The sequence below is a fragment of the Chlorocebus sabaeus genome, chromosome 10 (genome assembly GCF_047675955.1).
Source record: "Chlorocebus sabaeus isolate Y175 chromosome 10, mChlSab1.0.hap1, whole genome shotgun sequence".
In the NCBI taxonomy this organism is placed as follows: domain Eukaryota; kingdom Metazoa; phylum Chordata; class Mammalia; order Primates; family Cercopithecidae; genus Chlorocebus; species Chlorocebus sabaeus.
The window spans coordinates 104319353-105264544 of record NC_132913.1 but is presented as its reverse complement, the minus strand read 5'-3'; the positions used below and the strand labels follow the sequence as shown (position 1 = coordinate 105264544).

Here is a 945192-nt window from a genome sequence, read left to right as displayed (position 1 = left end):
CCAGGGTTCCTGGGTGAATTCTTTGGAATTCAGAAAGTTTGGGAGTGGGACCTATTGAGGCATGCCTAGCACAGCACAGGGGTCTCTGGGAGATCCAAAATACTCAATGACATGGTGCAAGCTCTCCCCTGAGCTCACCGTGTGGCTGGAGGGGGGCTTGGATCAGTTTATTTGAGCAGGTTTGTGCTGAGCCCTCAGTGACCCTCATGGTCCTCCTGTGGATGGCCTTCTCAAGGTTTTGGGTCTTGGGATTCCTTTACATTCTTAAAATTATTCAGGACCCCAAAGGGCTTTTGTTTAGAATGATTATATCTTTTGATCTTTTACCATAGTATAAATTTTGATCTTTTACCATAGTATAAATTAAAACTGAGAACACTAAAAATACTTAATTCACTTCCATAGCAATAAATTATTCACATGTTAATATAGATAGCATTTTTGTGAAAAATAATATTTTCTAAAACAAAAAGCACTGGGTGAGAAGGGTGACTTTGCTTTGCATTATTATTATTATTATTTTTGAGACAGAGTCTTGCTCTGTTGCCCAGGCTAGAGTGTAGTGGCACGATCATAGCTCACTATGACTAGGGAACCTCCTAGGTTTAAGTGATCCTCCCACCTCAGCCCCCAAGGAGCTGGGACCACAGGTGTGTGCCACCACACCTGGCTAATTTTTTAATTTTTTTTTTTTTGTACAAAAGAGGTTTCACTATGCTACTCAGGCTGGTCTCGAACTCCTAGGCTCAAGCAATCCTCTCTCCTTGGCCTCCCAAAGTGCTGGGATAACAGGCGTGAGCCACCATGTGCTTTGCATTTTTTAAAGGCCTATTCGTGTCGGGCTTACCAGGAGACAGCCAGATTCTTATATCAGTTTCTGCATACAATCTGTTGCAATATCACCCATCATGGGCCTCTGGAAAACACTGTATACTTGTGGGAAAATGAGCAAAAAAGTCAAATAATGGCTTAATAGCATTATGAAAATGGTTTTGACCTCAGCACTCCTGAAAGGGTCTCAGGGACCCCTGGGGTCCCGGATCATACTTTGAAACCTGTTGCTATGAGGGATACAAGACACAGGAAACTCAGACCCTGTCCAAGGTGGAGACTGAACATGTCTTGCACCCTGCTATCTGTTAGATATCGTCATGCCGAGTCATTCCAACAAAACCGTGAAGTAGGCACTGTTATACACGGAGACATATAAGGAAACCGATGCTCTGAGAGGTCACACAGTTTCTAGCTGGAAGAGCTGGTACTCGGCATCACCACTGGTGAAGGCTGGCATTCAGCCAACACCTGCTAAGTGCCAGAGCCTGTGCTAAGCACTTGGGTATCATTTTCATGCACGTGCACCTGAGAGGTAAGGGCTATCCTTGTCCTCATTTCACAGATGAAGAAACTGCAGTTCAAAGAGGTGAAGACACTTGCTCAAAATCACAGAGCCGGGGCAAGTGGCCCAGCCAGGCTACAACCCAGGCGAGCTGACTTCTCAGCCAGGCTCTTCCTAGCTCTTGCCTCTTTCTCCGCTCTCAGGGCTGGCTTCGAGGGGAGAGATACACTCTGATGAGCCATGGGCAAGCGGGAAACCAAACTGATGTCACTGGTCAGATAGGGGGTCACGGGTTAGGCTGTAGGCTGGCTTCCCAGGGAGTGGACCAGGGCTCCTGGGTGTGTGATGGGGGAGGTCAGGAGGTCATCCCCTGACACTGTCCAGCTGCGGAGGGATGTAGGTACCTCGGGGGTTGGCCTGGTACAGGGGAGGAGTGTCTGATGAGAGAGACAAGCTATGGCCTGTGAGCCGAGCTGATGCAGCTGGCCTTTGAGGGGACTCAGCAGTGTGGTGGCTGTGCTCCTGGTACCTCAAGAAGGAAGTGGACGGGGCTGCAGCGGAGGGCTCTGGGTGAGGAAGGGCAGCTCTCCAGACACACATTATCACACAGAATACCCAAAGGACCTTGCATTTTCTTTCTTTCTTTTTTTTTTCTTTTTTTTTTTTTTTTGAGACAGACTCTCACTCCATCACCCAGGAGGCTGGAGCGCAGTGGTGCGATCTCAGTCTACCGCAACCTCCGCCTCCCAGGTTCAAGTGATTCTTTAGCCTTAGCCTCCTGAGTAGCTGGGATTACAGGCACACACCACCGCTCCTGGCTAATTTTTGTATTTTTAGTAGAGATGAGGTTTCCCCATATTGGCCAGGCTGGTCTCGAACTCGTGACCTCACGTGATCCGCCTGTCTCAGCCTCCCAAAGTCCTGGGATTACAGGCGTGATTAAAGGTGCCCAGCCACCTTTGCATTTTCTATGCCGAGTGTGGCCCCTGTACCATTGGCATCAGTAGCACCTGGTGCTTATAGGAAAGATAGGACCTTTGGCCTCACCCCAGGCCTGCAGATAAGAATCTTCATGTTAGCCAGGTCCCCAGAAAATCTGCATGAGTGCTGAAGTTTGAGCTGCTTGCATGTGTATCTCTTGCTGGGACTAGGCCAGGTTGAGATGCTCAGCCCCGGGCTCTGCCTCAACCACCTGAAACATGAGGACCCAGTGTGGGTCTCCATGGGAGAGAAGCAGCCCTAGACCTCACCTTGGGTGCTTGCCTTATTGACAAGATTCTGGAATCTCTGCTGCCTGGGGCTGGCTGAGGCCAGTAGGGACCAGTCCTGGTCCTGATGAGCGGGATAACTCTGGTTGCACAAGGCATGCAGGGTGTGAAGAGAGTCCAGCCTTGGAGGAGGTAGGAACGTCAGCGGGGGCAAGGAGGGGCAGAGGGATGGTGGCTACGAGGCTCTCTCTTGTTTCAAGCTCGGCAGGAAAGTGCTGAAGCCTGGGCCCCACCCTGGAGATTCTGAGTGGGTCAGTCTAAGGTCCACCCTAGGCAGTGGGAATTTTAATCACTCCTGGGTAACTCTGTGCAACCCAGGCTGAAAGTCACTAGGAGCCCTCTCCTCAGATTGGCTTCTTCTAGGTCAGGGGTGTGTGTAGGCCCATGGGCACCTGTGCTTGGACGGGTGGGGAGCTGAGGAGTGGAGGAAGTCACAGTGGGAAGAAGTCCCCCCTGGACTGGCTTAGATCCCTGCCTCGCTTTTTGGGGGTGGGAGGATACCATCCCCTCCCATCTGCAGTAGAGCCCACTGGTATTTTAAAAATTCCAGGCCTCAGATGTCCCTCCTCCTGCATCCCGTGGGCTGTCTAAGAGGGGAGGAGCCGTGGCCATATCTTCATGGGATTCACCCCCAGGGCCTGCGCAGCTGGGTGGGAGGGGACGCCTGGAAGAGGCTTTGCAGGCTGCTTCATTTCAGCTCCACGGGCTTTACAATACCTCCTGGGGTGGGGGGCGGGGTGGTGAAATCAAAGTCTGCCTTCCTCTTTTAAGAAACTGGTTTTTCTGGAATTTTCCCTGTTAGTTGGTGAAAATGCCTATTTATTAGTGCTTAGCAATTTATAAGCAGTCAGAACATGGGAAGGATATGGCCCATTCTAAAAACACTGACAGTAGGTATAGGACTAAAGACACACCTTCCCCCCATACACACAGATGCACACACACAAGACATGCAGACACACACACGTGCACAGAGACACACAGGTACCTGTGCATACACATGCCCGCACAGATGCACACAGGCACACAGATGCACACACACAAGACATGCAGACACATACATGCACACACACAGACACAGACACACATGCGCACACAGAGACACAAAGACACACGTGCATATGCATGCACACACAGTTGCACACACATAGACACACAGATGCACACATGAACACATACGCATCCACACAGATGCACACACACAAGCACACATGCATACAGACACACAGATGCACACACATACAACATGCAGACACACACATGGACACACAGAGACATGCAGACACATATATACACAGGCAGACACACAGACACACAGATGCATACACACATGAACACATGCACACACACACAGATACACACACACAAGACATGCAGACACACATGGACACACAGAGACACGCAGACACACATATACACATGCACACACAGATGCACACACATGAACACACATGCACAGAGACACACAGATGCACACACACAAGATGTGCAGACATACAGGCCCACACGTACACACACAGACACATGTACACAAGAGACCTAGTTCCTCGGAATATGCTGCGTCTCCACACAGGCATCTCCTTTCCTACCGCCTTCTCTCCAAGCATTCTGGTATTCAGCTAACTGATGAGTCAGTCCCAGGGATCATGGGGTCATCAGTGGGGCAGGGAGCTTCTCCCACAGTGAGCTGACCCCTGCTGCACTGGTTGGCAGAAGGGCAGGACCAAAGGAGGGGAGAGAATGTCTCCATGAGCTCTGCAGATCAGATCAGCTGCGGGGGGGCCTGGCACACACTGGATGTGGATGTGGGCAAGCTGGGGTGTGGTGGGAAAGGGTCAGAGCCCCAAGGAGCACCCAAAGGAGCTGAGAGCTCGACCTGGAGAAGAAGAGCTTCAGGGATCAGGGAGGATGAGATGGGAAGCTGGCCTCCGATGTTTGATGGCCCCCTCGCTGGAAGAGTCAGCATTCTCTGGGCTCCACATGTAACAGATGGGGGCCACCGGGAGGCCAGAGGTGGGAGGAGATGCTTGAAGTGGAAAGGGGTGCTTTGGGAGGGGTGAGCTCCTGTACCTGGAAATGTTGGGCCCAGAGACTGCAAAAGGCCCTTTCGAGGCTCTGTCCTGGGTATGGCTGCTGGCACATGCCAGGAGACCGCCTCATCCAGATGGAGCCAAGAGGATACGCATGGCTGGGCCCAAGTTTCCTTATCTGTCATATGGGGTCACACCTATCCTGGAGGGCTGCATGACCACACAGCACCTAGCATGGTGCTCGGCTTACTGCTGGCCCTGCGGGACACTGAGAAACACGTGCTTCCTTTCCTTTTCTGGTGCCTCTTGCCTTCTCCGCCATTTCCTTAGGCCTCTGGGGACACTTGGCAGCCGAAAAGGCTGGAGCAGAAAGGCTCTCACACGATATCGATCTGGCCGGCTCTGGACTCCAGACTACGGCGTGTGGGCTGGTGGTACAACCGCCTCCATGGCTCCAGGTTTTATGGGGTTTGAAAGATCATCTCTGGCCATCGAGACAGGATGTCCATCTTCTGGGCCCCTCCTCTTAACCTCTGCTCCATTTCCTGACTCCCAGATCAGTCCTGAGAAACCCCCATCCCAGGTCTGGCCCTGGGAAACCAAGGAGCGCCTGGAAGGTTGTCATCTCCCCGCCCCGGCCCTCCTCAGCCCCTCTTGCATTTGCAGAATCTGATCTGGCCGAATCATTACCCCTCTCTCCCTGAGGGGACTCTGGCTGGTCTAGGGTATTAGGAGCCAAGGCCACTGGGGCATGGGCAGGGGTCCTCGAGGACAGCAAGAGACCACCAGGAGAGATGGAGCTTTAGCGCTCTGGAGACAGCAGGCCCAGCTTGGGGTAAGTCAATCAACCAATCGATGAACTGATTTGAAAGATACATACTGAGCACCTACTGTGTACAGGCACTGTACTTGGCCCTGAGCACTAACAACGTGCTTGTTTGTCTCACGGCACTCCGGGTCTCATGGGATCAGGAAAAACTTATAAAGAATCAGCAAATATATAATCACAGTGTGATCGTGCACGGGAGCAAGGGTGCTTTACGGAGCAAGAGTTTCTAAATGGATCTGGCTGGTCTGGGGAGAGCAGAGAAGGCGTCCCTTAGGAAGCGACATGTGCAGAATGTCAGAATCCAAAGGGTGAACAGGAGTTGGTCAGGCAAAGAGGGAAGAAAGGGTGTTTCAGGCAGAGGGAACAGCACGTGCCAAGGCCCAGGGGCAGGAGAGTCTTCGTGCCTCTGAACCCCACGTACATTCCCTTGATAGCACATTTCACAGTGGTAATTTGACATGAATTTGAAGGCAGGACAGACTCATGGTTGAATGCACAGGCTATGGTGTCAGATTACATGAGTTCAAATTCTGGCTCCATGCCCACTAGCTGTGTGACCTTGGGCAAGTTGCTTGACCTTGCTGTGCTTCTGTTTCCACATCTGTAAAATGTGGGGTGATCACAGTAACACCTAACTCAGAGGGTTGTAGGAGTTGATAATTTATACATGTAAAAACAGCTCAGACAGCACCTGGCAGGTAGTAAGTGCTCAATAAATGTTAGCTGTGCTTATTTATTTATGTGAACTTATTTTTTCTTTCTCCCTCACTAGACCGTAAAGTCTGCAAGGGCAAGGCTCCGGGTCTGTATGTGCGAAGTCCCAGCACAGGGTCTGGCCTGTGAAAGGCCCTCGATCAATGTTTGTGGAGGCAGTGAGGTGACTGCAAGGTCAGAGTGGGAAAAGGAGCCAGGGGGAGGTGGGGAAGGTTGGGCTAGAGAGGCTGGGTGAGCTAGGCGGGGCTTTGTAGGCCACAGGAAGGGTTTGGTGTTTGTAGTTAGAGCAGTGGGAGTGTTCGAAGATTCTGAATCAAGGGGGCAGGGGATCTGGTTGGTATTTTGAAAAGATGACTGGGCTGTCAGTTTCAACATCAGTTGAACCCCAAGTATACGTCAATGTTATATTAGGTGCTTTATTCAATGTTATTTCATTCATTTTGTAAAATGATTGTGGGAAATAGGTAGGCAGCTAAGGAAATGAAAGCTTAGAAGGATTAAGTAGTTTGCCCCAAATCTCATAGCTGGAAAGTGCTATAGAAATGGACTGAAGATCTCTTGTTTTTGTTTATTATAGAGACAGGGTCTCGCTCCATTGCCCAGGCTGGAGTGCAGTGGTGCAATCATAGCTCACTGCAGCTCTGTCCTCCTGGGCTCAAGAAATCCTCCCACCTCAGTCCCCTGAATAGCTGGGACTATAGGTGTGTGTCGCCATGCCCAGCTAATTTTTTCTTTTCTTTCTTTCTTTTTCTTTTTCTTTTTTTTTTTTTTAAAGCGGAGACTAGGTCTTGCTAGGTTGCCCAGGCTGGCCTTGAACTCCCAAGCTCAAGTGATCCTGCTGCCTCAGCCTCCCAAAATGTTGAGATTATAAACGTGAGCCACCGCACCTGCCCTGAAGATCTCTTTAGCTCTGTATCAGTTAGCATATTAGTTCAGCTTCTATAACAAAGGCTTTGAATTACCAAACACTTACATGTGGCCGTTTATTTTTGTCTTACTTGTATTATAGCTCTCCCCTGTGAAATTGTTCAGGACCCCAGGGTCCTTCAATTTAATCGCCCTGCCATCCTCAATATGTGGTCCATGATGGTTGCTCCAGCTCCTGCCATTGCAACTGCATTCTAGTCAGTGAAAAGCGGGAAAAGAGGAAGGGGAGGGTGCGCCCTTCTCTTTAAGGATGTGGTACATTTACATTATATACATTGTTTCTGCTCTGATCACAATAGCCAAAGCTGTCACGTGACCTCAACTAGCTGCTGGGAAATGTAACTTTTATACTGTGCAGCCATGAGTACAGCCATACTTCTGGGGACGTATTAGTAAAGGAGGAGAGGAGAGTGGGTGTTGGGAACAACTGGAAATTTCTGATTCATACTCCAACATGTGCTGGAGGGAAGGATTTAAGAGTTATATTAGATACCCTATGGGGAGGGGGTAGGTGCACAGCTTGAGTCCCCCTCTTTCATGGGAAGAGGGGGGTATGTATAGGGATGGCTGCCAGGGGCCATGTCAGTGTATTGGGATATCTTGATGACCACTTCCTCCAGTCATACAGCAGACTGGTCCAGGGAAGAGTACGTGACTCAAGTTGGGTCAGTTCAAATGCCCCCCTGGACTGGAGAAAGAGAATGAGAAAGGGTCTGGGGTTGGGGTGGGTGGCTGCATGGAGTTCTCAACATTATCTCCATTGAGGTGACTGCCTCTCTGCATGCTCTGTCCTCGTGCTTACTCCTCTGCAAGGTCAATCTGTCCATTCCCCTGTATCTTGGGCACAGAGGACAAGGCCTGGGGCTCCAGGCCAGAGCTTCCTATGCTCCATGTGTGGAGTCTAGAGACTACAGAGAGAGCAGCTTAACTCACATGGCCACCCAGATTAGATGGTGGACATCTCGGGGTGACCCCTGAGGACAACGGACTGGATGACCAAGCGGGCCTGTCTCCAGGCCTTGGCGCTATCTAAGTTCCAAGTATTAGATACAACCTAAAGTTTCTTGCTAGTGCAGTAGCGAGGGTTGTGTGATGTACAAAATAAATAGAGACATAGGAAAATTGCTGTGCATTTGCAGGCTGTGAGTCATCCTGACACAGAGGCATTGTAGACAGAGGAGTGTCGTGGGTGGAAGCAGGGGAACATTGCTATGTAAGGAGAAGGGAAGAAGAGGAGGAGAGGGTCCTGTGAAGAAGACAGAGGTCTCAGAGAGGAAGGAGGAGGACCTAGGAGGGGTGGTGTTTTGATGGGGAAAGGAGCTGAAAGTTTCTAGAAGGAAAGAATGGCTGGTCAACAGTCCAGCCACCACCTTAGGATCAAATTGAGTGAGCCCCAGAGGAAGGTCACTGAATTTGACCACAAAGGAATCATCCTTGTCCTTTCCTTTGAGAAAAGAGCGACAGCATCACTAGGAGGCAGGAGGCCAAGGAAGTGGCTTAGCACAGTGTCAGGCTCATGAAAGTCTCACGATATTTGTAGAGCTGGTGAACTGCTGAGTGAATAGGAAGTAGAGACACAGCAAGTATAGACAGCTGTGAAGACCTTGACCCCCACCCACCCCAATCAACGTGTTTTCCTGGGCTTTACTCTTTGCTTCCGTTAGTCACTTTTGCCAAGGTTTCTCCTCCATAGACGTCAGGATGGGGAGGACAGAGGGCAGGAAGGAAGGAGATTTGTCCCTGAAAGCTGAAGCCCCCTCCAGGAGCAGCCTTTTGGACAGAGCTTGATACCTAACCTGGATCATTCCCGCTGCAGTATCAGCAGGTGTCAGCTGGAGAAGGAGAAGCTTCTGTGAATGACAGTCCTTCAGATGACTAAAACCAGCTGAACTCTATCCCAAGCGGAGATAAGAGAGGTGGAGATCAGGTGAGAGCCGCAGCCGGGTGGAATTCAGGGCAGCGTCAGCGTTGTGTGTGTGCCTGGTGCTGGGTTACAGCCGTCTCACCGCGCTTCCTCTTCTCAGATTCCGGCTCCAGGATCTCACCCTCCCCAGCCTCTAATAACCCCAAATCCTGGACTGATGTTTGGGAGACTGTGACTGGGCCAGGTAAACAGGGCAGGCCTGGAGCCACAGCCGACACTGGAGGGAGGGAGACGGGTCCTCCTCTGGATGGGTGTTTGGGACCGGCAGGAGGGGCAGGCGGGGGAGGCTGAATTCGAGGTTTCCCCCTTGGGGTCTCCTCTCTCCTGTTTCCACTCTTCCCCTGTCTCCCTTTTCAGCGCCTCCTCCCCTCCAGCCCCTCCTGTCTGCATTTGGCCTCTTCCTTCCCTCCTCTCTGTCCCTCCGTGTCCCATCTCATGTGCCTTCTGTCTCCCAGGCAGCCTCCCCCCAGGCCCCACGCCGCTGAGGCACCGGTAGGCAGGGTTTTGGCTGGAGCTGCTGCCAGTGGTCCTCAGGGGAGGATGGAGACCTCCCTTTTCAAGAACTTCTGAAAACAGAAGTTTTTGAAACTTCTGGGGAGAGCTAAGGGAGGAGGACTTCGGGATGTCCAGACGGGCAGGGATTCTGTGACCCTTTGGTTTTCTTCTCCTCCGCCGGTTAAGGCAGAGCTGTTACGGGCTAAGGCTCCCTCTAGTGGCCAGATTGGGAACTGCAGCCACTCGTTGCCCTTCCTGGAAGCGGTCACAGTGGGCAGCAGGCTGAACCAACTGTCCAAGGGCCTGAGAGGCACAATTAATAGACAACTGAAAGCCGAGAGTCTTCAGGCACTTAGAGGCAGGCTGATTATTAAAAGCTTCAGTAGAGCGGTCAGGATGGAGACCCACAGTCTCTGTTCCCATTATCAATCAATCCCTCGTGGTGGATTGGGCCTGGCCCAGATTTCCTCAATGACCACCACGCAGGCAGTCAGCAGTGGCAGAAGCCAGAGAGCCTATGGCTCCAGGGTGTGGCTCAGCAGAAGGGGCTCTGGTCACAATGGGTCCTAGGCAAGATCCTTCCCCTCTCAAAACCCCCATTTCCCGTTCTTTGGACCTTTGGGACCTGGGTGTCTCTGGGCTGCCCTCTCACAGCCCTGCATGGCCCATGCCCTGGTGCTTGCTCCCTGAGTCTGCAGGGCCAACCTGTCCATTCCCCTGCAGCCAGCCTGCTGCTCGGCAGGGCAGGTGAGTTCCTCTCCTATGACAGACAGTGCAGTGTTCAGCTCGCCCACTGGACCTTTTGGGTGATTTGACCTCTGGAAGTTCTATTCCACTCACCCTTGCTCCTCCCCTTCCATGTGACCACATTCCTGGAGGTTCCAGCACCTGCGGAGATGGAAACAGCTGCTCCCAATCCTCCGGGATGTGGGTCAGAGAATGTGAAATGCAGGCATCTTTATTTCCCAGACTCAGTTATTAGACTTCCCTCTTTTTCAAAGTCAATGGCCCCCACAAAAAGAGTGGGCATGAACGTCAACCTTTCTCCAAGGACACCCAGGCTTTGATTTCCCTGAACTACCCCAAGTCTCTATGAACGTGGAACTGAATCTGACTGATTGAAAGTAAAATTAAAAGGTAAATAGGCCTCTTTTCCCTAAAAGGAGCGGTGGTGGGTGCTTCTGCAGAGGTAGGATCAAAGCACTGAGAAGCCTGTTAGAAAACATGGACAGTAAAACACTCTCCTTTACCTGCATGCAGAACATTGGGGCAGAGTGCCCAGGCAGAGCAGGATTTGCCTTCACGTCCATCCAATATGGGCCCAAGTGTCAGTTTTACTAGTTCCCCACTTATGTGATCCCGGACAGATTATTTGACTTCGTGGTGCCTCAGTTTCTTCGTCTATAAAATGGGCCAGTAATAACTAGCTGACAAAGTTACGTGGATATTCACGATTCTGTGTGTAGAATGCCGAGCCCAGTGCTCATGTGAAATGGTGGGAGAGAAGCAACATTTACTGGCTGTCTATGATAGCGTTGGGCCCTGCATGAGATGCACAGGATGTCACTTACAAAAAACTCAAAAGGGTGGCCGTGATCACTCCCATTTCACAGATTAGAAAACCAAGCCTCACAGAAGGTAAGTAACAACTCTGTTAGTAAGTGCTGCATAAGGATTCAAACCCATCTCTATCTGCTTCCAAAGACTTTGGGCTTATCGAGAACAGTGTAGATGGGGTGGGGGCAGGAGCATGCTGGGGTCCAGGTCCTGAGATGGCAGAAGTCCTTGTGAGATCAGAGAAGAGTGGGACAAGAGAAGGGGTAGCAAGGACAGGCCTTAGAGAGGAGGCTCAGGGCCCATGACATCCTAGTGACCACCTGTCTCACCACGCCCTTAGCAGGTGAGGCAACTGACAGCATTGGCTGGTCCAAAGATCCAGTGACAGAGAATCTAGGACAGTCACCCAAGAGGCGGATGAGGCTGGACAAGGTCTCCGGGCTGCATTGGGAGGAATCCAGGCTGCACAGGGAAGCAGGACCTGAGAGGTAGCAGCACCACTTAGAAGTGGGGATGGTGGGGGTGGGAAGCTGAGGGCCAGCATGGGGCCTTCCTGACCAGCCCAGGGCTGGTGGAGCCCCCAGGATAGCACCGGGGAGTGGTCACCTCGCTGGCACTGGAGAGGCTGGGGATGCCCCAAGCTCTATAGGAGAGAACCTCGAGGGGACAGGTCGGGGGAAGGAGAAGCCTAGAACCTGAGTCAGCCAGATGCCCAGCTGTGGCCCATGAGGGCAATCACCTAGTGCAGGGCCCCCTCCTTCCTTTAGAAAGGGGAGTGAGGAGTCCACCTCCCTCCTATGTCCGCGGTCCTGGGGTGAGGAGTTGGTTTTAGGGATGGCGGCTGTAGAGGCATTGGAAAGGGGACGTCGCCCCCTTGTGGTCAGATGGCTGTGGTGCAGAGGAAGTGCCCGTTGCTGCCGCACGCCTTCCCGGTTGATGGAACCTTTGAGCTTTTTTCACGTATCAGGCTCCCTTGGTGAGCAATGTCTGTGAACCAGGGACACGGAAGGCAGAGGGGCGGCTTCAGGATTCACTGCAGGGAGCGTGGCTTTCTCCGGAGATACTGTGGGGCTCTAAGGGTCCCAGGCACACTGCAATAGCAGCAATGGTGGGGACTAGAAGAACAAAAGGACATATACTGAACTCCCAGCTAGAGCCAGGCCCTGGGCCAGCCCTGGGGATGCAGGGATGAGATGAGCAGGACACAGTCCATACCCTCCATCTCCATGCAGGAGACCGACAAGAGGCCAGGAATGATGATGTCCCCATGGCTGTGACAGAGGCACGGTGTTAGGGCCATCGTCATTTCTCCCTCTGGAAGGATTCTTGAGTAATCCCCTAGCCTCTCTCCTCACCCTGCTCCATCTTTTTCATGTCAGGTTGGGGAGTTGGAAGGAGAAATCCAGCAAGTCGGCCAGCTCCTTCCATCTTTCCCTTCCCTCAGCCAGCCGTTCCCGGGACGTTGGCATCCCAGTCTCCTCTCTGCCATCCCGCGAGGGGCCTGCCTGTGTGGGGGCCCTTGGTCATCCTGCACTGTTTGTCTCCGGGATGGGAGGGTAGAGCCACATTCTCCACTCAGCTCTATCACTAACGTTTCGATTTTCATCTCCCTGACTTTTGGCTGATATCTCATTTGTTTCTGAACTCAGGCGCGGGAAGGCTCCTCCAAAGCCCCAGAGCAGTGAGTGCTTCTCATCCAGAGGTGGTTTTGCTGCTCAGAGAACATTTGTCACAGTGCGCGGTGGGGAGGGGGCGTAATACAGGCATCTGGTAAGTAGAGGGTGAGAATGCTAAAAAAAAAAAAAAAAAAATCCTAAAAATACACAAGACAGCCCCTCACATCAATAATTGTGTGACCCAAAATGTCAAAAGTGATGAGGTTGATAAACTCTGACCTAAAGCCTACGGTGTTATGAGGAATTAAATTAGAAGTACCTAATGCAGCCCTGTTGGGGGAAGGTTGCACGGAGTGGGAGTTCAATGAAGGCTTTTGGAATGAGATAATATCTGATTTAGGCTTTGAAGTGAAGTTGAAGATTGCCACGTAGAGGAAGAGTATCAAAGTTGGACAAGTAGCAGACTATCCAGATAGTGGGAACAGAGTGTGCAAAGGCATGGAGAGTGAGAGGCTGTGGTCTGTTTGAATGAGACTGTCTTGGACAGGAAATTAGGCTGTGGAGGTGGGCATGGGTGAAGCATGAAAGGCTTTGCATACTTATCTATGGAATACGTTTTATGAAGTATAAAACAAGCACAAAATGTGTTTAGAAAAGTGCATATGACACTAGTATATAGAAATGTAGAGTGCATTGAATTATCAATTATATGCAACTGTTTCCAGTTTTTGGCTATGATGAATAAGGGCCTATAAACATTTTTGTACTTGTCTCTTGGCATTCATTTTTGTGAATTTTGCTTTGGGTATAATCCTAGTAAGGGAATGGCGGGGTCATGGAGTGTACATATGTGCACTTTTAGTTGATATTGTCAAATAATTTCCCAAAGTTCTTGCAGGAATCTACAATCCTCCAATAGTGTAAGAGAATTCGCATTGTTCTGTGTCTTCACAATGCTTAGTGTGGCCAGTTAAAAAAATTTATCTCTTCTGGAGTATGTGTAATGGCAGGGCTTTATTTTATTTCTGTCATTTTGTTTTATATTTTTCAAAATAAGGTTTATTGACATATGATTTGCATACAGTAAAATTTCACCATTTTAAGTGTACAGTCTATAAATTTTTATTAATATATACATTTGTTTAATAAAAATATGTAATATTTTATCACCCCAAAGTTCCCTCATTCCTGTTTGCAGCCAATCCACTCCTGCCACCTTTAGTACCTAGTAACTACTGATATGTTTTCTGTCTTTATAGTTTTGCCTTTTCCAGAATGTTGTGTGAATATAATCATTAAGTATGTAGTATTTCAAGTTTGGTTTACTTCCACTTAGTAATATGTTTTTGAGATTAATCCACTTTGTTCCATGGATAATCAGATGGGTAATTTCAAAAGAGAGATGGAAACTATAAGAAAAACCAAATGAAAATACTAGAAATAGAGAACACAGTAACAGAAATGAAGAATGCCTTTGATGGACTCATCAGTAGACTCAACATAGCTGAGAGAAGAATCAGTAAACTTGAAGACAATGTAGTAGAAATTATTCAAACTGAAATACAAAGGGAAAAAAAAGAGTGAACAAACAGAACAAAGCATCTAAGAACTGTAGGAGAATATGAGTGGGCTAACATATGTGTAATTGGAATCCCAAAAGATGAGAGAGAGGGAAAGGGGAGAGAAGAGAAGAGGAGGGAGAACTTGGACAAATTACAGTCAACAATTTCCCCAAATTCGCAACAGACAGCACACCACAGACTCCAGAAGCTCAGAGAACACCAAGTAGTAAAGAAACCAACCCCCTCCCTCAAAAGAAAAGATATGCTCAGCTTCTCAGTCCGTCACTTCTGTCTTCCAGAATGGGCTGATGCATCTGGAGAAAATCAGATCCAAATGCCAGGCTCACCTCTTTCAATTTCCTTCCCCTCTGGATCTTGGTGTCCTCATTTTTCACTGTTTTGATAGCAACCTAAATATCTTCAAGTTGATGAAAAATGTTATACAGCTTTTCTTATTCTATTAAGCTGGGGAGCCAATTCAAATACTTAGTCTGCTGAAAGTACTGAAAATAAAAATTGAGGCAATCTTTTCAAGTTTTTTTCTGGTTTTAGTTCTTTGGGAATTGCTGGTCTAATCTAACTAATAGGTTAAGAGAGTTATATGTAAAATTAGCTTTTGAATCTTGGTAGTAAAAGAAAATAATTTAGCTTCCTATATTACTTTTACTCTTCCTCCTAATTTAAATAACAAACATATAAAAGTTTTTTTTTTTTTTTTTTTTTTTTTTTGAGACAGGATCTTGCTTGCTCTGTCATTCAGACTGTAGTGCAGTGCAGTGGTGTGATCACAATTCACTGCAGCCTCAAACTCCTGGGCTCAAGGGATCCTCCTGCCTCACAACTTCCTGGAATTTTTTAATGGTAAGAATAGTTGGCTATTTTTTTTCATTGGAAATTCTGCATGTGGACCTCTATTTCTTGTTCCTTCACCTCTATATACTCTTTCTTGATTTCTTTTGAAATTATGTGTCAAAAACCAGGCATTGATTCTTCCTTTTACCTCTTTTTACCTCTCCCACCTACATTCTTGAATTGGCTTTATTTATTTTATTTTATTTATTTTGAGACAGACTCTTGCTCTGTCACCCAGGCTGGAGTGCAGTGGCACAATCTTGGCTCACTGCAACCTCCGCCTCCTGGGTTCAAGCGATTCTCCTGCCTCAGCCTCCCGAGCAGCTGGGACTACAGGTGCATGCCACCATGCCTGGCTAATTTTTGTATTTTTAGTAGAGATGAGGTTTCACCATGTTGACCAGGCTGGTCTTGAACTCCTGACCTCAAGTGATCCACCCATCTCAGCCTCCCAAAGTGCTGGGATTACAGACATGAGCCACTGCGCCTGGCCTATTTATTTTTAAATTAAACTTTTTATTTTGAGATATTGTAGATTCACATGCAGCTGCAAGAAATAATACAGAGAAATCTCATGTATCCTTTACTCAGTTTTCCCCAATAGTAGCATCTTGCAAAACTGTACTACAATAACACAACCAGGACAATTACATTGATACAGCTGAGGTATAGAATAGTTCCAGCACCACAAGGGTCCTTTTTGTTGCTCTTTTACAGTTTTGCCTACTTTTCTCCTACTTCTACACCCTCCTTAATCTATGGCCACTACTCATTTGTTCTCCATTTCTACAATTTTGTTATTTGAAGAACATTCTATAACTGGAATCGTATGGTAATCTTTCAGGATTGGGTGAATGGTCGTAGTTTGTGTTTTTCAAAGAATTGGCCCATTTCATGTAAGTTGTCAAATTTATATGTGTAGAGTTCATAGTATTTCCTTATTATCTTTTTGATGTCTGCAGAGTCTGTGATGATATTCCCTGTTTAATTTCTGATATTGATAATTCATGTCTTCTCTTTTTGTCAGTCCTGCTAGAATTTTGTCAATCATATTTGATCTTTTCAAATAAGTTAATATTTGTTTCATTGATTTTCTGTTTTTAGTTTCATTGATTTCTGCTCACATCTTTTATTTATTTTTTTCTTTTAATAGTTTTGGGTTTATTTTGCTCTTTTTCTTCCTGGATTCTCAAGGTAGGTGCTTAGATTATTATTTGAGACTTTTCCTGTTTTCTAATGTATGTGTTTAGTGCTATAAATTTTCCTCTCAGCAGTTTTTTAGTTGTTTCCACAAAATTTGACATTATATTTTCATTTTAATTTAGTTAAATATATATTTTAATTTCCCTTGATACTTTTTCTTTGACTCATGGGTTGTTTAGAAGAATGTTGTTTAGTTTGCAAGTGTTTGGAGATTTTCCTGTTGTCTTTATGTTATTGATTTCTAGTTTGATTCCATCATGGCTGGAAAATGCACTCTGTATAATTTCGAGTCTTTAAAACCTATTCAAGTTTTTTTTTTTTTTTTTTTTTAATGGTCCAGGATATGGTCTACCTTGTTTTGTGAACATTTGGAAACAAAAGAGTATTTTGCTGTTGTTGGGTGCAGTGTTCCATAAATGTTGATTACATCTTCTTGGTGAATATTCAGTTAAGTTATTCTACATTCTTGCTTATTTGCTGTCTAGTTTTTCTATTAATTGTTGAGAGAGGAGCATTAAAGTTTCCAACTATAATTGTGGACTTTATGCTTCTTTTTAATTCAATCAGTTTTTGCTTTACATATTTTGCAAGTCTGTTGTTTGGTGCATGTACACTTAGGATTGCTAGGTCTTTTTGGTAGATTGACCTTTTTTATCACTATATAATGTCTCTTTCAGTTTCTGGTAATTTTCTTTGCTCTGGGGTCTATTTTATATTATAAAGCCACTCCTTTGGGGGCGGAGCAAGATGGCCGAATAGGAACAGCTCCAGTCTCCAACTCCCAGCGCGAGCGACACAGAAGACCGGCGATTTCTGCATTTTCAACTGAGGTACTGGGTTCATCTCACTGGGGAGTGCCAGACGATCGGTGCTGGTCAGCTGCTGCAGCCCGACCAGCGAGAGCTGAAGCAGGGCGAGGCATTGCCTCACCTGGAAAGCGCAAGGGGGAAGGGAATCCCTTTTCCTAGCCAGGGGAACTGAGACACACAACACCTGGAAAATCGGGTAACTCCCACCCCAATACTGCGCTTTAAGCAGACAGGCACACCAGGAGATCATATCCCACACCTGGCCGGGGGTGTCCCACACCCACGGAGCCTCCCTCATTGCTAGCACAGCAGTCTGTGATCTACCGGCAAGGCAGCAGCGAGGCTGGGGGAGGGGCGCCCGCCATTGCTGAGGCTTAAGTAGGTAAACAAAGCTGCTGGGAAGCTCGAACTGGGTGGAGCTCACAGCAGCTCAAGGAAACCTGCCTGTCTCTGTAGACTCTACCTCTGGGGACAGGGCACAGTAAATAATAACAAACGCAGCAGCTCTGCAGACGCAAACGACTCTGTCTGACAGCTTTGAAGAGAGCAGTGGATCTCCCAACACGGAGGTTGAGATCTGAGAAGGGACAGACTCCCTGCTCAAGTGGGTCCCTGACCCCTGAGTAGCCTAACTGGGAGACATCCCCCACTAGGGGCAGTCTGACACCCCACACCTCACAGGGTGGAGTACACCCCTGAGAGGAAGATTCCAAAGCAAGAATCAGACAGGTACACTCGCTGTTCAGAAATATTCTATCTTCTGCAGCCTCTGCTGCTGATACCCAGGCAAACAGGGTCTGGAGTGGACCTCAAGCAATCTCCTACAGCTACAACCTACAGCTGAGGATCCTGACTGTTAGAAGGAAAGCTATCAAACAGGAAGGACACCTACACCAAAACCCCATCAGTACATCACCATCATCAAAGACCAGAGGCAGATAAAACCACAAAGATGGGGAAAAAGCAGGGCAGAAAAGCTGGAAATTCAAAAAATAAGAGCGCATCTCCCCCGGCAAAGGAGCGCAGCTCATCGCCAGCAACGGATCAAAGCTGGACGGAGAATGACTTCGACGAGATGAGAGAAGAAGGCTTCAGTCCATCAAATTTCTCAGAGCTAAAGGAGGAATTACGTACCCAGCGCAAAGAAACTAAAAATCTTGAAAAAAAAGTGGAAGAATTGATGGCTAGAGTAATTAATGCAGAGAAGCTCACAAACGAAATGAAAGAGACGAAAACCATGGCAGGAGAAATACGTGACAAATGCACAAGCTTCAGTAACCGTCTCGATCAACTGGAAGAAAGAATGTCAGCGATGGAGGATCAAATGAATGAAATGAAGCGAGAAGGGAAACCAAAAGAAAAAAGAAGAAAAAGAAATGAACAAAGCCTGCAAGAAGTATGGGATTATGTAAAAAGACCAAATCTACGTCTGATTGGGGTGCCTGAAAGTGAGGGGGAAAATGGAACCAAGTTGGAAAACACTCTTCAGGATATCATCCAGGAGAACTTCCCCAACCTAGTAGGGCAGGCCAACATTCAAATCCAGGAAATACAGAGAACGCCACAAAGATACTCCTCGAGAAGAGCAACTCCAAGACACATAATTGCCAGATTCACCAAAGTTGAAATGAAGGAAAAAATCTTAAGGGCAGCCAGAGAGAAAGGTCGGGTTACCCACAAAGGGAAGCCCATCAGACTAACAGCAGATCTCTCGGCAGAAACTCTTCAAGCCAGAAGAGAGTGGGGGCCAATATTCAACATTCTTAAAGAAAAGAATTTTAAACCCAGAATTTTATATCCAGCCAAACTAAGTTTCATAAGTGAAGGAGAAATAAAATCCTTTACAGATAAGCAAATGCTTAGAGATTTTGTCACCACTAGGCCTGCCTTACAAGAGACCCTGAAGGAAGCACTAAACATGGAAAGGAACAACCGGTACCAGCCATTGCAAAAACATGCCAAAATGTAAAGACCATCAAGGCTAGGAAGAAACTGCATCAATTAACGAGCAAAATAACCAGTTAATATCATAATGGCAGGATCAAGTTCACACATAACAATCTTAACCTTAAATGTAAATGGACTAAATGCTCCAATTAAAAGACACAGACTGGCAAACTGGATAAAGAGTCAAGACCCATCAGTCTGCTGTATTCAGGAGACCCATCTCACATGCAGAGACATACATAGGCTCAAAATAAAGGGATGGAGGAAGATTTACCAAGCAAATGGAGAACACAAAAAAGCGGGGGTTGCAATACTAGTCTCTGATAAAACAGACTTTAAACCATCAAAGATCAAAAGAGACAAAGAAGGCCATTACATAATGGTAAAGGGATCAATTCAACAGGAAGAGCTAACTATCCTAAATATATATGCACCCAATACAGGAGCACCCAGATTCATAAAGCAAGTCCTTAGAGACTTACAAAGAGACTTAGACTCCCATACAATAATAATGGGAGACTTCAACACTCCACTGTCAACATTAGACAGATCAACAAGACAGAAAGTTAACAAGGATATCCAGGAATTGAACTCATCTCTGCAGCAAGCAGACCTAATAGACATCTATAGAACTCTCCACCCCAAATCAACAGAATATACATTCTTCTCAGCACCACATCGTACTTACTCCAAAATTGACCACGTAATTGGAAGTAAAGCACTCCTCAGCAAATGTACAAGAACAGAAATTATAACAAACTGTCTCTCAGACCACAGTGCAATCAAACTAGAACTCAGGACTAAGAAACTCAATCAAAACCGCTCAACTACATGGAAACTGAACAACCTGCTCCTGAATGACTACTGGGTACATAACGAAATGAAGGCAGAAATAAAGATGTTCTTTGAAACCAATGAGAACAAAGATACAACATACCAGAATCTCTGGGACACATTTAAAGCAGTGTGTAGAGGGAAATTTATAGCACTAAATGCCCACAAGAGAAAGCAGGAAAGATCTAAAATTGACACTCTAACATCGCAATTAAAAGAACTAGAGAAGCAAGAGCAAACACATTCAAAAGCTAGCAGAAGGCAAGAAATAACTAAGATCAGAGCAGAACTGAAGGAGATAGAGACACAAAAAACCCTCCAAAAAATCAATGAATCCAGGAGTTGGTTTTTTGAAAAGATCAACAAAATTGACAGACCACTAGCAAGACTAATAAAGAAGAAAAGAGAGAAGAATCAAATCGACGCAATTAAAAATGATAAAGGGGATATCACCACCGACCCCACAGAAATACAAACTACCATCAGAGAATACTATAAACACCTCTACGCAAATAAACTGGAAAATCTAGAAGAAATGGATAATTTCCTGGACACTTACACTCTTCCAAGACTAAACCAGGAAGAAGTTGAATCCCTGAATAGACCAATAGTAGGCTCTGAAATTGAGGCAATAATTAATAGCCTACCAACCAAAAAAAGTCCAGGACCAGATGGATTCACAGCTGAATTCTACCAGAGGTACAAGGAGGAGCTGGTACCATTCCTTCTGAAACTATTCCAATCAATAGAAAAAGAGGGAATCCTCCCTAACTCATTTTATGAGGCCAACATCATCCTGATACCAAAGCCTGGCAGAGACACAACAAAAAAAGAGAATTTTAGACCAATATCCCTGATGAACATCGATGCAAAAATCCTCAATAAAATACTGGCAAACCGGATTCAGCAGCACATCAAAAAGCTTATCCACCATGATCAAGTGGGCTTCATCCCTGGGATGCAAGGCTGGTTCAACATTCGCAAATCAATAAACATAATCCAGCATATAAACAGAACCAAAGACAAGAACCACATCATTATCTCAATAGATGCAGAAAAGGCTTTTGACAAAATTCAACAGCCCTTCATGCTAAAAACGCTCAATAAATTCGGTATTGATGGAACGTACCTCAAAATAATAAGAGCTATTTATGACAAACCCACAGCCAATATCATACTGAATGGGCAAAAACTGGAAAAATTCCCTTTGAAAACTGGCACAAGACAGGGATGCCCTCTCTCACCACTCCTATTCAACATAGTGTTGGAAGTTCTGGCTAGGGCAATCAGGCAAGAGAAAGAAATCAAGGGGATTCAGTTAGGAAAAGAAGAAGTCAAATTGTCTCTGTTTGCAGACGACATGATTGTATATTTAGAAAACCCCATTGTCTCAGCCCAAAATCTCCTTAAGCTGATCAGCAACTTCAGCAAAGTCTCAGGATACAAAATTAATGTGCAAACATCACAAGCATTCTTATACACCAGTAACACACAAACAGAGAGCCAAATCAGGAATGAACTTCCATTCACAATTGCTTCAAAGAGAATAAAATACCTAGGAATCCAACTTACAAGGGATGTAAAGGACCTCTTCAAGGAGAACTATAAACCACTGCTCAGTGAAATCAAAGAGGACACAAACAAATGGAAGAACATACCATGCTCATGGATAGGAAGAATCAATATCGTGAAAATGGCCATACTGCCCAAGGTAATTTATAGATTCAATGCCATCCCCATCAAGCTACCAATGAGCTTCTTCACAGAATTGGAAAAAACTGCTTTAAAGTTCATATGGAACCAAAAAAGAGCCCGCATCTCCAAGACAATCCTAAGTCAAAAGAACAAAGCTGGAGGCATCACGCTACCTGACTTCAAACTATACTACAAGGCTACAGTAACCAAAACAGCATGGTACTGGTACCAAAACAGAGATATAGACCAATGGAACAGAACAGAGTCCTCAGAAATAATACCACACATCTACAGCCATCTGATCTTTGACAAACCTGACAAAAACAAGAAATGGGGAAAGGATTCCCTATTTAATAAATGGTGCTGGGAAAACTGGCTAGCCATAAGTAGAAAGCTGAAACTGGATCCTTTCCTTACTCCTTATACGAAAATTAATTCAAGATGGATTAGAGACTTAAATGTTAGACCTAATACCATAAAAATCCTAGAGGAAAACCTAGGTAGTACCATTCAGGACATAGGCATGGGCAAAGACTTCATGTCTAAAACACCAAAAGCAACAGCAGCAAAAGCCAAAATTGACAAATGGGATCTCATCAAACTAAAGAGCTTCTGCACAGCAAAAGAAACTACCATCAGAGTGAGCAGGCAACCTACAGAATGGGAGAAAATTTTTGCAATCTACTCATCTGACAAAGGGCTAATATCCAGAACCTACAAAGAACTCAAACAAATTTACAAGAAAAAAACAAACAACCCCATCCAAAAGTGGGCAAAGGATATGAACAGACATTTCTCAAAAGAAGACATTCATACAGCCAACAGACACATGAAAAAATGCTCATCATCACTGGCCATCAGAGAAATGCACATCAAAACCACAATGAGATACCATCTCACACCAGTTAGAATGGCGATCATTCAAAAGTCAGGAAACAACAGGTGCTGGAGAGGATGTGGAGAAATAGGAACACTTTTACACTGTTGGTGGGATTGTAAACTAGTTCAACCATTATGGAAAACAGTATGGCGATTCCTCAAGGATCTAGAACTAGATGTACCATATGACCCAGCCATCCCATTACTGGGTATATACCCGAAGGATTATAAATTATGCTGCTATAAGGACACATGCACACGTATGTTTATTGCAGCACTATTCACAATAGCAAAGACTTGGAATCAACCCAAATGTCCATCAGTGACAGATTGGATTAAGAAAATGTGGCACATATACACCATGGAATACTATGCAGCCATAAAAAAGGATGAGTTTGTGTCCTTTGTAGGGACATGGATGCAGCTGGAAACCATCATTCTTAGCAAACTATCACAAGAACAGAAAACCAAACACCGCATGTTCTCACTCGTAGGTGGGAACTGAACAATGAGATCACTTGGACTCGGGAAGGGGAACATCACACACCGGGGCCTATCATGGGGAGGGGGGAGGGGGGAGGGATTGCACTGGGAGTTATACCTGATGTAAATGACGAGTTGATGGGTGCAGCACACCAACATGGCACAAGTATACATATGTAGCAAACCTGCACGTTGTGCACATGTACCCTACAACTTGAAGTTTAATAATAATAAATAAATTAAAAAAAAAAAAAAAAAAAAAAGAACAAGATCAATGCTACAATGCTCTCAAAAGCTCAACATAGAATGCAGCATATTTACAGGGTGGCCTCAGTAAGCTTTTCAAAGTTTTCTGTATTTTCCATCTTGTGGTTTCTCAATGTAATACATGGACACAGTTAAAAATCAAGTAGCAATAAAAAGCTCATCATAGAAAAAAAAAAAAAAAAGCCACTCCTTTTTCTGATTGATATTTGTATGTATGATATATGTGTTTTCATCCATTTACTTTCAATCTGACTATATAATTATATTTGAAGTGAGTTTCTGGGAGCACATAGCTGGGTTGGCATTTTTATTCCTCTTTGCCAATCTTTCTCTCTTCATTGGTGTATTTAGACCATTTACATTTTATTTATTTATTTTTTTGAGGCAGAGTGTCACTCTGTCACCCAGGCTGGGGTGCAATGGTGCAGTCTCGGCTAACTGCAACCTCCGCATCCTGGGTTGAAGTGATTCTCCTGCCTCAGCCTGCCAAGTAGCTAGGACTACAGGTGCATGCCACCACATCTGACTAATTTTTTGTAGTTTTAGTAGAGATGGGGTTTCACCGTGTTAGCCAGGATGGTCTCGATCTCCTGACCTCGTGATCCACCGGCCTCAGCCTCCCAAAGTGCTGTGATTACAGGTGTGAGCCATGGTACTCGGCCGACGGTTTACATTTTACATAATTATTGATATGTTAGGGCTTAAGTCTGTCATTTTAATTTTTGTTTTCTCTTTGTTTTTCTTCCTCTGTTTTTTTTTTCTGCTTTCCTGTGGGTTACTTAACATTTTTTTGAGTTCCATTTTTATTTCTCTATAGTGTTTTTGAGGATACCTATTTGTATAGCTTTTTAAGTGATTGCTGTAGATATTATATTACTGATGTGTACCTTATAACAGTATACTGGTGTCAACATTTTACCAGTCTGAGTGAAATGTTGAAACTTTTCCTCTCTTTATGTCCCTTTACCTTCCCACTTTTCAAAATAATTGTTTTAAATATTTCCTCCGGTTACACTGAGAATTACATTAGACAGTGGTATAATTTTTGCTTCAACTATGGAAAACTCAAGAGGAGAAGGAAGGTCTATTGTATTTAAGTATATTTTTTACTCCTGTTGTTTTTTTCTTCTTGGTGCTCCAAGAATTCTTTTATGATATCCAGTCCAGACAAGTTTCTTTAGCTATCCTTTTAGAGTAGATCTCCCGAGGCACATTTGCCTTCCCCTACCACCTTCATTTGGGAATGTCTTGGTTTCTTCTTCATTTCTGAATGACATTGTCATTGGATATATGATTTAGGGCTGTTAGTTCTTTTCTTTCAGCACTTGAAAAATATTGTGGCACTTCCTTCTGGTCTGTAAGGTTTGTAATGAGAAATCTGCTGTCAGTCAAATAGTTTTACCCATGTAATATTTTTTGTTTGTTTTTAGCTTTCAGAAATTTGATTATGATGCGTCTCGGTATAGATTTGTTGGAGTTTATTATGTTTGAAGTTTTCACAGCTTCTTGAATCTGTAGGTTTATATTTTTGCCAAAATTAGGAAGTTGTCAGCCATTATTTCTTTAAGTACTTTTTTGGCCTAGCTCTTTCACCTCTCCTTTTGAACCTCTGATGACATAAATGTCATGAATGTCAGATAGTTTATTATAGTCTCACAGGTCCCTGGAAGCTCTGCTAATTTTTTTTTTTATTATTTTTTTTATTTTTTTATTTTTTTTTTTGAGACAGAGTCTCACTCTGTTGCCTAGGCTGGAGTACAGTGGTGCAATTTCAGTTCACAGCAACCTCTGCCTCCCGGGTTAAGCGGCTGTGGTGCCTCAACTTCCTGAGTAGCTGGGATTACAGGCGTGCGCTACCACACCCGACTAATTTTTGTGTTTTTAGTACAGACGACGTTTCAACATGTTGACCAGGCTGGTCTTGAACCCCTGACCTCAAGTGATCTGCCTGCCTTGGCCTCCCAAAGTGCTGGGATTACAGGTGTGAGCCACTGTGCCCTGCCTCTGTTCATTTTTGTTTGGCAGGGGGGTATATTTTCCCTCTATTATTCCCACTGGGTAATTTTTATTATTCAATCTTCCAGTTCACTGATTTTTTTCCCCCTCTGTCCCCTCTGTTCTGCTGTTGAGCCCATCTATTGAGTCTTAAAATGTTTGTTATTACATTTTTTCAGTTCTAAAATTTCAATTTGTCTATTCTTCACATCTTCTATTTATTTACTGAGATGTTCTATTTTTTACATGTTCATAATTGCTCATTGAAGCATTTTTATAAAGGCTATTCTAAAACCTTTAGCAGATAATTCTAACATCTCTTGGTATTGGCATCTATGGATTATGTTTTTCATTCAGTTTGAGATTTTCCTGGTTTTTGGTATGAGTGATTTTTAAAATTGAAATCTAGACATTTTGGGTATTACAAGACTCTGCATCTTATTTAAATTGCAAGTTTTAGCTGGCTTTTCCTGACATTGTCCCAGCAGAAGAAAGAGGGGGTTGTTATTCAGTTACTGCCAGATAGGGCTAGAAATGCAGGGTTCCCATGCAGCTTCTGTTGACACCTAAGGGGGTGACTCCTCATTACCACTGGGTGGCATTGGGAATTCTGCCTTGCCACTGGGCCTCTGTGCACACCTCCTGCGAGAGGTAGGGGTGTTTTATTACTACTTCGCACAAGGCCTCCTCTGATACTGTGGGGGTGGAGTTTGTTAAGGTGGGGATGAAAGTTCCATCTCCCTATTTGTCCTTCTCTGACTAAACCCTAGGGGGAGTGGTTTGGGGTGGTGAGGCTCCCCATTCAGTCCTTGCTGGTGTGTGGGAGAGTGGAGCCATAGATTTTTCTGTGGTGTTTGGCTGCAGTAAAGCAGTTATCATCGAGGATTTGTTTTTTCTAGACTGCCCATTTATTAATCATTTGGCTAAAGAAAGCAGAGGTTTGTTGGGACTTTTATTTGTGTTGACAATAGTTGGCATTTCTGGTGTTGCCGGCTTCTTAAGCTCCAAGTCTGGGAATATGAGGCAAAAAGAAAATCTAGGGATGTCACCACTGTGTCATTCCTATGGTCTAAAGTCCCTACCAGGTCTGCCCTCTTCTCCTCACCTTTCAGAGTTTCTTATTTGGTGTGTGTATATATTCATTCCAGAGTTTTAGTCATAATTTATAGGGGAAATAGGAAAAAGTGCATCTGCTCTATTTTCTCAGAAGCAGAAAAGTCTAGCTTTATTTTTATTTTTAAAAACATGCACATATATTTTGAAAAATTATTAAAGTGATACGAGCACATGCTGAGTAAAAATGCTGTAATGAAAGTCAAAAAGCCCTGAAGAGCAGGTTACCTAATTTGCAGGCCCCAGGCAAAATGAATAGGCAGGGCCCCTTGTGTAAAATACCAGGAGAAAAAGTGCCATTAAAGGTACTAAAATATAAAGCATTTTTCTTTCTTTCCTAGTTATCATGGCATTTTAAAATTGGTATTCAATTTCATTCTAAGTACAAATTAAAAACATTATTAGTATGATAACATTCATCTTTACATTGTGCAATGCTAGTTTTAAATGTAAATATAAGAATATTTAACTCACAAGTAAAATCACTTAAATTACACAATTATTTATAGCTCACACATTCAGTGGAAATGCTAACCCAAACAAATTCAGCTGTTTTTATTTTATTTCATTTTATTTTAATTTTAATTTTTAACTGGTACAAAGTAATTGTACCTATGAGGGGGACTTCAAAAAGTTCATGGAAAATGTGTATTATGAAACAATGATGCATGAATTTCCAACTCTTTTTGTACCAAAATAAACTCATACTAATTCGTCATAGCATGTCTAAACAGGATCTAGCTTGAGGCACTAAGAAGGATAAGGCCTTAGTTTGACAAGAGGTTCTATCAGAGCAACATGAATTCTGCTACAATTAAAGCAAGAACAAGCATATGTTTATGGTGAAGCTTTGGTGAAAGAATGGTGAAGTCACTGATGCTTTACAAAAAGTGTATGGGGAAAATGCCTCAAAGAAATTGGCACTTTACAAATGGATAACTTGTTTTAAGAAGGGATAAGACAATATTGAAGATGAAGCCTGCAGAGACAGACCATTCACATCAATTTGTGAGGAAAAAATTCATCTTGTTTGTGCCGTAATTGAAGAGGACTGATGATTAACAGCACAAACAATAGCCAACACCATTGCCATCTCAATTGGTTCAGCTTACGTAATTCTGACTAAAAAATTAAAGTTGAGCAAACTTTCCACTTGATGGGTGCCAAAACTTTTGTGCCCAGATCATCTGCAGATAAGAACACAACATTCAGTGGAAATTTTAAACAAGTGGGATCATGATCCTGAAGCATTTCTTTGAAGAATTGTAATAGGAGATGAAACACAGCCATACCAGTATGATCCTGGTAGATGGCTTTACCAGTATGATCCTGAAGACAAAGCACAATCAAAGCAATGGCTATCAAGAGGTGGAGTGGTCCAGTCAAAGCAAATGCAGACTAGTGGAGAGCAAAGGTAATGATAACAGTTTTGGGAATGCTCAAGGCATTTTGCTTGTTGACGTTCTAGAGGGCCAAAGAGTGATAACATCTGCTTATTATGAGAATGTTTTGAAAAAGTTAGCCAAAGTTTTAGCAGAAAACCCCTGGGAAGGCTTCGCTAGAGAGTTCTTCTCCACCATGACATTTTCCTCATTACACAAGTACAATTTTGCAAGTGTTTTGGTGAGAAATCATTAGGCATCCATATTACAGTCCTGCTTTGGTCTTTTCTGACTTCTTTTTGTTTCCTAATCTTAAAAATCTGTAGCGGGCATCCATTTTTCTCTGTTTAATAATGTAAAAAGACTGCATTGACATGGTTAAATTTCCAGGACCCTCAGTTCTTTAGAAATGTATTAAATGGCTGGTATCATAGCTTACAAAAGTATCTTGACTTTGGTAAAGTTTATGTTGACAAATAAAATTTATACTTTGTTTTTATCTTTTAATTCCATTTTTTCTCATCAACTTTTTGGAGTCACATTGTGTTTATGGGGTACATGTGATATTTTGATACCTGCATACAATGTGTAATGATTAAGTCAGGGTATTTAGGATATTCAACACCCCAAACACTTATTCTTTAGTTGGGAACATTTCAAATCTTCTCTTCTAGCTGTTTTGAAATATACAATAAATTATTATTAACTATAGTTAGCTGTCTGTGCCATCAAATTATAACTTATTTCTTCCATGTAATGATATGTTTGTACCCATTAAATTACATATTTTCTTATTCTATTCCCACCTTTCCCAGCCTCTGGTAACTATCATTCTACTCCCTATTTCCATGAGATCAATGTTTTAGCTCCTACATACGAGTAAGAACATGTAATATTTGTTTTTCTGTGTCTGGCTTTTTTCACTTAACATAATGACCTCCATTCTATCCATGTTGCTGAAAATGACATTATTTCATTCTTTTTAATGGCTGAATAGTATTCCATGGTGTATACAGACACCACATTTTCTTTATCAGTTCATCCTTTGAAGAATACTTAGGATGATTGCATATCTTGGCTCTTTGAATAGTGCTACAATAAACATGGGGGTCCACGTATCCCTTTGCTATACCGATTTCCTCTTCTTTGGATAAATACCTAGTAGTGGGATTGCTGTATTGCTTCATTGTTCTATTTTCCGTTTTTTGAAAAACCTTCAAACTGTTTTCCATAATGGCTGTACTAATTTACATCCTGACCCACCAAAAGGGATGAGTTGCATTTTCCCTGCATTTTTGCCTACATTTGTTATTTCTTGTCTTTTTGGTAATAGTCATTCTAACTGGAGTGAGATGATATGTTATTGTGGTTTTGGTTTGCATTTTTCTAATGATAGTGGTGTTATTTTAGTTCTTGATATGCACGCATTCTACCAACATTGTCTATCTTAAGCTTACTAATGAGTAAGGAAGAACTGAAAGGAAAAAGAACAATGGATTTTCCTATTTCTCCCTTTCCTTCTTTTTTTAATTTTTTAAAAAATTTTCCTTATACTTTAAGTTCTAGGGTGCATGTGCACAACATACAAGTTTGTTACATATGTACACATGTGCCATGTTGGTGTGCTGCACCCATTAACTCATCATTTACATTAGGTATATCTCCTAATGCTATCCCTCCCCACTACCCCTACCCCATGACAGACCCCAGTGTGTGATGTTCCCCACCCTGTGTCCAATTGTTCTCATTGTTCAATTCCCACCTATGAGTGAGACCATGCGGTGTTTGGTTTTCTGTCCTTGCAATAGTTTTCTTAGAATAATGGTTTCCAGCTTCATACATGTCCCTACAAAGGACATGAACTCATCCTTTTTTATGGCTACATAGTATTCCATGGTGTGTATGTGCCACATTTTCTTAATCCAGTCTATCATTGATGGACATTTGGGTTGGTTCCAGGTCTTTGCTATTGTGAATAGTGCCACAATAAACATACGTGTGCATGTGTCTTTATAGCAGTATGATTTATAATCCTTTGGGTATATACCCAGTAGTGGGATGGCTGGATCAAATGGTATTTCTAGTTCTAGATCCTTGAGGAATCGCCACACTGTCTTCCACAATGGTTGAACTAGTTTACAGTCCCACCAACAGTATAAAAGTGTTCCTATTTCTTCACATCCTCTCCAGCACCTGTTGTTTCCTGACTTTTTAATGATCGCCATTCTAACTGGTGTGAGATGGTATCTCATTGTGGTTTTGATTTGCATTTCTCTGATGGCCAGTGATGACTAGCATTTTTTCATGTGTCTGTTGGCTGTATGCATGTCTTCTTTTGAGAAGTGTCTGTTCATGTCCTTTGCCCACTTTTTGATGGGGTTTTTTTCTCATAAATTTGTTTGAGTTCTTTGTACGTTCTGGATATTAGCCCTTTATCAGATGGGTAGATTGTAAAAATTCTCTCCAATTTTGTAGGTTGTCTGTTCACTCTGATGGTGGTTTCTTTTGCTGTGCAGAAGCTCTTTAGTTTAATTATATCCCATTTGTCAATTTTGGCTTTTGTTGTTGTTGCTTTTGGTGTTTTAGTCATGAAGTCCTTGCCCATGCCTATGTCCTGAATGGTATTGCCTAGGTTTTCTTCTAGGGTTTTTATGGTATTAGGTCTAACATTTAAGTCTCTAAGCCATCTTGAATTAATTTTTGTATAAGGAGTAAGGAAAGGATCCAGTTTCAGTTTTCTACTTATAGCTAGCCAATTTTCCCAGCACCATTTATTAAATAGGGAATCCTTTCCCCATTTCTTGTTTTTGTCAGGTTTGTCAAAGATCAGATGGTTGTAGATCTGTGGGATTATTTCTGAGGTCTCTGTTCTGTTCCATTGGTCTATATCTCTGTTTTGGTACCAGTACCATGCTGTTTTGGTTACTGTAGCCTTGTAGCATAGTTTGAAGTCAGGTAGCCTGATGCCTCCAGGTTTGTTCTTTTGGCTTAGGATTGTCTTAGCAATGAGGGCTTTTTTTGGTTCCATATGAACTTTAAAGTAGTTTTTTCCAATTGTGTGAAGAAAGTCATTGGTAGCTTGATAGGGATGGCACTGAGTCTATAAATTACCTTGGGCAGTATGGCCATTTTCACAATATTGATTCTTCCTATCCATGAGCTTGGAATGTTCTTCCATTTGTTTGTGTCCTCTTTTATTTCATTGAGCGGTGGTTTGTAGTTCTCCTTGAAGAGGTCCTTCACATCCCTTGTAAGCTGGATTCTTAGGTATTTTATTCTCTTTCAAGCAATTGTGAATGGGAGTTCACTAATGATTTGGCTCTCTGTCTATTATTGGTGTATAGGAATGCTCTTTGTACATTGATTCTGTATCCTGAGACTTTGCTGAAGTTGCTTATCAGCTTAAGGAGATTTTGGGCTAAGACGATGGGGTTTTCTAAATATACAATCATGTCATCTAGAAACAGGGACAATTTGACTTCTTCTTTTCCTAATTAAATACCTTTTATTTCTTTCTCTTGCCTGACTGCCCTGGCCAGAACTTCCAACACTATGTTGAATAGGAGTGGTGAGTGAGGGCATCCCTGTCTTGTGCCAGTTTTCAAAGGGAATGCTTCCAGTTTTTGCCCATTCAGTATGATATTGGCTGTGGGTTTGTCATAAATAGCTCTTATTATTTTGAGATACATTCCATCAATACCGAATTTATTGAGAGTTTTTAACATGAACGGCTGTTGAATTTTGTCAAAGGCCTTTTCTGCATCTATTGAGATAATCATATGGTTTTTGTCTTTGGTTCTGTTTATATGCTGGATTACGTGTATTGATCTGCATATGTTGAACCAGCCTTGCATCCCAGGAATGAAGCCAACTTGATCGTGGTGGATAAGCTTTTTGATGTGCTGCTGGATTCAGTTTGCCAGTATTTTATTGAGGATTTTTGCATTGATATTCATCAGGGATATTGGTCTAAAATTCTCTTTTTTTGTCGTCTCTGCCAGGCTTTGGTATCAGGATGATGCTGGCCTCATAAAATGAGTTAGGAAGGATTCCCCCTTTTTCTATTGACTGGAATAGTTTCAGAAGGAATGGTACCAGCTCTTCTTTGTACCTCTGATAGAATTCGGCTGTGAATCTGTCTGGTTTGGACTTTTTTTGGTTAGTAGGCTCTTAATTATTGCCTCAATTTCAGATCCTGTTATTGGTCTATTCAGGCATTCAACTTCTTCCTGGTTTAGTCTTGGGAGGGTGTACATGTCCAATAATTTATCCATTTCTTCTAGATTTTCTAGCTGATTTGCATAGAAGTTTTTATAGTATTCTCTGATGGTAGTTTGTATTTCTGTGGGATTGGTGGTGATATCCCCTTTATCATTTTTTATTGCATCTATTTGATTCTTCTCTATTTTTCTTCTTTATTAGTCTTGCTAGTGGTGTTATCAGTTTTGTCGATTGTTTCAAAAAACCAGCTCCTGGATTTGTTAATTTCTTGAAGGGTTTTTTGTGTCTCTATCTCCTTCAGTTCTGCTCTGATCTTAGTTATTTCTTGCCTTCTCCTAGCTTTTAAATGTGTTTGCTCTTGCTTCTCTAGTTCTTTTAATTGTGATGTTAGGGTGTCAATTTTAGATCTTTCCTGCTTTCTCTTGTGGGCACTTAGTGCTATAAATTTCCCTCTACACACTGCTTTAAATGTGTCCCAGAGATTCTTGTATGGTGTGTCTTTGTTCTCATTGGTTTCAAAGCACATCTTTATTCCTGCCTTCATTTTGTTATGTACCCAGTAGTCATCCAGGAGCAAGTTGTTCAGTTTCCATGTAGTTGAGTGGTTTTGAGTGAGTTTCTTAATCCTGAATTCTAATTTGATTGCACTTTACATTTGCTAAGGAGTGCTTTACTTCCAACTTGGTGGTCAATTTTGGAATAAGTGCAATGTGGTGCTGAGAAGAATGTATATTCTGTTGTTTTGGGGTGGAGAGTTTTGTAGATGTCTATTAGGTCTGCTTGGTGCAGAGCTGAGTTCAAGTCCTGGATATCCTTGTTAACTTTCTGTCTTGTGGATCTGTCTAATGTTGACAGTGGGGTGTTAAAGCCTCCCATGGTTATTGTGTGGGAGTCTAAGTCTCTTTGTAGGTGTCTAAGGACTTGCTTTATTAATCTGGGTGCTCCTGTATTGAGTGCATATATATTTAGGGTAGTTAGCTCTTCTTGTTGAATTGATCCCTTTACCATTATGTAATGGCCTTCTTTGTCTCTTTTGATCTTTGTTGGCTTAAAGTGTTTTAAAAGAGACTAGGATTGCAACCCCTGCTATTTTTTTGTTTTCCATTTGCTTGGTAGATCTTCCTCCATCCCTTTGTTTTGAGCCTATGTGTGTCTCTGCATGTGAGATGAGTCTCCTGAATACAGCACACTGATGGGTCTTGACTCTTTATCCAATTTGCCAGTCTGTGTCTTTTAATTGGAGCATTTAGCTCATTTACATTTAAGGTTAATATTGTTATGTGTGAATTTGATCCTGTCATTATGATGTTAGCTGGTTATTTTGCTCATTAGTTGATGCAGTTTCTTCCTAGCATCATTGGTCTTTACAATTTGGCATGTTTTTGTAGTGGCTGGTACCCGTTGTTCCTTTCCATGTTTAGTGCTTCCTTTGGGAAATCTTGTAAGGCAGGCCTGGTGGTGAGACAAAGTCTCTCAGCATTGGTTTGTCTGTAAAGGATTTTATTTCTCCTTCACTTATGAAACTTAGTTTGGCTGGATATGAAATTCTGGGTTGAAATTTCTTTAAGAATGTTGAATATTGGCCCCCACTCTCTTCTGGCTTGTAGAGTTTCTGCTGAGAGATCCACTGTTAGTCTGATGGACTTCACTTTGTGGGTAACCAGATCTTTCTCTCTGGCGGCCCTTAACATTTTTTCCTTCATTTCAACTTTGGTGAATCTGACAATTATGTGTCTTGGAGTTGCTTTTCTTGAGGAGTATCTTTGTGGCATTCTCCATATTTCCTGAATTTGAATGTTGGCCTGCCTTGCTAGGTTGAGGAAGTTCTCCTGGATAGTATATCCTGAAGAGTGTTTTGCAACTTGGTTCCATTCTCCCTGTTACTTTCAGGTGCACCAATCAGACATAGATTTGGACTTTTCACATAGTCCCATATTTCTTGGAGGCTTTGTTTGTTTCTTTTTACTCTTTTTTCTCTAAACTTCTCTTCTCACTTCATTTCATTCATTTGATCTTCAATCACTGATACCCTTTCTTCCACTTGATTGAATTAGCTACTGAAGCTTGTGCATGTATCACGTAGTTCTCGTGCCATGGTTTTCAGTTCCATCAGGTCATTTTAGGTCTTTTCTACGCTGTTTATTCTAGTTAGCCATTAGTCTAATCTTTTTTCAAGGTTTTAGCTTCTTTGCAATGGGTTCAAACATCCTCCTTTAGCTCGGAGAAGTTTGTTGTTACTGATCGTCTGAAGCCTACTTCTATCAACTCATCAAAGTCATTTTCCATCCAGCTTTGTTCTGTTGCTGGCAAGGAGGTGCATTCCTTTGGAGGAGAAGCATCGCTCTGATTTTTAGAATTTTCAGCTTTTCTGCTCTGGTTTCTCCCCATCTTTGTGGTTTTATCTACCTTTGGTCTTTGATGATGGTGACGTACAGATGGGGTTTTGGTGTGGATGTCCTTCCTGTTGGTTAGTTTTCCTTCTAGCAGTCAGGACCTTCAGCTGCAGGTCTGTTGGGGTTTGCTGGAGGTGTACCTGCCTGGGTATCACCAGCAGAGGCTGCAGAACAGCAAATATTGCAGAACAGTAAATGTTGCTGCCTGATCCTTCCTCTGGAAGCTTCATCTCAGAGGGGCACCTGGCTGTATGAGGTGTCAGTTGGCCCCTACTGGGAGGTGTCTCCCAGTTAGGCTACTCGGGGGTCAGGGACCACTTGAGGAGGCAATCTGTCCAGTCTCAGATCTCAAACTCTGTGCTGGGAGAACCACTACTCTCTTCAAAGCTGTCAGACAGGGACGTTTAAGTCTGCAGAAGTTTCTGCTGCCTTTTGTTCAGCTATGCCCTGCCCCCAGAGATGGAGTCTACAGAGGCAGGCAGGCCTCCTTGAGCTATGGTGGGCTCCACCCACTATGAGCTTCTGGGCCACTTTGTTTACCTACTCAAGCCTCAGCAATGGCAGATGCCCCTCCCCCAGCCTCACTGCAGCCTTGCAGTTTGATCCTAGACTGCTGTGCTAGCAGTCAGCGAGGCTCTGTGGATGTGGGACCCTCCAAGCCAGGCGCGGGATATAATCTCCTGGTGTGCCATTTGCTAAGATCTTTGGAAAAGTGCAGTATTAGGGTGGGAGTGTCCTGATTTTCCAGGTACCATCTGTCACAGCTTCCCTTGGCTAGGAAAGGGAATTCCCCAACCCCTTGTACATCCTGGGTGAGGTGATGCCCTGCCCTGCTTCAGCTCACACTCCATGGGCAGGACCCAGTGTCCAAAAGCCCCAGTAAGATGAGCCCAGTACCTCAGTTGGACATGCAGAAATCACCCATCTTCTGCATTGCTCATGCTGGGAACTGTAGACTGGAGCTGTTTCTATTCAGCTATCTTGGAACCCACTCTTCTCCCTTTCCTTCTCTGCCATCATTTGTACCCCAAATGGTTGGCTCACACAGGAAAATAACATGAATAGAAAAGAATAGGATAGGATTCCTTGGTTGTTTTTGTCATTTAGAACACCATTTCCCCTTTTCTGAGTTCACAGCAAGTTCAAATAGAAAGCCTGTCCTACAAGGGCTAGTTGTACCCTGTACAACAGTGCCCTGTTTGCCTAGTCATAGATATTATACACTTACCTGTACTCCCTTTGAGTCTCATGTACTGTGCATCCACTGGATTATGTGCTCATGTGACATTGCCAACAGCTCCATGTGCATAAAGCAGCAAAGATTAGCCAATAAGCTTATTCAGCATATCTGCTCACAAGCAGGCTCTGTTGGTCCACTGGATTTCATTCAGAAAACACAAGTTCAAAGACAAAGTCATTAAGAATTTCATGATGTTGATAGCAGAACATTAAACCAAGCATGGAGCCCTTTGAGTTCAGGGCCCTGTGCAGCAGCACAGGTCTCATGCCCACTAAGCTGATCTGGAGCTTCCTCATCCCAGGCCCATTATACAGATGGAATTTTAACTTTCTATTTTAAAGTCTAGTTTGCTTGTGATTCTCTTTTCAATGATATATTTCTGTTTCTTAATGATCAGTTTTAGAGATTATCCAGCCATGTCCTGCTATGACAGATGAGAATTAACTCACTTAAGCTCCTCCTTTCACCTTCCACTTTTGGAACTTTATATAAACGTATTTTTATTTCTTGCAACACAAATTATAAGAATATATCTTGAGTCCCCATTTTGTACATTGAGGTTATTCAGGTTCATTTCCTTTACCTATTCTCCCTGTTCATATTCATGTTTTTTAATGTGTGCTTTTACTTAAACTGTATTCATTAGGCTATTAATAGGTGCTGAAACAAGTCTCAAACACAATAAAACTTTACTGATTGCTCACAAAACAGCACTGGCAAGTCATTCATTGATTTAGTCTGATGGAAGCTTTATGAATACAACCACAAATCAATGCAGTTTCCATGGTAAGCATCTGCCTTTTGGCCAGCTGGAAAGGGCAAAGAGCATGGAAAAGAGTACGTGGGAGAGGTTTATGGACCAGGCCTGGAAGTGGTAGTTGTCACTTCACTCTCATTTCATTGGCTGGAACTGAGTTACATGGATACACTTTACTGCAAGGGAGTTTGGGAAATATAGTCTACTCAAGTGCCCAGGAAAAAGAGGAAAACAATTTTGGTTAAAAACCAGCAGTCTTTATCACTCTTACACTGTCAAATTAGTAGCCTTTATATTCTCTTTGGTGATTTATTTATAGGTTGATTCTGAAAGCTGAAAATCAATATCCAGGTTCACATGAACAAAACTGCATGGTCCAGATTTTGGTACAGAGCAAAACCCACTCTAGCTAGTTTGAGTGGGAAGATGTTATGGTCCAAATGTATCTTCCCAGTATACCTAGGTTGAAATCTAATCCCCAGTGTGATGATATTAGGAGGAGAGGCCTTTGAGTGGTGTATTAGTCAGTTCTTTCACTGCTATAAAGAAATACCTGAAACTAGATAATTTATAATGAAAAGAGGCTTAATTGGCTCAGTTCCACAGGCTGTACAGGAAGCATGGCAGGGGAGGCCTCAGGAAACTTACAATCATGGCGGAACGTGAAGGGGAAGCAGGCATGTCTTATGTGGCTGGAGCAAGAGGAAGACAACAAAAGGGGAGGTGCTATGCACTTTAAAAAAACAAATCTCATGAGAACTCAGTATCATGAGAATAGCAAGGGGGAAATTCACCCCCATGATCCAATCAACTCCCACGAGTTGCCTCCTTCAACATTGGGGATTATAATTTGACATGAGATTTGGGTGGGAATACAACCCAAACCATATCAGGTAGTGACTAGGTCATGAGGGTAGAGCCCTCATTAATGGGTTTAGCACCCTTATAAATAGAGGCCCCAGAGAGCTGCCTTGCCCCTTTCACCATGTGCGGACCCAGGGAGAAGGCACTGTCTGTGAACCAAGAAGTAGGCCCTCCCCAGACACTGAATCTACTGGTGCCTTGATCTTGAGCTTCCTAGCCTCTAGAGCTCTGAGAAATAAATTTCTGTTGTTATAAGCTACCTGGTCTATGGTATTTCATTATAGCATACCCAAATGACCAGGACACAAGAATTTATTAAGTGGATTTCAACATTATCGGGAGGACTGGACAAAGAGACTCTAGGTTGAGAGTTTAGAAATCATTTGAGAAACAGTCCCTGTGACTCTTCTGCAGTCAGGGAGCTGCTATCTCCAAAATCACACTGCCAATTCTGTGAACAGGGAGTTGTTTTTATGAGGAAGTCACCACCGCTGCTGTCTCTGGAATCATGCAGAGCTGCTCTGAACTGACCAGCAGAATGGGTGCTCCAATCCCTGCCTCAGCAGTCCTGAAGCTTGCGGCTAGATACTTGGACCTCCGTTAATGTTGCCACAGAAAAACCAGCAATTCCACAGGATGCCAGCAGGAAACAGCACAAGCAGTAGAAACCTGATCTCCACCTTTGCCTCACCTTAGACTTCACAAACCTTGAATGAATCTAATTGGCAGGTTATAAATTACATCTAAAATTCTAGCTACAATGGAATCTGGCAAATGTATTTCATAGTTTTCTAGGTTCTTCCATTCAGAAAAGCATACTAGAGAGAAGATGGGATGGAGACTGAGTGTCAACCCACCATAATGATTAAACTCGTTCCTTGGACTAACCATATTCTTTTATCCATGCTTAAACTGACAAACAACATTGATAGCAACAAAAACATTTTCCCTTTTAATATAATACAATAGTCTCTGATAGAAAGCAAACAAACTCACTATCTTCCCCAAAACAGATGAGACACCTAAAGTCCCATCAGTAATTACAACTATCACTTGGTGATGAGCCTTCCCTCTCTAGTTTCTGTATAATTCCATCTTTATGTTTTGTAGCTCATGGGTTACGTTATAAAGTTATCCACCAAAACACATTCTGTGAAAATGGTGGGGAAATGGAAAAAGAAAAAACAAAAAACAAATGGAAAGGTTTTTTTTTTTTTTTTTTTTTTTTTTTTTTTTTTTTTTTTTAAATAACACAAGAGAGTATAGGTGGCTATTATTGTCCTCACTTCTCTAACTGGTCACAAGATTGTAGTAATCATTTGGGTATTTATCTGGTGAAGTGACCAAAAACTTTATTCCTGAGGGCTTTAAATACTGTCTCTATTGGGTCACTGTATGTTCTATTAATTTTGCCAACATCTGAAGATGCTCCAAAGGATCCCTCGGGTTCTTGACACACTTTTCCCTGCTGCCACACAAGATATAGCAACCTTTGTTCCCCTTTGCCTTTGTCTGTTGATTAGTGGCACAAAAAGAAACAGGTTCCTAGTTCTTTGTTTAGTGGAACCATTTTTAGTTACCTAGGGGAAGAATTTCTCATTTGGGCACTTTGGTCTTGATGTCAGCTAAGCCCAATGAAAGGGAAAAAAAAAGTTTGTAAGGGACCATTAGGTTTAATAGTGAGGGGCACCTCTCCTATTTCTGCCCCTTAGTTACTGAATACACACATTTTTGGCTATGAGAGCAAAAGAACCATATGTTAGTCTCCAGTTCTGAGTATATACTGCATCATGCAAATGACACCCAACTCTCATAAGGTGCTGAGTCTAAAATTGAGCTGTGATTAAGCCTTCAACAGGTTTGTTCACTGTTCTATTACTCCAACTGCTTTGGGATGAGGAGGTACCATGATAAGACAAGTGTATGCTGTATAAATAAGCCTATCATCCGTTGCTTTAAAATTATTTTTCCTGGACAGAAACAATGTTGCAAGGGATAGCGAGGGTAATTCAAGTATTCAGAAAGTCCATGGATGCTGCTGTTAGTCAAACTACAACAGGCTGATGGAAGGTGTCTAATAGGGTGGTTACATACTGTACTGGGCACTCAGGATTGTTCTCTGCAGTTGTGTACTCAGCAATAGTGGAAGCTAGATCAAGCTTGAAGGGAAATCCAAGCCCTTGTATAACCTCCATCCCTGCTATTGTGGCCACATTGTTAGTGAGCCCATTGAGCAAATACTGGGGTGTCTGGGTAAAGAGGCCAATGGAGATCCATTGAATAAGCCATCTTGTCTATCTGATTATTAGCCTCATTTGCACTTGGTAAGTATGATAGGCAGAATAATGGCCACCCCAAAGACGTCCATGTCCTAATCTTTGGACCTGTGAATGTGTTAACTTACATGGCAAAGGAACTTTCAGATGTGATTGAGTTAAGGACCCTGAGATGCGAAGATTATCACAAGAGTCCTTGTAAGGGGCAGGCAGGAGAGTAAGAATCAGAGAAGGAGATGCAATGTTAGAAGCCAAGGTCAGAATGATGCAAATGCTGGCTTTGAAGATGGAAGAGAGCCATGAACCAAGGAATGCAGGTAGCCTCTAGTAAGCTGAAAAAGGTAAGTATATAAATTTTCTCCTAGAGCCTCTAGAAAGAAATGCAGCCCTGCTGGCACCTTGATTTTAACTCAGTGCGACCATTTAGACTTCTGACTTCCAGAACTGTAAGAGAATACATTTGTGTTGTTTTAGGCTATTAAATTTGTGGAAATTTGTTGTGGCAGCAATAGGAAGTGAATATAGTAATCATTGTCTTATTTCTGACTTTAGCATGAATAGCTTCTGTAGTTCTCTATTCAAAACATTTTATCATGTCAAGGAAATATCCACACATTTCCATTTTATTTGATTTTAAATTTAAATATCAAGAATGAGTGCAGAATCTGATCAAATGCTCCCCCAGAATGTACGGAGATAATCACATGTTATTTATTGTCTCTTGACATAATAAACTATATTAATGGATTTTAAAGAGTTATCCTGGTATTCCTAGAATAATCCCACTTGATCCCATTTTTAATTTTTTTGTGCTGAAATTTAAAAATATCATCTTTGAGGTGTAAATAACACCCAATAAGCTGAATTCACTTAAAGGGCACACTATTTTGTCAGTTGTATATAGCCACGAAACTGCGACCATAATCAAGAGGCAAAACTTTTCCATCCGCCCCAAAAGATTCCTTATGTCCCATTACAGTACACCCTTCCCTCTACTCCAAATCCCAGGCAACCACTGATTCTATTCCTTTACATGCTTGATTTTTTTAAGATTTTATATAAATGGAGTAATACTAGATATATGTCTCTGTGTGTATGTGTGTGTGTGTATCTATCTATCTATCTATCTATCTATCTATCTATCTATACATTTCTGCCTTCTTTTCCACTGCCTGATTTTGAGATTCTTCCATGTTTTTGTGTTTATCAGTAGTTCGTTCTGTTTTATTGCTGAGTAGTATTCCTTTGTATAAATATACTATATTTTTTGCTTATTCATTTAGTTAAATGATAGATATTTAAGTTGGTTCCAGTGTTTTGGCTATTAAGAATAAAGCTTCTGTGAACATTTACATACAGATCTTATTGTGGACAAATGCTTGGATTTCTTGTGGGTAAATACCTAGAAATGGGCTGATGGGGTCATATGGTAGGTGTATGTTAAAATTTTAGTAAAAGGCGAAAGATTTATGCAATCTGAAGAAAAATCAGAGTATGCCGTTTAACTTAAAAAACCAAAAACAACCTGTCACTTCTTGGAAGTGGTTGTATCATTTCTCATTTCCACCAACAATGCACAAAGGTTTCAGTTGCTCCACATCCTCACCAACATTTGGTATTGTCAGTCTTTTTAATTTTAAATATTCTAATGAGTGTGTTAAGAATCTTATCACAAGCTTTTGGGTTTTTCTGCGTATCTTACTTTTCTTTGTTTCTAATTTAATTTGGTTGTGGTTAGAGAAATATTCTGTATGATTTCAATTCTTTTAAATTTGAGACTTGTTTTATGCCCAGACTATGGTAAATCTCAGCAAACACATAGTGCACACTTGAAATAAATACATTCTGAAGTTGTTGGGTAGTGTTTTGTAACTGTCAGCTAGGTCAACATGGTGAATATTATTATTCAGATTCTTGAATAATACCATTATTTTTACAGATCTTTACTGATGTTTCTTTTTAGTTGCTCTATCGCTTGCTGAGAGAGAGGTATTAAAAACCTGTTGTGATTATGGAATTGTGTATTTCTCCTTTTAATTCTGTCAATTTTTGTTTCATGTATTTTGAGGCTCTGTTGATAGATATATACTCATTTATGGTTATTACGTCTCATTGGTGAATTGATCCCTTTGTCACTATAAAATTTCCCTCTTCATTTTTGGTATTGTTCTATCTTGAATTCTATTTTATCAGATATTTATATAACTAATGTAGCTCTCTTATGGTTTGCATAATATATCTTTTCACATTCACTTAATTTCAACTTATTCCTATCTTTATATTTAAAGCATGTTAGGTTATGTTTTTTATTGTTTATTTTTAAATGCATTTCTTTAACCTCTGTCTTTCTATTTGGATGTTGAGGCCATTCATAATTAATATAATTATTGATATGTTTGAACTTAGTTCTGCCATTTTGTAATTTATGTTTGTCTCACTTATTTTTTGTTTCTATTTTCCTGTTTTTCTACTTTCTTCTGGACTGCTCAAGCATTTTTAATTCATTTTATGTATTTATTAATTTTTAATCTATACCTCTTTGTTTTTTAAAATTTTATTTTTGTCATTGTTCTAAGCATTACAACATATCATTAACTTTTCTCAGTCTATTTAAGATTACTATTGTACTACTTTACATAAAATATAGGCACCTTGTGACTCTATAGATTAATTTATGACCTCACCTGCTTTTATGTTACAGTTATATACATTATAAACTGCACAAGAGAATTTCACAATTTTTCCTTATTCATATTTATTTGAAAGAAATTATTGGAAAAATAGACTTTTATATTTACTCAGATTTACTCGGATACTGACTGTTTCTGTTGGTCTCCGTTTATTCCTAAAGATCAGAGTTTACCTCTGGTATCATCTCTCATAAGCCAGAATTAATGACTAGAAGAAATTCATTTACTTTTCTTTTATCTGAAAATGCATTTTGCTTTTACTTTTCAAGTTTAACTAGATATAAAATTCCGTGTTGATAGTTTTCTTATTTTGGCACTTTAATGATGTTGTTCTCCAGTCTTCTGACCTCTGACATCTGAGAAGTCTATGGCCATTTAAACTGTTGCTGTCCAGATAAAAATGTAACATTTCATTTTTGTCTGTCTGCTTTCAAGATTTTCTCTTTTTCCTTGGGTCCAGTGGGTTGACCATGATGTTACCAAGAAAGTTTTTATTTAAATATTTTCTGTTTGATGCTTGCTGAGCTTCTTAGTTTTGCACATTCACATCTTATACCAAATGTAGAGAGTTTTCAGGCCTTTTTCTCTAAATGTTTTTTCTGCTCCATTCTCTTCTTCTTCTACTATTGAAATTATTCCACATGTCCTTGAGGTGCTCTTTTCCCCTCTTCTTCAGATTGGTTGATTTCCTTAAGTTCACTGATTCTTTCCTCTGTCATCTCCATTTTGCAAATAGGCCCATCCAGTGAATTTTATTTTAGTTATTAAATTTTTCAGATAAAATCTCTTTTTGGTTATTTTATTTTATTTTTTCTCTGTTGAGATTTCTGATCTTTGCATTTATTTTGAGAAGGTTCCATTTACCCCATTGAGCATAGGTATAATGGCTACTTTAAAGTCTTTATCTGATCATTCCAACACCTGGTTCTTCTCAGGACTGAACCCCAGTTAGTTGCTTTTTTCCTTGAGAATGGGTCACACTTTTCTGGTTCTTTGTATGTTAATTATTTTAAATTGTATTCTAGATCTTTTGAATGTTATGTTGTGGAGGCTCTGGAGTTTGTTATATTGTTCCAGATAGTATTGATGTGTTGTCTTATGAAGCAATTAACTTGGGAGAGTCATACTTCAAAGTCTGTCTTGCCTGTAGTGTGTGGAAATTCAGATCTCAGTTCAGACCGCCTCCAGTCTGCCCTGTACATACGTGTTTCAGGGGAATCAGACTGGGCAGAGTTTCTACACAGATTTTGGGATTCTTCCTCTTTGGTTTTCTCTTTTCTAGGGTATCCTCTGTCTTTGGCAGCTCTGGTTTCCCCAGTATCCTTTCTTTAGTTCCTTCAGCAAGAATGATGATATGCTTTTCTATTGGAGTTTCTGTTGCTGAGTACCACCAGAACAGCTGCTGCTACTCCTAGAGTCAAGCCACAAAACATGAATTTCATCCCACATCTGCTACTGCCTCCTCTCATTGATTGCTTTTCAATGACAGGGTAGTTGGCTTATTTTTTACTTTTAACTTTTTTCCCCAGAGATTGTAGTTGTCATTTATGGAAAGGTTGATTTGTTAGGAGTTTTACTCCTTCGTATCAGAGGTAGAAATAGTGATGTTTTATTCTTAATGTGCTCATGTTATTTGCCAATTTTTCATTTCATATTTTGACATGTATCTCCCTAAATGAAATTGATACAGAATTTCCTTGTGTGTGTGTTTGTGTGTGTGTTCATGTGCAGTCCTTCTCAAGTTATTTTTTTCTTTCATTTTTTTTTCTTTTGAGACAGTCTTACTCTGTTGCCCAGGCTGGAGTGCAGTGGTATGATCACAGCTCACTGCAGCTTCAATCTCCCTGGGCTCAGTTAATCCTCCCATCTCAACCCCCTGAGTAGCTGGGACTACAGGCGTGCACCACCATGTGTGGCTAAGTTTTCTATTTTTTGTAGAGATGGTGCTTTGCCATGTTTCCCAGGCTTGTCTAGAACTCCTAGGTTCAAGCGATCTGTCTGCCCTGGCCTCCCAAAGTGCTGGGATTACAGGCACGGGCCACCACACCTGGCCTCTTTCTCAAGTTTTATATTAATATTAATTATATTGATATTAATATTATAATTATAATATATAATTATATTGATATTAATTAATTATATTGATATTAATATTATACATACATCATAAAAAGAATTTGAAGATTTTCCTTCTTTTCCAATGCTCTGGAATAGTTTAAACAGTATTGTAATCATCTGCTCTTTAAAACTTGGATATAATGTCTCTGTAACACTATGTAGGCTGTGAAATTTCAGGGGGAAACTATTTTATTACTTCATTTAAGGTTTTCCTTCTTTTTCCAATGCTCTGGAATAAACAGTATTGTAATCATCTGCTCTTTAAAACTTGGATATAGGTTGGGCACGGTGGCTCATGCCTGTAATCCCAGCACTTTGGGAGGCCGAGGTGAGAGGATCATGAGGTCGGGAGATCGAGACCATCCTGGCTAACACAATGAAACCCTGTCTCTACTAAAAATACAAAAAATTAGCCAGGCGTGGTGGCAGGCGCCTGTAGTCCCAGCTACTTGGGAGACTGAGGCAAGAGAATGGCGTGAACCTGGGAGGCGGCCCTTGCAGTGAGCAGAGATTGCATCACTGCATTCCAGCTTGCGGGACAGAGTGAGACTCCATCTCAAACAACAACAACAACAACAACAACAAACTTGGATATAATGTCTCTGTAACACTATGTAGGTTGTGAATTTTTAGTGGGGAGCTATTTTACTACTTCATTTCCTTTCTGGAAATTTGTTTATTTTGACTTTCTATCACTTCTGAGGTTAATTGTAGCAAGTTATGAATTTTTAAAAAAATATTCATTTCTTCTAGGTTTGAAATCTGCTTGAGTTTTACAAATAACTCCTTATATGAATAGTTGTTTATGAATATTTTTCTTGCTGATGTGTTTGAGTTCTCTGTAGAATCTGGACATTAATCCTTTATCAGAGGTATAGTTTGCAAATATTTTCTCCCATTCTTTAGGTTGTCTGTTTATTCTGTTGATTATTTCTTTTGCTGTGCAAAAGCTTTTTAGTTTAATTAGGTTCATTTATTTATTTTTGTTTTTTGTTGCATTTGCTGTTGGGATCTTTGTCATAAATTCTTTAGGCCAGTGTCCAGAAGAGTTTTTCCTAGGGTTTCTTCTATAATTTTTATGTTTTCAGGTCTTAGATTTAAGTCTTTAATCCATCTTGAGATAATTTTTGTATATGGTGAGAGATGGCGATCCAGTTTCACGCTTCTATATGTGGCTAAACAATTTCCCCAGCACTATTTATTGAATAGGGTGTCCTTTCCTTAATGTACGTTTTTGTCTTTGTTGAAGATCAAATAATTCCATTCAAAATGGGCAAATGACATGAACATACATTTCTCAAAAGAAGATATACAAATGGCCAAGAAACATATGAAAAAATGCTCAACATCACTAATCATTGGGGAAATGGAAATTAAAACCACAATGAGATACCATCTTACCCCAGCATAATGGTCATTCTTAAAAAGTTAAAACTCGAGAGATGTTGGTGTGGATGTGGTGAAAAGGGAACACTTATACACTGCTGGTGGGAATGCAAATTACTACAACCATTATGGAAAACAGTATGGAGATTTCTCAAAGAACTAAAACTAGATCTACCATTCGATCTATTCCCACTGGTGTAATGCTTACATAACACAGCTGAATTTCTATCTGTCCTAACTCTGCTTATCTTTAAGAAACAGGACACCTGTGATAAAAATGTTCCCTTTGTAACCACACCAACTGAGATGGTTAGAACCAAGATAGATGAGGAGTGACTTCAAAAGTACCTCAGGCTTTATTATAATCACATTTCCATGCTAAACAATACTCCTCCCAGGGCCATGATGGTTGACAGTCACTATGACAATGACCAGAAGAAGCCATAAAAGGACAAAAACAAAGGCAGCATTCCACCTTTTTTTTTTTTTTTTTTTTGACATGGAGTCTCCCTCTGTCGCCCAGGCTGGACTGCAGTGGCACCATCTGTATATATATCTGAAGTGTATATATATACATACACACACATACACCTCCATCCCCCCACCCCCCACACACACACCATGGAATGCTATTCAGCCATAAAGAATGAAATAATGTCTTTTGCAGCAACTTGGATGGAATTGAAGGCTGTCATCCTAAGTGAAATAACTCAGAAACTGAAAACCAAATACTGCATGTTCTAAGTGGGAGCTAAGCTATGGGTACCCAGTGGCATACAGAGTGGTATAATGGACATTGGAGACTCAGAAGTGGGGAGGTTGGGAGGGGGTAAGGGATGAAAAATTACCTATTGAGTACAATGTACACTATTTGAGTGACGAGTACACTAAAAGCTCAGACTTTACCACTATATGATTCATCCACATGACCAAAACCCACTTGTACCCCTAAAGCTATTGATATTTTTAAAAAATTACTTATGACGTTCTTTCACGTTTGTCATTTTCTGGACCTGCACATAGTTTGTGTGAGTGTGTGTGTGTGTATGAGAAGAATTTTAACTCAAATTCAATTAGCTTAATAAGTACAGGGTTATCAGTATAAATATTATTTATTTCCCATGAGTGAGATTTGGTAGTTCATGTCTTTCAAATAACTTGTCCATTATATCTATGTTGTTCGATTTATTGGCCTAAAATTGTCCACAGTATCCTCTTTTTTCCTCTTAATATCTTTAGAAGCCATGGTTATGCCACTTCTCTCATTCCTGATATTGGTAATTTGTGTCATCTCTGTTTCTTTTTTCTGTATTAGTCTAGCTAGAAATTTGTCAATTTTACTGATATTATCAAAGAGCCAGCTTTTGGTTTCATAATTTTCTGTATTATTTTTCTGATTTCTATTTCATTGAATTCCACTTGATTCTTTGTTATTTTCTTTATTCCTGTTACATTGGGTTGGATTTAATCTTCTTTTCTAGTTTCTTAAGGTGGAAGATGAGGCCATTGACTTGAGACTTGTCCTCTTTACTAATATAGGCATTTAGTGCCGTATATTTCCCCTTAATTTACGCTTCAGTAACATTCTATAGATTTTGCTCTGTTGTGTTTTCATTTTCATTCAGTGAAAAATGCTTTACAATTTCTTTTGATTTATTCTTTGACCTATGGATTATTTAGACTTACAGTATTCAGTTTCTAAATAGAGATTTTCTAGTTATTTTTCTATTTTTGATTTCTAATCTGATTCTATTGTGGTCAGATAAAAAAACTTGGTATTTCTCTAATACCATTAAATTTATTGAGACTTTATAGGGTCTCACAAAAGTAAAGCCTCATAAAAAATATGGTCTCTCTTGGTAAATTTTCTGTGCATAACTTGTTCCATTAGTGAGATAAATAACAATGATGCCCCACCTCAAGTTGTACAGCTCACTTTGGTGATATTTCTGCCAAGGATTCAAAAACTAAAATACACCATGGAGAAACTTAAGACAAATCTATGTTGAGGGACATATTACAAAATAACTGTCCTATAATCTTCAAAAAAGTCATGATCATGAAATTCAAGGAAAGAAAGAAATTGTTATGGACTAAAGGAGACTAAAGAGACATGACATCTAAATCCGTTGTGAGTTTCTGGACTATAATATTTTACAGTAAAGAACATTATTAAGACAACTAACCATGAATGAGATCTGAAGATGAACTAATAGCAATAATGGTAGCATTAATTTCCTGACCTTGATGATCTCATTAGGTTATATTGCAGAATATCCTTGTTATAGGCAATATGTACATACAGAAGTGTTCAGTGAGCAAGGGCATCTTGTTGGAAATTGCTTCTCAAATAATTTAGAGAAAAAAAGATTTGCTTCATTTGGGCAACTTTCTTGAAAATTTGAGATTTTTTCCAAACTAAAAAAAATGCAGATGAAGAAACAGGAAAGACCTCAACTAGAAACAAGTCCATGGACAACCTAGGGCAGGGGTCCTCAACCCCAGGACTGAAGACCAGCACCAGCCCATCTCCTATTAGGAACTGAGCTGCACAGCAGCAGGTGAGCAAAAGGTGAGTGAGCATTACTGCCTGAGCGCCGCCTCCTGTCAGATCAGTGGCAGCATTAGATTCTCACAGGAGTGTAAACCCTATTGTGAACTGCACATGCGAGAGGTGTAGGCTGCGTGCTCCTTATGAGAATCTAATACCTGATGATCTGAAGTGAAACAGTTTCATCCTGAAACCGTTCCCCACCCCCACCCTCATCCGGGGAAAACTTGTCTTCCACGAAACCAGTCCCTGCTGCTAAAAAGGTTGAGGACTGCTGACCTAGGGATTAAGATTTTCGAATAAGGATTTAAAAAATTTTAATAATGGCTCTTCCCACCAATTTTCCAAAATTGGTCAAAATCAGTAAGTCACACATATAGAAAGCTCAGTGAATCTCAATCAAGATAAATACAGGGAACATCACACCCAGGCATTTTGATAGTCCAACTTCTGAAAGTTAAAACTGGATAGGTTCAACATACGCAAATCAATAAACGTAATCCAGCATATAAACAGAACCAAAGACAAAAACCATATGATTATCTCAATAGATGCAGAAAAGGCCTTTGACAAAATTCAACAGCCCTTCATGCTAAAAACTCTCAATAAACTAGGTATTGATGAAACGTATCTCAAAATAATAAGAGCTATTTATGACAAACCCACAGCCAATATCATACTGAATGGGCAAAAACTGGAAGCATTCCCTTTGAAAACTGGCACAAGACAGGGATGCCCTCTCTCACCACTCCTATTCAACATAGTGTTGGAAGTTCTGGCTAGGGCAATCAGGCAAGAGAAAGAAATCAAGGGGATTCAGTTAGGAAAAGAAGAAGTCAAATTGTCCCTGTTTGCAGATTACATGATTGTATATTTAGAAAACCCCATCATCTCAGCCCAAAATCTCCTTAAGCTGATAAGTAACTTCAGCAAAGTCTCAGGATACAAAATTAATGTGCAAAAATTACAAGCATTCTTATACACCAGTAACAGACAAACAGAGAGCCAAATCATGAATGAACTTCCATTCACAATTGCTTCAAAGAGAATAAAATACCTAGGAATCCAACTTACAAGGGATGTAAAGGACCTCTTCAAGGAGAACTACAAACCACTGCTCAGTGAAATAAAAGAGGACACAAACAAATGGAAGAACATACCATGCTCATGGATAGGAAGAATCAATATCGTGAAAATGCCCATACTGCTCAAGGTAATTTATAGATTCAATGCCATCCCCATCAAGCTACCAATGAGTTTCTACACAGAATTAGAAAAAACTACTTTAAAGTTCATATGGAACCAAAAAAGAGCCCGCATTGCCAAGATAATCCTAAGTCAAAAGAACAAAGCTAGAGGCATCAGGCTACCTGACTTCAAACTATGCTACAAGGCTACAGTAACCAAAACAGCATGGTACTGGTACCAAAACAGAGATATAGACCAATGGAACAGAACAGAGTCTTCAGAAATAATACCACACATCTACAGCCATCTGATCTTTGACAAACCTGACAAAAACAAGAAATGGGGAAAGGATTCCCTATTTAATAAATGGTGCTGGGAAAATTGGCTAGCCATATATAGAAAGCTGAAACTGGATCCTTTCCTTACTCCTTATATGAAAATTAATTCAAGATGGCTTAGAGACTTAAATGTTAGACCTAATACCATAAAAACCCTAGAAGAAAACCTAGGCAATACCATTCAGGACATAGGCATGGGCAAGGACTTCATGACTAAAACACCAAAAGCAACAACAACAAAAGCCAAAATTGACAAATGGGATCTAATTAAACTAAAGAGCTTCTGCACAGCAAAAGAAACTACCATCAGAGTGAACAGGCAACCTACAGAATGGGAGAAAATTATTGCAATCTACTCATCTGACAAAGGGCTAATATCCAGAACCTACAAAGAACTCAAACAAATTTACAAGAAAAAAACAACCCCATCAAAAAGTGGGCAAAGGATATGAACAGACATTTCTCGAAAGAAGACATGCATACAGCCAACAGACACATGAAAAAATGCTAGTCATCACTGGCCATCAGAGAAACGCAAATCAAAACCACAATGAGATACCATCTCACACCACTTAGAATGGCAATCATTAAAAAGTCAGGAAACAACAGGTGCTGGAGAGGATGTGGAGAAATAGGAACACTTTTACACTGTTGATGGGATTGTAAACTAGTTCAACCATTACGGAAAACAGTATGGCAATTCCTCAAGGATCTAGAACTAGAAGTACCATATGACCCAGCCATCCCATTACTGGGTATATAAAGGATTATAAATCATGCTGCTATAAAGACACATGCACACGTATGTTCATTGCGGCACTATTCACAATAGCAAAGACTTGGAATCAACTCAGATGTCCATCAGTGACAGACTGGATTAAGAAAATGTGGCACATATACACCATGGAACACTATGCAGCCATAAAAAAGGATGAATTTGTGTCCTTTGTAGGGACCTGGATGCAGCCGGAAACCATCATTCTCAGCAAACTATCGCAAGAACAGAAAACCAAACACCACATGTTCTCACTCATAGGTGGGAACTGAACAATGAGATCACTTGGACTCGGGAAGGGGAACGTCACACACCGGGGCCTATTGTGGGGAGCGGGGAGAGGGGAGGGATTGCACTGGGAGTTATAGCTGATGTAAATGACGAGTTGATGGGTGCTGACGAGTTAATGGGTGCAGCACACCAACATGGCACAAGTATACATATGTTACAAACCTGCATGTTGTGCACATGTACCCTAGAACTTAAAGTATTAAAAAAAAAAAAAAAAAACTGGAAAAAATTCTTAAAAGTAACCAAATAAAAATGCACATTATATACAGGAGAACAATGATAAGAATTATAGCTGGTTTCTCATCATAAAAATTGAAAGCCAGAAGACAATGGAATAACATCTTTAAATTGCAGAAAGAAATATATTATCAATGTTGAATTAAATATTCAGTGAAGATAGCTTTCAGAAATGAAGACAAATAAAGGTATATTAAGTTAAACATAAAAGCAGAGAGAATTTTCCAACAGCATACTTGTACTACACTAAATGCTAAAGGAAGTTCTTTAAGCTGAAGAGAGATGCTACTAGGGAGAATCTGGATCTACAGGAAGGATTGAAGAATATGGCATATGGGAAACGTGAATAAATATAACCCTATATTTTTATTTTCTTGAATTATTCAAAAGTTAACATTTTCATTTAAAAATAATAACATTGTATTGTGGAGTTTATAATTCTTGCAGAAATATGTATATGGCAATAATAACACAAAAGATGGATTGCAGGTAAATGAGGTTATACTATGTTAAGTATCTCAGATTATGTGTATGGTATATTATTTCAAGATAAAGTCTGATAAGAATGCCTATTGTAACCTCTAAAGCAATTACTAAGATAAAAGTACAGGTAGTTGTAACACTAGAAAGATGGTGGAGCAAGAGCAAAGAAAAATCCCTTTGGTCCCAGAAAATCTCCTGGAAAACAGGAAGGCTCATCAAGCCCTCGAAGCCACCCAGGCAAAGCAGGCACTTTTGGCAAAGAAGGAGCAGAGGAAAGGAAAAGGGCTCAGGTTTAAGTGACTGGAATCATTTCTACATGATTCCTGGAGGCAGAAACGTGACAAGGTGTGTCTCAGACGACTAGAAGTGAAACCTCATACCTTGGAATCACCAGATAAACATTCCTTGGCCTTTGTTGTATGCATCGAAGGGATTGATGGCATGTTTACTGGTGCAGAGAACCATTGCAAGACTTTGCCTAAAGAAAATTTTTAGTGGTGTCTTGTAAAAGTCACCCCCCAGAACCTAAAAATGCTGCATATAGTGGAACCTTATGTGACCTAGGGATTTCCAAATCTGAAGTCTGTCCGGGAACTCATTTTCAAACGTGGACAAGCCAAGGTCAGGAATAAGACCATCCCTCTGACAGACAACACTGATTGAGGAGCACCTAGGGAAGTTTGAAGTTTGGTGTCATTTGCTTGGAAGACCTCATTCATGAAATTGCCTTCCCAGGGAAGCACTTTCAGGAGATCTCATGGTTCTTGTGCCCTTTCCACCGCTCAGTGGCCTGTCATGCTACCAAAAATAGAGTGGGCTTCCTCAAGGAGATGGGCACACCTGGCTATGGGGTGAACACATCAATCAGCTCATCCGCCAGCTGAACTAGACCCAGGTGTCAAACTGCAGTAAATTTTTATCAGTGAAGTGGAAGCATGTGTTTTTGTTTTTTGGGGGGGAATTTTTATCAAGTATCTTCAGAGAAGATTATTTCCTGCTTTATCTTCAAAAACTGGAAAGGAAGGGTCAAAGAAAAGACTAGCTATGTTCATGGCAAGCACCTCTCATCACAGTCCAGTTCCAAGGAAAAATTACAGCATTTTCTACATTGGCTGTTGCCTCATCTGAAATCAGCATATTCCATGGACGAAGGAAACCTGCTTTTGTTGCATCTTCTATCCTAGGGTTTAATGTTGGTAAATGAATAACTCTAGCATTTGTACAAGGCTCACTAAGACTCCTGCAGCAGTCAGTCAAGCCCAGGGACGTAAGTGAATCTGGAGATTCCTGGGACCTTGTTTTGAAAAAGTCTTGAAATACACATAGGAAGAAAGGTACAAAAATAAATGTTCACTCGTCTCTGCAACAAACAAACAAACAAAAAACAAAAAAAACACACAAAGAGGTATGATTAAAAAGCCAACAGAGAAAACAGAATACTAAAAAGTACTCAATTAAGAGAGGAAAGGAGAAACAAAAGAATGAAGAATAGAGGGAACAGATAAAACAAGTAGCAAGATGGTAGAATTAAAGCAAACTACATCAATAATTTAATTAATAAAAGACTAAGCACTGAAATTGAAATGCAGAGTTTGTCAGACAATTAAAAAGCAAGACACAGAAAAACAGTGTTTAGAAGAGATGCGTGTTAAGTATTTTTTTTTTTTTTTTTTTTTTTTTGAGACGGAGTCTGGCTCTGTCGCCCAGGCTGGAGTGCAGTGGCCGGATCTCAGCTCACTGCAAGCTCCGCCTCCCGGGTTTACGCCATTCTCCTGCCTCAGCCTCCCGAATAGCTGGGACTACAGGCGCCGCCACCACGCCCGGCTAGTTTTTTGTATTTTTTAGTAAAGACGGGGTTTCACCGTGTTAGCCAGGATGGTCTCAATCTCCTGACCTCGTGATCCGCCCGTCTCGGCCTCCCAAAGTGCTGGGATTACAGGCTTGAGCCACCGCGCCCGGCCCGTGTTAAGTATTAACACACTGACAAAGGTAAGAGAATGGACCGTTATGACCCATGATCATCTTTATCTTCTCCTCTATTTTGTCAGATATTAATATAGCTATACCAGCTTTTTTATGTTTGATGCTTGCATAAATAGCTTTTTCCATTCTCTTACCTTTGTCAGCGTGTTAAGTAAGTATTACAAAGGTAAGAGAATGGAAAAAGCTATTTATGCAAGCATCAAACATAAAAAAGCTGGTATAGCTATATTAATATCTGACAAAATAGAGGAGAAGATAAAGATGATCATGGGTCATAACGGTATTACAAAGGTAAGAGAATGGAAAAAGCTATTTATGCAAGCATCAAACATAAAAAAGCTGGTATAGCTATATTAATATCTGACAAAATAGAGGAGAAGATAAAGATGATCATGGGTCATAACGGTACAGATTATTTTTTGAACTGAATTGTGTTTTCTCAAAATTAATATGTTGAAGTCCTAACCATCAAAGTGTCTGTATTCGGAGATAGAGCCTTTACAAAATTAAAGTTAAAGGAGGCCATAAGGATGGGGCCAATAGGACTGGTATCCATATAAGAAGAGGAAGAGACACGAGAGATCTTTCTCTGCATACATGGAAGAAATACCATGTGAAGTGATATGGTCTGGCTGTGTCCCCACCCAAATCTCACGTTGAATTGTAACATGTCAAAGGTGGGGCCAGGTGGAGATAATTGAATCATGGGGGTGGTTTCCGCCATATTGTTCTCATGGTAGTGAATAAGTCTTATGAGATCTGATGGTTTTATAAATTGGAGATCCCCTGCAGAAGCTCTCTTGTCTGCCGCCATGTAAAATGTGACTCTGCTCCTCATTTATTTTCCACCATGATTGTGTGATTGTGAGGCCTCCCAAGCCATGTGAAACTGTGAGTCCATTAAATCTCTTTCCTTTAGAAATTACCCAGTCTCAGGTATGTCTTTATTAGCAATGTGAGAACAGACTAATACATGAAGACACAACAAGGTGGCCATCTATAAGCCAAGGAGAGAAGACAGGCTTCACCAGAACCAACCCTGTTGCCACCTTGATCATGGACTTTCCAGTCTTCAGAACAGTAACAAAGTAAACTGTTGTGTAAGCCATTAGGTCTGTGGCATTTTGTTAGGCAGGCCAAAGTGACTAATGAAGATGATAAAGGGGTCAATTCCTTGAGAAGAGATATCAATTATAAATGTGTATGTATTTAATACTAGCACTTCAAGATACATGAAGCAAAAAATGAAACAACTAAAGGGAGAAATCAACAATCATAGTTGGATGTTGTAATAACTGTCACTGTCACTTAGTAATTGACAGTACTTTTTCAGCTCTGGTCTTAGAAGTGGCTATTTCTGCAAGGAGCTCTGGTTTCTTTTATCACAGAATAGTATTTAGAAGCCAAGGAATGTAGTCATTGTTATTAGGGTGTTGCTATCCCCACACCTTCTCAGTAGAGATAGAGAATATATGTATCGCTACATATATCCTCATATATCTACATATGTAGATATAGATATACATACAAGCAAACAAACTATACACACACACATTCCAACTTTATATCTAGAGTCATTTTCTTACTCTGGGCTTCTATAACAAGATACCATAGACTAGGTGGCTTAAACAACAGAAATGCATTTCTTACAATTCTGGAGGCTGGGAAGTCCAAGATCAGGGTGCAGAATCCATGTCTGGTAAAGTCCACTTCCTGGTTTGCAGATGACTATCTTCTCACTGTATCCCCACATGGTGGAGAGAGCAAGCTCTAGTCTCTCTCTCTTCTTAAAAGATACAGTCCAATCATGGGGTTCTCTACCCTCATACCTCATCTAAACCTAAGTGCCTTCCAAATGCTCAACTTCCTAATATTATCCCATTGGGGGTTAGGCTTTAAATGTATGAATTTGGGAGAGGGATACAAATATGCAGTCCACAGTAGTTCTACATACAAACATGCAGTCCATAATAGTCTTTCATGCATTTATATCTGTATTTTATACCTCTATATATTGCAAACTGAGCTCACACCAGTATCTCAAATTCCACTGGGTTTATTCTTGTTTTCTTTTTTCCGTATTTCCTACTCTCATTTCCAGTAGTGAGAAACATGGCTTCTATTATCCCTAGTATAATTGTCCCCCAGTATCCATGGGGGATTTTTTTCAGAACTCCCTCAGATACCAAAATCCATGGATGCTCAAATGCCTTATGCAAAACGGTGTAATATTTGCATGTAACTTACACATATCCTCCTGTAACCTGTAGATTACTTGTAATACATAATACAATGTAAATGCTACGTAAATAATCGTCATATTATAGTGTTTAGGAAATAATGACAAGAAAAAAAAAGCCTGTACATGGTTGGTGCAGTCGTAACCGACCATTTTCCCCCCAATATTTTCAATCCACAGTTTGTTTAATTCACAGAAACCATGAATGTGGTGGGTGACTGTTCTACCTGTTTGTTCCATCTCTCTATGTGTAAGCAGTCTGCATCACCACTGCAACCCCCAACTCCCACTGCTTTTGCACAGACACCCTCCTCTCCTTCCATGGAACATATTTATACAAAAAACTTTCACATGTATCTGAAATTCAAATTTAACTGGGCATCCTGTATTTTTATTTGCTGAACCTGTTAGTCCCAGAGGGCCATCCTAACTTCCGTGCTCCCGGCCTTCAGGTGACTGTGCTGCAGCCCGCGTTCTCTCTCTGCCCAGCCCTGCTTGTGTCCCTTCCTTGGAAGAGGTGTTGATCTCTAGAAAGCACCCCCCAAAAATTTCCTGTTGCTCATCTCCATTTTCAATCAGCTTCCACGGTTGCAACATCAAGCCCCTGCTTTATTATTTCCCTGGTTCTAAGACCCCAGAGGTCCCAACCCACACCCATGTAAGCCCAGTTCCCAGAGCAGCCTCGATCCTGGCCCCAGGGCCTGGGGATGATTCCAGAGGAGCCCCTTTCAGGGATTACAGGCGCAGGACGTTGGCCCTGCAAACCTCCAGAGGGCTCCCGCCCACCAGGGGGCAGTCTTCACCTGCGTGTGAGCAGCTCCGGAGGCCCGGGCAGGGGCTCGCTGGGGGAACCGATGCGCGGAATACGTGCGTGAGGACATGTGAGGGCCGTGCCGGCCAGAGCCCCAGCGTGCGGGGCCTTGCGTGCGTGTCCTTGCGTGCGTGTACACGCACATGGCCAGGTGCCTACGCAGGTGCCTGACCCTGGGCAAGTTGTTCCGTCACGCGGACCTCAGTTTTCTCATCTGTCTGACGAAGGGATCTTTCCGTCTCTGGCTGTTGGTGTTCCTTTATCCACGACCGCTGAGCACGTTGGGTCCTCTCTTTAGAGCCACCTCTGCTTATTGAACAGAGGCAGGGATTCCAGGCCTTTGAATTGATGCGGGGGGTGAGTAGGAGAAGGCAGTGAGGCACGTAGGGGTTTTTGTCTTTTGCTGCCCAAAGCAATACTCTGTAATTACTTTCTAAATATTTGCATTTGTATTCTTTGCAAAACTTTATTTCAAAATAATGTGAGTCTTTAAGTCCTATGCAAAGCCACCAGAATCCTTGGTAGTGCTTCCCTACTCATTTGCAGGAATCTGGGCAGAACATGAATTCCCGGAACTGGTGGGACTTTCCAACCAGTTGCTTCTCATGCCGAGGCAGAAAAATGAGGGGGTAAATAGCTCAGGCCTCAGGGGCAGCCTTCTTGGCCCTTACAGATCATTTAATTGCTGTGCCTCAGAGTCTCTTCTATAAAATGGGAATGATAATAGTACCCTAAGTGATAGTATTATTATTAAATATTGGTTGAGTGTTCTCAGCTTTGTCATAATACAGCTCTGTGACCTTGGCCCCTTTCCCAGGACCTTTGTTTCCTTATCAATAATGGAAAGAAGTACTCATTTTGCATGGCTGTGATGAGCAGGTAGGATGTTTGTGAAATCACCTGGTGGTACCTAGTAGATGCTAAATAAATACCTATTTCCCTTATTGGATAAGTATTGCTTCCCAGTTAACACTTATCTTCCCTGTTGCCCTGGCCTCAGCAAGGTGACAGTGGTAAGTCAACAGATCCCTTTTGACAGAGACCTCTCCAGGACATCTGCCTTAGAGGAAGGAGAGTGTAGGTGTTCAGGAAGCTTTGGGGAGATTGATTTACTTCCTGGAGGGCTTTTTGTTAGACCTGAAATGTCACCACGTGGTTTGCTGCTTCCTCTGCCTGTGGGTGATGGGGTAGGAGTAGAAGGTGGAGGAGGTACAAGTGTCTTGTTAGGAGCCCCTGGAAGTCACCTCTTTAGAGGGGACCATCTCTGAGATACAACGATTCATTTTCTGTTATCCCTATATTTTTGTCTCCACTGCCCCCAACTCCCATGTAAACAGCCTGCTCCTTTGGGAGCCCTGCTTTGGGAGCCCTGCTTTGGGAGTCTGCTGCTGCAGGCCGGGGAGTAGGAATTGCTTTCTTTTCTTTTTTCTTCCTTTCGGGGAGCCTGAGTTACTTGAGATGTGAGTGCCTTTGAGGGAAGAGTCCAGGAAGCACAGCACCCTTTTCCCTGGCAATGCCCAGGGTGGGCAGGACCTCAGAGGGCTGACTGTGATGTGTCTGTGACCAGCTTTCTCTGGCACTGGTTGGCACAGAAGCAGCAGAGCCCCTGGGCTCCTGGGTACTGTGTGGCCTTGCATCAGGTATCTCATTTGTCCCCACTGGGGACAAATGGCCAGTGACCACGCATGCACCCCTTCCAGTGATGCTGGTGAGAGAGAGGATGGGTGGGTTCCGTTAATGACCAGGACCGAATTTCCTGTCTCAGGTGGGATGGGGGCTCAGAGATGGATTTAACTTGATTTAAAGAAATTTTTAAAAAATTATATTTCTCATATACCTGAAATCGTGGAGTTTGATTTATAGTTGCTATTTCAGAATTTTCCCTAGCACCTGCACAGCGTCTTGTATGCAGCAAGCACTCACTAAGCCCTTCGCCTTACCCTGTGAGTCTACCTGTTGGACTAGTCCTGGTGTTCAGGACTTAAAGTAATGGGCCAGCTAGGAGCCTCCAGGGCTGGGCCTCAGACACCTTGCTCTGCTTGGCAGAGGTTTGCGGGGATGAATGACAGCACCAAGAGCTACCCTGTCTCAAGAGCTTCTGATCTGCTGGCCTGGTGTGAAGTCCTTGGCACAGGTTATCTCATTAGTTTTCACAGCAGCCCTGTAAGGTCCAGACTATATTGTCTCTATTTTGCAGATGAGAAAACTGAGGCTTGGAAAGATGGCAGAGCCAGAATACTGTCCCCGGTGGTTGGACACCAAAGTCACTCATTTTAAGCACTTAGGACAAGTGACTGATGGACTGACTGAATAAAGAAGGTAAGGAATAATAAAGTTGCCAAACTGGGGAATGGCAAGACAGAATGTATTTATTTCCTGCCTTTGACATCTGTCTTCAGTGACCCTTTCCCTCCCTGTTCCCCTTAGACACCACCCAGAGAGGCTGATTTCCAGCCTGTGGGGTGCAAGAGGGAGTGAGGGTCCTCTGTCTGTGCCTTCTGGGCCCTCTGGGAGCTCTTGGCCCTGACTCTGGGCTGAGAGGCTGGAGCCCTATTGCCTTTTCTATCAGGGATGGACAGAGACATTCTTTTTCATTTTCTTTCCCCAATGCCATTTTGTTAAATCAGAAATCCTTGAGGAGTGAAGTCACATTTTCCATGCCCCTGAAAGCTCTGGAGAGCCGATGAGTGTTATTGTAACCAGAGGAGACTGGGGACAAAGGAAGCTTATAATTTTGTAAACGAGGCTTGGGAGAGCCCTGCCTGCAATGGCTTTCCAGGGGGAGAGGCAGAATTCGGAAAAACCAGAGGCAAGAGGAATGGCAGGACTGGCCAGCTTTGAGCCTGGCACCCCGGCAGAGACCCTCCTGGGGGCCGGGCGGGGTTCTGAGTCCCTCCTGCCCGCTTCTCTGGTTACTGTTTCCCAGCCTTCCCTGGGGAGGGAAGTTGGCCTGCTGAAGCCGCAAGATCTCTGTGCTTGGAGTGAAGCACCTGGGGTCCCAGTGCTGGCTCATTCACCTCCGTTTTCTCATCTGCAAGATGGGCTGGTGAAGGATCTGCCCCAAAGAGTCTGCCTTCAGCCTGGTGATGGGGCTGTGTTTTATAGAGAACGAAACAGAGGCATGTGTTTTTCAGATAGGAAGTGGCAGAACCAGGATTTAGATCCCGGCAGTCTTACTTCTGAGTGGGAACTCCCAACCCTTTGGCCACAGTGCTTAGACTCACCAGTTGCCAAATCGTGTGAGACAAATGTGACCCGCGTGCTGCCACCTGGGGTCAGCCCTCTTTGCCACAGCCTGTAGGGATGGAGGCTTCTGCTGGAAGGCTAGGCTTTTGGGCCTCTTCAAACCTTAACGTTCTCAGACCTTCTCCTAGTGGCCAGACTCTGACATACTGCGTGGGAGGGAAGTCTGGGGACAGGTAGCCCATTTCAGCCCTTCTCAAATGAGGTCCAAGCAGATGGCTGTTGCTTCCTCTTGCTGGCCTTCCTCTTCCTCTAGTGGCTTCTCACTAGGCTTGCACAGAAATGGAGAGAAGACCAAATAAAGCTCCTTTGAGGACAAATGTCCCGGACAGGGCTGGGGGTGGGGATCCAAAGATGGATAGAACCAACCCCCCACCTGCCACCTGCAGGGCTCTGAGCCTGCCTGCTCCCAGACTGCAGGTCTTCTGTGCAGGCTGGGGCTGGGTGTTCAGGGCTGAGGGGGGCAGGCATGTGAGTGGTTTGGAGGAAAGGGCGGGGTGGAGGGGAATGGGTCGTTCACACTCAGCCTGGGTCTGTCACTGAGCACGCGCTCCCTTGCCCCTACAATTCTGGCCCTAGTTCTCCTACTTCCCTAGCCCCAAAGCTGCCCTCTCTAGCAGGCGGCTGAGATTTCCCAGGTGGACTTGGGGATCCTCCTCACCCAGGCCAAGCTGCCCATGAGGAGCCAGAGGGTGAGGAGGATCTGCCTGTTTCCTCCGTGAGAGTTCCTCTCTTACAGGCACGGCCACTGCCCTCCTCAGCCTGTGAATGGAAACACATTCCAAGGGGGATCTGGCTTGGCCCAGGTGGGTTTGAGATCCCCCACTCAAGCCGCCTTCATCTCCCCTCCAAAGCACTGGCTCACTCACAAAGCTTGTCTCGGCCGGTTCTCCTCACAACCGTGGCTGCACTCCCCTCTCCCTACTACCTTCTTTCTGTGTGTATGTCTGTCTCTGTGTCTCTGTCTCTCAGTGTCTCTCTCATGTTCTCTCTGTCTCTCAGTGTCTCTGTGTCTGTGTCTCTGTCTCTCAGTGTCTCTGTCTCTCAGTGTCTCTCTCATGTTCTCTCTGTCTCTCAGTGTCTCTGTGTCTGTGTCTCTGTGTCTCAGTGTCTCTCTCATGTTCTCTCTGTCTCTCAGTGTCTCTGTGTCTGTGTCTCTGTCTCTCAGTGTCTCTGTGTCTCTGTGTCTCAGTGTCTCTCTCATGTTTTCTCTGTCTCTCAGTGTCTCTGTGTCTGTGTCTCTGTCTCTCAGTGTCTCTCTCTGTCTCAGTCTCTCTCTCAGTATCTCTGTATGTGTGTCTCAGTGTCTTTCCACATCTCTCTCTGTGTCTCTCTCTATGTCTGTGTGTGTCTGTCTTGATGTGTGTCTCTCTTGCTCTCTTTCTCTCTCGGTCTCTCTCTCAGTCTCTTCCCCTCCCCCTGCCCCCCACTAATTTAATGGTACTCGTCTCAGTGTGAGGAAAGCGTCTAGTTAGTCTTAGAGGTCCTCCTGTCCAGAATTTCTAAAGCCGTGCTCATGACAAGTGTCCCAGGCTTGAACGGGACATTTGAGAGACTCTGGGCCAAGAGGAGCAGCACAGAACCACCCAGAGGATGGCTCTATGAAATGGGGTTACAATAGTGCCTTCCTAGAGGGTTTGAGATAAAGCACATAGAACAGAATTCATGTGTGGAGGCCAGTACAAAACATCACCAAAGTTAAGCTGCTTTCCCTCTCCTCCTCACTGTAGGCTGCTCAAAGCCTCTACTATGCTAAGGAGAACAGAGAGCTCCGAGAGCGTTGGCAGAGTTGCAGCATTTCCCAGGATTATTTGTCCAGTGAAGCCTCTTGCCATGGAGCATCTAGTGGGGTCAGAGTTCCTCAAATCACAGTTGGGAAATATTGCTAATCCAGGGCCCTTATTCCAAAGAGAAGTGGAAGCCTCCCTCCCCAAGTCCCTAGAGCCAGCTGGGGTGCACAGTCAGGAGGCTGGGCTCCAGCTGGGGGAACAGCTGAACTTGGCTCCAGGATTGCGCCCAAGGGCCTCCTGTTGTGCTCCCAGGAGCCTTGGCAGTGTCCCTCCAGGGAGTGTCAAAAGCACCGGGAGGCATGGGGTGTAAGCATCTTGCAAAATTGACCCTGCCATGGATGCCGGAGCTTGCGTCCACAAAGTTGGGTTGCCAGCAGACGGTGAGAGTGGATATTGGGGGGAGGGGTGGCTAGACCCTCCCTTCCTTGCATTTCTGTAGGTGAATTCTCTCTGTTTCAGGGAAGGACTGATAGGGCTCTTAGAATTATGTACCCTCCCGGCCCCCAGTCTGGAATCTGGAAGCTGGACTCTCTCCCTCCTAGGTCTGTATAGTAATCTTTTTGGTGTTGATCTCTAGGAAAGATGATGCCTGCTCACCACCGCCTCTTAAATTCTTCTTCTGCCTTCTTTGGAAGGTCCTGCTAATATTCCAGCTGCCATCACCTCAATTGTAACTTCTGAATACCATTAACCCCCTCTCTTGGCAGCTATGATCTGGTTAGAGTCTTAATAGGTTCCAAGGATAATGAGGTTATCATCATTTTTTGCTGCTTTTCTTATCCCAGAATAGCTGGTTTTCTAAAGATGCTGTTCTCTTCTTGCTGCTGCTGCTGCTGCTGTTCCTCCCCCTCCTCCTCTTCCCCCCCCTTCCTCCTCCTCCTCTTCCTCCTCCTTCTCCTCCTTCTTCCTTCTTTCTTCTTTCTTCTTGACAGAGTCTTGTCCTGTTGCCCAGGCTGGAGTGCAATGGCATGATCATAGCTCACTGCAGCCTCAAACTCCTGGCCTCTAATGATCCTCCTACCTCAACCTCCCAAATTGCTGGGATTACAGGTATGAGCTCCTGCCTTCATAGCTTCTGTTTCGGGGTCACTGTAGCTTAGGGCTGGTTTGCTCCAGAACTAGCCTCTGTTGTTGACTTTAAAACTCTTCTAATCTGGGAAGAAGAAACCTGGTGAGGGAGGATTCAATCATCTTCCAAAGGGGTGGAGTTCCACTGCCCCAGTGTCAGATATCCACTTAGATTTCTGTAGCAGCCCTTCCTTGTCTTGACCAAATGTGCTCACTTGCAGGGTGCTCTCTGCCTGACTGGGAGTGCCACTCCCTTCTCATCACAGCCTGTCCTCACTCACATGGGGTCTCAGCCCGCTGGAGAGGGTGGCTGGGTGCTAGTGATAGTCCAAAATTAGGTCTGGAGGACCCCCGGCATAATGGAGGGGCCTAAGAGTGCCCAGACTCTGGTGAAGCTGGCAGTCAGGGCAGGCTGGTATGAGCCTCCACTCACCTGTGAGCTGGTATCTGCCTAGTTGCTTGGCCTAGGAGAATGGACGACTCTCATTTTGAGTGCTTACTGGGGGCAAAAGAAGCGAGGCAGACTATTTCTTATTGTCTATGCCAGGGCCATAGGAACCTGAGGCGCCAGGCCATACAGAAGAGCTCCTTGTATGGGAGGGAAGAGGCAGTGGTACCATGGCACTGCAGGTCCCCGTCCCTGTCCCACCTTCAGAGCCCTTGGGAGTTCTTTGGCTGCTCTGTGACTCAGGGGTCCCGAAGGCCCAGGCTCCTCTACACCATGTTCTGGGTGGTTATGCACCAGAACCAGTGTGTATGCATCAGATCTGCTCCTATGGCAAGGGCCAGGCCTTTGCCCTGTGGAGGCTTCAGGGCACACACAGTCTGTTTACCACCCATATGTCCTTTCCAGAGTGGATGCCAGCAGCCTGCGGAGGCTGTGGGATCTCACTGGAAAGCCAGGGCTGGGTCCAGGAAAGTTGATTTTCCTCTCCTGAGATGCTTGCATGGGCCCCAGGCCAAGCTCTGCTGAGGGCTGGCGACTGACTGGGAAATGTTCGGCTCCCCTGTCATTGTGGACTGCAGTGGCAGCCTCTGGGGAGGAGAAAATCTGCATGGAGAGCAGTGCAGGCTCGCCTTGCTGATGAGACAGAACAAAAGAGGGGTGGGTTACTGGAGAGGGGACAGAGGACGTTCCTCAGGGGTAAAAGGGCTGACTAGTGAATCTGACCCAGGAAGAGGAGGAGGCAGCAGGGAGGGGGAAGGAAAAGCAATGGAGATATTGGAGGAGCCAAAGGGGGCACAACTGTTCCTCCCTTCAAGGGGAAACCATGGGGAGCAACAGCTGGAACAGGAGTGGACCTTGGAGGGAGACACTGATGGAGCTCGATGCTTCAAGATTCAAGATGACAATACCAGAAAGGTTGACTCCACTTGGTAAGTGGAGAGGCCTCCGGACAGGCAGAGGAAGTTCTCGTTTTGGAGTTTGACTCCATGTCTGGTGGGCTTTCACTGAAGTGCAAACGCCTGAGGGAAGAGGTTCCTCTCTGTTTTTTTCATTGCTTCGACCCGAGTGCATAAAATAGAAGCCAGCACGGATCAGATTTTTAAAAAACAGTTTGTTGGATGATACATAATTTGAACACAGGGATATAAGAAAAGGAACATTGTGTCTTAGGGCAAGAGTTAAAAGTCTCTTTCAGATCTACTCTGGGGCCCTAGAAATGCTTGACAAGGAGTAGTTTGGGGAATATTTAGGGTCATCCCACTGCAGGGAGCAAACTGAGGGAGACTTTTAACTGGGGGAGAGGCAGGCAAGGTAGACTGTGCTGGGGGTGATCAAGACCAGAAGACGAGGGATAGGAGGTCCATGGCTAAGGTGAGTGGATAGAGGAACAGGGTATGGAGTCAGGTGTCACACCAGGTGGGCTTAGCCTACCTTCTGGGGCTCTGGAGAAGGTGATCTTCAGGAGTTTAGGGGGCCCAGGGATGTCTGTACCCCAGCAGCAGGGCCTCAGAGCAAATCAGGAACAAGAGCAAGACAAGGGGGCTGGGCATTTGGAGTTGGTTCTCAAAGCAGGTAACCAAGACAGGGCCTCAGGATGGGCCCAAGGCAGGAGGAGGTCAGTGACCATGCACATAGGCCTCGGGGCCTCAGGGCTGCAAGGCCAAAGGGAGCTGCGTCCCAAGGTGGGGGATGAAACTCCTTTCTTTGGCTTCCTGTAAGGATTCACGCTGGGATTTGTGACCTGGTGAGCTGCAGATGGGGGTCTGGGAGTCCTGTAACTCTGTGGTTGGAACAGGAGAGCCTCACATTGGGAAGCAGACAGGATCCTCACACTGGGCACATCAGCAGCAGGCATGGCGTGGACAGACACAAAATAAAGAAGTTAGCTGAGTGGACAAGAAAGGCCGAGGAGGGTGACTGTGGAGGTCACGGGCAAAACAGAGGCCTTTGTGTGATGTGAGAAGCAGGCTCTCTTTTCTCTGTGGGACAGACTTGGATTTCTGTGCTCAGCGCAGAACCAGTGCACAGTCTTTCCAGGGATGAATAGTCCTTTCTGTGTGACAGAGAGTGCCACCAGCATCAGGGAGTGGCTGGGGATAGAGATGAAAGAAAGAGGTGACTTGGAGACAATTGCAGACATGGAGTATTGAACACTTGCAGGAGGAAGCAGGCAGGTGTCATGGTATATACTAGGAAAAGAAAGTAAATTTCCAAAGCCACAAGCATGTTGATGGCACAGCTGGTCAAGACTTAGGTGGGATGTGCTCTCTGCCACCCCACACTGCCCCCGAGGGGCCCAGGCAGATATTTGGAGAAAAAGAGTCCCTGAAAGGTGGCTGAAGTCAGTGAATAAATAAATTAATGGAGAGGGAATGTGTTTCCTGACCCCGATTTCAGGGAGGGCAGCTGGGGAGAAGGCCAGGGGTTTGTACTCAGGAACTGCAGCCTCCAGAAGCCAGGCAAATCTGAGCCTTTCCCCGGCATCCGAGGAAGCCATGGATAAAGCCATCAATCACTTTCTCAGTGGTGTGGAGAGCTCTGGCAGCCCCAGAGTGAAGCAGGAAGCCCCACTTCATGGCACTTCCGGAGGGGTCTGATATTTGTTTATGCGAGACATGGTCCAGCTAGGAGTGACTTGATGATTCAGGATCTCCAGGGTGGGTGAGGTGGGAGGAGGCCAACTTGGAGGGTGGATCCTTTTCTGTTGGCCAGTCTCTGACACTTGGAACTCTCCCTGCAATATCTGAGAGAGCAAGAGCGTTTAATTATTCATTCTACAAACACTTCCTGGAAACTGACCTTGTGCCACACATGGGCTAGGAGCTGAGCAAAGAATGGTGAGCAATGGCAGGTGTGGTCTCTGCTCACGTGGAGCTTCGTGTACAGTGGGAGAGAGGGGGTTAATCAAAAAATCACAGACTGGGGTGTGTGTTCTAAGGAGATTTTGAAGTCAGGGAGGGTTTCTTTGGACAATAACACCTGTGTTGAGATAGGAAAGGCGATTAGACTTTTTCTAGGTGAAGTAAGGTGGTGTGAGGGAAGACATGAGTTTTCCTTTGGGGGAGCGTGGGCTAAGGCCCTGTGGCAGATAGAAGCATGGTGGGTTTGATGAAAATCTGAAGAGCAGGGAGACTTATCAGGAGGTGACTGGATACTTGGGCAAGGGCCCAGATTGTGCAGAGTGACAGTAAGGCTTCATCTTCATCCTAAGAAGCATTGGGAAACCTTTGAGGGCTTTTAAGCAATGGTGGTGGAGGGTGGATGTTTAACATGATTGAATATGCACTTTGCAAAGCTCCCTTTGGATGCTCTGTGGAGAACATATTTGAGAACAGAGTGGATTTAAGGAGAACAAATAGGAGGCTGTGTAAATCATCTGGGTGAAGGATTACAATTGCTTAGACCTGTACAGGTGGACAGAGATGCAAATTTGAGAAATACGACAGCACGTATTTATTTAGTATTCACTATGTGCCAGGCATTGTCCTGTGGGTTTTACATGGAGTATTTAATCCTCACAATATGGTAGATACTATTCTCCTCATTTAAAGATAAGGAAACAGGCATGTGGAAGTTTAGTAATTGGTTGAGCCAGGGTTCAGTCTGGGAGCCCATACTCTTTTTAAAATTTATTTATAAATTTCTTTTAGTAGAGATGGGGTCTCACTATGTTTCTCAGGCTGGTCTTGAACTCCTGGTCTCAAGCAATCCTCTTGCCTTGACCTCCCAAAGTACTGAGATTACAGGTGTGAGTTACTGCACCTGGCCAGGAAGCCCATACTCTTAACCATCATCTTTGCTACCTAGTGGTTAGGACGTTAGGAGATGAGAATGAGAGGACTTGGTGTTTGATTAGACATGAGGGGTGTGAGCATGAGAGAAGAGATAGCCCAGGCTCCTGGCTACCTTGAGTGGGTACTGTTTAATAGGCACCAGCTGAATGAGACTGGGTTTGGGGGAGGAGTTTATAAGTCTGCCCTTGGACAGTGTAGTGGTTTTAAAATAAGTCCACATATTCTTTGATGCTTCTCCATTCAAGAGGTGGAGCTTGATTCCTCTCCCCTTCATTGTGGGCTGTATTCAGTAACTGGCTTCTAATAAAAGAATTATGGTGATAGTGATCACGTCTGGTTTTCAAGACAGGTAATAAGAGGCACTGTGACTTCTATCTTGGTTGCTCTCCCTTGGAGCACTCACTGTAGGGGAAATCAGCTGCCATGTTGTGAGAGGGCCATGTTGCAAGGACCTGAGGCCTCCTGCTAATAGCCAGCACCAACTTGCCAGTATGTGAGTAGGGTGAGCCATCTTGGAAGCAGATCCTCCAGCCTCAGTCAAGCCTTCAGATGATACAGCCCCAGCTAACATCTTGACTGCCACCCATGAGAGAACTTGAGACAGAACCAATGACTGCCACCCATGAGAGAACTTGAGCAGCAACTTAAGCTGCTCCTAGATTACCAATCCACAGAAATTGTGTGAGATGTTAAGTGTTTGCTGCTAAATTTGGTCGTAAATTGTTACACAGCGGTAGACAACTAATACAGACAACCAAGGGTAGGTGTTGGGTAGGCATTTGTTGTGACTTGGAATTATGATTTGGAAGTTGACAGCATTTCAGTGGTGGTTGAGCATGTAGGAGAAGAGAGTGGAGGGCCACATTGGGCTTTGAGAAGTTTTGACCTGCCGGGCGCGGTGGCTCAAGCCTGTAATCCCAGCACTTTGGGAGGCCGAGACGGGTGGATCACGAGGTCAGGAGATCAAGACCATCCTGGCTAACACAGTGAAACCCTGTCTCTACTAAAAAATACAAAAAATAGCCGGGCGAAGTGGCGGGCGCCTGTAGTCCCTGCGACTCGGGAGGCTGAGGCAGGAGAATGGCGCAAACCCAGGAGGCGGAGATTGCAGTGAGCTGAGATCCGGCCACTGCACTCCACTCCAGCCTGGGCGACAGCGCGAGACTCTGTCTCAAAAAAAAAAAAAAAAAAAAAAAAAAGAAGTTTTGACCTTAAGTGGCTCTGTGGAGAGGGATAAGGCCCTGAAGGTGACTGGGAAATCGGATGGTTTGCAAGTTGGGTTCTGCATTGACTTTAGTCCTATGGAGGGGCCTCAGGGGATGGATGGAAATTTGGTGAGCATCTAGCCCCTCCAGGTTTCTACTCTGATTCATCTGGAGTGGCCTTTTAGCAAGGGGTCTAGTGAGATTCACTGGGGAAAAGCAAAGATCTGATGCTGAAATATTGGAAACTACTAGTCTAGTGCAACCACTACTTTTACAAATGAGGAAACTGACTTGCCCAAGGGCAGGCAGCTTTGGACACAGGTCTCCTGGGTCTAGTGTTCTTCCCACTGGGCCTCCTTGCCTCCAGCACCTTTCCGTGGGCCTGGGGGAAGAGAATTAGGGCCTGTGCAGAGGACAAGATGGGGTTCCTGCCTTTGACATTCTGTCCCCGCAACCAGGTACACACTGGGGAACAATGACACCCCTCCATGCCCCGTGTGGTGCCTCCTCCTCGAACGAGGCAGGACATGAGCTCATTCCTGGCTCTGCTAGGCATGTGGCTTGCCAAGACTGGTCTTCTCTGAGCCTCAGTTTCCTTATCTGTAAAATGGGAATGAGGATTCATCCTTCTTCACCAGGCTGTTGTGAAGGCCAAATGAGGTCCTAGAGGCCAGAGGGCTTTTCACCAGTGAAGTGCAGTGTAGTTGGAACAGGTAGGTCACTGCTGGCCAGGGGATCTCAACCTCTTCAGGCTGACTTGGGCAGAGTGGGGCCCTTGGGGCCCTGGAGACCTGGCGGTCCCCACATGGTGTGAATCTTTTGCTAGAGCAAATCCAGGCCAGCTGCTCTGAATGTTGGTGCTGCCAAACTTTCAATAACCTGGGATCCCTGCCAGTCAGGATGTTCTCCCTGGGTCTGATTTGCAGTGCAAATTGACTCTTAGCTGTTCCAAATTCTCTTGGCTCTCGAGTGCCCATCCTCAGGCCCCAGTACTCATCCTCCAGTCCCATCCCCCATTCTGTAACTCTGTCCCCCCAGTTATCCCCTCATCTAATTTGGAATTATCAGTGGTAGAAATCAAATAGTGTACGCCCAGTGTTTATAGGGGAGACTCAGCGGGGCCCAGGAAAGTGACGTGATTTGTTCACTATTACACTGTCATTTATCATTTTCTCTTTGATGAGTTCCTTTGAATGATGCCTGTGGTCTGCAGCTTTCTACTTAATTGTCCTTTTTTGGGCCCTGGCCCCTCATCCACCTGCTCTTCCCTGACTACCCAGCTGATAACAATGGGACCACTGCTCTCATCTTTACCTACCTGCACCACCACTGGTGGCTGATTTACACAATCCCTTGGCTGCAGAGCCTGGTCTGGGCTTACGGCTGTGCTTCCACAGTTTCTCCTCCTCTGGTCCTCTGAGGGTGGGCAAGGAGCTCTTAGAAGAGGAGACAGGAAGCCCCTGACTCTGGGCACCTTGGTCCCCAACCCTCCCTGTCCCTCCCACCCTCTCAAGCCTCCAGGCTGTTTCTGAGGTTTGGAATCAGTAGAGAGTTTTCCCCTGACCCTATATTTTATTCTCCCACTTCTCTTTACTTGAACCCATTTGTAAGCGAAAAACCGTTTGGGGTGTTGTGTTTATTTTTTCCTTGTTCCACGGGAAATTACTCAGAATGTATAAGTATGTGTTTTCCTTAGAAAATAGATTCCTTTACATTTTGGCTTTGTGGTTCCCAAAGCAAGTGGACCCGCAGAAACCTAGGCTGCCAAGAGGGCTCCCCATCTGGGACTCCTCCTGGCTTCAGAATTACACCCTTTCTCCTCTCAGCACCAGTCACCCCCTCCAGCCCCTTTTGGGTCCACAGCTTCTTAAACCCCACAAGACTTCAGCCACAGTGGGCCTGACATCTCTCAGGAAGACCAATTCTTCCTGAATCTTTACTTTTAATTCCTCATTCTCTCTGCTGGTGGAAGACGTTGTGATGGATCAGGGCATGAGAACATTTCCCCTCCTCCACCCTCCGGGGCTGGATTTAAACATAGACTTGAAGTTCTGAGTTCGAATCCTGGCTCTGCCTGTTGCTGGCTGGTGACATGAGCAGTTGACTTCATCTCTTTGGGCCGTTTTCCTCTCCTGTAAAACACGGCCATTGACAGTATTTGTGCAGAAGGCCATTGGGAGGGTTAAGAGAGTTAATATGTGTAAGGCGATTAGGATATTGCCTGGCGTGGAATAAGTCTCATCTCATGTTTGCTTTTGTTCCTATGCATGTGCTTCTCCCCGATAGTACTCATTTTAGTTTTAGCCTTGGTTACAGCCCATTCCCAGTAAGGTGCAAAGGCAGGTAGAGACAGGATGGTGTCAGTGTGGCTTCTCCTTATCACCTTCCCCCAAGTTAAGGGATCTCAGTGCTCTTTTCCTTGGCATGGCCCCTAACCCAGAACTCCCTTCCCTCCCTTCCAAAAATCGCCTTTCTGTTTGCTCACCCATGTTCATAGCAGCATAATTCACCAGAGCCGAAAGGTGGAAGCAGCCCAACTGTTAATCAATGGATGAATGACTCAACAAAACGTGGCATTTCCATGCAAATAGAATATTATCCAGCCTCAAAAAAGAAGGAAATTCTGACATCTGCTCCAACATGGATGGACCCTGAAGACATTATGCTGAATGAAGTAAGCCAGACACGAAAGGACAAATATTATATGATTCCACATGTAGGAGGTATCCAGAGTCATCAAAATCAGACGCAGAAAATAGAACAGTGACTGCTGGGGCCTAGGAGGAGGGGGAGGATGGGAGGCTGTTATCTAATGGGTAGAAAGTTTCATTTTGAGATAATTAGAACATTTCTGGAGAAGGAGGATGGTGATGGTTGTACAACAGTGTCCATGTCCTTAATGCCACAGAATTGTACACTTAAAAATGGCTGTCATAGGAAATTTAATGTTATATATATTTACCAGAATATAAAAGGCAAAAGTAAATAAAAATATATCAATAATAAAAAAAAATCCAATTTGTCTCTTGAGACACTCCGAGAGGGGCACTCATAGTAAAGTATTCATGCCCTGTAGGGGGCATGAGGGTGAATCAATCTCCCAGGGATTGGGCTTGCCAGTGAACTCTTAATTGGCCCCCCTTATTGCTTTCAACCCTTGAGGGAAGCTCTTTCCTGGGCATCCTCCCTGGGGGATCCTCAAGTTCATAGGGTCACAGCCTTGACAGGAAGCAGCCTCCACATTACAGAGATACCTTATCTCCTACACCGTCCTGGAGCTGGGGACTGGCTGCTGGTCATGGGTGTGTGGCCCTCTGGGTCCCCCAGCACTTCACTTGCTCTCTATGCATGAGTGCGCATTCATCTAGGATTAATTAGGCACCACTGTGTGCCAGGTAGAGTGCCAGGCTCTGGGGATAGAGAGCCAGCTGGTGCCCTGCTTCAAGGGGCTTTTGTTCTAGTGGTCAATGGTCCATTTTGAGCACCAGGCCCTGAGCCATTATTTCATTTCACTCTGACAACCGCCTAGCAGGTGCCGTCAGACTCTCAGCCTTTTTTGGAGCAGCATTCTTTCTATGGGAAATGCCTAGGTCCATTTGGAGATGCGAATGGGAGGTCTGGCTGTCCCAGTAAGAAGAGATTTCTCTCCAGTCTCTATCTGTCCCACTTGCTTTAAAGACTGAGTCATTTGAGGGCCTCCTCTGGGGCTAGCAAGGGACCCCGTAGGTGCCTTGGTACCTCTTCCTGCAGCCCCCAGTGGCGCCCATAGCAGGCCAGGCATAGTCAGACCCCTGGGAAAGCCCAGCTCAGAGCCATCAGTGATATCTCTGAAAGAAGTGATGAATGTCTAGTCACAGAGCGAAAAGGACAGAGACCCCATTACCGAGACCCTAGGGGTAGAAGACCAGTGCCCTCCTGCCAGGGCTGTGTACATGCCAGGTACTGCAGCAGCTCTTGGGGGGAAATTGCAGGTTGGACCAGGCATGGTGTTGGGCCTCCGCGAGACAGCTGTGCAGAAGCTGTGATGCACCTTCTCTTGCCTAATTCCACCCTTCTGTTTTCACTTGCTGTGCGTCCTGCTAAATTCCCTTCCCCTGTGTCCTGCTAAATTCCCTTCCCAGGCTAAAAGTTTCCATCTCTGGGCTTGGCCCCAAAGTGAAATTCTTTGGAAACTTTCAGCTGAGTTCACTTAGCTATTGTTGAGTGAAAGAAGGTGGGTGGGGGAGGAGATGGTTTGGGTTCGGCTTAGTTTTGATGCTTCAAATGCAAGTGCAGTGAGACCCAGAAATTTCGCCTTGGCTGCTGGGGTTTCAGTTGGGGTTAGGGAGGCAAGTGGGGTCATGAAGACAGCTTAGGGCTGGGATTGGGACCCCTTGGATCCTAGTCCTGACAAGGTAGGTCCTGCCTCCTAGCCCTGCTGGTCAAGTTGCTCTCTCTCTCCAGAACCTATTTGCTAATTTTCAAAGCCAAATCTTTTGAAGAAATTATTTCTAAAGTTGTTTATGCATAGCCCTGATGTTTGCTGATTGATGCCTTAATCTCATGATATGATTTTTATTTGAAACAAGCCCTGCTTTTCTCTGTGTGTGGGCAGCCATCAGAAGGTTCTAGCTTCTGTAGATGTCTGTGAGGTGCTGTCAGCCTCCAAATCATAATCGACCTTGTGGCTGGGCCACAAAAGTCTCAGGCTTGGCCTGATGGAAATCAGGCAGCTGTCCCAGAAGGAATGAGCTTTGCTCTGCCCGCCCTTCCTCTCCTGTTTGTTTGGTTTTACTCTTGTTCTGCGTCAGGGATGAGTTGGTTGGGAGAAGGGGACGAAACTTAGAGCCTAGATCTGCACATGTTGTTTGGTTTGGAAAATTAAAAATAAAATATTTGGTTGATTTTAGTCCAATAATGTAATTTTTTTAGGAAGACAGGTTATTGGTCTGGATTCAGCTGATTTTTTTTCTATCCTAACATAAAAAGATTTTTAAAAATCCAGCAATTACAAAAAAAATTTGCGAAATGCCCTCTGTGAATTGGTTCCTCCTAAGTGGGTCTTCTGTAGGTGGGAGCTCTGAGGTGCAACTAAGATGAACAGAAAGTGGCAGGAGAAGAAGGGGAGACAGAGGCTGATGTAGGATTTTTACATCACTAGGAAGTTTTGTGGCTTTCATGCCATTTCTGGGGCATAACTGGAAACTGCCTAAGATGTGTGGGGACAGAGGAGGAAGGGGCTGTGAAGCTTCCCTTCCCTAGAGACCTTAAAAGCAAGTAGGTCCTCCAGTATCCCTGGGGTTTCTTAGTCATCCTGTCTGGAGGCAGAGGGAAGGATGAAATGACCTCTGGAGGGCGTATTAATCATATTAATGCAAATGGGAAGATGAACAACCCATCTGGCTGAGTAGTAAGATCACCTGCAAGAGTGGAAACATTTGCATGTTGCCTCTCCCTGGGTGGTAGCCCATCTCTTTCCTTCACTCTCTCTCTCTCTTCTTTTTTTCTAGTCCTGGATCAAGAATCTGTCATTCAGATTATTCCAGAGCCCCTGCCCAGTGCTACTTATGCCTCCTGGATGCTGAGCTGACAGGCATGGTGAGGCTCTGGCAAGCTTCTGCCTTCACACCCCTTCCCGCAAGTTCACTGTCTTACTTTGATCTTGGGAATCTTGTCTACACTTTAACACACATCAGTTCACATAGCAGATTTGAAGCAGTGAGGGACAGGCTGGGGAGGAGAGATGTTTTGGGATGGGAGATGCTTCTCATTTACCCTGTGGGTACCTGCCTTTTGGCTGGTCCTGAAACTGTCAATATTCATTGTTAACATTCATTGAGCAGCTAGTGTGTGTGGGGCTCTGTACTGTCCTCTGAGGATATTATTCACATTTTACAGCTGGAGAAACTGAGATTCTTGCCTGAAGTCACAGCTTTGGTGAGATGCAAAGCAGGGATGGAAACCTAGATTTGTCTGGCTTCAAAGCCTGTGCTTTTACCCAGCATACTCAACCATTTATTGGCGGCCAATGGTCATGAGCAGTTACCAGGATACCCTATACTTATTGCTGTGTGCCTGAACTGGTGCTAAGTGCTTTGCTTGGATTCCTACGTTCAACTGGCCACTGTTACACTCACAGCTTTGGTGGAGTTGGTCCTCAGATCTGAGCTGCATCTTCCCCATGGGGTTGCAGCCCCCAGAAGTCCTCTTGCTGCCCAGGGCCACAGCATGACATCTGTGGGCACTTTGCCTTCATGGGTCCTCCCCCTGTAGAGAAATATTAAAATTTATACTTTATGACTACATTGGTATAAAAACAAATGTAATTCTGGCTGGATTCATGATTGTATACTCATTTGTATTCTATTCATTTTTTTTCTTTTGATTTTTGAAAGACAACTAAAATAAAAACATTTTTGAGGGCCCCTAGAAATATCGTGGCTTCTAGGCACTGCACTGTGCCTCATTCAGAAGCATGCCCTATGTGCTGGAAGTGATGGGCAGTCCTAAGAGTCTTGTCCTGGGAACTCCTCTGGACCCAGCAACCTCTGCTGCCACCTGACCTAGAGCCCAAGCCACTCCTTCAGCCAAGCAGCCCCAAGGTACGGGAAAACCAGGTGCGCCTCTGCCCTCTTACTCCACCTTTTCCACCTTCTCTCAAAATCCTTCCAAGCCTTGTAGACAATCAGCAAAAGAAAGTAACCCCTCTAGGCCCTTTTAAAGTCCATTTCGGCCCCCTCTTCCTCCCCAGCACAAGCTCTTTGATTTCATCTCCTTCTCTTCCCCTTTTTGAAACAGCTGACTTTTAGGAACTGCAATGACCAGGGCAACTCACCCCACTTCCCAGGAAAGCCCCTCCTTCCTTCTCTCAGAGAAAGGTTGGAGGCTGCTCTGGGATTAGTGCTGCCCGCTCCCTCCCCAAAGGCTTTGTACCCTGCAGCAGTGGGCTCCCAGGGCCTCCATAGGGAGGAGTGCCTTCTCAGCTCAACCTTGACTTCAGAGGGGCCCAGGGTGGGAGTGGGAATGGAGGGCTTCATTACTTCGTTCCTCTATAGTATATGGCTAAGTATTCAAGAGTTATAAGCAAAGCTGCAAACTTGTATGTTCTTTCTTTCTTCCTTGACAAAATACTGTTAACCAAACTGAAATGAAGCCAGGTAGGAAGTAAGATATTGGCATTTATTTGGGGGAGGTCTTAGGAATTATAATTTGGGATACACAATACCTTTTATGATGACGTAGACAATCAGCTTCTAAATTTAGAACTTCAGACTCTGCAGAGCCCTGAGCTGGAATATACTGGAGCACGGAGGACTGTCCCTCGCTCCCACCTACCCCTCTGCTCCTCCTACCCAAGCCCCCAATTCGAATCTAGAGTGTCTGTGTGCACACAAGGGTAGGAGTGGTGGTGGTTCCAGCTCTTGCAGCCCAGCCTTGCTGCCCCTTCAGTCTAGGGGCATGTGTATGTCTGTGTGCACTAGATGGGTGGTTGACTCTAGTCTTGCAGGGAGGAACCCTGGGCAGAGGCCCAGACAGGAACCCAGAGTATGGTTCAGAAGGAAGCCCTGAGCTTTGGTCTGGTATCTTCTCTTGGGCCTGTGAAATCCTTGCCCTGTGAAGAGCCCCAAGGCCAGAGGAAAGCCGGAGTGGGGCCTCTAAAGAATGGCCCAGGCCAGGAACCCCTGTTGCTTGGCTTTGAGGGAGGTGCTGTCCTCAGCCTCTGCTGTCTGGCTATCAATTTAGATCTCCTGACTCAGCTTATGAGGGGTTTGTTCATGTCTTAGGGCATGTGGCAGTGGTGACCTTTTGTTACACATGATTGACTCCCACATCCTGGAATGGAATAGAACACATTATTAAAACCATTGATGAGTGAAGTTGTAAAAAGCAAGTTGAAAAAGAGGCAAACTCCTAAGAATGATAAGGTAGCCTTTTCCCTAATATTGATGGCAGATGGAAAATTGGTAACTTCATAATCAAAGCTTTATTAGGACATTTCTTGTGACATGGCCACTTAAGTCAAACCCTACAAGGGTATGAATAACTCTCAAGTTTCACCCCAACTCTTATTACTTTGTAAATCGAGGAAAACACCATGAGTGCTGAGTGACGAAAGTTGTTGCTTTTTAATCCATACTGAGTTACTGGAACCAGGAAAATCCCTTAGTTTGTCATTCTAACACTCCCATCATCATTCTAAAACCTAAGCCTCCCTGCGTCTTCCCCCCATAGGGATGCAAAATGGAGAGAATACCAAGTTTCATGCTCAACTTTTTTCTTCTGGAGGAATTACTTTCTAGTTTCCTTAACCAGTTAATTCAACCATAATGACTGGGTACCTACCATGTATCCAGCAGCTGGCCAGTACTTAGAATGCAGTGGTGAATAAGGCAGGTGTCCTTGCCCTCATGATGTTGACAAAACCCTTTTTAAAATAAGAGCAGTAAAATCTTCCCTCTTCTGACAAACCACACTATTTGAATTTAAACACAGAGAAGCTTTCTCTAGTAGCCAGGTTTCACCTTAGCAATATACTGGCATGAAAGGTTCTCGGAAGCTGCTGTCTGAAAGGATAAGTGTCCCTGGGACCAAATCCTTTAGGCACTTGAGAAGCCAAGAGTGTCTGTGCATCCCAGACAGGGAAGCAGACTTGGCCACCAACTCACCCTGTCACTTGGAAAAAGTCATTTTCTGTCTCTGAGATGCAGTTTCCTGACCCGTGCAGCAGGATAGCTGACCTAGATGATTCCCAAACTCCCCTTCCACCATGACATTTCGATGACAAACATTTTTAAAAATAGAAAATAAACTGTATTTTAAGCACAGGCCCTAAGTGACTTCATTGAGCTCACCTTGAACTGCCCTGCACCAGAAGCAGTTTGGCTCTTCCCTGTCGGCCAACTCTGTCTGATCAGAAGCTCCTATTGTTTTTGAACTGGTTTGGAAACTGCAAGCAGGATGAGTCCCAGCTGCTCATGCCCTCTGGGACTTCCCAGACCCCTCTGGCTGGAGAATGTAACCCAAGGCTCTTGTTCTTGTGTCTATGCCAGCCCTTGTCATACCGTGGTGACCAATCTGTTCCCCCACCAGATTAATCCGTTTATTGCACCAATATTTATTGAGAGCCTGGTGGTGCCAGGCATTGTTCTAGCTACAGTGGGGAATATAACAAAGCCCCTTTCTGCCTGCAGCTTGCATTCTAAAAGGGAGGGAGAAGAGGGAGAAATAAACCTGCACCACCACCCCACCCCCCACCCATAATTTGATGTCATGAGTGGTAAAGTGGTATTACAAGGACTAGAGGAACAGAGTAAGGGAAAGAGCATGAAGCAGAGTGCTGTTTTGGCTTGGGTGATCAGGGACGCCTTTTGGAGGAGCTGACTTTGGACATAGCCCTGAAAGAAACAAGGGCATGAGCCACACTGCTTTCTGGAGGAAGAGTGGTTTAAGGAGGGAAAACAGCAGGAGCAAAGGCCCTGAGGTGGAAGCATGTTGCCTGGGTTCTAGAACAGCAAGATGGCCAGTGCAGTTGAAACTGGGGGCTGTGAAGGGGAGAATGGCAGGCAGGAGGCTGGAGGTCAGATCACACTGGGGAACAATGATCATGGATTTTGTTTGAGGTGTGATGGGAAGTCTTTGGAGGGTTTGAGGAAGGGAACAAATATGATCTGATTTGGGTTTTAAAAGGATCACCTGGTTGCTCTGTATAGAAGACACTGAAGTGAAACAAAGGTAGAAAAGCAGGACCAGTTAGGACAGGGGTCCCCAATTCCCAGGCCATAGACACACTAGTCCATGGCCTGTTAGGAACCGGGCCACAGAGAAGGAGGTGACTGGGGGAGTGGGGGTGAGCAAACATTACCACCTGAGCTCTGCCTCCTGTCAAATCAGTGGTATCATTAGATTCTCATAAGAGCACAAACCCTACTGTGAACTGTGCATGTAAGGGATCTAGATTGTGTGTTCCTTATGAGAACCTAATGCCTGATGACGTGAGATGGAACAGTTTCTTCCCCTACCCCCCACACCTGGTTCACCATGAAACTGGTCCCTGGTGCCAAAAAGATTGGTGATATGGTTTGGCTGTGTCCCCACCCAAATATCATCTTGAATTGTAGTTCCCATAATCCCCATGTGTCATCGGAGGGACGCGGTGGGAGGTAATTGAATCATGGGGGAGGTTCCCCCATGCTATCTTTGTGATAGTAAGTTCTCTTGAGATCTGATGGTTTTATAAGGGGCTTCCCCCTTTGCTCAGCTCTCATTCTTCTCTCTCCTGCTGCCTTGTGAAGAAAGATGTGTTTGCTTCCCCTTCTGCCATAATTGTAAGTTTACTGAGGCCTCCTCAGCTCTGCAGAACTGGGAGTCAATTAAATCTCTTTTCTTTATAAATTACCCAGTCTTCGGTATGTCCTGGTAGCAGCGTGAGAAAGGACTAATACAGTTGGGGACTGCTGAGTTAGGAGAGGATCATGGAGACTGGTGGGAGATGATGGCTTGGTTGAGGAGGAGGTGAGACGTACTTGAAGTCGGGTATACGAGTGCGGGCACAGACCATGCATTATTTGCCTAAGATGGGCTCTCGCCCAGAAAAGGTGCTCAAAAGAGGGAAAGATGAGAGTGGAGAGCTATGGTCAAAGTTGAGAGAGGGAGAGAAGTGGAGAACACTCACACAGCTCTGGCAAGTCCACCTCTGAGGCTCTGTCTGCATTGCGTGTACCTGTTTGTTTGCCCTTGATGTGTACATTCTATAAATACCTTGTTTTGGTTGAACCTTTTGTTGTTCAACCTGGCAGGCTCCTATTCCTGAACCTATTGTTTTGTCCCTATATGACTTCTTCTTGCTAAAAACAGCACTGTCCTTCTTTTGGGACCTGCCCCTCCCACCCCATTGCTTTAATGTCTGCATCATCGCAGATTTGCTGAACCTTTCCTCTCTCTTAGGACCCCACTGCTTGCTCATGGAGACTGATCCTCTGTGTCTGGTGCCACAGTCATGTTTCTGCCCATGGGCTCCCTCCTGTGGGGTGAATTCTGAGCTCCAACATCGCCTTTACGCTTCTGCTGTGGCCAACCTGATCCTCAGAGGCCTCCCCATTCTAGTCTCTGTTAAAGCGCCACACTGCTTGCCTTGCTTCTTTAATGCCTTTGGTAGGGATTGCCCCAAGATGCCAAGCAAGGCTACAGCCCAGCAGCATGGGGAGATAGTGCCCCATGTAGAAGACTTTGACCTATGAAAGACAGATGAGAGGGATCCAGCAGACAATTTTTTCTCTTTTCTTCTATGGGATGGAAGGTTCTCAGGGACAGTGATTATGCCTCGGATGTGTGAAGACATCCCCTGTGAATCAGAAACTGGCTGTATCCCTTTGTGGAGCTGTGGATAGCTTGGAAATGCATTCACCCCTTTCCTTTCTCTCTTGAGAGAGTGAGAAGTCTTTGCCTTGAGATTGTGCCTCCTAATAAGCCTTATCTCTATTAAGGGACTCTGGCACCATTTTCTGGGACACTCCCCAACCTTGTGACTCTAGTAGGTTCTGTCAGCCAGTTCCCTGGTCCCTTGGCCATGGAGGCGGACACTGACCCAAGCTAGACCGATAGAAGCCCTTACCTTGTATCTTTTAAATTGGATTAGAAGGAAAAACAGTTGTTCGCTTCTGGCACTGAGCCTGAAGATACGAGTCTAAGAGCTGCTCAGGGCCATTTCCCAAGGAATGTGGAGGAAGCCTATCTGGGGGAAGGAAGCTGGCTTGTAGAGAGGAGCAGAGATGAGCAACACAGATAGTTCTGGATCCAATTGCTCTGAGACCCAGCTGCGCCCTGCCCTTCCCACGGTTTCCTTCTGTGAAGAACAAATTCTTTCTCCTTCCTGGCTAGTTTGATTGAATTTCTGTCATTTGCTGTATTAGTCAGGGTCCAGGCAGAAAACAGAAACCACTCTGAGTGTGTTACATAGCGAGAGTTGAACACAAGGAATTGATTATGCGGAGATGGGAGAGCTGAGAAACCAAATGGGAATTAACGACATGGAAGCTTCCAACACCCCTCCCTAGGGCTGAGGAATAAGGGGGAGGTGGTTTTACTGTCAGCCACGATGGGGCCACCTGCAGAAGCGAAGACCATGGCTGGCCCGTGTGGTGGGAGCTAGGGCCATGGAGTGAGGCTGACACTCCCTGAGATGCTGCCCAGAGCAGAAAGAGGGTGGCAGAAACAGTGTGGCCTCCCTCTTCCTCCAGCCTTCTGTCATGCCTCCCATTGGTCAAAGCTATCCTGAAGTCAGCAAGCAGGAAAGTCTAAGAAATATGGTATTCTGCAATGCAGAACAGGGCAGAAGTGAACTAGCAAGCAGACCAAACAGGCAAATGACCAACACACTGGTAGTCTAAGAGTCAGTTTATTCCACAGTGCCTGCTTTTAACTGCGAACCAGAGAGCCAAGACTCAGTCTGAAGCTCTCTCTGCAGCTCGACCCTGTGTCATAGCTCACAAGTTCATCACAAAGTTCTGGTGATGATAGTTATTATGGTGATGGTCCCTAAGAAGTCCTGCTCCTTTGGAGGTATGAATTGATTCCCCAGTGCATATTTTAAAGCCTTTACTCCTCCATAGGGTATACACAGGAAGTTGAGTTCATTGCTTAGAGATTCAGGTGAGCCACAGAGAGAACCAGGTGTAGCTTCAGAATTTCCATAGCCAGTAATCTCCTGCCAGCATGGCTGCAGGAAATCTCCTGAATTTCAACCCAGCGGCTGATCAGAGCTGCTCAGTGGCCACCACAGAGGTACTAAGCTTGCTAAGCTATGCTGGTGCATTCGGAGTTCTCCCTAGCCTCCAATCTAAATTCCTTCCCCTGTATTGTCAGGTCACCCTTGGGAGACCTAGGATAGGATTATCCAGAAGATCATGCAGGTTTTTGAAAAAAGGAAAGAGCATTATTTTTGAATTTGAACTGAGCATGGACTTAGAAAGCTCTGCTGATGTGGCCAAGGAGGGGCAGGAATGGGGGTCATGTGATGGATTTTCAGACTCTGGAGTGACCGGAATGACTCACTGGAGACCATCCAGGCCATGGGGTTTGAGGTCCAGTAGTGCTCAGCAAAGAAGTTCCTGGGAACCTAATGGGGACAATTTGGGGTTTTGCAGATCATCTGAACCGAGGTTGTTTCACATATGTTGGAGAGCATGCAGCTCTCTATATGTCTATATTTTAAAGTAAATAAATGGTTCCCTGAGCAAACCACATGGTGTTGGATGGGCTTAGACTCCTGTTCCGAAGCCTCTGCTTTCTGGCTTTACAGGAGCCTGTGGTGACCACTCTGGGCTGGGAGTCCGTGTGCTGGGTCAGCTTCTGGCTCCTGCTGAGGATTCACTGTAGCGCCAGTGGACAGGCAGCTTGTTATGCCTGGGCTTAGTTCTACCTTTCTGTGAAACAGGTGGAAGACTGGGGTCACTGGATGTTGTGAGAATAGAAGAAATTTTTGCTTAGTGTTGCAGGTTGAATAGTCCCCTCGAATTCATACATTGAAGTCCTAAACCCCAGTACCCCAGAATGGGACTTATTTGGAAATAGGGTTCTTACAGAGGTAATCAAGTTAAAGTGAGGTCATTAGGAGTGGGCCCTAGTCCAATATGATTAGTGTCCTTATAAAAAGGAGAAATCTGTGCCCAGTGACACATGTAGAATGAAGATGACGTGAAGATGGTCGTCCACAAGCCAAGGAGAGAGGCCTGGAGCAGATTCTTCTCCCATGTCCCTCAGAAGGAACCAATCCTGCCAACCATTGATTATAGACTTTGAGTCTCCAGCATTGAGGGAACCAGGGGCTGCAGAAAGAAGCTAGAGTGGGAGAGAGGGCTGAGGCAATAACTTCCAGTGAGAAGAACGTGGGAGATGCCCTTGTACCAGGATCCTGGGACTTAAGAATCACCCCTTCCTCGCTTTCATTTCCAAGACAAACTCCTTTTCTAGTTAGACGGCAACTAACATCTGCTGTCTTCTCCCAGCTATTGTGTTTTTAGCCCCTTTCTTCCTTGCCTACATATATGACCATGGGTGTATTAGGCTGTTCTTTTATTACTATAAAGAAATACCTGAGAGTGGGTCATTTATAAAGAAAAGAGGTTTCATTGGCTCACGGTTCTATAAGCTTTATAGGTGGTGTGGTGCTGATGTTGCTTAGCTTCTGGAGGGCCTCAGGAAGTTTATGATCATGGCAGAAGGGGAAGGGGGGCAGGTACATCACATGGTGAAAGCAGGAGCAGGAGAGCGAGGGGGAGGTGCCACACACTTTTAAACAACCAGCTTTCGAGAGGTCACTCACTATTTTTGAGGACAGCACTAAGGGGATGGTGTAAACCATTCATAAGAAATCCATCCCCATGATCCAATCAACTCCCACCAGGCCCCACTTCCAACACTGGGGATTATAATTCAACATGAGATTTGGGTGGGGACACAGTTACAAATCACATTCATGGGAAAAATCACCTTGAACCTTATTTCCAGTACTATCTTTCTAATTTCATTTGATAGCATGCTTATTAGAATCAAATTCACTGATATTCATGCAAGTGCTTAGAAACCGTAAAGAGGCTGGACGCAGTGGCTCACACCTATAATCCCATCACTTTGGGAGGCCAAGGCGTGTGGATCACCTGAGGTCAGGAGTTTGAGACCAGCCTTGCCAACATGGTAAAACCCTGTCTCTACCAAAAATACAAAAATTAGCCATCAGCTTGGTGGTGCGTCCCTGTAGTCCCACCTTGGGAGGCTGAGGCAGGAGAATCGCTTGAATCCAGGAGGCAGAGGTTACAGTGAGCTGAGATCACGCCAGTGCACTCTAGCCTGGGTGACAGAGTGAGACGTGAGAGTCCGTCTCAGAAAAAACAAAACAAAACAGAAAGAAACAGTAAAGCGTTCAGTCTTACCTGTCCTTCAGTATCAAGGTTGAATATCATCTCTTGTCACACCACTCCGTTGAGCCAGAATTAAACTCATTATGTTTCCTTCTCTCAAGGATTACATCACAGTCTCCTTTAAATTGTAATTATTTGCTGTCAGACTGTGAGCCTCATAAAGACAGGATAAACGTTTCACTCAGGGTTGAATCTCTAATGCCTGCCACATCACGGGTGATTAGAAAATGTGTTTCACATTAACTAGCAAAGACTTTAGGCAGAGAATGGCCCTGATCTGCGGCCCAGGCTGCAGAGCTGTGCCTGGAGCTGGTCCAGGCATGGGTGGAGAAAACACAACTCAGACTTCTAGACCCATGAGAGGCTCCCTCTTTCCAGCTCAGCTTCACCCAGCAGCATGGCCCCCTCCTACAACTTAATCCGTTGTGACTTGAAGGCAGCAGGCTTGACTAGTGTGTCCATTTCGGCAGGCAAACATATAATTTCGGGTCATGTCCGGTGCCATTTGGAAGGAAGCTCAGGTTTCCCTAAGTGGAAACAGCATGCTCTGAAAGTAATTATGGGCCAGGAAGCATGTTCTGGAGTGAGACCCAGCATATCTAAGCAAAGGTTGCCCTTCCTGGCTGGTGACAGGACAGCCCAGGGAGGACATAATCAGTCCCAGTTAACCCCAATAGTATCCTAGGAGGGCATGCATCATGCCGGGAGGAGCAGGCCAGACTGGCACTGGGATATCTGCCAGGATTCTGGATGCCAGTTATTTTGGGTTTTGGTTTACAGTGGACTCCCTGGGATCACTCTTTTCCATGCTAGGACCTCAGAAAGAACATGATGAGCTCCTTGTTAGAAGTGGTGGGACCTTGGATAATTGCTTCTCCTCTCTGTTTCTGTCATGAGGAAGTTGAACTAGATAACCTCTGACCAATTAATTGTATGCTGGTAAAGGTTTAACACCAGCTCTTTGGAATAAAAAAGCTCTGACTGGGTGCAGTGGCTCACACCTGTAATCCCAGCACTTTGGGAGGCCGAGGCAGACAGATCACCTGAAATCAGGAGATCGAGACCAGCCTGGCTAACAAGGTGAAACCCCATCTCTACTAAAAATACAAAAAAAAAAAAAAAAAAAAAAAAAAAAAAAAAAAAATTAACTGGGTGTGGTGGTGGGTGCCTGTAATCCCAGCTACCTGGGAGGCTGAGGCAGGAGAATTGCTTGAACCTGGCAGGTGGAGGTTGCAGTGAGCCAAGATCACGCCACTGCACTCCAGCCTGGGTGACAAGAGTGAGACTCCATCTTAAAAAAAAAAAAAAAAAAAAAAGTGGCGTCTACTGATTTCTGCAATGTGAATACTTTCATTATGGCCATTTTCAAGCTACAGTGTGATGTCACTGAATGCAGACTTGGGTGAGATGCACCACATTGGCTGCTGAGAGCTGGTATGAATGGGAGGAGCCAGCCCCAGCATATTACTGCTTCTAACTCTGACATCTGCAAATTTCTTCCACTATTATCCAGATAAGTGTCATCCAGTATTCATCTGCTATATTACAGATGCAATACAGCATCTATATTACATAGATAGATATTTATCTGTACCTATATGGGTATAACCAGAGCTGGCTATATTATTTGCTGGCCCTAGTACAAGATAAAAATGTAGCCCCCTTCTTCAAACAGCAGGAAAAAAAATGCCATGAAAGGTTTTAAAATATAAAGTTCTTTCCTTTCTTTCATGGTTCCTCATGGTGTTTTAAAGTTGCTATTTAATGTAGTTCTAAGTGAATAAACACTTAAAAATGAAATTATTACCCTCAATTTTACTATTCTTTATATTGTAAAATGCCAGTTTTTGTTGCAAATATAGTATTTAATTGGTGGAATCACTGAAATGACACAATTGTATTTCATAGCTCATTCGTGACTACATGATTGGAAACTCACAAAACTAACTCTACTGTTCACCATAATGGTATGCACGCGTGGTCCCTTACTCCCCTGCTCATGTACATTCCCATATACCATTAGATTTCAGTTCCAAACACAGAGTTAAAATTAGTACAAATTTCAGGATGGTCAAAGCAGAGTATCAAACCAAATATAAGACCCTTGTAAGTTCAGGGCCCCAAGTGACTGTGGAGGGTCTCACCCGGGAAGCTGGATTTGGGAGTACCACTGTTTTTGTATGGAGTCCATTCTGATTAGTCATTCCACTTCTTTTTTTTTTCTTTTGAGACAGAGTCTCACTGTCTTGCCCAGGCTGGAGTACAGGGGCACAATCTCGGCTTACTGCAGCCTCCGCCTCCCGAGTTTAAGCGGTTCTTCTGCCTCAGCCTCTGGAGTAGCTGGGATTACAGGCGTGCACCACCATCCCCAGGTAATTTTTGTATTTTTAGTAGACAGGGTTTCACCACATTGGCCAGGCTGGTCTTGAACTCGTGACCTCAAGTGATCCACCTGCCTCAGATTCCCAAAGTGCCTGGCCTTCACTTCTTGATATGCACACATCCTATCAACTCTCTCTCCCTTCAGTTTACTGATGAGTAAGAAAGGACTGAAAGGAAAAAGATTTATGGATTGTCCCATCTTGTTTTTCCATCGATGTTATCATTTTCAGCATAAATAAATGGTTGGCTCATATAGGGAATCAAGACAGGAAAGAAAAGGGTATGATAGGGACTCTTGATTGATTATGTTTCTAAAAGTCATTTCAAAGCGGGTTGGTTTGAATGGGAAATGTAGACTTTTGGAGCTACGACTCCAATATTACTCAGTCATAGACATTATACACTTACCTTATACTTGCTTTGAATGTTTCTGAACTGCCCGGGATCCTGAGTCCGCCAGATTTCTGTACTCATGAGGCACTGCAAATGCTATATGTCAATGGGTTGGCAAGAAATGGTAGGCACACGGGGTCCCTTATCTACTCTGATCACATGCATTCCCATGTCCCATTATATTCCAGTTCCAAACACAGAGATAAAATTAGTACAAATTTCAGGATGGCATAGCATAGTATCAAACCAAATATAGACACTCGTAAGTTCAGGGCCCCAAGTGACTGCAGAGGCCACACCCAGCAAGCTGGATTTGGGAATACCACTCTTTATGTATGGGATCCATTCTGATTAGTCATTGACGGTGCTCTCCTGAGCATCCCCCATTCATATATGGAAATCCTAACCCCCCAAGGGGATGGTATTAAGACTGCTGATTCCTTGATCTTGGAGTTCCCAGCCTGCAGAACTGTGAAGAATAAATTTCTGTTGCTTATGGGCTGCCCAGTCTATGATATTTATTATAGCAGCTTGAACAGACTAAGAAGGGTGTCCTAGGAGAGAAGATGAATGTGACCTAGCCCTGCCCTGCAGAAACATCAAATTCTGTTGCATTGTCAAAAGTATGTTGTTCAGAAATGAGAAGCAACAACACAGGACAAAACTAGAGAAAACAGCTCTAAGTCAGTGTTCCTCAGATTTAAATGTTCATCAGGTCCCTGAAGCATTGGCTAAGAACCCATATTTACTGGTGGAGCTCTGATTCACTTTGGAGTGAGAGTGAGGTAGCCTTGGAAACCCTTCTGTAACCCCTCATGTTTCTGCAGCAGAGGGTCAACCCACCTCGGTTTGAGAAGCCCTACTACAAAGAAAGTGAATTTTGAAAGGAGGGAGAGACCACAGGCCTAGCAGAGAGTAGGGCTCAATAACTGTTCAATAAATGGAGTGAAAGAATTAAAGAAAGAAGACTCGAGAAGCCTGAGGTCTTCAGGGAGAGGTTTTAAGAAGTGGTGTAATTTTAGCTTCCTATTCAGGTCTATGCTCTATATGCAGCACCTATGCCAGGGCTGGGGAGTAGAGGGCCAAGTTCATGCTTGTTTAATGACTGAGGTATAAGAGAGGCCCCCCAGAGTCCAAGGACTCATGGAGACTTGAGGGCAGAGGAGGTGAGATCTCAGATCCTCCATGCACCTTGCATGGGGTCAAAGCCCTCTCCTAGTCAGACTGGCTCCAAAGTCATCAGTGGGTCTTCAGTGAGACTCCTTTCTGCAGGGAAATCCAGCCAGACTATGTTGGGAGTTCTCAGGTGTGGGGGAGGGTAGAGTGGGGAGTCTCAGAGCCTGACGATGCAGTAGGTTTAAGGAGGATGGCACACGTTTCAGCTGACTCCCCTCCCAGGCCTTCAGGGAGGAAGCTCCTAGCTGCTCCATCACCTGTTCGTGCATCTCACTGGGGAAAGTCAGGAACTAAATCCATGTGGATTTGGCTGTCTGGGGCACAGAAATGTCACCTGGGTCAAATGCCTGCTCCCTGCTCTCCAGCTGGAAGGCTCCGTTCCCTTCTTGGAACTCCTAGAACCTTTTATCTGTGCTTCTGCCTCTAAGACATTTGTTGCAGCCAACCTTGTGACTTGGATGGCTTATTTTCTGCTGGTAAGTAGGGCCTGGTGATTTATCTCCACTCACCTTTCTCCACTCACACCCCTTGTGCTTATTTAGCATAGAGCTGTCTGGGTAGGTATTGCAACACACAGTTGCGGAATGAAGGCTCGAAGATCTGTGCCCTGAGCTTCTGCCTCAGGCAGCAGGGCGGGCTGATGGGCTTTGTAGGGCTCTCTGTATGACAGGGCTTCATTTCGCAGGGTCTTGTGGTGCAGGCACCAGTACATGACCACAGATGCCATGCAGCAGAGGTCAGGAATGGTCTCAAGCAGGTCAGCTGTTTGCTGAGCTGGAAGAGGGTTGTTGAAAGGCACATCCTGTCCCCAGTGAATCTCCAGATAGGAAGGGATCCAATCCCGACAAAGGGTGGAGTGGAGACCATAGCAACAGGGGCTGTGATGAAACCAGAGCTGCTGTGGGGTCCTGCCATGCGACCAGCTGAGTCCCAATTTTGTCATCTGTCAAATGAGAGCAATAATTGGAAAATAGAAGAAGGATGGAGAGGACTTGGTGGCCTCCTATGTCTGCTTTTGGCATCTACCTGCTCTTTCCTGACTCTCTTTGCCTCAGGGCATCTGGGGACTCATTGCATCCCCTTCCTGCACGGGGATCCATCCAGCAACCCCCCCCCAGGCCAGACTCTCCCCTCCCCTTTCCTTTCTCTCCAATCAGAACTACAACAATAACAACTTGTATTTAATGAGCACTTACTGTGTACCCTGCATTTTACTAAGCCCTTGACATACACAAACTCATTTAATCTTCATGGCAACCCAATGAGGTATGCATCATCTCCATGCACTAAATGAGGAAACTGAGGCTGAGAGAGGGAAAGTAATTTGCCTGAGGTCGCATAGTTGGGAAGCTGAAGAGCTGGCTGTGAAAGCAGGTTTGTTTGACACCACAGTTTGTGATGCTAGCCACCGCACTCCACCAGCTTCCTGAGTGACTTCTGCATGTTAAGTTCTGGAGCTGTAGATCCCTGCTGGTGTCTGGCTGGTTTATTTTCAAGCTGTTTGGAGATAAGAGTCTGGCACTTAATGTGATGGTCTTTGGCATTTTAACTGACCCCTTGGGCTTGTGGCCTTCCTGCAGTAGGAACAAGATACTGGAATGCAAAGCTGGGGGTGAGGTTCTAGGGCTCATGCTTGAGATCAGCCCCTCACCATTCTCCCTCTTTGCCTCCGTCTCTGAGCCCCATTCCCATGCAGTGGGTCTTGTGTTGATGGCATGTAGAATGCACGCAGTGTTTCCTGACCTTGGGCTCCTGGCACAGACACTGGCTGAGACCTGTTTAAACTGCCTGTTGACCATAGGGACAGAGCTCAGTTGGACCAAAGGCATTCACCTTGGCTTCCAGATCCATGGAATCTTCTGGGCTCTTTGGCCATTAGGTTCAGGGTGCCTTCCAACTGAGTGAGTATAGGCAGGGGGTTGGCATCCCTGTGGCTGATAGAACTGGAGATGCTCTGACCTTAGGGCTTTCATGGCTGACCTTGCAGAAGGTCATGGACTCTGTGAGGCACTGGTTGAAGACCATGATTCTTTCCATTCCCCTTGCTGGGGGCTGTGTGGTCGGACATGTCGCAACAGGGCCGTCAGCTTGCACCTCCAACAGATGTCTGTGGACTTGCGATTTCATCTGGGGAACAAGCTATGTCATATCGGGCCTGAGTTTTCATCTGTGGGACAAGTTGTGTCATATCAGGCCCATGATTTCATCTGGGGGACAAATTGTGTCATATTGGGCCTATGATTTCACTGGGGGACTAGCTGTGTCATATTGGGCCTGAGTTTTCATCTGGGGGGCTAGCTGTGTCGTACTGGGCCTGGGTTTTCATCTGGGGGACAATCTGTGTCATATTGGGCCTGCTAGCTCTGTTATATTGGGCCTGAGTTTTCATCTGGGGGACTAGCTATGTAATATAGGGCCTGAGTTTTCTTCTGAGGGGCTAGCTATGTAATATTGGGCCTGAGTTTTCATCTGGGGGGCTAGCTGTGTCGTACTGGGCCCGGGTTTTCATCTGGGGGGCTAGCTGTGTCATATTGGTCCTGAGTTTTCATCTGGGGGGCTAGCTATGTAATATTGGGCCTGGGTTTTCATCTGGGGGACAATCTGTGTCATATCGGGCCTGCTAGCTCTGTTATATTGGGCCTGCATTTTCATCTGAGGGACTAGCTGTATCATATCAGGCCTGTGATTTTATCTGGGGGACTAGCTGTGTCATATCGGGCAGATCCATTTGCTGCTTTTTGCCTGGGTTTTCTTGTCTGTAAGGAGGGGACAATGTGTCTGCTCTACTTACTCCCACAGGGCTGCTGTGAACATACTTGGGAGATAAGAAACACATGTCGATGAGTGGAAAATGCTTAAAATATAAATGAAGATAAATGAGGTAGCCATTGGATACAGAGTCATGATTTAGACACTGAAGTCATCATTTGAGGGTTTCTACCCAGAGACCAAGACAGTGTAATAGAAGCATATTGCACGTTCATAGTTGGGTTATTAGTAAACACTGGTAAGATCATGATGCACAGCAGGTGAGAACAAATGGCTTACTTATGGCTCATATTTGATGTACTGTACACTTATGCTTCTATTGTAAAGGATAGGTATTTTTAATAAAAGCTTAAGTAAGGCATTATGCCTTGATAAAAGGCATACTTTTATATAGAGTACACAAAGTAAAGAGTTGATGAAGCTGCTGAAAATCCACATACATTCTCATTTTCTCATGGATATTAATTAAATGATCTTGCAGTAAATGTTCAGTCACCTGGAGGGCCTATGAAGGCATGTGGAAAGGGAATGAATGAACCCTGGGCCACGGTAGGGCTGACCTGTGGGTTATGGTTCCCTTGCTTCCACGTCCAGGTTAAGAATACTTCACCTTTTTTGACAATTTCTTTTTCTTTCTTTCTTTTTTTTTTTTTTTTTTTAAATAAATCATTATTGACTGCCAGACCAATAAGTATAATAAGGCTGTTTTTAAAATGGCTTTATTGAGGTATAATTGGTATACAACAAACTGCACACATATAAAGTGTACAGTTTTGTAAATTTTGACACAGGTGTATACCCATGAAATCATCACTGGAATCAAGACGTTGAACATAGTTATTATCCCAAAAAGTTTCTCTGTGGCACTTTGTAACCTTTCTTTCTTGCTTCTCTCACCCATGCAACCATGGAACTGCTTTACCGCTCTATGTGTTAGTTTGAATTTCCTAGAATTTTATACAAATGGAATAATAATATGATGTATGTTCTTTAGTCTGGCTTCTTTCACTCAGCATACTTATTCTGGAATTCATCCAGATTGTAGTATGTATTAGTAGTTTATTCCTTTCGATTGCTGAGTAGTATTCCATTATATGAGTATAATTTGCTTACCCATTCACCTGTTAAAGGACATTTGAGTTATTTCAAGTGTTTGGCTATTACAGATAAAGCTGTTATAAAAATTCATGTCAAGTCATTGTATGGAACATATGCTTTTCTTTCTTTTGGGTAAACATCCAGGAATGGAATGGCTGAATCGTATGGTAGGTGTATATGTGACTTTTAAAATAACTACCAAACTGCTTTCCAAAATGCTTGTCCTATTTTACAATCCCACCAACAGTGTTCCAGTTCCTCCACATCCTCACCACCACTTGATGTGGTCAGTCCTTTCCATTTTAGCTATGCTAATAATTATTTAGTGCTATGTCATTGTGGTTTTAATTTGCATTTCCCTAATGACTGATGAGGTTGAATATCTTTTCATGTGCTTATTTGCTATCCATGTGTCTTCTTTGGGAAAGTGTCTGTTTAAATATTTTTCCTGTTTTCTTTATTGGGTTGCTTATTTTCTTTATTGAATTTTGAGAGTTCCCTTTATAAATCTGGATACAAATCCTTTATCAGATATATGATTTGTAAGTATTTTCTCTTAGTCTGTGCCTTGTCTTTTCATTCTGATTTTGAAGAGTAGATATTTTTACATTTGATGAAGTCCAATTTATCAATTTGTTCTACTATCACTTGTACTTTGGGTATTGTATGTATGAAATCTTAAGAAACCACAAAGGTTTTTTTCTATATTTTCTATGTATGTAGTTTTATATTTTACATTTACATCTGCAATTCATTTTGAGGTAAGTTTTTTTATATAATGTAAGCTACTATTTCTGGTGTTCTTCATTCCTAGTGCACATTCATTCATATTTCCATCTTGTTTAATTTTTTTTCCCCAAAGGACTTTATTTAACATTTCTTCTAATGTGAGTCTGCTGGTGATAGATTCTTACAGTTTTTTATGCCTGAAAACTTCTTTATTTCACTTTTTTTTGGGGGGAAGATATTTTCACTAGGTATAGAATTCCAGTTGATATTTTTTCTTTCAATACATTAGAGATATTGCCCTACAGCCTTTCCTCACGTACTGTTTTAAGATGAGACATCTGCTGTCTTTACCTTGGCTCTTTTGTTCATAATGAATCTTTCTTTTGCTGTTTTTAAGATTTTCTCTTAATCACTGGTTTTGAGCAATTTGATTATGAGGTGTGATATTCCTCATATTCTTTTGCTTGGCATTCATTGTGTTTTCTGGATTTGTGGGTGTATAGTTTTCATTGAACTTGGAAAAAAATTTAGCCAGTATTTCTTCAAATAATTTTTCTGCTCTCCCTTGCATCTCAAATTTGATGACTGCAGTTACACATATATTTGGTTGCTTGAAGTTGTCCCATAGCTCAGTGATACTCTGTTAGTTTTTCTATAATATCTTTGTATCTTTACGTATCCTCATGGCTAGTTCATATTGCTGTGTCTTCAAGTTTCTCCTGCAATGTCTGATCTCCCATTTGGTCTAGTCAGTGTACTTTTCATCTCAGACATTTTAGTTTTCATCTTTAGAAGTCTGACTTGGATCTTTTAAAATATCTTCTACTTAACTTTTTGAATATACATACATGCATACAATTATAATAACTGTTTCTATTTCTTTGTCTGATAATTCTAATATCCGTGTAGGTTTCAAGTTGGTTTTGGTTAATTGATTTGTCATGACACCATGGGTCATGTTTCTGCCCTTTTCAGTGCTTGGTAGTTTTTGATTGGGTGGTGTTTGAAGTCACCTCCAATCATTTCTTCACTAGAATCTGAACCACCAATGCAGAGGTTGAAATCTAGTAGTCAGAATATGAATCCCATCTGTGGATGTGTTCTGCTCAGCTTGAACAGTTTTTTAAAAAAGATCTCAGATGTTTTTCACACTTAAAAATGGACAGATATGTGAAACCATGGATTCTGTTAAACATTTAAAAAAAATCTGGCTATCTTTCAGTATGGCTGCCATTCCCACTGGGAGCGGCTGCTGTCTTTGGATGCCACTGTGAGTTGAATGTGTTCACCAGGGTTCATGTGCTGGAAACCTAATCCCCAATGCAGCAGTGTTGATAGGTGGGACTTTTAAGAGGTGATTAGAGGCAGGGCCCTCATGAATGGATTGTTATCTTGGGAACGGGTTTCTTAAAAAAGGATGAGTTTGGCTCCCTTCTCTCTGTCTCTCGCACACATGTGATGCCTTGTATCATGTTATCATGTAGCAAGGAGGCCCTCATCAGATGTGGCTCTTTGACCTTGGACTTAGCCACAAGCTAAATACATTTCCGTTCATTATAAAATTACCTAGTGTATGGTATTGCTATAGAAGCATGAAACAAACTAAGACGGATAGAGTGTGAGGTTTCTATACCTCCTCACAACAGACTCTACTAGGCATTTTAGTCTGAGTGCTCTGTTATTTAAAATCAGTTTTCCAGAAGTAGATCTTGAGATGAGTATTAGTGTACAAGTAATTTTTTAAACAGAGTGATCCTAGGAGAACTTGAAAGGGAGTGGGGCATGCAGGAAAGAGAAGGGGAAGAAGGCAAGCAAGCATGAAATTTCCAACTCATAGAGGATAAACTTTACCTTGATCCTGCAGAGGTGTGATAGAATGCACGTTATGCCTCAGAGTTTGTCCCAACTAGATGGAAAGGAGCTGAACTTTCGTATTTCCTCCCCAGTCAGTCAGAAAGTGCCTCTACACCTGGCAAGGTAGACAAAATAAGAAGGACAAAAGCACTAAGTATCTGCATTACTGTTCCATGCTCTTCCAACTATACCTGAGTAGGCTGTGCAGGGTCACCTGGGAGCCTCTCATGGCCCTGACTGAGATGAAGGACCAGAGAGGATGCTGTGCCATTGGATGAAAACTGTGAAAGAGTTGGAAATGCCTTCATCCTCATCATGTGACAGCTTCCTCATCTCCAATGCTTTATTGTTGGGAAGATCAATTGAGATCATTAGTGGAGACCATTTAATACACAAAGGAACTTGGGTGCTGCCAGGGCAGGGAACCTACTGGAGGATTGCTACTTCCTCCTGTTAGAGAGCCCTGCTGATGTCACCTCATGCATTCCCTTACTTTAAGGAGAGATCATCCAGATTTAGTATGATTTTCATTCCTAGGAATCTCTAGGGAGGGGAACGTAATTGCCTTCTAGTCATTCATTTATTCACTCATTTGTTTACTCACTCATCATTTATTCACCCATAAACATTGAGCCAAGCAACATGTTATGAAGAACTATTTGAATGAGGATATTTTAAGCCATTTATAAAGCAGTGTCTTACCACTGTTTCCTGGCCCACTTCTCCTCTCAAGAGGAAATCACACAGTCTTCTGTCATTGCTCCAGATTCCTTCAAGTGCCACAGCTGGAACCTTCAAACCCATGTTCTTCCAATCTGGGCCTACGGAGGAGAAGTTTTGTGCCTTAAGCTATAGAGGAGTCCTGTGTTTGGGCACCTTTCCTTTGATGTATTGATGTAGAATACTCCCTCTATCTTTGGATCTTCAGTTTCCCCCATGTAAGCTGAAGCCACCAATGCAGAAAACAAGAGACTGAGCACTGGTTATCATGGGCACTTATGAGGGGCAAACAGAGGGGGAAAAAGAAACAAAAAGCCCATTGCTAAACCCCTCCAGCCTCCTCAGAGCCTTGGAGTTACGTATACATAACAAATGTTCTTGTTAGGACCCAGAACTGTGAAGGACTGGGCTGGATGGAGACCAAAGGGAAAGACTGGGCTGGGGTTGGGCTGCAGAAGAAGAAAGACTGCTGCTGGTGGTTGGGCAGGTGAAGGTGATGCTGGTCACTGTCCAGCTTTAGGTCTGCTGCTGTGAGTTTATGAACTAGGAGAGTGGCAGAGAGAGGAGAAGGGAGGAAGCAAGAAAGGGATAGAGGGGAAGAGTGGAAGAGAGAGAAAAACCAGAGTGGGGAGAAAGAGACAGAAAAATAAATCAGAGACAGAGAGAATAGAGAAAGAAGAAGCATGACTGTGTGTGTGTGTGTGTGTGTGTGTGTGTATGTGTGTGTGTGTGTGTGTGTGTGTGTGTGGTGGTGGGGTGGAGGATTGCTGCCCAGGGTCCCTGGTTTGGAAATTCAAGGGGTGCTGCAATTCTGGAGTGTGGTGAAATGGCCTCAGGGTCTCAAGAAGCTAACAGCAGACTCATGCCAGGCCATAATAACAGCCTCTCGGTGGCTCCAACCCACTCTGGCCTCTCAACTCCCAGGAACACTAAATTCACACAGGCGCAAAATGTAACCCTGCTTCAGGCCTCACAGCCTAATAGCTACCGTTGTGTTTGCACTGCACCCGCAAGCATCACGGGCAATTAAGAAAGTCGTCCATTGCCATCGTGGGCTGCCATTTACGGGTTGGAGCCTGGAGCCCCTCCAGGCCAGTTAGCCCTCTGATGAGACACAAATGAGCAGGGAGGAGTGTTGTTTCCCTGGGAGAAGAACTCCTGCCATTAGCTGGCAGATCCCAAAGGAAGGCAAACAAAGGCTGCTGTGGGCTCATGGAGGGGGAGGTGAAGATGGAGATGGGGACAGACCAGGAGCCCTGCTTGCACAGACAGACACATGCACACACAGACACACCTTCTCACAGGCAGGTGTGCACTTGCATGCATACTCATGCCACCCTACCTTGAACACAGACTGCAGACAGGTTAGTGCAACACATGTGGGGCATTCACACACTCATGTGCATGCACACACAGACACAACTTTATGCACATGCTGGCCAGCAAGTGTGCACATTCATGAGCTCACACAGGCATTTGTACCAAGTGTACATGTTATAGATATATTTATTTATGTAAACCCGTGCTTGCACACTAGCTGGCACTCTCAGAAACACAAATGTATGTACCCAGGCACATAGATAAAAGCCTGGATAAATCCAGGCTCATATACATAGGCACAGACACACAAACACATCCTAATCTTTTTGTCTAAAATTCAAAAGCAAGACAGTTCCAAAGACCTTTAAAACATGCATACTCTAGACTTCCAACTTCTTTCATGGCCATGAATAAGAATGGATTTGGGCACTGGGGCTGATTAATTTGTCCAGTAGAAGACAAAAAAAGAGCTGGAAGAGAGTTGCCCTTTCTTTGTTCTGCTTTGAGCCATGGCCAAGGCCATGTATGTGGTTGAAAAATAATTGCTGGTGGAGGGCATCTTTTCAGGACCCTACCACCGGCCATTTGACCTTGTTGCCATCCCAAGCGGATGATTTTTAGGCTCTCAGGAAAGAAAATTTCAAAATATTCTTGATCCCATGAAAGTAGAACTCACACTCCTCATGTCCATGAAGTGTCTTCTCTTCGCTAGCCCGCCCAGCCATAAGGGGACTGGATTGAATGAGTAAAGCGCTGTGTATTGCGATTTGGTGATTTTGATTTTCTCATTTTTGAAATTGAGTTTAGAAGTGTTTTCATCCTTTTCTGAGGTTTGGGGTTTTTCCTCTCTCACTGCCTCCCTCACCCCTATTTCCCGCACTGTTATTAGGGAAAGAAAATTGGAGACCGTGTCCATTTTGAGCACGTCTCCCAGAATAATTGTGCCGTGACACACGGGGAGCGCAAACGAAAAACAGGAAGCCAAGCTGCAAGGGCTTGTTTGAAACTGGCAAACTTTGCAGTCGTCTTCAGCCAGAAAATCCACAGATGGCAGCCATTTCCCACACCACTTCCCTCCACATCTGGTTCTGAATGGAGGCTGCCATAGGTCTGATCTGTCTCCTGTGGTGGGGTTGATGACCTTCCCCATCAGCCCCAAGACCAAGTTCAATGCATTTGCCTCTGGCTTCACATGGCCAATGCTGGAAGCAGCAGCCCCTGACCACCCTCAACTGCTGTGACCCATGGAGCTGGGGCTCCATGTGAAGCCTTCCATGGACATTTATTTTGGAGGCTTTTTGGCAGTTTTGGCAGATTTGGCTCAGAAGTGGCTTCAAGAAGTCTAATTGACTTAACTACTTGCATTGTACTTTAATGCCCTCCTCATCTCAATCTTAGAATTTCTCTTAATTTTCAATAAAATGTGTTGGAAAGATCAGATTATTGGGGTATGGGGCTGTCAGAGTGCCCTGATGAGTGGGTAAGATGTTGTAGAAGGATGCTGACAGCAACTGCAAGATGTTTGCAGCTCCTAGTTTGGCAGCAAGTGAAAAAGAAATGGCAAAAGATGTCTTGGTGGGTAATTTTCGTCTAAAACAGGAGCTAGTAGCATGACCTCCCCAAGAGTCATTCTGGTGTTTAGAGGCAATGATAAGTATTTCACTATTTAAAGGGCTGTCCTCAGGGACAAGGAATCATGGGATTATTCTGTATAGCTGTAGAAGGCTATTATGGGCTGCACTGGTTTAGTTTTCTGCATAACAAAACTCTACAAAACTTATTGACTTCAAACAACATTTATTTAGCTTATAATTCTGAGAGCCAGCAATTTGGGCTGGGCTCAGCTGGGTGGTTCTGCTGACCTGGGCCAGGCTTGGTTGATCTCAGCTGGGGTTCATACATGCATCTGCAGTCAGCTATCACGTTGGCTGTGGGCTGTCTGGTCTAAGCTTAGGAAGGCCTAAGCTGGGATGACAGTTCTCCTCCATGTGTTAGTTCATCCTCTAGCACATTATACTGATCTTGTTCTCATGCCAGCGACAGGGTCCAGAGTGAGAGAGCGGAAATATGTGAGGTCCCTTGAAGTCTAAGTTCAGTAATGGCATGAAATTACATTTGATCAAAGCAAGTCATAGATCAGTCCTGCAAAGTCACATGTTAAGGCCATGGAGTGAAAAAAGGGTGGCCATTTTTACAACCTACCACTTGGGGGACAGATTTTGACCCGATATTCAAAGCTCTTTCTTTTTTTTTTTCGAGATGGAGTCTCACTCTGTCGCCCAGGCTGGAGTGCAGTGCCGCGATCTCGGCTCACTGCAAGCTCCGCCCCCTGGGTTCACGCCTTTCTCCTGCCTCAGCCTCCCGTGTAGCTGGGACTACAGACACCACCACCACGCCCGGCTAATTTTTTTTTTTTTAATTTTTAGTAGAGACAGGGTTTCACCGTGTTAGCCAGGATGGTCTCAATCTCCTGACCTCATGATCCGCCCGTCTCGGCCTCCCAAAGTGCTGGGATTACAGGTGTGAGCCACTGCGCCCGGCCTTAAAGCTCTTTCTAATGAGTTGAGCTGCTCAGCCATGGGACAGATTGTCTTGCTGGCCATGGGCCTGCTGTAGAGGAAGGGCTACCTCTCAAGTGATCAGAATGGGACCACCAACCTGCCAAAAGCCCTTCTGATTCCAAGTGTTTATTTATCAGGAAATTATTTTCACCTACCCAGAGTCGAAGATTTTCATAATGAGAGAATAGGAAAATTGGAATAACTTCCCAAATCCTTGACTGCCCCAGTCCTGACCAAATTTCCTCATCCCCCACCCCCTGCCACCATTGCTGACCAGCCGCCTCTCTCTTCCATTCACCCATGTTGCACCCCCCAGTCCTGGCCTTGCCCACGTGTACCTCTGATCACATCCACCTGCCTGTCTGTGCTTAGTGTCTTGTTGAGGGTAGAGAGTGGAAGACAAAGGATAAAGCAAGCCCTGAAAGACAAAGGCTGCTGGACTCCGAATTTATATTATAGTCTCTAAAGAATGATGTGTGTTGGAGAAGAAAAAAGAAACAGCACGTGTATATTTTTCAAAGAAATGCACACGTGCAGAGAGTGGAAAATTAAAGAAGCCAACAACCCAAACCGAAGTTGGTTCTAAAGGAGGGAGATGTAAACTTGAGCTCCAGAGCTGGAGCCAAGACAGGAAGTGGGCTTGGCCTGCACGAGGCGCATACGCTGCATGGAAAACCACCCTATGCTCGGCTCCCTGTCTTCCTAATTCCCCTCAGCTTCCAGCCTCTGCTGACCCTGAGAACAATGCAGCACTGTGCTGAGACTGTGCCTTTTGTAATGGCCTGGGAGAGGAAGAAAAGAGAAGCTGGTCTGGACGTCTGCATGTGTGAATCACCCGTGTCACATGGCCAGGCCGGCTGCAGCAGCTCCTCGGGTCTGCACAGGGCACATAGGGAGCACAGCCTGAGCCCACGCCTGGAGGCTGGTCAGCCAACTGCAGAGTGCCCCACTCTGAACTGCACAGCCAGGGAGAGGATGGAGAAGGGGGAAGGTCTGGTGCCACGAGGGCCTTGGAGGACATTCCTTGTTGCTGTGGGGGCAGGCTCTGGGCCCTGGATGTCCCCCCAGTCCCAGATCATTTGTGGAGACTGAGTCTTATGTTTGTGAAAGTCACAGACTTTTCAGTTCATCACTCAGACCTGCAGGACGCTGGCTTGTCCATTGATTCAGGCAGGACATGTCTCCTTCAGTGTGGGGGCTTTCTCCAAGGACCAAAATATGTCCAGGGTGTGGAGACACCACCTTATTCGGGAGAAGAGAGGGTACAATGAGGTGAGCAGAAGCCAGGGCTGTTCTGTTTTCTAGAACTTTCTAAATCTTGGCTTTGGAGTCAGAAGCAAGAGACGCTAAGGCAGGCTCCTCGGAGGGCAGGTTGGAAGGTTGTGGGTGTCAGGACAAGAGGAAGATTCGGGTCAGGCACCGAGAAAGACCTGTGCTGTTTGAAGACAGAGCAGATTGCCAAGGGTGGTTGCAGCCCCGCCCCACCCCGCAAATCCCTGTTTCTACCTGGAGAGGGCTTGCAGTGCGTGGAGGCACAGGAATGGATCTGTGACCCTGGGCAGTCGGAATTAACCTGACCTAGGTCAGCTGAAGTGCCTTCTCACAGACACCCTGCAGAGGGCAGTGTGGTACTGCGGGCAGGACTTTGCTGCCTCATCAACTTTTCTTTCCACCCTGCCGCCCTCCTAATCTTTTAAAATCAAAGCTGCTTAGACACAACCTGAGCGCTGCTTGAATGACATGGATTTAGCCTGGTGCTTTGGGCCCCCTTTGCTGAGGGAAGCCCTCCAGCCTTGGATGTGCTCAGAGACCTTACCTAACTCTCCCCTCTGCCTGCTTCCAGGCCTCAGGGACAACCGCTAAAAGTGGCTATGTAGATGGGCAGAATTTGGTTGTACATATGTAGAGCCTTAGGATTTTCAAAACACATTTTCATCTGCTCCTTGAACCATTCTGAGAGGTGGATGGGATGCTCCATTTTGTAAGAGAGAATTGAGACCCAAAGAGAGGGGAAGTGACCACTCACGGGGGCCCAGCTGATTCAAGGCAGAGACACGTGGGAGACCCTGGTCTTCTAACCCTCAGTCCAGTGCTCATTCCACCCCTTGCGAAGCCCCTGAAATGTAACCGGTGTCACTCCCTGCCACCAGCCCACCTCCTGCTCTTTGTGGTTCTATTTTCTCCCAGGCGAGGAGGGCGAAGATGCCTCTGCTACTCCTAGATCCTTGAGCCACTCCCTGGTCAACTGCATGATCTCTGGTAAGTCCCCTTGCTGGGATTTGCTTTTCCCACCAGGACAATGAAGTTATTGGATCAGATGATCTTGAAGGTAGCTTGTAACCTTGACCTTTCCTGGTTCCATGTTTGGGCTGTGTCCCCAGTTACAAGTTAGTTGGTCAAATTGAAGAATAGAACCTTGCAGGGTGGTAGGTGACTGATGCAAACTCCAGCTGTGAATCTGACCAGACTGTGCATTCAGCTGGTTGTTTTCATGTAAAGGCTGCAACCTTGTTCCCCAGGACTTGAGAGAGTCAGGTCAAACCACATGAGGGCATCCTGCATGCTGACAAATGGCATAGACAGTGGTGTCAGTGGATGTGAGTGACAGTTGGCAACTGTGCCCCACAGAGCTCCACACTGAGAAGCTCATTGTCAGATGCTGGGGAGACAGTGCACTCCTTCAGGGCTGTGCTTCCTGCTCCGTCTCCCTAGCAGCCCTTTGTATCCCCAGCAGTTGGGAGTCGGCACGAGCTCTGTTTCAGTGCTGGTTGCCTCAGCAGGTCTGCTCTTTTCCAGGAGGAGGGCATAGGAAAAAGAGAGAACCAAACCCTTCAAGGCACACCCAGGGTCACACTTACAAGATATACTTTGGATGTGTGGGATGGGGAGGAGTGGAAGGACAGAGCAACATAGACAGAGCCTGAAAGTCAGAATTCTTTTTGACATCATCAACCACCATTCATTGAGGGCTGAGCATGTGCTTGGTGCTATGTACCCACAAGTGGGTACAACTCTTAATAATCTCATTTTACAGATGATGACATTGAGGCCCAGGGAAACTGTGTAACTAGTCCAAGATGGAACAGCTCAGCAGAGGTAGAGTAGTGATGGCTAAGTGCACACCCTTAGTCCCTCCTCTAGGCTCTATCCATCTCCTTGGGGTTGTATTATCGTCTCTATTATCTCACAAAAAATTAGGACACACCACCTTAAAAGAATGACTATGCTTATGAGTAAACTGAGGAAGAACATCTGCTATCTGAACTGTTCCCAGAAATCTAGGAGATGATCTGTCTATGTATGTATGTATGTATGTATCTATCTATCTATCTATCTATCTATCTATCTATCTATCTATCTATATGTATCTATCTATGTATCTATGTATCTATGTATCTATCTATCTATCTATCTATCTATCTATCTATCTATCTCTATTTATCTGTCGATCGATCTGCCATCTCTGTGTCTTCTCCAGGTATCCCACCAAGGAGGAAATTGGCTATGACTTCCATATCCATACTCTTACATGTTCTTCTAAGAAGTTCTGCAGAGTAGCAAGGACTGGTGCTGTATTCCTGAGATGAGAAAATAGAGACCTGGCAAAGGCTAGTGATTTGCTCAAGGCCTCAGAGCTGGTTGGTGACTGGCCTAGAACAAGAACCCAGGTTTCCTGACTCCTGGTCATAGTGTCCTATTCACCATGAAAAGGCTTCTGGGAAGAGAGATCTGACTTGGTCAGGGAGACCTGGGGATGCTGGCTTCCCAGCCATAGTGATCCTGGCCTGCAGGTGCTTTGAGTTCCTGGGGTTTCTGTGCTAATCTGTGCCCGGAGGCCCAGCCCTGCCAGGATCAGCCCAGGATTTGAGTCCTAATGCAGGTTCAGATGGGAGATTTTGTGGGATCCGTCCTACATTTAAGGCCTGGTGTGGGTAGCCAGGGGCTTTCCCATAGAAACCACAGCTATGCACTGTCAGGGCTAACAGTCCAGGGGGAGTGCAAAGCTTTGTGCTGCAAACCAGAGCTGCTCACCAAGCCATTGCTGCAGCCCTGCTGTCCTGGGGCAGCTGGATACAGGGAGAGCCCACGTCAGGGAGCCTCTGGCGAAGGCTTATTGGGATTTGCATGGAGTTTCATACCACACAGGCATGGAGTGGCTTAGATTTCTGAGAAACCATTCCACCCTGTCTGGATGGCTTAAGGGAAGCCTTTGCTGGAGGCAGGGACCTTGACACATGATTTTTAGAGAATTTTTTCTACTTAGGTTATTTCTTCCTCCCCCTAGTTTTGCTTTTCTGCTTTAAAAACTGGCATGATTAAATGCCTGTAAGGTAAAACTTCAACTCTTTACCTTGACAATAAGGTTACCTTCTTAGCTCATCTCTGCTACTCTCTTCCTCTGGCCCTGTCCTTCCTCTTGTTTCTATTTTCCTAACCCTATTGAACAATTGTGTAATCTTGTGTAAATCCTTTGTGTTATAGCCTGTAGTTGCTAGGTGGAGCATAGATTGTCAACAGATCTGAGTTTGAATCCCAGCAGACAGTCTCCAGCCTAATGTGTGAACTTGGCCAAATCATTCAACCTTTCTGAACCTTGATTTATTGTTCTATAAAATGGGAGTAATGACATCTAACTCTCCTAGGTGTTATGGAGGTCTAAGGGGGACCTACAAGTTCTTAGAAAAGTAGAGGGTCTCTGAATTTGTTGGAATGAGGAAGTTGAGTGAGGAAGAGTGAATCTACTGAAGATGAAGAGGAGGTTTCTGAGCTCGACTTTAGTCACCAAGTAATTGAGTTCCTGTAATGTGATGTGTGAATCTGTGGATTAGCAGATGTGGCTTTGGGACATCTGTGGTCCATGCCTGTCCTGGAATGTTTGTTTGAATGCATGATGATGATGGCAGTTGGTGTAAATGTGTGGGATAAAAGGAGCTATCTGACAAGCTTCCCCAGAATCAGGGATCCGGAGTGATTCAAGCACCTTAGGCAGCAGGAAGCTGGAGGGTGAGTGTGTGGTGTGAGACGGCCTGAGAAAAGCCTGCTAGGCTGGAGAATGGATTGCATGGCATTTGTCTTTGTGGGAGTAGAGGTGTTGTTTTACTGTCTTTTAAATGAAATTCGAGAAAGTGGGGGATGCTGGGAGATGGAGTGCTTTGAAGTTCCACCAGTAGAAGGTCTCATTTAGGCTGAAAGAGGCTTTGGCTAACGACAGAAAATTCAACATAGTATGGGGGGAGCGGGTTAGTGGGGAGGTATGTGAGATGACACCACTGTGGCACAGCCAGAACTTGAATCAGTGTCCAAAGGGATTTTCTCTACCAGAGTAGTTCTTCCAGTTTTTGCTTGTAAGAGCTCACCCACCTTGGAGAACATCTCAAATGGCATATTCGTTTAAGTTTTTCATTGCTTTGATGTTTCAGACAGCAGCCCTCAAACCGACATTCCAGACTCTACCCAGCCTTAACAAACATTTAGCACTAGATAGTCTGTGTCTCCATGTCACGCCCCTCCGATTCCTGCTGCCCAGGCAGATGGGCCACCGGAAGCACTGGAGAGGCCGCTGTGGATGTGAGCATCACAGGGCTGTCAGAACACCATGGGTACAGCGGGGTGGAGGGAGGCTTCTGGCAAAGCCCAGCCAGGAACCAGCTTTCTTGTCCTCAGCCACATCTGGTGGCCATGACCTTCCCATAGCCTCCTGGTGGAAAGCTGCCATGGAAAGGAGGAGACCAAATGATCGGTGTCTTGCATTTGCATCCTGTGTCCCTGCATGATCTTCATGATTTCTAAGCAACTCGCCTGAAGCCATATGGGCCTGGGATGGGTTTTTCCAGGAAGATGCAGAGTGGGTGTTACTTATTTAGATTTAATTTGTCTAATGGGGGTTGATTTCTTAACATCTCTCAGAAGTCCTGTAAGCATTGGAGTCTGTTACCCTATGAAGGAAGGCACATGTAACTCTTCTCTTATGCCCAGAACCCCAAAGTGAATTTGGGTATCGTCGTCACCCTATTACTGTTTTCTTTCTTATCTGGTAAAGCAGGAAGAAATCTGGCCACCGCTGGGCTCTTGTTGGAGCCTCTGCTTCAACTGTACTAGAAGTGAGTTTGAGTTACTGCAAACTCTACCAGGTGGTAATAGTGTAAAGGGCATGAGTTAGAGGACATGGATTCATGTTCTGGCTTTGCAGCAGTGGTCTCAGCTCCAGCTCATCCATCTGTAGAGTGGGAAAAATAATAAAATCTACCTCAAACATTTGCTGTGATAATTAAAAGAGATTACACATGTAAATATAAAAGAAAGGAAACCAACAGCATGTGAAGAACACTTCAAAAGAGTAATCATTTATTTCACCTTGGCCCCAACCAGTCTCTAATATTTGGGGTTGGGAGTTCTAGTTATGTTAACAGTTGCTCATCAGTGGAAAGGCTTGGGGTCCCACACCAGGTGAGGGCTAAGCTCAGTCTCATCCCTCTGAGAATCTCCAAAATTTTTCTTGGGTGGTTTTCTGCAGACCAAACCAAATCCAATTCGGCTCAAATGTATACCATCTGTATGTTATATATACATGTCACCTGACAGCACCTGAATTGGAAGCCTCCAACTTAAAAATAGGTGTGTAAGCCAGCGGCCCAGGTCCTTGCACTATTTGGAGTAGCACTGAAAGAGTTCTTGGTCCAACAGCATGGGAAATTGACCCAAAGTCAGTTTCTAATGCCTCCTTTCTCCCTGGAGTTGGGGCATGTTGATATTTTTAGACAGTTACTTCTAATTCTTGTTTACTTGCCTCAGTGGACTCTACCTTATCTCCTTCCCACTCTTTCTACTCTTTTTTCCATTAACTGATGATGATTAAGTTTGACCTTGTCTCACATATGCAATCAAAAGAAAAAGAATTCTCATGATATTTTTATTAAAGCAAATAAAAACAGTTATCAAGTAAACTTGGATACAGTTAAGAAATACAGAAAAGAATGACAACAACCATAATAGTGAGTGAAGCAGAGAAAAGGCATTCTTAGTTTAGGGAAGTGCAATTTGATCTGACCCTACTGGAAGGCAGTTTGGTATATATATCAATATTTAATAAATATTATATGGTAATTTCACATTGAGGAATATATCCTAAAGAAATGACCAGGCAATTCATATGCAAGATAGAGCACCTATTAGAATGTTGTTTATAATACCAAAAATCGGAAACACAGTAAATATTCAGTAATAGAGATTTGTTGACTAGATGATGGAATGCCAATATAATGATACACTATCTATCCATTTAGAATAACAACCTCAATTAGATGTTATTGATATAATCAAAAGGAAAATGATTACAAAATATGTAGAATTCCATTTTTATGAAAACAAAGCATTAATGTATAGAAAACAATCTGGAATGTATGCACATCTAATGGGAGGAGGAATTTTTAAAAAGATTTTCCATTAATTGAATTTTGATTTTTTTTCCTGCAATAAACAGATATTTCTTCTTTAATAAGGAAATCACACATATTTTAAATAGAACCAAGACCATTAACTTAAACTTTAAAAGTACCCGGAAGACATTTCCATCAGAATCTCAAAGTCTCTATCTTTCTCTCTCTTTAAACTAGATTTTCTTCCCAGGATTCTAGACATGTAAAAAACCAAACAAACATTTCTTAAGCAATATTATTGATTAATTCTGTGCTGAATTACAAATATTGCCAATATGTTATTTTCTATCTTGTGACTGCATTTTTTATTTCAACTGGGCTGAAAGAAAGTTGAGGAAAGATTCTTAGTTCTGTTTTCATTTTTACATGACTGTCCTCTCCAGCTGCAGCTTTGGAGAGGAAACAAACATTGAAACTCCATCAGGGAGGCAGCTGTGTGCATCCCATTCAGCCTGGCTGGAAGGAATAGCTCCTGGAAACTAACTGAAGGGCAGAAGCTCATTTCCTGTCCTCTGGCACCCTCCCAGCCCTGCCACCCTGTCTCCACTTTCCTTGGCTCCCTCTGAGCTCTGTTCCTGGAGGGCTTTTGGAATTAGGCTTGGGATACCTGTAGCTTAGCTCTTTCTCCCAAAGGGAGGTTTAACTTGTCCATGAGGAGTGAGTCACCACGCAGAGTCTGGAGCTGTGAGGCTCTTTTGTTCCAAGATCCAGAATCTTCTGCTCAGCCCAGAAAGACTTGTTTTGGTGGGTCCAGGCACAAGGCTCAGGATGGGGCATTTTGGCATTTGATTTCTGGCCACTAGGCATGTTAACCAGAGTAGGCAGAGCTATCTAGTTAAAAACAGGAAGGTGTATTGGTGTGGAGTTTCCATGCTGGAAGGAGAGTGGAGCCTGCTCTCCCGCTACCCTGGTCTTCATATTGTGTGATTCCATTATTGGACACTTGTTAAAATTCTAGATTTCATTTGGGTTTTGGATGTGTGCTGGAGGGGAGAAACAGGATGGGGCAGCAACCTGAGAGATTGGGGCAAGGAACTTAAGGGATTAGGGCAGGTGAGCAGGATAGCATAAGACGAAACTGGAGGTGGGGTGGGGCGGACCAGACTGAGTCTCTCCAAGCTGCCAAAGGTTGAATAGGACCTGGGGAAAGGCTGCTGGTGGTGGGGAGGTTTCTAACCTTCAGCGTCCATCTGCTGAAGAGAACAGAGTAAGATGCCAAGAAGAAATCTCTCTTTCTCTAAAAGTCATGAGACTATGCAATCAGTGTCCGATGGAATTTTCTCAACCAGATATTTCCCTTCCTTTCCCTTCCCTTCCCTTCCCTTCCCTTCCCTTCCCTTCCCTTCCCTTCCCTTCCCTTCCTTTCCTTTCCTTTCCTTTCCCTTCCTTCCCTTCCTCTCCCCTCCTCTCCCTTCCCCTCCCTTCCCCTCCCCTCTCCTCTCTTCTCCTCTCCCCTCCCCTCCTCTCCCCTCCCCTCCAGATACATTGCAGGGACACTAGTTGCCATGTTGTCTGCCTGTTATCTTAACCTCTTCTATGCTAGGAGAATTCACCACTGTGTGAGTCCAGGTGGGAAGCAGGTCACTCCACCCTACAGAGTAAGCTCCAAGGGTCAGACTCCTATTCTCTGGTAATCTTGGAGGCAAAGTCATAGTCATGTGACTTAAAACAAGTGTACTAGATGCCTTCACTACAGGGCTTTCAGTCTCAAGAGGTTTGAAAAAAAGAATCAGGGATGTTGTAGGACTAGTTCTGCCAGTGGCAACAACCAGAATCCAGGGTCTAATGGTAGTGATGCAGTGCTAGAAGAGGCAGTGTCTCAGGTCAAGTGGTGGCAGGAATGGCACCCTAAGTAGGTTTCTAGGGCATGACTGTGGCTCTTCTCCCTGAAGAGTGGGATTCTTCATCCTTCCTGTTGGTTCTGTGGGCTACCCAATGTTGTTCCACTAAATTCCTTTTTTGAGCAAGAAATGAGCAGAATGACCTTCAGTTCATTTCCACTATTTGCAACCCCAAACCCTTACTAATACACCCCCAAAGGTCTTAATATTTTCAAGTTCATAAACTTGACTTGCTAAATCAGACTATATCTTAACCGTTTGCCTCCATCCTTCTAGATATCCTTCTGGGGAGAACCTGTTATTGGAGGCTCTGATTATATCCTGTTTTCCTAATTTTAAGGTAGGCTTCAGACAGGCTAAGTGTTATGAGTATTTTAGAATCCTGCATTTTTTTTTCCTTGAGGTAGAAAGAGTCTTTATATAATGGAAATGAGCTCATCTTGACTTGTCACTATTACTGACCCCTCACCAAACAGGAATTTACAGAAATTTGCTGTATGTCAATCAGAGTTCTACCCAGAGTGTAGCAAACAGGTGATTCAACGAAAGAGATACCTTAGCTTCCGCCTTTTTGAATCATACCATCTTATGTTTGTGCCGTGCTCTTACCTTTATAGACCTCTGTGTAGTCTGCTCTCTCATTCAATATGTAGGGGCAAGTAGGCATGAAATAGTCATTACTATTAACCTCTCTGAGCCCCAATGGCCTCATCTATATAGTGGGACTAAGTGTGAGAGGCCAGGTCTTGAATTTAAGCTCTGTCCTTTGTCTTACAGAACTTGAACATGGTCAGTCCAAGGGCGTACATACACTATATCTGCCAAGCTAGAAATCTGAGGAAATTTATCCTGGCAAAAATTAAATAGACGCACTCTCTCAGGGGGTAGTACCCTCAAGTCTCCTGGTGCTAGGGAGGAGAGACATCCATAACTGATGCCACAGAGCATGGCTTTAGTCCCTGCTTTCTTCTACCTTTTTCCTCTCCTCTTTCAGTCCAGTCTGTTCACAAACCTGCTCCCTGCTCAGCCACGTCTTTTGCTGTCTTTCTCATCACTAATCCCAATGCCTATAGAACAACTCTTGGCACATTTCATTATTGAACAAAATTCTTTATTTTGCCTCCTGCTTTGATGAAGTTGCCGATGAACTTGGCACTGGAAAGAGGCACATGGAGGGCCACATGGAGAAGGGGAAAAAGCATGCCTTTGAATCAGACAGGCCTTGGTTAACAGGCCTGATGTGCTTCTTACTCGGTGTGACTTTGGGCAGATAACTTAGTGTATAGCTGGAGCTTTTGTGTTTCTAAGTGACAGAATCCCAACTCAAAGCAACTTAGCACCAAAAGGAATTTGTCAGATCACGTGTCCGGGAATGACGCAGAGCATGCCTTGGGTATTCCTGATTTGAGGGGCTCAATTCTCCCATTAGCCTGCTTCTTTCAGTTTTGTTTGGTTGGGTGGTTTGGTCTAAAAGGTCTTCCTGCATGGTCTGAGAGCTTGTCCACTTATGTGACCTCCCATGACTGAGACCTCTTTCAAGTGTTCTCCTACACTTTCCTTTCTGCTGTCACCTTTCTTCCATTTTGAGGCTATCAGAGGATCTCAGAGGACCTGGGTCTCAATGAACCTGATCCCAGAACCCTGAGACACAGAGAGATGGTGTCCCCTGAGTTCTGCCTAACTCCTTTCTACCATCTTCTCTTCTTTTGCATGCAAAGTGTGCTATTCCACCTGGATCAACTCCAAATAACCCAGCAAAAGAGCTGAGCTTGATTTTTAATGTGGTGATTGAAAACAGAGATGGGGTGGAGAGTTAGGGCAGAGGGAGGTGGCTGGTTTGGGAGAAACAGCCCATGCTGCTTGGCCAGCTTGCTGACTGGGGTGGTATCTGAGGTTGCATCTGGAGACAGCTCTGCCTCCCATCCAGATTCCCGTAGCAGGAACAAAGTGACCTGGGCCTTGTCTCTCCAAGCCCCCACGCAAGTGGTTTCTATCAAGTTTTGTAATGTGAGAGCCTCTCTGGAGGCCAAGGCCTTCATGCCTAACTGCAAGTTGTTGAGACGCCGTTTCCAATCTTTTTAGAAAATGGATTGGTTTCCAGATTGACAGCCTTGGAAACTGGACTCCTCTGTTTGTCCCACAAACAGGTATCACCTGTGAACTGCAGGTGGAGGCAGAACATGGTGTTCAAGGCCAACTCCTGGTTCTCCATGGTGTGGGGGTGTGGGGTGGGTGTGGGAGGGTGAGGGAACATTGGGAGTGCCAGATAAATGATGTCTATAACCAAATGTTAATAATGATTATAGAAAATCAGCCACCTGCTTTAACTTCCCCCTTAAAAGATGTTTTTAAAGTTAAGTTGCTGAAAAGTGACATTTGAACGATTTCAATTCTAACTTGTCCATCACTCCGAGGCTGCCCTCCGAGAATAGAGTTGAAAAGCAAGGAACCTGTTTATTCCCCTATCCAGAGCACAGGAACAGAGGAGAGTCCATGCTCATGAGCCCAACCCTTCTCCTCCTTCCCAGTTGTACACACCTGAGAATCTGGTGAAATGGGTGCTAGAATTTCAAGTGGATTTTCTTATCTAGTCCTTATAAAAAGAAGGAAGACAAGAATAATAAAAGTGGCTATGGTTTATTAAGTGCCTAGTATGTGCCAGGTGCTTTTTATGTCTAATCTCTAATTCCCAAAATAATCTTTTGAGGGAGTGTTACTACCTTCATTTCATAGATGAATGGTCTGTACACTGAGTATAGGAGAAGTTACCACTTGCCCAAGTTTCCATGACCAGGACACAATGTGGCTGAGATCCAAGTCAGGTGTGCTGTCCTGCAGGCGCTCTGAGCAGATGCTCGCTCTCCCATCCATCCCCAGATCCTGAACAGGTCAGGGCTGGGGAGAAGAGACATCCATTGCTCACTCAGCTCTTGGCTCCTTCATGGCACGGTTCTGGGCTGGAAGCCGTGATCCTGGTCTACTACATGGTTGGGAGAGTGAGTGAATTGCTTTGTCTCCCAAACCTAGGAAAGGTGAGAGTGACTGGACAGAGAGATGAGATGGGAGGACCCAGGGGCAAAAATGGAAGGTGGGAAATTAGCTGTGCTTGTTTAGAGAACTGTTTATAGACACTTCTCAAGGTGGGAGCATACTCAGTTCGTTTTTTCCATTTTTTCAGAGATGATGAAGGCCTGGTCTAGAGAAATCTCTTTAAAAACAAAATCTATGGGTATTAACGGTTACTGATTTATCTGGCAAAGACTGGTTAACAGGGATCAGTCCTATCTGCCCACTATCTCTGGGTTTTAAGAGTAAATCATCTCGGAACTGCTCAGTCACCTTTCTACTCAGTGCTGTTGGTACTAGTGTCCTTAAAGACTTTAGGGTAAGTCTTTTCCCAGAGTTCCAAAATAGCAGAGAGGAGTTGAGATGCCCTGGGAGACAGACATGTGAATCCTTTAGCTAGAAATGTGTTCTAGGCCCAGAGCTCAGAGACAACATCAGGAACGGTTCCAGGTCTGGAATCTCAGACTCGCTTCACCATGAAGTACCAATCTTCTCCATACTGGCTGCTGGGTCACTTCCTCTGGGTCACCATGACAGACCTTCCCCTACCTGGCTCTGCCTGTCACTTTTCTCACCCTAACCTGGACTCTGGATCCTGGTCTCAGCTCTATGTCTAGTGCTACTTCCCAGCACTATTCAGAGATGATAAAAGTCTCTTGTAGTAGTAGGAGCAGCAGCAGCAGCAGCAGCAGTAGTAGTAGTAGTACTACTAGTAGTAGTAGTAGTAGTACTAGTAGTAGTAGTAGTAGTAGTGAGGACAGTAAAAGCAAAAATAATGCTTCCCAGAGGGTGTACACTATATAGAAGGTACTTTACCTCTATGAATTCTAATCCTTTGCAGAGAATGCCCACTTTACCAAGATTCAAAGAGGTTAAATGACTTGTTTAGAGTCACACAGCTAGTAACACAGTTAGAATCCAAATTCAGACCTGTCGGCCTCCAGAACCCAGCACAAAGAGGATAGAGTCTAAGCCGTCTTCCTGGTCATGATCACCTGCTTCACTACTCAGTTATTTCTATTCTTGGGGTACTCTGCAGTGTTCCAGGGGCTGGGTGCTCTTATCCCAAGATGGAGAAGCTAAAGCAGAGAGCATTAGAGCAAAATATTTATAGCCCTGTACAGGTCAACAGAATGTGGGCGGGTCATTAATTTACTACCTCTTTGCAAAAACTGTTAAGAGGTCCAATGGACTGCATGAAAAATATCAACTTACTGAAACACATCAGTCAAACTGATAAAGACGTCAAACATGGAGATGCACATTTGTTTAGTGAGCCAAATGGTGAGAAATGTGGGAGGGTGGGGTCTACACTGCCAGCTAAGGTGACGTTCATGTTCACAGCATCAGAGAAAACAGATCTGAAAGAGATCTGGAAGGCCAAACTGTCTGGTCCTTGATCACATCCCTGACTAGCAGTTGCCCAGCCCCTCCTAGGACAACCACAGGGACAGAAAAATCACTATTCCCAGAGGCTTCAAATTCCATCTCTGGACATTTCTGACTTCCTGGGTGCTGGAGCAATAGAAATAGAACTTCAACACTCTCAGATGGAGATCCTGTGAGTGCCAGTGAGGCCACTGTAATAGACACAGTGGGAATGCCAAATGGTTTAGCCACTTTGGAAAACAGTTTGGCTGTTTCTTATAAAGTTAAAAATATACTTACCATATGGTCCAGCAGTCCCACTCCTAGATATTTACCCAGTGACAACATATGTCCATATTAAAACCTGTATACAAATACTTTTATAATCATTAAAAATTGGAAACAATCCAAACGTCCATCAGTTGGTGAATGGACAAATGGTGGTATGTCTATACTGTGTACTACTAGTACAGCAAGAAAAAGAACATGCTGCTGACATGTGCAGTAGTGTGGATAAATCTCACATGCCTTATCAAAGTGAAAGAAACCAGACTCAGGTCAAAAGGCTACATAGGTTTTGATTTAATTTATATGACATTCTGGAAGAAGTGACAAATAAAATGTGTATGTATGTGTGTGTGTATGTGTATGCATATATATGTGTGTGTGTGTGTATATACACACATACATTTTTGTAAATATATACATATACTTACAAAGAAGCTTGGTGGTAGCCAGGGGCTGGGAATGAAGGGAGCTTTTGAATACAAGGAGGTATGAATGGATGTTTTTGGGGTGATGGAAATGTTCTATATCTTGATTGTAGGAGTTATTTTACAACTGTACAAGCTTGTGAGAATTAGCAAATTGTATATCTAAAAGGGTACATTTTACTGTATGAAATTATTCTGTGGTAATTATGACCTTAGAAAATATTAAAAATAGGCAGACACAAAACTTGATAGTTTGGTGACTGTATTAGTCCATTTTCACCCTGCTATGAAGAAACACCCAAGACTCGGTAATTTATAAAGAAAAGAGGTTAAATTGGCTCACAGTTCTGCATGGCTGGGGAGTCCTCAGGAAAGTTACAATCATGGTGGAAGGCATCTCTTCACAGGTGGCAGAAGAGAGAATGAGAGTAAGCAGAGGAAATATTAGAAGCTTATAAAACCATCAGATCTCGTGAGACTCACTCATTATCGCAAGAATAGCATGGGGGAAACCACCCTCGTGATTCAGTTGCCTCACCTGGTCCTGCCCTTGACTTATGGGGATTATGGGAATTACAATTCAAGGTGAGATCTGAGTGGGGACATAGTGAAACCATATCAGTGACCTTCCTCTGTGTGGCTTCAGGATTTTGGTCCTCATGGTCATGATGGTTATGAGAGGACTGTCCCCACTTCCTCTGTGAAAATCCGTAAGGGCTACCTCACATGGATGTCTGAATCTGCCAAACCACTGCTGGAGCTGGGGCCACTGTTGTCTTCTGGGCCAGTAGTTCTGATGTCCCAGTGGCTGGGTCCCAGGCTCTGTCTATTAACTTGCACTTGTTCTGTATCTCGTACCAGGGCCTTTCCACCCTAGACAACTGACATACTCCCTGCTACTCCAAGCTACTTGATGACAATTTTTTCCAGCCAGGATAGAAATGGTTTCCTTTTCCTGGTAGGCTACTCTTCTGTGGTCCTCTCTGAGGAATTGCTTGAGTAGGTATCATGGCTATTTTAATGTATACACAAGGTCTGTTCCTTCCAATGGGATGCTCATGCCATTAGGGTCCCTGGGACTGGAGCAGATTAAAGCAAGTCCACCACCTTGCTTCTCCCAGAACTTCAGCTCTCAGCCTTGATGCCCAGGTCTGGGGCCGTGTCCTGCACTCCAGTATTTTCCTGCATATTCTCCTTTTCTGCTGCCCTTGAAATAGAGCTCCTTTTAGCATGTTCTACCTACACACTTCAAATTAATCATGCTTGTTTCTGTGTCTGAACCCCAAGTTTGGCCATGGATCAAGTTATTTCTCCAGGACATTCTAACACCCCATGCAAATCAATGCTATGAATCAATATTGAGGAGACCAAAGCTGAGATAATACCTAACTTCAGGTCTTCAGAATAGCTCCGTTCTAATTTTGGTTTAAAAACCTTTTTTACACAGTGACGATGTTTTTGCCTTCTAGCAGCCTCTATCATTTTCATTCTTCTCTGCTGACATAGTACTGGGTAAATCTCATACGTCTTTTACATGATAGGCCTCTTTGAAGAAAATAATCCTGTTTTTCTGGAATGTTCTATTTAGGTTACCTTAGCAAGAATGCTTGTCTGTTGGAGAGAGCACATCTGGAGTTCTGAATTGAGATGCAGATCCTGTGTATAAGAAGGACATAGGAAGAACTGGATGTCAGAGGGGGAGAAGTGGAGACTCCCACACCACATTGTAGGAAGAACCTGCCTCATGTTCGGGGTCTGCTTTCTCTTTCTAGGTAGAAGTATCTAAAGAAACAGCCTGGCATTGCCGTGTCACCACTGAGCGAGAGACCCCATTCTCATTAAGGAATTTGGAGTGAAATGACACAGCCCATGAAAAAGTTCTCTGTGGAGTTATCAGCATTTTTTCAAATAAATTATTTATGTTTTTGGCACTAAAATAGATTTAGCATGTCCTAGGAGTATTGATTGGCTTGGGCTGGATTCTGTGTGGAGGCCCAGAGGGAGGAAAAGTCCTGGTTTTAATGGAAGAAATATCCCAGGCACATGGGGGGAAAACCCAAAAACAAAAGCAGAGAAGCATAATGTACCCAGCCCTCCTCAAAGCACATGGGAGTTGGCACCGTGCACAGTTATGGTGCTCAAGCAAGGTTGAAACATAACCCAAACATTGGCGAGCCCACAGGCCAACTCCCTACATTTCTGGAATGGTCTTGCTGAGAACAAGAAATCCATTTCAGCCACCAGAATTCTCTTTATTATTTCCCACCCAGGCTGCCTCTTCTATCTTGTACTGGACAGGACCCATCCCATTCTGAGTGCAGCTCGGTGGTCTGAGCACAGATGGAGGCCCACTTCCCTTCCTCTCCAGAACTTTTTAGGGAGGGTCCTGTATTTATTTTGAAAAAAGATTGTGAGTCACTGTTGGGGAGGGTGACACCCAAGGGTATGCTCAGCTGAAGGCTGTGATAAAAGATGCCCTCAGAACTGCTATGTGTAGGATAAGTAGGGAAATTTGTGTTGCTTCTGAGAAAGAGGAGTAAGGAGAGGAAAAAAGAGAAAGAAGTGAGGGGCAGCCAATAGGTAGAAGAGACTGGCAGCGTTGGGGAGGAGGGTGATCATGATTCCTGAAAGGCTTAATATAAGTTATTAAAATAACCGAATGGTTTGTGGGCATGGCCTTGGGGTGGATGTGCCAGAGAAGGGGCTGTGTGTTGTACCTACATCAGAATAGGAGAGGCCAGAGCCTGTGGCTGGGCTGCAGGAGCTGCAAGAGAAGGTCTGAGCATGAGTTATACTTGTTTCCTTGTTTATTTCTCCGGTTGAACTTGAACTCCTTCCTTGGGGGGCTCTATCTTACTTGTCTAATGTATTTTCAATGGCAATATACTGCCTAAAACAGAGAAGGCCCTCAATCAACACTGTTCAAAGGAAAGAAAGACAGAAGGATAGACCTTTGCAGTAGAATCTTTTAATTTTGCAAGTAATAAAGGATAAAGGGTAATTGAGAATGCCTCAGAAACAGCAAAGCCCCAACATTGATTTCTTGTAATCTACAGATGCATTCAAAGGAAAATGAAATCAATTAAACTTTTCTTTAAATCTTGTCTTCCTTATCTTTGCAAGTCTAGTTCAGATGGATTGGTCTAGGTGCACCTGCTCCATGTCTCTTCTGTGCTCCTAATTGGGCATCATGGTACATGATCTAGAATGATGGGAAATTAGAATTGAGAAGATGCATTAGAAGTCATTTAGAGATATTCTGATCCCTGAACCTTAACATTAACCATAACTCTGACATTTAAGGGACCTTAAATGTCATTTAACATTTTGTGTCTTTAGGGTTTGTTTGTTTGTTTTATAAAATGTCTTTTACTTTAAAATGAGGCTTCCCTGGGTCTGTCAACATAGATGTGTGTTCCACAAAGGAATAAACCTAAGTTAAGAGCATGAAACATGATCAGTATAAAATCTGTGCTGAAAAATGCTTTATAAATATTTTACAAGAAATAAATATTACGATTTCAAACCACAGTGACTTCCTGGTAAATCAAAGATCCTTTTGTTTAGTGGAGCACCTTGAGTTAGGATACTCAAAGTAGACTTGGAGCTCAGTCTTGGAACAAGAGTTGGAGAAAGCCAAGTTGGAGTTCTACTGGTAGGTGTGAAGAGCAATATGGGAGGGAGAAGAAAAGAGAAGATGGAAGGAGGAAATGCAAGAAAAGACTGGTGAGATGGCAGTAGGTTAGGGTGAGGGGTGATGTGGCCAGGGAAATTGTGCCATGGCAATATCTGAGAGTCAAAGTGGTGGTTGTCCATGTTCTTATGATGTGACCCTGCCCCCACTTTAATTTCCTGCAAACTTTGAGCTGAATTTTTTAGCAAAGTGAACAATTTCCCCAGGAATTCATAGAAACCTTGGGGAGGGAACTGTACCTTCAATAGTATGTAGAATGGAGGTTTAAGGAATCCTATCTAGACCTTCAGGTGTAGGAGGACCCCAGAAGATAACTGGGTTACGCTAGGCTATTTAGTGTCATGGACTCTTATGAATGCATGGACATCATCACTTGAAATTCACATATTTTAAAACAGGAGATGGAGATAGACATAAAAGTTGTAAATAGTCAAACCTCAGCTGTAAAATACAAAACATCAGTTGAGTACCTTTCATACAGTTTTTGTCTTCCCCTGGAATGAATTTTGATGATGTCCTTTTTGCACAAGAGATCTTGTAGCTAGCAACCAGAAGATGAAAATCTTTACCAATGTGAATTTGGGGGACTTGGGAAAAAAGATGGTCTTAGTGATACATTATCACAACAGCTTCCATGGTAAAGCCTGATGAAAAGTTTTTATGTCATTATACACCCAAATAAGAGTGTCATGTGGCATTTCTACAAACCAATTGTGAGCATAGTGAAATTCAGGGCTTTCACATTCCCAGTGGGAGAGCATTAATGCTATGATAACCTATAAGTCAGTCTCTACCTCGATGGCTTTATTTCTGAAAAGACCTTGCTGGAAGATGAGATTGCTTGAGTTTTTCTGATGCCTAATTAGACGATTTGCTGCATCAGAATGCCACTGAGGGTGGCTGGATAGTCTGTCCTTTTTTGGTGTCTCCTCTGGCATCTTGCCCATTCTTGTCCATACTGTCTTCCTAGTCATTCATGCTGTTCTCTTCCCATTTGACCCAGAGGTTAACGAGAGCACTGGGTCTAAACTCTTCCTGGGCATAAATGGCAAGATATACAACAAAAGCTCCCAGGCCTCATGTGAAGCCAATGTGAAAGGGGAGTACCTGGCAAGTGGCTTGTTCACCAGTCTGTCCTTCTTGTGGCACACTGGTTCATAAGGTGAGGCAATGAGGGAATTATGTCCGTGCCCAAGTTATGAACCAAGATGGTAATGGTGTCACTGGGCAGGGTGAGGCCAACAATAAGTAGATTTGAAAACCCAGCAATGTTCAGAAGTGTAAGCAGTAATCTGTAGGTTGTCAAAGATTAGGTAACCTTCCTCCATCTTGTAGATGCAAAGTTGTCACACTGTTGTTCATTAAGGCTGTGTATCCTGAATTTTTAGCTACATCAGGACCTACTTTTCTCATGGCAATCCTGGTATCTACTTTTTTAAAGCATTGACTCCATTCTCTGTTAAAGCATCCTGTCTCTGACAGCTCACCCAATTTCTGTTGGGCAGAGGTCTGAGCAAAGATGGCTTCTGAGAGGATCGTTAAGAGCTCACTCAGCTATTCCTGACATAGTCCTTCGGCTGCACTTCTCTGAGGTCTCCAGGGAACCTTCATCACCATGAGAAAGCATTTATTATTGGGATCATCAGCTCATGTATGAGGAGCTGAAATTTGTTGGTAGAGTCAAAAGGGATTTCAGCCTGGCTACTTTGCAGTTTCATTTTCTAATTTCCAAGACATCACCCAAAATGACTGCTGAGAATTTCCAAAGGCAGTTTCTGGGGCATCTTCAACCACAACTTTCTCCACGTTGAGAAGACTTTCCTATCCTGGTTTGAACTCAACATGGTTACGCAATATTATTATCATGAATAAGAAGTCCCAGATTCCAGGGCCTTGGACAAAGACTTGGGTTGACTGTTCTTCACGTGTGTCAGCCACATTAATCTGTTACACCATGGATGGATCCTGTTGTGAGTCAGGGTGCCAGTCTTGTCAGTGCAAATGATGAGGTGAAACTGAGGGTCTTCAGCACTTCCAGGTTCTTCACGAGCATTTCTACTTGGCCATCCATTTTCTGTCAGTAACAGAGTGACAGTGACAGTGATAAGGAGGCCCTTAGGTACATTGGCCATGTGATGCCAGTGAGGAAGATGGAGGGGTTTAATGCATGATACTTCGTGGACACTGATGGTAAAGAAAAGGATGCCTATGAATTCCTGCCACAAGGCAAGCAAGGTGCTCAATCTCACTGGCAATGGGTGTCTTCTCATTTACAGCTTCTGAAATCAGTGAGGCCATTTGTCCAATGATGGTGCCATTGCCTGTGTTGGCAACTGTGCCAGTTGCTGTGCCTTCTAAACAGGTTGTGGAATAGAAGACAGTATTTTTTTTTTTCCAGGGGATTGTCATGAGACAAGTCACATGAGCAGGACTAGGGCTTGGACATCCCATTGATAGATGAGTTACCTACCCTACCTCCCTGAAAAGCCAGCAACCTGATATCTGTAGGAATTTAGTCTTATCCTTTAATCTCCACTATGTCCTGGTTACCAACTATTATGCAGAAGTTTCATCCTTCTCTGCATCTCAGACAACAAGAGCTTGCTGAAGAATAATTTTACTATAGGTGGCCATGATATTGGTGTTTTTCACCTCTTGGTAATAAGCAAAGATCCCTGCAACCAGAGTAAGCACAGAACTCACATACACATTGTCTAGGGACGCAGACTTATCACAGGAGTACTGAGTGCTAAATGCAACCCAGCAGAGGAATGCCACAGAGGGATAAAGAACACTGGCACCAAAACTTGACAATCTTTAACGTTTCTTTGAGAGACCTAAATTAGGGTGATCCCAAGCCAGGAGCTCGGAAGCTCTCATGTTGGAGAGACCTGTATGTTTGCACCATATTTATTTTTCAATTCCTTATTGCTGAATTTGTGGCCATCCAGGTTAAGTTCTTTCCTGTGTTTCTCTTCTCGGTGATTGTTTTTGAGTTCCAAGCAGTTGTTCTTCAGGCGCCTGTACTTTTCCTTGCCTCTCCCTTTGACTGTTTTTTCTCGACAGTTTTAGTTCCACTGAGCTACACCAAGTAAATTTTTGGTGTTGTCTTGTCCATGAAGTGGATGACATGGGTACTGGAGGATGAGGTTGGGCTGCATGAGGGTGCACCTCCAAGGTGTGGGTCATACTAAGGGCCTGCAGCCCAGGGGTCTAGCTTCAGGAGCTTCAGACAGGGACACCAAAGGGCCAATGTCAGCCTGAAATCAGGCTGGCATCCTGCAGCCCATTAAGTTCAGCACCTGTGATCTGTTTTCTATCTTATTTCCTTTCATTTCTTATCTACCCTACCAGGTTGAAAGTATTCTGGGGGCAGAACCTATGTTTGTTTCATCATTATATTCTTATCACATGGGAATTCAAAAATAGATATTTGTTGAATGATTAAATGACCTCACAATTTAGGTTCTGTGGTTTTGTGTTCACCATTTGGCAGAGAAATGTAGCCACTGATGGAACAGATACAGAGATGAATGAACAAACTTCATAAAGCAAGAGGCTCAAACTAGCTCTGCAATTTTCACCTGGGGCCCCTGGAAGTCTTTCTGAGGAAAAAGGTACATAAATCAATCTAAGCCTCAGTTTCTGCATTTGTAAAGTCAGGGTGAAAATTGGAGAATGACAGCATATGTCACTCAGGTTTGTTAGTATTAGATAATGCATGTGGAGCATTTAGAACTATTTCTGGTATATCATGAGTACACAAATTTGGTTATTAAGATTATAATAAGTAACCAGAATATAAAAGCAATATACCCACCAACATCCTCATCACAGTCCCTGCAGATGGATGCTTATCTTAGCTAGTCGTGACATTTTTGGTAGTTATTGACTTTAGAAGGTTCATATAGTGGTCTTTCAGCCCTGTCTTCTCAAGAAATAATCCTATGCATCACCCTTTACAGAGCTCTTTGAAGGCAAGAAACATGTCATATTCATCTCATTATCCTGCATATCTAGCACAGTATATGACATACAAGGTGCTAAATATACCTTTTAAAGAAATAGATGAATAAATAAATGAATCCTATTCATAGAAGGCATTGACATTAGATATTGGTTCAAAAATCGTCTAGGATCAGTGGTGACTTAGTAGTGATGAAACTAAACCCAAACGCTGCCTTAGAGATCTTTTCGTGCCCAGAAGTTCTGATTATGTTATGGCTCATCCTGTAATCAGCAACCCTTCCCTCCCTGAAACCCATTCCAGATGTGGATCTAGCAGCGGCCTCCACAGTGAGGGGAGTGTTAACTGCCAGGCCTATCATAATTAATAGTCATTCAATCTGGGCTTTGGAGGGATAGTCTGATGTAACTCTCATCAGCTCCATCAGCAATGCCATGATCAATTTTAAAGAGTTGAGCTGATGTGGCTTATCAAGGGACCTTAGCTGCTATGACGCTATGGCCTGGCTTGATGCCCTCAGCCAAAGCCAAGTGTTGGGTGGGTAGCTTGGCTGTCTCAGGAGCCTGCCTGGCCCACTCTGGTGGTATGTGTCAGGGCAGCAAGAATGCATTGCCTAAACTAGGAATGTGGACCGCCTCTGAGGGCTGGAGAAAGAGGGGAATGGAGGGAGGGAGTTTTGGCTCTGATGGTGGAGCAGGAGAACTGGTTGTTCAAAGGACATGTAAACAGTCCTTGGCTCAAGCGTTCCTGCTGTTATCCATAGTTACTCCCAATCAATGTATCTTGGGTATTGTTCTAGGGCAGGGAAAAGGTGGAGTCCAACCAGGAGCAGATTACAAGGCACATTGAAGATCTAGTTACAGAGGTGCAAACTTGGCCTAGGGATAAAGTGGTTGGGGCCGGGATGCCATGACTTCAAGGATGGCCTCAGTGCTTAATCTTTGGAAAGTGCACAACTCATCCCAGGGACATCTGCAGAGCCCGTGTTCTCAAAGAGATACATCTTGGTTTGATGGGTGGAAAGACAGTAGAAGTCCTGTTTTCTCATCCTATCCTTTTTCCATCCAGGCAAAAAGGGACTGATAATAATCTCATTCTCATTCTTCTTCTGGTTGTTAATGAGTTTTAGCACATGAAACATATTTAATACGAATAGGCTCACCTCACTACGTTGGAATTTGGGTTTGGAAGGCAGGGCCTTAGGGCTTTGAAATGTTTTGTAGAAAAGGCAATGCCGTGTGGGGGCTTCTCTGTTACCATGTGCCCTTCCCACTGGAGGGAACAAACCACTGCACTAGAGTGACTCAGCCCACAGCTGATAAAGATATTGTGGTATAAGCTTCTGGCAATGTGGGCTTGATAGAATGAAGAATATGTTATTTCTCCTCTTTTCTCAGCCACATTAACCTCCTGACATCCCTAGAATATAGTAGGCTTTTTCCTACCTAGAACCTTCACTTCCCTGGCCTTTGCGTGACTGGCCGGTTTTCATTCTTCAGATTCCTGTTCAATGTCAGCTTCTCAGAGAAGCCTTCCCTGACCACCGGATGTCTAAAGTAGGCGTTCTCTCTCTACCTCCCCAATATACTTGTGTTAGTCCAATGCATTGCTATAAAGCAATACTGAGACTGGATAATTTATAAAGAAAGAAGATTGTATTGGTTTTATTGGTCCTGCAGGCTGTACAGGAAGCTTGGTGCCAGAATCTGCTTGGCTTCTGGTGAGGCCTCAGGAAGCTTTTACTCAAGGTGGAAGACGAAGCAGGAGCAGTCATGTCACATGGTGAGTGAGGAAGCAAGAGACGGGGGAGGTGCCACACCCTTTTAAACAACCAGCTTTCATATGAACTACTAGAGTGAGAACTCACTTATCACCAAGGGGATGGTGCTAAGCCATTAATGAGGGATCCGTCCCCATGATCCAGTCACCTCTCACCAGGCCCTACTTCCAACATTAGGAATCACATTTCAACATGAGATTTGGAGGGGAAAAACATGCAAACAATATCAATGCTCTCTGACAGCCCTCTGTTTCTTTCCTCTGTGGCCCTCTTCATAACTCTAACTGCAGTGATTCACTGGTTTGTTATCTTTAGAGTGTGAACCCTGTGAAGGCTGGCCTGCCTTGTACTTGGTGTACTTGGTGTATTTTCAGAGTATAGGACAGACCTAGCAAACTTAAAATATTTGAGTTCCTATCACGTGTACTTCAGTACTTTAGGAATTTCTGGGCATGTGAGTTAGACCTAGCCTCTTAAAGCTTAACATCTAGCTGGGAAAATAGCAAAATTTTCACTAGCACTTATAATAAGTGCTTTGAGAGAGGAAGAACAGGGTGCTGTTAGGGGAACTCTAAACAGGTCTGCAGAAGCCAGAGGTTTTCTCCTGGAAGATCTAAGAACTGTGATCTGAGTCCAGTAGAAATTAGCTAAAGAAAAAGAGAACTAGTTCTAGGCAGAGGGGATAGCATGTGCAAAGGCCTGGAGGTGGAAGAGATGAGAGCATTTCTGAAAGCTGTTTAGTCGACTACAAGATGACAAGTAGCAATAGATGAAGACAGAGAGACAGCAGGGGCCAGAGCACAGCATGCTAAAACCAGACTAGGTTTGAATTTTATTCTGTAGAAAATGCAGAGATGCTGAAGAGTTTTAAGTAGAGAGAGGCATGATCTGATGCTCATTTTTGAAAGGATCATTCTGCTTTGTGGAAAGGACTTGGAGGAGCAAGGCTAAAGGCAGGGTAACCATGTAAGAGGTTACCGTGGTGGTCCAGGAGAGCAACCATGGTGGCCTGGACTGGGGAGGTGGGTGTGGGGGTGGAGAGCAGGGAAATGGTACCCTCAGAGTTAGGGGATGGGAATCTGAAGACATAATTGATAGTATAAGAAAGGAGTCAAGGTCAGGGAATGCTTAGTGATGGTGGGTGGGCATAGGGATGAAGCCCTTTTGTCTTGGGCACCTGTGTGAAGGATGATGCCATCCACAGAGACAGGTAAGCTGGGGAGAGTAAAGGCACCAAGTACATCCTCTCTTTGGGCCATCCCTCCTGTTCTCTTCCCCTAGGGAAATTCTAGCTGCCATAAAGACTCAGGACAAGTGCCACATCCTCTTCAAATTCACCTCTGAACCCTCCCGTGAACTCCTGTAGCACCAGCCACTGGCCCACACCCTTTGTCACTAGTGTACGTTGCTCTGCAGTGTTTCATCCAAGTTAGCCTTGTCTTTCCAACTAGGTTTTGTGCTCCATGCTTGCAGAATCATTTGTCCCAATGATGCCTGCAAGGCTGAGTATGTAGCAGGTACTCAGTTCTTAGGGGCCGTATTAGTCAGGGTTCTCCAGAGAAATAAGAACCAATAGGATGTATATATAAGATGGTCCTCAACTTATGGTTTGACTTATGAATTTTTAACTTTACAATGGCTTGAAAGCAATACACCTTCAGCATGCTCCTGGATTTACACAGGGGTTACATCTGGATAAACCCATCATAAGTTAAAAATGATATAAGTTGAAAATGCAGTTTCCACTTATGGTATTTTCAATTTATGATGAGTTCATCAGGATGTAACCCCATCATAGGCTGAGGAGCATCTGTATATAGAAAGAGATGTATTATGAGGAATTGGCTCATGTGGTTATGGAGGCTGGTGAGTCCAAAATCAGCAATGTGATCCAGCAGACTAGAGACCCAGGAGAGCCAATGGTGCAGATGAAGTCTGAAGGCAGGCTGCTGGAGAATCTCCTGTTGCTCAGGGAGACCAGTCTTCTTGTTCTATGCAGCCCTTCAACTGATAGTATGAGGCCCACCCACAATATGGAAGGAAGAATTGACCAGGGGCGGAGCAAGATGGCCAAATAGGAACAGCTCCAGTCTCCAACTCCCAGCGCGAGCGACACAGAAGACTGGTGATTTCTGCATTTTCAACTGAGGTACTGGGTTCATCTCACTGGGGAGTGCCAGACGATCGGTACTGGTCAGCTGCTGCAGCCCGACCAGCGAGAGCTGAAGCAGGGCGAGGCATTGCCTCACCTGGAAAGCGCAAGGGGGAAGGGAATCCCTTTTCCTAGCCAGGGGAACTGAGACACACAACACCTGGAAAATCGGGTAACTCCCACCCCAAAACTGCGCTTTAAGCAAACAGGCACACCAGGAGATCATATCCCACACCTGGCCGGGAGGGTCCCACACCCACGGAGCCTCCCTCATTGCTAGCACAGCAGTCTGTGATCTACCGGCAAGGCAGCAGCGAGGCTGGGGGAGGGGCGCCCGCCATTGCTGAGGCTTAAGTAGGTAAACAAAGCTGCTGGGAAGCTCGAACTGGGTGGAGCTCACAGCAGCTCAAGGAAACCTGCCTGTCTCTGTAGACTCCACCTCTGGGGACAGGGCACAGTAAACAATAACAAACGCAGCAGCTCTGCAGACGCAAACGACTCTGTCTGTCTGACAGCTTTGAAGAGAGCAGTGGATCTCCCAACACGGAGGTTGAGATCTGAGAAGGGACAGACTCCCTGCTCAAGTGGGTCCCTGACCCCTGAGTAGCCTAACTGGGAGACATCCCCCACTAGGGGCAGTCTGACACCCCACACCTCACAGGGTGGAGTACACCCCTGAGAGGAAGCTTCCAAAGCAAGAATCAGACAGGTACACTCGCTGTTCAGAAATATTCTATCTTCTGCAGCCTCTGCTGCTGATACCCAGGCAAACAGGGTCTGGAGTGGACCTCAAGCAATCTCCTACAGCTACAACCTACAGCTGAGGATCCTGACTGTTAGAAGGAAAGCTATCAAACAGGAAGGACACCTACACCAAAACCCCATCAGTACATCACTATCATCAAAGACCAGAGGCAGATAAAACCACAAAGATGGGGAAAAAGCAGGGCAGAAAAGCTGGAAATTCAAAAAATAAGAGTGCATCTCCCCCGGCAAAGGAGCGCAGCTCATCGCCAGCAACGGATCAAAGCTGGACGGAGAATGACTTTGACGACATGAGAGAAGAAGGCTTCAGTCCATCAAATTTCTCAGAGTTAAAGGAGGAATTATGTACCCAGCGCAAAGAAACTAAAAATCTTGAAAAAAAAGTGGAAGAATTGATGGCTAGAGTAATTAATGCAGAGAAGCTCACAAACGAAATGAAAGAGACGAAAACCATGGCACGAGAAATACGTGACAAATGCACAAGCTTCAGTAACCGACTCGATCAACTGGAAGAAAGAATGTCAGCGATTGAGGATCAAATGAATGAAATGAAGCGAGAAGAGAAACCAAAAGAAAAAAGAAGAAAAAGAAATGAACAAAGCCTGCAAGAAGTATGGGATTATGTAAAAAGACCTAATCTACGTCTGATTGGGGTGCCTGAAAGTGAGGGGGAAAATGGAACCAAGTTGGAAAACACTCTTCAGGATATCATCCAGGAGAACTTCCCCAACCTAGTAGGGCAGGCCAACATTCAAATCCAGGAAATACAGAGAACGCCACAAAGATACTCCTCGAGAAGAGCAACTCCAAGACACATAATTGCCAGATTCACCAAAGTTGAAATGAAGGAAAAAATCTTAAGGGCAGCCAGAGAGAAAGGTCGGGTTACCCACAAAGGGAAGCCCATCAGACTAACAGCAGATCTCTCGGCAGAAACTCTTCAAGCCAGAAGAGAGTGGGGGCCAATATTCAACATTCTTAAAGAAAAGAATTTTAAACCCAGAATTTTATATCCAGCCAAACTAAGTTTCATAAGTGAAGGAGAAATAAAATCCTTTACAGATAAGCAAATGCTTAGAGATTTTGTCACCACTAGGCCTGCCTTACAAGAGACCCTGAAGGAAGCACTAAACATGGAAAGGAACAACCGGTACCAGCCATTGCAAAAACATGCCAAAATGTAAAGACCATCAAGGCTAGGAAGAAACTGCATCAACTAATGAGCAAAATAACCAGTTAATATCATAATGGCAGGATCAAGTTCACACATAACAATCTTAACCTTAAATGTAAATGGACTAAATGCTCCAATTAAAAGACACAGACTGGCAAACTGGATAAAGAGTCAAGACCCATCAGTCTGCTGTATTCAGGAGACCCATCTCACATGCAGAGACATACATAGGCTCAAAATAAAGGGATGGAGGAAGATTTACCAAGCAAATGGAGAACAAAAAAAAGCGGGGGTTGCAATACTAGTCTCTGATAAAACAGACTTTAAACCATCAAAGATCAAAAGAGACAAAGAAGGCCATTACATAATGGTAAAGGGATCAATTCAACAGGAAGAGCTAACTATCCTAAATATATATGCACCCAATACAGGAGCACCCAGATTCATAAAGCAAGTCCTTAGAGACTTACAAAGAGACTTAGACTCCCATACAATAATAATGGGAGACTTCAACACTCCACTGTCAACATTAGACAGATCAACGAGACAGAAAGTTAACAAGGATATCCAGGAATTGAACTCATCTCTGCAGCAAGCAGACCTAATAGACATCTATAGAACTCTCCACCCCAAATCAACAGATTATACATTCTTCTCAGCACCACATCGTACTTACTCCAAAATTGACCACGTAATTGGAAGTAAAGCACTCCTCAGCAAATGTACAAGAACAGAAATTATAACAAACTGTCTCTCAGACCACAGTGCAATCAAACTAGAACTCAGGACTAAGAAACTCAATCAAAACCGCTCAACTACATGGAAACTGAACAACCTGCTCCTGAATGACTACTGGGTACATAACGAAATGAAGGCAGAAATAAAGATGTTCTTTGAAACCAATGAGAACAAAGATACAACATACCAGAATCTCTGGGACACATTTAAAGCAGTGTGTAGAGGGAAATTTATAGCACTAAATGCCCACAAGAGAAAGCAGGAAAGATCTAAAATTGACACTCTAACATCGCAATTAAAAGAACTAGAGAAGCAAGAGCAAACACATTCGAAAGCTAGCAGAAGGCAAGAAATAACTAAGATCAGAGCAGAACTGAAGGAGATAGAGACACAAAAAACCCTCCAAAAAATCAATGAATCCAGGAGTTGGTTTTTTGAAAAGATCAACAAAATTGACAGACCACTAGCAAGACTAATAAAGAAGAAAAGAGAGAAGAATCAAATCGACGCAATTAAAAATGATAAAGGGGATATCACCACTGACCCCACAGAAATACAAACTACCATCAGAGAATACTATAAACACCTCTACGCAAATAAACTGGAAAATCTAGAAGAAATGGATAATTTCCTGGACACTTACACTCTTCCAAGACTAAACCAGGAAGAAGTTGAATCCCTGAATAGACCAATAGTAGGCTCTGAAATTGAGGCAATAATTAATAGCCTACCAACCAAAAAAAGTCCAGGACCAGATGGATTCACAGCTGAATTCTACCAGAGGTACAAGGAGGAGCTGGTACCATTCCTTCTGAAACTATTCCAATCAATAGAAAAAGAGGGAATCCTCCCTAACTCATTTTATGAGGCCAACATCATCCTGATACCAAAGCCTGGCAGAGACACAACAAAAAAAGAGAATTTTAGACCAATATCCCTGATGAACATCGATGCAAAAATCCTCAATAAAATACTGGCAAACCGGATTCAGCAGCACATCAAAAAGCTTATCCACCATGATCAAGTGGGCTTCATCCCTGGGATGCAAGGCTGGTTCAACATTCGCAAATCAATAAACATAATCCAGCATATAAACAGAACCAAAGACAAGAACCACATCATTATCTCAATAGATGCAGAAAAGGCTTTTGACAAAATTCAACAGCCCTTCATGCTAAAAACGCTCAATAAATTCGGTATTGATGGAACGTACCTCAAAATCATAAGAGCTATTTATGACAAACCCACAGCCAATATCATACTGAATGGGCAAAAACTGGAAAAATTCTCTTTGAAAACTGGCACAAGACAGGGATGCCCTCTCTCACCACTCCTATTCAACATAGTGTTGGAAGTTCTGGCTAGGGCAATCAGGCAAGAGAAAGAAATCAAGGGGATTCAGTTAGGAAAAGAAGAAGTCAAACTGTCCCTGTTTGCAGATGACATGATTGTATATTTAGAAAACCCCATTGTCTCAGCCCAAAATCTCCTTAAGCTGATCAGCAACTTCAGCAAAGTCTCAGGATACAAAATTAATGTGCAAAAATCACAAGCATTCTTATACACCAGTGACAGTCAAACAGAGAGCCAAATCAGGAATGAACTTCCATTCACAATTGCTTCAAAGAGAATAAAATACCTAGGAATCCAACTTACAAGGGATGTAAAGGACCTCTTCAAGGAGAACTACAAACCACTGCTCAGTGAAATCAAAGAGGACACAAACAAATGGAAGAACATACCATGCTCATGGATAGGAAGAATCAATATCGTGAAAATGGCCATACTGCCCAAGGTAATTTATAGATTCAATGCCATCCCCATCAAGCTACCAATGAGCTTCTTCACAGAATTGGAAAAAACTGCTTTAAAGTTCATATGGAACCAAAAAAGAGCCCGCATCTCCAAGACAATCCTAAGTCAAAAGAACAAAGCTGGAGGCATCACGCTACCTGACTTCAAACTATACTACAAGGCTACAGTAACCAAAACAGCATGGTACTGGTACCAAAACAGAGATATAGACCAATGGAACAGAACAGAGTCCTCAGAAATAATACCACACATCTACAGCCATCTGATCTTTGACAAACCTGACAAAAAAAAGAAATGGGGAAAGGATTCCCTATTTAATAAATGGTGCTGGGAAAATTGGCTAGCCATAAGTAGAAAGCTGAAACTGGATCCTTTCCTTACTCCTTATACGAAAATTAATTCAAGATGGATTAGAGACTTAAATGTGAGACCTAATACCATAAAAATCCTAGAGGAAAACCTAGGTAGTACCATTCAGGACATAGGCATGGGCAAAGACTTCATGTCTAAAACACCAAAAGCAACGGCAGCAAAAGCCAAAATTGACAAATGGGATCTCATTAAACTAAAGAGCTTCTGCACAGCAAAAGAAACTACCATCAGAGTGAACAGGCAACCTACAGAATGGGAGAAAATTTTTGCAATCTACTCATCTGACAAAGGGCTAATATCCAGAACCTACAAAGAACTCAAACAAATTTACAAGAAAAAAACAAACAACCCCATCCAAAAGTGGGCAAATGATATGAACAGACATTTCTCAAAAGAAGACATTCATACAGCCAACAGACACATGAAAAAATGCTCATCATCACTGGCCATCAGAGAAATGCAAATCAAAACCACAATGAGATACCATCTCACACCAGTTAGAATGGCGATCATTAAAAAGTCAGGAAACAATAGGTGCTGGAGAGGATGTGGAGAAATAGGAACACTTTTACACTGTTGGTGGGATTGTAAACTAGTTCAACCATTATGGAAAACAGTATGGCGATTCCTCAAGGATCTAGAACTAGATGTACCATATGACCCAGCCATCCCATTACTAGGTATATACCCAAAGGATTATAAATTATGCTGCTATAAAGACACATGCACACGTATGTTTATTGTGGCACTATTCACAATAGCAAAGACTTGGAATCAACCCAAATGTCCATCAGTGACAGACTGGATTAAGAAAATGTGGCACATATACACCATGGAATACTATGCAGCCATAAAAAAGGATGAGTTTGTGTCCTTTGTAGGGACATGGATGCAGCTGGAAACCATCATTCTCAGCAAACTATCACAAGAACAGAAAACCAAACACCGCATGTTCTCACTCATAGGTGGGAACTGAACAATGAGATCACTTGGACTCGGGAAGGGGAACATCACACACCGGGGCCTATCATGGGGAGGGGGGAGGGGGGAGGGATTGCTTTGGGAGTTATACCTGATGTAAATGACGAGTTGATGGGTGCAGCACACCAACATGGCACAAGTATACATATGTAACAAACCTGCACGTTGTGCACATGTACCCTACAACTTGAAGTTTAATAATAATAAATAAATTTAAAAAAAAAATATGGAAGGAAATGTGCTCTACTCAACCTCTACATATTTCAGTATTAATCTAATCCCCAAACACATTCCAAATTGACACAAAAAATTAGCAATCACAGGGACAGAGTGGTGCTGTGAAAATCATAGTAATTTTCCCAAGATCACCCAGCAAGGCTGTGTCAGAGCCCAGAGTGACACTCAGGTTTCTAGACTCCCAGGTTTTTGTTTTTCCCACTACATTTCACAATGGAAAACTTGAGTGTGTGCGTGTGTGCACGTGCACACACGTGTGTGTGTGTGGTGTTTCTCAGTCAAGAGGCCAGATAATTAAACCTATGGCTTCTAGTTTTTAACTTGGGGATTATACAACAAAGAAAGGAGATCTTTTCCCCCAATTGCGTATTCTTTGTCAGCAGGTTTCTGAAAACAGCAGTTTGATCTGGACTACAGGAGTTACAAAGTGGCCTGGGTCTTCAGCAAAAACAGCCTGTTCCAGGTCACTGAATTCAGGCAGCTTTGGGCCTGGGAGCTCTACTCTTCAGGGGTCCAGGCTGCAAATATCCTGCCAGTGCACCCCATAATACTCTCTGACATGGGAGGCTGCCACCATCCCTCCCTCTGACCTCCTGCCAGTTCTCTAGCAGGGAACTTGGCTGCGGTGCTTTCCAAAATAATCTGTGCACGTCTCTGGTTGAAATTTACAAGCAGTCCTATCGTATTTTTTCTTAAAATTCCAAATCCATAACATCTAAGGAACTCCTTCACCCAATATTAAGTAATTCTGTGGATGGAAAAAGAACAGTGGAAAAGAATACCAACCCATCCTCTGTTCCCCCATTTAAGTTTCAATGTGGTTTTCTTTTTGGTTTGTCTGCAGTACTGGCCTATTGGCTGGGTCTGCCTTTCTCCCCCACCAGGCCTTTGCACTTTCCCCTTTGTGATCCCAGTTTTATTTTCCATGGGTGCTCTGGCACTTATAGTAGAAAGGATCATGTTTGGATTAGAGATCCAAATCTGTACCACATTCTTGAAAGTTAATGGCACCTCCAGGTTTCCATGCTCACCACCATGCAGGGGCTTGGTGCCAAATATGTTTATCCATTTGGTGGTCTTAGGCACTTACGCACGGCCAATGTTGGTCACCAAAATTGGTGTGTATTAGGGGGTAAGTTGGATGCATATTTGCAGCCTGGACCACTGAAAAGTAAAGCTTCAACCCTGCCCAACCTCCTCTCCAAGCTATTTGTGGATTCGGAATAGAATGTGCTAGTGGACAGCAACAAAATGTCCGGGACAGAACGTTCCAGATTTAGAGATCCCTTCGTGGTGGGAAGAGACAGGAACTTAATTCCAGCCTGGAATCACACAAACAAATACATCTGTAAGACAGGAATCCCAAGTACAAATATCTGAGCGGTAGGGTGAAAGCTGGAAAAAATTAGCACTTAGAGAGACCTGGGGTAGAAGAGAGAATTGCAAATTTGTTCTGTACTTGCCCTGTAACTTACCGCTGGCTGATGGGATAAGGGGTGGGAGGGAGATGGGGCAGGGAGGCAATTGTTTAGAAGAAGCAGCCAGTGATATTAGGACTGCAAACAAATACAGCTGCAGGTCATGGGGAAGGGCAGTCAGTGACCTTCTTGTAGACACTGATGAGATTATTGCTATAAAGAAATTAGAAACTTAGGAGTTTGTGTCCCTGGCGTGACAAATTCTGGAGAAGGTTCAAAGAGAAGGGGGTTTGAAGACCAGCTTGAGACCAACTGAGCATCACTGCTGAGCTCTTTCTGCATCGTAATCGATAATCATTTAGAACATGCTGGTGGTCTGCTCACCATAAAATGGGCAAACTAAGGGAAAAAAACAAGCTGGAGAAGAAAAGACTAATGTTGCTGGAGTAGAGGATAAAGAAGAGAGAATTAGAAGGCATCTCAGAGACCCTCTTGTCTATCCTTTCAGTGTTCGCAAGTAGAGTGAAATAGGAGTGAAGATGAGTGATTTTGACCTTCACACATTTCCTGGGTTTTATGACAGAGAATTAAATATAGAGGAGTTTTATATTAAGTTCGAGATTGTCCCCATTGCTATGGCACTAGCTTAACTAACATCTCCTTTAGGGATGGAGCATAGGTGAAAACCAGAGTATGGGTAAATGCCAAATTGGTGTAAATGTTGGAAGGTATAATTTTGGAACATGCATGTGTGGGTCACTGGAGAAATCCTGAGTGATCTTTCATGATTCCATTTTTTCCCCTTGTGTCCTAAGGAAGCCCACAGTGGACAGTTTGGGAAGGGTGGGTGGGAGAAGAGGTTGATACTATTGAAAGGAACAGGGTGGGCTTATCTCCAGCATGAATATCTTTTGGAGTCTTGACTCAAGAAATGACTTCTTTGAGATGTTTTCCTCTCCCTGGACATGTGGGGTTTCCTTCCTCTAGCTCTCAAATGTATTATGGGGAATATTGCTTTCACAAAGATCTGGAGGTTGGTAGACATTGTTCCATTCAGGAGACCTTGCTAACAACCCAGCTGCATAAGCTAGATTGTGAGTCCTAACTCTAACACCTGCACCAGGGCTGAGCTAGCTGCTGATGGTCACCTGGGAAGGGGTTAAAAGCAAAGATTCCAAGAACTCCCCAACCCCTGAGATCTTGATTTGGAAATCTGTGGGTGGAGACTGAAGTCAACATTTCCTGATGAATCTGATGTGCATTTGGAGTTGGAAAACCTTTGTGACTGGGGTCATTGCTCAGCGGTAAGGTCCTTATCATCTAGACATTTTTGGTGGAAAACAGGTAGCATCAACATAATACCTGTAGTATTCCCAGACAGTTATAAATTATGGCAGTAAATGTTGAACAAATCTGTAAGATTTATATAGACATGGAGTAGAACTCGAAGAAAAATATACTTGTGTAGTGAAATGTCACCATCATTCTAGACAGTGACTAAATATGTAGATATTTAATTGAAACAAGGCTTTTCTTTCAGCAACTCCTTTCCCCACTGTCATCTTGTTTGCTCAATTTTCAAAGAATAAGTGTGTGTGTGTGTGTGTGTGTGTGTGTGTGTGTTGGGGGGGGTGGCTGGAGGGTAGAGGAGTGGTGGGTTTGGGAAAGAAGGTAAAGACCACATAGCATAATGTTAAGTAAAAGGGTTGCAGGCCAGATTTTTCCAGGTCAGCTATCTCTATTGATCAGACTGAGTTAATTCCTATAGTCTCAACTCCCTTCAGTTGAGCAAACCAAGAAGTTTCTCTGGACAGTTTCTCTGGCACAGAAACATAAGCTCTGTGCAGCACATAAGGGCTTCTTGGGGGAAGTAGGACTTTAGAATTCTCTCTGAATAGGATTTTGCAGGTTGTGTTCATGTGCATGTTAGTGTGTTCATGCACACTTATGTGACATAGGATGAGTTTCTGTAAGTTTAAGTGCATTGCCCTTATGCCCAGCATGTAGTGTAAGAAATACAAATCAAATGGATGGGGCTGCCGCCAACATGTAGACAAAACATGCAGGATCTTGTGATGGAATTAAATTGACAATATAGGCAATGGCACCGAACCCAACAAAATAAATGGAAAACAGGGTCTCTCCTTAGATGTGTCCTTCACCTGGGGTGGGGATGGATTGATTCATTCAAAAAGGCAAGGAGTGGGGAGTCTTGAGGAGACTCTTTTGCTTTTGTGTATTCCTACAGAGAAAGTTGATTTTGTCAGCTTCTCAAACAGGTTAGTGAGTCAACAGAGCAGCCTCCCCAGGCTGGAGACAGTCTGATGCAAGTTTGCTGGATAAACAGAGCAAATCCCTGGAGGTGTCGAAAGACAGGGGTGTGGTCAATGCCTTGGGTGACGGCACACTCAGAAGGGCTAAGAAAACAAGGGCATAAACGCTAAGCATCTCTTAGGTTTCGTTTACTCAGGCCAAAGGGAGTTGGAACTATAGAAATTAACTCAGTCTGATGAATAGAGATAGCTGTCCTGGAAAAATCTGGCCTGCAACCTTTTTACTTAACAGGATGCTATGTGGTCTTTACCTTCCTTTCCCAGCCCACCCCTCTTCTACCCTCCAGCCCCCACACACATACACGCAACACACACACACAAACACACACATATACGTGTACACATACACATGTATACACACACATATTCTCTTTCTGCCTGTGAATACTTTCTCATCTCGTTTATTTGTCTTCCAGCTCAGGGAGCTGTATACACTGATTTTTGTTGTTCTCCATGTGTTTCATGTAGGAATATCTTATCTTTCTGAGGGATCAGCACTGTATATTATGCTGTAGCTTTCTTTCTTCATTTTTTTCCTTTCTTCCTCCCTTTCCTTCCTTTCTGTCTTCCTTTTTCCTTTCTTCTTTTATTTATTTATTTATTTATTTATTTTTATTTTTTTATTTTTTATTTTTTATTTTTTAAATTTATTATTATTATACTTTAAGTTGTAGGGTACATGTGCATAACGGGCAGGTTTGTTACATATGTATACTTGTGCCATGTTGGTGTGCTGCACCCATCAACTCGTCATTTACATCAGGTATAACTCCCAATGCAATCCCTCCCCCCTCCCCCCTCCCCATGATAGGCCCCGGTGTGTGATGTTCCCCTTCCCGAGTCCAAGTGATCTCATTGTTCAGTTCCCACCTATGAGTGAGAACATGCGGTGTTTGGTTTTCTGTTCTTGTGATAGTTTGCTAAGAATGTTCCTTTCTTCTTTTCTTCCTCTTTCCCTTACTTCCTTCCACTTCCCCCATCTCCCTGTCTTCCTTTCTTCCATCCTTCCTTCTTTCCCTCTTTCTTCCTTCCTTTCTTCCATCCACCCAAGGTCTTCCCAGCTAGTGCTGGGTCTGTGTTGAGCTTTTATTCATCGTTTCATTCACCAAACTATCTTTATTAAGCACTTAGCCTATGCTAGTCACCAGGCTAAGCTCTGGAGATACAGACATAAAAGCTAGGCCCTCAGTCTTTAGGCTGTTCATAGTCCAGCAGAGAAGAAGATCTCAGGTTCTCTAGGCAATTAAATTATATGTACACAATTTGTTGAATGTCATTAAATCTCCAGTTTTGAAATTTATGACTTTAGAAACAAGTAAATTGGAAAGATGTTTGAAAGCAGGTTTTAAAACCACCAAAGGAACAAAAATGATGGAGCCAATCAAACGTGGCAAGGGAATCAGCATGTCCCATTCAGCTCCCTAAAACATTCCTACAAGGCACTCAGCTCTCAGGAGGACTGGTTTCCAAAGAGGCTGGGAGAGGTCTCCTGTTCTCCTGTGGTGGCTCAGATGTGGGAAACTCGGAGAAAAGGCAAGTGAAGCAAACCTGGCCACTTAGTTCTAGCCATGTGTCAGTCTTATCCTGGTGAAAATTCTCTGTAACTCTCATTGGGCTTGACATACCTTCCAAATCCAAAGAACGTTCCTCAGACTGCCTAGTTTCTTTGGCCTCTGGGAATAACATTGTTTCTTTCAGCTCAGAAAATAGGTGGAGGGGAAGAAAAATTAAAGCAAACAGAGAAATATAGGAACACGTCAGTTTAATAACCCCTCAATCGGAAAGATGAGCAAAATCATCTGGGAACACGAACATGACTAAGAACAGAGGCTGGGCCTTTGGAAAAGGTGGCTGTTGCCGTGGAGCAAAGTCCTTGGTTAATGCAGAGAAGCTCACAGGAGCCTTGGTCTGAGTGACAGTAGATCCCTTCGGAGTAAATTGTTTAATTTGATCTGGGGATGGAATGTACCTTTTATGCCTCCTTTTTTAAGGAACTGACATATTTACAGCTTGTAAATCTTTTACTTAAGATGAGGACAAAACAGATCTTGGCATTTCCAGAAAGTCATGGATGGCAGAATTTTCCCACTCACCCCCACAACCATGAATGCACACACACACACACACACACACACAAATTCGAAAGTCATTTAACATGTGTTCCACATGGGTGGTGAATCTGGCACCAGGCTCTAGCAATTTAGATTCCCAGATAGCCATTTGGCTGTTATTGCACAAAGAGAATTGGCTGTGGAATGAAATTAGTTGGTTGAATCTTGTCTGAAAAAAGGGTAAAGGTTTTAAACACGCAGTGCTCACACTTGGTGTGCATTGCATCCTAACCTTCCTGAACAAGAATGCCTATTTTGTGGAACTGATTTTTCTGTCCCCTCTCATGGTAGAGGTAAAACAAGCTTCTGGGATCATTACCAATAGTGGATTTGAGATGTTGAGGCCTCAAAAACACATTGGACACAGCTGTGACCATTAAAAGGGATTAGGGGCCTCATCTCTCAAAATATGAGAAAAGAAAGAAGCAGTTTTAGAAAATTGGGCCTACAGACATTTTTCAGGTTATAGGCAATATAGTCTGAGAAATTTTGTAGACAGGCTATGAATTGCTTTCATGTCATGAATTTTGGTGGGCTGTTTTGTTTACTAGGGAGTCCTCCCCCCTCCCTCAAAAGGAGGAATTGGGCTTATATGATGGCCAGAAGATTTAAATTAGAAACAAGGAAAAATCTGACTTTATCTTTAAGAAAGGGATAAATGCACTTAGATGAGAGAGCAAGAGAGAGAACATTAATATCATGTCTGTCTCTTAAAGATAACTATCCTTCTTATTGTGAATCCCAGAAGAATGGGATTGGGGGCTCTCTTCCAAGTATTCTAGTTTCCTGAACTGTGGACTGGCCATTCCAGAATCTACCTGAGCATTTTCAGATTGTAAGATGAAATTCACTTTATACTACTGGCTTATTGAACATGTTGGGCAGTGCTTTCCTTGGATTTTCTTGACTTCCTGTCTTTCGAGAGCAGAGGGACTCTTGGTGAACAAGTTTCCATTTCCCCAGCCCAAATAAGGAGGTGACAATGGGAAGTGGAGATAGGGTTGGGGCAGAGGAGGGGTTAGCAGGGACCCCACTGGCTCTTCTAAAGGTCTGTGCTGCTCAGGTATAGAAAGGGTCTGCTGCTGGTGGGGAGAACTTTGGGGACTCCATCCTCTTCCCCCTTCTTGCCAGTTCCGTGCCACTGAGCCCACTTTAGAATCCTGCCCCAACCTCCATTCTGAGAGGCACATTTGGATATGAGTAAAAGTGGGTGAAGCTTTGTGGGCAAAGCATTTTTTTTAGTGACTCCAGTGGGCTTCTTAATCTCTTCATAAGACCAGAAAATGCCACTCAGTGTGCGAGGGACCTTAGAGGTCATGACGGTAGGATCTGGTAACTAGTGAACAGCAGTGATGTGTATACTGAGGCTTGAAGATGGAAGTGGCTTATCCAGGCCACTCGGGTTGTTAGTGGCTGAGGAAAGACCTCCTGCTTCCCAGCTGAGGGCTTCTCCTCCTGTACTACAAGGCTGTGCCGTTCTGAGGTATCCTTTCTGGAGATTTGGGGTTGGGGTCACTCTGGCTCCTGGTCTCAATCCTGACCCAGAAAGCTTTCATCTTACTTTACTCTTCTTAGTGAGATTCCTGAACTCAGTCTCTGCCAATGCTCCAGCCATCTGCTCACCCACCCTGAAACTCAGAAAAGAAAAAAGAAATCTGTGTGATCAGTGGAAAATTTTATTGCAGACAAAAGCAGTCTCAACCCCTCCCTGCTTGGTTCCATTAGCAATCTTGAAATCAGCTTTCTTTAGCCTGTTGTCTGCAGGATTTTCACAACTTTGGAGGTACCCTGATCCTCTGTAGTCCTGCTGGGTCACCATGCCTCAGTTAGATTTTGAAATTTGCTACTGTTCCTTAAACTCATTTCTCTGGGAGTTTGCCATATCTGCATGCCTTATCTTGAGCTCAATTAGTTTTTGGTGCTGATTTTTTAAAAATTAGTTTGAATTGGCTAACAGATGTGTTGGTTTAACCTATCATCAACCTGATAGAAACTGGTTCTGGGTCTTAAGCAGGGTCTGGCCCCAGGTGAAACTGTGGGATTGTTGAAATGAGTCTCTGGCACCCAATGACCTTCCTCTTCAGCTCCCTCCTATCTCATGCACTTTCTTCTCTGGGTTTGCCCTGTGCTAGCTGTTTCTCCTAGGAAGTATTTGTCAATGACAGTACTTGTATCTAATTAACCAATTGTATTTGTATAGTAATAGCATTTCTAGGACAATTTTAGGCATCTTCCTACCCCTCCCCTCTTCAGTTTGTGCCAGAATTTAGTGGTCTCTAACCTTGGCTGATCATAGAATACCTGGAGATTTTTGTTCCAATTGTAAAATCTCAGGCCTCACCTTGGAAAAAAAGGAACAGAATCCTCAACTGGGGAATTCGTATTTTTTAGCAAGGTCTCTAGGCGATTCTGATAGCTGCTGAACTCCAGTTGGAAGTTTACGTACAGTCATGAGATTCTGTGATCCTGTGATTTGATTTTATTCTCACCGCCGCCCTGGGGGGAATCATCATCATCGTTATAATAACAGGTAACATATTAAGCATTCACTAGATATTAAGTTCAGAGTTAAGTATTTTATATGAATTATCCAAGGATTGAGGCCATTCTTTAACAATGGAGAAATTTAAGGCACATATTGATGTGGGTCACCTGTTAGATAATTGACTAGAATGTCTTAAAATTCTTGTAACTACTAGAGGAGAAAACATTCTCCAAATTCTACACTCTGAATTCCAGGCTTCTTTGTGGGGACTAGGATCAGCAAAAGTGTTCTCAGGTCATTAGACCTGCAACCCAACTGTGAAGTCCTTAAGGGCAGGGAATGTGTCTCATTCCTTGGCCTCTCATCTCCCGCTGACCCACCCCATGCATCATGCCTGGCAAACAGAAGGTCCTCAGTGAATGGTGTGTTGAATTAGAATGATCCATAACTCAGGTCCTCTGACTTCCAGCACAGGTCATTTCTGTTATCTGGGACTCAATGAATTCTAAGACCCAAAGGTATAAATAGAGAACAGGGCTTAATTTGTTATATTGTAGATAGATATTTGGGATTTTAAAGACCAAAATCATACAAATAATAAAGACAGTTGTCTCTAATGATGAAATTTCAGGCACCCGGACAGCTAGGCCACTTTTGGAAAGATGTAGAATGTAGACCCACCTATACATGGTCACTTGATTTTCAACAAAGACACCAATGCAGTTCAATGGAAAAAGAAGGCTCTTTTCAATGAATGGTACTGGAGCAACTGAATATCTGTAAGGGGGATAAAAAAATAAACTCTTGGTTTCTACTCTGCATTATACATATAAATTAATTTGAAATAAATTATAAGCTTAAATGTGGATGCTAAAACAAGAAAACTCATAGAAAACATAGGAGAATCCCTTGAAACCTCAGAGTAGGCAAAGGATTCTTAGGTAGAACACAAAGTTACTAACTACAAAAAATTGATAAGTTGGATTTCATAAAAAACTAAACACAACTTAGTTTCTGTTCATCGTGAGACACAATTAAGAAAGTGAAAAGTAAAACTAAGCTTCAGTATGGGAGAAAATATTTGCCAAAGGACTAGCATCAAGAATATACAAATAACTCTTATGACTCAATTATAACAAGTCAAACAACTGAGTTTTAAAACTCAGTTTAAAAAAATCTGTCTAAGACTGAATAGGAAATTCACAAAGATATCTAAGTGGCCAATAAGATGCTCAATATTATTAACTCTCAGGGAAATGAAAATTAAACTAATAGAGATATTATTGCACACACAATAGAATGGCTAAAATTAAAATGACTAACAATAAGAAGTGTTGATGGGATGTGGAGCGTCTGGAACTCTCATATGCTGCTTGTCAGAGCCTAAAATACTGTAGCCAATTTGGAAAACTGTTTGACATTTTCAAATTAATATCAAATATACTTAGTCTATGATGCAACAATTTTACTCCCAGACATATACCCAAGAGACATGAAAATATATGTAGAAAAAAGACTTCCAGGAAAGCAGGTTTATTAGTAAAAGCTCCAAACTGGAAACATCCCAAATGTCCCTCAACAGGAGATCAGATAAATAAGTTATAGTATATTAATAACATGGAATACTATCCTATCCAGCAATAAAAAGTTACTGATACAACATAGTGACTCTCAAAAACACTCTATTGTGTGAAAGACAGCAGTCACAACAATTCATATTGGGTGATTCTGTTATATGAAGTTTGAGAGCAAGCAAAATTAGTCTATGGTGGTAAACATGAGAAATATGATAATTTCAGGGGAGGGGTTGGGATACTGTTGACTAAGAAAGGAAAAGTATGAACTGTTCCATTTATCTATTGTTATATGACAAACTACCCTAAAATTTAGTGGCTAAAACAACAACCAGCACATTCTACCCTCAATTTTGAGTCAGGAGTTGAGGCATGGCTTGATTAAGTAAGTCTTCTTCTTCTTTTTTTTTAAATATGTCACTGATAGATAGACTGGTCTTGAGGGTCCACTATGGCTTCCCTTATGGCTGACATCTTGGTAGACTGGTTGGAAGGCTGGGTTCAACTGGGACTCTTGACTGGAGTGCCTACATGAGGCCTTTTCAACATGGCAACCTTGGATGATCAGGTTTCTTACTTGGTATTCAGGATACCAAGAGGGAGTGTCCCAGAGAATAAGGTAGAACCTGCATGGCCTTTACTGGTTTAGCCTTGGCAGTCACACGGTGTTGCTCCTGCTGTATTCTATTGGTCAAGGTAGTCAAGATCCTGCTCAGATTCAGAGAGAGGGGACATAGTACCCACCTCTCAATGAAAGGAGTGTCAAAGACTTTGCAGCCATGTTTTAAAACTTCCCTAGGAACTTCGTGGGGCTGATGGAAATATTCCGTATTTTGATTTGGCTACATAAATTGTATATAAATTATTGAGAGTCATACTTAAGATTTGTGTACTTTATGTAAATTATATTGCAATTTAAAAAAATCTGTAGAATGCATAACATTCTTAACTGTCATTTTCACAGCAATGCTATGAGTCAGAAATTATCTTATTTTATAGATATTTTATTCAAGGTATTATTAACTTGCCATTATCAGACAAAACAAGGGTTCAAACCCAGGTTTAACTGATGGCAAAATGTCTTCTCTTTTCACTAGTGTCATGTGACAGAGACAAACTAGTTCGTTCGTTCGTTCCTTCCTTCCTTCCTTTCTTCCTTCCTTCCTTCCCTCCCTCCCTCCCTCCCTCCTTTCCTCCCTGCCTCCCTCCCTCCTTTCTCCCTCAATTATTATCTACTAAGAACCTGCTGTATGTTGGATGCTGGGCTAATAACTGAGGATAAAGACAAAAAAGTAACACATATACTTGCCTACAAGAGGCTCACAGCCTGTAGAAGAAGAGAGATTCATATATAAATGTGTCGTCTTCTTGTTGAGTATATTTTATATTATGTTGAATTGAACGTATTTTATGAACTCTCAAATCAAGACTCTATGAAATGAATGGGCACAAAGGGACAGAATATTTGAAATGAGAACTTGTTCCAGGAAACATATTGTCACAGTAGACTAGCACATTTACAAAGCTCTAGTGGGCTCCAGAAGAAGGAGGATGGGATGCATTGCTGGAATAGAATGTGTGATCGTTGCTCAGCGTCTCCCAAGTGCCTAGCACTGTCCTTTATAGTCACGATCTCTCTCAATCCTGACAACATCCCTTCCTCAGTGTTATTTGCCTCATTTTGCGCTTGAGGAAACTGAAGCTAAGGGAGATTAAGGAATTTTCCAAGGTCTTGTTGCCAGTGGGTAGCAGAGTCTGGATCTGATCCTAGATTTGACTGTTTATTTTGGGGGAGAGCTTGAAAGGTCTTTGATCTCATTACTCCTTCCTTTGCTTCTTGTTGAGTCCTTGGGGGCTACATACCTACTATGCTCTTGCTTCTCTTTATGCTTCCCAAATTCAGCTTACTTCCACTGGCATACTGGGGGCAGTTTGTACTGGTTTTGCAAGAGCCGAATGTTAAATTTCTTCCTAACTCTGAGCTCAATGATATTCATGTTTGTGGCTTAAAACTGGCTCTGGTGGGAATGTTCACACCATGGAGATTAGCAGATACTGCAAATCAGGGGGACATTTTGGGTGGGGAGAGGATGGGTGAGACCAACTTTTCCAGCACACCACTGCTTTACTTCCACAGAGCTAGACCCTGAAGGTCTATGCTTACTTACGTTTAGCTTTTTGACTTTGTATTTCAGAGGTGTGTTTTATCCAGTTAAATTCTTGCATGTAAATTTAATTTGCTTAGATTTTATTCTCTTAAAAGGTTTTTTGTTGTTGTTGCACTTGTTTTGTTTGAGAGCTTGAATTTGATTTTAGTTTATCCTTTAGTTACCTATTCCTTCTGCTTTTTGTAATCTTAATGCAGTTGGGAGAGATTTGGTCCAACTTTTAGCTGCTGCAACCTTCTGCTTTGACCTTGTTACTGGACTCCCCAGGTGAACTGCTACCTTTACCTCCCACTCACTCCATGACCACACGTGGCCATCTGCTCCAAGACCTCAGTCTCTGTCATTGCCTTCCATGATCCATCTTTCATGCCTTTTTATCCTCTTTTTTGGCATTCATAGGCTGCTGGAATTCAGTTAGCTTTGACTAACAGGTGTTGATGTGTTGATTTCTTAAAGAAAAAGTCTATTTTTCTTTGTCAGTTACCCAAAGTATCTCACCATTGTCACCAGCCAACCCGAGATATAAAGCCCTCTGCTGGAGAATATAGAGGGCCGGCTCTCTGGAAAGCGTGTGGGGCTCTATCAATCAGCAGGAGGCTTGGAGGGCCTGCAGCATTGTGCTGGCCTGATTTAGAGAGGCCGCTGGCCTGGTTGTTGGGACTGGGCGACCCTGGGTTATTTCCTTCAGGAGTTGGGTGGGGCCTGATTTTCTAGTTTTTCTGGTCACGTGGGTGGATTTACCTCATCCATCTTCTGCTCAGGCTCTCCCTGTACCTAAATAAAGATAACTGTGAGACAGCCCAGTGTGAATTAACCAGCTCACCCACAACCCAACCCATGATACTGGCAGCCTGACCTTGGCCTTCCAGCACATTGATCGAGTGTTTACTGAATGCCAGGTGTTCTGCCAAAGGCTTCAGCAGCATTGTCTCATTTAATTCTGACAATGACTCCAGTGAGGAAGCTAAGTCTCTGAGAGATTAAGTACCTTCTGCATGTGAGTCAGAATTTGAACTCAAGATTGCCTTTTGTTTTTTTTTCAGTCAACACAATCTCCTGATCTCTTCGCTATGCTCTTCTGGCTCTCTGGAGACTGTAACCATTTAACCATCTGTTAATACCACCTTAGTCTCTGGGTGAACAACACAAGGGCACAGTAGCAGCCATTCTGGCAGATGGAAGAGCACAGCCTGATTTGCTGTCCAAGAAGGGAACCAGCCCTCATTGCCACCAATACCAGCAGCAATGTCTCATTTAACTCTGACAATGACTCCAATGAGAAAGCTAAGTCTCAGAGAGATTAAATAGCATGTGAGTCAGAATTTGAACTCAGGATTGCCTTTTTTCCAGTTGACACAATCTCTTAATCTCTTGGTTATGTTCTCCTGGCCCTCTGGAGGCTATAACCACTTAACCCTCAGTTAATACCACCTATCTATGTGTCAGACTCATGGCCAGAAGTACAGAGATAACTGAGACACAATTCTTGCCTTTGAGAAGTTCTCAATCTGGTGGGCAAGACAGATACTCTTGAACACAAATAATTCTAATCAGAGCATTAATAGGAGCTCAGGTAGTTGATGTGGAATTGAGAAGGGCTTAGTCTCCTGTGTTTAGGGATGGAGTGAACCTGGGGATGGTTCCTGAAGGGCAGGGTTCTCTGAGCAGGTCTGAGAACTGCAGGACTTACCTCCTCACAGTGAGTGCAGGGACCCTGTCTTCACAGAGCCAGAGAAAGCAGGTAAGCCACCCATCACCTCAAGGGACTGTGATCAAATAGGAGATAGAGTCAATGCTGATGCAATGTCTTACAGATTTTTACATCCAAAGCCTAGACACCTGTATGTCTATACATAAAAGATAATTAGAATGCCTGCACTGGGGTGGGGGTGAAGGTGGGGAGCTTCAGCAGGATATCGGAGAAGGATCTACAGAGAATTGGGAGGCCAGGTTTAAGAGTCAAAACCACCCTGGCCACTCACTGGCTTTGTGACCTTGGGAAAGATGTTTCTTCTGTCTAGAACTTAGTTTCTCAATTTGTAAAATGACTGTGCCAGAATGAACTTACAATGGCTTTTCACATCTGGGGTCCTAAGAGACTGTGCATTCTCTCTGAGTTGAAATACAGAGGGAGATTCTGACCAGGGACTGGTTCCCCTCTTGGGCAGTAGATCAGGCTGTGCTCTTCCATCTGCCAGACTGGCTGCTTCTGTGTAGCTGTGTTGTTCGCCCGGAGACTAAGGCCTTTCAACTCCCCAAATCCCCGTTTAGGAGACACAATGTCATGTCTGTTCTTTGGCCTGACATGCTGTCCTAGAATGTGGTTTTGCTTTTTCCTCCTTGTTATCTCTCCCCCTCTACCTTAGGTTCAGGGAAGCACAGCTAGAACCTAAATACATTGGTGAGAAGACAGGCAACTTACCAGGTGAGTGTTCTTCTTTCAACATCTTGTCTTCTCATTTTTTGGACTGCACTGAGGTTCTAGGTCTAATTGGAATCCTGTTTCCTCTGTGAATATGTTCCTGGTTTCCGAGGCCTACAGTTATCTCTCTTGTCTTGAAACATCTATGCTACTCTCTGTCCAAACACTTATACTGGACATTAATATTTAGTTTAAGTGCTGCCACCAACCAGCTGTGCTCTAGGTGTTGGACTAGAGCCATGGTCAGCAAGCTATGGTTCCTGGCCCATTGCCCATTTTTAGAAATATAGTTTTATTAGAACTCACTCATGCCATTTACCTGTCATCCATGGTGGCTTTCAGGGAACACAACAGAGTGGAGTAGTTGTGACAGATACTACATAGCCTTTAAAGGCTGAAATATTTACTATCTAGCGCTTTGCAGAAAATGTTTGCCAATACCTAGACTAGGATATTGTTAAGCTTTCTATGGTTTTGAAAAGAGATGACCCACATTCTCTCATTTACCTAATACATATGTTCATCATTTACCTAATACATATATTCATCATTTACCAAATACATATATTCATTTACCAAATACATATATTCATCATTTACCTAATACATATATTCAATCTACTCGATGCCTGCTTGTGCAAGGTTCTGGGGATACATGCAGTGACTGGCTTCCTTCATGACACTTACATTCTGTTCTACCACAGTCATTCCAATATGCCATGACAATTCTTCCCTCTGCTTGGAATGCCCTTCTTCACTTCATGACTAATCCCAGTCCATTCTTTAAGATGATTCAGAATACCATCCTCACCCCTCCAGTCCAGGCTATGTGCCTACTATTCTTTGTACTTCTATAGAATCATATCTACTGTTTATCTTGATGAAGATACTTATATCATTACAGTGAAAATAGCTGTTCAGTGTTCCTTCACTTATTCACTATAAATTACATGCCAAGCACTTTGCTAGCTTCAGTGATTCCAAGTCAATGAATCATGACCCAAGAGGCTTTTAAGAGTGTAGAACAGAAAATATTGATTCCTCCTTGCTGTGGTTTGAATGTGTCCTTCTAAAGTTGATGTGTTGGAAACTTGATCCCCAGTGCTACAGTGTTGAGAGGTGGTACCATCAAGAGGTTGATTAGGTCATGAGGGCTCTGCCCTCATGAACAAATTAATGCCATTATTATGGAAGCACGCAGCTCATAAAAAAATTAGTTCAGCCACCTCATTATTCTTACTCTTTCTTGCTCTTCTGACTTCCACTTGAGATGACACAGTAAGAAGGCCACCACCAGATACTGGTGCCATGCATTTGGACTTCCTGGCTTTCAGAACCATGAACCAATAAATTTCTGTTCTTTTTAAATACCCAGTTTTAGGTATTCTGTTATGGCAGTACAGAATGAACTAAGACACCCTTCAGCAAGATATGGCAAACACCATCATTAAGATTCTGTCCAAATTACTTAAGAGTAATTGTATGACCAGAATGGATTTTCGCTTTCTTCTTGCCTACACTGCCACTGAGCCTGGGCTAGCCAGCAGGTGGGTAGTAAGGTAGAGACAGTCCTAGCCTTAGACCTGGGCGAACGCCACCCCTGCCCTAGGTCTCACACTTAAGAAGGCCCTACACTGGCTGTTTTCTTCTCACATCCTTCTCAGGGGGCAACATCAAGGGATTTGCCTCCTCCCTGGAGCCTATGATTTGCACCAGCTTCTAGACCATGTTTCTGGTATCAAACTTCTTGAAATCCTTGCTCAAATGGCCCTGAGCCTTCCCTGGGTCTGTCCTCTCAGGGTGGACTACACTGCCAGTGTACAGATCCCTAGACCCCAGAGATGGCCAAGAAGAGGCTATTCGTGGGGTCTGGGGGTTGTGCACAGAGCTTGAGTGAACAGCCCATGGTAATCACGTGTGTGTGTAAGGAACTAAGGAAGGGGGAAAAAGAGAGGTAAATCATTGGCCAAGGGGCAGGGACTGGGGATGTGGGCAATGATAGACACTTCTCAATTCAAATCTAGCCTTTGAGATCACTATGAAGTTTTTTTGTTTTTTTGAGGAGATGCTAAAATAGTACAGAAAGGTCTTGCATATCCTTTACCCAGATTTCCCTAATTTTACCATCTTATACAGTCATGGTACCATTACAGAAATAAATGAACACTAGTATGATACTATTAAATAAATGATAGATTGAAAATTAGTAACTAATGCCTAAGCCAGAAAGGCCCTCATCTTGAAGGAGATGACTTCCACAGCTAGAACTGGGGTCCTGGAGTTTGGGATTTCTAGGCACGCAGAAGTGACTCTTGTCAGTAAACCTATGATCCTGGGAAGCCAGAAGCCCCTCCCCACCCAGAGGGGGCCTTAGATGTCCACTTAGTGGCCTGACATTAGCCCAGTGACATCCTGATATTCTCTTCAGCTCCCTGATTCTACCATTTACAATTTGATGATAGAGAAAATAGTGTTCTCCAGGTCTTAGATACGTTTCATGAAAAACCCATGGGGTCTAAGAATCAAGCAACTTTGACTATTAGATTATGCTAGATTTTAGATTGGATTAGATTACACAATACAGGTGATTGAAGAAGCCAAGTGATGTATCCATGTGTACACACATGCAAGTTCTCATCTTTTTCTTCCTAATTCCTCTGTCTCTTTGCTTTGCTTGCCACCTGCTCAAGAGTGAAGAGCGTTAGACAGCAGTGAGGAGGTCCTGGTCCTCTGTTCTGAGCTCAGTGACCTTGGGCATGCTTTCTGGTCTCGGGCACATAACTTCACCCTTTGGCCTCCTACCTGACACTTAAGAGGAGACTGACCCGATACTCTTTAAGATTTCTTTCACCTCTGACTTTTGCATTTTCCCTTCTCTGTTTGTGATTTTTATTCTACTCACCCTTCTCATTCTCACGTTCTTCTCATTTTTCTCTCTCCTTTCCACTGTTATTTTTCTGCTTTTCTTGAACTTTCTCCTTCCGTTTCTCCACCATTGCTCCTCTCACCCCATTCCTCTCTTCGTCCACCTCTTTTTAACTCCCACCTTCCTTTTTACCCACTTTACATTTCTTTCTCTTCCTTATTCCTCTCCACATTTCTCTTCCCTCCATTTCAGTATAATCTTTCTTATATACAAGGCCTTTATGGCCCACCAAATTCTTGTGACAATTATTTCCAATGAGAGGGGAAAAATAGAGAGAATTAAATCATAGTATTGGCTGCTGGCATATTGCTTCCGTCACAGAAAAATGTCCCCGGCTTCCTCGAATATTGAAACACTGATGAAGAACAGATTTTCTCTGGCAGTGCAAATTCCCCTCTGTCCAAGTTTGGCAGAGGGACTGCCTTGCTTGATATTATTATAGGCGTTTCAATTCATTCCTTGCTTAGCAGAGTTGGAACACATTTCAACCAACCCCTGTATTGATATAAAACTGTTTTTATTTGCAATGTGAGTATATTAAAAAATATATACATTTCCACTGATTTCTGGCACTGGAGAGGCTGGGATCTGATGATGTCCAGCAGGAAGGCCTGGGTTTTCCACCCTCTCTCCAAGGGAGGGTGCTGGAATTTAGATGCTCCCTTTGTCCCCACCTTCTTGTTAGACTTCACTGACTTTAATAAACATCTTCTTTTCTTTGGATTCCTCAGTGACATAGAATCAGATGGATGTCAATTGGCTGGGGTTTTCCAGAGGTCATCCTCTCTAGCCCCACATTGACGAGGGGTCTGAATTGGGCAGGGTCTGAGAGAACTGTTAGGGATGATGCAAAGAAAAGGGGAGAAGTCAGACATGAAAAAATGCACAGATACCGAGATGTAGTGATTTCAGTGTACTTCTGTTCATGTACAGGGGGACACAGGAGTGAATGGGTGATGAGTGAGGAGTTACAGACACCTGCTGGCAAGCTGGATAGAAGAAGCTATGAAGGAGGCAGAGGTAGTTTGCTTGATGGGAGTGCTGGAATGTTTGGGAAGGCCAGAAGCAATGGCTAATGTCAGAGAGCTTCTCTTTTTTGGCAAGAACTGTATCCCTTCTGACAGGGTAGATTCATTCTTTTGTTGTCAAGTAACTTCCTTCTCTAAACCTCCCCACCAGGCACACCTGGATGCAAGCTCTTTGGGTCAGAGCCATAGCTATCATGTTCATAGAATTCCAGAGTTGGCAGAGACCTTAGGAACCGCCTAGTCCAAGAGTTTTAACCTGGAGCTCCAGAGAATTCTAAGAATGCCCTGAAATGAACAATGAAATTGCGTAGGTACCCATCGCCCCAGGACATGAAGGGAAGGCATAGCTTTCCTATAGGCCATTCCTGGAGGACACTGGGATTAAAAAAGACTTCAAACTACTGGAATGGTTCAGTCCCCACATTGAATATCTAGGGAAACTGAGGACCAGCAAGGTGATGTGGCTGCACTAAGGCCTTGTAGAGGATTATTGTAATGCTTTCCGTTTACAAATGATGAAACTGGTCTGGGGAATTTCAGTGACTCAGAAAGTTAGCAGAAAAGCCAGGCTAAAGCTGTTGTCCCGGCCCTCAGTTCAGGGGCTTCTTTTGTACATTACCATCTTTCCTCCTAGGCCATGCTGCCTCCTTAGGTCTCCTCGTTTATATGAGGCAACAGCAATGGCTGCCTGTACCAGACTTCCACTACCCTCTTCTGGGAACTGACAATCCTAGAAAGGTGTTTCAGTGGTGCTGGCTTTCATGAGACAGGTGCTCATGGTGATCTTGTTTATGGTCAGCATTCTAATCTGCAATGTACTGGTTCAAATGTCTTCAGTTTAGGGGTCCAATTAATGAAAACTTTAAGACTGAGGTTGATAGTATATGACGCAGCCCCCATCTACCTGCACTTCCTATACTTATAACTCATGCTCCAAAATGAATTCAGATTCAATCAAGTGAGGAGTGGGCATAAGGGTCAAGAGGAATGATTTGGTTAATTCTCTCTGGCTTTGTCACTTCTCACTATGGGCTCTAAATTCCAGTTACTCTCATCAGTTTTCCATTTGTTGAAGGCACCACATTATTCTACACTTTTGGTACAAGCTGCTCCTTTTGCCTGGAATACTCTTCCCCGGGAATGCCCTCTTTCTAAGACTTGTTCCAAAAGCTGTCCTTTCTGTGAAGCCTTTTCTGACTCTCCAAGGCAGAATTGGGGGCTCCCTTCTTCCTCTACATGTGCCTGATACAGAGTTTATCACAAGGTTCGGTGAGGATTGGCACAGATGTCAATGTCCTATCTGTACTGAGAACTCCTGGAGGATGGGGGCTGTATAGCACACTATAGGGCAGTGATTCTCATTGGGGATTAGTTTGTCCCCCTAGGAGTGGTGGTGGTGTTAATGACATTTGGGAGGCACAGTTCAGAGATACTACTAAACCGTCTATAATGCATGGGACACACCCACCCACCCTGCCCACAACAAATAATTGTCAGGTCCAAGACATCAGTTTACTGTAGAGAATCAATAATTCTTGATTGAATTTCTCAAATCGCTGGCACAAGTATGTCAAGGGTTAACATAGTCTTAGAAAGGCACTGTTTTCATATCCTGGTGGATAAGCCAGGGAGTATGGCCTTTGAGTACAGTGGTACAAAACAACAAAAGAAATTTTAAGAATGTTCCAGACACTTGGTTTGTGTCCTAAGAACTTTTTGTGAATCTGTCAGCTGCTGGAGAAAATGATATTGAAGGTTCCTTCCAACCTTGGTATTCTAGAATTCAGTGCACACCGAACCTGTCATGAGCAGGCAAAGATAAAGGCTGCTGGCTCTTTGAACGGGAGACCTCATTCAGGAAGATCTCTTTTTTCGGAAACTCTTCCCATGCTCTCAAAGGTACTAAAGTTCTTTAAATGAAGATTTTTTTTCCCCCTTTGAGAACTTGTTGCAAGATAAAATGCAGACCACTAGTAGAATTTTGGGCATATTCTAGTAATCAACCATATTCTTAAGTGTTTATCTTGGAAAGAATACATCAACGAATTCTCCTTAAGTAGTCAGCATAAATGCTAAGAAATTTTCTTTAGTTCAACCCAAGTCATTGTTGGCAAAGCGTGCTGGTTGGAAAGACTCAGGCAGAGACAGTGCCAACATGTGGGTCCACTCAGGAGGGGGCTGGAGCTGGGATGCTAAGGAAGGGAGGGTTGTTTACATTCATGGGAGGAAGAGAGGTAGTAGGAAGGAGGAATACAAACAGGTTGTGTGGTGGACAGTGAAGTCTAGAGAAAGGCATGGGACAGGAGGACCAAGTGGGGTTCCACAAGAAGGCTGACCTGATAAGAGTGGGGGATGGTATTTTATTTTATTTTTTAGACGGAGTCTTGCTCTGTTGCCCAGGTTGGAGTGCAGTGGCGCAATCTTGGTTCTCTGCAAGCTCCACCTCCTGGGTTCACGCCATTCTCCTGCCTCAGCCTCCCCCACCCCCCCGCCCCCCAACGAGTAGCTGGGATTATAGGCACCCGCCACCATGCCCGGCTAATTTTTTTTTTTTTTTTTTTGGTATTTTTTAGTAGAGACGGGGGTTTCATCATGTTAGCCAGGATGGTCTTGATCTCCTGACCTCATGATCTGCCCGCCTCGGCCTCCCAAAGTGCTGGGATTACAGGCTTGAGCCACTGTGCCCGGCTGGAGGATGGGTTTTCAACATGGTCTTGGATGAGTTGACTCAGTTTCATTGGAGGTGGGTGCAGTTCAAAAGCACAAGAAAGTGCTTCTATGTCTCTAAGAGTAGTGATCCCCCAAACCAGCAGCTCATTAAAATCACCTGAGCACCTTTTAAAAGATTTGGATTCCAAAGTCCCATCCTTGGAGGGTCTGATTGTGTGGGTTTGGGGTGAGGCCCAGGAATCTTTAATTTATAAAAGTTCTCCAGGTGATTTTTGACACTCATTCAGGTTTGGTCGTCAGTGCTTCAGATAGAGAAAACTAACTGAGGAGTTGCTGGTGGCTAAGGGGTTGCAAGGGCATGGATCATCAGTCAAACAATTGAACAGATGTGGGACAGTGTTAGGTAATGGGAAAGGTGCAAGACATGGAGTGACCATTTTTAAAGAGCGTATAAAGTGGTTCAGAAAAGGCAGCGGGTGCAAATCCAAGGAGAATTGACTGTGCAAACAATACAAGAGGGCCTGGCAAGTGTCAGATTGGTGATTGAAGTGATTGGGGTGGACAGAGAACCTCAGGGAAGGGGTGAGGTGGATGTGAGCCCTTTTTGGAACAATGGGTATGATGCCACTGGAGAGGGTAGATTCAGGCAAAGGCTTCAGGTCTATAAAGTCAGGGAGACAAATGAGGAGGAGGTCATGGGGTGCAGTTGTGTGATATCCAGGGTTTGGACAAAGGCTTTGGTCTTGGATTCAGGAAGGATGGGCATAGCAAGGAATCTTTTGGGAAATTCAGTGGATATGTTGCAGGGGACCTCTCTTCCCCTCCTTATCTCAGGACTGTGCCATTATCTTTCTGAAAGAGGGGCCTGTTCGAGTCCAGCGTGTGTGGCTGCAACTAGTCAGAGATCTGGCAGGTACATCTGTCATCGAGGAAAGTACTTGGATGGGAGACTTTAAGAGCCTCTGAGGACACAGCTTATGTCCAGGCTGCAGTCATTCCCCACCTAGGGGTGTGAACGTATCTGGCCACAATCATTCCAGCCCTGTTTACAAGTGTTTCTCTTCCCCTCCAAATAAAACCAATGAGGTGATTTTCCTCCTTAAACAATAACCTTACAAAAAAAAAAAAAAAAAAGCTTGTGTTTATTGAGCACTTACTCTAGACCTGATATATAGAAAAAGGGCTTCAGTTGCATTATCTTAATGGATCTTAACATAAATTTTTGTGATAGTTACTATATGAGTCAATTTTCCAGAGAAACAGAACAAATAAAGACAGATTTGGCCCCAGTGATGATGGAGACTGGCAAGATCTGCAGAGCCAATGCTCTATGAAGACTATTGGGTGGGAGAATTTTTTCCTACTCATGGGAGAGTCAGGCTCCTGTTCTATTCAGGCCTTCAACTGGATAAGGCCCACCCACATTACGGAAGGCAACTTGCTTTACTTAGTCTACTAATTTAAATGTTAACTTCATGCATACACCCTCACAGAAACACTCAGAATAATGTTTGCCCAAATGTGTGGCCCAGTCAAGTTGACACATGAAATCAACCATCATAGGTACTATGAAGAACAACCTTCTTGTTTTGTAGAGGAGGAAGGGAGGCACAGATAGGTGGAGTAAAGTGCCCAAGGTGACATGGCTAGTAGGCAGCAGAGCTGGGGTTTCAGCTTATGGAGCCACTGCCTGACCTTCCTAAGCTTTGGCCTTTAATAACTATCTGCCTCATGGAAAGGGAGGAAGATAGAAAATCACTCTTGCTGTGATTCTGAATAAATAGGAATTAATATTAAGTTATGAACTTCAAACAAAATCAAGTGTAGAAGCACAGCATGGTGAGAGTCAACTGCAGTTGCAAGGCAAGGCAATCATAAATCATTGCTCCTTTTTATTTATTTATTTTTTGGGGGCAGAGTTTCACTCTTGTTGCCCAGGCTAGAGTGCAATGGTGCAATCTTGGCTCACCGCAACCTCCGCTTCTTGGGTTCAAGCGATTCTCCTGTCTCAGCCTCCCAAGTAGCTGGGGTTACAGGCGCGTGCCACCCCTCCTGGCTAATATTGTAGAGATGGGGTTTCACCATGTTGGTCAGGCTGGTCTCAAACACCTGATCTCAGGTGATCCAACAACCTCGGCCTCCCAAAGTGCTGGGATTACAGGCATGAGCCACTGTGCCCAGCCAAATCACTGCTCTTAAGAAAGTTAATGCAAATCACTAAATCACTCCTAAGTTGCTCTAGCAAACCAAAGTGGATATCTTAGATCTCTGAATATCTCTACCATACCTTCCTAGATGCCTCGAGTTACCCCAGGAAGCAAAGTATTTGGGGGGCACCATTAAACATTTTGCCCTATGGTCTTTTGTTTTCTGAGGGCAGACGGGTTGTGTGTGTCTTCTGTCAGCTAGCTATTAGGCTTAATCAGCAAGCCTCAGCCTGTCTGATTTATCTAGGGACACTGCATCCTCACTGGGCCAAGGGATGGATAGCTTGATACATAAGCTTAGCAGGAGCAGGCTTGATCTGTCTGTGGCCTGATCTCCTTCGCTGCCACTGGGGTAACCTGAATAGCCCAAGAACAGCAAGAAGACACTGAACTCTTGGAGGAAGTAGCAGTCTTCTGAAAGGACTGTTTGCTTAATATTTCCAGTGGTGGGAACCTCACAAAGTAACCCATTTTATTTTTACAGCACTAAAGTAACTTTCCTTTCCTATTGAGATCTGCTTCCTCTTATTCTAGAGTAACAATAAATTGTCTCTTTCTTACAGGAAAACCTTTGAAATATTTGAAAACTGGGATCATTTCCCCATGAGATTTTTCTTCTCTAAGCAAAATACTTTCAGTTTCTTCTAGCATTCTTTTTGTGATGTGGTTTATAGACCCATTTTTGGCCTTGTCTTCTCCTGGCTATGGTCTATACCCTCCTTTTAAAATCCCAAGTGTTCTACTTCCAGTCTGACCAATGCACTAATAAAGTAGAAATATCACCTCTAAACTCTTGAACATTAGGTATTTGTTGATGCAACCCAGCTGCATTAACTTTCTTAAGAGAAATTATTTATTATTGTCTTGTCTTACACCTACAGTTGACTTAAATTATGTTTCACTCTGCTATGCTTCTGCCCTTGATTTTTTTTTTAATTTGAAGTTCAGAATTTAGTTTAATCAATTAATTCCTATTTATTCAGAATTGAATATTAATTCTTTTGTTTGTTTGTTATGACTCATATTACAATTTGACTCTGTCATCTAATGTCTCTCTACTGATTTGTGGCTGAGGGAAAATAGGGAGGAACATTGAAGAGAAAGACCTCTCCTCCACACCTTTGTCTGATGGTGTTCTTTTGCAGGAGGAAAGAGAACTGCAGAATACTGGTCCTATATTGGGGAGTGGAGAATCCCAGGCTTTTAAGGGGTAGGATTAGGATCCAGGCCAATATGCAAGAAGTGAGTTCCTAAAATGGAAAAAGAAGACGGTGCTGCATTTTCCTTTTCTGTTTTCCCTTGCGTCCGAGATCTGAGAAAAAGAGTGAATTCAGTAGCTAAGGACACAGATCTTGATGGAAAGACCTACTGCAAAGGATCCAATTGGCATTCAAAGCTTTTGTATGTACCCTTTATGTTTCCTTTAGGGCTTAATCTGGTTTCTTTCAGACCACTGGGCCCAGAAACTAATAGAAGATACGGTCTTTGCCCTTGGAAAGAAGCTGATTGGTTTGGGGAAGAAGATTTGCATGTGTGAAACCACAACAAACTGTCTAGGAATGAAGACAAATTTGTGCTAAGTGGCGTGGAGTTGACCACAAGCCACAAGAGGGTCTATGTAGGAGGGTACAGGAGAGGGACAGGCCCACCAGGGAGTGTCCCAGAGGAAGTGGGAATAGAGCTGGATTCTGAAGGATTTGGAAGGAGAAGAAAGAAGGAAAGGCTTTTAAGGGTAAAGAAGGACATGAGCAAAGTGGGTGGTGGTGACAATGTCTCTGTAGAGACTGAGGGATGGAAAACAGACCGGTTCTTCTTCAGACAGTGGAAAAACTCTGCTGAGAAATACTTGTTGGCAAAAACTTTTCAAAGGCCCCATTCTTGGATCTGACTCGGCCTCACCATTTCTCTAACCACCAGCCAAATCTGGGCGCTTTTTTCCTCATTTCCAGATATTTTTTTAAAATTAAAATTTAAAAATTATTTTAATTAACAAATAATAATTGTGTTTATTTAGGAGAGTACAATGTGATGTTTTGATCTATGTATATATTATAGAAAGGGTTAATCTAATTAACATATCTATCACCTTGGCAACTTAGCAATGTTTTTCATGGTGAGGACATTAAACATCTATTCCTTTAGCATTTTTGAACTATACAATACATTAGGAACTGTGGTCATCACGCAGTGCAATGGATCACTAAAAGATCTTATTTTTCCTGTCTAAGTGAAACTTTGTACCCATTGACCAACATCTTCTTTCCTATTCCTCCTCCTCCCCCTCAGCCTCTGATAACCACCTTCCTAGTCTCTGTTTCTATGAGATCAAATTTGTTAGATAGCACATATGAGTGAGATCATACTGTATTTGTCTTTCTGTGCCTGGCTTATTTTACTTAGCATAATGTCCTTCGGGTCCATCCACGTTCTTCATGCCTTCTTTGCTGGTCTTCTTTCCTCCATCTTCCTAAACTCTCATTCAGGATACATATTAATTTTTTTTTTCAAACACAGGGATGAGCAAGATACAAAGAGGCACATTCATGCAGTCCCAATTTCAAATATTCTGTCCCACTGTCACTGTTTGTTGGCTCATACTGGTAGGTGGTGTGTCTCAGTTTTTCACTTGGAATATATAGTAATAATATTATTGATGATGAATAATTATATTCATATTAATAATAAATAATTATTAATAATGAATAATAATAGCTGACAGCTAAAGAGTGTTAACGAGATACACTAGGTCTATATATGTTAGGATTTAAACATGACAGTCCTCCAACAAGGTAGGGACTGTTATCATCCCCATTTTATAGATGAGAAAATTGAGGCAGATGAAAGTTAAATAAATTGCCCAAAGAGTCACAAATAGTAAGTGGCAGTGCTGGGACGAGCACAAGCATTCTAACTCCAGGTTCTGCCCTATTTACTACACTCCACACTTCGTCATAGAAAATGCAGGGTCCTGGTCTGCAAGGAGCAAGAGTGGAAAGAAAGGGGAAGTTTTTATTGACACCTAGGATGTGCCACTTCCTGTGCTAAGGCATTGTATGTATGTCACCTCAATTAACTCTTAGCCTACCCTGAAAGATAGATATTACCCCATTTTATGGATGAAGGAAACAGGTGCAAAGTAAAGTTGCTGGTTATAGACACATTTGGTACAATGGATTTAAACTGCAGCCTGTCTTTTCCTCAGAGTCCAATGTTTCCATTACAAATGTGAACTGGCTCCCAAGCAGCTGGTATAGGGATGGTGAGAATAGGCCACATGTGAGCAGAGAGAGGGTGCAAAACTTTCCTAACCATTACAAAGCACAGCATTTTAGTCTGTGGGACACAGCTGGGGACAGCTGGAAGACAGTAGTTAGGCAGAATCTGCAGCCAAGGTGCTGTTGACTCATGCATTTGAGAACAAAGAGTCTGGACTGATCTAAAGTGTTTATATGCCATAAATCTGAGAGAACAGCAGACATGGGGAGCACCAGCTACTGACCACGTCAGAAGCATCTGTTTCCTTTCTACAGTATGGCAAAGGGCTGTCCACTCACAGTGGCCTCTTCAGCCTAAGCTACCACCTAGGTGGTAAATGCCATCTGCAGGGTCATCTTTGGATGACCAAAGGCAGGACCCCAATTTCTGTGATTCTTTGGGGAAAATCTGGTTCTGTTTTCTTATCTGCCTCCCTTCAGGATGGGAAAGAAAATAGGCAGGGAAAGCAGAGATAGAGAGGTGCTTCCCAATAGTGCCCATGACTCTTCAGGTTCCAGAGTAGTGTTTCTCAAACTTTATTGTGTGTCAGAATCACCAGAAGGTGATGTTTAAAATTAAATTGTTAAAATAGATTGTTAAAACTAATTTTCTTTTTTTGACAGGGTCTTGCTCTGTCACCCAGGCTGGAGTGTAGCAGTGTAATCTTGGCTCACTGCAACCTCAGCCCCCTAGGCTCAAGCCATCCTCCCACCTCAGCCTCCTGAGTAGCTGGGTCTACAGGTGTTTGCCATTATGCCCAGCTGTTTTTTTTCTGTATTTTTTGTAGAGATGAGGTTTCTGCCTGTTGCCCAGGCTGGTCTTAAACTCCTGGGCTTAAGTGATCCCTCCGCCTCGGCCCCCAGAATTCTGGGATTACAGGTATAAAACAAAATCTTGTTAAAACTAAGATTGTTGGACCCCACTCCAAGACTTACTGATTCAGCAGGTCTGGGGTATTGCCCCATGGTTTGCAGTTCCAACAAGTTTCCAGGTGGTGCTGATGCTGCTAATTTAGTTATCACACTTTGAGAACCACTGTTCTAGGAACCATCTCCAGTAGTCGTCTGGGATGAAAGTATCAACCTGGCTAAACTTTCTACTCTGTCCTGATGACAGTATGACCTCTGTGGGGTTAACATTCTTTCCCCCAGCCCCTTGTTTTAACCTCCACACTTGCATTGAACATACTGGGTGCACCAAGATGGTTCAAACAAAAAGACTTAAATGAAGAGGCTGCTACAGAAGTGTGGGCAGGATGTTAAAGGAGCACACAGGGGAAGTTGAGGCACCAGAGATTAGCAGCAGCAAGAAGCAGTGATCGCCTCTACGGCTGCAGAGGCAAGTGGAGGAATCAGTGTTCTGTGGGCTTGGCGAGAGCTGGGCTTGTGGAGGATGGGCTGTCTGGGGGAGTCGGTGCTGTGGATACACATGGCTGCTGCCAAAAATGCAGCACAACAAGAAGGGGCTTCTCTCTTCTGCTGCTCTCCAGTCACCTCCTGGAGAGTCCCATTGGTTGAATCCAGCTGGAGCCAGAAGGCAATGGGAGAAGTAGTTTCCAGGGATCATCCTCCCAGGGCATAGAACAGAGGAGAAAATGTATCTGGAGCGAACTCTGGGGCAAATGGAGAATAAGCAGACCTCCACAAGACCCTGCTCTCTCTTCCTGGCTATGCCCGAGCTCTTGACATCTACCTTTGCTTCCTCCAGAAGCTTACGTAGTAGGGGCCAGCCAGCCCAAGAGAGAAGAGAGGCTGCATAATGCCTGGGGTCACCCTTAGCCCCCACTCAGGCAGTCAAGATCCCAACCCTGCCTCAAAGGCATGTGGAGACATGGGGGCTTTGAAAGAGGTCTTAGAGGAAACCCTGTCTCTTCATTCCCTCTATCACCCAACTCATAAGCGCTCATCTCTTATCTCAAATAGAAAGGGAACATATCCACTGGCCTGCTCTGGCTTCTAGATGGTCAGGCGGGCTGGAAAAAGACTCTGCTTCTGCAGCAGCCTTCAGGGGACTCTGATAAGAGGACTCCAAAGGTTGGGGTACAGCGTGGGATGGTTGGCAGGGAGGGGACACAGTGTTTCTTGTGATTTCCAAACCGTAAGGAACACACAGTACTTGGCATTGGCTCAGAAAGACCTCCCTTTGCATCTATGGAACAATGAAAATGAAATCTCCTAATCCTTAGGAAAGAAAACAGAGAGGGAGAAGAGGGGGAAACAGGAGGAAGAGAAGTGTTTACATTTGAGAACTGTTGAGAACTATCCTAGAACTTCCAGGCCAAGGGCTGTGTTGCTGCTGGCCCTGCTGGCGTGAGTTTGATGTCTCTATTTACCTTTTTGTGGCTGTCAGGCTATTTTTCTGAGCTATGTGGCAAGATCTTTGTGTCAGATAACCCCCTCCATGGTAAGATAATATTTGAGCATGTTTAGGGAAACCGTGAGCTGGCTGCTGTTTTGTAACCTGACATGGAAATCAGTGGGCGGCAGGCAAACTTGGAGGAAGCTCACACACCCCAGGACACGGAGGACCAGCCTGCTCGGTGGGCTGGGAGGGGACTTTTGTGTGTCAGGATCCCAGGAGGGTCTTCTAGGCAAACTGTGGCCTGATAAAGTGGCCTGGGCCCTCCCCAGGTGAGTTTTTTTTTTTTTTTTTTTTAAATAAAAACAAAACCCTCTTTTCAGCTAAGCTTCCAGTTCTTTTCTTCTTGATACTAACAACAGACAAACACAAATCTGAAGTCAGAGTCTGTCAAGGGAGTCCTGTGTCTTGAAAAAGGGGCCCCATGAATTAGGGTCAAAGAACTCTGTGATAATAGAGGAATAGACTCCCTGTAGTTTGGTGGAGTTCCCTCCATGGTTATTAATCTTCCCAAAGCTCTGCATAGAGACCTTGGCCTCCTGCGTCTCACTCTGTGAGCCCTAACTCTGTCCTTGCGCTCACCACCCTGCCATTTTGAGTGCCTTACCCCAGTGCAGTCTTCTGTCTGCCTCCTTTGACCCACACAGTGTAGTAACAGTGGGGAAGAATACAAGCTGAGGCTGTGTTTTTGTGACACTGGAGATCAGGAAGGGTGCAGAATTGTTCTCTGGCTGGGTCCCAGGGGAGAGATGACACTGGCATGGGAGGAAGCCTGGCAATGTTTGGAGAAAGCCAGGACTTCTTTCCCAGATAGTAGAAAGCGCTTGAGTTTGGTCCTGCTTTCCTGTGACCGCTATGTCTACTGCCACCAAGGCACCCAAGAGCTGGAAGGAAACCTAACTAGGTCGCTTGATCTGGGACGCTTGGGATTGAGCTCACTTTCTGCCACGGTCTAAGTTGTGGGAGACTTTTCCTCTCTGAGTTATTAATTCCCAGGGCTGAAATAAGGAGGTTTGGCCAGATGAACTCTGAGATGCTGTCCAGCTTTGATAGTCTGTGATTCTATGGCCTGCTTATTGTCTTCATAGCATTACATATAGCCAGAGATTTCTCTAGGAGTCACAGTTATGCTTTAAAGAGGAAAACAGAGATTTGGGAATGCACTACATTTGGGAAATGTATCTTCCTGATGCACTACGGTAATCATGGAGGTTGGGCCATGGGCACCACACACAGTGATTTCCAGAGAAGATCAACTATCACAGGAGGTGCTGCCCCTTCCTCATCCTTGAGCCTCAGGGGCTATGGCTAAAGTTCCTGTTGAGATGCCTTATCTTCTCTTGGCATCTTCCTTCAGTCTCGTGCATAAGTCTGGTCCCAGAGCTAGGGGTTATCTTGAGCCATGTTGGCTACATGAAGCTGTTTTCTCTGTATGCTCTGATCCAAGTGAGGTACTGAGATCCATGGTGGAGCTAAAGGACTATGAGGGACATAGGAGCAGGTCAGGATTGGTAGAGGAGACTCAAAGCTAGTGGAGGCACCAGGAAGGCCGTGTCTTTGGAGTCTGACAGATCCGGGGATTAATCTGACAATGACCACTTGCCAGCTCTGTGACCCTGGGCCATTCGTTTTATTTTCCCAGCCTCACTTTCCTCACTTTCCAAATTTGAGAAAAGTTGTTAACTCTCTGGTAATAAAATTTCATCTACTTTTGGGAGCGGCTAAGAGGACAAAACAAAAACATTTACGTAAGGCTTTCTCTCATTTCCTAGTTCAAGCTAGACATTCAATTCATGAGTTTCCTCTCCTCCTCCTCCTTTAAAACTTCTGGGAGGAAAGGCAAAGAATAGAGAACCATTCTGGAGAAAGAAAACCAAAGGATGATTTGGATGTGACCTTGACATACAGGAAAGGTCATTGTTCTACACATGACCCACACGTATGCACATCATGCCCTGAAGAAGAGAGAGCGGCTGGTGCCATTACAGGAAGTAAAGAATTGTATGTAACTGCAAACACACAGAGCCAAGGTGTGGGAGGGTAGTGACAAAGATTATATTACCTGCAGAATTATCATTCAGTCCGGAGATTGCCAGGCTTGGATAGGCACCGAGCAGTCCCTCCTTGCACTTGTCTCCTTTTCTCTTCTCTTCCATACTCTGGGGCCCTCTCTCTGACTCTCTCCCCACCCGTCCTGGCCACTGTGAGTCAGAGGAGCCCTCCAGTCCTCTGTAGAAGCAGGCAGTGCTAGTTCAGGTTTCTCAGTGTGGAGCACAGATTCCACATGTAAGCCTTTCCCTTGCTGATACTGGTGACCTTTCAACATTACCTTATAGAGTTCATATGCCAAAGGAATTTCTTCTCAGATAGGTAAGGAGGCAGAGCCAAAGGAGTGAGAAGACCATCAATCCTGATCTGTCACATTAAAGGATGTCCCAATAACCATTTGTGAGTCTCCATAGACTTACGAAGTAGCTTGAGGAATTTAGGCTAGATATGAAGAACATTCTAATAATGAGGGTTAAAGCCCTTGATCGGGTGAGCAATGCAAATTTCACACCCCTTTCAACTTACTATATTTTCAAAAAATAGAAAAGAAGATACTTTTATTTTTTATTTTTTATTTTTTAAATGACCTTCTAAAATCAGGGGGATGGAAGACAGAAGCCCTCAGGAAACTTTTTTCTCTAAGCTTGCGTAAATCGGTTCAGCTATGCCTGAGTCTAACGGGAGCTCAGGTAGGGTGCTGCAGGAGCACTCAGGTAGGGATTCAGTTCCTTCTGAGCCCCATCCTTGTGCTTCCCCAATCCCTTCCACGCATGGACCCAGACCCAGATTTGCAGCATGGGTTCTCTCCTGCCTGTGTTTTGCAAAAGCCCGCCTTTGTTCTGGTGCCCACTCTCAGCTTTCTGTGAGAACAAAGAGGAAGTCCAGCTACAAACTGTCCTCTTGCAAAGTAATTAAGTTCATGGCATGGGGGCTGGTGCTCTTCAGGGCTGGCCAGCGTGGGAGGGTTGGAGCCCACAATAGGTCTGCCAGGAAAGACCTGCTGGTTCTCACGTCCTTCCAGCCCCTAGTGGAGGTGGTGCTTCCACACGTGGTTGTCCAAGTGGTGACGTTTTGGGCACAAAGGACTTATGAAGTGTCCTGGGTCATGCTGGCATAGTGCACAGAGCCACAGCTTCCTGGCTTTATTGGTCACTGGGATACTGCAGCCTCATCCACACGTGGCAGTACAGGGTGTTTAAGGAAGGGCTTTTTTCACTCACAACCTATGAGTCAGCTCATAAAAGAGAAGGCTGGGTTGCCAAGGGCATGTTTTGGGGGAGGAGAAAAAGAGAGGAATTAGTTATTCTTTACAGAGTGGATAGGAGCCAAAAAGTTCTCTTTCTTCACTGAAAGAAGAGAGAGACTTAAAAAATAAAAATAAAAAAGGACAGACTTTAAGTTAGAACTGAGATCTAAGATGTTTCAGCACTAGGACCAAAAATAGAGAAATAGGTTGGATTTCTTTTTTGTGGATATTCTTCAGAATGGACTAGAACAGATATTTGATAATCCTAGCTAAAGGCAGCAAAATGCACTGGATGTGTGATGTACAAGATACTTGCCATAAGCAACAGATCAGAAATAGTTCGGGGTGGAGGACCATGGCATCTTCTAGAATCTCTGCTATTTTTTAGAAGTATTTTAGCAATGTCTTCTCTGGAGGCTGCAGCTAGAGCCTACAAAGAGATTATTAGAAGGAAGGTTTAAACTGGCTAGAGGGAAAAACATTTGAGTAATTAAAGCTGTCTAACAGTGAAATGGACTGTTTTACTAAGGCAATAAACTTCTGAATTCAGCGAGTATTTAAATCAAGGATTCAAATCTGGAATCCTTTGGAAGGTTTTTTCCTACATTGAAAGGATGAAGTTGATGCCCTTTACAGTGCTAAGATACCACGCTTCTTATTCATCTATTTGTCTCCAAAGGTTAATGTACTTAGAGCTAGAATTCATTCTGATTGAAAGGTTGCTCCATTAGGCTAGGATTTGTTCATTAATTTACTTGTCCTTTGAATACCTACAGGTACCGGGCCTGGAGATACAACAATGAAAAAGACGTGGTGACTTTGTATATGGCAGGTTCTTGGTATATTGGGAAGGCAGAAAGGAAACAAATAAATTGCAACTCGGCATGGCAAGGGATGAAATAGAAGCACCAAGGGCTGTGGAAACACAGAGAAGGTAATAAAAAGCATCTCTCTCTCTCTCTCTCCAGGGGAATAGGGGAAGGCTTTTTAGAAAAAGCGACTTTTCAATTGGCAGCTTCCTCCCAATCTAATTCCATCCCACACCAGTCCTGATAGGCTTACTGAATATCTACTATGCGAAAGGCAAAGAGAATAAATGCAAGCATGCGTTGTCTAAAGAGGTATTCAGCTTCAGATGCAAGTTCATATTTGTGCCTTGGGATGGGGGACACATATGAACAAAACCTGGTCTTTTTTTTTTTTTTTTTTTTTTAAATTTATTTATTATTATTAAACTTCAAGTTGTAGGGTACATGTGCACAACGTGCAGGTTTGCTACATATGTATACTTGTGCCATGTTGGTGTGCTGCACCCATCAACTCGTCATTTACATCAGGTATAACTCCCAATGCAATCCCTCCCCCCTCCCCCCTCCCCATGATAGGCCCCGGTGTGTGATGTTCCCCTTCCCGAGTCCAAGTGATGGAAAACAGTATGGCGATTCCTCAAGGATCTAGAACTAGATGTACCATATGACCCAGCCATCCCATTACTGGGTATATACCCAAAGGATTATAAATTATGCTGCTATAAGGACACATGCACACGTATGTTTATTGCAGCACTATTCACAATAGCAAAGACTTGGAATCAACCCAAATGTCCATCAGTGACAGATTGGATTAAGAAAATGTGGCACATATACACCATGGAATACTATGCAGCCATAAAAAAGGATGAGTTTGTGTCTTTTGTAGGGACATGGATGCAGCTGGAAACCATCATTCTTAGCAAACTATCACAAGAACAGAAAACCAAACACCGCATGTTCTCACTCGTAATGAAAACCTGGTCTTTAAGGAGCTTCCAATCTCGTAGCAGCCCTTCCTTCTAGGGCTTCTAGTGTGTCCCCTACTCTGGTGTAGAATTTAGATCAGAAAGGGGGTAAATTGGGTGTCCATTTCGAAGGAGGGTTTCAAAGGGCAGCAGTGGATAATTTGTTTCTGTGTCTCCTCTGCTCTTCCTTGGAGTGGAGGCGGTACTCCAATGTGTGGTTGTCCCAGTGATGCTACTGTGGGCATGGGGGACAAAGTATACTTTGCTGGATCTTCATAGCTCAAGTTTGCAGCCCTAGGTGAGGTCTGTTGAATGCCAGCAGGAGGCAGGGAGACTTGTTTTGTGATTTGCTTCTTGTCTGAGTGTGGCAAAAGGTAGGCAAGCCTCAGGTGCTGGACGGAGGAAGACAGAAATCATACTGTGGTATCAGTACCATTGGGATGATGGAGAAACCCCAGTTAGCTCCAGAGGTTTTGGTGTATAAATCAGCACTCAGTTATGAGATAAAATATCTGGTGTGGTTTCTAACAGAGGAAATTTAACTGAAGGATTTGTTAACTAGGGATTGAATGTGCAAAGGGAACCCTAAGACCTCAGAGTTGGGTGGGTGTGGTGGCTTACACCTGTAATCCCAGCACTTTGGGAGGCCGTGGTGGGCGAATCACTTGAGGTCAGGAGTTCGAGACCAGCCTGGCCAACATGGTGAAACCCTGCCTCTACAAAAATGCAAAAAACTAGCCAGGCATGGTGGCGCATGCCTGTAATCCCAGCTACTTAGGAGGCTCAGGTGGGAGAATCGCTTGAACCCAGGAGGTGGAGGTTGCAGTGACCCAAGATAGTGCCACTGCACTTCAGCCTGGGTGATAAGACCGAGACTCCATCTCAAAAAGAGAAAAGAAAAGAAAAGAAAAAGACATCACAGAGTAGCAACTGCAAGGAAGTGGTCCCATCCTTAGGGCCAGGGAAAGAAAGAAATGGGTTGGAATTATTACCAGTTGATGCTGGTCTCCCAGAGGAAGATAATGAGTGTGGTACTTTGGGTGATGGAAAAAAAAATGGCTGCTACCGGAATGAAATGCAGCTGCCAGGGTGAACGTGGCCCGGTGACACGTCCAGAAATGAGAAGCGAGGAACTGGAACACGAAGCAGACAGAAGGGAGCAGGCACCTTCTTCCTTCTTCCAGCCTTGCAGTCTCTCTCTACTGCCCTCTATTGGCAGACCTTAGCAGGAAACGAGTAGGCACAGCAGAAATGTGGTTTGCTGGGTCCCAGCTCAGGGACTCATAAAGTCAAGAAGAGAAGGATGGATTTGCAGTTGAAGTCATTAGCTTAATGATTACCTCAGTTGAGCTGCTGGGGGAGGTGTCAGACCAAGGAATTTGCCAAAAGAAGCCAGGTTGGCTTCTGAGTTAGTTAAGGGAATACTAGCTACTAAAACAGATGCAAGCTCAAAAATGTATATGAGCTCAAATACAACTTTTTTTCTAGCTCTTATAAAGCCCAATAGGGGTGTTTCTGATCAGTGGGTGACTCTCTAGGCAGTGATTCAAGAATCCAAGTTCTTTCGATTTTATGGCTTTGTAACTTCAAGGCTTCCAAGTTTGCATATTCATCTGTATTAAGACAGCAAAACAGACCATGAAGTACATGAAGTTTTCATGTGCCAGGCCTAGAGGAGGCACCTTTGCCCACATTCCATTGGCCAGACCTCAGTCAGGCATGTGCACATAGCTAACTGCAAAGGGATGCTGGGAAATGTAGTCTAGCTGTGTGCCCAGGAAGATGAGGGAAAGGGAGAGATAATTGGCCACTTCTGCCACATGTTCAGCTGACCCTACATAGGTTAGCTTTTCAGCACTACTTTCCCATGAACACAGGCTGACCTTAACTCATTCCACAGGTGTCTTCAAGAAAGAGGAGCTTGAGGATGTGGGAAAGATTGCATGAGGAAATGCCCTCCAAAATCATAATTTGTTCTTTGCTTCAATAAAACACGGGCTTGTGTTCTCATAGTGATTTTGGTTTTAAAAAGTTTTTCCTTTCATTCCAGTTCATTCCTGGGAAGAAAAGAGGGTGGTAGAGGAGACTCTTTCCAACTCTTTTTGCCTTTTTTGTTTTTAATTAATGAACTAATTCACATTCACTGTCGAGAAAAATAAAACAACAAAATTCAAATAATATACATATGATTAAAACATATTTCTGCCATTTTTTGCTTGCCTTTTGATTTTGCTTATGGTGTCTTTGTATAGAAGTGTTTTATATTGTACTGTTGTAAAATTTATTCATTTTTTGGTTATGTCTTTCCCCTTCCCTATTCCAAGGTCATAAACACATTCTCCCATATTTTCTTCCAGTATTTTTGCATATATATTGTTTAGATTTTTAATCCATCTGGACTTTATTTTTGTGAATGGCATGGCATAGAAATTTGATTTTGTTTAGTGTTTTAGCTGGATGACCAGTTGATTGTCTATCTGTTACCAAATACTATACCCTTTTCCAGTTATTTGAAATGCTACTTTTATCATATCTTAATTACTTTATGTGCATGATGTATTAGCTTCTATTGCTGTTGTAAACAGTTACACAAACTTAGCAGCTTCAAACAACACAAATTTATTATTTTACAGTTATGGAGGTCAGAGTCTAAAATGATCTCAGCGGGCTAAAATCAAGGTGTTGGCAGGACTGTGTGGAGGCAGCCGTCTGGGGGCTCCAGGGGAGAATCCATGTCTTTGCTGTCTCCAGCTGGCCACATTCCTTTGCTTAGGGCCCCATTCCACCTTCAATACATCAGTGGTTGGTTGTCTGTCTTAGGCTGTGTCACTCTGAAGCTGACTGTCATGATGACCTCTTCCAATTATGAACCTTTGTGATTACACTGGGCCCATGTGGATGATCCATGATAATCTCTGTCTGTTTTCTGTGGCTTATAAGAGAATACCGAAAAATGGATAATTTATAAAGAAAGAAACTTTATGTCTTACAGTTATGGAGGCTGTGAAGTCCAAGGTTGGGCAGCATCTGGTGAGGGCCTTCTTGCTGGTGGGGACTCTCTGCAGAGTCCTGAGACAGCACAGGACATCACATGTTGAGGGAGCTAAGCATGGTAGCTCAGGTCTCTCTTCCTGTCCTTATAACGTCACCCATCCCACTCCTGTGATTCCTTAGTAACCCATCCCTCATTAATCCATGAAGGAATTACCCAAACACTTCTTTTTTTTTTTTTTTTCTTTTCCTTTCTTTCTTTCTTTCTTTCTTTCTTTCTTTCTTTCTTTCTTTCTTTCTTTCTTTCTTTCTTTCTTTCTTTCTTTCTTTCTTTCTTTTCTTTTCTTTTCTTTTCTTTTCTTTTCTTTCTTTCCTTTCTTTCCTTTTTGAGATGGAGTCTCACTCTGTCGCTCAGGCTGGAATGCAGTGGTGCGATCTCGGCTCGCTGCAAGCTCCACCTCCCGGGTTCAAGCAATTCTCCCGCCTCAGCCTCCTGAGTAGCTGGGGTTACAGGCGCCCACCACCGTGCCTGGCTAATTTTTTGTATTTTTTAGTAGAGACGGAGTTTCACCGTGTTAGCCAGGATGGTCTCAATCTCCTGACCTCGTGATCCACCTGCCTTAGCCTCCCAAAGTGCTGGGATTACAGGTATGAGCCACCGTGCCCGGCCCAAACACTTCTTAAAGACTGCTTCTCAATTGACTGCCACATTGGAGTTTAAATTCCAATATGCGATTCGGAGGGGACAAGCATTCAAACCACAGCAATCTTCCTGTCTTAATCAAGGTCAGCAGATTGACTGAATCTGCGACCTTGATTCCACCTTGCCATGTGTTATGTACTGAATTGTATTCCCCTGTCCCCTCCAGTTCATATGTTGAAGCCCTAATCTCTGATATCTAAGAATGTGACTGTATGGAAGGATAGAGCTTTTAAAGAGGTAATTAAGGTAAAATGAGGTCGTATGGATGCACCTTAATCCAATCTGACTGATGTCCTTATAAGAAGAGGAAATTTGGACACGTGAAGAGACACCAGGGATGTGCATGTACAGAGGAAAAGACCATGTGAAAAAGCAGCAATAGGGCATCCATCTGCAAGCTAGTAAGAGAGGCCTCAGATAAAAAGCAACCCTGTTTGTTCCTTGACCTTGGACTTTCAGCCCCAGTACTGTGAGACAGTTGCTGTTGTTTAAGCTACCTGGTCTGTGGTATTTTGCTATGGCAGCCCTGGCAAGCTAATATACCTTGTAGCATAACATAATCGCAGGTTCCAGGAACACCATCTTTGGGAAGCTATTGTTCTGCCGTGACACATCAGTTGACTTGTAGGATTTCTATTCTGTTGCTTTGATCTACTCATTTATCCTTGAGCCAATACCATGTTTCTACAATTGCTAGGGTGTTATTTTGTTTGGTAGGGTGAACTTCCTCTTTTGCTTGTTGTTTTCATTCACCTAATATTTTCTTGATTATTCTATGCATTTATTCTTCCATATCAATTTTAGACTCATCTTGTCAAGTTTCCTAAAAATTGTGATTGCAATACATTTATACATTGATCTGGGATTTACCTTTACATGAACACATACTTTCCCATTTAGTCAGTTAGCTCTTCTGTATACCCTTGTTCATAATGTTCTTTTTTATTTCCTGGTAAGTTTTTTTCCCAGGCACTTTCTAATTTTTGTTGATGTTGTGAATAGGATAATTCTTCCTCTTTACAACTGGAAAGCAGAGGCCCAGAGAGGGAAAGAGACTTCTCTGAGACCACACAGAATCATGGAGCAGGCTCTAAGCAGAATACAGGGCTGTGATTTCCAACCCTTGTGCTCTACCCTTGGCCACGTGGAGATTCTTGGCCAGATTCCGTTAGGTCCACAATGTGATGTTCTGTTTTAGCTCAACACTCATGTGTCCACTGGAGCAGCACTGGATCAGGCCTTGGGATGGTTGAGAGGTCACATAGGGGCCACTCTTATTTCACTGATGGAGGTATCATAAGGTAGAGGGTAGGTAAGGGGTAATTTTGGGAAGCAAGCAAGGGAGCATCTGTGGAATCACTTATTTCTTAATCCTGGATGATTAAACAACTATTATCAGGAAAGAAGGGTACACTCATAAAAAATAACAAATAGCACTCTTGTTCACAATTCACAATAGATAAAATCCAACTCCTACTCACTGAGGAGCAGAAAATAGTCCCCAAGGCTCTTCATTAGGATGACTGAAAAGATTCAGAATGATACAAGAGAGACATTAGGCTAATTTGACCATGGAAGAGAATATGTCTATGGCCCAGAGACATAAAGGGTTAAGGAATGCAGAGAGAGGAAGGAAAGATGTCTCTCAGGTTGCTCAAATCATTCCTTTACACGGCCCCAGTTGTAGGAGCAGCAGGAAATAGCAGGCATGAGTTGACCTTGACTGTCTACCTGGACAACATGGGGACCCCCTCATTAGCTGCCCAGTTTTGACTCCCCCAGCCTTTCATGCAGATTTGGGTAGGAGTCATTATCCTTCGCCTACCTGCAAAGACGCTGCATTCACAAATGCTTCGGAGGATTTTCCAAATCTCTTTCAGCAGCTGCACTTTCTAGATGGTGAGTGTCTAGGAAATTGGGGATTATTACTTATTTCCAAACAAGAAGGGGTTTTTGGGCTCCCATCCCTGTTCCATATCTGAAGGCCTTAATTTCACAAACCAGGAAATGGAGCCCTGAGAAGGAAGTACCCTCACTTGAGCAACATTGTTCATTAATCCTAGAAGTCTTAGTGCTGGGGCTCCAGGATCATTCACATTGTAGGGTACAACCCTTCCTCTGGCCCCTCTAGGCAGATGTATTTCATTATGAGCCATAGAAACAATAGAGACCTATATGGCAATCATGATAAAGGGTGTGTATGGGATGGGGAAGGGGATGTGCAGGAAAAGGGGATGAGGTCCTTCATTTTTCTGAGGCAAATAAAGGACTGCCACACCTCCATGCACACAGAGAAAATATTCGAATGGGAAATTTTGCCTTTTATTAATTTATTCATTTGTCCATCTATCTCTCCATCCATCCATCCATCCATCCATCCATCCATCCATCCATCCATCCATGCAGGCATCCAGCCTGCCTGCCTGCCTGCCTTCCTTCCTTCCTTCCTTCCTTCCTTCCTTCCTTCCTTCCTTCCTTCCTTCCTTCCTTCCATGCACTGCATGCCTAGTGCCTGAATGGTATCGAATTGTGACACACCATGATGAAAAATTTGGAGTTAATCCAAGAGTTAGTGAGGAAACATTGAAGGTTCTTGGTTGAGGGGGTAACAAAATGCAGGAAGTGATTCTGGGAGAGTGAGGCAGTTTACAGATAGATCTGAGGGGCAAAGGCTCGATATAGTCTTTTTTTTATAGGAATTTGAATGTATCTTTTTTTCGTTTGTTGTACTGAACCAGCTTCTGGCCTTACCTGAAAAGGGGTTAGACAAAAATGAGAATGAGTTAAGGATTGCCTGAAAGCCTGAGAGAACAAGATATTTGATGTGATGTGTTCAGTGGACTTGTCTGGAGAATAATCAGTTCAACGACTATTTGCTGGGTACATGCTCCTTAATTTTCACTATCATTTTTCTTCTACCTTCCAACCCAGAGGGGCCCTGTGCTTTCTGCTAGTACTGTTAGAAAGGAAAAGGAAGGGGCTGGGGATGGCTACTGAGACTACCCAATTTGTACATTTCTAGCCATCCCAGCAAATTCAGCAATCTTCCCTGGGGATTGGGCATTAGGGTTGAGGAAGGTACATTGTGTATGGAGAGACAAGAATATAGAGCAGATGGTGGTGATCTGTTGGAGCGTAAGCACCAAGAGTCTCCATTAGGGACAGTGGGAAAAGAGACCCTCCTCCTCCATCTTTAATTACACAGTTGCCCGTTTGTTCTCTGTGTTGGGGCCTTGCAGAGTACATTGCTAGGGTCCCTCCTTCCAGAGGATTATGGCAAGGGGTAGGGGAAGGAGCAAGAGATTTAGAGTCACACAGATCTGCTTACCAGCTGTGTGACCCGGGTCCTGCACTCCTGAAACTCTCTGAGCCTCAGTTTCTTCAACTGGAAAATGAGGATAATAACGTCACCTGACTCATGGGATTATTTTGAGGACTAAATACAATAATGCATGTGAGAATTACTTTGTAGAATGTCAATCACTGTTTAAAGATTGAATATGAGTAATAACAAGAATTTTTCCAATGTGATTTCCATTGTCTTAGAATGCCAGTACATTAACCCTTTTCCAAAATCCACTGTGGTGTTCCATCTGGAGGGACTAATGCCTGGGAAAGAAAAGTTGACCTGAGCTTCCCAGTAATTACAAGTGAGGGTTGTGTTCTCAGCCCATAAATCCGTGAGCATATGGATGAAGCACCCTGCCTTTCTGGGGATGTATGTATGTTCTGTTTTCAGATTTCATGACTCTGTATTGGTTTTTTTAAAGGAAACGTACTACACTAGCATATCTAGTCGAACGTCTCATGTTTTTTTTCTTTTAAAATCACACTTAGAAAAGTAAAACACTAATTCCAAATGGCTGAAATTAGACATAGAGGGTGAGGAAACATGGGCCCAGGTTGAACCTGCCGAGATTAGGGGCAGACTCCATAGCTTTCTGGAGATGTGGTGGCCACCTCTCACTTTACCCTGCTCGGGAAGGAAAGCCTTGCTGTTGGTGAGTTTCTGGTATAGCCCTTCTTGTTTCTCCTCAGGGAACCTGCCATTTGCTGAGAATCATCCCAGAGTTGCAGGATGGGGTCAGCACCAGGGCCAGGGCTGGGAGCCTGTCCTGTTGTCCAGAGAACAGGGAGAAGAGGGGCAGGTAGAGGGTTAGCAGCAGGAAGCCTTTTTCCCGACATCAAGTCTTGCTTCTGGGGGAATGAAGGATGTTAAAACTGTTTAGTTTTTCCTGTTCAGCAACTGATAATCTCTCCCTCTGTTGAAGGCATGAGTTCAGTTATTGCTGGGGCTTATTGCCTATTAAATTTTTAAAATGCAGAATGACAGCCCCTTTGCTGGGTAAGGATATTTATTTCAAGTCCTAAATCAATTTCAGCCTCTCTCTCTCTCTTCCCCCTTTCTCCTCCTAGTGCACCCCTCCCCTTTGGAACTTGGGAAAATCCAATTTCCTTCCTGCCTTAATCTCTCTCCAGTTTTGCACAGCCTCTGCTCTGCCCGCACCTGCTCCTTCCAGCTGTGAGATTCCTTTTGGTAAAATACTTTGTGTCCTGCCAAGTTGTCGATGGACAAGACCTCCATTGCTGCTTCCTGGCTCTCTTAATGAACACAGTTGTTCTGTTCCACCAGGTCCCCAGGACTCCTCCATTCACTCTATTAGCCAGCAGTGGTTTCCACAGTTAGCGTGAGTGAGACCCTTGCCCTGGGCCCCCAAGCGCCTGCTCTTGAATGAGGAAAGAATTTGAAATCAAGCACTCCCTGTGCTGGTACTAAGTGCTCTGAGCTTTACGGTCCCAACTCCTGTATCACAGGAATGTCAGGCTAAGTGAGAGAGACTCCAGATCCGCCATCTCCCCAGCCTTGGGGCTGAGCCGTCATTATTAATGACAGCAATCACCACCCAGAACTCAAGTCATAAATAATAAGGGTCTTTTAGCAGTCACAAGAATGGCTGCAAACATTCATCATCTACGCACCTCTTGAAATAGCCATGGGAATGAACAGCAGAACTATTATGGCCAATTTCTATCTCTATTTCAATGCTAACAGCTTAGTTTTATTTAAAAAAGAAAAGTCCAAAGCAGCATGAACTTCAGATGATAGATAGATATTGCACAAAAGAGGGTTCTGTGGCCAAGTAAGTTTGGGAAACTCTTTATTATAAACAAAAGATAAATAGATTTCTTGATAGACTTCTCTGAGTTTTTAATATACTAATGTGCACAAGGAATTTCCAAGAGAGGTAAGTTATGTTTCCCCAAAGTATTTGATCTTAACTTTTTTTTTTTCTTCTTTTGCCCTAACATGCTGTATTCTGCAGGTCACTATCCAGTAGTGTGCTGGAAATATTTAACAACTGGTTCTCTGGGAGGTGGGGAGCCCTGATTCATAGTGTTTGCTGATTTCCATGGTGTAAATACTCCCACTATGGTCAATTTTAAGCTATTAACATGAAGTCACTGAGCATGAAGTTGGGAAGACAGGCACATGGTCAGATCTCTGAGCTGATGTGAGCTGATGGAAGCTGGTGCTAGCTGGCTGGAGGTGGTTCAGCACCCTACTGTGAAACGCCATTGAGAGAATGCTGCTCTTTGATGCGATAACCCTCTTTCTACTGACAATGAGGAAGTGAAAAAAAAGCCAATGGATATGACTGGTGTTGAACTCCACAGTGAAACAAGAATGGAATATGATAGGAAATTCCTGGTTTGGGGAATCCTTGTTCACTTTTCTAATCAGTGATTCAAGTGGTCTTTTCCTAAGGCCAGCTTGTGATGGATGTTGGATTCTCTGACAAAGTTTCCCGGCCCTCTGAACTGTTAGTAAGAGCTGCTTTAGGGCAGATCTGTCTTGACTTTGCTACAACTTTACTGGCCTCTTGTCTACCTGAGGATAGATGCATGAGTGCGTGTCCACTCTCTGGGCAGCTCAGCGGCCTCCTTTTCAGTGGGGGTTGGAACAACCTTTCTGACCAACTTCCCTGCTGATTCTTGGGCAACTCCCTTTGACCCTGACCAGTGAATCTTTGTCCACATAAGTCATCTGATATAACACAGAGGCAAAAACTTGGATTTATATCTCAGCAGCACTTGGCATAGAGGACCATTTTCTTCCTTTTTAAAGTCATTTTGTTCCCCTAGATTCCAAGGTAACACTCTCTCCTGGTTCTCCTCCTCCTGCTTTGGCCACTTCTGCTTTGCAGACATTTTCACTTGCTCTCTAAATGCTTGGGTTCTCTAGAGCTAGTTTCCTCTACCCTCTACGTCCCCGAATCTCCTTTCTTCCCTTTCCCTTCTTTTCCTTCTCTCCGAATGATTTGATTTATTCTCATGGGCTTAACTTCACCTTTTTTTTTTTTCTGATGACTCTCACTTTTATAACTTGAAACTGGACCTCTTGTTTGAGCTCCAGGCTTATATAACCAACAGTCTACTTGACATCTGTATCTGGATGTCTCACAAGTTTCTCGACTTGTGAACTTGTCTGAAAAGGAACTTGATGTTCCCTGTGCCTTCTGCCCTGTTTCTCCCTCAGCCCTCCTTATCTCAGTAAATAGCATTTCCTTTCATCGAGTTGCCTGAGCCCGAAATCTAGGAATCATTCTTGATTCAACTTCTGTTCTTATCTCCATACCCAGTCTTTCAGTCTTAAATGAGTGAAATTCTCTCTACTCTTTCCTTTTATCTCCTGACAGTCATTGTCTTATATTATACTCAAGCTCTGCAACAGTCTGTTGGGTTTATAATCTACTGCTTTGCCCTATCAAGGAGAAAGATCTAGGAGAGGGATATCAGCTTAATGACTCCTGATTCAAATTTCTTCTGACCATTCTCCAGACCAATAAGCCCCCAAGAACCCCCTCATGTTCTTCCTGTCTGACATATCCCAAGTGGGTGTCTTGTTCAATGGATCCAGGTTAACCTGGGCTCCCTTCATGTTTTCCTGATATTTAGTTGTTGTCCTGTGGCCTTTGCCATGACAGCTCCGACTACCAAGCATACATGGGTAGTTCAGTGGGACAAGGCACCTTGAAAAAATTCGGATGTGTGAGGTAAATTCTTCAATAAGAATTGGTTTATTCAGACCAGGCATGGTTGCTCATGCCTGTAATCCCAGAACTTTGGGAGGTGAGGCAGGCAGATTGCTTGAGCTCAGGAGTTTGCCACCAGTCTGGCCAACATGGCGAAACCCATCTCTACTAAAAATACAAAAATTAGCTGGGCGTGGTGGGGGGTACCTGTAATCCCAGCTACTCAGGAGGCCAAGGCATGAGAATTGCTTGAATCTGGGAGACCGTGGTTACAGTGAGCCAAGATTGTGTCACTGCGCTCCAGCCTGGGCAACACAGTGAGACTGTCTCAAGAAAAAAAAAAAATTTGATTTATTCTTTCTTTTCTGACTTTGAATTTCTAGTGTGCTTTTGGTTGCATGGTGTTCCTGTGTATCCCATTGTCACCTATGGGAAGCAGGGATTTTCAAGAAAATGTTCCCCATTTTAAGATCGAGAAACTGAGGCCCAGCTTATGACTGCAAAAGCTCAAGACCATACAGGCAGTGATACAGCCATGTGGTTCCTTTGGCCTCAGTTTCTGTTGGGAATAGATTCAGATTAAAACTCAAGTGTCCCCAAGAGCATTGCTGTGTGGAAAGTTGGGCATAAGAAGGTACACACCCAGGTTCTAGAGGCCTTATGCTCATACAATTAGGAGTCTTTGTTAAGAAAAAGAATATGGAATTTTATACAAAAAGGAGCATTTAAACTAGAAGGGAAAAAGAAATCACAACAAAAATGACAAAATACCATAAGCATCACAGAATCCAGAAAATAACATTTATGCTTTAATTAATTAATGGACTACTTCTATAATGCTTTTTCTCTACATTTTTGCGTGCATACTTTTTTATCGCTTTTTCATATATTAATAATTTGTTAAGATTTTCTATAGTGAGAACAAAGATAATTCAGTCTTTCCTCTATGCTGATTGAAATTTGCTTTTTTTTTTTTTTAAAAAAAAATGAGTGATAGCTTAGTATATTTCCTGTCAGTTTTGTAACTTGTTATTGACAGTGTCATGAACTTTTGATTGTCAAATCCTACATTTGGGAACATCTCGATCACTTTTCTCTCTTATCTGAATTGTAAGATTTAAGGCATTTAAAGTTTTTTTCTTTCTAAAGAATTTTTAACTGTAAAATACACATAAGACTTACCATCTTAACTATTTTTGCATACAATTTAGTGGCATTCAGTGTATTTAGTGGCATTCAGTACAATCTCTAGAACTCTTTTCATCTTGTCCAGCTGAAAACTCTATACTCATTAAACAACTTTCCATTCCCCTCCCCACCAGCCCCTGGTAACCATCATTTTACTTTAGGCCTCTATGAATTTGACTACCCTGGACATAATATGTAAGTGGAATCATACAGGATTTGTTTCTTTGCTTATTTCATTTAGCATACTGTTCTTAAGGTTTACTCATGTTGTAGCGTGTGTCAGAATTCCCTTCATTTTTAATGCTAATATTCCATTGAATGTATGTACCACAGTCTGCTTATGCATTCCTCCGTTGATGGTCACTTGGGTTACTTCCACCTTCTGGCTATGGTGAATAATGATGCTATGAACATCGGTGTACAAATAACTGTTTGAGACCCTGCTTTTACTTTTGGGGGGTATATACCCAGAAATGGAATGGCTGGATGATATGGTGATTCTGTATTTAATTTTTTGAGAAATCACCTTACTGTTTTTTTATAGCAGCTGCACCATTCTGCGTTCCCAACAGTGCACAAGGGTTCCAGTTTCTCCACATCATTGCCAATACTTGTTCTTTTATTTTCTCTTTTGCTTTTTTCTTTCTTTTTCCTTCCTTCCTTCCTTCCTTCCTTCCTTCCTTCCTTCCTTCCTTCCTTCCTTCCTTCCTCCTTTCCTTCCTCCTTCCCTTCCTTCTCCTTTCCTCTCTCTCTCCCTTATTTCCTTCCTTCCTTCCTCCTTTCCTTCCTCCTTCCCTTCCTTCTCCTTTCCTTTATCTCTCCCTTATTTCCTTCCTTCCTTCCTTCCTTCCTTCGTTCCTTCGTTCCTTCCTTCCTTCCTTCCTTCCCTCCTCCCTCCTTTCTCCCCTCCCCCCTCCCTCCCTTCTTTTCTTCTTTCTCTCTTTCTTTCTTTTTTTGATAGTAGCCATCTGAATGGGTATAGGTGGTATTTCATTGTTATTTGATTTGCATTTCCCTAATAATTAATGATGTTAAGCATAATTTCATGTGCTTATTGGCCATTTATATATGTATATCTTCTTTGGAGAAATGCCTATTCAAGTCATTTGCCCATTGTTTATTCATTTATGTATTTTTAACTTTTATTTTAGGTGTGGGGTGAATGTACAGGTTTAGTATATGGGTAAGTTGCATGTCACAGGGATTTGGTATACAGGTGAGTTCATAACCTAGATAGTAATCATAGTATCCAATGGGCAGTTTTTCGATCCTGTCTCCTTCCTCCCCGCACCCTCAAGTAGGCCCTGGTGTTTGTTGTTTCCTTCTTTGTGTGCAAATGTACTCAATCTTCAGTCTCCACTTATAAGTGATAACATGTGGTGTTTGGTTTTCTGTTCCTGTGTTAGTTCACTTAGGATAATGACCTTTGCCCATTTTTAAATCAAGTTGTTTGATTTTTGTTGTTGTTGATTAAGCTTTCTTGGGCAGACTAATTGTAAACACCCCTTGAATTGATTGCACTCATTTCCAGTTTGTCCTTCATGGCCTTGTATCTTGTGAGTTTATTTTCCAGTGACAGTACTGTCAGCAAGAAATTAGACTATTTTTTCCAACGTTTGTATCATTTTCTTCTCATTTAAAATTGAATTACCAAAGAATCCAAGAGTCTATTCACTACTCCTATTTAAAATGTATCTCTTTTTTTAAAAAAAGTTTTTAAGAGGTGAGCTTTTGCTTTGTTGCCCAGGCTGGAGTGCGGTGGTGTAATCGTCACTCACTGCAATCTCAAACTTCTGGCTTCTAGTGATCTTTCTGCGTCAGTGTGTCAGTGTCCCAAAGTGTTGGTATTGCAGGTGTGAAGCACTGTGCCTTTATCTCTTTTAATGAATTACTGCTTTTAGAATGATCATTTTTTTTTTGTTACAGCTTACTTGTTGGTGTCTGAGTAATCTCTTGATTTCATGTAGAAACTTATAAAAATTTCATTGTACAGCATGTTTATAATTGCATACATTGAGTTATCAAGTATATTCTTGGTATAAGAACCTTCCATTTTGCCTAAGTGTTGATCAGAACCAAATCCTCCACTTAAAATTCTGTACTTCTGAAACTGAACAGTTTTTGCCATACTAGCATCTGGCTCCTTATATTTCAAAGTTTGGTTATTCTACATAGTGCAGACGCTTCCAGTCTCATGCAGTAGGACACATTTATGTCACAATAGGCCCTCTGGCCTGGCATCTTTATTCCAGACACTGGATGAATCAGTACAATGGGTAGCAGGACTGTTTCTAGAAGTCATTCTTACACTGGGGCAGCTTGAACTATAAATAGAAGAAACTGAACCCTATAAATATATCCCACTAAGCCCAAACTAAATATACGCTGGATTCAACACTTTTTTAGCTAAATCACACAAATACCAACATTACTTGATAATAAGGGACAGAAGAGAATTCAGAGTGAAAAAAGACAGTAATCTTAACTAAATAGTTTTTTTTTTTTTTTTTTACAAATTTACCAAAAAAAAAAAAAAAAAAATGTCCACCCGGTAAAACATTGCTAGGGCTTTTTCCAGGGTCTTGAAACTGGTCTATGCAAGTGAGGGGCCCTGAAGGCTGCACTTCCTTAACTTCAGGGTAAATTGAGTCTGGGAGTAGGTAGGAAGGAAGAGTTGTCCTGTTTTTCAGGAAGGGTGAGATAAGGAATGCTAGGAAGGGCACTGATCTGGTCGTTCCAGGTCCCAGGACATTTTCTAGCCTTCCTGTGCTGCTCCTGCAGCCACACATCACAGGCTCGGTATTCCTGGAATGGCCTGTCGTGGCTGGGGACTATGGATTTCCTGGTAAGATGACAGCAAGCTGTGATATTTTTATTTTACTGTCCCGCTATTCTTCACCTGCAACAAATGTCCTCTTAATTGCTTCAGCATGAACCCCAGCTGACATTCCCCATTCCTCAGGGTCTCTCAGTCCCAACCTCACAGTAAACTCAAGACATCCAAATGGTGCTGCCAGACAAGGCAGCTGGAAGCCAGACATCACGGCTGATTTGAGCAATTAGCTGAGCTCCCTTCCTGGGTTGGCCTCATTAGGGGTGTCCAGATGTCCACTGCTAGCACTGCCTCCCATCCCTCGGGTGGGCTGTCTCCCCAGGTGAGGCTGAGCCAGTGTCTGTGGGAGGCAGGTTAAAGCTTAGAGAACCCTTCCTAATTTTCAGGGCTACTAATTGCAGTGATGTGAGAGTCACAGAGACAATGTCATTCCTGCCTGGTCCCTAAGGCTCTCTGGTTTCCCATGCATAATCGCCATCTGCATAGAGCTCCCCTCATCTGGGGGCAAGCCCAGCTGCCACAGCTCAATCGATTGTGAAGGGTGTTGAGGCAGCCCTGCTGTTCGTCCGCTGCTCAGCTCTCACCATGACTAAATGGAGACATCTGGAAAAGGGCAAGGCAGGGCGAGGGCGACGAGAAGAAGGGCAGGAGAGGATTAAGCCTGCTCCATCTTTATGGGAAGATTTTTCTTTGATAATGTGTGCCTTTTCTTTTTCTATGTGGTGGGAGGTGAGGAAAGGAGAATTTCATCCTAGAATAAACTGACAGAGGGCCCAGCCAGAGATACCAGCTGTTGCGAGGGCCTGCAGTGCACTCCACTAGGGCGATTGTTCTCATCATAGATTATGTGAATGGCACACCCTAGTGTTTTGGGGTACACAGCATGCGTGGTTACAGTGCACCAGCCCTGCCAATTGGACACAAACTGGACCACAGGGCTTATTTGAGTTTGGCTGTTCCCAGAAGTAAACTCTGAGATAAGGGCTTGGGCACAGTTGTTTATTTGAGGGTGACACCAGGAAGCACTAGTGGTGAGTGGGAAAATGAGATGTGGAAGGGAAGGAAGAAAGATTGTATTTAGGATGACCAACTACCCCATTTGTTGGGGACTGAGAAGTTCCCTGGGACATGGGACTTCCAGTGCTAAATGGGAAAAGTCGTGTATAGACTGGGACAAACTGGTGACCCTTGTTGTGTGAATGACTAAGATTACTGCTGCGGGGAACCAGGCTCAACTACTTCCATTAGAATTGTCCCACTGAGGGGCAAAGAGGCTGGAAGCCATTGACTTCTATCTGTCATTGGCTGAGAGCTGCTCCCAAAGGTGTTAATTCTCTGACAGTTCTGGTCTGTCCTGCTCTAAGATGAGCATGCTTCAGTGACTGGAGAAAGAAAAAGAAGGGAATCCAGAAATGAATGCCAATCAGACCCTGCCTCTTAGTCTGGGTGTAAGGAGGAGGGAGTCTTAGAGGTGAGGAGGTCCTACCCAGAACGTGCCTCCTTATTCCCTGCAGTTCTCTGTCCACTAGGAAGCTCCATTCCAGTCCAGTATAGGTTCTTCTGCCCATACCTCTCTATGTCCTGGTAATGCCAGCTTCAAAGGGAAGGAAGTGGCAGTAGATACATAGCAGCAGGAGGCAACTGGTGTCTTGCTGAGTTTGATGAGCAGAAGAACCAGGTTCGAGCTCTCTGTAGGGTGCACACATGGGGATTGTATTTTGTGGTCACAGTCCCAGTTGCTTTATAATCTGTGCACCAAAGATCCCTAGTGCTGGGGTAGATTGGATTTTGTGACTAGGCAGAATAATGGCCCCCAAAGATGTCTTATTTATGCCCTAATCCTTGGAACCTGTGACTATGTTGGGTTATAGGGCAAAGAAGGAATTAAGGTCATGAATCAGCTGACCTGAAAATAGGGAGATTAACTTGGATGAGGTAGGTCCAAAATAATCACAAGGATCCTTAAAAGTAGAAGAGAGGCAGAAGAGGAAATTCAGAGAGGAAGATGTGCCTATGGAAGAATGGTCAGGGAGAGGCAATGTTGCAGGCTTTGAACACGAAGAAGAGGCAAAAGCCAAGACACATGGACACAAGCTAAAGACAAGAAAATGGATTCTCCCCTGGGGCTCCCAGAAAGAAATACAGCCCTGTTGGCATCTTGATTTTGGCCCAAGGAGACCTGCATTGGACTTCTAACTTCCAGAGGTTAGTGACTTGTTTTAAGCTACTAACATTGCAGTGATTTGTTACAGCAGCAATGAGAAACTAATACAGGTTCTGGTCTTCTCAAAGCAAGCTTTGTTTTGCTCAGTTTCAAGCATTTGTGATTCCAAGTAAGATTTCACTAACATGTGGAGTTCCAGGGCTGGAAATCTGAAAGTCAATAAACCAGGTCCATGCAGACCCTGTCTTCTTAAGAGCTGACACTCAGCTCTTAAGAATTCAGAAAGTCCCATGCAGGGTGCTAGAGGAAGTTCTCTAGGAGCAGCCCTCCTGGGAGTAACTTTGGCTTTCTGGAATTAGGGCCTTGTCTTCAAGGGTTGAGGTTGGTTGATATAGGGGGATGATCCCACAGGTCCACTCAGTGGGGCCCAGGAATTGTTTGTTGAATTCAATTGAGTTGACTAGAACTTGGAAGCGGACTTTTAAATTCTGTTTTATAGTTTCCTATCCACTGAAGAAGGCCTGGTCTGATTTCATCTGATAATTTTTTGTTCATAGTGCTAGGAGTACCCTAAGAGCTTTCTGAGACAGTGGAGTCCACATAACTGCTGAGTTTATCTCCAACGAGGCTGATATTTTCCACGTATCAGTCACATAATTCCCAAGGCCCTTTCCCTTGGTCACTGATGTTTCTTCAGCAGCAAGAATTAGCTTAAGTCTGAATTAGCTTACTTGTTGGGCACATGTATCCTCTGTCCTGGTGCTCCCTCTGTCTCAGCATGATATTTACATGTCCATTAGAACAAGCATCATGTTTTACTGTGGCTTGTGTTATTTTACGTGACTGTCCTGTTAGACTGCGGGCAGCTGGAAGGTCCAACCATGTCTTATTCAATTTTTTAGAGTGACAGTTCTTAGCCAAGTACTGGGGGCTTGGAATACTCTAGCAGCTCAGTAGATGATTATGAATAAACTAATGAATGAGGTTTTGTCCTGGCTTGCTCTCTAAGTTCATATTTCCTTCCATGGCAAGACAGAAGTAGTAGCTGTTAATTCTGACTTAGAGTGGAATGCTTCATGGACCCATGTGGCAACTGAGCTAGTTCCTTAGAAGGGAGTAGAGTAGAGTTGGGTGTGGTAGCCATGCAGAAGGTGAGGGGAAGATCAGTGTGGGTCCAGGGTGCAGCATGTGGTTGGAGACTAATGATCAGCTTGGTGTGGCTGTGGCACAGAGGACATAAATAGGTATAATGAGAATTGAGTTTAAGATTGTAGATTGGGTACAGATCATGACTGACTTTCAGTGAAGTGTCAGGGGCAGCTTGGAATTAGTCCTCCAGCCAAAGGGTCAGGAGCCAAGGAAGTGTTTGAAGGATATGAGAAAGTAGATTTTGGTAGTAGTTGTAGGGATTTAGTTTAGACATTTTGGAGGGTTTTCCCAAGGTTAATGGGCCTGAGTTATCAATCTTCCAGGCATTTGAAATGATTATAAATAAGCTTCCTGGGATCTTTTAAGGCATAAGGCATGGTCCTGGTCAACGGCCCTAGGAGAGAATCTATATAGTGTCTGAAATGTCTCCAGACCTAAGAAACCCCATTTGTAACTTTTCCTCCTGGGAATAAGCCTGTGTGGATGTGCTGTCCTGAGAGGCTCCAGGGCCGGGCATCACTATTAGAATCAGCCAGAGGTCTCCAGGCCTTCAGGGGACATTAATTAAAACCATCCCCACGTGGCCTTTTCAGCCCAAGGGGTGATGAATTGCACTTGAGGTGTGTGTAGTTCGTTACCATTTGGTTCAAGAGTGCAAGCTCTGTGTCCTTCATGATGTTACCTAAGAGTAATTCACAATATGTTCTAGAAGGCTGCCAGGAAGTATGAAGAGCAAATTGTACACTTCTGGATTTTCTTTCCTTCAATCACCATTGTTCCCTGGAAGAAGGGGCATTTTTATCCCTGGAATCTAGATCACAATTCCACATCTGAGTCTTTTTCTTAAATTCCTGGTGTAGTTTGGGCTGGTAACCCAGACCTCATGTCATGCAGAGGAGGAAAGGACCTTATCCTTCCTCCATCTCTGGCTGGAACAAACGAAGCCCAGGGGTTGCTGGTGAGGGCTTGGTGGAGAGACAGTCTGCTGGTTCATGGCCAGAGTAGAGCGCTGGAGAGTTCAGGAAGGCCAAGAGGAATTTTCAGGATATTAAAGAGGAGAGCTGAAGGTTGGGGTCACCTGTTCCTGCTCACCATTAAAAAGTGAGGCAGCAGAGTCTGTGCCTAGTCTGGAGGGCTTCTGGCATCCCCCAGATTTCCCCCACCTGCCTTAAGCTTCCTTCTTCCAAGAGCTGATGTGGGTTTGGAAAACCCTGACAATCAAGCATCTGCCAAGGAGTTGGGGTTGCAGTGGTGAGGAGAGACTTGCTCTTGTGGACTTTGCTTGGATCCAGGGCACAGGGGGCAAAGTGGCACAGTATGCCTGGTGGGCCTCCTTTATAGGAATTTGTCCACCAAGTTTGCAGAGCTCACGTTTCCTGAATTTAAAACCCACTCACACACACACACGAGTCATGCATTACTTACCAACAAAGATACATTCCTGAGATGTGTCATTAGGTGATTTTATCATTGTGTGAACATCGTAGAGTGTATTTACATAAACCTCAACCGTAGAGCCTACTAAACACCTATGCTACTGTGTGATACAGTCTGTTGCTCCTAGGCTACAAACCTGTACAGCATGTTACTGTGCTAGATACTGTAGGCACTTGTAACACAATAGTATTTGTATATCTAAATGTATCTAAAGAAGAAAAGGTACAGTAGAAATATGATATTATCATCTTATGGGAACCACTGTTGTATATGTGGTCCATCACTGAGCAAGACATCATTGTGTGGCATATGACTGTATATACACACTGTATATATGTGTGTGTATATATGTGTGTGTGTGTATATATGTGTGTGTGTGTGCATATATATGTGCATGTGTGTGTGTATGTGTGTGTGTGTGTGTGTGTGTGTGTGTGTGTGTGTTATAAATAAGCTTCCTGGGATCTTTTAAGGCATAAGGTGTGGTCCTGGTCAGGGACCCTAGGAGAGAATCTGTGTAGTGTCTCAGATGTCTCCAGACCTAAGAAACTCCGTTTGTAACTTTTCCTCCTGGGAATAAGCCTGTGTGGATGTGCTGTCCTGAGAGGCTCCAGGGCTGGGCATCACTATTGGAGTCAGTCAGAGGTCTCCAGCACATGTATATATATACATGTACATGTCCAGTATATATATATGTATATATACACACATATATATGTACACACATATACACACACATATATGTATGTGTATATACACATATATGTACATGTCCAGTATATATTATATATACACACACATATGTATACACATACATATACACACATATATGTATATGTATATACATATGTATAGGTCCAGTATATATGTGTAGATAGATATACACACATATATGTATACACACACATACACACATACACATGTGTATATGTGTGTGTGTATATATATGTGGATGAAATGCCCTATTGGTCTGTGTTGTGTTGTTTGCCAGCAATCCCCAAAACATAGAGGTAGAAGGCACTGTAAATAGAGATCACCTTGCTCTCTCCTGGCTAAACTATGTGAGACCCCGAACAATAGTACTCCCTCAAAGTGGCATTTGTGAGTTTTAGGGGACTGTGTTGAGAGGATGCTGGCTTCGCAGAAAGCATTTTTTTCTGGCTGTGTTTTCCCAAAAGTCTGAGATGAGAGGCTCATCTGAATACCAGTCCTGCAGGAGGGAAGGAAATCAGAACTGACACTGGGAATGGCTCTCTCCCAGAATATTCCTTTACTGTGAGCTATCGCTTACACCAGCTGGGAAGCTCCCCCGATGCTTGGCTTGTTCTCAGAACACCGTGTGCTGAGTCTGTGTATCTGGGCTTTGAAAGCCATCAGAAGACAGTGCAGGCTTTCCAGACTGCAGAGATCCGAGGGACTCCTTTGGACCCTGCAAAACTGTCTTAGCTGGGATTTGGGTTTCACTCATGGTGCTGATGTCTTCCCCATGCCCTGTATAGCTTAGTGAGAATTTATATTAAAACATACAGGACACAAAATACATGGCCTTCCCTCTTTTTGGGTTAGGGTCCCAGGTCCTCAGACTCTGGTCTGGTTTCCAAGGGAACCTATAGGTCCCTGAGTGTTGAAAGGAGGCATGCTCTGCTTGGTTAGAACAGGGAAAAATTGAGTTCAAAATTCTTCCTTTTTTTCCCTCCCTTCTTTGTTCTACATTCCCATAGTTATTCCCTTGAATTAAACTATTAAATCAGGCTTAGTTATCTGGCTGTGCTGGGAGAATCCAGAACATGGATTGTTTTCCAGATTTCCTCCTAAGAATGTTAGCATGGTTTTTCCCACTTCAGTACTGTCTACCTCCTGCCTTTACAGAGGGGAAAACAGAGGCACAGAAATAAAACCAAAAATGTCCATCTGCGATTTTCACTCCATTGCTGACACCACTGGCTTCCTGGTTCGATGGTACACAGTAATGCCCAATAGACCCAGAAAGAGGTTTGTCCAAAACATCTTGGTGGAGCTGCTCTAGATTTTGCTTTGGGGAGATTAGTCTGTGGCTCCACTCTGAATTCATGCTGTAGTCTTGGGCACACAAGTTGGCTTCTTTGAACCTCGGTCTCTCCCCATGCAAAATGAGGGGGCTGATTTAGGTGGTCTCCAAAGACGCTTTTATTTCTGACATTCCCAGCCTTCCGACCTCCTCCTAGCATGCTGCTGCTGCTCCAGCAGGCAGGCTCGCTAACACGTGGATTTATGTGGGCCTCTGGCTTCCCCAGCAGCCCATTTCCGCAGCTCATTACCAGAGGGACAGAAGTCATTAGCCTGGTTTGCTTACTGAAGCCTTCACTCTCGAGATTTTATGTAGTGGTGGCAGCTTTAACCCCTCGGGCTCACAGAAACAAAATTTCAGTTGCACTTTATTAATCCTAGAACTGAAAAGGGAGTTCAGGGAGCATTGGTGGGTGAGGAGAACAGAATGCCTTGAACTTTCAGTAACTGCTGATCTTAGTTGAGTTGGATAGGGACAGGGGCATGTGTAAGAATACACAGGCCAGGAAGGTGATTTGTGTTTCTTCCTTATGCTGGGACATGCATACTTAGATTAATAATGGGTATTAGTAAGGGTGGGAGTAGTAGCTGTAACATTATATGGAAAGCAACTGGGAGAATCATGAAAAAAAATAATCCCATAGATGGAGAAGAATAGGAAGAAGGAAAGGAGCATTGCCTAGAGTTGGTTCTTGATGGTTAAGCTCAGCTTTTATTTATTCGATAGGCTTGCAGATGTAAACTTCTAGTATTTTCTCAAAGAGTCAGAAGAACAGGTTGACTTGTTACTCAGCTGTGGTGTTTTCAACAGGGACCCAGAGACTTTGGAACTTGAAGTCTGAAGAGTAGGGAGACTTCTTCCTAGGAGCTGCTACTTCTGGAATTTCTGCCATGAGAACTAAGTATTTGTTTAGCATCAATCCTATGAGATGTTTAGGAAAAAAAGATGTGTCCCAATAAATTCTGAAAATTCTGCGAACTCTCTCTCTCGATGAGAACATTATACAATACTATAGCAATGTCTCTGAAATCCTATAGGGTGAGGGAAACTATTTTAATTTTGTTTAACCTTGAGGCACTCAAGTGTATTTGAGAACAGAGTCATTTAAATTTTGAAAAAAACATCTACTAATCCCACACAACTGGCGTTCTATGGCTCTGACTTTGGGAAATGCTACCCCTTGGTGGACTCTGCCAGTGGAAATGGTTGGTTTGGGGATGCTTTGCTGCACAGCTGCAGCACCTGATCAGGGTCTGTGTGAGTGGGATTTTATTGCTATCTAGATCCCGGGAAAGACATGTACATAGATTTATATTTGATTTTTGATAAATCAACCAAGGGCATCCTAAAACTCCAAACTCAAGATATAAACCAAAAACAAATAAAATAAAAACAAGCGACTATAATCAGAGGTGTAACAGCTGGCAAGGTATACCAGCCCACTTTCAACTCTCCCACTGGGGACACACGTAAGTTGAAGAGGGAGGAAATACAGTAGCGAGTGGTTAGAGGTGGGCAGTTTGCCTAAATTAATGTCTCCATCTGGAGAGAGAGAAACCATAATGAAGGCTGTCTTAGGCTGTGTTCTTAGAACAGAGAACCTGAGGCTAACATGCTAACATCTTACTGAAAAGTACAGTCCTAAGGTGGCAAGAAGGAGGGCTACAAAAGATGAAGCAGGAAAGGAGGGAAAGGAAATACAAACTTGTGTGTTACTGAGTTTGCCACAGCCTTATAAGAAGACACACAGTGAGCTGTGTGGTCCCATGGGAAATCTTTGGAGGAAATGTAAGGAATAGTGTCGGAAGATCTTGGAACAGTCCTTTGGAAAAATAGAGAGGAAGAAGAACTTACCTGCTGAATCCTTCTTATCTCTTGCCTCTTATCATTCAGGGGCTACCCTTTGAGGCAGCTGCTGGGAAAGCCAGACCCTCCATGCATCCAGCTGGGTTAGACATGGGCAATAGAGCTGCTGAGCGTCATACCACAGTAGGCATGCTAGAGGCCATGCCAAAGGCCAGCTCCTGCTCTGCAGGGTGGCTGAGATGGCCAGCATTGTTGGAGGATAAGGTGATGGTAGTGGTAACATCTGAGATGCCAGTGAGCAAGCAAATGAGGTCCAAGGGCAGGTGGGGCCAAGCAAATCTAGAGAGAAAATAAATGGAGTCTAGTATAAGGACTATCTTGAGAAATAGAAATAGACATAGACATAATCCCTTTGGAGGGAGAATGCAGTAAGTTACTTTTTTCCAATGTCAGATTTTGGGACCTAGGCATGATGATAGAGGATGGACAAGATAGGGTCAGGGAGTCAGAAAGTCAACCTGTTAACAATCCCACATTGTCTTCTGACATTTGGCAGAAGCCACATATATGCAGTGGAGGATGCCCTTGAACCACTTTTCTGTACTCTCCTCAAGTAGCAACTCCATCCGGGGGCTATCTCCAGCCTGGTCCAGAAGATGGGGTCCTTATGTTTTAGGGGTTAGTTTTGCCTATTCTTGCATCCAGACTATGGCAAGTTTATTTTGGTTGAACCTTGGCTCATCTACTCCCAGAGACCGATGCCTCCTTTGTGTGGAAACCCTCCTTCACTTTGTGGTCTCCAGACGGACACTTGGTAGGCCTGGCCCAGCTGGAAGGCCATCTAGAGTTACATCTTCATAGGGGCTCAGAAAGATTGTTTTCCTCAAGCTTCTCAAATGTTTTGCAAATGAAAAACAAAAGGGGGAAAAAAAAGAAAAGAAAAAAACAAAACAGCCCCTCCCCTTCCACCACATAACTTGGGCAAGGACCTAGGGTGGCTTCTGAGTTTCTGGTCTACAAGAACAGAGCAAACTCTCCTTCTGGGAGGTAGAGCACTTAGCAGGATGTTTTAGAACCATGGGGCAAAGCGAGGCTGAGTGGGAATCAGAGGTCTGTGTCTGGGCATGAGGTTTAGGGGTTGGGCTGATTTGAACACCGAGTTCATCTCAAGTTGCCATTTTTACACTGTAAGCTGTAGTGGGGTCAGGGTGGTTACATAACTTTCCTAAGGTCACATGGCAGCACACAAGACGTTGGCTGTAACTCAGGCATGCCTGAGTCCAAAATCTGTTTGAATCTCTTCCTTATCCCATGGGGTAATGCCTCCTTTCAAGGCTCCTAGGCCTGGCAGGTAATGATGATCTAAGGCTTCTTGAGGGCCTTCAATCCTGCAGAGCAATCACATAGTACTATTGTCAGAGGTGAACATGATTAAATTAAGATAAATTTAGAACCTGGGAAACTTGGACATCCGTCAAGGCTTCCCACATTGACATCCTCTTCTTATCCCTTTCAGGGACTGGCTCTCCTCTGCTGCTAGAAAAAAATCCTTGTGGCAGTCCTGCCTCTGGGTTAGGGCTGGGTTTCCTTTTGGCTTGGTTAAATTTCTGATTTATTCCTGGGTGTGGCTCCTGTTTACTGCTTTGACTGCCTATGGCAAAGGTCATTGTGGCCATCCCCCAGCTTCTGAGCACTGGGATTCCTAAAGGAAGTCCACAGTAGAGGAAAATGGTCTTGCCTGTTTTTGCTCTAGTTTGTAATTTTGAGATTCATCAAAGTGTCTTTTATTAATGCATTTGGTTATAAGTACAACATATGAAAAAGTTGCTTTAATTTTGACTTTGCGTGGAAGAACCTTCCAGACAACTTATGTCATCACTTAACAGACAGGGCCATTTGTTAGCATAATTGTTATTACATCTCAGAGAAATAAGATTCTAGAACCAAAGTTCCCTAGGAAGGCCCAAATTGCCTAAATATACAAGGGTTATGCTAGAAATATATGTGTCCCTTGGCACTTCTTAGGTGCTGTTTTATTTCAAAGGCAGAAGGGGCCTACTTCTACTTTATAAAGACCAATACAACTCTCTTTGGATAATTAGAAATATATTCACTAATAAAACGTTAAATCTGGGAAGGATCTTTGAGAGCAGGCAGGCCAGTGGTTTTCAAATATATTTCATGAAAACCTGGGGCCTCATGAAGGAGTTTCAGGGATACTGCAAACATTTATTTTATTCTCATTTCATTCTAAAAAATATGTAAACCACTTTAAAAGTTCTAATAAAAGCAACATGTATGAGATACCATACTTTCATGTATTTGAGAACTCCAAAAAGTTAATTTACGTTGCCAGGTTGTTAGGCAATGTTAGTTACTATAAAAAAAAAAAATTACATAGTGGTTCCAGTAAAATAATAGAATAAAGCCTAAAATTGGTGTTCTTGAATTCTGGGCAACTTTCCTTCAAGCAGAGATGTGGGGTTCCCGACTTCTTCCATCTTGCGGCCCCACCATCTTTTACTCAAGACTTTCAGGTTCCCTGTGTTTCTCTGCATTGAGCCAACACAAGGGAAAAGAACATGAGAGATAGTGTGTCCGAGGCTCTTTGGGTGCAGTACACATCCTTCCTTTCACATGCTGTTGGCTACAAATCTGTCACGTGGCCACGTCTAACTGTAAGGAACTCTTGGAAATGTAGTCCACCTGTCTGGGAAGAAGAAGAAGAAGAACTGGGCTTGGTAAACAGCTAACCTGTCTCTGCTTTACCAGGTTCTCTCTCCTAGGCACATACTTACATAGTTGGAAATCAGACCTGTTGATCTTAGGAATAACCTATTTTTTGAGACAGGGTCTTGCTCTGTTATCCAGTCTGGAGTGCAGTGACATGATCATGGCTCACTGCAGCCTCAACCTTCTGGGCTCAAGCAATCCTCTCAGTGCAGCCTCCCGAGTAGCTGTGACCAGAGGTGTGAGCCACTGTGCCCGGCTAATGTTTTAATTTTTTTGTAGAGGTAGGGTCTCACTATGTTGCCTAGGCTGGTCTTAAACTCCTGGCCTCAAGTGATCTTCTCATCTTGGCCTCCTGATGTGTTGGGATTACCAGCGTGAGCTACTCTGCCCAGCCCAAATAATCATTCTTAAACCATTTATCTGTGTGAATCTGAATTTTGAGACTGTGTGATTAAGATGTCAGATTAATAAAGGGTATCAGCTTATGTTCATAATTCTGGACTTGTTATTTTTGTATTCATGAAAACAGCCTCATTTATCTCATTGTTCATGTAAATATCAAGTAAATTATATACATTTGAACCTAAGAAATGTTTTAGGCTCATGAAAGGCTACTTTTAATATGCTCTATAAATTATGAAGTTCTACTGCTAAAAAACCTTGAAAATAAAACCACCAATCAAGTGCAATTTCCTTATTTTATAAGAAATTGAGGCGCAGAGAGAATAGGATACTTGCCCATAGTCGTACATTGATAATGAAACAGCTGGTATTTGAATTCAGACTTCCAGGCTCTTAGGTCAGTGCTTTTTCTTCCATTTCAACTTGTTCCAGGCCTTCATGGCCCTCATAACTCAGATATTTTTCAGCCCATTTTCATTTTCTCAATCTTCAAGGGAGAGAACAGCTGAAGTGTAAGGGTTGTTAAATCTGTCATAAGATTTAATGTCTCGCATTTTTGGTCCAGCTGCTTCATGAATCAGTATTCAACAAACACTTATTGAGCATTTATTATATGCCACACATGATGCTGGGAGCTGATGATGCAGTGATGCAATAGGCATCTTTCCAGAAGGATCTTGCAGTCCAGCAGAGGAGCCAGATAATACATCATGGAACAAAAATAGAAATGTATATATTTGCAAATAGGTGCTATGAAGGAAATAAGAAAGGGATGAAATAGAGAAAAACTAGGTGAGGTGCCCTCCTTCAGATGAAGAGATTAGGAGCCAATGAAGTCCTTGGCTTGGTTCTGGACACATTCCAGGCTTGGCTGTGTGAATAAGCCACGGTCCTGGAAGGAATGGCATCTTTCCCCTCTGAACATTACCAGTGAGATTCTTGGCCTGAGAATGTAGGTCCTCAGTGTTTTTGTGGCATAAGCAACATAAAACCGTCGGAGGTTGCAGAATGTGCACAGATGTTGAAATAAGTACAAATAATTAAAAGATGAAAGTGAGTCAGGCTTCCTCCAAGAACTAAATAAGGAAAGGGTTTTCCCTGATGGCTGATGAAGTAGCTAAGTGAAATATCAAAGACAAATAGCTTTTCCATTTTCTTAAAGGAGGAGGTTGTGAAAAAATCTTATTAAATATTCTTTGGCATACTTGCTGCCTTTGCCTTCTCTCTGAGTTTTTGTATCAGCAACCTGTTCTGGAATCTTTCTATGAAGACAGATGAGGCAAGACTATGCAGTTGGTGGGTACTGAGATGGACACAGACCATGGAGCAGTGGGCATAGATGGAAGTGTGTATGTGGTGTGTATGTTGGACTGTGTGTCCAGGAGATCATGATGGGTGTCCTCACAAGCTTTTCAGAAAGGGCATGATATGCTGGGAGGGATCACACGATATCTTAGAATGACAGGGTGCTAGAGGAGAAAAGGATCTTAAAGAGCATCTATGGGTTCAATCCCCTCCTTGTTTTCTATGCAAGAAGACTGAGGCCAGTGAGAGAAAATGATGTGCTTCAGGCATGCATAGTGATTGGAGCCAAGACTAAAACTCAGTGCCCTCATTTCCACCCTAGACCTGCTCCAAGACTCTATGGAACCTTCATTGAGGAGCATGGGAGTAGGGGTTAGTCTAAAATTGAAAAAAGAATTTGGGTCGAGTGTAGTGGCTCACACCTGTAATCCCCACACTTTGGGAGGCTGAGATGGGCAGATCACATGAGGCCAGGAGTCTGAGACCAGCCTGGCCAACGTGGTGAAACCCATCTCTGCTAAAAAAAAAAAAAAAAGAATACAAAAATTAGACAGACATGGTGGTGCACATCTGCAATACAGCTCCTTGGGAGGCTGAGGCACAAGAATCACTTGAACCCAGGAGGCAGAGGTTGCAGTGAGCCGAGATTATGCCACTGCGCTCCAGCCTGGGTGACAGAGCGAGACCCTGCCTCAAAAAAAAAAAAATTGATTCCCGAACAGAAAGCCCTGTCTTCCACCTGCTTTGGAGGCTGGAGTGACGTGGCTAATGTAGAAAAGAGATGAGGACTGGAAATATACAGCCCAGTGTGACTGCTGTAGCCTTGTTGCTGCAGACAGCGGGAGATCAGATGGAGGATGGGGTGAATGAGGCAATTGTTTTCCAACATCTCAAGTTGAAATTATGACCCCCGGTGAGAACCATATATGTACTCATACTTTATGGGTACAATGATACTTTTATTTATTTTAATGAGATTTTCTTTTTTTCCCCCCTTCTCTCAAAACATTTGGGTAAGTTTGTATAAAGAAGTAGGGTTAATTTATTTTGAGTGAGGACAAGGAATCCAGCATAATATTTTTTGAGCCTTTGAAGGGCCATGTCATGTTTCTTTTCACTCTATGCATTCTCTTGGCTTCAAGCACCACTGGCATGTGTGTTAGTCCTGAGTCCACGTTCCTCTTGTGGGTACCACCGGTTGGATTGCCATCTTCACCTCCCTCTCCCACAGTAATCTCAAACTCAACATCGTTTTTCTGTCTTGGGCTGAGTTTTCCAGAAAGTGAAGCCTGAGACAAAGACTTATGTATTGTCTTAGTCACAGTTCTCCAGAGAACAGAACCAAAAAGATTGTGTGTGTGTGTGTGTGTGTGTGTGTGTGTGTATAAATATATACAAAATTTATTGTAAGGAATTGGTGCATGCAGTTATGGAGACTGGCAAGTCCAGAATCTGTAGGATGGGTTAGCAGGCTGAAGGCCCAAGCAGCTTAAGTCTGACTGCCATCTGCTGTCATATTCCCTTTTGCTTGGGGAAGGGCAGTCTTTTGTTATATTTAGTCCTTCAACCAGTTAGATGAGGCCCACTCATGTTATGGAGGGCAATCTGCTTTACCCAAATCCGCTGGCTTTACTGTGAACCTTATTTAAGAAATAGCCTCACAGAAATATCAAGGATAATGTTTGACCACATGTCTGGGCACCATGACCCAGCCAAGTTGACACATAATATTAACCTTCATATATGTGAATAGCTTATGTGGGAAAGTGATCCCCAGGAGAAGTGAGGGAAAAAGAGCATGAAACAAGGAAGTGGGGGAGATCCAAAACAAAGAGGAATTCTAAGGTTGGTCATGGGAAACTGGCTGATTCGAGGCTGGGTGGGGGAAACATTTTTTTCCATCAGGTCTCAGCCTCTACTGGTTACCTTGAAAGCAGAAATCATATCCAGTCATCTCTTCACATGCACATCACGGAAGTCTCAGCTTGAACCAAAAGGTGCTCAGGAGGATATTTGCAGATGCAGTGCAGAAGGGGCTATACTCGGACCATTCATGGAAGGACCTCCTACCTGATACCCTGATGCAGAAGGCTGGGGAATGAGCACACTATGTCCTCTGGCTGAGTTTCAGAACAGGTGAGGGCCTTGGTTATCCAGATTGTGTTAGGGATAGACCTGGCTCAACAAAGAGGGATTGGGGAGAATCCGTGTGCCTGAGTGGAGCCCCTTTCCCTTACGATGAGGGCCTTAGGAAGCCCAAGTATAGTTTAAGCAGAAGCTGAGTTCTTGAGATCTATCCAGGGGAGGTTAAGTGTTGGCCCGTTTCCCGAAGAGCCAGTGCTTCTAGGTTCTGAGAATTTGTTCCCTAATCTCTGCTTACAGGACTCCAAGCGGCTGGAGTCTGCATGAAAGGGGCCTTTGTCTGATATGGGAATGGCTTTTGGGGCTAATCTCTCCTTGGATGCATTTTAATTCACTTTAATGACTCTGCCTCCTGTCAGGCTTTTCTTCTGTGAGGGGGGTTTGTTAAAGAGATTAGGAGGAGTGAACATGAGCCCCTGAATCTCGCCTTCCTCTGAGGTTGCTGTTACAGGAAAAATAGTGTTCTGCAAAATGTATTAGGATGCTCTGGGAGCGAGTGGGGAAGGAGCAGAGTGGAGGGTAGGAAAAATATATATCTAATAAACACACTCATGTATAAACACTCTGCATGTACTTACACCAAGCACGTTCACCAGCCTGCTGCCATTCCCCCAGCCCCCACCACCAGTGGTGGGAGTCGAAGCAGACAGGACAGAATGATGTCATCCCTAGGACACTGTCCTTTCTCTTGTCTCTCTCTCCCTCTCCTCTAGTTCTGTATAAACACAGCTGTTTGTGAGGAATGCTGGCTTGGGAAAACATAAACTGTCTGCATTAATGACCTTTCCTCCCTGCCAAACACCCCTTCCTACTGAACGTGGGAGACTGGAATGCTTTCAGCCCAGCAGGCCCTTTGTCTTCATGTCTGCAACACCAGGTTTTTAGCTTTCTGCTTGGGCCTGGAGTGACCAGACTCAGGGACTGTGCAAAGCCCAGCAGGGCAGACGGAAGTTCATCATCACTCTGGTTGCAGGTGATACTTCAGACAACCTGTGGAAGATTCCTAGGGGACTGCAGAGACAGGAGGAGGGCGTCTCTTTTCCGGGCTTGGGTAATGCAGGGTGGAGGTTGGAGGGATAGCAGGGATTCACAGTAGATACAGGTGCTCCCTGATCTGCCAACTTTGCCTACTGGGAAGCCAAGGGGGAAGAAAATAGCAATGGTGGGCATTGGCCCTCTACTTAGTGTCAAGCTCTATTGAATGGGGCATTAGGGGCAACCCCACCCTCATCACAGCAACTTGCTCCAGCCAATGCATTTACAGTCACCGTTTGGGATGAAAAACCTTTTATCCTTTCAAACAGTAGAATGCAGGGGTGGCTAAAGGGAGAACCCAAGCTTGAACTCATGCAGTCCAGTTTCTTTTGAAATCTCACAGTACTGTGGCCCATAGTAATTTATTGATGGTGATTTTCCATGTCCAGATGGTGACCTCGGGGCCTTGGAGGTTAGGATGGTTTTTATTCAAGCTACTGAACTTGGCATTTTGGCTGAGAACATGCTTGCTTCCTGGCCCCTTGCCCCCAGCCCAGTCTACTAAATCTCTCTGTGTGCCCCACTTTCTTACGTGGTTTTGTGACCACAGCTGCAAAGAAGTATTGAGTGCTCTCTGGGCCTCCCTTTCCAAGGGTCAGGCACCTTAGATGGGGCCCAGGACAGCTGTCATTGTGGGATGAACGGGATTCAGTGCCAGAAAGGTGGGGGTGAGTGGGGAGCAAATAGTCTTCTGAAGTCTCCTCTTGGGTTTCCATGGGGAGAGAAGATAAGCCTTCACCCACATTTTCATGCTAAGTAGAAATCATAGAGACATACCATTCGGCTACTGGTTATCTCTCTTGCCTACAAGTTGCCAAGTAAAATGTAGATCTATAACCCACACTTACTGACTACCTGCTGTGTGTTGGGCAGGGAACTAGATGCTTTGCATCTGTTCCAATTTTATCCTTGCAACAACATAGTGTTATTAGGTAGTGCTATTTTATAATTAACAATGAAGAAATCGAGAAAGGTGGTTTCAGAAACACTATTTAATGAGTCAGTGATGAAGCCAGGATTCATACCACTTTGAATTTTAATGTCTATGCATTCCAGGAATTCAGAAGGAGATTGAAGAGGTAGCAATGAACACAATAAACCAGACAAAGGCGGCAATTGCCTGTGTGAGGTGGTTTGAGGGATAAAAATAACATGCCTCACCTTCCCAAATATTCCTCTTACAGCCTAAAATCTATTACAGTCATTCCTTTGAGTTAAGCATTGCCCTCTGATTTTGCTGTGTTTTTGAATGTAAATATTTTTAGAGAGAAAGTCATTTGGCAATTAAAATGCTTTATTTAAAAATCCTCATTTTCTTTTAAAATGTTTTACTTTCAATTAATTGTATTCCTTGTAAGGTAATACTTAAGAGAAAGTAGTTTGTATCAGAAAAAATGGTTGGGGGTGACCTCTTAAGGGAGTTGAGAAGTGTTAATCTTTGACATTTACTATTGTAAGTGCATTTTAAGTAATTCCTAGAAACTGATAAAATCTGTTAGGAGCAAGGGATTTCTCTCTCTCTTTTTTAAGTAGTAGAAAATTGTACCCTTCTGATCTGAAAAAGAGATAGATATGGGTGTTAACTTTCCAAGATATACCCACATAATTGTAATCCCTTGGGATTCTGCTTCAAGGAAGGAAAAAGAAGGAATTTGAAAGATAGGTCGGGCTGAAGCTTCAAACATTAAAAGATGAGATGATATTGGTAAAAGCACTTAGACGAACCCTAGAGTTAAATGAATAGCAGCTATTATTATTCCTCCTAAGAATTATATTGACAGTAAAGGAAGAAAATGAGAGAAATAATTTCCTAAGGTGGTGTTTCCCAAGAGCTTTCTGCAGACCCCTATGTCTTGGGTTTTTAATATGTGCTACATGAATGCAGTGTTTTCTGATTAAACACACTTGGAAAACACTGGGTTAAACAAAGTTAAGCATGTTTCTTTACCATAGGAGTTATCAGAACTTTTAATATATAGGTGTGCATGGAAATTCTCCCAGGGGGTAGACAGTATAGTATAGAGGATTTCCTAAATTTATTTGACCAGCACAGAATCCTTTTTTGAGGAGTGCCGGATGGGGGTGGCATTTCATGAGACCAAGTATTCCCTGGAACATAGTTTGAGAAACACAGCTCTAATCAATAGTCACATTGGCTATAAGAGCTTTTTACACAAAGGTGTCTTGAGACCTTAGAAAAGCAGGGCATTATATTCCTAGCTAAGAGGGCACAGGGAATTATAGATGTACAGACAATTATTCACATCTATATCAGTGAATAATTATAGGGAATTGAATAAAAAGGCATTTTGACTGGGCCATTTAAGTCCACTTCATCTCTAAGATGTGCCAAGGTCTCAAGCTTCAGTAGAATTGTGTCAGAGGCAGGTGTTGAGCAGTAAGTAGTCCCTTCCTCCTACCCTGCTAATCGAAGGCTTGCCTCGGGTCTCTCTTCCCTCCAAGTCATTCTAGTCACTACTGTTAATCTCGGCAGATCTTTGATCATGTCACAACCCAAGGTGTGTAAAATTAAACTCAGGTTCTCCAGCCTGACATGTAGACTCTATAGCCCTTCACTTTTTGGCCCTGCAGTTATGATGTGGTGGTTCAGATCGTCTGAATTCAAATCCTAGCTTCACTACTTAATAGGGATATGAGCTTGGGCAAGTTATTTAACTTCTGCATGCCCAAGAGAGATTTAGTAGACTGGGCTGGGGGCAAGGGGCCAGGAAGCAAGCATGTTCTTAGCCGAAATGCCAAATTCAGTTTTTTCCACCTGTAAAATGGGAGTAGAAGCATCACTTTACTTACTTAACTGAGTCATGAGGATTAAACAAAGACCACTTGTCATATATTAAGAGCTCAATGTTGTTATTATTGACATTTTACCTGGGTGCCCTATGTGTGCTCTGAACTCTGGATCCAGCTGAAAGCAGAGACTCACCATGCATTTCTCCATCGTTGTTCATGTCCTTTCCTCCACTTAAAATGCCTTGCCTATTCTCATCTTTGCCTGCAAAAATGAGAACCCAGCAAGATGTGTCTCCATGCTGCTTGCTCCATGAGACCTTCCTGGATTTCCCAGCTTTCCCTCCTCTAAATGTCCCACATTCCTCTGCAGGTTTCTTAGACTTTGAACATTCAGCTTTGTATTTTTGTGTTGTGTAATTTATTTTGTCCTTGGAAAGATGTTTTATTTGTCTTTGATTTTCTGATGCCTAGTATAATGTCCTTTAGCAACTGGATTTTCACTGAAGGTTGGCTGAACTGTTGAATTTTAGGGCATTCTGCTGAGGTACAGATACCTCCTTAGTAATATTATCTCTTAAGTCCTTACCTGTACATGCTTCACCAAACTTTTTATCATTTGTCAAGAATTGGTGAAAATGAGCTCTAGGCTAGGCTAGGCATAGCGGTAGAAGAAGCCAAGAATATAGAAGAGGATTAAGTATAATAATTATATGTCTTAGGTTGTTTTTCAGGAATGTTCCAATTAAAACTATTCTATCCCATTTTTCCTATTCATGTTCACCATATATCTGATTTTTGGCATTTAATAATCCATAGTAGGCATTTAATCGACATTTATTGATTGATTGAGTGACTGAATAAAAGAATAAAGACAACTATTGCTCCAGGCCAACCTTCCTGCTATGTTGGGTGCCACAGGCCACGTGTCCTGCACAGTCAGGGAGTTCATTTACAGAGACAAGATGTGAAGTTTGACCCTAGTCAGGACAAGGTGAGGATTACTTTAGAAATCATATCTGAGACATAAGCTGGTTCTGTTTCTAGGTGGAAGAACCATTTTCTAACTTTTCTGCCTTCGAATAGTACACAGCCCTTTTCCGTCTTTCGAATGAAAAAGTAGCGTTGCATAGCCTCTCACGGAGCTCTCACAGCCCTTTGCACATTCCACAAACCACCATTAGCACTTTTGTCACCACTAAGACGTCTGCCTTCATTGTGGGGTCCGAAGAACCATATTGGTATCCCCAGCCCTAGTTCACAGAGTCTGGCACATAGTAGGTACTCAGCAGCTGATGCTGGGGAATGAGAAAACGTCCTACATGATTCCGTAAACAGGCCCAGCAGTTGCCTCCCAGCTCCTCCTATGTCTGAAATCTGAACTCCATTAGCAACCCCCTCTCCCTGACCCTGATTTGAACTTTAGTTTGCTAAGCTGCAAAGAGAGAAAGATGTAAAATGGGAAGAGGAGCAGACTTTTTTTTTTTTTTTTGCCTCACGGGCTATCCCACCCCCCTTGCCCATGCATTCCAAGACAGATCAGGAGCCAGGTGGAGCTGGCTGCTGTGCACCCCCTTCCCTGACAGGCGGGCAGGAAGGCCTGGCCAGGAACCTCCGCGGCCTATCGGGTATGCATGGGCCATGCTGTGACCTGTGGTTGAACTGCTGAGGCCCAGTCTGGTCTTAATACCCATGCAGCTGCTCCTGAGGCAGGAGGTCTGGGGGGAGGAAAGACCATGCTTAGGCGCAGCTCCAGAGTGCCACAGTGTAGACTGCTGTTTGCACACTGGAATCATTTATGAAAGGTTGGGTTGCCTGTCCCAACTGGGTAGACCTGTGGAAAGAGGTCCCACACATCTCTAAAAATGCTGAGATGAGAGAGACAAAAATGTGCAGGAAGACCAAAGATGGGAAGTCATCCCCTTCTCTATGCTGAGAGAGAAAGAGAGAGAGAGAGAAAGAGAGAGAGAGAGAGAGAGAAATATTACGAGACGGGCAGATCACGAGGTCAGGAGATCGAGACCATCCTGGCTAACACGGTGAAACCCCGTCTCTACTAAAAAAAAATACAAAAAAACTAGCCAGGCGAGGTGGCGGGCACTTGTAATCCCAGCTACTCGGGAGGCTGAGGCAGGAGAATGGTGTGAACCCAGGAGGTGGAGCTTGCAATGAGCTGAGATCCGGCCACTGCACTCCAGCCTGGGCGACAGAGCCAGACTCCGTCTCAAAAAAAAAAAAAAAAAAAGAGATATTAAAGAAGAGAACACCAGGAAATACTTTGATACTATTCACGTATATGAAAATGAAGTAATTATGCTTCATTTTTCCATATTCATTCCTCTCTGATTCTAGGTAAACTCTGAAAGTAGGTAGAGCTCCGCAGTGCAGCTGGGACATTGAGGCCAGAGAGAAGCTCCTTGGCTCAAAACTGAGATTCCAGGCATCTCATGAATTCCTCTCCAGGAGATGTGTAACTAAGAATACATGGTCGGAAGTGACTTCGATGATTCTCTGCTCTAATCTCCTTGTTTTTCAAATAGAGCATCTAAATGCTTCATATGTGGTTCCAAAGTGCTATGGTTTGAATGTGACTCTCAAAAAATCATATGTTGGAAATTTAATTTCCAATGCTACAGTTTTGGGACATGGGGCCTAATGAGAGGTGATTAGACCAAGAAGGTGGGGTGAATGGATTAGTGCAGTTATCATGGGAGAGGGCTTGTTATTATAGGAGTGGTTTCCTTATGGAAGTGCGAGTTTAGCTGTTTGCTCTCTCTCTCTCTCTCTCTCTCTCTCTCTCTCTCTCTCTCTCTCTCTCTCTCTGTCTCTCTCACGTCTCTATCTCTATCTCTATCTCTTTCACCCTCCCACCTTCCACCATGGGATAACATAGCAAGAAGTCCCTTGCCATATGCTGGCCCCTTGATCTTAGACTTCCCAGCCTCCAGAACTGTAAGAAAATAAATTTCTGTTCTTTATAAATTATCCAGTCTGTGGCACTTGGAAAAAATAACAGCACAAAATAGACTAAGACACAAAGGAATGGAAAATTATTTTGGGGTTAGAATCTTGGTGGTCAAAGAAGAATGATTGCCTCCCTTATCCTTGGGTGAAAAGGAAGAGACTCATATGTGCCTTCTAGGCAATATCATGCTATTTTGTTTTGTTTATTTTTCTCTACCTGCTTGCCCCGCATGTTCACTGCTAACCAGGGGTCCTGGCTGAAATGTAGTGGTGATGTGGTGGTGTTGGGAAGAAGAAGGCTCGTACAATGAGGTTTGATGTCCCTGTCCCACACAGGGATGGTTCCACTCTCAGAACGTGGCCCAGTCTCTATCTGCCAGAAGTTCTGTCAGAAGAGCAGAGTTTCAGCACTGTCTTGTGCCCTAGAACGGAATGCATGGATTTCCAAAGGCAAAAAGGACTGACAGACGACACCCTGTGAGAAGTGGAACTCTTCAGCCATTCTGCAAGGTGTTTCAGGCAGTGGCTGGAGGCAGAGGATGATGCACTTCCATCTTAGTGAATTTCTAGTGTCTCAGAGCCTCTGGCCTGTCCATAGAGCATATTGTGCCTGTTAAGGGCGTGGCTCTAGCACATCCACTTTCATCCTCTCCTTAGCACCAAACTTGGCCCTACTCTTTGTTGAGATGGTCAGGGGAACAGACAGGGGATGAGTAGAAGAGAAACAGATGAGGTTTTGGAAATGACTAATGCATTTATTAGGTGGACTATGAAGGTTAGCTGGTAAGTATCATCAATCCTATTTCACAGATGGAAACTGTGAAGATTAGAGAATGTGTTGGCCACACTTCTTAACAGTTATAAGAAGAGACACACTAGGTCAAATTCAAATATCATTTCCTGGGATTTGTTTCAGATGTACAAAGGAACGTGGAATAGCATGGAATGTGGTCACTACAGCAGAGCAGCACAGGGGAGCCTATGCTTTCAGAACTGTGGGGGTACAACACTGAGCATACCCTTCACCTCATTTAGGATTCACCATGATTTCCAGGAACTTACCTTCTTCTATATGAATTTTAAGTGACCTCGTCCATGGGTTAGGATGTTTCCAACTTCAAAAAACAAAAAAGAGGCTCACGCTTATTTAAATGATGGAGACATTTAAATCTCACATAGAGAAAGTCTAGAGGTAGGACAGACTCTCTGCCAAATTTCTGGATTGCTTTTTTTGTGTGTGATTTGCTCTTCTCTTTTCCCCTGGAAGGTTTGGTCTTGGTTCAGGCTGTCTTCCTTCATGGTTTCAAGAGGGCTGCCAGCAGCAGCTGGGGTAATGTGCTTTCTTATTTCACATATAGGCAGATAGGGAAAGCATGGAATAAAAATCCTTCCTATCCACCTGAATTGACTAACTTAGGTCATGCACTCACTTCTGGACAACTGACATTGCCAGGGGAATGCCCTGTGTTGATTGGCCTAAACCTGAGTCCTTGAAGTAAACACTGGTCAGGAAGATGAGATTACCAGAACCTAAATCTGAAGGCACACAGGGTAAGAGGGGGAGGGTAGACACTTGAATAAAATTGAGGTCTCCTAGGAAGGAGAAAGGGGTAAGATTTGCTCAACAGATACCCAAGAGAGTCCACCACACCTAGCATTTAAGCATCCCAAGGAGAGCTGTCAGGACCTGTGTGCTTGCTGGGAAGATGTCATACTGTCCCATCTCTGAGGTTTTTGGTCTTTCCTACCCTCAGCCAGCTGATATGGCTGCTCCCTTCTTCCTGGCCCAAAAAGTTGTGACAGGGTGGCAGGGTTGGTTTTTCTCAACACCTGAGGCATACACTGCTATAATTTTTGCAGGAAATGACTTCATAAAGTGATTTTCCTCCAAAGGGAACTACATAACTGACAGGCTCCTAGGGGCTTTCTAGTGGACTGGGTATTGAAAGGTTCAGCCTCTTATCCAAGGTCATGCACTGCTGATGGTCAGCACCTGCACTAGAGACAGGTCTTTCCATTACACCAGGAAGATGTCGGTGTGGTAGAAATGATGTCAGTCCTTTGAGGGTAAGACTATGAGTAAAGAATGCAAATTTTGACCTTGGGCAAATTCTCTAATTTCTCTAGGCCCCAGTCTACGCACTAATATAGTAAAGGAAACTTATTAGAAGATGTTAAAAGTACCTTCCAACTCTAAGAATCTATGAATAGCTTTATATCATGGGCCTCTTCCAAGAACCTGACAACACTTGTTCTATTAGATCATTTAGCTACAGATTATTTGTTTAAATAGTTTCCCAGGAGTGACCCAGAACATCCTACGTAATAAACCAGTTGTTAAATCATAAACAATATGGATAGGATTCATCATCATTATGTTTCTCAACTGAACATCCATGGGGCCTTCTGGTTGCTTGGACACTCTGCCTAATGGAGTGTTGTCAGGGATTCCCTATGTGGGTGACCACCTTTCCAAGAATTGGAAATAACAGACTCTAACAAACACTAGAGCTCTGCTGGAAAAAATGTGCTTTTTGTTGGAGGCGGGGGGGTGGAGAATGAAATGGATGAAAAACCAAAGAAATTTGCCTGTGTTCTTCTTTCCTCTCCCTTCTTTTCTTGGTGTCCTTGTTATCAGCCCCATACCACATCACTGTCAAGTTCTCAGCTTATGGCTCACTAATTCCTACTTAACTAGTTGAAGTTAGAGTGTTACATGTCCTGGAGTATTCATAGGAAATTTTATTTTATTTTACTTTACTTTTTTGAGACGGATTCTCACTCTGTCGCCCAGGCTGGAGTGCAGTGGCACTATCTCAGTTCACTGCAAGCTCCACCTCCTGGGTTCACGCCATTCTCCTGCCTCAGCCTCCGGAGTAGCTGGGATTATAGGTGCCCACCACCGCACCTGGCTAATTTAAATTTTAAAGCCTCTAGACATAAAGGAACATATATAGGAAGATATAAGTAAGGGTAGCCTAGCATCCCCAGTGGAGCATTCCCCAGTGTTTGTTTTGTTTTGCAGGAATTTTACCCTAAAACTCTTGTCCTAGGTGTCTTTGGCTTGTCTTGAGTCAGTCAGTGCCCATCATTATGACTTTGACTGGCCAGGCTCAAGTCAGGAGGTAAGAGCAGTGGAGTTAGGCACATCCAACCAAAGGACTGAGCATGTGAGGCCAAGTGGTTCCTCAAAGCTCATCAACAAAGGGAGGAGGTGACTTTATCCTAATGTGACAGGCTAGTGGGAGGATAGCTCCTACCAGGAAAGCCTTTTAGAACTTGGGGTGTGAGCCCAGGAGGGCAGCCACATGCTCATGTGGGACCAGGCTGCTCTTCTTCCTTTTAAGATGGGGCCTCAGAAATGGTGAGTGTCCCTCAGTGTACACGGCAGTGTGGCAGGAAGGTCTCGGGAATGGAGCTGGGGAAGCGGTAACTGTTGAATTTAGTTTGGGCTGTGTAGATGAAAATATCCACTGCAGTCTGAGTCATCTTTGCATCTACAGCTCAGAAAGGTGGAAGTGTGCCCAGCAGGAGCCAGGATCTGCAAATAAAGCCGCCATCAGGTGCACCATGTCCTAGTGGCATCTTAATGAGGGAGTGTGGCGCTGTTGTCAGCTGGCCTCCGGGTCATTATAGGGCTCTAGATTTGCCAGCCCCTGCTGTCAGCTTTACCATGGCATATGTTGGCTCACACAGGCTGACAATGCACCCCAGCAGGTCTCCAAGATACCTATAGAGGCTGTCCTCCTTCCGAGCCCTCCTGGTAGCATGGCCGCCTGTCCCCTTTGCTACTTGTTTTGCAGTGCAGGGACAGTGGGATGTTGCCAAAATTCAGCTTTGTTCTGTGGGATTCATGGAGACTTTCTCGAAAAGATCTGAGACCACCTCTGACCCAAGGTTCCATCTAGATGGGACAGTGGAGATGAGCCCTGCTCTTAATTTCCAGGGGGCAACTTAGTGACTCTTACCGCCTCCCAGGTAGAAGGAAAGAGAATCCATCAGACACCATGATCCTGAGCCTAAAGCCATGCATGGATTCTAGTGTCGGGGAAACCTTAACTGTATGAGGGGCATTTGGTTATTTAGTTCTTTTGTTAAATTGTTTGCAGACTGAGGGGACCAGAACCCAGAACTTTTAAAGTCTCGGTCACTGTATTCCTCGCTTATTCCACCTCCCTGTTGACTTTCTCCAAGTGAAGTGAGAGTGTAAAACAATTCAAAGGCGGGGACAGCAAAAAAAACATGGGGCTGGGAGCTGTGCCCGTTTTTAGGTTTTATATACTTTTCTCCTGGTGTTTCTTGATCATTGCAGAGTTGGAAATGCTAGAGCCACAGGTCACATTGGTCTTCTTGGTTGTTTCTCTTTGTACTTTTCTCCTGGAGGGCAGCTGAACTGAATTACAGAGAATAGGCATCCCTGGTCACAGCATGTCATGGCTAAAGGAGGTGGGAGAGAGGTAGGGGTCACACAGATATTTTCTTCTAGAAAACTCCAGAGGCATTTCTCGGGTTCAGGAGAGGCAATTTTGATTCTGTCCATGGAGGAATGTTTATAATCCAGAGTTGTTCCACTGTGAAACATGCTGCTTAGTGAGGTAGTGAGCACCCTGTTGGTGGAGGTGATCAAGCAGAGGCTGAAGCACCAGCAGACAGGCTCGTTCCTGCGTAAGGGTCCATGACTCAGCAGAATGAGATTCCCTCAGGCCCAAGATCCACTGGGCTCAGAAGCTGTCCTTTCTCCATGGTCCTGGCCTGGCTCAGATGCTGCAGCTGAGGCCCAGGAAGTGCAGGCCCCAGGCCAGTCCCTGCAGTGCCTTGCAGAGTGTGTGCACCTGCCAAGACTTCTGCCCAGGTCTCCATCAACCACTGCCTGGATGAATCTCCAGATAGTGACATCCACCTAGCTTTTTGTGCTACTTCCTCCATCACCGCGCCCAAGTCCACAAAGCTACTGATTGTATTTTTACCCTCAGAAAAGACACATATTGGAGGAAAGAGGCTTTGACATTCTCCCCAAAACCCTACACAGAGCCTGCTTTCGAATGGTAAAGTTGGAGAAGGGAGTATTTCATCTGTTTCCTGGTATGAGACCCATTGGATTGAACGCTGGGCAGGGCAAGAGTGAGAGTGAGCAGGGAAGGGCAGACAGACTGTCTCATGTCTGGATATGCACCCCAATCCACAGTGGAGCTAGGAATGGGCAAAGTCATCTCCACCTTGCACAGCTCCCTGAGGCCACTAGCTAAGAGAGCATGTGTGAAGTGAGCTCCCTGAGGCTCCACCTGGGCCTTCCCCCAGGGCCTGTGTCTATCTCTCTCTGCCTCTAGGATGGGCGATGTGGTTGAATGCAGCACTGTTGGGGCTGACGGTGAATTTGGAGGGCCATGAGCCTCTGGATCTTCTCAGAGGACAGAAATGAGGCCTGGAGAGTCCCACAGGGAGCTGGTGGCAGAGCCTGAGCTCCTGTGTGCCCTGTGACTTCATGCTCCTTCTACCATGAGAGGCTGGCAAGATGTCCCTGCTGTTCCCTGGGCTGTGTGAACAGGATCCTAAAACATCTGACTGCAAAGGACACCCCTAATTCTCTGGCCCTTCTCCCATTGTGCAGGTGAGGAAATTGAGACTCAGAGAAACAAAATGCTCAGAAAGATGAAGTGACTTGCTCCACATACACATGGCGTTAAGGGTAGACTCGGGTCACCTGCTCCAACCTCCCTGTCATCCCAAACTGGTAAGACAGCTTTCCTTAGAGTCCCATGGCATTAGACTCATGAAAGGCTAAAAACAACCAAACCAAACTTTCCACAGTCCTTTTCCGTTTTCTCAAAGTGCTTCCACAGTGCAATCTCATTTCCTCCTCACCTCAGTCCTCCCAGCAAGCGAAAGCTCCTAACAACAGGGCTTAAGGGTTTCCGTTCTTGTAAGACACCATCCACGCACAGGCTGTGAGACCCGCTCCGTGCCAGGCACTGGGTGTGTTTGCACACCTGGTGAGCATGAGGGTCACCTCCTCAGTGGCTTGGGGTGTCATGGAGACAGGTTGGTCACTTGTCTGTCATCCATGTCACTCAGCAAGTCACGGACAGTCTTCAGTCCTTGTCCCTGATGACGGCTTCCTGGTGTCAGAGCAGGTGGGGACCCCTGAGTGACATTGTAAATGAGTGAGACTTCCCGCAGGCCCAGAGAGGTGTTTTCTGCAACGTCAGGAGGTTTCTGCTACCAGGCAGTTGCCAGCCTTTTAGAATGTGTGCTGCAACCTTTGGCAGGTGTTGGGCTGGGTGGGATGGAGCAGGCAGGTAAAGCCATTGCCTGCGCTGTGCATTTTGTCACCCTCTATGATTGATTGTAAAGGAGCGACCAGGACACCAGGTTGCCACATTCTCCCACTTGTCCTTCCTTAGTGTCCAAGAGTTGAAGAGTCTCAGGGCTGGGAGGGCTCTGGGCAGAGGCAGGACCAATGCATCTCCTCTCCTTCCTGGTCCTGGCACAGTGTCTGCACAGCCAGGGCTCTAACGATGCCATATGTTGAGGCCCAGCCTCTTCCTGCAGGCAACACCTGCAACCTCTTCCTGCAGCCCACAGGAAGAGCCCACAGCTCTCCAGGGCTACATTCACCACCTGCTGTCCTCCTGAGCCTATGCATTCCCCGCCCAGGTGTGAATGCAGGACCTTGTGTAAATCATTCCGGATACAGGGAGATCTGGCCCACACTCCAGGAAGGCAGTGCCCACCTTCCCCTGCACCTGCTCCACCACTTCTCCCACACTCACTGTCCAGAAACTCTGTTGCTGCCTGAATCCCACCGGCTGAAGGCGAGTATTTCTTTCTCCCCCAGCCCCCTTTCCTCACCACTCAGATAAGCAGCAGCATGTGGCTCCAGAGCAGAGTGGGCGAGACGCCGGACCTGGCCATAGTTCTCATGCTGCCTGTCTTCGCTCATTCTTCCTTAAGGACGCTGACCTTGGTTTCTACCTACAAAGCTCTTTGCCAGCCACAGCTCACTTGGGGTTTTGTCTGTGAAGAGTGTTGAGATGGGCTTTATACAGTGGAGAGGAACAATCCAGTAAAGAATAGATACTCGCAGAGGTTAAGGGACTGAGCCCATGTCACAAAGCCAATGGGAAGCAGGGCGGGGTCCTGGTCATTTAACTCCCACCAGGGGCACTTGCCCTCTTGTATCTTTTCTCGCTGCCCCATGCAGCCTTCCTCCTTCCCCTTGAATTCTTGTCCAGTCCTCCACCTTCATGGCTGCCTTTAGTTCCCACCCACGTCCCTTCCCTTCCTGAGTCCCACTTCCCTAAGCACTATTGACACAGTGGTCCACTTCAGCCATCGAGGGACACACACACAGACTGAACACACAAAAGGCAAACAACATCCTGAGGAAGAGAAGGATGAGAGAAAGACCCGTAAGTAGAGACACACAGGAAGATGGAGACTGGAAGAGAGATAGGTGCGCATAGTGGAAGAGATGATAGGTACCTAAACCCTGCTTTGATACTTACTGGCGGAGCCACTTGGGAGAGTCACTTAACCTCTCTGGGCCTCATTTTCCCATCTGGAAAATAGGCATTGTTTATTTAGTAAATATTCATTAAGTGTCATTTTTTAGGTGCCTAGGATATATCAGTGAACAGAATAGTTTAAAAAAAAATCCTGCTTTTCTGTGGGTGAGGTAGAAATAAAAGTAAACGCACTAAGTAAAGGATTTTGTGTATTAGAACGTAGATGCTGTAGAGTGTTAGTTTGGGTTGACCGTAGGATTACATATGTCAGGAAACAACATTCAAGGAGTTCTTTAAAGGACATGCCTGTGGGAGGGAGAAAGGAGGCTGCCAGAAAAGGCTCCAGGGAGCCCCCAGTCCACCAGGCAAATGTGACCTTGAGTGAGGAGAGAGAGAGAAGATTGGGTGGAGGAACCCTGGCTTGGCGAAGCCATCAGGGAGTTGGTCCTCAAGCAAAAGCTGGATACCAGGAGTTCCATGTCTCCATGATGGCCTCAGTCTTTGGCCTGGAACAGCCCTGGGGAGGTGGGGTAGCAGCTCTGATGCAGTGATGGCTTTCACAGCGTAGCAGCTGAGGACCTTGATTAACTATATGACCTGGAGTTGGAGGTCTGTGCAGTGCATTCTCATGGTTGGCACACATGAGAAAAGAAAATCATAAAGAATGGAGCAGGGTAAGGAGGATAGGCATTGCCCTGATGTGGACAGATCAAAATTTTAATAGGGTTGGCAGGATAGTCTCACTGAGATGATATTTGAGCAAAGATTTGGAGGAGGCAAGGGAGAGAGTCACACAGATGCCATTGCCATCATTGTTGACATCGTCACACTGCCAGCCTTGCAGGACAGTTGAGAGGGTGGCGTTGATTCATGCATGGGAAAGCACTTTGTAACGGCATAGACTTAGCTGCTGGAGAACAAACAACAAGTCTATTTGTCCTGGCATCTTGGATTGACATGTCCCTGAGAGAGGAGCCGCTGGCCTCTATCCCATGCCATGTCAGACCTCTCTTCTGGGGAGGAGCAATTGGGATGACCACTCCAACCTTGGGAAAGTGAGGTAATCTGTTTCCAGGGCATGCCGCTCCCAGGGACTTAGAACTCTCTGAACAGCTGAAACAAATGGCCCCCAAAGTCCCAAGAGGATAGAATCTTATTTTCAGCTCAACAATGGGATATAAAACAAAATCTTTCTCAGACAACTAGATGAATGTGTTATTCTCCCTGAAAACCAGAGTTAACAATTGCTCCTGATAAGAGATCGTTCTTATCTCTGTGGTATCCTGGCAGATGGAGTTTCACTGCTAACCAAGTGTCTACAGTGTGCCAGGCTCTGTGCTGAGGGAAATAACTTATTTTATTTTCTTGAGTATCTGAGTGTTTAAATCTATTTTTATAAAAACAGGAAACTGATGTGAGGCCCCCACAGTTGGTTAAGTAGTAGAGTGGGGATTCAAACCCAGGTAATTACTTGTCTGAGAGTCTGTCTCCCCCAACCCCTCATCCCTTGTCCCTGTACTGCATGCCCCTGACAGGAACAGGTGGACTCAATTCATTTCTGCTTGACCTATAGCATGTATAAGGGGCCCTGCTGCAAGCAGGCTTTCAAACTGGGTAATGAATGGTCAAGCCACATTCATCCAACTGTCTGCACCTTCTAGGTGAGAGGCTGGCCATATGCTTTAGTACTCTTTGGAGCTTCATAAAACTCTATATTAGTATTACCTAAAGGAGGTTGTTAAATATAGATTCCTAGGTCCTGCCATGGAAAATTCTGATTTAGTAGGTTCAAAGTATGCCCAAGAATCTGCATTTAAGGAGCATTGGTCTGTGAGAACATACAGCTAGGTGAGTGACCATCAGGTTGGTGCATGTGGTGGCATTCCTAGGGGAAATAGTTGCTGTTCTTCCTCTTGTCCTCAGGAAAAAGGCCCAAGGAGCAGTGGCTCTACCGGCCCCTGGGAAATGCCCAGATAACCCTCCATAGCTCCAGTCATAGAACAAGGACTTGGATCAAAGAAAAATGAATTTTGGAGGTCTGGGCGGGAGATGTGTGTAGGGGGCATCGTGCATGTCCTTTATGTGGTCAAGCTTCCTCTATTGCTTATAAATACTTCTGATACAGATCTCAACCCTGTCCAAGAGATGTACTATGTTAGGTGGTGGAAACCTCAGAGATCTGTTCATCTCATTCCCTTGGTTGGAATATGGGCTGGAGGGTGGAGGGAATGGTTTGCGGTCATACAGCCAATAGCCCGAGTCAGATATCAAGCCCAGGTTTCCTGATTCTCACATCAGCCCTCACTCCCTACTTCTTTTTGAGCCCACAGACATGTGCTGGTCTCATGCTCAGCTCTTGGCTGTACAGCCTGGCCCAGCAGACCTGCCAACTTTCTTTGAAGATGCATAGGGACACTTGTGGGCCCTGGCACTGAAGCCCTCTGGGAGCTTACACCCTCATTTCCCAAGTCCTCAATATGCAGCAGGGGTAATGCCCACCAATACATCAAGAGTGTAGTCAACTCTTGATACTCAATACTCAACTCTATACTCAACATTTTCTAATGTTACCTTCCCTCCTCTGCTTCCCGTTAATGGATTAGAGTTTCTCTTTGACTTTATTGTTTCCTATAGCTTGGTGGTATAGGATGTGGCTTTAGATGGCAGTAGGCAAATATTTTACTAGTTAATGTATATTGCTTACTGTATGCCAGGTTCTGAGGACTCTAGATGTATTAACTCATTTCGTTCTCATAACTATTTCATGAAGTAGGTACTGTTTTATTTCCATTTTATAATAAGGAAACTGAGGCACAGTGAGGTTCAGTGACTTGCTCAAAGGCCATGGAGCTGGCGTGTGGTGGCAGCAGGTCTAGAATCCAGGCTCTATGAGTCCAGAGCCTGTGCACGATCTGTACTTCAGTTAGATCTTCATTTCAATGTGTGTATGAAAACAATGCAAAACAGTTAATACTGGTTGGAAGATAATGGATGCCAACCACAACCTGCTAGTGGGTCTTGGCTAAGGCAAAGACAATTTCTAATAGGAGTGGAACTTGAAACAATTTTAATGTAGGTCTATGTAGGTCTTGTGCTTTCTGTGTGAGAAAATTGATGCCTTGAGAGCCAAGATCACTTCTCCAATGTCCTGCTGTGAGTTAGTGGACAAGCTGATGCTGGAATCCTTCTCCTGACACCAGCTTCGTGTCCATTGCTTTCTTCTCGAGTATTCAGAAAGCATGGATTTGATTGAAGTCATGTTTCATAGTCTAGATCATTTAAACTTCACACAAATAGTTTGTAGTCAGGCGCTAAATATGGTGTATTTTTCATGAAAAAAACTTAAAATCAATTTCTCAAGGCCACTTGGCCCACAACACAGTTCAAGATCTGCTGAAGGACCATTTAAACCATCATTAAATGTCTCAGTCAAGACATAGTTGAGTGATAAGGCACCATGGTAGGTAGTTATCTTTAAGTATCACCATCGTTTCCTTCTGTCCATCACGTCTCCTTCCCAAGGGCTCTTCTCCCCGAAGAGGCTGCCCCCATTTACCCATCGTTCCCTTCTTTCTCTTGCCTGGCTACACTCATGCCCTGCAGCAGAGGCTGCCAGGCTGCCACTTATGGCTCCTTTTGTCCTGAACTCATCCCCTCTACTCCAGGAACTTCCATCTCAGGTTCATGTCAAGCCCTTGATATACCTACAGCCTCATCCTATGCCCCAAATGGCAGAAAGCAGGGGTTCATAATCCCTTAGTTTCATCCATTCTTTCTTTCTTGTTGGTGTTTTATGCTCTGGCAATGCTTTCTGAGCCGTGATCTCCCTTCCTTTTGCTGTGCTTCAGTTTCCTTCTCTGCAAAATGTCGATCAGATCTGATGGTCACTAATAACCTGTTATTGACCCAGTGGTGTTAACATTGAAATATTGTTTATTCCACTTGACCCTCATTTGATTTCCTCTCCTCCCCAGACTCAGCTGTCACAAGCAGGCAGTGCGATTTTCCATTCCCCAGGGAGTCTTCAAATACAACTTATTTTTCAATGGAGGTGGGAGGAGCTGCACATAATTCTCTTTCAAAATAATGACAGGAGAAGGAAAAGAACAACAACAACAACAGAAAAAAAACCCTGAAGCAATCAAAACAGGAAAGTCCACCCTTGTGGGATGAGCCGGGGAGGAAGGACAGCACCCACCACATTCCAAGGAAACTTTGGCCCCTGCTTTGTGGTTTTATATATTATTAGAGAATTTACAACAAACAGATGAAGAGGAGAAGCTGGACGGTGCTGACAGTTCTGGTGGGAAGTCGATTCTGCACAGCAAAGGCTCTGTCTAAAAATACCCGGCCAGGACCTTGCTGTTTCCATAAACAGATGGACACCACGGCCTGGCACAGGGGCGGCGGCAGTGGGAGGAAATTGTATCTGACAATGATAACAATCTGGCATGTCCCAGAGCTTCACATCCTGGAGAGTCCAGCGGGCTGTCCAGATCTCCACTGGTGCAAATGAGACGGCTGTAAATAGAATTTTCCCAGCATGGCTGCCCCTCGTGGGGGCCCACAAAACATCTCTCCTGCCCCCTCCTCCCAATGCCATCCACAAAGAGGAGGCAGATGAGGTGTGGAAGCTGCTAGAGGGGTAGAGGAGTAGAGTTGAGGTGGGACCCCTGGGGGTACCCCGTGGCTGCTCCATGGAATAGATGAGATCTGTTTGTGGCCTGTGCATGTGACTTTCAGGAAGTCTTTGTATCTAACCTTCCAGATCTATAACAAGGAAGGGACATGATTCCAGAGTCAGTATGTTCAGTCCAGCAAGACACGTTTTAAGAGGGGCAATATACCCAAGTAGTGGGGTCAAGTGGAGAAGAGACCAGATGTGTGAATGCTTGTGCTATCCTGTGGGAGAATGTGTTCCTTGTCAGGGTGGCCCAGAGTGAATGGAACACTAGGAGGAAAAAGTTCCTCATCGCTTAGGCAGAGCAACAGAGGTTGGGAAACTGTGTCCAGAAAAAGGACAGTAGAGATGGGTCATGACTAAAGATACAGGCTTTGGAGTAAAGCTTCCTGGGCTTGAATGCTGCCCTACTCACTCAGTAGCTGTGCATCCCTAAGCCTGTTACTTAACCTCTCTAAGCCCTCGTTTCTTCGCTGAAAATAGAAATGATGAAAATGTCTACTTCATAAGTAATTGTGAAGATTGAGTGAGATAGTACATATGAAGTTGTGCTGGATAGCTGGTGTTTAGCTCTGCAGGTCCATTCTCCACCCTTCTCCACTCTGCTTTTCATCCTGGAGTCTCACCTCTATGGACCACATCAGTGAGTTCTCATGTCTTCTGGTTTCCCATTGGCCTAGCTAATGGGAGCCCAGCAGGAGATCAGAAGGTAGTAGGAGAGTGATCTGGGTATTTATTCTCCCAATGACCTCTCCAAGGGGTTGCCAGGAATCAACTGTGTTCCTAGACTCAAGGTCAAAGCTCCTGGTAGAGGATCCTCTCCCATTTTCTCTCTGGGGACTAATAACTACTAGCTTGCCTTACTCCTTCAAGCCCCAGGGGTCATAATGGAGCCTCATTGTCAACAGCCTTGGAATATCACACTGCCCCTTGCAATTTCCCTATACTTTGCTCACATCTTTTTCAATGGTCTTTTTATTAAGCTCAACTCAAATGATTCCAATTTGGTCATTCATTTGTTTCTCATTGGGACCTGGACTGTCACATAGTGACTGCCACATAATAATAAATTTATTCATTTGACAAATAGTAATCAAGTGTCCACTATGTCTCAGGGACTGTACTACCTAGTGGAGGTTTGATGATGAGCAAAACAAAGATTCCTGTCCTTCTAGAGCATTACTTCTAGTAGTGTCTTGACTGATATTTATTGAGCACTTATGTGGCAGAGACTGTTTCAAGTGCTTTGCAAGGATTAACTCACAAGGTCTTTATAACAACTCTATGAGGTAGAGACTGTTATCACCATGTGAGAGATGAGAATGTGATTCAGGGAGATTAGATTGAGTTATTTCCCATGCTGAGAAATGACAGAACCAAAATTCAAAGAATAAATGTCAAAATAATTTGATTAGTAAACATGAGCTAGCAATATGGTGGCAGTGAAAGCTAACATTTATTTAATACTAATTTTGTGGTATTCACTGTCCTTGGCCTTTTATGTGGCTTAACCTGCCTGATCCTCATAGTGATTCTATAAGGTTTATGCTATTACTATTCCCATTTGCAGATAGAGACAGACACTGAGGTTTCCCTGACCATTGTATTTAAAATTTGCAAGCTCTCTGTGACTCACTTTACCTCCCTTTATTTCTTTTTTTCCAATGTCTTGTATCACCAACAGTTACACTTAGCAATTTTTATTCTAATAACTTTTATTTATTTATTTGTTCTCTTCCCCTGGAGTGAAGTCTCTGTAACAATGAGGATTCTCATTCACCTGCACATTCTCTGTGCCTGAAACAGTGTCTGGAATATAGTGAGAGCTTGATAATGTTTATTGAAGGAATGAATGAAGCAGAGTGTCATATAAAGGCCCCTGGGTCCCACAGCCAGTTGAGGGCAGAGCCGGATTCAATTCCCAAGCAATGACCTGCCTTTTTGACCAAGAGCTCTTTAAAAGGGACGTTGGCAAATTGGAGGGGGCAGTGGAATTTGGATACTTGAGTTCTAGTTTTTGGTCTGCCACTCATTGCCTAATCAACCTGGGTGTCATCCCCCTCTCTTGGATTTCATTCTACTCATCCTAAGATGACAGAGTGAGACAGGTGGTTTCTCATATCCTCTCCAGCTCCAGGTCTAATACGTGGTAACTCCCAGTGGCCAGCAGAGGGGCCATGATCTCCCAAGGTAGAAAAGTGGCCAGTGGGACCTGAGCAAGGCCTCACACACTCCTTACTTGTTCAGCCCCCAAAGGCTGAGCAGGTTGAGGAGGGAGGGGACCCCTAAAATGCTTTTGGCAGGGACTGAGAGTTCCTCTGCAAGGGTGTTTCCTTTTTCTGCTCATCTGCATGAACCAAATAGCCATAATGTGAGACTCCACTGGCAAGATCAGGATTCTCAGAGGCTCTATGTGTTTTTCCAGGGTCCTAAGCTTGGCAGGATCGTTTGTTGAAATATTAATTTGTATTTTTCTTGCCATTGCAGAAGAATCTGAATAAATCAGAGTTTCTTTTTTTTTTTTAACTTTTAAAAGGCTCCCTCCTCAACCTGCTCAGCCTTTAGGGGCTGAGACAAATATGAAGTGTGTGGGGCCTTTCTCAGGTGCCAGCAGCCACTCTCCTGCCTCATGCTATAATGACTCCTTTGCCAACCACAGGAAATCACCACGTGTTAGATCTGGGTCTGTTCCATTTTGCCTAGAAGAGCAAACAGGGCTGTGAATCAGGTGGAGAATGGGGATTTTGTTTTCCAAAGGAGCTGGTTGGTGAAAGCAAAGGGGGCTCAGAGAGTGGGGAAGCACATGAGTTTGGAGCTGAGGAGTAACTTTTTGGAAAGAGAGGAAAGGAATTGTATCCACCAGGGTCCAACCAGGGAAACATGAAATATTTCTAACGAAGAGAATGTGATGAGGGGAATTGGTTAGTAGGTGATAGAATTGCTGAGAAGCCAAAGAGCAGATGAAAAGGCAACCCTGAGATTAGTAAGAGTAGGGAGTCTGGTTGCTCTAAGCTGGAAGGACAAAGGGAGGAGAGCCTGAGGGCAGCTGAAACCAGGGCTGACCTGTGCAATAGGAGCTGGGGGCACAGAGAAGAAGTGGCAGCTGCTGGAGATGCTATCTTCAGAAGCAGAGAGAGAGAGAGAGAGAGAGAGAGAGAGAGAGCAAGGCTTGGCTTCTCCCCTCTATATCCAGTCTTCTAGCAGTGCCTCACCTGGGAATCAGCTGGAGAACTGTGCCTTGTTTCTCAGTAGAGATGAATAAGTGAGGTCCTCTGATGGGCAGCACAAGGTACCAGGGTTGGAACACTGAAGAGGAGCCTTGGGAACCTCAAAGACTCCCATACCTCCACAGGCACTGAGTGATGGAGCTTCCTGCCTTTGGGTGAAGCAACTTTAAGGATGATGAGTACCCTCAGAGACCATGTCCTTTGCCTATATCTGAGTACCATCTAGGCAGCACCCCCAAACACGATAGAGACTGAAGGAAACAATGAGGAATGTGGCACTATTTTATACTCAACTTATGGAATAAAATTGATTCCTGCTAGAAGAATTACCAGTGTTCTCTGCACCCTGTCTTCACAGCATGATTTTTTGGTTGGATTGCATCAACTCCTTCCTGTTCTCCACCAGGACCATAGGGATCTACGGCCCAAGAACCAAAGACTTTGGACATTTTGCTCTACTTGGGAAGTTTGTAATGTTATCTTCTGCTGTGGAGCATAGTGCAAAGAAAGAGGGGGAAGAAAGGTGGGTTTCTTCAGTCTCCACCCCAATGACCAAGGAGACTTGCTTCCCTGAGGGTTGTCGCTGCATTGCAAGTTTATTCCAACCCTTCACTACACAGATGGACAACTCATGTGGCCAGAGGACTTCAACTCAAAGGAATTACACAGTGATTTGCTGAACATTTATTGTGCACCAGGGAGTGTGTGAGGCTATGTGGTAGGCATGAGATGAACAATAGACGGTTCTTACCCCATGGAAGGTGACCACTGGAATTACAAATCCTAGCATCACCCAAGGAAAGGCTCAGATCTTCCCTGGTGGAAGTTGGGGCTCTTCCCACAGGGACCTTTTAGACCCGGAGCTCTTGTATCATTGCCTCTTGGCAGAAGGTTTAGAGACTCCTGTCATCATGAAGTTTCACAGACTCCCTCAGCCTTTATCTTTTCTGAGTTCTATGGGGAAAAGCTAGGCTGGATATGTGGAGTGACTCACCGAGACCTAAAGGGCATCTGTGTGAGGCTGTGGGGGTCTCCTTAGAGAAAAGGGAAGCTCAGTGTGGAGGCTAGGGGATGCACCTAAGATGATCTCCAGACTTTCTCAGCCTTCAGAAGTGCAGGCCCTCTGAGGCCACATTCCTTCCTGGTCTGGCTCAGTGGAGGCTGTGTTTCCCCACTGTTGCTTTTTCCATGGATTTGTTCAGCAGTTGAATGGGCAGAGAAGGAGAAGCCTCTCCCTTCCTGTTCTCACTCAGCTCTGCTTCATGGAGACCCACCCAGATTCACTGGAGATCAAAGCCTACCAGAGTCCCTGTCAGCAGCACTGTTTCTAGAAGCTTCCACATGAGAGGAAAGCATGGAGTCCTGGGGGCTGATGAAGCAGCAATGTCAGCATGAACACAGGCAGGGAGAGGCAAGAGGAGCAGAGTGAAGGGGAACGTTCTCTTCATTCTTCCACCTGCCTGTCCCCCAGCCAACACATCCCTTCCGTTCCCTGGAAAGCCATTTCCAGGGAGGCTTACGAAGATAGCAGGTGATGGGGATGGTGATGGAAGGAGTCTGGGTGCTGAGCTGTGCCATGGACTCGGTGGGGAGGAGCAGCATGCTCTGAGCGAGGTCACATGATGGTGCTAAGTCAGGATCAGAGGCTTGGCAGGGACTGTCGGGATTTTACATCTCTTCCTATCAGCTTCTCTGACCATCCTGGTTCCCAGAGCTCTTGTAGCTTTGCATTCAACCTTTCTTTTAACTGCACATTTAAACTGTGAAAAGACAAGGGTGTAAGAAACCTCTTAAGGCTAACTAAGGCTGGCTTTATTTTCCACCTCTGCCATCTGCTTACTAATTTAGTCACTTTGGACGACTGACTTAACTTCTTCGAGCCTCAGTTTTATCACCTGTAGTTGCCAACGGTAACTTCCTGACATGATTTTTATGAGTAAAAATAAGAAAATGTATATAAGTGCCTAGCACAGTCCTATTATGTAGTAGTTGTTTAAAAAATATTAGATCCTGCATCAGTCAGGCTTCCCGCAGGAAACATAGTGTCTTAGGTTGGCCCCTCCAGAAGCAGGTCCTGAGAACAGATTTGGGTACAAGTAGTTTATTTAGGAGGTGATCTCAGGGAACACTAAGAGGGGACTGGGGAAGTGAGGCAGGAAGAGAAGGCAACTGAAATGGGGTATGTCAATGAGAAAGTTCCCACTATGGGCAACCAGAGCTCAACCCTGCTGGGCACCTCTGGGAGATGATGTGGAACATATTTCTGAGTTGTCCTAAAGGCCTAGGAAGCCGAGCTATTCATTTATCCATCAACTGCCACTTATCATTCTTTGAAGGCTGCTCTTGGGAGACCCTTGTGCAGTTCAAGCATGCTCCTGGGGCTGGAGAGAGTGCACAGACAGAGCCACAGGTGCTTGCTGCAAGAAGACCAGCAGGGATGATGCATGCCTAGGGTCTGCTCACAGAGAACCAGCAACACCTGCTCCAGATGGCATACTCCAAAAGGGTGAAAGGGGAGTTTAATGAAGAGCCTATTTACATTGGTGTGGACAGGTTAAAGGAAACCAAAAAAGGATGCTGGAACACCTTGGGGCTACAGGTAAGAAGCAGCTACCACCCCTAATCCTGAAGATACCAGAAGAGAGGCCAATTGCCTGGATTCAGAGAGATGGTAGCTATCGGAGAAGGGCCTCCAGAGAGCAGCTATGTCCTCAGGTTGCAAAATACTTGGACAGGAAGGGCAGGAACTGGAGAATAAATCTCCAGACCTCTTGGTCTTCCTGACCACCAATTTCCTACTGTTGCCTCCTGATAATATTATAGAACCAAAGGAAAGTAGAGAGAAGGGAGTTCGGTTTGTTCATGCATCCCTGAGACATCACCCTGTAGGGGTACAGAGTAGGGTAAAGGTTGAGATGGGATCTGGGAGAGCAAGAAGGGAGTTATCTCTTGCCAGATTTCACTGATCATGTCTTTACTCTCATCTCCACAAAGGCATTGTAAAGTCCCAGAAGTCTGGGGCTATGCCTCATTTTGTGATCTTGTTTCTAGCAAAGTGACTTGCACATTTTAGATACCTAAATATTGGGTGATTGACTGGAGTAATGAAACCTGAGGGCTGTTGAAGAGAAGTAGGTGACTCCTGGGCTGGGGGTAGTGGTCTTTGATGCCTGAGCCAAGGAGTGTGGTTTGAAGTAGTCCCCGGAAATATCAGTTCCATCTGGGCTTGGCAAGCCACCCAACGAGTCAAGAATACCATGTGGAGATGGCTCTGTAGAGGACTTCTTGCATCTGCCTCACTTTTGAGAGGGATGCTTGCTCTTTGACTGTGGTTGGTCAGGCAGCGGGTCTCTCAGGAGCACTTCTCAGTGAGAGCCAGGACTCCTTCGAACCCCTGCCATGTCATTCCACCACTGCATGTGCCAGCTCTTTCTCCACTCCCTTTTCCTTAGTTTAACCTCAGTACGCATATTCCAGCTGCTTTTATCGTGGTGATTGTTATTTGTGGAGTATGACAGAGGGTTTGGCAACATGGCAGATAAAGAGATGCTGCTGTATATGTTTGTGGCTGTTGAGACTGCCACCACCTCCTTGATTTGTTCTGGAAGATTCTGAAAGACTGCTACCTCCCGTATTGGGTCTTGGATGGGAGTTAACAGGGCAGTATTTCCCAAAGGGAAGAGTGTGAACCACTTACAACAGAATCAGTTTGAGAAGTATAAAAATGCAGATTCTAGGACTCCACTCCTGACCTACAGAATTATAATCTGAATGTGCCTTGGTGATCTGTAGTTTAATTAGTTCCTCAGGAGGTTCTTAGGTCTGGCAATTTTTAAAGGAATCCTGCTCTGGGAAACCCATCGAGTGGAAAGGAAAAATGAGAAAACAGGCAGGGTATCAGCATGATGTCTGTTCTCAGAATCTGATAGGCAGGCTTGTGGAGAGAACCCAGTAAGAAATGTTTGGTGAAGAAATACTGCCTACATTTGTTTTAAGACACTAATAAATGCAATATAACATGAGTTAGAAAGCAGTGCTTGGTTTTGCTTGGTTTTAGACTTTTCATAGTAAAATCTTGTATGTAATATTTGTAAAGCTGATAGTAGTAACCATTGCTTATTGAGTGTGTGCTATTGGCTGGACATTCTTTGATGTGTCTTACGTGCCTAAAACACATTTAGTGCTCACTACAACCCCTAGAAGTCTGTACTACTAGTATCCCATTCTGCAGATGAGGAAACTGAGGCACACAGAGAAGTTACATAAATTGCTGAAGATAAGAAAGTTGTCAATGGACCCAGGATTCAAAGCCAGCATTCTGCCCTCCTGAACATACTCTATGCCAGCTTCTCATGTGATAAAAACAAGGATGTGTTTGTTAGTGTTTTTGTACTGTTACATCAAGTACTAATTCAAGAAACTCCCAGTTGCCTCCTGTATACTGGGTACTCATTAAGAATATGCAGATGAGACTTGGTTCTTGATCTTGAGGAACTCAGGGTCTGGAGTCAGAAAACATGCAACTCAATTGCATATATTTGTTTATGTTTAAATGCAGCTTTTGGGATTCTATACAGGTTGAGCATCTGAAACCCAAGAATCCAAAATCTGAAATGTTCCAAAATTCACACCTTTTTGAGCACCAATATGAAGCTCAAAGGAAAGGCTCACTGAAGCATTTCAAGTTTTGGATTTTTGGATTTGGGATGCTTAACCAGCACGCATAATGCAAATATCCCAAAATTTGAAAAAATCTCAGACTTGAAAATCTTCTGGTCCCAAGCATTTTGGATAAGGAATACTCAAGCTGTGCAAGATGCTTTGGGAAGCCAACGAAGAAAGCTAAATTTGCTCAGGTGAGTGGGGGAGGTGTCATTATAGTGGTGACATTGCAGCTAATTCTTGCAAGACTTGTAAGAGTGCTTTGGGCAGAGAAGGAGAGGAGGAGAAGCAAATTCCAGGGAGAGGAAACTACAGGGGTAAAAAAACAGAACAGGGAAAAGAATGGGGTATTTTACATGAACTGCAGCTGTTATAACACAGAAACTGTGGTGTTGAGGGGGTGATCAGTGAGATTATGACTGTAGGCTTGAGGTCAAATCATGACAACCTTGAGAGCTGAGTAGGGCATATGAGCTTGTTCTGCAGGTACTGGGAAACCATGGCACGGGGGGCATTGTCATAAGATGATTGGCAGCAGTGGGAAAGAGTTGAGATTAGAGGGGGAAAAAATGGAATCCAGAAGACCAGCTTTGTTTGTGGTCAAACAAAAACAAAAACTAAAAATCCTAGGTAAGAATAATGAGGACCTGAACTCATTGTAGCGGGGCTGAAGATGGAGAAGACATAAAATTGAGAAACACTGGGAAGATGGATCAGTAGTTCTTGGAGACCGATTTGATACTGGGGGCTGATGGAGAGAAAAGGCTGACTCTTGGGTTTCAGGCTTGGAAGACTAAAAGGTAGCAATGCTAATGTTAAGGTAGAGAATAGAACTGGGGATGGTTTAGGATAAAAATAAAGGATTTAAGCTGAGGCATGTTGCATTTAAAGGGTGAAGAAATGTGAACAGGGAACATAAGAAGATCAGAGATGGTGATATATAAGTAAGATTTGCTTTTTGTTATGGAAAATTCTTTTGCTCTCTGATGGTTTTACCTGAAATTTTTGTGGACCCGTGCTCTTATCCCGCCCCACCCTCAACTGGAGAAATGTTTTTAAAATGTTTTTTAAAGACATACCTGTACCCTGCTAGCTGATAAAGAACTTATCTACCAAGTAAAAATGTTACTCAGCTCAAATGTTTAGAAATGCAGCTTCATTTTTTTTTCCAAATTGAACTCAACCATCAGTTTTAGCTGACAATTTAAACCATGATCTCTGTGCTTTAAAGTGACTTAGCCACTTCTAGTTTAAAACTTTGTTGATTCCAAGTTAATCTTTTTGAAGCAGAACTGAGTTTTCTGTTTGCTTTTTCCTTTTTGTTTTTTCTTGTCCTTCCCCCCACACCCAATTAGTGGCTTCTGGGAAGAGGTAAGTGGATATAGTACCATGGTGAGAGAGAGACCATCTAGAAATGCCTAGGAAATTAATTCACTTATCTCCTGGTATAGGAACATACATTTTGAAATGTTAATTTATGGTGTTTTAAATTGTATTTTTTTCTCCTCCAGGTTTAAGGAGATCATCTGTAGGTAATAAGAAATAGAACTTTCATCATGGATAATTATAGAGACAGACTGCCTGGGCTCAAATCCCTGTTCTGCCATTGCCCAGCTATGCAACCTTGGTTAAGTTACTTAGCCTCTTTGTGCCTCACTTTCCTTGTCTGTAAAGTGGAATAACAATAACACCTACCTAAAAAAGTTTTGTGATAATTAAATGAGGTAACAATGTAAAGTGTTTAGAATGTGCTTAGCACATAGAAGAGCTATATAAATTTTCAATTACATTAATTCCTTGCTTTACAGGATGGGTTATAGAAACTACAATGAAATCAGAGGCTTTCTCTGTCTTATGTAAAAGCCTAAACCTATCAGATTTTCCAGGTGTCCTAGAACAGGAGGGGAAAAGGAGGCAAGTGCCTTAGAGTGAGGCATAGTGAAGACATTCCCAGGGATAGGTTGGGGGCTATCCTGGTGAGGCCCTGCAGATGAGGCTAGTCTTAGAGGGAATGGTGGTGTGAAGGTCTCAGGAGATAGGACTCAGGGAACAGTGACCACTAGACCTGAAAGGACTATATCAGGCAGCACAAGGGACATCTTAGCAGGTACTGGGTGGACTCTTTATCCAGGATCAGGGGAGTATCTCTAATATTGGCACAATTATTGGCAGAAGCCTCTTGTGACAATGGAAATGGACTCCCCACCTTCTTCCTCTGGTGGGCTAGGGACTGGGAATGAGATTCAAGTGGGTTTAAGAAAGTGGAAACTTAGGCCACTTCTTTCTTGCACATGTGGATGAGTGGGCATAGTCCATTTCAGGTCAGAGCAGGGAATGGAGGAGCACACAAATGTCTGGAAGACTCTTTGTTTTTAATTAAAGAAAACTGCTCTTTCCCCTTCCTCCCTTCTTATCCCCTAGGAGAAATAGAAGCTGAGTCCTTGGCCTCTGAGTTTAACCAGGACCTCCCTAGAGCAGCAGTCAGGCAGGAAGATTTAGCCCCATTTCCCTCCACTTCCCTCAAACCTCTCCCCGGGACTGCCTGCCCTTCTGTGTTTCACTTCCTGTCCTCCTCTTAAGTGCTCCCCTGTGCAGCTGCTCCACAGCTGGTGGCTTTCCAGTCACCTCCCCCTACCACTTCCCTGTTGAAGGAGGCCTGGGGAGAGTCAGAAGGTGCTACATCAATGTAAGACATTTCCTCCCTGCCCCTCAGCTGTGCCGCTCAGCTGTGTGTCCTCTGGCACCCACAAAATCAAACACCTGCCTTCCAGATGTTTGCACCTACAGGCCGGCAAAGTTGACTGCAGCAAGTCCTTCAGAAGGGAAACAGGTATTTAGTTGGGGGCAACGTTAAATGGAATTTTTGGCCTGAGAAAGACATGGAGGGAGGGGGTTATCATTTCCATTTCTCTACCTTCAGGAAGCATGAAGCTAAACGACTGAATTCTTTATGCTTTAAAGACATCAAATGGAAGAGTCCACAACTTCCCTTGGGCTCACTGTCAGTGGTTTCTCTTTATGACCAACCATATTTCTTTCTAATTTTAAGGGAAGTAGTATAATACCATGCAGAGCTTATACGCAATCATTATGCTTCCTTTTTCCCCAGGGTGATTATTCAGAGGTAAGGAGGTATGGTGGTGTGGAATGAGCACTGTCTTTGGGATCACACAAACCTGTGTTCAAATCCAGTTCTAGCCCCATACAGCTATGACCTGCCTTTAACTTTATGTCTCAATTTCATCCTCTTTAAAATTTGGAGAGTAGCACCTATGGAGAATAGTTTTGCAGACTAAATAGATAGTGTGTATGCATATCTAGCACTCTTGCTGGGCTCAGGGTAAGCCCCCAGTAAGTCATAGTTATTGTTGTTGTTATCATGGATAGCCTGTTTCTTAATTCAGACAAAAAAAGAAAAAGATGTCCACCATTAAGTACCATCTGCCTATCTATGCTGAGTGCTTGTTAAACTAAGTGTTGCACAAAACAAGGTAACCCATGGATACCTTTTCTTTAGTCCAGGGTGTTTAAAGGTGTGCTGTGGTTCACTCGCATCAGGTCATTCTGATTCAGAATCTATTGGCTGGCAGAGAATCAGTCTTTTATCAAACACCCCCCAAAATTCTTCTTTTTTTTTTTCTTTTTTGAGACAGAGTCTTGCTCCGTTGGCCAGACTGGAGTAAAGTGGCACCATCTTGGCTCACTGCACCCTCCACCTCCCGGGCTCAAGCAGTTTTCCTGCCTCAGCTCCCGAGTAGCTGGGATTACAGGCGTGTGCCACCACGCCTGGCTAATTTTTTTTGTATTTTTAGTAGAGACGGGGTTTCACCATATTGGCCAGGCTGGTCTTGAACTCCTAGCCAAAATTCTTATCTAAAGTTTGGGAGCTAGTTTTTAGAGTACGTTAGTGAGATCAGGTTGCCCAAAGGTCAAAGAGACGTGCCACTTAGTACTTTCTGGTGCACAGGGCAGGAGCTTTGCCAAATGTCCCTTCTTCTCTTTTCTCTTCTCTCTCTCCCTTTTCTTTCCTTTCTTTTCTTCCTTTTCTCCCTCCCTTCCTTTCCTTCTTTTCCCTCCCTTCCTTCCTTCCCTCCCTCCCTCCCTCTCCCTCTCTTTCTTTTCTTCTTTCTTTCTTTCTTTCTTTCTTTCTTTCTTTCTTTCTTTCTTTCTTTCTTTCTCTCTCTCTCTCTCTCTCTCTCTTTCTTTCTTTCTTTTTTCTCTCTCTTCTTTCTTTCTTTTTCTTTCTTTCTCTCTTTTCTCTCTCTCTCTCCCCCCCCTTCCCTCTCTCTTTCTCTTTCTCTCTTTCTTTTCTTTTCTTTCCTTATTCCCTAGATGGAGGTCTGGCTCTGTTGCCCAGGCTGGGGTGCAGTGGCACCATCTTGGCTTACTGGAACCTCCACCTCCCGGGTTCAAGCAATTCTCCTGCCTCAGCCTCCTGAGTTGGGATTATGGGATTAACCATGCCCGGCTAATTTTTGTATTTTTAGTAAAGACAGAGTTTCACCATGTTGGCCAGGCTGGTCATGATCTCCTGACTTCAGGTGATCTGCCCACCTCGGTCTCCCAAAGTGCTGGGATTACAGGTATGAGCTGCCCACTTTGTTCTTTCTAAGAACCAGCAGTCAGTTGGTGCTCATCTTTCTGGAATCCTAGGGTCACAGAATATTAGCATTTGAAACAACCTCACAGGTTATTTCACCCAGTCTCACACCAGAAATAAGAATTTCTTTTATGGAAACGTCAAGAGTGGTTTTTCTAGGGTATTGGAGGAGGTGAGATAAAAGAACCTAGTATTAGAGAAATAGGAAGACAGAGGTTTAGCCAAGGCCTGGCACAGCTGGCAGTATTTGTGGGATGCTGGTTGTGACGGGAGCCCAAGACTGGCTTTGGTGGGAAGACACTGAGAAGGAGTTGATAGGGCTTGCAGTGTCCCCACCATGTTCAGCATCTGCACAGAAACTGAGAAATCTAGTCAGTCACCCCAATGTTTCTAAATGACCAGATGTTGGATGCCAGAGTTTTAAAAGTTCGGGATCTTTTTGGAGGACAGAGTGGGGAGCAAGTTAACAATAAAAATAGGAAGAAAAGAGAAAAAACAAGACCCAACAAGATATAGACCAATGTTGATTACTGAATTAATGAATGTATATATAGAGTCCTATTGGATGAACAGCCCAGATATACAAAGAGTAATCAAACATAAATATTCCCTCCAGGGGCAGCATAATGTGTGGGAAGAGTAAAGGCACTGGAACAAGTTTCAAATTGGATTCACTACTTAGTAGCCCTAAAACATGAGAAGTGCCTTAATTTCACAGAGCCTCAGATTTCTCATTAAATACCTTTCTGGTGGTGATGAAGACTAAATTAGAGAATGTATAAAATGTATCTAGTACACTGTCTGCACTTACAAGTATTCAACAATTGTGACAATCCCAATAACTCCTTCCTAACTATCCAGATGGAGATGGCACCATTAGTAGTTAGTTAAAGCTGGTTTTGGTTTTCCAAGGACCACGTGGCATTGACTCTTGAATATTGGATCCCAGATATATATATATTCACGATAGTTTGTTCAACTTATAAAAACTACACAGTCCAAGAAGGGATGGCATTGTTTGTTAGATCCTTGAAGTTCTCATTAGACCTTCTGTAGAGCCTTATCAAATAATCTTGAGTCATGCCACATGGAGATGGAAACAGTAAAACTGTCCCTCTGAAGAATAAATCCAGGTTACGCAACTGCTTTGGTCATTTTGTTTTATTACTATTATTTTTTAAATAGAAAAATAGGTAAAGAAATAAAATACAAACAGGAAGGTTCTGGATCTGGGTAAGATGGAGTAGGCACCCTCCATTCTGTCTCCCCCACTGAAGGCAAAGCCTAGACAGAATGCATGAGGAAGCTGTTTGAGGGCTCTGAAAAGTAAATGGTAGAAGGAAGATTGAGGGAAAAGGTTAGAATTGAAATTACCATGGAACTAGGAATGAGGTTATCATTTTTTGCACTCTGGTATTTCCAGACCTCAACTTTCTGTCCAGAGAACTTAAAAAAAAAAAAAAAAAAAGTGCCAGAACAGCGTCCTCAGTGAGGAATGTATCCAGCCTATACTGGCTTATCCTTATCCCAAAGCCCTAAAGTAACTAAGAGGGTTCCTTGGCATAACAGGCTTCTGCCGAATATGGATTCCCGGGTACAGCGAAATAGCCAGGCCATTATATACACTAATTAAGAGAACTCAAAAGCCAATACCCATTTAGTAAGATAGACACCTGAAGCAGAAGAGGCTTTCCAGGTCCTAAAGAAGACCCTAACCCAAGCCCCAGTGTTAAGCTTGCCAACGGGGCAAGACTTTTCTTTATATGTCACACACACACAAAAAAACCCAGGAATAGTTCTAGGAGTCCTTACAAAGGTCCGAGGGACGAGCTTGCAACCCGTGGCCTACCTGAGTAAAAAATCGATGTAGTGGCAAAGGGTTGGCCTCGTTGTTTATGGGTAGTGGCAGCAGCAGCAGTCTTAGTATCTGAAGCAATTAAAATGATACAGGGAAGAGATCTTACTGTGTGAACATCTCATGATATGAACAGCATCCTCACTGCTAAAGGAGACTTGTGGCTGTCAGACAACTGTTTACTTAAATATCAGGCTCTGTTACTTGAAGGGCCAGGGCTGCGACTGTGCACTTGTGCAACTCTTAACCCAGCCACATTTCCTCCAGACAATGAAGAAAAGATAGAACATAACTGTCAACAAGTAATTGCTCAAACCTACACCGCTTGAGGGGACCTTCTAGAGGTTCCCTTGACTGATCCCGACCTCAACTTGTATACAGATGGAAGTTCCTTTGTAGAAAAAGGACTTTGAAAAGCGGGATATGCAGTGGTCAGTGATAATGGAATACTTGAAAGTAATCCCCTCACTCCAAGAGCTAGCGCTTAGCTGGCAGAACTAATAACCCTCACTTGGGCACTAGAATTAGGAGAAGGAAAAAGGGTAAATATATATACAGACTCTAAATATGCTTACCTAGTCCTCCATGCCCATGCAGCAATATGGAGAGAAAGGGAATTCCTAATTTCTGAGGGAACTTCTGAGGGAACACCTATCAAACATCAGGAGGCCATTAAGAGATTATTATTGGTGGTACAGAAACCTAAAGACATGGCAGTCTTACACTGCCGGGGTCATCAATAAGGAGAGAAAAGGGAAATAAAAGAAAACCGCCAAGTGGATATTAAAGCAAAAAGAGCTGCAAGGCAGGACCCTCCATTAGAAATGCTTATAGAAGGACCCCTAGTGTGTGGTAATCCCCTCCAGGAAACCAAGCCCCAGTTCTCAGCAGAATAAATAGAATGGAGAACTTCATGAGAACATAGTTTCCTCCCTTCAGGTTGGCTAGCCACTGAAGAAGGAAAAATACATTTGCCTGCAGCTAACCAATAGAAATTACTTAAAACCCTTCACCAAACCTTTCGCGTAGGCATTGATAGCACCCATCAGATGGCCAAATTATTATTTACTAGACCAGCCTTTTCAAAACTATCAAGCAGATAGTCAGGGCCTGTGAACTGTGCCAAAGAAATAATCCCCTATACTACAGACCATACATTTCAGTCCCTGTATCTTTAACCTCCTTGTTAAATTTGTCTCTTCAAGAATCAAAGCTGTAAAACTACAAATCATTCTTCAAATGGAGCCCCAGATGTAGTCCATGACTAAGATCTACTGCAGACCTCTGGACCAGCCTGCTAGTCCATGTTCTGATGTTAATGACATTGAAGGCACCCCTCCTGAGGAAATCTCAACTGTACGACCCCTGCTACACCCCAATTCAGCAGGAAGCAGTTAGAGCGGTTGTCTGCCAACCTCCCCAACAGCACTTGGGTTTTCCTATTAAGCGGTTGCACTGAGAGACAGGACCAGCTGGATTTCCTAGGCTAAGAATCCCTAAGCCTAGCTGGGAAGGTGACCGCATCCACCTTTAAATACGGGGCTTGCAACTTAGCTCACACCCGACCAATCAGTTAGTAAAGAGAGCTCATTAAAATGCTAATTAGGCAAAAACAGTAGGTAAAGAAATAGCCAATCATCTATCACCTGAGAGCACAGCGGGAGGGACAATGATCAGGATATAAACCCAGGCATTTGAGCCGGCAATAGCTACCCTCTTTGGGTCCCCTCCCTTTGTATGGGAACTCTGTTTTCACTCTATTAAATCTCGCAACTGCAAAAAACAAAATAAAAAAATAAAAAATAAAGGTGCCAGAAAGGGAACCAGAAAGTATGTGGGAAATTACAGACAGAGAGACATTTAGGAAGAGGACCTTTTAAAGTGGCTTATGAACTCCTGGGCTACACCCCCATGAACTGTGCATGAGTGAACTTGGCTAAAATATTTTATATAGACTTTGAGAACTGAACTATGGGCTATACCACTACCTAAGTACTAAACTGGCTACTAGGTGGTATACATCTGAGACAGGCCCAAACAGCACTACAGAGGTTTTGAAAATTGAACTGATATTAGAACCATAACCCTCATTAAGCTAGTTCAAACTTGTGGACTGAAACCAATTGGGCTATATACTTATTAAAATAAACACATAGAATAAGCAATAAGGACTTAAATACAACCAGAGTGTTTTAAAATAATATTGAAAATGTCCAGGGTACAGTCCAAAATTACATAGCATACATAGAATGAACAAATCTCAAGTCACCCAGAAAAAGACAATTAATGGAATTCAATGTCTAGCTAACATGACAAAAAATTTAAAGCAGCTCTTGTAAAAATGCTTCACCCAATAAGGGAGAACAGTCTTGAAATTAATGAAAAGATAGAAATTATCAGCAAAAAAATAGAAAAGATAGAAAAAATACAACTCTCTCTCCCCCCATAAAAACTAAGAAATGGAAATTTAGGGAAAAAACTAACACAAAAACAAACTCAAAACATTGCTAGATGACCTTAATAGCAGAATAGAGACAACAAGAGAGAGAGTTAGAACATGAAAATAGATCAATAGAAGTAATCTAATCTGAACAGCAGAGAGAAAAAGATTGAAAAAAGAGAACAGACTTCAGGGATCTGTGGGTAATCAGAGCACCAGAGGAAATGAGAGAATATGAGGCTAAAAAACAAAAACAAAACAAAACAAAACAAAATTTCCTGAAAACGTTCCCAATTTGGTGAAAGACAGAAACCTACCAATTTAAGAAGCTCAGTGAACGCCAAACCAGATAAACTAGATAATCCACACCCAGATGTATTATAATCACACTACTGAAAACTGAAGACAGAAATTTCTTGAAAACAGCCAGAGATGTATTACCTATTGGAAACATTCATTCTTATGACTGTGGATTTCTCAGATTTCTCATCAGAAACCATGGAACCAGAAGAAATAGAAACATTATTCAAGTGCTGACAGAAAAGAACTGTACATCTAGAATTCTATATCCAGTGACAATATTCTGTAGGAATGAAGGTGAAAAAATTCTCAGAAGGAAATAATAATGAATTTGTTAGCAGTAGACCTGCTCTAAAAGAATGGTGAAAGGGAAGTCTTCAGACAGAGAGAAAATGATACCAGAAGGAAAACTGAAACATCAGGAATGAAGAAAGAAATAGAAATAATACATATTTGGGTACATTTAATAGACTATTCTTTTCCTATGAAGTTCTTTAGAATATATTTGATGGTTAAAAACAAATAAAAGTAACATTGTCTGGGTTTTCAGTGTATGTAGATATAATACACAAGATAACCACAACATACATTGGGGAGGATAAATGGGCCTATATGGTGACAAGGTTTCTACCTTTCACTTGAAGTGGTAAAATATTGAATTGAAGTAGACTGAAAAAGTTAAGTGAATATATATGTAGCAATTCCAAGAGCAACCAGTAAACAAACACACAAACAAACAAAAAATCATACAAAGAGATATAGTCAGAAATGTAATAGATACAATAAAATGGAATATTTTTAAATGTTCAAATAGACCCAAAGAAGGCAGGAGAGGAGAGGGGAAATAGAGGAACAACAACAACAACAAAACAGAGAAAATAAATAGAAAGTAAAGAATAAAATGGCAAATCTAAATCCAAGCATATCAATAATTGCATTGTAAAAATTCATTTCAAATGAAATACATATACAAGGAGTGTATAGGAGTAAAAGAATGAAAGATTAGGCTGGGTACAGTGGCTCACACCTGTAGTCCCAACACTTTGGGAGGCCAAAGTGGGCGGATCATGAGGTCAGGAGATCGAGACCATCCTGGCCAACATGGTGAAACCCTGTCTCTACTAAAAAAAAATTAGCTGGGCATGGTGGCAGGTGCCTGTCGTCCCAGCTGCTCGGGAGGCTGAAGCAGGAGAATGGCATGAACCCGGGAGGCAGAGCTTGCAGTGAGCCGAGATTGCACCACTGCACTCCAGCCTGGGCAATAGAGCGAGACTCTGTTTCAAAAATTAATTAATTAATTAATTAATTAATTTTAAAAAAGAATGAAAGATTACTCACTAGACATTATGCAAAGGAATGCTGGAGTGGCTACATTCATATGAGACAAAGTAGAATCCACAGCCAAAAAACAATTAGGAATAGAAAGGGATATTGTATATTATATAATGATAAAATAATCAGTTCACAAAGAAAACATTAATCTAAATAGTTTGCCTTTAAGAACAGAGTTCCAAAATACGTGAAGGAAAATCTGACACAACTGAAAGAAGAAATAGACAAATCCACAATTATAGTTGGAGACTTAAAAGTCTTTCTCAGTAGTTGATAGCACCAGAAGACAGAAAATCAGCCAGGATATAGAAGAATTGAACAACGCTATCAACCAACTGGACATACTGCTATTTAAAGAACACTTCACTCAGTAATAGTGGAATACACATTCTTTTCAAATACTCATGGAATGTTCACCAAGACGGATCATATCTTAGGTCATAAAACAAACCTTAACAGATTTAAAAGAGTTGAAAGTATACAAAGTATGTTATCTGACTGTAATGGAATTAAACTAAATACCAGAAAGATTTCCAAAATACAGAAGAAAAAAAGAAAACCTTTGTGACTTTGGGTTATGAGAAGATTTCTTAGATAAATACCAAAGCATGGTCCATAAAGGAACAAATGGATGAGACTTCATAAAAATCTAAAACCTGGGTTTTTTTGAGAGACATAATTGAGTGAATGAAAAGTCAAGCCACAGGCTAGAAGAAAATATTTGCAAACTACTTATCCAATTGAGGACTTGTGTACAGAATATATAAAGAACTCTCAAAAATCAATCATAATATAGTTAAAATGTGCAAACATTTTAGAAGACATTTAACTAAAGAAGATAAACAGGTAGAAACAAGCTCATGAAAAGATGCTCAGCATTATTAGTAATTAGGACAATACAAATTAAAACCACAATAGATATCACTATACTCCTATTAGAATGGTTAACATTAGTGAAAGCTGACCCAGGTAGGGCTCCGCGTGGCCCCTGGTGGAAAGTGTGCAGGGAGGTTGCAGGGGAATATGGTGTGGGTGTGATCAGGTCATGGTGGACCCGAGATTCTAGTTCTCACATTCTCTGAGTTGTTCCATGGTTTTGCTGGAGGTGGGCCAGACTCTGATCTATGAAATCTTGTATTTTCCTCCAGGACTTTTGAGATTCCCACTTTCTTCTTTTAGATGTTCCCTAGAATCTTGAGAAGAAGACACAAAGCCCTGGCACTCTTGCTTCAGAAGACAAAAGCTTTGCTTTAGGACATTACCCAAGTGACGTGAGGGAAATTGGAAGCTCTCGAAAACAGGATGCCTAATCTGAAAAAATATGAGGCTCTGAATTCTCTTCTCCCTTCTCTGAGGACAAAAACTTGACCACACCTCATAGCTCTTATGGCTTTAGCCTTTTCTCCTTTCCTTTTTAGCCCAACACCCCCTACCTCTGATCTGCCTCCTAAAGGCATCCATTCCTAGTTTGGATGCCTAGACTCATGCCTATCCCTTACTCCCAATTCTGGAGGCTTACATATAGATTTGAAATCTTGGCGGTAGTTAGAATTTGCAATTTGGGGATTTTTTTCTGCTTTGATTTATCTTGATATGCATCCAGTATCTCTGAGTGCAATTCCAAGTATTTCTGAATACTTATTAATTACTATCTAAGGTGGTCTATAAGGCATCATGGGGAAAAACTTCATGCAGAGTTCAAAGCCTGAAGCCATGAAGGAAAGAGTCCAGCAATGTCTACACAGTACATTTACTCATTCAATAAACATTATGGAGTACTACCATACTTCTGGCCTTGTTGAAGTTTAGCAATAAACTATAAAGGAGGTTCTATTCTAGCCAGAGAAGAAAGACAATAAACAAATCAATAACTAGATAATATGTCAAATGATAAAAATGAAGAAAACTAGAGCAGGCTATGGGAGACAGAGTGACAGGAGCAAGAGGATGAGGCAGGGGTCAGGAGATGTATCTGTGATTAGGTGACATGTGGACAGAGAACTGAAGGAAGTGAGAGACAGACTGGACAGAAATCAAGGCAATGAGAGTTACAGGGAAATGGAAAAGGATGTGGAAAGACCAGACCCTGAGGCAGGGTCCTGCCTGGAGTGCTTATGTCTCTACAAGGAGCTGAGTATGACAGGATAGGCAAGCTCCAGGAAGGCAAGGAACTTATCTTAGAAGGTTCAAAGAGAGACTCTAATGAAGGCACCACCTCAGAAAGTGAGGGCAGGGTGTCAAAGAAGGAGTGTTGAGACACTCAGAGAGGGGCAGCAGGATGCTGTCACCTTTCCCAGGGCTGAGGGGGCAAGGACTCGGGGAAAGGGCCATGGGCACCCTGTGAAAGCTGAGTCAGGAAGGAGGGACTTCTTGGTGGGAACTGCAGCAGGGGAGGGGTGCCACCACTGCCAGAACCAGGCCGGGGAGCACAGCCAGCTCTTTCTCTCCTCCTACCGGTGCCTTCCAGCTGGCTGAACCCAACCACAGGCCAACTAGAAATGCCATCCTCAAAGACCAGAGCACAGGGCTGGGAAGAAGGGCAGAAAATGAATCTGGGGGATTGGATGAGAGTGATCAGGGATTGCCTAGCACTGAGAACAAGAGGAAGAATGACTACTTGGTATAAAGAGAAAGAACCAGTAACTTTTAGTTTAGAGGCATTGATTCAGACTGCCAAGCCAGATCATGCACCTGAAAGTCAGTCCTCTTACGTGTTTCCATGAACAATCTAGGCAGGTGGACTCTGCAGAGGAGGCTGAGTGGTTTGGTCTGTGAGGGTGAGGTGACTATTTGTATGGTCAACAAGGCTCCTGTCCCTCCTGTGCTTCCCGTCTGGCTATGGAAACTGAGTTGCAGCATTGGGTTCCGTCCATCTTCCCCCAGTTCTCATTTTCCCTCTTAAGAATTACGCATATTTTTTTCTTCTGCCCAAGTTGCTTTCCTACAAGGCTCTTTGAGAAGAATATAGTTCAGTTCAGTTCAAGGGATAGCTTGGGATTTATTCTTAAATTTAGACAAGCTTGATTGTGAGGATGGGAGCTCTTAAAAATGAGATTTTAGAGGCAATGGGCAGTTCTACTCCAAGGTAGAAGCATGGAAGGGCTGCCTTGCAGAAGTCCTCAACCACCCAGAGAGCTGGTGACTGCCTAAGCAGTCCAATTCCCAACCCAGATTTTGCCTGACATTTCCTCCAAATACAGCATCTCCTCAAAAGGTAGTGCTGCAGATGAAGGAGAGACTTCCTTAGTGCTGGCTCAGGTTCTCTGGAGGGACACTCTGGCAGGTCTCCAGGGATCCTGTGACTCCGGAGCTCATCCTGGGACAGCCAGCTCAGCCTGCAGATCTCCCACAGCCCACCTCCCTCCAGGTCTGGTGCCCAGTGGGCTGGAATGGTCATGGAGGTAAGGGAATCTCCGTGGTTCATGAGGTCTGCACTGTTTGGTTGCAGGGGAATGAGTGAAGTGATCACAGGAACGAGAGAGAGCAGAAAAAGGAAAAAGATGGAATGGTGGACCCTCCAAGACTTCTCCAACCTCAGGAAGGAAAGCAAACAGGTGTCCTCCTTGTGAGGGAAAGTGGATCATGGCGTTCATAGATAGCTAATTGAGAATTTTAGGGTCCTGTGTAGGCAGTTTGGCTGTCAACACAGTAATACCCATGGAAACGGCTAACCCTCTTTTACTTTTTAAACATTTATAAAATTGAAAGATAATATTGGTTTAACCCTTTCAATGTTAGTTCCATTTGGAAAGCCTCTTTGTAATAATCCCATGGGAATGGTTTAGAATATTCTGAAACAGAAATTATCTGCTGGGGTTTGATGATGAGTTGAGCTGGTGGTGTGTGTCAAGAAAGGGTAGAAAGAGCCCGTCTTTATTTATTCTTGCAACTTTCTACAAGAGAGGAAGGATGTATATGGGGGTGAGAAACTGATGGCAGGTCTGTAAAAAAATCCCACATTCAGCCATGGGTCCCTTAATTGATGATTTAGGGTTCTCAAAATAAATTTTAGAACCACAAAATGAGGACAGTAAGTTCTGAGTTAATTTATTTATTCCTGAACAAGAAATTTCTATGTCACTTTATCCAGTATCAGCTTTGCAATCTTCAGTGGAAATCTCTAAATTTCAGATGCCTTATCTGTAAAGTAGACCTAATAGTATTACCACACTGCGTGGTTATGAGGAATAAATGAGAAAATGGCAACAAAGGGTCCTTAATAAGTGTTTATAAAACAAGAAGATATAGGAATTGGGTCCTGTGCCAGAATCTTTCTGGGGAGATGGGCATGGGAAAATGTAAGGGAGGAAATAAGCAAGCTTTTTGGAACAAACTCACACTTCTAATTTTTTTTCTTTAGAAACGGTGAATTAGAGGTCAAGGCTAAAGTGAAAGGGGATAAAAATGACTAGAAAGAAGGATGAAAGATCTGCTAGAGAAAACCAGGCACCACATTCACTGCAGCAAGGGAGGAAGAGTGACAAGCAAGTTAACTGTGGCTTTTACACCTCCAAAAACACTGTGACCAAGAGGATTTTTATTTCAAATGAACCATTTTGCTTAATGACTTTTCTTTCATGAACAATTGTGGAAAAGTTGCCCAGATTTTCCCAAATGTGATATGATAATAAGAGGTATATACCAATACCCACAGTAAATCCTATGTTAGGAAACTGCTAGTAAGAAAGAAGAGAGGCAGCTTATAAGAATCTCGATGGAGTTCTCTATTTTTAAATTTGTTTGGACTAAAGTTTTATTACTTAAAATATTTTACTCTAGAATTTTCCAAATATATGTTGAAGTAGAAAGAATAGTTCAGGCTGGGTGCAATGGCTCACACCTGTAATCCCAACACTTCGGGATGCAGAGGCGGGCAGATCACAAGGTCAGGAGTTTGAGACTAATCTGGCCAACATGGTGAAACACCATCTCTACTAAAAATACAAAAATTAGCTGGGCATGGTGGCGGAAACCTGTAATCCCAGCTACTTGGGAGACTGAGGCAGGAGAATCGTTTGAACTCTGGAGGCGGAGGTTGCAGTAAGCCAAATCGTGCCATTGGACTCCAGCCTGGGCAATAGGGTGAGACTCCATCTCGAGAAAAAAGAAAAAAATAGAAAGAATAGTTCAAAGAGCTTCCATATACCTAGTTCCCATAGTTACCAATTCATAGCCACTGTTGTTTCTTGTATGTCACTTCTTTTCCCTCCCCATATCAACTGCATCAACCTCAGACATCATATCATTTCAGCCATAAATATTTCATATGTAACTAAAAACATTTAAGGATGCCTCAGAAAACCCTCAATACTATTATTATATAAAAACTAAAATTAAGTTCTTCATATCATCAAATATTCAGTGTTCAGATCTTCAATGGTCTCATGAATACATTTTCTTTCTTTTAATCAGAGCCCAATTAAGTTTACACATTGAAATTGATTGTGCATAGAGCTTTTATCCCTGACTTTTAAATGTGAAACAATTGTACACTCACAAAAACTTGCAATAATAGCACAGAGAGGTCCCGTGTACCCATCACCCTTCTTCATCCAATGGTGACATCTTATGTGATCAAAACCAAAAAATTGATATTGACATAATATAATTAATTAGACTGCAGAACTTATTCCAATTTTACCAGTTTTTACATGCACTCATTTTTCTTGTATGTCTTTGTGTATAATTCTATGATGTTCTCTCCTATATATAGCTCATATAACCATTGTCCCAGACAAGATACAGGACTACTGTCACCTCGAAGGAATTCTCTCATGCTAGTCACACCCTTCACTAGTCACATTCTCCCTTCTGTTCAATAACTCCTGGAAACCACTGATCTGTTATGCATCTCTACAATTTTGTTTTTTGAAAATGTTGTATAAGTGGAATCATAAAATATATAATCTTTTGATTTATCTGTATTTTAGTTGCTTTTTAAAATTTTTTTTCATGTGAGCAAAAAATATATAAATAACCATCTTAGAAAATAAAGTGTCTACCTACCAACATTAAACAAACGGACATTCACTCAACACATTTATTGGGGAACCGTGATGTGCTTATAACTCAGTAGTAGACAAAAATGAATTGTTTCCTTGCAACAGTGGCTGTGTCATGTGTGTTGTTTGGTAAGGTTTTCAGAGCATGTCTACAAGTTAGAAAACCATTAGTTCTTTCAGGAAGGGGATTTCAGGTTTGACCTGGACTTTAGTTTTTGCTCCTTTCTCTTCCCCTGTCTGGGATCCCTGACTCCACCCACAGGATTAGCCTGTTTTAGTTCATTCAGGCCCCTCCAATAAAATACTATAAACTGGGTGGCTTATAAACAATAGAATTTTATTCCTCACAGTTCTGGAGGCTGGACAGTCCAGGATCAAGGCTCCAGAACATTCAGTGTCTGGTGAGGACCTGCTTTTGAGTTTACAGACAACATCTACTTGCTGTGTCCTCACGGGTGGAAGGGACTAGCTAGCTTTATGGTGCCTCTTTTATAAGGGCACAATTCCATTCATGAGGGCTCTGCTGTCATGATCTAATCACTGCCAAAGCCCCACCTCCTAATACAATCATCTTGGGGGTTAGGATTTTAACCTATGAATTTGGGGGGAAGATAAGCATTTAGTCTATTGCAAGCCTATCCCAGGCTTTAGAACCAATCCCCAGCTGAAACAGAAGTGATTTCAATCTAGCCTAGAAGCACGGAATTCAGAAGACTGTCCCTTATTCTGTCCACCTCACCTGGATTTTGTGCCCTAGTTCCGATAATGGATTGTGTCTTCAGTGCAAGCCAGGACTCATGCTGAACTCCATTCTTGATAAGCAGGTTTCTAGTGTCTGGTCACAGTGTAGCTGTTTTTTTGTGTGTCCAAGTATCTCTAGGGTTGTGATTGTGCTATTCTTTATCAGTTTAGAGTCCTGATTCTATCCCCAGCCTTGAGGGATGCTGAGAGCACTCTGGTCCCAGCAAGCCTGCCTACTAGCCTGCCTGCCTCAGTCTTGCCTGCTCCTAACTTCCTGGTCTCCATTGCCCAGCCTGCTGATTGGTGCTCAGCCTTCATTCTTCATGCCTTCCTAAACTATCACCTCTTTGCTGGTGCTGTGTCCATTGCAGACCAAATTCTTCCTGCCAAATTGGACTTAATTCACACACAGTTCTGGCTGACCCTTTACTTATCCATGGAAGAGTCTAATTTCCAGTTTTTGGTTCTCTGGTCTGCTCTGTACCACATAACTAGGTCATAGTTAGTTATGTCCTAAGATATGACATGGTTATTTTATACATTATAAATGTTTGTCTATGAGCTGAACCCACAACAGAAGGGAACCAGGTTGGGCCAATTCCTTTTGACTAAGAGTTGTGTGATGCAGAAAAAGAGGCAAGAATATGGCTTGGTGGAATGGAAACTGTTTGGGGGCAGGGGTCAGAAGACCCAGGTTCCAGTTTGCACTCCGTCATCAGTTAGCTGGTGACTTTGAAAGGACACATCCTCTCTGGAGTTTCAACATACCTATCTGTAGAATAAGGGAACTGGCCTCAAGATAATCCCTAATTTCTCATCCATTGTTGGTACCCTAAGGTTTTATGACCTAAACTTCAACCTCCTGGGTATTGCTAGACCGCCCTCTATCACCTTAGGTCAGGGTGTCATTATTTTCTACTGGACTACTAAGGCCTTACATTCTCCCCACTGCAGCGAGAATTGTTGAAAACACAAATCTGAGCATGTCACTCCCACTTAAAACCTTTCAATACCCAGACCTCACCCCTGTCATGACCTTAGGGTGCAATTTAAATGTCTAACATGACCTTCCATGCTCCGCACGACATGGCCTCGTCTATCTTCCTTGCCTCATCTTAGGCCTCTCCAAACTTCACAATCTGTGTTTCAGCCATTCTAAAATTGTTTTAGTTCCTGATAGACTGTGCTTGCCTATTGTAATTCATTGTTTTAAACTCCTATCTTCCCCATAGGACAGGATGTCTTGTGCTCACTGCCGTATTTCCCATGTTTATCATAGCACATGTCACAATTAGTATTTGACATGGTTTGGTTGTGTCTCCACCCAAATCTCATCTTGAATTGGAGTCCCCATAATCCCTACATGTTGCGGGAGGAACCCAGTGGGAGGTAATTAAATCATGGGGGCAGTTACCCTCATGCTGTTCTCCTGATAGTGAGTGAGATCTCATGAGATCTGATGGTTTATGAGGGGCTTTTCCCCCTTTGCTCGGCACTTCTCCTTTCTGCCACCTTGTGAGGAGGGTGACTTGCTTCCTCTTCACATTCTACCATGATTGTAAGTTTCCTGAGGCTTCCCCAGCCATGTTGAACTGTGAGTCAATTAAACATCTTTCCTTTATAAATTACCCAGTCTCAGTAATTTCCTTTATAAATTACCTAGTCTCAGCAGCGTGAGAACAGGCTAATATAGTATTTACTTAAGGAATGAATGGGTTGCATTAATCATGGCCATCATTAATTTATTTATTCATCCCCCCAACAAAGGAATGGTAGTTTTATTAGAAACATAAACCTAACTCGTTTAAAGTTTTTAAAAGTGAGGGCATATCTGGAGGGTATCAAAGTCTATGGTTGGGAGGGGTTTCAGCCACATCTGCATCCAGGGATTGAAGCAAAGTTGTCATCTCTCCTTTCATTTTATGCATTTCTTAATGCCACTTCTCTTGCATTGATTGACCTTTATTCTCTCTTGCAAGAGAAAGGTTTCTCCTCCTTCAGTTCTTCCAGGATTCACATCCTTCCTATTCCATTCCTCCAAAGGTAAAGAACTCTTCCAGCTTGCTCATGGAGTAGCCTAGGCTTCTAGAGTTGGATCCTCTCCACTGCTAGAGGCTGAGTTTCAGTGAGCCCAGCTCCACTGTGTATCCTGGGAATGCTCCCCACCTCTTGCTGGCAACAATTTACCTACTTGTCAAATGACAAGTGGATTGTCATTTGAAGCTGGAAGAATAGATTTCATTTGACTTACTTGAGTCACATATCCACAACTGGAACCATCACTTTGGCCAGAGAGGTGTCCTATGATTGACAGTGTCCAAGCCATTACCCACCCCTGAGGCCAGGAGGAAGGTAGGTAAGACAGAGTTAGCATAGCCTAGGGTTAGGAGCACAAGCTTGAACCTAGATCACCTGGGTTCAAATCCCAGCTCTGCCTCTTACTGAGTGATCTTTAGCAAGTTATTTAATTTTTCTGTGTTTGTTTCCTCATCTGTAAAATGGAGATAACAATAGTACCTCACAGAATTATTAGGGTTCAAAGAGTTAATATTTGTAAAGCACATAAAATATTCTGGGTACATGGTAAGTACCTTCTGGGTATGTTAATACCCAGAAGTGTGTGGTAATACTGCGTGTATGGTACTGCGTGTATGGTAATACACAGAATTATTAATGGAATGAAAATCAACAACCGAATAATACAATTGAGTTGCTTCTTCTAAATAAATAACCAATTTATTTATATTTATTAAGCATCTACTAGGCACAAGACACTGTTCCTAGTGACTGTAATATACCAGGGGAAAAGACAGACACAATTTCTTCCTTTATTACATTCCAAAGTGCTATATACAGAACACAGAAGGGATGGACTGTATCTTTGAAAAGTCTGCCTTCTAAAAATATAAGCTAGATGTTATAGGACTAAAGACTTCAGTGACATTTGCAGTTTTTTCTCAAGAACCTAGTCTAATTAACAAGAAGCTGCTTCCTAACCAGGTGATAAATTGTTGCCAGCAAGAGGTGGGGAGCATTCTCAGGATACACAGTGGAGCTGGGCTCACTGAAACTCAGCCTCTAGCAGTGGGGAGGATCCAACTCTAGAAGCCTAGGCTACTCCATGAGCAAAGTCCCCTACTCCCTAATCTCACCAGGGCCAGTGTTGGATGGGGTCGGGTGGGGTATCAGGAGATCGTGGGTTTACTAGCTAGAATTGGAAATCAAAGGACAGTCTTTCTGTCATTTGGGAGCCAAACTGAAAAGACCTTTTAGCTACTTATAAAAGATAGTATTTTTTTTTTTTAATAACACCTGTATAAAGTAGAAATGCATGTTGAAATTTTTTATAACAGGACTAATTTTCAGTATTCTTTCCTGAATACCTCTAAATTATCAAGCTAGTGCAGAAATTGTTATCTTGTTAAATGTAACTGACTGCCTGTTTTACTTAAGCATTATAATGAAAATATGTTATATCAAGTCATTTGTCATTTCACATCTTAATTTTGATTTTGGTGGGAGAAGATGGCCAAAGAACATACTATATAATGATAACTTGACATATCATCAAAATTGTTCATCAACAATGTTATTCCGTAGTCAGATTGGATTTTCTCTGCCAATAGGCTAGGAGAATGATTTATGGTTAACAGATGGAATTCACTAGATTTTATTTTCCAGTGAAGCAAGCACGTATGGCTGCTTTGTTGCTTTCTGTATCCCCACCATCTGACAATGATAACAGCTAATTTTTATTGAGTACATAGTATATTCTGGGTCCCTTGCTAAACACTTCAAATGTGTTATTTTACTTAATCCCCTCCACAACTCTGTAAGGTATGTTCAATTTTTAATTCCACCATTTAGGTGAGGAGTCTGAGGCTTACATGGGTTGTTACCTACTCTAGATTGTGTACCTGGTAGGTGGCAGGGTCAGATTTGAACTCAGGAACTTTGAGTAGAGAGCTTGAGCTCAAGCTACTGTGCTAGAGAACCTGGCACAGCACTGACAATTGTGTGGAGGTTTAGTATTTGCTTAAATAAATTGGAGAGTGGAATGAAGCTAAGTGGCTCATCCAGGGACTCAGGTCTTTAAATGGGGTGTCCAGGGTCCTGGACTCTCTTCTGTCAAACTAATCAGGACCCAGGCCCAGGCTCAGAAAGATGACCCCAAGCACCTATATTTGGCTGTGACAAGTGTAAGAAGCAGGGACCCTGTAGATGCCCTCACTGCCCCATAGGCCTGCAGAGAAGCATCTGTGTGTATCTGTAATCTGGGATGGGGGATTTTTGATACCACCATATGCCCTATAGATGCCACCAAATTTATTCAAATATAGGCCCGGGGACAGAGGTAATGAAGTGATTCTTTGCCCTTAGAGGTTTGGGCATGGTTGAGGCACTGGGGCACACAGAGGAAATAAACTTGGCACCAGTCCTTTCTCAGCAGAATGTGATCATTGTCTTGAACTGGCAGAGCATCTGCTTTGTATCTCTGCTATGTATTCGTCCTCCTTTGCCTTGTATGCTACTATTTGGGGATATCTTGTTTTTCCTACTGGAGTGTGCTTTATGAAACCAGGGATGGTCTCTGGCTCATATTTGATGGCTAAAGAAATAAAATTAATTAATTAATGTGTGTATCATATGTAGTTTAAAATAAACTTCTTATTTTAATATAGTTTTAGATGTACAGAAGAAGTAGCCAATAGTACAGATAGTTCCTGTATATCCCCCATAGTTTCCTCTATGGTTGACAGCATACATAGTACTATGGTACATCTGTCAATCCGTCCCCACTGATGAATCAATATTGATACATTATTATTAATTAAACTCCACACTTAATTGAGATTTTATGTTTTTTCCCTAGTATCTTTTTTCTGTTCTAATCCCATCTGTGCCATATTACGTTCAGTCATTAGGTCTCCTTAGGTTCCCCTTGGATGTGCCAATTTCTCAGCCTTTGTCTCTGCTTGGTTTCGATGACCTTGACAATATTAAGGAATAGTGGCTAGGAGTTTGGCTTTTGTTTTTGTCATGGTTAGACTAGAGTAATGGGTTTTTGAGAGGACTACAGAGAAGTGCCATTCTCAAAATGTTGTGTAAAGATCATGTGCTACCAACTTGACTTATCACTAATAATGTTGACCTTGCTCACCTCATCTGGCTCAGGTAGTGTTTTCCAGGCTTTTCCACTGAAAAGTTAGTTTTTAAATGTCCCCCTTTCCATATCCTAATCAAACAAGTCACTTAGCACAGCCCACTCTTAAGGAGTGGGGAGTTATTTGCCACTCTTTGAGAGGGAAGTACTATTAATACATAAATTACTTGGCATTCTTCCACATGGGAGATTTATCTACTCTCTTCCATTTATTTATTCAGTAATTCATTTGAATCAGTGTAAATTCATCGATATTTATTTTATACTTTGGGCTATATAATCCAATACTATGCTATTTGTTTTGTTGCTCACATTGTTCCACTTTGGGCTATTGGGAATTATGTTGGCTTCCTTGTTTTTTTGTTGTTGTTGTTGTTTGGTTTTGTTTGGACATCTCTCTACTGTTTTGTGTTTTGAGAACTTCCTTATTTTCTTGTATTACATGCTCCAGGCTTATCTTACATTTGCCCTGCTCCAGCCCTGGGGAATCAGCTATTTCTCCAAGGGGCCCTGGTTTCTTTTGTTGGATAATAGTATTAGAAATCAAGGTCTGGGGGTTGGGTGTGCTTTTTGCTCCTAGAGTGTCATTGCTTCTAGGCCTTTTTAGTGCTGCGAGCAAGGAAATATACATGTATATACTAGCTCATATATACAAACATATATATGATTATTTTCATATGTAGCCATCAGTGTCTATATTAAGCAAAACTTAAGTTCCCATTGATAATCTCTGACTCTAATCTAAGTACCATATGGTTCATTTTAGCCTTATTCCATTCCTTATCTGCAATGGTGAGAAACCTGGCTCCACCACCCTCCATCCACTTACTTACTTGTTCAATCTCAATATACACAATTTCAAAATTCTTAACCCATACTGCCATGAGAAACAAGTTTACCACCTAGAGTATAGTACAGTGCTTATGTGCAGTTGTATTATACGTACTATATATTTTAATGTCTGCAAATTTTTTGATGTTTTATAATTTTTTTAATTAAGAAAATTAATAGACATAATTTTAAATATTGCTGGGATATATAGTGATGTTGCAATACATATAATATATAGTGATCACATTACAGTAATTAATATATCCATTATCTCAAACATTTATCATTTCTTTGTTTTGGGAACATTCAATATCCTCCTTCTAGCTATTTAAAACTATATAATATATTATTGTTTGCTATAATCATCCTACAGTGCCATAGAACACTACAACTTATTCCTGCTATCTAGCTGTAATTTTGTGTCCTTTAACAAATCTCTCTGCTTCCCTCCCTTTCCCCTTCCCTTCCCAGCCTATAGTATCTTCTGTTTTACTTTTTACTTACATGAGAACTTTGTTTTAGCTTCCACATATGAGTGAGACCATGTAGTTTCTTTTCCTGGCTTATTTTTCTTCACTCAGTATCCTCCAGTTTTATCTATGTTGTTGTGAATGACAAGATTTTATCCTTTTTTATGGTTGAATAGTACTCCATTGTGAATATATACCACATTTTCTTTATTCATCTGCTGTTGGACACTTACTTTGATGCCATATCTTGGCTATTGTGAGTAGTGTTGCAATAAGCATGCAGGTGTGGACATCTGTTTGTACATTGATTTCCTTTCCTTTGGATAAATGCCCAGTAGTGGGATCATATACTAGTTCTATTTTTAGTTTTTTTGAGGAGCCTTCATACTGTTCTTCGTAGTGGCTATACTAGTTTGCATTCCCATCAAAAGTGTTTAAGAGTTCCCTTTTCTCCACATTTTCACTAAACCTATGTTATTTTTTATCTTTTGGATAATAGCCATCCTAACTGGGATGAGATGGTACCTCATTGTGGTTTGATTTGCATTTTCCTGATGACTAGTAATGTTGAGCATTTAAAAATATATTTATCAGCCATATATATTTAATTAGATTTTTTATTTGCTATTGAGATGTTTAAGTTCCTTGTATAGTCTGGATATTGATCCCCTGTTGGATGAATAACTTGCAAATATTTTGTCTCATCCTGTAGATTATTTTTTCACTCTGTTGATTGTTTTCTTGGCTCTGCAGAAGCTTTTTAGTTTGATATAATCTCATTTGTTTATTTTTGCTTTTGTTACTTATGCTTTTGCGGTCTTATTCATAAAATCTTTCCCAGACCAATGTCCTGAAGTATTCCCCCTATGTTTTCTTCTAGTAGTTTTATAGTTAGGTCTTTAATCCACCAAAAAGGTTTTTTTCTCCCCTAATAACTGTTTCACCCAATGTTAGACTTCTAATTGCTTTTTCTTAACAATAGTGTTATATACTTAATGACAGTAAATGATATACTTAAAAAATAATTAAAATGGCCAATATCATATTATCTATATTTTATCACAATAAAAATTATGTTTCACCTTCCTGCAGATATCCCAATGAATTCATTTCTAAACCTGGCTGATTATCAAAGTCAAAATCTTTGTAGTATGAATGAAGAATCTGTAGTTTTAACAGATTTTCCAGGGGATTGGCAGCCACTGACTATACTAATTGAGTTTTTCTTTTAAGAAAATAAAGTATGCAGCTGGGAGATCCTGGGATCTGGGATATGCAGCTGCATTTCCAGAATCATGGCAGGTGCAGGGGTCCTCTGGGACCTGCCAGCAGTGCTGATTGTCCCATCTAAGTGATGATGAGAAGTATGAACTTCTCCATAGGCTGGCCTGAGGACTCAACCAAGCCTTGCTCCTCATCACCAGCCTAGCCCTTCTGCAAGCTTGGCTCGGCGGCTCCAGCTTTGAGCTGCCTGGACATCTCTTACAAAGGCTGTGCTGAGTTGCAAGTAAGTCAGCTCTCCCCCACCTTCGGCATGATCTAAGCATGTTGGAGTTGCCACATGAAAGAAAACTGCTTGTTTCTCAGAAAAGGTTGCCAACTGGATAACCAAGGATCATCCTCCCAGCCCACAATAAAACCTCCATTAAAAACTTTTATTGCATTACCCATCTGTGGAGCCGGCTTGCCTGGAATCAAGGACTGGTGAAGGAGGTTCCAACATGGGTCTCCAATCCCTTGCCTGCAGCTGTCTTCTCTGACACCTCTGAGTGCAGTAGCCTGCTTGGCAGTGAGCGGAGCTTTAATTCCAGAGCCTGAGCTGGCCTGTGTAATTAGATGCTCCGGCTAGACCCTATCTCATGGCTGAGTCACCCAGAGGAGAGAAGAGTTACTAGGTCCTGGGAAACCTTGAAACTATCTGCCAATTCATTTCCTAGTGGTGAAAGTTTATGTCTACAAAGAAGACCATATGGAGACTCAGCAACTATCTGAGTAATTTCAGGTTCTCTTCAAATCACTTTCAGCTATGCAATCCAAATATAAAGTAAGAAGAACTTATTTTTGCCTATATGAATTGGTGAATTACCTCTCCTCTATATGCTGCATTGTGCTTTTGAATGTGGGAGAGGTGAAGGAAAAACTATAAACAGCTGATACTTCACGGGTGTGAGAGGGCATTGTGATCTTACTTTCCAAAGGTCAAGATGGCTACCATAGGTGGGAGAGAACTTGGGCTTGGAAGACAGGTTAGCCATTCACCTGGATCAAGGATCTTGAGAAAGTCATACATCCTTTTTGATTTTTTCTTTTTCTTAAAAAATTGGAGTTCAAAGGATTTGTGCAAAAATAAATAAATAAATAAATAAATAATAAAATGACCATGAAAGCATTTTGTAAACTGTGAGCTATTAGGCCAACATGTTATAGAATTGGTTAGACTGGAAATTAAATTGTAGATAATATTGTTCTACTTTCTCTCACATGTTCTGTGCTTGTTCCTATGTAATTGCTCTCAGTGGTCTTCCTTATTCACTGTTCATGGTACAAGTCACTCCCACACCCTTCCTCTACCACAACCTTTAGAATTATCTCTGTTTTTAGAACTAATCCCCCAGCTTCATCTCCTTCTTAATTCCATCTCATCAGCTACTTCTCCCCAGAACTCATTCATACCTCACGCCACCCCAGGGAAGCTGTCTTTTTACCAACCCCACTAGGATGTTCCTGTACCCTCTCCCTTGGAAAGCTCTGCCCCCTTGGCTTTCCCCTAGAACAACCCTACTCTTGTTTCAGAGCCCACATCTCACCTTGAACATAACCATGACCATTTCAATCCTTAATGAATCCCTCTCCTCTGGAATGCAACCCCTGTTCCATGCTGTTGTCTTCTATTGATCACATATTAGCATTATCTCTCCAACAGAACTATGTAGTCCGATTGCCTAGCACCATGCTAGACGTATAGCACTTGCTCAATAAAAATGTGTTGATTGGAATGCAATCACAAACCTATAGGGCTCTGACTTCTTCCACACGATTTGGCACAGGCTCTTTATGAAATGATTTTCCTATTCTGATAGGCAATTTCCCACTCTGCTGTAGACAGGGAAGTTCTTTGGTATTCATCTCTAACTGCCTCCCTTGCGCCCTCCAGACCCTTAGCTCATCTCAGGCATACTTTAGGGGAGATGCTTTCTCCTCTTCCTCATTCTGCTTCTTCACCTTCTACCTGCTGTGAGTTCAGATGCCTGGGAGTTGTCTCGCACATGCAGTTTCTAGTATTTAGTGTGATTGGAAGAAGTCAGGGTATAATAGCTTGGATATCCCAGAAGAGTCTCTGAAATCCAGTGGTGGCTGGGCAGAAGGGTATGGGGATGTTGATTTGTGAGTCATTCACTATGTAGAGCCCATCTACATAATATTTTATGTAGATGCGATGTGTGAACTTCTCGGGAATAAAAGCGGGGCAGGCTGTAGGAAGCCTCTGAACCAAGACCAGTGCTCTCTCTCTTCTCTGACATGTGACATCTGGAATCTTCCTCTACACAGGAGAATGGGGCCTTGTAGTCAGATTGATTATCCAATAATATCTCTGCCACTTAACAGCAGTGGGATTTGGGGATATTTACTTGATCTCTCTAAGCCTCAGTTTCTTCTGAATGATAATAGTATTTATCTCAAAGGTTAACTAATCTTAACTACATAGTGCACACAATAAATGTTCAATAAATGTTAACTATAATTACAATTACTGAGTAACTTTTCTTACTCTATAAACAAGTGTATGCTCTTAAAAGTATTTCCTTATCTCTGTTTCTGCCTCAGACTGTTGCTCAATTTTCCTCCTCTTCTCCATGACAACACTTTTGGGAGTGTGAACCTCAATGCCTCCATTTTCTTATCCCCAAATCCTTACCTTTATAACTGGGCTTCCATTTTTATCATTCATGAAGGCTTTATATTTTAACATATTTGATAACATTCCAGTCTCAAATTCATCAGAGGCCTTTCCTCAGGCCTCTCTCCAGTTAAAGAATTGGGCATTGTGGATGGCTTTCCTTTATTGATATTCTCCTTTCCCTTGTCATTCCTCAAGTTACATGACTCTTAATATTTCCCCCTTTCTCATTATTTGATTCTTCGTTGGCTTCTTCTCCTTTGACTGAATTCCTCAAGTCAGCTCTTGGAGCATCCCAGGGGGCTGCTCTTAGCCTTCTGCATTTCTTAATCCCTTCTCTCTCTGTGGGTATTTCACACCCAGCACCTGAAGCAAGGGTCACTGCACAGATAGACCCATGGTGCCCAACTCTGTGCAGTATTGATTGAATGTTTAACAGATTAGTTAGTGTATATGTGTGTGTGTATGTTTGTGTGTGTGTGTGTGAGAGAGAGAGGCAGAGAGATAGACAGAGACAGACAGAGAGATACAGAGAGAAACACAATTTAGATGATACAAGTGGTTCTATCTCCCATCCTACCCAGTGAACAGGTAATGGGAAATGGACTTCTAGTGTTACTCTTACAACAGGCCCCAAACACAAGCCTACTACTTCTTTTGGTGCTCAGGTGGCCCCTCTACCTCTGCAGGAATCATAGGCCTTACTGAACTTATGGTGCAACAGGATCTCAGTTTCAGATGTCGCCCATCTTGAAGAGACTTTCAGGGATCACTTGGACTCTGCCTAACATTGACCCTAGGCACTGCCTTTGGAGCCTAAGCCCAAGACGAGTTGTGCTGCACCAATCAACATGGATTCCTGACTCTTCCTTGGTGAGTCTTTTCTCCTAGGCTCCAGACCCTTACACTGGCTGTGACAGACTCAACTTGTCTAAAACTAATTTTATCTCCATGTCACTCTCTCAATCCTGTGTTTTCTGTATCCTTTATTGGCACATTCTGAAAAACCTCAAAGTCATCTTTGGATCTTTTCAATCTCAATGCTTCTTTACTCTTTAGGACCCTGGGGATTTCTCTTCTGGACTCAGATAATAGTTTTCCAAGAAGTCTTCTCCCCCAGTTCCTCCACGTCCTGGCCAGAAAGCTCTATCTAAAGAGAAGAACCAATTGTACCACTCCCTTTCTCAAAAACATTTCCTGACTCTGCATAGTATACAGACTGCGGGCCTAAACTATCAATTTCATCTTTGAACAAAATGCTATTTTCCTGGTGCCAAAACTTTGCTCGTGCTGTTCACAGAGCTTGGAATACATTTTCCCCTCCTCTGAATATCAAATCCTTCTTAGCGGTCAGGACCCAATTCAGATGACACCTTCTCTGTAAAACCTTTCCTGATCACCTAGGTGCAGGATTGATGACTTCCATCTGGGTTCTTACTGTGTTTTGCTTATATTTCTGTTGTGACACTTAGCACAGTCTGGCTGGTGGTTACTGTGTAAAACTTAGTCATCTCTACAAGGTGAAGAGCAGGGTTCCATGTCTCAGTGCCTTAGTTGTCTTTGAGTCCTTTTCCTCCTCATTCACTCAGGGCTCAGGCCAGTAATGTACATACAGATAATTTTCTACAAATGTTTGCTGTTGAAGTGAATTTGTGTTGGGTGTCATTGGATTGAAAGATTTTTGGGTGGCAGGTGTGATTCTTTTGAAAAGAACTTCTAGATCTTCATCTGGTTCCAAGGCAGGCCAAGCTTTGGGAAAAGGAGATCCTATCTCCAGTTAATTGTGTTGTGTGCCACCCCCACATCAGGCTCATATTCCCCTCTGGAGTCAGTTGCCCAGGACTAACTATATCCATAGTCCACATCTGCTGAACTGAAGCCACTAAGGACTTGGTTGAATATTGGCTGATAGACAGCACAGAGAAGTTGTACAAGATGCCTAGTATCACAAAGCACATCACCAGGGAGGAATGAACAAGCCCCTTGGTTCACTCCAGACTCACAGCAAGTGTCAAAAAATAAACAATTATTTTCCAAATCCTACCTTTTCCCTTCTTTAATGGTCATTTTCTCTCCTCTGCCTGATCCTCACTCTGCTTTTGGGGAGACATAGGAAGCAAGAAGACCACACCTTGACTTCTTAAGAAATCTACTTGACACAGTAATTACTTTCTCAAATCATCTTCCTTCAGTTTTCAACTGCTCTCTCATTTCTCAGTCCTTTCTTCTTGGCCTTCATTTCCAGCACCTCTTTCTCTGCCCACCACTGGACCATTGGTGTTCCCAGGACTTGCTCTTCTTGCTTCTCTGTTGACTCCTATGGCTTCCATTTGCATCTCCACACTGAAGACTCCCACATCTCTGACCTTGGTCCAGACATTGTAATTCCTGCCTTCCCAGATCTATAAAACACCTTCAAATACAGCGTCTATTTTTTACTGAGTCTTATTTTCATCAGAGAATTCTTATTTCCACCATGCAGATGAAAATGCTGAGACTCAGAATCAAAGGAAAGACTTTTCCACAGTAAGGCAGCCACACTGGCAGGACCAAGACTGGGACTCCTTGCTCTTCGTGGAGGGCTGTGGTCACTTTAGCCATGACCTGGGATTTTTCACCTCCTCAGGACCAGGCACAGAGCTCCACTTCAGAGCCAGAATACCGTATCTTGGTAAGATGAGAGGCACTCCACACCTATTCCTTTCTCTTTGGTCCAAATAAAAATTTCTTTCTCCTTGATGTTTCTCTACCATATGGAATCTATTTAGTCATGAGAAACTCAGCTTAGATGCCACATCTGTTTTCTTGCTTTCTACTCCAAATTTCTCAGCTGAGTTTGCAAGCAGGAGGGAGTCAAAACATTTGTAGAGTTAGCTGTGGTGGTGGAGGTGGTGGCAGTGTGTGTGCTAGAGGGAAAGTGTGTTAATGAGAGAACCACTTGCTGTTGCTATGCAGACCTTGATTACTCTCAGACTTTACTAACCGTAGAAGTCAGGGTGGGATTTCAGTCTCTAGGCATCTCAAGATTTATTCCAGAGGTTAGCCTTGTTCCTCACCGCATCCTGCATTCATTCTCTCTCCTGATAGGAGGAGGCCTGGGTGGCTTGCCCTCTTGGTCATGTTCTTCAAGGGGAAGCACTTCCTCCTCCCATTTGTCTCCAGCTCCTACCAGGCCAGATTTTGGGCCTGACCTGGAATGGGGGTCTCTCTGTCTTCTCAGTGCCTCTTCGTCATTGCTTAGAGCCCTTGGGGAGTGTGAACCCTGCAACAGTCTCTTCCTATTTGAAGCTCAGCTGAAAATTCCACTTGTTTCTTTTGGCTTCTCCTTTTGTGTCCCTCCAGGGCCAATTGATGGCTGTGTGCATCCGGACTCTTCTGATTCCTGTGCACACGAGCGAGGGCCTCAGAACACATTCCAGAAGCGAGGTGATGTGTAGATAGCTTGGGTCCAGTTTCTTTGGCTTAGAGGAGAGGAAAGGGAGGTCCTCCCTGGTTAAGAGGCCTGCTTAGGATCATACATCCAGTTAATCAGCAGAGATAGAATACAGGCATTCCAACCCTGGCATGGTGTTCCCCCCTCCCCCCCCCCCCCCCCCACCAGGGGTATAACCAGACAAGGATAAAATGATGGGAAATAAGTGTAAGAGAACCATATGCAGGATCAAGACTTTAGGACATCAGACCTTTAGCAGAAAATTTAAACCAATGGCTCCCATTCAGATATTCTGGACTACTCACAGATTCACTAGTAGCCTGTGTTCTTACAAATGGAAAGCAAGGAGGGGACCCTAGGAAGAAAGCTGTTCCTCCTTTGGGTTTGGGCAGCATCCGGGGTCACGGCTTCCTTGGGCCAGTCGGCATCACTTGCCTAAGCTCCTGCAGGTGCAAAACAAGCCTAAGGCACAGCCTGTGTTCCAGGGGAACACAGGTTTGGTTGAAGAGACTGGAATAATGAAAATAAAAGTGGCCAAATAGTCTGAGCTAGCCTTACCAATCAGCTGAGAAGCCAGTGGTTATTAAAGTGGGGTTAAGGCATCCTCAAAATGGCAAGCTCCCAGTGAAAATCATCTGCCACCAGCAAGTGCTCAGCACTGACGCCGAACAAATACCACTACCAATGAACCAACTGTCTGTCCAGTGTGTCCTTTGTCAGGAAGCAAAGTGTTTGGGAGACAGTAAGACTTAGAAGAGAAGACAATGGATGCAAACTCAGAAGGAGGAAAGATGAGTTCAGAGGAAAGGGACTGAACTTGGAGTGGAGGAGGCACCCGAGACAGAGGATGCTGACTTAACAGGTGTGAGTTGTTCTACAGTACTTGAGATATGGAGTGGGAATTGCCTTTATTCTTGTACTAAATTTATTCTTATAATAAAATTCTTGTACCTCCAACAAAATCCACATCTCAGCTTCCAGGATAGATAAAAAGTCAATTTTTTTTTTTTGTGCCTGTCTTCCCTTTTTTTTTTTTTAAAGCTTGAATTTTCTCTTAGGTTATACCAGAAAATATGGGAAAGTTATCTGATCAACCATCTTTTAGGAATTATTCTGAAGATAACCCCTAGACAGGTCTGCATGGTAAATTAAAATTTAATTTTTCAGATACCAAGTTTGGCTGTAGGACCTTGTCCCAGCTCTCAAAGACACAATATGTAATACTTGTTCCCTGGCCAATCATGCAGGAGCCCTATCCGAGGTTCATTTGGGATGCAGCCTTTGAGTAAAGGCACAGGTTCATGCCCTCCTGGAACTCACCCCTCATTTGTTATCCCAGTTATGGAAAATCCCATTGTTTCCTCTCTGTAACTGGGCCAGTGTTCTCTTCCTCCTGGACAGCTGATCCCATCTCCTCCTCTTCCACAAATAGTCTGGAAATGTTTCAGTTAACCTGGACCTTCAAAAACAAAATCTGTTTTGGATGACTTTCAGAAATCTGAAAACTTCTGTTTTCTTTCTCCTGTTCCTCCTCCTTTTCTGCTTTCTCCTCATACCTCCTCCTCCACCTCCTCTATCAACTCTTCCTCGTGTTTCTTCCATCTCTTTCCTCCATCTCTTCCTACTCCTCTTTCATTCTCTTCTTCATCGTGAAACACACAGGAAACTTTTTAGCCCCACCCCAAACTTACAAGCACAGAGACTGGAGAAGGTGACTGGCTGATAGTTCCCAGCTTGGACAACTCTAATTCTAGGATTCGAAGCAGCTCTCCACATGTTGACTTCGCAAACAATGAAAAGACCCATATCCCTTCTTAACACGAACTTATTGATATGGTTTGGATCTGTGTCCCCACCCAAATCTCATGCTGAATTGTAATCGCCAATGTTAGAAGTAGGACCGGTGGGAGGTGATTGGATCATGGGGGTGAAGTTCTCAGGGATAGTTTAGTACTTATACCCTCTTCATTCTGTCTAGTGAGTGAGTTCTCCTGAGATCTGGTTGTTTAAAAGTGTATAGCCCCTCCCTCCACTTCCTCCCACTCCAGCCATGCAAGATGTGCCTGCTTCCCCTTCACCTTCCGCCGTAATTGAAAGTTTCCCGAGGCCTCCCCAGAAACCGAGCAGATGCCATCATCATGCTTCCTGTACAACCTGTAGAACTATGAGCCAATTAAACCTCTTTTCTCCCCTTTTCTTTATAAATTACCCAATCTCAGATATCCCATTATTATTATTATTATTATTATTATTATTATTATTATTAGTTTTTTGAGACAGAGTCTCTCTCTGTCACCAGGCTGGAATACAGTCGAGTGATCTTGGCTCACTGCAACCTCCACCTCCTGGGTTCAAGCGATTCTCCTGCCTCAGCCTTCAGAGTAGCTAGGAGAACAGGTACGTGCCATCATGCCCAACTAATTTTTGTATTTTTGGTTTTTTTAGTAGAAACGGGGTTTCACCATGTTGACCAGGATGTTCTCCATCTCTTGACTTCGTGGTCGGCCCGCCTCAGCCTCCCAAAGTGATGGGATTACAGGCGTGAGCCACCGCGCCCAGCCAATCTTGGATATTTCTTTACAGCAATGCTAGAAAGGACTAATACACCATCTTCTCTTGGCCTCCTCCTCACATTGTGGCAAGGTAGAAAGAAAGGGACAATGAAGCCAACAGCCAGTCACTCCTCTCCCAGGGATTCAGGGCTAGTGAGATAATATCTGTGGAAGAGCCTTGGTAGGGATATCTGCTCAGCAAGACAAGGGGCACTCTTGTTATTCCTGGGCCTCCTGAGGCTGCCCAGGTAACTCGGCCCTTTCATCTTAATGATGCTGCATATAACTTCTTTCTCCCAGAGTTAAGGTTTTTCTTGAAAGAAATAATTATCAGGTACTTTTAAACCTCTCCAGTGACTCGTTCTTCTTTGAAATACTAACCTGGGGTTGTCTCCTTCAGAGAATAAAATGATGATAGCAATTTATTTCCTAGCTAGAGCCAGGCCAATTAGTAATGACCTATGCCCAGAACTTTATTTGTAAAAAAGATCTCTAAAGTCTTGTTCAGCTCTAATGTGTCCTGAAATTCCATTACCAAGGTTTTCTCTTCCAATGCTCTTTGTTTGGGGTTTCCATAGTAGGGAAAGGGTCAGGTGGGAGGAATTAGAGGTAGAGACCCTGCAGGCAGAAGCTTGGGGGTCTAGGGTGCTTTGAACTCTTGTCTGTCTAGCAGACAGGAGGAAATCTTTGTAGGCCCTGAGAGTCAAGCCTCCATCCACAAAGAGAATGGAAGAAGTTTCTTTATCATGGAATTTTAGTGTTTCATTTGCGTTTATGCCTCAAGGATGCTTGGAAGAATAGCTTACTGATGACACACAGTCTCTTGTGTGTGTATAGCATAAAACTTCATTGATTTTCCCTTTCAGAGATCATTTTAGTACCCATGCTTTTTGTCCTTTTCTTGTTCTTTTACCAGTTTGTTTTTGTTTGTTTGTTTTGTAACCGAAACTTCTATGAGGAATGTAAAGCAAGGATTGTCATCAAAGACTCAGAATGAGAGTAGCAGAAGACATGTGAGAGATCAGCTGTGTCCAACCCTTTAATTTTACAGATGGAAAAACTGCAGTTCAGAGAGTAGGTAGAGTACCTGTAAAAGGTTATACAGGTAGTTTTTGGTGGAATTGAATTGAGATTAAACTCAAAGTATACTGAATTTTTGCCTTTTCTTTTTCTTAGATTCGGATATCAAGATTTTGATGTATTCACAGGAATATGGGCAGATTTGGGGGGTTATAAAGCCTGTGATCATGACAAAGCACTAAATTAAAGGCTAATGTAAATTCTACCATAATTTGGGTCCAAATTCCCTATTTATATCTTCTACAGAAATGAAGAGTGGTGGTGAGCAACTTCTCAGTTAGGCTACAACCTGAGGCATCTCTTCTTCAGGGGCATATTTTTCACTATGGTTCTTTCTTTTTTTTTCTTTTGGGACAGTCTTGCTCCATTGCCTAGGCTTGAGGGCAGTGGCATGATCTTGGCTCACTGCAACCTCTGCCTCCTGGGTTCAAGCAATTCTGTATCAGTCTCCCAAGTAGCTGGGACTACAGGCATCTGCCACCACACCCAGATAATTTTTGTATTTTTAGTAGAGTAGGGGGGGTTTCACCTTGTTGGTCAGGCTGGTCTCGAACTCCTGGCCTCAGGGGATCCACCTGCCTCAGCCTCCCAAAATGCTAGGATTATAGGTGTGAGCCGCTGTGTCAGGCCGGTTCCTTTTCTTTAAGTTTTCCCTTTCTCTTCAAATGTAAGGCAAGTCAGGGTCTTGCACAGAGCTCTTGTACAAGAGTCTGAGGAAAGCTGAGTCTTAAACTATGGCCAAATGTTCCCATGTCCAAAAGGAGATGCTTAACTGTTTGGTGAGTGGGAGGTTAGAACATGTTGTTTAGTCGTTCAGCCAAAAGAAGTGAACACTGACAATGCGCGAGCGGGACTTTACTTTGTGAGGTTTGTAACCGAAGGTAACTTCATGCTACCTCAACATTTATCTAACAGTTTTATCTATCTAGCTTCTGGCCTGTGATGTACTCAGTTTGAACAAGTTGCTTCAACTTGCTCACACATAAATAAACTACAGCCTTCTGGAATGTAGAATGAAAATAAAAATAATACCTATGTCCTAGGGTTGTTAAGAGGAATAAATGAACTATTGCCTGCACAGCATCTGACACATACTGCAAACAATCTACAAGAATAATTTTTATTGCACTTGTTTCTTGACAACAAGTCTGTGAGAACTCTCCTTAATTTTTTTTTTTAAGGATTAACCCATGACTCATTTAGTGGGCTTGATGGCGCATGAGCTGGGGGTGGTGTGTGGGGGCTGTGAGTCTATGTTCTGTGCCTTTCTTCTTAATGTCTGTTAACCAGCATTCTAGGGCCTTCCCCTGGGTTATTTCTTGTGTGAAGGACTGCCAGATTTATCTTCTCTCTGATAGACCAGGACACCAGGCCAATCTCACTCTCTTCGTGGCCAAGCCAGAAGACATCCAATTGGAGGGAGACAGCTCACCACCCTCCATGCCTGTAAATGAGAGCAGCTCTCTTCCCTCACCCGGGGCTAAGTTATTCTGAGGCTATAAAAAGATCCCTGTCCACTTCAAAGGGCTTTTTATCAGCTCATCCATACAGATCTTGTTCAACTCTTCTCATTTTCAAAGGCAGAAGGAAGCCCCTTGGCTGAACCCCCAGCTAGGCTCTTACCTTCCTTAAAATATCTTTAACTTCAATTAAACTGATCCCTCTTGGCTCCATTTAGCAAATCGGTTGTCTTCAGAAAGAGTTCCCTGACACCCCTCTCTCCATCTTAACCACCCCCCCACCACCCTACCCTTCCAGTTAATGTTGCATCATTTTGATCTGCAGGCAAATTTATGCAGAGCTGAGCAATGTGGCCTGTTGCTGTTGGATCTTTTAAATCTACTCTTGTTTTAGAATAGCTGGCTCTAAAGCACTTTTGTGCCTTTAGGAGAGGGGCAGTAAAGGAAGCCTTGACTTGCAAATTAACAGCCTGGGTTTTCTAGGTCTTGTTCCCCATAGATCTCCTGAATGAAACTGGTCAAGTCTGAGTTTCATTTTCCTATAAGTAAATCAGGGAGGTAAGTAGAATCATCCACAATGATCTATGTCATGATTATCTTGCTGTAATTGCCTTTTTCTAAGCCTGTTTCCCTAGTAGAGGGTGTGCTGCCTGAGGGCAGGAAAAATTGTTGGATCTCTGTATCCAGATTTCTCAGAAGACATTTGTTGAATGAAGGAGCCTGAGCTGTCCTCTGGTACACCTTTCCATTCTGTCCAGGTCTAGCTATGCACAATGTCTGTGTCTCCTTAGCTTTGTTCAGCTTCAGCATCTCCCCAACACTTAATGGCTTCCCTCTGCCAGGGGGACAGGCTCTGGGTGATTTGGCACAATTCCACTCTAAGAGGCAGATCAACCGATTGCTGAGCTCCCTGGCTCTTCCCACCTCTCCAGGTTGGATGTAATTTTTGACAAAAAGAGTCAAACTCTGTAAAATATTTGAAGAGATTTATTCTGAGCCAGATATGAGTGACCGTGGCCCATGATGCAGCCACAGCCCTCAGGAGAGCCTGAGAACATGTACCCAAGGTGGTTGGGGTGCAGCTTGGTTTTATACATTTTAGGAAGACATGAGAGTTCAATCAAATACATTTGAAAAATACATTGGTTTGGTCCAGAAAGGCAAGACAACTTGAAGTGTGGTGGGGGCGGTGAGTGGGAGGGTAGGGGAGGTGCTTTCAGGTTATAGGTAGATTTAAAAATGTTCTGATTGACAAATGGTTAAGTTTATCTGAAGACTTGGGATCAATAGAAAGGAAATGTCCGGGTTAAGATAAAGGATTGTGGAGACTGAGGCTCTTATTGGGCAGAGGAAGCCTTCAGGTAGCAGGCTTCAGAGAGAATAGATTGTAAATGTTTCTTATCAGACTTAAAATCTGTGTTGATATTAATGCTGGAGAGGTATAAGGAGACATGTGTGACACCTTCTTCCCATCATGACCTGCACCTGTCTTTCAGGTTACATTTTAAGAGTACCCTGGCTGATGAGGAAGTCCATTCAGATGGTGGGGGGGCCTTAGAATTTTAGTTTTGGTTTACATAGCCTTACATTTCTGGTTGAAGGATCTCACCTCCCCAGTTACTTTTGAAGGGTTCAGATGATACAGCCCAGAAGAACAGAAAAAATAACTCCCCAATGATCAAACTTTGACCAATGAGAGAGAGGAAATGGGAAGGTGTCTGCAAATAAATTCCTGATTTTTCTTCTCTCCAATGGTCTATTTTTTTTTTTCTGTACAACTTGTGCAAAGATGTTCAGTGGGACTGAGTGATGCTTTGGGCTTCTTTGAAGTCTGTAAAGCTGTGGTCAGCTTGATAAGACGCCACTTCTGCTTCTCAATCATTCTTGTCCTATGTCCTTTATCCCTTACTCTTGCTGCCCTAGGATTGCACCTATAAGTAAACTATTAACACTTAAGTCTCTCCTCAGATACTGTTTTCTGGGGGAACCCACATAAAGATGCTATCTGTCCAAATCAATCTACCCCAAACATACTCATCCTTATAGGTTCATAGGTACTTAGAACTGGAAAGGATAATGCTATTCAATTGCTCATGTTAATGGATAATGAAAAGAGGTCTAGAGAATAGAAGTGATTTGCCCAAATTTAGTGGGTGTATTAGGACTAGAATTCAGGGTCCCTAATTCTTAATCCAAAGTTAAGAAGTAGGAGCATAGAAAGGGATGTAGAAGTATTTTCTTCTTCCTGTCTTGTGCAGGTATTTCCCTATGTGAAAACTCTTTAGATTGGTGGCAGCACCAGAGTGGAACGTCTCATTCTTAGCTGGTTCCTGGGCCTCATGATTTGTTAATAATGTAGGGAAATATAAGCAAACCAGGACAAAAGATATTTCAGACAAGGAGGATCTATCTGCGTTTGACCAAGAAAATAGAGACTCCACCCCAAATGGGATTGCGTGTCTAGGAATTTGCCATACATAGGGTCTTCAGGAACAATGCAAAGTAAACCAGTATCTTTACTTTCTCTTTTTAAAAAGTCTTATTATTATTATATTTTATTTTATTTTAAAGTTCTGGGGTCCACGTGCAGGATGTGCAGGTTTGTTACTTAGGTAAACGTGTACCATGGTGGCTTGCTGCACCTATCAACCCATCACCTAGCAACCCTTCACCTAGGTATTAAAGCCTGGCCTTTACATTCTCATTGGACTTAACTGCTACCCTGGTTAAAAGCAAGGCCTGAACAAGACCTTGAGAAGGGCTCTTTACAACTAACAAGTGAGTCTTCGTGTACAGCATCATCTGAGCTCCTTCCTCTTTTTCCCAGAGATGAGACTAACAATCATTGGTATGAAGGTTTAACCATATGACTGTTGTCTGTTTGTAGGATAAAGGAAGTAAAGAGAACAAGGAGCTCACAGACACACAGAATGGAAGGAGGCTTGGGGTTCATTCATATAGTTAATTCTTCTTTATGTAGACAAAGAAACCAAAGACCTAAAGGTCATGTGACCTCCTTAGGGTCAGGCAGCAGATTGGGACAGACCTGGAATCTGAAATAGCTTAATTTTCTAATTGAGAAAGGGAATTTAGAAAAGAAACTTAAGTTTTCCAGAAGACTGAATAGGGTGTGAATCAGAAAGTGGACTCTCCCAACCTTTTCTCCTAGCTCTAGGACTGAAATGAAATACATACTCCTCTGTGTCCCCTCTATGTACCACCTTCATCCTCATGGGAAATTTTGGGATGTTCTGTGGTCTTGAATACCACAACGGTCCCTTCTTCTGCTGGCCCCTCTCTGAGCTGTGGTGGGAAAAGGGAATAATCTGAGGGAAACACTCGGGTGTTACAGTGAGGTAGACGATGGACCTGAGTCAGCTGACGAGGCCCATCTCCCCAATGAGGACCTTGGGCAACTCACATAACATCTCTGAGCCTCTGTTTCTTTATCTCTAAAGTGGGGATAAGAATATCTGATTCACAGGGTGGTAGAGAGGAAAACATGAGAGAAAGTACATCTGAAAGTATTTATCTGGGTACTGAGAGAAACCAAATTAGGATAACTTGAAGGGAGCTTACTAAAGGACTCTTTACAAAAGTGTGGGCAGAGCTTGGAGAAATCACACAGATAAAGCAGCAGCCTGGTATTAGTAACGTGAAGGGGTGGAGGCAAGGGATGCCTGTTACAGTGCTGAGGCTAGAAGGGTGAGGAGAGGGAGCAATCATCAGTACTTGGAAGAAGAGAGTCAGTGGTCTGCAGAGAGAATGTTGGGCAAACGCCCTTGACCTTCAACTGGAGGAGGCATCCAAACCAAGGTGACTTTGCAGAGAGGGAGTGAAGGAATCAAGAACCCTGACCTCACTCTTCTTCTCTCCCTCTCATCTTCTCCCAAGACTCTATTGGCCAAACACAAGTGGGAGTTGAAGGACATGAGAGCCTGTTGATATAATCCACGCAAGTTAGCCTCCCAGAGCAGGAAGCAGAGTGGAGAAAGGCAGAGAGTGTATCTGGAAGGGCAAATGAAAGATATCAGCACAGAGCATGCTTGTTAAACTGTGAAGTAATTAACACAGTGCAGTGGATGCTGTCCTGTGCCATCAAAGCCACCTTAATCAAAGCTTGTGTTCCCCCAGATGCTACAAATGTTTGCTGACTACTCTTCAGCACTTGCCCTTGCCTTTTAGGCCTTTTCCCCCGAAAGCCATGCCTCCCTCCCAAGGACAGCCCATGTTTTATTTTCCTTATTTTGGACTTGAGGTCTCTCTCTGGAGAGTGACTGTAAATTCTAGTCCTGCTTTGATGGAGCTCCAAAGGAGGTGGCTGTGGATGTTGACAATGTGCCTTTCATGGAATACTTTTTCATCCTGGATGACAGCCTAATGCCTAAATGTCTAACCCTGAAGTTTCCTCTCCCAGGAAACTTGTTTATACTGGCAGATGCCCTGTGGCTCTTGTCTGACCTATGTCCAGTTTATTTCTACAAAGACAGCCCCTCTCTAGGAGAGCCTTGCCCAGGAGGAGAGTTAGGTCCAGGTGAGACACAGAGGAGGCAGCACAACAAAACCCATGGCATAGCAGAAGCAGTTAATTACTCATAGATCCCAGAGAGAAGAAGACAGCATGCGGCAAAGCCAACAGGATGTTGGAGGCATCCAGGACACCTGCACTTAACCAGTAGGTGGGGAGCAAGAGGGAAAAAAGGATCTGTAGGCCAAAGCTTTCATTGGGGTGCAGGGTGTTACCCACGTAGGTTTCCGGGGATAAGCTCTAATTAGTGAGTTTATAGCAAGCAGGCATGAGTTCTGTGGATTCACACTGTGACTGAGAGAAGGTCACTGTGGCATATCTGCGCATTCCATACCCAATGTGGGGGTGAGTCAAGTAGGTTGTATCTAGCTGTCCTGTGGGGCAGTGGTCACCAGGAGGCAGTTGTATAAGGCAGATAGATGTCTGGTTCGATTACACTGAAGAACAAACTGAGTGGAGGTGGAGAACTAGAAACCAAGTCAAGGGTGACAAAGTCCTGTTTCTGGCATGAGAAAGTTAAACGTATATTTAAAACGTATGCCAAGGCGACATAAAATGGTAAGAATTAACTACAGTCCACATCTGCAACTGGCCTGCACAGTATGTATAAAAGCCCAGCCTTATCAAATTCTGAACAACTCAGAAGGCCATCTCGCTTGTAGAGCTCCCTGCAGGGTGGATTGAGGCCTCCGCTGCAGCTGCATTGTGGTCCAGTTTCTCCCTCTGTTCAGTGTTGCTTCCTTTCCTCTCCTCTAGGTGTTGATGCTGGGAGTTTCTCTCAATTCACACGTTCAACTCTGAGTCTGCTTACATGCAATAATAGTGCATGTAGTAATGCACTATTATTACTGACATGTAGATTTTGAGCAACTACCCTATGCCCAGCCTTGCACTTCAGCTACAGTTGTGTAGTTTGTGCAGGTTGTATGGGAGCATCTAGCTAAATAAATCAAATGAGGGCTGAAACCCATTCTGCACAACACTGCCGAAGCTGTTTGCCCTGGCATGGGGTTACGTTTTTTCTAGTTTACACAAAGTTTCTGCCTGAGCTCACCAGCCCTGCTGTGGGCACTTTATTTTCAGTGATGTGTCCCCAAGGAAAAGCAGATAGAAAAACCAAAATGCCTGGGATGAAGCTGCAGCATCTTCAGGAAAGTTAAGATTAGGTTGCACCTTCTCATAGACTCCAAGAAGATGGCACTGAAGGTGAAACAAACCTCCTCTATCAGCCCCAAAGTGTTTTGCTTGTGTTTCTTGTTTCATCTTGGCTGGTCTTATTTATTGGAGTGTGGGCAGTTGGGGTAACTTAGTAGGGATGGGACTCGCATCTAATTGTAAATATTATCCTCCTGCTCAAGAGATTACTTTTTCTTCCCTTGAAATTCGAAAGCCAGTTCTGCCTTTTCATGGTTCCTGGAGAAGACTGTTAGAATACCATTCATTCATCTTTAATTGTCTCATTTTCTAAGAAAATGAACTTGGGGAGGAAAGTGACATTCTCCAAGCCCTGTGGCTATCTAGTTACAGACTCTAGGTCAATTGCCGGACTCCTTGTTCAGAGCCCCTACTACAAAGCTCTATCAGGCTTCAGCCCCACTGAAGCACTCTGGATGGTGAAGAAGTTTCCAAGGAGCTGGAAGGAGCAACAGCAGTTTCCCCAGCAGACGGTGCTCCTCTTCCTCTTGACAGTCCTAGGAGAGCACTGGCAGTGGGTGTGCTCCCTTCTCTCCTTGGCTCTCAGTAAACTTCTGAGCTCTCAGAGAAGGCTCTGCAGAGGCCACAGGGTGCAGACAGAGCTGTGCCTTTGATGTGGCTCCAGAGAGAGGCCACTCTCCTTGACCAGTGGCTGGAGCTCTATTTTATGTAGACATTTCCCATCTTTCCTTTTCATAAAACATTCCTGCAGGAGATAAAGTATTGTACATTTATAGTTTCGGCTTGCCAAGAACATCTCACTAGCTCATCTCATAAATCCCACCAAGCTTCCCTCCAGCAGCAAGTCATAGCCAGTCCTGCCAGGCCTGGGGCAGGCAGGAGTCACTGATGGGCCAGCCCATGGACATGAGGAGGTCACTCTGCACCCTTGGGAGTTTCTGTCTCCTCGTCCTTCCTGCCCTCTGAACTTAGAGTCTCAGCTTTCCCACAATCAACTCTTACCTCCAGAAATAATTTATTTTCATTCTCTCTCCCTGTCCCCACCCCACCCAGCATTCGAACCTGCTTTGTTATTCTAAATTTACACTAAATGCAAGCTCTTTCTAGTCACTGGTTCAGGAGGCTTGGCGCATGCCTCACTCAAATCACAGTACTTGACATTTATAGATCAAAGCTTGTCTTCTTAGAAAGCCAAGAGACTTGGGTAGATCATTCCTCCACAACTGGCCCGAGGTCTCAGCCTGCCTGCCTGCCTTGCAGAGAGATGGGAGGAGTTCTGGGGCCCGGAGCAGGTGGGAGGACAGAAAGGCAGCCCTGTCTTCTCTTTCTACTCTCTCTTCTCCTGCCAGCACTAGGCTCCCTCTGAGATTGGCTCTGGTCTTATCTAGATGCAAGTTCAACTAGCACAAACTATTTCTCTGATTCTGAACTATTTTCTCCTTTGAATGCTCCTCTGGCCTCTCTTTTTCAAGTGTTCTTTGTGCTGTCAATTACTCTATTTATTCTGAAGCCCCACCTCCCTCCCTGTGTTCTCCTTCCTGCCCATCTCTTCCCTTCCTTACAATCTCCCCATCTCACAGGACTACAGGAATAGTAGAATGTTATTGGAGGTTGAGCATTCCCCATCTGAAAATCTAAAATCCAAAATGCTCCAAAATTCAAAATTTTTGAGCGCCAATATGGTACCATAAGTAGAAAATTCCACACATACGGACTTTAACACAAACTTTGTTTCATGCATAAAATTATTAAAAACACTGTTTAACATTACCTTCATGCTATGTGTATAGGGTATATATGAAACCTAAGTGAATTTTGTATTTATACTTGGGTCCTATCTTTGCATATTATGTATACGCAGATATTCCAAAATCTGAAAGAATCTAAAACCCAAAACACTTCTGATCTGGAGTGTTTGAGATAAGGGACATTCAGCCTGTATCAGAGTTACTTTCAAGGTCAAGCCAGAGACTCTCATGTCACAGGAGAAGAATCCGAGGTCGGCAGGGTGGAGTGTCTTGCCAACTTACTCCAGGTAGTAGATGCCAAAGCTATAAATAAAATCTGCAACTGTTACTCCCTAATCAATGCTCTTTTTATAAGAGCACGTTTCTTCTCTTTTCCTTTTGCTTTCGGGAATAGGAATTCTAATCATTGCTTTTTGCTCAAACTTCTGTCTTGGCCTTCTTCAGCTTCTACCTGCATCCCAATCCTGAAGTAGGAGAGAATAGGAGAAATTGAAGGATGAGAGTCTTGATCACCAAGGTGATCAAGTTTGGAGCTTACTTCCAAAGCCAAGTTTCATTTCTGATATAAGATACCACAGGTATGGGTCTTAGGCTGCCTTAAACATCTGGAAAGGTGAACAGTGTTAAAATAACCTTATCTGCCAGATGGAGTGAATATTGAGAAATATTTTCTGGATAAAGAAGAAAAAAGACATTTTGTTTCTTTCTGAGCCCCCAAGGAACACTGAACTGGAACCCTTTCTCTTGGAAAGGGTGAGGAGGTGGGGTGAGGGTAGCACATCAGAGATTTCCAAGTAACTAGAGGAGTTGTGATTCATTTTCTCTCTGGGAATGACGCATATCTGTTTCCTCCCTCCTTCTTCTCAAGAAACAACATCAAAGTTCTGGGTACTGCTGGGCAGTAGGATTGCTGCTCCCTCTGGGGAAACTGAAGATGACAAAAAGGAAGGAAGGAAGGAGGGAGGGAGAGAGAGAACGAGAGGGAGAGAGCGAGAGCACGAGAGACACAGAGAGAGAGAGAGAGAGCGCGAGCCAGCGAGCAGGAGAGAGCCCGAGAGAGCCCTCATTGCCTGAGGACACAGGAAGCCAGTGTAGAGAATTCACTTTTAGTGGCTCTTTGGAGAGGGCAGAGATAATCTTCCAACATGGTAAAAGGCTCCAGTTAGATAAGAGGAAAATATTGGTTTGGGGATTTCTTGTGTCTTTGTCTTGTCATGCTTTGGGCCTAACCCACTGTAGGCCATTTTACTCCAAGTGCTAAATTCCCTGGGGAGGAGGGTCCCAAACAACCCCTTGGAGATCAGTATCTCCTGGGAATGTGGTAAGCTTTTCAGAGTCCTGCATTTGAAAGTAATAAGCAGCAAGCAGACAAATTCTCCAAAAGATAAGCTGATTTCATCATTGTGTGGGGACCCAACCTAATTAGCCTTGGAGCTGACTAGGAAAAACATGGCTTTTGAGCCATACTGACCTACATTGAAATTCCACATTTCTTTCTTGTAACCACTTACTATCTTTGTGGTCTTGGGCAAGGTATAACAAGGCTGAGTTTCCTCATCTGTAAGATGGGGCTAATAATGCTGATGTTACAGGGCTCTTGAGAGCAACACTGGGGGTCCTGAGTGTTTGGCATGACGCTTGGCCCCAGCAGGTGTCCAGGAAATTTCTGTCCCCTTAATGCTTCACTTGCTCCCAATTCCACTTCAGCTCTTCTACCTCAAAAAATGACCTGGATTAGCTGGAATCTAACAATCTCGAACCCTGTAGTTACTGTGTTTTTTGTGTTTGACTTTTAGGAGGGCGATAAGGAAAAGGCAAAACTGGATGACAATCTTTAAGGAACATCCTAGAGTCATAAGAACTTGGGTTAGGGCTTGGAATGCCTGGGTCTTCCCCGGGCCCTCTCCTTTGCCCCGAGTGACCCCGGGCAAGTGTCTTCTAATGTGTGGGCCTGGATGATCTCTCCTCTCCCCTCCAGTTCTGCTATTCCCTCTCTCTAACTTCTAGACCCTAACTGACTCAGAGTTCCCCTGTAAGCTCCTTCATCTGCAAATAAGAGGTTTGGTGGAATTTGATCTATTGTCCTGAACAAAATTGTAAAGTGGGATCAGGCATTTTAGAAAATATTTATAAATAGAGAACCCCAGTTAGGCATCCTAGATAACCTTGGGCAAAGTTTTAGAATTATTACTTGCAGGTGGAATGTTGTGGGTGATAGGCTATTTTCTGTTAGTTTGATATAATCCCTGTGCTCTAGGGAATTTACAGTGTAATAAAGATGGTAAAATGTGACCCCCTCAATGGCTTTCCATTCTCCCCAAACCCTTAACAGAGTCTGCAGAGCCTTGTTATCTGTCTTCTGCCTCACCCCCTGCCCTGCTTCCTTCTCTGTGCTCCAGCCCCACTGGCTTGCTTCTAATTCCTCAAGCAGTGCTCTCCTCTCCTCTCCTAGAGCCTGAAATTCCCTCCTCTGATTACCCTGAAGAACTCTTATTCATCCCTTAGGTGTCATCTCTGATGTCCTTTTCTCCAGAAAGCCTTCCCCAGTCCTGCAGACCATGCAGGTTGTTCTGTTTCAGGCTCTTGTTTCCAGCTGTACATTTAGCTCTCACCACCATTATCACTAGATCACTTACCATGTAACCAGTTATTTAACGTCCATCTCTCCTTCATGAACTTCACCTCCATGAGGGTAGTGCTTGTCTTAGTCATCCTGGTAACCCGAGTATACAACGAAGTACTCTGCCACTGCATGTACCTAATGGATATTTATTATACGAATGAACGAATATGAAAGGTTGAGTTTCACTGCAAGAGCCAGGTTGTCACAATAGACTGCAATACCAGGCACCACACAAAGCCTGGTGTATTGTGTGACCACTGGAATAGAGGATGAATGCTGAAGGTTCAGAGGTGTGGCAGCCACTGTAAATCAGCAAGGCTTCCTGGCTGTAGATGGTAAGCCTGTGTGGGCCCCTTCATTCCTCTCACATTCCGATTCATCAGGGTTTAAATCTACAGACAGCTCTGCCCAGATTCCTAGGATATTTTTATGGGCCAGAATACCAACATGAGTCAGCACAGCCCTTGTCGTGCTAAGTTTATCAAATGGCAGATGCTGTGGTATATTGGCCAGAATTTGCTGACCTCTTATCGCTAGGTCATAGTACATGTTCCAACAGCTGTTTTCTAGTATATTCTTAGGGCCATACTTCCAGGATGGTGTTAATCCTCTTACTAACTTACAGTGGACAACTAGCAGTTAACATGCCATATGAGCAATGCCATCCTTCTGGAATAATCTATAATGCCCAGGGGATCATCCCTTTCAGTACTTTCCATCTCATTGCAGATACTTCACATTAAGGCAGGTACTGGGTGGTGAGCTGTGAGCATTGCTGCCTATAGTGAGTAGGACAGGACCAATAGGGGTCAGGGAAATATCAGTGGAAGAGCAGATATGACCCCTGTCTGCAATAAAGACCATCCAAAAATAAGAGGCAGAACATCTGAGAAATTCTGAAAGATCTCTTTGTCATCATCATGTGCTTAATGTGAGTGTTAGTGCTATTTCACCATAAACTATGCATAAGAAATCTTTGTGTTGCTAACTACTCTTCTTAGCTTTATGAAAACAGGCATAGTGACTGTTCTGTATATTCTGTTCTTCCTTTTAAAATCGAGGTGTAATTGACATACAACAAATTACACATGTTTAAAGTTACAAATTGTTAAGTTTTGCATATGTATGCATTCACGAAACCATCACCACAATGAAGATAATTAACACATTCTTTACCCTCATGTTTTCTCATTTGCCCTTGTAGCCCCAGCCCCCTGCTCCCAAGGCCACCCTGTTCTCAGGCAGCCATGAACTGCTTTCTGTCACTGTAGATAAATTTGCATTTCCTAGAATTTTATATAAATGGAATCTTTTTTTTTTTTTTTTTTTTTTGATATGGCGTCCGCTCTGTTGCCCAGGCTGGAGTGCAGTGGTACGATCAATCTCAGCTCACTGCAACCTCCACCTCCTGGGTTCAAGTGATTCTCCTGCCTCAGTTTCCCAAGTAGCTGGGACTATAGGCACGTGCCACCACACTCAGCTAATTTTTGTATTTTTAGTAGAGACAGGGTTTCACCACATTGACTAGGCTGGTCTTGAACTCCTGACCTCAGGTGATCTGCCCGTCTCAGCCTCCCAAAGTGTTGAGATTATAGGTGTGAGCCACCACTCCTGGCCTATAAATGGAATCTTATAGTATGTGCTCTTTGTTGTCTGGCTTCTTCTACTTCGCATTTTTTAAGATTCATTCATGGTACTATGTATATTAATAACTAATCCCTTTCTGTGGTTAAGCAGTAGTATGGTAAAACATGATTTGTTTATTTATTCATCTGCAGATGGATATTTAGATTGTTTCCAGTTTTTGACTATTACAAATAAAGCAGCTATGAACATCTGCGTACAAATATATGGATATATGCTTTAATTTTCTTTGGTAAGTATCTAAAAGTGGAATGGCTGGATCATATGTTTAGTTTCTTAAGAAACCGCCAGTCTGCTTTCCAAAGTGATTGTGCCATTTTACATTCCCACTAGCAGTGTGCAAGAATTCCAGTTGCTCTACATCTGTGACAACATGTTGTATGGACAGTCTTTAATTTTAAACATTCCAACGGATGTGTAGTAGTGTCTCATTGTGGTTTTAATTTGCATTCCCTAATGACTATTGATGTTGAACATCTTTTCATGTACCTATTTACCATTAGTATAGCTTTGATGAAGTGTATCTCACATCTTTTGTCATTTTAAATTTTTATTTGCCTTTTTTATTATTAGGTTTCGAGAGTACTAAATATAGACTATATACAATAATTTTATCAGATATGTGATTTGAAAATATTTCCTCTCAGACTATGGCTTGCCTTTGCTATTACCTTAACAGTGTCTTTTAAAGTGTGGCAGTTTTTAATTTTGCTAAAGTCTGTTGTTTTCTTTTATGGATGATTGTTTTGATGTTGTATCTAAGAAACCTTTGTGTAACTCAAAGTTAAAAAGGTTTTATTGTTTATTTTCTTCTGAAAGTCTTATCATTTTACTTTTAGGTCCATGAACCACTTTCCATTTGTTTCAGCAGCATTTATTGAAAGATTGTATTTTCCCTTCCCAATTGCCTTTGTACCTTGGCAAAAATCACTTGTATCTATAGGTGTGGGTTTATTTGTAGAATCTCTCTTAATGTTTCATTGATCTATGTGTCTATCTTTATGCCAACACCATGGTGTATTGATTATCGTAACTTTATAAGTTTTGAAGTCAGGTAGTGTTAGACCTCCAACTTTTTATTTTTATATTTTTCTAAAATAGCCAAAGCATTTTTTTTGCATTTCCATTTGAAGTTTAGAATAATCTTGCCAATTTCTACAAAAAAACCTGCTGGGATTTTGATTGGGAATGCACTGAATCTATAAGCTAATTTTGGGGAGAATTGAAATCTGTTTTAGTCAGGATTCTCCAGAGAATGGAACCAATGGGATGTCTGTGTGTGTATATATGTATATATACACATACATTATATATATACACGTTATATATATACACATTTTATATATATACACAATATATAAATTATGTACATATATGTTCAGATATGTGTATATATAATATATATCATGTATATATGTGTGTGTGTGTATGTGTGTGTGTGTGTGTGTGTGTAAAATGAGGAGTTGGCTTGTGTGATTCTGTGGGCTGACAAGTCCAAGATCTAAATCCAGAGGCCTGAGAATCAAGAGAGCCAATTGTGTGAGTTTCAGTCCGAAAGTGGGAGCAGGCCAATGTCCCCTTCAAGCAATCAGGCAGGAGTTCCCTCTTACGGGAAGGTCAGTCTTTTTGTTCTATTCAGGCCTTCAAATGACTTGACAAGGGGCTCCTATATTAGGGAGGACAATCTGTTTTATTCAGTCTCCCAATTCAAGTGTTCATCTTATCCGAAAACATCCTCACAGATACACCCAGAATAATATTTTACCAAATATCTGGGCACCTAGTTGAGTTGACATAAAATTAACCATCACAATATCGTAAGAATATTCAGTTTTCCATCGCTTGAACAAGGTGCATAGTTTCATTTATTTAGGTTTTCTTTAATTTCTTTCTGTAATGTCTTGTAGTTTTCAGTGTGTAGGTATGACATATTTTGTCAGATTTATTGTTAAGTATTTTATATTTGGATGCTATTGTAAATGGTATGGTCTCTTAATTTCACTTTTGATTGTACATTCCTGGTATATCGAAATACAATTATGCATATTGAACTTGTATCCTGCAGCCTTACTAAGGTCACTTATTAGATCTACTATCTTTTTTTGCAGATTCCAAGGGGGTCTCTATGCAAATAATCACTTTATCTGTAAATAAAGACAGTTTCTTTTTACTTCCTTTACAATACAGATACAATTTAGATGCTTTTAATTTTTTTTTCCTCTTACTTTACCACACTGGCTAGAACCTTCAGTAAAATGTTGAAGTATTGAGAGCAGACAATTAATTTTGTTACTGATCTTAGGGGCAAAGTTTCATTCTTTCACTATTAAGTAATAATGTAGTCTGGTGTTGATATTAGAATGATACTAGCCTCATAACATAAATTTCAAAATGTTCTCTCTTCTTCAAATTTTTGCAACAGATTAAGTAGAATTTATATTGTTTCTTCCTTCAATGTTTGGTACCTTTCACTAGTGAAGCTGTGCTTGGAATTTTCTTTATGGGAAGCTTTTAATCACAAATACATTTTCTTTTCAATATGGAGCCATTCAGGTTATCTATTTCTTCTTTAGTGAATTTTGATAGTTTTTATCTTTCAGGGAATTTATCTATTTTATCTAACTTGTCAAAATCATAGGACTAACGTTTTCCCTTTATTTTCCTTTCAATATTCTTAGAATCCCAAATAATGTTACCTTCCTCACCTGTATTCTTGATATAGATAATTGTGTACATCTTTGATTCTAGATCAATCTGGCTAGATGTTTATATATTTTATTGATGGTTCTCAAAAAAACAGCTTTTGGTTCCATTTTTTTCCTATCGTTTTTCTATTTTGTATTATATTGGTTTTTCTTCTGTTATTTGTCATTTCTTTGGTTATTTTGGGCTTAATCTGCTCTTTTTAAAATTTATTTATTTTTTTTAGTTTCCTTATGTGAAATCTGAGGTCATTGATTTTTTACCTTTTCCTCAATATGCGCTTTTAGTGCTATAAATGGTAACCTCACAAATTTTGACCTGTGTTTTAATTTTCATTCAGTTCAAGACACTTTCTAATTTCTCCTTTGATTTATTCTTTGACCTGTAGATTATTTAGAAGTTTTTTATTTAGCTTTCAAGTATTTGGCAAATTTTCAGATTGTTTGATGATTTATTTAATTCTATTGTGTTTAAGTAACATACTTTTTATGACTTGATTCCTTTTAAATTTATTGTGATTTGTTTTGTAGCCCAGAATATGGCTTATTTTGTAAATGATCTATGTGCATTTTAAAAGAATGTATTTTGCTGTTCTTTAGTGGAATGTTCTATCAATGTGAGTTAGGTCAGTTTGACAGTGTTGTTCAAGCCTCTTATATCCTTGATGATTTTTTGTGTTCTTGTTCTGTCCATTCTTGAGATTAGGATATTAAAATTTCTCTAAGATATTGAAATAACACCTCCAGCTTTCTTATGACAAATGCGAGTGTGATATAACTCTTCCCACTTTTACTTTTAATCCATGTGCATCTTTATACATAATGTGTTTCTTGTTGGCAGCAAATAGTTTAGTCTTGCTTTTCTATACAATTTGGAAATATCTGGCTTTAATTGGGGTATTTCAGCCATTTACATTTAATATGATAATTGAGGTGGTTAGATTAATTCTCTTGTATTACCATTTTTTTTTGGTCCTTTTCTTTCTTTTTCCTTTTTTCCTGTCTTCTTTTGGGTCAATAGAGTAGATTTTATGATTCTATCTTACTTCTTTTGTTGGCTTATACAATAACTCTTTGTTCCTTTATTTTAGTGGTTGCGATATGGCTTATAGTATATATCTTTAACTTATCACAGTCTGCATTCAAGTGATATAATTCCCATTCACTTATAGTAGTAGTTGCCAAGCGTAAAAAACTTTGCCTCAGGGAAACATTTGGTTGGTAATGTCTGCAGAAATTTTTGGTTGCTACATCTTGGGTGTTGTTATTGGCATCTATTGGGGGCAGGGGACAGGGATGGTTCCAACAGCTTAAACCACAGGACCATTCCCACAGAACAAAGAATCCTTCATCCCAAATGTCAGTAATGCTGTATTGAGAAACGCTGAGTATATACTATAGTATATTCTCATTTACCCTTCATAAGTTTTTTGCTATTGTCATACATTTTACTTTTACAATATTATAAGCCCCATGCTACATTTTTAAATTATTTTTGTTTAAAGTCAATTATCCTTTATGTAGAATTAAGCATTAATTTAAAAATCTTATATACATAATTATGCAGTTACCATTTTTGATGCTTTTCATCTTTATGTAGATCCATATTTCCATCTGGTACACTTTCCCTTTTGCTTGAAGGTCTTCATATTTTGTGTAATATGGGTCTGCTTGAAATAAATTCTTTCAGCATTTGCATTTTGTAAAAAAAAATCTTCATTTCAGTTGTTTTTTTGAAAGATGTTTTTACTAGGTATACAATTTTAGTTTTTTTTTTTTCAATACGTTAAAGATGTTACTCTGCTTTCTTCTCATTTGCGTTGTTTCTGATAAGAAGTCTGCTGTCATCCTTCATTCCCCCATATAAAGCATCTTTTCTCTCTGTCTTTTTAAAATATTTTTTTCTTTATTACTAGTTTTGAGTAACTTGATTATGTGGGGCCTCGGTGTAGTTTCCTTTATGCTTCTTACGTTTGGTTTTGGTTGAGATTCTTGGCTATGTGGGTTCAGATTTTCCATCAATTTGTGAAATTTTTGAATATTATTTTTTTCAGGTTTTTTCTGTCTTCTCTTTTTTGGGCACTCTGATTATATTACTCATATGTTAGGTCACTTAACTTTATCGCACAGCTCACTGATGCTCTTTGCATTTTTTAAAAATTGTTTTTCTCTATGTATTTCATTTTGCGTGATGTTTAACACAGTACCTTCAAATTCATTAATCTTATCTTTTGTAGTATCCTATCACCCATTTATCTCATCCAGTATATTTTTTTCATCTTAAATATGCTTTTTATATTCACGAGTTTTATTTGGGTCTATTTATCATCCATGTCCCTACTTAAATTTTGAAAAATGAAATAAAATTACAACTCTTTCAATAACCTTGTCTGCTATTTCTAATATATGTGTCAATTCTGGGTTAGTGTCAATTTATTAATATTTTCCTCTCATTATGAGTCATAATTTTTTGTTTCTTGGCATACATGTAATCTTTGGATGCCAGAGATTTTGAATTTTATCTTATTAAGTGCTGAATATTTTTGTAATCTTATAAATATTCATGAATGTTGTTCTGGCATACCATTAAATTATTTGTCAGCAGTTCATATGTTTGAGTTCTTCTGTTAAGATTTGTTAGAATCAGATTCACATTTATTCTAGGTCTGATTATGCCTTACTCCTGGGGCGAGATTCTCTTAATACTCAATTCAATGTGAATTATGAGGTTTCCAGTCTGGCTAATAAGAATAGGCACTATTCCCAGGACTGTGCAAACCTCAGACACTGTTCTTTCTAATCCTTTAAGGTGGTTCTTTAACTGGCTTTGATTAGTTCCCTCAAACATAGGCACCTGATCTTGACTCTGCAGCATGTTAGAAGGGGCACTCTGTTGATCTCCTGGATTGTCTCCCTTTGCCAGCCTCTCTTCCCTTGTACTCTCCCATATGAACTCTAGCCACCTTGGTCTACCTGGACTCTCAGATGCATCTCCTTAAGTCAGAAAGTTATGCACACTACCTATGCTTTTTTGCCCTGTGCCAAGACCTACAAACCCTAAGTCAGTAAGCTGGGGCAATCAGAGTTCACTTCATTTGTTCCTGTCTCTCAGGGGTCACTAACATTTTTGCCTGGTGTCCAGTGTCTTGACAACTGTTGTTTCATATATTTTGTCTCTATTTTTTGGTTATTTCAGATAAGACACTAAATCCATTACTTGTTACTTCCCCTTAGCCACAAGCAGACATCTGACTATTCTATATCTTGACTGTCATAGTTTTCATAACTGCACACATTTGTCAATATTCATAGAATGGTACATGATATGATTTGGCTCTGTGTCCCTACCCAAATCTCATCTCAAATTGTTATCCCCACATGTCAAGGGAGAGACCTGGTGGGAGGTGATTGGATCATGGGATTGGTCCCCCCACATGCTGCTCTTGTGATAGTGAGTGAATTCTCATGAGATCTGATGGTTTAAAAGTGTTTGGCAGTTCTCCCCTCATTCTCTCTACTGCCTCCATGTAAGACATGCCTTGCTTCCCCTTCACCTTCTGCCATGATTGTAAGTTTCCTGAGACCTCACTAGCCATGCAGCACTGTGAGTCAATTAAATCTCTCTTCTTTATAAATTACCCAGTCTCAGGTAGTTCTTTATAGCAGTGTGAAAATGGACTAATACAGAAAATTGGTATTGAGGTAATGGGGCATTACTGTAAAGATACTTGAGACTATGGAAGTGACTTTGTAACTGGGTGACTGATAGAGGTTGGAACAGTTTGGAGGGCTCAGAAGAAGACAGGAAGATGAGGGAAAACTTGAAACTTCCTAGATATTTGTTGAATGGCTGTGACCAAAATGCTGATAGTGATATGGAAAATGAAGTCCCAGCTGAGGTGGTCTCAGATGGAGATGAGGAACTTGTTAGGAACTGGAGTAAACGTGACTCTTGCTATGCTTTAGCAAAGAGACTGGTGGGATTTTGCTCCTGCCCTAGATATCTGTGGAACTTTGAACTTGAGAGAGATGATTAGGGTATTTGGCTGAATAAATTTCTAAGAAGCAAAGGATTCAAGATGTGACTTGGCTTTTTCTAAAAGCATACAGTCATATGCATTCACAAAGAGATTGTTTGAAATTGGAACTTATGTTTAAAAGGGAAGCAGAGCATAAAAGTTTTGAAAATTTGCAGTGCCTGTACCCTCATTGTATCTTGGAAGTAACTAGCTTCTTTTTGATTTTACAGGCTCATAGATGGAAGGGACTTGCCTTGTCTCAGATGAGATTTTGGACTTAGACTTTTGAGTTAATGCTAGAATGAGTTAAGATTTTGGGTGAGACAGGTAGATCTTCTGAGGTCAGGAGTTCGAGACCAGCCTGATCAACATGGTGAAACCCCATCTCTACTAAAACTACAAAAATTAGCAGGGCATGGTGGTGCACACCTGTAGTCTCAGCTACTCTGGAGGCTGAGGCAGGAGAATTGCTTGAACCTGGGAGGTGAAGGTTGCAGTGAGCTGAGGTCACACCACTGTACTGCATTCTGGGTTTCAGAGTGAGACATCATCTGAAAAGAAAGAAAAGATAGAAAGAAAAGACTTTGGAGGACTGTTGGGAAGGCATAATTAGTTTTGAAATGTGAAAACGACATGAGATTTGGGAGGGGCCAGGAGTGGAATGATATTGTTTGGCTCTGTGTCCCCACCCAAATCTCATCTCGAATTGTAATCCCCATATGTTGAGGGAGGGACCTGGTGGGAGATGATTGGATCCTGGGGGCGGTTTCCCCCATACTGTTCTTGTGATAGTGAGTGTGTTCTCATGTGATCTGATGGTTTAAAAGTGTTTGGAAGTTTCTCTCTCTCTCTCTCTCTTTCTCTCTCTCTCTCTCTCTCTCTGACTGCCATGTAAGAGGTGCTTTACTTCCCCTTCACCTTCTGCCATCATTGTAAGTTTTCTGAGGCCTCCCCAGCCATGTAGAACTGTGAGTCAATTATACCTCTTTCCTTTATAAATTACCCAATCTCAGGTAGTTCTTTATAGCAGTGTGAAAACAGACTAACAAAGTACATTAGTAAAGGGTGAATTTTACTATGAAATTTGTTTCTCACCTTAGGAAGATATTTTAAAGTATCTCATGTTATAGTGAATGTTTTAAAGGTTACAGGGTTAATAATCCTGAGTCCTAGGTGTCACTTATCCACAGACCAGCTATGTGAGTTTGTGCAAGTCACTTGATCATCACTAGACTATTTTCTTCATCTTTTAGGTGAGGTTTCTAATGCTTGCTGCTTTGTAGGGTTACAGAGGGAATAATGTTAGATGATGCATGAACATGGTTTTGTTAAATTGCATTTTCATGTATTTCCCATCTGGCGTTGCTTTCATAATTTTTTGTGTTTTATCTGTCTTCTTTGTCAGACTAAGATTCATGAGGGCAAAGTCAAAATTGGTTTGTTTACCTCTATATCTTCACATATCATGGTGAATTAAATGAATATTTGAACATTGAAAATTAAGTGCTATTACTATATAGAAATGCAGTTTGTCTTATAGACAGGATATACTTTATTAAGACATTTCAAAAAATCAAAGTTCCTCTTCACAAAGTTATATAGCTTATGAAACTCAGTGTGGATGACTGAGATTGGTGGTTTAGGGTTTACCTTTTTCGTTTTCCTTTTTGCTTCAGGTTAATCTTTTTCGCTACAGGGAGAGCAAAGCCTTAGAATTCCCCCTCACTGGCAAGATATTATGTTTCTGCATGTCAATTTATTACTGTTATCTTCTACATTTTTATTTGGAAATGAAGGTATAAAGATAGCACAGAGGGTTATCGTGTATTCTTCTCTAAGTTTCTCTTAATGTTAATGTTTCACATAACCATGGTACAGTTATTAAAACTAAGAAATTAACATTGGCATAACAATATTCGCTAGACCGCAGACTTTAGTTGAATTTCATCTTTTTTTTTTTTTCATTAATGCCCTTTATCTCTTTCATGATCCAATACAGGATACCACATTGCATTTAGTTATTATGTCTCTTTAATCTCTTCTAATCTGCGACAGTTTCTTAGTCTTTTCTTGTTTTTTATGACTGACATTTTGAAGAGGACTGATCGGGTGTCTTGGTAAAGTGTTCTTCGATTTGGGTTTGTCTAGTGTTTCCTCATTATTAGGGCTATGAATTTGGGGGAAGAATACCATAGAGATGAAGTGCCTTCTTCATCACATCACATTAGCATCTACATGATATTCAGCGTGACTTATTACCGGTGATATTCACCTTAATTACTTGGTTAGGGTAGTATCTGTCAGGTTACTTTTTTTCCTTTATCATAGCCTATTTGTTAGAAATAAATCAGTCACTGAGTCTATGAACATTCGTGGGGAGGGGAATTAAATTCTACCTCCTAGAGAGAGATGTAGCAAAGAATTGTACACATATGTTAAACCACAACAACAGTTTATAAATAATTTGGGGGATATAATTTGAGGCTATGTAAATATCATAGCTTCTCCTTAAACTTTCTCTACTAATTTTGCCATTCACCTGTGGTTGCCCGCAGCACCCACTACTGTGGTTTTCTAGTGTTGAATTTCTATTTCTTTGATTTCTTCTACAGTTAATGTTTGGATATTTTTATTAGAAAAATTGTCCTCTCTCCCTCATTTATTTGTTCAATAATTTATTTATATCAGTAGGAACTCATGGATATTTATTTTATTCTTTATTTTGTAATCCAATGCTATAATTATCTATTTTATTCCAGTTTTGGCCATTGAGAACTTTTCCATGTTGACTCCTGTGTCCCTTTAGATACACCCTGTGCTGGTTGATCTTTGAGTGCCTTGTACAACATTCTTGACAGGGCCCACACTTTTTGTAGGACATCTTAGACACTTTATACACCAGACAATGTGACTCACCCACTCAACATCTCTGAAGTAAATTGCCATGAGAGACAGGACCTTGAAAATGAATGATGCTAAAAAAATGATTTGGCTGTCCAGACTTTACTTATGCACATAAGTGAACACAGACTCCATTTTTCTCTTTTTACTATGACTTTTGCTTCAAATTCTCAAGACTGACTCTTGTGCTCCTATCTCAACAACTTCCACAGGCTGAATATAATCCTTTCTCTGTTGCATGTTGACACACAGCTGTGAAGATAACTGGACTTCACCATGCTTTTTGGGAAGCGTAGGTGGTAGTGAAATTTGAAAGTAGGGGATAGAGGAAGAGGATTTATCTTGCCCAGCACAATGGATCAACTGCTCTACAATCTGCTCACATGCAATTGAAAGTAATGGATGGGCCGGGCGAAGTGGCTCACGCCTGTAATCCCAGCACTTTGAGAGGCTGAAGTGGGTAGATCATGAGGTCAGGAGTTTGAGACCAGCCTGGCTAACATGATGAAACCCCATCTCTGCTAAAAATATAAAAATTAGCCAGGTGTGGTGGCTCACACTTGTAGTCCCAGCTACTTGGGAGGCTGAGGCAGGAGAATCACTTGAACCTGGGAGGCAGAGGTTGCAGTGAGCCGACATTGTGCCACTGCACTCCAGTCTGAGTGACGGAGAGTTCATCTCAAAAAAAAAAAAAAAAAAAAAAAAAAGAAAGTAGTGGATATTTTTTTTGACTGGGTCAGAATTCTCAGTGTGTTTCCAGAGAAGAAAAGTCAAGCAGAGAGAAAAATAAAAGGAGTTATTCAATCTGATATATAAAGCCTCCTACTATTTGCTACCTCTCCATCTCACTACTCTACAGCAAGACGTTTCATGGCTGAGCTTTCTTTGAACTGGACTATGGGCAAGTTCTCCAAGATAACCAGCTCCTGTCTCTCTAGCTATGTCTTTCAGATCTTATGAGAAAATAGAAACCGTAGTTCATCATGTGGTGGTGTTGCCTACTTGAATTCATATAACTACTTGGGCTGAGGTTCCTTAGTGAGTGTACTTTTTCACTAGCCTGTCTGAACTGAACAGTGCATTTGGCATTGACTGTATGCCACCGGATGTCCTTAGTGGTTGTACGTGTACAGAGCAGAAGGGAAACAACCAGGGCAATCTGGGCTTCTGAATGGTTCCATTCATTCCATGGAGGCATAACCTCCTGCCTGACAGCCTTCCCACATCCATTTCCGTTTCCTCCCTGGTTCCCCACAGCTCTGCAACTTCAGCCTTCCATCCTCCTGCCATGTGGGCTATATCCAGTCCAAGTTTATTTAGGCACAGTCTCTTTCTTCATACACATGTGTATGTTGGGTTTTTCAAGGCATCCAGTATTCTTTCCTCACCAGCTACCCTTTTTCCACAATTGACAGCATTTGGACTCAAACAGAAAAAAAAAAAAAAAGCCCTCTTCTGCTCCTGGGGCAGCACCTGCCTTAGCTTCCAGAGCTCTCCTGCTCCATTCTGTTGATCTTGGGTAAACCGTGGAACTGCATATGGTGGAACGGAATTTCTGGGTCATTTACCCGAACAGTTTATATCCTTTGGACTTCTCCCAGCCAGCCCGTTGAATCTCAGGTAAGGTTCAAATGCTTTTTTCTGACCTCTTGTGGCTCATAAATTTCAACTTATGTGTGAGCTATGTGTCCACATTCCTTGATTTGCTTTGACTCACATCAAAGAGGTAGTTACAGCTGATGAGTGACCCATTAAAACAACCATTATGAGTATTTTAAAAAACATATACACTTCTATGTATGCATACCCATTTATCTACACTTGTTTTTTATTGACAAACCAGAGAAGCATGTATCATGCCCAGATAATCCTAAATTAATCACTTGTTCATTCAAAAGCCATTTCCGGGGCAACTAGCTTCTCTAGATAGCCAGTATTGTGGCCATGAGGCCACTACTATAAACTCTGGAATGAATTTAACCACTGAACAAACACTGACTGAGCATCAGTTGTGGGCCAATCTCTATTCTATGTTCCATGATGGAAAGGATACATAGGACAGGACAAAATCCTTCCACTTAAGAACTCACATTTTAGGCTGGGCATGGTGGCTCATGCCTGTAATTCCAGCACTTTGGGAGGTCGAGGTGAGCAGATTGCTTGAGGTCAGGAGTTCGAGACCAGCCTAGCCAACATGGTGAAACCTTGTCTCACCTAAAAATAAAAAAATTAGCCGGGTGTAGTGGTGGGCACCTGTAATCCCAGCTACTCGGTAGGCTGAGGCAGGAGAATCACTGAAACCCGGGAGGTGGAGGTTGTAGTGAGCTGAGATCACGCCACTGCTCTCTAGCCTGGGCGACAGAGTGAGACTCACTCTCAAAAAAAAGAACTCAGATTCTAGTTTACTCATATAAAGTGTAAAGGAATAAAGGGGGAAGAACGCTAACACTTGTATTGAGTGCTGTGTAGAATATAATAAACTCTCACAATCGTCAGTAATTAAATGTAATTAAATTCTCACAATCATCAGATTATTGATAATCAGCATTGTTGATACTATTATGTCTTCTTCTCAAGGCCTTCTAATTTTTCCATCTGTTTCATTTCTCAGTCTCTTTATCTATAACAAAGTTTACATGGATGAGACAGAATGTAACCAAATATGCAGTGAAATAGGTGCTAAATAGAGATACAGTCAAGATGCTAAAGGTCAGAAAAGAGACAGTGTTCACCATCCAGGCAGGTAAGGGTCTTCAGATTTTATCATGCATAAAGATTACTGGGAAGTTTGTTTGAAGTGTTGATCCCTGGGGTTCAGCTTTAGAGATTCTGATTCAGTAGTTTTAGCAGGGAACCAAGGATCTGCATTTATTAAAATGCCCCAAGTTATTCTAGTGGAGGGGATCTTCAAACCACTTTGACAACTGGTCTGGAGTCCAAAGTGGTCACATTTATTTTTACTGATATTCTAGTGTATGAAATATTATTGCAGAGGGATTTATCAATCCATTTCTTAATTTTTAAAAAAATATCACATGATTTAACACCTTAATGTGAATTATATCAGCTGCATTGATCCTTGACAGAAATGGTGAGGCCACAGCAGCATAAAACAGAAGGTGAGAGTCGTGAGTGGTGGGGAAAAGCAAAGACCCCATTTCCAGTGCTTGTCTGAGTGACTGACAGGCTCTGCCTGAGACTTTCTCACAAGCCACTGCTTCATGTCTACAGGCAAAGAGGTGAAGTATCTAGAGACTAGCTAGGTGCCTCCTGCTTAGTTTATTTTGCCTAAGACCTACCTCATGCACCTTTCCCTCTGTGGTCTATTCTGAACTGTTTCTCTCTACTCTGATCAGATGCCTCTCAAAGTTCTGTCTCCCTAGAGCCTTTGCAGACTTCCAGAAATAACTTTTCCTTTTCAAATCATCTCAGGAAATTCTCAGGCCTTTTGTGTATAGGGTTGACCCTGTGCGCCTAGATATGCTATTCATTTTATATATGACTCTTAGCCCACAAACCTCGGTGTACAAGAAACATTGCATCTATTTTCCTTAAATAACTAGAAATACAACTCTGATTCATCATCGCTTCAGGTTGTTGGGAAATTCAAGCTAACATCTGGGTGTTCCTCAGATTTCAGGGTTCCAAAGTCTTATGAACACCAGAACTTTGGGGCGACCCTTCCGATCATGAAAAATGACCCACTCTGGTAGGGCTGCCAGTCATTCTTTTATGTCATTTATTCAAGTTCGGTGACTCTGCTTATTTGTGCTGCTCCAAGAACATGGGAACTTTAGGGGAGAATGGGCACTCGTTGCACATGCAGTAAATTCCCCTGGTGTGCACACCCAGCTATCCCCTTTGAGTTGTTTCATAGTACCCCAAACACTGCTTCCAAAAAGCAGGACATGGGCCATTCCTCATGGTGGATGCCAGAACCATTTGTTTGAATAGTTTAGGCTTAGTCTGAAGTTAAGCTGAAACTGAGGGCCAACTTCTTTTGTCTGTTGTGTACGTCACTGAGGGAAGAAATATAAGGTTTTGGGTATTTGTTTGCAATTAGAGAGGAGGGAAAATAATTTCTCTTTTTGACTACTTCCTTGGGAAAAACTATTGACTTTGAAAATTTACAGTATACTAGGACTTGGACCTATTACTCTATTTAATCCTCTAACACATCTACAGGAAGATAGTAACCTCCAGATTTTACAATTACAGGAAAAGAAACAGAGACTGAGAAAGGGTAAGGAACTTGCCTAATTAAAAAAAATAAGTACAGAAAAGTGAAGTTACTTGCCAGTGCTAGAGTCACCATCAGTCTCTCAACTCTGAGGCCAAAGTTTGTTTCCTCACATCATTATTGGTCTGTCTGCCATTGCTACAAAATTGACTAAAAGAATATTTCTCGAAAACTCCCATTCTTTAGGGACCAATACACAGTTAGGTTGTGAAACTGTTTACCCATTTACAAGGACAGCTGTAAAAGATCTTTAATATTTGGAAAATCACATTTCAGCACAAGTCTAAGATTTTTCATTCAAGGATTTATTTTGTTATTGCTTATGGGTATCACTTGTATAAGGAAAATCATGTTTTGAATTCAAGATTACCACAAACATTGAGTTTCAATCTCTACATCTCTTAGACTTCTCTTTCTGAAGCAAAATGTATACTATATTGCAAAAAACGATAAAATTTGTCTTCATGTGCAAAATGATGCTTATGTTTTGATGGACATCCTTTCATGTGCAAAGGATTTGTCCTTCAGTATATGTTCTATTCTCAAAGTGGTCTATAGCTGAATCACCCCAGACGGATGCATAGCCTTGTGCAACTTCAGATTTTCCAGAGGAGAGAAATACTTCTACTTTTTTTCCTCTGTTACCTCCCACTCCTTTATCTTAGGCATGCTTACCTGTCCAACTTCCATCTTGCCTGCTGTGATTTCAGCAGTTTTTCCTCAGGTTACATCTTCAGAAAAGACAGAGAACAGCTGGCCTCCTCTCTGCATATAATTACTCCTCTGAGATTTGAATACTGCTATTCATTTCCTTACCTTTAGTGAAATAAATTTTTTGCTGGACATTTTGGAGAGCCCTCCAGATGCAGCTTTTAATAAAATATCCATAAACTGGAGTAAAGCCACTAGATAGGAGATGACCTCTCTTGGAACCAAAGCATAATCAGGACCACACAATTCAAAGGCCAAACTCATCTGGAAGGGTGCAGGCTGGTGGGACAGCCATGGTTTTTGTTTTTAACTAGGTAGTGTTTATTCCAATCAATACAGTTAGAACTGTTAGTCAATGGCAAGGTATTGGCACTATTTCTGTTTACTCTCAAATAATTAACTCTAAAGGGAAATAGCTTTAGATATGAAGAAATTACAGTGAGGAGAGCAAATGAAGATGTAGGCGGCTTCATAATTTGTATTCGTGTTCTTGTAACTTCCAAATTCAGTCATCTCACAATAATTTATTGAGTGCATACTATGTCCCAGGCACTGACCAAGGCACCAAGGCTACAGTAATGACAAGAAATAAGTCATCATTATTATTATCTCCTTAAAGTGAATATCAAGTTCCCACAAACAAATCTTAGTCACAATCCCTGCTCCTTAAGAACTTTTAGACCAAGACAGAAACACTCATGTAAATTCATTCAAAGAAAATAGAAAAAGTACAACAAACAAAAACCCCCCAAAGAATGATAGGCAGCCCAGTCTTTGAAGAAGCTGGGAATGGAATAATATCCTCTTACAACTGGAGAGTGCCAGAGGGAACAAGGGAAAAGGCCCTGAGTTCTTGGTGTATTCAAGGAAAAGCCAGGAGGACAATGGACCAGGAACACTGTCAGAGATGGGATTGGTAGGAGATAGGATAGGAGAGAGCCAGAGGCTGGGCTGTGGAGGGCCTTGCAGACCAAGGTCCAAACTGTTGGAAGCCACACATGAGAATAGGAGTCTCTGAGAGGGCAAGGATTTGGGAAGAGAGCACAGACACTGGAGTCAGGTTGATTTGTGTTTCAATCCAAGATCTGCCACTTACTGCGAATTGCGAAAGTTCAATAATCTCTTTGAATTTTGACTTCTTCATAGGAAAATGGGGAACTATAAACTTAAGAGAATATTTTTGACCATTAAAAAGGTAAAGATGAAAATTGAATGGTAGCGAGCGCAGTGACCCTAAATAAATGCAGCTGTTACTGCTTTCTGCTGTTAGGTAGTATTTAGATACACTGTGACATTATTGTTTTCAGTTTCTAGTTGTAGGAACTGCATAAAGATTAGTGGCAAATCATCACTAATAAGTGTGGTCATGTGCCACATAATGATGTTTTGGTCAATAACAGACTGCATATAAGATGGTGGTCTTATAAGATTATATATTACAGTATTATAAGGTTATAATACTGTATTTTTACTGTTTAGATATACAGATGGTTAACGTTGTGTTACAGCTGTCTACAGTGTTCCCTACAGTACCATGCTGTACAGGTTTGTAGCCTCGGCGCAATAGACTTTACCATATAGCCTAGGTGTGTCCTAGGCCATACCATCTAGGTTTGTGTCAGTACACTCTATGATGTTCATACAATGACAAAATCACCTAACAACACACTTCTCAGAATGTTTATCCACCGTTAAACAATGCATGGCTGTAGCTGAATTAGGATTCAAACCGAAATTTGTCTGACTCCTCAACCTTCCCTTTTCTCTCTGCCTTACTTGATAATACTAAGACTGAAGTTCTTGGGAGCCAGTAGACCTCAATACTGAAGGCAATTTGGAGGTGGACCAGTCAGAATAGAAACAAGAATCAACAACTTGAGTTCTCCAACTTGTATTGGGCTTATGCAGTGGTCAAGTTTCCTGGGCCAGTGTCAGGGAAGGTAATGTCAGAGTGTCTCCCCCTTCAAGATACTCAATGAGAGGACACAGAGCCATATGTCCTGATTGCTTTAGACATCCAAATGCCCAAAGCAGGAGACCAGACAGGCTGGCATCTTGGCCTCGGCATACTCTTCTGTAGTTATGAGATATTGAGCATATTGCTCCTTGCACTAGAAGGATCGGATGTGATTTACTCGCTAGTGATTGCTCAAAATCCATGAACGTTCAGCTTACATCTTTTCAGCCTCACAAAAATTCCCAGCTGCCTGTGTGTCTGTGTCTCATTCCCCTACAGGTGCAATATGGGAAAGGAGGACTACAAGGTTAACTTTAGAATAACCACTGGGGAACTACCTGATATAGGAAGGGGAAGCAGTAATACAAAGGTTTTGTGAAAACAATTTTGGTGGTCTGGCCAGGCTCCTCCTAGGACACCTCACACCCAGAGGGAGCAGTCCTGGCTTACGTCAAGTAGTGTCCCATGGGAGAAGGTTTTGGGAGGATTACATACCGGTGACTCTCTGTTACCTGGAAACTCATGAGACTGGCTTCTGTGACATAAAAAAGCATGATGTCTGCCCAAAGTTAAGAGTTTCCATGATCTGTTTGGGGTTTGGGGATGCTACAAGAGGTTTTTATAGCAGGCTGGTACTTGAATTTGGAGAGACTCTAAGCAGCACAGCAGCCAGGATCCCAGGGTTCCTATAAACAGCAGAGTTGTTGTGATGTCCAGTTGAAACCATGCAAGCAAAGAGCTTAGCAAAGGGCCAGCCATATAAAAGTGTTCAATAAGTGGAAAGAGGAGGGGGATGTGTAAATTTTTCAGAAGGCAGGGAATTAATTTGAGCTTGTAGTGACCTGAGGCTGTTGTATTCCTGTATTAGTCCATTTTCATGCTGCTGATAAAGACATACCTAAGACTGGGTAATTTATAAAGAAAAAGAGGTTTAATGAACTCACAGTTCCATGTAAGGCTGGGGAGGCCTCACAATCATGGCAGAGGGCAAAAGGCATGTCTTACATGGCAGCAGGCAAAGAGAGAATGAGAGCTTGTGCAGGAAAACTGCTCCTTATGAAACCATCGGATCTCCTGAGACTTATTCACTGTCCTGGGAACAGCACAGGAAAGACCTGCCCCCATGATTCAATTATCTTCCACCAGGTCCCTCCCATGACATGTAGGAGCTTCAATTCATGATGAGATTTGGGTGGGGACACCGCCAAACCATATCAATTTCTGTCTGCCCTATTCACATCTCTTAGAAAAGTTTAATGAGCCCAGTTTACTGACTAGGTTACTTGGAAATGGCTAAGGTCCTTTTGGGGTAGACTGGATCTGTTCAAGGGAAGTAAAGAAAGAGTGGAAGGTGGTGTTAATGTGTTAATAATAACAATGTGACTCCATAATGCCATTCTTCAATGTGTAATTGATTGAACACCTAGAGTGTATTAGGTACATCATAAAGGATCACATATAATCCCCAACATTTCATTGTCTGCTCACACTGAATAAATGAGGAAACCCAATCTCAAACAGGCTGTGCAACCTGTCTATGAGAGAGGAGGACCTGGAACTCTGATCCTAGCCTGTCTGATTCAGAAGCCCAGGTGAGGCTAGTACAGCAAGGGAGAAGGCTATGACCGGGGTAGGGAGCAGGAGGTATGGCAGGCACTTTGGTCCTTGCTATAAGTTTTGGCATGCAAGAGCTTTTGCAAAGCAGCACTAGAAATCACCCAAAGGAAGCCATTTGTAAGATCTTGTGTGGACCAGGGCTATGGGTGTATCCCCTTACTCCTTTTCCAGTCAACAATTCGCAAGTCATCTTGTTCATGTCTCTCATTCAGATTGGGCTGCTATGAAGAGGACAGACAGGGCAGAAAAGCATAAAACAACTGGATAGAAAATTAATAATTTAGGCTTTTTTTCAAAGAGAAGATAGAGGAGATGAACTGTTTTAGATAACCTAACACATTTTAAAAAATATGCTTAGGGGTTTGAGTTTATTTTAACCACAGCATGTTTCACAGGGCTCTCACAGCTGATGTAGTAGCAGGGAATAACTTAGCAGCGCTAGAACAAAGTTATGCAGTGTGGTGGGGGAGTTTCTCTATTTCCTTGTTTTCAGTCCCTGAAGAATCAAACCTTCTGTGTAGGCTGCCTGACATAGGCCATGGCCTTGTTAATGTCTCCTTAATTAACAAAGGGATTTTTATTTATCCAGTGCAAAGCTTTTCTTACCTCCTTTCCCTATCCCCCAAACCAGTCATGCAAGTCAGCACGTACCGAGACCTCAAAGAAACCCAACAGTGGACTTAAAAGAATCCATGCAGCCAACTGAACAGGAGTTTAATAAGCTTGGCCTCTCTTTTTCTTCTTCTTGTATTCATCTTTTAAAAGACTCTCAATGTGTTGGCTGCAGGAAAATTCTGGGACTCTGAGAGATCCAGGAGATGGAGGGCAGTAGGGGAGTTGGAGATGGTAAGGGGTGTATTGCAAAGGTAACTAGAAGTGTGGCTTGAACCACAGCAGGGGATTGGACAATTCAGAATTGCCACAGTCTCATGCTCATGGAAAAAACTTGGCAAAGTATAGCCAGAAATGTAGGCCTAGGTTTTCAGCCCCTAGGACTTCAAACTGCCTATGTTTCCTTCCCCTAAAAGCCTCAGGCTAGCTTTAATTTGTTTTTCAGAGAGTCACAGGCTGATTAGGTGGAAGTGGACTTTGACCTGCAGGCTATCTGCAGGCTGAGTCAGAAGCCCAGGTGAGGATGGTAGAGCAAAGGCGAAGGCTATGAAGGGGGTGGGTGGGAGTGGGGCATGGCAGGTGCTTTGATTCTTGCTATAAACTTCAGTATGCAAGGAGCTTTAGCAAAGCAGCACTAGAAATTACTCAAAGGGAGTCATTTTTAAAGTCTTGTGGGGACCAGGGCTATGGCTCTCTGAATAGTGATGACGCCCTTTGAGGTTGTCAACCTCTTGGGAGTAGCCCTACTCCTGGCAGACAGCACTGAAGCTGTCAGGAGAATCTATTGTAATTGGCGGCCTCCATGTATTCCAGAGAGGGAGGAGGGCCCACATTCTCCAGAGAGATAGTGAGATGAGGGAGGTGCCAGTTTTTCTGTGATCTTTGACTCTCAGCTGAATTACTGGGGAGAGAACCAGCTATAAAGACCATAAAATTACTTTGGTAATCCCCTCTGAAAGCCATCTATTAGAAAATAAAAAGGGAGAAAAGATGATAGCAAAGTAGGAAATGATTCCCAGGGATCCCTGGGCCCCTGTGTTTGAGAATCTTTTGTAAAAGCCTCCTTACCACCGCTGGTGAAGTCATTAGAATATAGAGGGAGGAAATCCAGAGTTTCCTGGCTATCAGCATGGCGACACATCAGACTGCCCATCTGTTGAGTCACCAGCAGTGGTAGAGACATTTAGTGCTCACTTATTATTCAGGTGCTCCCTTTGCAGTTGGATTGGACCCATTTGATTAGTTCTAGCTGATAGCTGTGATCAGCAATGATCTGTGCCATATTGGGGCCAAAGCAGTAAACAGGCATTGTGCTACCTCAATCTTTCTTTACGTTGCTGGGGCAACCATGAAAGGCGTATGCTGAGATGAAGAGACAACTTGATCCTTGAGTCCTTGGTTAGAAAAGAACCCTTACCAAGTTACACTGGATTTCCAGTGAGTGAGAATTTAACTTTTTGTTGTGCTGAGGCACAGAGATTAGGAGTTTGACTGTGCCAAGCACTAACAATAATTATCATGATTAAAAGGATGGTGTCAGTGTCATGCTGTTTTTTTGTGTTGTTTTTTGTGTTGTGTTGTTTTGTTTGTTTGTTTCCCTAGGGACAGTTTTCCAGCATGCAAGTGTTTCTCCAGAATTGGCTGGTGGAGACCTGGCTCCATCTAGTCTTGTAAAGCCTCCACAATTTTTTGCAAGGTTCTTTTGTGGAAGCTCTGAGTATTATCCAATCCCAAAAGAATATCTCTAGATTGTTAAGATCTCTGCTACTCAAGAATTGGAAAGCACTTCCTATATGTCCAGATAGCTCTTACTGATGCCAGTCTACCAATCTTCTGGCTGCCCCAGCCACAAACCATAGATATGATTGCATTGATTCATTCAACAGGGATGTGTTTGGTACCTGCAAAAGTCCAGACAATCTTCTGGCATTTGGCCTGCTTCATGGCCCTGCCCCTGTTCTTGAAAGATGGTGATTATCTGACATAATAGAAGGCACCATACCCAGGAGCTGAGCTAGATGCTGACATATATCAATGATCTCCTCCCAATTTCCCAAGAACTTGTTAGATAAGAATTCTTTCTTTGTCTTTTCTTATAGATGAGGAGACTGACTTCCAGAGAACCTCTTGGTCACAAAGCCAGGAACTGCACAGCCTTCTCAGCTCCTGATTCCATGACTTCTGTACTCTTTTCAGGAAACATGGATATTCCAAGATTGCTTCCCAGATTAGTCATGATGAGGTTCTGAGAATATGGATATTCTTTCTGTGGTCAACTTTGCTCAGTAATCACAGACCTCTCCCACTGGTCATAGGTCTTCTGATTAAGAACTATAGGACAAGAGAAGATATTTCCCAGGAATCATAAAGTAAATGTTCATTTCTAAGAGACATGAATGTGCTACTCATAGATTCTGTCATAGATATCGAGGAAATCTGGCCCAGGCCCTTGACTTCTTCTGGAATCATAGCACACCTTGTTCTGACCACTTTTACCCATTAAGTGGATTTGTTGAGGAGGAGATGAATCCTGTGATCTCTTTGGATGTCTATATTCCATAGTTTTTCTTGTGTTGGCTGGCAGGTAGATTTTGTTTAACTTAACTTCCCTTGTTAACTTTTTGGCAGTTCCAAAAAGTTAACTTAAGAGAAGTTAAGCAGAAACCCAATGCCAATGGAATCCAGAAGTCTTTGTCCACACTGCAAGACCTCTTCTTAGGTAGAAAATAAGGAGAAGAGCATGTCCAAAGCCAAGAAAAGAATGAAGCCAGACTGTTTCTCCCTATATTTCCTTTCTGTCTCACTCTACTCCTCTTTCATTCTAACCCTGAAATTGTGTCCATCTTGAGAGATCAGAAATGGCAAAATGTCAGGTCTCCATTCTAAGAGCATTTTCTTTGATTTGGGCTTTAGTAATGAAGGAGAGTTACCATAAATTAATCCATCAAAGGGGTACTACAAGATAGGTCTGTGGCCTGGTGTGAAGTTTTAGTAATAATGATTACTGGATGGGAGATGGGGTGAAAGGTGGGAATTAAATGAAATTTTCCAAAGTCAAAAGCAATATTCTACAAGCCAGAATGCAAGAGAGAGAAATGGACTCAAGATGCAGGCTAACGAGTCATCTTGTTGCAGAGCCAAAGAAATCGCCAACTCAGTAAAATATTGCCTTTGATGCATTTGCTCCAGGGACTTTCTCTTTCATGGAAGGTAATTAATTATCACCATCCACTCTTACTTAGTAATAATCTTTTACAGGCATTTGGGCATTCCAGATGCATGCTGTTACCTAATATTTAGGCTGGAGGGAAGTGGTTTTTGGGTGGATGAAAATTGCATCCCTGGAGAGCTTCTGACTTAGGGCACATTCTCCTCAAGATTCTGACTCATTAGCTGTATGGAGCTTTGGAAGCTAGGTGTCTCGGCAGGGCCTGTGGAATCTTGAACCCATATATGTAGGATTGACTAAGGGAGTGAGACCCAGTGGACACCACCCAGTTCTTTCTCAGGAGACAGAGCACTGTGAGAATTCTGTCTCTATCTAGTCTTATAAAGCCTCCACAATTTTTTGCAAGGTTCTTTTGTGGAAGCCCTGAGTATTAACCAATCCCGAAAGAATGTCTCTGGATTGCTAAGATCTCTGCAACCTGAGACTTATATGCAACTGGCATGTTACGCAACCAGCATCTTATGGATTATTCTTCAATAACTTCTCTATTATTGAAGAATAATCCATAATATGCCAGTATCCCTTCTGTCTCTGTCCTTCCTGACCAGCATTGGGAAAAGCATTTCACTTCCTAGGTTGCAACTCTCCAACCTGAGTTGGACATAAAAGGTACTTTTGCTCTTGACTTCACCCAGAGTGTCTTCAGTTCATGAAGATGACTGAGCTCATCCGATTGAAAGGGATAGAGCTGTTTAAGAACAGGTGCAAAATATCAGCCATGAAGGTTGACTTCACAATGATTACATGCTTTGAATCAGAGTTGCGGCAACTTGCCATTTAATGTCTCAGAACCTCTGCCTGTGCCTTGTTCTCTGGCCAATTTTTGACAGAGAGGTTGTTTTCTCTCTTGAAGGTGCACAGTCAGAAGGGGAGGAGAGGGAACTAACACTTAGAGAATGTTGAGTTGGTCAAGTACTTTGCCAGGGTATTTCATCTGTGTTATCTTATTTAATCCTTACTACAACTCTGAGGTTGTGCAGTTCATTTCACAGATGGAGAAAATGAAGTTCCAAAAAGTTAAGAGAAATGAAGCAAAAGCCCAATGGCGGCAGAATCCAGAGGACTCTGTCCACACTGCAAGACCTCTTCTTAGGTAGAAAAATAAGGGAAGAGCATGTCCAAAGCCAGGAAAATAATGAAGCCAGACTGTTTATCCATGTACTTTCTTTCTGTCTCACTCTACTCCTCTTTCATTCTAACACTGAAATTGTGTCTGTCTTGAGAGATCAGAATGGCAAAATGGCAGGTCTGACCTTCTGAATCCCAGCCTGCATTCTTGATTGCAATATCCCCTTTCCCTCACCTCTAGCCCTCCAGCTGCTGCTAGAAGACACACCTGCTCTCCTCCCTACTCCAGGGCTGGAACACATTCCTCCAACCTCCTTGCTGCTCCCCGCCCCAGACCCTCTCCCTGGCTCCTAGAGTTGTCAGGCCCCTGATGACAGGGAAATCGGAGAAAGAATGTGGGATGCCAGGTTGTGTCAGGTACCTGATGCCCATCTGGGAAGATACATGGAGTGCCCGGCCCTGTTTGAATTATCTGGACCACGGAGAAGACAGAATTCCAAAGATAAAGTTCCTTCCCTCGCTCCACCATTGGCTCTCCTTCCTGACGGAGCCTGCTGATGTCAGTCTTTGGAAGAGAGGAAGGAGACTTGAGGATGGCAGGGCTGTGGATGCTGCTTCTGTGTTCTCTGCAGGACACCCTAGCAGCCATGCTTGTGGTGCTCAGTTCTGGGAAACACCTCTTACTCTTTGTCTCTCTTTATCCGACATTCTTGCCATTTTCTCGCCTGGACTGTGACAAGAGAAACAGTAACTAAAGAGCCAGTACTGAACAAAAAGAGGAGCTTTAATTCTGATAAGTTGATTATCTCTATTCCAGCTTCTGTGAGGACTGAACTGGAATGAGAAATGTGAGATGTGTATGTGTGTGTAAGAGGAAGTGAGGGAAGAGTGGAGAGATTGAGAGAGAGAGAGAGATCACTAAAGTTAGACCTCAAGAAGAACTTCCAGCCTGGGAGGTATGACATGCTAGGGTTAGTGATGGAGGGTCATTTCTAATAGAGGTCTTAGTTTGGGAGAGAACTAGAACATCATTAGATCACAAGAAGGCAATGCAAGATCACAGGAATCAGTTTCTAGACCAGGTGCCATTGTGAAATCAATAAGGTACAGGACTACAGCCAGGACTCCAGACCTCAAAGGCATCATCTGAAGCATAGTACATTCTAGACTTGGCATTTCTTCCTTTTTGATTACAATATTGAAAATGTCATATAAATAGATGACCTGTCTCAACTCCCAGACCATGGAGGCAAATTGATATACTACATGGCTACTTCCTGAGCAGAGCTACTGGCTAAAATGCTTTTCTAGCCCCCTAAATTTACATCATTTCTAATCTCCAGAATCTAGACCACTTAGTCATTATTTCACCAAAACACATTTTTATAAACACTCTGTGTTCATGGCCATGCAGTGAGAACTGCAAAGCCAATGGCACATACAGGTACTGTTTTTCATTCTGATCCACTCACTGAAGGGTGCATTATCCCATTTAATCATCACTATAAGAATCCCATTTTGCAGAAGCAGCTAGAGAGGTTAAACAACCCACCCAAGTGCAGAGAATCACTGAGAAGCAGAGCTGGAGTGCAGATCTGAGCATACCAGCTTTAAGAAACTTGCTTTTAACCTGATCGTTGGAGAGAGACCTTTCTCTTGAGAACCCACCCATTTCACAGCACAATATACCTCTCTTATATCCTGTCTTGTTATTTATTGCTGCAAAATAAATCACCCCAAAACATAGTGGTGTAGAATGGCAACCGTTTTTATCATGACCTTCAAATTCTGAAGGTTAGAAATTCAGAATGGGCTCAGTGGGAGTCATTTTTCTCTGCTCCACAATGTGCTGGTCCTCAGCTTGGATGACTCAAAGGGTGGGAAGTTGGAATCGCTGGGGCTGGAGGATCCACTTCCAAGGTGACTTCTTTTTTTTTGGAAGAATTAGAAAATCAGGGTGTGTCTTTTATAATTTCTATGTTAACATTTATGAAAAAAATCTTTGTTTTAAAAATTTTACTTTAAGTTCTGGGATACATGTGCAGAATGTGCAGGTTTGTTACATAGGTATACATGTGCCATGGTGGTTTCCTGCACCTATCAACCTGTCATTTAGGTTTTAAACCCTGCATGCATTAGGTATTTGTCCTAATGCTCTCCCTCCCCCTGCCCCCCACCCCTGACAGGCCCTGGTGTGTGTTGTTCCCCTCCCTGTGTCCATGTGTTCTCATTGTTCAACTCCCACTTATGAGTGAGAACATGTGGTGATTTCTTTACTCATATATCTGGTGCCATGGTTAGGATGGTGTCATCTGGAGCATGTACTTATAGCCTCTTTGGCATCATGGTCATGGCATACTGAGAATTCTTACATGGATACCCCCTGCTCCAGGAGTGAGTGTCCCAGTGAACAAGGTGGAACTGTGAAACCCTTTAGAACCTAGCTTTAGTCATCGCCTAGCCTCATTCTGCTATGCGCCATTGAACAAAATATTACAAGCCTGCTCCTACTTAAGGGATGGGGAGGTGGACCCTACCTCTCAATAGAGGACTGTCAAAGAATTTGTGGGAATGTTTTAAAACCATTATATAAGTTAAAATTCCGTGTCAGTAGCAAGCGGGTTGAGCATTTCAGATCCTGATGTATGCCAAGGGCGTATTGTTTCTTTCTTCTTTGTAAATTAACTAAATTGAAAGCATTGAGATGGAGACAGTTTGGGTCCTTATTTGGCTGAAGGCATCCTCTTCATGGTGACACAGTGGGAAGAGTGGGAAGAATGGGAAGAATGGGTAGCAGCCCAGGACAGAAGAGCAGCTGGACGCAACCCACCAAAGGGATTCAGACCAAAGTCTCCGTAGGCCTCACTGTAGCAGAGAGAACTTCGTAATCAACACTCTCTTGGCTACGGTCCTGGCCTGTCAGTGGACCCTGTCCCCCTTAGGGTGGCAGCTCTCTATTATTGCTTCTCAGCTTGGATGGGAGGTGAGAGGAACCAAAGTCAGCTTCCCTCCCTTCCCAGGCCTCTTAGACTTGCCAGACAAGGGCATCATCCCTCCTCTCTGGGCAAGCACCGCTGCTCTCTTATCTGCTGCTGCAGGGAGGGAGCCGTCAGCACCCTCCCTGTTCCATTGCCAGGCGCCACCAAGGCCCCTCTGGCTTGGTGCCTCCTCGCAGGCAGTGTAGCAGAGGCCTGAGTCCTTACTTCTGCCCCCAGCTTCACCCCAACCCTGGATGTGACGTTAGCCAAGTTGGTTCACCTCTTTGGATTTTAGTTTCTCATCTGCAAAATTAAGGTGGAGTGGTTAAGTCAGTGCTTTAATATGCACACAAATCTTCCATGGATCTGGTTAAAGTGCAGGTTGTGACTCCATGGGTCTGGGGTGGGGCCAGAGATTCTACATTTCTAATAAGCTCCCAGGTGATGTTTCTGCTGTTGCCCTGCAGTAGCAAGAATTCAGTGCTGGTCTATAGAACTTTTGCAGTGACAGAAATGTCCTATATTGGCATTCTCCAATATGGTACCTGCTAGCCACGGTGACTATTGAACATCTGAAATGCAACTGTTGAATCAACAGGAACTGATTCTTACATTTCATTTAATTTTAATTCATTAAAATTTTAGTCTGTGGCAAGTGGCTAACATGTGGGACAGCACGGGATAGAAAATCTCTAAGATTTGCCACTGACCACCCCTGTGAATTTGAACAGGGCATTTAATTTCTCAGAACTTTAGCTTTTCCACTGATGAAAAAAATAACTTTTCTTGCCTAACAGAGTTTTTGGTGGGTGTGGGGTGTGGTGATAAGTTATAAAATAATTTGTAGACTGTATAGACATGTGTTATATAGTAATGATATTATTACTACTAATACTATATATTAATTAATATACATTATATAATACTGCCTCTATATATTGAAAAGAAAACTGGAGTCAGACAAATTGGGTTCAAACTGCATTTCCAGCAGGTTCTAGCTCTGTTTTTGGTTTCCTCTGGGCCTGATTTCTCATGTCTAAATTGTATGACATGAACACTTTCACAAGACCCTTGAGAGAATAAAATGGGTTAAATGTTAAGTAGCAACCAGTACAGTGCCTAAGACACAACAGGTGCTCAGTTAACGTTAAGAAGACACAGTGGAGCCATCGTCAGTGGTTGGGGTTTAAATCCTGGATCTAGCACTTACTAGCTGCGTGTCCTTGGAGTTGTCATGTAATCTCTCTTTGCTTCAGTTTTATTAGCCTCAGAAGAAAGGCTATAATACTGTAGAAAGTTAAATTATTCATTAATTTTGCCTCAACAGATGTTATTTGAGCTCTCCCTTTACGGTGGTTAAGATACAATGGCGAGTAAAAGTAAAAATTGTCCATGGTCTTATGATTTGTATAATCTGCTATGTGCTAAATCAAACATTACATAAAGCAGAGTATCCGTGATGCTGCAGGATCCTGTAATTGGAAGGCCAGAGAAAGCCACCTTTGGGAAAAGACATTGCACAGGAATCAACTCTCATTTGCCAACTGGACGTTTGCTATGGTTTGAATATTCGTTTCCTCCAAAACTCATGTTGAAACATAATCCCCAGTGTGGCAGTATTGAGAGGTGGAGCTTTTAAGAAGTGATTGGGTCATGAGAGCTCTGCTCCTAAGAATAGATTAACCCATTCATGGGTTAATGGATTAGAGGTTTATCATGAGAATGGGACTGGTGGCTTTATAAGCAGGAGAGAGATCTGAGCTCAGCCCCCCCTCACCACATGATGCCCTGTGCCACCCTGGGACTCTGTATGGAGTCCCCACCATCAAGAAGGCTCTCACCAGATGTGGACCCTCTACTTTGGACTTTTCAGCCTTCATAACTGTAAGAAATACATTCCTTTCCTTTATGTATAACCTGGTTTTAGGTATTCTGTTAGAAGCAACAGAAAACAGACTAAAACAATGTTGGAAAGTAAGAGACGTAGAGGAGTCTAGACTAGGGGGTATACATTTGTAAGTTATCTACTCATAGAGATGTTCAAGAGTACAGGAGATAACGTTTGTAAAGGGTGAGGCACAGCACACCTCTGAGGGGCTCCACATTTCTGAGGGGCTCAGCATATGGCTGCCTCTTCTGTCCCCTTTCCTTGTGGAGTGGTGAACCAAAACCACACGTTGGCCTGCAGAGGCAAGCTCAGCCTCTGTATCTGAGCCTCCAATCGCTGTTGCCACTCGGCTTCCTAAGTTCCCAGCTGAACCAGTTCATCAACTAATCTGGATATGCCAGATTAAACACCATAAAAATTTACCAGTTAGTGGATATTTTACTGAGTCCCCAGATGAGCAGGAAGCCAATTCATTCAACCTAGAAATGAAATGAGATCTTAACTGACTCTCATCAGGAGATCCAATGGCATGACCTTGTAGTTACTCGTCTGTTTGGAGGTCTGTTGAGCTTTCCAGCATTTGTAATCTGTATCGATCATCTGTGCCCCCATCCCACCCACACGCATACATGGATGCATGCACATACACACACCAAAAGGACAGATTCCATTGATAAAGCTTAGTAGTTTTGGTTAATTGAAGCATTTGATTTTCTTCACAAGAAAGGGGCTTGGTGTCAGGAACTTGTGCCTCTGTATCTCCACACAGCCACTGAGAATATGGTCCACATATGGTGACAAACTGAAGAGCTGCTGGTTGCCTCATTGACTCAGTCTTCTTGCCTCTGCCCCTAGGGCAGACTACAGCCTCTAAGAAGGATGTTACAGGAAAAACAACAGCTTACCCAACTCCCCTCAAGCCCTCCTTCTAGAATTTACTCCCTTTTTCCAGATTTCAGTACTCTTCAGACTGAGTCAATTCCCTGAAAAGCAAATATTAGAAAGCAAATTTGCCAAATGACCAATTTACCTACTTACTAATGTGCAAGTTTACCAATTTGAATCCTTTATAAGATTTGACTAGAGTGCTTAGTCATTTTACCAGAAATCTTTTAACGAATTTAACAGGAATGTCTTATTTTTGTTTCTAATAATGTGACACAAAGAAACATATTTTATCATTATTAACAACATGTCAACATTTCACATGGTAATTTTTCATATTATGACAATATGTATGAGGAACTGTTTTGGCTGATGGCTACTTCTGATTTTCTTTGTAGGTTTTGAAATACTGATTTTAATATAATGTAATTTAAAACTGATTTACTTAGTTTTCAAATTTAAATGTAAACTTTTGATTTTCTGCATATTAAATAATTACTTTAAATTTAGATTTAATTTAAAATTCTAATATGCTTCCAATGATTTTGGATTTAAATATTAAATTATATTTAAATGTTGAATTGCCAGGAATACATAATTAAGGAAGATAACCTGTATAAGGAGTTGATGTACACTACTACAAAGGGCTTAATGGTTTAAAAAATAGGCAATAACATTTAAATACAACAAAAAACAGAGGTGGCTTAAAAAAAAAAAACAACTCTATTACCTGAAAAATACACCTGCAAAAATGTGTGATACATAGCATTTATAAGTAGTGATTGGAATCTGCAGACTTTATCGATATTATCAGAAATAAGTGATAGTTTACAACAAAGGTAAATCAGCTAAGCAACTAGAGATCCTTTTAAAAAACTCAATTTTGTGTTTTTCTGCTATTTTTTCTTTGCATTTCTAGCATTCTGCTATCAATTTCTCATACAGTCAATCTACCTTGGTTTATTATTTCTAGTCATTGATAGCCACATTTAAAAATGTGATATGGGGCCGGTCACGGTGGCTCATGCCTTTAATCCCAGCACTTTGGGAGGCCGAGGTGGGTGGATCATGAGGTCAGGAGATCGAGACCATCCTGGCCAACATGGTGAAACCCAGTCTCTACTGAAAATACAAAAATTAGCTGAGTGTGGTGATGCGTGCCTGTAATCCCAGCTACTCAGGAGGCTGAGGCAGGAGAATGGTGTGAACCCAGGAGGCAGAGGTTGCAGTGAGCTGAGATTGCGCCACTGCACTCCAGCCTGGCGACAGAGCGAGATTCTGTCTTACAAAAAAAAAAAAAAAAAAAAAAAAAAAAAACTGATATGGTTGCTCCTGCTGTTTCTGAGTTGATTCTTCCTTGACTATAGTGGACCAGGACTAGTGTGGGAAATCTTTTCTGGGCATCCTTGCACCCCTTCCTGGCCTTGGTTATATCCTTTCTTCTCGATCCTTTCTATAAACTGAAGAAAGTAAATTTCTGCAAAGTAAATTTTCAATAAACTTTGAAACTAAAATAAATTAACTTTAAAAGCACTCAAAGCAGAATTGTAAATAACATTAATTTTAAATATAATTTAAAATTTAATTCTAGACTCAAGATAGAAATCAGAATTAGCTAGAAGAAAATTTCCAGTAAAAATTTAGAATGCTCCAAAAAGATTTTCATTAAATGCAGAACATCAAGTGGATAAATATTTTCATTAAACGTTATGACATATGAATTTAGTAATGTGAGTGTACTGGTCATTTGGCAAATTGATGTTTCTAAGAACTGACTCCCTGGGCTTTAGCTTTCAGTAAATTGACTTTTCAGGGAATTAGCTTTTGTACCAATTGGGCATTCATTGAAATGATTTTCACCAAATTGGCAGATTCCATCCATTTCATCCTTTCCTTTTGAGTTCTCTGGAATCTCCTATATTCCCACCAGGTCCTTGTGAATCTTTAGCTAACTTGGTTTCTCCAGGGGTGCAGATTTATATTGAAAACATTTAATGGCCAAGTCTTTAGGAAATAGAGGAAAAATTTATGTCATTTCTTTGGGTCCAAAGGCTTTTGGGGACTTGTTTGCTTTTTGGGCTTCTTTTATAGCTTTTTGGGTCTTCTTTGGCTAGAGATTAAGTGTTTTAAAAGGGTCCCAGTGACATAGCTTTGACATCTTTGTCCTCTCCCTGGCTCTACTTTGAGAAACATTGGATGGCTAAATGGAATCCCACCTGTGCAGAGGAAAAATGAAGGCCCCTAATATAGTTCTGGAGTTTGAAGAGATCTGAAGATCATCTAATGCATGGTTTCTCAACCTCAGTACTGTTGACATTTTGGGCCAGTTGGACTTTTTATTGTGAGGGGCTGTCTTGTGCATTGTGAGGGCGTTTAGCTGCACCCCTGGCCCTACCCACTAGATACAGCATCACTCCTCAATTCATAACAATCAAACATGTCTCCAGATGTTGCCATGTGTCTCTGGGACACAAAACCATCCCTGGTTGAGAATCACCCACTCTCCCATTCAATCTAGAATTTTCCTTTAGCTTATACACCATATGTGCTCTGACTGCTGCAGGGGCCTGACAACGCACCTCCTCCTTTCCAGCCTGTTTCCTGATATATTCTAATCCCCATTTCATAGATGTTTCAGGAGAATGAAATAGCCATGTGTATAAAATGTCTGGCCTTTTGTTATGCTTGATAACTGTATTCATTATATTGATCCCAAATCCCCCATCTTTAACTTCTCCTTTGTCTAACACCCGAGTGCCATGCAGAGTGTGTGCTCTTTGGATCTCCTGACAGCTTTGAATTCAGCCATCGAGGGCTGCTATCCCGTCCTCATTTCTTCTCAGCAGACCAGGCTCCATAAACCTCGATTCCTTTTCAGTTCAGAGACAACAACACTTTTCAATTTAAGAGGAGATTGATCGCTGAGTTAGTGTGGAGCTGGGAAGAAATGAGATTTTAAGGATGACACTTTGATGGGGGAGAGAGAACTCCTAAAAAGGCCTTGCTAGGCAGATCTGCTCCTTCAGAGGTTGCAACAATCACTGCAGAAAGGCTGGATGTTAAAAAGAAACCACACTCTGAGAACATACATTTCTGCAATGACATCCTAGTCTGGCACCCCATGAGGGCCAGGCTAGGAGACTAAGGCCACACTGCCCTTGACATCTCGCTCCCACCAGTTGCCCATTTGGAAATAGTTCCTGACACTTTCCAGGAAGTATAAATGAGTCATGAGCCCTCGAATACAGAGATTTGAGTAGCCACCTGAACCCTCAGAACAGCCAGCATTTGCTGAGCAGTTTTAAAAAAGCACTGGGTCTTACATTTAAGTCTTTAACCCATTTTGAGTTGATTTTTGTATGTGTGAGAGATAGGGGTCTAGTTTCATTCTTCTACATGTAGATATTCAGTTTTACTAGAATCAAAGAGATGATTCTTTCCCCAATGTTTGTTCCTGGTGCCTTTGTCAAAAATCAGTTGGCTGGAAATGCCTGGATGTATTTCTGGGTTCTTTATTCTATTCCATGTGTCTATCTGTTTTTATGCCAGTACCATGCTGATTTGGTTTCTATAGTTTTTTAGTAGATTTTGAAGTCAAGTGGTGTGATGCCCTGGCTTTATTCTTTTTGCTTAAGGTTACATTGGCTATTCAGGGTCTTTTGTGGTTCCACACTAATCTCAGGATTTTTTTTTTTTTCTATGATGAATATCATTGGTATTCTGATAGGGAGTGAATTGAATCTGTGGCTTGCTTTGAGTAGTACAGACATTTTAACCCTATTAATTTTTCCAGTGCATGAACACAGGATATCTTTCTATTTATTTGTGTCCTTTTTTTTTCTTATTTTTCTTTTGTTCTTTTTTTTTTTTTTTTTTTTTGACGGAGTCTCGCTCTGTCGCCCAGGCTGGTGTGCAGTGGCGTAATCTCAGCTCACTGCAAGCTCCGCCTCCTGGGTTCACGCCATTCTCCTGCCTCAGCGTCCTGAGTAACTGGGACTACAGGTGCCCACCACCATGCCCAGCTAATTCTTTTGTATTTTTAGTAGAGACAGGTTTTCACTGTGTTAGCCAGGATGGTCATGATCTCCTGACCTCATGATCCACCCGCCTCAGCCTCCCAAAGTGCTGGGATTACAGGCATGAGCCACCTCACCCAGCCGTGTCCTTTTTTTTCATCAATATTTTATAGTTTCATTGTAGAGATCTTTCACTTCCTTGGCTAAATTTATTCCTACTTTATTTTTTTGGTAGCTATTGCAAATGAGTTTTTTTCTTAATTTTTTTTGGATAGTTTGCTGTTGGGGGAAACACTATTTGATTTTTGTATGTTGACTTTGTATCCTGAAACTTTGATAAATATTTGAGGTGATAGATATGCTAATTGCTCTGATTTTATCATTACACAGTGTATACACGTATCAAAACATACTATACACCATAAATATATACGACTATTATGTGTTAATTAAAAACAAAGTAAAACTTTTAAAAATTTTGAAAACATAAAAGAAGGCTTGGTGTCAGGATGCCACCAGATATTCCTGTGGGGAGACTTTCTACATCCCTCCTTGCAGAGGCCAAAAGCTGAGCTGACCTCATACGCTCCCATATGAAAGCTGGATACAGCTCAATTGCTCTTGTCAATTTCATGCCTGGAATGTACAGGCCTCAGGAACTGCTGTCTTGTGTAAGGGGAGGAATTGTGTGTCAAAGTGCCAGGGATCCATCTAGCTGGTGCCAGAAAGATCCCCCAGCAGAGATGGCAGGCCTTATTTCTCCTTGGATTGCGGGGGAGAAATTGGGTTGAAATGGCTCAAGCTTGAGAGGATGGTCTCCCAAAGTCCCACTAGAAGTAGACTGAGGTCATGGACGATGTTAATTCTTGTACAAGAGGCGGTCCTACCTGCTGTCCCCTGAGACAGGAGAGCCTGCCAGCCAAGGGGGTTAGACTTGATTGTTTACACACAGGGACCCTGAGTCTGGCTTAAGGCTCCCTGCAATTTACTCTTAGGCAGTCTCTTGATTTATGAGTCTAAATCACATTAAGTACTGTTGTGAATCACCAGTGCCTGTCCCTGGCAAGGTTTTGAAGGTAAGAGCTCCAAAATGAGAGGCTTCTCTGAGCCCAGGGAACAACAGAACTGTGTTTTCTAAGTCTATGAAAAAGCATTAAACTGTTTTTTGGGCATCTCTGGGAGGTGAGGAGGAGAAAAGGGACTTTTCCAAGGTTTCTTCTTACTGTGATCTGACTTGAGGCACGAAGAAAGGGGAAAGATAAAAATGGGTAAAGCCTATTGCAGTTTGGAGGTTCCCTATCCGGAATAGTCACTACTCCATGTGGAAGGTCTTTGCTGTTCTGGACCCTCTTGAAACAAATGTGACCTTAATCTTTCTGGAAGTATTGAGTCTTTGGCAGGAAAGAATGTCTACCTGCATTTTCTAGTTCAGTCTCCTGACTAAACTGCAATACTGTTAAGAAACTTCTCCTCAAGAGCCATTGGGTTTCAAGGGTCTTTAGACTTTGGAGGCCTTTAGCTCAAAACCTCAGATTAAGTCTGACAGCCAAAGGAACTTGGAGATCAGTCAGCCCAATGTGGTCATTCTGAAGTTAGAAACTCTGAGGACTGGAGAAGTGACGTGACTTGCCTAAAACTACACATCAATTAGTGTCAGGGTCGGAACCATGATCCAGAAGTCTTTCCTCCTAGTCCTAAGCCATTTCAGAGACTCCTGTCATTCTCTCTAGTTCTACCAAACCTGCATTTGCTGGAGACGTTTAATTGCTTTTGCAGTTTTCACTCTTTTTCCCTCTTCTTTATCCGTGATGGTGACAATGAGCCATGGAGAATAGTAATATCTATATGTTCTCCTTTTCCTTTAATAACATTTACTGAATTATTCATTATTGATGATTAGTAATTCATTGTTGAATTATTAATAACATGTGTTGAATTATATTTATTAATTTATTCATTCAACAATAATCACTGAATATTTATTGTGTGCTAGAGATGGTGCTAAAAGCTCAGTGTCTATTACCACATTCCATCCTCACAGTCACTCTAAGGGGTAGCTACACTTTATATCTCTAATTTACAGACAAGGACACTTGGATAAGTGCTCTAACTGCACAAGTTGCACCCAAGTTAAACCTGGATTTGAGTCTTATTTCTGCCATTTTTTTTACCTGGTACTTGAGTTGATGATTATGTTATACCAGCTCTCCTACTTGAGTTCAAATTAGCTCTAAGGCCATAAATGGGCTTAAGAGCTTCTTTAAGATGATCATTTGCAGACTGGATACAATGTTTTACAATGACTATGTTCTCTCTGTTTCTGCAAGGACCTTCCTGCTGTTCTAATCTTTACATGAAAACTACTGTACCCATCTTCAACTGAGCCAGTTAGTATCTCTTTAGGTCAGGATAACATTTGGGGCCACAAGAAGCTATCAGAATTAGTTCACTCCAAGGTTACATAGAGCACATTAAGCATATTACTTCCAAAGGTGGACTATTTTTGTTATTTTTGTCTATTCATTCAAAGCACTTTAAAAGCTATAAATCTTGATGCATCAAACATGACAAAGGTTGTGGTATGTGATGACCACTCTGGATCCCAAATGTGGAGACATTAGAAAAGTGAAGCCAAGGCTGGGCACGGTGGCTCACACCTGTAATCCTAGCACTTTGAGAGGCTGAGACAGGCGGATCATGAGGTCAGGAGTTCGGAACTAGCCTGGGCAACATGGTGAAACCCTGTCTTTACTAAAAAAATACAAAAATTAGCCGGGCGTGATGGTGTGCACCTGTAATCCCAGCTACTCAGGAGGCTGAGACAGGAGAATCGCCTGAACCCAGGAGGCGGAAGTTACAGTGAGCTGAGATCGTGCCACTGCACTCCAGCCTGGGTGACAAAGTGAGACTCCGTCTCAAAAAAAAAAAGTGAAGCCAAAAAAGTGATTCAAGGATGCAAGAAATTTGACATTTCAGGTGTTCCCTGACATGGCCCCAGCCTACTCTCTGATGTCAATATATCCTGACACCTCCCGATATGCATGCTTCATTACAGCCCAGCGCACTTACTGTTCCTAGAACATTGCACCTCGGAGTCTTTCCACCTCCATGCCTGCTCTGGGAATCTGTAGAATACCACCTTCTCAGGGGAACTGGATCTCTCCAGTTGGAATTAATTTCTCCTTTCACTGAGTTCCTCCCTGCAGTTCTTATCACACTTGATACATTCCACTTGGTAAAGTAGCTATTTATCTACGTGACTTAGCTTAGCTGGGCTTAGATAGGGGACGCCAGTGAAGGAGTCTAAGCAGGAGAATAAAGGGTCAGATTCGTGTCTGAATGTTTTTCTGTTTTCTTATACAAAGAGGTTGGCCAGGGAGACTTTGACAGAATAAAAAAGAGCCTTCTTGACCTCTAGGGGTGAAGCTGGATTGGTAGAGAAAATGAAAGTAGATGAGGAAACTCTGCACTATTTTGGAGTGCTCAGGGACTATGAAAGTCTATTCTTTTCTGCCTCTGGTTTTCCAATTCTTTCTGTAAGGATACTTTTCAGTTCAACAGATCTTCCTCTTTCCTCTGAGACTCTACTTAATTGTGTGTGTGTGTGTATGTGTAGATGCATGTGTGTATATGTGTGTATGCATGGATGTGTGTGTATGCGTGTATGTATGTGTATATGTGTATGCATGTGTGCATGTGTGTATGCATGTGTTTGTACATGTGTGTATGTGTGTGTGTGCATGTGTGTATGTGTGTATGCATGTGTATGTGTGTATGCATGTGTTTATGTGTATATGTGTGCATATGTGTGTGCATGTGTGTGTGAGTAGTGTGTGTGTGTATGTGTGTGTGTTTAGGCATGTGTGTGTTTTTGGTTTTGTGCTGATCTGCTATTGTTGTCGTCATTGCTGCCAGTATTCCGGATGCAGATGCGGAGAGATAGAGGATCTACAAGTGACAGTTGGATATAGTTTTCAAATGAATAGTGTTGAAGATTGGATCCTGATAAAGGAAGTTTATCTCTTCTTGGCTTCCTGAATGTCAAAGTCGTGGGAACCTGTGAGCAGGTGACTGAGGGGGCAGATTCATCTCCTGACCTTGCCAGCTTTAAGAATAGGAGAATCTCTCTACCCACTCAATATTTGCATCTATTTATAACAAGCAAGAGTCATTTGAAAGCAAGGCCAGGGCATTGCCAGGATGATCTTTGAAGGGGACCTTTTGGGATGAATCAGCTGTGATATTGCCTCTTCAGCCACTATGGGTGGGGAGTATGTATCATTCTTTTAGGCACATGAAAACTGAGATTGCTACATAAATTCACATTATTGAGCAAGAGTGGTTATGGTGACCCTGAATATTTTCACATTTACCCTGGCAATTCCCCTTTTCCTTCCCTGTTTTTATTTATTTAAAATTATGGTCTCCTCTAGGAATGGAGATGTTCTATGTTGTGGGGAGTGGTCTAGAGGCAGGACCGTGAGCCCAGAGGAGCATGGAGAAGAGGGGAGGAGGTAAGGGCAGTTAGCTTCTTTCTGGACTTGGTGAGGACTGTGTGTTCTAGAGGGAACATTTTGGCCTCGTAAAAAAATAAAACCGAACACAGACATGTGGCAGCTCCCAACTGAGCACCCATTCCTTACAGGGCTACCAATCGAATGAACAGAGACCCCGATTCTCTTTAAAACAGCCAGAGAAACAAGTTTATATTTATTTATATGACGCCAAGACTCAGTTAACACAGAACTTATTTTCTTTGTGATGCTGAGGCCTGAAGTTGTAAGATGCAGGTTAATTTCCTTTGTGTATATTCTGTGGAGAGGAGAGTCATGATGCTAGAGAACAGTCTAAAACACATGGAATATTACTGGAAAGACACTTACAGATAGTTTTCCACCAAGAGAGAAAACTGACATCTAGAGAAGTTAAACGACTTGTCCAAGAGCATATGGGGTGTTAGTAGGAAAACTGGCCTGGAAGCTGGGAGACCTGAGTCTAGTGAGGCTTTTTTGGTAATCCTAAACTGTAGTTTATCTTATGTTCAAAACAGCTTTAAGAATTTCCTGAGTCTATAACTTAACTTCCAGATTCCAGATTCTCCCTCTGTCTATATACACATATATGCACACACACACATACATACACACACATGCACACACACACACAATAAAACATACAATATACACACACATACAATATAACTGAGAGAGAGAGAATACTGCAAACTTCAAATTACCTACAGATAATGGAGGAAACTCCTAGGCTCAAGGTGGTCTCCAGAGAAAGTGCTGGAGCAAAGAATCAGCCTGAAGATTGTGTGGAAAAGGAGAAAGGTACCTGGGGGCATTAGTATCCAAAACCATAGATAAAATAACCTCCAGAAAGAGAAGGTCACCCCTGACTGAGAAATAGCTCCAACAACTCAGAGGCCAGGTAGCCTGAGGGCGCTGCTTCAGGACACGAATGAAAGGGAGGGTTTGACTGCCCATGGGACCGGGCTGGCCTGTGGAAAGGGCACCATTTCTGGAGGAGAGGGGCTGTGTGGCGGCAGGGCATCAGAGGCGTCTGAGTGGAGGGGAAGAACGAAGGAAGAGTGTCCTACCAAGCCAAAGTGGATCTCAAAGCTCAGAGGACACACCAACCCCTCCCCCACTAAAGCTGCCGTCAATGAAGAAACTACACTTTCCCATGCCGACAGAAGAGGGTGCTCTTGAACTAAGAAACGTGGTCAGTCTTTAAACGCCATGACTGTGCCTACCTACAACTGTATATTTAAACATCTGAAAATGAACAGAAAATGGCAGACGACACTCATACAAGGCCAATAACTTAAACACACACACATACACGAATTAAAACATTCCAGCAGATGAAAATGCTCCTACCAAGCAAGATCAAATATGAGGCAGAAGAAAACTTTAACATAACACCCACACTGAATTAAATATCCCCAAACAAGCATTTGAAAATAGAAAACAAAAACCTAAATCAGAAGTTTTAAGCTTTGTAAGAGAAATACGACCAAAAAACCCTATTATTCTGTGAAAAACCCTGTTTTTGAGGAAAATGCGAAAGAAGAATTGAGTGAACTCAGGAAAGACATGGAAGGAAAAGACAAAATCACCTTAAAAATAAAGGCCAAATTATAAAGTACCCATGGAAAAAGAGATTTGATTGAAAATATGAAACAGTGAGGAAAGCCATGAAAAAAGTCAAGGAAAGAAAAGTAAAATAAGAAATAAAGCAAAAGAGATCACATAGAAAATAATTGATAGAAGAAAGCCATTGCAATAGAAAACCACTAGTATTTAAAACCACAAACTAAGAGAAATGTCTGAAGTTAAAAGAAAACTTGAATCTGCATCTTTAAAGGCTCCTCAGTATTCCTGGGAAAATAAACCTGGAATGGTGAAGTCCAAGACATATACTAGGAAAATATTATAATTTAAAGATAAAAAATTTTTCTAGATCTCCAGGCAAAAGTATTAAATCACTTACATAGGAAAGAAAATCAGACTTCTCATCTAAAGTAAGAGAATAGCACAGTCACATCTTCAGGAAACTAAAGGCACTGTGGAATAGCTTTTATGTAGATGAGCTAAGCTTCAAGTATCAAGCAGTTTTCTATGTGCAGAACCCCAGAGAACACTGCAATCACTATCCAACTTTAATGGTCCTACTATAGAATAAACATCATTTAACCAAGATAGGGCCCGAACCTGAGGAACTTTGGAAAATGGACTGAGTGTGAGCATTGAATATATTTTAATGTAAATCTGTAACTTAAACAAGGACAGAGTCATGGGTGGAAGAACAGTACAGCTGTTATATGTGGTGACAAAACTGAAGTGATCTATTGTTGCATAGACAATAGGTGGGAATGAAGAATAAAATTTGGAGCAAATAATACAATAAGTAGCAGGGTAAATGTGGGAAAAGAGACTAAGGGCGTTAAATAGGTAGTAGCAAAAAGGTAAGCACTGCATCAAAGATATTAATCTTCCCAGATATCAAAAAATAAATAGCACAGGAAATAAACCACACTGAGAAAGAAAAATTATATACACAATTTTACACAATACGAGTTGAGACCATGTACATCCATCATATTACTAAATTATATTTATTATATTATAATTTATTAATAAGCTTATTAATAAATTACATAACTCCCCAATTAAAAATATTTTCAAATTGACTCATACAGTAAAACTCAATTCTGAGACACATTTGAGACACACCTATAATAAAGTGATCAGAAAGGCTAAGAATAAAAAGGTATCCCAGACAAATAGAAACCATAAAATAAAGACATTCAAATCTAATCAACATAATTCAGAAGGTAGACATTATAGATATATATCAAACCTCCTCTCTTGTTAATATTGGGAATACACTCTCTTCTTAAACACAAATAGAATGTTCACAGAAATTGACCTAATGTTGGGTAACTGTCTTCCTCTGGGCTGCTATAGCAGAATATCAGAGAGTGGGTGGCTTAGAAACAATAAAAGTTTATTTCTCACAGTTCTGGAGACTTAAGAAGTCTAAGATCTAGGTGCCAGCAGATTTGGTGTCTGTTGAAGACCTGCCTCCTCGTTCATAGACAGCACCTTCTTGCTGTGTCCTCACGTAGTGACAGGGACTAGCTAGCTCTCTGGGGTCTCTTTTATAAGGGCACTAATCCCATTTATAAGGGTAGATCTCTGATGGCCTGATCACCACCCAAAGGCCTCACCTCCTAATGCCACCACCTTGGGAATTAGGATTTCAACATGTGAATTTTAGGGGAACATAAGCATTCAGCCCATTGTAGTCACAAAGTTTTTAAGTGAGTTCCATGAAGTAGAAATTAATGAGAAAATTTGAAAACATTCTTCTACTTGGAAATTAACATCTCTCTATTAGATGACTATTGGGTGAAAAAGGATGTACAAACTAAAATTGCAGAATCTCAAAAAACAGTAGAATAAAAAATATGCACATCTGGTTTTATGAGAAATAATTAAAGCAGTGATCTGAGGAAAATCTGTGGGCTTAAATATTTAAATCAATAAAAATAATGACAATAAATAAATTTTATTCCCAACTTAGAAACCTAGAAAAATTACAAAGTAAATGAAAAGAAAGTATAAAGAAGGAAATAATAAGGATAAAAGAGGAAATTAATGTAATAGAAAAGAGTAAAAGAAAAACTAATTAATGATTCAAAATGCTGGTTGATATGGTCTGTCTGTGTCCCCACCCAAATCTCATCTTGAATTGTAGTTCCCATAATCTCCACGTGGTGTGGGAGGGACCCGGTGGGAGGTAATTGAATCACGGGGACAGTTACCTCCACGTTGTTCTCATAGTAGTGAGTGAGTGCTCACAAGATCTGATGGTTGTGTAAGTGGTTTTTTTCTCCCTCTTCGTTCTGCACTTCTCCTTGCTGCCATCGTGTGAAGAAGGATGTGTTTGCTTCCCCTTCCACCATGATTGTAAATTTCCTGAGGCCTCCCCAGCCCTATGGAACTGTGAGTCAATGAAACTTCTTTTCATTTATAAATTACCCAGTCTCTGGTGTGTCCTTAGAGCACTGTGAGAATGGACTAACACATGGGTTCTTTGGGGACAAAAGGAAAAGCAATATACTGATGACTAACCTTATCAAGAAAGAAAGGTAAAGAGCAAATATACAAAATAAGAAAAGACTAGAAGGAAATAATCATTATAAAAAGGAAAATAAATCATAGGTGGACTACTTTGCAAAACTCAATGAAAATACATTTGGAAACTATGAAATTGATTATACCATATGAAAATGTAATTTATCAAAACAGGTCCCATTTGATATAGAAAACTTAGGGAGACCATTCTCCAGAGTAGAAAAAAAGGGAAGAAAGTTGTCAAAAATTATTCCACATGGAAACACTGGACCATTATGGTTTCATAAGGGAATTCTATGAATCTTCACAGATCAGATAATCTCAAATAAATTGTCTCATAAATTGTTTCAAGGTACATAAAATGGAGAACTTCCAAATTCTCCATGTAACATTGCTATTGAAGCCTAATAAAGATTAATATTAATAGTGATAACAATGATCATTATTATTGTAGGAATCTACAAGCCAATTACCTTTATAAATATAGATGCTAAAATTAGATTAAAAACCTAGCCAAAAGTTTCCAACACCGTATTAATAAAATATCAATATCAAATTACAGGAATGTAGACTTTAAATATGAATAAATTAATTTATATAATTCACCTTATTAATAGATTTAAGGAGAAAAATCAAACAATTATCTCCGTAGGTGTTGAAATGGCCTTCAGTAATATTCAACACTCATTCCTGAAAAATGCACTGAATTAAATAGAAATTTTAAAAATGCACTCAATTAAAAAGAAAGACTTCATGCTGTTTACATATATGTACACGTGTATATGTGTTTTATGCATATCTGTGTACCTCTGTCCTAAACGTAGCATCTTATTTAATTGAGAAGCCTGGGAGACATTCCTGCTAAGGCCAGAAAGAAGATAGGGATGCTATCTTCCTTACTATTCAACATTGTCTTGTAGGTGTTAATCAATACAATTAGATATAGGTGTAAAAATTTGAGAAGAAAAAACTCTCTCTATGCAGATGAAATGATAGTAAAGCTTGAAAACCCATGAGAATTCATGATTAAACGAATTGAAACTAAATGAGGAATTCAATGAGACAGTGGGATATAAATTAACTTATAAAAGTCAATAGCTTTCATATATACAAAAATAACCAATTACAAGATGTAATGGAAGAGAAAACATCCATTTATAATCACAACAAAAAGAGGTGAAACTTGAACAGAAATATGCAAAATCTAAATGAGGAAAGTTCTAAAACACTTCAGAAAGACACGCAAGTAGACTTGAGCAAGTAAAAAGGCATCTGTTATTCTTGGAGAGAAACTACTCAACATCATACAGATGTCAGCTCTTCTCAAGTTAACATATGAATTTAACTTAAATGCAAGAAAAATGTCAACAAGCTTTTGTTTTGTTTTCTGGACCTAAACAAGTTGATTCTAAAATTATATAGAAAAGCAAACATGCAAGAATGGCTGGGAGACCCTACACAGGGGGAAGAGGGAAGCGGTAAGGGGGGATTGGTCTTCTTGGATACTAAAATGTACTGTAACTACTTGGTGGTTAACACAGTGTAGTAGTGGCACATGAATGGAGAGACCAGAGGAACAAGATAGAATGTCCAGAAATAGATTTAAGCTAGCATAAAAATGTATTATTTGATATAGATGGCATTTCAAATCATTGGGAAAGTACAGACTTCCGAATAAATGGTGTTGGGACAGTTGGACAACTATTTGGAGACAGAACTGAATCCACACCTTACACCATATACCATAATAAACTCTGAAGACATGAGAAATCTAAATGGAAAAATACATAATAAACAATCCATATAAATATTAGAAGAAAACATTAATGAATATTTTGTACCTTGAATATAGGACAGGCTTTCTAAATGTGACTAAAGATCCATATATAATGAAAGAAAAGATTGAGGAGTTGTACTACATAAAATTAATTAAGAATTATGTGGCTAAAAAAGCAAAAATATTTGCAACATGCATCAGAGATAAATGCAATCTCCTTAATATATAAAGCATATTTAAAAATTGAGAAAAAACAAAAACAGGAATTTCCACAAAATTGTAGGAATATGATCCTTAAACACATGAAAAGATGCTCAGCTGCACTCCTTTTTTTTTTTTTTTTGAGGCGGAGGCTCTGTCTCCCACCCAGGCTGGAGTGCAGTGGTGTGATCTCAGCTCACTGGAAGCTCTGCCTCCTGGGTTCACGCCATTCTCCTGCATCAGCCTCCTGAGTAGCTGGTACTACAGGCGGCTGCCACCATGCCCGGCTAATTTTTTGTATTTTTTTTGTATTTTTTTTTTTTTTAGTAGAGACAGGGTTTCTCCGTGTTAGCCAGAATGGTCTCGACCTCCTGACCTCGTGATCTGCCTGCCTCGGCCTCCCAAAGTGCTGGGATTACAGGCATGAGCCACTGCGCCCGGCCGCTCAGCTGTACTCTTAAAACGATTATGCAGACCAAAACTCTACTTTTATAACTGATTGAGTTGGCAAAAATTCACAAGTTTAACAGCCCATTCTGCTGCTGAAGCTGTGGGAAAATAGGCTGTATTCGTGTGCTTCAGCTGCCATAACAAGATATCATGGACTGAGGGGCTTAAACAACACAAATTTATTTTCTCACTGTTCTGGAGGCTGGGAGGCCAAGAACAACTTCCTCACCTCCTTAGAGATCCTCTCTCCAAATACAGTCACATTCTGAGGCACTGGGGGTTAGGGCTTGAACAGATGAATTTTCAGAGGACATAATTCGGCTCATAACACAGTCACATACATTGCCTTTGGAAGTTCAAGTGTAATCAGCTTGGAGGGAGGTATGGCAGAGCAACATTTATCTGCTGACTCTGCAACTGACTCCTATAACTTTATTCTGAAACCTTCTGAAACAACCAAACAAACAAAACCAAAGCAAACAAAAGAAACATATGCACAGGATTATTCATCAAATCATGATTTGTGGGAGTAAAATAACAACCTGAATACCAATATATAAAATATTGGTTGAAAAAACTCTGGCACATCCACACATTGGAGCAATTATTTAACTATAGAAAAGAATGATGAAGGGCTGGGCGCAGTGGCTTACGCCTGTAATCCCAGCACTTTGGGAGGCCGAGGTGGGCAGATCACAAGGTGAAGAAATTGAGACCATTCTGGCCATCATGGTGAAACCCCGCCTCTACTAAAAATACAAAAATTAGCTGGACATGGTGGTGCGCTCCTATAGTCCCAGATACTCAGGAGGCTGAGGCGGGAGAATTGCTTGAACCTAGGAGACAGAGGTTGCCGTGAGCCGAGATCATGCCACTGTACTCCAAACTGGCAACAGAGCGAGACTCCATCTCAATGATGAAGACTTTTATTAATTGCTTAATTGCTTAGGGTTACTTCCACTGATATGTTTTAAGTAAAAAAAAAGCAAAGTGCAAAAGAGTACATATAATAGACTTTTATGTAAAAAAAGAGAAGAAAAATAAGAAAGAGCACACACATACACACACTTATATTTACAAAAAGAACCATGGGAAGAATAAACCAGAAACTAATAAAATGATTGTCTGCACAATGGGTATAGGATAGGAATGAGAACAGGGTAGAGGGGATGAGAAAGGAGTGAACTTTTATATAACTTTTTATATAGTTTTGACTTTTAAGCCATGGTAAAATCATACCTATTAAAAAAAAAAAAAGTAAAAAGGACAAAATACTCTGATTTGAACACAAAGAGAAACAAATGAACCCAACTATATGACCAACTGATAACACAGCCACACAGAAACTGATTTTGAACACGTTACCCTGACCAAATATGTTTTGTGGGATATAGTCTAAGTGCAAAAAATAACTGAAAAGAAATTTAAATTTTACTCTGTATGTTTGTAGTTGGTTGTGGTACTGGTGTAGTAATTCCCACACTACTTCGTGCAAATTATAGGAAAGAGAATTAAGTCAGTATTAGATGTTAACCGCCATGAGGGAAGGAAACTGGGAATATGGAAGGGAAGGAGATGAAGAGTTCTCTGTATTCAATTTGTAGGTTTCAGAATAAACTCGTGGTTTAAACACTTAGATATCTTTGTTCATTCAATAAAAAATATTCCAGGTCTCTGAGGAAGGAAAAGTACAATTTTGGGAAAATATTTTATTGTCCCAAGAAAATGTTCAATAACTAATGGGAACATATCAAGTAAACACAGGAGCCAGCTTGAAGAAATTCTCACTGGTCAAATTAGAGACAAATTGAGAATCAAAAAGAATAATGATTGTAATGTTTTTTAAAGCACTGAATTAAAAAATGATATTCAAAAACAAACCGACAAGCAAAACAAGACTAGGTGGGAGGGTGAAGAAGAGTTCTTTACAGAGAATGCTGGCTGAATGTTACTGATGATGGAGTTTGAAAATTATTTGGTGAAAGATTGTTGGGTCACAGAATATTCATATAAAGTTTAACCTCACAAGTGACTTTCTAATTGCAAAAGAAAAAGATATATCTACATTAGAATAATCTAATGGACACCATTTTAAGCAGTCATCAGATAGATTGGGATAATCTGTTTCCTGATGTGATGCACTGAGAAAGACACAACAAAACTTGTCATATTCTTGCCAATATGCATAATCAGAATTTAAATTGGAGAAAACAATACAGTTATTATGGATAACAGTGTAGAGCTTCCTCAAAAACTTAAAAATAGAACTATCATATGATCCAGCATTCTCACTACTGAGTATACATTCAAAGGAAACAAGATCATTATGTTGAAGAGATATCTGCACTCCAACGTTCATTGCAGCACTGTTCACAATAGCCAAGTTATGGAATCAATCTAAGTACCCATCAACAGGTGATTGGAAACAGAAAATGTGTATAGATGCACAAAGGAATAGCCTTAAATATGAAGGAAATCTGTTGTGTGTGATGACACAGATGAACTTAGACAACATTATGCTAAGGGAAATAAGCCAGGCACAGGAAGAGACACACTTCATGATCTCACTTACATGTAGCAGCTACAGAACTTATAGAAGTAGAGAGTAGATTGGTGGTTACCAGGAGCTGGGGCTGGGGAGTTGGGAGATGTTGGTCAAAGGATACAACATTTCAGCCAGATAGGAGAACTAAGTTCAGGAGATCTATTGTACAACATGGTGACTATAGTTCATAATAATGTATTGTATTCTTGAAAATTGCTAAGAGAGTAGATTTTAAGGACTCTCACCACAAAAGTGATAAGTATGTGAGATAATTCGTATGTTAATTATCTCAATTTAGACATTCCACAATGTATACATACTTCAAAAAGTGTACATAATAAACATATGCAATTTTTATTGTCAATTTAAAAAATAAATAAATATGAGCAAACAATCAGAAAAATCCAAATTTGTAGAGCTGGCTACAAAAAAGTTGGCCTGAGTGCTGCAAAAATCTCACTCTTACAAAAGGCAAAAAAAAGTGAGGGAATTGTTAATGAAGAATAAAGGGATACAACAAATAACTGTAACCTATGATACTAGATTTGATCTTTGATTTAGAAAAAGCCAAAAAAGACACTATTATTGGGAAAATATGAATATTTACTATATATTAGATAATATTGTCACATCAGTGCTAAATTTCTTGAGAGTGATCATGATGTGGGTGTGTAGGAAAATGTCCTTGTTCTTAGGAGATACAAAATGAAATATTTAGAGATGAAGGGTTATAATGTCTAAAACTTTCATTTCAATGATTCAGATGAAAAATTAACCCAAGCACACAAAGGGTGAAATGTTAAAAATGGATGAATAAGAGAGGTATAAAGATATAGTCAATAAATCAGATGTGGGGTGACCAATGCCTATAATGGTAGCAATCAACAGACAAGTACCCCACAAATATAGTAGCCTTGTCCAGATTCATGGGTGTCCACATTTCATTCCAGATGAAAATGAAAATCCTGAGAGAGTTTTTCAAAGGAGAATGTCCTAAGTTAATGAGTCAATGAAACACCCACTTCATTAGCCTACTTTCTTGTAAGATATACTTCCTTAGAAAACTTTGAAGATTTGTGTGCTACTAAGGGAAATTTTGGGATCCATGAACACTCTTAGGACTATTGCTCTCATTATTTTCAGGATAATTTCAAAGTCAGTCTTTTGCTTAAAACTGTTTATTTAATTTATTTATTCAATTTATTTATTCACTTAGTCATCCCCTATGCATATACCTCAGGCCAAAAATGTTGCCTGATACTGTAGATTTAAACATGACCCAGTTTTTACTTCAAATCCTATTGGGGCAGACATGATCAAATACCAGTTAAATATACCACTATGAGAACTCAGAGGAGATCAAGTAACTTTAGTCTGGGGGGGGGGGGGGGCTTCAAAAAGGACCTGATATAGCACCCTACAGTTTTCCTTCATGGCACTTATTCACAGTTATGATTATGGAGTGAGTTAAGAGACTATCACGTTAACATTTATGTCCCCAGTAGACATTGGGTACTATGGGAGCACAGACCCACAGGTCTACAGTGAGGAACAATCTTGTTCCCCACTATATACCCAACATAGTACTCAGCATATATTGTACTCTCAATAATGACTTGCTGAATGAGTAAATGAATTGTTTTAGACCTGTAGAAAGAATATTTTATCAGATTAATCAACATCGGAGCTTTTGTACTCAGAGGCAGTGAGATGTACAAATGCACAAAGGCATGAAAAAGCAGGGAATGTTTAGGAAATGAATTGTATGTATGGTGTGTGAAGGTCAATAAAGAGCTAGAAAGATGAGCTGCAGTCAGCTTGGGAAGGCTTTGGGTAACTTATTAAAGAGTCTGGAATTTATTCTGTAGGCAGTGAGGAGTCAAGGAAAGGTTTGTGCAGGGGAGCAATATGATTAAATTGGTTTGTTAAAAAGATGACAGAAGCAGAAGAAATGTCTTGAACAAACAAGAAACTAGTAGTAGTGAGGACATTTAGAGGCGTGAAGGATATACAATGAAAGGAGCAGGGGAATTGATATTCCTTATAAATATCTCTGAAGTGTGAGATTTGAAGCCCATTTGGACAATGAGAGAGGAGTGGACTTAAAGATAATTTTGAGTTGTCTAATTTGAGTGAAGGGTTGGATGATGGTGCTATTCACTAAAATAGAGAAAAGTATTCCTGCTGAGTTGAAATTAGCCATTTTGGGGACACCTTAAGCACACATTGAAAAGGTGTGTCTAGAACTTAGTAATCCACATAGAGACACAAACCTCAAGTTGAATGATCATAGGTACAGAGGCGATAGCTGAAGCCATTGTGGGAGAAGCAATTTCCCAAGAGAATAGAGAATGAGATGACAATGGGGTTGAGAATAGTATATTAGAAAACACCAGTATTCCTCGAAAATTCTATTACCATATTGTCATCCTGCATAGGAGCTCTCATTCCAGAGCATCAGAGCCTCAAAGAACATGGCTTCACTAACAGCTGGGAACACGTGTGCAGCAGTCAGAGGCCCATCAAGAAACAATTAACTGAATAGTTTGTGACTTTAATGAAGTCACATTATCCCCAGTGGTGTCAAAAGGGTTAAGGAAACAAAGAAGTTGAGGCCACCAGAGAATGACAATGGTGGAAAACCTTGCCACTTCTAGACCAAGTTGGCAAGGAGAGGAAACAATGTTACTGGAGTCTAGTGAAAATGCAAGAGATGAAGGAGAAACTGCCTAGTGGGACATTTAGAAAAAGAAGAATATGCCTGCTGCCAGAGAGGACTAAATGGAAAGGAAGAGCCAGGAGAATAAATACTTCAACCTCCCTTACCCTCCAACTCCCCGCCTTGCCTTTTTTTTTTTTTTTTTTTTTTTGAGATGAAGTCTTGTTCTGTCACCCAGGCTGGAGTGCAGTGGTGCAATCTTGGCTCACTGCAACCTCCGCCTCCTGGGTTCAAGTGATTCTCCTGGCTCAGCCTCCCAAGTAGTTGAGATTACAGGTGCCTGCTGCTGCGCCCAGCTAATTTTTGTAGTTTTTAGTAGTTTCACCGGGGTTTTAGTAGTTTCAAAGGGGTTTCACCATGTTGGCCAGGTTGGTTTCAAACTCCTGGTCTCAGGAGATCCACCCACCTCGGCCTCCCAAAGTACTGGAATTACAGGCATGAGCCACCACATCTGGTGCATTTTTTTTTTTTTTTTTAAGCAACTCGAACTTGAGATGTAATTTATATAACATAAAATTTCCCATAGTACAAAACCCACCATTTTTAAGTATACAATTCAGGGGCTTTTAGTCTACTTACAAAATTGTACAACCAACACCATTGTCCAATTCCAGAACATTTTCATCATCCCAAAAAGGAAGCCTAAACCTTTTAGCAGTCACTGCTAATTGTCTCTTTTCCATAGCCCCATGAACTGGTATACTTTCTGTCTCGATGGATTTGCCTATTCTGAACAGTTCATCTAAATGGATCATACAATGTGTGTGTGGCCTCTTTCTCCTTTTAATTAGCACAATGTTTTCAAGTATATCCGTGTTGTAGTATGTGTCAGTACTTCATTACTTTTAAGGATGAATAATAATCCATTGTGTGGGTATACTACAAATTTGTTTGCCCAGTCATCAACTGATAGATATGGGTATTGGTTCAATTTATTTCTTGCTTGCACAGAACCTCAAGGTCAAACAGGGTCCTCTCGGATCTTTCCGGAGCATGTGCACTGCCCTATGCATAGGTGTGGCCTTCTAGACTTCCAAGAATAATTTAGAGTTTTCCAAGCCCTACGGACATCTCATTGTCTAGCTTTTCCTTTTAAGCTTTTTGGTTAGTCTATTGTTTTCATCAACTTTTATACATCACTTCAGGCAGTGTCTGTATTAAAACACCTGCAGGTAAATGTCTTTAACAAGTGTTCCCATCCTCAGAGGTATTGAGCACTATGCACGTTTTGAGGCAGGTGAACCTTCCATGTGGTCTGCAAATGTATCAGTTTCCAGAAAACAATCACTAAGGTATCACTTATCCCAGCCCGTTAATCTCCCTGTGCTGCTAGAATTCCGTTGCCTCCTCTCCCTGTCCTGCTGAAGCAGGTGCAATGACAATGTTCATCATTTAGGCAGTGAGGTTTAAGCAGTCATTTTATATTTTGTGACCGGTCTAAGGTTTCTGAGTGAAACTCGATTGCTCTGTGTTTGTCACAAGAGTAATACAAAGACCCTGGTTCATGAGGGCTAAGAATGATGTCTGTTGGGCATAGATGTCTAGAACTCCCGCTGAGTTCCCGGATCATCCGACCTCATTCATTCTACTCCTACTGTCACCAGTAGAGGGTTGTGACTGCAAGTTGTCAAGGTTCTTGGCGTTTTGAACAAATAATTGGACAAAATGCCCAGCAAAGGAAAGAAAGAATGAAGTAAAAAAAGAATGAAAGCAGGGATTTATTGAAAACGAAAGTACACTCCACAGTGTGGGAGCGGACCCAAGTGCTGTTCAAGGGCCCAGATACAGAATCTTCTTGGGTCCAAATACCCCCTAGAAGTTTCCCATTGACCACTTTATGCTCACCTCATGTCAATGAAGTGGTAGCCCACAATCAGTCTGTCTGGTTGCAGAAAGCAGCCAACCGGAGGCTGAAGTGAAGTTACAAAGGTCACACCCCTATGCAAACATCTGATTGGTTGCAAAGAGTAGCCAATCAGAGGTTAGGGTGAAGTTACAAAGTTATACACTTCTTCGCATATGAAGACTCCACCTGCGATCAGTCTGACTGGTTGTGGACAGCAACCATTCAGAGACTGGAGTGAAGTTACAAAGCTGCAAACGAAGACTCTACCCACACTCAGTATGATTTGTTGTGGACAGCCAGTTTCCCATCTGCCGGGCGGAAAAGGCCAAAGGGAGTAGTAGCCTCTGGTCCTTTTGTTACTTAGGCATGGAAAGTTAGGGTTTTCCTTTCAATTTAGTTCTAGGAAGTGGGCGTGAAACAGTCTTGTCTTTGGTTCCCTGCCTCCAGACCTTATTCTCCTGCCTCACTACCATGTACATTGTTGTGAGCAGCTTCATGAAGAAATGAGGCTCCAGGAAGACTTGCAGATGAAGACAAAGTTACTTGCCTGGGGGAGGTGGTGTATTAGTGAGGCAAGCATAAATTGGTGGTGGCAATCATTTCCTGGACTCCCAGGCAAAATTATGAAATTTCTTCTCATGCAGAAAGTCTCTTCTCCTTTCCTCTGGCTTCCCACCCTTATTTGGCATCCCACTTCCTGGAGTGTCGACAGTTTGTGCCCACTTGAATTTGCTTTCTCAGCATACCATGCTCTAAGCTTTTTTCCCTTCTAGTCATTAAAATCTACCTATCTCATTCCCCTATCATATCAGAAAACTCAGCTAGGTACTAACATATACCAAGATGATAATCACTGAAAGAGATTGCTGTTATTCCTTCTGGGTCACATATTTGACTTTTAATAGTAACTTTCAATCTTTAACTTGAAGGTATGACCAATGCAAATTCCAGGAAAAACAGCAAGGTTTGTGGGCTAGATACTTTACAGCTATCATTTGCGACCTTTCAACTCTGTAACAGATACTTTAAATTCATAGCTCATTCAATCTTCATGACAACCCTATAAAGACGGTATTATTCTCCCTGGTTTATAGATCGTAAGCCTTGTTGCTCATGAGAAATAAAAATAAAATTCCAAGTCCTTCAAAAGACTGAACAGACTCCCTTTTGGCCTAGGGGACCCCAGATAAACCTTAAAAACTGAGCTCCTAGCCATGACAAGATGAGAGGTCAGATACGTCCCAGTATGCCCCTTTGTTATTAACCTTTAACCAGAATTCTTTCCTAGAGTAAGCAGCAACCAGCTCTAGAAAACAAGAAAGGGATGACTCCGTCCTTTATTACCTTTAGCCAGTTGTCTGAGGCCATGACAGGACTCTCCCTCTGTCTCTCAGTTTTGACATGATAACTCACCCGTTTCACAATGTGTTCCTTCCTAATAAGAGACCACCAACCGTCGAGTGGTTCTGGCATCAACAGAGGGTGCACGGTGAGAGTTTACACGTTCTCTGCTTTACCTTTTGACATTAGAGAGTCAAAAACTGCACCTTTGGATCATTCTAATGCCATCTTTTTTTTTTTTTTTTAAATTTTGCTTTAAGTTCTGGGATACATGTGCAGAACACATAGGTTTGTTGCATAGGTATACATGTGCCATGGTGGTTTGCTGTACCTATCAACCTGTCATCTAGGTTTTAAGCCCCGCACGTATTAGGTATTGGTCCTAATGCTCTCCCTCTCCCCTCCCCTGGCCCCCCCACCCCCCAACACGCCCCGGTGTGTGATGTTCCCCTCAATGTGTCCATGTGTTCTCATTGTTCAACTCCCACTTATAAGTGAGAACATTCAATGTTTGGTTTTCTGTTCGTGTTTTAGTTGTCCAAGAATGATGGCTTCCAGCTTCATCCATGTCCCTGCAAAGGACATGAAATCATTCTTTTTTATAGCTGCATAATATTGCATGGTGTATATGTGACACCTTTTCTTTATCAAATCTATCATTGATGGGTATTTGGGTTGGTTCCAAGTCTTTGCTAGTGTAAATAGTAATACCATCATTTTTGGAACATGCCACCCATGAAGAGGCATGGAGCTCAATTGAGCATGTGTATGTTATTTCCTTTCATAAATATTCATGATTTTGCCTATAGCTTATTGAATATGTATGCTTAGCCAAGCTGGTGAGCATAAATTCCTGTCTTATGCCTCCCCCTACCCCCACCAAAGTGCCATCTTCCAGCTTCTGGCTGGAGGCTATACTTCCCAGCCTGTCAGAATGGCCACCTTGCAGGCTACAACCCTTTATGAGAAACAAAGGTCTTGTTTCCAAAATTATGACTTCATTATTCTGCAGCTGACACTCACAACGATGAGGGGATAGAAGCAGGAAAAGGCAGAGCTGTGATTTGAACCTGGGTAGACCTGATTCCAAAGCCTTAAGTACCCTTCCTATCACAGCTCCCTGGCTGGAGGCAATTCAGGATGAACAGCTCATGTTAGTGATAATGTGGTAGGAATTCATGTTTTTTAACTTCACTGCATCCCATTTTATTTCTAGTCAGATACATAATCTCTTTCGAGTCAAGAATTTCCTTCTTTAATATTTTTTCTCTTTCTGGATTTCAGATGATCATTTCCCCCCATTTTTGGGCTGAATTGACAAGAGAAACTTCAGGTCTTTCTCTTTAAATGGTCTAAATTGCTCAGAAACCAGGGAAAAACAATAAAAACCACTGTTCTGCTGGAAATTGTACTTTCACAAGTCTTAAAATGAGGGAAGGTTTCATAGCCACGTGTCCCAGAGTTGGGTTCTGGATGAAATGAAGGGGCATAAATATCACCATGGTCTGGATGGAAAGGTGGAAAAAGACCTTTACAGCCATATTTTCCCCTTCATATGTTGTTGTAGGACTCAGGAAGAAAGACACAGTGTGCCTTGACAGGCCAGGGAGAAATGTGAACTCCAGGAATGATATGTATGAGCACTTGGATCTTAAGGAAACACCATATTGAGAATGTGGTGGGCATGGGTCAGGAAATTCCAAGCTCTGGCTTCTGCTGCAGGAAGAACAGCTAGCTCCTGATTACTTGTGAACAGGTCAGACCACCTGGCTTCTTCTCCTGCCATGTATCCAGTTCAGCAAGAAACCAGTGGGAAGTGGCCTAGAAATAAATTGTTTTCTGCCTCTTTTTCCCACATGTTGGTGAAACAGGCCCAAGCAGAGAGGGATTAAATGTTTGAATTTACCTATGATTCTTAGAAATAAAAAGCCAAATTTGGATAATAATTGCTTGCATATTAGTTATGACTTTTCTTTCATCTTCCTCTGACTGATGTGGGTAATTAAGTTGGCCAAACACAATCTCAATTTCCACATTAGGTTTGAATTAGTCTAAAGACACACATCTGGGTGGGTATAGAAATGGTGTGAACTTCAGTCATATTCTGCAAATGTTCCTATAATCCATGTTGTCAGTGTATAGGTTATAAGGATATTTTTGCATTTATAGAACCTTCTATATTTATTTATTGTAAATTTATTTTCAGCTGAAAAATTTATTTATTTATTTATTTATTTATTTATTTATTTAGAGATGGGGTCTTGCTATGTTGCCCAGGCTAGTCTCAAACTCCTAGACTCAAATGATCTGCCCACCTCAGCCTCCCAAAATGCTGGGATTACAGGCATGAGCCACCACACCCAGCCCATTTACAGGATCTTATTTCCTTATTTTTTTTTTTTTAATATTTTCATCCTAATCAACTAACCTTTATGAATGAACAGTATCTCCTGTACAATTAGACTGTGCAGAGGGAAGACTCAAAGGTTCAGGTAAGTGAGTTGCATAACACCGGTGAGGACATTGAGACCCAGTGCCAGAGACCCGCACAGTGCTCAGCACGTTTTGGAGTTGAATATCAGTCCATATTGGTTGACTTTCACAAAAACAGTGGTTACTAGACCTCAGGTTATTGGCAAGAAGTAAATACAAGGCATGGAAATGCATCTGCACAAAGTTAGAATTTGTTGGCTGTGGTGAAATCTGAGGGCAAAATCAAACTCCCATCTTGTTCCCCTGACTAAAGCCACTGAAAATAGTTCCTCATTGTGGTTTCTGAGATCCAAAGAAAAGACAGCTCCAAGTGGTTTATTACACAAGGTTCAGAAGGCTTATGGGCATCCAATGGTTCCCACCGAGTTGGATTTTGATGGGTTAAATGTGGGCAAATCAGAAACATAAGAATTAAATTTCCTTTCCAATACACATGGGTTTTAAGTGAAGGGAAAAGGGTGCTTGGGGCACAATGTATTTATTTGCCAAGCCCCAAACATTCAAAAAATGGTTCAATATGTCCCAGTGCATCCAGCTAGCTGCCCAGTCCCCCCTCTTTCTGGAAGTGATTGTCTACATATGCACACTGATAGGTGCACAGAAAGTGATGTTATATCTTCTGCAATTTAAGTTTTAGACTATGTAGTCTCTGATACAGATGATTCTAAATTCTCAGATGGTGTAGTGATGGAGGTATAGTGGTCTTTCCCCAGGCTTCCTCAACCCCTTACCCAATGTCTGCTCAAATACATGTCCTCATGACATGAAGGAGATTTTGTATTTACCAAGAGCCAATGTCTCAAATATTTAGGTCAAAATCATTTACTTTGTTGCCTGTTTATATGTGATAGCATATTAATGACAAATTGTTGATTTTAGTTGAGACCAACAAATGGTGGAAATGTGGCTCAGTTTCTCTGGAATCTAAATGAATTAGGCTAAAGAGAGGGAAAGAGAGGGGAGCAAGAATATAAGTCAGGAGGCTGCTTTGGACATCTAGGGGTAAAGAAATGGAAGAAAGGAGGAATGGGAGAAATTGGCAAAATAGGCTATGAAACTAAAGGAAAGATGGAATCTTAGGGAATCTTTGTGACATGGAATCAACTTAAATGCCCATCAATGATAAACTGGATGAAGAAATTGTGGTACCTATATTAATACACCATGGAATATTATGCAGCCATAGAAAAGAACCAGATCATGTCCTTTGCAGGGACATGGATGGAGCTGGAAGCCATTATCCTTAGCAAACTAATGCAGGAACAGAAAACCAAATACCACATGTTCTCACTTATAAATGAGAACTAAATGATAAGAAGAACACATAGACACAGAGGGGAACAACACATATTGGGGTCTATCAAACTCCCATCTTGCTCCCCTGACAAAAGCTGCTGAAAATAGTTCCTTATTGTGGTTTTTGAGATCTAAAGAAAAGACAGCCCCAAGTAGTTTATTATGTAAGGATCAGAAGGCTTATGGGCATCCAATGGTTCCCACCTTCTCGGATTGAGGGTGAGTGGAGGGTGGGAGGAGGAAGAGGATCAAGAAAAATAACTAATGGGTACTAGACTTAATACTTGGGTGATGAAATAATCTGTACAACAAATCCCCATGATATAAGCTTACCTATGTAACAAACCTGTACATGTACCCCCGAACTTAAATTTAAAAACAAAAACAAACAACAAAAAAAGAAAACTTTTCTGAGTCTACATGTCCTATGGAAACCAGATGGGAACAAGTGGTTCCACCAATCTAATTTGTTTGGGCTAATTTGGGTGATGAAAAGTAAGAATGGGAATTTATTGTTCCTTTTTCAGGTGGATTGACAGGCTAAATATGGTGTGTTACAGGCAACAAACTGATTACATCTGAATCTACTGTGGTCATTCTTGCCCACTCCCTGTGGTGTTGGCAGAGTTTAGCTATGAGGAATATGGGGCAAAAGGAGGGAGAAGATGCTTTCAAGTTTATGCCTGCAACCGAGTAAATTGAGGTGTCATTGCAGGAGATGGAGAAAGGAGGTGAGATGATGATAGACAGAGGATGTCTTGAAGAATACTATCAATTCCACAGATTTATTTTGGAATTGTATAAATATTGGTCCTAGTTTAAACATTGTTGTAATTTAAGTCCTATACATAGATGAAGTAGCCTAAATCTATATTTTGCTTTTTAAGAATAGTACAACTCTCTTGCTATAATTAGGGTACTGTAGATAAAATCTCAGAAAATTACATTTTTATGGCTACCTTTATCTCTATGTTTCTGCCTCCCTTGGAATGTTACTCCCTTCTGTTTCTTGCGATTTCCTTTTAACTTCCATCTATTCATTGAAACATGAAGTATGCTTCTTTAAAAAAATTAATAAAGAAGTATGCTTCTTTTAAAATTTAATGACAAAAAATTTATATGAGGCCTGCTTCTCCCTCAGATTTTCATAAAATCTTCTATATATAGAGGGTGTTTGAGGATATTTCTTTGCTGTTAATATTAAGGTCTAAGCTTTACTTTGTAGGCCAAAGGCTCAGCCATAGCTTTAAGAGGACTACTTAAATAAGACCTGATTAAATTCCTTGATGAGAAGGAATTTTCTTTTTTTTTTCTTCCCATGTCTCTCTCCAAAGAGGGGAAAATGGGTTGGGATTGCCACTGTTCTAGTCACAGAAATTAATGCAGATGGATATGTATTGAACTCGAGTGACACTGTGGCTAAGGGGCGAAGAAAGAACAAGAACTGAAGAAATCAGGGACATTAGCGAAAAGAGAGGATAACTGGAAAAGACCAATGGTGGAAGTTAGGATGGCATAACTTTTAAGAAGCAGGTAAGCACCAGAGCATCAAGTACTGTGACTAATAGCATGAGAGAAATAGAATCCCAGAGGTCTTTGGTAGATGTACAGGTGTCTACACAGCTCACTCCACATGTTGCTTTCCAATGAATAGGTGTCCACCTGGGAGAGGCCAAAGCTGGAGTGTGATAAGTGAGTGTCCATAAAACTCAGAGGTGAAAAGTGATTGCTACCATCATCTCTATTCTGAATGATAAAATAGGCAATAAATTTGTTAGGCTGGGGAATGATGCCAAACTAAAAGGTTGGAAAAAAGAAAAGGTAACAGGAATAGATGACTCAATTATAAAAATGTTAGGGATTTTTTTTTTTTTTTAAGGCAAGGGCTTGGTGGTCCATTGGGATAGAAAATCAAACTAAGTTCCTCAAGGTTCCCAAATATTCCTCCTCTGATCAAAGTGCAATGACAAAGCATTCATTAAGCCCCAAAAATGTACCAGAAGCTGTATCAGGTGCTTTCAAATATGATCATTTAACTCATGAGTGAAACAAGTCTATAAGAAAGGTTTTAAGATTTTTCTGTTTGACAGTTGAGGAAGTTGAGGGTCTGAAACTCGTGACTTCCCCAAGATAACACAGGCTATGAATGTCAAGAGTTGGAGCTGGAGTGTGGAGTGTATGAGTCCAAACCCTGTTTCTCAACCACATAACACTTCTACTCTTTTGTGTAAAGGACATTCTGTGGTGCTTCTGAAGAATAATGAGCTTTTCAAGAAGAGAGAAAATCAGAGAACTGGACATGTGAAAATTCCAACAGTGGCTTAGGGCTGCTTATTTTTTTCAAGACCATTACTTCTGAGTTTTATTATTGGTTTACATACCGTTCAACTGTATAACCATAGACAAATCATGTAGCAATTGAGGTCTTGGTTTCTTGGTCTATAAAATGAAAGGATTGAACTGGCCCTTGAGCCCTTGACACTCTGACTTATCTGCAAGGGTCTCTAGAGTTGCTCTGATCTGCCACCTTTGAGTCTGTGGTGTTTTAGAGGGAAGAAACCAGAAGACAATGGACAGGAGCCCAGACTTATCCCTGGGACGACTGGGCAGTGAGTGAGTTAGTGAAGCTTTATTCCTCACTTCCTCTTTGACTCTTCACATCCCTATTGTGCGTCCATACCCAGAGGTCCTTGTCAGTTACCACCACCCAAAAGTTTGTCAATATGAGTTTAAAATGTTACCTTTTCCCTGGAGTATTTACTATTTATCAGTTGACTCTAATGAGTAGAGATTAAAAGTTTTTAAAAATAAGTCAATGGATTTTTTAAATGCCAGTTCCACTACTGTGTTTAACAACGGAATTGGAACTTCAGAAGAAGATGGAGTCATCAGAAAAAGACCAAATCTGTGTCTGAATTAGAGGCAGATGAGGAAGCCCCGGAGCCCGCTGGGAGCACCAGCTAAAGGGTTACTGGTTGGAATACAGCTTTACTGTGCTATCAGCTGTGGCTCATGACTACTCTGCCTTGTGTATTCCTCATCTGCTGGGGTTTCCACACCTGGCATGTCATTGGAAATGAAAGGGGTAGATGGGATAGATGTGCAATCAGGCCAATTAGCTCCAGATCCTGGTTGTGCTACTTATTATTTGTGTAATCTTTGCGAGTTACTTTGCAACTCTCAGCCTTAGTTTTCTCATCTGTCAAATGAGAGCGAGTCAGATGATTTTGTAAAGCACTCAGCACCAAGCTTGTCATGTGCAGACCGTATAGGGGACTGGTTAAAAGCAGAGTCTGGGGGCTAGACAACCTCCTCATTTATTAGTAAGTTGCTTAAACTCCCTGTGCCTCAGTTTCCTCACCTGCAAAGTGTGGCTAGTAAAGACACTACCCCATGAAGCTGTCAAGATTAAATGTGTTAAAACGTGTAAAGTGGTTAGAACAGTGCCTGCAAGTGGTAGATGGTGTAAAAGTGTTTGCTGTCATTGCTATTATGACCATGAAGTTTGCCTCTGCTACCTATCTTGGGGTAGGAAAACAGTTTTTTAAAATCATGATTAGCTTACAGTCAACCTGTTGAAGGAACAGTTCATTTTGTTTGTTCAGTTTGTATCACGCGAAGATAAACAGTGGGTCTCTCCATCTTCACATTCTAGGGAAAGGAGAGGAGAAAGGCTTGGAGCTCTTTCCCTGTGTGAGACTGCAAGTGAGTCACAGACTCTCACAGTCCACCATCCCCGTCTCCTCCCTGTACATGAGCCACAGAGCAGGAGTGCCAGTGGTTCCCACCACCCTCTGAGGTTGCTCTTTGCCTCGTCAGAGCTCCCAAGTTGATGTAAATTACAGCTCTGCAGCAGGCACACAGCTCTGAGGGCATCCCTAAGTTGCCTGCTGAGCGGTGGCGGGAGGTCTGAGCTGGGGGAATATGGATGCAATCTGCAAGTCAGCCGCTCTGAGGCATCAACAACTCTCAGAGGGGCCTGCGGTCTGAGGCACAGAGACCCCCAGGGAGCCAAACGGCCAAATAGTGAGTTGCTCATAAAGAGTAGGGGGTAGGAGACAGAAGAAACCACAGCTAAACAAGTAAAGATTGCCTAGCAACCTCATGTGATCACAAAGGATGGGGCCGCACTGCTAGCTTTCTGTAAGGTGAGTGTGGCCGACTGTGTGCGGGGATGCACGCACGTGCACAAGCACATTCATTCTATAATGACCTCCAAGGAAAACTCCTCCGCCATCCTTCCCATCCACAGTGTTGGAGCAATTAGGTAGGACTTGGGCAGAATGATTCATGCTTCAATAAATTCAATTTCAACAAAACATAATTATGGTGAGTCACCTAATCGCAGCTGTAATCACGGCCCGCCCCTCCAGAAGTCAAAACAGTTGAGGGCATCCAGCAAGGGCGTCTGATTCCTCATTATGACTGAAGCCTCCATCTTTTGCCAAGCAGCCATATTTCGGACTCCAGTTCCTTTCTAATTTTTTAAACTACAGAATATTTCAGGCATGCATAAAGGTGCAATGAGTACGCTAACGAATACCTTTGTATGTGCCAACCAGCCTAAAAGTAAACATTACAAATATGGTATGGTTTAAATCCCCTGTATCCATCTGTCATCCCATTCTCCTATTTCTCAGTAGGGACAACAGTGATTGATTTTGAGTTTTATTCTCTTGTCTGTCTTGTATCCTTCTCTTGTCTATGTATCCTTAAAATTATGTAGCATTGTTTTCATATATTAAGTGGTTAAATAAATGGTATAATTGTGTATCCTTCTGCAACTTGGTTTTTTGCTTAATGTTTTGTATTTAAATTGAACATATATCTTTAGTCTTATGTTTAAAATTCCACGTGTGAATAGATGAAAACATACTTTTATCAGTTTTCCTCTTGATGGATGTTTAGTTTGTTTCCAGCATTTTCGATTACAAGCAATGCTTCCATGCACATCCTTATACACGTTTCCTCTGTACATGCGTGGGGAGTGGGAGTTTCTGGGTTATGGGATATCTGCCTGATAAACTTTATTAGATGTTGCCAAATTGCCCTCTATAGTGGTTGTACCAATTTACATGTCTACCAGAAGTTTATGAGTTTTGTTTTTCTTACATTCTTGCTATTACTTCTTGTTGTCAGGCTTTTATTTTTTACCTGCTTAGTGTGAAATGTTTTCTGTGTAGTTTTATTTACGTTTTTCTAATTATTACTGAGGTCAAGCATCTTTGCATGGAATTAGGAACCATTCAAGTTTCTTCTTTTGTGAATTGCACATTAATATATTTTGCCACTTGTCTACTGTTTTTCTTTCAGGAAAGCTTTTTGATAATGCAGTAAATTTTCTTATTTCAAAAATGACAATTCAGATTTTGTTTCTTTTCATGCCAACTTGGGTAAGTTGCATTTTTCAAGAAATTTATCCCTTTCATCTAAGCTATAAAATATGGTAATATAGTTGTTCCAAAACTTACTTATTATCCTTTTAAAATCTGTAGGATCTGTGGTAATAACATATTTTTTTATTTCTGTCATTAGTGATGTATTCTTTTTTTCTCTTTCTTTTCTTTTTTTTCTTTTTTTTATTTTATCAGTATAACTAAGAGTTTGTCAATTTTTTTTTTTCAAGGAGCCAGCTTTTGGCTTTGCTAATTTTCACTATTAGGTATCTATTTTCAATTTCATTGAGTTATTTTTACTCTTATCTTCATTTTCTTCTTTCTACTTATTTTGATCTCTTTTTAACTTCTTAAGGCAGAATCATAGGCTGTTGTTTTTAGGCCTTTCTTCTTTTGCATTTAAAGCTGCAAGTTTCCGTTTAAGCACTGCTTAAGTTGCATCTTACAAATTTTGATATCGTATTTTCTCCCTCATTCAGTTCAAAACATTTTTAAATTTTGCTTGTGATTTTGACTGTGATCCATAAGTTATTTAAAAGTATGTCATTTAATTTCCAAATAATTGGAAATGACATTCCAAATGACATACTTTTAAATAATTTTCCAAGATACGGATTTTCCTAGATATGTTATTACTGATTAATTCTCTTATGATTACAGAAAACACTTTACATGATTTCTGTTCTTTTGAACATATTGACAAGTGTTTTGCAGTGCAGTATATGGTCTATCTTGGTGAATGTACCATGCGTGCTCGAAAATAACGGATATTTTGCAGGTGGATGTAGAGTTCTATTATAATGTTAATCAGATCAGGGTGGTTGACAGTGATGTTCAGATCTTCCGTGTCTCTACTGATGTTTTGTCTGGTTATTCTATCAATTGCTGAGAGAGGAGTGTTAAAATCTGCTAAGATTATAGTTTTTTTTTTTTTTTTCTAATTGTATTGAATGTTGATTCATGAGGTTCTGCTATGAGATACAAACATATTTATAATTACGGTCTTCTCGGTGCATTGTCCCTTTTAAAATTTTTATTCCTGGTTGTGTGCTTTGTCATGAAGTCTACTCTTTTCATTTGTTGTTAATATAGTCACTCGAGTCTTCTTAAGCTTGCTGTTTGCATGGTATATCTTTACCATTATCCATTTACTTTCAAACTACATGTATCTTTGTGTTTAAAGTATGTCTCTTGTTGGCAACATGCTAGAGTCTAAGTTTTTAAAATCTACTCTGACAATATCTTCCTTTAAATGCTTTGACCACTAACATTTAATGTAATTACTGATATGGTTAAATTTAGGTGCACTATATTATTATATTACTATTTCTTTTTGGTTCCTCTGTTCCCTTTTTCCTGCTTTACTTTGGATTATTTGAAAATGTTTAGTATTCTATTTTAATTTATATTGGCTTAAAGCTGTGAATTATTATAAATATCTTAATGGTTGTTCTATCTATCTATCTATCTATCTATCTATCTATCTATCTATCACCTATCATAGGTCAGCTAAAAGTTAATATTACCACTGATGTAAACCCAACACTGTTAGTCCCTTTATTCTATAGTCAACATATTTTATATTACGTATGTCTCATAAAAATTCCACCAATATTAACACTTTTAGTGTAAGCAAATATAAGTATTTTAAAGAGCTTAAAAGGAAAGAAAGTAGTGTTTTTATATTTACTCAGATATAATAGCTTTTTGATATGTAAGCTTGGCTAGGCTAAGCTACCATTCCAGTTATTCAGTCAAACATTGATTTAGATGCTGATGTGAAGAAATTTTGTAGATGCAGTTAAAGCCCCCAGTCATTACTGTTTGACCTTAAATTAGTTAAAAAGGATATTATCTTGTGTGAAACCTTTAAAAGAGGGTCTAGGCTTTCCCTGAGCCCAGAGACTTCTACCTGTGGGGTTCAGTCTATTCATCTTCTCTTTTGGGCCACTTGCCCTAGACAGACTCCATAATTGCATAAGCCAATTCTCTGTAATAATCTTCTCCCCACAACTCCCCTGCCCCTCTGTGTATGCATCTCTATATATGCTTTTCTGTCTCTAACACACACATACATACAGTCATTTGCCGTTTCAGGATGGGGATAGTCTTGGCAAATGTATCCTTAGGTGATTTTGTCACTGTACAAACATCATAAAGCATATTTACACAAACCTAGATGGTATATATTATATATATACCTAGATGGCATATTACATATAATAATTATATTATAAATATAATAAAAATATAATATATATGTATATAAATATAAATATATAATATATAAATGTATATGTAGTTTTCCAAATGGAAAACCAAATATCCCAGCATGATTACTGAATACCAATAATTTCCTCTACTTGATCTACAATGCCAATATCAAGTGCCATATATCAGATTTCTATATATGCTCCATCATAATTTTGTGGGAGCACCATCGTGTATGCATCTGTCATTGAGCAAAACATCATTATACAGTGCATGACCGCATAAATACTCCTCTGGTTGAACCATGACTTATACACCAGGTATTTACCATTTTTGATACTTTATTCTTTCCTAAAGATGCAAGTTTTACTCTAGTATCTTGTTCTTACAGTCTAAAGAAACTCCTTCAGCATTTTTTTTGTAGCACAGGCTGCTAGCAATGAATTCTTAGACTTTCTTTATCTGAAAATATTTTTATTTTATTTTCATTCCTGAGAATATTTTAGGTAGATACAAAATTTCAGGTTGATAGTTTTGTTTATTTATTTATTTTCAGCACTTTAAAAATATTGTTCCACTGTCTTCTCGCCTCCATGGTTCCTGATGAGAATCCACTGTCATTTGAATCTTTGCTCTTCTGTATGTAATGTATTATTTTTCTTAACTGCTTTAAGATTTGTTCTTTATTCATAATCTCCAGCAGTTTGGTTACAACGTGTCTAGGCAGGGCTTTCTTTGAATTTATAAAATTTATGATTGGGGGCTGCTGAGCTGCTTGAATATGTCTTTCACCAAATTTGGAAACATTTTTGGTCATCATTTCTTCGAAAAAATTTTTTTTGCCCTAACGTCTTTCTTTTTTCCTTCTGGAATTCCAGTTACATGAATGTTAGAGCTTTTGATGGTTGTTTTCCACTTGTTAATTCTTGGAGTCCTGTTTGTATTCTAAATACAGATCTTCACAGGTTACATGTTTGCAAATTTCCTCTGCTACTATATTGCTTATCTTTTTCACTTGTTCATAGTATCTTTTGTTGTATATAAGTTTTGTATTTATTTTAACATAGGTAAATTTATCAAGCCTCTTTAAAGTTGTTGCTTTTTCATGTTTGTATTTGTCATAGATTAAAAATTATTTTCGACTTGAAGGTTTTAAAGATATTCTAAAATTTCCTCTAAAAGGTTCTAAGTTTTCTTTGATGTCTATGCATTTAATCAACATTAAATACAATTTTGTACTAATTAGATGTAGGGATCTAATTAGAATGTTTTTGCATATTAATAACCAGTTATCTCAACATGTATCATTTTCCCCATGGATCTGCATTTTATTTTGTGTTCCCATTTTATTTTGTGTTTTCTAATATGGGATTCCTCTTCTTTTTTTAGAAAAGTCTTCATCATCATTAGGGGGAAGAAATTCTCCACCTAGAAAGCCTTTCTGGGATCTAACCAATATCAAAAGGGAGAGTGTCTACATACATGATTTTATTCAAACCACTGGATTCTGGATTAACCCTTCCAGATGGTCTTTTAATTTAGTTCTGATATTCTAAAGGAGGAAGTTTTGGGAGAGAAGAGGAAATGGTCAAGTGGTAAAGGCAGCCCCTCCTGGCTAGTGAGCTCTGGGAAGGAAGGGATGTTAATCAATTTTTTATAACCCTCAAATGCCATCAAGCTTATTAAGAATAAGTTGGCCATGAGAGATATCTCTTGACTAAGTCTTTTCTCACAAATTTTCCAACTAGCAAAATCTGCTCTCCACATGAATGCCAACTGCAAGTGTCTCCTTGGTGGTAATAAACCATTTAAATTCCTTCAAACTCCAACTAAACATGAATATCTCAAACTCAAATTATGTCTCTGCTCTTAGAAAGAAGTGCTGTTTCTCCAGCCCTCCTTGGTTATGAGTGAAGGGCTACAGGAAAGAAATCTGAAAGGCTCTTTTGGCCACTTTTTTTCTATATTGAGCCACATTCACAGCCAGAAACCATTTCAAAGGTTTCTGTACTTGGCTGAAACAACTAGTGGTTGTTAGTGATGTACTTAATTCTTCAGTTGTTTGGACCACATGATAACTAGCCCATTCAGAGCCTGAACTCACCAAAGTGATCAGGTACTTTGAGGCTGTAAATGTTGCCTCAATGTTTCACCTACTTTTTTCTTTCTTGTGCCAAGAGATTATTAACATAGAATTTGTACTCTGCTCACTGATCTCTCCCTCTTCAGAGTCTAAAAGACTGTTTTATATTGTGTCTGCATAGGACTAATTAACTAGTCTGAATAATTTTCTGATAAATATACTATTAAATTTTCATTTTTACCAAATTGACCTTTGATTTTAGTAGCTTTTGTAAACAGACACGTAGATTGAAATCATTATTTTTTAATTTTTTGATAGACAGAATTCCCTCTATGCCCTCATATTCTCTATAAGTCTGTGTTTTTGGGTTTTTTTTTTTTTTTTTTGGTTTTTGGACTACATCTTGGAGTTGAGAATGGGCATAGTACCCTCTTGATTAAAGCACTGAGAACTACTCCTTAAACAAACCACTCATATACACCCCATCATATAAATGGACTTGTGTCTTCTAGTCTTCTCACTGAACCTTTCCTTCACAATAAACTGGGTATGAACCAATTGTCTTCTTTAAGGTTCCATAGGGGACATTTTTATCACCTTACTGCTGAGCTGACCCAAGGATTACAGAAGATCACAGGGCATATGGAAATCGTAGGTTTTAACTTTTATTATGTCAACTCCCTGCCCTGTTTAATTTTCTTGTTCAGTTGCCCCAGGTTGGCATAGTAAGAGCCTGAAAGCAGTGCTCTGTAGTGGATGATCATTGGCCTAGGAGGCATGAGCCCTGGGTTCTAGCTCTTGTCGCACCTGCACAGCTGGTCACTTCAGTTAGATCATTTTTCTGGTTCTCAGTGTTCATGTCCCCAAAAATCAGGGATTAAAAACTTAGATGCTGATAAAAGTTAATCATTTAGGGTAAATGAGATAAGCAAATCTAGTGTGTTCTATGATAAACTAGAGTTTATTTTCTCCATACAACCCCAATCCAAAGAGAAGCACCCAACTCCAATTGCTGCCGTGGGAATGAGGACCACTGTATTTCCAGATCTTTTGTGTTTTCTAGAGATTCCAGATATCTGGATTTTTTTTTTTTTTTTTTTTTTTTGGAAAGGATCTATCTTAATATCTAAGCATTGGCAACAAATACAAAAGTTCGAAAATTAAACTTTCTGTGGCCCTAGTAAAATATGTCTCAATCCTTGGTTACCAGTCATAACCCCTAGACTAAATGGTATTTAAAGCCCCTTCCAGTTCTGAAATGTTATACTTTAATTATCCAAATGGTCTGAATTGAAGAAAGAATTGGTATTTGAATATGAGGAATATTTTCCTGGCATCCAGTTCTTATATTTTGAAACAGGTGACCATGGGGAATTGTGAAATGCCCTTCAAGTGATCTTGAAGACTAAGAGCCACCTCCTTCTATCTGGAATTAGTTAGGAGCAATTGCAGGGAGGAGGTTGAGTGAGATGTTCTCTTGCAATTTTTCTCAGTTGGGATATTGTGAAAATGGTCTTTTATGAGTTTTGTTTCAAATGTCCTCGGGTCCTTTCAGGGGAGGAAGGAGATGGTAGTTAGGTTTCTGATTCCCAGGACCCCTCCCAACTCAATTCCTGGAATCATCCTGGGGGACTCTGTAAACTGAAATTTAAAGTTACAGTTTGTAGTTTCCCCTCTAAGGTTTAGATTAGGTTTCATAACTTGGAACTGAAATCAGGGCAGCAGTCAGAGTGTGGATGAAAATGTCTATAGCTTTGGTTGTCAGCATGCTAATGAAAACCAGAGAAGGCAATAAATAAAGGTAGGGATGAGTGATGGCAAAGATAAGAGCCTTTTAACCTCACTTTTTTTCACTGTAATTCCCTCCTTAGGAAAATTGATCGTGATTACCCCAATCCATTTTCTGATGGATTAAAAACACCTAGGAAACCCACAAACATCTTTTATGCACTATGTGTACTCAAGCCCACATAGTGTATAAAAAGTTCAACAAGCAGAGAGAATTCAATGTCGTTACTGATTGTATCAGGATAAATACTAGGTCTCTGATTCCAAAGTAACTGCAGCAAAGTAAACACACCACCACCCTTAAAAGGAGACAGAAGATAGAGGCAAGAAAGCAAGATAGAACACAGATGTATTTGATTACTAATCAAGCCTATTTCAACAGCGCAAAATGTATTAATGGGAAAGAGGGAGGTAGGTTGAAGCCCAGGCAGGCCAAGCTAGGCGAAGGATCTACTTTCATGTATAAATGAATAACATGGATCATTGACAGTGAACCCAAGTGCTTTTGATGGCTAGATAGGAAGATAGGGCTGTCTGAGATTGTAATCTTTTCCATCACCACTATTATCACCGAAACTTTAAGTGCTAGTCTGTACACCTGATGAGTGATGGGCAGAAAGTTCTAATTAGATATCATACATGGCGCTCGTGTTGTTTTATGTCTCCAGCATGAGTTCTCCCTTTGCATAACAACACCTTGAATTTCCTTTGGGGTAGCACTCTTCTGGCATTGCATGCGGTTTTGGTGGGCCTTTCAATTGACTGGCAATGTGGCCAAGGGCTGGAGATAAATAGGACCAACAAGATCTGCTCTTTGAGGAATTTGAATCTTAAGAGAAGTTACACAAGGGTAAGTCCAGAGATCGTCCTGATAGAGATAGTTGATTTGTGCCTGAATGCTATTCTAGGCCCTCTCATTTTCTGAGGTCTAACAGTTCTTTTTTTTTTTTTTCTGTGATTCACAGAACTATCCCATAGCCTTAAAATAGATTCTACTTTATATCTAAGTTAGTCAGAGTCACTTCTGTTGCTTACAACCTAAGAAACCTAAAAGATATATCAAGCATCTTCCTTGTGATCTCACCAGCTGAGAATTGATGGTGAGAAGACAGACAGAGAATCTATAAAAAATTATTAGTAAGTGAGTTTAGTGAAGTTACTAGATACAAATTCAATTTACAAAAATCAATTAAATTTAGGGGCAGCAATAGAGTTCTGAAGTAGAATCTCAGAGCTGATGATTTGCTGGTGTATATAAATCAACATTTCTATATACATATATAAATAAATATATTTAACAAATAATTTAAAAATAAAATTTAAAAAGCATACCATCTACAGTAACATCAAAAACATATAGTTGGGATAAATCTACTAATGAATCTATATATGTACAAACCTCTACACAGATATCCATAAAACATCATTGAGATAAAACCAAAAAGACCTAAATAAGTAGATTCTTGTTGTCAGCCATCAAATTTTGGGGTAGCAATAGATTTCTGAAATAGAATCTCAGAGCTGATGGTGGTACAGTACAAGTCCGTCTTTATGTAGATAAGGAGAATGAGGCTAGAAAGATAAAACATCCTCTTCAAGTTAGCCCAGACAGACAAAAATAGCCCTGAATTAGCACCAGCTTACTGCAGTTTGCTGCCAATCTGGACATCCATATGCTGGGGCTAGACCCACACCCCTCATCTCTCAGGGCCATTGCTAATACAATCCTGGCCTCTAGTTTGCTCTGCCACTTTTTAAGGACATTCTAGCAATGGAGGTTCTGTCTTCTTTCTTTCCATCTTTCCTGAATATTCTGGTACCCATGGAAAACCAATGGGCTGGACTCACTATCTATAAGATTCTTCGGCTGGATTAGGCATCTAAATTCATGTTGATTTCTAGGGTTTCATGTTAGAATTCATGTTGATTTCTAACCTGCCATACCTCCGACTCTTTGAAACTGGCAAGTCTTCGCTTGAAGACTCATCATTACCTATAGCTCAAGCGACCATATTCAAACAAGAGACATCTTATCATTACGGTTTCCCATTGTCTGGTCACAGACATTGTATAAACATCACTTCTTCTATTCCTTCTGGAATAACAAGACTTTAGTAACCAAACTCAGACTAAGAACTGCAGAATTTTTCCCCACTTCCACCCTTGATTTTCCCTCTGCTGTTTTTTCCTCTCTTCCATGGGTTATTTTTTCCAACTTGGGAGACAAGGAGAATGTGTATCCCAGGTAAAGTGAGGAGGAAAGGGGGAGGAGCTATGGCACAGACACATCAAAAGAGCCCTTTGTGCTCAGGGCACATTATTCCTGGAATCCAATCAAGTGCCCAAAAACCCAACCAAGCTTTTCAGACAGCACAGAAACCAGTCATGCAGGCCTCTTGGGCTCTGCTTTTTTAAAGCTTTATAGGGTACACTGAATTATTTGGTTGGGTCTTTTCAACCGTGTGACATTTTGGTTTTCAATGGCACAAATGGAGTTGATCATTAATTATTTGGACGCTTTAATTAAAAAAAAAACTCACTGTGGATTTATGAGGGTCTGCTGGGGGGCAAGGACAAGGAGCCCTTTAGTGATTCTCTCATTTGAATGAGAGTGAGGGTTGCAGAGGTCTAGAAAGGGAGGGTATAGAATCATCTTCCAAGAAGGTCTTAAACCCAAGTTAGGGTTTATTTGATGGAGGAGGGGCTTACAATGAAGGAAATGGAAAGGAACACAAGAAAACAGAATTCTGGGACCTGCCAAATGCACTAAGGGGGAGGGCGTTTAATAAAAATCAATGGTTTAGCAGGGAGCCATCAGCCATCAAGAGCTCCTGAATCAATACCTTTCACATCAAAACTAGTAAGTCCTCTGGGTTGAGGTGGGGGAAGGGCTGGTTTCTGGAACATATGATTCACTGAACCAGAGAGAGACTCCAGGAGGGGAGTTTGTGGGTGGAATGTTGAATGCCCAGAAGGACAGATGGATGTCTTCCTGTTTCAGAACAGCGAGGTAGCAAAGGTATAACATCCGCTTCCTTTCTGGGGCATGTTTTGCAGCCTCAGCCTTCTTCTGTAACATAGATGTGTGTCCCTCCTGGGTCACACACACGTTCCACTTCCTGATATCCTGAAAAAGCTGTCACACTCCCAGAGAGTTGCACTCCTGGGTGCCTCTCCACAAAGGTTAATCTCAATGACAAGTGATCCTGGGTGGGGTTGGGAAGCCTGGGAAAGGAAATAAGCTCTTCTCCAGAGACAGCAGGAATTCCCATCTATCCAGCCCCTTGAATCCAGGAGCCTCAGAGAAAAGACTCAGCACGTGTAAAAATTACTGATGAAAATTGCTTATCCTTAACATCAAAATGCATAGTAATGCCATATGCCAAAAAGAAACACACTGATTTGTGTGGATATCTTTGCTAATTTCCCCACTTAGATTTTTTAAAACCCTTACTTTGGAGTGATTCAATATGAAAAGAAAAATGCCAAAAAACTTGAATGTTACTGATGTCTTTCCTTCTAAAGTGCACAAAATTATTTTGAGAGTTGTTCTTATGGTGCCAGTTGATTAGACCATATTATTTATCTTATTTCGCAAAGGAGAGAAACTGAGTCCAAGGGATGTCAACATGCCAAATCCATGAAATATTCGTGGGCTGGAATTCTAGCTGCCTGAAAAAAGACACTCCTCTCAAAAGACCTCACAATCATATCCATGGGATTATAGCACTGGGCTCTCCAGATGGTGCTACAGGAAGAGCTCCAGAAATTTTACAAGTAAGTTATTTGTTCTTCCTTACAGCCACTTCCCTGCAAAGGTTGGCCTTATGCGTTTAATTTAGAGATGAGAAAAATAAAATTTACCCAAATTTTTGTAGCAAGTCCATTCGGGGTGTTTATGGTGGTGTTCGCTTTGCCTAAAGTTAAGGGCTGGAGAGGTCATAACAAATTGAAGATAAACCTGGCTTCAGTTAATTGATGATAAAATAGTGGAATTAAAGATTAGAAAGCATAATTGATGGACTTACTTGATGTGAGAGCAAAAGCAAGCTTTCATGTCTCTTCCCAGCCTCCGTAGATCAAGATGGGAGGAATGTAGCTGGCAGACGGGGTTATGAAGCCCGGGGGAAAGAAATGGCTCAGATTCAGCCTCACAGGTGGCGAAGGGAATGGGCCATAGCTCAGGAATTTTCAGGTTCCCCGGGGTATGCTGTCCACTTCCACCAGTTGGGGAAGGCAAGGGACATCAGCAATGGGTTTTGGCAGGTAAAAATACAATGACGTGGCCTGGAGAATGTATTCCTTTATCTCAGTTTTGCCCACAGAGGGAACCAAGGGCTTCACTTTGGCCTGGGATCTACAGGGTGCATTGCTGGCTCCCACTGACAGGAGTTGAGTGTTCCGTACAGCACTGCCCAGGCCCAAGGCACCCACCAGTTTTCACTCCAAAGTACATGGATAACAGCTAGTCACACACTCATATTTGCACCTAAATTCAAGATACTACCTTATGACAAAGTTTAATCATCTTGCTTATAACTCAGGGCTTAGAGGATATAACAAATTTCAGAGTGTTTAGTGATGAAAGAGAAGATATACTACACAAGAGGCATTTGTTTGGACCAAACCCTGAAGCAGAGCCACTGTGTCTGAAGTCCCTTTACCTGGAGCCCTCTTTTCCCTCGTCTTTACATGATGGATTCATGTTCTTCATTCCTTTCCCAGTTCAGGGTCAGACTTCCTGAGAGATGCTTTTCTGCACCCCTTGGTCTAAATTAGGTCTTTGTGTTTGGTCTATTAAAATGCCCTCTGTTTTTGCTTCATAGTACTCATCACGTGAAGAAACAATTACATTCTATGATAAGCTATTCAATCCTTCTTTCTTCCAGTGGATGGTAAAGTCCTTGAAGATAAGGACCATGTCTGTGGTGCTCACAATAGATGTCTAGCACCAAGCAATATTTATTGAATGAATGAATGCCCTTGTCAGGAAACCCGTTCTAGACTGGGGTTCTGCCATTATACGCCAGGATGGTCTTGGCCTTTTTGAGGCTCAGTTTCCTCATCTGTTAAATAATGCTGTTTGAATGCAGGATCTCTGAGGCCCCTTCTGACGATGCCACTCTACAATCCATTTTAACCTACTTGTGGTTCTGTTTTTTTTTTGGCAATTCCCTTGGCTCTTCAATTCACCCTCCCAAATAATTCCAGTTCTCCAATGCATTAATGATAAGGAGATCTTTTACTGTTGATTCTTTAGTCCTCTGGGGGAAAACTACAGCTCACAGCTCTTAATACTTGACTCCCCAACTTCCTATTTGATATTTTTTTCCCTTGTTTTCCTTTTTGGCTCTCTGCTGTTTCCTTTTTCTTCTGGGCTTCTCATTACTCTCTGAATGCTCAAAAACTTTTGTAATTTATTTAGAGCAACTCAGCACTCTGCCCAAAACCCTTCTCTGTTCACCTGCCTCAAAGTATACAGTTGTCCTTGCTCAGATATCCCATGAGCTGGCTGCAGCAGCTTATTTATTGTGTGTCTCTTTCCAAATCCATTTTCAGTGACATTATGCTGGTAGCTTGAAATCAGCCATGATGGAAGTATTTGCACCACGGAAATTGGCAAATGCTATAAATCAAAGTTTTTCTTTCTTGGAGAACTAATTGTTAAATATCAGTTACCAGTACACCACTGTCCAAGCTCTTCCTTGTTTAGGAAGTTGGTTGAGCCAAATGATTCTTTAATGTCAAACATTGTTAAGCAGAGTAGCAGAAGCTAAGAAAGGTGCATATAAAATGGTAGCTGTGTTGGTTAAGTTTCAGGCAGGAAAACAGAATCTACGCCAGGCAAGTCAAGAGATGAACCTTAATATGAGACACTTGCTCCAAAGGTGTTGCCAGAGCAAAAAGGGCAAATGGGTGAGACAAGCCTTAGATTATCAGAAAGATATTTCTAACTAGGGCTAAAGTGAGTGAGACAGGAAGTGACGTTAGCAGAGTTTAGGAACTGAGACTGCAAAGGGAGAGGCTTCCTGGTGGAAGTGAAACCCCAGAAGAGACCAGACCACTGCTGCAATGTCTCTAAAAACAGATGAAATAGGGGAAATACCTTGGCTTTTTCCTTCCTCTAATGTTCTTCTGAGGCCTCCCATTGGCCAAACTTAATCAGGAGCCAGATGGAACAGGAGCTTGGGAAATGTATCAGGAGGAGGCCAGCCCCTGTGATGCAGAACAGGGCAGAGCAAGTCTTGGCAATGAATCTGACAACAAACAGATAGGTCACCATTTTAATAACTAATATTATTCATGGAGGGACACTCAATACCTTTCAGGTCACCACCAGTTACACTGATTTCCTAGAGCCCAGAGTTGAGCCTTACTCTATGAACCCAAATAATTCTCTGAGTCTGGCTCCCAAGTCCATTCTACAGGGAAGAGGATTAAGTTCTAAAAACTTAAAATTTTGCTATAGCTTCATGAAATTGATCCCAAGAACCAGGAACTATCATGATTTATAGAAAGGTAGACGTTCTATTAGCTTTTATTCATGAGGCATCTGAGATTTGTTAAATGTTCAGGTTAGAAGCAGCCACGAGTCCCTGAAGAAGCAGCCGAATGCAGCAGGGGAGGTCTGTACTCCAGTCCTGGATTTGTGGTTTCCTTTCTGCGTGTGCTGGAGCAAACCGCTTATTGTTTGTCACCTCAGTTTCCTCATCTGCATGCAGTGATGACCATAATCCTGGCAATGACACAACTTTGCTGTGAGGCTCTCATGAGAGCAGGCAAGTGAAAACATTTTGTAAATTGGAAAGTGTTACAACTGTGCAAGGGAATATTGTTAAGTGACATTTCTCGGCAGGGTTCAGCTGCCTCCCACAGTGTGAAGGTCAGCTTACTAATGCCACCCTCATAGCAGAAATGGTCCCAACTCACATCTTTTATTTTTCCTTTTACTAAATTGGGAACAAAACCCTCATTGCTTATAAGTGAAAATTGCTAAAAGATTCATCTTAGAAATGCGTACAAAAATTTCCCTCAATTTGCTTTACATTGTCTACAGTGTGGAGGAAGAAGCCACCAGGGTTTCTCTAGAAGGAAGTATGCAATGCAGGCCTTGTGGGTTTGAGCCTCCAAGGGCTCCAGGGGCTGTAGGGTCCTCCAAAGGGTGGTGGGAAAAAGGTTCCTCAGGTTTTCGAGGGTGTGCTCTGCAGCCTTGCTGAGGAACGTTTGTGTATCCTATGTGTGCTGGTGCATTTATTAGAGGATGTGGTGGTGATGGCGCTGGGTACATAGGTTTCCGGTGCCAACAAGCTGCTTGCTTTTCAGAAAAAGTGAAGTTTTCCTTGGCTCCACTGCCAGCTGCTTTATCTGTTTTCATTTTAAAGACGAGTTTCCAAAGTACCATTTCCTGAAATCTCTTGGCTGCAGCCAGGTATGTGATTAGCAGTTGCAAGTCCAGGGAGAAGGTGAGCTGCCAGGGAGAAGTTTACAGTAGGGTGGGTCATCCGGAAGAGTGTCAATTGAGGTCTTGCCAGGAAGCAAAGAGAGAGCCAGAAACAAGGACCCTCCATGGGAAACGTTCTCCCTCCAGCTCCATCGGGAAATTCATATCTTAGAATTTTAGTTTGAATCATTAGTCTGTGCTCTTGTCAATTAAAGAGGGAATGTTGAGCTTCAAGTTTAACAGAGTGACATTAGTTGAAGAGTTTTTTTACATCAAGGCTTTTTGTTAACTCTCTTTACAATATGTCACTGTGTTTAGGGGGCTCACCATGTCTTATCTTGACCCTTTCTTAGTGCACTTATGGCTACTTGGGTAAGTATTTTTCCTTCCCCATCAGATTTTCAGTTCTGAGCTCACGTCACATTTATCTATAAACTCTCCAGTGCCTAATACACATACAATGCTTATTAAATGTTGTTTGCATAAATGATCAGATGATGAAAACTTAGAACCATTAGCAAGGTTCTAATTAGAGATTCCTTCTTTCCACATATGTTTATTGAGCATCTCATATATGCCAAGCCCTGTTACAAGCTTTGAGAAGATATTGAGAACAAATTATACATAAGTAATAGGAATGACCCTAGTGATAACTTCTTTTTTCCACTCTTTATATCCCTGGCTGTTGAGAACTTCTGATCATGCTCAGGTTCTCTGGTCCTGTAATTCCCACATTTCTGGCCACTTTTCCATGTGCAAAGCCTGTCCTAGGTGTTGGGACTTACCTTGTTGGATTTCCACAGGAGATGAATAGCTCCAGGCTAGTTAGTAAACTGGGTATCCCACTCAGCTCTTCTATCCGACAACAGGATTTTAATCAATTCCCTAGTTATTTATTTCCCACTGTGTGATCTCAGAAGACTGAATTAGACTCTGTGGGTGCATGTTACAGACAGGTAAGTTTTTTCCTTAACTCAAGGAAAAAGTTCCTAATAGAGCTGCCTGGCAATGAAGCAGACTCAAAAAGTAGTGAGCTCCCTACTCCTGGAAGTTCTCAAGGAGAGACTGGACAGGGAACTTGATGGGCTGTAGAGGTGGTTTCTACTTTGAGTAGCAGAGAGAACAGTGCACTGCCATGACCCCTTAGAATTTGAGGTCAACCATGGTTCAAGCATTTTGATCTCTGATGTGGCCCTGCTCATTAGGCACCAGGTTAGCTACTCATGCCATCACCCTCAAAATGTCAGAGGAGCTCCCCTGCTCTTTCCTAACTCCTATCTGCCAGATCCGCAATTGCCTATTTCAGTGTAACCTAATGGATTCCCAGGAGGCTCAGCCTCCCTTACCAACAGATCAATGGTGGCAGCTCCTGGAGGCTGCTTTGAGAGGCGATTTGAGACTGCATGGGAAGCTATGGTCATTTAGCCATGTCTTCCAGGCTAGCAGCCGTTGCATATAGACTCACTATCCCTGATCATCTCAGGTCTTTTTCTCCTTGCATATCCTAAACAGCAACCTTTCTGCTTTAATCTTCCCTCTTGCTGTAATTTCCAAGAGCTTTTGTTTCCTTTCACTCTCTCCTAATGGTTCTGAAATATGGCTCTCTGCTCTTCTATGAGATAGACTTTTCTAGGACCATGTTATTCATAAAAATGGCACATTGAGACTTGAGTGGCGAGTAAAAGTCTTTGGAAAGTCTGTTATTTCCTTTCCTCTTTCTTTTTTCTATCAACTGTACTGATGCTGAAGTCCCATAGGGTCTTAGTAAAATGGAAATACTATCCCACCCCTAACCTGGAGGCAGTAACACAAATAACAGCCAGACTCTAATTGTTTAGTATGGAATATCTATGCTACTCCTTTTCCTCTGACAGCATGGGGCCCTGGGTATAGAAGCCAAGAAGAAAAAGGAGGGAGCCAGGGTTTTACCACAAAGCAGAGAAGGGAGTTGTGTGTATATGTGGGGAGGTGGAGGTGAAGGGGAGGCAGAGTCCCACAGATCGGCAGACTATTTCAGTTCAGAGGAGCCTTGGAGGTCTAGTCTGGCTGTCTCATACATATGGGGAAACCATGGCCACAAGAGGGGAACAGACTTGACCAAAGCCACAGTGAGAAAAGCACACATCTTATCTTTGCTCAGTTTGCCTTTAGGAGTCTCTAAATGTTTCTGTATAGAGGTCTTTCTCAAGATGGAAGTAGGTTTCCTCAAGCTGGAAAATTAGGATAGAGGATGGCTGCCACAGTTTTGCAGAAAGGAAGACAGCGTTACAGAACTATACCTCAACCACAGAAGCCAAGTCAAAGCTAATCAGTGTCCCTTCTCTGGTTTGTATATTTTGAAAGCAATAAATAGTAATTTTCTTGTTCATAGGAAGCATAGGACAACACAAAATGATGCTCTTGAATTTCTATCTCTGGATGGCATATCTTATGTTATACATCTTCTCTGGCCCTTATCTTCAACATTTTGGCTGATAGAAATCCTAGCATAAGGTTGATACTCCCCAAATGTTTGCAAAGTAGGATGAAAATCCACCCTTTCCTTTTGTGGGGCATGAGGTGGTGGGGGGTGAGGGAGAGAGAGAGAGAGCCAGGAGACATCGTCTACTAATTGATGGATTCCATGCATGTCTTAGAAGAGCACTTTGCAGACAAATGACAAACGTTGGGACCGTTTACTCCCCTTTCCAAAGGTTTAGTGGAACAGTAGCTAGGTATCTTTCTCTGGGCTAAATTTGTCCTGTATAACCATATTACTGCTGAGAAGCATAGAGGCTCAGAATGGTCTTATAATTCCTTTCTCCTTTGGGGGAGATTGTCAATGTATTTTTTTCAACAGTCTCAGAATCCCAGTTGTTTATAGTAACTGGAGATGGCAGAACCTGGCTGAAGTGGGAAGGCTGAATTTTATCTAACCTCTAATTTAGTTCTCCTCTCAAGTTTGTCCAAGTTCCTGAGACGCCTTTTCTCTGTAAGTCAAGCCATTGTTTGTCAAGGGAAATATAAATTAAGAGTTCTGTTCTCTGAATTAAATGGAAACTTGGGCTAGGGAAGCAGATTCTTCCTATGCTCCTCAGATCTCTAATATAATATAGGAACTGAAGTCATTGTGGGACTTAGACGTGATGGATTCTAGAGGAATCCAAAACTCAAAGAATGTGGGAGTTATGCAAAGCCAGAAACCCAGCCTAAGTTTGACTCATCAGAGCTCTTAATAATCAGGTTGGAAATTCCACAGCATTATTGAAAGGGGCAAGTCCCTTTCTTTCTTTTTAGACAAAATGGATTCTGAAACCATCCATATTCTCTAATTGGACTCCCAAATGGACAAGCCACAGGCCATGCCCAGAACAACAACAATGATGCCATGGTCATCCCCATGTTTATTGGAGAAGGGGAGCTAAACTTTTAGCACTACATGAGCTGTTCAATTATGAATCTCTGGATTGTGTGATTTGGAAGACACACAACTAAGGAGTAACTCTGGCCAAAACTGAGTTTGTAAAACTGGTGTTGAGCCAATGAGAAGTAATACAATCTTCATTTCTCTTTGCAGGGCTAGAAATGACACTTGTAGGCTTTAAGCCTATACTGTGAAAGACAAAGAAAATGGAAAAAGTGTTCTTTCACGGACACTTACAAGGTACTAAATTCCATCTTTATCACCTCTGCAATCTGGTGACCTAGCCATTGAACCAGTATTTCCCACGAATCTTTATAATAGTTACCTTCGTATACCTCACAAAACATTAAGGACAGATGATGAGCAAAGCTAATACAAAGTTTTGACAGCCTAAAAACTAAAGCCTTATTTACTTAAATTATGAAAGCTGCCATAGTAAATAGACATTTAATTCAAGTAAGTCCCCTTGGGACAGTGTTTTTTTTTTTTTTTTTTTTTTTTTTTTTTTTTTTTTTTTTTACCACTATTATAAAAAACACACCAGGCCAGGTGTGGTGGCTCACACCTATAATCCCGGTACTTTAGGAGGCCGAGGCAGGAGGATCACTTGATGTCAGGAGTTCAAGACCAGCGTGGTCAACATCATGAAACCCTGTCTCTACTAAAAATACAAAAACTAGCTGGGCATGCTGGTGGGCTCCTGTAATCTCTGCTACTCAGGAGGCTAAGGTAGGAAAATCACTTTAACCCAGGAGGTGAAGGGTGCAGTGAACCAAGATTGAACCACTGCACTCCACCCTGGGCGACAGAGTGAGACTCCATCAAACAAAAACAAAAACAAAAACATCCACACACACCAGTGGGTAAAATGTTTTTTCTGGTACTCTACTTCCAAATCCACTGTATCAGAGATTCTAGGGTTGGGTCTCAGAAATTTGCATTTTAAACAAAGTATTATAATAGATTTAATAGATGGTATACTGTGCACATGTATGTACTATGATTTTTTAAACACAGTAGATATTCTGATTAAAAAATATGAGTCGTATTTCAGGGGGTGCCACATTTATATAGCTTTTGGTTCTGATGTACTCTATGAATCAATAGGTATTAATCATAAGACAGTGGTTTATACAATTTCTTGGTTTTTAAAAATAATATGCACACAGAAAAAGTTGGTAGCCATGCTTTAGAACAAATAAGTGCTAAAGGTGCAAATTACTGATAGCATCTTCCTGAGATTGTGTATGGATTCAGCTTGACAGACACTTGGTGGAGGCCTCCCATATGCTAATTACTGAGCTCAGAATTATCCAGCTATTGATAGGGGCCGGGCTCCAACACAGGTCTGAAGACCCCCAAGTGTAACTTCTTCCTACCTACAATTGTCCTCTGGAAGAAATGAGAGCAGAAATGTTCTGACTTTATGAGGAGGAGGGATGCCAGGAAAGTGAGTAGGGAAAGAACTCTAGAAGTAGGATGACTGAGCTGGAGACATTGAGATTTAAGGTGCCTAAATATTTTATAAAGACTTGCTCTCCCTATGGATATAAATTACATTTTACCTGGCTGCAGCCCTCACCTCATGGTTTGGCCTGTTGTTCTGCATGTTGTAGTAAGAGTTCTGGGTTGTGCTGTAATGAATAGGATAGGAGAAAGCCTCGGCTGACAGGAGTGGTTAGCTTGAGTGATCTGAGGCCTGGAGAATTATGACTTAAGGATGAGTTGGAAATTGGCACCTCATTGCTTTGTGAGGCTACTCTGACTTGTGCCTTTCCCCTTCTAGGTGCCAAGTTGCGAGATTAGCCTTATTTCTTTGGGGTGGGACTTGCTCTTTAGAAAACTAGTGGTTCCTTAGTGTCCCAGCACCACACCCTCCTCCCTTTGCTGTTGATATTGACCGCCCAGCCTGTACACACTACCTTCAACTGCTTGTGCAGTGATGTAGCCTGACCCCTGGAGCAGAGGGCTGGAAAGTCCTTGTGGGCTGTCCTTCTGTGGTTACTTCAGGGTAAGTCTCTTTGGTCCTGTCCTCCAGGGCTTGCATGAAAAAATCAGAGCCCTTTCAACTCTATTTCTACTCCAGTTTATTGAACACACAGATTAAGTAGAAGCAATTTCAGAAAATAAACCATATATGCTCCTTAGATTCATTACCTAATAGTTTTCTAAGAGCTAAAAATGACAATGTTTCATTGTCACTATTTCAATGCTTGGAGTATCGAAAGCTCCTCACCTCACTTTTGTGTATTTATAAACATAGAAGAAGAGTTTAAAGATATTAACTGACTTTTCCCCCTCCAATAATTTACTACATCCACTCCCTAGCCCCTGTATGTGCCTGAGTACACATGCATGTAGCTGCATGGGCATGTACACACATACACTTTTCAATTCAGTGTTATGTTCTCAGGACAAAGAAGGGCTAAGGTAGTGCTAGAGAATAGAAATAAAAGGCTATTTGTAGCTTTTGTCTTTAAAGCCCACAACCTTAGGGAGAGGGGGAGAACTCAAAACACCAAAAAAAAAATTGCCTGAAAAGATCCATCCTAGAAAATGTTCCCACAGGCAGAGGTGGGGAAGATAATGAAAGGGAAAGTGGTAAGATCATACTTTTTGTGGATCATGGAAAGAGAGGCCCTGCTTCTTCTACAGAATCCCAGGCAGGAAATATCTGTGCTGTGAGTCTCAGCATATGGTCCTTTACTGAGATTTTCATGCCTTTGCAGGGCACAAATACAACATAATGGAACCTGTAGCAGTAAGAAAAGCCCCTGGGCCTAAACAGGCAGGTGATAGGAGCAAAGGACAATTCAGCAGCAATCTGCTTGGATTGATAGCCACTGATAACCAGATGCTCAAAGAGTGTCTCTGTGAGCACTCAGGTGAACAGGTGGCCTGAGAGCCTACAGGCTTTTTTCGTCTATGAGCACCCAGACTTAGCCTCTGCCTTTGGAAGGTGATGGGTTCTTGAAAGTATTGAGCTTAAGTACATCAGAATAGCATCTTAAACTATAAAGTTAGTTATTAACACTTCCCCTGACCTCAGAGAGGTATATTTTCTGTACACCCTGGTGGTGGTCTGCAGGCTAGCACATACTATATAGGAAAGTCTACTGAGACTTGGAGAGCTTGTGTCTGCTCATTCACCCCATGCATTTGTACTAGATACTAGTGACAGAAAAAAAAAAAAAAAAAAAAAAACATCTTCTAGGCATAGAGGGGGCTCATTAGTCACTTGGGGACCTTAAGTCCCTCACTACTGCAGCCAGCTTTAGAGACAGGGCCGAGGGAAGGATATGTTAATGCTCTCTGAGCCACAATATTTTCTCTTGAATCTTCATGATTTGGGAAAATGTGAGTTAGGATGGATGATAAAGACAGAGAGAAATATAACATTTGGCTATTTGTAGGTCCTCTCATTCTGAAGTCAAATACTCAGACCCACAAATGAGCATTTATTTGAATTCTTTTGTCTTTAATTTGATCCCTCAGATATATTCCGTTTAAAAGGCAATTTCAAAAGTGGGGAGGGGTGATTAATTTATGCTGTTATAGGGTGGACATCCTTTTCATAAGTCTAGAAAATCTTTTGCAGATTTCAAAGGCTTCTTAACCTTTTCTGACATTTAAAAGCAAACAGAAACTGTGCCAAATAAAAGTGAGCTGAAAACAACGGTCAAGTTGATGTCCAACTGGAAGGAGCCTGATTCCTCCAAATTCCTTCCCTTTTACACACTCTACATTATGAAATGGTACCACAGAATGCTGACGTCTCTCTTTTAAAACACACACACACACACACACACACACACGAAAAAATCACTGAATTATCATGGTTAAAATAGGCCCAGGACAAACTGTCAACAGAACACGGTCCAGATAATATTTTATCCCTTTCTCTGTCATTAAAGTTTTAAGGGTGGGATTCAAAACTGGAAGGATTAGAGCAGGCTGTTGGGAAGTTTACAGCTGAACACAGACCTTTACTCTCATTCACTCTCTCTTTCTCTCTCCTCCTTCCTCTTCTCTTTAACAAGTTAGCAGCATGTGGCTTGTCCTTGTTCCAGCAGCGATTACTAAAATAAAAAACACCTTTGGCCATAAACACAAGTGAAAATTGAAACACTCATGAAAGTTTATTATTTTCGCTTCGCTAACTTCACCCTACATGGAGAACTTTATTTGCCTCAGGAGGTTCTTAGGTCAGGTAATGAAAAAGCGCAGGGGTGAGGCAATCCCAAATGATCAGGGTTGGGAGGCAGCTGGGGGGTGTTGTGCATCTTGGCCTTGGGCCTGCAGAACCACTCAAGTGTGTAGGCTTACCCATACTGGAAGCCCACTTCCTCCCTCTCTCTTCTTGGGGCTGCACTGCCTCAAGGGTCATGTTCAGGGAGCTGGACGTTGAGTTGGTTTTAAGCCAATCTGCCCTTCTGCTGGCTTGCTGGCCCAGCATTCAAGTCATATGGCTGATTCTGCAGACTTCCTGGAGCTTTGCTTTGACTTAAAGCATTTTTAGCCCCTAACTGGGATTTTCTCTCAAACTCAAAAGGAATAAAGGGAGGAGTGGAAGGGCAGATATCAAGAGGGCAATGAAGAGACACAGTGGGGAAAGAAGGCCTACATTCAAAGAGAGGTGGCCCAATTGGAATAATTTACTTCTGAGAAGGCAGGATTAACTGTTACCTGATAATAGTCTTTAGCCCTAGAGATGAGAGAAGATTTTAAACAGAGGAGGTGGATCTTTGTTTATATGAGAAAAATAAAGCCACTTCTATCCCATTTAAATGACTGTTATTTTAGTTGTTTTTGTCACCTGCAGCTAAACCTGGTCCCAGATAGACAGTCATTCATTCCAGGGTGTAGGCTGTCTCTCTCAGAGATGGAACACAAGGTTAGGAGATAAGCCTTCCAGGACCGATGTGATAATTCTGCCCTATAACATTCTTGCAAACCAAGTCTCCATGGAGCTCATCACTCTACCATCTCTGGAATGTGGCCCTTATCATCATGGCCCAAGATGGTGCCATCTATATTTGAGGCAGCAGGTGGAGAAAGGGACGATAAAGAAGAGGCCAAGAGAACATGCCATCTGTCTCCTAAGGGAGATTACAGGGGGCTGCCATATGACACATGCATTTATATCCCATCGGCAAGAAGTTAGTTCCTTGGCCACACTTACTACAAAGAAGGCTGGAAAATCCTATCTTTTTTATGAGTAGCAATACGCTCAGCTAAAAAGTGTATTATTAGGGAAGAAAAAGAGAAACGATTTGGAGAAATTGAGCAGCTTCTACCACAGCAATTCCTAGGAGCCTGGCCCTGACCTATCTTACTGGCCTGTGTTGGTTTAGTTAATGTGTTCCTTCTGTTGTTCCATGAATCCATGTCACTATAGGAAGTCTGTGTTCACCAATTCCTTATTCCTTCATCTCTGTGACTTTCTGTCAGTGTCTCTCCTCCATGATTTCACATAGATTATTGTTCTTCGTCCCATCAAAATCAGCCCTGAGTCAAGTTATACAAACCTGTAGACTTCATACCCTAGACTCAGAACTTAGAACTAACTAATATGGAAAGAAAGAGTTTACATGTATTAACACCTTCGATAGCTTTAACACATTTTTTTTAAGGATCCGGACACAACAGTGTGTAGCATTTTACATGGCTTATTTTGCACTCATCCATGTGACATAAATTCAACCAGCTTCCTAAAGCCTTCCTGGAAATAGAGTGGGATGAGAATCTCCTTTGGACTCTGTCTGGCTCAGAGACTGCTGGGTTTTTTTTTTGTTTTTTTTTGTGTGTGTTTTTTTTTTCTTTTCCATGGGGTGCTGCATGATTCGGCCCCTCATCCTGGTGGGATGACTCACATAACATCAAGTGTCCCTGCTGCTTGCTCGCTTTCTCCCAGCTGCCTCTCTCCGGCTTCATGCGTGATGTTTCTGGTTGCCTCCCTTTGCAGCATAATTAAATCCAGTAGACCTTCCAGTTGACCTCATGAGTGTGAGTTAAGCCCATTTATGAAATATGAAATGATCCCAAATGTTCATGATACAGCTTTCCCAGGGGGCTGCGGAGGTGGATCATACGCTGAGAGCTTCCTGCTGGACATGCTGCAGGCAAGGCAGATGTGGCCTCCCTGGAGTTAAGCAGCACCTTCCATGGATGCAGCTCTGGCATCCAGTGATAGTGATGATCCTCAGTGCTCCCTAAGGTTCTTTTATTGTCTTTCTGCCCCACTTCTCTTCCCAATCAAGGATACTTGCTCTTATTTTGAGCAAGCAAGGAAAACCAAGATAATGCTATGTCATAATGGGTTAATGCTTTGTACAGACTTTTCATTGTTATTGGAAGCATGGACCAGAGATGAACTTTCCTATTCATATGTATTCAAAGACATTGCTTGCATGGTCATGGAGCTGGGTTTCTTCTATTCAACATTCAGGGTTTCTTTGGTCACAAGAGGGGAATGGAAGAGAGTATGAATGACTCAAGGCAAATTAGCTGCACTGAGGAAATAGAGGCCAAAGAGCTTGCAGCACTTACAGAGTAGTTAGTGCATAGAGACAGCCATGGAGCATGTCGGAGACAAGCCCTGGTGTTGGCAGGTAACACCTGTTACCCTACTCTTCATACTTCTGTAGAGGAGAAGGGACTTCTGCTTCACCCCACAGGAGAGAATACAATTAGAGAAAGACTTCTGACTCCTCCCGCCTACTCCCCCCATGCACCCCCAGCCCCTGACCCCTGCCCAGCCCCACCAAGCAAGGAGGAAGAAGAACTCATCTGATTGCTGAGCTTGTGTCCAAGGTCACTGCTTTGGTGGCCTTTCTCTTATAGTAACTAGCTTAGAATTTGCTCTTCCTTCTCTACTTATCCCAAGATGAGTCCTCATATCTGGATTATAGGTGTGAGGGAAGCCAGGAAGATGGTAGAAAGGAGGTTTCCTATACATCTTTCTGAGCCAAAGAAGGCTCAAATCACGTCCTCCAACACAGTAAAGAAGAATCCATGTATTGGGGGGCAAAGAAATAAAACTAATGCTGACTTTGATTCTTATTTGGATCCTGTTTTCAATTTTATAGGAATCTGGGGTGGGTTTGGGGGAAGAGAAAGCATGACATTAGTTGGCTTTATGCCTGGCTCTGCCTGTTATACTCACTCCTAAAAAGCCCTTTTAGCACTTACCTTAATAAGCCACAGTCCTTTCCTATATCCCTAGTCATCTTTGGGGTTCCTGCTGAGTGTTTCTCCTTCATTCCAGGATCATTCTGCCATACTCTGTTGTACCTACGAGCAGGTGGGCAGGGGAGGTGGGGGAAGTAAGGAGAAAAGTAGAGGTAACTGACAATGAGAACATCATGCGTGACAAAAAGGAAAAGTACTAAACTGCAATGAGATGTGTTTTGAAGAAGTAGCTCACTTCTCCTGTCTTCCGCCTGTCCTGGGCTTGAATCCCAGTCCCACTTTCTGCTAGCTGTGTGACTTCCTTGACTCCTTTGTGCCTCAATTCAATTAGAGAGCCTATCCCCTAGAATTGTTTTGAAGATTAAATAAGTTATTATATAATGGCAAGCACGTAGTAGGCATTAGGTGAGCATTAGCTTACCATTGCTGTCACTGCCACCACCACCACCATTATCATCATCATTATCATCATCATCAATTATCATGACCATGGAATTTCTAGATGTAGGCTCAGGAATGACTGAGGTGGTGGACGGAATTTAGACCTTTGTCATGCTTTGAAGGAGACTCAGGTATTCAGGTATAGTAAAAAAAAGAAATCTGGACTGGAAAGTGACATATTTGAGTTCTAGTCCAGCTGTCTGTGGCCTTTGGCAGTACTTCCATCTCTAAATCTTAGTTTACATAGTTACAAAATAAGGAGTTTGATTTTCAGCAGCTTCCAAATGTCTGGAGACCAGAGCTGGGATGGCCGCATAAACATACCTGGGAGCTTGTTATAAATGTAGATTTCCTGTCCTCCTCACCCCCACCTTCCCAGTCCAAGAGATCTTGATTAGGTGTGTCTGGGATGGTTTGGGAGCCTGTGTTTTTATCAAGTTCGTGCTTTTCTCTTCATGTGCTTACATCTGAGATACAACTACAGCCTGGGTATCACTGCCCCAGGTCATCTTTGAGGTCTTAGTTCTAAAATCTCTTGTTGTGTTCAATTGTGTGTGACAGGATAGAAGGAGGAAACAATTTTTAAAATAAGTAAAGGAGTAGAAGTGAGTTGGCAGGAATTTAGTGAAGGATTATCTTTGATCATTTTGCTCATTCAGAAATCAAGAGTTTTCTCCCAAATATATGACAGACTTCAACTTGCAGTTCACCAGAGCTTTCCAGTGAGCCGGTCTGACCCCTTCTTCTCTATCCTGAGATGTACAGCCAGGTCTCTGGGAAAAGAACTGTCCCAGAGAAGTGGTATAAATGCTCTTTCCAAAGCCAGTTCCCAGCACCTCCCTTTACAGTGGGCCAAATATTCATTTGATTAACCAGAATCTCAGGAGGCCAAAAGCAGAGAGGAGACTCCATCTTGCCGCTATAGCATGGGATAAGAGTGTTCTCAACCCATCTCGTTTCTGAGTCTCTTTCCTTGGCAAATAAAATGACTTTGCTGTAATCCCACAGTGTTTCTCTCTTTAACCCAAAGAATGAAATACAGAAAAACAAAAAACAAGGCAAAAAAAAAAAAAAAAAAAAGGTTCCTTCCACCGTATAAACTGGAACTTCTTTCATCCATTGAATGACATGGTTTCTTGCTTCTTCCCTTCACCATGGGGACAGGGTGGAGACCATATTCCCCCAAGGAACCCAAGGTCATGACATTCATGGTGAACAAACTGCAGCCTCTAGAATGCATTTCCAATTAACACACACAAAGCGTTTCCTACTGTCTCTTAAATTATGGTTCTATATTTATCACTGCCAGTACACCCCTCCCTCCGTCTCCAGCTCCCCCGACCCACGATCCCTGCTCCCCCTTTAATTATTTCCAGAAGTGTTTCCATTCTTCTTTTTTTCCATTTTTGGAACCCATTTTGTTATAAGAAGAATGTAATTGTTGCTAACATTTTGATTTCCCTGTTCAGTGAGATTTACATGACACTGAGTTTCTGTGATATAATTCCTCATTTGCTTCCACATTTTCTGTTGATGGGCGTTTAATCTATGCAGAATTTCATTATCATCTGATTTGCTGTGGCCTCAACATAAGGAAAGACTTTTCAGGTGTCAACATTTTTTTCCTTTTTCCCTTCCTCTTTGCCCTCTTTCACTTGCTGTCTCTCTCCTTCTCTCTGTTGTCCCACTAAACGCACATGAGCACATAGAAATAAACATACACAGGTGCCTGCACAATTTCTCTGTCCTCGCTCTTCTCTCTTTCTCTCTGTCCTGTCTCTTCTCCCTCTTTTCCTCTCCCCTGCTTTTGCCTCCCTTCGCTTGCTCTCTCTCTCTCTCTTCATCTCCCTGATGTCTCTCTAAACACACATGAGCACTTACACACATACAAATGTGTGCCTGAACTCTCTCTTTCCTCCATCTCCTTTCTTTCTCTGTCTCCTGTCTCTTCTCCCTCCTTCCCTCTCCCCTCCATCTGCCCCTCGTCTATTTTTGTCTCTCTTACATCTTCTTTCCACCTCCCCTTATATTTGAGTTTCAGCGCTCACATCTAATGACTGGCATCCTGGCTTTGTCCTCCAGCCCAATTCACTCCTCCAAGATCCCCTGAGAGCACAATGCCCGCAGGAGACTGCTTTCTGGGAGACAAGGGAGCTGTTTCTGGTGGGAGAGTCATATTGGGGATCCTCACAGTGGCCTTAAAAGTCCCCTTGAACTCTAAGATTGTGATTCATAGAGGCCTGACCCTGAATCTTCTGAGGGGTGAAGATATACTTTAGCTCCTTAGGGACCAGAGTCAAGGCAATATAAAGGCTATGATTTTTGCACAATAGTTGCATAATAAAATACCTAAAACATGTGCGTGACAGAGACCAGAATTCATGAGATCAGGTGGTAGGTTGCTCTTTTCTTGGCCCTTTGTCCTCATCTATCTAACACATCAGACCCATGGAAGATAAATGCCCACAAATGGTGGGTCTCAGTGGATTTTTACAGAGGTAGAGAATTCAGCTCCTTAACCCCTCTTGGAAGCACATTTTCATCATCTGTGTTGAGTGTTAGGGCTCCTTCTCCTTTTATTTGTTCTGCTGATACTCCTCCACTTTTTAAGTAATTCTTCCTCTTCATTCTAACTCCTAACAGCTGCCCAGGTACTCTATACCTTTCTCTCCTCTTTCCCTCCACTTTTACAATTTCTCTAGCCTATAACCTGACCTCAACATCCTCATTTGTCAAAATTTGTCCATTCTGTGTGGCTTCATCATCCTGTATCCTTAAGATCTTGGGTTTTTACCCCAACCCCCTTGGTGATGGGATTGAAAGACTAAGAGATTAATGTGATGAATTTTCACATTTTAATACAGGCAGACAGAAGGTGTTCTACTTGGGCTCTGAATAAGAATGCTATAGTGTGAGAGATGGAGGCACTGAGAAAACTCACCAAGAAAACATGAATGTCTAGGGAGCGCTCTGGTCCCCTCAAGTTGCACCTTGCCTGCGAAACTTGGAGAGCATCTTGCCTGGCCTTATTAAACCAGAGAGGGAGAGGTCATTGTTGTGTCCATGGGTCTGTAATCAGTAGCCAGAAAAGGTGAGACCCATCCAGCTTCTCCCAGTGGATTCCTAGAAAATCTTAAACCATAATTTTGTGGGTTTTTTTCTTTTTTCCTTTTTAGAACTTTTAAGATTCTTACTCTGTTCTTATTTGTCAGAGGTTGGTGGGTGCCTTCTCTATTCTTCCCTCATTGGAACTCTCACTAGCTGCTTAACTTATTATTCTGATGGAGTTAATTTAATTCTCAGCTTTAGGAACCTGGAAAATGAGGGGACTCACTTTCTGTGTTCTATTCTTGAGATGCCTAAGTCTTAAGCTATAGAATATGGGGTGAGCTGGATAATTCAGGAATTCCAGAAGCCAGGATAATATGAGAAATGATATTCCACCATTGCGGAGTTTTTGTTGGCCCAAGGAAGCCCCTACATTTTCGTCTTGACTCAGGGCTGGCCCAGTAATGAGTTGGGAAGAAGCCCCCAAATTAGCTTTGAAAAGTGGCCTACTGTGGTGGTTTTATAATGTGCCTGCAAATTATCTGGCATTCTTCCATCAAAAGTTGGAGCCCCTTGAAGATGGGCCAGGCTTTGTGACTGCCATGACACATAAAATGTGGCATATGTTATGCTGTGTGACTTCCAGGGCTAGGTCATAAAAAATATTTGGCCTGTGCCTATCTTTCTCTCACCCTACTGGGAACCCAGACACCATGTTCTAAGTAGCACATGAAGATGACACATGCAGGGCTCCAGCCACAGCCCCATCTTATGTCCCAGCATCCAGCATCAACAGCTAAACATGCAAGTGAAAAGTCTTCAGGTGATCCCAGCCTTTCAGCCGCCCCAGCTGATGCTGAGTGAAGCGGAGAAGAGCTGTCCCCATAGAGATCTGTCCACATTTCAGATGCACAAGCCAAAGAAGTGTTGTTGTTATTTTAAAGCTGCTAAGTTTTGGAGTGGTGTGTCACACATCAATAACTGGAACACCTGATTTTTTTTGCCTTATCTTTCGTAACAGGATACCTTCAATTCTTCTAAAATTCCTGACTCTAATCTCAGACCTTCATTCCTGAGCACTTCAGTTCTTAAGTGACATGCTTCCATGAATCAATACCATGGAATAAGCCCTGGTACAAAAGTGAATTTACCTGTTCCCATCAGTAATTAGCTTTGCAATTACATTGGTAGTCTTGGGAATCAATTACCTTGAATGTAAAATCATGAGGTTGAGCTAGGTAATTTCTGAGGTCTGTTCCAGTTCTGTTTGTGGCTTTTCTTTATGAGTCTGCTCTGATGTCTCTCTCACATCTTCTCACCACCTCCCCCTATATTTGAGTTTCAGCCCTCACATCTAATGAACTGACATCTTGGCTTTGTCAAGATGTTCAGCTGCAAATGTCTGATGACGGCTTTGTGACTTTTCGTTACAAGAATTGCTGGTCATGTAACTGGTCGTTGCTGGTCTTCAGTGCTTTCTTCCAGTGGAGTAGGTGTTGGGGGTGGTTTGGGCACTGCAGCAGGCTCAGGGAATAGCTATGTCTGTACTGGAAGAGAAGGGTTAACCCTGATCTGACTGCTGCTAGATATTTGGCAGTAAAATAGACAGTGACTCCCCTCTTCTTCACATGTGGCCTGAGATAAGTGAATCAAAGGGATCCCTGCCTTGCCATGGAAGGCAGATGCTCCTGACATCTCTGGGCTGGGAATGACCTGTGAGGGCCTGGAAGGTGGATCCTAGTCCTTCATTCTGAGAAAGCATGGATTTCTGAAGTTTCTCAGAACTCTGACTCTCTTCCTGGTCCCACTCAAAGTGGTATTTCTCTCTTTCCTTTAGAAGCTGGAGAGAATTTGATACTAAGTGAGAACACCCCATGAAAAGAATTCGTGTCCAAAGAGCAATTGCTTCTTAGTCAGTTTCCCCTGAGAAACAATGAACTGGCTCAAATCAAAGAGAAGGGGAGCAGGCCAAAGTATGCTGTGAAACCAAAAGCAAAAGGAGAATAAGAAAGAGGCTGGAGAAAAAGTCATAAAAAGGGTTGGAACTCTTATAAAAGCCCAAACCAACAATGGTAATTCTGAAAAGTGTGGGATTTGGTTACATAGCTTCATAAACAGTTTAGTCCTGAGCATTAATGCTAACCACACCCTCCCCCTCTACCTCGATTTGCCCAGGTGAAGGATTATCCAAAGGTGCTGACTGGGCCTTGCCTTGAATCTAGGGTCTTTCCCTCATAGTAATGACACTGAAAGCTGTGTCTGGTCTTAAATACCTAGCACTCAAATGCCAGTTTCTTAGTTCACCTTAGACACTTCTTCTATTGAGCAGCTTGATCTCCAGGTTTTTCTCTGCATAGACACTCTTTCCAGGTCTTTCTCTGCATAGACACACTTGATAAGGTGTGATAAGGTCTACCTTATCTTCTCTCTGGGGCCTTTCCTCGTGCTTCAAGTCACAAAAGCATCTGAGTTCCTCAAGGTCTTCTAACATGCCATTGTTCTCTGCATGTCTGCTTTCCATGGGTCATTTTAAAATTATCTAGACTTTAATAGAAAGAATAAATAAATAATAGAGTCAACAAATGCCAATGGTTTAAAAAGGGTACAAAAAGATATTGTATTAGTTTGTTCTCATGCTGCTAATAAAGACATAACCGAGACTGTGTAATTTATAAAGGAAAGAGGTTTAATTGACACACAGTTTCACAGGGCTGGGGAGGCCTCAGGAAACCTACAATCATGGTGGAAGGGGAAGCAAACATGTCCTTCTTCACATGTCAGCAGGAAGAAGAAGAATGAGAGCAAAGGAGGTGGATAAGTCCCTTATAAAACCATCCAGTTACATGAGGATTCACTCACTATCATGAGAACAGCATGAGGGTAACTGGTCACATGATTCAATTACCTCTCACCTGCTTCTTTCCATGGCACATGGGGATTATGGGAACTGCAATTCAAGATGAGATTTAGGTGGGATAGCCAAACCACATCAGACACACACACACACATACACACACACACACACACACACACACAGAGACAGAGAGAGAGAGAGAGAGAGAAATGAATCAAATATCTCTAGAAGGATACACAAGAAACTGAGCACATTGGTTGCTTCCTTGGAGGAATGCTGGATGGAAGCTGTGAACAGGAGATGGAGATCTTTTTCTATATCTATATCCATATTCTATTTTGATTTCTGAACCATGAGAATGTATTTTCTATTTGATTAATTAAAATTCTGAAAGTTATTGAATGAGATAACCAATATTTTGTGTGTGTGTGTGTGTGTGTGTGTGTAGTGTGAATCCTTCCAGGGCTATTCTGTGACAACATAAATATGTGCAGAGACATAGAGACACAGAGAGTACGTGGGGGTGAGGATGAGGGAACGAGTATAAGTTCTCTTGTGCACAAGTGGTAGCATACTATATTTACGGTTTTGTATCTTAGCCTCCTTTTTTATTGAGCCATATATTTTGGAGATTATTTGTTATCAGCATAGTTTTAGATATTTCAGTCTTACAATGACTACATTTTTAATTGTATTTTAAAATTATATATACATTTAATTATACTTAAATTATATTTTAATTTTTATTTAACTTGTTACCTATTGCTGGACTTTCAGGTTGTTTCCATGTTTCAATTGCAGTAAATTGCAAAAACAATCCTTGCTCTAGTCCTTGTGTATAACTTGTTGGGGGGCCAGGCCATGGTTTATTCTTTCTTTTTGTCTCCCCCAAACCAGCAGCACAGGTTTGCAGGTTTACAAACAAGGAGGCATTACAAGACCACTAGTTTGTGCTGATCATTGAGTGTCACTGATAGTGTTTAAAGAGCTGAACCTCTCTATTCCTGATACTAGTTAACCAAAGATTGCAATTTTCTGCACAAGCAAATTTTACAACAAAACATAGGGTTCTTCTAAATGATTTCTTGAAATGAAATTTTAACAGAATCAAAACCTTGCTAAAAGTAAGATTTCTAATCTGCAGAGAGAAAAAGAATGGTCACTTAGTCTTTTGAGTCTCACTGAGCAAGTGAAAACAAGGTCTTTGGGCACAGTAGGGAAAGAAAGGCGGTTAACACATACAGACTTACCTCTTTCTCTGTCTCAGTTCATGGAAATATTTGTGTGTTGAGTCGTGCAAAGTGGTTTGGATTTGTGTGAATTTCTTTGGGTGGTTAGGAGATTTGAGATGGGGAGGAATGAAAATAGATGAAACTTAATTTTGATGGTGAAACAACTTGCAAAGAGGTCTTAGCTAGGACACAACTAATGTCAACCACTGTGGACTTACCATGCCCACATAGACTTGAGAGAATAAACTGCCCAGAGGTCATGTGAGCAGAATATAGTATTGCTGCTCATAGAGCAGTGATTATAGGCATGGAGAAAGTGCTTCAGAGTCAACTCCGGAAGAATTTGGATTGTGCTCTTTCCCTCCCTATTCTAATAGCCCCTCCCTTTATTAATAATCATCAGAATCACCACCACGATGTGTCTCCTTTGGCATCTGCCTTATTCCTTATGGGATTTGAGGAAGAAAAAAGGGGGTGAATAGTACTATTGTAGAGAGGAAGTTCGAGTTCTTGTGAGCCCTAGGATTTAATAGCTTTTCTCACAATGGTCTTTGTTCTCCTAGGGCTTTACTCATGTTTACACTGCTAATCAACTCCTTCATTTTGGTGCTATCCCTTCTTTGTGCCTTTGCTTTTGCTGTTTTCTTGATCTTTGATGTCTTTTCCTCCAGGCTCTGATTATGTCTTTTCTGAAATTTCCTTTACGCGTCCTCCTCCTTTCTATACCTAAGATTGAGTGCTGAGGATCCATGGAGTGCTTGGGTTATACTCTTTGGGATCCAGATTATTGGATTGGAATTTTGTTTAGATTTGTTTCATTTGATCTCTGAGGTCACTTTGCTTGGATGGATTTCTTGGTGTCCCTGCCTGCAACTCCCAACCCACAGCCACGGCCCAGGTTCTTCTTCATCATGGGGCTGGGGTGAGAGTTGTCTTACACCTGAATGTTGATGGCTATCTGCACCCTTCTCACACTGCTGTGTCTTGTTTCCAGGTAACAGAGTGTCTTGGCAGGGCCACACCCACCCAGCTGAGCCTCTTTGTAATGTTTGTCTCATCACAATGTGCCTCAAGAATCAGTTCTGAGATTGGCAGCTCCTGTGCCCAATCTGTTTCCTCCCTGCTTCTGCCACCACTGTCAGGCAGTCTTCAAAACTGGACCATTGTGTCTGAGGCTTCCTTCCTGCACCACCTCCTGACTCCCACTTCCTGTCTCCTATGAAATGCTCTTCAGTCTTTGACACCCATGTCAAATATCGTCTTCCCCACAAGGGCTTTCTCATGGGGAAATAAATCCTTACTTAGAAATGTATAAAGTGAAAAGTAAAATGATTCTCCCTACACCAGCCTCACTCCTCAGAGGAAAACATTTAGAGTGATTTCTAGTTTTAGACCTTCTGTTGGTTGTCTCCAAAAATGTAAATATCATGTTTTTACCTCCATTAAAAATTGTTTAATAGCATCTTTTAATACTTCAATCACATCTTTTGATAGTATTATAGTTGAGAAATTTATCCTATTACTAGTATTCCCTTCATTAAATGTGTTTATTACATTAATAATATATTAAAAACACTATTTCTACACTGAAAAATTTGGAAAATATTTTTGTTTCCCCATTATTTCTGAATAAAGTTAGTGTCCAGTCACTTCCCTCCTTCTTTCCTCTGACCCACCCACCTTCCAGTATTTGTCAAGCATCCCATCCTTTTGAAATTCATAAGTTTATAATATTTACATGCCATTTCGTAACCATAAGGTCTTTTTAACTTTTTGAACATTTATATTAATATTGAAAACCAATAAACAGTATTTGCAAAGTTGTATTTACTCCAAACCTGATAGTGTATTTGGATCTAGAGAGAAAGAATAGAGGTTATATGTTGCCACCTAAAAGAAAATGCTTCAAAGATCAAGATCAAGTAGATGCTCCTTTTAGACTCCATTAATTATTGAGAATTATGCCATGGATGATGATAAAAAGGGGAAGAACATAAATAGAGAGTCTTGTATTATCACTAAGATGGATAACTCGGGTAGAAGGAATATATTACATAGAAAAATTACCAGCCCAAAGGTTGGCCACTCAGGCTTGTTTTTCAAGGGGTTGTGGGAAAAGAAATGAGGAAACAGGAAGAGGAAAAGGAAGACGTTGAGTAGGAGATGGAATGACAGGTGAGAACAATCACTTAAGAAAGATCCAAAATATCTAGATTTAATAAAATTTGAAGACTAGGAAACACCTCCCCTACCTCTTGGAGAGGCTCACCTGGAAAGCACCAACCTGGCAGTGGCCACATCAAAGTAAAATTGATTGAGGCCCCATGGTTTGGAAGAGAAAGAACAAGGAATTTGTTCTCTCAAGCTGTCCTGGGTGCTGGGAGGTATGGATGGGATTTAGACCTGGGGATGGGAAGCTAGTTAAGATGCTAAAAATGGGCTCACTGAAGGCAGTGGGACTGGGTTTCTGGAGTAGGGCTACAGAGGCCCTGTAGGTATGGAATGGTTCACCTGGACTAGAACCACAGGAAGTCCCAGCCAGCTCTCAGCACCATTCATAATGAAAGCAGGAGCCAAGGTGGGCCAGGTCCACCAACTAGGGCTACTGGGCTGCAGCCAAACCAAAAGAGAAATTAGACCATTGAGCTGTGCCAGCCAAGGCCCTCCATAGCCAATGTCAACAGATTGGCCAGTATAAAACCATCTTCCTAAATGGTCCCACTCTACAGCATTGATCACCAAGGATCCAGAGGACACCGGTGGATACAAGGGCCTCTTCTCTCCTCACTGCTCTTAGGACACAAGAAGCCATTCCCCTATGCCCAGAAACCATATTGGGAAAAGAAAGGTGGGAGAGCAATGAAGTTTGACAATGTGAACATTTTATCTACAAGCGCTCATCTGGATAGTGTCATATCCATTATAAAGATTTAAAGAAGCACAATTTCTCTGCACATCTGTGTGTATCATGAGTCTCCAACCACAAGAAGTCTGGGCAGTTATTAGATATCATTTTTTGTAGCCACCCAGAGTAGAAATATCTGGCTAACATCCTCTGGCTGAAGAAAGCCTGTACTGTCCTATAACAAATTTGGGATTATTCACAGTCATGGGGGACAGGGAGAGGCTGGATCACTTAAACTTCCAATAATTCAAAAATATCATTTTTGCTGAGTGTTGACTATTGACCAAAATTTCCAGTTGCTCAGAGGTTGCCAAATGGACTGATTTGAACTGTATGTCTTTTCATGGCCTCTATCAGAGGAGGGAAGAATCTGTGAAATAATTAAACATGATCTTAGCCCCACCACCCCTGCTCCCCGCCCCCCACCCCCTGCCCATCCTGGGTTGCTAGGACTGGGCATGGGGGTAGGAGGTGAGGACAAAAGTTGGGGGATGAGGCAGGGGTGAGTCTGCATCACTCTAGTAAGGCCTTCAGGGATTTCTCTCAGGGAACCCATGACCTTCTTCAGAGTTCTTTAGTGACGTTCCTCCCAGTGCACCTTGACTAAAATCTGTTTCCTTCCAGGCTGCAAGGTTTGCCCACACTAGCCTCTGTTTTCCTTTCTGATCTCGTTGTGCCACTATCTTCTGCCTCACTAAGCTCTGCTTTAAGTCAATGGGGATTTTATAAAAATTTGTAATACAATTCTGAAAATTGTATAACAAAACGTTAAGCTCTTTTCTGTCCCTTACAGTCATTACTCTGTCTTTTTTTTTTCCTCAAAATCCCCTTCACTCATTTCTTTCCATAGTTATCTCTTTGTCATCCTCAGTATCTCCATTTAAATGTCGTCTCCATGAAATGAACTTCTTGATCTTCTATGACCTTCTATGACTTTGCCCCCATGAATAGCTTTCCAAACGCCCTGGTTATTAACCTCTTAAGCATGTTTAACAAGTTGTGGTGACTTATTTATTTATTGGTTTGCTCCTTTGTCTCTCTCCTGCACTGGAATATGAGTTCAAGCTTCCAAAGGACCATGTCTGTCTTTCTGATCATTGTGTCTCCAGCAACTAGCACAGTGTTGGGCTTATACTTCCCTCTCAATAGAAAACTGTGGGGTGAATGAAATGGGCAGACATTGTTTAATGCTCTGATCTCAGTTCAGATACATGGTAGCCCAAGGGAGGAAAAGGGACAAATCATCCCTTAAAGTCTGTCAACTGGAAAATGTCCATCTAGAAGGTTGGTTGTCCCTGAGGAGATGGATGGAGTGAGGTTGATTTGGCAAGCTTGCTAGTGGCAAAGAGAGGGTTAAAACAAAGGAGAAAAAGAAAAGACAAATGAAATCTGCTCAAAGCAAAACAGATGTTTCACCTCAGATCCACTTTGTTTCCATGAGGAACGGGTGGGTTGGTGGGGCAGTGGGGAGACAAGAGTGATTGTTTGCCTAGACTTTGCTTCCTCCTGAGCTGCCCAGTCTCTGGCAACCTGGGACTCTTTGTTCCCTCCACCCCTTGACCCCTTCCTGCCTCATCAAATGAGTCATGACCACAGCATTTGTGGAAACTCCTAGCAAGTGGCAGAGGGGAGGGGGTGGGAGAGAAACCCGAGAACTGGCTTCTGGGAGGCTCTGAGGCTGTTTTGACCCCCAGAAGGCAAGTATGGTTGTCTTCCAGGCTGCAGAGGAAAGCGTCATGTTTGAATGCTGGCAAGCTGGGTGTCTGAGTGTTAAGACCTTGTGAGAAATAGGAACAAGTTCTATGAGAGGCAAGGTACCTAGGACGCTGGGCTATGAAGAGGAAGAGAGCTCACTCCCTAACCTCAGGTGCACAGAAACTTCACCAGAGGCAAGGAAGAGTCAAAGGACCTGGTCTTTGGCAAGACCATTGATGACTGGCAGGGAGGGATGTTACTGGGTGCAGTGCCGGAGCAGCTCTTTGACACAGCTGCTCATGTTCAACACGCATAGTAGGTACCTACTATGTGCCAGGCCTGGTTCTTATCACTCAAGAATCATCAGTGGGAAAACAGCAAAGTCTAGCCCCCATGGGGCTTCCATTCCAGTAGTCTCATGATTTATAGGGGTTCATGGAATTTGATTCTATGTCCTTGTATTTTGGGTACACTCTAAAGCTGTCCTGTTTGCAGGTCTCTCAAAAATTGTGATCTCAGTTGGAGTGATAGGGGCAGTTGTAGTTAAGATCTTGAGAGAGCAAACGAAAAAGGCATTAACAGGCGATATAGCCATTGAAGTCCATTGCGACAGGCTGGCACTAAAGAGCTTCCTGTTGCTAGGATGAGCATGGTCCTTGAAGCACAGAGACTGTCCCCAGGAAAGAAGCAGTTTACTTGGCTTCTGTGGTATACCTGGCAGACAGTGGGGTAGATTCTTCTGGCTCTCACTCTTGCTTCTAGCCCATTGGCAATGTTGCCATCCCAATGCCTTCTTTTTTGAGATACAGACTTGCAATGCCACCAGCCTCCTTTCCTTCCCAGGTTTGCCATTTGCAGGCCGGTTACTGTCCACTCAGGTCAGGCTGGTATTGGTGTTTGTGCTGCTATGTTCTCACCTCTGCTATCTCTTCTATTAATGTTCTAGACGTATCTGTCAGGAAAGGCAGAAGAGGGTGGAGTGGGGATGATTGAGTTTGTGGTTGGCTTGGCACACCCATAATCCTAGCACTTTGGGAGGCTCAGGCAGGAGGATTGCTTGAGGCCAGGAATTGGAGACCAGCCTGGTCAGCATAGCAGGACCCCATCTCTCCCAAGAATAAAATAAAATAAAATAAAAATAGGAGTTTGTGATCTGTAAGGGATCTAAGAAAGGATCAAAGTCCAGATGAGATTGGTTTCCTCTTTTTCCTCATTGCACTTCAACAACCCTGTCTCAAGGCCACCTGTAGGTGATTTTGTCTCCCCAAACTCTTCCTCTAAATGGTAACCACTGAATCCCTGCACAGACCACACTGGTCTTCTTTGACCCTCTCTCCCTTGCTTGCCATATGCCCCTGAAGGTCATCATGTTTTTCTTATCCCCCAAGTGCATTAGCTGATAACCAGTCACCCCTAACCAAACTTCATTTCTTTCCTACCTAGGATAGACTCCAGGTTATACCTATTCAGTTGTTCTTCTAAGAGAAAATAACACCCTTTTAGCTTAAGCCATTCTTTGTTACATTTTCTGCTACTTTGAGCCAGATACTTCCTGAACCAATGTAGCTCATCTCCCTGGTCCATTTGATTTTTGATGTTGCTATGCTGTAGCTGCTTAGAGTTCCCATGTATCTCTTCTTCTTATGAACTTCCTATATTTATGAAACTATCAGAGCTGGAAAATCCCTTAGAAATCAGCATCCAGTCTCCTAATTTTTATATAGGGAAAGTAAAACCCATAGAGGGAAAGTAATATGAGAGTTAGTGGGACAGCCAGGCCCGGAACCCACAAATCTTGGAAATTAGTCCAGTGTTCAGTACCAGCCATCTCCCTATTTCCTTGACTTGAAACAATAATAAAGGTTGAGGTGCAAAGAAAATCTCTGCTTTTGCTTGATGTGGCTATTGTAGATGTACTGAGCACAGCCCTGTGCCTGAGGCTCTGACCATCTTGTGGAAAGACAGACCCTGAAAACACGGGCAGCTGTCCCGGAGAGTGGAGAGGCCCCAGGCGCTGGCTCACATTGCTTTTCTCTCCACTCTTCTAAATTACTTTCCTGGAGACAGATTCAGCCTCTGCCCAGCTCCCTATAGCAGTGTTCAGACATGAGCTTCGTGGCTGCACTCTTACCGACTCCATGGGCACAAACCAATTAACTATGAGAGTTGCATGCATGCATACACACACCCACACAGACACACACACACACATAGGAGACATGCTGCCCTCCTGCTGCCCATTTCTTTTTGTCTCTCTCTATCTTGGCCTCTGTTAAGACCCACTTAAACGTTCAATAGCTTATTTTTCTTTCCTCTCTTCTGTCTGTGGGTGTGACATTATAGCCACAGCCCTCACTCTGAACATTGAATATCTTATTAGTTTTCTTTTTATAAGCCCCAGTGTCAGAGGCATTTGAACCACAGCAACTCCATCTTAAATAGGAGCTGGGTAAAATAAGGCTAAGACCTACCGGGCTGCATTCCCAGAGGGTTAGGCACTCTAAGTCACAGGATGAATAAGAGGTCAGCACAAAATACGGATCATAAAGACCTTGCTAATAAAACAGGTTGCAGTAAAGGAGCCGGCTAAAACCCACTAAAGTCAATATGGTGACGAGAGTGACTGCTGATGGTCCTCATTGCTATGCTCCCACCAGCACCATGACACTTTATAGATGCCATGGCAACGTCAGAAAGTCACCCTATATGGTCTAAAAATGGAAGGCAACAAACACCTTTTGTTTAGCATATAATCAAGAAATAACCATAAAATGGCAGCTAGCAGCCTTTGGGGCTGCTCTGTCTATGGAGTAGCCATTCTTTGATTCTTCTATTTCTTAATAAACTTGCTTTCACTTTACTGTATGTACTTGCCCTGAATTCTTTCTTGTTTGAGATCCAGGAACCCTTTCTTGGGGTCTGAATCAGGACCCCTTTCCTGAAACACCAGCACCAGATTTGATCATTGAGTGTGCTTTTCCCTTCTGCTGGGGAGACACTCCCCCTACCTCTCCCCTGGGCTGCCCCTTGCTGCCATTCTTCTCCCAGCACTGACATCCAGTCCTCCCAGGGACCTTTGCTCACCTCCTGGTACTGCCAGTCACTCTCTAGCATGCCACTTCCTTCCCTCTTTGGCCTGGAGATATATATATATATATGTATATATATATATATATATATATTTTTTTTTTTTTTTTTTTTTTTGAGATGGAGTCTCATTCTGTTGCCAGGCTGGAGTGCAGTGGTGCCATCTTGGCTCACTGCAACCTCTGCCTCCTGGGTTCAAACGATTCTCCTGCCTCAGCCTCCTGAGTAGCTGAGACTACAGGTGCCTGCCACCATGCCCAACTAATTTTTGTATTTTTAGTAGAGACAGGTTTCACCATGTTGGTCAGGATGGTTTCGAACTCTTGACCTCATGATCCATCGTCCTCGGCATTCCAAAGTGCTGGGGTTACAGGTGTGAGCCACATGCCCGGCCTGGCCTGGGTATTTTATCTTCTTCAGAGTGTTTAGTAGCAACTAAATGATTATGCCGATTTGTTTACTTGTTTGGTTTCCATTTTTCCTTTTTTTAAACATTATTATTATTTTTTTAAAGACAGAATCTCACTCTGTTGCCTAGCTTTAGGCTAGAGTGCAGTGGTGCAATCATAGCTCACGGTAACCTCCAACTCCTGGGCTTAAGCAATCGTCCTGCTTCAGCCTCCTGAGTAGCTAGGATGATAGGCGCAAACCACCATGCCTGGCTATGTTTTAAAAATTGTTTGTAGAAATCAGGTTTTGCTGTGTTGCCCAGGATGGTCTTGAACTCCTTGCCTTAAACGATCCTCCTGACTTTGCCTCCCAAAGTGTTGAGATTACAGGCGTGAGCCATGGTGGCTGGCTGCCATTTTTCTTTGTAGAATGCAGACATTTCTTCTAGGGCAGAAACATCCATTCTGTTAACATCCTGTGTTGCTTTCCAGTAACAAACCCGTGCCTGGCTTGAGATAGGCATTGAAAAATCATTTGTTGAACTTTAGTCCGCTGAAGTTGACTGAAGACGGACTTGAAATCATTTGTTGAACTTTAGTTGACTGAAGATGGACTTGAAATGAGCTTCCTCCACACTATGGGCCATCTGTGCTGTGGGTGTAGGACAAACAAAAAACAACATGGACAAGCCTCAGTCCTGGGTGGCCAGTACAATGAAGCCCAGTGACATGTTGACTTTCCTGTACTGCTGTCCTTTCCAGTGTCCTTCCCCTCACACTTGATGTAAATCCACAGACTTTCCATCAGGCCTGTTTATATCCATCCCAACCTCCCCTCACCCACCCCAGGAGAAAGGAAGATCTCTCTAAAGGCGTTACCAGAGGTGCATGCCTTTGCCTGCTGGCTGCTAATCCCACCTTCTCCTGACTCCTCTTGAGCTCTTTGGAGAAAGCATCTCTCCTTCTCCCCTTGATCTGCCTGCATGGGAAATTCTGAGGCATCAGAGCTCCTGTGATTCTCCTTGTGAGAAGAGAGAGACCACATCTTCTTACAGACCTCCAGAGATGCTGGGGTGGATCTCTGACTTGGCTCCCAATGTCCCCTTGTACTCAATCCAGCTTGAGCTTTTAGGACAGCGTCTCTCCATCACCTCACTCCCCCAGCCCCATTTCACTATGCGCCCATTTCCCCTTATTTTTGGGCTCTCCTAGAATGTTTCCTAGTCCTTGTCTGCATGACCAGCCCTCATGCGAATATCCGCTTCTGACCACAGTTCTCTGTAGAGAACAGTACCTGCCTCTTTTTATTCTGGATTTCTCATTCACAAATCCTTACTCAAAATTCTTCCTGCGGGAGGGCTTTCCTGGCTTACTCTCTTTGACTCTCCCTACTTGACTAATTCCATCTGCCCCTCCAACTTGTCTGCCTGCACAGAGCCACATTCACAGGATCCAGGTGTGTCCAGATACTTGTAGGTATCAGATTTTAGGTCCCCATTTAATCTTCATGTTTGGTGGAATTTTCTTACAGGTAAGAAAATCATTTTTCTGTGTCTGGGAGGGCAGTCTGTCTATATATATTTTTCTTTTTTACTAATTCTTTTTCTCTTTCTTGGTCATCAGAGTAGAGTATAAACTGGAAGACCATGAATCAGTAATCATGGTTCCAGGTTTTTTCCTTCTCATCATTCTTGCCAGCCCCAATCTTGCTCACCCTCTCCGTAGCCCTGTGGCTGACCAGTTGCAAATTAGATAAATCATCTTGAGTCCATCAGGAATTCTTCTTTTTAAGGTGTCCTAGCATTGGTTTGCAGGAGAAAGAAAGCAAAAGGGGGAAGGAGTGGGCAGAGAGGAAAGCACCTCTGACCTCAGGGGTCTTGCAGTTTATCAGAGAAGGGGAACAAGCCATAAAGGAACAAACATAAAGGAAAACACTTAAAGAAGGTTGAAGGAAGCAGCTCGGACGCCCAGAATTTTGGCTTCTGGGTCTTTGTTTCACCCACTATTGACTGTCCTGGCAACTGTCTAGAATATTTCAGAGTCACTTGGGTAGAGCCCGAGAATGAATCAAACGTCTCTTTTCATAGACCCACTGGGCTGGCTGAGAGTGGTGATGGTCATTCTGTCCATCCCCTTCCCCCTAGGCCAGACCACATCAATTCAGCCTGCCAGTCAGGGGTATCTCCTGTTTCCAAACCTCACCAGAGATGGATCCTACCCAGCTCTGTCTGCTCTTCCTGCCCCTGTGGTTTTGAGCCTTGGTAATGAATGGCTGAGACGGCTGCATTCCTTGGACAGCCTCTTAGCCCTGCATATTTTTCAAGGACTCTTGGGAAGGGAGCTCAAGGGGATCTAGAGGCAAAGGCCTGTGTGAGGCTGCCCAGCCATATTCAGCTTTTTCCACTGGGCCTCTCAACTGCAATCTGTCTGTGCTCCAAGGTGGGGAGGTGGTTCCCATTTGCAAGGGGATGAATGCTGGTGTTTGACTTATTGCTGTATCAGGGCCCAGAAGTTGTGGCAGAGAAAACATCTCTTTAATTTGGAAAGAAAAAAAAGACCAACTTTGAATTCCACCTGCCTCCTCAGTCTTCAGCACCACTTCCTCTTCCACCCTACTTTTCTCACCTCTCCATGTGGGATGACAGCCCACCAGGACAGGCCTCACTGACAGCCCTGTCTCTGCTGGGGGCCCCACAATTCTGTTGTCCTGCTGGATGAAAGGCTGTCAGCTGATATTGCTCAGTGCTGAGAACTGAGGCTCTAGTGGGATGAAGAAGTGGTCTTGGGTGAAAGGGTCACACCAAATGAGTGTTGGCCAAGGCCAAGATTTATGTATTTTTAAAAACAGATACCTCTGTCAAGTTTTCTTTATGTCTTTCCTATAGAAAATCCCATTTCTTCTAGACCACTTCAGCTTTTTCCATTCTTCAGAGTGACCCTGTAGAGTTTGGTGGTCAACCATGCAGCCACTGATGACAAATAAGAAGCAATGGATACCACATGTGCTGTTTCCTCTGTTGGGACATGCTCCCCACCCTGGGCCCTACACTACACCACTGGCTATCACTAGCCTCATTCCCTTGGGGCCTTCAGGTCTTAGTTCAGCCCAGGTAGCTGCTCCTCTTACATGCTGCCCCTGCAGTTTCAAGAGAGGGGAACTGAGAGAAAGTGGTCACACACAGATCAAGAGGGGAGGAGGCTTCAGGCAAGGAGTGCCTTGATGCAGTTGATAAGCATCCAAAAGTTTGGACTGGGTTTATAATTCAGCAAGAAATCAGTAACCTCCTGGAGAGAAACTTCAGGGGGTTATAAAGTCAGAAACTGAACAACAGTAGGTTGAGTAGCAAATAAGAATAAAGCGCGAACGGTGCCTTTAGACAACTCTTTCAAGAAATGACCTATGAAATTTAAAAAAAAAAAGTAAAAAAGGCATTAGCTACAGAGGAGAAGTGGAAAAAGAAGATGATTTATTTCTGTATTGTTAAGATGGAAGTGACCTGAGAAATGTAGTCTTGGGCTATTCTATATTCTGGGTGTTCTCTCTTTACCACACCCAGATCCACTCCTTGCCCTACTCTGTGCCCTGAGAGGCTGACCTTTCTTGACTATGTTAAGGGTCCCTTGATTTCCTATTGAGTTCAGCCAATGGGAAGCAGAGGATCAAAGGGCAGGAGAAAGAGTTGGGAGTATTTACTCCTTTGTCTCTCTCTTTACCAAGTTAAGTTTCAGCAGTGGACCATGTTCCTCTATCAAAGGTTAGCACTCTTGCCAGGCAGCTCTCTCCTATGGTACAGTAATAGTTCTCTACTAGGCCTGTTGTTGTTGGCTTGGGAGCTTCACCAGTCCTTTCCAATTTCTCTTAGCTTGACTACATCTTTGCAAGCAGTCCCTTTAGTAAACTCTCCTCAATTACCCCATTTTAGTATAACATCTGTTTCTTATTGGGGACCTGACTGGAAAAGGGGGGCAATTAAAGACCCTGTTTTTATCGGAAGCCTCCAGAGATTGCCGGGAATATGAAGAGAACACATTAGAGAAGCTGTAACAATAGACAGTGAATAGAAATGGGAGAATTTTAGTCAAAACCATGTTGTCACTTCACGTTTTGAGGCCTTTACTCTGCTTTTGACCCATCACAGTGATGAGTAAAATACAAGTCACGTCAATGTAGTTAAATCTCCAGGCCTGTGGGGCCATGGGTCAAAAAAGTAGGCAGAGGCAGCTGCATATGCAGTTCTGTTAGTTTAAAATTGTTAGTTTAAAATTAGAAATCCCCATCTCTCTACTTTTGCTGTCAAGTCATGAAGAGGCTGGGGAAAGATGCTGCAATATGAATCTATGGCTTACATAAAGCTGCATGTCTAGCAAGGCAGAAGAAGGTGGAGCACAGCCCCTGAGGGAAGGCCTAGGTCAAGGCACTTGCTAGCTTAGAGATTGATATGGTTTCATGTGTCCCCACCCAAATCTCATCTTGAATTGTAGCTCCCATAATTCCCACACGTTGCACGAGGGACCTGGTGGGAAGTAATTGAATCATGGGTGTGTTTTCCCTCATATTGTTAGTGCTAGTGAATAAGTTTCAGGAGATCTGATGGTTTTATAATGGGAAGCCGTTTTTGCTTGGTTCTCATTTTTCTCTTGCTGGCCGCCATGTGAGAAGTCCCTTTGTTCTTCCTTCATCTTTCACTATAATTGTGAGGCCTGCTCAGCCACAGGGAACTTTGAGTCCATTAAACCTCTTTTTCTCTATAAATTACTCAGTCTCAGGTATGTCTTTATCAGCAGTGTGAAAATGGACTAATACAGAGATTAAATCTGATATTCCTAATATCACACCAAGATAGAAATCCTAAACTGCCCATATATAACTTGAAGTGAACTCATAGAACATGAACCTATAAAACCAAAATCTGAGACACATGAGGAATATTAACCATAAGACAAGCACTTAACAAAATAAAGTGTGGGAAAATAAATTCACTTCAGATTAAATGAAAATGATAGGACAATCTGAAAATGATTTAAAATGGAGTCTTTAGGATTGTCACAGAGATAAAGTATAATAAAAAATTAAAAGATAAAACAAGAAATCATGAAACACAAAAAGCAAAAATTAAATCTATATAAGAGAATATTTATAGTTAACAGTAGTAAATTATGTACTAAAAATTGCTATTTTTAAAAATACTCAATAAATGGAGTAAACTCTGAAGTAGAGTTTAGAGCCAAACCATAAAGAGAGTATTTAAATGGCAGTGATAATTAATTTTATGTGGCAATTTGATTGGGCTGTTGGTTGCCCAGATATTTGGTCAAACATTATTCTGGGTGTTTCTGTGTGGATATTTTTGGGTGATACAAACATTTCAGTTGGCAGAGTAAAGCAGATTACCTTCCATAACATGAGCGGGTCTCATCAAATCAGATGAGTAGGACTGAATAGAACAAAAGCCAATCTTCTCTCATGTAAGAGGAGATTCTCCAGCGGATCACTTAATAGGACTTCATTTGCACCATCAGCTCTCCTGGATCTCAAGCCTGCTGGCCCACACTGCAGATTTGGACTTAAAAGTCTCCCTAATTGTGTCAGACAATTCCTTATAACAAATCTGTCTCTATATATGTACACACCATAATGGTTCTATTTCTCTGGAGGATCTGTTACAATGGGAAAACAGAACTCAGGAATATAAACAAAATATAGACAAAAAGAAAAATTATACGTATGTACACATACAAACATTAATGTTTGTATGGGAAGTTAAGGGGAATAGAAATGGATTGAGAGACTCCAATATGCATCCGATTAGGAGTTCCAGGAAAAATAGAGAATGATGTAAGTTTCCAGAATTGAAGTCGTGAATCTTTTGGTGAAAGTTCATATAAAATGCAAACAGAACAAATGAAAATAAAACCACATCTATTTACACTGTAGTGAAACTGTAGAACATGAATAATAAAAATAAATGCATGTTAGAAGCTACCAGAAGGAAAAGACAGCTTACTCATAAAGGATTAATGATTATATTGACAAAAGAATGATCTTCAGCTAGATTAGACCCCCCATTACAGATTAGTTGATATCTTCATAGTAGTAAGAAAAAAAGTCAACCTAAAATTTCATCCCAGCTAAACTATTCAATTGTGAGGGCAAAATAAGGATACATTAAGTTACAAAAGGACTAAGAAAATTTACTGCTCCCAGGTCCTTGCATTTAGTTCAAAAAAGAGAAAAGTGAAATCAGAGGGAACAATTGGGAGCAAGAGAGAAAAAGTTGTAAAGTAGTTCAGTAAAAGTGCATTAACTACTAACTTCTAAAAATAAATTTTGTATTAAAAATGGAGCTAAAAGTCTAGACAAGAGCATCAAAGAATGTTGGTGGTAGGGAGTGCTCAATAAACTAGTTAAAACATACTAAGATTCCTGTTTTAAGAGGATTCTAGAAATTATGAATAGACTTAGAACTTAGTAAAAATTTTTGTGAGGTCATGCACTGCACAGTATTTTGGTCAATGATGGACTACATATATGATGGTGGTCCCAGAAGATTATAATATCATATTTTTACCATACCTTTTCTCTATTTAAATATGTTTAGATACACAAATACTTAGCGTTTTCTACAGTATTCATTACCAAAACATGCCGTACAGGTTTGTAGCCCAGGAGCAATAAACTATACCATATAGCCTAGATGTGTAGTCAGCGGTACCATCTAGGGTTGTGTAAGTACACTCTATGATGTTTGCACAATGACAGAATTACCTGATGAGACATTTCTCAAACATATTCCTGTTGTTAAGTGGTGCAAGACTGTATATATGTATATTTAACAATTTATCAGTAACCATTAAAATATAAGACATACAATTTAACATCTAATTCAGAAGCTGATTGGTGAAAAGGTGTTGATGTGGAGAGAATAGCTAAAGCTCTATTAATCCAACACAAGACAGGCAAGGGGAAAAAAAGGTTTAAAAAAGAAGCATAAAAAGAGAAAACACAAAAGAAGTAAAAACATCGATTTACTAAAAAGCAAGGAGCAGAATCTTATAAACAGTATGACATTATTTATTTTTAAAGTTACCAGGTACACAAAACAATAATAAATGCTTTTGTATAAAAATGTACTCAAAATATAAAAACTCATGGAAGTGGGATACATATCTTTAGGTGTGGGGTTACCAAAAAGGGGAAGAAAATGAGGGGATGGGGCTTCAGTTGTATTTTAGTGTTTTATTTATTTTTAAAAGGCCTGAAACATACATGATAGCATTAACATTTTTCAAAATTTTGGTTGTGGCACATGTGTGTGTTTTAAGTTGTTCTGTAGAATTTTTTATATCCTGTGTCAGAAATATTTCATGATTTTTAAAGGAGAATAAAATGAGAGGTAGAACTGTATGGCTGCGGAAACAGAAGTAGGACCAGTATGAGTTTATGGCAATGGGGGATTTCCTTAGATCTGGAGAAGGATTTGGACAGGACTCTCTAGGTCACAGCCAGATAGGCACAGGCTGAGGCTCTGGATCACATAATTTTGTACTCACAGAGGTTTTGCTTTGTTCTATTCATAGCTAGGAAAGTAAAAGGAATACTTTGTAAGTAAACCATGGGCTAGGTTCTAGAACAAGCTGTGAGAGATTTGGCCCAAGAAGGACTAGAAAAGGGCTGTTTAATTATCTCACTATATGCCAGGCTGACTTGTATACATGTGAAGTGATTGTGTAGAATTTCTTACCTAATATTTACAGTATATGCTACTTTATGTTGAACACAAGCCACTCTGCTAAATGTTTGACCTGTGTTATCTTCTTAATAATCTTCAGCCTATGAGCACTGTTTTGATTGCCTTTCTATTTCATTAAGAGACAGTATGAGGGCCTTTCCTCTCAGAAGTTTTCTCTCTCTCTCACTAGATAGAGAGCTGTTTTCCTTTCTCTTTCTTCTGCCTATTAAATCTCTACTCTTAAACTTCTGACGCGGGGAGGGGGGAAAGAGGCAGTATGATGAAGTGATTGGGAATCATAGACTCTATAGTGTTAGATCACAGCTTTGTTCCTCATAAGCTGTGTGATTTTGGCAGCTCACTTAACTTCTCTGTGCCGTGGTTCGTTCATTTATTATTTTATTTTATTTTTTTTGAGACTAGGTCATGCTCTTTAACCCAGGCTGAAGTGCAGTGGCACTAACTGGCTCACTACAGCCTCAACCTCCTGGGGTCAAGCAATCCTCCTGTCACAGCCTCCCATGTAGCTGGAATCACAGATGTGCAACACCACTCCTGGCTAAGTTTCTTGTTTTCATAGAGACGGAGTCTCGCTGCATTACCCAGGCTGGTCTTGAACTCCTAGGCTCAAGGAATTCTCCCACCCCGATCTCTTGAAGTGCTAGGATTATAGACATGAGACACTGCACCCAGACTCTCTCATTTTAAAAGCGGGGAGTAGGAATATCTATCTCACTGCAACTTAAATGTGTTGATATATGTGAAGACTTAGGAGACTTGTTGGTATATAGTAATCTCTGTATAAGTGGTTGCTATTATTATTTGCTATTCTGAATGAGAAAACAAAAATCCAGAGGGATAAGGTAAGGTAACTTGAAAAATATTCCCAGCTAGTAAATGGTAGAGCTAGGTCTCAAATCCAGGATTAATTAACTCTAAATTCAAGTACTTCATTGCTATACTATTCTGCCTCCCCAGGAGACATAAAAAATAGAGAGACAGTAGAAAACAAAAAACATTAGCGTTACTGGAGAGAAGTAGGGTGAATCAGAAATACAGGGACAAAAACTTTATGGCAGAAATCTGGATTTTCCCTTACAGGGTAGCAGACAGAGCTGTGAGTCTGTCCATCAGCACACTCCCCCTTTCCTCTCTTTTAAAAGGTCTACTGGTGGGTTCAGGCCTCTGCCTTCCTCTGTGAAGTTGTGAACTTCTGGAAAGATGGAGCCCCATCTTCAACCCCAGAACTTTATTTATGGTTGATCCGAGTCAATAGTGGTCCATTCTGCTTGATAGAAATTGGTTTGGGCATGGACAGTAAGATGTGAGAGCAGGCCTTATCCCATGGAGGGGTTCCCATGAAAGGTGGATTCATGTGCGAATAGATGAGCTCTCTTTTCTGTTGGATGTTGTGCTGTCTGGGTGTCTTGGTCTTTTGGGCTTCTATAACAAAGTACCATAAACTAAGTAGCTTATAAACAACAGAAATTTATTTCTTACAGTTCTGGAATCTAGGAAGTCCACGATCAAGACACTGGCAGATTCAATGTCTGGTGAGAGCCAGCTTCCCAGTTAATAGATGGTGCTTCTCACTGTGTCCTCACATAGTGGAAGGGGCAAGACAGGCCTCCGGAACCTCTTTTTTAAAGGCACTAATCCCAATCATGAAGCCTCCACCCTCATAACCAAATCACTTCCCAAAGGCCCCACCTTTTAATATTATCACATTGGTGGTTAGGTTTCAACATAGAAATTTGGGGGGAACACGAACACTCAGACCATAGCAATGGGTAAGATTATGGTAGTCATGTTTCACCAGTAGGTTAGCTAACCCAAAGACCATGGGTTAGACATGAGGGTGCTAGAGCAGGAAGACAGAAAGAACCAGGGCCTTGTTGATGTCAGTGAACTCTGAATTCACCAGCCTCAGAATTGTCCTACCCATAGACTTTTGTTATGGGAGATAATGTTTTCTTAATTGCTTAAGCCAGTTGAGATATATTCTGTTACTTGCAGCCTGAACCATCCAAACCAGTTCAACTACAAAATCAAACGCTTGCTACCAGAGGAGAGAAAGAAGTAGTGCCATGGTATCTTTAGTCATATTCCTAGAGGGGCGGCCCCAGATCTACGGATCTGTTTCTGAGAGTGAGGATGGGCTGTGGCCCTGCAGGGTTGCTGCTGAAGCTGGTTTCTCATGTTGTGTTGGAAAAGGCCATTCTGGGAGCTGGGTCACGAGCTCCTGGAGAAGCAGAGTTCCCCAGCCCTTTAAACGGAGAAGCTCCCATAACAACCAAACAAGCAGGATTCCAAGGGGGAAGATAACAACGATCTTGGAGCTTCTCCCTACTCAGATTAGATGCATGAAGGTAATAAAAACCACCCAAAAGAAACTGCAGAAAGAGGCCTTGGGAAGCGCATTCAAGAGGGTGAAAAGGAAGAACAGAAGGAACCCGTGGAAAGAAAATCTTCCAGACCAAATGACGGTCCAAAAATAATGAGACCAAAGTTCAAAAAAGTAATTTAAACCAAATAAGGCAGGGAAGGCCTAGCCAGCAAGGGGCGGGCTCACTCTGCAGGGAGCAGGCGAGCAGAGGGGATGGAGTTGAGCAGAGTTCACTTCAGGACAGCCCATGGGTCAGAGGGAACTGAGGAATGCACCCGCTGCCCAGGTTAGCAAGGGGGGCAGGACCAGATGGCATGCCTTCTTACCTCCCCTGTCCAAGGGGCCTGGAGCATTGCTGCCACCCTCACTGGTGACAGGGCTGCTTGAAGTTGCAGAGCACATCCCATCTGGGTGGGCTTGCCGCCACTGCAACAGAGAGCCTGCGGGACCAGGCAAATGAAGGAAGCCTTATTTGCTCATAGCCAAGCTTCTTTTCAGGTTCTCTTTTATATTTTATTGCAACAAAGAATTCCAGGGCCATACTGCGAGCCAGGGATGATGGATGCTAAGCTCATTAACCGCCTGCTCAGTTTGTGGACTTGTTCCTGCTGAATCTGTAGTCCAGGTACTGCCAGTTTGTTAGTGCCAGAGCCCTCGTAGAGTTCATTTGTGCATTCTGCATGTGGATATGTGTGTGCATTGACCCAGAGTTTTAAAAAGCTTTCTATTTACCTTTTCTATTTACCACATACCCTCTTCCACACTTAAAACTCCACACCTTCTACCATAGCTTTTAGAGTGAGAGCACTGGGTTATAATACATGTTTTCACAGGAATTGAGCATTTAAAGAGGTACTAAAGTGAACATGATGAATTTAAATTCTAGGTAAACAGCTCTCAAAAGCTCTCTCTTCTTTGTGCTTTCCTCGATGATGATATCTGATATTTATTCTGATGACAGAGGACAAACTGAACGGTGTATCATAGTCATCAGTTGATTCACTCTGCACCACTGGTCCCCAGTGGCATTTGGGGGCAATGTGGTATCTTTTTCTTAACTCTGGGCCCTCTTAGTACCTCCTTGTCCCTCTCTGGAGCACCTATGAACCCTTAGGTCCACTGTTTACCCCAGGCAGGCCATGGAGTGCAAGCAGTGCTGCTGGAGGCTTGCCTAGCTGGTCACTTTCCCGCTCCGCTGCTAAACTTTCTGCCCTTACTCAGGCCATGCTGAATATGGCTCTGTGTGGGGCTCCTCCAAGATGCTCCCTGTCTCCCTAAAGATGTGTTTAGCAAACAGTGTCACTGGTCACCTCCTCCAGATATTCTCAGGTTCCTTCTATATCTAGCTGGAAAATGTTCACTATGCCTCCTTCTAATCTTGGGGTTCACCTTAGGAGTGGGGAGATTAGGACATGTAAGTCACATCTCTCTGCTGTATTTCTGTCTTTCTCTCCTGCTCACAGCCCCCTTGGGATACACAGATAGGTTCCCTTTCCACTCTGGTCTTCAGAGTGGGGTGTGTGTACAACATTCCTTTATTTTCTTCCCACCTGCCACGTGATTTGCCCATCCCTATTTCCTGAGACATGAAGGCAAATAGGGTGCAATGAATGAGAACTTGTTTTCACAGATAAGTGAACATGACTTTTGAAGTGGTTAGAATAACACAACAATCACATTAGCATACATAGACCCTTGAGGCTGACTGGGAGCCCTGTACGAAAAATAAAAATAAAAAATAATAAAGGCTGCTTTCTGGCTGAGAAGGGAAGGGAAGAGTAAGGATTTTCAATAGCATAGGGACACAACTCCACAGGTTCTGCAAGTTTTCTTTCTGGAAAAGAGGACTCCTGACTTTTCCTGCTTTCTTTTAATTTCAAAACAGCACACACACTTTAGGAGCAATAGCACCATGGATGAGTTTCTTGCCATCACATGAGCAGGATGGCATAATCAAGACGCCACCAGGAAAGATCCTCCTATTTTTTTCTAATTCAGAAAAAAACAGAATAATAATATGATACACATATCCCCTGCTCATATTCAAAATGTTCACTTTTTGTCACTTAGGCTTCAGATAGTATATCTCACAGTGAAAGTTGAAAACCATTTTGTTCCTCCTCTCCATCCTAGTCTTGCTTCTTTCTCTCCAGCGATGACCACTGTCAGTAATTTGATATATAGTATTCCAGTCCATGTTTTTATTAGCTTATTACAGATTGTATGTGTCAGACAATAGATGGTATTGCTTTGTAGTTTTAAAATTTTGGCTGAATAATACACTGCATGAATTGTTTTGTGATTTGTTTTCAGTAAACAATATGTTTTTGAACTATATATTTTCATGCTTATAGATACAGTCCCTATTTTTTTTTTTTTTTTTTTTTTTTTTGAGATGGAGTCTTGCTCTGTCACCCAGGCTGGAGTGCAGTGGCGTGATCTCGGCTCACTTCAACCTCCGCCTCCCGGGTTCAAGCGATTCTCCTGCCTCAACCTCCTGAGTAGCTGGGACTACAGGCGCACATCACCATGTCAGGCTAATTTTTGTATTTTTAGTAGAGACAGGATTTCACCATGTTGGCAAGGCTAGTCTTGAACTTCTGGCCTCAGGTGGTCCTCCCACCTTGGCGTCCCAGAGTGCTGGGATTATAGGCATAAGCCACTAAACCTGGCCAGTCCCTTCATTTTAAACTGCATTCAAGTACTCAATTTGTGAATACAAATATCTACTAATTAATGTCTATTAATTCCTCACTTAAAAATAGTCATTGTTTTTCAATATTTTCTCCCAGTGTTTTATTTTTAATAAGAGGAACAATTGGCTCCACCTAATACTTCAATTTCAGCCCAAACTTGGCCAGAAGACATCATTGCCTTAGAGCAGCCTGTTTTCCAGTCGACACTGAACTGCTGTCGACGGGTAGATAGTTGAGAGTCCACATATGCCCCCAAATAGTTGCACACTGCCCGCTGGGCCTGATTCTGTTCCCTTTTCTGGAAAATGGGATCATAACTATTTCTATCTCCTTGGGCCGTATGAGGGATTGGTGTTGTGGAGCATGTACCACAGTGTCAAGCAGACAATAAGTCCCCTGTTCATGCACATACAGTATTTAATGCCTGGTATAGACCTAGACCCCAGCACCTGACTCCCTGGCCAATTGTTTTTCAAAGACACTCCCTGCCTGTGTTACCACTGTTGGTAAGACCACGTCTCTAAGAGTTAATCATCTGGAAGACAGAAATCCAACCACAAGAGGCAGAGGCAGTAGGCTGTAGAGTTAAGTGGCAGGCTCACAACCCCAAGTGCTGTCAGTACTCACAGCTTCTGCTTACCAGCAGCTGTCTGTACTCTGGATTGTTTTGAGCCTGTCTTTGCAGGGCTTGCTGGGGCCTGCCAAGTTCAGCTGCCTGCAGAAGCACAGCTCAGAGCCGTCGCTATAGGCCTATTCCTTGCACAGGTCCGGCCAATCAGAGCTCTGTTACCAGGCAGAGCCTCTCTCCGGCTCTGGTCACTGTCATCCTAGCTGTCCAGACACCCTTTTGCAATTTTTGTTTGAATTGATTTTTTTAAAAGCACCTGATATATACTTTTCTTCTTATTCTTCTCCTTCTAGTCCTCTATTCGAGGCCCACCACAGAGACACAGGAATGGAACTCAGAATCACAAACAAAGCAACCTCGGTGCAAGACAGAAAATGATCTTTAAAAAGACCCTCGTTTCATGCTTGCCAATGCTGAGACAATCGGCTCTGGAGGATATTTGGAGACACCGATTAAAAGGTAGTACCATCACCACATATTTAACGTCCGCCTCTTTTCCCTCTGCTTCTAGGAGTAGAGAAACCAACAAAACCAACAGGAGAGAGATGGTAAATTTCAAATAATCTGTCCCTCACCCCACCACTATTCCCACATTTCACAAGGGCCCAGCCACAAAGCCAGTGCAACATGACACCAATCATCAGCAGAGTGGAGCTGACAGACCCTGCCTTTCACCTCTTATGGCATATTTGCTCATCTTCTCTCTTCCCCACCCCTCTCTGATAAGAGAAAGGACGAAAGCAAGGCAAGCGCATTCCTGAGCGGGAGCTGCAAGCGCCCAGGCTCATGACTTCTGCGGAGCACACTGGAAGGGGAGAAAAGGAGGAGGGAAGATTGAGGGACCAAGATGGCAGGATAAAATGCTGTGGATGGAAGGGCAAGTTCTCCTGGGGTAGGAAGTATGAGAGGTCAGAGGGTTTGGGATGCCAAAGAACAAGAGAAGATCGAAAGTTTAATAAGCAACCTTGACCTATCCTATGGCACATCCTAATATGTTAGGAGAGATGTGAGTACAGATTGGAATACCTGTGTACCCATGCTGTTTTGAATTCAGTGATGGTTTGGTGCTGAAACATGCCCCATAGCTTTCTAAGCGTTACACTTACCTATACTCCATTTTTAAAGCAGTTTTATAAGAACATATGTAAGTAGATCAGTACCATTAAAATGGGGTTAATTTTTTTTCCAAGTCACAATGGTGTAAGGCAGGTTGTGGTGGGAGGACTAATTGTCCAGAAATCTGGCTAAAGCTAATTATTAAACTGTTATTGCTAAAAGAAAGGGGGAATTAGGCAGAAAGTCAGTCTACCTTGCTTCAAATGGATTTTCTCTAGAGATATGATCCTCTCAGTCTCTTCCTTAACCTCTCCTTCTCTTCCCCCTTTCTAGATTATTGTCCCAGTGGAAAGGGATTCTTAGTGTTATATAGATAGCAAGCACGATGCAAAAGTGTTGAAGCAAGAGTGTAAAGAATAATTAAAACATCTGGTGGGTTCTAATTTTATTTTTGAAGAACATAGCTTTAAAACAGGTGTAAAATGCAAGCCATGGCCCTAAAAGCCAGGGTCTAAAATATATGAGTTAAAAAATATCATGATTCCCACATCTTAAAGTTTTGCAGCTTCTCCCCCCACCCCAAACAAAAATACTCCTTTTAGGAATGAATATTTCGTGTGTTAAAGTGACATTTTTTATATTAGGAATTTTTAAAGGTTCATAATAATCTTTTTCTTAGTCTAAATTCAGACAAACTTAACACTTTTGATTTTAAAAAGTAAACAGCAGTAAGATCTCATTGTTATAAAATTATGCCTATCAGTATACATTGAGAGATCACAGGAATCATTCTGACATAAAAGTAACAAGGATGGTCTTAGGAATGGAATACTGGAGTGATTTTTTAAACTTTTTTGTACTTTTCAGTTTGAATAATTTTAAAAACAAAACTATATATTGTTTTCCACAGATAGAACGTAAATTTTTTTAAAAGGAAAAGAAATTAGGCAATCAGTCACTTGAGAAGTAATTGAATATGCCAATTATTAGGTTGGTGCAAAAGTAATGGTGTTTTTTGCCATTAAAAGGAATGACAAAAATCGCAAAGTACTTTTGCACCAACCTAACACTTATTCCTGTAGGTTTCATGAGGTTTCCTGTGTGTGTGTGTGTGTGTGTGTGTGTGTGAGAGAGAGAGAGAGAGAAAGAGTGATAGGGAGAGAGAGAGAAAGAGAGTAGCAGTGCCTCACTGCATCTGTTCCCAGGAGACATTTTGTGATATCTGAGTTCCAAGGAATGAGGATCAGACAAAAGGGGCAAAAGTAGTAGGAGGAAAAATGGAGATCAGGAAAACTGGCCATGACTCAGCAAAAACACAGTGATATTTTCAGAAACCCAAAGCCTCAAACATTACAAAGTCTCCTATACCCCTTGCTTCTGAATAGAGTTGTCCTGGCCCTCCCCATTTCAGGTGGGCCCCAGCCTAGGCTGGGTAAGCATTGAGAGTGAGGAGGCAGGTGGGTGGATTGTCCCTCAAGGTGCAAGGAGGGAACAAGTACCCTGTCTGTGGCTGATTGAACTGGGGAGGACCAGAGGCCGGAAGGTATTCTTAATAGCCAGTATTTCTCAGAAATGCAGCGGAAGTCTCCCAGACAAAGCAGACAGGTTGGCATCCCTTTCTTGAGAGTTAGTAAGAGGGAAAGGAGTGAGGCAAGCCTAGCCAACATACCAGGGACAGTGGTGAAATTTTGAGAATCTGGAGGGTCTGCCAGCTGTGCTTCCCACAGCAGCTTTCAGTGCCTGCCCCTGAAAAGCTGGCATACACCTGGCTGCCAGACCATAAAGGGACATACCTCGAGTGAAGGACCGACTGCCCCTAAATTCACTGCCTCGTGCCAGCTCCTAAGTTACTGTAGGGAGCTGTGTGGGTCTGGCCCCTCTGCATGGGTCCTGGGACCCTTCAGAAATCTATTCTTGTGCTTGGCATTCCGTCTTATCTTCTCCCTGCTCTGCTGTTAGGTGATGGGTGAACCTATCAACACCCTATCTCATGTCACCAAGTGCTCAGATTCAAAACTGAAATCCAGTTCCTACTAGATCACTAGCCCTCCTCTTTTACTTCCATTTCTCATAACCTACAAAGAAAAGAAGAAATCGCACATACGAACAAAAGATCGATAAAAAACAGAGGAGAGATTTCCTGGTGTTGGGTTGGGGGTACAGCAGGAAATTGTAGCCAAACAAATGACGCTCCATGGACAGAGAGTTACGCATCATGACCCTTGGTTTGAGCAACCCTAATGCAATACCAGGGTGTTAAAGGGCTGGAACTCTCTTGCCCTCTGGTAGGTTAGTTGTTAGCTGTAATATAATTTTACAGATGAAAAATTCCAGAGAGCAGTGACTTGCTCTGTGTTACACAGCGAGGCATAAATACAATGTACAGCAGCAACATAGGCCTAGTCCTAATTATTTGACATCCTAACACCTTTCCTTTGTTGTCTGAAGTAGCTTAGCTGAGATGAATGTCCAGTATGTTATTACAGTGGGAAGCCAGGCCAGCAGACTTCATTGTCCTCAGTTCTGTCTCAGTTACACTAAGCTTTCCTACCCCATTACCTGAGTTTTGAGATGTAAAGTGGAAAGACACATTTGGTTGACATTGTACCCAAGAAAGAAGGTAGAAATTCGTCATGCTTGTGCCTCCCAGGTCTCAGGGTGCCTGATCTGTTTTCTCTCGGCCCAGGCTCATCTTCAGGGCCACTTTGTCTTTCTTTCTTCTACACCAAGTATCAACCCAGCCCCTTTGTATATCTCAACAGTGATTTAGTGGACACTCTGGCTTACTGATTTTGTTCCATTACAAAATGAGTTTCCTGCCAGGATAGAGGGAGAGATTATATAGACAGACATACTTTTACAAAAACAAAAGGAATGTGGAAGGGTGATATGGGGGCACTTTCAAGATGGCAGGACCTTCTTCCAGGCCATGGCAGCTTCTGCCCACAGCCCAGAGAGGCCACTCATATGCTGTGAAAGTAAAGGCATTACCTCATCTCCTTGTCACCACCTGAGTGATCCATGAATGGGTGTTCTCTCCTCACTATAGGTGAACTTGGTCAGGACAAGAAGCTCCAAAGGCTTACTCGATTTCTTTGTTAGTGCTACCCTACTTTACTCTGTCATATTATATAAAGCTGTTTAGCCAGGCCCTTGCTTCATACATTCCATGTCACCGAACAAGAACTCAAATTCTGGTTAGCTGCCACCCCTTCCAAGTCAGTTTTACCTGATGTGCAGTTATGTGCTGAAATATACTGTGTCCTGTAGAAATGAGCAATGTGAGAGAAGGAGATGCAGAAGGAATCGAGTTGCACACTTTGGATCAGATTTGTGCGAGTTATATGGATGAACTGACTTGCCCCAAACTAGATGAAGAAATCCTCCTCTAAAACTCAGCCAAGAGCCTGTTTATAGAGGGCTTCATTGTTTATAATTTCCATGTCAGTGCTTCTAAAATGCTCACTACTCTCTTGTTTTGGCCTTACTAAACTGAGGTGAGCTATGTGGTTCTTGCCCCCGATTTATCAGTGTGAAAAGAGAGTCTTTAGGGATTTAACCATAGACAAGTCCCCAGGGGAGTAAGGGGTAGAGGTAAAGTAAGCATCCTGCTTTTCCAGCCTCTTCCCTCTTGACTCCACTGCCTTAAAGCGAGGTGTCTCCAGAAACCATGGTCACCTCCTCTTTGTGAGGCAAACATGAATCTCTCTTGGCCTATTACTCCCAAGGAAAGCAGAATATGAAAAGACATGTCTTTTGCCTTGCCAGATGGCTTCAGGGTAAAATTCTTCCCCAAACTAAGTGTTAGAGTCCAGTCAACTGTTTCAGGGAGGGCAAGAAGTAACATGGAGAAGTATTTAATCCTCTTTCTTCCCCGAAATTCCATGACATCCAAGCTTGTTGTGAGCAGGCCCTGCCAAGGCAGACAAGATCATTGAGCTGAAATCAAGAGAATGGGTCCTTGGCAGAGCAGACCCTTTTAAGGATGAAGATTGGATGCTGGGGAAATCCTACCAGGCCTTGGCAGTCTGAAGGTTTGAGGTTCCAGACTGGGCTCTCTCATTTTCCATACCTCCCGAGGAGCTGGCTGCATAAGTCATGAAATAAGCTGAAGAATCTTGAGCACCATCTAACCCATCTGGGCACCCACAGTGGAAAATTATGGGAGTAATATGTTGGGACAGCCCTGGGCTTCTTAAGACCAATGCATATTTTTATGCTTTTCTGCATACTTTGTACAACTTTTCATTTTGAAAAAAATGAACAGGTCACATGAAGAATGGCTACTTATTCTTCAAATGCTTTGGAGAAGCCAGAGCTTGGGGAACCCAATGAAAGGGAGAGTGAGGGTAACCAAGGAAAATCGCTCTCAGGAGAAGCATGAAGGAGCAGCACATTGGGTCTCAAACCCTGTTAGACTGAATGCTTGGGCATTTTGTGCTGGTTTTTGTGATAGAATTAGCATTAGGACTCTTGAATGAATTCATGGGACAGGATTTATGCTCCTACTTTACACCAAACACTAGAAAGGTAAAAATAAAAAATGAATAAGGGGTGGCTTTTTCACCTAAGGAACGTTTTGCTTGAGAAATCAAAGCTTTGAAAGCACAGGGACTTCTATTTAGGTATTTGTTTTCACTACTTTTTTTCCCGTGCTCTTCCTTACTCTTTTTCCTCTCTTCTGTCTTCCTCTCATCTTTTCTGCAAAGCTCTGTGTGAGTCTTCTAAACACGAGACAGTCCGAGTCATTGTGATTTAACAGATACCGAAAGAGCAGCACCCTTACCTGACCCTCAATGCAGGACACTACGAATGGGCTATATGGAGCATTTGGGAACTCTCTTAGCCGAGGCTGATTCTAGAGGCTTCACTCTGGGTCGTATCTGGGAAAACTGACTTTGCTTCAGGAGCCTCAAAACTTCATATTGGGACATGCAGGAGAGCAAATCAGAGCAAATATGTTGGAGACTTTCCTGCCTTATCCTGACCAGGAAAGAGCAAAAGGTCTGAGAGCCTGGCTGAGCACATGTGGGCTCCATGGATGCTACATTCTGCAGTGAGCTGTTCTTGACTCCCACATCCCTATTCCAGGTTCTACCCCCCACCCAACTGGCTACTCCTCAGTTTCCCCATTTCTTTTATCTCTCTCTGCCTCTCAAGCAGCCATCTCTTTCAGATGCTCTGTTCTCCACTCCCTTTTACAAATTCTTTCTCAAAGACCTCATCCATTCCCATGGCTTTGATTGTCACCCACAGTAAATGTTGTCTCTCAAATCGGAACCTCTCTCCTGGGTTCCAACCCTAATTGATTATTGGGTGTTGCAACTGAATTTCCTTCTCAAATAAGACACACAGTGTCAATCTCTTGACCTGTTTCCTCTCTGGTTTCTCCCATCTTAGTACATGTCACCAAGATGTACCCAGTCTCCCATGCTAGAAATCTGAGAACATCCTGGACTCTGCCCCTTTTATCACCCTCCTTACGAGTCACTAATACTATTGATCATGATTTCTAAAACTCAATAGAAATCAGTATCTTGGCTTTCTCACCTGTTTCTTCCACTCTTCAGGCCCATTCATTTCTGTCTGCAACCATAACTCCTAACCATCAAGTGGTCCTCACACCATGAGATTGTGAATGAATTCCTTCACCTGTCTGTGGTATTTCTTCATCTAAAACAGGAGGACATTGGACTACATCTCTGAGAACGTTTCTAGCTCTGATATTCTTTAATTGGTTAGCTTGCATATATCACAGGCTGTAAAGCAAAAAACTGAGTTTTCTCTCCTTTCACTTATTCCTTGCTTCCCAATAACTTTTTAAATTCTTCTTTCTCCATTTTGCTTTTGATAGAAATGTGGCAGCCCAAGACCCAAGCAAGGATAGGATTTCCCAGACATTCCCAAGGGAGACAATCCCATGTGCTTTCCTTCTGATGTCACATCAGGTAAGGGGGTTGCCTGGGGCTAGAGCTTAAACAGAGTGGGTGTTGTTCTCATTGTTATCATCACTGTTACTGTTTCCAGGGTACTGCTCCATGGCTATGCAGAGGCAGACACTCAGGTGGAAAGTTATAAGACAATTTCCCCCTGTAAATTAATCAGAGGGTGCATATGAACATCTTGTTGTTCCCACTTCACCCCCACCTCTGTCTCTTCAGCTAAGACACCAGTTTAATGAGGTGGTTCCTGAGGCTTGGAGTTTCCCTAAAGACTGCGCCTCCTTTGGTGTTGATTTAGAAGCTCCATTGAGGGTACCAAGGGGGAGTGGTGAGATGGCACCCTTGCTGAGAGCTGGGGGTTAGATGGCACCCTTGCTGAGGGCTGGGGAACTCACCATAGTCTTTGAAATAACACTGCCCTCTGTAAGCATGAGGAGTCACCATTCTTTTTGACTTCCCACTGGCTGGGAGGTGATAGGGAAGAGCGACGACTTCCATTCTCCAGTCCCCTGAAGTTGGTGTTTTGCCTCATACTGTGCAGGAAGTAGGCAGTTTGTCTTCCGTGTCTCCTATCACTTTTCTGTATACTAAAAAGATCACTGAGAAATGGCTTGTTTTTTTTCTTTTGTACACATCATCTTCCTAGAATCTGAAGGCTGCTAGAGAAGGGAGAGGCACATGCAAGTGCATCCCATGCTGATTGTTGTTGAAATACCTGGAAAGAAACTGGCAAAGACTGTCCAAGGTATGCTAAGACATGTCCGAACTTACAAAACAGTAGAACCTGAATAGGAATTTGAAGTTGTCTATACTCTCCTCAGCCACACCCTGCCATTTTACAGGTATGAAAAATACAATTTTCAGCAAATTAGTGATGGATACAAAGTATGTGGATGCCCAATCCCATGTACTTTCCATTACCGTCTGCTTCCTAATTGTGTGTGGATTTCCTTGTTCTTCAGAGCCAAGGAGCATCAACATTTGGCTTCAGAAATGCTGCTAAATCCTGGATAAACAAGAGTGAACAAGCAAGGTAGCATTCAAGGTCTCTTATTCCTAAACCCAGTTGCAATGCTTGTATTAAACCCTGAGCTCCAGGCTGCTTCAGTGCTATTAAACTTCCTCTTTACAAAGAGAGGAGAAAATGTGGGGTATCAGACATATCCCACTCTTCCAAGGCCCCGTGCAGACTCTTAAAAGATGAGAGGGTTTTTGTTTGTGCATATGGATCAAAGAAAGACTTCCTTGAATTTTGGTCAGCAGGGTTTGTTTTAGACTGTGAAGAGTGGAAGAGGTCTCAATTGAGTGATTTCATGGAGGACTGGGAAGATCTCTTTCCTCACCCAGAATCACTGTTGAGGTGCATTCAACCATTAGAATTCCACTAAGGGTAAAATACTGGGAATAGCGTAGGTTAGGAGTCATTGTACCTAGCTTCCAAGCATGGTTCTGCCCCTGTAATTTATAACTTCATCCATATGTTCATTTAATTAGGAAAGAAAACAGTCATTGAATTAATATACGTCTTGTACTATTCTGTGTGCTGAGTGTTCAGTGTGAAATAATGCAATATTTTTATTGGACTTATAATGTGGTGGGGAAAGCAATAATTCACACATACATATATAATATAATAATACCAATGTTATGAAGGAAGCAAAAATCAAATAAGGCAGTAGAAAGTACCAGACAAGGAGATGTGTTTGTGTAGGGGTGTGGTATAGTGCTTTAAAATAGGTCCACAAACTCTTTCACCCTCTCTTCAAAAGGTGCAGCCTAAGCTACCTCCCCTTGAGTGTGAGCTTGGCTTAGTGACTTCTTCTAGCAAATAGAATAAAGTAGAAGTGATGATGTATGGCTTTCAGGCTGGATAATAAAGCCACTGTGTCTTCTTCCTCTTGTTTTTGGATTGTCTCCTCTAGGGAAATTAGCTGTCATGTGAGGATACTCAAACAGTTTATAAAGAGGTTCATGTGGCAAGGAATGGAGGCCTCCTGCCAACAGCCATGTAAAGGAGCCATCTAGGAAACAGATTCTCCAGCCCCAGTCAGACCTTCAGATAATTACAGCCCCTACCAATATTCTGACTGCAGTGGAAGGAAAGACCCTGAACTAGAACCACCCAGGTAAGATAATCCTGGATTCCTGACCTAGAGAAACTCTGAGATAGTATTTGTTGTTTAAAGCCACAGCTTTGTGGGACAATGTATTAAGCATAACTAATACATGTGATTAGGGAAGCTTTTAATAAGAGGTTAACAGATTAGCAGAGACCAGAATGAAAAAGGCGAATGAGCCAGGTAAATATATGTGTGAAGAATGCTTAAAGTAGAGGGGATAGAACTGGCATAGGTCCTGTGGTTAGAACAAGCTTCATATTTTTCAAGGAAAATTGCAGGACTTGGAAATGGGCAAGAGATACCTGAGTATCCATTCAGTGGAGGGCTGAGCATTGTCTAGGATATCCTCTGGGGATATCTGATTATATTGAGATGTTTCTGTTTAACTGAATTTCTATTTTCTAATTTATTTTACTTGTGGAAAACTGACAGTAACGCAAATGATCCTCCTTAAAGAAATACAACAAATTTTGTCTAGTAGAGATGTGACTGAATTCTACCCTGTAGAAAAGAGAGTCCCAAACAATACATTTTAAGCAGCTCTATGGAAATATAATTCGTATACCATACAATTCATCCATTTAAAGCTTAAAATTCAGTTTTGTTCAGTATGTGCACAGGGTTGTACAAACAGCACAACAATCTAATTTTAGACCATTTTATTGTTCCTCCTCATCCCTGCAAAGAAACCCCATCCCCATTAGCAGCTCCTTCTCATTCTTTTTCATGTTTTGCTTTCCCCCATCTTCCAAGCCCTAGGCAACCACTAATCTACCCTCTGTCTCTATAGATTTGCTTATTCTGAAAATTTTATGTAAATGTAAACCTACAGTATGCAGTCTTTCAAAACTGATTTCTGTCACTTAGCATAATGGTTTCAAGGTTCATCTATGCTGTAACATGTATCAATACTTCATTCTTTATTGCCAAATAATATTCAATTGTATAGATAACTATATTTTTGTGGTTTTTGTATAGGTAACTATTTTCTCCCATTAGGAGGTTTGCCTTTTTCACTTCTTGATGGTATTATTTGCAAAATAATAGTTTTTAATTTTAAATCCAATTTATATTATTTCTTTTGTTGCCTGTGCTTTTGATGTTGTATCAAAGACACCATCACTTGACATAAAGCCACAAAGGTTTATTTTTTTGTTTTCTTCTAAGAGTTTTAGTGTTTTAGCTCTTACATTTAGGTTTATGATTCATTTTCAGTTTATGTCTGTATGTGTTATGTGGTAGAGATCCACATTTATTCTTTCGTATGTGGATGTCCAGATGTCCCTCCACAATTTGTTAAATAGAGTATTCTTTCTTCATTAAATTGTGATTGTACTTTTGTTGAACATCAACTGATCGTAAAAATATGGTTTATTTATGCACTCTCAATTTTGTTTCATTGATCTATACATCTAACCTTGTGTCAGTACCACACTTTCCTGGTTACTATAGATTTGTAGTAAATTTTGAAACTGGGAAGTTTGAGTTATCTAACATTTTTCTTGTTTCTCAAGATTGTTTTAATTTTTGGGGTCCCTTGCATTTCTAAATTAATTTAAGGACCAATTAGTCATTTCTGCAAAAAAAGCAGCTGGTAACTTGATTGGAATAGTTTTGTACTTGAGGGTTAAATTGGGAAGCATAGACATCTTAAAAAATATGAAGTCATCTGATCCATGAACATGGACTATTTTTCTATTCAGTAGATCTTTAATTTCCTTCAATGATGTTGGTGTATGTCTTGCACTTATTTTATTAAATGTATTCCTAAGTATTTTGTTCTCTTTAATATTATTATAAACAAAATTGATTTCTTAATTTCATTTTTGAAATTTTACTGAAAATGCATAGAAACCCAGTTATTTTATTTTAGCATATTGATCTTGTATTCTGCAAACTTACTCATTTACCAGTTTTAATAGTTTTTCAGTGAAATTGTAAATAGTTTCTATATACAAAATCTTGCTATCTGCAAATAGAGATAGTTTTACTTTTTCCTTTTCAACCTTTGACTTTCATTTTCACTTCTTTTTCTTCAATAATTGCCCTGGCTAGACCCTCCATTACGATGTTGAATAGAAGTTGCAAGAATACACATTCTCATCTTAATCCTGATCTTATGGGGAGAGCATTCAGTTGTTTACTATTAAGTATGATATTAGCTGTAGGCTTTCCATAACGATCTTTATCAAGCTGAGAAGGTTCTTTTCTAGTTCTAGTTTGTTGAGCATTTTTATCTTAAAAGGGCATTGGGCTTTTGTCAGCTTTTTTTTCTATGTTCATTGAGAAAGAACATAAGAAAATGCTTTGCCCTTTCTTCTATTAGTATAGTATTTTACATTAAGTAATTTTTTGCTGTTAAACAAACCTTGCATTTCTAGGATAAGTCTCACTTAGCTTTAGTGTATATATGTGTTTATATGTTGTTTTATTGAATTTTCTTGTGCTTTGTTGATTACTTTTGGGTCTATATTCATAAGGGGTAATGATCTGACGTTTTGTTTTCTTGTGATGTCTCTTTGTATGATGACCCAGTAAAATGCTGACTTCAGATAATGAAGTGAGAAGTGTTCCTTGCTCTTGTGTTTTTTGGAAGGGTTTCTGAAGTATTGGTATCAATTTTTCTTGAATATTTGATGAATTTTAAACTTGCTAACGCAACTGCTTTACTTGTTAAAGATTTATTCATTATTTCTATATTTCTTGAGTAATTTTCTGTAATTTGTGTCTTCTAAAAATTTATCTAACTCAGATACATTATCTAATTCATTGGTACGTGGTTGTTCATAGCATTCCCTTATGAATTTTTTTATTTATGTAAGGTTGGTAATGATATCTCTTCTATTCTGACTTTATAATTTGAGCCTTCTTTCCTTTTTTTTTTTTATTATTCTAACTAAAAGCCTTGTCAATTTTATTGCTCCAAACATTATACTTAGTTTTCCTATTGGATTTTAGCCAGTTTTGCATCTATTAGTAAATTCATGCCAACATTTCTGTCACCCTACATACTTTGTTCTTCAAATTCTTTTTTGTAACAATATTAACAGGTTACTAATTCTCTCATTAATTAATGAGGGGAATTTATACTTTTATGAAAGTGATGTTTTTAAATTTTTGAAAATTATACTTTAGCAGAAAATATGAAAAGAAGTAAAGAGCCAGAGAGTCATGGAAAATGAGATGAGAGGGAAAGACAGGGCAGACCACCAAAGACCTTGAAGGCCATGCTAAGGAGATTAGTTTTACTCTGAGTGGGGTGAGAAGCTTTTGTCATCCCCTTAGACAAGTCTTGCCCCTAACTGAGACCTCAGGTATCTGTAATATGTTTCTATGCCTCCTCACAGGGTGACTGTGGAAACAGAATGAGACAGAATGAAATCAAAAATTGCATTGTTATTGTTAGTGCTCAACTGGTTCACCTATGAGGTCAGTTTTCAGGTACTAACAACTTGGCCTAAATTTATTGTTTTCGAATTCTTACCTATTACCAGGATTTCTGAGGGAAGCAGATACAGAGAATTCCAGAAGGCTAAGCCCTGGATTCTGAGAAAGGTAATTTTGTCCAGGAAAATGCTGGTGATTTGTGCATGGATATGGGATATAGTATGATCATTAGATCCCTGAAAGAAAAGGAGACAGGGCTGGAGAGGTCTGAAAGCTCAAAAGGCAAATTTGACCTGTGTCTTCAGAACTCCACATAGAACTAACTCTAGGGGGCTAGAAGGCTAAGGTGATAGAAGGGTAGGGTTGAGGAGCGGGCAGACAGATCAAGAGCAATGCTGAAGTGCATTTCATGAAGCTGATGGAAGGCCTGAGAACTCAAAGGTTTGAGCTTGAAGAAGAAAGCAAACTACTAGACATGAGCATTTGCAAAGCAGGTTTAAAGCATCAGTGTACTATGATGTTTGAAACTGAGTGACAGAGGCCAAAAGGAAGGATAGCACAGTAAACCAGAGGAAAAAAATCCCTTGCACAAATTAACAAGCATTTCTCCTTAGCCTACATCTCAGGGTATTCACAGATGGGAAAATGAATCAAATCAGTATCTCTCTCATTTTATTTTCGTTATTTTTATTTTATTTTGCCCCTGGCTTGACCTAGATCTTAAGTTATTCGTGGAGATTTAAAAATATATTCCAGCACTCAAAATCCTCCCTGGCAAACCTCTGCCAGTTGTATAACGTAAATTTTTGTTATTTATACTAGCTCCATTTTTCATGTCTGTGTTTTTCAATAGTCCCTCAGCTTGCCTTTCCCAGAGTTCAGCTAAAGTCCTGGGAAGCAATGGTAACCCCGAGACAACCTCTCAGGCAAGTCTAATGGGCTGAAATAGGTGGCCTCCAAAGAAGGAGGATATACCCAGGGAATGGTCTGAGCACACAGCCCTGGTTATTTGAGATAAAGGAAATCTAAATTACTCTGCTCTCAAGTCTTTTGAAGGGGCTTGGTTTATCAGCCATGACCTAGTACATAGGGCTATAAAGTATGTTCTTCAAAGATTTTCTTGTCTTCCTCGTTCTCTCCTTTCTATTAAGAGTAGAAGTCCTCAGGAAAAGAATCGTATAAACATAAGGGCAGAATTAAGATAAATGCATTTCTTTTCCTTAGGAAATTTTCCATGACGAATGAACAGTACTCTACCCCTTAGCCAGCCAGGTCAAGTGTTGGCTCTTTAAAGAAGATTCACTTTTCTAAAGCTGAGGCTGGGGGTTGGGTCTGGGGACCTGATAAGAGATGAGGGCTTGCCAGAGAAAATAGTTCTCTAGAAAAGGAAAACTGATGGTCAGTGCTGATCTCTCCCAAAAGGTTTGCTGCCCCTCTGTGGTTTCAGAGCTGATGATAGATTCTATATTATTGCTTTGGGGCCTCTCCCCCAGTGCCCCTCTGGAGCTGATCGACCATTCACAGCTGTAGCTGTGAGTGCTGAGAACACTTATTTATTTATTTATTTATTTATTTATTTATTTATTTATTTATTATTTATCTTTAGTTTTATTTTAGTTTTAGAGATGGGCTAGAGTACAGTGATAATCATAGCTCCACTGGGCTGGATACTCCACTGGGCTGGAGTACAGTGACAATCATAGCTCACTGCAGCCTCAAACTCCTGGGTTCAAGCAGTCCTCCTGCCTTAGCCTCCTAAGTAGTTGGAACTCCAGGCGCACCCCATCACACCTGACTATTGTTTATTGATTTATCGATTTTCGATTTGGGGTCTTTCTTTGTTGCCCAGGCTCTTCCTGAACTCTTGACCTCAAGAGACCCTTGTGCCTCAGCCTCTGAGTCACTGGGATTGCAGGCATGAGCAACCAAGTCTGGCAAAAACGCTTTCAATAGGGGGTACCCTGCTCATCCCCGATGGACACAAAGCTTGTTTTCCTACATTTGCACTAAAGAGTGAGCACACTTGTAGGTTATGTAATTGGAAAAGCTTCATGGAAGAAAAGTATCAGAATATCTGGGTCCCAAACCTGGCTCTGTCACTGAATGAAGCTTGGAGAGTGTAAGCTCACCTAGCGTAGCTCACCTAGTGTAGCTCACCTAGCTAATGCTACAACTTGTGAAGCTGGCAAGAATTGAGCCATATTGCCTAATATCCTTCCAAGTTCTAACATTCTGTGTCTGAATGTTACAGAGATCCCTGAATATCTTTAGATGTATATTTGCTTTCTTTTTCTATGTCTCCTTCTTGTACTCCCTCTGTATTTTTTTATGTTTGTTTGTTTGTTTGTTTGTTTTTTGAGGGCTTGGTCTAGCAAAGTTAGAAAGCCCTAATTAGCAGATAAAGAAAACGTTACCTTAGGAGTCCTGCTTAATTTTACTTATGGAATGCTACCAGTTTTGAAATCAAGTAGGGATGGGATGTTTGATGTCTAGGAATGTCAGGCCCAAAGGACATTCTGGAGTGAAATCTTATGCAACAGTAAAACATCATGGACTGGAGATAAGAGAACTCGGGAAAAATGATCATCTTATTGGTGTACTCACTGCATGCTAATACAGAGGTTCTGGTTGTCAAGGGAAGAGACGTACAAGCTGAAGCATAGATGGACAAGAAGAAAATGAGGATATGAAATGCAGGTGGTGAGTTATTTTTGTAAGTTTGTATCAGTTTTCAGGACCTTTGACCATCACCCCAAGAGATGACACTTTGTTTGGGCTGTACTGACACCAAGTAGTGAATTGAATAGAATCTTAGTCGCATGATTGCGACTGCTTGGGGCCACTGCTGTGAATAAGGCTAATGGGAGTGGATTATCATGCACACACATAAGTAAAATGAAAATAAAAAGAGGGAGAAAAAGCAAAAGAAGGAGAATAGTTTTATTAAAACAGGCTAGCCTTCTATCAACACATCAGAAGCTTAATCTCTTTGTTTCATCTTTAAAATAAACACTTTGATACCACTTGGTATCTTTCTCACTAATCCTCAAATACTTTTAATCACTCTTGAATATAGCCACAGTCTTAGTACTAGATTTGTTTAAAATATTCCTTTCTACTCACACTGAACCCATTCTTGGAGTCCAGTTTCTTAGAAACTTGTCTATTTCCCTGAAACTTTTGGCCATATTTCCACAAAAAAATAATCTCTCAAAAATTTTCAAATATTTGGCAGTGGCAACCCAGAAAAGTCCAGCGATAGGCAAAGCTGGAGAGGCATGACTAAACTTTCTCAGAACTCCTGGTTTTCAACTAAACAGTCCAAGAAGTCAGCAAAAGCTAGCCTTCTGTCTCCCCCACCATCTTCTCTGTTCTTTTTGTTTTCTTTGCACCTCTCCACTCACTTCCTTCTTTAGTACTGTTGTGGCACTAATAAAAACTGCCAAGTTGCCATTATTGAGATATGCTAGGACTATCTGGTATCTCTGGTTCCTCAGGTTTTAATTAACTCTCCCTGAAGTGTTAACAGACTGTATTCAAGTCCTTCTCCCACTCACTTCAGCTTATGGATCCTGATGCAGAAATTCTACTCTCACTTTCCCACTTACAGTTTGGAGCAGGCAATGATGCCAGTAGGTTGAGTTGGAGGGGACTGGTAGAGTTGGAGAGTAGTGGGTGAGGAACTGGGAGATAGATCCTAGTCAGTGATGAACCTTTTAAGAATGTGTAACTTGACATGCAGCTCCATGGGCTGGAAAAGTTAGAAAGAATTTCTGTGAAGAAGCTGGTTCTGCAAAGTCTCACAATCCCAATGGGTGTGCAATCCCTGCAACTCAGGAAAACCAGAGAGAAAGGGTAGACAGTAGCATGGAAGAATCACGATTGCTGAGCAGCTGCATCCCCCTCATAAGGATGGGGCAGATGGGATGGGAGATGACCATAAGGAGAGACCACACAAGAAGATTCCTCTGAGATTAATTAAACTGGGGGTTTTAACCAGAAAAACAGTCGTGAAATCATTGACTTGATGAGACGATTTTTAAAAATAATTAGAAATCAAACCTGGTTTTAAAGGCTATGAAGAAAACAACTCAGCTCAAACTGGAAGGATAAGCCAAAAACAGAGTAGAGACCTTTATGTGAAGGAGGTGGCAAATGCTTCACCTGCCAAGTATCTCACTCTGATTGTCCACACTCTGGACAGGAGCAGCTCCCTGTGCTCCAAATTTTCAGGAGAAAGTAAGGGAAAGACTTGAATGAGTCAGAACCCAGGACCAGACTTTTCTGAAGAACCTGACTTTGGAGGTTTCTGGCAGGAGTAGTCTAAGCAGAGTTCAGGAATTTTATTTATTTGGGGGTCATCTTTAGATGACCAAGTTTTTCCCACTTCCAGCCAGAAGCATCAAAGTTGCAACTCGAGGACTGAACCATGGAATTCTTGAACTGCCCAATTCATGCGTCTAGCAGCTCCTGAATTCTAAATCATAACTCTGAAGATTGCTTTGTGGTGATGGTGGTAATAGGGATGAGAAATGTCCAATGAATGTCAGTTACCTAAAAAATGCCAAATAAAAGTATATGATCTCAAAATGCGCACAGATAATAAGCTATTGTCTAAAGGCATAATTAAGAGGTATGGATTCTGAGCAAGTGTTTCATGCCATGGGTACAACTGACAAAAAAAAAAAAAATCATTTTTGAATTCCATTGGTTAGTGGGGTCAGAGCACTGGTTATTTGGCCTGGTTGATGCATCTTTTTCTTGGGGTCTGGCTTCTTTAACTCAGCATAATTATTTTGAGATTCGCCTGTGTTACGGATTGCATCAATAGAAAAAAGAATGTGTCTTTTTTATTACTGAATAGAGTACCATGCTATGTACAAGATATGCCAAATCTGGTATGACCATTTACCTGATGAAAGACATCTGGGTCATTTATAGTTTTGTGCAATTATAAATCAAGCTGCAATAAACATCCATGTATAGGTTTTCTGTGTGTGAAGATAAGTGATTATTTTACCTAGGGATGGGATTGCTGGATTATATGGTAAGTATATGTTTAACTTTTAAAAAATCTGCCAAACTGTTTTCCAAAATGGCTATGCCCAACAGTAACGTGTGTGTCCCAGTCATTCCATATCTTTGGCAACACATGAAATGGGTCAGTGTGTTCAATGTTAGCCATTCCAGTAACTTCGTAGTGGTATCTAATTCTAGTTTGGTTTGCGTTTCCTGAACAACTGCTGATGTTGAGCATCTTTCTGTCTATTTATTTGCCAACTATACATTTTCTTTAGTAACTATCTGTTCAAATCTTTTGACCGTTTGTATTTGATTACTTGCTTTCTTATTATTGAATTTTGGGAGTTCTTTATGAATTCTAAATGCAGCTTCTTTGTCAGATGTATTATTTACAGATATGTTCTCCTAGGCTGCCTTTTATCTTTTAATTCTTTTTACAGAATTTACAAAATTCTGTCTTTTGAAGAGGAGAAGTTTTTGACTTTGAAAGCTAATATATAATTTTTTTTTTCGTTTTCTGGATTATGCTTTAGGTGTAAGACCTAAGAAATCTTGCCTAATTCAAGTTCACAAATGTTTTTATCCTATACTGTCTTGTAAGGGTTTTATAGTTTAGATTTTACATTGTGGGATGTATTTTGGGTTACTTTTTTATTATGATGTAAAATATGGATTGAAGATCATTCTTTGGCATGCGGGTATCCAAATGTTACAGCACAATTGTTTGCAGCCTACCCTTCCTACTCTAAATCATCTTTGTACCTTGGTAAAAAACCAAGTTGTCCATCTCTGCGTGGATCTATTTTTGAACCCTGTCTTCTGCTCCATTGATTTGTTTGTTGGTCTTGATGCCAATAGCACACTGTCCTGATTTCTTCAGCTTTTATAATAAATCTTGAGCTCAGATAGTGTTAGTCATCCAGAGCTCAGATAGTGTTAGTCATCCAACTTTGTTTTTCTTTTACAATTTTGCATTAAATTTGTTCTAGACCTTTTGAATTGTCACATGAATTTTAGAAACAGTTTGTTAAATACACCAAAAATCTGCTGGAATTTTGATTAGGATTGCACTGAATCTATAGCTCAATCTGGAGAGAACTGACATCTTAACAACATGAATGTTCTGACCCATGAACATGATGGAATCTCTCCATTTATTTGGGTTTTTAAAGATATCTTTAGCAACATTCTGTAATTTTCAGGGCATAGCCCTTTCACATATTTTGTCAGAATTGTCTTTAAGTATTTCATATTTTTGATGTTATTATAAATAATATTATGTTTAACATCAATTTCTAATTTATCATCGTTACTATATAGAAATCCAATTGATGTTTTATAGATTCTCTCTGATTTTCTACTCTTCAGTCACGTAGACTATAAATAAAGTTTCACTGCTTTTCCAATCTGGATGGTTTTTATTTCTTGCTCTTGTCTGACTGCCCTGACTCAAACCCATAGGACAGTGCTAAATAGAAACTGTTAGAGTAGACATAATTTTCCTGTACCTTGTCTTAGGAGAAAAACATTTGGTTTTTTACCATTAAGTAAGACCGAGGCAGTTCTCTTCTCTTCCTGGTTGGCTGAAGGTTAGTGGGTTTTTTAATTTTAATTTTAATTTCTTGGTAAGGAATGAACACTGAATTTTGTCAAATGCTTTTTTGGTATCTATCTGAAATATCATATGATTTTTATTTTTAAAGTATGCTAAGATAGTGAATTGCATTGATTTGTCATCAAATATTAAACCAACCTTGCATTTCTGGGATAAACCCTATTTGGTCATTTGTAAAATTCCTTGTACATATTGTTGAACTTGATTTGCTAAAACTTTGTATAGACATTTTACATCTATGTTTGATGGCAGTTAGTATGTGATTTTCTTTTCCTGTAATATATTTGTATGACTTTTGTATCAGAATAAGCCTGATTTCATAAAGAGTTGGAAAATATTTTGTCCTTTTCAACTTTTAGAGTTGTTTATGTAGAATTGGTATTAATTCTTTCTAAAATGTAATTCACCAGTGAAGACATCTAAGCCTGAAGTTTTCTTTGTGGGAAGATTTTTAACTACAAATTTAATTTTTTAATTAGATATAGAGCTATTTGTGCTAATGTTACCTATTTCTCCTTGAGTGAGCTTTGGTAGTTTGTGCCTGATAGAGTTTGAACGTATGTTCCTGCAAAATCTCATGTTGAAATGTAATCCCCAACATTGGAGGTGGGTCTTAGTGGGAGGTGTTTGGGCAATGGGGGTGAATCCCTCATGGCTTGTTGGTGTCTTCACAATAGTGAGTGGTTCTCCTGAGATCTGGTTATTTAAAAGTGTCTGGCACCTCTCCCACAACCCACACACACTCTCCCTCTTGCTCTACTTTCACCATATGATGTGCTTGCTACTTCTTTGCCTTCTTCCCTGAGTAAAAGCTCCATGAGGCTTCCCAGAAGCTGAGCAAATGCTGGTGCCATGCTTGTACAGCCTGAAGCACCGTTAGCCAATCAAATCTCTTTTCTTTATAAATTACCTAGTTTCAGAGATTTCTTTATATAGCAACACAAAGAACAGACTAACACAGTGTCTTTCCAAAAATTTGCCCCTGTCACTTAGGTTGTCAATTTATTGGCATAAAGTTATACATAATATTTTCCTATTGTCCTTTTCATATGGTAGAATCCATAGTGATGCCACCTCTCATTCCTGATATTGGTAATTTGTGTCCTTTCTTACTCTCTGATTTTTCCTGATCAGTCTGATCAGAGGTTGATTATTGATGTTTTTAAAGAAACAACTATTATTTCATTTTTATATTGTTTTTCTCTTTTATATTTCATAGATTTTTGTTTTGATTTTTGTCATTTCTTTCGTGTTTACTTTGGATTTAATATACTCTTCTTTTTTCATGTGCTTGATGATCATGGTATCTCCCCTGGTAAGTATCTTTTTTTTTTCATTTTCTTTAGGCAGAAGCTGAAGTAATTGGTTTGAGACTTGTATCTTTTTCTATTCTAAGCATTTGGCAATATATTTTTCCCAAAGTACTACTTTAGTGCCATACCACAAATTTTTATTTTCATTTAGTTCAAAATACTTTCTAATTTCCCTTTTGAGTTCCACTTTGATAATCTGATAATTATTAAAACTTGATAATGTGTTAATTGCTATTATGTAAACAAACAGAGTAATGGATAGAATCTCATAGAGAATTGTCTTTACTTTAGATGAGACCATAAGAGAAGGCCTGTTGAAGGAGATATTTAATCCATGACCAGAAGGGTGAAAGGAAATCAGCCATGTAAAGAGCATTTTAGGCACAAGGGCAGCAAATACAAAAGTCTTGAAGCAGGAACGAATAGGAAAGAGTCTGAGAAGAAGCAAGAGGTGAAAGAAAATTTGTTGTAAGTTCTAATTCTCAAAGGATGCTGCTTCCAAATATTACAAATTGCAGGAACAAGTCATAGTCATAAGAACAGAGCACGGCCATGTTTGGGCTGACAACAGCTCTTCTTAGAGTCTGAATAATGGGTCAAGTGACCTCTGGAGAAGCTCTGCCATCGCAGGAATTCTGTCCCTATTAAGTTGTTGAGCTAGTGTTCCATCCTTACACAGTGCTGCTCTACATCCTTAGTAAATTAAATTCTTCACCCTTGAAAGTTTGCCATGAGAGATTACTAGATTATTATTCTTTCTTTCTTTTAGACATTTTTTATGTGCTAAAGAAACTTCCCGGATTGACCTCAAATAACTGATTCATGTCAAATATATATATATATTTGCCTTTTCCTTTGCCCTAGCCTTGCTGACTGGGTCTCTTCAATTCTTGGTGACAAGATTAAAATGATAAATCATGGACACAATCTGGTACCATCCATTTTCTACTTTATTCTTTTTCACCACAAAGGATCTGGGATGGAAAATGTTCCTCAGTCAGCCACAACTGGCTCCAGTAACACAGTGAGTTAGTAAACATCTGCTAACGACGGGCTGAAGATGTGCCTCCCTCCACTTGTTCTCTCCAAGCTGGCTCACTGAGGAGTTGTTCTCTTTATCTCTGGATATCTCCCTCTGTACTTTCTCTCCCCCTTGGCTTCCATTGGCTCTTCCCATCCTGTTCTCAATCGAATGATTCACAGTTTATATATGTCAGTCTCGGGAAAATCTACAGAACATTCTCTCTTTTCCTCAGTGGTGAGGACCCTGCTGTTAGGCCTTGGGCCATCACTTCCCCTCCCAGTAGATCAGGGAAAACATGGCCTTCTATAGGGAGGGGTGTTAGTTTTTGTCCACCCACCTGCAGGACCAACAAAGAAGGCTGCAGGATGGGATCAATCAGATATCTTACCATGAATGCAGTTCCAAGGATGGAAACATTTCAAGAGAGAAAAATTAGAATTCTTTCCTACTTGGGATGTTGTTCTCTCCCAGTCTTGAAACATTCTGAGGAAGGTCTTGCCAAAGTTTCTTTTACTGGTTATGTTCCTGTTTCCTGAATTCCCCCAGTAAGGAAATTCTAACTGAGAGGAGGAACACTTATACTGTCCTTCCCATGTTCGCACTTTGACTAGTAAAGAAAGAATACAATACTTCCATCTTCTCTTTCCACTTACTTATTTGCCCCTCCCCAAAGCGGGACGACTAGCTAACCTGACTGTTGAGGACCTGACTTTCATGGAATCACAATTAATAGTGGATGGGGGACAGTGTTAAATGCCATATGCGTTCACACATGGCATCGTTTCTTAGTTTCTTGGCTCAGTGTTCTCTCGGGAGGAATTGCAGGATCATAGTCTTTAATCTCCTCCTCATAGGAAATTCTACGAGATAAACTTCTCTAGGCAAGGTCCCCTAGCATGGAGGGCCTGGAAAGGGTATCCTGGAAAGGATATGGGGCAGCCCTGTGCTTCCTTGTAGCTACCTTGCTGGTGGCTAGGCAGGTGAATTTATGTCAGACTCACAAATCAACTGTCCAAATAGGTGAGTCCTGAGACCAAGATTGGAGTAGGAGGAGAAGGAAGCTCCATTGAGCTAAAGGTTTAAGTCCTACTCTCTAATAATTTTCTAGAAGTTCTACTTTTAGAGAATGATTAGGTATATCCTTCAGCAATAAAGAGACTGATCTTTTGTCCCCCGTTTGGGTCTGATGAGTCTTGTATCTTTTCATTTGATGAAACAGAGACCAGCGGGAGAAGACTGTAACCCCTCTTCCAGCCTCCATTTAATTTTTAATGCTAAGTATAGCCTTTTAAAATGAAAATGAGTGGCACATGCCTGCAATCCCAGCTTCTTGGGAGGCTGAGGCATGAGAATTGCTTGAACTCAGGAGGACGTTGCAGTAAGCCAAGACTGAACCACTGCACTCCAGCCTGAGTGACAGGGTAAGATTCTGTCTCAAAAAATAAATGAATAAAATGATAATGAGTTTTAAAGTTATACCTATTGATTGTCTCTCAGAGCACAAAGATTTCTTGCATGTATATGTGCATCTTACTGCCCTCAGTATGCATGTCTGAAAAACTAAGATACATTAGGTTCAAACGTCCAGAGAAACAGAAAACTAGAAAGGCCAGCTGTCTTGCCCAAAGTCACAGACACATTACTCAGCCCTTTCTTTTTGCATCTTTCCTATGGTATTTGAGTTGGCACTGCTTGTCTGCTTAATGCTAGTGATTGCAGGTATATAATAAGGAGGCCAAAATTACCTTTCCTCTACATGCCTGTAAACCATCCCCTTGACTCTACTAGAAGTTCCACACACCAAATCTTAGACAAGAGTCCCAAGAATGAAATAACTCCTCTAGACTCTGGGGGGAATGGATTAGCCACCAGCTAAATCATCTACCAGTAATGATAATCCAGCTCCTTTGCTCTATCTGTGGTTATCACCATTAAGGTAAATTCTGCAGGTAGAATGCTGATTCTGGTCACATGGAGAAAGGCTTGGATATGTTTAATTTCCTGTCACATTCTGACAGAAAAAAAAGCTAATTTCATGTCTTATGATCAAATAACCATAACTTTGCAAGAGCAGAGTGTGTTGGAACAGGGATATTGAGGGTCCTTGTGTGGCTTGGGGCATTGCCAGGGCAGCTTCAGGGTCTGAGTGTTTTTATTTTATTCCTACTTTATTGCCCTGCCTAATACTCCCATTTCAAAATGTCGTGGAGTAGGCTGGTGTCATTTGTTTTCATAAATTAATGTCTATTGCAATTTATGGCCAGATGGGCCCTGAAAAATAAGAGCCTTGTGTGTCTCTTGGAAGGTTTAAAGAAAAGCAGTGGGCAATGCTCAGGGTGAACTTTTGCACTTTAAGGCTTCGTTGTGGGGAGAGAGTAAATGCTTGTGAAAAATCCTGTTTTATAACAGCTGGGCACAAAGGACTCCTTATTAGGATTATTTTTTTGCCACTGCTTCTAATTCCTGTAGCAACCAGAAAACAGACACACACACACACACACTACACACACACACAGAGAGAGAGAGACAGAGAGAGAGAAATACAGATAATTCTTCTTGCTGGGAAGCCATGTGTGTTGGAAATAACTTCAACTTGCTTGGAAATCAGAGGTCTAGATTCTGAGACCCTTAGATAGCTCTCCAGCCAACTAATGTGGGGAGTGTGGTACATATTGGATCATAGCACATAAAGGCTCTGACTCAATGTGCACATCTATCTTTTTGCTACTCCTTCATGGGTCAGTGAGAAGAAATGGGTCAGTGTAAGGCACAGAGGAAAAAAATGAAGAAAAAAAAAACACTAGAGAATTTGATGATTCCATGATTTTAAGAAATAATGGCTTGTGGGAAGCTTGAATCAAAGGTCGGCTTGGTAGCAGCCAAAGAGGAGGCTGCTTGGCTGCTGTAAGCATTCAGAGACCACGTGCGGCTGGACAGGCTTCCTCCCACAAGTGCACATGCTTCTGAGTACGTGAAGGGCAGGCTTAGAGAAGACCCTTTTTCTGACCCCGGTTTGCTCATAGCTGTTGACTTGGGCAAGTCACATACATTCCAAGTCAATTCGTTTCCAGGTAGAACAAATATATAGACAGGATAAGCTCCAGAGTCTCTCCATCTCTAATAGCCCTTTGATGATAATTTTTGATTTATGAAATTATGTTAGGACAAGAGTATTATTTTATTCGCTTACTCAAGCAATTGGCATTTAAATCATTTGAATTTCTCTGAAGAGGCACAAAATTATCTGAGGGCCTTTTCCCATCCAATGCTTTTGGCTTACTTTTGTAGACCTTCATAGTTTGAAAAGACATTTTCATGTATAAAAACCCTGTGAGGTAGATAATACAGGAACTATGACTTGTTTCAGATGTTATAACAGGACTGGGATTTAAACTCAATCTTCTGGAGATATCCCTGTCTGTCATTCAACAAAGACAGCCACAGATTTGTCTGGACACATACTAGATGCAAAGCATTTTGCTGAACAATAGAAATGCAGTAGTGAAAGGAACAGGTGCAGTTATATACGTAGGTAAGTCATATCTTGCAGGGCAGGACAACGTTTAATTTTAATAAAGTGTGGTATATGTGAGGATAGGAGATCGGGACATTCAGTAGGAGAGCCTATCCTAGAGTAAAGGTCAGTGAAGATCTTACCAGAAGTGAAATTTAATGTCAGAAGAATGGGGTCACTTTAGTCAGGGCAAAAGGGAGTTAGAAAAGAATATTCCAGGCAAGGGGAACAACATGTTCTCTGGATTAAGACATAATTTCCCCAATACCATGTGCAGGAAGTACTGTAAGGAGGAAAACAGGGACTCAAGATTAACAATGTACAAGGAATATGTGATTTCCCACTGTGTTTATATCAGAGGCTTTTGAACCAGAGCAACTCCATCTTGAATAGGAGCTGCGTAAAATGAGGCTGAGACCTACTGGCATGCATTCCCAGACAGTTAAGGCATTCTAAGTCTCAGGATGAGATAGGAGGTCCGCACAAGATACAAGTCATAAAGACCTTGCTAATAAAACAGGTTGCAGTAAAGAAACTGGCTAAAACCCACCAAAATTAAGATGGCCACGATAAGGACCTCGGGTCGTTCTCACTGCTACATTCTCACCAGCGCCATGACAGGTTACAAATGCCATGGCAACGTCAGGAAGTTACCCTATATGGTCTAAAAACGGGAGGCATGAATAATTCACCCCTTGTTTAGCATATCATCAAGAAATAACAATAAAAATGGGCAACCAGCCACCCTCGGGGCTGCTCTGTCTATGGAGTAGCCATTCTTTATTCCTTTACTTTCCCAATAAACTCACTTTCACTTTACTCTATAGACTCGCCCCGAATTCTTTCTTGCATGAGATCCAAGAACCCTCTCTTGTGGTATGGATTCGGACCCCTTTCTGGTAATATTTACATATAAAATAATTTTCAAGGTTGGTGTTTTTCTTGTGTAACTGTGGCCACTTCACATCAAAATTGGTAAGTGGTGAATTTAACAAAATACCAAATTAATGTGTATACTGAGCAGTCCATAGAACTATGAATGCCTGCCATAGGCATAGCCCCCTTCTATGAAAAGAGCCTGTAACAGATACTCCTTCCCCAAAGGTCAGTAGGGTTTAGACCGGTGACCCTCAGCACCCTGGAGACATCTGTTGGGCCAGGGGTAGACATCTGAGCCAATCCACAGCAGTCATAAGAAGTGGCCCAAAGAAAGAACTTCACCTCTCATGCCTGTAATCCCAGCACTTTGGGAGGCCGAGACGGGCGGATCACAAGATCAGGAGATCGAGACCATCCTGGCTAACACGGCGAAACTCCGTCTCTACTAAGAATACAAAAAATTAGCCAGGCGTGGTAGCAGGTGCCTGTAGTCCCAGCTACTTGGGAGGCTGAAGCAGGAAAATGGCATGAACCCGGGAGGTGGAGCTTGCAGTGAGACGAGATCGTGCCACTGCACTCCAACCTGGGCAACAGAGCGAGACTCCGTCTCAAAACAAACAAAAACAAAAACAAAAAACAATGGAATTTCACCTCACAGATGTTGCTAGACTGGGTAGCAACTAAGGAGTCCAATCAGAAGTCAAAGAAAGACAAGGAGGAAAAAAGAATACTAGAAAATATTCAAGTGTGTTTATTCAAAAAGCAGAAGCCATGAATACGAAGAAACCACATGGGGTGTAGGGGAGGCCAGAGAAAAAGTGAGGACAGGTAGCTGCAGGATGGGGTGGGTGGACAGTGAGAGCAGAAGCAGCCCCAGGAAGCAGCAAGATTTTGGAAAGCGGAGAACGATGGAGAAGCAATGGCTGCAAAGTTGGAGAATTTCAGCATGCCAGAGGGTTGGTGTGGGTGTGGGGATTTATGTACTGCTGCTGGGAGTGTCTCCAGGAATAGGCTTTCTGGTGAGCAATCTGACACAACTTAGTCAAATTAAAATGGACCTTACATGTATCTCCAAGGATATTTCACCCGGATCCATAAGGGGATATCTTTGAAGATGTTCATTATAGTGTTGTTTGTGGTGACAGGAAGTTGGCGGCAATCTGGAAATCCGTCAATGCAGATTAGGTAGGCAGCATATGGTGAGTATACATCATGGAGAATGAAGCAACAGTGAGCATGAACAGCCTGGCTGTACATCTAATAACACAGATGAATTGATAAACAGTGCTGGGTGAAAAAAGTAAGGAAATCAAAGAGATAGTTAACAAAGTATGATTTTTTTAAATTAAAAATACATGGATTAAAAAAATGAATGTTTTCTAAGAACACATACAAACCAAAGGATCTAAATTAAACACAAATAAGAGTGGTTGCCTAAGGGAAGGAGGAAGAAAAACTAGGATGAAGGAATAGAGATAAAATAAATAAGCAAACAAGATCAATAATGGGTCATGGACTAAGGAGTGCATTTTACTCAACCTTCTACAACCAGCAAAAGGAAGAAAAGAAGAGAGGGAGGAAAAATGAGTAACAGGAGTAAAGGATTCTTACTTTGCAGACAAGCGGACAAACACTAGTTTGACAATATGGCAATTTACGCATGTAATAGCTGAAAAGATAAAGAATGATTTTGCATATCTATGTGGCCAGTCATGCAGTTGTGAAGTTTCTGGTCTTTTATGCCATGTATCTTTGTAATAAGCCCCCAGCATCTGAGGTCATCCAAGCAGATCTCCATTCTCTGAAACCCAACAAAAAGTGATGCAATGGGATATAAATGACAAATCAAGCTACTTTTGTCAGATAGTTAATATGTACCAGACATGATTCAAAGTTTACTAACTGCATATGTAGATACGATTATTCTCTTTATTTTGCAAATAGGGAAACTGAAGCACAGAGAAGCTAAGTTACATTCCCAAAGTCACACAGCCAGTAAGTGTAAGCTGGGATTCAAACCCAGGCAGTTTGATTCCAGAGGCCGAGCTCGCAATCACAAAGCTGTAGCGAAAGGTGCTCCTGAGTAAATTTCATGAAACAAGCATCTAGTTTATCCCAATGGCAGACTTGATTATTTTCTCAAAAGTCATAGTTTTTTTTATTATTATTATTCATTAACTCTAGTAGAGGCGGTTAATAACCCTTAGACTCACTGTGAAGTACCCAGATTTTTGGGGGGAAAAAAGTGTTATCTCTGTAGCATGACACTCATTTCCAAAGCCCTGATCTTCCTATCCATTAATGAGACAACACCAAGAAAACTAGATTTGGAGGCAATGGCTTCTCTTCTTCCAGGCCACGTGACCTTGACTGAGTCATTAAGCTTTCATTGCCTCAGTTTTCTCATTTGAAACACTGGGCCCAATAACAGCTCTGGGATCTGTTGTTATAGGTGTCAAATGAGATAATATAAAGAACTGTGAGCACTGCACAGCCTGTGTCTAGGTGATTGGGACACTCCATCTGTGTGGTCCTTCAAGCCCTTCTCCCACACTGTGCCTTTTGTTGCATTGTGGCACCACCCAGGAGAGCCTTGGTATCCATTACTGCAGGCACCCTGAATAAGCTTCAACCTGTGAGTGAGGCTATAGTCACTGCTTCTTCCATAGCGCCTGCTGTTGGTAAAAACATACATAGTTCATGAATTTGGCCTTGGTGTTGTCTGTTTTCTTACTCCACAGGGGGTAACTTGGCCTTTGTGGGTCTGTTTTCAATGTTCTTGACAACTGGAGCATCATGGGACTCCATTTTCCCACCTTTGCTCATTTAGTCCCTGCCACATTTCTATTATTGAAAATTGCACCCATCCAAAATAAAATTTCTCCAACAGGGTGTCCCTGAGCCTTTTCTCCACACCATAATCTAATTTCTCCTTCCTTGGAAGTCCTTTAAAAAGTGGGTTTGTTTCTTTCTTGTGAAGTGTGCATCATGACGTTTGTCATGATTATGGATGTGCTAGTCTCTTCCTATGCCCTGTTAGCCTATGTGATCCATAAGATGGGCCTTGCAGGTTTAGCCTCTATGTCCTCCCCAGCCCTTAGCCTGGTGTTTGCCACACAGTGGGCTTATGAAAGATGCCTGGTGAGCCAAAGGGTGTGGGGGTATGCTCCTGCCTGGGCTGGCAAGAGCACTGGACTCCCCCAGGTTGTCTCCCCCATCTCCAGATTACCTAGACTGCATGATGTGGAGGGCCTTTGATTAGTTGATTCGTTGTACGTCCTATTGGTGTAAAGAAAACCTCAGGAAATTATCAGCAGCATCTATCATTGGTTTTCAAGATTTTCATTGCATTTTCTAGAATGGTCATGAACATACTACTGTTTTACTTCATTCTAAGATGTGGGGCTTTCAGCTATTACTATTCATTGTTTATTAATCCATTCAGGAAACATCTATGAAGTGCCTACTTATATCTGAATGATGGCCTGGAACTAAGAAGACTAAAACATAACTCAACCTTGAGAGGCCACAGTCTGGTGAGAAATATAAGTGGAGACAAAAAACTAAAACACAATAGCAAAGAAAAATGCTACAATAGGGTTGCTAACCAAGGCGGGAAGCCAAGCATGGTGGGGTCAGACTCCCTCATTTCAAATCCAGGTTCTGATGCTTATTAGGTTGCAGGATCTTTTTCTCAAAGTCTCAATTTTCTCATTTGTAGTAGTATTGCCTTTATGAAATTGCTGTAAGGGATTAACTGAGATAATGCATGAAAAGTACTTGCACTGTGAATGGCCCATAGAAACACTTTTAAAATATTAATTGACACCGTTGTTCTCTATGTTTCAGTTCTTCTCGTTTGTAAAATGAAGGTAGTAACTGTACTTACAGGGTTACCATGAGATTCAAATTATGTAATGCAAGGAAAGTGCTTGGCACCATGCCTGACGGTAAGCACTTGGTAATTGTTAACTGTGATTTTTATTTTATATAAAGTAAAAAGGAAAAGAACGTAAAAGTGATTAGAGGTATCATGTACTAATGTCTGCAACTTACTTTGAAATGCATCAAAAAATAAGATGGATTGGGTAGAGGAATAAAGGTATGGAAAGATGCATAGATATGATGGAAAAAATATAGCAAAATCTTAACTATAGAACCCTTAACTGTCTTCTCCATGGCTCCTTGTAACCTCTTGTGGAACTGGGGGCTTCTGGAGAGACTCAGTTGGAGGAGGGAGGGGAGGGAGGGAGGAAGGGAAAGAGATGGTGAGTAAATGGATGTTCACTGTGCTATTCTTTCACCTTTCTGTGTGGTTGAAATTTTCCATAATAAAACTTCGGAAGAAAAAAAGGAGTGATGAATGTTAGGATGGATTTTGCACTAAGATTTGAGCAAGGCAGTATAAATGGAAGGGGCTGAAGACCTAGAAGTCTCTACACTTTACAGCCTTTCTCTATCTTATAAGAGAACAGCATGTGCCAAGGTCAGAAACCATCCTGTGGGAAATGCAGGACGGTGAGATGAAGGCACTTGAATGAGGGGCAGAGGTTAGACAGGCTAGGAATGCAGCAATCCTAGATTCACATCCCCGCTCTGCACTTCCTAGCTTTGTCTCCGTGCTTTATTTTCCTTATCTGTAAAAATGGGGATAGCATTATCTGCTTTATAGGATTCCTTTCAATATTAGATGAGTGAATATCACCATCATCATTATCTTTATAGGAAAGCTTCTCCTCTCAGCGCTGGTGTCTTCTCCATGGCTCCATATAACCCCTGGTTGAATGGAGAGCCAGGGAGCTTCTAGAGAGACTCAGTTGGAGGAGGGAGGGGAGAGTAGGAAAAAGGGGTAGAGTTGAGTGGGAGTCTGGAGTTTAAGAAAGATGTGTACTCTAAGACCAGTCTCATAAACACAAGAGGCCCATGCTGATTGCTTGCTCGGTGTCATGCACGTGGCTTCTAATATTATGTTTAAAATGCTACTGAAATTATAATCCTGTTGTAGCGCCTTTGGAGGCTCATTCATCAACCTGGGCAGTACGTGTGTCTGGCAAGGAGCCAGCGTCATCCCCTGCCCCCACCTCCATATGACTCAGCACACATCAGACACTTTAATAGCCTCTGATTCCAAGTTTGAACTTGCCCCTGAAATGAAAATGTCCCTCCCCGTCTCCCCTCTCCTCCCACCTTCACAACCCACTCCCTCCTTCCAATTTATCAGCTAGTAAATTTTGAGTTGAACTTGGAGCCAAAGTTTCATTTATGTTTGGCAAAGGAACAACTTCTTCCAAGAAAAGAACATTTAAGAAAGAAAAAAAAAAAAAAAAAGAAAAGAAAAAGGAGGGGTGGAAGTGGGGAGAGTTAAAAAAAAAAACAAAAAACCCAGCTAAACAAAAAGGGCTCATGGAAACAGCCCCACAACATTAAATAGCTCAGCACAGAGAGAACGGTGCTTTTTTTGGTGCATTTAGTGCGAGTGAATTTGAAACAGAGTTTGAAATAATCTGAACATGCCGCTGGGCCAACCAAGCACAGATGGCCTTCTGGTCTGGAGAAGTCATGAAGTCACCAAGATACTGGTGCTGTCAGAACTAAAGAGAGGTTTGGGGATAACCATGGCACTCATACTCAAGGATTGTGTGTCCACTGGACATGTGGCCTCCCTTGTGCCTGTGGATGGCGGAAGACCTGTTTGTCTGACTGCCCTGGTGGATCTGCCCAGCCCTTGAAGTACATGGGACATTTCCAATAATGCAAAGTATTCTGAGTTACAGAAAAAGACATTCAAATGGTTCGACTCCACTCACAGTGGAAAAACACAAATCAAATCATCAGGCTGGAACAGTCTGATAATAGCCATTAGCTTGTGGATATTTTTTTGCAAGTTTCATAATATTCACCGTTGGAAATATTATGGAAAAATGGCCACTCTCTTACATTGTAGGGAGTAATGTAAATGGCATGACCTTTCTGGAAGGAAATGTGACAATATCTTTCTCTATCATGGCCCCCTCCTCCCTTCCACCGCTTGATTGATTGAGTCACTCCTCTTTATACCCATCAACCCACCTTCCTAGGCAATTCCTCCCTGTTTGTGTAATGTGTGTCGTTTTGCATGTATTCTTGCAAAATGTGAAATAGTGTTTCTTGTGGATATTTTTTTAATTGTACAAAAGTAGCACTATGGCATACATCTTACTTTTTTCTCTCAGCACTATATTTGTAATATCATTATGCATACATTTGCTTCAAACTGCTGCACAAAATCCCATGGTGAACATCCACCACAGTTTACCTAAGAACCCTCCCAGTGAGGAACTATCACCAACACCAACTTCTCACCACTGCCCCAAACAAAGACAGTACAAATAAAATAAAATAACAAAACAAAACTATAATGAACATTCTTGTACATATCCCTTTTGGGTATGTGTGAGCATTTCTTTGATATGTCTATATCTTCATCTGCATCTTTATCACTGTATCTAAATCTATCTACTTAGAGTAGAATTACCAGGTCATAGTATACAAATACATTTAATTTGACTAACAACTATAGTAATTTGACAATATCCCCTCAAATTAAAAATTGTGTATACACATTGACTAGGCATTGCTAAGAATATGCTCGATAGATATAATTCCATCTATTTACCAAGACAGACATATAAAGATATTTACAGAAACACTATTTGTATTGGCAAAGCCCTGAGAGTCACTGAGGTGTCATATGAATAGACCTAGAGGTGTATCCCTAAGATAGGTGACCTTGTAGAGATGAGGGAGTGTAGGGGTGAGAGCATAGTCTCTGGGGAGCAAATTCATGAGTTAGATCCTAGGCCCACCATGGGCTGTGTGTCTCCATTTTCTCAGTGATATCATGGGGATCAATGGCACATATTTCTGTCAATCAGCATCCTAGTAGAAAACAGGGTACACTCTTGAGTTGAGTGATTTAAAGAGAGTTTAAGAAAAAAGGCATATTTACAATGACACAGACAGGGTGAAAGAGGCCAGAAGGGACAATGCCATGCTCCTGGCTGGTGGGAGTGGAGGGCCATTGCCACTTCTCAGCCTGGTATTAGTGAGAGAAGGGGACAGTTTCTGAAATGCAGGGAGAGAACTGTGTGTGACAGACCATCTGACAGGAGCTGCAGCCTGTGGCCCACAACAGGAGCAACAGCAGGTGAGAGGCCAAACACCCAGCCTTGCTCTCCACCCTTCGTGCCACCCATGGGCTGACCCCACTCGGAAGCCAGAGACAACGGAGCTGCTGCTGCTCCTCTTCCTGCAGGTCAGGTGCACAGCAGACTGGGGAGGTGGTGAGCAAAGGGAGTTACCCAGCCAAAAACTAAATGTGAACTTTGTGAGAATTAAATGAATAAATACATATAAAGTGCTTAGATGAGTGAGTGGCACATAATTAATGCCTAATAAATGTGAGTTTTTATGATCAATATTATATTAATAATAGCACTGGTTGGCCATCAAAACCTTTTAATCAGGTCCATATGCACTATGGGGGTTTAGGTATCCATGAAATCATAAATACCAATAAAAAAGGGAGATACAAGTGACATAGTTCTCAGAGTGTAAACTTGTTTGTATAAAAGAGAGAAAAAATGCTTTATTGGCAATTGTCTTTGGAGAGAGGATCTGAAGATGAAATGGGGGCGGGAAGGGGCTTTTACTTTTTATTTTCTTCCCTCTGCTCTAATGTTTTTACTTTTTAGCCAGGTACATGCTTTCTTTTGATTTTTCTTGCTGAAAATACCAACAAGTGCTACCCGGGTGGTAGATTCACAGAACATGACTTTATTATCTCTGAAATTTTTAAAGTATTTGTTAATTTCAGAAGGGAGTATGTTATTTAGAAGCATAGTATATTCTAAGTATCAATATTGGCCTCAAATGTTATTTTTGAGACTCTAAGGTGATGTGCTCATTCTTTACTACTGCTACGCTACCTTGGCCCCACACACTTCCTCCCTTTCTTAGTTCTGGAACCAATGACTTCCACCAATCTTAAGCAGTAAGAAGGGAACTGCATTTGCAAAGCAGGATCTTGCTGGATGGGAAGATGAAAATCTACTTACATACAGGTTGATATACATATAGGTATTGATAGTAATATCGGTACAGATACAGAGAGAGGGAGAGAAATAGCTATCAATATAGAATTGCTTCTCTGTGATTTTATGGATGTGTAATGTGAATTTTATGAATCTGTGCAAATACATACACATGTATTTTTCACAACATGTCACAAGCATACTATAAACAGTAAGACACTGGGCTCCAATGTCACAATGCCTAGATTTTAATTCTGGCTCTACACTCATCAGCTAGTAATTGTGGGCAAATTATTGACTTCTCTAAATCTTGGCTTTGTCACTTCTAACATGACAATTGCTACCTATTTCACAGGCACTTTGGAGGATGAAACAGGCATGCCTGGCGTTAATCACTCAATATATGGTAGCAGTTACTTATTGTTAAAAATAACATTGGAAGGCCAAGGTGGGCGGATCACGAGGTCAGGAGATTAAGACCATCCTGGCTAACACGGTGAAACTCCGTCTCTACTAAAAACACAAAAAATTAGCCGGGCATGATGGCATGCACCTGTAGTCCCAGCTACTCAGGAGGCTGATACAGGGAAATGACTTGAACCCAGGAGGCGGAGGTTGGAGTGAGCTGAGATCCTGCCACTGCACTCCAGCCTGGGCAATAGAGTGAGACTCCATCTCAAAAATAAATAAATAAAAAATAAAAAATAATAATAATCACAGTCTAAACAGCTATATCCAGTGAAGAATTTTGTCTTATTCCAATCCAGTCTCTCTAACTCATCGACTAGGAATTTCTCCTGACTGGGAAGGGGTTGGAGTGGGTGGAAGTGAGTTTCTTTAGTCATACAAGCCTGTAGAATGCTGAGCCCCTTCAGCTCAACTATCCTTCTAACTTTAGCCTTCTTGTTTAGGCCTACAAAAACAAAATGTCCATGGAAATTCAGTAGCCCATGCAGGCTTACAAGGCTTGGGCTAAACGACCATGTTTTCTGACCTCCAGAAAAGGTAGCCTGAAAGTATTTAGAATCCCATCTATGCATGACCACCAGTGGCGTTTTCTTAAGGAGTTGGAGAGTAGTACCCAAAAGGAATCCTCTGAGTGGAAGGGCTGTAAAAGGTCATCTGACCCACAGCCCTGCTGTGCACTTCCTCTCCTGCTGTATGCTTCCTCTCCTCTCCTGCAGTGTGCTTCCTCTCCTGCCGTGCACTTCCTCTCTTCCAGTGCTCTGCGCTTCCGCTTCCTCTCCTGCCGTGGTGCTCCCTTAGGGGCCAGCAGCCAGCAGCAGAGGCAGCTTCCAGCATGCAGGATGGAGCAGCTCTGAGCAGGCCCTGACTGTGGCCTAGCTGCTACCTTACCTGCTCCTTGCAAAGAAGCAGATGCTCTTTATTACTGGTAGAATCTTGGCTCTTCAATTCAAATGCTGTGTAGATTCTTTGAAACTGGAGTTACTGCTCCTTGTCACTCTCAAGTCCTGCTGCCCAAAAGACTGGGCAATTTTAGCGTCCTCTGAGCAGGACACCAAGCGCCACCATCCAGAAGCGAGTTCTGCTCTGGTGTGATCCCCAGGAGAAAGGAGGTGCCATCTGAACCAATGTCACCTCTGTAATCATTACAGAGACTTTGGAGGATCAAATGCCCTCAGCACTGACTCAGGCTGAATGACTTAAACAAACAAACAAAAAAAGCTTCTGCCCTCAAAAGCCTGGCATGTTTTTGGGTTCATTTCAAGGAATCTCTAATCTGAGATGAATTTCTAATTAATCTCAAGGAATTTCTAGAGCTGTCTGAAACGAAGTAGTAAGTTTCCCATACCTGAAAGTGTCTAATCAGAGGCAAACCACATAATATCAACTTTGTATTGGAGTTAGATGATCTCAAAGGCCCTCACTCTATGGCACGGGTCTGTGTTTTTTCTTACTCACCGAAGAGGCTGGGGTTAAGCAAAGGGAACCTTAGATACAGGAAGGGAGAATGAAATCAGATTTCTCACAGCGAAAGTTGTTTATGTGGCAGGAAACCAATGGGGTGTGTAGGACAAAGCCTTAGATTTGGAGTTAGGACACTAGACAGAATCTATCAATCAGCTGAGTGGCTTTCCTGCTAGTTGCTTCTGATAAATCCACGTTCCTTCACCTATCACATGAGAGCATGGGGTCAGATAATCTCTAAGTCTCCTTAAGTTCGGAACTTTAGTTGGGAGCTCATAGTTGGTCAGAAAATTATGTTCAAGTATCTGAATGCAGATGAGCATATGGCAGATCCACAGTGAAGAAAAAAACCCACAGAACTTTCCAGGACTATGCCATTGTTTACTTAAGTTCCTGGCTAAGAAAAGAGCATGTTGGGGGAATGAATTAGGAGGAGAGTTCTTGAAACGTTCTCCATCAATACTGCATAACATGGTTATGGAGGCCTGGAACCTTCTTACTAAATGTTGCTCTGGTGTTTACAGCGTTTGCTTTTGCTTCAGACCAGCCATACAAAGTATAGACTAAACAACAGAAATTAATTATCTTATAGTTCTGGAGGCTAGAAGTCCAAGATCAAGGTACCTGCAGGACTGGCTCCTTCTGAGGGCTGTGAGGAGAGGATCTATTCCAAGTCTCTCTCCTTGGCTTGTAGATGGCCATCTTATAATTTCTCTTTACATTGTCTTTCTTCTACGCATGTCCTATATCAAAATTCTCCCTTTTAATAAGGATATTGGTCATATCAGATTAGGGTCCACCCTAATGACATCATTTTAATCTGATTATATCTGGAAAGAGCACATTTCCAAGTAAGGTCATATTCTGAAGTACTAGGTGTTACAATGTCAACATATGAATTTTATGGGGACACAAGTGAACCCGTACACACCACCCGTACCATCGCACCTACTACACCGTGTCCTATCACATTCAGCAGGTTGGGTATTTGCTAGTAAGTCCTGAAAATTGCCATGTGGTCTTTTAGGCTCACCCATCTTATTTGGCTTCATTTCTTCCCAGATCTTTAAGTTAATATTTGTTTCTAATATTAATATTCCCTTTGATGTGGTGGTTGGCATGTATGTATGTGTGCTCGTGTGTGTGAGAGAGACAGGAGGTGAGGGGAGGATTTGCACACAGTTTCTCCTCTCAGAGCTTCTGCTCAGTAGAGAAGTGGGGCATTTCCCAGCGGACTATATGTGAGCCCATTTTCTATACAGACAGCTAACCTTGAGCTTTTATCTCAGAACTTTCCTGAGGATAGTCTTGATACATGAATAGGAACGCTATGATTTCCCAGGATGAAGCAGTAGCCTCACATCCACACCAACAGGAAAATGTCTTGGTATAAATCCAGTCTCATCTCAGTAATTACCCCACCAGGCATTTATGTTGGACTGGGTCCCAACACCCTACCATCGTCTCCACTGTTGGCTCAAATGACCCACTTTGCAGCTGAGTTCATCCTGGAACCCCATGGAGGAAGGAAGGAGGGAGGGTACTGAGGGTGGGTCTGCTGCTGTATGCTATGAATCCATGAAGACTGGGGCCACTGGGCTGGGTCATGCTCAGGATGGAGACAGTGCCTAATGAAGTCCCCGCAGGCCAGAGTATCACCAGGGAATGACTTCTAAGCCCATGTTCCCAGTTTCTTTTTGACTTTCTTTTGGGGTTAACTGCCAAGGATAATCCATGATCTTGTTTACTCTGTGACTGACTAAATATTTAAGCTGACTAGAAATAAATACCTCAAGTCTATATCCCCTGAAGCTGTTCCTTCAACTTCATGTAGTGGGGCTTTATGAAGCACAAATGAGGGAAGCAGTGGTCAGCGATTTTGAGGAGCAAGGATTGGTACAGGGAAGGCTAGGAGCCCGATTCAAGTCTTAGTGACTCAGTGGTTAAAATGAAGACTTTAACTCCTGTCTCTTGGCTCTCAAGTGTTGAGCTCAGTCCAGCAAACTAACCCACTGCCTGACCTGACCCAGCTCTACAAAGCTATTGGTTGAGAATTCCAAAGGCCATCATGAGCAACAAGTCAGTCCTTGATGTCAGCCTCTCAGATCTGCCAGCCATGAAAACACTAGATCTTCCCCAGTTACCAGAGTTAGAGAGAGAGTTATCACCTTATTATAATGCAATCTAACTGGGGAATGCTGGTACAGGACAACATGAGTTTTAACTACCACCAGAAAACAAGCAAATGAAACAAACACAGGATGGCAAAATTGAGGGAAAGAGGTGGTCATCAAAAAAACCCCACAGTTCTCTATCCTCTGAAGATCCTTGGGAGTGTGATAGGAAATACACCACATAGCCTACCACTTCCAAAGAATTAGCATTTATAATAGGTGACATTTAGCAGGCATATATTATGTGCCTCAGGCATTGTGCTAAATGTGCATTTTCTCATTTCACACTTTCCATTGAATCCTTACAAAACTCTTCAAGGTAGAAACAATTTCTAAGAGTGGTGAGGGTCAAATGAACTAATGCACGTAAAAGTGCTTAGCAATTATAAAATGTTGGCTGGGTGCGGTGGCTCATGCCTGTAATCTCAGTACTTTGGGAGGCTGAGGTGGGTGGATCCCCTGAGGTCAGGAGTTCGAGACCAGCCTGGTCAACATGGTGAAACCCTCTCTCTACTAAAAATTATAAAAATTAGCCAGGCGTGGTGGCAGGCGCCTGCAGTCCCAGCTACTCAGGAGACTGAGGCAGGAGAATCACTTGAACCCAGGAGGTAGAGGTTGCGGTGAACTGATATCACACCACTACACTCCAGTCTGGGCAACAGAGTGAGACTCTGTCAAAAAAAAAAAAAAAAAAAAAAAAAAGGGAAAGAAGAAAGAAAGAAAGACAGAGAGAGAGAAAGAAAGAAGTTACAAAGTATTAAAAAGATGGAAGGATTCAATGCAAGTTATTTTATTAAATGACTCCTAAAAATTCCTGAGTCTAAGACTTATGTAGTGAAATAATAGATGTCTAAAAGGTATGTGATCCAGCCCTATCACATACCACAAAACATCACCCAGAGAAGTGACATCAGCCTTTTTAGAGAGGGAGAGAAATGTTGTACAACCTGCTTAAGGAACCACAATAATGTACAATCTTCCTTCAATAACCATAAGGATGCTCCGGTCAAACAAGTTGGCCACTAACCAAGACCTACATGTTGTCAGTTCCTAGCTGTGCAGGTTCTTCATTGCTTTTTGCATCTTGGTTGGTGGCTCTGATCAGAGATGTAGAATTTCCAATTTGACCTCTCCTGGTCTCAGTTTTCACACCAGTAGAATGGGGATAATATTTCACATGTTTGTACTAGTGCAATAAATGAGTTGATCTACTTAAAACATCTATCAAAGTGCTGACATATAGAAGCTCATAAAAACAATGATTAAACACCCACTGTTTCAACCCACTTTGGAAAATAAAGACACAGAGCTGGTGGGGCTTACTCAGGGCAGTGACATGTTCTGTAAAATGGGTGGTATTTGAAAGGAAATGAGTCTCCTGGCATAGGAGTTGGTGGAATGTACATATCCTTCAGGCAATATCCTTGTTTGTTCTTGCTCATACAAAGCCACCCACCTTGCCATTGCATCACTAATTCCTTGCTGGCAATTAGTTGTTCTGGAGTATGGAGGCATATGAAGAAGTTTGTTTGGGACACTGCAGAGATTTGTTTTGAATGTCATTAAGACAGCTAGAGGGGCCAGCGCAAAAGCTGAAGAGCATTAAAACAGCCATCAGGGTAAATACCCCAAGCAAATAGCTTGGGAGATGTATAGCTGCACTGTCAAAAGAGGAACTTCTGAATCAGACAGATCTCTGTGTTTATAGGCAAATTTCTTAACTTCTCTGAGCTTCAGCTTTAAGGATTAGATATAATAATTTATGTAAAACACTTGGCCAGTGCATAATAGATATTCCATATTATGCTCATTTCATTGTTTTTCCAATTATTATTTCAATTACATTCCATATTATTATTAAACCACTTTTATATACGTTATTTCAAATTATTTCATTTGGTAGTGAGATAAAGCAGAAGAGCAGAAGAGAAACTAGAACCAAAGATTCTCAGATAATTAATTAAATGAGCTGATACATTCCTGGCCCTAATATTTCCCACTCTGTGTTCTAGTTCTGATTCTGACACCACCCCAATCAATCAGCAGTTGGTTTGCTCTTTGTTCTCTGATGAATTCCATGCACTAAATCATCTTCAGGTGGTGTGATTTAAGAATGACTGCACAATCACATGTGTTCCAGAAGTGGGACATTAACTCTATCCATATTTGAAGTTGGGGGTGTGAGGGCAGAGGGGTGGAGGGGTACAGGCTGAATCGCATGGCTGCCGTTGAGTCATAGGTTCTTTCCAAAGATTGGCTGTTGAGTTCTGAAAAGCTCTGGCCTAAATCTTCAGGGTTGCAGAGGCATAGCATCAGATGAAGGAATTCTTGGCTCTTTCCCATGGGCTCACTGCCCTGCACGAGGTCTCTGGGAGTGCTGGCAGAAGCAAGATGAAGGAAATAGAGAGGTGGAGCTTGCCATATTTGGTAAGTGCTGGTGCCTGAATTCTCCTTGTTGGCCACAGCTCATTACATCTAAGACCTCAGATTGGATACTCATCAGTTAATCATAGCCTGAGACCCCTGGAAGTGTCCCTAGATATCAGTTGTCCCCATTTAAACTGAGTGGGGGGTGAGGTGGTAACAATCCTGATCCCTAAGGCCACTAGACTCTGATGGTTTCTGGTTCCAACCCAAAAACCTATCTTAGCAATTCAACTACGGATCATAGATAGTGGGCAGGTTACATCATGAAGAGAAGTAATATCGGGAGGAGCCCCTGGGATGGCCTTGCCTGCTCATTTGATCAAGCCTTCCCATTACTCATGTTTTCAGAAAGTGCTGCTTGTCTTCTTTTCCATGTGCCTTGTGTGAAAACTTAAAAGGTTTGGAGATGGCAGATCACAATGAGCCAGGGTAGGAAAGTCAATGTGGCTGTCTTCTGAACACCCAGCATCTTCCCTTCCAGAGCAGGTGGCAGCAGAGAGTTGACACTGCCTCCCTCCCACGCTGCACACACCCACCCAATGCATTGTTATTCTTCATTTTGCGTGCTCAACATGTTTATTCTACGATGTGTCTGTTGTTTGATGGTTTAAGGGAGAGTATTGTACCTCAAGTGACATTCTTCTAGCAAAAGAACCTGTCCTTCAGCATTACTTTTCATAACCTGGAGCTGTTCCACTGGTAAACAGCCTGCTTTGTCTATTTGGTACTGGTTATCACTCAAAAATATTATTTTTTGGGGAAGGACACAAGGTGACAAAGTCTGATTTCAGAGTCTCTGAGAAGCCTTTATACTTTACTACAAAATGATTTGTGATTTTCTCCCAGAAATCTCAACCTTTAGAATTTTTTTTCTTTAGCTGAAAACTTTGTTCCCTGGCAAAATGCTAGAGAAATGCTGTAGGAAAGGGTGCACATTAATGTTTATATCCCAGTTACACTGTAATGATGATGAGTGTCAGCTTTTATAGAAAATTAATTTTGGGGTGGGGTGGCAGAAAAAGATAACTAATTTTGCAAGGGAATGGATGAAGATCACTTGGCTGGGGTGGCAGAGAGGAGAATAAAAGGGGAAATGATAGGGGAAGGAAATGGGGCTCCCTTTAAGAGGACAGGAATGTAGAAAATAACTGTGCAATGTTGCTAAGGAAAAGTTTCATTTTTTCATAATGTTGAGGAAAAGCTGTGCTTATGGTGAGGCACTGGGAACACTGACATGCAGTGTGTTCTCTTTAGCTAATCTATTTTTAAAGGTAAAACCAAAATACCTAGATATTGTAAGATGAGCACAAGTCAAAGATTTTATATTGCTCAATAATTAATAAGGGAACCATCAAGATGTTAGAATTGGCTTGCAGGGCAATTCAAAGAATCACACATATACAGTGTGTGCATATGCTAAAGTTAGATCCTGCTTATATGATAATATGATTTGACTGTGTCCCCACCAAAATCTCATCTTGAATTTCCATTTGTTGTGGGAGGGACCCAGTGGGAGGTAATTGAATCATGGGGGCAGGTCTTTCCTGTGCTGTTCTTGTGATAGTGAATACATCTCATGAGATCTGATGGTTCTATAAGGGTGAGTTTGCCTGCACAAGTTCTCTCTCTTGCTGCCACCATGTAAGATGTACCTTTCACCTTCTGCCATGATTGTGAGGCCTTCCCAGCCACGTGGAACTGTAAATCCAATAAACCTCTTTCTTTTGTAGATTGCCCAGTCTCAGATTTGTCTTTATCAGCAATGTGAAAATGGACTAATACAGTAAATTGATATCAGTAGAGTGAGGTGTTACTGAAAAGATACCCAAAAATGTGGAAGTGGCTTTGGAACTGGGTAACACGCAGAGGTTGGAACAGTTTGGAGGTCTCAGAAAAAGACAGGAAAATGTGGGAAAGTTTGGAACTTCCTAGAGACTTGTTGAATGGTTTTGACCAAAAGCCTGATAGTGATATGGACAATAAGGCCCAGGCTGAGGTAGTCTTAGATGGAGATGAGGAACTCGTTGGGAACTGGAGCAAAGGTGACTCTTGTTATGTTTTAGAAAAGAGACTGGTGGCATTTTGCCCCTGCCCTAGAGATTTGTGGAACTTTGAACTTGAGAGAGATGATTTAGGATATCTTGTGGAAGAAATTGCTAAGCATCAAAGCATTCAAGAGGTAACTTGGATGCTGTTAAAGGCGTTCAGTTTTATAAGGGAAGCAGAGCATAAGTTTAGAAAATGTGCAGCCTGACTATGTGATAGAAAAGAAAAACCCATTTTCTGGAGAGAAACTCAAGCTGGCTGCATAAATTTACATAAGTAACAAGGAGCTGAATGTTATTCCCAAAGACAATAGGGAAAATGTCTCCAGGGCATGTCAGAGGTCTTCACAGCAGCCCCTCCCATTACAGGCCTGGAGGCCTAGGAGAAAGTGGTTTAGTAGGCTGGGCCCAAGGTCTCCCTGCTGTGTGAAGCCTAGGAACTTGGTGCCCTGAATCCCAGCAGCTCTAGCCGTGGTTGAAAGGGCCAAGCTAGAGCTCAGGCCATGGCTTAAGAGGGTTTAAGCCCCAAGCCTTGGCAGCTTCCACATGGTATTAAGCCTGAGAGTGCACAGAAGTCAAGAATTGGGATTTGGAAACCTCTGGCTAGATTTCAGAGGATGTATAGAAATGCATGGATGCCCAGGCAGAAGTTTGCTGCAGGGGTGGGGCCCTCATGGAGAACATCTACTAGGACATTATGGAAGGGAAATGTGAGGTTGGAGCCCCCACACAGGGTCCCTACTGTGGTACTGCCTAGTGGAGTTGTGAGAAGAGAGCCACTGTCCTCTGGACCTCAGAATGGTAGATCTGACAGCTTGCACCATGTGCCTGGGAAAGCCATAGACACTCAACACCAGCCTGTGAAAGCAGCCAGGAATGGGGCTAAATCCTGCAAAGCCACAGGCATAAAGCTCCCCTAGACTATAGGAACCCACCTCTTGCATCAGCCTGACCTGGATGTGAGACATGGAGTCAAAGGAGGGGTTTTGGACTTGCATGGGGCCTGTAGTCCCTTTGTTTTGGTCAAATTCTCCCATTTGGAATGGTTGTATTTACCCAATACCTGTACCCCCATTGTATCTAGGAAGTCATTAACTTGCTTTTGATTTTACGGGTTCATAGTCAGAAGGGACTTGCTTTGTCTCAGGTGAGATGTTGGACTGTGGACTTTTGACTTAATGCTGAAATGAATTAAGACCTTGGGGGACTGTTGGGAAGACATGATTGGTTTTGAAATGTGAGGAAATAAGATTTGGGAGGGGCCGGGGATGAATAATATGGTGTGACTGTGTCCCACCCAAATCTCATCTTGAATTCCCATGTGTTATGGGAGGGACCCAGCAGGAGGTAATTGAATCATGGGTGCAGGTCTTACCTGTGCTATTCTTGTGATAGTGAATAGGTCTTATGAGATCTGGTGGTTCTATAAGGCAGAGCTTCCCTGCACAAGTTCTCTCTCTTGCCACTGCCATGGGAGACGTGTCTTTCACCTTCTACCATGATTGTGAGGCCTCCCCAGCCATGTGGAACTGTAAGTCTGATAAACTTCTTTCTTTTGTAAATTGCCCTGTCTTGGGTATATCTTTATCAGCAGTGTGAAAACAGATTAATACACATGAAGTATCTAAAATCGTCAAATTCCTAGAATAAAAGAATGGAAGAGTGGTTACCAGGGCCTGGGGATGGGGGAGGTGGGGAATTACTAGTCGACTGGCATAAAGTTTCAGTTAAGCATGATGAGTAAGTTCGAGAGATCTGCTGTACAACATTGTCAAGAATACTGTATTGCACACTTAGAAATGTGTTAAGCAGTTAGATTCTCATGTTAAATTTTCTTAACACAATAAAATAAAATTAAAAATTAAAAAGACTTGCCACTGCTTCTGAGAAGTGTTCCTGGAAATCCCCAGCTTGGAATCTTTTCAGCTCTCTCTAACCACTCTGGTATCTATAGTAAGCTTTGCCTGTCTCCATCATTTCCTTTATTATGTTTTAATTAAATATTCCATTTAGGTGTCTGAGTTCATCACTAATATGTAAGCTAAAGACTATGTTTTATCTGCTATTTTATACCTGGCATTCAACACACAGTATGCATTCCATAATGTTCATTGAATGGCGAGAGGCTTTTTGTATTGATTATGAGGATTGTGAAGATGATTACAGTGAACATGCAATCTAATTTGTAGCTATGAGTTTTGATCAAAATAGAAAGGTAACAGCTTGTTTTGCCTTCAGGGCTTTAAAAATCTTATGTGAATTTGAATATGAAAAAACCAACATAAAATACGTATAATAATAGCAATTGCAACATAAAATACGTGTAATAATAGCAAATGTATACATGTATCTGTGTGTGTGTGTGTGTGTGTGTGTGTATATATATATATATATATATGACTGAAATAATAGCTTTTAAACAAAGAATGCCAAAGGTCAGTAATAAGTGGTGACATTGAACTTCTCTCCAAGCTTGACTGAAGCACCCTTTCAATAAGAGCCTTCAGTTGCCATGACTGTGGGGTTGGTATTATCTCCACCAATACAACACTGAGTTTTTGAAAGCAATAATAAAAACTTGATTCCATTGTAGTTAGTTGTAGGGACTTGCTACAAAGAGGATTTGCTAGTGTTGACCTACAAGCCACCATGCCAGTTTCTGGAAAGATGAATGATGACAGATTCAGAGATTAATAATGTCTGTAAGGCTTTCTTCCTCTGCATTCATGTCCTGTGTGATCTAAGGAGGTCCACACCTCAGTTTCTTGTTTCCCCAAATAGAGATAATACTAGCTTTGACTTATATTTTCAAAAGATTTTGCTAGAAAACCAGAAAAATAACTGTGTAGTGAATGTAAATGACCACCAAGCCCAGCACCCCAGCACACGGAAGTTGCTTAATTAAGGCACTGGCAGCCGGGTGTGGTGGCTCATGCCTATAATCACAGCACTTTGGGAGGCTGAGGCAGGCAGATTGCCTGAGCTCAGGAGTTTGAAGCCACCCTGGGAAACATTGTGAAACCCCTTCTCTACTAAAATACAAAAAAAAATTAAAAATAAAAATAAAAATTAGCCAGGCATGGTGGCATGCACCTGTAATCCCAGCCACTTGGGAGGCTGAGGTGGGGGAATCGTTGAGCCCGGGAGGTGGAAGTTGCAGTAAGCCAAGATCGTGCCACTGCACTACAGTTTGGGTGACAGAGTGACACTCCGTCTAAAAAGAAAAAAAATTAAAAAGGCTCTGGATAATGTGTTAGAAATCCAAGTCAAGAAGAGGGAACTCTTTGATGGCCCAGTCTAGCCTGACTGGTAGAAGCCTTCTCAACTGGCAAATACCCTTGTCATTTCTCCTGGCAGGCTTCCTCATGTTTGTTTGCAATGACATGACCCGCTGGTGCCCGGAAACAGGGCAGGGCAGAGAAAGCTTTGGAATCCACAGAGTTCATTGCCTTCCCTCACCCCAGCAAAGCTTTGTCCTCCAGCCCTGACTCTGGGGCCCTGGGATCAGATTGTGCTGGCTTTCAGGTGCCAGAGAGACACTTTCCTGTTTGCTCTCCCACCCAGACTGCCCTCAGTTTGTCCTTCCCCCAGGTGGGGATGGCAAGTGACAGAGGCTGTTGTGAAATGAATTGCTCTCCTTCCTCCCCTGCCTTTCTTTCCTCTACCCCCTCAAACCACAAGAATATTTTGGCTTTCTTCCATCACTTAGGGTTTGTATTGTAGAACTGAGTCTGTTCTTGTTCATTGTAAATAGCCCAGAAGTTAGGATAGGAGTGCAGTCTTTAAAGGTAAGCTACTCTTGGGGACACGAGGGAATGCATGGAGCTGCCTACACTGGTGATGGTGACTTCCTTTGATCCTAGCCGATGCAGCTTTGTGCTGCCCTAGTGTTTCCATCCTGGTCTAGGGGGCCTTGTCACTTGCTTATTTTCCACTCCCCTCAGGCATAAAATATTATCTCTCTGAGTACCTTTTATGCCCCCAACAGCTGGCAGAGATTCCTGGTCTTGCTCTCTACCTCTCTGGCCTATGCCCCAGTGACATGCCCCTGGTGCCTGCAGGATATTTTGCCTTTGAAGAGAACACCTATTGTTCTGAAAGATGGCAGAACTTCTACATGACTGAGGAACTTCTGTGTTGCAGATTAACAGAATTAATAGAAAGCCAGGTCAAACTGGCTTAAGAAAAAACAAAAACAAACAACCAAAAAACCTGGTAGCCAGTGCTTCACATAACTGAGAAGTCCAGGACTGTAGATTAATGCAAGGGTTCAGAAATGCAGTAACCAAGATGGAGGCTGCCTGCTGCTCAAGTTGCCAGATTTAGCAAATAAAAACAGAGCATACACAGTTAAATTCACATTTTATATAAATAATGAACAACTTTTTTGTAGTATAAACATGTCCCTGTACTGCTTTCTCTATTTTATTGGACAACTCTACCTGCTACCATATGTCAGCTCTCTCCTTCCTGTGTTGAGATTACTCTCTGGCAGGCTCTGGGCATGAGACGACAGAATGGTATCCCTACAGATACATTTCAAGGCTTAGGGACCATTGAAGAAGAGCTTCTCTTTCCCAAGAGTTCCAGCAAAAATCCTAGGGTTGTATCTCATTGATCCAGCTTGGATCTTGTGGCCACCTGGGAAGCAAACACTCTGTCAAAGGAGGTGAAATGCAAGGTAGGTCTGCACCATACATCTACCTCTACAACTAGGGTGTAGATTTAGCCCCATCCAAATCACTTGAATGAAGACTGGGGAGAAGTGTTTCCCAAAAGAAACCCAGAGTGATGTTACCAGGAGAAGACAGATGGATAATAGCCAGACATTGACTCCATGGTTAAATGGTAAATATCCTCTTAGGGCCAGGTTCCCTGGAGCTCTTCACATCACACGTTGACTGCTTAGCAACTGATGTGGGTCACATCCCTTGGTTTTGGTCCCAGAGGGTGATTTTGGACAACGGAGGGCAATTTAGATAGCCCCTGAATTAACAGTAAAGATAGTAAAAACAAAACAAACAAACAAAATGATCTAGTACCTTTTCTGTGTGAACTGTGATACCCAATATGAGTCCTACACAAAGGCAGGAAAGAAGACATGGCTGTTGTCCAGAACTTACATTCTAGTGAGAGGCATCACATTGTACCTTGTTATAGAGTCTCATGATACTTTCCTTGTTTCTACCTCTAAGTAATTATGAATCTACAGAGGAAGAATAAATTAATCCCAGGTAAGCCTTACTGAAGGAGATGCATTTGGACTGGACCTTACAGAAAGAGTTTAGATAGGCAGCTATAGAGGGAAGAAAGAGAAAAATTCCAAACAGAAGAAGTAGAATAAGCAAACCTGTTGATTTTAGGCTGCTGCACCCACACTGGGCAGCATTGCCTTTCAAAGAAATGCACCTTGATGTGGACACTTGACTTTACCAGGGGCCAGAGAAACATTAGAGAGTGCCAGGAAAATAAATAATCTGATACTCTGAACACTCCTTCAAATGCTTGTTCAGAGTTAATTTGTAGAGAAAGCTGAGTGACATAGGAGAAAAAGAAAAGGAGAAAGACCCTTGGGTGGGACACTCAGTCCGTTTTCTATTGTCCTTGGTAATTCCACTCTGGCCCCAAATTTGCATTCTCCATTCATGAAACAAAAGACCTTGAGTCAAATGGACCCATCTCCTTTAGTTATCCAATATCCAGGGTTAGTTAAGCCTAACCTTTGGAGGAAGGAGGGTCTCACCTCCTTGTCCCCAAGTGACTTCATTTTCCCTCTAAGCATTTATAGTACTATTCCCGAGAGTCATTCTGGTAGGTTCTATTTTTTCCATCTCACATTGCCAGAATGTTTTCTTTCACTGGTGCATTTAGCAGGATGGCTGGCCTTTTCCTCCAACTCTGACACCACTCCAAAGGGTTCAAGCTTGAAAAATGCTTTGCCCCTCTTCTCCATGGTTCCCTGGGTGTGTTTTTCAGAGGAGATATGAACATATATCATCAGAGCGCATAGTCAAATACCACATAGAGTGTGAGGCTTTCTTCAGAATGGTGCTTTTTTGGGGTGTTTTTTTTAAACACAACCCCCCGCTGTATTGCAGTAAGGATCCCCTAATGAAATGAACTGGAGTATGTGGTTCTAGAAAAAAAAAAGATGGGAATGGAGAAAAAAACTATCTAGAAAAAAAAAAAACAAGTTTGACCCATTGAAGGGACAAGTTATACTCTTGAGTCAAGAATTAGGAATTGAATTAAACTAAGATAACAACAACACAATAGAGCAGTAGATCTAAATAGTATTATATTATATTCCTGTTTCCAGGAGAAATCTTACCTGCACTCCTTTTGGAAAACTGGGTTATATTGTCTTCTGTAGAGAAAATGAGCAAAACTTCACTTTATTTTATGGTTCAGCTGTCAAGTTGGTTTTTGTGAATAAACTCAAAGTTCCCCCTCCCCTGTCACCAGGCCCATCTTCCCAAGGTGCCTGTGTGATTGTGCCTGCCCTTCCACCTCACACAGCGTCATTCCTCTTGTCCTAGGCTCTTCTCCTCCAGGGTGAGTTTGTCCTTTCCGTTTCTCAGATACCAGGAGCCAGAGACAATAGCTCAGTCTAAAATTTCCTTTTATTTGTTCTTATTCTCCCCATCTCTACAGAAAGGTATTATTTTCCTGATTTTTTGAAATCCTCACTGAGAAACCTTAAATGTGTATTGTTAAACCTGTCTGAAAAGCTACATCCTGACTGATTCCAATATATGACATTCTGGAAAAGCAAAACTGTAGAGACAGTAAAAAGATCAGTGGTTGCCAGAGGCTGGTGGGAGGGAGGGATGGTTAGAGCACAGAGGATTTTTAGGGCAGTGAAACTATTCTGCTTGCTATTGTAATGGTAGATACATGACATCATGCCTTATCAAAACCCACTGAACTGCACAATAAAGTGAAGTCTAATGTAATCTATGGACATTAATAATAATGTATCAATATTAGTACATCAATTGTAACAAACGTATCAATCTCACTAATGCAAAGATGTTAAAAATAGGATTAACTGTATGTGTGTGGAAGGGAGGGAGTATATGGAAAATCTCTGTACTTTCTGCTCAACTTCTATGTAAACTTGTAATTACTCAAAAAATAAAGTTTATTAACTTAAAAAGTTCTTTTACCCCAAGTATTTTTTTTTTTTTTTTTAATTTACTGTTTCCTCTATCTCTGATTCTCCCTTAAGGAAAGTTTGAGTTGAAAGTGACTTAAATTTGCCAAGGGTCAAATTTAGAACTACAAATACCAAATTTAGAACTCCAAATATGTCCTCAGCTTTTCAAAATATTTCATTAAAACAAAACACAAATGTATTGTTTTTGTGCTAATCTGAAATAATTGGCACATGTTCATTCAAACACGAAGTTGAGTCTTGGGCAAACTTCAAGTTAACAAGATGTTCTTGTTCCCTTAAATTCTGTTCTTTCATATCGTAAGGTCTTGGTCGTTCTCTTCCCTCTGCCTTCTCGCTGACCTGAACTGAGTCCATAAGAAATTTATGCAATTTGCTGGTGAGCAGGGATCTTGCACGTAACTCTAAAAGGGTCTCCTTCTCTTGGCCTTGTTGGGAAGAACTTCATCCCATCCCTCACCGACCCCTCTTGATGATCCTTAAATGCCCCAACTTGGGAATCCACTAAGCGTAACTCAAGAGTGTGACTTATTATCCTAAAAACCTTGGCCATACGTATCTGGGGTGATCCATGAAGACTCTCCAGATATTTATTTAATGAGAGAAGCAAACCCAAACATAGAGCTATGTGGTTAAAGAAGAATTTTAAACAAAGTCTTTGAGCAGTGTTTGACCCCTGTCTTCTATAAACAGCCTCCCTCCCAACCCCCGTCATCCTGCTGGTTATTCCAGGGGGCCAGAGTTATCTGTCTTGAGACACTGAAATCACATAGTACTGCACTTCCTCAAGGCAGAGAAACAGCCACAGACCTCAGGGAGTGGAGGGTCACAGGGAAATCTCATGGCAGGACTGTTGCAGGAGTCAGAATATTTTCCCACTTTCAGCCCCAAAGGTAGGCTTCAGGGCAGAGAAGTAGCAAAGGAAGACTGCTGGGCCATATGCTGTGTCAGACATCGTATTTTGCAATTTCCACAAGCCAGCCTACTTAACTCTTGGAGATGGGTATCAGGGTCCTTCAGTTCTTAGATGGAGAGAATGATGGGCAAGGAGAGAAAGCAGCAAGTCCGACGTGAAGTGGCAAGTGTTCGCTCCTCCAGAGCTGGCACTATCCACTGGTAATATAATGCAAGACACAACTGTGAGCCACATATGTAATTAAAAAATTTTTAAGAGCTACATTTAAAAATGTGAAATAAAGAATCAAGTGGAATTCATTTTGGTAATATATATTATTTAGCCCAACATCCAAAATATTATCATTTCAACACATAATTAATATAAAACATATTGAGATATTCTCCCCTTATTTTCATTGTTATGGCACAAACACTTTAAAATCTGGTGAGCGTTTTATGCCCACAATCTACCTCAATTTGGATGACTAACATTTCCAGTTTTATGTGGTTCATGGCCTCACATCAGACAGTGCATTCTAGATCTGCTTTTATCTTTGGTTCCAGCTGCACCTCTCAAGGTCTGTTTTGCTCTAGTCCTTCACTGAATTGTACTTTAACATGATGCCCTTGACTTTCAGTGAAGAATAAGTCACATGAAATGTCACAGCCTCTGCTGTGGAGGAGTTAGTTACTGTTACCCGATCATTCTCTGCTCCCTACAGCCTCGTGCTATTTAAACAAAATATTTTATTGTTGTCCTTTCAAAATGGTATGCGTCCTTCTTTATCATAATGAGTACTTTGTAGCTGATTTCATGCTTTGTTTTGCTTTGGCTACCAGGAGGCTCAGGGCCAAATTGGACTCAATTATAACCATGGATAGATTCATGATTGAATGGGAGACTATAATGACATGTTTTGTAAAATGTTCTGGACTTCATAAATATGCATCCTGTGTTCACAGTAAAGTTTTCTGTCTGGTTATGGACTATATTCCCCTTCCCAGGAAAAAAGGTACTATATATAATTTAATATGTGAACAGTCCTGGAAGGTTTGTTGGTAAGTTATGAGACACAGCATGAAATACTTTTTAAATTTTAATTTACTTTTGAGCCTTTCAGTAGATCTTTCTCGCTTGAAACTGTGCTTCCAAAATGTAGTAAGCCACAGAGTACTATTATCTCTTTCCTTGTGTGATATAAAGAAATAAAGAAAAAGGAGAATAATATTTTTCCAGATAGCAAGAAGAGCTTTCCTTTCTCTGTAGAAATGATAGATAGATAGATAAAAATATTTTAATGCTTTCCCCCAACTTCTGTTATATTTACACAGATGGTGCCCTTCAGTGTATTCTATGGGGGGCTCTACCAGAGACATTGCCACAGCTGGAGCTGTTGTGTTCCTGATCCCCAAAAGATATTTGCATATAACTCTACAAGATGAGAAGGATCTGAAAGAGAACTTTCAAGTCTTTGGGATAATCCAGTGTAATTCCTTCGTTTTACAGATGAGAAAATTATAGCCACATCTACCCACAGGAATGATAGCATTTGCAATGGCATCACCTGCATTGCAAAAGGGAAATGCATTAATGGTCTTCAGTTGGAACGGAAGCCCATTTATCTATCTCAGAGACGTGAGATTCCTTGGGATGCATTCTTTCATCCAGACCCCAAACTGCATTTACTTGGGCTCATTTGATTTCTAATTTCTTTGTCGGTGTCACCCTTGCAACTCAAGCCTTACAGGACCTTTAATTCTGTCTAAAATGTATTATATTGTTGGTTTACCTTATCTTTGATGATTTGAACCACCATATGAAATTGAAGTGCTATTTTATATATATAAAGAGAAAGGGGAGTAGGGAGAGGGAGAAAGAGAGGAAGGTGTCACTAAGATAAGTGACAAAAGTAATAGCATGCCTATTCTTTCTAATTACTCAGACGTGTACTAAGCCCCAGTCAAGGCCATGCAGGTGGATACATAGATAAATAAGACAAGCGTGTGTTCCTTGCTTTTGTGTCACAAAATTAAAATGTATAAAATGAAAGCTTTTTGACCTCCCTTTTTCCACTTCACCACCAAATCTTTTTCTCGCTTATGCCTCTCCCGTCTTAGTAAAACAGACCATTCTCTGGCTAGCTACATCAGCTACAAACCAGGGAGCCATTCTTGATTCCAACCTTTCCCTTACCACCATCCCAGACTTATCCAATCTCATTCCTGATATGGTTTGGATGTGTGTCCCCACCAAATTTCATGTTGACATGTGATCTCCAGTGTTGGAGGTGGGGCCTGGTGGGAGGTTTTGGATCATGGGGGTGAATCCCTCATGAATGGCCTGTTGCCATCCCCTCAGTGATGAGTGAGTACTTGCTCTGTTAGTTCACGTGAGAGCTGGTTGTTTGGAAGGAACCTGGCACCTCTTCCGCCCTCCTGGCTCCCTCTCTCACCAGGTGATGCACCTGCTTCCTCTTCACCTTTGGCCATGATTGGAAGCTCCCTGAGGCCTCAGGGAAAGCCAAGCAAATTCAGGTGCCATGCTTGTACAGCCTGCAGAACTGTGAGCCAAAATAAACCTCTTGTCTTTATAAATTACTCAGCCTCACATATTCCTTTGTAGTGACACAAAACAGACTGACACAATTCCTCAGTTTCCATCTTCAAAACACAGCTCATCTGTCTCCATTTCTCTCCATCTATACTGCCACCATGATGGGCTGATGCCAGTAACTCCAACACTTTCAGTGACCTGGTGTCACATTCCCTCCTCTGTCATCCATTCTTCACAAAGCAGTGAGCATGATCAGATTATGTTACCTCCTGTTCAAAGTCCTGCAATGCAGTTTGAATGAGATGCAAATCCTTTAAGATGGCCTATGAGACTTAGCCCCTTCTCCCTTCTGCGGCCTCCTGTCAATCTACTCTCCTCTTTACCAACGAAACTCCAACAGCACTGGTACCTTTTATCCCCTCTGTTTCATTGTCTGTAATTAACTTTATTGTGCTTCCATATAAACAGTGTGATGTTATCTGAGTGTGCAGGTTAGTTTCCATCTACAATCTAGGGGCAGCTAGATTATATTTAAATTGCCCTAATAATGAATCCATGCTTCAGAAATGGCCTCAGCATGTACTCTAAATATCAATTTCTGAATATGCTTTAGAAGGTATATTAATTAGTATGAGTGATATTAGAAATAACGTTTCATTGATGAAATAAAAGATATATGGCTGAAAGGTTGTGTAACTCCTCTGCCTTTGCATAAATGAAGTACAAGAACCTGGCAAGCCCAGCAATCCAGGACTTTCTGAGTCACCTCCTTAGCCTACAACTCCATTTGGCCTTGCGTGCCTTCGCTTAGCAGAGGACCCTGACAATAAATCTTGGTGTTGGAATATTTTTGCCTTTACCTCAAAGTTCACATTTCAGGCAAGGTCCTTGTGGGGTACCCCAAAGGACAGAGCAGGTGGTAGGACTGGCTTTCTGTAGGCTCAACTGATAAATGTGTGGGCATCCAGTGGAATTTGGTCTGAAGCTTGCTTCCATGGCAATATGCCACCTGGCAGGTGGTTATGGAAAAATAGCCGTATGCCTAACCTCCTCCTCTGATTGTGTAAAGAATGGGATAGCTGTTCAGCCAGACTGGCCTTAAGTGAGGCCTTGTACTCCCAAAGACACAGAGCTTTTTAACATCTCGGGAACGTTCTGTTACAATTCCCTCCACCTGGAATGTTCTCTCCCTTGATATTCATCTTCTGATTCAGCCAATGTCAACTTAAATTTCAGTTTCTTAGAGTGGCACTAGGTGACCACTCTTTCTAAGTAGGGCCCCCTGTGTGTCAGCTGCTCACCTGATTGCTCTTGGATCCATTTCTGTTTCTCTCCTGTTCTGCTCTGAATCACAGGGAACTAGCTCTGGCCAGATTTAGTCAAGGGGAGGCACTACTAGAAAACTGGAGAGTGGGAGGAGGGGAAGAGCCAGAGTACTTTACTCTTTCGTACTCTGAGTTGGTTGCATCTCCAGTAGACAAGCCCTCGCTTCTAGTCCTCACTGCCATGAAGCAGCACCCCTTCTTCGATTCTAGCTTCCAGATAGTCTAGGTGTCTGAGCTCTAGCAGTACCCCCTCTTCTGACTTCCCCTCCAAACTTGGGATTGGTAGTGGGCTTCTTATGTTGCTCGTCTCTGTTCTCATTACCCTCTGTTCTTTCCATCATGTGTTCAACAAATTCCTTGTATTAATCTCCTCTGTTTATGGGACCTGGATGGTTTCTGTTTTCTTTTATACTATATTATAGTAGGTTATGTCACCCTGCTTTGTTTTTTTCTCCATAGCTCCTTTTATAAATTATAATCATTTACTTGTTTGTTTACTAACATCTTGTCTATATCCTGCATCAGATGACAGTCTCCATGAGAAAAGAGCCTAGATATTTTTGGTCACCCATTATATCTGTCATGTCCCAGGTGCTCCATAATAATGTAAAATACATAATAATGTATTTTAAAAACAAATAAATCTAGTGCCTGAATCTTTTAATCTTGGATCCATGAACAACTCAAGGGTTCTATGGGCAAACTTGGGGGGAGAAGTAAAACCTTTTCAAGATGTAAATGTGTGCATGAATTTGTGTATGTGTACTTATCTCCTCATTGGCAAGAGTCCACAGCTTTCAGTAGAGTCCCAGTCTACCAAAAGACCTTTGAAAGTTAAGAGACAGTGCATCTAGTGGGATAGATGCCCACATGCACAATTGTTACTAACATGTTATGATATTAACATTAAGAAAAGTAATTGAGAGCACAGATGAAGAAATTAGTTTCTCAATTCAGCTGTGAAAGCCAAAAACTTGGGAGTCATCCCTGACACCTCTTATTCTTCACATCTAATTCATCAGCAAGTATATCAGTTGGCTCTACCCTCAAAGAACTTCCAGAGTTCAATGTCTACTATCTTCATCCTAGTCCAAGTCACCATTATCTCTTTCCCTCTAAGTGTGGATGGATGAAGAAGACTCTGGTCTGGCTGCTTTAGCTCTTCCCCTTAATAGTCAGAGTGTGTTCTCAACATTGCATCTCAAAGTCTGACATGAGCCTGATCACATTACTCATGTGCTCAAAACTCACCAGAGGCTCCTATCTCACATAGAGGAGAATCAGAGTCCTCCCAAAGCTCTCTGTGATTCTGCTTTGCATCATTTCCCACCTGTCCCCTCTGGCACGGCCAACCTGCCTTGTTACTGCCTGTTGGCCAAGCCACACCCTCCCACCTCAGGGCGTTTGCTCTGGCTCTGCTGGAAGGCTCTTCTTTCACACAGCCTCTCCTTTGTTCCTTCATCTTTTTCTGTTCTCTGCCCATATGACAAATATTGCCCCTGCTCCCCCTCTGTCTTTCCTCTGTACCCTGCAGTGTTTTAGCCATACCATGAACCACATCCAACACACTGAAGATTTATTTATTTATTTGTTTGTTTATTGTCTGTCCCGCACTCCTAGAACATGAGCTCTAGCAGGGCCAGCACTTTGTTAGCTTCAAGCCTGGAACAGTGCCTGGCACATGGTAGGTTCTCAGTATATATTCACTGAGTGACTCTGATGGTGATACCTACCATTGAGAACGTTGAACAATGAGTGGGGTTTGGAGAAACAAAGAAGGGTGGTGATAGTGAGGAGAAAAGTAAATGACAAGTACTCATCAAGGCTGGACTGGGATGGAGTCTTTGCCTCCTGAATATGTTTCAGTTTCAGAATTTTATGTTCGCCCATCACCCATTTCCTATTCCCAAAGGTCTGCCCTGCGTACTTCCATAGCTAGATAGAGATTCTACCATACCTGCAGGACTGGCTCTACCTTTATTTCTTTGGGCTTAGTCCATGGGTGTAAGTGGCGGAGTTCAACTGCTGGGTTAAAGGAATTTAGCCTAGCGAACTGGGTTAGCCATTGCTGTTCCAGGGTGAGTTCTTGATATACATGACGAATAATGCAACAGATGACTGGGTTGGGGGCAGAGTAGGAACTGATGGAAGTTCCTACCCTACCCTACCTGGAAGGTAGGGTAAGCTTAAAAGGAAAACAAGAGACTGGGCGTGGTGGCTCATGCCTGTAATCCTAGCACTTTGGGAGTCTTAGGCGGGCAGATCATGAGGTCAGGAATTTGAGAACAGTTTGCCCAACATGGTGAGACCCCCTCTCTACTAAGAATACAAAAATTACTGCATGGTGGTGCGCACCTGTAATCCCAGCTACTCAGGAGGCTGAGGCAGGAGAATCATTTGAACCTGGGAGGCGGAGGTTGCAGTGAGCTAAGATCGCACCACTGCACTCCAGCCTGTGCAACAGAGTGAGACTCTGTCTCAAATAAAAATAAAAATAAAAGGAAAACAATAAAAATGTGTGTGTGTGTGTCTGTGTGTGTTGAGTGAGTGAGAGAGAGAGAGAGAGAGCCAAGCATAACAAATGCTTACCAAGAAGTTCCAGGTCATCCAATAACTCTTTTTCAGCCTCTCCCAACTGTCATCCTGAAATGCTGGTGAGATTGACTTCAAGGAACACAGTCAACTTTTGTTTTTGGAGACTGTAGAGTAAATATTGAAGATCTGGAACTGTTTGGCTCAAGACTTCAAAGCCTTGAATAAAGCTGCTGGATGATTTGGAAGCCACCTGGCCGGAAATTTAACTTTTGCAGTTTGGGGTATTTTTTTCCCTTCCCATCCTTTAATTCCTCCCTCCTCCCTCCATCCACTTCAACATCAAATTAGCAATTTGGATGCCATAAATGTAGTGTGGACATGGGTACCAGCCAAGGTCACGAGGCTCAGTATATAAGAAGTGAATGCCAGCTGTATTTCAGACAGAATTTCCAAGGCTGGAGAGGCAGAGGGAGGAAAGATCTGGGTTTCCTGATTGTGGCTTTTCCTCCCTTTTCTACACACACACACACACACACACACGCACACGCGCACACACACACACACACACACTACACTTTTCTACTTTTAATTTCCTGTTTCTATTCTGGCCCTCTCCTATCTGGATTCAGGTCTCCTCCCTTGGTCCCCCTGCCCATAGATTCACTAACTCAACACATATGAAGGTAAAATTAGAGAATGGTCTGTATGGAACCAAACCAATAAAAACAATCCATAGACTAGAGTGATCTCCAAAACTTAACAAAGGCTTTTGAAACCTAAATTCACACTCTGGGGCATGTGGAGGAGGGGGTGGCTAATAAATGTAATATACTAAGAGAACTGGATTCAACAAATATATCATAATTTTATTTGCCAGAAATTAAATAAACATGACTCTAATTTATGAGTTCACTAATCATTGTCTGTATCTTCAGTATTAAAACTAAGATCAAGACCATCCTCTGTATATAACAAGAAACTATATCCAGTTATCTGTCTACATATCAATATCTTTATCTGTGTTTACATCTATATCTATCTATATCTGTATCTGTATCTAGCTATCTACCTACCTGTGTATATCTAGATATATTATAACGGCTCAGTATTTGCATTCTGTGGTCAGTGCACAGCCTACATGCATGCACTTTGGTGTAGTTCAGAGTCAGACTCAATTTCTGACTTCTAAACACTAATATTTCTTTATGGTGCAGAACATCGTACCACAGTACTCCAAAACATCGCCCCCATAAAATAATCTACCCAATTCGAAAAACTAAAATAAAAGCAAAGAACCAGCTGCAGCTATGCATTTGAATTAGTTTGATGAAGCCCATCCTTGTATGTTATTGTGAACATTGTATTTGATTTGGGGTGATTTACAAAGGGGGTTCATATACCTGGGTCCTTTTAAAACCCTAAAACAATCTCTGTTTAAACAGTGGGTTTATAAACATGTATCCTTCACTCATCAAGCATTTTTGAGCTTCTGCTATGTGCCAGGATGGTATCAAGACTCTGAGGATATAGAGTCAAAGGAGTATAGTCTTTGTCTCAAAGAATTCACAGTGTCATCAGGACTCGGCCGATAACAGTTGGAGGTGATGGGTGTCGGGAAACAGGTAGTAGACCCAGGGTACAGGGGAACCTCTAGGAAGTGGACTTGACTTCCCAGATGCTCTCTGGTGAAAGTATTTTTCCTGGAGGGGGTGATGGTGCCTTGGAAGATTCACAGGCGTTAGCCAGGTAGAAGGAATGTGGTGCTCAGTCTGAATGTGTTCAGGGAGCTGTGTGTGCAAGGCACAGTCACCCCAGAAGAGCTCCTGCCACTGTGATTCTGTGCCTGGAGCCTCCAGGGCAAGACTGTCCAGACTGATGAGATGGTGAGCGAGAAACAAGATCCCAAAGGGTTAAAAAATCTCCAGGTAATTTGCAAACCAAAGGTTACCATGTTCATGTTTGCGTTTTGTAAAGATGTTTCTTCTTTAGCTCCAGACTATGATTATCTCCTTGAGAATGGATCTACTTTCTATCAGTTGACATATATAGTTCACAAAGAAAAGACTTACTAAATTAGATTTCGTAGAATATGAAGCACCAATGAAAAGCAGAACACAGAACAAACAGAAGTGTTGAGTATAATGTATGCCAACTTTTTAAAATACAGCCGATGTTGTCACCACTATTTACCAATTGGTTCAGCAGGTTTGGTAAACTTTCAAGGACTGGCAGGTTTTTAAAACCTTTAGCAATGTAATGCTAAGAGATGCTGTCTTTGAGGACTTTCAGATGAACCCTGGAGTGGAAGGTTAGAGGAATTGTCAGGTGGGAAAAGAGGAAGAAACTTGTTCTGGAACAATTTCAAAAGGGACCATGTGTCCAGACTGGAGACAGAGAACCTTATCTGATTCGGGCTGTAGGCTTGACTTGAGGCAAAGAGGAGGTCTCTGGAGTCAGACAGCCTTCTGGGGGGAATCTCAGCTCTTTTGCTTGCTGGCTAAGAACATTTCTCTGTGCCTCTGTTTCAGATACTCACCGCAGCCTACCACTTGGGGCTACTGTGAGAATAAAATATAAGTTAACGTATATCCAATGATTAGACTCATGCCTACACCTACTAGATTCTTCATAAATGTTGACTGTTATCATACTCTGTGATTTCCATTATAAATTAAATGAAGCACCTGGCACATGATTAGATGCAGTAAACATTCATTTCCTTTCTCATTCAATACTGAGCAAATAGACATGGAGTGAGAGGTATGATGGAAAGAATGTAGTTCAGGAGACAGGGGCTTGGTCCAGATGGCCTATTGATGATCTGCCCAGCTCTGAATCTTTGGGCCTCCAAGCAGAGCCAGGGGTCTGCCTATGGTGTGTGACTCTTTGGTTATTACTGTACTGAGCCCCCTGCCCTGCACATGGAGATGCACAAGCAAACCTCGCATCTTGGAAAATTGCATCCTCTCCGAGGCCAGGAAACTGCTCTGTGCCACCCTGCTTCCCAGGGGTCCCAAATAGTCTTCCTCAGTTCAAATGCATTTGCATGTCCTCCAAGTCTGACTGGGGCTAGAGGGGATTTCGTGTAATCCCTGGCTTATTTCCTTTGATTTGAAGCTCTCTCTGTCTCTCTCTTCATTTTTACCAGGGTCCCAAGAGGTGAAAAGTCCCCTTTAGTAGGTGCCAGGTTCAGGAATTCGCACAATCCTCTTAGACTCTGAAGAGCCCTGAGATTTCTGTTAGTACAATGGCCTGATTGTGCCGCCCCATTGCAGTCCACTGACAGGTCGGCAGGCCAGCTGAAAGCTCATCTTAAACAACCGCCTCCAACCTTAAATCCAAACACCACGACTGCACTTCTGGAACCAGGTTTGTTTTCCCAGAATATCAGTTACAGCATTTTAAAAATGAGCAACCTCATTATCAACAATGTTTCTGAGAAGCAAGCATTCTTGTAGAAAATGCCAGCTCTGCAGGGCTGGCAGGAGCTGCACGGCACACACATTCTCTTGCCCGCCACCCCCAGCCTCAGGCATCACTCAGCCAAATCCACGAGTGCAGTTTAGCAGAAATGAACACCAGAATTTCATTCCTATAAAGGAGTGAGGTTCCTGGGTGCGGAAGAAGGGAGTGAGATCTCCTTCCTCAGAGGTCCTGGAGAACAGGAGAGAAGCTTGTTCCTATAAAGAGTCAGCCTCACTTTACCAGAGGGAATCTTGGATTTGAACCTGGGTTTTATTTCCCAGCTTTGGTATCTACTAGTTGTGTAATCGTCAACAAATATTGAAATTTTCCCAGCCTTATTTTTTTTTAATCTGCTAAATAGTGGTAATTATTGTAAAGAGCAAATGAAATTATACACGGGAAAAAGACTTGCAAATTAGAAGGCCTTTAACATTTAAAAAGGAGTATCTTATTCCTCTTAATATGATCTCTCCTTGTTTTATATATACATGTGTATGTGTCTGAACTAATCAGGCTGCTCTAACAGGAGACCACTGACTGGTTGGTTTAAGTAACAGATGTGTATTTCTCACAGTTCTGTAAGATGGAAGTCTGGGATCAAGGTACCAGGCTAGTCAGGTTCTGGTGAAGGCCCTCTTCCTGGCTATTTCCTGATATAACTGAGAGCAGAGAGAAAAGAAGCAAGCTCTCTCCTGTCTCCTAGAAGGACACTAATCCCGTCATGAGCACTCCACTGTCATGAGCTAATTACCTCTCAAAGGCCCTGTCTCCAAATACCATCACATTGGGGATCAGGTGATCATAGAGCAGCCTGTAGCTTATCTCTCTTCAATTAAATTGCAAACCCTTAAGAGTTTTGGAGGACAACAGTTAATTCAAATATAAGTTCAAAACACTGCTCTTGACACAATGCGAGGCACAGAGCAGACATAAAATAAAAGTATGGAGGAATTATTAAATATTATTCATTATTTAGGAATGCGGGAAATTATATAACATATTGTTTTTTAAAAAATCCAAGTGTCCTTATATCTACATACAGATATAGACGTATCGTGTGTATGTGCATATGTTTCTTTCTCTGCAAAGTGTAAATATCTCTTTCTGGAAGACTCAGCTCTCAAGGATTTTTTGTGTTTGAGGCAGCTTGGTGGCTGATGGAGAGCATGGAACCTGCACTGAGAGATACTTCCATTCAGAAGACCTGCTTCTTACTCCTGTAGTCCCAGCTACTCAGGAGGCTGAGGCGGGAGAATCGCATGAACCCGGGAGTTGGAGGTTGCAGTGAGCCAAGGTTGTACCACTGCACTCCAGCCTGGGCGACAGAGCGAGACTCCGTCTCAAAAAAAAAAAAAAAGAGTCTGTCCAAGGAGAGGTTCTGACTTACAGTCTCTGGACAAGTCAGGAAGTGGGAAGTGGGAAATGAGAAACACTTCATAAACATCTCTTTCTCCATTCTTTTCTTAGGTGATACACCGGCAATGGGCTGATGACTGGCAATGTATGCCACATTTATATCTCCATCCTGAACATGTCTCCAAAATTTTAGGCTTATAAATGCAGCTGCCTCATCTATATTTCTTGTATTGTATATCTATTATATATATATACACACACATACATCTCAACTTAAAAGTGCAAAAATCAGTTTTTGGTCTTTCTCCCTCTCCCCCTTTATAACTTTCTCTTACTATTCCTTGGATTTCAAGACTGATTCCGTGCATTGTTGCACCACTTTTTTTCCCCTAAGTAAGCAATAATAGCACAATGTACTAGGTTCCATGGACTGTTCTAAGTAATGGGAAGATAGAATAAAATAAGAGATTATCACTGCCCTCAAAGGGCTCACTAAGTAGTAGGGGAAACAGCACATTGTCCTGAAAGTCTCAATGTTGTAATGCTGTAGAACAAAAAAGGGAGAGAGATGTCTCCATGGAATGATACTGAGGGGAGGACATTTTTAGCTGCTTCTTGAAGATAGTAAGAAGGTTACTATTTGATGGGTATTGTACCATTACTATCCCCAGTTAGTTAATCTCCATGTATTTGAGAGAATTATACACACACATCCCATAGATCAGCTTTTGCTATATGACTTGCATTTGCCAATGGAAAGTGAGCAAAAGTTATGTGGGCTACATCTGAGCAGGAACTTTCAAAAACATCGTCAGGTTACGCAGCTCATTTTCTTCTTTTGCAAGGACAATGTGTGTTCCAGGGAGGGATTTCTCCTCCAGCCTAGATCTCAAAATGAGGAAGACCCAACAACCAGGACTTAGGACAAAGGAATATGTAGCCCAGGGTACTTTAGCCTATTGTTCTGCCATTAGTATGCCGCAGCTGACTCCTTGTATTAGTTTCTCTTCCACGAAGAAGAGAGTGGACATGATGTATGTGTTTGCACACGATCGGACATATATAAATAAGGAGAACATTTTGCTTCCCAAAATCTTTCTTAAGCCTTTGATAAAGGATTCTATTTGGAGGGTAAGATCCCAACAAAAAATTCCGACCCTAAAAGATGGTCTCTAGACTCTTTCTATGACAATAGAAATGGGATTTTCTTCACTCCTTGGAGAGAGAAGGATGCAGAGATAAAAGGAGCTTTTCAACATCTAAGTCTTCAGTAGAGTGAACTAAAAATAAAATGCTAGGTATGAGAATTTTTTTTTCTAAGAAACTGTGAAGCGGTGACATTTCAAGTTTGGGTTGGTGTGGAATGAAACGAGTAGGACGCAGCCAGAGGTGAACCAGGGGAGAACACTGAATTCTCAATCCCCAAGACAATGACAGTGTTACACAGGAGCTTCGGGCTTTGCGGGGAGTTTAAACCAACTTTACCTAAATATGATGAGCACAAGCCCAGATCCAGGCAACCTCGGCCAAGTACCTCAGAGGACTCCTGTCTGACTGTCCTCAGGATGGCCCTTTCCATGGGGTTAGGAGTGTGCTCAGTCTGGGGGTGTGTGCATCTGGAACTCATGCTCTGCCAGGTGCATGGGACACTGGCATCCTCTGTCCAAATGGTTCCAATCTGGCTTCCTAGGCCTGCACAGGACTCTCACCTAGGTTATTCCTCCAGACGGTGGACCACTCCACCAAGGAGCTTTGTTTGCGAGGATGTGGATAGAAATTGAGTGTCCGGACCCTCATATGTCCACATTCCTACATGTGAGCTGGTCCTGGTGCTGATAGAGTCAGATAGGAAGAGAAAGGGGCTTGACCAGCAACCTCCATTGACACTCATACCCCAAGCCCTGAAATCTTGGAGGAAGGCTTATCTCTGAAGGGTAGGGAGGCCTCAGCTGACATCTTATGTAGTACAATTTGAGGACAAGGCCCTGCCCATAATACAGGAGATGCTTTGGGCAAGCCTACCCTGAGAATTAACCATGAACCTCTTCCTTAAATGGCACGGTAATGAGGCAGCAAGAAAAATCCGGTTATAATTTTAATGTCCAAAAGCTCATCCATCTGCATTACGATCCTGTAAGAAAAACATGCCATGTGTGGCACCTGTAAAGTGAAATAGGCAAGCCTTGGTTCTCCCACAGGGCAATGATTTCTCCACTTGGAATGCCAGCAATGTCTTCTCCTTGGAAAGTTTATAGAGCTTATATCCTGTCTGTTCACCTTTAATAAAGAAATGTTAAATATTGTAAAATAAACTTTCTTTAACGGGGCAGGAATTCATATCCTCCAAGTGTTTTGCTTCTTTAAACATCCCAAGGGCTATGAAATGCTGCAGTTGGACTGGCTGCCATGTCAGGGGTGTGCCTGACTCACTTGGTTTTGGGGGCTCTCCCTGGTTTATGTGGCTACAGCTGGGGAAAGGGGAAGGTTCCAGGCATAACTGCTGGATTATTTGTCTTTATTGTCCAGCTACATTCTTCCTGCTGTTTGACTGGGTAAACTCGGTCAAACTTGCTTTCTTCTGTGCCACTTTTCCTTGTCTGATTATACTTAAACTTCCCGTCACGGACCTGACATTCATATGGTGTGTGTCCCCACTGTCCCTTATCCTTCCTGCCTAGGAGTTCTTTCATGGACAGCAGAGAGGAAGGAATGCTGAACTTGGAATTAGGTCACCAGGCTGCACATCCAAGGCCCTTTGCTTACTAACTGAGTAATGTTGGGCAAATCAGTTAAAAAAATCTCCCTTTAGAAAGAAGTCAGGCATTCATTTGTTCCTTCAAAAGTACTCCTCCAGGCCTACTATGTGTCAGACAGCATGAGGAGCACAGGAAGACAGAGATGAAGCACCCAGATAAACAGAGAGTGAGTAATGACCTGTGACTTCAGCACTTAAAGAGATAAACACCTTGTTGCTCTCCCAGGCAAGTTGTGAGGGTCAAAGTGAACTTGTGCTCAGAGACGTGAGGGAAATAAGAGTGTGCCAACAAAGACAGTGCCTCCCAACCTTATTTCAGGGCTTTACTCGTAGTTGGTATGCAGTAACTGTCTGAATCAAGTGTAGCTGCTGTTTTAGTATTTACTGCTCTCATTTATTTTTTGTAACTTCACTCACAACTTCCTTTAAAAATAAAATGCAGGGGTGCACTAAGGTTGAAGTGATTTTCAATAGAGTTTGTTCTGATGATTTGGAAATGGGATCCCCCTGGGGTATTGCAAAACTGGGCTCTGGATCTTGGTCTTTGAATAAGTGGATGGTCTTTCACACTCAGAGAAGAGAAGAGCTGCGGGAGATCTCCAGTCTCACAACAGAGATCATTGTACACCGGTGGGGCTGCTGGGTCAAGAGTTAAATCAGAATAATCTGAATACAAATCATAACATAGAAAAAGGAAAATTTCCATCCCTGCAAACTCCTTGAGCCATTGATTGGAGTCACAGATACTGCTGTTCTCTCAGCAGAAATGTATTAAGACCATATGTAAAGATAAATATTCTGGTCTGAGCAAGATGCAAAGACAAGAAGCAAAGAACCGGTCAGTGGGGTGCCTCATGGACTGCTGTGTTTCCACCCACACGAAAGAATACTCAGAACCATAGGGGGGTTAGATTCTGCTCACCCTTTCATTCGCTCATTTATTCAACAAATATTTATTGAGTGCCTGCTGTGTGCTGGGAATTCAGAAGGAAGCAAAATCTGGCTCAGTCCCTGCCTTCATGAGTTAGTGAAGGACACAGGCATTAATAGAATAATCACACGCACTCATCCCACAGTTGTCGTGGTGATTGTGGTAGATAATGCATAGAGAGGCTACAAATAAGACAGCTGATTTCACAAGGAAAGACAAAATAGGCTTCCCCAAGGAGGTGAAGCCTGACCTCTGTGAAGAAAATGATCACATTACCTTCTCTGTCTCCTCTGCCTTACTCTTCCATCTTTTAGGGATTTTTGTGATTACATTGGGCCCATCTGGATAATCTAGGGTAATCCTCTTCATCTCAAGATCCTTAAACACACTTACAAAGTCCTTTTGATGTGTAAGGTAACAGTCACAGGTTTAGGGATGAAGCCACCTCTGAGGACATTATTCTGCCTATAGTATCAGGGCATCTGCATTGAAACCTCAGCAGGAATTAAAGGGTAAATGATACATAAAAAGATGTTGTTAGCTCCAAGCATCTGGAGATCCTATCTTAACTGCACTAGGCTCAGTCAAAGAAAGTGGGCAGAAAGTCGGCTGCCTTTGCAGGAGTAGGGCTAAATAAATGAGAGGCAGAGCCCAGAACTTAATGCCTGAATGAAATGTTTATGGTGTATAAAGTGAGTCTACTCTAAAGGCAAATAAAATGCTTGATAATTCAGAGGATTTGAGAATTGATTTGAAAACACATGGATTCTGGCACTATGGCTTGCTGTAAACATGGCAGGGTGGCCTATGACAATCCCAGAGTGTTATTTCTCTAAATGCATCACTTCAGTTCTTGGAAGGAGTCTGGTTTCTGCTCCTTTGGAAACTTCCAGTATGCACTGTTTATTAGCATCCCAATCCACCTCCTCACATACACCTCTTCCCAGAATAATCTAAATTGATTTAATGATATTTTATGTTTCCCTTGTAGAATTTTCCCAGTTCTAATTGTTCTAGTTTACTCTTACAGTGATATTTTTTCCCCTTCTCACCTTCCTCAGGCATCAAACGACATAACTGCCACCTAACAGGCCTATCGTAATACAATTCAAGGCACAGGAAAGAGCAGATATTCAATATCACCTCTCCTGGACCCTGTTAGGCTAAGTGGATAGTTGCTGTTGGCAGCACTTTGCAGAAGTTGACCCAAAGCCTTGCCTGCAAGGCCACCTTCCCTCCCACTCTACCACCCATAGAGGGTTCAAGTGCACTGAGTTTCACTCAGGAGAATACCTTCCTAAGGGGTCTCAGGTATGTGAAGGTGGGATAGAGTAGAGCATTCCATGAATAGGCGGGGGCTTTTCTGGAAGTCTTCTGAAGCTAGACAAGCGAAGACATCCCAATACAGTAGTACAAGCAAGGGTTCATATCATTGTAGTCGGGATATTCCCAAATTTACTGCAGAAACCAGTCTAATTTTGTTTTTTCCTGAAAGCCACTTTCCTCTTCTTTCTTCCTTTGGAATTTCCATATATTAGCATTAATTCATTTATTCTTTGAGAGGAAGGAAAAATTGGGAAGTCTGAATAGAAGCTGAAATCTTCTGAGCATTTGCTTTCCAACTTGTAGAGGCTAAAGTTAGACCCTGGAAAAGGTTGAGTTTTCTTCTCTTTACCACCCCTTTTTAGAGTGTGAGGAGAAATTCCTCCCATTCTCCTGACCCGTAGGAGATGGCTAATAACAGTCCTATCTCATGAAAGATGATGTGAGGGACTGAAATAATGTATGTAAAACACTCAAAAGATGCCAAGTATCCAATAAGCTTTTAATAAATGTTCACTAAGAGGTGGGTGATGATGAAGATGGTGTTGAAGGTGAAGATGATGATGGTGGTGGTGATGATGATGGTGATGGTGATGGTGATGATAATGATAATGGTAGTGATGTTGATAATGATGTTGATGATGGTGATGGTGATGATGATTCCTCAATTTTCCTAACCTTACTTTTTGGTTGGATTCTCAAGCTTTAAAAAGGTAAGGACATTTTAAAAAATCTAATTCATCTTTCCAACTTTGCTCGATTGATAAATAAAATTATAGCAACTTACGTTACCCCTTAATCAACTGTCTTACAGATAATATTTTTCTCAAGTTTAGCTTTGATTCTTTGCTTCTCATGTCTTGGTTTGTCTCTGTCAGTTACCATCTTTAAGTGACTGTCTGGCTGCTGTGGAGATGCTGAGTGTAGATCATGGTGCTCTAGAGGAGTTTTAGAGAGTTAGAGAATTCTAAATCACTGAATTCTTTAGATCCTTCCACATTGTCCTCAGATCACTCCTTTCAAAATGTCAACTCCTAAAAAACTTGATCAGTTCTAGCTTAAATCATCAGGTCACACATTCCTCTTTTCCTCACAGGCTGAATAGTTCAGAGTAGATTTTGAGAATGATCTGCTGGAATCTTCTCCTGTCCCACAAATAACCAAGTTGACTAGAGATAGATGGTGTCTCAGATTTTCCTGAAGGCCCCTTCATAATCTATCTGTGCTTTCATGCCTTGCCCCACAAAAGCCTTTTGCAATCTCCCTCGAAAGTCCAAATGCTCATTTACAAGACTCCCCGAGGGAGGAAAGAAAAAAAACACTGAGAAGATGGTTCATTGCTCAATGCAGCCCCTGACAACAGATTCCCCCAGCTTCCCCTTTTTGCAGCCCATAAACTGCTCTGTAAAAATTAAAAAGCGTGAATTTACAGGGCCTAAAAGGAGCCAGGAAGTAAAGATCCATCTCTAATCAATGGGTCAGGCATACTGATAAAGCAGGAATATGAGGTCTTGCCAATTACTGGCCAATAAAATGCCTTCCTTGTCTTTCCAGATACTTGACCTTCTCTTTCCCATGCAAAACTAAGTGGGGATAAGAATGAGAAGGGCAAGTTTAAAAAAAAAAAAAAAAGCAATAAAACAAAGCAAAATGTCCAGCATGCCCTGGGCTTACAGGGCCACAATTAGGTCATGAGGGCTTCTCTTCTGGGGCTTTTATGTGTGAATCCCTTGGCTATCTTTCTTGCCCCAGCATTTCCCTATTTCCATTTCAGGGAAGCTTGGGTTGATCACTAACAAACATTGTTGCTAAGATTGTTCCAACTGGAAATATAAGCCTAATGGTCCTGTGGGAATTAAGGTGACTGAGTGTGTCCTGAGTGGTAGTGGAAGAGACATGGGGCATGTTTGGGAGACATGGCTGGGCTCTGTTGGCTTTGTGACTTTGGCAGGCAACCTTAACTTCTCTGAGCCTCAGTTTACTCATTCCTGAAAAGAGAAGAGTAAAGCTGGAATGGATCTTGAGATTTCTTGGTCTGATATTCTCTAATTCTTAAGCAAGTCTGGAATGCAGGGAAGAGATAGAGGAACTATCAGAGCAAGCATCCTGGGACAATGGAAGGCTGAAGCTATCTAGACTCTGTACCTTTGGCTCAACCTTCTGAGTCCCCACTGTTATCTGCATCCTGTCTGTTTACCTAAATGTGGCCAAGTTTGCATTGACTTATGTTCATATGGCTGGTAATCCTTCCAACTGTTTGAGAAAGAGAGACGGAGAGGGTAAAAATAAATAAACCTTGATTAAGTTAGAGGAATGACTATTATGAGGGTGTCACATACGAGGGCAGACAGGATTATGATAATATTCCTTGGCTACTTGTTTGAGAATAAGAAGTATCTTATCTGTAACTTAAGGATGTAGCCAGATACTTCCCTCAAAGAAATTTCCCATGTAGGTGATGAATTCAAATCACCATCAATCCATTTATGGCAACTTGTCTGTGTAGAGCTGGGGTGGAGTGAATACAGATGAGTTACTGTTGGGGTAATGAGTTACTGTAGGCTTATCTTCCAACCACTTGTATTTGGCAAGAGCAGATATGGAAGCCTCTGGACTTAGAGCACTGGAACCCAGAGAAAGTTTCAGTTAAGCTGTTGGGTGGGCTCAAGTTGGAACCAAGAGATGCATGTTCAAGGTTCATCCAGCCCAAGATGTAGATGTAGAACAGGCATGGTTCCAAACGGTCTTTTCAGAAAAAGGAAATGTCAAGACAGCCCCCCAGGAATATACAGACTCTAGGCTGATGGGACAGTAAGAGGAGTATCTGAGCTAGATGCTAAGGCTGGTTTCCTCTGTTGAACTGGATAATCTCTGAGGTCCAGAAAATAGAAGTAGTTTATCTAAGGGCATACAACTGGTTAGTTGATGGGCTAGGATTCATACTTAAGTTCACTCATTTATCCATTCATTCATTAGCCAGTGGCTACCGAATATGCCATGTTCTGGGCTGGACGTCGTGTGCTTCAGTCTTCTGACACCCTGCCCAATTCTCTTCCTCACAAGTCATGACAATTTGATTTCTATTGAATGCACAGAATCAGCAAAGCCATACATTTCTTTCCTTGCCAAACCTTTCTTCTTTTTGTTAAGGTAATAAGGTGTGGAAAAAAGCATAGAGGATAGATGTTTTTAATTTGAAATGAGAGTAGTGGTCATGAGTTTTTGAATAAGGCCTCTATAAGTATTCTATAACTATCCCCAAAATAGCCTGAGTTGCTTCAGCCAGGCCCACTCCATCAACAAAGGAGTCTCAGGTGCTTGCCAGGGAGTGGGAGCCTCTCAGAGCTGGAGGGATAGACTCAGAGGGGATGTGCAAATCTGAGCTCTGGAGAAGGAGCTTAGAGAGAATCAACTTTTGCACTAATACCTGGCAAGTGAAAGCTGTTCTATAAATAATATCTCTTTTGTCTTTGGTACAGCTTTGAGTTTAGTGGTTATATATTTTCTTTTTCTTACTCAGTTTCTCCCTTGGTTGTATATGATTTCTGCACCCAAAATGAACTTTTGAAGTTCCAATATATACATCTGCGGTGTATCTGTGTCAGTGAGGGGAGATGTTGTAGCCTTGTTTTTAGAGTAGCTGGGGCTGGACGAGGTCAGCTGAATTTTTGAGAGTTCAGGTCAAGGCCCTCCAACTGGCAGGGAGCAGTCACGCCCTCCAGGCTCCCCAGCCAAGTGCATGCTCCTCTGAAAGTCGCTGAGCTGAAGATAAACATGGAGCCCATAATAGCTTTTTCACTTGATCTCCTTTATTACATGTTCCACACTTTAAATTCCTTTGCTCCACTCCTGTATTCTTCTGGATCTTTCAGAACAAACATTGAAGTAGGAAAAAAAAAGAAAAAGAAGCAAACTGCCCTCTTCCCTCCACCCTTCCTGTCCTTTCTGAGTGACTCACTTCGACTGGGACAATTAATCTTAATCAGGACGGTATGACAGCAGAAAAAAAGACATCCGCAGTGAAGCACTTTGGTGCCAAAGATTGGTGAGGCAACCAGTTCCTTCCTCTAGGCTGCAAAGGGGGCAATGGAGAATGATTCGGTTGTTTTAAAAATAGCGTGTTGCAAAATCAGAGCTGCCTGTGTCTGCAGGGTGGACAGCAGGGATGGGGTTGTGTAATGCCTGTGCTAACCACTGAGTGTAAGCAGGCACTTTTAATAGTGTTGGCTGGAAGGTCATACAGGCCACCAGGCCCCAGTGATCAACTCCATCTTCTCCAGGAGAGATTGAGGACAAATAATTCCTCGTATTTGCCCTGGTGTTTTTCTCCACAAAACTCAGAGCTTTCGTGCTAGTATCCTTAACCATTATCCTCATTTTCTGACAGGTGCAATTACTCATCTCCTCTCCTTTGCCCATCACCTGTTTTGTTTTTCTCTGCATGGGTCATACTTTCCAATAAGCCACGGCTAAACCTGGTACCCTAGAAAGGTTTTGGTCAACAGAGTGTACTTAGTGCAGACAGACTCAGCAAGTCCTGGAATGACCAGGAGGAACCACTTCATCCCCTTATGAATGCGGTCTCATCTTTTCATTTGCAATTAGCTGATCGAGTCCTCATTAGCAGGAGGACTAGTGTTACTCTTGTGAGATCCAAGAACTCCCGGGACACAGTCCAAAGTGCACAGTCCTGCTTCCAAATACAGGGCTGAGAGGGAACTAGAGTTTTTGAGCTGCCCAATTATGGATGAGTATTGTTTCAGTTCCTTCCGTAGGTGCCTTTGTTAAAAACTGCCCTAAAGCAGACTGATGGGTGCCTCTCCACTGCCATGGTCATGTCCTTGTTGGCCTGGATACAAGCACAGACCACTGTGGTTTCAGGGCTACACACAGGCATCAAGGTTCCAACCCTAATGAAACAAGATGCAAAAGAGACTGAATGAGAGTTGGTGGGGTAGTGATAAAAGGAACTTGCAGTTGATGCGGGGTGAGTTCTGCCCGCCCCTGGGACAATGGTCTCCTTTCCTTCCAGCAGACTTCAGTTGGGAACATCCCAGTCCTCCTGCAGTTCTAATAAGGTCTCTCTTGAGACGGTTCTTAAGCCCCATTGTGAATTTGCCTTTCTCCTTTGCACATATTGTGAAAAAGTATCAGGCCATCAGTTTCTTTACCTCTAAGGGAATTCTCTCCTCTTATTTTCCCTATGTTCTGCTTCCTGGTATCTGGCTGCTTTCTGTTCTATATAAGGAGTCTGACCTAATAATTTTCTATATTCTGCCTCATTGTGCAAACTATTGTACTGGCATAAGAAAGAAGCTGTCCTTTGGTTAAAATGTGCTCTGGTACATCCAACAGACTAACCAGTCATTGGCTTGAGAACAGAAGTCATAGTGTAAGAACACACTCCCTTCCCATCCCTCCATATTGAGTGTGTCAGTTTAGGGTCTTCAGGTCCCTGTTGACACTACATTTTCCAAAACCTTTTGTCATTCATTCATTCCACAGAGCATATTGAGCACTAACATTATGCTAGATTGTAATGCAGATACAGAATCTCACAATAATTATGTAGTCTAGTCGGGTGGAACAAGATACATGCATAAGCAACTGTGATATCAAGTAAAAAGTGATAGGTTTGGGTGCTCTGGAAATCAGAACTGGATGCAAAAACTATCATGCTACTTCTTTATTGGGGAATGCAAACCCAGGAAAGGAGAAATGAAGAGAAAAGGAAGCAAAGGTTTCCTGAGCTGGACACCACTTGGTAATAAGTGTACATAATTGATGAGTCTCATAGACCCTCTTCCTAGAGGGTGGACGGGGAAAGAGAACAGAGAAGAAATTTTTCCCTCGCTCCTGTGTCCCACTGACAAAAGCTTCAATCTGGGGAGCATTAACTTTCCTTAACTACTTGTACATGTGTGTGTGTGCATGTGTGTGTGTGCACATGTGTGTGGTATGTGTGAGGGGGGCACATGCATGCCCACCGAGCACCCATGTATATTCCTCTGGCTCTAACGTCTCAGTAACAGCAGGAATATGCCAAGACAGGAGGCAAGAGGTTCAGAGCATGAGCATGAAGCAAGGCACAGTCAGGTTGTGTCCCTGTGCAGTTGGCCAGACTCCACACAGTGCTGCTGGCCTCAGCGGCAACTGGGACAGAGCAAAGGGCCATGGACCCCCTGAATCACCTTAGCAAAGGGCATCTGAAGTGATGCATAAAGGGACCTTTTTTCAGTAACATAAGTCAGGTTCAGATAAAGTGCTTTGGGGATTCAGAGATGGGGGCTTTTTCTTAGCAGCAGAACGGACAGGGAGTTGAGGGAGGACTTTTGGAGAAGGCAGATCTTGAATGGGACTTTGCAGGATGGGAAGGTATAACTAGGCGAGGTGGGGTTGTTTGGAGGGGGCATTCCATGAAAAGGAGACTCTATGATTGCAAGGACCCAGAGGACAGCACTGAGGACAAGTAGACAATAGTGCAGGGCTTGGTTTGGCCAGAGGATGGGAATGTAAAGGTATGTTAAGGGATAAGGCTGAAAATGTAAACAGGGACAGCTGGGAAGCCAGGGGGAGGAATTTTGATTGGAATCTTCAGACAATAGGGGGCCACCGGTGCTGTTGTGATAAACATTTTAACTCAGGAATTTCAGTCCCTCTTCTTCACAAATTCTGTTGTGTATGGTCAGATACTTGTGCACACAATGACATTTTTAACAAGACTTTTGGAATTCCAGAGTCTATAGAACACAGTTAAAAGCTCTGCATGTTGTCCTTTCCATTTTTCAGATGAAGAAATTGAGACTGGGAAAGCTTAGTAGGGAAGATTCTTGCTTTTACTTGTTCTTGTATTTGTAGAGCCTGGAGGCAGATCTGGCTCAGGCAAGGGCTGAAGCAGGTGCTCAGATGATGTGCCCAGGACTCTGTCTGCTCCACCTCTCAACTCTCCCCACTCCTGTCCTGGCTTCAGTCTCATGCAAGTGCCCTGATGGTGGGGACAAGAGTTATCAGCGCCTCCAGGTATCCATCCTACTAGCTTAGCAAGTTCTAAAATGGACAGCAAGTGGAGAACGGAATGTTCCATCAAGAAAACAAAACAAAAAGAAGGACTTTGACCAGAAAATGTGGAAATAGAGAAATGACAGTTGTTCACTCCTGGAATCAGAAATGTATTGGCTCTAGTGGAATTAGAGCTTGGTTCTAAACTATTTCTTGGAGCTTGTGATAGAAGGCACAGTGGTGGAAAATAGTTATTGCTGCTTGCTTTTCTTTATTTAAAAACTCTCCTGGGACAAGATATCTTTGATTAAGGCCTGAACTCAAGGAAAGAAGTCTTGCTTAATCCTTTCCCAAAGAGATCATAGCTTTACCCTGTGTGCTTTAGTGAGCTTTCAACTTGGCCCAGTCTTTCTTCTTCTTCTTTTTTTTTTTTTTTTTTTTTTTTTGAGATGGAGTCTTGCTCTATTGCCTAGGCTGGAGTGCAGTGGCGCGATTTCAGCTCACTGCAAGCTCTGCCTCCCGAGTTCACGCCATTCTCCTGCCTCAGCCTCCCGAGTAGCTGGGACTACAGGTGCCCACCACCACACCCGGCTAATAGGCCCAGTCTTTCTTCTGCTAGAGAACTGAAGAGGGAGGTTTTCCCTCTGTGTATTTTGTGAGGGACTCCTGGTACGGGAGTGTGATCTTCGCTGCCTAAGTTCTGAAAGGGAGCCTTGTATCAAAGGAGTAGACTTTAAAAAATTCTCCTTGAGAATGAAAGATGGCATCTCAGCATTTTGAGTTTTTGTTTCTTTCTTTCTCTCCTCTACTTGAATTAACATGAAGTCAAAACTAGATCTTAGAGTGGAGTTGGCTGCCACACAGTTTAGAGTTGTTTGCATAACATTCCAAAAATAATTCAATAAGAATGGGTTTTTCTTGGAATTTATCACTGCCTGGCAAATTAGAGCCCAAGCACAACAACTCTGTGCTAAAAAGGCATGAGACCTGGCAAATGGAAATGACAGTGGCAGAGAGAAAGGAAACCCCGGCAGCCAGTCAACTTTCATTATCCATGATGGTGTGGCAGGAATGAGAACACAAGGCCGGAGCAGGGACAAACACGGCCTGTGTTCAGATGCCCGATTTTCTCCAGGACTCGGCAGCAGCTGAGAGGCCAAGGGGGAAGCGCAGGCTATCTTAGGTCTCAGAGACCTAAGATATTTTTCCACCTCTTCAGCCAAAGTATCTTTTTCTTATTTGGTTTCATGGAGAGGATCCACAGGTTAAGAAGAGAATAAATGAACATAAACATATAGCTGTAATAAATAGGAGCTTAAGAAGACAGGAACAGAGGAGTGAACCTGAATTGGAGGACTAGGAAGGATTTCGGGCTCTGCTGTTGTCCCTGAATTACCTGGGACGAGCCAAGTAACTTTTCTGAACTGAAATTTTTTCACCTTTAAAATGGGAGAGAATAATAAGTAGAATCACAGTGAGAATGATTATGAGTATAATGCTTTATAGTTACAGATTCTTTTTAAGTCTATGTGATGTAGACAGGAGACTTCACTTGTCTAACTCAGGTTCTTTCATAGATGTCAGCTCCTTCTAGCCCCACTGTTATTAGGCTAGAAACAAAAGCTATTGTCAGGGGCAGAATTATGTACTAGGATCACCTGCCCATGACTCAGTATATGACCTCTGGACTCCTCCCCACTCTGGACCACAAGAAATGTGAACATCATTGTGGACAAAGCTAAGTCTCTGCTGCTTTCAATGTTGATGCCCCCCAGCCTCTTCTCTTCTTACCCTTGCCCATCACCCTGGCCACCTCATATATGCCTATGGCTGTACATTCCTTCATAGGGCTATGGCCCCTGAGTCTGTATCTTTAGCCTGGACTTCTCACATGACTTCTGCTGTCTGTTCAATCACTGGGACATCTGGCAGCCCCCCAGTTGCACCTTCTCCTATCTGAGATTGGATTGTTCTACCCCCACTTTCCTGCCACAGTGCCTTAGCTCGGGCTGCATAACAAAATAGCATAAAGTGGGTGACTTGAACAACAGATATTTAATTCTCACAGTTCTGGAGTCTGCAAAATCCATGATCAGGGTGCTGGTAGATTCAGCGTCTGGTGAGAGCCCTCTTTCTGGTGTGGAGACAGCTACCTTCTTGCTATATCCTCCCATGGTGGAGAGAACAAGCTCTGTTTGCTCTTCTTCTTATAAGGGCACTAATCCCATCACAGGGGCTCCACTTTCATGACCTTATCTAAGTTCCCCACTCCTAACACCATCACAATCGGAACTTGGGGGACACATTCAGTCTGTGCCACACAATGCGTGACCCTTTCCTAGGTGCTCAAGCCAAGCACCTAGGAGTCATCCCTAATTTTCTCTCCTTTACCATATCCTTTTTTTTTTTTTTTTTTTTTTTTTTTTGAGATGGAGTTTCACTCATGTTGCCCAGGCTGGAGTGCAATGGTGTGATATCAGCTCACTGCAGCCTCCGCCTCCCAGGTTGAAGTGATTCTCCTGCTGCAGCCTCCCGAGTAGCTGGGATTACAGGCATGAGCCGCCATACCTGGCTAATTTTGTATGTTTAGTAGAGATGGGGTTTCACCATGTTGGCCAGGCTGGTCTTGAACTTATGACCTCGGGTGATCCACCCACCTTGGCCTCCCAAAGTGCTGGGATGGGATGACAGGCATGAGCCATCATGCCCGGCCCTTTACCATCTACTTTAAATCCATTGTCATCACTCTGGCTTCTCGAATCTCTTGAATGTGTCTAATTTTCTGTATCCTCCTGCTCCCACCCTACCTAGCTCAAGTTGCTGCCCTCTTTTCCCGGGCTATAGCCACAGCTGTCAAACTGGTCTTCTTTCCTCTGGTTTTGTCCATTTTCCATTCCTTCTCCATGCTGTAGCCAGAATAATATTTCTTCAAAAAGCAAATCCAAACATGTCTCTTTTCTGCTTCACACCCTTCACTGACTTCCCCTTGACCTCAGGATAAACTGTAAATTCTTTAACGTGACTTACGTGACTTACAAGCCTCACCTCCTCAGCCTGCCCCAACCCCGTCAAATGCCTTATATGTCTTGTGGTCTCTGTGCTTCAGAGAGCTGAGTCTTCATATAAGACGTTTCTTCTTAGAACGATTCCTGTGCACTTCCACCAGGCTGTTACCCGTCCTTCAGATCTCAGTTAACCCTTACTTCCCACAGGAATTCTGCCTGGATTACCACTCTTTAACTCCAGTTAAAGAGCCATTTCCTGATTCCAAAAGTAGAACTAATAGAAGGTCCTTTTCTTCTATCTAGGTGTCTTTTATACAGAAGGGAACAGACTCACTAGTTCAGAATAAAGCAACAGCAAGCTTGAGTGCCATCTCTTCTGGCTTCCAGCAGGATGCAACTGCTCAGAGCGAAGGGTACCTGGCGGGTCCTCAGAGGAGTAATGGGTCCACCTTGCCTGGCTGGGAAAAGTTCAACAGGTTCGCTGACAGCTCCTATCAGCTCTGAGTACAGTGACATGAAGCAGTGTACATCCTCCTCAGATAGGAGCAGGCATCCTTCTCAGATGCTGAGCTCTTCCAGAGCAGCTAAGATTTATGAGCTAAGTTGCCATTGACAGGTAACTACAAATGTTCTAAAATATTATGTTACTAAAAGTTGATCGCACTCACAAATTCAAACTTAGTATTTTGGCATAAGTTCAAGCCACTGCATTTCAACTGAGATACATCATCTTGCTATCTTGCTTATAATTGAAGGCCATAGTTTCTGTTGATTTAGGAATAGTTCTGGTGACCAGAAAAAGTCTCATTATAAGATGACCTTTTCCTAGGACAAAATCCTAAAAAGGGGGGTGATTTTTCTAGGGGCTGGGAAAGTCACCCTCCTATGAAGTCACCCTCCTGGGTGAAATTAGCTGTACCTGCCTATTCTGGGATCCCATATACCCTATACTTCACCTATCATATCTGTTTCACATGAACAACATTTCATATTCTAACTCATGGTGCTTGTTTAAGACTTCTCATACCCTAAACTCTAGGAAGCTAGGAGCCCTATGTGACTTTTTCAATTCAATCCTGAGACAAAACATGTGTTCAGTAAATGCTGCCCGGAGGAATATCTGCTCATTTCCTGCTCACCGCCCTGGCAGAAATGAGGAGCACAGCCTCTGTGAGTGTATGGGCTTTTTTCTCCACTGGATTTATCTGCTGCTTTTATTTCTGCCATGGCAGCTACCATCTCCTTGGGTTAAGAGCATTGAACTGGAAGAAGCTTGTCATTTTACCAACTGCAAAAAGTGGGGAAGGGGAATAAGGAGAGGTGAGGTGAGGAGCCCATAAACCTAGGAGAATCTTATATGTGGGGTCAGTGTAGCTAGAAGAAAGTCAGCAGCTATTTGATCAGCTTCTCCTTTGTAACCTCAGATTTCACCAGTAATTAAACTGATGGAATATGCTCTAAATCCCTAGGATTCATGTCCCTGGGGCAATAGTGGTTTTGATGAATAGCCTCCACTGTGAGGCACCCTGAAGGCGGTCCCCTGTGTGAATACAAATCTTGCCTTCCAGCCCCACCCCCATTTATTTTACCCCTATCACCCGCAAACCCCAACCCCTCCACTTCTTTTGCTCTACAAACTATTAGGAAGGCATCCAATAAGTCATCTCAGCTGGAGTGGCATGGCAGGAGAAACACCTCATCCATAATCACCTCAACCACTCCCTTCGTCAAAAGTAGGGTGAGATAATGACTTTAGTATCCTCTGGAAAAACTCAGCATCTGGACAATATGTGCTAGAAAAGACCATGTTCCTTCATCTCCCAACTCTGGGCAAGGTGGATGACCACACCTTGAGTGGGCAGCGTATAGGGTTGGAAGAATCATACACTGGTGGTTTCAAATGGTACCCTTGAATATTCCCAGAACAGACCATTGTGTTCAGAAGCCAAGGGGAAGGAAAGGAGCCACAAGCAAATTCCAGCATGCCTCAAAATCCTAGAAGTAAATCTGGAGCCAGACTGCCAAAGTTTAAATCCCAGCTGAACTACAGCCTGGCAATGTGATTTGGGGAAAGTTTCTCTACCCCTAGTCACCTCTGTTTTCCCTGCAAAATAGGGATAATCATTATAGTCAAGTTGGCCGGGAGTGGTGGCTCATGCCTGTAATAGAACACTTTATACACTGTTGGTGGGAGCGTAAATTATTTCAACCCTTGTTGAAAGCAGTGTGGCAATTCCTCATAGAGTTAAAAACAGAACTACCATTTGACCCAGCAATTCTATTACTGGGCACATACCCAAAGGGTTATAAATTGTTGTATCATAAAGATACATGCACATGTATGTTCACTGTAGCACTATTCACAATAGCAAAGACATGAAATCAACCTATATGCCAATAAATGGTAGACTGGATAAAGAAAATGTAGTATATATACATCATGGAATACTATGCAGTCATAAAAAATAATAAGATCATGTCCTTTGCAGGAACATGGATGGAGCTGGAGACCCTTATCCTTAGCATAAACTAACACAGGAACAGAAAATCAAATACCACATGTTCTCACTTATAAGTAGGAGCGAAATGATGAAAACATATGGACACATAGAGGACAAAAACAGACACTGGGGCCTACCAGAAAGTGGAGGGTAGGAGGAGGGAGAAGATCAGGATCAGGAAAAATAACTAATGGGTACTAGGCTTAATACTTGGGTGACAAAATTATCTGTACAACAAATACTCATGACATGAGTTTACCCAACAAACCTACGCATGCATCCCTGAAGTTAAAAGCAAAAAAAAAAAAAGAGAAATATTAAAGGAAGATATGGATTTATAGGCAGCCTTGAGTCAAATCCTCTATCTATTATCTATCTATCATCCATCTATCTATCTATCTATCTATCTATCTGCATTATTTAGATAATAAGACTGAAGTCTAGCCAGAATCAGAACCTAGAACCCAGAATTTCTGTTCTCTCATCCATTGCTGTTTACACTGATACAGTTCACAATGAACTTTTAAGGCACACAATGAAGGCTGCACTGTATACGCCATTTCTATTCCTCACCCTGAAATGTGGGAATGATTATTTCATTCTGCAACCAAGGAATGGGAAACTTGAGTAAGTGAACTGGAGCCTGGAAGGTCATAATGGTATGTGTCTTCCATGAGCTGAAGAGGTTGGACGTACAACCCACCTAAAAAGAGTCTGTGCAACCTTGTATTCTAGCAAGAGAAGGGAAAATGAGAACAATGGCAGGGCAGGGATTATTGATGGTCTGTCCACAGTGAAGCCCTGTCCAGCTAGTACAGTGCCTAGCACATAATAGGCCGTCCATAAATATTTACTGAATGATGATGGATGAATAAACAAATGAATATTAAACACAGCAACAAGGCGATTAAAATGTTCTTTTTAAATTTGAAAAATCGTAGAAGGTATTAACATTACTAGTTTGTCTCCATTAGCATGTTGTGCTAAGAAACCTTGTCGTTTTCTTTAAAAATAGCATTTGTATTTTTAAAATATTCCTAGAAGTAATAAAAATTGGTTTGAAAAGTATTAAAAATTATACTCACTGCATATCTCAGAGATAATAATATATTCATTTTTTTCAATGTAGAAAATCTCTCCCCTCTTAAGTTTCTGTGTTGTTAGTATTCACATGATTCTAAGATAAATCGTCCCTGAATTTATGATGTTTATCATCATCTCTCGCTGTATTTTTTCCATTGGAAGATTCATTTATTGTCATGATTTCCATTACATTCTATATAGGGAGAACTTTTAAGTCTCCAATTTTTTAAGTCTCCTTTTCTTCAGAGTTCTGGTTCACCATTTTCAACAGGGTGCTGGGCATTTCTGCCTTGATAATTTTTTTTGCTAATTAGAAGTAGAATATATCATCTTCTCTTCTTCTGGTATGCCTGTTCCAATTAAAGTCCTCACTATCTTCCTAGGCATATCGTCCAGCGCCCTCTATCATTAGTGTATTTTTTCTCTCCTTGGCTCAGCTCATCCAATTAGGCATCAGATCTTAGGAACTGTACCTTCCCATTTCAGTCTCTGTCTCGTTCCGAGACTATGGTAATCACCTTTATTTTCTTCACTGTTGCCAGATCAATTGCCTCGAAGCTCAGCTCCATCCACCTCTCTCCACCATCCATGGCTTCACATAGCCTAGAAAATAGAGCACCTTTGCCTGGTATTCAAGACCCTCATTATCTGACCTGAAGTAACTTTTTACTAGTCTCTTCCAATTTGCCTTCAGACTATGTATTCAATGTTTGTGAACATGTGAAAGCTGCGAACATGCCCAACTCTTCTCTGCCTCTGTGCTTTTTCTGCTCTTGTTGTTCTCTCTGCCCAGGTGCTTCCTTTTTGCTCTCTTTCCTCCTGCAGTTTTTGAGCTGGGATAGAAAAGGTGGGTAGAATATGCAAATACTCCCACCATGATGCCCGCCAAGTACCCAGAGCAGGAGTTACTTTCTACTGTCTGAGTCCCATAACACTCCATATTTCTCATGTGTCTCTCGCCACAGCCAAAGATGCGTCATCATTATAGGTGAATGTGCTGTGTCCAGACGATTAGCTGTGAGCCCCTTACTGCAAAGGTTGCAGTGGCACCAAAGGCCAGATGCAGTACCTGGCACTTGTGGGAGGATATTAGTTTTTACCTTGCCTTCTCTTTTTTTCCAACTTTGCTACTTTCTGAAGGTGGTCTTTGGTCAGACTTAGTTGTTGTTTGCATAATCATGTGTCAAAATTATTCTGTAAGAGGCAGGATTGATCAAGCCTGGGGAATAGCTCTGATAGTTCGGCACTTCCGGGAGGGGCAGGGGGAAGAGAGGCAGGATCATGAAGCTAAAAAAAAAAAAATTAAGAGACTCTGTGGGAAACAAGGACATTTCAAATGAGGTCTGGTGAGTGTCCTGTCATCCGTTTAATTTCTAATAATATTCACTGGTGGATGGTTCCCCCATGTATGGGAAAAATCACCTACCAATGGGATATTTCTCCTAATTTTTATGGATTGTTGGCATTGGGCAGCCACCACAGACTGACCTGTATGGTGGTAAAGCTGGAACTGGAATTTCCTTTGAATCATTTAGAAGTGTGTTTACCTACATATCACAGAAACCACTTATTTCTTTTCTTTTCTTTCTTTCTTTTTTTTTTTTTTTTTTTTTTTGAGATGGAGTTTCACTCTTGTTGCCCAGGCTGGAGTGCAATGGCCCAATCTTGGCTCACTGCAACCTCCACCTCCCAGGTACAAGTGATTCTCCTGTCTCAGCCTCCTGAGTAGCTCAGATTACAGGCATGCGCCACCACGCCTGGCTAATTTTTTTTATTTAGTAGAGACGGGGTTTCACTATGTTAGTCAGGCTGGTCGAGAACTCCTGGCCTCAGGTGATCCACCTGCCTTGGCCTCCCAAAGTGCTGGGATTACAGGCGTGTGCCACTGCACCCAGCCTCACTTATTTCTTAATGATATAAAGATGTACTTTCCTCACATAAGCAGGGAATCCAGAAGTGGGCACACTCGGGTAATTACTTGTACCTGGGAGGTGGAGTTTGCAACAACTCTGGGCTCCATCAGGAATCCAGGGTCTTTCTCTTATTTTCAGCTCCTTCAATTTCAGCACGTGGTTTCACCTTTCTAGTCACAGGGTGGCTGCTGCATCTCCAGGCCCCACATCTGTATTCTAAGCCTCAAGAAGCCTGAGGGTCAAAATCTTATCCTTGAGGCTTTGACTATTTGACTTTTACTTACACTGTGTTGGCCAGATGCGTGTCGTGTGGATGATACAGGCTGGAGAATCCAGTAGTTAGGTATCTAGCTTCTTTTACAGAGGAAGGCAAGTGAGAAGTTAGGTATAAATGATTTTTAGGTAAATCAAGTTGTTCTGGCTACTCTACCCTCTGGACTTCCTCTATCATTATTCTGATCTTCAGAAAGAATAATATGCATCTAGATTTTAGTAAAAACTGGGTTCTGAGAAATATATGTGTATCTGCATGTATGTACTTATGTACGCATTTGCATGCCTTCTCTAGAGCTAGGGGTTTTGCTTGTGTTGTGAGTCCATTGATATATGCTGTGATAATTCCATTTCTATTCTTCTTTTCCTTCCTTCCTTCCTTCCTTCCTTCCTTCCTTCCTTCCTTCCTTCCTTCCTTCCTTCCTTCCTTCCTTCCTTCCTCCCTCCCTCCCTCCCTCTCTCTTTCTCCTTTCTTTCTTTCTGTTTCTTTCTTTCTGTTTCTTTCTCTTTCCCTTTCTCTCTTTCTCTCTCTCTCTTTCTTTCTTTCTTTCTTTCTTTCTTTCTTTCTTTCTTTCTTTCTTTCTTTCTTTCTTTCTTTCTTTCTTTCCTTCCTTCTTTCTTTCTCTCTCTCTCTCTCTCTCTCTCTCTCTTTCTTTTTGTCTCTCTCTTTTTCTCTTTCTTTCTTTTCCTTTCTTTTTTAAGAGACAGGGTCTCACTTTGTTGCCCAGGTTGGAGTCCAGTGGCATGATGATAGCTCACTGCAGCCTCCAACTCCTAGGCTCAAGTGATTCTCCTGCCATAACCTTCCTAGTATCTAGGATTACAGGCACCTGCCACCATGCCTGGTTTTGGTTTTTTTTTTTTTTTTTTTTTTTTTTTTTTTAAATTTTTGTAGAGATGGGGTCTTGCTATATTGTCCAGGCTGGCCCCAAACTCCTCATCTCAAGTGATCCTCCTGCTTTGGCCTCCCAAAATGCTGGTATTACAGGTGTGAGCCACTTTGCCTGGCCTCTGCTAACTTTTCTTACACTTTAGAAGTTGAGATACTTGAAAATGTGACTTTTTAAAACATTTAATTTAATTTTTTTATTTTTATGAAAAATTTTTTTGTTTAAGGTGTGCAATGTGATATTTTTGGTATCCATATACATAATATACTAAATACTACAGTCAAGCTAATTAACATGTCCATCTCTTCCCATAATTACTTTCATTTGTGTGTGTGGTAAGATCACTTAGGATCTACTCTCTTAGCAAATTTCAAGTATACAATACAGTATTATTAACTATAGCCCCCATGCTGGACATTAGATATCCAGAAATTACTCATCCTACTCATCTGAAATTTTCTACCCTTTGACTAACATTCCTGGTAACCACTATTCCACTCTCTGTTTCTATGATTTCAACTTTTCTACTTCCACATATAAGTGAGATCATATAGTATTTTTCTTTCTGTGTCTAGCTGATTTTACATAGCATAATGTCCTCCAGGTTTATTTATGTTGTTGCCAATGGTAGGATTTTCTTCCTTCTTAAGATTAAATAGGGTTGGGTGAGGTGGCCCACGCCTGTAATCCCAGCATTTTGGGAGGCTGAGTTGGGGATTGCTTGAGCCAAGGAGTGCGAGGCTGCAGTGAGCTATGATCATGACACTGCACTTCAGCCTGGGCTACAGAATGAGACCGTGTCTCCAAAAATATAAATAAATACATAAATAAAATTTTAAAAATAATTAAAAATTTTTGAAAAAGACTAAATACTATTCCATTGTGTGTGTATATATATGTGTGTGTGTGTGTGTAACTATTTATTCATTCATCTATCAACAAACACTTAGGTAGTTTCCTTATCTTAGCTATTGTGATTAGAGGTGCAGTGAACATGGCTTTAATTAATCCAACTGTGGAGATTCTAATTTCAGTGAGAGGCTATAAATGCAGAAGCCACACTCTATTAAAGAATCTAAAGATCCTTGTGTGTGAGACTAAGAAATATTTTTTACAAATGGAGAAGATATGGTTTTAATTTTTGTAGTCTTTAAGAATGTTGGCTTTTAATTTCTTTAGATTATAATATTAAAAGGGATTTGAATTTTTGACTTGATTGCTCTCTGGGAGTTTAATATTAGCACACAGTTCAAATTCAAGCTTGAGTTATTCTTATTGCACGGACATTGTGTTTTAGGTTTTATTGGTATTATTTGGGCGTGGTGTATAACTTTTGATGAATTCTATTGGGCATCTTGGCCAGTGACAATCGGAGATAATATATAGAATAAGGAATAAATTTCAAGCCTAGAGTATTTACTTAATACTTAGGTAAATACTTGCCTAAGTATTAAGAGTTTTAAGTATTAGAGTTTTCCAGGGCAAAGATTAAACTGTACACCATGACCCAGACAGTATACACAAGAAAGAGGGGGTTGATATGGAGAGCGAAACCTCACAAAGGCAGGAGTAGGATTGCCCTAAGACTACCCAAGGAAACAGCCTAAGCCCTGGTAGACCACAGGTCTAATTACAACCTAATAGTTTAAGAAAATAGAATCTTGAGAGTGTTAGAGGAGACATTCTCTATTCTTCATGTTTTCAGAAAAGGAGAACATTTCCACTACCCCACTCAGCAAGGAAAAGTTGGGAAGAACATGCCTCTTTGCCCACCCTATCGTGTTTGTGTGATTGGGTTTCAAGGGTTAGAAACCTGTGGCTCAGTCCTTTCTGAGTTGTTGTTTTTCAGTGTCTACCTTTGTCCTTTCTTCCCTATTGAGCTTATGGAGGTTAGTGGTCAGGTTTACCTACTTCCTGGAGGCTGTTTAGAGCACTGACTTCTTTCCTGACTCCTGCAGCCTAATGGATGCAAGAGAGGGACTTTGGGTTGGAGAGGCTTCTCTGCAGACTGTCTCACTCCCTTGAAAAGAGTCCCCGAGGGCTAAACCTGGGAATTGAGAATTCCCTTGTGGCCATGGGCCCAGATCCATAGTTTCGAAAATGGCTTTATTTGCCATCATGCTGATATTTTGATTTTCCCATTATCTGACTCCTTGGTTCCAAAGTTGAAGTGGTGGTGGTAATGGGAGAAATGAGATGAATTGTCACCTCTAAATTCTCAACAAGTATTAGCAAAAGAAACACTCACTGATTCAGCAGAAGTTTCCCCAGAAGGATCTAACAAGCCCCCTTTCCTGGGCAAAGTGAGGACTGTTGGGGAAGAACAGAGTTGCAGAAGAGAGTGAGAGATCCTTAGAGAAAGAGAGATGGATTTTACCATGTCCCCTGGGGGTGGATTCTGTACAGACTAATAGATAACTCAATAAGAAAAGCCAAGAAACACTTTGGACCACAGTCTGGAGCAACGTGTTTTCTGTAGGTGTCTAATAATAACATTTTTTCCCTGATGATGTACTGCACCATCACAGCTTCCTAAATGTCATGGGAATTATTAAGGGGAGGTATACATATGAGACATTTAGGAAACATCTATTGAATACATAAATGACAGCAAGGATTTCTATCTCGAAGACTTAATAAGAGATCCAGCACACTGAAGGGACACTTTGAGGAAAAAGGGGCAAAACCAAAATCCTATCTCGTCAATCTAAAAAAATTGTACATGGGAGTCAAATAAGCACTTAGCAGAAATAAGCCAAGGTGGAAGGAAGTGCGACCAATAGAAGATCATTGGAAAGCAAGCCAAAGGAAGAACAGAAATAAATACATAAAATATATTCATGTATATGTATTATATAAATATATACAAAATATTATATATAATGTCCCTCTTAAATAACTTGATATCTTCATATTAAATGATATCTCCATGTTAAAGCATTTTTTCTAAATTGTTTCATCACAATTTTAAACTAAGCCTGAGGAAAATACCCTAGAATGACCCTGCTGGAGCTACAAATAAAGGAGAATTCAAAGTATTTCCTTTGTGTTAAATGGAAAATTGTTAGGGATGAAGATGCCAGATTGAAAGATGAAAAGAGAAAAAACCTAATCAGGAAATGCGAAAGCTAAGGTTTTAGCAAATTAGCTCACCCTGATGACTCATCCCAGATGTATTAAGTTCACATTTAACAGGCTTTTCACTGAAGGTACTAAATACCATCTGTCTCTTGCCGATGAGTTCATGTTAGTCTTAAAGCCTTAAAGTTCACATTTCCTAATTCTTTTGTTTGGAAATAAATAACCTTTATGTTGCAGTGGGAATGTAATTTTTTTTTTTTGCTCAGTTGAGAGGAATAAATACAAAAATTTCAAAACGAAGCTCTCAGGTTGTGAAATGTTCTGTGGGTCAAAGAAGCCTGGCTCTGTGTACAAGCTGCCTCGCCTGGATCCGTCCCTGGGATTCTTTTTAGGATTATGTTACTTGCCTCTTTAGCCAAAGCTCAATTCTTCATTCAAGTTGGGCCCACATGCAAAGCTGAAATGGGAAATACCTGTCGGGCCTCAACCACGATTCTCAGAAAATACCTCCAACGGCAAAATAATAGCCCTTCCATTTATTCCGACCCTCTTTCCTCAACAACGTTTTTCTTTTTTAGTAGAAAAATGCTATTTGGGTTGTGCAACAATATTTGGCCTTGCACATTTTGGGCACTTCAAGTAGGAATAGGGAAATAATGAAGACAATTCACCGATAATCTTCTCTATGCAAATACAAGAAGAATCGTAAAAGGGAGAAAAAACTGGCTGTGCTTTTGAGATCCCAGGGACCAAACTATATCATAAACACTGGATCTAATCCCAAGATTTGGTTTCAGTTCCAGCCCAGTCACTAAGTCACCGGTGACCATGGGGAAGTGACTTCATTCCCTGGGCCCCAGTTTTTCCTTCTTCAAGTGATGGGGTAGGACTGAAATTGTCTAAGGCAATATATAGATTGCATTGATGCAGAATGCTTGGCTTAAAAAAAAGAATTCTTTTTTTTTTTTTTTTCACAGCCCCTCATGTTATTTGGTAAGCTTGGTGAGCTCAAGACAAATACTTTGAGAAATTTTGTGTTTTATTTTGTTCCAGGCTTTCTACACTTAAATTCTTTGCATTCCAGGCCTCCCCAAATTAAGTCTCAGCGTAAGTTTTCAATTTCTACTTCCACTTCTTCCCTGCTCCTGGACTTTTACTTTCCTGCAAATGTCTCTTATATTTCTTCTCCTCCTTTGTTCATGCTGTTCTCTCTACTATTCTTGCCTTCTACCTTTGCTTACCAAAATCCTACTTCAACTCGTAATCATGAGTGTATTTTTTCAATATGATTTTCCTGCTGTCCCCAGATTTTTCTTTCTTAGCAATTGAATGTGTTAATATGCTTCTCCAACCCTGGGTTTCTTAACCTCAGCACAGCTGACATTTGAACCTGACACCTTTTGTTGGGGGGATTGTAGGGAGAGACCTGTCCTGTGCATTGCAGGACCTTTAGCAGCATTTCTGGCCTCTACCCATTAGATGCCAGTAGTACTTCCCTCTCCCTAGGCAGTGACGATTGAAAATGTCTCCAGAGATTGCCAGATGTCCCCTGATGGGGTAAAATCACCTTTGGTTGATATTCACTGCCACTCTAACCCTCTATTCCATCCATAGTACAAGTGAGTTCAAAGTCAGGCAGTCCTGAGTTTGAAACCTGGCTCCATCACTTGTTGCTCTGTGACCTTGAGGAAGTTACTTAACTTCTCTGAGCTTTAGTTGTCTTATTTTTATTTATTTATTTATTTATTTATTTTTGAGGCGGAGTCTTGCTCTGTCGCCCAGGCTGGAGTGCAGTGGCACAATCTCGGCTCACTGCAAGCTCCGCCTCCCGGGTTCACGCCATTCTCCTGCCTCAGCCTCTGGAGTAGCTGGGACTACAGGCGCCCGCCACCACGCCCATCTAATTTTTTGTATTTTTAGTAGAGATGGGGTTTCACCATGTTAGCCAGGATGGTCTGGATCTCCTGACCTTGTGATCCGCCTGCCTCGGCCTCCCAAAGTGCTGGGATTACAGGCATGAGCCACCGCACCCGGCCCTAGAATAGTTTTCTTATGAACAACGTGAAGTCAACAGTTTCTGGCTAGCAGAATCGTTGTGTGGATATGAGTTTTAGAAGACATTCAGACATGGTTGGGATTGTTTGACGATCTTTGAGAAGTTGGTTGCAATGACCCTTAAGAGTTTTTAAGAGATACCTACTTCTCAAGGAAGGTCTTGAATGCTTAGCAACAAACACAACAAAATATTTGTGTGGGAACTACTATGTACCTGCCAATGCTCTCAGCACATTGTGTACATTGTATAAATTAAAGTAACTCGTAACAGAACAATGGCTGGAGAGTGAGGAGTGATTCCGATATTTTGATAATTTATAGTCAACAGTGGTCACAGCTTCTAGTCACTCAGGCCTGGGTTGTTGGGAGTGAGAGGACTGTGACTAAATGCTTATAGAACAGTTTAACTAAACGCTGTATTATTCGTCACCCAACTTTCACTGCCATGGACCCCTCTCCTAGCCCCACACAAAGGGTATGGAATCATATTCTCCTCTACCTCATCAAACTTCTCAGTATATTTTGGCAGAAGGAAAGCTCAAATGGAGAGAGATGGTGAGCAGTGGCTGAGGAGTAGCAGCTCCCAGGAGCACTCTTGATGTTGCGATCTTTGAGTGATGTCTCGGGCTCCATGGCACAGCTGGACAGACAGATGTGTACAGATGGATGGCCGCAGTGGTGGAGCTGCAGTGCCCAGCGGAAGCAGCAATGTCCAACACTTCAGAAGTAGCGCTGCCTTGCCTGGGTGGCACTGGTGCCCTCTGGGGTGAAGCTGCTGGGCCTCCTGCAACAGTGATAAAGTCTCCAACAACCTGCAGGGAAAGGCTTTAAAGAAGACACCCTGGAAACTCTCAGAACAATTCAGGAGGCTGGCCAGTGTCGAGAGGTCCTGCATCCACTGAGGTGAACAACAGTGCTGTGGGATGTAAGTTGTTACAAGTATCAGATCCACAGACCTTATGTATTGAGCCGCACCACTTTTGGACTCTGGAAAATTTATAATACATCTAGCATTGTGGGTTTCTTCCCTTTGTCCTTGAGACAGGTGGAGCAATTCTGAAGCAGCTGAAATCGCCCACCATCTTCGCTTGTTCATAAGGCCAATCTTGCTTGAGAGAATTTTGTTCATTATTTCCAATGCCCATCGAGCACATGGCAAAAAACATGTATTTAGAAATGTTATTTATGCTAAGCAAGGAGGCAAGTGTATACTCTGAGTGTCACTTACATTGAGCTTTGTTTTGAGTTTCTATCCTTCCATGCAAAGATGACGTCAGTGACAGCACTGTGACTCACATACACACCCGTACTAAAGAAGTTGCCCTGTGGCCTCTAGTTGTTACAGTGTTGCTGACTGGCTTTGGAAAAAGTTAATGACTTTACCAAATAGCATTAAATTTAATGATCATACTGTCAATAAAGAGAATAATTATTAATGTCATTAAAAGTAAATAACATAAAAGGCTATGGCAGACTCAGCCATAGCATCTGAGCATTGGCATACCTTTTACCCAGGTAGACCAGTGCAGTTTTATTCAAATACGGTGATGTGTCCTGTGGTTGTTATGAATGCAGTTGATTAGATATTTCTGGCTTTCTGCCTTCTGGCTTTGTGGTGGGACTGCATTTGTTGCTCCCCTTCTTCTGACTGAGCTGGCACCAGGTAACGAGTGTTGGCCAATGAGTTGTGAGTAAAAGTGATGCATGTTACTACCATACTATCATATTAAATTGCTGGTACAAAACCATTCAAAGATCTCTTTCCTTTTGCCAATAATGACCAGGCAGGGACTGCCTCATTGGGCTAGATCCTTCAGTGAGGATGATACAGCACAAAACCTACAGCCAAGCCACAAGGGATGTGTAGTATGAGTGAGAAATAAATCTTTGTTTTAGGCCACTGATATTTGGGAGGACAGGACTGTCAGCACAGCACCATCTCCCTCATACTGAATGATACATGCTGGGACTTAGAACCCAGCCACCTCTCTCCTTTCAGTGAAAGCTCCAGAACAGCTCCAAATTCTGTAAAGCAGAATTCAGAATCTTTTATTTTCACTCTTGCATCTACGTCTAATTTCCACTGACCACACTGTAGTTGCCTAGATATTACAGGGTCTGGGAAATTTGCCATTTTCAGTTTTGACCTACCCTACATATCCACTGGTAAGGGAGCATGCATTTAAAGATGACAGAGACCCTGGAGCACATTCAGACCACTAATGTTACAACCTTGAATTATACCTCCATTTGCATAATGATACCTTGCTAGGACACAGTGATTTCTATTTACTTCACATAGATTATCTCATTCAACGGGCTGATAGTTTTAATCTGACTGGTTTGGTTTTCATTACAAAGGGAAAGATCACATAGCCATTTGGTGTAAAAAGGCAGAATCCTTCCAGATCTTTGGTCCCTCCACATGGTTCCAAGCCCATGCTTAAATGCAGGGTGGAGTAATGATACCAGACACTGCAACCCAGGGCCCCAGCGAGGGATCACTATGTTGTAGTATTTGGAAATCACTGGTGATGTACACTCATCAAACTTGACCCCAACCTCCTCCTTCTAACCAGGTAGGTAGTCCAATTTAATCTCTCATAACATTCATGAGCAAAATGAAAATGTATATACTTTTGTCCCTAAGCTAAAGAGCTCACTTAAGAAAGTCATGATACAAGCCGGGCGTGGTGGCTCACGCCTGTAATCCCAGCATCCCAGATGCCAAGGCGGGCAGATCACCTGAGGTCAAGAGTTCGAGAACAGCCTGGCCAAATGGTGAAACCCTGTCTCTACTAAAAATACAAAAATTAGCTGGGCATGGTAGCGTGTGCCTGTAATTCCAGCTACTTGGGAGGCTGGGGTAGGAGAATCACTTGAACCCGGGAGGCAGAAGTTGCAGTGAGCTGAGGTAGAACCACTGCACTCTAGCCTGGGCAACATAGCAAGATTCTGTCTCAAAAAAAAAAAAAAAAAAGAGAGAGAGAGAGAGAGAAAGAGAGATTCATGATACAGCCCTAGAATCTGGAATTAATCTGATTCAGTAATTTACAAATACTAGTCCACATGCTGCAAGTGCAGTTTCTTCTTTCTTTTGCATTCTTCCTTGCTTCCTCCCTCTGTTCTCCAGTAACTATTCACCTCTTCCCTTGCTTCTTCTCTTCATTCCTGTTATTCATATTATGGAATATAGTTTTCTGGGCCACAGCATGATTTGAAACATGAGAGGTTGATCCACTTGCCCACCTAGCGCAATGTCTCTTTCACAGGATTCTTTACAAACAATTATTTGGCCTTTGTTTGAAGTGTTCAGTACTCCTAGGTTTTTAAAGGAACCCATTCTACTTGATATTTTTAGTAGTTAGATAGTTTTCCAGTTTTTAATATTAACAAATTGGCAAAAGCAAGCAGCTATTCTGTGTGAGACTCATCTGCCAAGTAACCTCAGTATGTCACTTTCCAGGAGCAAATAGCTCATGCAGCTCCCACTCCCAACTAATGATTCTCTTGATTTTTAAAAACCACAAGGGCTCAAGGTCTGAGAGCACTCCTAAGGGTTTTAGTATGCATTTTGCATTTCAATAAACTAATAGGAAGTAGGCTCCAAATTGGATGTGGTATGCAAGCGAGGGCAAGTTTTGAAGTTCTAAGAGTGAGACAGTTGGCAGCTGTTCTCTGAGGTTCTCTGCTTCATTTCAGAAAGGACTTTTGGATGGCCTGTGACCATACAACTCCACCAGATGATCTGCTCACTGGCCTGCAAACACCCTGGCCTCTCCATCCTCAATATTTAGCACCTGCTGTTCCCTGTGCCTACAACTTTCCAGAACTTTTCCTGTATTATTCATCTGGGCTTCTGCCTTATATTAGAATTGTCAAGCCTCTGAGCCCAAGCCTGCACGTATACATCCAGATGGCCTGAGGCAATCAAAAACAACAAAAGAAGTGAAACAGCCAGCTCCTGTCTTAACTGATTGACCAACCTTACGACATTCCATTATGACTTGTTCCTTCCCTGCCCCAACTGATTGATTGATCGACCTCATGACATTCTTCTTCTGTACAATGAGTCTTATGATCTCCCTACCATGTACCTTATGACCCCTTCCTCTGCTAACAATAGATAACCACCTTTTACTATAATTTTCCATTACCTACCCAACTCCTATAAAGCAATCCCTTCCCCATCTCCCTTAGTGGACTCTCTTTTCGGGCTCAGCCCACTTGCACCTAAGTGAAATAAACAGCCTTGTTGCTCACACAAAGCCTGTTGGTCTCTTCACACAGATATGCTTGACAAGAATATCAATATTTTTGCCTTCACTTCCTACTCAACTTCATAGCAATACTAAATTCTTATCAACATGAAAGCAAGAACTACATGTGACTTATTTTTTTTAAAATCTTCATCCAATTTCCAGCACAGTGCCTTGGGTTCAAAATGGGCTTTCGGGGCAGGGCAGGTGTCTCATGCCTGTAATCCTGGCACTTTGGGAGGCTGAAGTGAGATGATCTCTTGAGGCCAGGAGTTTGAGAACTATGTGGGCAACATAGCAAGACCCTGTCTTTACAAAAAATTTTTTTAAAAAATAGCCACACACCTGTAGTTTTATATACTTGGGAGACTGAGAAAGGAGGATTGATTGAGCCCAGGAGTTGGAGGCTGCAGTGAGCTATGATCATACCACTGAACTCCAGCCTGGGTAACAGAGCAAGTTCCTGTCTCTTAAAATAAAAATAAATGGGCTTGCAGTACCAGAAAAAAAAAAGGGCCATTACAATTTGTGACCTAATTCATTCAAAAGGGAGGCCACTCACAATAGGAATTTCACACAAAAGAAGGAAGCACTCCATCACACATAGTAATTGAAAACTGTGGCTCAAGAATCAGCCTGGACAGTTTACCCTTCTAAAGCAGAAATGTTTAGGCAGAGAGGACAAGCTGACTGAAGAGGCAAAAAGGACTGCTGAGGAGTGATGGAGGAGGAAGATACGTAGGAACTTCCCTGAAGCTCTTATGTCACTGACTTGCCAATAAATTGGTTTAAACAACAATAACAACAACAACAAAAGCAACATATCCAGGCCTAAATCTGATCCTTCCCTGAGACAGACAGTCACACCAGCCTATAGGCCAGGAGGCCCATTCTGTGCCCTCTGGTATGACCTTGTAGGGCAGGATCAGCAACGAAATCCCGGCTAGAGGAAACAAAGACCATGTGTAAACAGTTCACCTCCACTCCTGAACTACAACACTGTTTGACATAGTTTAAGAGTGACGTTGACCTTCTTCTACTGGCTCTGGGGCTAGCGGGGGAAAACAGCAAGACAGGAATGAAAGGAATGAGAGTTAGCAGCTTACTGATCTGCAAGATGTCCTTGGGGGGTTTGGGGTTGGTGCAATGGTGAGGGCAGCCAGGGAAGCTCCCAGGCCTATTGTCTTCTGCCAGTGCCCCTGCTAATCGCTCAGAAAACTCCCCTGAGCCACATACAAAGATGAAGTAGGTAAAAAATCATCAACGTCTCTGGATAAGGCAGTTTTGCCACTGAAGGTGTTATTTTTTTTACAATTGTCTAGTTTAATATCTCTTTGGTAATGACGGATGTGCAAGGAGTGACAGGAAACTTTACCTAATGGTGGGAGGACAGGGTGAGTGTGTGTGTGTGTTTGTGTGTGTGTACATATCCACCACCCCCAACACACAAGCCCCTTGAGAGCTTCCTCACCTCTCATTTTCCTTTTCAGAAAGTTCTAGACCCATGAATAGCACATTATGCTATGTTGCTTTATTGTATCACTGTCTATAATGACATAATTCACATACTACCTTAATCTTTTAGTAGTTCAAGATAAGCCTTTTTCTCCCCTAAATAGTTGTCAACATCTGGAAGGCTTTACAGCCTTTTCCAGATCTTTTGTGCCCTTTCAGGCATGGCATAGTTCTGGGCATATGGGGACTATTCAGCAGATATTTGTGAATAGGCTCATTAAGCAACTTTATTACCTGATATTGATAGAATTCTATAATTTTCACTACACTATGACGTTGAAATGAATCCTAAGGGCTTATAGCCAAATCGGGAGACTGTGCACAGCAGCCCACTTCTCATGGCATTCTGTGTGTGCGTATAAATGGACACACCAGGCTGTGCCGTTGAGTAGATGCGCAGGAGTGGCTGGATGGACTGCCTAGTGACTTTTTCCTTAAGCACTCAACCCATTTGTCTAAGTCCTAAGTGGGTGGTGAGGCAGGAGAATAGTGTCTGGAGGCAGGGAACCTAAGGCCAACTTCCTAGAACTAACTTGAAAGGAAAACCCTAACTTTCCATGCCTAAGTAACAAAAGGACCAGAGGCTACTCCCTCTGACCTTTTCTGCCTGGCAGACGAAAAATTGGCTGTCCACCACAAATCAGACTGACTGCAGGTGGAGTCTTTTTTTGCATAGAAGTATAACTTTGTAACTTCACCCTAACCTCTGATTGGTTATTTTTTGCAACCAATCGATGTTTTCACAGGAGTGTGAACTTTGTAACTTCACTTCAGCCTCCGGTTGGCTGCTTTCTGCAACCAATCAGACTGATTGCCAGCTACCACTTCATTTACATGAGGTGAGCATAAAGTGGCCAATGGGAAACTTCTAGGGGGTATTTGGACCCAAGAAGATTCTGCATCCGGGCCCTTGAGCCACTGAACGGGTCCTCTTCCACACTGTGGAGTGTATTTTCGTTTTCAATAAATCCCTGCTTTTGTTCTTTTGTTGCTTCATTCTTTCTTTGTTTTGCTGGGCGTTTTATCCAATTCTTTGTTCAAAATGCCAAGAACCTGGACAACTTGCAGTCATGACCCTCTACCGGTGACAGTGGCGTGTGTTTAATGTAAGCACAATGTTAATAAGAACTAGCATTTATTGAGCACTTATGTGCCAGACACAACCCAAGCTCTTCCCATTAAATAAATCCTTGCCACAAACCCTGTTGTTATCCCTGTGTTAGAGATAAGAAAGGCTGCCCAGTCACTGACTTCTTGTGAGGTGCATGCCTGTCTTTGAACCCAGGGAGCCTGGATACTGAGACCTAGCTTTCAATCCCTGAGCTGTAGAAGGAAAATACATTTTCTCATGTTTGTATGTTATCTCTTGATCTGTCTCGAATAGACAGGAGAAAAAATTTCTTTTTAATTTCGTTGTGCTCTCTGACCATAGTGTCAAGCAAGTGTAGGGCCAATGTTGGGCACGGGCTTGGGATGTAGAGCTGTTGTTCAGCTGCTTGAATCTATGCACACAGAGAGCATGCTCAGAAAGGAACGTATTACCCATGAAAGATGAAATGAGGCTAATGGACTGCTTCTGGGAAAAGATGAAATGTGCTCACAATGAAAGAGTAGGGGCATGACCATAATTAATGAAGTAATAATCACTTTTGAGCTTAAATAAGACCTAGTTCTTTGATTACAAGTGCTACCATTTGAAGAGAGCTGGCAGGGCCCCTTGGCCTGTGGTCAATATTAGTAAAACTGTTTCATCTTAATGTTGCAGTTATGCTTGATCAATTTATCTGCCATTTCCAAAGAACTTCTGAGGTTTTCTTCTTCCTGTCTTGGTGCTTTCGATTGGTTTTAATCAGAGGCAAGATGCTGATTCAGCTTCTAGTTTGAATTTATTCAGCTGGTGCAAAGATTCCGTGACAGGATTGCATTTACATTTTTATCACTGTCTCTTAAACCTGAATAATGTATCGTGTTCTTACCAGCCCTCCCCCCAATCATCGTACAAAACCAGAAGGAAGTTCTTGCTTTTATAATCAAACTTATTTTGGATGTGCCTGGGTTTTGTCATGGACTTCTGACACCCTCTCTTTTTCATCAGGGCGAAGTTTACGGGAAAGCAATTTTTTTTTTTTCTTCCTGCTGATTAATTCAGCTTAGTTAGATTTGTCAGAGATTTATTTGTGTGGACTCCTTGTCAAACCATGTGGATTCTGCAACAAATTAACTCGTTATTAAATTAAAGATTTCTGGTTAAGAATCTGTTGTGTACCATGGGGTCTTCTTTCCTGGACAATTTCACTATTTAAATGTGGGAATGATTGTCTTGATATAACCAACATATTATGTTCATGGAAAGAAATGTTTCCTGTCATGCCAATAACGGAGATGTTACTGGTTATATATACATGTACATGCTCAGGCATACACTGGTGTATCAGACCTGAATAAAATTATTCCATCTCTTTGTCTGTTAAGAAAAAACAGAAATGAATAAATGCATGTCCATGCACACACACAGCTACTCAAGTCAAGGCATTTTAGTGCAGGATATTAGAAATACGTGAGTGTTTCCTCGAACTGGAAAAAAACCCACTTAATTTATTATTTTATGAAAAGATCCACCTTGGGGCCCATTAAAGAGCTCCTTTTGTATATTTAAAATGGATTTTGAATTACCAAAACCTTAAGAATTACTCTGTCTCTTTCAGGGACCTGCTTTAGGGTGAAGGCACATTGGGATTTATGACTCTAAGAATGGTATTAAATAAAATATTCAACTGAATGTTAGCTGATGTGTTTCCTTCCCCACCCCAGGCTGCAACTTTCCCAGGGGATCTGAAGCCTGCAGCATGTTGGGCTGTAGAGATTTGAACTTTCCAGTTCCCATAGGTTGCCAGATGGAAAATTATATTTCTTTCTGGAAGAGATTAATGAGTGAACAACAATGGTGTCATGGTTAATTTTATGTGTCAACTTGGTTAGGTTATGATGCCTAGTTGTTTGGTCAGACACTAGTGTGGATGTGGCTATGAATGTATTTGTGGGTGTGATAAACATTTAAATCAGTAGACTTTGAGTAAAGCAGATTCCTTTACTCAAATAATGCAGGTAATGTGGGTAGGCCTCATCCAATCCTTTGAAGGCCTGAAGAACAAAAACTGAGGTTTTTGGAAGAAGAAAATTTTACTTCGAGCCTGCAATGTAGAAATTCTACTCGAGTTTCCTGCCTGCTGGTCTGCCCTGTGGAATTCGGAGTCGAGAAGGCAGTGTAACTCTTACCTGCATGTTCCACCGGCTGACTTAGTCTACAGATGTCAGACTTGCCAATTGGCACAGTTGCATGAGGAGTTCCTTAAAATCTCTCTCTCCCTACCTTTTCCCATCCCTCCTTTTGTTCTGTTTCTATGGAGAACCTTGACTAATACAAATGGCAATCAGTCTTCCTGCTGAGCACCCCCTGATAAATGATACCCCTTGTGCCAGCAAAGAAAGCAGCGGTCTCTCCCCTCAATGTCTTCCCTTTTAATGAAAATGTTTAGTGCACTTTTCTGCTGTCATATCTAAACTGCAATTTGCAGCAGCTGATTTTCAGTGGGAAATTGTGAGATTTCTGTCATTTCTTAGGATAAATCCTGACATCTTTGAACTCTGTTCCCATACCACCTCTTCCATGAAGCCTTCCCTGAGAACCCTCCCCATCACTTTCCTAAGGCTGCATTGGTTTCCCTCTTCTGTGCTCCCATAGTACCATCTACATGGATGTCCTTATCACTGTGTTTAGCGTGTTGTATTATAAATATTTTATGTATGTCTTTTTCTTTCACTAATCTGAGCTGGGATTAGATTTTATGCTTGTATCCTTGGTGGATAGCACAGTATCTGTGTAGAGTAGGTGTACATATATTTTTGCTGGGCAAATGAGTGAATGAAAGGACAGTTTTATATTAATGTTTCCATGTAATCTCTAGAAGATTCTCCCTAAACTCCCAGATGGATTGGAAAGAGCATAAACATGTAAGTCAGATAGAAAGGTCAGGAGTTGGAGACCAGCCTGGACAACGTGGCAAAATGCCATCTCTACTAAAAAAAAAAAAAAAGTACAAAAATTAGCCAGATGTGGTGGCATATGCCTGTAGTCTGAGCTACTTGGGAGGCTGAGGCAGGAGAATCACTTCAACCTGGGAGGTGGAGGTTGCAGTGAGCCAAGATCGCACCACTGCACTCCAGCCTTGGTGACAGAGTGAGACTCCATCTCAAAAAAAAGCAATGTCCTTGTTCTACTTACTTCACTTTCTAACTGTGAGCAAGTCTTTCAACTTCTTTAGCATTCCTTTTTGATTCTGTAAAATGGACATCATAAATTCTACCTGCCTTATTGGATTATCATAAGGATTAAGTGATGTAAGTGATTTGATATTCCAGTAAATGAGAAGTGTTATTTCCTCCTTCTACATCACTAAGCATTTGTTCCAGAACACTTATTTTAAGTTCCCTGAAGTTGAATCTTGAAAACAAATGGCTGTGCCCTAAGTTCCTACATCTTCCTTTTCTTATTAAGAAGAGGGCATGGGCACACTGGGTCCTGACTAAGCTCTGGTTCAGAACAATCTTTCATTCCAACTAAAGAAGGCTCCCTGGGGTCTCTCACTTGGGCCACCCAATTGAGTGCCAGCAGTGTCTAATTTTCAAGCAGAGTAATTATTTTGTTTGCTCTTAGAGATCCCCTAGATTAGTGATTCTCAATGTGGGAATGATTTTGTCCCCTCAGGGGACGTTTGGCAATGTCTGGAGATATTTTTGATGCCACAGCTGGGGTTGGTGAAATGCTACTGGCATCTAGTGTGGAGAGGCCAGAGATATTGCTCAACATCCTACAATGCACAGCCCATCCCTAGACAACAAGGAATTGTCTGATCCAAAATGTCAATAGTGTTGGGGTTGAGAAACTCTGCTCTAAGTAATACAACATTGACACTTTTATCTTCAATACGTAAAGGAAGATGAAACAAGTCACAATTATACATCAAAAGAAAATTACCTAGTAAATTTATTCATCTGTCTTTCTATTTTATTTCCAGACTCGACCACTACTTATTTATTCTCACTCTACACTAACATCGTTATCTTAAATAATAGAGTTGTGTTACTGTAAAGCTAGGTGATATGAGACAAGGAAGCAGCTGTCTTTAGCAAGCCTGGCTCTGCAACTTTCTAGTCGTGTGACCCTGGGCAAGTATTTTAACCCTTTTGATACTCAAGTGCTGCATCTATGGGATGGAAATACTAATATTATCTATTTCACAGGAATAGGAGTCTTGTAAGCATTAACTGAGATAGTATATGAAAAGTACTTTTGAACCGAGTGAACCCTCAATCAACTGTACTGGTTTGTATGCCTTGAAGAGCTTCTATATTGGATCAGAGAGAAAAATAAGGTATGGTGATTGCTCATTAGGTGAAAAGTACAGCCTGATCAGGGAGCACTCAGTGATCACCTGTGGGTGTCATTGTATGGACTTGCCTCCTATATCCAACACAGTGAGGATGCGTCATCTCTAGAAAAGGGAGATTTAGTCAGGTCAGAGCCACATCAGTACAGTGCTATTTTAAGGGCTGAGGAAAAAGGTAGAATATGGAGAAAATAATTCCTTTTTCCATTCCTATCACCAGCAACACACCCACATTCCCATATTCTAATGATACTCAAGAATCCAGAGTGGGAGATTTGCTTAGTAACAGAGTCAACATGGTGGTATTATGGAAAAAAATTTTGTTCAATCAGCAAAAATCACTTGTCAGTTGAACCTCTGGAGCCATGATCCTGTCACTGATTGATGATGAGTAATGTTTCTCTTGGGCTTCTGGACAAGATCTGAGCTGCAGAATAGGGCAGTCATGTAAATGTGCCTAATTGGTCGGGGTGAAAAGCTGTGGGCACTCAATCTGTCCTTGGGTTTAGATTTGCCCAAAGGCAATTATAGGCAAATTAAAGGATAATTTTGTAGATAAATGACATCAGGAGTACATAACACTTGTCTGGTAACTATTGACTAACAACACCTACTCTGTATCAAAGCACAAGATGGATAGGATGAACTCTGGAATTTTTTTTTTGCCAAGGGATTATTATTAATGCTCATCATAATTCGCAGATTGTCATGCCTTTCTTTTTGTTTGAGATATGTAAACACTGTGGGGTGGTGAAAATAATCAGATAACATCTAAAGTACTTAAAAGAAAAGGAGACTGTAGAAACAGGTCCCAATGCAAAGCCAATTACACCTTCCATATCTCATGCAAAAATCCAGTTTACTTCATTTGGACCTCTCAAACAAAGCAAAACAAAACAAAAAACACAAAGAGACTATATAATGGCCAGGCAGATTTGTAAAACATCCAAATAAAAATAAAAACTACAGTGGTCGAAGTTAAATACACAATGTATTTTAGACACAAATAAAGGGTTATTATTGATCTGAAAGATATGTGTGAATAAATTACCCACAATGCAACACAAAGAAGCAAGGAAAGCAGGCAAGTGTGTTAAGGAATATGAAGACATAATGAGAATATCTAACATACATTCAAAAGAATTTCTGAAAGGAGAAGATGGAGAGAATGGAAGAGATTCAATCTTTGAAGAGACGATAACTAAGAATTTTCCCAAACTGATTAGTGTATTAGTCTGTTCTCATGCTGCTATAAAGACATACCCAAGACCGCATAATTTATAAAGGAAAGAGGCTTAATTGATTCATGGATTAGCATGACTGGGGGGGCCTCAGGAAACTTACAATCATGATGAAAGGGGACGCAAACACGTCCTCCTTCACATGGTAGCAGAAAGGAGAAGAATGAGTACCCAGTGAAGGGGGAAACCCCTTATAAACCATCAGTTCTTATGAGAACTAGCTCACTGTCATGAGAACAGGATTGGGGAAACTGCTCCCATGATTCAATTATCTCCACCTGATATCTTACTAGTTCTGTCCCTCTAGAGAACCCTGACTAATATGATTAGCAAACAACATTGATACACAAGAGAAACACAAGAAAGACAAATTTAAAACGTACATAAATGAGATACATTGTATTGAAAATCTAGAACTCCAAGATAAAATCAGCCAGAGAGAGACATATTAACTAAAACTGTGGGAAATTTAGACTGTCAGAAGACTTCTCACAGCAACAATGGAAACCAATACTCATCACAAAAGTATCTCCAAAGAGCTAAGAAAGAAAAAAAAATTGTCAACCTAAAATAATGTCCCCATCAATACTGTCTTTCATAAACTAGGGCACAATAAAGGCATTTTATACAAGCAGAAGCAGATTTGCCACAATAGAACTTCATTTAAAAACTTATGAAAGAGGTATGGCAGGAAGCAGAAAAATATTTTTCAGAAGGGATATCTGAGAAGCAAAAAGAAAGAGTGAACAAAGACATTGGCAAACATGTAGAGGTATTTAAACAGTTGATTGCCAACCATTCCTGCCCATTAGATAGAATCACCAGGATATGATTTTGATTTAAATGGCCTGGATGGATCTCAAACATCAATATTTTTAAAAAGCTTCCCAGATAAATGTAATCTAGGATGAAAATCATTGATATTAATAAACCTTGTCTGAATTAAATTATATAGAGTATATATGTAACATATAAATACATATACAATGGTAATAATTACTGATGTGTGGGGTTTTAAAAGGACATATCCAAAATAGTGAATATCAAGCATATAAGTCAGGAGGGGGTTATGGAATCTAAAATATTCAAAGACCCTTACTTTGTTCACAAGGATATCTAAAGTATAAATAAGCATTTTAAAGCTAACCGGGCATGGTACGTGTTAAAGAATCTGCTTTAAAAATATTAAGTTATAAATATAAAGGTAAAATGGGAAAAACAGACAACATAGCTAAGACTAATCTAAAAAAAGACTGGGGAAAAAACAAAGGTATAAAAAAGGAAACAAATGAGAAGTAAAAAGAAGACAGTAGAAACAATTCCAAATATAGCATGTCAGCAATCTTGCCAATGTGGCTGGACTAAATCCATCACTTAAAAGACAGAGAAGGCCAGGCGCAGTAAGTCACACACCTGTAACCAGTACTTTGGGAAGCCAAAGTGGGGGAATCACCTGAGCCTAGGAGTTCGAGACCAGCTTCGGCAGCATAGGGAGATCCTGTCACTACAAAAATAATAAAAAATATTAGCCAGGCATGGTAGTGTGCACTTGTGGTCCCAGCTACTTGGGAGACTGAGATGGGAAGATCACCTGAGCCTGAGAGGTCAAGGCTGCAATGAGCTGTAATTGTACCAGTGGACTCCAGCCTGGGTGACAGAACAAGACCTTGACTCCACTAAATAAATAAATAAGATAGAGACTTTCAATATTAGAGTTTTAAAAATGTACAATGATACTCTACAAGAAACTCATCAGAAACATAAGGACATGAAATATCTGAAAATCAAAGAGTGAAAAATGATGTAATGGAAAAAGACATAGCAGAAAAACCAATAACCAAAATAAAATTTTGGTATACATCCAAAATAAAAGTAATTGTTAGTAACAGAAACAGTTACTACATAACCAATAAAAGGATTAATTCCATAAGAAGATTTAACAATTACGATCTTGTAAATATTTAATAAATCGTGCTTAAAATAAATAAAATAAAATTGATACAAATATGTCATCATGAAGTACTTCAATTCATATCTCATTATTAATTGGTCAAGAAGTAAAATAATATTAATAAATAATTACATGTATTTTCAATGTATACCAGAGTTTTCTTTTGGTTATTAGTTTTTCTGCCATGTCTTTTTCCATTATTTCATTTTTCCTCCTTTTATTTTCAGACATTTCATATCCTTATGTTTCTGATGTGTTTCTTTTCTTGTAAATAGTATTATTGTACATTTTTGAAACTCTAGTAATGAAAGTCTCTTTATTTTTTTATGATGGTTATCATAACAAGAAATATAGAATATTAAAACAAAGTTGATTTAATAGACATTAGAGAATATTATATCTAAAAAGTAATAATAAACATTCATTTGAAGCACATGTGAAAAATTTATGAAAATGGTCCATACTCCAGGCCATATTAAGAAGTCTCAACAAATGTTTAACATGTAGATATCCATAGTTTATGTTCTCGGATCCAAGTGCAAGTAAGATAGAAATGATTGGGGCTGGGCATGGTGCCTCACACCTGTAATCCCAGCACTTTGGGAGGCCGAGGTGAGCGGATCACTTGAGATCAGGAGTTCGAGACCAGCCTGGCAAACATGGTGAAACCCCATTTCTACTAAAAATACAAAAAAAAAATTAGCTGGATGTGGTGGTAGGTGCCTGTAATCCTAGCTACTTGGGAGGCTGAGGCAGGAGAATCGCTTGAGCCCAGGCAGTGGAGCTTGCAGTGGGCCAAGATAGTGCCACTGTCCTCAGCCTGGGCAACAGAGGGAGACCCAGTCTTAAAAAAAAAAAAAAAAAAAAAAAAAGATAGAAATGATTAGAAATGATTAACGAAAAAATTAATTGAAATACATGCATATATTTACTAATTTTAAAAAATTCTAAATAACTTATGAGTCAAAAAAGAGTAATAATAGCACTTTAAAAATTCTTACAGTTAAATCATAAGAAAGCAGGGAAGTGTATTAAGGAATATGAAGATATAATGAGAATATCTAAAATATATCCAATAGAATTTCTGAAAAGAGAAGATGGAGATAATGTAGAATGAAAATATTACATATACAGCTTTTAGCATCTAGTGAAAACAGTGCTAAGAAGAAAAATTATAGCTTAATATAATTAGGAAAAAAGGTATAAAGTTACCTTGGAAAGTTATATTAGGAAAAAAGGTATAAAGTTTTGGTCACTTAAGTAACTGAAGTATAAAGAAGTAAGAATCCAAATCAAGACATTATCAAATAAAACACAATAAATCTTCAGTAGTAGAAGAAAGAAAGTAACAAATATAAGATTTATGAAACAAAACCTAATCACACAAATAAATAAACCAACAAAGTACAACTTCTCTTCTATTAATGTTTTCAGAGAAACAACTTCTACCAAAATTGAGAATGAAAGAGATGCCAGAAATAAAAATATTAGAAATGAAAAAGGAACGTAACTATAGACATAGCAGAGGTATAAAAAATAAGAGCATGAAAAAGTTTGTGGCAATACATTTGGAAATTTAGATGTAATGAAAAAAAATCCTCAAAAAAATGTATTACAATTGACTCAAGAAGAAATAGGAAGCCTGAACACTTCTATAAAAATTTTTAGGCCGGGGGCGGTGGCTCACGCCTGTAATCCCAGCACTTTGGGAGGCCGAGGCGGGAGGATCACAAGGTCAGGAGATCGTCTCTACTAAAAATATAAAACATTAGCCGGGTGCGGTGGCTGGCGCCTGTAGTCCCAGCTACTCAGGAGGCTGAGGCAGGAGAATGGCGTGAACCCGGGAGGCGGAGCTTGCAGTGAGCCGAGATCGCACCACTGCACTCCAGCCTGGGCGACAGAGCGAGACTCCGTCTCAAAAAAAAAAAAAAAAAAAATTTAAAAATGCAATCCATTGCTAACAATAATCCTGGGAAGAAAACACAAGCCCAAGTTATTTTTTAAGCAAGTTTTGCAAGATATAATTTAAAATAATCCTCAATGAGTACAGTGTGCACCCTACCCAATCTGAACAGATGTAAATTTTAAACAGTGGGTACAGGTAGGCTTATGTGTACTGAGTATCAGTTCCAGCATTCCAAAACTTTCAAGAAAATGGTCTCTTGTAGGGATTATAAAAAGAGAAAATTTTCCTTAATTCACTCTATAATCTTGATTCCAAAATCAGACCAGGCACAAGAAAAAGAAAAAAAATTACAGATCAATCATACAAACCTTCATATAAAATTGTCTACACAAAACATTAACAAAATAAAGTAAATGGTATATAAACTATGGTATAGTATAATAAAATTAAGTTTATTTCAGAAAACAAAAGTAGTTTCACACTAGAAATTTAGAAATCTAATTCATCACGTGAACTGAACATCAGAAAATTATATATAACCATCTCAATAGAGGCCAAAAAGCATTTGATAAAATTAACACATATTTCATGGATTTAAATATAATTGTACATGTACATATCTTATATACACACTTACATGTATATATATAATGTTATGAAAATATCCTTATATAATTTTATAAGTACATTTTAAGTCTATATAATTTTTATATATATATAATATACTTACATAAATACATGGAGTTAGGTATAAATTATATATACATGCATATATGTATATGGGCATAGCTATGTATAATTTTAATTATATATAAATATTTATAAGGATATATGGTAGGGCAAGTTCAATTACTGTATGCTTTTATTTGGGAAGTGTCTTGGCTATTCTGGGCATTTTGTTCTTCCACACAAATTTTAGAATAAACTTGATAAGTTTTTTAAAAAATCATTTAGGACTCTTCTATGAGAATTATACTAAATGTATAAATCTTTCTGGGGAAAAGTTGCATCTTTGTTATATTTAGGTTTATTCATTTAGATTGTTTTTTAATTAAAACATTGAAAACATAAAATATCTTTATTTTTCCTATCCTTGAGATATGGAAGAAACTTTTTTTTTTTTTTTTTTTTTTGGTAAGAGACAGGGTCTCTTACAGCTCATTGCAGCCTCGAACTCCTGGGCTCAAACAATCCTCCTGCCTCAGTCTCCCAAACTAAGAATTTCTTAAATAAGACACAGAAAGGTTAACCAGAAAAGAAATGATTGATACACTTCACTATAATAAAATGTCTCTTTATTAAAAGATATAAAGAAAGTGAAAAGCCATCTATTTTGAGAAGCTATTTTATTGATACGAGAATTAACAAAAGTTTAACCATTGAATATATGAAGGACTTCTACAAATATGTGAAAGAAGATGTTAACAACAGAGAAATAAACCAGCATCTCAGAGAAGAGAAAATACAAATGGAAAATAAGCATATAAAATGTTTAGACTTACCAATATTCAAAAAATACAAAGTAAGATAAGAATAAAATACCCTTTTATAGCTTCCGAATTGGCCACATGAAGAAGTCTGGTTGAGGAGAAAATAGGTTAAAGGAAGTTGCTGATAAGAGTCTTCTTGGAAAACAATTTGTCATTCCTTGTAAAGTTGAATATTTGCATACCCTAAGACTCATTGATTTTACTTTTAGGTGCATACTCCAGACAAAAATACTTGCATATATGTACTAGGAGATGCGTAACAATGTTCACAGCAGCAGTATTCCTGGCAGTGAAAAATGAAAAAAACTTAAATGCATATTGATACAAATGTCTACTTATTTGTGTCATCTTTGCACAGTGGAATTGTGTGAGTGGAAATGATTGATCTACAGCTAGGAGAAGCAGCAGAGATCAATCTCGAAAACATAATGTTGTGTGGAAAAAGCTAACCTCAGAACACTTTGTGGTATGTGATGCCATTATTGTAGTTCAGAAGTTAGCAATAGTACACCACTCTTTCATTGTTAAATATGTGTGTCATAAAATTATCAAAAAAGCAAGTGAATTACAGCAACTGAATGGTTGGTTACCTCTGGGAGGTAGGGGAATGGGATAAGAATAAGTACATAGGTAGATAGATTGGAGGTCATAATGGCTTAGCTCTTAAATTGGAATGTGGGTACCTGAGTTCATTTTATTATTATGTTTCAATGCTTACAGATTTTATTTGGCATGCACTGGATATATATAAATATGTACATAAAGAAATAGCATAAGCCATGTGTTGATAGCTGAGGCTGTAAGGAGTCTTATCTCCTACCAAGTGGGAGCATTGCTCTTTTTTGTTTAAATTAAATAGATTGGTTTTAATATAATGTCACTAGACAGAAGTTTCCAAATAGTTTTTATGAGAGTGGGCTCCAGTCATCTGAAACAAATCATCAAAATGAGAGCTTTGCAAAGAAGTTTCGAAGTAGATAGTGGAGGACATGTTTTAAGGTTACCCCAATAATCCACTTTTGTGTAATCCCCTTGAGTATGGGTCTGTGACTTACTTGCAACCAACACAGTGTGGCAAAGTTGTTGGAACGACACTCCCTTGATTAGGTTAGTTTATGTTATGTAAAGTTATGTAGTTATGTAAAGGTGCAGAAATGTCACTCTTGTTATTATGTTTTATTATATGAGGCTCTGTCTCCTGATGGCCTTGAAGAAGCAAACAGCCACCTGGTCAAACCCCTGTGGATAATGTTAAGTGGCAGGGAAGTGTGAGCAGCCTTTAGGACCTGAGGATTAAAGTCAGTAAGAGCTGGGACCTCACTCATGCAGACTCGAGGACATGAATTCGACCAACAACTTTAATGAGCTTGGAAGTGGATTCTTCCCTAGTCCAGTCTTCAGGTGAGAAAGCAGCCTGGCCAATACCTTGTTTGCAGTCTGGTCGGAGCCTGAGCAGAGGATCCAGGTAAACTGTGCTGGAACTCCTAACTCACAGTAACTGTCAGATAGTATAAGTATGTCTTGTTTTGAAGTGCTAGATTGGGGTAATTTGTTACACTGCAATGGATAACTAATACATGGATGTGTCCATTTTCCTACAACACAACACAGTGCTTAACTCATACCACAGTGTAAATGAATTTACTGTGTTTGTGTGTGGCTAGATGGATGAATGGAAAAAGTAAAACTAGCCCTCACCTCTTCAAACCCATCCCACCAGGATGCCGACCTAATGTTCCTGATAACGAGGGAGACTCCTGTCTTGGGAGGTGGGTGAGGATGAAGCTAGATCCATGTCATGCCATGAATTGCGAGGCATGGAAGAAGAAAGGGTCTGGACTTGGGTTGTTTTCTCAAGCCCTTAACACCTGAAGAAACATATTTGAAACAACAGGCATAGATTTATCAGGAAGCGAATGAATTTAAGCTTCAGAGCCTTCACTTATAGCTGTTTCTTCCAGTGCCCTGGGATAGGACCTAGCAATTTTCTATGTGTAATTTTGTATTCATTTCCTTGAGAGGGCCCTCATAAGACTCCATAAGCTGAAGACTCCATAAACCCTGGGTCCTCGTGCCTCTGATAAATTATAGGGAACAAGGAGTCTAAGGATTCTCCTTTGGGCCTGCAGAGCATCTAGTATGATGTTTGCAAATAGAGGTGTTAAATAAATACTTAAATTAGATTGCTGGATTCCTGAGGGTTTCTTACCAAAAAAAAAAAAATCAGGTCTAAAGATTTTGTTAATTAATTAATTAATAATTAATACTTAAAAGCAGAATTGTTGGTTGTGAACAATCGTTTATAAATTGTCACAGTGTATAATTTTTACTCATTGACTTGTGCATTTTTGTCTGTGTGGTTAAGCCCTCTATATCAAATATGTTATGTGAAATACTCAAGATTTCCTGTTTCACTTCCATTTTGTGGTTGCCTTGAGCTTGCTAATTCCTTTGGGGACATAGGACAGAGGCAGGGACTTAGACTGTGTCATCTACTGAGGTCCCATCCAGATTCAGGAGCTTCTTATGATTACTGTAGTCAATATTTTTCAAGGAATAAATTGTTTTATGGAGGTGCAATATCTCTTCTACGTCCTGTTGGTATCATTTGATGATCTAGAACAAGTTCAAGTAAAAGCCAGAGGAGAAGCCTGAGTCATGAAAAACAGATAGAAATATCAGTCATAGTGGAGGTCCATGTTACTCTTGGGTATTTTCCCTTCTTGTCTTTGACTTGCTAGCCATTGACTTTCTATGCTTTTGCCAGTCCTTTGAGTCCTAGTGTGTGGAAATTCTTTTGGTGGTCTTTATAACTGTCTCCTGTCTTGGAGGTGATACACAATTAAAGCCACACCTCTTTGAAAATAATTTAATGAAAGCATTTAAATAATGTTGATTCCACAAAAACCATCCAGCTATCATTTCCTCTACCTTCTCCTTCAATCTGTCAGCACCAGAAAAAAGACAGATATTTGTCGAATCTCTGTTTCGACTTTCTTGCCCACCAAGTCCTTCCTGCTTTCTCATGTCTAAGAGTGTCATTAAAACTTTAATGTCTGGAAAGTGAGTCCCATTTTCTTCAGTATCTCCCAGAATCTCTGATCCCCTGCTGAGACGGGAGAGATCCTTGACCCCTTCATGGGACTTGTGACAAGGGTGTGGCTCATTTACTCGGCTGCCACCCTCAAACCCCTTGTGGGAGCAGGAGCACAGAGGTGAGTGGGTGCAGCAACTGGGGTGAGTACCTTTGGGCATTTGGCATGAACAAACCCCGTACCAGCCCATGGCAGCATCTAGGGTTTGCCTGAGACCTCTGGAGCCCCAGACAGCATGTGTTACAAACAATGCTCTTTTAGCTTTGCCATCCCTGGACAGCTTCAGTGTTAAACAACTCACTGAAGAGTCAGTGTGACAGCCTTTTCGGGTTCCTGCACCCAGTGCATCTCAAATTCTTGTCTGGTGTCCAGGAAGAATCAGGTCACATGAAAGGATTGAAGGGTAGTGTATGCAGAGGATTTTACTGAGTGATGGCAGTGGCTTCAGAAGGATGGGGAGCTGGAAAGGGTATAGAGTGGGAAGGTAATCTTCCCCTGGAGTTCGACTGTCCCCAGCTGAACTCCTCCCTGACTGTCCCTGGCCGAACTCCTCTTGACGTTCAAATGCTTCATCTTTTCTCTCCTTCTCTGTCATGCCACTATGTTCCTCTGCCAGTGGAGCTTGGACTTTTTATGGGTAGAGGGTGGGGGGCACAGTGGGCCAGGGTGGTTTTGGAAAAGACAACATTTGGGTAGGAAAACAGGAATGTATGTTGTCAATTAGATCTACAGGTCCAGCCCTGAGAGTGAAGCCCTTGCTAGGGACCCCACCCTCTTCCTCCCGGTCTTTCCCTGCCTCCTGTCCATATCACTACCCCACCATTCCTTTGAGCTTTTGAGTCACTGCACAGACTACTAATTTAAGGCTTTGCGTGCTTAACTTCTCCCTGCCAGACTCAAAGTCAAATCCAGGCTCCATCTTTGTTGGAAACCACTCAGGACCCTAGAAACTTATGAGCATATCTTGTAGGCACTCTGGCTTTAGTTCTGAGGGTCTCAGGCCATACACTTGCCTCATATGGACTCTTCTGCTACTGCTAACATTTCTGTAATGTGAGTTAATGTATACCATTGACATGTGGGTGAATAACATCAGTATAACATGGAGCAGTAGGAAGAAGGAAGAAAAATCCCCATTGTGGATGCTATATTGGTACAAGGATCTTTTCAGCTATATTTTAAGAAAATTAAAAAGTTTTCACTGCACTCAGGCCTTCTTCCTCAAGAAGTTCACCCCAGACACTTCCTGGCAAATTGCAGTTGTTCTTTGGCCACCTTAAGAGCAGACCCAACAGCTCAGATCTCCATTATCATCAGCACTGCCTGGCACCCATCAGACCTGCTGTGAATGAAGGGCTGCCAACATGTCCACCAATTGTCATTGTGTATTTTTAATGTCCAGTCACACTGAGCTTCCAGTGATTGCTTTTGTTTGTGCTCTGGTCCCTAGGTAGGCTTTGTGTAGAATCTCCTATCCTACTTTTCCTTCAATCCTGTTGTTTATAGTGTACAAGGGTTTTCAAATGCCTATATCACTGCAGAAATGTATTTCCTTGATGCAGAACTGACCCTTCAGCAGTATGCACTGATGCCCACAGGACCTTGGAGGCTTTGCCTTGGTGCCCCCATCAACCTTTGGTTTTCCTGTACCTGAAATCATGGTGCCAATTCATGGTCCACATCTGTTGTAGTATGTCTGCCACACTTGTGCCCATCCACGGAGCCTGACGATCAGAGAACTTCACTTTCCTAATTCCATCACTTTTTCACCTGTTTCAGGCTTTCCCACAGCTTCTCGACTAATGGGGTCACTAGTGTCTCTCTAAAAATGCCACTGTGCCTGAGTGTCTGGGATTCTTGCTGTGTTTGCTTTATGGGGAGAGGCTGAAAAGCCCAGTACAACTATGCAGCTTGACACTGAAAATTTACCCCCAAATCTGTTAATGCACCTTGGAGCTGAAAGTCAGAGGCCATAATTGCTCTGCACTGAGTGGATAAACAAACCGTAAATAACTCTGTGGGCACATCGTAAACGTGGGGCCGACCTGTCTTTTCTAACCTATCTGTCTCTATAGGCTAAAGGAGTAATGTGAGTGAGGGTGCCTCCTTCCCAGGGGCTTTAGGCAACATGAAGGGACCAAAACTAAAACCAGAAGCTCCTCTTATGAGTGGAGTAGAGGAGCTGGGCTTCATCTTTGCCAAAGTCAGAACAAGAGGAAGGGGGCTGGTATAACTGAAGGAGGGAAAAGTTACAGAATTTAAAAAACCAGGACTGGGTTCTAAGGGGGATGAGAGCCTCACCTTCTGAAAACACTTTAAAAATAAATCTTCTTGTGTGTTTGTGTATAAGAGCATATATGTGTGTGCATGTATATATGTGTACGCCCCCCTCCCCTCCCAGACACACACATACACACATGCCTGCAGGACTAGGAGACTTTTATCCTCATCTGTTTAAAGAAAACTATGGGCAACCAAGTCTGGTTAAGGCCATAAAAGACCAAAATTGGCCTGAAGATGTGTTCTCTTCAGTCCACAAAGTTTACAAATTATTTTTTATATGAAATGCCTTTAGAAAGCAAGTGTACTGTGCATACTCTGAAGTTTTCTCTAGTCCCCACCACTCCCTAATGTCACACCTCACAATGTCCGTTACCTCTCTGGGATCGATAGCAGGATTTCTCAACCCAGCGCTGATGATTCTTTGTAGTGCTACTTGTCCTGTGCAATGTAGGATGTTTAGCCACACCCCTGGCTTTTACCCACAAGATGCCAGTAGCACCCCACATTTACTACCCATGGCTGGAAGTTTTCGGACAACCAGAGAGGTAAAGCAATTTTCTCAAAGTCTCATACTAGGAGTAGTTCTATGATTTCATACTTCTGGCATGGTGCCCTTTCGTCTATAGTATGGATAGTAAATCCCGACATCACTTATTTTCATATTACATAAAGAATCCCCTGAGCTCCCTAAGCAGCATTTATAAGAGGTAGTTTACTTGCCATTTTCAATATATAGTTTGTGGTAAAATGGACAGTTGTCTAATTCCGAGGTGATGACCCCATCTCTAAACTCACCTTTTTAACCCAGTAAGTGAGAGAAATAGTGGTACCCGAGATCAAGCCTGTCTACACTTATATGGCTAGAGGATAGTTGAGGCTGACATTATCTGTTTGGTTGGTGCCTATGACATGCCAGTGGTGAAATACTTTGAATATCACCCTGCCTGTCTTGTTGGATTGTTGTGATGAATAAGTAAGACAGTCCAATCATGCTTGACACATTGGAAACTCTCAACAGCTATGAGCTATTGTTCTTATTGTCTCAATTCATAATCAGGTAAAATAAGGAAGTCCTCCCTACTGCTTTGACCTTATATGGCACCCCACTCCCCTCCCCTGCTTGTTCCAGCTACAGTGGCACATTCTTGTTTCTCTACCTTGGCAATTTGGGCCAATTCTTGCCTCAGGGCCTTTGCACTTCCTGTACCTTCTGCCTAGAGTGCTCTTACCCTAGACTTTAATTTTGTTCCTTCTCATTATGCAGATTTCTGTTCCAATGTCACTTTCAGAGAGTCCTTTCCTGACCTCCCTCTATAAAAGAGTACCCAATTCTGCATACCCTTGGGCTATCTGGACAAATATTTATTATTATTATTATTTATTATGTGTCTTCCCTCTTCTTCACAAAAGAGGAAGTTCGTCTTCTTTGCACTATAGCTCTAGCATTCTTTCATGTCATGGTAGTAGCAGAGAGCCTAGCGTACAGCTCAAGTGCTCAGTAAATATTTGTGGAAGGAATACATTAAGCATAAACCCTGAATCCAAGTCCAGGGCTCTTTCACTCCATTAGATATAAGTATATCTAGAAGAAGATGAATAAGACTCATTGACTAAATGATGGATTCATTCATTGATTCGCTGCTTCATTCTTTAATGTGTTCATTGATTCACTCATCTATTCATTCACGTATTCATTCATTAATTTAGCAAACATATACTAGGTACTCTGTTGGGAATCTACCTACTCTGTAGGGAGAAACTCAAATGAGCAAATTTCAGTTTCTATTATTATTCTTCATTATCATATACAAGCAAGTAGGAAAAATTGAGGCTCCCACCTATGAAGAATGAAAACATGTTTTTCCACATTAGCATTTTCCCCAAAGTCTCTAGAGCCCATTGCCAAATAAAATTTCATACAGAGCCTCTACTATGTGCCAGGTACCATCGAGGCACCATAGATTCTGAAATGGATAAGGTCTTGTTCCTAGACCCAAGTTGGTTTTGCATCTCACTGTCTTTTACTTTTTGTTCCTACTGCCTTATTCCATTGCTTATTACCTCTGGCCTGGACTATGGCAGAGATTTATATTAGAAAGCACACACACATGCCCGTTGTTGGTCAAGACAGTTCAACTACTGGCAGGCCTCTGGCATGCAGTTTGCTGTGTTCTTTTCTATTTAACTACCACCAACTCATTCTAATTCTTAGGATTACCCTCTTTTTCAAGGCCATCTGTGAGCCAGCACACCACCTGCTCAACTCTTCTCTGTTGTGCCTTTTTTAAAAGCATATACACCCTTTTCATTGTAAGGATTTTACATCTAAACATTATGTGTAAATAGACAGGAATAATGTAAGTAATGAACCATAGAGAATGCTCTGGATGTCTGTGGATCCTGACACACTTTCTTAGGTGATGCTTTTAAGGTCCTTTGTTTGGGAAATCAATCTGGTTGACTTTCTCTACTGGGTGCTAAACAGAGGAGTTTTAATTTTGGGTTGGCAGATGGCTGTTTTTGTCAGATTCTCAACCACTCTTAGAGCTCACATTCCATTGAACTCTCCATATAAGTGCCTCTGGAGCTGTGCTCTGCTTTGGTTTAAGAGGAAAGGGCTATTCCCCTTTTGCTTCCTGAAATTCTTCCCCTATAGTCTGTGCAGCTGTTCAACGACTTTACAGATACTTCCATCACCTTCTCAGCTCTAGCTTCTGAAAGTGCACCTCATCTCTCCTGATTATCCCCATTGACCCTTCTGCCTGCACAGGAGATGCAAATGCTAAAGGATAGTTTTGACAAAGGTTTAAATGAGCGTGTGTGGATAAAAGAGAGCTCAATGAAGCATTCAGGCCTTGCATGTGAAAGAAACATCACCCATCTAGGGCTTTAAACAACAGAATGTCTTGTTGCCTGAGTGGAAATTCGACATCAGAGCAAACCCCATTATAGAAACTCAATTTGCCATCTAAAGGGATGACCACTCTTCCCTTTACAAGAGATTTTAGAGCCAATCTTTGTTGTTTTACCATTGTACTCTGTGCAGTACACACAGTTCAGCAAGTAAACCAGATTCATGGCTTCCAGAGTGCCTGAGGATAAAAGGGCTGAAGAAGTTTGCTGGTTCTCAGTGGTCATTCCAGTGTCATTGTATTGCTTGAATATCCCTAAACCTTGATGCTGTTCCAATATGGTCTTTTGCAAAGATGGAATTGATTGGTGCTCAATGAAAACACTGAAAGTCATTCATTTCACGACTGTAAAAGAGACACACGACAGGGCACTACCTGAATCTTCTGTTTTTTTTTTTTTTTTTTTTCTGTCCTGCTCATACACGGTCTCTACTCCCCAGACATTTATTGGGGTTCTTGCTGAAATTCATTCCTGTGTTCACCTATCAGTCAATATCAAGTCACCACTTAGCCTCAGTCATATTTTCTCTTTCCTGCTGTAGTTCTCCTGATCAGTCTTCAACTTCCAAAGTCACGTAGGGGAATCTTAACCACACTATTCCTAAGGTTAACCTCGATTTTAACACCAATACTTATGCCAAGGGGACCATCACCTTAAGGTGTTGGCTAAGGGTCGTGCTATGGCCTGAGCTAATGCAGTGAAACGCTTCCCAGTGCTTTGTCACACATTTCAACCTAAACAGCATTCACAGAGCCCTTTACGGTGGCAGCTTCCTTTGACTTTGCCTCTAACCCCTCTAGCTACGGTCCATGAGGCCAGGTAGGATACTAGATACCATTTCTTTTTCTTCATTGTCATCCAGTGTTCACAAATACTTACTCTGCCCCTTTCAAATAAAAACGAAAGCCCTCATGAATGTCTATTGCAGCCACACCCACACATGTCTGAATTTTCTTTAATCACAGCCAATACCATCTGGACTGTGCTAGGAAAAAGAACACAAGTTTTTACCTTTACGGGATGACAGAACAGAACTGATAAGCATCATCACCATCTGTCCACGTGGGATTGACTTTGTCTCCTCCCCTACCATAGCTATGGTCTTTTGCTCTTTAGTCCCTGGCCTGTCATCTTGGTTTCTTGAGATTTTACATGAATTCACAGCCTAAGCCCATAAGGAATTAAATGCAGGTCTTGGGTGATTTGGCCCCCACAACAGAGACTGGGCAGGCAGGCATCTACACAACTCTCTCTCCTTGAGACTTGGCTTTGTTCTGTTGTTAGTCTACCAGGAGTTCCCAACCCCAGGCCACTGACCAGTACCAGTTAGGAACAAGGCAGCACAGCAGGTAGGGAGCAGCAAGCAAGCAAGCAAAGCCTCATCTGTATTGACAGCTGCTCCCCATCACTCTCGTTACTACCTAAGCCCCATCTCCTGTCATTTTAGCAGAGGCATTAGATTCTCATAGGAGCGTGAACCTCATTGTAAACTGCCCACGTGAAGAATCTAGGTTGTGTATGCCTTATGAGAATCTAATGCCTGATGGTCTGTCACTGTCTTCCATCACCCCCAGATGAGACCATCTAGTTGCAGGAAAACAAGCTCAGGGCAACCACTGAGTCTACATTATGGTGAGTTGTATAATTATATCATTGTATATTACAATGTAATAGTATTAGAAATAAAGTGTGCAATAAATGTAATGCACTTGAATCAACCTGAAACCATCCCCTCTCTGATCCATGGAAAAATTACCTTCCATGAAACCAGTCCCTAGTGCCAAAGAGGTTGGGGACTGCTGAGTCTACCACTCAGCACTGAGGCAACTAATGAGGGCAAATGACCTGCTGGCTAACAAGGGATGGCCAAAAAAGAGGTATCAGTGCAGAACTCTCGGAAGGCCTCTCTCCATGAGAAAGTACATGGTATTCCCATATGTTCATAGTGTTCTTTAATTCTACCTTCCCTTTCAGATCCAATTAGATGTCATTTTTTCCCTCATGGCCTCCTTCCCTTCTCCTCTCACATTCATCCTAATATTGTGGATTTGCATTCTTCCTCCACAGTGTTCTCACAGCTTTTCATGACCCCATGAAGGCCATCGAGGCACCTTGCACCGTTCATATGTCACCTCTAATAAGATCCACATTTCTTGAGCATAAGCATGGAGTCCTTTAACCACTGACCTCCTGCCTTGTTCTGTACCTCCTCCTGGTAGAGGCCCCATCATGCTATCGTTGAGTTCCATTTCACAATTTCGTTAGAAAGAACAATTCCTTGAAGGAAATGTGATAAATTAGCTCTGTAAGAGTGTTCCCCATCATTTTTATTAAACTCTATTGCACCCCAATTCATATATAAGAAAAGGGTTCAACTATTATTTTCCAAAGAAAATGCAGTTCTGTTTGTTAAAAATTTGAATAGATTACCAACTTTTTTCTTTTTATCACAAATATCTAATTTGAAGGAATTATCCCTATTCCTTTCCATAAAAATCAGGATTTTAGATATAGTCAGGAGCCTAGAATAATCCTAATCTGAACTTTTCTTACATCCCATCCTGTGGCTAGAAATACGATTTTCAGAAAAATATGAAGGCTTCAGGGTTCTTTGTGGTGAAGAGACTGGAAGTGATACTGTGGGGCTTGTTGAGATATGACATCATAACATCATCATAATATTAATTGCTTGATAATATAAAGTGTCCTTAGTGAAGTACACAAGATAAGCTATCTCTGGCTCAAACTAGGGCTGAAAATATTGAGGATGTTCAAATATTGATTAGTATTCATTTGTGTATTATTTACTTACTGTTCAACTATTCAAAAAATGATTTATGGCAAGAGATGGAATTTGGATTTAGTTCATGAGACAGAGACCTATGAGTTTATTTAACCCACAAAGTCAGTATGATCCAAAAGTAAACATCTCATGGTGACTTGCCCCAGGAAGGACAAAATCTCTGGGTGCAGCATCTTGGAAGGGCAGACAGGGATAGAACAGAGAGGACAGTGACTATGACAATGGAGGGCTTAGAACTTTTATGGTATGAGGAAGCCTTGAAGACTCCTTGAACCCAGGAGTCTGATATTAGTCTTGAGAAAAGTGAAGAGTAGAGATGGGTCCGAGAACTCCTGACTAGCAGAAATGCCTATTGCAAGAGCTTTCACATGGACCAGGCTGCACTGCTATCTAAGGCTGAACCAGGACAGAGGCACAAAAGCTACAGGGAGGCAAATTCTAATGCAATAAAAGAAATAACTTCTAAGTTTTTGAACAGAGCCACACAGTTATCTTGTGAGGCAGCATGTTCTTCTCTACCAGCAAGGCTCAGATGGGGGCTCTGTGGTCACATGCAGAGATGTTGTGCAGAGAGTTTGTTCTTTCTGGTCCTCCAGGGCCAAGAAGTGAGTGAAGCCTGGGACTAAGCCAGCCTGAGTGGCACCTACTCCTAGGATAGCAGCCCTAAGAGGTTCTGTGCCAAGAAAAGTGATGCTAGCAGTAAAACATGGAATGATGCTGAAGGACCCAGAGCCAGGTGTTTCATGAGTAGGTTACCAAATGGGAAGGGCAGAACAGATGGAAAGTAGGATGAATACAGTAGGGGTAGGTGGAGAGAGTGGGATCTGATTTCATGAACTCAGTACATCTGCATCTGCAGTGGCATTGTGTCAGCACCTAAGTTGACTTGCTTCACTGAGGCAAGTGTGGCGTATTTTTTAAATCAGAGATCCACACCTGAAACGTTCTTCCTTTCGTAGTAGGTAACATTTCTAACTCTAATAATCTGTAAGCCATCGAGTCAATATCCCCTTTGTGTGAATGTCCTATATATATTAATCTCATTATGATCAACAGAGATGTGAAAAAGCCAGTGGATTCATCCGTATCCTTCAATTTTTTTTGTATCTTCTCAACCAAGGAGCACTAGTTAAAGAGACACATTCTTCAGCTCTTTATTTATTTGCCACTCTCAACTAGGGCAAATTGGCCAACTGTTCTGGGCTTCAGATTCATCACAAAAAGAAGGTCTTTCAAGAGAAGAGAAACTTTAATTCCAAATATAAATTCTGAAAAAAGGGCTACAACTTTCAATTTTCCTCTGTCACTTGCATAAACTTTCCCTTACCCAAGGAATCATACTCTATGGTACATATTAACTAACATTTTTTTTCTTGGCCTCCGAGTGTATTCCCCTGGTTCTCAGTTGATGTTACAAGTTGCTGAACCATTTAAAACACAACTGAACTATTTCCCTAGCAGTACTGGCTCTAAATGTCATGGGACTCTGGAATATGGAGGTCAGACAAAGCACAAAGGAGACGGTAGGAAAAGGGAGAGAACGTCAGAAATCTCTAGGTATGGAAATATGTCTTCAAGGTGAGAACAATGTTTAACTCAAAATGACAAATTTGTATTGTGGATTCCCCCAAACAGAGTCTGAAATAAGAAAGATGTGTGAGTGGTTTATTCAGGAATGTGATGCTGAGGTGCAGAAGTGAAGGGCAGGGAAAGTGAACTGGAAACGAGGGAGAGTCAACCCAAGGATGCACCACTGAGTTGGTCACCACTGGAGCAAGTAGGTGCTTGACCTGTGGAACTATTTCAGAAGCTTTATAAAATGCATTTTAGAACTGTTCCCCTGGGGGGACAAAAAGACAGTAATTTCCATTTCCTGCTGCTCAAGGGTTACACTGTAGGTATTAATCCTCTAGCTGTTTGGGATCATGCATAAGTGCTGAGGGGTTGCCACAGGCCTGCCATGTTGTGACATCAGGGAGCTTCATAGTATGGAGCAAGGTGAGTGGCTCTCAGGTGATTTGTGACTGAGGATTGATGAAGTCTTCAGGGAACTGGACACCAAAGCCTCGGGGGCATGAGAGGTGAAATAGGATTTGTGATAATACACAAGAGTTGTCAAATACATATGTAACCTATGTTTCTCAACATTTCACCCATTGGGGTCTGCAAATTGAGTGACCTCAAATTCACTGCTTCTCACTGCCACTCCAAAATTGTAACGCCAGCTGATAATCTCACATGTGCTCTCAAACAAATCAGATCCACTGGGGATTCCCCTGCTCCTCCTGGGGACCACTGGTCCCTCTGAGCAGTGTTACCTCTGCTGGCATCACTTCAGCTCCTGCTAAAAACTGCCAACTTGCCCCTGAACGTTGTACTGCCCTACAAATCCTTTCTCCTCTGCAACTTCAGTGCTTGGTTATTGAGCCAAACTTCTTATTGCCAACTCTTCCATTTTGATGAGTCCCTTCTCAAGAGGCTGTTTGGTCCCTCATGGAAATAGAGGTGAAGTCTCTAGGCACCCTGTTGGTGAACCAAACCTTAATTTAATGCTGGGGCTATACCTACACAAATATTAGCTTGAACATCTACTGTAAACATAAAACAAATGTTGTTTTATGTTTGTTATGGGCTCTATTGGGGGAGGGATTTAAAATAGTTGGAGCTAGAAGTGGAAAATGGAGAGAGAGAGAGAGAGAGAGACAGAGACACAGAGAGAATCTTGATGCTTAGCTAGAAGGCAAAAGAAGTGAATATTCTAAGTCTCCTAAATTGTTCCTGTATAAATAACTATTATTACTTCATGTCACTAGATGCATGAAAAGGGATTCATTACCTTGGGGGGGAAATGGGGTATTCTTGTACTGGACCGCATTTTTCAAGTTTCTCCCCCTCTCGCCTTTAACTAAGCCATTCTACTTGAGTTTCTAACATTTTCCAGAGAAGGTATTTCAGTGACTTTTCATAATATATCTATGCTATTAAACTGTGGTCACTATCTACAATTACTTACAAATGATTACTCGAAAGCCCATGTGTTTTATCCTAAGCCCATTTCCTAGTCAAAACTCAATTGAGATAGAGAACAGCTGCTATATGCTAGGTACCCTGTGAACTTTATAAATATGCTTTCACTGATTAACTAGGTGGTTACTACTCCCTGCATCTCAAAGAAAGCTAGGGATCAGTTGTTCCAAAGTCATTCCTTCTCAAGTGTAGCTAATCTCATTTCTAGTGGAAATATAAAGAAAGGCCATTTACTAGTCATTTAACCTGCAAAAGCTCCTCCTCTCAGTCCCTCCAGTTCTGCACTCAGAGTGTCCTAAGGATACTGAGGACCTTTGGAGGTCCTCATTCCAAGGCTTGCTGTACTCCTTGTTGGAATATGTAAGTGAGATGAAGAAAGGACAGAGGCCGGGAGTCATGAAGAGGCATCTTCAGGGCCAAGAAGAAACTGTCATGAAAAGAGTGGAGAATATTGGAGGATGAGCTACAATTCCTAAGTAAGCTCTTTTCCTGTTTCTTCATAAAAACACTGACTCCAGCTTAGCTGTTTTTGTCTGCTGATCCTGATTGTTGAGCTTGTGGACACTGACAGACAGAAAGGGACCTACTGGTGTCATTTTATATGGTTTGATGTCTCCAAACAGAACAATCCTTAATGCACTTTACATAAAACACAGAAGAGAGGTGGTAGAAATAAAAGGGCTAGAAATGGAAGGCTGTATAATAATAATACCAGTTGACATGCATTGAGCACTTACTGTAGGGGAGAATCTTGCTTACTTGCTCCTCTGTTAACTCTATCGGATTAGTCTGAACCTTTTCAACTGCAAGTGATAGAACCTGATTCAAGCCAGCTGCCAATTTTTCTTGGCCTTGAATCCAGGTATGCCTTGTTTTCTAGGTTCAGGTGATTCATATGATGTCAACTGGACTTGCCCTTACTTGCCTGCCTTAGACTTCGCTTTCCCCAGTTTTCCTCTATCTTCTTAGAGAGTCTCTCTTGATGGAAAGTTGGACACCAGTTAGTCCAGGCTTATGTCTCATCTCTATGGAAAAGTGGAGCTATTTCTTTGTATGGTTCTGACAAATTTCCCTAACAGGGTCTCATTGACTGTGATGGTGTCCTGAGTTCATCTTTGAGCCAACTGATGGTCATAGGTGCGTGACAATCAGTTGGCCAGGCCCGAGTCTCATGCCAGTCCCTGGCACTAAGAGGAGGAAAAGGTGGTGCTGAAGTGAGCCCTACTCAAACCACAAAGTCTGAGAGTGACAGGCCTGCTTTCCAATGCAAATTCAGTTACAGAAGAAGCAGGAGAGGACATATTATTCAATTTGTCTAAGGTTGGAGACCAAGTTTTCAGAATCCATTTCCTCTATGGTACAAGTTTAGAGTTAGCTGAAAGAGGGATTTGTGGGAGACTTGAGACTGTGAGAGTTTCACAGAAGCCACTCCTCTCTAACCACTGTCACGGCCAGACCGTCATGGTTGGATGCAGATGCTCCCAGTTTGTTCCGAGTCCAGCTTGTCTGCTCCACTCTTATCCCTGCTAAAGAGCAGCACCCCAGGCCACCACCAATCACTTAGCTGTGGATCCGCTGATATGGTGGTGTCGAGGACCCCCTCCCAAGCTTACCTTCAGTAGTCTCACTTCCATCGCTGTGTTGCTTCGTTTCTCCAATTCTCCTGCAAACTGGAATGTGTCCAGCCTTAGCACAGACTTAGGATGTAGACTACATAGTGACCAATCCTCCAACACCCGCTTCATGCCTCCTTCTACATCTGTGCAGGCTCTAATTCTGAATAAAATCCCTTATTCCCATAATGTTTACAGCAGTTCTCTGACCAAACCCTGACTGATGAGCTGGACAAGTAAAGGTGACGTGTTCAGGATACCCACTGCCTCTATTTCATAGAGGAGAAAGCAAAAACATGTTTCCCCAGAATGACAGGGCCAGGATTTAAACCCAGGCCTGTCTGACCCCAACGCCCAAGTTCTTAGCTAGCAGCTACTCACCTGACGTGTACTTTTTCTTGTTTGCTTCTAAATCATGGCAGATTCTACTCTCGCCTTTGATGGGCCATAGGTGCATAGTAAGGCAGGTTCTTTTGGTTTTCTGAGAAGAAAAGAACACAAAACAAATAATTTTTAAAAGAAGGAAAGAGACAACAGATTTAGATAACCCACTATTACGTAGAACAAATGAACACGCATATTCCACTGCTTGAGATTTGTGGAAAGAAGCCTGGGTGCCTCAGGAGTTCTCATTTGCCAGAACGAGCCTTGGTTTATGCCTTTTGGGGCTGTGCTTCCTTCCCTGGTGGTTCTGTCCATCTGTGGACCTCAGCCTGATTTCTGCATATCTAGCTGTCAGTAGGAATGTCTCTAGAAACTTGCCACAGCCACCCAGCCCAACCATTACACATTTTCTGTCCTGCATGTACATGTTCCATTCATACTTGCTTCTCATACAGCTGGTTCAACATGTACCCCCCATCCCTGCTGTTTTGGGCTTAAAAACTGGGAAAAGGTAGTAACCTCCTTTCCTTAGGCTAATCAGGCCTGAGGTCATTGTGGGGTTTTCACCAAAGCACTCAAAGTCTTATGAGAGTGAATAGAATTGTCACTTCAAATAATACTTAAATCATTTAGTATTGGGAGATTTGAATGGGAAGAGAAGGAAATTAAAGTGTTCAGTTAAAATTAAAAATGCAGATGGTTTTTGGAAACTGTAAAGTAAGTGAATGAATGGAGTTAGATGTTGAAGAAACCCCCTGACATGTTGGCTCTAGGAGAACATACATTCCACTACTAGAAGGTGAGCAGGGACTTGGTTCACTGTGTGCCTGTTCCATCAAGGTGCTCAAGGACAATGTTTGTGGAAGGAAGGGGTAAACTGAGTGAAGCTTGGACTCAGGAACTAAGAAGAATTAAGAATAAGTAGAGAGGGTGTAAGGGACAGTGAGTAGCTAGGAGTTGGGATGTTCTTGGCAAAACAGTTCAGCCTAGTCAGAATAATGTAGCAAAACTACTGGCATATGGAAGGACTAGACTCACATCCTGATTCCCAGGCCTTGGCTAATTCAGGATGACCACAGGAATCTCACTTCTCTGAGTCTGTTTTTCTCTTCAATTAAATGAGATTTAATCAGTTGGTCCCTGAGAACCTTTGAGTTATATGATTAGATAGCGTTGAGGAAAACCCGGGAAAGACCAGTACCCAATATAGGTGTTGCCAGTGGCTTGAAGAGGTGAGGAGGGCGTGTTAGCTTTGCTGGGCTCCCATCTATCAACTCCATTCTGCCCACGCTCTTCCCTTGCTCTCTGTCCTCAAGGGCATGGGCTCTTTCTCTGCTTTCTGCTTTCCCGTCTTTCTGAACCAACTCTGTTCAGTGCCCGCATTTCCTGGCAGCATAGTTGGCAGGCACCCTTAGGAGCAGCACAGAAGGGGCACCTCTGAGCAGAGCAGATGAGGACAAAGGGGCATGGACCTCAACACGGGGCAGTGCTGTGCCAGGTCAGAGTCAGAGGGCAATTCATGCCCCAGCCAGAGCACGGAGGTGGCACAGGCAAGCAGAATGCTCTCCCTGGGTCCCTCTAGATGCCAAACAGCACTGGAAATTTTCACGAATGCTAAATTCACTTGCCACTTTACAGAAAGTGCTGAGCCTTGAGCCATCTTTCCTTCAGCAGTTCCAATTTGTTTTTCCAGTTGTCTTTTTCCTTAGCCATCAGGACCATCTGCCCTTGGACATGTGGGTCTAAATTGATGATCTTGTTAAGTATCCAGAGACTCACACTGACACCTACACATGAGTGAAGTCACATGATTATCACCCACACTGCCCCATGGACCAAAACACATTTGTATACTTCCTGGCCTTCCCCCCAAGTAAATTTCTAGTCAATGAAATTTAGAAACAATCAAGAAAACTAAAGCAGACTTTCTTGCCGTATGAAAGCCTAAATTCAAGGCCCATCTTTTTTTTTTTTTTTGAGATGGAGTTTCACTTTTGTTGCCCAGGCTGGAGTGCAATGGCATGATCTTGGCTCACCGCAACCTCCACCTCCTGGGTTCAAGCAATTGTCCTGCCTCAGCCTCCCCGGTAGCTGAGATTACAGGCATATGGCACCACGCCTGGCTAATTTTTTGTATTTTCAGTAGAGACGGATTTTCTCCATGTCGGTTAGGCTGGTCTGAACTCCTGACCTCAGGTTATCCACCCACCTCAGCCTCTCAAAGTGCTGGGATTACAGGCATGAGCCAACACCATGCCTGGCCTCAAAGCCCCATCTTCACCCAACTTTGTCATTATACTATTATCTTGTAAACTCATTACAGTGTTGTAATGAATTTACATCTTGTAAGCTCATTTTGGCATTTCAGATTTTATTTTCAAGAATTTCAGAGAAATCCACTTATAGAATGAAATCACCTGGCAGAGATTAGAAAGACGTGTAGAAGTACCACTCTCTGGATTATCATTGCTGTTATTTATGGTTATCAGTGATAACAAATATAAAGATTGTGGACAAACAAGAGGAGTGGTAGAAAGAATATTAGACTTAGATTCAGAAGTCCTGGTCCAAACCCTTATTACTAGCTCTGTGCCCTCAAAGAGATAGTGTAACTTATTAGAATTTCAATTACTTCTTTGGTAAAACTGGAATAACAGAATGTACCTAATGGCTATAAAGTTTAAAAGAAATAATTGAGGTAGATGTATATGGCATATGTAGATATTCAGTAACTTTTGAATAAACTCTGATTAATCCATGCTCATCCAGCATTCATTAATCTGGAGGTTTTGAAAGCCTAACTAATCACATTTTCCTTCTTGGTGCTGTTGATAACTATTGTTCAGAATGACGTCTGTGAGGCATGCCAAGATTTTGGTGTGTTCCCTGAATAACCAAATAAAGATAAAACCATATGGTTTTTATGTTACAGGGATTACTGATTTTCAATAAATTAGCATACAATAAAATAATTCTCATGTGATGCAATGCTCAGATTTCAGATAATAAATGCAGCCATTGAAACCAGAATAATCCAGTCTTACTGACACAGTCATTTCCCTGTAAGGAGCCACACCTGACACACTCAGAAAAACAGCTCCTTTGTGATTTTTTTGTGGAACTCTAGCGTTGAGGAGCTGCCAGGAGGAAAAGAAATGCCCTTTTCAGTCCTCTTTAATTCCTTAGGCTCATATTCATCAAGATTCTGGACATTTTTAGAAGGGGCAGGCTTCTTCCCTCATTCTCTACCCTAGTCATTTTACTACCTAGAGGCTATTTCATGAGACATGACACAATCGTTTAGTTTTCTCTGAGACAGAAACTGGGCTTTTCGTTGAGTTTAACACCCAACAATGTTTGCAGCCTTCGTTCTCCAGCCTCTCATTTAAAGTCATAATTAAAGGAATGTCTTGAGAGGATTTTGTCCTGGCTGCAGAGGTTTCCGACCAGACAGCCAGGGAGGCACTCAGTGGCTTCATCCTCACTCTCAAGTCTTCTGAGAGATGGAGGGAGAGAGAAAATGCTTTTCTCACTGCAGTTTTTCATTTTGGGGGATTGGTATGGACATACCTTCGTTTAATAAACTTGCAGTGAGTCTAATTTCCCAGAAGATAGCACGATTTACCTAAAAGTTTTGAATTCTTAATTCCTCTGTTTATAAAACATTATACTAAATTAGATTAAATTTTAAAGCCATACAAACTAGATATAATCGAGCATCTCAGAACTTTTAAATATTTACTAAATCTGGCTTAGATCAATATCATTTTCCTGGACTTGAATAGTTATAGTTCCCCTCCCAACTTAGTAATTCTAGATCAACTATGTCAAATATGGTGGAACTCAGACCTTCTAAGGTTAGGACCCAATAGTCCTTGCAGTTCTTGTAGCTAAAAATAAACAACTTGCAAATCCACATTGTGTTATCTAGTCTGACAATCTTAATCTTTTACTTGGAGAATATAGCCAGTATTTAATGTAATTACTAGTACAATCATGTATCAGATTGCAATCATGTATATATCTGACCTTCTATTATTTGTTTGCTCTTTGGCTCACCTGTTTTCCTTTATCTTTTTTAATCCTTTTTTGACGTATAATGGATTAATAACATTTTTTTATTATTCCACTTTTTCTTCTATGAACATTTTTTAAACTATATTTTAGTGATTTTCCTGGAGATTATGACATATAGCCTTGATTTATGATGGTCAAAACAGACTAGCACTTTTACCACTTTCTCCACAGTGCTAGAACCTTTTAATTCTACTTACTTCCCTTTGCAATGCATTACGTTTGTCATCAATTTTAGTTTTATGTATATAGTTGAACCTTGGACAATGCAGGGACTAGAGACACTGATACCTTGTGCAGCCAAAAATCATATGTGTATGATTTTTGACTTCCCGGAAACTTAACTACTAATAGTTCACTGTTGACTGGAAGCATTACCAATAATATAAACAGTTGATTAACACATATTTTATATGCTGTGTGTTAGATACTGTGTTCTTCCAATAGATTAAGCTAGGGAAAAGGAAACGTTATTAAGAAAATTCTAAGGAAAAAAAACTATATTTACCATTGATTAAGTGTAAGTGGATCATCATGAAGTTCTTCATCCTCATCACCTTTGCACTGAATAGATTAAGGAAGAAGAGGAAGCGAAAGGGTTGGTCTTGCTGTCTCAAGAGTGGCAGAGGCAGAAGAAAATCCATGTATAAGTGAATTTTCACAGTTCAAACCTGTGTTGTTCAAGGGTCAACTGTATTTGAAATGACAAAATATTGCAATTATTGTTTTGAAGAATCAATATGAATTTAATATTTGCCCACATAGTTATCTTTTCCAGTGTTTTTTATTCTTTCCTACATTTTCATGTTTTCTTCTGGAGTGATTTTTTTCCTAAAGAACGTTTTTTGGTCTTTCCTGTACGGCATGCTTGGTCATGACAAATTCTACTATTTCTTTTCCTGAAATATATTTTTCTTTCAGTTTAATGTGTCTTTTCACTGGGTCTAGAATTATGTTTGGTATTTCCTTCTTTCAGTACTTTAACTATATCCTCTGTTTCCTTGTTTCATTTTCTCTTGGCTTCCATCATTTCTATTGAGAAGTCAGTTATAATTTTTACGGTTGCTGTTTTGAGAACACTTGTCTTTTTTTCTCTGGATGCTATTGAGATGTTCTTTCTGCTCTTGGTTTTTCAGCTGTTTGGCCATCATGTGCTTGGATATGCTTTGGTTTGTATTTATCTTGCTTGGGTTTCATTAAGCTTTGTAAATCTATGTGATCGTCACTAGCTTTTGAAAATTCTCAGTCATTATGTTTTCCAATATTGCATCTGGGCCATTTCCTCTTTTTGCTTTTTCTAAAATGCCAATCATATATATGTTAGGCTTTTTGACATGTTCTGCATGCCTCTTACAGTTTTTTGTTCCTTTTTACTTTTTTCCCTCTCTGTACCTCAGTATGGAGACAGCAAAATAGTTGAATCAAAAACACCTTAACTGTTGCTAAGTCCATTTAACGAGTTCCTAATTTCAAACATTGTACATTTTATTTCCAGAATATCTGTTTAATGCTGTTTTTAAAAAGATTCAAATTGCTTACTAAATTTATCCACACTTTAATCTCTTCTGTCCACCTTTTCCTTTGTTTTCTTGAAAATATTAATTATACTTATTTTAGAATCCTGATCTTCTAACTCCAATATCTGAATTATTTCTGGGTCTGCCTCTATTGTAGAATGTACATTGTATATAAAAGAACCACAGATGCTCCCGATGAGATGAACTTCAATACCAAGAGTGGTCCCCTTTGATCTGCTAGGCAGAAAGGGAAAGGGTCAGTCATTAATTACTTCAATATAATCAGGAATTGAACTAAGCCTGGGCTGGGTTTCAGTTGTAAAACCCAGTTCTACCATAAAAATACTACCATAAAAATAAGGGTTGGGTAAAACTATCTGACAAATTATAGAATGCTTTTGAAGGTTCTAAACTAGATTGCATGGAGGTCTCTCTTATTTTTAGCTTATAATTTTACTACATAAACCATCCTTAGATGAACAAGTTACAGATGCTGATGCAATAAAGAAAGGAAGGTAACTTTACATGTTTGTATACATTGATAACATGATTTCATTCCTTTGATTTTCTTCTGTTTGCCAGGTATGGCTCTTAAGATTTCTTCTGTTTGCCAGGTATGGCTTTGTGATTGAGAGCATTAGTCCTGAAAATGGTGGGAGATTCAGTCCTTCCCTTCACAGATTGTCAGTGTAGCTCTTTAGCCTTACTTTCCACACAAATTCTAAATTTGGGAAGTGTCTTAAGGCAGACCCTCTGCTCTTATGGGTCTTTCTTAGCACCATGTGTAAAATTTTATGCTTTAAAGATTTCTATCTAGTTCATGAGGCTTTCTTACACACCGAAAACTAGGTAAATGTCCCATGTGGCCATGCCTTTGAAGTCTTCTAAGTTTTCTAATGGGTAACTTTAAGTCTGTGTGACTGCCAAAAGCTTTGCCTGTCTCTCTTTACTTCTGCAGGTGCCCTATGTCTTAGATAAGGCAATTTTCATCCCACATCTGAATTTGTCAAATGCTCCCAATGAGGAAAAAAAAATAACATGTTCATCAGATCACCTTGAAATGGTTTTCTCTCTCTGTAGCTTTAGTTGTTCCAGTTCTCATTGCTTCCAAAGATCTCTGATGCTTCAAAATTGTGGCTTTTTGAATAATTTGTATGGGTTTGTCTGACTGTGGCAGTGGGAACAATAATCTATTACATCCTGCCCAAAAGGTGAAACCATAATTTTTTGAAAAATGTTCTGATTGGTTGACTCCGGTCAGTATAATTTTTGTTTTTGTTTTTGTTTTTTGACAGAGTCTCTTTCACTCTATCGCCCAGGCTGGAGTGCAGTGGTGCAATCTTGGCTCACTGCAACCTTCACCTCCCAGGATCAAGCAATTCTCTGGCCTCAGCCTCCCCAGTAACTGAGACTACAGGCACACATCACTGAACCTGGCTAATTTTTGTATTTATTTGGTAGAGACAGGGTTTTGCCATGTTGGTGAGGCTGGTCTCGAACTCCCAGCCTCAAGTTATCCACCTGTCTCGACCTCCCAAAGTGCTGAAAATACAGGGGTGAGCCATCATGCCCAGCCAATAATTCTTATTATAATTAAACATTCATATGTTGACTTTAACATACATATGTTGACTTCTGTGGGTGGAGGATTACCCAGGTGCCAAGGCAAGAGACTGAAGGCACAAACTGTTTCAGTATAATAAAGAAAATAGTTAGAATAAAAATAATTATAATACAAATTAGATATAGAGATGATCATGGACAATTATCAATCATTATTATAAACATTATTAATCATTAGCTTTTAATATTACTCTTTGTTGCGTTACTAATATAACCTAAGAATAACCGGGGGGTATAGGGTCAGGTGCTGAAGGAATGTTGTGAGAAGTGACCTAGAAGGCAAGAGGTGAGCCTTCTGTCACATCTGCATAAGGGCCAGTTGAGGGCTCCTTGGTCAAGCAGTAACGCCAGTGTCTGGGAAGACACCTGTTATTTAGCAGACTGTGAAAGGGAGTCTCCTTTCCTTGGAGGAGTCAGGGAACACTCTGCTCCACCAGCTTCTTGTGGAAGGCTGGATATTATCCAGGCCTGCCCACAGTCATCCGGAGGCCTAAACCCCTCCCTGTCATGCAGTGCTTCAGTGGTCATGCTCCTTGTCCACTTTCATGTTCCTCCCGTACTCTTGGTTCCTCTTTGAAGTTGGTAGTAGATAACAGTAGAAGAAATAGTGAAAATCTTAAAGTCTTTGATCTTTCTTATGAGTGCATGGGAGAAAACACTGATGTATGCTGCCTTCTCTCTCTCTCTGCTTCGGCTACTTAAGAGAGAAGGGCCCCCTGTCCTTCCATCACGTTACTTGCTTCACCTTGTCAATCACTTAGAAGATTCACCCTTCTTACCCTGCCCCCTTGTCTGGTATGCAATAAATTTCAGCGTGCCCAGCCATTCAGGGCCACTACTGGTCTCCGCGTCTTGATGATAGTGGTCCCCTGGGCCCAGCTGTTTTCTCTTTACCTCTTTGTCTTGTGTCTTTATTTATTACAGTCTTTCCTCTCCGCACGCTGGGAGAACACCTGCTAAGCCTCGTAGGGCTGGACCCCATAGACTTCCAACTCTTCTGGACTTTTGATCTATATTAGACCTGTAACAGATACCATATATGAGGCTAACTATATAACATAAACTCTTATGTTTTCCATATTGAATCTGCATTCCTGCACTTTGACACTTCAGAAAAATGAGTGTTGAGTAAAACTATCTGACAAATTATAGAATACTTTTGAGGGCTCTAAACTAGATTGTATTCTGGTCTCTCTTATTTTTAACTTATAATTTTACTAAATAAAACCATCCTTAGATGAACAGGTTGCAGATGATGATGCAATAAAGAAAAGAAAGTATACATTGATACATTGTATACATTGATAATGTTGTTTCATTGTTACAAATCAGAGGTGACCTCAACAGTTAGATCTAGCCCTCAGTTAATGTGGAAAACAAGTTCAAAACCGAAATTATCATAATTGGCTCCTACTTCCAAGTTTCCATGGGTTTCTATCAACTTACTTTCAAGTGAAGAGTAAATTATTTAATTTTGAGATTTGAGGGAGAATATTTCGGCGCTATTTCAAGCTGATAGATTCCCTAGGAACTGGGACACCCCACATCGGTCATTAAATAGTAGTATTATTAAAGCTTTCATTATGTTTTTTTAGGAGACAGGTTGAGCAACTGGTTGGAATATTTTTCAATTCTAAATAATCTTGTGCAAAAGCTTCATAATGGAGCACTTTGATAAATCAGTTGAGACCTTTTGTGTGCTGGAATCCGTCCCAAAGCCCCTAGTATGGAAACCTCTGGTTTGCAGATGGCAGGCAAAAGACCTGGGGAAAGCTACTCAACTTTATCCTTCTGTCAGGATTTGGAGCTTATAGGTCTGCTCTCAAAAACTTTTGCAAACACCAACTACTCACCAATGAATGCAACTTTGAACTGTTTGCTATTCAAAATCTAACAAAAGCTTGGCTGACAAGGGAGATTCTAAATTCTATGTTTCGTTCAAGTTTGCTTAGCTGAAAGAATGGGCATTCTGAAGCTGTCTTTTTTATTTGTTTAGTTAATAATGATTATGTCACTTTTGCTTTGTAATGCCAAGAAACTCAGGAGTAAATGTGAACTCTTTTATTATATTTATGTTGGCCTTTATACATCAATTTTCTTCTTTGTCATGGTCTAGATTTTCTACTTTTCTATTTGTCTTTGTTCTTATTTGGTCTTTATTTTATTGTTTATATTTGTGCTGTAAGCCACCTCAAGTTCTTTTGAGCATCAGATAGCATATAAATGCATACATAAGCTAAATGTAAATATTCTTGAATCTATGGTGTCTCCGTATCTCTGTGATCCCAGTATGTTTTGAATGTTATTCAAATGGTACAAGTGTCTATTTATCCTAATCTGATCTCTAGTAGAAAATGCCTGAAAATTCCCCTTTGAATGATCAAGAAGAGGTTCTACAGTTTTGTGAGCTTCTAGCTCTCCCAATTCTGCTTTCTCTATTTCTGCCAGAATTAGTTGTTATGGGAACTGTGGTTTTGGATTGTTTATAACGACAGCATACTTGGCCTAATCCTACTTAATACAGCCACCAAATTTACACAAATCAAATCTGTAACCAGGATAAATCTGGTGAACTGAAGTAGTGATTTGGGGTTGTCATGATTAGAGGGTTAATTACAAATAGAGCTCAATTTGGAGGAGGGTCTCCTTCAATAGCCACAGAAGGGGAATGGAAAATAAAGGTAGTAGTCTAGAATCTGTTAGTTGCTGATCTCCTAAGAATCTAAATGATGAGACTGACCAGATATAGAAGGAGAGGATTTCAGCAGAAATTAAAGATGCTTTTGATTGAAGCATCTTCCATAATGAAACCTGGACCATAGGGAGTGATCCTTGGAAACCAGATGCCAAAGTTTACCCGGAATAAACATAAGGGCAAACTTCCCATTTCTGTGCAAGAACCAACAGCAGCGTAAAGAAGGGAGCACCACAGTGGCCTCACAGAGGATCAGGGGAGGCACCTGCAGAAGCAGATATGGGGAAACTCTTCCCTTGAAAGACTTGTGGGCAACACTTTGCCATGAGGAAACTGAAGCAGAAAGGGACTGGTTTCTGAGCACAGGTGAAACACCACCTGTATCTCACAGGATACTACTTGGGGATGCTTTGAGAAGAGGCTGCGCTCTGGCATCAGCAGCAGGTGTGAAGTCAGAGTGATGTTACTAATGTCATTGGTAAAGGTTAGGTTGAAGGCATCTTCTTTCCCTCCAGGGTTTTTGCCAATCAAATATACACAGAAATACTTGAGCCAAATGGGATCAAAACACCAGCTTTGTTATCCAGATGATAAATCTTCCCGGAAAACTGGTTTGGGGACATACATCAAGTGCGAGGTCAAAATTGGGATTCCTGTTACTTACCCTTAGAACTGAACTAATTGGCCCCCGGTATGGCATGTCCACCCCACTTTCTTACCCAGGCACTGGTGGAAAAGCAAAAAAAGAAAGTGGGAGGATTTCCTGGCTTGTCCACTTAACAGGAAGATCCTGCCAGAGTAAAGTGAGTCCTCCACAAATCAGGAAAGCACACTAGAGAATCAATGTTTTGCTTTTGAAGAAAAGTCACCTTATTTAGTAGCACAGGCAATACTGTCTAATGGTAACCAGGCCCACCCTCACCAATTGGATACACATTTTTTTTTTTTTTTTTTTTTTTTGAGAGTTAGTAAGGAGCAGAAAGAAGGTGTTAACAGGTGACAAGAGTTCATTTCTCTATGAGCCAAAGCAGTCACTTGGTTAGAAAAAGAGAAAACTTCCTTTGTGTATGAGCCATTGGCTGGTGGGCCCTCATAACTTCTGGTGTGTAATTAGACAAAGGCAAGTTTTTTACACAAAGTATTAACAGGCCATGTCTATGGGGATAGTGGCTATAGGGTATTTACTAAGTCAAGAGGGCAGTAGCTAGCCTAACCATGAGCAATTGCAAAACGGGGGTGATACGGACGGGAGAACGAAATACTGGGTAGAAGAGGGTGGTTCCTGGCAAAGGCCCCACCCTCAGGCCTGAAGACACGTGGCACTAAATGAGGACAGGCATTCCTGTTTTGTGCCCCAAAAGTTGCCTTTTGGCCTGCCATGCCCCCTATTATGCACCCATGTAAACCCCAAAGCCCGGGCTCCAGAAGCAGACCAGCAAACCAGCAGACCAGCAGGCGGACAGCCAAACGATGTGGCAGAGAAAGAAGGAAGAGGAGGAGCATCTGAGCACCGAGAGGAGTTCAGCTGGGGGTGGTTGGAGAGGAGTCCAGCCACTGGGCAGCCTACCTCCAGGGGAAGATCACTGTCCCGTTCCATCCCCGGCTTCTGGGTTCCCATCTATCCGGCTGAAAGCCAGCTCCACCACTCTATAAAACCTCCCATTCATCCTTCAAGACCGTGTGTGACCCAATTTTTCTGGGACACTGAGCAAGAGCTTGGGATACAGAAAGCTGTCTCACTGGCCTTCTGCCCTTGTTAAAAAAAAAAGGGTCCACTGAGCTGGTTAACACTCAAGCCATCTGTGGACAGCAAAGCTGGAAGAGCTTTGTAACACTGGGGTTGCAGCACCCATCCCTAGACACTACCATGGGGCTGAAGCCCAAAGCACTCACTCCAGCCTCTGCACCTGCCTGCCTGCCTGCGCTCCCTCCCACAAGGGGTTTCAGCAGCAGGGCGACTGAACAGGCAGCCCACATCCCTGTCGAACGTCTTGTGAGGGGCATCAGGGAATTCTCCAGTTTCAGTGCCACGCATCTACCTGATGTAATCAAAGCCAGAGTAGTCAATGTTGGAAAGTCTGACCTCTGCTTTTCACGTGTTGCCTTACATCTATGTGCTGTCATTGTTTCAGACTGAGTCAGCCCTTGTGATGGAACTCTCTGAGTTGTCAACACAGCCATCTCATGGAAGTGGCTCTCAAAGTCACCTGATGGGATTGTTAATGGAGAAAAGTCTTCTGAGGCCACCCTATAAGTGCAAAGCATGGAGCCATAAATAATCCTGGAAAACTGGTTTGGGGACATAAAATCAAGTGGCCAAAATTGGGATTCCTATTACTTACCACTAGAAGTGAACCAATTGGCCACCAGTGCGGCATGTCTCCCCTGCTTTCCTACCCAGACACTTTCCTACCCAAAGTGAGCATGGAGATGGGGGCTACACATACAACAGGTTCTGGATGTCTGTGATGGATATGTGGCAGGTTTAAAAAAAAATCACTCAATGTAAGTCAATGAAGTTGCATTAAATTGTTTCCATAGCTCTTGTAACAAAGCCCTACTGAGAAGCAACCCCCTCCTCCCAGATTCGGTTCATATCTAATAAATGAATACTGTGATACTAGAGTGCAGGAGAGAGCTAGATGGCCATTCAAATTCCTGCCCTGGAAACATTAAAAATTACCCTATGTCTTTCAGGGTTGCTAGCAAATGGACACAGCCAGGGATTGCAGATCTATGGGTGATAAGAATGGTCTATCAAATCTCCTTATTGAAACAAAAGAAGGAGGCAGGGGGACAGGGGTGACATGACATGGGAGAATCAGCACAAAGGGGCCCAGAAAACAGATATCAATTCATTCCTCTTTCCAGTGATCCCAGAGACTGTGTGGTGTCAGGGGAGATCTTGGAGCAGGGCCTCCTGGACAGGGTCGGGTGGATCATCCTCTTGTCTGTGTGAGGGCAGCTCTGATCTCCACAAGGCAGAGAATGCAACAGTGATCAAAGGGAAATGCTTTAGGTTTCTTTCTGGCCAAAAATACATACTCTACAATACTTCTTTCTCTGAAGTCATTTATTATTATTGTGTGGACTCCTCACACAATGCCAATCACTTGTTAAAATTTAAAGAATAATGATCATTTAATTGTTTTGTCCGCTTGAAACCCAAAGGTAAATCTGGCTAATGCTGCCTTAAAATGGGCCAGGCATTTATTCGGTCATTGTTGTCTTTGGGCTGGCTTTGTTTTCTGTTGATATTTGGTTTCCCTTAGTTTGGTTTGGTTTAGTTGGACCTGATTTGATGCTGGTATTCCGGTTCACAAAGCCCATGGCTCTGCTCTCCACTCTCTTTCCACACAGAATCCATCTGGCTGAGGCCTGTCTGAGCTGCCAGTGCAGGCCCTGGAGCCCTGACTCTGTACCTCATAGAATCTGTCTTCTTTTCAGGAGAGCTAAGTGTTAACATTGTCCTGAACACATTTGCCTTTCAAGAAGATTAATGGAGTTCAGTGTGCAGCAGATAAGCTTGTCTGGGAGGAGCAGGCGAGAGCTAAGCTGTGTCAACACAGCCTAAGGGCAGGAGAGAACCCAATTGATTACTCAGATACTCTCCACCTCTCCCTTCTTCCCCCTCCCATTTTCAATTCTAACACAATTTGATGTCTGTGTATAAATGCCAAGATAGATGGAGAATACGCTTATGAAACGGCTGCTTGAAGTGCTAATCCATAAGAAATGCTAAAATGCACCCAGAAATGCAGCAAAATGGATAAAATTGGATTTCCCAGGACGGGCATTCCATGAAGTTGTCAAAGATTATGAGGACATGCCACATTGGGGGAAGGGCTGCAGGTGCAAACAGACAATGCGAGACCCCCAGGGGGCCTGCTGGAGGACTGATGACTACTAAAATTCCTTTCTGAGGAGGGTGAATCTGTTGATGCTATAATTCATTTTCCAAAGAAAGAGTGCAGCAAATTATTTTGCAAGGAGAGAAGTAGAAGGCATCCAGCAAGGGTTACCGTCCTCCACCCTTTCCCCGTGTAGCAATGACTATCGCCTTTCAATAAATTAGAAAATAAATGTTTAAAGGAGAATATCAAAGTGCTATCCTGCTAAGGGCAGCTGTATTGAATTGCCTCCCGTATCTTTTCAGCCTGGAGGCCTTCTTGCTTCTGTAGTGGGTGGGGACAGCTTTCAGTCAGCTCTGTTTTGACCTTCCCTATAACAACATCCTCTGCAAAGTTATCATGGATTCAAAACTCCTCCTTACTTGGGATGCCTCCGGTTGCTAATATTTGTGGAGCTGCTCCCCATCATTTTCTCTGGGGTTTTCTCCTTTCTCTCAAGTGTCTCTCTGTTTAAATGACCTAGAGATAGCAGACTTCAGGGAGGTTTCGGGTTCTCTTGAATTTAATAAAAATGGAGATAGCCACTTGCTAGCAGGGTGACCTTAAAGAAGTTACTGAACCTCCTGAGGCTCCATGTTCTCGTTAGAAATGCATTATTATCTCAAGTTATCACATGTAAATTCTCTCAATTACCCATTTTTTCAGGATTGTCAAAGAATATTAGTAATGTCAAGTTATTAAACAGATGTTAGCTATTGAGAATACTACTACTACTGCTAATGCTGATAATAATGAGAATAATAGTGGTGAATTTGCCAGCATTATGGAATGTATCAGAATTGCACAGGACAATGAGCAATAGTCTTAGGCAGGGGTCCCCAACCCCCAGACCACAGACTGGTAATGGTCTGTGGTGTGCTAGAAACTGGGTAGCACAGCAAGAGGTGAGCAGCAAACAAGCAAAGCTTCATCTGAATTTACAGCCACTCCCCATTACTTGCGTTACTACCTGAGCTCTGGCTCCTGTCAGATCAGTGATGGCATTAGATTCTCAAAGGAGCACAAACCCTATTGTGAACAGTGCATGGGAGGGATCCAGGTCACACGCTTCTTATGAGTGTCTAATACCTGATGATTTGTCATTGCCTCCCATCACCCCCAGATAAGACTATCTAGTTGCAGGAAAACAAGCTCAGGGCTCCTGCTGATTCTACATGATCATGAATTGCGCCATTATTTCATTATATATTACAATGTAATACCAGAAATAAAGAGCACAACAAATGCAACGTGCTTGAATCATCCTGAAACCATCCCCCACCCCACCGTCTGTGGAAAAATTGTCTTCCATGAAACTAGTCCCTGGTACTAAAAAGGTTGGGGACCACTGGTCTAAGGTGTATATTTCCATCAGAAAATGGTTTCAACCCATTCAGATTACTGTGTTTGGGGAAGAAAAAGATGAGAGAACTTGATGACATTGTAGAAGAGAAACTTTGTACAAGATGAATTTGCAGCTGAATAAAGTGTCTATCCCCTACACAGCCCCAGTGCATGAATGGTTGCTATGGACTGAATGTTCACGTCCCTCTCCAAATTCATATGTTGAAACTCTAATCCCCAATGTGATGACGGTATTTGCAGATGGAACCTTTAAGTGGGAACTCAGTCTTGAAGATAGAGCCCTCATGATGGGATTCATGCCCTATTAAAAGAGACGTGAGAGACCTTGCTTCCTCCCTCTGTTCTCTGCCATGTGAAGATACAACAAGAAGACGGACATCTACAAAGCCGGAAGTGGGCCCTCAACAGACATTGGATTTACCAACACCTTGATCTTGGCCTTTTAGTCTCCAGAACTGTGAAATAAGCCTCCCAGTTTATGGTAATTTGTTATAGTCACCCAGACTGACTAAGACAATGATTATGTGCTATAAAATGCCATGCAGTAAAATATTTTGGCTGGTCGTAGGGCCTGCAGCCCAGTTACCATGGCAGAGTCCCTCTCCTCAACTCTTCCTTTCCCACCCTCTGTGATAGACGAGTTTTCTTCTGGGGTTCAAGTGCTCCTGGCAGGTAAACATGGGTGATTTGCCTTCCCTTTTTATCCATGCAACCATAGGTACAGGAAGAGATGGGCAGTACGAGAATTGCACACCCAGTGTCTAATAAACTAGCGTATTCCCAATTGATGATAAGCCACAGGACAGCAGAGCAAGACTCCTGAGAAGGAACTCACTCCAAGGAAAGCGAAAGTCTGGATTTACAAACTAGACTGTACATCACCATGAGAAAGAAGTAGTGGAAACAGTGTGCTGCCTGAACTGAAACTTGCCTGGATCCAAATGGGCACGTGTGTCCTGTGAGCAAAGCGTTATCACTATTTCAGTATAAATGCTGTGCCACTTCGACATTCAAGTGACACACAGAGGAGCTTCTCACTGCACACAGGCCATGAGAGGGGCCTCTGGCTTTGCCGAATCAGGTTGATCGTCATTTGAAATAGCAGATCCATTAGGAAACCCTGGCAGATCACGTGGTGACAACCAGAATTCTCTTTCAGGGTCTTATCTTGAGGGGAGCATCTAGGCTCCTTTCTTGCTTATAGAAGATTGACCAAGATTTATTCACAGCCACAGAGTATTCTCTGCAATAGCAGGTCAAAAGAACCATGGAGAGGGCCTGGAATTCCAACTATTAAAGGTGTGGTTTCAGAGCATTTTAGTTTGGAGCATAAATATATGTGCAATCTAAGTAATAATTAATACTTGCCATTTGAAAAAGTCTGCAACACAGGGTGATCTAATGCCCCAGTCTTCTCAGGACTGAGGGTTTCCTGGAATGCAAAACTTTCCATCTTAAAAGTGAGAATAAAATATAACCACAACATAACATATATATAATGTGTGTGTGTGTGTGTAGAACATAGGTAGAGATACGACGATAAAAGTACATAGGTGGAGATACATACATACATAGGTAGAGACAGGACAATAAAAGTAACCAGGTAACCAGACCATAAGTAACCAGGTAACCGGACCATATATGAAACTGTACAATACTCGTGCCAGTTTGGAAAGCTTCATCTCACTCTGTCACTTGTCATATGTTGGACCTTATATGTGTTGAGAAAGTACCCACCCATGTTCTCAGGTAGGTTAGTCCAGAGGGTCCAAGAAGATGTACTTCTTGTGAGCCAACTTTGAGAAAGATGAATTGCAAATAACAAAGAATAGCACCCATTGTGCAGTTTCCAGCACCTGGAATCATCCTCCCTGCCTGCACGCTACACCTTTTCTTCTTCCAGCCAGGATAGGGCAGAGTGGATTCTATCCAAAAAGGAGAAAGCAGAGCCCCCAGAAGTAACAGTTCTCCATTCAGAGCAATAAATGTTTCTTAAAATTTTCTATACTGCCCCATTCAGAAGCTTTCCAAGGGGTGGGCTGATTCTCGCCCTTGTGGAAAAAATCACTATGAAGGTTTAATGCAGGACTTTAAAAAAAATCCCATTTCCAAATTGAATAGTTTGTCTTATAGGAGGGATTTTGTTTTCTTTTCATGCTGGACCTAAATTTGGCACCCTATGGAAGTTTTATTGCATGGCATTACCCAAGAACTCAGCCAAATCTCCCGAGTCAGGAATGGCAGCTGGGGAAAGTTGAATGAATGGGCTATTTTTTTCCTTCTTTCCTTCCCTTCACTCCATATGTTTTTCAATTTCTGGCTCATAAATTTAATTAAATAAATATTTTAAAATATGAAAGATGGAGAATGTGAGAACTTGATAAATATGAAAAGAGCTTCTAAATCTATGAACATGGCATTTGTGGGGCTATGCTCTAAGTTTAGGTAAAGAGGTATTACGAAGCCTTTATAGGGAAGATGAATTAAGACTTGTCTGAAAGTGAAGAAAGATTTTGGTATCTAAACGTGGGGAATGGAGAAGCCATGGGAATGTGGATAGCCCTGGGAGATAAGACTCTTATTATAAGCTCACAAGCGCATTTGTGGAAATGAAGATATTTCTGTCATCTATTTGTTGGATTAGCTTCACAGGAAGGCGGAGTGAGCAAACATGCATTGAATATTTACTTGGTGTTCCAGAGAGACATGTGTTGGCTCCAGCAGCAGCAGCACCAGAGCACCAAAAATGAGGCTTTAGCTTATTTTGGAGATGGCTAAAACAAAGATCAGGGCATGTCTCAAAGAGATGTTGAGGAGGGGAAATAAGGCTGGTGCTAAAGAAGAACTAACCTGATGCTAAAGAAAGAACTAACCTATGTATTCTTTGACAAGATGTCCTCGGGCCAAAGAATAAAATTCTAAACAATCATTGGTGCTATGGAGTGAGGCTTGCTTTTCATAGAGGCACAGGATAGCAATTCTGAAACTATTCTGTGGGAATTCTAGTATTGAGCAAATAAGTAAATATATTATAGAAGATGGCAGCCAGTGTCCTCCTTTTCAGAAAAGGTAGTTACAAACATGCTGAGGGGAAATGTTGGCAACATTTCGGTGGTGCTGGATTGCAATCGGAGCTTTCAGTGAGAACGCATGGCGTATAATATGTAACAGCTACAAAAAGAGATCGACCTATGTGGATATAAATATGGAAATGTATGTGGGTGCAGGGGTGTGTGTGTGTGTGTGTGTGTGTGTGTGTGTGTGTGTGTGTGTACATACATATATTTCCTAGCTGTGTGTTCTTAGAGGGTCTAAAACCAAGGAATTGCAGTGCAGTGAGACCACCTGGCTTCCTGATCTTGGTTTTTAAATATTATTCTCTACTAAAAGGAATTAGGGCCCTTTGAAAAAAAAAATGACTGATTCTGTGGCTAAGGGAGAGAAAGTAAAAGATGAACCTGAAATATGTATATATTTTTTCAGAAATTAAGAATGTTCCCAAAGAATGATGGAGACATTTCCAAAGGATACAGAAGCCAAATTGTGGGCTCTTCTACTGGCCAACTCTGAGACATTGTAGACATCAAAATAAATTTGTAATAGTAAAGGATTACAGCCTATTAAATTCAATCAGATTTTTCTGATTTAACTAAATGAGTAGAAGGAAAAGAATGCTCTTCCTTATATTAGAAAGTCAATTAATAAATGCAGAAAGGAATGAAAAAATTAGAAAAGCCACCATTTGGCAATCATGGCAGGCAGAATGGGGAGCATGCCTCCAGACCGGAATTCCTTACAAGCTGGTTTGTAGGAACTCACTGAGCTTGCTGATCGACCTCTGAGAGGCAAAGTTTCTGAATTTTGGAGCACTGATTATATAAAATTAGACAGAGACATGGTTCATTATTTAATAGGACTGTGTCAAAAGCCTACTATTAGGATGATGTGTTGGGTGTGGAACAAGGTCTCTCCCTGCCAGGGACACTGGTGATTTCACTCCATGTTCAGACTGACCTTTGAAGTTGAAGACAAGCAGAAGAATCCTTTTAAAATTTAGCCATGCCCATAGGCTGGGAGGGACCCTGCTCCATTCAGAGGCAGCAAAGCACATTACTGTATCTCCTATAGAGCTTTGAGCAGTCCAGTGCACATGGAGAAACTCAATAAATGTTTGTTGAATTAATGAATGAACAAATGAATGGATGAAGTCAGGGATAAGTCTTACATTTGTCATCTAGGTGATTAAAAAAGGAAAAAGTGTCTGTTTCAAGAGGATTACAACCTAGTTTTACTCCAGTAGTAAAGTTTACTCTTTTGGAATCTGAAGACATTCATGAGTCTTTGCATCTTATTTCCTGAATTCTAACTTCCCTTGCCTTTATGAATGACAGAGAAGATGCATACAACCTTTGTAAATGCTTCCTGAATTTGAACATTATGTTGCTTTGTGATTGTTTCCACTCGGGATTCTAAATGACCTCATGTGGATTCACTGGAGGCCTTGGGTAGCTGGGGAACTGAGGGGATAAGATGCACACATGGTACACAAGCACACGTACACCAACAAAGTAAATAGACACGTAACTAGAAACAGCTGTGCAGAGCCATTTGGTAAAAGGTTGAGTAGCTGGAACCATCAGGAGTGGGTGGGAATGAGTTCAAGCTCCCCCCATGAGGCCTTCCTAAGGCTTTGCAGGAGGGAAAGAACAAGGTCTGGGAAGTAGGGAAATGGGGTGGCTCAGTCTGTCCTTAGCATCTTGCTCCTGGCTGATTCTCCACCTCTCCTCACCGCTGCAAGATGACACACTTTGATTTATGTGATATTTAGGCAGAAAGCAGCCTAGAGCACTCTGGGGGTATTAACCAAGAAGACATACAAATCAGATTGGACGAAAGGGGAAAGAAGCCTCAGACATCTGCATGGGAATAAGAAGGATATTATATGCTACTTGCCCTGATCTCTTTCCTGCTCAGGAAAGTCAGTGGATAAATAATAATATTGATAGAGCATGGAGAGTTGAGAGGCAAGACTTGCAGCATTCAAGTCTGAATTCCTGTCCTGAATATGATATTTGTACTCCCCCCACTCCCTGGTCTCCAAAGGAATCTGGTCTGTCACTAAACAGCATCTTCTCAATCTCCTCCATGTCACAAAGTGGGAGAGTGGGGGTAGTGGCAAAGGCATGTCTTTCTTTTGAAGATAAGAAATTTACATGCTTTTTAGTTAAACTAATCATTTCTAAGGGGTAATATATCATAGGATCAGAGATTTCTAGAACTGGAAGGGTCTTTTAGAAACCACAGAATCTAAGCCCCTTATTATACAAAGGAGAAATCTGAAACATGGAAAAAGAGAATTTGCCTGATGTCTCAGAAAGACTAAGCAGCATTGACACTATGAATAAGAGCTAAAAATCCCAATTCCAATACTAAAAAGATGAAACGGTACACAAAACTTTACCATCTACCCAACTGAATCTTCTTTCTTTCTCATCACACTTTGGTTGTCATGCAAAAATATCCAGCTTGATCACTCACCTTAGTCATCTGAAACATCTGAGACAAATCCATTTCCAGTGCAGCTGCCACGCAAGGTTATGCCTCTCTCCAGTGGCCTCTGTGTTGCCAAGAATCTGTGGATTTGACAACAGGAATTTAGGTGGAGTTTTGAACAATGGCGGCATGGTTGGAACAGGCATGCCATTCCTAAAATTTATGAGTTGTGATTGTGTATGATAGTGGTTTAAGTTTGGAGTTTGAATATTGTCTCTGCCACTTTATAGCACAGTGAATTTGAACCAGGTGCTTACAGCCTACCTCATTAAATGACATAATATGTGTAAAGCACTGAGTATAGCATCTGCATTAAAATAACCACCATTCATGTAAAATGTATTAATACTGTCTTATCACTTCCATTTCTAGAATAAGTCTAAGCCAATATTTTTGTAAGTTTTTTTTTTTTTTTTTTTTTTTTTGACATGGAGTCTCACTCTGTTGCCAGGCTGGAGTACAGTGGTGCAAACTTAGCTCACTGCAACCTCCAACTCCCAGGTTCAAGCAATTCTCCTGCCTCAGCCTCCTGAGTAGCTGGGACTACAGGCGCCTACCACTACGCCCAGCTAATTTTTGTATTTTTAGTAGTGATAGGATTTCACCATGTTGGCCAGGGTGATCTCCATCTCTTGACCTCATGATCTGCCTGCCTCGGCCTCCCAAAGTGCTGGAATTACAGGCGTGAGCCACCGCAGCTGGCCTATTTTTGTAACTTTTAGAGGCCAATATGCAGGTCTTCTCTTGCTGTCCTTAGGTCCTCTGCCACCAGGGCATGGGAAGAAACTTAAGCTAGCCTACTGGAGAATAAGAGATACAAAGTCCTATGTCCCACATTGCCCTGATTGGCAGCTAAGCAATTGCTAGACTGTGTGAGTGGGACCATCTTCAGTCATCCAGCCCCCTGCAGACTCTCCAGCTGTCTGCAAATACATAAGCAAGTGGGGGAATGATCAGTTGAGATGTCCTAAACCAGAAGAACTGCTCAACTGACTCAAAGAATTGCCAATTAAATAAATAGTTATTGATTTAAGCCATCAGTTTTTGGGGCAGGTTGTAACCAGCTGAAATTAATGGATGCAGTGTCCTATGTGTTCATGTCCCAAATGAATGAGAGATGATATATGTAAGGAAGGTGACAAGAACCCTCCACCAGCAGGATTCTTCTTTCAGCAGAGAAGATGGTTTTGCAGGGAGTTATCCCCACCCTCTCCCTTGGCTCTTCCCTTCTGGGGAAGAGTGAAATTTGTGACCCCTGAAAGGAGACTGCTGGCTGGGTGTGGTGGGAGACCAGGATATGACCTGATCTCATTAACACCATGCGCCCTAACTAGCTGGGCCAATCAGTCTGTCTCTGTCCTCCTGGAAACTCTTACCACCCACTGTCTCCCAGACTAGAGCACCCCACCCACCAAACCTCCCTTCGAAACAAAGACGCATGCAAGCACGTAGTGGAAATGCCAGGCCATGACACTTGGCAGAAGCCTGCCTCCAGGACTCTGTTGGGGTTCCAGGAGGCAGAAATGGATTCCAAACAAGTGTGAATCCAAACAAGTTGGATTCACAGGTGCCAGGAAGGCCTTACTCCTGGGCACAACAGGCTCCCATAAGGTGGCTCCAGGAAGAGAAACTCCACTTACTCCTTCAGAAACTCATTCTCACCTTTCCAATCCTTTCTATGAAAAATGTTCTTACTCATGTTACTTTAATCTATTTTCTTTCTTTTTTTTTTTTTTTTTAGACAGAGTCTCGCTCTGTCCCCAGACTGGAGTACAGTGGCGCAATCTCAGCTCACTGCAACCTCCAACTCCCTGGTTCGAGTGATTCTCCTGCCTCAGCCTCCCGAGTAGCTGGGATTACAGGCACGCGCCATCATGCCCAGCTAGTTTTTGTATTTTTAGTAGAGACACAGTTTCACCATGTTGGCCAGGATGGTCTTGCTCTCTTGACCTCAAGATCTGCCTACCTTGGCCTCCCAAAGTGCTGGAATTATAGGTGTGAGCCACTGCTCCCGGCCTGCCCATTTTCTTTATCTCAATTCCAGGCCATATCAAGTGCCAATTTTATTAGCATTTAATATTTCAAAGACATGAATGTCTTGTTTGGAAGACACCATTCAAACCCTCCAGTCCTCTTCTTTGTACCAGCATATGAGGGTAAGAAGAGAACAAAAAATTATGTCCTCAGGTAGGTCAGTTTTACATGGTTTTAATTCACTGTTGCACATTCCATCTATGTCCACCCTTGTTTTTTGAAGACTCCCCAGCTCCTGGGCCCTTAAAAAAACAATATATATCAGAAGGATGGATTTGGCAACCCTTCCAGAATGGCCTTTTCTGCCCTAACATTCTTATGCCTCACTACATCTGTTTTCAGCTCTTTGGTCCTGAACACTCTCTTGCCAATAGCCTTTTCAGCATTGTGGACTTCAGCTTTCTAATCTAGTTTTATTCTCTGTTTATCTCTCTGATTTTAGCATTTCCATGTAAACCAGATGAGAACCCCTGCTCCAAAATCAGTGTCCTAGCCTGTTATTAATGTCCTCATTTCTACTGTTAGATAATCTTTGCCTTAAGTGAGGAGCCAGAAAACTTTTTCTATAAAGATCCAAATAGTAAATATTTTAGTCTTAACAGGCCACATATCGTCTTCATTGCATGTTCTTTCTTGTTTTCTTTTTTAACATTTAAAATATAAACATCATTCTTTGCTTGAGAATTGTGCATAAACAGGTGTGGGCTAGGTTTGGCTTGCAGGTTCATGGCTTGCCTTTAAAGCAGAGTCTATTCTTTAAAACACAATTCCTTTAAAGTAAAGCAGAGTCTATTCTTAAAACACAAATATTCCTGGAAAGAGTGAATAACCAGCAACTCAATGTGAGTTAGTTCATTCTCCTTCTTTCTAGTTCCAACTGGATGGAACAAGGTTGTAAAGAAGGGATGAGGGAGATAAGGATTTTTTCAGGCCATTCCAGTTGTACAGTCAACAGGAAGAATAAAAATCCTGGGAGCTTTGAACAAGGAGGAGGAAAGAAAAAAGGTCTGAGTCAAAGTGCTCTACCATGTGTTAATGGCTGTGGCCAGGATGATATTCAAAATATGTAACAGCTGGTAAAGCATGTGCATGACCAAATCAGAAGGACAGCAAGTAGCCTTTGTGCTGGATCAGGGACTGGAGGTTTCTGCTGTACCACACATGAATGCATTTGTTGCTGGATCTTGGGGCAATCCAGATGCAAGCTGGGTACAGGGCTGGGAAGTGAGTGGTCATGTTTATTACAAGGCCTAAAATTTCACTTGCTGCCTTGACATGTTTTAGCTTCACAGGACCCAAAATAGCCAAACTGTGAATTCTTCTGTTCTTGTAACATATACCCCTTCACTCACCTCTCGGGTAGACCAGCTGCACACCATGTGGGCTTCAACCTAGTGAGCTTTAGTTCCCTGCAAGTCTACAGAAGTATTCAGACAAACCAACTACTTCCTCCAATGGGAATCAGGGGGCACCTCACCTTCTTGTTACTACAGAGTCTGCCTTCCACAGCCTCTGCTTGCTCACTCTATTCCCAAGTGCAATCTCCGTGTGGCCCTGCAAGGAATTTGGCATCCTCCTCCTGTGGGCTGTGAGTAAATGTGACTACTAAACTGCTGTTAATCTCATCTGTCCATTGTTGGGTATCATGTTCAGCCATCTCATTCTATGTAGGGTGGGGAATCTCTCCCTCACGAATGGGGTGAACATGACGTGATCACAATGAGGTATCACCCTGGATTTTTGAAGCAGTGACTATTTACCAACCAGTAAAGAAGGAGTTAAGTGTTTTAACAACCAACACATCTGTATTTGAACCAGCATGGTTGTGATGTGATTTGGAGTTCCTACTACTCCTCTCCTGTAAATTTCTTGGACTGGAAACTGTCACTCTTCAGTTAGGAATGCTGAACAGATCCCAATGCTTTAGTGGTGGCCTGGACAGAATGAACTAGGGAGGCTACCACATTCGTTTGAAAGTACACTGTTCTAGACATCTCTGTAAGGAATAAATTACTGGGCTCTGTGCTAATCTGTTTGTGTTGCTATAAAGGGATACCTGAGGCTGGGTAATGTATAAACAAAAGAGATTTAATTGGTTCATGGTTCTGCAGGCTGTATAGGAAGCATGGTGCCAGCATCTGTTTCTGGTGAGGACCCCCAGAAGTTTAAAATCATGGTGGAAGGTGAAGGGGGTGCGGGTGCATCACAAGGCAAAAGCAGTGTGGAGTCAGCAGGGAGGCGTTCCATGCTCTTAAACAACCAGATCTTGCTTGAACTCAGAGCAACAACTCAGTTATCACCAAAGGGATGGTGCTAAGCCATTCAGAAGCGATCCACCCTGATGAATGATCTAATCATTGCCCACCAGTCTCCACCACCAACACTGGGAATCACCGATCAACATGAGATTTGGGGGAACACACATTCAAACCATATCAGGTTCCCACAGTATGACTACAGTTCTTGTGTTATTGAGAATAAGAGAAAATAATAAAGAAACCATATGTAAGGTCATCATGGAATCTCAGGGTAGGAAAGGAACTCACAAGTCGTCTAGTACAGTCTGTTCATTTTTCAAATGACATTGAGGCCCGTGAAAGGAAAGTGATTTGCACAAGGTCACACTGGAGAAAAGCCGGGGAGAGAAAAGGCAAGGAGAAAACAGGAAGAGAGAAAGCAGGTATGAAAAAGCAGATGGAAGGTTCCTGTATGTGGTTTATGGTTGCCCATGAATGGGGAAGTGAAACTAGAACCCCTCAAAGAGCAAATTTGTTGAATGCTTGACTTCTAGCCCCACTCAGGAGTTACTATTTCAGTCAAAAACAAATGGAACTTGCAAATAAAAGACATGGATATCATCATCATGATTAGTAACATTTTCAGATGTACTCATATTAACTCCTTGACCTTGTTGTCGACTCTGAGGTAGGCAGATGCAATTTTTACTTGTATTAACACACCAGCATCCTGCATTGTGTTACTGTGCCAAGTCACACATCAGAAAGATTCTGACTCCAGATCTCCCATTAGGTGAATGTCCTCTTTCAAGGAGGAAAAACTTCATCCCTGCTGGATGGACCTCTCTTTTTTAAATCAGCAGTCTGCTCAGTTTTAGTGAAATGCAGGGGTTTATACTGAAAGCAGGTGCTGAATTCCAAGTGAAGGCAGACATTGTCAACAGTGCTCTAAGAGCTGGACGATGTGAAACCTGTACCAGGTTTTGGCACTAACGAGTTGTGGACACGTCATGCCTCTCACTCTAAAATGAGGAGTCTGCAAAGGATGACCTCTGAAGTGCCTTCCAGCCCTGCCATCCTGAGGTTATGATGGTGTGATGGGGTCAGGCCTGGTCCTGACTTCCCTTCCCAGTCAGCTGGTGAATGGGATGTGAGCTCACAGGGAGGAACGCACAGGAAGGCTTTGGGTGGAGTGTGCCTGCTAACATACATTAGAGTACAGAATAATCTCACATCTTCCCATAAGTTGTAGTGAGTCACCAGGGCGAGCTGTGGAGCATTTTTCTCTGGTGTCTTCCAAACTATAGACTCTTTCCCACATTTAAGACCCCCCCCCCCAAAAAAATCAAAAAATGTATGTATACACCATATGGGAAAAGCTGGGTGAAATGGGCACTGCCCACCCACTACTTATGGAAATGTATGCTGGAGCCATCTCATTGAAGGGCAACTGTCAATGTCCATCAAAAGGACAAGCACATATTCCTCTGATTCAGCAGTTCCTCATGACAATGGACTAAATGTTTACATCGCTTCACAATTCAAGTGTTAAAATCCTAACCCCCAGGGTGATGGTGTTAGGAGCTAGGGACCCTGGGAGGTCATTGGGGACTCTGAGCAAGGAGCCCTAGTGATTAGGATTAGTGCCCTTAATAGAACAGGCCCCAGGGAGAGTCTCACCCCCCACCACCTGAGAATACAGCAAGAAGGTTTACCAAACACTGGATATGCTGGTTGATCTTGAACTTTCCAGCCTCTAGAATTCTGAGGAATACATTTCTATTGTTTACAAGCCACTCAGTTTATGATATTTTGTTACATCAGCCCTAATGGATTAAGACACTCATCCTGGAAATTATCTGACATTATACCAACATACATATTATGTCACTCAAAGCTGTATTGATTCTAATAGCAAATGACTGAACACAACCTAAATGTTCATTAATAAGAGACTAGATAAAGATTGCTGTTCTGTAGCAATCTCCTTAGCTATAAATTAAATGAGGAAGATTTTCACAATTGGGCATGATTTCTAAACTGGATTATTAAATGACAAAAGCAAAGTGCAAAGTAAGGAAGTGCTAAAAAATGTCCACAATGACAGGATTATATCAAAGGAACACAGGAGCCAACTGAAAGAGCTCCCAACAGCCAAAACTGGAACAATTTCAGCAGCAAAATAAAGTAGAATTAGATTACGCTATGGACTGACTTATACGCCCCCAAGATTCACAGGGTGAATCTCTTACCCACTATGTGACTGTATCTGGGAACTGGATATTTATTTAGGAAGTAATTAAGGTTAATTGAGGTCACAGGGAAGGGGCCTGATCCCATGGGATTATTGTCTTTGCAAGAAAAGGCAGGAGAGAACTCCCTCTCTCTCTTTGCCATGTGAAGACACAGGGAGAAGGAGGCCTTCTGCAAGCCAAGAAAAGAGCTCCCACCAGAAATCAAATTGGCCAGCACTTTGATCTTAGACTTCGCAGTCTCTAGAAGAGAGAAAAAACAAAATTCCCTGTATGTGACATTTTGTTATGACAGCTGATTAACACGGGTTATGACACAAAGTATAAAATATGTATGTATGTGTCCACATGGCTACAAACAAATGACTGGATAAATAAATAAATGGGGAGAAAAGACAAATCTCTTATGCAAAAGGTTTTCAAATAATTTGTGCAGTTATTCTTAAGGAGATAGAGCATAAATCCCAATTCTGAAGTGTAGGCTGTACCTAGTGCCTTCCTTCCAAAGAGTACAGCGTGCAAAGAGAGAAAAAAAGTAACTTCATAGTGAGGAAACCTAGCAAACACCTTCAGTCAGGTGATCAAGGTTAACATCCAGTGATAAGTCATATTGACAGCAGGTACCTCTGATACGAAAAATGGCAGTTTACCTCTGTGGTCACCCATAACCCTAGTCTAACCCTGCAAAAACCTCAGGAAAATCCCAGTCAAGGAGCATTCTACAAAATAACCTGGCAGCATTCCTCAAATGTGTCAAGGTCATCAAAAACAAGGAAAATCTGATAATCTGTTAGAGCCAGGAGACTCCTAGGGAGACACAACACCTAAATGAACTGTGGTGTCATGGAGGTGATCCTGCAATAGGAAAATGACATGAGGTAAACACAAAGGATATCTGAGTAAAGTACAAACTTTCAGTAAATATAATGTGTCAATATTGGCTTATTAATTGTGACAAATGTACCTTACTAATGTTAAGCTATTTAGTAGAGGAACGTGTGTGTGTGTGTGTGTGTGTGTGTGTGTGTCTGTGTATGTGTGTATATGTTTGTGTGTGTGTGTCTGTGTATGTGTGTATATGTTTGTGTGTGTGTGTGTGTGTGTCTGTGTATGTGTGTATATGTGTGTGTGTGTGTGTGTGTGTCTGTGTATGTGTGTATGTGTGTGTGTGTGTGTGTGTGTCTGTGTATGTGTGTATATGTGTGTGTGTGTGTGTGTGTGTGTCTGTGTATGTGTGTATATGTGTGTGTGTGTGTGTGTGTGTCTGTGTATGTGTGTATATGTGTGTGTGTGTGTGTGTCTGTGTGTGTGTGTATATGTTTGTGTGTGTGTGTGTCTGTGTATGTGTGTATATGTTTGTGTGTGTGTGTAGGGGGTTAATGGGAACTCTATTCTACTTTTGTAATTTTTTATAAATTTAAAGCTATTCTAAATCAAAAGGTTTATTTAAAACAGAAACCAGTGTAGAGCAATATGCTTTGCATATTCACTGTTGTATTTTTTAAAGGACTAGTAAGAGATAGAAAATAAGCCTTTCTGGAAAAAAAAAACCACAAAACTAGAGAGGAACTGAATACATAAGGCTTTTTACAGTATTCCCTTTTGTACATTCTGAATATTGTTCCATGGGGATACATTACCTATTGTTTAAAAGTTACATGTGAAAATTAATAAAGATCTCAATTAAAAAACCATCCCTTATTCTGGCACAAGGAGAGTGGTAATGACCTCAGAGACTCCGTGCAGACTCAAGGTTGTGAACCTAACTGTGGTACTCCAATCCAGGTGGACTCTCACAGAGGAGAGGATAACTGGGAAGATGTGTCCATATGGCAGGCGCTTTACGCAAAAGAAAGTCAGCATAGAGAGTAAGTTGTCAGAAAAGGTCATAGAGCTTCAGAGACTTCATGAGATCAAGACGTATAGGCCTCAGCATCTGGAGAAGGGAGTTGAGGCACCAGAGGGAAGGAGCAAGGTGAGATTTAAAACAACTAGACTACAGCCAGTGCAGCTGGCCCAGATGGTCCCTGCCTGTCCAAGCTTCCTCAGGCTCCTGTCCCCAGGAAGGGATGTGATGAGAGTGTGAATTGAAAATAAGGACTTGGATGCAGAAAAAGAAAATGCCTCAAACCTTTGCTCAGTCCTTAACCCAGGGCTGTGAGAGGCATTAAGGGAGTTTCATGGGCTTCTTTTGTTGATTGTTTTATATATACAGAAAGATTTCTATTCTTTTTGTACTACTATTCTTTTTGTTGAACTAGTTTCCCATTTTATGTGCTCCAGCCTAAGAAGCCTTAGTTTGGAGACTTCTGCAGACAGTCATATTTCTTTCACTATCCACACCGTATATTTGGGCCCTGATTAATTAAATACTGAACTATATCTGTGCACTTTCCTGCATTGTTCTCTAGAAAAAGCAAAGTGTGAGTCTGGTGCCCTAGACATGATCAACAAACTCCTTGGGGAGGAAGCGTGTCTTGTATATCTCGTACATCCTGCAGCCAGCTCAGGGGTGGGCTAACAACTATTTCATTATTCTAGATCTACCTCTTCTTGGTTGGTTCCCCAACTTCTGTGTTAATGTTGTATCTCATAGCTGAGCAGAGCACATGATTTATTGTCCCCAAACAGGACATAATTGAAAGTGTGATGGTATTAATAATACTACAGGACATCAGGCATAAACTCGGATTGTCCTAGGACAAACCAGAATGTGAGGTCGGGCCCAGGCGTAACATTTACTGTGCCCAGGGGAGGAGTACAAAAGGAGGCCCATCTATCACATCTAACTATGTAAAAGCCCTACATGAAGCTAAGGAAGTATTAAATAAATATGTCCTCCTGCCACAATATGGTGGCTTGTGGTGAGCTGGCTGCAGTCCCAGCCCCTGGCCCCATGATCCTGGGTTACCCCCTTTCTTTTTCCTCCCCAGGCATCTTCCCACATCATGAAGGGCCTGGCAGGCTCATGCGTAGGCAAACTGGCTCACATTCCAAGCACTGTTTCGGCTCCCCTGAAATAGCTGCTCCGTGGCCACCCACTGAGTGGGAGGCAGGGCCTTTCCTTGGGAAAATAATTTTGGGGTACCATGTACCCAGAATATAGTCTAGAAGGTGTAGTGCCACCTCTGGATGGACATGACCCTGTAATCTGGTAGGTTCCTCATGCTCTAGGAAAGAGCACGACCAGAGGGCCAGAGTGGCACCCTCTAGATTGTGGGACCCATCAGAGACCTCCTCTTGTCTGATTTTATGAACTTAATGGTATCCCCCCAAAATCCATATGTTGAAGCTATGATCCTCAAAGGGATTATATTTGAAAATAGGGCCTTTAATGGGGTAATTAAATAAAGTTAAATGAGGTCATAAGAATGGGGCCCTAATCTCATAAGCCTGGTGTCCTTATAGCAAGAGGAAAAGATACCAGAGATTTGTACTCTCTCTCTCTCCTTTTCTTTTTCTCTCTCTACACATGTACAGAGAAAAGACCATGTTAGGACACAGCCAGAGGTGGCTATTTAGGAACCAAGGAGAGAGGTCAGCAGAACCTAACCCTGCCGATACCTTGATCCTGGGCTTCCTTCCAGCCTTCAGAACTGTGAGAAAACACATTTCTGTGGTTTAAGGTCCCCTGTTTGTGGTGTTTTGTTATGGCAGCCCAAGCAAATTAATGCAATTGGGAATGAGTGTGATCCTGTGTATAGTCACATCAATCTTAAATGGTCTCTAAGTGCCTTCCAAGTGTTAGGAAAATGAGAGAAAGGGCCCTTGAAAAGGAAGGCATAGATCAAGAAAAGAAGAGTGGGAGGTAAAGAAAAAAGGCCGTAGATTCTGGAGCACAGTACATTGTCAGGAAGATTGGGGCCCGTGGAGCCTTCTTCATTCATTCCTGCATTCATTGAACAAGCACGTGCTACATTCCCACTTGTGCCAGGCATTGTGAAGGGTGTTGGAAATGCAGTTTGAAGTATTAGGTTGCTGTTAAAAAAAAAAATGGCAAGAACTGCATTACCTTTGTACCAGCCTAATACAAAAGGCCTCTGTTCTCTATGGACCTACTTTCTAGTGGGATTCACTGGGTGATGGGGTCAGGATGGCCCAGTAAGTCCTACAGAGGTGGATGAGCAGTGTCCTTTTGGAAAAGCATGCTGGTCCAGGATCCCTTAACCTCATTCTCCAAATGTTCATCTCAGAGGGTGACCCAAGGTCACAGGAGGTCCCTTTGTTGCCTTGGTGATCACCTCTCCCTGGGCACCTGGGGCAATTGGAGGAGGATGGGTGTGATAAACCCTTCCAACAGCTGAGCTCAGCTGGGACCCAGATGTGTCTCTGGGTAAAAGAGTAGGACTGGGAGGTCACAGAGAGGTGAGCTCAGACAGGCTGTAATTCTTGGCTCTGGGTGTGAAAAGGTCGGTCAAGACAGCAGCACTTCAGAGGGCAGGTGTGGGATTCCTGAAGGTCCTGAGGTGGGCATAGCTGGCTCCCAATCCCCCACCTGTCAGAAAGTCACTGGATTAGACATTTCCTGGACTCGCTGGCTACTTAATCCACCTGGGATTAGTTAGCCTTGATTTCCCACCAACCTAAGAACGGTATTTCAGCACTTTCTTGCTTTATTTCAAAAGGAAACAAAGGAAAAACTGGGCTTTCCTTCTCCTCTTCTCCCTCTTCACCTCCTCTCCAAACAGAAGTGGATCTAATTTCTCAAGCTTAGCTCAGTATCTCACACATGGCATTATTTTGAGCCAGGATTTTTAGTAACATGTGGTTCTCAGGGCCTCCAAATAAAATCAATCTGATTAGTATTGATCGCCCAAATAATAAAAAATTAGTACTTGTTTACTTTTTTAGGGAGGAATTTTCTTTATTTTCCCCCATCCCGCATCTTTTTAATTGTCAGCTCTTTTCAAAATTATAAAAGTGCCAGTTGGCCCCCTATCAGAACATGCCTCTGGGTTTTCATGGTTGGAAATTAGGAGTAAAAGAACCTAAATATTTTCAACTGCTGCTTCCAAGTGAGGGAATGGAAGAATAATATGTTCCACTCACACCTCAACCATGAGACCAGCTTTCAAAGGTTCTGGATACTGCTTTGGACTCCTCTTTGAAAATTTTAATCAAGCAACTCTCCCAATTAAAATGATATGGAAAAAAAATCAAAATACTAAAAGAAGAGTCAATCTCGTATTTTACAGCCAGCTTTACCTGGAAGGATAAGCAGCAACCTATGATTCTGAATGGTGTGGTCATCACTTGCGTTCATTTTTATTCTGTCTGTCTGTCAGTCATCTGTCTGTTGTCCTCCATTCTTTGAGTTTATCAAGTAACATTCACCTTCCAGTCTTAAAAGGATCAGTGTAAAAGGGCTATGCAAATGGAGGACATTCTGCTTCTAAAATGGAGGAAAAGATTGGCGTGAGTAAACATATCAACTTATTAGACTGAAAAGGCCTTTTCCACTTTTCTCAGGAGACTTTCACACTTCTATGCCCGTTACTGCACCCCGTATTTATGCCTGCTCCATGGGACCCACAAACTCTTTCTCCTGCATGTTCTTGGAGAGTCTTAGGCCGCAACATTTAGCCTTGAATCTTCAAGTGGCCGCCATCCAAGATCCCCACCCTCATATCTGGTTCCCACCCAGTCCCTGTATCTAAAATTAGCCAATGTCCTAGTGTGCACCAGTCTGGTCTTTCTGGCTCTTCGCTCACTCATCGGGTTGGGTTCTTGGCTGGTGATGCAGGAAGCCTTTGGGGCAGAAGTGATCACACCAAACAGTCTTTAGTGATTCCTCAGATTCCTAAGGAGGCCAGCCATGGCACAAATACCAAGTGACTAGAAGTGACTGCTAGCAAGATAATGCCAGAACCATCTTAGCTGGGGGATTCTGGCCCGGTGTCCCTTTCAAGCCCTTAAACAACTCCTGAAATTCTTCCCCCTCACAGAAGAACCAAAGGAAAAAAGAGAGTGTGGGACTCCTGTTCTTTAAATGTGCTTACTTTCAAAATATATGGCATATATCATTGTTGGTTATCTACCCAATTGGCAAGACTGACTATGTGCTACAAAGCACCAGGCTGAACAGGACATAAACAAAAAATAGAAAAGCTCATCTCTAATGAACTGTTGCAGAATTTTGCAACCAAAACATCTAGGGGGCAAAATTTATTTTCCCTTTAGTAAAACTTGTAACTCTAATCTTTTTAAGTTTGGTGTTGTATTTACTTTTAATGTTACATCACTTCTTTTTTCATACCTAGGGTCTGTTAGTGTCTTACTCTAATGCAGTGTATCATGAAAACAGCACAGTGTCAGAGGTTCTTGCGAAACACGGACTAATACCTAGGTGTCTTAGTTGGTTGTGTGACCTTGGTTACATCATGTAACTTCTCTGGAACTTCATTTCTTTTTGTGTCAAATAAAAATTGGTCTCAACTTTTAAAATTCCTTTCAGCTCTAAAGTCCATGATGCTATAATTTTTCAGCAATATGCATTCCTATACACGAACCAGCTGAGGTTTAGAAGTGATAGTCAACTGCTTCTTGCTATCATGGCTGGAAGCCTCAGAAGCCATCGTGGCCCACACAGCAGGGATGAAGCTTTGGCATGTGCCTTTGAATGGGTGATCCTTTGGGATATGGCACACAATTCCATGGCTTTTAAGTGGGATGAGGAGTTCACCTTCCATGAAACAAAAAACTTTCTAGGGCCTAGATGCTTAATACAAACTTTAAACCCATAAGAGACCACCATGTTTCAATGAAAGAGGCTAATGGAAAACAGACGCTGGGCCCACATTTGCACAATTCTGGAATGCCCAGCTCCTTCCCAGATCACCCCTCTGCTCTGTCAGTCATTGAGAAAACCAAAAGGACCTTTCCTGGCTTCCTTTCCACACCCAATCTGCCCACCCCAAAGGAAATCCTGATCAGAGGCCCTGGGCCGAAACCCCCTGGGGAAGGTAGTCAAGTCCCACCCAGCAGGTGATCCTTAAGGAGCCTCCAGGCTTTGGTGCCTTGTGACTCCTGGGAAACCTGGGGTCTCTGCGACAGGAGGTTGATTTCCAGAGAATTTTCCACAGCTCTATAAGCAACCCTAATGTCCCTCAGCCATCTGCTTTGCCTGGGGTGGAGAAGGTGAGCAGTCCACAGGAGATGCAAGCAAATGGAAGGAGCAGCTTTGACATTGTGTATGTGGTTGGGCAGGAGGAATATAAAGTTTCTGCAGATATTCCAAGAAGGCTGCTAAGAGGAGGTGGGAGTCTGGAAGTATTTTATAGGATAGGGAAGAAGGCAGCTTGGTAGCTTTGAGATTCAAAGGGAGACTCTCCACAGGCAAAACCAAACTGATTAGATGCCTAAGTGCTAGAGGTTGTGAACTCCGTACCGCCTCCATGGGTGGTCTCCCTGTTGTGCAAATTACCCATTGACCCCCGAGATGAAAGCTGTGGGCTGTGCTGCACAGGTTGGGGCTGCTGTTACTGCTTCCTTTAGTCCAGGGCAGGAGGCAGCTAGAGGCCTCAGTCTGACAAGGAGACCAGGCAGAGCTGAAGAGGAAGAGGTGGTGACAGGCTCTCAGAGGGCTGTGTCAAGTCCAGCAAGGCAGGCATGCTATCCACAAGCCTCCATGCTCCTCCCAAAGACCCTCCAGAACCAGCACTTTTCCCGCCAGATGTTTTGAATCTCCTTCCCTTTCCTAATTGAAGACAGCTTTCCTTTCTGCTTGAGGGGGAATGGGAGGAACATGCCCTGCAGCCCTTTCCCTCCTCTCCTCCCCTCTCCTTCCTCTGGAGTGGGGAAGCTCTTCATTTCCAAGCAAAAGATGGGGTTACATGGTTCATCCAGCCCCTTCCCAGCAGAAAGCAGTTCTCAGAAAGGAGCCAGCCCCTTTTTCCTGGTTGGAGGAATGTGGTCCACATCTCCCCCACTTCACCTCTCTTCCCTATAGGCACTTACCTCAATATGATGACAGCAAAGCCCCTTCCCACAGAGAAGCTGTGTTTCCCAACAGTCAGCAGGGAAGAATGTCTCAGTGCCCCAGATCAAACATCTTTCCCTGGAGAGCACTGTGGCCAGTTAGAGAAAGTATTCACTTTCCTCGCCAAACAGCGCTGGGACCACCGCATTAGGAATAATCATACTTCAACCCCAGTTAGTCCCAAGGGCAACAAATTAGCATCAGAAATCCTTTCAAGATTCACCAATGGATCTGCACTGCATTTGCCAGCCCTGGTGTTTCTGTCAATGGAGTTTGAAATGCCGTAATTCTGGGAATCATGAGGCAAAGTGAAAGACCCTCACAGAGCACTGTGGAGTCGCACCCTTCCATCTCATCAGTAACCTACATTTGTCAGACCACCCAAGTCTGAGGGTAAAAATAGGATCTCAAGAGCAAATACAAAATTTCTGCAGGAAAATGCACTTCTGTTCTATAGAAATTTAAGCTCTCTCTCAAATTTCATTCAAGTATGATCCTGGGTTTCTGTCTCCCGTGGTGTCTCCCGGGTAGCCTCGGAGGGTTTCTCACATGTGCTCTGCAAACTGCTCCTCTGGGCTGCCACGTGACATCTGGTGCATTTATCCCCTCCTGCCCTGGCACATTTGGGGTAATGACTCCCAGTCACTGCCGACACTGTCACTGGTGTCTGCTCAAGGCATTCAATTCCTGCCCGTGTCCACTGTCGAGGTCGTTGATGTCAATGGTTGGGCATCCTCATCAATTACTACAGAAGATGCTGGCATCAATTCTCCAGATGACCTGCCTACTAATATCCCAGGCCTTTTTGTTTTTACATTGCTCTCTTGCTGGCACCATAACGTAGTGACCAGCATCAAAAGTAAATAGAATCTTCCCTCTGCTCTAGAACCAGTGACTCCCTGATGCTAACCTCACTCTGGTTTCCTCGTATAACTAAATGCCTGGCAGACCGACACCTTCAGTTCTTCACAGATGTCACATCTCTTCTGAATCCTAGCATCCAGAGAGTTCAATTTCAAGCTGAAACTGATTTATAATTACTACGACCATGGTGATTAAGAACTTGGGTTTGAATCCGGTTCTACCACTTATTATCTCTGAAACTTAGTTTCCTTATCTGTAAAATACAGATTTTATGAGGCTGTTTATGTTACACTAATTCCTATGTCACAGGGTTGTGTTAAAGGTAATGCATGCAATTTACTTAACCCCCCCCCTTTTTTTTTTTTTGAGACGGAGTCTCGCTCTGTTGCCCAGGCTGGAGTGCAGTGGCCGGATCTCAGCTCACTGCAAGCTCTGCCTCCCGGGTTCACACCGTTCTCCTGCCTCAGCCTCCTGAGTAGCTGGGACTACAGGCGCCCACCACCTCGCCCTTAATCCCATTTTTTTAGATTGCGGTCAGTAAAGGTTGACTATTAAAATTATGACTACTTTATTTTTTTCTTAAAGAAGGAGCTGAGATCAAGAGGAGTGAAGTGACTTATCCAAGATCACATAGCCAATGAGTGGCAAAGCTAAGACAACATATCTCTAGGCATCTGACTCGGACTTCAGCCCTCTTGAATAACAGTGTGTTCCCATAACTCCACAGGTGAGCTGCCACTTCAATTGTATTTGCTTGGTAGTTTTTTAAAATTTAATATCATTGATGAGTCTCCAGCTGAGAGGACTTAGTGACAAATGTAATTGATTGATGAGTTTTTCCTGCCTGCTGCACAGGTAAAACCATTCACTGAGACCATGGTATAGAAGTAAAGAGTTTAATGAACACAAGGCTGGCCATAGAGAAGAACTGGAGTTTATCACTCAAGTCAGTCTCCCTAAGAGCTCAGAGGCTAGGCTTTTTATGGAAAATTTGGTGGGCAGGGAGCTAGGGAATGAGTGCTACTGATTGGTCAGGGATGAAATCACAGGAGTGTGAGGAAAACAGTCCTTATTTGCTGAGTCCACCTCTGGGTGGAGGCCACAGGACTGGTTGAGTCATGAGTCTGGGAGGCATCAGTCAGTTGCCAGAATGCAAAAATCTGAAAAACATCTCAAAAGACCGGTCTTAGGTTCTACAATAGTGATGTTATCTACAGGAGCAATTGAGGAAGTCATAACTCTGTGACATTTGGCCACATAACTCCTGAGCAGTAAGGAAGTATAGAAATGATGCCTCCATTTGAGCAGAATTCAGGCCCTTTCCATAATCCTAATCTTGTGGTCTTTCCTTAGTCTTACAAAGGTGGTTTCAGAACCCAAACAAGGAAGGGATCTGCTTTAGGGAGAGAATATTATCATCCTTGCCTCAAAGTTAAACTATAAACTAAATTCCTCTCATGGTTAGCTTGGCCTGTGGCTAGGAATGAGCAAGGGAAGCCAGCCCGTGAGGCTAGAAGCAAGATGGAGTTTGTCATGCTAGACTTCTCTCCCTCTCATAATCTTTGCAAAGGCAGTTTCACAAACACAGCTAAAAAAAAATAAAATAAAATAAAAATAAAAATATAAAAAGCAAGAGATGATGAGAGTCAGACTGCAAATTTTACCGAGGCAATGGAAATTGTCCACTAGTCATTTGTTGATGGCCAGTGTCTTCAACTCCTTGTTTGAAGTAGGAAGTTAAAAGACAAAGCATGGGTGATTATTTCTTTATTTGAAGAGGCCAAACTTAAAAACCTACAAAGGGAAAAGGATTTTGACACATCCAGATCTTAGAGCTGGAACTAGAACCTAGGTCTAATACCCATTTTAATATGATCCAAATCTAGAATATTTTCCTAGGGTTCCAGAGTTAGCCCTTGAGAAGAGACACATTTTTCCACATCAGTCTCATACAAGGTGGACTGGAAGAGCAACCCAGGCTTATCAGGCTTCAGACCAAACACAGGATGCCAGAGGGTAGCCAGGAAGCCTTCACTCTTCAATTCTTCTTACTGTTGAACCTCAAGTGCCAAAACCTTGAGAGGAAAAAAGTTCTTCAGCAGCTGGTTTTACCTTTTAATAAAATAGGTAGTTGGTTTTATGGTGGTAATTTAAGAGAGGCTGGTTAATTCTCTGTTTTTATGGTGGTAATTTAAGAGAGGCTGGTTTATTCTCTGTACTAGCTTTCTATTGCTGCATAACAAATTTCTCTAAAAATGAGTGGCTTAAAACAACAAACATTTATTATCTAAGTTTCTATGGATCAGGAATTTGAAAGTAGCCCTCAAATTCCAGGTGGGTAGTTCTGGCTTGGAGTTTTTGTTGTTGTTGTTGTTAAATTCAAGATGTCAGCTGAGACTGCAGTCATCTGAAGGCTTGACTGGGGCTGGGGGAGCTGCTTCCATGATGGCTTCCTCAGATGGCCATAGGCAGGAGGCTGCTTCCTCAAGACATGGAAACAAAGAGTCAGAAGAGATGCTGGTGTACCCTGGAGGAGTTACTGAGAGAGAAATCAAGGAGGAAACTGTAATGCCTTTTATGACCTAGTCTCAGAAGCCACTCACTGCCATTTCTGCCACATTCTAATCTTTAGGAGCAAGTTACTAAGTTCAGTTCACACTTAAAGAAAGGAGAATTAAGTTCCACCTCTTGAGAAAAGAAATACCAAAGAATTTGTGAAAAACACATTAAAATTATCACCTACTCTATCAACCTAACCTTTATTCATTTGTTAGAAATTACATCATTAGTGAACCCAAGAGCTAACAAAATAACTTATTTTCATATTCAAACAATTTAAGTTTAAATTTAAATTTATGTTAAATGTAAACGTCTGTATAGCACTGACCGGGAGTCAGAGGCTCAGGTTCTATTTTACACTTTGCTGCTGGCACAGCTTTGGGCATGCCACTTCTCCTTCTGGGCCTCAGTTTCCTTTTCTGTAAAATGAGATGCCTGCCTTTTCAACACATGGTCCTGGGAGAACTGGATATCTATGTGCAAAAGAATAAAGTCGGACCCTTACCAGTACCATATACAAAAAATTAACTCAAATGGATCAAAACCTAAATATAAGACCTAAAACTATACAACTCTTAGAAGAAAACACAGGGTAAAAGCTTCATGACACTGGATTTGGCAGTAATTTCTTGGATATGATACTAAGGTCACAGGCAACAAAAGAAAAATAGACAAATGGAACTTCATGAACAAATTTTAAAATTATTCATCAAAAGATAATATCAGCAAAGTAAAATGTCAACTAAAAGAATGAGAGAAAATGTTTGCAAATCATATGTCTGATAAGGGATTAATATCCAGAATATTTAGAGAACTTCTAAATCTCAACAACAAAAAGCAACCTGATTCCAAAATGGGCAAAGAACCTGAATAGACCTATCTCTAAAGAAGATATACAAATGGTTAATAAGCACATGGAAAGATGCTCCACAGCACAAGTCATTAGGGAAATGCAAATGAAATCAACCACGAGGTACCACCTTACATTTATTAGAGTGGCTACTATTAAAAACAAAACAAAATAAAACCCAGAAAATAATTAGCCAGAAAAGCATTAGCCATGATGTGGAGAAATTGGAACCCTTGTGCATTGTTGGTGGGAATGTAAAGTGGTAGAGATGCTGTAGAAAACAGTGTGGCAATTCTACAAACAATTAAAAATAGAATTACCATATGATCCAGCATTTCCACTTCTGGATGTATAGCAAAAGAACTAAAAATAGGTCTTGGTCAGGCACCGTGGCTCACGCCTGTAATCCCAGCACTGTGGGAAGCCAAGGCAGGTGGATCACTTGAGGTCAGCAGTTCAAGACCAGCCTGGCTAACATGGTGAAACCCCCTTTCTACAAAAAACACAAAATTTAGCCAGGCATGGTGGTACGTGCCTGTAATTCCAGCTACTCAGGAGGCTGAGGCAGGAGAATCACTTGAACCCGGGAGGTGAAGGTTGCAGTGAGTCGAGATTGTACCACGGCACTGTAGCCTGAGTGACACAGCAAGACCCAGTCTCAAAAATAAAATAAAATGAAATGAAATAAAATGAAATAAAATAAATAATACAAATAAAAATGAAAGTGGGGTCTTGAAGAGATATTTGCATACCCTTGTTCATAACAGCATTATTCACAATACTAACCCAAGTGTCTGTGGACAGATGAATGGATAAGCACACTGTGGTGTATATATATAATGGAATATTATTGCCTTAAAAAGGAATAAAATTCTGACATGTGCTGCAACACGGATGAACCTTGAGAACAGTATGCTCAGAAAAATAAGCCAGTCACAAAAAGAAAAACAAGATTCCATTTATATAAGGTACTTAGAGTAGTGAAAATTATAGAGATGGAAAGTAGAATGGTGATTGACTGGGGCTGGGGTTAGTGAGGAATGGGTAGTTATTGTTTAATGGGTATAATGTTTCAGCTTTACAAGATGAAAAGGAGTTATAAAGATGGATGGTGGTGATGGCTGCATAACATCGTGAATGTATGTAATGCCACAGAACTGTACACTTAAAAATGATTAAGATGGGAAATGTTATATATATTTTACCACAATAAAAATAATTGGGGAAAAAGCCAACAAAATAAAGGTGGCTGGACTTAAAAATTTTTAACGTCCCTTCTGGCTCTGATATTCTCTCCTCTAACATTATTTATTCAATTTAGAGTTTATGGTCCATTTCTGACAATCTCTGTCTATTTCTCTCTTTCTCTCTCTATCCATCTGTCTATCATCTATCTATCTAATCTACCCATCTATCTATCTACATATGTGTATGTTTAACATGTTTTTGTATGGGTCTCTATGTTTCAAAAGCCTATTTAAATAAATCTTTCATGGCCTTTTAGTCTTTAGAGGGAAGGTGAGGCTGTTTATGTTACAGGAACATATTTTATTTGCCCACAGCAGCCAGAGCACAGCATGCTATTACTATAAATGGGGCATGGTAGTGTTTTGTTATGAAATGCCTTTTGATGTAGGACAGCTACAGTCCAATGACTTCCAAATATATTTCATCCTACTGTAAAAAATAAAATGACAGATCTTCTCATGGCCACGGGGTCTCTGCACACATTTCCAGGAACCTGAGACCATTTACTAAATCCAAACAGAAAAACATTGTTTTAATGGTTATAGATGTGTCCACTCACCTTTGAACGAGGCATGCCTCCTACTCCTAACCTCTCATATCTGAAGCCCAGCGTGAATCAGTCGGCCTGGGTAAAAAAGGAGGGACATACCTAAATATCTTTTCGAGACACAACACCAATCCTCCAAGTTGTTCCACAGACCACCCCGACTATTCCTTACCCCACCATCCCATTTGAAAAAAAAACCATTAATCTGGTAGTCTCTTTATTTCCCCTCAAAGGCAGCTCAACTTTAGAACAAAATGCTTAGGGGGAAAAATACCTTCATTTAAAAACAGCAACACTCTCAGTTTAGGAATTGAAGAAACTGAGATTATTGTTCCAAGTTCTCCCCTAGTCTCTAGGTCTTGCGTTGCAATCCCTTTGTGTGTATACATTTCACGCAACTGTTCGTGCAGGTCTGGAAGAAGGGCTTGCTGAAGATATTCATGGCAGTGGTGTTTGTAGTAGTAGCAGGAGTTAGAATCAGGCAGCAAGTAACTCATCTGCAGGGAGCAGACAAGTAAAATGTGGTAGAGATATGCTATGGACACCATGCAATGATTAAAAGCGTATCAGTTATCTATTGCTGTGTAACAAGTTACTCCAAGTTTAACATCTTAAAACAACAAACATTTATTATATCACAGTCTCTGTGGGCTAAGAGCCAGCGTGGCTTAGCTGAGTCCTTTGGCTCAGGATCTCTTACAATGCTGCAATCAAGTGTTGGCAAGAGCTATGGGTCCTCTCAAGTCTCTACTAGACTAGAATAGGATTTGCTTCCAAGCTCACCCACGAGGCTGTTGGCAGGATTCAGTTCCTCACTTCTGCTATTGGACTGAGGGCTTCAATTCCTTGCTGGCTGTTGGCTGGAAGCCTCTCTCCAGTCTTTGCTGTTAGGTTCTCTGTAAGGTGGCTCTCAAAATTTCAGCTAGCTTCCACCAGAGCAAGCAAGGGAGGGCACAAGAGAGGAAGACAAAGGGTTTTTATAACTTAGTCTCAAAAGTAACATACTGTCACTTTTTGCCACATTCTGTTCACTAAGAGCAAGTCACTAGGTGTAGTCCATGATCAAGGTAAGGTGATTGTACAGGGACATGGGTACCAACAGGGCATCATCACTGGGAGTCACCTTAAGAGCTGCCTACACAAGAAACAACAGATCAAAGGATGATACAGCATTAAACACAATACTTAACAGAAAAAGGCAAGAGTTAAGGTGAAGTCTGCAGCAGAATACAATTTGTTTAAATTAAAATACCTAGGAACAATGTTATATGCTTTACAAAGATACAAACAAATTCAGAGTATAAAACAATCATATTGTAATGTTTGCCTGCTGGGCATGGAGAGCTGGTGGGGAAATGCAAATAAATAACCACATAAATCCAGAGAAGGGCCTTGCAGATATAGAATAAAATTGTGTACTATAAACTCAAGACCAAGTTCAACTCCTTGCACATGAAGTTCAAAAGAAAGGAAAAGTAAAGTAACAAAACAAACACTCTGGGTCTCTCAAACACTCAAGTTCCCATGGAAGGATCTTATCAAGATCGATGTCTGAGGGAGCTCCCCACCCAATGTCACACTGGATTAAAGTCATCTCAAAGTCTCAGAGATTTTTACCAAGTAGAAGCAGCATCTGTGTTAGTGTGGCATACCTTGGGGTGTAAGACAGCTTTAAGAATTCAGTGTACATAAGACATACCCACGTGGAGACCAAATGTCTCAGGACTAAAGGCTTTCCTGAATGTGGGACTTTCAATGCCAAAACTTGGATAATTTGGTCACCTTATCACCTGAGGAGTTTGTTTAAAAATGCAAATTGAAGCATCCTCACAACTAATTCTGATTCAGTGTGCCTGAGCAGGACCAGTAATCTGCAAGCAAAGCAGAGCCAGAAGCCCTTCTAATATAGATGGTCCATGGACCACCCTTCTAGAACTCTCTGTTATAGAAGGACAGTTTTGAAAGCTACTTCTGGTAGCACCAAAGGTGACAGCCACTCTCAAGTCTGTAATCACAAATCTCATGCAGCCATCCACTGCAGTATCACCATTACCTGTTGATAATCCCAGGGCTCTAGTTCAGTTTATTGATTCTAGAATTTCTCTTCCACAGAAGGCAGACCTCAAGATCTAGGAGGCAAAGTTCAGGAAGGGGTCAAGACAGGGTTTTGAGAAGCAGGATTTTCCTGACTGGCTGTTAGAAGAAACCACATCCCACGGCTGGATTAGCCATCTCCAGAAAAGTCTGGCGGAAGTTACCCACCCACACGACAATCTGAAGAATGTGCTTATAAGATAAAAGTGACCTCTGGGTCTTCAGGAAGCAGCTGTGTCAAATATAATCTCTGTAAAATATTTTTCATATTTAGAAAATATAAAAGGTTACGCAAGTACATTAACATGATAAGATAATGATGAGATAATGGCAAGTACCTCTCAAATCTAGCCAGAGGTGGGCGAGGAGTCCTGATGCTGATGTTGAGGGGAGGGGACTTTGAGAAGCTGCAAGTGTATTAGGTAGACCTATCCACATTAAAAGGATGTGTTGAATCATAAAAGTTTGCAAAATATTCTTAGTAACCAATCAATAGTCCTTGCTCTATTTTTATATTCATAGAGTAATCTTTTGATCTACCATTATTCTTTCTTCTCTAAATACAGATTGGGTAACTTCTATGTAAGAGGTACTGTGCTAGGCACTGTTGAGAAATACATGTATTTTGGTCTTAATTTTTTGTTGGATTTTAGGTTTTATGAAGGTAGACTCTAACTAGCAGAAGACTAATGCAAACAAAGCAGTATTCTGGTGGTTTCAAAGAACTCAGCTATAGTGTTAAGAGCAGATATGGTTTTAGAGTCCTCCAGAAGCCGACCCCAAGACAAGAATCCAAGTAGTTTTGGGAAATTATCCCAGGAAATACATAAAAGAGAGTGGAGAGTAAGTTAGGGGATCAAAGAAGCTGATGAAAGGTATCTGCCAAGCCAATTACCATTGCGGGCAACTGATGTTAGAGCCTGCTGGGGAACTCTGAGAGACAATAAGAGATTCTATGCTGTCCACACTCTAGAATAGGTTTCAGGGTTATTCCTAACAAGCGGTATTCATCCATTGACTCTCCAACGGTCATTGTCTGAGTGTCACTTCTTGGGAGATTGATTACATCTTAGGCACTTCTGCTCAGCCCTGTATGAGAGCTGAGCATGCTATCTTGACTACATAGAGTCACAAATGTTTTCTATAAACAGGTTGAGAATGTAGAGACAAATACCAAGTGGATGTGGGTGGGCTAGCAACAGCATCTGCCATAATAGCTCGCAGTTGCTGCATGCTTACAGGGTTCCACAGACTAGATTAAATGTATGTTATCTCATTTAATATCTGATTAATATTCTTCATTTTCCAGATCAGGAAACAGATGTGAAGTGAAAAGAGACTTGTATATGATCTCACAGTCAGCACACGGTGTGACTGGGATTTGAACCTTGACAACTGGGTTTTAGAATCCAAGATTGTGGCCACTGCACTCTACTGGCCCCTTGGAGAGTTTGTATCTAGGTGAGGGAATAGAAAGAGATTTCAAGATGTGGGTGTAAAAACCAGCTGTTTCATGAAATATGAACCAGATTTCAGTTTGGGATTCAGATGTCATTTTGGGATTGGTATAGAAATGCAGACATGCGATGAAGTTCAAGATTATCAAGGGTCTTGTTTGGCTAAAATATAAATCATAGGTAGTGGAAGATATTGGGGAGGATTCTGAATGCCCAGTTAAGAAGCTCACACAGTGGGCTTGACCGTAAGAAACTGTTGAAGCTTTTTGAGCAATGACATGATAGAAGATGGGTTTGAATAACATTAAAGAGTATTAATAACATAAACCATATTATTATAAAATAACATTCAACAGGAAGCCATGAAATGGTTGGATTGACCAAAAAAGAGGGAAAGATGAAAGAGCATGTGAGAATTCAAGAGTTTCAGGACACTTGTCTCAGAGACCCGGAGTCACTGAGGGCATGATAGGACAGCTAAGAAGAGCTGCTTCCAGACCAGGTCATGGGTATATAGTGCTCAGGAATTCTAGTCCCAGATATCAGGGTCTTTAATGGAATACAATAGAGAAAAGGATCAGAGTGGCTAGCTTGGACTTAGGTATGGCTGGACTTTCTAGTTCCTCTTCACCTTATAGTCCTAAGATTTGCTACTCTAAAGAGAATTTAATCTGTTCGCCCAGCACCGATCAGACTTCAAATGAACTGGTGGAATTTCTTTTCTAAAAAAAAAAATAAATAAAAGCCTGGGCACGGTGGATCACACCTGTAATCCCAGCACTTTGGGAGGCCAAGGCAGGTGGATCACAAGGTCAGGAGTTCGAGACCAGTCTGGTCAACATGGTGAAACCCCGTCTCTACTGAAGTTACAAAAAATTAGTCAGGCGTAGTGCTGCATACCTGTAATTCCAGCTACTTGGGAGGCTGAGGCACGAGAATCACTTGATACTGGGAGGCAGAGGTTGTAGTGAGCTGAGATCTCACCATTGCACTCCAGTCTGGGTGAAAGAGTGAGACTCCATCTCAAAAAAAAAAAAAAAGTGAATGATAGTTTGATGACTCAATCAAAGGTGGGTTGACAGATACCTTTTTTTTTTCTTTGAGACGGAGTCTTGCCTTGTCACCAGGCTGGAGTGCAGTGGTGTAATATCAGCTTACTGCAACCTCTGACTCCCTGGTTCAAGCGATTCTCCTGCCTCAGCCTCCCAAGTAGCTGGGATTACAGGCACGTGCCACCACACCCAGGTAATTTTTGTATTTTTAGTAGAGATGGAGTTTCACCATGTTGGCCAGGATGGTCTTGATCTCCTGACCTCGCGCCTCCCAAAATGCTGGGGTTACAGGCGTGAGCCACCACACCCAGCCTCCTTTGCCTTCCCTAACTTACTCTCCACTCTCTTTTATGTAGAGCAATGCATTAGTGCCACTCATATTGCTGATGAGCCTGAAATACTTATATTGATGGCTGATAGGTGTATTGTTTTCCTGGAAAGAGGCACTTCTTTTTCTTCTTTTGCTAGCTGGTTCTTTCTATTCTGGAACCTTAAATGCACACCTAGTCCAAGATTCCATATTTACCTTCTCTCCAGACATTTAATCATAACCCTCAACCATGTCTTTTTACTGATGACATTTCAGTATCTCCAGAATTCATCTTTTCCCTTGAACATAGTTTCTAACTGCTGGATTGATCAAAAAAGAGGGAAAGATGGAAAAGCAGGTAACAGGTATGGCAATAATTCAGGAGTTTAAGGATACTTGTTTCAGAGATCCAAGATATCACTACCAGGATATTCCACTAATGCCTCAAACTCAACGTGACCAAAAACAAGCCAGTCACATTCTTCCACAAACAAGTTTGTTTCTTTCTGACTTCCCAGTTGATTCATGACCCCATCATTCCTCAACTTGCTGATACTCGACCCTTGGAACAGCCTCTGACTCCCTCATATCAACTGTCCACCCTAATTAATGCATGCCAAAACCTTGTTTATTCTACCACCACATCTCTTAAAGTTGGTCAGCCCTTTGTCTTTATTCTAGTATAGTGTATTATCAAGAGTCAAATTTACAACAAATCTAGTTTAAAGGTCTAGTGGGCTTTTATTTGTGATTCTAACATAGGGCAACACTTCACTGTATAAAATAAATGTTCCAAGAAGCAGAGCAGGAAGGGTTGGCTTTATAGGCAGAAAAGGGCTGGAGAAAGCAGAAACAGAATGAAATATGAATTGGTGATTTCAAATTACTTTCCTCATAGAGTTAAAGCAGAGAGAACTTCTTTATCATGCAGGCTCAGGTAAATTGAACCCCTTTTCATTGATTGCTGTGAATTTCCTGTTTTCCTGAAAAACTCTCACATTTTAGAGTTCAGTGGCACCTGAACATTGATTATGTGGCACTTAACATGAATGACTCCATTCTGGTTTGGTCTGGTCTGCTGGGGCCTAGTGAAAGGGACTAATCCAAAACAATGTCCTCCCATAAACTTTGTTTAATGATAGTATATAGTATAGTATGGTATAGTATAGTATAGTATGGTATAGTATAGTCTAGTTCAGGTTTTTGTTGTCTATTGCTTAGCTTTTTACTTGGAATATAACTGCACTCCTTATACTGCCCTCCTCCAAATAAATAGCACCTCATCCTCCTCTGAGTCTGATATGGTTGGACTTGTGTCCCTACCCGAATCTCATGTTGAATAATCCCCAGAGTTGGAGGAGAGGCCTGGTGGGAGGTGATTGGATCATGGGGGCAAATTTCCCCCTTGCTGTTCTTGCGTAGTGAGTTCTCCCAAGATCTCGTTGTTTAAAAGTGTGTAGCACCTCCTTCTCTCTGTCCTACTCTGACCATGTGAAGACGTGCCAGCTTTCTCTTTGCCTTCTGCCATGATTATAAGTTTCCTGAGGCCTCCCCAGTTATGCTTCCTGTACAACCTGTGGAATTGTTGACCAATAAAACCTTTTTTTCTTTGTAAATTATCCAGTCTCAGGTAGTTCTTTATAGCAACATGAGAATGGACTAACACAGCATCTCATAGTATTTTGCTATATATTGTTTCTGTTTGTAGCTCACTTATGATAGTAATAGCTAAAAGCAATACTAGGTGCCTGGCATTGTCCTACGTGCTCTACATATGTTATCTCCTTTAATCTTCACAGAAACCTTTTGGGATAATACAATTGTGAACCACATTTTACACATGAGAAAACTGAGGCACAGAGAGGTCAAGTGGACTTTCCCAGGGCAGGAGCTGAATTTGAATCCAGGCCTCTGCATCTCCTAATAACAGAGTGCCACGTTGAACCTCTTGTCTTCTTTTCCAGACTGTAAAGTCTTAAGGTGAGGATTTCTCTATATAACCAAGTGACTCCTGCATAGTGCCTTATGAATTGTAACGTGAATGAATGACAATTTTGCTTGAAATGTCATCAGCAAAAAGACATGGTTGAGGGTTATGATTAAATGTCCAGAGAGAAGGTAAATATGGAATCTTGGACTAGGTGTGCATTTAAGGTTCCAGAATAGAAAGAACCAGCTAGCAAAAGAAGAAAAAGAATTGCTTGGCAATTTTGCTTGATTCAGGGAAACATCAAGCTGGAAGTCATTTGGTCCTGCTATTCCTGGAGAAGCAAGACTGTAGCTAATTCATTCTGGATGATAAACTTTAACCAGATCAGATCATTCAAGTAGGCCCTAGCTAGAGTAGAAATGACCCAAGAGAAATCAGGCTACAACCTACATGAAATCAGACATTGGGCTCAAATGCATGTGTTAAGCTCTGCCTCTTCTTTAAGTTCTGTTATTTATGGACTCTCTTTCTTTTGCTGCATACCTGAAAACCCACACTTTTCTTAACTAACAAAAGAAGAATCTGAATTAGAGACTTAGAAACACAGAGTATGTAGTAAAAGAGTATTTGCAAATGTGGGTGGAGCAGAGGCTCTCTGGGAGGCTCAATACAATTACTTTTTGGCTGAATGAGCTTGCAAACCTCTTCTTGAGGCTGAGCAGAGCTATTTCATGCCTCTACCACAGGCATTTTCTCTCTGAAAAATCAACGACCCAAGAAAGCAGTTGGTGGTGGGAGGAGGGAGAGTCCGTGAGCTAATCCTTGAGGTTGAGGCAGAAACACAGCTGTTTTGGATTCAGCCTGGGGAGATCAAGGGGAGACATGACTGCTGTATTTGGAGAGGCTTGTCTTCAGTTGGCATCATTCTGAGCACTCAAGTTCTCTGTCAATAAGCACTTTATGGGAGAGATAAATGGATTTGGAGCTGAGGATAGGGGAGGGTGTCTGGGAAAGAGTAAACATATTATCTGAGACCTTCCATCAAGCCCCTTTACTGAAGTGCTCAAGGACTCAGACATTGAGTTTAGCAGAGGCAGAGTGGGAAGGAGCCCTTTGGATGAAGCCAGCTGCAGAGGTCTGGTCTAACAATAATAGACAGCATTAGAGGATCCGGCCTCTGGAGCTTGCTTCACCCACAGTGGTGCCAGGTTCCATGCTGAGAGATTATCAAATGACAGTTTGGTCACCATCTTGACAATAAGACTAGAAACAATTGGCCTCCTATGAAGAGAAAACATGAACATTCATTCTAAAGGGGTATTGGTGAAAATGTAAATTAGTACAACCATTATGGAAAATAGTATGAAGGTTTCTCAAAAAGTTAAAATAGAACTGCTATATGATCCAGCAATCCCACTTCTGGGTATATATGCAAAGGAAATGAGATTGGTATGTTGAAGAAATATCTGCACTCCCATGTTCATTGCAGCACTGTTCACAATAGCCAAAATACAGAATCAACCAAAGTGTTTACCAACAGATAGATGAATGGATAAAGAAAATGTGGTTATATAAACAAACGGAATACTATTCAGCCTTAACAAAGAAGGAAATCCTGTCATTTGCAACAACACAGACAAACCTGAAGGACGTTATGCTAATAGAAATAAACCAAGCACAGAAGGACAAATATTGCACAATCTCATTTATATGTGGAATCTAAAAAAGACAAACTGGCCAGGTATGGTGGCTCACATGTATAATTCCAGCACTTTGGGAAGGCAGATCTGAGAGAATTTCTTGAGGCCAGGAATTAGAGACCAGCCTGAGCAACACTGCAAGAGTCTGTCTCTATAAAAAAATTTTAAAATTAGCTGGATGTGGTAGTGCACACCTGTAGTCCCAGCTACTTGGGAGGCTGAGGCAGGGAGATCACTGGAGCCTAGGAATCTGAGGCTGCAGTGAGTTATGACTGCACCACTGCACTCCAGCCTGATCAACACAGTGAGATCCCTTCTCTTAAAAAAATTAAAAATAAAAAAGACAAACACACAGAAGCAGAGTAGAATGCTGGTTACCAGAGGCTGGGGCAGGGGTGGGGTAAGGTGGTGGGATTGGGGAGATGTTAGCCTAAGGATAAAAAAATTCAGTTAGACAGGAGAAATAAGTTCAAGAGGTTTATTATTCAACATGATGACTATAGTTAATAACAACGTTTTATATTCTTGAAAATTACTAAGAGAATAGGTTTTAAGTGTTCTCATAACAAAAAAGTATAACTATATGAGGTAATGCATATATTGATTAGCTTGATTTAGCCATTGCACAATGTGTACGTATATCAAAATATATTGTACACCATAAATACATACAGTTGTTGTCACTTAAAAATAAAAAATAAAAATTTACAAAAATTAAAAAATAAACTTAAAAATAAAGAGTGGGTGGCAATATTCCGAAAACATGGGAGGTGAAAGTAAATACCTGAGTAAATGCAAGAAAATGTTACTATCTATTTTGCATAATGACATTCCTTTCCTACATATTTTTAGATCCAAAAAGAACCCTTCCCAAGAAAGTATAGGCTTTGGGAAAGGTAGATGCGGGCACACTCTGGTCTTGAGATACCAAATTTATGTTATTAAACATGCCCTTCCCATAGACAGCATGCCAAGGAATCAGGCATTAGTGTTGAGTTTTGAAGATCTTGATTCTGGAAAATGATATCCTTAGCTCAGTTCCCCTTCAGTGCAGCTCAGGCGTTCCTAAATCTTATAGAAGAGTCTGTGCTGTTAATAACTGGCTGGTTATAAAATCTTCAAATAAGTAAATGCATACCTCCTATTCTTATTTTACCGGATAGATGCCATGTCCTAGTCCTAGCACATTCCCTCTTCCAGTACGTTTGCTGATACAGTGCATGCATGCTCCATTCTGTTGCTCCCATTATACCCTTCTTTTATACACTTTCTGATCTGCAGCTACCCAAAGATCTAGTCTTAACATCTGTTACCTTCTTTGCCACACAACCCTCCTCTAGTACCCCAGGATAAAGAAGTTTTTCCCATCTCATGACATAGAGTTCTTTTGCTCTAGAATCAGTTAACTGTTCTCATTGCATTTTCATTGAAGATGTGGATGTTCTCTGTCACACCTCTTTTCCTTTCTTGTATTTTCTATTTTTTCATATTTCTACATGAAGGACTATGCAGCTCTTTCTGCCTAGACTTTATCTCATGCAGCCCCACTGTAATATGCCCCAAACTGAACTCTCTTCTCTTCATTCCCTTGCCTCTTCCTCCACTCTGCCCCTAACACTCCCAGCCTCAGATTTCTCATCTCAGTGATTAACACCATCATGAAATCTCTTCCTGAAATAAAAGTTTAAATGTCTTAGACATACCTCTTTTTCTCACCCTCCTATATTTCTCTATCATTTTCACTTTCAAATCTACTTCCTAACTTTCTTTCCTCTCCTTCTTAGCCTTGTTCCCATCATGTCTCAGTGGACTATGGCTATAGCCTCCTAACAGGGTTCCATCCATTTTCTGCACTGCCTCTAAAGTTACTATTCTGAGACAGGATGCTCAGTGGAACTTTTCCTGTGGTCTCACAACTAGCCCCCTCACCATCAATACTCTAAGAGGGGTCCTTCTCTCCTGCCTGAGCCCAGTTCTATATAAACAGAAGATAAAGGAAGAGTGGTGGGGAGAATCATCAGACTGATGACTTACAGGCCAAGTGGGGAACAAAGTATATTTCTCTTGTCTACACCAAGTGACGGTCAACCAAGATAATCACTTTTAGAGACTGCAGATGCTCCAAGAAGTGAACACTGGAATCCCATTCCCTCATTAGAGGTTTGCTTGAGTTACACACCTGGTGAATCTGATGAGCTTTCCTGCATGCATTTTCCCCTCAACAGCCCTCACCCCTTCTCACTTCCAGCAGGAAAAAAGACAACTTGATAGGAAAGGGTAACATTCCCTCCTCTTATCTTTGCATGGAGACATGGGATTTCTTTGGGTCAAATGGATACCACAGAATGAAGCTGAGTTTATGCTGCTTTGGAAGGTTTTGTCTCCCTTGCTCTCCACCCAAGAGATATGGCCAATGTATCCTAGCACCCAGTAACAATAGGTTGTGACACCATGAAGCAAGGAAAACTCTGTTGGAAAAAAATAAGTTGGGACTTGGTCTCTCCAAATCCGGCAACTGATAAGAATCCCTTCTCCCCAAGGGGTCAAGAGGTAGCATTTGTAGAAGGCACTCACCATCAGCCACATTGGTAAGAAAGGCAGAAACAACCATTGGAAAGAAGACTATGAAGGAAGCCGCTGGAGTGAGATACATGCATCCCTTCTGTCTCGATGAAGAATTCCCAATGACTCCTTATTCCCTACACTATAGCATTAAAATATATACTCTTTGCATGACTCAGAAGGCATTTGTAATCAAGTACCTTTTCCCCTCATGCTGTTATTTACTTCTTATTTTCATTTTCGACACTTGCAATTGTCCCAATGGTATCAGACACCTCCACCCCTCTGTGTCTTCACAGTTTCTTCTACCAGGACAATACTTCCCTACCTAATCTACAAAAAATTCCTTCAAGTCTTGGTTTAGGCAAGGTATCTCTGTAAAGCCTTTCCTAATGTGTGCAGGCAGACTGATTTATTTCTTCTACCATATTCCTCTGGTACATAGAATTCAACTATCTTACTGAGTCACTTCTCAAGACACTAGTTGTGCTTCCGTCTTCACACTAAGCCCTAAGTTCTTTGAGGGCATCTACAGTGCTTTCCTTTGTAACCCCACACCCAGGGATGGAGGGAAAGGGCTGTTGAAGTACAAATATAGAGCCTGGACCAAGAACATAACCAGATACCATGTGAAATTTTGTTTCCAAGGGATGCCTTAAGTCTGTGTTGATGTAGACTTTGGGCTGAAGAGAGAAAATCTGATTCTATCCACCAAGATTCTATTTGATTTATCTTCTTCTCAACATTTGATACGGACTCCTCAATTTCAGCCAATTCTAAAAGGCGTGTACCCACCCTGAGTCAATGTACACCCTCCCTATTCTACCACAGTGGAGTCTCAGTTATCTACAGGAAGCCACTTTCTCCACATCTCTGACTAGGGCTGGTATGTGGTATTAGGATACAATGTAAAAAATGTATTTATTATATGCTATTTTAGTTGCTTCTCTCTTAGTATAAATCCAATCTTATTTAGGTTACAAGATTCTAGAAGGCAGGCCTTATATGCTCTGTATTCCACAAAGTGGAAATACTTCTTATTCTGTAAATGGCTTCTTAAAAGTCATACTGAGCCAAACACTGTGGAAAGTGGTAGATATTATGGCCTCTGCGCTAAAGGACTTCACAGAGGCTGGCCTTTCTCTGTCTTGGAAGATTGTCCTTTTTGACCTTGAAGAAAGCACCAGAGAGGGCCTATGGCATGGTGAGGACAAAGAGGGCAGTCAAAGCAGCTGGTCAGGCCATCAGGGAAGCCACCCTGCAACCAACAAGGTGACACAAGTCCCATTCAAATTATCCTCACAACCTTTTTGCTTTCTAGCCCTGGAGCTCTCTTTATCTGTCCTACTTGGTTTTGACTACATAGTAACTGCCGCAAGAATGGGAAAGAGTAAAAAGAGACAGACCTCAGAATCAAAAGTGATTGAATTTAAATTTAATTCGGCCTAAATAGAGATAATGAAATTTAGTCACTAATTCAGCTGGGTTGACCAGTCTCATATAGTACCAATATAAATACAGGAGGGTTGTTTGGATCAGGGGATTGTGTTGCCCTGATCATTTCCTAGGCTTTCTCCATTCCCTCACTGGCTGCTTCCTTACTGCAGATTTGTCCAACACACATGCATAGAAGCCACACAGAGGTACCCTTTCTTTCTCCCACTTGTCAACTAAATCCTCTCCCTTTTCCTGAAGTGATTCTCTACCATCACCATCTCTCAAAAATCATGCTAAGTTGCAACAATTGATTTTATCTTGTTTCCATAAATTAGATATTAACAGTTCAGGTCTCTAAGGTCTTTCATTTCAATCAATAATACGTATTTCTGAAATTCTAAATAAAAGTGGCCTCTGACTTTAAATTTCTCAAGTCTTAGACACGTATGCATGCAGTCTGTAAACAGACTATGTCTGTGTATGTGTCAGAGACTATACGTGTGTATGCATATTATATCCGTATATGTATTGAGAGAGACACATGATACATATGATCAATCAAGAGTAGAAATATATTTTCTTCTACTCCTTCACTCTCCCTCTACTTTTGTCTCTAGGACAAAAGCTTTGCCTCCATCCCTGCTTGCTCACATCCACCCCTCCCTTCTTTCACTCTGACTTCTAACCCTTTTTCTCCCCATTAATGCCCCCCCACCTTCATTTTAAACCCAGTTTTATCTGGATCCCCTCAAGGAATTGCACTGTGATAGTCAGTGAAGAGACCCAGCCTCCAGGCTAAACTCTGGTGTGTCATTTAGTTTCTAAGGACATTAATCTTCCTCCTTAGTTCTCTCTTAAGGATTATTTAAATTGGGCAGATTGAGAATCCATCTATTTCTTTAAAGCCCAGTCTGTGAATAGCTGTTAACACAATGCAAGAGTTTAAGGCATTAAGCATGTACCTGCAAGTACTTTGCAGTTCTTCATTTCCTTCCCTCTGGGAGTGCTTTCCAGTAGACAGGGGGAGGGGAGGGAGCAGAGCATAAGTAAGCTGATTTATCTGGAAAAGCACTCCTCTCCATCTTTGCCATTTTAATAAAGCTTAGCTTGGGGAAAGATTTGGAGGCCTTCAGGAGCGGGCCCGTTAAAACAATTGAGGAGTGTGTGAAACACAGCTCAGGCTCTGCATCCCAGTCTTCAAACTGACGTCACCTCATAAATCCACAGGCACAGCCTGGACCCATCAGCGAGCTGCTTTTTCAGGAGATTAATTATTTGTTCAGACAGGGGTCAGGTGGAGGGTCTTTGAAAGATTCCTTCAGTGTTTTGCCCCACCCCCTCTCATGGGGGTGAAAAATAGAACTCTCTGTACAGCCAAGCTGTAGAAAGAACACTGTGTGCAGAGTCAGAAGGGACGTGTGCAGCGTTTGACCCGCACTGCCCAATTAAGACAGGAGTGGACTGAGGGGCCAGAGAAGTGAAGGGGCTGTGGGTTGGCTCTCCTTACCTTGCTGTCCTAAGGTTATAGGTTTTGCAATTTGTCCCCAGGGCAGACTTCAGTCAGGCTGAAAATGCAATAAATTGAGAAAGGCATGGCGTTAGGGGAAGCCAGCTGACAGAAGGACAGTTGGACAGTGTCTGCAATCCAAGGGGGTCATGGAGGCTCTGGGAGGCCTCACTGTCAGCCCTGGAGCAGAGGTTTCTTTCCAGGAAGTGCTGGGCTTTGCACATCGACCACCTGGATATGTCTCTGGGGAGTCACTTACACACACTGAAGAACAGCAGTCACTTAACAAAAAGCAGAGGAGAGGAGAAAAGGCTGAGGTGCAGCAGTTGTCAAACGCACGACAGTGTCCAGAAGGAAGATTGCAAAGGCTCTGTACTCTCAGGGCAGGATAATGGGAAAGGGAGATTTTCTGAGAAAGGGGGTAGGGATTGATTAAACTGGAGTTAGTAGGAAAGGTACTCAAATTTTGTTCACCCATGTTAGGAAAGTTGTAAACAGTGGTTTGTTAGTAAGCAGTTAAAAACTGTCAGGGGAAGGGGGTGAGCTGTTCTACTTATCATCTGCTGATTTCTGTGGTGTAAATACCCACTTCGACCCTGATTTCAAGCACCAATGTGAGGTCACTGATGAGGGGTTGGGAAGAGATGGAAAAAATAGGCTCTTCTGAGCTAGTGCAAGCTGGCTCCAGGTCACCCCTGGTTGTCATAAATACGCTAACAAGGTTCCTAAAGAATGTTCTCAGTTATCGTGCCCTAAGAGGCTACATGGTCCAGCTAAAGGGGCTGGAATCCAGTCCTAGTGTCAATTTCTTCCTGCCATCCAATCCCAGCTGTCAGTTTACAATTTGTGCACTTTTCTCTGTATAGTTCCATACAAAGTTGAAATATTAAACAGTGCAAAAATAAAGAAGTCTTGCTATCCCCTGCAATTACAGATGTATAAAATTTGGCATCCTCAATTCCCATCATCATTTCTCTAATAGTTCTTGCCTTTGATAAGGCACAGGATTGGGATGTATTGGCAGCAAGCAAAAAGAGGAACTGCAGACTGCAACTGGTGGAACTGCAACCAGTGTGCAGCCCCCTATTTGAAGGAATGGAAAGAGAAAGCCTAGCTCTCCTGTCAGGTATAGGGTCTGATCTGCGCAGCCTAATGGGAATCAGAGAGTTCTGGAACGCAGCTCCTTTCATAGCCCTTGGCTCCTCTGCACGCCCCAAATAAACACAGATTGTCAGTAGTGGTTTCAGATGAATCCCCCTGCAAATGCTGGCATAGCAGGCTGAGGCAGCCACGAGTCTTACCCTCCAGGGAGGGAGCCCAGAGCGGGACTGCCACGCAGAGATGCAGTTGAAGAGGGGAAGGGGTGGGGGTCTATGAAAGCCAATCGCAGAGTCCTGTGGTTTGGCAGTTGGCCTGGGAGCCCTGGAGCCTTCTGGGAAAAAGCCAGGAGGGGAGGACAGGGTGAGGGAGAGGGGGTGGGGGAACTGCTTCTCAAGGTTGGGCTGGCTGCTGCGCCTGTCAGGGCCAGAATTGTCAGCTCTTTTCTGGAGTGACTTACTACGTACAGAGAGGAGGAAAATGAACTAAGGTGCACTGGGCAAGTCATGGTCAGGATTTCCCTCCAATCTCACAACAGTCCTACAAGGCAGATTTTCATCACCATTTCTCAAATGGGGAAACTGAGGCCCCACAGGTAAGAGGATTGGCCTGTGTCACACTGATATTAATGGCTAAAGGTGAGATGTGATTTCACCCCTTTCTGCACCCAAGGCCCTGATCTCCCTTTGGCTTCATGCTCCTTTTTGGCACCTCTAAATCAAACTCTTTGGCTCCACCAGCCAATCTAGTGTGACCCCTATTTGATTTTAGTTTGTTTCACTCTTTTGTAAATGGGTCCCTTGATTGTTGAAGTGGCTGTCCAGGCTGACTGTGGTGGCCTCCCGTGAGGACAAGGGAAGGGACTCTTGGCCTCCAGCTTGTCTGTGGGGCCGGGATGGATGTGCCCCTGTAATCCACACCAGAGAATCTTAGCTGTGTCGGCACAGCCAGGACACAAGTGCCATCCTTCTGCCAGAAGATTGTTAATAACACCAACAATTTCTCCGACTTCCAGCTGTGGATACCAGCAGCCTGTGTTAAGTCAACTGTGTGTCCTCACTAGCGTGTTGGCGCTGGTCAGCTGCTCAGTCATAAATCCAGACATGTCTATCTATCTGTCCATCAGTCCTTGTGGCCACACTGCCCTTGAAATCTTTCCTGCACAAACATGAAACTTAACCCGAACTCCTCACAAGGGTACTCAGCCCTTGGCTTTCACTCGGAATAAACAGTCAGGTCTCTAGATGCAAACCCATTGCCCAAAGTGAAATGCAGCCAGCACAGCCACCTGCTGCTTCCCCTCTTTGTCCCTCACACTTTCTGGGTACTTCCCCATTGCCTTTTTGTTATTCTCTATTCGAATGTCAAACGCTAAAGTTCCTAGTTGTTTCAAGAGCTTTTGCTGAATTTCTACCTTTCTGATAAAGTATTCCATTTCCATTATTGATAAGATGATGGCTTTCCTGGCTGAGAGAGTCAGTAAGAGCTTTTTCTCTCACTTGAGCAGGTCTATTTTATCATCTTGCAAATAGGAATACTGTACATGGACTTCCACAGATGATAGTGATGCTACCACCCACTAATAATGATAATAAATGTTAGCTGTTACTGCAGCCACTGCTACAGCTAACGTTTATTGAGCACCTACTATGTGCTGGGCAGTATGTATTAAATGCTTTATAAAGATTAAGTATTTGATCCTCACAATAACTCCATGAAGTAGAGCCCATTATGTTCTCCATTTTTGTAAGAAGAAAATGAGATTCAGATGAGTTAAGTTCAAACTTACTTAAGTTTTCAAAACTAATAAATAATAAATCTGGTGCCAGAATTTGTGTTTTTGACCACTTTTCTATAGTGATATGAATCCCAAATATGTGTGTGTATGCATGTACAAAATTAAGCTTCACTATATGAAGTGGTCATTTCAAAGGTCAGAAACTGTTCAATATTAGCAATTTCATGATTCAACTTAAAATACTTAAGCCAGAATTTTCTGAATGTGGCCGTGAGACTTGATTATCCTCAGACTTTGGTGCATTTCCTGGAACAGGCCCTTAGTCAGTAAATGTTTTCTGAGCATAAGAGTGAGGAATTGAGTGGGCACAGGAATGTAGAGAGGGGTGTGAATGATCACAAGCAAAGGTAAGTTTCAGTTGCAGGGGGAATGAATTTCAGGGTGCATGGCAAGGAGCGTGGGCATGGCAAGGGGTATGGGCAGGTGCGTGTGGGCACGCGTGTGCATGTGTGTCCAAGGACCTGTGCCAGTGGTGAGTGGGTGCAAGCGCTTTTAAAAGCTACACCCTGCTATTATTTTCCCTGTGGAGTGACGTGACCACTCACGTTTCCATCCTATAGTTCTCATGGCTGCCACAACATACTACCTTCAAAGGAAATAATCGAAGAGACATTCTTTTGAAGAAAGTGTTATAGGTTTAGCCACCTCCCATAACTCCTTTCTAATACCAATAACCTCGGTTGAGAGAATGTTGGTTTCAATTCAATGGGAATTGATTTGAGAGCGAATCATCCCATGGTCGAAGCCCCTGGAATCAATCTATCCTCTCATCTCACTTTTTCTTTCTCTTTCTTCTCATTATCTGTTAGGATCAAAGAAGTGCAAACCTGATTCTCCTTTGTAATCTCTGCAGCCCAGCGCACCTGGTGGGGAGGGGAGGCCGGAGGTGCTGGAGAAGAGTGAGAGGGAGAACGAGGAGCATTGGGGTGGGCACCAGGCTCTCTGGGAGGAAGGTGCATCGGGAAGGCAGGTGCAGCCCGACCTTGCCAGATGGGATGTTCTAGGCACCCAAGGAGCAAGGACACCAAACCCTAAGATCCAGAAAGCAGGAAGGCAAAGCTTAGAGCTTCATTTATCCTCCCTGGGATGCCTTTGGACATGATTCAGGAAAGAGAATGAATAAAGTCAGCACAAAGGTGTGAAAGGTGGGTCAGATACCAAGGGGAACAACATGTAAGAGAGGCAGGAGAACATACCCTCTGCTCACCCCTGCAAAGCAAGGTCACCACATGCTTTAATTTTGTGTCACACACTTCTGTCAGTAAAAATGTTTGTAATACATCTGCAAATAAATGCATGCTAATATTTTAATAATATACACACTTAGTACCATGACGATATACTATGTACATTACGAAACAGACACGAAAATATAAATTAAAAATTGATAAGATAAAAATAATAAGTAAGAAAAGAAGTTATATTTTCTTTCCAAACTCCCAAGGAATCATTTCGTGTACCTCTGAGGTGAACTCACGTCATTCTGCAGGCCTTTGGGTTAGAACAGTGCTGCCAATAGAAATATAATGCAAATTGCATATGTAATTTACATTTTTCTAGTAATCTTATTTTAAAATGTAAGAAGAAATAAATGAAATCATTTCTAATAATACATTTTAATCTAACCCAATATATCCCAAGTACCATTATCTCAATGGGTAATCAACATAAAATTATTAATGTGAGATTTAAAGTTCTTTATTTTACAATGAAGGCTAATAGATTTGGTGTGTATTGTACACTTACATCACATCTTCATTTGGATAGCCCACATTTCAAGCCTTCGTCAACTACATGTGGCTAGCGTCTACTATATTAGATGGTATGGGGTTGAAGGACTGTGATACCAGGAGGAATGGGAATCCTAGCAGACACTGAATTTCTGTTTGCGGTCGAGGCTGAGAACGTTAGCATAAGGATGCTTAATGTGCTATTGCCAGCAGTAGAACTGTAATCTTCCAGTTCCTTTAACCAGATGGCCTTATAATAAGTACATTACTCAGGTTGCAGAGTAATATAATTCCATGAAAAAGGAATTACACGTAAGTATGTAAACGTATGAGCATAGCAAAAATATGCATGAGCACACATTAACAATGAATATTGATCACCTTGAGGATATGGAATAGGAGGACAGTGAGCAGCAGAGTATTAAAATTTTCTATATATGTATCTATATAGTTTCAGTTGTCAAAATCTGTATTTATTTTTTAAATATTCTAAAGGACAATAATTTTCAAGCACATGTATTTTTTTCAGAAAGTATGCAGGCTGAATCCTTATTGATAAAATAATATTTCCTTCAGTTATAGAAACCTAAACCTACCTGTAGAGTCAACATGTTCCTCTTATTGAATGAAAGAGTCTTCTCTCTTTTTTTATTCTTTCTTTTTTACATGGAGGACGAGTAGGGAAAGGGATTTTGGGCTTAGGGTTGCCAGATAAAATACAGGAAACACGGTTAAATTTGAATTTTATATGAGCAATGATTAATTTCTTAACATAAGCATGCCCCATGCTGTATTTCCCTTGAATGATCCAGGGATAACAGAAATATTTGCTCGGAACATACGTATTTATTTATTTTATTTATTTTTTATCCTTACCAGCAGGATGTCAAAGTGCATACATATTTATGCTAAAAAATTATTTGCTGTTTATCTGAAATCCAAATTTTACTGGACACTTTTTAAAAAAATCAAATCCAGCAAGCCTGTTTGGGCTGTCCTTATGACAAGTGAACTGCTGTGGTCTTGCATGACTGCTTTTCTCTGCACCTCAGGAAAGTGCTACCTCCAACGGAATTATTCCCGTCAGTGGTTCCCAACTGGGATGTGGTGGAGAGGTGCTTCTCATTCCTCCTGCCGGCACAGTAATTATGAAAGTAGATCCATCTTCCTGTCTCTCAACTTCTCAACCTAGTTCCCTTCCAAATAAGTTCTTAGTTTCTTGAATTTGAATTCCTTGTCTAAGGTGTTTTCAAAAACCCGACTGGTGAAAAGACAACACTCTCAAATGTCCCAAATAAGCACATTCCTAACTATGGCAGGCAAAGCTACCTATTTTAGTCTCAGCTCTGAAATAATTTATGGTATTTATCAAGGAATATGCTCCACTGTTTTGTTGTATATCTATATGAACCACAGTGCCGGAATCATGGCAAGTGGTATAGCTGTGTGTTGTGTGCGTGTGTGTGTTGTGTTGTGTGTGTGCGTGTTGTGTGTTGTGTGTGTGTGCATGTATGTGTTGTGCATGTGTGTGTTCACCCTGTTATCTTCAACAACACACAGTGGTATAGCTGTGTGTTGTGTGTGTGCATGTTGTGTGTTGTGTATGTGGTGTGTAGTGTGTGTTTTGTGTGAGCTTTATGTGTGTGTTGTGTGTGTATGTGTTGTGTGTGTGTGGTGTGTGTGTGGTGATTGCGGTGTTTGTGGTATGTGTGTGTTTTGTATGTTGTGTGTGTGTTGTGAATGTGTGTTGTGTGTGTATTTTGTATGTGTTTGTTATGTGTGTGGTATTTTTTTGTGTGTGTGTGTTTGTGTGTTTTGTGTGTGTGTGTGTGTGTGTGTGTGTGTGTGTGTGTGTGTGTGTGTTGGGGAGAGGGGGTTAGAAATACCTTATACCCAGGCCATTTCCACTGCCCGCCACTGATTGCTGGTGATCAGATGGACACTGACTTACATCGGGCTTTCAGAATCCCAAAGAGCATAACATCTTATGCATCTCTATTCATCAAATTCAAGTTTTTAGGTTTATCAGACAAGGGCTTGTTCTTTTCTTTTAATGATGCAGGGATAACCTTAACCTCAAATAGCTAACTTGTCAATCCACCCCAAAATGCAAATCCTTAAGAAATTAGCCTGGGCACTTGTCTCAAGAAACCATAGTACTTTTTCCCTGGCATTTTAATTATACAAGAATTCTTTGATCCAGAGCTTTCTAATGTCTAATCCATTAGCAGAATTGCTTTTTCTATCACAGCCCTCTTTACCAGATTCAATTAGCACTGTCTACAGAGTTATACCAGAGATTGAAAGACAGATGCTTATTCCAGCCTCCGAAGATCTCTATGTGTATCTTGAGTGCTGTCACTCAAAAAATGAGACATGAATATGTAATTTAGAGAAAAAGAAATAAAAAGTATAAATATATAGAAAATCCCAAAGTTATGAGCACTCAAAGAAATAGTTAAGTCGAAATAATGTATTTTAAAGATGTATAAAGTTGGTTCTAGCCTTGATGTTCTCAACCTAATCAGCTATTCAGTTTCAGCTTTTTTCTTCTTCAACATCAGTCCTGCAATTCCTAAACTTTAGTATTTGATCTCACAGGTTCTTATCATATGAAGTCAGCACAACAATATTAGTAATATGAACAATGCGTATTCACATGCAAAATCGGGTAAGAATTCTGAGTATAACCTTTAATGATCTTCTTGTGTGCTTTATATGTTGAAATTCTACTCTGTTTGAAACAGATATATATGCGACTGATTGAAAGAGAAAAATGTTTTAATAATTGTAATGATTATGAAAGCTATTAATTTCATGAACACAATAGCTAAGAATTTCCAATTAGCTAAAAAATAAGAAAATATATTTCCAGTTAATACTAGTATTAAAATAATATATTAATTAGATAAACTTAGAGCATAATATGCTGCTTTTTTTTTTTTTTTTTCGAGATAGAGCCTTGCTCTGTCACCCAGGCTGTAGTGCAGTGGCACGATCTTGGCTCACTGCGACCTCCACCTCCTGGGTTCAAGCAATTCTCCAGCCTCAGCTTCCTGAGTAGCTGGGATTACAGGTGTCCACCACCACACCTGGCTAATTTTTGTATTTTAGTAGAGATGGAGTTTCACCATGATGGCCAGTCTGGTCTCAAACTCCTGACCTCAAGCAATCCACCCACCTTGGCCTCCCAAAGTGCTGTGATTACTGGTGTGAGCCACCACACAGAGCCCATTATATGCTTTTTAAGGCAACACATTTATAAAAGTTTCAATAATAAGTTAGCATAACATACACCTTCCCAGTTAGGCATATAATAGATCATAATTTTATCTTTTGAAAAATGTTTAGGCATAAGCATTTATAAAACAAAATTAACATGAAACAAAATAACCTTTAAATGCTATATTTAATATGTAGTTATTTAATCCCATGGAGATGATGATTCACTAAAGAAAAATATGTAATTTATTAATTTTTTCTATGTTATGAGAGCAGGTTAAAAGCACAATGTTAACTTGGTCATCTCAAGGTGTATTAAGCAGAAAAGAACAACACCCTTTATACATTCCATATTGACAAAATAAAGAATATTAAATGTGAATAAAGGAAGAATGTTAGAAAAAAATTCAGTACTTCAAAAGTGTCTTATTTCCCCACTGATCATAAATAAAAAAGTTCTACTTAATATCACAAATGCTCAGATAATGACTGCAAGAGCAATAAAATAGCTCACTATTCTGAGAAAATACTATTTTTGCACTGTAATTCAAACTTTAAACATTTAACTTAGAAATTTCAACAGCAACATTCATAATTATAATTAAACTTTTAAACAAAATTTCAGAATAATTTTGTATGCTTTTATTTCATGATGATGATATTTGACTTCATATTTTATTTTAGGCAAATGTAACTTTGGGAAAACACTATTTTCCCATTTGTTATCTGGCCAAATGTTCATCCAGTGCATGTCTAATTTACTATTTCGAAAGACTGAATAAGAGAGAGAGTATCCAGACTAAAACTGACACCCAAAACCACTATCAGAAAAAAAAAATTCTCTAAATGTAGTCATCCATTTCTTGTTTTCTAGAGCTGGTAAATAAAGCAACCAAAACAAAACTAAACAAAAATCCCCCAAAACAAAATACCTGTCAAGTATCAAAGCTATAGAATAAAACAATTTTAAACTTGGAGGAGCTCAGAAAATTTTGTACCCATGTACCCTTTGGAGAAACCTACTTGAAGATGAAATTCATCCAACGAGAAATTAATGAGGAAACTTTATCAGTGGCAAATTTTAAATCTATTTTAATTATAGATATAAGACAAAAGAGGAAACAAGAATGAAAGAATAAGATATTATATAATATATTCAATATAGCATGTGTTGTAAGTTTTGACAATGTAAAAATAATGCAAAGTTTACACCAAACATATTAGTCTTATTAAAAAATGTGAATAGACTTAATTCACCTATTAAAAATATTTCCATCATGACTGAAAATATGAGGTTCAACTATATACTGATTATTTTTTAAAAACCTAAAACAAAATAATTTGGAAACAAAATAATTTGGAAAAAAAATGCCGACCGGGCTGGGTGCAGCGGCTCACGCTTGTAATCCCAACACTTTGGGAGGCCAAGGCTGGCGGATCACTAGGTCAGGAGACTGAGACCATCCTGGCTAACACGGTGAAACCCCGTCTCTACTAAAAATACAAAAGTTAGCCAAGCGTGGTGGTGCACGCCTGTAATCCCAACTACTCTGGAGGCTGAGGCAGGGGAATCCCTTCAACCCGGGAGGCTGAGCTCGCAGTGAGTCTAGATCGTGCTGCCACTGTACTCCAGCCTGGGCGATAGAGCAAGACTACGTCTCAAAAAAAAAAAAAAAAAAAAAAAAGGCAGCAAATGGAAAAAATTAGAAAGCAGGTATAGTGATACTGATGTCAGACAAAGTAGACAAATTAAATGAGACAAATAAGGTCAGTTTTTTATGGATTGTGTTTATAGATCTGTATTTTGCAATCAACAGAGAAAGTTTTAGAGAATAATATATTTGGTTACAGTTCCACATATCTGTAGTAAATAGAAAGCCACATGATATTAAATCTGGCCGTAAGTAAGGTAAAGCTGAAAAATTCAACTCACATAAAATTACTTTTTGGACAGTAAATATGCTAATAAGTAATTATTTCGATGACCGTTTCTTTTTATGACTGTTTGCAAACTGATCCCTTTTCTCTAATCATTGTGACTCACCAATGTCCAAACTGGCCTCTTTACTTTGGTGTTACCACCCAGGGATTTCTGAGGCAACATAAGTTTGGATTCATAAAAACAGTAGATGCTTTAACTTTTCAGTGACTGTTTTTAAATCTGTAAACTCAATAATCACATTAGTTAGCCCATTGAGATTTCAGCATTGCAAGTCAGGAGCTCTTTGGGCATTTTAGGTTAAGCTGCTTTGGAATCTTTTTGGCATTTATCAGTCATTTGTATTTCCTTTATACAAATAAAATAATATATTTAAAGTAATTTTTAAGGTTAAATGTCATGGCGGACTTATCAGTACTTGTTATTTTTAAAGCAGCATAAACCAATTATTATTTTTTCATTCAGTATTTGGAATAGTTGAAATTATTTCTGGTCCCTCCTTACATCAACCAATATGCCACTTTTTTTTCATGACATGTAACACTAAAAATTACAGGCATCCCTGCAAAGTTTTTAAGTAAATGAGAGAATCACAGTGGAATCTCAATCAGTTAACAATGTAGATCAATTACAAAATAAAAAAACCAAAAATCATATTAAAAGAAAATCTTCAAGCTAAAAACAAACAAACAAACAAACAAAACAAAACAAAAATCCTCCTAAGAACTAAAACTGAGTATGTGTTGTCATTGATTCTGTGCTTGTATCCCCTGTCTGATTAGAGTCCTCCTCATGTTGTAAGATATGTTTGCTGAAACCTTCATGCCACGTTTTCAGGACACTTAATATGAAAAAGCTATGCTACTACCACATCTAAGGGAATATATGGGTAGTGATTCTTCAGTAATAGACTTCATATCCAAAGATGAGCACTGAGTCTCACTCCCCTCATTCACCTGCATCTTTTCAGGAGATAATGCTTGCTGTGCAAATAAATGAAAGGTCACATTTTAATGATAAGAGCCACAATTCACAATAAAGTTATAATAGTCACAGTTATCTATGCACCAAATAACACAGCAACATATTTTGAAGCAAAAATTTCAGAAATGTAAGGACACATAAATGGAAACACATAAATAATAATAAAAAAACATTCAATGAGTTGCTCTCGGTATAAGATAAATGGAGGCCAGGCATGGAGGCTCATACCTGTAATCCCAGCACTTTGAAAGGTGGAGGCAGGGGGATCACAAGAGGTTAGGAGTTCAAGATCAGCCTGGCCAATATGGCAAAACCCCATCTCTACTAAAAATACAAAAATTAACTGGGGGTGGTTGTGCATGCCTGTAACCCCAACAAAATGGCTTGGAGGTTGCAGTGAGCCAAGATTGCACCATTGCACTCCAGTCTGGGCAACAGAGCGAGACTCTGCTTTAAAAAAAAAAAAAAAAAAAAAAAAAAAGATAAATTAAACAGGCATGATAAGTAAGGATAAGACAGCCTAAATAACATAATTACTAATGTAGAGCTTATGGATATAAATCAAACCTGATAATAAAGAACATATCTTCTCAAGTGGGCATGGGGAATTCAGAAAATTAATCATAATTTAGGACATGTTAAGTAACAAAAAAAAATCAATAAATTATAGAAATATTATAAAGAACACTCTCTGATTACAATGTAAAAACACTACAAATAATAAAGTAAGAAAAAGATTATTTTATCTAGAATTTAAACATACTAAACAACTCTTCAATAGAAGGGATATGCAAACAAAATTATGGGATTTTTAAAAGAATGCTAATAAGTTATATAGATACCCTGCACTGATGCAACAAAAGAATATAGCAGAATTTTGAGGATGCATTTAAGCAACAGTCAGAAAAAATTCTTAGCCTAAAAATAAGTGAATTAAATTTCAGCTAAGGATAAAAATGCTAGACCCAATGGTGTACTGTCTTCAAAAGACACATCTCACACGTAATGACACCCATAGACTCAAAATAAAGAAATAGTGGAAAATTTACTAAGCAAATGCAAAACAGAAATAAGCAAGAATTGTAATCCTAATTTCAGACAAAACAGGCTTTAAGCCAACAAAGATCAAAAAAGACAAAGAAGGGTATTACCTAATGGTAAAGGGTTCAATTCAACAAGAAGACCTAACTATCCTAAATACATATGCACCTAACACAGGAGTACCCAGATTCAGAAAGCAAATTCTTAGAGACCTACAAAGAGACATAGACTTCTACACAATAATAGTAGGAGACTCAACACTCCACTAACAGTATTAAACAGATCATTGAGGCAGAAAATTAACAAAGACATTCAGGATCTGAACTCAACATTGGACCAAATGGTTCTAATAGACCTCTACAGAACTCCCCACCCCAAAACAACAAAATATGCATTCTTCTTTTCACAACATGGCACATACTCTAAAATCGACTATGTAATTGGACATAAAACAATCCTCAGAAAATTAAAAAGAATCAAAATCATACCAACACACTCTTGGACTACAGTGCAATATAAATAGAAGTCAAAACTAAGAAAATTGCTCAAAACCATCCAATTACTTGGAAATTAAACAACATGCTCCTGAATGACTTTTGGGTAAATAATGAAAGTAAGGCAGAAATCAAGAGGTTCTTTGAAAATAATGAGAACAAAGATACAACATACCAGAATCTCTGGGACACAGCTAAAGCAGTGTTAAAAGGGAAATTCATAGCACTAAATGCCTGCATCAGAAAGCTAGAAAGATCTCAAATTAATGATCTAACATCATGCCTGAAAGAATTAGAGAAGGAAGAACAAATTAACTCCAAAGGTAGCAGAAGACAAGAAATAAAAAATATCAGAGCTGAACCCAAAGAAATTGAGACATGAGAAGTCATTCAAAAGATTAATAAATCCAGGAGTCGGGTATTTGAAAAAATCAGTAAGATAGATAGGCCACTAGCTAGACTAATAAGAAAAGAGAGAAGATTCAAATAAACAGAAATAACAAAGAGGATGTTACCACTGACTCCACAGAAAGAAAAATAACCATCAAAAACTACTACAAACACTTCTATGAACACAAACTAGAAAACCTGGAAGATATAAATAAATTCCTGGACACATATACCCTCCTAAGACTGAACCAGGAAGAAACTGATTCCCTAAATGGACCAGTAATGAGCTCTGAAATAGAATCAGTAATAAATAGCTTGCAAACAAAAAAAAGTCCAGGACCTGATAGACTCATAGCCAAATTCTACCAGTTTACAGAGAAAAGCTGGTGGAATTTCTACTGAAACTATTTCAAAACCTGAGGAGGAGAGACTCTTCTCCCAACTCATTCTATGAGGCCAGCATCACCCTGATACCAAAACCTGGCAGAGATGTTTACACCTGGCAAGTAAACATCAGGCCAGTATCCTTGATGAACATCAATGCAAAAATCCTCAGCAAAATACTTGCACCGAATCCAGCAGCACATCAAAAAATTAATCCACCATGATCAAGTAGGCTTCATCCCCAGGATGAAAGGTTGGTGCAACATATGCAAATCAATAAATGTCATTCATTAAATAAACAAAACTAAAGACAAAAGCCACATAATTATTTCAATAGATGCCGAGAAGGTTTTTGATAAAATTCAACACCTCTTCATGCTAAAAACTCTCAATAAAATAGGTATTGAAGGAACATATCTCAAAATAATTGAGCCATCTATGAGAAACCCAAAGCCAACATCATATTGAATGGGCAAAAGCTGGAAGCATTCTTAAAAACTGGCACAAGACAAGGATGCTCCTCTCACACTCCTTTTCAACACAGCATTGGAAGTCCTAGCCAGAGCAATCAGGCAAGAGAAAGATATAAATAGGATCCAAATAGGAAAAGAGAAAACCAAACTAACCCTGTTTGCAGACAACATGATCCATAGTCTCAGCCCCAAAATTCCTTAAGCTGTTAAACAACTTCAACAAAGTTTCAGGATAAAAAATCAATGTTCAAAAACCACTAGCATTCCTATACACCAACAGCAGCCAAGCTGAGAACCAAAGCAGGAAGGCAATCTTATTCACAATTGCCACAAAAAGAATAAAATACTGAGGAATACAGCTAACCAGTGAGGCAAAATATTTCTACAATGCAAAGTACAAAACACTGCTCAAAGGAATCAAAGAAGATGCAAACAAACAGAAAATTATCTCATGCTCATGGATAGGAAGAATCAATACCTTTAAAATGGCCATACAGCCCAAAGCAATTTACAAATTCTGTGCCATTCCTATTAAACTACCAATGACATTCTTCACTGAACTAGAAAAAACTATTTTAAAATTCATATGGAACAAAAAAGAACTTGAATAGCCAAGGCAATCCTAAACCAAAAGAGCAAAACTGGAGACATCATGCTACCCAACTTCAAACTATACTACAATGCTACAGTAACCAAAACCACATGGTACTGGTACCAAAACAAGCACATAGACCAAAGGAACAGAATAGAGAGCCAGGCAATAAGGCTACACACCTACAACCATCTGATCTTTGACAAAGCTGACAAAAATAAGCAATGGGGAAAAGACTCATTCAATAAACGGTGCTGAGATACCTGGCTAGCTATATGCAGAAGATTGAAACTGGACCTATTCCTTACGCCATATACAAAAATCAACTCAAGATGGAGTAAAGATTTAAATGTAAAACCCAAAACTATAAAAACCCTGGAAGACAACCTAGGCAATACCATTCTGGACAGAGGAAAGTGCAAAGATTTCATGACAAAGACACCAAAAGCAATCGCAACTAAAACAAAACTTGACAAATGGGACCTAATTAAATTTAAGAGCTTTGGCATGGCAAAAGAAACTAGCAACAGATAAGACAGACAACCTACAGCATGGGAGAAAATATTTGCAAACTATGCCTCTGATAAATGTCTAATATCCAGCATCTATAAGGAACTTAAATTTACAAGAGAAAAACAACCCCATTAAAAAGTGAGCAAAGGACATGAACAGACACTTTGCAAAAGAAGACATACATGCAGCCAACAATCATATGAGAAAAAGCTTAATATCACTGAGCAATAGAGAAATGCAAATCAAAACCACAATGAGATACCATCTCACACTAGTAAGAATGGCAGATGACAGAGGCTGGTGAGGCAGTGGAGTAAAGGGAACACTTACACAGCATTGGTGGAAGTATAAATTAGTTCAATCATTATGGAAAACAGCAAGGTGATCCCTCAAAGAACTAAAAGAAGAACTTCCATTTGATGCAGCAACCCAATTACTGAGTATATGCCCAAAGGAATATAAGTCATTCTATCATAAAGACATATGCACGTGTATGTTTACTGCAGCACTATTCACAATAGCAAAGACATGGAATCAACCTAAATGCCCATCAGTGACAGACTGGATAAAGAAAATGTGGTATATATGCCCATGCAATGCTATGAAGCCATAAAAAAGAATGAGATCTTGTCTTTTGCAGGAACATGGATGGAGCTGGTGGCTATTATTCTTGGCAAACTAACACAGGAACAGAAAAATACCGCATCTTCTCACTTATAAATGGGAGTTGAATGATGAGAACTCATGAACACAAAAAAGGGCAGACACTGGGGTCTATTTGAGTGTGGAGGGTGGAAGGAGGGAGAGGGACAGAAAAAATAACTATTGGGTACTAGGCTTAATACCTAAGTAATGAAATAATCTGTATAACGAACCCCTGAGACATGAGGTAGCCTATATAACAAACCTTCACAGGTACCGCCAAACCTAAAATACAAGTTAAAAATTAATTAATTAAGTAAAATTTACCTAAAAGACTAGAAAGAACAACAAAGTAAAGCAAAAGAAAGCAGAAGGAAAGAAATAGTAAGCAAAACACTTGTAAAAGAGGCAAAGAATAGAAAAACTGCAAATCTAATGAAATCCAAAATTCTTTTCTGTTTTTTAAACAAATTAATAGCATAGACAGACCACTAGTTAACTAATTCAAGAAAAATGGAGAAAGCAGAAATCAATAAAATAAGAAGTGAGGAAAAACTACTCCTGAAATGAAAGAAATTTTTAAAAGAGATGACTTTGTAGATCTTTATGAAAATAAATTTGAAAATCTAGATAAAATATGTAATCTTGTAGGCCTACACAATTACATAGTTTACAACAACAGAGCCTGTTGGAGATAGAAGACTTAAACACACCAATTTTTACAGATAAAATAGAATAAATCATACAATAGAGCACCAGGCTCAGATAGTTGATTGGCAAATGGCAGCAGAGGAGGGTGGATTTGACCATGCCTTCAAAGACCAGATAGTTAAAATGTTAAAATGCTCCATAAATTGTTCCAGAGTATTAAAAATATAGGAAAACATCTTCATTATTTTTGTAAATCAAACATAACATTTACAACTAAACCTGATGAATATGATACAAATAAAGAAATGTACAGGTCAGTATCACTTAAAACTATCAATATGAAAGTTTGAAATAAAATTTTCACTAACAGACTCTAACACCACATAAGAAAACATATACTTTAATCAAGTGTATGCTTCAAAATAAAAGAAATTAGGGAATTAGAAGTTAGAAAATCCAAAAATATGTATATTAAAACTTCTAAGAAAAACAATCATATAATCTCTATGGGTGGTGAAAAAGCCTTCAAAAAATTTATTATCCTTGCTTAATTTAAAAAAATCCAAGAAAACAAGAATTGATAGATAGTTTCTTAATATATTAAAGGTAGATGTAACTTGGTCCTAGAGTGAGCATCTTAATTAATGAAGAAACATTAGAGGTATCTCCATTTATGTCCAGAATAAGGCAAGAATGTACACTGTCTCTACTACTATTCAGCATTGTACTGGATGTATTAGCTGGGGGCAATTACACAAATAAATTGGAGTCCCTTCCCTCCAAAAAAATAGAATAGAAGAAGTAAACTTACCTCTGCTTTCATATTATATAATCATGTACCAGTAAAACCCAAGAGAATCAACAACAAAACTAAACTATAAAAGTATTCATTATATGAATTTGTTTATAGAAATCAATAACCTTTATATACACACAGAAAAATCAGTCAGAAGTTGCTAACGGTAGAAATAATTTATTTACAATAGCAACAAAGAAAATTAATTTAACAAGAAATATGTAACAATGCAAAATCTTTATAAGAAAAACGTTTAGACATGTTTTAAAGGCACAAGAGTGAACTTGAACAAATTGAAAGACATACCATGCCGTTGGATAAGATGACACCACGTCAGGAATAAAGGTCTGTTCTTTCCAAGTTACTTTATACATTTAATGCAATCCCAATAATAACACCGTAAAAAATTTTTTATGAAGCTCATCTTCATTTGAAAATGTAAGCACACCAGAATACATGAAAAACCTTGAAAAAGAAAGCTATGAAGAGATACTAATATTGCTAGATATTAAAACATATAATAAAGCCTCAATTATTAATTAATAATTAATAAAGTCTCCATAAACAGCACTGGCTCATTAGAGAGGATGTCACTTGATACACCCTCATGAGAGGAATTTGGTAAGATCAAATAAAACTATGTTTATGTTTACCTTTTCACCTGGCATTATCACTTCTAGAAGTTTCCTTGAGAATTCAAAAGGTTATAACTAGTAGCATTGTTTATCATTGCAAACTATTGGAAATAACCTATATGCCCATACATGGAAGAGATGTTGAATAAAATATGTTATGTTGTAAACATAATGGAGTCTGTGTAGCTGATAAAGAAGAATGGAGAAAGAACTCTATCAATGGGTGTTGAAGGATTTCCAGGATATATTAAGTGAAAGAAAAGCAAAATATAAAGGAGCATAAATAGTTTGCTACCTTTTGTTTAAGAAAGAAGAGTAAAAAACAAAATAAACAGGCATCTGCTCATTTCTGCAAAATTAGTGCAAAAATAAATGCAGTGAGTATAAACCAGAGACTAATAAAATTGGTTACCATTTTAGTCTTCCATGACCACAATTAAGTGGCTTAAAATAAAGCCCATCTATTAGCTAATGATTTTATAGGTCAGAGTCCAGATAGACTCAACTGGGTTCTCTACCTAGAGTCTCATAAGGTCAAAATGAAGGAGTCAGCTGGTCTGGGTTCCTCTCTGTAGCACTCTGGGGTAAGAATTCACTTCCAAGCTTATTGGATTTTTGGCAGAATTCAGACTCTTTCAGAGGTAGGGTTGAGGTTCCTGTTTCCTCGCAGCTGTCAGCCAGGACTGTTCTCAGCTTCTCATGTCTGTGTTCCTCACCACGTGACCTTCTCCATCTCCAAGCCAGCAGTGGTGCATTCAATCTCTCTGATTTCCCCTCCTGCTATCAGCCAGAGAAAACTCTCTGCTTTTAAAAACTAAAAACTAATCTCCCTTTTGTCATATAAGGGATATGTAATATGTAATATCTCATCATATTCACAGCTTCTACTCACCCTTGAAGGGTGGGCAAAGGTCACTCAGGGCCATTCTTAGAATTCTGCCCACCACTATTACCAATAAAGTGCGAGTGAGGGGAAGTGTGAAGAATAGATGGAACAGGGACAATGACACTTTTTGCATATGTCTATTGTACTGTTGTGACTTTTGGAATTTTTCGTAACATTTCAGCAATTTAAAAAAAACAGCAAGAACGAGGAAGAAAAAATTCCAAAAATGTAAATCAAACAAAAGCAAATGAGCTAAGTGAAATACCAAATGAATAATATAACTATACTAAATTGGGAAAGAAAACCTAACCTGAATAACTTCTGAGCATTGTATTTAAAGTATATGCCCTTAGGCTAAAGAGAAAAACACAACCTCTAAAACATATTGACCTCTAGTTAACAGGCTTCTTTTTTTCAAAGAGGCATGGATTAGCAATTATGAAAACACTTTTTGTGTGTTGAGTAAATAAGTAAATGTACTGTGGAAAATGGGTGTTGTGTTTCTCGCTGTTGGATAACGGAGCTCCAACTATGGAAAAGAGGAAGGGTAGCATGAATCCCATGCCACTGAATTAGAATTGAAGGTATCAGTGGAAGTAAATAGTTTTTACTATACCTGGGTGGTAATGAAATAATACGTAGAAATCTATATAATATAATGAAATAATACATAAGAATCTAGATCTATAGATTTAGAAATGTGGAAATCTGTATCTATATAAATATAGATTATATACAGGCACACCTTGTTTTATTGCCTTTTGCTTTATTGCACTTCATAGATACTGTGTGTTTTATACATTTAGGGTTTGTGGCAACCCTGCATCCAGCAAGTCTGTTGGCCCCATTTTTTTCAACACTCTGAGCTCACTTCATGACTCTGTGTCACACTTTGGAATCATTAAACCGTTATGGTGATCTGTGATCAGTGATCTTTGATATTACTGTTGTAATTGTTTTGAGCCACCACTAATTGTACCCATTTAAGAAGGTGAACTTAATCAATAAATGTTGCATATGTTCTGTTAATAATCAATAAACTTAATAAATATTTGCATATGCAATAAGTATTTGCATATGTGAATGTTGCATGTTGTTCCACTCACTGGCCATTCCTCAACCTGTCTCCCTCTCCTAGGGCCTCCTGTTTCTTGAGACACCACGATATTGAAATCAGGTCAGCGAATAACCCAACAATGGCCTCTAAGTGTTCAAATGAAAGGAACAGTCACATGTCTCTCACTTTAAATCAAAAGCCATAAGTGATGAAGTTCAGTGAGAAAGGCATGTCCAAAGCCCAGATAGGCTAAAAACTAGGTTTCTTATGCCAAACAGTTAAGTTGTGCAGGCAAAAGAAAAGTTCTTGAAGGAAATTAGAAGTGCTACTTCACTGAGCACACAAATAATAACAAAGTGAAACAACATTATTGGTGATATGGAGAAAGTTTTAGTGTTCTGGATAGAAAATAGAACCAGCCACAGCATTTCATGAAGTTAAAGCCTAATGCAGAGCAAGGCCCTAACTCTCTTCTATTCTATGAGGGCTGAGAGAAGTGAAGAAGCTATGGAAGAAGCTAGCAGAGGTTGGTTCCTGAGATTTAAGAAAGAACGTCTTCATAACATAAAAGTGTGAGGTAAAGCAGTAAGTGCTGACAGAGAAGCTACACCCAGTTATCTGGAAGATCTTCATTCCTGTCTTATTTTAAGAAAATCTAGCTAAGATCATTGATGAAGGTGGCTACACTAAACAGCAGATTTTCAGTGTAGACAACACAGTCTTATATGAGAAGATGCCATCCATCTAAGGCTTTTATAGCCAGAGAGAAGTAAATGTTTCAAAGCTTCAAAAGTTGGTCGGGCATGGTGGCTCATGCCTATAATCCCAGCACCTTGGTGGGTGGATCACGAGGTCAGGAGTTCAAGACCAGCCTGGCCAAGATGGTGAAACCCCCTCTCTACTAAAAATATAAAAATTAGCCAGGCATGGTGGCGGGCACCTGTAATCCCAGCTACTTGGGAGACTGAGGCAGAGAATTGCCTGAACCCAGGAGGCGGAGGTTGCAGTGAGCTGAGATCATGCCACTGCACTCCAGCCTCAGCGACAGAGCCAGACTCCATCTCAGAAAAAGAAAAGAAAAGAAAAGACTCTCTTGTTAGGGGCTAATGCAGCTGGTGACTTAAAGTTGAAGCCAATGCTCATTGACCATTCTGAAAATTCTAGGTCCCTTAAAAATTATGTCAATCTGCTCTGCCTGTGCTCTGTAAATGTAACACCACCACCTGGATGACAAGTCTGTTTATAGCATGATTTACTGTATATTTTAAGCCCACTGTTGGGACTTCCTGCTCAGAAAAAAAGATTCCTTTCAAAATATTAGTGCACATTGACAATGTACCTGGTCATCCAAGAGCTCTGATGAAGATGTACGAAAAGATTAATGCTGTTTTCATACCTGCTAACACAACATGCATTCTGTAGCCCAAGGATTAAGGAGTCATTTTAAATTTCAAGTTTTATTATTTAAGAAATAATTTTGTAAGGAGATAGCTGAGTCACAGATAGTGATTCCTGTGATGAATCTGGGCAAAGTAAATCAAAAACCTTCTGGCAAAAAGTCGCCATTCTAGATGCCATTAACAACATTTGTGGTTCATGGGAAAAGGTCAAAATAGCAACCTTAACCGGAGTTTAGAAGAAGCTGATTCCAAACCCTCATGGATGACTTTGAGGAGGAGCTTAAGACTTCAGTGGAGGAAGTAATTGAAGATTTGGTGGAAACAGCAAGAGAACTAGAGTTAGATGTGGAACCTGAAGATGTGAACTGTTGCAATCTCAAACTTGAATGGATCAAGCTTGAATGGGTGAGGAGTTGCTTCTTATGGATAAACAAATGAAGTGGTTTATTGACATGACATCTACTCCTGATGAGATGCTATGAACATTGTTGAAATCAAACAAAGAATTTAGAATATTACATAATCTTAGTCGATAAAGCAGTGTCAGGGTTTGAGAGGAGTGACTCCAATTTCGAAAGAAGTTCTTTTGTGGGTAAAATGCTATCAAACAGCATTGTGTGCTACAGAGAAATCTTTTGTGAAAGGAAGAGTCAGTCAGTGTGGCATACTCCACTGTTACCTTATTTGAAGAAATTGCCACAGACACCCTATTCTTGCAACAATCGCCCTTATCAGTAAATGGCCATCAACACTGAGGCAAGAATCCCCATGAGCAAAAAGATTGCAACTCACTGAAGGCTTGTTAAGAATTTTTTTTTTTTTTTTTTTTTTTTTTTTTTTTTTTTTTTTTTTTGAGACGGAGTCTCGCTCTGTCGCCCAGGCTGGAGTGCAGTGGCCGGATCTCAGCTCACTGCAAGCTCCGCCTCCCAGGTTTATGCCATTCTTCTGCCTCAGCCTCCCGAGTAGCTGGGACTACAGGCACCCGCCACCTCGCCCGGCTAGTTTTTTGTATTTTTTAGTAGAGACGGGGTTTCACCAGGTTAGCCAGGATGGTCTCGATCTCCTGACCTTGTGATCCGCCCGTCTCGGCCTCCCAAAGTGCAGGGATTACAGGCTTGAGCCACCGCGCCCAGCCTGTTAAGATTTTTTAGCAATAAAGTATGGTTTAATTAAGGTATATACAGTTTTTTAAGACATAATGCTATCACACATTCACGAGACTATAGTATAGTGTAAACAATTTTTATATGCATTAGGAAACCAAAAAATTTATGTGACTTGCTTTATAGTAATATTTGCTTTATTGCACAATATCTTTGAGGTACACCTGTGGATATAGACATGGATATTACATACGTACACACATAAATTTGTATATATGAGTGTATGTGTGTATATACATCCGCTGTCTATCTCTGTTGACAGGCCCTAGAAACAATGGCACCTTGTAGTAATCAGTGAAAATGCCATTTGCCACTAAATGGAATAAAGCCCTTTTGAGAAATGGCTGATTCTGGAAAAATGTAAGATGAGTTAAGAATATGGTGTTGTGCCAGAAGAGTGAGAATGTGTTAAAAGAATGATGTAGATATGTCAAACGGACACAGGAACCAGCTTGAAAGGGCTTAGACTGAAAAAACCTGGACAATTTGCTAATCAAAGTAAATAAGCATAGTAAAGAAATACAATTCACAGAAAAAGAAATACAATTCACAGAAAAAATAAAATCCATGATATAAATGGATAAATGAGTGAATAAATAACAAAACAGGTGATAAGAAAATGTTCTTTCGTACGGTAGAAAGCCAACCAATAATCATAGAAACAATCCCAGGGGTCAATTTAAATGTCAATCTTTGGTAACCATTATAACAATTGATTCAGGCAAAAATCTTCAATGGATGCTAAAACTAGCAGCTGGAAGTTTAAGGAGTAAGAAGATACTGAGGTAATCCTAAGGTACCCTTCCATGAGATTCTCATTAATTAGAAGCTAACTAACTAGTAATTTTATCATTTAAGAAACTCAGTAGACACCACCTTAATCAAGTGATCAAAATTCTCATCCCCAGAAATGAGACAAATAAGATACCATATGTCCCCTGATATCATGCACTGAGAAGAACATACCACTTCTGTGATATCCTTGCCAAAATTTCATAACCTAAATCTAATCAAGAGGAAACATCAAACAAACCCAACTTGGGTGACCATCTATCAAATAACCAGGGCTTGCATTCTTCACAGTTGTCAATGTCATGATAGACAAAAAAGACTGAGGGACTGTACTAAATTAAAGCAGCCTAAACGGGGACAGCAACTGAAAGCAAAGCAGAATTTTCTGTTGCCATTAAAATATTATTAGTACATTTGGAGAAATACAAATAAGCCCTGATGATTTGAATATAGCTATGATGCATGAATATTACTTTCCTGATTTTGATAATTATCTTGTGGTTATGTAAAAGAATGTGCTTCTTTTGTAATAAATATGTACTCTAGTATTATAGTGTTGAGCAATAAAGTAGCATCCTGTCAGCAACTTTCAAATTGATCAGAAAAAATTATATATGTATATGAATATACATTCAGTATGTTACATATGTTTGTATTTATACAATAGCCTCAAATTTCACTTCTCAGCATCCATTTCTAGAAATGGTTAGATTGGAGAACAAAGGCGCATATCCAGAGTGGGGGCTTCCTACTCCTTTCTTGTTAAATGTAGCTAATCTGCACAGAAGGGTCAGCTAGAGGCGAAGACATGGGAAATGGCAAGTGCAAGTTCCCCGTCTTAGTGACCTGGGAGATACTACGTGAAGCTCAAGCACATCACCCCTGTACCTGATCACAGGGTCGGGTGGGGCTAGGGAGCAAAAGAGACAAGCGGTTGTGCCATGGCTGAGCAGTCAGTGATCTCCAGTGCCTTAGCACTAAGCAACCAGGAAATACAGTCTTCCCAGTTTCAGGCTCCCACACATACCACAACAGATGGAGGGTCAGAATTTCCCTTTCAAATATGTTGGGAGAAAGTTCTACCTCTCTGGAATGACATGGGCACGACGTGAAAGCTTCCTCCCTATGCCCTAAAAAACCTGACAGTTCTTCAGCCCCTGCCTCAGGGCAGGATGGAGGAGAAAACTTGGGCCAGTGCCTCACCATCAAAAATGTCACACTATAGAGACCTGCAGGAGCTTCAAGCCTCGAGGCCTGTAGTCATGCTTGAGAAATAGCCTGTCTGGGGATGAGCCTTTGCTGGCTTGGTTAACAGTGACACCCTCATACAACCAGAAGTGACACCCTCATACAACTAGAAGACTCCAGAGAAGGGAAGCTTCCTCAGTACTCTCAGGTAGACAAAAAACACCCCGTTGACCTCCATTCCCATCAATATCAGATACCTGCTTTCTCAAGTGCCTCTTCCCTAGATGACTCCATTCTTGATAAACTCAACGGTCACTGTCAATACTGCTAAAATCAACAGATAAAAGAGCTACTTCAATATTGCTGGGCCCCAAAGCTGCTAAAGCCAGCCCCAATAACCTGCCCTGTCAATTCCAGCTGTTTCCTAAATAAATCTCCTTTACTTATAATCCAATTTCATCCTTAACCACAATACCATTTGCCTCTTGCCTAGGGGCACAAGACATCCCTGACCGGCCAAACTAGCAGCCCAGACCACCTGCTAAGGACAATGGGGCTAGGCTTCCATGTGGGGCTGTACTTTTTAATGCCAGCTTTTGTGTAGTTACAGTTCATCCCTGGCCCCATTTTAGGCACCTCTATGTTGCTAGTTCCTTCATACGCCTCTGCTTCTTTTCCTTCTAATTAACTTCCAAACTCAGGGTAGAGACTTAGCATTGGTATTGTAAGAAAAGGCCAGCCTGACGCATTCTCCTAAGTGATGCATTCTCCTAATGTCATGGACAACAAGAAAAAAAAATTTTTGTCTTAGGGCCTGAACTAGTTTAGGCCACTTAGCCTGCCTGATAGGTCAGACTGCCAAGTAAGAGAAGCAAGAGTTGGGAGAGACATCTGTGCTTCCTCCCTTTTTAGGGGATAGTAATCTCATCGACTTGGAAAGCACTCCCCACCCCAAAACACCAGACCAAACAACTGTCTTGGTTTGGTCCACTGCTCTCACCAAGGTCCTCAAGGGGTGATTCCCAGGAAGTTAGTGGGAAAAGAAAGGGGAGTGAAGTAGAGATGGGGGAAAGCATGAGCAAGGCTGTCTAATTGAGCTGAATTTCACTGTGCTTAGCAGTGGGTTACTACCACTGGGTGCCTGCAAGGAACAGTGGAGAATGTGATTCAAAATTTCTCCTCCAAATGACAAGTGATGTCTGAGTCTCGCAGAATTGTGGCACAGGGACCTATATCACCAGTTATCAAGGCAAGGAAATAAGCCCTGGTTTTACTGTATAGTGCCTAAAAAATAAAGCATTCTAGAAAAGCTAAATATTATATCTGCCTAATGTGCATTCTAGGAATAGAGGCTTGTCTGCTTTTCATTTTGAGGACTTCTGAGACTGCCTAACATGGCCAAGAAAACTCTTGGATATGCTTTGGTGTTTGGGTTGTACCAAGCTTATAAATAGTGGTATATTAGTTATCTATTGCTGCATAACCAATTACCCCTAAGGTTGGAGGCCTGAAACAACAAAGATTCATGATCTCAAAGTTTCTGAGTCAGGAATTCAAGAGCAGCTTAGCTGGTAGCTATGGCTCTGAATCTGTCGTGAGGTTGCAGTTAAGACTTGACCAAGTTGCAGTTGCCTGAAGGGCTTAACTGGCGTTAGGGGATCTGTTTGCAAGATGACTCACTCACATGACCATTGGCAAGAAGCCTCGGTTCCTCACTGACCACTAGCAGGAGGCCTCAGCTGCTCTGCATCTAGCACCCTCCATGGGATGGTTGTGCATCCTCATGATATGGCAGACGTCCTCCCTCAGGGCAAGTGATCTAGGAAAGACAGGAAGATAGAAGATGCAATATCTTCCAAGATCAAGTTTTGGAAGTCATACTTCATCACTTTTGCCCTATAATATTTTTTAGAAGTAAGTCACTAAAAATAGTCCACACTTGAAAAGAATTAAGCTCCATCTCTTGAAGGAAAGTATATTAAATAATTTGTGAGCATATTTTATTTAAAGCTACTCACCACAAGTGGGATGGCCTGGCCACTAGAGTCTGGAGAGTCTTGAACTGTAACTCCTTGAATTCAGCTGGAGTCATTACAGCATAGCAGAGTAGGGTGAGATTCAGGTTCCAATGGACTCAAGGGTGCGACCTGGCCAAGACGAGCTCCTGGGAGTGCCACCAGTGCTGTCTTACAAACCCCACACTCAGAACGACTTCACCTTTGGTTTAATACTCTGTTGCCATCTTGAAATTAAAATTCTTGGTAATCTTAGTAATTTTGTCTTTGTATTTGTGTTTTGTAAGTGAAGTCCAGCAGTACCATGGAGCGTGTGCAGGAGCAGAGGAGATAGCTACAATAAAAGTGTTTACTGCCATTTCTTGCCGTCCATTTGTGTATAGTGTTCATAAAATTCCATGAGCACAGGATTCTGATGAATCTACAATGCATGGGAGCTCAGAGGGGACTCAAATCAAGTACAATGTAAGTATGTTATGTCTATGACTAAGGACGTGGGGACCACACCACTGACAGTCCCAGGAGGCCACATTTTTCATTCAAGCCAGAAAGAGGGCAAGGACATTCTAAGAAACAAGAATTAGCAAGGGACTCTGTCATATCTTTCATTACTCATGTTACTTCCTCTATTAGTCAACCATTTGCACTGAAAATGATACCATAGAAGGAAAGAGAAAGATAGGGCAAACCATAGTGCCTTTTCTTTTCAGTCCTCTCTTACTCATCAGTAAGTCAAAGGTAGAGAGTGTTGTTAGAATGCGCATATTATTAAGAAGAAAAGTACAAATACTTGAATTGGTTTGGTGCAGTGCTTACAGTGTTCTGAAAAGAGCAAAATATATATGCATGTACAAGCTATGAAGTATAAATTGTGCGATTTCAGTAATCTCTCATAGGAGTGAAATACCCTTATTTTTGCATTTAAAAGTGTCATTGCACAATATCAAGATGAATGGTAAATCTATGCTAGTAATTTACCATTTCAATTTTTCTTTATTTAGAACATTAAATAGCAAATTGAAAAACAACATGACCATGACAAGTCAAGGGAGATTGTGAAAGAAAGAAAAAAGCTTTATATTTTACTACCTCTAATGACAGTTTTCCCCTGCCTCTTATTTCAAAAACACATTCAGTCTGTAGCATATATTGAGGTTATGTAACCTTGAACAGTAATAGAAATGGTCAAAATACAAAGACATGGTAATAGGGAGCTGAGTGTAAAACATAAAAAATAGCATTCTCAAGTAGTTTTTTCAGAAGTCCATAGGTGTTGCTTATAAAATAGAGGCTACAAAGCCTTGAAGAAAACAAGTTCACAGGAGCGAGATGTAGTTCAAGCTGAGGAGAGAAGCTGAGAGTCCTCTGCCGATTCAGGGGGATTGGGTAAAATCCAGGGAGAGAACGATTCCAATTTCAAGAAGAAATGCAGTAGACGGAAAAAAGGAACTGAGAAACTGTGAAGCAGAAGTATTAGGTTGATGCAAAAGTAATTGTGGTTTCTGCGGTTACTTTTAATGACGAAAACCACAGTTACTTTTGCACCAATGTAATATATATGGTAGGCCCAAGGCAGTGGATCTGGTGTACAGATACTAGGGATGGATTGAAGGGAGAAAGGGGCAGAAAAAGAGACAACCAAATAGCTTAGACACATACGCCTAACGCCAGAGCCTGGGCACTGGTAGCAGGGCTGAGTGATGTGGCCATGATCTTCAACTCAAAGAATGTTCAAGTAGGAGGGACCACAGAACTCATCTAATTCAAACCTCTTATTATCAGTGGGATAAAATGAGGCACAAAAGGGGACATGACTTATCCAAAAGTATGGAATTTGTGAGTAACAGAAGAGGATATTTTAATTTATGCCTGTTCTGTTGTATCACGAAGTCAATTTATAGGCCAATTGGGAACACCTAGGATCTATACCAGAATATATCTTTCTCCCCTAGAAATAGAAAGTATAAAGATGATCAGCTCCACTTGGAAATAGCAATTATGGTAAAAGAACTAGCTCAAAATTCCAAGCCCAAATTAACATCTGGTTCTCCAGCACTCACGAAGTTTAAGGCATGTGCTGGGTACAAGGAAAAAACTCTAGGCTCAAAGATTGTTTTCCTGCCAGACTGTTTGGCCCCTTAGGGTCAGGGATCAAATCTGATTTACCTTTCCATCTCTAACACCTGGACAATAGTCATCTTTGACCATTTATTTTCGACAAGTAATTATTTTATTCCTGGGGTCCCTTGCATTTCTATTCTCCTAATATTACATATAAATTCGCTGGGATAAGAGAAGTAAAGGGAGAAGTTGGTGATCACAGAATGAATGAATGAAAAGCAGAATTCAAGTCTACCCTTCTTGGGCTCTTTCTCATCACCATTGCTGTTGCTATTCCTTCCAAAGGATTAGGACAAAGGAAAGAGATGAAGCAAAAACTGATACAAAGTTGAGTAAAAACATAACAGTTAAATAATCTGAAAACCAAAGTCTAGGAGAAATATCTATGAACTGGAATATGAATATGTAATAAGAGCTTCTTTAGAGTCTAAAACTGGACTGTTCATAGGCACATGGCATTTGCAGCATCTAAAACAAGGCTTGGCATATACTTCCCATTGCTACTAAAATAATAAATAGTATATCCTGTAGCTAGACTGCTCAGCAACATATATCAAGTGCCAGCTTAGTGCTTCAAACTTGAGTTACGTTGACAGAAGCCTTCAAAACAATATTGTGTGAGATAAACACAATGGTTACAGTCTGTGGCCTGAAATTCTTTTACTGTGGGAAAGCCAATTTTAAGGATGATTTGAAGGTCAAATTAGGTCACCTCTAAAATAATGTAACATTTACTGGACTGCAGTGGGCAAAGGAAAACAAAGAGGTTTTTGGAGAACTTAGACATTGGAGAATAGTCATGCTCTTGGATGGCATTATCCAAAGATGGTGGCAGTGAGTTGAATCCAATAATCATACTACTAAAAAACATAATCTGAGCTGTAGGTGAAGTAGGGGAGTGAGGGCCGTAGTCCAGAGGCACTTCAGAGTTTCTCAAATCTTTAAATGTCTTTCAAGAAAGGGGATCCTATTGCTCTTTCAGGACCATCATATCAATTTATTTTTGATACCAGAGCTCTAACTATAGTATAAGTCACCAGAATTGACAGCAATTTATATGGGTTGGATTTTTTTTAATAACTAGGGAAAAAAATAAGTATCAGTTACTTTGTTGACCTAGCAGACCAGTCTTTGCAGAAAGAGGGATAAAGCATCCTTGATGAAGAATAAATAAAATTATACTGTGAAGAAATTTCCAACTGGTCAGATCAGGATGTAATTCTCTTGTTTGTGTTTTTCTTAGAAAGCATTTCCATTTTGCCTGGCTCTGGGAACAAAGCCAATGTCTGCTTTAGAGGAACAGAGATTTCCAGTAAGTTGGGCTGGCAATAGTGGCTGGGTGGGTGGGATCATAGGGAGGGTTTGTTGGGGGACAGTTCAGAAACCCATGTACAAGCCTAGAAAGGGCGAGGTGGTTGGTTTGCCTCATATTCTCAGATCCACAAGGCCTCTGAGACATTTTTATGGGACAGGGAGGGATGAGACTGAGTCAGAAGACAGAGCCTAGGCACCTCCAATACCCTTGCCTCAAATAATTAACAAACCACAAAAGCTGGGTGGGAAAGGAGGGAGGAAAGGAAGCAGAAGTGAAGAGAGACACTGTTCTCCCACTCTCTGCTGGTTAGACCTAACGAGATTATGCTTCATACTGGGTTTCACAATAGCATCAACCTCAGCCTCAGAAGCATGTCTTAGAACCAGTCCCTGGAGATCAAGAACCATGTTCTTCTCTTCCTTCTCTCCAAATCACTTCCTTTTATCTATTTTTCCAGCATGGTGAATGAAAAAAAGGACACAGATCCAGGATTCAGAAAGAAAATGAGGACAGAGACTAACACTCTCTAAATACATAAAGGCAGAAGACATTTTCTCAGGTGGGTTACATACCTGCCTTATTCATATGATCTTCACAAGTCAGAAAACTTCGGTTTCAGTCCTGGTTCTTACAATAAAGTGTTGAATGACTGTGAATAAGTCCCATAAGTTCTGCTGTCCTTACTGAAGAGTGCAGAGTGTGTATAAAATGGGAACAATGGTATTTTCCCAGCTACCTTAGAGCATTGTTTCAAGAATCAAATGGGATAATACTCAAAGAAGTACTTGGTGAGCTGTGAAATGCTGAACATATGTAAGGAATTATTATTTAGCCAATAAACCTCTCTCCAAGACACTAGTCTCTGAGATTCCCCCACTTGAGAGAGAGTTCTCTTCTCTATTTACCTTAAACATGTATTCTGACTCTAACCCAAAGTCACTTAGAAATTCGCCTCAAAGATCTAACCATAGCCTTGGCACCAGACAGCAAATCAGATCTCACTTCCTGCCCCTACCTTTATTTGCAATGTAGCTTCCAAAGCAAGAAACAAAATCTCAAGCTCCATTAATAATGAAACAAGGAAGCTCAAAAGCCTCACATGCTAACATTGGGCTCAATGGAGAAGGAAGGAGCATCAGTGATGATGAGGAAAGGTACAAGTGCAGGGTGAAGGTAAGGGTTGACCTTAAGAGAGAGCTTATTGTCCTGATTGGGATAGGAAGGTCTTAAAGAATGGTGTCTTCTGGGAGGCATCATTTTCCACAGATGGTCAGGAATGTCAAATCAGTCCTAGACAAAACTAGAGCCTCTAGAGAAGGAAATTACGAGAGACTGTGGGAAACTGGCAAGAAGACATTTTGAAAGGAAGGGAGAACACTGAATCATTTGATGACCTGCCATGTGCCAGAGGCTGTCCTATACATGTATCATACATCTGCGATGTCATGTCCTCCAGCCTGCCTCCCGCCTCCTTTGCTGCTGCTGTGCTAAGCCATTGGAGAGCAGACAGCTCTGGGTGGTCATGTTCTAGTAGCAGAAACCCTTCAGGAATTCAGACAGTATCCACCCATTGACTGTTGGAAGAAAAAAAAATCTGGGTCAAGATGAGAATTGACAGAGAAAAGGGAGGAAAGAAGAGAAATGGAGCTCAGGGTGGTGGTGATGGTAGAAGTGCATCTATTAGGACAATTTCCCAAGTAGCAACTCTGGATTCCTCCACTTGCTTACACAGTGTCTCCTTCCTATCCTTCCCTCCCCAGCCCTTGTCTCTACTGAACATCTGTCAACACTGGCCTCAACCACTAGATTCTATCATTGTGGTTAAAAGCTGAGATAAGCCTGGACTCAAGTCCTGCTTCCTCCTCTTGCTTGCTAGCTGTGTGGCCCTCCTATGGCAGTTAACACTAAGCCTCAGTTCCTCTTCTATTAAACAGCGTTAATAATGCTTATTAAGTGTTTCCAAAAAATTGAAATACATTTTGTATATAAAGTGTTGAACCCAATGCCTAGTTTAATAATTGGAGTCTTTATAATTATTTTATTATTAATCATCCAGGTGTCATCTTGTAACTATCACCACTTTATCTAGGACAAACATTTATTAAGCGCTTACTACTCACTATTGGATTAGGCACTGAGACTGTGAAGATAAAACAGGCACAACTCCTGACTTCAAGGAGCAAATAATCGAATGCAAACAGTGGGGTGTGGAGACCACAAGGAGACATACTGGCTGTGGTCCTATATTTGAAGGTTGTCACATGGACAGAGGGGTAGGTTTGTTTCAGAGGCTCTGGTAGCGAAGAGCCACTCTGATGGTGAAAGTCAGGGCAGCTCCAGCTGCTGGGAAGCTGCTGGGAATTCTCATGAGTGGGGCTGAGTCAGGGATCCTGCAGAGGTGACTCCTGTCTGGGCACATGCTGTGCTCGCAGTGGTTTTCAGGCTCTGCTCCATGCTGATTAGACAGGGGCTTCGAGGAGGCATCTCAGAGGCCGTGTGGTGAGGGAAGGAGGGCAGAGGTGATATAGGCCCTCAGCCTCCTTTTTGGGGTATTATCTAGGGCAGCGTTGATTGTATCTGTTTTATAAACTGGAAATCTGAGTTAGACTCAAAGAAAAGATCAAGTTACTAAAAACATTCCAAAACCGCCAGGTTAAATTCTTTCCAAGATCCTTTCCAAAGATGAGATGTTAGCATTCTCTAGCCTTTCTCAGTGCAGTGGTGTCTGAAACGGACACATCTCGGCATCATATTCGTCCATATTCAGAACCTGAAGCCTCTGTGAACATCCGTGGCTCTTCATCCATAGTTCTTTAATTCCGCCAGGTTTTTTGCAGTGTATTTCCTAATTTCTCTTTATCATCTCAATCCTTCCCTAGTTTTCCCATTAATGTAGCTCATTCTCACCAATTCAGAAATCAGAGAAGAAGCAGATCCAAAGAGAGGTTTAACCTGTTGAGAATTACTAGAGAAGCAAGTTTTCTGCTTGCAGAAGGACCAAGGGTAAACATAATAATAGGCCAGGCAACTGTTGACTTTACTTAACTTGAACCCTATTACATCAGGCTATAGGTCAGAGGCCAGGCTGCCAGAAATATGCAAAAATAACCCCTCTGGAGAAATGAGAGGCTGAGTGTGCCACTAAGGGGGCCTTTCTCCACTGTGATGTTTCCAAGGGGCTGGAAGGGGACTCTCAGGCTGAAAATAGGGCCTGGTATGAATTTTCTCATTACCGGAGAACTACTCCCAGATGGAGCTGAGTTCTACATCCCAATACAATTTGGATGTGAACAGGAATTCAAGGTCATTGTTGCCTTCTTTATCACCTTCTGACAAAGAGCAAAATTCCTCGTTCAAAAAAGAAAAGAGAAAATGAAAGAGAGGGAAGGAGGGAGACAACAGAAGAAAGAAGAGAAATCTTTAGAAAATAAAAATCACACACAGTAAACGAGTTCCAATGTGCTGCCTCGGAATAACAGCCTATGGCACAATCATGGCCCTGGGGCTTTAAAACTGTAAATATTTTTAATGGATCATAAATCTGAAACAGAACATGAAGTTATCAAGACCTATTTGCACCCCTGCTGTTAGAAACAGCTGACCAGACAATTTAGCCACTGTATACAAAGCATATACCTCTTCATGTTTCCGTGTTTCTATCCAAAATACACCCATTTTGTCCTATGTCTTGGCCACATGTTAAGGGAAACGCCCATCTCTCTGTGAAAGCAGTCTGAACTAGCAATGTGAAATAATTACTCTGCAAACTCTTCTAATTGCAGCGATCTGTTTCTTGTTAAGAAAATGTCAAAACCTAATTTAATTATTTAATTCATCAGTTCACTCATCTCTTTGAGTAAAAATGGGTTGAAATTATTATTTTATGATACTTCCTGTGTTTATGAGAAAGCATCCTAAGACAAAGTTTGCCTTATTCCTCTGCTAGGGAATTTGTCTCATATGCGACCTGGATATTTTGCCCATAATTCCAGGAACTCTGCCTGGCTGGACAGATGTTTGGAGCTCATCTGCCCCAAAGGGAGGAGAGAGTTATGTGGCTCTGCCCTAATGAGCTGACATGGAACCTTATGTACATAGGAATAAGTTAAGGAAAGCATTTCCCCTTTACTTGAGTTATCCTCTGCTTGATCTTACAGAAATCTTCAGAGAGGAAGTCTTTGGAATGTAGCTGTCCTGTGCATTGATAGAGCAGTGCTTTATTTAGTGGGTTCCCCGACATTTATCTAGGCATATGTTCACAGCATGTTAAAGTGTCATGTAAGAGGCTCAAGATTTAGTTTCTTAGAGCCAGGAGCGTGGGCGGAAGCCCACTGTGGTGTATGAACGGATGAGTTTCAGGCTAATACTCACATCCTTGCTTTTCAAAGCTTTGAACTAATTGATACCTAGACCCAAGAATTCACTAGAGATCATCAGCTTAATTACTTGGGAAATTGACCTGGAGAGCACATTAAAATCTGAAGCCAAAGTAGGTGGCAACCTTATATTTCCTCTTAAGTTGAAACGTTGGAACCCAAGGCTGAGTTGCATTTGCAGAGCTGATGCTTACTTAGACACGAGGGAAACTGTACCTTCTCCTTGTCCAGGGATGGAGAGGCTCTTGGAGTTGGGGGCAGTGTGGAGAGTGAGGCCCCATGTATTCCGACTTTTAACTTTGTTCACTGCAGTCAAGCAGGAACATGGATCAGTGGATGATGATTCTTCTCTGTCTCATCAGTCAAAAACATCTCCCCCTCCCATGCAGAGAAGTTAACTGGAGTGGAAGGAAGGTCAGAGTTCTCAAGAGTGATCCTGTAAGGGTAGAAGTTGCTTTCTTTGGAAACATGATACAGACCAGGGGTAAGAGAGAGCGAGATGCTGAATGCTGGACACTAGCTGCCTGGGTTTCCATTCTCCTTTGGTCATTGATTGGATGAATTTAGAAAGGTTCTTATAACCTCTCTAAGCCTCTGTTTCTTCAAAAGTAGAAAAGGGCCAAGTGCAGAGGCTCACACTTATAATCCCAGCACTTTGGGAGGCTGAGGTGGGAGGATGGCTTGAGCGCGGGAGTTTGAGACCAGCCTGGACAACAAAATAAGACCTCGTCTCTACAAAAAAAAAATTTTTTTTTAAATTAGCTGGGCATAGTGGCATAGGCCTGTAGTCCCAGCATCTCGGGAAGCTGAAGTGGGAGGATGGCCTAAGCCCAGAAGCTCAAGCTGCAGTGAGCTATGATTGCACCACTGCACTCCGGCATGGGCAATAGAGGAAGACTGGCTCAAAAAGTAAAATTTTAAAAAAGTAAATAATTTAAAAAGGAATCAAAATAGAGCTTTTAAAAAAATAGTGTGATTTTTTTTCATACTATTGCTTAAAGAAACAGTGAGTTGAAGTCTTCAGCACAATGCATGAGCAACAGAGAGGGCTAACAGTATATTCACTATTCTGAGTTATTTGATTACTTGGGACAGAAGGGATGGTCTTTTTGTTTTAATAGACCAATCATTATGTTTAATCAGCTTTCATTTCTGAAATATCCCAGTATTTTGGATATATTCCATAGTCTTTTTTTTTTTTTTTCTAAACAGCTTTATTAAGGTAGGGTTGGTAAACAAAAAAACTGTACCTGCTACTGTACAATTTGATGAATTTGGACATATTCAAAGGGTTGGGGTTTGCAGGGAGCCTTCTTTCTTGTTCCTTTTTTCTGCTTTCTGGTTTCTACTGTTGTCTTTAAGTTTCCTGCTTCACACCCATGCTTCTGTGCTTCAGTGATGACACAAGGATAGAAGAAGCCAAATCTGTTGAGACAGTATGATGTAGGCAAAAATAAGCAACTTTCTGCTAAGACTCGATCTTCAAAAATTGAGCACCCATTTTGTATAGAGCAAATCAGGACAGTAACATACAGAGTATACTCTTCCGTACCAAGGGAAAGCCCTCTCCCCTGTTATTGGGCTGCATTCACCCAGACGTTGGTCTTGGGGAAAGACCTGATGGTGCATATCTCTTGTCTGAGACCAGCCCTACCATGAAGATGGAGCTCATGGTAAAAGCTTTTCGTTAAAAGCTTTTACTGAAGCTCATTTCCTTGGCGGCCTATTTCCCTTGGAGGCCTTCTGGTAGTCAAACCATGGGGCCAGCTTGAAATGCTCTGGTGAATTGGATCAAAGTGGTAAGACCAGAGTTCCTTGAACTATACTGAAGGAGAGACACTGAGAACTTACATGAGTTGAGAGTACGAGAATAATAATTAGGATAGTTGGGCACCAACATTTTAAAAGATTTTTTTCAAATTATATGTGTTAGATTTGTTTTAATCGAAAGATTAAATCCTAGGTTTAATCATTGACTTTATTGGACTCGTATTTTGGTTTCCTTGTTCTTGGATTTCTGTATTTGCTATTATATATTTCCTCCTGTTTTTTTTCTGTTTCTTTTTCCAAATAATTAAGGTGAATGCTTGGTTCCATTATTTTTATTCTCTTTTATCAATAAGGAAAACATTTAAGATTATGAATTTGCTTTTAGGTAAGGCTTGGCTACATTGCATACATTTAGTAATTTCATGTTTTGTAGTAGTGTAGGAATGCAATATTTTCTAATAAATGTTCATTGCAATTTTGATTTCCTCTTACATTCATGTTTTGCATGAGTTTTTAAATTGCTAGTTGTTGTTTTATACATTTTTAATTTTGATGTCATTTTTAATTGATAGGTCACCTATATGTTAGTGCAAAAATGTTGTCTAAATATTAGCTTTTATAAATTTATTAAGATGTTCTTTCTAATGCAGTATATTAATAGTATTTGAGAGCATTCTATGGGCAAGTGGAAAGAAGCTATGGAGCCTGTTTTTCAGATAGCCCCAGACTCCTTCCACGAAGGAAGTGGAATTATATTAGATACATAAATATATGTGCATATACATTTTATATATTTATGCATATGTTTTAATATAACTAATATTGTTGTTTACAGTTTCCCTGACTTTATTTTTGATCTATATTATTGTTTTTTCACTTACATTTTACTTTAACTTTTAGGTTCAGGGATACAGGTACAAGTTTGTTATATAGGCAAACTCGTGTCATGGGGCTTGTTGTACAGATTACTTTGTCACCCAGGTACTAAACCTGGTACCCATTCATTATTTTTTCTGCTCCTCTCCCTCCTCCCACCCTCCTTCCTCAAGAACATGTCTTTTGCGGGAACATGGATGAAGCTGGAGGCTATTATCCTTAGCAAACTAACACAGGAACAGAAAACCAAATACTGCATGTTCTCACTTACAAATGAGAGCTAAGTGATGAGAACTCATGATCTATATAATCTATCAAAAACTGATATTTATGTTAGAGTGTCTCATAATACCTTTGTGTTCACTTTTTCTTATATTTTTTCTCATATTGTATTTCTAGTCATTTTAGCGATTTTGATCTTTTTTTTTTTTTTTTTTTTGAGACAGAGTTTCGCTCTTGTTGCCCAGGCTGGAGTGCAATGGCACGATCTTGGCTCACTGCAACCTCTGCCTCCCAGGTTCAAGCAATTCTCCTGCCTCAGCCTCCTGAGTAGCAGGATTACAGGCACGCACCACCACACCCGGCTAATTTTGTATTTTCAGTAGAAACGGGGTTTCTCCATGTTGGTCAGACTGGTCTCGAACTCCCGAATTTGACTTTTATAGTTTGTCGTGAAATTTTCAGTGTATAAAGGTAATTTCTTCATGGATTATGTCATTGATCAATATGAAATTTTTCCAATTGTGTTAATGTCATTTAATCCTACATCTTGTTTGAAATTTATATTGACACTCTTGGTTCTGTTCTATTTACCCAATACACAGACACACACATACACACAGACACATACACACACACACACAGATGGTGTGTATGTATTTCTCATGCCATCTTTAAGGCATTTATTTTATAAGCAACATGTTATATTTTGTACTATAATACAATTTAGGTCTTTGACTTTAAATTGGGGAGTACACAATGGATAGATTTGGTGTGTTGCCTCTCACTCTGTTGTGTGCAGGTGGGACAATGCAATAACCAAGAATAAGTTTGTGAGTCAGAGAGGTCAGGGTTTAGATCCTGAACCTTCCTTTTACATCTATGTGACCTCAGGAAACTGCTTTATTCACTGTTGATTCATTTGTATATTTGAAACAATAATATACTATTACTATGGTTGCCATAAAGAGTAAGTAAAAAAAGTAATGGGAGCAAAGCATCTAGCAGTAGCTTGACCCATAGTAGCCATGCAATTAAGGTTGGCCAGAATTTTATATATAACGATTAGTATACATATATAATTCTATACATATATCCCATTTTTTAGGTTTTCTGTTTGTCATTTCTTATACTGCATTTTTAGTTTCTCTTTTGATATATGGATTAGGTTGTGTTTTATTTTCTCTGCACTAATGATTTGAAAGGCAAAACATTTGTTTTTGGTTTGTTGGTGGTAACCTTTATGTTTCCCGAAGATGTTACTTTAATTATTTTTCTGTGATTATCAAAGTCAATATCCACTTTTCCAATGCAATATATAATTTAGAATATCTTTACTTGCTACCCTCTGTTTCCCTTTCAATTTTGATTCATATAATCTGGGATTTTTCAGTGACAATTCCTTTATACTAAATTAGTAGCTGTATAAAGTTTATTTTCTACATAAAAAGTAACATTTGCTTGTTTTGTAACCGTATTTGTTACCTGGAGATAATTCAGACTTCATAACAACCACCAGTACTAATATACATTTTTTCCTAATTTTAAGTTTTCCTTTTCCATTCATCTCTCAGTTTTCTAGAGTGTGCCATGAAGAAAATTTCTCAAGATGAAAATGTAAATGATGTGTATTTTTAAATCCCTGATGTATCTGAAAAAAACAACTGATTGTGTATGACATCCTCACACTTCAACCGTTTTGTCCAAACTGTGAACTTAGGCCTAGTGTGATCCAGCTTTAAAGCATTAAAGATAACTTTGCTGTGGACATCAGTAAAGCCTTATGTTTTGTTTCGTTTGTTAGTATGGATCAGATGCCTCCTCTGCCTCCCCCACCCTATCACATCAACACAGGAGTGAGGGGTAAGAACCCACAAGAAGGACTAAAGTTGAGTTTTTCCTTCTATTGTTTCAGCAGAAAGTGGCCTTGTTATAGAAATTCAGCTAAATCTTTACTTTTTATACCAATTATATTTCACCTGAGTGGAATGTATGTAATGATATACACATTTCTACTGTAAACCAAAAAGTATCTGAGACAGGTCTCAATCAATTTAGAAGTTTATTTTGCCAAGATTAAGGACCATGGCCCATGACACAGTCTCAGGAGGTCCTGAGAACATATGCCCAAGGTGGTTGGGTTACAGTTTGGTTTTATACATTTTAGGGAGACAGAAGCTACAGGTAAAAACAGAAATCAATACGTGGAAACTATACATTTGTTTGGCTCAGAAAGGTGAGATATGTCAACGATGGGGAATTGGCAGGCCCCCCAGGTCATAGAGAAGTAAAAGATTTTCTAATTGGCAATTGGTTGAAAGAGTTAAACTTTGCCTGAAGAGTTTGAAGTTAGACTAAAGAAATGAGATACCATCTCATGCCAGTCAGAATGGTGATTATTAAAATGGCAAGAAACTACAGGTACTGGCAAGGTTCCAGAGAAGTAAGAATGCTTTTACACTGTTGGTGGGAATGTAAATTAGTTCAACAACTGTGGAAGATAATGTGGCAATTCTTCAAAGATCTAGAACCAGAACCATCTGACCCAGCAATCCCATTATTGGATATATTTCCAAAGGAATATAAATGCGTCTACTATAAAGATACATGCACATATATGTTCATTGCAGCACTATTGGCAATTGCAAAGACATGGAATCAATCCAAATGCCCATCAATGATAGATTGGATAAAGACAATGTGGTACTTATACACCATGGAATACTATGCAGCCACAAAAAGAACGAAGCCATTATCCTTGGCAAACTAATGCGGGAAAAGAAAACCAAACACTGAATGTTCTCACTTATAAGTGGAAGCTGAACAATGAGAACACATGAACACAGGGAGGGGAACAACACACACTGGGGCCTGTCGGGTGGAGTTGGGAGAGGGAGAGTATTAGGAAAAATAGCTAATGCATGCTGGGCTTAATACCTAGGTGGTGGTTTGATAGGTACAGCAAACCACCATGGCACATGTTTACCTATATGACAAACCTACACATCTACACATGTACCCCAGAACTTAAATGGAAAATTAAAATTAAAAAAAAGTAATGCATTAGTTAAGATAAGATAAAGATTGTGCAAGCCAAGGTTCTTTTTTTTCTTTTTTCTTTTTTTTTTTTGAGACAGTCTCGCTCTGTTGCTCAGGCTGGAGTGCAGTGGTGTGATCTCAGTTCATTGCAACCTCTGCTTCCCGGATTCAAGTGATTCTCCTGTCTCAGCCCTCCCAAGTAGGTGGAATTACAGGCATGTGCCACCATGCGTGGCTAATTTTTGTATTTTTAGTAGAGATAGGGTTTCACCATGTTGGCCAAGCTGGTCTTGAACCCCTGACCTCCAGTGATCCACCTCCCAAAGTGCTAGGATTACAAGAGTGAGTCACTGCACCTGGCCACCAAGGTTTTTTTTGTTGTTGTTTGTTTGTTTGTTTTTGAGACGGAGTCTCACTCTGTTGCCCAGGCTGGAGTACAGTGGCGTGATCTCGACTCACTGCAACCTCTGCCTCTTGGGTTCAAGCAATTATCTGCCTCAGCCTCCTGAATAACTGGGATTGTAGGCACCCACCACAACGCCCAGCTAATTTTTTTGTATTTTTAGTAGAGATGGGGTTTCACCATCTTGGCCAAGTTGGTATTGAACTCCTGACCTCGTGATCCACCTGCCTGGGCCTCCCAAAGTGCTGGGATTACAAGTGTGAGCCACCACGCCCAGCCCACCAGGGTTCTTATTACACACATGAAGCCTCCAGGTAGCAGGCTTCAGAGAGAATAGATGGTAAATGTCTCTTATCAGTACTTAAAAGTTGTCAGACTCTCCAGAAATAACCTAGTAAAGGAAGGGGATTCTCTTCAGAATGCAAATTTCCTCCACAAAAGACAGCTTTGCAGGGCCTCTTCAAAATATGCCAGATAAATATATTTTGGGGTAATATACATACTTCATGTCCTGCTATCTGTCATGTGATGCTATACCACCGTTAGGTTGGAATTTGGCATGTTATTGTAACAAAGAGTCTGTTTTGTCAGTCTTATGAGTTCTATTTTAATGTTAACGCTGGTTAGTTGTGCCTGAGGGAGAAGAGTATAACTAGGCACATCCAAGCCCCTCTTCCTATCATGGCCTGAACTAGTTTTTCAGGTTTGTTTCCTATCCCCTGAGCCAACAGGGGGTCCATTCAGTCAGTTGCAGTGCTTAGAATTTTATTTTTGGCTTACACTGCATAGATCCTTAGATATAACCAAAGGGGAGCATGGAGAATCTCTTCCTCAATTGGAAGGATCTCAGGAAAAATGTAGGAATCAGCATATCCAGAGGAAACTGTGAAGTCCAGGAAGAAGTTCAGGTTTTAATCCTTTCCCATGGCCGACTCCATGTATTCAAATAAGAGGGCCTAGGATATGTTGGTTTTTCTTTTCTTGAATAATTAAGTAATTCATTCCATCACTCAGTCAGCAAAAATAAGCAAAACACATCCCCTGCCCTCAGGTTGCTTAAACCATACAGAAGAGGAAGAGAACAAATGCATAAAAATTTTATAACATATAAGCATAAAATATAAAGAGTGTTTGAAAGAGTCTGGTGTGCCTGTTGATAGGGAGCAGGGGGAGCAGTGGCTGTTCAGGAGCGAGATCTGAGCAGTCTCTGGCCCTGGAGGCAACCCCAGGGAGGCTGGAGAGCCATTAGGGTGAACGCATCTCTAAAGGTCTGGACCACTGGTCTCTAAGGACCTTTCTGTTCCGAGCTTCTGTGAGAAAGAAGGAATTTAAATAACAGCATCTTGGTAACCTGACTTGCACCTCTTCTCAAAACTTTTATATCTTATTCAGTCTTTCTCAGTTCTCCCCAGATCTCCAGCATTTTCACAGCCTCACTCCACAGAGGCCCTACCATCTCAGTCACTTATAAAACCCTTATAAGTATAAAACCTTTATGCTGTAATTATTTCTTTACATGCATGTTCTTGCCTCTAAGATGAGTTGACTCCTAAAAAAATAGGGATTAGTCTTAACATTTTAGATAACAGAAAGATATTGAAAGGTGCCTGTCCTTCTGTTAACTTCAGTTTCCTCAGAAGGATAGAATGGTGGGGGTGGGGGTATCATTTTTTTTAAATATATCTGCATATAATTTGACTTCTTGTCTCAGGTTTCATGTGCGTCCAGGTGAAGGGACCACCAAACAGGCTTTGTGTGAGCAATAAAGCTTTTTAATCACCTGGGTGCAGGCGGGCTGAGTCCGAAAAGAGAGTCAGCGATGGGAGATAGGGGTGGGGCCCTTTGATAAGATTTGGGTGGGTAGTGGAAAATTACAGTCAAAGGGTGTTGCTCTCTGACGGGCAGGGACGGGGGTCACAAGGTGCTCAGTGGGGGATCTTTTGAGCCAGGATGAGCCAGAAGAAGGAATTTCACAAGGTAATCTCATCAGTGAAGGCAAGGACTGGCCATTTGCACTTCTTTTGTGGTGGAATGTCATCAGTTAAGGCAGGAACAGGCCATTTTCACGTCTTTTGTGATTCTTCAGTTACTTCAGGCCATCTGGATGTGTACATGCAGCTCGTGGGGGATATGATGGCTTAGCTTGGGCTCAGAGGCCTGACATCAGTTATATAATGTTCTACTTTTATTAATAGGAAAATCAGTAAAGGAAAAGAAAGGACAAGAAAAATAAGGAGAAGAAAAGAATACAAAGGAAAAGAAAGTTCTATGTGTCTTGCCATAGTAACCTGCCCAGAGAGACACCATAACTATTTGTTAAACAAATTAGTTCTCTAATCACCCATCTTGGCTTCCATCCTCTGGGCTCAGCTGATCTCTCCTCTCCTTTCTGGTCATTTTGCTCAAACAAGGTGGAACCATTAGCATCACTACAACTTAATTTTATTCCACTTACTCTGGCCCCACAAGACCATGTATACTTCCAAACCCACAGATCATTGGTAATATTTTTTTTCTCCTTTACTTCCAAAGCGGGAAGAACTAAAACCCACAGATAACAGGAAATGTTTCTTTCCGGCTGAGAATCCCCGAATGCAAGGCATAGCAGGGCCTCAACCCCTTCACACCAGCTCCTGGACTGCTGCAGAACAGACTTCCTTGGTGGTTTGAGGCTGGGGACTGAACTTTTCTTTCAACATGGGATCTGGAAGAACTTCCCAGCTACCCAAAGCCGCAATTTCCTCCACCGCACACAGAAGCAGCTGAGTCAGTACTGGCCCAGGCACAATGATGAAGGGGTTGTTTGTCTTTGGTTCCAGGCCTGTCTCCCTCTCAAGCCCTGTGGCCCTTCCTGGACTATCTTGAGCACTTCATCTGCCTAAACCTGTTTCTTCTTCTCTGCCCAGCAACCCAAGGATAGCTCCTCTTCCGTTCCATTGAAGCTTGCAGTGAAAAGTGGGCTGTGAGAGGCAAGGCCCCGGAGGCAGGCAGACCCCTGAGCTGTGCAAATTTGTGCATAATGTCTGGATTTCCTCCGAAGGCAGAGAGGGTGGGGAGCTTCAGAGACCAACAGGGTGAGCTGCCAGAGCATGCTGGACACGCCATGGCCTCTTGCCCATCTGCAAAATGAACAAGAGGATGATGGCTCACAGAGAAGCGTGGAGAGCCAATGAATTGGCGTGTGGCGTGTGGTGCAGTGGCTGCCCAACATCAGCTCTTCACAGTATTTCATTTCCTCCAGGCCTTGCTCCCTGATAATTCCTCCACCTCCCTTTGCTTGTGCCTCAAGCTAAACTTGAGGTCTGGCTTAATAGGAGAGTCAGGTAACAGCTGTGCTTTCTTGCCTTGATCCCCTTCTGCGACATGACTCTTGCCTTTGTTATTATCTAACCTTTTAGAGGCTGCAATGGAGGGAGAGAAGCAAATACTGGTGGATTTGTGGAGACTGCCAGGCACAAGATACCTGATACACAGGAGTCTCCAGCTCTGCTTATGGAGGAATCTCTCATCACCTCCCCACAATCTGATCTTTGTCTCCTCTACAAAAAATGAATGATATCTTACCCAGTCTTTTCATCAAGTCCATTAACAGGCAGCTGCATCTTAAAATCTATACCCCTGAGCATGGGCCTTCTCCAGTCACATGTCACTTAAGCCGTGTCTGGCAAGTTAGATTCTTCTTGTAAAGAAAGGAACTAAGATGAGAGAAAAAGAAACAGAGAACAGAATGTCCCCCGGGGAAACTCAAATCTAGCAAAATACAAGATGGGGAATATGTCAGGGTGCTCCCCAGGTGCTTAATAGACAAAGTGATTCGTTACTATTTCTGTCGTGTCTGAGGTTCCCAGGCTGAAAACTCAAGTTCATTCTTCCTCCTTAGAGGAGTCTCTGCTGTCTCAGCCACCTATGAATGGGGCACGTGGAAGGATGAGAATAGAGGGGAGGAAGAGTAGGGCAGGGTCGGCATCATGCTTTCCACGGCTTCCTTCTGAGTTGAGGCTTCCTTCAAGCTGAATCTATTGAGCATGTATCATTTGCCAGGTGCTCAGCTCATTAAAGGTATTAACCCATCTAATCTTCATAGCAAGCCCATGAAAAAGGCACTGTGGCTATCTCCATTGTACAGCTGAGGAATGTAGGACTCGGCAAGGTTATGAGACTAACCCACAGTCACACAGCCAGGCAGTGACAGGCTGGAACCCGGAGTCAGGCTCCTGCTCTCACCACTCACCACAATGCCTTTTCTGCTGTCAGCCACTGTGTGACCCTGGAGGACTCACTTCCTGGCTCTGGGTCTCACTTTCCTTCTCCACAGCATGAAAGGGTGAATGAAATATTCTCTGCATTTCCTTCTTCCTTCGCTTCTTTATAGTTCCTTCAGCTCTTTCCTTTTCTTTTCTTTCCCACTGCAAAGGGAGAAGATTAAATAAAGCCCTATTTTCAATTCCCAGGAGAGTTAGTGAAATTCCACTCTCAAAATTAAATATATAAACATTCATTGGCATTCTCAGACTACCACAAAATCAGAACTTTTCCTACAAGTTGTCAACCCACTCCACCCATCCATTTCCCCCTGCCCCTGGTGTTTGGTGTAGACCAAGGCTGTATAATGTTACAGACAGAAAAAGCCTCTTCCTTTCTTTTGTAACTCCTAGCAGGCTATAGACAAAATAGACAAATCCATGATCTCTGAAATACTTTCCCTGGACACTCCTTTTCCATATTTTTTTACCCCCAACATCCCACTTTCCCGATGGCCACAGACAGACGGGCAGAACACCGAGTCATATTTAAAAATAATATTCATTTCCCCTCTTACATCCCAAATGAAAGAGGAAGGAACTAGCTTCATTTAAGCATGGAAAATAAAATTGAACATAACATATACCGGTTCCAAAGCCCCAAACCAGTACCTCACATTCTGTTGTGGTTGCATGGAGATGGAGGGAAAGGAGGGGGAATGCTATTTTAAGATTCTGTAAAGCATTGAAGAAAAGTGCAGAAATACATCCAGACCCTCAAGTTTGTACAAAAGACACCCAATTCCTTTATTCAGTGAAATAGTAGGCTAATATTAGAATCTCTGCCTTAATAAGCAGCTATTTTTTTTAAAGCTACTTTATTATAGAGAGGGACTCTCATGTCATTGGTGGGTAACTCCCCGGAAGAATATGGGGAGGAATCTGCAGCCAATATACACAGCCTCAAATGTTACTTTAAATTTAATTTTAAAAGGGGGATTTAGCAGCCGAGATTAAAGTCTTTTGTCTCTGAATCTGCAAACACAAAAATATGCTGAAGAGAAATTTAGACATTTATTACAGGCCTTAGATCTTTTAAAGATGTGCGTGTCTGGTTTTCCCCTCCCAAAATATATAGCACAGGATTTAACAAGCAGAGGATGAAGATATTCTGATAGCAGAAATTTCCTCCTCTATTGAGAGGGAGGGAAATGAGTCAAAAAATAACATTCTTAGGGCTTCTTGTTTTTTCGTTCTTTGGCACAATTATATATAAAGTATAACTCTACTTCTAAATTGTTTAAATAAGAAGAACAATTTATCAAGTTCCCTTCTTATTGAACAGGAAGCTCAAAGTTAACATGGTTTCAAAATGGGTTCCTTCAGTGACTCAGAGATATCATCAAGGATCCAAGTGTTTTTTTTCCCTCTTTCTGCTTTACTATTCTCAATCTATCAGCATTATCCTTAGGCTCATCCCTCTCACAGTCACAAGATGGTTGCTGAAGTTCCAGACATCACATGCAGATGTCACAAGTTCCAGAAAAAGAAAAGGCTTTCTCTTTCTACATATCTTTTTCAAAAGCAAGAAAACTTGCCAGGCACAGTGGCTCACGCCTGTCATCCTAGCACTTTGGGAGGCCAAGGTGAGCGGATCACCTGAGGTCAGGAGTTCAAGACCAGCCTGGCCAACATGGCAAAACCCTGTCTCTATTAAAAATACAAAAATTAGCTGGACAACATGGTGGGAGCCTGTAATCCCAGCTACTCGGGAGGCTGAGGCAGGAGAATCACTTGAACCCAGGAGGCAGAGGTTGCAGTGAGCCGAGATCATGCCATTGCACTCTAGCCTGGGCTACGGAGTGAGACTTCATCTCAAAAAAACAAAACAAAACAAAACAAACAAACAAACAAACAAAAAAGAAGCAAGAAAACCTTGTTTTCCAGCAGTCTCTAACATTCTTCCTTCCTGACTCATAGGCCAGAGTTTGATCACATTTCTATTACATGAAACCATCAAGACCAACTTAGACCAATCAAGAGGCTCCTCTTAAAGCACATGATCTTGCAGTGGAGCTGGATACCAAAAATCACTCACTTATCTAGGCATTTGGGGGTTAGAAAGGAAATAATGCATATTATCAAGATAAACAATAGAGTCTGCCATACTCCGTAATGGAAGACTTTCCTTTACATTATTCCACACATTCAGAGAGCTACAGGGGGAAAGTTTAATCTCTAGATGCAGTGTGTGTTCATGAATATGTGCTAAACAAAAGAAGGAATCAAAAAATTACTCCTTTTCAATTTTTTCCTGCACTGTATTTTTTTTTTTTTTGCCAAAGATGGATTAAAATCTCTATACTGATTAGTTTTTTAAAGCCACAATTCAAAGAAAAATTAAGCAACTGGATGGACTCCAAGTTTCCACTAGAAGGAAGACTCCATTTAGGTAGGGACCATATTCATCTCCTGCACTGATGTATCTTTAGCTACTAGGCACACATCTGGCACAGGCAAGTGCTCAATATATGTTTTGTTTTGTTTTTTAATGAATGAGTGAACATAAAAGCTCCTATTTCCCTCTTAAGACAACTGCAATAGGTATGAACCATAGCACAGGCCAAAGAGAAAATTAGGAGAGTGGAAACATTTTATTCTGGAGAATCTCAATTTTCTTCACTAAAAAGTGCTTTCATTAGTCCTAACATTTCTAGCACCCCTCTCCATCTTCCGTCTTTCCTCGGTCCACCCAACTCCCCCAATGAATGTGATGAGCAGATTTACAAAAAAGTGACACTGACGAAACAAACCCGAATGTCATCTGCTTCTAGCTATAATGGAGTAAATTCCACTAGAACTACCCTCTGTTATGGGTTGAATTGTGTGCCTTAAAAAGACGCTGAAGTCCTCACCCCCAGGCCCTGTGACTGTGACCTTATTGGAAATGGAGTCCTTACAGATGATCAAGTTAAGATAAGGTGATTAGGGCAGGTCCTAATCTAATGTGATTTTATTTTCTTACAAAAAGGGGAAATGTGTACATAGAGACATGCAAAGAGAGGAGACGATGTGAAGCCATGGTGAGATTTTCATCTACAAGCCAAGGAGTGCCTGAGCTACTGGAAGGCAAGAAAGAGGCAAGGAACAGAGTCTACCTCGCAACCCTTAAAAACAAACAACCCTGCTGACACCTTCAGTTTGGACTTTCAGCCTCCAGAACTGTGAAACAAGAAACTTCTGTTGTTTAAGCAACTCAGTTTGTGGTACCTTGTTATGGCAGGCCTAGCAAATTAATACACCTTCCTACTGAAAACAACCATAACACTGGCCAAAATATATGAGGAAACTGTCTTTAGGTATTTGGACAACATGTGATACGGGGCTGTGATTCTTGAGAGGAAAGGACACGTATGAGCTAAATGAAAGTTAAAAGAATTCATCAGTGATACAAGAAATATGAAAAGAAGTTTTTCTTGTGAAATATATGTCAAAGGTGGTAAAAATAATAGGAACAAAATACATGTAATTTTGCAATTGTAAGACTTTAATATTTTATGGGTGGTGGTACAATGTCAACTCTGTCACTCTGTGATAAGTTAAAGTGTCATATTTTAATCTTTATGGGAACCATTTAAAAAATACAAAGAAGGATAGCTAAAAAGCCAACAGAGGACAGAAAAGGAATATTAAAAATTATTTAATGAACTCAAAAGAAGGAATGAAAGGAAGAATGGAGGAACAAAAAGATGACAGGAGAAATAGTAAATAAATGCCAGGATGGTAACATTAAATCCCAGTATATCAATAATTATATTAAATGTTAAATTAAATTTATAAGGATAAATAATTGAAAGATGTTTAATTAGATTATAATTTACTTCAATTAAAAGGAAAACTTGCCAGACTGGTTAGAAAAGAAAAAGACACACTTTATTACTTTTTTAATTTTTAATTTTAAGTTTTTATTTTTGTGTGTATGTAGCAGGCATATATATTTATGGGCTACATGAGATATTTTGGTACAGGCGTGTAATATGTAATGATCACAGTATGGAAAACTGGGGGTCCATCCCCTCAAGCATTTTTCCTTTGCATTACAAAATCCAGTTAGAGTCTTTTAGTTATTTTTAATTGTACAATTAAATTATTATTGACTGTAGTCTACCTGTTGCGCTATCAAATACTAGGTCTTATTCATTCTTTCCAAGTATTTTTTCTTGTATCCTAAGCATGCCCCTACTCTCCCGTCCCTACTCACTACCCTTCCCAGGCTCTGATAACCATCCCTCTATTCTCTAAAGAGATACACTTTAAATATAAAGACAAAGATAGGTTGAAAGTAAAATGATGGAGGAAATATTTATCATGTAAAGAATAAACACATAGCAATAGTATGGCTATATTAATATGAGAGAACATACACTTTAACATGGGAGAGTTGCCAAAGATAAAGAGGCAATTTATCAATTTAAAAATGATAAAAGAGTCAGTTCTCCAGAAAGGTAAAACAATCCTAAATGTATGTGCACCCAATAACGGAGCTTTAAAATACAAGAACCAAAAGTGACAGAATTAAAGGGAGAAACAGAGAAATTTATTATTCAAATTCAAGATTTTTAACAGTTCTCTCTCATTAATTGATTGATCGATGTATAAAATCAGCATGGATATAGGAGATATAAACCATACTGTCAACCAACATGACCTTAATTGAAGCATATAAGCATGCCACCAAAGAACAATAGTACACATTATTTTCTGGTGCAAATGAAACATTAATCAAGGTAGACCAAATACTGGACAGTAAGTATCAATTAATTTTAAAGGATTTAAATTTTATAGTATATATTCTCTGGGTGCAGTATAATTAAATTAGAAATCATATTACGTCTATAAATTCCCAAGTATCATGGAAATTAAGCAACATATTTCTGAATAATCCAGGAATAAAAGAGAAATAAAATAAGGATAATTAAAATACTTTGAGTTGATCAATATTGAAAATGTAATATACAAAAATTTATTAAATGCTAATGCAATGCTTAGCAGAAAGTTTTTAACATTAAATGCTTACATTAGAAAAGAAGAGAGGTTTAAAATCAATGATTTAACTTTGTATCTTTAAGAAGCTGGAAAAAGTCAACCTCGGTTAAATAGAGGAAACGAAATTTCTTTAAAAAGATCAATTAAACTGATTTATCTTTAGCAAAACTGATGGAGAGAGAGAAATAACAAGTTACTAATATCAGGAATGCAAGAAAAGAGATCGCTAAAAATCCTATAGACATTAAAAGGATAATAAGGGAATATTATGAAAAATATTAGGCCAATATATTAAAAAATCTAGAAAAAAATGAATGAATTCACTGAAAAAATACAATTTACCAAAACATAAAATGAATTAGAAAAATCTGAATGCCCCAGGTCTATACAAAAATTTAATTCATTGTCAAACTCCTTTCCAAAAAAGGCAACTAAGAGCTGGATTATTGTGCTGGTGAATTCTATCAAATGCTCCACACAAAATTCTATGACACAACTGGAAAGAAGATATAGGAATAACTAAAAAGCCCTTGAAAAGATGGTTAATATAAGTAGTCTTCAGGGAAATGCAAATCAAAATCCTACAATGTGTACTACATCATCAATATTTGCAAGGTTAAAATTCAAAAGACCCAGTGACAACACCAAATGCTGTAAAGAATGGAATGTTCATATGTTGCTTGTGTCCTACCTTTTTGGAAAATTTTCTGGTGCTTTCTTATAAAGTTAAACATAAACTTACTCTATGACCCATCAATATCACTCTTAGGTATTTATCCAAGTGAAAAGAAAACATATAATCATGAAAATGTTAGTACAAAAAGGTACGTAGAAGTTTTAAAAAATATTAATATTATTAGTACATAGAAGTTTTAAAAAATATTAATAGGCCCAAATGCAATATGCAGTAGGCCCAATGCAATATGCAATTCCATTTTTATGAAGTTAAAGGACAGGTAAAACTAAATCTATGCTGATTTCCCTCTGTAGGGGTGGGGGACTGGCTAAAAAGAGGTATAAGCAGGTGTGTGCTGGTCAACTGGCTCGCTGAGAAAAAAAAATGTCCTTGATTTATTGTAGTGTTTGCTGATTTCCTAGCATGACAGTTTTTAAGCACCAATATGACATCAGTGAATTCAAATTTGGGAAGAGATGAGCAGAATTGCCTTGGTAGAAATTGGTTCTAGCACATCATTGGCCCCAGGGGACTTTTCTGGGGTGATGGGAATATTCTGTACCTTGGCTGAGGTGGTAGTCTCATTGGTATACGTATTTGTCAAAACTCATTGCACTGAATAATTATGGGCTACATATTTCACTGTACATAAATTTTGTCTCAGTAAGAAAGAAAACACTTAAGGTGCTATCCTCAGAATATGGGTATTTAAGATAGTAAAATATCCTCAAATCAATGAAATAGCCCTCTCTGTAAAATGACATGCATAAGAGTGGTGACAGAGGGAGGTGATGAAATTAGAATGTATGAGTTGGGTTGGCATCAAAGGTGGCAGCTTCCACTTGGTGGCTGTCCTGTTTATAACTCCCTGCTGCTCTCCCTGCAGTTGGCCTGATTATGTACATAAAACAACCCATCCTAAAAATGAAGTCTGCCCCATCTCCCTGCTGGATAAAGAGTCTGAGTTGAAGCCTGAGCTTTTCCAGGCAGGCCCATAATTGGGGGCCGTTATCCTGGGACCAATTCCTCCAATTCCTCCTTCTGGTATTATTACACCTTCTTTCTGTTCTCTGGGGTTTTTTAAATTACTTTTTCTATCTAGGCATTTTTGTCTTAGTCTCTGACTTTCAGGACTGTCAAGTTATGTTTAGCCAAATTAATTTATTCATTCTTAAAACTTTTGCTAAATGTCAACTTTGTTTTTGAGCTGCTGTATGAGGCCATGTGCAGTTAGTTAATGCAAACCCTTTGAAGATGGTGTTAGTGACTCCAAGAAACTAAGAGCTTACAGCAAACAATGAAATGCTCATCCTTCACCAGATGATTCAGGAACAGAACCTAAATCCTGCTTCCATATTGTGAGAGTCTGACTCCTCCTAAACAAATCTCCCCTGTAGACTCCACCAGCTGTGGGACAGAGATCAGCCTCCTCCTCCTTATTAAGGGATTTGTTGCTGAGCATTATTTGGTATTTTATTTTATTTTGGGTCAGAGGCTTCAAAGCCTTGCATCTTTTTTTTTTTTTTGGTCTGTAAAACCCCCATTATCTTTCCACATAGATCTGTCATTGATATGGGTCTATAAATACACATGGCTTTGTTTACATAGACATACAATATGTGCACCCGATTGCTATCTGTGTGTATGAACATCAAGTTTATATTTGCTACAGTGCAGAGGCAGCTGGTGGTGGGGAGAAAGAGTAATGAGTTACTATTATACCAAAGGCTGGGTGAGTCATGGATACTTTGAATGGCAAGTGTTGCCTCTGGGCAAAAAACTGAAGACGCAGGAAAGAAAACGGGGAGGGGTTTGTGTGTGTGTGTGAGACAGAGAGAGAGAGAGGAGAGACATGGGGGCCTAGGGGTGGAGAGAGAGGCAGGGGGCACACACCCATTCGGTCCCTCTTTTGTTTAGCTTTTGCTACCAGTAGGGACATGTTCAAAATCAGAAGTCTCAGTGGAGGGACCTCACAGCATAGCTCTGCCAGACAGTTGTCTGCTGGCGCCTTCAAACTTAGCTGCTTGAGTGAGCCACTTGCACCTAAATGAAGCCTGAGGACTAAGGGGGGAAAAAGAGAATAATTAAAATAAATTAGAAGGTGAATGTGGGGGGTGGGAGATCATGTCTGGTCCTGCTGCTTAGCCTGAGGCTCCGAGGCGTGAAAGAAAAGGGATAGGCAGAATTATTCCAAGCAGGCTGCCTTCTCCAAACCATGTCCCCCACCAACAGTGACGCTGTCACGTTCCCCCAGAGCCACACTAGTGTCCGTGTGGCCTGTGGCCCTTGGACCTGATAGCTTAGTGGGTTAGTGGCAACAACTGCCAACGTGCACATATTTTAAACAATTCTACGTATTTTTCTCAATCTTTTCTATTTTCCAAGGGTTTCTATTTATTTTTTCAGGTAGATACATGGTTCTCAACTGGGGGTAATTTGCCTCCCACGGAGCATTTGGCAAAGTCTGAAGACATTTTTGTTTGTTGCAATTAGCGGTGAGGGTAGGTGTGTGCTACTGGCATATTGGCATCTGGTATAAGATTGACACACAAAATACAGGACACTCAGTTTTATTTAAATTTAGGTAAACAAATAATACTTTTTTTAGTATTAGAAGGTACCAAATATTATAGAGATCATACTTATGCTAAAAAAGTGTTCATTGTTTTACTGAAATTCAATTACAACTGGGTTTCCTGTGTATTTTTTTTTTCTTTTTGAGACAGAGTCTCACTCTGTGGCCCAGGCTGGAGTGCAGTGGTGCAATCTTGGCTCACTGCAACCTCCACCTCCTGGGTTCAAGCGATTCTCCTGCCTCAGCCCCTCGAGTAGCTGAGACTACAGACGTGCGCCACCACACCTGGCTAATTTTTGTATTTTTAGTAGAGGTGGGGTTTCACCATGTTGGCCAGGCTGGTCTTGAACTCCTGACTTCAAATGATTCACCCACCTCGGCCTCCCAAAGTGCTGGGATTACAGGTGTGAGCCACTGCGCCTGGCCTGGGCTTCCTATGTTTCTACTTGCTGGATGAGGCTAAATATCCTACAATGCACAGAATAGCTCCTCATTCAACCCCAACAAAGAATTATTCAGCCAAAAATATCAAGAATACAGAGGCCGATGATCTACTTCAGCAGATGATAGTAATAGCACAGTTCAGATGCTAGAGAGTAGATGATTTTAAATTCTGCACATATGTACTGAATATGTATGACACGTGCCAAATGAATATACATCTCTTATTAATACATAGAGTCATTAATACATATTTATGTGTATAAATGTTTTCAACCCTAACTTGAGATCTTTCAGGAGGAGTGTGGTGAGCCTTTTCACACTCATCTCTCTATAGAATGAGCGGGGAGGCTTTTGTAGTAGGTTGAAAAATGGTTCTCAGAAATATTACATCCTTATTCCTGGAACCTGTAAATGTCATCTTATTTGGAGAAGAAGCTTTTGCCAATGTGATTAAGGACCTTGAACTGGAGAGATTAGTTTGGATTATCTGGTGTGTCCTAAATTCTATCACTAGTGTCCTTATAAGATGAGGCAGAGAGATTTGACACACACAGAGGAGAAGAAGATGTGATGGTAGCCGAAAGAGATATAGGGATGCTGGCCTTAGTGTTGGAGTGATGCAGCCACAAGCCAAGGAATGCCAGCAGCCACCAAACACTGCAATTGGCAAGGAATGGAGCCTCCCATAGAGCCCCTGCAGGGAGTGCCACCCTGAAGACACCTTGATTTTAGCTCAGTGAAGCTGACTGTGGACTTCTGGCTTCCAGAATTGTGAGAGAATTAATTCCTGTTGTTTTAAGCCACCAAGTTCATGGTAATTTATTACAGCGCCCACGGGAAACCAATGCAGTGTTCTTCGGAGAAGCAAATTCAGGCAACAGACTTTTCAGGAGAGTGTGTACCAGAGATGGAACAAACGCAGCCTCCTGAGGCTCCAAGAGTGGCAATCTCAGAGGCAGCATGGATTTTTTGGCCATTCACTTTCATGTCTTGATGCTGGGATATTTCTAGTGATGGGTTTGAGCTTGCTCATGGTCTGTAGTTGAAAAATAAGCAACGCCTTTGATCTATGATTGAAACAGGAAACACATGTGTGTGTCCAACACAGTGAAGCCCACATCTAGAACTTTGGAAGAAAGTTGCCTAAATGGAGGGTTAGGTGTGCCTGCCTCTCAGGAGCTGAGAGTCAACTCAGCTACAGCTGGTTCTTGGGGGACAGAAGAGTACCATGTGGTCCCATTAGGGCTTAGGCCATGGGATTGTGAAAAATGAATTTTGGGTTCAGAGTGGAAAATATCTTATTTCATGTGGTGTTTGTGTTTTCTGGAAGGCCAGTCATTTTGAGTCCTTTGAAAATATCTTGTGAAGATACTGAGTCCCAGGGGATTGTTGCACGTTTCTTTGAAAGCCCCTGGACATCTGGCTGTGCTCTCAGGACGGGTGGCCAACAGCAGGAAAAGTACAAACTTCCAAATAAAAAAGAGGAAAGCATGTGAAAATGCCAAGAGTGATAAGGAGTTCTTATCTGTTGAGTAACTAGAAAACATCCCGTGATTATTACAGGGGAACAAACAGAGACTTCATGATTTGTTCTGGGTCTGCACCTCTGGACATCATCCCAACTCTTCTCTAGACTGTCTCAGTCAAATCTGAGACTTGGATGTTTTACAAAACAAACCATGGAAATGTGATTGATGGGCACTACCAACTTGGTACTGGGAGATCTGCAGTCATCTCTGTTACAGTAATTTCCAGAGAGAGATGCCAAGCTGCTCACTTTACTAGAATGCCACAGAGAGGACAGTGGTTGTGGTGCTGTGGGGCGGTAGTGTGTGCAGATGTGAGGTGGCCAAGGCTCAGACAGCTGGACCCTGCTGGGCCGGAATATTCCTCGAACAACATGAGAACAGCCAGAGTTCAGTGGGTGCTTAGCCTTACCTCCAAGGGGCAGGATGCTCAGAGAGAAGGCACGCTCCAGGTGGCCTCTTGAAATCACTCATTGCTGTTGACCAGAAAAGCCAGGCTCTTGGGGTCAAGTTCAAGAGTCTTGGGAGAGGCTTTCATTCCTAGGTTGAAATCTAGACTCTGCCTTCTACAAGCTTTGCAATGTGGGGACTCCCTCACTAACTCCCTAAATTTCAGTTTTCTTAAATGTAAAATTGGAAGAAAAATACTTTACAGCATTGTGAAGATTGTGTGAGAAAAACATATTTAACGTGCTTAGCACAGGGCCTGGCGTATGGCGACTGCTCAAGAAATAGTAGCTATTGTTGGATGCTTCATTCAGGGCACTGGGAAGTGATCATGGAGGAGGTGGGTGGGGATCACCATGTTTTCCTGTGCACTAAAGTCCGATATAAAGAGACTTTCCATATATATATATATTACTATTCTTAATAATAGATACTACTAGTTTTTCCAAATTGGTCTGACAATATGGAACACATTATCATGCTAAGCAGCTGTCCCTTGCTTCATTTATAGGGCCCCACCTGTCACAAAGAATGCAAAACATGCTCCACAAATACACGGGATCATGTCCTCTGTGTGTGTGTAGGGGGTGGGGGTGGGGTATGTGTTTAAAATATCCGGACCCTACCATCTTATCATAAAGTTAAGTAACACTTTAATCTTGAATCTTTTACTTGATATGCCTTCAGCTTGAGTGTAACAGAACGATGAGCCAGACACAAGGTGCAGATGAAAACAGTCATTGTATTTCATTTTCTTTTCAGCTTTCCATCGCTCACCCTGGTGGTGGCCTTTTTATTCTGACTTCCTAAACCAGGATGTGTTTCTGTGGTGGGGCCACTGGCTGAGGAGGTTTTTGAGGTTTGGTCTCTTACCTGTATGGCTGCAATCAATTATTTCTCCTAGCTTGGGCTCCTTCTAATTCACTCGGCCCCACCTCTTTGTGTGCAGAGGGAGAGTTATTAATAAATCTGATCTTGCCAGCTCTCCTCCTTTAGTAATTCCCACTGTGCTAGAGCAGGGTTTCTCCACCTCAGAATTATTTGCATTCTGGGCCAAAGGAGTCTGTGTTTTGGGGATGCTGTCTCGTGCATTGCAGGATGTTAAGGAGGGTCCCTGGCCTCCACCCATTTGATGCCTGTAGCAACTCTAATTTATGACAACTAAAAATGTCCCTAGACACTGCTAAATGTCCCCTGGAGGGCAAAATCGCCCCTGGTTAAGCTTTCATCTTCTTAACGGGTTTAAAGGGCTCCACCTGCTTCAATCCACACTCACGGATTTCTCTCTTAACACCACCCCTCTGCTCTGTGAGGCAGGCAAGTAAAAATGATTTCAGCTTGCTACACATTGGTTCTTTTACTCTCTGTTCTGTCCGGCTGGAGTATCATATCCCTTCTTCCAACACTGCTGTCCTCTTAGCCTCCTCCTCAATTCTGAGTTAGGGCCTCCATATTCTTCCTGCCGTAGCACACACTTACCTTACTATAATTACCTGCTTATTTTTGGGCCGCGTGCTCCCTTTTCAATGCCCCCTCACCAGCCCGTAAGCACTAGGAGGGCAGGGACCCGATCTCTCATGCTCATTTCTATATCCTACTAGCTAGCACAATGCCTGACATAGCACAGATGGTCAATAAATATTTAATGTACTACATGAAAAATGACCCTCTAAAGGAAAGGAATTTTTCCTTTGGAGGCTTTTAATTTGTGGAGACCAGAAGTAGTCCTCACCAATCTGTTTCGTCCATACATTAGAGAGGCTTAATTATAGGATGGATAGACTGAATTTTGAGGTTTATTTCACCAATCCCCCTGACACATACAAGTTGGTGCTTGAGCATTCTGGGCAGACAATTGTCATTAGTTCTTAACACATGATGATCAAAATGTTTTTAAAGAGGGCCTGGAGCCAGCAAGTCCCAGGTTTGGCCTCTAAGCTCTTAGAAGGAACAAAACCACGCTATGGAATAGGTTGACAATGCACCTTAGCGCAAAAATAGTTAATAAAAGAGCCTAGAGTATGAAAAGCTGCTGACAAAAATCAGGACTATTTAGTCTGGAGAAGATGAAGAAGCAATCTGATAGTGGCGCTTTAAACTACCTGTAGCCTGGGGCCTTGCAAACAATTCAGATGGATGGCCTATTTGAGGAGAGTGGACAGGCCCAAACTCGTGTCTACTCAGAGGAGATTGCTTGTGAAATTTTAACTGAGCTTTTGGAACAAGTCTGAGAGTAAAAAGTAAAACAAACTTTGCTTAGGGACTATCCCTAAATTTTCTGACAATAGGCTATTTACCGTGGATTTAAGTTTAGGACTTAAATGAGACATTTCAGGCACTCTGGTTTCTCCTCTTGGACCCAGAGAAGACTGTATTCAAACTAATGCAGATGTTTACTGCTTTTTAAAACACACACACACACACACACACACCCCCTGCCTTTGCACACAGCTTTCCATACTTGTTCATGCTATTCTCCAACATATACAATGCTAGATGCCCCTTTTCTTTTTAGGTTCATTTCACAATTGGATCTTTTACTGTTATTTCTATATCTGATTGCCTTTACCTTTGTTTAGATGAATTACAGAATGTTGGAAGAGAATTCAGAAATCCTAGCTAAATCTCACTCCTGTGTAGAAGATGAAGCTGAGGTACAGAGAGAATAAAGAACTTTTCCGATTCCCAGAGAGATTTAGAATACCTGAGGCCTAGAAACAGTTCTTCAGTCAACTTCCAACAACATTCCCTACATGAGTTTAACCAAGAGCCAGCATAGAGAATCAGAGGTTTCTAGAAACTTAGACAGAAAACAATTGGTGGAACATTTAGGATTTCTCAGGTATAAGCATTCTTTCTTAAGCAATGTTTCATGCAAACATTTAATCCTACAGAAAATGATTTAATGATGCTCTCAATTCTCCCAAGGGTAGTATATATCTAGTGCCATTCCAGATGCATAGAAGAGAAGTTAATTAACTACTTACAAGGAATGTCTTAGGGATTGGGGGTTCACTCTCTAGTGCAGGGGGTTGGGAAACTTTCTCTGTAAATCTTTTCAGCTTTGCAGACCATATGGTCTCTGTTGCAACTACTCAACTTTGTCTTTGTAGCACAAAAGCAACAGTAGACATTATGTAAATGAATAAGCATGGCTTTGCTTCAATAAAACTTTACATATTAAAATAGGCAGTGACTAAATTTGGACTGCAGGCAGTAGTCCTCTTCCAGTGGAGTCCTGATTGAAGAGGACTGGGTGCAAGCAACAGAAATATACTCGCATTGACTGAAGAAGAGAAGTGATTCAAGGGCTCATAGAATGACTCAGAAACGAAAGGCCCTTGGATCCACTTAGAGTTTTCCCACGGCGCCCCAACTAGGAAAAATCAGTAAGTGCTATTAATAAGAGGGGGGCCCATTTGCCTAACTGGGCCACATGCCTACCCTTTGACAGACAGTCCCATCATGAGAACACAGCATGTAGGAGAGGTGACATCCTACATGAAAACTGAGGAACTCTAGCAAGAAGGGAAAATGGATGTGGAGTTACTGGAAAGCAATACATGCTCATTACAGAATTTTTCTGCACATAGAGATATGTTCTTTCTGAAGCCTAGCAGCAGAGCATTGTAGAAAATGTTGGAAAACAAAAAAAACAAAAAAACACAATTGCAATTTCAACTCCCTCAGATCCTGAAATCTCCAGCACAAGAAGAATGAAAGGGGGTCAGGGAAGAGTTGTGAAGAACCTGTCCAAATTACAAACAGCCACACCCTGACTTTTCCATCTCCATAAACCAGCAGTAGAGTAGAAGCTCCATAAAAGTAGAAACTGGGTCCTCTTTGCTCACCCTTATAATGCCAGAACCCAGACTGTGTCAGACATGCATCAGTCCATTCATTCAGTCATTGGTTCACACATTCATTCACTTAACAAGTATGTGAGAGCCTTCTCTCTACCAGGCATTTTGCTGAACTCTGGAAAGTCCCCTGGTGAGCAAAAACAGACAAAATCCTTACCTTTTTATAACTTAATAAATGAGAGGGTAAGATGAACTTTAATTTGAACAATTAAATTAATGTAAAATTATAATGTCATAAATGCTGTACAGTAGCAGGAGAGGGATTCATTATATGTGCAAGTAACAGGAGTTGTAGATCTGGTAAGAGAAGCTCAGATGCCTCTGCTGAGTCCAGAAGGAAGAGTAAGAGTTAAGGCGAAGGGGGAGGGGAATCATGGGAAAGCGCTTCCTCAGCAGAGGGGGCAGCACGTGCAAAGGCTGTGTCACAGGAGGGAACATAGAAGAAAGCAAAGATAACATGAAACCAAGGGTTAGGTGAGCCTGGAAAATGAGAAGAGCCAAAAGATCTAAGACCACGTAGGGCCAGGTTAAAATTCTACTTTTTATCCTAAGAGTCTTGGGAAGCAGAGTGGGGAGATGAAATTCAGATTTACAAGTCAAAGTTAGATCTACAGTTGTAAAGAAGAAAATGGATTGGAGGGTTACAGGCACGCATACTGCATGAAGAGAATGGTGAGCAAGCTATCAGCAAAGTCTTGATGAGAAGAGGGACTGAAGAGAAGTAGATTAATTTGAAAGACATGCAAAGGGTAAAAGAGGTTTGATTGGCTGATGGATTGAATATAGGCAGCAAGAAAGAGAGAGGTGTAAATATAACCCATAGGATTATTTGTGTTGAATCAATCAATGAATCTCTGCTCCTAAGTCTGAATACACCAACATCTCTTAAAATGTCTCCCTTTTTTGAATATGAACCTAGTGCTCACTGATCATCTTACCAACTTCCTGTCAAGACTTTGCTTGAGTAGCTTATCTTCTGAGCAACTCTCATAATTTCATCCCACTCCCTCCTCTGTCTCCATGTAACACTTTGGTCACAAAACCAAACCAGTATCTATAAACTGGGTGACTGGTTGCAGAAGGAGAGAGAGATTATGAGTACTTTGAGGGCAATGGCTCAGTCTTATTCCTCCATGGGTTTCTAGCACTGTAGTTGACCTTCCATACCTGTGGGTCATGCATCTGCAGATTCAACCAACCACGGATCAAATAAAACAATAAAAAATAGCAATATAAATATAAATTCAATACAAACTTTAAAATACAGTATAACAACTATTGACATAGTATTTACATTGTATTAGGTATTATAAGTAATCTAGAGATAACTGAACATATACAAGAGGATGTATGTAAATCATATGCAAACACTACGTCATTTTATATAAGGGATTTTAGCATCCATGGATTTGGGTATTCAGTGGGGTCCTGGAACCAAAGCTCCATGGATACCAAGAGACAACCGTACTTGGTACATAAAAAGGGCCAGACAAATTTGTTAAATTGTGTTGTCGGCCTATACCTTTCCTCTCAGAGCTTCCAGACAGGTTAGGTAAATAAAAGACACAAAAAAAGAATAAAAGGAAAAATTAAACTAAGAAACTGAGCCTGATCACAGACTGAAGGGGCTGGCAGAGGATGCATGCGAACCAGTTTTCCCTGGGGTTCAGAGTTAGCTGAGAATACTCAGTGAGCACCTGGTCGAGCGTCACTTGAATAGAACCACTTTGGAAGTGCCTTATGGAACATTTTGAATGGCTTTATTCACACTTGGATTTGTTCTGAAGATTTCTCAGAGTTTGTATCATGGAGCAGAGCAGGATAGCCTGGGGGACAGCTTCAGCAAAGGCAGAGAGCAATGAGGAAGCACATGCAAGGCCAGGTGTTGAGAACCTTGGCCTCCTGAGAGCTGGAAGGGGCTGTATGGTGTAGTGGGAAGAACATCAAGAGGCCTCTAGTGTCTTTAATCTTGACTTTGTCTCTCTTTTATCTGGGTGCCCTACAGCAAATTGATAAACTTTCAGCAGCCCCCCAGTTTTCTGGTTGGTTAAATGGCAATAATAATGATAACATCTACGTCTTGATAGTGTGTATGTGAGTGTGTGTATGTGAATCAAATGAGAAAATGCACTTGAAAGTGTGTATTTTAGAAATGAAAGCAGTGGTATATATTTCATTTTTCTGGGGCCCTTCCACAGACAACTACTGAATCAGTTTCTGGGAGTAGAGTCACGAAGCTACATTTTTTGGAAGTCTTGGGGTTGTTCTGATATGCTGCCAGTTTTTGAAACTGTACCTCCAAGTCTTTAGGGAAAAAAATGGAATTTGTAATACTGTTGTCAAGAAGTTAAAAAAAAATGGTAGAAGTTCATTCCTAGAAGGTTTAGAGATGAAAGTGAGGAGATGAAGATTCCCATTATCCCTTTCCTTTCCTTCTCTTTAGATAGTAGAAGCTCCGGGGTAAAGGCCTCATCATTTCATGCTTATCGGTTGGAATCCTGGCTTACAGTCTCTCTCTGCCCACCCGTTTATCACTCTGTTGCAGATCTGGATTGCCAGGAAACAGACCAAGGTGGTGAGGAAGGAGTTTATTGTGGAGCATGCTCAGGATCGACATGTGTGGGGAGTGAAGGATTCAGCATGGGGCAGAGAAGGAAGTTGAGCCATGGTGCAGTAGCAGCATAGGACCCCACATGGAGCTCTGACCTAGATGTGCCCCACATCGAGGCAAGGGTACCAGGCGCTGGGAAGGGGACCTGGCCTCAGGCAATGAATTATCAGAGGTCAGCTTGTTGCTCTCAGGGACCAACAACTCCTTTTCATCATTCAGAAACCTCTGTAGTTCCTCCATCGTCCGCCAAATATGTTGACATTCAAAATTCAGGACTATGTCCATCTGGACTATTCTACTAGGCTGATTTTCCACTGCTTCCTTATATATTCCTTTTGTTCCAGCCAAACTGAGCTGCTGCTCTTTTCCTACAAATGACCTACACTTTCTCCATGACTGACCTACACTTTCCCCTGCGACTTAGATCAGTTAAGCCCTGGCTGTCTTTCTCATTAATTTCTCACCATCCTTTAAGGTACATGCAGTGGGTAATTTAAACATTTTTGACTGTTTACATCTTGACTTCTTTTCTGATTTTATATATATATATATGCATATATATATATGCTTAATTCTCAACTTCTCTGTTTTCTCTCTCTCTGTCTCTCACACACACATTTTCCTCTATTTTGTGCATGAAATATCTTGGCCAGAGGTGCTAGCATGTGACAAAGCTCTAACAAATTGCTAAAACAGAAAAAGATGCATTTGCTTAAGAGACAAACCCTTCCAAATTACTTGCTAAGTCAAAATCCTGTGAAAACAATAAAAAGGTTGCAGATACAAAATAGGTCTTTCAACTTGATTTCCAGTAAGCTCACCATTTTAAACAGATCTCTAGTCCAAGAATGCTAAGTCACACTTTTTATGGCTTCAGTGATTCTTCTTCTTTTTTTTTTTAAGAAAAGAGAAAATTGGCCGGGCGCGGTGGCTCAAGCCTGTAATCCCAGCACTTTGGGAGGCCAAGATGCGCGGATCACGAGGTCAGGAGATCGAGACCATCCTGGCTAACACGGTGAAACCCCGTCTCTACTAAAAAATACAAAAAAACTAGCCGGGCGTGGTGGCGGGCGCCTGTAGTCCCAGCTACTCGGGAGGCTGAGGCAGGAGAATGGCGTAAACCCGGGAGGCGGAGCTTGCAGTGAGCTGAGATCCGGCCACTGCACTCTAGCCTGGGCGACAGAGCAAGACTCTGTCTCAAAAAAAAAAAAAAAAGAAAAGAAAAGAGAAAACTACAAATTACCAGATAATGACAAGAAAATCAGACTTGGAGCAGGTAATTGAATCCATGTTTATGTATCATCCCAAATTGAAAATGTATGACTTTGAACAAGTCAACTTCACTCTCTGGTCTTGGATTTCCCAATTTCTTTCTTTCTTCTTCTTCTTCTTCTTCTTTTTTTTTTTTTTTTTTTCAATTTGTGATGGAGTCTCACTCTGTTGCCCAGGCTGGAGTGAAATGGTGCAATCTCAGCTTACTGCTACCTCTGCCTCCCTGGTTCAAGCAATTCTCATGCCTCAGCCTCCCGAATAGCTGGGACTACAGGCACACACCACCATGCCAGACTAATTTTTGTATTTTTAGTAGAAACAGAGTTTCACTATATTGGCCAGGCTGGTCTTGAACTCCTGACCTCAAGTGATCTTCCCGCCTCAACTTCCCAAGTGCTGGGATGACAGGCATGAACCACTGCGCCCAGCCTGATTTCCCAGTTTCTAAGAGGAGGGGTTGATGACCACAAATCCCTTTCAGTCCTAACAGTCTATGATTCTAAGAAAAGGAAAGAGGAAATAAAGCTTATCCATCTCTGTCTTTTCTTATTCTCCTGCCCTCTTGTCCTACAGTCTTACTGACCATCTTATAGTTCCTCGGATGAGCCATGTCCTCTTGCACCCAGACCCTGAGCACTTTTTCTAAGTTCATTTTCTCTCGACTGACAGATTTCTATGAGATTCTATGGGTGTCAGTTTGTGTGTCACTTTCTCTGAGAAACTTCTTCCCTTGACCCCTTGGCTTAGGTTGGAAGTCCACATTAGGTACTCTCATACTATTTTATACTTCTATCAAAGCCTATGGATCATTTTATGCATTTGTCCATTTAATTGTCTGTGTCTACCATTCACCACCCCCCACCCCAGCACCAGGCTATAAACTTGGAAAAAGCAGGAACATATGACAGAGAATAAAAAATTGACACTTGAACTAATGAATTATTGGATGAACAAATGTAACATAAACCAACGAAGAAACAGTAAATGACTGATATTTGCTTCTGGTCCTAATTTAATTCAGATATTTATTCATCTTTTTCCCACTGTGGGACAGATGTTCACATCTAACCCATGAATCGTCAGTGAAAAAGGTCATTAACTACACGAGGGGGAAAATGATGTTGACTACAGTTTTAACCTCCTTTGACTTTCCAAGAACTGCTTTTAGTACACTCTGTTTTCGAAGATCAGCCCCGCTGCTGCTTCCAAAAGCCTGTCCCAGTCTGTCCAGCTCATCCCTGGCCCTGATTGCAGGGGGGATATTGAGTCCTGAAGTTTCTGAGCCAGTTCTAGTGGAAAAGCAGAGACTGGGGAGGCTGGAGGAAGCAGGATTTGATATTCTTGGCCTCTGGATGCTCCCTGGTTATTATTTTTTAATATCCTGAGAACAGATTAGGATGAAGCAGATTAGGGAAAAGTCATGAGACATAAGCCATAACTGAGCTTCTCTTTGCTGCAAGTAATCCCTGGGGAAAGGAAGCTGGATGCATCCTTTAGTAAAACAGGGTAGGTCTTGGGCCTGCTGAGTGTGGGAGTAACCCAACCAAATGCAGTCCATGAATCAAATTTTCCTGCTTCACACTCTGTCCCCACTTACTAATAAAAACTGGGTCAAGTGACAAATGTAAGAAAACCCCAAACTCAGATGGTAATGTGACCTTGTCATCTCCCCTTCCAATGCATACGTTAGTTCTCTTTACATAGGTACTTCATATTCTGTTCCGGAATCAGGAAGGATTCTGCCTTTACCCCTAGTTGGTCTACTAATAACTGTTGAAATCTCAAAACCAAGTTTTGAGCTTTTGGTAGAAGAGCTTGAAGTTCCAACTGTGTCAATTTCTTATATTGGAACATGAGGGATGTCCCTGTCTTGGCCTCACATGTCTTGGGTGAGTGCAGAATATGAACACAGCTAGACACTGTCACTGACACAGAGTGGGTTCGCCACTGACACCGAGTGGGTTCTTGGGTAAAGCTCATCCACTCAGTCACTGATATGGGTGACCAGGGATGGGGTGAGCAGGCACAGTCTCAGTTTATGCCTGTTGTCTAGCATAACTACTAGTAGTGTCCACTTTCCTTGAAAAGTGTCCTATTTGGATGATGCGTTTTATGGTCACCCTAGTTTCAGTAGAATGTAGTTTGGAATTGTTCCTGGAAGGTTCCTCTGAGGCAATGGCATCTATTGCAGACATACATCCCCAAGGGCATGCAGTTACCCTTCTCCTTTCTGTCTTCCTTCTCTCCTCCTTTTCTTAAGCCCAAGGAGTCTTAAATTCCTTCTCTTCATTTGTACTGGGAGGACACTTTTGAGATCAGAAAGAAGTGATAGAGAAACTGCCCCACCATGCCTCTATTAGTGGAGGCCAATTAACTCTTATTTTTCCCCACGTTTCTTTCTAGAGGAGTCATTTAGATCCTTTAATTTAGAGCCCAGAACATTCCAGAGTGCTCTGGGATAACAAATGAATGCATGGCCCAAGAAGGAAAAGCATGACAAGTGGCAGGTTCTTGGAGAATCCAATGTGGCATTTTACATGTCGTAATTCAGCTATGAATGGTTCATCAGAAACTGCTAAAGGGAAAAACTCCCAAGTTGGAGACATCTATCCCAGTCCAAAACGGCCAGCAAAACATAGAAAATGCCCTGAAAAATGCAAAGAGAAGACTCAGTTCACAACACACAATAATGTTTCAGTCCATGATGGACTGCATATATGATGGTGGTCTCATAAGATTATAATGGAGCTGAAAAGTTCCTATTGCCTAGTGACATCGTAGCCATGGTAATGTTATACCCATCATGACATCACCATCATAGTGTCACAGTGCAATACATTACATGTTTGTGGTGATGCTGGTATAAACAAACCCACTATGCTGTCAATTGTATAAAAGTCTAGCACACACAATTATGTACAGTACATAACAATTGATAGTAATAATAAACAATGATGTCACTGGTTTTATATTTACTATATGTTACTTTTTATCGTTATTTTAGAGTGTGGTCTTTCTACTTATTAAAAAGAATGTTGGCCAGGCACGGTGGCTCACACCTGTAATCCCAGCACTTTGGGAGGCCAAGGTGGGCAGATCACCTGAGGTCAGGAGTTCGAGACCAGCCTGGTCAACATGGTGAAACCCTGTCTCTGCTAAAAATGCTAGCCAGGCATGGAGGTGGGCACCTGTAATCCCAGTTACTCAGGAGGCTGAGACAGGAGAATCGCTTGAACTCGGAAGGCGGAGGTTGCAGTGAGCCGAGACCATGCCACTGCACTCCAGCCTGGGCAATAAAGAGTGAAACTCCATCTCAAAAATAAAAAAAAAAAAGTTAATTGTAAAACAAGTTCAGATGGGTCCTTCAGGAAGACATGAAGAAGGTGTTGTTATCATAGGAAATGACAGCTCCGTGCATGTTATTGCCCTTGAAGACCTTCCTGTGGGAGAAGATGTGGAGGTGGAAGACAGTGATTTTGACTATCCTGATCTCAGGTAGGCCTCAGCTAACGTGTGTATTTGTGTCTTCATTTTTAACAAAGAAGCTTAAAAAGTACAAAAAAATAAAAAAATAAAAATTAACATAGTAAAAAAATTTATAGAATAAGGATATAAAGAAAATATTTTTATTCTGTTGTACAACGTGTTTGTGTTTTAAGCTAACTGTTATTACAAGAGTTACAAAGTTTAAAAAAGTTATAAGGTAAAAAATTTACAGCAAGCTAAAGTTAATTTATTATTGAAGAAAAAATAGTTTTTGTAAGTGTAGTGTAGCCTAAGTGTCCAGTGTTTATAAAATCTACAGTAGTGCATAGTCATGTCCTAAGCCTTCATATTCACTCATTACTCACTCACTACCTCACCCAGAGCAACTTCCAGTCCTGGAAGCTCCATTCATGGCATGTAGGTGTACCAGTTTTTATTTTTTATACTGCATTTTTACTGTATCTTTTCTATATTTAGATCTGCTTAGAGACACAAATATCATTGTATTACAGTTCCCTAGTTTTCAGTACAGTAACACGCTGTACAGGTTTGTAGTCTAGGAGCAATAGGCTATACCGTATAGCCTAGGTGTGTCGTAGGCTACACCATCTAGGTTTATGTTTGTGCGCTCTATGAAGTTTGCACAATAACAAATTGCCTAACAACATATTTCTCAAACTGGGTCCCTGTCTTTAAGCAATGCATGACTGTGTAGTGCTAGGTGACTCCAGCCTGCTCCAGAGGAACTTGGGTATGTTTTTATTATTTGGTTAAAGCTAAGGAACAGTTTGGTTGAATAGGAGAGCCAAATAATATGCTTCGGTGAGGAAGATGGAGGTTATAATCACTATTATGTCATTTAAAAATATACAGCTAAATATATGAAACAGTAATATTCTAATATTCAAAGTTAGTTCTTTACACGGTGCCTTATATGCAAACTCTGATGCCCCTGCACCACATGCATACATGCTTCCATCAGAACTTGGCATCTTATCTTCTTGTCATTTTTGATTTGAGCTCAGTTCCATGTGCTCTCGTTCTGGCACAGTGACTGCAGCCTTTAGTCTCTTTTTCAATGAGCTGCTCTGCACAAAATCAGGTCAGCATGTCTTGAGCACTTGGCCCCGGACCATCTCCAGACCAGAGCACAGCAGGTGAAATTCAGAGTGTCCTGTGCCTCCTGAGTCCTTCTTCCCCTGACACCTCCATAAGATGGGGCCAATCTGCCTACCTCTCTATACGCTTCTCCAAATGCACAAAAGGCACCAGAGCCAACTGCTACCAGAGATTTAAAATAATCATAATGATAATAACAACCCCAAAGGAAAGTCTGCAAAGAGCAGAAGCTGCTCATGACATGATATGTCTTCTAAGCAAATGTAGATGGGAAAAGAGGGGAGGAGAAAGAGATCAGAAACCAAGAATAACCTCAGCTTTGGTCCTGCCAGCACATTCCGTATCTTGAAAAACAGGAGGCTATATTCAGGCTGGATGGGGAAGAAAATGGATCTGTGTATTTGCTTGTAGGTGCAGTAGGAAGCTCATATCTGCCGCGCAGCAGTGAGCCATGTGTTGATGTTGGATCAACTGGACTTAATGTGCAGCTGTGCTCTCCCTGAGTGGGGAGCTAATTACTGCAGAAAGACACTCATTGCAAATCAGGTGACTTCATGTGGAAACTATAACTTAGAGTGAATGAATAAGGGCTCTTGGAGATGAGGGCATGAACTGCTAAAACAACAGAGGGCACGAGCTGCTAAAACAGCAAAGGATAATCAAGGCCCCTTTCCGAAGATCCGCAGGTTGAACTTCTGTAGTGTGAAAGTGGCTCCAGAATTGCACACATAGCCAGGAAATGTTTAGATGGAAGGAAGAAAGAAAGGAAACGCCCACCTTAACGTGCACAGTTCAAAGATCCAACACATATAGTCTCATAAGAAGTGAGACTGCAGACTTTCCTCTCTAATATGCAATCATCTCATTCAAAGACTCAACATGCAAAACTTAGATTCAAATGGGATCCTTAAAATTATCTTTTGCCTCTAAACAAGAGTGAAATGACCCTCTCTTTTTCAAGTGATTATTTTCTTTATTTTATTTTATTTTATTTTATTTTATTTTATTTTATTTTATTTTATTTTATTTTATGTTATGTTATTTTTGAGACGGAGTTTCACTCTTTTTGTCCAGGCTGCAGTGCAATGGCAAGATCTTGGCTCACTGCAACCTCCACCTCCTGGTTTCCAGCGATTCTCCTGTCTCAGCCTCCCAAGTAGGTCGGATTACAAGCATGTACAACCACGCCTAGCTAATTTTTGTATTTTTAGTAGACACAGGGTTTCACCATGTTGACCAGGCTGCTCTCAAACTCCAGACCTCAGGTGATCTACCCGCCTTGGCCTCCCAAAGTGCTGGGCTTACAGGTGTGAGGAACCACCCCTGGCCTTAAGTGACTGTTTTCAATACTCAAACCTACCAATAGGAAAGGTAGTTACTATAACTCTTATAATCCTCTGTGGAATTCCCTAATTCCCACAAGTTGGAAATTCTTTCTGATATTTGATCTGTTCACTCAAATGATTGGGGGAAAAAAAAAAAAACAAAAGGAGCGCACATTATCATATGACTCCTTGTGATTACAGAAATGTAGTCTAAGAATTATAATAGCTCACCACCAGGCCACGCTTTGCCACTACCATGCTGTGTGACTTCAAGTCAAATCAGTTAACATCTCTGAAACTCACTTTTCCCATTTACAAGGATAACAAGACTGGCTCCACTTACCATATATGGCTATTTTGAGAAACAAATATAAATCATATAAAAGTGATTTAAAAAGTGTACAATGTGTTTGCAAGTGCAAGCTAGTGTTGTGATTTAAGGACAGCAAAGATTTGCTTATTGATTTAATCGTTAAAATAAAAGAGACACCTTTTTAAGAAATTTAAAAATAGTAAAGGAATCTCTTGCATTTCTTTCTTTGACCAAAAAAAGAAAAAAGAGAAAAAGAAAAAAAAAAAAGAAAAAAAAATGCTTCAAGGGCATTTCCTTAAACTTACATTCCATTTTGCAGACTCTGGAAATTATGAAAAGAAGTTAAATTTCAGTTGTGGGCTAAACATTTTGATTCTATCTGGAAGAGTAAATGTCTGTTTCCATTAAGTGATCCCAATTTCAAGGGCTTCATCTGAGACATAAGCCATCATTCTCTACTTGGAAGCCAGAGGAATAAATTCTGACACAGGATGGAAACTCAAGAGGTTGGCAACTGACAACGATTTTTTTTTTTTTTAAACTATGGCAAGAATGAGATTGGCAAACAACAATTGTGTGTGTCTGTGTGTACTTGTGTGTTTTTCCATTTTAGGATAAAAGTAATTAATATTGATATGACACCAGTAAGTTTTAATTTCTCAACATAGTTTAACAAAAGCATGACTGACATAGAGAAGGAGACAGCAAGAAAAATAGAAATTACATAAAAAAAGAATATATATAGTTTGGGTTCAGTTACTGGCATTGGTGACTGTAGATTTTGTTGGTTGCCTTTTCAGCATTTCACCCCCTTGTTTCTTTCTAACAGAACCCGTGGTGGATTGGGAATTATACCCTTCTCCACGAAACCATATGTTTCACATCACGAGCATGGTGATTCCTTTGCCTGGTCAGAGATTGGTTTTGAGTGGGGATGTGTCCCCACTTTTGGTTAGACACTAATAGATGGAAGGAAGTCTTTTGGGAGGTTTGTGGAAAAGATCCCTCCATTTACTTCATGATGCAGCCTCTTGTTCTGCCAAAAGGTGCCGTGGCTGAAATGAGGCAGCCTTCTTGGGACCCCGAGAGGAGTTAGCTGGAGCATAGCAGGTCAGAAAATACAAAGATTCTTATGGTAGAAGTAAAGAGGTCTTGATGATATTATTTGGTGATTGAAGAGCCAACCCTAAAATTGGCCTCCTTCTGGATTTATTTTTGTATTATCTGTAAACATCCTTCAACTTAGGTCAATTTGAGTTGGGGGTTTCTATAGTTGACAGATGATGTTATCCTAACTGATTCATTATCCATCTATGCTTAAAGCTTGGTGCTGACATTGCCAATTGAAATGATGCTGAATGAATGTGAGACAAATGGCCAAGTTGGTGTCATGTAATGAAACATTAACAAATCGCAGTTAAACAAATTGCCACATGGATTAAATGTGTTTTCCGTCTTAGGTGTCATGCTAGGTGCTTGAGTTAAAGCCCAATTTAGAGAGCCCAAGATACAGTAGCCTCATAATTTCAGGCATATGACATTGCATTCTCACAGGCAATGAAGTACACACATATTGCTCTAAGTCATAATTTTTCCCAAAAAAGAACCTCTGCTTGTGCATCAAATTCCTTATTTGCAATGATGTACTTGCTTGCATATATATTTTTCTCAACCCATTTAAAGTAAACATGAATGCTTTAGAGTACTACATCTTGGCTCAATTAGGACTTGCTAAATGGATTATTGTTTTCCATAAAGCACCTGTTATGTACTAGGCATGATGCCAGTGGCTTTAGGGGATATAAAACTGAAAAAGACAAGCCTTGTCTTCAAATGGCCTACAATTGAAGAGAAAAGATATATAAGTAGATAGTTCCCACATAAGTCAATTTTTACCATATCAACAGTGCAAATGAGAAACTCACATGGAGTAGAAGTAGGGACAAATCGCTTCTCATTGGTGTTACCAGGCAAGGTTCTATGAAAGACATGGAATTTGAGCTGCACTTTGAAAATACACAGGCTTTCCATAAGCAGTGGGAGTTCAACACATGAGCCCTAGCGTAGAGGGAACAGCACTGCCCCAGGATGTCAGAAGAAACCTGCAGGTCATGTTCAGTGATGGGGCTGGTCAGATGTTGAAATGACCCAGAACTGGGAGGGGATGGCTGAAATATTTGGATGACAGAAACCAGATTCCAAAATATCTTGACAGGCTAGAATGATAGACTGAATCTAACGTAATGAAAATGAACTGAGCTAAATATACCATTTTGCATTTGATTATTAAAGGGTAAAACATTCCCGATCACAGCTGCTTATGTGAAAAAGACTTCATGTTCTTGTTGAATGTAAGCTCTGCATGAATCAACAATGTTGTTGCCAGCAAAGCTGAGGCACGCCTAGGTCAGATTCCTCTCCAAAATACAGGATGCCTTAATTATCTTCCTGCTCAAAAGAGATCACAGAGTATGGTATTAGTTTTCTGTTGCTGCCCTAACAAAGGACCACAAATTTAGTGGTTTAAAACAACACAAAATTGTTAGTTTTTTTACAGTTCTGAGGGTCAGAAGTCCAGTACAGGTTTCACTGAACTAAAATCCAGGTGTTGGCAGACTGCTTTATTTTCTGGAGGCTCTATAGGAGAATTCATTTCCTGCTAGTTCTGATTGTTGGTGGAATTCCATTCCTTGGGTTTAAAGCACCAAAGTCCCCATTTTCTTGCTGGCTATATGATAAGAACCATTTCAGCCTTCTAAAGGAAGCCACGTTCCTTGGCTCAAGGCCATCTTCTTCCATCTTCAAAGCCAGCAGTGGAAGGTGGAGTCTTTCTCACACCATGTCTCTCTGACCCTTCTTGCATCACCACCTGTCTCTTTTTACCACTAGGAAAGATTTTCTGCTTTTAAGGACTCATGTGATTAGATTGTGTCTACCTGGATTATCCAGGATAACCTGCCTCCTCTTGTAGTCTATAACCTTAATGGCATATGCAAAGTTCTGTTGCTGTATAAGGCCAAATAATTATAAGTTCCAGAGATTAGGGCTTGGACATCTTGGGTGGGGGACATTATTCTGTCTACTACATACTGTCCTTTCATCTTAAACAGTTCTGCTCAGTGCCCAGTGCCACTCTTTTATTTGGATGTTGATAAACTGGGGCAGACTCCATATGAGAATGACCATAGTGATTAGAAAATTTAAAACTGTGTCATGCAAGGTGTGTTTGATAAAACTGGGAACATTTATCGTAGGTATTTGGTGGTAAGGGAAGCATCAGAGCTATTTCAAATCATCTGAAAGTCTGTCACATAAAATGGATCTATTCCATGTTACACAGAATGTAGAGAGAATCAAGAGAAAAAAAAGACAAATTTTAGCTCAATATAGAGAATGTGATTTTTAGTTTCCAAAAATGGCCCCAATGAACCATGCCTTTTGGCATTCATGCTCTTATGTGTTCCACTTCCACATTGAACCTGGGCTGGCCTATGACTTGCTTTAGCCAGTGAAATACAGCAGAAGTGACAATGTAGGACTTTTGAATCTAGCCATTAAGAAGCCCTGGCAGCTTCTGTTCTCACACTTTTGCAAACCGTGAGCCATCATGTCAGAAGTCCAACTACCCTGCTAGGGAGACCATGTGGAAAGACCATGTGTAGAGGCCAGATGGAGAGGAGAGGACTTAAGAATATATGGAAAGGAGAAAATTCTCAATGTCCCAGTTGGGCCTCCATTTGACTGCAACATTGTGAGAGATCCCAAGCAAGACCAGCAGTACTATTCAACTAAGCCCAACACAGCTTACCAATCCACAGAATAAAAAGCTAAATAATGGTTGTTGTTATAAGCCACTAGGTTTTGGGGTGATTTGTTATGTACCAATAGCTAACTGATACACCCGATCAGCTAATTGTATGTGTGTGTTTGTAATATGTCTAAACACATTTTGAGTTTCTAATTGTGCAAACCAGCATTTGTTTTTTGTTACATTTGACTGAAAAACAAACAAAAACAAAAACACCACTGGCTTTCATGAATCCTTTTAGCTTCCTGCCAGGATTGTACTTAATTTAATGTGTTGCTTATAGATGTATACATATGTATATATTTTTTCTTAGCCTAGCAATTTCCTTGATAACTCAAATGTGTGGAACACTCTTAGTTATGTTACTGTCATGATTTATCTACCTTTAAAAATGAAAAAAAATTAAAGTAGATTTGAACCGGAACATAGATCAGTAATTAAAAACAGATGGCTTAAAGGATATGCTTGAAACAAGTGAAAATACACAAGACAGTGAAAGAAAAGCATGGGAACAAGAAACTCCTTGCCTTAGTCAGTTTTATGCTGCTATAACAGACTACCTGAGACTGGGTAATTTATAAAGAACAGAGATATATTTCTCACAGTTCTGAAGGCTGAGAAGTCCAAGATTGAGGACACCAGCATCTGGTAAGGGCCTTCTTGCTACATCGTGCCATGGCTGAAGGTGGAAAGGAGAGAAAGAAGTAGAGATAGAGAAGGTTGGGGGGTGGGCCAAATGCACAGCCTTGGACCCTTTTAGAATCCATATTAATTTATTAATGAGGGCAGAACCCTTATGACCCAAACTACCTCCTATTAGGCCCCATCTCTCAACACTGTTTCACTGGGGATTAAGTGGTCAACACATGCTTTCGGGAGGACACATTCAAACCATAGCACCCCCACAAGGTTTTGATAGACACAGTATTGTTGCAGAGAACATAATGTTGAACTTGACAGCAAAGTTGATAGCCCTTCCCCTATAAGAACAGTAAACTGGGAATAACCATTGATCATCAGTCTAAGCAAACACAGACATAATTGCATTTTGGGTTTAATTATTGTGACAATTCAAATAAGCTTAAACCTGGCACTTCTTTCTCAAAAATAACAAAAGGCATAGCTCATTTTATGGTGCTTTGCTTTATAGCACTTGACAGATCTTGAATATTTTACAAATTGAATGTTTGTGGCAACCCCGCAACCAGCAAATCTATACACCCTGTTTTTTCTAGGACTATGAACTTGCTTCATATCTTTGTGTCACATGTTGGTAATTCTCACAATATCTGAAACTTTTTCATTATTACTCTATCTATTATGGGTGATCTATGGTCAGTGATCTTTGGTACTACCACTGGAATTGTTTTGGGGTACCGTGAACCATACCCATATAGGACAGTGAACTTAATAAATGTTGTGTGTGTTCCAACCGCTTCACCTAAATGCCATTCCCTCATCTCTCTCCCTCTCCTTGGACTTCCTATTCCCTGAGACCCAGCAATATTGAAATTAGGTCAACTAATAACCCTACAATGACCTCTAAGGTTTCCAGTTAAAGGAAGAGTTGCACATCTCTCAGTTCAAATCAAAAGTTAGAAATGATTAAGCTTAATGAGAAGGCATGGCAAAAGCTGACATAAGGTGAAAATGAGGCCCCTTGTACCAAACAATTAGCTAAGTAGTGAATGCAAAGACAAAATTCTTGAAGAAAATTGAAAGTGCTACTCCAGTGAACACAAAATCATAACAGTGAAACACCCTTATTGCTGATATGGAGAAAGTTTCAGTGGTCTGAGTAGAAGATCAAACCAGCCACAACATCCCCTTAAGCCAAAGCCTAATCTAGAGCAAGGCTTAACTCTTCAATCTATGAAGGCTGAGAGAGTTGAGGAAGCTATAGATGGAAATTGGAAGTAATCAGAGGTTGGTTCATAAGCTTTATGAGGAAAGAAGCCACCTCCATTATATAAAAGAGCAAGGTGAAACTACAGCAAGTTATCCAGAAGATCTAGCTAAGATAATTGAAGGTAGCGAAACTAAACAAGACATTTTCAATACAGATAAAACAGCCTTATATAGGAAGAAGATCACATCTAAGACTTCCTTAACTAGAGAAGAGTAATCAATTCCTGGCTTCAAAACTTCAAAGGACTCTAGCTTATTAGGGACTAATGCAGCTGGTGACTTAAAGTTGAAGCCAGTGCTCACTGACCTTTCTGAAAAGCCTAGGATCCTTAAAATCTACTGTGTCTATGCTCTATAAATGAAACAACAAAGCCTGGATGACAGCATGGTTTACAGCATGGTTTACTGTATATTTTAAGCCCACTTTTGAGACCTACTGCTCAGAAAAAAACAAACAACCTTTCAAATTATTTGTGCTCATTGCCAATGCACCTGGTCATTTGAGAGCTCTGATAGAGACTGCTAACACAACATGCATTCTGCAGCCATGGACTAAGGAGTCATTTTGATTTTCAAGTCTTATTATTTAAGAAATATATTTCATAAGGCTATAACTGCCAAGATAGTGATTCCTGTGATGAATCTGGGAAAAGAAAATTGAAAACTCCCTGGCAAAAATGCACCATTCTAGACAGTGAATTGTTAATAAGTGTGAACTTAATAAATTCATGATTCATGGGAAAATGTCAAAATAGCAACCTTAACAGGAGTTCAAAAGAAGCTGATTCCAACTTCCATAGACAACCTTGAGTGGTTCGAGACTTCAGTGCAGGAAGTAACTGAAGGTGTGGTGGAAATAGCAAGAGAATCAGAATTAGAGGTAGAACGTGAAGATGTGACAGAATTGTTGTAATCTCGTGATCAAACTTGAACGAATGAGGAGTTGCTTCTTATGGATGACCAAAGAAAGTTATTTCTTGAGATGGAATCTACTCCTGGTGAAGACACTGTGAATTTTGTTGAAATGACCTCAAAGGATTTAGAATATTACATAACATTAGTTGATAAAGCAGTAGCATGGTTTAAGAGAATTGATTCTTTGAAACTTTATTTTTTTTTTCCAACACTCAACCAGTGGACTTGAAACTTTGAAAGAAGTTCTACAGAGGACAAAATGCTATCAAACAGCATTACATACCACAGAGAAATCTTTCATAAAAGCTTGAGTCAATTAATGTGGTATACATCATTGTTGTCTCTTTTTAGGAAATTACCATAGCCACCTCAGCCTTTAGCAACCACCACCCTTAGCAGCCAGCAGCCTCAACATTGAAGCAAGACCCTTCACTAGCAAGAAGTTTAAGATTATGACTCACTGAAGGTCATAATAGATGATCAGATGATCATAAGCATTTTTAGCCATAAAATATGTTTTAATAAAATTATGCAGCATATAATAGCTATAAAGTATGTTTAATGAAGTTATGTACATTGTCTTTTAGACATAATGCTATTCCACACCTAATAGACTACAGTAGTGTCAACATAACTTTTATATGCAATAGGAAACCAAAAGAATTACGTGACTCACTTTATGTGATATTTACTTTATTGTGGTGGACTGGAACTGAGCCCACAATATCTCTGAGGTATGCCTGCCAGTACATGAACCTGTAAGCTTTGCAGTGACACTTTTTAAAAAAGCACACAATAGTGAATTAAAATCTCTAAAGTTTTTGATATCTGAGAAAAGAGAAGACACAGAGACAAAACAGAATTAATAATGAGTATTTTTGACAGTACTTTTTGTGCATTAAGCCCTGTATGGAGTACTTTACACATATTGCATCTTTTAAAGCTAAAAACAATCTTATAAGTTACACACTATTATTTTCTTCATTTTACAGAAAAGGAAATCACCTTGATATTCTATCCAGGGGCTACAAAACAAAACAAAAAAACAAAAAAAAAAAAGAAAGAAAGAAAGAAAAGAAAATCACCTTGAAGTGATATTATTACTTTTATTATTTTTCATTCACAAAATTTTGGGGTTGTTTAATTGACAAATAAAAGCTGTATATATTTATGGTGTACAACATGATGTTTTAAAATATGCATATATTGTGGGAAGATAAGCCAAGCAAATTAACCTGTCCATTATCTTACACATTTACCATTTTTTTGGTGAGATTGTTTAATCGCACTGTTGGAAAACTGTTTAAAGATCTGTTGCAGAATCACCTTGCTTAGAAAAGCTCAAATAATAAGAAAAATGTAGTGACATTCTACACTGTGGTAGGTCAGAATCTATTTGGAATAGAGAAAGAAGTATCTAAGTTGAAAAAACTGTTGTTATGAAATAACAGTATTAAATATTGTAAAGAGACAAGTTGAATAACCTCTTGAGAGAACAAGTCTGTGTCCTACAGTGTTCAATGAAACATGGATTTTAGTGATTTTGCTGTTTCATTCAGCTGTTTTGTGTTGGTTTGTTTATAATGAAGATGTGTGTGAACAAATAAGAAGAAATCTGTGGTGTAAGAAAGTGGAAGAAAGGGATAAGGGTCAGCTCTTTAGGTGCACTGTCCTTTAATCTTCAAGAACATCTTCTAAGATCTAAGATAGATGCTGTGTCAGGTGCACTTTATGCAGTTGGGAACCCATTCCAGATGCAGCCAAATTCTCTTTCATTTCTTCTTCACAAGTATCTTGCAAGATGAATAAGATAATTTTTTAATTAACAAATAAAATGAGCTCTGAGAGGTTATGTTTCATGTTCAAGTTCTTTCAGGTAGAATGAGGTGGAATTGGCAAGATAGTTAACGTGTTCCTGAATTTGTACATTTCGCCACATCCTTTTACCTGGATGCTAGCTAATAGGAGGCACTATAGGTGATGAAAAGGAAAAAAAGGTGAGCATCGTATTACTCTTAGGATTCCAGAACCTGAAGGACCTTCAACCAAGGACAGCTGATGATCTGTATCTTCCAAGAACAGGGGCATAGGCTCATGCAGGCTCAAATTGCAGCTCTGCCACCATTTTCATGAGGAGTACAGTAAGGCATTGAACAAGACAACCTCTTAGAACTTTAGTAAACACGAGGCTCATTTTCTTAAACGCCATCAGTTCCCCCTATGGAACTTCCAAAGCGTCTTACACAAAGATGTTAATTAGAATGTCAATTTAAAGAGCAAAAAATTGGAGACAAATACTCTTTGAATACATTTCCCTTTGCCAGACATCTTGGCTATATTCATTCAATAAAATAGTATGCACCATTTAGAACTATGCTTACAGGAATTCCCAAGTTACATTTCTAAGTGGGAAAAAAGTATAATCTTTATATATGAGGAATGATGACAACTAAAGAAAAGCTCATGTCAAAAAATAAAGACATACAAAGTGCATCCACTCAAAGACAATCATAATTATCCTTTTGATGTGTTTCACCAATCTTTTTTCTTTCTACTTTTCAATATGTCATCTGAAATGCATTGGATTCTATCAGCCCATGAGCTACAGCTCCCACTTCTTGACTCAAGTCTTAAGAGCGTTGCAAAATCTCAGGTGTGCTCACAGTCCTGTCTTTTCAGTACTGTGAACAAAGCCCTTTGTTGATGTCTGATATTCATGAAACCAGTGAGCCATGTCTAATCACAGTTGCTGCTGTTTCTCACCATTGGAAAACAGATGATCAAGCCAAGTGTATTTTCACTTACTTTTCCCAAATTCTTTTTTCCTATCACCTTTAGAAATGCCTGATCAAAGCTGAGTTTCCTGAAGTAGAAATATGCCCCTTTTTCAGTTTTGATTGACTGATCCTTTCTATATACCAGGCACAGGGCCTTGGAGCTTAGGCAAAGAAAGCAGTAGCTGAGAGAGACAATATGGCACCCTCTCCATGGGCCTATGTAGTCACACAACCAGCTGAATGTTTTGAGGTTGTTGCCACCAGTCTGGGAATGATTTGCTCTCCAGTGACTACGGGCTGTCTCTTTTATACTCTCTTAGCTGTATCTTAGGACTTTGCTACCCAAAGTGTACAGTGTAGACTAGTAGCTTCATCATAACTTGGAAGCTTGTTAGAAAGGCAAAAGTTTAGGCCTCACCTTAGACCTACTAAATCAGAATCTACAAGTGATTCCTATGCACCTTAATATTTGAGAAATACAATCTTAGACCATGTTTCTTCAAATCCATGAATTTTTGCAGGGTGTAAAAAGTGTTTCAAAATTAAATTTTAGACCAACTCTCTTTCCATTCTACTTCACCTCTAAATGACATATCATCTTGATTCAGTTAGTGTCTCTATTTTTACATTGATTGTCAACTCGTCTTCTTTGTAGGCAGCAGGGACAGAGAGCCCTGGATGCACACTGCAGCACTGAACTAGGTGTGTGGCCTTGGTACAAGTTACTTACTTAACCTCCTCAAGCTACATTTTTAGAAGTAAGAGAAGCAGAGGGAACTTGAAAAAATGAGGCACTGTAATTTTATCATTCTTTTGCTCCCAAGACAAAACTACAATAAGAAGTTGTCATTATTTCATGTATTAAAGCATCACTTGAGTGAGGGCTCAATTATCAGCACAGCTACATCCTTCTAATAAGGCTACCATAGATGGACACCAGCTCCTTGGTACACTAGCTATTTACCTTCATCTTCCAATTGTGAATGAGTTCATACAACATCAACTATACCTCAGCAATTAATGAGCTCCCAAGGAAGACACCAAATAAAGGCAAAAAAAAAAAAAAAAAAAAAAAAAAAAAAAAAAAAACTAGAAGTGCCATCTCAGAGGATGGACTTAATTCCTCTCTAACCTACTCTCTACTTTGACTCTTTCTTCCCTATCACGGGGACAGGTAGCAGAAAGTGCTGTCACCTTCAGGATAGATTGATTTTAAGTAACTAGAGATTCTGTACCCTCAAAGCTTGATCCAGGAACCCATTTTTCTTTCCCAGTGACCACACACATCTGGTGGAAGGAGGAATGGGGAGGAGCCCAGGTGGTGGGGTTCTATGAGATCACAAGTCTAAGCAATTTTGAATAAGGTACAGAGATAATGACATCCACTCCTGCATCTCAAGGGTTTGACTTTGGTTTTGTGTTCTGTTCTGTATCCTTTGACTTTATAGGTTTTTAATTGGCTGAGCATCTAAGACTTCACATTTATATTTAATCATCTAACCCAACCTACTCTCTCGAGAAGCTGAATATGGCCACTAACCCTGATTTAGTGAAAACCAGACTAATACAGAAGAAAAGAGAGAAGAATCAAATAGATGCAATAAAAAATGATAAAGTGGATATCACCACCGATCCCACAGAAAAGAGGAAGTCAAATTGTTTCTGTTTGCAGATGACATGATTGTATATTTAGAAAACCCCATCATCTCAGCCCCAAATCTCCTTAAGCTGATAAGCAACTTCAGCAGTCTCAGGATACAAAATCAATGTGCAGAAATCATAAGCATTCCTATACACCAATAACAGACAAACAGAGCCAAATCATGAGTGAATTCCCATTCACAATTGCTACAAAGAGAATAAAATATCTAGTAATACAACTTACAAGGGATGTGAAGGACCTCTTCAAGGAGAACTACAAACCACCGCTCAAGGAAAAAGAGAGGACACAAACAAATGGAAAGCATTCCATGCTTATGGATAGGAAGAACCAATATTGTGAAAATGACCATACTGCCCAAGGTGATTTATAGATTCAATGCTATTCCCACCAAGCTACCACTGACTTTCTTATAGAATTGGAAAAAACTACTTTAAATTTCGTATGGAACCGCATAGCCAAGACAATTTTAAGCAAAAAGAACAAAGTTGGAGGCATCACGCTACCTGACTTCAAACTATACTAGAAGGCTATAGTAACCAAAACAGCATGGTACTGGTACCAAAACAGATATACAGACCAATGGAACAGAACAGAGGCCTCAGAAATAACACCACACATCTACAACCATCTGATCTTTAACAAACCTGAGAAAAACAAGAAATGGGGAAAGGAGTCACTATTTAATAAATGGTGCTGGAAAAACTGGCTAGCCACATGCAAAAGGTTGAAACTGGATCCCTTCCTTACACCTTACACAGAAATTAACTCAAGATGGATTAAAGACTTAAACATAAGACCTAAAGCCATAAAAACCCTAGAAGAAAATCTAGGCAATACCATTGAGGATATAGGCATGGGCAAAGACTTCATGACTAAAACACCAAAAGCAATGGCAACAAAAGTCAAAATAGACAAATAGGATCTAATTAAACTAAACAGCTTCTGCACAGCAAAAGAAACTATCATCAGAATGAACAGGTTAGCTACAGAATGGGAGCAAATTTTTGCAATTTATCCATCTGACAAAGGACTAATATCCAGAATCTACAAAGAACTTAAACAAATTTACAAGAAAAAAACAACCCCATCAAAAAGTAGGCAAAGGATATGAAAAGACACATCTCAAAAGAAGACATTTATGCAGCCAACAAACATATGAAAAAATGCTCATAATCACTGGTCATTAGAGAAATGCAAATCAAAACCACAACAAGATACCATCTCACGCCAGTTAGGTTGGCAATCATTAAAATGTCAGGAAACAACAAATGCTGGAGAAGTTGTGGAGAAATAGGAACGCTTTTACAATGTTGGTGGGAATGTAAACTAGTTCAACCATTGTGGAGCACAGTGTGACAATTCCTCAAGGATACAGAACTAGAAATACCGTTTGACCCCACAATTCTATTACTGGGTATATGCCCAAAGGATTACAAATCATTCTACTATAAAGACATATGCACACGTATGTTCATTGCAGCACTATTCACAATAGCAAAGACTTGGGACCAACCCAAATGCCCATCAATGATCGACTGGATAAAGAAAATGTGGTACATATACACCATGGGATATTATGCAGCCATAAAAAAAAAATGAGTTCATGTCTTTTGCAGGGACATGGATGAAGCTGGAAACCATCATTCTTAGCAAACTAACAAAAGAACAGAAAGCCAAACACTGCATGCTCTCACTCATAAGTGGAAGTTGAACAATGAGAACACATGGACACAGGGAGGGGAACATCACACACCAGGGCCTGCCAGGGACTGGGGGGCTGGGGGAGGGATAGCATTAGGAGAAATACCTCATATAGATGACAGGTTGATGGGTGCAGCAAACCACCATGGCACCTGCATACCTATGTAACAAACCTGCACATTCTGCACATGCACCTCACAAGTTAAAGTGTGTGTGTATATATATATACACATAAAGAAAACCCTTATAAAAAAGAAAGAAAAGAAAAGAGGGTTAAGAGTGAAAAGACCTGGGTAAGAGTCATAGGCCACAACACAGACCGATGCTCTTGAACAAGTCACTTTCCTCTTGAGGCCTCAGTTTTTATATGGTAAATGAGGTGGAAAGGGAGAGGGGGCAATTCATGATCTCCAAGGTCCTTTTCTGCTCTAAAATTTTGTGTTCCAGAGCTGTGCAGCAAGAAGCAGTTAAACGCTGGACTCTTTCCCCAGAAGAGCCTTCGGGTATTTTGCTCATTAAAGAGATTAGCTGTCCATTTGCAGGGATGTCTCTCCAATGAGGTAGGGACATAATAGTCCAACACAGTTTTAGTTTAGATTCACTTTATGAAGTACATATCTAATTCCCTGGCAAGCTAAGTCAAGCACGTCTTCTCATGTGTTTTAAGAACCAAGGCATTTGGCTGAGACTGAGAGCAAATGCCTCTTATTAATGTGTGACAAATCCATATGGGGAAAAACATTGTTTCTTCTTTCCCATATGGCACAGCTGAGTAAGGCTGGCTTTTCTGGCCTTGAAATGGTTCCATAGGCCAGGTGGGTGGTTTATTTCACAGGCTGGTGACAATCCAGTGTGTCTCTCCCACAGTGATGGGAAGGGACAAGAATTCTTCTGTTGTAGCCCAGGGCTGTCAGCAAGGCTGTGACATAGGCCATTGGCCCTTCTGCCAAGATGAAGGGTAGCAGAACTACTGTGAGGAAGAACAGCAGGAAATCTCAAACCACTTTGGGTCCTGAACCTGAACTTTTCTTGAACCCCAAGACCTTTAAAGTTTTAGGCTCATAAAGACAAATCAGCTTTCTCTCTGGAAAACTTCTAAACCACTCCCCACCCCAGTCTCAATGTAATATGAGTGATGAAGCCACTGGACAAAAGGGAGAACATGGGGGAGGCAGTTCTCTAACCCACTTTCCACCTTCAGGTCCAAAGGCTGAAGACCCAGTGGCTTCTGGTTTTAACTTGGTTTTGGACCTCTGTAAGACATGGTGGATTTGCTGTTTCCCCTCTAAGGTTTATGGTACAGATTTTTAAAAAAGCATAGAGAAGATTGTATTGACTAAATATGAAAAATAACCAAAACAATAGCAGCAATTGAAATCCAACCAATCCATACCTGAAACATCGTTCTACCTCTTTAAAAGAGCAAGAAATTATCCTGGTAAGAAGCATAAGTCATCTCCACTGTCCTGCAGCTTAGGCTGATGTGAACTAAGAGACAGTGGCTTTCATTGTCCCTGCAACTTGGAGTGACAAAACTAAGTTCTTATGTTTCATTAATAACCTCCTGAAATTAAGTCTTTGACTCTTTTTTTCTTTTTGCTGTGCTATGAATGAATAACTGCTTTAATAAATATGTATGAACATACTCATCATATGTCATATAACCACAATTAAGCAAATATGCATTTTTTTCCAATGTGTAATTGGCCATTATACAGAATTAGACATCAATGTAAAAGGCTTGCTGAAAACGAAAAGCAGTTAAGTGACAAAATGTCAGGTTTTGAAGAAAATGTCAAAAGTCCTATTACAATCTAGAAAATCAAAACCAGAGTTATAAAAATGGGTTTGGATAAACATACACCTGTACACACACACACACACACGCTCACATTTTGATTTCCTAGAAATGGAGATGGTAGTTATGAACTTGCAATGTATTGGAAGGTTTCATATTAAACATTAGAGAAGACTTTTTTAAACTTTTATTTTAGGTTTGGGGGTACATGTGCGGGTTTGTTATACAGGTAAACTCATGTCATGGGGATTTGTTGTACAGATTATTTTGTCACCCAGGTACTATGCCTAGTATCCAATAGTTATTTTTCTCTGCTCCTTAGGACTGCTTAGCTGTGGGACTTAATTGACTAGTCAAAAGAAGCTGTGTTTTTTCTTGAATGCATTTGTAGACTAAAAATCTAAAACATCTTTATTAAAATCTCAGATTTTTAATAAAAACCAAAATCTTAGATTCTAAAAATCTGAGATTTTTATCAAAGATCAATTAGTCCCTAGGAGAAACTTCTCTTTAACATGTCTATTTCAAAAATTAATCCATCCCTGCTAAACTGTTTCAGTGCAATGAGAAGCTTATTCTCAGACATGTTTCAGGGTTCTACAATTACAGTCATTAAAAAGTTCTTCCTTATAGCTAACCAACATCTACAACCTTAATTTGTGTCTCTTTGGAGCCATGTAGGATACTTGATTTGGTCACATTGCAGATCTTCAAACTTTTGAGATCACTTGTTATATTCCTCATAATTCTCTTGCCTTCAGATTAAACTTATCAAATTATTTCAAAACATGCCATTGGAGGAAAGGTTGAATAAATAAGTGTAAGAGTGAATGGAAAAACTGGGAGGCATTGCCAAGTTGGCAAAGGAATTTCAATCAACATTTATTTGTCACATGCTATGTATCCACAGCATAATAAGTTCTAAAGGTCTCTATTAAACTCCAGTACCCTGATCTCCACATTCCAAAGTGTTTTTCTTAGCTCAGAGTAGAACATGTCTCCCATCACTTACTATGCTTTGCAGGAGGTGGGTAGTGTTACTGAAGGAAAGAAGGCAGGACATGGGTTAACTTCACAGTGGTCTTCTCAAACTTGTGATTCTACAAATAGCTCTAATTCTACAAAGTAGCTCGAGACTCTTAGTTGGAAAGCCACAAGAGGGCACTAGACTACTACATGGACCTAGCTCTACTTAGGGCCCAAAGCACAGAGCAAGGGTCAGTATTGGCGTTGGTGATGGCCACATCAGTTGTTTGTCCTACATCCGTGTCTGAAACACAGTATGCAGTCACGGTAGATGTGCAAAGCTATTGGCTATGAAACACATGTTCAAATGCTAAGCTTGAGTTATGCTAAATATAGTAGAATCCACGTGCAATTTGAAAAAAAAAAGTAAAAAGGAGTAAGGTCCACCCCCAAAGTTCTAAGAAAAGCAAGGTGGTTCTTTAAGCTGTGAGTTCTGAAAACAATATGAACAACATAGTGATAGTCAGGGGAACAGCAGGAGTTAGACAAACAGGAGCCTTCCACATCTACTTTTGGAAAGCCTGACATCTGACGAGGCTCATCTTGGCCACAAGATTGCCTCCAGACTGTGAGATTTACATTGGGCATCACCCAAGGTATTTATTCTCTCTACTCCTGAAGTGCTCCGTACTTTACAAGGTTTCAGGAAAACTAGTCTCAGGCTAATGAAAACTAGTCTCAGGCTAATGAAAGCATACTTAAAAACTTCTCACGAATACAGATTGAGTCTATGTAATCACCACACCATTTGAGAAAGGCAAAAATGTAGTCACTTAAGTTATATGTTAGTCTCTATAAAATCAACAAACAGATTATTTGGGTTAATAAAGAAGTGTCTTATGCAATTCCAAAACAGTCAATCGAATTAATTCAGACAAATATGAATCAACACAAGGAAAAACAATCAGTCAAGAATGCTGCTCTGGATCATGAAAATCAAACCCTAGACTGAAGGCTTGAGTTTTTAAGTTTTCAATAGTTATGTTTAATATTGCATAGAAGATGACTCCTTTGTTATCATAACTATGCATGGGATATAGTTTTTCTCTAAAGATGATAGATAGATAGATAGATAGATAGATAGATAGATAGATAGAGTTGATAGATAGATGGAATAATTCAGATTGAGTGTCATATAAATGACTTACCTAACTGGTTAAACCAGAGGTTCTTGCTGCAGCAGGAAAGATAGGAAAGGGTCATTTTTCTGAGGCAAGGTTTAGCCTTTTGGAGACAATGAGCACCTGGGTGGTTTCCTACAGACCCAGTTGAAATCATTAAGAAAGATGCTCTTTTATTTCTAGTTTCTTATTAATTTACCTACATTCTGAGTTCTGGATCCATGACCTGCATTTTTAAAAATTTTATTTTTAAAAATAAAATATATATTATATATTCATGAGGTATAAAGCGATTCTCTCTCTCTTTCTCGATGGGGTCTCACTATGTTGCCCAGGCTGAACTTTCATTTCTGGGCTCAAGCAATCCTCCTGCTTCAGCCTCCTGAGTAACTGGGAATACAGGAGTGCACCACTGCACCCAGCTTGAAATGTGATGTTTTGATATATGTTTACATTGCATGGCCTCTGTTATTGTTCCGTGTCAGAACCTTTCTACCTTTGATCATTTTACTTCCATTATCCTTGTCACGTTTGACCCAGCCATTGCTCTGAGACTCTGTCCCTCCCTCGTGGAACAATGAGAGCTCTCATCTTTTGGTTCTGGTTCCATCCCAACCCTTCTCCCTAGGAGTCTTGCTTTTTCTGGAATTGATCTATTTATAACATTGCCTCAGTTTTTGGGTTCTTCTCAGTGTCAGCTATATTGAGTCTGTTAAAGATATCTTGGCTATTTGACTTGGCGTTCATCAAGTTGCTTGGCTTCTACCTTTTAAATGACATTTTTTTTCTCATAATTGTTATTTTTCTGGGCTCTGGCCACCAATTCTCCATATTCTCTATTTCTCGACTCTTTCATTAGCTTAACAACATACTTTAACTTCCATCTTGACTTCCCCAGTTCTGTTTTCAGAGCTCTACTTTTAATGGCTAAACCCAGCCCAAATTGACAGTGTTCATCCTCTTTGCAAGCCTTGGGCCCTCCCTCACTACCCCCAGCACAGACTTCATCTTCTAGGACAGTCCTCGGTGCTACAGGGGAGGTGAGTTCAAGAGAAAGTACCCCAGGATCTTCTTAGCATTATTTTCCCCACAGCGGGACTTTGAAGCTGCCTTTCTAGCCTGCCTTCCAGCTGTTACCAAACACACACTTTTTAAAATTAGGAAATGAACATGATAGTTCTACTCCCAGCCAGGAGCTCATCTAGTATGCTCCAGGAAAAGGATGATTAATGGAGCTAAGGCTTTATGCCTAAGCCAGGGGATGGCAGCTCGTGGGGAATAACTGAGCCACACCAGCCCGCCATAGCCTCAGATCAGATGAACTGAACATGGCGTTAGGCCCACTGGAGGCCCTTAAAGTTAGCCAGTGGCCTGGCAGAAAGTGTGCACCCAATAAGTGCCTGGTGGACACACATGGGCCAAAGGAACAGGGCAGTTTTTCAATTCTTTGGTTTATATAGAGAAACAACCTACACAACCTTGGCCTTCGGAACCTTGCCAGCAGTTAGAGTATCCAGACTGGCTGTCCAGACCACCTAAATTACATGGATAAAAGCAAAAGTTTTCCTTCACTGAATACCACGTGGACTTGTTCCCAAGTCCTTTTTGGGTTTGAGGCCTTACTTGTAATCATCCCTCACAAGAGCGGGGAGAAAATAAAAGAAAGAAAAATGTAGGGAATTTAAGTTCTACTTCGCCAAGGGCTCAGGATGGAGAGTAGGAAAGTTCTACAGGATCTTGGCTGAGCGGTGGTTTTCTGCTTCTTTCAATGTCAAAATTAACCTGATTGAGTGAACTATTCAAAAAACACATCCATCAATTTTTGTCTCATCTGAGGTTTGGAGTGCCAAGGACTTACAGCATAAGGCCTCAGACCACTCTGGTTTAATGCCAGGGGATACTTAGGGGTTCCTGGGGATGGTCATTATGATCATAATCCTCTGCCTGCCAAACACCTAGGCACTACACCCAACCCAGATGCCACTCTTCCTGTGAGATCTTTCCCGGATCCTCTCTGGTTCCTCCGTGGTCCTCTAACACTTGGTGTGGTTTCTTTGGCTCAACTGGATAAGTCACCACTTTAATTCATTTATTTTCCTTCATTAAAAAAATTGTTCACCCATGACCTCTGCAAAAATAGATAAATAAAATAGAAAGAAATGCGTAAAACCAAAACCTACCCTTTAATCTCTCCCCTCAGAAGAGAGAACCACCGTTTCTAATCAGCACAAGGAAAGTGGGAACACTAAAGAAATCACCCTAAGATAGCAGCTGCCCTCAAAACTAAAACCAGTCACTTTAAAATACATGCTCTCATGTGATCCCTGGATGAGGTTCTTTTTTCTCTAGTAAAATGGAGATTTTTAGGATTCAACCTGGAGAGGTAAAATCACTGAGCTTATTTATAAATGGGGAGACTGGAATCAAAGACTTGAATTTTAGTCTTTTCCTTTTTCCCCATCATGTTGCGTCCCAGTGTGCCCCAGCATCCTTAGAGACAAAGGCCTGGAGGAAGCACAAAGAGACTTCTATTTTCATCTTTTGGTTCTAGCAAGATGAGGATCAGCAGGCAGGCAGACACACTTGGGAATAATGGCTCTGCTCTCTCAACCGAGCCCCTGCCCCAGTGCCTTCATCCCCACTTGGGGTGACCTCGGCAGAACAAGCTCCTTCTGTAATGATCACTTCGTCAGCAGGGGCTGTGTATTTAGTAGCAGGAAATATAAGCTTTTGTGGTCAGTGTGACGTCACCCCACCCACTAAACAGGCCTTTATAATCTGACCACAAAAAGGCTTGAAAGGGATAGACACATACACGCAGGGAAAGAGGCGATAGGATTGTCAACAGTTGTCTGTGTAGTGAAAGGAGCATTGTGCCTTCCAAATGTTTCCCGAAAGCCTGATGTTTGGTCTACTGTAGACAAAACATCTGGATGATATATGGCGATTTCTCTTTGTACTTGAGTGCCCCAACTCATCTTCTTCCTTTCTCCTCTCTCTTCTCTACCTCTAGTTTTCTCTTTTCCTCATTCCCTTCATCCTCCTGCTTTCCCTTTTTCTTCTTCTCTTTTTACTCTGCCTTAATCTAAAATAGACAAGTATATGTTTTTAAAACATTGAGTTGTTTTCAAATATTTTCACATGATGTGCATGTGAGCATACACATACAAACACACACATACACAAACCAATTTTACTATTCTTTTCCTGGATACTTTACTGTTAGAGGGAGAGAAAAAGGAGAAGGGGTGACACAGAGAGAGAGAGTAATTTTAAAAGACATAGCTAACATATCAATGTATCATGAAAAATTGCTTTCCATAAATGTCTTGGTTTTATAGCTAATTCTGTATAGGAGCAGAACTAAATGACCCAGTACCTTTTAGTGTCACATTGTGCAAGTTCAAGATAATATACTGCTTGTATATTTCACTTTATCTTTTGTTTTCATTTTTATTTTAAATGAAGAAAGGCACATGCGAGGCATTAATACCAATACTCCCATTAAGTACAAAGAGAAAAATAAAATAAAGATTGATTAACATGGACAAGTAAACAAAAAAAGCAGATAACCTGAAAAAGGAGGGTATAGAGAAACTGAAAGAAACTGTCTATATCCTACCTCTGTATAAACTTTTTACTAGTTTTTCAGATCTTTAAGCCCAGGAGGAGAGAGAGAGACAGACAGAGAGAAAGAGAGAGAAAAGAGAGAGAGAGAAAGAGAGATGAACATGAGAGCTGATGGCTGACGTATCTGACCTCTGAATTAAGCTGCTGGAAAAATATGGCTTCCCCTAATTTGTGCCGCTGTGGAAAACCCCCTCCCAGGGCTCCAAGCTTTTCTCTGAGGCACAGGCAGCAGGAAACACCTGCTTCGCTTCTCCCCTGATGTTTTTTCCCCTTTTAGGGAGTCTGGATCTCCTCCCCTTCCCTTTCTGTAGTGCACAAATGGACAAACAGTTTTCCACATGCCCCAATCTTTCCTAAGAAAGGAAGTACGGAATCATCTATTAGTGACTGATGCACTTTGATGGCTTCCTTACCCCCATTTCCTTATTTTCCCTTCCAATTGACTTTTATTATAGCTTCCTCAACCCAGTTCCCCTTCCCAGCTCTTGTACTAATAATATTTTTCTCCTAGAATAAATGAAGCATAAGAAGTCTATCCAAAAAACTGAGAGGCAAATGTACATTCTGTTTGTCATGATTCCTTATTTTGGGTTTTGCCATTTGCCTCCCTGCAACAAAGGGGGAAGCAAATGCAATTCCAGTTTGGAAAGGCATGACAGACAGTTGTGGTATGCATCAGATCAAGAGAGCAGCCTTCAAATATCCTCCCAGTGGAGAGGCACTGAGCTATTAGCAACTTTGTTTTTTTGTTTGTTTTCTTTGTTTTGTTTTGTTTTGGTTTTGGTTTTTTTTTTTTTTTTTTTTTGAGACAAAGACTCTCTCTGTTCCCCAGGCTGGAGTGCAGTGGCATGATCTTGGCTCACTGCAACCTCTGCTTCCCGGGTTCAAGAGATTCTCCTGCCTCAGCCTCCTGAGTAGCTGGGACTACAAGCGTGCACCATCCACCCGACTACTGTTTTTGTATTTTTAGTAGAGATGGGGTTTCACCGTGTTAGCCAGGATGGTCTCGATCTCCTGACCTGCCTCAGCCTCCCAAAGTGCTGGGATTACAGGCGTAAGCCACCTTGCCTGGCCTATTAGCAACTTTCTAGAGTAGCTCTCAATCAATACAAAAAAGAGCAGCCAAGAAACCCTCCACACAACCATACGAAAAATGTTATAACAAATTTTAGTTAATTAAAAGAATTTAATTAAAATAATTGTGAAGCCCAAGAAGTTTTCATCAGGCTTGGAAAGACCACTGAGGGTTGCTACATGTCTAGTTTCCTTTCTCTAAACAGAAGAACATCTATAGCACTGTTTGTAAAGCTGCCTCCTCCCCAGAGCTTCCTTCCTCTGCTGTCTAGTAAAAAGAACCCTTGGGTGGAAAAAGCCATAAGGCAGAGAAGATAAAAATACGTAAAGTGCTATTTTTCATTCTTCACAGGATGGTCTCTATCATAGCAATTCCTGGTCAATTCGAAGTATATTTTGCTTTATGAGAAGAAGCAGGGCGGTATATTAGAAAATAGAAGTGGTCAATAAATCTTAATGAGTCACTGAAGAAATCAGGGATATAACCAAGACACCTTGGTGAGTCACCTCCTTTCTCTAGACAGTTTAATAACTCATAAAATGGGAGGATTAAACTAGACAATCTCTGAGGTTACTTGAATCTGTGTTTTGCAACATACATGAGAGAACAGAGCCGACTATATTATTTAAGTAGCTCCCAGAAACAAAGAAGAAAATGGGAGACTCCCAAATAAGAAAAAAGTTAAGGAAATTAAAAGAGGTAATTAATGAAAGAAATACTATATGAGGTCAGTGAACTTACAAACAAATGTTCATCCTTACTAGTGATCAAAGAAACACAAATTAAAACATAGGCTTTCGTGGTTACCTCATAGCCTGGCCAAAATGGAAAAGATGAACTTTCATAATTTTCCATCATAGTATTGTTTATAACAGCAACACATTGGAAACAACATATATGTCTCATTATGGTATATCCACTTATTGGAAACCTACCACCTATTAAAAATGATGTGAGTCTAGGGCTGGGTGCAGTGGCTCATGCCTGTAATCCTAACACTTTGAGAGGCTGAAGTGAATGGATGACGATGTCAGAGATCAAGACCATCCTGGCTAACCCAGTGAAACCCCATCTTTATTAAAAATATAAAAAATTAGCCAGTCATGGTGGTATGCACCTGTAGTCCCAGCTACTTGGGAGGCTGAGGGAGGAGAATCACTTGAACCCGGGAGGTGGAGGTTGCAGTGAGCTGAGATCGTGCCACTGCACTCCAGCCTGGACAACAGCATGAGACTGTTGGGGGAAAAAAAAAAAAGATATGAATCTAAATGCCCTAACAATGGAAATATGGGTACCATATATTAAGGAAATAAAGAGAAAGCTACAAAACATGTATACCATTGCTCCACTTAAGGAAAATGTGTGTATATATGTATGCATATGTACAGAAAAACTTCTGAATGGACACCTATCACAATATTAACAATGGATATCTCAAGGTGCTGAAATCATTGTACAGCAGTCTACTTTATTCTTTTCCATACTGTTGAAATATTTTACAGTGAACACGTGCTACTTTTGTAATGCATAAATTTCATCTCCATTTGGGAATAATACATAATTAAACAAAATGTTATAAGCATGCTGCACATAGAAGAACATTACATTCAAAACGGAAATCAACCTTACTCAGGGCAGCAAATGGTAAAGGGAGCTGTTAACCTCATCTACTCACTCAGAGCCCTGGAGCCTTAGATACAACTATGAGTTGACTCTTTGTGGTCCAGATATTTCTTTTTTGTAAGTCGCTTGTATTTTCTGAGCCTCAGTCTCTTTATCTGTAAAATAGCAATGGTAATTTTCACCTTGCAAAGTACTTGCAAGAATTCAATAAAATAACACCTACAAATTGCTCAAAATGAGCCCAATAAATATTAGCTCTTGTTATTATACAAAATTAATATATTTATACTATGACAAACAGGCATTATTAAATACCTTAATTGATAGAAACCATACTGGAATAGTATCCCAATATGTCATTTTTAGTTTTTGTGTGTTAGCTTCTAAGGGTAGTAGTTAATAGGCTATACTTCATGATAGCGATGACTCTCTGGTATGTGTGACTTTACTTCCTTCAATTTTACTTCCTGAATTCTCTGATGTTCAGACTCCCTGCTATCCCCTGCCAGCTGGTAGCATCATATATGGAGGTCCTTACAGGAGCACAACCTTGACCTAGACACAGTCAAGGGATATAACAGAGGAATAGATGAGATGCATACTTTGCCTTCAAGGTGCTTACAATCTAGTGAGAAAAACAAGGCAAGGCTCCCCAAACTGCAGTGTGGTAAAATGTTATATATCTGTAACAACAACAACAACAAAAGACACTAAAAAATGAGAGAAGTTTATCTAATTCACTCTGTAGGTGGAGGCTTCAGGGAAGCTGTGACTTGAGACTAATTTTTAAACAGAAATTTTCTGAGGAAGATGGGGGAAGGGCATTCCAGGCAGAGCAGGAAACCTGCAAAGGCACTGGGGGCCCAGGACACACTGGGTGTCTTCAGGAAGAGGGTGGCATGGGGAGCACGAAAGCATGGTGACTGGCAAATGGAAAGCAATGAACCTGTAGATGTGGGCTTCTCAACTGGATCTGCCATTAACTGGCCATTAGAGCTTGGGCAGGAATCCCTCTATATCCTTGAGCTGTAAAATGGAGGCAGGTGTGGTATGTAGACCTAACCTACAAAGCTCATGTGATTACAGAACTGGGATCTCAAGGTAGGGTGAATTTCGGTAAGATTCCATATCTAAGCATTGGGGTAGAGAGAGGGGGTTAGAAAAGTGGCTGGAGGGACTGAGCTGAGTCTCTTTTCCAGGGGAGGAAAAGATTCCCTCTCCAGAGAGATGCACAGGCAAGGCGATTTTAGAGTCCTCAGTGAACTCACTTTTGGTGACCTGAGAAAGGGTCAGCGAGTACGGGGAGGGTGAGTAAGATGAGTTTAAGAACAAGCGGAGAAAATATGATACCACAGGAGAATCCGGGAAAGAGCAGCCACCAGCAGAAAACTCTGGCACCCAGTTCCCACCAGTAAACAGTCAACTTGGAAGCAGGCAGGGCCTTCCGTGCTGAGCTCAAAGCAAGCATGCGCAATGGGACAAAAGGTCCTGGGGTGCAGGCACGGAAGAGAAGGAGGAGGGGTCCTGCTGGGCCAGCAGCTCTGAAACTGCAGCTCCATCCCACTCACCTTCCCTGACCTGTCCTGCACCCTGCAGCCTGGCCTCCTCCCGGGAAAGTGGGGGCTTCTCCTCCCCCTCCCCTGCCTGACAGCCGTGACTGGAGATCAGGGCAGAGGTTTTTGCCATGGTTAGGTGAATGTTTGACTGTCTAGGTCCTTGGATATTTTTCTGTAAAATGGAGATAATCTATGCCTTACTTGGCTCACAGGGTTTTGGAAAGGAGCAACAACAAAGTCATGTAAAAATGCCTTTTACTCTGTGTTCGAAGCATGATTATCATCATGTCAGACCTAATTTGTCTTAACTCTCAAGTTTCCTCTCCTGCCAAGATACATTGGAATTTAAAACAGAAAAGATCATGGTATCTTGTGTTACTAGGCTTCCTTATCAACATTCCTTCAACATCTTAACTGGTACTATTTCACAAAATGTAAACATATTAGGAAAAATTATAAAAGTTTATAAAATGAAAGATCTGCTAGCCCAGAGCAAGAAACCAGCCCACAGCTGAAACTGGCCTCACCCTTGTACTCCTTGGTTTTTGTTGTCTGCAAAACTCTGTACAGACCAATCTGATTGCACACAGAGTCCCGTGCTATGAAATAGCAGCCAAGGGCTCTGATGCCAGCCTCACAGCCCTGTGTCTTTCTGAGCTTTGCTTTCCGTGGAAAAAAGGTTAGTCTAAAAGATCTACCATACCACCATATTTGAAGTATCTATACCATCAATATTCCTTGAGCACTTCCTGTATTCCTCAAGCTGCCTGGGACTTGGGGTGAGGATGGGGGAGTAGTTACAAAAAGTGTGTGCATGATGGTCCCTACATCAAGAATACTAGGGTAGTTGAGGGAGTAAAATGCAAACATGTAGATACACAAACAGAAAGTAAGCAACCATTTTCTCCTGTCTTATTCTCATCAGATGCTTGGTGCATTCACATATTATGATATACAAGTTCAAGAAGTAATCTATGAGGCAGGAAGGGACTGGAGGTTCAGGGCAGTGGGTCTGCATAGGCATTTTATAGAGGGAAACACTGAGGAATCCCAGGATGAAGAGAGTCCTGAGCTAGAATAAAGAACCTGGCTCTTGCAGCTCCTGCTATAAGCAGATGGTCTGGCTTAATGGAAAGCCCATGGACTGTGGAGACAGCCTCACATTAGAATTTTCCCTAATGTCTAGTGACTTTGGGTGGGACACTACATAATATTGGCATTTTGAAGATGAGCCGCTGGGCTCAGGTGGGGCTGGGAGGATTTTGAAAAGAGATGGTGTGTGTGAAGTCTCTTGCATATAGTAGATAGAGGAAAAGGAGCAACATGTGCCCAGCTTCAGGACATGGGGTTAAAGCCTGCCAGGGAGGGGAAGCTCTGGCATGGTCTGTCTTACTCTCCTTTGGTCAGATATATGTCTTGGGCCTCTCATCCTGGAGCCCAGAGTATGTTACTGTACCTTCAGTGAGCCAGGGCTACCTGGAAAATACTCAACCTAAGGTGGCAGTGACACAGCTTGGCTGCTGGGGATGGTGAGAGCAGGGCAGGTGCAGAGCCTAGCTCTTTGAAAGGACACAGTTGAGCCTGGAGAACATGCTGCCTTCTTTAAGGCCTTGAGCTCATTGTTCAGCAATCATTATCTCCACTGAAGAGAGGAAAAGGGGAGAAGAGGGCAGGGCAAGCATTTTATACCCTTACTCACCATTCCTGTAAGATAAAGCTTCATCAAGGCACATTTGAATTAAGGTATATCCTCCTTGTTGTCCAAATAGCCAGCCAGTATTTACTGAGTACCTGCTGAATGCACATACTATGCTAAATGTCCAGGGAATTTACCATGTATCTGAGAGAGGAAAAAGAGTGCGTTGCATAGTCTGGCACATTGGAACTGAATCTTAGCCCTATTATTTACTATGCTTTGGGACACGCTACTTAACCTATATAAACTTTAGTTTTTTTAATCTACAAAATGGGGATGATGATTCTTATCTTGCAAGATTGATACGGATACTGAAATAGAAACATATACGTTTGGAACATAATAAGAGCTGAGTAAGTGGCAGTTGTTGTTCAGTTATTACTGTTATTGTATGATACAATTAGAGGCTAGCTACAGGCTGAACTATACAGATAACTCTGAGTAGAGAAGTTGTTAACAGTAAGAACATATCAATACAGCATGAAGTAATTGCTGGGCAAACTCTCTCTGGATGATGTGTGATTTGAGTTGAGCCTTGAGATCTAGAGTGAATTTGGGTTGGCAGAAGGACGAGAGGAAACATTCTGGAAGAACAGAAAGAACAAAGTCACGGAGGCAGGGATGCACTGAGCACATGTAGAAGGTAGGAAGGGGCCTGAATCAGGACTAAAGCTGTAGCACATGGGAGCAGACTCTGCATAGGAAAGAGAAACGAGATAGAGGAGTTCATGAACACAGTTCGAAGTCCTGGACTGAAGTTGCAAGCACCTGGGAGGAGCTATCCCAGATGGATGAATGAGATGATGAAAGCAATTAGAAAGCCACATCCAGGGTAGATTGCAGCAAGGACATATGGTGTAGTAGGGCAATGAAGAGTCTGGTGTAGTGAACTAGGCAAATAATGACAAAGTCACAGGTGACAGAGATGGAGGAGTGTGAGGCTAGGTGACAGCTATAAGACCACCTTCCTCTCCCTATCACAGGTGCCAGATCAGGTATTCATGCTCCCACCTTCTTTCTCCTGGGCTTCTAGTACTTTGAGTGACTGCAAGTGCTGGGCAGCAGTGGCGGTGGTGGTGAGGTAGAAGCTTTCAACTCAGAGTCAGTCGGACGTGAGCCTATAAAATACTTGAGGCAAGGATGAACCATAATCCTACTAAAAAAATCATTCATTACTTCTTTCAAAAAATAGATACAGAGTGCCTGGAACACTGGAATATTGTTCAAGGTGATGGAATGCTGCAGTGAATAAATGAAGGGTCTGCCTACCCTTATAGAGTAATTTCCAAGTTGAAGAGATACTAAAAACAGAGTAGTGAAGATATGCTCGATGGTGATAAGTGATTTGGAAAAAGATACAGCAGGGTGCAAGGGATAAAGGGTGCTAAGAGAGGTAGGTCTTATTATTAGTACTTTATATGGGCTGGGTGATATCCTTGCTGATAATGAAACTTCTAAATTGATTCCTGAAAAGATTGAGGAGACCGTGGCCTTGGGGATACCTGCAGAGAGTGTCACAGGCAGTGAGAGAAGGACTTGAGGCAACAAGGTCAAGGTGGCTGGAATGCAGGGACCCCAAGGGAAGGGTGGTGGGAGATGTACTGTGGAGATCTGGCTTCTGCGCCCACTCAACCAGAGGAGATGGAGTGAGATGGGGTAAAGAATTTGTGTAAAGAGTCTGGCTCCTACTCTGAGTGAGATGGAGAATCACTGTAGAGATCTGAGCCAAGGACCAATATGATCCAATTCATATTTTAGATGATTCATATTCATATTTTAGATGATCCAATTCATATTTTAGATGATTGCTACATTAAGAATCAACAGCAAGGGGGCATGTGAAATAATATACCTCATCTGTTGGAAAATCATTAAGGTATCAGGAAAATATTGGGCATTTTTTGAACATTTCCAATATGCCAGGCTTTATCCAAACACTTTTTAGAGAAGGTCTCAGTAAAAACATACGCCAAAGCTTTGAAGAGAAAGCGCAGTTACTCCAGGTTACATTTGAGGAACAAGCTTAGTAGGTGTAAAAAACTTACCCATAGTTGCACTGCTAGTAAGTGATAAAAGGCAGGTCTGATTCCGAAGTCTATTTCCCAACCGAAGCCTCTCCCACCACTGGTTTTGCTTTGCCTTCCAAAGTTGAAATCATCCAGATTCTTAGGAAACAAAAGTTGAATGGACCCAATAAAAGAGGCCTCTGATAGAGGGTGTCCAATCATCAGCTAGGACTTTTTTCAAAATGCTTTGAAATTTTTGTTAGATAGTGAGAAGTGTGTACCTGGGTAGTGTTTATCTGAATAACGCAGAAGGTTGATGATTGAGCCTGGCCCAGAAGTCAGCTCTCCAGACTTCACCTATGGTGCCATGGACAGAACACTAGGATGCTGTCTATGCTGCAGCTGACCCCTAAGAAATGGGTTGATGTCCTCATCAGGCAAAGGGATTATTCTTGTCTAATACAAATCAGAAAACCAGTCTGCAATGACTAAGTTTGTCATGTAGCCCTTTGAATATACTTGGCAAAGAAGATTCCTTAAGTGCAAAATAACTGTCTTGTTTTAATTTCATATTGAACAGATTGGTGTTGGCTATTTGGCAATCAGTCTAGTTGGAGAAGTTAGCTATTAGAGTAGAGTTACATCTTGCACAGGGTTTCAGAAATTTTGTTATAAAACTTTTGCTTTCCTAAAGTAAAAAAAAAAAAAAAAAAAAAAAAAAAAAATCCCCCAATTGTGGAAAGTAACACTAGCATAGAAAATCCTTTGGTAAGTTTCTGCATTGGAGAACAGTGTACCATTGCTCAATAAATCCAGGACGGTTACTTTAACCCCCAGCTTTAGAGTTAAATGTGTATATGATGCAAATGAACTGTTTAAATATCTGCAAGTCTATGAACTGAAGGAGTTTCCAAAGGAACACAGATGCTTGGGCATGTATTGACCAGGGAGAGGACACCTACAAATTTTAAGGGGCATATAACTCAATGCTTCCTCGCCCCTTCCCTGTCCCACTTGTACCTTTGCTTGGAAAACTATGTTCCAGATTTTTGCACATCACTGCCAGCCATTGAAACAATTTCTTCTTTTTATTCTTTTAAAGGCAGCATTTTAACCCTCCTTCTAGGGGGTTGAAGAGTTCTCCTCTCCATGTTTTATTTATTTTTAACGCCTTCTCATCTGCCTTGGGTCATTCTGGTAACCCTGAGTTTATCCTACTTCTCTGTAACTCAGTTTCCTTATCCACCACATGATTTTCAAGATGCTTTCAAGTCATTCTAGTTTATGATCCTGATTTAAATCTCTTCAGACTCATTTTATTAGATGATCATTAAAGTGTGTCGAGAGAAAAATAAAAAGTCCCCATGATACACACATTTTGTGAGAGGAAAGGGCCACGACTTGTTTCTTTCCAACGTAAATGTTTACATCTTTAGGTCCGCGGGGTGTGTGTGTGTTGTGTGTGTGAACAGCTGCAGTAGGAGCCACATGAACTTGTGTGTAAAGAAATCATACTTTCTTCCCTGAGAAGTTCCTTTACTTTTCTCCTTTCAGGAGAATTAAGAGAAAAGAAAGACATCTTCAAAACCTTGGTGGAGCAACTTCTAGACCTCCTTCGCAGGACAGGAATGACGTTTAAAATAAACATCTCCAGGCTGGAATGCAGGAAGCCAGCGTCCATTTGTCCATTCTGTTCCCCCTGGGTAGCACCACATTTATATCCGCCAGACAGATGTATCTGATGGCCTCCAGAGAAGGGCATGTCACCCCACTCTCGGAGCACTCGGTCAATGGTCCCGGTGTCTGAGGAACTTGTCAGTTGTGAAATTCATTGTGTGCCCTGACTCTCCTTTGCCACATTATTAACCAATGTTGCCTTGCTCATTCCCCAGTGGACTTGCAGAACAGACGGCTATTATCTTATGCAGGGCGGAGCATGGGGAAGCAGACAAATCTTTAGACGAAGCTAGTCAGTTACTTCCTTCCATCCATCATCACTCCTCTTAATAACCCCCTCCATCCTCATCCCATATTCACACCACATAAATTCCCATTAAAATACTAGATAGAATACACAATGAAATAAAACACAGAGCCTATTAAATCTCTTTAAGGCCTCCTGCCGCCAAGCCTTTTGCCTGGGGCAAATGGGCCTTGGTTATCATTGTTTCTAATCTAAGTCTGATTTCCTGTGAGACAACAGGTGACTGTGTAGTTAAGACCAGCAAAGTGCCAGGTAGATGGCAGCAGCAATTATGTGCATGAATTCATAAGCAGGGTTCACATGAGAACAAAAAATTATCTCACTGTGGCAGCCCTCAAAGCCATCCAGGGTAGATTTATCTAGACTGTTCTGATGAATAATTTTCTCTTGAGGTCACATGACCCCAAAAGCCTCTAGGGTCCTAAAATATCAGCATGTAAAGGACAGACATTGGTATAACTCAAGTGAAATATATATGCAAATAGGCAAAGTGAATTATTTACATTTTGTCAAAGTCAATGGTATAGGTTTTGATGGGATGAAGCAGTAAAGGAGGAGTATTATGATACATTTAGACAGGGAAGAACAGGGAGAAATTATTACCTTTTATTGTTCTTATTAGCCTAGGAAAGAGACTTTATGGAAAAGGGCTCTTCTTAAAACCTTCTGAAAAAAATGAAAGAGGCCAGACCCTTGAAGAAAAAGGTAGGATAGCTATTTCTCGGGGATAGTATTCTGCCTGGGAAAAGTTTAGGGAGGGGCAAGGAGTGGTAATTTAGTTGGAGAACTGAGCAGAGGAGCCTGAAAAGAACAAGAGAAGAAGAGACCAGGAGAATGACGAGGAGTGAGTTTATTCAGGGTTGTGTAGGAGTGAAGCTTTGTTAGTTCTACTTGAGGCTTTCAAAGCAAAGGTTGAGTAAGGGAACCAGATCGCCTGCAGGCTGGTTTCCCATTCAACTCCCACCTCTTATCTTTCGAAGTCTAAAGCAGAATACAAGAACTTTGAGGTAAAAGAGTGCTAGAAGCTTATTTTCTAGCCTCCCGATAAACGTTTCCATCACCTGTACAGTAGCCCTACCACAACGCTGTCCTGGCTCAACGCAAACATCATCATTTCAGGAGCTTTCGTTAGCATCCAGCCTACCGCTCCACAGAAAGATGGCCCTATCCATTCGAAGACTTCCTTTACTTCTTCCAAGCCTGGGCCACTCTGGATTTGGATTTTAGAGCTGCCCTCAGTGTCAGAGATAATAACCCAGTGAGAAAGTACCCCCTGGTTTCCTTAGTGCTAGGAAGCAATGCCACAGCTTCCCCTTTCCTGCTCCATTCCAAGTCAACGTGCTGGCAATGTAGGGAAGATTCTCCAGGTGTCTGCCTCATTGACAGAGGCGTAGGGACTGTAGTTGTTATTACTCCCTCACTTTTGAAAGATATTTTTACTTAATATTGAATTCCAGGCTGATGTTTATTTTCTTTTGGCATTTAAAAATACTATTCCATCTGCTGTTAAGTATTTCCCAATGCCCATGACGTAAGAAGATGAAAAAGATATGTTTGGATTCTCAGCATATTTCGAAATGCATTTATTTTTAAAGTGAAGATAAGTTAAAGACTTTAATATTTTCCAAAGGAAATGGTTTTCTTGAAGTAATAGGACAACTTTTTATGCTCTTAATATTAAAGGAAGAGAAGAAAAAAAATCACTTACAAAGCCTTGCAGTCCTATCTCACCTTGATACCTGGGCTCTCAAAACTCTTCCTCCCCTTTAGCCGGGGTTCACACCTTTTTCATAGGACTGAAATACCTTGTGACCTCAGTCCACAGGCAAGCTGATGGGTGTGAGGATCTCAGCTGCTGCGCAGTGGGTGTGAGGGCTGGACATGTACCCTGGAGCCTCTGTGTGCTCTGGAAGAAGGAGAGGGAGTCACTCTAGGGTTGTCTCAGAGTCTGGGAAAGGTCAGAAGCAGTGGTTGGTGAGCAGAACAGCTACTGGAGGTGGAAGCTGTTAGCGATGGAAAAAGGTCATTCTCAGCATACATAATTCAGAAGGTCTGAGCAGAACTTCCCCTTTGTCTAACCACCCCTTGTAGCAAGCTCAACCTAGACAGATGGCTGGGTCTCTGGATCCTCAAACTATTCAAAAAGAGAACTCCAATATTCTAATATGATACATTTTAGCAGGAAGTACTGTTTATTTTTTACTGCAAGATAATTTTTACAATTTAATCTAATTCGTTCTTGATTTATCCATTCTTGATGACAAGGTTATATCTTTTAGACAGCGATAAGTTGGAGAAATGGCTAAGGGGGTGAATTCTAGCCAGTGTCTCACTCTTAGACATTTAGCACAGTGTCCTATATGCAAGTGAATGTTCCCCAGTCCTCCTCTGCTACATACACATATACCTCAAGCTCCTAGTGAGAGCTGATTCTTTCTGTTATCCACAGAAAAAGCCTAGAGGCCCAAGAGCGGGAGTCCTAGGCTGCCTGGGAGAGTCTGTAAGGAGGCCCAGTTCTGCTGCTCAAAAGTGAGAGTCTCTTCAATGAGTAAAACTTCTGAGTTGCATCCTGGCATGAAGTTAAAGGAGAAAAGACACAGGGCTAACCCCAAGCCAGGACGCATATACCCACAAGGGAATACTAAAAACTAGCCACTGCACTATCCCCCTTCCTGGGCCTGCAGACAAATCCAGGCTGACTTGAGTCTCAGGAAGACACAGTGAGATAAAGGATTAAAAGAAATTATCCCTAGGAATGAATTACACCATCAAGGGTAAGAATGAGATTGTGGAGCATTCAATAATGTGACAAACAACCTAGCTACTGGGGAGGCTGTGGTGGGAGGATCACTTGAGCCTAGGTGTTTGAGGTTACAGTGAGCTATGACTGTGCCACTGCACTCCAGCCTGGGAAACTGAGCCAGACCCTGTCTCACAATAATAATAATGTGACAAACAATTATATGGATATTTTTAACATTTCCACCATATTGCACAACTGGAGCAGTAAATTAGTTGGATTGATTTTCCAGGTTTCACTACAACCATTTTGGGTAAGATGTTCTGACTGGCCCTTTCTCTCTGGGCTCAGCTGTGTGATTTGCTTTGGCCAACGGAGCTTAGTAAACAAGGCGCAAGCAGAATCTTAAGAAACACTTGCACTTGTGAATTGCTATTTGCTTTCTTGCCATTCTTGTTTCTTTGCCATAAATGCGAGATATGCCTGAGCTAACTTGCTGTAGGAATGTGAGAGACACATAGAGGGAGGCCAAGTTTCCGCAACTAAGACCATCCTAGACTAGTCAGTCCACTTCTGTTCTGCAGCTGATAGCAAATTCATGAGTGAGCCCAAACAAGCTTAGCTGAGTCTGGATCAGATAAATAGAACTGCCTATCCAACATGTAGACCCATGATACATAGGAAATGTTTTTTGTTTCAAGTGATTGGGTTTTGCCATGGTTTGTTACATAGCAATCACTAACTGATACAACTGCTTCTGATGAGATAATATTGAAGAGAAATATTGGGAGAGTAAGCACATAAGCTAACAAGAGAGCTATCACAGTGTCTCTGTGAGATGCTGGAGTACTAGAGAACATATCTTCTCTCCTTGCTTCCCTCCTGCCAGTCCTCCCATCCTATACAGCATGTTTATTGAAATCAATCTCTGTATGTTTTTGTTTATGCCTGTTTAAAGGTGATCATGGGCAGAGGTGTGGTGTGTATTCAAGTATGTGCACTTGCATATACGCTGTGGGCTCAACTGGGAAGAATCTGAAATTGGATTTTAAAATTTAGCCTGGACTGTCAGCTCTCTTTTATCTTATTCTTGAGTTTATGAGCCTTACGCCCCATTTCAGATAAATCAGCAGGTATTTGGCACATTTCCTAATCATTCACAGGGATGAAAGCTAGGAAAGTCAGTGGCAGGCTTTTGTAAAAGACATCAAATGGGTTAGGAAGTAGGATGATTGGGGGAAAGAGGAAGAAGAACAGGGTAAAGATAACAAAGAAAAGTTTATATTTCTGCTATCTGGCGAATCAAAGATTTTTCTAGCAATCTCTAAGCGGAATGTATTTGTTGATTTGCCAAACAAAGCTCTTCACAGATTAAAGCACTAGCTGGATGGTGACACAGGAGTTATCCCAACCATCCTTTGGATGCAAGGCATGCTTTTGTTAACATCCTGGAGATACTGATGAGAAACACATCCCTCTTGGCCTCATATTTCCCCCACTACATCCAGAGCCCAGAGCCAGTGTGGTAGACGACCAAAATGACCATAATTCTTTGCTGCTGACTCCCATCAAATGGTCGGGCCTATTCTCCATCGCCTTTAAATCAGGATTGTCCAAGTGACTCACTTTCACCAGTGGGACATGAGCAAATGTGACAAAAGCAGAGGCTTAGAAAGAACTTCCATATTGGAGCTTGCTCTCTTGCTACTCTTGGAACCTGGAGCCACCATATGAACAGGTCTGAGTTATCCTGTTAGAAGGTGAGAGACAAGTAACACAGTTTCCCTCATTTTTCTAATCAATAACCATCCAATCTCAGAAGCAGATCTACTTAGTTGATCAACTGCTGGTGGAAAACCAAGAGTGAACCAACTTAGATCAACAGAACACCTAGCTGAGCTTAACCTAAAGTGCTGAACCACAATTGAGTTAAACATGTGTTATTGTTTCATGTCATGCAATTTGGGGATGAAATGTTAACTGATTTGACTTACAGCAGAGTTTTCCTGAGACAATAGATTTTCACAAAAAATTAAACTAAAAGACAGAATTTAATTTTGAACTATAGACTAATATTTATTTGAACTCAATCTGATTTCCTTTAGTGTCCTTCCAATAACATTTAGAAAAGGGTAAGCACTAGAGGCTATTTATAAATACCTTTGGGAAATGTTCCTTCTTTGGAATTATTCCCATCACAGATGATACATACCTGAAATATTTATAATCAGGTTATGTGTTAAATAATAGCTACTGGTCAATGAGCTACATAGACAGTGAGGAGCTGCTATGACTCCTGAGGTTAACCATCAGAGAATGATTATTATGTTCCATACACTTCACACAAGTTATATGCAATTATTATTATCGCTATTTTACATACAAGAACATTGAGGATAAAGAAGTTGAGTGGTAGTTGTGAAATGCTGAATCCAACATCAGAGGACTTTCTGCTATACCACAGTGCTTCCTTACGTCCTAAACCAAAGAAAAAAAAAAAAAAAGACCAGGTGTGGTGGCTCACATCTGTAATTTCAGCATTTTGGGAGGCCAAGGTGAGCAAATCATGAGGTCAAGAGATCGAGAGCATCCTGGCCAACATGGTGAAAACCCGTCACTACTAAAAATACAAAAATTAGCTGGGCATGGTGATGTGCACCTGTAGTCCCAGCTACTTGGGAGGCTGAGGCAAGATAATCGCTTGAACCCAGAAGGTGGGGGTTGCAGTGAGCTGAGGTCATACCACTGCACTCCAGCCTGGGTGACAGAGAGGGACTCCGTTTCAAAAAAAAAAAAAAAAAAAAAAAAAAGGAATTTAGTATGCCAAACTGAGGTGTGATTGCACTGGATAGGAAAAACAATGATTTAGTAAACTCATTCAGTGTGATATGCATAATAAATTAAGACAAAGGAATCTCCATTCAGTAGGAGAGCAAAAATAAATGAAATAAGTAATGAACAAACAAAAAAAGCTAATATAGCAAAAAGTTCATTTTTTGAAGATATTGATAAAATAATAAATGTCTGGCAAAACAGAAGAAGAAAGAAAGAGAAACACAAATTACTAATATCAAGAATGGAAGAAAAGATATCATACAGATGTTTCAGATATTAAAAGGACAATAAGAATGCTATGAAAAAATTTATTCCAGTAATTCCCCAATTTAAAACAATTGTACAAATTTCTTTAAAAACACAGCTTGCTAAAATTGACAACAAAATAGAAAATTTTAATAACTTTTTGTCTATTAAAAAAATTAAATTAACAATACAAAATCTCTCCATAAAGAACACCCTAGCCCCAGATGGTTTTACTGGTGGATTCTATCAAACAATTAAATAAGAAATGATATCAATCACATGGAAACTAATTTAGAAAATAGAAAAGAAGGAAACACTCCTCAATTTGTGTTATGAAGGTAGCGTAACTCTAATAACAAACTATCAAAAATTCCAAAGACCTTGTAAGAAAAGAAAGTTACTAACCAATATCTCCTCAAACCATAGACACAAAAATTCTTAAAAATAAATTAGTGGCTGGGTGTGGTGGCTCACGCCTGTAACCCCAGCACTTTGGGAGGCATAGGCGGGTGGATCACAAGGTCAAGAGATCAAGACCATCCTGGCCAACATAGTGAAACCCTGTCTCTATTTAAAAAACAAAAATTAGCTGGGCATGGTGTCACGTGCTTGTAGTCCCAGCTACTAAGGAGGCTGAGGCAGGAGAATCGCTTGAACCCAGGAGGCAGAGGTTGCAGTGAGCCGAGATTGAGCCACTGCACTCCAACCTGGGCAACAGAGCGATACTCCATCTCAAAATAAATAAAAATAAATAAATAAATAAATAAATTAGCAAATCAAATTAATCTGTGCATTAAAAGACCAAGTAAGGTTTATCCTAGAAATGCAACCTAGGATATCTAGGAATGCAAGATTGCATTCCTACCATAACTTAACTAATAAAAAAGAACCCAACTATATAATCATCTCAATAGATGGAAAGAAAACACATTTGAAAAAAATTATCACTCATTTATGATTATTTTAAAAACATTGAGAAAACTACTAGAAGGAATTTCCTCAAACTGAAAAAAGCACTCCCCTCTGCCAAATCCAACTAAGCAATATCAAAACTCTACCATTAATACTATATCAATTATTAAATATTATACACCTTCTCCCTAAGATTGAGAACTAATAAAAAATATTTGCTATAGCCATGTTTATTCAACATCGTATTAGAAGTCCTAGCCAGTGCCATAAGGCAAGACAAAATGTTAACAATATACAGATGGAAAAGAAAAAAGTAAAATTGTCTTTATTTGTAGATGACAGAACTGTTTACATAAAAAACCCTAAGTAATCTATAAAACTACTGGAACTAACAAGTAAATTTAGCAGGTTTTCGGGAGATGTGACCAATACAAAAAAAAATCAATTATAATGGAAATAAATTTTAAAACATAATTTAAGATACTTTTTCAGCAGCATATAAAAGCATAAAGAATTTGGAGATAAGCATGACAAAAGGCATGTAAGAATACTACAGTAGAAACTGTATAATAAGGCTGAGAAAAATTTATGGAGAACTAAATAGAAAGATATACTGTGTTCATGGATTGAAAGATTTAACATTGTCTGATGTCAATTCTTCCCAAATTGACCTATAGATTAAAAATTCCCTTTGTCATTTTCAAGAAAGTGATGGTAAATTCTAAAATATATATAAACATACAAATAAGCTGGACCAAAAATTCTTGAAATAAACAGAACAAAGTTAGGTAGCTCAAATAACCTTATTCCAAGATTTACTACATAGCCTTGGTAATTTATCTAATGTAATATTGGTATCAAGGATAGAATATCAGATTAACAAAACTGATTATTGAGATTCCAGAAATAAAGACCAACAAACATACGTCAATTGATATTAACATAAAATATCAGGAAAATTTAGTGAAGAATGCATGGTATTTTTTAGAAGAGTACTGAAACAAATAAATATATATATCCATATATTATATATATATATAAAATATATATGGAAAACAATAAGCCTTTACCCCTACTTCACAACATATATAAAATTATTTGAGCTAGATCATAGACCTAAATGTAAATCCATAAACTATAAAGCTTCTAGCAGGAAGCATAGTAGAACTATCTTTGGTATTTTAAGGTAGGAAATTATTTTTTAGATGGAATACAAAAATATCTAAATATAAAACAAATTAATCAATTGGAATTCATAAAACACCACCAAAAAAACCATAAAAAACAAAAATCCTTCACACTTTATCATTAAGAAAATAAATGTGAAAGAAAATATTTGCAGTACATATATCTGTCAAAAGACTGTCATACAAAATATATAAAGAATATTACAACAAATAGAAGTGCACACTGCTCAATTAAAAAAATGGACAAACAAAATCAAACAGACCAAAATAAAACTGATTAACACCACCAGATATTGGTGGAGCAATTGCAGAATTCATGCATTGCTTGTGAGAATGTAAAATAGTACAATCACTTAAAAAAATGTCTGCACATTCCTTATTAAATAAACTATACAGAGAGTGATGTCAGTGACATGGCAAGGTAAGGACCTCTGATAATTTTCCCTTTCATAAAAGCAATTTTTAAAACCTACAAAAAAAGGTCAGAATCAATTTTTTTAACTCTGGAAATTAACTAAAAGTTTGCATCAATCAGGGAAGATTTAGTCAAGAAAACCACTGGTTCTTGGTAAGAACAGTGAATTTTTGGTGTTTTAATTTACTCTATTTTAATTCTTATCTCTCCCACTCTATGAAAGCCTTGAAAATCAACACCTTGCTTTCTGAGTAAAAAAATCAGCAGCCTGGAGGCCACCAGAGGGTGCAGAAGAGGGTTGGCATTTTTTCAAAACCTAATTCCCAGAGATTATTATTATTTGTCCTGTTTGGTGATTCTCTGGAAGATTCCACTTGCAAAGCTGAGAGTATTTGAACTAAATTGGCACTGGCCCAGTATAAAAAGCTTTTCCTTTTAGGGGTGTTTGTTGAAAACAATTATGGACAATTATTTATTTCTGAGGCTGCCTAAGACAGTGGATAATAGTTGGGGCAAACAATAGGCTAAGAACAAGAACAACAACAAAACTTTAAAACTAAAAGGGAAAGGTGGGAATAAGTTTACTTGGGGGTTTTGAAAAGCTCTGACCAATTTTTGGGAATCTAGAAACTCACATGCACATATAAGACTATGGATATGCTCAAAGCTGTGTGCATGTTCAGAAACGACCTGAGAAGACCATAAACTCTCACCTCCAGCTAGTCTTAAGATTCTGGAAAGCAGGAAGTGAAGGTAATGCAGAACTGTAAGCTGCCTGGCTGAGTGTTTCAGGGATATCCAACCACGCACACAGCTGGAAAACACTGAAAAGTTTATTGCTACCTGGCATTTAAAGAAATGTCTGTCAAATCATTAGCTGACTGCTAAGATAACTGAGCAGAGATTTTAGTGGTCACACACAGTAAGAACACAGGTCTTACAGAGTTAGTTTACAAAAGTCACTGAAGAAATAAAAAACAGTGACACGAGCAAAAATAACAAATCCTGGAGAAAGTATCTGATTTTCAGAATTTCCAAATTATATTATTTAAAATATTTAATTTTCAACAAAAAAATTATGAAGCATGAAAAGAAATGAGAAAATATTGTTCATATACAGAAAGAAAGCAATTAATAAAAACTGTTCCAAAAGAAACCCAGATATTACTAGAAAAAGACTTTTATTCAACTATTTGAAATGTGTTTTTTTAAAAACTAAAAAAAAGTCTAAAAACCCAGAGGATGTCTTGCTAGAGAATATCAATAAAAAGACAGAAATATTTAAAAGAACCAAATAAAAATTCTGAGGTTGAAAAATATAGTAACTGAAAGAAGAATTTCGCTATAGGATCTAAACATAACATTTGAGCAGGCAGAGGATGGACTCAGCAAATTTAAAGATAGGTCGTCTGAGATTATCCAGTCTGTGAAACAGACACTAAAAAAGAAAAAAATAAAGAAAATGTAGCAGTACCTCAAAGATGTGTGGGGCACCAGTAACAACTATATATAATGGAAACTCCAGGAGGAACAGAGGAAGAAAAGGGAAAAAAAATTGAAAAAATAATGGCCAAAATATCTAAATTTAATAAAAACCATTGCTGTAAACATTCAGAAAGCTTAACAAACTCCAAGCTAGATAAAACAAGAAAGATCTATATCTAGACATGTGATTAAATGATTAAAAGGCAAAGTCAATAGAAAGGGAGAAGTGGTTCATCTTGTAAAAGTGACCTTCAATGTAATTATCGACTGGTTTCTCATCAGAAATTATAAAGGCCGGAATACAACAGGATGACATGTTGACATGTTCAAAGTACTAAAAGTTAAAAAAAAAAGTGCCAACCAAAAATTATATATTCAGCAAAACATTTATTCAAAAATAAAGGCAAAATCAGGAGACTCAAAATAAACAAAAACTGAGAGAATTCATTGCTAGGAGAACTGTCCTACAAGATATATTCAAGTGGGTCCTTTAGGCTACAATAACAGCGCAGTACGAAGTAACTTGAATCCACATAAATAAATTAAGAGCACAGAAAAATACAACTAATAGGTAAATACAAAAGACAGTGTAAATGTATTTTTTTGTGTATAATGCTTTTGTTTTTCTATCTGATTTAAAAGACAACTGCACAAACCAATAGTTACACACCTGTGTTGATTGGCACACAATGTGTAAGATTTAATTTGTATAAATATAACAGCATAAGAAAAGGTGGGCAGAACAAGGCTACATAAGAACAAAGTTTTTATATACCACTGAAATTAAGATGACATTAATCTGAACTATATTGTTACTAATTAATAACATCAATAAATAATAATAATTATTATTTTTGAGACAGAGTCTCACTCTGTCACCCAGGCTAGAGCGCAATGGCATGATCTCTGCTCACTGCAACCTCTGCCTCGCAGGTTGAGACCATTCTCCTGCCTCAGCCTCCTGAGTAACTGGGACTGCAGTTGCCTGCCACCATGCCTGCTAATTTCTGTATTTTTAGTAGAGACGGGGTTTTACCATGTTGGCCAGGCTGGTCTCAAACTCCTGACCTCAGGTGATCCACCTGCCTCAGCCTCCCAAAGTGCTGGGATTACAGGTGTGAGCCACTGCACCTGGTCAATAAATAATAATTATTTATTGTAATCTCCAAAGCAAACACAAAGAAAACAACTCAAAAATATATAATAAAAGGAATGACAAGGAAATAATTAAATTAGTACACTAGAAAATACATGTATAACACACAGAGACACAAAACAATAATGGAGGAATAGAAGGAGGATAAAGACATAGATACAGAAAATATGTAAAACATGTAGCAAAATGTCAGTCATAAATTCTACCTTATCAGTAATTAAATTAATTGTAAATAGATTAAACACTTCAGAAAAAAGATAAAGACGAGCAGACGAATTTTTAAAACATGATTAAACTGTATGCTGTCTTTAAGAGACAAATTTTAGATTCAAATGCACAAATTGGTTAATAGTAAGGGAAAGGAAAAAGATATAATATGCAATAGTGCCTGAAAGAAAACTTAAGTGGTGAGGCTAATATCACACAAAATAGACTTAAAGGTAAAAAATGTTCCTGACGACACAAAGGATATTTTATAGTAAGAAAAGCATCAGAAGTCCTAATCAGAGCAATCAGGCAAGATAAAGAAATAAAAGACATTCCAAACAGGAAAAGAAGAAGTCAAACTATCTGTCTTTGCTGACAGTATAATTCCATACCTAGAAAACCCTAAAGACTATCCCAAAAGACTCCTGGAATTGATAAACAATTTCAGTAAAATTTCAGAATACAAAATTAATGTACAAAACTCAGTAATATTCCTATACATCAATAATGTTCAGGCTGAGAGCCAAATCAAGAACTCAATTCCATTTACAATAGCTACAAAAAAATGAAATAAAATACCTAGGAACACATATAACCAAGGAGGTAAAAGATCTCTACAAGGAGAACTACAAAAGACTGCTGAAAGAAATCGTAGACGACACAAACAAATGGAGAAACATTCCATGCTCATGGATTGGAAGAATCAATACTGTTAAAATGGCCATACTGCCCAAAGCAATCTATAGATTCAATGCCATTCTTGTCAAACAGCCAATGTTATTTTTCACAGAATTAGAACAAACTATTCTAAAATGTATATGGAGCCAAAAAAAAGCCAGAATAGTCAAAGCGTTCCTATGCAGAAAGAGCAAAGTTAGAGGCATCAAACTATACCATAATGCTACAGTGTCCAAAACAACACAGCTTTGGTCCAGAAACAGACACATAGACCAATGGAGCATGATAGAAAACTCAGAAATAAAGCCACACACCTACAACCATCTGATCTTCAACAAAGCTGACAAAAATAAGCAATGAGGAAAGGAGTCCCTATTTAATAAATGGTGCTGGGATAGCTAGCTAGCCGTATAAAGAAGAATGAAACTGAACTTCTGTCTGTCACTATATACAAAAATTAGTTTAAGATAGATTAAAGATTTAAATGTAAGACCTCAAACAATAAGAATCCTAGAAGAAAACATATGAAACACCATTCTGGACATCGACCTTGGGAAAGAATGTATGATGAAGCCCTCAAAAGCAATTACCATAAAAACAAAAATCGGGCCAGGTGCAGTGGCTAATGATTGTAACGCCAGCATTTTGGGAGGCCAAGGTGGGCAGATCATGAGGTCAAGAGTTTGAGACCAGCCTGGCCAATATGGTGAAACCCTGTCTCCACTAAAAATACAAAAATTAGCTGGGCATGGTGGTGTGCCCCTGTAGTCCCAGCTACTCTGAGGCAGAAGAATCGCTTGAACCCGGGAGGCAGAGGTTGCAGTGAACCAAGATCATGCAACTGTACTGCAGCCTGGGTGACAAGAGTGAGACTCTGTCTCAAAACAAAAACAAAAACAAAAAACAAACAAACAAACAAACAAAAAATTGACAAGTGAGACCTAATTACACTAAAGAGCTTGTGCACAGCAAAAGAAACTATCAATGAAGTAAGCAGACAACCTACAGAATGCGAGAAGATATTCACAAACTATGCATCTAACAAAGGTCTAATATACAGAATCTATAAGGAACTTCAGCAATTCCACAAATGAAAAACAAATGACCCCATTTAAAAGTGGGCAAAATACATGAACAGACACTTTTCAAAAGAAGACATACAAGCAGCCAACAAAAATATAAAAAATGCTCATCTTCACTAATTATGAGAGAAATAAAAATCAAAACCACAGTGAGATACCATCTCACACCAGTCAGAATGGCAATTACTAAAAAGTCAAAAAACAACAACAACAACAGATGCTAGTGAGGCTGCAGAGAAAAGGGAATGCTTATACACCATTGGTGGGAATGTAAATTAGTTTAGTCACTGTAAAAAGCAGTTTGCAGATTTCTCAAAGAACTTAAAAAAACTACCATTCAACGCAGCAATCCGATTACTGGGTATATATCCAAAAGAAAACAAATTGTTCCACCAAAAAGACACATGCAGCCATGTGTTCATTGCAGCACTATTCACAATGGCAAAGACATGGAATCAATCTGGGTGTCTATCAGTGGTGAACTGGATAAAGAAAATGTGGTGCATACACACCATGGAATACTGTACAACCATAAGGGAAGCCATTAAGGGCAAAACCGCAATTACTTTTGCACCAACCTATATTAACAGATGCAGAAAATCATTTCACAAAATTCAACACATAAACTAATAGAAGAAAAGTTACCTTAACCGAGGATATCTATGAGAACTCAGTGCTAACATCATATTTAGTGAAACACTGAAATCTTCCCTTCTCAGATGAGTAACAAGATAAGGATGTCTCCTTTTGCTGTTTAGCATTGTACTGTAGGTTCCAGACAAAGAAGTTAGGCAGAAAAAAAGAAGACATCCATATTGGAAAGGAACAAATAAAACAATGTGTATTTGGAGATCATATAATCTTGTATCTAGAAAATTCTAAGGAATTCACACATGAATGCACACACATACACACTAAAACAATTAGATATAATTAATGAATTCAAACAGGATATAAGATCAATATACAAGAATCAATTGCAGTCCCATACAGTAACACTAAATAACCTGAAAATTAAATTAAATTTAAAAATGCAATTAATGGTAGCATCAAAAAAATTCTTAAGAATGATAAATAACGAAATTAAGGCAGAAATCAAGAAGTTCTTTGAAACCAATGAGAACAAAGAGACAGCATACCAGAATCTCGGGGACACGGCTAAAGCCATATTAAGAGGGAAATTTATAGCACTGAATGCCTACATCAGAAAGCTAGAAAGATCCCAAATTGACACCCCAACAGCACTATTAAAGAACTAGAGAAGCAAGAGCAAACAAATCCAAAAGCTGGCAGAAGGCAAGAAATAAGTTAAGATCAGAGCAGAACTGAAGGAGATAGAGACACGAAAAACTCTTCAAAAAAACCAATGAATCCAGGAGGTGTTTTTTTGAAAAAATTAACAAAATAGATAGACTGCTAGCTAGACCAACAAAGAAGAAAAGAGAGAAGAATCAAATAGACAATAGACACAATAAAAAATGATAAAGGAGATATCACCACTGACCCCATAGAAATACAAACTACCATCAGAGAATACTATAAACACCTCTACACAAATAAGCTAGAAAATCTAGAAGAAATGGATAAATTCCTGGACACATACACCCTCCCAAGACTAAACCAGGAAGAAGTCAAATCCCTGAATAGACCAATGACAAGTTCTGAAATTGAGGCAGCAATTAATAGCCTACCAACCAAAAAAAAAAGCCCAGGACCAGACAGATTCACAGTCAAATTCTACCAGAGGTACAAAGAGGAGCTGGTACCATTCCTTCTGAAACTATTCCAAACAACTGAAAAGAAGGGACTCTTCCCTAACTCATTTTATGAGGCCAGCATCATCCTGATACCAAAACCTGGCAGAGACACAAGAATAAAAGGAAAACTTCGAGCCAATATCCCTGATGAACATTGATGGAAAATTCCTCAATAAAATACTGGCAAACTGAATCCAGCAGCACATCAAAAAGCTTATTCACCACAATCAAGCCAGCTTCATTTGGCGTCATTCATACAAGGCTGGTTCAACATACACAAATCAATAAACATAATCCATCACATAAACAGAACCAATGACAAAAACCACATGACTATCTCAATAGTTGCAGAAAAGACCTTCAACAAAATTCAACACCCCTTCATGCTAAAAACTCTCAATAAACTAGGTATTGACGGACCATATCTCAAAATAATGAGAGCTATTTATGACAAACCCACAGCCAACATCAGACTGAAAGGCCAAAAGCTGACATCATTCCCTTTGAAAACTGACACAAGACAAGGATGCCTTCTCTCACCATAGTATTGGAAGCTGAACATAGTATTGGAAGTTCTCGCCAGGAAAATCAGGCAAGAGAAAGAAATAAAGGGTATTCAAATAGGAAGAGAGGAAGTAAAATTGTCTCTGTTTGCAGATGACGTGATTCTATATTTAGAAAGCCCCATCATCTCAGCCCCAAAACTCCTTAAGCTGGTAAGCACCTTCAGCAAAGTCTCAGGATATGAAATCAATGTGCAAAAGTCACAAGCATTCCTATACATTGGCAATAGACAGGCAGAGAGCCAAATCATGAATGAATTCCCTTTCACAATTGCTACAAAGGGAATAAAATACCTAGGAATACAGTTAACAAGGGAGTTGAAGGACTTCTTCAAAGAGAACTACAAACCACTGCTCAAGGAAATAAGAGAAGACATAAACAAATGGAAAAACATTCCATCCTCATGGATAGGAAGAATAAATATCATGAAAATGGCCATACTCCCCAAAGTAATTTATAGTTTCCTTGCTATTCCCATCAAACTACCATTGACATTCTTCAAAGAGTTAGGAAAAAACTACTTAAAATTTCATATGGAACCAAAAAAGAGCCTGTACAGCCAAGACAATCCTAAGCAAGAAAAAAAAAAAAAAAAAAAAAAACGAAAAAGAAAAACAAAGCTGGAAGCATCATGCTACCTGACTTAAAACTATACTACAAGGCTATGGTAACCAAAACAGCATTGTACTGGTACCAAACAGACATACAGACCAATGGAACAAAACAACGACCTCAGAAATTACACCACACATCTACAACTATCTGATCTTCAGCAAAAATGATAAAAACAAGCAATGGGGAAAGGATTCCCTATTTAACGAATGGTGCTGGGAAAACTGGCTAACCATATGCAGGAAACGGAAACTGGATCCCTTCCTTACAAAAAAACGGAAACTGGATCCCTTCCTTACAAAAATTAACTTAGAATGGATCAAAGACTTAATTGTGAAACCGCAAACCATAAAAACCCTAGAAGAAAACCTAGGCAATACCATTCATGACATAGGCATGGGCAAAGATTTCATGACAAAAACACCACAAGCACTTGTAACAAAAGCTAAAATTGACAAATGGGATCTAATCAAACTAAACAGCTTCTGCATGGCAAAAAACAAACAAACAAAAACAAACAAAAAAACTATCATCAGAGAGAACAGATAACCTACAGAATGGGAGAAAATTTTTGCAATCTACCCATCTGTCAACAGTCTAATATCCAGAATCTACAAGGAACTTAAATAAATTTACAAGAGAAAAGCAAACAACCTCATCAAAAAGTGGGCAAAGGATATGAACAGACACTTCTTAAAAGAAGACATTTACGTGGCCAACAAACATATGAAAAAAAGCTCAATATCACTGATCATTAAAGAAATGCAAATCAAAACCACAATGAGATACCATCTCACACCAGTCAGAATGGCAATTATTGAAAAGTCCAAAAACAATAGATGCTGGTGAGGCTTTGCAGAAATAGGAACACTTTTATTCTCTTGGTGGGAATGTAAATTAGTTCAACCATTGTGGAAGACAGTGTAGCGATTCCTCAAGGATCTAGAACCAGAAATACTGTTTGACCCAGCAATCCCATTACTGGATATATACCCAAATAATTATAAATCATTCTACTATAAAGACATATGCACTAGTATGTTTATTGCAGCACTGTTTACAAGCAAAGACATGGAACCAACCAAAATGCCCATCAATGATAGACTGGATAAAGAAAATGTGGTACATATATACCATGGAATACTATGCAGCCATAAAAAGGAATGAGATCATGTCCTTTGCAGGGACATGGATGAAGCTGGAAGCCATCATCCCCAGCAACTAACACAGGAACAGAAAATAAAACACCACATGTTCTCAGTCATAAGTGGGAGATGAACAATGAGAACACATGGACACAGGGAGGAGAACAACACACAGTGGGGTCTGTCGGGGGATGGGGGGAGGGGAGGGAGAGCATCAGACAAATAACTAATGCATGTGGGGCTTAAAACCTAGATGACGGTTGACGGGTGAAGCAAACCACCGTGCCACACGTATACTTATGTAGTAAACTTGCACGTTCAGCACATGTATTCCAGAACTTAACATAAAATTTAAGAAAAAACAAAATTCTTAAGAATAAATTTAACAAAAATGTGCAAGGCTTTTTCACTGAAAAAAAAAAAAAAAGCTATAAAACTACTTAAAATAAAGAAGAACTAAATAAATGCAAAGACATCTATGCTCATGAAATGGAAAATGTAATATTATTAGGATGGCAATATTCCCCAAATTGATCTAAAGATTTGATGTAATCCCTATCAAAATCCCAATTGTCTTTTTGCTGAAATTGATAAGTTGATAATAAATTCATATGGAAATCCAAGGACTCAGAATAGCCAAAACAATCTTGAAAAAGAATAAAGTTGAGGGACTGATTAATTTCAAAAATTAGTACAAAGCTACACTAATCAAGACTGTGTGGTATTGACATAGGATAGACATACTATATTGATTATGAAATAAAATTGAGAGTACAGAAATAAAGTTATTCATTATCATCAATCGATTTTTGATAATGGTACCAAGGCAATTTAATGCAGGAAATAATAATGTTTTCAACAAAGAATGATGGAGCAACTAGATATCCACATGCAAAAGAATAAAGTTGAACCACTTCCTCACAACATATAAAAAAAAGTACTCAACATGAATTAAACCTTAAGTGTGAGATTAAAAATGAAAAAAATTATTAAACGAAAACACAGGAGTAAATGTCACGACCTTAAACTAGGCAATGATTTCATATATATGACACCAAAAGCACAAGCAACAAAACTTAAAATAGATAAATTGGACTTAATCAAAATTTAAAACTTTTGTGCTTCAAATAACATTAAAAACTGTAAATGCAATCTAGATATTGGGAGAAAGTTGTTGCAAATCACGTATTTTATAAGGGTCCATCATCCAGAATATATAAAGAACACTTAGAGTAACTCAAACGTTATTTAGTTAAATAACCCGATTGAAAATGGGCAAAGTATTTGAATAGATATTTAACCAGATGGCCAATAAACACATCAAAGGATGTTTATCATTAATCGTTAGAGAAATACAAATCAAAACCACAATGAGATATCATTTCACACCTACAATGTTGTCTATGACCAAAAAGTAGAACAATAGCAAGTATTGGGAGAAACTGGAGCCCTCATACATTGCTGATGGGGATCTAAAATGGTACAGCTGCTTTGGAAAACAGTTTGGCATTTTCTCGAAAAGTTAAATGTGAAATCAGATTACCCAGCAATTCTAATTCTACTTCTAGTTGCATACCCAAGAGAACTGAAAATATGTTCACACAAAAACTTGTATGTGAAAGTTCACAGCAGCATTCTTTGTAATAGACAGAAAATGGAAACAACTCAATGTCAATCAACTGAAGAATAGATAAAATGTGATGTATCCATATAATAGAATATTATTTGGCAAATAAAAAGGAATGAAGTACTGATAATATGCTTCAACATGGATGACTCATGAAAATATTATGGTAAGTAAAAGAGTACAGATAGAAAAGACTACATATTGAATGATTCAATTGATATAAAATGCCCAGGAAAGAAAATACATAGAGGTAGATTAGTAGTTGCCAGAGACTGAAGTTAAAAAGAACTGGGAGTGACTGACTGATAATGGGTATGTGGCTTCTTTGGGGGATGATGAAAATAGTCTGGCATTAGGGATGATCATTAGACAATTTTGTGAATATAGTAAATACTACAATTGTCCACTTGAAAAGGGTGACGTATATGAAATAATAAGAAATATATGTATATTGGTCTCTGTCTTCATTTCCTCAAAAAGAAATCTGAATGAAAGAGTCGTTGGAGAATCTTTTGTTCTAATATTTGGCCTTTGATGTCTATGTGTAGCACAGAGCTCCTAAATCCCTTATAATTTCCTGGGATTCCAAGCAGCATCTTTTGTCCTGATGAGGCATCTCTTGCTGAGCTCCTGGATGGCTCCAGGATGGGGGCTGGCCACCAGAAAGACCAAGCTCTGATGAAAATCTTGGAACTTTCAGCCTCACTCTCTGTCCTCCAGGAAGAGAAGAGGACTCTCCATCCTCTAGAAATGGAGTTAATAACCGATCTTGTCTATGTGATGAAACCTCCACAAAAATCTCTAAAGTACAAGGTTTTAGGACCCTCCATTTGGTTGAACACATCCATGTGCCAGAAGAGGGCATATTCTAACCCCAAAGGAACAGAAACATCGGTACTTGGGACCCCTCTAGACCTCACCCTATGCACGTCTCCGTCCGGCTGTTCATCTGTATCCTTCGTCATATCCTTTATAATAAGCTGGTGAACATGAATAAATGTTTCCCTAAGTTCTATGAGCTGTCATAGCCAATTATGAAACTAACAAGAGGGTCATAGGAACCCCCAATTTTTAACACAGTAGCACAGAAGTGTGAGTAACCTGGAGATCCACTACTTGAGATTGGTATCTGAACTGGGGGGTAGTCTTTGGGACTGAACCCTTAACCTGTAGGGTTTACGCTAATTTCAGATGGTGTCATCACTGAATTGCAGGATAACCAGCTGGTGTTGAAGAATTAGTCTTCTTGGAAAAAAACCACACACCTAGTGTCAGAAGTTAAGTATAAGAAAAGGAGGGTTATTTTTCTTTAGTATGTGAATTATATCTCAAAAGTTAGACATTCATTTTTTTCTATGACTCTGCAATTCCACTCTCATATATTTACCCAAGAGAAAATACAATATACATCACAAAAAGATGTGTACAAGAATGTTCAGGTAAGCTGTATTCCTGTCATCTAAAAACTAGAAGCAGTCCAAATGTTCATAAAGAGAGGAATGAATAAATAAATCATAGGTTATTTATACACAGTATACCATGCAGCAATAAAGAGAATTAATCACAACAGCACAAATAAATCTCAAAACCAGTAAGGTGAATGAGAGAGGACATGCTCACAAGTACTTACTGTATACTTCTATTTTTATGAAGTTTAAGAAACAAGCAAAATTAATATACATGGTGATAGAAATCAGAAGTATTTTCTTAGAGGATGTGGAGTTTCATTGGAAGAGACATGAAGAAAATGTTTACTGTAGTTGAAATGTTCTGTATGAATTGGGATAGTAGTTATGTGTGTACATACATTCATCTCAATGGATCAATGGATGTAAATTTTATATTATTTTTATAAGTCTCTTGAAAGACTGTGACCCACATAAGACCAGACTAAATAGTCAGAGGTTTTTTAAAAAACTACTTTATTGAGATATAATTGACATGCAATAAAGTCAACATATTTAAAGTGTACAGTTTGATAAGTTTTCTGGTGGGGCAGAACTCGTGAGCAAGGACATCAAGGGGGATTTCAGAGAAAGGAAAAGACCTGAAGGCAATGAGGAGTTTACATGGGGTCATCACTGGAGACTTGTGACTATTAAATTGCATAAGCATAGAGACCCAAATGCTACTCTGCAAGACTGTTCTAGAAGGAAAGAGAAATAAATGTTAATGACATGACCATTTTATTTTAACTCTCCTGAACTCTTAAGCTGCGGGACAGCTCAGGCTTCACAGTCTTAACTCATTGATTTTCTTTTCCTTAACACAGATGCTTAGAACAACTTAATTTCCTTGTCTTCCATGTTCAGACATTTTGTTGGTGACAATGGTGGCAGAGTTGAGGGTGAGTTGGGAGAGGGATAACTTTTTTCCCAAATGATGAGATGTTCAACCAACCCTAGACAATCAAAGCTGTTTGATACAAAGAGGGTCAATGAGGTCTTCAATCTCCATTTCTTTCTGGACTTTCTCCCCACATTTCCTTCACTGTCCAACTCTGAATCCAATATGTTTATTATGTACTACATGAAATCATATATAATAACCACTTATGACCTGAAAACAGTCCAGCAGCCTGGTTGCCTAGATCTCAAGGCTTACCCACAGGCCTGATTTTTAGCTTAGACACTACTGTCCTGGGAAGAGGAACAAAGATCCCAAGGTCAGCCTTACCCTAAGTCCATTGATGAGTCCACAGGACCTTCATCCAACATGGAATATTCTTCTAATAACAACTTTGGCTTCTGGAACTTTAACCTGTCAATGACCAACCAGATCACCTAATTCTATTTTTCTTACCTTCTAACCACTAGTCACCAACACCAGACTAAAACCCTTGCTTTGTAGCTAGCAAAAGGCACTGCAAAATGCAAACCAACAAGAAGCATAAAACGAAGAGGGATGTGTTACTGCTCTTGGGCTTAGAATTCCAGTCTCCCAGCAGCTCCACCCATCACCCCAGCCCCAAACCAACACATTTATTTCAATTCTACCCAAATAGAAGCAAAGAGGACCCTCCTTCTGGAAACTGCCCGGTTTTTGCTGAGGGACTACTCCTACCCCCGGGGAATATCCCCCTGCTCCAGAAGAAGCCATTATGAAATTAACTGGCGATAAAACCAACCACAGGGGGATTGTGGGGCATTTATCTTTTTCAAACGCCTTGTTGTTTTTGTCCATCTGGTTGCATTTAGTCCAGAGGTATAATTTTCAGTGCTGCTCTTTTCTGGTAGACCATACAATTAAGGTATTTGAAAAACAAACAGCTCTTAACCACTGCATGGTGAGGAGCTAGTTTAGCAATCTGTGACCCATTTTCCCTGAGCAAACACACTTCTATATCCAATATAGAATGCAAGAACTGAAAGTCAGGAATTAATATTAAATGTAATAATAATCTAACCTGTTTTGGCATTCCTTGGTGAAAAGAAAATGGGATGTGAAAAAGGCAAAGGGAAGAAGCTATTAAATTGTACTGGTTGTTCCTCTCCTCATGAATCCTTAAGATTATGTTTAGGGCTTTAACAATTTGTGTGTGTATATATATATGTGTGTGTGTATGCATGTGTGTGTATATATACATATATTATATATATATACACACACATACATATATATATATTTGAAACTCACAGAAAAGGAAGGTTCTATAAGGTAGGCTTACACAGCAAACCCGGTGGTGTCAGAGAAAGAGTGTCTTGGTCACATTCAAAAGAAGCATGGCACTGGGCACAGTGGCTCATGCCTGTAATCCCAGCACTTTTGGAGGGTGAGGTGGGCAGATCACTTGAGGCCAGGGGTTCCCATACCAGCCTGGCCAACATGGAGAAACCCTGTCTCTACTAAAAATACAAAAATTAGCAGGGTGTGGTGGCACGTGCCTGTAATCCCAGCTACTCAGGAGGCTGAAGCACGAGAATTGCTTGAGCTTGAGAGGCAGAGGTTTCAGTGAGCTGATATCAAACCCCTACACTCTAGCCTAGGCAACAGAGTGAGACTCAGTTTCAGTTTCAAAAAAAAAAAAAAAAAAAAAGTCATGGCTGTCGATTTCCATGCATGAACATGTAATGTAAGTGGATATGTCTCCATTAAGGGTGCAGAATCATTGATCCTGTGGTCACCCCTGTGGCCTGGTGCTTCTACCTGGGTCATGAGACAAATTTTTCTTTAAATCTCATATGGGAAGCTCTCTCTCTATATATATGCTATATACATATATATTTCCATGGGTGCTATGGCTCAAACTATTTTTGGAATTTTTCAGAATCTTCCACTAGTGTTAAAAAATGAGCATGTTTGTGCACACATGCACACAAACACACACACACACACATTTTGTTTTTCTCAAAAGTGCCACTCACAGCTCGGTCATTAGTGTTACTCATCAACTTTGGTTCCTCATGACTTTGTCCCCTCCAAAATCAAATCTCACCCAAAAGAGGGGAAGATATTTCACCAGTAAAGAAATTCAAAGGAATTAGCTTCAGAATTTGAAGGCCCTTTGCAAAATAAGAGTCTCTAGAGATGTTTTAAGCTTTGTTTATGTTCTCTGGGGAAAGAGCTCCAAGAATTCCAAACCAGAATTTAGACATGGAAGAAGTCACAAGGATCTTGTAGAGTCCATCTTTATGCAGTGGTCACTTCCTCAAGGAAATTCCCTACGTTCTCTCAGTCCTGTCCTGACTTGCCCTGGAAAGAGCCCATCATTAGTGTTTTTGTTTTGTTTTGTTTTGTTTGTTTTTTGAGACGGAGTACTGCTCTGTCGCCCAGGCTGGAATGCAGTGACGCAATCTCGGCTCACTGCAACCTGCACCTCCCAAAGAACCCATCATTCTGATTCCACCTTCGAGTCAACAAGGACAAATGGGTCTCCTGACTTCTCCTCTTCATAGAGAGGTATGCAGCGTTGGCTCTTGACAGCAATACATCCTCCACGCTAGAAAGGCATATGGGCAGACCGAGCATTCCACTTCTGAAGGCCAAAGATTGTGATATGTGCAGATTCCTAGTCCTGGCTCAGGTGTTCAAAGGAGGGACTGTGTTATGTTGGGCTTGTTGTTTTCCTCCATTGCATGGATTGCATTTGGAGAATCCAGACAATAGTGATAAATGAGATCATCCTTTTAGAGAGTGGGAATTTGTAGGAAAAAAGGCATTGCAAGCTTAAAAATGTGGCATCTTTGTTCTCTAACTTCTGATTAACTTCTCTCTCTCTCTCTCTCTCTCTCTCTCTCTCTCTCTCTCTCTCTCTCCTCTGTCTCTCTCTACATTCTTTCATTTTCTATATAGCATAAAGGCATTAAGCAAAAATGTACTGGGTACTGGGCTATATGCAAGGAATACCAAGATAAGAATGGACCCTCCCTATCCTCAAGGGGCCCAGGTTCTAGTCTCTCTTTTTGGCTTCGACTTGCATCCCCGATTTCTATTTGCACTATACATGCCATGAAGAATCAGATATAAACAATGACCTAGAAAAGGGATCTGGGAGAACCTAATAATTTAGCTTCTGTTTTCCAAAGGATATTATCTTGAAGAAGAAATCAAACTAGAATAATCACTACAGAGAGAATCAGATCTGGTTGAAAATAACAACAACAACACTGAATTTGTTAAACACTGAAACTTCTTAGGGAAGCAGAATCACCTTTCTCCCCAAGAACCAGAGCGCTTTCCCCTCCCCTTCCATCTCAGTTAGTCATGGTTAAAGGCATGCATGAGGGAATGGCATAAGAAGCCCCTGGAGTTTTCCATTTGACAGTTTTCCACACTTCACTCATCTTTCTCACTCACCAGCAATAGCTGCTCTTCCTCCCCCTGAGTAAAGAGACAGTTTGAGTCCCCTCCTCACTCTTCCAGCCACCTGTGTAGCTGAGCTCCTCATGACCCTCTGCCAGTTGCTGAGTGAAGTCACAAAGTATTTTGGTCCCAATGACAGAGGTGCGAATGGCAGCTCTCACCTAACTCAGATGAGATCATGCATGGGAATGCTCTTTGCAAATTATTGAACCAAGATTAGAGAAATGCAAGAGGTGGCTGCTTTACAACTCTGAATCTCAGTGCCCCATGTGTACAGCATGCATGCCATTGGAAGGGATCACTTCTCCTGCCCACAGTGCGGTCTGTTTGACAAAATTCCCATTTCCTACATCTGTCTCCACTGGAGTGAATTGAATACAAGAGTTCAGGATACAAAGACATACAGGACTATTTCCTGATCACTGCCTATTGTAAAATGTAAAGGGTTTGCCCCCTGCTCTTGTAGAGGCATTAGGTGTCACTTAGGATGAGAACAGCAAACCTTCATATGAGTCCTCTCTGATGAGAGAGTTCATTTACTTTTGGAATTTCTACAGGTCATCCTACGAGCTATGTCTACAATGACTATGTAAAGGGAGCATTTAAGCATAAAATGGTATAATTCCTGAAAAACTGAAAAATGAGAAACATTTGTTATTTGGTTCTGCTAATTCACCAGAATTCTGCTTGCTTTGGCCTGCATAGATACAGGCTTAGAATACTCATCACCAAATAGTCCACCTGTCTCTAGTCTTTTCCTGAGCTAATCAGTCCTCTACTTCATTAAGCAAATAAAGGCAAATATGATCATCCACTCCCCTGTTTAAAACTTTTCTCAGTTTCCCATTGTCTAAGCTCAAATCCCAACCACTTACTCAGAGCACAGACCCTCGATCCTGTGATCCCACCATTCCTGCTCCCCAGCCCCAGCATTTCCCAGCACTCACCTCCCACTCCCTCTCAACATGCTCACTCACTTATATATATATCTCCTGCGGCTCCTCCAGCACTCAGTCTCTGGGGGCATTTTCTGACTTCCCATTTCCAATGTAAGCTACACACCTCTTCATTGTTACCTCCTGTAAAACTCCTATTCATCCTCCAAAACCCAATCGAGATGCCACCCATTCTGTAGCTCCTTCCCTCATCACACCTGATCTTTCCCATCTCTCTATTTTCTATTTTCCTTAAATGACTCTGTCACTTGATTTGACCTATTTAATTAAAACATAATAACTTCGTAACTAAATCATGAGCTCTGATGCCAGACTGAAGCCAAATTTGAATCCTGCCTCGGCTGTTTTATTCAGAGAGTTATTTAATTAACATTGTAGATATATGAAGACATTTTCTTCTAAGAAATGAAGATCCTGCAGATGAAGCTACAGTTCTCTGTGGTCCATCCCTCTCCACACTTGGTTCTAGACACAACTGCTGTGAACATGTGCTTTGAATTTTTCTAGAAACATTTCTGTGCCTTGCATTTATGAAAACGTATACACAGAACATGTGTGTCAGGCAGGTGGTTAGTTTTATGTTTTAAATAAGTTATACAATACTGTATGTATTGCTCTATACATGTTTTAAAGAATTTGTCTTCTCCATCTCTTTGTAAAGCTCTGCCTCATTAAAAAGAAAAAGCTACATTATACTCTACCGTATGGGTGTTCCATTATTTATTTGGCATTTGCCCTATTGATGGCTTGGACGTTGTTTCAAATTTTGACTCCTGTCAATGTGCTGACACATGCCTCCTGCGTGCTCATATGAGTTTATCTTGAGACAGACACTGAGACATGAAACGGGGTGAGAAGATATCCATATTTTAAATTTTCATTGATATTGTGGAATGTCTTTCCAAATTTCCGCACCAACTTCGAATGCTTCCTCTCCTGTGAGGAAGGTGCTCAGTCCCCACAACCTGTCAGTTGTTTCTCTCTGGTCCAGGTTTCCCAAATTTTGAACTGGCAGGAGCCACTGGCTATGACTCTCCTCTCATGTAGCATCTGTTATTTGGTTCCACTAATTCACCAGACATTTACTGACTGACATGCTATCGGGACAGCCCAGGAGGGGGTGGTGTTCATGCCTGACCCCACTGACTCAGCCTATTTCAGAAAGTCATCCCGAGACAAAGGCAGTCAAGGGCCTCCCACCTGTGTTTAACTAGTTGGTCCAAATTGACCTTAACTTCCATGAGCCTGTTGAGCCATTCTCTGGACAAGCAAATAGGCAATTTATTTGAGGTGGATTTATTGCTCCTCTGTCAAGGGCTTGGGGTGATGCTAGCTGCTGTGTATTTTAGATGTGAATTTAACCTTTATTCTTTGCCTCCAGGAAGTTTGTGACTAGGTTAGGAAGGAAAGGGCTAATTATAAGCATAAGCCATGTAATAAGGCAAGGCTGCGGTTGATTAAGTGCTGACTGGGTATTAGCAACTCCAAGGGTATAGCAAGGAGAAAAGAGAGCTCTTTGAGGACAGACCACTCCAGAAAGTTTCAAGGAACAGAGTAGAATTGATTTGGACCCAAACTGATGTGAGAGCTTTTGGTGGGGAAATAAAAAGGGCATTGAAGATCAGGAGAGTTACTTAAGGTCTGATTTGCAGTAGGGCATGGGGGAGGAGGGAGAGGTTGGCTGCAATGTAGAGTCTGAGCAGAAGAACTGGGAGAAGTAAGGTTGAATAGGTGGAGTGAGATTAAGCAGGGCAGGAGCATCTTGAGAGTAAGTGATTGTCTGGGTCATGTTTTCATCACTTCAGCAAAAATTGAAGACATCAGTTTCTATCACCAGTAGCTCCTGATTTCTGGTGCCATGACAGAATATTGTCCAAAGAGTAGAGGTGAAAAGAAGGGGTCAATAGGAAGGCACATTCAACTGGCCTTTGAAAATATGTTGTGAACATGATTAGGAACAGCCGTGGGAAGTGTTAATGACAGAAGCAAAAGCACTTCTGGGAATGAGATAGTGAGAAAATTAGATGGCTATTAAGTAGGGCCACTAAGAGATGCCCTAAAATGACATCAGCTTATAGCCCAGACCTGCTCTGGGAACCTGCACTGGGTTGATTCCTGTGTTAAATGCTTTTCTAGGCCTATTCATTCTCTCTCTCTCTCTCTCTGTCTTTTCTCTTCTCCCTTTCTCTCTCACTCACTCACCCTCTCTTACTTGCAGGCTGAGGAAGGATGGGATGGGTCTCCCTCATTTCATGGGATATAAAACACACACATAAATCTCTGTCAACAGGACATGATAGATACCTACAGTGAGACAACAGGTAGTGGGGAATGCACATCTTTCTAAAATTTGGGTGTGTTACATTTTTATTCCATTCCTTGGGTAAGGACAATCAGATATTTCCGGAAGACACTAAGTAGAATATGGCCTCACTAATCAATTCTCTCCTTCTCCACAAAAACCAGCATGAATGATGACGGGGATAGTTTTCAACAAAAGAAGAGCACCTGTATCAGTTATGTTCTCACAGCTTTACACTGGAGTCCTGTTGTGCACATGAAGAGCTTGCTATAGAAAAGCTTTCATTTGCTTTCTGGTACATGCTTAAAACTTTTGTGTTAAGCAAATCTTAGCCAGAAGAGCCCACTTACATTTCAATGTGGAATTTATATATACATATTGCTCATCTGTCACGGGCTTGGGGATGACGATATATGTATATACATAATATATATATGTGTGTGTGTGTGTGTGTGTATATATATATCAACATGGAGTGAGGTTATGGCAGAAATGGACTTCAGCTCATAAAATCACTTACCCAGTGATCTGAGCCTGGCCTGTCTTCATCGTGGCTGCCATGGTCCTGATTCTTGAATCTCTAACTTTCCTTGAGGAACCTCAGTCTCCCTAAATGGGCTACAGGAAGTGTTTTCCCAAGGAGCCAGTGGCACGAGTAAAGCAAATATGATAAGTCATTCTGTACAAATGTCCATTTCCTTCAAAGGAAACTCCATGGCTCTCCCACAACCATGCCTCCTCCCCTCCCTAAGCTCAGATCTGAGCACAATAAAAATGGTACACAGTACGTTTTGTCAAACTCTGGCTTATTCATTCTTAAATACCAGCCCTGGGCCAGGTTGAAGGCCTCTCTTACCACCTTCCTATCATGGTATTTTCTCCAGCATGAGACGAAGATGTTCATCTCGTCTTCATCTCACTACTAGTAGTTCGTATCACTACTGCAGTGGCTTAGCCTCCTGTGAGAAACTGCTTAGAAAGAAGGATCTATATTTCCCCCAAAATGAATAGCAACTTTCTGGATATTGAGGATGGGACAAACGAATTTCCTGATGTCCAATATCCAGAAAGCTACTATTTAACAATATATCCAAGTAAAGTTACTGAACGAAAAATTTTAACATTGGTTGGAAGCATCAGCATTGTGACACTTCGCTGGCTTAGGAGGTAGCTATTCTGGAATAGAAGGTAGGTACTCTCCCAGTGTCTGACAAATTAAGTCTTACAAAATATGTTACTGCTAAAACAAATGAGGAAAGGCATTATGGACCCACAACCAAATTCTATTTTCCGTTTTAGAATCCAAATTCTGCTTACAACCCCCCAAATTGCAGCTTTCTAATTTTAATTTTTCATATACAGACTTCACCAAGCCCCCTTACTCCATAATTTTCTCTGGCAGACCTCAAAATTGAGTATAATATAAGATAATCAAGAGAGTAGATACAATGCTTTGGGTAATTAGAGGAAGCCAAGTGACCTGTAGCTGGAGGGCTAGGATGACTGGGAATTGCTCATAGAGTTGGGTGAGGATTTTGAAATCCCTTCTGCCTGACTCCCCTCTCCACAAGCAAGGAAATCCAATCAGCATAGATATCAGCTGGTTTCCAGGCAGTGAGGTAGAAATATACACATGGAATTATATAATAACTCTTTTGATTCAAAAGTGAGGGTGAGACCCAGCTGAGACTACCAATGGGCAATTATGTTTCCGTGCATCTGCCCATGGATGCGTGCAGGCACATGTCTTTGGACTCTGGTGAGCACAGGCTTTCTACTGAAGAACAAGTTGAGGCAGTATATTCACCACAACTGGAAAGCACAGAAGCCGGGCTGGCTGTGGTGAGGGGTGTGGAGTTGTGGCAGAAGTACCCAGTCTCCCAATTTCCACACGCACAAGTGGTACTAAAAGAAAACCAGGAAGTACCACAGGCAGAATTGTCACACAGCTTCGCAAAGAGTCAATCAGCACTTGACTGTGAATCTCATCCCAGCTGAGATGAATCCAAGGTGTCAGAAACACCAAGGGCCCATCAACCTACACGAGTTAGAATAACCTTCCTTAAAGATTTGAGGAATTGAAGAGCTGTGAGAGTGATTACAGACAACGTAGAGGTTTTACAAGTCTTACAAGTTTTGTAATTCAACCAGTTTCTCCTCTCTGGACCTCTGTGCCTGCCATGGTTCTGTCTTCTGTCTGCATCCTGGGTAATATCATGCATCCTCTTTTAGAGGGCACTGTATTCTAACTCCTAATTTGCCAGGGGGAAAGACAGAGAAATCTTTTTGATGGTTCCCCAGAGTGCAGTTGATCATAAAATACATTTAGTCCTATCTTCTCTAGCCAGTAATGTGCTGCATTTTCAACCCAGATATAGCAGAACTTGTCATGGATGAAGGAAGAATAAAAATGAGCCTTAATTAAGGCTAAATAGTTCATTGGCAAAGAGTAGGGGAAGCAGCAGTGTGATAAAAGGGTAGTAAAAAGAGGAAAAGGTTGTCACATTGTAGCTTACTCATCACTTTGAACCAGCCCAATGAGAAGATGCTGGCAGGCTGACATGGAGCATCCTTATGTGCCGTGGTGGCAGCAAGGCCCAGGCTGCTGGCAATGACAGCAGCACAAGCAGCTGCCATCCTCTGGACAAGCTATGCCAAGAGAGCTGGTTGACATGGAGGTGAAGATACTCACTCTGTCCTAGCCCAGACTTCATAGCACAGATGCTTCCTAGGCCATGTAGCTCACAGGTCCCCTTCAGTCCTACCGAGTAAATATTGGAGAGGGAGGAACCTTTTTCTTGTAATCGAAGGATTAATGCCAAGGGCTTTCCCTTCAAAGCAGAGGGTTGACCATGGGGATGAGGGATTATAACTCTGTACCTAATATGATTGGTTAGACCGAAAATATTCAGAAAGATCAGACAAAGACAATCTTCAGCTGATGCCACCAGGTGAAAGCTAAGGACAATCCACCCAGCTCAATGAGACTGTCAAAAGGAAAGCATCCTAAACTGGCAAGGCAGAGTGTTAATGAGAAAAGAGTTAGTTTAAGGTAAACAGTCACACACAAACACCATTCATATGTGTGGATGAAGCCTGATAATTCTTACTGTTGAAAAAAAAAAATTCACATTCTTAAAAGGAGTATAAGGTTAAGAAAAAACATCATAGAAAAAAGAAGCAGAAGAATCTAGTGGACTGGAACTCCAAATGTCCTGCTGAATACCCAGCAGGACAAAAGGAGGGGAAACTGAAGCTTAGGCTAGGAAGACACAGTGACTTTGCCAGAATCAATGCGGTGTTTCTCCTGTCACTCTCCGCTTCTGTGGGTGATGGCCATTTGTCTACCAGTCTTCCTATTGGTGGTGAGCTCTCTGTCAGAATCCCTGAACGGAAAGCCTTGGGGGCATTGAAAGCCATTCTCACTTGGCCAGTTGGATGGTGATAGTTAGTTCATACCTTTTCTTATCAGATATTGAATACGTGACCACTATTGCATCCAGTGAACACCACTGTCCTGGTAGATTAAAGAGAAGCTGCCACGGCCTTCAACTTGCAGTGACTACAATGCGGCATAAGGATAAGATAAATACCTAACTGAGAGAGGCAAGAGGAAAAAACATGGAAATACAGACAGGAAGTCATGGGGCAAATCTCAGTGGTCAGGTGACACCACGCAGTGAGCAAAGGAACAGATTACTCTGAAAAGTAAATTGGGAGAATCCACCACACTTGGTAATAAGGTGGCCGTCCCCAAAGCAAGAGATCAGTTTTGCAGCCACTTCCTGCCAATTCCATCATCAGTTCTCTAGAACATAAATCCTACAATTCTTTTAGCCTCCTTTCTGTTGAGCAAATGCGCAGTTGGTATTGGGATAACACAGAGCATTATCCCAACCTAAATCAACTTGGAAGATTCTAATTCTCATTATTGTCCACAAAGGGGTGAGAATCAAAGAAAAAATAGTAACTAACACTATTCAGCCAAGGAATGCCAAGGATTTCCCACAACCCTAGGAAGAGGCAAGGCAGGAACCTCCCCTAGAGCATTTAGAGAGAGCATGGCCCTGATAACACCTTGATTTTGAATTTCCAGACTTCAGAACTGTGAGTGAATACATTTCTGTTTTATTTAGACCTCCCAGTCTAAATCTGGAGCAGCCCTCGGAAACCAGTACAAACCCTTCTTCCACTGCTGCCTGTGGAAATCTCTCAGAAAATGGGGCTGATGCCGGCACCCTCCCAGGAGAAGCACCACAGAAGCCTGCAGGTGAATGTGATGAAGAGGGAACGGAGCATAGGCTGGGAGGAAAAAGCCTTCTGGAATGTCCATCCTCAGCAAGATACTCAGGCCGTTCTGTGTTTTATGAACCCTGAAATTCCCCATAAAACCTGTACTGCTGATGGACTAGCCCCTGCTCAGCAAATTAGGAAGGGAAAGACAAGGGTAGATAGAAATAACATTCACTGAGAGCTTATTGTATGCCAGAACACTAAGAGCTGTTCTGAGTGCTTCACACATAATATCCCATCGAATCCCCCCAGTAACTCCCTTTGGTGGGAATGATTAATAGCCCTACTTTATAGATGAAGAAGTTGTCTCAAAGAAGCTACGTAACTTGCGTGAGGTCACTCAGCTAATAAGTCATAGAACCAGGATTTGACCTCAGGCAGTCTCTGAATGATTATCACAAGTTCAGAGACTGGGGGATTTAGAGGCTTCTCAATCCAGTTTTGTGTCCAGTTAGGAATAAGAATAGCCTCTATTGGGTACTGGGAAGATGGCGGTCTAATCCCAATCACAGGGAGCTCACTGCCTCACCTGGTAGTCCTTCTGCCAATGGAAGGATCTGAGCTACAGATGGTAACTCTAATGCCTTAAGGACTCCAGCAAAGAAAGTTAGTGAGGGAGATAAGCAGGATGGCTTGTGGCCTGGAGAGAATGTGTTCATGATGGAATAAACAAAGAAACAAACACTGGGAGAGACAAAGATTTCAGCCACTGAATTGACCTGGGGGTCACACTGTCTGACTGAAGCAAGAGCCCCGCACAGGATCCAGAGCTGTGCAAAAAACCCCTAACAGGCTGTGCTACTGAGACCAAGACAATACCAGATGGGGGTAGTCAGGAAGTCCAGAGGGGCCTCAGGAAAGCAGAAAAAAAGAGGGATGGGTGGGAGGGAGGGAGGGAGGGAAGAAAATGAAGAGATCATGCTGAGTCCCAATCTCTGATCATTCTGGTTTAGGGCAGTTCTTGGTTTTTAATTTGTTTGTTTGTTTTTTTTCTTCCCCATGCTTTCTTGTTTATCCTCCAAACATTGAGGTATATAGTGGATATTATGTGTGGCTATTTTAGGAGAATTTCTTGGCAGAATGTCCATGCTCTTGTTTCTGGAAGTTAAACCAACCGAAGTGGTTTGAGGTTAGAGTAGGTAAGGTCATATGGAGAAACATGGAGAGAGGCGAAGGGTTCAGCAGTTGTGTTGCCTGAAGTGGGAGTCTCTAGGGCAGGAGGGTAGGGAAGAGTGGGATCTGGGGGTCCTAAAAGCAGAGAGGAGAGGCTGAAGGGACCACCTCTGCCATGAGAGAATGGGCAGCCACCAAGGCCCTCGGGCACCTCTTTAAGCAGTTGGTCGTCTCTGAGACTCTGAAAACTTAGCTCAGTCCTAGAGTGGAGGTTGGTGGCAAACATTAAGATTAGATATCCTGGCATCTCAGGATAAGAATTGAAGTTGGTTTAATTTGTGGAAACTAGAGATGCAATATTTCTTTCATACATGAGCCTGTACATGGAGGTTGAAACCCACAAAAGAGAGTAACAATTTCAGATTTGCAGCCAGTGGAATCTTCCATTTGGGACCATGCTTGATCACAAGGAGTGTAGTTTACTTGGGTATTTCAGAAAGACCATCCTGTGTCACGGAGAGAGGGTGTTAGGCACCATAGAGACTATTCAACACCATCTTTAAGCCCTTTGAAACCTGCCTACCTGAGCCAGGGCAGCTGCAGTCCCTTGATCCCCTGTGAGCCCTTAAGACTGTGGACACCTTCTCCACTAGGGTCGGGCCAAGGACCGTGTTCATCAAACCCATGTTTTACTATATAGAGCCAGCAACAGAAACTTCATTTCATCCTATTTGGAAACTGCTGATCAGGGTGACAAGAGCCCTCCCAAGGAGGCTTAGAAAGTCCTGAAGGGGTAGAATATAGGAATGAGCACTGTGCCTCTGGATGGTATGTTTTGGACATATTTCACAGACACCAACTTTACTGAATACCCAGGTGTGAAATAAGCTTTACGGAGTCATAAATTCATAACTTAACCTTTGCTTTATCCTTTGCTTTGTAGCTAAATGAAGAGAAATGTAGTCTCTGCTACTCTCTAGGAAGGGAAGAGGGAATTTTGAGCGACTGGCAACATCTACTTTATTGGTCTGTAAATTCATCTACTCCCCTGGAATCACGTAATCACTCCATTCAGTATAAAAGGAAATTAGATGTGCAGATGATTTTTAGAAAGAGAAGAGTGACAGCAATAAAAATTTCTGTACAGAAAACACAAATTTATCAAGAAATGCAGTGAGGACAGCCTTTGTGGGGGATTATTTGAGTATTTGACTTACTCTATTTTTTTTCAGAAACCTTTTTCCAGTAATTCCAGTGGATCCCACCCTGGCCCCTGAAGGAAGTTAAGGAAAATAAAGCATGCTTATCCCCTACTCCCCTCATGAAAGGTGGCTTGGAATTTGATGGGTGATTTCACAGGTAGGGTAGCCTACAGTGTTCTTCAGAAACTAAGCACCAGCATGAATTCCTTTGTCACTAGGGAAGCTATTAAATTATCATTGAAATAGTCAATTCCTTCTTCTTTCTCAAAATCTCAAATTCCCTTTCACTGAAGTTGTGTTACTATTCTTTTCCTTTAATCCATTGAAGGCCAGCACTGATCTGGGTCCAAAGGAGAACAAAATAAGAATCACTCTATGGTCGACTGGGGGCAGTGGCTCACGCCTGTAATCCCAGCACTGTGGGAGGCCGAGGTGGGTGGATCACGAGGTCAGGAGATTGAGACCATTCTGGCTAACACAGTGAAATCCCGTCTCTAAAGAAAAATATAAAAAATTAGCCGGGGGTGGTAGCGGGCGCCTGTAGTCCCAGCTACTCGGGAGGCTGAGGCAGAAGAATGATGTCAACCCGGGAGACAGAGCTTGCAGTGAGCTGAGATTGTGCCACTGCACTCCAGCCTGGGTGACAGAGTGAGACTCCGTCTCAAAAAAAAAAAAAAAAAAAAAAAAAAAAAAAAAGAATCACCCCATGGTCTTTGGTTGAGTGGAAGAAGTGCTAGGAAAAATGTCTGGATTCTGGAGTCTGCTCTGCCACTACGCTAATCCCTGCATCGGTGAAGTAAAAAGTCAGAAGTCCACCTCTAATATTCAGTGATTCCACAGTTGCACACAGCACCACTCTTGATGTGACAAAGCCTGGCCTCTTGTGTTAAGGCATCCCACACCCTTCCCAAACTCCTGCCCCCACCAAGAGATACAGAAGAATCCAAAAAAAGGACCCATAGCCAGGCAGCAGTCCACTTAGATTAAGAACAACACTTCTTAGGGAGGGCATGGTCAATCACTCTTGTGGAATAGATTTTCCAGACCCACACTTCCTGTGAGAAGGGTTTAATTTTCCTAGTGGGGGGAAGGAACAATCCCTAATTCCCAGAGCAAACCCTTCATGAAACACGATCTAGGCCCAGCAGCAAGCCCTCATAAGGCCCCAACCAAAAGATGTCCAGCCATCAAAATGAGAGGAAATTATATAGGCAAAGTATATTTTTTAACTACTATTGATGCCTGTCATAAAGATTCAGTTGATTGTCATGACTTATCCTATGTGCTCCAGAGAGCAAATACCACAAGAGCCAAAATCCATGATTTCTATCAACCACCAAGCGCCAGCTGCAAACCAAGGTACCCAGTTCAGCATGACTGCTCCACAAGAGTGGGCCACTGCTCCCAGGGGTGTATTTGGGCCTGGACCAGGAGTCTGAGTGTGGTAAGTGGGCAGCTGGTTGGTTTGTTTGGCTCCCATTCAGATTCACCACCATGAGCTCCTCCCAAAAGTATGAACATCATTGTGATTAGACTCAGCAAGTCTAATTTTCAGTTTTCTGCTGTAATGAGGAAGGTTCTGATTTAGATCATGAACTCCATGAGGTATGGGGTTGTATGTTAGACAGTTTTTTTAAATCTCTGGGAGGTAGCTTGGTAGCTGCCATGGAATAGGTGCTCTATGACTTGTGACATGAATACGCAAGTATCGTAGGTTACATATGCCTCCCGACACACATACACATGCATGCTGCCCTCTATCTTACTTAGGCCTGGCTCTGATGTATATTAAAAGCAAAGCACAAAATGACAGCACCACACAATACACAATAAAACAACTGTAGTATAACCCCCTGCCCACCCACCTTTCCCAGGAATGGGAGCTTCATCCTTTGGTGAAAGGAGAAAAGGCTTTGTAAAACTAATCTCATTTCCCTCTTTGTCTTTCTTCTAGGTAAAATTTGGACTCTGGGAGTATTCTCATTAGGAGGCATCCTTAGCCCCAAGAGGTTAAGTGAGGTCCAGAAGAAAGAGACACAGGTGTGGCAGATTAAGAGCTAGAGCAGACCCTATCCTACAGTAAAAGAATCAAAGAGAAGTGAGAAACCTTCAAGACCTCAGTGCTGTCCAACACAGTGTACATGGTTTGGGACATAATTCTGGTCATCGAGGGGTGGCATTTTGCTGGAAAGTCCCCTAGGTGTCTCATCTCAGGAGTCCAGCATGGTAGGAGATAAGAGGACACAGTACCAGGTGCAAGACAGTTGAGAGAGAAACTCTATCAGAGTGTAAGGGAGTGTATGAACCTTACACGGAGATCCCCAGCATTCTGAAGGAAAGAAGTGCTGTGAGTCTTACCCAAACCTTGGCATTCACAGATGCTTATACACAGTGGGAAGAAGACTTTTAAAATAAGGTGATTATTGTCCCAGTCTGCTTGGGACCATTCCAGTTTCTACTTATTGTCCTGGTGTATTATCCTGTTTGGCATTTGTTTGTGATTTCTCATTTTATAACAAAGTACCAACCTTCATAGTTATAAAAAATTAAGCCAGAAGGATTGAATTCCATTGTGTACTCCAGCTTCCTTCATGGTCATGGAATAGTGTGTGAGACACTTTTAATACGTGATTATGTTTGAAAGTGACCAGCAATAGCTCATTTCTGTTTTCCTAACTTTCCACATGCAACATAGCAAGTATCTCCCTTTCAACAAGAATACACAGAGTGCCCTCTGATAAAATGAAAGGCTTGGATGTTAGCAGGAGAGGGTAGGTAACTTCCTCAGGTCTCAGGTAGTGGTGGGAGAAGGATTCAATGGTGATATCCATACCTGTTGCTTGGAGTGCCATCAATTTTCCATGGTCTGGGTCATGTACTATAGGAGGCTGCCAGGCAACCAGCTGCTGGGGGCCAATAATAAATGTAGGAAATTTTAGTCTATATATACATGAGGCATTTGGAGGAAAGAGCCTAGTTCTGCCTTTAAGTGTGGGCTGCACTTAGTGTCTGTCCTCCAAAGAATAGAGTATGGAAGGAAGGTCAGGGAGAAGGATAACTTTGTAGCAGAGGATTGTGGCAAACACTAAATTAATCAAGTGACCAAGGTGAACATCACCAGGGATGTCATGTTGATAGCTATCAGGGGAAACCCCACCCCTGATATTCAACGTGGGTTCTTTTCTATTTCCCTAAGCATCAGCTGGTCTGAGAAATAAAGGGAAAGAGTACAAAAGAGAGAGATTTTCAAGTTGGGTGTCTGGGGGAGATGTCATATGTCGGCAGGTTCCATGATGCTCCTGAGCCATAAAACCAGCAAGTTTTTATTAGCAATTTTCAAAAGGGGAGGGAGTGTACGAATAGGGTGTGGGTCACAGAGATCACATGTTTCACAAGGTAACAAAATATCACAAAGCAAACGGAGGCAGAGTGGGATCACAGGACCACAGGACGGGGTGAAATTGAAATTGCTAATGAAGTTTTGGGTGCGCATTGTCATTGATAACATCTTATCAGGAGACAAGGTTTGAGAGCAGACAACTGGTCTGACCAAAATTTATTAGGAGGGAATTTCCTCATCCTAATAAGCCTGGGAACGCTACAGGAGACCAGGGCTTACTTCATCCCTTTGTCTTTGACCGTAAAAGACAGCTGTCCCCAAAGCGGACATTTTAGAGGCCTACCCTCAGGGGCGCATACTCTTTCTCAGGGATGTTCCTTGCTGAGAAAAAGAATTCAGCGATAGTTCTCCTATTTGCTTTTGAAAGAAGAGAAATATGGCTCTGTTTTGCCTGGCTCACTGGCAGTCAGAGTTTAAGGTTATCTCCCTTGTTCCCTGAACATTGCTGTTAGCCTGTTCTTTTTTCAAGGTGCCCAGATTTCATATTGTTTAACCACACATGCTCTACAAACAATTTGTGCAGTTAACGCAATTATTACAGGGTCCTGAGGCGACATACATCCTCCTTAGCTTACGGCGATGACAGGATTAAGAGATTAAAGCAAAGACAGGCATAGGAAATCACAAGGGTATTGACTGGGGAAGTGATAAGTGTCCATGAAATCTTCACTATTTATGTTCGGAGATTGCAGTAAAGACAGGTGTAAGAAATTATAAAAGTAATACTTTGGGGAACTAATAAATGCCCATGAAATCTTCACAATTCTGTTCTTCTGCCACAGCTTCAGCTGGTCCATCCATTCAGGGTCCCTGACTTCCCACAACAGATAGCATATGCCCCAGATATGACATGCTGAAAAGGCACTTCACCTCTATGGAATTCTTTCCCCAAATTTACAACCCCAGTCTCACCATCAGAAATACATCAGACAAACTCAAATTGAGGGATATTCTACACAATATTTGACCAGTAGTCCCAAAACTTTCAGGGTCATGAAAAATAAGGAAAGACTGAGAAACTGTCATAGTCTAGGGAAAACTAAGAAAACATGACATCTAAATGTAACTGGTATCCTATAACAGAAGGTGGACATTAGTAGGAAAAGTAGTAAAATCTAAATAAAAGAATATAGACTCTTAATAAAGCATTGAGTTCAGTTAATAGTAATGTTGGTTTCTGAGTTGTGGACATGTATACCATGATAATGTTAAGATATTAACATTGGGTAAACTGAGTGAGGGATATGTGGGAATACCTCATGTACTATCTTTGTAACTTTTCTTCAAATCTAAAATTAGTGTAAAATAAGAAGGTTATTTTATTTTTTGTATCTGTAGTTATTAAATATCTGTAGTATCTGTAGCACACACATTTTAGAAATATTTTAATACACATTTTAATGAACAGAAAAAATCCAACTGCACATTTTGGTAACAGAGTTATATTTACTACTGAACAATAATTCACTGTGGCAGGATACACACTTGCTCTTTTCTGCTCCTCATGGGTCAGATTTGTTGAAGAATTACTTTTTAAGTCAACCGAAGGGCTGTTAAATTAAGAGTATTTAACATTTTTTAAACAAGTTCTCTAAATTTTGTTTGTTGTTGACTCAAAATAGATTGGAAATTTTTTATTAAAGAATTCAATGAATAGAAAGCCCAAAATATCAGTGTTTGGAAATTTTTTAAATTTGCATTTATTTTATTTTAGATTCAGGGTATACATGCAGGTTTATTACATGGTTACACTGCATGGTGCTTAGTATTGTGCTTCTAATGATTTTGTCACCCAAGTAGTTATCATAGTACCCAAGGTAGTTTTCCAATGCTTAACCCCTCCCCTTTTTGGAATCCCCAGTGTTTATTGCTCCCACCTTTGTGCCCATGTGTACCCAATGTTTAGGTCTCACTTCTAAGTGAGAACATGTGGTATTTGGTTTTCCATTTCTGTGCTAATTCACTTAGAATAGTACCCTCCAGTCCCATCCATGTTGCTGCAAAGGACTTGATTTCATTCGTTTTTATGACTGTGTAGTATTCCATGGTGTATATGCACCACATTTTCTTTATGTAGTATACATTTTCTTTATGCAGTCCACCAGTGAGGGGCACCTCAGTTGATTCCATGTTTTTGCTATTGAGAATAGTGCTGTGAACATGTGCATGCAGGTGTCTTTTTGAAGAATGATTTATTTTCTTTTGGGTGTATGCCCAGTAATGAGATTTCTAGGTCAAATGGTAATTCTAATTTTAGTTATTTGAGAAATCTCCAGTGTTTGAAATTTTTACTGACTATCAGTTGTTGATAACAAAGATTGCAAACAGGAAGATGTTGAAATGTATCCCTTTAAAATAAGAGAACTGGGTAAATAATGAGAGAGAGAGAGAGAAGATGATTATTTCTTGTTAATCTAAAATTCAAATTTAATTGGGCTTCCTGTGTCTTTGTCTGCTAAATTTTGCAACTCTCATTACAGAAAGAAGCTTGGGATCCAGCCCAGCTCATTTACTCAATAAACTTTTGTTAGCCTTGCTCTGTTAGGTCCTGGGGATAAAAACATTAAAAGACATAAACTTATGACTGAGGAACTCCTTACTGTCTTACTGCCTTACTGTGTGGTCTTGGAGAAGTTACTTAACTTCTCTGAAATCTATGCCTTCATTTATAACATGGAGATCATTTCAGTCCTAAGCCAATTCAATGCACAAATGGAGCTCTGAGGATGAAGGAATTTTGGTTAAAGTCTAAGTTGTTAGACAAAACCTATGTTTTAATCACTCTATTAAGCATCTTTGGAAACACTGAAACCAGGTCAGATTTGTGGGCTAAGTCTCTTACATGTGTCCTAATAAATTCAATATTTTTGCCAAACTTCCCTACTCTAGGCAGCCAGCCTCCTCCTCATTCTCCTTCCCATCTTGTTGAAGTTGCTCTCCCTATCTGAACCCCATCCCTAGAAAGAAACATGAGAGATTCAAAGCCATTGGTGGCAGCAGCTTGCACAGTCAGACCCACAGAGACAAGCAAACTCCTCCTCCTTTGTGGAAACACGAGTTCTCTGATGGGGAGAATTATAGGAACAGGTGGAATGGCATGATTACGTCTGTGACCCTCTCTAAGGTCTCCCTTAGGGAACCCTGAACTGCTCACTCCACATAGCTCAGGTGGTGCTGACACCTTGAGTAAGTATCCCAAGGCTGAAATGACCCCTCAAAGTTGTTTCATGTAAGCTCCAGATGGGACTGTGACAGAACATTGCAGCAATCATGGTGGAAATGTGTCCTAATATCTTTAGGGAGAGACAGATTCATGCATCCCTCATCACCATCCCGACTCCTCTCCTTCCACCATGAGGCAGATGAAGTCCTAACTCTGCTAGTCAGAGGTTAGATGCTGGCAACATTCTACTCCCAAAGACTTCAAAGTCTAGCTGGGAAGGTAGACCTGTGCTATGCTACCTTGTATGGTGTTTTGCTTTAATTATTTTTACATACGCATGGCAAGCGGCAAGTGGATCATTGCCTGACTTAGAAATCTAGGATGATGATTCTGATAGGAAAAAAACCCCTGAAATTTTCTTAAGACAAGATGCTTTGCAGAGTAAAGGATGTTGCTTCCCTTGATATTTCTTGTTCTGGTTAGAAAATCCTGATATAATTGGAATCTTTATTAAAATTGACAAAAGTATTGCTAAAGCATTCATCACAAACATGGAATGAAAACGACTGACAATTATGTCACCACAAAATATCCAATGATGTGACTTCCAGTCACAGGAGATCTGGGAGCCATTCTCCAGCCCCTCCTTACCCAGGATCTGGTGAAAACCCTTGACCAGGGTAGCAATGGGAAGTCACTGCCACAACCAAGAGGGACTTCTCTACTTCCAGACCCTGCTGCAGTGGGACCTCTGTGTCACACTCTCACTCCTGTCCCCTGCTGTGTGTTGTAGGATGTAACTTTCTTCCTTGTGGGCCCTTATCTGCTCAGGCCTTGCTCATGCAATTGCTCACAGCTCACTAGAGACCAAGATATGTTTCAGTTGACTTTGCTATCAGGTTTTCTTCACTTGAGATACTTACTAAAATGCTTACTCTGTTAACGGGAATGGCTTCTGTTGGATGCCTGGGTCTCCCAGGCCCCCATCCTCAGATCTCTGTGCTATATCTGTGCTCTGTGCATGAGAAGCAGGACAAGGCAAGTGGGCATCCTCTGCCTGCTTTCTGCCTTTTCACCTTCTATGTAGTCAAACGAAATTAACTCTGTCTTACCTCTCTCTCTCTCATCATCATTTCAAAAGAAAACAACTGGACTGATTTACATCACATTTGGGTGCATATTTGGGATAGTGTGCTAAATATAAGCTAATATAAGCTAAAATATAAGCTAATAAAATATAAGTGAATAGCATGAAGTTCGCTTTCGGAGGCCGTGGGGAACTGGGAGATATTGTGCAGTCATCTTCAGAGCAGATTCCAAGGGCTATGAATTCATAGAGAAATTAAGAGGATATACACAGAGAAAACAATGCTTTAAAATGTGAGTCACCAAAGAAAAGTCACAGCCCAGGTGCTGATTTACCCATTAGAGCAACTACTCACAGTCCTGGGAGGGGTGCATGCATCTCTGTGTATAACATTTATTATGCACCACATTTTAGGCACTACATAAAGGATGTTATATGAATTGTATCTAAGGAAGTTATATTATTGTCAGTACTGTTTTACAGATAGGGGCAAAAAGATTCAGAGAAGGTGATAGCTGTTTGAGCTTAGAGCAAGTTACTTAGGTAGAAAGCTAAAATTGAAAGCCCTTGCAGTCTGACTACTTCAGAGTCACTTTTTGAAGTTTGTACTAAAAAATATTACCTTATGCAGCTCCTCTGCAACCCATCAAATGCTGCCTCGGTGGTAGTGCTAACCAGTCCAGGCTTACCATGATGGAGTCTGTGTAAAATTAACATCTCACAGACATTCATTCTGTCTCACCTGCACTGTCTACTAAGCCAGGAACACAGGCAGACACTGGGGTGATGGCTCAATATCAGAAGCCTTCCTATCATCTGTAATCTGACCTGTAGGGAGAAACATCCCAAATACAAGGTAGGAGCAATTTTAGCAGAATGAAAAGAGGAACTTTCCTCCCTAGAGGTCTGAGTGACATCAGAATAAATAATCAAGGGGGATCATATCATCTACTTTCCAGGGGAATGTTAAAAATAGCAGCAGCCTCTTTCTGTGGACATAGTGAGTAACACTATATCTGGGCCACTTTTGTATGCAATCCATCAATTCAGGAAGTAAATGCAGTTTACACTGATACTGCACAAAGTCAAAGCAATTTGATAATTTTCAGCTTAACCAGTAAATTTTGATGGCAGATAATTCACAGCCTAATCTGGATGGTAGAGCTCTAATTATTCAATTTAGTTGTCTAGAGTGATCAACCCCAATGTAATACCACAGTTGCTTTTCCACATTGTCTGAGGCAGTGGAAAGAACCGGGTGCCAGTGTACTCATGCATTCATTCATTAGGCACCTTCTACTTTCCAGACATGATGCTAGGCACTGGAATTGCAGGATTAATAAGATGTGTTTCTTATCCTTGAGAAGCTTGCAGCTTAATGGGCTGGGTTCTAGTCCCAGCTATAATCTGAATAGCTACATGCTCTGTACAGGTGACTTCAAATGACTTGACCTCTTTTCTGGCTCTCACCTGCAATGTGATACCTGAGGAGATTATATTAAGACCCTTTGTTAGGAATGGGCCCCGGTTTACACTGCCATATAATATTGATATCGTCTGTCAACAAATCTTTGCTAGTATCTTCCATAGCACCACATACTGTGCTTTGTAGAGATAATTTGGCAAGGACATGACCCCTTTCTTTATGAAGCTTGTGGTCCTGTGGGAGAGAAGAACATTAAGGTACAGAGCAAAATACCATGAGGCCTGCTGTTGCATTGTAGGGTAGACAGGAGGTGCTCTGGTAGGGCCAGGGAATAGGATCCTTGGAGCAAAACTGGTTGGGTTTTAGAGATTAAGTGGCATCTGATTGTGGGAACAGGGGAAAAGATTCCAAGCAAAGGGAAGATCTGAACAAAGATCAGGAGGCAAGAGGGAAGATTTTTGTTTTAGAAAATTATAAGCAGGTTAATATAATTGAAGGTAGAGGTGGGGAAGAAAAGAAGAAGGTGGGAAGAGGAAGGCAGGGAGGGAAAGTGGGCACAGGGTAGATGGGCAGAATGAGAGAGGAAAGGGAGGGGAGAGGAGAGGAAGGGAGGGAAGAGAGGGAAGGGAGAAAATGGGAATATGGAAAGGATTGAGAGGCAAAATAGAAAGGAAAAATGGGGACCAGATTATAAAGAACTTTGTGACCCATGCTTAGGAGTTTGGACTTGAACTTGGGGAAATCAGAGGTCGCAGAAGGTCTTAAACAACAGAATGCTGAGGTTGGAAGTGAGTTTTACAGTACAACATGTGGAACACCTGTTGCAGAGGAGTCAGGAAGAGCAGGCCAGAGGTTGGTTGATTTGAGGCTTAATGAAAAGATTTTCTTCCCTCCCTCCCTCCCTCCCTCCCTTCCTTTCTTCCTTCCTTCCTCCCTTCTCCCACCCTTGCCTTTCTTCTCCCTTCCCTTCTTTTTGTGTCCTTTCTCTCTCTTCTACTGTCTCCTTTTCTTCCGTTTTCCTCTACTCTCCTCTTCCACTGGGTGTTGGGGAAGCCATGGAAAATTCCGAAGCTTCACAGGCAGGAAGGAATGCTGTGTGGATTCTCCATGGCTCTGAACCCAACAGAAGTGGTTTTGTGACTGTATAAGGAGCTGGTGACATCCATTCCTGCTCAAATTCCTCATGATTAAGACCAAGCTCCAGCCCATAAGAAGGCAGGGACTGCCTGGAAGTGACTCAGCAAGGGTGGCACGGATGATACCAGATTCTAAGAATCTAAACTATGTGAATTGACGGAGCACCCTTGACTACTAAGCTGTTCTCTTCTTTCTTTCTATGGCTTTGGCCTAGAAGAGGGTGTCAGGTTTGGTTATATCCATCCTCAAACTCTGAAGAATAGTTGTACAGGGCCCTATGAGCTCCCTGTAACACTGTTACTCTAAGCCTAAAGGCCTGGGCTAAAGGCATAGTCAAGGTACTTATAATACAAAGCAAAGAGAACCAACAGGGAGCTAAACACCACAGGCTTTACTTGAATAAATGAGAAGATCTCGTTATACAATCCCCCTATACGAGTAAGAAAATTGAGTACCTGAATAATTAAAAGACAAGACCAGGAGGTAAATATATGAGTAAGGGTGAGCTTCATCTTGAAGTGATGGTCAAGAATGAAGGACCCTAGGCCAGACTGCCTTGGTTAGAATCCTGATTCCACCACTAAAGAGCTGTGCAAATGGGGCAAGTCATATAATCTCTTCATGCCTTTATTTCCCCATCTGTACAATGGGGATAATAATAGTCCCTATGTCACTGGGTTGCAGAAAGAATTAAATGAGTTAATACTTGTAAAGTACTTCAAAATAGCTCTTGGCACATAACAAATGTTTGTAAAGTGTTTTGTTAAATAAACTGAAGAAAATCATCTTTCCCTTTTCAAATAAGTTGTGTAGACTCTACACTGTAGGGTTACCTAGAGGTGAGACTGAAAGGTTCAATGACATCTTTTCAGTTCTGGGTGAAGGAGACCTGAAAATAGAGAGCTACATGTGCCCATGGGTAACTATTAATTGTGATCCAGCAGATAGAGTTGGGCGATGTCTCTCTACTATTATGTCTTTGTAATAAAGAATCTGAACAAAGAAACTGAAGACAAAGAAGAGAGATTTGTTCTTTAAACTCTTAGACCTCAGGCTGAAATTAATATGCTTAGATTAGAAGATAGCAATGCAATTTCTAAAAGTAAACTTGAGGGGAAAAAAATCAAGAGACCCAGCATTGTGTGGTTAAGAGAAGAAAAAGTGAAGTAAAAATAACTCCATACCCTCATGCAACCCCACACAGGCAGACAACGTTATCCAGACAGGGGATAAGTCTGTCCCTGTGTCCACCCTTTAGAAGTTAAGGCTTGCTCCTAAGCTTGAGCCAACCCAGTCAGGTATCTCTCTGGCATAGACTTCCAAGATAGCCACAGGGAGAGGGATAAGTTGACACTTTCCTGACACTTTCCTTCATGTTCTGCTCTGCTGTTCCTTCTAGGCAAGACCAAGATCTAGCTCAAAGCCTGAGCCAGCAGGAAACAATTCTTATTTCAGATTTCTGGCTACTGAAATGTTGTGTCTTCCCTAGGCTCTGTCTATAATAACTTCCTTTCCTCTTTATCCCAGTATCTTCTCCTTGCTTCAAGATCCTTGGATTTTTTGTTTTGTTTTGTTTTGAACTATTGCTATTTGGGACCCAGTCTTTTGGTTTCCAGATGAACCAACTAGACAGTTGCAAGTATGCAGACTCATCAGTCCTTCTTATAACAATGTTATTGATGTCCTTGATATCACTGCCCCAAAGCCATTTGCATGACTTATAGAGATAGATGGCTATCCCATGAGTGGATGAAAGAGAGAAAAAAACCAGAGGCCCCAAATCCAGCTCCTACTGCCATATACACACTTAGATCTCTCTCTCTCTGCTTCTCTCTCTCTCACACACATGCACACTTCCCTCATTTTCTGGGTGTGAAACTTAGACAAGTGGGGAAAAAAGATTTTCAGCTAAGTAGCCTTGATGAATAAAATGAGAAATTAATTACTAATCAATACTTGTACAGCATGTTATATTTTATGACTGCTATTTATGCCCAGCAGCTGTTAAGTAAGCAGCCCATTATAAAGGTGAGGATGTGAAGACAGATGACTTAGTAAAGAGCTGTGTGAAGGCAGGGCGCTTTAAAGCTTGACATACCAAGCTGCTGATCCCATCTACAGGAAAAGAGCCCTTGGTATTTTTTACCCCCACTACTTAGGTCATGGTCTGGCAATTGTAAATAATTAAGCAAGATTCAAACCCCAGCCCTGAATAACAATACTGGCTTATAAAGACAATAGGCAGATATTTTATTTTGCTTTTGTTTCAATGTCTGTCTGAACCACACATACCTGAATATATGCACACATACTACTTCCCATTTCAAATGATAATCTGAAGAGTTCAAGAGAGGTATGGGTACCACAAAAGGAGGGTCTAAGAGTAAATAAATAACCTATTTTAAAACCCTATTTGGAAAAAATTAGGTTTCAGATGAAATTCCAGGAAAATTCCAAGGGAAGTCTTATGATTTGTAGGCTGTACATTGAATAAAAGAATTCCTGATTGTGATGATTGTTATACACCAAAATGAGTCACTGAAAGAGGCTGAGGATCTTTTATTAGAGAGTATTTTTAATGAATTTTAAACAGAAGTTCTTTTCCCCCTTTACAGTTCTGTAATGAAGATTTCATTCTGCCTGGAAGCTAAAGGATGGATGATGTCAACTTTCAAGGTCTCTTAAACCTGAATTGAGTTTCCCTGTGTTACTGTAAGCATCAAAACAAGGTGTTATGGGCTGAATAATTGTGTCCCTCCAAAAGTCCTTTGTTGAAATCCTAACCCCCAAAGTGATGGTATTAAAAGGAAGGGAATTTAAGAGGTGATTAGGTCAGGTACTAAGGATAGAGCCCTTATGAATGGGATAAGTTTCCCTATAAGAGACCCTGGAGAGTTCTCTCACCCTTTTTCCCTGTCATATGAGGACACAGTAAGAAGGTGGCTGTCTGCATGCCAGGAAGAGAGCCCTCATCAGAACCTGACCATACTGGCATCATGACCATCATGTTCCAGCTTCCAGAACAGTGAGAAATAAATTTCTGTTGTTTGTGAGCCACCCAGTGTGTAGCATTTTGCTATAGCAATGCAAAGGAACTAAGACAAGAGGTAGAGCTGTTCTTATTATAAATGGAGCTGATAATGGAGTACAAAGTCTATCATTTGGTAAGGAACCAATGAGTGTAATGCATGTAAAATTCTTGACATAATATCTACCACATAGATGTATTCTGTTTATATTAGCCTTTAATAATTATAATGGTGAAGATAAAACTATCCAGTATACCCCTTGAACAGAGAATATTTTGGCAGAAGAGGTGAGGGCAGGGGATAGGAGGCAGAAATGTGTTTACAATGAGTACCTGAGGACCTTTCTCAAAGCCAATTCCACTTTCTGGAACCTTGAGTAAAAACTTTGAGAAAAATCAAGAGCCCAGATTTTCCCTACCGCAGAGTTAGTCATCACTAGTCTATGAAAATTAAACTGATTTTATTGACTTAAAGCACTGGTAGCTTGGATGTTATCAGATATTGACAGTCTGTGAATTAATTCATTAGATTTTTTTCCCCATCCTAGGGATATGATTTTAGTCATTCAATACGAAAAAACAAAACCTCAAAGAAAAGCAAAGGGGTAATAGAAAAGGAGGAGGAAAGCCTATGTATTAGTCCGTCTTCACACTGTTATAAAGAATTACCCAAGACTGGGTAATTTATGAAGAAAAGAGGCTTAATTGGCTCACAGTTCTGCAGGCTATACAGGAAGCATGGCCGGGGAGGCCTTACAATCATGGCGGAAGGTGAAGGGGAAGTAGGGACATCTTACTAAGGTGGAGCAGGAGACGGAGAGAGAAAGGGGAAGTGCTACACACTTTCAAACAACCAGATATCATGAGAACTCATTCACTTTCACAAGAACAGTAAGGGAGAAATCTGCCTCCTTGATTCAATTACCTCCCACCAGGTCCCTCCCCCAACACTGGGGATTACAATTCAACAGGAGATTTCGATGAAGACCCGGAGCCAAACCATATCAACCTAACTTGAAATTTTCATCTGCTAAGACATAAAAAAACAAGTTACAATTGTTCTTAAAAATCAGGGTGGCTGACTGGCATGGGTAGAGAGACATAAGAAAAGAGACTGGGTGCAGTGGCTCAAGCCTGCAATCCCAGCACTGTGGGAGGCTGAGGCAGGCAGATCACCTGAGGTCAGGAGTTCAAGACCAGCCTGACCAACATGAAGACACCCCATCTCTACTGAAAATACTAAAATTAGCTGGGCGTGATGGTACATGCCTGTAATCCCAGCTACTCGGGAGGCTGAGGCAGGAGAATCGCTTGAACCTGGGAGACGGGGGTTGCAGTGAGCCGAGATGGCATCATTGCACTCTGGCCTGGGCAAGAGGAGCAAAACTCTACCTCAAAAAAAAAAAAAAAAAAAAAAAAAAAAAAGAAAAGAAAAGAAAAGAAAAGAGAAAGCAGCTGAAGCTTGAGATGCAAAAACTACTTGCAAAAAGGATTAGGTTGGAGACCCTGGAAAGGAAAAAACCTACTGATCCAGAGCTTGCTAACAGATAGGTTGGAAAGACATGGAGAGTTATAATGGAGATGGCAAACTGGTGGCTCATAGACTGAGTTGAATCTGCTGCTATGGTTAACCCCCCTTTTGTAAAACAAACAAAAACAACTATAGTTTGTTTTTAACAATTAATAATAGGAAGAATTCACAGCACAGCAACCTGTGGAGCTCTGGCTTCTTTTTGAAAAATCAGAAGATATGGCAGAGCAGAATCTTCCCTCTCCCAGAGCAAACACCACTGTGGTCGCTCTCTCTGTGGGTGCTCTCAGCTCACTACGGTCCCTGTTCTACTCCTTTCTGAATTAACGCAGGTGGCTCCATTACTTTACATGGTTTACCGGTTCCCTGTAGCCACTGGAGTTTGCAGCTCTCAGTAAAAAGGCACTGAGAACCTGAGGACAAGGCAGCAAGGGCTGTCTGTCGGAACACAGTAAAGAAAGGTGACTTCCAAGTAATGAGTTAGTCATCAGTGCTTCCAAACACCTAGCACCAAACACAAATTACAAATTGTACCCCATGAAAATACATGATTACAGGGTGTCAATTAAATATATATATATATATATTTTTAAACAGCACCTAGACTTAGGGGCTTGGAAGGCAGGCAACACAAATTTTTATCTTTGTATTCCAGTCCCATCAGGTCTTGTGGACATTTGTAAAAAAAACAAATAAATAAATGTTGTGAATACTTAAAAATTAGATCAGGCAGTTTCTTCTCCATCAGTAATTACAAATTAAATGTAAATATGGCATATTGGCGCGACTAGGACATTCAACTTCAAGACAGTTCTTATAAAAACGTATCTTCCTAGAACAGAACTGTCCAATAGCACTTTCTGTGATGCTGAAAATATTCTTTATCTGTACTGTAGACACTAGCCACATGTCTAGTGTCTAGTCTTAAGTCTAAAATTTAGTCTGAAGAATTAAATTTTAAAATTTTATTTAAATTTTAATTAATTTAAATTTAGATAGCCCTATATGGCTATTGGCTACTATATTGAACAGTGCAGAATAGAGGACAAGCATGTCTAAGTTTAGAACTATAGAAGTTTAATATTTACTCATTCCATATTGTTAAGGGGAAATAAGAACAGATTATAAAAAAGTCAGATTCTATTATTATATACCTTTAAAATGTGTACATAATAGAATACATCTGAAAAGATAGGTTCAAAATATTAGTAATATGTATTTCTGGAGTGGAATCATGGTCTTGTTTTGTTTTTGCTAGGATTTTTATGGCTTTTGATTCTTCTGTATTTTCAATTATCTCTAAAATAAAGTAGACAATTTGTTATAAAACTTTTAAGTGATTATTTTCATATTTGCCCACAAACTTCACCCCATCACCAAGCACAGTGTTTGTAAAAAGTTTTTATTGCATTTAATTGACACACTGCCATGTAATTGAGTTTTCTCCCCTTGCCTAGAAATATATACAAATTTGCACAGCAGTAGGAAGATAGAGAGACATGAAGGGATTTGGATGTGTGACATGCAGACATAAAGAAGGGTGGAGGCAGAGAGCCCACACCCCTTCTGGCTCTGGGTGGGCAACCTGGAGAACCACTGGGGCCCCAAGGACCTGTACCCAACCACAACCCATGATTTCAAGAAGCCCTCTAACATAGAGGTGAGTCATGGTCCTGGTGGGATGGGTCCTGATCCTGGGACTCAGCCAGTGGGAAGGCCAGACCTAGCACCACCCTCCAATAACAGACACAGACTCAAGCGGAGGCCAAAACAAATGCATTGCATCATCTTGGGTTGTTATCCTCTATCAAAGCCTCTATCCCTTGAGATTAAAAATTGGGTGGAGACAGAGAGAGAGGAAAAAGAAAGCAGGCTGTAAATATGTTCTGCTGTAGACAGATTAGTCCTCTAGGATCTGAATACCCATGGTGAAAGGGATCTAGAGCGGACATTGCATCCACTCTCTTGCCTCTACTGCCAGAACCCGTATCATCTCAGTCGCAAAGGTACTCTGTGTTTCCAGACCACAGAGACAGTGATAGGGATAGGAAGTGATTTCTTGTGTTTAGTCTAAGTATCTCCAGGTGATAGTTCATGATACTTGTCTACTGCTTTGCTAGAGATCTATTGTTCTGTGTATGTACAAGTCTAGTCTCACTCACTTCCCCATACATGGCAAATGCCTATTCATTTTAGGTAAGTGTAATTAAGGTGTCATTCTAGAGATTATTTTTTTCATTCTTTTTCAAGTGGACAAACCAAGATAAGGCTGTAGGGAAAGAAAGAAATTCAAACTATCAGTGGTATAAATTATATTGGAATAGTCATTTGATAAGTATGCCTTGATGACGGAATTTAAAAAAAGAACCCAACTTTCTTTTTTCCTAGGTTCTTTACAAATGCATGACCAAAGATATACATGACAAAGAAAGAGGACTGGAATATCTCTTCCTGTGCTTCCATGTTTCCCTTCCACATAGATGACCCCAAACTGTAGAACCTACTGAAATATTTCCTCACCTAGAGTTGGGAACATTTCTGATGGATTTATAGTCCTCTCCTATGTTTTTTTCCCCTCTAATCAAACAAAAAACTCTTCATAGGAAGAAAAACATCAAAAAATTTTCCATTTCACATCTGCCATTTGAGATCCAGTGGATTCTTTTTTTTTTTTTTTTTTTTTTTTTTTTCATACTGAACACACTGAAAATCAAGATCTGGAATTTTACTAATGTGGATAATAAGAGAGATGAAAGTGAGATTGAATCAGGATGAACTAATCAGTCTCCAAGAATAAAGTATACAGTCTCCCTCTCAGATACCACCTGCTCCATTTGTAAAATTCTATTACTCTGGTCAGGGCAGCATGCTGTTTTATCTGTACTGTAATATCCCCATTGACCATCAGAAGGTGAAAAAGATAGAGTTGAGGCTCTAGGACTGCAGTTGGGAAGGGTCAAACGGATTGGGGATAGAGAAAAGAAAGAGGCAGCATTATCTCAATAGTAAGAAAGTCTGGGCCCGGTGCAGTGGCTCACGCCACTTTGGGAGTCCGAGGCTGGTGGATCACCCAAGGTCAGGAGTTTGAGACCAGCCTGGCCAACATAGTGAAATCCCGTCTCTAGCAAAAATACAAAAATGAGCCAGATGTGGTGGTATGTGCCTATAGTCCCAGCTACTCGGGAGGCTGAGGCAGGAGAATTGCTTGAACCCAGGAGGCAGAGGTTGCAGTGAGCTGAGATCATGCCACTGCACTCCAGCCTGGGCAACAGAGTGAGAGTCCATCTCAAAAAAATAAAAAATAAAAAGGCTCGATAGAGGATGGGCGAGGCGGCATAAGCTCCCTCAGCTTTGCTGAGGCCAGAAACATACCAACAATGCTGGAGTTGAAGTTCTATGTTAGGTTGTAGTATTAGAAAAGGAGAGCCTGGGATACTAGTCTGAGGAACACTGACTCGGTATAACTGGCAATTTGGAATCATTGGAAGCTCGAGCAAAGGGATACTATGGCAAAAATTGTATCTGAGGAATATTAATATGTCAGGGCTAGGCAGGCTTCATTTACAGGACAGAAGAGAGACTGCAGGCAGAAACACCAGTAGGAGAATGTTGCAAGGATCCTGGTTTGACGTGATGAGCGCTTGGAGAGAAGGCTGGCAAAGGGGATAATAATAAAAATAATGATATAGGTCACTTTAACTGAGCTCTTACTATGTGTTAACCGTTGCACTAAGGGTTTTACTTTCATCAGCACATTTAATCATTATAACAATCCTATAAAGTGGGTCTATTATTCTTATTTTCAAGTTTGGAAACTGAGACTTATAGCTGCTAAGTAAAAGCATGAGTCAGAGAGGCATTTCCAAGGTACATTCAAAGGATTTGATGAGCAGGCAGGGTTAAGGGAGGAAACAAAGAATGTTTTATGAGCCTGGATAACTGGGGGCATGTGGGTGTCAGTGATAGAAAAAGAGTTTTGCAGGAGTCCATTTGTGGGGGGAGGGAGAGAAGCAAAGGGTCTTTTTGTATGAACTTTCCATTTGCTTCAAATTTTCAAATTCTGAGTTTCTAGCACACTTTCTCAATAGAATCTCCTTCCCCCAACATTTCTATGGCTTGCGAAATAGACCACCTCATGGAGAAAGCTGGGGTCTGGCAACACTGACCCAACAGTGAACCAGACAGTGAATGAGAATCCTGTGATGAGGGTCTTTGTCCTTCCCCATGTGGGCAGGTGCTGCCCTGGTACCTTCTTGTTGGCCATGGGACTGGGTGAAGGCCCTGCTCCTCCCTAGCTCTTTGCCACGCCCAAACTCCCTCAGTCACTGCAGGTTTCTGGGAGCCCACGGAGAAAAAACCATCTTCATTTCTCCACAAAGGCACCATGTCATTCCTAGCACTTTGATTTCCTACCGTCTGAGAGAGGGGTAGTTTGTGGGAAGATAAGAGCAATAAAAACGTCTCTGTGAAGGATGGGACTTCCGAGGGGGTCTGGGAGTAGCATCCACCAAAGGCCAAAGGGAGGTGGGGTGAGCAGTTCTGACGTCAAAGAGTCTCCAGGGTCTTGACACAGAATGAGATAATGGCTTTTTTCCTGAGGGAGCAAAGCCCCCCTTGTCCCTAGGGTCTCGTGTAACTTGGGGCACTAGGAGGTCAAACACAGATGAAAGTTCTGTGCTCACATTGAGAATCTTCTCCCTGTTAGGTTTGCCTTAGAATACATGCTTATGTGACACACATATGCTCATAAATGCATGCTCTCTCCGGATAGAATTTGAATGTGACTGGTTTTTACTTCCTTATTTCTTTCTTTTGTACTTCTTCTCTTTGACTTTTCTCTTCTGCTTCTTTTCTTCACCCCAGCAAGTTAGAGGAACCCCAGATTGCAGGACTTCTATGAGAAGAGTGAGGGCAGATAATTTCTATTCTTTACTAAATCCATCAAGTTGAAGTCAACTGTCCTGTAATCTAGTTGAATAGTTATCTGGGGAGGCATAGGACTCTTCCTAATGGTTTGAAGTATGAGATTCAGGTTCATTGAATGAAAGCCCAGAGCAGCCCAATCCTGAATTATGTCATCCTTACCAGATCTTACCGGTGCTCAGTAAGACCCGCCATCCCATCTCCAAGTATCTAGGTAGGACCTCTGAAAATCTATCTTCTGTTAGGGAAGGAAATAGTCAAATCTATAGCTTTCCAGATTGGGTATTTTCAGAGCAGACAGAGCTTCCCTTTTCTTTCTGTATCAGAAGGTAGGAGTGCCCCTTGCCTCAAGATCTCCACATAATTGCCCCAGTGTGTAATTTCACTTTGCTCACCACATCTATGTCTTTGTAGACAAAAAGTATTCCTTTTCCATTAGCATAAGAGTAGAGTTGTCTGATAATTTTGACCCTAACTTTTTATATAATATGGCAAGAATTCAATCAGTTAATAAATTAGTATTCTGACTAGAATGATGTGTGCAGAAGGTCAAGTACTTCATATATTGTGTCCTCCCACAATCTTTCAGGAAACGTGGGCACATTGCTCAGGGTTTAGTCATTTACCTGTCCCCACCTCTCTCATGCCCCATAGAACCTTTTGGCATATCAGTGTTGAAAGATAACACCAAACCCGAAAGGAGATGTATGGAATAAAATCAACTTTTCTCATTTTGCCTGGCTAGGAAGGCAGCTTTTTGTTCACTAACTCGTCCCACTAAGATTCAATGATGCTCTGACATGCACTTTGATGGGCAGAGGAGTTTCTTTGTAAGTCCTGCCTTCATGAGCTGACAGCTGGAGGGCACAGCAGTGACTTCCATGGGTCCAAGTGCACTGTTAATTTCCTGTGGCTGCCGCAACACAGTGCCACTAACTAGGTGACTTAAAACAACAAAAGTTTATTCTCCCAGTTTTGGAGGCATGAAGTCTGAAATCAAGGTGTCAGCAGAGCCATGTTCCCTCTGAGACTCCTTGCCTACTTCTTCCTAGCTCTGGAGGTGGCTGTGGAGCCCTGGTGTTCCTTGGCCTGCAGCTGCATGGAGTTCCTTGGTTTGCAGATGACACTTGTTGTCATTATCACATGACGTTCTTCCTGTGTATCTCTGTTTCCTTTTTCTTTTTTAAATCAAAATTGTATATGCTTAAGATGTACAACTGAATACTACGATCAGGCTAAGTAACATATCCATGTCTTCCCATAGGTACCGTGTGCGTGTGTGTGTGCATGTGTGTGTGTGGTAAGAACACAAGATCTACTCTCTTAGCAAATCTCAAGTATATGATACAGCAGGAATCCCCAAGCCCTGGACTACCAGTATGGGTCTGTGGCCTGTTATAGGACCTGGGCCACACTGCACAGACTCCCTCCTTACTTCTTCCTAGCTCTGGTGTGATGAAGTGGGTGGTGGGTGGGCAAGTGAGCGAAGCTTCATCTGTATTTACAGCCGCTCCCCATCACTCACATTACCTCCTGAGCTCCACCACCTGTAAGATCAGTGGTGGCATCAGATTCTCACAGGAGCGCAAATCCTATTGTGAACTATGCATTTGAGGGATCTAGGCTGCACACTCCTTATGAGAATCTAATGCCTGATGATCTGTCACTGTTTCTTGTCACCTCCGGACAGGACCATCTAGTTGCAGGAAAGCAAGCCCAGGGCTCCCACTGATTCTACATTATGGTGAGTTGTATAATTATTTCATTGTATATCACAATGAAATAAGAATAGAAATAAAGTGCACAATAAATGTAATGTGCTTGAATTATCCTGAAATCAGCCCCCCTATCCTGGTCCATGGAAAAATTGTCTTCCACAGAACCAGTCTCTGGTGTCAAAAACAATGGGGACCACTGCAATACAGTATGATTCACTCTATTCCCCACACAGTACCTTAGCTCTCCAGAATTTACACATCCTGCATAACTGAAACTTTGGATTCTTTCACCAACCTCTCTCCAGTTCCCCTAAGCCTCCACCCCTGGTAACCACCATTCTACTCTCTGCTTCTATAAATTGAACTCTTTTAGATTCCACATATAAGTTAGATCATGCAAGTGTTTTTCTTTCTATCTCTGGCTTATTTTGCTTGGCATAATGTCCTCCAGGTTGTCACAAATGGTAGGATTTCCTTCCTTTTTAAAGCTGAATAATTTTCCTATATATATGAAAAAGACATTGTGGCATATATACACCACAATTTATTTTATTTGTATACCAATAGATACAGGCTCTGTTCATAATTAGGCTATTGTAAATAATGATTCAATGAACTTGGGAAGGCAGATACCTTTTTAAAAATTGATTTAATTTCCTTCAAATATATAACCAGAAATGAAATTGTTGGATCATATGGTAGCTCTATTTTTATGGAACCTCCGTACTCTTTTCTATAATGGCTATATCAAGTTCCATTCCCACCAACCATGTATAAGTATCCCCTTTTCTCCACATCCTCACCAACATTTGTTGTCTTTTGTCTTTCTGATGACAGCTATCCTAACAGGTGTGAGGTTATAACTCATTGTGGTTTTGATTTGCATTTCCATGATGATTAGGGATGTTGAGCGTCTTTTCCTATACCTTTTGGCCATGTGTATGTCTTTTTTGGAAAAATATCTGTGTCTTTGTAAGTACTTTTCTTGCCTATGTTTTAAGCAGGTTATTTATTTCCTATTGAATTTTATGAGTTTCTTATCTATTTGGATATGAACTCTGTCAACCCTCCATATCCTCGGGTTCCAGATCTATGGTTTCAACCAACCTTGGAAAAAATATTCAGAAAAACAACATTGTTGCATCTGTACTGAACATGTACAGACTTTTTCTCTAAATAATACAGTATGACAATAACTTATATAGCATTTACATTGTATTAGGTATTAAAAGTAATCTAGAGATGATTTAAAGTATACAGGAGGATATGCATAAGTTAATGTAAATACTATTCCATTTTGTATAAGGGACTTGAACATCTGCAAATTTTGCTATCCACAGGGGTCCTGGAATCAATTTTTGTGGATACTAAGGGATGACTATATATGGTTCTGTCTTCTTAGAAGGACATCAGTAATGTTGGATTAGGGCCCACCCTAATGATTTCATCTTCGATTGATTTTATTTGCAAAGACCCTATTTTCAAATAATGTTACATTCACAGGTACCAGCAATTAGGACTTGAACATATTTTTAGAAGACAACACAATTCAGCCCCTAACAGCTACCCGTTTCCCCGTCATCACTTGCAAACTCACATGCAAGCAAGCACACGGCCACACATGGCCAAGCCTTACCTGCTGCAGAGGCAGTGCTGAGAGGTGGGCTTGGCCATTAGCCTGCAAGTGGCTTCTGGCTCTGGGCTGATTAGCCATCTGACTGTGAGCAGGCCACATACTAATTCCATTTTTGAACAAACAAGGACACTGAGGCTTTGAGAGTTTATCTAGCTGACCAAACACACAAGGAAGTTATGAGGATGGAATAAAGTACCCTTGTGAAAATAAGCTGTAAAACCTGGGAAGCTGTACAAATGTGATGGAAGTCCTCATTTTCCAGGTCATTGTGACCTTTATGATGAGATAAAATCTTATGTTTAAGAAGGTTGAACCAGTAATGGTGGGCTTTTTTCTCCCCAGTGACAGATCACTTCCTTCTTTTCCAGTTTCTTCCAGAATCCAGAACTCTTCCATAAAATCCCAGACATGTTTTTCCTGGAGCCCTTGTTCCCTTAATCATTATTCCCGCCTGGGATTCTGAGAATATCCCACCTTCGTGCCTGATATGCATGTACAAGGAACTTTTGCTCCCATTTCTGAGGGATCCATCTAAGTCAGAAAGTGGTTGGACGTTAGCCGCAAAAAAGACCTGTCTATGAGCTCAGTTCTGGCCATTTGGGAAGTCTGGCCATTGAGGAGGGACCAGAGGCACTGCAGTCCTAGAACCTGAGGACAGTTCAGTTTTCAATGCTATGGAATAGAGATGTATCCCTTTTTCCATGCCCTCTTGCCAACCTCTGCTGCACTTGCCACACTGAAACCATAGTGATTGTTCTCAAACCCAAATCTGATCATGTTTCTCCCCCGCTCAAAAGTCATCAGTGAGTCCCATGATTGTCATGACTCGTCAGCCCTTCATGGCTTGGCCTCTCTCCACCACCAAGCCACATCTCTCCCCATGGACTTTCAGTGTATCTGTGAACATCTATCCTCTGTTTTCTGGATATGCCAACCTCTCACCATTCCTGTCTGTTTTATATTCTAGTCTTTCAATTAGAAGGAAAATAAAACATAATCATGTCTGATATTTTACCCCAAGATGTGGATCATGGTCCCATGCAGCCCAGAGGATTTGTGAATCTAAAGGTAAAATTTTTCTTTTTGGTCATTTTCAATCCACTTCCCCATGTTCTGCCTCCATTAGAGCAGATGTTCGACTCCATCAGCTTCTGGGGTTCCTTCTACATTCTTGCAGCTGTTGTTGTTATTGTCAGATCATCCCTCAGATTAGAATCCAGATCACATGGACCTGGAAGAATGGAAAGTGTGTACACCCTGTGTGAACATTCACACAGTGACAATAAATCATAGTAAGTGACATCAGCATCCCTGGTATAAATTTTTCCTATCTGTGGAGGAGGCTCGAACCCTTGTATTTCCTCCCTTCCATTCTCCCTTCTTTCCATCTCCTCCTGTCCCAGGCCCCCACCCTGTCACAGCAGGGCTGTCACAGGGAAACCTGGCAGGCCTTTCTGAATGCTCCAACTGGCCTCTCCTCTCTTGGAAGTGCTTTTCCTTTCTTTCTTCTCTCACCTCTCTAAGTTCTCAGATTCTTTGGAAACTCCTGTTTCTTTTGTAACTTTCCTATCAGTCTCCCCTTTCCAACCAGTTACATCAAAAAACAAACAAACAAAACTCACTGTACACACTGCAGAGAAGATCAAGTAGGCAACATTCTATCCCATACCCTTAGCCATAGGCAGCACGTTACATTCTCAGCTAACTATGGTGATACCCAGACATACCTTCCCAAGGATTACCTGTTTGGGGGTCTCAGCTCCAGGCCTTGCTTTCTGTCAAATAGGAGCCCAAGCATCCAGATCTCTCCACCAAAGTCTATGCCTGATTATACCCAGACTCAGTTGTTTGCTGTCTTAAGTAGATGGAAACAAACATCTTTGACTTACCTGAAGCACAAACATAGGTGAGGACGTTTCTACATCTCTCCCTTAGATAAATCAAAACTAATAAGGATAACCTCACCCAAAACCTCAGGGTAGACCAAGCAAGAGATGAACTATTATGAGTCTGAATCCTAAAGATTCCATTGGTGAACTGCCCTATGGATTCATGTTTTTGTGCATTTTAATGTGAAGCCTTCAGCTGTGACTTGGCCTGAGAGAGGGTGGGGGTGCCCAGAAAGACAGGTACCAAGCTAACATGCCACAAACTCAGCTTCCCAGTGACTTGCACCCTGACAAATTCAATTATCACTTCTGAGACACGCAGCCCAGAGGGACTCACAGGTCTTGGATAAGGTACCAAAAACAAGGAAAAGAAGAAATAAAGAAATTTAAAAACTCCTGATCCTGCAAAGTATTTGTTTGATAATGCAAACTGAAAACTTGACGAGCTTCCGTGAACTGGGAAGGGCACACAAGCTTACCTTTCTTACCCTCCAAGAAAGAAAAAAAAAAAAAAGAAGAAAAAAAGAGAAGCTCAAAAGAGAAAAACAAACAAGCAAGCAACAACAACCGAAACAAATGTATACACTTTAGTTTTGTACAGTGAAGTGGAAGGGTGAGGCATGGCATAGGGCTTTAAGCAGTAGTTAGGTTCTACTATTAATAGATCATTCTCTTAACCTCTCTGACCATATGTTTCATTGTCTATGTGTAACCCTAATAAACTCAGAGACCCATGTGCTTCAGTCTCAGAGCAGTTTCAGATTTAAGCAGCAATATCCCCAAACTGAAAGTAACAAAGATGGAATTCTATCTATTATTCATGCCTCTCTGAAGACACTAAAGAGGATGGAAACACATGGTTCTCAGAAACACTTATGCAAATTCTCTTCCATCTCCAACCTACTTTCTTATGGTAGCTACTCTGGTTCTGATCTCCAGAGGGAAAATAAAAGGCTTCCTCTTTCACTCCTTACTCATACAGTTTTCTGCCACTTCCATCCTCCCTCCCTACCCTCCAGTACTGTCATACGTAGATTTATCTCTTCTGTTATCAAAAAGAATCTTTCCTCTGAGAAGACCATAGGAGGTGAAAATTGGACTAGCATTTACAGGATTCTTTTTGGTGAGGTTGGAAAAGGAATAAGTCTATAAACATTTCTAAATGATTTATTCCTGTATTATTAATTTTTGTCCCATAACAGGAAATGTGATCCTCTAATCTCTCCTTGGTTACCTCACTAGTTTGTTGTATAGATCAAATAAAATGTTGCACATTCCTTTAGGAAATCATACATCACTATAATCATGTATGGCATTTTTATATGAATCTATGGTAAAAGGATGGGCATAATTTCCCTTTCTTGGGTACCAAGGCAAAAATACGGGGAGAGGAAGGGAGGAGGTTCTTTCTAAAATAACCCTGTAAATAATTATACCTCTGAAACTGGTAAGCATATCCCTGTACTTTTTAAAATATACCTTTTTGGTATTTTTCCAGATTTGGCACTCCTAAGAATCAGGTTTTGTTTTTGTAATATTGTGTGTCTGTAAATTGAGTGTTGCATTAATCAATTAGCTAATCCATCCAACTCATAAAAATTTGTCAATAAATTAGCAATTTGCTCCCACATTAAAAATAAATTTCTTCCATGAGTCAGGCACTGGTGTTAAGTAAATCATAGTCCTTTCCTAAAGGAACTCACAATCTAGTGGGTGAGGTGACAATATAAGCAGCTATTTTAAGTCATTAATTCCTGATGGTGCAAATTCCAAGGAGAAGGGTAGGAATTAAGAGCCCAGACTGCTGATGAAGCTACTACTATTGTTGATACCTAACCCACGTCCTAATTCTCCTGTGGACTAACACATCCAGAGGGAGCTCAGCAGTTGTGGCAGACACTGTCGTCTGGCCATGCTTTAGCTATTTACATCACCTCCTCCTCTGCCCACATCATACAATAGAGACTGAAATGTACAAGTCACGGTTTCTAGCTTCCCTTGAAGTTGAGGTATCTATGGAACTCAGTTCTGGCCATTAGGGAAGTCTATTGAAGAGCTTTGGAAAAAAATTATTCCCGGCCAGGCATGGTGGCGCATGCCTGTAATCCCAGCACTTTGGGAGGCCGAGGCGGGCAGATCATGAGGTCAGGAGATTGAGACCATCCTGGCTAACCGGTGAAACCCCATCTCTATTAAAAATACAAAAAATTAGCCGGGCGTGGTGGTGGGCACCTGTAGTCTCAGCTACTCGGGAGGCTGAGGCAGGAGAATGGCGTGAACCCAGGAGGCAGAGCTTGAGTGAGCTGAGATTGCACCACTGCACTCCAGCCTGGGGACAGAGTGAAACTCCATCTCAAAAATAAATAAATAAATAAATAAATAAAATAAAATAAAAAATTGCTCCCTTGCAAAAGAAAAGAGAAGCAGAAGAAGGAAAATTTCCTGCTTGGTACCACTTTTTATTTCCGACCTTTGAAGACATGATGTTCAATTATGCAACTTGTATTCTGCAAATATATGTGGCAAGTTGGAGAACCTAAATCAATGAACCTGTGTTCTTGGTGACATCATCGAGCTGACAAATTAACTAGGAGGCCATCTATCTCAGAAGTAAACAATAAATGTTCATCCTTTAGGCTACTGCATTGAATACATTTGGGAATAACTTCAGGCTGAGGTCCTGAGGAACCTGAAATTAGTGCTGTGGTGGAGAGAAAACCACGAGGAACACTGATTCAAGAGAACTTGGATCTGACATTGCCAGCTGCTGATGAGTTGTGTGATCTCAAACTCATCTCTTAAGCTGAATTTCCTCACTGCACATGAGGAGATGAAAGCAGATGAACTCCTCTAGCCACCAGCTTGGACATTCATTCTAAGGCCCTCTGTGACTGACCTGATCAATGCAATGGTCACAGTGTTGCCTGATCATGGAGAACGCACACTCAACTGGTCCCTGAGCTTCTCAGTACCTCATTTCCCACTGTGGTCCAGGGATCTTTGGAACCTCAGCAAAGTGGATCTCAGTCTGCATTTTCTTAGGGGCTTGGTGAGGAATGGCATGGCTCTAGGGTCAAGATAATCACAAATGGTAGTTGTCTCACCTGTTTTGTGTGTCTAGGGAGGATCCCAGCACTGATGGGGAGAAATCACTCTAAGCATCTCTTGCAGAATACTGGCCAAACCCCAAACATGATAAAGTCTGCACCTGTAATTATCTGAACACTAATGGTGGAAAATACCCACTCCCTCTATTAGTGAACGCAGGTGTTTGGCACCTGCATGATCTTTTATTCTAGAAGAGGTTATTGGCATAGACTGTCCACTGAGATGGCCCCTCCCAAACAAAGCCTGCAGGTTCACATGCTGAAAGCCCCAAAATAAGGTAGCAGATTGACAACAGTCTGAGCAGGACCAAATCACAGAGAACATTCTGTGGTTATGGAAACTAAGGCCCAGAGAGGTCACATAACTTGCCAAGCTCATGAAGCAGGGTAGAGACAAAGTCAGCTTGTAGCATCTCTAGAGGCTAGACTTGTCACTAAAGGATAAACAGCAGAAAATTGTTAGAAGAACAGCTTTTAATGCAAATAGGAAGAAGAAATATATACCAGTAGTGAGAAAAGTATCATTGAAATATAAACATGGGCTTCCAGAGTGAGTCTTTTTTGGATAAAACACTCATTTACATGTGTCAATCATATGTGTTTATTAACAGTTAATTTGCAAAGTTATAGTCACAATGTGTACATGACAATATTTAAGCTCTGTTTGAATTTGTTTCTGGCTTGTAAAAATTGGATTATATTAAAAATTTAACTCATGGCATCTTGCATTTCCCTTGTCATTATGTTCATCACACTTGAAACATCAATTTTCAATGTTTGACTGCCTCCCTGTACTAACGGCTTCTTGAAGACAAGAAACTATGTTTATCTTATTTACTGCTCTACTCTCAGTGATAAGCCAAGCATATGATATGTGTTTTATATTATGTGACAGATGGATGAATGAATGAATGAATGAAAAGTTCTCCTAACTCTCCATCCAGAGCTCCATACTATGAGTTAAACTTACTATATTAAGGAGGCAAATATTTAAGGATTAGAAGAGCCTGGTTCTTTTCTCTTATGCCTAACTGTGTAGCATTTGAATTGTCTTTGAAAGCTGTGGTTTCACACTTGTACGTAATATCCTGACTTGCTGTCCAATTCTAAGATTGGGAGGGTTTCAGGGTCCCCCTTCCTCTTTGCAGACTTTACTGCAACTGAATCGCCATTAAATTCTATTCGTCAGTTCAACAGTTACTAAATATCTGTTCAGTATAAGGTAAGACAATCTTCTCTTCAATACCCAAATTAGAGTTAAGGGCAGGTCCCGTGATTTTCTTTAGCCCCCAAGTGCCTATCGTATATGTGAGTGTTTAATGAATACTTATTACTCCTTCCACACTTTAGTTCTTGGCAGCTGGCCTGTACAGAGAGTCCAAGCTGCACCTCACTGCCTCTGTTTGGCAGTTTTAATTCTTTTGTTGATCCAAATTGGTGGAGATGGGGATAGGTGAGTAATTATTTGTGTAGAACCTAGCTCTGTTAGAGAGCTCAAATCTTCTTCCCCTCCAAACCACTAACCCTTGTGAGCTAGAAAGGCCAGGGTGTCCCCTTTACATTTCTCTGTCTTTTCTCCGAGGTGATGACTGCACAACCACAAAGTAGCCAGAACTCTTGGTTCCTAAGTCCTCCCTTTGAGCCTGTTCTCTAAGGCCCTGGGGGTTCTGGGCTGCATGGGACCCTAGGGATAAGTGGAAAGGAGGGGCCTAGTCACTGCAGCAGCACTGGATGAGTTCCTGTAGTGGGGGGATCCACTGGCCACAAAGACTCTGGGAATTTGTTGGCCAAGTCCCCTCTATCAGTCAGTTCCCTTCACGGGCGACACCTGCCCTGGGCCACCCACAGTGCTGCTTTGCAACACATTCAAGCCATCCTATTTATAACACAAGCAGATTACTCATTTTAGTGGTTAAGTGGAGCATGTGTTAGAGACTCTTCAAAGTGGAACCACACATCTTCCCAAATATTCAATTTTTATTCAGCTTGATGGCTCCCTCTGACTAGAGTCAGAAATCTTCAAAAATAGGATGCTGGATCTATCTCAGCCTCTAATCAGGGATCCACAGGACAGCTTCGATGCTGTCCTAGCATACTTTCTGATGTCAGCTGTCAACCTCATCCCCATCTTCAGCAAAAGTGACAGAGCAAGGAAAATTAGAAGAGGAAAAGGCCAGCCCAGATGGTGAGTTCTTATGTCTAGACAGGCTAATGAGTAAAAAGTGTTCTCAGAGGTCCATGAACCAGGAAAATAACATCAAAGAGTGATTCAATTTTTCCCCCAATCAGCCTATGCCTTCTGTCCTGAGCTCCTTGTCCCAGGCTAAGTGGGGGAAGACTGCCTCCTCTTGGCACTGGGGACTCTGCTCTGACAAGGTTAAGCCCAGCCTCCACCACTCACTCCCCACCTGCCATGAGGTCTATTCAAGGCCGATGAAATCAGGTTCACCTTCTTGGGAGTCTGTTCATCAAAACTGTCCTTTCAAAGATACATGGTATGTGGTCCCCAGCAGGGCAAAATCTGAGTAGGACTGGGATGCTCCATTTCTTAAGCTTTCTCATTACATTCCTTAGTGGTCCCTCAATTCTCTAAAATGCACAGAATCCCTTAATCTCTAAGTTGGCAGGTACCCTGAAACCTAGCCATCCTCTTTTTCTGCAGGATTCTACCCATAGAAAATCATTCAGTCTCTACTCAAAACCTTCTAGATATGGGGAACTCACAATTTCTCATTCCATCTTTGGTCAACTCTGTTAGAATGCTCTTCTTTTTTAATTCATACCAAATGCCTGTATTTTTGTAATAAGTTGACTGGAGTTTTAGAATCAAGGCATACATAGAAGATCTGGAATGGAATGTAGAGGAAATCTAATTTAGCCCCCTCATTTTCTAAGGAGTCCTATGCAACCAATTCTTGACTGACATCATGGTGATAAGTCAGTGATATGGACAAGACTCGAGTCCAAGCTTCTGATCAGTTCCAGGTGACCAGAACTCCACATCAGCAGTTCCTCCTTCTCCTGGGACCAAATTCCACCATAATAATTGTAGTCCTTTGAGTCTTAAAGTCCCAGTGTGTGGCAGACATGACTTTAAGTAGGTTCCTAACTATTGTACTGGTTAAATGTCAGGTATTTTCCAAAGAAAAGCTTCAGTAAAAGACCCAAGATGGGCACCAGGAGGTGGAATGGATAAGCAGGTGATGGAAGTTTTGAAGGATAAATCTGTGTGCTCCTGTCCAGCTCCTCTGGGGTAGAATAGCACTCCAGGTGGTTCTCCTCTGGTGTGTCATCTCTAAATGTGGCTGGAAGCAGAGGGATGATGTGGGGAAGACATTTGATCTTCACATTCACATGACAAAGCAGACTAAATTTACTTGTATTTTATAGAAAAAGAAATGGAGGCTTGCAGGAGTTAAATATGACTTAATCAAGTTCAGAGAACTCGTCATTGGCAGAAAAAAAGGCTAGAAGCAAGATTTCCAGATTCCCAGTCCAGTGATGTTTTGCTATGAACTATGACCTAGGCAATGAGGAACGAGCTATCAAAAAACAGTAAAACAATAGAGTAGCGACTATATATTAAGGATGTATTGTGCCCCATGAATACTTCTTAGTGTTTTTATGTTTCAATGCATATCATCTGTCACAACCCTGTGATGTAGGTATCATTTTTATTTCCACCTTAGAGGTGAGAAAACTTAGGCATAGAGATGTTTAGGATGCTTAACATCTCTGTTAAACTAGAAAAATACCAAGTCAGGTTTCAAACCCAGGGAGCCACCTCAATGCACTGCCTCTCTGTAGGTGTCCCCAGACTATCAGCTATGAGCTGCAAAATTCTCTGCTGGAATTTGAAGTGGGGCCCTGCCTCCAGTGAAACACCAGAGAGAGAGAGAGTTTAAGGCTCGCATGTTTGTGCCAAAGCTCATCTTCTTCTCTGTCCTCAACATCCTATCAGTCTGTTGAGGCTGATAGTGTTTGGGCCAACATTGTCCTTCTAGCTGTCAAGCCTTGTTGTGAGTCAGTTGATGAGATGGAGGAGAGGTCCAAGTACCCCCCACCAGTGCTCTTAACATCTATCTTCCCCTCCACTTCTCACCTCCTTTAGAATTGCTTGCCTCTTCTTGCTTGGTTTTCTGTCTTCACTTGTTTGACTGTCAAGAGTCTTTCTTCTTTTCTCCACCCTAACCACCACTGTCAGAGCAGACATGACACACTGATGCTCTGAAATCTTCAGTGGCTCTCATTGTCTACAGTCTTAATTGTAATACATCATTATGCAGATTTCAAGGATCTCTATCATCTGACCACAGCTTACCTTTCCAGACAGTGAATCAATCTGATTGTTGCTTTCTCCAGAGTGGGTCAGTGACCACTGGGGGATTTTCAGGCTCTGCAAATCAGTGAGAGCAGAGAGTGGCTCCAGCCCTGCCCCACCATACCTAACATCCTGATCTTCCTTCCCTACACTTTTCCATCTACACAATGAGGATTTAGGCTCATCCATGGGACTCTGAGGTCTCTTCGGCTCTGAAATTCTGAAGGAGTGGAAGGAGCATAAACCTAGACCTGAACTCTATGTGGGATGGGAAGACAAATCAGGGGGGAGATTTCTTAGAGAGAAGTTTAGAAAATGGGGGCTTAGCTGCAGGGGAACTAGGATAAAAAGGGAAGATCTTGAGAAACTTCAAAGTTGGAGGTCACAAGTCAGTGCCTCATATACTGGGGACACGTTGAAATCACCTGGGGAACTTTATAAAATGCTGAAGCCTGGGCCCCACCTTCCAGAGATTCTGATTTAAACAGTCTATACCACACTCTACTCATTGGGATCTTTAATAGCTCCTTAGATGATTCTAATGTTCTGAAGAGTTTGAAAGCACAACCCTAAATGAAAGACAGGCATGCAGGGAAAATGATATAACTTTTATAAAAAGGAGATGTTGTCTGCATCAGAGGTCAGGGGAATGGGCCAGAGGAGACAATCAATGCAGCAAAACACCATAGGACCTACAACTCTCCCAGCGAATGGTGAATATTTTCCTAGGACACCCACCTCTTAGGGGCAACTCAATTAGATTTACTCAGAGAAGCCTCCATGTGAGAGGACTGACCTCATTATTATTACTAATTCGTGAAAACCTGGTCCTCCAGCTCCACTGTGTCCAGACCTGAGTGGCGCTGTAGGTTCTACCTGAGGTGCCAATGTTGATATCGTCAACCCTGATGTGGATTCAGGTCTCAGCAAGCTGTGTCTTCCCAGCTCACCTTGAAAGCCTACTTATTTTTAGCCTTGCTGACATCCCATGTGGGTGAAAAGGCCAGGTATCTATCAAGTCAGGTAACTTTTCCCTCCTACACTGTCCCAAGCGAACTGTTGAGCAGTACTAAAGAAGCCAGGAGACTGGTCTTAGAAACATTCTAGGGAGAGCTTTTGACCAAGGCCTCACCTTCCAGATACAATGAGCTGTGTCCTTTCTCAGCCGAGGGTCAGAACAGCTAACTCTGCTCTGGGACTGTGTGTGTGTGTGGTGCCAAGCAGCTGTCACTGGTCAGAGGATGGGAACTAACCCAGATAGTGGGGTCCTCCCAGAGTGGGGGTTGACTTAAAAAGTAGAGTCAACCTAGAGAGGGAGGGTCAACTCAAAGAGTAGAGGGTTAACCCAGAGAGTGGGACCAAATCAATGTATTTTTACCTCACTGCAAAAGTTTCATATTACTTTGGACAGAAGTTACCAAACAATTGAGGTTAAACACCTGAGAAAGTAAAGTGGAGATAACCACAACCTAGGACAAATTCCTGTTCTTTGCTTCTTTTTGTGCCTTCTGGTCATGCTCTGTGAAACTTCACATGTTTATTTGGGGTGTGTGAGATATATCTGCCTTTTGCCCTCCATATACATATCCCATTCTTTTCTACCCTGTACAACAGACTGCATGCACTCTCAACGAACTTTATCAGTCATCTCATACTGGCTGACCTCCAGTTGGATTTGACCAATGGGAGCAATAGGAGATGGGAGACAGGAAAAAGAGTGATACTTGAATGTTTAATGTTGTAGACTACTGTGTTTCTCCATTAGAGACAACAACTCGCACCAAACTGTTTTTCCTCTGTTTTCTAATAATCACTCCCCTCTCTTGCTCCTTCTTGAGGCATGGGTGTGACTAGCCTGGAGGATCCTGCACCATCCTTTGCTATGCTTTTCTTAAACTGTGCCCAAGTCTCTGTAAATAGCTTCTTTCTTAAATTCTGCCTTTATTATACTCTCCTACCTGGACCATGAACGATTCAAGAGGCACGCGTGTGTGTATATGTGTGTGTGTGTTTGTGTGTGTATGTGTGTAATGGTTGGTTGAGGAACATAGGCTTGCTTAGGTTTGATCTTCAAGTCACATTCTTATGACCACCACAGCTGCATTCTGTCATCATGAGGTAAGACTACTGTCACACTGCTACAGGTCTGGAACTTTGTCATGCCAAACCATGCCATATAATTCTGAACGTTTCAGTGCACACCATCAAAGTCAGTTTTCCTAACATTCTGATTTCCCTGGAGCTATACCGGCAACAAAAACTAGAGTTAACGGCAATCTTGGTCCTATGTTAGCTCTGAATAATAGATAATAACACCTTCATTAAGAAAACTGAAGTTCTGAGAATTGAAGTTCTCATTCACTTCTTGTTTCCTTCCTTCGTAAAAAGCATGAATTATCTATTATTTCCTCAATACCGTGCCAGTTACTGTGACTACCAAAATAAGTAAAAAATTGTTTCCTCCTCTAAGAGTCTTGATATCTGGGATAAAGATGGAAATCATGAAAAATTTGATTTACATATGTGCAGCAAAGTGTTATAAGATTGAACGTCATATAGGTATCTTTTTACACAACAGTAGAAAGCCAATAGATCAACAATGATCCTAATCAAAAGTATTTCCAATGTGATATCTTTAGCTTTTTTAGGTGGATTTTATGAGCAGAAAATATTATCAGAGGTCATTTTATGATTAATTTTGAATAACTATTCTATTAATAAAGGTTTTGCATCAAAAAATACAGATTAAAATCCTTTAATCTTTTACTTATCACCTATAAGTCTTATAATTCTGATATGGACCTTGTGAGTTTAACTATCACTTTTTAAAGAATTTTGATTAATGTCTGGTCTCCATTAAAAACTTATTTTAAGGCTGGGCGCAATGGCTCACACCTGTAATCCCAGCACTTTGGGAGGCTGAGGTAGGTGGGTCACGAGGTCAGGAGTTTGAGACCAGCCTGGCCAACATAGTGAAACCCCATCTCTATTAAAACTACAAAAAATTAGCCGGGCATGGTGGCAGGTACCTGTAATTCCAGCTACTAAGGAGGCTGAGGCAAGAGAATTTCTTGAACCCAGGAGATGGAGGTTGTAGTGAGCCAAGATCGCACCATTGTACTCCAGCCCGGGTGACAGTGCAAGCCTCTGTCTCAAAAAAAAAAACAAACAAACAAACGAAAAAAACTTATTTAAAAAAATCCTGAACTGCTTTAATAAATTTAATATATTTGATTTCATAGAAAAAAATTTTGATCTGATAAATTTTCTCAAGTACTTAAATGATTCCTATTAATCTAATAAATTAACCTCTTAAATTAGCAATTCTTAAGCTTTTGTAATTATTTGAATACAATATGAAAAAGATTTCAACCTAAATTTATGTCTAAATTAATCAATCAACTATTTACTGTAAATTGGAGTTACAAGATTGATCTGCAGTTATAACAGACTGAATACTCTTAAACATGGTAAGAGCATAAACACCAAAATTATACATTTCTAAATATAAAATAATAATATAAATTTTCTATTCTTAATTGTAAGAAAGACATACATCATCCCAAACAATTCTAGAGGAGGAAGATTCCTTCTCAGTTGAGCCTGCATCATAGCTAGTGACACTGGCTAGGGTGGGAGGTCTGGAGCTGCTAGTGTCTAGAGAGATTTCTCACAACCCTTACTACCAAAGGGAGCACCTTGTATCATCCCAATTCCTTAGGCTTCATAAATTGGAAAAGAGAGTTTTCCCACTGCACACATCCTAGTTTTGAGTCATGTCATTACCTAATTCTTCCACCAATGCACCGGTGGGAGTCTGCAACCCCAGGCCTGGAATCACCTCCATGGCAGAGAATAAATCTTGGACCAAGGTTGTGACCCTCCATCCACTCTACTTCTACTCATCCTTGGCAAGAAGTTTCCTTCCTAACCTGTGCCAGCAACCAGTCCTACGTCCCAGGTGGAGGAGAGGGTCCGGAGAGCTGCAGAGGAGGAGTGTTCACCTGAAAGAAACTTAGTCTGGAAAAGTGCATCTAGCTGTGCTGCCCTTTTTCCTTCAGGAGGAGCCACAAATACAGGGGCAGTTGTATGGATTATTTGCAGACTTAATAGTAGGCCAGGCCCATGGTGAAATTCCCAGCCAACCACTCAGTCTCACTCTGAGAAATATTTCCCTCTCTGTCCCACTCCTTTCTTTTCTCCATGTGATCTTGTCCAAGTTGGTACAGACACCCTGGGTGGCAAAATCCATTTGCTGTCTGACACACACCACTCAGCCTCTCCCATTGGCAAGGACTTCAGGTTTGCCAGGAGCCAAGTGAGCTTTGGGTAACCCCAGAGATGTGACGACTCCTCGGAAAATGATCTCTGGTCTTAAAGTACATGCACTCTCAGGCTTGCCATCTGTTTTTTGACTCTGTCTCCTTCCCTGTCCCTCCTTCTTCTCCTTTTTGTATCCTTTTCATCTTCTCTCCTGTATTTCAATCTCTTCTATCTCCTTCTCTCATCTCTCTTCTTTACTTTTTCTTCCCCTTTGGAGGGAGTCAGTGATTATGAATATAAATATTTATGAATTTCATTTTAAAAGGGAGTGGCAGAGAGGTGAAATGAATATGTGTTAATGCCACTAAAAATAGTTAAACTTGTGAGCCTCTGCCATATGCCAAGCACTTAGCATGTATTACCATTTGATCTTCAAAACAATCTTCATTGATTGATTGACTGATAGAGTATTGCTTACATTTTCCTTATGATAAAGCTTAGGGAAGGTAAGTAATTTCCTCAAAATTAGCAAATGTGGTTTAATTGCATATCCTAGGAGTACCAACTCTAGGATCACTCTGAACCATGTCACCATGGTATGACCCAAGGCCAATTTCCCACTTCGTTTGGCTAGGGGGCTACAATATCATTTCCCTGAGATCCTTGGATCTAGGGCCTAGGCAGGTGCCCAGATCTCTGCCTCACACTGAGCTTATGGACAGATCACAGCCACCAATGGTAAACCTAGAAACTATTTTATTTCGAGAAAGAAGGTGTGTACTAAATCCACCCTAAAGGGTGAAAGCTCCTCTGTACTCATGATTGCTAACATGTGGTAAGAACTAAGTAACCTGCTCTAGTTCAGAGTAAAGAAAAGTCACCTGAAATGTGAACAGATGAAGAAAAAAGGGGGTATTAAAGGAAAGGATGAAATTAAAGGAGTCTTGCTAGCTGGGGGAGAAGGTATATGATCTACAAAGCTCCAACCTTTACCAAAAGAAGTATTTGTTAATCATCTGTGTACGCTAAGTCTGCTACAAGGCCTCCCAATGAATCATGCCTCCTGGTACTCACACCCTCAAGCAGTTCCGCTCACACTGACTCTGGGCTTGGCCATATGTCACTTGCTTTGGTCAAGAGACCTCATCAAATGTGACCCAAGCAGAGGCATAATAAGCACTTGCACATCGAAGCTTTTCCTTCTAAACTCAACCATCAGATAAAGAAGGTCAGCCTGTGCTGCTGGGAAAAGAGGCCACGTGGAGAACTGAGATACCTAAGCCAATAGCCAACACCAAAGCCTCAAACATGTAATTGACCCATTTTATCTTCCAGCCCCAGATGGGTCATCCCAAGGAGCATCATGTGGGACAGAGATAAGCCATCCCACTGAACCTTGCCCAAATTCCTGACCCACGAAACAATGAGTAATAAAGTCATTGTTTCAAGTCACTCAGTTTTGGAGTGGTATGCTAGGCAGTAATAATAGACCACTGATATGACTTTCTCAAGATACGTGCTGAACAATTGCTCATTAGGTATTTTCCTACTCATTTCTCCACCTCCCTAGGGACAGCTGTGCTCCTGCCTCTCTTCATCCCTCCATGCCACTCTCTCCTGGAGAATGAGGGCTCAGGAAATGAAAAGCAGAACAAAGAGGGGCTTCCCCAGTAACTCATGGTACCTCCGGTCCTTCCAAGCAATTCATAACAGGGTAGACATTATAAAACAAGGAGGCCTTGGAAGAAAAGGCCTCTTTTCACTGCCAGAGGCTCTGAGCTAATCAAATATGTTGAGAACTGCCCCTGACCATCCTGAGTGGAGAAAGGGCTTTCAGGCCTTGAAGTGAGCAGAGAAGAGGGTGTCTTTTCCAGCTACACTGTCCCAGCCCAGGATATTCACAAACCTTAAAGGTAGGTGGGGAACAAGAGAACACAGCAGTCTGGAGGTGGGAAGGACATGAATTGGTTGGGAGCTAGACCTCCAAGGAGGTGGTGGATTGCTTTTGGAAAGAAGAAAAATTTAATTCAAAGGAAAACATGGGAGAGGTCTAATCAATTAGCAGATAGATGCTTGTCCAGTAAATATAATCAATAAATGCTTCTTTATCCTCTGACTTGAACAGCTTAGGACACGAGCAATATCTTAGTTATCTTTGATAGCCAGTACCCAGCACAGGACTGGCACAGTAGGATGCTCAAAATCACAGTGACCTCAGGCAGGTCATTTCACCTCTTGCTTTTGCTTCCTCAACTGGAAAACGAGGGCACTGAACAGGTGCTCCCCAAAGCTCTACTGATCCTCCACAGAGAAAGGAGCAGGCTGGTGTTTTATTTTATGTGTTCTGGTGGCAAAGGCCTGGTTTCTCTCCCAGCACACTGACAGGTTGAACTAGAAAGAAGATGGAGGGCAAGCCACAGATTAACCCCTTCCTTCCTGGTGGTGTTCCCCAGGATTGAGGCCCAGGGAGGAAGAGGCTGAGACCGCCGAGCCTTGGCTGGGACCTGTCACCAACAGCATAAAATGAGGGCTCTCCTCAGCGTGGGAGAGGAAAGGAGGCAGGTGGAGCCAGAGCTGGGACAGGGATGTAACACAAATATCCCAAGCAGCTGAGATAACAAGAACCTATTGAGGAAAGAGGCATGTCAGAGGAAATGAAACCAACCAGCCCATAAATGAAAAAGTTCATAGGAAAAGGCTTTCTGAAAGTAGGGGAGGGCAAGGAATGAGAGGGCAAAATAGTGAGACTCAGAGCCCCCAAAATCAAATGGAAAAAACTTGCAAATGCATGGCAAAGGATGTGGGGAGAAATAAATGATTTCACCCAGTGGCGACAGGTCACAAACCTGTATCAGCCATGGCAGGGAGAGAGCAGAAGGAAGCTATGCAGGTGGGCAGGTTCAAGGACTGAAGAGAAACAGGGCAATAGAACCAATGTCTCAGACTTCCTCTGCAGAGTGGTCCTGCAAGGTGAAGGCAGGGCATTCTAGACATAGCAATTTGAAGTCACAATTGTGATTTATCTTCTGCCTAGCGTGTTATGCTTTATTTCATTTTATTTTTATAGTTGCTTTGGGAAATCAGAAGAGCAGGTGTCAGCACCTCATTTACTGATGAGGGAATGAGATCCTAAAGCGATTAAGGCACTCACTAAGGGCACTGAGCAGCCAGGGACACTGGGGAGTAGAATGTGGAATGACCATCAGAGGACCTCCAGCGTCTGCTCTGAGGTCTGTCCACACATTCACTACTTTAAAAAAAATCATATTTTTGATATACTGAAATAAATCTACTCATACAACCTGCCTTTCCCTAAGAATATAATTTCTCACATAATTAAAATGTATGTGCAATATTTCTATGAGTGGGAAACAAACCGGATGCTGCAAACAGTTGTGAGAGAGACCATGATAGAAACATAATTTTAAGAAGAGTTTGAAAACTGTCTTGAGCAATTGAGAAAGAACAGTTAAAATGAAAACTCAGTTCTTTGCTCCCTAAACTACTCCCTCAGAAAGAGTCAGCACATAATTGTGTGCTGGGGAAACTATTTTAATTCCAACCCTATCTTAAATGGTTTCTCTTAGAAGAGCTTATGATAACTGCGCTGTCTCAGAATTGCAGAGATTCCCAGCTCTTCCTTAATTGGGGTTGAGTTTTTTTTAATTCAGGCACTCAATCCAGCTGCTTGGCTGGGTTTTCATCGGGAAACAAGCTGCTGTATTTGGGGCTATAATCCCTATCTGAACACACCCGAGGCAGTGAGCTGTGGTGGCTTTCAGTGTAAGAAAGAGAGCAGAGAAGTAGACTCCACCACCACTCAACTCGATTTGCAGGAGTGGGAGGGGAGAATTAGGACAGAATTAGAATCAGGACTGCTGAGTCCTTTGGAGTCCAGGACTAGGGCTGCCAGCAAGACAAGGTGCAAGTCAACATGTGCTAAGGCTCAAATAAGCCTTAGCACTTGGCTGGACCCCACAAAGGTCCTGACAGCAGGGACTACATGGTACTTACCATGCAAAGATGACTCACACTACAAGGTCAAATAGGAGGATTTCCACAGCACAGACACTAAGGAACAAAGGGATTTAGAGAGGGCTGTGCATCAGAGGGGTCTAGGAAGTGCCCATGGAGAAGTCTGGGCAGTGTCCACGGAGGAAGGCTGACTTGGATGTGTTCCCTGAACAGGGTAGAGAAAAGCAGGAAGGAAATCCCAAGGTAGAGATGGGGAGGAAGAATGCTGGGTGTGTGTGGGAAACACTGGGGAGGTCAGTCCTGCTGATAGTGATGAGTGCTGATGTAGAAGACATATAGTTAGAGGGGGCCTTTGGAATATATTGTGGGAAGCTCAGGGAGACAGCACTGCCCTCAAGGCCAGCACTGAATCAGGAAGCTGAAGTGTTTCCAACTTTGTCACCACTGGCCATGTGCTCAGTCAAGCTATTCTCTCTCTCTCTCTCTCTCTCTCTCTCTCTCTCTTTCTGGGCCTCAGTTCCATTATTTCTGTAAGAAGGTGGTTAAGACCATCACAATAGCTAATATGCCTTATGTTCTCACAGTGAGCCAGGCCTTGCTCTGACAAGCATTCACCCACTCCATTCTTAAACCACTGAGAAGGAGAACCTGGGATTATCCGCATTTTGCAGATGAGAAAACTGAAGTACAGAGAATTAAGTAACTTCTCCCAGGATGCATAACTCATCAAGTGGAAGAGCCGGGACACAAAATCCTACATTGTGGCTCTAGAGCTTGTGTTTTTCTTAACCACTACTCAATGCTGCCTCTTCAAATTCCTCCCAAACCAGCATGCAAGTGTAAAGTTAAAATGAGCTGTCATCTGCAAAAGTAGGACACATGACCCTTTTCCCCAAACTGACAAAGTAATGCCTTCCTCCTGCAGCCTGGGCTCACCCCAGACTCCTAATGACCCAGGAGAAAAAGTCACCTGGCTGAGTCCTGAGGCTGGGCCTGCCTGGGGTAGGGATGTGTGGGTGGGGGTGTGGGGGGACATTTAGTGATTGTCACTCCAGCCCCTGTAGCATATCTGTTTCAACAACGGCTGCTTATGACATGCTTGGCTTCTGTCCTTGTCATTATTGTGTGCTCCAGTTATGATAAGTGTGCTCCAAGAATGATCTGAGGAATAATAATTGAAAGCTATTATTAATATGAACAAAGGCAATAGTAATGCGGATCATGATTGAAGAGCCCTCCAAGGAAGACATGGGTCACAGAACATATAAAATTATAAAATGCTGTGGTGGGAAGGTTACTTAGAGATCATCCATTTCAGCCCCCTGATATTACTGATGAGGCTGGACTTCAAGAGGCTAAGTCTGCTGCCTGAACACACTGAGCTTGTGGCACCAGCTCTGACCAGGACTCACATTTCCTGAATCTGTTTACTAAAGATTGTGCTAGAAAAGGCAGGTGTCTTATTTTCCAGTTTCTAGCAGAGTGATTTTTGCGTCCTGGGACACCTGCTACAATTCCCAGGACACAGAGGGTTGCTGGGTTGGAAATTGGGAGGTTTAGAGCTATGGCTCCATAAACTGACAGGGGCCTTATGCCTTCCTCTTATCCATATTTTAGCCTACAGAAAGTTAAAAGAAGTCAAAGCACCAAGCTTTGAACGCTCAATTCTCATGCATTTCTATGCAGAGTCTAGAGCAGCTTTCAAGTTCTGACCATCGCCTGGAAGGGGGGGCTACAGCACCCAGGATCTTAGGGCCTTTCCAGCTCTTGGCCTACCAGGGACCCCAAACTTCACAAGGATGGTTTTCAATGCATTTCTTAAGACTGAAGATCCATTCTTTGTGCTGGGCCCAGAAAAGACCTTCTCTATCAACAAAAAGACTGGCCCAATCAGTAGCCATGTGGCCTAGGCATATCAGTCCAAATTTCTGTGCCCCACTTTCAACAACTGCACAATAAATGGACTTTAAAAATGAATGCCGGCTGGGCGCGGTGGCTCAAGCCTGTAATCCCAGCACTTTGGGAGACCGAGATGGGCGGATCACGAGGTCAGGAGATCGAGACCATCCTGGCTAACGTGGTGAAACTCCGTCTCTACTTAAAAAAATACAAAAAACTAGCTGGGCATGGTGGCGGGCACCTGTAGTCCCAGCTACTTGGGAGGCTGAGGCAGGAGAATGGGGTAAACCCAGGAGGCAGAGCCTGCAGTGAGCGGAGATCCAGTCACTGCACTCCAGCCTGGGCGACAGAGCGAGACTCTGTCTCAAAAAAAAAAAAAAAAAAAAAAAAAAAGATTGCCACCTTCCCCAGAAGGTGCTCCAGGAAGGGCTCGGGGCCTCACTGCTCTGGATGCAATCTGTCTGGCTGGGGAGTCCCAATCACCAGCCCCTGCCAGCCAAGAAGGCGCCAGCCCCAGATGAATACCTAGAGAGGGAATAATCCCTGAAAACTATATAGCATGTGCTGAAATTTAAGTCGCTTCTTCCTAGGTTCCCCAAGTCTCTTTTTTTTTTTTTTTTTTTTTTTTTTGAGATGGAGTCTCGCTCTGTTGCCAGGCTGGAGTGCAGTGGTGTAATCTCGGCTCACTGCAACCTGCCACTCCCGGGGTTCAAATGATTCTCCTGCCTCAGCCTCCCAAGTAGCTGGGACTACATGTGCGAGCCACCACGCCCAGCTAATTGTTGTATTTTTAATAGATACAGGGTTTCACCATGGTGGCCAAGAAGATCTCCATCTCTTGACCTCGAGATCGCCCACCTGGGCCTCCCAACGAAGCCTCTTTTTATGTGTATTTGATGCCCTCTGGTACACTTGGCAAGTGCTTACTTTGCTCATAGTTTATCCACTTCCCTCTGTGTGCATTTGTTTAAGCTAAGAAGGGGGAAAAAAAGAATCACAAGGAAAGCATATATAGACCAAAGTATCCAGTTGTAGCTACTCAAGCTTGTTATGACCATCTCTGTGAGACAAGAGCATGGAGTCAGTCGGTCGATGACAAATGTGCTCTCTTCCAGTCTTGTACCATCCATCCATACAGACACTCTTGTTCTCTGCTTCCCTGTTTTTTTTTTTTTTTAGATGGAGTCCCCCTCTGCTGCCCGGGCTGGAGTGCAGTGGCGAGATCTCGGCTCACTGCAACCTCCACCTACCTGGGTCAAACAATTCCCCTGCTTCAGCCTCCTGAGTAGCTGGAATTACAGGCACATGCCACCACACCTGGCTAATTTTTTTGTATTTTTAGTAGAGATGGGATTTCACCATGTTGGCCAGACTGGTCACAAACTCCTGACTTCAGGCAATCCACCTACCTTGGCCTCCCAAAGTGCTAGGATTACAGGCGTGAGCCACTGTGCCCAACCTCTGCTTACTTCTTTTATACTTGTGGATTTTTTTTTTTTTTTTTCGTTTCTATTCAAACTCCAGTGTTATCTCAAGATTAAGGGCCTTGCACTGACATTGGTCGTACACCCAAAATAGCCCTTATTTCATTCTGCTGGTCATGAAGCTCACCCCACTGTGGATTCCTCAAACCTCCTCACCCCTCAACATCTCCCCGGTCTCCCTGGTGCTCCCTCTTCCACCCAGACATCAGTCAGCTCGCACATAAAATATTTTACTGTCCTATCTTGAAGAACTTGGCTGTCTGGTCAGCCCATATTGCTTCCCTAAATTAATTAAATCATATGTTTTTCAATGAATATGCAGAGTGCACTGGCATGAAGACATAACCTGCTTTGTCCTAGAGAGAGAGAGGGCTTGCTCCATGCAGATCCCTGCCTCTCCTTGCTCAGTGTCTATCCATGAGGGCATGCTGGTTACCGCCTCATCCCCTGTTCCATCTTTATCCTCTACTATTTATTTCCCCCTCACAGAACAACACTGACTGCATTATACAGAAAAAAGAAAAAAAACTTCAAGGCATTTTCTTATCTGGGTGCAAAAAAAAAAAAGAATGTGCATGGAGCCAGGGGGCAAGATTATTTAGCAATTTAGTTTTAAAAGAAATCCACGCAAACACTCATCCACATAGCTCAGCATGGGTCATAGAATAGGAATCCTCGAGCGGAAAGGACCCGGGAAGAATGCTTCTTGTCTCAGGGCAAGACATCACTCTGATCACGTCAGATGGCTGGCCTCCCCTTCCTGAAGGTTCTTCAGACAAGGAGCCTTCAGTAATTTTCCTTTGTACTACGTTGTATGCTTTCACAATTCTAGTTGCAGGAAATGGTTTCTTAACTTTAATTCCTTTTACATCAACAAGGCTTGATCTCTGATCTTCCTTTGATGGTCACAACTTTCCATTGCTTTCTCATTCAGGAGAATGTCCCCATCAGCGTCATCTAGTAGGTAGGAGACCTAAGGCTCCCATAAGGGCAAGTCACAAACAGGAGAGAAGCTGGTTAGGTCTCAGACAGTCAGGAGAATGAGAACAGAGGCAGGACAAACGGTCCATGCCTGGGCTGATGGGAGAGCCTTACTCAGGGCTGTGAGTGGAACAGTGGCCTTAATGGGGCTAGATCTTTAGGGTTTTTAGAAAAAGCCAGAAATTCTGATTTTTATGTGAACCTCCACACAGAAGTTCTGGGCCGAGGGCAGCCTGTGAGACTCTCATTTCCACCTCCCCTCCAGACCACAAACTCTGTATCAATGTGTCCATGTCCAGCATGCCACCTGATGCTTAATTTGCTCACAAACCACTTTTAAATGAATGAATGAGCCAATAAGCAAAAGACTATCATGAGGGTCTTAATTGACAGCAGGAGGTCCTTGGCATTTATGTACTGAACATTTTTGTGGCTTCAAGTTTTCCCAAAAGACACCCATGAAGTCCAAGAATTGTGTAAATTGATCATTCTTGTTTAGGTGAATATTCAAAACCAACACATTTAATCACCATCAGACAATTGCCTTTTGAATGAACCTGGCCAACAACACAAGATCCAAGCGGGAAAGGGCTTTATCATTTGTCTTTACAGTTCTGTGTGCATTGCATGAGGAAAAGTACAGAGCTAATGAATGAATGCAGAGTGTTTTTGAAAACACAAAAGCAACATCACAAAATCATAGAGCCCAGGGGTAGGAAAATGATAAAAATGAGGCCTAGTTTGGAGAAAGGCCTAGTTTGGAAAGAAACCTGAGGTTGGCTGGCATCCCTGGTCCTGGTGGCCTAGTGATCCTTAACCCCAAGTAAAAGCCTGAGCAAATTGCTCTCATCTTTACCTCTGCTGATGTCCCAAAATGTGTTTCCTACTAGGGGTCGTCTCCAGCGAAATGACCTGTATTGGGATTGGACAGCTCTCAGGAGTTAATTGTTATTAGATGAACGGCACAATTTCTAACTCTCCTTTTGAAGAGACTAAGCTATTCTGGCTCCCAGGGAAGAGGAGGTCAAAGTGAAATTCTGAGGCTGCCGAAGGGCTAAGAGCCTTCAGGAAGGAGGGAGGACAAAGCTGGCTGGGCTGCCTCAGATAGTGAATGGCCCAGGAAAGCGAATCTGGGTTTGTGGCTAAAAGCAAAAAGCTGAGGACTCCTGGAGGGGGCTGAGGAGGATCCTGAGGACAGGCCACAGCCCTCGCGGTGGCTGAATCTGTGTCTCCCGTGGACTCAGCCCTCAGAGTGGCTGCCCAGTGGATAGGTACTTGCACCTCCCCTAGACTGCCTGCACTCCTGGTTGGCTTCATGACCTCAGGCTGAAGTTGGGGGTAGTTTTTTGCATTCTCAAGGCTGGGATCGCAGGGATAAAATTATCAGGAAAAGGCACTGAATCAGAGGTCAGGAGAAGTAGATTCTGCTTGGAAATTTGCCTCTAGTTGACTTTAGGCCTGTGGGCCTGTCCTCGCATCTGTTGAAGGAGGGAGCCCAGTGGGGTAATCTCAGCTCCCAGTGAAGCCATCTTCCCTGAGGGCTTCTGCAGCACCTGCTCATGATAAGCACCCTCACTCCCAAGACACACACCACACACATCCATATATGCCACACACCACACACACCACTCCCCACCACAACACCCCTACCAGTTCACAGACCACACACACCCATACATACCACACCACACACACCAATTCACACACCACACACCCCCATACATACCACACACCACACATACCACACACCACAAACACCACACCACACACCACACACAAACCACATAAACCCCATATACCACACCCACCGCACACCACATACCACACACACCACATGCACCACACGCCACACACACACCACATACTGCACACACCACATGCACCACATCCAAACTACACCACACATACACATTCACATACCACATACCCATATATACCACACACCACACACCAGTTCACACCAGTTCACAAACCACACACCTCCATGCATACCACACATCAGTTCACACCACACACACCAGTTTACAAACTACACACACCCATACATACCACACATCACACACCACACACCATCAGTTCACAAACCACACATATCAGTTCACACACTACACACAGTCATGCATACCATACCACACACACCAGTTCACACACCACATGTACCGATACATACCACACACCACACATCAGTTCACACACCACACACAACACACACCATACACACTCATACATATCACATACCAGTTCACACACCACACACAATACACACCATACACACTCATACATATCACATGCCAGTTCACACACCACACACAATAAACACCATACACACTCATACATATCACATGCCAGTTCACACACCACACATGCCCATACATACCACACCTCAGTTACACCAGTTACCCACATACACACCAGTTCACAAACCATACACATCCATACATACCACACACCACACACACCAGTTCACAAACCACACACACCAGGCAGTACAAATGCAGGTTTGTTACCTGGGTATGTTGTGTGGGTATATCATGCATATATCAGGTATGTTGTTGCCTGGGTATGTTACCAGTGTCTATTGTTGCTATCTCTTTTTTTTTTTTTTTTTTCTGGGAGACAGAGTCTCACTCTATTGCCCAGGCTGGAGTTCAGTGGCACATTCTTGGCTCACTGCAATCTCTGCCTCCCAGGTTCAAACGATTCTCCCCCCTCAGCCTCCTGAGTAGCTGGGATTTCAGGTGTGCGCCACCACACCTGGCTAATTTTTGTATTTTTAGTAGAGGTGGGGTTTCACCATGTTGGCTAGACTGGTGTCAAACTCCTGACCTCAAATGATCCACCCACCTTGGCCTCCCAAAGTGCTGAGATTACAGGCATGAGCACTGTGCCTGGCCTATTGTTGCCATCTTTATGTCCTCAAGTACCTGATGTTTAGTTCCCACTTATAAGTGAGAACATGTGGTATTTGGTTTTCTGTTCCTGTGTTAACTTGCTTTGGATAATGGCCTCCATCTGCATCCATGTTGCTGTACAGGACATGATTTCATTATTTTTCATGGCTGCATAGTATTCCCTGGTGTGTATGTACCACACTTTCTTTATCCAATCTATTGTTGGTGGGCACCTATGTTGATTCCATGAACCTTGCTATTGTGAATAGTGCTACAATGAACATGTGAATGCATATATCTTTTTGGTTGGACAATTTACTGTCTTTTAGGTATATACCCAGTCATGGGATTGCTGGGTCAAATGGTAATTCTATTTAAGTTCTTTGAGATATCTCCAAACTTCTTTCCACAGTGGCTGAGCTAATTTAAATTCTCAAGAATGTATAAGCGTTCTCTTTTCTCTGCAGCCTCACCAACTTCTGTTGGTTTTGACTTTTTAATAATGGCCATTCTAACTGGTGTGAGATGATATCTCACTATGATTTTGGTTTGCGTTTTTCTGATGATTAGTGATGATGAACATTTTTCCATAGTTTGTTGGCTGCTTGCATGTCTTCTTTTGAGAAGTGTCTACTCATACCTTTTGTCATAGATCCTTTTTAAAAACAGGAATGAATAAAACAAAGTGTGTCAATTTAAAGTTGTTTTAAAGGAAATATTAGGTTAATAATTAGGTAAATAAAAAAGATTAGGTAAATAACAGCACGGGTGATGAAGGAATATGGCAAAAATCAAGAGATTTGTATGAAAATGACTGATGCTGGAAAACCCTCGCTGGCCTACCAAGACAGTCCTAACAACTAGAAGACCTTCCTCATAGGTAGCTGAATTTGCCCCAGATAGCTTCCACCGTTTAAGCTCTGTGTGTTTCTTGGGAGGCAGGGCACAGGTCTGGTCTTCCATAGGCAGTTTCTTCAAATACTCAAAGCCAGGAAAGGATATGAAATCCCTGCCTTTTCCCATACTCAGCCTTTCCAGCTCCTCTGGCAGTCTGCAGCATGCCAGATGACCAAACCCTCTCTCCATTGTCCCTGCCCCACATTAATGTTTGACCAGAACACTCTCATCCTACTTTCGGGTTGCACCGGTCAAATTGTGGGGATGGAGGCAGCTCCCGTCACCTTAGCATCCAGGTCAAAGCAAAGTTCAAGGAACTTATGGTGAAGATCAATCACACTTATGGCACTGCCAACAGAAGCACATGCTTGTGGAAAATAGTGTAAAAGAATTTTAAGGAGGAGAGCTGGGTTCTGAATTATACCAGAGGCAGAGCGTCTGGACAGTTTTCATCAGAAGCCACGTCCTGGAGGTAGCGAGCTGTAAACAGTCGTTAAAAGTAACAGAGGAATGTGTTAGGGTGGACCCAGGAAGGTGTCAGGCCACGGCGGGCGCGTGAGGGAACAGGCACAGCCATCAGTGTAGGCGCAGAAGCTGGAGCCAGCGAGCGGAGACAAGCGGGCAACCGAATAGAATGGTGAGTTGTCCTGCCAAGGATCACCAGATCCCGGATCAAGAATCCCTGGCAGGATTTTCATGACTGTGGATCCCCAGGTGCCATGGGGACCAGTTGATTCAAAAGATCTTGAGGAGCATTAGTAAACATTTTGCTTGTGTGTGTGTGTGTGTGTGTGTATATATATGTGTGTGTGTGTGTGTGTATATATATATATATTTTTTTTCTGCTAACTCCCTTGATGACTTAATGTGTGGTCAGAGTTGAGACTAAGCAGTTATAGAGTGTAGAATGCTGGATATATAATGAAATCTGGGTGAGCTAAACAGATGTGATCCCTGCCCTCATAGAGCCTTAGAGCCTGGGTGAGGAGATAAACATTAAACACAAAATAAACACACAATTACACATTGTGGTTTGGGCTACAAAGGAAAAGAATGGGGTGGAGGTTGTGTGTATTACAGCAAATGGGGCATCTTTCCAACTTCTGGGAGAAGACACTCAATGGCTACAAATACCGTAAAATTCAGCTCCATGAAATCAGCTATATAAATTGTGACTAATGCTTCCCTATGTTGTGCAACAACATAAACATTGCAAAATATAATCAAGATTTAAAATGTTAAAAATAAAATACCTAGCACTATCTCTGTTTGCCCTCTCTGTGTTCTAGACACACGGTGCTAGAAAAGGTCTTACCCCTAAAGCAAGAAAGGGTATTTTGACTCTAAACTTCAGAGAAGTGTGGAGGACTGGGGCAGAAACCATAATGAGGATGTAAGAGAGTCTTTGAGAAAGATGCAGCAGGATCTGGTTCAGCCTGGAGAAGAGGAGGCTGGCAGGGAAGATGGGAGGGGATGTCCAAACATATCCTGAGTTTTCTTATACTGAGGGAGAAAGATGAGTTTCAGCTTCTTCAAGAATTGTACAAGGCCAGGTGCGGTGGCTCACACCTGTAATCCAAGCACTTTGGGAGGCTGAGGAGAAAGGATCACTTGAGTCCGTGAGTTCGAGACCAGCCTGGGCAACATAGTGAGATCCTGTCTTCACCAAAAATTTTAAAAATTAGCTGGGTGTGGTGGTGCACGCCTGTAGTCCCAGCTACTTGGGAGGCTGTGAAGTGGGAGGATCACTCAAGCCTGGGAGGTTGAGGCTGCAGTGAGCTGTGATTGTATCACTGCACTCCAGGCTGGGTGACAGAGCACAGCCCTGTCCCAAAAGGAAAAAAAAATTATACAGTATTTGGGTGAATAGTTTATCATTTAAACCATAGAGTGTTGGAGATCTGGAAATTGGTGTTCAGGGGAGAAATTGGAGGGACAGAATGGGAATTAAAACATAGTAATCTCAATAGCTATAGACTTTGTAAAAATTATCTGTCCTATCAGGGTACTTTTAACTTCCTTGAACCACAATTTTGTCATCCATAAAATTCAGGCAGTGCTCCTGGCTCCCTGTGGGAATTTTGTGAAGCTGTGCCACATGCTTACAGTGTGCCAAGCACGGTGCCGACTTCCCTGGGCCTCACTGGGAAAGGAAGCTGTCACCAGTTAAGCATCTGCCGTGGACCAGGCACTGTGTTTGGAATTTTAGAAATGTTATCTGTTTGATTCCTCACAACAAGCTCAATACTTGGAGCTAGGTATTATTTTTTTCATTTTCAGATGAGAAAAACTGAAGTTCAGGGAACGTTTCCAAGACCAAGAGCTGAGAACGCTGTGGAGCTGAAATTTAAATCCAGTTTGTCAGACCTCACTCCCAACCCCAGTTGTCAGCCGCCCCCCATCCCCAAATGAGAATGTGAGAGGGAAGGGAGTGGGTGGAGGGGAGTGGAGAATGAAGCCAGGAGAGGTGAAGGAGAGGGAGAAAGAGTAAAGAAAGAGAAACAGGATGAGAAAAAGCAAGATTGAGAGAGAGAGAAACTGTAGGAGAGAAAGAGAGAGCGTGAGATAATGAGGAAGAGAAAGACAAGGGTGAGGAGAGGGTGGGGAGGGGACAGAGAGAGGGAGAGCCTGCCAGTAGGTGATAGGCAAAGTCTGGAATTTCTCCGCCTTACTGAGGCTTTAGTGAAATGACCCCCTTTGTCTGCTGACGCATCTGCTTTTACAGTTCAGGGTGTTCCCCACATTTCCTGAAGCCACGGCCCTCCCCTGTGGTGTCCGACTTGCTCCTCTTTTCCCAGCCTTTCCCAGGTCCCTAGGTTTGAGCAAAGCTTGCACTCCGGATGCCTCTGGTCTGCTCAGACAATAGCTGAATTGCCATTTAAGAGAACCGATGCAACTGACCTTTGACACGCATTAGTTACGTGACATCCAAAAAGGGACAGTAGAGACTTCCTTTTGTGAATGAGAAATTCTTAGAGCAATTACTTCAAGGAACCATGGGCAGATGGGCCTCAGTCACAGGCCGAAGGGATGGGGCCAGCTCTGTGGATTGTCTTCCTCTGGGGGCTGGCTGGAGTTTTTGGGTGATTCCCTGGGGTCCTTAGGGCCCCCTGACCTTGAGTGAATCTTCTCTTACAGAAAAGAAAGTGGCCAGAGATTCCTACATGATTTGCCGATTTGAAGGTTTCAGAGGAATCCCCAGCTTACCAGCTGATGCTTCCTGGAGCTGCCTCTAGAGGAAGATAGCACTCTCTCCACTCCTTAGGAGCTGGGTCATGGAAATGGCCTGCTGCATATGGAGGAGTACTTTATCATTGACATCATTAGAACTGATGACTCCTTTTAAATCCTTTACAGACATTGTCCCCTCACCCTGCCATGGCCCATATCCCAGGAGGACCCGTCACCACCCTCCACCTTGGTGAGACATTGCCCGAGTTAATGGGCCCAACAATAGGCTCAGACTACATTGCTGCTCCATTTCCAAGAAATTCTCCATGTGCAGCATCACATGTCCTGTAACTCCAGTGACTCAGGTCTTGAATCAAAGGTCACCTCTTCAGGGAGTCCTCTCCTAATGAACTTCCTAAGGTGACCCCATTCGTTCCTTTTCCCAGGCTCTCTGAGGCCTGGCGCTGTCTTATATTGTCTTTGCAGCACTCACTCTGACTTGCAGTTCTCTTATTCCCACAGCCCAGGCTAGCCTATGGATGCACTCCTCCCACCATCTGCTCTCTCTGCTGAAACCCCCCTGCCTAGAACAATTTGCTTCGTAGTGGACTTTCCATAAACGTTCATACAATGGATACAGAAATGACACAGAGGTCAGCATCAGAACCCAGGATCCCCCAAAGCCCTGTTTCTCTCTTTCACAGCCTCTCTCTACCTTATTCCTATCACCAAGGGATCTTCTGTCTTTCCCTCTTTCTACTACTTGTTAGAATGGAAAGCACTGGGCTGGTAAAGCTGTCACTCAGGATATAATTTTTTCTCTGCCGCTTTCTGGCTGTGTGCTTTTCTTAAATCATGCAACTGCAACTGAAAATGCATGGATGACAACGCAAGGATTATTTTAAAGATTAAATGAAATAACTAGGATGACTGGGCCTGGCATATATTAAGCATCAATTAACACTAATTGCTTTGCATTCTTCTCTTTGTTTCTCTCCTCTCTCATTTTTCCTTCCTTATAAATTAATTCCCTGCCTTTCTCACAATCTTTACTCCCTACTCGTAAAGCTTCTGCCAGGGTTGTCAGCAGGATTTATGTGCGTGAATTGGACTGAGTTAGGTAGGCATAATGCAAGGCAAGTTATCTCTTTCTAGGGGGAGAAAAAGTTAAGGCAGAGTGATGTGAGAAGTGTCGACAAGACCCAGGAAGAACCCAGGAGAGGGGCTGGGGGTAAGGCGTCTGCCTGCTTGGCAGCAGCTGTGATGTTTGGAGTGCGTCTTCAGACCAGCAGTCCCTGAGATGCTATTCCGTTTATTCTGGAGACCACTCTTCTCTTAGCCCTGCTGCGCAGGTAGATTTGGAAATGTTTATTGCATCAGATATGGGATGGAAGAAAGAAACCTGAATTGGGAATGAAGAGACTTGTTCCACCTTCCCTCAATCCTGCCAGTAGCCAGCCACAGGGCTTAGGAAAAGTCTATTCACCTCCCTGGACCTCAGCTTACCCTCTGACAATTAAAGGGAGAACACAGTTTTGAAGGCGTCTATCAGCTCTGATGTGCTCTGGCTAAACCAGATCAAAAAGTTTTTTGCAGCCATTTTCGAAAAGAGAGTGAGAGAAGAGAACCTGCAGAAGCTTAAAGAAGCACCATTTGCAAAGTTTTTTTGTTTCGTTTCCAACAATCTTACTTATTCGCAGCACAGATTCTGTTAGGCTTAGACTTGTATTCGGTGGCACTGGATTGATAGACTCATACTAATTGGCGTAGCTGTCTCAATTTTCTCCATCCAACTTTGCCAGGGTCTCGCCTTCTCTCTAGTAGAAGCTCTTTTCAGGCTCACAAGAGCTGAGATTTCTCAGAGGCGCCTGTAGATGGATTTGCCTTTTTTCTGCTATATCCATCTGAAGCCACGGCAACTCTCTCTGAGCCAAAACCACTCACTAATTAATACATTTCACAGGGTGAATGAAGCACTGGCACGACCAACAGCCTGGGGCAGCTCCCAAAGCCATGGCCTTGCCCAGTGCCCAGAAAGTCCTGCCTGGAGACAGCCAGTGCCAGTTTCCTCCATGCCAGCATCTCACCCTTCTCATTTGAACCTGGAAACGTGTTGACTGCCAGTGCCCCTACCACCCTAGCTGTGTCATTTTCTCCTTCACCTGTTTGCATTTCCAGGGAAGCACAAGTCACAGTCATAGGGGCTCCTGATCTATTTTTTGTTCTCCCCTTTTCCGGGCAGAATGATGGATCAACTCTGGAAAACCTATTAGGAAAGGGCTGGGCCATCCTGCGTTTCCGCCAGGCCTGTCCAGGTAACTTTGAGTCAACCCACTGAGAGCTACTTGGCTACAGGCCATCTCTGTGGGGCACCATGTTTATTTGAGCCACTGACCCTGGCCCTAGAAGAAAAGATGAAGAATTAGTGATACCCATCTATCCCCACCAGGGGCTTTTTAGAGTGTCTTCAATTTAGTCTGTTGGGAAGCACTCAAAACTACTCTACTCTACTCTCAAGGCAGGACTTTTCATCACCCATCTGCACCAAGCCAGCCTGCAGGCATAGATCCCTGAACTTCCCAGTCAGGTTCTGAAAGAACTGGGAAACTGAGGAAGAGATTGGAAATAGAGGAGGCCCCAGTGATGGTTGTTTGTATCAATCATCACATTGATTTGCCTAGGGAAGTCTTGTTGTTCTAACATTACACTGGTTGGTGATCAGCCCTCCAGACCCACTGGACTCCTAAGATAAGGCTCTAGCTCCACAGGGTTGGAAAACAAAATTGTCCGCTCCCTCCTTACATTCACCCAGCCCGGGGTCTTATCTGGCAGATGATTGCTTGTTGTTCCACTTTTCTCTGTCCTAACCTCTACAACAATAGTCACCAATGGTTTACTTATTCTTAAAGACCCAGCTGTAACCTCACATTTTCCATGACTCAGCTAGCCCCTTATGGTTTCCTGCAATGTCTCCTTTATTTTCTATTTCCTTATGACATTCTTTAAATGAATCTCCTCCTATAATTACCATTTGACCCCTGGGCTTTTACTCTCCACATTGCTACAAAAAAAAAAAAAAGTCCAGTTCCTTTTTTGCAAGACGCCATTCCTTGTATATCTTTCCATCTTCCACAATGCCTACAACAAGGGTGACCACATCATGAATTATTGGTAAAGATTTCCTGGTTATACCAAGACAGAAATACCAGACTGTTTGGTAGTTACATTTCTTTAGGCAAAATAACAAATTGACTTTCTGCTTTGAATTAGGCATATGTAAGTCAACAGGAGGCCAAATCATTGCTGGGTGAGTGACCCACTGCTAGGAAGATGCCCAGACGCCAACTGGGAAAAGCTTGGCCAAGCCAATCAGGTGTTGCCAGAGCCTTCTTTGTGATAGCAATGCCAGCCCGTGAACTAATACCCTCCTTTGGGAGAGATGCTGATATGCCAAGGAAGCTAATGTTTCTATCTCAGCTGACTCATTTGCTGAGAACAACAGGTTTATAAGGCAACTCTTAGCTTGGCCCACACTACTCCGCCATCAAAATAAAGAAATAAAGTTTCGAACTAAAGAGCATTAAGAATGATAACTTTTCTTTTTCTCGATACCATCCATTGACCTCTACCTGGTTTTCACTGTAACACATTTGTGGTATGAAAAATGACAACATGACATCAGAGAAAATGAGAGCGACATTTTAGAATTCATCAAAATGGGACTATGGTCACTTAAAATCCAACTTTCTCATGTGGGTAGTACCTCTTCATCTCAGCCTGTACTGGAAACAAATAGCCTCTCTTACCTCTAAAATACTTGGTTCTGTGCTCAAAGTGGCGTATTAAGTTCTGCTGATTACACCAGAATTTGGATGGTGTCTCAGGATCTCAGTTTCCTATCAGTGGAATATGGAGTTGGGTTAGGCATTATTTAAGATTCCTTCTAGTTCTACCCTGTTTGTTTTAAGGTTTCCTCTTACATTTCCTAACCTCTCTTCTACTGCTCTTTGGCAAGGTCTGGAAAAGAAAGGCTATGTAAGGATTTCCTTGAAGATAGGGCCCATGTTACAAGGGAGAAAAAAAAAGATGAGATCTCATCAAATCAACTCCATACACACCAGCAAAAGCAGGCAAGGCATGGAAGGGAGGGTGAAATTAGGGTGAAAATTCTGTTCAATGCTTAGCAGAATTGTGAAAGAGCCAAAGTTGGCCTAGAACCCTGCCCATACAATTTCAATGCCCCTCCCACAGAGAATTGTTTTCCTCTACACTGGAATAGGCCTATCCCTTGGGAAGGATGACCAGAGAAGGGGAAAGGAGAACAATAGAGAGAGCTGCGAAAATGCCTCTCAAACTTAGTCTTGGCATCTGTGGGCATCTTGGCCTGCAGGCATCTGTGCAGTGCATGTTGGGGGTAAAGCCAGGTTGAACATTAATTGTTGTCATCCAAGGGTCAAGAGCTTGAGAGAGTCTTTCTGGAGCTGCTTTGTACCTCTGAACCTCCTGTCCCTTGGGAGCAAGCATTGTGAGGCAGAGGGCAGCACAGTCTCATAGAATTTCACACCCAAGTTGGACATGAACTGTAAGCTACACTCTGCCACATTCACATTCTGGGAAGGTCACTTCCCCTATCTGGCTCTCAGAGCCATATAAGTACAAGGAGAAGGTGGACTTGATCTATAAGATTTTCCCAACTCATATACTTTGCTGTGCCAGAGACAACATTATCTATTCAGCTCAGAACTGCAGGGTGGAGCGGAAGCAGAGACAATGCTGACTGCTCTCTGTCACCTCACCCCCAATCCCTGCCCCTATGCTTAGTCAGACAACCCATCTGACTTATTTCCTGGAAGCCTGTTCCCTTATTTTAGCACTTATGGTGGAAAAATCAGGACAGTGTGAGCCCTTCCATGGACCATGCCATTGATAGATACCCCTGTGATTTGTGACTGCCTCTACCCAGAAAGCTCCTGGAGGCATACATTTACCAGGCAAGAGACCCTTGAAGGAAGTAGGTGTTGTCCACACAAACCATTATAGGCCAGGTGGATACTGACAAGAAGGATTGTGTGCCATCAGAAGTACTCAGCATCTGCAATAAACCAAATCCTCCCTCTGTTGGTATGGGTTGTCTAGAAGAGAAATTTTCATGCATGACTCAGTTGCTTGCCATGAAGTGCCAAAGAAACTTAAGGGACAGTGTTAGAAAGGGCTCAGATCATTGGCAATTAAATTGACCCCTCTACCTGGATGTGTATGGCTTAGAAACTAGAGCATACTGTAGTTCCAGCCTTGAGAATTTTTGTGAGCATAATAAATGGTCCCTTCACCTTAAGAAAGATCAGAAAAAGAAGATATGACCTAAATCAAATGCAAAACAAGGCTATGATCATCCGCTTAATAGCATTATGTGACTTTGATGCTAGACTCAAGTGACCAAGAGAAATATTTTTCCCAGGAGGAGGGAAAATGCCTGCTTTTATAAATTGAAAGGTGTGCTGTTCTCATACGGGTCCGACAGTAGAACATAAGGATTTCTATTCCACTGTTACCTAAAGAAGAGAATTTTTAATGAGAAATGTTTGTTGAGTCCTGTGGTTCCATGAAGACTTCCTTCAGCAAGAGAAGAATGGGACAAGGGCCCATTCCAAATGGAAACAATTTGAGGGGTATTTTAACTATAATCCTAAGATGGTGATAACAATTGCTTCTACTTAATTAGAATCAGTGCAAGAAAAAAGTGGAATGGAGATCACTTTACACAAGTGAAAAAGAGCTTTGTTACATTACAGTCCCCAAAGTCACTCCATGGGAAGAACTGACTTGCCTTTCTAGGTGTCAGATTTTCCTATCAACGCTATAGCTCCAACTTCTTCCAAGAGGCCTGGCTTCTAGGATCTTCCTTTCAGTAATGGCCAAAATGGGAGAAATGGTGTAAAAGAATAGATAAAGTACACTTCTCCAGAGTGAGTAAAGAAGCTGGGGACACCTGGATTTAGGCTGGAATATCCCCAAATCTTCCTTCATTATGGATAACAGGATGATCTACACCTTTTTTATGCCTCTAAGGAAAAAGAAAGGAGAAAAGAGTAAATGATGGAAAAGTGAATGAGGAGCTGCCAGTGGCTTCTTATCAGGAGCTCTCCTAGGCAAGGATAATGTCTCTGGCATTGCTCCAGGTATCTGACAACTTCTCTTCACCAAAAGAAGCCATCGCCATGACAACACAACCCTGCTGCCACTGTATGGGGATGAATTTCGTTCTAGGTGAGTCCTAGAGGTCTTAGAGCTGGAAGGAGGTATAGAGATATGGTGATCAATACTCTTTATTCTTCATGTGAAATATTTGAAGACTAAAGATATTGCTTGATTTCCTTGGGACCAAAGAAGGTACATGTGACAAATGCTGAATTTGAACTCAGATCTCTTCATTTCTAGTTAAGACCATATCCAAGGTGGGCAGATCACTTGAGGCCAGGAGTTCAAGACCAGCCTGGCCTATATGGTGAAACCCCGTCTCTACTAAAAATACAAAAATTAGCAGGGTGTGGTGGCGGGCATCTGTAATACCAGCTACTAGGGAGGCTGAGGCATGAGAATCGATTGAACCTAGCAGGCGGAGGTTGTAGTGAGCCAAGATTATGCCAGTGCACTCCAGCCTGGGCGGCAAAGTAAGACTCCATCTCAAAAGAAAAGAAAGAAAGAAAAAAAGACCGTATCCTGCCACAAATATTAATACTTCACTAGACTATTTCATTTTATCTCCCTGCTCTGTCTTCTAGGAACTCTCTATTTCAATTCCCTATTCTTCAAGTGCCTGCATTTTATGCCTTCTGACCCCGCCCCCAAAATGTATCTGATTGAACAAGAGTGGACCCCTGAGCCAAGGACAGTCCATCCATCAGTTAGCTGGAGGGAAACTTGTGACCTAACTCAAAGTAATAGGTGGACCAGCCAGAACGTCTGTATCAGAGATTATTCCTAAGAGCCACTGAGGGAAGGTGGTGCTAGGCTTCAGAACTAAGCCAAGCAGCCCAGTAAGACATGGGGCAAGGGGCCTCAGGCAAGATGAGTTAGCAGAGACACCTGGCAGGAGATAACAGAAAATGAAGCAGAATGAAAAACAGCTAGAACAATGTGAAAATTGTGGACTCAGTTTCCATTTATTAACATCTAATGAGAGCAATAAGCTCAACACTCCAAGATAATCTATATAATTGCTTAAGTATAAGATTTTAAAATGTTTTTGAAAAACAACTCATTTAACATTGTGTGACATATAAGAGGAAAGAAAAGTTACTTTTGATTAGGGTAACCAGAGAAGGTTTCACTGAGAAGCAATGCATTATCTTAGTAAACTAAGAACCATGTACAATATGGAACCTTAGAATAGCTTGGAATTCATTATCTCGTGAAAACACCTGGACTGAGAAACGACCTTTGGAACATGATCAGTCCCATAAGTTGGGGAGCTCCAGCACTACCCTTACTCAGACATCAAGGTAATGTTCTTTAGGAAAGGTGCACTCTAAGAGGTTAATTTAAAACAATATTGTCATCTTGAAATGTGCAGCACAACCAAAAATCACAGCCGAGGCCACTCATTTCTCCCAGTTCAGGGATCACTGGTTTCAGTGTCAACTTAGCCCCTGAAAGATGATAGCAAAGAGAGTTTTGGTGAGAATTGCTTCCACTCAGTGTCTTCAATAGCATTTACAAAAAACCATTGGCCCTCCCTAATCCAGTTGCCTGTGTGGCTGTGCATTCTGAAACCAGTACTCCAAGGGAATTCTCACAGTGAATGTACAGGGACCACCCATCCTCCCTGAAACTTACAGAAGATCATTTGAGATCTGAAACTCTCCCTCAGGAGCCACAGTTAAATTGGGGTTTAGAAGGACCTGGATTTCACTTCCTAGATCACAGCCAAAATAAAGTCAGAGGAATCAAGAAAAAATTATAGTCCAACCGTCAGTCATCATATCTCCGGCTCCTTGTTCATTTGCTGTTTTATGTATCCTACAGGTATGGAGCACTTACTATCTGATCAGTCCTATTTGAGAAAAGGAGAATCAGCCTGGGGAAAAAAAAATTAGACTATATTACTGACCTGCACTTAATATAAACACATGTCACTCTTTCCGTTACAAGAGACAAAACTCAACTCTAACATTTAAATGAATAAGGAAGTTCATTGAATCAAGTAATTGAAAAGTTCAGGCATGGCTGAACCCAGGTACACAAGTGATATCATCAAGAGTTTACCTTCTACACCTCCCATCACCAAAATTCCAGGGCTAAATGTTCAATAAACAAATTTGAGTACTTTACTATCCCTAAACCAATTAGTATAGCCAATAGCATGAGATGGGCTGATTGGCCAGATCTGGATTATGTGACCTCACTTGATCCTCACAAGCTCTGAGAATGGGAAAGGAAGAGTTTCTCAAAGAAAAGTAAAGGTGCTGCTTCATTGCTTGCTAGGAGGCAAGAACAATAGAACATGGAAAATTGTAGACTCAGTTTCCATTTATTAACATCTAATGAGAAAAATAAGCTCAACACTCCAAGATAATCTATATAATTGCTTAAGTATAAGATCGACTACAAAATGTAACAGAGTGTTTTAGTCATGGTGAGTCCAGGAGCTCTGAGCAGGGCCACTTGCCCAGCTGATGTTGGGGTTTTCATCATTTTTATAGGTAAAGAACCCACTGAATCACCCCCTTAGCCTCTCTGCATCATTCTGCTTCATGCCACTGTGACTGGGGACTCCACGGTTAAAGATCTTTTCTGGTCCTGGCCTCAGAGCCTTACTTTTTGAATGAACACACTGGGCTACTCTCTCATATCCCTGGCATCAGATGCTAAAGTAGCCCGCCTGCTTTCATGCCCTTTTTCCAACTTCTTTCTGCAAAGATGAGCAGTTTTTTCCTTATCCCTCTTGGTACAATTGCATGTTTCCACCCAGAAGAGTGAAGTGGTTTGTTGTTGTTGCCCTTGCTTTTCCCTCTGCCGTTACTTCAACTGCAATTTGATGTCTTCGAGCATTGGGGATGGGAAAGACATATATAATTAGCAAAATAAATAATGATACAAAGGCCTTATTACTGAGGTTTTCTGGATGACTGTTCAAGTCAGAAAAACAATAGTGCTCAGAGGACGGAAATGAGGCCACACACTGGAGAGACAAGGAACTGAAATCACGGAGCAGGGCAAAGCCAACTCAAACAGCAGGACCTCCTGTCTTGCTTACATGAAAGAGTAAGGCATTCAGATGACAGAAGCCAGGGAGGGCATGGCTGGGGACTCTCAGCTCTGTCTCGGCAGCCTCCCCTTCCCTAACACAATCTGTTCAAAAACAAAGCTGGCCTGTGAGCTGTAAGCTGGAGACATGGGCCTTCAGAGACAACAAGACCTTCTAGGCTGTGCCCCGGTATCAGATCACTGGCATCAACCCCTAGTGAATCTCAGGAAAGATTTTGAGGACTTGGGTGGTGGTGTTCTTGCCTTCGTGAGATTTCCCTGGTTGCTTTGGTGTTTTTTGTCCTATCAATTTATTATAGGATCAATTTGCAAGAGGTAGTTTAAAAGGGCTGGTCTCATAACTTAACTTTGTAGATAACCAGAGCCAAACTGTCCCCCCAAATCCTTCCCCACCCAGGAAGGACACATGACCAAACCTTACTTCAGGAATAGATATTTTAAAGGTCAATATGTTCTTAAAGGTTGTATCTACATGACCCCAACATAGCCAGTTAAATAGTGGAAAATTCAGCCAAATCTCCTGATTGTTTTATCAGGAAAGTCTAGTTCTAAAAATAGACACAAAGCATTCACTTCAGGAAAATTCCATTTGGGTCAGCAAGGACTTCTTTTGCACTTAGTGGGTGCCTGTACTCTGCTAGTTTCGACAGGCAATATAGAAAACGTCTGTGTTCTGACCCCTCCCCTCAAGCTGCTCCTAATTTAGTTGTTTCGATAAAGCACAAATGTTGGGAGGAGTAGGAGTAGTAAGTGCTGCAAATCGGCAGAAACTTCTGAGCCCTCAAATTTAACACAAATCAAGCTCATCGAAGAGACCCTGAAAGGCACTTTGAGGTTTTTCCTTCTTTTCAACCAGGGAGTCCCTTACACTCTGTTATTAGAGAAGTCACTGTGGGCTGAGTTCAGCTTTAGGTACTGGGGAAGGAAAACCCTGACCCTGTCCAGTGGGAGTATTCCATTTTTTGGTAGCGGAGGACACAGGATGAGCAGGAAAATATAGGCAGGTCGGGAAAAAAGGAAAGAAAATAAATTAGTATGCATAATTAGAAACAAGCGTGAGTAAAAGCCGGAGGAGCGGGGCTGTGGGTGGTGAGGAGGAGGTGAGGGGGGATGAGGAAAGGAGATTTGGGAAGATTCCTGGAAAAGTCTAAAGTAAAGCTAAATGTTTGAGTCCTGTGGAGAATGTGGCTTGGCAGAAATGGGGAAGAACCTTCCCAGGCTGGGAGAGTAGTTGTGAAGAGGCAGAGAAAGCCATGCGGGTCACCCGCGTCCTCACTTCTCTTCCACAGCCTGTCTGGAAGCAGTGGGTTGCTCTGGCCTGTGGTGTCCTTTGTCTCACCCTGCCCTTCACAAAGGAGAAGAACATGGGCTTGGAAGCCAAGCCCCCAATTTCATGCTGATGTCCGGACAGGGGAGGAAATCATGAAACCTAATTGCCTTTCAGAACAGCACTTGTCTGATTTTTCCCATGAGGTATCAGAGGGTATGGAGTGCAATTGGTCACAGGGTAGCCAGGGTTCAATGTCTGCCCTGGCTCCACTTCCAGCATGACTCTACCCCTGGCAAGTGAGACTGCCTGATCTCAACAAGTAGTCTCAGCCCCATGCCAGACTCAGAGACCAATCTTGGTTTCTGGCAGTGGTCAACTTTTTGTCTCCTCTTGCTGTCTTGCTACTGGTCCAGCCTGACTGTGGATCTCTTGTTCCCCAATAATCAGGTTCTTGCCTATTTCTTGACCAAGCCTGTCTTAAGCCCTAGTTTTCTCCTATGTTGTGTTTCAGTCCTCAGTGATTAAGGCCCAGGATTATTTTTTAGTCTCTCCAGGGAGACTTCCTCGGAGCACAGTCTCATCAGCAGCTGGGATGTCCAGCCCTTGACCTTGAATGCAGTCTCTGCTAGATTATCCCTGATGTCTTCTTTCTGCCTATTTGGACTTACTGTGTGCCTATCCCTTGAACCTCTGGTTATTAAGGTTTCCTTTCTGCCTGAAATGACTCTCTGGAGTTTGGTACTGGCGTCCGTCTCAGCCAATGGTGTTCCTGTTCTCTTGCTTTTTGGAATAACCTCAGATTCATAAATTAATATCTCTGGATGCTGATTCCTGGCCTTATTCCTTATCCATGTCTACTGAGTTTAGCCAACGGAGAATCTGTCTGGAGTTCAGACCTTCACTTAGCTTTGCCCATTCCACTGGCTGATGCCTGAGTTATTAATACAACAGAGAAACCACTGTAAGAACATTGTGTTTTCCCCTTCTTGGATACTTGGTCACTATAGGACCAAGATCGGGACACCAGGAGAAAACCTTTCATGCCCAGTTGACTCAGAATCTATGTTTCCTACTCATGAACATGGCCCGTCTGGTGTCTCCCCAAAAACCTACCAGAATTTCAGTTCTCAGATGCACTCACTTCTCTCATTTTTTTGTATTGAAATGAGTTGAATTTTAAAAAATTCCTTCATTCCTGTCATTTCTTGGGATTGGATGGGATGACAAGTCCCAAGGCCTTGTGGCTCCTCTAGGTCAGAAAAGAAGTCTAAGAAATATGAAGAAGGAAGGCTCAAGGCATCATCCGCATGGTTCTGTTGCCATGGCAGCACTATGACTTGTGTAGTCTCTCCCCGTGAGTGTGAGATGGTCTCCTTTAATGACTAGAATATGACATAGAAGCAGTGACAGGGGGTCACTCCTGAGATTAGGTTACCAAAACACTGCAGCTTCTGTCTTGCACTGCTTTTCTTTGATTGTTTGCTCTAATGGAAACCAGATCCCATGTTCAGAGCTGCCCTATGGAGAGTCCCTATGACAAAGAATGGAAGGAGAGCTCCGGTCAACAATCAGTGAAGAACTGAGGCCCTCAGTCCAATAGTGGGTGAGGAACTGAATCCTGCCAATAACCACGTGAGTGAATTTGGAGTGGATCCTTCAGATGAGACTACAGCACCAACTGATATTTCCTTTACAGCCTCATGAGAGTAGCAGCTAAGAGGCACTTGAATTCTTGACCCACAGACATAGGCAATAATAAATGTTTGTTACTTTAAACCGATATGTTTTGGGGGTAATTTGTTATATAGCAATAGGTATGTAACGCACACCTCACAGAACTGGAGACAAAGAACACAGCAAAGTTTGTCAGCAAACAATTTAGGTAACTTTCACCCACCCTAATATTTCAGTTCTCCATTCAGCTCGACTTAGAGGAAGTCACATTTATTTCATCAACATGTACCAAGTGTGGGCCCTCTCTGCCCAACTATGTGACAGATGTTGTGGAAGATCCAAAAGAAGTGAGTTCCCTCAGGGAATTGGGGAAAAGCCAAGAAATAAACAGGAATCTCAGCACCACCATTGTCACTAATTTTCCCGTTCCAAAAATTCCAGAAAAATCCCTCTACATTCCATGAAAAACAATATAAAAGAAAGGCAGAAAAGAAGTTTTGCTTAGGGTGGGCTGTTACAGGGTAGCCCAAATTCCGTTAAAGAAAAAGGCCAAACATCGGCAGGAAGGGTCCTGTCTGCAAGCATTAAAACATGTTTGTTAACTGTATTTGTTAGTTTTTTCATTGATCACCAACCTATAAAATCACAATATCTCACATAAATATCAACTTTTTGCATTTTCTTGAAATATCAGGAGGCATGACCACACTAGGCCCCTACTCCTACTTTGGAACCATTTCCCATCACACAGTAAACCCTTTGCTTCCCTCTCGCTCAGACGTGGGCTATTCATTCTGCCACAGTTCCAGCTTTGCTAATTTAAACTGACTACCATATTTAGGTTTGCAAAGGTTGATTTAAGCCTCTCTCTGATCCTTTTAGACCTACAAGATTCTTTACCTCTTCAGTGGTCACTGTGGCCCCCCCAAAAAAAGATGACCCTGATTACCTCTCTAAAAGCCCTGCAGGTGAAATCCCAGGAGTCAGAGTGTAGTAGGTGCTTAAGAGATATTCCCTTACTTTTCCACCAGAGACAACACGTATTTTTTCAGGCTTTGTGAACCTTTGGCAAATAACAAATGCTTTGTTCTATTTTAGGAATCATGGTGAAGCCCCAGACCTCCCCTCTATGTCCCAGGCATTGTGCTCAGCTAGACATATAATAGTGAACCAAAGAACTGGAACCCAGCTCTTCCAGTCACCTGGTAAACTCAAGAAGATGAATACTGTTTGAGCAAATGCAATGAACCCGTCAGTATAACTTTCCTAGTCTCTTCCAGGCACAGGAGTCTATCATGTACCCCGCTCTAGACACCCCTTTTCCTTTTATTTCTTCTCTCGGCCCTGGCCTTTTATTGTATCGGTCCCACATTAGGGGTAGTGGCCCTTTCATGAAGCACAACACCCTGGCTTCTGGATGAATCACCTGAGCATTGGGAGGGCAGCAGTGGTAGAGAGTGAACTGAGAAACAGTTTGTCTCATCTCTGCTTCTTTGAAGAGGTTCCTCACAACCTGTCCCAGAGAAATTTACTGCCCAAGCTCCCAGAGGTCATGCAAGAAGAAAGAGGGAAAAAAAAGGCATTTAGCTTCTTTAAAAAGAAAGACAATGTCTGGATGAACAGGGCCCCCTGGTCTCCAAGGATAATTCATGCTGTCCTCATGCACGTTTGGCTCGCTCATGATCTGGCTCTGGTCTCTGAAGGATGGCTCTAGACCAATGGACGCTAGAGGAAGCAGAGGCTGCAGCCTGGGAGGACCTTGGCCGGGGCTGCAGCCATGACCTCAGACCCTTCAGCTGCACCTGAGTACACATTTCTAGGGGAAATGTGCTCTCCATGGAGGAACGGCAGCTTTGGCCCATGGGGTCCCTGTGAGATCACCCCAGCTGGTCTAAATTAGTGTGTGTGACTCTCTGTCTTTTAAAGCCTAGAACACAGAATTTCTTTTTTTTTTTTTTTTTAATTCTTGATTCCATACTCTGACCTTCTGTTAAAACAACTTTTAAAATATAATTTTCTCTTCTGCTTACCTAAAATGTTTCTGTACTAAATTTGCTGAGCAGCCAACACATTTGTAAAAGCACAGAGGCAAGCTAAACTCACTTCCTAAGCCAACTTCACACCTGAGCGTAAACAAGGCATCTGGGTCTCAAAACAGAACTGCTTTCCCAACAAAGAAATCGCTTCCCTCTGTGAGGGAGAATGTGGCCAGTCTGATCTCCCACTCCCCTCTCCTTTGTCCCACTCCTTCCCCTTTTCTTCTTTCTCTTACATTTCAGCTTCCAACGAAGTCAGATCCCAAAGCCCAAATAAGGGGAGGAGATTTCGTGTCTTCTCAGCTGAATAATCCCAGTTCCCCCAAGCACACAATGTTCACACATCATGTTTGCACATAGGGTTTGCTGCCTGCTGGGCTGAACTCTCTCTCCCCACCCCTGGCCTCAAACCCTATGAGCCAAAGGCTGGAGGTAAAAGAAAAGTCTGCAGCAGAGTCAACTCACAGAGCGAGACAGACTGATTGCCAAAGAAGGAGAGCAAACAAAAGACCTAGCCATCTTTACTTCTTTTTGGTTTTCTTTTTTCTTAATTTTTTTTTACTCTTAAAACATCTTTACTTTTAAAAGACCTTTGGGTATTCGGTTTCATCAAACTCTGGTGTGAAAAAAAGCACACACGTATACAACTATGTAGCCTTCTGCTGATGAGCTCGTGTTTACTGTGCCACGTCTTCTAATGATTAAGGGAAAATGAGAACTTACCCAGAGAAAGTGCTCACACAGCTTTACTTCTAAGACAAATCCCTCAATATCAGTCAGTGTCCAACCAAGAAGAATGAAAATCACATATGAGTTTCCAAAACAGAAGGATTTCAGTACAGCGAGTTGGTTACCAGGGGATGGAGGAGCTGAGAGGCCTGGCAGAGGACAGTAAGGCACAGCAGAGGGAGGTAGCAGCAGGACCCAGCTGCATGGAGAAGGACGAGTTGGAGTCAGGTGAACCAGGGGCCAGCATCACTAGACAGAACCTGGAGCCACAGCACACCTGTCTAGTGGGGTCTGGAATCCAAGAAGAGAGGCAGCCTCCCAGGCTGGAGAAACCTCCCAGGCTGGGAAGGCAAAGGAGAAATAACATGACTTCTCTTGTCCTCTCTCCCTCCCTCCCATCTCCATCCAGTGCCTCCCACAGGCTGAATCCTACTGGAAGCCAGAGCATCCAGGAAGCTAATAAATGCAACCTGAAAATGGGCAGCCCCTGAGGCACACAGCAGAGCACAGAGCATGAGATGCTGCTGAAGACAGACAGGTTCAGGACCCATGCATGCTCCTCTCACCCTGTCTCCACTGCCAGCGTCTCCATCCCACCAAACCGAATGCAAATTCTAAAGGCATTGGAGGCTAGGACTGCAAGAAAAGACACCATGGGGTATCTCAAGTTCAATCCAAATTCATATCCAAGTTCATATCCAAATTCCCCTTTGCCTAGCCCTGATACAGGACACCTTTTCTTCTAATTACTAGGGGAAAAGGCAGTCACTCTACCCAGTTTGCATGTCCAATGCCAGGACACGGGAAAGGCAGTGAATCCCAGGCAGAGCGTGGGATGTTACTCGAGACTCTCAGAGTGAACATTAAACTGAAGCTGGGCTGGAAGTGCGTTCTCACCTTGAGGCACAGAGTACTAAGTCCCACACTGTACCAAGAGCAATGGCTAACCACGAAAGAGGACACAAAATCAGAGAACAGATCATGGGAGATCTTCCTAGATAGTCCCTGAAGTTTCCTTTCAAGCTTTTTCAGCAACCAGGCCTTGCAAAACATGTATCCTTCATGCACAATCCTGATCCCACAAAACTGACACGAAGACTATAGAGACAGCAGGCCCAGAGGACTGTACTATTCAGGAAGTCGCATGAAAGAGCTTGAATTTGCTCTTAACTAATGCACTCAGGATGGCATTCAACAAATCACAACTAAATCCTCCTTTTGGCAAAATGTTCCCATCTTAATTATAACTGTATTATTGCTTGTATGACTGAACATGTCTTCCTTTGCCCTTAAGAAATGGGAGGAGGAGCACATGAAGGAGAAGCAAAAATATAAACAGTGGGATGGAAAATTACCCCTGCAAAGTACAATGGCTAAACAATGACTAAGGGGGCTGTGATATGCATCAACACAGACCCACAAGTGTAAACAGTGTGGTGGGAAGGGAGATGACTTGGATGAACTAGACAGAGGGGGAATTTAGGTAAAAAGAGAGTTTCCTCTCCCTAGATGGGGGTTGCAGTGGGTAGGAAGGGAAGGGCACCAGTGGGAGGATGGCAGAGGGGGCCAGATCTTTTTACCTGGTTCTGGGAGGCCCTGACTGGGCAGGGTATGAATAAGGGCACTGTTCAAACAGCCCAAGTGCTTTAGGATTCACTGAATGAGGAAGAGAGCGAAGGGTCATGCAGGATCTGGGACTGCCTTAGTTCATGACTCTGTTCCACCTCTTGCCTGTTGTGTCCCCTAAAGTCAATGATTTACTCCCTTAGAACTTCAGATTCCTTATCTATAAAATGAGATAATTCACACAGCAAATATTTGTTGAACAGCTACTACGTGCCAGGCACTCTTCTTGGTACCAAGAAAAGAGCAGGGGAAAATATCATCCTTGCTATCAAGGAGTTTATATTCCGAGGAGGGGGAAGATAAAGCACAGATTAAGAAATCCCTGTACACTATAATGGTGAGCAGGGCCATAAAGACAAATAGAGCAGGTAAGAGGGAGTGTGGTAACATAGAGGTGTGAGCTACTTTATACTGAGTGGTCAGGAAAGAATAACTGAAAATGTGACACCCGAACAGAGATGAGGAAAGTAAAGGAAAGTGGGTCATGAAGGTAGGCATGGGGAGGCATTCCAGACAGAGGGAACGCAAGTGCAAACACCCCCCCAACAAACACTACAGAAGCATGTTTTATGGGCATAATACAAAGAATTAGCACAGTTCCTGGCACACAGTAAGCACACAATGTGAGCTACTATTTTAAATCATAAATGAAGTATCCATAAAGCATTTTGCTTCAGGCAGAGCAGCAAGAAGCATGAGATAAGCAACTCCCCTCAACTTTGTCTTCGTGTTCTTCTCCTACTCTGTGTCACATCCTTCTGCTTATGAAGACAGACAACGGGCCGGGTGCGGTGGCTCACACCTGGGATTACAAAGTGCTATTATCCCAGCACTTTGAGAGGCTGAGGCGGGTGGATCACCTGAGGTCAGGAGTTCAAGACCAGCACGGCCAACATGGCAAAATCCTGTCTCTACTAAAAATAGAAAAATTAGCCGGGTGTGGTGGTGGGTGCCTATAATCCCAGCTACTTGAGAGGCTGAGACAGGAGAATCCTTGAACCCGGTAGGTGGAGGTTGCAGTGAGCTGAGATCGTGCCACTGCACTCCAGTCTGGGTGACAGAGTGAGACTCTGCCTAAATAAATAAATAAATAAATAAATAAGACAATGCTCTTAGCTTTCAGTTATCTGCAAAATAAGAAGAGGCATAGTACACGATAACCCAAACCAACAAATAACGTAAAATGCCATCCACATTTTTAGCAGATGACTTTGTACAAAATATTTACTTGCCTAGTTATGTTTTATTTACTCTAGTATCACCAGAAGGTCAGATGGTATAGAAGTTGGCATCAGATGCCGTGCAGTCAGCTCCTGAGTATGTGATATCAGACAAGTTCCTTAGTCTCTCTCTGAGCTCCCGGGGTTGTTATGAGGATCAAATGAAATCATGATGGTGGAGCCCTCTGTGAACCATAAAACTGCATTTGATTATTGTTGCATGATGAAAGTTGAGTGAATCCTCTGCGTTGACAACCACAGTTACGGTGGGACATGGCCCACCCACATTTTGGATGACTGGGAGACACAAGCCTGAGACCAACACCAGCCCCAAGGAAGTCACAAAGCCAATCAGAGTCACAAAGGACTCTTCTGTTTTTCATACTCCCTGGGACAAGAGTTGATGGCATTTGTTTAGATTGGCATTGAAAAGGCATCATTCTGTTGTGAATCCAAGTTGCTTAGAAGAGAATTGGTAACCGTGCCAAGAATCTGACGAGAACAGACACACACTCTGGGGGAAGAAGGGGGAAAGACGTTTCTCTCGCTTTTCTTCAGAGGTACGGACTACAGCATGAAAGCCCTAGGCATGGCGTGGCTTCATGGGATTCAGCCCAGAGCTAAGACTAGTGAGGTTTCCAGTGCTGCAAATCAGATTCTTAATGTAGAGATTCACAGAGACCAATATGTGCATTTCAGGCACTAAGTTGTAGAACTGAAAGAAATGAAGAGGTCTCTACAAGTAAATCCTTCTAAGTGCTGGGCTTAAAAAGACCAAATAGCAGTTATAAAAAGTATCATTGTGGCTTCACCCTTTAAGGACAGTAACAGTTCAGCAACATTCCAGGCTATTACTGGACTTAGGGTATTGGGCCAGATAGGGCACTGCCCCTGAAATTCAATTTAGTAATAATTACTGGCAGATCAATTCAGTAATAATTAGTGGAAGAAAAGGAAGATAGAGAACGATAAAGAGGACTCATTTAAAATTCCTGAGACCCTCCCTGTTTATTTCAAAATAGAAAACATGTGATTGGGTTCAGTTGGGTCAGGTTGTATGGGGTTGGCCACCCACATATTTGTTCATTGTCAGAAATTCAAAGAGTGGCTCAATGGGTATCTGACAAAGTTGCAAGCGAACTCTCCACCCAAGCTTGATATCATGCCAGTAGGGTTGGGAGAGGACATGGTGGAGTGGAGAAGGTACATTCAAGCCTTGCAAGAATAGTGCTTTCAGGAATTCTGAAGTCTCCCCAGTGATTCTGAAGATGCATGTTCTCACGTTAAATGCCAGGTCCCATAACTCTCGGGCAAGTACCTATTTCCTCATTCCATTGATCAGACAGAAGGGGACTTATGTTACAAAGCTCGAACTCTAATCTAACTTGAAGCAAGCACTGGTCAGCCATTCAGGAGATGAGAGGGAGTATGTAATGCCAACAAACATGCCACCACATTCTCGAAGACCAGGTACAATCGAGGCTAATTGTACTTGCCAGGCTGTGAGCAATCGGCCAGACTGTGCCTGCCATGAATATTCCATTTGCAGGAAATTAATATCATCTGAATCTTTCTCACTACCTAATCTTCCCAGTATCCTGGAACCATACCTGGGAGCTAATAGATGTGCAAATGGCAACTTTAATTTACCTGTGAGGTTGTGGATTATTTACTTATTGAGGAGAAGATATAAGAAAGAGAAACAAGAAGATTAAGGAGAAATAAAGGAGAGAAAGAGGAAGGGGGAGAAAAAGGGATAGGGTGAAAGAGGCCAGGGAATGATGAAGAGGTGTATGGCGTTGCCTAAAACATGTGAGCTTAGAGATCTGAACTGGGTTCAAATTCTATTTTAGTCACTAAATACTTTTTATTGATTCCCACAGTCAAGTCAGCTGGCAGCCTGGGAAGGGTTGGTACTTTCTCTACCTCTGTCATTGTCTCTTCATGTCTTTCTGGTTCTATCTCAAGTCTAAGAGGGACCCGAACATCCATACTGAGCCAGACACCAAAGAACTCAGACACTTCCTGGACCTTTGTGCTGAGAATTTTGGAATCCTGAAGACAAGGAGCTTTTGACTCTTATGTAAATGTTTAGATACGTGATATCAGAAGGTTCATTGAGAGTCTTGTGGAATACGTCATCATACTGAAAAAAGGATCAGGAGAAAATGTGTTTGCCAACCTGAGACTTGTGCCCCCGAGGTCAGTCCCTCCACCTGCCCACATTTGGTGGTCAGCTGGGGAGTCTTAGGGTATTAACAATAAATAGAGGAATGCAACCAGGCGGGGCAGCTCAAGCCTGTAATCCCAGCACTTTGGGAGGCCAAGGCAAGTGGATCACTTGAGGTCAGGAGTTCTAGACCAGTCTAGCCTACATAGTGAAACCCCATCCCTACTAAAAATACAGAAATTAGCCGGGCATGGTGGCATGCACCTGTAATTCCAGCTACTCAGGAGGCTGAGGTGGGAGAATCTCTTGAACCCAGGAGGCAAAGGTTGCTGTGAGCTGAGATCACTCCACTGCAGTCCAACCTGGGCAAGAGCGAGACTCCATCTCAAAAAGTAAAAATTTAAAAAAATGGAGGAATGCTCCCAGAAGCTTGGGAGAGAGACTTGGAATTCTGAGTTCTATGGAAAACTCTTTATTGGCAATCAGCATTTTAAAATGTGCTTAACAAGTAAATAGAAAAAAATTATCTGAAAATGCCTCTATTATAAAAGATCTGTTTGCTTTGAGAACAGTGTCTGGAATTATCATTTTAGGGGGAAAAGGTATAACCTTGGAAAAGGATGACTGACTTATTCAAAGTACCCTGGTCTGTGGGCCCTATCTTTGGAATTTCAAGGGCTTCCTTCTGTGATGATGTCCTCCTATTAGCATTATTCAGTGGGCATCACTGAGAGCCCCATGGCATCTGGCCCAGAGGAAAGGTGCCATCCTGAGAGATGCATGGGAAAGGGCTGGACCCTTATCTAAGGCAGACATGCAGATAGTATAGAATATTTGGGAGGAATAGATTATAGAAAAAAAAGTGTGGATCAAATTAATATTGGAGTGTCTCATAGCTTAAATGTATACAAGAGTCAGTGCTAATTGTTTATAAGTAAATTGAATTAAGCTTGTTTTACATTCAAAATCATTTTGTTTTAAAATAATCCATCACCTTGGAAACTAAAAAATAAGCATGGACAAATGTCATATAATTTGAGATTCTATTCCAGTCTATGGATTTCAGAAACAAAACAAAACAAACTTGGGTTGGAATTCCTGTTTCACCACTTCTTTATCATATGACTTCGGATGGAGAATCAAACTCTTCATCCGAAAAACCAGGCTAAGAAGCCATTTTTTACAGGTTTGTCATAAAAATGAAAACCTTCTGTCCATGCTACCAAGTAGGCATGCAGTAAGTGGGAGCTATAACTATTATTGCTGTGATTCAGGTAAGCAAATAGATAATTGTCTCACAAACAAATAAACCAGGTAGTTCACATATCTGTTGATATGAGCATACTCCACTGGCTGAGTGAGCCCCCATGAAGTCAGCCCCACCTTATAGCACATGGTGGAGTGGTTAAGGGCAAATCTTCAGGACAAATGCCCAGATTACAATGCTAGACACTCTACTTGCAGTAGAAACTGGATAAATTCCTTAATCTCACTGTGCCTCAGTTTTCTCATCTTTAAAATGGGGTAATAATAGTATTATACTTTAGTGTGAAGATTAAATGGGATAATCCATGTAAAATGAGTTTGGAACAAATGCCTGACACATAGTAAAGCACTGAATGGAGGTTAGCTATCTATCAGCACATGGTCTAACTTTTAGAATAGGGCTAAAAGAATGGAGCTGTCTTTTTACATAAGACCAGTATAGTCTGTTTCATCTAATTTTTTTCCCTGGAGGCAAGTGAATTATGGGTATAATGGATTAAGTTAGAGAAACTACTTGTGTCTTACGATTTGTTAGGAAAACCCTGTTGATACAATGAGAAAAGCTTGATACTGATCACACTGGAGATTTGAGGCCAGATCATCCAGTGCTATAAACTAATTCCTTGATGTAATATTAAGTTTCTTAATCTGTAAAAGGAGGGTAATAACATTTACTTTTAAGAGTGTGTTAGTCTGTTTTCACACTGCTATAAATAACTAGCTGAGACTGGATACTTCATAAGGAAGGGGTTTAATTGACACAGTTCCACATGGCTGGGAAGGCCTCAGGAAACTTACAATCATGGAAGGTGAAGGGGAAGCAAGGCACATCTTACATGGTGGCAGGAGAGAAAGAGGGAGACAGAGCAAAGGGGGAAGTGTCACAGACTTTCAAACAACCAGATCTCATGAGTACTGACTCACTATCACAAGAACAGTCTGCCCCCATGATTCAATCACCTCCCACCAGGCCACTCCCCTGATACATGGGGATTACAATTAGAGATGAGATTTGGGTGGGGACACAGAGTCAAGCCGTATCAAAGAGCAACCCTCTTTGAAAACCCCACAAAATGATAGAAGAACTACATAAAGGTTTTGTCACTGAGTTGGTATACAATTGAATTGGTTTTATTGAGAAGACATGGACAATTGGGAGCAGTGGAATTCTAGGAAGAAGATAGCCAGGTTGAAATGCTAATGGATGGTAAGAACACCTACTCTCTTCATTCTACACACAGGAGGTATTCTCTAGGGGAGAGAGGTTGTGGGCTAGGCATATTTTTGCACTTACTAGCAAAGTTCTGTAAAATAACCAAGTGTTTCTAGCACAACTTCCTTATAGTCCCTCCTAAATATGGTATGTATTGCTATTGATTAAAAATACACAGAGCAGGCTGCGTGTGGTTGCTTACGCCTGCAATCCCAGCACTTTAGGAGGCCGAGGCAGGCAGATCACAAGGTCAAGAAATCGAGACCTTCCTGAGCAACATGTTGAAACCACATCTCTACTAAAAATACAAAAATTAGCTGGGCGTGATGGCACACTCCTGTAGTCCTAGCTACTCCAGAAGCTGAGGCAGGAGAATCGCTTGAACCTGGGAGGTGGAGGTTGCAGTGAGCTGAGATCGCGCCACTGCACTCCAATCTGGGTGACAGAGTGAGATTCCATCACACACACACAAAAATACACAAAGCACTCTCAACATCCTTCCCAAAAGGAGAACCACTAGTGTGGTGAAGGAAGATTGAAGGAAGATCCAATTCAACAAGGAAACCTTTGGTTTCTGTAGCCTCCGTTTGCCTTCTTTCTGTTCTGGTTTAGCTACCCTAATGTAGCTATTCATCACAACAAAACAGGGAGCTAGACATACTCCTCATTCCCATCTTGAAGAGGAGGGCACCAAAGTTCAGAGCGCTTGAGAAATGAACCTGAAACCTCAAAGCTAGCAAGCAGGAGAGCTGGCATTTGAGCCTATACCTTCTGATGCCAGGTTCCTTTCTGTAACCATAGCAGCCTCAGGTGCTCCAGCCCAGCCTGGGAATACAGATGGCAGACCTGGTCCAAAAAACCAGCACAGGGGGCTATGTCAGAAAAGGTGTGGGTGTGGAATGGAGTTTTCTCTTCTGTGACTTTTTGTTAATCCCAAATTTATTCCAAGAGGAGTTGGGATAACAAAATTGGGGGCTGCCTGGTTTTGTCTGAATTCTGTAAGTTGGGGTTTTATTTAAAGCATCATTCTTTTTACAAAAGAAAAATTAAAAAGGCAGTTATAGAGGGACTTAGCACTCTTTGTTGATGTTTTCTCAGATGCTTATAATGAGCTCATAAATGCTAATGAAGAATGCTCTGTGGCTCCCCAGCAGTGCTGAGTCAAACCAGCCACATTAGAGGACAGAATTACACAAGGGTTTGGAACAGTCGTACCCATCCAGCACCGCGGGGCTGGTTGTCTGCTCAGGAGGAGCGCTGCCTGCTTTGTCAGCCCTTGTGCTTGCCAGCTCGCACCCTTATCACAGCCATCTCTTTGACCTAGATTATTTCCCCTGGGACAATGGTTTCAAAGGCCTCTTTTCAAAGTCAGCCTATGAGTTTTCAGCTCTCCATAGGCTTGGTCAGTAGGTATGTGCTGAGTACCCATTCATGTGCCCAGAACTTAGCTAGGAGCTGTGAGAAGTGACTCACCATGCGCTGCCTCCTGTCTCATCACCTTGTAGCCTCCACAACATGGCCCTAAAGCATCTGCATCAATGCAATCCCAACACATAAGCAGAGATCCAGCAGAAAGTTTAAGGAAAGGATTACAAGGCAGAATAGAATTAAGGGAAAATGATGTCCCCTGCTCTGGCAATATCCAACATATAGAGCCATCACCACTCTAAAGGGATGGGGATGAGGGAGCAGCTACAAACACCCTGGCTGTAAGAGAGGGTTGCTGTCAGGAGCCTTCAGTAGAGAAGCAGCAACTGTACCTGCAGCCCAGCATGGGGACACTATTCCATGGCTTCATCCTCCTCCTCCAACCCTGAACAGGAGCCGGTAGCCAAGGGAGTCCATCAGTGCAGCCCAGAGGCAGCCTATGGAGCACAGAGCCAGGTAAAGAGGAGGTGGAGTTCTAGTCTGGGAGGCCAAAGGAGACGATCCAGCAAAGCAGCTCTCCAGCCTCCTCTCCTAAGGCTTGCTGAAGGAACCTGAAGACTCAGGTGGGCAGGACAAGCTGCTCCTGCAACCAGCTGTTTCTGCTGCCTGGTGCTTCCTTGGACATATCTATTCACATATCATTTCCCAAACTCTGCAAGAAAGGCCCAGTTCTCTTTGAAATGTTCTCCAGTTTGGCCTTGGATTGCAGGCATCTTTTGCATTTCTCTAGGGCCACTATTCATGTCTGTAGCTAGCTGAAGAAAAGAACCATGTCCTGAACTTGATGTGTTTTACACAGAGCAGACCTTTCTTCAATGCATATGAGAAGGGTGGGTCAGGGCTGGATGGGTGGAGGGGTAGAAGTCATCTCTTGCCCTTGAGGCCCTCAGACTATCTATCCATGTAGTTAATGGATTAGGAAGTAGATAATTCTAATCAGGACCAAGATGGACCCATGACAAAATTATGGCCAAATTTAATGATAAATATCTCCTATTCTCTGCCTGGTAGCTTAAGGGATGGAGGGAATATGGAAGTTGGAAATATGGAAGTTGATCTCAGTTTTTGCAGGTCTGGAAAAACACACTTTGCACACTGACTGGCATAATTTTTTCACTTTGTGGAGTATATAAAAATACCCAGGTATTTGCCCTAGAACATCGTTTAAAAATCACTAAAGGTCTTGGTCTACTGCATTTATCTCTCTACAGCTATTGCAGCAGTTATTCAAAGAGGCAGAAGGCAAGGGAAGGGAAAGAAATGAATTGTAAATAAAAGCACCTTGCATGGTGCTGGCCCCACAGTATGTTCTACAGGGGAAAAAAAAAAAAAAAAGGTTTAAATTTAATCCTCACAGTCCTGTCCTGTCATGTAATGTCTCAACTTAAAGATGAAGAAATTGAAACTCAAGAGAGGTGACTTCTCAAGGTCAGTGGTTATCCAGCTAAGGCAAAATGAATGAAGAGTTTAATATTTGATGGGCATGGCACATGTTGAGGATCAGCTTTGGCTCTTCCAGAGACGAGGGCTCTGTTTTCCAAATCTGCAGCTGGATCTTCTATACTTCCTTATGGTCACTATGCTAGGCCCTGGGCTCAAGAGAGGAGAGCCTTCTCTGCTCCTACAGGAGGGGGAAACCAGCCCTGCTGAGGCCAAGAGGAACACACAGAGGCAATCTACGGTTTCCAGGATCTGTGCTGTCACTGGCATTAGGGTCTTTTTACTACTGAGGTGTCCTGAGCTTCTGGAAACCAGGGCTCCTGGAAATACTCTGACCTGCTTGAGGAACAGAGCACCTGGCTTTTGAAGCTGTGTGTGCTGGAAAGACTCAGAGATTGCATGCGGCCTTCTGAGAAATCCTCACATTTTCATTACTTTCCCCTACAACATCCTTGCTTCTAGCAAAGCCTCTCTCGCATAATGGAGTCTGGCAAAGTGAGACTGGATAGACAAAGAAGAAGATACCAAAATAAAAGGTGGAAGAATAAAATAGTCCGCATATATTTAACATACTGATAGGCAAATCCAGGCAAAGCATTATACAAGTCTTTGCTTGTAAGGACCTGCTCCCTCTGCCCACTCTCCCACTTCCTGCCATGGAACTTTGACTTGGAAATGGCCTATCCACATAAAACGAGTTTGGCTTGGCCTATTCAGAGTGAAGATTGAGGCCAAAAATTTTCACAGGAGTGAAGGAGTTAAAGTAATGTACACCATCTGGCCAGAATGAGTTAATTAGATTCTTTGTCTAAAAAAAAAAAAAAACCAAAACAGTCAAGAAGATAAAGTGGCTGGACACATTTCCAGCAAGAAAGAAATGTGTGTGAGATGGTGTCTGAAATGTGTGCCTCTTGGGATGAGTGTGTGTGTGTGTGTGTGTCGTGTGTGTGTACACGCATTCACATACACATGTGCACACATGCATTCGTGCACACTGGCAGAGGAGTTGCTAGGGGAGAGCAGTAGGAAGAGCTGACAAACTGAAGCACAAAACTGCTAACACTAAGGAAAGGGGCATCTTCTAAACCCCCTCCTGGCCCACTTCCACTTAACTTTCTCCTAAGTCGTCTTCATTTCTGTCTTAGGTTTCCATAAACACTGCAGTTATTTATTTTATTTTTGTTTGAAATGTTAAACAAGCCCCAAAAGGAAAAGCTGTCGGGGCAATTCGTGGCGTCTCCAGAGAGGAGTTGCACTGCAAGCATTTTATGCAAGGGCTTGGCAAGGCTGCCTCTCGCCTGCATGCTTGGTCCTGGGTTTTGTAGAAGCCCCCATGCACCTCTGCCCTGGCTTCAGGGCACTAAGTTTCCCTGATCTGATCCATTTCTGTTTCCAGGGTTCAGCTCATCTCCCATCCCCCTCCATGGAGAACTTCTCTTCTGGAAGGATCTCTTGGCTGAGAGAATGATGGCTGACACTAATAACAACAGCAATGCCAAGAATAATGGGTGACATTAATGAGCACTTACTGGCACTAGGTCTTGTTGAAAATGAAGGTGAGGCACGTGTAGTAACACATTTCACTCTCAGCACAAGCCTACAGGGGAGATGCTGCTATTATTTCCATTTTACAAGTGAGAAGCCCAAGGAATGAAAAATTTAAAACTTCGAATTTGAGAGACAAGGCCAGCCATGCTGGGCCTAGGGTAACATGAGCGAGACGTCTTGGGCACAAAATGTAAGGGGTTAACCAAAAACTCAGTAGTCAAGATAAATACCATTTTAATGCCATATTTAAAAAAAAAAAAAATTGGCCTGGCATGGTGACTCATATCTGTAATCCCAGTACTTTGGTAGGCTGAGGCAGGTGGATCATCTGAGGTTGGGAGTTCGAGACCAGCCTGACCAACATGGAGAAACCCTGCCTCTACTAAAAATACAAAATTAGCCGGGCGTGGTGGCACATGCCTGTAATCCCAGCTACTCGGGAGGCTGAGGCAGGAGAATTGCTTGAACCTGGGAGGGGGAGGTTGCAGTGAGCCGAGATCACGCCATTGCACTCCAGCCTGGGCAACAAGAGCAAAACTCTGTCTCTCAATAAATAAATAAATACATAAATAAATAAATAAGTAAAAATCAATGCAAAAAATCCACGATGAACAAAATATCAAAATTTCAAACAAAGACAGGACCAGTCAGTCAGTCTGGCTATAATCCTTCACCACCACACCATGCTGCCTTGTTCAGCATTCATCTAGGATCTAAGATGTGCCAAGCAGGGGCCCTGCCTTTGCACAAGTTACTTCTTTTATTCTTGTAGCCTTGTGTGATAGGTGTTGTACTCCTTATTGAAGGGATGGGAAAACTAAGAGATTAGTTTATGTCAATGTCTGCCTTCAACAAATTACAAACCCAAATGGGATTCCAAGCAGGACTTGATGTCAAGTTCTCTCTGAGTCTGATGCTCTTCCCCACTGTCCCTGTTCACTGTGTCCTCAGCTAGGAAAGGAATCTACTAGCTAAGCGGCATACGGCTGTACCCTGAGTCTGGTGCAGAGACAGCAGGGGAGGTTACAATTCCAGGCAGGCCAGTTCCCGACAAGCATTCTTCCACTGCCTCAGCCAAACCCTCCCCTGAGACATCTCGTGTCTCAGCCAAGCCAGTCCTCCTTGGCCTGCCCCCACCCTTCCTGCACAGAGTCAGTGCAAATGCACGATAGACCCTCTCCCATTTCAAGTTCATCACCAGATTTCCCAGGGCTGCCTTGCTGTCCAAGCCTCTTCTTCCTGCCCATTCCTGACTCAGCAGCACATAAGAGACAGGCATGCATGTGCACAAGTGCACACACAACCTCCACCCCAACTCCCTGCCCCAGTTCTTCTAAGGAAGGAGCTTGCAGTGGGAGTGGAAGAAAATGAGGAGGGAGGTGGAAGACCCTGGAGCAAGAATCCACGTCCTGAAGAAAAGAAATGGAACCACTGCTATTGCCATCCCAGACTTGACGTCATTGGAACAATCAGAGTGTGGCACAAATACTTACTTGAATGTGCTCTCTCTGTTTCCAATGAGCATCATTTTGGCAGATTTTGCAGGGGATCCTAAAGAGCTCAAGGAGGCAGAGTCAGCCAGAAGTCATCTCACCCAATCCTCTGTCTCTAAGAAGCTTAGCTCTCCAGGCTCAGACACAATGGCCTCTCTCTGGCTCCTTAGACCCAATTGTCATATGTCTCATCTTTCCCCTAGAGATACCCCTAAACTTTTAACTGCCGCATCCCACCCTCATCCATCCTTCAGGGTGAGAGAAAGAACAGGGCTTCGGAGTCAGGCAGCAGTAGGTTCAAATCCAGACTTTCCTCCCTACTCCCTGAGTAGCTTAGGACAAGTTGCTTGCTCTCTTACCTTAGTTTTCAATGTGTAGAATATGATAATGAAGGACCTGGTATGGTCCTCAGCACACAGAGAGATGTTTCACCTCTTTCCTGGCTTCTTTAAGACCTTTTCAACATAGTCTCATCTTGCTTGCCTATGGAGTGATAGAGGCCCCTTATGGAAGCTTTTAATGACTGTCTTTAGGATTTAGCCTTCCCAGAAACTTCCTGGGTCTTCCCACCTCCCATCCTCACCTTTCAGGATCCAAATTGCTTGTCATCAATGCAAGGACAAAGCTAAGTGTAGAGCTGTTTTTAGACTCTTCCCTCCACCTTACTCTTCCTTTGCTTCCCAAATAACTTCTCCTGATGGCGGGTAAGGGGTGGAACAGTGGTGTCCACGTTCATACTCTCAAAGAAAAGGAAGTCCAAAGTCATCAAGTAAGAAATAGGGTTCAAAGACTCAAGGGAGAGGGTCATATGGCACATGCACTCCGCCCATACCACACCCAAGTTATTGAAGGTAATGAGGGATGAAGAACTTATGGAGGGCCACATGAGGGTGGGAAGGCATCCCACCAACAGAACCCCTTTTCCCATCAGAATTCTGAACCAATGGGGAAATAAGAAGAAAAGCGTAAGGCAGGTGGAGAACTCAGTATCACCTCTGTCATTGTTAAAGCTGGTGAATATGGCTTAATCATGGGGCAAGTGGGCTTTCTAAATTTGAATCCCAGAACTGTACAGAATTATCTTGCCAGTGACAGGCCTCACTGGATAAGAACAGGCTCTCTTATAGGGCAGACCTTTCCCCTGATAACTCGAGACCTACAGGAGCAGGGCAGAATGTATGTGCCCCAGAGATGGGCTCGCTCCAAGAGAAAGAGGACTGAGAAGGGAATGGGTAACATTTTCCCTTCTGAATCTATCAGATGAAGTCACTCCTCCTCCCCTGATGAAGACAGCCCAAGGGTGTTATCCTAGTGGAAGGAAATAACACATATGAGGAAGACTCACTCAACATCCCCTACTACCACGCAACAATTTTATTTCCTTCAATCTGCTAGCAACAATGAAAACAAAAAAGATTTACATTATGTTATCTAATAAACTAGAGAATAGTAGAAACTAACCTAATATTTTTGTGAATAATAAATGGAATAATGGCACTTTGCACATCGTAAACCCTTAATAAATGCTAATTATAATAATAACTAGTATAGCAACTAAACACTATACTAGGTGCCATGGGATAGGAGAGACTTACTTCATCACATGTATTAAGAACATTTACTGGGCATTGGAGTTAAAACCAGTACACATAAATTTAACTTGAGGCTGAGTAAGAGGAGTACCAAAACAGAAGATTCTAGTGGAGGGAGAAAAAGCATTGATGGAGGTGATAAGGAAAGTTCCTCTGGCCAAGGTGGCATGAGCTAGGCCTTGAAAGATGTTTTCAGGTGAAGACAAGGGATCAAGGAGAGCAGTCCAGTCTGAAGGAGATGCTATATTCTCCAAGCGATTAATGAGAGACAAAGTTTTCCATTTTTATCCAAACCCCAAAAATCTCTTTGGGTTTGGTGTCCAGCCTTACCTATAGGACAAGTAGCAAATGAGATGAGTTTGCCAAACCCTTTGTTGTAGGGAATGGGGTGTCAACACCCTTCCAAGCCACTTCTCCTCACATCAGTGTTCTTCCTCCTATGTGGGACACTGTTCAGAGCTGAGAGTTACTCTCTGTCTACTTCTAGCACCCGCTGCTTCCACTCATCCCTGAGGGCACAATCCTGTCTCCTAATTGGTCTATTAGGCAGTTTCCCGCCAGCTTGTGTTTTCTTTTGCTTCTCACTAGCCCAGCCCCTCTGGGCTGCAACAACAATCTAGCCCCTTCCTCAGAGCCCACAGCATGCCACCAGCTAGCACTCTCCTATCAGGCCACCTCTGGGAACCAGCAATACAGAGCAAGCTCATGTCAGTGCTTCCACCTCTCCGGCCAAGCGGTCCCTCCGGCCCCATAACCACATGCCATGCCTTCTTCTGACTTTCTTCCCAGCTGTCAGCACATTCCTGGTCTTAAGCTAACCCAGGCCACACTCTCCTGGAGACACATGAGAGCACCACCCTAGCCTAGATGCATGCATTTTCTCCTGGTGCCACAGAAATTGTGGCAACAGAATTGCAGAAGGTTAGAAGCCTGTCAGAGACACTAGAACAAAGCCCTGAGTTACCTGCAGGAGCAAAGGGTATGCAGTCCCTTCTGGACTCCAGGGTCCCATGGGAGGCTTGTAAGTGGAGCATCCTAATGTTCAATTTAGTTGAAGACTGGCTTCTTAAACAGAATTCCTTTTTTAAGTTTAGTTGTGGTCTGGCAGAAATTTCAGCAGTCACCTCTGACTCCTTCTTAAACCCAGTTACCAACACTCTCAGCTGAGTTCCTTTTGTTAGGTGTAAAATGGAACCAGGCTCAGTCCATCAGCACTTTTCTAATATTGTGGGAGAGCTAGAAACAACCCTGACTTTGCATTTGTTCCAGGACAGGCAGGTGAATACCAAATGCCATTTGAATGAGAAAACGCTACATGGTTGCTAGTTGTGTGAAGACCACTTCTGCTCAGGGACAATGGCCCTCTGTTCAGAGAGAACCTGACCAAAAGCATTCGGAATTCAGTCCTTAGAAATAAGCAATGCTCTATATTCTTTTAGTGGAAACATCTTTTGCTGAATACACCCATAAGAGATAACAGTATTTCCGCTCAGAAGCAGAATTAAATGTACGTGTTCAACTGGACACAGGCTCAGCTTGGCTGTGGTGTCCTTTCTTCCCAGGTACCACCAAGCTCAGACTCTCTCCCTTTGGAATAGACTCTTCCATTTGCCTCCTCATTTCTTCCGTGTTAACACTCTGAAGCCAGATTTGTTCTCTTGGCTTTAAGTCACTGCTAAATAATTCTAATTGCTCTGTACATCCCACCCAAGAGCAGACTCTTCAGACTCTTTAGATGTGCCCAAGGGTCCCCACCTCCCCCCTCCAACTGTAGATACCTCAGCTCCCTTACACGAGCTCCAAGACACAATCAATTCTGTGACTCACTATTGCCCAAATTCCACCTTCTGGCACCCTGCCTTTCTTTTTGTAGAACCACCTCATTCTTCACCCCCTCTTCCCTCTGCTATCTACCTGTTAACTAATACCATCCCATCAGATCTGGCTCACGGCGAGGGATATTTGTGATATGCTGACCTAGCATCCCTTTGTTTAAGGATTTCACTTCTTCCTCCCTCCATTCACATGGGCAGGCCCCTGTCCCAGAATGGCCAGTTCAAGTATTCCATGTCCAAGGAGGAGGAGTTGGTTCCCATTTGGTGCTGAAAGTCTTGCAGGAGCAACCAGGGTCTTCTCAGAGGTTTGATGAATGGGTGCTGGAGAAGAGGAGGTCTGCTGGGTGAGGATGTGGCATCTGAAGAGAGTTGGTCTGTCCCTCCACTCCAGGCTCTGCGCTGTGTGTTGGTTTCATTACCAGACAGCGTCCTGATAGCATCACACTCTGGATATATCTGTATCTGAACCCAGCTCTGTCTTTTAGCTCATGAGTTGTAAGGAATAATCAATTTCCTGTTTGCTTTCAATAAATAATTTCTTTTTGTTTCAAATAAATAATTCCCCTTCTGTTTAAGTTCAATTTGGGTTTCTGCCACTAAGAAGGTTAAAAGAATCTTGACCTTGACTTTTACCACACTTTGTTATGAGTACAAAGACGTATACATATTCTGCCTTGTGCTGTTTACTGCAGAGTAAGCATTATTCCTAGGTAGTACACTGTAAGCTGCTAGAAGGCAGTTTACATTATGAACATCTATATCCTCTATGGCACCCAGCGCTTAATATGACTTCGAACATATCGTTTGCTTGGCACAATGAATGAATCCCATTGACCACACTCATTCATCCACAAACTCTGGAAATATAGACAAATACATATTATGTTGCCAAGGAAACTTCCCAATGTGTAAAAATAAAAAAATGGCAATATCTTTGTTTCCAGAATTTATGAATATCCTGTAGAAATCTAAGTGTGAAAGCATGACTTGGAGCCGGTTAGATAACATTCCTGAAGGATGTTGCCATGTGCTCTAGCAATGCCCAGGCTTCCTTGGACCCAGGAACCCGAGTACCTGCTGAAAGAGGCTTTAGAAATGAGACGGCACAGTTCAGACCTCTTGAGGACCAGCTGCAGGAGGATCCCTAAAAAATAGGCTAGAGTCAAAATACCCAGGCCAGACTAAGCCTGGCCAGACCCTCCAGGCACAGAGAGCCTGCTTACCATGTTTCTCCATATGGAGGGCAAAGTCAGACTAATATTCCTTCTCATTCCAGGAGAAGACGATCTAATTATCAAAGGGGTGGTTAAGGAATGCTTTCATTTAATTAGTAGTTGTATCTTTTGAAATTTCCTGTTTCTTCTTCCCATGTTTAGGATGAGTTGTCCCACTCTTCTAGATAGGGGCTTCTTTGGTACTGGAACTACTGGACCAGCCACGTCTGCATTTGCTTCTGACATTCTTACCCCATGAGCCCCTGCCTCCACCTACCCCAAACCACTGTTCTTCACTGTTCTTTGGAAAGAACCCAGTGGCCCAGTGAGTTAGCTGTTTCCAGTCGGCTGGCCAAATGGAAACTGGGTCAGAGCCCCATCCCACTGTGCCTCTTTGGTGCCCACTGAGGACAATTCGTAGACAGCATTCCAATTGCATTTATTTTCTTTGCACATGCTTTGCAGAGCAGCCCCTGATTCCCTCCAGCTAACAGAGCCCCCCACCTTCATTCATTGTGTGCTCATAGGAGATTAGGACATCGATGCCACACCTAACCAAATCTGTCCTGTTGCTTCATGCCAGGGAAAGACGTCCCCTATTGGGAGTAGACATCATTGGTTTAGAGGGGGGGGGGGCACATCTTTCTCCCTGAGGCCAGCTTTTTTCCTATGAGAACGTCCCATCTGCTCCTCAGTAATGCTTACAATCTGGAAATGAGAAAAAATGTGACTTGAGCTACTAGAGGCTCTACAGGGTGTGTGCACCTGTGCATCCCTCAATGCTTGTGCACACACGGGCTTGCACGGGCAAAGATGCACATGTGCCAGCCCTTATTTGACAGTACCTTGTGTAGAAATATGGGGGAAGACATGAAGTGGAAGAAAAGTATAGGAGAATCAATCCAGGACAGACAAAGACAGATAAAGGCAATGAGCAAAAGAGGCATCGCTCTCCCCACCTTATCCTGGCCCTTCCTCCTCCTTGGAATCTCACACTAGGACATTTTTCTTCCCTTTCCCGTGTCTTAAACTTCTAGCTCCACTTTTTCCCTCTACATATAAACATTCTTAGGTTTCATTCTCAAAAGAAGGCAGAAAAAGAAAAGAGAGAAGAAAGGAAGTACCAAGCAAAGAAAGAGGGAGTAGAGAAAGAAGGAGCGGGAGATGGAAGGAGGGACATGTAACCTCCCACCCAGACCACTCTCCTCCTGTGGACACAAGTATCTCCTGAGCATCACCACTTGCGGACAGGAGGTGGAGCTGAACATGGCCAGCACCAAAGTTCTCGTGCCTCCCTCCCACCACCACTTTTCTTCCCCTCCTTTTGCTGTAACCAGAAGCTGTGTGATTGCCCAAAATGAGAATCCCGGAGTTATCCTAAATTTCCCTCCTAACACTCCACATTCAATCAGTAACCAAATCTTATCTCACTACCTCTCAAATGTCTCTCAAATTGTTTTCTCACCCCCATCACTATTTCCTTGTCCACTTTATTTATTTATTTATTTATTTATTTATTTATTTATTTTGAGACAGAGTTTCACTCTTTTGCCCAGGCTGGGGTGCAATGGTGCGATCTCAGCTCACTGCAACCTCTGCCTCCTGGGTTCAAGTGATTCTCCTGCTTCAGCCTCCTGAGTAGCTGGGATTACAGGTGTCTGCCACCACGTCCAGCTAATTTTGTATTTTTAGTGGAGATGGGGTTTCACCATGTTGGCCAGGTTGGCCTTGAACTCCTGACTTCAGGTGATCCGCCTGCCCCGGCCTCCCAAAGTACTGGGATTACAGGTGTGAGCCACCGCATCTGGCTGCTTGTCCACTTTAGACTTCTCATCTCTTTTTCATCAGGCTTCACTAGTCTTTAAACTGGTCCCATGCCTTCACTCTCACTTATTTTATTCCCTCCCCACTCTTGGGCCAAAAGACTAAACTTTCTAAAACCTGAAGCGAATCCTAACATTAGGCTGCTTCAAATCCTTCAGTGGCTCTGCAAATTCTCCAGAACAGCAGTTAGCCCTTCAGCACGACAGATAAAGCCCTTTGCAAGCCGGCGCCTGCCTACCTCTCCAGCCATGCCCCAGGCTCTCACAGGTGCTCTGTATTTCTCCCTATACCCAACTCCTCCAAGTGCCTGAACCCTCCATGCTCTATCACATGCTGTCTCACACCTCAAGGCTTCATTCCACTTCCAGAAGTGTCCTGCCTCCATTGTCTGTCTAGAAAGCCCCTAGTCCTCCATTAGATCTTAGCCCCAATACCAGCTTCTCTGTGAAGACTTACCTAGCATCCCTGGGGCAGACGGAAAGGGTACCCTTTGGTTGCCCTTGATAGTTGGCACATTTCTTCATTAACCCTATTTTAATTGTATTGTAACTGTTTGTTTGTCCAGCTTCCAAACAAAACTAATCTCCTTGGAGGAAGGAATGATGTCTTTCTTCATGTACCCCTTACCAGAGCAGCGTTTCCTATCCACTAGGCTTGCAATTCGTAGCAAATATTTGTTAAATGAACAAAGATACGACCAGATAAACAGTGACTGAAACCAAAGAGAAAATGGTCACAAACCCAAAGGCATTTGAGGCACTACGGCTTTGGGGTAAATGAGTCAGAAAACATAAAAATTAATATGTTGCTGCAGCATCAATACTCTGCATAGTATCTCTGGGGACAGAGGATGAAACCAAGAAGAAAGAAAGCGATGAATCAGAGACAAAACTCGGTGTGGGCCAATGATTGGGACAAAATGGTAGCAGCCTAAACTATGATTACAACAGGGAATTTCTGACTGTTAAACTAACTTGATGTAATTTAACTCATTAATTGGTTTTTCAAATAATGAAAGGCTTGGTCTTTCTGGCTTGGGAGAGTGGAATTAGTTCCAAATGGAAAATAAGGAGAGGCAGTTTTCAAAGCAACATCAAGATATTTCTAGCAATAAATCTGCTTACATATGGACTAGGTCAGAATATAGAAGTCTTTGTTCTACCACCTACTCGCTCTGTCACCTTGAGCAAGTTCCTTAACCTCTATGAGCCTCAATTTCCTTGTAAAATACGTACAATCATAGTGTACACCTAAATATAAATATTATAATGATGTAATATATTTAGCATGCAGTAAGCATACAATGCATATTGAATTTTATTAGTAGTGGAACTTAGTTCCCCATAATTGAAACTTTTGGAACAATGGTGGAATAATTACTAAGTGCAAACATTTCTTTTTCCTTTTTACTGTCTCTGTAGTATCATAGTGATTTTCATTTCATCTCTCCTAGTAGATAATAAATTTTTAAGGCCATGGTCCAAATCTATTTCATTTTAATAACTTCCAGATCCCTTGCACCTAGGAACCATTTGAGCAATATATGTTGAACTGGGAGATAAAGACGATCTAAGCATCAGAGGGAAGAGAAGACTAAGTCACCTCCAAAGTTTATTTAGACAATAGAATCCTCTCATTCATCCATGCATTCATTCCTTTACTCAACAAAATGGTATGGGTGGTAACAATGTGTTATGCAATAGCCTGCTATTGGGGATGAATTATAGAAGACTGTTGAGTTACAAAGTTCTATGTTACCTAAACTACCATAGAAATATTTTAATGCTAATGGTGTAGTTCTTTGTTTTGTTCCTCTAAATAGATTGCTTATTTTGTACTATCCTGGAAAGTCATTTAGGAAAGAGACCAGAAAAGAGCAAAAAGGAAGTGGCTATTGTCCAAAACACACAGCTATTTTTTAGAAATGCAAATCCAAACCTCATGGATGATAGAGGACAGAATCTTTGTCAGTAGCAAAAGGCCTATCAAGTCCTCTAATTAGTGCTATCCTTTCCTGCCTGTTCCATTATACTCTGATAGTCCACCCTCAAATTCCCAGTGCAAGACAAGAGCTTGAGAAGTGGACATATGACCCTAGAAAAGGTACCTTTTTGATACACAGAATCCAAAATCAAGAGAGCAGAGTGAAAACAGAAAGGAAGCAGCATCAAACCACATGCTCAGACTTGTGGGGTGGGGGTTGTTCCATGCAAAGCTAATGTGATAAATGCCATGAGTTACTAAAGGATGCCAGACTTTCTCTGGAGATGTCTACTATTCCAAAGGCTGTGAATATTTTCTTTACTTAAAACAAGTCTTTAACCCTGATGGATCATGAATGCCCTTTGGGGATATGTGAAGTCCTAAAATTACAGACAGAATTAAATATGTAGATTTTTTAAGGGAGAAGTTTCACAGCTTACATAAGATTCCCAAAGCGATCTGTAGTCCAAAAAATCTGTCATGTTAATTGGGGACATGTTGCTGACTAAGCAGTTATTCTGAGTTGGAGGCAAATGGAAAGTTCAGAAAAGCATTCCCATTGTGCTCACAACCAGGTCAATTAGACTCTCACCAGCCTCTGAGCACATCTCCCATTATTCTTCTTCCAGAAAGCTGTCCTCAAAGAACCCTAAAAATTCCATAGCACTCGATGTACATGTATATAGAGAGTACATGGATATGAATATGCGTGTGTGTGTGTGTATGTGTTTGTGTTTGTGTGTGCATGCACGTATGTGAGTAAAAGTCTAAGCAGAAAACAGTCCACTGAAATTGGGTTATTTGGGAAAAGCTTAATAAAGGTTCTATTTACTGGGTGTAGTGAAATCATAAGGGATCATGCAGTACTCTGTGCTAATAACAGCTGGAGCTATAATCACCCCTAGGCGTTAAGGGTCAAGAAGAGGGAGTGGTGTTAGAACCCAGAGACAGAGAGAGCTGTGTGAAAAGTGATGCCTAACGAGAGGGTGACCTTCTGTCAAGGGACGCAGACAGCCCAAGGTGACACACCAGGAGAGAATATCACAGGAATAAATACTACAACTTCCGTCCTCCCTTCAGTGATCTGCTAGGACTCCCCATTTGCCAAGTATAATAGACGCCAGAGGACAAGGGAAACCATTGATGTAAGTCATAAGATCAGCTTCCATGAAGTATAGAGTAGACTCGGAGGAACAAACTGAAGAAATTCCAGCCTGGTGTGTGTGTACACGTGTGTGTGTTCCCCATACATGGGAGGGTAAATAGTCTAAATTCAGATCCACTGGTCTTTACCCCCTACAAGTTAAGCCATAGGGACTAGGAATAAATAAGAGGCTCACATTTCTTGCTCACTTCTCTGTGTCAGTCACTGTAAAAAATATTGCCTCCTGTGTTAACCTAAGACTGCCAACAACTCCAAATGGTAATATACGATACAACCAGAAGTGGAACGTGAATCTGTTTGACTCCAAACTCATGCATCTTTCACTACACCCTGCAACACCAGAATGAAAAAGAGAGCTTGAGATATTTGAAGAGCTTGTGTGTTCTTGAAGTGGATTCTTTTGGTTAAGATGAGGTAGACAGGTGAGTAAGAGGGGTCACAGACTTCAGGGCCCGTTTTCACAGAATTGAGCCAAGACTAATACAGAGTCTAAGTGTGGGCACTGTTTGAACAGAAACTGTTTTCATAACTGTGAGGTATACCGACACAAAACCATGTTTGCACAAACACACATACACACACAACCTCACACACACATAGCCTGCCACAAGAAACTAACTGAAGATGGGTAAAGAGAGGGCCAAAAAGAAGAGTGTGATGGACTAGTAGAAAAACTGCGGAGGAAACCCTAGAAGTAAATGACTTCAATAATATTCACCAAAGACAAATGCAAGCATAATACAATATTTACTTATCACATAAACATATAGTAATTCAGCTTCTGCAGTTGTGAAGATCAACATGGACAACATCCAGCACAGTGTTGAGCTCTTAAGAGAAGCTCAGTAATTGCATTTTGATGTGGAGAGGTGCACATTGATGGCCTATTTTCTTCTAGGGTAGATTCTTTCAGCCCATGCCAAGTTAGCAGCCCAGTGGTAGAATATTTATTATTATTATACTTTAAGTTCTAGGGCACCTGTGCACAATGTGCAGGTTTGTTACATATGTATACATATGCCATGTTGGTGTGCTGCACCCATTAACTCATCATTTACATTAGGTATATCTCCTAATGTCATCCCTCCCCCCCTCCCCACCCTACAACAGGCCCCAGTGTGTGATGTTCCCCATCCTGTGTCCAAGTGTTCTCATTGTTCAATTCCCATCTGTGAGTGAGAACATGCGGTGTTTGGTTTTCTGTCCTTGCAATAGTTTGCTCAGAATGATGGTTTCCAGCTTCATCCATGTCCCTACAAAGGACATGAACTCATCCTTTGTTATGGCTGCATAGTATTCCATGGTGTATATGTGCCACATTTTCTTACTCTAGTCTATCATTGATGGACATGTGGGTTGGTTCCAAGTCTTTGCTATTGTGAATAGTGCCGCAACAAACATATGTGTGCATGTGTCTTTATAGCAGCATGATTTATAATCCTTTGGGTATATACACAGTAATGGGATGGCTGGGTCAAATGGTATTGCTAGTTCTAGATCCTTGAGGAATGGCCACAGTGTCTTCCACAATAGTTGAACTGGTTTACAGTCCCAGCCTGGTGGTAGAATATATCTCTCAAGGCTTTGCTGGATGGAGAGTCTATAGCAGCAGCAATGCTCAAATTCTTTCTATCTCTTGTCTCTTTGTACTGCAATTCCTCCTCAATCCTTAGTGGTAAAAATGGGGTCAGGGCACATAAAAGGCAAATCTCACTACCCAAACAGGTGTTTCTCTTTGCTTTGCCATGAACTGGTTGTGTAATGTTGGGCCAGGCCAGTCTCACTGTGGGCATCAGTTTCCTCACTTGTAAATGAAGGGGCTGGGCCAACTCTCTCTGGTTCCATGTTTAGCCACCTTACTTCTCATAGCCCTCTCAACATTCTGAATCCTGAATGCCTAGTGCAGTGGCCACAGGTTGTAGGCACTCTATAAACAATGGGGAGCTATAGGGTTCAGCTCAATTCAACAAATATCTCTAAAGTCTAATTCTGACTATGTGTTTAGTTCGCACATTGCTCTTGTACACTTTATTCCTGGTAACAATCTTGAATTTGATTATTGTCGTGAAAGAGTTAAAGCTTTCTAGTTCTTTCTAGTACTCCTAGCCTCCCGATCACTGTATGCATTTTATATCTCACTCCTACCTTCCAGCCTAAAACAGAGTCTAGGTAACTCCTTGAACAATGACTGAATTATTTCCAAGTCATTGCATGTTCTGGCTCTGTGTTGGTTAATTTTGTATGGACTTGACTGTGGTAAGGGATGACCAGTTAGCTGTTAAAACATTATTTCTGGGTGTGTCTATGAGGGTGTTTCTGGAAGAGATTAACATTTGAATCAGCAGACTGAGTAATGAAGATTACCTTCCACAATGAAGGCTGGGTATCATTTAATCCCTCCAGGGCCTGAACAGAAAGAACAAAAAGGTGAAGGAAGGGCAAATTGACTCTCTACTTGAGCCAGGCCATCTGTCCTCTCCTGCTCTTGGATGTCTGCACTCCTGGTTCTCAGGCCTTTGGATTTAGGCTGAGACTTGCAGTGTTAGAAGAGTATCACCCCAGTCTTTCCTTTGACTTCTATAACCTTGGCATTTCGAAGAGTTCAAACCAATTATTTAATGTGACTCTCCTTCAATTGGGTCTGTCTTTTCTTTCCTTTTGATTAGATTTATGTTGCAAAATTTTGTCAGGAATATAACAGAAGTGATGCTATGCTCTTTTGCATCTGTTTGTTGGGGAACACATGACATCAGATTATCCCATTGTTATTGATGATAACTTGAATTGTTTGGTTAAGGTGGTGTCCAACATGTTTCTGTCAAGTTATTATTTTTCCTCTAGAATTAGTAAATAACCTATGAGAAACGCTGTGAGGCTATGTAATATCCAGTTCCTCATCAAACGTTCTCCATAAATGTATCACCCATTCATGATTCTTCCCTAAACTAATTATTATTGTAATGGCTGCAAAATGATAATGTTCTAACTCTTTCCTAATTCCATTGTTCCTTTTATGTTTATTAATTAGCATTCTATTGTGAAGAAAAGCTTTCCCATCTTCTCAATCACCTATTCATTTATTCACTCATTAATTTATATCAGTCTGGAATCATGGATTCTTATTTTGTTAAACATGTTAAAATGTGTAACTAACAGTTATTGATTTTGTTGTTCAAATTTCCAGGACTTGCTCAATAGGAGCCACTCACACCGGATCATGAGTCTTTTTGATATATCTCCATCACTTTTTCATAGTTTTTTTTTCTGGTACAATAAGGTAATTCAGGTTCATCTTAGGCCTTCTTTGCTCCAACCAGCCTATGGCATCAGACATTTCTTCAAGAAACATTGATTCTTTTTGTTGAGGAATTGTATTTAGAAACAAGGTCTTGGGACTAGATTTGCTCGTTTTTATCAAAGTGCCATTGTTTCCTTCAGTGAACAGAGCTATTTATAGGACAGGAGGAGTGCACACACACACACAGATGTTATATATAAAAAAGAAATACATATAATATACATATAGATGTACATATGTATGAAATTACATATTAATACATATTATTTATTAAATGTTAATATATTTAATAAAACCATGAGTTTTTGTTAATACCAACAATTTTGACCCAAGACTATTACTATTGGTACATTCGAGATTTTCCTCTGTATGTTATTATTTTTTATTTATTTATTTATTTTTTGAGACTAAGTCTCACTCTGTCACCCAGGCTGAAGTGCAATGGCACAATCTCGGCTCACTGCAACCTCTGCTTCCTGGGTTCAAGTGATTCTCCTGCCTCAGCCTCCTGAATAGCTGGGATTACAGGCACATGCCACCACGGCCGGCTGAATTTTTGTATTTTTAGTAGAGACGGTGTTTCACCATGTTGGCGAGGCTGGTCTTGAACTCCGACCTCAAGAGATCCAGCTGCCTCAGCCTCCCAAAGTGCAGGGATTACAGGCATGAGTCACTGTGCCTGGCCCTCTGTACAAATTTTTAATTGTCTTCTTCAACAGTCAGAAACTCGCTTTCCTTTATCCTTAATATAGTTATGCATTTGCTCACTCACCTATTTCTACAGTTCACATAAAGTGGTTTCTGAATTGCTAACACTATGTGTTAGAAGACAAAAACTGTTAACTAGATTTTAATATATGTTTACGGTTCCTTTTGTATTTAGTCTGATGGTCTATAGTCAAAGAATTGAGTTCAAGTGTTACTTGTATTAGTTTTTAAATTTTTTCCCTAGTTCAGTGTGGTAATGTTCTTCATTTATGATATGGTTAGTGATTTTTCTTGGTAGGTAAAATGTCAACATGGTTCCAAAACTAAAAATGACACAAAAGGTATATTCAAAGAAGTGCCATCCCCTACGGGCACCATTTGTCCTTTCCATCCCATTTCCCCACATCCTCTATAGATCACAAATTATATCCATTTCTGGTTTATTCTTCCTGTGCTTCTGCCAACAAAATTAGACAGATATTGTAAATATGTCTATTTTCGTCTGTCTCCCTCTTCTACAAAAGGTAGCATAGCATACATTGTATATATTCTTTTTTACACAAAAGGTAAGTGTAGTATACATTGCAGAAATACTCTTTTGCTCTTTGCTTTTTCCACTCACTAAAATATTCTGAAAATCACTCTGTGGCAAGCATAAAGATCCTCCTCATTTGTTTCACAACTCCATACTGCTCTATTGAGTGGATGTATCATCACACACTCAGTCTAGTATGTATGGAAATTTTAGGTTGTTTGTAATATTTTGCAATTATAAACATTGCTGTAGTGAATAACTTTGTGTACATGTATTTTCATGTTCATATTGTTTTAGGTGTAGCTTCAGAGTAAACTTCTAGAATAGGGATTGCCACTTCAAGAGAGAAACGCATATGTATTTGTGTTAGATATTGCAACTTCCTCTCCAAAGAGTGGCATTATTTTTCACTCCTCCTAACACTGAGAGTATTTCTTCTCACAGCTTTGTCAATGGTGTATTAAGAGTTAAAAAAATTTTTTTTACCATTCTGATAGGTGAAAAATGTTATCTCATTAGATTTAATTTTCATATCCCTTATTGTAAGAAGCATATTTGAATATATGTTTGTATGTTTAAGGATATTTGAAAGTTGAAAATATTTTTGTATATTTAGGGACCACTTAAATTATATGAACATATATTTTGCCCATTTTTATTGGTTTTTGGTTTTACCCTTATTCTCAATTTTAAAAATTCTTTATACTTTGGGGGCATTAACTTTTTATCTCTGATATAAGGGATATAGAAACATTTTCTACCAGTTCGTCACTTGGCTTTGAACTTTACTGCTGATAATATTTTTGGCCATTCTAATTTGTTGTTTCTAAACTTTACAGAGTCAAAGTGTATTTTTCATCATCATTTTGATTACTATTATCATTATTATTATTATTACATGATTCCAAATTATAGTTAGATCCAGGTCAGATCCAAGTCAGAAATTAATGATATTTTCTTCTAACTAGAATTGTGGATTTATAAGGTTTTATTTTCTATATATACTACCTTTCATACATTTGAGGTTTATTCTTTTACATGGTTTAAGGTATGGATTGCATTGTATCTCTTTAAAAGAATGACTATCATTGATTAGAACTTGCATTTTTATTATATACTAAATTTTCATATGGGTATGGGTCTCTCTCAGATTATGTTTTATTTCACTGGTTGGTCTTTCTACTTATGCACAAGGTTCATACTAGTTCAATCACAGAAACTTTAGAATGCGTTTTAAATTTAGGCAAAGTTAATCTTTCATTGTAGATCTTTTTTAATTTCCTAACATTTCCCTAGTTATTCTTCCTTATTTATTTTTTCCATATAACTTTAGTATCAATTTCACTATGAAAATTTTTAATGTGATATTTTTATTAGGATTGTAGTCAATTTATAAATTAGCTAAGAGAACAATGGCAACCTTATGATATCAAAACAGCCTAAGCAAAAAAAAAAAATTGTCTTTCCATTTGTTCAAGTCTACTTTTGTTTCTTTAAGGAAGCTTTAAAGTTCTCCCCTTTGGATTTTAAATGAGGTTTTCCCTATCATATACTCTAATTGGTGTTTGGTTTTGTATATAAGAACTATTGATTTCTGAGTATTAATTTTAAATTCTCTTATCTTTTCTAAATTTAGCAAAATACTTTATTGCTCGAGTTCATTTTATAATTGATTGAATTTTCCATGTATACTATCATATTATCTGCAAATATTGACAGTTTAACTTATTTGTTTCTAAATTTTACAGCTTTAATTAATTTACCTTGTTTAATTGCATTGGCTAATATCTCCAGTACAATGTCAAATAAAGGGGAGAGAAGATATTCTTTCTTTATTTCTAATCTTAATAAATATGCCCCTAATATTTTCTCATTAGCACAGATACTGGTGTTAAGATCAAACTATATATTTCTTATCTCACCAAAGAAACAGCCATTAATTTGTACATTCTTGAGTGCTTTTGTTAGGAGTAAGTGTTCAGTTTGTTCAAAGGCTTTTTCATCATCTCTGGAGACAATCACATTTTTCCTCAGTTATACTAATGTAGTATATTACTCTAATGTACTTTCTAAAACTGAGCTAAACTGGCATTCTTGTAATAGGTCCCACCTTGTCATAGTGTATTATTTTCTTAGTGTGGTGTTGGATTTTGTTCCCTACAATTTGTGACAAATCATCTTTACTATCTTTTCATTTTCATGTAAGTCCACTTCTCAATTATTTTATTCAGACTCATCTGTATCTCAGGTAGAGAAAGAGTCCATGACACACCTGATTTGGAAGTTTCTCATGGTGTTTAACAACTTCCTCTTTACGTTGATTCAACCCTGCTTCTATTTTCAACAAGGGATATGGATAACAACTATATTCCTAAGACCAAATTGGTTCACTTGACCTTACCGTCAGAACCAGAAGTAGTCATAAATACTTCCGGAGGTGTGTGAATTCAAGGGTATTAAGTTTCCATCCCCACTTCTAGCTAATTGCGAGGGCTAATCTGAACTCCAAAGACTTTGATTGAATCAACCTTTAGCCTCTCCTGTGGACCGAAACCTCCTCTGTTTCAGAGGGAGAAGTGGAAAATTCTGAGATCCTCAGGTTCAGTTTCAAAACATCAGCACTATGTAGTTTAAATGTCACCTTCATGGAAAAGATTTCCCTGATCATCCTATAAGTCCTTGCTACTCTCTGTCTCTGGATCTTGCTTGTTTCTTTAACTACACTTATCTCAAGTAAATGTAATTAATTAATTGTGCTCCCCCACTTCCACTAAAGTGCAAATTCCAGGAGGAAAATGACTGTGTCTGTTTCATTCACCCTGATCACCACATCTCAACACCTAGCACAGTGCCTGGTAGGTAGTATGTTCTCACTAAGTATTTATCGAATGAATGAATAATCTTGGATGGAAAAGAAAGCATTGAACCATCAGACTCCTCCAGATGTATAATGCTTTGTCCCAAGTTGAGAGTAGAGTTGGCAAAGTTGTTCTTCCAACCCTGAAACTCCTTGAAAAGCTAAGAGTTGTTCTAAGGGTCGAGCACCCTTCCAGGCACTTCAGTGCCAGCTTAACAGAAGTTTATTTTCTCATGTCTGGGGAGCTTCTGACAAGTTTCTGAGTTCAGCTCTCAGCAGATTCTTCCTGGGAAATTTTAAGTTCAATTCAAGTCAGTAGCTGCTGTTATATTTTTCTCTCTTTTATGCTCTTTGGAAAAGCAGCAGTTTGGTTTTTTTTTTTTTTTAAGTAAATAACCTAAAGGGTAAAACTCCAGACCTTGGATTTAATTTCGGGGGGAAGGATGGAGGGAGGAAAGCATTTGACAAGACCAATACCGAGCTCTTTGTGTACATGTATGTGTGTATGTGTGTGTGTGTGTGTGTGTTAATATACATGTGTGCAAGTCTCGCCACCCCTCTCATCTCCCTGACAACCACTTTTAATGAATTCATGTGGACCCAATCAAAGATTCTGTAGACCATTTTCTTTCTCGCTTATTCTGTAACTTGGGCTCAATCATTTGGGAGATTCCTTTTGAAGAAACATCTGGAGCCCTGGATGCTGGCCCATTAAAATCAATCCCTGCCTCACCCCCACCCCTTCTCTCAAACTCATCTTCCTTTGAAGAAGTGTTCTGGTTTGAAAATTTCTAACCCAGAATTTCTTGCTCTAGGATATTTTACTCAGAACTTTGGAGTCATTTACAAATAAAACTGCCAAGCAAAATCGCATTGCTAGGAACCCGCAGTGGCTCAAATCTGTTTATGGGGATCTGGTATCCTAAGGAACATAACTGGCTCTAAGGAAAGCTTTTGTGGGGGTGAATGTGACTTGAGAATGGAGATGGGCTCAGACGAGAGTCCCATAGTCATATGTTGTATGTATTTTTCTTCTAGCTCCCTCAGGAACACACAGGAATCTAAAGGAATCCTGGGACGGGAGAGGGGAGAGAATATAAGGAATATTTTTCCACCGTTGTGAAAGTAATAACCCTTACGGGAAAATACAGAAAAACAAAACAAAACAAACAAACAAAAACAACAATGAGAAGGACTGAAGGCACAGACTGAATTTCATGATAGCCATTTCATCTTCTTCACTATCTAACCCTTTACGGAAGTAAAGAGTTTTGTCATTGGGCATTAGAGCCAATCAGTCATGATAGAAGTGATGAACTCTGTCTCTCTACCTGAGCCCAGCACCCTTCTTTGGAAGCACTGACCCTCTGCTGGCTTCCAGAGAACCCTGCCCTGGCAGATCAAGAAACACCGTGTGGCAGATTTGCATTAATGTTTGTAATGGTCACCCCTCCCTGTATCTGCGCCCTCATCATACTTAGAAAACTCCTCTCACAGTAGACGATGCATAAGCCCATCCCTGACGTCAGCCATGTGACTTGCTTGGCCAATAAAAGCAATGGCATACCAATTTCAAGCCTAGGCTTCAAGAAGCCATGTATGTTTTTGCTTGCTTTCTTATGTATCCAGCATCGTTTTGAAGAAAGACATGCTTGGGCTGCCCACTAATCCTGGGAAGAGGATGAGAAACATGTGGAGCCACACTAACCCAGCCAGGCCCAACATGGTCAGCCAGACTACGCCACCCCTACATGGAGAAGCAAGCCCAGCCTGCATCAGCTCAGCAACACAGATGTGTGAGAAATAAATGTTTATTGCTGCATGCTGCTGAGAATTTGTGGTTGCCTGCTCCACATCAAAAGTTAACTGATCACAGAGCTAAAAAGTAAAGCTCTTAAGAAGCTCTGTATTTGAATAACAATGCCTTATATTCATGAAGCATTCCAAGGTTTTTAAATATTTTAAACAATATATCTTATTGAGTTTTTATGACGACCCTGTAAAGTGAGTGGGGGGGGACTTATTATTTCCATTTTCTAGCTGAGAATACTAAGGTGCAAAAAGGTGAAGTCTGACCAGGATGCAAGGCAGCTTAAAAAAAAAATTTTTTTTTTTTAACTAAAATCAATTAGCCCTTAGCAAAAAGCTACAGGGGGAATAAAGGGGAAATGAAAGTCCCACCCTTCTCACTACTAGCTCAGCACTCTTCTCTCTGCTGGAGGTTGTAGTAGGGGAGACAGACGAACATCATGCAATCAAAGAGTATGCAGAAAGAAAATTTTAGTGAAAAAACATTCTTATTTAATGGACTGGATTCTTCTGGGAAAAAATTCTGGAAGTGACATTTTGAAAATATCACACAAGTGACATTTTGAAATGAAAAGAGTCGTGGGAGATAAAAGAGACAAAAATCTCTGAGTTTGAGAAAGTTACATAGACAGTGTATGTTCAGTGTATTGGTGGTTGCAATATGCCAAGAAACCTGCTAGAAATCTGACATGCATTATCTCATCAATCTTAATAATATAATAGCACCATGAAGAAGATAGTAATATAACACAATATAATGTAACAAAACATAACATGTAACATAACATAATACAATCCCCAAAAATTAGGCAATAGAATAACTTGCCAAAGCTCACACAGCAAGGAAGCGGCCTTGGGTTCAAGCCCAAATCTGTCTGCCTCCTGCATTGGAGCCTCTCTGTCTTTGGTTGAGGGTGAGAGTCATGGGCACAGAAGCCAACTAAAATAAGCCAAGATGAAGACGGAAGTAAGAAAACTGGAGTGAAGGAGTGACTGGAAGCTGGAAAAGTTTTCTGGAGATAATAAACTTCAAAGAGAACCTATTCTCTGCCCAGGCATTGACCCATGATTGTATTGTTAGAGAATCTGTAGCTCACAGGCCATCCTCCCCAGACAGTGGACTCTGTGGCATGGCCCCCCCAAGAGCAAAAAGCCCAGCATTTAGCTGTATCCCCTTTCTCTTCTTTGTCTCTCTCTCTGCATGTGATAGCAGCACTCAGGTGGTTTTTCTTTTGCAGTGATGCCACAATTGAGACTTCGCAGTAGGATGGAAAGAGCTCAGGCCTCAAATTTAACATCCCTGGGATCAAACACAGGGCTGATTTAATAGTTGTGTTTCCTGATAAGTGATTTAACTTCTTTGAGCCTTGGGGAATATTGATAGTGTCTACCTCATAGGATGCTAGGGGAACTCAAAGAGATTTTCATGTTAAACCCTTGCTTGGGGCCTAAGACATTCACGCATTCAGTAAATGATATTTGCCTCCCAAGCTACTTTTCGGAAGGTCCAGCTTTCTTTCTAGGAGGTCATAAGAAGGAAAGCAGAGGTGGCCGGAAGGTGGGCCAGGCTGTGCGGCACAGGCCACTGCAGGTAAATCTTGCCTGACAATTCCACGTGGGTCACACCTGCTGCTTTGTTTCCTGACCACAGCCCTTCCCATCGCTGGAGTATAGGGCTGCAACAAAACCCCTTGGCAGTGACTCTCGACTTCAAGAAAACCCCTCGGTAGTGACTCTCGACTTCTCGCATGTTCCTCAGAACCCAAAGTATCTTCTCTATGTTTTGCCAGGTCACGTCTCTTTAAAAGTGAAAAGTTTGTTTCCCCCCTTCCTTCACCAGACCCCTTAGCCTTCATTCACCCTCCTCCTACCCCGGGTGTGGGATTGAGCTTCACAGCCTTTTGTTGACAGCAGAACCAAAGGCTCAATTTCTGAGAAGCGACTTTGAGCTCCTACTGTCTCCTATGTCTGGAGAGTGTGGGAGGAAAGGAGGCTGCTCTGGTCCTCAAAGGACATCTGTAGAACTTGCAGGCCTCGTGCAGTTAGCTAGAAAGCCACCAGCCTCCTTTAGCTTCTCATGCCCAAAAGAGACTCTTCCTGCAGTTTCTTTCTGCTGCTGGTGCAAGCGGATGAGGCCTCTTACACTTAACCAACCAGTGCCCTAAGGAACCTGCTTGCTCTCGATGGAATTCATGGTCTTAACATTCCTGCTATCTGTTTGGGAAGAAAGAGGGGAGAGAGGTGGAGAGCACAAGGAAGTGGGGGAAAGAACAGATAGGAACTCCCCTTCCCTGCCCCCACCTCCCTCATGGCTCCATCTATCTTATGAGGCTTTGGGAAGGAGACAAAACACCTGGCTTTCAAGGGCTCCCCAACAGCAGAGACAATCGTAAGTGAGAAGTGGGGTGAGGCCCCTGCAGGTAGATGCTGCAATAGAGCGTCATCCAACCTTTGAGTGTCCCTGTCTGTGAAGTCCGGACATGATTCTTGTTCTCTGTGGAATCTCTACCTCTCCTGTCCTGTGTGAGGCTGACTAAAAGTCAGCAGGGCTCCCCTCCTCCCTACATCTGGGGATTGCTGCTTCTTTTCTCAAAAGGCGTGGAGAATAAGTTTTATCTTTCTGCCTGGGGAGTATTTTCCTTAACCCAAAGTCAAAGTGGGCTTGAAAGTATTTGTTGAATAATAACAGCATTAGAGTAACGATAATAATGAGAATGATCCTATTTCTTGGGCACTTCCTCTGCATGACCCCCTATTAGGCACTTTCTTCACTTCCATTATCTTATGTAATCCTCAACTCTTTAACACAGCCCTACACAATCTGACCCCAATTTTGCTCTCTAGCCTCATCTCCTGCTATTCTCTACCCACCAGCCCACACCGTCTTTTGTAGCCAGGCTCTGGGCCTTGACCCATGTTGTCTACTCTGCCCAGGAGTGTCTTCTCTCCAAAACCATCCTCTTCTTCTTTTTTTTTTTTTTTCTGAGACTGACTGTTGCTCTGTTACTCAGGCTGGAGAGCAATGGCGCGATCCCGGCTCACTGCAACCTCTGCCTCCCAGGTTCAAGCCATTCTCCTGCCTCAGCCTCCTGAGTAGCTGGGATTACAGGCACCCACCACCACGCCCAGCTAATTTTGTACTTTAGTAGAAATGGGGTTTCACTATGTTGGCCAGGCTGTTCTTGAACTCTTGACCTCAAGCCTTCCACCAGCCTCAGCCTCCCAAAGTGGTGGGATTACAGATGTGAACCACTGCACCTGGTCCCAACCTCTTCTTATCCATGAGATCTAGCTCAAATACTCGTCAAAATGCAAAGTTATAAACACATCCCTAGGCAGAGAGGGTTCCTTGCTACTTTATCTACTTCTTGCAGGAGACAACTTATATCACATTAAACATGGCTGCCTCTTTCTAGACTGTGAGCTCTTTAACTGCAGGGGTGCGGGTTCTTGAGTTTCTTGGATTCCCCAACACCTTAGAGAGTGCCAGGCCTATAACAGGTGTTCCATGAACATGTGTGAAGGAATGACAACTTCAGACCACTCTCTTCCGATACCCTTGCCATATGAGTTCAGAGAAATGAAGACACAGCAGTACATGGGGTGGTGAAGAAAGGAGCATGGAAAAGATAGGACTCAGATATGTGGAGAGAAGAGGGGAGAGAGTTCCATGTAAGAAGAACAATACAATATACATGCAAAGTATAAAAATCATACATTGTACATTCAGGAGATGGCCTAATTCTAGTCAGACATGTTAACTCTCTAAATCTCTTAAATCAAGAATTCCTTCCTTAAAAAGAGGACCCTATTTCAAAATTTCAAATCAACTTTGAAGGAGATATAACTTATATACAATTAGATGCACACATTTAGGTGTACAAATTGATGTTTTTATTGATAAACATGTGGACATGTGTGTGTATAATACCACCATATTCTGTAGATTATTTTTGCCTTTTCTAGAATTTCACATCAATAGAGTTATTGCAGTATGTATACTTTCACGTCTGACTTCTTGTGCTTACATAATGATTTTGAAATTCATCCATATTGTTGCAAATATCAGTATTTTGTTCCTCTGTATTGCTAAGTAGTGTTCCATTGTATGGATATACAATAGTTTATAGATCCTTTCAGCTGTTTTTAGACATTTGTGTTCTTTTTAGTTTGAAGTTACTATGAATAAGGTTTATATGAACATTCATATAAAAGTCCTTCATGTGGATATGTTTCATTTCTCTTGGGTAAACACGTAAGAGTGGAATTACAGGGACATTGGGTAGGTTTAACTTCATAAGAAAGTATCAAATTATTCTTTTATAGTGGTTGTACTATTTTATGTTAGCTATGTCGTGGTGTCTCATTGTAGATTAATTTATATTTTCCTGATGCCTAGTGATGTTGAGCATCTTCATGTGGCCATTCTTGTATTTTAAACAAACTTTTTTTTTTTTTTTTGAAACAGGGTCTTCCTCTGCTCCCCAGACTGGAGTGCGGTAGCACAATCTTGGCTCACTGCAGCCTCCACCTCCGGAGTTCAAGCTAGTCTCCTGCCTCAGCTTCCCAAGTAGCTGGGGCTATAGAAGTGCACCACCACACATGGCTAATTTTTGTATTTTTAATAGAGATGGGGTTTCACCATGTTGGCCAGGCTGATCTCCAACCCCCAACCTCAGTTGATCTTCCCCCTTCAGCCTCTCAAAGTGCTGGGATTACAGGCGTGAGTCACCATGCCCAGCCAACTTTTTGATTTTAGGATGGTTTTAGATTTATAAAACAGCTTCACAGATAGTACAAAGAGTTCCAATATACCCCACAGCCAGTTTCTCCTATTGTTAACATCTTACACGAATATGGCAAATTTGTCACAATCAATAAAACAATATTGCTACATTATTATTAACTACAGGTCATACTTTATGTGAATATCCTTTGTTTTTACCTGTCTTTGTTGTTGTTGTTGTTGTTGTTCTGGAATCTCATCCCAGATACTACATTACATTTAGACACCACATGTCTTTAGGGTCCTCTAGTCTATGAAAGTTTCTCAGACTTTCCTTATAGATGACCTTGACAATTTTGAAGAGTAATGGTCAGGTATTTGGTAGCATGTTCTTTAGCTACAGTTTGTCTGATTGTTTTTTCTCATTGTTTGAGAGAATGGGTTATGCGTTTGGGGAAGGAAGATCACAGAGGTATAAGTGCTATTCTTTTCCCATCATTTCAAGGGTACGTACTACTAACATGGTTTATCATTGTTGATGTTGATCTTGATCACCTGGCTGAGGTAATGTCTGTCAGTTTCCTCCAGTACAAAGTTTTTATTTTTTTCCTCATTTCCATATTATATCCTTTAGAAGGAAATCACTGTGAGGAACTTACACTCTACTTCCTTGATCATGAGGAAACTTCCCACATAAATCCTTTGGAATTCATATGCACAGGAGAATTGTCTATGCTTACTCATTTATTTATTTAATCATTTATTTATATCAATGTGGACTCATAGGTATTTATCTTGTATCATAGTTATACAATCATGCACTTTACATATTTTGTTGCTCAAATTGTTTCAGCTTTGGAACCAGGAAGCTCTTTCAGTTGGTCCTTGTGTCCCTTTGACGTACCCACATAATTTTGCTTATTACATACTTCCTTATTTTCTGGCACTATAAGACGCTCTAGGCTTTTCTTGCATATTGCCTACCCCAGCCCTAGAATCAGATGTTTCTTCAAAGAGCTCTGGTTCTCTTTAGAGAATGGTATTAGAAACCAAGGCCTGGGTATTGGGCATGGTCACTGCTTCTTGGGTGTAACTGCTTTTAAACTCTCTCAGCAGACAGAGCCAGGAAGCACATGTATGTATACTAACCTGTGCATACACACATATCTATGATTATGTATATATATGATAATGTGTTATATTTAACATATATATATATTCACTCCTTTTTGTCACTAAGTAGTATTCTATTATATAGACGTACCATAATTTGTTCACCCATTCATCTGTTGAAGGACATTTGTTGTTTTAGTTTTTGTCAATTATGAGTAAAGCTGCTATAAATATGCTCATAAAGGTTTTTATGTGGACACATGTTTTCAAATCAGTTGGGGAAATACCTAGCAGTACAACTGCCTGATTGTATTGCAAGAGGATGTTTCAGCTTATAAACTCCCTTCCACAGCTATTGCAGCACGCTGCATTTCCACCAGCAATAAATAAGAGTTCCTGTTCTGCATCTTTGTCAGCAATTGGTATTGTCGGTGTTTGGGGTCTTAGCCATTCTAATAGTCGTGTAGTGGTATCGTATTGCCGTCTAAATGTGCATTTCCTTAATGACAAGTGATGTTGAGCATCTTTTCATGTTTGTTTTCCATTTGGAATCTTTTTTGGTGAAGTGTTTGTTCAAATCTTTTGACCTTTTTTTTTTTTTTTTAATTTGGCCATTTCCTTCTTATTATTAATTTGTAAAATTGAAAATTCAGAGTACAAGTTTTTGACATATATATGCCTGTGGGTTGCCTTTTTATTTTCTATTTCTTCCAAAAGACCATTTTAATTTTTAATTAACTAATTTTCTTTGTTTTTTTGTTTTTTGAGACGGAGTCTCACTCTGTCACCCAGGCTGGAGTGCAGTGGAGCAATCCGAGCTCACTGCAAGCTCTGCCTCCCGGGTTCACGCCATTCTCCTGCCTCAGCCTCCCGAGTAGCTGGGACTACAGGCACGTACCACCATGTCCAGCTAATTTTTGTATTTTTAGTAGAGATGGGGTTTCACTGTGTTAGCCAGGATGGTCTCGATCTCCTGACCTCATGATCCGCCTACCTCGGCCTTGCAAAGTGCTGGGATTACAGGTGTGAGCCACAGCACCCGGCCACTAATTTTCTTTTATGGTGTTTGCTTCTTATGTCCTATATCCAATAAAGTCAGTGTCATTTGTTGAAAATATTAGGTTGGTGCAAAAGTAATTGCAGTTTTAAGTCCCACTGATGTGAACCCAATGAACCTAAAATTTCCCCATCCCATTTTTTCTCTGTTTTATTAAATTAGCCCCTAGCATTTTGTTTGAAAATCAACTATTTCTGTGGGGAATATATATATATTTCTGAATTCACCTATTATTCTATTCCACTGGTCTATATGTTTATTCTTGGGTCAATGCCACACTGACTTGAGTACTGTAGCTTAATGTAAGTCTTTTAAAATGAGATAGCATAAATTCTCCAATTTTATTCTACTTCTTAAACATTATTTTGGTTATTCTAGGTATTATACTTTGCTTTTCCATTGGAATGTTGATTGGGATTGATCTGAGTCTACACATAAATTTGATAAGAACTAGCATCTTAAAAACACTAAGTGTTCCATTCAATGAATATAATGTCTTTTTATGGATTTTGTTTTCTTTTTTATTTTTCCCAACAACATGCTTTAATTTTCATTGTATGTTTTCATAAAGTCTGTTGCTAGGTATTTTATATTTTGGATGTTGTTGTAAATGGATTATTTAAATCCCATTATCCAAACATTCATCACTTGTAAGTTCAAATACAATAATTTTTAAATATTGACCCTGTATCCTGAGACATCATTAAATTTTCTTATTAGTTCTAGTAGCTAATTTGTAGATTCCTTAGGATTTTCTACATACATGATTTTGTCTGCAAATAAAGACATGTTTGCTTTTTAAAATCTGGGTCTCTTTCATTTTTTTTCTTCCTTATTATCATTTTATTAAAATAAATTACTTTTTAAGATAGGCATAAGTGTATGAGCAAGTTTTTTTGTAATTGGTGATTCAGTAAAACACAAAATGTGAACCCATTTAATCCCATACCTAGTATCTAGACATCAGTAAAATTTCAGGTACAATGTCCAGGAGTTACAGCTTTACAGATGCATTTATGTGCCAGCTTCACCCTCAGAAACTTACAATGCAGTGGCAAGTACCCCAAGATCTCAGGACCCTGGATCAGGGAACATAGAAAGCTCAGATCACAGCATGTACAGGTTTCCTTCTGTTCATTCCCAGTCTCAACTCCTTTGCTTTCTTCCTCACTCTTCTCCTGCCTACCTACCTGCCTCCCTTTCTCTCACTCTCCATCTCTCTCTCCTCCCACTCTTTCTTTCTTTTTTTCTTCTTTCCTTTCTTCTTTTTTCTGTGCTTCTCTCTCATTCGGTTTCCCCATACAGTCACTTTCTCATTCCCCTGTTCCTCATTCTTGTTTATATCCCCACTTTCATAATATCAACACAAGTTCTCTCTCCATAGCTGGTTGCTTTCCTTTTTGTCATGCCTGGGGATGCTCAGTCTTTGCAATCGTCATCAATCCTCCTTTGCTCCTTTCCAAGCCCTTTTGATCGTTTTTCAGCTGTTGGGTAGGCTGGGAGAAAAATCTTCCTATTCTGCTGCAAAGTCTTCCATAGGTTTAAGTCCTACTGATGTGAACCCAGTGAACCTAAAATTCCCTCATCCCATACTTTTAAATCAGAACATTCGAACCAATACAAAAACATGATTCTCACATTTAGAGACCATAAGAAATCCATATGTCTTGGTATGGTGCACAACAATCTACTTATTTCACAAGTATTTTCCACCACAACTGCTTTTGAGGCAGACTGGGTGTGGATCAAGTGTTCAGAAATACTGATGAGGTTAAAGCTGGGGGAGGGAGGGAGCTACAGCATCAGCGTCATCTGGGAGTCTATTAGAAATGCAAAATCTTAGGTTCCAGCCCACATCCCTGAGTCAAATCTGCCTTTTGCAAGACCCTCAGGTGGTTTGCATGTACATTAGTTTTAGGAGGATTGATGCAGCCCGTATGCCATGGTAAGAGGCATACTATGCCATGTTGACTTTCTTCAGAATTGATAGCAGCTACAAAAGCTTTAAAATGAGTTCTGAGCCCTAGTGTCTGGTCTCAAATCCATTCCACCTAGCAGAGGATTGATTTTACTTAATCATGCCTCAGATCCTCATGTGGAAAATGTGGCTTATATTATCTACCTTATGTATTTCATGGAGTTATGATGAGACTCCAATGAGTTATAAAAGCTTTTTGAAAGATATAAACTATTCAACAAATACAATACTAAATTTCAAAGCACATAATAACTTAAGAATTTCTTCAATTACTCAAAAAAGCTTTTGTGGCTACTATAAATTCCTTTTTTTTTTTTTTTTTTTTTGAGACAGGGACTCACTTTGTCACTGTCACCCAGGCTGGAATGCAGTGGTGTGATCTTAGCTCACTGCAACCTCCGCCTCCCAGGTTCAAGCTATTGTCCCACCTCAGCCTCCTGAGTAGCTGGGACTATGGGGGCATACCACCACATCCAGATAATTTTTGTATTTTTTGGTAGAGGTGCGGTTTTGCCATGTTGGCCAGGCTGATCTCCAACTCCTGACCTCAAGTGATGCACCAGGCTCAGCCTCCCAGAATGCTGCGATTACAGGCGTGAGCCACTGGTCCTGGCTGCTACTATAAATTCTAAAGAAAGAAATTCAACATGACATTGCATGCCTCTTACCACAGCAAACAGGCTACATCAATCCTCTTAAAATTAATGTACATGCATATCACCTGGGGATCTTGCAAAAGGCAGATTTGGCTCAGGGATATGGGCTGGAGCCTAAGATTTTGCATTTCTAACAGACTCCCAGGTGACGCTGATGCTGTAGGTCGATGAACCACACTCAGAATAGGGAAGGGATTTATGCTCTTAACCAGAGAAGCTAAAGAAGGACAGTCTGGGTTGACTGAGATGGTGTGACTCAATTTGCCTCTTAAGAGAGGGTGGAGGAAGAAAAAGAATAGAGTTCAGTCTCTTGCTAGAATCACATTCTTGAAGGAGTCATGGCACTGGTGTCCCCCTGACCCAAAAAAAAAGGGCCTTTTTTTTTTAGGCAAGGCTCTCCAGGAAACCTGGAGCAGTTTAAAGGGTTCTGCTTTTCCACCTTTCTGAGGAGGGGCCAATGGATGAGGTTATGTCCTCCGTAGGGAAACCATCATTCTGAGCAAACTATCACGAGGATAGAAAACCAAACACCGCATGTTCTCACTCATAGGTGGGAATTGAACAATGAGAACACTTGGACACAGGGTGGGGAACATCACACACCGGGGCTTGTCATGGGGTGGTGGGAGAGGGGAGAGATAGCATTAGGAGATATACCTAATGTAAATGACGAGTTAATGGCTGCAGCACACCAACATGGCCCACATATACATATGTAACAAACCTGCACGTTGTACACATGTACCCTAGAAGTTAAAGTATAATAAATAATAATAATAATAATAATAATGATAATAACTATGTTGACAGGGCTGCGAAGTTCCCAGACAACACAGCACTGAATACCCAGGGCACTTAGTTCTTAGACGGGGACAGCCTTGCAGGGGCCAAGCTGTGAGGAAGTTCAAATATGGCATGTTTCCTCATTCATCTTTTATTGAACCTAGAGAAAGAGCCTATAGACCTTTTTACACATTGAAGTAAGATGTACAGAAAAGTGGGATGAGGTCTTTACATCAGGAAGAAATGCAAACATCGGTGCCATTGTTTAAGTTTTTTGCCTCTCCACATCTGCTCTCCACCCTTTTCTATAGTACATGTTTCCCAGGAGGCTGAGCTATATGGAAATGCCCCATTAGTCTCCATTGCGTCTGGCTTTGGTTGGGTTCACCAATAAGAGAGCACAGGAAAGGAAGAGAAAGAGTTTGGGGAATTTATTCTCTGGTTACCTTCCAGCTGAGTCATGGGTTGGCAGTGACCACCTTCTCAACTGAAAGCCATGGCTCCTGCCAGGACCTCCTCTATCACAACTGCTGCTGCTATGTCTGGGTTCCAGAAACCCAAGTTCCTTCAAACCTTGGTGTGGTAAGAGTGCCCCACTGTTCCTAGCTCTGGGTTGCTTCACCATCCCATATTGCGTTCCCCTAAACCTTCCACAACTTCGTAAACAGCCGCTTTGCTTGGACTCTCCTCAGTTGACTTTGTTGGTGTGTTTCATTTCCAGACCTATTCTGATGCACTATCCAGGAGCAGAACATTCCCAAATATTCCTTATGGTGACTAGGAAGTGCCCTCTCCTTAAATGGCTATCATGGGAATGGGAATACTGGAGGGATAGAAAAATCCAAGGCTATCAATGAGAGTGTAGAGAAAGTGAAAGGAGAGAAGCAGATGAAGATTGCTGAGACCTTCAGGATCAGTGTTGGGGGTGCTGGGGTGCAGAGGACCATGGCCTGATGACCTATGATAGGTGCAGCATTAGGAATTCAAGCCCTCCCATCTCCTGCTGTTTTCATAGGTCCCACTCTCCTTCTGATCAGCTTTAGAGAGCTGAGGATGAGCTCTCATGAAGGCTGAGGAAATCGAGCTCTCATGAAGGCTGAGGAAATCAACCTCTTGGTTTCTCTGTCATTCCCATCAAAAGTCCAAGCTCTGGGCCAGAGCTCTGGCAGTTTCAAACCCCTCATTCACGCTCTTTGGGAGGAGGATCACTATGGGACCTTTGAGGAGACGATCTCCAGAAATGGGGGATGCAAAAGTTGGCTGTGGTGAGGGAGGAATCAGTCAGTCAGGGGGTTCTAGAAAGAGCAATTAAGAGCTTGAACGTTGGTGTTCAATTGCCCCAGTTTGAATTCTGCTTCTACTATTTCTTACTGCATAAACTTCAGCACTTTATCTTTCTGAATACTGGTTTCCTTATTTGTGAAAAACTGACAATCGTGTCACCTATCTCAAAAGGTCACTAGAGAATTAAATTCTATAATCTTTGTTCAGTACTTAGCACAGTGTCTGGAACCCAGGAAACAATCAACAGACATCAGCTAACATTCATGTTCTTTCTGTACTATGATCCTCATCATTTTCCATATCAACATCATGGTCATTGAAATAATATTGATAAGAATGAAGACAGATCAGTTCACTACAAATCCCACAATCCCATTTACCCATTCTGTCAAAATTGGATGTTTCTTTATTACATCCTGCCCCTAGGCCTCCAGGACAATATGGTCAGGATTGAATGGTGAAAACGGGACAGACCTCTTGCCACTTTCCTGCTATGCGACCTTGGCCACGTTATTTGTTTAAAGTAAATGAGAGGCATTTACTTTCTTCTTTCTAGGGTTTAAAACATATATTTTCTCTTGCTAAGATCTCCCATGTGCACCTCTAACAGCTCCCTGGCTTTATGAGCTGGACTCATGCCTTGGAGTTTTTGAATTACACTCCGCACCCCAATGTCAAGACAGCAGGGTAAATAAGTGCAGAGAAATTTCTGCCAGAGACCTTTGCTTTGGGATGAGCATGCTTCCCATGGGCTGAGTCAGCTGACCTGCTTAGCCTTGAATTCATTTTGGCTCATCCACCTTGGCTATACATTTGCACATCTGGAAAGATTAGGGGAGAACTGAAGTGAAACAAGATGCCAGTGAACTCCAGAAGAATCTAGACTGCCAGTGACCTTTTCTTGCTTCTCCCAGTCTGATGAAAATGCTTGTCTCCCTTGGGATCCACAACTTTATATGGGCACAAGGCAGGAAAGCCCTATCTCCTTGAGGAGTCTCCTCTGAGAACCCTGGGTTCCAATATAATAATGAGGGTTAACTTTGTTCAGTGCTTCACACTTTACAGAACTGCCAAGAAAATTAAACAAGACAAAGTATTTGAAGAGTGCTTTTAAAAGTACACATTAGACTGGGCACAGTGGCTCACACCTGTAATCCCAGCACTTTGGGAGGCCAAGGTGGGCGGATCACGAGGTGAAGAGATCGAGACCATTCTGGCCAACATGGTGAAACCCCATCTCTACTAAAAATACAAAAATTAGCTGGACATGGTGGTACATGCCTGTAGTTCCAGCTACTCGGGAGGCTGAGGCAGGAGAATCGTTTGAACCCAGGAGGCAGAGGTTGCAGTGAGCCGAGATCATACCACTGTACTCCAGCCTGGCGACAGAGTGAGACTCCATCTCAATAAATAAATAAATAAATAAATAAATAAATAAATAAAATTCTTAAAAAGTATGCATTAGTGGTACTATTTTACACATCTGAAAACTCAGACTTCATGAGGGTAAAATAACATGGCCAAGGTCGTATGGCAGGAAAGTGGCAGGACCATGATTTGAATCTATGAGTCCTGACCCCAAATCCTATGCTCTCTCCTCTGCATAGCTTGCATGAAAGTTCCCACCAGGAGCTTCTGCTCATCTGTAGGGTTGCACTGTCATTTTTACAATCACCTCTTCGGCACTCACTGCACAGAGCCTGAAGGTTCTATTTGTCTTTTCCCACAGGCTTTCTCTCTTCATCTAGTTATTGAGCCCCATGAAGAAAAAGACTTCATTTATGTTCTTTTCTATTTTCAGCAGAGGCAAATGCATATCTGTGGGCTGATCATTACTTTGACCCATTCAGCCAGGGATACAGGAATATAGGGACACAGGGATACAGGAGTGACATGGTCTGGCTGTGTCCCCACCCAAATCTCACCTTGATTTGTAATAATCCCCGTGTGTCAAGGGTAGGGCCAGGTGGAGATAACTGCACCATGGGAGTGGTTTCCCCCATACTGTTCTCCTGGTAATGAATAAGTCTCATGAGATCTCATTGTTTTATAAAGGGGAATTCTCCTGTACTCTCTCTTGCCTGCCACCATGTAAGACATCCCTTTGCTCTTCGTCTTCCACCATGATTGTTAGCCCTCACCAGCCATGTGAAACTGTGAGTCCGTTAAACCTCTTTCCTTTATAAACTACCCAGTCTCTGGTACATCTTCATTAGCAGTGTGAGAACTGACTAATACAAAGGGCATAGGGATACAGGGACACAGTGATACAGAGGCACAGGGTCAGAAGCCAAGACATGTCTTTTCACGAGATCAGGAGTAACATTCCAGCAGGTCAGGCAGAAGCTCAACCTGCCTTGGCCCATGTATTCAGTGAAAGCCAGAGCAAACTCAAGTCATGAGCCAAAAGAAATGGTGAAAAAAATAAAATCCTCTGCCTCATCATTAGATTTCTTTTTACTAGTGAAGTCCTTGGAATATAAAATTATGACCACTTATTTTTTCTTCTCCCCTACCTATTGATCTTATTCTGGACATTTGTTTTCTTTTTTCCTTTGTCTTTCTTCTCTCCCTTTATTTATCATATTGTTTTCGCATGTTCCTTGAGCATCATTCCCTCCAACAAGCCATCAACCTCCAAAACCAAGTACTTAAGAATATGTAATAAAAGTCGTCACCTACTGCCTCTGAATCCACAACACGCTGAAAACTTTACAGTGAGCTTAAAGCACACTTGATTCCAGCCATTGTAATGAATTTATTAGAATTAATCTTGGTTTTCACTGTTGCTGTTCTTCTGTCTGCCATTTACGGTTTCAGTTGATTATACAATCTTACGACTGGAGTTAATAAACCATGTTGAGAACATCCGCTATTTATTTTAGGGAGGATAAAAAAATAAAAACCAAAGAATGTACGTCTATACAAATATTTCTAATTCCACATACAAAAATGATGATCAGTTTGTGGTTACCTTGGATACACACCAGATGATTAGAAAGAAACACACCTCTTCTCCAGGCTAGAGATAAGAGTCTGTGCCTGGGCCATGGTTGGGCAGTGGCTCCTGGCTCTTGACTGATGTGCACTCAGGCACAGGTAGCATTGCAAGAGGTGATATTGGGTGGGGACACGGAGGCAATTCAAGATAGTTTTGTGGTCAAGATTCAGAGGAATGAGACCAATGACATTCCCTCTTTGTTTCCTCTCTTATCACAATGATTAAATGCAGTGGGACAGGAGGGAAAGAAAGCAAGGCAGTGCTGGGCAACAGACCTCCATTTCCACACAGGTAGCAAGTGATGTAATCCCCCAACTGACCTGAGAAGGCGCTGGGGCTGGGGACTTGAGAAGGGAGGCACTGTGTGTGCTGGAACCTCTACAGGACTCAGTAAGTGAGTAGTCTAGGAGCAGGGGTGACTCCTGCTGAGGCTGGGCAGGGAGGGGCACAAAGCACACAGTGGACCCTGCAAACCCAAGAGTGTTCAGTGTCCCAGGAGCAGGCATAGACCTAGCTCAAGAGGATTTATCCGGGCTGTGGAGTGCCAGTCTTACCTGCAAAGAAATGGGGATGAGAGCTGAAATAAACACTTTCAGACCCATGGCTAAGGATCTTTGAATAATTGGGAAGAATAAGAAAAATGCCCAAAGAAACAAAATACAGAAATCATATCCTCAATTTTTAAAATAAAAAAGTTGATTCCAGAAAGCAAAATGTGTAAGTTTGACATTAATAATGTACGCTTTAAATTTACTTTCCAGAAACCAACAAGTGACTGGTGAACTTTTATAAAAGTAATTGATGATCACTGGGAACCAGAATGCACTCCCTGAGAAAACCCAAGCCAGACCACTGCATGTGTTTTCATGAATTTCAGGTAGATTACAAGAATGCCATCAACATGTGGTAATGCGATATTATCGCAATTTAATATAGATGATTGATGTACAGTATATACATGTGTGTGTATACATATACACACACTACGTATGTCTAGATATATAGATGCTTTGTATATCTATATATGTGTACATATACGTCTTCCAGTATGTTATACTGGATACAATGAAGAAACATGGGCTGAATAATAAAATTCCTTAGGTATGGTTTTTTCACATGTACAGAAAGAATGTTAAGTATTTTATGTTACACTTCAATTCCCTTAGAATGGAGGAATATCTGAATTCAGAGACAGCTTCCTTTTTATTGGACGACTGAAACTCTGTTTTGACAGTATAGTTGGCGACAAAGACACAGTGTTTGGTACAATTCTACCTTACACCAAAATGATGTCTCAGATAAAATGCAAAGATTCATTCTTGGAAAAGCAATGCCTACAAGTTAGGCATTAAAATAAACTGCTGATTTATTGTAAGCATATTTTTGGGATCGAGAGGAAAGTTACAGAGATTGTTCATTGGTGACTTTCCTTTTCCACAAAAGTAACAACAAAGAAGAAAAATGCCGTGAAATCTTGTGAACAGGCATAAGCAAAGTTTTGAAAACTCCTGAGTTGAAGTAATTGCCTCCCCAGCTGCACCAGATGAGCCCATGCTTGGCATTGGTTAGCGACTCCTTAAATCCTGAAGAACAGGACAGAATCTCAGATCACAACATGACAACTGTGCCTAGCTTGATGCTCAGCATCTTACTTTTCCTTCTCACTTCCTTTAAAAAATACAAATAAATAAAATGTGATACATTTAACAGACATTAAATGCCCAGAGTTAGGATGTCCTTGTTCTGTACTTGAAGGATTGTCAGTATTTATCTCAGAAGGTAACATTGATTAAGTAAGACCCAGGACTTCAGGGTTGTAACTTGAATTCTAAAAATAGTTTCCAACGGTTTATAGGAAAACAACTCAAGGCTTTCTTAGCTACAAGCTGCATATGAGCCCAAAACATGACTTGGCTGCTAGAAAGGAAAACTAGTCCCAAGTAGTACTAATAAAAGTATAATGATACATTCGAGGGAAGTGATAAGTTTAGCACTGCTTAGCTCTCATCCAGTGTTAAGTTATGTTCGGCTCACGTCAAGGGGGCATCAACAAACCTGGACATATCCACAGAGAGTGGCTGGCCATATAAAGAAGCTAAAGCACACGGACGGAAGCATTTAAGAGAGAGCCTGATGATATCTTCAAATAATTCAAGGGCAATAATAATTAGATAATAATTAATTATATCTACCAAAAATGAGACCAACTGCCTCGGGAGACATGAGTTGCTGTCTCTGGTGAATAGGTAACAGATACTGAGCTCTTAAAATAGAACACATTTCCTTTATTCATCATATTATTCAACAACAGTAACGGCAATAGCTGATACCTGCTTTGACTCTGGTCAGAGCGGAAGCTAACATCCCCCTTTGTAAGGAGGATGGCCCAGAGAGCTCACAGAGGAACTTGCCTCCCCGTGCAAGACTTTATGTCCCCACTGATCCCAGTTGGCCTGCACACTACCACCCAGAAAGAAAGCAACTGCATCTGCATTAAGAAGAAGTAACCCAAGCCACAACCATACTCCTTGGACCATTTGCCCACGCAGCGATAAACATCTGGTCGACACTGAAAAGCCCCCTTGATTCCGGAGATGATGTCTCACTCGCATACTAGGTGTACCCTGCTTTAGATTCTACAGATTTTAAGGCAAATGTTTATCAATGAAGTCCAATTAACAAGTAAGTTGATCTCAGACAAATTTCCAATTGAATATATCAGATATTTCATTATTTAATTCCGAAATCTTTAAATTAATAAAATTCTTCAGTTATACCCAAATTTTTGACATTATGTATATCAATGATAATTCATTTTACTTTCACCCCATTTTATTGTACCTTCTACCCATCCTAACAATCATGTGTAATTTAAGCTGGATTGATATAGTATAATTGTGCTGTTCAGACTCTCTGATGAAAAGTTTTCTCTGATGATTTCAACAATGGGCTAGATTAAATGGGTGTGGAAAGCAGAAGGAAAAGAATAGTTTATTCAACAGTGTAAGAGATAATTGATCATACAGAGAAAAGAAAAAGAATTTAGCTTCTTACTTCACACCATGCACCAAAATAAATCCCTATTGATTCAGGAGGAAAGTCGATAACTATTATATGTGAAAGTATCTGACTAGGGGTGGAAAAGGTACTTTAAAAGTATAAAAATAAAGACTTTTTTAACAATACAAAGACTGATAAATGTAACTTTTCAAAAATATTACTATCTATAAGTTAAAAGCAATTTATGAGCAAAATTAAAAGGTAAGTCACAAACTGGAAAAAATAGATGTAAGAAAGGGTTAAAAATATGTGACAAGAAAGAGTTAACATATGTAAATATAAAGAGTGCTTACGAATCATTGAGAAAAAACCATTCAGGGAAATGGGGCAAAAGATGCAAACAGTCAGTCCATAAGAGATAAAATGGAAGTTGCTAATAAACATATGGAGGGAAATTTCAGCCTCATTTAAAGTTACAAGACAATGAATTGAAATAAAAATGAGATGCTTTGTATGCCACAAAATAGACCCTCACATACATGGTGGTAAAAGTAAAAATCAGTATACGCTTTCTGCATGTTAATTAGACAAATGCTTCAAATGGTTTTGAGATGTGAATTCACTTGACCCAGCAAAGCTGGTTATGATGGAACATACTGCTATTGAGACGGAGGTCAGTAACCAGGGATGAGGTTAGGCAGTCACAGAGCCCGCTGGTTGTGCAGGACTGTGCTTCATGCCCTGCAGGGCAAGAATACTGGCAAGCATTAGCATTCTCAAAACCAGGGGGCTGTGCCTTGCTGTTCTTGCAGCTAGAGGTCAGGAAGAGGTTAGGATAAGACGGACTGAGATCTTGCTTGTAGGAGCCTGCAGGAGCCCTGGAGACCTTCTGCCTTGACATTCTCAGTTGACAGACGAGCATGACAGGTAGGGAGTGAGGAACAACTTGCCCAGTCACTTGCAATGGGTTCATAGCAGAAGTAGGGTTCCTGTCCCAGTTTTCTAACTCCAAACCCAGGCTCCTTCCACTATTCAACCCTGTATGTTCCATCCCAGCCATTCAACCCTAAATGATGTGTTTCTGGCTTTCATTAATAGCAGCTAATTTGATGCTTTGTAATGGTCTTTTATGATGACCGTGGCTGTATTTTGGGCCCCAGTCATTGCTGTGGCGAGGTAACAGGAAGAGTCCTGACCAGCAGTGGTCTGAAGGTGCCACTGCAAGCAATGTGTACTTGGGCATGCCTTCTCCCCACTCCAGGAATTGGTTTTCACTTGTACAGGATAAGAAGTTCAAAGCAACATTTTGGATATTCTTTCCAAATCTATCTTTTTTTATTTAAGTATTTTCTGAAAATTTTACTCTTAAAAATGCGTAGCAAGCAGGCTCTGTGGTGCAATGGATAGCACATTGGACTTCTAGCCTAAATTGGAAAATGCATGAACTATGCATATGGGCTTCATAGAACAGAAAGGCATGAAAGAAAATTCAAAGATCCCAAAATAATTATTGTCAAAATGTACATTCGAAAGCTAACTCAAGAATAAAACTGGAGATTAATGGATTTTTTTCAGCTGAAGAGGGTTCAACTTAAAACCCCTAAACCCTCCTCTAGGGATAATGCTGACATATTTGGTTACACTTGAAAGTAGTGATGAAGCAGGGCAATTGCAGACCTTAGATTAGCCTTGTTCAATGCAAGCATAATTCGAGACATGTTTCTAATTTCAGTGTCCTTGTAGCCACATAAAGTTAAAATAAAAAGGAAAGTTAATTTAAATAATATATTTAATTTTACCCAATATATTCAAAATGTTATCATTTCAGTATGTAACCAATATAAAAATTTATTAATGAAATAGTTTACATTCATTTTTTTCTTACTAATCTTCAAAATCTGCTGTGTGTTTTATAGTTAGAGCACATCTCTATTCAAATGCTAAAATGTTTTTATAAGTACTTGATTTAGATTTAGATCTCATAAAACTTACACACTTGAAACATGATCAAGTTGTTTCAAACATACTTAGAAGTTCTCCAAAAACAGAAGTGCATGTCCATTTTTAAATTAAATTAAAAATTCAGTTCTCAGTGACATTCAACACATTTCAAGTGCTCAGTAGCCACATGTGGCTGATGCTACCTTATGTGACAGTCTAGACAGGGCCCTATCATGATCTCTGTGTCATTTGACCGCCACCTACCTCCATCGTTAGGAGAATACTCAGTTCTTCAGCCCAAAGTAGCAGATTATTTTAGCACATAGAGCTTACGGAAAGGTCATCAGAGTAAGAAAGAAAGACCAATTAAATGGTAAGTTAAAGAGTTTCCTTTGGGTGGGACAGATGAAGGGGGCATGTGAAGGTTATTGAAAAGAAGGAATGAGGATTGCATGGTTTTGGGAGGTTGAAAGAGAAGCGAAAGATTAGATATCTCTCTACCAGCATAAAAAGCTATTGTCGGGAGGGCGGAGCAAGATGGCTGAATAGGAACAGCTCCAGTCTCCAACTCCCAGCGCGAGCGACACAGAAGACCGGTGATTTCTGCATTTTCAACTGAGGTACTGGGTTCATCTCACTGGGGAGTGCCAGACGATCGGTGCTGGTCAGCTGCTGCAGCCCGACCAGCGAGAGCTGAAGCAGGGCGAGGCATTGCCTCACCTGGGAAGTGCAAGGGGGAAGGGAATCCCTTTTCCTAGCCAGGGGAACTGAGACACACAACACCTGGAAAATCGGGTAACTCCCACCCCAATACTGCGCTTTAAGCAAACAGGCACACCAGGAGATCATATCCCACACCTGGCCGAGAGGGTCCCACACCCACGGAGCCTCCCTCACTGCTAGCACAGCAGTCTGTGATCTACCAGCAAGGCAGCAGCGAGGCTGGGGGAGGGGCGCCCACCATTGCTGAGGCTTAAGTAGGTAAACAAAGCTGCTGGGAAGCTCGAACTGGGTGGAGCTCACAGCAGCTCAAGGAAACCTGCCTGTCTCTGTAGACTCCACCTCTGGGGACAGGGCACAGTAAACAATAACAAACGCAGCAGCTCTGCAGACGCAAACGACTCTGTCTGTCTGACAGCTTTGAAGAGAGCAGTGGATCTCCCAACACGGAGGTTGAGATCTGAGAAGGGACAGACTCCCTGCTCAAGTGGGTCCCTGACCCCTGAGTAGCCTAACTGGGAGACATCCCCCACTAGGGGCAGTCTGACACCCCACACCTCACAGGGTGGAGTACACCCCTGAGAGGAAGCTTCCAAAGCAAGAATCAGACAGGTACACTCGCTGTTCAGAAATATTCTATCTTCTGCAGCCTCTGCTGCTGATACCCAGGCAAACAGGGTCTGGAGTGGACCTCAAGCAATCTCCTACAGCTACAACCTACAGCTGAGGATCCTGACTGTTAGAAGGAAAGCTATCAAACAGGAAGGACACCTACACCAAAACCCCATCAGTACATCACCATCATCAAAGACCAGAGGCAGATAAAACCACAAAGATGGGGAAAAAGCAGGGCAGAAAAGCTGGAAATTCAAAAAAAAAGAGCGCATCTCCCCCGGCAAAGGAGCGCAGCTCATCGCCAGCAACGGATCAAAGCTGGACGGAGAATGACTTCGATGAGATGAGAGAAGAAGGCTTCAGTCCATCAAATTTCTCAGAGCTAAAGGAGGAATTACGTACCCAGCGCAAAGAAACTAAAAATCTTGAAAAAAAAGTGGAAGAATTGATGGCTAGAGTAACTAATGCAGAGAAGCTCACAAACGAAATGAAAGAGACGAAAACCATGGCACGAGAAATACGTGACAAATGTACAAGCTTCAGTAACCAACTCGATCAACTGGAAGAAAGAATGTCAGCGATTGAGGATCAAATGAATGAAATGAAGCGAGAAGAGAAACCAAAAGAAAAAAGAAGAAAAAGAAATGAACAAAGCCTGCAAGAAGTATGGGATTATGTAAAAAGACCAAATCTACATCTGATTGGGGTGCCTGAAAGTGAGGGGGAAAATGGAACCAAGTTGGAAAACACTCTTCAGGATATCATCCAGGAGAACTTCCCCAACCTAGTAGGGCAGGCCAACATTCAAATCCAGGAAATACAGAGAACGCCACAAAGATACTCCTCGAGAAGAGCAACTCCAAGACACATAATTGCCAGATTCACCAAAGTTGAAATGAAGGAAAAAATCTTAAGGGCAGCCAGAGAGAAAGGTCGGGTTACCCACAAAGGGAAGCCCATCAGACTAACAGCAGATCTCTCGGCAGAAACTCTTCAAGCCAGAAGAGAGTGGGGGCCAATATTCAACATTCTTAAAGAAAAGAATTTTAAACCCAGAATTTTATATCCAGCCAAACTAAGTTTCATAAGTGAAGGAGAAATAAAATCCTTTACAGATAAGCAAATGCTTAGAGATTTTGTCACCACTAGGCCTGCCTTACAAGAGACCCTGAAGGAAGCACTAAACATGGAAAGGAACAACCGGTACCAGCCATTGCAAAAACATGCCAAAATGTAAAGACCATCAAGGCTAGGAAGAAACTGCATCAACTAACGAGCAAAATAACCAGTTAATATCATAATGGCAGGATCAAGTTCACACATAACAATCTTAACCTTAAATGTAAATGGACTAAATGCTCCAATTAAAAGACACAGACTGGCAAACTGGATAAAGAGTCAAGACCCATCAGTCTGCTGTATTCAGGAGACCCATCTCACACGCAGAGACATACATAGGCTCAAAATAAAGGGATGGAGGAAGATTTACCAAGCAAATGGAGAACAAAAAAAAGCGGGGGTTGCAATACTAGTCTCTGATAAAACAGACTTTAAACCATCAAAGATCAAAAGAGACAAAGAAGGCCATTACATAATGGTAAAGGGATCAATTCAACAGGAAGAGCTAACTATCCTAAATATATATGCACCCAATACAGGAGCACCCAGATTCATAAAGCAAGTCCTTAGAGACTTACAAAGAGACTTAGACTCCCATACAATAATAATGGGAGACTTCAACACTCCACTGTCAACATTAGACAGATCAACGAGACAGAAAGTTAACAAGGATATCCAGGAATTGAACTCATCTCTGCAGCAAGCAGACCTAATAGACACCTATAGAACTCTCCACCCCAAATCAACAGAATATACATTCTTCTCAGCACCACATCGTACTTACTCCAAAATTGACCACGTAATTGGAAGTAAAGCACTCCTCAGCAAATGTACAAGAACAGAAATTATAACAAACTGTCTCTCAGACCACAGTGCAATCAAACTAGAACTCAGGACTAAGAAACTCAATCAAAACCGCTCAACTACATGGAAACTGAACAACCTGCTCCTGAATGACTACTGGGTACATAACGAAATGAAGGCAGAAATAAAGATGTTCTTTGAAACCAATGAGAAAAAAGATACAACATACCAGAATCTCTGGGACACATTTAAAGCAGTGTGTAGAGGGAAATTTATAGCACTAAATGCCCACAAGAGAAAGCAGGAAAGATCTAAAATTGACACTCTAACATCGCAATTGAAAGAACTAGAGAAGCAAGAGCAAACACATTCGAAAGCTAGCAGAAGGCAAGAAATAACTAAGATCAGAGCAGAACTGAAGGAGATAGAGACACAAAAAACCCTCCAAAAAATCAATGAATCCAGGAGTTGGTTTTTTGAAAAGATCAACAAAATTGACAGACCACTAGCAAGACTAATAAAGAAGAAAAGAGAGAAGAATCAAATCGACGCAATTAAAAATGATAAAGGGGATATCACCACCGACCCCACAGAAATACAAACTACCATCAGAGAATACTATAAACACCTCTACACAAATAAACTGGAAAATCTAGAAGAAATGGATAATTTCCTGGACACTTACACTCTTCCAAGACTAAACCAGGAAGAAGTTGAATCCCTGAATAGACCAATAGTAGGCTCTGAAATTGAGGCAATAATTAATAGCCTACCAACCAAAAAAAGTCCAGGACCAGATGGATTCACAGCTGAATTCTACCAGAGGTACAAGGAGGAGCTGGTACCATTCCTTCTGAAACTATTCCAATCAATAGAAAAAGAGGGAATCCTACCTAACTCATTTTATGAGGCCAATATCATCCTGATACCAAAGCCTGGCAGAGACACAACAAAAAAAGAGAATTTTAGACCAATATCCCTGATGAACATCGATGCAAAAATCCTCAATAAAATACTGGCAAACCGGATTCAGCAGCACATCAAAAAGCTTATCCACCATGATCAAGTGGGCTTCATCCCTGGGATGCAAGGCTGGTTCAACATTCGCAAATCAATAAACATAATCCAGCATATAAACAGAACCAAAGACAAGAACCACATCATTATCTCAATAGATGCAGAAAAGGCTTTTGACAAAATTCAATAGCCCTTCATGCTAAAAACGCTCAATAAATTCGGTATTGATGGAACGTACCTCAAAATAATAAGAGCTATTTATGACAAACCCACAGCCAATATCATACTGAATGGGCAAAAACTGGAAAAATTCCCTTTGAAAACTGGCACAAGACAGGGATGCCCTCTCTCACCACTCCTATTCAACATAGTGTTGGAAGTTCTGGCTAGGGCAATCAGGCAAGAGAAAGAAATCAAGGGGATTCAGTTAGGAAAAGAAGAAGTCAAATTGTCCCTGTTTGCAGACGACATGATTGTATATTTAGAAAACCCCATTGTCTCAGCCCAAAATCTCCTTAAGCTGATCAGCAACTTCAGCAAAGTCTCAGGATACAAAATTAATGTGCAAAAATCACAAGCATTCTTATACACCAGTGACAGTCAAACAGAGAGCCAAATCAGGAATGAACTTCCATTCACAATTGCTTCAAAGAGAATAAAATACCTAGGAATCCAACTTACAAGGGATGTAAAGGACCTCTTCAAGGAGAACTACAAACCACTGCTCAGTGAAATCAAAGAGGACACAAACAAATGGAAGAACATACCATGCTCATGGATAGGAAGAATCAATATCGTGAAAATGGCCATACTGCCCAAGGTAATTTATAGATTCAATGCCATCCCCATCAAGCTACCAATGAGCTTCTTCACAGAATTGGAAAAAACTGCTTTAAAGTTCATATGGAACCAAAATAGAGCCCGCATCTCCAAGACAATCCTAAGTCAAAAGAACAAAGCTGGAGGCATCACGCTACCTGACTTCAAACTATACTACAAGGCTACAGTAACCAAAACAGCATGGTACTGGTACCAAAACAGAGATATAGACCAATGGAACAGAACAGAGTCCTCAGAAATAATACCACACATCTACAGCCATCTGATCTTTGACAAACCTGAGAGAAACAAGAAATGGGGAAAGGATTCCCTATTTAATAAATGGTGCTGGGAAAATTGGCTAGCCATAAGTAGAAAGCTGAAACTGGATCCTTTCCTTACTCCTTATATGAAAATTAATTCAAGATGGATTAGAGACTTAAATGTTAGACCGAATACCATAAAAATCCTAGAGGAAAACCTAGGTAGTACCATTCAGGACATAGGCATGGGCAAAGACTTCATGTCTAAAACACCAAAAGCAACGGCAGCAAAAGCCAAAATTGACAAATGGGATCTCATTAAACTAAAGAGCTTCTGCACAGCAAAAGAAACTACCATCAGAGTGAACAGGCAACCTACAGAATGGGAGAAAATTTTTGCAATCTACTCATCTGACAAAGGGCTAATATCCAGAACCTACAAAGAACTCAAACAAATTTACAAGAAAAAAACAAACAACCCCATCAAAAAGTGGGCAAAGGATATGAACAGACATTTCTCAAAAGAAGACATTCATACAGCCAACAGACACATGAAAAAATGCTCATCATCACTGGCCATCAGAGAAATGCAAATCAAAACCACAATGAGATACCATCTCACACCAGTTAGAATGGCGATCATTCAAAAGTCAGGAAACAACAGGTGCTGGAGAGGATGTGGAGAAATAGGAACACTTTTACACTGTTGGTGGGATTGTAAACTAGTTCAACCATTATGGAAAACAGTATGGCGATTCCTCAAGGATCTAGAACTAGATGTACCATATGACCCAGCCATCCCATTACTAGGTATATACCCAAAGGATTATAAATTATGCTGCTATAAAGACACATGCACACGTATGTTTATTGCAGCACTATTCACAATAGCAAAGACTTGGAATCAACCCAAATGTCCATCAGTGACAGATTGGATTAAGAAAATGTGGCACATACACACCATGGAATACTATGCAGCCATAAAAAAGGATGAGTTTGTGTCCTTTGTAGGGACATGGATGCAGCTGGAAACCATCATTCTCAGCAAACTATCACAAGAACAGAAAACCAAACACCGCATGTTCTCACTCATAGGCGGGAACTGAACAATGAGATCACTTGGACTCGGGAAGGGGAACATCACACACCGGGGCCTATCATGGGGAGGGGGGAGGGGGGAGGGATTTCATTGGGAGTTATACCTGATGTAAATCACGAGTTGATGGGTGCAGCACACCAACATGGCACAAGTATACATATGTAACAAACCTGCACGTTGTGCACATGTACCCTACAACTTGAAGTTTAATAATAATAAATAAATTTAAAAAAAAAAAGCTATTGTCACATCTTCAGAGTAAATATAGATATAAAATATTTGATACGTATAGCATTTCTGAAGCCCTAGCCCTCTATGACTAAACCATACATTCTTACAATCTTTACCTGTAGGCAATACACCGGAACATGATATGCCCCCACTTCCAAGAAATTTTAGTCTAAGAGAACCTAATTTTTGGAAAAAAAAACTATTTGTACCACTCTGAAAGGACTTTGCAGTGAGATCAACTACAGGATTTCTTCAGATATCCAGCCCCCTGTTATATTTAGAATGTGATTAGATTAATGGGAAAAAGAAATATTGACAACCAACTTTTCAAGAACACACCTACTGCTGAAAGCAAACGGCACCTGTTGTTGATCTTATCTTTTGAATGTCAATTTCAAAAGTTGTTTTCATAGCTAAGGCTTTGCTTATAGAATGATTCTACCCAATGCTTTTGGGCTTAAGACTATGGAAATGCCAGTTGAGGGCATGATTACTTAAAAGTATTGTGGCTTGGGCCTCAGTGTCTGGACAATTGCCTTGATTCTCTACTCCCTAGACCCATTTCAACATTTGTGAGTATACATTCTGCCAGATAAATAATTTCTCATACCAAATTTTGGCACTATATCATTTTGAATTAAGCCTTCTATGTATACTGAAATTTCCCACCCTGTATAATTTTGTGTCTGAATTTTCAAAGTATCTTATTTGCACATTTCCTTTACATTCATCCACATCTAGACCATCTACTGGGATAAACAAGACGTTCAAGGACCGAGTTGATTTGCCTGACTTTGGACCCCTGGCACTGAGGGGCTTCAAGAAAGGTTTCTTTATAGAACAGCAGAGTGAGAGGGAAAGTGCTTAAAAGAAGGCTTGGCATAGCTGAAGTCGTTTGTTAAATAAAAGAAGTTGAAGGAAACCAGAAGAAAGGCCAATGAATCCAGAAGACAATTATTGGGAAAGCAAGACGAACAGATACTTCCCAATCTACCTATACTCCGAGTTGTCCTTAAGTTAAGGTATTCAATTCCAGGTCAGCCGAAGATCAGCAGCAAAGCCAGGCATGGTGGGCAAGGTAGAGGGGCCAGACAGGAAGTAAGATGAGAGGTGAAATTAACCCACTCACTGCCATTCCTTAGGAGAATATTCAGTCCTTTAGCCCAAAGCACTGGATTTTTCAGACAGATGTTGCTTGAGGTACGTTATAAGACACAAACGATTCAGGCAGTGAGTTGTCCATTGATTTCCAGACATGGATACTGTGCGTTTTCTCAATCCCCACAGTGTAACCTGGAAAAGCCATATGTGCTTCTTACAGGGAACTGGGGACTGTTTCTGCTAAACTCATACAAGGGGATGAATTATGGTGCAGCAGGTGGGGAGAAAATGCAGCAGGTGCCAAAAGCATGGGGCCCATAGCTCCAAATCCTGCTGACATGCTACACCCCACCCCATCCCTTAAGCCTTTGCCAGGCTTCCCTGCATAGATACTGGAAAAAGAATAAAATGATCAGACTGGGGTTGGGAGTCACAATAATTAGAGATGGTTGCTAATCAGGGTAGAGATGGAGAAAGAGCAAAAAGTAGCTTCATGGTGTCTTCCAGTCTAGGTAGGGTTTCCATAAGGAGAATATTGCATTGTTGTCAATTAATGTAGGCAACTATACACAAGCAATGGCATTCATTATAACCAGAAGAAAGGGGGGTTAGACAGGCAGTTTGGGAAAAAATAAAAAAGACAATTTACCTGGGAACTGAAAGAGCTGTTTTGGGCTTGGCCATGCTACAGACCAGCTCTGTTGTCTTTAGCAAGTTATTTTCCTTCTTGCCTTCAACAGCCTCACCCTGTAATATAATGATATAATAGGCTACATGACATATTTTCTACTTTTTACAATCATGGGATTTTAGAGACATTTATTGGAGATATTAACCTGGTTCATCTTCATAACAACCTTATGGAGCAAGTAGTATTATTATCCCCATTTTACAGATGAACAAACAGAAGCACAGAGGTTTAGAAAGTTGCCTAGAGTCACTCAGCTAGTAAGTGACAGAGACAAAATTCAAACCCAGTGTGGCTCCAGAGTCCACGCTCTTACCAGTGCACCACTATGCCTGGTTCTCAAGGAAAAGGACAGTCGGTCAGGGGACACACTCTGCTGGTGGTCTGAAGAAGACCCAGCTCAGGGACTACTGTGGAGGGCCAAATGGTCAAAGCATGGAAGAGCCATCTCAGGCTGTTCTGCAGGCAGAGTTCTAGGGATAGAACATAGAGTTTCTCAAAGCATCTGCAAGGGCCACCTCCATCAGAATCACCTGCAGAGCTCCTTTAAAATGCAGATTCCCGGGATGTACTGAATCACTCCCTGTGAGGTGGGCCTTAGCACCCTTTATTTAGACAGGTCCTCTGGGGACTTTGGTGCTTCCTTGAGTGTGAGAACCACTGGTGTAGTGTCTAAGAGGAAAATGGACTTCACTTGAAGTCAAAGAGTGAACTCAAAGCCTTGCTTCTCCCAAAAAAAGCACCCCGAGGAAATAGTTGAGTGTCAAACTTGACTTGCAGCAACTAGGAAGTCTTGGGAATAGAAAGGACAGTGCATAACGATGTTGGTGCTCAGAGAAGCACAGTCTGCAGAGGCTCTGAAATAGGAAGAAACTAATAAGTCAGAACTCTAGAGTGGATTAAACCACTCTCGGAGGGCCAGGTGTGTAACTTATATCTGCTGAATCACCAAGGGAACTCAGGTGACAAAGTTATTGTGAACTTCACAGCTGCAGGCTGGGTGTGCTGGATTTAAAATCCTATCTAAGAAGTGAAAGCAGACAGAGGAGTTCCAAATCAGAGGAGTCCCATCTCCAGGAGAGAACATCTTTCTTCCTCCAGATTATTTTACTTTCCCCAGGAGTTATTAGTTGGCACTCACAACAACAACAACAACAACAACAAACAAACAAACAAACAAACACATTGCAGCAGGAAGAGTCTGTTTGAAGTCTTATCTCCTTGGGGTCATTGACTCTCCATCTCCTGGACACAAGGCTTCATGCCATGGGGTGGTGAATAGAGGCTTTTGTTTTTAACTCCATATAGAGCCCGTGCCACAATTTAAGATGTGACAATGACTGTAGCATCCCAGCAAATCACTCCACCATTTGAGGCCTTTGGTTCTCCATGTATAAAATAAAAGTGTGAGAGGTGGTTCTCTCTAGGTTTCTTCCATCTATAGGACTGTGTGGGTCTAAGTAGAGACAGCCTCCAGCAGGGATAAAGCAACTGTCCAACTCTGGAGGAATCCAATTCCACAGCTATTCCCTGAGTTCTTACTATGGCAAAGCAATGCCTGTACCAGGCTTCCCTTGTGATCCTGAGGGATGTGAGGACAAGGAGACAGCACTGGGCTTTCAGATGTGCCTCTTTCTTCCATGTTTCAGAGTAATCACCTCTAGGACTTCGGGAGGAGAGGGCTGCACTACTGGCAAAGGCTTTCATTCTTACTGGCGCAGAAGTGAAGTCAGACCCTACAGAGTTAGGGGCACCAGCACTCTCAAAGACAGGTTCCCTAACCTCCACACACAAATCCCCACTGGGATCAGGTCAAGGACCCCATGAGTGTTTCAAAGCACCTATGAAGGACTAGGGAACCCGTGGAGTGTTGGGTCAGGCCTGAGAAACAGAAAGCAAAATTGGGGGATTGCAAACTGTTTAGTCTATTGCTGAGCTTCCTAGCCATGCACAGCAGAGTTTAAGGGAAATAAATTGTGCAAACGGAGAAAAAACAAAACACCTTTCACATGGGAAAATGACAGCCCAAGAAATACACTCTTTACTCCAGGCCCTTGTGTACAAAACATCAGGCTGAGGGAGCGAATATGCTCATCTCACAAACATCATCCCATAAATAGCCTGAGGCCCACCAGGGGCAGGAGTCTCTTCTTCCAGCTCTGCTCACCTATCCACGGGCCTTGGCTGCCCCAATATTCTCCAATGTTTTTGGGTTTGGGGCTGAAAGGGAAAAGGTAGAGATGTACTTGTTTTGGATCACCGTGTCATAGGATGCTGTCTCTGAGTAATGGCTTCAATTCATGACTTTTTGAGAGATTTCTCCACTGGCAGATGGAGATAGCACCAGATTAACAACGTCATTTGCCTAATATTTATGTTGTTAAATTTCGTCATTTGCCTAATATTTATGTTGTTAAATTTTGATGGAGCCCTTCCTTTATACACTAGACTTTCTTTTCTTGGAGTGTAATGTCTGAAAAGAAAAGCAGATTATTTGGAATCTTGAGAGTTTCTGGCTATCTCCTAATGCCCCCCTCCCACCGCTTTAAATACCCCACCCATTTCACTCTCTTTTCTTGTGCACAAGGTCAGGATTTCTCTCTATGAGGTGTTTTGGTTGGTTGTTTTTTGCCACATCTTTCTATCATCATGTGTGGCGACTCCAACCTGCCAGCCCCTCTTTCTAAAGCAACAACAAATCTGTGGACACCCAGGGTGCACCATTCCCTCCGCATCCTAAACTTGGGCTACCTCTCGAGGGGTCTGCAGCGTTGTCTACTGCGTCAGTCTTTCAGCAGTTGACAAAACGGAGAAGACACAATGGTGGAAGCCGTGTTCTTTCAGAACTCTGTTGGAACCCTGGAGAGAGACCCTGCCCTTCAGAGGATGGGGATGGAAAGTCCTTTCTCAAAAGTGGGCTAAGAACAGGCAGGGAGGCAGGTCTAGAGCTTTAAAGGAAGAGGAAAAGGTGGGCTAACAAGGTGTAAAATGTAAATGAAAGGAAAGAAAAAGAGACATTTTCAAAAATATACCCAATCAAGGAAAACAGAGGAGTTGACTATGTTTGCTTAAGTCCTTGGAAAAAGGAGCATGTAGAATTATACACATCTGTGCTCTGGGAAATCTGTCCTCAGCACAGCAAAGAGTCAAGAAACTGCCTAATGCACACAGCTAATATGTACTCTTTAAGCTAAAATGAACCAACTAGTCATTTAATCAATATAAATCATTTTGTTCCACAATAGCTGGATATAGAACTGAATGCTCAGGGTGATGGTTACAAGCACCTAAATCATTTTTCACCTGGGTAGACATCATCATAGCCTTGGACTATCTCTCGTGTCACCTCCACTCTTGGCATCCAATTATAGCCAAAGATTCCTCTAGGTCAGTTAACTGCACAGCTGGGCCACCATAGACAGCCTCCAGTTTTTACCTGCGACACCCTATAATCAAATCTGACTCCAAGAAATCCTGGCTGAGCCAGGAAAAGGGTTTGTTGACATACATCTGCCTGAAGAGCACGCAACATGTTTCACCAAGTCACAACAGCATCTATCAGCGGATACACATGATGTGTACCAGGTGGTCCCCAAGAAACCCCTGAATTAAAGAAAGGAAACTTTTTAGAAATGAAGGTAACATATAAGATAACAAGAAGCAAAACCCAGAGATGCTTCAATGAGAAGATGTAGAAACTGATGAAAGTTTAAAGATGGAAGAGAAGGTTCTTTACCCTGGCGACTGTGGCTGCTGCCTGGAAGAAAAGGTCTGGTTAATGCCTTCCCAAGGTCCCTTCCTGTCCCGGGATTTTTGCTCTCTGATTACTTTTCCAGAAGAGAGGCAATACGGAGAGCTTAACTGGGAAATGCTCACAAAGAAGGGTGGTAGAGAAAGTGAAAAGGAAAAAAAGCAATAAAACATTTCCTGATCCGACAAGAAGCACATGTGCTGGGGTGTGGTGGGGAGGGAGAGAACCTGTCATCTAAGTGCTGAGCAAAGATTCAAGGTCATTTCTGAATTTGTCCAAACAACCTCTCCAGGCACCTCTTGGCCCATGGCAGATTGGGGCCTTTGGGTTTTGGCAAAGACAAAAAAATCAAGAATTCAATAAAAATCTTTCCAGTTTCTGAGAGAGAAAGGAGATGAAGAAGCCTGAATTTCTTAGGGTGGTTGCCAAGGGTGAGGCTGATGAAGAAAAAAGAGAGGAGAAGATCCAGGAGAAGCTGCCTGTGAAAAGCAGGAGGTGGCCCAAGCTCAGGGGCGTGCAGGCTGGAGCAGCTGGAGCATTTGGTGAGCACTGTGGAGGAAGTAGCCCCACCCATGAGCAATCAGTCAACCTGTGGGCTGAGATCCATCTGTCAGAATACACATGGACACTAGGGGAGCAGAGGCTTTCACTTTCACTGGTGACCCCATGAGCCCACCAGAAAACAGGCCCCGCAGGCTGAAGGTGGTTCAGAATCCAGATGGAAAAGCAGTTCCACTGTACTGCCCTGGACCCCGGTCAGCCTTAACACAGGCCATGATCATCCCAAACCTTTTGAAACCTTTATCCATAAGAAAATAAGAGGAAATTTTATTTCAAAGGTAGCATGAAGTGATAGCCAGCGCACTTGAACCGCATGACTATTTTCTGGTTCTGTTTTGTAGTTACTTTTTACGTGGAGCCCCATTTCTCTCTGTCTCGGGCCCTGGGGCACTCTGGACACAGTCTGAAAACCACTGAGGTATGGTAAGTGCCACAGAATGGAATTAGACAAGCCTGGGTTTAAATGACAACATTACCATTTAATTACCTGTGCAACCTCAGCTTAATTGCTACACCTCTTTGTACTTTAGTTTCCCCACTTATAAAGTACAGCAGGTAATGCCTACCTCATCAGCTTCTTGTGAAAATTAAGTACTTCTCAAATATGGCTTACGTTTTATAAATATAGCTCACAGTCGGTGCTTTGACAATGGTTCTCTTTTAGGTAAATAATCTTATTATCAATGAAGTCCCAATAACGCTGGCTCCAGGTGGACTATATCTGATGTAAATATTTATTCTTATTCACTTTGAATCAGCATAAAAGTTAATTGTTCTGAACATCTTCATGTTTGTGCTATGGATTCTGAAGCTCCATCCTAGAATCCTTTAATCTGTGGTATACAAACCAGTCAAAAATGTAGAGAAAAAACATAATCCCCAATAGTTGATCTATGGATTCAATGCAGTCCCAACCAAAAGCCAAGCAGACTTTTTTGGTAGAAATTGAACAAATGATTCTAAATTTTGTATGTAAACACAAAACAACTTAGAAGCAAAAATAAAGTTGGAGGACCTAAAATACCTGATGTCAAGACTTATTATAAAACTACAGTAATCAAGAGAGTAAAGTATTAGTGCAATTTTAGAGAGGCACATAGATTAATAGAACAGAATATCAAGTCCCGAAACAGACCCGACATTTATAGTCTGTTGATTTTCAACAAAGATGGAAAGGCAATTGGGCATAGAAAAGATGTCTTTCTGTGAATTTGTTTTGGAATAGGTGGAGTTCTGCTGATCAAAAGGACCTCATAATTATGGTACAGCTTAGCCTTTTAATCTGCATGGACCTCAGCTTCCACTGTCTTTGTAATGAAGAGAACTCACCACATTTAGGGTCTATTGAGGACCTGAGGGCATTTCTCTAGAACCATGTCCCAGCACTCAAATGTCCTGCAGGACAGCGATGCCTCTGTGCTTGATCCTGCACATGGCTCCACTACCCTGTGGATGTGTGCTCTGAGCTGCTCCTCCGGTCAAGGATTTAGAGTTGAACAGATTTGTCCACACCTTATTCCCCCATCCCCACAGAGACCATAACTATGTGCCATGTGCATTACAAGACATCTGGTCAGGACTTAGAGTATAGATTGTGGCCATAAAACAGAGCAAAGCTGAATGGCTACAAACAGGGTCTGAGGCTCTGACCATGTTCCCTTAGCACTGCCTGCAAACCAACTGAGCTAAAGGAAAGCTTCCTTCCTGCCTTATGCACATCAAATGTGCTCCAAAGGAGGGTTCTTACCACTGACTCCCAAGTTGCTACCAGGGAAAGAATCCTTCATTTCTTGCACAGTCTCTTGCTTAAAGAGGGGGAAGCCAAATTAACCACAGCCTGATGTATGCTAATGGTAACTTCGTGCTTCAGAGCAGAAGGCAGAGCCACGGGGGTGACACAAACTCCATCAAGCACCACGGTCAAGTAGAAGCTAACTGACCCAGGACAGAAAATAATTCTATCAAGTTAAGTAATTTGCTGGTGTTCTCTGCTAACTCACATCTGTGTCTTGGGTCTCCTTAGCTCTTCCTTGAAAAAGCAATGAACATTTTCTAACTTTAGCTGCCCCTACTTGTTCACCATGTCTGTGGCTGGTTGCCTACCACCCAGGCATAAGAGGATGCTGTCCTCTGGGAGTCCCAGCCTTGTGGTAAAGAACACAGGCTGGGAAAGACTGAGAGATTCATATCCAGGCTCTTCCACCTGGTGGGCGACCCTAAGAAACTCATTTAATCTTTATTAGCCTCCGTTTCCCTTTCTGTAATAGTACCTACCTCACAGGGTTATTGTGAGGGATAAGTGAGACAGTAAAAGAAAGCCCATGGCACAGTGTTTGATACATAGTTAACACCCAGATATTATTAATAGTTATCACTATTAATGTTGTTGTTGTTGTTACTATGTGCTTTTATGGTGACCAAATAGCTCATTCCTCAAAACATAATTGCCAGTATAGAAGAGGCTCCTGACCAGGGGCCAGCCTGGCTTGTATCCAAGGCAAAATGGAAGGCACTAAAAACTCTCAAAAGTGATGAAGTCTAGGAGGAGCTGATCTGAAAAAGCAGCTGCATGTTACATGATCACAAAGGAGATGCAGCAAGGAAATGTGACAATTTCCAGATGCTTAAATCCAGGAGATGGACACAACAGCTGGGCAAAGGAGGGGACAGAGATATAGAGTCTGTGGGATCATGGCAGAGCAAGAAAGAGGGAAATAGTGAAACAGAGAGAAGCTCTCAAAATGGAAACAGATGGGCAGTTCAAGGTGAGCAAAGCCCAGGCTCTGAGTTTCCAAAGTGATTGGTTCAGAATGTGAGGGCTGGGAAGAAACGTGATGGAGGAGCCAAAGGCAGGAAAATGTGGAGGCATAGCCAGCCAAAGCCAGCCCTTCTTAACAACATCTTTGTTTTTGAGGATCCTTGCAGTCTGTTTTATGTTGCTACAAAGGAATGCCTGAGGCAGGGTCATTTATAAAGAAAAGAGGTTTATTTGGCTCACAGTTCTGCAGACTGTACAAGAAGCATGGCAGCAGCATCTGCTTCTGATGAGGGCTCTAGAAAGCTTCCAATCATGGCAGAAGGAGAAGGGGAACCCAAGTATCACATGGAGAGGAAAGGAGCAAAGGGGGAAGGTGCTACACTCTTTTAAACAACCACCTCTTACATAAACTAATAAAGCAAGAACTCAGTCATTACAAGGAAGATAGCACCCACCAAGCCATTCATGAGAAATCCACCCCCATGACCCAAACACCCCCCACCAGGCTCCACCTCCAACACTGGAGATCACATTTCAACATGAGATTTGGAGAGGACAAGCATGCAAACTATATCAAGGACCAAAGAAAGAGACATAATAAATCCAAGATCTTGTAGGGTTAAAACCCAAAGTATGCCAGATGCATAGTGGGTGACTCCCCAAAATAGTGCCAGCTCAATCAAAAACCAACAAAAAAGTGGATTCTGAGGCAAATTGGGAAAACTAAACTATCCAGAATCCAAAACATTTGAAGGTGGAGGGTGTTAGTGAAGACAGACCAACTTAGGGCTGACAGATGAAGAGGAGTGGAGAAAATGCAGGGAAGTCAGGCAGTTTAGGGAGTGTTTTATATATGTAATTCTTAGTGGGGGGGATGAGGGGTTTTGCTTTCACCAGAGAGTCAATAAGAAAACAAGAACATGGATGCTATTTCACTACTGCACCTATTCTATCCCCCAAATTTTCTAAACCTCAATAATCAACAATCCGTTTGAGCTGGACACAGAGAGAGAGAGAGAGAGAGAGAGAGAGAGTGTGTGTGTGTGTGTGTGTGTGTCTGATTGTATCAGACAAGATGGGGGATACAGATGCTACCAGATAGACAAGAAGATGCCTGAGGGAAAAGACCATTTCCCCTAGTTTTGCCCGTGATTATGCCTGAAAGATTTCCTCCAAACATGGGATAAAATGGAGAACCTCTCTTGCTGGGCTGGGTGCTTTAATGTCGCTGTTTTGTTACAGATTATGTTATTCTTGTCCTGATAATTTTTCAAAGAAACCAAAAGTTGATTTGAAAACGAACCATCATCTTCTCTAGAGATCATAGCAATGGGTGTTGCAGCCTCATATTTGCACAGTACGTTCTGAAAACAGGAAAATGGGGAAATAACCTTGGTAGGGCCTTCTCAGCATTCTCTGATGGTCATGAAAAGTCCTATCTGCCTGGGAGAGTCCTCAACCCTCAGGCTAATAAAGTTTTAGTTAAACTGCAGTCAAACATGAGTAAAGTATATTTGTGGGAGACATAAAAGGAGATTTTATTACAAATACAAAAGAAAAAACTTTTTGAATTGTCCATGCATCAGTTTGTAGCCTGCTCCCCAGCCCAACTCTCACTAACATTGATTGATAGGGGTGGATGAGAGCTTGTGATTCTAGTGAGCATCTCTGGAATGCATGGAGCTTTTCTCTTTTTACATCCCTTGGCTCCAGATTCACTCTCTCCTTTCTTCCCATGGTCTCTCTGACATTGTACAACAGGACCTCACGTCCCACTTTCCTCTCTTCCCCTCAATTATCTCATCTACCTTCAAGTTCTCAAACAGGTATGGTTTGGCAGATGGAGACTTAGCTACCAGTAAAAAGCTGTGCAATATTACTCTGTGGCCATTTCTGTTCTTCCTCTAAAATGCCCATGGCCTCGAGTGGATGAGTCCATTTTTTCTCTTTCTACAGCTCTATTTATTCTCCACACACTCTCTCTACCCTCCATCATACGAGCATTGCACACAAGAACTAACAAAGGAGTCATGGAATTGCACCAGGAGTCTGAGAAGCCCCCAGAAGCCCATCCTGTGTGGATCAGAGCAGCCTCTCCTGGCCTGTGTGTAATGATGTTTTTCATAAGAGGGACCAGATGTAAGCTCCTCTATGGCCCTCTACGGGAAATACCTAAAGACACTCACCAACAGAGGAGGTGTTAAAAATGGATCAGGAGGTCCCTTAATACAGGAAGGATGATCCTGGGGTTTAAAAAATGTAGGAAGAGGGAAAAAAGAAAATGGCAAGGGGGGGGAAAGGAGGTAGAAGAATAGAAGGAAAAGAAAATGAGAAAAAATAAAGAAAATAGATAGAAAGAAAAAAAGGGAAATAAAAAGTAAATAATGCAATCATCAATAGAAAGCCCACTATTCATTCGTTCGTTCCATCATTCATCCACAAGCATGTCGAGCGCTGCTATGGACAATGTATTCTGTTAGAGACTTTGAGACACCTTATCCCTTTTAATTCTCATAACAATCCCATGAGCTAGACATGATTCCCCTTTCACAGGTGATTAAACTGAGATCCAGAGAGTTTTAGAAGCTAGCCTAGTTAATACAGCTACAGGTAATGGAGCAGGTATTGAGACCCAGATCTGCCCAGCTTCACAACTTTGGCTTTTGTGTCACAGAACTTCCATGCTAATCATTCTATTTACCAAATATTTTTAAAATCTCACGATAATGAACACTGACAAATCCAGATTTGTTCATCTCTTCCTGATATAAACTCTTGATCCTCCCAGCCCCATGATTAAGGTAGCTTTAGATTCTAATTACTAAGACACTTGATCTCAAGGCCTGAACATACTGCATCTGAGACATTCTGTTATTAAGACTGCACAGGGCTATCTGGTCTGTGAATCCAACCTCAAGAATTATTATCAGGAGCAGGTGTGTGTCCTGGCCCTCCAAGATCACCCAGTCACTTGAATTCTCTGTCCTCTTTAAATGCTGGAAACTGAAAGAAATCCCTGTTTCCTTCCTCTCTCCTCCTACTTTTCTATCCTCCTCAACCCAGAATTCATTCCCATCTCACTCAAACCACACCCTGAGCCCAACTTTTTCCCTGTAATCACGTGGAAAGAGAGACTGTACCCCCTAGAGCCTGCCCTTTCATCAAAGCATTCAGAGGACGCCAGAATCAGTAAGAGGAAATGACCTCTGAGTGTGTGCCGTGTGCCACATACCATCTACAGCACTTGACATGGCCTATCGCCTTGAACCCTAAATGCTGCAAGGTATCAGTAATCCCATTTTGCATATGAGAAAATTGATACTATTTTCATAGGAAATTGATAGGAAAACAAATACTATTTCCTAAGGTCACATAGATAGTAACTAGTGGAGTTGAGACAGGAACCCAAGTGGTCTGATTTTAACTTGTTTCCTTTACTGCCAAACCAGACGATATCCCAAAAGTAAGCATGAAGATGATGGGGGTGTGGGAGCTGGGAAAACCTAGGCTCAAGAAAAGCTGGCTGTCGTTATTAGCAGAGGCAGTACACAGCAAGTTTGAGAAGGCTCCCAGTAGCCTCTAAGAGGCCTCATGATGACAAAGTGTAGTGACCTCGCATCCTGCAGTCTGTCCCATCTTCTTCCACGATTTGATGAGTCCCAGAGTAGATACCACCCAGCCATTTTGCACATCTCAGGCCAATTTCCATCAAAGGCTAGAAGAAAACCTGTGTGAAAAGAACAACTGTGACGACCTTTTAGCGAGTGGAAACTAGGGAGAAAGCAAACAAGAACAAAAGAAAGAAAGAGAAAGGGTGTGTGTGTTTTCCTTAAGGCTGGGAAGGGACCCAAGGAGCCTGGAGATGTAATGGGATACGGCACAGATTACAAAAGTTTTGTTACAGCTGTAATAGCCTTTCACAAAGGCATGGCCCTCCAGAGAGCCATATTTCATCTCTGCTTTCCCCACCACATAAGACAGAGGGTGAGGAGCTGGAAGGCAAGATTGGAAACTCATGCCGCAGCAGAACAAGCTCTGACATCCCCGTGACACTCCCATCAAACCCAAGTGAACTGGACCCAAATGCTCTTGTCATAACAGGCTTTGGATCTCATCCCTGTCATCTGTTTATTTATTATTTTTTTCTTCACACTCTCCTTTTTGGAAACACATTGCCTAGCAACCTGCTGTCTTATTCTAAACAGCCATGCACACAACTGTACACACGCACTTAGAGACACTGGGATAATATTTGAGTGTCTCCGATGGCCTCGCTAGGACCAACAGATCATTTACTTGGAAGAATGGGTTCCTAGAATTTGGGTTAGTCAGAGCTGCATCTTAGTCCCCGTGACTGTCATTGGCCCCGTGGGAGATGGAGGAAGGGCACCTCTCTGCCTAATGGTGGGCAGGTAGTGACAGCGCCAGAGGGTTTCATGAGAGGAGGGCACCAGCATTGCACGGGTGAAGAATCTCACAAGATCCCTCAGGCAGATAAGTCTTTTGGATCAGTGGCCTGTCAGCTACCCGAGAATGTTCTGAAGGCTCTGATTTGCCTTGGACAAAGCTGGGAAAAACTCACTAGGGTCATTTTCCTGTTCAAAGAGATAAAGAGCAAGCCTCGCTTCCCTTGGATTCCCTTAATGTTCTATTTGGTTGGTGCAAAAGCAATTACTTTAGCACCAACCTAATACCATGCCTCTGCAGCTCCTCCTCGAAGAGCTACTCTCTGAATTTAGGGTGGAGAAACTGCTGCCCCCACCAGAGGCTGCTACTCTGACATGTCTCTGTCAACTGAGAAGGCCCCATGACATGGATCTATATCCTAAAGGATTCAGATGTCTGGCCTCTGGAAAACTGACCAAATATTTTAGGCCTTTAAAAATTATATATATGTGTGTGTGTGTATATGTGTGTGTGTGTGTGTGTGTGTGTGTATGTATGTATATATTTTGTAGAAAAGGAGTCTTGCTCTGTTGCCCAGGCTGATCTCTAACTCCTGGCCTCAAGCAATCCTTCTACCTCAGCCTCCCAAAGTATTTAACCCTTTTATTGCAAAATAAAACACACTTACAGAAAGCCACATAAAATAAACATATAACTTAATGGATTATTATAAGATGCACTGTATTGTGGTCCACTCTGGGGCAACAAAATAGATCCCTCTGGTGTCCCATCTCAATCTCCATGCTTCTTCGCCCCCTGAAAGTGGACACTCTCCTGACTTACAGAATCGTCCCTTCTTTGCATCTCTTTATAGTTTTGGCACGAGGTGGGCATTTCTGGATGCACAGTATAGTCTTGACCCTTTTAAAACACGGAATACGTTTTTTTTAAATCTCTTTTTATCTGCCTTTTTTGTTTCCTTTACAACTTTTTGTTTCCTTACAACCTCTCTATTGAGGAATCTGGGACATTTGGGCTGAGGATTTGAAACCGGGCAATTGAACAAAAAGACAGACAAATAAATGAACAGGCTGGGTTTCCACTTCGACTTCCCTCAGAGTTTACTTTCCAGGAGATATTGGGGCAGGGGAGAGGAAAATTATGTGACTGGAGTGGAGTAGGTATTAGGAGAGCCAACGGGGCATTTGATAAGCATGTGACCATGGTTTCCAGGCTCACAGGTGTGGCTGAGGGTCACCAGCTCCCCGCCCCCGACAGTCCCTGAGCTTGGGCTTCAGCCTGGAGTGGTGGATGGGAAAGCTGCTATAGTCTCCGGGAGTGAAAAGCCCAAAGGCTTTATCCCTGTCAAAAGCAGATCTGACAAGACAAAGGCAGCCTGGTAACCAGAGAGCCAGTGGGGAGTTGGAACACCTGCCTGCCCTTCCGGCTTCTGAAAGCCTCCCTCCCCACTCTGGGCCTCAGTTTCTCCCCTTGGCAACGTGCAGATGTGAGCATCCATCTTATGGAAGCATGCGGTCACGCATGTTTGCAGATCCCTGGCGCCCCTGGGGAGGGAAGGCACCTGTGTAAACAGAGCAGCAAGGCATGATGTGCCTGTTGAATACATTCTACGGAAGGCGTCAGTCCCAGGCCGCAGCCCTGAAGCTGCAGGGGGACGATGCCGGCTCTGTTTCTCCAGCTGCAGCTCCCACCTTCCCCTCTGCCACACCATTCTCTGGCCCACCCAGTTTTTTTTTGCTGGGGGACCCAGGCCAAGGACTAGGGTCATAGTAGAAAGCAGCAGTGGCTCATTTGGAAACTAGTTTGAGTAAAATTCAGGTGAATGGTAAAAAAATAAATTAAAACTTTAAAAAATTAAAATAAGTTCCTCAAAAACACAAAGTGAGATTTCCTTCTTTTTTTTTTTTTTTTTTTTTTTTGGATCTCCAGCATCACTCTCTTCATCTTAAGCTTGTGTGCTTCTCTGGAAGAGGAGATGGCCTAGGGCAAATATTGGTCCTCCCAAATCTGGGCTGGCTCTGACTTTTTCAGTGGTGCTCAGGAAAGAGTGATTCTAAACTTTTCTTCCAAATGCATACCAGCCAATGAGCTCACGTCAGCAGAGAAGAGTTTCTCAAGCTCATTCGTTTTTTCATTTTCTTTTTCTTTTTCTTTTCTTTTCTTTTTTTTGAGACTAGGTCTCACTCCTTCTCCCAGGCTGGAGTGCAGTGGTGCAATCACAGTTCTCTACATGGTGCAATCATAGTTCACTGCAGCCTTGAACTCCAGGGCACAGCAATCCTCCTGCCAATGCCTCCTGACTAGCTAGGACTACATGCCACCATGCCAGGCTAATTGTTTTATTTTTATTTTTGTAGAGACAGAGTCTCACTATGTTGCCCAGGCTAGTCTCCAACTCCCAGCCTCAAGTGATTCTCCTGCCTCAGCCTCTCAAAGTGCTAGGATTATAGACGTTAGATACCACACCTAGCCTCAAGCTAACTTTTAACTTATATATAGATGTTGGTATATATTCTCAGCAAGAAGAAGTAACTGCCCATTGTTTGAGGCAGTAACATGCAGCTTGGGATATGTGAGGTGGGAATCTGCATTTCGTTCAGTCAGCTCAAAACTGCTTGCCTTTCAAACTGTGAGCATTTTTGGCCAAGATATTGTTTTGCTCCATGTGATCCCAAACTCAGACTGACATAACATATCTCAGTAAGTTCAGATGACTAGCTTTTCTCTAAAATTGAAGCAGCTCACTGTTCCTTTAGTTGAAACTCTCAAAGTAACAGTCTCCAAAAATACTGTCTTTGTAAGGAATTTTCAAGAACAATTTTGATGACATATGATCAAGCCTAAGTGTCGCCACGTAAATATGTCTCTCTGTGCAGCTGACCCTTGGCTAGATTTGCTCTCCACTACAAATTCATTTACCAGATCCATTGATCTAGAGGATCTGGACCCTGGATCCACTTGGTATCCAGGAGTTCCTAGGTGAATTATTTTTATCTGTAGACCACATAGGGGTGGAGACAACTGATGTGAAGCCTTTGGAGAGTTTATATTAGCTGGAAAATGGTTTCTGCTTGGTGTTAATGGGAATATACTTAATCAGAGTGAAGAGGGAGAGGGAAGTCCCAAGGTTTTGGAGTAATGAAGGAGAGTAGGCCTGTTGATACTGAAAAGGGGAAGATGAAAAACTGAAAAGGGTGGAGAGAATTGCAGCAGAAAAACAAGGCTTTTAGAATTTTGCTCTCATCATTTCTGATTCTGGATCAGCTGTGCCTCCTGGGGAACCCAACCAGCTCTAATCTAGGCCACATGGGGAAGTCTACCATTTTCTGGGGACTTCAGGGAAACAGTAAGAGCATTCTTACTTGGGAAATTTAAAAGATGCAATGAATCAAAATCCTCCATTCTAGAAACATGGAGCTGAAAGCCAAGGGCTTGGTGGACTTGATTACGAGAATTTTTTGGGACTTGCTCTGTAGGACACATCCAGAAACCCAACACTATAAGCTTCAGAAAAGTTCACTGAGCCAATATCATAGACAAAGATTTTAACCAAATACCACAATGTCCAACTAGTTCTCCCCTACATTTCAATGCCCTGTCCCCATTTGTCAGCACTTTTTGTGTGTCCTCCCAAGGTCACCTGCTTGGATTTTCACATTCTTCCCCTTCTCATTCCCACCCTTTTGTGATGTTGGTCTTGGCCAGGGCCAGTAGTTGAGTTTCAGGAACTTCATGGCATTTTCCAGTGTTTCCTTCAAGGTGTCATTTTCCCTGCAGGCCCGCTCCCCTTTTCAAATCTCTTTCTCAACTCTAGCTCCATCATTTTGAACTGCACGAGCAAGTTAGGCTACAAAGGAGTGACCAAGGTGAAAGTATGCATCAGCACCCATAAGAGAAGCTGAGTTCCTCTAAGCTGGCAATTTAGCAGATTGGCCAAGAGGAGAAATAGGAAAAAAGTTTTTTTAATTCTTAGAAACTAAACATTAAAGAAAAAACAAAAGACAGATAAGGTAAGAGTAAGAGGAGAATGAAGGGAAGAGGCTAGGAAAGGGAGAAATCAAAAGGACTTAGGAACCTATAGATCCTATAGATCCAGCAGTCAAAAGTTCTCTTTAAAAAAAAAAAATTATAATAATAATAAAAGATGGGATTCCCGGGCAAGATGGCCAAACAGGAACAGCTCCAGTCTGCAGCTCCCAGCAAGACCAATGCAGAAGGTGGGTGATTTCTGCATTTCCAACTGAGGTACCCAGTTCATCTCATTGGGACTGGTTAGACAGTGGGTGCAGCCCTTGGAGGGCAGACAGAAGCAGGATCGGGCATCGCCTCACCTGGGAAGTGCAAGGGGTCAGGGAACTCCCTCCCTTAGCCAAGGGAAGCCATGAGGGACCCTGCCATGAGGGATGGTACTATCTGGCTCAGATACTATGCTTTTCCCATGGTCTTCACAACCCACAAACCAGGAGATTCCTTTGGGTGCCTACACCACCAGGGCCCTGGATTTCAAGCACAAAACTGGGCGTCCACTTGGGCAGACACTGAACTAGTTGCAGGAAATTTTTTTCGTACCCCAGTGGTGCCTGGAATGCCAGTGAGACAGAACCATTCACCCCACTGGAAAGAGGGCTGAAGCCAGGAAGCCAAAGGGTCTGGCTCAGTGGATCCCACTCCCAAGGAGCCCAGCAAGCTAAGATGCACTGGCTTGAAATGCTAGCACAGCAGTCGGAAGTGGACCTGGGATGCTAGAGCTTGGTGGGGGGAGGGGCGTCTGCCATTACTGAGGCTTGAGTAGGCAGTTTTCCCCTCACAGTGTAAACAAAGTCATTGGGAAGTTTGGACTGGGCGGAGCCCATCTCAGCACTGCAAAGCCACTGTAGTCAGACTATGTCTCTAGATTCCTCCTTTCTGGGCAGGGCATCTCTGAAAGAAAGGCAGCAGCCCCAGTCAGGGGCTTATAGATAAAACTCCCATATCCCTGGGACAGAGTACCTTGGGGAGAGGGCAGCTGTGGGCACAGCTTCAGCAGACTTAAATGTTCCTGTCTGCCAGCTCTGAAGAGAGCAGCAGATCTCTCAACACAGCACTAGAGCTCTGCTAAGGGGCAGATGCTTCCTCAAGTGGTTCCCTGATCCCTGTGCCTCCTGATGGGGAGACACCTCCCAGCAGGGGTTGACATACACCTCATACAGGAGAGCTCCAGTTGGCATTTGGCAGGTGCCCCTCTGGGACAAAGCTTCCAGAGGAAGAAGCAGGCAACAGTCTTTGCTGTTCTGTGGCATCTGTTGGTGATATCCAGGCCAACAGGGTCTGGAGTGGACCCCCAGCAAACTCCAGCAAACCTGCAGAAGAGGGGCCTGACTGTTAGAAGGAAAACTAACAAACAGAAAGCAATAGCAACAACATCAACAATAAGGATGAAAAACTCCATCTGAAGGTCACCAACAGCAAAGACCAAAGGTAGATAAATCCAGGAAGATGAGGAAAAGCCGGTGCAAAAAGTCTGAAAATTCCAAAAACCAGAATGCCTCTTCTACTCCAAAGGATCACAACTCCTCTCCAGCAAGGGAACAAAACTGGATGGAGAATGAGTTTGATGAATTGAGATAAGTGGCTTCAGAAGGTGGATAATAACAAACTCCTTCAGGTTAAAGGAGCACGTTCTAACCCAATGCAAGGAAGCTAAGAACCTTGATAAAGGGTTAGAGGAATTGCTAACTAGAATAATCAGTTTAGAGAAGAACATAAATGACCTGATAGAGCTGGAAAACACAGCATAGGAACTTTGTGAAGTGTACACAAATATCAATAGCCAAATTGATCAAGTGGAAGAAAGGATATCAGAGATCAAAGATCAACTTAATGAAATAAAGTGTAGAGACAAGATTAGAGAAAAAAGAATGAAAATGAATGAACAAAGCCTGCAAGAAATATGGGACTATGTTAAAAGACCAAACCTATGTTTTATTGGTGTACCTGAAAGTGACAGGGAAAATGGAACCAAGTTGGATATTATCCAGGAGAACTTCCCCAACCTAACAAGACAGGCCAGGATATTATCCAGGAGAACTTCAGGATATTATCCAGGAGAACTTCCCCAATCTAACAAGACAGGCCAGCATTCCAATTCAGGAAATACAGAGAACACCACAAAGATACTCCTTGAGAAGAGCAACCCCAAGACACATAATCGTCAGATTCACCAAGATTGAAATAAAGGAAAAAATGTTAAGGGCAGCCAGAGAAAGGTCGGGTTACCCACAAAGGGAAGCCCATCAAACTAATATTGGCTCTCTCTGCAGAAACCATACAAGCCAGAAGAGACTGGGGGCCAGTATTCAACATTGTTAAAGAAAAGAATTTTCAACTCAGAATTTCATATCCAGCCAAACTAAGCTTCATAAGTGAAGGAGAAATAAAATCCTTTAGAGACAAGAAAATGCTGGGGCATTTTGTCACCACCAGGCCTGCCTTATAAGAGCTCCTGAAGGAAGCACTTACAATGAAAAGGAAAAACTGGTACCAGCCACTGCAAAAAGAAACTCAAATGTAAAGACCATTGATACTATGAAGAAACCACATCAACTAATGGGCAAAATAACTAGCTAGCATCATAATGACAGGATCAAATTCACACATAACAATATTAACCTTAAATGTAAATGGGCTAAATGTCCCCAATCAAAAGACACAGACTGGAAAATTGGATAAAGAGTTAAGACCCATCACTGTGCTGTATTCAGAGGATCCATCTCACATGCAAAGACACACATGTGCTCAAAATAAAGGGATGGAGGAAGATTTACCAAGCAAATGGGAAGCAAAAAAAAGCAGGGGTTGCAATCCTAGTCTCTGATAAAACAGACTTTAAAACAACAAAGATAAAAAAGACAAAGAAGGGCATTACATAATGGTAAAGGAATCAATGCAACAGGAAGAGTTAACTATCCTAAATATATATGCACCCAATAGAGGAGCACACAGATTCATAAAGCAAGTTCTTGCAGACCTACAAAGAGACTTAGACTCCCACGAAATAATAGTGGGAGACTTTAACACCCCACTGTCAATATTAGACAGATCAATGAGACAGAAAATTAACAAGGATATTCAGGACTTGAACTCAACTCTGGACCAAGCTGACCTAACAGGCATCTACAGAACTCTCCACCCCAAATCAACAGAATACACATTCTTCTCAGCACCACATAGCACTTATTCTAAAATCGACCACATAATTGGAAGTAAAACACTCCTCAGCAAATGCAAAAGAAAGGAAATCATAACATCAGTCTCTCAGACCACAGTGCAATAAAATTAGAACTCAGGATTAAGAAACTCACTCAAAACCACACAACCACCTGAAAACTAAACAACCTGCTCCTGAATGACTACTGGGTAAATAACAAAATTAAGGCAGAAATAAATAAGTTATTTGAAACCAATGAGAACAAAGACACAACGTACCAGAGTCTCTGGGACACAGCTAAAACAGTGTTTAAAGGGAAACTTATAGCACTAAATGCCCACAAGACAAAGTGGGAAAGATCTAAAATCAACACCCTAACAACACAATTGAAAGAACTAGAGAAGCAAGAGCGAACAAATTCAAAAGCTAGCAGAAGACAAGAAATAACTAAAATCAGAGCAGAACTGATGAAGATAGAGACATGAAAAACCCCAAAAATTCAGTGAATCCAGGAGCTGGTTTTTTGAAAAGGTTAACAAAGTAGACCACCAGCAAGAATAATAAAGAAGAAAAGAGAGAAAAATAAAATACACACACACACACACACACAAAATGATAAAGAGGAGATCACCACTGATCCCACAGAAATACAAACTACCATCAGAGAACACTATAAACACCTCTATGCAAATAAACTAGAAAATCCAGAAGAAATGGCAACTATACCCTCCCAAGACTAAACCAGGAAGAAGTTGAATCCCTAAATAGATCAAATAACAAGTTCTGAAATTGAGGCAGTAATTAATAGCCTACCAACCAAAAAAGCCCAGGACCAGACAGATTCACCCTAATTCTACCAGAGGTACAAAGAGGAGCTGGTATCATTCCTTCTGAAACTATTCCATACAATAGAAAAAGTGGGACACCTACCTAGCTCATTTTATGAAGCCAGCATCATCCTTATACCAAAACCTGGCAGAGACACAACAACAAAAAATTTCAGGCCAATATCCCTGATGAACATCAATGGGGAAATCCTCAATACTGGCAAACCAAATCCAGCAGCACATCAAAAAGCTTATCCATCACAATCAAGTTGGCTTCATCCCTGGGATGCAAGGCTGGTTCAACATATGCAAATCAATAAATGTAATCCATCACATAAACAGAACCAATGACAAAAACCACACGATTATCTCAATAGATGCAGAAAAGGCCTTTAATAAAATTCAACAGCCCTTCATGCTAAAACCCTCAATAAACTAGGCATTGGGGGAACATATCTCAAAATAATAAGATCTATTTATGACAAACCCACAGCCAATATCACACTAAATGGGCAAAAGTTGGAAGCATTCCCTTTGAAAACTGGCACAAGGATGCCCTTTCTCACCACTCCTATTCAACATAGTATTGGAAGTTCTGGCCAGGGCAATCAGGCAAGAGAAAGAAATAAAGGGTATTCAAATAGGAAGAGAGGAAGTCAAATTGTCTGTTTGCAGATGACACGATTGTATATTTAGAAAACCCATCATCTCAGCCCAAAAACTCCTTAAACTTATAAGCAACTTCAGCAAAGTCTCAGGATACAAAAACAATGTGCAAAAATCACAAGCATTCCCATACACCAATGATAGACAAACAGAAAGCCAAATCATGAATGAACTCCCTTTCACAATTGCTACAAAGCAAATAAAATACCTAGGAATACAACTTAGAAGGGATGTGAAGGACCTCTTCAAGGAGAACTACAAACCACTGCTCAAGGAAATAAGAGAGGACACAAACAAATGGAAAAACATTCCATGCTCATGGATAGGAAGAATCAATATCATGAAAATGGCCATACTGCCCAAAGTAATTTATAGATTCAATGCTATTCCCATCAAGCTACCACTGACTTTCTTCACAGAATTAGAAAAACCTACTTTAAATTTCATATGGAACCAAAAAAGAGCCCATATAGCCAAGACAATTTTAAGTAAAAAGAAGAAAGTTGGAGGTATCATGCTACCTGACTTCAAACTATACTACAAGGCTACAGTAACTAAAACAGCATGGTGCTGGTATTCAAAACAGATGTATAGACCAATGGAACAGAACAGAGGCCTCAGAAATAACACTACACATCTAAAACCATCTGATCTTTGACAAAGCTGACAAAAACAAGCAGTGGAGAAAGGATTCCCTATTTAATAAATGGTGTTGGGAAAACTGGCTAGCCATATGCAGAAAACTGAAACTGGATCCCTTCCTTACACCTTATACAAAAATCAACTGCAGATGGGTTAAAGATTTAAACTTAAGACCTAAAACCATAAAAACCCTAAAGGAAAACCTAGGCAATACCATTCAAGACATAGGCATGGGCAAAGACTTCATGACTAAAACACCAAAAGCAAGGCCAGGCACAGTGGCTCACACCTGTAATCCCAGCACTTTGGGAGGCCAAGGCAGGCAGATCATGAGGTCAGGAGTTCAAGACCGCCTGACCAACATTTTGAAACCTCGTCTCCACTAAAAATACAAAAAATTAGCCAGGCATGGTGGTGCATGCCTGCAATCCCAGCTACTCAGGAGGCTGAAGCAGGAAAATCACTTGAACCCAGGAGGTGGAGGTTGTGGTGAGCCAAGATCATGCCATTGCTCTCCAGCCTAGGCAACAAGAGTTAAATTCTGTCTCAAAAAAAAAAAAAAAAAAGTTGCAACAAAAGCTAAAATTGACAAATGGGATCTAATTAAACTAAAGAGCTTCTGCACAGCAAAAGAAACTATCATCAGAGTGAATAGGCAACCTACAGAATGGGAGAAATATTTTGCAATCTATCCATCTGACAAAGGGCTAATATCCAGAATATACAAGGAACTTAAATAAATTTACAAGAAAAAAACAAACAACCCCATCAAAAAGTGGGCAATGGATATGAACAGACACTTTTTCAAAGAAGATGTTTATGCAACCAACAAACATATGAAAAAAAGCTCATCATCACTTGTCATTAGAGAAACGCAAATCAAAACCACAGTGAGATACCATCTCACACCAGTTAGAATGGCGACCATTAAAAAGTCAGGAAACAGCAGATGCTGACGAGGATGTGGAGAAATAGGAATGCTTTTACACTGTTGGTGGGAGTGTAAATTAGTTCAACCATTGTGGAAGACAGTGTGGTGATTCCTCAGGGATCTAGAACTAGAAATACCATTTGACCCAGCCAACCCATTACTGGGTATATACCCAAAGAATTATAAATCATTCTACTGTAAAGATACATGCACACACATATCTATTACAGTACTATTTACAATAGCAAAGACATGGAACCAACCCAAATGCCCATCAATGCTAGACTGGATAAAAAAATGTGGCACATATACACCATAGAATTCTATGCAGCCCTTAAAAAGAATGAGTTCATGTCCTTTGCAGGGACATGGATGAAGCTGGAAACCATCTTTCTCAGCAAACTAACACAGGAACAGAAAAGCAAACACCGCATGTTCTCATTCATAAGTGGGAGTTGAACAATGAGAACACATGGGCACAGGGATGGGGACATCACCCTCCAGGGCCTGTTGGGGAGTGGGGGCAAGGGAGGGGATAGTGTTAGGAGAAATACTTAATGTAGGTTACGGATTGATGGGTGCAGCAAACCACCATGGCACATGTATATACTTATGTAACAAAACTGCATGTTCTGCACTTGTATACCAGAACTTTATAAAGTGTAATTTAAAAAAAAAAAAAAGGGCTGGGTGTGGTGGCTTATGCCTGTAATCCCAGCACTTTGGGAGGCTGAGGCGGGTGGATCACCTGAGGTCAGGAGTTTGAGACCAGCCTAAACAACATGGAGAAACTCTGTCTCTACTAAAAATACAAAATTAACTGGGTGTGGTGGCACATGCCTATAATCCCAGCTACTTGGGAGGCTGAATCGCTTGAACCTGGGAGGCGGAGGTTGCAGTGAGCTGAGATTGCGCCACTGCACTCCAGCCTGGGCAACAAGAGGGAAAATCTATCTATTGGAAAAAACAAAAACAAAAAACAGTGAAAAAGAGGTGTCATCAGTTCAAGCTTTAAAGTTATCTTCAAAATTCAGGGTAGATGTTTCTATGCCCTACTCAGCTGACACAGCTCAGACAGGGGTTTGATTTGATCTATTCTATTTGAAATTTGGATCTTCTCCTGTCCACCACGAAAGTAAATCGTGTATCACCTTTCCTGGAGGTCTTTAAAAAGTGGTGAGACCTCTAGTTTCCTGGGTTATGCTGAGATGGGGCTTAAGCATCTGGACTTCTGAGACACATGCCTGTGTGAGGAGCCCAAGGGGAGACTGCAAGATCATCACCCTTCGCATCCACCTAGAGGCTTTGCTAAACTGGAGAAGGGGTGTAATATTCTGAGTTTAAAAAAGCAAACTTTCTTTTTTCAAAAAAAAAGCCCCCACTTTTCTGTGGCACAGGGTGCATTTGGGGTCTAGACCAGATTGAATATTATCCCCCAAAATGTATATCCACCCAGAACCTGTAACTGTGACCTTATGGGGAAACAGGGGTTTTATAGATGTTATCAAGTCAGGATGAGGCCATACTGTATTAAGGTTGGCGTTAAATCCAACATGACTGGTATCCTTATAAGAAGAGGGAACTTCAAACAGAGAGACACAGACACACAGGAGAGACATCCATGTGAAGGCAGAGGCAGAGACTGGAGTGATGCAGCTGCGAGCCAAGGAACACCGAGGATGTCAGCAGCCATGAGAAGCTGGAAGAGATGAGGAAGGATCCTCCCCTGGAGCCTTCAGACAGAGGATGGCTCTGGCCGACACCTTTTGATTTTACAATTCTGACCTCCAAAACTGGCAGAGCATAAATTCGGTTGTTTTAAGCCACTCAGTTTGTGGTACTTTGTTATGGCAGCCCCAGAAAACTAATACAGCTTCTGATGTTTCTGTGTGGGCTGTACTGAGATGGGGGCATTGAGACTTGCCTGGCCATTGTTTGTGGACAGCTTTCTGGCAGCACCTAAGTCAAGATCCCTGAGGCCCACCGAGCTATCATTCTGCTCTGGGTCACCCCTCATGGTCTCACCCCCTACTGTCTTGCCTTTCATTAAACACGCACTTGTGAGCAATTGCCTGATTGTATGGCTGTTGCCTTTTAGCGCTGTGTTTTATTTCGGTTTCACATAAATATAGAAGCCCATTTGGAGAGAAGCCTGCCTTGGCAAGGAGGCTTTTGGCAGTTCTGACAGCTCTGCATATCTCTCAAATGAGTTATGAGTGGATGGGGACTGGGAACTGGGGTCTGGGTTTCAGCCACTCCTCCCCTAAGCCCCCACGGTCCTCCCAAAGAAAGCAACCCAGCAATTCCCCCATCTCCCTTTCTTTTCCAGGAACAGACAGCCACTTGGCCAGAGCATGAGGGAGGAGGGGCTGTCACACACATCCCCCTAAGCTCCCTACTCCTCACAAAATATTTCTTAGATGGTGGTGCACAGTGTTCAAGCTGCTATTCTTTGTTCCTCAGAAGAGTTCTGAGAAATCTCCTGGCACAGCCTGGTTTGGGGCTACTGGTTCACGGCTAGAAGAGAGGCACATGCCAGACACATGCTGAGAAATTTTCCCAGGAGACTAGAGAGACTACAGGTGAACGCAGGGGAGAGTCCCAGGCGGATTGATGCCTGAGCCAGTAGAGCAGGCCTGGCCAACTGAGAAATTGACGGAGCCTTCAGTTCTTAGTGGAGTATTTTTAATCACCCCACAATGGCTGCTATGCTCTCACTCTCCCAGGAACCCAGAAAATTGCTTCTTCTATGAGCAATAAATAAGGCTGGGAAATGCTGGCACTCCAGGCACAGACTCCTCGAGCAGCAGGGCTGGAAACAACCTGGGGATCCCTGGGGGGCAGTGGTCTCCAAACCAGTATATGTGGACTTTAGGAATTGAGCAAGACAAGCCATGGGGTGTGGGAAGAAAACATTAAAACTTCCAGCTATATTTATTTTGTTCTTAAAGGTAAAAATAAGTCTTATTAATAGTAAACACAAGGATAGAAAGTAGTAAGTCTACACAAGTTATCAAAATGCTTGTATTGGGTACAAGCCTTTTAATACTAATTTTGGTTAATTTTGCACCCTAATTGGTGAAACTTGTAGAGTCCACCCTTCTAGTCCAGAGGTTTTCAAAAGGTGTGCCGGGCAGCAGAAGGGAGAGGAAGTCTTGAGTGAGTGAGCAGTCTATTTATTCCCTTTGGGGCCTTAGTCAATTCAGCTCTGCCCCTATATGTCCTGTATCCTGAACTTCTGCATTATGATTTGTTTGATGAAAGGGTTCTACTGTTTAAAAAGTTGAACAAAATGACTGAACTATTTCAGCTCCCTTACTTTTCAGATGGGAAAACGAAGGCCCAGAGGAAAAGGGATTGCCCCAAGTCACACAAGTCATTAGAGCCAAGACTAAGTCTACAACCACCTTTCCTGACTCCTCATTCATCGTTTTCTGATTGAATCATGTGTTCTTCAGAGCATGCACCCTGTTTGAGTGTTCATATATAACCTGAATAAATCAGAGAGAAAGGGGATGGGTGAGGCGGAGTCTCTCCTCGAGCAACGATTTGGAATCCCAAAAGGGGGCCTGGGCCTCTATGACTGTTCAAATGTAACCTTGCTGCCTCCTGAAGACACCTCCTGAGAGGTAAGGCAGCCTGGGTGTCCTCTGCTCAACGCCCATGCTAACTGTCTGGAGCACTCAGTCAATCCCTATGCCATTCTACATTGTCTCTCAGAGGTGAAGCTTGGCTTCATGTTCCTGGATCCCTGGAATACGAGGGGACATAAATCAGCAACTCCTCAGAGGCCTTCCTCATTGATATGCTCATTTCAAACAGGGAAAACATCCCTCACCTTTCTGATTTTAGGCTCCACTAGTCACACAAAGTAATTTGTTTCTTTTACAGCCATCAGATCACATGTGTTGATCCCTTCTCCCACTCTCCGGCCTGTCATGCACTTGTTGCTACCAGCCCACTGCTCTCAAGCACTTCCAAATCCTTTATATTTCTAGGGAGTTTTGTAACAGCAAGACTTTAGGGGGAATAAAAAGAACTGGAAAACAAGTTATCTGCCTTTAAAAAAATATTTTACAGATTAAAATAAAACAAACAATAGCAGCAGAAAGAGAACGTGAAAAATATAACTAGCAATGTAGAGCATGATATTGCTACTGAGTGAGTGCTATAGGAGTTGAGAATTCTCTCCTTCACAGTCAAACTCCTCGAGGGTAGAAAATGTGTTTTAAAGCTATATACCTAGTGCTTGGCAAATAGTAGATGCTTAATAAGGATGGCCATCCAATGAGTATTAATTCAGCAAATAAATAAATGAATAAATGGGCTGTTAAACAAATGAATATATCAGTGGGAAGAGAAGGGAGCTCATCTTGAGTGATCGAGGAAACTTTATTGTAAAGAAAGGCTTTAAAGTATGTCTAAGATCAGAAGAAAAGAACAGAACACGTTTCAGGTGGTGAAAAAGAACGGAGGCAGAAGGTTATGGAACGAGAGAACCACTCTGCTATTGTTGGGTGCTAGTAGATTTGAAAGTTAAGTAGTAGGGCCAAATTGGTAGTCTGAAATGAAAACCTTAGAAGCATGTTTTCTCCCGCAAACCTAAATTACCAGAAGTCATTAAGCAAGAGAAATGTACAACAGCAGTGTTTTAGGGAAGGTGAGGGCAGTGATGTGAAGAGTGTACTAGAGATGGGAGGAAGAGATGATGCATCTTCTTCCTTATAAATCCTCTCCCTCCACTAGAGTGTTTTCTCTCTAGTCGTCAGACTTTCTCTAGTCCAAGGTCCAAGGCAAGCCAAGCAGTGCAGTGCTTAAAGCAATATCCTCTTTCTTTACCACCTGTCCAGGACCATCTTCCTTTTCCCTGTGTTTCCTGTATGGTTCAATATGATGCAGTAGCTAGATCTTCCCACTAAAACTGATCAATTCAATTTTTAGAACAGCCAAATTAGCTAAAAATGCTAGGCTTTTTTCAACTGACTTGCCTTCCAATCAAATCAGTTCCAACAATTGGCCCTGGCTAATGCTAGTTTGTATAAGCTGTTTGTATAAGCTGTGCCCCCACTCCCTCTTCTTCATTCTTTCTGCCTCCGATGCCATTGTCCAGCTCTGCTTCCATCTTTGCTTGCTTCTCTCTGTTGCTGTACACCTCCCTATCTCCTCCCTTTTGCTCAGAATTATGCCTTGTTTTTAGAATAGGGCTGTGATATGCATGTTGTGCAATAGCAAGGCTATGTTCCTTAATCCAGCAATCTCACATCCCTCCTGGGAGTCCTTTTGGATATGTCAAAAAATTCTGGTCCAAAAATATGAATTATTACCCCTGTTTTCTCAAGGCCTCTGAGCAATTTTAGTGGAACCCAAGAATCTTGAACATACTCCATTACTTTCATATAATGTTCTGTGAAGGCACTTATACCCACCAGAAGGAATCTCCAGCGAAATCTATTTACTTTGGCCATTCTGCCCCATGTCTTTCATCTATTTTTGTTAAAAACGATTAATATTTCTTTCTTTTTTTGTCTGATACCATGCTAAAGCAGGAGATCTGTGCCAACAACAGCATTATATTTTTGCAGCATTATTTCTGTGTAGTCTTTGGATGTAAACTATAATACTTTGTGCCGAGCATAGTGTGCATACAAAGAACTATTTTGGGGGGAACTTGGGGGATCATTTATGCATGAACTACCTAACTTTGAGCATCTGGAAGGCAAGGGCTGTGTCTTATTTATCTTAGTAGTGTGAGTGCTTGATATTAATTAATGGTCCCAAAACATGTCTATTAAATAAATGAATTAATGAATGAATTATTCCAAGATTTAGCTCATTTAACTCAGTTGTTTTAATTATTCCAGGACTTTTCAACTTTGATATATACCACCCTAACCCAATTCTTATGTTCATAGATTTATTCGTAAACCCTTTTGTCTATTTTCATTTTGAGGCACTATGTATTCTTCTCCTATGGCTCTTTAGTACATTACTGACTTCCCTCCACTGCCTAGCAGATTAAAGAGGGTCACTCATTCTTTGTCACAATTTCCATTAAAAGGTGGGATCTGTTTTCTCTCTCTTTAAATCTAAGATAGGCAGTACTGCTTTGACCCACAGAGTATAGCAGAAGTGACACTATGCCAGTTTAGGACTAACTTTTGAAAGGACTGATAGCTTTTGTCTTGGTTTCTTGGAGTTGTGAACTGACATTGTGACTACTGTTTTGGAGAGACCATATGAGGAAGTGCCAAGACTGCATGGAGAGGAAAGGGAGCCCAGATGAGTCCTCTAACTGTTCCCATCGAGGTGCTAGGCATGTGAGTGAAGCCAACCTGGATCCTCCAGACAACATAGTCACCATGCTGTGAAAAGCCCAAGCCATGTGGGGAAGCTCTATGAGGAGGAATACTTTACAAGCCCCATTGAGCAGCAACTGTCGGCCTTGTGAGTGTGCCATTGCAGATGACTAACTTGCTAGAGCCTTCAGAAAACTGCAGCCCCAGCCAATATCTGACTGCAAGAGAGCTCAAGCAAGAACTGCCTCATTGAGCCCAGTCAACACACAGAACTGGGAGCTACAATGATGGTTTTTTTTTTTTTTTTTTTTGGAGACGGAGTCTCGCTGTGTCCCCCAGGCTGGAGTGCAGTGGCGCGACCTCGGCTCACTGCAAGCTTCGCCTCCCGGGTTCACGCCATTCTCCTGCCTCAGCCTCCCGAGTAGCTGGGACTACAGGCGCCCACTACCGCGCCCGGCTAATTTTTTGTATTTTTAGTAGAGACGGGGTTTCACCGTGGTCTCGATCTCCTGACCTTGTGATCCGCCCGCCTCGGCCTCCCAAAGTGCTGGGATTACAGGCGTGAGCCACCGCAGCCACTGAGTTTTGCGGTAGTGTATTACACAGCAGCAGATAACCAGAACACACTGATAGGCAAATAAAAGTTGAATCGAAGGGCAGGGATTATGCTGGACTTTTCTCTACAGTTTCTACAATGCCTCATAGAGTGCTTTGTCCACAGCTGAGGAAGCAGACAGCTTCTCACTTTACAGACAGGCGGATCAAAAATAAATAGGACCTCCTCTTTATAGGGGCTATGAATAACTTCACGTAAGCATGGATGGGATGCCTCTGCCACCTGTCTACGTGGTATCGTAGTACCAAGAGAGACTGGAGAGCCACCTAATCCATTTGCTTGCCTCTCAATACAACTGCTCCTTAAAATAAATCCTGCCAGAGAACTCTCTGTTGTGCTTTGTTTTCTTTTTAATTCCAAGAAAGGGAGATCTTGCAGCTACCTCTGACAGTGCATTTCAGCAGCCCATAAATCTCAATTAGAGCATTCTAACAGGTGTTTCACCTCAATCTCTCCAAATGCAGTCTCAGTCCTTTCTTCTTTCTTCATCTTGTTTCTTGCCTTCATTTTCCTAAATTTTGAGGAGTGCAGAAGGAAATGTTACTCACAAACTTTTCTTTACTTTTCTTTCATAGACACAAAGGGCCATATTACTCCATCCCTCTACTGAAGCTGAAATGTTGTCATTTAGAGATGCCCCAGTTTACCACCAACCTGAAAAATGCAAGATACAACCAACCATCTGCCCTGCTTACTTGAATGAGTTGATAAAAAGAACAAAACTAGAATGAACATAGGAAAGCAGTTTCTAGGCTCTATAGCATACCATGTATACATAGCATCCTGGGTTGAATTGCTGTTGGATTAAAAAATCTCACAGAGAAAAGCCCTTGGTTGTTACCTAGGGCTGGGGCAAGGGGCCAATGGGAGTGTTGCAGCAGGGTTGGCTAAGGCATGTAGAGTTCCTTTCTGGGACAGTGAAAATGTTCTAAACTTGTAATGATACCCAACTCTGTGAATATGGTTAGAAAACACTGAACTGTTACACTTCAAATGGGAGATTATATGCTATATGAATTATAGCTTAATGAGTCTATGAAAGAAAGAAAGAGAATAGAAAAGAAAATGAAAGGAAAGGGAAAGGAAGGGAAAGATAGGACAGAAGGTAGGAAAGAGAGAGAGAGAAAGGAAGGAGAGAGGGAGAAGGAAAGGGAGAACCTCAAAGACTCCATCTCTTTACTGGATTGACATTCGCCTTTCTTCTCAAGACCTTCTGTCACTTGTCATTCCCTGAGCCCCATGAGCCTTATGCCTCTGGGGAGCCCAGGGGCTTTGTGTCCTCTCTCTAACACTAGGCCCATTTTTGTATTGGGTTCTCTCCATAAAGAGAGCTTGTCCTCTACTAAGAGTAGAGAACAAGAGAAGCAATGGACTGAAGTCAAGTGAACAACAAACTTAGATAAGACAAAATGGGTGGTTAGAGTCTGGGATGTGACAGTATGGGGTGAGTTAAAGTCTCTAGAATAGGTGTCTGAAATGGAACCTAAAAAAGATATTCAGTTAATGAAGGAGAACTGGCTCTTACAACTCTTACAACTGGCTTACAGGGATTGGAAATGAGAGGCAGTAAGTCCCTCTTCATCTTTACTTTAAAGGCACTCTCTCCTCCTTACTTGCCTCTTTTTCATCTTCTAGAAATGCTGGAGAAGAGGAGGAAAGAGCTTTGAGAACACAGCTCATAGATTGACCCAATTTCCCCTGCCTACTTCCCTGGATCTGCCTTGTTCTACAGAGAACTTTCTCTGACACCTTCCCATCCAAGCAACCATGAAAAATGGGCAAGAAGGAGCAAGTTCAGGAGACCAGAAAGACCTCCAGGCATCAAGGGAGCCCCCAGGTCTCCCACCCTGTACTCTAGCTGCAGAGCCGCTGACCCTCTCCAGCCCCAGCCTGAAGCTTTCCAGGGCCATGACAAAGATGGAGCACTTGTTAAGGAGGCCCTGCTGAAGGACCCAAGCCGACATGCTCTTTTATGGTGTCTCAGCCTTTCTTAGAACACAAGTTGGTATAGAATTAACACTCTGCAAACTATATGAATAAAAAAGAATCCCACTTTTGAGGAGCACATGGTGGGAGGAGCAGTGCTGTGACTCATGCTGGCCCCAACAGCCAACACCCTGACCCTCAGCCACCCCCTGCAGCACCTGCTTCCTCCACCCCTTGCTGCTCTCAACTCCCATCCAGACCTTCATCCTGCCAGCACAAATCAGCAGAATGGATGTTGGACAGCTGGAATCATCATCAGCTCTCACTGTATGTCTTTGATTCCTGCAGGGCCTGCCCTGTGCTCTCTTCCTCCACCCTCCCATGGCCTCTCACTCAATTCATTCTTCTCCTGGCACCAACAGCCATTTTCCACCACCCTGCTGGCCTCTGTCCAGCCAACCCCTCAAGGGGTTTTCACTCCCCACCTCATCTGTCTCCTTCATGCTCCTCCTGCTGGAACTGGGTCTTCCAACTCCATTTCTAGATTCTTTCCATTGCCCTCTCTTTGGCTAAGTGTCTTGCTTCTCCAACCCGCCTTGCATTTCTCTGGCCCCTAATAAGTGTCTCCAGAGTACTCCTATGGAAGATGGGGAGTTACAGTTTGCAACTATGTTCTTTGTTCCTAATGGATTCCTCCTTCCCATCCTCCCCAATCTTGCCATGGAAACACAGAGCTTTGATGAAAGGAGGGCTTTGTCACTACCTCCTGTGCCTGGAAGAGGTCCTCAAGTCCGCTCTGTGATGTCCCTGTCACACAGGGAGAAAGAGGGATAATTCCTGTCTGTGCTAGACAGAACCCTGGTTCCATAGCCTCCTCATCCACTCTTTCACTGATTTTTCATTCCCCACTCTCTTCCTCTGCCCATACCCAGGTAGGAGGAGTATACTCTCAAATTCCAATACTGTAATTAACATTCACACAGATTATTAGGTGCTAAAACTTTCCATAGGTACTAGTCACTGAGGGCTACTGACTTGTTTCTATCTTTGGGTGACTCTTTAACCTGGGACAGAGCCCTCTTTTTCCAAACCTGGGAATATCATTTCTTTCATCTTGGACCCTCTATTTGATTGGGCTGTCTCCTGCACTCCATGCTGCCTACACCTGGCCCCTTCAATCTCTCAAAACTCCACCTCTAAGAATCCTGAAAATCGTTTTTCCTCACATTGGTGAATACCCAAAACAATTTTGCATTCCAAAAATGACTTCTATTGGCTCTCTTCACTTTTAAAAAGACTTAGCCCACATTTACAATGGCAAATATATGTATATCTATGTGTACATATATGTACATGTATATATGTAAACACACATGCACACATATATAACATATATGTGTATGTATGTATACACACATATATATAATCTTGCCTCTATTCACTCCTCAAACTGCAGTATTCAGTCTTCCTGAGATTGAGATAGAGGAATATTTCATATTCCATGTCTAGTTTGAGATAGAGGAATGTTTCATATTTCATATCTTGTTTTTATAATAATGCATCATTGTGCTTATCAAAAACCCTCTGGTACATGGCTAATTACTGATGTGCTGTGAAGTGTAGAGTCACAGACTTTTCCTTAGTGATTAAAGGAAAATACCTGGATCTAGACAAAAAGTACAGATTCTGGTCCCAGCCCCACTACATATTGCTGTATACTGTTAAACAAATGGGATCACCTCTCTGAGTTCCATTTCCTACACTTATAAGTTTAGCAGGTGGAACTATTCTCAAAAGGCCTTACAAACTTCAATTTTCTGTTATCTTTATAAGACTTCTTCAAGACAGTTTATCAAATTCTTAGTATTATTTATTAGTATGACTGAAAAGAACAACTGCGACAGATCTTGCTTTTTCTTTTGATGTAATTCTTCCAACTTAAGTGGGGTCAATTTCTGGATTTTACAGTTCCTACCCGTGTGGACTTGGGCAAGTCCTTAAGCTCTTCAAACCTAAGTTGTCACACCTGTAAAATAAGAATATTAGCAGCACCCATATGATCAAGATATAATGTGAGTAAAGCACCTAGTCTGATGACAGCCACAAAGTAAGGCTCAATAAAAGTCAATTATCATCAATGCATTTATCATTTGTTTCCATTACTTGAATGATCCCTATTAAGTTCAACTAAAAACACCTTCTGTAATAACCAGTTTGGTCATGATTGTAAGAGCTAGTATGTTTAGCACCTAAAGTCTACTTGCATCTGTGAGTACATCATCTACTTGGATAGTGTCCATTTTCAAATGGAGGCTCCAGGTGACATTATTGGGATTGGATGTGTTCTCAGATGCGTATGTGCCTCTGCCACATTCTGAAACTAAATATGAATGACTTTGAGCTTATTGTTCAAATATTTATACGTTACACTTACTAGGGACAACTGAAAGCTGACTACTTGTGTTTAACAAAAAACTTTCTTGGATTTGTAGTTTACTTTGAATACTTTAGGGATATACAAGGAACTCCTGGAAATTGACAAAGAAAAATAATATTTAGCAAAAAAAAAAAAAAAAATGGGCGAAGAATGTGAATAGGCAATCACGGGAGAAGAAATTCAATTGGCTAAACAGAGTATAGAAGAGACAAACTCCTTCGTAACTGAGACATACAAATAAGACAACAGTATCATATCATTTTACACTCATCAGATTGGCAGATATCATCAGAAAATTGTATAACACAGGGCATTTGTGAGGATGTGGACACAGAGGTGACCTGGTGAGAGTGTAGGCTAATGTTGTCCTTATAGAAAAGAGTCTGGCAGTTCTCCCTCATGTTTAGATACACCCTATGACCCACAGTAAGTCTCCTTGGGAATATCATAGAGTAATTCTCCACAGGTATCCAGTGAAAACCTGTGGGAGAATTTTACTACAGTATTGCTCATTACAGTAGAGAACTGGAGGCAACTTAGGTGCCCATTCCTAATGTGATTGATGTATGCTAGATAATACAGTACAGCCTGTGAGAACCACATTCTTACACTGCAGAGAGGAAACATAGTGCCCCCCTCCCTCCTCACAAGGGATTGTGAAAAATAATTTCTTTCTTTCTTATTACAAACACAATTCATGCTTACTAAAGGTGTTTTTTAAAAATACACGTAAAGGAAACAGGAAAAGACAAAAAGTCATTCATAATCCTGCTAGGCAGATACATCTATAAGTGATGTTTTGATGTATACATCTCAAGGATTTCTTTCTAAGCAATTTTATGTATGTAACTACTTAGCATACTTAGCTTGGATCATACCATCACTCTACTTTGTAATGTGCTTTTGTCATATAACAATATATTATGAAAACACTTTTATCCCACTGTATCCATCAGGAACCCAACAGGAAACAGATGGCACATTCAAAACAGGATGAGTCTAGAGGGTTTATTCACCCTCTAGTGAAAAAAAGGACTGTTTACAAAAGTATGAGGAGGGTGTAGATAAGATGGCCATGCATCCAGGTTTGCTTGGGATAATCCTGGGCTATGTCTGTTGTCTTGGTATCATATCCAGTGTGACATTTCCCAGATTCTACATTTTTTTTTAAAAAAAAAGTCTTATTATTAATTGTTGCACTAAAATCAGGTGGGATGGGTTTGATAAACTCACCTTTATACTTTCAGCCTCTTCCATGGTGCTAACTCATAGTCTGTGAGATACGTGTACCTTGACTATGTGGTTAAATCTAGAAGACTATCTGTGATAATGGTCTCTCTTTCCCCTACCATTTCCAATCCTATGTATTTAATTTCCAATCCTTTCCAAGAAAAGTCTCCTAAGTACCCATTAACAATAGTTTTTTTTTAATTACACATGAATACAGCTAGGAACAGCATCTTCTAGCTCAGGCTATAGTGGCAGAAGCATTTGGTGCTGCTGTCCCTACTAGGCACTTGAGTCTACAGCCATTTGGTAGTTGAAACGTATTAAGTTAAGAAATGTTCACACAGCTACCAGGAGAGCAATGCTGAGAAGGGTGTGAAATAATAGGTTAGAGATACTTTAAAAGTGTACAGGAAATAAGCACTGAACAATCCTCCAATAAAACATGCTATAAGTGGTTTACTGTCATTTATTTGTGTTGTAAAATAAGCTTCAACTATTTATTTTTATTGGTTGGTAAAGCTTTTGATTTTATAATAAACTCTTTCAGCAGTAATGAGCTCCAAAAAACATGTGTATTTTTTTTAATTAAGTATTGAATTTCCATTCTCAAGAAAGTTGATGATGATCATGTAATTTGCACAAAATATTTGTTAACACTTATTATTTACCACAAGGGATAGTCAGATTAGTTGATGATGATCATGTAATTTGCACAAAATATTTGTTAACACTTTTTAGTTACCACAAGGGATAGTCAGATTACTAATCACATGGAAAACTAAAGACACAAATATGTTGGAGAAGTATCGGCGTCCATTTCTTTACATAGTATTTTTAAAGACTATGGCCCCAAACAATAATTTTACAAATACACCTACAGAAAGCATATTGATTCATCTGTAAATGATGACCTTTCACTTAGATTAAATAAGCGCTATCAATGAAAAAAAAAGTGAAATAATATCTGTTAATCTGTTGGCTCCATTAGCTGGAAATGAACCTGGTAAACAGTTAAATAATGTCAGTTTTATATCAGTGTCTTTAGATTATTCAAATAGAAAATCAGTTATCTGAATTATTTTTAATAGCTCAATTTTTAAATTCAATTCATGGAATCAAACTAAAGCTTTTGAAAATTTAATCTGATATAATTGCATATACCTTAAATTCAATGAAAATTTTCAACACTGAAAATAAAATTTTTTGTCTTGCTACTGGTAAGATAAAGGCGAATTTTGGTAAAAAAATAACATCATGGTAAAAAATAAAAGAAAAGAAATGTTCTTACCAAATGAGAAGACCATGGAGCAGAAATATACCTAGAATTGGTTTGAGTACACACATAATTCCTAATTACATCTAAAGATTCTACAATTCAAATAGAAGCTGTAGATGTCAAAACTTACAAGTATTTTTACTTATACATGTTAACAACTATGAATTTTTGTGTCACAGCTGATGTTAAATACAAAAAAATAAATAAACCACTTTAACATAGTAATAAGCACTTTCTCATGTTTTGACATCATCAGCCAGATTTTAGAAATGGTTGAAACTATGAAAAACTACATTGCAAGTTAATCTAAATATCCTAAAATTATAGGGAACATTTTTGTAAATAAGCCTTCTAACTTTTAATGTATTTTGATCAAAAAAAGTTGAAATCCTTAATAAAAAATATTCAACAAATAAAGTCCAAAAAAAAGTCAGCTTTTGAAGCTTTCTACAAACTTAAACTATGAAAAACATAGCTTGAAGACAGGGAAGTCATTGATTTTATAAAAGCAAGAGGAAAAGTGAGAAAATTAGATAAGTGTTAAAAGAGAGTAAAGATTTAATTTTGAAAATCTATAATTGAGCTTGGAATATCTTAACATGTAGACTATCTTAACTTTAGATGAAGTTCCCATTTTTAATTGGATAAATTTATAATCTACATAAGAATGGCAAAGCATTGATAAGAACTATAATTTTGCAGCATCTAAATTTGGCAAAAAGTCAAAAAATGTTTACAAATAACTTATTTGACATATTTTCTCTTATAAAAATATTTATTGAAAATAGGACACCTGAGTAGGGGGTTAAAGGACAATAACTAGAAAAAAAATTGGTCTGGAATATTTATGCCTTAAAAAACAATTAGAGTTGGGAATGTTCTACATAGCATAATTTATTTATAACGGGTACTTCAGAAAGTATTTTTATGACTAAAAATATTATGGAGCACATAAAATAATCATTTGTGTCAACGTCAAATATACTAATCATAAAACAAAACTATGAAGTAAATTGTCAAAAACTTTAAATTTAAAAATAAAAAGAGAACACTGTAAAAAATTTTTCAGAAAAAATTTCAGTGACACAGTATTAAAGAAACTAAAATAAATGGTTATGCATCAAGAATAATTATTATTCTGTTTATGTAATTTTAATAATCAAATAATAAATTTAAAGAAGCTTTTTATAGTTTTGATTTAATGAGTATATACACACGCATTATTTTACCTTTTCAGAAAGAGCTTTACTTTTGCCCGAGGCCGTGGTGGCTCACACCTGTAATCCCAGCACTTTGGGAGGCTGAAGTGGGTGGATCACCTGAGGTCAGGGGTTCGAGACCAGGCTGACCAACATGGCAAAACCCTGTCTCTACTACAAACACAAAAAATTAGCTGGGCATGGTGGTGCATGCTTGTAACCCCAGCTACTCTGGAGGCTGAGGCAGGAGAATCACTTGAACCCAGGAGGAGGAGGCTGCAGTGAGCCAAGAACACACCACTGCACTCCAGCCTGGGCAACAGAGCGAGACTCCATCTAAAAAAAAACAAAAACAAAAACAAAAACAAAAACAAAACCAAGAAAACAAAACAAAACAAAACAAAAAAACAGAACTTTACTTTTGAGAGCAGTTTTGAATAGAACTATTTTATAAGCTCCACAATGTAACAAAACTAATTTTTGGTCAACAAACAAATTAAAAATAATTATTTTATAATCCTCTTTGACTCTTAAGGATGACAATTAGTTCTACAGCAACCCTAAGTGTAGAGGAACACAAGAAAAAGTATCAGCCAGGTGCAGTGGCTCACGCCTGTGATCCCAAATCTTTGGGAGGCCAAGTGGGTGGATCACCTGAGGTCAGGGGTTTGAGACCAGCCTGGCCAACATGGTGAAACCCCATCTTTACTAAAACTACAAAAATTAACGGGGCATGGTGGCAGGTACCTATAATCCCTGCTACTCGGGAGGCTGAAGCAGGAGAATTGCTTGAACGCAGGGGAGACAGGTTGCAGTGAGCCGAGAGGGGAGACAGGTTGCAGTGAGCCGAGATCGTGCCACTTCACTTCAGCCTGGGCAAAAGAGTGAAACTCCATCAGAAAAAAAAAAAAAAAAAAAGAAAAAAAAAAAGAAAGAAAAAAGAAAAGAGAAAGCATCATAACTGGAGCTGCTGTTACCTCCGAGCCTAAAAGAGCGAGAGGAAAAAGTGGCATGGAAACCTGGGAAGAATCGCGTGGAAATGGTTTCTTGAAAGGACTTTTTGTTCAAAGGACATCAGCTCTTGATGATCTCACAGAGGAGGGACCCAGAAGAATCAATCCTCTTCTCCCTCTGTCTCCTTCCTCTCTCTCTGATTTTAGCTGGAGATTCCCACTGATTGAACCGAGCTGGAAGAAGGGGACAAGGATCCACTGACGTGACCCATAAAGGTCAGCTGCCCAGGGCAGAGAGAAGAGTGGAGAAATGGGGAGAACAGGTCTGGAAGGGTAAACAGAAGATACCTGATCATTCACTAAATGTTCTCCAGGTGTGGCTTTTAAATGATTTTTTAACTATGAATCCTTGGCTTGAGTTAAATCTTACAAGGAAGCCAAGTATGTAAAACAAAAAATCACCCATCAGGGATGGGAGACCTAGAACCCAAAATTCCACCCAGGGAACTCCACTGAGAAAGGCTTAGAAATGCTTAAAAAGCACTGTCCTGCAACATGAGTTTAAATGGCTACATAGAATTCTAATGACTAATGTACCATTATTTATTAAAACAATTGGAATAAATGCAAAGTTTTTCTCAACATAAGCAGTGTTGTGATAAAACATTAATTACTATCTGAGAAAGATTTCTGAAAGTAGAATAACTAACTGACTTGAAAAGTAGGGACACTCTTGTTTCTTGATTTGTGTTGCCTAATTACCCCTCCAAAAGACTATACATTTTAAAACAATTTGTAGTGTTTGAAGAGTCCTTGTTTTTCTACATTCTTGCCAATATGTGATATTAATGGTTTTTAATATTTTTGTCATTTTTTAGACACACAAAAATAATATATCATTGTTATTTTATTTTTGAGTCAGGGTCTTGCTCAGTCACTCAGGCTGGAGTACTGTGGTGCCATCACAGCTCAATGTAACCGCAAACTCCTGGGCTCACGCGATCCTCCCATCTCAGCCCCCATAGTAGCTGGGACTTCAGGTGTGTGCCACCATGACTGGCTAATTTTTTAATTTTTTGTAGAGACAGGGTCTCTCTATGTTGTCCAGACTGATCTCAAACTGCTGGCCTCAAACAGTCCTCCCACCTCAGCATCCCAAAGCACTGGAATTACAGGCGTGAGCCACTGCACCTGCCCTGTTATTTTAATTTGAATTTATTTTGTTGCCATTCAGATTGACCTTTTTTCTATATGTATACATAGATTGGCAATTTAAAATCCTTCATGAGTGATGTATGTTCCTCTTTGATACTGATTTGTAAGAGCTCTTTATGTAAAGGATATATATAACAAATATCTCCTGTATACTATTTTTAAGTAAAATTTTTAGACACACAAAACTCTTCAATGTTTATGGAAACACATCTATCAATACAAGCACACCTCAGAGATATTGCACATTTGGTTCCAGACCACCACAATAAAGTTAATATCGTAATAAAGTCACACAAATACTTTCCTTTCTCAGTGCAAATAAAAGTTGTGTTTACACTACACAGCAGTCTACTAAGTGTGGAATAGCATTATGTCTAAAAACACAATGTACATACCTTAATTAAAATATACATTATTGCTAATAAAAGGTTAAGGGTCATTTAAGCCTTCAGCAAGTTGTAATATTTTTGCTGCTGGAGAGTCATGCATTGAGACTGATGGCTACTGACTAGTCAGGCTGGTGGTTTCTAAGGATTGGGGTAGCTGTGGCAATTTCTTAAAATGATACAACAGTGAAGTTTGCCATGTTGATTGACTCTTTCACGAAAGATTTTGGAGCGTGTGATGTTGTTTGATATCATTTTATCCACAGTAGAACTTCTTTCAAAATTAGAATCAATCCTTTCAAACCCTGCTGCTGCTTTATCAACTATGTTCATTGAATGTTCCAAATCCTCTATTGTTATTTCAACAACATTGACAGCATCTTCACCAAGAGTAGATTTCACCTCAAGAAACCACTTTTTCTGCTCATCCACAACAAGGAACTTCTCATCCATTAAAGTTTGATTGTGAGATAGCAACAATTCAGTCACATCTTCAGGCTCCACTTCTAATTCTAGTTCTCTAGCTATTACCACATCTGTAGTTACTTTCTTCACGGAAGTCTTGAACCCCTCAAAGTCATCCATGAGGGTTGGAATCAATGTCTTAACTCCTGCTAGTGTTGCTATTTTGATCTCCTTCCATCAATCACAGATGTTTTTAATGGCATCTAGAATGGTGAAATTTTTTCTAGAAGGTTTTCAATTTAGTTTGTCTAGAACCATCAGAGGAATCATTACCTATGAAATATATAGCCTTATAAGATGTATATCTTAAATCATGACATGAAAGTCAAAATGATTTTGTATTAGTCTGTTTTCATGCTGCTGATAAAGGTATACCCAAGACTGGGCAATTTACAAAACAAAGAGGTTTATTGGACTTACAGTTCCATGTGGCTGGGGAGGCCTTGCAATCATGGCAGAAGGTGAAAGGCATGTCTCATATGGCAGCAGACAAGAGAAGAGTCTGTGCAGGGAGACTCCCCTTTTTAAAACCATCAGATCTTGTGAGACTCATTCACTATCATGAGAACAGTGCAGGAAAGACCCACCCCCATAATTCCATCACCACCCACCAGGTTCCTCCCAAGACATGTGGAAATCGTGGGAATTAAAATTCAAGATGATATTTGGGTGAGAACACAGACAAACCATATCAGACCCCTTGATCCACTGACTGCAGATGGATGTTGTGTTAGCAGGCCTGAAAACAACATTAATCTCTTTGTACATCTCCATCAGAGCTCTTGGTGACCAGGTGCATTATTAATAAACAGTAATATTTCAAAATAAATTTTTTGGGGCAGTAGGTCCCAACAGTGGGCTTAAAATATTCATTAAACCATGCTGTAAACAGGTATGCTGTCATCCAGGTTTTGGTTTTCCATTTATAGAACACAGACAGAGTAGATTAGCATAATTCTTAAGGGTCCTGGGATTTTCTGAATGGTCTACGAGCACTGGATTCAACTTCAAGTCACCAGCTGCATTAGCTTCTAACAAAAGAATTAGCCTTTGAAGCTTTGAAGCCAGGCATTGACTTCTCCTCTCCAAATATGAAAGCTCTAGATGGCATCTTCTTTCAATAGAAGGCTGTTTTATCTACATTGAAAATCTGTTGTCTAGTGTAGCAACCTTCATCAACTATCTTAGCTAGCTCTTTTGGATAACTTGCTGCAGATTCTCCATCAGCACTTGCTGCTCCACGTTGAACTTTCATGTTACAGAGATGGCTTCTTTTCCTCATGAAATCAATCTCTGTGAGCTTCAAACTTTTCTTTTGCAGTTTCCTCACCTCTCTAAGCCTTCATAGAATTGAAGAGAGAACCTTGCTCTGGATTAGGTTTTGACTTGCAGGAATGTTGTGGCTGCTTTGCTCTTCTCTAAGATAGCTAAAACTTTCTCCATATCAACAAGAAGTCCATTTCTCCTTCCCATTCATCTGTTCACTGCAGTAGCACTTTTCATTTCCTTTAAGGACTTTTCTTTTGTGTGGACAACTTGGCTAACTATTTGGCACAAGGGGCCTAGCTTTGGCCTATCTCAGCTTTCAATACACCTTTCTTACTTACCATTTCTAGCTTTGGATTTAGAGACGCGCAACTCTTCCTTTCACTTGAGCATGTAGAGGCCATTGCAGGGTTATTAATTGGCCTAATTTCAATATTGTGTCTTAGGGAATAGGGAGGCCCAAGGAGAAGAGATATGGGGAACAGCCTATGGGTGGAAGAGTCAGAACACATACAACATTTATTGATTGTCTGCATTTATTGTATATGCATGCAGTTCGTGATACCCCAAAACAATTATGATAGTAACATCAAAGATCACAGATCACCATAACAGATCTAATAATAATGAGAAAGTTTGGAATATTACAAGAATTACCAAAATGTAACAGAGACATGAAGTGAGCACGTACTTTTGGAAAAATGGCACCAACTGACTTGTTCCAGGCAAGTTTGCCACAAACTTTCAATTTGTAAATAACACAATATCTGCAAAGCACACTAAAGCAAAGCACAGTAAAATTGGGAAAGCCTGTGATTTCTTTGTGGATTCCTTCCCTTGATGCCATGCTTAGAAAGTTCTTCAATACCTCAGGATAGAGTATTCTTCAATGAACCACTGGGATTTCTTTGTTCTTTACTAATAAGTAGACATAAGATGCAGGAGGGAAATAGAAAATACTTCAGAGAACAAGGACCAACAATACAGATAAGGAGGAGACTCTCAGTACAGCCAGATGCAGGTAAACTTTAGACATAACTTTGCTGTTAGCATTGAGAGCCAGGATAAATTGTGATCTTGAGAAATAAAATGTTCTCTTTCTACTGTCCTATCTGAATTGGTTTAGAGCAAGCCTGAGGTGTAGGCAGGAAACAGGATAAGATGGTTGCCAAGGGATGAGCTCCACAAAGCAGCAGTGTTCTGTACCCAGACCTGCAAGCTTGCCTACCCCAGGAGGCCCTCACTCTCAGACACAGATCGTCAACCAGAATGCAAGAGTCCTACCAGGTTAATGTTCAGACTATAGGAGCTGACTACCTGATGCTTAGAAAGAGACAGTTTGATGGAAAAAAGAAAGAGAAAGAAACTGGGTGGGGTGCAAGGCCATGAGAAGGGAGGGAGGAGAGTCTACCCCTCCCTCTACAAGGACTACACCTGGCCTCCACCCTCAAGGGACTCCTCCTTCCCTTAACAGCTGGTGTTTTCCATCCCCTCCCCGGCCCTGGCCCCTGGCCACAGACATGCTTCCAGTGATGCCAATTCTGGAAGGATCTTTGCAGATGCTATTTTGATAAAACTCTAATCCCTTTTCTACCCCTTTCCCCTTAACCTCTCCACCTCTACACCAAAGCCTCTGTGTTTGTGTGCTGGGGAAGAATAGGATATGGAAGACAGTGTAGCTTCATAACCAGCCAACACAAGCTCCAGTTTCATGGGGTGGATTAACACAAGGAAATGGCTGCCTAGTCTCAGCTGCTGGAGACGTATAGAGACTGTGGAGACAGGTTTCCTTATCTGGCCTCAATGCCCTCAAAACATAACGTAACAAGAGAAAGGAGACTGGCTGGAATACTGCTGTGAATGCATCAACAATTTTCCTCTAGGTATAAGTAGAGATTTCATTTTCCTTTCTCTCTTTTCCTCCTACTCCCCATAGAATTGCCAGACAAAATACAGCACCAGTTAAATTTGTATTGCAGATAAATAACAAATAATGCATGGGACATACTTATACTTTAATTTGTTGTTTATCTGAAATTCAAATTAACTCAGAGTCCTGTTGTGTTTTTTGGGTTTTTGTTGTTGTTTTGCTAAATCTGTCAATCCTATACCCCCCCTTTCACTGTATACATTTCACTTCTCTGGCACAGAAGACATTTTCTTCAATTCTATTTTCTTTCAGAAAGGTCTTAACAAAAGTATTTCTAACAATAGCTCATATTTACTGAGCACATAACTGGGCATTGTTCTATGTGTTTGATATTAACTTATATAGACTTGTATTTATTAATATCTAGAAATTTAATTAATGCACTTATACCACAACAATATTATAAAGTATGACTGACTTTTTTTTTTTTTTCTGAAATGAAGTCTTACTCTGTTGCCCAGGCTGGATTACAGTGGCATGATCTCAACTCACTGCAACCTCTGCCTGCCGGGTTCAAGCGATTCTCCTGCCTCAGCCTCCCAAGTAGCTGGGACTACAGGTGTGCGCCACCACACCCAGTTAATTTTTGTGTTTTTAGTAGAGACAGGGTTTCACCATGTTGGCCAGGATGGTCTCAATCTCTTGTCATCGTGATCTGCCCACCTCGGTCTCCCAAAGTGCTGGGATTACAGGCGTGAACCACTGCACACAGCCAGGTATGACCTTTTATAAACATTCTACTGATAAGGAAAATGAGGCAAAAAAAAATCCATCAATAATAATGATGATGATGATAATGATGTTGTTGAATAAAAGGTCAAGCAAACACAGCTCCTCAGGGGTGGACCCAAGATGGGCATCCAGGAAGCCACACACCCTTGCTCTCTCCCAGTATCCTCAGTTCCCAAGACTCCCCGGTAAACCCAATTGCCCTTCCCTACCCATCTGGCCCATCAAATCCTGCTGGCTCCAGCCTCAGTCCTCTCCACCCCATCTCTTACTCCACTAATCAGGGCGTGAGTCAAGAAGGCTTCCATTTGTGGAGAAGGAACGTTTTTAAAGCTGGCTGCAACTGCCAGCAAAGAAAACTCTGGCTGCCTGCCCCTGCTCCCACTCCCCTTGCAAATTCCACTCATTCAGTCATTCATGGAACTTTTAAAACCCCAGGTGTACGGGATTTGTAGGAGGAAAATCTAAGACACAAATAAAGCAGAATCCCTTTGGTGTGGTTCTCAATTCCAGCTTTTAAGGGGAACTGCTAGGACCCACTGCCCATGCTAAGGAGATGATGCCCTTTCTTATTCCTGACCCTAAGAACAGGGAAAAGTTGAGGTGGGTGGTATACGATGATCCCACTCCCTGTATCAACAGGGCCACTAGGCTGATGCCAGAATTAGCCATTGAAGCTAACAATACAGAGAGAGGTAGGCATAGTCATAAACTGGTCAACTCTATGAGGACCCAATATAGCCCTAAGTTAATAGCTCCAATGAGATAATAAACCTCTTCAAGCTTCACTCTTTTCACCTACAACATGGGAATATTACTGTATCAAGCTCATAGGGTTTGTGATGAAGATTAAATGAAATAATGTGAATCATCAGCATAGCACCTAGCACATAGGAACTAATGTCTAACATTCTTTGGCATTTACTAATAATACATTTTTGGTTGGACTGTTTTTTCTAATTGCCATTAGGGACAAAAATAAATCCATCTAGGACTATTTGTTCTGAAGTGGAAGTAATGTTAATTATTTACTTCAAAGAAAAGTGTCAAAATTTCAATTAACCATATACTGATTTTTCTTATCATTTTTCAATAAATATTTATTATGTGCTATGGTCCAGAATTATGTCAGAGAAGTAGAAAAATTATGTACAAGCATTATTTACATCTCTTTTACTGCTTTTTATCAAGTGTCAGAAGCTCCACAGAAAGATGAATTAGAATCCACTGAAACTTGTTCCTTAACACTAAGTGATAATTATTGCAGAAAATCACTTGTAGTGAACAATTATTAACCACTAATCACAATATGATTAAGTCTACAATTGTAATGGTCATGGTAGGTGGAATAACAGCTTCTCAAATATGTCTACCTCCTAATCCCTGGAACCTGTGAATATGTTACTTTACTATTTTTAAATTTATTTTTGAGACAGAGTCTCACTCTGTCCCCCAGGCTGGAGTGCAGAGGCACGATCTCAGCTCACGGTAACCTCCACCTCCCGGGTTCAAGCAATTTTCCTGCCTCCACCTCCTGAGTGGCTAGAACTACAGGCACACACCACCATGCCCAGCTAATTTTCTATATTTTTAGTAAAGACAGGGTTTCACCATGTTGGTCAGTCTGGTCTCAAACTCCTGACCTTAAGTGATCCGCCTACCTCAGCCTCCAAATGTGTTGGGATTATAGGCGTGAGCCAATTGAATATGTTACATCACATGGTAAAAGAGACTTTGTAAATTAAAGATCTTGAGATCAGGAGATTATCCTGTATTATCTACATGTGCCCAAGGTAATGACAAGGGTCTTTATAAGAGAGAAGAGGATGATCAGAGTCAGAAGGTGATGTGAGGATAGAATAGAAGCACAGAGAGAGATTGGAAGACATTGGGGTTTCAAGATTGAAGATGGGATCATGAGTCAAGGAATGAAGACAGCCTTTACAGGTTAAAAAGGCAAGGAAACAGATTCTCTCCTAGAGCCTCCAAAAGGAACACAACCCTACTGACACCTTGATTTTAGGATTTCTAACCTCTAGAACTGTAACAGAACAAACTTATGTTGTTATAAACTATATTTGTGTTCATTTGTTACAGCAGCATAGGAAATAAAGACAGTGGTAAATGAGAAAATAGAAAATTGTAATGTTATCAAATTTTATAAAGAAGATGATATCAAAACACAAGAATTAGAGGTAATGGAAAGAAAATTTTGTTACAACTTTCATAAGCACTTCAGATTATAACATCTTACTAGCATAACAGGATATGCGTGTGCTAATGGTGTTAAGTAAACACCAAGAAGAACTCATTACTCACAAGAAATATAGGTTGAAATACAGTTTCTTAGAGTTTAACTCTATGGATGTTGAACTCAGAATAGCAGAGATGGCATAACTATGGTCTCACCTAATTTGGTGACTCTTATATAGGCTCAGATGGAAAGTTAATGCTCAAACACTCCACATTAGTCATCCTGAGTATCCCTGGGTTCTGTATTAACAGCAAGAAATATGCGCCCTTAAGAAGTCATCCTGCTCCCCTCCTGCATGGAAAAGAGATGTAAAGTCACGTGAGTGAGTGTAATGGATTGCTGGTCAGTGCAGGGATACTGCAAGAGGACCCTTGAAACAGGTTGTAGATGAATCACGAGGCTCCTGCTATCAGCGGTGAAGTCACTTGTACTGCCTGAAAACTTGGGAGTATGCTGCCTAAGCGGTCAGCCCTGGGTACTGCTCTTCATGGCTCCCAGTCAAGCCCCCACAGTCACCACAAGTGCCACCAAATGACTTTTACTACAGACAGAGATCAACGAGGTACAAACTGTACCTAAACTAAAGCCACAGGCACACAGAATAGTCAGCATAAGATGTGAGTCTCCTTGGAAATCACTCTGTATCCCAATTCTCACCACAAAATCTCCACCTTCTAAAGCTTTCTGGGTTTATGCCTGGCCAATTAAGAAATCTGTTGACATGTCTCGGTTTCCTTCTGCTTTTCCCTGTAGTCCAAAGCAAACTATTCTCAAATCTCTTGACTTCAAGTCTACAGATTCCTTTCGGTCAGTTCCCTTCTTCCTACCCCCTTTCCCCCTATCCACTTCCCAAGAAAAGAAAAGAGAAAAAAAGAAAACAAAAAGTTAAAAAGCCATAGAACTGCAGGCCTGGGTCTCTTTAACAGGAATACCCCAAATACCCCAGGAGCAATGTCAGCCTCCAGCTATCACAGAAAGAGACACTCTCCTCTTCACTATCAGCTTGTGTTTTTTCTAGGTAGTGTGTTACTACTGTCCTTTCTACTATCAATCTTTGTCCTTTCATTTCCCCAGTGCCCTTCCACAGGGTCACTCTGAATTTTGACCTAATGTCCCAACCTAAAGTCATGCTTAGAAGTCATGCTTACTGTCAGCAATAACCAAGAAGGTTGCCTGGCTGCAATGTACCTTGGGCTGAGATATAGACCCCTGAAATGGTGATAAGTTGCTAGAAAAGTACTCCAAATCCACCAACACAGCAATATATCCCCTTTGGTTATCTATGTCTGTGTGATATGGTTAGGCTTTGTGTCCCCACCCAAATCTCATCTTGAATTGTAGCTCCCATAATTCTCACATTTTGTGGAAGGGATCCAGTGGCAGGTAATTGAATCATAGGGGTGGGTCTTTCCTATGTTGTTCTCATAATAGTGAATAAGTACCATGAGATCTGATGATTTTATAAAGGACAGCTCCTCTGCATATGCTGTCTTGCCTGCTGCCGTGTAAGATGTGCCTTTGCTTCTCCATAGCTTTCCACCATGATTGTGAGGCCTCCCCAGCCATGTGGAATTGTGAGTCCATTAAACCTCTTTCCTTTATAAATTACCCAGTCTCAGGTATGTCTTTATTAGCAGTGTGAGAATAGACTAATACACTATGCAAGCTTCTTTTTTAACCAGCAACTCTCAACATGTGTCTTCTAGGCAATTAACATATAGTAGCTGATGGAGGCCATCTGCACATCTGGTAACAAAAGGAGATCTCATTTTTACATGGTTTGTGTTCCCCATTTAGATATTCTAACAATTTTCATTTACTCACATTTCCATCTATTCAACAAAAAACCCAGGAGTGATCACATCTCATGCCTGCTTGTAATATCAAGGTAATACAAGAAACTAGTCACCTGAAATAACTGTTAGCATGGAGCTTATGCCCCCAATTACAACTGAGGAGATTACATGGTCATTAGGATTAAAGACACAAGTGTTATTCTGTCCTTCTATACCTCCCAGCTTTGTTCCTGGCCTTCCCTCTGCCTAGGCTATCTTTCTTTTCCCTTTCTGAAATAAGAAAGTCAGAAAAAAATAAAAAAGAATGAAAAGGAACAAGCAAAACCTTTGAGAAATATGAGATCATGTAAAGAGGTCAAACCTATGAATCATTTGCACACCTGAAAGGGATCGGGAGAAAGTAAACAACCTGAAAAATGTATTTCAGGATATTGTCCATGAAAACATCCCAAACCTCACTAGAGAGGCTGACAGTCAAATTCAGGAAATGCAGAGAACCCTTGCAAGATTCTACACAAGAAGATCACCCCACGACACATAATCATTGGATTTTCCAAGGTTGAAATGAAAGAAAGAATGTTAATGGTTGCTACAGAGAAAGGGCATGTCACCTTCAAAGAGAATCAGGTTAACAGCAGACCTTTCCACAGAACCTTACAGGCCAGAAGTGAGTGGGGGCCTATATTCAACAGTCTTAAAGAAAAAAGTATTAAACCAAGAATTTCATATCTAGCCAAACTAAGCTTCCTCAGCAAAGGAGGAATACGATCCTTTTCAGTAAGCAAATGCCAAGGAAGTTCATTACCGCCAGACTCACCTTAGAAGAGATTTTGAGAGGAGCACTAAATATGGGAAGGAAAGACCAAGACAAGCCAATACAAAAATACACTTAAGTACACAGATCAGTGACACTATGCAGCAACCACACAAACAAGCTGGTACAATACTGAGCTAACAATACAATAACAGGATCAAATCCACACATATCAACCTTAACCTTAAATGTAAACAGGTTAAATGTCCAATTTAAAGGGCGCAGAGTGTCAAGCTGGATGAAAAAGCAAGACTCAATAGTATGCTGTCTTCAAGAGACTCAACTCACAAGCAATGACACCCATAGGCTCAAAATAAAGGAATGGAGGAAAATCTACCAAGCAAATAAGAATCAGAAAAAAGTAGGGGTTGCAATTCTAATTTCAGACAAAACAGACTTTAAACCAACAAAGATCAAAAAAGACAAAGAAGGGCATGATATAATGGTAAAGGGTACAATTCAACAAGAAGACCTAACTACCCTAAATATATATGCATCCAACATGGGAGCACCCAGATTTATAAAGCAAGTTCTTAGAGACCTACAAAGAGACTTAGACTCCCACACAATAATAGTGGGAGATTTCAACACTCCACTGATAGTATTAGACAGATCATCGAGGCAGAAAATCAACAAAGCTATTCAAGACTTGAACTCAACATCAGACCAACTGAATCGGGTAGATCTCTATAGAACTCACCATCCAAAAACAAAAGAATTTACGTTCTTCTTATCGACGTATGGCATGTACTTTAAAATTGAACACACGATCAGACATAAAACAATCCTCAGCAAATGCAAAAGAACCAAAATTATACCAAACACACTCTTGGACCACAGCACAATAAAAATAGAAATCAAGACTTAAAAAATTGCTCAAAACCATGCAATTACATGGAAATTAAACAACCAGCCTCTTAATGACTTTTAGGTAAATAATGAAATTAAGGCAGAAATTAAGAAGTTCTTTGAAACTAATGAGAGCAAACATACAACATACCAGAATTACTGGGACACAGTTATGGCAGTGTTAAGAGGGAAACTTATAGCACTAAATGCCCACATCAAAAGTTTGAAAGATCTCAAATTAACAACATAACATTGCAACTAATAAAACTAGAAGAGCAAGAGCAAATCAACCTCAGAGCTAGTAGAAGACAAGATAACCAAAATCAGAGCTGAATTGAAGGAGATCGAGACACAGAAAACCAAACAAAAGATCAATGAATCAAGTAGTTATGTATTTGAAAAAATTAATTAGATAGGCCACTAGCTACATCAATAAAGAAGAAAGAGAGGAGATTCAAATAAACACAACCAGAAATGATAACAGGGATATGAATGCTGACCCCACAGAAATAAAAATAACCATCAGAGACTACTACAAACACCTCTATGCAGACAAACCAGAAAACCTAGAAGAGATGGATAAATTCCTCGACATATACACTCTCCCAAGACTGAACCAAAAAGAAATTGATTGCCTAAACAGACAAATTGTGAGTTCCAAAATTGAATTAGTAAAAAATAGCCTACCAATCAAAAAAGGCTCAGGACCAGGCAGATTCATGGCCAATTGTTTTTTGTTTTTTGTTTTTTCTTGAGACAGAGTCTCGCTCTGTTGCCCAGCCTGGAGTACACTGGCACAATCTCAGCTCACTGCAACCTCCACCTCCCAGGTTCAAGTGATTCTTCTGCCTCAGCCTCCTGAGTAGCTGGGATTACAGACACACACCACCATTCCTGGCTAATTTTTGGTATTTTTAGTAGACATGGGGTTTCACCAGGCTGGTCTTGAACTCCTGACCTCAAGTGATCCACCCACCTTGGCCTCCCAAAGTTCTGGGATTACAGGTGTGACCATGCCTAGCCTCACAGCCAAATTCTACCAGATGTACAATAAATAGATGGTACCACTCCTACTGGAACTATTACAAAAAACTGAGGAGGAGGAACTCCTCTCCAAGTCGTTCCATGAGGCCAACATCTTCCTGACACCAAAACCTGGCAGAAACACAAAAAAAGAAAACTTCAGGCCAATATTCTTGATTAACATTGATGCAAAAATCCTCAACAACATACTGGCAAACTGAATCCAGCAGCACATCAAAAAGCTAATCCACCATGATCAAGTAGACTTTATACTTAACATGCAAGGTTGGTTCAATATATGCAAATTAATAAATGGCATTTATCACATAAAAAGAACCAAAGATGAAAACCACACAACTCAACAGGTGCACAAGATGCTTTTGATAAAATTCAACATTCCTTCATATTAAAAACTCTCAATCAACTAGGTATTGAAGAACCATACCTCAAAATAATAAGAGCCACCTATGACAAACCCATAGTCAACATCCTACTGAATGAGCAAAAGCTGGAATTCCCTTTGAAAACTGGCACAAGACAAAAATGCCCTCTCTCACTACTCCTATTCAAAGTAGCATTGGAAGTTCTGCCAGAGCATTCAGGCAAGAGGAAGAAATACAAGGCATCCAGATAGGAAGACAGTAAGTCAAAATACCCCTGTTTGCAGATGACATGATTCTATGTATAGAAAACCTCATAGTCTTGACCCAAAATCTCCATCAGCTAATAAACAAATTCAGCAAAGTTTCAGGATACAAAATCAAGTTACAAAAATCACTAACATTCCTATACACAAACAACAGCCAAGCCAAGAGCTGAATCAGGAACACAATCCCATTCGCAATTGCCACAAAAAGAATAAAATATCTAGGAATACAGCTAACCAGGGAGGCAAAAGATTTCTACAATGTGAAGTACAAAACACTGCCCAAAGAATTCAGAGATGACACAAACAAATGGAAAAACACTCCATGCTCATAAATAGGAAGAATCAGTATTATTAAAACGGCCATACTGTCCAAAGCAATTTACAGATTCAGTGCTATTTCTATCACACTACCAACAACATTCTTCATGTACCTAGTTTAAAAAAAAAAAAAAAAAAACTACTTTAAAATTCATGTAGTATCAAAAAGAGTGCAAATAGCCAAGGCAATCCTAAACAAAAGAACAAAGCTGGACGTATCAAGTAATGACTTCAAACTATGCTACAGGGCTACAGTAACAAAATTTTATGCAGCAAGTTTGCACATGACAAAGATCTTATATCCAGTGTCTACAAAGAAATTAAACAAATTTACAAGAAAAAACAAACAACCCCATTGAAAAATGAGCAAAGGACATGAACAGACACTTCTCAAAAGAAGACACACATGCAGCCAACAAGCTTATGAAAAAAACCTCAACATCACTGATAATTGGAGCAATGCAAATCAAAACCACAATGAGGTACTCTTTTAACAACAGTCAAAATACCTATTATTAAAAAGAAGAAAATAACAGATGTGGGCAAGGTTGTGGAGAAAAGGGAACATACACTGTTGGTGGGAGTGTAAATTAGTTCAACTGTTGTGGAAAGCAGTGTGGTGATTCCTCAAAGAGCTACAGACAGAACTACCCTTCAACCTAACAATTCCATTACTGGATATTTACCCAAAGGAATATAAATCATTCTGCCATAAAGACACATGCATGGATATGTTCATTGCAGCACTAATCACAATAACAAAGGCAGGGAATTAACCTAAATGTCCATCAACGGTTAACTGGATAAAGAAAATGTGGTACATAAACACAATGGAATACTATGCAACCATCAGAAAGAATGAGATCATGTCCTTTTCAGGAACATGGATAGAACTGGAAGCCATTATCCTTAGCAAACTAACACAGGAATAGAAAATCAAATATTGCCTGTTCTCACTTGTAAGTGGAAGCTAAATGATGAGAGCACATGGACACAAAGAGGGGAACAACAGACACTGGGGTCCATTTGATGGTGGAGGGTGGGAAGAGGGAAAGAAACAAAAGAATAACTTGGGTATTAGGCTTAGTACTTGGGTGATGAAATAGTCTGTATAATAAGCTGCCATTACATGAGTTTACCAACCTGCACATTTACCCCTGAACCTAAAATAAAAGTTAAAAAAAAAATAGCAATGCTACTGCTTCATTTTATGCCAATATGCTGTTTCTATTAACTCTAAGCTCTTTATTAACAGTTAAAAATAACAAGTTTCTTGTCCTGAAGGAATGTAGAGTCTGCTTCTGCGTGATTGCTTGTGTTTCCTATTAAACAGCTGACAGAGATACACTAAAAACAAAATATAAGAAGATAACAGGTTCCAACTTTCATTGTTCCAGTGGGGCTGGCCAATGGAGGCTCTAAACCATGATGACGGAGACAGCACGAAGGGACATCTCTGACCTCTGATCACTGGAGGCTGTGGCAACCCAGTCTGTGACCACAGGATTGCTGAGAACTGGGTGCAGAGCAAGTGGGTTTTATTTTAGAGGGAAAAGTAGGTTCAGCTCCTGTTTGTAGTTTCCTGTAACAACTTCCCTTTGCCTGCCTTCTCTCCTGGTCAAAATTTTAGTAGCTCTTGACTCTAAAACTCCAAGAGTGATCACATCCTATGCCTGCCTGTATGACTGATTACAGGAGTCTCTAGACCTGTGAAACTCTGGATGAAACTCTGCCTGGGAACACCCTGGGACTTGGGAGTGTTCCAGGCAGAGCATCCAGGACCTTCAGGTTGGGTCCGTGCCCCTCTCCAGCCTGCCCTGCTCCAGCCTGTTACCCTCCAGCCTGCCATTGTCAGCACCTGACCCCGTAGGCCCAGACCACTGATCTCTCAGGGGACTGGCCTCCCCATGACCCCACAAGGGATGCCTATAATAGATGCAGAGTCTTTTCAGTTCGCAGCTAATGGAGATAGTGGAGATGGGTCGGAGAGGGCAGAAAGAAAGAAGTATAAGTGAGGCAAGAGCAGTGGGGGAAAGAGACATGGATGGAAGACAACAAAGGGTGCTTTTGAGAAAAATCTCCCCCATCAGCCCTCATTCCCTAGAGACTTTCCATTTAGTCAAAACAGAAATTTGGTTCCAAGGGAGTGCAGGAAACTTGTGGTTATCAAAGAAAAAATAATAATAAAGTAACTTTCCCATCTTTCTTTCTTTTGTCTCTCTCCCCAACACTGCCAGATAAAGTTTCATTGCCAGTGCTTCACAGTATGCACTAGGCTGGTGGCCACAGTGAATAGCTGCCACTCCCAAAGGCAAAGCCATACCTCTGTGACGCCATGAGCAGGGGGAATCAGGGTCACTCTGCCTGCACACAGGAGAGGCACCACTACTTTCACACACCTAGTTGGAAGCATGACTTTGCAGGCTGTGTCACTACAGACCTCAGGGTCCTGCTACCAGTTGTTCCTTATACCCAGTGGAGAGCAGTTGTGGCGACTTGCATCAGGGGGGCCCTGGATTAGACATCAAGATGCAGCTGGAGACAAAATGGTTACGCGGCCCTGGAGCCTTCTTGCTGGGAGGGAGGCAGTGTAAGAGGAAGAATTGCCTTGGGGTCATTCACACTTGCCATGATGTGTCCCCTTCATGTTCTCAGTTGTTTTAACTGCAAAGTAGGGATCATTATCTTCTGTCTAAAGGTTGCTGGGAGCAGTAGCTCTGGTCAAATTCAGCAGATTGAATATGTGTGTTTGTCCTCAAAACACTCATTAAAATTAGAGTCAAAGAGAAAAGAGAATGGAAGAAGCAGCCACAGATTGAGTAGAATTCTTCATACACCCCACCAGTCCCCATTCATTCCAGCCCTTTTTCTCTAGAGCACCAGATTACTGAAAGCCAGTATCCACTTCTCAGGCAAGAGGTTGGACAATTCTCTAGAAAATTGAATGGACCCAGAGAAGAGACTTACAGGTATTGGAATTTGGAGGTCTCCCAATGAAAACTCCAGCTCACAGTCTCATCACCCTAAATTCCAGGGCCCAGTCAAGTAAAGCCTGGTCTTAAAGCTCTGCTACAGCCAGCCGTGAGCTCATCTCTGTAATGCCAGCGCTTTGGGAGGCTGAGGGGCGCAGACTGCTTGAGCCCAGGAGTTCAAGACTGGCCTAGACAACATAGCAAAACCCTGTCTCTACAAAAAAATACAAAAATTAGCTGGACATGGTGGCATGTGCCTGTAGTCCCATCTACTCGGGAGGCTGAGGTGGGAGGATAGTTTGAGCCCAGGAAGTTAAGGCTGCAGCATGCCATGATCATGCCACTGTGCTCCAGCCTGGGCAACAGAGTGAGGCCCTGTCTCAAAGAAGAAACAGTTGTTCTTATACTCTAAAGTATAATATACATAAAAAGAGAATATATAATATACATACATAGCTAAAATAGTATTAAAAACACCTGTGCCTCCCATTTAGCTTAAGAAATGGAACCTCACCAATAACTTTGAACCCCATATGTGTTCCTACAATATTGTATTTTTCCCTAACTCAAAGGAACCACTATGTTGAATTTCATTTTAATCAAATTTTTTTGCTCTTCCTTCTAATTTTACCACACATGTATATATTTGTAAACAATACATTGTTTAGTTTTAACAGCTTTTGAACTTTACATAAATGCTGCCATACTATATTTATTCTATGACTTGCTTTGTTTTTACTAATGTTTTACTAATGTTTCATACACATTGAAATGTGTATGAAAATCTACTTTTTTCATTGACATATGGAATTGCATTATATGAAAATCCTGTAATTTATTTACTCATTCTCTTTTGGGTGGATTTCTGGTTGATTCTCAGCTTGTGTGTTGTGAACAATGACAGGTTGGCTGACTTCATATGTGTCCCCTGCTAAAGCTGTACCATGGATCCTGTAGATTAGATACTTAAAGGCAGACTTGCTGGGCATATATTTTGCTCATGCTCAACTTTACTAGATAATGTAAAATAATTCCCATCATAGGTTTTGCCAGTTTACACTGCACTAGTTCTACGAGAATTCCCTAAGCTTTATAGTTTCACCAACACCTGATATTATGGAATAGTTTAATTTCTGCTGCTATAGAGGATGTGAAATAATATGTGATTGTTTGAAATTATGCACATAAAGGTTGTGCATTATTTCAAATATTTATAAGGCATCCTGTGTAGTAAAATGCTTAATCATTTTATTTGTCCATTTTTTAAAGGGATTGCTATCATTTTCCTGTAATTCTTATATACTCGAAACACTGACCTTTTCTTGAAAACATGAATTGAAAATACCTTCTCCCTTTTACTTCTCTTTCTGGTGTATTTCACAAAATACAACTTATGTGGTCAATTTTATTTTATTTTTTTATGGATGATGTTTTTGTCTTTTACAGAAAAAAAAATGATACAGGAGAATATCATTGTGACCTACTAGTAGATAATAATTTGTTAAAGTTCTAAAGCTCTGGATTTCACATTTAAGTTCTGCATCCATTAGAATTTATTTTATGATATGTTTTGAAGTTGTTGTTCATCTTTTATTACTACCACATTAAAAGATGACGTTTAGAACCACTCTTTGAGAAGTTTATCCTTCTCCAATGCCCTGTTCTTGCTCTACATTGCTAAAAGTCATGCATGTAAGGCATTTAGAAGAATTCTTGGTACTGTGGAGAATACTGTAAAAGACATTTATCCATTCACTTAACCCTTGTACCACTTTTTTGAGGTAGGTATTGTTATTGTTCCCATTTTACAGATGAAGAAACTGAGGCAGAGCACGGTTAAGTAATTTTCCCAAGGTTACACACCTAGAATGCAGTGATCCTGGCTGCAGAACAGACACTCTTAACCTTTTTACCCTCTAAATGTGCACCACCCAGTACAGTGGCTGCTAGCCACATGTGGCCATTGAGCCCTTGAAATGGGACCAGCATGACAGAGGGGCTGGAATGAAATGTGCTATCAGTGTAAACTATATACTGGATTTCAAAAAGTTTGTCCTAAAATAATGTAAAATATTTCATTAATAATTCTATATTAATAGCATAATAATGTGCTTGTTACAGTAAGTTAAATAAAACATATCATTAAAATTTAAGTTCATCTGCTTTTTAAAGTTTTGTTAATGTGACTACTAAAAAGTTTCAAATTACATATGTGGCTTATATCACATTTCTAGAAGGTCAATTCTGCCTTATACGACTTCTTTCAGGTTTTAATGTCAGTGGGGCTTATTTTGGGGCTTAATAAATCTATTTAATTAAGATAATATGTTGTTGACACTATCTTATTGACAACAATATGTTGCAATAAAAATTATTCCCAACCTAGAATTATAGACCTAATTAGACATGTCCAGATAAACAAAGGTTTCAAATTTTACCCTTTATTTATTCTTTCTTAAAATGTTACTGGCCAGGCACGGTGGCTCACACCTGTAATCCCAGCACTTTGGGAGGCCAAGGCAGGTGAATCACCTGAGATGAGGAGTTTGAGACCAGCCTGGCCAACCTGGTGAAACCCTGTCTCTACTAAAAATACAAAAATTAGCTGGGCGTGGTGGTGGGCACCTGTAATCCCAGCTACCTGGGAGGCTGAGGCAGGTGAATCACTTGAACCCGGGAGGTGGAGGTTGTAGTGAGTCAAAATTGTGCCATTGCACTCCAGCCTGGGGCACAGAGCAAGACTCCGTCTCAAAAAAAAAAAAAAAAAAGCTGTTACTGAATACATGATCACAAAAATTACGGAGTCAACTGGGAAATCTGTATCTAAGAAATATGGGACCCAACACAAGAGAGTGGTGAAGGGAAAGAGAGGAAGATGGGAGAAGGAAGAATATGGGAGAAGAAGTCCCAGAAAGACAGCTCCACAGCAGGCCTTGCTGAACCTGGGGCAGGACCCAGGACTCCAGAATAAAAATGGAATTGGCAGATTATCAGATGCATTTGCTCACAAGGAAGATAGTATTAAGAGATGTTTTAGAGAGGAGAGAAAAGCAGGAAGTATATAAAAATTCAAGACACAGAAAAAAAAGATATGAGAAATGGCTATATACTCTAGAACACAAAAAGATATGTAAGAAACGAGCCACAATCATAGTCAGCTACTGGGATCATCAATGGACAATATTCATGTACTTATAATAATGTAACACTGCTCATAATTTAATAAAAAATTATAATTAAAGTGGTGGAATGGGGATCATAAAAGAGCTAAGACCTCACCTAACATAACAGGCATTTAAAATTAATGCCTAAAATTGATATATTGATAGTATTTAGACCAACAGAGAGACATTGCTAAGAATTAAACTTGCTTGCCTTTGGCAAGTGGGATGATACTGAGCTGAGGCATGCTAGGAGAAATGATATAATAATATCATTTTATTATACCGTGTTGTGTTATTTGCCTTCATAAATTATATCTGTGTTGTTTTAATAGAAATTTTAAAATCTTGATTTTTTTTTTTTTTTTTTTTGAGACGGAGTCTGGCTCTGTCACCCAGGCTGGAGTACAGTGGCAAGATCTCAGCTCACTGCAAGCTCTGCCTCCCGGGTTTACGCCATTCTCCTGCCTCAGCCTCCTGGGTAGCTGGGACTACAGGCGCCCGCCACCATGCCCAGCTAATTTTTTGTATTTTTTTTTTTTTTTTTAGTAGAGACGGGGTTTCACCGTGTTAGCCAGGATGGTCTCGATCTCCTGACCTCGTGATCCGCCCGTCTCGGCCTTCCAAAGTGCTGGGATTACAGGCTAATCTTGATTTTTAAAAAGCAAGGATATAGACTGGATCATCAATAGTGCTCAGAAAATCTAAGCTCTCGTTCGTGACCAGCCTGACCAACATGAAGAAACCCCGTCTCTACTCAAAATACAAAATTAGTCAGGTGTGGTGGTGCATGCCTATAATCCCAGCTACTTGGGAGGCTGAGGCAGCGGAATCACTTGAACCCTGAAGGCGGAGGTTGTGGTGAGCTGAGATCATGCCATTGCACTCCAACCTGGGAGAAAAGAGTGAAACTCCGTCTCAAAAAAAAAAAAAAAAAAAAAATCTAAGCTGTCCACTCATCTTAAAATGTTGCCATACATCTGAAACATGTTAATTACCCAAACTTTGAATCCTCCAAAATGCAGAACCTAAAACAAGAACTTGCATGCAACTGGTTTATTTTGAGGAAGTGACCCCAGAGTACAGAAGAGGAGAACCTGGTAGGATAAAACTGGAAAAGAGGAAAAGCTAATCCAAGGATGGGTTTCTGTTTAGGTTTAAGTTTCTGTTTAGGTTTCTGCAGGCAACTGTGGCTAAGCCCTCCTGAAGATCCCCTGGAGAACTATGTGCTTCAGCATTGCCTGAAACCACAAGAGACGAGTATTTATCCCCTAGCTGTGGTCCTTCATTGGTCAAGATTGCCCCACAAAATGTTACCTTCTGAGCACTTCAGACTGTCTGAGCAAGCTCACACCAGGATTCCCATACCACAGGACGGAAGCTTAGGGCAGAAGGCAGGAGATAAGTGAGGTACCTGGGGGCAGTCATGGTCAGGCCACATCTGCACACAGCTGTTCACTGAAGTAATGGCCAAAGCAGAAACATAGGCTAAGGGGATGTGAGCTGGAGAATGAAAGCTGACCGACACATGTCTATTCCAAGCCACCGCTTGTTTGCCCTCCAGATAGGTACCATAGTCCCACTCTCTCCTATATTCCCCAAACCTAAAAAAGCCCTTCATGAATATAAATGCTTTTATATTGTACCATGGCCCATTAAACCCTGTCCTTAGATGCCCATCCATCTCCAACACCATCTGGATCTGGGCTGTACTGAAGATGTTAGGACCCGTGTCTGCCTTTGCTCTCTGATCCAGCATCTACCAGAGGATGGGATGAGAATTACACAACAAAACGTTTATGCTGGGAACATGGAGGAGGTGATGGTGACCTAGACGGAAGCACACTAATCTGCAAGTTAATCTCATCTAATCCAATCCAATCTAATCTAATCTAACCTAATCTAATCTAATCTAATCATCTTTGACACTCCTTCATCCATCCTGGTGTGTATATACAAACAGGCTTCTCTCTGTATCATCATTTTCACCAGTAATCCCTGAAAACAGTGTTTGGAGGGAGGAGACTTATCACCATCTGTTGATCTGAATTTTCTAGACTGTCCCTGTTCCTGGAACCACATATAGTAGATTTGGTCACACAGGGTGACTGATAGGAATCAAAGCTCTTTCACAGCAAAAAGGTTCTCAGGGATGCATGGATGGGAAGACTATGGTAGCCTTCCTCTCTCTGTTTTGCAGTCATGCGTGCACAGAAGGTGCCTAGAGAATCACATCATCAATCTCTTTCCTCCCACAGGTAAAGTGCTAATCAGATTATAAACTTTTCAAAGACAGGAATTACTAATATCACCTTAGGGATGAAGGATTTGAATGAATGTCTAATGCAGGGTTTCCCAAAGTGTAGTGTTTGGACCAGCAGCATGAGCATCATGTGGAAATGTTCAGAAATGCAGAATCCTAGGCCTCCACCCAGATTTACTGAACCAGAAATTCTGGGAGTAGAACCCAGTAATCTGAATTTTAACAAGTCTTCCAAGTGATTATATTACATATTAAAGTTTGAGAACCACTAATCTAAAGCTATTCTGCTCTCTTTTTTTCAGACGAAAAAACCAAAGGTAGAAAAGAGGAGCAACACAGTCCAGGCTACACAGTTGGGAAACAGTGAGTTCCACAAGCACAGCACAACTTTGTGAGTCCCAGGTCAGTGTTTACTTCCACATCTGCCATGATGGCAGCTGTGCCTAGAACAACCAGCTTTTATGTAATTGGTTGGGCCAATTCCTTAGTGAAGGACGCTAAGGAACCAAGGTCATGAATTTGATCCCCAATGGGAACAGTTTTCATTTTCCAGCCCATCTCACAAAGGCATTCCCTCCTGCAAAGGCATTCCCTTGGTTAACAGGAAGAATAGGTGTGAAATTATGGAAGGCTTAGTAAAACTTCCATTGCTTCTACTGGGAAATAATACAAAACATGACCCAGGTGTTGGTTCTGTGACACCATCTTTGCATAGGAAGAGCCACATGGTGCATGTCCCGAACGTAGAACAGTATAAGCCAGGGGTAACACGGTATAACCCGAGTAAGCCAGGAGAACGTCACACCAGTGACCCAGTTCTGGTGTCTTCAGCCAGAAATGTTCTATCCTTTGCCAGCCTACCTCTGATTCATGCTTTAAGCCAGAGGTTCCTAAACTCTTGAGGTTTCATGGATTAGTAACATTTCTAACAATTTAAGAGGACTGATGTGTGATTTTTCCCTCTTTGATCTTATCAAATGAAGATAGGGACACAAAGACAGCAACTTCTGCCATTACTGTCCTTACCACCTCATGTCACCATCATTTTATATAAGACACTAATGTTTAGGAATCACTTTTCCTCTATGCACAACTGCCTTCTGCACAGTCTGGCTAAGGCCACCCCTCATGGGTTCCTATGGCATTTTATGTATATTTCAATGATTGTAATTTTATATTCATTTATAGTTTCTGCTTTTAAGTATGTTTTTCACACTCTGGTGTAAGTTCTAGGGAGCAAGAATTGAGACTAATGGAGTACTTTATTTTGTTTCTTCAGCATCTATCTGGCATATGAGAGCTAGGCAATAAATAATTGCAGAAAGAGGGAGGAAAGGAAGGAAGGAAGGAAGGAAGGAAGGAAGGAAGGAAGGAAGGAAGGAAGGAAGGAAGGAAGGAGGGAAGGAAGGAAGAGGGGAAAAAGGAGGTGAAAAGGGAGGGAAGGAGAAAGGGAGGGAGGGAAGGAAGGAAAGGATGGAGAAGGGAAAGGAGGGAGGAAGGGAGGGAGTGGGGGAAAAGAAACTGGATTTACTGCAGACAACATACGCCTAATATCCAGATATTTCTGGCTTTCTTAGACATGAAAGGACCTTAAAGTCAATAACCTGAGCCAAATAACCTCATCCAGCTAAGGACACCACACCTGGAACCAAATCAAGTGTGCACTGTCAACCTTCATCAGATATCAAGCATGGCTTCCCTCTGGCTGCTCACTCTCTAGAGATGAACTGATGTCAGAACTGTGGCTTCCAGGAGGAAAACAGGGGCAGCAGAAGGCTAGGGGAAGAGAAGTTGCTAAAGAAGATTTCATAGGAGGAGTTCTGAAGAAAGTTACAATTCATTAGAGCTACCAGTCAGAACAAGGAATGGTTTAGACATTGAGCCCAGAGGGCTGTGGGATGAAGAGATTCCTCATTCGTACTGCATATGAAAGGTCACGTTGACACTACACAGTTTTGAGTGTGTCTCTGGAACAGAAAATTCTGCAGTATTTAAGAAGCAGTTATGGTTTCTTTGTTCCTGGCTTGAACAAGCTGTTGGTTGGCACCATGATGCAATGGGGTTTGATATTTCAGAAAGGGCCAAAGACAGGACAAAATCACTTCTGTGCCAGGAATGGAGATGGGAGGAAGGGGAGGCAGGCCACATGATAAAAATCAGAAGGCGAGGCTGTTTTTAGGTTAACATAATCACAGCCAATATGGCAGGAAGTTGTGCCCCCCACCCATCCTTCAAGGATGGGGCCAGTGACACCATCTCCTTTTACCCCACCCACTTCCTTGCCTCAGTGCCCAGGAAATGGCATCATGGAAGACAGACCAATGCCCTCATGTCTGCATCCCTGGGACTTTCCTAAAGGGAGAAAGAATTCCTGTTTGGGGAATTCTAAAAAATCTTTGTGTTGGATGTCTTCCCCAGGCCCAGCTTCCAAGATGGAGCAGACAGTGAATGAATGTTAGAACTTGCTGAAAATTGGGGAATGGATTAAATGACCCCTATAAGACCTCATCAGCAAAAGAACTCAGAAAAGAGAATAAACAGAGACAAAGGAGGCCACAGAAGCAAGAGGCACTGAGTAGCAGAAGCCAGGAGTCGAGGGTTGGATCTGATCTGAAAGTTCATGCAGAGACATTTGAAAGAAGTGGAAAGTGATTATCTGATCCAAGTGATTAACTTACTTATTCATTAAGCAAATATTTATGGAAGTCTTCCTACCTGCCAGGAATCATGCTGAGCCCCTGCCCTCAAGGAGTTTACCATCTCCTGGGGGAGAGAAACAAGTACATAGACACCTGCAATTCTATCTAATGTTTATGTAGGACCTGCTGATGCCAGGCATGCTTTCTAAGCATAATATGGTTTGGCTCTGTGTCCCCACCCAAATCTCATCTCAAACTGTAATCCCCACAGGTAGAGGGAGGGACCTGGTGGGAGGTGATTGGACCATAGGAGTGGTTTCCCCTATGCTATTCTCATGCTAGTGAATGAGTTCTCACATGATTTGATGGTTTTATAAGTGGCCATTTCCTCTTCTCTCCTTTCTCTCACCTGCTGCCCATGTAAGATGTACCTGCTTCCCCTTCTGCCATGATTGTAAGTTTCCTGAGGCTTCCCCAGCCATGCAGAACTGTGAGTCAATTAAATCTCTCTTCTTTAAAAATTACCCAGTCTCAGGCAGTCCTTTATTGCTGTGTGTGAACAGATTAATACAAAGCACTATATATGTAATCCTCCCAACAACCTAGGAGGTAGATCCTATCATTAGTATCACTCTCATTTTACAAATAAGGAAACTAAGGCACCAGGTGGTTAAGTGACGTGCCCTATATTATCCAGGTATAAGTGGCAGAGCTGGGGGTGGAAAGCCTGTCCTTTTAACATATTGTGCTAAGAGGCAGTATTGACCTTGAAAACAGAGGACAAGTTCACAGAAGAAAGGAAAAGCAAGGACAGGGTGGTAAGATGACAGAGGAGGAGGCTCAGAAACCCTTTCCTCATATCAAAGCAAAACTCTGAAGGATAGTGGACAAAGCATGAAAGAAAACTATTAAGGCTTGAGCTGACTAAGGGAGAGAGAAAAAGAATCAAGAAATGTAAACTAAGAAGTATAGAAATGGATTAGGAGTTAGGATTTGGCGCTTCAAAACCAGGAAGATGCAAAAATTCAGCTTGACCAGATGTATTAGCCCATTCTTATGCTGCTATAAGGTCATACCCAAGATTGGGTAATTTAAAATAAAGAGGTTTAATTGACTCACAGTTCTGCGAGGCTGGGGTGGCCTCAGGAAACTTACAATCATGGTGGAAGGAGAAGCAAACATGTCCTTCTTTACAAGGTGGCAGGAGAGAGAAGAATGAGTAAAAGGGGAAAAACCTGTTGTAAAACCATAAGATTTCGTGACAACTCGCTCACTATCACAAGAACAGTATGAAGGTAACCGCCTCCATGATTCAATTACCTCCCACGACACGTGGGGATTATGGGAACTACAATTCAGGATGAGATTTGGATGGGGACACAGCCAAACCATATTACCAGACAAAATGCACTGGCTTTGCCCTTGTTTCCAAAGGATCTCTCCCTACCCACACCTACATCTCTGCCTTTCAGTTCCTGCCTTAAAAAGAAAGGGCTGCTTTCCACATGACTCTTCAGATCCTACCTCAAGCTCGGCCTTGTTTAGGACCCAAACTAAGGGGAGGCTTTAAAATAAATTAAAATAAAGGAGGAGATGGTCAAAAGAAATTGGGCATTGGGGCTACAAAAAAAGTCTTATTTATGTCAAGCCTTGAAAATTTAGGCTAGTAGGAACAGAAAAAGCAAAGAAAGAAAAAAAATGAATTAGGCATCTCTTTAAGTTGGTACTTCTCAATAGAATTCTCTGCAATAATCAAAATGTTCTAGGCTGTCCAATACAATACCTACTAGTCACATGTGGCTATTTAAATTTAATTTTTTTTAATTAAAGAACATTTCAATTTATTTCCTCAGCAAGCCACATTTCAAGTTCTCAGTACCACAAGGGGCTAGTGGATACTGTATTGGACATCACCATTCTAGATTATAAAATTTTGTTAAAGTATAGTGTAATTGAAATACATAGAAGGAATTTTTATTTTGGAGACAAGTTCTTGTTCTGTTGCCCAGGCTGGAGGGCAGTAGCATAATCATAGCTCACTGCAGCCTGGAAATACAATCCTCCCACCTCACCCTCCCAAGTGACTGAGACTACAGGCATGACCCCCACACCCAGATCATTTTTGTATTTTTTGTAGAGGGCAATCTCACTATGTTGCCAAGGCTGGTCTTGAACCCCTGGATTCAAGCAATCTTCTTGTCTCAGCCTCCCAAAGGGTTGGGATTACAGATGTGACTCACCATGCCCAGTCTTAAAAGGAAAATTGGAGAGATCCAAATTTGGGATGTAGTTTACTAGTTACATGATACATAGGCTTCTTTTAGGAGACAAAAAAAAATTTTCTAATGAAACAAGACATGGAGGAAATGAGAACATTACTTGGATAATTAGTCCCTTGATAAGTGTGTGCATTAGATATTCCTTGTCTGATAGGGAAACTTTGCACCATCAGTTAGAAGACCTGACTTCTAGTTTCTCCTCCTCACCTGATACTTACTTGTTGCGGGAGCTCACTCAAATGATTTCTTCTCTCTGATCTTCCCTCTCTTCTCTAATGAAGATTTGATCTTGATGGTAGATGGCATATACACAGCACACACAACACCACTTCCATGCCTGTTCCCATCACAGACATGAGTAATCAAATACGACACTCCTCCCCTCTGAGCTGAGTTCACCCACAGCTCCTTCACATTTAGTACTCAAAATAGTCATCAACAATTGAACAGAATTGTCATAGGAAATGAACTGTCTTTGCTACTTCAGTTTGAGCTAATCACTAAATTAACTTGTGATTGTTTGATAAATGAGATGACAAAAAAAAAATCAAGAGAATGAACTAACACTGGAAAGAACATTACCTGGACAATCGTCTTGATGAGCACTGGCCACATCTATCCAACAACATTTTACAGGCATTAGGTTGTTTGTTGTATTGTTTAAAACACTTTGACGGAATTTAGTCCAAGAGGGCTACCCTGCTGTTATGGTTAGTTTTTATGTATCAGCTTCGGTAGGTTTTGGTGCCCAGTTGTTTGTTCAAACACCATTCTAGATGTTACTAGAGAAGTATTTTTGGATGTAATATTTAAATCAGTAGACTTTCAGTGAAGTAAATTACCCCCCACGTGTGGGTAGATCTCATCTAATCAGTTAAAGGTCTTAAGAGAAAAGAGGAAGGAATCCAGCTTTACACTGCAGCATCAACTCTTCCCTGAGTCTCTAGTCTCCTAACCTTCCCTGCAGATTTTGGACTTGCCAGCCACCACAATTGCATGAACCAATTTTTTAAAATAACCTTCTCTCTCTCTCTCTCTCTCTCTCTCTCTCTCTCTCTCTCTCTCTCTCTCTCTCTCTGCATACACACATATAAACACACAGACACATCCTGTTGGTTCTGTTTCTTTGGAGAACCCTGACTAATACACCTGTCAAGAACACAACACAGTACATATGCTACAATCCCATGACAGTACTAACTGCACAACCAATACTATTTTTTAAAAGTGCAGATTTTTTGACATAAATGTTAATGTGTTTGTGAGTGGAGGGCTTTGGGGGAGCCCTAAGCCCTCTTCTCAACCTTGCCTTTACCCAGAAACTTTAGGCTTCGTGATCTAAGAAACCCAGTTACCAGTGTCCTTTTCTGACCCTGTGTGCAAGGGAAAGAGAGGGCAGAAGAAATCCACCCCCTCGAAAACTCCGGAGCAGCCAATGCACATGTGCCCAATGCTCTTGTGTTGACTTGGTCTTTGTGACTAATTTTCCAAGGGGATAATTATCTAGTTAATTGCTCTGGTGCAAACAAGGCTCTGTCTACACTGAAGCAGGAAAACAGTGTCAACGTGGGCACAAACAGGGAGGGGCAACTTCCAGAGATTGGCTCATCTCATTCCTTCCTTCTTCAACCAGTCAACAAACACATCTTCAGGAATTGCCAATGTATAAGAAAGAAACAGGAATGTTTTTCACCAAGAGATGAGTTTTATTTGGCCAGCATGCCCTTTTTAAAACTTGGGACATTTCTACTTAAAATCCAGATTCTAGCTTCTCTTTGCAAAAAAGAGCACCAAGTATATTCTGCCTTCGTTTTTGTGTGGCACAGTGTAGCAACGAGCTGGAGATAAGGAGATGAAGCAGGACTTCAATTCTGCCAATCCCCACTGTTCCCTATGATCTCACAGCAGGCCCACTTCCATCATCTGCTGCGTATCTAGGTATCTGAGGTGGAACCCCTTCAGCTACGCTGTCCTGGACCATGAGCTTCTAGAAGGCAGACCTTGCTTATCCACCTGGAGATTCCCTGCAGGGCTCTGCACAGTGACTGGCACACAAAAAACTCTCAAGGGAATCTCCTACATGGGTGAAGCGCAAGATTCAGCTAGATCACAGGACCTAGCTGAGGTCACAACCTGACTCCTCTAGTGGCAGGCAGTGCCGGTATCTGCCAGAAAGAAGGGAGTGGAGGCTGCTCCACAGAGATAAATAATACAGTCTGGGAGTGAGAGAAGGGTGGGTGTGTCAGGGCCAAGAATGCTGTCTGGGCAATTTCAGACCACAGCTTGGGCGCCTGGAGACAGGGCAGGGTGGATGTGTCGTTGTGTCCTAGGACATGTTGAAAGTCACACAGGCTTAGCAGAAAATGCCTGATGCACCATCAGCCCCCAGGGACTACTCTGCTGGCTGGTGGAAGGAAGGGAGATGGATCTAACTATTCATATTACAGCCAGCTCAGAAGAGAGGTACAGTGTACACTTGATGGAAGCAGAACAGATATTAGACATCTCTCACTCTCGCCTTTGGTTACTTTTGGGTTTCCTGCTACCTCCCTTGTTCTTGGAGGAACATTTCTTAAGTGGGTTTCTGGAAGAGGTTTCAGAAGAGTCACATAACATGATGTGCCCCTCCCTCAAATGGGCCTCTTCTCCCGTCTGTCTGTCATCGTGTCTGCCCCGGGCTGTCTCCCCATCTCTGCCCATCTATAGCCTTCCCTCTCCTCCAGACCCATCTCAAATCCTGCTTGCCCCTGGAGCCCTCCTCCATACCCCCAGCTGAAAGCAGCCCTTCTTTTCATGCTACCATCCTCACAGAAGGCCACGGTGTTCCAAACCATGGAATGTCCTTCTAAGAGTGTGTTTGGACACAGCCATGTGACACCAGTTGAGCTCAGACAAGCAGAAGCATCCACTTTCAGAACCACAGAGGACCTAGGACACATGACTTCCACACCCTACTTTCACGCATGAGCCACCTGAGGCCAAAAGTGGAGAAATGACTTGACGAAGGCCACAGAGCCAGCCGGAGGTAGAGGCAGAATTGGAATATGGTCTTGGGAGTTTGGGTGATACATGGTGTGCTTGTTAAAGCACAGCTCTGGAGTCAGGTGGGCCATTCACAAATCCTGTCCCACCACCAACTAGCTGAGTAACTTTGGGCAAACAATTTAATCTCCCTGTGTCTCCCCTTCCTCTTCTTTTCTGTAGAATGTGGATGGTACCAGTATCTCCATTCAAGGGTTTTTTGTTGTTGCTGATTAAAAGAAAGACTCTATTTATGGAGTTCTTTACCTGTGCCAGAAACTGAGCTCTCTGTAAAAAGAACTTAGGCTGGGTGCAGTGACTCACAGCTATAATCCCAGCACTTTGGGAGGCTGAGGTGGGAAGATCACCTGAAGTCAGGAGTTCAAGACCAGCCTGGTCAACGTGATGAAACCTTGTCTCTACTAAAAATACAAAAATTAGCCAGCCATGGTGGCACAACCTGTAATCCCAGTTACTTGGGATGCTGAGACATGAGAATCACTTGAACCTGGGAGGTGGAGGTTGCAGTGAGCCAATATCGCACCACTATACTCCAGCCTGGGTGACAGAGTGAGACTCCAAAAAAAAAAGAAATAAAAGAAAGAGAAAGAAAGAAAGGAGGGAGGGAAAGGAAGGGAAGGGAACGGAAGGGAAGGGAAGGGAAGGGAAGGGAAGGGAAGGGAAGGGAAGGGAAGGAAGGGAAGGGAAGGGAAGGAAGGGAAGGAAGGAAGGAACTGAGTAAAGTGTTTTGTAAAATGTTGTTTCATTTAATGGGTTACTACTATTCCCCAAGTTCCCCTAATGTTTTAGAATTGCCCAGTATGGCACCTACCAGCCACATGTGGCTATTTAAATTTAAATGACTCAGAATTAAATGAAAACTGAGTTCTTCAGTGGCACTAAGCCCATTTTAAGTATCCAGTAGCTGCCTGCAGCTAGTGGCTTCTTATTGGACAATGCAGATACAGGACATTTTCCACCACTGCAGAGCCTCCTGTTGGTCAGTGCAGGTTTAGAATATAGGAGTCCAGAGGAGTCCTGGGAAAGTAGAAGCAGCTTATCTTTGGGCTCCTTTCAACAAACCCTTTTCTTTTCCTTCTCTTCAGGGCTGCCTCTGGCTTCTTGATTTGGATTGCAAACATGTATGTTCCTGGAGGAAAGGCCTGGAGACTGTGCTGGCTGCACCTGCTCCTGTGGGATGGGGCTCTAGGAAGGAGGAGGACAGATAGAGCATGAGAGGCTTGAGTCTCAGTAAGAGGGTCTGGGACCACCCTTAGTGCTGTCATCACCCTGGCCAGTCTCCTAGAGAAGCAAGGCTTCTAAAGAGGAGAGAAGATAAACAACCTAGCACATTCAACCAATCTGCCCAGCCAGTGTCCTGGCTTTTTCAGAAGCAGGAAAGGAACGGGAGGGGACCCAGGAATTGCCACACTCCCTTCCAAATAGTAAGGGGGATGGAGAGTGCAGGGGGAGGAACCATCTGTGACTTGGAAATAACCCTGGGGCACTGGAGCTTTCACCTTGGCCTTCTCTAGGCAGAAATTGATCCACTGGTGGACCTTGGCCTCTGCTCCAAGCTAACAGTATTGTTTTCAGCACAGCAAGGCCAATGGGTGTTAAGCTGAGGTTTTCACTAGGCACAGAAAGGGGCTCCTTAAACCCGTGGCTCTCTGGCTAGGGATATGGTGTGCCAAGAAACAGCACCCTTTGGCCCTCCTTATATTAACACTGGGACGATCTTAAGGGCCCTACCCCTAACTTGGGCCCCTCCCTTTCCTAGGGGTAGCCAGAAGGACTCTTTCTTTTTCAAACTCTGCAATGGCTAAAACAAAATAAAGAAAAGGGAGTGGCAGTTAAGAGAGGGAATATGGGGAGGGGAAGGGGGAAGGGAACCAGGAAGATGAAGGAAAGAAGAAAGAAAGGGAAGCAGGCTGGATGATGAAGCGACAGGGGGAGGAGAGGGAGAGCAGGGAACTTGGGGAACAGAACGTCCCAAATTACAGAGGGTAACACGGCTGGCTGACGCGCCCCTCCCAGCCCAGCCTCGCACCATCTGCTGGGCTGACTCGCCCCTGGTGGCAGCTGGTCAGTGGGACCCAGCATGGACTTACCGAGAAAGCTGGGGGAAGAGGCCGAGGGGGTAGCTTTCCTTCCTCCCTGCGCTCTTGGAATGTTCATCCCATCCCTTCCTGCCAGAACTTGAGGTTCTGGGATGCAGTGATCTCCCAGACCAGATAGAACAGGCGCCCGGAGGACCGGCGCTGTGCTCAGCCAGCCCCTCGCGCCATCAGAGCTGCTTCAACCCACTCTCTAGAAATCCCAACACAGCGTCAAGCAAGCAGGGAAGGGGGATGCTGACAGAGAGGACAGCAGTTGGACCAGGAATTGGAAAAACGTGCTCCGGGGTGCCAGCTCTTTTGTAGCCTATGGAGGATGAAAACATGACCTTGGAACCCACGTATCTGAGCCTACCCAACCTCTTTCATGCTGCCTGTGTTTACTGGTGGTTTTTCCAAAACAAAATGCAGTCACTTCTCTGGTCACCTCGCCAATGCCTCACAGCCTTCTTGGCTGCTGAGATCTTTCTGTGCATCAGCTGATAGTCAGGTTCTGTACAGGAAGGCTGCTTCTCCAACCTTTTCAGCTCTCTCGACCTCTCGCAGAATTCAGTTTTGTTCTTTTACAAATTTAATAAAACAAAAACAAAAAAACTGAGATGCAGAAAAGGAAGACGACCATATCAGGGCCACAAAACTCGGAGTACCAGGCCAGGGAACCTGGGAGTCTGCATTCCAGTCTGGCACTTCCTCCTCCATGCCTCCCGTTCCCCGCTAAATGAGGAACAAATGAAGTTAACAGTCCCACACTCTACCGTGTAACCCAACAGGGTCTCATACCTCCACCATCTCTTCTTAGATACCTTTATCTTTTCTGTTAGAGCTGGACATTTCCTCTTTATCTCTAAATGACCCAAAACGGGTCTTGCTGGATGATTGGTGTAATCATTTGAGATCCCTGCCTCCCAGGGCTATTAAGAAGCTAAGGATAGATTAGGGGGTGAAGAGGTTTCACGGACTATCCGTCATGGCCCCTAGGAGGTACAGTCCTATGAGTACAAGGTCCAGGGACTGCCAGTGGCTCCCATCCATTCACCACCCCCAGCAGAGACCTGCTGATGAAAATCATTGCACAGGGCCGTCGAAGTTTCCTGGAAATGGCTGATGGCACAGGCCTGCTTAATGGGAAGACACCGTTTTCAATTTCCAAACAAACGAATTCACAGCTCAATTGCACTGCCTGGATGGTTCCAAATTCCTCCTGCTGAGCCTGATTTCCCTCCTCCTTTTTTTTTTTAATTATTAAAAATACAGGCCATCTGCCATCCACGTAGGAGGAAGGAGACGGCCAGAGGGCCAAAAACAGATCCTACGTGATGCCAGGCCCATAATGCTCACCTCTGCCAAGCAGCCTCAACTATCCAATCCCAGAAAATGCCTGGAAGAGTCAGACTATTTCTTCCCAAAGGGGCTTTCTGTGTTTTTCTCAGAAGGAAATGAGTTTAGAAGGACAAATGCAAAGTGCACGCAGCTAGGAGGAGGGGTCAGGATGTGGGATTAGGAGAGATGGGAGGCCTAGACGGGAATCCCACATCAGCTTTTTCTTATGAAAGTCTGGACTTTGCATGGCTTCTTGACCCTGCTGACTCAGAGAAGGAAACTCAGATCTCAGATTTCCACATTAAGGTGCTTAGCGCTGCCACACACACCCACTGGTTCCTTAACAAAACTGTTAATTTGACTTTACATCAACAACCCAGGTTTGCAATAATAAAGCTACAATGTAACCCAGAATTCTTTTTGCTTAATTTGCATATGAGTCCTAGGACACCATGGGAAATGAATAGGTATGCTCAGTCACCCTGACTTTAATAGGTAACTGAAGAAAAGTATTGTTCATTAGCTCAGAAACCCACAAGTTCACAAAAAGAACATCTGGTTTCCTACAAATCAGTCAACTCAGCAATGCTGATGATAGACTTGTGAACCCCCAGCTAATAGCAGTAAACCTCAGGGCTCCTGAGTGTTACAGGGACAATTACTAGTTTTAGCAGTTTATTTGGGCACTTTGGCATCAGGACCCAGGCTGCTTGAGTCTGAGTACTGGTTCTTCATTTTGCAGCAGTATGAGCCCAGGCAAGTTGCTTAACCTCTTTGTGTGTAAGTTTCTTCTTTTATAAAATGGGCACAAATGTGGTTCTTACACATAGGTCTGCTGAAAATATTTAGCAAGTTAGTACATGTAACTGACACTTTAGAATAAGGCCTAGTACATAAATAGCAGCTATCATATTTGTTGTTGAGCTTAGTTAGATACCACTTCTGGGGGTGGGTCACTGTTCTTTGTTACATCCATGTGGTCCGTGGTCGCTGACATCCTGTACCGTGTCTCTAAACCAGAACACCTGTCTCATGTTCCAGAATATGGCATCCTGTTTCTGGAGGCCCAGATCAAGACAAGAACTGCAACGCTAGGAGCTAAATGGTCATAACATCTAGCAGTAGGTGGAACAGTTGAGGATCATATCCTGCAGCCTCTCATAGAGAAGAAAAGACCCCCAAATTCACCTCTGCCCTGTGAAAAAGTCATGTGACTGGAAAGGATCTATGATTGATTAAAACTTCCACAATTGAGCAGGAAGGTCTAGTTCTCCTCCCTTGGATCTGGACTGGCCTTAAAGACTTACTTGGCCAATAGAATGTGGCTAAGTGATACTCCAGGACTTTGGAGGCCAGGTCCTTAGAAGCCATGCAGCTTCTTCCTGGGTCACCTGAAACACTCTTAGAGCCTTGAGCCACCATATATGAAATCTGACTGACCTGCTGCAGACACCACATGGCAAGGCCTGAGACTACATGGGGAGGAAGAGGGGCCCAGGTGAGCCCAGGCATCCAGTCAGTCCCACCAAGGCGCCAGACATGTGAGTGGAGCTATCTTGGACCTGCCAAACCAACCTGTCTGCCAGCTGTGTGCCAGTGAGTGACTCTAGTAGACACCACGGAGAGTGAAAGAACCATCCAGCCGAGCCCTGCTCAAATTCCCAACCACGAAATCATAATACTTAAGAAAATAAAAGAAATATAATAAAATATAACAGAATACTTGTAGTAAATCATTAAGTTTTAGGGTAGTTGGTCATATAGCAATGGATAATAGCATCTGTACTAGGTATAATTAGAACTAACAGCAGCAAAGTCAGACGAGACTAAAACATCTCATGAGTTACTTCAGAGGACTTTTTTTTTTTAATCTGCTCTGAATCTTTTTCTTTGGGACTCCTCCTCATTCTCTGATAACATTGCGCAGCATTATGACTTGTGGCAGAAATAGCTAGCCATTTAACAAACCCGTGTCCTTTCCTGCCAAGCTCACAGTTAGACTGCATTCCCAGACAACATTACAACCTGTTCGTGTGACTGAGTTCTGGCCAGTGAAATGTTAGACCTGGTCCATGAAAGAACCCCATGCATCATGGTCCAGTTTCTCTTTCCCTGTTAGGGGGCTGGATACTGATGTTTTTGGTGACCTTGGAAGCCACATGTTAAAGATGACAAGACCTCCTTCACCCTGTGTTCTTACGAATGCTCTCCCAATATGACTGCATAAATAACTAAAAGGTAAACTTCCATTATATTAAGTTACTGAGATTGTCAGGGATTGTTGTTACAGCAGCTAGAGCTACTTTGCTAGTCCCCTGTGGCTAGTGACTCTGCCCTTAGCAATCAGAAAATCCCCTCTCCCTGACCACTGAGATTGTGCCTGTGATGGATATGAGACCCAGGCTGGACTAACAGAGTCACTTCCTGAATTGTGCTATGTACTCTCTTTCTCTGGAACCCATGGGGGCATTTTGCTTCCACAAAGAAAGGGAGAGGGACTTTCAATGACATCAATGAACTCCTGGGTCCAGCTATACCTGAAGCTAGACCACTCCTTGGAATCCCCAGTAGCATGAGTGAGCAGATCTCCTCTGGGCAAAAAGTTATTGCCAGTGTATTTATATTCTCCCCATGGAAAGGGGTCTAACCAACATTGGAGGATTATTTTGGATTTAAGAAGAGTCCTTGGAGACCAGTATATCCTGAGTTCATCATCAATGATGAATGAGACATTCAGAGCACCCCATCACACAAGGTCCTGCTGGTAAATCAGTGGGAGCTTGTATTTTACATTAAGGTCATTTTACTGTATTCCTTACACACCAGCTAGGCAGGTAGCTCTGATCTAGGAAATGAATCCAGGATTAGAGACAAGAATCAGCTCTGCCCCGGGTAAAACAGAATATTTGCCCCAAAATGGTGTCCTTTTAAGAATTTTGAATAATTTTGGAAGTATCTCAATTCCAAAGCATGGTGGTATTTTAAAACTTAGGGATAGTGTCTGGGAGGTGGAAGGAAGCAGATAGAAACACATGGGGGTGCAAAGAGGAGGCATCAAGGACTAGACAGAAGGTGTATATAATAGGTGAACATTCCACGTTTAAGGGAAATGCCTGAGCATTGATCTGCCACACACTCATCCTTTGCATTCGCTTTTGTTCTCATCTTTTTATCACCTACACTTTGCATATATTCCCATAGTAGTGGTTTGAATTGTGTCCCCCCAAAATATATGTTCAGCTCCTAACCCCCAATACTTATAAACATGATTTTATTTAGAAATAGGGTCTTTGCAAATGGCCATCAATGATAGACTGGATAAAGAAAATATGGTATACACATGCCATGGAATACTATGCAACCATAAAGAGAAACGAGAATGAGATCATGTGCTTTGCAAGGACATGGATGGAGCTGGAAGTCATTATCCCCAGCAAACTAGCACAGGAACAGAAAACCAAACACCATGTGTTCTCACTTATAAGTGGGACCTGAACAATGGAACACACGGACACAGGGAGGTGAACAACGCACACTGGGGCCTGTCAGGGGTTGTGCGGGGAGGGAGAGCATGAGGATAAATAGCCAATGCATGCCGGGCTTAATACCTAGGTGATGGGTTGATAGGTGCAGCAAACCAACATGGCACATGTTTACCTATATAACAAACCTGCATGTCCTCCACATGTATCCCAGAACTTAAAATAAAAGTTAAAATAAATAAATAAATAAAAGAAATAGGGTTTTTGCAGATGTAATCTAGTTAGAATAAAGTCACTCTGGATTAGGGTAGACCCTAAATTCAATGACTGTTTAAAAAAAAAAAAAGGAGAAGAAAATTGGAATACAGAGACAGAGAGGAGACACAAGGAAGAAGTCCATGTGGCGACAAAGGCAGAGATTGGAGTGATGCAGCTACAAAGCAAGGGATGTCAAAGGTGCTCAAAAAGCCATTGAAAGCCAGGAAGACGCAAGTAAAGCCTCCTCCCTAGAGCCCTCAGAGGTAGTGTGGTCCTGCCAACACTTTGGATTTCAGAGTTTTGGCCTCCAGAACTGTGAGAGAATATATTCGTGTTGTTCGTTGTCTTAAACAACTAATTTTGTGATAATTTGTTATGGGAGCCCAGGAAACGAATGCATCCATGTTTCTCATATATGCATGATATGGTTTGGTTCTGTGTCCCCACCCAAATCTCACCTTGAATTGTAATAATCCCCACGTGTCAAGGATGGGACCAGGTAGAAGTTATTGAATCATGGGGGCAGTTTCCCCCATGCTATTCTCTCGATAATGAGTGAGTCTCACGAGATCTGATGGTTTTATAAGCTTCTAGCATTTCCCCTGCTAGCTCTCATTCTGTCTGCTGCTTCCCTGTGAAATGGTGTCTTCCGTCATAATTGTAAGTTTCCTGAGGCCTCGCCAGTCATGCAGAACTATGAGTCCATTAAACCTCTTTCCTTTGTAAATTACCCAGTCTCGGCAGTTCTTTACAGCAGCACGAGAACAGACTAATACAGTGCACAAATGTAGACAAAAAAGAGGCACATGAAGCAGTCAGTTCAGTCATGAGCTAAAAGAAAATAGGTCCACCTAGCTGGCTAAATGCAACATATTCCAAAACAAGTGCTTGGAAGAAAGGATGTGTTCTTATTTCTTGTTCTGTGTCTTCTCTGCCTGTGCCCATATGCAGATAGATTCAGAATTACTCTCTAAGGATCATATTAAGTTTAGGCTGTGCCAACCCACTAGAGCCCTGTGCCCAGCAGTGGAATAAGCCAAGCCTAGAAAGACTGCTCCCCCTAATTTTACCACTAAGGAGAGTGGAGTGGTTAAGGGTACAAGTGTGAGAACCAGACTTCTCTACTGTGTGACCTTGAGCAAGTTCTATATGTTCTCTGAGCCTCACTTTCCTTGTCTGTGAAATGGACCTAATCGCAGAGGCTACCTCCTGAGGTTGTGGCAAAGAGTAAATGATCTGATACCTATAAGGCATACAACATAGGACTGGCATACAGAAAGGCCTCAAGGGTTGGCTGTAAACTTTATTAGCAATTTCAGTGGAGACAGACCCTGGCAGATCAGCACAATGGAAAATCTTATGCAAAATAGCCTTCTCTGGGCCCTCGTTCCCCATCTCTCTTTTTCAGTTTCCCTTTCTTTCTCTGTCCTGTTTCTCTCTCAAACATTCACAATTTCATGGGTTGTCCCTGCCCCCTCTCAGTCTCTAGTTGCTCATCTATCTCTTCATCTTCTCCTTGTCCCCAAATGTTCTACCTTCCTGTCTCTCTGTCGGCCTCTCCCACCCTTACACATGGCTTCATGAGGACCTCCTCTGCATCACATCATCTCCCATGACCACCTGCTCCATCGGTACATGACATTATTTATTAGGGATCTGGCTGACTTCATTTAAGGGACAAAACTCCCAGCCCCTCACCCTCCTCCTGCTTCCTCAATTTGAGGTGGAGACATCTGGAAACCAGTTTAATAAGGTGGCTGACAGGCAGCTGGTTCCTGAACTTCTCAGGGAGGCTCCAGGGAGCCATTCCGCAGAGGAAACCGGAAGCCAATCTGGTGATGGACTGCCGGTCTCAGGGAGAATCAGGTCAGATGCTCCAGGCAGAGAGAGGGCTACCTCCCACCTGCACTTACAGGAGGGGTCCACATCTGTAAAGAGGAAGGAACAAAGGGGTGGGGCTGCTATGGAGGAAAGGGTTCTGTCCTTCCTGCGGTGCCCCCCACTAGCTGTGTAACCTTGGGCAAGACACTAGACCTCAAGGAGTCTCCTCCATTCACAGATGGATCCGACCAGATGAGTCTCAGGTCCCTTCCTGCCTTAACATTCTAGAATCCTGGGGTGCGGCAAAGTCACCTCGTCAGAAATAAGACAGGAAGAAAGAGCAGCAAAAGGCCAGCCACAGTTTACTGAACTTGACAGAGACACTGGGTTGGGTGTGCTGTGGGACATCGAGATAAATAAAAGGAATTTTGCAGGTTAAAAGAAGAGACAAAACATGGATCCCAATAATTCTCAGTGTTCCACATCAGAGCGCCCAGGAGTAGGAGCTTTTCCCAATGCTCTAGTCAGTTCATAACCAGATGGGCGAGACAAAACTTTCATGCACAAAGAAAACAGAAACTAGCAAGGGCTGAGTGTAATTCACGTGACCAAGTGCTGAGTGGTATTGGTCAGGCATAGCCCCTATAGAAATTGAGGACCGACAGTTACCCAGAGAGCAGAGAGGAGTCCGGGAAAGCTTTCTGAAGGAGGTAGGACTTGAGCTGAACCTTGAAATATTTGTTCTCATGGAAAGAAGAGAGTAGGGGTTACCTGGGCCCAGTGAACAATGGAAATGCAAGGCCCCTTGTTCAAAAATGCCACGACAGTGACAGCAGAGCATTAAACCAAGTGCAAGCCCTTTTAAGCATCAGAGAGGTCACGCTGCCACAAACCAGGCCCTAACACTGGGATACCTGTCCGGGTGCTGGAAGCATGCTGCTTTTTCATCTGGATGACAGTTACATGAGCGCATGCCTATGTAAATATCCTCCAAGCTGTACGGTTAAGATTAGTGCACTTCATGCACTTCTACTGTATGTATGCTTTGCCTCAAGGAGAAAGGTTAATACATACAAAAATTAAAAGCAGGACAAGAAATCAAAGGCTGCTCTCACACACGGCCTGGTTAGCCTGTCGCCCTTCCTCCAACTCTGCACACTGCCCAGAGTCTTCAGCAGCATTTATCACTCATAAACTCCCTTGAAAGGAGCTGTGGTTTGGGGATTGCCACTGTCACATCATACTGCTACCCTTGGTACTCACATTGTTTTCTCCCCACCCTAACCACCATGCTCCCGGCTGAGAGTTTGTTTAAGCTTCTGCTTCTGCAGGGATTTTGCCTTCTCCTGCTGTCGGGGAGGCAGCCACTATCCTCTGTCTCAAGTTAACTAGAGGGGCGTGCTGGTATGAATAGTGTCCCCCCAAAAAATTCATGTCCACTCAGAACATCAGAATGTGACCATATGTGGAAGCAGGGCCTTTGTAGATGTCATTAATGAAGATGAGGTCACACTACAGTAGAGAGGGCCTGAAATCCAAACTGATGCTTTCTCACTTGAGATGGTGTGGCTCTGCTGAAGTCTTCCCATCTTCCCCTACCCAGGTCTGTATTAGGTCCTCTTAAAATCAACAGAGATGGAGCAATGACCTAAATATAAAAGCTTAAACAAAAGCTGTCAGAAGAAAACGTAAGGGTAAATCTTCATGACCTTGAATTTGGCAAGGGATTCTTAGATGTAACACCAAAAGTACAAGCAATGAAGGAAAAAAATATAGATAAATTGGACTTCAGAAAAATACAAACTTTTATGCAACAAAAGATGCTATCCACACAACAGGGGGGTTTTGTTGCTTAGCAGGTGACAGCCCAATGGCCACAGCCAGGGAGGATTTAGAAGGGAATTTGCAACAAGTAAGGAGAACATAGGGGGTAGCTCTCCAAGCAGTGTCCCCCTGAGCTGGGATCTGGGTCAGGTTTTATAAGGATAGGGTAAGGTGGAATGATCTGATAGGATCTTGGAATGAAGTGATGCTGGGAGGCAGGATCTGACTGGATCCTGCTATGTGTGCTTTCCGTTTCTTAATTCTATTCCCATTCCTTGGTCCAAGCACTTAGATTCCCCTTGTGGTTGCACACTTGGTTCATCTGGGCATACTCAGGTTACATGACCTTCAACCTGGGGGGTCACGGCAACTGAGAAACAATTCACAACTTTACTGTGTAAAACTTAAACCACATTCATTTGATGCAGTTACAAGGGCATTAGCAAGAAAGTAAAAAGACTACCTATAGAATGGGAAAAAATATTTGCAAATTATATATCTGATAAGGCTCTAACATCCAGAATATTCAAAGAATTCTTCCAACAGAACAAAAAAAAGATATACAATCCAATTAAAGTACTTAAATGGATATTTCCCCAAAAATGATATACAAACGAGCAAAAAGCTAATGAAGAGATATTTTGAGATTTTTTTTTTTTGGTTTGTCTGTCTGTTTCTAGAGACAGAGTCTTGCTGTGTCACCAGACTGGAGTGCAGTGGTGCAACCACGGCTCAATACAGCTTCAAATTCAAGGGCTCAAGCAATCCTATGCCTTGGCCTCCCAAGGATTACAGGCATGAGCCACTATGCCCAGCCGATGAAGAGAGGTTTAACATAACTGATCATTAATGGGATGGAAATCAAAACTGCAATGAGATAACACTTCAAATCCACTGGGATATCTATTAATATATTAAAAGACAAAAACAACAACATCAAAAAACAAAAAATAACAAGCGTTGGTAATGATGTGGAGAAATATGAGCGAGGCAGGTGAACCCCAAAATTGGGGCTTAGCCCGGGAAGGCTCTTGACTTCACTTAGGAAAGAATTCAAGAGTGAGACGGTGGCAGAAAACAGCTTTATTGAGGAGGCAGTGTTAGAATTCCAGGACTGCTCCTGCAGAGCGCAGCTACCCCACGGGCAATGTGCTGAAAGTAGCAGCTCAGGGGCAGTTCTGCAGTCATATTCAACTACCCACTTCTAATTATATGCAAACTAAGGGGCAGGTTATTCAGATAGTTGTAGCAAAGGAGTGGGTAACCTCCAGGCCATTGCCATGGCAGGGGCAGTAATTTCCAGGTGTTGCCATGGAAATGCTAAACTGTCATGGTGCTGGTGCCTCTTCCCTGTTACAGTCAGTCTTCAGTCTGGTCCAGAGTCAAATCCTACCTCCTACCTCATTGGGATGTAAAATGGTGCAGCCACTATAGAAAACAGTTTGGCAGTTCCTCAAAAAGTTAAACATTCAGTACTATGTGACTCAGCAATTCCACTCCTAGGTATGTACTCAAAAGAATTGAAAATAGATACTCAAACAACTATTTGTTCATGCATGTGTATATCAGCCCCATTCACAACAGCCAAAAGGTGGGAAAAAAACAAATATTCATCAATAGATAAATGGATAAACAAAATTTAGTATATCCACACAATGGAAGATCATTCAGCCACAAAAAAAGAACAAAGTATTGATTCATTCTACAACCTGGATGAACCTTTGAAACAAGTTAAATGAAAGAAGCCAGACACAAAAGGTCATATATTATATGATTCTTTTTATATAAAATATTCAGAGAAGCCAAATCACTAGAGACAAAGCAGATTACATTGCCAGGAGGGGGAAGAAGGGACTAGGGAGGGAAAACTTAATGGATATGGAATATTCTCTTGGGGTTATTTAAAAAAAGATTGAAACTCAAGAGAAGTGGTGCTTGCACAACATCGTGAATGCACTAAGTGGAACTGAATTGTATACTTTTTGTTTTAATTTTTTTGTAGAGAGAGAGTCTCACTATTTGCCCAGGCTAGTCTCTAACTCCTGACCTCAAGTGACTCTCCTGCGTCAGCCTCCCACAGTGCTCAGAATATAGGCATGAACCACTGCACCTAGCCTGAATTGTATTCTTTTAAATGTCTGATTTTATAAGATGTGAGTTTCACCTCAGTACAAATAATGAATAAATAAATACATGATTTTTGTAAAAAAAGGTTATGGAGAAAGAATAGTGAGTTGATTCGGACTCCTAGGAAACACTGATATTGCTATCTCGTGGAACGCTGTAGCGTGACACGCGTAGCGTGTGACACACGTAGCCACACATGTGTAGCATGTGCACATGTACATCACAGGTGTACATGTTAGCAGCATGGCTCTGGTGCCGATGACCTGGGTTGGTATCCTAACTCTGCCTCTTGCTAGATGAATAATCTTGGGCAACTGACTTAGCTCCTGTGCCTTATTTGTCTCATCGGCAAATGGAAACAATACTATTATTATAAGATGACTGTGAGAACTGAATCAACTAATACATGTGAAGTGCTTAGAGCAGGCCCGGTTTGTGTTAAGTGCCTAGTAGACCTGAGCCATTCTCATTCCTAAAAGTTTAGGAATTTCAGTCTAACTTTGCCACCTTCTGCCACACCTACCTCCTCAGTGCCCTGCCATGTTTACGTTTAAGCTCAGGGTATATTTATGAGGTAGGTAAGTGGGGCTACATCCAACCTGGGGGTATTTAAACCGCATAGAAGGATTGCTTACCAAGCAAGAGCATTTTGTGACAACCACTAGTTCTAGGAACAGAGCTGGTAGTGAAAAGAATATAGGACAAAGGAATAGCAAGGGGAGAAAAAGCAGAACTTTGGCCCTACCAAGCTCTTGGGAATATCTAAGTGAGCCTCCCACCCTGTCTGGTAACATTAAATTAAAGGTTTTCTCCCTTCCGCCTCCCTCACCCTCACAGCTGTGCCACAGATGTTACAAGAAACATTAGAACTAACCAACATTAGGAATTTGCATATGGTTTCTGTACAGCTATTTAGTTAATACTTTGATTTAAATGGACTTCCTTTTTTCCTTCAATAAAGTTATTTATAGGGAATTTTATATTACTACTCTAAGTAACAACCTGCCAGCCAAATTCAGACATCCACCTGTTTTTTCAAATAAAGTTTTATTGTAACACAGCCACGCCCATTCGTTTTGTATTGACAATAGCTGCCTTTATGCTACAACCACAGAATTAAGCAGTTGCAACCAAGCCCTTGAGACCTGCAAAGCCAAAAATATTTACTAAGTGGCTCCCTGAAGAAGAAAGTTTGTCCCTTCTCTAAGTGAAAACCAGTGCCACTGACCTTAACTAGAAAGAAAACGCGAAAATAAATATTCAAGAAACAAAATATTTTAAATACTGAATTCTTAGATTCTCTCATTTCCACTCAAAAAATATTTGTCCATCCTATTCATGCTGTCATTCTCTATCGGTACTTACTTAAGACACGCTGCAAGGTCCTGGGATGAGGAGATGAAAAAAGTAGAAAGACCCCTGCTTTCACAGGATTCATGTTCCAGTGGGAAGAGACAGAGACTAAAAACCTAAGTACCCAAGGTTACCTTTAATTTTTATTACAACAGAAAATCACAAACAACCCAGCGCATAGTGGGGTGACTGTGTTGAGGAGAGGGTCATTTTGATTGGCGGTTTAGGAAGACTTGCCTGAGAAGGTGAACTGGGCACAAACTCTAGCATTCCTAAAAGAGAACATAAAGTGCAAAGGCTAGTATGGGCTTCATAGATTTTTCTAGGTAACTGGATGCCATAGCAGCTGATGTCGTGCCCCGCACACTCTGGTGGCTATGGATTTGACTTGGTCAGAACAGGTTTTTGGAAGGCTGCACATCAGCTTTACTGGTTTTGGGGAGGGACTGGACCTAAAGCAAGATTCTGAACCACAGGGGAGAACTGTGAAGGAAGGGTTCTCTGAAAGCGGATGCTGAGATGGACTTTGGGTACATGATGTTTATTAGGGATCACCACTTGTGGGAGAGGATAGAATGAGGAGTTGGGGAGGGAGAGATTAAATGTGATGCAGCCTGACAAGGTCTTGGCCAAGCTGGTAGGAAGCTCTGAAGTGGATATTGCTGGTCATCCCATCCTGGGTCAAGCAGAAATGGCCAGGCCTGTATACTCTGTCTTGCCCAGTCACTGGAGGTGGGCTGCCCTGAGAAGGGTGTGACCTTGAGCAAGTTTGTTCTCTGCAGCTGAGGTCAACCCCAAGGGAGCTGACAGCTGGAAACCATCTGCTGACCACACACCCATAGCTGGGCAAGAAGTCCTGACCTGAACGGGGGTCTGGGCAGCGCGCCTCCCAGTCGTCCACATAGAGGAAAGGCCTTGCTGTTCTGCCCTGAACACCTCTCCCATTCTTCCCCAGAACCTCATAGCCAGCTGCCCAGAAGGGTTTGAAAATGACCTGAAAAGTGAAGCCTCGCTAAGGTGTCAGCTGGAACGACTTACCACACAAGACTTTTCTCTCAGGACTCAAATACGGGAAGTCATCAGGACCCAATAAATAAGCAAAGTTATTCATTCAGGCATCCAATAAGAAATGATGAGTCGTATTACTATGCATCGCAGTGAAAATCTCAGGGGGGATCTGACACTCGGCTAGGTTGGGGGTTGTGAATATTTTGCAGCGCTCCTTGCACAGCGTGAAATAGACGCCCACTTCCTGAAGAGACTTGCGGGTCAGCCTATTGTACCACCCAGGACTGTTCAGTCCCCGGCACAGTCAGCCACCAGAGAAAGGGGGAGAGATCTGTGATTCAGTTACTCACCAAAAACCACTGGACCAGGTCAGCTTAGAAGACACCCTGGAAATTCCCCTGAGGACCCCAGGAGTGCCTGGAAGTGAGACAGCGAGTAAGTATGGCCAGGACTCCTCCTCAGGACAGGCTCCTCTGGGGGATGGCCCAGCAGTGGAAACCTCTGTTCATAGAAAACCATCTGAGAACCTCGATTTAAGCCAGTCATCTTGTTGAAAATAGAAAATATGCGCTGTTGTGTGTAACCAGTGCCTGTTAGACTCCAGTCTCTGATATGTCCCCCAGGCAAGCAGAGGCCCATGGAAGGGAGGTACCATGTGGAAGGACACACAGCCAGCTCCTGCAGGCCAGGAGGACAGCCCCAGTCCTGGCCCCTTCGGTCCCCTGTTTTCTTTATCACTGTCCACTCGGTGTCCCACCCTTCCCATGGCTGGTCCTCCCAGCTGCTTGGTTCCCCCATGGACTCAGTGCTGGGCGCCAGCTCCCCTCCACCCTGAACCCAGTTGGCCTCCTGCACACTGGCAACACCATGTCTCCTGCAATCTGCAGCAGGCTGTTGCCATCTCAGCATCACCTAGCAATGCCTTCATCCATGTGCTTCTCTGTACACATCTAAACAGGGGTAGCTTTTCCACAGCCACCACTGCCCTGGAAAGCCCTGAGGGGGACAAGCATGGCAGCACATGGCATCCAGAGAGAGCAGCTGTGCAAGTGCAGTGTCTGCTAGAAAGGGGGGTGCTGCCCAGAGGGATGAGTTTACATAGGAAGTGGGAGTGGCCCTCAATGTCCCTAGAACCTCTCCACTGGCCTCCAGGAGAGGTGCTGATGACTCTCACTGCCTCTGTGCCCAGAGGGGCCTCCAAGCCATGTTGGGGGCTCCGGGTTGGGACATGGTCTCCTGCTCCCACCCACTTTGAGAACTCTGGCTTTATCCTCCAGAAAGCTTCAGAAGCTGCTGTTTGAGAAGCCAATTTCTAGTTACTTCCTTACTATCAGCCCACAGGCCTGAGCCCCGAACTGAATCCTTTGGAAAATAGAAAGTGAATTTACAAAGGTAAACACAAGGAATTAAGCGCCCCCTTGGTAGGATTCAGCAAGAGGATGATCTAGATTTGGGTGAAGGAGGGTCAAGAGTCAAACAATCTAGGTGAGTGTCTTTTTACCAGGCCTTCCTCCTCAGAACCCCTTGGCCGTGTGTTTAAGGTCTAGGTTCATCAGGCCCACTGAAGGGGAGCACATTAGGAGGTCTGGAGAGGCTGCACTTGACTCCACTTCTTGGGTTGCTCTGAGCATAGTGAGCCGTGAGAACCACTGACCAGATAGAGCCTGGTCTTGTGTCCACCACAGGACTGGCGAGCTTCTGGGGACGTTGGTTTTCTGTAAAAACGGATTGCATAATTTCTTTTACTTTTGGAGATTTTACCGTTTACAACGCGCTTCATGTATATGGTCTTGTTTGGTTCTCACAGCACCCTAGGATGTGGAAAGGAACTGTCACTGTCAGGAAAGGCAGACTAAGCCAAGGAATGGGGGTGAAGCAGCAAGTGGGGTAGGAGAGGCAGGCAGAGGATGTGGGCACTTGACTGGCTGAAGGGGCCTCCTAATAGCCTGTACCCCCTACCCAACCCCACAACCAAATCATTCCAGCAAGAGGAAGAAAGAGTGAGGAGATCTTGAGGGGGTGGAGCTGCACCCAACAAGAGGGCAGGGGAAAGTCGCATTAAGGCACTGGACGCCAATAGGACTGGAGTGGGGTGCATGCAAGGAGAGGAGGGGCAATAACCCCTTGTGCAAGGAGAGGAGGGTACCTGGTGGCTGGTGGAGGGGGAAAGAGCTGGGAGAGAAGACGCCCCGTATTGGAGGGCGTCAGGACCAGGCTGGTGGCCTTGGGAGAACCCTGGGAAGATCTGTTCTCTGCAGGGACCTGGAAGGGAGTGGCCAGCCCAGGATGGGTGTGAACAGGTCACAGTTCCTGAAGGAGACATCTGTCAGTCTGCATCTGTTTCCAGCCAAGCAGAGCAGGAAAGGCTTTGGGATGGCTGTGAGCCCAGGATCTGAGATGGGAAGACACGACGGCATGAATCACCGGGGAAGGAGAGAGAGGAGAAGATGACCAAGGCATGATCCTCCCTTCTTCACTCCACCCCTGCTCATCTCCATTCCTGTACCTCTCTCTACTCTGTCCCAGTGGCTCAGAGCCAAGGGTGGCTCCTCCTCTCACCTGACAGGATCCTCCTGAAGGCTGACTGCCAGTCCGCCCACCAACTCAATCATCTTTGAGGACAGTGGCAAAACTGCCTTTGACCTTGATTATTTTTTTTAAGGCTAAAGAACATGATGTGAAATTAAGAAATAAAGAATGGATTAACATGAATGCCTTAAAGCAGGATTTCAATATTGCATGGTAGAGAAACGTATGTAGAGAACAATGAGGCCCCTCAGAGGCCATCAAATCTGGACAGGATCCTCTTAAAAGCGATAATCTTTCAGTCTACCAGCTTCCACCTGGCTGTCCCATCTCCCCACTTGCCTGTCTTCTCTGGATATGAAGAATACCTAATTCCAGGCCTTGGCATGATAATGCTCACCCCATCATAGGAAGGAGAGTCACAGTTTCATTGCACTCGTCCATCTTGCCCTCTTCCCCTCTCCCAGGACTTTCAGAGCAACAGCCTCGCTCTGAAGCTGACCAGTGATCCCAGGAAGTGTGGGAAGAAAAATTAAAAGACCCTAAACCAAGGTTTAGATGACTGTGCCAGGCCAGAAATGCCAAAAGCCAGGATAGGTAGGAGAGCTCAGCCCCCAGTGCAGTTTGCAGTGGGCCCTGGGGGCCTGTGGGCATGACCACTCTTATGCCAGACACTCTGAGCCACAGCTTGGCAAGCGACACAAACACACATTTATACCTTCAACTCTCCGGTCCCCACAAACAAATGCATTTGGGGGTGCCTAATTTATTTTGCTCCCCTCTTTCCTTCTGCATCCAAGACTTGAGTGAGAAGTGAATCAGTCTCAAAAAGCAGAAAGAAGGCGAGTAGGAGCACAGCCAGACCCTTGCAGGAGACAATGTCTGTGCCAGCCCCTCTTCCCTTCTTCTCCCCTGAAGGTCACCCATAGCCACTCCAACAGCTTCCTGCCTCAACCACCATCATCTCTCTGCCCTGGGGCTTTCTCTGGCCTCAGGAATATGATCCACTTACACATGGTGCAGGTTGAGAGCACAGAGAAGTCAGCGTCTCAGAAGCAACAGATGAGGAATGGGAGTTGGTAGATAAACACTCAGTTTCCTCCTCGAGGGAGTGCCTCTCTGAATATCCCCATCCAGACTGAGCCCAGGTGCCCACACAAACAACCTGCTCATTAACACATCTGCTCCCCACATCCCACTTTCCCTATTTTCTTTTCTTTTCTTTTTTTTTTTTTTAAGACAGACTCTCACTGTGGAGGCTGGAGTGCAGTGGCGCGATCTCAGCTCACTGCAACCTCTGCTTCCCAGATTCAGGCAATTCTTCCTCCCCAGCCTCCCGAGTAGTTGGGAGTACAGGCGCATGCCATCATACCCAGCTAATTTTTGTACTTTTAGTAGAGACAGGGTTTCACCATGTTGGCCACGCTGGTCTCGAACTCCTGACCTCAAATGACCCACCTGTCTCGGCCTTCCAGAGTGCTGGGATTACAGGCGTGAGCCACTACACCAGGCCCAACATTCCCTATTTTCTACCATGCTTCCTGGAATCACCTCATGAATAAATCATTGCACCGAAATTCTCTATTCAAGGTACACTCTGAGGGAACCCAAAATGAATATAGGATGGGGCTTAAAGAACCTAATATGAGGATCATCCACACTCCTGCATGGAGTATGTCCCTATGCACCACTATTGGGTCTGCCAGGATAACAGTCAACCATCTGAGAACCACAGGCAAGAAGAAGGAAATGGGCCCCTCACTCCACAGACACTGCCCAGCTCTGAAACTGTTCACCGGAAGCTGGGTCAGGCTGCAGAACTCCCAGGCCCACAGGCAAGTCCTTTCACCTACTCTGAACCACTTTAACCTGGCACAGAAGGCAGTGGGATTTTGTGTGAGGCTAGTGAGACATGGTCTGAAAAGCTGAGGTGACCCCAAGGCATGGTTTCTGCTCAGAAGTGTCTGTCCCAGCTTCTGCAAAGATGCAGGCACAATCTCCAGGAAACCCTGGCAACCCAGAAAACACAAATCAGTGAGTACCCATCAAAAGAATTTCATATTGCTTGGAAAGAAAGACAACATCTTAAACTACTTACCGAAGAGTCTCAAACCCGAAGCCAGCATGTAGCCGTCAGCACGGGTCCCTCCCGCACACAGCACGTGGCCCATCGCCTGAGCACTTGGGCTGATGACTCCCCGGCCTCTCTTCCCTGTGTCATTCATCTCTCTCAGTAGTTGACCTTTCATCTTTCAGCCCACCCCTGCCACTTGGCCACTAAACCACAGGAGAGAAGGAATTCTAGGGAGAAGCTGAGAGCAGTCTGGGTGGCCAGAAAGGGAGCAGCCTCATCAGTGAGCCCAGGAGGGAGGCAAGTTCCTAACTCCTGAGCCCAGAGCCAAGGAGGTGGGCAGGGCTGGCGGTAGGGGTGACTCCCCTTGATTCCAAAACCCTTGTGTATTTTCAGGGAAATTGTATCCATATGTTTCTGATTCATTAACACTTAACTCATCAACATGTTATGTGATGAGAGCTATTTGAAGTCCAACACGCCTGTTTAATGAGACTAAAGAGCTTTTTGACTCTCTTTTATTTTTTGAGAAAGGATGGGATTTTTATTTTCCTCTTTTCTCTCCAGAAAAGCAAACAGTCATATCCTGTACAGTGATTCAGGCCTACAAAACTGACATCTTTGGAAAAACGACAAGATAAAAAGGTAAAAGTCTATGTAATGGACTGGGATCTGCCTTGACCGAGGTGATCTTCTCTTGACCCCTTATCTTCTTGAGCTTCTGCAAACATCCAAACTCCTCAAGTAACAGAGAAAGATGCTTACAGCCAAAGGATTCTCATGGCATCGAAGTTCCTGAAGTCCCTAACTTACCTGTTTATCGCTGTCACCTCCTCATCATCTAGGCCTTGCCCAGACTTTAGTTACATAAATTCTGTTCTTAATGAAAATCTTCAAGACAAAGTCTGAGGAAGTATGAGTGTGGCAGGGGCCAAAAGCAATTCTTTAATGGCTATGAAGGTTTAGTCTCCAGAATCAGTTGAACCTCAGACAGAATAAGGTCGCTTGGACGAAAATGGAACCGTTGGATGAAAAGAGAAGCAGGAAGAACTGAGCATCCAGGACATGAGGTACCAGATTATTAACTAAGGAAACTGTAGAATCTTCTATTCTGTATATCCCAAATTAAAGGGTGATCAGACTCACCTTCTTCTCATTGCATCTCTGACCTACTAAGTTGCTAATTAGCTGCCCTTCCCGGAGGCAGAAGAATGGGTAAGATGACCTTCGGGGACCCTTGCTCCCCCAGGGCTTTTACCATTCTCTCCATTAGCCCAGCTTAACTCAGCAGAGCCCACTAAGAACAGAGGACCATTATGTCATTCTTCTCTTAAAACCACAGACTCCCAGGGATGAAAAGGTCAGACGCCTCCAGTGCCCTCTAGGGCAGCCCATAGTTGCTGGTGCTTTGTCATGCCGGGTGAGGACAAAGCCAGAAGAGTAATCTTGGGCTCTCCCAGCTGGTGAATCTAGCCTCCAGTCATCCTCTCTCATTCAGCCAGGGCAGAGACTTGGCGGCATGGATTATTCTGCCTCCTGAGCAGAGCATTGAGGTACCATGCATGAAGATGGCAGTTTAGATGCTGGAATGATTTCACACACTGAGAATGGGGGTAGGAAACAGAAACCATCTGTGTGCAAGTGAGTGTTGATGTCCGCTGAATACCTCAGACCAGTTATTCACTGCAGGGATGACATCTAGGCCTACATTGCTTTTTCCTCCCATACCAGGGTTCCAACTTATGGATGGAATAATTCCTGTGTCAATCAACACACCTTTATACCTGGGACAGAGGGAGAAAGAGAGACAGAAAAAGAGAGAGAGGAGGCAGCCAAGACAGAAGCCTCAGTCTTTTTACAACCTAACCTCAGAAGTGATATTCTATTGCTTCTGCCGTATTCTCTCCAATAACAGCAAGTCAAGTGTAAGTAAGACTGACTTACCGTAAGTCCAGCTCATGCTCAAGGTGAAGGGGTTCCACAGGGCGTGAATACCTGGAGGCAGGGATCACTGGGGGCCATCTCGGAGGCTGCCTTCCGTGTACCACCAGGGTGGAAGTCAGAAGATGTGCGTTCAACCTGGCTCAGTCTCTGCCACTTTCTGGGCATAAGCCTCGTGCCTCTTGAATTTCCATTCTATCTGCAAAGAAAATGAGTTAAGATTGTTTTTCATTGATAAGAGCCATGACATAGTGCCCTTGGAGAGTAGGTGGCAGACCCCTCAGATGGCTAAATGCCTTGAAAAGTCAAACATCCGTTTCTTTTTTACAAAACACCTTCTTCCTGGGCCACATACATGAAGCTCTTATTGTCATAGCCCTCCTGAGGAGGACACCTCTTTTCTATTGGGAATGCTTCCTGGCATCTAACCTTCCATTTGTTCCACTGAAGCCTTGCCCCTTCTTATCCGTGCCTGTTCTTATTGGTACCAGAGACACTTTTGCAGGTTTATCTCTCTAATAATCTTTACACAATTTAAACATGGAGCACCTGGCCCCCTGGGTGTCTGGATGACAGATGACTTCCCACCAGTGAGCCAGATCACCAGTGCCTAATTCAGACAGGAGGAGATCGTGTTCAGCTGCCCTTTTCCACATGGCTCATTCTGGTATTGACTTGTTCTATGGCCCTTTCTTGACCAGGCACCATCAAGTCTGGTCAAGAGACTGAGGGAGACTCAGTCTCAAAACAAAATAAAAGAACACAAGAGAATTCAAACTGGACATCAGAAAGTCCAACCTACCCCCATGAGGCCTGCTGAAAACTAGAAACATGAACTAAGGAACGAAAGGAAGAGGTTATCTGAAATGGAACTTAACAAGACTTAGCACTTGACTGGGAATCTCACTGTCTTTTCCCACAAGACATTTGTGAAGGTCATTATCTTTGTGGTCAGGAGGAAGAGACTTGAGCTTCGTGTCCACAGCCAGTTTGTCAAGATCAGGCCCATTATCTGTTTCACATTAAGCTGTGAACCATTCTTAAACTTATTTCACAGTACCTTAGAGTAGTTTTGAGTAAAGCAAATCCTTTCTTTAACCTAGGATTAAATCCTATTAGACTTCAATGAACAAGAGTCACCAGAATTGACTTTCTTTATCCTAACCCATGGACAGTTACCTTCCCAATGTCTTATGTGTACCACTGGTTCTCTGAAGGGAGCCACACTTTATTAAAACTGTAGATATTACCAGGAAAAGATCACAGGTAAACCTCTAGGTCCCAAAGAGTGCTGGGACTCAGGACCCCATCCAGAGAGTGGATGAATTCTAGCTCTAGCCCTCCTCACCCAGGACCATGTGCTGAAGAAGAATGTGGTTCAGGCCGTTGGAGGCATGCCCAAGTGCTGCACAGGTAGGTGATCAGCCTCACCCTCCACTTCTCTCCTGGCCTCCCTCTCAGAGCCTCACAGGACTGGGAGGAGAAGGTGCCCCTCCAGGTGCTAATGCTGACTTCTTTCTGGAGCACATACAGCCTGGCTAAAAAGGACTAGCTGTGTGAAATGGGAGGCAAAGCTCATAAATGACCTATGAATTTTACTCACTGCCCTAAACACATCAGAATCAAAAGAACTTGATAGTCCTTCACCACCTCCCCAGATGTCTCCTCATTGGCATTGAGAAGAGAGCCTGAGAACCATGACCAAGACTAATTTTGCCTGAGGCTCAGGCACATGCATCCCCTTCTAAGGGGACCTCCTGATGCCCATTAGTGACTCACTGATGGCAGCAGTAGCCCCAGAGTGACTGCAGAATTCTTCCTCCTCCTTCTACGTTGACCCAATGCCCAAACCCTGCCTGCCTGCTCAAGTGCACAGAACAGGTTTATGCATCATCCTTGAAGTCGTGGCCCCTTTCAGTGATCAAAGGACTGTAAGTACCTAAAGTCCAATGTGTTCACTATGATCATAAAGCACCCACCACTGTGGGCACTGTATTCTGTTTGTAATAAGAATCATCCCATTTAACCCTCAAATTAGCCCAATAAGGATAAATGTTTGCAAATGAGAATGAGGGAGATTAAGAAATAACATTACCAAAGGTCACATGGCTAGAATGGTTGAGCTGGGATTTGGACCTAGGCAACCTGACTTAACTGCCACTCCACAAGGCCCCATGATATTTCACAACTCTCAATAAATGTGGCTGGAGGTAGCTTCTGTCTGTTTGGAAAGACAAAACCATGACTAACACATACGTTTTTAAGACAAGCTCTCCCTAGGGAGGTTGTGTTTTCCCAAGATCAGGCATCGTCTGAGGGCCTAGGAGATGGGGGCCTCTTTGCCACCCCTCTTTTTGGGTAGCACTGCTAGAGAACAGCCTTATACTTGGAAGTCAACAATCCTCCCCCACAGCCCATGCCCTGCCTTCTGGCAGACCCAGGTTTTGCACACCAGGCAGGGTAACATGAGGGACAAAGGGCAAGGACTTGGAAATGGGAGTCTGGCTTCCCCATGTGTCCTTGGGCTCTCCTCAGACCCAGTGCTTAGAGACTGTGATTTGGGAACCAGAAGGAAGGGCAGAGACAGGCATCTGTCATCTTGGCTATAAAGCTACTATCTCTCATATTAGGTATCTGGTATGCACAGCCTCTAAGGCTCTATCCAGATGTGTCCCTGATCACCTCACTGTAGAAGCTAGAGAAGAACCACCAACATAGCAAGGGGCAGAATGATCCCTGAAATTAATTTGTGGATGCAGATTTTTGAGCTGTCAGGGGCCTTAGGAATCACCCACTACAACTCCGTCATTTTACAGATGAGGCAAATGAATTCTAGAGAATTGCTTTTGAATTCCTTTGTTAGGACGAATCCAGTCATGAGTAACTGAGTTCATGTTTGTTCATTAGCGCTCCTACCACCTGCACTCAGGAACTCATCAGAACTTCTGTGAAGTTTTGAGCCAGCAGTCATAGGAATAATTCTTTGGCCCAGGAAAATTATGTTCAAAGAAGAAGTATTCCAAAAAATGAGACAATCCTAAATAATGAGACCATATGATTTATTATCCAAACTGGCATGCTTTTGAGAGGGTTAGAGTAGGGCAAACCAAAAGAAACAGGGACGTACAGCCCCAATAAACGTAAGAAACCATAGAGTCCTTCTTGATGGAGAAGGAAGCATTGTGTAAGCATTGACTTAGGATGTAGAGGCCTGAGCTGGCTTATTCATTCAGTCGATAGACTCTTCCTGGACCCCAGTGCACCAATGAGACAGCTAAGGGTCTGCACACTCACAGCCTAGATTTTGGTGGTTCAGCTCCTGTTATAATTAGATGTGTCTTTCACAAGCCATTGCTCCTCTCTGGGCCTCATTTTCATCTTCAGAAAATGAAAGCATTGAACCACATCACCTCTCAGGCCCCTCCCTTCAAGCTGTAGCGTCTGGGAATCTATGGGACCCCTGGCTGAGAGAGGGGGTCCCAGCACAGCAGCCTCCCACTTTGCCAGCCCAATGCACTAACAGCAGAACACATGGCCTGGCCCCTCAGCCTCCCCAGGCCCCGCCCTCACCCAGCCTGCCCCAGCTCCCCCTACAACCTGTTGTTGCTCTTCCTGTTTGATGGATGGGAACATCCCTATGCTGGGAGACCCTGGGAAGGAACTATAACACATGTGCACGGGCATTCACAAACACACGTAAGAACTGGGGTAAATATTAAAAGCCACAACATTCAAACAAGTGCAGAGGCCATGCCAAGAATCCTCTGGCACTGCCTCTGTGGAACACCTGGTCATGTTTAACCCAAGCTGCAAATATGATTTCCATGTGGGGACTCCCAGCAGGGATGGTGGGAGGCAGACTGGACGTCCTCAGCATGAGCCAGGCTAGCCTGAGTCACCCCATTTTCTCCTAAGGGACAGGTTCCACCCCTGCCAGGCAACATCTGACAAAGAGGGAGAGTGCAATCCCTCCAGGTCTTCATCATGTCCTCACTTTGGATGTGCTGTTTTACCTAAACTCTGCCACCACCTCCCTGGGAGCCAGCAGATGGGGAAACAGAAGGGAGATGGCTGGTAGGGCCCACTGGCTTTCCTCGGAGCACCTCAGCCTAATAGAAGTTGTCATGTGTCAGCTCAGGGCATGAGCAGAGCCCTCCCAGGCAGCAGCTGCTCCAGCAGCTTACAGCCAAAATGGTGCTGATGTGAGCGAGGCCCAGCTCCGAGGCCAGACAGAGGAAGGAGCCCAGGACCCGTGGCACAAAAACAACCAAACAGCAGGTGAAGGGGAAACGGACTCTGCATACAAAGTTGACCTCCTGTCTTTAGTTCACTTGGACCTCATTGTTAGGGATACCACCTTTCAGATGTGGTGAGCAACAGAAAAGCAGGAAGGGCCAGATAATTTGGAACCCGCTGCTAAGCTTTGTTCAGATTTTCCCGAACATCCCAGATCTTAGAGTTACAGATCCAGAGGGATCATGGTATCTGACGCTCTCATTCTGCAAATGAGCACCCACACTTACGTAGGTTCCAAGGACCCATCCCGTGTGGTTCAGCTAGCAGAGCCTGAGTCATCCAGCCCAGTATTTTGCCTTGTACAACGTTCTCATCCCTACTCCTTACCAATAAGATAATAAACATCATAATGGGATCAACCATGCATTTATTCATTTACTCTCTATTCAAAGTATCATAATTCTTTGGTTTTAAATCTTTACAGATCTCAAAATATCACATTTTTGCAAGTAACCATACTAAATTTGTAATGTGGGCTATTCCAATAACAATTTTTAATAGCTAAAGAAAGTTTGGAAGTCTGTTTAGAAACTTAAATTTTAAGGAAACTATAGCATTTTACCAAATGCTGAATTTTCTTTATAACTAGCTAAGACATACTAATTTTTTCTGATGCTCCAGTTCCCCTTAATGAAGCATCTGAATTTAGAGAACATGGGTCTATTTGTGTTTTACACATTCCTCATTCAAGAGGTCTTGTGTTCCAGTGAGCTCTTCTGTAGGGAATAATCAGAAAAGGTGGTAAGTCTTTGCAAGAAATAGGTAAAGGAGGTAAAATTGTTAAGAAAAAGTTGAAAGTTTTGCAAAGAAGTCATGGAAGAGAGAAGAGCACCAGTAGTGCTATTAGGAGGAAAGGGATTGATGGGTCCAGGGGTATTGGCTAAGACTTCCAGAGGGCTAAGCCTTTGAAATCACATGTGTTGAGAAGGAGGCTTGAGAAAGACCCATGCAGTTCTCCAAGCAATTTCAATAAAAGCTAACCAAAGCATTCAAACATTCCAACTTACCAGGGCCCACTGTGTTTCCAGAGACTGCCTTAGCATCCCAGTTGTAAAATCACATTGGTCATTGTGTGGCGAGCAGATGCAGAAAACACGCCTTTTAACACGCTCATTATACGAAGCAAAGCAAAATTACTATCTAGCCTGTCATTAAAACAGCAGGGGAGTGAAAGCTTCAAAAGGTCTAGCAAACAGGGGGAAATAAATGGAAATTAAATGGATAATAGTGGATATACTGTACCAAGAAGGTGTGTATCATATCTTTTAAAAAGGCAGAGCACTAAATAAGGGTGCCATATTTTTAGTAAATGTATTTATTCATTATCTAGTCCCTTATGAATTTTGTTGTGCCCCCAGAATCCCCCCTTCCTTTTTTTTGAATTTTTAAGTTTGTTAATAGTAAACTGGTAAATTTTCTTACTCTGTTTGTATGTGTGTTGTTTTGTTTTGCTTTTTTAAGAAAACTTGTCTTCCTCTTAACGGAAATACACACACACATACACACTTAGGAAAACTCAGGAGTATGACTGATCAGTAACAAACCTGGATAATTAGGGAATGACACAGCCTTCATATGGGGGTTCACATATGCCCACAGTGCAAAGGGAGATGTCGGGGTGACATGGTCACCAGGCGACTGGTTTAAGGGCTGGTTTAACTAGTTCTCTGGTTTGAAAGACAGCACACTGGAGATACAGACCTAAAATTGATTCTCCTTTCTGCCACTCCTTAGCTTTGGAACTTTGGATAAGCTATTTACATTCTCTGAGCTTTCATTCCTTCACTTATAAAGCTAAGAAAATAATGCCTACTTCACAGCACTGTGGTGAGGATCACATGAAGTGATGTTTATAGAAAGCAGCTTGTGTGCTATAAATTGCTTTGCAATTTATAATTGCAATGGCTAAATCTCCAAATCTATGTCAGTTTGGAATCTGAAAAGTGATTAAGAAAAAAAAAAATCCACTTTCTATTAGAAAACAAGAGGACGGGTGCAGCCGCTTATGCCTATAATTCCAATACTATGTGAGGCCAAGGTGAGAGGATAGCTTGAGGCCAGGAATTTGAGACCAGCCTGCTCAACATAGTAAGACCCTGTCTCTACAAAAAAAAAAAAAAAAAAAAAAAAAAAAAAAAAAAAAAAAAAAAAAAACAATTTTACTAGTTGGATGTAGTGGCACGCACCTGTGGTCCCAGGTACTCAGGAGGCTGAGGCGGGAGAGTCGCTTGGGCCCTGGAGTTAGAGGCTGTGGCAAGCTATGATCACGCCACTGCACTCCTGCCTGGGTGACAGAGGGGGACTCTGTCTCAAAACAAAATAAAAACACAAGAGAATTCAAATTGGACATCAGAAAGCCCAACCTACACCCATGAGGCCTGCTGAAAACTAGAAACAAGTTGATGGAAGTTAATCAAAACTCCTTCTCAGGAGAGATTTTTTTTGCAGGAGGTTGTTCCACTTCTGAGGAGGGTAAAGAATAGCTATATTTCTTCCCATTTTTTTGTTTTTGCTTTGTTCTTTGCATTTTAAAAATTTGTATAAATTCAAGGGGTCCAAGTGCCGTTCTGTTGCATGGATATATTGCATAGTGGTGAAGCCTGGGGTTTTGGAGTACTCATTGCCTGACTAATGTGCCCATGAAGTAATTTCTCAGCCCTAAGTCCCCCCACCCTCCCACCCTTTTGAGTTTCCAGTGTCTGTCATTCCATACTCTATGTCCACGTGTACACATTATTTAGCTTCCACGTATAAGTGAGAACATGCAGTATTTGACTTCCTGTTTCTGTGTTGTTCCAGTTAAGACAGTGACCTCCAGTTCCATCTATGTTGCTGCAAAAGATATGATTTTATTCTTTTTTATGGCTGAATAGTATTCCACTGTGTCTATATGCCACATTTTCTTGATCCATTCATCAGCTGATGGACACTTAGGTTCCTTCTATTTGAAAAGAAGGTTGACAAAGTGGAAACTTTTCAATTAAAGGCGCCTTCAGAAACACCACTGGTCTTATTTATTACCTACTTCAAGAACCATGGTGATCTTAATGATCATTAGAGTAACAGCTCTCAGCTACTGAGAACTTACTGCATTGAACACACCAATAGCAAGCTTATACGTACTTAGCTGTACTCCTCACAATCCCCATCCCACTCATGCAAGGCAAGAGTTACGTTTTTCTGTTTACAGATGAGAAAACCGTTCATCCATCTTAAATAATTCATCAGTGGTGACACAGCTAGTAGTAGAGCTAGGAATTTGGCCTCGATGTATTTCACTCCAAAGTTTTTCTTTCTAATTATGCCAAACACCTGTATTGGTTTTCCATTTGCTCCATAAACAATTACAACAAACTCTGCAGCTTAAGAAAACACATATTTTTTATCTCATGGTTTCTGTGGGTCAGGATTCTGGGTACAGCTTACCTGGGTCCTCTGCTCAAGGTCTCACCACGCTGCAAGAAAGATATCGGCCAGGCTGCATTCTCATCTGGAAGCTTGACTAGAGGATTTTATCAACTCAGCAAGGAGAATCTCTCACCTGAGCTGGGGCCCAGTTTCTCTTTGAAGGGCTTTCACCTGATTAAGGAATACCCACATAGGATAATTTCCCTATAGATTAACTTAAAATTAACTGACTTCAGGACCTTCCTTATATCTGCTATTATTATATTGGCTAGAAGCAACTCTCAGGTCCCACCTACATTCAGGGGCAGGAATTATGCAGTATGTGAACACCAGGGGACAGGAATCATGAGGGCAACGTGAGAATTCTGCCTGTCACACTGTCTCCCTTGAGTTGTGGTTGTAGGAGATGCAATCACAAAGAACACAAACCTGAAGTAGAAAGGGAATTGCCAGTTCTCTTCTGCCTTGACAGTTTCCTGTGGAATTGTGGTTAGTCCAATGCTAAAATGCTAATTTGTCCTTAATGTCAGCAGCAATAGAATAGTCTAGAATTTGGTCTGGAAGAACAGAGGCTGTCAACCCTGGCTGCTGTTAGAATCACCTGGGGGAAGTTTTGAAACATAAGCATGCTCGCTCAGAGATCCTGATTTAATTGGTGTGGGGTGGGGCCTGAGCAACTCTTGTTTTTGCTTTTAACTTTCTGAGTCCCTAATGTGCAGTCAAATTGAAAATATCTGGAGCAGTGATGGATAAGGTGTGATGTGTTTATTCCAAGAGTATGTACAAGGCAGTCTCCTGGGATGTGAGAATGAAACCTTCAAATTACCAAAAAAAAAAAAAAAAAAAGTATTTTTAGGTTTAAAAATAAATGAGCAAAAAACTTTAGACTTCTAGTTTCTAGTCTGACACATAAAGAGCTTGAAAGTCATCACTCCCATCCTCACAACAAGAGCAAAGCAGAACAAGCTGAATATCAACAACCTGTTAAAGATTCCCCAAAGAATTGAGTCACAGGAAAAACCACTGCTCCAGCTCTGAAGAAACAGGTGCATACATAAAGTCATGGCTTACTGGAAGCAGAAGCCCAGAAGGAGACGCCAAAGCTGTCAGCTGCAGTCAATATCAGTAGGAATGCTTTAAATTATAATCAATGAATTGCTGGAGGCTCCATGTAGATTTGCTTGAGAGTTAACATCTCTAAAGGGGCCCAGCCTCAGAAAGGGCCCCATGCTTTTCCTGAGTTTTACCTCACACCACCAGGTTTTCATTGTAAAGGTCAGAGAAAAATCTCCCCTGGGAGAGAGTGGGAAGGGGCAGTAACCATTATGAAATATATGAATAGGCAGAACTCTCTATTCTCCTTAACAAGGCTTACCCTCACCCTCAAGAGAAACAGTGTTACTGAAGCCTGACCAACTGGGGCTTTACCAAAGTCTGACCAACCAGAGGAAAACAATATATATCCAACTCTGACTCATGAAAAGACTGAGACCCAGTCAGAGTGCTATAGACTGTTTCCCTTCCTCCCACATTTTACCATATCACTAGTGCATCTTATAATAACGGGGTATTGCAGTTCAAAGAAATGTACGTGTCAAACCCTACTTAAGAGGTTTTTAGGAAAACCTAAAGACAACAGGAAAGACAAAAATAAGAACACTAGAGAAAATTTTGGCCTTTGACACCCAGGAAAGAATCAGTGAACTTGAACAAATGTCAATAAAAACTTTTAAAACTGAAATGCAGAGAAAAAAAGAACAAAAACAAACACAACAATATATTCAAGGACTGTGGGACAATTATAAAAGATATATACATAATGAGAATACCAGTAAAGAAAAAAGAAAAAAAGGAAGAGATGAAATACTTCAAGAAATAACGTCTGAGAATTTTTCAAAATTAATGACAGACAGCAAGCCAAGACCCAGGAAGCCCCCAAAAGAGACTAAGCAGGATAAACACAAAAAATATATACAACAGCCATATCATATGTGAACTGTGAAGAAATCAAAGACAAAGAAAAAATCTTGAAAGACGCCAGAGGGGTGTGATAAAATCTTACCTACAGGGGAACAGAATAAGACTTAGATTGGACTTCTCTTCAGAAGCTATGCAAGCAAGAAGGTAATGGAGTGAAATATTTAAAGTGTTGAAATAAGAAACCACTGTAAAACCAAAGAAAAATGACTGAAGCAAGTCTCAGTCAGTTTAGAGATTTATATGGTCAAGGTTGAGGACGTGCCTGGGAAAAAAGAACACAAAATCACAGGAACATCTGTGATCTGTGCTTTGTCCAAAGAGGGTTTGGGGACTTCAATATTTCTAGTAGAAAGAATGAGCAGTACGGGGGAAAGGAAAGGGAAAAACAGGGAGGGTAGATAGAAGAGGCAAGTGGTTGCATTCTTTTGAGGCTTTGATCAGTGTTCACTGAATTCACATTTTACATGTGAAAAGAAGGGGTTGATGTGGTTTGGGTATTTGCTCTGTTCAAATCTTCTGTTGAAATGTGGTCCCCACTACTGGAGGTGGAGCCTGGTGGGAGGGGTTTGGGTCACAGGGGCATATCTTTTGTGGCTTGATGCTGTCCTTGTGATAGTGAGTTCTCGCAAGATTTGGTTTTTTAACAGTGTGTGACATCTTGCCCCTCACTCTCTCACTTGCTCCCACCCCTGCCATGTGATGTGCCTGTTCCCACTTTGCCTTCTGCCATGAGTAAAGCTCCCTGAGGCCTTCCCAGGAGCCTAGCAGATGCCAGTGCCATTCTTTCTGTATAGCCTGCAGAACTATGAGCAAATTAAACCTCTTTTCTTTATAAATTACCTAGCCTCAAGTATTGCTTTATAGCATTGTTCTTGAAGTTAGGCTGCAAGAACAGTCTAACACATAAAATTGGTCGTGAGAGTGAGACATTGGTATAAATATACCTGAAAATGTGGAAGCAACTTTGGAACTTGGTAACATACAGAGGCTTAATGAGTTCAGAGGACTGAGAAGAAGACGGGAAGATGAGGGAAAGTCTGGAACCTCTTAGGGACTGGTTAGATGGTAGTGACCAAAATTCTGATACTGATATGAACAGTAAAGTCCAGGCTGCTGAGGTCTCAGATGGAAGTGAGGAACTTATTGGGAACTGGAGCAAAGGTCATCCATGTTATATCTTAGCAAAGAACATGACTGTACTGTGTTCATGTCCTAGAGATCTGTGGAAGTTTGAACTTGAGAGTAATGACTTAAGGTATCTGATGGAAGAAATTGCTCAACAGCAAAGCACTCAAAATATGGCCTGGCTGCTTCTAACAGCCTATCTCAGATGCAGGAGCAAAGAAATGACTTAAAGTTGGAAGTTATATTTAAAGAGAAAGCAGAGTGTAAAAGTTTGAAAAATTGATCAGGACAAATATCCATGCCATATTCTGCTCTTAGCCCCACAATCTCATGTCCTTCTTGCATTTCAAAATACAATTATCCCTTCTCAATAGTCCCCCAAAGTCTTAACACATTCAACATTAAGTCAAAAGTCCCAAGTCCTAAGTCCAAATTCACATCAGGAAATGAATTCCTTAAATCTATGTGCCCGTAAAATCAAAACAAGTTATTTACTTCCAAGATACAATGAGGGTACTGACACAGGGTAAACATTCCCATTTCAAAAGGGAGAAATTGACCAAAAGAAAGGGGCTACAGGTCCCACACAATTCCGAAACCTAGCAAGGCAGTCATTAAATCCTTTTTTTTTTTTTTTTTTTTTTTTGAGATGGAGTCTCGCTCTGTTGCCAGGCTGGAGTGCAGTGGCATGATCTCAGCTCTCTGCAAACTCCACCTCCTGGGTTCAGGTTCAAGAGATTTTCCTGCCTCAGCCTCCCAAGTAGCTGGGACTACAAGCATGCACCACCAAGCCCAGCTAATTTTTATTTTTAGTAGAGATAGGGTTTCACCATGTTGGCCAGCGTGGTCTCGATCCCTTGACCTCATGATCAGGCCACCTCAGCCTCCCAAAGTGCTGGAATTACAGGCATGAGCCACTGTGCCTGGCCCATTAAATCTTAGAGCTCCAAAATAGTCTCCTTTGATTCCATGTGCCACATCCGGAGTGCACTACTGTAAGAAATGGGCTCCCAAAGTCTTGGCAACTCTGCCTCTGTGTCTTTGTAGGGCACAGTCCCTGTAGCTGCCTCCTGGGTTGGAGTTGAGTGCTTGTGCTTTTTCCACGTACATGATGTGAGCTGCTTGGTAGATCTCTCATTCTGGGGTCTGGAGGACAGTGGTACCTCTCCCCAACTCCAGGAGGAAGTGCCCCAGTGGGGACTCTGTGTGGAGTCTCCAACCCCATATTGACCCTCAGAACTGCCCTAGTAGAGGTTCTCTGTGAGGGCTACAGCAGGCTTCTGCCTGGACACCCAGGCTTTTCCATACATCCTCTGAAATATAGGTTGAGGCTGCCAAGCCTCCTTTATCCTTGTACCCTGCAAACCTGCAAATTGAACATCACGTGGAAGCCACCAAGGCTTATGGCTTGCAACCTCTGAAGCAGTGGCTGGAGGTGTACCTGGAACCCTTTGAGCTGAGGCTGGAGCTGGAGCATCCTGGATGCAGGGAGCAGTGTTCTAAGGCTGTAAACGGCAGCAGGGCTCTGGGCCTGGCCTACAAAACCATTCTTTCCTCATAGGCCTGTAGGTCTGTGATGGGAGGGGCGACTGGAAGTCTTCTAAAATGCCTTCAAGGTCTTTTCCATATTGCCTTGGCTACCAGCATCTGGCTTTCTTTCAGTCATGCAAATATCTCTAGCAAGTGGCTGCTCTGCAGCCTACTTGAATTTCTCTCCTGATAATGCTTTTTTTTCTCTGCCACATGGCTAGGCTGCTGTAGCTCCAGCCTCAGCTCAAAGGGCTCCAGGTACACCTCTAGCCACTACTTCAGAGGCTGCAAGCCATAAGTCTTGGTGGCTTCCATGTGCTGTTAAATTTGCATGTTTGCAGGGTACAAGAGTAAAGGAGGCTTAGCAGCCTCAACCTATATTTCAGAGGATGTATGGAAAAGCCTGGGTGTCCAGGCAGAAGCCTGCTGCAGCCCTCACAGAGAACCTCTACTAGGGCAGTTCTGAGGGTCAATATGGGGTTGGAGGCTCCACACAGAGTTCCCACTGGGGCACTTCCTCGTGGAGCTGGGGGAAGGGGCAACTATTCTCCAGACCCCAGAATGATAGATCCACCAAGCAGCTCACATAGTGCATGTGAAAAAAGCACAAGCACTCAACTCCAACTTACAAGGCAGCTACAGGGACTGTGCCCTACAAAGACACAGAGGCAGAGCTGCCAAGGCTTTGGGAGCCCATTTCTTGCAGCAGTGTGCCCTGGATGTGGGACATGGAATCAAAGGAGATTATTTTGGAGCTTTAAGATTTAATGACTGCCCTGCTAGGTTTAAGACTTGCATGGGGCCTGTAGTCCCTTTCTTTTGGCCAATTTCTCCCCTTTGGAATGGGAATGTTTACCCAGTGTCAGTACCCTCATTGTATCTTGGAAGTAAATGACTTGTTTTGATTTTATGGGCACACAGATTAAGGAATTCATTTCCTGATGAGACTTTGGACTTAGGACTTGGGACTTTTGACTTACTGCTGGAATGAGTTGTTAAGACTTTGGAGGACTATTGAGATTGTAATTTAAAATGCAAGGACATGAGATTTGTGGGGCTAAGAGCAGAATATGGTATGGATATTTGTCCTGACCAAATCTCATTTTGAAATGTGGTCCCCAGTGTTGGAGGTGGGGCCTAGTGGGAAGGACTTGGGTAGTAATGGCAGATCCTTCATGGCTTGATGCTGTCCTCATTATAGTGAGCTCTTGCAAGATCTGGTTGTTTAAAAGTGTGTGGCATCTTGCCCCTCACTGTCTCTCTTGCTCCCACTGCTGCCATGTAACATGCCTGCTCCTGCTTCACCTTCTGTCATGAGGAAAAGCTCCCTGAGGCTTCTCAGAAGCCTAGAAGTTGCCAGCATCATGTTTCCTGTCCAGCCTGCAGACATGAGCCAATTAAATCTCTTTTCTTTATAAATTACTCAGTCTCAGGTATTTCTTTATAGCAATGCAAAAACAGCCTAACAAAGGGTTAGGCTGTAAAGAAAACTGTGCATTCATCTGTCATCCATGTGAATCTGAATTTTCACATAAGATAATTAAACATAGAGTAGAGGAAGTAGTGAAATATACATTTATCTCAGGTGAGTGGAGGGATGACTTCTAGTCCTGTCTTTGCCCTGTACCTGTGAAGATAAGCTGTTGATTTACATTGTCAGGGTGAAATTCAACAGATCTCTGTTTTAGGGTAAAGATCTTAGGCACCACAAAAAGTTTTCTTGTGAGCAAATTGTGAGGGAGCCCCCTGACCCCAGGGGGTATGTGGCCTTTCTTTTTTGCAGCTGTCTACATTTAGGAACAAATAGGAGGCAGTTTGCACCATTCAGTTCCCAAGCTTAACTTTTCCCTATGGCATAGTGAGTTTGGGGTTCTGAAATTTTAGTTTCCATTTATACCATCAACCTGGAATTTTATATTCAGCAAAGATATCCTTCAAAAGAAAGGTGAAATAAAGACTAGGCTTTCTTAGACAAATGAAAATTGAGGGAATTTCTCATCAATAGACCTGAAATTAATGTTAAAAGTTCTTCAGAGGAAAGAAAAATTACATAGATCAGAAATGTGGATCTACATAAAGAAAGCATATTAGAGAGGATTAAATGAAGGTAAAATAAAATGTTTTATTTTTCTTATCTTAATCTAACAGATAACAGTTTGTTCAAAATAATGTTACCAAAAATGTATTTGATAATTATAGCTTATGGATAAGTGAAATGAGCGACAGCAACTTTGTAAGGGACAAGAGGAAGAATTAAGAATACTTTGTTGTTAAAAGGTTGCACCACCCGTAAAATGGTATAGTGTCATTTGATAGTAGGCTTGGATTTGTGGTAAATATACACCACAACCTCTAGGTCAGACACTTTTTAAAAAGTGTAATTGATACACTAAGGGGAGAAAATGGACTTATATTAAATGTTTGATTAAAATAAGAGAAGGCAGAAAAAAGAGTAGAAGACAAAAATGAAACAAAGAATGAGGAAAATGAATGGAAAATTGTTGTAAATATGATAGATGTTAATACAACTATGTTAATAACCACTTTAAGTGTAAGACTGTCAGAACGAATAAAAAATAAATAAGTCCCAACTGTATATTGTCTATAAGAAGCTTTAATGATATTTAATATTAATAGAAAAGCAAGTATACAATTCATAAGTACCCATAGTAGGCTATATACTCAAAATCTTTTTTTGAAGGTGGGAGTGAGCTATCCAAACTGTTTAAAAGCTACTCATCGAGAGTAGAACACTTTCAAATTTCATCGTGCATGGGAATCACCTGGAGACCTTGTTACAATGCAGATTTTGGATCACTGAGCTTGAGATGGAGCTGAAATTCTGTACTTCAAAAGAGAACCCCAGGGATTCGGATACTGGCCTGCCCCAGACCTCACTTTGAGTAGCAAGGGTGTAGAAGATGTATTTCAAACCCCAATAACTGCCACTGCATCTAAGAAGGAAACATAAGATCTGTACTATTAACAGTTTTCCCCTCCCTGAAATGATAATGCATCACATACTACTGGTGAACTTATTTTTTTCTTTTTTAATATTTTAGGGCAAACAGAAATAAGACTGTATCTAAACGGTAAGAAAAAAAGTGAAGAAAAAAAGAAGGAAGCATAGAGGAAGGGAAGGAGAAAGAAAGAAAGAAGAGAATTAGGAATGAAGAGAGGAAGTGCTATGAAATGAATATTTCTTTTTGTCAAAGCTCATGTTGAAATTTAATTGCCCCATTGTGACAATTCTGGGAGGTGGGATCTTTCAGAGGTGTTTGGGTCATGAGGTCATCACACTCGTAATGGACTAACACTATTATCACAGAAGTGGGTTTGTTATCTCAGGAGTGGGCTCACTCCATCTCTTCCTCTCTTTCACTACCTCTCTGCCCTCTCTTCGGCCACCATGTGATGCCTTCTGCCATGTTATCATGCAACAAAAAAGGCCCCAGCAAGGTGCCAGCACCTTGATATTGAACTTCCCAGCCTCCAGAACTGTGAGCCAATAAATTTCTGCTCGTCATAATTTACCCGGTCTCAAGTATTCTGTTGTAGCAGCACAAAATAGACTAAGACAGGAAGTAATGAGTTAGAATACAGGAGAACGTTACTCTGTCTTTGGGGTCATGAATCAAATAACACAGAAAGTAAAACTTACAAAGATTTTTAAAATCAAGATTTTACTTTTATGACTCATTCAGACCATTTTAAGACTTACGATTACACTATAAGGAATATTTTGAAATAGGGGTCTAGGGAGCAGGCTTTAATTGTTCACTTTCAGCCTTTATGGCTACTGAAGGAAATCTTGTGATGGGACCTCTATGAAGGAGAGGTGGCAGAGAGCCAAGTCCTATCCAGCAGCCTTAATTCTTGGGAGAGTGTTTTGGGAGAAAATCTTGATTGTCTAATAGTAACCAAAACCCAGAACAAGCAGGTTGGAGTTCAAGACCAGCCTGTAGGGAGGGAAAGGAAGCACTGCAGGCCCAGATGCTTTGCCATCCCTTTGGCAAAAGCAAATTCTGAAGACCCTCAACAGCTGGACTTAAGGGGGATATAAATTATTGTGAGAAAAGAGGATAAAGTTACAGATTTAGAAAGAATTCTAGAGGTTACTTGAACTACTTCTATGCTTCTGATATACTCCTCAATATGGCTTCTGCTCTCTCTACTCCCTTTATATCCTTTCTACCAAAAGTTCTAAGTTCACCTGTGACCTCTTAATTTCAAAATCTAAAGAACATTTCTCAGTATTTCCAACAGAATATTTGGCAGCATCTGCCTCTAGTATAATCAAAACAATAAATAAATAAATCATATATATATATTTTAAAAGAAAACAGATAAATACATAGGCTTTGAGGAGGAAGGGACTGGTTCACCAGCTCAGGGTTTCTTCCCACACCCCTGATAAAAGGTTAGACTCCTCATTTGGCTCCTCTTCTAACCAGTTTTTCAGTGTCTGAATGTGTCTCTCTTAAAATGTGGTTCCCAGAGATAAAATGTATTTTTCATGTGAGGTTTGACCAAGGGAGAGTACAATGGAAATCTTCCTATTTTTCCTGTTGACTTTTCTAAGAAAGAAGTCAAGTGCAAGAGCTAAAGAGAAGAGTGTCACAGTGGCCACCCTAACGTTGATCTTATAGATTGCCTCCTTAAAGTTCTTCAGACAAATGGATCTAAGTTGCCTTTCCACCAAACCTATCCAATACAGGATCATAATAAAATAATAGGTCTCATTAATAATAATAATAATAAAATAAATACAACTAATTTATAATAATTTTTTTTCAACAAGTGGTTCCCTTTTCTGAAAACAAAATACTGGCTACATAGGAAAATAAATATGTTATTGTTTGCAAATAATCTTATAATTTCTTGGCAACTTCTGTTAACAAATTACTGTCCCATTAAAGTGAAAGCTAAAACCATTATAAATTATTCCCTATCTTGTGCAGTTGATTCTGAGATCATTAAGTGGCTTGAATATTAATGAAGCTAGATAATGCAGTTGGTGAGACTACAGTAAGCAACTGATTGCTTACGGTATCCATCTCTGCTACTGACTCTGATATTTGGCCTTGAGAAAATCATTTCCTTACTTGTCCTCCTTTCCCCATCTGTAAAATGGGCCTGTTGGATTTTTAAGTTCTGTTTCGCCTAGGCTGATCCGCCTGGCCACATTCCATCTTTTCTGCTCAAAACATCCCATGGCGTCTACAATCACCTTTGTCTCCTTAGCCCTACCTTCTGAAATCACATTCATTCTCCTACCAGATCCTCATCTCTCCTCCATTTGATCTTCTTCTGGGCACCAGTCCCACGGCTTGCACACACCACCCCTGCAACAATGCACCAACGTGCAAGGAAAAAGAAACTGCATTCACAGACCCTCACTGAGATTTGTCACATTAAAGTGCATCTAGAACACAGATACGTAATTGGGGATGAGGTTAGTTTCTGTATTCTGACTTCCATCGGAATCCTTGGGACAGTAATAAATAGTCCATGAGAACAGTCCCTGAGGAGAGTGACCCGTCACTAGGCCTCTCTTGGGGGCAGGAGACCTGCAGTGTTAACTTGGCTCCACCTCCACTTTACCAATAGACTCAGCCCTATTTCTGGGCTCCTTTTTTCCCCAAGCTGCCTGGGGAGATTCAGCTTATCTCCTCCACCTTTCCAGTGGCCTTGGAGAGTGGTGAAACTGGTTTTTCCTGAGGTTCTTTGAGGCACCTTTGACTTTGCTCTTGGTTCATTTCTTCCTCAGGACTCGCTTTAAAGTAGAGGTCGGGGTTATCTTGCTTTCCACTTAAACTCTCCATTTTCAGGTTTTTCTCCCGAGGAAGGACCTGCAGGTCACAGTATAAAGAGTGGTACAGAAAAGAATGCAGGTTCTCATTCCCTAAGCAGTGGCCCATTGAATGGATGCTGGGGATTTATCCCCCTCTCTGTCTCCACATCCACAAAGTCCAATCCACGGAGACTGCACTTCAATCTGTTTATACCACTCTCTGCAGAGAGGGCTTTTACCGCCTCCTTCAGCCACCCATCTCTGCACCCAGTACAGGAAATTAATATGTTTATCTGCCAGAATTTACCCAAGTAGCCCTTTTCTGAGGATAAGCAGCATTTAAAGAGAACTACTTATGGGAGGCGGGGGCGGGAAACCAATGGGTTTCTTGTATTTTCAAGCTGATAATGAAAGAAGGAAGCCAGAGATGAAAGTCATCTGCATATCCAAAATTTTATCCCATTTATCAAAATCTTCCTAGAATTTAGATTAGCATGAAAATCTGTTTTCTGAAAAGTTCAAGAATTATCTGCTTTGACATAAACCCTTCCTGCATTCAGAAAATGAATGTGTTGTAGCTTTAAGAAGGGCAACCCTACCCTTGTTCTCACACCAAATTGCACTCTACATTCGGAGCCCTTGAGCAACTGAGCTGAGGCAAGTACTGAAGGTGCTGTGCAGCAGGCAACTCCTGGAGTCCTGCCAGGCAGACATGGCAGAGTCTTGCACACACATGCTCACCCACACTGAGGTCGTCACTGTTTGGTGTGACGGCTGTACCCACTGAGCAGCCAGGGATGATTTTTCCCTCCCTGGGACATGTGGCAATGTCTGAGACAATTTTTAGTTATCACAGCTGGTATGTGGGTGGGGTGGGGCACGGGGGGTTGTTATTAGTATCTAGTGGATAGAAGCCAAGAATGCCGCTATACTTTCTACAAAGCCCAAAACAGCCCTTGTTCAGCCCAAGATGTCGATTGTGCCGAGATTGAGAAATGCTACCTTTAGAGTAACCAGTATGGGAAAAGAGTCATTTCTCCTATGTGTTTTCAGATCTACCATCTCCCAAGCTCCAATTCTGAATGCATTCATTCACTCTCTCATTCATTTATTCATTAATTCATTCTATATGCATATATTGAACTCCTACTACTGAATAACAAACCCTGTGTAGGTGCTGAATAAAGTGGCAAGAGGAAGTAGCCATGATCCTTGTCCTTAAAGAGAATGCAATCATGCAGGGAGAGAGATCAACATTAAGAGCATATACTTGACAGCAGACATTGTTCTAAGCACTTTGCTTATTCATTTAATTCTTACAATAGTCCTATGAGATAGGTACTATTATCATTACTGGGTCATCAGTGAGATCATTGAGGCAATAGGTAGAGAGGTTAAGTAACTTGCACAAGATCACACAGACAACAGGTAGTGGAGGCAGGATTCAGGCATAGGCCAGCAGGTTACAGAGCCCATCTATGCTTTTAACCAGCATGCCATGCTGCCTGTCATGTAAACAAACACACAGCTGGAATGGTAGTAAATTATTTAAAAAGGAGAGGAAAATGAAGCTTTGAATGGCTATTATAAAAGGAAGTATAATACAGTCAGGAGGCTCTGAAGAGAACTCCTTGAGAAAATGGCACTTGGGCTAAGATCTGAGGAGTTGACAACCAAGACAGAGAAGGGTCTTCCAGGCAGAGGGACAGTATGTGTATTTGTTTTCTGTTGTTGCTGTAACAAATCACCACATAGTGGCTTAAGACAACACACATTTATTCTCTTACAGTTCTATGGTTTAGACACGTGATGCAAGTCTCATTGAGCTACAATCAAGATGTTGGCAGAAGTGCATTCCTTTCTGAAGGCTATAGGAAGAATCTGTTTCCTTGCTTTTTCCAGCTTCTAGAGGCTGCCTGCATTCTTTGGCTTATGGCTCCTTTCCATCTTCAGAGCCAGCAACGTCTGATTGAGTCCATCTCTCATCAAATCATTCAGCCTTTTATTCTGCTCCCTCTGCTACTCTTAAGGGCCCTTGTGATTACACTGAGCCCCCCCCCCCAGATAATCCAGAATGATCTCTCTATGTTAAGGTTAGTTGATTAACAACCTTAATTCCATCTGCAACCTTATTTCCCCTTTGCCAGGCGATGAAACATATTCACAGGTTCTGGGGATTAAGGTGTGGACATCTTTGGGAGGTCATTATTCCGCCTATTACAAACAGCATGTCAAAAGCCTTGCAGAAGAAGAAAAGAGACAAGTATGAGAGGTGGCAGAAGGTCCACGTGGTTGAAACTGAGGAAAGGAAGGGAGAAGTGGACAGGAGGCTAGGCCACAGAGCCAGACATGATGGACCTTGGAAGCTACATTAGAAATGTGGTCTTCTTCCTGAGAACAAGGGTTAGCTCTGAAGCATGTTAACCAGGGCATTGGTGTGACTAGATTAGCATTCTGACAACAGGTGGCAGAGGTAGGTGTTTAACAAGGAGAGAGTAGAGGGAGAGGCCAGAGTGGGGCAGGTGGACCCGCTGGGGAGGGGAGGGGGTGCAGGTGGGAAGTGATGGCAGTCTAGAATGGAATTTAAGATGGAGAGAGACAGGAAGATGAAGATTCAAGAGGTGTTTCTGAGATGAAATCAGTAGAACTTGGGTTTGGGGGAGTAGGAAATGGAGAATGAGAGAGAGGGAGAAGTCAGGGAGGCTCCTGGGCTTGGGTGACCAGTGGTGCCACAGAGAATGAGAGCAATTGAGGAGGAGCTCATGGAGGTGGGGGGAAATTGGCTTTGAATGCATTAAATTTGAAGTGCCGAAAAGGAAATGCCAGCTAGGCTGGTGGATTTGTGAGTCAAGAGCCCAGAGGAAAGGCCTTATTTATGGTTGCTACAGTGACTGTTGGATAATTCCAACTCCATGTCCTGCTGGCATCTCAAAACCAATATATCTCAGCCAAATCTGTTACCTTCCCCCAAACCAACTTTGACACCTGCATCCTTTTCCCTTTTAAGGCACCATCCTACAAGGTCAGAAGTCTTATCTGACTTATCTTACCAGGCGCTGTACAGGGCAGCAATGTGTCTGGACTCTTGTAAGAGAATAATAAACATGGTAGAATAAATAACTGATTAAACCAATGAATTAATCAATTACCTCTAGGTCTCTTTCTCTGGGTCCCTCTGCCCTACTCCCTGCATCACACTCTCTTATTCTGTTTCTTTTGGGCAAAAAGTCAGGTCTGTTTAGTTTACAAAGACCTGGGGTCAAATTGTGTTTTGACCCTAGCACCTGTAGCCACAGGACCTTTGACCTTAAAACTGCAAAGGGCTCTGTTTCTTTAAGCAGCTCAGCCAGACACTCAGAGAGAAACTTAACAAAACTGACAATCATTGCTGGATTTTATTATTTGTTTAGGTGTCTAAAATCAGAGTTATTTCCCGTAAGAGATATGTTTCATAAAGCATTGCTATGAATTGATTCACTTAAACATAAAATTGTAGCTTTTTCAATCAGATAAATATATTTCCATGTAGATATTATTTTGTGAATTCATGTTCTTTGTCCTTTAAAGTTTCCAGGAACTCTGCACTCATTCACCACACAGCACTGCAGTAGAGAGAGAAACAACTGCTCACAAACAAATGGTCCACTGGGTTAGAGCCTCCCTGAGCTTAAACCTTAATTAATCAATCACCCAGAAAAGCATCCATTAAGCTCTGCTGTATTCAGCACTGTAAAACAAAAAGAATTACAGACATGGTGCTTTAAAAGCTTGTGGGCTGAGACTACTTTCTGCCTTTCGCTTTTGCACCATACTTGTTAGATGTTTAAACAAGAAATTGAACAAAAACACGGCAAAATGTTAAAAAGAGTTCTGGAGTTCTCTTTAGATCGAATGTTAGCTCATTCTATCACAACAAAACTGTAGTCAGATAATTTTCCTTTTCTTCATTCACCAAATGAACTTTATTGAATACCTATTATTTGCCAAGCAGAGGGAACACAGCTAGGAAGAGTCTGCTCCAGTTCCCCATGGGACTCACATTCGAGACGGAGGAGACAGTCAATCAGCACTAGAGAAACAGAAAAATACTGAGTCTTCATGATTGCAATAGGACTGTGCGAAATGAAGAAGTACTGTAGGCTTGACTTTTAGGAAATGCCTGTCACCATAGTTAATATTTAAGCTAAAATATCAATAATAGGAAAAAAGCGGGGGCATAATATAAAAATCCAGGAGAAGCATCCCAAATATTTCTTGACTAAAAACTACATAAAGCAGGGACTGAGCCCTGTTTAACATTACAGTCACTGGAGTTACCAGACAGAGTGTTAGCTCTGGGTACTCAAAAAGGAGCAGGTATTTACAGTCTTTAAAATATAGATAATCACCTCCAGGACCTACCTAACCTCTTGACACTTTGCAAGGCTCCCTAAACCAGTACCATAATCACTACAAAGCTGTGCTTAGAGGCATTGAGCCAGCAGATCCAGCCCTTACCCCCATATCTGGGCACAAAGACTTTTTTTTTAGGCTAGAAATTTTCTAACCTTGACTCCTTCTTTCTAACATTTTTCATTTCCCATTTCTCTTTTACTGGGTTCAAGGTTTTGCCCAGTTTCCAGGTGGGTCCTGCTTTGGCACGTTAGGAGTAACTGCAGAAAAACCCCTCCCTTCACTTCTGAACCACAGTAAAGGAAATGCTTGGGCTAGAAAAAACAGGAACCACTTCACCTCTCTCCCTGCTCCCCAAAATACTCCTCGTAGCAGACTTGGAGCACAGATTCCCTCAGTCTTCTCTTCTAGGACATCACATCCTCCACCATAGGAAATTCCTTCTCATGACCAGTTCCTCCAGCTATAACTTTATTCCACGTATGGAGCTGGTTCTTGCTGCTAAAACCAGTGGCTGACTCTTCACAGACTCAACACAGCTGAGGAAAAAATTGGTGAACTTGAAGATGGGTTAATGGAAATTAAACAAACTGAAGCACGAAGGCAAAAAAAAAAAAAGGTAGAAAACATAACGAAGTGAAACAAAAACAGAATACAGCATCCAAGAGCTGTGGGATGATAAAAGTTAATGGCTGGACATGCAGTCATCACATAAACTGGAAGGGTACTAGGGTTATTAGTTTAACCTGTCCCCACCTAACCCCTAGTTATACAGCATTAACTTCAAAGTCACCCTGAAAGTCAGCTCCCAACCTTAATTTCTCGGTCATCTTCCTTGGCTAGCATGTTCTAATATTCTAATAAAGAGATGGTCTTAGCAGTGATGAAAATGATGTTCTCATGGCATAGTTTGGGGGTCACTAAAATAGGATTGCCAGATAAAATGCAGAACATCCGGTTCAATTTGAATTTCAGATTTTTAATCTAAAGCTTGTCTTATGCAATATTTGGGACATACTTATACTAAGAAAGTATTCATTGATTACCTGAAATTCTGATTGAATGGGGCACCCATATTTTCATTTGCTAAATCTGCTCACTCTACATTAAAAGTCACCATGCAATCCACTCAAAAGTCTCTCCTTTTTGACCATCCACATTACCTCCCCCTAATAAAACCATAGATTGGTTTATCAGGTCTACCAGGCATTAACCTAAGCCATGGGCACCTGGTGAAGCACGGGGCATACCATGGAAGAGTGGCAGGAGAAAACTTGCCACAGAGGAGAAAAGCTCTGAGTCCAGAATCAGAACATCCTGTTCTAGAATCAGCTCTGCCTCTTACAAATTGGGCACCTCACTGAACTTCTGTGTCTCACCTTCCCAGCGCATAAAATGCCAATTACAGTCCCACTTAGTCCCTTCTCCCAAGCTCTCAGGTGATCCTCAGCACAGCTCTCCATGGAAACATAATTTGAAAACCGTATAGGAAGACACGCCCATCTGGCAGTGGTATTATTGTTCCTTATGGGAAGAAATGAGAAAAAGACCAAGCTGCCAGGTAGAGGGTTCTGGATATGGGAAGGAAAGGCTCAGACGCTCTTTGCCTGTCTATCTTGCCCCTCACTGCCATTAGCAACACCTGCTGTCATCAGACCTGCCCACTTCTACCCCGACAAATTGTATTTCAAACCATTATTGGTCAATAGCCTTTATTTTTGGACTTTGCCATCATGAGCACCCCAGGCGCCACCAGGCTCTGTGATGTCAGTGTGGCTGAGCTTGGCCTGGTCAATTCTCAAAGGGGAAACTGCCAAGGGGACTGTGGGAGGGCTCAGTGATACAAGACCCTGTCCTCTGAGCCAACTCTGATGACAGCCAGGTGAAGTAAGCCTCCGTTAGGGACACCATTCACCTGCTGGCTTCTGGCCTCTCTCTGGCGATGATCAGTACCCAGCAAACTGGCTCGGGCATGAGTAACAAGACAGGTTTATTTCACGTGGCTCCTGGCGAGGGAGCAGTGGCCTGGATTCCATACATCAATAAGAGGACAGACAGCAAGCTGGCACTGGCCTGGAATTAGTACTCCCAACCTGGTTCTCCAGGGATGCTCCGCCATCTCTTGAGACTCCAGACTCTGAATCCAAGGCTCAACTGCCCCATTTTAGATGCCTCATGAGCCTAAATGACCTGCCTGCAAGGCCACATTCACCCCTCCCCTGCTGTCTCTCCCTCGCCAACATCCACGGCAGTCTCCACGTTCAGGAGAAAGAAGCTTTAGGTATTTCCTCTGAATCTGAAAAAGAGAATTTGCATGAGCAGCGGCAAGCTCCCCTGGGCTCAGGGGCTCTTTAGTTATAAGAGGGAACGTGTTGTAGTTACAGTTAGAGAGGCTTGAACTAGACAACAGGAATTTGTACACTGCCACTGCAGCATGAGGACACAGATTGGAGATAGTGGGACATATTACCAAAGGAGGTTACAGACAGCCCTACTCTCATGTTTTCTGATCCAGAGATAAGGGACTGTGGCAGGCCCAGAAAGAAAACTCCAGAGACAGAAAAATTGTGATTCTTTGCACTATGAAATACGCTAGAGCACAACTGAATGTCTGCTTGGAACACGTGACATCCACAGGAACATCTTTAAACACAGAAGTTCTTCTCAATGCATATCTCTGGTGATAGGACAACAGGGAGCTCAAGTTTCTCCAGCCAGTAGCAGGTGAGTTGCACCCAGGCTTGTCAATTTCATGCACACCTGACCCAGTGGATCATGCTGCCCTCCAAACCTCCCTTAGCTTCCATGTTGACCCTGGGCACTACAGGTCTAGGAATGTGCACAAGAATTAGACAGCTGCATGCTTTTACATACATGGAGCCCATCAATGGCTGTTCAAAAGTTCAGTCAAGGAAGGAGAGGCTAAGAGGGGCCCCTGGGGAAAGTGTAGAAGGTCCCACTGGGAAGCTGCCTCTTGGGCTCCTTTTGGAGCAGGAGCACCTATCTGGCCTGAGGCCTGTCCCTACTGGCTCTCTCTGAAATGGCTTCTCTCTGTCCCTCCAGACCAGATCTAGTTTCAAAAGACTTGGAACTGTCCAAGCCCTTGCCTGCTGTGAACTGATTTATTTGGATCCATCTGTCAGAGCGTGACTGAAGAGTGTCCGGCCAGCCAGGAGCCCAGCTGCAGCAGATGTTGTCTTGGAATGCCCTGCGAGGTGAGGCTCATATGGATTTTACCCGCCTGTTCCACTTGTTCTCTTTTTGCCCTCCTGGGAAAGACTTGGAAAGGGGTTGAGAACATCTGCATGACCCATGAGAACCAGGAAAGTGAACAGGGCATCTTGGGGGCCACAGAGCACTAAGGAGGCAGGCGTGCTGGTGCAGCAAATGGCGGGCCCCTGGCTCTAGCCTGTGATTGCACACATAAAATAAATGTTGCTGATACAAGGGTACGTACCATTTATTAATAATAAAATAAGCAACACTCTCTAGTGTAAGTTCCATATGACCAATGGATTCTCACAGAATGTTTTTGTGAATTTTTGCCAAACTCTTCTGTCTATGGTGAGTTTATCATTGCAGTTCAACTATGATTTGACAAAGGGCTGTGTTTGGCAACAGCTTGTGAAACTCTCGAAAATTTAAAAATTGGAGTAGGAGCTCTTGGGACCCAGTAGAAGCTGGGTCCCATATCCCACTGAGGCGATCTCTCAAGTGGGCACACGAGGGTAGGGGCTGTCCCTGTCTATCTGTGCCTGCAGCATTCATCACCAACCAACCCAGTCAGCCAATCACAGTTCAGCATTCAAGCTGTTCCCTGAATTGGACCTGCTCGCCTTAAATCACCCAAAGAAGAAAGCCAAGCAAGCAGGATCTGATAAAGTAGGAGCAGGTGTCCACAGGGAGCAGAGCCAGGGACTGATGGTGGCAGGTGGTGGGTAGCCAACAAGACTCCATAGACTGAGTGGTTCAGAGTTTGGAGAGAAGCAGCGGGCATGGAATGGGGAGAGCAGGAGCCAGGGAGGGCATTCCTGGTGAGAGGGATGGCATGAGGAAAGGCACGGGACAAACGGCTGCCTTTTCCGGCACGCAGATCACTCTTAGATACCGTCACTAAACAAATGTTTTTTGTCCACTGTGTGCGAAGCACGGTTCTAAATTAAACAAAGTCTCTGCTCTGGGAGATTACATTCTACCAGGGAAGAGACCCAATATACAGCAAACAAGAACCCTCCATGGTGGAGGATGCTATGAGCCAACAGCTTTTATTTCAATATAAGGAAGAACTTGATGGGGAGCCTAATCCCCAGGGATGTTAAACAGGTGCTTCTCAAAGAAAAGTCAACTATGGCTAAGCAAAGAAAACCAGGTACCTTTCATGCACAGCTTCTCAAGGCCCTGGTGCTCGTGGCCATCGGGAGTCATCAGCAGGAGCTGATGGGCTGTAGTGCTTGTCAAACTTGCTTTATGGATGGAAGAAAACAAAAACATGAGTTGGGCTCCTAGGTGGAGAGCCAGAATATCTGACATCCTGGGTAGCCAGTGTGGGGATGTTAGAGCAGGTAGTCAGGCAGACATGAGCAGGGCTGGAGAGGGCTCCCTCCCACCAGCAATGTGTGGTGACCCTCAGATGATGGTCAGGCAGTTGCTATACTGTCTCTCTAAAATAATAACTGGTCACAGCTGGTGCCAGGGAAAGGCAGTCTCCCAATAGATAGAAAACACCTGAAGCTGGTGATCAGCAGCAGCTTCCTGAAAAGATCTCAGGAGCTGGGCGAGTGGGCCCATGCATGGGCTCTCAGAGGCAAAATGGCCAAGTTTAACTGATCTATGACCTTCCTCTAAGAACACTTGACTGGTAAGAGAAAAATGCCTCAAATGAGCATGTACACAACTTCAGTAAACTCACTGCACTTGCGGCCCCTCCTAAGTGCTGGCAGGCCACTGTGCATCCTAATAGCCCACCCCAAGGGAAGAATCAGGGGAGAAGAAGTGTAAACTCTGGAACCTTCCAACGTTTAACACCCCAAGTCAAGAACAGAACAGTGCACTTCAACCTCTCAAATTGCTTGCCTGGCCCTCTAACAAGTATACTTTACTTCCTTTCATTCCTGCTCCAAAACTTTTTAATAAACTTTCACTCCTGTTCTAAAACTTGCCTCAGTCTCTCCCTCTGCCTAATGCCCCTCAGTCGAGTTCCTCTGGAAAGGCAAGAATCGACTTGCTCCAAACTGGTATGAATTTGCCACTGCTCACAAGAATATTACTTCAATGTCTGAGCTCCTGAGACCTGAATAGGGGAAATCAGAGGAGGGGAAAGGCTGATCCAGAAATGTAGCTACTCTTGTCAGCCCAGCTGCTGCTTCTCTGCATTGTCCACAACCCCCAAGTCCCTAAGAGAAATTAATCCCCCAGTGGCACTTGCACGGGGTAAGAGCTCCCACCTGGGTCTTTCTTGTCACAAGGGCCAAGCCCTGTGCTGTGGAGCGATAGCCCAGGCTTGGCAAACAAGCAGGCCCTGGACAACTTGTTTCTGGTCAGACTCCTGAGAGAGCAGTTGAAGCCTCCAGAGAGCTCACAATGAGACACAGCTCCTGGACTCCAGATGAACTAAGAACTGACAGATTAATTAGGCTTCTCCAGGGACTTCTAAACTGTCCCATTGGGCCACCAGAGATCCTCCAAGGTGCCTTGGGAGGTACTGAGAAAGATGACAAGCAGCTGAGGGATAGGGCTTCAGCAACTCCTGGCCTCAGCACGGAAGATCCCTCTGCCCTCTACTGACGCTCTGCACAGAAAGGTTCATCTGATCGATAAGAAGAAAAACATATTTGCAACACATGGAGGGCTCCAGCCTTTGCCTCTGGCCCCTCCAGACATACAGCCGTCTCCTAAACTACTCTCACTTCATAATAGTCCTCTGACTTCTCCATGAACTTGGCAGTTGCCAGATACTCTTCACACACTCAGATCTGCCTGTCTCCGAGTTCTGGAGAAGGGAGGCAGATGAAGGAGAAAACTCAGACCCAGCGAGGAGAAGGAACCACACCTGGTAGCAGAGCAAGGGTGGCCCAGGACAAGCACTGTGTCAGCAGCTACACAATCTGAACGTCCCCTCTGACAGCCCCTGCTACCCCTTGCTCCCAGCCCACAATTCCACCTCACATCAGAGCCGCTGCCCAAGAGCTCATGAAAACCCCTCTGTGCTTTTTGGCCCTGCGGTTTAGTTCCACACACAGCACACTTTACCAGTTTTCGAGCCAGCCCTGAATGACAGTCATTTTCCCCAGGATTAAAAATCCCTTTAACTGATCCTTCATGCCACACAGGCTGAGCCTGGGAAAAACATCCGGGAGGCACATCTGGTCCACCAGCCGACCTCCCTCACAGACGGGCCTTGATGGGCATGAGCCCTGGTTCCCGCCACACCACCAGGAATGTGGCTTTGGGTCCCAGCCCCAGCCAAGAAGCTTACTCCACTGAGTAATCCTAGTGCCTGGAGAAAGTCAGCAAACCTCTGTGAGCCCGTTTCTGCTTCTTTGCAATGTGGGGAAAACACACCCTATTAACTCACTTCACCATCCATTATAGCAAGCAAGGCAGTGGCTAAAAGGCAGTCAGAATCCTTAGTGAAGGCAGAGCATCTGCAGTAATTCCAAGTATCTGTTCTCTTGCAAGATTGTTGAGAGGTGCAAATGCATATTGCTAAGTTTGGGGGCAGGCTCACATAGTTTCGGTTTAATTCCTCTTGCTTTCCTTCAGCAGCCACCCAAAAGACAGCCTGATCTTGACAGAGGCTTTGACCATGGTGATTTTCACAGAAGCCCTAGATAGTCACCCCTTATCTGTCTTGGGAATAAAGTTGCTGAGGGTTGATTAGCAAAGTAGGGAAAGTGCAACCGAGGCCTGGCATTTTCTAGAGGAGAGATGGCAGTGGCGACAGGGCCCATGGGGTGGGGAAGGGGGTCAGCCGTGTGAGTGGCTCCATTCCTGTTAGTGGCACCACCAGCAGACCTCCCTGGAGCCAGCCAGTCCGGCCAGACTGATTAGGCCAATTCACTCTTTATCTGGGACAAGCAGATAAGGTTGTGGCCCAAGAGGGGTGGCTATGGGATGTGCCCAGCTGGAAGGAGACCCAAGAACACTGTAGCTGATGGAGAGGGAAGGGAAGAACAGGAAGAGTTCTCTCAGGAGCCTCCTTTGTGGATTTCAAATGGTCTCCAGTCAAGATGGCACTGAGCCTCCTAACATGCCCCACCTGAATACCTGAGGCTGGCAGTTCTCCAACTCTAGAGAGCATCAGAATCACCTGGGGGACTCCTAAAACACAGGTGGCGGGCCCCCACCCCAGGTCCTGCTTTAGCAGGTCAGGAAGGGACTAAGAATTTGTATGTCTAACAAATTTCCTGGTCATGTTGATGCTACCGGTTCAAGCACCACACTTGGAGAACTGCTGCCATAGGCCCTTGACGAAACCTACCTGTCCAGCCCCTCCCCAGCCTCATCCTTAGGCTATTCCTCAAATCCATCTCCCTCATTGCTCCTGAGACTCTACTTCCAAGAAAGCCCCAATGAGGAGGGATGGCCACCTCTCTCCCCACAGTCTAGGGTCGTATAGGCACTGAGGTATGGGGCCCTCCTGGGCTCCACTTCCCTCATTTTAGGGTAGACTAAGCGATATTTCTTTTTCTTTTTTTTTTTTTAAGATGGAGTCTCACTCTGTCACCCAGGCTGGAGTTCAGTGGTACAGTCTCAACTCACTGCAATCTCCGCCTCCCGTGTTCAAGCGATTCTCCTGCTTCAGCCTCTTGAGTAGCTGGGATTACAGGCGTGCGCCACCACACTTGGCTGATTTTTGCATTTTTAGTAGAGATAGGGTTTCACCATGTTGGCTAGTCTGGTCTCGAACTTCTGGCCTCAAATGATCCACCCACCTCAGTCTCCCAAAGTGCTGGGATTACAGGCGTGAGCCACCGCGCCCACCCTAAGCAGTTTTTTGACAAGCCCCTTTCCACACTGAAGTTCCCTGAATCCATGGAAGGGAAAAGAACACCAACCTTTAACTGGGAACCTAGCTGGGGCCGGCTCTGTTCTTCCCATTCATCTGGACACTGGATTACACAGATGACTTCATTTTGAGCATCTACTCATATCTAAACCCCTAAATACATGTCTGAAGAGTTTTTCAGTTGTCAACTTTCCCTCATTTTCCTCCTGTCTGCTTTCTTCTCTTTGCCTCTTCCCCAGACTTAATATTTAAGCAGAATTTTATTTCTGCAGAGGTTTGATCCATTTTTTTCATACCTCAGCTGGCCACCTTTCGCCTGGGACACTCTGGTGCCCTCCCAGAATAGAATCTTGTCCACAACCATCTCCCTGACAGGCTTCCAGATGCTGCCCTGGCCAGAATCAGTCACCCAGGCTGCACCGGAAGCCACCTGTTGCCTGGTCCCAGCCTTGGCCTAAATCATAGTGGGGAGCCCTGGCAAGAGGCTCAGTGCCTGCCCTCTGAATTGCTAGCAAGATCTCTGGTACCCACACCAAGGCCTTGTAAAACTCCACAAATTTTTGTGAAAAAGAAGTGTCCCTGCAGGCAGAAGGCCTACACTGCCTCACTATTTCTGCTGTCAAATGACAGCTTCAGGGTCCCACAAGTGAGAGAGGGGCAGACCCCTGCCTGGGCTAGAATTCTGTGGGTCTTGGGTCTCCACACAGAAGTTGCTCAGTCAGAAACCCCCTCTGTCCTCCAGGTGTCCTGCCAGACACATATGCTTTCTCCCACCTGACTGTCACCAATAAATCATGGAGCTGGCCAAAGGCAGGTTCTCCTAACATTGCAGGTGAGAAAAGCTGAGATCCCCAGAGCAAAGGCAACATGCCCAACGTTGCGCAGATAAATTCTTGGTGGAGTGGGAAAAGGGTCAGGGTCCCCCAGACTTGAACGGCTCACTTTGCTTTGACACAATTTGGCCCTGGGTGCTGTTGCCTGACTCAGATCTGACTGCATGTGCCAGGGCCAGGGCATGTGCCAGGGCTAGCCTGCCCTGGCCGGTCTCTACTCTGTAACCGGACACAACCATGAAGGACATCAAGAAGGGGGCAAGGGAGCAGAAAAGATATACAAAGGGATTTGAGTGGATTTGGTTACAAAGTTGCACCAGCCATTTCCTGGAATCTAACGGGAGCGAGTTCTCAGAACTTGAAGGGGTGGGGAAGTAGAGGGGGGAGGGAAAAAAAGGCAGATGACTGGCTTGCGGGGTGTGCAGTGGGGAGGAGAGATGGGCCCTGCTCTTGTGGCCAACAGCCAGGCAGGCCAGGCTCCTGGAGGCAGGAAGGGGCCTGAGAAGTATCTTTCCCCAGCCCTCAAATGATTTCTGCAGCCTATGGAAAGCCCCCAGGCCTTCCAATAAAGCTCCTTCTAAGCCTTCTTCCCAAAGCCCACTCTGGGCCTGGACAGCCTGGAGGGTTGGTGCGCTTCTCCAGGGCTGGTAAGGACAAAAGGGAGCAAAGGTTCCTGGTCCACCTGGGATGCCTTTGCCCCTGGAGACAGGGAACCAAGGCCCTCTGGTGCTGTTCTTGTCTTCTAGGCCTTCCTGCCCCTTTCCTCTTGCCTCCTCAACCCTCTCCTCTCTTCCTGCTCTCCCTCTGCTTCCACCTTCACATTCTTCTTCTTTCTGTAGAACTTCTCCACCTCCACCTTCCTCTACCCCTTTGGTACTTCCACATTCCATAATGCCCAGTTGAGGACAGAGGCAGAACCTCATCCTGAACCCCTGTCCACGCTGAGCAAGTGGGGTTTGGAGATAAGAGTCACAATGGGGACTTCACTTCTCACGAGTGATTCAGCAGCCTCCTGCATATTTGCTCTCACTCTCTCTAAGCCTTATTCCTGCCAGGAAGGCCATGTCTGCCAGGCCCAATCACCAACGTGGGGAAACTAGCAATCCCCTATTTTTCCAGAAAGTCCCCCCATCATCACACACTTTATTTGCCCTCTTCCTTTCCTTTCCCCTTTACCCACAGGACCAAGGAAAGATGGAGATCGCTCACCTGTTCCTACCTCTATGATAGCTGCCTACATTGGCATGAAAAACACCAAATCATAAGGCAAGACAAGGAAGCTTCACCCACTAAACCACAGACCCCTTGAGGGAAGGACCTGTGCCATTTAATGTTGTGCAACAAAGCCACTGTGACTTTGTGGCTGAATATATTTATTACTTTTATTTGGAGCTGCACCAATTTTTTTGGCTTTTAAGGCCAATGTATTACTTCTGTTATTTAAGTGTTGAGAGAGACATATTGTTAATACTGAGGCATGAATTAGCAGCTCTTGCATACTTGGATACTCCGAACCCAACATATTTTCAATTGGGACCATCCTGGAAAATCTGTTATGTAAAGGAGATTATGTATACTATCCCCAGCTGGGTCTGGGAGAGATATGGAGTAGGCATTCAAACAAGGTGTGTCCAATTGCTTAGTTGTTTCACTAAAGAAATCAAGATGGCATGGGTGGAAAGCCAAAGGGGATGGAAAGCCAAATGTCATGACCAGCACTGTCTGCAGATCACCCATCAACACTCCTCCTACTGTCTGACATCCTATTATCAATTGCAGATTTTGCTAAAAATTAAACCAAGTCAGATGTCTCTTCTCAAAGTAGCCCACAGACAGGGTGCCATCTCAGGATCATCTAAAGCTAGTGCGGGAAAGGCGAGTCCCTTTCTTTAGCAAACAAATCTTTTTGTCGCAACCCTGACTTATTCCTGGGGCCTGCTGGGTGGTGTACACAGTGACTGAGTCATATATATAGTATGACCTTTGAGGGCGATATCATGATAAGATGCCCACACAGAAGCAAAGCCAAGTTCCTTGGCCTCATGTATGAGGCTCCCTGCTTGTGGCTAGTTTTCCAAACTGAAAAGCCCTGTTTATCTTTCCCACTCAACCTCCTCTGAGAAACTTTCTGATTCTCCTTAACTTTATTGACATTTCCCTTCCTGGAACTCCCAAAGCACCATGCCTGAATCACCCATCTGGCCCTTACAGCCT

At 41.9% G+C, this 945192-nt stretch overlaps 5 long non-coding RNA genes and 1 pseudogene across 15 annotated transcripts; 4 read left to right on the top strand and 2 right to left on the bottom strand.

Annotated features, from left to right (window-relative positions):
* The first annotated feature begins 8213 nt into the window (after nt 1-8213).
* On the top strand, nt 8214-17509 carry LOC140712684 (uncharacterized). Of its 2 annotated transcripts, XR_012094399.1 has the most exons (4): nt 8214-9031; nt 12730-12850; nt 14995-15119; nt 17037-17509. It is a non-coding gene; the product is annotated as an uncharacterized lncRNA (long non-coding RNA). The 2 variants fall into 2 exon arrangements; XR_012094398.1 differs by lacking the exon at nt 17037-17509 and having other exon boundaries at nt 14995-16430.
* Nucleotides 17510-51016: 33507 nt separating this feature from the next.
* Nucleotides 51017-53188, top strand: LOC103217843 (ribosomal protein uL30-like; annotated as a pseudogene).
* Nucleotides 53189-56598: 3410 nt separating this feature from the next.
* On the top strand, nt 56599-115949 carry LOC103217842 (uncharacterized). Of its 2 annotated transcripts, XR_012094315.1 has the most exons (6): nt 56599-56915; nt 57376-57437; nt 58756-58877; nt 85235-85372; nt 100190-100261; nt 114015-115949. It is a non-coding gene; the product is annotated as an uncharacterized lncRNA (long non-coding RNA). The 2 variants fall into 2 exon arrangements; XR_005241232.2 differs by lacking the exon at nt 100190-100261.
* LOC140712603 (uncharacterized) lies at nt 67967-83774 on the bottom strand. The gene is made up of 4 exons (XR_012094316.1): nt 83013-83774; nt 75311-75918; nt 74223-74352; nt 67967-70238 (listed from the first exon to the last, which is right to left on the bottom strand). It is a non-coding gene; the product is annotated as an uncharacterized lncRNA (long non-coding RNA).
* Nucleotides 115950-121763: 5814 nt separating the features above from the next.
* Nucleotides 121764-609649, top strand: LOC103217838 (uncharacterized). 5 transcript variants are annotated; one of them, XR_005241432.2, is made up of 15 exons: nt 121764-121869; nt 163128-163285; nt 339958-340134; nt 383777-383942; nt 390394-390487; nt 391128-391226; nt 391444-391514; nt 392404-392607; nt 542715-542856; nt 554046-554226; nt 568610-568679; nt 587553-587730; nt 590630-590698; nt 591159-591260; nt 608657-609649. It is a non-coding gene; the product is annotated as an uncharacterized lncRNA (long non-coding RNA). The 5 variants fall into 5 exon arrangements; XR_005241431.2 differs by lacking the exons at nt 121764-121869; nt 163128-163285; nt 339958-340134 and having other exon boundaries at nt 383645-383942; XR_012094310.1 differs by lacking the exons at nt 121764-121869; nt 163128-163285; nt 339958-340134; nt 568610-568679 and having other exon boundaries at nt 383645-383942.
* LOC103217841 (uncharacterized) lies at nt 543679-911884 on the bottom strand. 5 transcript variants are annotated; one of them, XR_012094311.1, is made up of 6 exons: nt 562684-562772; nt 561383-561440; nt 548117-548259; nt 547608-547830; nt 547346-547411; nt 543679-544668 (listed from the first exon to the last, which is right to left on the bottom strand). It is a non-coding gene; the product is annotated as an uncharacterized lncRNA (long non-coding RNA). The 5 variants fall into 5 exon arrangements; XR_005241435.2 differs by having other exon boundaries at nt 543679-544612; XR_012094314.1 differs by having other exon boundaries at nt 543679-544608.
* Between the last annotated feature and the right edge of the window lie 33308 nt (nt 911885-945192).